Source organism: Lonchura striata, chromosome 8 (genome assembly GCF_046129695.1).
Source record: "Lonchura striata isolate bLonStr1 chromosome 8, bLonStr1.mat, whole genome shotgun sequence".
Taxonomy (NCBI): domain Eukaryota; kingdom Metazoa; phylum Chordata; class Aves; order Passeriformes; family Estrildidae; genus Lonchura; species Lonchura striata.
Window position 1 is genome coordinate 33,935,517 of NC_134610.1, and position 1,153,433 is coordinate 35,088,949.

The 1,153,433-nt window shown below is 43.6% G+C and overlaps 4 protein-coding genes and 1 long non-coding RNA gene across 9 annotated transcripts; 1 reads left to right on the forward strand and 4 right to left on the reverse strand.

Moving 5' to 3' along the window:
• Positions 1-17,780: 17,780 nt before the first annotated feature.
• On the reverse strand, positions 17,781-37,199 carry LANCL1 (LanC like glutathione S-transferase 1). Its single transcript, XM_021532497.3, has 9 exons — positions 37,045-37,199; positions 36,772-36,889; positions 28,191-28,398; positions 23,995-24,130; positions 23,523-23,669; positions 21,456-21,638; positions 20,881-21,057; positions 20,656-20,728; positions 17,781-19,776 (listed from the first exon to the last, which is right to left on the reverse strand). The coding sequence occupies exons 1-9, from the start codon at positions 37,126-37,128 to the stop codon at positions 19,700-19,702; spliced, it is 1,203 nt and encodes a 400-aa protein (XP_021388172.1). The 5' UTR covers positions 37,129-37,199; the 3' UTR covers positions 17,781-19,699.
• Positions 37,200-58,751: 21,552 nt separating this feature from the next.
• Positions 58,752-151,208, forward strand: CPS1 (carbamoyl-phosphate synthase 1). The gene is made up of 38 exons (XM_021532591.3): positions 58,752-58,874; positions 65,100-65,209; positions 69,098-69,242; positions 69,829-69,918; positions 70,321-70,377; positions 72,724-72,816; positions 78,204-78,293; positions 79,355-79,483; positions 80,038-80,144; positions 80,523-80,664; positions 82,860-82,937; positions 84,412-84,510; positions 85,207-85,302; positions 89,096-89,285; positions 90,326-90,483; positions 91,245-91,373; positions 93,899-94,043; positions 94,411-94,621; positions 95,690-95,888; positions 97,955-98,131; positions 102,492-102,610; positions 114,972-115,113; positions 116,853-116,918; positions 117,466-117,529; positions 120,839-121,020; positions 126,723-126,917; positions 127,476-127,543; positions 129,729-129,804; positions 132,663-132,740; positions 133,704-133,811; positions 134,963-135,052; positions 136,330-136,500; positions 139,144-139,218; positions 141,999-142,097; positions 147,932-147,991; positions 148,910-149,022; positions 149,598-149,727; positions 151,009-151,208. The coding sequence occupies exons 1-38, from the start codon at positions 58,752-58,754 to the stop codon at positions 151,105-151,107; spliced, it is 4,503 nt and encodes a 1,500-aa protein (XP_021388266.2). The 3' UTR covers positions 151,108-151,208.
• A 169,142-nt stretch (positions 151,209-320,350) lies between these two features.
• On the reverse strand, positions 320,351-916,212 carry ERBB4 (erb-b2 receptor tyrosine kinase 4). The gene is made up of 27 exons (XM_031505345.2): positions 916,119-916,212; positions 690,685-690,836; positions 608,860-609,046; positions 520,438-520,572; positions 501,691-501,756; positions 493,859-493,977; positions 489,842-489,983; positions 488,287-488,400; positions 486,355-486,481; positions 483,645-483,718; positions 482,372-482,462; positions 480,693-480,892; positions 471,396-471,528; positions 468,711-468,804; positions 467,065-467,219; positions 460,489-460,563; positions 442,693-442,825; positions 439,975-440,097; positions 437,862-437,960; positions 416,764-416,949; positions 352,340-352,495; positions 349,241-349,316; positions 346,518-346,664; positions 345,183-345,280; positions 343,511-343,681; positions 329,773-330,064; positions 320,351-327,921 (listed from the first exon to the last, which is right to left on the reverse strand). Exons 1-27 carry the CDS (start codon positions 916,210-916,212, stop codon positions 327,485-327,487), a joined length of 3,876 nt encoding a protein of 1,291 aa, XP_031361205.1. The 3' UTR covers positions 320,351-327,484.
• A 57,636-nt stretch (positions 916,213-973,848) lies between these two features.
• LOC110474095 (uncharacterized) lies at positions 973,849-988,652 on the reverse strand. Its single transcript, XR_002466022.2, has 4 exons — positions 988,536-988,652; positions 975,830-975,983; positions 975,603-975,674; positions 973,849-973,940 (listed from the first exon to the last, which is right to left on the reverse strand). It is a non-coding gene; the product is annotated as an uncharacterized LOC110474095 (long non-coding RNA).
• Positions 988,653-1,015,951: 27,299 nt separating this feature from the next.
• IKZF2 (IKAROS family zinc finger 2) lies at positions 1,015,952-1,125,216 on the reverse strand. Of its 5 annotated transcripts, XM_077785191.1 has the most exons (9): positions 1,124,972-1,125,216; positions 1,123,585-1,123,620; positions 1,122,248-1,122,296; positions 1,121,440-1,121,544; positions 1,063,114-1,063,380; positions 1,053,112-1,053,279; positions 1,030,160-1,030,297; positions 1,022,498-1,022,641; positions 1,015,953-1,017,589 (listed from the first exon to the last, which is right to left on the reverse strand). In XM_077785191.1, the coding sequence occupies exons 3-9, from the start codon at positions 1,122,279-1,122,281 to the stop codon at positions 1,016,865-1,016,867; spliced, it is 1,581 nt and encodes a 526-aa protein (XP_077641317.1). In that variant the 5' UTR covers positions 1,122,282-1,122,296; positions 1,123,585-1,123,620; positions 1,124,972-1,125,216; the 3' UTR covers positions 1,015,953-1,016,864. The 5 variants fall into 5 exon arrangements, with proteins under 5 accessions (XP_021392888.1, XP_077641317.1, XP_077641318.1 ...); XM_021537213.3 differs by lacking the exons at positions 1,123,585-1,123,620; positions 1,124,972-1,125,216 and adding an exon at positions 1,124,045-1,124,096 and having other exon boundaries at positions 1,015,952-1,017,589; XM_077785192.1 differs by lacking the exon at positions 1,123,585-1,123,620.
• Positions 1,125,217-1,153,433: the final 28,217 nt, after the last annotated feature.

Consider the following 1,153,433-nt stretch of genomic DNA (forward strand, 5'->3'; position numbering starts at 1 on the left):
GTATGGGGGAGGAGGAGGTTAGCAAGTCCTTATTTCAATTCCTGGGTTAAGGATTTGGATCCAGTCAGTTCTCTGGTGCTGGGACCACAGGTTTATCTGCCTGGCAAGCTTGAATGTGTCCCAAGACATCTCTGGGCACACATCAGGTATGTGCCTAGGGAGCAAAGTCATTCCGGGTGATGCAGAGATGTGTCCCTGTGGCATGCAGCTGTGTCAGGAGAGGATTAGGTTGGGTGTTAGGAAAAGGATTTTCATTCAAGGGGTGGTCAAGCACTGGAACAGGCTCTCCAGGGTAGTGGTCACAGCACCAAGCCTGACAGAGCTCAAGAAATGTTTGGTCAATGCTTTTGGGCACAGGGTGTGATTTTGTGCAGGGCCAGGAGTTGGACTCAATGATCTTTGTGGGTCCCTTCCAGCTCTGTGATTCTGTGATTTTGCATGGGAACTGAGGTTTGTAGTTCTCTGGCAGTGCTGTTCCATCTCACCCTAAGCTGTGGGTTCCAGGGGCTGCAGCAGAAAGGCTCCTCTTTCACTTTTAGCAGCCACTTTTTGCAAGCAGGATTGCCAGAACAAAATCCAGGATCTCCCTTGTTAGGACTTTCCCAGATCCATGTTCAAGGGAAAACAGCAGCAGCTGGGAATGAGAATTCATGGGCATCTGCCTTCTTGGGTGCACAGCTCCTGGACAGTGCATGGATGCTTCTCTCCCACAGAGGAGTTCAGGGAATGAGCAGTGATGAAGCTTCAGCTTTCCCAAGGACTCAAAAAATTCAGTAGTGAGAAAGGTGATGGTTGGAAGCCATGTCCTGTTAGCCCTGCTACTCCCACAGGGGGCTTGCTAGGGGCTTGCCTGGTTTTTATTGGTTTAATTGATGAGGATACAGTTCTGGCCAATGCAAAACTTCTGTGCATTTAGGCTGGATTTAGTTTAACTAACATAAGGGAAATGTGCTTTACATCCAGATCATTGAAGTGGTTCGTTCTGACACTTCTGAAGTGGAATATGTTCCTTTTGTCAGGCTAAAGTCATAGAGAGGTGGTATCAATTGCAGCACCAGAATGGAAATGGGAATACCTGGGCTGCACTCCCTGTGTGTTTGCTCTGAGATCTCGGTCTTTCTGGTCAGTTTTAAAAGGAGAGCTCTGTTTTGGGCTTCCTGTAGCTGGGGGAGTCAGGCCCTTCTTCAGGAGGAGGGAGCTGATGGCTTAATTGCATATTGTGAAGTAGAAGACAGGATGTTCTCTATTTCAGGGGATTGCAAGCCCTGGAGCTGTTGGAAGAAAAGGTGAGTGCTGAGTGCTGTTGCTCCTGCTCTCTTTCATAATGAACTCTCTTTGAGACTATTGCTTTTTGCTGTCTAAAATACCTGAGAATGCAATTAGCTTCCTATTTGTTTAGTGGAATTGTTAGTGAGTGCATGGCAGTATACCAGATCAAGCACCAGGGGAAATGTTGGTTGCTCTGATGGGAGTTTGCTTTCAGACAAGATGTGAGAATACAGACTATTTACAAACACCTAAGTGCAGTCAGCATATTCCACTCTTTTCCTGGAGACTTTCTCCTGTCTCATGCACACTTACTTGCTATAATTTCAGCTAAGGTTTTTCTCTTTCCTGTGATCTGACACCTGTTGCTGTTAAATATTTGCTGTGTTCCTCTTCTGAGGGCTGGGTGGCTGCAATATCAGCAGGAAAAATTACAAGTGTGCATGTACCATTGGGCAGGCAGCAATCTCAGAAAGATTGCAGTGGTCTGGAGCTGTCCCATGGTACAAACACATATTTTATTCAGCCTATAAGTGAGAAGTGGTTTCATTTTCCAATGTAAATACAAAGATATTAATGGAGGAGTCTACTGAACATAAACAAGGAGGGAGGTTCAGTGAAATTTAACATTAATATATGCAAATGATATTTTTTCCAACACTAGTTTAGTCATACATTTTGGAAGACTGTTTGAAGCCAAGAACCTAATAAGGTCCAGAAAGGAACTGCATATTTAGGCAGTTATCTGGAATATATGACTTACCATAATTAACAACAAATTTAGAAAGGATATATAATCTATTCTATTTATTGTGCTTGAGCAGTTCATGACCTGATAGATACTGGGTGCATTTTTCACACCAAGATGCTGCAGAGTTCCTTGTGCTCTCTTCAATGTGTGATTTTTGCCACAAGAGAGAGGGACTGCTTGTCTGGTTTGATTCCTGCACGTTCATCACTGGCTATAAGTATTAAGCCAGGGATCCACTTCCAGCAAACTTTAAGGTCTCAGCTTTAGTTGTAATGCTGGCTGTGTGGGACAGAGTGGTTAATTAATCTGGTGTAGTAAAAATGCAGCGAACCCTGCATTCAGGGAAGAAATGATGTCTGGCTCCAGATCAGAAGGCTGAAGGATCTGCTTTATTAAAACTATACTATATTACATTAATATACTATTTAAAGAGATATTATATTATTCTACATACATACTTCTTGCTTACCTATCTAACTCAAACTCGTGATTCTCTGCTGAGAGCCCGAGCCACAGCTGGATCCAATTGGTCACTGAACCCAAACAACCTTCACCAGAACCCAATCCAGCAATCACTGCAGGTAAACAATCTCCATACCACATTTCACTTCAAGTAAACAATCTCCACACCACACATTCCACATGGGGAAAGCAAAGGAGCAGAGATAAAGATTGTTTTCTCTTCTCTCTGTGCTTTTCCTAAGAAACAGAATTATGTCTTTCTGTCCAGAGAATGTGAATGCCACAATCTGCTAATGATTTGGCTTTTCACTACTCACAACATGGAAACCACTTTCAATGAAATAGCAAAGCCTCTTGTTATCCAGGATGCTCAGAGCTGCAGAACATCCTGATAAGCTATAGAAACTTGTGTAGAAGAGAGTCAAGCCTGAAAAATTTCCTGGTCAGCGTGTTTTACAGATCCTGGTCATAGGAGCCTGTCAGGAAGGTGGTCTGGGAGCAGGGTGCAGCATGGGTGCAGATCTCAAGCCAACTGCAGGGGTGTCACCAGCAGACAGCCAGGAGCAGCCCCATGGGAATTGCAGGTGGTGGGAAACAGGGCAGTGATAATGGCACAAAGATTGGATTGCATGTACAAATGAAGGGCTCCATTGGCTCCAGGGAAGATTTGTCTACTGGCTCCTTTAGGTGCTCGTAAGGTGTTGCTAGCCTGAATGCAGCCAGGGGCACGTAGCAGTCACAGGACAGTGTAGGCTGAAGTCAAACCTTGCTGAAGGAGCAGGCAAAGGAATGAGCATCTAAAGAAGGGTAAAGAAGGCACCAACTGGTGCGCCACATATAGCACATGGCTGACTTAGCACTTGTGTCCTTCTGCTCAAGGTTTTCTAATTCTGTCCCAGACGATGTCAGCATCCCCCAGCAACTGGCAGCAGCACATACAAGGCATTCCCTGGAGAGCTGGTGAGCGTCTGTCAGCCCCTGCCCAGGAGAGCTGCCTGCAGGGGCAGCAGCTTCCTGAAGGTGTGTCTGTTTCTCAGCCTTGCCCAGGTGACCTGGGGGTCTCTTCAACCTCACCTTTGGGCAGCTCATCTTCCTCATGCCATCCTTCCCTGTGGAAGAAAGTGTCACCCGAGTGCTCTTTGCTTTCCACTGTCCTGTAAAGCTTCCAGTCATTTTCTTGGCACCACAGTTTCCTCGGCATGAGCACCAGTTTATAGATCACTGAGCAACCAGGCTCTGAAATGCGAGTGCCTGGCTAAATGTAACAACAGGGTGCATGGACAGAGGGCGATGGAGGCAGAATGTGAGATCCAATCCCACCAGGCAGGACTCTCTACCAAGGAGAGCACTAGCTGGCAGGCCTGGAGGGGTGCCGTGTCGTTCGAAACATAACCATCAGGCATTGGATAAGATGTGAAATTCTGCATGCTCTCTCACACTGCACAGGGTAGAATTCCCTTGGTGCTGCTTTGGGCAACTGGGCTTCCTGTGTCTTCAGAGCTTCACAGCCTAAATGTGAGCTGCAGAGATTCCTTTGCCTTTTCCTTCCTCTCTTTTCCCTGGAGCATGCAGCAGACGATTTAAATTACTGCCATTTAGAATAATCTGTCTTTCTTGGATCCCATATTACTCTACTAGGAGATGGAGTGACTTCAGGCTTGGGAAGGGCATTGAAAGATAGCTCAGTGTCTGGCCCAGACTCCCCACATACCTGCATTGCCTGCAAGATTTTATTGTGACTTATGGGGCATCAGCCTCTTTCACTTTTTCTCTTCTCCCTCTCTCTTTTGACATGAAATGCTCCAGGTCTTGAGTCAGACCAGGAACTAAAGAACTAAATGGCTTAATGTGATGTGGTTTAAGTTTTGCTGATTTCTGTGAGGGATCAAGTGGGCTTGAAATCTAACAAAACTCCAAGGTCATATTGTTTTTAGGAAATCTGTTGCTTTTACAATCTAGACGTCATTTTTGCTCCAGTCATTAGTAAGACTTCTCAATGAAGTATGGATAGCTTTCAAGACATGGAGCTTGGTGCTATGAGCATCAGTCTCTGAGATTATATGTTCTCTGTCCTTGTCACTGGAATCCTGTCTTTGCCAAGCACATAGTCTGCATTTGCTTAAATACTGCTAAAAGCCCAGACACTCCAAAATGTGTTTAATACACTGGAACACCCTGTGTTCTAATTACCTGCATGATTCTTGCTGTTGTGTTAGACTTTCAGTGGTATATAGCTCAATCTTATACAAACCTTGAATGGCCCAGCAAGAATGAAGCTGTAGGAACCAAAATATTTCAGCTATTTCCATGTTTAGCAGTAAACACTTTGGATTTATGAAACCTGTGTAGATTTCAGATAATATTTGTGCATTTTAAGTCGCACCCATGAAAATTATAATCTTTGGGGAGAGATGGCAATAACTACATTATCATATAATCATTTACATTACATGTATCTCAGAAAGCTGTTTTAAGAATGTAAGTAGCATTGTCAAGGTTTATTAAGCCCTGATAGAGGTCCCCACAAATATCTAGAATGTATCTGTACCACAGTTGTCTGAGAGAACACAAATGAACATAAGGCATTTGATGAGCTCCCCTTTTCTCATTAATCACTATGATAATATTTCTAAGCATCCTGTGTAAACAGTGTCTGTATTTAGAGAATTGACATGGAAAGATGGAGCTAACAGTTTGGGCTGGAAGTTTGGGAGTTTGAGGTTTTTGTGTCTGGTGGCAGTGTTCCCTGTGGCACTCCCAGCTCTGGCATCCCTCTATACTTGATGCTGTTCCTTTGGTCCAGCCTCCCAGCCTTCCCAACTCAATGCTCTGAACTGACCTTCTTCTGTACCATTATCAGGTGCTTTCTGGTGGCACTGTGCCCTCTTGTCCCAGCAGGATGTTCATTCCCAGTGCTCAGCCATGGCTGGAGAGGTGTCTTCCACCCAGCAGGCAAAGGAGGCTGCAGGCAGGCCCTGGCAGGCTTTTCTTGCACTTCTCCAACCAGGCAGGGGCAAAGAGCCTCTTTTCAAAAATGTGACAAGATGACAATGTGAGTTCCTTAATGCTTTTAGTGGGAGAGGGGAGACTCAGAAACCACTCATGCTGCAGTCCAAGGTGAGAGAGCACACAGTGAACTTCCTCTTTTTCATGGAGGCAGGAAGGTCTCACTGCAGCCAGCCATACAATGATGAACCTGGCCAAGCTGTTGAAAACCAGCTGTGATGGAGCTTAGCCACTTGTGCTGTGCTCTTAATGTTTGTGTGTTCACTCTGTGTGTGAAAACAAACTTGGTGAAGCAGTGCAAAGTCTTCCCAATGAAATTGCCCCTCAGTGCAAGCCTGGTTTTTTGGGGAGCAGTGATGTAGATGTAAGAAATGTCTTTCCTTCAGGGTCTGTCAAGAAGCTGTGCTGGCTCTAAATAGATTGCTGCTGCTGCACTCCTAATTTAGCTGTAGGCAGGCAAGTGACATGGTAAAGCTCAGGAATGTCACTTTGCTTCTTGTGTGACCTATGAGATCAGAGGTCTTTAGGAGATACACAGTGACTCTTGCAGAAAGTGCTTCTGGATACAGGAAGTGGAAATCCTCTGGGCTGGGCAAGATGTCAGAACACAAGGGATAAAGGACCCTCTGGGAGGGTCTCTGGCTGTAGGGAGTGACTGAGCACCTTGTACACCCTATAAAAGCTTTGTTTGTACTGCCTGGACTTTGGCAGCCAGCGCAGGCTGTCTATGCTCTGCCTACAGCCCTTGCAGTTATTATCTCTAAAGTTGCAATTTCATATAAGACACGTATAATCAGGTTTTTGTTGGTCTTCTAGAGTGCAATATAAAACAGACTTATATAGCAGCCGCTTCTGTTGGAATAGCTATCCCTGAGAGCTTTTCTCCTGCTTGTTAAACTTCTGTCAGTGTCAGATATTTGCAATATGAGATGCTTCAGAGCTGCCACCACGAGGCTGATGACATATTTTAGAAGACTGTTACTCCCAAAAGTAGTTCAAAAATGCCTGGTATTGTTATTGAATACTTTTCCCCAAACTCATCATCCCAAGCAACTCCATTAAGCTGATAGAACTGCAACAGTTGGCTGTGGGTTGCTCTGTGTGTATGTGCAGGTTTTCAGCACTTTGATTAGTAGGTTACTTCTACCTTTCTGTTTGAGAACTATTAGATCCTAGAAGTAGGAACAGGAAGTGCAGCTGAACCCTAAAAGCTGATTTGGGTGATTGCTTATAGTAAAGACAGTTTAAGTCACAGTGGTAAGTACACTGGAAGGCAGCTTCACTTCTGTAGTTTTGGGGGCTGTAGAATAGGTGGGAGATTGGGTCCTGAAAGGTTATGCTGCCATGCAGGAGTTGTCTAACAGAAAACCCAATGTCATAGCTTCTTCAAATTAATTGTGCTGCAAGCCAGTCCCTCTCCTTCAGAATAATTTGTGAAATTGTTTCATATGGGTTCATTTTTGATTTGTCCTTGTGAATATTACAGGTAATGACTGATTCAGTTCTTTTATTCTTACTGTGTTTAAGTGAGTTGGCAGGGACAAAAATGATTAGTCAGATTTAAATTGCGAATTTCTGGGGACTTAGTATTTGCATAGCAGTTTTAAAGAGATGTCATCTTCTATGCTGTTCCCTGCAATAGGTGTGCAGATTTTTTATTACAGTAAAATCATATTGAGATAACTGGGGGATGTGAGAATCAAAGCATCTGGGAATGTGGCTGATGTGGCTGTGGCTATCTAACTTTTCCCTTGTTGGATGTGTCTTCCAAATGATGGGAAGTATTGTAACGTTAGCAGCCTCCTGCCAGTGCCTCTCTTCTCCCTCTTCCTGAGTTGAATGTCAGTTTAGCACAGCCTTTATAGGGTACCTTGAAGTGGGGGGCTGTTCTACATTTAATAATGTCATAATAACCAGCCTGAGAGGTGTGAGGCTGGAATATCACATTTGTGCCTGCTGCTGTTGGGGGTATCTGTCTTCCAGTTGTGGTTTTTATGATCTGAAAGGAATGAAGACTCTCAGTTTCTTGTAAAATTATGTAAAACTTATGTTTCTTCAGAGCATCTCTGTAATCTCTTCCATTTTCTCTTTGGATCACCTTTTACTTTTCTTTTCAGTTTTTTAATCTTCTTGCAGTTGCAGTTCCCTTTTGTTGCCATTATGGAGGCAGAATTTTTATCTATCCCTTGGAAAGGATATTTGCAATTTTTACAAAGATTTTGTCTAGTATTCTTATATTTTAGCAGTAATTTAAAAACCATAATCAACTCTGTCTGCTGTGGGTTTTAACACTTAATACAAGTATGCTGGTAATCCTGGGTAGCATGTTTGCTTCTCTGAGGGTGGTGAATGCTGAAAAGCACCTTGCCCCCACCCCCAGTGCATGCAATTCAGCAGATCTGCTTGCTTCACAGCAGAGTTCAAAAGTAACATTCCTCAGTTCCTAATTAAGTTGACAAGTCTTTCTCATCCCAAGTCCTGTCCTTTCAAAAGGAAGGAGAAATCTGAAAACACATCACAGTTGTGAACCCTTGTGTTCTGTCTGCTGCTGGGAGGGGAGGAGCAATGTGTTTGCAGCAGAGGGATTAAACAGCTGAAGAAAAACAGTCCAGCAGAAAGTGGCAGGGGCTGCTCCCGGGAGAAGATATCTGCCAGGAGGAATGTGTTGTTGGCAGCTTCAGCCACTGAAGGTTTGTTTTCCCTCTGATGCAGACCTGCTTTCCCTGTCAGCCTTTGCTCAGTAATGAGGATGGTAACTTATTTATTGGACAAGGATTTCAGCAGTCACAAATGCTTTTGAGAGACTTTGTCTGGGGTTTTCAGAAAGTTATTTATAACAAAATAAACCACTCTGTGGCCTCCTTTCACGGATTTTTAAGGTGAACATCCTCCAAATCAAAGTGTCTCCACTCACTTTATTTTGAAAATCATTTACTACAGGTGGATTTCTAAAGAGCAAATGATGGCTAAGTCTTTTTCTAATAATGTCTCTGGAACCCCAAGGACATGAATTATGCTGTACATTGTGTGTTGCATGGTTAGGATTTAAGCTAAGGAGGAAAAGATCCTAATGGGAAACAGTGGTGAGAGAAAATTAGAAGCAGGCACAAATACAGGCAGGCAGTCTAGTAAGTGGGCTCAAGGGAGAGCTAGGAAAATGTGTAAACACAGAATTTTGGTACCCCGTACCTTGAAATTATATTGTCTGCAAATACTGGGATGCTGAATTGATGGGAACAGTTAAACAAGGGTCTGGCACAACTTTTTCTGTTCTGAGTTTTGGGGGCAATTCCAGCCTGCACAATGGCCAGCTCATGGGGTGTGAATCTCCATCCCATGAGATAAAAAAAGGTGCTCAACTCCTGTGGAAAGCAAAGATATGGGGAATTTCATTACTTCCACTTTAAGAAGATCACAGTTCAGTTTGTTTTCCAGTTCTTCTTCCAGGGTTTGAAAATTCTTCTAGTATGCTTTTGTTTTTTCTTTAGACCCAGATGAAGGATGGTGCTTTTCACCTTTCTATGGCCTTTGCAAACTGCCAGTTGGATTTTTGTGTCTTGTCTTTTCTTCCAGCCCTAAATTTGTGCCCATGCAAGGCTTCCAGCCCTGTATCACTGTGTCTAAAGGTTGTGTCCAGTGATTTAGCTGTGTCACAGACAGGTAGAAAAATTATGAAAGACAGGTGTCATAAAATCAGGCCTGCTCTGCTAAAATAATAGCTGGCCTGACACTTCTGAGTGCAGCTAAGTACTTTGCAAGTTCTCATGAGCTTTTCATCAAGATGAAAACATCTTGAAAATCAGAGTTCATTAACATAACAATCTATTTCTAGGGTGAAAAGCTGTATAAACAATAAGAACTGTCCCATGAGAATCAGTGAAGAAAATATGTAAATAATTCAAGAATAGGGAGATTTGATGGACAAGTTAGTAAAATACTTTTTACTAACCAATAGAGTAATTGGCAAGAAAGTCTTGAACCAATTAAAGTTCCATGTGACGTTTGTAAAAACTGTACAAAATAAGTTGTGTGAAAAAAGAATTGCCTTTCCCTGCATGAAGAAAATTAAGTCTCAGCTGATTTATTACAACATAGGTGCCCAACAGCAATGGGAAACTGAAAATCTTCCCAGAAGTGCTTCATGTCCCAAATGAAGAAATGGGGTGCCTGGCCTGCTGTAGAACAGATGGCCAAGAGATCCTTGCTGTTTTTAACAGCTCTCGGAGAGTCTTGGCCAGTCTTTGTGGTACTCTTAATTGTAACTCAGTTTCCACAAAGGTGAATGACCTTTGCAGCAGTTAAGTAAAGCATCTCAAACTTGCATGCTCCTTTTAAGGAGCTGGTGAGAGTTTCTGTGCTGGTGGGCTGTGCATTCCTTGGGGTTCATACAGCATGGCCTTGCATGTGTGCAGAGGACATCCAGACAAATACTCAGCCTAGCTCCTACCTTCACACAGCACATCTCCTGCAAGCTTCCAGGGCTGGGTATTGCTGGCTGGGAGCAGTGAAGTTTTCTGCCCATTCTTCCCTCTCTAGCTGAACTGGCAGGCCTGGCCAGAGGCAAGGAGAGAAGGGTTCTAAAGGGCTGACTAAAGTTCTAGAGGCTGGCCAGCTAGAGGGCTGGCAGCTTTCTGAGATGTGGGATGCTACTTTCCTCCTGGTCACTGTGAATCCAGCCAGAGCTCATCTTCTTGCCATGGTAGTACTCGCCTGACTTTATTACAGGGAATAATCACTGGCAGAGCATGATGATAATGGGTTAATCAGATGAGAAATTATTCACACATTTCTTCATTTGGGAAATGAAGCACTTCTGTGAAGACTTTTCATTTCCCAGACTCTCTTTCATATGACTCAGAAAACCATAATATTGGCATCATAGCATTAATTTTGCATTGCTTTGTTCTATATTTCTATATTTGGGGTTTTAGGTACTGATTTCTTCCTCAGCAGCTTTTAAGCATTTTCTAAGTGTAGTAAAAATGTTACTCTTCACAAGTGTGACAAATGCAAAAGAAGCATCTTCAGATTTCAAGCTCTATTTGGGGTCTCTCTGTGATGTATCATGTCCAGAAATAATGAGAAACTCTGCATCAGAGATGCTGGAAAATGAACAGAAGAAATGAGAGAAAACCATAGCAGAGAGCAGCCAAATGACTCATTGGAAGAGCCCCAGCTTGGTTCTTCTGTTCATTTGCAGTCAGAGGAAGAATTGTCTGCTGAGTCCAAGGCAAGGCTGTCTCATCTGGGCACCTTTCAAACCACCTCCAGACCGCTTATCTAAATTTCATTCCTTTTGATGAAATTACAATGTTTAGGGAATTGTCAGAGTGTTATGTAGAGATGTTATAAGTTTGAGTCTAACCTTTAGTGGGTTAGACCACCAGGCACCCTAAGTGGATGGAGACTTTCTCCTAATTCCTAGTGGAGTTCTCAAAGCTGCCTTCAAAAGTGGTGTGGGGGTACTGTCTTGAGCTGATTGGACAGAGGAGGCAGTGGGACTCCATCTGGAAATGATGTGTCTGGATGGGGCTTTTGAGAAACCTGGTCTAGTGGGAGGTGTCCCTGCCCACGTCAGGGGTTGGAACAAGATAGGCTTTAAGGTCTCTTTCAACCCAAACCATCCTGGGATTCTGTGACCTGTCTCTCAGAACAGAAGTGGTGGCAGGATGGCACGTGGAACTTCCATCAGCTGAAATTTTTAAAGGACTCAACTCTGCATGGGCACAGCATGAACCATTTACAGTGGAAAATGTGTTGAGGTCAGTGATGTAGTAGGATTTTCTTTTTTCCAAATAGTGCAATTCATTGGGGAATTTATCTATCATCTATCTAAGGAAGATCCAAGCTGCAGATGGATTAAAGAGTTTTGTTCAGGTATATCTAATCTATTTTCTAACTGAATACTTTGACTGTAACCTCCATAGTCTGAGTAATGTGATTCACTCTTCTTGGCCTGGTTTCCTAAGAAGGTGAGGCTCTGGTATTTGCCTTCCTTGTCCATATTTCTGTATTCTCTCAGTGATATCTTTTACTTATTTTTCTTTTTTTTTTTTTTCCTCTAAATCCGGGAAAAATAGAAGGAGGAAAATTTGTAGGAAGATGATTGTCTTCTTTATAGGTTTTGTGACAATTTTAGCTGGGATGAGTCCCAAATCAGGCCCTCTTGAAGTAAAATACCTATCATATTTAAACCATTAAAAGCTTGTCAGACCATATTTCTATTATTACAGAGAAAGTCCATTTCCCCCTTGCTGACACCACCTGTCCCAAATCTGGGGTATAGGGAGTAAGTGCTAATATAATTCTCCTGGGGTTTACAAGATAGTAATTCCACACTTGAATGCACAGACTGTTTCGTGGAAGGCTAAGTGATTACTGGAATAAGTCAATGAGATTACTGCTGCTGAAAACCAGGCAACTGGCATTGTGAATATAATAAAAGAGGATGATCAATGATGATTGTTCTGTTTTAAAAAGGGTCTGTGTGTTACCAAACCCTAGATTCACGTGTACTATTGGGATCCCTACATTAGACTGTCTTCTCCATATGCTTGTAAAGCCTGGGGTCAGCCCTGCTGGAACAGGATATTTCCCAGCCTTGGAGGGGTATAAACACCTTGGATTTATCCCCTGTGATGGTGAACCACCAGGGGTTCCCAAAAGCTTCCACTGGCAACCCTTCTGGTCTGGAGCCCAGCTTCTTGCAGATGAATTTGTCAGGCTTGCAGGTATTAAGCACTGCAGTCTAATGGGGTGCTGAGCCCAAGTCTGGGAACTGCTGTGCTGTTTTTGGGGGTGGCTGTCACCTAATTGCCATCTGCTGTAGCTGTCACCCAGGTGGGGTTTGTTCTCCTTCCCATGGTGATAAATGTGCTATGAATTTCCAGCAAGCGTATCCCTGAATGTAGGATATACTTTCATTCAAAGTTTGTATTTTATGGTGATTTTCCTGGAGTGTCTTAAAGTTTATTTCTGGAGGCGTGTCTCTCTTTATTTTTTCAGCCACTTATAAAAATCTGATCAATCAATTGCTGTCCACTACTGGGAGTGTCAGGATGGAGGTGGAACACCTCATTTCCAGAGAAAATAATTCCAAATATCTTCTGGGAATAGGGGAAACCCCTGCAATTAAGGGCTGCTTTGTGTGTCCACTGTGAGGAAGCTATTTAGCACTACTGTGGTCTCCTCCTCACCACATAGGGGTATCCTTAAAGAGGGGGATCTATAATAAAACTTGACAAAATGGTGGCAATATGATCCACCCCTCAGTGTGATTAAGGCCAGCAGTCATTATGTGGAACATTTGCTCTTGCCTTGTATGCAGCTCTACACTACGGTGTAACTATTTATGGGCCTGGCTCCAAAGGGATTTATGGCAAGCAAAATACTCCCAGTGGATTCGATTACCGCCTGCGAACGCTGCAAATGCTGCAGCAAATTGCAACTGCTGCAAAATGAGCTTTCCACAAGGGCTGCCTGACACGTGTCCTGCTAGCAAGAAATTCCCCAGCCATGAGGAGATGGAGTTAAATGGCTCCTCACAGTCCTGCTCTTTTTTTCCCTTCTTAAGGCTTCCAAGTTGGTTTTACTGCTGCCTCTGTGCCATTTCTGTCTTCCTTGACACAGAGCAAGCAGAGCAGTGTACTGTCATACTCAGGCTTCAAGGGTGGCCAGTCGTTAGAGGATCTATTGTACTTTTTTGGCCACATTTTTCATCTTTCTCCCTCTGGGAAAGTGTAGGCATTGCAGGGCATCTGAGGGTGTAGGGTGGCTGCAAGTTGTTCTGTCCAGAAAAGAGGGTGGCAAAACCAAATGGCTTTTGTGCCTCTGAAGTTGAGGGATACATGAAAAATAACTTTATTCTCTCATTTCATTTTTGCTGGTACTCTTAGCATCCAGAATGTCCAAATATTGGGAATGGGGTTGTTCTTGGGAGGTGCTGGACTTCCTCCCTGTGAGCTGAAGGAGGGTTCAAGTTTCCTTGTGTTAAGGAAGGAAGGGTTCAGTTTCCTTGTGTTTCCTTGGTTTTTCCTTCCCCCTCACATTGCATTTTGCCTCCCCCTTGCTGTGTGGCTGTAAACTGTATTTGTGAAATGATCCAAAGTAAAAGCTACCACCCTTATTCCCCAAAAGGGGCAGCATGGAGGCAGAAACAAGTGGGTGACAGAGGTGGGGAGAGAGGCAAAGCACAAGTGTCTGCAGCAGAAGGAAGTGGCAGGGACCACCATGCTAAGGGTGACAGCTGGCTTGGGGAACACGTGGGAATACAAAGCTTTGTGGGTAAGGCAATAGCAGACTGTCTTGAATCAGCAGCTATATTGAGAATTGTTTTGTTCTGCTTTTCCCCAACAGCTTTTGAGGAAGTGAGTTTGATGCTGACACAGGAATAATACTGCAGGACTCAAAGATAGTTCTCTCTGGGTCTGAGCTGCCACACATTGCTGCCCAGGAGACAGAGATCTTCGTGCTCATCCTCTGCTTTGAAAGGTTATTTGTGCCAGTGGGGTGGCAGGAGGCTGAAGGGCAATGCTCATCCCCAGACTCCAGATTCCATGTTTGCAGTAGTGCCAGCAGCCTTTATGGGCTTGCAGAGCATTACCCAAGTCATGCAGCATCATTTCTGCACGAGCAACATCCCTGATCCTTCCTTCAGAGCTGGGAAGGAGCCCTCTGAGGCCCAGCTGGTATGTTGTGATATATTGTAATCTTTGGCAAAGACAGGGAGTATAGGAGGAATGCAAATACATTTGTCCTAAAGGGAGAGTGCTGAGTGCTGGTGTATCTGTTTCCAGTTCATGTTGAGGGGATGTTTGATGAGTGGCATCCTCAGTCTTGGAAGAGTTTGCTTGTTCTTTCAAAAAACCACAAACAAACAAACCCTCTCCCCCACCCGACCCCCCCCCCCCCACCACTGGCCCCCCAACCCAAACAAATACAAAAAGAAGAATGAAGCAACAAAAATCTACCTGTCAGATATTGCTGGGAACCAACCAAGACTTGCTTTTAAGGTCAGGCACAAACAAGCTTATTAGCTAAGTCTGATATTTGACCAACTGTTCAAAGTTAAATAATTCCCCTGACTCCTGTTGCAGAGGAGCTGGATCCTAAACTGCCCTCAGTCAGTTGCAGCTCCAGAACTGGCCCACGTAAAGGTAAAAAATACCTTTTGCCAAGGTTATTAAACTATGCTGGGTAAGTTGAGAGGCACAGCTATGGAGATGCTGCAGTATCCATTCACACCAGCTGTGATGCTGAATTTGGGGGTGTAAGTCTATATTGGCCTGGGCTTATCTGGTTCCTGCTGCATGAAGAGTGAGTTTGCATGGTAACACTGCACCCCAGCTGACACAGAGATCCCACTGAAAACCTGAAACAAAGCATGGCCTGAGACCCTCCCACACTCTTTAAGGCCCATTTCCTTGCCTTGTGCTTCTCTGTCCTCATTCGCTGCTGAAGCAGGGGGATTGTCTGGAAATTCCCAAGGCAAGCAGCAGGTGAGGGAGACCAAGGCTGCTCTGGCCCTGCTGGGCAGATAGCACTGCAAGCCCATCTACAGGAGCCGTTTCAGCTCTACCTAAACTGGGTTTTTCCCTTGACAAATACCCCAGTGGTGAGCCTTGGTGCCCTTACACATGTGCCCAGTTGGATTTTCTTGATGCTCTTGCCCTTCTGGGATGGCCCCTATCCTTATGGCATTCTAAGGGAAGGTATGTTTGGTGCAGCAGACTTCAAAGAGTGAAGGGCAACACCTGTGGAAAAGGGAGTATTTGGCTCTCTATTTCCTGCAGGTTGGGAGTGGTTGGTGGCAGGGCTTGTGTAATACCTGCAAAGCTGATGTGGGGAGATTGTCACGCAGTTTGTGGAGTGTTTCCTTGATTGCTTGATAACCTGAGCATGAGCTGTCCTCCCCTATGGGGAGCTTGAATGGCTTCAGGCAGGACTGGGAAAGATTTCCTTTTTTTTTCTGTCCCTCAGGGGTGTATATGACCGAGGCCATGCATGGTTCCCACACGTGTCATCCCACACAGCACACAAATACAACCTCTAGTGTGGGCTTTTTTTGGTCTGAGTACCTTTCTCAGGGGCTGAACCCGAGCTGTCCCGAGGTAGGACTGAGCAGCTGAGGAGTGCGGGTATGTTGAAGGGACAGGACGGCCGCTGCTGCATTGCCACCTGCTGGGGACAACAACGCCCTTCTGCGAGGGTCCCCAAACCCTGCCCTGCGGGGTGAGCCTGGCTGGCCTCCAGCCTTTTACCTCAGGGGCTTATTTTGAGCTGATCTGCTGCCTCCTGCTTTGTTGGAGTTTGTCTTCAGGCACTAGTAACGTGCAAGTTGTAACTCCGGGGGTTTAAATTTCCTGGTTTGGGTTTCTTTCATAGGTACATCCAAAGGGACACTTTGACCAAAGGACTTGCAGACATTCTGGGAAGGAACAGGTGAGAAATCTGCATTGTTCGTCTCAATGTAAAAAAAAGAAAAAAAAAGTAATTAAAACAAGACCCCCAAAACTCTTGCCACAAATTATGTGTATGTGCTGGGAACTGGCCTGGAGCAGGACTTGTGGACTTGCTGGGACCCAGCCACGTTCCCTTGGGTGTTGCCATCAAAAACCCCACTCAGATTTGGCCAAGTTATTACACTGAGGTGCAAAAACATGGACAAAATAAAATAGGGGAAGTCAGAAAGATGAGACAGTGATGCAGTGAGATCTGGCTAACTTGTGTAAACCAGCAGGTTCAGGCAGGTTCAGGCCCCACTGGTCCCACTTCCCCCAGACCTGCTTTTGTGGGATGTGCCACTCTTATTCTCCACCTGTCTCAGCTCCAAGCCTCTCAGGTAGAAGCAGTCTGTTCTGGGGCAGGGGGATGAGTTTGTGGAGGCTGAGATCTCTTCTGCTGTGCTTTTTCCCTGTTAACTCTGGGAGAGCATCTGCCACACCACAAGCCAGCAGCCTACTCCAAAGTGGTTTCAAAGGGAAACCAGTGTGCATCAGATCCCTGCAGTGGTAGTTCATAAATGGATTTATCAGCTCCTTGTGTCTGACTGCGAAGGCTACAGGGGCTGAGGACAGCTCATGGCAGGATTTTTTGGCAAAAAACTTTAAATAATGTTAGCCACTGATTTAGTGTGCGTGCTGACAGCTGTTATTGGGCATTTAAAAAGTTAGTATGTGGGAATGAGAAATGAAGTAATTTAGGCAGACACAGCACTATCTCTGTGTATGACACATCTTTGACAGCTGAGGCTGCTGTCAGCTCCTGAGAGCTGAAACCATGCTGGGCTCTCAGGGGACATGCAGACATACAGATGGCATTTGGTTAACAGTCTTTGGGATGTTTTTCATCTTGCTGTTCACACTCGTATACACAGGAGGTGAACACAAACTAAGCCAGATGATGAAGCATTCAAAATATGTTTTTTTACTTGTTTCTTGGGAATATAGGTTATTTTTTTTTTTTACTTGTGTTTTTAAACAGACCACCACCATGGACAAACACAACCAGCAACAAGTGTCAAGTATCTACACTTCTGATAAAGTCCTTCTCAGGTGCCTTGTTGAAACAGGAACAGTTGAATTTTCAAACCTTGTGTAGGCTCTGCTCCCTCTCCTTGGCACACGGGTGAAGTGAGCAGCACCACACCAATCCCCTGTATGAGAAAGGAAGGGTAACCAGAGAAACTGCACTATGCTGCTTTCTCCTCCTCATTGCTGGACTCCCCTCCTCAAGACCTTTACCACAAACACTAATAGAAACTATAGAAAACCAGGTTGTCTAGGACCTCAAGGAACTTAATATGTGCTTGTGCTGGAGGGCAGGACCACCTCTATCCATAGCACTGCTGACAGCTTGGTCTTAACACCTTTGCTGCTGGACAGTCACAGCCTCCCAGAGGTGTCCTGTTCCTCCTTCCACTGAGCAGGAGGTACTTTTTTAGGAGGATCCACCTCTTCCTTTTGGTGGCCAGGACTGCACACAGGTGTATTTTGGTGCAAGCAACAGTAACCTGCAGGACTCTGTTCTCCAATGGATGGGAGGATGCAGCCTTGGATGGAGACACCAGTGCAAAAGGATGTACTGGGATGAAAGCACAGCCTGAAAGGGAAAGCCCAGGACTTGCCTTGATGGATTGGAGATGAGGGAAAAATGTGAAATACCCTTAACACTCCAGGTGGGGTGGAAGGCCACTGAGCCTCCAGGAGCTGCCAGCACAGCACAGCTGTTGTTTTTTATGTTGATCTCTTCAGCTATGAATCCTGGTCACATGGCGGGAGGTAGAAATAACCCAAAGTTTGGTTGTTTCAGCATTTTTATTAGACAGTGCTCCACTCAGCAGTTGTACACATGGCCCTGATGCTCCCCTAATCAGTGCACAAACCTTGGAACATTATGCTCTCAGGCCACCATGACCCAGACTGCACAAACCATGCCCTTTTACAGAAGTGGTGCCCAGGAGAAACCCGGGCTCAGAGCAGTGTCCCTGCACTGCCATCACACCACCCAAGCTGGGAGGTAACTTCAAGTGCTGTTTGATTAGGCAACTCCTCTCTGCTTCCCAGTCACCTCCCTGTGCTGCTTGGCTCCTGTGAATGACAGGGTATGCCTGCTGCTGTGTCCCCATAAGCCTGAGGCTTCTGACAGGGATGCCACCCAGGCTGTCTTCTGATGGACTTTCAGAAACCTATGAGGGCAGCAGGAGCATGGGCTTTGAGGAAACAAATGAGCCTTCCAGGGCTGGTTTCTGCTCCTTGCTTACCCAGGTGGCTCTCATGGAGCCCCCTGTGCCACTGGGGCTCAGCTGCCCTGTGTTCAGGCACGTGTGAATGTAACCCTGCCAGCTTTGGTGGTCTTGCTTTGCCACTGCTGTTCCAGGAGAGTGGCTGTGCTGCCCTTCTATTTCTCCCCTGCCCTTCTGGGACTCGAGGCACTCCGCAGCTCAGCCCTTGAAAGATCAAAACTCATGGCCACAGTGGTGCAGGCTGAGGAGCTGCTCTCAAACAGCACAAAGCTGTGGCTACATCTGTAAACCTCCCTGAGCTCAGTGTTTAGCTCATGCTCAGTGCTAAGAAAGTGGTTTACAGAGTCAGGTCCCAAATTTCTGTGAACTGGTGCAGCATCAACTAAGGATGGAAAAGCAGATTTACTCCCTGCAAATACCTGATCTGCCTGACACATCAAAGCCAGTTAATCTAGTGAAGATTTTCCAGTTGGGTAGATGAGTGGTTGCAAATTAAACTACAACAAGCAGTAGCAAGGCAAACAAGTGACTCAAATTACCCAGGTTTTGGAAAGCTTATAAAAGGAAACATGTAAATAACATCTATACAAGCTGATAGGTCAGAACTCAGTGGCATACATTTCTTTTCCCTTGTTGCTGCTGGTGGGCACCTGGCACCACCTAATACACAAATTTAAATAAAGACTGCAAAATAAACTCTCAAAGCTAACAAGAAGAGACCACAAAAGCAAGCATGCTTAGCTCACTTTTGGACTGGAGTTTGCCACTGGATGACCAATGGACTAGCAAGGTTTCATGTAAGATGGCAGTGGATTACTTGTCTGTCACTGGAACAAGTGCACAGAGAGCCTTTGCCTTTAGAGCAGATAAGGTGCAACTCAGGACAAGCCTTTGGCATGTCAGTTCCAGCTCTGCCAGTTGTAAGAAGATATTAAAAATATACATAAGACTGCACAGTCCATCACATTCACTTCACGTGGCACAGACCAGATACTGAACCATCTGCTCTCTGGGTGCTCAGAAAGAAAACACTTGAAAACAACTTCCAGGGCAATAGTCTCAGTTTTCCATGTGTTGTTCTCCAAAGGCAGCTAAATTCCTGCAACAATCTCTTAGCACAAAAAGAAGTTAAATAGCCCAGGTTACATTCAATAGAAAACTTCTTCCCAGGAAATGGGATACAGGAAATAGCAAAACTCTGTAGCCAACAAAATACTGTACAGTTCTCCCTGCTCCTACCTGCAGCCCTGAGTTTTTAAGGGACACCAGCAAAATCTGCATTCTGTCTTTTAAACGAAACAATGTAATGAGACAACTAGAAATGTTAGAGAACTCAGCATGCCCTCAGGAGGATGGATTGACGTTCAGTTAGGCGAACAACAATGAGTCTGGAAAAGGGAGAAAGCAGCCTTGAACTGCGTTTCCAAGTGCAGAAGGATACAGGGCAGCAAACTGCCAAGCAGGATTCACACTTAGAGTTCAAATGCAGGGAACTTGGCCTTGGTAGGCACCAGCAGGTCAGCAAGAAAGTAAATTGTTCCAGCCATTCCTGAGGATGAAAAGAACACACCGTGCTTCAGAGAAATTCCCTTTGGGCATCGTTTTTCTCAGTTATCCAGGGAGTGAATCAGTTATGAAGACAGAAGAAAACGTCCTAAATATTTTTCAAGGTCTGAGCCCAGGTTTCTCGAGTAACTTTGGTACCTCAGTGGGGAAAAGCACTTTGAAGTTAATCAAATGTTGAAAAGCACCTGGCAAAATGCCATGGGTCTTCTCCCCACTCCAGCTCCCTCCTTTTGGCTTTACCCATCTACAAGTTTAACACTGGGCAGCTCTGTCAAACTCTGGTCCTTAAGACATTGCTGCCCGAGGTCCTGACTGATGGAACTTCTGCTGTCTCTTGGCCTGCAGCAGGCTTGGGGAGATTAGGGTTAGCTGGGGGGCTGGCTCCTTCAGCAAATACCCACTGATGGCAGATTTGGGGGGAGCTGTTAGCAGGAGGCACAAAGTGCCGCAGGAGCCAACAAGGCCCATAAAAGCAGCCCCTTTGTTCCTCACCTTTAGAATCAAACTGGAACACTCAAGAAGGATTTCAATCCTTAAAAATGTACAGAAAAGAGACTGTCTGAGAAGCCAGGCTACAAATAACCAAAAAGAAGTCTGTAGCCATGAAAGAATTCCCTTTGAGATCTGTATGCAAAATCTGTGTGGGAGGCCTAAGAGGACAAGATGCTCCAGCTAAGACATTAGCCTGTGCTACAGGGAGACTCCTTCTGGGAAAGGACAGAAAAATCCAGTGGGTACAAGCTCCTTTCCATCCCCTACACTGAGTTTTGCAAAGACTCCAGTGGAGCTTATATTCTGTTTTCCTTGGTGCTAGAACAGCTTAGATCCAGGAATAAAACCCAAGGCCAGAGACTGAGATTACCTTCAAAGAGAGAGAACGGTGTGTCTGGAGTCCGGCACCCATGCTGCCCATAGCTTAAACACCACTCTGCAAACTGAGAAAAGAGGTACAAAAACTGCTCAAATTTGGTTAAAGTATTTTCTTCTCAAGTTTCTACTTGCATGTCTGCCCCACTATAAACTGGGTTGCAAAAGCAGTCATGTAGAAGGCAGAAGTGAATAAGCCCCTCTCCTGCCTCACTCTTACCTTGCAGGCCCTGTAGAGGTATTTCATGTTCTGAGTGAGGTTGTACAGTGCCAGGAAGGCATAAGCATTGCCAGCTGTGCCATGGCACAGCCCGTAGCCTTTCTTCAGTAACCCATGCTGCCAGATCACTTCTGCACACTGCAGGGCATCATTCAGGTACTGCTGCTCCCCAAAAACCTGTGGAGACAAGAAACTGCTGTCCTTGCTGAGGCAATGTCCTTCAAACAAAGAGCATCCCTGTGGGATACAGAGGCTTGGGTGTCCTGCTGAAGTGTGTCTGCTGTTTACTTTTTAAGGGATATTTTTGATATCATGAGTGGAGATGTAAGACCATTACTTCACACACAACTAGTTGTCTCCATGCATCACCTGCAAGAGGGCAACCCACATAACTGATGGACATTTTCAGAAATATTTGTTTAAAAGACTAATTTCTGTATCCGTCAGTGGCTCCTGTGGGGTGATTTCACTGTAACAAGACATGCAACTTCCAAGCAAGGGGGGGTCTCCAAACATCTCCAGAGGAAGTTTCACATTTAGGGGTCTCTACAGGGTCTTTGCAAGGTGTCTGGTACCTTGTATGCCTGGAGAAGCATGTAGATGACACCTGGTGCTCCATGGCACCAGTGGACGAGGAGGTCTCTGGTGTCACCGATGCACGGAGGGTAATTCCCAGACGGGAACTTGAGCTGGCAGACATAGTCCACGCTGGGCTTCACTGTGTTGTGCAGCTTTACTTGGCTCACTCCAAAGCCAGGCTAAGAGAGAGAAAACATTCCAATCAGGGGGAATTACCATTCTGTCTGTCCCTAAGAGACCCAAGGTCTGCCCAAAAGATGGAAATAAAGTCAACAATGGTTACATTCCCTCTTGCTCCTTGTAAATTAAGTAATTTCTTTGGTTTGGGCTTTCACACTACACAATTACCTACTCAGTCCCTGGCTGCTGTGCCTTTTGGTAGAGAGTTATTTCCAGTCCTACCCTTACATCCCAGAAACAAACACTGTTCCTAACATGTCACCTGGTCCTCTAAGCAAGAGAGCTTGCTGCTGCTTTTCCTAAAGACGAGCAGAAATAGCTTCAGGTCTAAAATCAGTATTAAGGATGATTCCTAGCATCTAGAGCATCTCAGCCCTTAGCTGCTGAGCCAGCCCAGCTGGCAGGCTGTAATTCTGAATCGTCACAGATGTTGCTGGGTAATTTCAAGAGGCTGACTTCACTGTTGACCTCAGAGAGAAACAAGGGAGAGGCTTCAGTGTCTTCTTCCACTGCCCCAAGTGAAATCTGTGCAGTTCCAATTTCCCATGGCAGACTGCAATGAACCCTCTCAACTAAGGATCAGATTGTTCCCAGGTTGGTAAGTGGAAAATTAAAAATCGATACTTGTGCTGTAAAACCATTCGAGATAAAAGATGTTTTCCTCTCCATATTTCACATGCTTGCTTCTCCCAAGGCTTTCTGTGCATCATGCTTGGCTGATCTAGGCTCCTTATACTTCATATAGCAGAGAAGCATAAAGCCCATGCAGTATTTTATGGGAGACTTAAAATTATTTAAAACAGCCACTTGGGAACAATCTTAGGGACTTGATACAAATTTAGGCTCACAGGACATGGCTGTCTCCCCTGCTCCTAGCTTGCTATTCTGTGCTCCTGGGCAATAACCACCTTGCATCCCACTCTTGCCAAATCTTCTTAAAATCCACCAATCATGTCTTCCTCTCTGAGCCACAGAAGACTTATATTCACAGAACTTCTACTGATGCTGTATATGGGCTTTAACTTTGACAGTCCTGAAGGAAAGCTCAAATGCTTGACACCTGGTGGCTTCCTTTTCCACCTGCTCTGAGAGTTACATCCAATAAAATATTACAAACTATTTCTAGACCAAAATAATTTGCATTGCTCATGGGTGCTCTTAATGCTTTCAAATTTCAATATTATTTATTGCTGTTATTTTTCTAAGTGCTTGAGCACTGTAAGTACATGCATGAAGGGACACACATAGGGGAATTACCACCCTCATTTTTTTCAGAGCCAGAATAGGGAATACTGTCAGAGCTCCAGTGAGTTGTGCAAAATAGTGAAAAGGCATCAAAGCAAAGGGGTTCTGCATCTCCCAGCCTCTTACCTTGCTCTGCCTGCTGCAGGCACTGCAGAACTCAGTTCCTTTATCAAAGTCCCACCTCTTTCACAGTTGGAAGCAGGTTCTGCTTTGGATACAAAGGCATTTCCCACTTTCCTACTATGAGCAAAGTTTCTTTCACCATGCTTTTCTCTCAGAGATTCTCACTCTGCTCCAAGTAACCACCTCAGAAAATGCAGGGAGCCAGCAGATACCAACAAATGTGAGTAATTTAGAAACAATTAACATGAGGGGGAACAGAGCCAGCTAAGCTACAGGCCTTCATTATGTGACACTGCTGGTGAATGTAGGTCATATTTTTCCACATCTCCAAGGTCAAAGATTCCATCTTAGATTTGAAGAAAACCTTTACAATTGGAAATGCATGATAAATACATAAGTCCATCAGACAAGGTATCTTTCCCAGTCTGACATTCCCAAGAGCCAATTCAAATGCTGTTCCTTGTTCAAAGAAATGTGAAACAGCTGCTAAGGACCCCTCCCCTCATGGCTCTTACCTGCATGAGATAGTAGTAGATCCCAGCCAAACCATGGGCTGCTCCTACATAGTACTCCTGGTACCACTCAAACATCAGTGGGCTCTTGGCTGTGAAATTCCTCTTTTTGGCTAAGCTCTCTCCTGAGGCTACAACTGCTTCACAGACCTGTGAAGGGATGGGAACAAATGTGGGTTAGGAAAATGCTGCTGACTTGGACACAGCCCAGTGAGTATTCTGACACAGAACGTTTGTTTTTCTGCCCAAGCAGAGGGTGGAATGAAATGTATGCCATGAAATGTATGCCAGTCCAGTACTGCCTACAGATCTACATGGACAGTGGTGCTTTGTCCCTTTGGAAGAAAAGCAGGTATACCATGATGTGGTTTCTCCCTTATTGCCAGAGTTTCTTACATACAGCATTGATTTGTACCTGCCCCAAGATGAGTTACATGGGAAGAGATAGGTAACAAATCAGCAAAAGGCACAGTACCTGCTGAATGTGACTGTGAGGGATCTTCTCCTCTCCAAAGTGCTTATTCACAAATATCAGTGCAGAGAGATAGCCCATGCGCCCGTAGAGGAGTTCATCTGGCACTCGTGGGTCAGCCTTGTGGAGGTCCAGCAAACTGCAATGAAAAATTCCCATGGGGGAGATGAGAGGGAAATGCACTCAAACATTCCACTCAAAGCCATGTAAATAAGCACTAAGACTGGAGCTCAAAACCATGGTTCATTCCTTCATGCTGCTGTGCCCTAGGAGTTGTCAGGCCAGGCTCTGGTTCTCAGCCTTCCAGCTGCACAAGGTGGGAAGGTGGAATCACCCCCTCCCATCTGCCTTTTGTTTGGCTGATTACTTCAGTCTGCTCTGCTCTTCACAATGCACTCATACTACATGCTTGGATTTTAGAGCACCAGCTTGGGAAGCTACATGAGGGGGAAACCTGGGCTAAAAGAAATGGTCAGCATAAAGCTGCTGACTGCTCAGGAAAGGCTGTCATTATCTCCTTGTGATGTTACTGGCAAGGTGGACACTGCCAAAAACCATCACTTTCAGATTACAGGGCTATCCTTTTAATTTGGCTGGCTAAGGAATATTTGAAAGTCAAACTAGTGCTAATGGTATGTGGAAAAAAATCTCACCCCTAATGCTCTAAAGGCCCAATGGAGAAGCCCCTTTCTCTCCATGCCTACAAATAGCCTGGGCTATGCTGTCAGGTGGGAAAGAGGTGTCTCCCTGAGCTAAGTCTAAGTAAGAGGTGGAGCTACACATGCTGTGGCACAAGGAAGAAATATCCTCTAGGGAAAACTGAGCAGCAGTGAGAACAGCTTAGCAAAGTGGGAGTGCTGTGGCTGTCTGAGGACAGCTTGCCTGGCACCAGGCTTTAGCCCACAAGTGCAGAGTGAGGTCTGCAGTCAAGTATTTGCTTTGCCACTTCTCTATTTTCTATTCTTCTCAAGCTACATCAGGGAAGGTATAGGTTGGATATTATAAAAAAAAATTTCACTGAAAGAATAATAAAATACTGGAACTGTCTTCCCAGGGAGGTGGTGGAATCACCATCTCTGGATGTGTTTAAAAAAAGACTGGACATAGAACTCAGTGCTATAGTTTAGTTGAGGTGTTAGGACATAGGTTGGACTTGATGATCTTAGAGGTCTCTTCCAACCTCATTATTCTATGATTCTATTATGATATTGCAAAGCTGGTGATATTCCTGTAGTTCTAACAGAGACTGACAGCACTTCACACTGGTGCTTTGTAGCCCAATTCACTCTTGATGCAATTTTTCCTTTGTTTTACCTCTCATCACACTTCCAGAAAGACTGGATGTCCTTTCCTGTCAGGGCAGCAGGTAGCAGTGTGATTGGATTTGACTTTATTTTTCTGTTCACCTGTAAGACAGCAATCTGAAAAGTGCCATCACTTTTAAAATACCAGTGTTAAGTGGCTTTAAGGTTGTTCCCTGTTTCCTGCTGTGAAACCAGCCAGGAAAAGCTTTGTGTGTGATGAGCTCCCCTGCCACAGCAGTGTGAAGAACAGAAAAGGAGCCTTGGCTCCCTGGGCTCCACAGACTTGGCAACAACATATTGCAAAGTAAAGAAGCAACCAAATGCCTCAAGTAGAGAGGATGCTGGGCTATGACTCCTCATGACAGGAAACTTTCTTCTTTGGCACTGGACTCCAAGTGATTTTGAAGGAGAAAGGAGGGGGAATGTCTCAAGGTGGATTTGCTGTTGTACCACTTGACATGTGGACTGCCCCATGGGGGAGATTTCTTTCTCACAGATTAAACCAAAGAGACAGAGTTTACACCCAAGGCATGGGTTCTTATCTCAAGCTGAAAGGAAAGGCCTGTGCCTCCTTGTGGTGCCTGTCACAGAGTCCAAGGAAGGCAAATTAAGAGGGTTTCCAAGGAGGTGGTTGGACAAATAGACTCTGTCTGGCAGCAGGCTGGCCAGAAGAGAAGCTGGCTGGTGATGTTGCTCAGTTCTGAGATGTCAGATGACATAGAAGGAATGGATTGATGTGTGAATTGTAATACAAGTGTTAGGGATTTTCTCAGTTCTGGATGTGATACCTTCTTTTTATTGGGAAATCTGGAGCAACTGGACCACTTTTCTGTTCTTTGTGCATTACTGCTTTACCTCTAACCGCTTTTCAAGCAGGATCATCATGAGAGGAAGCCTGCCAGGAGTTTCTGCTGTTTTTGAAACGTGGTCATACCTTCAAAAAGAGATGCCTGGGATGCTGCTGGACTGAATGCATGCAGAATGCACTTCTCAGGTATGTGGGGTAAATTGTGCTCTCTGGAAGGAAGAGCCACTCCTATTCACATTATCAGGCTATCACCTCAACTGTCAACAATCAGCAGTTTCTGGACAGAGGGAAACCAAGGCAGCTGTAGAGCAAAATGGGTTTTTTTACACCATTGGCTCTAAAAGCAAAGCTTTGACCTTCTGAATTGGTGAGAGGTGACAGGAAAAAGAGGGCTCCTAGAACATGCCTCAGATTTTCAAAGGCTCTTGGAAAATAGGCTGCCCCGAAATCAGTCTCTCTAGAGCATAAAAGCACATTTTTTGGTCATGAACTCATTTAGGAAAAAGCAAGCTTCTGTCTCTTCCACTGCACATAAAACCTGGCTGATGGATTCTCTCCACTGGCTCTGTAAAGATGAGATGCTTTAAGAGACAGAGGACAAAATGCAGAGAGGCCTTTCTTCTCCACAGCTCTGATAAAAGTGCTCTTTCTATGCACTTGCACTGCACAGCTTAGCAATTTTCTGTAACTAAACAGCATACTCAAAAACCATTTAAGAGTTGTCATTAAGGGAGCTACTTCTCAAAGAAATATTCTATTGTAAAGGAACATGGTTAGGCTAACTGCTTTGGGAATTGGTGCCACAGTAAGGACAGTATAGCTGTTCATTTGAGAAAGCCACATTTTTCTGTTTTCCTCTTGCAGATGTGAAGAAACCAATTTCCAGTGTTTTGACTTTATTATACCATTAGATGGCAGTGCAAAATTAATCACAAGATTCCATTCTACCACCAGACCATAGGCAGAGCAAGAGAGATACAGGGAGGGGAGACCTGAGCAAGAAAACATGAATTAGGGATTGTTTTTACAACCTGGGACTTATGCATTGACCACAGTTGACCAGTATTGTTTGACAGGTTAATTCCCTTTTTGTTAACAAATATGTTAATCATAGTGAGATTTGCCACACTGTCAAAGCAAAATCCAACCCACAGATTATTATTAGAGCAAAGAAAGAATTCTGTCCTCAGATGATTGTATCTACATAAACCAGAAGCTATTCTTAGTTAAGGGAGTGGAACTGGGTGTCCAAACCATACAGACACCTCTGATTCCCACCTGTGGCTTTTTAAAATTGCTAGTATGCATCACTTGCTCATGGCTGTTTAAGGGCAGTCAGTGTTCTGAAGCATGAGGGGTTTTGTCTTTCTTTGTGCTGATCACGTATGAGGGGAAACTCTCTACAGGGCTGTTTCTCTCCTTCCTAAAACCCATCTCCCTTAGCTGGGAAATGATTGCACCTACATCTCCTTAACTATTTTCCTTCCTCTGCCACATGCTGATCTATGACAGCTTGTTGTCCTTTTCTTAAGTAACCAACAGAAATACATGTGAGAACAGTCGAGGAAAGGCAGGAAATATAAATAAATGAATCATAACCAGCTGCATTCTGCAGTTGAAAGGGATGCTGTCAATCTTAGGTTTAAGTCAAAGACAACTAATAAAGAGCAAGTGGAAGCAAGTACCAAAATTAAATCTAATAATCTTACCACATTTTTCCTTTTCATCAAAATGACTGTAAAGCTAAATTAAAACCACTAAACCCCACCTTCTGGTTTTTTTTTGTTTTTAATTTTGGCACTTTTTTCTTCTTGTGTTTATCAGAATTATTTTTAAGATGGCAATACCAGCTGAACAATATCCTTGCTCCCCAGCCTGCAGGCTGCCATGCAAACGTGTTTGTCCTTAAACCACCTCTTTTACCAGGGCAGGAAAGGTTTGTGCTGCCTTGCTAACTTACTGGATTATTTCTCACACAAGACTGCAACAAAATGTATTCACATTTGTCAGAGAGTCCCTCATACAAGCCCAGACCAGCTCTACGAGCAAGAGGAAGGTCAGGTCAAAGCCATAACCAAGTATTTTACCGGATGATGCAGTCTTCTGCCTGCTTCTGGTTCTGCAGCTTGTGGTAGACAACAGCAGCCACTGCCAGTGGCCCGGCATCACCACACAGGAAAGTGATGGATCGCCTGGTCAAGCACCTCAGGCTCTTCTTCACGTACTCATGGGCCACCTGAAGGTAGGCTGGGTCTCCATACACATCAAACAGATGCAAATACAGCAAAGCAATGCCTGCAGAAGGAACAGAAAGGTTGCATCCACTAGAAATGTTTGCTCTGTTACTTTAATGAAGCTATAAGTCTGGCCTGGCCCTCATCTAGGCCATCAGCCTGACAGACCAGCTCCTCAGGGACATAACCCACAGCTCCTTTCCTGCTTTGTCATCTCCCTGTAACTTGATGCTGCTTCTGAGTGGATGGCAGGTCAAGACAACAGCAGGGTCTGACCAAGGAAGGTTTGGAGAACAGCAGAGAATTGCATAACATTTTATATACAATTACATACAATTTTAGTAGCATGAAGCAAAAGATGAGAACTAGATAAACCCACCTAAATCCATACACTGTACCTGTGATTTCTGCTCAACAGTGAAAGGGGAAAAAATTAATCTTTGGGCAGATGTGACAGAGCAGAACTGAATTTCCACCTTCTATTTTTTCCCCATGCTTAGGGGGTAAGCGTTGAGTCACTTAGCTTGGATTGGATTTTTAAAAAAAATGACACACCATCAACACTGAGAAACAGCATCCTTAGGACATCCAGACATCCTAGTTGACCCTTTTTAAAAATTTACTTCTATTATTCTTTTTAAATTCCTTTTCACTGGGAAGCACCTGCAAGGTTGTTGCAGTTCCCTGGACATTATCTCCTGCTGCTGAGCAAGTCCCAAGCCCTACAGCAAGGGCTGGTGCATCCTAGAAAAAAGGGACTGCCCAATGCTCCTCTGCAGCACACCACTTATGAGATCAGCCTGTCTGAAACACAAACAGCTGCCTAGAATACTAGAGAAGGCTGCATGGTCCTCAATAGAGGTTTCCAATGGACTGGCCAGCTACAAAAACAGTTCTGCTACTCAGCAGTCACATCAACTGCTGTCCTTTGCCTGTCTGCCTTGTCTTCACCCAGCTCTTGAAGCTTTCAGTAGGTAAATGAGGAGTTCTCAGTTAGTCTGTGCCTGACTGGTCTGTCACACTTGAACCATCCTTCTGATCTGGAAGACATCCTTAAACCTGCACTTAAGACAGCTACTGGCCTACATCACTTTGAGAAGAGCTTTTTTCTCCCCTTAACAATAACCATTTCTAAAAGACTCAGGTCCTGCACTAAGCCTAAATTAATAGAGCCAATCTCTGCAGATTTTGATGTGTTAAGGTCAAGGGGGCAAGCGTGCTGCAAAATTACAGTCCAAGGCACTGAGGACAATTTCAAACTTGGATAATTTTCTCATTTTGCATGGATAATCTCCAAAGCTTCACGTTACAGACAATCCAATTCCACGTGTACTTTATGTATAAAATTTCCATTTCCTGCTGAAGCTAATAACCTTGTCCTCTCTCTAAGCAATTCAGTGCTAGCAATTCTAGAGAGAGCTCAGATGTACAGTGCCTTCACTCAAGCCTATAAGGATGTGCATATGAAGCCCTTCTTTAAAGGGGAACCCTCCTTTTCCAGCTAGAAAATGTCAAGTGACTCTCCTTGATTTATTTAGTACCTAGCACATCATCTAGACTCTATTAGCCTGATAGCTGTCTGAGCACAACTTGCACCCTTGATTTATCTGCTTTAATATACAACTTTTAGCTTTGTAAGTAGTTTCTATTCCCATTGCCATCGTGCCACTGTAATTAAGCACATCAGTACCCTGCCAAGACCACTGCAAGGATTGAATTATTAGAAAATAAATCTCAGCATTGTTTTCCTCTGATTTCTTTGCCTCTCCTCTTTTAAAACATTTCTCACCCCCTATCCTTTCAGGCCCAAGAATCTTTGGAAAGACTCCAAAAAACTACTGACCTGTACTAAAGGATGAAGCTGCTTTCCCAAAACATTCACTTTTCCTTTTTATTTAAAACTGAAAGGTCTTACAAACTGCATCCAAAGCCAGTTTTCTCAATTCATTCCTGTTATCATTTGATACTGGCAATACTCCAGGTACCCACAAAAGCTGTTCACTCGCCCTCTTCTGTTATAGTTGGGCAAAGGAGAGGGGAAAAAAATTACGAAGGGCTCATGTGTTGAGACAAGCATTGGGAGAAAAAAACACTCTAAGGGCAAACAGGTCCAAATTTAAAGGTATAAAGTAAATTTATTATTAACAGAGTCAGAGGAAGATAATGAAAAGTGAAATAAGCCTTTAAAATACATTTTTTCCCCCCAGCCCCTTCCTCCTTCCCTCTGACAGCACAGGGAGACAGGGCATGAGGGTTTTGGTCAGTTTGTCACCCCTGATATTCTTCTGTTTGCTCAGCGAGAGGAGTCCTTTCTCAGCTATGCCGTGGGGTCCCTCCCACAGGCAAACAGCCATTCCAAATCTGTTGTGGCGTTGGTCACTTGTCCACAGGGTATAGTCTTTTAAGGACATGCTGCACTAGTCTGGAAGCCTTCTCTATCTCTGGAAGCAGGAGACCTCTTGCTCTATTTGGGTCTCCCACTGGATCACAGCTTTCTGCAGCATCCACCCGCTCCAGTGTGAGCACTTCTCTCACGGGCTGCAAGTGGATCTCTGCATCCCCTATGGACTTCATGCATTACAGGGGCACAGCTGCTTCACCAGGGTCCTCACCACGGCCTGCAGAGAACTCTCAGCTCTGATGCTTGAGCACCTTCTCTCCCTCCTTCTTTCCACTGACCTTGGTGCTGCTATGTTTTTGCCCACATGCCCTTCCTTCTTTTGTCTAACTAGAAGAAAAACTGCTGCTTGTAGGTACCACTGTCAACAAGTTCCAGCAATTCAAAGATTCCTGCAGGATCCTGTAGCGCCAAGAAGTTGATCTCATTTAGGTTCTGGGTCAGGGAATTGCCCATCCTGTTTCTGCTGCCAGCCAGGCAGCCCTGCCACCATCGCGTGGGCAGTGGTGGCTGCAGTGGCGCTGGGGTTGTTTAACGCCTCTCCTCATGTGCAAAGGTGTTAAAAAATAAAATCAAGGTTTGCAGGTTCCACAGGTACAAAAGGTGTGATCTGTAGTCTCTTTGTTCAGCTCATGTCTCTGTTCATGTGGGGTGCAGGGAAGGAGAAGCACCACCCCAGCCCTGACCTTCCAGCCAGTGTATTGCCCTGGGCCGTGCCAGCATGGCAGCAGCAGCGGTGCCTCCCCAGCCCTGGGAAAAAAACTGTGTGTGTACTGTTTTGATTTTCTTCTTAACTGTGTCATCACAGAGGAGTTACCAGCCTCTCTCATTGGGCCAGCAGCATGCCCACCTTCAGAGCCATCAGAGATTGGCTCTGTCAAATGGTGGGAGCTTCCAGCAGCTTCTCACAGAAGGTACCCCTGTGGCCCTCCCCTGCTACCAAAAACCAGGCCATGCCAAATCAACACAACTCCTCAAGGAACTCCTTATTCCCAAATTACTCAGAAGGGTGCAACCTGGTATGCCTGTGTGCCAAGGTGCAGGCAGTGTATTTCAGAGGCAGTGCAGGTCAGAGACAAGGGTATCCACATGGTGACTTTGGTTCAGTTAAGGCAGTGTTGCTTTGCAAAAGCTCTTCCAAAGCTCTGCCTCACTCCCTCTCCAATATCCTCCTCAGCCCAACTGACTGGGTAGGTTTGTGACTGACTGGGTGTTTGTTTGGCATGCTTTACATGGTACACAAACATGGCATCACCAAATGCATGGAGCTAGGTAGGCTGTGGATCTGCTCCATTTCTGTGTGCCCTGGAGGCCTGGTGTTCAGTGTCCCAGTTGGAAATGTGGCCTAATTTTGTGACCTCTGAGTGTTTCCAAGCAGAACTGCCATACAGTGGCTGTGGTGGCCTGCTACCACCAAAGATGTCCGGGCTTTGTTCTGTTGATTGTTTACCACCGGATCTTTTTCTCTGTAGTTTCTCAGAAGTCCAAGTTTTTTGCTTCTTGACCCTGCTGCAGAGACGAGTGAGATGGGGAATGCATCAGAGAGTCCTTGAGGGTACAGGGCTGCTGCTGACTGAAATGGCCACCTCCAGCATGCAGAAAGCCAATACATGGGAGCTGAGTGTTGATGCCCAAGATGCTTGCTCACTGCACGGAATCAGGAAGCCAAAGTCAATTCTGCGTGCCTCACGAAGCCTGCTTAGTCACCACCTTCAAAAGGACAGTAAACAGCACCTCTCTCTTCTCGCCCTTCTGCAGGGTAGGTGCAGGGGGCTACTCTGCACTAGGTATTTCTTCAGGGCGGGGCAGTGGAGTTATGCCAGTTGTTCCAGAGTTAATTACAGCCAGCTTGTGCTGATGCCCCGACTTCAGCAGCCATTGCTCTCAACAGAGCAGGCACTCTGGAAATACCAGGTAAGGTCTTGCCTGTGAGCTAAAGCTCTGCAGTAGGCAGAAACGTGAGCTAAAGCTCTGCAGTAGGCAGAAAAAGTATCTCATCCATATGACTGTTCTGTTGATTGAAGAGAAGTTGTGGCTCAACTTCTCCACAAGTTTAAACTTGCTCTTTTGTTGGACTGCAAGCAGTTTGCTTTGCAAGCAAGTTATGCCCTTAGACTGTTCTGAACATGCCTCCTTGCCCAGCAGCAGCTGAGCTGTGCTTCTACCAAGGAAAGGAGGTTGCTGCAAGAGGATATTTTGTTCCAAATCGACCATCTAGAGTTTTAAAGATCTCTTTATAGAGATCTTGCATTGACCCAGGGCAGTAAATCAGCCAGCAGCCTCAAAGCAAGATGTCAAACATAGAGGGAAGAAGCAGAACCTATCCCTGCGCAGTGATGAAGCCTGATGGTTTCTAGTGAGACAGCTGATGCCATTTTATTAAGTCAGGCATGGGGTAAAATTGCACAGATGGCCCAGCTTTATTACCCAGCTCAAAGGATAATTAGCATCTTTCCTGGTGCAGACACATGGGATGCTACCTTGCCCTCCTAAATGCATGCCAAAGTCACACTGCATGCAGCAGTGAGACATCTCTGGACGTTCATGTTCAGAATTTATTGGGGAGCCAGTTTGCAGCTTCTCTTCCGACTGCACAATTGATTATCCAGGATTATCCAGCATTTATCCTGCCTTAAAACCTGGGTAACAGAGCTTCTTCTGTAAAACTTTTTACCCCATCACAAAATCCTACAAGAGGTTAGGTTAGCAGGGATCAGTGGTGATCTGCTCCAGCCCTCTGAAAGGAACGTCAACCTCAAATTTGCATGCCATTGCTCTGGGCCTTGTCCAGGCAAACACTATCTCCAAGAACAGAAAATTCACAAAAACTACCTGCCAAGCATTTGGCAGGAATGTGGTTTATGTGAGTGACCCAAGGCACTCTATTATCTCTCAGCAAATGCAGCCTCACTTTCTCTTGTTCTGCAGGGATTACCTGAGGATTTACATTTTTCTGAACAGGACTGAAAGGGATGTGAATTCTCTGCATTTTGAGGTTAAAACACAAAATATTGCACTGAAGTGAAAAGTATTTTTCCAAAAGTTTTCCTGAACTAGTTCAGGTTTAATTTCATTCTTCCATGGCTTTCCTTTCAAAAGACAACTGAGCCTTACTCCTTGTCCCTACTTGTCAGTGGGCCAGCCAAAAACTGTGGATGAAGCAGGCCAGCTGAACTCACTGGACAGTTTCAGAGGCCCTCTGTGACTAAGACATTGCCAGAGAAGGGGATGGTTTAATGGGAAACAAATCTACCATAGTGTGGAGGAATATATATTATATACCTCATCACTTCGGAAGGAGGGAACAGTCTGGTAGACACTGGGCTCAGAAGAATCCCACCTGCAGTCAGCTGGTGACAGGAGTAAATTTCCTTCTGCTCCCTTGCCATCATCTGTGCTCCCAGTCAAGACAGTCTTTGGAGCAAGGCCTTTTGCATTATCACAAACACCAAGAGGCATACAGGTATCCCTCAGTATCCCCAGGCTAATCTGTTTGGAAATGGGTGAGGCCTCTGTGCTTCTGCCAGGATCTGAACTGCTTCTGACTCGGAATTAGCTTAGAGCAGTTTAGCTTCCCTCAGTCTTCACTGTGATACTAGTGAAACAGATTAGGGAAAAAACTCTTCTAGCAGTCTCCCTAAACTGATGAAAAGCCAAAGCACAACACAATAGCTGAGGCTGGTCTGTACCCAGGCACGTACCAGGTGCTGCCTATGGGGCCCTGATCTCTATGGGGAACTGAATGAAAATGTAACAAGGTGATTCAAATATGTTTTGATGGCATTCAGCCATACACTGGAGAATCTTGATCCAAGTGTGTTTTCACTGCCTCTGAGCTGAAAATCTGAGTCCTTCCCTCCCTCTGCTACAGCTTCACATGCCAAGAAGCTGTGGCTTTCCTGGCACGAGTGCACGCTGGGGGAACAGGGCTCTGTCAAGTGTGTTGGGAAAGAAAGGAACCCCAAAGTAAAATGCCAGCATATGCTGTGTGTTACTGAGTGTAATATAGTACACTCAAGTATGTTACATTTCACACAGAGTTTGTGCCAAGAGAGCCATGTTTCAAATCTCCCTCATTAGCAGCCACAAGAGTGAGGGTTGATTTCAGACTGCTGGGCAATGATTCACATCAGGAGATACTCAACAAGCCTTTCCTACATAAGCAATTACAAGAAAGAGCTGCTGTCTTGGCCCAATTAATTTTGTCTCTGGAAACAAGCTCTGAATAAATTAATATAGCTAGAATTGGGAAAGAAGGTAGGGTGACAAAGTTATAGTGTAGCATCTGCAAACTTCACCATGCTGGCTGTAACTTCCAGGAAATCTGTCCATGGATTTTTTTCCTATTAGCCAAGGCAAGTAAGCTGTGTGCCCACTGAGGAATGATCTCTTGGAAGAAAAGAATTCTTCCTGAGAAACTCCCTTCCAAATGAAAACAAACTGAAATCCTGAAACAGAGGTCTCAACCACTTTTTCATAACTGCAGTCACTTTCTAACACAAAGTACCTTAGGATCACCTTAAGAAAGGGAACATGGCATCTGGGGAAAAGTGTTTTGCTTCTCCCCAAAGACTTTGAGCATGCTTGTAATGTCCACTATCCTCCTGCTTTGTCTCCTCACTTTTCTGGCCAGAGGCAGACTCGGCAATCATGACTGAAGACCACCTTTACCCAAGCAGTGCCTCTCATCAGAGGGGACCTCAGCACAGGGTCACACAGACTGGAAAACTGAACATGTCTGCTAAGGTGAAATCAGCCAGCACTCAGCAGAAACGTATAAATTCACTGGCAGCAGAAGCAGAGTGCTGCCAAGACAGCAGCTGATGAAATCAATGTTCTCCCACGCTGGAATTTAATACTGGCATCCTAGCATTTCTTATGAACTGCTCTTCAGTGCTCTCAATGTCTGCCTGCCTTACTAAAATTTTGAAAAATGCATTTCTAGCACTGCTGTCATCAAGCTGCAACATTAGTTTAGCACCAACACAGTGAACACCACTCTCATAAGCAAACTGTTGGCATTAAGTTCCACAGCACCCACACACAAGCCAGCCACACCCAGATTGTACTGTAGAAAGTTGCCATTTAAGATTACAGTATACTGCAAAAAGAAGCAGCACCAAAAAAAGTCTTGCAGCAAGCATGAGATTGATTTCAGCTATGCTAGGGTCCCTGAATAGGGCCTGGCACGCTACAGAAGGCAGGAGAGATGTCAAAGCACACAGCAGCAGCTAAAGCTGGGGCCCAGAGAAAGCTGTGTCCTCCCTGGCATCAGTGGGTAGAAACAGGGAGGCAACAACAGAGCACACTTCCAAGGAAGGAAAACCAGGCTGAAAATGCAGACTCGGAGAAAGACAAGCTCCTGGAAGCTTTGCACACGAGTTAGTACGAGGAAGGCTTCCACACTTTGTTATACTCACATTAGTATTTCTGCTCCTTCTGGCAGGCACTGGAGCAAAGCCAGCACTCATTAAGTGGAGTGGCACTACCTGGGGAACAGGAATGGAGCAGTCTTCCAATCAGACAAGGTCATCAGATAAAATATAGCCCGAAGAAAAAAGATAGACATTATCTCAGGCCGTGAAGCTCACTGCTGCCAGATGCAAGGGCTCCTTGCAAGTAAATGACTTACCATGTACACCTGCCTACTGCATGGAGCACCAGATGAAGCACTGGTTTTGTTGTCATCATCCTCACCATGGCTAGATTTGGAGCCCATCCCTTTGAAAGCTTCCATGCCTACTCTCAAGCAAGTGCCAGCTTTCTCTGTTGTGTAAGTCCAACACTATTAACCAAGACTAGACCCATCCTGCCCTATGACACTGTGGTCTTCCCTCTGCAGCATGAAACCTGCTTCAAAAACAGGAGTCCAGAGAACGCCATCCCCTTGCTCAAATGGACTAAAACATGCAGAAGAAGCGCCACTATTGACACGGATCTACCGTGACCGTTCCAGTGGCCAAAGCCCCGCGGTCTGCCAGGAGCTGATGCAGAGGTGTGCTGCAGGGAGCTCCTGCTCCATGGGACCCGCCCTACCTGTCCAGCCAGTGTACGCGGTGCAGTCGTGCGGGTCGGCCGACTTGAGGCCCTTCTCCATCTGCTGCAGCAGCTCCCTGACTTTGTTATTCAGCCGCTGCGTGAATTCGGGGGTCAGCTGCGGAGAGAAAGCGCACCCAACGTGAGGGCAAGGCCAGCAGGCTGTGGGCAGCGGTACAGCGGGCATCCCCGGCGGAGCCGCGCCTGTACCCACAGCTCTGGGCGCTACACGGCCGGGGAGATCCCCAGAGCCCCTCACCCAGCCCCGCTCACCCGCCCGGCCGCGTCGAAGTAGCTGGTGGCCAAGGACTTGTCGTAGTCCGCGTAGGGGTTCGGGAGGGCTCGCTGCGCCATCATTGTCCCGCTCGGCTCGGCTCGGCTCGGCTCGGCTCGGCTCCGCCCCGGAAGGCGCCGCTGCCGCCGCTCGCTCGGGGCGGGCTCGGGGCCGCTGCCGCCGCTCGCTCGGGGCGGGCTCGGGCAGCCCCGGGGCTCGGGGCGTGTCGCAGCTCGGTGTCTGCCCTAGCGAGCCCCGTGGAGCTGAGGGGCAGCTCGGGGCTCCACGCAGCGCTTCGCCGAGGGCCGATTGCAGCCGGCCCGGGGCTGCCGGGGTGTGTGCTTTAGGGAGCGCTGTGGAGCCTGAGGTCGCTCGCAGCTGCTCTTGTGGGGCTGTGGGACGCTGTAGGCTGAGGGTAGCTCCTTTCTAGGGAGACCTGGCAGAGTTTTTTGTGTTTAAGGCTCATGTGGGGGTCCCTGTGGGATTTGGTTCAGTTGGCTGCATGAAGCTTGGAGGCCATGTGGGATTAGGGAGTGGATGGACACCATGGGGGTTTGGCATTAACCTGGTGCAGGTGTTACGGACAAATTCAATTGGGGAGGCTAATTATAGATAAATCAATTAACAAGAATTTATTAAGCAAGCGGTATTAAGCAAAAGAACAGCGCTGGGCGGCCAGGGAGCCTCTGCTCTGCCATGGCACACCTTCCCCTTTGACCTTTTTGTATTTATAGTCCCCTTTTTTTTTCCTGGTTGTATTTTCTCTCGGTGCACTCTGTGCCAGTGTAGGTGGTTGTTAGGGGGTCTTTTTTTTTTTTTTTTTTTTTTCCTCTGCCCTTTGTGGTCATAGGAATGAAGGCTCCTTCTTTGCAGATTGTCCTTGGCCTAAAAGTTAACTTGTATATAGTTAGTTATATACTTTTCTATGTTAGTTGCACCTGCACAATTGCAATCCTTGGCCCAAAAGTTAACTTGTATATAGTTAGTTATACAGTTTTCTATGTTGCACCTGCACAATTCTTAGAATACAAGCTGTTTACCCAGGCCCCCTCCTCCTCTCCTCCTTCTTTCCCCACATCTTGAGATTCCCTACTCAGTTCAAATTCTTATCTACTTCAATGCTCATTTTGATGAACAAAGACCTTTTTATTTATTACACAGGTCCTGACAGAGGGTCAGTCCAAGGAGAATGTGCTGAATCCTGCACCCCCCAGCAGGGTTTCCTCACTTGGGGTGGGACCCAGCCTGGATGGGGAACAGGGTCTCTGTGCTGAGCTGCTGCATCTCACCTGTGCTGGCTGAGCCACATCTGCCTCATGAAGAGGTTAGGTCCCTGTGACTCACAGACCCGAGCAGTGCTTTTCCTCCCAAGTGCAACATAACTGTGCTGCCCTGCTGCTGAGGGTCTCCTTGTTGTCATCGTAGGGCAGAGTGCCCCTGTGCAGCCACTCAGGTACAGTGTACTTTATGCTGCCTGTAGCATTCATTGGGCTCACATGTCCTTGTGTGCTGTATTCCTCAATCCAGGCCTTGCTGCGTGGTGTAACACTGTGCCCAGCTCTCTTTCTTCTGACCCTGTGGACCTGGGATGAGTTATGATGTCCCTGCTTGAGGTGTGGCTTGCTGAAGTGTGTGACATGTGCAGCTTTGGGGCTCCCCAGCACTTGTAGCACTGCAGGCTTGCGTGTGTGTCTGTTGGGGAAGCTCAAAGGGATGTGGCTGAGCTTGAAGATGTTGATGGCTTGTCAAGGTCCAAGTGCAGTGACACTGTGCCTTGTAGGAGCTGAATTCAGCTGGGTGGGTTTAGGGGAAACTGCTGCTGTAAGAATTTACACATCAGTGACTGTGAACACCCTGAGAATTCATTAGGCTGCTGCATTCATGCCTGTGACAATTGTATTATGCAAGGGATTCTGGTTTTCCGTCCATATGTCCATTCTTTATTACAATCAATAAAATTAGACCTCAAATTTAAAAAAGTAAATTATTTCACGATATGGCGTGAAACAAGCATAAAAGAGGGAATTGCAATTATGTTTGCTTTCAGTTCTTTTTTCACTCAGCTGTTGCTTGTTTAGTGAATTTCAATCATGTAAACATTGCCTTGCATTCAAGGTAGAGAGATGGACTGCAGTTCTAGTATTCAGGGAGCTGGCTATAGCATCAGCAAAAAATAATGTGGGGTCTTCTGCTTAAGGCCAGACTCATAGCCCTATATTATGGTCTTCCATCTGCAGGTTAAAGCAGTATTCACTGCCCTCCATCTCTCAGGCACAGTTCAGTATTAACTTCCAGCATTTCAGCTTCAGAGTCTTTCTTTGATTCCTCATATTAGGTTTTTTTTCTTATCACTTAAAGAAAAAGATGGTTTTCCCAAACTATCCTGCCTGTTCTCTTCACTACCCTGCCAAGGAGTTACGTTGCAGTATATAGTTTTTTAATTGGTCATGGTCACTTTGGCTTTGCTGCCCAGGATGAACCCAAAAATCCAGGCTTTAGCTGTCACTCAGAGCCCAGGTAAGAGAATCATGATGCATCCTTAGTAGCCTGCCCATGCAGAATGGGGAATGAAAGAAGGAAGTGATCTTGAGGGGAAAGCTGCTCCTGTGTTCTTGCAATCCCAGTCACTTTAGGCTGTTTGGGAGTGGTGGGCCTGTTTGTTTGCTTTGTCTGAAAAGGGTCATGTAGCATTCTCTGAAAAAACAAAAAAATTAAAAGCTGTTAAAGCAGATCTGTTCAGAACACATCTACAGAGGAACTGTGTGTGGATGCAGCTATGAGAGCACAGGAAAAATGGTGAGAAAGCAACCTCTAGTAGCCTTCCTGGCCGTCCTGTCACAGTTAGCCCCAGAAAATCTGTCTCTGAAGTGACTTGCAATCAATGCTTGAATAAATGTCCCTAAATCTTTCTACCTGTGACAAAACTGAAGGATGTAATACTTTTTGCTCCACAACATTGTCTAAAAGACAAATCCTTACTAAATTTTAGCAACATAAGAATCCTGGCTGTTAGTGGTCCCAACTGCACTCGTAGCATATTTGTGGATTACGTGAATGAAATGGATGTTTCAAAGTCCTCCTTGAACAAAACTTCAGCGTGCCTGGGTGTCTGCTCCCTCCTCATTCCAGTGAGGATTTGAAACCAAAATCTCTGACAGATGTTACAGCTGCTTGCATGGTCCGTGGCATCATGCCTGAGGGCATGCTGAAACATCTTCCTGGGAGGAGCTGTCTCCTGCTGGAGACCGTCCTTCACTGCTGTAGGGTCTGTCAGTTCTGCAAACTCACCTGCAGCGAATCCCCATGCAGCACGTGCCCGATGTGGGCAGTGGAATTGCAGACTTGCAAGTGGCCTTTCCAAAATGGTAGTTTGCCAACTGCCCCGCTTCCACAGCCTCCTCTCAGGGTCAGAGTGACCTCACACAGCAGGCTCCACGCTGTGAACCAGATGGGCTTGGCATGGTAACCCCACAACAGCAAATGTGAGGCTTGCTTGTTCTCCTTTGCTGTTGCATGTGATATGTGAGGGAGGGAGTGCAGTGAGCAAGGGTAGAGTGTCCTTTGCAGCCTTGTCAGCTAGAAAAAGGAATTTGAGAGGCTGTGTGGAAATGCTGCACAGAGCATGGTTATCCTCAAGGTGTGTGAGAATGTCCTGAAAAAACGTACTGGCAAAGTATGTGGGAGGTGGGAGGGGTTTCATCTGCTGAAAAATTGCCCAGGGGATGTCTCAGCAGAATTCTACATCACAGAACTACTGCAAGACAAGATTTTTGTGGATATTTAAGAGATGTAATCCAAGTTGTGGCATTTATCTCCCCATCTCTGCTTTGGTTTGTTTCTTTTTAGTGTTGGCTTCTTTGTGTTCCTGTTTCAGGCAGCACAGAGTAAAACTGAGAAGCTTCCCAGCTGTATTCATTAGCCTCTCTTACACATTATTTATTCATCAGCAGCATAGCTGAAGATACGATATACTTAAGATTGATGTCCAAAGTGTCCTAGGACATACAACAGATCAAAATCAAAGTTGCCCTTTTCTTCATTTTAAATAACAATTTTGAACATCAGATATTGTTTCTGCAATGGTGCTATGTATAAACTAGAGATAACTCTAGAAACTTTGCCATTTAATATTAGAGCCACAGCTCCCCATATTTGATCTCAGTTAAAATGCAAACCTACATCAAGAAATTGAAGATCTTAATGCCATACTGAAGCTAAGCAGCTTGACTTTGGAAGGTGAGGCAAGTGTTATATCTCAGTATTATAAGTGGATTTTTTTTTCCTTTTAGAGGGACATCTAGGAGAAGGGAAAAGCATTTTTTTTTTTAACTGTATTTTTTCCCATTTTACAGATGGCATTGATTGTTTTTCTTTTAGCAGGTTATATGAAGAGATCAAAGGCTAAGTATTGATCACAGATTTTGACCTGTTCTAGTTGATTCTATTGATAACACTTCTGGAGAGCAGAGCTTACCTGTGTCCTGCCTGCACTTATTGTGGTTAGGTTATTACATCAAGCATTCAGTACGGAGAATTCTGACTCCATGCACAAACACAGTGGTGGTTCCCACTCAGAGCTGTAGTAGGTACTTCTGGGAAAACACTACTCACAAGGCAAAAGAAAAAAAATTAAAAGGAGGAAGGTAAAAGAGCACAAAACTAGGAGTGCTCTTACATGTGTCTGTGGCTCACCTGCATCTCACATTCTGTGTTATGTCCTGATCTCCTCTCAAACAAGACAGCAAAACTAGAAGCAGGACATACAAGTCATAGGACTGATAAGGCCAGAAAAGAGATCATCAGCTGCATGGAATGACTTAATGCAAGGACTAAGTAGCTAGGTGTGAAAAACACCAGTCACTTGTTTTTTTTTTAAATCTTAGAAGTTTATTAGTAATAAAATAGTTATTAAAATAGTAATAAAAATTTGGACAATGAGGATTAGGACACTATGAGACAATAAAAAGCATAGAACTACAGATATCCGGATGTTTTTGGGCACTAAGCTGCCAAAAACATGCCTTGTGAACAAAGGAATAACCCTTAAAAGCAACAGCCCGTTGCATATTCATATATCTCATACATGATGCATAAATTCCTTGCAAATTAGGAATTTTTCTGGTTTTTGTCAACTTCTTCCCCTTAATCCTGGTGGTTCCATAAAGATGAAGAGAAGGTGGAAGGATGTTGTCTTTTCTGATAAGGAGGCTGTAACTCTTTATGTGTCCTGTCACTCAGCGAAGAGTTTCTTGATTATCCCTTTTCTTGAGCTAGTAAAAAAATCTTACATCACAGAGTTTCTATCTTAACATTATGTTATAACCTAAAACTATATTTAACACACTACTTAAGAGAATTAATACAGCATAACTTTCTAACATTACACATATAATATTCCTTTTAATATTTGCGAAAAGCCAATCATAAAATATGCATTCTTCACACTAGGCCAGGACTATTCAGGCTGGAAAGGAGGTATCTGAAAAGGCTGTGGGGGATATCTGTAAAGCCTTGATTAGTGTCACAAGTATGAGCAGTGGAGGATGACCCGCTGGCTCTCAAAGCTAGCAGGCATCAGCTGCAGCAGCTCTCAGAGGTGAAGGTTATTGCAGGTTGTCAAGTCCAAAGACACAGCTGGGCCTGGGCACGGGAGGGGCTGAGCCTGCCACTGCTGAGAGTTTGGCTGGCACACTGCCCGAGCATCCAACACAGCCTGGGCTCTAGGAGGGTTTGCTCTGGGCTGCTGCGCCTGCTGCCATGTGTTTCTATTCTGCTTTATGGCATGCGAACCTGGGCAGGGCAGTTAACAGCTGAACAGCTTTGTAGCAACCTGCAGCATCCCACTTAAACTACAAACACATCTTTGATTGGAGTAGGGTGGCTTTAGGCGATCTTTCAGCGCTCAGCCACTAGATGCCTCTGTCCCACAAGGAAGGAGCCGGAGTCTGTGCCAGTGTCCTCAGCCTGGGACACCGGGAAGGCATCCATGCCCTGCTCACTGTGGGACGGGAGGGGGTTAGTTGCTGTGTAAGGAGTGGAGAGCAGTGGTTCTACACCTAGCAATCCTCTGTGACATTTTATAATTTTCTCCTTGTGAATCGTAAGATATCAATATCCCCCAAAGCAGTGGGAACCCATCCTATTTTAGCCAATGAAAGAGAGAAGTTGGAGAGCAGACCTGGTTGAGAAGAGGGGCTCAGTAAAGGCTACATATGGTCAGGAGCAAAGAAAACTAGTTAGGAAACTGCTAAAAACTGGACAAAGGACTTTGTTTTGTGATGAGGTAATTTGGAAGACAGTAGGGATTGCTGAAACTTTGATAGAATTTGATCCCTGCATAGGACTGACATCAAGTCAGATTTCTTTTGCTGTGTTATAATGACTAAAGCAGTTCTGTGTAGGGCATTTTCATACTGGTACTCTCTTTAAAGTTCAGGGAGAGGGTTGGATGTGATTGCCAATGTGTGGATGTGACTGATTGCTCGCCCTGACTCTGTGTTTGACATCTGTCTGAACCCCCATTCATCTTTGCATATGTACAGGATGACCTGTGGTAATTATGACTGCTGCCTTGTTTGCCTAGCTGTGTGAACAGTTTGGGGTGGCAGTGACCAGGGTCTCTGTGACACTGAGCAATGCAGTTAGGCTTTACAGGTACTCTGAGGGGCACTGAGAGAACCTTATTTTTCATTTGGCACCTTTTACCCCTTCTTCAAAATGGAAACTGCTGTTGCTCAGAGTGTACAATTCTTTTTTTGTGGAAAAGTATTGAGTGTCATGGTCATGTTTTTAAAGGACCTTTAATCCCAAGTGTTTATAACATCAACAATAGGGACACCAGGCAGCATTGCAAAGTCTGTCCTGATCCAGCAGTGATTTGGCACCAGTATCATGATATTTATCATCTACATCCACCTTTATGGTAATAGTTTTGTCTATATTTGTCTTGGTCAGTAAATATGTGCCATTAAGTCCTAGGTTTGCCATCCTGGTAGGATTGAGGTGTCTGCTGTTTCTCAGAGATCCTGTAATGGCAATTCTCAGAAGATCACTCCTCCTGGATTTTCCATCGAGTTTGCTCACCTTGGTTCCTGTCCCTTGGTCTTGCTAGGCTTTGTCTGACTTCTGTTTCTGTGGCCCTTCCCATCACTGGAGAGGCAATTAGTTGATGGCTCTGAGGTGGAACTTATTTAGAACTTCTCATCTCCTTCAGGGAAATTACAAATCACAGAAGAATCTGAGTTGGAAGAGACCCACAAGGATCATCGAGTCCCACTCCCCAAGAGCCATACCATGTGCCCGAGGGTATTGTCCAAACACTTCTTCAGCTCTGTCAGGCTTGGTGCCCTAACCAGAATTTTCAGCCTTTAGATCCCAAAAGGAAGTCAGCTGGTAAGGAAGCACAGATTCTCATTCTGATGCAAAGCCAGTCACAGCAGATAATCCACAGCCTCCTTCTTCTCAGAGATTGGCTGTGATAAAATCTGTGGCTCAAATTCAACCCAAAGTGTTTTCTTGCAACTAGTGTCCTACAAGTCTTCCTGTAGCTTACAGTTCCCCTTCCAACCACTTTCTCCTCCTGCAGGTAGTCAGTAAGTCACACACCTACAAGACACAGGTATGCATTCATTAGCATCATCTAGCACAGCCCCTGTGCTGCTAATAACTGTAATTAACAGTGTCAGTGCTCATATGCCCTGTGACATCTAAATAAACGACTTTAAATCCTGCCCCCATAAATGTCTGATGCAATGTAATCAGTCCAATTTCTTTATAGACTCTTGTCTCTTGTGGAATAGAGGCTGTAAACTTATGCTCAATTCTCTCATGGTTCAGATGTCCAGAAGAGCTGTTTGCAAAGACTTTGGATGTCTACAATGCCCCAGAGGCAGTTGTTGCTTCTTGGAGTGAAACTGGGTTTGGAGTTACCTTGAATGCAGAGGATGGATCAGACTGTCCTTTCTGACACAGGTTTAATTGTGTTGACAGTTTTATGACTGAGCAGGGACTGGAGAGTTAATAGTTATTAACATAAGAAAGCTGAAGTGGAGGTAAAGAACCTTTGGAGCTCGTGGTATCTCAACAGGCAGGTGTGGTGAAGGTCCTTTTCTTCAGCTGTGGTGCTGGGTTTGGTGCTGCTATATGCTCCCCTGAGGTTTAGGCACAGCAAAAAAAAAGAAAATGGATCAGCAGGGCTTTTCCCAGATGACCCTCAGCGAGCTCTGCTGAGACTGGACTTCACTGACCCCTGTTGGAATCCTGGGTGCTGAGAATTTTAAACTTTCTGTGCTGAAAGACAGACTTGCAAGATAGCACTGCATTTGACCTTAGGCTGTGGAGAAGACTTCAAAAATTGATTAATAGCACTGGGATTGCAGGTGTGTAGTTAGTTAGAAGTGTAAAATTGCACAAGGTGAAAAACTTAGAGTTTGGGGTTTTAGAATATAGAAATAAATATGAAGCAAGATGGAGGTTTTACGGTGGAGACAGGTTGTTCTTCTTTACCTTCTTTCTTCTTCATGGGGTTGAGTGATGTTTTGTAATTGGGCAGAAAAGTCTGCATTGTGGGCTTCAAGGGATCAGTTATTGGGTTAAAGGGAAAATAATCTAGATGTCATTTCTTAATTGGATAGTTTAGTTTTAAAAAATCTTATAACAAGAGATGGTTAACCATTTTATGCCTTGCTAATGAAAAACTGCAGAACTCATGGCTGTGAGGCTGTTTCACTGATAAGAAACAATAAACACCTGAGTCTGAACATGAAACACCATCTCAAGTGCCTTCAATCCTGACCTCAACAGAGGTAGAAAAAGCAAAGAGAGAACTCACAGACCCTGCCAAAAGAACTGCCCTAAAATGCTGCAGAAAGGCAGACTTGGATATGTACCTGAGAATATTATTTCGTACATCAGATTAAATACCCTAACCCCATAGGTTTAATTTTTCTCTTAAAAAAGCCAGCTGCTGTGCTGAGGCTTTTGAAAGGAGGGCTCATCCCACCTGGCACAGGGCCAGCACAGCTGCCTGCCACTCAGCCACAAGCCATGCTGGCCCTGCCAGGACACAGCACCACTCTTTCTTCTCTGGGGAGTGACATCTTTTGATGGGTCACTGCCTGGAACACAGGAACAGAGCTTGCTGTGTCTCTGAGAGCTTCCTGCTCTTCTTGCATCTGAGCTATTTTGCCCTGGTTTTGGTTTCAGAAGGGCTTTTTAAAGCTTAGCCATTAGGGATTGAAAATGTTTTTCTAACTCAGAATGTTGCTCAAAGCAAAGGGGCAGTTTCTTCACTGCTTTCTCAGCCTCATGGCTTCCTAGCTTCCCTGTGCATTATTACAGGTACATGGAGGGGGGGGTAAGGGAATGCAGAGCACAATAGCACTTCCAGTGTGGTGAGCTCGAAAGCTGGCAACTGTCAAAACATATACCATTTATCATTCATTATTTTGCTTGGGTTATTTTTAGTTATTGTTTATTTGCCCTTTGGAGAAACCTAAAAGAGGTTCATTGTGACTTTTCCTGGGGGATACAAGCAATGAAAAGATGAAATTTAATCTCACATGATCCTTTGCAAATTTGGAAAGACTATATGTTAGCTGACTGGAAGTATGGATAGAAATGTTGTTAGGGACCTGTACTAGAGAGGACTGTGGCTGATGCTACCAAAACGGGTGCTGCCCCAACAAAAGGAGCATAATAGATTCAAACAGATTTATTTATGTCTTTAGTTGCATCTCTTGAAACACACTTCCCTGGAAAAAAGGCAGAACTGGCAAGAGAAGGCAGTCCTAATTGCCCCAGTTGAAGCTATGCTCATGGCTTATACTGCTTAAACATAGGCCTCCATATTTCTTCCACAACATTCTGCCTTTATTTTTCCCCCTGGGTTCTCAGCAGCCTTTTCCTGACTCTCCCACCTAGTTACTGACTCTTCTTGTGCCTGTAGAATTACAGTCCATCTGTTGCAGGAAGATGATAATGAGAGGATGGTGGTAAACAGAAAACTGGAAACATTCACAATGTGTCAACACTGCTGTTCTACCTGCTGGATTGCACAGGTAAATATATTAGGGTCAGAGTCTGCTGAAAAAACCTGTATTGGCCAGGGTAAAGTAATGTGGTAATGGTTAGGAGAGAAGGAGGGCTAGGGCAAAGCCAGAAATTTGTATGGATAAAGGCTTTAAGCTTCACAGGAATCAAAAGAATAAAAAGTTTGAGTCTTTTTCAAAGCCTATTCCAAAGTCATGGCTCAAGACCAATTTCTTCTGCTGTTGATGCTGGAAATCAGACCCAAGCTACCCAAAATGAGCATCTAAACTCTTTGAAGCCCACTCCTGAGTGTGCCACAGCTGCAGGGGATTGTTAGGGGCAGAAGGGAAGGAGAGAATTCAGCTCTATAGAAATGTTACTGTTAAATGTGATTGCAGGAGTGTGTGACTGGCTGGCACTCTGGCTGGAAGAGGAAAGAGGCAACGCTTGGGTAAAGCATTCTTGGGGTCTGTGTCTCTACACTTTTCCATTCACCCTTTTCACCAGGCAATATTTGCTTTCCATTATACCAGTATTTATTTTTTCAAGCCATATTTCTTCCCTCAAGTCAGAAGTGACAAACTGAAGCTCTTCTTGCCCATGTGTGGCCGGTATAAATCAACTCCTCATCTTTGCTGAGGTCTCTGAAGCAAACGCTGTTGCTGAGATCTCTGTGATCAGAGTAAGGAAAGGAAAATTTCCCAGCAGAACTTAGCTCTTGTGGATTTTTGTCAGGGTTTTTGTCACACTGGACTGGATGAGGTAGTTTATGGTTGCTTTGGTTACAATGGATTGTAGTGTGATGGAATCCATAGGAAGTAGAAATAAATTAATTTATTTTTCTTTATTTATGGCAGTGGATAAAGATGAAAAAGTGAGTATTTAAATTATTTTAATCAATACAGAAAAGTGAACAAGCTACCATTAGAACACTCTGCTTTACAATTTGATTTCTCATTTTACTAAAATCAGATATAATTATAATATATGATATAATAAACACATTTGTTCACAAAGTAAACTATCTGAAAACTAAACCCTGTGTTTAGTCAAAGTAGGCTCTTAGTCAAAGTAGGCTTAAAACACTCGACATATATTTGATATATTCAGGCCACAGCTTTGACTGTTGTGGGGCTAAGTCAATGTGTGTTTTGGATGTTTTTTCTGATACTACTGTACCTCCTAACTGTGGCAGTGCAAGGAACTTGATCCAGGAAGTTCAGAGTGCAGTTGTCAGAGCGTTACCTAGACAGGCCTTTTTAGTGTCTCCAGCTCTGTGGTAAATTCCTATGCTCTTTGAGGTGGAGGTCTGCATGCTTAGAGGAAGAAGGAGAAGCATCTTGTGTCCCCTTGGCCTTTTCAGTGTGACCTGGAGCTCCCTGGTTTTCCTCAATGATCACCTGCTTTGCCTTTCCTGAAACTGAAAGAGACAAAACAGTTCAGTATTTGATATCCTGTCCTCTTCAAATGAATGAAGAATTAATGTAGGCACTCAGTTTGTGGGGATTGGGATGGGGCTGGGCTGTGGAATCGGTGTGTGGGATTGGGATTGGGATTGGGATTGGGATTGGGATTGGGATTGGGATTGGGATGGGGCCGGGCTGTGGCACTCGGTGTGTGGGATTGGGATTGGGATGGGGCCGGGCTGTGGCACTCGGTGTGTGGGATTGGGATGGGGCTGGGCTGTGGCACTCGGTGTGTGGGATTGGGATTGGGATTGGGATGGGGCTGGGCTGTGGCACTCGGTGTGTGGGATTGGGATTGGGATGGGGCTGGGCTGTGGCACTCGGTGTGTGGGATTGGGATTGGGATGGGGCTGGGCTGTGGCACTCGGTGTGTGGGATTGGGATGGGGCTGCAGCCCAGCCTCATCCCCATGGGCTCAGCTGTGAGCAGCAGGTGAGCAGCACTGACAGCAATGAGCCATGGAGTGCCCAGGGGCACTGAGCAACCTCCAAAGGGCACAGAGGGCACACAGGGGCACTGCAGCAACATCAGGGGATAAAAGGCTGGGCTGAAGGACAAGAAGGGCAGACCCTTGCAGCCTTCTGAAGAGGTAAGGTGTTACTCTGTGTGGGTTGAAACTTTCTGAAATTGTATTGTGATACTCTGTGCATCACGGCAATCTCAGCTGTAATGTATCTGGAGGCATGGAGTCTTCCCTTAAGGGGATATTCCAAGACCAACTGGACACAATCCTGTGCCATGTGCTCTGGGTTGACCCTGCTTGAGCAAGAAGGCTGGACCGGATGACCCAGTGTGGTCCCTTCCAGCCTGACCCGTCCTTGGATTCTGTGTATTGCTGGGTACAAAGCTTTATCTAGTGTCTGTCATCCCCATGGAATATGATACAGTCTTATGACTGACTAGGTCATAAAACTCCCTTGCTATTACAGCAATGCTATCTGGATAGACTGGAGTTCTGGTGTTGAAGTCCTGAATGCTTACCTGACAGCATCAATTACTTCTTCAAACCCCATTTCTCTCTAGCCCTAAAAATGTTTTTAATCAGCCAATATCATATCCCTTCTCAAATGACATTGCAGATCCATATAGCAAGACTTTGCTGTGCTGTTTGAAGAGAGATCTGTATCCTCTTGTGTGTTTCTGCCTAATCTTGTATCTATATGTAAGTTAAAGAAAAAGCTTCAGTGCATAGCCCTGTGTGCAACAGTCAAAGCTTTTTATTTTTTCTCCCCAGGGTATCTACAGGAAGAAAAAAAAAGTAGGAGCGAGGAAAAGATTGAGACAACTTTTGCAAATCCTTCCAACCTGGAGCACCAGGCATGAAGCAACAAGGAAAATGCTGATTGATCACAGATGCTGTATATAAGGTGAGAGGCCAAGGCCACATTAAGTAACGCCTATGAAATGTTAACTCTCCCTCCCACCAAGACTGGGGACACCTAACACTGCCCAGGTACTAAAGGCTAAGCAACTGGACTGGAGAGATTTGTTGTGTATATCCTTTCCAAAGGGTAAATATTTTTATACTGCGGGGATGATTAATTCACTTTTATTCTCAGGAAATTAGGGAAGAAGCTTTCTGTAGAAAACTTTCTGTTTCTTCTCATGTAGCATATTTCAGTTGGAAGGGACATACAAGGATCATCCAGCCCAACTGCCTGACCACTACAGGGCTAGCCAGAAGTTCTAGTGTGATATTAAGGGCATTGTCCAAGTGCTTTTTGAACACTGACAGGCTTGGGGCAGCAACCACCTCTGGGAAGCCTGTTCCAGTGTTTGGCCACCCTCTCAGTAAAGAAAGGCTTCCTTAATGTCAAGTCTGAATCTCTCCAGGGGCAGCTGTGAGCCTGTCCTGTCACTGGGTATGACATCTGTTGTGGTAAAAGGGATATTAGGGCATATTATTAAGAGAGTATTTCTTGCTCAGATAAGGCTGGAAGGGGACAGTTTACCCAGATACTTGAAGTACAAGCCCATAAGCTAATCATTGAGGCTGATCATGTGTTACACCATTTCAATAGAGCTGCTTTTTTTTTCCTTAAATTCAGGTCAGCTTTAGGCCTGACCCACTAATGTGTGGGGAACAAGAAACCTGTTTTATATGTGTTTTGTTGTAGTCTAGGCAACAGGTAGCTGTCCTACCAGTGGCAGGTCCTGTGAATCACATTTCAGAATGCTGTGAGCACCTCTTGTTCTAGGAAATAAAGTGTCTATAACACATATTTCTGTTGTGGTGCTTATCTCTTCTGATGGATGCTTTCTTTCTCTCTACTCATTTCCTTATTTCCCTTCTGGGTTGCCCTGGTCATAGACCCAAGAGAACAGATCACATCTGTGTGATGTTCTGGCCATGGTCTTCTGTATATGTCCACCAAGGAGGCTGGACCAAGTGGTCTGTTCCAGGCCAAATATCCATGAAAATGATTGGAATTTTTGATTTCAATGAAATTATATGTAACTGGGGAAAGGACGATAATCAAGTCAAAGAAAAAAGACAAAGATGCCCAATGAACACTGTATGTGCCTGTGCAAATGCACATGAACAGTTACATGCATAAATTAGCAGCTTGTGGACAATGTATGTTGTAGTCTTCATCTTAGATAAAAGCTTATCTATTTATCATATAATCAATGGCAAGTGAATTTTGTTTTCCTAGATACACCAAACACACTGGGGTATAACCTACCATATATTCACCCATGACAGGGCTGCTACAGGAGGAAGTGTAACAGGAATCTTGAGCAAATGTAGCTAATCTTGCATTGTAAGATCATATTATTTTTAGATTCTTTAAAGAATGTGTCGTGGGGAAGACTGGATTTGTATAAGCCTTTTCCTAAAGCCAGTTTGATCTTTTTAATGATCCACAGTAACAAGCCAGTGAAATGTATGATCCTCTAGAGTCACAGGGGGGAAAGGAATGACTGCCAGTCCTGGCCCTCTTTTGGAAAAATGCCTTTTTAGAAAATGTCAGGGAATGAGAAATATTGCTCCCTCTAAACATCCTCTAGTAAATGGAGTCCAGCCTGAAGTCAAACATTGCAGACACCTTCTGGGCATCTCTGGGATTCCTGGCACCAGTCTCCCTTGGTGGCATCACCATGGAGATAAGAGTTGTGTTCAAGGTGCTCCTTGTGGCTCTGGAGGCAAACTGTGTTTGGGTTATCCTTAGCACCCTCTGGCAGAGCTCTTCTGCCAGCTCTGGGCTTTTGCTGGCTAAGGACTTTCTCAAATTGACCTGTTGGAGTAATGTCAGTCGTTTCCAGACACTGCAAGGGTTTTCTCTGTTTCTTCCAAGTCAGCTGATCCAAGAGGAGCTGCTAATCTCAGCAGCAATGAAATTTGACCTGTTCTCAAGATGTTGATTCTTTTTCTTTTACTGAAGATAAGAGTCTTATCTTTGTCAAGTTTGGGTGAAGCGTGGGCTCTGTATCCCAGACAGAGGAGTGTACCCTGGGCTATTCAAGCTTTAATAAAAAGTATAATCTCTTTGAAAATAGATTTTCTCTAATGTGGGAATAGTTATTGTTAAGCATTTTATAAACTTCCTTTACTCATTAAAAGGCTGTTTTGATTTTTGCTCAATGACAAAATCTGGAAAATAAGAGAGGTGCCGAATTAGGAAATCCAGAATTAGAAAGAAATTTGCTATTCTTTTAGAAAGCTCTTTCACATGGCATTGGTTTGAGATTTCCAATGACGTTGTTACATTATTTTTCCTTATAAAAGTGTAAGTTTTTATTAGCTTTTACAGCTATCACATAGGATGTTAATTGAAACTGTCACAGGGCCTGTTGACTGATTGCAAACACTTTTGTATCCTGAATTCCTGTGGGATTTGCTACCACCCCTGGATACTTCAGTTGTTTTGAGGCATGTTTCTTTCATTTTATGAAACTGTGAATAGGGCATGAGGGTCTGTTTCCAGAGCAAACTCTTTATCTCACAGAACTGAATTGCTCTTAGCTGTCAGCTAGACTGAACTAATGTTGTTGAAGGAAAATGACACGGCATCTCAGTTTGATTCTGATGCTTTTTGGCATTTCATTTAAAATATCAATATGAAACTTTTCACTTATTGCTAACTGAAATTTGCTTTTCAGTTTGTTTTGAAAACATTGTTGGTTTGTTTAAGAAAAAAAACCAAACAGAAGGATTTTTTTATTATTATTTAAAAGAGGAAAAATATAGTCTCTCTCTAAAAAAATGTTCTGTAGGGGTGAAAATAACTACTTGCAGTACTTCATAAAATCAGATTTTGAGCAACTCAATTTAAAACATTTCTTTATACTTTTTTGTTTGTCTGGACTCCCAAACAAAAAGTGCCATTCAATCAGAATTAGGAAAATGTTTCAAGTTATAGGTACTGTGTTTTCCATCCCTAACTATGAATATATCCATCTTTTCTTCAGACTGGGCCTTTGTTAGCCAAAGATCATGAGGAGGACAGACTGAATTTTGGAATTTTGTTTCTCAGGCCCTCACCAACATGAAGTTTGCATGTCCTGTTCAAAGCACCTTGTGTTTTTGATAAATTTACATTGGCTCAGGGCTCAGGTTTGTGTGTTCTCCTTTTCCCGGAAACACTTGTTTTCTACAAATGAGAGCTGTGAGGTTGGGACTTTTAAATAAAGTTTAAATTGTGCTGTTAAAAACACATTTCATACTGGTTTTCATATGGATTATTGCCTTCTGCAAGAAATAGTTAAGGTTTTGTAGGAGTCTTGCTATTTATAAATGAGGAGCAGTCACAAACTGAACTTGTGTAGACTGGAGGGTGGTTTCTGTGCTGTGAAGTGTGCTCAAGGGACAGCAGCTCTCAGGACCCATGGAGTGGGGTGGAGAGTCACTTCAAGGAGCTGGGAGCCTGTTACTCATGCAGAGAAACTGCGGAAAGAAGCAAAAAGAGCAAAAAGCCAGATAGCAGGGGTAGAAAGGACTTGGGACTGAAGAGAACTGAGCACTTTGTATCTCAGGGAGTCAATGAGTTGGATGGAAAACAAGCTGCAAGCACAAGTACAGAGGGTAGCTAGGAGCAGTCCATTTTTAGTTACTGTTTTTGCTTTGTCACTTGGAATTGTTTCCATCTGAAAAAAAAAAAATCATCTGAGTTTATATTGAATCATTCCTGGCACAATCATGTGAGTTAGTAAGACTGAAGCAAAAAGCAGCACCTGAATCTGAAGATCTGCCAAGAACCTCTCCTGTTGAAATTTGAAATACCCTTTTCTTCAGACCTCCTCTTGATGCCTTGTGAAGGCAGGCCTAGGACAGAGATCAGACAGAGCTAAAGAATAAAGCAGGGATTTATTAAAAGGCCTCAATGGATCCATCTTGGGCAGCACAAGAGCCCAGCCAGGGCTACACCCGAGCTGAACCAAAATGGTCACAAAATGGACAACTGGTCACGGGGTCTCTCACTTTTATAAGTTCTGCTCCATTTGCATATTGGAGTTAATTGTGCAATTACAGTTCCAGCCCATGGAGTCCCATTCTTCTTGTTTTTCTCTCTTCAGTCCACATTGTTTATGCTCTTGGGCTGAGATTTGGATCATTTGTCCTTGGTCCCCAGCTAGAGGAAGGAATTGTCTCGCTGCTCTGTGAAGAGAGCTCACCATCCCCTCATATGAAGCTCAGAACTACACACTAAAGCAGCACAGAATCTGAAAAAATATAAAACTAAAACCTGAGGCATCACTCTAAAATAGAATAAACTCAATGGAAAAGACCCCATGTTCTGGCTGTAGCTTTAAACAACAGAATTCAGGAAAGCTGAGGGTAAGACTTGTACTTAGTTCTTATTCCATTCAATTTCTCTCTATAAACACAGGTGAAGATCAGCCTTAGTTTTGAAATTCTCAGTTTGTGTTGCTTTGCCATTTTCTAAACATTGTAGGGTTTTCTTGAAATGTTTCATTTGATCTGAGATTGGATCAAAGCATCTTTCTCTCCTGCAGCAGTCCAGGAAGACTGGGGATATCTGGATTCTGTTACTTCATTTGCATGTGACCAAGAGAACTTTATTTATTCCCCCACTACATACTGCAGAAAAAGTTTTTGTCTCTGAGGTAATAGGGTTTGATCAAAAATTGCTACCTAGTTCTGCAGTGGTCTCTCTTGATAAACTAACACCTGATTAGGAAATATATGGGAAATCTCAATATTTTTCAGGTGCTCTCAAAACTCTTCATTATCAGTTTTTGGGAAGCAAGTGGAGCTTGCCTTGAAATGGAAAGAGGGTTTCAAAATCACCTTGAGGGATTTTGTATGAGCTGTAGAGGTGGAGGAGAATATTTATCTTCTTCCCAGTGGTGGCAGAGAATTGCAATTTTGCTGGAACTTTCAACTATTCTGCTTTTTCAGTCAATATTTTTCAAATGTAATTTAATGGAGACAAGACAAGGAGGTCAGAAATTAGACACAATCTGACATATGGCAGGAGACATTTCCAAAAGTATCTGAAGGACATATGGAGGGAAAAAAGCTTTTCTCTGATCTCACCCATAAGCAATAGAGTCCAATCAATTCATGTGGGCTGCTTGTTACATTTGTCCCAATCCAGGGGAGACTTATGCTACTTGAAGCTCCACTGAACTGAAGGCAATTACTTGGGACTTGCACTGATGTGAATCTGGCCCAACATGCTCACAAATTGGCCCTGAGCTCTTGTCTCTCAAGCAAGATTGAACTATCTTGTGCTTTTTACAGAAAACTTGAAAATGAGAAATCCTGCTTAGCTTGGTTGCTTAAAGCAGAGCTTCCCAGCTGTGACAAAGGGCTTTAGGTGCTCCCATTTTGGGGCATCACTTCTGGGGCATCTAAGCAGGGCCCCATCTGCTCTGAGCACTTCTGAAGGTCAAGCACTTTGTTTTAAACCTCTGAAAATATAGGTACCTAGAATTCTTTGAATCTCTTGTCCCTGGGGATTTGCAAAACCGCAGACCACTGATTTTTTTACATTTTTATGGTCCAGTGGGGCTGTCTGATGAATTTTGTTTCTGGGGTTTTCCACTTGTAAATAGTAACAAAAAGTTCCTCATTTTACTGAGCATTTTGCTCTCCTTCTCCCAATCCCTCTCTCTGTGCAGTAGTGTAACTGAATATGAAGCAAAAGGTGTTCTGCCTTTCTGTAAGCCCGAATTGCCATTTCCCACTTTTCTCCCCCAGTACTTGAGCTGTTCTTGTCTTAGTGAATCTTCTGCCATTCCTGATTTCTCTGACTGACATCCTTCCTCCAGAGCCCCTGCCCAAACTTTCTTTCTGTAGGGGTGCTACAATTGGAAGCCATGTACTGGCTGGCAAGTTCTAAGTTTAGGCAGTTTGGTTGCATTTTCATATATCCATGGGTCTCTGCTCTTTTTCCACTGTTCTATGGTTGGTTTCTTTTTCCTTCTTGATTCGATCTCTTACTGATTCTGCTTTTTCTGCTCTTTATGTTAAGCAAGAAGCATACTTAAAATCTATCCAAATCACAGAAGGTATGTTTGTGTGTTTACAGGTTTTTCAGGGCTGAGGCTTCTTTAGGCAATACATTATAAATTTTCTGGCCTTAAGGTGTCAATAGTTTGTGACCTTTTTTTAGCATGTTGGCAGTGAGACAAATAGCTTGGAGGTTTTCTCCTGGTTTTGGCAGAGGGAATTTACTTTATCATGAGGGAGGCTTTAAGACTCTTACTGGAGGTATAACCTTCCTAACCTCAGAAGGTCTGAGGTGGGCTTAATCAATTTTGATAATAAAACTTGCAAGAAAATAGGGAAGACAGCAGGCTCAAATATACAGAAGTAGTCAGTGGAACATCCTTGCTCTGTAGGTGATAGAGGAAACTAATTTTTTTGCCTGTGGGTCACCCCTATAGCATTTAATCCTTACCACAGCTTCCACATTAGGTCTGTATGTGTACAGCAGATCCCTGGCACACTGAACACAGGGCGTATGTGGTTATGCAGCTCTTTGCACTTGCAAGGTGCCACTCTGCCAAAAGGTATGGTCCATTTTCTGCTCATTCCTTATGCCCTGTGTTCATGAATGGCCTCGTGGTGCAAGGAAGAGGTGAGGTTTTATGGTGTGTCCTCACTACAACTCTCATGGAGGAAGAGGGAAGTTAGGAATTAGCAGTTAGGGTGCTGAAATATCATTTGATTCTGGTTCAAACATGGATCCCAGGGCCCAAAATCACTCCCTGATGTTGGCAGAGAGTAAAATGGAGTGTAGAATTTCCTGTTCAGTACAGCCATAACAAGTAATCTTCCAAAAGCTGTGTATTGCACTCATGGCAATTTAAAGCTAGCATAATGTGAAATGTGACTTTGGAAGAAAGTTCTTCTGAACTGCATGTGTGAGCTAACGTGTTTGGATATTAAGATGACCTTTCTTGTTCAAAGCAAAGGTTTTTACACTCCAGTCACTTGTAAGCAGGGCTTTGACTTCTGGTTCACTACAGACTAGAGCCAAGAAAATTAAGGAAGAGCTAACAAAAATATTTATCAGTCCTCCGTATTTATTTATTTGTTTGCAAAAAGCAAAATCTGTCTCTCTTGAGCTCCTCCAACAAATCAGAATGATTGCCAGATATCTTCTTGTAGGAAAAATTATAATGCCCTAAACCAAAGTGAAGTTATCAGGCTCGGTTCTCCTGGCTCTGCACACCTGTAAAGTCCATGTTGAAGCAGTGAGCTTCTGTATATCCAGTCTGTTTTCTACCCTATCTGTGTCTATCTCTTTCAATCATCTGGATTCTGGCCTTTTGTATGTGTTTCTCTTTCAAATATCCAGAAAGCTTTTCATGCCATGCAGGGTAACCAAACCCATTGCCCCCTCTTCTCTCTATCTTTTATGATGTTCATGACTGTTCAACCTGGTGAATATATAATGAACTGCACAGGAAATATTTTTATTTTTATTTTTATGTGGTAGTGGTGTCAATTTAGACTAATCTCAAATCACTGCATAAAAAGAAGTCATGACTATAACTGCCACCATGACTGAAAAGGATTTAGTCACCTAAATCCTTTACAGCAGAATGTGTCCAGCTGCACAAAAAAATCTGGGTGTATATTGCTTCAAGCCTATTAAAACTTTGATCACCTGGGTTTCAAAAGATGTCTCTTCTTTTTAGTTCTTGAAGAATAATAAATGGGCATACTTCTCTCCCTGCTTTTGTCTTAATGAGGCATTTTCATCTCTGTCTAATGAGGAGTAGTATTCTTTATGAAGAGTACAGTGTTATAGGCAAAATATTTTAGTCATAAAGATGTGTAGTTGGGGAATAATATATGGAATTTTTCACTTTATTCCATGTGTTGACCATGAAGTATTACAAAAATATGTTCTTCTTTTGCAACCATTTGTTTTTTGTTGTAAAAAAATTTCTTTTTCATTAATTTGTGGACAGACAGTACTTTGGAATCTGTGCTAGAACATGCTCTCCAAACACAGAAGCAAGATTTCATCTTTCCATGGAATTTGATTTTCCTGCTTCACATCCTTTAGTACAAGTATGCTTGTAGCAGCCACAGGCTGTCACACAGCCAGCATGCAGACCCCATGTTGAGAGCTGGCCCCTGTGCTGCTCAGAATCATGGAGTGGTTTGAGTTGGAAGGGAATGCTGAAGATCATCCAGTGCCACCCCCTGCCACAGGCAGGGACACCTTCCACTATCCCAAGTTCCTCCAAGCCCTGTCCAATGTGGCCTTGGACACATCCAGGGATGGAGCAGCCACAGCTTCTCTGGGCAACCTGTGCCAGGGCCTCAGCACCCACCAGGGAAGAATTCCTTGCTGATATTTAATTTAAACCTGCTCTCTTTTAGTTTGAACCCACTTCCCCTTGTCCTGCCACTACATGCTCTTGTATTCTTGGGGTGATTTCTCCTTCAGGCTTTGCTGTCTTCCAGATGGTGTTCAAACCCCTGTGACAGTGCTCAGAGACCAGCCTGAGGAGAAATGTTGTAAGGATGCCTGAGCAAGCACCCCTCTGAGGAGGGGTGGGAAGAGGTGGGGCTGCACCTGGGACTTTTAATGGCAGAATAAATGGGAGGTGGAGGGCAGTGCTGTACAGTCAGTTCAGTGCTCCTGCTGTGCCTCTGTGCTCTTCCCCTGTGATCTACAGGAGTATATTGTCAGCACCAAATCTTGAAGAAATACATACAAGCAGATTTTTGTTTTCTCTTCTGTTCTTTAAACTTTAGTTACCCATCGGCAGCTTTCAAGATGACAAGAATTTTGACAGCTTGCAAAGTGATGAAGACTTTGAAAGGCAGATTGGAGTTTTGCAATGTGTCTGCTGATCACTGGAGTTTCTCAAGGACAGGTACCAGACTGTTGAACATCAAGGTAACAGTGAACTACTGTTGTTTAATAGACGAGTTTGGCATGCAGTGATAACTTGCTGGAGATAACAGGGCTTACCTAGAGACATGAACCAGAGAAAATTTGTCTGAACCCTAAGCAAGGGGGTTGCTTGGCTAAATGGTCTTATTAGCTAAGCAAACATACTTTTTGTCTAGTCTGGAATGGAAGTTATAGGGTAAATTACACCAAAAGGTGTAGGTTCAGGGTTTCAGTTAATTATTATATGGTATTTTCTTTAGAAACACCTCACCCTTCTACAGGACTGATAGCTAACAGAACAGATGTTTCAATCCATATGAGAATGAATTGGCTGAATATTTAAAATTGTGCATCACTTGAAGCATATAATGAATCCTACTGAATCCATACAGAATCCATTTTCAATGTATTAGAAACTACAGTGGCTCTGAGGTTAACTGGAGAGGTAGACAGCTCTTGTGAATGCATCAGTGTATCAGCTCTTGATTTATAGGAGCTGGAGTACTCCGTTGATTTCCCCAGTTTTCTAGTGCTCTTTGCTACAGGAGCTGGAGTAAATGGGTGGAATGGGACTTTCTGTGGGGGGTTCTGTAGCACTGCAGTGCTGTGAGTTCTGCATGCACTTTGCATTGAAAAGGCACTTTTGCACAGGTGCTGTGTTGAATGAACAGTGCAATAGAATTAGTAACTGGGGGAGTGGTGTTTCAGAGAGTGGTAGGGAAGAGCATAGAGAGACTTGGACTGCAGCTGCTGCCTTACCTGGCAGGGTGTTCCAGAGGGCTGATCATTATCACTTCTGTCCACTGAGGACTAGGGTTTCTCTTACCTGTCCCACAGCCACTCATTTTCTGGGAGTTCTTTGAGCTCATTGCAACAGACCAGTTACTTGGCAGGACAAAAGGGGAATGGATTCAAACTGACAGAGAATTAGCAATAAATTCTTTATTGCAAAGGTGGTGAGGCACTGGAAACAGGCTGCACAGAGAAGCTGTGGCAGCCATGTCCCTGGAGGTGATCAAGGCCAGGTTAGACAGGGCTCTGAGCAACCTTCCAGTGGAAGGTGTCTCTGCTCATGGCAAGGGATTGGAACACGGTGATCTTTAAGGTCCCTTCCAACCCAAACGATTCTATGATTCTATGCAGAAGAATTCAGGATAAGGCAAGAAGTATTCCTGTTTATACACCTTCTTTCAGCACATGAGTTCCCAGTTTCTTTGCATCAGAGTGTGGAAGCTAAGTCTAGTTGTGAGGCAAGTGACCAAGCAGTGACCCATGGCTGGGTTTGGTGTTCCAACCAGCCTTAGAGGGAATGGGTATTTTTGAGAAATTTGAGGAAAGGGTGAAATGCAATGTAAGCATGCTGGAGTTAAAGAAACATTTAGACAATACTCAGGCACATGATGGGATTCTTGGGGTTGTCCTGTGCAGGGACAGGAGCTGGATGAACTTGATGAGCCTTGTAGATCCTTTTCAACTCAGGATAATCTATGATCCATGATGCTGTGTGTGGACTAATGGCAGTATTAGGTAATGGTCTCATTCTTCCATTATTGGAGGCTTAAATGAGAATTTAGTTGCCTTTAATTGCTTTTTCTTGCTGGGCTATTTTAGCAAACATAAAAAAATACAATGAAAACATCTAACCTGTGCATAAATTAAGTATTAGACAGCATGAGGGAGAGGTGGTAGTTTTAGAAAAATGCCTAAAAATGTTTCTCCCAAGTCTGTATTCTGTCCAGTTTAAACTCACCCTCTGTGGGGAAACACCATGTAGGTGAGTAGTGTTAGATTTGGGATCTCACAGGTCCATATTTTTCTGTTACATCCCATCCTTCCGTTCTAAAGAAGAGATGGGCATCCATGAGCGAAAGAGGGGCAGAGAGCAGACCAGAGACCCCTCAGGACTCTCAGCAGGGGTGTTTAGCATCACTGGTTTCAGGTTAATCAAGCCTGTTTAAAATTCAGGAATAGGCAGAGAGACTGCTGGTTGAAGCTCTTATTGTTTAATGCTCCTCTGAGGCCAATGTAGTTAAACGGGCATGTAAAGGTAGTAGGAGCAATAAATAGGTGGCTTGTAACAGTACAGCTGGCTCACTGAGGAGAGACTTGGGAGAGCTATAAAAACCACCAGGAATGAGCTAAAAATGTAGTCAGAAATGAGAGGGAGATGAGCAAGATTTTGTAGAGTGCTGGCTTTAGAAATTACTTTAGATTACTGCAAAAGGACTCTTCAAATGTGTTGTATTGCACTAAAACAATCTAAGACAAATGTATTTGAGGCAGGTGGAAAGAAATGGAACAGTGACTGCAAGGGGAGTAGAGAGGTAGGTTAGGAAGCTAAAGATGAGTCACAAGGAGTGACAATGAGTCCATTCCTTGTTTTGGACATGAAGGGGAGGTAGAATGGGGCCCATTCCCATACAGATGGGGGGAACTTAGTGAACTGCTACTGTGGTTGGGGAAAGGCAATTTCCATGCTCATTTCCATGGGTCCTCAGTGACTTGTGCTAGGTATCTCATCTGGCTTGGTTCACTCTTCTCCTTTGAGTTTTGTTATGGACAAAATATTTGAGGCATTGTTGTGAACAGCCATGACAAGAGTTCAAGTTGTAGGAACTGTGACTTTGCTACCATGGTACTTGTGTTGCTTTTCTTTGCCTTTGTCTTGGATGATAAAATAATTAATCCAGTGCTTCTCCCCCAAAAAATATCCTAAGTGTGGAGCTTCTTTGGTGTATCCCAAAACACTCACCTTGACTCATTCTTTTTTCTTGCCCTGTCTTCTTCTCTCAATGTTAGCCAGAAACAAATGTGCTAGAGCAAAATCAGATAGATACAGATATATATACACAGGGTTGGCAAAGAAAGTCATGACAGCCATGCCCAGATAGATTTCCAGCCTGTGATGGCATAGTACAAGGAGAGTAAGAATTAGTTTGATTTTTCTATCAAAGATTAAACTACTCCTTTGTTGCTGGCTATTTGATCTTGGCAGAGACAAATGTAGCTCAGTCTTGGCACCAGCTATTGTAGAAGCAATCTTAGAGCTTTTGGACTCTTTTCTGCTTCTGGTATGTCAGCTGTTCTGTAGCCAGCCACAGGTGAGCCAAGAAATGTGGCAGAGAAGTTGTGCTGCATGGAATGGTACTGTAGATCTTTTGAGATTTTGCAGATCTTTATAATCCACTTTTTAGATGGGGAGGGCTGCTACAGCAGGGAACTAACTGGAACTGATTCCATCTGCTTTCTTACTTTCTTACTGGGTTTCAGTTTGTTTTTCTTTTAACTTCTTAAGTGCTTTCTTTGCTGGATGTGTGAAGTGCTTGGTGAAGTGGGACCTGAACTAGTTGACTCTTCAAGCTGCTTTGACAAAATACACAAAATCTATCAATGTGACATCAGCATGACCCTTTCTGTTAGCCATCTTCATCCTCAAAGCTCTTGAAGAGTACTGCAGCCTCTCTAGAGCACAAGGCTCTCTGCTAAAGGTGAAGCTACTAATGTGTAGGAAGAACAAATCAGATTGCAAATAGCATATCTTACACTGGGGGTGTGTGGCAGAAACAATTTAGTTGAGATTACAACAGAAATTTATCTGAGGCTATGTGGGGATGCTTTTGAGAAGGGTGAAAACAGAAGGACCTTATGGAAGCTTTTGGGGGTTGTGTATTTCTTGCTTATTCTTTTTTTGAAAGTAAGTATTTCTCCCACTTGATCCCTGATTGAGCCAACAGGCTTTCTCTGTAGCCTGTAAATCATTTTCACCTTAAAAACAAAACTGAAAAAATAAGGTAGGCTGGCAGCTTAGGGATATGGTAACACCTCCACTGGAAATGTAAACAAGAATAATTGCTTTGAGAATGCTCAATGAACCAACCACTTAATTAAGAATAATAAATCAAGGAAGGGAGGGAAACATTTGAACATCTATCCCCTGCTACAGCTGAACTTGCAGGTAGGTTATGTGTTGCTCAGGGACATTTTTCTGCATTACTTGAATACTGTGTAGGGGCTCTACTAGTATAATAAGGGCTTCTGTTCAACAGAAATGATTTCTGTGCTGTCTGATTTAGAAGGGAGGTGGGCAGTGATGGGAGGAAGGCCATGCAGATCCCTGCCAAGTACTATAGTGAGGGTGAGGTTCTGAAGCTCACAGTGATTGCTCTGGAGTTTGGCCTTCACCACTTGGATGAATCTTAAATTTTCTGGTCATTCCACCATTGTGGACTTTGTTTCCTGAAGGATTCTGCCAGGGTTGGTGGCAGGACCACAATTCAGGCAACTGCCCCAAGGTGTGCCCAGTGGTGGGACCTACTTGAAGTGGAGTTGCTGTTTGTGTGGAGTCCAAACTGTGGCCTGCTGGGGAAGGCATCCAGCTTTTAACACCAAGGCTGGCAGAAACTATATCCAGTAGTCAGTGTTCCATGTGGGCAGAGTAGGTTGGGCTTTTCAAAAGAGCAGAGGTCTGTCCAAAGCCCAGCTGGAGGCACCCACACCCCACTCTGTGCTGTGCTTTGAGTGTCTGGCAGTTCTCTGCAGTGAGAGGCACAGGGAGATTAGGGAGCCCACGAACCTGTCCTTTTAATTTGTTCTAAACCCAGGGGATTTAGCCACAAAAATTCTGTTTATAACTGGGGAGGGAGGAGATTTGGGTGTTGCTGGCTAAACTGTCCAATGGTGTGGGAATGTTCCAGAAGTTATGGCTAAATCTTTGGACAATGACTGGGTGTTTGACATTAATGGGGAAAAAATGGCAAGGCTAAAAGCATCCCAGATGCACAGAATTCAATTACTTGGCAGTGCAGTTTGATTTTTAGTGCATTTTGCAGTACATTAGTAATTGATCTGTGTGGTATTTGTAACTGCAGAGGGGCTCTAAATGAATGTTTGTCATGATTGTTACAAAATGTTCAATACTGAGAATTAAATTTCTCCTTGCTGTGATTGTTCATCTGATTTACAGCTAATGGAAAATAGCTCTCCAGCTCCTTTCTGCAGCAAATTGATCTTGATTTTTCTTTTCAAAATCCCAGTAAGAGGAATAGTTCTGTAAAAGAAACTAATATGAAGCTAAATCATGGTGAGAGCTGCTTCCTGTGGACGTGCTTGGCACGTTTTCTGTGGCACAGACCACTTGGATTTTGCACTGGTGGTCACTCTGGCTGTGCCTAGGAGACAGCTGTGCTTCTGCTTTCCGGAAGTGGAGATTTATCAGGGTCCTGAAAGTTCATAACCCAAAATCTTTTAAGCCAGGAATTCATTGGCAAATTTATTTGCAGCTTTGTTTACTCTTTCTCTTCCTCTGCATGTCACCAGTGATCTTGCTGTTTGAGGGAATCTCCCAAATCATTCTGTAATTTCTGCTGTGCATGTAGTCATTATTTATTAGAAGGTGGAGTTCTCTAGTGGTTTCCCATCCAGTGCCTGGACAGGGTAAGAAAGATTTAGTTTCCAAGTGGGGCCCAAAAGGGTAGTACATTTAATCTGAAACAAAGACCCAGTTGTGACAATGAATCTTGTAAGGACTCCTGTAAAACTTCCTCGCCTACTTGCCTTGGCCGTAAAATAGTGATGAAGCCTGGAAGGGATCCCTCAGTTAGTGTGGGACTCAGTTCTGCTGAACCCTCTCTGGAAGAGGTATGATTTCCTCTAGGCTGCTTGTTTCATAGCTTCTTCTTCTGGGACAATTTATGCCTATCCCTGAGGTAACTGAGTCCATGAACATCCATCTGATCCATGAATTCCTCTGGTCTAGTGTCCTACAGCAGAATAGACTGCTATTTTGAACTTTGCTGTCTGACACCAGTTCAACTAAGCACACACCTATTTTTAGTGGCATTGCTGTATGGTTGCACCAGAAGTTAAGCACCTATCAAAGGTCAGAGCTGGATGGGAGCCAGCAGCAGGCCTTGAGCAAACATTGAGGAGGCAAGTGATCCTTTCCCTACAGGGTTATGATGTTGGGAAATTGCAAGATTTCATACGTGGAAAAAATGAGCTAAGGCATAGGAAAGGGTGATCCCACAGTAATAGCAGCACATGCTCTGCTTGCAGTGAGGTTTGCCAGCTCATTAGGATAACAATATTTCCTAAGTGTTAGAAAGAAAAAAGGCATCAGACTAGTGAAAGAGGTAATATCTGCATGAAAGGCAGGCATCCTAGGTGTTACCTATATAAACATCAAGCCTTTCCTCCTGTGTCTGAGTCTCTTCATGTGCCTTTCCCTAGGTGCAGACAGCGAACTTGGTGCTGGAAGATGGGATGAAGATGAAGGGCTATTCTTTTGGCCATCCATCCTCCACAGCAGGGGAAGTTGTGTTCAACACGGGGCTCTCTGGGTAAGGCAACTGCAAATGACATATGAGCATCAGTACTTCTCTGGAAGCTTGTTGAAGTGTGAAAGCTGCTTTTTCCAAGCTCGTAGGTTCCTGATCCAAGCAAGTAGTTTTCTATATAAGGCTACATTGTGGTCCAGAGGTACAGAGAGGGAGAGAATTAATGAAGATGTCTCAGGCAGACCTCTTGTGCCCGAAGCATTTGTGGTGATAAGCCCCTTTAAAGGCTGATCTAATAATAATGAGATTGATAGGGTTTGATCACTTCCTAATGAACTGCTGAGTCAGAGCAGAGAAGATATCTGTTCTCCCTCCAGTGCCCAAATGAGTATAGAGGTTTGAAGCAACTGCAGTCTTCTTGGTAATGGAACTTGGCTTCTGAGTGCAAAATTTTTAAACCCCAGGTTGGTCACTTTTATGACCCATCTTTTATGTAATTTGTTGGCTCATACCACAGGTAAGCAAGCTTTTGCATTCTGTGCCTTTCCAGCTAAAGGGAAGGATCAGATTCATGCCTAACCTAGTATGATTTTCTGTCTTCTTGAGTGGTAGAAACCTATGGCTCACTTAGGTTGGCAGCCAGATGCTGCCAGTGCTTTTGTTAGACTGCTTGTGCAGAGGAATGGGGCTTTTGGTAAGGACAGGGACATATCCCTGGGGATATCTCTCAGATCTCTGAAGTTGTTGATGCTTGAGCTTCTTCTGCAGTCATTCATTGCTGTCTTTGCTCATCTGCTTTGTGTTCTCTCAATTTATGCTCTCCTTTGGAGATCTCAGTACTCACAGGTTGAGTTTTAAAATTATACCATTGGTGAGAATGTTAAATTGCTGCAGAGGGGAATCAGTTTGCAGTTTTGCATTAGGAGACAATTATTTAAGCATTTTGACAGCACTAATTACCGGCTGTGTTAATATACCTGCCAACAAACCACTGTTTAAAATAGATCAGAATGATGGAGGGCACCAGAATTCTCTTCTCATTGATAGATTATGGGCCATAAATCTTGGCACATCACAAAAGTCAAGGAGGACCTGAAGGATTAATTTCCTCTCCACATGTTACTGTGGCAGTAGAAGTTGTGTTTGTTCATTGTCTAATCTTTTGGAGAGAATGCTGTGACAGAGCTCTCTTCTGTGCTGGGAAGCATATGGGCATGGAGAAAACAATCAAAATGTAAGGTAGGATCTTCAGAGCCCCCTATACAGAATATGACCTTGATTAACTCAGAGAAATGGAAGACAAGATTTTGCAGCATTTTTGCAGAACATAAAGGTGGCAGATTCCCTTACCAGTCCAGGGATTGCTGTCCATTGAAAGGAGCCCTGTAGCTGTACCTCCTGCTCCTGCTCAGAGATCAAGATCTGTGAATCCAGAGGAACCCAGCTGTCCCTTCTCCCTGACACAGGGAGAGCTGTGCCAGGGTAAAGGAGGTGCTGCTGGGGCATGCAGCAGTTTGGCAAGATAGGGAGCAAGGGGTGAGTGCAGGGGTGCTGATAAGCCTCAGAGCTGCTTTCTGTGAAGTGTGTGTTTCTGGTTGCTGAGTGGGGTCAGCATGGGCTCTGTCCTGGGGTGGTTAATAGGCTGCTCTGCACTGTGTGTGCTCAACTGGACTCTCACATTCTGATTCATGCTATAGAAACAGGAGGCAAAGCACTCTATGTGTATGCAGCTGTCAGGCTTGAGAGAGGCTGAAGCTTGCTGAAATGTTGACATATTACTCTGGAATAGAAGGCAAAGAACACTTTTTTGTGGGTGAGATGTTGCATTTTTGATAGAAAAGCATGAGAATGAACTTCTCAGAAGTATTTGCTGAAAAAAATAAGGCTACGATTGCAGCCATGTATTTGGCATAGGAACAAAAAGATGAGATTTCCAATTAAGAAAGAAGAGTTACAACCCATAAAATGTCCCATGTTTGAAATGGCTCCATAAAGGTGTTTATCTCTAATAAATGTGTATTTCCCATGATATTCTAGTGAGAGAATGGGTTGACAGGAGTTTACTGAAATCAGGCAGACCTTTGGGCAGGCACAGCAAGGATTAGACCTTGCAGCACGTTTGGAGCTGGTGTGCCCATCTGCTCCTCTGTGCTCCACATGGCATTGCTCCTGGGCATTGTCTGAGCTCTGCCTGCACACCCCACCCAGACCCAATGGCTCTCTGTCCTTGTTTGCTGATCACAAATGACATGCAAAAGTTAATGACATCAGCTTTGTCAGTAACAAGTAGTCTTTTAGAGGCATAACCAATTAGCTCAGAAGGAGGGAACGATGCCCAGCATGCATGTGCCACATGCCTGGTACCTACTGCAGTTTTGGGATCACACTGCACTTTGTATGGTTGGTTACCTGCAGCTGCAAATGTAGATTTGAACATCAGGACAGGCTTACCTGAAAACATTTCCTGGCCATTGTTTCTTCGACCTGTCATTTCTCAGAGCTGGCTGGTGTGTTTATTGTCTGTATCTGCCAACAGCCAGTCCTGCTTCTGTGAAGAGTTTCCCAATGTTTGACAATTAATCTTCTGGCAGTAAGTCTGGTGTTCCATAAAAATGTCTCTTGTGACTTGCTGATATCTGGTAGACGGCTGGAGTTGCCAATTATGTATTGTTCAAACAATAATGACAATAATTTATTATATTTTGTATAGGGTAGATTTGTCCTGAAGTGTCTTTATGCATTTGCCTCAATATTTGTGGGGATAACTTCATCTGTTGCTAAATTGCAGCTGGTTTTGGGTTGAAAGACAGTAATTATTAAAGGGATATTTGCAACAATATACTACAGTATAAGGGAGAAAGTGAAGGACTGTCTGTTAATTTGGAGCTGAAGAATAGGAGCATATAGACCACATCTACCCTGTGCCCCTATATGTTGTTGAAAGTGGGGCTGGACCTACTAGGTCCAGAGGTAATACTTTGTGGAATCCTAGATCCTCTGCTGCAGAATAATGTCCCAGTGTGCTTTTAGATCTGTCCTTGCTGAGAAGGGCATTCAGGCAGCTGCTTGACAAACTGCCAGGCTTCTGCCTGGGCTAATGACAGGATGTGCTCTGGGGCCTTGTGACCAGGGGTGGAATGCTGAATCCCAAAGCATTGTCTTCAACTTTCCTTCTTCAGGGATACACAAACCAGCTTCCAAGCACTTGGGAGTCTTGTCAGGTGAAATGAATGGTGCTCTGTGGGTGGGAAAGTGGAGATTGCCTAGAAGAGATGCCAGCCTTCTGCTGGGAGAAACTACAGGAGTGGAACCATGGCAGGGTTTGTTGACAGAGCAGGTGGCAGAGAAGGACCCAGAGCAGTGATGAGGAATCCCAAGGACTTGTCTGTGTCCTCTCCCACAAAAAGAGCAGTTACAGCCCTGAGCATCCCAAGACAAGCTCCAGAGTGTGGCAGGGACAAAGCCTGGGCAAACAGCTCTGCTGTCTGCTGGTTTTTCATTTGGAGCCTTCTGCTGCCCCTGAGAGGGGAAAGCTCTTAGAGCACGTGGAGGGCAGGGCACAGCACTGCCCAGGGAGAGGCCAGGCCAAGCTGTTATCACAGGGTCCAGTGATACTCTGTGCAGAGCTGACATCTCCCTGCCCTCCCTGTACTTGTTTCTCATGGTAAATCAAAGGACTCTGAGTTTGTTGATAGCTTCTGTGCTTCTCTTAAATGAGACATGAGAAGCCAAAGTCTTTCCTTGTTCTCCATGTGAAATGTTTAATCACAAATGGCTAAGTCAGGGCATATTCACAGATGTGTTTGCTTTTATTCTGAGACTATCTTCACACGAATACCATTTCTGTCTTCTTGTCATGTGGGAATTCAGACCTGCGTGTTTTCACTGGTTCTTTTGTTTTCCTTTTGACTCCAGACCAATTTATTTTTCTTCTACCGTTTCCTCACCTAGATACACTGAAGCTTTGACAGATCCCAGCTACAAAGGACAGATTCTTACCCTGGCTAACCCCATAGTTGGGAATGGTGGAGTGCCTGACACGGCTGCTTTGGATGAAATGGGCCTCAGGAGATTTCTGGAGTCTGATGGGATCAAGGTAATAGTGGGAGAAGCAGTGTTGACCAAAGGGTTATGGCCAGCAGCTAATGTGCTCTGAGTGTCTAAGAGTTTACTGGCTCCCTCCTAGAAGGAATCAGTGATATCCAGCCTTGCTTTTTCTCCTTCTGGATATTGTCCTTTGGAGGAATGGTGGCAAAAAATACTCCATCTTGATTTCTGTACTAAGGCATGTGCCTTCTGGAAGTATCTATTCTGAGGTGAAATAACTGTTTTATACACTAACTCCATTGACAAATGGAGCTGACTTTTGAAATGAAAGGTTACTTAAAAGTGAAAAGTTTTCTTATTAAAAAAAAAACAAAACAACACATTTTGTCTTGTTTTAAATTTCCATTTCTTTCTTTTGACAAGAAGTGTTTTGTCAGCTCAGTGTGATTTGCAGCTTTGGTTACCAAGCCACATTCTTCTATGGATTTCCTGGTCAAAATGCCCAGGTACAGTCATGAGCTAGCCTGAAGTCTGTCCATGATATGGTTTATGGTGAATGAATAGTGCAAATTGAAGGTATGGGATAAGTACAAAGGTGATCCTACAGTGCAAAATTATGTTTCTTCTGTCTACAGGTTTCAGGTTTACTGGTGCTGGATTACAGCAATGAGTACAGCCACTGGCAGGCTACTAGGAGCCTGGGAGAGTGGTTGCAAGAAGAACAGGTGAGTAGTCTAGATGTAACAGCATGGTGAGAACTGACCTGGGTGGAAAGACAAGCTCTTTATTTTTAGAGAAGAAACTAGATTTGAACATCTCAGCTATTTATGAATGATAATAAAGAGGAGAAGTGAAAAGCTGCCATGAGGCAGCCATGGTAAAACTGCTGTTGAGAGCCTGAGCTCCTAACACAAGGCCAGGCTGGATGGGGCTGTGAGCAGCCTGGTCTAGTGGAAGGTTTCCCTGTCCATGGCAGGGGTTGGGAATGAGATGAGCTTTAAGGTGTCTGCCAATCCAAACTGTTCTATGATTCTGTGACATGTCCTCAAAAAGTGATCTGGCTGCTGCCTTCTTCCCATTTTGTTTTTAGCTGCTTGTTCTCTGACTTATCCTTGGGTTTTCTTCAGGTGCCTGCACTATACGGGATTGATACCAGAATGTTGTCCAAATTAATTCGTGACAAGGTATGATCTGCTTCCCTTGATCCAGTTGCCTTAACCTTGCTAATGCTGAGCCCTTTCCAAACCTGGAGTACCATTGTACTGCTGGGCTGCCTTGACTTCAGATGCTGCTCAGATCCATGTGCTCTTCCGGAGGCTTCTGGTCTCAAGGAGCCCCTTCTCCCTGGCTCTGCTCTGGGTTTCCTGCCCTGCACAAGTGAGCCAGCACAAGCTGATGTAAATGAAAGGCTCAGGTAGTGTCAGAACAACAGGTGATAATATCAAACACATCTTAACTCAGAAACAGTCAAAGAGAGCATCAAATCTGTGAGATACTGTGGATATTTGTTCACAGACAGTGGCACCTTTGGTCAGTGGAAATTGTCCTGCTCCTTTGAGACAGAGGACTGCCTACAGTCATCCAAGATGTACTCCTAACCTGGTTTTCTTTGGCTGAAGCCTGCTATTATTTTCAGTAGTCATTACTTTTCTCTGTTTTCTCAAGAGCTGACAATTGAAGGTCATGAGTTAGAATTATGTTATGCAGTGAAGGTTAATGTGAAGGTACACTTCACACTGGCTGAAATGGTGATCAAAGCCAGTCTGAATGTAAATTTGCCTTGGAGGCTCTTATTTTCTAATGGATTATTTGAAGCTGCTCTTTTCTTTAGGTGATCAGTTTTCAGTCTGCAGCCCAGCCCTATGCCCCCTTTCATTCCACAGAACAAAACAGGAATGGCTCAGCTTGAATGGAGGAATATTTGTAGAAATGAATTATTGTAGGAAGATTTGGCATTGTCCTGCTCTTACAGATAGCATACAAGTACAATTTAATACAACAGAAAATGGCAGTATAGTTTCTGCTTTAAGACATAATAGATCACCATTTCTTTTATCCAAAGTTAATACTTTCAGTGTTTGTCCTGTAACTTAGCACTGTATGGTAGTGCATCCCATTATACCATGACTTTGAGTGGTATTGCTGTATGGCTCTTAAAGTGCATAATCTCGTCTCTTTACCCATTTTTCTCAGGTTGAAAAAAATTTACTCAGTATTTCACTCCCTGTCTCTGTAAAAACTGGGGGTGAGAACAGGGCCTCCTTATGATAAATGCAGAAATAAGCAATGCCTGGTTACACTGTACTGAAAGTAAATGCAGGGTACCATTTAGCTGAGAACAAGGAGCTTTGTCATCAGCATTTATGGAACTCACTGCATGGTGGACTCAGAACCATGGCTCTCAAGCATCACTCGGGACCCTCATTTCCAAGAACAGGACTTGTTGAAGATTATTATTTTCTTCTGCTTCACGTAAAGCAGCTTGGAGCAGCTTTTGATGTAAGAAAGAAGACATATGATATCAGCCACTGTTAGGGGCAAAACTCTGTCCTTAAAGCTTGTCCTTATTAGTGTGCATGGCAATGCAAGATATTGGCTATTGCTTGCCCTAGAGAAATGGCAAGGATGCTTCAGGTATGGCAAGCCAGGGAAGTATCTCAAAGGAGAATCACTAAATCCGAGGAGCAATCCCAGTGTGAATACTGGTGTAATATCCAGAGAGCAAGCTGAGTTTAATATGTTTGATCATGAAAGTGGGATGTGATAAACTTACCACAAAACATTGATTCCTCTGTTTTACTTTCCCCTTCCATCCTTGAAAAGTTCTGTAATGCACACCCTGTTCCCATGTTGAGAAGAGAGGTTAACCCTAGATTAATCCCACTTACTTCAGGAGTGGGGCAAAACCAAAGCAGGTTCTTTTTCCACTGAGAACTTCAGTGAGAAGGAGGATATGCTGCTGGCAGAACAAGAATGTCCTAGCTTCAGCCAGGGGGTAACAGCAACACAGAGTAGGGCTTGCTAGAGGTGACTTTTATTTTTAATAGCTAATTCAGAAAACAGCTGGGCTGACCTGCCTCCTACATAGCTTTGCCTTACACCAGTTCTGCTGCCTTGTAGCTATCTACAGGAGGCAGCTGAAAACCTCACAGTGGGTTTCCAAAACCAAAAAAATCTTCAAACTGCTTTATGGATTACTCCCAGATCTACATGACAGTTGTGTGGGGATCTGAATTCTGATCTTCTTGGAAGACAACTCAATTTCATGTCACAACACAGCTTGCCAGACTGCCTATTAACAAGTATTACTGCTGCTAATGTCTTTCCCCTGAAGGAAGGGGTTTAAACAGATTTTTTTTTATACTGAGGAAGGCTCATAAACTTCTGAAAATGCTAAAAATGGTTATAAGCTGCCAAAACCCCCATATTTAAACATCTGCTCTGGTTGTTGGGCCTGTCAACACCTCGTCCCAGTGTTCACAGCTTCTTCTTTGCTTATGCTTTGTTTTTTTTCTGGTGCATTTCCACAGGGTACAGTACTTGGGAAGATTGAGTTTGAAGGTCAACCTGTGGAGTTTGTAGACCCAAATAAGCAAAACTTAATTGCAGAAGTTTCAACAAAGGTGAGAAGTTCTTCCACAGTATTAGGGCTGTACATTTGAGATAGTAACTTCTCATTTGCTCTGGGGATCAACCAGTTTTTCTAAACAAACAATTTGGAGATGTTTTTTAAAACATACACTTTTCTAGACCTTTGATGGATTGTTTTCTCAATATCCTTGTGGCTCCTTAGGTGCAGTGTTAGAGATAAAAAATGGTTTGTGTTGAGCTGAATGTGGTCTGAACCACACTCTGATCAGAGGATTGTGTGTTATAAAGACAGAGATATATTTGGGATACAGTTAGTCCTGGTATATGGTGGATTTTTTCAAACAAAAAAAATTAATAAAAAGTATGTTTACTTTCCTTAAAAAAAAAATTAGGAAACATCACAATACAATTTGATAATCTGTGTTCAGGCCTAATTTTGTTGGGGTGATTACAGAAGAGTTTTCTAGATGTCAAAACCGGACCACATTAGGAATCCCCTGCATCTAATATTACTGGAATTAGGTGCTGTACCCATAGATATGGATAGATTGCAGTGACGTTTTTACTTTGTTAGCTAGGCATGCAAACTGTGTTCAACTACAAGATGAGAATAATACTAGAAATCATGGGGATGTGTAGGCACTCAGTTTGTGGTGATTGGGATGGGACCGGGCTGTGACACTCGGTGTGTGGGATTGGGATTGGGATGGGGCTGGGCTGTGGCACTCGGTGTGTGGGATTGGGATGGGGCTGGGCTGTGGCACTCGGTGTGTGGGATTGGGATTGGGATGGGGCTGGGCTGTGGCACTCGGTGTGTGGGATTGGGATTGGGATGGGGCTGGGCTGTGGCACTCGGTGTGTGGGATTGGGATGGGGCTGCAGCCCAGCCTCATCCCCAGTGGGCTCAGCTGTGAGCAGCAGGTGAGCAGCACTGACAGCAATGAGCCAGGGAGTGCCCAGGGGCACTGAGCAACCTCCAAAGGGCACAGAGGGCACACAGGGGCACTGCAGCAACATCAGGGGATAAAAGGCTGGGCTGAAGAGCAAGAAGGGCAGAACCTTGCAGCCTTCTTAAGTGCCCTGATGTTGCTCTGTATGGGCAGGTGCCTGAAGCCTTCTGATGTGGTGAGGTGTTACTGTGTGTGGGCAAATGCTTAAATCCTCCTGAAATTGTGTGATGATCCTCTGTGTATCATGGCTGTCTCATCTGTGACATATGCTGTGACAGGGATGCAAAAAACCAGGCCCGTACTAAAAACAGTAATCATTCTTGTACCAAGTAAGTCCCAATGTCTTAAACTGTGGCCCCTTTGGAGATTTAACTGGGAGATATGGAGTGCCCTGGATGCTCAGTCCCATGAAGAAGTGAGAACTGAGTGTATGTATGAGTCCCTTTTGCAAATTCCATGCTCATTATGGTGTTTGCAGTTCCTTCAAGATCAGTGAAGCTCTGGAAGAGCTCTGCAAAGAGTTGCTTGTGTACTGTTCTGCACACAAGCTAGTGTGTTCATGGTGTGTGGGAAAAGCATCCTGAACAGAATGGTCAGCAATCAAGGGGGAGTTTGAAGCACTCTCCATCCAGGCCTGGGTTTACAGTAGTAACTGGTATCCTGTGATGCCATTGCAATACAAAGGCTCCCTTGCAAATCTCACCGTGGGGGATCTCCCCAGCTCATGCCAACACCTCCACTGTATTTTGAGTCAGGGCCTTGCTGCTACACAGAAGGATGGCAATTGCTTACCTGGGTTGTGATTTAGGATTGCAAGGTGCAGGTGGAGCCATTTCATGTCAGTATCTCAGAAACAGGTAAGATTGCTGATGCTAAACTCTGCAATTACTAAGACAGAATTACTGTCAAGATGCTGAAAAGAGCTTCTTAAAGGGAGATACAATAAGATTAAAAGTACTTTGGTGGTCTTGTTATGTTTATAACTTTATTTTATAGGCTTAAAAAACAACATCACATATAAAGCTGTAAATGAGGTAAGATGTTTAATGTTGGTAATTACTGGACATGATAATCCATCTGTTGCCAAATGGTGATTTTCATGTAAATCACCATACAGTATGATCCAGAGTCTGCTTATCTATTGTACACTAGGAGTGATTGATTTTCTTATTAAAGCCTACCCACCCCCTGCCACCTTGATTAAATGCTACTGATATAGACTGTGTTTGCTAACATTGCCTGTCCAGGGCAGGGAGTGTGGAAAACTGTCAGTATTCTGCAAGCACTCTTGTTGGAGTATTTTTTGGTGCATATGATTGTCAGGGCTGCAGAACAGATGAGAGATAGGTAACCAGTCCAAGCACGGAGGTCACATCTCTCCACACATGCAGGTCCACACAGTGTTTTTGTTCTCAGCACTAGTACCACCAGGACATTTTACTCTCCCTAACCACTGGTTTGCAGCCCTCTCACGTAATCCTTTCAGACTGGGACAGTTTTTTATGGACTGTGCTGTGAACAGGTAAGGGAAATCCTCTGGCTTTAGAAGGAATGTATTTTAACCATTCTCTGATCAAGCTCCCAGTCTAGTTTCTGTCTGGACGCACTCTTGGCCAGATGCAGGGGACAGGTCAGGTCTCTGCAGGACGGAGTGTGACAAGTGGGTTGTGGAGACAGCAACATCTAAAATCAGGCTTGCTGCTGAAGGAAGTGTTGTAACAAATCACAGCTAATTAATTTGAGTGGGAAGAGTTTTAAAAGTAAGGTTTTAAAGTACCTTGAAGTAGTGTTGCCCCACAACTTCCTCTGGTTATGAGAATAGCTAAAGAGAACCTTTAAAAAATAGCATAATATTATGAAGTAAAGACCTCCTTGAATGTATGGATACTGTGAGAAATTGAGGGATCTTCAAAAGCCCCTTTTGAAAAGGACAGTGAGCTTTTCTTAGGGGTCTCTGATACAGGACACTAAACTAGTTTCTGTGAGAAATGAACACCTTAATGTTCTTGGGATTTTTGAAACTCACTACCCAGAAGCTTGAAGGACAGTGTGTAGAGGACCCATAAAATCCCTGTGGAGTGATACAATTCCTCTGTGGACTGTTTGAACCTGAATCCACTTGTGTATCAGTAATTGGGAAGATACCATTGATGTTGCCAGGCATGGCTGCTTATCAGAAGCCTGAAGTGATCTAACAAGACCCAGGTTCAGTATGGTTCTACTCATTCTGAAAAAGGATTGTAGGATACTTTGCCATCTGCTTATGTAATGTGAACTACAAGGTGTGTTCCCATACAAAAATCTCCATTCTGTGTTAACATTGCTGTCTCAGGCCAAGTCACATCCTCAGGGGTGGAGGAGGGATTTGGGATTCATGTGTGGCAGCTTGAAGCCTTGTGGTCCTGAGTTTTTCATACAGATAAAAGTTTGGTCCATTTACATATCAGGGGTTAATCCTCCAATTACAGCTTCAGGTAATGAAGTAATTTACCCCCAGTTTGCTCCCCCACAACTCACTTTTATTTATACTTCTCAGGACCTGAGGAAGTAAGGTGTTCTTGAGATATAGGTCTAGAGAGGAATTGTTTTGTCTGAATAAAACAGGAGAACAGTAGCTGACAGGCTATGGAGTTTTAGAGTTATACACTAAAGCAGTACAGGATCTGAAAAATATAAAAGCTGAATCCTGAGAAACCTCTGCATTTCAATCTCTCCAAAGATAAAAGTTCAAACAAGAGCTGAGTTAGGGTAACATACAGGGAGGAGTTGCAATATTCTGCTAACAAACTTAATCTTGAATTATCTGCTGAGGGGATGTCTTTCCTTCTGGCTGGCCATATTTCTCCTTTTGAAAAATTAATTTTGCCACCCTGCACCAGCCCATATTGGACATGGATTTTAGTCTCTTTTCATAAGGAGGTCCAGATGTGAAGTACAGATGCCAGGGAAGCTGATTAAAAGCTAATTACTTGGTGTAAAAGAGAAAAAAAAAACCCAGAAAACCCCCAAAAAACCCCAAAAAAACCCAAAACTTGTTTCTTCTATGACACCCAAGAGAAAAGCCACTTTGGGCAAAATACATTTGTCAATATCAGCTTTCAGTAGCTGAGTGTAACTGAAGATAAGCAGAGTTTGTTTTTAGGAGGAAGACGGCAGCCTTATGTGCTTATTGATGAATAACATCAATAACTGCTACCTCCAGTCATGTAGCAAGTAAAATAATTTAGCAAGCTTCAGAAAGATGATGTCCATAAATAACTTTACATTAGTGCTAGAGGTGTCTGACAGCGAGTCTGCAATGGCACAGTGCCAAGGCCATATAACATACAAGGGTTTGACTTCACTTTCTCCCATTCTGGCTGTGACCAGTAGATAACTGGGTGTACAAAGCATGATGGTCCAGATTTGGGACTGGTGACAATTTATTTTGTATCTGGAAGAGGAGTTGTGAGATAAAACTGCCAGGTCCTTACAAACAGAAGCCATGCTTGGTGACAGGCCTGGCCTGGTGCCATCATGCACAGAAGGTCACTCTCAGGCTGTCCCCAGCTGTGCTGTGCTTTGCTCTGACTGGGACTGGAGGGCTGGCGTGGTATTTCATGTGATGGATCTGTAGCTTTTTAGATGGATCTGCCAGCTCCACTGGCATCAGCAGGATGGCTGCACTTTAGCTGAAAGTCTCTTGCTGGGAATCTCCCGTTTCTCTTGGGCTCCAATGATCTGTGAGAACTGGCTTTTTGCTTCACTGCTAATGAGGTGACACACAGGAAAAAAGCTTGTCATGAGCTATGGAAATGAGTGATTGCTTAGGAATTGCATTACTGCTGTTGATGCCTTAAGGAGGTGGAACAGAGGCTAGACATAGTTAAGAGGTGGCTATTTATTGAAGTGCCTTCAAAGGTCACACCCTGGCACATTCCAAGATGCTCCAAGATGGAAGCAAAAGAGGGTTTGGTCACAAGATCTCACACATTTTTTTATAAGTTTTAGACCATTTGCATATAGGACTTAACTGTCCAATTAATAGCTTAAAATGATGAGATTTCATCCTCCTTGCTTGCTTTCTCACTCTCCTCTTTTCACGTTGTTTATGCTTTGGGCCTGAAGTTTGAAGAGATTGTCCTTGACTCTCCAGCTAGACTAGGATTGTTTTGTCTTCACCACCCTCTGAAAAGATCCTAGTAACACTTAACATAAAGCTAAAAGCTGCACACCAAAACAGAACAGGAAAGCTTGAAACCTAAGGTATCACTATAATCAACAGTGTATAAAGCAGTATTATAATTTCTGCTTTCACAGAAAGGTGAAGGAAGCACTTTTGTCTGCAGTATTCCTGGAGGTTTCCACATACACTGATTGTTAAGCACCAGTTGCTGCATTTGGTGAAAAGTTATTCTGCTGTCCATCCTATCTGTGTTTTGGGGACAGCGTGTGATCTGTCATTTACAGCATGGTCTGTATTTTTATAGGAAGTCAAGATTTATGGCAGAGGGAATCCAATTAAAGTTGTAGCTGTTGACTGTGGGTTGAAGCACAACGTTATCCGTCTGCTAGTAAAGGTAGGTCAGTGCTTGATGTCCCTTGTCACTTGTTTTGCTTTGGCAAGAGCCTCACCTGTACTCACAAGCCTTTCTTCCACCTGGACACATACATTTTAAAGGTAGTTGCCATCCTGAAGTGAGGCAAAATTTTTAGGATGATTTTTATGCACTGGGAGGTGTTTTTTGCACTTGGTACAGTGTATTGAGGAAGAGGACCTGTACAACAGCCTCTCAGCCATGGGAAGAACCCCAGAAGATGAGTTTTTAAAAAATAAGGAAAAACTCTCTAAAGAACAGTGACGGAAGGTGAAGCCAACATTATTAAAAATAAATAAATGGGAGGGGGATAAATGCAATGATGGTGAATGGTTGAAACAGGCCCAAAGTAATTGTGGAATGTTCTTCATTGAAGATATTAAAAACACAGCTTCCTCAGGCCCTCAGCAACCTGCCTTAATGTGGAAATTACCCCTGCTTTGTGCAAGGATTGGACCTGATGGCCTTATGAGGCTCATGCATCCCAAGTTATTCTTTGATTCTAGAATTCTATGAAAAGCTTTTCCTGTTTTTAGTACAGTGATGTAGCAGTTCTTGCTTCTTTAAGAACACAGGAGGATGGAAGGCAATGTCCTCATATTCTCTAGACGCACAGGATTTCCCTGATTCCATTTTTTAGTGTGGATATTTGTCTCAGTTTTGATGTGTAGGACTACTACTGGCATGTCATAGCAGTCAGATGAATGCACTGTGTAAAAGTGAACATATGTTACATGTGCACATACACACTTATTTTGCTTTCCATTAGTAAGTTTTGATCTCGTCAGTGAATTTCAGAGTAACTTGACAAACACCAAGGTGGCTCACAGGGGTCAAGTATTCCAATTTTGTGAAAGTAATATGGTCAGACTGTGGAGAGAAGCTGATCATGGGCAAAGGAGATAACTGATCACCGAAATACAACCTCAGGCTCTGGGACATGAGAGCATAGGAAGAACCTCCTTACAAAAATTAATTTGTTTCCTTCTTTCCTTCATTTCTTACTTTTTTTTTTTTTTTTTTTTTTTTTTTTTTTTTTTTAGCGAGGTGCTGAAGTGCACTTGGTTCCATGGGACCATGATTTCACTGGCATGGATTATGATGGACTCATAATTTCTGGAGGTCCAGGGGATCCCATGAAGGCCCAGGAAGTGATTCAGAATGTCAGAAAGGTACAGTGCAATGCCTATACTATTATACTTTTCGATTTGCCTTCTTTTCAAGTGCTTGAAGTAGCAGTTGATTGTACTAACCTGTTATGGGCCAAATGTTCAGACATTTCAGCTGCCTGGAATATTCCTCATGTTGGTCTGGTGGGATTTGTCTCCAGCCCAATAGTTACTACCAGGCTTTATAGACTTTGGGGAACAACACATGGCAAACATGGTGATCACAATTGCCATACCAAAGCCTTGAAGCACCCTGTGCTCTTTCAGGTCCTCTGTAGGAAAGAACAGCACTGGTTTAAGAGCTCCCACTTGGGATAATGTCAGGCACTAAATGGCTGTAATGCAGTGCCATTGCTTATTCCCTGCCAGTAGTCTGACACCAAGCTGTGCTCTGAGGCTTCTCTCTGAACCAGAGGGAAGGAGGAAACTTCCCTTCATAGGCTGTTGGCACTCTGGCACTGAGCTTTTTCCCAAGTCTGTGAGGGAACTGGCATGGTTTATGCTGGAATTACTGGGCAGAGACACTCCAATATCTGTTGAAAACCTTTTCATTTTAGGTCCTGGAGAGCAATCGCCCAGAGCCCCTGTTTGGAATTAGCATGGGGCATCTAATCACTGGAATAGCAGCTGGAGCCACTTCCTACAAGATGCAGATGGCCAACAGGTGGGGCAGCTCTTCTTCCCAGGCAGAGCAGCTCAGCATTGGAAAGGGCTGTGGAACAGCAGTGCTCTGCTGCTGAGCTGCCTTAGGAGCAGCTGGCATCTCAGTAACATTGCTCCTTCATCCCAGCCATTCTCCTTGCCTTCCATTTAAACTGCTGTGTCATGCTCTACTTTTTGGAGTGGTTTTTGAAAGTAATTTATCCCTATCAAGCTGAAGAACAGCAAAGTTTCTCTTAGGATTTATCTTTTTGAGATTCGCTGCCAGTATTTTACTGCTGCTATTGAACTGTTATGTATAGCCCCAGAGTTATCAGTTCCTCCTAATTGTGGCACTCGAACACATTTGTCACTTCTGTCCTCTGATCCCTCTTCCTTCCAGAGGCCAGAACCAGCCTGTCCTGAATGCAGTGAGTGGACAGGCTGTCATCACTGCCCAGAACCATGGCTATGCCATCGATGGCTCCACCCTCCCTCCCGGCTGGAAGCCTCTCTTTGTGAACGCCAACGACCAAACTAATGAGGTGAGCTTTGACAGAGAAGCCTCTATTTCACCTCCTGTGAGCTTTATTTCACCACCTGTAAGCCTGCTCTCACGTTATCAAGGCTAAATTTGTTGATTTCATCATCTACTGTACTTGGAACCCTGCTTTATAACCACTGTACCAGCCCCACTGCCCTGGATTACAACAGTGATTTTATCCTTTCCCTGGACAGAAGCCTTATTAATTTCCATTATTTCCCTACTGCTGGTGTTGCTCACTTGGCTACCATTCTCTTAGGGTTTGTGCCACAGCAGTGCAAGCCCGTATCACCAGTTTGTTGTGTTGTTCCTGCATTGCCCAGCACAGAAAAGGGATATCATTGCTATCCAATTTGATCTGTTATTGTAAATATAATTCCAATGGCTAAAGGCATGAGGAAGAGGGGCTGCCCATAGAGAATAGTTTACATGATCCAAAATGAAGTCCAGTGTCAAGTGGCATCCATGTTTGAGATCTCAGGCTTGTAATTGTCCACATCAAATCTTTTCCATCATGCCCAGTGTTGTGAAAGTTAGTAAAATCCTGTTAATTATCAGGAAATAAATGAAAAGAAGGTATTTTCAAAAGCAGTTTCCCTAATGGAAATATGCCTCCTCTTGTTTTGTATGAATGCCCAATATCAAGTCTGGCAGATTGAACAGTGCTGCTCTGAGCTATCCATCTGATGATTTTGGAATAAGTTTGGTTTGTCATTTGCTGTTTTCTTTATCCTTACAGAAGGATATCTAAACACAGAAAGGTATCTAAACATGGACATGTTTTACCAAACAAAACATTGATACACAAGAATTTACAGCTCATCAGTTTTTGAAATTAGTTTATTTTCACTGTTGACAAACTAAACCCATTCATTCCCAGGCCTTTCATGTTTGCTTTAGCTGGAATTGGGAGACAAAGGTGATAAGGCTGGACATGAGTCTCCTGGATCTAGTAGAATGTCATTCTTTCATGTGAGCTAAAAAAACATTTCTGTGAGCCCCAAAGCAGCAACAGTCTCCTAAACTTCATAGATGGAGAGGGACAAGGACTGTGTTGGTTTAGCATGCAAAAACAGGGTCAGGGCTGTTATGTGCAGTCTGTTGCATTCCTCTGCTTGAAAAAGAAAAAGCATTTCTTGTGACTGACTATCACAGCTGGACAGGGCCAGCACAGATTTCCACACTCTAACAAGGCATAGAGTAACCATTTTTAAAAGTTTTTTATTTTTTTTACATTCTTTCATTTAAAAAAGTTTTTATGAACGTTTGTGTAACTACAAGGAGCGTGAGCATTCAAGGAAAATGTGACAGACTGATGGAATTCTTTACTCTGAGAGCAGAAACTCATAGCATGATGTTGAGGTCAGTAGCTCATCTCTCATCCCTCTCCTATGCTGGCATACCACCCTAAGGCTCTGGATGGCACTGTGGCTCTACATGAGACTGTTTGGGCTCCTTTGTCCATTCCTAAGGGAAGCAGGTTGTATCAGAGCTGCTTTTCCCTGAATTTCCTCTTGAGGAACTTCTTTACTCCTGTCTGGAATTGGGGACCTGAGCAATGGCACCTACAGGGTGGTCTCCCAGTGGGTCATGCTTCTTGGTGCTATGAGGCCAGATGAGAAATAATTTCTTTCTGGCTCCAACTGAAACTACAACAGTGTTTCTAAACTCAATTTAGATGCTCCATAGGTGTTGTTTGTCCACAGCAGTGGTCCCCTTCATTACTCTGCCCAAGCCAGGGCAGAGATCAAGGCCCTCAGTCAGCATTTAAAGTGGATTATGGAAATCAAGAGTGTGACCAAAATCCATTTTTCCTATGACAGAACCAATCAGCTTGGAATGGTTAAACCATTCATTCCATAACATCCTTGTCCCAGGTGATCCTTTCTTGCCAGGTATATTTTTCTTCTCTGCCCCGTGTACCTGCTCTGTCAGATGCTCACAGCTTATCAGTGTTTGGTGTTGCAGTGGAAGCTCTGTCTCCACTGAGCCCCCCAGTCCATGGACAGCTGAGGGTTGCACAGCCCCTGCAGGGCTAACAGCAGAGCAAGAGACTGGGAATGAAATGGGTGTCAATTTGACAGCCCCTAGAACCACTTCTGTCCTTTGGCCTTCAGTGCTTACAGGGATAAGGTGTGGCTTTCTGTTCACTTGCTTGTCAGGAGGTGTCTAAGATAGTCCATTTTATTCCTGCAGGGAATTATGCATGAGACCAAATCGATTTTCACGGCGCAGTTCTATCCAGATGCAAATCCTGGGCCCAGGGACACAGAGGTAATGTGTGAGCTGATCTGGGCTTGCTTTCTGTCTTTGTGAGTGCAAATGTTTATCAGCTGGTGTACCAGTTGGTGGTGGTCTTAAACCTTGGGTCTGGAAGTGTCAGGTTCCTAGCAAAGAGCCCAGTCATGCATAGGCTTGTGTCTGCTTAGCTTGATCTGGAGCTAATTACAATCAGCAGCAAGAGGTCTATTGACTTCTTAGTGCTTTGGATCAGTGATTCCATTCATATGATGTGTATGTATTCAGTCCTGGTGGGATTAGCTGTGTTGGAAGTTACTAAAGTGCTTAAGCCTTTGCAGGATCAGGCTGAAATCTCTTGCAAAAGAGGCTGAAAAAGCAATAGCATTTTACCTTAACAGCAAAAAATACTAGCCAGATGCTTTGTAATAAAATCATTAACTTTCTAATATACTTTAGTTCCACTTTCAAATTTTATAATTACTGTAGAGTTATGTAAATGGATTCATACTTCCTCACTCTGGTTCTCCTAAGCAAAATGAAATTTTAATCCCCCATCTGTGACTTCACACAAATTTTGTAACAACTGGTTGCATAGTCACAGAATATGACTAAGCAGCATCAGGGGATGTGGAAGGCAGAGGAAGCATGTCTGAACATAAATAAACTATTTAGCATTTCCTGAGAGACAAAGATGGAAGAATACCTAGAAATGCTTACATTAATCTTAATTTGATGATGTTGATTAAATCTGAAAATAAATCTCTTGATATCAGGAACTTTCATAGAGATCTGATTGACTAGTGTATATTAGAGAACTCAAAAATCTCAGCTGTGTGTCTTCTCCAAGTCTGTGCACTCCCAGTGCTGGGATGGTTTGATAACACAGAGCCTATCCTGGTAGGCTTGCAGGAGCCATCATGCTCCTTCCACAGGCAATTCCAGCAGCCAGGCAGCCTCAGGGGCTGTGTGGCAGAACCTGGCAGCTGTGGGGTGAGTGGGAAGCCTGTCCCACTGCCTGGAGCTGCCTGATCCCAGTGATCAGAGCACTTTTCTGGCAGCTGCCCTGGGACCTCCTCTGGAAGGGCATGCTGATTTCACACAAGTGGTGTTTGGCTATCCCTGCTCAGAGCCCTGCTCTGTGCTAGGCACCATTGCAGAGCTTCCCTGAGCTAGTTCAGTGTATGCTCCTCTGTGTTTTAGCTTTTGGTGCACGTTCACTCCTTGCACTGGCAGCCACAGAGAAACACAGCACACAAGGCATGATTGATGTGTGTTTTCTTCCTGATTATGACCTCACTTTCTTCAATGCAGCTTTGTCAGATATGTCAAAGTTGTTATATACATTTCAAATAATGATTTCCTCTTCTGAAATGGTGTAAATCTGCCTGCTGAAGGCAGCAGAGCAGAGCTGATTGCATGAATTCACAAATGACCTGGCTTTTCCTTCTTTGCTTGGTATGTATTTAGTTCAGCTTTGGCAGTAAATACATGTGTTTGTTTTTCCTAGTTCCTATTTGATTCATTTATTTCCCTGGTTAAGAGAGGGAAAGGCACCACCATTCCCTCGGTCCTTCCCAAGGCTGGAGTGACAGCTTCTCGAGTGGAGGTCAGTGTACAGATATTTTCATGCCTATCAGTGAGGCTGGGAGCAAGTTAATTCCTACTGAACCCATGGAATGAAATAGCACATGGAAGTCAAAGGAGGCTTCTCTTATAAAAGTCCTGACAGCTGCTTATCTCACAGTCATCTGGCCTCTCTTGTGTTATTAACTCTCTTTTCTTTGAAAGAATTTAAAGTTCTGATGTTTCATGTATTTTCTTTGCAGTTCTCCTGAGAAAGATACTCTCATAGCAGTATAATGAGGTGCCCTGGGATAATCTGGCCATGAGATTTCACGCCAGCAGTATAATGTTGGTGCTTGGTTGCTTAGCAAATAAGTCTGAAATTCCTAACGTGAGCTGAATTTCATACAGTTTTGCTGTCTTAGAGGCAGCAGGATTTTGTGGGTAGCCAAAGTAAGGCATTGTTGTCTATAACCACATTATACAATTAACATGTTTATTGTATGCTTTATCTATGAGTCACACGTTTCTCTAAATGGAGATATATGGGAGAATTCCAGTAGAAGTACTCTTAAGAAGTATTAAAACCCTTAAAACTGGTGTGATTTTGAAAGCAACTTTTTCTCTTTTGAAAACTCATGTTTTGTAATTTAAGACTGTTCAGTGCTGCACAGTCTCTGTTCATTTCAACATCCACCACACTGGGACTGATTGTTTTCATGCCATTTGACACTTGCAGGTCTCCAAAGTTCTCATTCTAGGATCCGGGGGTCTGTCCATTGGTCAGGCAGGGGAATTTGATTACTCTGGATCACAGGCTGTGAAAGCCTTGAAGGTGAGGAGATACTGTGAAAATACTAACCTCATCTTTCCCTTCTCACAGCCAAACTGATCCTCCAGCTGGGGCAAGGAAGCTGGTGAGGATGAATGACCACAGGGAAAATAAGCAATTTTTGTTGGTGAACTTGCTGGTTGAGTGAGTGAGTTAACCATTCAGAGTTATCTTCCAAAGAGAGATGTTCTTGGGGTTTCCATCACAGCCTTCAAGCAGTTTGTTATTTGTGATGTGTTCCTGGCTTGTTAAACTGAATGGAAATGGAGGAGGAGGAATATGGTCAGATGTACCTGAGCTGAAAACCTGGAACTTTTGTGGTCTGTTAACGCACTGCAATGTAGACAAGCAATAACAGCTGAACAGTTGGCTACTACTGTACAAAAGAACACCTCATCAAGGCAGGTTTTATAAATGATATTTCTTTTAAATGGGAGGAGTTTTAAAGGTCAAATATGTCAGGTTTTGTTTCCAGAACAGGTCCTAGAAAGGTTACTAGGGCAAAAGTTCATGCTAGAAGGTATAGAAGGGTAGAATGTCCTGTAGTGGGGTTATTACAGGTAATGTAAGAGTTACCCAAGCCCCAAGTTCATGTCTAACCTCATGTGAAGAAGGAAGAGGGAGCTTGCAAAAGCCTGACAGAGTCAGAGCAAAAGTAGGAGCTGCCTTCAGGTGAGGTGATGGTTGTGAGTGGTTCTCAGGCTGTCCTGATGCCACAAACATCCTGTTCCTGTGCTGACCGTGGAGTGAAGGAATGGAAAAACCAGTTTTAGTAATGTTAAATATAATCTGGGCTGCTGTGGTTCGTCCCCATGTTGCAACACATCTTGTATTGCATGTGTGTTGTTTGTATACTGTACTGCTGTTGCTGGCTACTAGTTCAAACTGACCACATCATGAGAAGACAAGTACAGGCCAGGAGTGGAGGATCCAAGAGTTGGGGAATGTCAATAATGACCCATTTGGAAAAGAGGTATCTCCTTTTTTCATTTTTTTTTTCGTTTTTTCCCTCTCTTGTCCTTTAAACTCAGCTTGGGATTGTGGAGGTAAATGGATTTTTTTTAGTGATAAATATCCTCAGTCTGACCTCCCACAGAGTCCTTCCCCTTCACATGGGAAGAGCTGCTGTGATCTCTAGGCTGGTCCAGAGGCAGAGCTTGTCCTTCCTGACCTTGCCTCTGGCAGAGGCATTCAGGGCTGCATGTGAGAGAGGAGTGGCTGGTCAGCCCTGCCAGGGAAAGATGCTGGGAGAGAATGGACCGTTAACAGGAGATAGGAGAGATTTTTTTTCCTTAGACTTGTTCATTTTGTTTGATTTTTTTTTTAATGAATCAGCGCTAATTAATTCTCAGTGCTGATGTTCTGATTCATTCTGCTGTGTGGTCCTGCTCTTACTTGGCTCCTGGATGCTGATTCATTATAAGAAGGTGATACTAATATTTAGTCCTAGACAGTTAAATTGGTGCTTCTTTTAAAGACTAAAAAGTCTTGTGGAGATGGGACTTCTACAGTCATTAAATTTGTGTCTGAAAAAAAATACTCATCAAAGGCAAGAAAATCCCCTGAAGAGCAAGGCCTGGAAGCATCTGTGATCAACAGACTGGCTTGTGGTCACCTGGAGAATCTTCTGGATAACTTTCTGTGGGGATTATCCCAACTCAGCTGAATACAGGTGTATATTACACAAAAAGAGAAATTGAGCCCTCCTGGAGTATTACTAATCCATTGCTTTAATTAAGTTGTAACAAATGTCTCCAGCAGAGTGGGTGGCCATGACAGAGTTCTGTATGCTTTTAAAAAACTAAAAAAGCCAGAAGTTAAAGGAAAAGATTGCAAGAGGAAAAAGCATGTGGATTAAAATCCAACATACTAAGTAACTGGGCCAGAATGATGTGATATCAATTAAATTTATCTCTCAGCACAAAGAGCATTAATTTTCTCATTAATTGTCCTCATCATCACTGCTAGTTGATCTTTAAAATACCTTGTCCCAGATAAGCAGGGAAGAAAGAGATTAGATGTGCAGATAGTCCAGCATGTTGAAAAGTAATAAATGTTTCCCTCCCCCATTTGTTTCAACGGCCATGCATTTTTGAATACATTTATTAGGGAGGAATGTTTTGATCTTTTCCCTCACCATCACCATGAAAACTATCCAGTTAAGGATCATTTGTCTAAATCCAAAATACTTTCCATGTGGATTTTATATATTCTTTCCCTCCCCTGTTCCACATATTTCCAAGGAAAGTGTGCTTCAGTGGACAAAAAAATCCAACTTTTGACAGGGAAAAAAGGTCAGCAGAAATTTACAGCCAGTCTTTAAGGCAGTATTTTAAGTTATCAAAGAAAGGAGAGGAAATGTTATCCAACCCCTGAACACTGAGAGGTCTGAGTGAGTGTCCCACTGCTCCAGGTGAGTTATTTTTTTGTTCCCCCAAAGCAGTGAGACAATCACAAATTTTAAACACAGAAAAATCCTATGGCATTTTCATGCTTACTGTGAATTGAGGGAGAATAGCCCTTTTTGTACTGATCCTAGCAACAATTCCATAGCATTTTCTTCAGTCTGTTTCTTTATAATATTTTGAAAATATTGTTACTATTCCTCTTTTCAATGGGAATTATCATTTTTTTAACCTTTTAATAACTTCCATATATATATATTCAAAATTACATTTGGAAATGCAATTTGCATCTATAACTAGCACCTTTTAATGACTTCCACAAATATATATTCAAAATTACATTTGGAAATGTAACTTGCATCTATAACTAGCATTTTTTGCAAATGATGTTTGTTTGTAGTTTTTCAGCCTTGCATGAAGTTGATGGAGATTAGAATGACCTCCTGTAAAAATAAGGCCCTGGCCTTTGCACTTTCCAGTCCACCTTTGCAACAAAGCAGTAGAACAGTTTTCTGTATCTGCATGTCTACTGCATGTGGTTGATGTGGGGTTTTTTTAAACTTGGCCACACTCATCACTTTTAGCAAAACTTGGTTGGTTTCCTCATTATGTGCTGATATTTCAAGAGTGAGGAGGATTGACTTGCCCAGCTCTAACTCAGAATTTGCTATTAATGAGCAAACTACTGCATTTCTGTCTGTAGCTAAAGAGCAGCAAGATTGTTATAGCAGAAAGCAGATAAACTTTATTATCTATTATCACTCTATCTCAGTTTCTCATCTGTGACAGAGAAAGAGCAGTGTAAATTTTTGGCTAACCTTCATCTTGCATAGAAAGGCAGAGTTTGTCTTTTAATGTGTACAGTATCAAATAAAAAAAAATTACGGGATGAGATCTTTAAACTGATAATACCAGGACAATGAAGTATTTCTATGGAAAATCAAAGAAAAAAAAAGTGGTTTTGTTACTATTACTAGTTTGTACAAAAATCTGAGCACTTCAAAGACCTACTGCTTGGCAATAAAAGATTAGCTTTTGATTAATTTTTTTTGCTTTGTCACCTTTAATCTGACTTCCAAAGGCAGACAGACATGAGTATGCTGCAGTTTGTACCTGTCTCTCCTATATAACTCCTAAATGTGTTAAACAATTTCAATCAAATTTCTGAGTCATGTGGGAATCTCCATTTCATCAAGATTCACTGGCTTGTAAGTAAAGAATTGGCATTGGCTCAGCCTTCAGACCAAAAGTCTTTTATAGGACAGTACATAATTTTTTTAATTCTGCTGTTGTTAAACTGCTTGATGAATCCTATCTCTTATTGCTGCTTGCTGCTGTTAACTTTTTTCCCCAACATGTTCCTATTTTTAATACAGATTTAATTTTTTCAGGAAGAAAATGTGAAAATTGTCCTCATGAATCCCAATATTGCTTCAGTGCAGACCAATGAGACTGGCTTAAAGCAGGCTGATGCTGTCTACTTCCTCCCCATCACTCCTCATTTTGTTATTGAGGTCATCAAGGCAGAACGCCCTGATGGATTAATCTTGGGCATGGGTGGCCAGACTGCTCTCAACTGTGGTGAGTGTGGCCATGCAGGCCAAATCACGTCTTTTACCAGACAAGTAAAGTAATAAGGGACAGGACCAGAGGAAATAACCTCCAGTTGCACCAGGGGAGGTTTAGATTGGATATTAGGAGAAATTTCTTCACTAAAAGGATGGTCAGGCATTGAAACAGTCCTAAAGTACTCAAAAGGTGCATGGTTTTGGCACCTGGGACATGATTTAATGGTGTACATAGTGCTACTAGGTTAACATTGGACTTGTGGATCTTAGAGGTCTTTTCCAGGCTGGATGGTTCTATGATTCTACCACATGTTCTGCAGATTTATTTCTGCAGGCATCCAAGCCCCACGTGCCTCACACATTGGCCAGGTTACTGAGGGATAGAGACACCAACCATGGGGGAGTGAGTAATTCCTAATTAAACTGTGAATTTAGCATCTAATTACTGGGTTTGGTACTTGAAAGTTATTCATATGTCCTGCTTTTTATCTTAAATCTTACTTATCATAGTTGGATTTGGGATATTTTGACCACCTTGAGGCAGAGATCAAAAGAAAAAGTTACCTCCAGATAACTTCTTGCACCAATATTCATCTGTGCTGTACTGCTCTGTGATGCAGATGATGGCCAAGTGTTAACTGTAGTATTATTCTAGGTTTCATAGATTTGAGGATGGAAAATTTCATGTTATGGTTTTGAGTTCTGACAAAAATAATAAAATCAGTTGTGGATGAGGCCAGACAAGTTGTCAGCTAATCAGATATCTTTTGAATATTTTCTTTGTTCTAAATTTTCTAAATTCTTCTCTGTGAGGGTGGTGAGGTCCTGGCACAGGGTGCCCAGAGAAGCTGTGGCTGCCCCTGGATCCCTGGAAGTGTCCAAAGCCAGGCTGGATGGGGTTTGGAGCCCCTTGGGATAGTGGAAGGTGTTCTTGCCCATGGGAATGAGATGAGCTTTATGTTTTTTCCAACCCAAACCATTCTGTCCTTCTTTAATTCTGTGACTCCTCATTTACTATCAATCCTCTGAACTGTGTCTTTGTTTCCTCTGCAGGAGTGGAACTCTTCAAGCAAGGAGTACTGCAGCAGTATGGTGTGAAGGTCCTGGGTACCTCAGTTGAATCCATCATGGCTACAGAGGATAGAAAGCTTTTTTCTGCTAAACTAACTGAGCTAAATGAAAAGATTGCTCCTAGCCTCGCAGTGGAATCGGTAAATCAGATAAATCGGAAGATGTGATTGCTATTACTGTTGCCCATTTGACTTAGTGAAAATATTCTCATTTTGTAGAGTGAAAGCTGAATGCAGCTGTGTATGCTGTAGAATGTATAGCACTCCTTGGTGATAAATGCTGGGTCACCATTATTTAAAATGAGTGAAAATGCAGTTAAGCTCTGGAAAAACCTAACCTAATGTGCCAATTGACAAGAAAAGTAAATTATATTGGGGTGACTCCTGTGCTGCAGCACAAAAGTCAGGCACAACATGTCAGATGTACTTTTCTTACATCTTATACAAGCCATTTAGAGTTAGGATTGGAGAGACCCAAAATTAGCATGACGGAAATCTTTCTTGAGGATGGGAGTATGAAAACATAAAATTTTGTTTGGTGGAAAAGTCTGTTCCAGTTTGGAGGAAATCAAACTGGTCTTAAACTGGGATGTCTTTAGGAGGGGTTATTTCATGCTGAAATCTCTGAAGATATATCATGTAAGGACATTGTCCATGGCAGGTCAGCAAGGAAGTCCACATACAGCTAAGGACAGAAATCACCTCCTTGAGTGCATGTTCCAGTTTTCTGCTATTTGGCTGAAAAAGGGAACATTAAAAAGTGAACTTCTATTATTTTAATTTTATCTTCAGACAGTTTAGTGTCTTACTGATGGGATTTCCAGTTAACCTCGTAACCAGAGTTGAAGACTATTTATCTGAATTGCTATCTATTTCTGAAATGTATTCCCCTCTCCTTTAAGGTTGAAGATGCTCTGAAGGCAGCTGAAAAGATTTGCTACCCTGTCATGATCCGTTCTGCCTATGCCCTTGGTGGTCTGGGGTCTGGAATATGTCCTGATAAGGAAAGTTTGCTGGACCTTGGTACAAAGGTGTGTGTGGTACTGCAAACTTGGGGAATATATGAACGTCTGATTTTATTAAATACTAATTCTAATGTCATAGACTCTGGATTTGTACATACCTTACATTTCATCTTACCTGTAAAATGTTGCCCTGATTAGAAACTGCCCTCTTTTCATCATTCCTGCTGACAGATAATGAAAATGGCTCAATGACAGGTCTTTTAAATTCATGACAAGACATAATTTGAGCAAGTTTTTCAGCAGTTTTAGTCTGAAAAGAAATACCTTGGTCTACATTCACATACTTTTAAGAGTAAATTATTATGAACACTGTTAAGGAAGTGGAAACATTTGAAATGCTGAGTGATAGTGTGGTCTTAGGGACAGAAGGCTGGGAGGCTTGGGCCTCTTCTGTTTTTGTCTAAAGATGGCAATTCTCCTAGGTCAAAAGCTCATTTAGCAGGATGACACTTCATAATTTGACAACTACCAGCTGTCTCTGGCTATGAAGACAGATCTTTTTCTTTAGGAAATCTGGGATTGTTTAAACACTTGCTGTGAAAAGTAAACAGATAATTGGGGAAAACAAATCAAAAGCATTTTTCCTTGTCAAAAATGCAGAATTTCAGGAAATAAAATTCCATCCCTATGGCTCTCTTGAATTCTTAGGTTTGTCTTTCCCTGGTTTGCTGAGCCTCTTAATCTTTCACTTATTTCTAGAATGAAATACTGCAGATGTGGCTGAGAGCTATATGTGCAAATGACTTTTGTGTTCCCCACCTCTGCTGTCATGCAAACAGACTTTGCACTGGTGTGCTCAGTGCTGAATAAACTCTGCTTGGGTAGTGTCAGCTGTGGCAGGCTCAGGGGACAGGACTTGCACTCGTGGGGGAGGCAGGGGGGCAGGAATTCCATCTTGCAGATCCATGGTGAGGCTGGGAACATGTCGCTTACTCAGGCTCACTTGTGGGCTCTGCTTAGAGGAAGCAGAAATTCACCCATAAAGCCTGGGAGTGCAACTGTTTGACAGGTTTGTATCAAGACCTTTTTCAGTAGGAAAACCCTGTTTTTTTTCAGCAGGGTAACCTAATTTTAATCAGCACATGGTGGTGGTTTTTTTAAAAGTAAGCCTGCTGCCTATCAGCACCCTCAGATTCCTGTCTGCAGGGCTGTTCCCAGTTACTACTTCTGCCAGGTGGTACTTCATCCTAAGTTTGAAGTCTGGCATTTCTACTTGTTAAATGTCATGCCATTAATCATGGCTTAATGCTAAAATTGATCTGGATCTCTCTGCAAGGCCTCCTGTCCCTCAGAGAGTTTACAGCACCTCGCAGTTCAGTATTGATAGTTCAAAATTTACTGTGAAAACCAATTTGGGTCTTGTTGAATTAACTCAAATCTGGATGCTCATTTCCAGCCCAGCAGTTGTGATTTGTAGTAATTCAGTGAACTGGATTTTCAGGCACTGGACTGAATTATTTACAATTCAGATAACTGAGCACTGGGTGCTTGATAGCTCAGCTAGTTCAGGTAACCTGGCCTTGAGGTTGTGTCTCCCAGGTCTGCTCATTGAGTGGGAGAAGGATACAGGAGCATCCAGGACTGGTTTGCAGGAGTGGTTAGGTGTTCCTGCTACATCCCCACCAAGTCAGTGCCTGCTTAAGCCATTGTGAAGTGCCGTTCCTCTCACCTTTTGTCTTTTTTTATGTGTGATTTTGGCAACTGAGCTAAGGGCAGCGTTTAAGGAACAGCTTGAGATAATGACAGATGGGAGCAGGCTGAAGATCCAATTCATGGGCAGCATTATAACAAGAAGCTTTGCTAAAGGATGGATTGATAATGTGCCCATCACTTTCTAGGGTTTTAAGCAAGTATTGATTAATGTTTTCTATCTCCTAATATTAAAGTCATGTATTCCCTTAGATGATTCTCATTTACCAACAAACTGTATTTTTCATTTTTGCCTCATGTGCTGAGGAATACTTTCAAGATTAGTTTAAGAATAAATCATGACCCTTGCCTCTGGTTAGTATGCCAATGATGAGCAGTATTATTAATGCTATTAATTACGTAGTGTTTGCTGGCACCTACGCTCCCATCACTCAGTCATTTTGCTTTTTGCACTGCTCTCCTATTGAAGTCCTTGGGGCTGCCTACATAAAAGTGTGTCTGTTGCATGATTGAAGCCTTAGATGTTTTTATATTGCTCTTTGTTATTTATATACTGTTGCAAACACACATGTCCAACCCTTTTTTCCCCGTTGTATCACACACATATTTTCAAATGGGCCTTTTGAATCACAGTAAAGCAATTTTTAAGAAAGAAGAGAGAAATAGAAAGTGCCTGTTATCAATGTAATTAACTTATTTTCATCTTTCATTTGGTGTGGGATGTCTGGAGATAAGTCTTAAATGTGCAATATGGTCTAATAAGGGGTTTGATGCAGGTTTAGGGGGACTGGGTTTTTTTTTTTTTTTTTTTTTTTTTTTTTTTTTGTTTTTTTGTTTTGGTTTTTTTTTTTTGGTGTTTATTTTCCCTAACCTATTCCCAGGCATTTGCAATGACTAACCAAATCCTGGTGGAAAAGTCAGTTGTTGGCTGGAAGGAGATAGAGTATGAAGTTGTGAGAGATGCTGCTGATAACTGTATTGCTGTCTGCAACATGGAAAACATTGATGCTATGGGAGTCCACACAGGTAGGCTTGAGCAAAGGCTGGCTCAGTGACTTTGTTTATGCAGTGCTGTTCTGCTTGATGTTATTGACAGAGCTTTGTGATTGATAAAGTGGGCGAGAAAAATACTGTTCAGGTCCTGAATACAGCCAGATAGGGTGTGAAACAGACTGAACCTACACCTGTGATTGTGTTTGGTATAAGGTTCCCTAGCCTGACTCCAGCTCTGGGCTTCTATCTGTGCTTTTCACCTGCTGTGCATGCACAAATTGTAATCTCTGGTAATGTCATTGCTAGTAGTGGGTTAGCAAAGACAGTGACTTGTGTGGCCACAATTTACTGCTGCTGAGCTGCTTCTCATTTTCCTTCTCTGCTACCTTGTGACAAACAGGAGACTCTATTGTGGTGGCTCCAAGCCAGACACTCAATAATGAGGAGTTTCAGATGCTGAGGGATCGTGCCATCAAAGTTGTCCGACATTTGGGCATTGTGGGAGAGTGTAATATCCAGTTTGCTCTGCATCCAACTTCCCTGGAGTACTACATCATTGAAGTTAATGCCAGGCTCTCGAGAAGTTCAGCTCTGGCCTCCAAGGCAACAGGGTAAGATTATTTTGAAAAACCAAAATGTTACAGAGCAAACAAATGAATAAGCAAAAAATTGAGCAGAGCAGAACAGAAAGAGAGAAGAAGGGATTTGGATCAATGTATTATTTAAATAAGTAGGTGACGGCTACAAGGAAAAAGAGTTGCAGCATCTGCCTTCCATGTAGTTAAAACATGGAGCTGTAGCCCACATTTTCATCAAGACTGAAGTTGTCTGTAGAGAGAATTCTGGAGCAGTCAGGTCAGTAAGGTACAGATTTCTGCATGGGCAGCTTCTAAGGGCAGCTCTTGTCAGCATCTGTTAGGTTTGACCCGTGGAGAGTTGGTCCTGCTGGGAGATGGAGGGTGGGGTTAGTGAGCCCTCCAGGTCATTCCAGCCTGCTGATGCTGTTACTACAAATGGGAAAGCTCCCAGGAGGCACGTATGTGGGAGCCTAATCCTTGCAAAGCACATCCACTCTATCCATATGTTGGCTGCAAATCATCTCTGGGACCCAGAGGGCAGAGTTATTAATGAGCTGTCTGTCAGATTGATGCAAATGGCATTGCTAGCTGCCTTTGTTTTGTTGGCTAATCATAAACTAATCAAGATAAGGATGGTCAAAGCAGGCTGTTTAAAAATTGGCTTCTTAATTGCACTTTGCAGATGCTGTTGAAAGGCACAAATTAATCTCTAATTTGCAGTTCTCAACAACTCTTATGGTTATTTAAGACCCATAGCAGGCTGGAGATAAGCCATGTTGTTGGACAGTGGGTGTTTGATTGTTTTCTTTTTCAATGACAGTCTTGCAGTGAAGCACATCTGTTAGAGTGGGCTCACAGTGGATGTGACAGCTACTGAAAGGGGTGGCATGGTGGATAAAAAAGCAAGTCCCAGATCTAGGGAGGTAGCTCTGCAATGTGTTGAGGTAGGAGGCTGGGTGGGTCCTGCTGTGCTTGAGCACAGGAGCCTTCTGTTGTGTGAGGAGGGATGATCATGTCACATCTGGATCCACTGGATCCACTCCTGGGATTTGCAAACACAAAATTCTTTCCACTCTACTGTTCTCTACTTCTCTCTGACAGGTATCCATTAGCATTCATTGCTGCCAAAATCGCCTTGGGGATTCCCTTGCCAGAAATCAAGAATGTGGTGACAGGAAAAACCTCTGCTTGCTTTGAGCCCAGCCTGGATTACGTTGTGACCAAGATACCCCGCTGGGACCTGGACCGTTTCCAGCACACTTCCAACCGGATTGGGAGCTCCATGAAGAGTGTGGGAGAGGCAAGTGCAAGACTCTCACCTTCCATTCCACCACTTGGGAAAGCCATTTCTCCTGCTTGGAAACTCTGAGTGTCTATCTTCAAGGACCTAATGAATTGGAGGATATCTATTAAGCTCAAATGATTTTTATCCAGTTCTATAATTAATGGAAATTAGTTAGGACTGTGTAATGTTGGATATCACTGTATGGTTTGTCTCCTAAAGGAAGAGATCACTGTGGATCACTTGGGGTTGACTTCATTCCCAACACTCACTCCAGGGCTCTCAGAGTTATTTTTTAGTTTGAGGTTCTGTAGTGGTGGTTAATTACAGTACAATTTCAGGAGTAGTATTGTGTTAAGATGTTCAGTGGTGCCTATCAGCTTTCAGTTCTTCACAAGTTATTTGTCCTCTGTGTTAAAACTATATACCAGATCTCAGTCTTGAAATACAAACACCAATTGTCATCTTGCTCTCAAGTTTTGACTTCTTTTAGAGATGAAGTCTCTTGCATCAGATTTTAAGATGTCTGGACAGAAACAGTATTTTCAGACCATGTTTTAAGAAGGGGGGAAATGAGACAAAATCATTAAATTACCCAAATTACCCACTTAATTAGCTAATTACATATCAGCTACCAAAGCAAAATAATTATTTATGTAATTTTTCACTTGTCTTTTCAAATAGTTATTTTATTAAGTTATTTTGATATGCAAGATGTTCCTAATATCATTGTTGTCATTGAACAAGAAACCTTCATCAAAACTAGAAAGATTAATTAAAATTTGATCTTCCATTGGGAGTTTTGGATTTTAATGATAATGAGGTGGGTTTTTGTTTTCAGTGAGATGATGCTTCCTGTTATTAACCCTCTCTGCTTAGGGGTTTTAGGACTGCTCTGTAGAACTAGAGTTCCTAAATGCAGTTGCACTATCAGCTGTGGAACTTCCTGGCCTTACGTATTTGCAGGAGGAGATGTTGAGTCCTTCCAGTCTTTCCATATGTCACAGAAGAGTCTGAGCCGGTGTCCTTTTCCAGGCAGGACAGAGATACAGGGAGAGTCAGTGCTCTAACAGGGCAGGTGAGCTGAAGCAGGGATGGAGAAGCCCAAGGGATGCAGCTTGCAGCTGTTGGGGGAACTGAGCAAGGTTAATCTGCAGGACCTGTGGGTAGGAAATGGAGTCTTTGAAGCAAAGAGTTTTTTGCCACTGTGTCTCTATTAGTATGGAGCAGTCATCTCCCCAGGCCTGAACTTGAAGCCAGATTGCAGTACCTACTGCATTTTTATTAATTGAACAGTCTTGCCTGGCTTTTTCTGAGCTCTGTTGTGCTGGGCAGTGGGCCCGGAGCTGTGAGAAAAGAGAAAGTGATGTTATTTTTTCTTTTGACATTTTTCAGCATTGTGTTTGAGATTTTTATGCTGTTAAGGTTTCACTGCACTGGGAAATAAAAATGTAAAAGTTTGAGAAAGAGCTCTGTTACCTCACAGATTTCTAGACAGAAAGGCTTGTTTTCTTATTAGATATGGTGTCAAGACTGAAGGAGGGAAAACCCAGTGCTGCTATGCCAAGGAGGAGTAATCATTTAAGAGAACCCTCACAGGGGAGAGTTACTGTTAAATGTAATTTAAAGGAAGCAGGAGATTGTTTCTCCTGAACCTTAAAATTCACACTGTGAATTTCTATCTCTAACAGGCTGTTAAACAGAAATATTCTTTTATATTACTATACCCATGCTGCTGCATAATGTTTCCCTCTACCAAAGTGCTTCCCTTAAAGCAGTTTACAGAGGGAGAGCAGCATCCTCCTGTGTGTTACAGACAGGGAGATGGAAACCAAAAGTGCAGTCCACCAAACCAAAAAGCCACTAATTGCTTGTCTGGAGCTCCCCATTGATACCATGAGCAGAGTCAGATCCAGAAGTGGGGCTACCAAGGTTCAGTCAGCAGGACTGTCTTAGGGAGGAGTCCAAAGGCTCCCATCTCTGTGTGTGCTTGTCTCTGTGGCTGGAATTGTGCCCACCCTGTCAGCCAGGGCACAGCCAGGCTTGGCTCACTGTGGCTCACGTGGCCCTGCTCTCCCTTACAGGTCATGGCCATCGGACGCACGTTTGAGGAGAGCTTCCAGAAGGCCCTGAGGATGTGCCACCCCTCAGTGGATGGCTTTGTTTCACAGCTGCCTATGAATAAAGCCTGGCCAGCCACTGTGGATCTCCAGAAGGAGCTCTCTGAGCCATCCAGCACTCGGATATATTCAATAGCCAAGGTAACAAAAGGGAGAAAGACCTCGACCTGAATTGGAGCTACAGGATTGGGTCAGCTGAGTATTCTTCATTCCCTTGCTTCCCTCTGTCAAGCTCACTGGGAGTGCTTTGAGCAGGATTCTTGCTTATGCTTTCTGCATCTTCCATGTTCAGGCAATGTGTTTGTCTTTTGATGGTAAAATCTTAGCCCGTGCTCACTGCATTCAGCATCAGGTGCAGTATGGTGTCCTGTTACTTTAGTTTGTAGCTGGGTGCTGATGGACACCTGGGTTACTTTCCTCTCCTATGAGATTAAATTTGTCTGCTAAATATTGGCTACTGTTCAGCTCTGATTTATACTAGCGTGTCAGTCAAAATGGGTCAGTTTTGCAGATTACAAAGGAATAAATGAAGATCCTTTTGAGAACTGAAAAAAAGGATGATAAAGAATAGCAAACTGCAGTGCGTGAGAGCACTGTCTTCTTGCAATGGTTGCATTGGTATGGGCTTGAAACTAAAAGAACTACACAACTATGTTAAATTTTACAGACAAGAAATCCCCTGTTCTTCAAAACCAGTTTATCTTCCTTAGCATTTTTTTGACCTCTCTCCTGTCAAACTGGTCAAATCACTTCAGCCTTGAAGGTGCCTGTGTAACAGGGAGTGATATTGTAAGGGGACTAGGGTACAAATTTATTTCTTCTTTCATCGTTTCAGTGGTTGCCTGTGTATATCATGTGGTAAATGTGGGCTTAGTTACTTCAGAAGGTAGGTTCAATTTCACACTTTGGTTTTGCTGCAGGTTACATGTCCATCTGTCCATACCCTCTGTGAAGAGGAGGGCAGAGCTGTCTTTTCCAGCTTCTGCTTACTTGGATGGCTTTTTTTTTTTTTTTTTTTTTTTTTTTTTTTTTTTTTTTTTTTTAAGATTGCAAACCTTCCTGGCAGGGAATGCCCAATTACTCTTTTTTGTGCCCCTGACTTTGTGTGGCGGAGTCTTTAAGCCCTTTGTGCTCATGTGTAGGTACATCTCGTTACACCTCCACATGAGTGAGGAGCTGAGCCTGTGTTGTGTTAGTCAAAGGGTTTCACATAGCTGTTCCTCTTATAAATGGCCTAAGAAAAATCACAAAATGTTTTATAAATGGGTTGGCTTGTCCAGCTGTTCCCTCTTGCTTTTCAAGCTGGGAAGTGCATGTCTTCATCCTCCAGCAGCTGTGTTTTTTCTTTATAACAGCCTTTTGCTTGTGACTGAGAGAAAAATCTTATTTCTTGAGTCTCTGAGTAGTTCAGAGAGATTTTATGAAAGATTAAAATTAGATCCATATTAACACAGGGTATCTGAGGAGATAAAGGTGAGTTTGGGTCCCACTGCACACTGGTATTTGCACTGGGATCTGTTGGAAAAAGCAAGAAAAAACTTAGTCCCTCCTTGTAAAGATTTGCCTCTACCCAACACAGTGCATGATTTCATCCCCATTAATAACAGAGGCAAGCAGTACAAGTAAGAGGTGCTTCTGGCACCTGGGGCTGTCTGCATGGAAATCCCTTCCCAGCTTGTTGACCTTGAAAAACCCACGTTAAGTCCCCATTAGCCATCAGCTCTATTTGAAACAGGATGGACCTTTGTTATATTTTATGTTTTCTCCTCTCCTCCCCACTAGTCAACCCTCTGAGACTTTTTACTTTTTTTACTTTCTTCTTTGCCTGTTGGATGATGACAACAGCAACTGTTCAGGTGCAAGGAAAGGGAGTTCAGCTGCCATTCAGAGCTATTGCTGCTGTAATGGGGCTCCCTGCTGTCATGTAAAAGAGGGCACAGGAGAGAGGCTGACATAGATGAGACTTGTTCCTTGGCCAGAGTGGGAGTGCTGCAAGGATGCAACAGCCTGATGAGCAGGGATGCTCAGCTTGTGTCAGGTGTTTTCTGCTCCTCTAAAGGTTGTGTGCAAGTGGCCTCAGAAGGCTGAGGCTGTGGAGTTGGTGCATGCTCTGTTTCACATCAGGGCCCTGGTCTCCTGGCTGTCCACACTGCAGATGTGCAGTTTGCACTTGTGTTGCTGCCTATAGGCAGCTAAATACTTTCCTTGGTGAGGAGCCAGGATGGAACAGCAGCAACAAGGGTGCTGTCCCTAGAAAGCAAAGGCAGGTGAGCTACCCTTCATTGCTTGTCCTGGAGGCCAAGCTTGCTCCATGGCTCTTGGTGTGAAGGCAGTCCTGTAAACCCCAGTCCCTGCTGGATTGGGATGCTCTTGAAGTTGAGCAGGGCTCTAAAGTCACACTGTGCTGCTGTGTCTCTCTCCTCCTGCTTCCATGGTGTGTTTTAGCTGTACTCCTTCAGGTAGGTTTGAAGAGAGGAAAGCCACTGGGGTTCAGGGCCTCCCTGAACAAATTCTACACAGTTGCCTGGAAACCTGATTTGCCCCTGGAGTGTGGTGATAGGGAACAAGAAATTTCTGCAAACTCAGTCTTCTCTCCTAGTCTCCAGATTTATGCAACGGGGATGAAGATGGTTGATTTTCTCTGCCCCTCCTCTGATGAATGAGTGTAAGGGATACATTTTTTCAGTTTTCTTTGAAGATCCCTGAGACTTTTTAAATAGTGTCCTAACCAGCTTAAGAGCATGTGGTCATGTTGCCTGTGTGTGTATGTGTGGCTCAGGGACCACTGACTGAGAGTTGGAGGTCCTGAAGATGTGCAAGCCTGCATGTGTTTTGTAAAAATAGACTGACAGGAAAAAAGACCTGCTCACATCCCAGTAATGTGGCAATGTGACCTCACCCTCCAAGCACTACAGAATCAGGATGGGAAGGACTCCTTATCAGTTGCCTCAGACCAGTGGTGTACCCAGAAATGTCTGAGAAGCCCAGCTTTGTCACTGCCAGTGCTCAGGGACTGCTGTGAGAGCCCCTTGTCACTGCAGGCACTGGGAAGAGCAGGGGCTGTTGGATGCCAAATATGAACTGAAGACTGGGCACTCTAAAGGAGAAAAATGTGTTTTCACCCCTGCTTGTGAGCACACAGGAAATTGCAGGGAGCATTTGTTACCCCTCAGAACAAGAGGATAATTGCAAGAGGGAGATACAGGCAAGCTGACTGGGAATTCTTTAGGAAAGACAGAAGGTGGTGACAGTAGTTTGCAGAGAGCTACCACCCATCCCTTGTCCATGTGGGTGGTGCCTCCCTGAAGTGACCCATTTCTCTGAGCTGCCAGAAGGTCTCACCATGGCTGAAGCCCAAGGCGATGATGCCAACATTGTGCCCAAGTTCTGTAGCTCAGGAGAATAATGCAGGGGTGCAGTGGACCAAGCTCATTCCTGGATTAATTCTGGAATTTTCTTCAATGGCATTGCTCTGGCTTTGTTCCAGGGATGTTGCCCTGCAAGAAGACAATTAAGCATGGTAAGAAAGTAATGAGCCTGATTACTTTAGCTCAGCAAAGATACCGTGCTGGCATTATCATGATGGTTGATTGTCAGGAGAGTTGCTTTGTCAGGAGAGTTGTAACTGTACACCACTGGTGAGACCCAAGCAATTGCACTGATATAAAATACATCATATTGAGGGCTCTCTGAGGTGCTGGGGTTTTTTAATATTATGATGTTTTGTAACCCATTGTCTTATGAATAATACCTTTGTGGGATTCCTTTATTCCCTATAGCCATAAACAATTGATTTTAAAAACTCTGTCAATAACTCCAGCAAGAAAGAAGGGAAAATAGAATGGTCTTGACATTGAGGTAGAGTGAGAGAAGCTAGAGCTATGCTGTAGCTGCAAGCATCACCCAGGACCTGACTTTGGCTTGCTCCAGAGGTAATGCAAGGCCACATGCTTTGATTCAGTCCTGTATTCCAAGGGTATATCAAGATCTATGCTCCAAAGCAAAACATTCCTTCAGATCTGAGAATCTGGAACCTCCTGTTTTACTTTTGCAGCTAGGAGGTTGGCAGTGGGCCTGAGATTTTTAGGCAACTTGAGTGGTAAGAGGTGCAGATGGAGCACTGGTCACTGTACCCTGACTGTGGCTCCCTGTAGTCAGCTGAGCATGTTCTCAGTGGCCACCCAGCCTAGTTGCCATCAGCTTGTCTGGCTGCTGGCTCTGTGCAAAGCAAATTTCCTCTCTCACTGAAACAGAAGCCAGCTTTTGGAACCAGAGCACAGGGAGAAGTGGCTTGGGGCCCCTCTGTGCTGCTCCTCATGGGGCACCATTTCTCTTGCTGCAGGAGACAGGGTCAAGGAAGATGAACATTTCATTTGCAGAACTTGATCTACATAACTTTTTTTCTTTATGATATATATACTTGGTGCTAGCTGTTTGCAGATTAGATCTGTATTTGTGCAATGTGTTTAAAGGCTGTTTGGTGCTGTCCTGTTTTTGGCAGGCCTTGGATGATGAAGTCCCCGTGGATGTCATTCACCAGCTCACAGCCATTGACAAGTGGTTCCTGTACAGGATGCGCAGCATCAGAAACATGGAGAAGATCCTAAAGGAAATGAACAGGTAAAAAAGCCTTGTCCTAGAATACAACAATTCTTCTGGGAATCCTGCTCAGAAACCTATGGTAAGCACAGATGCAGTCAATGCTGAGAAGTTTATTCAAGTCCTTGGAATAAAGTCCTTGTCTTAAACCCAATTCACTGTCTCAGCAGAAATTTCTGAGCACACTCGTTTTGGTAAAATAGCTCCTTGGATTATGGAAGTTATGGTTTATTTTGGAAAATCCTCAGTTATCTCTGAGGCTAAGACTGGGAATTTGGATGGCCTGTGATGAGTAACTCACGTACCTAGGACAGAGTTACCTTTCTAACTCAGCACTGGACTTGCTCTGACTTACTGCACTTTGAGGTCACATATACTGCATTTTATTTCCAGCCTTCACTATTTATTTTTAAGCTTTTCTGCTTTGCTGTGATCATGCAGCATGTGCGAGTATTGCTTTTGAACCATGCTTTCAAACATCTATGCTTCCAGACCTATTTAAATATAAATCTTCTTCCTTCAAGAAAAATGACCATATAAAAGCCAACAAGAAAGATAGCACTAAATTAAAGGAGCGAGCTATATTTCAGTTCGGACTCTTGCTGACTTGAGCTTTCCCTTCATGTTTTACGAGGCTGGGAGAGGCTCCTTGCTGAGTTCTTGGCCGAGTGCTGGTGGCTTTTGTGCCTGTGGTACCCGTTGTGCTCATGTCACCACGCGATGGCACTGGGAGCGCAGCGGAGGCAGCGAGGCTGAGCGCTGCTGGCTTCCCCGGCCTCATCTCTGCTTTGTGACCTTTTAATGGAGCAGCTCCTGCTCTCCCTTGCACCCGCAGCGGCCACGGTCTGCAGCTAAACAAAAATAAATGTGGTGAGAGATGTGGAAGAAAAGGAGCAACTTGATTATTTGCAGGAATCTCTTGTTTGGCTGCAGAAGTTTTTTGTCCCCTATGTCACATGGCATTTGTAGCTGGCCTCTTAAACATGTATGTGCAGCTCCTGAGGAAAAAAGCCAACATATGCAGACACTGTTGGAGTGGCATGCTCTGGAATGAGGGCCCAGAGGCTGGCTGCATCCTCAGCTGGTATAAACCCAGCATCACTGCACAGAGGGAAGGGATCAATAGATCCCTTAAATAGAATAAATATAGTTATAAATATAGTTTTAAATAGAATCAATTCAATTTAAAACTCCTAATCCTGTCCCTAATATCACAGTTAGATCCCTTTTTATTTTGCTCCTGAGCTGTATTTGTCTTTGTAACCACATTGTCCAGCCCTCCAAGGATGTTTTTAGGAAAAAGGTGCAGGCTGGCTGGACTTTTGAGATGTTAATTTGCATTAACAATTTAACATGTTTGAGAGACCACTCTGGATTGAACAATAGTTGTTGTTGACCCATATTTCTCACTATGTATGGGCCTATTTCATATTTTTGAGGTTCAAGTATAGTTTGGGTCTGAGCTGCTTGAGTATTGGTATGAGTTGTATGTGGTTTTAACTTCTGTGGTTAATCTTCCTGAACCCCCCGATATCCCTAAGGTTGCTTCCCCTTTCTCTGCAATGGGTGGCAGGTGAGCAGTAGGTGGTACCACCCTACATAGCTTTTATCCTTGTGGTGCCCAGGCAGCAGGCTGTACAGGCAGCCTGCTGCAGAGAGCCCTTGCACAGTATCCAGCCTTGCATTTCCATCAGACATGTGTCCCTTGGAAGTGGATTCTTGCAATTCAAATCAGATTGTGGGTGGTATCAGAGAATCACAGAATTCTTTAGGTTGGAAGGGTCCTTAAAGATCATCTAGTTCTAACTCCCTGCCATGGGTAGGGATACTTTCCACTACACCAGGTTGCTCCAAGCTTTGTGCAGCCTGGTCTTGACACTTCAGGGATCCAGGGGCAGCCCCAGCTGCTCTGGGCAACCTGTGCCAGGGCCTCCCACCTTCACATATTTTTGTAATAGCTAATCTAAATCTTCTCTCTGAGAGTGTGAACCTGTTCCCCCTCATCCTGTTGATGCCTTTTCGCTGGTCCTAAAATCACGAGCCAGACACAGTTAGGTGATAAAAGGGGTTCTCTTTATAAGGATCCTTAGGTGCACAATTCACCAGGTGGAAAACACCAAAGATGCACACCCAGCATAATGTGTATACATTTTTATAGGTTTTGCAAGTTAGCATATCTCACAAGAATCTCCAGTTAGAGACATGAGTAGTCAGGTTGTTCCCCCCTGGTTTAACTCTCTTTGAATTCCCCCTCTTTTTGATAGGAGCTAAACTATGTTCATTAAAATGCCTCAGAGATACTTTCAACTGTGGCTTTGCAGAGAATCTAACCTTAGACCCAGCTTAGAGCTGCTGGGAAATTTATTTTGTCTTTCTGTCTAATAGAGTAGGTAAAATGCTAGCTACAAATACTATGATTGGCTACAGAGCTACTAATAAATGTGTGAAGAATATAGAAAATATATAAAATAAAAAAGGCAAAAATCAATTTGGCATTACTGTCACTCCATGCTCTTTAAAACAGTCTCTCTCCATCTTTCTTGTTGGTTCCCTTCAGGCATTGGAAGTCCACAGTTAGGTCACCCTGAAGCCTTCTCTTTTCCAGGCTGAACATATAAATGATCTTACCCTCATTCACTTACCAGTGCAGATTTTCACTCCACTATAATTGCTCACACTTTTGCTAAAAACCTGTCTTACCTCTCAGCCAGCACTGGAGGGAGGGGATGGACTGTCCAGCTGCATTACACTGAAGGCACAAAGGCAAAGAGCCAGGGAAAAACACTTGGGACTTGAACTAAGAGGCCAGTCCAGTGAGCCACATCAGGAAACAGCCAAGGGAAAGCTAATTGAGTGATGCAGATGAGACTTGGCACATGTGTGCTCTTCCTGCAGCCAGCTGTTTCCAGTCCCCAGCATGCCTGGCACAAGTCCTACCTGTGCTACAGGATAATTCCCAATTGAAAATAATGAGGGGTGATGCCATCACTGCTTTAAATCTTTCTCTTGGAGTACAGTTACCAGAACCAGAAGCAGTTGCCCTGTTCTGGGCATTGCTGCTGGTTACAGGCTGTTTGGATGGATCCACCCCTTCCTTTCTGTCTCTGTGTTGGTTTGGGGGTTCTTTGCAGTGAGGTTTTGGATGCAGTTGGACTAACAAAAGTCTTGATTTGGCCCCTGCAGAGCTGTTGTAGAGACTGGTAACAAGGAGATGGTCTCTGCCAAGAGGAAATTGAGGTAGAACAAGTGGGTGTGACAGATGGGGAAGGGGGATCAGAGGCAGGTGGAGACCTTTGAGAGCAGTTCAGGAAGCAGTTCTCACACACCACATGCTGCCTTGCATCCTTGCCACATGCAGGGATTCAGAGGTGAGCAGAAAATTGCACTGATCCATGAAATGGATCTGCTTGCACATGTGAAAGGCTCTGTGGGATAATGCAGTGCTGAGGGAAAAACTTCTGACCTATAATGTGCATTCTCTGGGGTGTAGAGGCAAAGACAGCCATTTGTAGGGACTGGGAAGAGCACCCTCTGCCCCATTTACCTTTGTCCCGTTGAACTTTTTCTAAAGAAGATTGGAGCTGGTGCTGGGTGGGACTGTATAGCTTTGTCATGCTGCAGCAGTGGTTCCATTTCTGCCTCTGGGCCCTCCAGGATGGAGAAGTAGAAGTTTCAGATACGTGATTTGGCTGCAGGAAAGCAAATGGCCCGAGTTGAATTGGGAAAAGAAAGCCATTTTGAGCATACTTGTGAGAGTAACAAGTAATATCACAGACATGTCAAATATGTGCCTCTGCTGTTTCTCCTGTGACCTTACATATTTTTTATTTTGGAAACTTACATTTGAGGGTTTTTTTGTTGTTGTCTGACCAATTACCTTTGTACCTGGAGTATAATTTTAACTTCAACCTTCCCCACCATGCACATAAATAAATAAAACCAGCTGCACACACTCACATGGAAAGAGGAAGCACCATCCTGTGCTGTCCATCCATTAATAGGTGATGGTGTTTGAAGCAGTGGCAGTGCAATAGGATGTGCTATTATCTGGGAATTATTTCCCTAGCTTTGGCCTTGCTAGTCCTGTGAGTGAAAATGGGAAGAAGGGCCTGGAGAGACCCCACTGGCTTTTAATCCCACTGACAGCTCATGATGGAGGTGGAAATTTGGACAGACCATGCTCAGCTGTCTGAGGCAGCAAGGAGTTTTAGGCCAGGGCTATAGACCCAGTCCTGAGCAAATCAGATTTGAAGCAGGGTCCAGTGATACCAAGCATCCCCAGGAGGACAGCTGAAACCCAGGCTTAGAAATAACATCTAAGGCATACTTGCCTAGGCCTAGGTGCAAGGGAAAACCTCTTTTGGAATTTACATCTATTATTTGACTGTTTGTAGTGAAGATTTGTTTGCATGTAGTCATGATTTTTTTTTTGTCGTTCCTAATTTTGGGATCACTGAAAACAGTGGCTGTATGTAAGGAGAATGTACAACAGACATGATTAAATAGAGGTAAAGAGGTAGGCAGCTATGGTGAAATCATCACTTAGGCCCAAGTGACATGGGGACAAAAGCCTTGCTGCAAATCAATAGGACTTGTATTCCTAAGTCACTTAGGTGTCTCTGTAGCAATGGAATTGCAATTGGTTGTATTTGCCATTACTTGAGAGCTCCTAGAGATGAGGGAATAGGTAGTGGGGTCAGGTTCACTGCTGGAGAAAATCCAAGTTAAACCCAGGAAAGCTATCTTGCAGCTGACAGAAGTGTTGCATATTGCCCAAAGAGGAACATTTCAATATTGATTAAAGACTGTAAAGTAGAACTCAGTTGAGGAAAGAGGAGCATAAGAAGCCACCATTGTGAGGAGCAAAGCACAGAGATGTTGAGCTTGCCCAAAGTCTCAAAGACAATCTGGCAGTGCAGTGGCTTGAACTCAGTCACCTGAAATCTCAACTCTTCAAATTAACCTTAATGGAAACAACAAATCATCTTTTTGGCAGATACTGAACTAGCTAGCCTGCTAACAGGGGGAAATGATGGCACTAATCATATTTTGATAATTTTATGATTTGGAGCTTTGCTTTGAAGGAAAATATGTCTGGGGGTGCTGTGAGAAAACAACTCCTGGCCTGTTGTGTGCTTGACAGGAGTAAGTGCAGTCCTGACTATCACGAACTCAAAAATATATGGGTTAATGAAGGGGAAAGACAAAACCTACTTGAGCCCAGCATTTGTAGCTGGGTGCTCTGCTCAGTTACCCATGGGAGAAGTTTATTGCAAAGGCCTTTTGGGAGCCCATGTCCCTTGGCTACTGCAAGGTGTGCTTTGGAAGCTGTTTGTTGGAAGCATGACTGTGGTGGAGCAGGCAGAGAAATACAGGTGCTGGAATGAAAACCTGGCACCAGCAGGTGAGCTGAGAAGCACTGCAGGGAGAGCAGCTCAGGTAGGCCATCAATAACCTGTGCTCTGTGGCAGGACCTGCTGCACCCCCACTTTTCTCAGCAGCAGTTTCTGCTGATGCTTTTGGGACAGGTCAGAGTGTGGCACGCAGGGCTCGTGTGGGCATCAAGCAGACCAGGTGCAGTGATAGGAAATGAGGCTGTGCAGATTTATACAGTTTGAGGAGTTGTCACTGACATATTTGTAGTGCTCCTCCCTAGCTAACTGGAAAAGTTACTTTTGTCTTCTTTGTGAACTGTAGGGCAGGAAAGGCTTGGGAGGAAGTTCAGAATGCAGCGCATGAGGAGAATAAAATACAAGTAGCTATTCAGCACTGTTGTTTGTGCTTTATGTGGATCTAACATAAGATACTTTCTATTTGTCTTGTAGAGCCACTGGTAATAATTTTGCAGCTGCATTTTCTTCTAAAGCATCTGAACATTTGTGAAAATGCCATATGTATGTTTTCCTTGATGCAGAGGCTTATACAGGCATTGCCTTAAAAAAAACATTGGGGACCCTCTGTAACCAGTATGTACAATGCTAAGAGCAGGGCAGTCTGTACCATGGCATCCCAGCAGAGACCTCAAAGCTCACTTTTACCAGGGATAGAAAATAGGCTTTCAGAAAACACCTACAACCCATTTCTTGGCTGTGTTTTGGTGCGAGCTGCTGCTTTAGCTCACTTAATCTTGTAAGTGAGTCATCCAGGTCTTAGGGCACAGGGTGAGGTTCATGTTACTTAAATCAGGATGTCCACAATGAGATTTATTAGCCCAGGGACCAGAATGTTAAAGGTGCAGGGAGCTGGAGTGACAATTGTCTGTGAGTGAGATTTGTTGGTTTACAAGTCCTGCTTCCTTAAACGCTCCTTTGACAGCTTTTTGTCAGTCATCTCATGAGTTTTGTAGGAGGGGAAAGCTGATAACAACCTGTCTCCTTGAGAAGAGGAGCAGGGAGAGAATTTATACCATGATCTCATTATTTTAATTGTAGCATGTTGAAAATCTTGTAAAACATCAGAAGTAATCAAGGAAACCACTAGGAACCTTGAAGCAGAGCAGGACAGTGAGGAAACAAGAAAGAATATGCTTTTGTACATTATTCAGCCTGAAATACAGCAGGTTTTTGAAACCCTGCAGGCCTATGACTACTGAGAAAGGAAGAGCTCTCTCAGGACTGGGTGTAATGCATTTTGCTTCCATCACTTCTTATTTTTGATCCACTTTCCTTGTCATAGTGAAACTGGGCTTAAAGTTTAGTCCAGGCTTAAATCACTTCAAACTTAGGAAGAGCTGAGTTCAAGACCCATGGGCTGAGCCAGAATGAGCCACCTTTGCAGCTCCTCTGTGCATATCCAAGCCACATCTGTAGCTTCTGAGATGAGGCAGGGAGGAGCCTGTGAGTTTACAGGGTTCACGCAGTAGCCGTGTCCCAAATGCCCTCAGCTCAAAAAATATTCCTGATCCTTTTGATCAAGACCCATTTACGTGTGCCTAAGTAAAGTGTGGATGGGCATAAACTTGACAACATAGCTAAAAAGAATCAAGGGCTGATTTGGGAGACAAAAAGAGTGCTTCTTCTGCTGGCATATTTATTGGTGGGTCAGGTGAAAGCTGGTCAAGTGGAAGAGAGGGCTCTGCTGAAGTGAGCAGGGTCTCCTGATAATTTCAATGCTGTCAGTGTTGCTCCAGTCAGTTAATAGATTTCTCCAGGTTCTCTGTGCCAGGTGAAAATTTCCTCATTAAGCAGAATTTATTCCATTTTGTCTTACCATTCATTATCAAAGAAGTGAGTGGATGGAGTTCCAAAGATGATAGGGTGGGATTTTGAATTCAAAGCAACTACAAATCAACACTGGAAGCTGAAAGAGTCACAACTGGGTTGGGGAAAGGATTGTTTTCTTTATGAACAGTTTTTAGAGGAGGTGAACAACCATTTAATAATTGTGGCAGTGTGCAAATAATAATTGTCTGGATTTGAAGCTCTAAAACTCCTGACTTTCATTTTGCAAATGCAAACATTAGGAAGAGTAGCATGATAGAAGTTTGAACTCATGTCACTTAGTCTTCCCTCATTTCAGAATTGATTCTAAGCAGTAAGGGGTCTTTGGAAGACTTTTTCCTCTGTGTAGGAAAAGAGAGTGATGCTCCAGGGGAAAGTGGGAGGCAGTGATGTAAGACTGGGTCATGTGATTTAGTGTATTCAGGACTGAAATTTTTTGTTTTGTCTTTTAGTGCTGGATTTCTGGTGAGCTTGAAGGGTTATTTGCTGTCAAATATTCATTCAAAGAGATCACCCTGATTCTGCTCTTGCTAGCTTTAGTGTCTCTAGCTTGTCTAAAGGGATGTCTCTGAGCAAAGGCAGTGGGAATTGCCCCTTAAAAATTGTTAGCCCTTAACCCCTCTGCACGTCTGTTTTGCTGTCTGTAAAATAAGCATCACCCTACAATACTGTTTGCGTGTTTCTTTATATTATTTCCATGAAAGTTGAGACATAAATGCTAAAAATTACCATGATTAGTAAATGGAAATTATTCAGTTATGAAAATGTGTATCCAGCACATGTAGAGAGGCAGCCTGATTTCCATACCAGTGCTGAGGATTTGCAATTCTCTGATTCAGTTCCCATTAAACAAGATGGACCAATGCTGCTTGTTTCTTCTATCATAATTTAGGAGTAGCAGATGAAAAAGTGCATGGAAAAAAAATGCATGGCTCCATTTCCCCTCTAGGAACTTGTCTTTTCTCTTTAGCATGCTGGTTTTCCTGTAAAAAGCTAGTTACCTTTTTGCATGGATTAGTAAGTGGCCTAACCTAATTTAAGCTGCTAGCCCAAGGCAAATGAATCATGGTGCAAAATAATCACTGCTTTTGTTCTACCCTGGCATCTGGGAGGGAGGGTGACAGTGAATGATATTGTTATAATGAGATACAAGAAATGGAATGAAAACAAGCTGCAAATGAAGGCAATTTGCTGTCTCTGACAGTAATCAAATGACAACCAGCTATGTGTGTTCCTAAGGCAGAAGGGAGGGAGGGCAAGGGAGTAAACGGTTCTGAAAGAGTCTCATTTTCTTGGGGTCATCAGGTCTACTCACTCATTCTAAGGAGGCTGAGTCCTTAATAGCCAGTGACTGCTAGCATCATTTTTGACAGACAATTGGTGGAGTTTGCTGTATTTGCTTCTGTAAAACACACATCTATGCCTTCAGTTCTGGTGTTCGTGATTTGTGCAGGATGTTCTGGCTCTGAGCTGAGATCAGAATGCAGAATGGGCTGAGGAGAAGCAGAGGAGTTTCTGGTGGAGGTATTGGAGCATGGAAACCATGAGTTTGAATACAGTGTAGTGCCACAAAGTGGGTCTTACTTTGGGAAATCCAAAACCTGGGAAGCTCAGCCTGCTGGATTAGGCAGGACTTTTTTCACTGAATCATAGAATGGTTTGGGTTGAAAGAGATCTTAAAGGTCATCCCATGGGCAGGGGCACTTCCCACCTGCCCAGGTTACTCTGAGCCCAATCTATCCTGGCCTTGAATGCTTCCAGGGATGTGGCAGCCACAATTTCCCTTCTGACACTAAGGAAGAGGAGACTTTGCTGGAGTAAGGAGGGTGATGTGGTTGTAGAGAAGATCTAGGGTGGTGCTGGTGCACTTGCCTGGAGTCCACTCCAGGAGAGCAAGCTGGGACTCTGTGGAGGGGAGAGGAATTACTGTGAGTGCTTCTTTCCTGCAAGTTTTCACCAACTTTCCCTTTCTCCTGTGCCGGTGGCAGGAAGGTGGAATGCTCTCTTCACATACTCCAGGGCAAGGAGGGAGGTGGCATTGGGAAATTGGACAAATCCCATCTATCCAGGGATCTGAGTTTCTGCTTCCCAGTGCTGCTCTCAGAACAGCTGGTTTGACACTCGTGTGACTCTCCTGAGGGGGCAGCAGGGCTGCTCCATGCCTAAGCCAGAGTGGAAAATCCAGTCCAATTACTCTTTCTCATCCTTTAGCTTCCTGGCATGTTCCAATAAAATGGTCTTACCAGTATTCTCCCATGCAAATAAAATAATAGTATTTATTTTAAAATACTGTTGAGTAAAGTACATAATTCAAAAACTCGGATTTAGGAAAATTGCTTGTCTGTTAATCATTCTTTTTTTCATTATTCAGAACTTGCTTGTTCATAAAATATTGATTTATTGGGCAGGCAAGAATGCTCTTGGCAATGAAATGTAAAGAAGTAGTACTGATAAAAATACAGGCTTTTTTATGTTTTTGCAAAAGCTAAGCTTAGAAAAGGTAGCTTAGAAAGAGAGGGAGACAGAAACTGTAAGGGTGGAGTCAAATCAAAGTGGGATGAAGAGTAGAAGTGAAAAGAGTAGAGTAAATGAAGAGGGAATGGAGAAGATTAAAAAAATGAAGACTAAAATGGATAGGTAAATGTTGATCTTCAGAAATGGCAGGGGGGAAGCAATGTGTTTGAAATAAACAGCAAAAACTAGGACCTCTGAAAAACAAAACCAGGAGAACAAGAATGTATTGAGAGACCCTGGTTGTAAATATGAAATCAAAAAGGTACCCCTGTTTTACCTGGTCAATGCCCCCTCTCCATTTTCCTAATGCAAGAAGCAACACTAAGATATGGAAAAGGCAACACTAAGATATAGAAAAGGCAACACTAAGATATGGAAAAAGCTATATATGGAAAGGCTATATAGGGACTGTTACATGAAAAAACCTACCTTGTGTGTGAGCCTCTAAAGGTAATTTCTGCTCCCCATCTCTGAAGTGAGATGCTTTTCCCAAAGACTGGCCATTTCAGGAGGCAGGCAGGACATCTTCAACAACAGAAAGAAAACTTGGTTGGGACAAATTGTAGATGTGTCTCCCAGCTCAGCACAGTGGTCACAGGGTCAGGGCACAGTTATGTCCCTGGATGGCTCATCCCAGAGCTTCAAGAATTTCACGCCTTTGAGTGGAGTGGGCAGCTGCAATGAGAGGCAGCAGGTGGAAGCACGTACATAATGATTGCTCCAGCCCAGTCTGGTGAGGCCTAGGTTTAAAATATGTTGAAAATCTTGTAAAACATCAATGAATACGTGAATGTAAGGGAGATATTAAGGTTTTGGCATGGAGTTGTAGGGATACTGAATCCAAAAAGGAATCACTGTGGGTCCTCTGTGGAGGCTGAAATGGTAAATGACCATAGAGTTGTGGTTTGACACTGGCTAGAAGCCAACCATCCACTTTCCTTTGCTATAGTTGAGCAGAGGAGGAAAGAAAAATTAAGAGGCTCATGTGTGAGATAAGGATTAGGAGAGAACACTCTAAGGGCAAATCAGGCTAAAAACATAAAAGGGATAAAGAAAAGTTTATTTAAAGAATTAAAGGAGGATAATGAGAACCAAAATAAACATTTAGAACACCTTTCTCCCCACCCCCAACCCCCCAGTCCTTCTTTCTTTCTCACTGACAGTGCAAGGAGACAAAACATGGGGTTTTTAGTCAGTTTGTCACTTTTTAAAAAAAAATATTCTTCAGTTTGATTAAGGAGAGGAGTCTCTTTTGTTTTGCCATGGGGTTTTCCCCACAGGAGACAGTTCTCTATGAACTTCTTCAGCATGGTTCTAATTTTTACGAGTCCCACCCAACCTGCTATAATGTGGATCCCTCCCACAGGCCAAGCAGTCTTCCCACAACTGTTTTTTTTCATGGGTCTTTAGCTCATGGGGTGTAGTCTTTCAAGAATGGGCTGTTCTAGTTTGGAAGCAAGGGTCTTCTCTTTCTGTTCGAGTTTATCACTAGATTGCAGCTTTTCAACATCCACATGCTCTAGTGTGAGCATCTTTTCTCACAGCCTGTGGGTGGACTTTTGCATCCCCCTATCCACTTTATGAATTACAGGGAAAATCAGTTTGTTACATTACAGTCCTCAGTCTTTCCTAGACATCTTTATCTTGTGCATGCAATGACAACTTCTCCCCTCAAAAAAGTGATTTTGGATTAGTCATTACGTGATAAATCCCTTTCCTGGTGCTTCAACATCTTCAGGATACAGCACTAAGGAAAGCCTACAGTAAGAAATGACTGTTAGGTGTTGTACCTCACCACCAAGGAGAAGGTAGTCTTCAAAAATGGGTTCATGTTTGTCTTGTAGCTGTTTCACAAGCAGATCATCACTCTTTTTTATCTTTTAGAATTTGTGAACAGTAGGACTGGTGTGTGAGGAGAATAGATCTTTAAAACAGGGGCATGTTTTTTACACCTGGTAAGAGAGCTATAAATGACACAAAGACCACAGCTTGCAGAAAAATCTCAGCTTCAACACCTGGAGCACCTCCTCCTCTCACTCCCTCCTTTGAACTGACCTTATTGTCACCTTGTTGTTCTCCTCAGTATCTTCACCTTTTCCTTTTCTCTGACTCAGGTGACAATTGGTGTCTGCAGGTTGGTTGGTTCTCAAATTTCATCAGTTGATGATGATGAAATTGGGCCAGCCAACATGGCAATTGTTATAGAGCCTTCTGGATTAGCTCTGCTGGGTACAGTGGAAATTTTGAGGAACTTCTCTCTCAGAAGCAGCCTCTGTGGCTTCCTCTGCCCCCCCTAAAACCCAAAAACCCAGGTGGTGTTCAACTAGCACGGGGGTAGAGTCAGCCTGTACTAGCCTGATGGATCTCATCATGAGACACTGATTCCTGCCTCAAAAATGCAGGGGAAGTAAATTTTCTCCTTCCTACTGCTTGCAGTCTGCCTGCAGACTTTACCACAGTTTGTGTGGTGTTTGTGTGGGGCACCAAGGGCAATAAAGATGTTTTATGTTGAGTCTTCTTCCTTTTCTTGCCTTCACATGCATGGTCCTATAGCCACTCTATGCAATGCAGGGACAAAAGCTCTCATGTATCTTCTAGTTATTCTTGTAAAGCCTCATTCAGAGGTGTTTTTTTTTATTTGATCCCAGCAAAACAATTCCAGAGGAGACACTGAGGACAGCCAAACAGATGGGGTTCTCTGACAAGCAGATTGGGAAATGCCTGAGGCTGACCGAAGTCCAGTGCCGTGAGCTGAGGCTGGGGAAGAATATAGTGCCCTGGGTGAAACAGGTATGTGAGAAACATCACTGGTGGGAGCTTCCACGAGTGCCAGGAGACCTCTGTGCCTTTAGAAAGCCCTGCCTCTGTTAACATCCTCAGGAGTTTAGATGTTGATATGAGGAGAACAGAGTTCACCCATGTAACTGCTCCTGCACTGCAGGCATCAATGTAATGCCATGAAATTCCCAAAGAGACTCAGAATATTCTTGTTCAAATTCTTTGTGGCTGAGGGGGAAATGCATGTGGCTTCAGGAAAAGGCTGAAAATGCTGGCCCACCATGGCAGGACCATGGAGAGCATCTCTCTTCTCTCTTGGTAGTAAATTTTTACAGGCTAATACTTTATTTGAAATGTGCTATTGTTATGAGTTCATTTGCTATTCATTGTGATAGCATGAGCCTAATGAGCTCATCTGGCATTCATGGCAGTGTCACTAAGTGCTTTTAAGGTATGTTGGTATTAAACTGCCACCAGCTGGTCTTCTGTCCTTAAAGATGGTAAAAGAAACCAAACCCAAACTACTGAATGTTTCTGAAAGAGTTCATTTGCATCCTCAGTCCCAGTTCGAGGTGCCAAGTCTCTTTCTGTTCTCCAGCTGCTGTTTTTCTTCTGTGGCTCACCTGGCCACAGAAACGTGCCTGGTCTTGCACTGTGTTCTTTCAGCTGCATATGGCACTGCAGTGCTGGATTGATTTTTGTGCCAAGGTTCACTTAATAAGGTCACTCTACTTGTGCCTGCTGGTGTGCCTTCAAAACATATGTTTCTTCTTGAGCCATGAAGTACAAGTCACAGTATTAGCAACAGTAATGAGCAGCAGACACACGGTGCTAATTATGTAAGGTCACACTCTCCGTGGTTCACAAGGGTTTGGACAGGCAGTGGGGATTCCTGGAAGTGCTTGAAGTTTGGACAGATTTTTAAATGGTATAGCACATAAAAATTCACATCAAGACTGCTTGCATATTGTTCACTGTTCAGTATTCTCTGTAGAAATGTTTCAGATGTTCATTCAGGATACTTCAGCAGTTGCTGGTGACCCAGATGGACTGGTTACCAAGTATAACATGCCATGAGTAGTTGACACAAATAGTTTGTGAACAGCCTCATGAGCAAATTATTCTTCTGGGCTGTCTGGTGACTAATTACATAAGAAATTGTTGAAAACTACATATAAAGGGTGGCTTAAAATCACTCTTGCTTTGTGTAACATTTAATTGTCAAAACATGAGTTATATTGTAACATAAACACATAGTAACTGTGCTGCCACTCCACATGATTTCCAAGTGATATGATGTGTGTTTGTATTCAGCGTGGGAGTAAGATGGGGTCAAGAGTAGAGTATGAAGATTCCAGACATCTTAGTTATAAAGGACAGAAGACCTGGAGGAATCTGTGTAATCCACAGAACAAACTAGAGAATGAGGGCCTTGGCAAGAAGGGGAAAGTTCCTGGGCTGTGTAGGTGTTTCACCCAAGAGGTGCAGAGCTAAAACTGCAGCTTAGAAAGAGATGGTAGAGTGTTGTGTTGACTGAACTGTAGGGTCAGGGCAAGGCCAGGCATATGCTGTGTTAAGAGCATAGGACAGTTCAGGTCACCTCCTTTTGAGGAAAGATATGGTGGGAAAATAATAGGAGTGAAACAGCATTAGAAAGGGAAAGGGGCAAAAGAAAAAACACCAAAAATCTGCATGTAGGAAAGATCTTGCACTGGCCAAGTCATAATCCCCCCCTTTTTTTTCTTGTACAGATTGACACCCTGGCAGCAGAATACCCAGCAGTGACTAATTACCTCTACGTCTCGTACAACGGGCAGGTGGGCACCCTCAGAAACAACAGTCTCATTGCTGTCTGGTTTGATCTCTTTTCCCCGTGCCATGTTATTTCTGGAAATCTTGCAGATGCCTCGGTGTCCATAGCAATTCTTTTGGATGGTTTTACATAAAATCCCCTTACAGCAGGCCTGGAACTTTCTGTCGCTCCAATCCTGATCCAGTGCATTTAGTGTTAATGCCCCTGTGTAGTTAACTGCCTGTCACATATCACCTGTACATGCACAGGTAGGTGCTGGGAATGCAGAAGTTATATTTCACTTGTCTCATCCTAACATTATTTTTATATGAAACTTCACACGTCCTTAGGCTGCTTGAATAGCCCATATTAGAGGTGCTGTCTGAGTGCAGCACTACTAATTCCAGGAGAGCTGCACTTGATTTACACTGCAGTGAGCAAAATCAGACTGGAGCCCTGAAGGATCAGATTGTTGGATTTGGGCTGAACACCAGAAACTGTTTATTCTGAGAAGCACAGAGTTAGGTGCTGTGGAGTACAGATCCTAATGACTTTTTTGTCTCCCTTCCCAGGAACACGATGTAAAATTTGATGACTGTGGAGTGATGGTGTTGGGTTGTGGACCATACCACATAGGTAAATCTTTCTTACAACACCTCTGTTCTCCTTGTCCCCTCAAGCCTTCTTCAGATATTCTTCTGGTTCCTTTGTTCCTCTTCTCATATGGTGAAAAAACCCTCCAGAGCACAGTGCACAGGACATCAATTCCTAACAGAAGATTTGCATTTTATACTTGGAGATGTCATTTTATGCCCTGAAAAAAGCAGGAGAATTTTATTACTTTTCATTTGGTACTTAGTTGTGATTTCCACAAAATTTTACAGAGTTTTTAAAATCTTTTTTCACATGTTGAATTCTTGAGAACCTTGTATAGAAGTTTGTTGCTCCCATGCCTATCTTATATGTTTATTGCCAGCTCATGATGATATTGTCACTATGCATTTTACAGCTGTAAGTGTAGGTGACTCTGAAAATATTTTGATCTCTTCAGCCGCTTTTGTGTGAACAATTCTATGTATGTTGTTTTTCCTTTCAACCCACTCAGATCATTATAGAGTAACAGTTTCTTTGTGGCTGTGAGTATTGGATAGACAGACTGCTGAATTCTGGATATGATGACTTTCACTTTTCCTTTCTGTGGATCTCTCCAAATAGCTTGCAATTATTGACAAGGAAAAAATTGCTTGTTGTTCAGAAATATTTCTGCTCTGCATCACCCAGAACTGGTGATGGGCTATGAAAGCTGGAATTGAAAACTTCATCCATTTGCTTTGCTTACATTGGAGAGGTCATATGCTGCACTCCTGTTGCTGTTTGTCTTTTTGAACTCCACTTCCAGCGTGAATGTTGAGATGACTGAAATCAGGAGCAACACTCCATGATTAGGCTTATTTTTTGTGAATGATTCTGCTGTTCAACAGGCTGTGTGGAATGGCTAGAAAAAAATGAAAAGGATGGCAGTGGTATTTCACAGTTGATTGAATGTATGTGAATATATTTTGCACTGTTCACCTAAAACTCCTCATTGCTTAGAATAGACATACAGGTCTGTTCTTGGTCTCATCTGCTCTGCACCTTTGATTAGATTCATCAAGACCATCTTTGGAAGAGGTTGTAACTAAATAAAGGCTGCTAGAGGAAACTATTGCTTGTAGTTGTAAAATATTTTTTTTCCTAGATGCAATAGCCAAGTTGTTTTTTTTTTTTTTTTTTTTTTTTTTACTTTTTTAATCCTTTGAAGACAAGTAAGCAGTATTCTTTTCCTTTATGCTTTCAGTATTGTAATCAGAATTCAGTGGAATCAACTCAGTGTTCTCTTCCAGAGAAGAGAAGAGGCTAAATGATTTGGATGGAAGTTAAATATGTGACTTTATTTTTCTTATTTCCTTTGTGAAAGCTAAGTTTTAAGTTAAAAAGAAACAGAACAACCCTTATGAATTTTATTTAAAAATAGTTGAAAATATATTGCATATAAATTATACATTCACACTTCTGCAAAGAAATAAAAATACTTGAGGGAAGTGAGGCCATTTCAAAAGTCATGCTGTATTCTGTGTTTAGAAGGAAAATTATTCAAACCAAAGTGTGCTTTTTGAAGTTTCTTGTAAATTAATATGCCAAATAGAAAGATGATGTGAGTCAATGCAGTTACGCACTCTTGAACTTCAGTGATTGGTTTGGCACATCTCTCCTGCACATGTGAACTTGGCAATCCTCACTCTTCACCTGCTTCCAGGAGAGGATCTTCTGTCCTGGAAAGGGGTTTGTTTGTGTGTCAGCCCTAAAAGCAGTATAAATATATTTCCACCACTGGCATGGACCAGCAGAATGCTCTGTAAGTTTTAAGGTGTGCATGTAGACTCAACATGATTGAAACGTGAAAGTGAGTTCAAAAACATGCATGTATTGATGTAGCAATTGTCTCCTGAGGAGCAGTGTCTGTTGTGTTGCAACTGTAATTACTAGTAATACTATTTATTTTCTGTCTCCCTTCTTCCCATGTTTGGATATGATCATGACTGGATGTGCCTGGAATACACTTAACAGCTGTTCAGCTGTTTTCCCAAGTTGTATCTGAAGCAGTCAGATGAGGGTCCAGATGACCATTGTGTTCCAAAGTTGAGGTTTCTTATGCATGTAAAAATACCTGTGTAATGGAAGTGGAATACAAAAACTGAATGAGCATCTGGTGTCCTTTCTGGGAAACATCCAGGATCAGATTTGATTTTCCTCTCTTTTCTGTGGGGTTTTAACTGAAATTTAGACATGTTTTGAGGTTCTTGTTTGACAGAAGTGGGGAAACAACTTATGTGCCTGTCAGGGAGTGCCAGCCATCAGTTTGTGACTGGGTGGTGGAGGAGCAATTAAGCACAGACTGAATTTCTAACGTATCATGTCACACAATTAAATATAAAAGTAATATCAGTGGTTAACAATCATGTAATGACTGAATGCAAGGTTTTCTTGTAGACTGTAAGCATAACCATTTAATGATGTTCTTTATGCATAATTCTCTGTTTGTGGTACCTGTTTTAGATGTTTAGGCATGGAAATATATGGGGTAGTAGCTGTTTGCACAAGCCTTGATTCAAGCTTTCCCTGGAGCCAGCAGCACTGCCCAAGTCCTGAGAGCTGCAGCTTGCCCAAGGCCAAGCACCAAGTCCTGGTGCTCACCCAAGCCCCCTCTGTGCCTCTTTCCTTTCAAGATGGCCACAAGTGCTTACTCAGGGTTTGGACAGTAGGATGTGCTCGTCCCACAGTGTTGCCATAGTCACTGTAGCCTTTAAAGCAAAATCCAAGGATCACTGAGTGGCTGTGGGAGTGTCGTTCTTCTGATCTGCCTTACCTGGAGTCAGTTCACAGTAATCTCAAACCCACTGAGAAGTAATTCTTTTCTTGTTGGTTTAGCTCTTCTGGAAGGTAAAAAACCACCTCAGTCCTCTGTTCTTTACACCACATCTATGCAAATGCTTTGTGTTTCCTGGAGTAAGCAGCATTGTCTTATAATAACAGGAACTCAGTTTATCCCACTGGTTAGTTTATTGTGGAGTGCATTGGTTGGGAGGCAGCAGTGATTGGATGGAAAGCAAGAGCACACTGAGGTGTTTATGAGCACAGGATGACAGGCATGTTAGAGAGGTCTGTCACTCCTGAGCAGCTGAGCCAACTTACCTGTTGTGCTTGGAGCTTCACGCTTTGTGGATGATTAATTTCCGTGGGAGGACAATTACATTTCTGGCTCTGAGCTGACAGGAGGCAACGCTGGTTTTCTTTTTTTTTTTTTTTTTTTTTTTTTCTTCTTTAAGCTGGAGTGCTGAGAATATCTATTTATGTTTTCTTCTCTGCATCCTTCCTTTCCTTGCCCACTTTTCTGTCTCCTGGCAGGCAGCAGTGTGGAGTTTGACTGGTGTGCTGTCTCCAGTATCCGCACGTTGCGTCAGCTTGGCAACAAGACCGTGGTCGTGAATTGCAACCCAGAGACGGTGAGCACAGATTTTGATGAGTGTGACAGACTGTACTTTGAGGAGCTGTCACTGGAAAGGATCCTGGACATCTACCAATATGAGGTAAAGAAAAGCAGAAGCACTATAAAAAGCCATGAAGCAACCCAAACTTTTCAAAATTCCTGTCACTAGCTTGCGAAGCAGCTGGGGCTGAGGGGAGAGAGCAAAAGCTGTTTGCTTTGAATCCTGATGTTGCATTTTACACATCGCTGATCCTCCTAGCAGGCTGCTCAATAAAGAATGCCAAATAAATATGAAATTATTTTGCAAGATGCCATATTGTGCAATATTTACAAGCAGGCTTTATTTGCTGCACAGACATTTATCGCACAAATTGTTCTGTCCTTGCACTGCTGGGCTTTAGCAGTTAAGCACACCCTTGATTTGAAGCACAAGTCCTCCACCTGGAGCAGTTGAGGAGTTCTGTGCATCACACCAGTGTGTGCTCAAGAACTTGTAGGTTTGGCTTTGCAGTACACTTGGCAAGTGGATGTGGTCCAGCATACAGGCAGGCAGACCAGGGAGGGGCATTGGAATTGCTGTCAAACCATAAAATGTTCCAGCTTCTGATCTGGACATTGCACTGGTCTTTTAGCAATTTTCAAGTGTTCAGAAGTGCTGGTCTAAGAGATGGAGGAAAGTCCCTGACATATTTGATGATGAGGGGGTATGTAATGTGAACAACGCACTCATCTCGTATTTGTTGCTGAGGCTTTTAAAGGTGCTTTCAGGAACTTCATCTACCTTGAAATTCAGCATGAACTGGCCATGTAACTTGCTGAAGCAACTTTGCAGAACCCAAATCATGTTATAATTGTGATTTTTCTTGAGCCTATTTCCTAGTATATGAGGATCTGAGCTCATCTCCTTTGTGAACGGGTGTAAATTTCTAAAACGGTTTTATAATCTGGCCATGTTTTGCTCATTCCCAAATTTGAAACCAGGCCAAAGCACATCAGAAATTTAGTCCCAAAATCCAGGCTCTGTTCTTCAGCCATTTGCAAAATACTGTTTAGGACCATTTTTAGATTGCATGTTCATACTTTCCTGTTTGTACAGGCTGTTTTACCTCTTTAATTTTTTGTAAAAACAGATACTACTACTGGAAAGTATACATTCTCAAAGGCCAAAAGACTCTGGTGGCTCTCTGGACTTTATAAGGCTGATTTTTGGATGCTTTAGGATTATCCATGAGGCTCAGCTCTAAAAGCACTGAACTCTTGTTTACTTAACAGAATGAACTTCTGAGCAGGGGTGTGGAGGAATCTGATGTGACAGTTTGTCAGACAAATAACACTGATGAAATACAACATCTAATTACTGCAAGATCAAAGAGAAGGTAGAGCTAGGTGATGAGGGAGCTCATTTCCACACGGAGTGCTGGTAATTAGCAAGTTGGGTAAGAAAAATATGTGAAAAGAATACTGAATATGTATTGAAACTTGCATTATTCTGCTTGACAGAGCAAGGCTTGGCCAGTTTGGTGGGAAGCAATGCAGATCTCCAGGTCTAATAGCAGCATTCTGTTGTACCCAGAGTTTGTTTGCAGAGAATTCTGCTACTCTGGCATGGGTGTGAAAACAAACTTGATGTTTGTGCTGGAGGTGTGAAAGCCATCAGAGTCTGAGCCTAAACATCCAAAATCAGTGTTGTACTGTCTAATAATTCCCAAGGTGGATAGTAAATACAAATAGTAAAAACCATTTTTCTTCAGCAATGACATAAGGTAATGATATTATTATGCCTCATTTGCAAGTAGGGAAACTGAGGAGTAGATAGGCCTGCACAATAACTTGGGCAGAGCTGGGGACAGAGGCCAGACCTCCAGCTAAGTGTAGTCTAAGATACATTATTGTTATATTTCATTTCTTTAGAAAAATGTGTGAGCCAAATGCTAATGTCCTGTTAACAGAATACTTCCTTAGGCAAATGCAGCTGGAATTCAGCCTCTAAGGAAAAGATCAAATGAAAAATTAGTCTGATTCTGAGATCCTTCACCAATCCCGTAGATAGCCATCTCTCCCATCTTCATATACAGAGCATGAACAGTGTCATGATTTCAGACTGTTCTTTTAACCTCTCCTGGTCATTTGCCTCCTCTGGCGTTTCAATGGACAATGAACTGTTGGAAATAACTGAAAAGTCATGGATCGTTGGCAAACTATATGTAAAAACATCAGCAAACAGTGGACACAACCCTGAACCCTTAGTAGAGATGATATTTCAGCTCCCTAAGCATTGTTAGGATTAGCAGCAGAGTTTGGGCAGCTGTTAGGCCCTAGTGAATGGGTGCACTGATTTGTCCCTGCTTTTCTGATTAGATAAATTTGGCTGCATCAAGGAGCCACTTTACCAACAGCACCGAGACAGCTGCAGGCTGCCCACCAAGAAATGCTCACAGCTTCCCACAGCCCTCTCCCAGGGATGGACTCAGCTGTCCCCTCCTCTTTCTCTTCCTTGTGTCCTCTTTCACCTCCAGCTGATATTCACAGCTGAAGTGACTCACCAGAGTCTGAGCTCTGCATAACAGAGATGTTCATTGGAGGAAAGTTTAATTTACTGTGAATGTGCAGAGTTAGGTGGTAGTCTGTGAGGACAATAATTTAAAAAAATAAATAAAATTCCTTCCCTCAGATTTATTGGCTTTTTGTTTCCAGAGAAGATGTTCCTTTTTATTTTAATCTCTATCTGCTTGAGGGCCTCTACTGATTCTTTTTTCTGTTTTGGAGATTATTCTGAAACAATTCATAAAAGTAAAGGAGGCTCCTAGGTACAATTTTAATGGTCTAATTTGTTTTTAAACTCAGGGAAAAAGAAACCCCAGCTCTATTACTAATGACATAACAGCAAGATAGTAATAAAAAGAGCGATTTTTGTTATAAAGGGGAAAATAATTCTCTCTAGGCTTCTTTCACTAGATTATGTATTGTGTGTATTTTAATGATATCTAATGGCAAGGATGTTATTAATTTTCTTTACAATTAAAATATGGCTGATGACAAAGTCATATGCAGTGGGGTCCCTTTCTGCCTGCCCACATTTCTCAGTGGAGCAGTTGTGTCCCTGTTCTCTTTGGGTGGGAACATGCTTTGGGAAACAAACAGCAGAATTTTGAAGTAAAGAAGTAAGCAGCAGCTAGATTCAATTTATGGTTCTTCCTGAGTAAAAATGAGTATATGATTCTTTGCCATCTGCTTGAAAAAGGAATCTCCTCTGTCTCCTTATGGCTGAAGTCCCTAATTCTATCCCAACCTTGATGTAGGCAGTATTTGGATTTAAATGTGCAGTAACTAGAATTGTTTTAAGGGCAGAAATGAGCAGCAGCTGAGGAGAAGCTGTTAGCTGGGATACTTCACATTTTGCATATGTCAGGGATAGACTAAGATGTTGGTTAGCCTTGGAAGCAAAGCTACTTTGACTTGTTACCCTCCTTCCAAGCTGCAAGGAGGGTTTGCTAATTCACACTCTGGTTCTTATCCTTGTGGGATGATAAAGGGCCCAGGGACTAGAGGGAGTTACTCTGTTTTGAAGGCATAGATTTCTCTTCCAAGCTGGAGATGGTGAGCTCTGATGTCATGAAACAACTGCTTTTGGGCACAAAACAGTCCCTGTCCTTTTTCACTGCCTGTACTCAGCTCTTTCAGATGGTTGCTGTTGGCCAGCAGCATCATGGCATCCCATAGGTGACTGCATAGGAAAAAAGGAAAAAAAAAGGAGAGGAAGAAAATAATCATCTTATGCTGTGTATTAGCCTGCTGAGCAAATAACCTTGGGATAGTAAATGCTGCTTAAATGCCAGACTTTTGGATCTTTATTAAGGTAGGAAATTCCCACATCAATGCTGAGCGGGGACTATACTAGCATTTATCATCTATTTTTGCCCAGTCACTTATAGTCTGTTCTGCTCTCAGTTTACAGTTTTGCCACTCCAAATCCCTTTAAGTCCCTGATGAAGGAATTTGTCTTCCAGGAAGGCCAGTGAGACTGACCTTCTTCAGGAAAAACATTTCTTAATTAAAAGAACATTGTGTGTCTATCCTTAAGAGCCAAACCATGGATCACTTGCTTTATGTTTCTCATTTGTTAGAAGTGGGTAAAACTGTAAAACACATTTGACTCAAATGAGCCCTTCACTGGAGCTGTTCTGTGGGCCAGATTGTCCTTTGGGCAAAGTTTCACCATCTTTAATTTGAAAGTAAAGTGTTCTTTGTTGTAGGTACTCTAAGGCCTTTTCTTCTATTGAAAATTTTCACACCTGACTAGATTATACTTGAAAGCATTAGGGATTTTATGTATAAAAGAAAAAAAGCCCATATTTGCACCCATAGAAAGGTGTGTGTTAGCAAGCAAGATCACCTGTCTGTTGTTATTTACTGTTTATTGTTCTCTCACTTAAAATGAGATGCTGCCTAGTGACAGACTTGAAATGCTCCACTGTGACTGGAGGATGCTGGGCCAGCTGTTCTGCCCCATCTACCTCTGGAGTGCTTACAAATAACCTGTGTGGAAATGAGCACCTATGACAGTCTGCTGAAATACTTGCTACCATCCAGGGCACTGCCAGAAATGAGAAGCTAGTCAGGGACAAGGAGCATTGATTAAAACAAAGGGCTGTGTATCCATAGCTTTGCAGACTGTATGAAGTGTTGGGCTCTGTTGATTTATACTCTCCTTAGCTTTTTTACACTCCTAAAAGACTGGCTTCTGGGTCTAGGAAAGGTGGTTTGCTTACTGAGTAGCAGTGCTGGCAGGAAAAAAACCCCATAAATTCCAGTTGTTTCCCATTGCCTCTCTGCTGGAGGTTACTGCCTTGCATCTCTGGAATAAAAAAGATTTTGCACAAACGTCTGCTCCTCTGAAAATCTCTGACCATGAGCATGGGAGAGGCTGTTTCCTCCAAGAGCTAGACTGAAAAAGAAAGAAGACCTCAGCATCTTGTTTGTTTGTGCTGCTGGGCCCAAAGGGAAATCAGAAGTACCTAAACCTGACATGCAAACAAAGTGGCAGCCTGTGGCTCAAGCAGGACTTAGGGACTCATGGGTTGATGTGAAAGATGCAAACTTCTCTGGTTCCCTAGGGAATTTGACCTCCAGTTATTGCTGGGTTTTGAGTGATATTGAGGAGGATATTTCTGGTTTAGGGAGGATTCACACTGCTAATCACAGCAGCCTGGGTGCATCTGGATCAGCACAATTATGGTAAAATCATAGAATGGCTTGAGTTGGAAGGGGCCTTAAAAATCATCTAGCTCCACCCCCCTGCCATGGGCAGGGACACCTTCCACTATCCCAGGTTGCTCCAAGGTGTGTTCAACCTGTCTTTGGACACTTCCAGGGATGGGACAGCCACAGCTTCTCTGAGCAGCCTTTCCCAGGGCCTCACCACCCTAAAAATAAAGTATTTCTTCCTAACATATAACCTAAGTCTCTCGTCTTTCACTTTAAAACCATTTATCCTTGTCCTATCACTATCTGCCCACGTAGGAAGTTGCTCTGCTCTTTTTAGTAAATTCTATTTAGGCTCTGGAAGTCTGCAATAAGGACTTCATGGAGCTTCTCTTCTCCAGGCTGAACAACCCCATGTCTCTCAGCCTGTCTTTGTAGGAGAGGTGCTTCAGCTCTCTGATCATCTCTGTGGCCCTGTGATCTGTCTTTGTTCACAGCAATCTGAAGGGACATAATCTAAATATTGGATTTTTTGTCGTGACAGCTATTCCTAATTGAGACAACTTGGACATGACCGTGCTCCTTTCTGCCTTCCAACAGGGATGCAGTGGCTGCATTGTTTCTGTAGGTGGGCAGATTCCCAACAACCTGGCAGTACCACTGCACCAGAGTGGAGTGAAGATTCTTGGCACAGATCCTTTAAAGATTGACCAGGCAGAAGATCGTTCCATGTTCTCAGCTGTGCTGGATGAGCTGCACGTGGCCCAGGCTCCCTGGAAGGCAGTCAGCACCCTGGTAAATTGGGATGTGCATCTGGGAAATGCTGAAGCAGCTGGGGGTTGGGATGTGCATCTGCTCAGGAAGGACTGAGTCACTGATACATTTTGAGATTCTGAAGGCATTTGATAGTTTTTAGTGCCCGTGTTCAAGAACTTTTTGATCCCTGTAAAGTGATGCTGCAGCAGCAGGGGCAGTGGGTGGAAGCTGTCTTTAAATCACCTCAACAACCTATGGTGAATACCCAGCAGAAGTTAGCACCATTGACAGGCTAGTCCAGGTATCCTACTGGGCTTGAGAGATGTTCCAGCGGGTGGAGATTGCAAAGGAATAGAGATGTGTTGGCATTGCTCTTTTTTCCCAGTGAAGCTCTATGGACAGGGAGGTCTGAAGGCAAAGCTCTGTGAAGCTCTGAAAGCAGGAAGTTGTGTGTTACACTCAGTGCAGCCTGCAGTCTCCATCTTCTTTCCTCTCATCTTAACTGCTAGTAAAGTGCAAATGCAGTTAGAATTGCAATTCTGGAATGACTTTAAAATATTTTCTTGTTTACAGCATGTTTTCCCTCCCTTTCTTTAGAGAGATGCAGTTGAATTTGCAAAGTCTGTGGGTTATCCATGCTTGCTGAGGCCCTCCTACGTTCTGAGGTAAGGCTCAGCTGGCAGAGCTCAGCAATGTTGGGTATGAGCTCCAAAAACCTCTCTGAGACAAGGGAGAGCAGCTTCAGGGAATGTGTGGCAAACTCTGTGCTAGATGTACGTGGCATTAAGCTGCCCATGAGATAACTGCTCCAACCAACTAATAAAGCCAGTGGATCCCTGAAGTCCATCAGGCACAGATCAAATGTAGAACATAGTCATAAGAATCTCTGTATTACCTTTTGCGTATCTCAAGGCCAAAACAACAAACCATCTGGGATATTCTTTCAGGTTCCTGAGATTGTTACCTTTACAATTAAGTCAGAAGATTGTTTGCCACCAGGAAAAAGATAAGGGAACCTGCTGAGGCTGTTTATTGAGATAGGCATCTGTTTTCAGAAAATGACAGTGCATCTTTTGAATTCAGCTTCTTATTTGCCAAGCTTCTCTGCTTACAGGCATGTTTTATGTCCCTACACTGTGGCAGCTGCTCCTCATTAAACAGACATTATACAGAGTCCCTCATTTCCAACAGCCAGACAGACTTTTTGTGGAGGTTACACCAGCACATGCACACAGCAAACTCACAAGTTGTGAATGATTGCTCTTCTCTGTGAGAATTTTCTTCATACCTGGATGACTCAGCACAGAGAGGTAGTTTTCTGGGCACAGTTTACAAGTGAAAATAAATTGGAGACAGGATCCTTTTCATATGAAAGACACACATATCAAAATGAAGAAGCTCAATATCAGTTTTTGCGGCTGGAGGACAAGCACAATTTTTATTATAAAATAAGAAAAGGAGAAAGGTTTCTTCATCCCTGAAGGAAATAACCTTTAGAAGCAACTCCTGAATGTGATTTTTCTATCTGGTATCCAAGGCTTGCAATAGGATTTCAAGCATAGTTAGAAAACAGCCCTCCTGTCAGGTGTAAAGTTGAGTACAGTTAAGTATAAAGTAACAATTGCTCCTGATGTAATTCTCCAGATTGTTAAGGAACGCTTCCTTTAGCCTGTTGTTTCCATCTGTATTAACACCATTATAGGTCCCTCCTGTGTTAAGTATTTGCTAATGTGCGTTAGTGCAGGGTAGGGGGACTCTAGGTAGGATGTAAAACTTGAGGAAGGAGAGTGTGAAAAGCCCTATCAGAGTCTTCTGCCTGCCTCTGTCTACAGAGCAACAGTTAGATTTCTTCATTCTCTGAGCAGATATGACCTTTAATATTGGCCAGTTTCCTTGGAAAGCTAAATGCCTTTCCCCACCAGCTGGGCACTGTGTACACCAGCTCACATCCTCAGTGGTACTACTGACACAAGTTCATGGATTTATTGAACTCTATTGATTTACATCAGTCCAAGAGGTAAATATAATCACCTAGGTAGCTGTGTCTATTTATCTTAGGACAAAGTGACTGATTTGTGGGATAGATCCTTCTTCCACTTTTCTCCACAGCCTCTTATCCAACAAAGCAAAGGGGAAGCTGGGCATCAGCGGTAGAAATGGGAAGTGTAACATCTTTTTTTTTTTTAATAAGATTCTTCTCTTTAAAAAGGACTTGAATCACATACTCTGGACCCATGTTCTCCCAGATCCCCTTCTCTGATATTCCTGGCAATTACAATTAAAGCAGCTTTCAGATATCTGGTCTACTGTGTCTTAGGGGAGGAGCACAGTGAAATGGACAGCCAAGAGCAGCCTCTTTGCATCTGGGTTTCCACTGTCACAACCATTGCCAGTGACCCAGGCAAGCCTCACTTCATCTGTCCCTGAGGACAAATTGGGCTAGAGGTAGCCAAGTGCGTTTGTCTGAGCTCCTGGGGAAAGGCTGGGCCTTACTGGGGCTGGGTGGCTGAGGAGCCATTCCCCAGCTTAGGGGGACCTTCAAGGGCTTGGCTCAGGAAGGGCATTTGGCAGGAGTGCTAAGGCTGTGAAAACACAGTTTTTCCTTTGTTTCACCACTGTGGTTCTGGAGGTTTCCTGTCTTCTCTGGGAAAGATAATAGAGGGTAATTGGGTACCACCTCTGCCTCTCTCTGAGTCAAGAGCAGAGCAAGTGGCTGGAGTCAGGAGCTTCCTTGGCTAGTGTGTCATGCAGAGGTAGTTGGTGACCTTGTGAACCCCGTGCCTAACACTGATCTCTCCCTAGAATTCACAAGAGAAGCTGACCTGGGTTCTCTTCTTTTCTATTCTCAAGTGGGTCTGCAATGAATGTAGTATTCACTGAAAAGGAAATGAAGAAGTTCTTAGCAGAAGCCACCAGAGTCTCTCAGGTACCTCTTTGTGCTGCCACTTCCTTTTGTGTTCCCCTTATTTGCTTCATCTCTGCTGTGGTTTCTATCTCTTTGTTTCCTTATCATATCTTCCTAGCTCTTTCCCTTCCTTGCCTGGGGAGGAGACAGTTTGACTCCTGAGTTTGTTACCTAACAGATAATATCAAATATCTTTACTGACCGCCCCCCTCAGGATGCCTGCATGGAGTAGGAACAGCTTCCTACATGGAGTAGGAACCAGTTAATTATGTAAATAATTTAAAAATAAAAAATAAAATTTAATTATGTAAATAATTAACTGAGCTGAACCCTTCCAGGCTTTCCAGTGGCAGGTTATACCAACCAGCATAGAAATGGGGGCATTTTTCACTTACTTTCTTAATTGTTTTGCCTGGCTTCATTGAACAACTAAATACTTCATCTTGGCATCTCTTCTGAAGGTTTTTTTTTTTGTGTGTTTTTCTTGTTGTTGTTGTTGTTTTTTTTTTTAATGGTCACTGTTCAGAACAGGACTGTGGCACCATAAACACTGCTGTTCCAGGAATCTTGGAGTTAAAAATTAATGAATCAAAGAGGAACTCTGAAAACACAACTGGCTGGGGAAGTCAGACAAATTACTGCTTTCTCAGGATTCTTAGGTGGTTAAAACTTGAACAAAACCATGAGCTTTTTAAGAGTATGAGGCAAATGGTGCAAATTTAACTTGTCAGCAAGAAATGGTGGAATGGAAGTGAGATACTTTTCAGAGTAATAATATCCTGAAGGATAGGTTAGTGTGGAGGCAAGGACACCACTTATTACCATCTTTGAACAAGTTTTAGAGGGGTAGTGCAACTATTACTTCCATCAGAAGGAATTCTTTAACTATTCTCAGAAGACTATAGGGTCAGCCTGTGGTGGTGTGCAGGTTCTTAGCAGTGCTGGGCCTCCCAAAATGCCAGACTTCCCTCTGCAATTCATCTGAAGCACTCTGCTTTGTGTTTGCACCCACAGAAACAGAGCAGGCAGCAGCCTTAAGCCCCACTCAGTGGGACAGATCATTTTGTCATGCTGCTGGGTGACTTTGTGATGGCAGTGGATGCCCCATAGGAGGATCTAGCCCAGAAAAGACCCCTGGTCAGCTTAATTTGTCACAGCTTGACTGACTTGAATTGGGCAGTGGTGTTCTTTGTTTCTGAGACTCTCATCCCTGGTGCAGGAGGCTTTTCTGGGAGCTGCATTTGTAGAGTCTAGCCAGTACATGACATATTCCTAGGGGAAAGAGAGGGTGTTCCCATGGGTTATCCTTATGATACCCAGTTCTGCTACACGCACAAGGCACTGCTGCTCACTGCAAAAATGACCAGTTCACACCTTGAGGTTTTGGGTGCTCTGGTTCTGATCCTGAAGACACTTACCCCAGATTTATCTGCTATTTTTTTCCTAGTGTAGCCAGACTGCCAAGGGAAGAACGTCTTCCTTCATCCAATATTGTTGTATTATTGACAAAAGCTATGGTATAGTCGAAGCCAAACTAACAAAAACAAAACCAGAACAAAACCATAATGTTCTGTTACTACATTAGGGAGTATTTTTCAGTCTTGTCAAGGCTTTGTGGCCTGTGAGTGATTCCACAGAAGCTCCCAGTATTAGTTGTGAGCATCCTTTGTGGGACACAGGCTCAGTTTTTCTAGTTCCAAAACCTTACCTAGTTCTGCTTCATCCAGCAAAACTTCTCCAGGTAAAGGCCCTGTCTAGTTCTTGTTCTGTTGTTTTAATGGCTTTGCTGTTTCAATGTTGTGTCATTATGGCATTTATGTTGTCAATGATGTTCAAAACTTCTAATGCAGGTTGAGACAGATGGAAGTAAACAAGGTTGTGTGCACATATAAAATCTTCAGCTGAAAAACTGCAGCAAGACAGAAAGTAACAGGACACGAGCCACTAAATTTATGAAACTGTGGGCTTCAGCATTGTCCTTGCCTGTGAATTTACCCTTGCACTGATAAATGGATGGAATTGTGTCTTGTAACTTTTGTAGTTGCTTGGTATTTTTTCAAGAGGAGCCTTTAAAACATGCACGAGCTGTCATTTATTTCATTTTATTCTCTAATAAATAATAGGCATTTAATAGTGAATGGGACAGGTAAAGTGTTGAGACACAAAGCTGGCCAGGAAGAATGCAGATTAGAGTTTTTTTGAGCAAGTGTCTGGAAGGAGAAAATATTAGAGGAGAGTAGAGGTGTGTGCTGGCATCCCAGAGACAGACAGGAAGAAGAGGAAGGAAAACAATGTACACCAAGGGAAGGTAGTGAGAGCCAAGGATGGGCTGTTCCTGGCCAGCTATAATTAGTGGCAACCTCTCGCTGGGAGACTTAGGAAACCAGGCAGAGAAATTAGGAAGGAATGGATCAGTTGGATAAAATATATGACTGTAAAATAGCAACCAACCACCCTACAAAGTCATTGAGAATACCAAGGATCAGTTCCTTTGTGAAGCACCACGTCCAGTGAGCTGGCTCGGAGGCTCAGGCCAAGAGAGAATTGATGACCTTGGAGTTAAGGGCTGTCTTTAGGAGATGAGATTAGAAGTCATTGGATCCATGAATTTCTTGCCATCTTCTTTGAGCCATGACTTCTATGGTTTTGCCCGAAATTTCCCTGTCCTGGTGATGTGGAGAGCTCAAACTTTTTTGCATCAGTGGTTTTAGGCAAATCGTGCCAAATTTCCCCCATTATATCTTTGCAAAGTTCACTTATCTGTGGAAATGAGGATATTAATAGATTGGTCTTCTGGTCTTTTGCTTCCAAAGGGTCCTATGTGGTCTACAAATACTCTCTTACAAAATCTTTCTAATTTTTTCTTGTCTTGATGGCAGGATTACCCTGTGGTACTCACTAAATTTATTGAAGATGCCCGTGAGGTGGAAATGGATGCTGTAGCCAAGGCAGGAAGAGTAAGTACTTTACTTTTCTTCAGCATTAGACTTCTTTCTTCAAGATCTGAGATCTACAAAAATGTGTAATTTGAATGATTTACTATAGAGCCATGGATTCATGCTGAGGAGAGTGAAGGAACAAGAGGAATTCATCTTAGGCTCAAAGCTATTGTACCTGAAAAGCTCCACCTCTCTTTATATATGCATCTAACCAGTTATTTTTTTAAGCCTTGCTTATCCATGTAAATGAAACCTTTTGAATATAGTTTTTACCAGATTTGCAAATCACTGCCTTCAGAAAGTACTTTCTTCAGAATTTTATCATGGTTTATGGAATTACCGCAGTTATTCAATTTTTTTTTTTTCAATTTTGTCTTGCCTTTCATTACTCAGCAAAGGCAAAAAAAATCACAAAGTTCACAATTAACAGAAATATTTTTTTTTCAATTTTAATTTTTAACCAGAAGACACAATCACTTTTTTGGTATTGAGGTTGTATGCCTTGATGCAATTAATTCAATTTAAATCTTTAGGTCTTGATTTCCAGATTTCCCAGAAAAGAGTGGGCATAAAATTATATACCAGTGATGTTAGTTCATGCTTGTTCCTGTTGGGGAATGATGACTTTTTTGTGTTCTGGCAAGCAGAAATTAAAAAGCTGCTTTAAAGCCTCCTTAGCTTTTATCTTCTGAGCCCACATGTGTTAGAGAGAGGAAGGAAGCCTTAGGATCTCCAGGCTGTGGTAGGTTTTATCATATTTATGATTTGCTTAACCATAATAGCAAAGACACTGACGTGGTCTCCTTGTTCAGTGTCTACTTCAGACGTATTCTCCTGAGAATTTTGGGAAATTCACTTTTTGTCCCTCCTCGTGGGTATCCTTTTTCAGCTCCAGCTGTGCTGAGGAGGCTGGGCTGTGCTGGGGAGGAAGGAGCAGGTTTGGGTGGGTGCAGTGAGCAGGACTCTCCCTGCTGTGTGCAGGTCATCTCCCACGCCGTTTCCGAGCACGTGGAGGATGCAGGTGTGCACTCAGGGGATGCCACCCTCGTGTTCCCCACACAGACCATCAGCCAGGAAGCCTTGGAGAAGGTAAGTGTTGCTCTAGCACTGAAAAGAGAAAAGGAAATGAGAGTTTGACTCTGCTTTCCCTCTAACCACCAGTGGAGAAATCAAATCACCAATGATTTTTCTAAGGCCAGTGTGGTGTGCAAGTGAAGAATGATTGGCTTGATTATCTGAACTGCATCCCAGGAATTTAAGCAGTAGAAGTGCACACTTTTAGACCCACAGGATTTTTTTGTTTCCTTGGTTTAGAACCAGCTTCTGTAGCAGTAGATTATTGTCTAATTCATACATAATCCATGGTTCTCTTTCCACTTCCTTTTCTCCCACAATACTTAAATGATTATGTCAGATGTATGACTTTTGAGCTGTCTGCTTTTCCAAAAATAATATCAGGATGAATGAACCTCACCTAATCTTGACTTTTTCCCCTTTCAAGAATAAACCTTGTGATACAGAGTTAGTTGTTAAGATGCATTTTTTAAATGAAATGTGCCATGCCCCTTTATGTCATCCTGATAGGGGTTTGCTTGGAAGCCAGCAAAAGCTGTAATGCACTGATCTGTGCTCCAGCTCTGTTTCCAAGAATGTCCAGAGTCTTGTTTCTGAAAATAGCCATCTCCTGGAGCAATGCTATTCAAACCCTTGTATTGACCCACCTGGGAAATAAAGTTTTCCTCCCAGTTTGCTCCAGAATGTACCTGCTCAGATACCTCCCACTGATCTGTGATGGGACAGACATGTAGGTGAAAGACTATCAGGACACTTATAAAACTGTTTAGTTATTCTCAAATAACAAACCATCATTCATTATGTCACCAAGAAAGATATAAAGACTCCAGTGTGCAGTGTAGGAATTACTACAGGGCAAGGCTTTGATTCTTTGTTTTTCTCCTTCTCCCCTCTGCTTTCTCACACACACAAAATCCTGATTTTTATTTCTGCCCTCAAATGTCACTTCAGGCTCCTGGTTACTAGGGAAATTAAACATGTTTGCTTCTAAAATAGTGCTATTGTCAAAATGTGGGTATAGAGAAAAAAACAAGGCAGAGAGAGATGATGTTTAAAGAAATCCACAAGTCTAATGATTTACTGTCATGATGCTCTCTATTCTGTGGAACTTAATTATTTATTCTATATACACACATTAACACTTTATAAATTTGTTTTTTTAACAGGTAAAAGCTGCTACAAAAAAGATTGCAACGGCTTTTGCCATCTCTGGTCCATTCAACATCCAGTTCTTGGTGCAGGGCAGCAATGTGCTGGTAAGAGCTGCTGTGAGTGTGGCAGGGCCCATGCTGTGCTGGGGTGTGTGGGTCCTGCATCTCTGCTGGGGCACATAACCTGCCTTGGCAGAGGCTGTGGGCTTGCTGGTGCCACCCACGGTCACACTGAGGGTGAAGAGAGCCTGCTTGCTTGTCTGTCAGCTTTGTTTCACTGTGGGCTGCTGCCCTTCCCAGTTTGGAATAGGATGGGCAGCACTGGGTCCTGCACTTCATCCCATGTACTGGATATCATAGCCTTTAGATCTCCAATGTCTTCTCTCATCTTTAACTATGCTGATGTTGAATCAAGCCTTCAAAGGGATTGAAAAGAAAGCAAGACAATGTAAGTGTTTTAAACCTTTACTATAAGCTATTAGGATGGTTATCTGAATAGTCCTAATAGCTATTAGGAACAGAAGTATAGCAGATGTGTGAGCCTTTCTGGGTAACAGCTGGCTTTCTGTTGCTAATGGAAGGAGGTCAGAGTGTGAGCAGAGTATGACTGAGGATACAGTGAATAGGAAGAAAACCTGTCAGGAAACAGAAGAGATGCATTCTTGGTAAAAAATCCTGTTTGGGCTATGAGTTGAGTTAAATGTGCATACTGTTCTTCACCTTTTCTCTGTTTCACACATGGTTATTCAAAAACTCCCCAGAGGGAAAGACCAGAGTTTTTCCTTCCTTGCTTTCCCACAACATTGCCTGTCTTTCTCTGTACAGCCTCTTCTTTTCAGTTGTACCTTCACTATTCTACCCTCTTTCACTCCATTGTCACTTGCAGCAATTCCTCTTCTGCTCTTGAACTCCGAGGTGGCTTCTCAGCATGTCTCAGAACTTCTTTGGTGCCTCCTTGCCTGACTGGATGGCTGCCACAAGTGGGTGAGGGAAGTCGGTAAGGACAGTCCTGTCATTCAGGAGGTGCCACCCCCATGGGAAAAGAACAGGTTGGACCTCTAGAGGTTGTTCCTACTGCCTGTGTATCTGTTTCCTCTTGCACATTAACTTAGGATATAGTAGAACACGTTTTCTGAGTGAAGTCTGGCTCCCCTCTAATATTCAGACAACAGAGAGGGATCTCAGCTGCTTGTAGATCTGACCATTCCCCACCCCTCTTCCCTGTTTTAATAATGATCCCAATTTCTGTGTTTCTTATTTGACAGTCTGAAGAATAAGTCTGCCAAGAGGACTCAGGGCTGATTTTAAAAAAATATGAATCAATGTATTTTTTCCCTACACAGTGCCTGACCCTGATATTTCTCTTTTTTCAATCCCACCAGGTGATAGAGTGCAATCTGAGGGCCTCACGGTCCTTCCCCTTCGTATCCAAGAGTCTGGGTGTGGATTTCATTGATGTGGCCACTAAAGTGATGATTGGGAAGCAGGTTAATGAGTCATCCCTCCCCACAATGGAACATCCCATTTTTCCATCCAGATATGTTGGGATTAAGGTATGGTTTCCAAAAGAGTCACAGAAACCCCACCACAGAGCCAGCACATAACACATTAATATACAATTAGTACTTTAATGCCCAGAGAAAACAATTTACTCATTGGCCAAAGGTCAAACTGACCTTTTGTAGTTTCTGTCAAGATAATCTGTTTGGAAACTTTAGAGAAAAATCAGATGATAATTATCCAGTGAAACCAAGTCTTTATTTTTAGTATCTAGCCTACTCTGAATCCTGTTTATGAACTGCATAATAAGTTTACACTTCCACAGCTGAACACTGAAGTTCAGGCTATTTCATAATACTATGTAATACATGTCTGGACATGCACAACTTTTTGTTGTGGGTGCCCCCCACATTTTATCTGCAGGACCTGGGACATGGGCTGTTAAATCCACATAATCCCCTTTATATACACGACTGGTTAAAATAGGGATGAAAGCCTTGCATCCTTTGATTTCAGTAAGGCCAAGATTTTACTTTCCATAATTACTAAGCTTGAATAGGACCCAACATAAAAAAATATATGGTAGATATTTTTGAATGCTTAGTTGAAGAAAAAAAATCAGGTAATCATAAAAAAATCTAGAACAGTGGTGCAGAAAATCCAAAGGATAATGAGAATTTTTTGTACAGAAACTTTCAAGCTTTAATAGCTTCCATAGCAAGTGAAAACTGAGGAAGCAGAAAATGCCTAACATCTTTCTACTAGTAAAATGTTCAGAACTATTAAAATACAAGCCAAAATTATGTCCCAAGCCAGCCAGTAGAGATATATATTTACATTTTATTTTGATGCCACAGATAGGCATTATCCAAAATGCAAACTTGAGGTTGTTTGTGGAGTTTTTTTTGCTGTTAGGTTGTTTTTTTTTTTTTTTTTTTTGTGTGTGGGGTGGTGGTTTTTTTTTTTTTTTTTTTTTGTGAGCCTAATTTATTTATGTCCATTTCTACTATTTAGACCTGGGGCTTCTATACTGTTGTTAGCTGAACTGCAAAGAGTTTTGTGTCTCCTGGGAATGCTGGCTACAGAGCAGAAAACCCAGCTTTATTCTTGAAAACTTCCCTACAAAGCTTTTTATACTGCTTGTGTTCTGTGTGGATTTGTCAAATATAAAACTTGCTAACACCTTTGGAAATGTTCAACTTTGACAAACATCCCAGTTTGTTGTTATTCATGCATCATATTTTCTATCCTCTTGCAATTTATTGCTAGTAGTATTTGCATGGACACAGGATCTTTTTTCTTCAGCAGTTCTTAAGAGAAGATACAAAACTCCTTTTTTCTTTGTCAGCATGGCTGCTCCTTTGTGGATTTGAGTACCCCTGTTTAAGCTTTAGTGACAAATATTGTCTTGCCATGTTTCCTTCCAGACTGGTGCAAGTATCAGGGCCTGACCAAGATTAAATCCTAGGTAGAGAATGACTAAGTTTTAAATAGGGTTTAGTTGCAGTAGAGAGTCTGCTCATGATGATGCATTTTCACGTTCATGGTAGATAAAAATTAGGGGAGGTGGTGTAAGGCTTTGCTGCTTTTTACCTTACCACAATAATTCATGTATTAAATGTATTAAAATAATCCATCTTGAGTGCCGTATCTCTGCTTGAGTTGGCCACTGTAAAAAGTTTTTCTTTACTAAAAGTGGAAATAGAACTGATCTAAAAGTCACAAAGGTACATGACATTTTTTGAGAAACCTTTTGAATTTATCCTGTCTTATTTTAACTGGTCATTGTTAGGTGTCATGAAGCAGCAGCTGTATTATCTTCAGTGGTACCCTTGGAGACCTCCAGGGACAGAATTATGGCTTCAAATTTTAAAATAGATTTGTTTCTAAGCAGAAATCTTGCTGCCTTTATGCAAATGCCATTAGTAGTTGAAGATGTGGAGAAACCTCCCAGAAAATTACTCGGTAGTAAGAAATTTGTTCAATGTTTGTTACATGTGGTCATTGGTTCTTTAACAGAGACTTTCTTTTCCTCCCTCCCCTCCATGTTTATTTTAAGATCAAATGAGACAAGAGAACTGTGAATTAAGTCCTCAGATGATAATAATAATAGCGATTATAATAATAAACAGTGATCGGGGGCTTAACATTAACATATAAAGAGAAAAAATTACAAATGTGTATTTCTGGATGGGGAGAGGGGGAAGATATGAAATAATTTGCAAAGTTTCATCTTGTTTGTACCAAAAAATTGCATTCTTATGGAATAGTTTTATTTCTACAAATGAAACATTTAATAGAGAACAGCATTCTCTGAAAAAACAACTGGATTCAATAGTATCTATCCTTGTTCTGTGACTTAAGTGCTTCACAGCCTTTTTATTTAAAAATGTGCCCTTAAAATCATACTGATAGTTGGCTACTACTGACTGAAAATCTACCACTGGAATGTGAGCAGGACGCAAGAGACAGATGATTGATTTATTGGTGGAATACATGGAATATTTGTTCCAGTCCATCACTGAGATGCTGAGCTACTTTGCCAAATAGTTCATTGCTTATCAGCCTTGACCACTGCTTTTTTTGGATAAATTCACATCTCTTTCTGTCACTTCTAAGCATAGTTGGAATTTTTATATATTTTTTAAATTATTCAATTTTTATTCTTTCTCACTCCTGCCTCTTTCTTTCACCAGGCCCCCATGTTTTCCTGGTCCAGGCTGAGAGATGCTGACCCTGTTCTCCGGTGTGAAATGGCCTCTACTGGGGAGGTATCTTTTAGATTTGCTTTTATTCTTTTATTTTTTAAACCAAGTTGACTTTAAACATCATGAATCTTTGAAAGTGATCTTATTACTGCCTGAATCATGATGGCATCTGCTGCTTCTTCAGAAAATTGAAAGCATCTTTCTTAGCTGTAAAACCCACAATGTCCTGGAAAACCCAGTTTTTTCAGCCACTGGATGTCCCTGTTCACCTGCATGTCAGCTCCCTGAGTAGGACCTGGTTGGTGTGATAGCCTGAAATGAGTTTATTTGAGAGTTCTTGGCTTCTGGGTGGCTGTTTTATGACTCGTGCTTCTGAAAAACAGGTGGTGACAGCTCCCAGGCCCCATGGACACTTGCTGCAGCAGTGACGTGGAGACCCCTGGGCATGAGTGCTTGGACTTGGGACATGCCAGTTGCTTAAAGGCAGCAAAAATGTGTGGTGTTCTCTTGCTGCTGATAACCATCAAGGCATGTCCTGAGGTGCAAGATGAAAGAAAGAGACAATAAAATGTGATGGCTGCAGGGTCTGTGGGCAGTCCCCACTCTCTGTGTAGCCAGGCTGTGAGGTGCTGCTGGAATGGCTGCTGCTGTGGTTCTGGCATGCTGTGAGGGCACAGGGCTGGGCATCTTCCTGCCCAGGCCCAGCAGCCTCACAGGCACAGGTTTCCATCCATATCACCTGACCCACGTGGCACAAAAGGTTTCTTCATGAGTTATTGCTGAGCTATCAAGGGTGTCCATAGATACCAAGTGGTATTTAAATGTTATGTGTTCTGTTACTTCTTGAATGACTTGCAGTAGCATAATCTTCTTCTGGGCCAGAATACCCTCTTGGAAAGTGATTAAACACTGGGGTAATTTGATCAGACTTAAGTCTGCTGTACCGTCATTAGGCAGGTGGTAGATCCTGGGCTGCTCTGTTGGATGTGAGCTTGGGTGTCTCCAAAAGAGCTGCTTTCATTAGGAAACACCATTTTGGCATGGAAAAGTACCCAGATAGAAAGTAAGAAGAGCCTTAGCTCTCCTACATCTTTCCAGACAGAATGACTTTATTTTGCTCTTCATAATATGCTGGAAATCAGTATTACAGAAGATTTCCTTTCAGTATAGTTAATGGACAGAAATAAGTCAAGTGACTTCTGTGACTCCTTGATTTTCAGAACAAAATAGAACACAGAGACAATCTCTTCACCAAAAAAAGAATAAAAATGTAACTAGGGACAAGAATTATCTTTCTGGGCTTTATACAGAGTTAGAGATTACCATAGTCATAAAGGAGGGATTATTAACTTTTATGAGTTGGAAAGATCCATATTCACAAATGCCATAAAGTGTGACAGTTATGAAAGTCTTTCTTATAGTGAAGTAAGGATAATAACTTGCTTTGGGTAAAAAGCTCAGTTATTCCTCACAGACATTTTTCACACACATGGCTTGATCTGGGCATGAATTTGTCACATATGTCTGGCAAAGATTTATTTTGCTGGAAGCCATGGTTCACACAATAGGAGAAGACAGTGCTGGGGGTCCCTTTGAGTATTGTGTTTGTGGACCATGCCATAATGATAAACCTCTCCTGGCAGGCTGGAGAGCCTACAAGGGATGGTCTGTCTGTCACCCTAAAAAGTCCAGGAATATAGAATATGTAGAAACACATAGAATATATCATGTTGTCATGACTTTTTTTATCCCTTCCTTTGGGGATTTTTGTTTGTTTAGTTGCTCTTTTTTTTTTTTATTTCAGTAGATGTGGCAAATCAAAATTTATTTTTAATGAAATACTGGTTTCTGCTCACCATGGTGAGACCATGAATATGAGGGCTCACTCTGAGATGGGAAGGGACCATAAGGGGAAAATGGGAGAGCAATTCTCAAGCAGCTCATTTATCCCATTTCTATATGTTGGTAGATTTGTTATTTCACAGAGAAAAATCAGTGACAATTTCTGTTCTGATTGTTTTTCAACAAGTGTGGAGCTGACCAGAAAAAGTGAACATTGGTTGGTTGGTTTTTATTTTTTTAAACTTTCACAAAAGCTCATGCATTCCTCTTTTTGTCACCAGAATTCCAAATTTTGGTTGGGAACAGTTGAGCTCTTTCAGAAGATTGTTATCATATGATAGTCAGTAAGCACCTGAGCTCCACATCCAGTTCTGAAAGCTGGAGAGCTGCTAAATGATTCTTGCTGTTTTCTTCCTCAACTGTTTCTTTAGAATTACAATTTATTTAAAGTAAGTTATTATGAATTGGCCTGATTGCTTTGTTCTTAAGTAAATACTAAAATTTTACTTGAATTTTGGTCATCTGTGACCTTTTAATGGAAAAGCATCTTTATATCTTGTAGCTTTCCTTCACAAGAAATGCCAGGAGTACACAAGAGCACAAACACTGCCTTACCCTGCTTTGCAGGCACACAGAAGAACGTGCCTCTGTGCACAGCTCTCACTGGGTCCAAGAATTCTATAATGTTAAATAATTTGCAGTGCAATCCCAAACATTGGAGCAGTCTGTGTACAGCATCCCAATAACTTAGCAGAATCAATTGTTACTCCTTGGTGTGCTGTTTGAAACAAGTGTTGCTTATTCCTCCATTATTGCTTCATTAAAATTATGAGATTTGTCTGCAATGATTTGTTCTGTTCCCTGTGCCTGCAGGCTCCATGCAAAGCAGTCTGTCTTTTTAACACAGAAACAAAAGATCCTCTTTGAAAATGTCATTCCTGTTTCTTTTTAAAGCAATGTTTTTGGTTTTCCCCTCATGCATTCTTTGTGCCTTTCTGCAGGTTGCATGCTTCGGGGAGGACGTGTACTCTGCCTTCCAGAAGGCTCTGCTTGCCACAGGGTTTACATTTCCTAAGGAAGGAATTTTGATTGGAATCCAGGTGAGTCCTAAAAGTCAGAGCTTAGAAAGGACCAACACAGAGGAACTCAGTTGCTTTAGCCTTGTTTTAATTCATGTGGCTTTATGGCTTAAATGTGTTTTTCTGCATTTCATCCTGAAGTGCAGTGTGACAGTGAGGAACAAACACCATGGGGAGATCTCTACTGGATTCAACAAGGCTGGTCTGGTGGGTTTTCCCTCTATCTCCTGATAGTTTCTACTGACAACTACAGAAGTTTCTTCTGTCACAGAGAGCAACTTTCAGTGCTGATAGCAAGAGGTGAAACCCTAAAATGCAAGCTTTAGTCTAGCATGGAGTCAGGGCACCTGCAGAATCTGCATCTGAGAGGCAATCCCTCTGAGGAGATAGAAGAACCAGAAGTTTGCTGTGGGAAGCCCTTGGGGATGGCTGCAAGCAGAGACTTGGGATCAGAGAGGTCTAAGAGATGCTTCTGGGGGAGCAAAGGCTGTAGATGGTCAGTTCAGAGAAACATCTCAACCAGAACCCAGTTGTACTCTGTGCTCCCGCACAGTGGGAGCCCTGGCTATGTGACTTTCCAATCATATGAGCTCCCTCCATCTGTGCATTGCTTCTTGCCCTTTTCAAACCCATTCTCCTCCAAACCTCCCAAACAGGGAGACAGTCTCCGTGCTGCAAAGTTGGATCTGCTAGGTTTCCCCATGAAGGCACAAGTTTCCTTCCAGCAGAGCTGTAGCATCATTGACAGTGCAGAAAAGCTGATGTTGTTGGGCTGGTTATTGGTGTAAACTGTTGGCCTGTGAGGCCTCCTCAGGTATGGCACTGTCACATCCCTCTCCTCACTGGAGTCACAATGGGAATGGACTCAAGTGCAGTGGGGCAAGGGGTTAAAGGACATCAGTCTGCCACCAAATCTGTGGCAATAGAAGAAATTCTCCAACAACATCTTTTAATGAGAATCAGGCAGTACTTTATTCTGGCCATGTTTTTATTCTGGCTAGGATGTGCTATAGAAATCATTCCATCCACACTTGCCCAGGTTGTGCAGTGGAAATCATTCCATTACACAGAGTTCTTTACCAGGTTTTTCACATAAAAACCCCCAAGAAATTCTCCTTCATTGGTTCTACATTACAGAATCTTTAGAATCCAGTCTTCTATTTGTTATTGATTCCTTCCCCTTCAATGCTAATCTAGTTCTCATTCTTTGGTTCTCTTATCACTCTCTTCCCAGACCAGGTATCTCCAGCCACATCAGGGGGTAATGTCTATTAATGTCCATTAATCTTCTCTGTATCTTCTGGCTACTTCCAGTCTGTAGGCGTTAAACTCTCAGAACCTAGGAATCTTCTTTTTGTTGATTGAAGCCCATCAGATCTCACACAGTGAAACTCAAACCCCTGGTGAAGTCTTTTGAAGAGAAACCCCAATTCCCTATCCCTTTGTCAAAAGCAGACAAACCCTTGACTGAAGTTCCTTTAAAACTTTAGGAGTTGTATCATTTCTGACAAGCCTTCACCCTTGCCCCCACTTTTCTGCCATCATCCTTTGCCTGTTTGATGAGTGTGCACAGCCAGTCTTGTTGCCTACCCTACAGCTCCTGTGAGCCAGAAGTAACTCAGAAAAGAGCCAATTGTACATTTTAGCAGTGATGTTTCTGGTTTCCACACTTTGCCAGAGCTACCTCCTCGAAGGGATTGTCTCTTGGATGCAGACTCTGCAGGTCCACTGGGTTTTAGGGTTTAGCTGCTCAGTGTGACAGATTTTAAATGATTCATTATGGGAATGCTCTCCAGTGCATTGGGCTCTGCAAAGAGCCTTTATGTGAGGAAGTTCCTGGTGGATTTTCCCTAGGAACAGCCCTGCCCTTTTTACAGGCCTGGATCAGCAAGGAGGTTGTGTGTTTCAGGATGAACAGGGAGCTAGGCAGAAAAGGAAAAAAGGTTTTGGTTCTTTATCAAAGAATAACTGACTGCATGAGGTGCTGAAATCAGAGACACTTGTAAACTTTGGGATGTATGCATGTTCCTCAAAAATTCATGCACTTCCAATACAACTAGAACATTCTTGGGCCCCAGAAAACCATCTGATTGCTTCCTGCCATTTTCACATTGTGCTTGCAATAAGCTGATGCTCTACATGATTGCATAAAGCTGATAAAACAAAAAACATAGAATAGATGAATTTTCCTGTCAGACAGCTGGGGTGTGAAAAATGTCTTTGGCTGTTTGTGCCAGCAGATGATGTGAGGGAAGAGTGTGAAAAGTGGCCAGAGAGGAACATGACTTCTGCTAACAAGGATTACTGCTGAGTCCTTAAATGTCAACATATATACACACATCTGGGGATGGAGGCAGTTGCTCAAAGTTACCTCTAATTAGCAGAAAAATTGCTTGCTACCTAGGCAAAGTTTAGAAGTTCACTATGAAACTCTGTGCAGTTGATACTGTATGTCTATTGTATATACTGCATATTTTAAAACAGCATTTTAAAAAGGAGAAAAGCAAAGCCAGGAGGAGAAAAAAGGAGGGAGACCAGTGTTTAAAATTTAAGTGTATTTTCCAGATACCAGCTAAAGTGGAATGGGCAGAAAAGAAAGTCATTTTAGCTGTAGAAAGCATTTATGCAAGTTCTGTGTCAGTAGCTGTTTAACTGAGCCAAATGTTCTTTCTACAAAGGTGTTAGGAATAAAAAAGAAGGGAAAAGGAAAAGATAAAACAAAGCCCAAAGCTCAACTCCACAAACCTTTTAAAAGTAATATCATTCTGTCTTTTTAATGAGTGGTTTACAGTTTATTTTCTTGCAAAAGAAACTTAAAAACAACAGATCAATCACTTTAAGATCTCTCTGCATCTCAGCATATTTCTTCTATAATTAAACTCCAAATCAAGAGGCATAAAGCTGATTCTGAGAACCAGGTATTGCCCCCTCCCCAGTCTGGAGATTGTCACCTATGTACTTTTCAATGGTCTGCTTTGAAACAGAGGGGAAATAAAGCCCTGTGGGAAGGGAAGGTTGAAGTGTTGACCTTCACCTGGCATGTAGACTCTAAGTCTATGAGTATTTGGCTGGAAAAAAGGGGAGCCCCTCACTGCAGAAATAAGAGGCACAAGGAATGAGGCATCAGGCCAGCTGTGAGCCCCAGCACTGTCCTTGTTTCAATCACAAGCATGAGCCCACCTGCCTTGTACAGGCAAAACTGCTGGGGTATCCTCACAGGGAAACAGAGTCTCAGAAGGAAAAATAGCACATGGCCTCTCTCAACCATCACTAAGTGTTTCCAAATGACAGGGTGATTTCTGCAACCTGTTCTGGTGCACAGAGCACACACACAAGCTCCCCTGGTTGTCCCTGAGGAAGATGCTGTGATTCACCTGCAGTAGATGGTGAGCTCAAAGCACACACCAATTTTGAAGGCTTCATTGCTTCATGACTAGCACCTTGCTCTGAGTTTTAGACTGGATTTTTATCTGTTGCAGAGAGAGAAATAAGAAGCAAAATGGTCTTGAATTCTGCTTCTCTCCAAAGCAGCTAGGCTTATATTTCAGTGATTTGGTATGCTGCACATTTATACCTTTGCTATTAATCATGTTGAGGTTAGAGGACACTACCTTCTTGAAGGTAAAAGTCGAATGGATATAGTTAACAGGAGTAGAGAGGAAGATCTTGCTTTCCTTGCAAATGTTTCTGGGGTGTTTTGCAAATCAAGAGTCAAATGGTACTGCTGTGATCTGCAGTCCAAAGTGAGCCCAGGACGCCCAGCAATGACCCCACCTTGCTGGGAGCTGCCAGACTGGTGTGCAGTTCCAGAGGGAATCCTCCTGCTGCCATGCTGGAGGGAGCCAAGCTACCATCCCAAGGTCAGGCAGGGGAGTGCTCCTTGACATCCAGGGGACAGCACAAGGCAGGCTGGGCAGCTGCTGGGGACTGTGAGCCTGCTGTCCTTCAGCTGAGAGCACTCAGTGACACTGCACAGGGTCACTGCACAGTGACACTGCTCAGGTCCCCAGGGTCTGAGAGGTCTGATGCTCTTCCAGGGTAGATGGAGTGTGACTTCCATGTTAGACAAATGAAACTCTGTCAGTTTATGTCACCTGATAACCTACCTCTTCCCATAGTCTGGAGAAATCTGTGATGCTGAAACCCTGAGTTGGCCATTAAATAATTTATATTTTATGCAAAAGGAGTTGAAAAGTTAGGTTTTTTTTTTCTTTTCTGATTGGCCTATTCGGTGATATCTCTGGGATAGAGTGCATCTGTCTTAAATTTATGCTAGTGACCACAAGATGCAGAAAGCATTAATAGAATATTTTATTTTTAAATCCTGGCACTTCAAGTCTGTTGTTTCAAGGTAACCTTCTGGCTTGGTTCCTTACATACCAGAATTTTTGCATCCTCCATTGCGGATTTGGATAGAGAATTCAAGACTATCACAGGAGATGAGTTGGTTTAATTTTGAGCTGGATCTCAGTGAGAGCTGATGTAGCTGTATTGAATGAACTAAGGATGTAGTCCTTTACAAATAGCAATGCTTGCTGGAAAGCATGAGGGGTTATAAGAAATGGAACTTTTCAGATAAAGGAAAAAAAATGCAATTCTCCTACAATAAATACCTTTGACTAAGTAAATCTGCTTGTACTTTTCACCTTTAGTAACTAATGGTTTCTTGCACAGGTTATTTCAGCCAGCTTGTAAATCTGAGGCTGCTCCAATGCAAGCTGACAGCTGTAATTTCTTTTCACAGAGAGGCTGTTTTATGTGTCACAAGTGTTCAGTACATGTTTGATAGAAGTTTATAATGCTGTTGTGAAAGCCAACACCCCTGACCAGAAGGCAGAACCATTCTCTCTGACTGGGAAGCTGCCAACCCTGTCACACTATATATTTATATTTTCCAGCTAATGTACAGAATGAGATGGCTTTCAGAATGAGTGCTCAGGAAAAAAAAAACCCTGCTTAGTCCTTTTCTTCTTAGGAAATTGTTGACCCTTCAGGATATTGCTCTCTCATCCATAAAGGTTAAGCTATCAGTAGCTCCAGCAGGAACAAGAGAGCTTTTAATAATCTTACTTGCAAATGTGTGTAAGACCAGACCAGGCTAAGGTTAAAAGCAAAGTTTGGCTTGCCTTGGGAGTGAGGGGCATTTGTTGCATCTGATATTTGCTGTTCAACATCCCAAAGATACTTAGGCTGATACTTTCCCTCATCTGTTACTCTAAAACAGCTTGTTCCAGTGCAGATGTCTACAGGAGGTGGTTGTACCCATCTAAATGATGTTGAGTCTGGATAACGAATTATAAGACAAGCTTTCAAAGGTGCTGTAAGTCAGGCACTCAGGTCCTCATGGGAATATGGCATCCCAGGCTCCTGACTCAATTTCCAGATACCCACAGGACTTAGAGATGAACTCACACATACACAAGCTCTTATTTGTGTGAATGTGCAAACAGAGCACCAGAGGCAACCCAAAGCCATCCATATATGTTATCTGCCAGAAGAGAAGACAAGTGTTTGAGCAATGATTGAAAATATATTTAATTAAGAACTGAGGAGACTCTAGTTGGTGTATTTGAGAAGGCAATTGCATTTAATATAGAATAGTAACTCTTTAGTGGTTGCAGTCTGACTTAGTATGGGAACACTTATTCTAGTGTAATACAGTATGTCTTAGTTCAGAGTCACTTGGGCTTCAGGATCCAGTTTTCTTGGGAATGGTGCTGTACATGCACATGCAGACATTTCAGCACAGAAAGGTGTATCTACCTCTTAGCAGTGTGGATGAGCTTCATGTTTCCCAAAAATGTACTGTTCCAAATCCTGCCTTTGGTGCTATATCAAAAAATTTCCTTTTTCAGAAGTCCTTCCGCCCCAGATTCCTCAGTGTAGCAGAACTACTGCATGAGCAAGGCTTCAAGGTAGGTGGTTCCACTTAGTTAAAGCTGGAGAGTTTTCAAAATCTCAAATGTCCTCAGCCTGCTACAGGAATGTTGGAGTTTCTTTGGAGGGTGTTTTCAATGTACAACAGGGATTTTTAGCTGAGTGATCTGTGAAGTCAGCAGATACCACCCAATTAAAAGTTTTTATGTTTGTTTAATTGAGCATATGGGTCTGTCATGAGGGCAGGAACAACCCTGGCTCTGTTATCAGCCTGCAGCTGAGATGGCAAAACACACTCCCCTAGCTTCTCCAAGAAGTAAAAATGCCAATGGGATGCCTTGTATGGCAGGAGACAAGGAAGGCAAGACCTTTTGTATGGAGTATATCTGTATAGTGCTGCATTTTCAGTGATACAAGCTGCAGATACATGAACTTTGTGGTGTTTGCATCACTCTTGTAACTCCTCTGTATTATTTTGCATCCACATCTCTGTGGAAAAGCAGCACAGCCCCAGAAGATTGGTGAGAGCTCTGCTTTTCAAAACTTAGCACTAGGCTAAGTTAAAAAGAAAATAAATAGTTAAAAAGAAAAGTTAAAAAGAAAATAAATAGTTAAAAAGAAAATAAACATGGCAGAAAAATTACAAGTGATTGAACTTAAGCCCTACTGAAAGCCACATGGATTTAGGTTTTCCTAAGACATTTCACTGCTTCTGGAAGTGCTACTAGCATTCACTGACTATCATCCATCAGGAAACCACAGATAACAGAAAGTTGGGAAGGTTATTCTGTTCTCTGTGTGTCTCTCTATATGGAGAGACACCCTTCTTATGAAAAATGCTCTCCAAAATCATCTCTGACAACAAGGCTATGTGTTGGGTCAGGCCCACATGAGTTCAGTGAAGAGTTTTGGTGTTGTGAAGTACATAGTAAATATCCCTTTTCTTCCTGGGACAGCTTTATGCCACAGAAGCAACCTCAGCCTGGCTCAGTGCTAATGGCATCCCAGCAAATCCTGTGGCGTGGCCATCACAGGAGAGCCAGAGTCTGAGCCTCCCTTCAGTCAGGAGGTAAGACCCACCTTGTCAAATGTGTGTTTGCAATCCAGAACAGCAAATGCAAGGGGCAAATTGCTGGTCCTGTTGAGATCAATGGTAGGGATTTAATGGGACTTTGAATTCAAAGGTTTTGGTTTATCTGATTCTGTCTGGAGTTGCAACAGCAGGGAGGTTTCAGCTTAATGAAAATCTCATTGAACAGTCCTGTTTAGTATGGCTTAGATGTATTACTCCATGTTATATTTTCATACAAGGATACATGAAAGCTAAATATTTAACCTTTAAATGACAGTCAGTCATGCCTTTAACTGAGGTATGACTGGCTGTCATTAAAAGGCTAAATAAACATCTCACTTTTGCTGAGGTGTAACAAGGCTGAATATTGCTTTGCACTGCTGGTTAGAAATGAAATAAATCCAAAATCCTGAATAAAGCTTAGTGCCTTAACCCCTCAACCCTTGTTTCTTGAGCAAAGACTAAGCTCAAATTACATTTTTCAGTGTTGTTTAGCTGCTTGCCTGTGCTATTCATTTGAGGTTTTTATTAGGAAGGACACTGTCATTCTGTCTTGTGCATTGTCTCTCCAGGCTGCTGAGGGATGGGAAAATAGATCTGGTGATTAACCTGCCCAACAGCAACACCAGGTTTGTCCATGATAATTATGTGATCCGGAGGATGGCTATTGACAGTGGCATTGCTCTGCTCACTAACTTCAAGGTACTTCCCATATTGTTCTTTCTCCTCTTAAACACAGGAGCCTGCAGAGCTTCCAAGCCCTTGTGACCGTAGGTTCCAGTCTGTTTGGACCCTCATTATCTCTGACAGATAATGTATCTGAAAATCATGACAACACCGTGGTTTAAATACACCTTCTTTTTGCTACTATATAAAATAACATTGCTCTGAGTAAAACAAAACCAAACCAAATCAAATCAAACCAAAAAAAAAAAAAAAAAATCTGAAGTCCTTAGTCCTGCACTGTGCAGGTGAAATTTTTGCTGCATCATTTTCACTTCAGAGCAAACACCTCACACAGGATTGCATGTAACATCTTTAAATTAGGCATGGGAAGCACCTTTTAGTAGAATATTATCCTGGTATGGTCCTCAGACCTTACAGCAGGATGTAGCTGTGCTTTCTTGAGTGATCCTTGGGTCAGTCCAGTTCAGAAGTGCCATCCAAGTGGAATTGCTGGATGTTCTCCTGTAGTCCCAGTTGCCAGATATGATGGGTTTGTAGTTCCTGACAAAGCCCTTCACACACTGATGGGGAGCAGATATTAGGTAATGCAAAGGGGGACTCCTGCTGCCAGCAGTACCTTGCCTTCCTTTGCAAGTGGCTCTGACTGTCACAAAAGAGCCTCATCTGCTTCTCATTAAGCACAGCAGCCAAACTCCCACTGATTTGGGTGGGCACTGACATGGAACCCAGTGACTTGAACTTGTGTCCAGCTGTTCAAAATCTTCTGCTGTGATTGGAGTGAGTGGAGGGCAGGGAGAATGACAAGCTGAGGGTTCACAGGATAATGGCCAGGCATGATTAGCAGGAATGGGGCATTGCAGATGCATCCTTTGCCTACTAGCAAAACACGTTCTGACAACCACAACAAGGGTCCCCATCCAAAATTTATAATCACACCTGCTTGATGCCTTTCACTGAACTGTTTGGATTGTAGGCTTTTAATCTCTGTGTTTGAGAGAGGAAAACAACCCTGGTTCTCTTTCCATTTGGGCTGCAGCAGAAACAACAGCTCTCATGGGACAGAGCTGTCTTGCAAAGGAAGCCTGGGCACATGTACATCTCTGCAGCTGGACACTCAGGCTCCAGAGGGCTGGAGTCAGCTCCTGTGCCCAGCCACCTTGAAATTGGTATTGATTTGGACGAACTCAAGGGCTGCACCTGCACCAGGAAGTTTCAGGGTGGCAGAGCAGAAGTGTGGAGCCTGCTCTGTCATGCAGCCTTTGCAATGCTCACTCCTGCTCTGCTTTGTATTGACAGGTGACAAAGCTTTTTGCTGAAACTCTCAAATACTCTGGAAAATTGGACTCCAGGAGTCTCTTTCACTACAGACAGACTGACAATGGAAACGCTGCATAGAACTCTCTCCAGCCTGCAGTCTTACTGCTTCTGGTGCCTCAGAAGAGAATGGATTTCAGATCATCCACCTCACCATCTTTCCATGTCTTTTGCTTTTGTTTGGTCTTTTTCAGCCTTCAGATTTGATGGGAGAAAAAGGCTGCATGTGTGTGTCCTAGAATTGCTTCCAAGTTCTGCTCAGTCCTTCAGGCTATTATCATTACTATTTTTTACAATCTCATTCAATATTGTGAATTCAGGTGGCTCTCCCTGTATCATACTCTTTCTCAGCCTTGCTTCTGCCTTCAAAAGGGGAGAACTCCCCAAAGACTTCCCACATGTTGCTGTCCAACACTTTGTGCCTTGATTGTGGGCATTAAAATCAAATCCTTTGAAAATGAAGTGAAAGTGTTGCAGTGCTTTACCCCCTCCTAGTTAAATGACCCTTTAGTTTCCATTCCACCTTCTCTTCTGCTTTTTCACCTCCAGCTGCTGTCTGTGGAGTAGATCCCCACTGTAACATGTGGGATGTGTTATCCTTGGCTGTCTGCATGGTAAAAGACCTCAGCAGCTCTGTGGCCAGCAGCACATGCAGTGCTTTCTCTAAACCTGGACTAGATAAGGAATGTTGGAATCTGTGGCATTGATGATTCTGAGACTGTAGAAAGTCTCTGTCTCTCTGCCCCGCTGCCAGAGAAGGAGCCATCATTGGTCTGTGCTGGTTTCAAGGTTGTTTATTCTGTTTATCTCTAACATGTTCTGCTGCCCTGCCCAGCTCTGTCCTGCAGGGCAGTGTGTGGGGCTCTGCCCTCAGTGGGATGTTACAAACATTAAATACCAGAAACTCCCTGGGCTGGATTTACAATAACGTGCCAATATCTGTCACCTACGTTGGACAGTGTGTCCCCAGCCTGAACCAACAGAACAATGCCAACACCACAGTGAAACATGGAGGGCATGAAGAAGGAGAAAAAGGACAAGACACACCCAATTTCCTTCATCATGTCCCCTTTGGACCCCTTATCTAGAATCCTAAAATTTTACTTTTGCACCCGTGCCACACTTAATTATTACTTATATCAAACACTCAGAGCTGGTAATTCATCCTGTAAGATTGCAAACTCTTTTCCATGGACAGAGATCACAGCCAGTGTCTCTGGGGGCTCTGTCCAGGGGGGTTCCTGATCCCTGCCAGAGTCCCAGACCTGCCAGGGCAGCCAGAGGGAAGCCCTGGATTCCCACAAAGGAACACGTGTCAGTCATGCTCTGCCTGTGCTGCGGTGTGTACACAGCACCCCCAGGAGCTGGGAGTGTCCAAAGCTGGACAACTTCTCTGATATTTGCAAAACTGAAGTGGAATGTTTTCTTCCAGCCACACTCTGCCTGCCTGGGATTCCAAATCTGCTAGATTTAGGTACCTACTTCTTATATATCCCTCAATACCTGCAGGCCCTGCCAAGAAGTACTGCTTCCTCTGGTGCTGGATATCTGGTGGTGGAGCTGGCTGCCACCTAGCAGTGCTTTTTGAAGCTATCACTCCACTGCTGCAAATATTGCCCTTAGGGTGGTGTGGATGAGATGAGCACACCTGGGCTGCTTCCTGTGTGTGCTCCCAAGTTCCCTTGAGTCCCAAGAAGCTTTGAGTGTGGAGAGAGAATCAGGGTGTGGAGGTTTTCTGTTTTTTTTTTTTTTTTTTTTTTTTTTTTTTTTTTGTTTGGTTTTTTTTTTTTTTTTTTTTTTTTTATTTGGTTTGGGTTTTTTTTGTTTGTTTTTTTTTTTTAATTAATGCTGAAACATATCAGGAAGGATATAAAATCTGATGAGAGCTGTTACTGATATGAGCAAAGGTATGAGCAGAGTCTGTGATACCTTTAGTTACTCAGGGACACTCTGACCCCTAGGTGTCAACTGCCAAGACCAATTTTTTGAGCCAGACTTTATTTCTAGTTGCCATCCCAAGTGCTCTTTTCATGATATTTCTTCAGTACTATATTTTGTGATGAACACAACCCTGCTGTGCACAGGGAGAGCTTTGCACTTGTAGAGTAGAAATGTTATTAGAAAAACTCACAACAGCAACCCCCAAACCAACCAAAACTCCAGGAGAGCCCAAAGGCATCAATTGTTCACCCTTTCAGTTGTGAAATGAGTGACTAATGGTGGTTAATGAAGCAACACTCTAAAGGCAACCTGCACATATTTTTTCAGTGGCAAAAATCCCGTTAACAGCTGGTGTCATCTCATCCACCCACCCTGATTTCACCTCTAGTAGAGAAAAAAGCAATATCTTAAAACATCTGTATTCTCTTGTTCTTCTGCTTTTATTTTGTCATTCACCTTATGAGTTGAAAATGAAAAAAATGCCTGGATTGGACAGCTACTCATTCTTAAATTCTGCATGGCCAGGATTCTGCCCTTCTTTTTTTAAGTCTTCTTTACCTGTGAAATACAAGTGAGGGGACAGAGGATGGAGCAGTGGGATAACAAATATTGGAGAGATGGGAACTTTTATAAAGGGGCTGCCACTTCTGGTAAAATAGGAAAACTTTGCTATTAATTCAACTTTGTAAACAAGTATTCCTGTGCCAGTTAGCTGGCAGTGTGGGTGTGTCTATGTGTACTTGTACATACATTCCTGTTGCTGCAGCAGCTGCAGGTACTTAATCCACAGCTTCTTTGGTGGCCATACAGCTGGAGTGGAATCCTGTAGAAAAACACACCAGGGCTGAACACACTCTGAGTACTCTGTAATTATGCAGTAATGTTAATATTTTGCTGCTGGTGCTAAACACTGGGCCCTTTCCCCCCCTCTGTACACACACCATCCCCTCTGCTGCCTTTGCTCCATCTCCTTTTGGTGTCTCCTCCCCTCCCTCCCTGTTGCTCTGACTGATGCAAGATGAAACTCCAACTTCTGTCATGGTCAGAAGAAGTCAAGAAATCATCCTCAAGCTTACTTCAGGCCGACAGGGATGCTTGGCTGAATTTTTTTCTTGCTATGCCTTTCTTTTTTTTTTGTGCAGACACTATAGGAAAAGATTTTTAAGTATCTACAGCTGTTGGGATCAATGTAGTGCTAAAAAAAAGTTACAATTAGTATCCTTTGTACCAATCTCATCTCTGCTCTCAACGGATTCTCTCTTACAAATGTCTTTTTCTTATTAATCTTGGGGAGGTTGACAATGACAGATGAAAGAGGAGGCTGTTCAGAGTTAAGAAATATCCTAATCTACGAGCACTCAAATAATTTTACTCTTTTTTACTGTCTTAAAAGAGAGCTGATAAAAGAGATTCATGAAGGTATAAGAGACAGTACAAAGCACAACTTTTGAGATAAGCACAAGAAATGGTGACAAGAGCCGTGATGAAATATAAAGGGAACTAATTTTTAGGAACAGTGGTTTTTTTTTTTTTTTCTCAGTAAGTCAGTCTGCTGAGCAGACTTTGGAGGGTGGCTCTCCAAGTGTGCTGAATGATGGGAAGCTCTGGAGGCTTGATTTCCCAGGAGACACTGTTGAATATTGAAGTCAGGCTCTTTCTCCAGTTGATCACCTTCCTGGCTTTACTCTTCTGAAGTTAGCAGCTTTAAATCACTTGGGGATTGTTCAGGCAGCCCCTGCACAGGTTAGTAGCAAGGCTGGGATAGTTTGGCTTGGTGAAAGCAAAAAAGAAAAGACTGCAAGAGATTAGACAATTTAGCAGTACCACTTTCTGCTTTCCTGATAGAGCTCTTAAAGCACAGCAAGATGAAAGTGTATTCTTTATATAAATAAAAGAAAAAAACTTCTGAAAAACTTTAGGAAACCTCTTTGCTCTGAGGCCATTTTAAACAGTCTAAGTCAGGTTTGTGACAGTCCTATGAAGAAACCAAGTAGAAATGACTCCATGATCTGAAAGAGCTCTTGGCAGAGAGCAGAGAAATGAATCTTGCTTGACTTGGAGGTTGCTGGATTTCCTGGTCTGGATGTTGCCACCAGCCTTTAAGGCATCTTCTTTTCCTTCCCCCACATACCACGCATATTTTGCTCTCTTAAGGTTTAAAAGTCTATTTGTGCTTGCATCAGAGGCATCTAGGAGTCTTGGCAGAGAGCAGAGAAATGAATCTTGCTTGACTTGGAGGTCGCTGGATTTCCTGGTCTGGATGTTGCCACCAGCCTTTAAGGCATCTTCTTTTCCTTCCCCCACATACCACGCATATTTTGCTCTCTTAAGGTTTAAAAGTCTATTTGTGCTTGCATCAGAGGCATCTAGGAGTCTGTCTGGGAGCTCAGCACCTCTGTATCTTTGTAATAAAGGGATCTATAAAAGTAGGGAAGGACTGGCAGTTGTCACAGCACTAAGACCCACAGCTGCAGCGTGTGCTGTGCCAAGCCTTGATGCACACCCGCTGCCTGTGTCCCGGGCTGAGCCAACAAACACCAGCTCATGCCAGGAGGGTGGGCTCATGCCACAGCCCACATCAGGTGGTAAATGAGAGAAGACCTCTGGCTCCTTCTGCTCACAGTGTTTCTAGCACCAAGCCACAGTCAGAGCAGCCCGAACCCAGGGAAGCTCCCACCACATGGTGCTGCTGCCATCTCTGCCTGGCCAGGAGGTGCTGCCATGCCATGTCAAGCACATGAACACTACTGCATGAGCCATCTGCAGGACATGGAAATCTGCTCTGCTACAACAGTCACCTGCCAAACCCTTCCCAAACCCTCTGTTTTACTTCCTTCTGCATCTCAGCATCTACCAGAGCATAATGTAATTTATAAGAAATAATCTAGTTATGCTGTAACATTTGTTTCACCTTTACATTGAAGAGGATTTAAATATGAACCTTTTGATGTGGCATAATTAAATTGAGAACATTTTGTCATTATCTAGGAAGGCTCAACTCTCACTCATCCTCATAATTAAAATATATTGAATTCTGCAGGCTGATAGTACCACTTGAGATAAACCCTTTTAATTTAGGGAAGTTTGTAACGATGAAACTGAAAGACAAAAGCATTTGTTGCAAATCATGTTCAAGCTTTATGATAATGAACTTTTGGGAAACAATGAATAATTGCTAGGGAGTAATGCTATTGCAATTGCTAGGGAGTAATGCTATTGCTTTGGGATTACCATAATCTTGGATGAATGCTCTGGATTGTCTCAAACAATATCCAAGGGTGGCAATTGCAGCTGTTTTGCAAGGAGCTGCAAGGAGTGCCAAGGGTTTATAGTTCTGTCAGAATTCATCTTTCCAGGGAACGTTTCCTGTTATTAAAGGCCAGTTTTTTTACTTGTATACCTTGAAGTTCCTTATGGATATGGGATTTTGGTAGTCTCTATGGAGTTGCTTGCACTAGTGCAAAGCCAGCATAATGTTGCTGTGCTGATTTTACACTGCTTTTAGCCTCTGGGGTAAATGATCACCCAAGATATTCATATGGAGAATCAGGTGCCTTTTCAGGAAAAATATTTGCTCTTCTAGCTCTAGATAATCTTGTTCTTTTTTCTGACTTCCTGAGCATTACTAAATGCTGCCAAGCTCTTCTCCTTCAAGATCTCTTCTACTAATGAGACCTCATTCTAGCTTAAAGTGTCCCTCTGCTATTCACTGCCTTTGAGAGGCATTACAATCCACCCCCTTCTGACAGAAGCACTGGAAACAACTCTTAGAAAAGTGGGTTATGTTCTGACTAAGCATCACAGGGCATGGGTTGAAGTGTTTGCTGCCTGTCAGGATTCACGGAAGACCAAATGGTGGACATGAAGTGATCAAAATGTGACCTTTGCTGAGGGTCAAACCTGAGCCTTTAGCAAATTTTGAATTCATTGATGTGGCCAGCTGAAAGAACATAAATAGTGTGTTCTTACTGCCAGCAGGGCTGACTTCTTAGTATATCCTGAAACAGGCATTGAGATATTTTTAGTGCTTTTCCTAGAGCTATAAAGATGCCAGTATTTGTCTGGTTTGCAGCTTAGCTCATTTGGATCCCCAAGCACCTGGTGCCTCAGGAGCAGTGGTGCGTGAGAGAGTCCCTGTGCAGTTTTTACACAGAAAACAAAACATGGCTGTGAGCTTAGCAGGGTAAGCAAAGAAGTCCTGCCATGGTGCTGAGGTGTTATCCTAGACATCAGTGACACACAGGGTTGTAAGGCCATTCACATCTGAAACAGAGAAAAAGCAGACTCTGAGGACACTTGGGTGTGAGCCCCAAAGGGCACAGAGTGTCTACAGGGATTGACATTAGGGAAATTCTAAAGTTTTTAGCTTTTGTTTCTAGTAAAGTCTTTGCAGTAACTCCTTGCACACAGGATTGCCTCACATCCTGTTAGATTTTGAAGGGGTTGGAAGCTATTTCAGGTGCAAGAGCAGTTGTGCTCTGTTGGGAGAGGGTTGGGAGAGAAACAGATGAGCAGGACATCAAAATGAGAAATACCAGGGATGGTCCTTCTCCACCTTCACTCTGTCCTCATGTAATTCAGGCTGGGTGAGACAGGCTGCTAGACTGGAGGAGAGTAGGTTTGTTTGAAATTGCAGCAGCACCTGGTGCAGGAAGAAAGTGGATGTGAGCCACAGCCACACTGGCACAGAGCAGGAGTCACCCCAGCTTATGCTGTGGTCTGGGCTACACCACTGGTACTCCTCACCTGAACAGCACATAAATGGTTTCATGGTAAAACAAACACTTGCAATTTCCATTCTTACCACCAAGAATGTACCTGAATTGAAGCTGGAGACATCCAGCTGCTCTGAGCTGCAAGCACCCCTGAACAGATAATAGAGATCTGAGACCTCAGCAGAGAGAAGAATGCCAATTATATAAAAAGCATTTTGAGGAGTTCCTTGAAGATTGTTTTTCTGTCTTGTGGGATCTCAACTTAGCACAATAGCTCTGGTTTATATATTAATGTAAGCCTAGGCATCCTTAACTGAAAGCTGATTTTTTAAAAAATTAACTGCGGGGAAAACCAGCCTCAACAAATTCTGCTCCCTATCTGCCATCAAGAAAAGCCTATTAAGAATAATTGTTGGGTTTTTAGTTTTCAAAGAACCCATAATTAAATTCTATTGTCTGGTAAGTGATTAGAATTAATTGCTTTCACAATAGCTCTGGTGCTTATTATCTACTTTAAATTGGGAGTGGCTTTTCAGCAGAATTCCTTCGTTTACCACAATTCCTTTCTGTTGCATTCCTCGCCAGAGAAAATCCATCACAAAGGCTGTTTCCTTTGAGAAATTACTGAAAACTGACAGGTGTTGATTTAATGTATCATCTTCAGCAGATCAGGATTAACTCAACAGAAGGGCTTCTCCCAGTGATGAAACAGAAATGGGGTCTAGAGAAAGCCTCTTCCACCCTGGTTAGATTTTCAAACCCATGTATTAATGGGCAGTACTGTATATATATTTTTTTTAAATTATTTTCTGGTGCCAATCTGAGAACTCATCCTGTTGGAGGGGAGGAGATATTACAGATTTACCCCATCAATAATGGGAGTTGTCTGTAGCTGCTGTTATGCTGGCTGAAGACCCTTTTCTCACCCATTTGCTTGGTTTGAATTTGAATTCAGTTATTTTTGCTGTGGCTTATATTAAGCTTGATTTGGAAGCATTGGCTTGGTGCTTGGAATTCCTACAGACTTCTTAAAGAGCTAAAGTACACCTTCCTGGAGACCAGCCACACCTCATTCTCTGTCCATCCCTTGCCAGTGGCATCTCCCCAGCAAAGCTCCTGATCTCTAGACCTGCAGTATCATACATCCCTTTAACAGCTGTGTTCTCCAAGGGCCTCTCTGGAGTTTCCAAGAGCTGCAGGCTGAGGACTGTGCTCAGCAGCAGTGCCCCTGGGGCTCAGCTGAGGAGTAGGGTTCGTTGCCTCATGGTTTTTTGTGGGTCGTTCTCTGAAACAAATCCTTCAGCCTTTCTATGCCATGCACAGTGTTTGGCTTTTCATCTCTGATATTAACCCAGAGCAATGGGCAGCAGCATAAAATCCACTTAAATGCAGAGAACCTAATCCAAATCCTACATTTCCACTCATATGTGGCTGTCCACTGCTGAGAGGATGACTTAGACGATGCCCGAGTCCTTCAAGGGCACTGCCTAAAGCATCTGGTGAATGGGGTTGCATAAGTACTGTATAAAATAGAAAACTATGGTACTAAATACAGTGTGACTTCACTCTTAGGCTGTATTTTTAGATTGTTAAAGTGCTCCAGAGGATGTATTTATAATGAGATGTTTTCTCTCAATGCAGGATGCTGCTCTTGGAGAAAAAAATCCTATACAATTTTCACATACTTGTCATTATATAAATTATATAGAGTATATTAGGCCCTTTGTTATGCACTGTGAAAGTTCAGCTGACAAAAACTTCCTCCTTCTGAATTCTGATGACTTCTGGAACTGAATGGATTTAATTGAATTATCTATCCCACAGAAAGTTATCACTGTCTATTCAGTTCCAGGACATAGCAGAAGGTAGGAGTGATTTTCCCTGTAGAAATGGAAGAATTAAAATATAAGGGAGTGTAGTCACAGATTACTTGCGTGGACAGCTTCCAGTCCAGATGAATTACTTCACATATATGAAATTATTAATATAATGGGTTTAATTAATGAATGCCTCAGTTGCTCAGTCCAGTCTCTAATAGGTGCTTGGGGAAGAAAGAGCCTTGGGAAGACCAAGGTTTTGCTTTGTGGTGAATCTTGAAAGCTTCACTATGTTAGAAACCATAGCTACAGCATTCTGCAATAAGCAGCACCACATATCACTGTGATCTGTGCTGGAGAGTGACAGCCTGGAGCTCCTCCTCAAGGATGTGTTACCCCCTCTGCAGGGCAACCTTCAGGGGAAGCTGGGCAACCAGCCTGGCCATCTAACCAAAACGGCTGCGCAGAGCTTTTCTGACGTGCTCCCAAGCACAGGGACTGCTTTATACCATAAGGAAGGATTATTTCTTTTTGTTAGGGATGTAAATTGTGCCACTAGTAGTGATGCACCTTCCCTGGGCTAAGGACTGTTGGCAGTGTCTTGTAGGCACTTGGTGTGTGGGGATGGGCCTGGGCTGTGGCACTCGGTGTGTGGGATTGGGATTGGGATGGGGCTGGGCTGTGGCACTCGGTGTGTGGGATTGGGATTGGGATGGGGCTGGGCTGTGGCACTCGGTGTGTGGGATTGGGATTGGGATGGGGCTGGGCTGTGGCACTCGGTGTGTGGGATTGGGATTGGGATTGGGCTGGGCTGTGGCACTCAGTGTGTGGGATTGGGATTGGGATGGGGCTGGGCTGTGGCACTCGGTGTGTGGGATTGGGATTGGGATGGGGCTGGGCTGTGGCACTCGGTGTGTGGGATTGGGATTGGGATGGGGCTGGGCTGTGGCACTCGGTGTGTGGGATTGGGATGGGGCTGCAGCCCAGCCTCATCCCCAGTGGGCTCAGCTGTGAGCAGCAGGTGAGCAGCACTGACAGCAATGAGCCAGGGAGTGCCCAGGGGCACTGAGCAACCACCAAAGGGCACAGAGGGCACACAGGGGCACTGCAGCAACATCAGGGGATAAAAGGTTGGGCTGAAGGACAAGCCTTCTGATAGTGTATGGTGATACTCTGTATCATGGTGTCAGCCTGATTCTTAAGATTTTCTAAAACCTCCTGAGTTTACATTCTGTTAGAAAATGTTCTCACACAATTTCTATAAACAACATATTGTTTTGCATTCCTTCATAGGGGTGGAGAAACTTGATGTACTAGTAATTTGTCCAATGTCTTTGGAGAGGTGGCCCATTCACTCTCCAATCCACTGTCACCTTTGGAAAAGTATAAAAGCTGGTGTCAGAAAATAAATGTTCTTTACCTTGTAAATAGCAGTGGCTTGCATTGTGCTTTCACGTGTCCTATAGCAACATCATGGCTGTCTCAAGTGTGACATCTGATGTGATGTTTGGTGATCCCAATGTGATTTGGGATTGGGCTGTGAGGTTGGCGATGGAGCCCAGCAGGGAGACACTGCCTGGTCCAGACCAGACTGATTTGGACACCTGGGGTACAGATGAGCTGCTAGGGACATAATGGGAAATAACTTATCAAGTGAAGAACAGAGTGTAATTTTTTTACTCTGTGTATCATGGCCATCTCAGATGTGACATATGCTGTGACAGTGTCCGAAGCAGTGATTTGCTGTAGTCATACATTTACTGTAGTAAATGTACCCTAGGCTTGGGTGCTAAGGAGGGGTAATCCCTTTGATGATCTGGCTGCCTTAGCCAGGTCATGGTCTAAATTAGTACCTGAAGTCAAAGGGATTTTTGTTATTCTAGATAAGGATCTCAGACTGAAGCTGCTGAGGATTTTTGCTGGCTGGTTCCCAGGTGTTCTGAGCACATCTCTTTACCTGTAGTACCTCCTCCAGGCTGCAGTGCTGGATTGCCACACTGAGAACTTGATAAGGAAAAGTATTTCAGCAAAGAAACCTTATTCCTTTCTGTGGCTTTATTTAAGTGCTTCATTTTTTTTTAAGAGGGGAAAATAATTTTGGTCATATTTTCAGGATTATTTTTGTTTATGCTTGTGTTAAAAAACACAAAGAAAAAGCTCCTAAAACTAGACTCTTCACAGTAAAATGAGTAGTGAATAGTGCCACTTTGGTAAATGTTGCCGTTAATTTTTCAATAAATTACCAATTTATACTTCTAAATGTAGCAATAAAAAGCGATAAAAAGGACAGAAGGAGGAGGAAAACTTGGGAGGTTTATGTTTACAGCCAAGCATTTGGTTTTATGTTTACCTCATGGAATGTAACTCCATATATCATGATAATTGACTTTACCAAGTACCCTTGAAAAAACAGACTTTGCTACAAAAAAGCATCTTGTTCTAGAGAAACCTATGCATGGTTTTCCACTAAGGAAAACATTTTCTTTTGAATCAATGGTTTAAGCTTTTTAAAATGTTTCTACCTAGTGGTTCATTTGCTCAGTTGGTGGCTGAGAACAACCAAAATCATGGCATAAATATAAGCAAAATGTTTATAGTTTGCTTAAACCCTAAACAAATAATCACTTATCCACCATCACTCCAGTCTGATTGCTAAGAACTTCCTGTAGTGAAGCCTTCCCCCTACCCTACTTCCAGATATTTGCTTGTTACCCTTTTAACACCAGTGATTTATGGGCAGCTCTTCCACAATCCTGACCAGGGATTTTTTGATCTGCTAGGCTTCTGAGGGGTCACTGGATTTTTCCTTGGCATTCTGGCACAGGAAACAAGGACTCTCTAGCAGCTGAGCTGCTGAATTTTTCCATCATTGAACACAACAGAAGCAAGTTTTGTTGCTGATCTGTTTAGGAAACAAATATTTGTGGCAGTTCCTCTCTGAGTCAGTCAGAGAGCGGAGGACTGGATTGTCATGAGCAATAAAAAACCCTGGTGCTCCTATAAGGACTTTAATTACTCAGCTCGTTACAAGTGAGACCAAGGGAGGCTGGTAGCAATGCCAGCTTGAGAACAGCTGCAAAGGATTTATTTTTCCTCAATGATGAGTGGGAAAAAGCTGTAAAAATACTGTACAAGGTTGGCTAATAAACTGTATTTTATTAGCTATTCTTATTATGAGTGTTTACAAGCTAGTGTGCTGATAGGCATTTTGATGAGATAGTTATTCCTTAACTGTAATCATTCTGGAATAAAAAAATAAAGGCTTGAAAGCCAGAAAGCTGGAAAACATGGCATATGCATATGTCAGACCCAGATTTATAGGCAGACAGAAGCTGTTTGGCAGCAGGTACTCTGGAATGTTACAGTGCTGGCCTGGCCAAGTCCTTTGTGGCTTGTTCAAAGTAGATATTGTGATTTGTGGATGTTTCCATGGATCTCCCTGGAACATCCCAGGTCCCTGGGGTGTGAAAACAGACCAGCAAGCTGATGGCATCCCTGTCTTCTGCCCCTTGTTCCCCTTGGTGTCTGAGGTGGGCACACCCCAGAGAATGGACAAAAAGGCCTGGACAGCTTCCCCAGCCTGCAAAGCCAAGACTTAACCCTGGGGACTTGAGTCCCATTCTACCACCACCGAGCTCCATCATGGTTTTCTCTGAGTGAAGTTCTGATGCAATTTCCTGCTCCCAAAGTGGCCTCTTCAGGCTGGAGCTGTTTTCTAGCAGGCTTCCAGTAGGAGCAGTGCACTTCCCAGGAATGCTGCCTGGCCAGGGGTTGGGATGCACTTGTGTGTTGGCAGCATTACACCCTAGGCTATGATACACCAACAATAACAGCCCCATAATCAAAGTAATGACAAGCTAGTGGGAAATTGAGTTTAACCTGACAAGAAGCTCTGTGAAAATGTCCTTGTGGTTATTGTCTCTGGCTCTCTGTTTATTGCTGTTCAGTCACACAACCAAAAACGTGCTCTGCTTGCAAGAAGAAAGGTTTTACTGACTATTTTTTCATTGTGCTTCCCTTCTGTCCTCGCCCTCCTCCTCTGCTGGCAATCCTACAAATCTACCCTACGTTGCCAAGGTCCTGCTGGTTTCCTTGCTTTTTTATGCCTAATCTTCAATAACAGTTGTTCTGGAGGAAAGCCCCAGCCTTAGTGGGAGCTGGGAGTCTGCTGTGGGTAGCTGGTGTGCCCTGGAGCATCTCTGTGACCCTGGTGTCTTAGCTATTATCTGCTGGGCCTTCACCTAAACAGGAAAATGAGCTGTGGAAAGCAGGTAGCAGTCAGAGCAGCAGTCACCTAGGATCAGTTTTTTTTAGGAAATTAAATACATAAAGATGCAGATCTGGTGAAATCTCATGGCTGTGTGTTTTTGTGAGTCATATTTTGTATTAGTGGTCTTGATCAAAGTCAAACCTTGCCTGTTATCTCAGTCCCTCCCCAAAACAAAGGAAATATGCCCTGCTCTATTAGAGTACTGTAAGAATACACCTGTGAATATCCATGATGGGGATGGAGTTTGTGACTTGAGGCCTCAATCCTCTTGGGAGACTTTCCATTACTTTCTTGGGGGTTATGGAGATCCCAGAGGATTATTTCCCCAGATATGAAAGGATCAAAGAGATTTGAAGCTTATCCTCATCTCTCCATGGGCTGATTCCCTTTTCACTGTTTGCATCTGGGGAAAGAAGCAAGAATACATCTCTCCTAATATTTTAGGAAGCAAGAAATGCCTGCCAGCTGTCCTGGGAATGTGATGCATTCATGAATGGCACAGTAGGTGTTCTGTGTGTTTTGCTAAGAACCAAGTAGCACTGATGAAGAAGGCTTCCACTTAAAGATGTGGCCATGCCACCAGACATCTCTTTGCTAAGACAGGACAAACAGCACCCAATTCCTTGAGGTTGAGCTGGTGGGGAACTTTGTACAGGGTGGAATTATGCTAAGCAGGTTTTTACCAGAATGCTTCAGCATCCAAATGGCTGATAGATATGTTTTGAGATTGGGGTTTTTTGGTCTAGTTTTGGCAATATCTTAGAAACTGCACATGACTGTTCTTCTATTTTGAAAAGAAACTGCTGATTTCATTTAACTTCAAGAAGGGCCTTCAAAATGGTTTTGTTTTTTCAAATACAGCAGAAAAGCCCTTAAATCTCTGAATGCTGTGAGAGTGTTTGTTAAAAAAAAATAAAAGAGACCATTTTGAAAGCTGGTAAATTAAAGACAATTTCAAACAGCTTTATAAAGATAATTTCCTTTGTGCTGAGTGCTTTGGCATCAGATTGTCAAACAATACAAATAGGCAGAAGAGCTGGACCATGTCACTGTCACCTTTCCAAAATCAATCTCCAGCCAACTCCAGAACTGGATGTTGCTCACCATTAACCCTGAAAGGAAAGGAGGCACTTTATTCAAAACCCATCTTTTCCTTAAAAATCACCTATCTAAATATTGAGTAACTACGACCTTATGTAATTGTGGGGCAGTTGGAAGATTTTTTTTTTTTTTACAGAACAATGCATAAAATAAAGCACTCATTTCCTAATGAACAATCCATGTGCTTTTCTCTTCAGGAAGTGAAGTGTTCATTTGTCCAGCTGAACGGAGAAGAAAAATTATCAGGGAAACTAGCATAAGTCCTGTCAATGTGTAAGCACTCTAAAGCTGAAAGTTAGGAGCAAGTTGGTCTTGTGTGTTTGAAGAGCAGGATGAATAGAGTGGCCATATGTGTCAGCACCTGCCCTGGAAGATGGAGGATTCATCATGCTGAAGGAGCAAGGCTGGAACAAACACAACCATCCCCCTCCATATGCTCTGTGTAACGTTGCAGGTGATCATTATGGTGTGGGAAGAGCCTGTGATCTACAAGGAAGAAATTTCTCAGTCCTTAAATTTGAGGCTTGAATTTAGGAGCAGGAAGAGACTGAAACTAAACCCCAGAAGGTGTATGCCTATCCTGCAAGCAGAAGTGGCAGCTCTGCAGTCACTGAGCTGGTGTCAGTAAATAGCTGTGTTTGCAGAAGATGCTGTACTGCCTCTTGTGGGTGTTTGTATTTGTAACAATGAGGGAGGAGAAGGGAAAATCTGTGGTGATAAAGGACTGAAACTTGTGCTTTTTAAATTCTTCTCCAATATAATTCTAAAACTAACTCTGCCAGTGAAAAGTGGCACTTTTCTAACTGGCTATATAGAGGGGCTTAACTTCACAGAAGCTTTCTTATGCCTTAGACTTTTGTGAATTCAGGGATTAGAGGATTCATCCTGCTTAATTTTTGCTGTCTAGAAGTCACACATCTTGTGGAGAAAAGAAACTTCCACAGCTTGCTTATCTGAAATGTCTGTCTTGGGTAGGTACCAGTTTCTCTTTGGAGTCTCTCTGTTCTGGTGGTACAGAGTTCTTCAGGGTGGGAGATGAAGCCTTGAACATCTTCAGGAGAGGAAGTGACCGAGTAGTGAAGTGTGAGGTACAACACAGTGTAGCATAATGCCATTAAGAAAAAAAAAGAAACCTCAGGTCTTGTGGGAAATAGTGAGCTTTGACTTGTCAATTACCAGTGAAGAGATGAGGGCTGCAATGGAAAGTCTCATGAAAATGTGGGCCAATGCTTAGCAAAAAACCCAAAATACTGGCAGAATGGGGAAAGCAGTAGGGGTCAGTGAAGCTGTACAAATCCATGGATGGCCCACACAGTGAAGCCTGTAGGCAGTTCTCATCTCAACATCAGATAAAGCATGTAGGAGAAAGGAAAAGGAAAAAAGGCTTATCAAAAGTTAATTTTCATATACTGAATAAGCTAGAAAGCTCTGTTTCTCTGTGGTGGAGTCTAAAAACCTGTGTGGAGAAAGAAAGAATGGGAATCACATGGTCACCCCAAGTTCCATATATACTCAAGGAGACTTGGAATATGCTCATGAAAAAGAAATCCAGTGCATCATAAATGCAGATCCCTTCCTTCAGGTGTGTATGACCTCCTTGGTAGCAATCTGTGAGGATAATATTTGCCTGTATGAAATGGTCACATGCCAGAGGGCAGGGGGTGCATTACTATAAACACTGTGTGTTTGTAGAAAGTCTAAAGCAGGTCTGAACCTGGCCCATGGGCTGCAGCCTCCTCCCTGTTTGTGCTCCTAATTTCACACAAGGTTTGGGACTGCTGAGAAATTTCGAAGCTGATGTTTTGGATAGATTTGAAATACCCTTCCCCCAAGCACTATCCCTGTTTAAAATTCCTAGCTATCAAACAGCTACTTCCTCACAGATTATTGGCTTTTCATGTTGCTCAAGTGCAGCCTTTTCATCAGACCGCATATGTCCTGATCACTTTCTGGCAATTTTTCTTATTGTAAATAAAGCCCATTCAGCCACAGTTTATATAACCACTATCTGGATAATACCCTCCTAATGACCAACTTTCCCTGGAGAAACACAATCATGTCCCTCTCCCCATTTCTGCCAACTGCATTTGAGTTTGCCACAGAGCCAAGCGTGGCCCTGCTATTGTATTAGTGCAGATGGGTGGGAGTCACAAAAGCCTGAATTGGAAAATTCCCAACCTGTGGGCAAGAGCTTTGGTTTACTTCTTTCTGTTGTAGGGGTTCCCACTGATAGAGCTGGATAGAAGTTTTCTGTACTTTTAGACTTTTTCACAAGCTTGAAGGGACACGCTTTCAAAAGGCTTGTGGAAAATGAGAAGGTTTGTGTCTGGGTAGGATTGGAAACAGGAAATATACCTCGGGTCGTGTCTGATGGAGTGCTGTCTGCAGGTAATTCCATGGGCCCCTTCTTGCCCTAGGTGTGCACTTTTCTCTTGTAAGATGATTGGGGTCCATTTAAGCTGCTCCAAGTTCAGGCAGCCTGGGGATCCAGGGCTGGGATGTGCTGGAGGACAAGTGAGAGGTTCTCACAAGGAGCAGCCAAAAGCTTTGCCACCAGCTGGCAGGCAGCAGCAAATTGTGTAGGCAAACACAGCAGCAGCTTGCATTGTAAGAATTGCCAAAATCCTACTAAATTTGGTGGTATTTGGAAGTGCTGGGTTCCCAAAATCTAGCTCTGACCCCAGTGCAGCTGGAGTGAGGAGTGGTGCTGAACATGGTGCAGCTGGCAGTTCCCTTCTGCAGGTATTGATCCCAGAGCTAACGTGTGCTGAGTAAAGAATTCCTCTTTCTCGAGCTCTTTGTGTGAGTAATTTGGTCAGCTGTGTTTGCCTGACCTTTAAAGCTGAGCCTGGCAGGGAAAGGGGCAAGAATGTCCTTGTTACTGCTTTCCTTCAGACTTCCCTGAGCTCTGTGACATGTGGAGATCTCGGGGAAAGGGTGACAAGACCACAGATGCCAAATGAGCTGTGTAGCTCCAAGCCAGGCCAGTACCAACCCTCTCCACTGTCTCACCCTGTGCCAGGTGCAGCCAGTGAGAGTGGGTCTGATGTGTGTAGAATTTATTTTGGGTTAGGGAAGCAAGGCAAATTGTGTATTTTTTTTTTTCCTTCACAAATAACCTAAACATACCCAAGAAAAGAAACCAGCTGGCGAGATGCAAAGACATGATTTCAAATCCAGCAGAACAGAAAGAAAATGGGGAAACAAAACGTCTTTCACACGCCTTCATGTGATTCAGACAGAAAATTGATTGTCCTTGTGTCTTTTCTGGTAAAAACAGCATCATTTGTTGTCCTTTGTTGGGAAAACTCCAGCCCCCTTGCAGCCCCCCTCGTTGTCCATGCTAGAAGAGCAGAGTTTCCTCGTTTTGGCTGGAAGCACAGTGACAAGGTGGAGCTCCTTGGCATCCAGACTGGATGCATGGCCCAAGGCTCACAGTTTAGCCAGGGGACCATGTGTGCAACATGGATTAACAGCCTGGCTGGAAGTAATTCATGGCAGAAGTTTCCCATGAGGCAATGAAAGGGAGAAAGGGAATAATTTCTTGATGTCTTCAGTAGCCTTTGTTCATCATGAAAGTCCACCCTTGCATTGCTCTTTTCCATGTTTTTTCCCCATCATCCATTATCTGTAATAAGCCAAATGACCAAGCATCAGAGGTGGATTGTGGGCCAGGAATCTGCTGGGCTACGTGCCATACATGGACCCCAAAGAAAACCATTACTGCCCACAACACTTGGGCAATGACACAACTTGATAAATGTACCCCAAAACTGAGGAAGATGAATCACCCATCAACTGGATTATGCTACATCAGGACATTTGCAAACTCTTAGAGAATTTGAATGTAAAATATTTATAAATTCTTTTCTATTTTTAATATTCTCTGGAGATTTGGCTGATATAGCAATTCTTTAAATTGCACAGAATTATGATATATGGCATACTGCAGAATATATCAGCATGTCTCTCCAGGTCCCTGCCAACATTCTGGGGATGATTTCAAGGTATGTCTGTATGAGAAAATCACTGCTGGCTCAGCGATTAAGCACCAATGCCAAGTCCTGTGACTTTGGATCTCGGCTTTCATTGCTTCCAAAAGGCTCTGTTATGCTGCCAGTGATACCCCTGTGAAGAGAAATTGAGTCCAGAGCCCATGCTTGGGCCAGATGGCCTCTGAAGGCTGCAGGTCAGGCTGCAGTCTCACTGACAGGGGGCTGCACCCACCTCAGAGTCACATCACCTTTCACCTTGCTGGGGTCACTCTGGTCTGATGTGGGTAAGGGCAGAGAGCCCTGGCTTTGGCCAAATGATCAACCAGGCCTTTGTGGCTTGCTGCAAAATTTTAAATGCCTCTGTGGATCTTGCAGTGGATAAAACTGGCAGAAATTACCTCCAAATCTGGCTGGCTCAGACAAAGGAGTTGGCAGTGCTCAGACTCAGAGAAATCAGTAGCAGCTTTTTAGGCCAGGAAGAGAAAGGGAAAGTGAACCCCAGGACTCAAAAGAAGAGTCTGGCAGAGAAAATATATCCCAAAGAGCAACTGACTTAAGTGGGTGAGCTGATTTTGCTGCTCTCTTGTGTCAGTGCCATCTACCTATTGCTTTATATTTCTATTTGTAAGGAAAGGATTTGCAAAATAATGTCTGAGCTATAGAAGCTCCCAGAGTCTGCAAAGCCTGCTCACAGCAATGGGTCCCAGCAGCTGGATGAGGCAGAGGAGCACTGGAGCAGCAGGAGCAGGATTTGCTCTCATGTGAGCTGCCTGCAGTGTCACTCGTGGCTCAGGGATGCAGGGCAGGCTCTCACTCCTTAATGATGAATACCTGTGAAACCTTCACACAGCATTGCTCACAGAATCTGTCCCAAATTTTGGTTCTAAAAGGATGCAGTGAGAAATCCTGAGTCCTAATATTGGTGGAGAAACTGCCAGTGGCCAGAGCCATCCCTATGCAGGTGATTTGAAATAGCCACTGGTTAGCACAGGGACTCTCTGGAGCCAGGCAGAAGATGCCATGGAGTGTTTTCTGCTCATCTCCAGAGGTGTGAGAGTCTCTTCTGTACACACATATCCCCATGGCAAAGGAGGTGGATCTGCACCTCCCCTTCAGGCATTCTCAAGCCAGCTCTAAATTCCAAATTCCTGCATTGCCTCAGGTTAACGCTGCAGCCCTGTAACTGCCTGAATGAGGTTTAACCTTGATTTACCCTTTATTTTACAAAGTTTAGCCCTTTTTCAGAGTAGAGGTCCCTGAGTACAATTCCTCCAATCAATCCTGTTTAAGATAGGCACCTCTTCCGCGCCCAGCTCTGGCTGTAAGAGAAATGGGTAATGATGAAGCCTTGTGTTTGTTCAACTCTGTTTGGGATTTATAGAGCTTTGTAAATGATTTATTGCAGTCATAATAATTGATGCCTCTGCAAATGGATTCCTGTCAACAATACATTCAGACCCAGGCCTTCATTTCAGGCTCATGGGGACAATATACATCTAATGGGAAAACTGTTCTGGTTGCTTTTGGTTCTTATTTATGTACTATAATGAAGTGCTTATCTGCCTGGTGGTGGTTCTTGTTTCTGTAAAAGGAAAACTGTGGAGGGAGCAGACCCATCAGGTGCAGGAGCTGTGATACAGGCAAGATAGATCAAAGACAGACCTTTGCCTCTCGCTCTCAGCTTCCCCTCAGCCCAAGATGGAGACTCCTCTACTTGCTGCTCTTCTCAAGGCTTCTAGAGACCATGTAGCTTCTTACTTGTACTCCTTTATGGCCATATATTTGATGCTAAAGGGATAGGAGAAACATCTTCCACCGTACAGGTCAGTTTGAGGTTTTCCATTGGATTTCCCTTTTCTCACTGGCTGACTGTGAAAGCTTCTGGGTGAGAGTCCTTGTCTTGCAGGTCCTGTTGCCCTCTTGTTAGGTTTGTTCTCATCTGCCTCCACCAGTGTAAAGAGCTCTTCTACTGATGGGCACTGAGTGCTCCCTGCCTCTGTGAGCACAGGGCACTTTGGGATTGTGGCAGTTTCCCTGTAAATGCAAATCCAGCTGCTCCCACCAGGGAAAATACCAGCGTGGAAAACACCAGCATGGAAAATATGGGGATGTTGCTGCTGCTCAGTAGTGTCTGTGAACATACCACCCCCACTTGAACTGACTTGGAGAGGACGAATTCAAGGAAGGAAAGGGAAAGTTGTCCATGTTCACCACTCCACTCTTGGGGTGTTGGTATCCCCAGCTTCAGCCACAGTGACCTGCAGTCTCAGCTGTGACAGGGAATGTCATTCTCCAAAGCACACTGCTTATATATTTTTGAAGGATAAAAGGCTCGTATGGATTTGTGAATAAATGCAAACAGAAATATAATTCAACTTGTCCTTTAGAGTCAGTAATCCCAAATATCCAGAGATTTGTGTTTCACCTAGTGCCTGATTACTCTTTTCAGTCATCTCATTAAGTGTCTCGTTTCAGGGTGACTGCAACACAGTATCTCCAAGGATTCAGCACAGTGGAGTAATTGAGACCTTGAGATCCTACTGCCACAAGTGTCAGCAGAAAGGAGGAAAAACTGGTATTTTTTTAAACAAGGTACTTCAAAGAAGGGAATTGCCTTCCAAAAATAGTAGCCAGTGCTTTCAGAAGTCACTTGTGATTTTAAGGTGTAAACTGCTCTTTGGTACATGATTTGCTACATCTTTAGGGCTGCAGGTTTTGATATCTGTCCTCACTGTACTGAGTCGTGTACAGGGGCTGAAGAACAGTGCAAAGGGAAAAGACTTCCAGCTCCTATTAGAAAGGCTGAGCTGGGAAGGGATGGAGTCTTTTGATCCATGGGTGTGCCCATGGGTGAGGTGAGCTGGCCTAATCCTCTAAAATAGCTCTATATAATGTCCAGAGTTCCTTGAAGCAAGGTGCAATAGACTTGATGTTCCAGATGGCTTTTTTGCTCTTATATACTGCTGAAGATTTTTTCCCCTGGTCTTTTGCTCGTGGCTCAGTGCAAAGACACCTCAGAGCCCATGGCATAAGTGATAGAATAGTTTGGATTGGAAGGGAGTTAATCTATTCCAACACTTCCCTTGGTGTTGGAATAGATCACCAATTCCAACACCAATTGGTGATCTATTGGTGTTGGATCAACTGAGATGTGTCTGCTGGGGTCTCTTTTCCAAACTCTAACCTCTCTTTACATTTGGGTAGTTTCCTGGTTGATCAAGGTCCAATTTTTATTGTTTTCTGTCACAAGCTGTGCTGGTGGGTTTTGTTATGAGTGCAAGGCAGTCTTTGCTCCCACAAGGAAAAAAAAGCTGAAAGAATTGGGATTGTTCAGCCTGGAAAAGAGAAGGCTCTGGGGTGTCCTAACTGTGGTGTTCCAGCATGTGGAGGAGCTACAAGGAAGTTGGAGAGGGCCTATTTACAGGAGCATGTAGTCACAGCACAAATGGGAATGGATTCAAACTAAGAGTAGGTTTAGATTAAGATATGAGGAGAAAGTTCTTCCCTGTGAGGCTGGTGAGGCACTGGCACAGGTTACCTGGAGAAGCCATGGATGCCTCATTCCTGGAAGTTTAAGGCCAGGTTGAACAAGGCTCTGGTCAAGTGGGAGGTATCCCTGCCCGGGGCGGGGGTTGGGACAAGATGAGCTTTATTTTCCCTTCCAGCCAAAACCATTCTTTCATTCTGTGATACACTGCTCAAGTCCTAGGATGTGCTCATATTTCAGAAACCACAGAGTAATTTAATTAGACTCCATCTCGTGTGGTTTGGTTCTGTCTCTGCAGGCAGGAAATGTGGGGGGCATTGGCAAGGCAGAGCAGCAGTGATTCCAACCCGACGTCAGCAGGGATCCCCTTCCACACGGTGTCTTGGCACTCTCCCTTAACTCCTGCCTTCCCAAGGAAATAAAAAGAGATATATTGGCTGCTCTCCCCTCCAGCAAACACCCTGACAATGGAGGAAGGTTTTCCCTTCCCTTCCTCTTTCCTATTCTTTTGCTTGGCATAAGAAGCACTGGCAAATCCAATTTCTTCATCCATTTTTCATTCCTGGTGCTGTGTTTGAAGCAATAACTGGTGCCATGGGAAATGAGCTGTGGTAGAAGCCCACAGGGAGGCAGGGTTGTGCAGACACTGATGGATTGTGCAAGCCAAGAGTGTAAAGGAGCTGCTCTGTTCATATTTAAGGCTACCACATAATAGACTGCCCAGGTTGACTACACCCACAGGGGTTTCTTGTTAGAGACATGTTTGTCCATATTGCCACTATTCACAGCTCCTTGTTTTGAAAAAGTCTTGCAATTTATTTAAGAAAGGGGTAAAAGAATTTCACAATTCATTTAAACACTTGTTTTATGCATATTAATTTAAACACAATGGTTTAAACCTTTGCTCTAAATCCACATTTTCCAACCCAGGACTGCACTTGGCTTCTAGGCCATATGCTAAACTGCCAAGTATCATCTTGAACAGACCCTTGAAATTAAAGGGTTACTCTTCCTTTGTGAACACTAGGAGTCATTAGGGAATCCACATTAGCTAGCATGGTCTTGGCCAAATTAATGTTGCTCCTGGGTAGCACTTCACCTTGCTGTGTGGTTGGATTGCTCTTTCCTTTGCTCATCCTGCACAGACAGGTAATAGGCCCTGACCTGTCCCAGGAGCAGCCATGCACAGACCAGGGGTCAGCTGTGACTTTGCCACCAAGACCAGAGAGGTGACAGTGGTGAGAACTTTTGGAGAACCTCGCTCTGGAGCTTCTGTGTTCTACCCTCCTTTGTCTCTGAAATGAGAAAGAGGAGTTCACTTTTAAAAAATATTGCTTAATAAGCGGGTAGACATAAATTCTTATCCTACTAAAAATATAACTGCAGCAGAAGAAAATAGCAAGCTGTTCATTAGCTGTTAGAGATATGGTAAGTTGCTTCCTGGAGAAAGCAATAAATTTCTTTTCTTGCACATTGGCACACTTTCCTCTTACCTTCTGCTCTCCTTCCCCAGATAGTTAAGACTGTTTAAGGGCAATTTCTGTCACCCAAGCATGTCACTGCCCTTTGTTGGCATGAGCTGATAACCCCTCTGCAGCATATAATGGCTTTTTCTTGCCAAGTTCAGAGCACCACCACTCCACTTTATAAAGAGGACATTATCTATAGCATCATTTAATTGTTGAAAGCAAAGAGAAAAGCAGCGGAAACAAAAAACAAGGGAAAAGATACAGTGTAGATAAGCTTATGTTTTCTATTGCAAACAATAGATGAGAGACTCGATATAACAACGACATCAGCATTTATTGTATCTCTGCCCCAAAAGCTGCCTGATAAATTCTACCTAATTTCAGACTTGGTTTAGAACAAAGTAGCAATCTCTTCTGAACCTCCTTTATATGCCCATTTTTATTGTAAAGCTATAGAGCGATTTTATTTTTTTATGATTTGCCTTTTCATGTCCTCCAGCATTGTGCCTTTGCTCATCCATTAGCTCCAGCGTGGGCTGACATGCTGCAGCCCTCTAAATACTGAAAGGCAGCTCCTGGAGTGGTTGGAGGGGCTTGGGTTCTGGGGTAGAGTGTCACACCTCAGTGGCACAGTGTTCCCAGCTTCACAGTGTTCCCAGCTTTGCTCAGCAGGTCCTCAGCAGCACTGAGCAACAGATTTTCCTTGGCAAAGCCCTTCAGGCCATACCCCCAAAGACAGAGCCTGGAGTGGGAATTTATATACCCTGTGTAATGTGCATCTCCTGGACTGAGTCCTGCCCTAAATAAAGCTACTAGACACTGTCCTCATAAGGACTCAGTAATATTGTCTAATAAAAAGAGCTGCAGTTCTGTCTTGTCATTATTTCATTACAAGAACTTGCAGCAAGTATTTTTAGACCATTTCCATAGTTTGTCATAAATTTTTGCTTTTAACTCTTGTAGTGTATTTTCTTAAGTTATTTTGACTTTCACATTTGTATGACCTGCATATTTGGATTGACATTGTGATTTCAGCCAAAAATTCTTAGCCAAACCCTGTGTTTTTATTGTGATCCTTGTGTCAATTCCCAGATTCAGGAGCCAAGTGACTTGGAGTGTTGCAGCATAAGTGATAAAGTCCCAGAAGCTTCCAGTTTGGCATCCACTTGATTTTTTTTTTTTTTTTCTGATTTTATGTGAGAAACCCCCACCAGGAGCCTCAGTCTGAGTAGAGACTAAAAGGGGAACTTCCCAGGGAGCAGAAGTACCATCTCAGCATAGTGCTGACTTCCTTCAGGGAAAGGATAGAGATTTGGCTGCCTAAAAGTGCCCTCAGGAGTGGGAACTCGAGGGCCAAAAATTAGAGTACACTGGAATGAACCAATGAATTATGGTCTTTCTAAACTCCAAGCCTGCAAGCTGGTTGTTGGCACTGTTGTGTTAGACATTTCCATAGGACTGCCATCTAAACAGTAAAATATGTTCTCCTTCCCCCTATTCCCACACAATCACCAAATACTTTCACAGGGGAAAGTAGAAAAAATAGAATAAAAAGATGAGCCCTTCCAAGGTCTCTGCTAATGTTCCAGGGACTGAGCTATATCCCAGGAGAGGGAGCTGTTTGTCTTACACAAGAGCTGCAATGCAAAAAGCACATGTACCCAGGAACATGTTCATTATGATTCCATTAAGCTCTTCACTGATATGCTGAAAGATATGGACAGAGTCAGGCTAATCATGATCTCTCTCCCTTTCTTCCCTCCATCCTGCATTTCAACAGCCTCGTGGCCAGGTCTCTCAAGTAAAAATATATCTCTAGAAAACACTTTTCTTCCTCTCATTGTGCTGCTGGTTAATATTCATAGCAAATGGAGATGCAATTTGAAATCATTTAGGCTGTTATGCCATCTTCAGTGGTGGCTACTTTCGACTGGATATTAGGAAAGATTTATTCACTGAAAGGCTTATCAAGCCCTGGCACAGTGTTGGTGTAACCACCTCTGGAGGGGTTTAACAGCTGTGGTGATGTGGCACACGCAGGAAATGGCTCAGTGCTGGGCTTGGCAATGCTGGGGGAACAGCTGGACTTGACAGCCCTAGAGGTTTTTTGCGACCTAAATGATTCTGTGGTTCTGTGGCAGTAAAATGGCACGTGGCTGAGAGCAGGAAATCTTCTCTTTTGTAACGTGGGGCTTTGGTGCCTCGGTTCAGGAAGAAAAGGCCAACTCACCAGGTGCCTCTGTGTGCTGTAAGTGGAATTGCTGGTGTTGTATTTCTGATGGAACTCTTCAGCTGTGTGTAGGTAAGGAAGGGACAGCAGGAGCCCTCAGGTTTGGGGGATGCAGTTTTGCTCCTGGCCAAAGCTTTGTGTGTTGTCTGGAGCAGACTTACGACCAAGTCTCACCCAGCTGAAACCTCCTTCTGCCTTCCCCTCCTGGGGATGATGGATTAAGCAATCTGTGTTGTGCTGCTGCTGGCTAGGAGGTTGTAAATTCGTGCATGTGCTTCCAGAAATACGATATCCCACCGTGTCTGGTAAAGTGCTGCTGCAGGGATGCTGATGGAAGGTGCCCCTGGCAGGGGGTGCCCAGACAGGCCCATGCATAACTGGGGGGTGAGCACAGCACCCAGCAGCAGATGCTTCCCTCCAGGGGCTGCTGAGCCCAGGGAAACAGCTCTTGCCAGCGTGTTTTGTGGGAGCTTGGCATGTAACTGCACGTGAGCTATTGCTGAAGCCATTGCAGGAAACCAGGAACAAAATGAGGATGAAACAAATCATAGAAGAAAAACCTTTCTGATTCAAAAGGATGCCTCAGCCCTGGCAGCCCTGTGGATTGGGTCAGTAGCTGGTATTGTTGTCCATCTCTGCAGCAGGTGATGCCAGTCTGTACCAGGCCAGATATCCACATCAGCAAACAGAAGTCACAAGGCAAGAGCAGCCACTATTATCGTTTTCAGCAGTGAATTAGTGGGACCTTGGCAACACCTGCCTGCCAAGGAACGGGCTGTGGCTCTGAACCTGTGCCTTGTGCTGATGCTGGCAGTAAAAGTGATGTTTGCTACCTCCTGCTTGTTGTTACCTGAGAAATTGTTTGGGCTGCACTGTCCGGTTGGTGCCATGAGAAGGGTTTCAGTGACTTTCACAGCCTTGGTGGTTTTGTGATTTTGTTTTTGTTCAGTGTTCTGGCTAAAGCAAAGCTTTGCAAACTCTTGTACTGGTACGACTTGGGGGTACAGGGATGTGTGTGCCATGTCCTCCTGTGGCCTGATGCCAGGAGAACGAATTACTGGTTTGTGCCCAAAGGGTTAAGCACCAAATCTGTCTCCCGCTGTAAACCTGGGTCCTTGGATTGCAGTGGCTGTGGGTTGCCTTGCATTAGCCCCCATAATAATGCTTGCATTTGAAATTAGCTCCTCTTTTATAGTCTCCCATTCGAGTTGTTTATTCATGGCTGTATCATATTATATCCTTCTGCTTGGTCTCCTGTGTGCTAAACACCATGTATTTCCCACCTGCTCAGTCACAGACTAGCTGGGCCAAATTCATATTTCAGAGGGAGAGGAAGCAGAAATCCAAAAGTGCATTTACAAGGTGGGATGTGATTGTGCTCCTCTTGAGCTGATGGAACTGTGTCTGAGAGCTGCTCATCTCAAATAGAGCCAATTTTGGAGTAATGATTCTGATTTTGCTGGAGAAGGTGTTTAGGACTGACAGCTGTAGCACTGTCAGCTGTGTGATGGCAAAGGGAAAAGTCACCTCATGGCATTTATTTCTGAAGAATGCTGCAGGACTCTTCAAAATGAAAAATAAAGTAGTAGCTTAGGCAGAGGTTGGCTCCAGCCTAGCTCACAGACACCCCAAAATTCTTTGTAACCAAGCTGCATCTTAGGGAAGGCAGTAGGACTTGGACTAATGGGAAGAGGATATAACTGCATACTCTGGGGGTTGGGACCATCATTTTCTTCTTCATCATTTCTTTTCAGGACGTGAGGTTGAGCTTCACCTCTTCCCTTGGGAATGGCTCTGCTGGGAAGCAAGAGCTCCTGCTGGAGGCTGAGCGAGGTGAGCTGCAGTCTGGCTTATTCAAGCTCTCCCCTGCCCTCTCCTGCCCTGCCAGGCCCGTGAGGAATAGCCAAGCAGCCTGGCAAATGCCAGCTTTGCAGTGCAGCCCAGAGGGGGTGAAGGAAGCCAAGAGATTCCCCGTTTGCATGAGCAGTGCCAGGGGAGCGTGGCACCAGCCCCACTGAGCAGCTCCTGCTGCTGCTGCCCCGTGCCCGAGCACTGCTGCAGGGAGAAGTGACAAAACTGCAATATAAATGTGGCTCTTTGAAGCTCTGTGAGTGACAGAGAACACCTGACATGCTGTGTTGGGGAACGCTGGCTTTTTCTTGCTCTACTCTCGACAGGGGCATTAAAATGTATTTATATAACAGCTGGGGATGGCTTGCCCTGAGGAGTGAACTTAATTCTTAGTCTGCCAAGCACTCCTTTGTGAGTGACAGTGATTTGTCCCCTGTGTGTTCATTCTCCTTTTTGCCCTCTTGCTTTTCCTGTGCATTTTATAGAGCTGTATTTGACAGTCTAATTTCATATAACTAATAACATTATGTAGTGAAATGAGCTCAAATGTCCGTTTATCTCTCCAGTGCTGAAGTGTTTGGTAAACATTCCTTTTCCCATCTCTCCTCTTGAGCCTCTGCCACGGTTCAGTTTTCTGGTCTCCCCTCAAAACAAACATTTTGATGAGAGAAGTGCTGCCACATCTATGTTGCACGTGACTGAGCCAGGAAGTGCCTTATCCAGCCAAGAGAGGGCCTTTGGTGACAGGATGACACGAGTAACTAAACAAAAAGCTAACCTGAAATTGGCTATTTTAATTCCTCCAGTAAAATCCTTGACAACACATTTCTACACTGCCCCTCATGTTGACGTTGAAACAAAATGAATGCAGAAATCCCAGCTCTGCCAAAATCAGGGAGAGTGTCTGTGCTGACTTTGACAGGCATCAGTCTCTGCTCCTGCAGCTTCTGTTTTTTGGCCATACCCCTTGGTCTTCAGCCACAGAGATCTGTGTTGTTTTGCCCAGCTGAGAGAAGCCTTTCATGTACAGAGGACTTGGGTACACATTTTACAGCCCCCTCTTGGGGCTGGTGGGTCAGCACAGGGCATGTGGCAAATTACATCTCTGGGTGTCTAATTAGAGGGATTTCTTTAGCAAGGCTCACCTGAGGGTTTGTAGCTGAAGATAGATATTGCTGTGAGTGCACACAGCCTGCAATCACCCACAGAAGTGTCAACAGGTTTTGTCACAGCTTCCTAAAATGTTTTTGCCATTGGCCTCCAAAGAAATCTTGGGGCAATCTGTTCCACTGGGTAAATCCACTGTGAGAATCTTTGGAGCAGGCAGGTACATCTCCTGGAAATTGGAAAAGGGGCAAAGAAGAGCTTATGTGCCATCATCAGCATCTTTATTCTACACTGGATCTTCAGAACATTGTTATTCCCTCATTGTCCCCTTTGTATATCCCATCTGCATCCCCTGTTCCTACAAGGAGGAATCAGATGCAGGTCACTTTGAAGAGTCAAAATTCCCACACCTGTTTCAAAGCTAATGCTTTTAATTCCTTTTCTTTCCCCGAATATTTGCCTTTTCCATAATATTACACCTACGAATAATTTGGTTTAGTCAAATCTCCCATCAAATTGCTTTTTAGCCAGGTGCAACACATCCCTCTGATTGAAAATGGCACATTTTACAGTGAGGCCCTGGCCTCATCTTTTCCCATCCATGGGTCAGCCTTGGTTTCTGATGTTCACATGGACTTCTGTGAAAGAGAAATTCTCAGTTAAGGGAAGGGTGGGGGGCAGGCACAGCTCAGAGCTGGAAGCTTCACACACCTCATCCATTCAGCAGAGCTGTGCAAACGAATCTGCTTGTGACCTGCTTTGTGAAATATCACAGCACCTCCTCCCAAAATGGGAGAAACGGATGTTTTCCTACTCATTACGTGCACTCCCACGTGCCATGTGGGAATTGGCCAGGCAAGGCTGGTGGTGGAGCAGCAGAGTTTGCCCTCTGTGTCCAAAGGTGACGTGTCTGGATGAGGTGGGTCAGCCCTAGGATTGCATCCAGACAGAATAAAGCAACTTAAGTGTGGAGGCAGCTTCCCCGGGCAGTGGGGACCACCACAGCAGCAAAGCTGCTTGCTCTCTCCCTTGGTCTTTGCTCTTTGTCCACATGGGCAGAGACACCTGCTCCTGGTGAATTATAATTTCGGGATAAAGAGGAGAAGGCATTCCCTCTGTTTATGGTGAGGAAGGAGAAGGCTTGAGACAATAAATGAGTATGGATAAAACAGTGGCTCAGTGACATATTTAGACTTAGCCTTTAGAGTGCTGGATCTGGCCTTTAGTTCTTTCAGCTTGTGTTTTGCCTTTTCTGTTCCTTACCATGCCATGAAAACAGAATCCAAGCCAGGAACTGTGATTCCCCGTCAGCATATAGGAGGAGGGAGAACACCACATGGATATGGAGTGGGCATTCCTCTATCTCTCAGCTCATATGGACTGCAAACTCAGTTCTGAAGAAGCCAGAAAAGTATTTAATATTTTATTTTTAATAAGAAATATGTCTGTGTGGAGTAACTAAAAAGATGGCAAGTGCTAGACTGTAAAGGAGTTGCTTTCTGCTGTTTCCATTGGCATCTGTTCTTCTGGCTGGCCTCAAAACCACAGCTGATATGCCCTAAATTAGCAGAACTGAGCTTCAGAACTGAACAAAGCTACAGATCTTTATTTATTTTTCCTCCATTTTAACATTCTATACAAAGTTGGCCCAATGGGTTTTTTCCTCTTATATTTATTAATATACATTTTAAATGCTTAATTTAGAAACGACCACAGTCCTTGATCACCTTCCTGTTTACATTTTGATGTTGTACTCAGAGCAAAGGGACCCCTCTTGTACTTCTTCTCCCTCCTCCACTCTCCAAGCTTTGTCACTCTCCTTTGGGATCTCTTTTCAAAAGATCAAGAGGAGAGAAAAGGCTTCAGATGCCATAAATATTGCAGGAACCAGTGTTCATCAGAGAATGGCCTCCTTTATGATCAATATGTCTTCCTGAGGGGGCACTCAGTCCTTCAAAGTAAACAAGCTGGGAACATTAATTCAAATGCTTTTATACTAAATACATATACATGAATTAGACCGTGTGGCTGTGATAAATAAGCCTTATATAAGTAAGGTTTAAAAGCAAACCACAAAAAAAAAAAAAAAAAAAGGAGCAAACTCTGCAAATTTGCAAGGAATGAACCGATGCCTGCTGCTGATCTTGTGATGACCGAGATAATTTTGTTAAAGGGCTAAGAGGAAGTTCTCTTCACCTTTGTGAATAGATTGATCTGGGCAATCAGAATATTTTCCTGAGAGGAGGAGGAGTACCATTATGCTGATGTGTAAGTCAAGATATATTTGAAAATGTGCTGAATCTACATTTTGTGGTCTGTCATTGCCAGGGTTGGGAATGTGGTATTTTCTTGGTGGGGAGAGACACAGAGACAGAGACAGGGTTACCTCCATCACAAGTAGGGAAGGTGAAAGCAGTGTGTCTTGGTTTCTTTCTTTGTCAGACATTGAAAACTGGGTCAGCCTGCTGTCAGGTGTTTTGAGTGGGTTTGTAACCTGCCCTCCTCTCAGAAAGGGCCAGGTGTCAGAGGTGGCACTGCCCCGCAGTGGGAGCAGGAGCTTGGCAAAGGTGTGGCTTGTACTGGAGATGGAGAATACCCACCTCATCTTTTGTGCTTCTGATACCAGCTTCCCTCCTTCCAGTGCCACAGGGTACCAGGACAAAGGAAATATACTGGAGCGGGGAACCATGGAAACTGAAGATAATCAGGATGGTCGTGAATGAATTATTTTGGTCTGTTCATGTTCAGGATAGCTCCTCTTCCCCAGTGAAATCAGAATCTCCTGCAACCCTGGAGGAGCTGAGTGTTCATAAGAACATTTGAGTCTCTAGGTTATTAGACCTAGACAACAGTTCCACAAAAACCCTTCCCTTTACAAAACATCACAAGGCAAAGAAGAGTGCCAAAAAAAAAAAAAACCAACAAAAAAACCCCCAAAAAAACAAACAAACAAACAAACAAACAAAAAAACAAACAAAAAAAAAAAACCAAAGTGGGAGTATAGGAGAGGTCAGTCACAGAGAAAATGTTGCTAATGGTGAGACATTTGAAAAACATATCAGAATAACCAAGCAGAAGGAAGGATGAGCAGAAAGAATCTAAATGAGTAAGGGAATTAGCACAAAAAGATCCATGTGGTCATTTTTTCATGTCTGGCACAGCTGGACATTCAAAAGAATATCTTCATATGTTAGCCAACAGGCTGGCTGGTGGCTAAAGCCTGGAGCAAGATGGGTGGTTGTGTCTTCCTTTACACTGCTGTGGTCTGAGCCTTTTTTTGTGCTTAGACAACTGGAGGATTTCCTCTTAACCCACAAGCTCTCTAACTCAAGAGGATGGAAAAAGTCAGAGATTTCAGCATGATTTTGCCAAACCTTGAGATTGTGCCAGTCACTGGGAGAGCAAAATCATTTCTTTGGGCTCTAGCAGACTTGGAACACTGCAGACACGACACAGTCAGTACCAGCACCCTGATGTCAGTGGAAGTAGGTACGTTTTCATCCTTTAAAAGAGTTTAGGCTGTCTAAATAGTTGATCAATTAGCTTTTATAGATTACTTAATTCCTTTTCTGCCAGGTTCTTATGTCCAGAGTGTCTGATCTGGGGTGGTGGTGGTGAGCAAGAGGATTTATATCACAACAGGGTGTGTGGAGCTGCTCAGACAGCACTTTTTTTTTTGAGCAGTTTCCTTCTGAATCAGAGTCTTCATGTCATAGCCTTGGGGGCTGTGAGGGACACTTGTGAGACCATCCCCAGGACTGTGTTCAGGGCAAGCAGTAGGAGAGTGCTTTGTGAGCTGAGAGGCAGTCCTGCTGCTCTCCGTGCTCTCAGCATTGAAGGATGAGCTCCATCATTTTATTGCAGAAGGACAGGGCTGTAAATAAGGCTGGCAAATGACATTTCCTGCTCACAGGTCCTGAGGCAGCCCCAGTTAGCCACTGAGAGGGAGTTTCCATTCGTCTCACTCCTTACCTTTAAAGTAATGGGCTGAAATCTCCAAGCAGTTTCTTCTGATCTTTCCAGCTTGGGGCCATAATGGTCTGAAAGGAAAACTAAGTGGGTGCAAAACTACCAGCCAGGAGGGTCAGTTTTCATGTGGGCAGCCTGGTGCTGACATTCAGTAGATACAATTTAAAGAAATGTTACACGGGATGGATGGAGAAACGCATGGTAAACCCAGCAGGTCTGGAAAGGCTCCTGTGAGTTATTTGACCTTAGGTAGCTCCACAATATTTATGTTCATTTTGTTCATGGCCTTCCATCTCACAGATTCATCTTTACTGCTGTAATGGGGATAATAAAGACTCCTGAGACATTTCTCGGGGTCTCTGATACAAAACATACAAAATCCTCTCTGTTACCCTCATTCGACACTTAGAACTTGTCTGTTTGTTTAGGACTCTGCTCCTCTCAAAATGTTTGATACTATATTCCTCTGATGAGTGTGAAAACAGCCACATGTGCAAATTATGTGGAGCATCAATTAAGACTAAAATCAGTATGAATGTATATATTTAATCAATATTTGTAGCATTGGAAATAACTGGGAGGCGATGTTTGACTAGAATTTGGACACATTTTCCACATATGGAGATGGGAGGTTATGTTCTGAATTTTTATTATTCTCCTTCAAATGAACTTTGACAGGAATCAGAATTAATCAAAAATATCCAAACAACCTGGAAGGGAGATGCCTCCTGCACAACACACTGTGCAGGGTAAATTTGTGTATCTCCTTGAGCAGTGCAGCATAATTTGTCCTTTCATTATCTCTAGCTCTAGAGCCCGAGTCATTGTTTCACTTCAGAGAAAAAAGTGATCGCTGCAATTCTCCCCCTTCTTCCCAAATCAAATTGGAATTAAACGTTTCCTGTTGGCACTGCAAAGACTCTCATTGACTTCAAGTTTTTTTTCAATCAGATTTTAGTCTTTTTAAGCAGAGAGAAATGCAGTTGCAACCTCTGCATCCCACTCTTCACCTGTTTTTTCTCTGGGCATCTGCAGGTCCTTTACTGGTGCAAATTTTTCTTTCTAAATGTGGGACTCCCTGTGCTCCATACCATATGGACCATATGTCCATATGGTCAGTGTCAACACAGGAAGCCAACTCTCTGCCTGAGGAATGGACTAATGCAATAAAACACACCTGTCTAGAAGTTGTGAAACAGGTTGGGGTGGCCTGTGCTCAGGTGATTTAATTTGCTGCTAAAAATCTGTTCCTCAGGCTTAGCAGAGCAGTGGGGTACTGGTGCCAGTCAAGCAGAGAGCACATCAGTTGACTGGAGTTATGCCAAATGAGGCTTTGGTGTACCTGGGAGCTTGATGAGAACAGGTCAAACACCTACCTGGGTTAGCTCTGTGCAGTGCTTCCCTCAAAACACCTTTGTCTTCTACAATTTGGGCTTTCCAAACTCTAGGGAGCTGGGCTCACCAAACCTTCTGAGGCCATATGAGTCAGGCTGCTGCTCCACGAACCTGGGAAATAAATTACAACCAAGGCTTTCTGTAACTGCTCATTCTGTTGTAGCTCTGGTTTATTTAAATTGTCTCCTGACATATCTAAAGGTGGGGGAGACGTGAGGCAAGCAGTATGAAAGGGTAGCTCCAGAGAGGGCTGAGGGGGTGAACAAACAGAAGCTGACACTAGAAAAGGTCAGCAGTTTAAATGGCCTGATTTAACCAGGGCACGTGGCAGGCTGCATGCCCCCAGAGGAGATTCCTTGCGTGCGTTTATGAACTCTGGGAAAGGGGCCAACTTAGCCCTAATTATATTTTATTTAATCAGCTATTTAAATACTGAACTGTTTTCTTGGCTCTCTTCCCCATTGAGATCACATCTTTATACTCTTGACCTTTTTATTTTATGCAAGAGGCTCTCTCTTTGGTTTGGACTGAGGTAAGTCAGCTGCACTTAGCTTGTTTTTGCATCACCTCTCTTCCTGAAAGACAGAAAGCCCAAGGTTATTTATTTCCCAGGTTTTCGATATGAAGGAAATACAGAAGTTTATTTTTTCCATTTTCATTATGCAAACTCAAGAAGACCCTCTGGAATAAGGGGAAGTATATTTAATGATGTAACATAAGTAGATTTCTAGACAATACCAGGAACGTTTTGTAGTTTTTCTTTGAGAAATGTTTGGAGAAAAACACAGCTCAGCTATCTTGAACAGATCTATTACTCTTCTCTTCTAAAATTTCATTTTCTGTAAAGAAATGACAGAAATGCAGGGGAATTAACTCCCTGAGACAAGTATGCAGTGTGTTTCAGAGCAGTGTTCATTCACCACAAATAATGAGTTCCCTTGGAATTCCACAGGATTTGGTTGTATATCGGTTGAAGAATAGAAGACTGAAATGCTGCTCATGCCTTTCTGTGTTGGTTTTGCACAGTCTGGTTTTTGGCAGTGGGGGAGGCCAGAGAGGTGGGTTCTGTGAGAAGGTGCTGGAAACTGCCACCATGTCTGACAGAGCCAATCCCTGATTGCTTCAAAGATGGACCTGCTGCTGGCCAAAACTGGGCCAGTGAGAGAGATGGTAAAGCCTCAGGAATAACATATTTGAGAAGAAAATCAAAACAAAGTGGGGCACAATTTTTCTCCTAGCCAGAGAAGAGGAGGAGGTGAGAACATGTGAGGAAAACAGCCTGGAGACACCAAGGTCAGTGGAGAGGAGGAGCAGGAGCTGCTCCAGGGGCCAGAGCTGAGATTCCTCTGCAGGCTGTGGTGAGAGCATGGTGAGGCAGCTGTGCCCCTGCAGCCCCTGGGGATCCACAGGGATGCAGAGATCCATGAACAGCCCCTGGGATCCACAGGGATGCAGAGATCCATAAGCAGCCCCTGAGGAGGTGCCCAGGCTGGAGCAGGAGGGTGCCTGGGGGAAGCTGTGACCCTGTGGAAGATCCCTGGAGGAGGCTCTGCTCCAGGGGCAGATCCCTGGGGAGGCTCTGCTCCAGGGGCAGATCCCTGGGGGATGCTCTGCTCCAGGGGCAGATCCCTGGAGGATGATCTGCTCCAGGGGCAGATCCCTGGAGGATGCTCTGCTCCAGGGGCAGATCCCTGGAGGATGCTCTGCTCCAGGGGCAGATCCCTGGGGGATGATCTGCTCCAGGGCAGATTCCCAGTGCAGAGAGGGGCCCAGCTCCCAGGCTGGAGCAGCCTGGCCCTGCAGGACTGCAGCCCTGGCAGGGGGACCCAGGCCCAGCAGTCTGGGCAGTGCTGTCTGCCCTGGGGGCACTCACACTGCAGCAGCTCTGGCAGCTCTGCTGCTCAGCAGGGAGGATCCATCCACGCTGGGAACTCACGGGGAGCTGTGTCCCGTGGGAGGGACCCCAGGGTCTCACAGGGGAAGGGCTCCTCTCCCAGAGCAGCAGGAGAAAACCTCAGGTGACAAACTGACCAAACCCCCACGCCTGTCTCCCTGAGCTGTAGGGGGGAAGGACAGAGGGGCTGGGGGAAGAAAAGGTGTTTTAAGGGCTTATTTTACTCCCCATTTTCTTCCTCTGATTTTGTTAGTAATACTTTAAGTTGAGCCTGTTTTGCCCTTGGAGTGTTTTCTGCTGCTCCTTATTTCAACTCATGAATCCTTGATTAATTTTTTCCTTCCCCTCTGCCCTGTTGTGGCAGGGAGGGTGTGTGAGTAACTTTTGTGGGTACCTGGTGTTTGGCCAGTGTCAAACCACAACACTTTCCCATCTCTCAGTTTGCAGCAGAATGAGATCTGAGCCATGTACACCCTCCTTTCTGATAAATCATATCAGGAAGAGGTCATATCAGGAAGCCACCTGCTGGGGGATGGAAATCTGCATATTACCTTTGCAAGAGGGAGACAGCCATAACAATTATTGTTGTAATTTCCTTGGATCATTTCAGTTACTTCTCAAGAACTTGGAAAACAATTTAATCACAGTTGTGGATTTAACATGAGCAAGATGCTATTGAAGAGCATCTTGTGGTTTTGATGAGGAACACGCTGGCCTTCCAGTTTATCTTATAGCTAGACTCTGGCTTCCCAAGTGGAAGTTTTAGCAGCAATAGCCTCATTTGCCTTGGCTGGAAGCAGCTCTTTTGGCTTTCTCCATTTAATTTAAAAGGAACACCCTCACATTTCAGCCCCTGAACTGGCCCTCTCCAAGGAAGGTCTCTGCTTTGTCGCCTCCACTATTGTGTGTTTATGGCTAAAGAAGTTTTAAAAATAGGTTTGTCACAAAAAGGGCCGTTGATGCTGTGGAAACCTGCCTGATTGGGCCCTGCTCCCTCTCCCTGTTTCCTCTGCACAGATCAGGCAGCAGGCTCCTCTCTGCCATGGGCACAGCTCAGGGTGCCATGCTCCAGCCTTGAGCTCCTCTCTGGGCTCAGCAAATCCTATGTTTGGTGATCCCCTCTGGAGTGCTGGCAGGATGTTGAGGGGTTGGTTTTGTCTCTGCTCTCGTAGCAGGATGGGATTCTGCTTGCTCAGGAGCAGGAGCATGGTCAGAAGGGTCAGGCATACACCGAGGTGATGCATGTGCTGAGAAATTCCCAGGCTTTCAAAGATGCTTTCAAAGCAGTCCCATTTCACTGTTGAAACACCAATGTGCTGCTGGTGTAAATTCTGCTTTCTCCCTACTCCTCATCTCGGGCACCCAGGAGTGTCATTTCAAGGGAAGCTCATGTTTCTGCAGTGCTGGTAAAGACAGATTTTCTAAAGGTGGGAGGCCTATATTTTTTGGCACCAGGTGCATCTATCCCCTCCCCCTTACACAGCTCGTTTACTCTCTGAGGAAACAGGCAGACTGAATTCTAAATGGCAAACAGGCACCCAGATCTCCTTGGCACATCTTGGCTTTAAGAGGAACATCTGATAAAAAAGGCAACTATTGTCAAAGAGGTCCCTGTGCATGGCAGGGAAATATCAGTAAAAATCATGCGCTTTTGAAAACAACAGAATTCCCCCTCTGCTGTGAATTTCCTTTCAATGCCTCTGTCTCCCAGAGGGCAACAGCTCCACATGTCCAAGATTGTGAGAGCCCAAATGAGTCAGATGTCCCTTTCCCTCTCAATAAGGTAGGGCAGGCTCCAGAATTAGTTACGCATCTGATTGTATCTCTAATAAACTGAATGTAATTAAAAAATAGAGCAGAACCATTGCATTTTAACAGCTTGAAGCTTTCCCTGTAGAAGGATCATCAAACAGGGAAAGAATATGAAGATTCAGCTCCCCAGCACCTGCTGGGCAGCCTCTGTCAAGATTAACAGCATCTCACCAGGTTATTAAAGTGAACATGAATACTTTGGGGGCTCTGTGGGTAGTTATGGTATCACGTTTTATTATCTTCCACTGAAATGAAATTACTTATTGTAATTGCTTGTCAGTCACAGACCAACAAATCTGACGAAGGAAAGCTTTTTCCCTGTTAATGGGGAGCAGGAACAGAAGGGAGTGGATGGACTGAGCAAAATTCTGCTCTGATTCTTTTAGGGGGAAGGTAGAGGAAACTAACCAGAGAGGGAAGGAGAGAAAGGGCTTCAGCTTTGCACAGTGCCCTGAGACAACCAATTCTGGCCAAATGACTTAAACTGAGTGAGCATCTCTCAGAGCTGCAAAGGGAGTGAGCAGGTGATGAAGGGTGGTGTGTTGCCTGGCTGCTTGGTGGGCAGTGTATCAGACACAGCAGCTCAGTAGTTTCTTGATAACTCCAACTATTACATCTCTTGGAGGCACTGCTGAGGTTTTATGTCCACCAGCAGGAGGTGTGAGCTTTGCACAGTGCAAAGATCAGACAAGAAAATGATCCATTTGGGTTGTTTTCTTTTAGGTACCTCAGCTTTTTCTGTTAGATTTAAAGGAAAAAGGAGAGCACCTGGGAAGGAGGGTGCTGGGAGCAAAGGGCACAGCAAGGGATCCCTGCAGGTATTTGGAAGTGAAGATTGCTGTACCAGAGACAGAAATGCTCCTTTGAGAGCCCCTTGGAAAGTGAAGCTGGGAGGACTCAGCAATCAGAACTCACAACCTGCCTGGTGGAGGGATGAGCTGTGCTTATTTTACCTGTGGGCAGGCAGCAGTTCCAGCCCTATGAGAGAGCAGAGCTGGCTGCAGCTGTTGAGGCATCTTTTCCATCTTAAAAGGATCTCTCAGCTTTGCAGCAGCAGAAGGCAAAGAGCTCAAGGTGCAATTAAAATGGAAGCACACCACAGACAAGGCAACCAGCCTTGTTTTTGCCATTTGACCTGCAATTATATGTGTACACCAAGTAACCCTGCTGCACAGTTTGAAAATCCTATAGTATCCTTAGCATTCACAGTAGAAGTCACTATAGGTTCCTAATAGAGGAAAAAGAAAAAAAAGACAGATGCAATTTCAGAGTCTCCAAGTAAAAGGATGGCCTTGAAAGGACTGTCTCATGTCCAGCCACAGCCAGCCTCAGGTAACAGGAATGGGAAAGACTGGATGAACAAGCAAATCATTCCCCATTTCCTCAGATTTTACACTGTGTTCTGACATTTGCAGTTCCAATTTCCAACTCAGTAGAGTTTTATTTCCTTTTGCACCCACGATGCTGGTATTTCTTCACTTTTGGAATCGCTATATTTTGTAGCATCTGCAATCTTTTGCAGTATTTGAAATAGGTAACTTCCTTCATGTATTCTGAACTTGTAATTTCCTGTCCTCATTTGATGATTTGATGCCACCTCACTGCTGCTTAAGAAGAGACTGTGAGCAGCTGCTGTTTTTGCTCTGGCTCCTTCTACTCACAAAATGCTGACTCAGGGGCCAGTTAAGCCAAACCAGTTATGAGAAAAGCTTGGGTCACAGCTGAGGGATACAATCCTGTATTTACACAAGTGTAAATGTACTAGAACTTGTCAGAGAACCAAGTATGTTCAGCTCTTTAATTATTGTATTACTGTATCTGGTTTCCTACTGCATTAATCCCTGTCTTGAGATAGTTTTTGTTATGTAATTGGTGTTAATGATTAGTGTTCAGCATTAATTAAACAGATTGGTTTTCATTCTCAGATGTTTCACTTAAGATGCCTTCAGGCTACTAGACTGGGAGGGAGTTTTTTTTTTTAATCATGTCTTCATTAGTGCTTATGTCTCTTTTATCTGCAGATGAGGATTCTCTGCTTCCTTTGTACTGCAACATCAACCAGGGTACTATCAGCTTTTCCTCCTCTCAGCAGCAACTAAGCTCCAGTACTTTATTAGAGGCATCAAGGATGCCTAGTGATACAATTAGAGCTCATACCTTTTGTTATTTTGGTTTCTGTTCTCCTGGCTGGTTTTTGAATCATGAATGATATTTACATACCAATTTTACAACTTAATTTTAGTAGTAGCTGCATGCCATGTACTAGTGTTTTCAGCTGAGCCTCTAGAGTTTAATAATATAATTTCATTTTTAAAAGTTTATTAGATGATAAAGTGTCCAAATGTGGACAGGTAACAACTGCAAATTTTGTTAACAGTAAAGGCAGAAGATTCATTGCCATTGTTAGGACATCACATATAACACAAAGTGGAAAAGAACTACTGTTTTTCTACTGTCTCATCTGTGAGCTACAGTAAACCACTGGGTAAGTCATCCAATCTTCACTTACAGAGGAGGTGAATCTATCACCTTCCTGTGTTCCTGTGGTTAATTGTCTTTACCACCAGAAATGTGAATCCTGTTTTACATTAGAGCCTGTGCATTTTCAAGTTTTGGTCCCTGAATCCTGTAATTTCTGTGCCTCATCTATGTAAAGTGCCACAACCTAATGGAAATCTTCACTTCTGTAAAGATAATTACAGGTGCCCAAGTGTTATGTCTATTTTGAATTTCAGAATGGAACTGGTTAAAACTCTGGCAATCATTAGTGTGGAGGATGAAACTGTTCTTTGTATGGGTTTAGAAGGTAGTATGCTTCTGTAACAAGAATCAATAGCCTTCCCTAAGAGGTAGGAGTTGGTTGCTGCGTCTCTGATCAGATCTGCCCAAATGAGCAGGGTCAAGTAGATTTTTGTGTACCAATACTGATTAGAGTGAAAGAAGTGCCATACTTTTCCAGGAAGGGAGACTTCTGTTATTGCTCCTTGTTACCTTCATTTCCTACCTGGTTTTGGATTACAGATGATGAAGTTTTATGGGTCATTTTGCACTGGGTAAAGTATATAGCAATACAGAATTATTGTGAATGACAGACATCCTCCTTTCTGAGGTGATCTGATCTCCACAGCACTGATTTCTCAGCTGTGCTGTGCCTGCCATTTAGAGCCATGGGCTAAATTCTCTCTTAAGAGCTTGGGTGGGACTGAGAATGTAGAAAAGGGTCCAGATTTTCTTCATTTAGCAGCAACAGCTATCTTCAGAGTTCCCCAGCTGACACCCATTACCCCAAAAAGTTGCCTTAGGTCTTGAGGCTCAGAAATTAATAAGGAAGGAACAACATGAAAGCAGTAACAAACATAACCTTACTTTAGTTTTTTCAATATCAGGTGTCAAAAGGCCAGGAAGAAAAAAATAATAGAGCTGGCAAAATACTTCTGAATGCCACTGTCCAGCCATTTTCAAAAATTAAGGATTCTCCTCAGCATGGCATGCTTGTGTTTCATATTCTCTTGGATCTCTGTAAATCCTATAACAAATTATTCCAGCTCTGTTGTTCACTTAAGCATATTACCTACACAAATGACAATCTCTCTTTTTTTTTCGTTTCAGCCCTGCTATGACACACACACCTTGGTCACAGAGTGGGATTCTGCTAAACACTTGTGTTTACTTGTAGCTCTTTGTCAGTTTGAACCTTCTTTTTAACATCTCCTTGTGCTTCTGGTCCTGACCTCTGAGGAGGGAGGTCACACCAGTCATGAGTTAAATGTTGGGTTTGGTTTTGTGTACATGGAACAAACCACAAGGCTGGGTTACAATTTCACCTCTTTCATAAGTACCAGTCTTCATGTTCATACCTTCTTCTGTTAGCACAGGTGTGATATAATAAAATGGAGAAAGAGGCTGAGGTTCTGCTCCTTGCTCTGCCCACACATTATCCAGGGCAGCCTTCACCATCACATCCAGCACCTGAGGCCTTTTCCAAGGCTCAGCAGAATCAGCTGAGACCATTGGTTTAAAATGATGAATTGACTTTTCATTGCTCATGTGATGAGCAATGGCGATTCATCTGCTTTGCAAAAGAAAGTCCTCTGGATGGAGGAAATGGCCAGGAGACATAATCCCTTCCTGATTCCCCAGTACATCTTTCCTTATTTGAAAATATTTATGTGACTTTTTAAAAATATAATTTCTTTCAGAAATTAAATTCTAACTAAATACATTGTGGTACAGATTTCAAGGCTCATTTCCTTGATGGATAATCTTAAATTTCTATTGGTCTAATCTTTTAACCCCTTCAGAGTCAGTAAATTACAACTTGGTGACGTTTTTTTCCCAAATATTTTTCCCTATGTAAGGTGTCCTCCTAACAAGGGGTCTGCAATAATATTATAATTGTGTGGTATTTCAAACTGACTGTTTAAATGTGCTTTACCTCATGTTAAAGTGAGTTGATATAGTGTTCTTTCAAATGCTGCTTAAAAAGACATATTTAAAGCTCTTAGAAGTATAGCTGGTCTATTTTTCCCTTCCTAATGAGATTAAATATAATTTAAAATGCCTTTCTGTAAGGGAAAGTAGAAGACACTTTGCCTTAATTTAAGAGGAGCCTGTAGCAGTATTTAAAAAAAAAATTAATTAGAAGTTGTTCACTTTAGGGGAGCCAGCCTCAAGCATAGATCCTCCTACATGGGTTTACATTTCTAAAGCCTGCCTGGGAGACAAGCGTGTACTTCTTCAAGATGCTCCCATCCAACTCCTTCACTCTGGTAGTTTATTGTGGGTCTCAGATTCAGTCAAAGAGAGAAACGGAGAGTTTCTATCCAGGCAGAAGCCTGGGAAAGAGTTGGAAAAGAATGTAAATAATTCTTTATCTCTCGTGTTGTTCACATTGTTTATAGTTCAGTTCTATCACTGTGTGTCAAGCACTCTGCACCAATGGGGTGGGTTGTTTTCACTTCAGGAGCAATGGAATTGATCCTCACAAAGCTCTGTATAAAAGAGCTGTGTATTTTGAAAACACCAGAGTTTTACTCTCAGTAGCCTTTGGAGTCCGTCTTCTCATTCCTGTCCTGCCTTGACAGCGACACACTCCCAACAGGCTGTGGAAGGCAGAGCACAGCCTGGCTGCCTCTGCCACCAGCACGCCCCAAACACAGGCGGAGGAAGAAGCAGCAGGGGCTGTTTTGCGGCCATGCCCAAGAGAGACTGCAAGGGTGCCCTCCCTCTGCTCTCACTTGGTTGGCTTGCTGACTGGCTCCGAGCCTGGGGCGGCCATTCCTCACTTGTGGGCACCAGAACCACAGCCGGGATCCCGGCACTGCCTAACAGCGCTCCGGGCACTGGCAGGGTTGTGCGTCCCAGTCTCGGGCACCGCTCTGCTGCTTCGTTTGCCCTCAGGCACACCCAAAGCTCCCTGCTAAGCCCGGATGGTCGCTGGTTCTGCCCTCTCCCTGATCCTGTGCAGGGATGGAGCACTGCTGAGCTTTCAGGAAGCTATTCCTGAAAACTTCCAGCATTCCAAGCTCCTTTGCCCTCCCTGGAAGCTTGCCATGGAATCCCTCACAGCTGGCTTCAGAGCATACTCAGGTTGGCTCTTCCAAATTCCAGGGGCTCCAGACTGCTCAGCAGGATCTGCAATTCCACAGAGTTGTGGAAGTGCACCTTCAGCACAGGCACCTTTCCAGCCTGATCTGCCCTCGTTCCTCTGTGTGTGGGTGCACAGAACACGGCGTGGAAGAGAACAGGAGCAGGGGCATGCGTGTCCCAGGGCCCGGGATTTGTGCCAAATCAGCTCCACAGAGATGCAGGTAAGGGGGAGAAACCAAACTTTATTAATGGAAGGGAAAGGGAAGGGATGAGATGGGGGCAAAAGAAAAGGGGATGGGCAGGGTCTGAGGGCTGGAGGGAGGGAGCTGTCAACAGGGAGGGGAAAGGCAGAAGCTACGGGAGCTTCCCACAGGCTCAGCTGTGGCCAGCATCAGCTGTGCCTGGAGCTCCAGTGACATTGAGTCCTGGTGCTCTCTTCACTGTGTCCTGGTACTCGTCTTGGGATCGTGGTTCTCTGAATCCAGCAGCTGACCTCAGTTCTGCACATCTTCGTCCAAAAATTGCCTGAATTTCCAGGTTAGTGGACGATGGGCTGTCATCCTCGCTCATGGCTTCAAGGGCTGGAAGACAGATAAACTGGCACAGTCAGAGCCCAGAGGGCCACCCGGTGATTCTTCTGCTAAGGCCATCTCTCCCAGCTCTTGCCATGCCTAACAGAGATGAGGAACCAAGGGGAACAGCCGCAAGGCGCTGGTCACGAATCCCCCCACTGGTGTCCCTGAAATCTCTCTGTGCCCTGCCCACAGCAGGCCTCGTCCACACAAGGAGCGAAGCTGGCTGCAGCCGGGACAGGCATTGCAGCTCCCTGGCCGTCACTGCAGCTCTCCCGGTCAGCCCCTGCTGACTGCCCGCTGCCCTGACTCACCCTGAGTGAGAACATGAAGCTCTGCTGGCTGTCCCTTCAGGTGCCGCCCAGCCGTCCCTGGGAACACAGAGCCTGTCAGGCCCAGGGCACAGCTCCCTGCCAGCGGCGCTGCCAGCCCTGTGCACACACGCCCTCCTGGCCCGGCTCGTGGCTCACCTATGAACCTGACGGCCGCCTCTCGCAGGGGCTCCTGTGGGCTCTGCAGGTAGGGCAGGGCCCGGCGCAGGTGCTCGGCCACGCTGCTGCTGTCCTCTGCCAGCTGGAGAGAGCGACAGGAGGGAAGGGTTGGCCCCGCAGCCCCCCGGGCTGGGGCTCCATGGGCACCCAGCTCGGGCCGCAGGAGCCTAGAGCAGAGCCCACGCGGCCTCGGGCTGCAGCAGCGGGCAGGGGCACAGCTGCCAGCCCGCACACCGAGCACCGCGCTCAGGGGCTGCTCCAGGCTGGGGCTGCGGCTTCCCGGCCCTCCTTACCAGGCAGTTGGCGAACTTTGACAGCTGCTCCTTCTTTACCATCTGCTTCATACCCTTCTTCTTCAGGAACCCAGCAGCACAAAGCAGCGTTTCCCGAGAAGCCTGGAGAACAGCAGTGACCCAGAGATGGCTCCACAGCCCAGGGCACAGGACCCGTGTCCCTGTGCCAAGGCCTGGAGGAGGCTGCAGCCCGCCAGGCGCCAGGGCAGGAGGCAGCCCAGGCCCCTCCCAGAGATCCAGCAGCATCACACAAAACCTCACCTTCGCCACACGCTGGTTGTCCTCGTGGCAGTGCAAGAAGAGCGGGAGCAGGCTCTGGTTCACAATTCTCTTCAGGGGCTTTTTCCCCTCATCCACTATGAAGTCCATCACCTTTTCGAAAAGTTGAATGGAGAGCAGCTGCACATGGCTGCTGTCCTGGAGGAAAGGAAGCAGAAAAGTCCTCAGAAACAACTTCTCGAGCCCACCTGAGTAAAAGACTAAAAATCCACAGGGTGCAAAGTTTATGGGCAGCAGCCAGTCCTATGCCTGGGGCCATGAGCCTTACATGGTCAAAGAGTTCTAGGAGTGCCTCAGCTAGCTTTGGGGCAGTAGTGCTGGATATCAAGATATCCTTGTTCTGGAGAACATTCATGAAGACAGAGAGGGACATGCTGACCACCTCTCCATCTGCATCGCGCAGAACATCCACAAGCAGTTGAGACAGGATGCCTATTCTTCTGGCCTGTGAGGAACACAAGGCAGGGCTGGGAAGCCGTGGCCGGCTGCACGGCTAACACCGCCCTGGCACTGCAAGCCCACCCCGCTGCTGCAGGGCCCACAGGCCAAAGGCCTGTCCCAAAGCACTGGGGCAGGTGAGGCAGGAGAGCTGGGAGCAGCTGCCTCAGCTCCTGAAGCCCTGCCAGCCCAAGGGGCTGCTTTGCCCAGCGCAGCTTCAGCCGCTGCCTCCTTCTCACCATCGAGGGATCCTTGGTGAGCACCATGAGGCCTCGGAGCGCCAGGCGACGCCGCTCCCTGCACTCGCTCCGCAGGTACCTTGACATCATCTCCAGAATGCTGCCACCGCATTCACTCAAGTCCAGGCACCCGAGGACCTGAAAGACACAGGGCAGTGACAGGGGACCCGGCTGGCAGGAGCCCAGAACCGCACAGGGCGGGCCCAGGCAGCAGCACAGGGCGTGGGCACCGTCCCAGGCAGCTGCGGCTGCGAGAGGGCAGAGAGCTGGGAGGCAGCAGAGCCAGGCAGCGCTGGCCAACAGGCTCACCTCCACCAGGAATGCCAGGAAGGGCAGATCGCAGCGATGCCCTTCTGTTCTGAGCAGCCCAAGCAGGTGGAGTGCAATGCGAGAACACAAGGGGATCAAGTCACAGCGCATCTCCCTAGCATGAAGAAAAGGGCACCAAGACCCTGAGGTGGGGAGACCAAGCATCTCCCAGATCTGGCTCACAAAGATCTTTCCCCAGCATCCCTGGAGGGGATGTGGGCCCTCTGAGAGGCAGCTCCTTCTAGGCATCCTCCTCTCCCAGCCTTTTCCAGTCTGCTTGGCCGTCCCTCAGTGAAAAGGCCCTCTGGCCCATGACCGCAGGGACTGTGAGGGGCACCTGGGCACAGGGCACAAGTATTGGGGACCGTGGGGAGCAGGGGGTCTCACCTGGCCAGCAGACCCACAGCATAGTGCTGGGTGTCAGCACACAACAGTGTGTCCCAGCCATGCTTGCGTCCCATTTTCATGACCACATGGTCACACTGCAGCCGGCAGAACAGAGCCTTCATAGTCTGCACTGCAAACCTGTGTGCAGAGCAAAGCCCAGATCATGCTGTGATCTCTGCCTCCTGCCCTGGGGACATGGGAGGCATGGGAGAGCTGGGATGGAGCACCTGCTGGGGTTTGTGTTAAGGTGGTGTTCTTCCTGGCATTGCTTCCAAAAGGCATCGACCTCCTCAGAAGTATTCGCTGTGCTGTCGCAAATTTGAACTACCAGAGCCACGAGCAGTTGGGGAGCAAAAGTGTTCATTGCCTCATGGCACTTGGGCACCTGGACAATCACCCAGAGCACCAGAGTTGCCTGCAAAAGAAGCAGCCCAAGGCAGCGCTCAGTGCCGAGGTGTCCATGGGGCAGGGCCCAAGAGCCGGAACAGGGGGAGCAGCGGGCCTGGTGCCCCCTGAGCCTGCCCCTAGCCCAGGTTTCAGCCCAGCAACTGAGGCATGGAGAGGATGGAGAGCTGCTGGCAACCTGGGGGTGAGCAAAGGCCAGTTCCAGAAACTCACAGCCAGGGCAAAGACATCTGTGCCGTCCCCATCAGAGGTGAACATGCTGTGCAGAGGCCAATCATCCATCACGCCGAGCAGCGTTGGCAGCACCTTTTCCACTGTGGGACTCGACGAGCCTATGGTTCTCCACATCATTGCAGCGGCTCTGTGGGATCAGAGCTCTGTGTCAGGGGCATCTCAGTCACAGCACCATGCCCTGTGCACCCGTGGGGGCCCAGGTGACAGAGCCTTGAAGGGCAGGGGGGGAGTACTGGCAGCAGGCTCAGCAAACAGAGGGGCCCAAGGCTCCTGGGCCTCTCTGCCTGTCTGGCAGAGCCCATTGGACAGGCTGTGCAGGGCCGTGGGCCCTAAGGGCTGCTGAGCCCTGAGCTCTCAAGGCTCGTGGGCCCCGTACCTGTCACACGTTGGGGCGCAGCGCAGAAGGGTCAGCACCACACCAGCAGGGTGTTCTTCTGCCATCCTCAGGATGTTCATGAATAGCCTGACATTGGCAGTCACAGGGGACTGAAGTCTCTGGTGCATAATCCTCACCATTTCTGGCACCTGGAAGAGGTGTGAGGAAAACTTGGAGTGCTTCCTGAGAGAGGAGGTTTCCAGCTACCTCAAAGAAGTGCTTCCCTTCCCCCCACACTGTGCTGGCCTCAAAGGCTGAGGCAGGCAAGTGGACGTGGCTTGATGGGCCGCATGATCCTGGGAGGCCTCCAGCCATGGGCATTGGCTGCTTCTTACTTTTGATAAAAACCACGATTATCCATGGATAATAAATCATGAGCATAAATGACAGTTAAAGTGGGGGTAGTATCAGTGTTTTTTATGACCTCAGTCATGCAGGTGTCTCAATTGGCCTCAGTTGTTACCTGGTCAGCCTTCACTACGTAATTACTCATTTCTGCACATTCAATTGATGCTGTGCTAACATCAGTTGGCCTGTAGCCAAATTTGTCTGCATTCTCCGTATCTGTAGTCTTTCCACACGAAAAGAACTTCTGCAGAAGAGCAGAGAAGAGAGGGATGTTCCATGGAGCGCTCCAGAGTGCTCAGCTGATCAGTGACAGCAGGCCCAGCCCAGGTGGGGATGGCTGCAGGTACCTTCACGGTCTTGCTGAAGCCACCATGAGCGCGGTCCTGCTTCTTCCCTGCATCTGGAAAGAGTGAGCGCAGCCAGAGCTGAGGAGAACACAGCCCAGCCCTGCGCTGCCCAGGCAGGGACAGCCCAGGATGCCCCAGGGGATGGAGCACAGACACTGCGGGGTGTCTGCCCGGGCCCTCTTCCCTCCTGTCCATGGGCACGTCCCCAGGGGATGGGATGGGATGGGGATGGGGATGGGGATGGGATCAAGCTGGCCACAGCCATCAGCCCTGTGGCCCAGCTGTGCCACTCACTGTCCTCCAGTGGCTGGGACCGTGGTGTCACATTACGCTGCTTTGCTGGGGTAGCTGAAGAGCCTTTGTTCTTCTTCCCCATGGACATGCCTTGGTGTTTCTCTGCCATTCTCCCAAAATCTAGTGTTGAGAGCACCTGCAAAGGACAGGCCTTGGAAGAGCTCTGAGTTGACAAGTACAACAGTCAGGCCTCAAGGGCACTGGCCGCAAGGAAGGGAGATGCCTCGGAAAAGCTGCAAGTCACACAGTCCTGCGGTCTGCCCTCAAGGGGACCTGTAAAAGAGAAGTCTCGAGAAGGCCACAGGTCACCAAGTCCTGTGGTCTGGCCTCGAGGTCACCTGCAAATGTCAGGTCAAGGAAAAACTCCAGGTCAGCAATGAACAAGGGCGCTGCACGTGGCTCCTCACGGCACCGCTCTGTCCCGTCCTCTCCGGTCGCCTGCTCCGAGCAGAGTGGCGTGCTCTGGTCACTGCCAGCTCCTATGTCAGCACGTGTCACAAAGGCCATCCTGTCCCGGTCTATGCCATAGTGACCGTGCTGCACCATGTCACAAAGGGGCCCTTTGCACACACTGCCGCCCGCCCTGGGGCCACCCCCTGCCCAGCCAAAGTGGCCCAGGTTGGCAGGAATCCCTGGCCCCGAGTGTCTGAGACAGCCCAACAGGATCTTTAGGAAGGGCTCAGACCATCAGCAAACGCTGCCCTGCTCTGCGGGCTCAGGGCAGCAGAAGCAGCGCCCAGGGCTGCCGATGCAGCCGCGCCGGGAAGTGCACGGGACATTCCATGGAAGATGCCATGGCCTCCTCGGTACGCATCCCGGCCCGTGGCCATCCTAAACCCGCGGGTGTGGCACGCACAAGAAACTGTGGGCCAGGGCAGGAATGCTGCTCTGAGCCCTGGGGCCTGGGAACACTGACACCAGCAGCTGTGGCAGAGTCCCCGCCCAAGCAGACCTGCCAGCCCCTGAGCCCTGGCAGGGCTGGTGCCCGTCTCCTGCCCCAGAGACCTGTGCCCCTGGGGCCTTCTGTGCCAGAGGGGGCCACAGCCACGTGCACTGGGGGCTGTGCTCCTGCCTGCAGGGGCTGTTGGCAAGAGAACCTGGAGCAACTGCGGGCAACAATGAGCAGATGGCAAAATGGTTAACTCTGCCCCGGTATAGAGATCTAAGTGGCCAATAAAGTACAGCTCTCCCCTCTTGTTCCCTGCAGCACAATCAGGACCATGAACACAGTCACAGATATTCTTTCTGCACCCCATAACCAAGGCTGTGCCAAACTACAGATGCTGCCTTCAAATGGACTCAAACTGCAGCAAAGACCTCTCACCTCCCAGACAATTCCTTCCCCAACCCATCTCCAACACCAACACCCTGCAAACACCGCACCAAAGCCCTCAACAGCCCGCCAGGACCCCCAGCTGTCCCCTCCACTGAGCTTTCCCTCCCTCCAGCAGACCCCCTGGTTCCCTGCACGTGCCGTGGGATGGCACTCAGGAGGATCTGCTCCAAGGCCTTCCCTGGCAGCAAGCTCAGGCTGCCAGGCCTTTGGATCCTGGGTCATCCTTCCCACCGAGCCTTCCATTGGCACGGCTCTTCCATTGGCACACCTGCGCTCAGCTGGGACTACTCCGCTCACCCAGGGCTGCTGGGAAAGGATGGAGAGCGGCCTGGCAAGCTCTTTCTCCAGCTCCCTCTGTGCTCTTGGGGAAGGTAGAACATTCCACGGGAAAGCAACTGGTGCCACAAGGAGTGGGTGGCATCAGGCAGCTCAGGGGAAGCCCCTCAGGAATGCTGCTTCCTGAGGGAACACTGTTGGCCTTGACCTGTGGGCACCTGCAAAAGCTTCAAATCAGCTGCCTCAGCTTCCAGGGCCTCTCTTGGCCAGCATCCTGACGTGGATGCAGGACGGCTGCCAGGCACTGCTGGGACCCAGCGGGACAGGACCGGCTGTCTCGTGTCCACGCAGCAGCCCTGACACAGCCAGGGCCATCCCGAGAGCAGACAGACACTCACGGGCCAGCAGAGAGGAGCAAGGAGCCCTGGGCTCCTCTCGGGCTATCTCAGCTGGGCTCGCTCCACCACACGCCCCCCTTGGAAGGCCTGCTGATGCCCAGCTGCCAGAAATGCCTACCTTGTGCTCTCCAAGATGCACAGGGAGAGCCAAGGAGCAGGACACCTTGGCAGGCAAACCTTCCAAGCCTTTTCTGAGGCCAGGCACACACCAAGATCAGCCAAGACTCTCCACCACACTGCCTGGCCCACCCAGCCCAGCTCTGTGCTGGCCCTGGGCCATAGCAGCTCCCAGCAAGCAGGAGGCAAATGCATCTTGCCAAGAGATGCAACACAGCAGACAGGGAAGATGTGAAAAGTGAGCGTGTAAAGGCCTTTTAATTCACAGCTCCCACAGAGAGCGTTGGGGCTCACAGATGGACAGAGATGGTTCTGCTCACCCCTCTGTCCAAAGGAGGATGACACACGCTGCTGCAGGTGCTTGGGTTGGTCTCTGCAGGTCCAGGTGGATGCCAAACCTGCTCTTCACAGGCTTCTCCCTTCCCCTGCCCCTCTGCCAAGTCCAGCGGGCCTCAAGGACCGAAAGGAGCACAGAGAGCCAAAGGGGGACACTTGCACCTGCCTCACTGGGAGCTCCCTGGGAAGCACTTTCCTTGAGAAGCAAGCCCCTGTCCTCCAAATGCATTACCCCAAATGTGCAGCTTTTCTGCTCAACACCAACGCACCCTCGAGAAACGCTGGCAAGGCTGAAGGACTTCATGTCCTTTCAGCACAGGCACTCCAGCTCTAGCTGGTATTCTCCCAAGTGCCTTTCCAGGTGGAGGCTCAGACGTGCAGCCCCAGGCCCTCTACAAACACCAGCTGCTCACTGCCTCTTCACCTGCCTCAACTCCTGCCTGCGCTCCCGGCACCAAGACCAGGCTGCTCCCAGCCAGAGCCCAGAGCCCTGCTCCCGCAGGACGCTCCTGCCTGCACCTTCCAGACCTCTCCGCTGTGCACGCAGCGCTTTTCATGCCCACTCCTGTGGGTCTCAGATTCAGTCAAAGAGAGAAACAGAGAGTTTCTTGCCAGACAGAAGCCTGGGAAAGATTTGGAGAAGAATGTAAATAATTCTTTATCTTTCGTGTTGTTCATATTGTTTATAGTTCAGTTCTATCACTGTGCATCAAGCACTGCACCAATGGGGTGGGTTGTTTTCACTTCAGGAGCAATGGAATTGATCCTCACAAAGCTCTGTATAAAAGAGCTGTATTTTGAAAACACCAGAGTTTTACTCTCAGTAGCCTTTGGAGTCCGTCTTCTCATTCCCATCCTGCCTCGACACACAGTTTGTGGTGTTGGCAAAGCAGCCCAGCAGAGCAGTGAGGGATTGGCCTCGACTGGGAACTCTCCAGAGTTACTCACTTGATATTTATTATAAGGCTTCACCCAATTTTCCATCTTGGATCAGGAAATTTCATCTGGGAAAGGGTGTGCATTTATAGATAAGGCTCTTTAATGCCATGTATTGTGTGGGCCTCCAGGTGTTTGCTGTGTCATAGCAGCAAATGCACAGCAGATCAGGCAGAGCTGAAAGGAAAAGGCCACAGCACAGAGCAAGGGGAGCTGCTGTAGCTGAAAATCCAGAGGGAAATGGAGGGGATTTAGCCTGGAGAAGAGGAGGCTCAGAGGTGACCTTTTTGCTCTCTACAGCTTTCTGAAGGGAGGTTGCAGACAGGTGGGGGTCGAACTCTTCCACCAGGCAGCAACTGGCAGAACAAGAGGACACAGTCTCAAGCTACGTCAGGGAAGGGTTAGGTTGGACATTAGGAAAAAAATTTTCACTGAAAGAATAATAAAATGCTGGAATTGTCTTCTCAGGGAGGTGGTGGAATCACCATCTCTGGATATGTTTAAAAAAAGACTGGACTTGGCACTTGGTGCTATAGTCTGGTTGTGCTGTTAGGGCACAGGTTGGACTTGATGATCTTAGAGGTCTCTTCCAACCTCATTATTCTGTGATTCTGTGTGATTCTGTGATTTGCTCTTACTGCTTTGGGGGTGTCTGCCTGTCTCCCTGAAGGTAATGAGGAAACACTGCTGTCCTGTCAGCTGAGCTGGGAAAAAGGGAAATAAAACTAGTGTTTCCTAAAAGTAGAAAAGAAAATACTGCTCTCGCAGGTAGCAGGTGGTGATTAAGAAGCAGAGCCTGTGTTTTTTAAGGACTTTATAGTCATTACTTGCCTGAAGACTTTTTCTCCTTTCTTTTTTCATATTTTCTTATTTTTTCCTTTTCCTTTTTGCAGTGTGAGATTGTGTGGTTGAGAATGCATGACATCTCACTGCTGGGCATGAAGGACAAAAGCTGTGTCTGGGCCATGTTTTCAAGCAGACATTGCAAATAATGGATTAAATGAGAGAAATCAAATAGCTGCTCCATGAAAACTCTTTCGCTCTAGTGGGGGATCCTGCATGGATGGAAAGGAGCAAAGTAAGGGCCAAAGAAGTTGAGCAGCCTTGAAATTGCTCCATACTCCTCTTTTTGTTCCCGAGGCTGGGGACACTACATTTACACCAAATGGTGTTCTCTCTAAAGGAAAACTAAATGGGTTGTGAAGAGCAATTCATGTCCCTGGGGAAATACAAGGAAACTAAATCAGATTGAGCATGTCAAAACCATCTCAGGTGATAGAGTTTTGGGAGAACAAGGAAAGATGTAGACAAATATGGGAGGGAAAAATAGGTGCTGAGTGTTTTGAAGCTTCCTGCATCAATCCAGCTGGGACCAAGGGCATCCTGACCTTCCCAGGAGATTTGTCCTCAGGCTCTTCAAAAACCAAAGCTGAAAAAGAGCCAGACACTAAAAATGAGGGCTGAGTTATTCTGACTGTATACTAAATGATGCTCCTAGTCCGGAATTTGGTGAAAAAGCAGATGTCACATTCCACTGTGGGGAATGGTGATGAGTTCTTTTAAAAGATCCAGAACTGAGATCACCATCATTTTTAGCCATGACTGGGAGCAAATGGAACTAAACAACTGTAAGAAATGAATTGTCAGTGGATTGTGTCCCCTTTTAGTGGAGTGTCTCAAAATCTATGTATATTTAAAGTACCACTTCTTTTGTGGTCTTTGCACTGGTGCAAATTTTCTAACAGAGCCAGCTTTATTATAATTTAGAAAAAAAAATTCTGGGGAATGCCATAGAAGCCAAATATAGGGAGTAAGATTTAGAGAAAATGGATTAAAATAGTGGGGGAAGACCATCCTAAGGTAATCCTAAGATATGCCAAGGGACACTATTAATGGTATCTTATGGAGAGACAAATGCAAGGAAGAAAAATAAGCTAGTCTCTCCTTGGAAAGCTACTTAGACATGATATTTTGAAGAGGATTGCCTATAATTGAAAGAGACATGAAGAGAATGAGCATGAAAAAGGAGCACCCTGTAGGTGTAACCAAGCAGGTGTAAAATGAAAGTGGCAAATCTCCCAGTCTCTCCTCAGTTTCCTCCAGCTGCAGATCAGTTACACAATAAATTGTTTAGAAGGGAATTACAGACACAAGGTATTAAAAGTCCAAGTCCATCCCTGAGTGTATGTGGGACAGATAACCTTTTCTTTTCCATATATATTTGAACAAATTGTATAAGCTATTATTAGAATAGAAGGGGATTCACAGGAATGAGAAATCATTTAGCTTGAACTGCAGTGACAGTCTACAGCTTTTATGGGTCACTTTCTCCTCTGTGGCTCTAGACAATGTATGAGCAAACTTTCTCCAGACTCATTGAAAGGTTGACACAGGAAAGTGAAAAATAATTTTAAGCAGTTATATTTGGAAAAAACCAACCAACCAACCAACCAACCAACCAACCAAACAAACAAACAAACAAAAAGAAATTGAAATAAGACAGGAGAAGCTCTTCGGTTCCTGAGCAGTCTTGGCTGTTGTTTCTATTCAAACTCAGGGCAAGAGAATCTCAAAATCCAGGGAAGAAAAGATTGATTTTCTCTGTTCAGGACAAGAAAGGCAGAGCATACATATGATCCCTGCAGGATAAAGGTCTTGTCTCGGTCAACATTTGCTCTCTGGATGAAGGAGATGAAATCATCCCCAGTGTACACAGTGCTGTTTCTCTTCTTTATGCTCATTACCTGAGGTGCTCCAAGCTGCAGTGGTGGCACAGAATTACCCTGTTTTTCCTTCCCCAGCAGAGAGCAGCAGCCATCAAATAGGTTGCTTCAAACACCCATAATATCCACACGTAATGCTGCTGGAAAGGGACTCAGAAGGCAGTGAATCCCTTTGCTTATATTCTTTGTCCCAGATGGTTGATTGATTTATGGACATAGGAAATCACTAGTCCTCCAGTGACAGCCCAACAAGTAGTTTGTTTGGTTAAAAATAGAAGAAGCTCAAAATTATCAGTCTTCATGTTTACCGGGATTTTTTTTTTTTTTTGTTAAATATTTATGTCAGATATGCTATCCTCTTCTAAAAAAAAAAAAAAATCAGCTGTCAGTGTGATTGAAAATAGCAGAGGACTCTTCTTTTAACTGTCAATTTGGTTAAGCAAATTCAGCAGTAATTTTTTTCTAAGATGTCAGCTTTTCATTAAAAATGGCAAGTGAAGGGTGATGAAATCCTGCAAACTTGTCCCTGGCTTTGCTGCTGCATTGCTTTTTTCTACCAATTGAAGTAAAATGTTCTTTTGGAGCCCTCCAGCCAGAATGCCTGCGTGTCTCATGTTCTTCTGGAGCTCTTGGCTAGGAGAACTACTGGACTCAAAGCCATGAGAGCATGGTTAGAAGAAATTAAGTTTTATATGTTTGCCATAAATCAATGAACCAAACATCCTTTCAAGTATTGTCCAGGTGTTTTAATGCTGCTCCATTGCACTTGCAGGTGCAGAGCAGGACCTTGCAGCTTCTCTATTGCTGTGCCTGGCCTGAAGGCAGGGTTAAATCCAGCACAGCCCTTGGGCAGGGTGTTGGGATGCTGCTCATGCCCAAGAAGAGAGAGCAAATGTTGTTTTCAGAAAGGTTCCCGAGGCTGTGTTGGTTATCTGTATTTCAGGCTAATTTTGTGTTTCCCCCCTGCTTCACCTAAAGGCCAAGGTACATGATGTCTGGAAAGCAGCCCGGGTGTTTTCCATTATTTGGACTGTGAGTCCAGCCGTGCCCAGTTTGCTGCCCTGGTGCTTAAATAAGAACTAGTTTAAGTCACTGTACTACAGAGATAAAACCTATTTCTGCAAAGGCTGTGGTTTTCTTGAGAGCCTTGGGATTATGTGTTTAGCCCTTTCAAATCTCAGTGAGACTTCGAATACTTGCAGATACATTTCAAAAACCCCCCAAAACTTCTGCCTGAATAATTTCCAGGTTTGCTGTTCCCCCTTGGTCTATCTACCTGTATCTGCACCTGCCTGCACGCCACTGTATTTATTCCAGAAGCTCTTCAGTCTTTATCCAGAAGGAATGTGTCCAGAACAAGCTGAAATATTTTGGAATATGTACTGAGACATTCGAATTAGGATGAACCAGACCAGGCAATAGAAGTTACTTACAAAAGATGGCTGCTGTCTATGCTGAGATCACTCAAACACTGAATTTGGAAGTAATGAGGTAACAGCGAAATTTATTCAGAATTAATGTGTTCATATAAATATTCTACAGTAAATTATTTGCCAAATAACATTCATTACTTTGCAGCAGAGGTCATATAATTGAGAAAATGTATTTGTGAATAAATTATTCAACAATTAATGTAAGATGTAGCTGCTAAATTATTCACAGAGACTAATTCACCCAGTTCTAATTCATTTCCACTCTGAAAGTGATTTTGGGTACATGTGCATTTGTCCCTGCCTATGGCAGGGAGGTTGGACTAGATGACCTTTAATGGTTCCCTGCAACCCAAACCATTTAGGGCTTCTGTGATGTGAGGGCATGGCTCCTGCAGCCAGTAGTAAACACCATTTACTGTCTCTAACTGCAGTTGCTGAATTTTATCCTGTGTGGAGCCTCACCTACAGAAATCCATAAAAATTATTCTTCTTGTCTCAAATTAACCTATTACTTGCCTGAAGAATACCACAACATGCCAATTATTTTTAAATTTTATTTGATTTCGAGACCAGTGTCACTGGAAGTCATTATGCCACATCCCACCAGCCCAAAGTTTTTTTGAGAACCCAAACCCTCTAAGGTTACAGATCATAACATTGTTTTTCCATGAAAGAAGTGGTTTGACCTTCATCAGCTTCAGCCTGCAAGATGATGAAGTGATCCCTCAAACCACTGATGTGCAGAAGAGGCTCAAACTCTGGTTTGTTCAGGGAAGGCAAGCAGAGCTCCATGAGCTATTTGATTGCTAAATTGACTAATAACAGGAACCTGGTGTAACAGCCATCAGCATGTGCTTGTCTTTTCTCTCAGTTATTCTTTTTTCTAATACTAATGTAGTCAACACCGGGAGAAATGATCCAGGCAAGCAATAGGTTAATTTGAGACAGGAAGAAGCATATTTATGGATTTCTGTAGGTGAGGCTCCACACAGGATGAAATTCACCACTTTGTGATGGAACTGAAATCTGTCCCTTCCTGGAGGGTCCCTGTCTCAGGGTGGGCTTGCTGGACTCACGGGGCAGCTCCAGGGTGTCAGAGATGTTTGCAGGATGGGGGAAAAGGCTGAGGATTCTCTGTGGTTGCTGCAGTGCCAGACAATCAAAGTGCAGGAGGGAGATAAGAATTACATGTTTCTTAAGGAGGTTAAGATGTGACAGAAAAGATGAGATTAAAATTTTATTTTTTTTTTTTTTTTTTTTTTTGTAGCTAATTGTAGTCGCTTCCTGAAGTAAAATGTGGCTGCAGAGAAACACCAGAGACAAGCATAATAAATGCACATCATTCAAGCTCTCATGTTTCTTCTGTTGGAGTGAGGGAGCAGCTTTGCCAACCATGCTCATTAACTGCTCCAGAGACGTGGAGTGGGCTCCCTTAGGGGACAGCCAGGGCTCTTTTAGGGAACAGCCAGGGCCCCTTTAGGGGACAGCCAGCTGGGGACTGATTCCATCCTTGGCAGAGGATGTGTCTCCATTGGAGGAGGTGAGAGTCCCTCACTTTTGTGTGGTTTCCTACCTGAAGCAGAAAAGTGGATGTTGGATGCTTTGCTGTCAGCAATCTTTATTTTTCTTCCAAGTTTTGTTTGAATCAGTCTGCTTGAAACTGGAAGGGAAGTATCCTCCCTAAGAAAAACCATTTTAACCCAACCATTTTTCCAAAGAGCCAGATCTGCATGTTTGGGAGTATTTGGGAATCAGACTATTGATAAATTTATGGCCCATGGTGAGGTGTTAGGGACAATTTTTAAGAGCAGCTTCCAGCACAAATGGGGTATGACAAGGCACATCAAATATGTGTGGACTTCCAGAAGCTGAACCTGTGCTGTTGATTTAAATCTACTTTTGGAAGTTTAACATAGTCTTTATTTGATAGAGTGGAAATCTAACCTAAAGTGAGAGAATATTTTTGTATTATCCTCTATTTCAAGGACATATTATTTTAAGATATCTGTTGTCTGTAATGCTCCTTACTTTATTTTACATTGTATCCCATATATCATACCCAGAAATTTGGAACAGATCACTTGTTCCATTGACACAATTTCTTATTCCCACTGAACCAGAATGCCCAAATTTGCAGTATTCATTTACAATTTCATTCTGTGCTGCTGAAGTGTAATGAATACATGGATGCCTCAGTAGGAGACCCTGATGCCTTGCAAAATAATCATGAAAATTAACCAGCCCAAGCATAAAATGTACTCTTGCCCTTACCATGATCATATTGGTATTAATCAGAAGGAAAATAAGCTATTAACTGAGTCGCAAAGACTATGAAAGAAATTACTCATTTCCAGTGAGTGAGATGCTTGAGTTTTCACAACAAAACTCTTTTATGCTCTCCACAGTCACCATGGTTGCAGCTGCCCAACTCTTACCTGCCTGTGAAAGCTTTTTGGCAGGCAGGACTGGGCATGGTGGCTTGGTCCTCAGCATCTCTGGGCCCCAGAACTGTCTCAGGATGTGCTGCTCTGCCCTTTGTGTTTCTGTGTGAAATTTAGCAGCAAGTTCTGTGTGAAGAAAACATGTTAAGCTCTGGAGCATCTCTCTGTGGTCTCCCTGAACGAAATGTGCTTTGTTTTTATGGCTGGTGGCAGGAGCAGCTGCTGATGTGTCTGGTGCTACACCCAAATCGTGTGCCCGAGAGAAAAGAGATCTGGCTCGACTGAGCTCAGGCTCAAAGGGGGCTTAGTGCAGCTTCATGAATTATCCTGTGCTAGCTGAACAGCGTGTGACTGTACCCAGAGGTGAGTCAGAAGAAGTCTCTGACATCCTGCTCCCATGCAGCTGGGTGTGTGCCTGGCAGGAGATCAGGAGGTGGCAGTGTTCCTGTGCCAAGGCTCCCTTCCTGCTGCTGCCTCTTCACTCCCCGCTCTGTCTGACAGGAGGGCGTTCTGACTACACAGAAATATACTTTTTATAATCACCTCTAAGAATATTATGACAGGCAATTAATAATCTGACAGCAAAGTGACTATTTTTAATGGCTTTAAATGAAGGCTTTAAAGCAATCCTCACTGTAATCCCATTACTGCAGGAGACATTTGGGGAGCTCAGTGTGTGCTGCCTTTGCTCTACCTTGGTGAGACCTGGGCTGCCACAAGCAATACAAAAGCTTCAGGACAGAATTGACCTGTCACATGTAAATGTGACAGCAATTTGGTTATAAAATGTAGGTGTAGAAGAAGGGATTACAAGTGGCCTAGGCCCAATAAGTCACAGTTTATTGGTACCGATTACCAAAGGACAGCCTTGCCCTTAATGGGTTGCAGCTGTGATTAATAAAGATAAGTGTGATAAAAGGGAGGGGTTGGCAGGCCAGGGAGAGCCTGGATAAAGGAGGACCTAGGGAAAGGAGGAACAATCCAGAGAGACAAAAAGAAGAACAAAATAAGGGAGAGAGAGAGTTGCTGCTGCAGAAGATCTGCTGTGAGGTCAGCCTGGCTCTGATGGAGTTAGAGGCTGCTGCTGGAGCCAGGTAAAACCTGTGGTCAGAGGAAATACTTGCAGTGATGTTCCAGCAGGAGCAGTCAGAGCCTGTCTGAGAAGCCAACAACAGGAGTTTGCTGTTCCACCCAGAACAGGGGAGTTAATTGTTGTCAGAGTCAGGATGGCTAAGCTGTAAAGGAAAGTAAGCTCTTTTCATGTTGTTAAATAAGAGTCTGTGTCTTATTTCTACCCCTAACGAGAGATCTACTGCAACAATGAAACATCTTAATTAGCCACTCTGGAGTGGCTGTTTGCAGAGAGAATACTGTGGGTCTGAGGATAGACACCTGGTTTTTAAAGGGAGACACTGAAGTGTGTGTAGCATACTACAATACTGATTTTCCTGTTATACAACATAAGACTTCATCCAGATGCTGCTGAAAATTCAGTTTAAATAGTCTGCAAGGTGAACCTGGAGCATTCCTAGCAATATTTGGGAGCTTTAGATGAGATTTGGCACAGGTGACAAGTGCTTGTTGGTACAGTATCCTTGGTAAGATTTAGCCTGATGATAGGCACAGGCATTCTTGCTACTGGATTTCACCTGCTTCAGTTTTCATTTGAGAATCTAAAACCTGCTGTTACTAAAGCCCAGGGGAAAATGTGCCTTAGTCTTAGATGGAGCTTTAGAAAAATAATAAATAAAGTGCCTCCTTGCCTTATAGAGAAAGCTACTTAGCTTTCAGCTAAAATTGTGGTGCTTTAGCAAGATACTGAACAGTACAATAAACTGTTTTTTCCTGTGGTGTGTGCCAATGCACAATAGTTGTATTTCAAAGAGGATTATTAAAATATTTTGAATGATCACTGGTAAATGTTACACTGTATGTGGCTTAGGTCCAGGATGTGACAGATACTGCAGCTGGCTGTGATTCAGGTAAGGAACATGAATGATTCACAAGGTTGGTGGAAGTGGAGTAAGTAATTCTTTCATCTTGATAATTTCCTCCCTGAAGCAAAGTATCTCACATGCAGTGACAGCTTTGTAAAATAGTGTGCTGGCCAATAAGGATGGAGTAGCTCAGAAAAGACCTGCTAAAGCAAATTGGATTAGATATAAAGGATGCAGCCTATCTCCCTGTCATTTTAAAGTTTTTTGGTTTTGTTTTTTCTTTTTGTTATTTTCCTGTTTCTATCTGTGTATGTAGAGAACTGTTAGGAATGAAAGGTAGCTGGCCCACTACACTAATATATGTGCTTTGATAATTCTGAGTGCTGTTTTATTCAGGAAGAGGATGCAAAGACTTAAATAATGTAGTTACTTGTGTAATTTGAAAACCTTGGAAAAAAATCCTGAGGGGCAATAGTCTGAGGAACAAATGCAGTTTACTTGTCTGGGAAAATATAGCCAGATACAGCTTTTATGTAGCTTTCTGATGTGGCTTTATTATAAAATACCCATGTGATTTGTTTGCAGTTGGCTGCTTTCCAGGTAGAGGAGCCCTGAAATGCTCTTAGCATGTTTTCAATTGCTGCTGTCTGGGACCTTCCCTCTTGCTTTAACCATGTCCACAGGGAGAACCTTTGCCTGAGCTAGTCCCAGAATCTGGTGGGGCTGGGATGTCATCTGTGCAGGCATCCTGGCAGCTGGCTGGAGGAGGAGGAATCACTTGTGCTGCTGAACACAGGTACAATTTGTTGGCAGAAGCTGGATTTTCCAAAGATAAAAAAGCAGGAGAGTCCCTCTGCCAGGCACAGCAGAAATGGTCAGAAGTTCCTGGTTTCTATGACCATGAGCACCTCAAAACTGTTGCCAGACTAGGTACTCTTGACAGAATGATTTCACATAGAATTGACTTTAGTATCTGTTTCTGCCTCCTTTTTCTCTGTTTCTCTTTGTCAGTTGGTTCTTGAGATATTGATCCTTCCTTTTTTATTTTTTCCTTTTTCTTCCCCTGTTCTACTCTCCCGAGGCCTCTTTGCAGGACATCAGCTCAGTGCTTTGTGAGCCTGTAGGCTCACAGTTTGCATTTATTCAGCAAAATGTTGCTCATTTGTTTTATGAAGATGGTCAGAAACTCAGGCTTTGTTTTGTACAGGGAAAGAAACAAGAGCCACTGGCCTTTAAGGTTATCTTAGTCAATCCTTCTTATTGTCTGCAGTCACAGAACTTTGTGCATTAGGATGAAAGCTGACCTTACTGAAGAAAATACAATGTTGCTCAGCAAATCCACTTGCAAGGAAGCTCAAAAGCAATTACACTAGGTAAACAAGAAGGGATGTGGTAGATCTTGTCCCTTTTTCTAGCTGAGTACTAAATACAAAGCTGATGGGATTATTTGATTTCACATTCCCAAATCCTACTCTGTGTTATCTTTGCCAAATGACTTTCATGTAATCTTTAGTGTGCATAAGTACATGTTAACAAAAAAAAGGCAAAAAGCATAAAAATGAAAGTATTACCACATGGACACTTTGATACTAGGTTTGTAATTTGTTGTGTTTTGTTTTGTTGGGATTTTTTTCCTGTGAAATGTAAACCTATTGGCGTGACTACTGTAGGAACTCATTGTGTTTTTTCTCCGGAGTGCAAATTCCTAAAATACCTAATATGATATGGAAGCTGAACATATCTTATTTGTTAAAGGAATGAAAAAAGTTTTGTGTGGTTGATTTTTCACCTGAGCTAGTTGCATTTGTTTTCCCAGTTTCTATCAGATACCAATAAATTGAAGCAAAATGAAGGGATTCCTTCTTTGCAGATTCACCTGTTTTCTGATATATTTTGTCCTGAGTTTTGTCAGCACAGACCATAAAGCTCCCTTTCCTTCCCCTGTTTTGGAGGGCATGGTGAAAACTTCAGCTTGCCACCTTGTCTTCAATGGGTTTCTGAGCAATCAGCAGGAGAGAAGAAATTGTGAAAAGCTGTGTAACAACCATAATGATTCTTCATTTCACTGCAGCTGCCATCCAGGGGGGCTGTTGTCCCTAAATTCACAGCCCAGATGGTGCTGTGGCTTCTGGCCTGAAGTTTTGAGGCTCTTTAGCACTCCTCATAGCTATTTCTGAAGGAAGTAAATTACATCCTTTGTAATCAAATGTACAAGAGGAAATCAACTCGATCATTTCTCCTTTCTGCGTTTCAGGGAAAGCAAAGTACTCCAAGAATTTTAAAATGAGATAGAAGCCCTGATTTCATGCTGGCTGTCTGGTGTGTTTATTGACCAAGCCAGGCTTGTGTGTCCAGCTTGTGCCTGTGACCTGCACTGTGACACAGGGGACATGAAAAACCACTTCAAAATCTGTTGTTCAAATACAAGCCTGGCCTCACCTTCCCTGCCTGGGGACCCAGGGGTGTACCTAGGGAACAGTAGCATCTACTTGCATGTGAAACTAGGGAATGCTGTCTTAGATTGTGTCTTGCATTTCTGATTGGGATTTTGCTTCTGTTTGTTAAATATCTTGAGGTTTAAAGGCTTGCAAAACTCCCTCTCGTCCAGATTTGATTGCACATTCATTGCTCATTACCTGCTGGTGTGCTGCTAGCAGTAATATCCAGTGTAATAAGCATTCCAAGATAGGAGCTCTGGAATCTGGCCACACAAGTTCAGTTTTACACTATGGAAATGATGAGGAGGAAAATGGCACATGCATGAAACATGGGCAGTTTTCCAAGGATGCCACGATGGCTGTGCTGCTGTAGGAATGGATGGGGGCTGCAGGTCCATCCTCTCCCTTACAGCTGGGAAAATACACAAGTATCTCAGTGCAGAAATGGCATCTTCATGTGCAGCACTCTTACCATTCATAACTGTGCCTTTCCATTCAATCCTGCCTGACGTTTAGGCTTTTTGCAATAGGAAGTTCCATAAGATGCCCACGTGCTGTGTGAAGTGGCATCTTTCATTTATTTGACATTGGCATGCTGGTAATTTCATTGCTCAAACTCCTCGTATTATGAATCAGTTGAAAAAAGGAGACGTGGATCATTTTCATATTATGCCCTCCACAATCATAAATAGTTTAATAGAATTGCTTCTAACTGTACTGTAAAGTGAGAATGCAGGTTTAATAGCGTTCTATGAAAGAAAAAAAAAAAAAAAAGCTGTGTCTTTTTGTTTTAAATCCTTTAGGATGGTTACAGAAGAGAAAGGATTGGAGATGCAGTATTTCTTAACTTAATTGTAGTTGGAATGAAGTTAGAGAGCACACTGTAGGTAAAATAGCTATTCAGTCAAAATGTTATTTTATCAAAGCTGGAGGGTTTTGCAGAGGCATATTTATTTCTAGGATCTTCTTGCTGGGGACTCTTGGGTCTGCGGCAGAAAGCAGCATTTTATGCACTGACCTCTGCTGCAAAGAACTTGTGTTAAAGTCCTTTTTTCAGTCAAGAGAAAGCAAGAAAAGGAAAAAAAAAGCCTTTTAACTTGCAGTCCTTTGGCCTTTGCAAACTGCAGATCTTCATGCACGTTCTTTCAGAAAAAAATGTGCAAATGTATCTCTTCTTCATTTGGCAGGAAGGCAAATTTTGGCATCTTGGCTTTTGCCTTGAAATAAAAATGGTTGCTTTCTGCTTAGAGTATTTCATCTTCTCTGACCTTGCTGGGGAAGTCTAGGGAGCACTGGGGAATAGCTGCAGCACATTCCTGATACCTGGCTGGGGGGAAGGGGGCAGGGATGTTCAGCCAATTGTTAGGAAATATTTGTATTGGTATTTGTTTTAAAGTATCAGCCCCAGATTGGATTCAGTGGTGCTACAAATGTCACAAAGAGGAGTTCCTCTTTTCTGAGGAATCAGACTTGTAAAGTAGGTGAGATAGAAAGTGCATGGGAGGGAAATGCTCTGGTGGGTTTATAGAGGGGGAAAAAGGGATGTGAACTGATCTCCTTGATCTTGATGGGAGCCTGTAATAGAATTAGAGCTGCAGGTTCTGCCCAAGGTTCAGAGGAGTCCTTCAGCCTCTCCTCAAGCCTGGGGAGCTCCTGTGCCTCCCCCTGTCCCAAGGACAGCCAGGAGGTGCCTAGCAGTGAGCCAAAGCAGGTGATGGGTCTGGCAGATACTCCTTGTGTGTTCAATAATGTGTTTGCTTATGCCAGGTGAGGTAAGCTATGCTGGCTCCCATAGAACTCCTAATAAAATATACCACATGGGCAGTAATTGTGGATTTTGTGCCTCATAAAACCCTCCCAAGCATCAAGGCCTTGTTTCACTGGATGCTGGGCAAATGAAAAGCTGAATCTTACCACTGCCCCAGCTGAAGATGCTTTCTGAGCACCTCCTTCCTCAGGAGAGGAGAAGGCAATGTGTGCAGTGATCCAAAACTATGAAATGAAAAAATATACCAGCTTGCTGCCTCTTGCACCAGTTCCTGGTGGTATTTTGTAGGCACTTGCCAGACATTGGAAACAAATGCAGAAGGATAGTATTAGTATGACAGTAAACTATGAATGTTATGCAAATAATAGTTCATATAATCAATGATTGAGTCATGCAGTAGAAGGTAAAGATTAATTCATGATTCTCCAGCCCTTTTTTACCCCCAAATAATGGTATACTTAGGTTCTTCCAGCAAGAAGCATCTAGCCATCATCCCCTTTCCTCTTCCACATTCCTTGGTGTGGAATTTTGCTCCACTGCAGTTAGTGAGACCGTAAGTGCTGATGCTGAGATTTCACCCCTGATACTTTCAGGGGGCTGAGATCTGCAATGGTTTCTGTGCAGAGACCTGAAGGAACTGAGAGCTGGAAGGAAAGTCTGCAACCTGCTTCCCTCCCTCCTTTCTAGAGGGTGTGAGAGAAACTGCTCCTATTCCAAATACCAACTCTTCAGCTTCATCGGTGCTTTGCTTAACATGAAATAGTCTTGATTTAAGAGATATTGAAGCAGCTGGAGTCAGGTGATTTTTTTTAGACCTTTCTGAATTGTTTCCTAAATGTAATGTAAGTTGCAGTGAGAAATTTATAGCAGTATGAGAACAGGCATTTCAAAATGTCAGGTTGTGTCTGTAAATTGCCATGTCTGGTAATAAACCCGCCTGTCAAGTAACAGGCAATCTCAGCCTGCTGGTGAATCTGATTTTGCTGTGTGCTTTCTCCTGAGTGAATCACTGAGAGAGCAAAACTAGTGATTCTTCCTTATGCTCTTAACATTTTTTTTTTTTTTTGAAATTCAGGTGAAAGCAAACATGAGCTGTGAAGTTCAGTGAAACCAGTTAAACTCAACTCAAGAAGATAAAATTTTTAAGCTGTATCATTAAGCATTTAAATCAGGAATTCTTTTCACTGGGATTTGTTCTTCAAATCAGCTCCTTAACATGGTTATATGCATAAGAAAGAGTAACCTAAAGAAATCTTCCTTTAAATATTTGGTTCACCATATTTTGGGTATTATCCCTAATGAACCTTTTGAGCAGGCATGTGGTATGATGTATGATGGGCTTTAATTCTTCTAGCTCAGCCATCTGATCTGAAGAAGGAAGCAAAATTATAGCCATAAAACTGTACCCTCTGATTCACCTTCCTGTTCTATTTATGATTTTTGCAGCCAGGATGTATAAACTCCCAAGTCAGCATTCAGATGGGTGGGTATATAGTTAGCTCTTTTCTCTACACGTGTCCTCAAAAAGGAATAGTAAATCTGGTTATTTCTGAAAGCACTGTTCCGCAGTAGTGTAATTATAATTCTTTCAGCATGTTTGTATTTAAATGTAGTATATGAGAGGAATGGGACCATGTTCTTGGAGTGCTATCTCTGAAGGTCATTAGACATCAGTTGTATTAAAACACTGAAAAGATAACCAGGGATACAAAGCCTCTGATTGGCACCTATCCAAAATTCTTTGCCCATTTTCTGTTATTGCTTATTCTTCATCTTACCAGCACACACAGATAAGTTGTAACAAGGAGAATTTACAACGGCGTGTGTTTTTAATAAATATTGGAGTCTTCCAAAAAGCTTGACTTTAAGAAAGTGTGTGCCTTCCTTTCTGCTTTTTAGGTTGCTGAAACATATCCAAGTAAATTGCAAAAAAGATACACTGTGATGTTGTAGGCACAGAATTTGTGTTTATTGGGATGGGGCTGCAGCCCAGCCTCATCCCCAGTGGGCTCAGCTGTGAGCAGCAGGTGAGCAGCACTGACAGCAATGAGCCAGGGAGTGCCCAGGGGCACTGAGCAACCACCAAAGGGCACAGAGGGCACACAGGGGCACTGCAGCAACATCAGGGGATAAAAGGCTGGGCTGAAGGACAAGAAGGGCAGATGCTTGAAGTCTTTTTTGGTGATGGTTGTGCCTTCACTGGTGTCCTGACACTCTGACCCTGAAATTATGCCAGCATCCTAAAATACATGCAACGTAAAACTTTTCCAGTGAGGTAAGCATTTGTTTGGCAGCTTAATTCTTGGTGGTTTTTAATTTTTTTTTTTTTTTTACTGTATTACTTTTTACACATGTTCAAGCTCAGGCTAGAACAGTTTTGGCATCTCTTCTCTGCAAGGAAAACCAGAACCTGTCCTGAGCTGGGACTCCCAATAGCTGTGCTCTGGTTAAGAGCAGCTAGAGAGGGTCAGCAACATGATGTGGTGGCCTCCCTGTGCCTTGTGACTTTGATGTGTATTAATTACATGGTGGGGAATGCTTCAGTCTCTGATAGGCTAGGTTCAGGCTCTTTGTTCTCACAAATATTTTGGTTTAAGCATGTTCAGTCCTGGAGAGCTTTAAAAAAAATTGTGTGACACTTGGAATAATTAATTTTAGCATCCAACTACCCCTAGTTATGGGTGGTGATTGTTTCAAGGGGTCTTCAAATTTCCATCAGTATTTCTACAGTAAAATATTGCTCTGTGATTGTATCTCTGTATAAGTAAGGAGAAAAGAAATAGTTTTTTTTTTTTTTTCTCCCCTTTGCAGCTAATTTGGTAAAGAATCTCAATGTTTAACTGTGCTTTAGGTAAACTGGTCTTCCCCACCCAAGCTGAGGCAGATGCTGCAGTGGTGTGAATATCTCCTGTGCAGGGGAATGTGGGGGCCTGAGTACAGGCAGATCAGGGATGGGGCAGAGACTTGATCCCAGGTCACCAAGCCACAAGCTGGGTGTCAGCCCTGTTTGGGTGGCTATCAAAAAGGATGCTCATTTGGGCAGAAGAAACATCAAGAATGTGGCAAACGCAGAAAACAGGGGCTGGGGGATTGAAGCAGATAGTATCTCATATAATCACTAATTACAGTACAGCTATGGCCTAATAAACATCCAGATTGAACAGGACTGGGAGAGGTGCCAGCTTGGTGCAGTGCCAGAAATCAGCCTGGCATTTTAAACCCCATTCTGGTCATTCTTTTCCACACGACAAAGCACATCTGCAAATGTTTACAGAGTGCTTTATTGCTGTGGATGTTACCTGTCCTTGCCTTTGGTGCATCCCTGCCTCCCTTGCTGTGGATAGTGCTTCACCTGCTGTGGGGTATAGCAGGACAGCTTTAGCACTGCTGTGTGCTGCCAAAAGGGTAAATCTGATTTCCTCAGGAGTGTTATAAAAGCAGACAGGACATAGAAGACATTCCTGAAGCTTAATAATAGCACAAATGCATTTGGGATGTTTATCAGGTATTCTCTTACTTCCCCTTGTCCCATCTCTTTTCAACTGTTACTTGTCCCAGGCCACCCTTGTTGTTAGAATTTACAAAAGAAAATTGATTTTTTTTCCCCCTCTTCATGATAAAGCCTTATGATCCAAGTCACCTGAGGAATGCCTGTAAAATCACATAAGCTCCAGACAGCTGAAGTTGAGCTCAGGTTTTCCTGAGAATGCAAATACTCTTGTGAAGCTGTTTTAGTTGTTCTAAGAGGTTAATTTGATTAGCTGAGAAATGCTGACACGGCTGATGTGTGTTTGTAATGGGCCATGCTGCCATTTCCTCTAGGAAATCTCATGGGCAAGGGGCACAGGAGAGGGATTCTTTCAGGAAGTTCCTCTGGTAAAGCTGGTAGTCCACCAGCTGATGACGTCCCTTGTCCATCAGCCTGACAGAATACAGAGCCAGGAAATCACAGGACTTGGATAGGAGAGAATAAAGGCAGGGAAATGGTCACTGTACCAGAAATGACCATGGAGAGTGTCCTAATTCTGAGAGAAGTGTTAAGCAGTGCCTCTCCTCAGAGCCACAGAGGTGTGGTCAGACCCACCAGAGCTGGGCTGTGCAGGGTGATGCTGAGTGCACCTTGACAGAGTTGCCAGAGATTCAGGCTGGTGTGGATGCATGATAAAACAGATAATTTCCTTAAGCTGTTTTTATCAGTAAAGAATGAAATAGCTTCTCCTCCTTTGAGTGATTCCACTTTAATCCAGCTAAGAAACAATGCCAGGTTGTATTGGTGTAAAGGGACTCGCTTTGCTCTCTGCATGAATTGTTCCTGTGCTACAAATCAATAAGAACCTGCAATATTTATGTGACATCCTGAAATCCTCTATACAAAAGCTCACTCTGGCAACAAATATATGAAAATTCCCTCCACTTGGTCTATTAGAGCCTTCAGCTGGGAAATGTCAGCAAAAGGCAGCTTAGCTGAAACATGACCTGCAGTTTTTCTTGAATGGATGAGACACTTGTGATGCAAACTATTGATGCCCTCAGAAAGGTGCAGTTAAAGAGCATTTTCTTTTTATTTTACAGTATCAACCTCTGTTCCCACAAATGAAGCCATCATTTAAAAATAACTTTAACACAGAAACAACCGTCTCCTGCAGCAATTTTCACCTCTAAGAGCTGGAGAAGGTCTGTGTCAATCTCCACTGGAGTAGCTCTAGGAAAGAAAATGGGAGGTTTCTTTGTTTGTGTTTTATAGGTACAAAGCTGGATTTATTAAATCATTGCCAAGTGCTCTTTTAAGATTTTTGTGTTGTCATCTTCTATGTCTATTACCTTATTCCTTCTTTAATTGTGTAAATTAATATTAACTGGTGCCAATTCTACTTTTTATTGAGACATACCCAGAAAAGAAGGGAGTGGCAGAAACCCCTTAATTCTGTGCTCAATTTAGCCCATTTGTTCTAATGTTGTAAAGTAGTTTTACTCCAAGATCAGATTCAGTAAGCAGCATGTGAAATATGGCTATTGCAGAAGAGAGGCATAATATTCCTGATTGTGCTTTTTGCATATATTGTGGCATCTCAATTAAACACGAAGGTGTTTTTTTTCAAAAGCTGCTGAACAAACTATTTTTAGATGAAGAATCTGGCACAACCCACTAATGAGAAGTTTATTCTTTGCTGCTGCTAGCCACAGCTTCTTCCCACCGCCCCCCCCCCTGCCCCCCCCCGCCCCCTTAACTTTGTTTAAAAGCCAAATAAGTAAATATTGCTGGGCTCTTGCCTTTTTAATCTGAAGATCAAATCATTCCCATGAGGAGCTTCTGTCTCTTCTTGTACAGCTGTACTCCTTCATAATCAAGGGCCAGCATTTTAAAGTGGCTGATAAATATTGAGTGCTTTAAATTCTGGGTGCTCAGTTTGACATGTTCAAAAGGGCTGATTTTCAGAAAGTCCCATGACACCCACTATTAAAATCTCAGTATTTTCTAGCTGGCTACACAGAACTCCTGGCCAAGCACCACTGCTTTGTAGTGGTATTTTAAAGCAAGATTCTATATCAGGCAAGGTGGTGTCAGGTGGAAGCAGTGCCATGGGTTTGAATTTACCTTTGGGGCTGTAAAGTAATTGGGGAGCTCCAATGCATCTCCTGTGGATCTGCCTCCTTGATGCCAGGGGCAAGTGAGGGGAGGGTGACCCAGGGACAGGGTGGATGTTGGTGGCAGCACACAGGCAGGCAAGGATCCTGCAGAAATCAGAGCTGAGCTTGGTTAAATGCAGCTTTGGTCCTCTTATTTAGGAGTGTTTGCGCTCTTGTCAAGCATATCAATCACATAAACTCCCATGTGTGTTTGTTTCCTGCTCTGCTGTTGTTCCTCTGCCATCCCAGAAGCTGGAGGAAGTAAACCACAAACTGCCACTCAGCAAGAGGTGGTCCCAAGCAAAATTCCTTTCTGCAAGCAGAGCAGGCTGGGGGCAGAGCATGCCTGTGCCAGTCGCTGGCTGCTTTGCCATCGTGGCTGGGATTGCAGTGGAAGAAATTTGGTTTTAGCCAGCTGACATTTTTCTTCCTGGGCACCTCTCTTTGAAATGCTAATGGCATCTCTTCCAACAAAGGCTTCACCTGCATGTCCATGGATGTTAGCTGAGCTATGAGTTATCCCAGCTGAGCATCTGACCTTTGTAGTTCAGCTTGCTGAATTCCCTGGCAGCCCCTCAATCCTGAGGGGACGTTCTGCAGCTGCAGAAGATGAAGGATGTGGCTTATGGTCTGTCATAAAGAGTTCAAACCTTTACAGGGAAAAGACCTTAATTTCAAACATCTCACAATGCAGGCAGCCTCTCATGGGTGAGGCTCTTTCCTAATCTTTTGCATGTCAGTTTTAAGGAACAAGGCTCTTAAAAAGAGGCTTCTGCTCTTATGCCTTGATGATTCTTCAGCCTGGATGTGATATGATGAACAGCTTTTAATTTGTCACGGAAATTAGAAATTTAAAATAGATTTTTTCATAGCTAAGTGGACTCACTCAGTGTGAAACACTACCTGAAAAGCTTCACTTTGTATACCATGTGAATCTGGAGCAACACTTATCAACATCAGTAAACTTAGTTTAAATAGAGTAAATCTAATGTGAATGAATCTGGAATCAAGTCTCATGTCTTCAGACATCTGTGGTAGTTTCAGACCCTGCAGGAAGCTGTTGAGAGGCTGCCCCTGGGTGATTTTAATGCCCCACAGGAGAGTGTCTCTATGATAGCATGGCACTACTCATTAGCAGGCTCTGAAGGTGAACTAGATGAGCTAAGAGCAAGAGAAAGAAAGCAGATCTGCCAGCTGTTAGCATGACACGTGTGCCTGTGCAGCTGAGGCTGAGGAAGCAGGTGAAACAGCATTTTCTGTGTGCAGACAGTGTCAGGGTGCTGTGTGTGCACAACCCACCTGTGGGCATGGCAGAACAACACCTTCAGATCCTACACAGCGTGGCTTTTAAAGACAGAAGAGTGATGCTGGATCACAGGCTGGCATCTCGAGTAGATCAAGTGATCTATGAGCTGTGCATAATTTTTTTTGCTTCCTCTGGACTGTTAGGTCAGTCCCCACTACCTCAGAATCCAGCATTGCCAGTTGTGGGGTTTATGTTTCCTGGTCAGTGCATTGCAGCTGGAGAGTGTTCCTGTTATGTGGCCTCCAACATCTGTGGGGGCCTTTGATGCTTATCAAAGATATAACTTTCAGATTTCCAGATTTCCCACAGTGTTTATGCCAAAGGAGATTTTCCTATTACTCCACACTGAGCAGGGAGATGGCCCTGCCCTGGGCTCACCCCTTGGAGGATTTATAAGGATGTCCTTGGGAATTCTACTGAAATGCAAAATCCCAGTTTACTAAGGACAGTGAAGGAAGTGACAAAAGAAGCTGGTTATTCAGACAAGAGCATGCCAGCTTCAGAAATTTGCACATGAGTTTGAAACCATCTTCTACCCCTTTATCTCTGCACAGTTTCTTAGCTGCTGCTTGGCCAGATGGCAAGTTGATTAATAGCCCAAGTAGCTCTTGTGCCAAGAGCTGGAGAAGTAGTGACGTGGATCTGTGTTCCTTTTTTCCTGCCTCTGCCAGGTGCAGCAGTGAAAAGCTGACAGCAAAGCATGTGCATATGTCCTGTGCAGAGCCCTCAAGCTCTGATGTTGAAGTAAAAAAAAAAGTGAAGTGTTGGTTGTGCATTCCTCTGCTCTGGATGCTGGTGATGAGACTGTTAACCCTCAGCACTGCTGAGTTAATGACACGTTTCTGCAGAGTAAAGTTTGCATGTTCTGTCTTTGTTAATGACTATGGTGACCCTCTGTCAGGACAAAAGTGGCAAAAATATTGTCTTCTCCTCAAACATGGTTCTCAGCATGAACAGTCGACCTTGGTGTGCTTGGGTGATTTCAGCAGGCAGTGAGGGTCAGCTTTTGACCCTGGATCTTGAGCTGGTTTTTTCTGTTTCTATGTTGAATTCCAGGGCTAAGGTAAGCAGCTCCAGGGAAACTAACTTTTCTTGATTTTCATCCCCCTCTGGTAAAAAATTAAAAGGCTCTTGAAGCTTATGATCCTGTAAATGAGAGCACTGCTGGCAGTTTGAGTGCACTATTGGCTTTATTAGAGCTAGTGCTGAAAGTAAATTTGCTGAGGTGTGGTAGTGTTTGTGTGAACCTCATGCAGGGGGGAGAGGCCTTCCCAAACATTTTGATAGATAAGGAAGAGCCCATAAATGCATCTTTAAGCCATTTAGAAGCTTGTAATCTTTCTTTAGTGTTAGCACACCTTCAGAAGAGTGAATTTCCTGTGCATCATGTCTGACAACGCTTAATTCTGGATCCAGCTAAAGGCAGCTGGGAGGAGCTGGCTGAAAATTTCAGCTCACAAACTGCACATGTTCCATTCTGTCTGGATATTGCTGACATAAATATGGATCATCAGAGTCTCTACAGCTGTCAGTGTGTTTACCCCAGTGCTAAAGAAGTGTGATAAGGCTGCATCTGGTGTCTGTCATGAGTCATATTGCTTAGTTTTTTCGTGTCAGTATTTTTTTGGGTTTTTTTCAGTTTACTATGATGAATGTTTTAACATATGTAATTTATTTTTTAAAATCCCCAAGCCTTAGATGATGAAGACCTAGGTGAGATACAGCAAAACCAGGGTAACTGATGGCTAAGGTATTTCTGATTCTTCTGGGTCATTGTGTTATTTAGAGTTACACATGTGCTGGAATGAAACAGATGTTTAATTGATTTTTTACAAAGAAATGACAGCTTTAGTCTAAAAATATGGTGAAATCTATAATCTCAACAAAGCTGTGGATGGGAGAGTTGGCCAGAAAAGCAGAGGGTTGACTTCTGCAGCTCAGTTTGTGGATGTTATTTACCTAGACTTCAGTAAAGCCTTTGACACTGTGTCACGTGGAATTCTCCTGGAGAAAGTGACTGCTCATGGCTTTGACAGATGCATTGTTTGCTGCTTGAAAACCTGGCTGGGTGTCTGGGACCAGAGTGGTGGGAATGGTGTCACACCCACTCCGTGGCCAGTCCCTGGTGCCCCTCAGGGCTCTCTGGTAAGGATGGGTGTTATGGGCAGCAAGAGTGCTTGTGACAGCTATGTCCAGTCCTGCATTCAAGAGGGAAAAAAAGAAATCACTTTTTAGACCAAATGTTTCTTGGACTTTACCCATATTTGGGTTCTTTGCATGACTTTGCACCTTGGTGTGGTTTTGCCTGTCTTTTTTGCCAAGTGTTTCAGGTCCAAGTCCAGCCAGCAGCTCGAGGAGGCAATGAGGAATGGAGAGAGCTGCTTAGGGACCAGAGAGGACACAGCTCTCTAGCAGGGATCAAAAAAGAGATGTTTCAGATCCTGGTCCTTCCCTGTCAGAATCTGAGGTATTGATGATTCCCAGATGGTAGAAAGTCTCTGTCTTTCTGCCCCGCTGCCAAAGCAGAAGCCATAATTGGTCTGTGCTGGTTTCAAGGTTGTTTATTCTGTTTATCTCTCACATGTTCTGCTGCCCTGCCCAGCTCTGTCCTGCAGGGCAGCGTGTGGGGCTCTGCCCTCAGTGGGATGTTACAAACATTAAATACCAGAAACTCCCTGGGCTGGATTTACAATAACGTGCCAATATCTGTCACCTACGTTGGACAGTGTGTCCCCAGCCTGAACCAACAGAACAATGCCAACACCACAGTGAGACATGGAGGGCATGAAGAAGGAGAAAAAGGACAAGGAACACCCAATTTCCTCCATCTTGTCCCCTTTGGACCCCTCATCTAGAATCCTAAAATTTTACTTTTGCACCTGTTCCACACTTAATTATTACTCATATCAAATACTCAGGGCTGGTAATTCATCCTGTAAGATTGCAAACTCTTTTCCATGGACAGAGATCACAGCCAGTGTCTCTGGGGGCTCTGTCCAGGGGGTTCCTGACCCCTGCCAGGGTCCCAGGGCAGCCAGAGGGAAGCCCTGGATTCCCACACTTCCCCTGTGCAGATCTGAGCACTGTGGTGATTTTCTTCCTAGTACAGTAAACTAAGGGGATTTCAGGCAAGCAATTAATTCTCTTGGTGTGCAGAGGGGGCATTTGGATGCAGGGGGTATTGTCAGTCAATTCTCTCCCTCTTGTTGCCAGTTTGTCTTTACCTCATGAATTTTCTTACACATAGCATCTTCTAAGTGTGAATATGACTTCTTCTTGGTCATGTTTTCCCCCCTCCTTTCCTCTTAATTTGAAAAAACTACCTTGGATTCTGGGTTGAATCCTTTGAGTCTGTGAGCTTAAGACCCTGGGTTGAATTAAGGTTCTGGGTTGAATCTTTTGTTAGAGTCTGTGAGTTTAAGACTCTTGTTACTCCACAAATGCCAAAAGTGTTAATTTTGTGCAACTGGAAACAGAATCAAGCTTTTTATCTATTGCTGTATTATGGGATACCTATTAAAACAATCTATTTATTTTTTAATATATTGTGGTTCAGGGCCAAATTCTGGGAGTTTTTGGGGTTTTTTTTTTGTTGCTTTCTCTCTTGACAGCCCTAGGGACAGAGGGTGCTGACTCTGCAGAGCATCTCAAAATGGTGCTGTGGGGTAAGTGGCTCCTGCCTACACTAGTGGTTTTTTTGTGGAGAACACTCCCAGCAGCATTCAGAGAACAGATCTGAGCAGGTGGATGTTCATGAGAGGCCATGCCTGCCTCCCTTTCAGCTCTTTGTTGCTGGGCATGACTCCAAGGATGTTTCCTGTCATTTTCCCTATATTCTGACCAAGTATTGAATGGGGTTCCATTGCCTTTTTTCTTTTAATAGCCTCTTTTCCCTTCATCACTGCTGCCTGAGGCTGGGCAAAATAACTACCCTGAAAACTGTTAATATGAGGAGATATTATAGATCCAAAATTATTTTCCAGCATTGGTTAATATATTTTAACCTCATTCTAATTTACTTCCATCTTCCTCCTCCTTGCCTTCCCTCCCATCAGCCCTCTTTTTACAATCTCTGATATTCCCAATACACAGCAGAATGTGTGTGATCTTGTCACAGAGCCTATGTCTTCTTTTGCATGGTAAAATATTAACTTTGCCCTCTACATTGGCAATAGTAACATAATTAAATAAAGTAATAATTCTGACTTTTACTGTGCTAATATGATGGTCATTGCTAGTTTAATCACCATGGAAAAGTCTCTTGCTAGTGGTAAATATTTGCAGTTAGCACAGAGCTCTGTTTTTTCAGGTTTTTTTTTTCTTTTGTTTTGGTTTTTTCCCATTCCATGTTACTACTTTTTTTCTTTATTATTTTTTTAATTTTATATGAAAGACCCTCCAGAAAACTTCAACTTCATGTTGTCCACTTTACTCACTCTGTGAAAACTGAATTCCAGTCCTGTTGTCTGGAATTTCTGTTGTCCTGCCTGTCATGCTTGCTGACTGTTCTTGGACCTCTGTCATGGGAGTTGCGAAAAATGCATATTATATGGCTCTACACAGATAGTTACTATATGTATTATGTTATATTGATTAGTTGTGCTTTTGTAGTTAAAATGAAGATTTTAGTAGTAAAGACTATGTATGTGGGGGGGAAAGTTTTTTTCTTTTTTTTTTTTTTTTTTTTTTTAGGGATGAGATACTCACTTTGAGGAACACCTAAATCTTCCAGAGAAAAGGAATTTATGGCTTCTTATCAGAAGAAGCTAATTTCTTCAGGCCTTGCTCAGACTCAAAGATGCCAGGGGATTAAAGGAAATAGTTGACATACAACACACAGAGTTTCTTGTTTAGAATAGAATGTATGCATAACCATGAAGGATGTATGAATATGCAACAAGTGTATTGGTTTAAGGGTGATTCCTTTGTTCACAAGTCATGCTTTTCCTGACTTAGTGTCCGAGACTACCCAGACATTTTATTGTCTTGTAATTGTCCTAACTCCAAACTTGATTACTCTAATTGTATTATTATTTTTATAACCATTTTATTATTAAACTTTTAAAAACCAAGTGATTGGCATTTTTCACAATGGCTTTTCTTTCTGAAATCATCAACAGCCCATGTCTCTTTCCCATTCTGCAGGACAGCTGGAGTGCAGGACGGGAAGGGAGTGTTTCAGTGGGATGGTGGGAACGGGCACCAGGAGCCCAAGGAACTTTGTGTCACCCCCCTTCCTCTGTCCCCAGCCCTCCAGCTGAGTGCCAGGGCTGTGGAAGCAGCAGCCTGGCCCTGCAATTAAACCTCAGCTCCTGTGCAGTGCTCAGAGTGCATCCTGCCAGCCCATGGAGAGCCCATCACTCGAGGGAGATGCTGCTAGTTGCCCGTGGAGATCAACATTTGCTTTCAGGAGGCTGTGTTTAGTCAAGCACATGTGAGGGGCCAGCTATAATTTGCACCTCCTCGCATGATTCGAAGGTAATGGGGTAAGGTGATGTGGCAGGGTACTGACCTCAGTTTGCTCTGGCACAGGGAATAAACAAATGTTATTGTGGAGGCAGTGATTCTCCCAGAAAAAGAGAGCAGGGATGCTCAGATGCTGTTTCTGACAGTGAATAGCTCACACTGAAAACAACAGATGCTGATTTCAGGAAAATAATAGCGTTTTCAGGCAATGGTTTTCTGCAAATTCAAAGAGCTTGGTAGGCTAGAATTAATAAGCTCGTGTTACTGTGGGGTGTTGGTGCACAGCAATAGACCTGTTTCATTGCTGGTTTGCAGCTAAGCCCCTGTTCTTGAGTTAACAGTAAATTGTTTTTGCACAGAAGTATATTAAAAAATGTTGGACTGGATTTTATGAATGGGCAAAGCTTCGAATGATGAGAGGTCTGTGGTTCATTTATCTTACCAGTTACTCAGTAACCTGCCTGGTAGACAACCCAGTGTGGAGCCAAGCATAATGTACTTATCTGCAATTAATAGAGAGGTCTTTTTCAAGCCCTTGCAGTTGGAGAACACTGACTGTTCCAGCCCTATAGATCAATCTGTAACCTCGGCACTGCTTTCAGCTGGGTGAATTTATGTACTGAAATGTTTTCCTACCCTGATTCACTATACCAAGATCTCTGAATCTCAGGCATTCCCTGAAAAGATGAAATGCAAAATTGAACAGGATAGCAGAATACAGAATGAATATATACATATATATATATATATATATTCCTGACAACATGGCAGCAGATGTATTTTTCTATTTAGATGGGAAAGCATCAGAAGACCTGTTCTTTTGGGGTTAGGCTCTACATACACTGCATCTAAATACACAACAGGCTGAAAAACTGTTTGGTAATTAGCTTTAACAAAAGCCTGGTGGAAGACAAATATTTTAAAGCTGTGTGTTAATGCAGGAAAAAAGCATGTGAGTAAATATCTCCTGGTCCATGCTCATGGTGTGGAAGCCACATAGCCAGTTTTTTCCCAATGCTAACACTGCCTAGTAAGTGAATCTCCCCTTTCCAGGGAATGCCTTCTCTTCCCAAATCTGTTCTATGATGCACACATTGCATGTAAACAGATAGGGAACTCATGAAGATGTTTTGGGTCATCAAATAAAGCTTTTTGTTAATACAAGCCCTGTGGCTCTCAAATTCAGTCAAAGAGAGAAATGGAGAGTTTCTATCCAGGCAGAAGCCTGGGAAAGAGCTGGGAAAGAATGTAAATAATTCTTTATCTCATGTGTTGTTCACATTGTTTATAGTTCAGTTCTATCACTGTGTGTCAAGCACTCTGCACCAATGGGGTGGGTTGTTTTCACTTCAGGAGCAATGGAATTGATCATCATAAAGCTCTGCATAAAAGAGCTGTATTTTGAAAACACCAGAGTTTTACTCTCAGCAGCCTTTGGAGTCCGTCTTCTCATTCCCGTCCTGCCTGGACAGTGACAAAGCCCTGTGTTTTGCAGTCCCTCATCCTGGAGGTTTCTGATTTGACCCTCCCTGTGAGGTCATTCCAGATCTTTGCTGCTTCAACCCCAGAGATGTTTCCCCCCTTTTAACATACAAGTGCCATGTCCTGCTTTCCCTAAATGCTGATGATGTGCCTTACCAGATGATCTGACATCAAAATTAACTCATTCCTCTCACTTGAGTCCTTTGAAAGGTGTCTTGCTGCTTGTGCAGTGACATGTCTTATCTTGTTTTTTGCTGCTGAAAGAGCTTTTATCAGGTTAGGGTTAGTAGTAATTTCCTCCAGAAGATGTGATGTGCTTTATTTGTTGGGCAAATTTCACCACTCCTCCAGCAGCAACTGTTTTACTGCTTTTCAACAAATTGAGAGTCGTGAGTGTTCCCTGAGCCTGCAGATGGCACTGCCTTCCTGGGCTTACCTGGTGCCCGATGCATGTCCCTGTGGTGGGCTCCCTGCAGTCTTCAGCTGGAACAGCTCTTCTTGCAGCTGAATAAATAGTTCAGCAGTTCTGGCTTTGGGATGGTTTCAGTAAACAATGAGAAATAATATGGAAATTGCTCAGAACCTTTCCCTTTACTCCTCTTGAAGGTAGTTTTGTTTTCCAGACTTTTGTTCTTTCTGAGATTTATCTTCAAAGGGCTTTCAACAGCTTCAATCTGCAGCCATTTTTTTTTTTCTCTCTGCTATCTCCCCATGCCAATTAAGTACTGAATTGGCTGCAGTACTTCCTACTTCCTAGGAAGACACTTGTGGAGAGAGAGGGAGGAAGCTGTCTTGTCATCAGTGTTTTCTTGGGGTGGATGTAACCCCCTTGTAAGGAAATGGCAGCATCGATGACACAGTGGTAGAAATCTCACACTGCTGGTTGCCCCTCTCCCACTGCAGCAGGAGAGGGGTTTTGCATGCACTGTTCAGTTCCCAGTGCTTTTCCTCAGGGTTTTCCAGGTGTTCAGCGAGGGTTGGAGCACTGCTGGCCATGTGCTTGCTGCTCCCCAGTCTGCAGGGCACTGATGGGAGATGTTTATTTTCTGGGGTGTCTGCACAGCCCTTGGGAACCAATGCCTGGAGCCACCCTCTGGACAACCCTTATCCCTCTTATCTTGGGCCTTCCAGATCACTTTTATATCATCTTGTGTCCTGTACCAGCTACAACATGGAGAAATGACTCATTCAAAACCTGATGATATTGCAAATCACTGACAATTACATGGACATCTATTATTTTATGGCTGTTCTCTCTGGGTTTTCATGGCAGGCCAAACAATTTGTTTGCTGTTGCAGCACTTAATGGAGGCAGCAGCTATCATATGTGAGGGATCTGCCATACTTTCCAAGAGTCAAAAAAAAATTCAGCCAGTGTGAGGTGTTCTGGGTTGCTTCCTGTCCATAAATCAAGGTCAGTTGGGCATTTTATGCCTCAGAAATGGTTCATATTGCCAACTGACTGGGTAGCAATGCTGCCCAGACATATTAAATCTCTTGATTTCACTGCTGGTATTCCATCTGTATGTAAACACTTGAATTGTGGTTTGCATCATTGCCCATGGGGCGATCCCACGTGCACCCAGGAGATGTGGAGAGACTCTCACAGGATGATGCCCCTGCAGCCCTTGGTAGGGCTGAGGTGTTTTGTGCCCAGTGTGGAATGGATGATTGGAATATGTACCATGTCAGCACTCACCTCTTGGAGTATTTGAAAGCCAAGTGTTGTGTCTCTGCTGCCAAAAAACATGGCTAAAGTGGCTTTTATGTTGAGAAGTTTAATCTGCAGCTGTATGGGAAAGCTGATGCCTCAATAGTTTTTTTTATGCATATTTTTAGAGTGGTTTTGTACATTCATATGTGCAAAGTCTTGTTAGAGACTTTTTTGTGCATCCCAGCTCCCAGAGACAAGTGATCAATGTTCAAACTTCAGGCTGGGAACAAAAGGAGACAAAATCTCTGGGCTACAAAGAAAAGTCTGAAAGCCACAGAATAGTTAAGAGTCCAGAAGGCAGTCAGGTATGAACTCAGAAATATATTTTAGTCTAAATGTAATTGTCCTGATGGCAGGTTTTACATGGTTGTGACTGCATATTGCAGTGAGGGCTGGCTGAGGAAACACACACGCTCTGTCTAAAGCCCCTGTCTTTGGGCTTTAGCAAATTAAACTCTCCATCAAATGTTTGAGATGAGATTAATTAGCACAGCCATCATTCATGTTACAGTATCAACAGCATAAAATTATTTTTAAAATTTCTGTTGGACATGGGTCTCTAATGTAGCTAGTTAGGTTTTTTTTAATCAGAGTGGCTCAGGATTTAGAAGTTAGATTACTCTGAAATCACTGTGCTTTATTTCCAAAACTTCATATATCTTTGAAAAGTTTAAGTGGGCTGTATGTCCCTGCCATAGTGGTGTTTTGCAGGATGTTGAATCTTTGGTATGGTGATGACAGAATTTTTGGCAGGGAAGAGAACCATCTCCCCACTAATTGCTATTACTTTTCAATCTTTAAAAAAAGTTTTCCTCCTATCCCCACCACACTTAGTTTTGAAAATAACCACACCATTTAACCTGCAGTCCCTCTTTTCCTCCAGACAAAGAGGCTGTGTACAACAGCTCTCACAGAAGATGTCAGTCTGAATTGGGGGTAGTCTGACAGAACAAAACACAAACCTGAACATCATCATAGAGAGGGAAAATTTTGAGTAACAGTAATGATCAGTGAATATTGCCTACACAGATTTGTGGTCAAAAACTGGAATACTTTTTAGTTGCTTTTTTGGCCTCTCAAAAGAAATCCCTTCAAATACTTTTGTTGTCATATTTTTGAGAAATTCTGAGCATTAGAAACCAGAGATACAGAGGGAGGGTAATGAGTGAAAGACATCCCAAGCATGTGCAAATATGTATGTAAGAGTTCTTTTGCCTTGATCTTTGCCACTCTCCCCACATTAATGTCACTCATTCCATCTTTATTTGTACATGACCAGGGACCAGATCTTATCTATGCTTGGGGTGAGCACAGAAACTTGTAGAAATTGTGTGTTGGAACAGCAACCACAAGATGTTCAGCTTTCCACTGCATCTTCCTTGTCCTCTGGGTTTTTTCTGGGGCACACCAAAACCCCAGTGCTCAGGAGTCTGGTACTGCAGCTCGTACCCCTCCTGCCACTTTTGCTTCCTCCCAAAGCTGCTGGACAGAGACCACCAGAGCACAGAGAGCTCTGACTGCTCCTTTGAGGACACGACTTCCCCACAACTGTCCATGGCACATTTGCAGAAATGTACCTTCCATGGAGAACTTTTCTTTTTAAGTCTTTCAGTGTTTCTAGTTTTGGAGTGTTGAAGCCCACCCTAGGCCGGGGATGGCTCCATGGGGTGGAAAAGTCTCTCCTCCAAGCCATGCTTCCAAAGAAAGGCTCAGCAGTCTCTGTTGTTGGGTCTCAAGGCAGTTTATTGCAAGTTATCTAAAAGATTTTCTTCTCTGCTGCTGTGGTTTGCTCACAGCTCAGGCAGAGGCACACACACACCCTGACATCCTCTCTGACTCCTGGCTGCTTCTTCTCTCCCACCCAGGGCTGCTGCTGTCTTTTATATGGTACATTACATGTGACATGCTTACAGTTTTCCCCAATGCCCATTACCTATATTAAATGGTGTTTTTCTATCTTTTATATGGTGCATTACATGTTACATGTTTACAGTTTTCCCCAGTGCCTATTACCTATATTAAATGGTGTTTTTCTACTCTAAACCAATCTGTGAGTGCCAACATCACCAAGAACATGGAGGTAAGGAAGAAGAAAGAGGAGGAACAGGACCAGCCTTCATTCCTCCATCTTAAAACCTCTGACCCCCATGTACAAAACAGAAACCCCCCTGTACAGCACTCAAAAATTCTTCCCTCTACTTTGTGACTACTTCTACTATAATATCTAAACTTTTGTGACTTTTTGTTCTTCCTGCAAGGTTGGTAACTCATTCCATGGCTCAAACCCAAAATCCCAGCTGTTTGCAGCTGCCTGCCAGGGTCTCAAATGCTTCTGACCAGGGCCTGGAACCTCCAAAAATGTCTGAGGGACATTTTGAGTTCCCACATTGGAGAGCTTTTGCATGTCAGCAAATGCCAGGTAGGGCTTGATGGACAGACACAGATTTTTCTCTCCTGGTGCTGAGCTATACCCAAGCAAAAATATCTTTTGAAGGGTAATTAGGGCCATGCTCTGTTTTCATATCTGCTTAAAATCTTGACTTACAAATGATTTCATATTATATGCCTCTCTAAATATTAGATTTTTTAAAAACTGCCATTTGAAGTTATTGGCTTACCACTGCTGTCACTAAAGCAGAATTGAGTGCTTCCTGATTGTTATCAGCTATTCCTGGTTGGCTGCAGTGCATGATTGGTATTGATCTTGTGGAAATAATACTAGCAATTGCTCCGGTTTTGCATCTGGAGACATATTTATCTTTTAATCTGTAGCTATCATTTCCTATAAAGCAACATATCCAAGTTTGTATATTCACATTACAGTTATACATTTTATTTTTTTACCAGTGATTTTAATTGGAAATATTGAGCAAGATGCTGGTTTTCTGTTGTACAACTTTTCACTCTGCTCTTGTCTGGTAATGTTTGTGAGGGCTAATGGATATCAATATGTAGGGGTCTGAGATGGGTGGGGTGGAAGATTTTGTCAGCCTAGGTCTTCATAAGCTCTCAAAACTGTATGATCATTTAGACTTTATTGCATATATATTTCACTTGATATTGTATTTGGGTCAGATGTGCAGCTATTTAATGAGGATATTGATTATTAGCTTTAAAAACATATCAAAAAGGGAGGAGAGAGAAAAATGTAATAAACAATCATTTGTATTAGTTCATCCTATGCCATGCTGTTTATTCAGATGGGTTTTCTGCTTTGAATTTGACCTGAGAACAGGAGAGTTGCCAGAAAAAAAAAAATGTTAGGAAAGTGCTTCTTTGCCCCCTCTTATGAAGGCTCTTGTGAAGACAAAGTTGTTCCCTTTTAGTTTGAATGTGGAAATAACCCAAGGTGTGCAGAATTTAATGCAGGGAAAGAAGTTTGGTATTTGTACCCCTTTCACTCTTGAGCAGTGGAGTTTGGTAGCAGTGGTTTGTTTCATTTAAAATTTTTCAGGAGGAACCCATCCTCTGGAGCAAACAGAACTCTGTGAAACCTGCAGTGATTTAATGGGATGGGGTTGTGTTTTACTTTACTTTTTTAAACTTTTTTTTTCTTTTCTCTTTTGTTTCTCTCTCTTTTCTCTCTCTTTTCCCTCTCTCTCTTTTCCCTCTTCTCTCTATTTTCTTTTTTAATAGGTTTTACTTTTTCTTTCATTAAGATATGCACTGCTTGTAAAGTTTAGTAGTTATTTACACATTACTAATAGGTTTTCTCTAAATGACTTAATGCAATTTCAAATTCGTATATATGTAATAAAAACTTTTTACTCGTCTTGTGCCACTTACAAGGAACAGAAATTTCAACACTGCCTCACATGTTGTCAGAGCAATTTGATTTGTTGACCTCAAAGCTGTGTGTAGAGAGGAATTAAATGCTTTCTGTAAAGAGGAATTGTAGGAAATGTTTTTCTGAAACTTCTTTCTTTAAAAAAAGAACTTAATTTATTTTCTGAGAAAATACTGCATCACAAAATTACTACTGAAGTCTCAGTGTCCTGGAAAGATGTTTTTTTAGCACATTATGAAAAAAATACTATGTAGTGATCTTAATATTGCATAAAACAAAAGCACCTTCCAAATGTGCTCTTTTGTGGTTCAAATGAGCAATTGTACAATTGTGAGTATGTCAAGAATTGGCTGGATGTGCCCTCTAATTTCTCACTACTGAAGGATCAGTAACAATGGAAAATAAAGACAATGCTCCCAGGTTTTTGTGCACCTTCATGCAGCATAGTGCCATAAGACAATAGTGGGCAAATCTGAGGAGGAGGCTGAGATAAGACTTTCAAAACACCTCTTGGAATTGCTAATTTCTTTGGTTTGTTTGCATGCACAGGGAGGGCTGGTAAAACAAGACAAAATGATCCGAATAATTGCTGTGAATAGAAGAACACACAGTGAGGAGATATAATGAGAAATAGATAGGACATTAATGTGTAAGTCACATGTTATCCAGAGGTTAGCTTCAGCTGCTGGAGCAGGCAGACATGAAATGTGTGTGTGTGTGTGCAGGAGAAGAAAGTTATAAATATAAATAATATAAATATTCTGAGTTCCTGATTTTTCTGAGCTTTGTGTGTGCACTTTAGGAATTCAGGGAACTTTCTCTGTGTGAGAGGTTTGATCAGGAGACAAGGCTGCCAAGAAGAATTCTGAGTGCTGGTGATGTGCTGTGCATACTGTGAGGTGGTTTGTGGGATCAAGTTGCTTTCATTGCCTTTTGGTGAACTCCTTGGGATAAAAGATAATTACATTTCTAGGTTTTCCTTCACCATCGTGGATGTTAGAAATGACTTTTTAATGAAAACCTAATTTCCTAATGCTATGAGTCTATGAGCTGAAGTTTCACAACTTTTTGAGAGCTATCATTAAAACTGTGGCAATCAGGCCCACTGATTATTAGCTGTGACCACTGTGTGTTGAAACATGGATGAAAAATCCAAACCCCACAATTCCAATACAGATTTGTAGGGATGTTATGTTTATTGCAGCGCTGGACACATGTGGGGGATCATTCCCCTTCAAAGGACTTGCACACCCCTGAGAACTCTCCATCCTTTTTTATTACCCTTTACTAATTTACATATGCATGGCATCTCACAATAGCTTCATGCATATTCATTTTGCTGATTTCGTGTTACTCTTAGAGCTAGTTACACTTGTACCCAGTTTTTTGGTCAGAAAGTACAGCAAGAACTCCTGGGTCACTCTGCCCTGTCTTTTTCAAGGTTCAAGGAGTCTTTCCTGCCTCTTCAGTTTGGAAATTCGCATTCTTTCTCCTCATCTGGGGCAGCTTTACTAGTGCTGCAGTTACCAGCATATTTTGCTTATGCTAGCAAGTGTTGGGGTCACTTGGCAGTGTGAAAGTCCTTTTCCCCAGCCTGGCTGCTGAAGAAAAGGTCTGGAATGTGTGAAGCTGAGTTTTCAAGGGTGTTTATTTTTCCTTACCTATAATAGTTTCTTTCTGACCTGCCGAGGTCCAGCTAGCACAGAAGCCATGGCAGTCTCCCCCCTGCCCCAGGTAGCTCCCACATTATATACCCAAAATTACCATGTTTACAATTCCCATACCAATACCTAAAATCTACTTTGGACAAGGTGTCCCTATCCTAAACCAATAGAGAAGTGTCACCATCACACCAAGACACAGAGGACAAGGAGAAGGAAGAAGAAGCTAGGGCACGCCCAGGTTCCTCCATCTTGTACCCCCTGAATTTCATTCTAAAAAATCCCAAAATTCTACTTTTCCACCCTGTGTCAATTTCTTTATTACATCATTCAATGCTTGTTGATCCCAAAACTGCACAGAAAATGAGATTTACCCTTAGTTTAGTCCCTTCTTTTGTGCATTGAACACAAGTGGCCAGTTGGCAAGATCTTCAGGAAGTGTCACTGGGTGTAGGGTTGTGAGTTCAGCAGAACTTCCCCCTCTTCTTTTCCAAGAAATGAAAACTTGAGCAAATAATTGAGCATAGCTCCCAGCTGAAGCTGAGAAGCTGAAAGGAGAGAAAAAAAGATGGAGAGGAAGTTTTCACAAGGGCATATAGTGACAGGAAATGAGGGGCATGGCTTCAAAATAAGAGAGAGTAGGTGTAAATTAGAAATTAGGAATAAATTGTTCCCTGTGAAGGTGGTGAGGCCCTGGCACAGGGTGCCCAGAGCAGCTGTGGCTGCCCCTGGATCCCTGGCAGTGCCCAAGGCCAGGTTGGACAGGGCTGGAGCAGCCTGGGATAGTGGGAAGTGTCCCTGCCCATGGCAGGAGTGAGACTGGATGGGCTTTAAACTCCCTTCCAGCCCAAATCATTCCATGATTCTAGAATTCTGCATCTGAGGAAAACACAAAACTCTGCTGGTGTCATAGACAGGTGGCTTGTAGAGGAACTTGAATTAGGTTTTACATCTGAGTCTAAAAATGCTTCTTTAATTAAGTATTCCAGCACAATTTTTGACATCTGTAAAAGTATTTCCTGCTTGCAAGATATACTTAATGCAATAGAGTATTTCTAAGTACAGCAAAACTCACTGTAGGCAGGTCTTCCTTAACTTACAAAAGGATTTTGTTCTTTTAAAACCTTTAATTTGTGTCTGTCTAAACTGGAAAAAAAGTCAAATCCATCTCTTAAAAATTGCACTGTATTTTAGAAGAATACTCTTGTAATTTATAATGCTTTGAAAGCCCTATTATTGACTCATAGGTATTCTCTATTAAAATATTAAACTGTAGAGGCTGTCTTAAAAAAAAAAAATCACCAGGACATATCCATTTGTTCAGGGTATTTAGATAGGTCAGTGTAAGTGGGGTTACGTGGTGGGTCACTGTAATCCTGATACCATCACATCCTTCTTGGTGACAGCACTCCAGTTCCCACATGAAAGAAAGCAAAATTTCAGTGATACCAAAACTCTGAGCCCTTGGGAATTTTACAAGGCTTACTGAGTTCAAAAGTCAGCATCTGTTCTGCCTAATTATTCCATAATAATTAGTGATGCAAATTCCACTTGGGGAGGATCTTCCCTGTGCTTTCAGAAACTAACAACTAGAAGACAGAGCCCTCAGAGCTGAGGTTCAGTCCTCAGTGAGGTGATTATGCAGTTATGTTAGTAAGGATTACAAGGAGAGAGCCAGCTGCCTCTGCCACTCCTGATAACACAGGAAAATTGTATTTTCTACTTGGTGTGGTTTTTCAAGACAAAATGCAAAGTATTATCTGATGCATCAGTGATTTACAGCTGAGCAAATCTATATAGACTAAATAAATTATCATTTTTGGTTTAAATCCAGGTTCCCCCTAACATGTTTATTGTTTTACCATTAAAACAACCAATTTAAATGATTTCCGATGGAATTAATTTCCAGTTGGTTGACAAAATTCCTCTGATAATTCCCTTTTCTATGACCTTATCTCACATGATGTCTGTCAAACCTGGCTGCATGGGAGGATTTGGGTCTTGTGATTTCAACTTTTTTCTCTATATGTTTATCTCAGCTTGAACATTCTTCTTGTAAGATTGAAAATTATTTTTTTTTTTCAGTTACAGTAATTATACCTTGAGAGATTGTGAGTCATTCAGGAAAGGATTTATATGTCTGGCAAAAGTTATCCTTAGGCAGTACAAAATCAGAATAACAAGGGCAATACTGAGATACCACATGTTCTGGATCATGAAATAAAGAAACCTTGTGCTCCTGTTGTTCCTGTTCCCAAGAAGGCTTTGATTTTGTGCTAAAACTTCCAGGGGAGTATCTGCACTGTCCTGTCCCCAGCATCATGGCCAAATATTTCTCTTTTTCAGAGGCAGTTGTTGGGCTTAGCCATATCAGGCCACCTTTCAGGACCTTTTACTGTGTCTCTCTTTAAAATTGTCTCTCAGTAACAGGTGAAGTGTGATTAGCCCCAGAAGTGATAAGGTGTCTAGATAGCATCAGGAAATTTAATATTCATGCAACAGTTTAAGCATGTTTCTTACTTCCTTGTTGAGCTTTGTGTGGAATCCTTCAGCCCACTCCCCAAGCTTCTCAAATTTGGTAGAAACAACAGGTCTGATCACTTCTGCATCAATCTCTGATGGGATGAGGTGTGGTATCTGTGCAATATCATGTGATGCCATGTGTTTATATCTTAATTGATTGAGGGAAGCCACAGCCACCTACATGTGTGCTAAACCACATTATTTTTTGTCATGTAGAATGCAGGGCAATAATTTTCAATGCTTATTTTGAACTCATGGTGGTTCATCCATATGCCAAAAACATGCTGCCTTTGTGCTGAAAATCTTCTGGCTATTGCCCTTGGCTTGTTTGAAGGATATCCCAGCACCATGCCCAGTGAATTATGAGCCACAGCAGCCAAACAAACTACAGAAAACCACTACAGTGGTTGTTACTGGATGCCCTCCAAAAATGGGAACTGTGCTTTAATTTAAAAAGAAATAATAAAGTGGGGACTCCCTCCTTTGATTTGTTAAAATTACTGGACAAGTAAGTTTGCTGTTGTTTTTGGGTTTTGGTCCCTCTCTGCATAAGAACACCACACCAGGGACTATTTTCCATTCTTTGTGACTTACTAGGATTTAGGAAACCCTCTAATTCTGCATGCAGAGAGCAAGTGGGACACTGTGCCTTTTTTCACTTAGACCCTGAGCAAGATGCCACTGTGGCACTGTGCCAGTGTCCTTTGCCTGCATGTTACACACTGAAATTCAGCTTTCCTTCTTGCCTGGGTCAGCCTGGGCTCAGCATTCTTGTCTCTTACACAGCAGGCAAGTGCTTTAGCTGCTGGTTCTGCTCTGCTCTCCTCTTGTTCTTGACCAGAGGTTTCATTCAGGACCTGAGGAATCCAGACAAAAATAAACACCATTCAAACTTTTAGTGGTAAATAACAGACATGGTTTTGATGATTCAACACTTTCTGACAAAAGCAAAATACGATCAGGAAATCCCTGACCTGATCTAAACCTTACCAGAGTCTTACCAGTGTGTAAATTCTCTTCACTGAAGAGTTATAAATCATCATTTTATTACAGACATTGAAAAATTCTGCTCTCCTGATGCAGAAATAGTGCTTCCATCTCTTCCAATTAATTTTCATCAGTGTTCTCCTAGTAAGTGATGTTTTAAATCTCCTTCACCTGAATTCCTGTGAATATTAGCTTGGTCTCTCACTCTGCTACATCATCTGCCTCTTACTACACTGATGTTTTGTTTCCACATTTAAATACTGTGATGTTTTCCCTCTTGTTGCTTGCTGATGGCTGATTTTGTCGCACAATTAATTGCAGAGGTATTTCTTAAAGGGGGTTTCCTTTCAAGAGGGTCCAGCCTTTGCTGTCCCTGCTTCTGTTGCAGTGAAGTGCACTTCCAGATTTAACAGTTAAGTGGGGATGTAAATTAAGCTGCTGGACTAGCAGATAAATGAATTTGTCACATGTGTAATTGCTAGGCAAAGTGGCTACAACTTTAGCTATTTTCACTGACCTGTTATGGTAGCTTTCCATAAAGCTAAAGTAATAAATCTTATTTTTTTCCCTGTAGAAAGAGGTATGTGCCTTTGAGAGAGAGGGGCAGAGCTACTGCATATGCAGTAGGGTAGGATGTTGGGAGGGGTTGGAAGGTTCTGTACAGGAGAGCTTTGGCAAGTTGGGAAATAATTGTTTAAAGGGGATGCAGTGCTGTGTGAGCTCCCTGAGAGCTCCAGGGAGATGCTGAGAGCCAAGGATGGGTGTAGGGAGCACCAGGCTGGGGCTCTACAATGTGCATGGCATGGTGGTGCCCAGAATGGGGCAGGAACTCTTCACCTGTTCCAGGGACCACATCTCACCTCTTGCAAATGCCAAAGCTCACTCAGCGTTCAGCACGGGGACATAATGCAGTCCCATGGTGGAAAACACAGCCAATGCCTTTAAAAAGTATTTAAAAACTTTCATTTTTTTCCCCCCAAAATTATTCGTTCTTAATGCTTGTTCCCCTTTAAAAGACACTATGTGTGTATTTGATAATTTTCCTCATTGCATAGCATCCAAGAGGCTTGCTCATATGCCAGATGACTGGAACTCAGGAGGGAATTGGGAACAGTTTGGTACATGCTTTTGATGTGTCTTTCAGAAGGTTCTGTGTAACCTGAGCTGTCTGTTATTTTGTAGGTACTCGGAACACTCAATGGTGCTTGCTTTGGTACATCAGCTGGATGTTTTGATTAGCTAAAACTTTCATTTGGGAAAAATGCAAGATTAGAAATTCAAGTTTTATTAACTGTGCCCACGGCAGAAAGTCATTGGAGTTTCAAGTATGTCTCTAGAGCCTGAGAAGCCATAAATCATTCAAGCTCGTTAGAAAGTTGCCTAAGCTCCTTTGTTTACTATCTTAAAATTCTCTACTATGCAGTATTTCATTCTATATATAAAATCCCTACAACTCCTTATTATTATGAAAAACAGGTGCAGATCCCTGCAATTGCTTGCTCAGTTTTCATGGAACAAACTTTTGAGGTATTACATGAAGGATAAATATTGCACATTAAAAAAAAAACAACTAAAAAACAACAACAATGAAAAAAATAACAACACCAAACCAAAAAACCTTGTGGCATCTTCTGACAAAGCTTCTGAGGCTATTCCGTCCCTCCAAGATATGGTGGGTAAGTGGTGGATTCCCCATCTGTAGTAAATTAAACCAGTCTAAGGTGTCTCCAGTGGGTCACTTGGGCATAATGCTCACTTCTGAAAATACTGACCTCAGTATTAATCTTTACCCCAAAAATATACAAGTAGCACTGACAAAGGAACCCTACCCAGGGCTGAAATTTCTGCTTTTAATTTGGGAAAATCATATACTGTAGGCTTTGAGCAGGTCATACACAGTTGCAGGTCTAATTCAATTTAAGCAAGGTGCTAGGTTTTTCTGCAATTTCCCAATATTACAATTTTCCCAGAAATATTAGCAGATAAAGGTAAAGAAATTTTAGCTATTCCTCTGTGGCACTCTCTGTACTGATTCCAGGCTCTTATTGAAATGCTAATATATCATCCTCAGTGCTGTATTCTTGCAGCCTGTTCCCCAAAGGGGATTCGGACTGCCTTCTCAGTAGCAGATTATTTTCTGATCACATTTCTCATATTAGTAAAGCCATGAGACAGCAGTGATCATTTTACAATTTAGCTTTATCTAGTCATCTATTAGCAAGTCATATGATATATCCAGTCATTTTTGCTTTGATGAGGGAAAGAGCTTACCAAGACATTAAGCACGCAGTAGTTTGTATACAGAGCAAATCGGTCCCTCAAAGCATCTAAACAAAATAAAAACATCTAAAATATAAAAAAAATTGAAATAAAATACTGCCTCTTTGCCTAAAAAAACATATATTCCTGCAATCAAGGGCAAGGGATGATGTTTGCAGATGCCTTCATGTGTCTACTTTGCTGGACCATTTAATGCTAATCTAGTGTTAGATTACCTTTCTGAAACTGCTAATAAAATCTGTTATATTACCTCGCTCAGGCCGAGGCCCCAGGGCTTCAGAGATGAGATTGCTATCCACTGACAGACCATGCCTGGCTGAAAACTCAAAGTACTTTTCTGCACCAGGTGTGAAACACCCTCACATCCTAATCCTGCCAAAGGTAATGGAGAGATGTGTAAAATGCTTGTTTATTCCACAGAAGATATTTCAGCTGGGGATGAGGGCACATATAAGGGAAGTATATATTCTTAAGCTACAGGCAATTGCAATAAGGCCAAAGAGGCTGGGATTATGTATTTACTTTAAACTGTGTGTAGAACATCTTCTGTAAGCTTTGGTAGAACCCTTTAGCACATGTTAATTTAATTTGTTTAAACTTCAAGTGTCATGCTTGTTCTTAAGGGCTCTGTTGAGAAGATATTTCTCTATGGCAATGTCACCTTTTTGCTTTGGGAAGCTTGTTTTTACTAGTTCATGTACAAAGAAGTAATTATTAGCACTAATAGTAAGGAGCAGTGCAAACCACTCTTGGTTTACTCCACAGGGATTAGCACCATTGCTTTACTCTGAGGGATTAAAACATTCACATACTGCTCTGTCTAAATAGAAGGGTTAGAAGTGTAATAGAAGATGCCCTTTTTTGGAAATTACTCGATAATTAGGAAAGGTAAAGTGCATTGAGGATTTTGCATTGTGTTTGAGAGGAAGGGAATTCCAGGATTGATGTTTAATGGCTCTGTTTTTTTCTACAGAAATTAGTATTGTATTGTTTGGCACCTAGAGAATGTAGATTTTATGGTCCAAACACAGTACAGGGTGGTAAAGGATAAGTTCCTGATTTCTTCCCAGCCCTGCTGGTCTCCTTGATGAAGACAGTCCAGAGAATTCAACACCACCTAATGAATCTCAGTGGTGGGGGGCTTGATAAGAGATGTTCAAGCTGACATAAATGATTTCATGTCCCAGTGTAATTATGGCTATTAAATTTTGGGGGAAGATACTGAAAGAGTTAGTGAGGAAAATAGCCCTGGAGAACATATCTCCTGTATGGCAACATGTCCGGAAGACTGAGATTTTCCCAAAAACAATGTGACCCATCAGAGTGTTGTGCTCATGTCATTGCTGAAGATACTGTACTGCATTTGGAAAACACTTCACATTCCTTTGTTATTCCTTTGGAAAACACTTCACATGCCTTTGTGCAGGGAGTCTTGGGGGAGGGTCTTTAATGTTTTGGATGTATAGTACTGGCTCATGCCCAATAGGAATGCAGTTTGGAAGGAAGCTTCAGTTTGATTTTTCACAGCATCGTGTCTTGTGTAACCCTTGAAATCTGGGCACTGGTGTAGGAGATAAAACATCTCCCAGAGAGAAATTCAAAGACCATGCTGGCTTTATTGGCTTTGTTCTTTCTGTACTGCCACCAGAAACAGGAAACCAGCAGGAAATAAAGCCTTCTATTTCTGCTTTCAGAGTAATGAATCCATTTCCTTCTACTTCAGATGGCAGCAGATGAGCTGCTCATCCAGGCCCTCCTTATAATCCCTGCTAGGGCAGGGGCATTCCTAGAGCATTATTCCTGTGAGCTGCTTCACATGCTGGCACGAGGAGGAAGTGGGATGCATTGCTTCACTCTGCCACCTGCAAGGAGAGGCTTTCTGTGTCTGCTTCAGAAGTTGGTGTCTCATTTTCACTGTCAGAGAACCTAGCCCATATGTTCAGCTGCTCTCTTGGTTGTCTTAGTTGGCCCTCCTAAAGAAAAAGACTTTGTTGGAATCTGTGGCATTGATGATTCCCAGATTGTAGAAAGTCTCTGTCTCTCTGCCCCGCTGCCAAAGCAGAAGCCATAATTGGTCTGTGCTGGTTTCAAGGTTGTTTATTCTGTTTATCTCTCACATGTTCTGCTGCCCTGCCCAGCTCTGTCCTGCAGGGCAGCGTGTGGGGCTCTGCCCTCAGTGGGATGTGACAAACATTAAATACCAGAAACTCCCTGGGCTGCATTTACAAGAACGTGCCAATATCTGTCACCTACGTTGGACAGTGTGTCCCCAGCCTGAACCAACAGAACAATGCCAACACCACAGTGAAACATGGAGGGCATGAAGAAGGAGAAAAAGGACAAGGCACACCCAATTTCCTCCATCTTGTCCCCTTTGGACCCCTCATCTAGAATCCTAAAATTTTACTTTTGCACCCGTGCCACACTTAGTTATTATTGATATCAAACACTCAGGGCTGGTAATTCATCCTGTAAGATTGCAAACTCTTTTCCATGGCCAGAGATCACAGACAGTGTCTCTGGGGGCTCTGTCCAGGGGGGTTCCTGACCCCTGCCAGGGTCCAAGACCTTCCAGGGCAGCCAGAGGGAAGCCCTGGATTCCCACAAGACTTTTTCTGAGTCAAACTGTGGTTTTTGGCAGCTGAGTGGTACAAAAACACAAAGCCTGGTGCAGAGATGTAATTCGTCCTCCAGCTTAGAACAGGCAATTCCCAGATGAAAACCTCTGTCCTCCTGTTGGAAGCAGTGCTTGTTGATGCCCTTTCACCAAAAGCAGGGGACTCTGCAAGGGGTGAGTTACATTTTTCCAAGGCTGGATGCCAGTCTTGGTGAGATGTGGGTTCCTTTTGGCTGCTCATAAAAGAGGGAAGCAATTTCCTTTCAAAACTGAGTCTTGACTCCTGCCTGTCTGCCCTTATTGCAGTAAGGATTGCCTCTGCAGCTGGCTGCCTTCTGCCTCACCCCTCTCCTGCAACATCTTGCCAGATTTTCAGGCTTACACCTAGCTATGAGTCTAATGGGAGAAAAATGAAGAATGACTTAAAGGCCCCAGCTGAAGAGTGAAATAACTCTGCTTATACAGGGGAAAAATATTAAGAGTTGGCTCAAAAAAATAAACCTGGGAGATGAAATGAAGATAAACTAGAAAACAACAAGCTGATGGTACACTGGATGGTCATTTTTTGTACTTGAAAACTCTTATAAATACCAGTGACCCTTGAAAGAGACTGGATGGTCATTTTTTGTACTTGAAAACTCTTATAAATACCAGTGACCCTTGAAAGATCTCTGACTGATTGGACAACTCTGGCTAAGTGGGGAACACAGCAGTGTTTTTTTCATATGGACATGTTCTAGAGACAGTCCTGCTAGTACAGGCTCAATAGCATCTTTGATAGCTTTTTCCTAAACCTTTTGCATTGCTATGACATATTCTGCAGGCTGCCAAGGGAGGAACAACAAAAATCAAGCCAAGGGAGGTCTAAAAACCTCGCTCTATCAAGTACAGTGTCTGCTGTGTGAATTGTCTGGAAAGGTTTAGATATTGGCACAGACTTCTCTCCTGGAGGCAGGACAGTCAGGCAACTGAATTATCCATAAATTTTCCTGTCATTCATCTGCCAGGAGTATTTTTCAGAAATGCTGCTGGTCCATCCAGGACCTCCCCTTTTGTAATCGAATGATGATTTATTATCCAAGCAATGAAGAAAAATATATTACCTTGGAATTTTTGAATGTGTAATGATATGTAAGCCATAATAATGAATCACTCCTTTCCCTCCCCTCCCTTCCTCATGTATATTTTATATATAAATTTCCATTTCTGTCCTCCGAAGTTCTCCTTCACAAAGGGGAATTCCAAGTTAAGGTGTTGGAGAGTTTGAGACACTTGAGTTAAAGAATAAACAAACAAACAGAGCCATGTGCCTTTCAGCTCTCCACTCCCACATTTCCTTGCTCTGCCCATGCTGGGTCTCCTTGTGAGAGCCATTTCCCACATTTCCCCCTCTCTTGAACAGAAAAAACCTTTTTCATGGTCTTGTTTGCTGTGTATAGTGAAGTATTGACATACAAATACATACTATGTAAACCTTCTATCAAGCTTTAAAAATTCTTAAAAAACTCTATTAAAAATTCTTTTAAAATTCTATTCAATTAACTCCTGTGTATGTTCTGCTCTCAGGTCTTGAAGGGACCATTCCCTTAAGAGCTGGGTTCGATGATTCTTGTGGGTCCCTTCCAACTCAGAATATTCTCTGATTCTACCTACAAAAAGAAACTTGGCAGTCATGGTGCCTGGCTTTGCCTGCAGGGTTATTTCTTTCACTCTAATGCATTACCCCTTCTGGACCCATTTGGGAGACAAGGTAGTGACACACATGATGCAGAACCATTACAAAGGAAGAAATTGGTCTCAAATAACTTCAGACGTGCTCAAGCTTTATCCAGTGGTGTGGCCTTGGCCAGTGCTGGGTCAAGAGCACTCTCATGACAGTCAGAAGTGACACCAGTAAAAGAACACCTAATTTCCCTGCCACATGCTCCCTAAAAAAAGCTCTCCTACTGCTTGCCAGGGAATCCTCTAACTAGGCTGATGCTTGTGCTTATTTTCTAGGCTTTCTTTGCAGGGATTTCTTTGCAAGCTTCCCTAGTTGGTTACTGTTATTTTTTTCTTGAAATATAGTCAGCAGAATGCATTCTTTTAGGCTGGTAACGTCAAAAGAGTTTTGTGGCAGCTAGAGACACAGATCTACTGAAATTCAGGAGGACCAGTTGTCTAGCACATAGAAATCTCATTGAAAATCCCCTGCTAGACCTTTTGCTATGCTTGGTATATTTGGATAAAGTCACAGGAAAAAAAATAGTTGCCCATAAGAGGTGTAGGGAACAATCCCACAGTTTTAGATACTCTGTTAAATTCCAGTAAGTCAGGATAGACACTGCAGCAGGTTTCATCCCTCTGGGGCTACAACATGTGGTTCTGAAGGGATTAATAAACACTCTGTCCTTCAGTGAGGGCTGAAACAAGGGGGTAATGCAGAAGTGGCTCAAATACTGAGTAAGACTTTGGCCACAAGCAGGCTTTTCAGGGTCTGGACCTGAACACACAGAGGCACTCATCTTGCTCAAGACCAGGCTGGTCTTTACCAAAATGAAGATGTTGATGGAAAAACATAGAGCTTTGTCCATTCTTGCAGCTGCATTTGCATTTGAATGCATTTTATTCTTTTCATGCTCATAAAAAGTGTTAGATTAATACAGTATTTTCCTTGTTTTAGTGTACACCTTCCAGACTCCTGGAATTTAGTTCCATTGTAACCAAAATAACTCCCAACAAAGGAAAAAAACCCTGTTTATACTAGTGAAGGAATATGGAAGAGTTTCATTTTTCCACCAACCTGAAAAAATTCCTTGACTGGCATCTCTAAAAACATAGGCACGATTCTCTCTATGTTTGTTTGTTGTTAAAATGCAGCTGAACAATAGGGGATGCAGTGGTTGGTAAAGAAGAAACTTATTAAAAACAGAGAAGAAACTTATTAAAAACAGATAAAAGACTTATCTTAGGGGGTTTAATTCTTAGGGGGTTTAATTCTCCAGAGGTGAATCCATATGACAGTGACATATTTGACTTGAGCTGCAAGGTGTCACCCCTGACATTTCTGCAGGCTGGGACACGTATTTGTTTAGGGGGATATTTTTTTTTTTTTGCCTTTACACTGTCTTGGGCAGAACTTGGTGCATTTTGCCCCCTGCAGCAGTGCCTGTGCTCTGATTGCTTTCCATCCTCTGAGCAGGATGTGAATATGTGAACTTAAACTTGAATTTGAAGCACCACAGAAAAGGCAGAAGGGAATTTTCTGTAGGTGTAATAGACTTTAGACACATGATATCTAAAGCACAGTAATTACAGTTTCATGGTCACAATATGAAATCTACTGAGGTATCTCAGCTGCAGGCCCTCATTAAGTTGCTATTTTATCAGGAGTTTTGTCATGGAAACTCCACGTCAACTTCAGCTCTAAGGATGAAGGCTCCCTTTTGAGGAACAGACTGATTTGTTTAGCCATGCTGTACTTAACTGCAAATTCTTCCTGCTCCCTGCTAGTGATTAAATTAAAAAAAAAAAAAAGTGATTAAATTAAAAAAAAAAAAAAGGAAAAGAGTCCTTCCTGGGGTTCTGGCTGATTCCATGTGTTACAGCCCAGGTGATTGGTGGTCTTATTGGACTGGCCTCACAGAAATTCAGGAGGAGCTGAAAGAGTCAAGACCAGCCTTGCCTGATAAAACAAGGCCTGGTGACCCTGCAGAGCCAAATGTTTGAGTGGCACATGCTCAGCTAACAGCCTTTGGTATTTACAAGGCTTCTCTAAACACTTAAATCTGTTTTGTGGACAAAAGGACTTTAAGTTAATTTATTTTGTTGAGAGAATAATTTAAGAAAGTTAGCATTTACTTGACAGAATTATGATGAAATTCATTCTGTCTACATAACTGATTGGACAGTTAACTGAATGCATTTTCTCCACTGAATCAAGTATGTGCTGGGACTGTCAAACAGAGTCTCCTCTGTGATTTCAAGACAGTTTGTCAACAAAATTAATACAAAATCCTTTTGTCTACAAAATGAACTTAGGTGTTAATTGTTTGTCCATAAAGAATGCAAAGCCAAACAATTCTCTGTTGAACACTGATAAAAATGTAGGAAAGGATGGGTGTGGGTACGTATGTAAAAAACCACACAGAGCTGTGTACCTTGCTTTGCTGCCAGAGTCCAAGTGCCACAAACAAAGTGCCTGGCAGGGGTCAGTGTCCGATCCAAGCTGAGACATAGCTGGGTGTCATGGTTTGGCACTGGCACAATGCCAGCATCCCCATGCAAATGTAACTTCTCAATTGAATGCTGTGAAATGAGATCAGGAACAGAGCAGAGCAGGTTCAAGCTTAATAAAAAGGAAAAAAACTTTATTAAGCTACTACTACTATACTACTATAAAAGAAAAAAGAAAGAAAAAAAAACCACACACAGAATTCAAAATGAAAACCTTTCAAAACATTCCTCCTCGCCCTACCCAACTCTAACAAACCACAGCGAGACACAACCTGGACCTTAATCAGGTTCCCACTCTCCAGACAATCAATACTCAGTCCATTGAGAGAGAGAGGAGTCCCTCCCGTGCCACAGACCACAAATGCTTGGATGGACAGACTGCTTTTAGGATTTTTCCTTTCAAGGATACTCTGCCAAGAGGGAAAAAACAACAATTTAGTTTTTCATTTTTGGGACCACAGTCCCCCTCATTTCCCCCTGGGGCCGAGGGTCCAAGAACAGAGATCTTCTCTTCTCCTTCTCTGAGGATGGGGGCATCACCACAAACCCCCTAACTTTTCTCTGTTCACTCCACTTCTGTCTTTTCCCAGCTGAAGCAGGTCTCTTGGCTCACTGGAATCCTCCCAAAACACAATCTCTCTTGGAGGAGAAGATCGGTTCAGTCTGTGGCTACCAAGAAAAAGTCCAGCCAAAAGCCAATCCATCATCTCCTCCCACCTAGAATTTCTCCTTCCAACATCCCAGGGTCCAAGCTGTCTCTCTTCCTCTCTTTCAAACCAAGGAGGAGGAAACTTTCACAAAGCTTTCATTTCTCAAGGAAGGGTTAAAGTCCTGACTCCCAGGATGTCTCGATGCCCAGACTCCAGCTCCCACGGGCAGCTGGGCACCTTGTGGCCCCCCCTCACTCTTCTCCTTTCTCGTGGTGTATTGCTGACAAAATCGCCGCTGTCTCTTTCTCTCTCTCGCAAGAGAGAGACTCTGGGCGGGGGGGGAAGTGGGGGAATGGAGACATCCCAAATTTCTCCACCCTTCCATCTGCAGGAGGTTCCAATCCCTCCACCCTTGAGCCCACCTCAGTCAGGCCATGGGCCTTCCCCTCCCCACCCAGCCACGGACAGGCAGGGGAGAGGCTGCACTGCGCGCTGACCGGAACCAAAGAGAGCGAGTTCTCCTGGGAATTCTGCTTTCAACCCCTCAGAGGCGTGTCCACCTTCAATTGGTCAATATCCAAATTGACCTCTTCCTTCTGAGAAAATTCTTTTTCCGTGTCAAACCACGACACTGGGCTATCACGTTGGTGTTGAGAGCATCGCCAGGAATTAGCTGGTGTGGAACTGCAAACCACGGGGGCTGTGTGTGAGAGAAAAAGCAAGCTGTCAGTGTTGTTTCTAGCAGGGATCCAAGCCCTCCCACTGTGGGGGCTGATCACAGTTCTGCTTGGTACGGGACAAGCACGTGTGGATGCAGGGGTGCTGGTGGCAGAGGGAGGATGTGCTGAGATGCAGGTCGTGGTAGCTGGAAGCTGAGGCTTAACAAAGCAAATGCATTTGTTTCAGGCCCACTGGGGAAACACCTCTTGCAGACCAGGAATTCATCTGGGTTTTCTTGGCTGTGCAAAGCCTATCTCCTTCTGGACAGATGCTTATTAAAGTGGTGCAACATGAACCTGTACAAGATGTTTCACTTAATCCTTGATTTTGACCACAATTGGGCTCATCCAAACCCCAATGATATCTTCATTTTCTATTGTAATTTTCTTTTCTTTTTCATAATTTTGTAAGTACACTGTCATTGTAAGTATTAAGGGCTTAGTTTAGAAGAGAGCATCTGGGGTGTCAAGTCTGATCATAATAGAAAAAAAATGCTGTGAGCTTTATTCTAAAAATATTGCACTTTTGGAGCAGTCTCTGCTTAACATTAAATATCTGGAAAGGAAGAAGAAAAATATTCTCATTTAATTTGTCATAAGGGTGCACAAAATATTTTTTTTTCCTTTTCTCTCTCTTCTTTTGTGCTTAAAGTCAATCAGAGGTAGGAAAAATATGAAATAAAGCTATGAAGAAATATGATAGTGTTGCATTGCAAAACAAAAGTTCAGCCCTCTAATATGTTCTTGTGTTCATTAAACAACCATCAAATCCTCTAGTCCATTAATACTGCTCAAAGTACCCTGGTTTTCAGTTCTGCTAATTGTCAGCAAAGCTAAAAGAAGAGAAAAGCCACCCATTTTCAGCTGTGTTTTCTCTAAACCACAGAGTTGGTGTCACAGCCAGAGAGCTGAAATTAAGGAGAGGTACATTGGGTATAGAGAGACAAGGTTAAAGGAACAGAAGCAGTTTCTCCTAATGCCATTTGTCATTTACAGGAGCACAATCTTCTCTGTTTTCTGCAAGGAACATTTATCAGAGAGTGCAGTGGGAGACCCCTGTTTTTGTGGTTTTTTGCAGACTGTGACCCTTGGGAGAATGCAGCCCCACACCTGAGACACAGGTCAGACACAGCACACGTTGCAGCAGAGCTTGTTGGAATCTGAAATGCAGGGAATTCTCATAGCATTTGGCCTGTAAGCCAAAACTTAGAATTAAACACAGGACTTGATCTCTGACCTTGGAAAAGGCTTCCAAATTTTGGCGCTAGAAGAGAGAATTTAGATTTATAGTTTAAAGCAGAAACACGTTAAGAGGAAAGTTTAGAGGTTTAGAGTTTAAGATACAGAAAAATAAAAGTAGTTACAAAGGTAAAGAAGAAGTTTAGAATGCACTACTTCATGATTGGCTAAGAATGCTTACACTGTAGCATGAGTCCATATGATGAAATATTTAAGGATTGGGTCAAAAATATAAATATTCTTGTTGGCAGTGTTTTATTGGTCAATAAATCATTAAAAGGTCTTGTAACAAGGGATCTTGTGACCTTCTGAACCATGCAGTGAAGATGTGAGCCAAACTCACCCTTCCTGTCTATGCAGAAGATAATAATAAAAATGAGTCACATAATCTAAAAACTCAGAAGTTCCCTGTCTAACTCATTACAAAATCCTTCAAAAACCCCCATAGAGCTGAAAGGAGCTTGGCTGGTAGCAGGGCCTTCCAGCTGAGCTGACACTGGACAGAGATTGCAGCTGGCCTCACCTTAGGATGTGCCAACCCTGGCAGGGGTCACAGGTGTGTTGCCCTTTATTTTGTGTATTTTTTATAGTGCCTCCAAGATGTTTACATGCTGGCTCTTGCCTTTTGGTTTTGGCTTTGAACAAAGTGTCTGTGTGACCGAGAAGGAGCAACAGGGGGGTTTTGCAGTTTTCTGATGCCATTTATTCCATTGTTTTTGTTGAGCATGTTGCTCGGTGTCTTTTGAAGAGCCAGGTACCTTTGCTGCCAAAGGTAAAGCAAATCTGACGTGCCAGACTCCCTTGTTGCTCAGCAGTCACTAATGGCTGCAGCATATGTTGGTGTTTCCCAGGCCATGGGGTGTTCAGGACATCTGTTACTCTTCCAAAATCCAAAAATCCAAGTCTTAGCTGTCAGTGCTGGGATCCCTGTGCCCTTAGTTCCAGAGGGACTGTGCTGAGAAACCTAGGGACAATTAGGCTACAACTGCATGGTAATCTGTAGCACATTAATGAAGTAAGTATCTTGCAGAAATCCCAACCTGGAAATAAAAAGGTTGCAAATTGCAGGTGCTGTATTAACGTGGGTACATAAAGCACTCACTAGGGGCTGCGTGCATAAATTGTCCAGGAAATAAAAACCTGCAGTGTCAGTGCTGAGGGACCTCTCAAAATCCAGGAGTGTCAGATGGAATTGGTACCTGTAGTGAGAGGTGTCTGTAAATCTGGCCAGTGTGCTCTGAATATAAAGGCAGGGGATAGCATTTTTCAAACGGCCTGGTGGAAACAAATTGAGCAGAAAAGGCTTTAGTCATGTCTGTGTTTCAAATACCCCTTCCCTGCCCACCAGCTCTCCTCTTTGCCCACTTCCCAGCAGATGACATTGCATTTCCATTTTACCCCGAGGTCACATCTGCGGGGTAGGCATTCAAAGTCACACCTATTCATAAAACTGATTTTGCAGCCTAATAACTATTCAAGGCCAGGGAGAGGAGAGAGGGTTTTTAATGCAAGCAAAGGCAGGACACTTGGAAGTAATAAAAGGTCTGTATTATGTGCTAGAAGAAGGAAAGAAGGGAGTACTTGTTAATAAACTTAAAATGTCATATCTTATAATGAAACCAAAATTTGAGCCGTTAGAAGAGCCAAATCCTGCTCTTCTATGTGCATTTTCTTTGCTAATGTAATTCCTGATGCTGACTGTAGCACGATCATCTCCTAAATAACTTGGCTAACATAACATGCCCCTTCCTAGGGGAAAAAGTGTCATTTTAGGAGGTTGAGGTGCTGTAAAAGACAGTCTCAGTATGTAAATTATGATCAGCCTCATTTAAAGCCCTAATAACTGAGTGCATGAATGACTAGAGATTCTTAGGAAAGTCTGTCTGCAAAGGTCACATGGGATTATTTTTTAGTGTAAACTGCAAAATTGTTTTTTGGGGAAAGGCTATGTGGTATTTTAGGCATAAATGGCTGGAGTTTACTCCACCTGTATCAAAAGATGTATGTGGTTTACAGCTTTATGTGAAGTAGACTGCAATAATGGATCACCCTCACTGCATGCAGACCACTGGAGGTTTCTGCTGTTCAAGGCATTTGTTCCTCTTTCATCCAAAAAAATCTCAAACTAACGGAGCTGTCGTTGTAATCTGACAGGTAGCTAGCATATAAAGGAGGGAAGATACATGCCTCAGAGAAGCACTTTTTTGGAGCTTTTTCATTAGTCACATGCAGGAAATCATTCAGAGGGCAGTGGGGCTCCTCTAATTCAAATGAAAACAAAATATGTGTTTTCTTCATGGCCTGTGCAGGTGACAGAAAAGATGTACAGGATTTGTAGGCAATCTGTAACCTGGAGGGAGGGCAGACAGCTTGAGAGGTCTTGTGGATGGGCAATCCCAGGTCTTAGGGGCAGCCTGGGATTCAGAGCTGGGTTGTCCTTCTCTCATGGACACAGAGCCAAATCCTCACCAACCTGCTGGCATCCTCCTGCACATCCAGGCTTCTGGGCTGTGCTTGTTCCTTTTGCTGCTTCTCAGTTATCTTCTGGTCTCCTTGTGCCTTTGTCTCCCCCTGGACTGGAGCTCCATGGCTGGTATTAAACATTTGTGGCAGCCATCAAGCAGATGAGTCCCTCTCTGATTTACTCAGCACGAGTCCCACCACCAGATCCTGCCTCTGAAAGGAGTAGGCTGAGGTACAGATCTGGCAACAGAGGTACCAAAGATGCATCCCATTAAATTCTTATTAAAACAAATTGCTTTTACAAGCTCACCTTTAGCCTGATTGAGGCCCCAGAGTACACATTTGGGGAGCAGATTTCACTCATAGTGAGCAAAGACAAACCCCACCTTTCTTTTTTCAGAAAAGAAAGCTCAGTAATGTCATCTAGAGAGGCAGCAGTGTTATCTCTCCTCTCTTTTTATACCCAGATGAAAAAGCATAACAATGATGCTTACAAATAATAGGGTTGAGTCATAAGGACTGACTGTACATGACTCATAAAATGTGAGTTTATTCCAGAGACTTGAAGGATGCTCCAGAGACTTGAAGTGCACATATATGCACTGAGACTTGGGCTTGTTTTTCATACCTGTAAGAAGAATGAGATTTTGTGTTGAGATGTGCATGGCTGTTGTGTATGTGACTTATGAGATTCAGTGGCCTTTCTATCACATGAGGAAATCCAGCATTAACCATGCTTTCCACATGATTTGCTTTAACTTGGAAGGCTGTGGCCAACAGCTGGTACAGTGGGGGCTGTAACTTTCTAAAGAAATTGAAATCACCAGCTTTTGTTAAGGGGAGCCTGGGAAAGTGGGGTCCCAACCCAAGCACAGGGTTGGCCTGTGAAGATCCCCAGGATCTTGCACTGATTGAAGCCATTCTGCTTTGAAATACTGAAAAAGCTTGATGCGAAAAATACCTGTGCAAGGGACAGAAAATCTAAGGATGAATGACCTGTCCCCTTAAAGCAGCACAATTAAACACCAAGTGCCCCTGAGTGACAGAGGTGGGTGCCTTCACTGGTACAGTGTCTCTGACCAGCCCGTGTGATCCCTCAGCTGTCCTGCTCAGTTAGAGGAGATGCCACTTGCCTTCCCTTTGCCAAAAGTGTCCTCACAGTCAGCTGGGCAGAGGAATAACCTCTCACACCCCCTGGAGCAAGTCATGGGGTCACTGCTGGGCAGCACCTTGTCATGGCCAGGGGAGTTTCACTGGTGTCCCTGCTAGAAAAGTGTTTTGCAGCTCTGCTTTTCCATGTGCTGGCAGGGAAATGCAGGGTGGTGGAATCATGAATGAACCTGCTTGGGTGGGGATAGACGCTGTCAAGGAGTTTCCCCTATATCTCTATTGTTCTTTTGGATAACAACCAAAGTTATTTTTTCCTTAAAATGAAGAAAAGTCTTGGAATTGCACCTACCAGTATTATTTTTGACTATTGTGATATGTAGTAGCATTTTGTTATGTTAGCTTGCAACTTGGAGAATAAAAAGAATAGCTCACTGCAACTGGATTGCAGAAACCACTTAGTCCAGAGGGAAAGCCTCTCTTTGCAGCTTGTTGGCCTCCTTTATTTGGTTGAAAATAGCAGAAACTGTAAGTTTTCTTTATATCCATCAAGGTTCTTACTGCCCTTAAACACTCTGCTGTGTTCCAATTACTGAAGTACTTGAAAAGACTGAAGTATAGAACATCTTTGGCATACTTTTTATCTAAAACTGACTATTTTGTTGTGCATTTTGTGCTACATGTGATTGTGTATGTGGGGACACCTTCTGAGAAATCCCAGTTGCCAGGAGGAGAAGAGATCCCTCTTGGCCTTCTGACTTTGGCTGTGTGGGGTGGAAGGGAAAAGGCCAGCCTAGCTCAGCTGCTTGTTGGACTGCATTCCAAGCGATTGTTTTTCCCCAGATGTATGCCCATGTTGGGCTGTGCACATGCTTGGGTGGGAGAGGGGCATTCAGCCTTTCCCTGCCCCACCAGAATCAGGGGTTGGAAGATTCTATTGGGAAACTTAAACTCCATAGCAGCCCAAAGATGCCCACCCTGCTGGAAATGGTTCTGAGCACACTGTGGCTGTGTGTTCAGGCTCTGATCACCTCTCTGTGCTCTGCTTGCAATTGTTTATCAAAAGGAACGTGAAGAAGCTGTCCCAAAAACATGCTGGGCTATAAATAATGACTTTTCTGTGCCAGCTAGGAGCCATTCAGTGACTGAGCACAGACAGCTGCTGACAGAAAGCTGAATTGTTCAACAACAGCAGACACCAGGATAAAGTGTGAGTTTTGGAAATGGCCTCATAACTTGCACAGGAACGTTAATGTGTGACATCAAAGACTATTGGTACTGTCAGGCATGCATTCTCACTGTGAGCTTGCTTTGGGCAGGATTTGCCTCCTGGAGGAAATAAGAACACAGGTTTGTGTAAATCTTTCCAAATTCATAGCTTGCTTTGAAGATATGCTTTGTCACTCCCCTTTATCACATGCAGCCTTTCTCCCAGTTTCAGTAGGGAATCATTCAACAGTGTTTTTGGTCAGGGGGGCACATAACAGCTACACAGAGTATTGTAAAGAACAAGGTGTCTTCTGAAAACCTTTGTGTGGTAAATTAACCCTTTTGGCCACGTGCAGGTCCAGTACCAGGCTTGTCCAACAACTACACATCACATGCAGAAACCTGTGCTGAGGCTGGGAGTTTGCCAGCCCCACACAGCTCCGTGCTGTCACCTACATTTGCCACCTTTAGCCATGGATTAATTACATAGGAACGTGTGCATGTGTTAGAAGGTGAAAAGCTTTTCATGATAAATGTGGTTTGGAACATGTGACAAATACTAGATCCCCATATTGAAAAGTGGAATGCTCCAGCAGCTTGGTAGTTGGGGTGTGGGGTTACAGAATCATTCCTTCTGGTGCCAAGATCAATAAGCAAAGTGGAACGGTGGAACAGAAGCTTGGCAGCAGATCCAGAATCCTGGCAGAAGTTAAAAAAGGACCAAATCAGAGTGAATCAACAATTTTTTTTTACAGAAAAGGAGTAATTTTAATTGTGCCTGAGCATGTAATTTGGCATGTTCAGTGGGGAAAAAGCAAATTGTTCTGTTCTAGTGACACTGGCTAATGGTGAAGATGTATCTCAGCATGGTTCCTGGCCACTGCAGACAAATATTTTTTGCTGTAGTGTTTAAGACAAAATGCAGGGCTTTTCCTGCTCTGAGAGGCACTGCAATAGATCTGGGAGATGTGAGTTGCACAATGGCTTTCCTGATGCTTATCCTCTATATTCCCTGACTCAATTCCAGTCCAATTTTCAGCATTAGAACCAGCTAAAGTGGGGAAAGAAGTTATTTATTTTAGGGACTTTGTTGAAAAATCTATACAAATCCATCCCTTTTTATGAGACAGATAGATAACTGGCAGCATCAGAGATTTTGGCGAACAACTTTGTTGGAAGGATTAAACAAGGTGTTCACTAACTGGTAACAGATGATGGAACCTTCTTGCCCTCCTTCCTCCCTCTTGACTGGAGACCCTTATTCTGGCAGATGCTTGACTATGGGATTTTTTTTCTCTGTGTGAGTGTGGCTGAAGAGCTTAGAAGTCATCAGTATCATGCTGACTGAGGTGCAGCCTGTTGTCACTTTAGAAGTCATAGACACAGAGAGAACAGCGAGGAATAAGCTAAGGTTGAGGGTGGGCTGAAGTCTTCAAGGATTCAGAGAAAAAGAATACTGCTTAGAAGTTTCAGAGATGAGTAATTAGTGTTTTGGGAATGAAATCTCATTTCAGTGTCCCAAGTAAATACCTGATCGTTGCAGGAGGAGGGATTATCTGTTACCCCAAAATATCCTCCCAAATCATTAGTCTGACCAGTTTTCTTACAGAAATGGTGATACAACTTTTCTGATTTTGTGCTAGGTTTGAAGTCAGCTCCTCCTTACTGGTCCAGTGAATGCAACTAAGCAGAAGATGATACTGCAGTGTGTCACTCATTATGTGCAAAACAAGAACATCAGGACAGGGATGGTTGCAAATGGATACTAAAAATACAGTTCTTCTGAATGGCTTGCCTCAGCCTCAGTGACTGTGTACCTCCCTTTTTCCCTGGTTTTACTGGATCAGTGGTTGTTGTGTCTCAGCCATTATTCCTCTCTCTTAAATTCCCACTGAAAGCACATCATCCTTTGGTTCTTCTTTTGTTTGTAGCTTGCCATTATAATTCATAGTCCCTTGCATGGTCTTCTGTTTCTGGAGGACAAGCACTTTTTGAGATTGTATGAAGCTGGAAAGCAGAGCCACACACATCCTTGTGTTTTAGGCAGAGAAATGCTTCATGTCCCATGGCCTGCATTGGTCACACTTCCTGTAAAGCAGAAGTTCAAGGGCAGTCCTTCCCTCTCATTGCTTACAAAAGCAATGTAATTAATCAGTGGTTTCATCCTGTGGCAAGCCCTGAATCGACCATCTACACACAATTCATGTGTTGGGTGTATGAAGCCATGCACATGGGTATTTATGTAAGTAACAAAATATTTTTGAACCATGTTTTCCTTCCTGTTAAGTGGCTAAGGATGTATTTACTGTGCTAGCATAAATGAGCCCTAATAAGGCCAGATGGAAAGGGAGGTGAAATTTGAATAGACAAGCTTAGTGGGAAAAGTACAAGTGGTGGAAGTACAAGAGGAGGAGAGGTGGCTCTGAAGACCTTGCCAGATTGTGCCTGTTTCAGTTAAAAGTGTATTATCAGCATATCAGCTGGAAATATGAGGAGAAAAACAGAGCCCAGGGAAAAAGAAAATTTATTGAAATGGGATCAGATTGCACCATGAGAGGAGGGTGCAGAACCATCCCCTTGGGGAAAATCTGCCCACATCAAGTGACCTCTTAGTCCCACAGCTGATTCCCAAGGCTCCTGACTTGTGCTTGCAGAGACAAATTAAACAGCTTTGATCCTCTGCGGGGCTCGACCCTGCAAGAGAGGATCAGGGCTGCTCTAAACTCATTAGGGACTTGGTTCCTGCTTTTTCTGAAGGGTGCAGATAAAGGCAGTAAGAAAAAGCCTTACAAAGAGGGAGAGGAAAGATTAGGCTGTTGCTTAGGCAGCAGTGTAGCCTGGGAAGCTGTAGGTGCCAGGGAATATGTTGGGAAGTAGCTATGGAGCAAGGAGGAGGAGAGAGGTACTGCCCCTTTCATAGCTCTCCTCCTTTCTTTGACACCAAGGTTTAAGGACTGCTTTTTCCCATTGTAAAGCTACACAACTGTCCTTGTGTCAGGAAAAATTGCATTTACAAGCTACGCAATTAAGCTCCGGGAGATCTGATGTGTAAGGAAGCTGTTTTCTTGTTTTCATTGCAAAATGAGACAGCCACAGCTAGGTAACAAAACCTGTGAGCAAAAATAGCTTTGGTATTTATCCAGAACACTGTGAACAGCTGTGTGTGGATTACAATAGATGTGTCAGATAGTGTTTTCTTTACCTTGGTTTCCTGGAAATTGCAAGGCTGTATTTAATTGCTGATAATTTTTTCGGTCTTTAATTGCTTGGGTTCATCTTCTGTACAAACACAGCTGTAAGGCTGACATTGTAAAATTGCTACTATTTTAGCCAAGCCCATTCACCTGTTTTTGAAAACCAGGAATGGAGAATGCTGCTTTGATCTGTAGGTGCTAAAAACTCTGAAAAACTCTTCCTCAAGTGTTTGAGCAGCAGTGGCTATTGCATTTAACACATGGTTTTTTGCTCTGCCAAGCTAGACTAAGGTTGGTGAGGTGTTTGAGGGAAAAGGTTTGTACATTATGTACTCTTGGTTTTATGGGGGAAAAACCTCCAGTAAGTTGAAAGTCTTGGAGCATGTGTCATCCTCTAGCAGTGACTGATGGGTGCAGGTCTGAGCAGCTTTCTGCTCACACCTCTATCACTGTGTGAGGTGTTTTTTTTTTTTAAATTTTTTTTTGCATTTATTTTATTTATTTTCATTTATCCTCCTATTTGGACAGGGCTGGCAGGGGGCCTGTCCTGTTCAAATGCAGACTGGATGGGGGGGGGTCATAAAAATGAATCTGTACTGCTGGTCTTCTGTGAATGTGATGTTACAGTACCAATAATGGCATTTAGCAAGATTTGGAGCTTGTGCACAGAGTTATGCTGTTGTTGTTTATCAATGGTGCTGAGGTTCCTATTTAAAGGAACCTGGTGCTGGTGCTAGGAAAAGGACTGTCTACCACAGTATCAGAAAAAAGTTTCACTTGCAGAAGGATTCCTTTGTATCAAATAGAAAAACTATTTGAAATATATGCCATTTATTTTGAGTTATAGATGTTCAAATCCTGCAGAAACAGATGAACCCATCACTATTACCTTTGTGTATCATCAGATCAGAATGGCTTCTAAGTCCCCAGGAAAGATCCTGGACACAAATTTGCTTGCTTCTAAAGACTTCAGAAAGGTGGCCAGATTCTCTGTATTTTTGCTTCCATTTGTTATTTATTTGCTTATTAACACTGCCTGACCTCTCTGTCAGCCTTGTGCTGTGTCCCAAGTGCCACATGCCTGCCCTGGGATGAGTTTGGGACTTCCTGCTGTGTGCACCCAGCTGATGTCTGGTTGTTCCACATCAGCTGGTTGAATTGAGCAGTGGCCTCACCATTTCTGAATCTGGAAACCCTCCTTAAAGCAAACCCTCCTTAAAGAAACCCTCCTGGGTTATATGTAAATTATAATCCAGGGCATGGGTTGAGAAGTTGCTGTGGAGAGAGGAGGATCACTGCCTGCTGCCCTGTGAGGAGAGGCACATACCCATCTCATAGCTCCTCTCTTTATACCAATATTTAAGATTTACACTTTGCTTCCCCCAGCTCTGTAGACCAGGAGGAAGTCTTTGCCCCACGGGCAGCCAACAAGGGTCCCCATTTCTCCAGATATGATGAGACAAAACCCATCCCAGCTTTGTTTCATCTCGTAAGGAAAGAAAAAGTTAATTGGCACCTGGAATGCAAACAGCATGGATGGGCTGAACTGAGCTGAGCAAGCTCATCATCAGCTGTTGCTGACCTGCCTGTGCAGTACTTGCACTCAAGACCTCCTCAGGTCCCTTCCAGACTTAATTATCCCATGATCACTACATGCACCAGCTGCTTCAGAAATTCTTGGCACAGTTCACTCACCTTTTCTGCCATGGGTTTTGCATACAGAGATGGAATCGTACCGAGGACAGCTGGAATTTCAGGAAAGGGACTTCCACCAGGTCCTGGATGTCCTGGCACCCAGAACCACAGGAATTTCCAGCAAACTGTGGTCATTCTTCAGCCTGGGCTTCCTTCTAGTGCAAATGTGGGGGAACCATGGGAAGACACCACTGTTAATGTCCTAGCTGGGAGTGGATTTGCTCTTCAGTACAACCTCTTCTTCCTGCTCCTCTCGGCAATTTGGTCTGGTATTTGTAATGCAGCTGGGCTAAAGCCTGCACACTGTGGTTGTTACCTGGGATTTAACCCTGAAGGAGCAGGACAGCTGGGAAATATGAAATTTTCTGATGTAAACAACAGGTAAATGGATTTATTCAGCAGCAAAATAGCCTGGATATTTCTTACCATTGCTGAGTATTAACTTCTGGCCCTGTGCCCGCAGTTTATTCTGTCTTACAGTCACTGTTCATCTTCCCCCCCTCCCCTTTTTTTCTGTTATTTTTCAGATGCCTAAATGAGAGACTTGGCAAAATGCACAGCATGTTTTCCTTATATTCCTGCCCAGCCTAACAATAAATTATAGCTTAAACATGGGAATGCTGCATCTGTCACTAGTTGTGAAGCGGCCTAGAAGAATTTTGCCTTGGCAAGCCTAATTGCTGATAACTGCTTCTTTTATGCAAATCTGGGTGCTCATGGGACTGCTAATTTCGTGGTGGGCTCAGGGAGGCAGAGCTGTGGTAGGCAGGGTGGTTTCCCAGGCACTGCTCTGCATTGCAATGGGCTGCCCCGGGAAGTGGGTTTTTCAAGCATCATTAGTTTAGATACCTGCAAAAAACCAATGTGGTATTAGATCCAATCTCAAGGACAACAACAATTTAAGTTCCTGCTCATCCCTAAATTAGTATTCAGTATTTATTCCTAAATATAAAGAAATTGCCTTTGGTGGTACCCACAACACCAGTGCGACCAGGCTGCCTGCCAGCTTGGCTCATGGCACTCTCTTTGCATTGTTTCCCCATCTTACCTGCTCCTTGGTTTTTGTAGAGCACCTCCTGCTTGGCAAAAGTTTGAGTTGATGAAGCTGCTGGCCCCACGCTTGTCCTGCAGGTGTGGCTGTGGTGCTGAGTGAGCAGCCTCACACCCCTGCGTGTCTTGAGGAAATGAAGTGACTGACTCCTGCTGCTCCCTCAGCAAAGGAAAAACAGCTGAGGGGCCTGGCAGCTGGCGAGGATGTTAATATAAGGCAGCATGCTTTGCTGAGCATCCTATGGAGCAGCCTCTCCTGGCTGTAAGGCTTTGCAGGAGCATGTTCTCCTTACTGGGAATCTGGCCACTCAGTTAACAGCCCTAGAGAGAGGTGCTGTCACAGCCCCAGCTCTGAGCATAATGTGCAAGCTGATAGCTAGCTGAGGTCTGCCCTCCTGCAAATGGAGTGACTCTAGGGCACAGTGGGGCTCAGTGCCACAGGCAGGTGAGTGCTGAAAGCTGCACAGCCAGCTGTGCAAATTGCAGGGCCAGGTTTGCTTGGAAAGGTCAGCAAGCAGGGCAGCTGGGTGGCTGTCCTGCGGCTGGCGTGGCTGTCTCTCAGCAGCCTGCTTCCAAAGGCTGATTCCAGCACACACCTGTTGGAATCTGTGGCATTGATGATTCCCAGATTGTAGAAAGTCTCTGTCTGTCTTTCTGCCCCGCTGCCAAAGCAGAAGCCATAATTGGTCTGTGCTGGTTCCAAGGTTGTTTATTCTGTTTATCTCTAACATGTTCTGCTGCCCTGCCCAGCTCTGTCCTGCAGGGCAGCGTGTGGGGCTCTGCCCTCAGTGGGATGTTACAAACATTAAATACCAGAAACTCCCTGGGCTGGATTTACAATAACGTGCCAATATCTGTCACCTACGTTGGACAGTGTGTCCCCAGCCTGAACCAACAGAAAAATGCCAACACCACAGTGAGACATGGAGGGCATGGAGAAGGAGAAAAAGGACAAGGCACACCCAATTTCCTCCATCTTGTCCCCTCTGGACCCCTTATCTAGAATCCTAAAATTTTACTTTTGCACCCATGCCACACTTAATTATTACTTATATCAAATACTCAGAGCTGGTAATTCATCCTGTAAGATTGGAAACTCTTTTCCATGGACAGAGATCACAGACAGTGTCTCTGGGGGCTCTGTCCAGGGGGGTTCCTGACCCCTGCCAGGGTCCCAGAGCAGCCAGAGGAAAGCCCTGGATTCACACACTTCCCCTCCAGTGATCCCTCCACTTTTCCTTTCCTTTTCTTTTCTGTTTCAAGGTACAAGAGAGGTCCTGAGTCCCAGTGTGCTACAGGATGCAGAGATACAGGGCCCGGCAGGAGAAGGAAACTTCAATTTTGTGGGGTTTTGGTTTTGCCTTGTTAACAGGGAAAGACTGAGGGGTTATTTGTTATTTTTGCAGAAGTGGCACTTCCTTGGGTCCTCTTCTGGGAGATGTAATAAGGCTCAGAAATGCCCCGTTCATGTGAGGAGGCTTGGTGCTGTCATCTTGGGAACATGTCCTGCAGTGTGGACCTGCTGAGCAAAGTTTTCTTGTCATGTAAAGTTTTATTTCCCATGCAAGAGTAAACTGGAGTGCCATGAAAAGCTCAACACTGCCCTGCAAATCCATATGCAGCAGCTGCCACACTGAGCGAGGTGAGGAGCTCACAGAGGAAGCCTGAAATTAAGTATCAGCTAGACATTTTTTGGATTAAATCTGAATCACATTGCAGTAAACCCTTTAAAAATCCAGGAGAGAACATTTATTTTCTTTTTACAATTGTTGGGTTGATTTCCTTGAGAGGTGTGCTGCCTTTCTGAGGGAAGGAGGTAACATTGACAGGAGGTGAGCTATCAGCTCCCATGTCTGGGATTTCTTATCCAGTGACACCATTTGTGTTTCCAGCAGCTTCCAGAAGCAGAGGCAATGTTTTGTTGCTGTGGTGTGACTTTGGCAGGTGCAGTTATCACTGCCATAGACTGTGTGTCCTCTCCTTTATCCTGCTACCACGTCACTGATTTTATTTGCTGAAAGAGGGCTTTAATTGCATAATTCAGAATGTACAGGGATCATATTAACCTGGAGAATTCCTGCTGGGTCCCACTCCATTTCCATCACCTTTGCCACAGTGGGCTCAGGTTTGCTGGCACAAGCACGTGTGACACCCCACTGCAGACCAAGCTGGGGTGCAAAAGCACAAAGGCTGCAGTAAAATGCAAATAACACACTGTGGCAAGCACATTTTTCTCCCTCTCAGGATTTTCATAGAGGTGCACAGAGAGAAATGAAAGAGAAAACAATTTCTATTTCTGCTCCTTGTTTTTTCCATGTGGAATGTGTTTAGAGAATTGTTTACCTGGAGTGAGTGCTTGATTGGATTCTGGAGAGGATTGTTTGAGCCTGATGGCCAATCCAACCCACCTGGGGCTGGACTCAGAGAGAGTCACTAGTTGTGTTAGAGATACAGAGTTAAGAGAAAGTATTATGTAGTTTTACTATCTTTCTGTATATAGTATATTATTGTATTTTAGCATAGTTATAATAAAGAAATCATTCAGCCTTCTGAATTGAGTCAGGCATCGTCATTTCTTCCCATTGGGTTCGCCTGCATTTACAATAACACACCCTACTTTTCCTTGGCTCTTTGTTTCCTTGTGGAGGGACATTTCTTCCCTGTGTTTTACAGCACAGCTGCATGAGCACTCCAGCTGCATGATGTGCTGGAGGTGAGGATGGAGAGCACAGGCTCCTGCAGTCCTCGTGGTCAGCACCATCCATGGAAGGTGGAGCTGCCATCTGAAGAAAATATTTGATGGAGCATGGAGAGTGTTGTGACAGGCTTATTTATTTTCTCCCTGCTTGAAGTTCTGTGGCCTCTGCTGAAGAAAGGGACTTGGAAGCAAATCTTTGGTCTGAGCATGTACTGGATCTTCTTAGGCTCTTCAGTCAGTGATGCCAGACTGTGATGGCATCCCTCCATGCCTGTGGAGAGATGGCCTCAAATGCCTGGTTTGCCACTTCCGAGTACTTTGTGCTTCCTGAAGCCACTTTCTTCTCAGGAACAAAAGTTCCCTTAAAGCAGAGTTTTAACAGGTTGTGGTGCAATATAAATTTTGAAATAATTCTTCTGCAATTTATTTTTAATATGTAAATATTATATGCCATCTTAGAGTTACCTGGCAGAACTCAGGGCCATCAGGTCTCTTGGCTAGCACATGCATAGCAACATAAGAAGAATCAGCTTTTAACATTTTTTGTATAAGTAAGAAAGTGCTTAGTAGAGAAAATGGGAGGGCCTAGAGAGATTTTGGAGGGACAGTGTTCATAATTTAGGCAACAGAACAATTTAGGAAAGGAAGAGAGTTCTTTAGTAAGGAAGAAAACTTCCTTGAGGAATCTTTCTCTGGAGCACTTCTTTTGCTTTGCTTTGGAGAAGCTTTTGTTTGAAGTCTCAGTTGTGCTCCCTGTCAAAGCCTTGCAGGGTTGTCCTTAGAGCCCATGAGAGACTTCCCTGGAGGAGAACAGTCCATGGCACACACTCAAATGTGACCCCCAGATTTAATATTGTCAAAGACCTCTGCAAAGTAAAAAGAGAAACGATAGTCTGTCACTGAGAAATGCAGAGTAGCAGTTGCTTTGGACAACCAGGATGTTTAAAAGTCCTAGTGTAGTGTCAGAACCCCAGCCTGGTTCAGGGGCTCCGTGTGGTGGAAAAATCTCTCCTCCAAGCCATGCTTCCAAAGAAAACTCAGCAGTCTCTGTTGTTCGGTCTCAAGGCAGTTTATTGCAAGTTATCTAAAAGATTTTCTTCTCTGCTGCTGTGGTTTGCTCAGAGCTCAGGCAGAGGCACACACACACCCTGACATCCTCTCTGACTCCAACTGCTTCTTCTCTCCCACCCAGGGCTGCTGCTGTCTTTTATATGGTACATTACGTGTTACATGGTTACAGTTTTCCCCCAATACCTACCACCTATATTAAATGGTGCTTTTCTATCTTTTATATGGTACATTACGTGTTACATGGTTACAGTTTTCCCCCAATACCTACCACCTATATTAAATGGTGCTTTTCTACTCTAAACCAATCTGTGAGTGCCAACATCACCAAGAACATGGAGGCAAGGAAGAAGAAAGAGGAGGAACAGGACCAGCCTACATTCCTCCATCTTAAAACTTGTGACCCCCATGTACAAAGTAAAAACCCCCCTGTACAGGTGTTAAAACCCCCCTTGTACAATACTAAAAAATTCTTCCCTCTACTTTGTAACTACTTCTACTATAATATCTAAACTTTTGTGACTTTTTGTTCTTCCTGCAAGGTTGGTAACTCATTCCATGGCTCAAACCCAAAATCCCAGCTGTTTCCAGCTGCCTGCCAGGGTCTCAAATGCTTCTGACCAGGGCCTGGAACCTCCAAAAATGTCTGAGGGACATTTTGAGTTCCGACAATGTAGCTGTTGATGATTCCCTTCAGACAGCTCTGTCCAGACAAGAACAGCCATGGCTTGCCAGGAAAGGGGCTGTTGTCTCTCAGCATGGAAGATCACCACAATCTTTACTCACAGCCCAGTCCTTTTTCCTTCATTGTCTTTAATGAATAAACTTATGGAAGCAAGACAGAGGAAAAGGGGCTCTTAGTGCTTCAGGCCCATGACTGTCCTAGCACATGTAATTACCTAGAAACAAATATGATTATAGACACCTCCCATAGTCACAGACTGTTGGAATAAATCACACAGACCCCATTTTCTTCATGGTGGAAAAAGCCCATTCTTTATTCACATGACTCCTTTTTATACAGTTTTACAGTCCTCATGTTTGACTCCAATTGGTTAGAGTTTTCTTGCCAATTACTTTATTGGTTACTAACAAGTTGTTACCCTGTGTTGATTGTGTGTATGTGCAAGAAAGGTTGTTTGTGAGAGATACTTCTCATTTTTCTATCTAAAGGTGTAGAAACAGTTTATACAGGTGCTAATTGTTTTTTCACCCAGGAATAGATTGTTATATTAATGAGCTGCTCACACCAGGATTGCTTTCACATGGGAACTTGCAAAGGGCTAGCCTGACAAGGCTAACCACTGATTTTAACAGAGCAGGCCTGATTTTATAAGGCCTTTCTTTGTAAATTTTCTACCTTATTGCAGCAACAGGCAGTGTTGAACAAGTAATCTGCTTAACAGGGACTGTACATCTGAAACTGCTACAGCTCTGTGGATGACTGGCTCCTTTCTGTGTGCATAAATCTGTGAGTGTGTAGTAGGCTGTAAAATTTATGAGCACTTTAGCCTTTATAAATTTTATCCAGTGTGGCCTTTAAAATCAAGGGTTGTTATTAGTATTAAATGCAGATTTTCATTATTGTTAACCCTCGGCTCACCCTTTGCCTTATGTGGGGGAAAAGACAGGAAATGAACATTAAATAAAAGGGAAAGAGAAGATTTAGTTCATTGAATGATAGTAGTGAACTCAGTTTCAGGTCTACAGATTGGCAGACTAAAGCTTGGTAGTAAAGATTATATAATCCAGAAGGGAAGGATTTGAAGAAGGATATTGCCATTAAATTTTAACTGCCTAAATGCAGCATTGCTAAAATAAAATATGTGTGAAATAAATCTCTATTCACTGCAGCTAGATGTGAAATCAAATGGTTTTCTTAGCAGAATTTAACTTAGTCAAGAATGTGAGATAAAGTGCTGTTGAAATATGTTGCACTGGTATTTTGAGGATGGAATTGGTAATAACTGGAACTTTGAATTTACTCCTCTGTGCTCCTTTTTCCATGTTGTCCTGAGGAGCCATGTGCAAAGCATGTGCATGGCTGGAACATGCCTGGGAGCACGGGAGGGTGAGGTTGTGCCAAGCCAGGCAGCAGGGCAAAGCTGTTTTACACATCTGCCAGGACCTGGCACTGTCACAGGGGGACACAGGACCTTTGGTTCTCACAGACTTCTTGGTGGGCTAGAAAAACTTACCCCAGATCAGTGTGAGGAGATTCACACTGCATTGCAGGCTTTGACCTGCATTACTGCCAGAGCATTGTCTATTCTCACTCCTGTATTTTCTTCTCTCCTTCCATGCTTTCTTTGTTATCATGGAGTGGGGTGGCTTTTTCTCTTTTTTTTTTTTTTTTTTTTTAAGAAAAACTGGTGTTAGGATTATGTCCTGTTACTTAAAGTGCTTGTTCTGCTTCGTGTACACACAAATTTGATTACAGTGGCCACATGAAAGATGCATGAAGGTTCACTTTTGGGAAATATGCCAAAGAGATCTTCTGAATGTGTAGCTGTTTAATGTAGGCATGTGCATGGTAATTGAATTACTGATCAAGTACTGTATCAATGAAATAATCTTTGTAAGTTCTGTGTACTTAAGTAACTATAGCTTTGATGTTATAATAAACGGAGTAATCTTTTTATTGATTTTTGTTGTTGTTATTGTTGAATATGCATATTTTATGCTCCTTAATAAGGCCATTCTTTTCTAGCTGTTTCTGTGTCCTTCAGGACTGAGGCTTTTCTTTCAATCACTTGTGAAGGATTTTCCTGTCACTGCTGGTACCAAAGAGTCAGATGTCCTTTTCAAGGCCCCCTCGCTGCCTTCCTCCTCAGCAGTGAGGAACTCTGCAGTGCCACTCCACAATCACCTTCTGCTCCCCCTTCCCTCTCCTGTGGCCCTTGCAAGTAGGACATTCTCTTCTCACTGCTTCCCAAAAACTCCAAACTTGCTCTAATTTTCTTGGAGTTTTGTGGGGAAGTTCATTTAGATCTTCTGTGCTGCTTCTTCCTTTATCTAGCCCTCCCTCCCTACCCTTTGTATTTTCAGGAAGCCTTAAGGTCACAGCACTGCAGGATAACAGCAGCAAATATAATCCATCCCTGGTGTGTCTTAGGGACAACAAAAGCTGGTCCATCAAGACCCTGTGGATTCAATGTTAGCTGCTTGTTCTTCTCCTCTTATGTGTGTTTTTTCTCCTCTGTAGTGGCTGCTCCTTAGTTAATCTCTGGTCCAAGGGTTAGCTAAACTGGTGCTCATGGTGTTGGTATCAAATTGCAGGAAAAAACAGCTGGAGAAAGAGTGAGGATCATCCTGGGATCATCTTTTGCAACAGCTGGGGAAGATGCTTGAAGGCAGCATAGGATGGCAAATATAATAACCCACTAGGCAGTAATTCCATGAGTATGTGACCTAGGGGCATGGGTGGCATGCAGTGTGTGAACCTGAGGAGAAGTTATTTTGCAGACCTTTATTTTGGAGTCAGTCTGGATCCCAAAGTGAGACCTGAGCATCTACTTTCCCTACAACAAAGCTGTTTAGCTCCCCCTGGTCAGGACTAGACATGGCTTATAGGTGACAGCAATACAAATGACTGATCATGGTAATTTAAACTCATTTTGTGATGTAGACATTACAGATAAACTTCTAAAGCATGGCATCAGCAAGAAGCACAGTTTTAAAAATTGACCCATTGCTCTGTCCAAAAGAGGATCTCACCCCTCTCCCTGAATGTTGCCAGTGGGTTTGTTCTGGCAGCTGCCAAAACTGGAGGGCCACTTTTTGTTCTTCTCCAGGATCTTGTCATTTTATGTCCTTTACACTGGTGCCTTCCTCTAGATAAAGAAAAGAAAAATCAGAAATTATTTGGCACTTGTTGCTTGTGTTCACACAGAGAACTTCAATGGGCATCTGCCAGCAAGGAGAATTCATTGTTTCCCAATGTTTGTTCTTACTAGGGCAGATGTGTGAGCTAATGGAAAAAGAAACATTTGATTTTCTTCAACTCAAATGACCACAGAAAAGAGAAACAAGAAATGATGTGTCTTCACTGGTAAACAGAATCATAATTATGTAAATACCTCTGAACACGAGTGTGTGGGTCTGCCTGAATGAATCCTGGAATTCTGCAAGTGTTCTTTCTTTGGTGTTTGAGGTGGGGGAAAAGCCAATGTTTTGCATCTTGTTCATAAACCAATATCCTATTTATTGTCAGTGATAGCAGGTGGGGCAGGAACTTAAGCATCACAGAAGAATTAAATTTCTTCTTTCCCAGGAACCTCTCTCTGAGACATTCTGTCTCAATGTGAATCAAACTGGAGTTCCATTCACCTCCTTTTTTAAAGCTTTTGCTTCCTGCAAAATAAAGCTGTCAAAGGCAGTGGAAAAGGGGAAAAGGAGCTGTTTGAAGCTTTAGGGTAGAGTTTATCACACTCTGCCTGTCCAATGTGCAGACCTCCTGCAGGGGAGTGGGACTTCTCACTTCCATGCACTGGGGCAGCAGTATATATGGATTAAAAAAAAGGTTTGAAGGCCACCTTTTTATCCTGTAGGGATGCCTGATGAGGGAATGACTTTTCTCTCTGCACTTTCCCTCTCTGCTGTATTAATTTGATTTGGAGTGGTAAGGATTGTGGTTTGGAGACTCACCTGAACAAGTGGCAGAGGGCAACAGCATCAAGGATGCATTTACAGCTACTTTTATCCAGTGCCAATGAGAACTCTGAATGCTCCTGGCCCCTTCTAATTGATCTACAGATTCCCTCAGACCTTTAAAACAGGAATGCCTCAGGCTTTCTGGTGCTGTCTTTTCCTTTTACCCCTGAATTTTTCCCAGTCTCCTACAGTGCAATACTTGCATTTCCTTCACCCCTGCTGTAAAATTTGGCTCCAATTGCACTAAGTCCAATTCTATACAAAAATCTAGCATTATCTAAAGAGCAGCTGCTTCCAGATTTCTGCCCCTAGATGATGTCCCTGTGTAACACAGGTCTGGGAAGGGAGTTGTTGTGAAGCTTTCCCAAACCTCAGTTTGCAGTTTGGGAAAGAGGAGCAAGAGTATTCCCGATTTATGTGCTCCATGTAGCATCTGTCCTGTTGTTTAGAAAAGAGGTGGTTCACTTTGCAGGAAGACAATCTTGCTCCTGACATATGGAAATTAGTTTCCTCAGCATTGATCAGATATTTAATCCCTTATAAGTCAAAGGATATTATTTTAATTGCAACTAAATACCTGTTTTTAAAGAAGCCTCTCAAAACTGTGCTTCCTCAGAAAGTCTTTAAAGACCTCCATTAAAAAGAAAGATGGCAAAAGTAATTGATAATGAAGAAAGAGGAGCCCCCTCTTGAGAAAATTAAATTGTTAGTGAGAACTGTGTAAAGGTTTTCAAGCAATTGTCTCTCTATGGGAATTTGCTCTTCTGTGATTATAAAATACAGTAAGAAAGCAGATTACCTTTCTGAAAGATTTTACTGCTCTTCTATATTTTAATTTTAATTGCTAGTCTAATCAATGTGTTTACTTAAAAAGAGTAATGAAATGTTTTCCACAACATATTTAAACATTTAAGGAAAAAAAAAAAACAAAAAAAAAAACCCCAAACCCAGATCATAGGATCCAGCACTGGAAGAACATTTGAAATAAGTGGTCATGTTTAGAAACATGAAAGAACCTTAAGAACCTTTTAAAATTCTGTGGTAGCAAGGTAATCCATGGAGAACAAAACTATAGGAGATATTGCTTAGGCTTTCCTCAGCAAAATGAGAACACCTCAGCTTCTGGAGACCCTACAAGTATGAGATGAAAAAGCAATGGAGAATGGAAGTTCAGGTAAGAGAGGAAACCGTGGTGAGTACCTCAGAGTAATGTGCAGAAGAACACAATTTAGTAAAGACAGAGGGAAGCATCTATTCTTGACCCGAGATCTGACTCACTAAAAAAGTCTTAGCTAAATATGTGCTTGCTTGTCCATATGTTTTTAATAAAATATCTTCTGATTTTATTTCTTCTTGCAGTTGTGATTCAAAGACCGGTATCACTGAAAAAAAAATGGAAGTAATTCAACAGCATCTTGCAAGAAAAATTTGGAGATGAATGAAATGAGATGGGGTTTTTTTCCCTATATGGACTGGAAACTCAAAGTTCAGTAGGTGATGTAGTAGTTTTTGGGATTTTCTGCAGTAGCAGGACCCATAATGTTGGGAATAGACATAAAACCTGAGGGCTCTGTGACAACTCATGGACATCCTAAATGGTGTTGAGGTTCTGGCACGCTCTGGGCCTGAAAACTTTTGGCTCTGTCTTGTGATTTACCCCTGAGATCAGCTCATTAAAGAGGCAAATAGTTTTCTCTCAGTTCTATAGATTTAAAAAGCTTGGAGCTAAGCTGAGCTACAGGATCTGCTGGCTCAGATATTGCAGACATGACAATTGGGAGGGTGTGATGTTGGGTGGGCTGGGCAGAGCAGAGGTTCCTGTCAGGGCTGCAGTTCTCTGGGGCTGGGGGAATGCTGGAAGGGGAACTTTGTGCAAAGTGACTTTTTGTGCTGCAGGATCTGAGTGATGCTTCATCCATCTGGGGTGTGAGTAATGACTTGAAAAACAAATACTGTGCCTTTTGGAGAATGCTACAGGCAAGTGTAAAAATGGGGAAAAGTCAGTAATTGAAAATGAGAGTTTGGTGACACATGAGCATGGTGGGGTGGACACAAAGGGTGGGATGCATCTGGGCTCTGCAGCAACATCCCTCCACTCTCACTCAGATCATCCTCTTGCACTCAAAATGACTTTTTGGGAAGAAAAAAATATTAATTCTACAAGCAGGAAGCCAAAATGTTGAGCAGCTTCCAAACATGTGTACTGTGTGGCATAGGAGGATTGTTATCTGGGTGTGTATCACAAACTGATGTTTATGTTTTGGTTTTCTTTTGGGTTTTCTGAGTGTATGAGCAAGGTGTGACTCTTGGGAAAATTTGGTTTGAAACCTTGAGAGAGAGAGGGGGCCTCTGTGAGCAGCAGGTGAACTTTCTCTTCTGGTTGTAGTTTGTTTTAAAGAATGAAGTTGTCCCCAGGCAAACCAAGAACTGGTGTGGCTGAATTTTCTTCAGAGAAATCTTTCCTGGCATTTGGTTGAAGCTGTGGGTGGATTTAGCCATGTAACACCTTCCTGTCTGCATGGAGGCTCTCCTGCTCTATCTGTTCTAGGAGTTAGGTCCCCTGCGAGCTGCCAGAGAGAGATTATTGGTAATAAAATATAGATTGGCTTAAACTGAGGTGAGGCCTGGCATATAAACTCATATAGGGACTAAAAGCAAACTTGGAGTCTTTTAGGGTGTTCAGGCCTATGGTTTTGCTAAGAAGCTCTGTTGGTGCCCTACTTTCTGAGTGGTGTAATCACTAAATTGACAAAACTGCCCTCCATCTGTCCTCTCAGCTCTACTATTTTAAAAGCTTCTGAAGTGAAGGTCTCAGAACATCAGAAAAAGCAAAGTAGTAAAATTCTCAGTTATGTTTTGGTCATTTTAAGCAACTCCAAATGTCAGTGGTGTTAGTGGTGGTGTGATTTGCCTCTGGTTGCCCAGACTCAGCAACTGCTGATGAGTGCAGTTTGTAGCTCCTGTGGATTGTTGTGCAGGGTGACAGCACTTCAGAACTGCACGTGTCAGTTCTCTCCTCTGTGGACTGAATTTAATGCAGCTTTCCACTCAATAAATGCTGCCACCACCATCTAGTTATCAGGGTGTTTCAAGTCTGTTACTGGAGCAGCATACATGCAGAAATGTTACTAAAAATCTGTCGTCTCTAAAGAGGTAGACAGAAGAAATAGGGTGACAATCATAAGTATTTGAATTTCAAATAAAACATTCATAAATACACCTCTCAAACACCATTTTGCTGGAAATCTGTAACCCCTTATGAAGTACAATGTTCCTCTGTCTCTAAGGGATAAAAGGAAGAGAACAAAAATGCTGATTAGATCTATACATTGTAGTCAAATGTAGGTGACATTAAGCTGTTTAACAGATTAAATACCATTTATGAAAACCCACAGGCTCCTTCTGCTTTTACCTTTTTTGTTGTTCATAAAGATTCTTATGTCATTTAGCCATAATGGTACTGCTTCAGCACAACATTTTTGAAAAGATTCAATTAGTGAAGTCTTTAAGCAGTGTAAAAGATCCAGTTGTTAAGGAAATGAAGAACAGGTGAGGAATAATCTCTAAGGACCACACACTGTTCTGTGCCATGGCCCAGTGCCTTCTGCACTCCCGTTTGCAGGGGAGCTGCACCTGCAGGAAATAAGAGTCCAGATTTGCTCTGTCTGTTGCAATATAGCAGATTGAGAAGTTTGGAGGAAAAAAAAAATAAAAATCCCTGTCCATGGAAAGCATGGAGCTGAGGAAGAGGCCCTTGCAGAGTCTGCAGCCTTTCCTTATGGGATCAAGCATGAAGTGTGCACTGTTGTGCCAAGAAGAGAGTGTTTCCAGTCCTGTTTGCACTTCCACTACCTGCATATACAGACATATGTGCATTTTCTTGATTGCTTTATCTAGTGATGGTTAGTCTTCTTCATTCCCCTGGCATCTGATCTGTTGGGTGAGAGCAGCAGATGTCAGAAGCAGGGATTTTGTGTTAGAAACCTTATCAAGGACAGCACAGGCTCGATGTGGCAGAAGCAATAAGCTCTGCAGCTTCTGGTGTGCAGTGAGATTTTTCTTATCAATTAGCCCGCCACTCACAGGTCTGTGCCAGCTTTCTGGAGATAACTCTGGGTAAATATGTTTTTTTCCCCTGTAAAAAAATCCCCCTCCCTACTTCCCTGCAGTTGTAGAGCTCTGTGGCCACGGGTCATTGCTGAATTGTGCAGATCATATGCTAAAACCTGCATACCAAACACTCTGGAGGAGCCTAAACATATGTGTGTGGATCCAGGTCACAATTAAGCAGTCCTGGCCCTTTCCTTTTCAGCAAACTACCCTGGAGAAGTGATGATGCTTAATGCCACGCTTGGCATTCCTCACAGGCACAGCAGTTGTGCTGCACTGGTTCTGTTTCTGATGGGAATTGCAGGTCTGGTCGGCTCTGCCAGGAGCTGGCAGGTGCCCAGGGGGAGCTGGGGCAGAGGCAGTGTGTTGCACCATCAGAAATAACTTATTCCTACCCCTGGTTTAACTCCCTTGAAGTTGAAAAACCTTCACTTTCACTGTTACTACAGATGAGTACCTCTCCTCAACTGAAAACAAGGGGCTGCAGGCTTGGGGCTACAAACTGCTTACAATGTGTTTAACTTACAACATTCTCTCCTTTGAAATGCCATGGTTAACTCTATAAAATTATCAATTAAAAAATTAAATTATCAATTATTAAATTCTCAATTAAAACAGCTCCAGCACATCAGGGTTATCTGCGGATTGAACACTATGGGCACCACTCAAGACAAGTGTACAGGCTGCCCCAAATCAGTCTCATTCCATGCTGGTTCTTATAGTTCCTAGAGATTTATGTGTTCAAATCCTTTTTCAGGATTTAAAAACAAAGTTGAACTCAGCCTCAGTGAAGGTAGACAGAGTTCCCACCAGACTTTGCTTTAGCTTACAGGCATCTCTATGGGTGCAAAGTGCTCAGCCAGATGTTTGTAATAAAAAACTCCATGGACAGAGTTCTAGCAATATCAACATGCTTGGTTTAGGGTTGTCATTGCCTCTTGTTCCAGGTGGAGGGTCCAGTCAGACAAATCTTCTTGTTTTCTTCTTTACATCAGCAAGTGCTGTTGGCACAAAATGCCTTTTTGGTCGGTCCCCACAGTGTGATGGGCAGGCTCAGGCTGCCAAAAATCCTGGGGCTAAAGGCAGGAGATTCTGGGTGAAAACACCTCTGACATTCTTGCTCTGCATAGGGTGATGCAAGTTGCCCCCATGTTGCAGCTTGGTTTGATGGGGAACTTCAGTCAAAATGTTTGATGCTGGAATAAAAATATTCTGACACAGATGCTCATCCAGCAGGAGCTACTGACACACTGCAAATGGCAGACAGTCAAGGGAAAGATCACTTTTATTCCCTGTGTGAATGCACATAAAAGAAGTTCTGCTGGCTAAAGGTGTCTGGTGAAATGCTGGATGTTCCTGTGACAGTTTGTATAATCCTTTGTGGAATATCTGAATTTAGTTTCTATATATAGCATATAATAGAATATAATTTCTATATATAACATATAATAATATCTGTCTTTTTGTTTTCTTTTTTTACCTATTTCATGATGGCAAAAGAATTTCAATTCTCAAAGCAAGCCTCTTCATTAGAGAAGGTATTTGAGGAAAGCCCTTTGGCTCTCTGTCTGTCCTTAGCCCACACAATTCAGCAATTCAGCCCACACTCCTGGCCAGGCTGTGATAAAATTTTATCCAGCTCCTCCACAAGCTCCTTCAAGTGTCCTGAGGTGTCCCAGAGGAGCACCAGTGTCCCCTCTTGTCACACCTCCTACCAGAGCTGCTCTTCTCTGCTGGAGCAGGGTTGGCACCCAGTGCTGGGACCAGGGCTGCTGCAGAAACTCTCCACTGTTTTAGGCTGGGAAATCTTCTTTTTGGGACCCTGGAAAGTGCTGCCTCGAGGGCAAGCTCAGATGGCCACGTTCTGCTCATTTGAAAGGGAACTGACACAGTGGGAGAGAGATCCCTGCTGGCCACTTTGAATTTCCATGCTGAAAACGGAGTCGTCCTGCCAATACAATATGTTGGCATCCATTGGCAGGAAAAATAGGAACTAATGTTATTTGACTCATGTAATATGTGCTTACAAGCTACTTTATTTCTAAATACCCCAATAATGGGCAGTTTCCCAGGAACTAGGGTGATTTTCTCCAAAATTTTTCGTGACATTCAAAATTTTCACCCTATTTCCTTTTTCCCTTCAGGCCTTTGTTCTTTGCCAAACTCAGCCTTCTCCAGAACTTCTCTGATTCTCTGAGCTCTAGCAGTACAGCTGTTTTACAAGCACAGGCTTTGTTGTGGCAGAAGCTGAAATGCTCTCCTGGCATAAGAGAAATCTCTGCAACTGATAGTAAAAGGGTTTTAAAATCATGGGGATTTAGGGTTAACAGGAAAATAAACTTAGTAGGCCCTGGAAAAATAAATACCTTAAGCACATGAAGAACTAGTACTTGCTAGAACTGTGTAGCTAGTACATGAGAAATTATATAATTGTTAGATGTGATGATTGTTTAGTAATTAAATATAATTAATGTTTAATCATAAGAATAATCATGAGAAACTGTGGTCAGGGACCTAAGAAAGATCACGAGAAACTCATGTCAATGCATACAATAGAACAATATAAGTTTAATGATGAATATGTTAGCTATATAACGATAGAATATAAAATACATTCGGCTCGAAAGCTGTGTCAGAGTCAGATTTGGGTTTGTACCCCAACTCCCAGAGCTCTTAATAAAAGCACCTGCATATAATCACTTCCTGTGATTATGTGTGTTCCTGAATGTTAACACCATGAGGATTCAAAGACTAAGACCAGAGAGCCTGGGCTGAGAAGATAGCAAGCCATTAGTGATTTGGGTATTACAGCCTGACTTGGGTGAGCAGATAATATTCTTCCTCCTCTTTGACCTGGGGCACATCATGTGGACCCAGACAGTCAGAGATATGCAGGCAGCTGTGATCTGGGCATTATTTAACTCCCACTTCTGTGGAGTGCTTAAAAAATAAATGTATTAAAGACATTAAGACCTCCAGATAGCAGCAACAAGAAAGGGATTAAGTGCATTAGCAGGGATCAGGAAAAGGGAAGTTCCAGCACAAAGGATCATCATTTGTTGCTAACTAGAATTAAATTTGAAAGCACAAGAGGGGTGGTGAAATGGCAGCTCTGCTGGCACAGCTTCCTCCTGAAGGCATTCCTACCACATCAGCACGCTGGGCAGGAGGAATGCACTGCACAAGACTGCAGGAGTATGAAGCAAAAAAGTTAAGATGAGAAAATTCACAAAAAACGCTGAGATGGAAAATGCAGCGTCGATTTTAACAGGTGAAAGGGATTTGTGAGATGTTCAAATCTACAGCTCATGCATATACTCAGCACAAGTCCTTTTTTGCAACTTTCTGCTGTTCTGTGCTTGCCACACTGAATTGTGGGTGGGTTCATTGCTGTGTTTCCTGCCAGGCAGCCTGGAATTTCCCATATATCCCCTGGGAAATGACACAAACAGTGGCACTGTCTTTTCTGACTAAGGATCCTGCCTCAGGTTAGAGTTTGCATGGCCTGCAAGATACCCATGCCTTTATCAGAAAACTTCAGGTGAGTGTGAACAGGGAGAAAAAAAAAAAAAAAAAAGCTAAATATCAGGGAGGGAATGAATTTGTTTTCTGTGATACAATTTGTAAACCTCTCATGGGGATTGATGGATAAAACTGGCCACAGAATTGAGAAGGAATTATTTAGCCAAAGTAAAACAATACCAGAAATAGGCCCAAGACTAATGCTCTCCCCTTGGTATATAAAACAAGGATGGCACCCTCAGCACCACTAGAACCAGCATGCAGAAGGTGGATCAGGATTTCAGTGTTCCTTTGAGCTTCCCAAATAAGCATAAATTGGGTGGGGAGACACTGACTGTGCTGAATTTTTCACTGAAAACCAGTATTTCTAATGCACTATTCTTTCTTACCCTCTGTTCAACAGATCTGAGAATGGAAGGGATTTAAGCAATCTTCTGGTCTAAAAAATGAATTAAACATTTATTAAAGCATTGTTAAACATGTAATTACTACATCCAAAACCATTTTTTTGAGGAACGGCCTGAGCATTGTGCAGATGTGCTACAGTTGCTATCCATGTACTCCAGGACATTTCTTTGGGATTTAAAGATGTACAGACAACAAAAAAATCTTATTATATTATAGCCCCAAAAAGCTTTCTTGTCTTTCCCACTGCAGATGACTCTGGTTGGAAAACAGGGTGGTTCAAGGAATACATGTCTGCAGCAAAGTTCCTCTCAGTTCACCTTCCATGAAAAGGGTCTTTCAGTTCTTATTTCACTCTGCAGGTGTGTGCAATGCATGAAATAATCCTGTGGGCTATGTTGTATTTTAAAGGGCTAAAAGAGGCTAGCAAAGCAAATTAATTTTTGTTTATTGGTGATGTATGTGGCATTTCTACCTTGTGTTAATGAACTACAGTATTTTTGTTGTGCTTTTAACTAAAAGTCACTTTATCTCATCTAGGAACCTTTGGAACATCCATTGGCAAAAACCTGATGAGAAGTAGTGTTGCCCTTGAAATGGAAATTTGAGAGCAAATACTGTGGATGTCTGAATGAGACACCAAGGGAGAGTCAGAACCCAGAGCTCTCCACGAGGAGGAACAAGTGGGTAATAAGCCCTGAACTCTGGATCCTGGTGGGACCAGGAACACCCTGCCCTGGCCTCATGCCTCTGGGAGTTCTCTGCTTTTCTTGGCAGCATATAACAGGTTGGTTTAAAGTGTTTGTCATCATACCACCCCAGGGACAGCTGCAGAGGGAGGTAAATTTAAGGACAAAATATATCACCTGCTCCTCTAGAACTTTGTCTTAATCTCTAACAGTGGCTAGACTGAGCTCAGAGCGTTTGAAATAATTGCTGTAATGCAGAATAGTCTCTTTACCCACCCAGAAATCTGTGTTAGTGTTACAACTGAGTCAGTCAAACAGAGTTAAAAAACTGACAGAATTGCTAAAAAAAAAAAAAGAAAGAAAGAAAGAAAAAAGGAAGCAGTCCCTTCTGCTTTACTGTGAACAAGTTTTCTTCAACATTCTCATCCAAAGGACAGGGGTAAGCAAGATATGAAGTGCAAGGGAAGAGGCATGCATTCCCTAGAGCATTCCAAAGAATTCCCTTCATGGCTCTGCTTGGAAAGACTGTGGGTGGGTGGGCAAAGCCTTGGGCTGTGTCCCACTTGTCCCTCTTGTCCCCTCTCCCCCTGCATGGTCTGGGCTCTCAGGAGACATCGCCACTCCTCTGGGCAAGAGGGGGAGCTCAGCCTGTGGGTCTCAGATTCAGTCAAAGAGAGAAACTGAGAGTTTCTTGCCAGGCAGAAGCCTGGGAAAGAGTTGGAGAAGAATGTAAATAATTCTTTATCTCTCGTGTTGTTCACATTGTTTATAGTTCAGTTCTATCACTGTGTGTCAAGCACTCTGCACCAATGGGGTGGGTTGTTTTCACTTCAGGAGCAATGGAATTGATCCTCACAAAGCTCTGTATAAAAGAGCTGTATTTTGAAAACACCAGAGTTTTACTCTCATCAGCCTTTGGAGTCCGTCTTCTCATTCCTGTCCTGCCTTGACAGCGACATCAGCCAGTCTTAATTAGATCTTCATTAACCCTTGCCACTATAAAGCTGGGTTTGTTGTGCATGAAAGTGTGTGAATTTACCCTTTGACTTTATTCCTCCTTTTCTCGTTGAATTTCTTTGACCAAAGTACAGCTGAAAGCCAAAGGATTCTGGGTCTGAGGCAGCAGCAGTCTGAGTTGTTGGAGTGCAGCGTGTGCTTTGTGCTGAGGTTAGCAGTGACATCCTCACAGGTTTGAGGTATTATTATTGAATCTTTATTCAGGTAGCTCGCTGAGGGAAGCATTCATAATCTGCATGAATTTCCAGTGAAACCAGTATAAAATGAAAAAAAAAAAATTGAATCAGATGTAATTAAACTGATAGTTAAACCCACACTGAAGGAACTGTGGGGTGCAGAAAATCACATAGCTTATTTTTTCAGGAGTGTGCCTTTTGTTGCCTTCTTTCAAGTGATTTCAAAGACTTTTCAAAGGGAAGGTTCGTGCTGTTGCTGAGTTAGGCTCCAAATCAGAGCAATCATGTGGGATTTTGTTTCTCCTGGAGTTCCTTGCCCAGCCTTCCTGAGTTCAGGTCCCCTGCCCCAAAACCTGCCACACACCAGGGCATCCCCTGTGCCCCAGATCTGTCTCATTATCTCCCTGTTTGTGCCCAGGCAAGTCCAAGTATAGAATAAAACATGTTCTGGTAATCTCTCTGTCAAAGCAACCTGAAAACAAGTTTATCACCTTTTATGTTTGGGAGTCATAGAGCCAATATCCCCCTCCAGCATCCTGGGAATTTTCTTTAGCTGTACTCTCAAAGGGATAAAAAGCATCAGTAAAGCAGGAAGGAGAGTTCACAGCATTTGTAAGGGTGATTTACTGAGTACAAATTAGCCACTGCAACAAATATCTCATCTGATTGTGTTGTCATGCACAACTTTGCAGCATTGCTGTTGCTGGTACCAAGCAGGAAATAAATGAAAACAAAGATACAAAAAGAACATTTAGGTCTGAATTAATTCAATTGCCTCCAGAGCTAAGGTTGTTCTTATATTTCAAATCTGCAAAAATTACTTAAATTTCTTTGTTTTCCTTTTTTCTACATGGTCATTTAGTTCCCCCCCCTTTTTTTTTTCCTTTCCTCTATGTATGAGTGAACAGATAGCTGTTTGATCATTACAGAGGAGTGTAATTCTTGCTGGAGTGACCTGGAGAGAAAATGGTGGGATTTTTTCTTCCCTTGCAATCAAGTATTTTCCATTGAAACAACCACTTCTAATAACTTTTTGGTGCCAAAGAGGTGGAGAAATGTTTAGGGGAAACCACAAAACCACTAGCAGTCTCTCAAGCTATGGAGCTAAAAAGGTACAAAGTTGAAGTGTTCACAAACCCATTTCCCCATGAAGTGTCAGTGATTCCTCATATTCCTGCAGGAGCCATGCCCAGACATTGGCAGTGAATGTTAATATGAGGGCTGGGCTTGAGACTTTTCTTGAATTTATTTCTTGCATGTTTCTTAGATAGTTTACTTAGTGTCATAATGTAATAGAATTGGTATATTTTTATATCCACTCTGCTCAGAGAATTGAAATTTAGTGATAATTGAAATATTTAATAGTAGCTGCCCAATTTTTTAAAATATTATTTATATAGTGTATAATTTTTTCCCACTAAAATATTGTCATGCATGTTTTGTGGAATGCACATATAAATATGAAAGTGAGAGAGAAGCATGGTACTCTGAAACTCCAAGTCTTTGAATGCATTTTGCCTGTGTGTATTGGAAAGAAGACAAATGTTGACATATTTCTGCAGAAATCCTGTCATCTAGCCAAGTGTACTCATTAAAAATGACAGCAAAAGAGAAAAATTAGAAAGAAAAAGAGATTGAGAAAAAAAACAAAATCTGGGGAAAGATGAGAAAGAGGTGACAGGATTTTTTTTTTTTTTTTAATTATTTTCAGACTTAGGCAAGTCAATGAAAGAACAACATGTTATTCCCAGAATATCATGTCCCTGATATTAGATAACTGATCCCAGGAATCAGAAGTTCAGTTCTGGGTATTGTATCTTTTCATACAATTATCAAACTAGGTATTTACAATTCATATTATTTTTTTATTAATTAATGATGTCAGGATTGTGCCACTCTCACCAAGTGAACAGCATTCTGAAGTGTCTTCTTGCTGACTCTAAGATCAACCCAGGAGAGCAAAGCTTTGCATAACTTTGCATAACTTAGATCCACTTCTAACACCACTAATTTTTTGGTAATAATAATTTGGGACCCAAAAAAAATGACTGAGGATTAGCAGCTTTAGACATGGTCTAAGACCAAGGTTCTATTGCCTGACAAAGAGTGTAAAACAGTATTAAGGGCAGGAATTCCGTGTCCAAGATTGGAGTTTGGGGTCTGCATGGCTCAAGGTCTCAAAGTGTCCCCACGAGATGTTCTCAGAGGCTTCACCCTGTCAGCAGGTCATCCTTTCCAGTTCAGGTCAATGTAAGGACTCACAGAACAACCAAATTAAAGTAAAGATAGCTGCTCTTTTTTTAGTTTCGGAGTTTGGAGAGAAAATTGAAGTCATTTACAAATTGACTTCTTGTATCCAGTTGTCCTCATTAAAGAGAAGTGGATGGCTCTGCCACAAGGAGCTTCCCCGTGCTCAGTGGAATGTGTCCACGTGGCAGGTACAGGAGCAAAACTTTGTGCTGATTTCTGCCTGGTTTTGCCCTCAGAGGGAAGAACTCAGGAGCCTTTTCCAGCTTGGAAGAGGCTGTGCATCCAGTGGGATGCAGTTTCAGGCTGTGACCTCTGATGTGCCAATGAGCAGCTGGTGAGAACAGCACCCTTACTTCATGCTGGCTATAGCTGCTGGGAAGGGGCATTGCTGGAGGGTGTTTGTGGGCTCACAGCTTCTGCCTGAAAGTCTCGGGGTGGTGTGGGGTCTGTTTTACTGCCTGGAGGAGAGGAAATGCAATGATGGTGCCAGAGGAGGGGATGGCATTATTGTGGATGCAAGGCAAGTGCTCCATGCCCACTCAGTGCTCCCTCCCTCGCCCTCTGCACTGCCTTTCTTCTTCAATATCACAAATGAATCACAAGATTCACTTGTTTCAGCTGAACTTCAGGTCTTTTCATCTGATGGACAGCAAAGAGTGGTCAAAACAGGAAAAAAAGGATTCATCTGAGCAGCGGTGGAGTTTCTTTTGTGTTCCTTGGGCTGGAATTTAATAAGGGATCTGACCCTTAAAACTGAGTGAGCTAAAATGAAACACTTCACTGGACCTTAAGTGTTGTCAGTGTTATGCCCTTGGAAAAGAAATTCAGAGCCTGAGTATGAGGAGAATACAGAGGAGTGTGATAGGAACTGGAGAGGTATTCCATTTAGCATCTGTGCCATCTGAGCCATGACTGTATCTCGTGATAAAGGCCTAGAAAACAAAACAACAAACTTTTTTTCCCAGTTGCCCCTTTGGTCTGAAGGTAGGCAAGTAGGCATCATTCATCCAGGGAAGGGATAGACCCTGAAGGCTACAGAAAACTTCAAGCATTCTATTTTCCTTGCAGAAATGTAAATGTATTGCACCTCTACAACCTGTGTCACAGAGCTCTCAAAAAGGACATTTCTGCCATCCCTTTCTCTGGACCTTTGCTCTTACCCACAGCTTCCCACCTGCTCCTGGGAGTGTGTGGAGAAGTGATGCCTGCTTGGAGGCTGCTGCAGCTGAGCATCCAGGTGGGGATCCAGGGGAGCCCAGCCCCCAGGACACCTGCTGATGCCTTAAATTTTTGCTTTTCTATTTTTCAGGTGCTGTCCTGGATCAGTGTGTGACTCTGAATTCTGTGTAGAGTGTCAGCAAGCTCTCATCTCAGCGTGCTCAGGCCTGAGAACCAAGGTCATCATCACAGACCCAGGCCTGAAACTATAAAAAAAAGTAAATTGGGGAGAGCAAACTGGGGGAATGTGACCTCATTACCCGAAGCTGCAATTGAACAATTAACCCCTGACATGCAAACAGGCCAAACTTATATCTTAGAAAAACTCATGACCATCATCCATCTTGTGTATAGCCTCTGCCAGGCTCCTGCACTGCCCAAGTTGTATCTGTTAAAGGCCTTTAATAAATACTGATTTTATTTTTTAACTCTGTCCAGCCTCTTTTCCAGGTAGCCAGTCCAAGGCATCACTGGCACAGTCTGTCCTGGCTCCAGGAGAGCTGTGGTGCTCCTGCCTCTCCATCCCCTCATTTTCCACAGTAAAGGGAGTAAGTTTTATCAGCTGCACCCAGCTGGAAGTCTGGCCTTGTACCAGCCAGCCATGGCATAATTCAGACCATTCAATTTTCCCCAGCCCTCCTTCCATGAATTAGTAGCTGTAAAGCACAGCTATGGGCAGCAGCAAATCTTCCCATAATTTCTACTTTCTGGAGCCAGGTAACAGTCCAGGTTTTCATCACCACTCTCTCCCCCTCTTCCTTGCTGTCTTTTAGGGACAGGTAACAATAATACTCCATATTACACATCCTCCTTAAAGGTAGATAACTAATGATTTTCACTGTGTGTCTGCCAGAATTAGGTAACTGCAGTACTCCTCATTTTATATCTGTCTTAATGGCAGGAACAGCAGTACTCAAAATTATGTACCTTTCTTCCTTTTTCTCTCTCAGGCAGATATTGTTATACTCATTTTATGTGTCTTTCCTGGAGCTGTAATAGTTTTCACTGTATTTCCTCAGAGCTTATTATGGTAATGATCCTACTGCATATCCCAGAATCATTTTTGAGTCACCTCTGCTGTATGTTACCTGTAGTATTTATTGCAGTTTGAGTAATTAAAATAGCATCCTTAGGTTAACAGCTCTCAGAAAGGTTGTGCTTTTCCTTTCTGGAGCTCTCCAGGAGTTGTCTTGGAGATGGAAATATTCTGTAAAGAGACTTCTGTCTGCTCTTGATCCTGGGAGAGGCTGGTACATTCTGGAATTTAGCAGTGCTTTACTGATGCCTTGTGAAGGCTGGCCTAGAACAGAGGCTGGATGGAGCTAAAGAATAAAGCAGGGATTTATTAAAAGGCCTCCATGGATCCACGTTGGGCAGCAAAAGAGCCCAGCCAGGGCTGCACCCAAGATGAACCAAAATGGTCACAAAATGGATTATTGGTCACAGGGTGTCACATTTTTATAAATTCTGCTCCATTTGCACCTTGGAGTTCATTTTCCAATTCCAGCTTTAGCCCAGGCAGTCCCATCCTTGTTTTTCTCTCTCCAATCCATGTTGTTTTTGCTCTTGGGCCTGAGATTTGGATCATTTGTCCTTGGTCCCCAGCTGGATAAGGAATTGTTTTGTCTCCCTGCTCTGTGAAGAGAGCTCGCCATCCCCTCATATGAAGCTCAGAAGTGCACAGTAAAGCAGCACAGAGTCTGAAAAATAGAAAAGCTAAAACTTAAGGCATCATTACTGCCAAGTGCCCAGGACTGTGGGTGCTGAGGGGGGCTTGGCCTCTCCTGGTTTCAGCAAGCAGATTGCCCCACGTGCCTGCGTGGTCACGTCCAGCATTTTGCCAGCTGAAGTGCTGAGTTCCTCAGATGGACAGAATTCCTGAATTCTGAATTCCTCAGACTGCCCCTTCAAAGTGCCCAATGCCCTTATTCTTGATTTTTATTTCAGCCCTCTTTCCTAGCTCACAATATGGAATTTTCTGAGCACAAGCAGCTGAGACAAGCTTCACAAACTCAGCTACGACTCCTTGATTATTTTCTGGGATTTCATTGCTTGCTATACATTTTTCTGCAGACAGTACAAGTGTCTTCTGTGAGGCCCTGGTGGAGCAGAAACAACACTGTGTGTTTTAGATGATCTTCCTCTTTGCTGCATGTATACTAAACAGGGTAACAAACCAGTAGCTGTTCTCAATTTATGTAAAATAACTCCAAGCAGCGAGACCAACCTGAAAATCTCTTAATAAACTATTCAGTAAATGGATCTGTGTAAATAATACAGGGGAATAAATTGGAGCTGGTTTGAAAGCAGAGAAGGAGGGCTACATTTACGGCATGGTTCAGAGATTATAAATTAAATCACACCAATTTTGTCTCCTGTTCCAACTTTTATTAGAGAATCAAAATTCAGATCAGGCTCATAAAAAGAGTTCCTTGTACTGCTTGAATCTCATAAGTGAGTCTGACTCTACTTGCAAGAGAACACTCTAAAAAAAAATTAACTGCTGCCTGGCCATGATACCAGCAAGAAAAACCTGAAAACTGGAATACATTATAAGAAATAGTTTGTTTTAATTTTGAGATGAAATGAAGTAGAAGCTGCTTAGAAAACCAATGTGATGTGGCTCCAGGTTAGGGGTACAACATATAGAGAACTCTTAAACTTCATGGAAAATTAATATATATAACTGAAGAGGATAATTTCAGGAGTGTAGCCATAGAAGTTGATGCAGACCTGTGAATAACATTGCACCCAAAACTGTGTTATTAAAATTTCCGCTTTATTGCATGGACATGAACCACAGAGGAAATCAGTCAGAAATATAAAGGTCTAATCAGGACAAGCCAGTGAAAATGGAGGGCATTCTGCAACTTGGAAAGAAGCTGCAAAGTTCATTGTACTGCATTTAGGAGAAGGGCTTCTAGCAAAGCTATTCTAAGTGAAGTTACCTTCAGCTTAGATGAGAAAAATATGCTGGCCATATTTTTTCATATAAAAGAAAATTGAATTCTTAGCCAGAATAAAGAGAGAAAAAAAATACTGGAATCTAGTGTGATTGTGAAAGTCCCTCTGTGGTAATCTGATCTACAGCCCATCAGCCAGGGGAGGCTTTATCTGTCATTGTCTGACAAGGAGAATTTCTAAAGAAGAATATGTGGCCACTCCATCCTTTGCCAGGTGTGGAGGGTGATGGGCACTGAAAGGTCACCAGATTGCATCCTGACTTTACATGTCAAATGTTCAATTTATCAAATTGAGGCAGGGTGTGAGTATTAATGTGATTTCTGGAACAGAGTTTTGCACAGCCCACCACAGGCAGGCTTTAGACTCCCTGGAAACTCAGCAAGCCACGAGTTCACCCACACTTGTGGCCCCAAGATCTGTGGTACACAGGACCAAATGAGCAGGTTCCCTGTCCCAGATGAGTCTTTTGAGATGACACTCTGGCAGAAGTCCCTGCCTGGTGCTGGCCTTGTTGCATTGAATAAGTTAAAAGAAAGATTTATACCTACTTGCTAATATAAGAAAAATTTAAACTAGCTATTTTGGGTGTCTAAGAATGTCTGCCTGTCTCAGATAGAAACATTTCAGGCAGCTGTAGTGAAAGCCAAGGAATTTATTGAGGAGGAGCTGAAGAACTTAAATTCTGGTAACGACAAATAATTTAAATTGAGGCAATTTTTCCATTTGTTTCAAATAAGGCCCTATAACTCAATTATTTCTTTATAAACCTGATAATTTTTACTGATTTAATGTGTTCAAGGCAGCTTATGCTTTTAAAGACATCTTCTTTCAGTGATCTGCAAATACTTACGTTATGATGGAGGTGGTACTAAACAAAGAAAAGTTACATAAATGCCATGGAGCAGAGGCTTCATGTGTTAGGAATATTAAAAATAGCTCATCAGTGCTCACAGGGTCTGATTTCAGTAAAGCAGGCTGTGTTTTCCATCCCTTTATGCATGACTTCAACTAGAAAACCATTACAGAATTGAGAAGTATCTGAATATCCAAAGCACAACGCCCCTTGGCAGAGCTCTTGAGAAAACAGGAGGGCTGAAGAGGGGAAACACATTTAATATTCACATATTAATTGACTGTAAAGTCAGTACATTCTGTTGCCTTTTTTGCTTAGTCTTCAGTTAAGTGTGACTGTTTTGTGTCTGATTTTTCATCAGGCTCCAGTGAAGCAGCACACAAAAGAGAAAATTCCAAAACAGAAATGTCCCCAGTGGAAATTGGACTGGGATGAGCCATGGTTTGGGGCTTTCTGTGTTCAGATGGGGCCCAGATTTGAACTGCTGGATCCAGATTCTGTAAGGATTCAAGGAGGATCTTGAAGTCAGATTCCTTAACTCTACTTTCAAGTTTTATGTGAAGCCATACCAAATCTCTTCCTGCTCTTTTAGCCTGGCTTCAGATATAAAATTTGTCTCTGGAGGGGATAGTCTGTCTTTCTTTCCACAGCAACTTTTGAAGCTGTTTATTCTAACCTTCCACAAGAAATCAGAAGCCTCAAAATACAATATTTCCATGAACATAATGAATATAAACAGCTGGATAAAGTAGAAAGAGTGTAAAACTATTTGCCCACTACAAATAAAGAGGTTGTAGCGCACTCTTCCTCATACCCATCCAGAAGTTGGGAACCATAAGAAAAGCTCAGGAGAGAGCATTTTTCTTCTTAGGTTTCAAAAATCTAATCACAAAACATGGAGCCATGGCATTTTAGGCTTTTAGTATAAGATTTTCTCTTAGCTGGGACTGGCAAACTGGATTTGCTGTGGTGGGATACAACCCTATTACCTCTGAAAATTAACTTACATACTCAAACCAGTTCTTCAAATACACACTTGACCCCTTATTCACAGAGCATGAAAGAGTGATTGCAACCAGACTGTAGTCCTGGAAAACTGAAAAAACTTAGTGAAGGATTATGGGCTTAGTTTGTCTGATTTTTTTTTTTTTCTATTTTATTCTAATTAATTTGGAGGAAAATAAGAAAGAATGTGATCTCTCAGAGTGCTTCACTCCTCTTCAGAGAAAAGGAAAGAAATCCCAAGCAAATAAAAAAATCTTGATTATTTCAAATAATTAATTCAAGTTTTGGTGTTGGCAGGATGTTTGAATCCCATAAATTACTTACATGCAGCAGGAATTCACCTGTGCTTATAGTCACAGAGGCATTTGAACTCATGCAAGAAACAAATTTTTCTTAATCACACTCACAGTATGGGAATCAAAGGGAGAGCTGTTTTAACAGGAAACCTCTGATAAGACTGGTGTGTCTCAGATTTCCCAGGTGCTTTCCTAGGAGGGTTTCTGGCTGCCTCCTCCTGACAGCAAACCCTGGGTGTGAGTTTCCAGCCTTCTTCAGGTGGCACTGGGCAGGTGTCAGTAGATGGTTGGCTCACATTCAATGTACCACCAGACAATGATAATTATATTAATCTTATTAATTATATTAATTTTGAAGCGCTCATAGTGGTTTGGTCCTGATCACTGCCAGGAGGTGAGAAAGGATAAGGAACACTAGGGAGAGGATTAAAGGAATAGCTCTGGGGCCAGTTTTGGGGGAAGTGTAGCACTTGGCTGGCTCACTTTACTCTCCATTCAAGCTGGGTTTCAGGAAAAAAGTTCCCACTGTACTGTATAGGTCTAGCAAACCTGAAATAATGCTGAATTCCTGCTAGGGGAAATCTTTCAAGATCAACATTGCAATGGAAAATAGATTGCCAGGATACATCAAATTAGCATGGAAAATTTAGGATTTCAGAAGATAAGGAGTGAAGAAAGTAGTTTGCTTCTGGATACTTCATGAGCAATAAGGAGAGACAAGCTTTTTCTAGGGTTACACCAGTCTCCCATATTGTTGATTATTGAATGCTAGGCTTTGTGAAAGGAAGTAATCGGAAAACAATTTTTTCAATACTTTTTTGCTGGCCTTAAAAGCTGCCCTGGGAAATCGCATTCACGTCCCAACCTAGGGCCAGGGGCCCCTGGGCACATACTCTGGCCATTTTCCCTGGGAAAGAAAACTCACCAGTCCAGGTTGCTGATGTCAGTTTGTAGGGTTCCCTTGGGTCTATCAAGGCAGCACAAGTTTGAGGTGGGGAAAACTTTGGTCTGGGGTACATCCTTTATGTATGGACTTTTTGTAGTCATGTCCCAGCCCAGGGCCAGAGCTGGTGTCAAGGGTTAGAGATAGGATTCCAAAGGGAGAGAAGGTCTTTTTCTCCATAAGTATACACATGTCTGTATGTATCTCCATGGGGAGGCTCATGTGCATATAAAAACAAGTATTTCAAACCTATAGAAATATACATTTATAGGTGTACATTGACCCTTTATAATTTCAATGAGAAGGAGCATTCTGGCCTGGTTATCGTGGTGTATTTGCAGGTGAGGATTAAGGGTAGAGTTTACCCTCTAGAAAGGCACAAGGAGGGTTTCCAGTGATGCCTGTACTGGCAATAATGTGAAAAATATGGAAGTGAATGACTTCTTGTATATTTATGTAGAGGTACTGCCAAACCAGATGTAGGTTTTCCTGGGGTTGTAGTTAGAATGAAAGCAGATCACATTCTTTTCAACATATTTTCAACAAGGCCAAATAAATATTCCACTGGTCTAGACAGAGATATTACCAGTTTGTTTTTTTTTAAGGCAAGCAATGTGCAGAACAGTTTTCTGTTCTGGTGCTGTTTAGAGAACAGTCCTGATAGAGGCAAATACCTTTCTAGAACTGTTTTGTGTAGGCAGCTCTTACCTATGTGTGGGGTGTTGCCAGGGATTTAAAAAGAAAGCAATGAGCCATGCAGTTTCCTACTGATTATTTTGAGGTTAAGAAGAAGAATGGTGTTTGGCAGGAGCAAGTGGCCTCAGATTTGTTTCAGTGCTTGCCTGGCTATGGGTTCTTGCCCAGCAGCTATCACAGGGGGCACTGGGGCATGGTTTCCTGGCAGAAAGCACTCAGGAGAGTGATCCTCCACTGTTTCTGCTGTGTCAGAAGAATGGGATTTACACAAGCTCTCTTGATTTGGGTTGATTTGGTTTCCAAAAAGATCAATCAGGAGAGCAGCTTTCTTTTGATTCTGCTGGGTTTGGAGCAGAAGGTTTTCTAGGAGCAAATGCTTTTGTGCAAGTCTCACAATCCCCCTGCTGTTTTCTGATCTGCCATCTAGATGAGACAGAGAACTTTGGAGAGAAAAAGCAAAAGTAAGAGAGGTAAAAGCTTCCAGGGAAATGATGTTGTGCTTCACACTCTCTGGAGTCTCTGTAGGCTGGGCAGCTAAGGCACGTGAAAAAATAAGAAACACTGGACCCCAAAATGCCAAGCTCTGCTCTGAAATGAGACACAGGGCTCCCATTGCAGGTGTCTGTCCTGGGTCTTTCTCAACAGGCTGGAGGGGGTTGCTCTGTCATGGAGGAGCCCTGAAGTGACACAAACAGCTCAGCTCTGAGTGCCCTGTTGTTGCCTCAGGTTTTAGCTTTTCTATTTTTCACATTCTGTGCTGCTTTAGTGTGCAGTTCTGAGCTGCATATTAGGGAGTAGCTCTGCACAGAGCAGGGAAACAAAACAGTTCCTTCTCCAGCTGGGGACCAAGGATCTCCCAAATATCAGGCCCAAGAGCACCAACAACGTGGACTGAAGAGAGAAAAACCAGAAGGATGTGACTTCATAACCTAAAGCTGTAATAGCATAATTAACTCCAATATGCAAATGGAGCAGAATTTATAAAAGTGAGAGACCCTGTGACCAGTTGTCCGTTTTGTTACCATTTTCATTCATCTTGGGTGTAGCCCTGGCTGGGCTCTTGCACTGCCCAAGGTGGATCCATGGAGGCCTTCAATAAATCCCTACTTTATTCTTTAACTCTGTGTGGTGGTTTGGTTTGTTAATTTCAGATTTTTCTAATTTTGAGATTTCTCGGTTAATGTATTAATGAGTGTGGTGGGTTTAGTGTTGGTTAATAGTGCATTTCTTTTTTGTTGTGAGGTAGGATTAGGAGAAAAGTAAAGCAGGCTTTAAGCTTTTAAAGAGTATATGGAAAAATGTATTAATAGTCAATTGACTCAGAGAAGGCAGACAGGGGACAGAGCCTGGGGTCTCTGGGCTCTCACGCCTGGGAGCTGTTTGCAGTAGGAGCTGCTGGAGCCTGGTTCCATCACAGCTTGTCTTTTCCAAGAAAACTTGTGTTAACCAGGCAATTCTTCAGCTCTGTTGCTGAAGAAAATGACAACAGTTTCCCCTTTGGAAAAGACTCCCTAGAGACAAGTTGATGGTTGAGTTTTGCAGAAATTAAAGCACACACAGAGCCATTCAGCAGGGCTGCTGTGCCAGGGAAGGGGAGGAGTAAATCCCTCAGAGTGCAGGGACAGCTGGGGTGTGCTGGAGACTGGCAGCCCTATGCAGAGCATGTGGCACTCAGAAATGGGCAGGCTGAGTCCAGAGCTCTCAGCACGGCCCTTGGAGTCAGAGAAATCCCTGAGGATGGAGGGAGGCAGTGCCCTGGAGCCTGCCTAAAACACCCTGTCCAAAGCACTTCATTACACTGGCTGGCAAGGCTCAAAGAGCACTGCGAAATACCTCCAAGGGGAGAAATGTGAGGGAGGAGTTGAGAGGCAAAATATCTCCCAGAGAGTCTGCAAGAGCCCAGGGGGGATGCTGCCAAAACCTGGGGCTGGGATGTGCCTGGTGTGGGGACTCTGAAGGCTTTTGATCCCTCACAGGGAAAAATCTCATGCCACAGGAGCTGCATTTCTGCTTCCTGCTGCATTTCTGCCTCCCAGGCTCTGTAGAAGGTGCTGTGCTCCTTCTGGAGGTCGTGCCTCCCTGTCAGAGGGAAACACAGCCTGTCCTGAGCTGAGCTTCTCACCCCTGCAGTGCTCCCTCCTTCCTCATCACACCTGGAAAATCCTGTTAGCCCTGCACTGTAGCCCATTTAAGGGTCACAAAATTGCTGAATGCTTGTGCAATCTTAATAAACTACGTTCCTTTCTTCTGATTTTGTGCATTTGAATGGCAATTTGCAAGGGCTGTTCCAACAACACATGAGCAAGTCATCTAAACGTGTTTGTGATTTTGTGTAGCTGCTGCAGTTGGTTTGATATAGAGGTTGGATGTTATATTGGATAATAATATTTGTGTTCCATTGCTTTTGAGACTGCCAGGATTTTGTAAAATCACACTTGTGTGAAATGAAGTCCCTCCTCTGAGGCTATAGAGCAACATGGAAAGAAAAGATATTCATGCTTGTACTTTCTCCACAGAGCTGGAAATCACCTTGTGGCTTTTCTGGGTGCAAAGCCCTTTAAAATGGCTTTTTTTTTAGGCCAAAGACAAATCTGAAAGACAATAACTCAGAGTCCTGCTGGCCAGTGAGCTGGTAACTCCAAGGAGAACCTTCCCTCAGCAAAGCTCTCCATTGTCCCCATGTGGGGAGCCTGGGGACACTTTGTCCTGAGTTGTTTTGCTCTGAGCCTTCTCCAGGGCAAACACAGGTGATGTTCTGCTATGTCAAGACTCCACATCTACCAGCATATATGATCTTAGCCAGTCTTTTTGTAGGGGAAAATATTTTTTATGTCTGGATGGATAACTCTTTTAGCTGTTTTTTGAAAACCTGGAAACTTACACATAGTGCTGAATGTATTAGTTACACATACAGCCAGTTTATTTCCAAGTAGTCTCATTTGGTTATGATCATTTGGGTAACTGCTCTGTAATGTGTACCTGAAGAGTCCTAGAAAATCATTTATTGGCAAATAAGAAATAATTCTAACCTTCGGTAATTGTGAAAAATGAAGAAAAATATCTTAATAAATATGTATCTTTCTGGGGTTTTACATTGGTTTCCTTTTTATTAGCTTGGTAAAGCAATTTTCAAAATTACATTTGAGGGCTTTTAAATACCTGCAGTCTCTGGACATATTATCTTTGGACTATTCAATTCATTTATACGGTATTTTTATGCACACTCTCTATTTTCTTCTTTGTGAGAGAAATATTGATTCATTGATTGGAAGTTAGTTAATTTAGGCTGGGAATCATCATCCACATGGACATTGAAATGCATCTAGTGTTGATCCACATGGCAGGGCACAGTAACAAATGCACAACAGTGAAATGCATTTGCTGCACTCAGCTGTGCTCTTCCACCAGGAGTCCCAGGCAGGATTTTAGCAAATTTCTTGAGAAGGAAGGAGCTGAAGAACAACTTTCTTAGGCAGGCTGAAGTCCTGGTGTGCCTGGTCCAGCACATTGCACACACTGCACCCCCTCCAGCCCCTTGCAGGTCTATTTTGGGGCTGTTCTTCTGGGTGCTGTGGTTTGGGGGGAAAGGATGCTGCCAGGAAGGCTGGGAGAGCCTGGAAGCTTGGTTCTGCCTCCACAAGCTGGATGCTGAAGTTTGAATCATGGTAGGTGCAGGCAGAAGGCTGAATTGAAGAAAGCAACACGGTGTTATTAATCTGAATAATTGTTAATTCATAATACAGACAGAAATGTACACCCGTGCCTTTATGTATTTTATATTTAGTATTTTTGTATGCATAGTCTCAAATTTGTGCCCAGCTTGAAACTCACAAAAAGTCAAAAAGTTTCCAATTCCTCACTCCCTGGACTTCAAGGTTACACTGGTACCTCAGCTGTAAGCAAGTTTTGGGAAAGGATATTCTGACTTCATTTTATGAGGCTTTTCCTTTTTTTTTTTTTTTTTTTTTCCTTTTGGTAAGTTTTAGTGTTTGTTCTGTTTTTCTTCCTTGAGCAAGGAAATTTATCCTCGTGAAAAGTTGAGGCTTGACATGCTGCAATTAACAACCTGTGGGTTAGATATATTTAGACAATTCTGAAAATCTTTCATGCCACTTGTAATTTGGAACTGTGTGGGGTTAGCAGAGAGCTGCACACCAGTGACCACATCCAGACTGCCACAGTGACACCAAAACATTTTCAAATGCAGTGTTTTGATGCTGATATCAAGGTCCAGCACCCCCAGGGCCTTTCCCCAGCCTGCCCAGGGTTGTTGTGACCCCAGTCCAGGACCTGCCACTTGGCTTGGTTGAATATCTTTTGCTCTTGTCCCATTCATCCAGCTTAAAATGAAATGAAATAAAAAATCCCCCATCAAAAATAATATAGAAGCAGCCTAAGGGAGCCATCTCTGCGATAAATATAATTTTATTGTCTGAATCCAAATGGGATTTTTTTTTTTTTTTTACTGTGACTGCTGGAGCACACTACAAAACTGGGGATAAATTTTATCTTTTAAAGGGACACTATAAAGTCCTCATTTGTGTCCAGAGCAGCTTTTCCTACAGCTGTCAGAATCCTGTGGACACATTGTCACAGGTGACTCAAATATTCAGTGTTTTGTTTGTGTGCAGAGGGTTTTAATTCTTCTGACTCCAAACCAGCACCGAGTGCCCCGTGTTCCTCTTTTGAAGTATGGCTTAGAAATGGAAGAAGAAAGAACCTTTTTCATTCCCTTAGTGAGATTTCTTTAAAGTGTCTTTCTCCAAATGGCTCCAACTAACCTTCCCAGAAACAATTAAAATAGAAAGAAAACTAGCAAAAAATTTTGAACCACAAAGGCTAAGGAAAATGAAGAAAAAAAAAAAACCCAACCAAACAAAAAAACCCATCTGCCTATGCAAAGAAACCTTGACACAATGCCTAAAATGAGTTCATAAGGATATGTACAGACCCTGTGCAGTGGTAATGAATTCATATCATTAGTGTGATGAAAATAGCAAATTGTGTTAATGAATATGGAAAGAAACAAATGTATTTAATGGGGATGTCTGGTGCCAGACTTGGAAACTTTTTCTAAAAAAAATTAGTTTTTCATTTACAAACACTTCCATTTCCCACTCTTCTGGCTTCTCTGGTAAATCTCAGTCACAAAAGATTGGAACAGCCTCTGGCTGTCCCTTAAGGCAAAGCTGAATATTGGAGGTGTTTGGCATTGCCAGCACCCCACAGACATTTCCAGGGGTATGAGAGCATCCCTCCCACTGCACTCACATTGTATCATCTGCTAATGCAAAAAAACAGCATTTGAAGGAAGGTTCCTGTCTGTGGTACCACCTTTGGAGTTAGTCAAGTCCTATTCCTGTTCAGATATTCCTAAATTCTGGGTTTTGCCTCTGGCTCCATTAAGTAAGGCTTGAGCTTCTGTTTGTGGAGGCTTGTTTTTCATATTTTCCAGCGTGGCATTTTAAAAGTGCTTTTTTTCCCCTCCCTCCACTTCTGTGATTTTAAAATGGCCACAGTAGATTAAAATTTGGGCACACAGAAATATATGGCCTTCAGTATTCATCTCTTAGGAAATATAGCTTAGTGCTGGACACGGACGAGTCAGACAAATTTTAAATCACATACAATTGCTCACCTCATTCCCCAGCACGTTCCCTGCACAGATCCAGAGTCCAGGTGTGCAACAAAATTGAGTAAGAGGCAGAGAGAGGAAGGGAAACAAATGAAGATTTGCTCCTGTCGCTTTTAATGCTGCGTGTTGCCTCCAGAAAATACTTATTTATCAAGAGCTGAAAGGACAAAGGGGGTTATTTTCCTATTTGGTGGACCTTATTTTACTTGCTGAAGATCAGCTGATAAATACTTTTATCAGAATGTACTTTTAGCTATATGGCACACTGCATTTTTCCTGTCGTGGGTATGAGGCTCTGCTCTGCTCTGTGCACAGCAGGAATTCCCCCCAGCCACTGTCAGGAGTAACTAAAACAGCATCTCCACAATGAAAAGGATGGATTAATACCCAATAATAATGCCTAATAGTATTAATACCTAATTAGGGGTGCTTTTGGAACAGAAAGAATGAAGGGCCTGATGCTTCCCATCCTCCCGACACAAAGGTGTTGCCCAGGGACAGAGTTTAACCTGAATTTCAAATCTCCTGCAGCTTTTCCAGTGTGGGGAGCAGCTTCACTTGGAGGAGAACCTCACTCTTGGAGGAGGGGAGAGGTTTGGGGTGGGTGTGGTGTCCCCCACATCCCCTTTCCCTGTGTCTCCAGGAGGCAGCAAATCCAGCATGTCCAGAGCATCCTGCCTGCCTGCAATGCACACTTCCCTCTAACTCTTCAAAAGTCTCAGCACACTCCTAAAACTCCCCGTGCTAATTGCTGACACAACCAGAATTATGTAGTCATAAAGAGAGAATTTTACTCTTGCATGGGGAATTATTTAGAGTAGAGAAGTATGTGAATGCCAAATTCTCTGAATGATTTCTGTGTGAATTTCACATTTAACTTATGGTAAGTACCTTGATAAAAGCCCTGAGAGAATAATTCCATCTTGTAACTTTTTCATGATTGCTATTGTATGGGTTATCAATCTTACACTTTACATTTAGATATGCTAAATAGAGCTTTTCTTCCATTAATAATCAGAAAATTTCCCTTTTTTTGTGTACTTTTCAGAATTAAAATCAGTATTAACATTATTTGGCTATCTGTTTGGACAGGGAATTTCAGTGATGGGAGAAAGAAAGTTAATTTCATTTTTAGATGAAGATTACTGAGTGGAGAAGAGCCACACAAAGGAGAATTCATACGAAGACTCCTCTCTAGCAGATACGTGCGTGGTCTGCAATGAGTAAAATTCTTTTATTTTTGCAGAAAATAGTTTTAGGAGCTCCTCCCTGCCTTAAAAGTAACATCCTTATTCTGTTAACCCTAAAATGTGGGCTGCCAGCGTAAGCTTGTTTTGTAGGCTCTCAGAGCCCTGGGGTGAATGGTGCTGGCAACAGTTTGCAGCCCCCAAATGGGAGCTGCAATTCTGCAATTCTCCCTTAATTTCGAGCCTTTTCTGGTCCCAAGGCTACTGAACAAACCTTTTTCCTCTAACACAAACCCTGCAGCAAGCACAAACAGGTGAATTATTATTTACAGGTGAATTATTATTTACAGGTAAATTATTTCTAAAGGTCAACTTTATGTTTAAAAGGCTGATCTCACTGGGAGACTGATGTATGGTCCACAGAGAGAAGCTCTTTCCCAGGGGAGTGGATTGTTGGAATAATAGTTATTGTGTTAGTGCAGGGCAAGAGCCTCTCCTGTGCTCCTGAGCCCTCCTCTGACAGTTCTATTCTGGCTATCACAGAAGCAGAAAACAGAATTTTTACCATAGCCAAAGGATGCCATTCTTTCTCATCTCAGTTTTCTTCTTTCAGGTTATTCAAATTCTTTTAGTGTTTTCCACAGAAGATTTTTTTTTTTTTTTGCTGGATCTCTGATTCTGTTCAGTGCTCCAATCTAAGGTCATGGCATCTGATTTTTCTGAAATGCAGAGCCTGAATGTTGTGCCTCACCAGTTCCTGACAGCCAGGAGAGGCTGGAACTGGGTTTATGCTCTGCTTGGTGTTGTTTGCCTTGTTATACATATATATATCTTTGCCTGAAATACCCTTTGATTTCACTTATAATAATTTGAAGGGAAGTGGGTCATATTTTCCATTCCAAGGGAGATCCCTGCCTTCCTTGGCAGACACCTGTCTTTCAAACCAAGACAATGTTCCACTTTTATTTCTTTTTTCTTTTCCCAGGATTTAATTTTGCTTCTTTTTCATTTTTCCTTCCAGAGGAGCCAACCCCAAGTGTGCAGACGTGGACACTGACACCACCCATCCCACATGTGACTCCTCTTTCAGGCAGGGGCAGAGATGCTTCTGTGTGTGGAGCAGAGGCAGAAAGAAGTTCTCTGCATAATCCAGGGTGATAAATGCTGGTGACCAAAGGCTCTTTGCAGAAGGTTTGCAGACAGCCTGTCCCAATTCACACAATTCTCATTATTCTTCTGGGAGGCTTTTTGCACTCACATGGTGAGTCTGGGACTTCTGCCTGCTGAAGAACTCAGAACAGACACTGATTTTTAAGAGTGATTTAGTTTCAAGTGTAAACTTTACAGGCAGTTATAAAATGAAAGCTCTCTGTTGCAGAAAATGGTGTTTATTCTCTTTTCCTCAATTCCCTCTCCTGTAAATGAGGTCAGGAATGTTATGAATCCAACATCATTAATGGTTGCAAAGTGTTTTGAGATCCCTGAATGGAAGGACTTATATAAGTGGGAAAGTCTTATTAGGATAATTATAATTGCCAACTGTACTGGCACAATATAGATCACTTAATGAGTTATTTGGCTTTTCCTTTCCCTCCCTTTCTCCTTCTCAGCTCCCCTAAGCCACATAAATAGGTTGATTTTTAATTGGCAACTTTAATTTCTAGCAACTGGATTTCTCTCCGAAGCTCAGACTCAGCAGCAACGTTTAGAAAATGCAAGTTGGTTTCCGATCAATTGGAATTTGCAGGGCCACAGTGAAAAGGAAAGTCTCAGTGCTCTTTGAACTGGAGAAGCACAGGCTCAACGTGCCTTTTAAATTCCCAGCACTTTTCTCTGCATTACCCTGGCTCACCATTCACAGGTGCTGTTGAAGGGAAATTGGGGACTTAAGGCTGGTGAGTGACCAGACAGACCTAAATGGTCTCTGGGGGAAAATAAATCCCCTTTGCACCTTGATCTCCCACTTCACTTGTGTTGGTTTGCAGAGAAAAAGAAATCTCCTTTGTGGGAATCCAGAGCTTCCCTCTGGCTGCCCTGGGACCCTGGCAGGGGTCAGAAACCCCCTTGGACAGAGCCCCCAGAGACACTGGCTGTGATCTCTGCCCATGGAAAAGAGTTTTCAATCTTACAGGATGAATTACAAGCTCTGAGTGTTTGATATGAGTAATAATTAAGTGTGGCACGGGTGCAAAAGTCAAATTTTAGGATTCTAGATTAGGCGTCCAAAGGGGACAAGCTGGAGGAAATTGAGTGTGCCTTGTCCTTTTTCTCCTTCTTCATGCCCTCCATGTCTCACTGTGGTGTTGGCATTGTTCTGTTGGTTCAGGCTGGGGACACACTGTCCAACGTAGGTGACAGATATTGGCACGTTCTTGTAAATCCAGCCCAGGGAGTTTCTGGTATTGAATGTTTGTCACATCCCACTGAGGGCAGAGCCCCACACGCTGCCCTGCAGGACAGAGCTGGGCAGGGCAGCAGAACATGTCAGAGATAAACAGAATAAACAACCTTGGAACCAGCACAGACCAATTATGGCTTCTGCTTTGGCAGCGGAGCAGAAAGACAGAGACTTTCTACAATCTCAGAATCATCAATGCCTCAGATTCTGACACCCTTTACACCTTGATCTCCCACTTCACTTGTGTTGGTTTGCATGTGTGGTGGTCTGGGACTGATGCAAAGATGGGATGATGATACCAACTCTTGCTGTTGTATTAGGACCTAAAATAATATTGATAATCAGGCAGCTTCCTCCCCATAGAACTTTTTCTCTCAACTGCAGTAACCACTCATGTTCATCCCTGGGAAGCAGCTACTTAAAGCTCTATAAAAGTAGATTAAGACAAATATGAATAGTTAAGAAATTATGATTTCCTTGTAGGTATTATTGCTTTCCAGGCAGCAATATCAGTGCTTATAGCAGTAGGGGTTTATTTTTTGTTGAGCCCTGAACATTTGATCTAATATGAAATGTGGCCCATCTGGAAAAGACAAGGATGTTGATAGTATGCCCTTTTTCCCCTTCCTTACTTCTGGTCTGTTAGAAGTATCCTTAGAACTTCTTCACTTGTTGTCCTTGGAACATGCATAGGAACACATTTTATATAATTGCCATAAGAAGGGCACAGTACTTTATTATCATGCCTGCTATACAACATTTAGCTGAAACTCATACATACAGATCTGTCCGTTTCTGTTAAATGTTTTTCAGATATGCAACTCTTAGTCTGTATTTGCTGCTGCATCAGTGTTTTTCTCTGCTATGAAATCAAACCACTTAGATAGCAACAAAACAAAAGCACAGTTACTACTCTGTTTAACTTTCCAGAGTAGCTGATATTTTCTTGCTTTATTCTTTAGGATGCAATGTTCACCCCAGCAGATTCAACCATACTTTTAAAACATGGGGAAGGCAGATGTATGAATACTGAATTGTGCCTCAGGCTCCTTCTGAAGCAGCGAAATGGGCTGAGCTCTTCCTCTTGCCCTCCTCAACACCTTACATTGTTAAGAGCTGCTGTCAGGTGTTTTCCTAGAACAAGGTAAGAATTTGCATCTTCCTGCCATCCTTATTAAAGATAATGCTGATGTTTACAACCCCTGGAAGCCCTTAGATAAATGTACTGTGCCCACACTGCCTGCCTTGAATCCAAAAATGTTCTGGCAGCAATCACACCCTGTACAACACTATCAGCTCCAGCAGAGACCTGTTGAATGTCTAATTAGCTCTGGATCTCTGTGGATAAATAAAAGGCTGCCCGAGTCAAAAAAGCACTCGACATGAAAGCCCCAGAACATCACCAGGGCTCTGAGGGAATTCTGCCTCATCTCTGCTCTCTGCTCAGCCTCACACTTCCCTCCTTGTGCTTACCACTCAAGATAATGTTTCTGGTGCCCTGGGGTTGGAATCCCTTCCGTTAAAACAGAAATTACTAATATTGAAGGTATGTTGCAGTCTCTAAAATCAAAGGGGATAGAGTGGAGTGGCCAGCAGTGTGTGTGGTGAGCAAGTTTCCATGAAATGCTTCACTTGGCATTGCCAGCTCTGCTTCTGGGGACCCATGTGGCACAGCAGATTGCTGTGCTCTCAGCTCGAAGGCTATTCCTGAGGCTCTGGGAGCAGGGACTGAGAGCAAGGAGACATTTATATAATTCAGGAACATTTTGTCTTTCCTTGCCATGGAATATTCCTTAAAATACCCCACAGTTCTTTCAGTGAGTACTGAATGCTTTGATTTCTGCTGTTCTGTGGGGGTGATATGTTCTGGAATCTCTCCTTGCCTCTTCCTCCCAGATTTTGTGACTTTCAGAGGAGGATTTGGACCAGGACTGTGCGGTGAGTGACAGGTCCAGGCATCCCCATCTGCTGCTGGCCAGAGGAGCAGTGGGAAAAGCTGAGAACATAGTAAATATATCAGTAAAGAAAAAAGAAAAGACATAATTTGATGGCTCGGTGGAGATCTGGCAAACCCTAATAGTCCCTAAATGGAAAAGAAGATAAAAGGAAATTCTCAGCTAGGTCATTCTTATGGTTTGCAAAGAAAACTTGTTTAGCTTTTCTTCCAGAAAGGCATTTTTTAAATTTAAATATTGACTTACCATTTTAAAAGGAGAAGAGGTTTAGAAAAAGGATCAATAATCTGAGATGAAGCATTTTGTTTTGGAGTGAATAGAGAATTTACCCAAAATTACATTTTGAGGGGTTTTGTCCTTCTTTTTATTGGCTGAAAGATATTTTTACTTGGACTGGAGTTAATTGTTTTGTTTCAGCATCACAAACTGCTGCATCATTTCAGGGTGATACAAACAGGGAGGACTCAAATTATTGTTTATTAGCTATGGACAGTGATGCTAAGGGAATTAATTCTTGGACTTGGGATTTTTTTATGCTGTTTTCCCATGCTTTATGAATTTTGGCTAATCCTTACTTGCTGCCTGCTTACATTAATCTTCTTTCTTTAAGCATGTCTTTAAATGTGAGTCTGGCAGCATTTTGTTAGTTTATTTTTTTTCCCCCCACTGTTTATTTGTTCTTTTTTAATTGTTCCACCTACAGAATATTGAAGCTAATAAGGTATTACCAAGGATTGGGAAATGTGGATCAGGACTGGGCCAGGCTCAGCTGCAGCATCCTGAAGGTGTAGCTAACAAGAGGCATGGACTTTTAAAGGGAAATAATGATGAATAAGTGTATTGCTAGGTCACTTCAGTGCCAAAATTCAGTCCAGGGCAATTTTATGCCAACCACTGGTGCCAGAAGCAATCCCTGCCGTGGGCACCTTGTAGTCCAGTGTCTTGGTTAGAAAAGACAGGTGTCTGCTAAGGAAGGCAGGAGCTTCCCCTGAAATGGAAAACGTAAATCCCCTCCCTCTGAATTATTATAGTTTGGAAATGAAGGGGCTCTCAGGCAAAGATATGGGAGTAGGAATAACAGCTCTTTACTAGGAAAAAAAAATAAAAATGTAGTAATACAAAACAGTGTGACAGAGTCAGAACAGGAGCTGACACCTTGTGTGTCAGGGAGGTGGCAGCAGTCCCATCCCATGGTGTCTGAACCCTCCTGCAGTGCCAGCTGTGCTTCTGCTGGAGCAGGATCCTGCACAAGGGGGGAGTTTTCCTCTGGAGCTCCAGGGCTGGGGGAGATGGGCCTGGGCTCCCTCTGGGAATGCAGTGGGGAAGAAAGCTGCTCCTCTGGGAATGCAGTGGGGAAGAAAGCTGCTCCTCTGGGAATGCAGTGGGGAAGAAAGCTGCTCCTCTGGGAATGCAGTGGGCAAAGGCTGCTGTGGTGTCCCAAAAGTCAAATTATATCCAGGTAGGAATGCTTGGCTCCTCCCCTGGGCGCAGCATCTCCCAATGGGATGATGGAATTTTCTCAGCCATGCAGGGACACTCACTGGCCATGAAGAGCAGAGATCTCCTGGAGGGAGAGATAAAGAAACCTGCCCCATGAACAGCAGAGACCTGCCCCAGCTCTGACAGATAGCAGTAGAACACACACCCCCAGCCACATCTTACATTTGCAACCTGAGATATCCAGGCAAACACACTGGGCTAGATAAAAGCAGAATACTGGACAGATCTCAGGCTGCAGCAGCAGGAGATGGAAGAGGCTGCTGGGAGGAAGGTCTGTCCTTAGTGTGGATCTGGCTGCACTGACCCCAGTGTGTCCCTGCTCCATGGGGAGGGATGGGCACTGGGAAGGAGAGCAGGAGATCCCCGCTGCTCTCAGGAGTTGCAGGAAGGAAAGCCAGACGGCCGGATGCCATCTCCTACAGTCAGCCTGCTGTTATCCTGATCTAGCATGACAAATTGGTGTTCCCAGAGTGGCAGCAGAGTAATCAGACTGTGACAAATGGTTTATTTAGAGCAATTTGTTTTCATTTGACTGAAAATTTCCGCAGTCTCAACAAAAGGTTCTCCCCTGCCTCCTCGCTCCCAGCTGCCTCCCTCTAATGTCATTTATGTAGTATTAAGAGAGGGACCCATGCCCCAGAGGGCAGCGTAGCTGTTGGGAGACCACGTTTCCAGGCATCCCGGGCTTTTTGCAGCTGGAAGCTGTTGCTGGAGGCAATGTGCTTGTTGAGTGTGGAGTTAACCTCCATTAGCTATAGACCCTGCCATGCTTTTGCCTCATTTCTCACCCAGCAGCTGAGCTGCTTCACATCTTCAGTGGATGAAGTGTGTGGGGTGTAGGGATCAGTTCCCTGTGTCTGAAAAGGGTGAGTGTCATCTGGCACTTCTCAGTTGCTAACCCTAAGCCAGGTCACTAAACACAGCCCTGTATCAGTGATGTTGCTAGTAAAAGGGTTTTTAAATCATGGGGATTTAGGGTTAACAAGAAAAATAAGCTTAGTAGGCCCTGGAAAAATAAACACCCTAAGCACATTAAGAACTTGTACTTGCTAGAACTGCACCTGTGTAGCTAGTACATGATAAATGATATAATTGTTAGATGTGATGATTGTTTAGCAATTAAATATAATTAATGTTTAATCGTAAGAATAATCATGAGAAACTGTGGTCAGGGACCTAAGATCATGAGAAACTCATGTCAATGTATACAATAGAACAATATAAGTTTAATAATTAATATGTAAGTCATATAACGATAGAATATAAAATATGTTCAGCTTGAAAGCCATGTTGGGGTCAGATTTGGGTCTGCACCCCTGATTCCCAGAGCTCTTAATAAAAGCACCTGCATATAATCATATCCTGTGATTATGTGTGTTCCTGAACACTAACAATGTGGCTGGGAAAAGGGGGGCAGTGCCCACCTGAGGTAGTGCCAGCCAGAATTGCCCTGTGGATGACAGGAGAGCTGTACAGCCCCACCCTGGGTCCTGGCACAGCTGGATCCCTCTGCTTCAGCACACTGGCAAAAGTCAAAAAGTACAGAGAATAGGGAAAAACTGCCAGAAATTAAACAATGCCAGAAACAGCCAAGGAATTTGAGAATGTTCAGGTCCCTGCCATGCCAGTGCCTGCAGCTGGCTCTGGGATGTGAACCTCATGGCCTGTTCCTGCTCAAGCATCAGCCCAGTCCTGCCTGGGGCTTCTCAGTGCTGTGGTGTCACTGCAAGGTTAAGCCTTGGATGGTCTGACCTGCTTGGCATTCACAGAAGAGAGGTAAAAAATAGGTAACCTCTTGAGGAGAATTTTCCCTGTCCTATGGCAGAGAAGGATTGACCTAGGAGCCTGCTCAATTCGTGCTCCTCCTGTTCTGCTTGCTCCTGTTGCTCTCATTTATAACTATTACCTGTTCCTTTCAAGCACAATTCTTGCAGTTTCAGCAAGCAATGCTTTCCATGGGCTGCAGGAAAGGGAGAGCTACACTTTGTGTAAAATAAAAAGACAGTGGCATGAGGGGACTGGAGCTGGGGGCTCTGTGCCATGGGGAAGAGCACAGTAGGGCAGGGAAGAGTCAGGCTGGTGGCAGGGTGCCCTGGTGCCATGGACTTTTCCCATGGGTTGTTGAGATGAACATTCTCCAAAATCACAGCCCAGGATGGTCTTGGTGGCAGACCTGTGTGTGCCATCCAGCTCTTTCTTCAGTTCTGGCTTCTTTCCTTCTTGGTCTTTTTCAAAAGTGACCAGGGCAAAGTACCTGGGGCTCTGCAGGTGTGACATGTGCTACTGCAGTCCTTTCAGTCCTCCCTAAAGCCAGAAAAATTATTTGAGGCCTTCTGGGGTGCAAGCCTTGTTTCTGAATGTGTGGTGAGTCTGGAGCAGCAGAGGAGAAGTGATGGGGTCAAGGCTTTTCTCCATCATGCTGCCTCGTGCCTGTGCCTGTTTTGTACCTGCAAGCAGCTGTGGAATGGGATGAAATGCTCAGGCCACTCTCAGGTGGGAGTTAGATGTGACAGTCCTAAGACTCCTTTGGCTCCCAGGCCCACCTGCAGCCTCAAGGGCTTGATTTGCCAAGCTCTGTTGCATCAGTGCTGCTGCTTCTCGTGTCCTTGTGCTACGACACAAACCCTCAATGGTGAGATGCAATTTACTGCTGTGCTCCCCCTCCAGGCACCAGAGACATCCATCATGGTTGGGGGGCAGCCAGGACAGCCCTCCTCCTGCACTTTGTCACAGTGGCAGCTGGGTCTGAAAAGAGAGCAGTGCCACTTAGAGAGCCTGGCAGTGTAATAGCTTCCCTTAAATGAAATTCCCACTCTCTTGGCAACTTGGCTCTGCAGAAGCCCCTGGAAAGAGCACAGTGGTGTGTAACTAAGTGGTGCCCACTGGAACATGTCCCTGGCCTTGGCTGGAACAAGCTTTCTGGTGTGTGCTCCTCCAGCAAAATGACTTAAGCAAGAGTATGATCACAACATGGTTTTCATAATGTATTAGCAAACATAATAAAGCAATGGAAAATTACTCACACTAATCAGACATCCATAAATAGATTCAAGTCATAGGTTTGACTCTCCATTGAAGTGAATAATTTATCAGCTGATTAAATCTGATCATTTTGTACAACGTGCCAGTAGTTTTCCAGTGCATGTTTTTACTGCCCATGTATCTCCATTAGATTGACAGATTTGGCTGGTTCAGAATGGTAGCAGTGAGGGAAATGCCATGTGTAAGCAAATAAAGCTGGATTTATAGCATCTGGGCCCCATTCTCAGCCCGCTAACACAAAAATGGGGGGCTGTTACACATTTTAATAAAAGCTGCTTTGCCTCTCACAGAGGCATTTAAGTTTCTTCTTTTGTTTGGATATGGGACATTTCCCCAGATAACAGAACAAAGTCTATATTTGGGTGCAGAATCCTACGTGGCTACAAACTTCCAACAAGACTGAATTTTAAAAAAATGACAATTGTGCATAAAATGAATATTAGGCATCTGGGGATGTCTTAGACAAAGTCTTTGGGGAAGTGCAGCAGAGATGAAGGCCAAGAGGCTCTGCTCAGACTGCAGTGGGCCACTGCAGTGCCAGCAAAAGGAGGTGGATTCCACACAGCTCACATTTATGGAGAGGAGAGGGCAGGCAAGTCTGAAAGGGTGATGAGGAAGCTGAACTGCTCTTTCCTCTTCAAACAGTTTAGCTGTGCAGAAACCCAAATGCAGATGCTCTCTGGGGTTTTTTTGGCTGCTTCTTTTGCTCTAAGGGAACGTGGCCTGTCAAGCCAGGGAGCACTCAGTGCTTAGTGTGATATCCCATTTCTTCTCTCCTTTGAGAGCTGCACCAGTGAAAACTGTGCTGGCTTCTCTAAGAGGAAAGGGAGGAACTTGGCATTGGACAATTTGCATGGTTGCTTAGCTGTAATTTAAAAGAATTAAAATGAAAAGCAGCAGGAGGCTGGACCAGCTGGCATGGGAGCATTTGTGGGGCTAGCTGTATGTGAAGCAGGGATAGGAACTGTTGCCTTTTCCCTTCAGATTTGTAGCTTAGATATCCCTGTGATCCCCAGAGGTGATCAGTTCAGTTCCTGACTAAGGAAGAAGGAAAACTGAGAGCAAAAGCACAGATTTTCTGTAATGGATCAATATTTCAGGTAGATAGAGATATGAGTATAGAATAAGTATAAAAAATTAGTACATCCATCAGCAAATGAAGCTAAGCATATGAAATATACACCTTTAATAAGAATAGAGTGAGTGCTGGTGTTGTTAGTTTGTACAGGAAACATTTCCTCTGTCTGTCTCAGAGTGGTGGCAGATTAGAAACCATCTTAACAGATTTAATTGATCCATCCATTTAATAGAGACTAAAAGTCTTTTTTTTTTTCCTCTATTATATTGTTGCAAGACTTCATCCCTGCCAGGACTGACACAGAACACTGACATCTGGAGAATACCTAGGAAGAGATAGTGATTTTTTGAAAGGAGAAGGTATCTCCATACACCAGAAACACAATTACATTTTTTTTACTCATTGGCAGTGTTGCTTGTTTTTTAAAAAATTGAAGCAGTTTCTCTAGCCATCTCCTTCTGTCACTGTTCAGACCAGTGAGTGAGGGATGTGGCTAAACAGGAAGAAGGGCCAAAGTTTTGGATTTGGCAGAGCTTTCTGCTGCTCACCTTTCTAGAGCAGAGCCACTGCCTTCAGCAGGACTGGCTTTTGTCCAAGCTGCTGTATAATTAGCACCACTGGCAGCATTTCCCTCCTCAGCCAAAAGCATTTTGTGGCTCTAGGCTGGGACATGCAGGGTTGTTGTTCAGAGGCTGGAGCTGTGTTTTGCCACTTGCCAGCCCTCTCACAAGAAGAATTAGCTCAGGTCTTCTGGGAATGGACAGAAATGCTGCTCCACTACAGTTTCTCTTCTGGCTTCTTTGGCTTTCTGCATCATTAAATCAGCCTTGAGGATGCTCCCTGGGTTTTGTCACTTATGCAGCATTGCAATTTGTCTTTCCTACTTGGAGGGTCAAATGTTTGGCAAAGCTGCTAAAAAAAAAAAAAAAAAAACCAACAAAAAGCAACTTTTCATCAATCAGTGAGGAACTAGTTAGTGATAAGAAGTTGATGTTCAGATATGTGGCCGGTCATGGTCCAATATTTTTTGCTGTATTCTTTTCTCTTTCAAGCCTGAACATGACCATGGATTTATATGTGCCCCTTCTTTGACTGAATGAAACAGTGGGATCAGGATTTTCTTAATGTTCCATTATCATTTTGAAAATGAAGTTTTGGTAGTGCCACAACTCTTCCTGACACTGTTTTACATGGTTTACAACTGGAAAGGAGGATAGTGATGTGAGGAAAAATACTGGCTTTTACTTTTCCACATCATCCCACCCAAAGAAGATGTTCCTCTTGAAAACAATCAAGAAAAATATTGCTACAGCTGTAGAGCACAAATCCTGAGCCATTTAGCAAGGCCAAAATTACAGTTTCTCAGTGTTGCCCTGATTTTTAAAAGTGTTAAGTTTTCTTTTATAGTTCTTTCAAAAGTTTTAAAGTTCCTTAAAGTTTTTTATGCCTTCTGATGTTTACATGTTTCTACTGGAGTTTCTCACATACTGCTCATGTAAATAGTGATTGTTTTGCATTCTTCTTTGTGGGAAGAGAGAATTGATGGACTGTTGGTTTGACAAGTGTGGTTGGAGAGGTGGGAATTTCATCCTCCAATCCACTGTCACTTTTGGAATTCTATATATTGCTAGGTTAGGAATAAAATTGGCTCTTTTTCTCTTTTGAACTTACCAGGCTTCTGTGTACTCATTTCATGTCCAATACAAACATCTCAGCACTGAGACAGAGGAGGAAAGTTCAGCTCAGCTTCCCTCCCCCAGGCTCTGAGGGCTGTAGAAAGGTGGACCAGGGAAGGGGGATATGGAAAAAGGTGTCTCATCCCAGTTATAGCCCAGTTACCAGTGACTGCAGCACTGCTCTGATGTGTTTGTGGCAAGGACAAAAAGAAAACCTCTATTCTTACAGATGCTCTTCCCCTGTGCTCACCCACAGCAGGGCTCTGGCACATCACTGATGCAGCAAGGGCTGGGAGGGTAAACTGCTGTTTATCTTCATCCATGGCCTGAGGCTTCAAATGTCTTCCTCAGCCTTGAGTATTTGTCCAGCAGATAATCTACAGCTTGGTCCCTCCAGTGACCTGTTCATGCCACACTGGCTTTAGCACAGCTCTGTCATCTTTCACATGGCCCCGAGGCTCAGGAAGCACTGGGGGATCACAGCAGAGGCTGACTGCCAAGAACTAAACAAGATATTATTGGAGAGCTCTGGAGGTAACCCAGGTCAAGCCTGTAAGTTTGCTGTTTGTGCCTTTACCCACTGAGGGGTTTGAGTATTTCCAGCAGGGAGAAGTAGTGGCTGGATATGAAGTCAGGTCCTGAAGATTCATGAACAATCTAAACAGCAAATCCAGAGGAATATAAATAGTGCTGGAAAATCCAGACGCATATTTACCTTCAGTCCCCTCAAAGTGGGGAGGACTTACCATGTGAAACACTATCTGAAAGAAAAACCTTTTATTTGTACTATTTATTGCAACAAAACTGAAAACAGACTGCAATGTGTCTGAGATGGGAAGCGTAGCACAATTGCATTTTCCTTCTGGATGCAACAAGATGACCTTCATAGCTCACTTGAGGCTCTGTCCCTTTAGAATTATGGGCCATTCCCTTGTTAGTGGTAATAAGGTGCATTATATTCCTCTTCACACTGATGGTTTTTTCCTACATAATGCCAGGGAACTTAAAAAAAAGGAAGGAAAGAATAAAGGTCAGTGAGTTTCAAAATGTACTTTACTGAAAGGGATATAAAAGGGAAAGAGCTCATATTGCTCTGGTGACATGTGTTATATTAACAAGCCATTATGTTTTTAGCACTGTTTGTCGGTGCTGTGCACACAGTTTGGGATGGAATTATGGTGTCTACAAGGGTCCCAGATGTTCAGAATTTAGAATGGCCTGGGACAAAAATCAGGGGGAGGCACAGAGAGGGTGTCCCTGAAACTACTGAGCTTCACCTCGGTGATCTGAATCAGTGGCAAGTCCTATTATCTGAAGCCCTCCCAGATTTTTAGCTCTGCTTTTGGATAACCCAACCTGAATAACAGAGATCAGCACAGTGCATCAGTGTAAGCCCAAAGCCCGGTTGAAGTTAATGCTGTGCCTTTAAATAACTATCAGAAGCCCCCCTATCTCCCCTCTGCACTTCTGACCTCCCAACAAACCTATAATTAGCACAGCTCTTTCGCATCCTGGCTAGATTGGAAATTTGGAAGCACTTAATGAAGAAGGTCAGTCACCTTGGCTGGGCTGAAGCTGAAGTTAGAGGAATTTGTTTGCCTAGCCATGAATATTAAATTAGAAATGAAGACATGTGGGGATGGCTGCTGGGATAGGATTCCTGCATTCCATGTGACACCAGCCCCAAGGGCTTTCTTCTCTTGGGGAGCATTTCCTTCTAAACCTCCTAAGGCAGGGTTTGCACATTAGGACATGACTGCAGGTCCAGATTAACTAGAAATCCAGATTATCAGCCTTCCATGTGATTTGAGCCAAAGACCAGGTTAAAGTCACATAACTCCTGCATGGCAGGTCCAGCATCTCACCCCCACAGTTCTGGTGCTATGCCAAAGCCTGTGCTCCCAGCAGGACTTCTCTTGGGAAGCTACTTTTTATAGGAGAGGAGGTGAGGTTTTCATTTGGGATCAGGACCAGGGCATCAAGGATTTTGGTTTTATATGATTGAAAAAAGGAAGTACACGAAACATCCTCTCTGCAATCTTGTTGGCATTGAGGTGATCTAAAAAATTAACATGAATACAAGAACACCCTCTGAATATAGAAAGGGAGGGCCTCTGTGTCAGGTTTGGCTGCATCTTTCTGGATGCCTCCTGTTTGATGTTGGTGGGCTGCAGGATGACAATTCCAAAACCTTACATCCAGTCTGGGAAGTGATGAGAGGAGTCCTGTGGAAGCTGAAAAAATAGTTGTGAATCATGATATGATTTCATGTCTCTCCCTGTAGCTTGTGAGTGTAATGCAGCTTTCTGTGACACTGGACAATAAGTTCATAACACATATTTGTTTATCTGTTTCAGATATTTCTCTTATATTTCTCTTCTGTCACTTCTCTCAGATGTTTCTCTTATGTTTTAGATTTTTTGATATTTATCTGTTTCAGATATTTATTATTTCAGATATTTGTTTTTATTAGTCTCTCAGACCATCATTGATTATGACAGAAGTTAAAGAAGGATCACACAAAGCAGATTCTCCAAGAATTAAGTTAGGAAAGATCAGATCTTTCATTTCTGCATCTCTTAGGTGCAGTTAAGGGAGAAAAAAAGTTATGTGAAATAATTACACAGTTTGAACCGAACCATTTGGTAGCAGTAAGGATTCTTTCAATAATGAGCAAAGCATCGTGTCCTATATTAAAAAAAAGTGCCTTCAAACATTTATTTTTACTGTGTGTGTTTAATACTAAAAATTATTATAGCACACAAGCTCTTCACCTTAATTGTCTGGCAAATGTCATATTGTAAAAGCAAATCCCTCTCTTGCCATTAGAATACCATGGCATTGTCATGCTGCCAAGGAGTCCCTGCAAGATGCTTAGGAGAGCACCTCCCCCTGTTTGTGAGCATTTTGTGAACCTTTCATCCCTCAGAGATGAGTGTTTTTTTTTTATTCCTACCTTTTGAACCTGGAGAACAGAAATACAAAAATAGGCCCAGATCCCCTATGGTGCTCAGGTGAATAATTCCCTCTGAGTTAGAAGTTCAGCCCACCAGACTTTCAGGAAGTGATTGACAGGAGGGTTGTGCTGGAAGTTTAGTTACCCTTCAAAATCAGATCTCAACCAGACCACTTTTTTTTTGCTTTCCCTTCCAGTTCTCTAGAGCCCTAGTGCAGATCTGGGTCTCCAGCAGTGCATGGCCAGGTTTCCAAAAGGCATCAGTGCCAAGCATTTGAACCTCTGCCCCCATTTGGTTGCAGTGTTCAGTTTTGTTTTTGCTGGGCCAAACTGGTCCTTTCCATTGACTCCTTTTTTTCCCTTGTAAAAAATCCTGACTGGGAGGAGAAGTCAAGGAGGGTAATAGTCTGTTTTTGGTAGCAGTGGCCAGCCAAGCCTTGTGCTGACAGCCTGGCAAATGATCCCCTGCCAGAATCCACGACCACGGTGAGGAGTTTTGTCAGTGCTGTCATCAGACACTCAGCACTCACAGAGGAGCTGGGACCCTTGGGAAGGCCAGGAGTGGGCTTGTGTATGAATTCAGGAGTAACTAAAATTCAGAGAGAGGTGACCAATGCATCTGTTCACAGCCAGGAGAAATCCATGCATTGCACCTTTGTCAGCTGTCCTGAATTGGTCACACAGCCCCTGGGTCTGCCTGCTCAAACACAGAAATTGGACAGTTCCATCTTCAGCATCCTCCTTCTCACCTGGCACACCTTTTCCCTTTCCCCAGCTCCATCCTCCCCTGTTTGCATATATCTGTCTCCAGAGAAATGGCTGAGGGAGAGAGACCTCTCTTTTCAGCATGGTGCTGACCCCCTTTCTCCTCCCCTCGAGCTTTGAAATTAATTAAATGATGTCACGCTTGATTTTAACTGATTTGGAAGCAATTCATCACCCTTTTGCTTGTTCTATTAGTCCAAGCGATCAGCACATTAATTCATTTGTGAGACTAAGCTCAAGGGTAATTACAGTGAGGAAGCTTAATGCCTAAACTTGTTAATGTCTGTAATCAGAACTATTTCCTCAGTGTGGAAAAATTGTTAGACAATTACACTTGGATATGATTGCTCTGGTAGGCAGCAGACGCTGTGTCAAGAGAGGAATAGCAGGAGCCAGAAGTGTACTATCAGCAAATCCATCTTTTTGCAATCTCTCTTCAGGATTCTGCCCAGCTCACCCCTTCCTCAGGTTTTGCATTATTAATCAAGTTGAAAAGTCATCATCCTTCTCTCTTTTTCAGGTTCGGTTCTGTGGGGCAAAGGAAAAGAGACACCTCCGCTTTTTTTTTTGCTGATATAAATGTCACTAGCTTTTCCTTCTGGTGTCCTGGTTAATGAGCATGGGGAGGAATAACTAATGTAATAGATGGCACTTCACTTCCCAGCAGACTCAATTTTTTTCCCTATTCAACAATCAGTGCTTTCCAGTGAAGAGATATTTGAGTGATGAACTTTAAGACTGAGACTTCCCCTGTTTTGCCCATCTGGTGGACCCTTCATTAACCTCATGGTGGGGAAGTGTCCTGACAGGGTAATTCTGGAGTTACTTTAAAGGAAAAGTGGCTGTTGATCAAGGGATCCCTATGGGCACTGTGGGACCACACAAGCACAGCAAGAGGGCACAAAGTCTTTCTGAACAAGGACATTTTCTCTCTTGTCTCCTCTTCTACTGAGTTGTCAGTGCCCTTATGTGATCAGAAAATTTCTAGTGTTATGTCAGATGTCCTAAATGTGTCTGATTCCTTCAGGTCAGGCTCCAGAAGGAAATGAGAATATTGCAGCTACTTGTACAGAGTCCAGCTGTTAATGAAAAAGGGCCAGTCCAGAGTGTCAGGAGATGCCCTGTCTGTGCAATAAACCCTGCACAGCCCCTGTGGCACCCTGCAGTGACTTTTGGGGATGGCAGCCTGCTGTGGGACAAGCACACACAGTGCAGACTGCATGATCTTCCACTGCTGCTGCATGAATCCAGGCACTGTGGCTTTTCCTCTGGGGAGAGATTCCACTCCAGCTCAACCTGGGGGTCCTCCAGTACACAAGGCACTGCACCTTGATCGAGTTCTCATTTGGGGTAACATCCCATGCACTGATGCCCTTGAAAAGTGATTTGACGTCCCTGTGTTAGTTCTTCACAGCAGTCCCAGCCTCCTGTCACAAATGAGGCAGGGCAGGAAATGAATTTACCATGATGTGTTTTGCAGACATGGTGAAACTGGGGCCAGTCACACCCACAAGAAGAGCTGTGTGATCTGATGGTTTCAAAGGCTGTCTACACCCAAAGAAAGGTATGGTAAATCCAAAGTCTCTGTTGTCATTGGTGGTACACGTGAAGAACAAATATTTTCCTTTTCCTCAAGGGAGCAATGCTCTGGCCTCCAGCTGGACTTGCAAGGCAGCTGTGGCTGTGAGCACCTCCTGTCTCCACATATGAGGTGGCAGGGCTGTACCAGCACCTCCCTGCTTTCTCCAGAGCTAGCACACAACAAAACCATGCTGGGGTTAAGGTCTAAGTCCTTTCTTTGCAGGATCTGTGGCACGTTGATGTCTGGGTTTGCTGTCTGCCATCCCAACGCACTTTTCTGGCGTCTCACTGCCAGCTTGCCAAGCACAGCAGGTGGGTTTTGAAAGGATGGTATGAAAACCCAAAAGATATCACCTCTTCAGTGAGTTAAAAGGTAATGTAATTCAGGGTAGACCCACATACCTTCTCACCCAGCTGCCAACAGTGTGTTACAATTTAACCCAAACTCAGCTGCTCATGATGGGACAGGGCAGAGAATCAGAACAGTAATAGTGAGGAAATCTGGGAGCTGAGGCAAAGGCAGTTTAACAGCTAAAGCAAAAGCTGCCACAAACAAAACAAGGACTTAATTCTCTCCTTCCCATGGGCAGGCAGTGTTCAGCCATCTCTAGGAGAGCAGGGTCCCTTCACATGTACCAGTAACTTGGAAAGACAAAACACTCTGAGTGTTCCTCCTTCCACCCCCCTGTTTTATATACTGAATGTGAGCTGGTCATATGGGCTGGGATATCTGTTGGGTTGGCTGGGGTCCCTTGTCCTCTCCCAGCCCTAGGTGCCCATGCTGGTCCTCAATACAAGGTGCTCACCTGCTCAGCAGGAATTAGGAGATCAGGGTTTGTTTGTTGGCTCTAGCACTTAGGAAAAGCATCTCCTGCTATCCTTCGCCTGCCTTGTGGCTTTAATCCAAAGTCTTCATTCTCCTGGTAAGTTCAAAAGCATTTTAAATCTGTCATTCAGAAAGGCACTGAAGCCTGGGATGGCCAAGCCCATTGTGCTGTCCAAGGTTTCCTCATCTTCCTGCAAGAAGCAGCAGGAGACATAGCCCATCTCCTGTGTTATGGATGTCATTCCTCAAGATTATTCTCAAATTACTGTAGATGCCATTAGAAACTATTGAATAATAGCTTCTAAAATATCCACCTACTCCTCCTCTTTTTGTCTTTATTAAAAGCTAAAGACTATTTCTAATGTGACAGGAAACATGTTCCATTGTTTCTCCATTCTGTTTGACTGAAGTGAAGCAGCTTCCCTGCACAAAGGTACCCACGGAATAATTCGCTTTTCTGAGCTCTGATAATTTTGGAGCCTAACTTATTTTAACTATTGCAGTTTCAGAGAGCCACCTGGTAAAGTTCTTCCATGTCATTAAAGCTCAGTGGGGTTTTGCCCCACTTACAAAGAGAGACCCCAGCACAGCATTTGGATTCCAAAGAAATACACAATTAAATCAGCTGAATCATTTGTGAGATTAATGTTTCCATCATGTCTCCCACATTTGGTGGTTGGATGCAGGGGATGGAGGCAGACCCCTGCAGCACTGGGGTTTGCAGCCTCGGGTGTTTCAGCCTCTGTGCTGGGACACAAATAGCTGCTCTTAATCATTTACATGACAAATGCCTGGCTTTGACCCACCTGCAGTCTTCTTTGTGTGGCATCAGACCCATCAGAAACTCCTTGCTCACAGATTTTGGTTGCCACTGGGTGCAGCTCAAAGAACAGAAAAGCAGCAGGAGCAGTAAAACCCCTGACACTGAGTTATTTTTCCATGTCACATACCCCAGTGTGCTGAAGCGTTCACATGGCCACTGTGGCATTGGTACAGAAACAGGGCTAAAAACAGCTGGAGAGCACAGGACTGTAGGGAGGGGAGTGGCAGCACACCTGAGGTCTCTTCAGACAAGTGAGCCACCTCTCCAGCCCCACTGGTGTGCACAGCTGTGCACTGTGCCTCAATGAGCACTGCCACAGCAGGCTGGGTGAGCCTTATCCCCTGTGCCCATCCCCTGAGGCCAGGGAGCACATGGGGGTGTTGGTGCTGACACACCAGGGCCTGGCAGGCTCAGCTCCTGGTTCTGCTGCCCTTGAGGACTTGGGAGCCAGCTCAGGCCATGGAAACTGAGCTCTGGACCAGCACTGGAAACCTACTCAGTCACCAGTCCTGCCTTCCATGCAGAATCATTTTCTCCCTTGAGGTTAAGGGATACCTTCAATCAAAATGAGAATGTTTTACTCTGCTCTGGAAACAATGCAAATGCAGTGCAAACATTTCACTGGCTGATGCTTGGTACTTCTGCATAATCTGAAAATTCTGCATAGAGCAGATAAAACAGCAGAGAAAGAAATTTCTTGCCTCATTTTTCTCTTCTGGCCAAGACAATACATCTAATGGCATGACATGCAAACCACTCCATTTAAGTCTGGCTGATACCATATTTGCTGGGGTCCTCAGAGGCTTTGTGGTCCCCAATTCCTTCTATAACTCCTGGCTCCTTGTTGGAAGCCACCACAGCCCCACCAAACACTGGTTTAGCAAAGCAGCAAATTCAGTCAAGAAAATATTTCTCAATTCCTTTCCTGCTTCCCTGCTCTGTTCAGGTCACTCAGACCAAACTGCACAGCATGGCAGTGCTGGGGTAAATGGCTTTGTTCCTGGGCAGGTGCCCCCGCCTCTGGCTTTTTGTCCATGTAGTCAGGGCTTCCAGAAACACCTGGTCCACACAGGCAGCAGTGGCAGGGACAGGCTCCTGCTGGGTTTCTCCTTGTGTGTAAATCACATCTCACAGACAGCAGTGCAGGCAGGGTGGCCTCAGTGTTCAGTCATTTTGGCTGCCTATCCCTAACTAAAGTTTGTTTCCCTTGCTTTGGCAGGATTCAAACAGAAAGCAATGGTGTGGCATTCAGCACAGCTGGGGCACCCAAATGTGCCATTTGCCATGTTAGAAGGTAATAGAATAGGGAAATAACCCCTCCGTGGAAAGCTGCTACTCTCCCTGGCAAAGGAGGAGCAAAGGGCAGGTGTTTCCATCCCCAGGTGCTGCTTTGTGTCTCTCAGAGGCACAGGAGCACTCGCTGCTGACTGAGCTGGATTGCTGCTGGCAAGCTGGATTTCCCTGGAGCTGTGTGCTGTGGCTTCCCAGGCTGGCTCCCTGTGCCAGGGTCAGAGGCAGGGACACAGGGGAGGTCACAGGTGCCAAAGCAGCAGGGCACAGAATGTTCAGTTGCTTCTCATGGAGTTATTTGTTCATCCCTCCTCCCCTCCCCTGGGCCATCCCCTCCCTCATTTGGTCCTTGCTTTGCCAGGAACACACGCTGGTAAAGAGGTCTGAAAAATCATGGTGATTTCTATTCTGTAGGGAAAAAATATTTCCTTTGTTGTTCCTCCTTTGTGCAGCTCAGTGCAAGGCCCTTGCAGGGGGCACAGCAGCCAGTGCCTGTGTGACAGGGACAAAGCAGGTTTCTGAAATCTGGCTGAAAGGAAAATATGACTTCTTCCCTTGTTGTCACAATCTTGTTGACTTGCCAGTGTATTGCACAAAGCAACTCATACAGATTTTCTTTGCATGACAGCAAAGGCTTTTCTTGGTGTGAAAAAGCAGAGTAGTGGTGAGGATTTATCACGGGGAGAAGAATTTTGCAGTTGTGCTGGCTGTTTGTCAGCTGCTCCTTCTGGAGCAGTGAGCAGGCATGACAGGTTGGAGTCTGGAGTGGTTGCCCCTTTGGAATTGCTGGCTGTGCCCTTGAGCAAAGGCTTTGGAAAGACTTGTGTGGTCAGGGTTAAAAACCCAACAATGCAGCCCAGATGGGCTGGAATGGAGAGCTGCAGACAGCATGGGAAGAGTTTTCTAAGTATAATAATTTAATTTTTTTTTTCTAAATAGTCACCTGTAAAGATTCATGCCAGCTTCCTGAGCTGGGCTGTGGCCATGCTGGGGACTTCACCCAGCTGTTCCCAGCAGTATCATCTCGGAGGATGTGGAGGCTCCCTGTGGTTTCAGGGGCTCTTCTAGGGGCAAATTTTTCTCACAGGTATCCATGACTGCCCACACAATTTGTCTTTATGTGTCATAACCACCATGTCCCATGTCAGTTTTCTCTGTGGCTGCTGAGACAACCTGGGTGTTATGTGGTGGCCATGGACTGGGACATCTCCTTGGTGGCTGCACTGGAGGCTGGAGAGGGCTCAGACTCAAACAGCAGCACCTCAGGTGAGTGAGGAGCAAAGGTCTGAGCTGTTGTTTGATGGCTTTGCCTCCTTTCTGGTCAATTTTTAAAATCATTTTCACCCCAGGGAGAAAGAATCTTTGACTGCAGGAAAGCAGATTATCTACTTGGGACAGGCTGGAGGGAGCAGGGAATGCACTGGTGCTGTACCAACACTCCAAAGCATCCCTAGGAACCTGCTTGGGGGGAATAAAGAAAAAAACTAAAAGCTAAAGAAAAAAACCCCATGAAAGCTGGCAGAGAAATTAGGCTTAGCAGTGTGTTATAGGCAGGTTAAAGGAACCAAAGGGAAGCTTGGTTTTTCTCTCTCCTGACTTTTCCTGGCTTCTGGCAGCAGCATCCAAATAGTTGCTGGCCCAGTTGTTGAGAGATTATGCAGGAAAGGCTCCTGAACCTTGCAATAGCCTCAGCCTCATCAGTGGAGCTGAGCTGATTTTTACCTGCTGCTCTCCTGTTTTACTTCATGTCAGTGCATCGGAGAGCATGTTGGAAATGAGGGGCTCATTTGGCCTCTTCAGTAGCTTCACAGTCCTTGTGTGGTTTGCAAACTGAGTGCAAGCTTCAGATTTGGGCTCTGACTGAAGTTGCTCAAGCAGCCTCTCCTGCTGGGAAGGTCCCAGAAGTGTTGCAGTGCTACCAATAGCTGCTGGTTTTGCATTTGGAAGGAGCAAAACCAATTTCCCCAGTGCTCAGGGCACAGGCTCGTTGCAGTGGGTCAAAATGTGCCAGCTGGGCAGTATTGCCCATGCAAACCTCAGTGAGCTGAGCACTGAGCAGCCACGGGCCAGCCTGGCGTGTGAGGATGTGGAACAGAACTCCACCTCTGGTAACGCAGCACAAAACTGCTTGCAAAAGCTACACTGTGCTTTCCATGCCACTTCAAACTCCTCAACCACAGGGCCTTTGCCAAGCCACTCTGAGTGAGTAGCAAAGGGCTTTAAATTTATGGATTTCACTAGAAAATAGGTGATTGATTTACTCTTTCCTTCATATTTTGGGCAGTTAAGTAAAACCCACTTGGGGAAAAGAGGTGTGTGTTTGCATGTGTCTTAAAACACTGGGAATTGTGTGGGGAATGCTCCAGGATTCCAGCACTCAGAACTGTGTGGGGAATGCTCCAGGATTGCAGCACTGGGAATTGTGTGGGGAATGCTCCAGGATTCCAGCACTCAGAACTTTGTGGGGAATGTTCCAGGATTCCAGCACTGGGAATTGTGTGGGGAAAGCTCCAGGATTCCAGCACTGAGGACTGTGAGGAAAGCTCCAGGATTCCAGCACTGAGAATTTTGTGGGGAATGCTCCTGTGTGGGGATTGTTCCAGGATTCCAGGATTGAGAATTGTGTGGGGATTGTTCCAGGATTCCAGCACTCAGAACTGTGTGGGGAATGCTCCAGGATTCCAACCCCGAGAATTCTGTAGGGAATGCTCCAGGATTCCAACCCTGAGAATTTTGTGGGGAATGCTCCAGGACTCCAGCACTGAGAATTGTGTGTCTGCAATGACCTTTCCAGGCTGCTGGGGAGAAAATGGAGAGGCCATTTGTGAAACAAAGAGTTGCAGTCCAGGGAGGCTGGAGTGTTTTAAAATGTGGCTCAGAGAGCCAAATGCCCTTTACAGGTTTCTAGGTAAATTTAAAATTCTTTCCAAGGGCCTGGCAATGTGGGGCAGTGCTCAGCAGCCAGTGAGGCAGACTGGGGGCAGTGGGACCAGCTTGAGTTAGGCTGTGTGCCAGACCCCATGGGAATTAAGCTGTGGCACTGGCAGGGAATGGCTCAGCCAAATCTCACATGGGTTTTAAATGAGCCACAGAGTGGGCATTGCACTGAGGGCACCTGGCAGCTCCTGGGGAGGGAATATTTTAACTCACTTTGAGCATAGGAAGCATCTCCAACATGCCAGGCCCTTTCCAAGGCTTTCCATGGACACAGGGATTCTGTAGCTGCACTCAAGCCCACCTTCCAAGAGATTTCACTTGCGCACAGAGAGTTTGTTTCGTATTTTATTGAATTTCATTTATATTAAATTAAAAATATATTTCTGACAGATTCATGTAACAAAAAGGCAGAACAGTTTTCAAATTGTTCAGCTGGGATGAGCGTGGGTTGATGCAAGGTGGGTCGCAGTCTACATTTGCCTTAACAAACAGATAAAGCTCTACCCCAAGGACCATGAGGAGAAACTCCGGGCTGCACACGGGAGTGGGGAATAGAACCACACAAAGAGAAGATCCACAGGTTTCTTCCCAGCTTCCAAACAAGACAAAAGGGAAGGGAAAGGAAGGAAAAAAAAAAAAAAAAAGGAAGAAAAGAAAAAAAAAAAAACCCGAGAAACCGTGAAAAGAAGGGAAATTATGCTAAAATATGTACCTAATATTAACCCAGGTCTGTAAGTATTTTAACAGTGTATTATTCTCAACAGCTAAAGTATGAGAAACAAAAGGTTAAAGTAACATTACGCCACACACGATTGGCATACCCTACTGTGTAAGCAAGTGCAGAAAGTCTGAACACACCACAACAGTGCTAAAACACAGAATCACACAGAATGCAGAAAATGGTACCTCTAACCAAAACCAGAGGGTGGGAAGGGACAGAAAGCAAAGGGGAGGAGCGGCTTAAATCACAAGCAAATTACCTATATACAAATCAACCCTAAGGACAATTATGTTCCAAACAATGGTGTCCACAAGGAAAATAAAAGCAACATTATCCTTATTTACAAATGCAACTAGCTGTGTCTTTAACAAGCTATAAAAATACTATTCACATTTTCAAAGTAACATACAGTAGGTATTGAATTTCTTTTTATTTTTGTTTCAGAAAGGCAGCTAACTCTGAATGCATCACTTTGCAAGAAATGAGTGTCTTCCCCAACCTGCTGACACTTCTCTTCTTCTGAAGGTACTTCATAAGGCAGAAGTATTGTTGTTTTATGCTGTGGCTCTTTCAGAGCGTGGAGGATTGACAGAAACCCAGACCACCCCACCTGTGTGTGCTGCTGGTCCCTCTGGGCTGGCCCATGCTGGCACTGTGATCAGGAGTCACCAGGAGCTCGGTGCTACCCCAGTGTCACCTGCCAGGTGGGAGGCTCTGATTCCCAGGGGACAGTAATGTCATACCCAGGGCCTGAATTTGAGCCTCATCTGAAAAGTCAGTGGTTCAAGACCACCAGGTCAGGAAATGAAATTTGGCTATCTCTGTTCTTAGAAAGAGACTTCTTTTCCCTTCAGTTTCCCTTCCCTGATACCCATTTAGCAATTCCAGCTTACAATACTGGGGAAGTAGCAAAAACTGGGCAAAAGAAGGGATTGAAACCAATTGTGAACAATGTATTGAATGGGTATCCATTTCCATCTTTAAAATGCTGTAAAAAATTCCCAGTTTTCTCATTCACCTGCTTTTCCCTCTTGCATTAACCCACCATAAGTACCCCCACAAGCAGCCAGTACCTACCTCCCATCCCAAATCCAGAGGAGCAGTGATTTCATGCATTCAAAGTTAGCTACCCCCTACACAGCTGCTCAGTTAATAATCGACCCATTTAACAGCAGGACCAGTTTATGCTACATATGTCAGAGTACCTTACCTCGAAAGAACAGCAGACCTATCTACACTTAGAAAATACCACTCACAGTTCCCTACTGTGGTTATCCCAAAAGGGTTTAGTCTTCAGAGTGCTATGGACAATGCAGTGTTTCCCCCTAGGAGAGCTGCAAGGTGGGGCTGGGGACCAAAGGGCTGGCAGACGGCGCTCCTGTGGTCACACCTGAGCCAGCAGCCTGATGCTGAAGGGCAGGATGCACCTTCTCAGCAGGTGAAGGATTCATCCACAACACCTCTGGAGTGTGATTTCATGGCTTTTTCGTTGGTGGGGGGAGAAGAGCTGGGACAGAACTACTCACGCTGCCTAACGCCTCATGAAAGTCCCCTTAAAACCTCTCTCTGCCACGGTCCACAGAGCTCGCTTCTACAATTGAATCATAAAAAAGGAGCAAAAAACCCCAAACAATGACTTTGATGCCTCTTGTTTCCCATTGGGATGTCCTTGGGCTTCCCCCTCACACTTTTTCCTGTATTGCTGCCACAGAGCCCAGCTGGAGGACACCCTGGGCAGAAGTGTCCCTCTGGCTCTGGTTAGGAGAGGAGACTGGCTACAGTTCAAGCCCCACTGAGTCCATCAGTCAGCCCTGAACAACCACAAAAATCCCTAAAAAGTGCTCTGCATTGTCCAAACCTGCAGGCAGATCCCAGCCATCACTGCAGCAGCACCACCAACAGCCTCACCTGCCTGTGAATTCCTTGGAACAAACCACTATTCCACACAGTGGCAAAATAAAATAACATTAGAACTGACTTGGAGACATGATTTTTGGACATTTTTGAGTGGTGCTTCTAACCACATAGCTTTATTTTTGTTATTTGTTCCCAGTCTGAAAGCCCCATTTGTAACAGTGACTGTTTCCACCTTTATAGCAACAGGCAGAAAAAAAAAAAAAAAAAAAAAAGGGAATCCTGCACAGACAGTGGTGCTTCACTGAGGCTACTCTGTGGGACAACTGCAGCTCCCTGTTTGATGAAATGAACAGCCTCATTGTGCCTTGTCTCTTGATCTCCCAGATGGAATCAAGGAACTCAAACAATTCCATCGTTCTGTTAGCTGCCACCATGATGCCCAACATCTAAACAGACAAAAACAGATTTTTTTTTTCTTTAATATTTGATTTTTCATCCCCAAAACCAAGCTGTATTTCTAGACTGACTCACCTCACAACTCATACTTCTTCCCTGTGCTGCCCAGCTCTACCTAAAGCTATGGAAAGAATGGATCCACAGAGTCGGGGCTGAGCTGCTCTTCTAGAGCTGCCACCTTCCTTCCTGCTGGGCTGGGATTAGTGGTGGCTGAGGGTGACATCTTCAGTGGAAACTGGCATATGAGCCTTGCAGTCAAGAAACACATTTTCTACCAAGTATGTGGTACATCCAGGAGTAATACAACATTTCTTTGTACACAGAAAAGGATTTCAGGGTATCTCAAACAGATCTACATGGTGGCTCCTATTGCAGATTTATTTCCATAACTTGCTACCTGAGAGAGACAAGCTGTTTGAAATATAGCTGTAAATACTCTGCTACATCTGAGCCAATGGCCATGTAAAAAATTCCTCCTGGCTGTTTTGCAGAAAAAGGAAAATCTGAAAAGATCTGAAGAAGTAAATGTTAAAAGTAGTTGGTTTCAGCCAATTATGCTACAGTGAGTCAATCGGTCCCAGCATCTGCTTGCAATAACCCTCAGGTAGGTAATGACAGCTAGGACAAGTAACACTGAAAGAGATCAGGAGACAATAATAAATGTTGTTCTCTTTCCTTTAGCAGGATGCTTTGTGCCTTGGATAATGGCTGAGCCACACTCAGATAAAAACGTGCTCTTGAAAAGGTGGTCATTGCTCTCCTGTGGCACAGGCTGTGACAGGAGGAAACAGAACATTTGTAAACTGCATTCTAAAACCCACAAAACCCAGCCAGACCCCTCTGTAGCACTAGAGTGAATCACACCCAAAGTACTTCTGCTGATCTGCTCTCCTGCTGCTTTGTGCTGACAAAATGCAGTTTGTGTGTGTGTGTATGCTCTTCCCCCAAACCTGTCATTATCCATCAAAGACCTTGGCCCTCATCTTTCATCCCATGTGAATCCCAGTGGAATGCTTGCCATGATTTTGCCATGTGCACTTGCCCAAGTTCTTTCCCCAAGCCAGCAGCAACACCCAGAAAGGCAAAGATGTGAGTTAGGGACAGCCAGGCATTTCTGCTGGAATTAAAACAGCCAAACAGTTCTGCTCTCAGTTTCCCTTTCTTTTCTTCTTTAGCCATGATTAAACTATCTGTTGCAAAGAGGCAAACCTGCCAGCTAAGCTCACGGAACCCAAGGGCCAGTTTTGGCAACTGCAACTCAAACCAGAAGCTCAGAAAATAATAATAAAAAAAAAAAAAAATTGAGAAGCTGCAGCGTGTGGAGCTCTCCCTCATCCCAAATCACTGTGCTCATGAAGCCTCTGCCTGTCCTCTGTTATCCCAGACCCCACTAGCATGGCTCTGCACGGCTCATCCTGGCTGCCAGGCAGAGCCCCTGTTCCAGCTTTCCTGCTGCCCCACCTGCAGGAGCCTCTGCATTTCCATGCTACTTAATATATTACAGCACACCCACAGTCAACAAATAAAATTAATAAATAATTCAAGCCTTGTAAGAAATAAAAGGTTAAACTGTTAAACCCCACCAGTATTTACACTTGGATTACTCCACGGGCTGGTTTCTAAGATGAGCACTACTTCCTTGCCAGAGGAACAAACAGGCTCACCTTGTGTGAGCAGCTCCATCCCCGTGCCTGGCTCTGGAGGTGTGCCTGCCTCTGCCCCAGCAGCCTCTGAGCTCATCTCTGAATCCAAACACGTCAGCTGCGCCAGCATTTCATTTTTTATTTTTTCTCCATTAGGAGTTACTCTGTTATAAGAACTATTCAGGGACAAATCAACCTTTCTCCACCTACCTATGGTCCTGCAGGCAGCTGCTGTGCTGAACACCCACATTCCTGCTCTGCTCCCTGCCACAGGCAGCTTGGCAGCATTGTCCCAGCCTGGCAGACCTCACAGCAGGTGAGCACTGCTGTGGGCAAACCTTCCCTGGAGCAGCCACCCTCTGTGCCCCAGCCCCTGCCCACTGTGTGCTCCTGCCCCACCAGCATGGTGAGGAGCTACCAGAGGCACCAGGAGAGGCCCCTCAGTGCAGATGGTATCCACCTACCCCCTGGCAGTGGCCATTTGGTTGTGTCACCACAAACCACCTTGGTACCACTTGACCCAAGGTCTCCTTTTACCAGCTCGAAGCTCTGTGCCTGTTGCTGCTTCCAGAACCTTCAGCTGTGTACCTGATGCACACCTGGACACACCTGGTACACCAACAGCTCGCTGGCTGAACCAGCCTTGTGATCACAGGGTGTTTTCCATCTACAAGGGTAACAACGAAGCCAGCTTTAACATCTTTTCACACCTTTATCAAGCTGACCTACTAAGCTTCAGGTAGCTGTTGCTTACTCCCTTCCTCTGCTTCTCTAAGATTAAATGTGGCAAGCTGATGGAATGGCAGGAATTTAGAGGAGGGTGATGCCATTTCCAGACCACTGTTTGCTGCTGGTTTTGTTGCCAGGTTAGGTCACCCTAAAGGTCCCAGCCCTAACAGAGCTGAAGCACATAAACTGAAATACTGTTGCATCACCCAGGATTGCCATCCACCAGGTATTGTCTCTTCCCTTTAAAAGCCTTAGTGGATAGAGACAGGCAGATCTCCAAAGGTACCTCACAGTTCCTAAAGATGTTTGGTGGGAAGCAGGCTCACAAATGCTCTTATACACACGGTGCTGGTGTGCCAGGAGCAAGCCTTGGTGTCTCTGGCCCTTGCGCCTCCTTTCCCAGCTCCATCTGCCCCAGATCACTAAAACCATCCAGAACTCTGCTTTGAAAGAGATTTCCAAAGAGGAGCAGGTCAGGGGGTGTCTACCTAAAAACTGAGGTTGATAAAAGCAGAACTAAGTGCAAGGAGACTGACTCATACTTATTTACATTTTTGACAGAAAGCTCTGCGAATCATGCATTTTGACTTCTCAAACCTCATATGCACTGTCTTCTGTGCCAGAGTAATCCTCCTTTTTGAAAAAATGGTATTCTGTACTATGCTGCAAGCCAGAGGAGGACATTTTCCTCCCCTGATCCTTTCCAGGGCTTGCTCTGCTGTCCTTCACAGAGCAGCAGAAGAGCTGGCTGCTCTGTCACTGTATTCTCTGAAGCAGTCACTGCATCGGCCTCTCAGAAGTGGCAGGCATTGTTCCAAAGACTTGATTTTCTTCATTTTGGCATTTCCACAGTCATCCTTTACAAATAATTTATATTTCTTTTTTAATTTAAAATTATTATTTTGCATTTTGCTGGTCACTTCCATATTGCTTCATTCAAAATCCAGAAAACAGTTCAAATAAAATCAGAGGTTAAGTGCAAACTAACTTTCCAGTGAACCGCTATGTGCGTTTTCTCCAGTCCAGTGTCTGTCTTCCAGTTTAAAGGACCCTTCCCACCCCACCCCACAGAACATCAAACTCTTCAGTTCTCTGTCTTGTCCTCAGTGCTGCCTGACAGCATCCCCAGCTCCCTTCATGACCATGAAGAAGAAAAAGAGGGAAGAATTAGTGACAATCTTTTGCAGTGTTTACAGTCAGCAGGTATAAAACAAGAAAAGCAAAATTTTTGGCATACAAATCTTCATTTCTTGGCCTGGTTTTTAGCTTCAAATGAACATATTGAAGGTGTGGTTTTGTTACTCTCTTCTGAAGGGTATTTTGTGTTTAAAGTGATCGCTGTGTTGGCACACATATAAAAATGGTCGTGTCAAGTACCAGCTCTGAGCAGGAGTCTCTGTGGCTGGGAATTGGCACAAAATCACGGTGTGGCTCAGAAGAGGTGTTTAGCTGTATGTGGGAGTCACATAATCATTTCTTGGAAAGCCACAATGAAGATCTGAATGTTTTTGAAAAGCTATGTTAGCCATTTTCAGTTGCTGGGATAGAAAGTGTTAGAGAAAGAAATTGGATTCTCAATCTCAATTACTACGCTATCACACAGGATATAAAAATTGTCCATTTTTCACCCTGATGGAAATTGCATGGAGATTTCCAGGAATGCTGTACAGACTCCCATCAGCTCCTGCTGAAAGAATCAGCCTTTCTGTGGCATTTCCTACAGTTGGATCACTGAGAACGAGCTCGAAGCACCACCTGGCTTCTCTGGGCATCCAACCCTGTGTCTGCCAAAAGTGGGGAAGGCCAGGTTGGACACTCCTTCTTTCAGTCTCTGCCTTCCAGGCTCCCCAACCCAATCTGCAACCAACTCCGAGACATCCTTTCACTTAGAAATATCAAAAATGAGTGAACTGGCAAGAAGAGGAAGCTCGTGGGAGAAAGAGAGGGAAGGGAGGGAGGAAGGACGGGCAAGGGCAGAGAGAAGGGGGGAGTGAGAGAGGATGAGTGAGGCAGCTAGAAGGGGGTTGCCTTTCCACTTCAGTGAGAGCACAGCCACTACACCACGGTGTTCCGGTGTCTGTAGGGCGGCGGGGGCAGCACAGTGCCAGGCTTCAGGGAGAACTCGGAGAGGTATTCAGGATTCTCTGCCACTATGGGCCGGATCCGTCCGTTCTGTTTGTAAAAGTATTTTGTGCTGTACTCTTGCAGGTAGTCCGGGTGCTGGAGGGTGCTCCGTGGGGGCAGGCTGTGGTTCCAGTAGTCTGGGTTGTCAAAGGCCTTCTTGGCTTTCTCTGGCAAATTGTTCTTCAGGTACTCGGCATTTTCCAAGGTGCTGGCGAAGGTGTTGAGGTACAACGGCTCGTTCACGTACTCGTCCTCGGCTTTGGGCTGCCCGTTGGGAGCCTTGTGGTACTCTGGGTTGTCCACAGCTTGGAGATCTCCATTCTTTCGTCGGGAAACAAATGGGTTCTCTTCCACTGGGTTTAGGTAATCTAAGGAAAGACAAAAAATAAGTCAGCCTATCTGTGTCAAAGCACTTGGACCACAGCACCCTCTACCTCAGCCAATCCAAGAAAAGTCCAGATGGGATCAGGGGCCAACTATGCTGAGCACACACTTGTGAAAAATGAAGTTTTCCACACACAGTGTGGGTTAAAACAGAGAAAACAGACACCTTGGAAAACTGACTTATCAAACACCCTGGCCAGCTGAGCTACAGCCAATGTGCTCTCCTGGCCTTCCTCTCATTGTACAGTCCATAGACCCAAACACACGGAACAACTTCTGCCTCTGCTACCCTGGACCTATTAGCAAACCCTGTGCCCTGCAGTCCTTCCATCCAGAAAACTCTACAGGAACCTTATTTAGGCTCTCTGCACAAAGCCTATCCCCAAGGGCTAACTTTTAAGACAGCTTCATTTCTAAGAGAACAATTTGCCTGATTAAAAAACCTTCCAAAGGCCTTGAAGCATTATGAAAAAAAGGTTGTACAAATGACTCCTAGAAAGGGAACAAGAGAGCCTTAGATCAGCTGCAAAACGGGACTTGGAGCAGGCTACAGTTGCCTCAAAGCACTTGCTGTGGATTAACATCCCATTCCCAGCAGCACAGTGCTGCTCAAGGGCTCTGCACACACCTCCACAGAGAGTCCTGGTGCAAGGGGTCATCTGGTTTTATCCTGGACGGGGCCAAAACTATGAAAGGCAAAAGTTCAAGACCCAGTGAACACCTTTGAACCCTCAGCTGTCACTGAATATGAGCTGAATAGCAGGACATTTGTTTTTTTAGTGTTGACAGCCAAGCAGTGCTTTGATTTGAGCCCTGCAGCTGGCATGGAACACACGGTGTGTGGCCACACGGTGACAACCCTGTGTGTGTGCCCAGGGCATCAGGAAGGAGCTGCTTTCTCTCCTGAGCTGCTACTGCCACATCCCTGAGGGCTCAGGTGGCTCCTGCAGAACTCTGAGGGTCCCCGGGGTGCACCTGTACATAACTGTGGGGTCATACTGAAGGTGAATCACTGCAAGGGAGACCCCCACAACTGCTACTGCCATGGGTCCAGCCCCAGGGCTCCCTCCATTCCTCCATCATGGAACACAAAGGACAAGTGGCTCCCAAATTCTTAGAAACACACTAGTGACTTGTGACTAGTCACTTGCAATACAATTGCATTTATTAATTTCTTTAAAGCTAATGCAAAGCTTTGGAAGCAAATTAATAATGGCACATCCCCTTATATCTAAATGGCTGCTATCATTATATAAAGAGGAAGAAATGAATGAGGGCAAACTGGGAAGTGCAGCATTGCTGAGCAGGAACAGATTTAGGCAATCTTCCCCTTGCAGTGATGCTCTCTTTAAAGCACATCTTATTCTTTCAGTCCTAGACTTCTCTTGGGTATAAAATGCCAGCTGTGTGTATCAGTTCCGTGATAGGTTCAACATGACATTTACCAAGCACAATGCCAAGAATAAGATCAATAAACACAGCAAAGTTGGGACTATGGCTGGCTGAATATAGATCCTTTCCTTGGAAATAACTGAAGATTTGTGTTTGGGTAAGAAGGGGGCTTGGCTTTTTTTCATTCCTCTTGTTATTTCTCAAAAAAAAAAGTAAAAGGGGGACTTACCAGCTTTGACATACTGGCACATTTGAGCATCTCAAAGTAGAAAATTAAGGAGAGAAAACCAAATCCCCGTGTAAAGGAATATTATCCTAGTCAGAACGCTTCAACCTGACGGGTAACTAAATAAAGCCATTTTTGATGAAAAGTTGCTGTCGTACAAAGAGCAGAAATGCAGCCAGGCTAGAGCAGGAGGCTCTCTGGAAAGGCAATATTTTACCTGTTTTGGGTTTGTCTCTCATCGGTGTCATGTACCCGTCCTCATCCAGCTCTCCCCGCACGACCCGCTCGGGCATGAAGACGGTGGGGTCAGCGCTGTACCTCTGGGTGCTGCTGTCCTCTTTTGCCAGGGTTGCCACCTGCTTCTGCATCGTGCCATTGCAGCAAGCATCTTCAAAGATCTCTGCTGTGGCCCCTTGAGCAGCTGGGGCTTCTGGAAGGATGCAGCCAGGAGCCCTGTAGGGCATCGGCACCTCGGCCGCGTAGCCGCCGTCCCGGTACACAAACTGGTTCTGCTGGGACAAAGAGCACGGCATGGGAAAGGAGAAGCTTCAACAGCAAGTCGTGGTGTGCCTCCCATGCCTGCCCTGCCCATCCTGAGCTTCCAGGCTTTGGTGTGGAGCCACAGAGCATCCTTCTGCCCAGTGGAGATGGAAATGGGGCAGGAAAACTTGTCTCCTGGTCGGCACGTGGAGGCTGGACACACACAGCTGCAAGAGGTGAAGGTGGTGGTTCCTCCTCTATTACTCTGGCAACCTGCCCTGACTTCTGATCAGAGACCTTTAAACCTCACGTGTGGGAAATCTCCTGACTGGGGATAGAAACCACTATCACCTCTGTTTATTCTGGGTGATATTTCTAGTGTGTGCTGTGGTGGGAATTGTGGGGTCACCACACCAGGTGGAATTCCATCAGGAACTGCATTTCAGGGTCACCTACACCATGTGGAATTCCATCAGGAACTGCATTTCAGGGTCACCCACACCATGTGGAATTCCATCAGGAACTGCATTTCAGGTTCACCCATGCCGTGTGGAATTCCATCAGGAACTGCATTTCAGGGTCACCCCACACCATGTGGAATTCCATCAGGAACTGCATTTCAGGTTCACCCATGCCGTGTGGAATTCCATCAGGAACTGCATTTCAGGCTGGTGAACTGTGTTTGTTCATACCTCAACTCAGTGGTTTAACTCAACCTACCATTTTGCTTGTCAGCACAGACATGCAAGGAACTTTCATCATCATGACCTGCAGATAGGAAGGAAAGATGTACAGATCCATCCAAGCCTTTCACCTAAATGCTTTTTCAGAAAACTTGCCAGAGTTTTGTGTGTGGGTCCTTAGAGTTTGCACATGAATCCAGGCTGAATCTGGATATCTTTAACCATTTGATTCCTTATATAAACACTTCATTACCTGGTTTCGAGTCATTTATGCAGGGAAAAGGAGTTTGAAAAAGGAAAAAAAATAGTGAAAAAAGGAGGAAAGCCTGAAGGATGAAGGCTGAATGTGAAATACTTACTCCTGACATAGGGGTGTAGGCAGGAGGAGGGCTGTGTCCAATTTCACTCTAATAGGAAAGAAAAATGAATGATGGATAGGTAACAAGAGGCCACATGAATGAAACAAGTCACATGAGCTGCATGAGCTGACTGGGAGAAACATGCACACCAGGCAGATTTCCTAACTGGACCCACAATTCAAATTCAGTCAGGGCAAATGTCTCACCCCCAACAACAAGCTGTGTGTCTTAGAAAAGCAAGGCTTTTGCCAACAGGCTTGACTCCTGCACATACTCCTGCTATACCCTTCTGCCAGTAAAAGTTTAGAAGATCAGCAACTTAAAAAAATACTGTTCCAGGATGGCATTATGTGTCTGTGGGCTCTGCTCCATCCCCAGCACAAAAGGCTAAAGGCACTGTCCTATCTTTAGCTCTTCTGGGCTGTGATTGTAATATTTAAATACATATTCTGTAACTATAACAGCACAGCCCTGTCCCAAGATGTCATCAGGCAATGGACTGCCATTAATGTGGTTATTGCTGTTTTTGTTGACAAGAGCCTCTCCAGTCAGTGGCCTGCCAACTAAGATCACTATAATTGTGTTTTTTTCATGCCTCCCCTTTAGTGCTGTACTAAACATATCTGTCTTGCAACACCCCTTACCACAGAACCTTACACATGGCTCTTCTCCACCACTGCTCTCTGCACATATTTTTTAGTTCTTTACTGTTTTTCCCCATGGGCTGATAACCTGTGGCCACTGCTCCATTAGAACAGGAGGCAAAGAAAACAGCTGTCGTGCCATTTAGTTGGCTTTAAAAATTAATATAAAAATGTAATATTAAAAAAATTAATATAAATGTGTAAGTATCCTTAAATTGACTAGTAATTGCAATGTGAGGTCATAATTTTGTAGGCTTCCAAGATTACCCTCAAACAATTCTTACTGGTCAGGACATGTGAGAAGAAAATATGTTTGGATTTTACCAGGTAAAACATAGTTTGTTTTGTATGTGAAATGCAATTTACTTTGTTGATTTTTGCTGGGGGTGGTGTGGTGGTGTTATTTTTGTATTTTAAATACTATCCTGAAATCAGAGGATGTTCCTTTAGCGAAAAGCTCTAGAATTTTGAATTTTTGATCTTAAAAGTCTCACTGGAATGATCATATCTGTCTTTTTGAGATAGACAGAGACCTTAGTGGGCTGGTTGCTTGAAGACCTCACTACATAAGCCTACTTAAGAAGTCTCAGCTTGTACACAAAAAAAAAAAAAAAAAAAAAAAAAAAAAATCAATACTAGCTCCTTTTGATGTTGTAATGTGAGTTATAGCCATTAGCTGTGGAGTGCACATCCATCCACAGTGGAACTCATCACACTCCAGAAGGAGCCTCACTTCTTCAACTGCCCACGAGCAGCCCTCCTCAGAAATGCCCAAGATTTCATTCTGTACACCACATGATTGAATTTTAGGCAAAAACATGACAACGAGGAGAAAGAATAAAAGCCAAGAAAATGTCTCCTAAAGCCTTTTTCCGAGGCTCTCTGGTACAAAATACCAGTGACACATCAGCTGTTGTAGCAGCCAATATTTGTGTAAAATGAGCCCTGATCCAAGAGCGGTAAATAACATTTCTGTGAATATTGGCTAGTGTTATTGCTTTCTATTTATTAATTTCATTTTCCAATTCCTTGCTTCTAAAATCTCCTAAAGGTAAATATCTCCTGCTTTATAGCAGGGACACAATATTTTCTGGCTGCATCTTAAACTGCAATGAAATCTAAGCCTTGTTGGGTCCAGCCCCCTTGCTGCTGCAGAGTTGGTTTTCCTGGCCAGCCACAGAAATATTGATAGGGTTGCACAGTCACTGCTGTTTCTTGCTCTTAAGCAGCCTGCTAAACTCACAGGACTGAAAGATTTCTCTCTGAAGCAAGGACATGAACGTACACACGTTTGAACCCACTCTGACACTGCTCAAAACTCAGCTCTCTTTTCCTCTCTTTCTGCCCTCACACACAAAAAGCACCAAACAGGAATAAAACACTCCAGCCTTGCCACTGGGATGCTGCTCCCAAATCCTGTTCAGGGGCATCCTGTGCTCCAGACCTCAGGCAACTCAATAATTCCCTGCTTTGAGCAAAAACTGGCAACACTTCTTTGTGCCATTCCTCAGTCCTGGGCTGCGTGCCCCCAGAAACAACTCGTTCTCCTCCTTCCCCTAAAATCTCTTGACCTAATTGCAAACCAAGGGAGTATCCAGGCTCCAGTCACCAAACCAAAGCATCCTAAGACATGAGACCTTGCTGCAAACACCACAATTTCTGATTTATGGGAGTGGATCTGAATAAAATGAGGGATGGTCTGCAGAGCACACAGTGCAGTGTCCAGCCAGCCCCCAGGCAAATTCCAGCTACATTCCAAGGGAGCAGCCTGGCATTTCACAACTGATCCAAACTGGAAAGACCATTCCAGGAGAACAGCCACCTCTTCTTGGCTGCAGTCCTACTTCCACAGAATTTGCAGATTTCTCCGCCCTGCCACAGACAGCAAATATTTCTGAGAGGAAAATCCAAGGGAAAAGCACGCCCCATGAGATCCCTGTGTCATGTTCAATAGAAATGGAATGCTGTTTGTATAGTAGTTACTGGAAGGCTTTGCAGACCTCTGGGCGTTTCTGGTCCCAGCCCCTGCTCAGAGAAAGGCCATATATAAATAGAAAGGATTTGACACCTCCCTGGGCTGTTAAGGTTCAAGCATATCCATCCCCACAGCTCACAGTGTCTGACACGAGTCTGGCATTCCCTGGCCATAAAGGTGGGGACTGGGGAATCTTTATAGGAAATTATGAGATCCCAGCCCTTTTTCCAGCAGTACCTTTTCTCAGAATGTGACACACATTTTAACTTAAATGTTGATCGTGAGTACAGAAACAATGTAAGCATCAGTTTGCTCCAGTCTCCAACAACTGCTGCTTTCCACCATCAAAACATCCAGCTTAGATCCTCCAGGGAAAAAAAATACACAGAAGAAACAAAGATTAAGTCTTTTTCTTTGTTTCAGTTTTTTTCTGGTTGCTGTTTGCCAGAGGACAGGTAGGATTTGCAGGCAGCCTGGGCTCTAACTCACTTCCCATAGATTGAGATATGCCAGCCCATGTCCTGGCAGAATGGTGGATTTAAGACATCCCTGAAGCTGTCCAAAATAATTTTGGGTTTTTCACTTTGCCCTCTGGGTTCAGCTCAGTACTGACCAACTTCTTAGCTTCAGATAAGTCATCACCACTTTCTCTTGCATCATTTTCTCTCATAACAAATGCCTGTTCTCATACTTGTTAAATCTTTTAGAGCAGTCCACATGGACTGGGATATCCAAACTGCCTTCTAGGAGTAATTTAGTCTGGACTGTGAACAGTAAATGGCATACATCACAAACAAGACCTTGGCATGAGAAACAACATACCCATACATAGCACAGAGTATTTCCTGTGCTGTTACTGGAAAATACCAGATATAAACCATATATTTTCAGTCTAGCACTTCACCAAGTAGAGAAGTCAAAGATGACAACACCACCAATGAAAACAATCTCTTAAGAGATGCCCAATTTGGGCAAAAAACTCAGCATCCAGCTACACTGACAGGAAAAGGTAGAAAAAATGGTTTTCTGTAGCCTCAACTCTTTGAGCCTGATACCCAGGCTGGAAATAAAAGCATTCAGCTGTGTGGCACCAAAGGCTTGGAAACCCAGCTGATCTCTGGAGCTCAGAAACCTGCACCCATCCTCCATCCTACCTTCAGAGGGGCTGGAAAACAGATTTCAGCTGGCACAATTTGCACTTTGATCTAAGCATGACACAGGAATGGAGGTGCAAGGATTCCCTTTGCCTTTTACTTTGTGTTAATGCATCTGAGTGTCAGAGAGAACAGAGACAGCTGGCATTGCCTGTCTTTTCCTTTCAATCTCCTTGACTCCCACATCCTTCCTGTCACCCATGACTAGCTTTCTGTCACTCTCTTCTTTAATACACTCTCCAAGACAGTAAATGACACCTTTTAACACTGAGCCAATTCCTCATTATTTGAAAGGGATAAGGAACCATTTCCCACCTGTTCCAGCACTTCCCTGTGGGACAGAGGGCTCAGCACTGCTCCTGCTCCTGGGCTGTCCAAAACACAGGACCAGCAGCATCTCCTTTTCTGTACAAACCTCAAGCCTCAAATCCCAAAACAGGGAAAGGATGGAGAATAAGACCAGAACCACAACATGCTCATGATTTTTGATTGTGACATGGAAGACAAAAAAAAAAAAAAAAAAAGGCACAAAAGAAAGTTGATGAGTGATCCTGGGAGCAGCAGCAGCCCCCTCCTATGTGCATGCTGCACTGCCATCTTCCCCAGCCTTTTTTATACAGTAATCAAAGGATATTCTGAGCCTCTCAAAATGCCATCAACCCTCATTGAGAATGAAATAGAGCACATCTCCATCGAAGCCTTTACAGCAGTAATCATTGCCACATGCTGGCCTGAACAGGGAGCTTTTACAGACAAAGATGAGTTTTAAAAATAAAATAAAAAGCCTTCCTAAAATCTGAATAGAAACTTGATGATAATCTCCCAATTTTATTATGCAAGGGGGAAAAGAAACCCATAATTGTGCACTCCTGGTCTCTTAAAGCAAAGAATAGGCTTCTTGATGAAATGCTGAGTTGATTTAGAGCAGGGCTGAGGTTCTGGTGGCAATAATAGTCTAAAAGAACTAACCATCCAGCTGATTTGGATAAAATAATCATTTTTCAACATTCTAAATCTACACTTCATCTGTGCCTCCTCCCACTTCTCCCAACTGCATCTTTTGGAGAGTCTTTTTATAGCTTTGAAAATTATTTTCCCCTCCCCTCCCGCAGCATTCAACAAGAAAGACAGACTCTTTACCCTGGCTAACAAAGGGCATTTTTTAGCCTGTGCTGGCATTTAGCTCCACTACAGCTATGTTTAGAAAGTACAGTATTTAGTATTGGTTTCACAGGATGCTCTCTAGCCCTCCTGCCACCTGGGAGTCCTGCCAAAGCATCACTCCAGGAGCCCCACTGCCCTGGGACACCCAGCACTCCCCACCTTGGGGGCCAGACTGGTGTTTAAGTTGTTAAGCTGCAGCTCCCTGCAGCTCTGCCTGGTGCACTTGCAAATCATGCCCCCTTGTATTTTTCAGGTGTTTTTACTATTTTAAGAAAACCACAAATAGTGTTCCTCACAAATGGATGTTTTTCACTTACAATTTCTGCTTCATGTCTCGTCACAAAAGAAAAAAAAAATTTCTCCCAGCTCTCATAATTATTTCCTGACTCTCAGTCCACTTTTCCATCTACTGAATTATGTAGAGTTGTTTAGCTTGCTGTTTTCCAAGAATGCCTCATCAGTGCAGTGTAAAAATATTTATTACTTACTCTTTTTTTATCTATTGACTTTTTCTTTTCAGGATAGAAAAGAAAATGGATCAGCTGTGAGCTCTCTTTACTGTGAACACAGCCAGCAGCTATTCATGGATCAAGCAGATGTTGCCTGATTTTAAACCAGTTTATATTAAAGCTCAATGAATTTACATGTCACACATCAAGGATGGAAGCAATGCACAGCTCCAGCCTCTCCCACCAGTTCCACTGAGCTTGCAGAAGGTACTGTGAGGTGGTGGTTTTGTTATTAACCCATCTTACAATTTGTAAAGCCAAAATACCATCCAATTCTTTAGGAAAGTCTCCAACTCTTTAGGCCTTTTAACTCTTTATACTCTCCTCTGACTCTAAAGCTGTATGCTTGAATACAGAAGCCTGAATGTGACAGAAAATAGCTAATGCATTTAAAAACCCCTGTTTTAAGGTGCTTCCCTGCAAAATCATGAGTTAATTTGGCCAGTTGGTCCTGATGATCAGTTCAGGCTGAGAAGTGTTTACTCCTTGAGAGGTATCACTGATTTCAGCCAGCCTGGCTGCACAGCAAGAAACTAATTGCAATAAAGCACTTTCAAAGAATTCTCTCTGAAGACCCAGGAATTATCTATTCCATTTGAGTCCTCCATAGGAATTTTCTTCCTTTCTCCTCTAGCAAGACAAGCGCATTTTAAAAAGGTATTAAAATACATATTTAAATAAAAAGTATTTAAATACCTGTTATAGATAGACATATTTTATAAGAAGCTTTCCTTTTTTATAAAAATAATTTTTCATGTAATATATTTTAGAGAGTATTTTTGCATGCTTATTCTCAGTACCTCTTCACCCTGAGCAATGAAATTAGGCTGACTAGCCTGGGTTCATCTCCTGCTTTTCATGGACAGGGTTGGCCTGGTGCTATCCACACTTTCAACAAAGGCTAGAAACAGACTCAGAAGAATTTTCCAGAAGAGAAAAGTAAGTAGGTAAAATATGTGCCAGACACCAACTGAAGACTAAGAGCTCTTGGGAAGTGCTTAATGCAAAAAGCAGAACAGAACAGACAGGAGCCTCCTACCACCAGAATATCTGTAAAACTTAGGAGAGTAGAAAATAGGAACTGAAGCTCTTGAAAGGGGGCTTGGTGGACTTTCAGAATTACCCTGATGGTCTGAAGGCAGTAAATGCAGGCTTAGACTCTCCTGGGGAAATACACAAAATGTTGTGTTCAGCAAAAGACACACAGAAGGGCTTCATACAAACTTCTGCAAGTAATCATGCAGTTTTAAAGAAGCAAGAGAGCAAATACAGAGTTACTCAGTGTAATCATCTGAAACACTGTGAAATGCTTTGAATCAAGGTCTAGTTCATTTACAAGACCACCTGTTCTGGCGTTGGAGACTTTATTCCCACACTTGCATAAGGAAGTGACAGAGGCAAAAAAATGACTACTAAGATTTTCAGAAAGTTTTTAATCACTTTTTAAGGAGCAGCAATTAAAGAAAAGGGATAGAAATAACTAAAGAAGACCACAACTTGACAGACTGCCCTAAAAAGGTATCAAATTTTGGAGAAGATTTGGTCATATTATTTTTTGGGAAGATTCTGCAGAAGCAGAAAGGTGGCAAACACCACAAACAAACCAGAAAAAGGACATCTGTGTTGTCACCATTGAACAGCAAACACAAATGTTAATATCCTCTTTAGCCTTTTAAGCAGAAGAATCAGAGAATCACAGAATATCCTGAACTGGAAGGGACCCACAAGGATCAAGTGCAGCTCCTGGCCCTGCACAAGGCACCCCAAGAATCACACCATGAGAACCAGAGATTTCTGATAGCTGACAGCTCCTTAAATCCAGCACAAAAAAATGTGCATGGTAGGCAGGAACAGGATCCAAACCCTGCTAAAGAGTCAGCATTAATTGCCCAGCGAGACTGGGCTGTATTTTCCATCCTACCTGACACAATCAAGGCAATCTTTCTATGACAAACTCCACCTCAAACAGAATTTCAGCACTTGTCTATGCTATGCCAGAAGGTTGGACAAAAATGCTTTTGATGGCCCCACACAGTCTGGAGGTCTCTTCACATACATTTTGGATTGACTTCAAGATGAAGCAGTTTTACTGCCACCAGTCCCATGTGGCCAGGACACACCTGGAGAAATGACCTGGGCAGGAACACCTGATTTCCTTCTCTTCCAGGAAAGGAGATGGGACCAGGTGATGCTAAACCCTGGACACAAGAGGAACCATGGTCAGACCACCACTCCCTCCTGGCTTTGCCAAGGGGCAAGGATGCTGCACCACCAGACCTAAGGCCATGCCAGGAGCGTTGCAGTGGCACACCAGATCCTGCTCAGAGAACTGAAAACTGACCCCCAGTGTCCCACAGTCTGCTTCAGCCAAGCAGCAGGGTCTCCATGGACATATGGATTAGACATCTCTGGAAAAAAAAAAATTGCTTGGTATTTAATTACAGGGTTGGCAGGTGCTTCCATGATGTACAGTGTATGGAATAAAATTCCAGGAACAGCATCAATAAACAGTATAGACAGTTTTAGTCTGGAATTAGCCAAGGATTTAGAGCAAAAAGCATTGTGGGGCACACAGAGTATTGTAATAATGCTGTATTAGCATTATCTCTGCACACACAGGACAGCACTCGTTAGAAATACCTGAATGAATCACCTAATGGTTGGAAATCAGGACACTCGAGCACAAGCTGGGGTCCTGTGCTCATGGAAACACTGCTGAGGATTCAGCTTATCTCTCAGAAGCACAGAGCTTCTAAAACTCTGTTTTTCTGGAGTATCTCTGGACAGCGGAAAATAAAAAGTGGAAAAAGCCAGAGACAAAATTGCAGCTGAAGAGTTTCAGATCCTGTGAAAGAATTAAATTTAGCTTAGGACGCTAATTTTTATTTAAAAGCTGCAGCAGTCTCAGGGTGGACTTCACAAGAGAGGCCAGGGTCAGAGCCTGTGCACAGGTAGGTCCCAAGGACATGCCAGCAGGGAGCCAGCATGGATGTGATGGAAATGCTGGAGCTCTCTCTGAACCTTGTAGCTTCACAAATCTCTGTAACCCCTGGAGGAAGAAGGATGTGAGACTTGCTGGGGAGCTGGCAACTTCCCAGAAGCCTTCCCTCTCTCCAATCTTCTATCCACAGGCTGCAGCACTGTGGTATTAATGCACATCCAAATAGATCTTTTCTTCCCATGGCTGGGAGTGGCTTACTCCAGCCTCCTCCAGTGCTGCCTCTCCCACCAAGAAGTTGCAAGGATTTAGACCTGAGACCACCACAGGGAAACTTCAGGGCTTTCATGAGAAAGTAAATGCTCCTGTTCTTTGTTCCTTTGTGGGAATCGGAAAAGCAGAAACTTCTACAGACACCAAAGAGTTTCATCTGCAGCCTTGGAAGGAGCTTGGAGTGATGGAAAAATAAAGTACACAAATATTGAATAGAAAAATCATAAACTTAGGTTTCTATGATTGTAAGTAAGAATATACCTTAAGTAAATAAGAAACTGCATTGGTAAGATGGTGAAGGGTTCATAATGTAGGGGTGTGGTTGTGTAGAGTAGCTAAGAGTTCAGAAGTTATAATAGAAGCACATATGTAACAAAAGTATAACAAAACTGTATAAGTGTAACAAAAGCCTATCAGCCAAAAGTATCCACAGTGCAGAAGGAATAAGAAAAGGTGATAGGTTAGAAAAGCAAAATAAACCTTGTGGCAAGTGTTCATTAGATCAGAAAGTTCTATATTGTCTCGTAACAAAGAACTTGTGACTACTCTGAGCTATGGCCAACTCCTTGCTCCCTTAAAATCTCAGGGCCTCTGAGACTGATGTTAATCTGAGCAATAAATGGTTCTTAGCCTGAACACCTTCCCATCCCCTCATTACTAGCAGCAATGATGATATTCCTCGACTTCAAAGCCTACGTGTGAGAAGGTTTGTGAGCTCCTTGCTTTCCTCCTTCCCACTTCTGTCCCCATGGAGCTGTGCTGCTGGAATGTTCAACCAACGCTGCCAGCACAGAGAAGGAGCCCTGATGGGCTCCTTGGCCACTAAAGCTGCCACTGGAACAGCTAAGGTGGGAAGTACAGTATTATTCATGCTGCTTATTCCCTGAAAACGACATGGAGTTCATGTAGCTCTTGTCTGCGTGTTTTCCTTCACCACACTGCCTCACAATCTCCCATAAAATGCAATTTGCCAGGCACACTGAACACAAACTGCCTAAGCTGCATCCTTTCATTTGGTGTCCACGGCTGCAGCAGCACCATAATGAGTTTGTGCAATGCCAATATGCACTGTGCTAAACAAGCATAAATCAGAGACATCCAAAGGAATCACCAAGACAGAATCAGACAAGCGCAGGTAGAGAGCTCTGACAGCATTTCAGTTCCATGTGATTCCTGTAGCTGACATCCATCTGTACTGAGCTATGCACAGCAGATGCACTATTACCTTAAAGGAGTGATTGTGTTATGTTTAAATCAATCCTCACCAAAAGAATAGTGAATGCACCAAGAAACTGACTGCTTCACAGAGGCAACAGAAATGTATGTGGCTTTCTGCACACATGTATTACCTCCAGAAAACACCTCTGCAAAGGAAACCAGGAGTGCAGGGCTTCCAGCTCAGCCCTCTCTGACCTCTCTGTCTGATCTGGGTCAGACAACTTGGCTCACAAACTGCAAACTTTTGGCAAAAGGTAATTCCAGCTTTGTATAAATGTTAGATTGTCGTACAATGCCAGAGAAAAACTCCCAGCAAGTCACTGAAAAGAGGATACAGTCTTGCTACTTGCAAAATTGAATTGCAAAGCAAAGCTCCCACTGTCCTTAGTGGTACAAGACCACAGTTTCAAACCAAGATGGGAAATTGTGAGCTGAGGAAAGGAGATATCACATCAAGAATGTGATGGAGTCTCTCTGTATGGCAAAAATAAGGCCTGGGGTCTTTTTCTGCAGCTCTGCTGAGTTCAAGATCACATGTGTGCAAGCAGCTGCAATGGTGTGCTTTGAAGCTGGGAAAAGGCTTTGTGAAAGTTATTTAAATTTTCATATAATAACACTGCCACCCCTAATGATAATATTAAAAATAAATGCCTCTGTTTTCATTCCACGAATATCCCAGTGACCATGCTGGCTGCTCAAATAACTCTCTGTAAATAAATCTTTCAGAATATTAACTCTAGGATTTTTATTGGGATCCCCTCAGCTCTAGTGAGCTCCTCAACTGGGCTGGTACCAAAGACAGAGGGCAAAGGGAGCTGTCAAAAAAACAACATTTTTCAAACAAAGTACATTTTTCTACTAAGCCTTGCTTCTTTAAGTGTGTCCCAATGTTTCCAGCAAATGTGGGAGTGGGATGAAGATAACAAACCCACTGTGTCAGACCCTGCCCTCTCAGCCCTGTGTTGGTGTAAATGGCAAACTCAGCTGCAGTGACTGACATCCCTGTGACAGTGAGGACCTTCCAAAGGTAACTGCTGTCCTTCCCTTCTTTCCTCAGAAGTTGGCAGAAAAAGAAACAACCTCTCCAGAAACAGCTAGTAGTAAACCTGACTTAATTCAGATCACCACCAATTAACTCTTGTAGCTACAAAAAGAAAGTTTCTCACTTATTGCTAAATTGTGCATCATCCCTACTTTGCTGTCATTCAGTGATGCAGGAGAAATGCCACATTAATCCAGACATCTCCAGTTTCCTTGCCTTAAAAACAGCAGCAATTTCCTTCCAAACTGGCTATTGAGATCAGATTTTGTATTCCTTACTCCCAGGAAACACTGATTTCCTCAGGAGAGGATAAGGAGCTTCCTGCAGGGTATGGCATGGCCAGAGCATGGACACTGGCTCAGGTCACACACTTGGCTCTTTCACTCAACCTCTTACCTGTCTCACATGCTGTAGTCAGTTCACACCTGGGTATGAATCTGGAACTACCTCAGCTAAGGATAAATGTCCAAAAGGTGTCTAAACCATGAGGAACAAACAACAGCATTTCAAAGGGACTATACTATTTAAACTGTGACTCTGGACCAAAAGGAGGCTGCAGAGAAAACAAGTCCCTGGTCAAAACCCACCTGATGCCTGTGTGAATGCCCTCACATTACTCATGGCTTTCAGCATCTCTTACTTATGTGAGAAGGGGTGGCAATGAACTGAGCCAAGCACAGGAACAGGCAGAGGAGGGAAAACAGATCCCAGACATCTGACTGAGCTCCTCACCTGCAGCAGGGCACACACATGCAGGACAGGATTCAACACCCCAGAGCTCCCACAGCAGGACTGGGACTGCTCTGCAGCTCTCAGGCCTTGGTGGGTAAAGGAAGTTCCAGAAAGGAACTTATCTTATGGAGGCAGCAATATTCCCCCACGCTGCCCCAGTACCATGGAATGAAGTCTGGGGGAAGAGCTCAGATTTATCCCTCTCCCTCAGATGGCTGGAGCTCTGTGAGCTGAATTCCCCTGAACACTCTCTGAGCCTCAAACCCCAAGGAAAATGAAGAGCATTTCCTCCCCTGCCAGCATCTGCCAGCACAAGCACACATTTGGGAAGGAGGGCTGTGAAAGCATCACGTGCAAACAGGAAAAGGGGCTGGCCTGGAAATCTGCCTCCACTCACAAAAGCTGCATTATCTGCATATTCCAGGTGCCCTCAGTTACTTCAGTGCCAGCCCTGCCAAGACAACAGGATGGCAGCAGCAGGGTTGAGCACTTCCTGGCCACAGCACAGTGCAGATGCAACACTGCTTGACTTCAGCAGCCTCAGCTGTGCTCTAGGACAGGCAGCTCAAGCTGAGCCTTTGTTCACTCAAGGCTGGGCTATTAATTCAGAATTCACTGAGGCACAATGAACAGGGAGCCCAGTGACAACATTTTTATAGCCACTCTCCTTACAATGGGAGCTTGTAATTCCCAAGGCAGTGCTGGCCTCTGTTTGATTGCTGTACTTAAATCTCCACCTGTGCTTTTATAATAACCAATATTTTCTGTCAGAGCTTGCTCTTACCCTGTTGGAATCAATTCTTGTCCTGGAGGTGTAGATGGGAGGAGGAATGTTGAAGGCTTGAGGAACAAGATACTCTTCAGCATCCATCATATCTTCCAGGTCTTCCTCATCGAGAAGATTTTGGAAGAACTTGCTGTCATTTGGGCTTGGGAGCTTCATACGATCATCTCCCTGAACAGATTGTATTGAGAGAGGAAAAACATCAAAAGATGGATTAACTTCCCAAAGAGAGAATTTCAGCCTTCCTAATGCCCTGGCAGCCAGGCTGCAGGGACCACGCATGCTGCTTTGTTTGTTCAAAAGCACTATATCCACATAATTTGTGGGTTTGTTTTGTTGTGGTTTTTTTTTTTTTTTGTTTGTTTTTTTTTGTTGTTTTTTTTTTACTGGGAACATGATGACAAAAAGGGAGTAACTGCACAAATTGAGCAAAACCATGATTTTTTGGCATTCTTGTGATTGAGCTTTTATTCTTTCCTCTCTCTTTTTCCCATACAAGATCAGCTTCTGACCCAAGTTCTGACATATTTTGTGAAATATCTCAGCCATTTAGGCTCAAATAGGAAGGGTGGGGAATAACAAGGAAACTGTTGTGTCTGGATGTTTGCTTTATTTTAAATGGCACTTTAAGGGACTTAAGACCAGGCCCATCTCCACCAGCCCTGGAGCTCCAGAGGAAAACTCCCCCCTTGTGCAGGATCCTGCTCCAGCAGAAGCACAGCTGGCACTGCAGGAGGGCTGAGCCACCATGGGATGGGACTGCTGCCACCACCCTGACCCACAGGGTGTCAGCTCCTGTTCTCACTCTGGCACGTTGTTTTCTTTTACTTAATTTTTATTTTTATTTTTATTTTTATTTTTATTTTTATTTTTATTTTTATTTTTATTTTTAATTTTATTTATTTTTTCATTTCATTTTTATTTTTAATTTTATTTATTTTTTCATTTTATTTTTATTTTTAATTTTATTTATTTTTTCATTTTATTTTTATTTTTGTTTTTTTCCCTAACAAAGAACTGTTATTCCTACTGCCACAGGGCAGTTTCATGGGATGAACCCATGAAGGATGAACCTTTTCCAGCCCTGTCACGGGGATGTGAAGCCTCCAGAGCCCTCAGAGTGTAATGAGAACTGAAAGTTCCTCCCTAGCATTAGAGCTACCAGTGTGACACAACTCCCTGTCTTCTAAGAAACTTTCATGTTTAGGCTGTGAAAAGAATCCTGCTTGTGATCTCAGCAGTGCAGGGAAAAGACTCAGCCTAATCAATTTTAGAACCGAGGAAGTCCTTGCTCTAAAAATAGATCCACTGTCTGCCAGTGGACAAAATCTGTAATTCGTTCATGAGGGAATGCAAAGCACTGAGCAGCTTGTGAAGGCAGAGACTGTATATGTGCTCATAAACATGAGCTTAGGAAATCAATTTCAGATTGTATTTATTATTATTATTATTATTATTATTATTATTATTATTATTATTATTATTATTATTATTAATGTGATACTGACACTGTCCATTCTACTTCATGCTGGTATAACCTTGTGGTCACTGTTTGCTTTAGGTTCAAGAGCACCTTGAATTTCAAAACATTCAAAGCCAACACCCCTAAGAGATGGGTGTTGCAGAAAAAAAAATGTTTTTCCCAGCCCTGTGATGCTGCAGGGTTGCTCACCTGAATTACCAGGTATCTCTGAGGGTCTCGGGCCATTCTGGAGAATTCAGCAGCCAGCTCCTTGAATTTTGGCCGACTGTCAGCATCAATCATCCAGCCTGGATGAAAGATGAGAAAAAAAACAGTTAAGTGTCAAGGGTGGAAATCATTCTGGTTTTTTAAATGCACAAGGTTGAACTGCTTGATAGCTCTGGCCCAAAGAAAAGTTGCAATCAAGAACCCAGAAAAATGGAAAGTCAGAATTCTATGATGCATAAAAGGGGAAACACCTGGTTTTGGCCAGACTAGGTTGTTCCTTATTACATGGAATTTTCCTTAATTTTCTGGGCTCCTCTCTGTCCCAAAGACAGCAACACCACTTTGCAATTTTCCCCATCTTGCACACTTGGATATCAGCACTGACTGACTTTTATTAAGGATGAGTCTCACCACATGGGACATTTTTGCACTCAACAAAGCCCTTACATAATTTAATTTCCACCTCTGTGCACAGTACAACAGTTTTCAGAAAATACTTAATTTACTTGTAGTTGTCCTTTCCCTTTTTTTTTTCCCAGGGCTTTTGTGTACAAAGCAAAAGGGAAAGGAATATATATATGATGGATGAGATGTCTGTATGTTAATCTCACCTAAATTAAGCCAGAAATATCAGACAGATATTTCTAATTCTTTTTAAATTAGAAGCATAACCTTGGAGGATACTGTCATTAGAGGGGGTATCTTGAAGATAAAAAAGTTGGAAGGAACCATGTGCAGACTTTTTTTCCTTTTTTACTAGAGTAAAAATATTCATAAATTTTTGTACTGGACTAAGAGTGATAAAAAATAATCCTCTCTCTAGCATTTCTTCTATTAATTTTACTTTTTATTATTACTATTGCAACCATCATTCTTGCTACTAACAATAAAACCTTTGTGATTTCTTTCCTCAATATTTGGAAACGGGGTTTCTCCTCACAACCTTCTCTGGCTGGGTATCCATGTGCCATAATTATTTTAAATACTATCTTTTTTACATCAGACTCCATTGTCATGGAAATGACAAGGGTTTACAATAACAATCATACAATTTTGACTTCACAGCAAGAATGTGAGATAACATCTGACAGTAATGAGAGGCTGAGCTAACTCGGCCCTTCACAGCTAACAATTGCAAAACTGCAGAAGATGTGCAGACAGTGTTTAAATGGAATTTACAGAGTCTTGGCAGGCTTTTGTTTTGCAGCAGCATCTTGCCCTGTTTCCCAGCTCTGTCAGAGACTACCCATGCAGATGTTCTACACCAGGGTCCCTCTTGCAGCCAGCACAGGGGTATCAAAAGTGCCAATTCCTTACACTTCACCATCACCATGTATACATCAATGGTGCAGATTGGGGGCTGGGGCAGGCGCTCTCCCTTCTCCAGCAGGTCGGGGATCTCTCGGGTTGGGATTCCATCGTAGGGCTTCCCACCAAAGGTCATCAGCTCCCAGATGGTCACTCCTAGGAAGGAGAAAGAGTGTCAGTGTTTGGGGCCATGTCGGAATCTGTGGCATTGATGATTCCCAGATTGTAGAAAGTCTCTGTCTCTCTGCCCTGCTGCCAAAGCAGAAGCCATAATTGGTCTGTGCTGGTTTCAAGGTAGTTTATTCTGTTTATCTCTCACATGTTCTGCTGCCCTGCCCAGCTCTGTCCTGCAGGGCAGCGTGTGGGGCTCTGCCCTCAGTGGGATGTTACAAACATTAAATACTAGAAACTCCCTGGGCTGGATTTACAATAACGTGCCAATATCTGTCACCTACGTTGGACAGTGTGTCCCCAGCCTGAACCAACAGAACAATGCCAACACTACAGTGACACATGGAGGGCATGAAGAAGGAGAAAAAGGACAAGGCACACCCAATTTGCTCCATCTTGTCCCTTTTGGACCCCTCATCTAGAATCCTAAAATTTTACTTTTGCACCCATGCCACACTTAATTATTACTGATATCAAACACTCAGAGTTTGTAATTCATCCTGTAAGATTGAAAACTCTTTTCTATGGACAGAGATCACAGCCAGTGTCTCTGGGGGCTCTGTCCAGGGGGTTCCTGACCCCTGCCAGGGTCCCAGGGTAGCCAGAGGGAAGCTCTGGATTCCCACAGGGTCACACTGCTCAGATTCCCTCACAGCAGAGTAGCCTGGCCCAGGTCTGCACTGCAATCTCTTCTTCTTCACCAGTGCCTGGAAAAATGCTGAAGTTTGGATCAAGAGAGATGAGCAAGTGGGTGTGCAGTGCCTAGCTGCCATCTGGGCTTAAACCAGGACAGTCTGCCACTTAAAAACTCTGGAAAATGGTGAAACAGCACTTTGTGGCAATGTCCAAATGCAGCTTCCCTCATTTTTATTGGTGTAAGAAATGGCGTGAGAGACCTGAGGCACATGGGTGCAATAACAAAAGAATGCATCACACTCTTTTACCAAAAAGGGAAATGAGTGCCTGATGTACTCTATTATTTTAAGGGGGGAAAGCACAGATGTTCCCTAAACTAGACCATCAATTTCCCACAAAGGTACAGCACTGAGTAACATTAGGTCACTGGCTTTTCCTTGGAAGCCATTCACAGCCACTGCTATAATTTTCCCCTTAAATCACCTTATGGATCTGAGTTTATCATAGTGCTGCACTACAAACCCAAGATTCTCTTGCAGAAAAGCCATAGGATTTGTTTTGGCTTCAGAGCTGGAAATTAAGATCATATATCACAAGCAAAAGAATTTGTGCTCAAACAGAATCTTACATGTTGAAAATGCTGCTCTCACACTGTTTTGTTTAACTTTTATTTCTGTTGCAAAGGTCATTCTAAGCACGCCTCAGATCAGTACTATATTTTGACAACTGTCATGCTAATGTGAAAAGTGATGGGCAAAATTACCACATGAGTAAACCACATTTATTTCACCCTCATTCATCTCCTTGCTGATATGAAATAACTGTTGTTAATATTGTTAACTACTGTCAAATGCTTATGGTCTTTTCCTTTCTGATTATAGATGTTCTGGGCTTCCTGCATTTAAAATGAATTTCATAAATGAAGACATGTTTTTTCCTGAGTGATCCAGGGTGTACAGAATTTGAAGAGAAAGAGCAGCTTTACAAGATCAGTTGAACTCTCCCAGACTCTTTTCAGCTGACAAGAAGAGGGCAGCAACCCAGCCACAGCAAACAGTGTCTTTTGCTGCTACCCACAGGTAAAAATGAGTAATGAATAGAGCCGTACACCCTTCTGGTTCAAAATGATATGGCAACAGGAAATGCAAATAGGACTCCATAGCCCCAGATATTGCTGCAAATTTCCATTTACAAAGGTATACATGATTTTATTAGTAATAGCTATAGCAGATAAACAGGCAGAGACCTCAGCAGATGTGGCAGACAGCTCGTCTGAATAACCATTAGCAACACTGAACGAACACCTCATTTCTCAAATATCACTTTTTCTCAGCGTGTTTAGCTCACCAATTCCCAAGTTATCTGTGAAATTAAATAGATGCTTGTTCTAGTTAGTTTGGAGAGCTTGTCTCTTCCTTTTCTTTCTCTTACCATATTTGCTCTGTATTATGACAAATTCCCTTTTATCTGACTCTAGGTAGAGAAAGTCCCATAAGCCTGAAAATATTTTTTGACATTCATGGCTTTTAGAGTTGAGCTTTTCAAAGACTGCTGAAAATTGTGACCTGCAGCTGTATTTTTATGAATCCATGGCTAAGCTGAAAGAGGTCTTCTTCTGTCATCATAATCAGCCAAACTGCAACCAGACCAGACCTGGAGGCACTCACCCCAGCGGGGAACATCATGATAATATATTTCAGTGAGCAGGGAAGTAACACAGGAGAGAGTAACAATTGCTGCTTAGAGTTACACATTTAAAGGGAAAAAAAAAAAAAAACCAACAAAAAACCCCAAAAAACCTGAAGAGCAAATGCCTCTGGAATTAACTCCTTTGGGAAAAGAGGATATATTTAACATAGTTGAACACAACTTGGTTTAATGCTTTAAAAGACACAAATTTTTGAATGAATAATGAGAAGATTTACCATAGCTCCACACATCACTCTGATGGGTAAATTTCCTGTAGTGTATGCACTCCAGAGCCATCCACTTAATTGGCATCTAGGGAAGGACAAGAGAAATGTGACCTTAGAAATACATAATTAAAACAATACAAACAAATCCTCTATGAAGACAACAACTTTCTCCTTGCCTCCTTCAGTGGTGAGATTGAAAAAAACCAGAGGAAATGGCTTTTCCTGCCCTCTAGAATGGGGCTGTGCCTCATAAAACTTGGAGGTGGGACAGATGAACCAGTTACCTGCAGAACTTGTGATATTTACTGATTCAGAAAGTAATAGAACAACCCATGTTTTCATCAAACCTTTGTAAAGAGGGACCAACACAAAATTGCATATAATTCCCCTAAATCTGAAGTGCAGCAGAGAAGGTGGAATGCAGGAGCTTTTCTTCCTTCACAGTTTGCAATCTCTGCAATCTGGGATAGCAACACTGATATCTCAGCTGTCCTCTAATGAGGCCAGGTTTCAATGCAGTGACCAAAACACATCACCATCCCCATCATCATCAGGGTGAACAAGCAGTGAGGAGAATTTGCTGTGCTTTTTTGTTAACTCCTAATATTTGTTAGAAACTTAGCCATCCCAGTTCTCTGCATCAGCACAGCAGTGGGAAAAGTTGCTCCCCAAACTAAGCCAGCAGCCCCACTTTCATTCCCCTGTCAGGGAATCATCTCTCCTGGCAGAGAAGGGTGTGCAGGCAAACCAAACCTCCTTCCTGCATTCCAGCCCATCCTCTTGAGTTCCTGTTAAAATGGGATTCATGGTGTTTCCCATTCCTGAGCTGGGCCCAGCAGGCACAGCTGATGCCTCAGGTTTGAGCTTTTCTATTTTTCAGATTCTCTGCTGCTTTAGTGTGTGGGTATGGACTTCATATCAGGGGATGGTGAGCTCTCTGTACAGAGTAGAAACAAAACAATTCCTTCTCTAGCTTGGAGCCAAGGACAAATGATCCAAATCTCAGGCCCAAGAGCACAAACAATGGTGAATCAAAGAGAGAAAAACAAGCAAGATGGGACTTCACAGGCTAAAGCTGTAATTGCACAATTAACTCCAATATGCAAATGGACCAAAACTTATAAAGGTGAGAGCCCCTGTGACCAGTTGTCCATTTTGTGACCATGTTGCTTCATCTTGGGTGTAGCCCTGGCTGGGCTCTTGTGCTGCCCAAGGTGGATCCATTGAGGAGATCCTTCTAATAAATCCCCACTTTATTCTTTAACTCTGTGCAGCCTCTGTTCTAGGCCAGCCTTCACAAGGCATCACCTTGCAGTCTGTGAATTCCTCATGGACAAGCACTTAGGAGATTTTTACCTGGCAGGGAGGGACTCGTACGGGTTGCCTTCAATTTGGAACTGTGGAAGAAGTACTGGAATAAACCAAAGGGATGAGTAACTGCAGGCAAAATCTGAACAGATGGTGGGTGTAAAAGCAGAGGATGTGTCTTCATTCAAAGCCTTATGAAACTACCTTCCATGAAGTTCACTAATGAACACAAAATATAGAGTTATGGCAAAAATAGCACCTTTAATAAAGGCTGCCTTAACTCTTGCAAAGACAGTTCCTCCTCCCCCACTAAACTCTGCAGAAGTGCACTGCTTTCATTCCCATCGCATCCCAGATGTGAACAGCTGCTGAAGGAGCAAAGCTGCCTTGTTCACTATGGGATAACTCAGGTTGGAAGAGATTCAGGAGGCCTCTAGTCCCACCTCAGGTTCAGAGCAGGTTTAGCTACCTAGGAGATTAGGCCGAGCTGCCCAGTCTGGACTTGAAAATCTTCCAGGATGGAAACAGCATCACCTCTGTTGACAACCACTTGATTGTCCAGTCTGAACCTCCCTTAGCATGCTCTCAATACTGGCTTCACAGGATGCTTTTCTGGACCTGGGGAGTGACACATCTGCCATAAATCCTTCTCCAGAGCTCTCAGCAGGGTAACAAGTCCAAGACACAGCTGCCAGGGAACAGCTGGTTTGCAAGGATCAACTCTTTTTCTGTCATTCACTGTCAGATGGAGGGAAGGGGCTGAGGGCTTACCAAGAAGAGGATTACAGAAATGAGAGAACCAGGAAGAAGCTGCCAAAACCCCATCTTCCCTGTCCATGGGGAAATGGGAAAGCACTGGTGGCTCCTCTCAAGCTCTTCACCTCCCTGAGTGCCCTGGCCAGGTGATGCAGGGGCAGCAGCCACACAAACAAGGCAGCAGCTCATCCCAGAGAACAGCACACGCTGGCAACAGCTGCTTGTCCCAGGCAAGGGCACGAGTGAGCACAAAAAAACCACAGATAGCAAGGAGACAACAAGCAGAGTGAACATCCAGGAAAAGGAATGACAGGTGAAGCAAATCCTTTGGGATTCTGTGACAGACTGAAATGGAGAATTTTAAGATGTTTAGGAAGCACCACGTACTTACTGCCTTCTGAATTTTATCATGCATCAATGTGAAATTGGCAGAAATGAGGTAAGGCACTACACGGCCATGGTGTGGTTGGCTGGATAGTAATAGGGGAAAAGATGTGGTTTCAAAATTATCCTCAGGCTGGGTTTTACTGGCCTGGCATTCAGCATGGTACTGGAGAGGTGGACACATGACATAACATATGCAGGCTCTTCCAGTGTGATAAAAGAGCTGAATTCTCAAGTTCTGTGGTTTTCCCTTTTGTTTTCACAAAAATTACTTGTCTGGGAAAATGGGACTGCACGTTATTGAGTTGTATACTGGCCAGAGAAAGGGGCTGGGCAGGAATGTCCCAGAACATCCAGCACTCATTGAACCAAAGTGATCAAAACAAAACACAAATTGGAGCATGTGAAAAAATGCTAATTCTGAGTGTGAAAACTGCTCATACAATTATATTTCAATGCCTGGAGAAGCTCACTGTGCAAAAAACGAGCAGCCTTCATGTGTGCTTTCACAACTGAGTTCTTCTGCAAGGCAGGGCTTTGCTCAGTCACTGACAAACTCACACAGACAAAAATCCCACAGGGCCACACCAACCCAAGGAGTAACTTCAGGAGGTTTGTCACAGCATGGCAGATTTACCTCCAGACATGTTCAGTGCTCACCTTTCCCCCGTCAGCATTGTACTCCTTTTCATCCCCTTCCAGAAGCCTGGCCAAGCCAAAGTCAGTGATTTTCACGTGGTTTGGTGATTTCACCAGGACATTTCGGGCTGCCAGGTCCCGGTGCACAAGTCTCCTCTCTTCCAGGTACATCATGCCCTGAAGGAATAAGAACAGTACAATAATGCTAATAAGTCTTACATGGTTCTGCAGAGCTAACTTTCACTGGTGACTTATAAAATGGCTGGTTCTGTTCTGAGTATTTACAATGAGAAAATGGTTTAGAGGGCAGAAGTTCAACATTGCTCTTGCTCTGAACAGAGGCAGGATTAGATGACCTTGAGTTAGTCCAGTGTGAATGATTCTATAAGATTCAATTACCAAAGAGAAAAAAAACAACAAAGTAACATATAGATAGCTCTTTTGCTTCATCAAGCTTAAGATCTGGAAATGTGAGACAAAGAAAAGAAATATTATGGTCCTTGTTCTTCAGACAGGAAATGTGATGACCATAAAAAATAATCAATTTAGCTAAAGCCCCCCGAAATTAGACCACACTGGGAAACAATCCCAGCTCTGTCACATTCCAGACAAGTGTCTTTAATTCAAGACAAAGATTCTTGTCCATCCTCAAATGGTTTTTAAGATGGTCACAAATTCTCAATTCTCACTATCCTCAGTGGATTAGAAGGAAAACAATTCTTTATCCCAAGTGCTGCAACTCCCTCACCTTTTCACTCCCTGAAAATATTGCCTGTAGTATTATAATAAGGCATTAGATCAATGGCCCTTTTTTATGAGCATATATATTCTGTTTGAAGCATATTCTGTTAACAAGCCCATCCAGCTGCCTTTAAAGATAAGGCAACATATACTCAAACTGCCTGGCCTTAACCTTATTCTTATTCTGATAGGAGACTAACCATCCACCAGCAGTATGGAAATTTGCACCATGCTTTGTGACACTGAGATCAACACCAAGGCTTGGTCTTATTAATTATATAACACACAAAGGATAGTTGGGCAGGGTTACAAGCCTATAATTTCATTAAAAGGCATTTATGACATTAACCACCATTATTAGAACTTAGAAATGAAATCACACACTTGACAATTGCCTTTAAGGTATCTCTTAATATATTAGCTCTGTATAATATATATGATAATTTTTAAAAAGCCATTTCTGAATACCAAAGAGATCATATTATCCCATAATACAGATGATAATTCAGAGAGTCACATGTAGTGATTAAAATAACCAGATTACTCAGTGCCATGGGCCAGATTTTATTATCCCTCCACAGCCTGAGGAGCTCACAGGTACCTGTGCCCACAAAAGCTGCCTCCCATGGACTCTGGCCCCAGCCCTGGCACAGGATGCCAGGGAAGCTGTGGCTGCTCCATCCCTGGAAGTGCCCAAGGCCAGGCTGGATGGGGCTTGGAGCACAAAACATCAAAACAGGCTTGGAGCAGTCTGGGATAGTGGAAGATGTCCCTGCCCGTGGCAGGGGGTGAGACTGGATGGGCTTTAAGGTCCATTCCACCTCTAGGATTCTATGAAAGCATCAAATGGAGCCCTTAACTGGTTTTAGGGGGAAAATTTCAGTGCAAACACCAGTAAAAAGCTCTGAAAATAGGTGGGGGAATGTTTGGCATAAACAGTATTTCATGCAGCCAACATGAAGGGCTTTTAAAGAGGACACAGGGACTCTTTGGCATAAAGCAACTGAAGTTATTTTTTAGAAGCACTGCTATTTGAGGTAAACACACCCTCCTGCCAAGTGCAAATCAATATTTTTGGCTTTTGACCATCAGAATCGTAAGTCTTTAAAAGAATCATGTTTTTTGACATCAATGTTTTTGACATCAAATTAAAGGTGCTAGACAAAGAGACAAATAAATCTCATGGGCTAAATTGTGAGTCACACAAGAATCACACCATGATACCAGCTGATGAGGGAATTCTGCTGGCATCACAATATATCAGACCCAAATAAAATTATAATCTGTAACAGATTGACTTGTACCTATCAGCACTGAAACAATATGAAAATGTTGCAGATGGCTTTTGGCCAAAATGAAAATACAGAATTTGTCTTGTGAAAATCAGAACAGATGACCTGTACCAAGGCTTTAGCCTCCTGTTTCTAGTTGATGATGGCAGGAATGGATGGGAAGGTGTGCAAACACATCCTTTGTTGAAAGAATTACACAACCAAATTCTCAACCACGCCTCTTTGGTCTTATTTTACTGTCTCTAATTTCAAGCATTTTTTTAAGCCTATAGGCTAAAGCTTTAGGACATTTCACTCTTTATTCTATTAATTCACTTCCATTTTTTTCCAATTTTGTGCTATTATATAGTATCATTTTAGTAAGATTCTATTTCATTCATCCTCACCCCACACTCTCTCAAGAACTAGAAATATGTGTAATCACCAACACCTGGCATTGCTGCTCAGCAATACCACAGCTGGTTTTCTTTTCTTTTCTGTCCAGAAAGAGGGCAAAAATAACTGTCTGTGGATCACTGCAGTTTGCTACACCCCTGTCAAACAACCTTCTTGGGGCTGCCTCCCACCTGTGTTATCTAAAAGCCAACATCAGCCCCTGTAGGGTTGGTTGGCAGCTACAAAATCCTCTGCAGAGCCCATGGTCTGCAGGAATGTAAATCCTCTTGGGAATACCCACTGGAACCACGTTTGATTTTCCTGATGCCCTATCAACAAGCTTTAAATGTGGATGCAGAATTAAAAAAGAATATATATATATAAAATATTATATATATGTAGTTATATATTTCAATATAAATATTGAAAATATACATATACATATATATATGTAGGTATATTTTTCAAATAGTCTCATTTTTCAAATGAGGCTATACAAGTGAAAGGAAAAGAATGTAAAAAAAGAGAATCCTACAGTATTCACTGCAGCAATACTCTCTAAACATATATTAATGCAGAGGACCACTATCTGAAGACATTTTTGAACCTGGCAGGAGAAAAAAATCTCTATATGAATATTTAATATTTTAATATGATACAGAAGTATGATAAAAATACACAGTTGGTGGCATCCCCACCCAAAAAACCCATGAGAGAATACCAGGAGGACACTTTATGAGTTGAACAGACTAAAAGTTATTCATTAAGAGCTATGAAAAAAGATCTTTTGCAATTTTATTAAGGAGTGTTTATAAATTCTCTGGCACCGTGACAGCTTTGGAATGGTCACTTCAGGTACAGTCAGGTTTGCTCTTTTCACAAGAAAAATATCATACCTGAAAATGAGAAAATGTGCTGGCAATAAATGGAAGTGGGACAGTGGAAAGGAGAATTTGTATAAAAAAATCCACGGCACAAGAGAAGACAATGATCTGGGACAGCTTTCTGATCTTTCCAAGTGCTGAACTTCAGTGGAGAAAACATCAAATTAGGTTCATAAAGAATTAGGATTTCCAGTGCTGTGGAAGTATCAGCAAAGCTAAGCTGGTGAAGAAAACAGGAGAATAAAAGGATTTTTTAAAAATGGAAAATGAAGTTTTTCTGGCAAATCAGGGGTTTGAGATCTGCCTTGAAGTTGTGGCCATAATTTGCTGTTCCTTTACTTTAGTATAACCAGTGCTACTTCCTGCTATTGCTGTAATTTGCCTGAAAGCTCCTTCATTCAAGTGCCTGGATTTCATCTCCAGAAAAAAAAAAAAAAAAGAAAAAAGATATTCATTACTCAGGACAGAATTCAAACAGGTATGTAAGTCATTAAATGCAAAGTCCTTTTGGGATAATTGCTGGAGATGAACTGAAGTGTGTTGAATCACTAACTAAAGTTTAACATATGTCTTCTGTCTTGCATAACACAAGACATCATTTTGCAAGAACAAATCCAATTTTAAAAGTAAGTATCAAGGCCTTCACCTGCCCTATGAAGGGGATGCTGCCAGCCCGAGCTGGGGACTCACTCACCTCGTGCTAGGCACACATTCTAAAATTAATCCTCACCAATTTGGGGCACCAATTTGTGCTGGCTTGTGGAGTTTTTTCCTTTCACAAACAGGATGGGACTGCTGGGGTACATTCCTTGAGCAGCATCAGCCTCATTGCATGGCTGAGACAATTGAAAGATGGCAAAAGCTCATGCACAGCCAGCAGCAGCCAAAGATTTCTCTGTTACAGAGCATTTTAAAAACTTTCTAGCCAACAGCACATTGCTAAAGCTCACAGGCAGTTGTTCTAGCCAGTCACTAAAAGCACAGGTACACCTGCTTCACACAATGCTTGTCTGCTCTCTATTAACAACTCACAATACTCCAGTATTAAAACCTTCTAATATCTCACTAAGCATATTTTTTGCAGTCTCAAGGTCTATCTTGGCCAAGCCTAAAACTCAAGCTATAGTTTCATATGCTTGCTTGCTGTACTACTGTAATTTTTTCTACCTTCAGACTTTGCAGCTGCAGCTGATTCTAAGTTTCTCTGCTCTCTCTATTCCTAAGGCCTGTTTTACAGCTTTCTGGAAATCATCTCACCTTTACTGTTTCCCACAGAGGGATGCCCTGGGTGGGCTGGCCTGGGAGCTGGCACTGGAGGTCACCTCACAGGCAAGGGGAGGGAAGGGGGACGCTGCCAGCCCCAGCTGGGGACTCTCTCACCCCTCCACCAGCTCACCTGCCAAGGGCTCCTGAAAATGTCTGCAGCTCTGCCAGCCCTGGTGAAGCTGGCAAGGAAGAGCCAGCCCTGCAAGCTCAAATATTTAGGAGTTCAATTCAATTATAGGGGATGAGCTAATATCTGTCTCAAAGAAAGCTTATCTGATAGCCATGTATTTCTTCCCATCTCCTGCTCACTTGACAAGCTCGCAAGGTTTCACTTGTCTTCAGTTTGAGTTTGAAGCAATGTGCCATTAATGTGTAACAAGCTGTATCTCAGGGTAAAAGTGCTTTTATCTCAAATTCAGATGCACCAAGTTGATACAACTATCTGGATTTGCCTGCGGTTGCTTTGGTCCTGTCCACCTGAGCAGGACCAGGTGACAGAAGCTTTGCCAGCTCTGCCATCTGAGCAGGTGTGACACGAGCAGAGGGGACCCTGCTGATAATGTTTTCCTCACTGTCCTGCTGTGACTTTGCTAAATCTTTTCAGACTAAACAGTTCAGAGTACACAGAAGCAAGACCAAGACCTCTGTACTTGACTCAAGAGATGGGATCCCAGTGCAGCTGCATTATTGTCCCTATGGAAAGGCAAGCAGTGAAAAGCCAACTCCTGCACAGGTAACTTGAGCTAGTTCTGCTGGGAAAAGAGCAGTGATGCTTTGAACTTAGGTCAGCTTTAACTCTTTCCACGTGTGGCTCACCAGAAGTACAAATTCTGCCTGCTCACACATGGGCTGGCTCAGCTGCAGCACAAAATTGGGATGAGTTGGCTCCATCCTGACCACAGGAGGACACACACGATCTGTGGCAATACAGGAGTGCCAGCTGAACATCAAAAAGAGCAAGTCTGGATAAGAAGAAGTCAGCACCTGATATTTACTTTGCACCCATGTGGCAGCTGCAGTTTATCTGTTCCAGAAATAGGAGTCCAAAAGCCTGATTTACTACACTGCTGAACTCCATCCCAGGACACAAAATAAAGATGTTGCTAAAGCACAACAGGTCAAAATAAACTCAAGAAGCCAAAGTGAAGGGAAAGAGGCTATGAGGCTGATTAGATGAGAATTACAGGAAAAATGCAGTCTATTCCAAAATGACAGGTGATTCATAAAGGGAGAAACAGTGGAGAGAAATGAGAGGAGAAGCAATTTCATAAGCTTATGACATTTCAATGCTTAATTGACTGGACTGAGCAGACATTTTGATGGGCCCAGACCCACTCCAATCTTAAATTAACATCTTGGGAATGTCATCCCACCCCCTCATGGCACAGATAAATGGGTCACTGCTGAATTGACTGGTTCTCAATTCTGAGCTTGTGGGGCCCTTGAAATAAAACTTTTTATGCTGGGGAGGTGCTGAAGCTCCTCGGGCAGCACCAGGAGGGGAGTTTGTTCCACTGCACCATCAAACACGCCCTTTGTCTGAGCTCCTGGGGAAAGATGAGCTGTCTCCCAGACTCCCTGAAATTATGCAGCTTTCTGGATTAGGTGGTGCTGAATATAAAGAGTCTGTGAAGCACTTCACATTCTTCTGATGGAAGATGTTACATAAATCTATCAAATAGTATAAGCAATGAGATGCAGGCTGGGTTTTTATTTCAGTACTGGCCATACTGGACGTGGCTCTGATTGTGGTCCCACCTGCAGGCACATCTACAAAGTTCACTCCCAAGGGATTGCTGAGGGAGGGAGCTGTGGAGTGGGTCTAATCTCCATTTTGCAATTCACTCAGGTGCTTTCTTCAGCCAGCTGGGTGCAAGGTGCCCTCCTGTGTCAGCCCCATTCTCCATCCCGGGCGCAAACTGGGTCACACTGGCTGTCATACCCCTTCACCCTCATTCCCAAATTGCTGAAAAGCACAGGGATGTTCTCCCATTAGCTCTGAAGAAAACCACAGCTCAGCCCAAGGAGGAGAGAGAAATTGCAGCTTGTACACAATAAGTGTATCAGCAGTGCAGTTCTGGCTGCAACTGCACCAACAACACCTTTTTCTGTGAAAGAGGCCTTTAAACAAGAACTAACTGCCTAAATAACAAACTTATCACTGCAAAACCCTCCTTGCTGGGCAATAACATTTACTGCAAAGCAGCTACAGTTTAGAGACTGGCAGGATCACAGTCCTGATGACAAAAAGGCTGTTTCAAATTGCTGTTTCAAAAGCAAATCATAGTAATCTGTGCTACTCGTGCCAGCAGAAGGAACACACCTGTCCTCTCATTTGGGGAGTACTCAGAGACTTCAGGTTTACAGCCCCCAGTGGATCACAAACTCCTGGAAAATGTTTGATGCTTTTCAAAGTGGCAACCATAGAGAGCTATTAATTGAACAGGCTCTCTGAATGCCATTCCATTAATTGCTTCAGTGAGCCCAGCTCCAGCTCCTCCCTCTGAAGAGGCAGGAAGGCCAAAAGCAGCCTAGAAAGAAGTTCCCAGTGCAGCTGGGATTTATTGAAAAAATATGGATATTGATCTAGTACCGATATCCAACTGTGACAGACAAAAACTCTCTAACAGTTTAAAGTTACAAAGTGCGTGTTTTATGTTTATTTGACGCCGGGCAGTGTGCAGGATTACTCCCAAATACACACCACACTTTCCAGGTGATTACAGAGTCTTTTTATCCATACAAGTATTGAATACACAAAATATAGATACATATTCATCATTTTGATACATCCCATTCCTCACTTCGTATGCTAATCACTCCAAAAGCTATTAAGCATGAAGTTTGTCCCTTGACATGGGTCACTGTTCCTTTCATGGGGAGGGGTCCCAAAATGAGGAAGTCAATGAAGTCTTCCTCGTTCTGACCTTTCTACCTTTTCAATGCAAATATGACAAATGAACTCTTGGTAGAACTCCCATTCCTTGTCTTCAATTGGTTTCAGAACAGAGGAGGCCCACAATTGTCTTATGTTCCTAAAAGCTATTTGTCAGATTGTGTATTCTTCATTATAAACCCAGCTAACCAAACATTGTGCTGACAAGCAATCAATTACTAGTTAACTACTAACTCCTAACTTCATCAAGACCCACTCATTTATTATTATTATTTTAATTAACTCTAGTAAGGCTTATTTCTAACTAAAATCTTAGCTCCTCTAAAACTTCTAAATTCCATAAAGTTTACGTTTCAGCTGTACTGGGGGAGCTGTGACTTTCCTGATCCTGCAGCTCCAAACTCCCAGCAGGGAGATCACTTGGTTTTCCTGGAAGGCAGCCCACAGCAGCACACTGGAACAATGGGCTGCTGCTCCCCCAGCCAGCCCCTGACCTCTTGCCAATGCAATTACAGTCAGGAGAGAGCATTGTGCAGTGCATTCAGTCTCTCCAAGAAAGTGTATTTAAAATGGATTACTTCTGCTCCTTAGGCAGGCAATCAATAGAGATGTGGACTGCAATAAGTACAGAGATGTCTGTGGGCTGCAGCACTTATCCTCCGTGTCTCTTCAGAAATTAATTAAAAATCAATGAAGTGTGCAGCCTATTAATAAGGAACCTCCAGATTAACAGATACAAGCACAGCCTTCCCCCAGGTTCAGAACAAACACTGGAAACTCTCCAGCACTCCAACCATACCTTACCCTGACCTTTCATGGCCATGCCCTGCACCAGGCTGAGCTGCAATATCCCCAGCTTGATGCACCCTTAACAAATTATTCCATGCTGTGTGTTTCCAGGGGGCTAAACAGGAGGAATTGGGGGAAAGCCTCCAGAGTTTCTCTGCTGGTCTACTGCAGCAGAGAAATTAAACTGGAAATGAATTTAGGGCAAAGCAAAACCACCTGTGTGAAGGTGGCATCCAGCAAGTATCTAACAGAGGGTCCAGTCCAATGTCTTCTCTTAATTACAATTTTTTTTTTAGACAGCTTTCTTGAGAAATGACTCCTGACCCTGCAGCAGATAATTTTCCACTGGAAATGTGTTGATAAACTGGCATGCCATGCACTGGATGCATGGTTTTCCAGCATCCATCTGATGTAGTTGCATGCTATGAGAATAAAATATGTGACAAAACAGGTCTTTCCTGTCCCCTGTGTACTTGGCTGCTTTGGCTGGGACAGTGTTTTTGGACAGCTGAAATGACACTGCCCTTCTCTTGGGCAGTGCCCAGGGGGCAGACAGGGAACACTGGTGGCCCTGTCTTGTGTGCTCAGACAAAAATCCCACAGGAAGAGCCCACAACAGCTCCCTGTTTTGCAAAAAGTAAAAAGGTACAGAATTCCACTGAAACACTTGAGAGGTGATTTTTATTACCTCAAGATGTGTTTCATAGGGCACTCTCAGTCCAATTAAAAGCTGTTAGCACTATCCTGTGTCCTCATTAAATTAAGCATGGAGGATTTTATGTTTTTTTTTCTGAGCAAACAGCATGACTGGGGTTGAATTTCTGAGGCAGGCACCTCTATTTGAAAGATGCCCCTGCAGCTCAGGCAGCTTTGGGGCTCTGTATTTTCACCACTTTTAAAATCACCATTTCAGGGTAAATAGGGAAACAACAAGGCAATGGAAGCACTGCTTTCAGAAACCACCACTTTCACAAAGCTGTTGCAGTGCCAGGGCTACCAGGCTCTGCAGGAGAAAAGTGTAACAAAGGCACATTCACCCTGTCCCTCTCATATTTGCTTCTCACCTGAGCAGAACAAGCAGCTGGGCTGTACATGGGCTTCTGCTTAGGACTGCAACACTGTTCCACAAAAGAAAATGTTCTGAATCTATTCTAAATGCTTCTGATACTCTGATTCAAGACAGTTCTTGAATAAATTACAGCTTTGAACTCCCAAACTCTGTTGCCACTAGGTTTCTGAGCACTTCTTAAAAACCCACATCACAGGTAACCATAGTTACCCATTACATACAATTTTTTTTTTCGCTTTTCTAATTGAGTAGCTTATGACAGGGACAGAACAGGAGAGGCCAGCCACATAAACAGAGATTGCACTCTGATACTGGCTGGAGAAACCCACTAAATAATCCATTAACCTTATTCAATAAATACAGATGAGTGCTGGAATGGGGTGTGGAAGGCAGAAATGTGCTTTCAGGAGACACCCATTTCCCCCCAGCTAAACCATGCCATTATTCTGAATGGTCCAGAGCATTGCTGTGCTGCCAGTGAGAGCCCACAGAGGGGAAGTCAAGCTGCCACCATGCCCCATGAGCTCCCTGCCTTTGGACTGAGCCTCCTTCCACCCCATGGTGTGGGATCATCAAACACCTTTCCCTGGTGTTTCATCACTTTTTTCATCATCTGCCACCCTCCCCTGGCCACTTCAGGGTGCTGGGAATGCAAACCACAGGCAGGGCAAGGCAAAGGACAGCAGAGCACTGGGGTGCATGGTCTGTCCCCTCCCCTGCTCCTCTGTCCCCACCCAGACACCGACCCCATGGAGATATGAGGGCAACACACCCAAGGCAATTTAAACTATCCTTTGTTACAGGATACTCACAGAAAATAAAGTAGAATTCTATCCCTTGAGGTCTGGAGCATTGATTGCAGTGATATTTTGTGCCATATATTGGTTCACCTTCTGTAAAAAGGACCACAGTCCCACACAGGGGAGAAGCTACTTCTGATATAGTAAACATCTAAATAAAAACTTCCATCATGACCTCTAAACATTTTTTTTTCCCCTAGATCGCAGAAATATCTGAGGTTTGGCTCCAGCTTTTGAAATCCATTTATTCTGAGGTGAATCCCAGCATTGGAGGATTTAGTTCCCAGACCTGAGAAACCCCTCAGTGAGCATGAAGTGGCTGTTCTAATTGATCTCTGTACAGTTCCCAGCTACAGTAAATACTTTAGTTACAGCTTCTTTTGCCATGACTTATTTGAAAAGAAAAATACTCATGACTTTGACATCTCGAGATCTGAGCATGTGGGTGGTGAATACATTGGATATTTTGAGAGCTGCTGAGCTGAAACATGTGACCTGAGTGGTACACAGAGCAATCAGGGCAGGTGTATTTCCACTGATAGCAACATTTTAACTGTCTTAACACTCCATTCCTGATTTTCTGAATTTGAAGGGAGTTTTTTCCATTATTTACAACTGAGACAGGCTCAGCCTTGGGTCAGTGCTGCTCCCACTGCACAGCACCGAGATGGAACATACAAATCAAATGGAAATTGAATTTTCACTGGAGAAGAAGAGGAAACCCAGCATCCCTGGGCTCCTCTAGAACCCCAAGTCCTTTTTGAGAAGACTCACACTGGAGCTTTCTCCCCAGCTATGACCCCATCACCTTTTGCCTCTCACTCTAATCTATAGCCATGATTTTTTCTAAGATTTGCCATGTCAAAGTGCTAGCCCTGGCTATGGAATTCACACAGGACATGGCTTGGAGTGGCCAAAGGGCTTTGAAGAGGATTCAGCCTCATCCTCTGACCTGTGACCAAGACCTTCTGTGGATCAGCCACCAACACCCTGGCTAAGAAGGTGTCCCTGTTCCTCCTGTGACCCTGAAGCAGCATTTCCATGCTTCAGACTATTGCTCCAGCACTGCCAATGCTCCAAAACTGGTTTTGGCAAAACTGCCACACAGACACAGGAGCCATCCTCTTAGTACTGAAATGAGAAGATTCCTAAAAGGGTCTGCTAATAGCAAAACCATTGTGGAGAGTAGAAAAGTCTCACACTGCTTTTGGTTCATTTGGATCAGATCCAAACATGAGAACTCCCCGAGCACAGCTCCCATTCTCTCTTGGCTGGCATTTTTTCAGCTGTTCCTCCATCTCTTGGCTCCTTCCTTCACAATTCTTCTCTCTCTCTTTAAAACTGCTGAGATCTTTAAAAGGATCAGCTGTAGAAATTCACCATTTCCCCAAGGACCCAATCTTGCTGTGCTTTTTCTCCTCTCCAATTAAAACTAACATGCACCAGCTTCAAAATATTTCTCTGCCTTGACTGAACCACATTGATTAAAACATAGGCAGAGGCACAACACGACCCCCCAACAGAAATATCTTTAAGGAGGTATTTACAGTAAGGGTTCTTTAGGAGCAAGGCAGGGAAAATCAAGTTGTCTCTGAGGACAGGATAAAACAACCAGGTCAATAAAAGCTGCCCATCAGTCAGCAGGTGTTAGATTGTGATGGAGAGAGCTTTTCTAGGGGTACTGAGGTGGGTGAGAAAGCCTGGGATCTCTCATGGACTCCTATGAGATTATTATGACTGGATTATAACACACACACACATGTAATTCTGCCTCTGCCTCTCCAGTTAACTTGCACAACCTCTTCAAATCTCACCATAATACAATTACTTTGGGCACACAAGGACACACTGAACTTCCAGCCCCAGATTCCAGAAATATTCATTGATAAATTCCTAGCCAAGCACAGGCAGAATGAATGGCAGTGAGAGTTTCTCAGAAGCTGTACCTCATCTGCTCATACGTGGCCATTACTGTTTGCACTGGAATTGACATTTATTTTCCTTTTCCACTCCATTGCTACGCTTGGCTCCTTAAGAAATCAGGCTGATGCAGCTGTGACATGCATATTTATTTTTCTATCTCTGAGAGTTTATGAGTGTTTTCAACCTGATTTGGCACTACACTTGCCTCAAAAGTTTTGTGTTCCTTTAAGTTTCCTGAAAGCAGGGAGGCAAGGAGAGGAGTAAGCTGTTTTATTTTCCTGCTATTGTGATCACAGTCTTTCTTGGGCACAAGAGAGTGCATGTGAGAGAGAGACATTATTGAGGATACTTTAACTAGTACTAGGAACATATTAAATTCCAGATAACCTAATTATGAGATATAAATCACAGGCAACCAGCTCTCAGCAGCTCTACTGCTCACAGAACTGGTTTTCCAAAGAGCTCCAGGGGGCCTTGTTGATCACAAATTCATGAAGTTCTCCTGGAAGAAAGAATGCAGCCCTATTTACATCCACTTATCCTCAACAAAAATTAGGGTTTCCTGCACCTGCTGTGGGGAGCTGCAGACCAGCACACCACTGCCCACGAGGTGATGGATCCTCTTTGCTTGAAATGCTGAACGTGGTGCTGCTAAAGGGGTCAGAGAGACCCTGCCTTCAGGAAAACTACTGAGAGTGGGAATTTCTGTGGGAAATTCCGTGGGAATTCCTGTGACAGTGCCTCAGACAGGCTAAAAATCTCCTGGCCTCAAATTTGTGGTAGCCATGGTCCCCGAGGGGCAGAAGGTGCTCAGGAATGGGAAGATTGGTGCTTGCTAGGCCAGCTGCTTATTGTGAGGTACCTGTTTGTTCAACACATACCAAGACTCTGCTGTCTGGGTGTTGCAAATGTAAACACAAACATTAATATTGCTCTGGGACCCTGTTTTCCTTGGCAGATGAAGGCAGCCTGGCACCGTGGGGCCAGGAGATATAAATTATCCATTGACACTGTGAATAGTGTAGCAGATATTAGAATAGATTTCAAAGATGAACTGAACTTCTAGATCTTTCAGGAGCAAGTTTGAGAGTCAGATATTTGGGGAATGTTTATCTCTAAGTCTTCTTGCCCCTCTATCCCATTGCCCATGGTTGTGTTGTAACCCCCCATTCCTTGGGGTGTTCTGAGGTCTCCAGCTCCATGAGCTCTCCTGATTTCACTTAAAGCAAAACCAGAGAAGTTTTCCCTCTCTAAAAGTGAGGGAAATACAGGGTGGGTCATGCATCTTAGGAAAGCCTAAGGTGGCTACAAAGGTTGGATGCAGAACAGATGTGTCAGCCTCCTCAGCCTGGGAGCACCAGGAGCAAGGCAGACCCTGGATCTGCAGCCAGCTCTCACTCCTGGCTGGGCACTGCAGAGTCCCACAGGTCCCCTGGATGTCACAGACACATTCTCCTTTCTTTCAGGATTTTTCATAGAGAAGCACAGAGGAAAGAAAGAGAAAACAATTTCTGTTTCTGCTCCTTGTTTTTCCCATGTGGAATGTATTTGGAGAATTGTTTATCTGGGGTGATTGCTTGGTTGGATTCTGGTGAGGATTGTTTGAGCCTGATGGCCAATCCAACCCACCTGGGGCTGGGCTCTCAGAGAGGGTCACGAGTTGTGAGTGAGTTAGATATGGTAGTTATAAAAAGTAGGTTTGTAGTTTTAGTATCTCCTTTCAATAGATATTAATGTATTATAGCATAGTTATGATAAAGAAATCATTCAGCCTTCTGAACAGGAGTTCAGCATCATTTCTTCCCACCAGGTTCACCTGCATTTACAATACCCTGGACACCCCTGTGTCCCCTTCCATCTGCAGGGCTCACTGAGCTGCAGAACTGACCTTGTAGCAATGATGATGTCCCCAGCCACAAGAAAAGCCTACCAGAAATCAACTTACTCCTCTTCAAGAATCTCTACCAAAACACACCAGAAGTCTCCTGTGAACTGTGGAGGGCTGGTTTTGAGGGATTTACATCCCTTTCCAGCACTCTGAAGGTACCTGCTGTGCCATGGTGATACTGCAGGTGCACTGCTATCCTGCTCTAAACCTGCAGGACAAAAGGGCTTTATTTTATGGATGACAAAAGGCACAGGCCCTTTTTGTTCTGCTGCTCCCAGTGCTGGGCAATCTGTGTGGCAAAGGGAATGCAAACAGGACTCCCCAGGACAGCCTGAAGGCAGGTTTTCCCTGGCAGTCTCCCCCATGGACTCACAGCTGTTTAATAATGTCTTGAGCCTACAGTGCCTTTTTTGCCTTTAGTGGGAACACTAATCACAGGCTCATCTATCTAGATGCCTATTTTTATGAAACTCATACAAAGATAATATCTTTGAGACCTTTTCTCCCCTGTCCAATCTGAATAAATTCAACCAACATTTTGAAAAGCTATTGCAAGGGAAGCTGAAGAGAGACACAGAGATTGCAATGAGGGTAATTTCCATAGAAAACCAGCCTAAGTCCAAAAAGTTCTAAGAAAACTCAAGCCCTTACACATATCTTTATTTTACAGGAAATAGCTTCCTTTCCATTTTTTAAAGGAAATTTAAGTAACTATCCGGCCCTGTCCTGAGGGGGAAAAACCCTGCACTACATAAATCCACTTTGGGCTTTATTTTATGGATGACAAAGCTGACATAGCTCTGACAGCTGCCACCTGCTTCTGCTGAGGTGTGAGCTGCTGCTCAGGAGACAGACGACACTGGAGCACCTTCACACCACAAACTGGATCACTCTGGCACACCCAAGGCAGCAAGCCTGGCAAAGCTTTTGATATTTTCTGTAAGAGCAGCAATGCTGTAACCCCCAGAAGGCAGACTGCCACAGAAGTCAGGCCCTCAGTACTCCAGAAAGTTCACCTTGACACTTATCATACAGCTCCATTTCATGTCTTTGTCTTAGGATGAACTGGGATTGCAGCCAATATAACAGACACAATATTGCCAATGTTGAACACTGAAACAATCAAGGCCAAAGTATCTTTCTTAAAAAAAAAGAAAAAAAAAGAAAAAAAGAAAAAAAAAAAAGAAAAAAAGAAAAAAAAAAAGAAAAAAGAAAAAAAAAGAAAAAAAAGAAAAAAGGAGAAAAAAGGAGAAGAAAAAGAAAAAAGAAAAAAGAAAAAAAGAAAAAAGAAAAAAGAAAAAAGAAAAAAGAAAAAAGAAAAAAGAGAAAAAAGAAAAAAGAAAAAAAAAGAAAAAGAGAAAAAATAAAAAAGAGAAAAAAATAAAAAATAAAAAAATAAAAAAGAAAAAAAGAAAAAAGTAAAAAGAAAAAAATAAAAAAGGAAAAAAAAAAAGAAAAAAAAGAGAAAAAGTTATAAATACTTACTGGCTTCTGTTCTTATTTGCCTTGTGGCCTTCCAGACATCAGAGCATGCTTTAACTCTGTGTGCATGCTCACCTAATCTTTGATTTTGCTTCAAATGAAATCTGAAGAGCTCGTGGAGCTGGAGACCTCAGAACACCCCAAGGAATGGGGGTTACAACACAACCATGGGCAATGGGATAGAGGGGCAAGAAGACTTAGAGATAAACATTCCCCAAATATGTGACTTGCTCCTGACAGATCTAAATGTTTATTTCATCTTTTAAATCTATTCTAATATCTGCTACACTATTCACAGTGTCAATGGATAATTTATATCTCCTGGCCCCACGGTGCCAGGCTGCCTTCATCTGCCAAGGAAAACAGGGTCCCAGAGCAATATTAATGTTTGTGTTTACATTTGCAACACCCAGACAGCAGAGTCTTGGCATGTGTTGAACAAACAGGTACCTCACAATAAGCAGCTGGCCTAGCAAGCACCAAATGTTTTGGAAACTTCTCAGTGCATATATTTTAAGTAGGAATTTGGGTTGCACATGTCTTATGAAAGAATTAACAGCGGCAAAGGAGAATGACGAATATTATTCCAGAAGCTGTGTGAGACAACAAGGGACCAGATGGGAGTGAAAAGCAGCTTTCATTCAGTGAGAAGGCATTCAGTCTGCTGAATGGATTAGGTGGCTGAAGAAAGGGGGAGGTTTCACCCCCAGGAGGCCAGCCAGGTAGCCCAGATGTCTCCAGTGGGGTGAAAACACAGCCATGGAGAAGGGGAAGGACATAAAGCCAGCTGGATGTCCAGGAGACTGCACAATGCCATGCAGGAGGGACCAAAGTAGAGCAGAACTTCCAGCATGACTTGTAGGAAAACCCGAGAGTGATGGCTGCTGCATTGAATCCAAGGCACAGGGAAGTCAGGATCTGTCTCCAGAGGAGAAGGACTTTTCCATATATTCTTAAATTAACTACAAATCGTTATGGAAAAATTTGTAACACATGACCCATCTGCCAGGCTCATGAAAACAGCACAAGAGATCTCACTTTTTGGCTGATCATGTCAATCAGATGTTACTGATTTCCCACCCCTCCGTGTCCCTGTGCTTCCAAAGCAATGTGACACAGTAAGAGACAGGGAGAGTGAGGCACTGAGACTTTTCAGGAGCAAAAGGGACAAAAGATTACCCACAAACAGCCTGAGCTGCCAGCATTTATGGGGTTTCTCAAGCACAAAGCCAGACTCTCAGCGAGTGCTGTTCCCTGATGGGGTGAGCAGGGCAATCTCTGCCCCTTTGCCCAGCTCCTCTCCTGGCTCTGCTCTGCCATAAGTGCTGGGATAACTCCTGAGAGGTGCCCCAGCCCCTCTGGGAAGGGTGGCAGTGAAGAACTGCACAGGAAAGGCAGGGATGGGCAGAATTTGCTGGTTTGGGCAGAGGGATGTGGCTCAGCAAAGCCAGCAGAAGTGACTGTAACTTTTCTTTAAATATTCTTAGGTTAAAAAAAAAAAAAAGAAAAAGAATAAAACAAGGGAAAGATAAATTTTGAAAGAAATTGTCATATTTTCTCATGTAATTAGCTGAGCATTAAAATCAAAGCTATACTACTTAGTTGCAGTATGTTTACTGTTCTGGGTTGTGATTTTTAATACAATGATGTCTAATACAATTTTAATACTGCTATCTTTTACAACAGGACTTAGCTCAGACCAAAATAATCACTATATTAACTTTTTTTCCTTAGCTACAGAAAGCAGTCCATTTAATTACTGCAGAAACAGCAAGCCTCCCCAGTCCATCATTAATTCTCACTGTTTTAATTACGAGGAAAAAAAACAACAAAAACATTCTCTCTGGAAGAGTTTGTGCCTAATGACACTGTAAATACAAATCTTAACACAAAGCTACAAGATACAAACCAGACAAGTCAGCTGCTAAAGTCAGGTTCTGGTAAAGATCAGATTTGGTAGGAAATTAATTTTTCCCTTTGTCAAGCTGGTCTTATGTTGCTCTAAACCCACTGAAATTCACTGCATCACATCTGTCTGCATAAGAACGAAGCCCTTAAAACTGTCCTAACAATGAGTTCAAAGCACATCCCCATATCCTAATTTGAAAAAGTTCAGGGAGATGTCAGCTCTGAGCATTTAAAAAAGAACTATTTCTATAATGAGCATGAACTGGGATTCTAATCCCAAACAGTTCTTCAAGGTGGGGAAAGTTTCGATGAAGATGCAAACTTGGTCTCATTTCTAGTTTGGGCTGGTTTCTTCAGCTACTTTCACAACAGAAGCTGAATCAATAAACCCAGAGCTCATCCACAGGAATACAGATCTATGATGGATGGGATTTTCAAAGGGATGAACAGCCTTAATTTAGGACATTTCGACCCCACAGCTTTTGGATCTCAAACTGAAGCATGAGACAAGTGATACAACAAAAAATTGCATGTCCATGTTCCCAGAATGGAATATTTGGAGTCCAGCCATATGTGGCACCTCAGATATAACAAGTTTGCATGTAAACTAGGAAATTCCGGAAGCCTAAGGTGATGTGGATGAGTGCACTCCATATATATGTATATGACTGAAAGGCTGAAAGGCATTTTTTGTTTGTTTTAATTTTAGTAATCAGTGATATAAACTGTGATATTTCACATTTCAAACTAGTGAAAATTAGCTAAAAGGAGATAAAGTGAGGGATAAAATCCAAATGTAAAGCAAAACCTTACAGTGAAATCTAAATGTAAACTACAACCCTACAATGAAATCTAAGTATTCCTCCAGGTTGAGATTTTGATAAATATTTTTGATAAAGAAATACATTTTGGTTGCATTTCTGAGGCAACACAAATGACCACAGTCAGCACCCGAGTCTAAGAGATGTGAACTGTCAGGATTTTTGTGCCAATTCCTAATCCAGACCCAAAACTTTCTGTCTGAGAGTTGTGCCTGACTCAAATTCATTTGCTTCCAAGCACTAAGTCTTCCAATACTGGGAAATAGATTTGATTAGACAAATAGATAAGAAACTCTAGGGATCTTGTTAATGGTCAAAGTTTCCTGCTTACTCAGGACTATTTTGAAAGAGTATTAACAGAAGCAAAGAGGACAACAAGAACACCTGGAGTTCAAGCTAATAATGAAGCAAAATCAATACGCAAGTTAAAATAAATCCAGAACCAGAGAAATAGATTCTTCTACTAAAAGAAATAATTATATCTTCTATTATTCATTTTTATACCTAATGACTCCTTGTACCAGGACTTAATTTGTTCACATCCTGGTCACATTGCATTCAGTTCAACTACTGAAAGATCTAGCAGGTATGTTATTAGAAGTAGTACAATCTTCTACAGAAAGGGAAAAGCTTCTTGCATGCATCTTTCCTGATTAACAGATTCTAACAGTAACAACTGGAGCAACAGTGGCCAATGCAAACAACTTACTGAATAATGATTTTCATACACACACATGCCAAAAAAGCAAATATGAAATGGTTACTCTGACACAGAAAATTTCCTGAGAACCTGACCTGTCAGCAATGAAACCTTTTCAACTTCTATGGCTTTTGGAATAAAGTGAGAATGACAGAGAGCTGCTGAGAGGGAGCATAATGTACCTTCACATCCTGCACACCTTCAGACACTGCATAATTATCAGGTTCAGCTTTACCCTCCATCCTCATCCCAATTCTGTGTAGTGGTGCTGTGATCAAGAGGCTGATCAGACCCAACTCCTGAGACTCCAAAAGAAGACATGCAACTGCATTTCTAGCACGGAATAGAGCACCAGCTGAAATCATGGAACAAAATCCATCCCCTGCTGGACAGAGAACACAATTCGGCAGCCCAGACTCATTACTTTTCATAGAAGGTGGATGATGGAGTTGGTATAGATATTTACTCCATAAAGTGCACGAGTTTGTACAATGAGGCCACCTCACTAGGAGAGAAATAATTCCTTTATAGAAATAACCTTCTTCTGGCCCTGGAGAGCTGTCTACCTGCTCTCCTGTATTTCAAGCAGCTGCTCACCTCTTTCCATGGGCAGCCTCCTTCACCAAATCCAGTAAGGCTGCTCACAAATAAGCAGCAACTGGAAAAGCTAGCAGGGAACACAATTTAAAAGAAGACTACTACAGAAACCCTGAAGTACCAAAAGGAAAGGACTTATTTCAGAGACTCAATTACAAAAATCCCACTGTTTTGCAGCCACAGAGAAAATCAGCAGAAGAGCCTGCCATGACCTTATTTATGCTGTATTTACTAAAGTACAACAAGTCAGGAGAAACGCTGACTCTCTTTTCACCTTTCTCCTGTGAAGTAGGTTTTTCTTTCTGATTTTGTATTTAACATCTCAGGGCCCTTGACAAATTTTTGCAATATAAAGAATATTCATGACCAATTTTTGCAACACAAAGAATACTTACAAAGAACAGTGGTTGGTCCCCTTTCCTTTTTCATTTTCCTTTTTTCTGATTTTGAGCTGCCAATGAACATGGATAGGAAGACTTTGAAGGCCAAGCAAAAGTGATGTACCAGGAATTACGTACTCCTCTCAAACAGCTTCCTCTTCTGTCTTTGCCCCTCTTCTGATCAGGACCACGGTAATTACCATTATTTAATGGAAAGGGGTCCTCAGGAGCCCTGGGAACTTTTTCATGGTGACGGGAAGAAGTAATCACTTTAGCTGTTAGGCAAACAAAACCAGCTACCAGTTCTCCCAGGGCTTGTAGCCCCACATGAGCTGCTCTGTCCCCTTCCTTTGCTTAAGCTATTTGCTGATTGGCTGGCAGAAGAATCCATCAATGTTTGCTCACTGCCTAGAAACCATTTTTCCAAAGGTGAACAATCATGGCTCTCTCACCTCTCCCCTGCCAGCCCAGACTCTTAGCAGGACCCAGCTCTCCTGCCTGCTCACTTGTCTATCTGCCTCTCTTGGACTCTTTTAAAACCCCCTCTGTTGTGTTGCCTTTCTGTGGCAAGCACATTTCTCTCCCTCTCAGGATTTTCATAGAGGTGCACAGAGAGAAATGAAAGAGAAAACAATTTCTATTTCTGCTCCTTGTTTTTCTCATGTGGAATGTGTTTGGAGAATTGTTTACCTGGGGTGAGTGCTTGATTGGATTCTGGTGAGGATTGTTTGAGCCTGATGGCCAATCCAACCCACCTGGGGCTGGGCTCTCAGAGAGGGTCACGAGTTGTGTTAGAGAAAGTAGGATGTAGTTTTAGTATCCTCCTTTTATATAGTATATTAACGTATTTTAGCATAGTTATAATAAAAAAATCATTCAGCCTTCTGAACTGAGTCAGACATGGTCATTTCTTCCCACTGGGTTCGCCTGCATTTACAATGCCTTTCTGCACTGGCACACATTTTATTGCCAGTTCTCAGCCTGTCATCACTGAACTCTGCCAGCTGAGCAGAGCTGAAGCAGCTCGCAGCTGGCAGCACAGATCTGTCCAAGTGCAGGGTAACATTTTCTCAATAGCAGCCTTTCATGTAAAATACTCAACTCCCGTGCAGCCTTTCTGCTACGGGCTGCCATTAAACTGTAATTCCCTGATAGACTTATAACCATGATTTCCTACCAGCTGGCCTGGGAAATGATGGCAGTACTTCACAGGCAGAGCTGTTCCTCAGAGCACACAGACAGAAATGCACCCTAGGATTGCAGTCCCAGGGCTGGGAAGGCAGGAATGCTGCAGCTCCAGCCAGGGCAGGTTTCCACAGTAGATGGCAGCACCCAAAACTCTGAAACTTCCAGCTGACCAAGCCCAGCTTCTGTGGTCTTACTGCATTTCCACTCACTACCCACAGTGGTGATGTCCTCCTCTTTCCCTGTCCTATCCCTGGTTGTAATAACCTCGATTTCCTTCCAAAAGTCTTGCCCTATGCCCTGATGCCTTGTGAAGGCTGACCTAGAACAGAGTTAAGGAATAAAGCAGGGATTTATTAAAAGGCCTCAATGGATCCACCTTGGGCAGTGCTAGAGCCCAGCCAGGGCTACACCCAAAATGAACCCAAAATGGTCACAAAATGGACAACTGGTCACAGGGTCTCTCACTTTTATAAGTTCTAGTCCATTTCCATATGGATTGTAATAATTGTCCAATTACAGCTTAGTTTATGAAGTCCCATCCTTCTTGTTTTTCTCTCTTCAGTCCACATTGTTTATGCTCTTGGGCCAAAAATTTGGATCATTTGTCCTTGGTACCCAGCTGGAGAAGGAATTGTTTTGTCTCCCCACTCTGCAAAGAGAGCTTACCAACACTTAATATAAAGCTCAGAACTACACAGTAAAGCAGCACAGAATCTGAAAAATAAAAAAGATAAAACTTAAGGCATCAGAATGAGCTCTAGGCAACCATTCTTGGCTTTGAAAACTGAGAGCACAGCATATGTTATCTTTATTATGCTCCCACTCTGGCAGAGAGATGTCCCATTACTCGTGGACAGCAGAGAACAGGGCAGGTTTCCCTCTGTACCAACTCTGTGTCTCCTCACAGACCACAGAAAGGTTTGGGTTGGAAGAGACCTTGAAGATCATGTATCTTCAACCCCCTGCCATGGGCAGGAACACCTTCCACTATTCCAGGTTGCTCCAAGCCCCATCCAACCTGACCTTGGACAGTTTCAGGGATGGGACATCCACAACTTCCCTGGGCAACCTGTGCAAGGGCTTCACTCACAGGGAAGATTTTTTTTCCCTGATATTTACTTTAAAGGCCCTCTCTATCCTCTCTGAAAGGTTTCAATTCTCTCTCAGACACTTCCCTTCCAGCTGCCAGCTGTATCTCCAGCCTGCTACAGCTGTATTACTCACACAGATGCTCCCAAATTTCTCTCAGGTTGCAAGAAGAGTACCCACCACCTTCCTGAACAGTTCCAAATGCCTTGGCTCATTTAGCCTAAAACCAGCACAAGCAGCAGTGACAGTCCCAGAGGCAGGGAGCTCTTCAAAGAGCACAAACACAGCCAAAGGGGACTGTGTGCCCCAACACCAAAGGCTCAGAAATAGAGAAGGATGGAAAAAAAGGCTGCAGAAGAATGAAGATGAGCTCTCACTTGCACTGACACAGAAATGACAATGTGCTGCTGCACAGCATTTGTCTGTTGGGTACATCCAAACCACAAACCACCATGGCACAGCAAGCACTGGCCACTTTGGGAGGCAGGCCTAGTATTAAGCAAAGAATAAAAAGACCCAAATCTGCAATTAAAAAAAAAATAACACTTTATTCTGTGCTTTTCCTAGTACTGCCTTTTCAAACCTCATTGCTTTAGTTTGTGCTGATTTGGCAACAAATGTGTTGCAGAGATTTGTAGTGGTCCTGATGTGGATGAAGCAACACAGGCTGGATTCTTCTTCCTCCAGATTTCTCTGGCAGTGTAATGCACTTGAGGAAAGTCCAGTGAGACAAATTGGGGTGGGGAGGGTTAGTGCTACCTCTAGTACCTGTAATCACATTTTAGTGTGTATAAGCTGATTTCTTAATGCAAATGCAGAAGTCACTGCTGCTGCAAATAAAGACTTGGGATTGTTTTCCTCTTATGCACCTGATAATTTAATATTAGTCCTTAATTTTTCATGGTGTGCTTTTCTAAACCTTGTTTCAAGTGCCCAGACCCCTCTGTTTTGCCTCCTACATTCAGAGGTTTTAGTGGCCAAGGACAGAGAAGAAAGGAAAGGTAGCACTGTTTGCTGTGGCTTTCTTTCTGCTCCATTCCCTTTCCCAGATGAATGCAATAACTTTCACTGCCACTTTGTCAGCAAGACAGAAATATGCAGCATCAAACATGCCATGTTAAAGTGCTGTCTGGGATATGAGCTGAGGGAGCTTGAGCCTTTGCTTGTGTCAACAGCATCTTTCACATCTCACAGGCATGGGAGATGAAGGTCACTGAGGAAGAGCATTTGAATCAACAAAAACCCAAGTGACAGTGGTAGGCTTGAAAAGAAAAATTGCTCCCTATTTCTATTTCTCATTTTTGACCAAAAATAATAGGAGGAAAGTATCTATTTTAAAATATCACACTGCTAACAGCCACTCACCCCCAGACCACCTGCAACTCTAAGATAATTATAGCACTGTGCCCCCTGCACCAGCAATGTGAACCCTCCTAACACACTCCAAATTCTTGCCTTTGTGCAGGACTGGGACTGGAACTCTTCCTGCTCTTTAAAGCCACCTTGCCAGCCAGACATTGGCCACAGGAGGGGACAGAAATGCACATTCAAGTCTGACCTGTGCACTAATTGAACAGTGTAGGGCAATCTGAATGAAAGGACAGCAGATAATTCATCCTGGCAGCAACACTCTATTCCTATATTGTCCTCCACAAATGAACTCGGAGAATATGAAAAAAACCAGGTAATGAATCACTTTCTTTATGCTTATATACACTAATTAGGTTAGGATTTCCACTGGCACTGCACAGCAGAGAGTGTGAAATGCAGCAGAATTAGGAGGCCTGCAAAAGGTGGGACAGAAAGTCCATGGGTTTATCACAAACACTGCCCCCAATCTTGTGCTGTTGTCACTGTCTGAAGCCATCCTACCCTTCCCTGCTCTTGATACAGAGTGATGTTAACAACATCAAATCAGCAGCAGGGACACTGGACTTCCAAGGCACTGGGAGTTCAGTCCCCCTCTCCAACAATCAGCACAACAGCCACTCGAAGGCCCACTCAAAAGACAGCAAATCTACCACATTGTTTCAGGAGATGGAGAGATCAAGACTAATGAATAAACAAGCCAGGACATTGATTTTGAAGGTTTGCAAGATGTTTCAGACAGAGCTGGCTCTGTGGCGTTTGGCACATTGTCAGAGTTTAGCATGGAAATACATAACCTGTGATCCCTGGCATATATTCCATTTAGTACCCATGCTAAATTTTTATGATGGGAGTGAGGTTTGCATGTTTTTTCATTATGCAATTATTCAGAAATAATAAGCTCTGTACAGTGTTGCCCACAGAGCTGGAGATTTCCTTGTTGTCCTACACTGCATTCTCCTGTGAGATCTGTGCTGACTGGGACTCCGGGAGACTGGACAGACAGACAGGGATCACCAGCCAGAATCACAGGCACTCCTGTAGCTCTAGACAGACGGTGAATATTCAAGCTCTAGCAATCCCAATCTCTTTGGATTCTCACTCCCTCTGCCATAGGAACATGTGCCAAAGCACAGTTAATCTCACTTCTCCCTTTTGTGCTCCTTAGCAAAGCATCAGATGGAGACAGGAATTCAGAAAATGAATGTGCTGCCAGTACAGTTTCATTGTCAGCATAAATAATGTGTCCCAACATTATTTATGCTCCATCATCGTTGATGTTCTCTGCTCCAGATGAAAGGAGAGCAGATACAGCCTTCAGCCACGAATTCACAGTCCTTCCCACATTCTCACCTGAAGGGAAATTCCCACTGCAAAGAAATGCCAAGTTGTAAAATAGTTGGGTTTTGGGAAAATACTCAGTTTAGGTGGTAGGAATGCATAGAGTGTGTTTCAGGACAATGCTGACCAGCAGTCAGCAGTGCACTCTTGCTGTCCTGAAGACTGGTCCCATCCTGAGCTGTACAGCAAGAAATAACCAGCAGAAATCATCTTCAGAAGAGATTATTCCCCCCTGTTCATTTGAAATTACATATGTAGCAGTAAAAGAGAGGTGTCAGCAGGCCAAAGAGAGCCCAGAGAGGACAGAGAAGATGATTAGGGAGGGGAAAGAACCAGACAAAATACAAGGGGAGGGTGAGGAAATGGGGTTTGTCCATCCTGGAGAGGAGGCAGTCCATGTCCAGCATGGGAGCTGGAGTCTGGGCAGTGAGCCATCCAGGGAATTGGGACTTTTAACCCTTCCTTGGATGATAAAAGCTTTGTGAAATATTACTCCTCCTTGGTTTGAAAGAGAAGAAGAGAGACAGTCTGGGACCCGAGATGTTAGAAGGAGAAATTCTAGGTGGGAGGAGTGATGGAGTGGCTTTTTGGCTGGACTTTCTCTTGTTAGCCATAGACTGAACCAATTTTCTCCTCCGAGAGAGAGAGACTGCATTTTAGGGGGATGTCTGATGAGACAAGAGACCTGCTTCAGTTACTACCAGCACAGGAGTGGAGTGAACAGAGAAGAGCTGAGGAAGCTGTGGTGATGCCCTCTGTCTTCAGGAAGAAGATGATCTCTGTTCTTGAGACCCTCGGCCCCAGGGGAGGAAGAAAATGGGGGGGACTCTGGTCCCAAAAATGAGAAACTGAACTGTTGTGTTTTTCCCTCTTGGCAAAGCATCCTTGAAAAGAAAAATCCTAAGAGCAGTAGTGAGGGCACTGTGACATGGAAAAGAGAGTGTCACACTGGCAGATTTTCTCTGGGTGGTGCCCACGTGTGACATGGAAACACAGGATGTTCCAGCTGTGTTTCTTGGGGGTCTGTGGCACAGGAGAGACTCCTCTCTCCCTTGATGGACTGAGTATTGATTATCTGGAGGGTGGGAACTGATTGGAGGTCACAGTTGTGTCTCACTGTGGTTTGTTGGAATTGGGTGGGGCGAGAAGGCATGTTTTAGAAGGTTTTAATTTCTTTGGATTTAGGTTTTTTTCTTTCTTTCTTTTCCCTTTTATGGTAATAATAGTTTAATAAAGTTTCTTCTTTGTTATTAAGCTTGGGCCTGCTCTGCTCTGTTCCTGATTGCATTTCACACCAAATCATCTGGGGGTTGTATTTTCATGGGGGTGCTGACATTGTGCCAGTGTCAAACCATGCAAGTGGCAAGATGGGGAATTGTCACTGTGCAGAAGGAGGCACCCTGCTGCAATCCTGTGCCACCTTCCCCTTATACATTGCTTTATTGGTGAGATGAGAGGGGCTGAAATGTTTAATACAGGCAATATAGTTTTCTTATCAACAGAATGTCCATCACAGAATGACAGGAGGAAAAAAAAAAAACAAACAAAAACCAAAAAACAGAGAAACATGCAGAGCATGGCCCTCAGGTGTATGACTACCATGGAGTGAGGAAAGAATCTGTCCTCATTTCTGGGCCAGGCTGTGCATGTTTGTCCCCCACACCAATGCAAGGTATGGCACAGTGCTGCCAGCTGGCAGCAGAGCCCTGAGAGGCATTCTTCTTACCTGCAGGGCTACCTGTTTTTAACAAGTTTTTCAGGTGATTTAGAATAAATTGGTATTCCTATACCTCCCCAAACCTCTCTGTTTGTAATTTAAGCCATCATGGACATTTTCTCTGAAGCATCCCTGGTTGTTCTGGCTGTCAAACATGCTGACATGTTTGAGCTGTCATGGACAAGGGCTCATGCAGGTTTCTTTGTGCTTAAACCCACCTCAGAATTCTGTGTTTACTCACCAGCTGCCATTAGAACAGAACATCATCCTTAGGCTGAAACAAGAGGCTGACTTTGATATCACTTGAATTACAAAAAGAGAAATACTGCAATGCCCAAACCATTGCATGTGAGGAAACTACAGATAAACAAAAGCTTCTGACACAAGGCAGTGACAGGCAACATGAACCTCCAAAAGCATCAGCTTATCATTCTTACTATCAGCCAAACACCCACTTCCCACTTTTAAGTCGCATGCTACTACTGAAAATGAACAGAAAGATTACATTTTAATCAGTGAACAGGAATTAAATACTTCAGAGAGAAGCTGTTAGAGAGCTGGACCTGTTAAAGTGTTACTGGAGTGGTCAGATGATGGCCTGTTCCAAGAAGATGTGAACTCTGCAGTGCACTTCAGTTTTCTGCCTCTGAGGAAGAAGATTTTTTTGATATGTGAATATTCTAAAGAGCAATGGGGAGCTCCAAAAAGCAGTATCAAATGAAGGTCCTCTCATGACAATTTCAGACTTTACTGTTTACAAATCCAGCTTCAGACAGTAAAGGATGATCCCATTTTCTCAGGAACTCTGCCCCACAGAAGTACTGACCTGAGCAAAAGTGCTTTTCATTATATTTGTCTAAAGACTAAAAGCTGCAAGTCCTGTACAAGAGCATGAGAAATTGTGAGTGTGTGTGGGTTACTTCCAATCTTTCCATGAACAAAAAAAAAAAAAAAAAAAAGACCAACCCAGCATTGCAACAAGGCAGGTTTAGCAGCGCTTGGGAAATATTTTATAAAACCTTTACACAGAATTGTTTTCCCTCTGTAAGTCAGCGTTGTTTAACACAATGGCCTCCACTTAGCATGAGCTGAGGGTCAGCAGCCCTCCTGTGAGAGGTAAAAAAGTGTCACCCAGCATTGAGAGGAGCTGAGTAGATCAAACATTTCAGCTGGAAAACACCTGCCTGCAATGGCACACGGGTGGTTTTATGTGCTGCACTCCATGTGCAGCTGTGATGCAGCTCTGAAGGAGCTCAGCCACAGCCTGGGGAGGGAAATGCTGTGTTGCAGCTCCCTGGGCTCCAGGAGCTCCTCTCAGCTGGGGCTGAGGATGCTGAGGCAGAGAACAGAGCTGTGCTGCTGCCAGCTCTGCCTCTTGCCTGCCTGTGAGACATCACCTCCTTGGCAGTGACAGACATTTGATTTCACCTTCTCTTTCTCAGCAATTTTTGTTCTGTTTCTACATTAAAAATAATTGATAAAGATCCCTCAATTTTCATCATCAGGAAAGGGAGAGGCTGAGATATTTAAGCTCTTATCACATGTACACTTAGGAGGAGAAGAGTGCTTTTTTAGCTCATATCCTCTCTATAAACTTTCAGTAAAAATGTGGTATAGCATTATAATAACTATAATATTATAATAGCTTGTCCTTTTTCTGGGAAGAAGTTGGCTCTCTGAACAGCTGACTAATCTTAAACAGTTTTGGACTTTTGCTTCTAGAAATCTGAGTAATTTAAGTAATTAGTTCTGCAAAGCTACAGTGTAGACAGCATCTACATTTCTACATTTTGCTTTCCCCTCTCTTCTTAATTCTTGTACTCAGGTCCCATGTACCCTGAACTTTTGCAAACACCCACAGAATAACTTGCCTAGTAAAGAGTTTGCCTAAACTACATAAATTGTAGTTTAATAGAGTGTAGCTTAATAAGTTGTCTGTTAGCAACTCAGGTGATGCACAGCAGACCAGACTTCCCAGAGAGAGACAAAGGGCTATTAATTCTAGTTAGCTGCACATAGGAAATATGCAGCAAACCACAAATATCCACAGGAGCATACACAGCACACACATTTTTTGTCCCAGAGGACAAAACTCAGAAAAACCAGGAATGACAGAAAACAACCCTGCAGTACTGCTGAAAACCATTCAGCTTTAGAAGTAGAGATGAAATGTTTGCCTGTGAGAATAGACAAAAAGATGACAACAGGATCAGAGAATGCCCTGTTGTGAGTGGGATTCCTGCCACGATATGAGAAGATGTTCAAATAATAAGGTTATTTTGACAATAAGAAGCATTGTGTTGGTAGGCATTTTGTATGAAAAGCAGAAAGTACTCCCCAAATAACAATAACAATAATAATAATAGCAACAACAGCTTCAGGTGCCTGGTTGTCAGCACTAGCACTTCCTAGGTGTGAAGGAGCATAAGGATGTCTGCTTTTGTGGTTATTTGTTGGACAGAAGGGATATCTATGATAGGCATTGTTAAAAGAGAATCCTGTAAGAAGTTATCAGTATACACCAATTGACTAGGAAGGTCAAGGCTAGTGACTGACTGATTAAAAATTAGATTTATAAAAAAGAATCAGCTGAATAGTTGCATACGTGAAACATTGCAAACAACAGATAATGCACCAGGGGATTTATTACTAAAACCAATTTGATTTGTAAGCCTTAGGTAATTTACAACCTGCAGCTGAATAAGAAGCAGGCTGTTTTCCTCTAGAAAACAATTCTCTTGGCAAAAAAAATAGAGGAAAAAACCAAGCAGAGGGGGAAAGAAGAAAAAGCCAGAAGCCTTAAGGTGGCAGAGCTCTGTGCTCCACAGCTTCATGTGCTGCATGGGCAGGCTGGCGGGGAGCAGCAAGCTGCCAGCTCTGCAGAGGGGCTGTGCAGAGCCCCACCTCTGCCCCTGCCACTCACACAGCCAAAATGTGCTGGGAGCAGGGGAACCACAACCCCCGGGCTCTGCTTGCCAGAAATGCATTCAAGTATATTATAAAAAATATTATATATTAAAATATTATTATATTAAATATTATAATAATATTATCCTATTTATAACGATTAATATATTATTATAATTCTTATACAATATTATATTTATTAAAATATTACTATATTACATTAATATCGTTCAATTATATATATTAAATTATTATATTTATAATATATTCAATTGTTCTTATATAGTATACTATATTATTCAATTATATATCATATCGTATGTTATATTAATTTTAATATATATTTTATATATTATGGATACATATTACATACTATATATTATATTATGTTGTATATTATAATACATTATATGATATATATTATTTATATTTAAATACATTTTAATATATTTTCATATATAATATAATATAATATAATATAATATAATATAATATAATATAATATAATGCAATGTAATGCAATGTAATATAATGTAATGCAATATAATGCAATGCAATGTAATGCAATGCAATGTAATGCAATGTAATATAATGTAATGCAATATAATGTAATGCAATAATGCAATGCAATGTAATATAATGTAATGCAATATAATGCAATATAATGCAATGCAATGTAATGCAATGTAATGCTATATTATATTATATTATATTATATTATATTATATTATATTATATTATATTACATTATGTTACATTACATTACATTACATTACATTACATTATGTTACATTATATATATTCAATTATACTTTAAAAGAACCCAACCTGCACTCAAAGTTACTAGAAAATCCAGGGAACAGACAGCCACATCAAGGAAATACTGACATATCTGTGCTCCTCTTTTATGCCTCAGGTTAAGCACACTGGAAAATCCTCATTAGCTGACAGTTTTAGCTGAAGGTCTTGTGCACCAGGCTAGCTGAGAATATTAGGCCTCATTAAATTAAAATAAAAATAAAGAAAAAAGTAGCAAATATAGCAGTTGCAATACTCCATTGGTTTTGTCTAATTCTGCATTAATTGGTACCCATGTAGCAGACCTCTTGCATTCCTTGTGGAACTACACCACTACACCAAACACAGGCACTTGACACAACTGAACACAGCAAACGCAATCAATCCTTAATCCTGCTCCTGCCAGTGCTCTCCCAAAAAGGCTCTGAAGGAAGATGGAGACTTTTCATGACCTCCCAGCAGGTGAGGCAACCCAGCAAATGAGGCTGTGGTGGCAGCTGTGACTGGAGCATCTCCCTGCTGGGGCTGAGGGAGCTGGGGCTGCTCAGCCTGGGGAGGAGCCCAGCTGGGAGGGACCCTCACCCCTGGCTGTCCCTGCTTGGGGCTGCTCAGCCTGGGGAGGAGCCCAGCTGGGAGGGACCCTCACCCCTGGCTGTCCCTGCTTGGGGCTGCTCAGCCTGGGGAGGAGCCCAGCTGGGAGGGACCCTCACCCCTGGCTGTCCCTGCTTGGGGCTGCTCAGCCTGGGGAGGAGCCCAGCTGGGAGGGACCCTCACCCCTGGCTGTCCCTGTGTGCAGGGAGGGGCAGAGCAGGGCCCAGCAATGGCACACCAGGGAAGGGCAGGGACTGATGTTCAGGAACTTCCACCTGGACAGGAAGAAGAACTTTTCCTGTGCAGGGACTGAGCCCTGAAACAGAGACCAGAGAGGGTGTGGTGCTTCCTCACTAAACACATCTGGACACAATCCTGTGTAACCCTGCTGGAGCAGGAGGTGGGACCAGATGAGCCACTGTGGTCCTTTCCAGCCTGACCCATCCTGGAATTCCATGAGCCTGGAATTTTCACCTTCCTTTCTGGCAGCAATGCAGAAGAGGGTGTTTTGCAGCATGGCTGTACCACCCCCACATAGGTGGCATTAATAAACACAGAGATGTATATTAAAACACACACATCTGCATAGACCTGGAGAGCATCAATATGAGACAGATAAAGAGAAGGAACACACAGTTTATTATTTTTATAATATTCACAGGTGTGATTTGGGGCTTTATCTGTTCTGACATGTGATCTCTCCCATGGCATTGCAAAGTAATGACACAAAAACACCACTTGAAGGCACATGAAATCCTTAGGAAAGGCAGTACTGCCAGTCAGCATCAAGTGGAGATGCTGGTGGTATGCAGATTTGTAAAGGAAAGTACCTCATTGGCACTACTTTGTGTGCCTCAATTAAAATCAGTCACTGTGCAACAATTTAAAAAAAGAGAAATAAAAAAATAAAGAATTATTTTATAGCCTCATGCTTGTGGTGAGTAGGATCTGTATGAGGATTATGATAATTCTGACAAAATCAATGGGTATTTCATGCTGTAATTTGGAGAAAGACAGTGTACTAGAACAGAAAGGAAGATGATGGCCAGGACTCTGTTTTCTCCATCAAAACCCTAAGGCTGTGCTGCAGGGCACTCACACTGACCCTGCTGACAAGGGCTCCAAAGCCCTGGCACCTTCTCATGAAGTTCCTCTGTCCAAAATCTTCAAAGGCAGTAGGATGAAGAGTCATCAAGAGTTTAGGCTAGAAAATGCTTGAGGAAGGGAAAGGATGCAGAGGGACTTTTTAACGTGCTGAGTGAGATCCTTTTACTTCCATGAGCAGCATTGCAAAATGACTTGAAATAGAGGAGGGAACAGGGAATCTCACTCTTTGCTCAGCCTGAAAGACTTAACTAAGTTAGCAGACCTAGTACATGCTTTTTAGTGCACACTATGAAAATAAACCCCTCAGTTCCCATTCTCATGTCCTTTCTGGCTCTGCTTATTTTTGCTAATGTGCCATGTTCTCCCTGTTCTACCATAAGGTTGTTTCCTTCCCCTGGATATAGTTAATTAATTCATGCACTACAGCAAAACTAAGCAATCAAAATGCAAACCAAAAACTGCACTGGAAAGATGAGATAGCCCTTTTAAGCATCAACATCATGACAATTTAACTTTCCCTGTCCAGTCTGGCCACAAGAACTCAGTTCAAGAGGACACTCCTACAGGACAGATGTTCCCTGGAGTGCTCTGCATGGGAAATTCTGCCAGTGGTGATGATGTTTTGACAAAAACATCACTTCTATGCTCTCACCATCCCCCATGGTCAAGGGGTATTTGACACTCACCCTCAGCATGCCCCAAACAGATCACACAAGCTGTAAAATGCTTGTCCTCACATCCATGGCATCCCACCAGATCTCCTCTGTCCCACAGGCGTGTTTGGGCTGTTCTGAGTGCCATTCCCAGCCTGGGGAGATCATCTTATTCCTCAGCACCACATGGTTCTCTGTGCTCTCTTGACTTAGCAGGAGACTCACTGACAATACCTTAAAGTGATTTTTGTCTCTGCTCTCCTCTGCCAGAAGGGACAGGCATTGTTCAGAGCTCTGTCTTCTTCTTGCCCCTCTGGAATTATCATCTCTGTTGACTAAACAGGAGCAAGAGAGCTATGGGCCTCAGCTTAAGTTCCCTTTCCTGACACCTCCTGGAATTTTTGGGAACTTGCACAGCTTTGAACACCTTGGTGCAGCTCTCCAGGCTCCCATACTGTGGCGTGCACACACAGACACACATCCAAGCAGTCCTAGGGCTTCATTCCTGCACTTCTGAAAAGAAAAAATGAAAAGAGCAGCTTCATGGAAAACCCCTCTGAGACCAACAGCACGTTCTGCCAAACAGCCTCTACAACAAGTAAATAACAAATAATGCGATCCTTGGTTTTGATTTACACTGTAGTTTCCTTTTTAGTAACATTAGTAACTCTTCGTAACTTAACTTTTTAGTTACTTTTTAGTATGCTTTCACAGCATGCTCCCTGACTCCACAGTATTTAATAGGAGTCATATATACTATTTTCAGGGGATTTCAATTATGAATTCAACTGTAAACTTATTTGTCTCTTTATTTTTTAATTCCTCTATCACTTTACTATTCAAACTCCTCTTCAACTAGAGTTACATCTCCAAATTTTTATATTAAGAAATAAGGTTGTACTCTTCTTGCCTGACTACTGCTCTCCTCACGGCATCAGATTAAAACCAAACCAAACAGAACAAAACTGTGAGCTAAAAAAAGCCCAGGCACCAAGTAAACACTGACCAAGATGAATCCTGAGCTTCAATTATTCAATGTTCCTTCATCTCGCTACATACAGCATATTTAGTTGAAATAAATAGAAACACTTATATTTCACAGTCACCTCTGTCCATTTAAACAGCAAAACACATTTAACTTTGTAATGAACTGCAGAGCTGTTTAAATAGCTCCATGTTTGGGAATTAAGCAATAGGCCCCATGAAATCACTCATTACCACCAAGTCTGCTGATTAGAGCCTAAGGACAGTTAACTCTCTAACACCACAGCTTCCAGGCCAGTAATGACTTATTCCCAGCTCTTTCTTCTGTTAGACATGCCATCCCTTCCAGAACAGAGCTTTAACAGAAATGCCTTAAAATGTACATCTCTGACAGATCATTCATTGATAAATGTGAACAATAAATGCACAGGGCACAGGTACTGGGACAAGGCTGTCTTCTACAACAGCCAGAAACCAGGGCAATATTAATTTAGAGTCACAGTCTCTAGGCCAGTAACAAGAAGCTTGGCAGGCCTGCAAAACTGTACCCAGGATACACTGAATATATCAAATGTCATCTGCCTGTGTTTAATAGATCTGATTGACCCCTGAATGCAACAGCTCAATACATGAGGAAAGGGGGACGTGTCCTGGACTCCAAAGGGGACAGCTGGGACACCATTCCCATCTTCAAGAATGGCAGGACAAAGATGGATCACTTAATTGTAAAGCAAATTTTGCACCCCAGATTTACAAGATTACTTTCAGCAAAGGATCACAGGCTACTTAAACATGGTTCTAAGCAGGGAATACATTCAAGAAACCGTTTTGCTTATTTTATGTTCAGTTTGTAAGTGAAGATATATATAATTACACCCAATTATGTAAATATTTGTGTACTTAAAACCTATGGGCATTTTGTTTACAAATCTGTTACAACAACAGCCCAACTTTAGTTTATTTAAACCAAGGAGACTGACTTGCCTTTTTACATATATTGAAAATTGCTTTTTCTATTAATATAATGTCTGATGGACTCTGATGGTGGGTGTCACAACTGCCAAGTTCTTTAGATTTTGGTTTTGTGTCTGCAGCTATCAAGCTGTTAAGGCTGTGGCTCAAAGCAAGTTTATTTTCAGTTTTTCTGGTGTACACCCAGAATCAACCATATTTCACACAGAGCTGTTACCAGTGTTCAGACTTCTTATCAACTGGAAGTTTAATATCTCACGATAGCATCACAGTGTACTGTCAGTGGAATCAAAATGTGAATTCACTGCTAGAGAGCAGTAGGATTTATTTTCATGCTCTCTAACCACACACAGCCACAGAAATATGTATCTGTGGGACAGGGAGGGAGGGAGGGAAGTGAGGTTTTTCAAAGGTACGAAGATTAATTTCTGCTGATTAGATAATATATAATTACATATTATATAAGGTGAAAACATACCTATGAACTTCAGTGTTTTAGAGATAAATATACACATAATTGAATAAAAAGCTATCTGTAACACTTGCACTGGCAACTCTGTACAACCACACCCCTACATTATAAACCCTTCACTATTTTATCAACACAGTTTCTCACTTTGGGCATATTCTTACTTACAACTGTAGAAACATTAGTTTATGGTTTTTCTACTTAGTATCTGTGTACTTTATTTTTACATCAATCCAAGCTCCTTCCAAGGCTTCAGATCAAACCCTCCTGTATCTGTGGAAGTTTCTATCTTTTCATTTCCCACGAGCACGTTCAAACTTTTCTCCTTGGAAATTAAACCAAGGTAGCTAAGTTGAAAAAAATTTGCCTGTTCTTATTCTACTCTGGACATGGAGAAGAACATCCGAGAGCAGAAACGAACCTAAATATGTTATATGTGCATTTTAAGGCAAATTCTTTGAAGATGTCCCTTTGGTATCTATCTATCTATCTATCTATCTATCTATCTATCTATCTATCTATCTATCTATCTATGTATATATATATGTGTATATATGTGTGTATATATATTTATATATATATATAAACAAATAAATGTATATATAAAAATAAATAAAAATATAATAATTTCCCAGCTCAGAGCACAGCTCACCCCCTCTCTGAGGCTGCTGGTCTGGCAGCCAAGCTTGACAGGAGGATGACAGCATCTCTGGAGCAGCCCTGCTCCTGCAAATTACCCTGGCAGCCAAGGGCTGCTGGGGGAGAGGGGCTGAGCCACGCTGCTCAGGCAGCAGGAGCTGCAGTAATTAGCTGGTGTAATGAAGAGAGAGGGAAGGAGAGGAGCAGTGCATGGTGCAGCCTGTGCTGTCAGCAATCTCCTCCTCCGAGGCTGCGCTCAACAATGCCCTGCTGAGCCCCCAGTAATCTCTACACATGGCTACCCATGAAGAGAGTAATTAAGAAATGTCATTGCCTCCTTGGGAAAATACCAGCGTGTCTCAAAAGAATGATGATAATCTCCATAACAGCCCTGTTCTCTCTCTCTCTCCTCTTTGTTTTGGTGGGGAATAAAACGAGTTACAACTCGAGGCTTTTGTTCTTCCCTTTGTCACACACCAACCCAAACAAAGCTGTGCTGGCTGAGCTGAGACAAAGCTGCATTTAGAAGTGAGTGCAGGCCCTCCCAAAATCTGTATTACTGGGGAAGCCACATCTGCACTGGGCATCCCTGCAATAAAGGCTATTTGGAAGCTGAGCACCAGGTACAAGGCAAGTAAAATCTTATAAACTCATGTAAACTCAAACTTCCTGCAAAAGCTTGCACAAAGAGCAAGTTTTTACAGGAATGTCTGTGTAAAAAACACCAATCGCTTGTTTTAATATTTTAAAAGTTTAATAGCAATAAAATAGTTATAAAAACAGTAATAAAGATTAGGGCAATAAGAATTTGGACAGAGTTAAGACAATAAAGGACAATAAAAAGCAAAGAATTACTGACGTCCAGATGCTCTTGGGCACTCTGCCACAAAAGCACACCTTGCTAACAAAGGATTAACCCTTAAAAGCAACAGCCTGTTGCATATCCATATATCTCATACATGATTCAAAAATTCTTTTCAAACAAAGGATGTCTTCTGCTTAGTTTCTTCCCCCCTGCCCCAAATCTTGTAAATCTATTTCTGGGCTCTTAGAAGTCTGGAAGAAGTCTGACCAGTCCCGATAAGGAGGCAATAATTCTCTGGATTTTGGTGTCTTGTTGCTGTTATCTGTATGGGAAGAACTTCTTGGTTATCTTATCCATTCCTTGTGCAAGTTGCAAAAACTACCTTCCATCACATAGTTTCTATTTTAATATTATGCTACAGCCTAAAAAAGTATATTTACCACACTACTTAAAAGAGCTGAATACAGCATAACTTTCCAACATAACAGATACAATATTAATTTTAATTTGATTTTAGCCTGTGGAAAAAATTGCCAAGTCTATGAGAGAAATTACAAGCCACAAGGGTTTGAATAATGTGATAGTTGAGTTAACACAGGGTGAAAAAGTAGAATTTTGGGGTTTTTAGAATGTGGTTCAGGGGGTACAAGATCGAGGGATTTGGGTGTGTCCTGGCCTTCTTCTCCTTCTCCTTGCCCTCCATGTCTTGCTGTGATGGTGACACTTTTCTATTGGTTTAGGGTAGAGACACACTGTCCAACATAAATGATTGTATTGGCACAATATTGTAAACATAGTGCACGTAATTTTTGATATAAAATGCAAATGCTGCCTGAGGCAGCATGCAGAATGCCATGGCTGCCCTGCTGGACAGAGCTCAGCTGGTTAGAGAAAGAATGTTATAGAGAAGGAAGAATAAACAACCCTTGAGAAGCCAATCCAACGCATTCAGACTCTTTTGGCTGCATGGGCTGGGAAACGAGGACTTTTACAATCTTGGGGTCATCCCAGCAATACAGACCCTGAGATATCTTAATGGCTGTGAAAAGCAGTTTTCTGACTGACAGACAGACAGAAACAAAAGGTTTTTCAGAGAGTTCCACACTGCTGGGGAGCAAGGAGTACACACTGCCAGACAGCAATGCCAGGAGTTCTTGAGGAAACTCTAAACAGCCCTGCCATTCTTTCTGGCCCTGCCTCCATGGTGTCGACCACTGGAAATGCATGAGAGCCAAAACACATCTTGCTTGTCACAGCTGTACCTGTATAAATATCAGCAATCCCCTCTCACAAGGTGTGATTAATTACACAGCAAAAATTTCAGAGGAAAAAGGGTTATTGCAGCAGTCTGCTAATGAGGCTGATCAATTCAAATACTTTCTTCCTTCCCCAAAATTTCATTCCAGGTTGTTTACTCTGCTCTCTGAAATTAAGCAGTTGTGTCTACACAGCTAACACACCTTTGATTCTCCAATTCACTGAACATTTGGATTGTACTGGAAGTAAATATTTGCAGCTGGAAAGTAGACAGTCGAGAATTTAAACACAGCTATTGCTATTTATATTTATTCCAACTGATTTTTTTCTGCCACAATGGAAGGGTTAAGACAAAAAGCTTTCATCCAAAAGGTGTTTTTTGGGTTACACAGTGCTAAAGGCCCAGGTTCCCTACTGAGGGTTTGCAGCTGCCAGCACAACACCTGGTCAGTACCACCTTTTGGCACAAACAAACACAGCACACATTAATGTGTCCCGAGATCCTCAGCAATTTTTTCTGAAAGTAGGATTATACATAGAATGTTGATGCCATGAAAAAGTAATACATTATATAATGATAACAATAATAACAACAACAATACATAATTATATATAGTATATAATATATATATTATATAAAACAATATATATATAATATAAATAAATATTTATTATTAATAATATTATTATTATCACCACCCCCATTTTCCAGCCTCCACTGGTTCTAGTGACTGTCATTCTCCAAAAGAGCCTGCTGGATCCCTGTTAACTATGTCTAGCTTCCCAATTTCCAGACATTATCTAGTGACACTGCTGGTTTTAGTCTGGCATTCCCCCTCAGGATATAGCTGAAACCAATCAGGTAAGTAATTAGGCAAAAGATGATCACAGTAAGGTTAAAAATATAATGGAAAAATGAATATTTAAGAAGAGCTGAATACACAGTTTGGAGAAAATGGAATTGATGGAAAATGACAACTCCCCACGGGCAGAAAGAAGGGTGGAAAAATAAGGCTTTTTTAATGGCTTTTGGAGGAAGGGAGAAGTATTTTTAATTTTTACACTAAAAATACTAAAAAACATTAAGGTCTGTTAAAAGTCCAAATGGAGAATTACCTCTGCAGCAGACACATAACCTAGCCTGATAAAGTTGCAATTCTTGCAAAGGCTATATTAAGAGTTTTGGCTTCCTCTGTATCTCTTCTTTGCCTCTTTCTACAGCAAATACATTTTTTGTCAGCTAGCAATTGGTTGGTTTGTACAAATACAAAGAGAATTTTCTACATGAGTCCTAAACTTTCAGTAATGATGTCCCTAGGTCTTTCTTTCAGAGTAAAAGCTGCAGAAAAATAGAAGTATTATAGTGATGTGTAACTGATACAGCCTGCAAAAGCTGCAAGCATCCTAAATTTCCTTTTGATTCCAGGTACAGAATAAATTCTGCAGCAGTGGGCTATGCCCCTTCCTGCTCATTTATATTAATCTTGTGTGCAAGGGTCCTGAACTAGGTGTTAGCAACAAGCTCAGATAATTTGGATGACTACTTATCAAGTATGGCTGGCCAGGAATCCTTTTTGAAAGCTGTGTCCCTCATAAAATGATTTATCACTCCTGCTACAGCTGACCTCCCATATTATTTTTATTTAGTTTGAACAAATCCCCACAGATGCTTTAAGTCCAAAGGATTTTTCTGCAACTAGAGGGGATTTTCTCACCTGTTTTCAAAGGGATTTACAGCAAAACACAAAGCTTTGGGTCTATACTATTTGCCATGGGGTGACGTAATGATGCTGGTATCCCCAGTCGTGTGTTCAGTTTATGTTTGATATTATGTTCTGTGCTTTCAGAACTGACTCTGAAAGTGAAGATTTGTTTTGCCTGGTTATAAGCTGGTTCACCTCCCCCGATGGTGATGGTCTGCTGTCTAGAAGAGGCTGGTGCTGGCTGGCTTGCTTGGCTTTGCTTGCTTGCTCTTGCTCCTGCTTTTGCTTGTTAGTTAGTTTAGCTGAACAGTCCAATTTTTTCCCTTTCCTGAATACCATCCAACCTGCTCTGGACTGGGACCTGGGAAGCACCAAGGAACACCCAGAGCCTGCGCTCTGTGATCTGCAGCAGCCACCCCCAGTGCCCAGACCCGGGCAGCCACTCCCAGGAGAGACTTTCTGGATTTGTCATCTCTTCAGAGTGCTGAAAGAGTTTTGTTGTCATCTGGTGTTGTTAATTTTTTTTAGTGCTGGGAAGGGTTTTGTTTGTTAAATAAACAGGTTCTTTTCCACTTCTCTCTGAGAAAATTCTTCCCGAACCAGGTGAGTCAGGAGGGGCTGTGGGGGATTGTTTTCTGGGGGCCCCTTCCAGAGTTTTTTCTCCCAGATTTGCCCTAAACTAGGACAAATATTTTGGCGCCCAATGTGAGGCTCGAGAGAATGGGAAAAGACCCTGTTGTAACCATATTTTGGTTCCAATTACTTTGTATTGGTATGGAGCAGTTACTGGCTAGGTTGTTTGGATTCATAGTGTCTCTTGGGGTGGAGGCCTGCATGTGTTTCTGGTCCCTAGGGATTTTTTGAGATCTTAATCCCTCTATGGTCCCTAGGTTTATTTTCTTATTCAGGAATAGCTCTGGTATTGTCCCTAATAGGTCGTTTTTGCAGTAGAAGGGCACTGACCAGAATATCCATTGGCCTGGGCTTGGGTGTAATGGCTTGCAGGGGGTTTATAAGGGTGCTGAAGGCTGTTCCAGGAATGCATGGCTCATAGTCATGGTTGTGCAGCCAGTTTGTTAGAGGGGAAGCAGGGGATGAGGCTTTTCAGCCTTTGCTTTCCTTCTCCTCTGAATCTGTTACCTCCCTATTAGAGAATGATCAGTTTCCCCTGAATGTTAAAGAGACCAATATTGAGTCCTTTTCCCTAAAGGACCTTCGTGGCCTAAGAAAGGATTACAATCTATGATCTGGTGAGTCGAGCTCCTGGGGCCACGCTTGGGGCTCTCGTGGCTCGAGAAACGGGAGCTGAGGGAGCCCTGCAGCAGCTGCCAGGAGAGCAGCCTCTGCTCCAGGTTGGCTCTCTGGAGCTGGAAGTGTCGCAGGTCCGGGAGAAGCTGGAGCAGAGCCGGTGCCAGGTGAAGGCTCTGAAAGCGGAGGAACAGCAACTGAAGGCAGAGGAGCAGCAGTGGCGGCAGGAGAGGGACAAGGCCCAGGGCTGGGCAGAGGCGCTGTTGGAGCAGCTGGAGAATGCTGAGGAGCAGCTGCAGGAGCTGCAGGCACTGCGCGAGCTGGAGGCGTCGCAGCGAATGCTGCTGGCCGAGCACAAGCAGCACATCCACCTGCTGGAGATGGAGCGGCACCGCCTGCGCACACATCGACATGCACAATGACATCCAGGAGCTCAGGGGAACATCCGTGTGTTCTACCACGTGTGGCCGCTGCTGCCCGAGGAGCGGGAGTGCCAGCGGGCCATGCCCTGCCTGCACTTCCCTCCTCAGGACACCTGCAGCCCAGACGACTCGCAGCAGGGCCGGGAGCTGCGCTATAACTTCAGCTTTGACTGCGTCTTCCCATCCATGGCCTCTCAGCAAGAGATCTTCTGGGAGATTCAGCTCCTGGTCCAGTCGGCCCTGAACGGGTACCCGGTGTGTGTCTTCGCTTATGGGTGACAAGACATTCACCATGGAGGGGCCGGTGCCAGAGGGTGTGCCGGAGTCGTGTGGGATAATCCCGTGGGCTGTACGCCACCTGTTCCTGGCAGCCAAGGGCTGGCGGCGCGGCTTCTCTGCCAGCTTCCTGGAGATCTACAACGAGGCCCTGCATGACCTGCTGCTGGCCCGTAGCCAGCGCAGCTCCAAGCTGGAGATCCAGTGCCTGGCTCCCAGCAGCGATGAGCTGCACGTGTCCAACCTCAGCTGGGTGCCCAGGGAGAGCGAGGAGCAGGTGCTGGAGCTGCTGCTGCAGGCGGGCTCGCAGTGCTCGGTGGCACACACAGGGCTCACCGAGCGCTCATCACGCACGCACTCAGTGCTCCTGCTGCGCATCCAGGGGCTGCACGCTGTGCGGGACCTGCGCTGTGCCTCCTCTCTGACCTTGGTGGACCTGGCCGGCTCAGAGCACCTGGAGAAGTCGGAATCCGTGGGGAGCCGGCTCTGGGACACACAGAGCATCAACTCCAGCCTGAGCACCCTGGGGCTGGTCATCAGTGCCCTCTGCAATAAGGAGCCACACATTCCATACAGAAACAGCAAACTGACCTTCTAGTTGCAGAACTGCCTGGGGGACACGCCAAAGTGCACAGAAAAGACCGATCGACCAGTGGATGATGATGATGCAGGAGAAGGACCCTCAATGCCAGCTGACATAAAATCAGGAGTCAAAGCAACTGGTACAATATCAGAGGCCAATATTGAGTCCTTTTCCCTAAGGGATCTTCATGGCCTAAGAAAGGATTACACTCGACAACCTGATGAGTCTGTAATTAGTTGGTTGGTCCGTCTTTGGGATGCTGCAGGCAAGGCTACAGTTCTGGATGGTAGTGAAGCAAGACATTTGGGATCCCTGTCACATGATCCCATCATTGATCAAGGAATGATGAGGGGGGCTAACCCTCACAGCCTCTGGGCATGGGCTCTGGAAAGCGTAGCACAAAGATACCTGTGTGCAGATGATCTTTATATGCAGCAGAGTCAGTGGAAGACTACAGAACAAGGGATCCAATGCCTGAGACAAATGGCAGTGGCAGAGATTATCTTCTCAGATGAAATAACAACTAGGAATCCAGGCTTGGTACCATGTACATCTGTGATGTGGCAAAAACTAGTACGGCTTGGGCCACATGAATATGCTTCTGCTTTAGCAATAATGAAGCGGGATGAGACTGTGCTCGATATGGCGAAGAAACTCCAAGCATATGCAGATGCTGTACATGGCTCAACCCATGCCAGAATTGCAGCAGTGGAAACACATCTGCATAGGGGACTCAGGGAGGAGATTAAAGAGGACCTTCTCCAAATCTTGGCGGTACAGATCAGAGGTTCTGGTATCCAACGCAGACATTCCTCAGATGGGGAGAGAAGCTGTGGTTCTTCCTGTGCAATTGTGGAGAAAACATGAGGAAATGGGATGGAAAATCTACTGCTGCTCTGGCACAACGGGTGCATGAATTGAAGGAAGGCAAGACTCAGAGAGGAAGTGCCACCAAAAGGAGACAAGCTCCAGTTGCCCGTAGCCAAACCTCCAGGCATGATGTTATGACGATGACATGTCCAATCCCCTTGAAGGAACCTCTAAGACACGTGCCCAAGGAAAGAAGGATAACCAGGCTTAGAGGGGCCCTGCCTCTAGCCGGGTAGACGCGAGGGACTGTGTGGATTCGCTGGCCTGGCACATCGGAACCACAAAGATAAAAGGCTTTGGTTGATACTGGTGCAGAGTGCACATTAATTCCATCGAGACATGTAGGGGCAGAATCTGTCTCTATTGCTGGTGTGACAGGTGAATGATAGGACTTTACCTTGGTGGAAGCTGATGTAAGTCTGACAGGAAATGAGTGGAAGAAACACCCTATTGTGACTGGCCCAGAGGCCCCATGTATTTTGGGCATAGATTACCTTCAAAGGGGATATTTTAAAGACCCAAAGGGACTCAGGTGGGCATTTGGGATAGCAGCTGTAGTGACAGAGGGCATCCAGCAATTGAACACCTTGCCTGGAGTGTCCGAGAATCCATCTAGATTAGGACTTCTGAAGGGAGATGAGCAACAGGTACCAATTGCCACTTCAACAGTGCATCGTTGACAGTGCAGAACAACTCGAGATGCTGTGGTTCCCATCCATAAGATGATCCGAGAGCTGGAGAGCCAAGGGGTGGTCAGCAAAACCCACTCACCCTTCAACAGCCCCATCTGGCCTGTGCGTAAATCTGAAGGAGAATGGAGATTGGCAGTAGACTACCGTGCATGGAATGAAGTGACTCCACTGCTGAGCACTGCTGTGCTGGACATGCTGGAACTCCAGTACGAGCTGGAGTCCAAGGCAGCGAAGTGGTACACCACTATTGACATTGCCAATGCATTTTTCTCCATTCCTCTGGCAGCAGAATGCAGGCCTCAGTTTGCTTTCACCTGGAGGGGCGTGCAGTACACCTGGAACCGACTGCCCCAGGGGTGGAAACACAGCCCCACCATCTGCCATGGACTGATCCAGACTGCATTAGAAAAGGGTGAGGCTCCAGAACATCTACAATATATTGATGATATCATTGTGTGGAGGAACACAGCAGCAGAAGTGTTCAAGAAGGGTGAGAAAATTATCAGAATCCTCCTGGAAGCTGGTTTGGCCTTCAGGAAGAGTAAAGTGAAGGGACCTGCTCGAGAGATCCAGTTCCTGGGAGTGAAGTGGCAAGATGGACAGCATCAGATGCCTACAGATGTCATCAAGAAGATCACAGCTATGTCCCCACCAACCAACAAGAAGGAGACACAAGCTTTTGTAGGAGCCATGGGTTTTTGGAGAATGCATATTCCTGAGTACAGTCAGATTGTGAGCTGTCTTTACCTGGTTACCCGAAAGAAGAATTATTTCCACTTGGGCCCTGAGCAGCAGCAAGCTTTCACCCAGATAAAGCAGGAAATGGCTCATGCAGTAGCTCTTGGCCAGGTCAGGACGAGACCAGATGTGAAGATCGTGCTCTACTCTGCAGCCGGGAGCCATGGTTTGTCCTGGAGCCTTTGGCAGAAGGTGCCTGGTGAGACTCAAGGCCGACCACTGGGATTTTGGAGTTGGAGCTACAGAGGGTCTGAAGCCAACTACACTCCCATAGAGAAGGAAATCTTGGCTGCCTATGAGGGAGTCCAGGCCGCCTCAGAGGTGATTGGCACAGAAGCACAACTCCTCCTGGCACCCCGACTGCCGGTGCTGGGGTGGATGTTCAGAGGAGAGGTTCCCTCCACCTGCCATGCCACCAGTGCTACACAGAGCAAGTGGATTGCTCTCATCATGCAGCATGCCCGTATTGGTAAACTGAATCGCCCTGGGATTTTGGAAATAATTACAAATTGGCCCGAAGGTAAAAATTTTGGTGTTACAGATGAAGAAGGACCAGTGACACAGGCTGAAGAAGCTCCACCATACAACCAACTGCCAGCAGAGGAAACTGTTACGCTGTCTTCACCGACGGTTCCTGTCACATTGTAGGGATGAATAGGAAGTGGAAAGCAGCTGTATGGAGTCCCACACAACAGGTTGCAGAGGCCACTGAAGGAGAAGGTGGATCATGCCAGCTTGCTGAACTCAAAGCCATTCAACTGGCCCTAGACAGTGCAGAAAGGGAAAATTGGCCAAAGCTCTACCTCTACACTGATTCATGGATGGTAGCCAGTACTCTGTGGGGGTGGCTGGAGAGGTAGGAAGAGGCTAATGGGCAGTGTAGAGAAAAACCTATTTGGGCTGCTGAAGAGGGGAAAGATATGGGTACCTGGGTAGAGAAGCTACCTGTGAAGGTTCGCCATGTAGATGCCCATGTCCCCAGAAGCAGAGCTAATGAAGAGCAGCAAAACAATCAGCAGGTAGATCAGGCTGCAAAGATAGGGGTGTCAAAGATAGACCTCGATTGGGAACACAAGGGAGAGTTGTTCCTAGCCCATGGGTGGGCTCATGATGCCTCAGGCCATCAGGGCAGAGATGCCGCCTATAAGTGGGCATGAAACCAAGGGGTAGATCTAACCATGGACAGTATTTCTCAAGTGATCCATGACTGTGAGATGTGTGCTGCCATCAAATAGGCCAAGTGGGTGAAGCCCCTCTGGTATGGTGGGCAGGGGTCCAAGTACAGCTATGGGGAGGCCTGGCAGATTGACTACATCACACTGCCCCAGACACACCATGGCAAGCACTACGTGCTCACCATGGTAGATGCCACCACTGGATGGTTGGAAACCTACCCTGTGTCTCATGCTACAGCCTATAACACCATCCTGGGCCTTGAGAAACAGGTCCTTTGGGGGCATGGTACCCCTGAGAGGATTGAGTGAGACAATGGGACTTTTGCTTGCTTGCTTTGCTTGCTTGCTTCTGCTTTTGCCTTTGCTTGTTAGTTAGTTTAGCTAAGCAGTCCAACACTTTCCCTGGACTGTTTTTTTTTTTTTTTTCCTTTCCTTTTCCTGAATACCATCCAACCTGCTCTGGACTGGGACCTGGGAAACAACAAGGAACACCCAGAGCCTGCACTCTGTGATCTGCAGCAGCCACCCCCAGTGCCAGAGAAATCCCCAGCGCCCAGACCCAGGCGACCACTCCCAGGAGAGACTTTCTGGATTTGTCATCTCTTCAGAGTGCTGAAAGAGTTTTGTTGTCATCTGGTGTTGTTCATTTTTTTTAGTGCTGGGAAGGGTTTTGTTTGTTAAATAAACAGGTTCTTTTCCACTTCCCTCTGAGAAAATTCTTCCCGAACCAGGTGAGTCCGGAGGGGCTGTGGGGGATTGTTTTCTGGGGGCTCCTTCCAGAGATTTTCTCCCAAATTTGCCCTAAACTAGGACACTATTTTAGCTAAATACCTGACTGAATGGGGAGATACAGCTTCATCAAAAAGCCACTCCATATTCTAACAGGGCTTCTAAGGAGAAAGAGCCACAGTTTCAAAGCACTGGCAAAACACCTGGCTGAGCATCCAGGCCCCTGTAAAACACTTCTTTTGTGGGCTACTTTGCTGTGAAGCTGTAAAATGGGAAAAGAGAGAAGGGTAAAAAATGGACATGGTGGAGAAGGGGGAGAAATTACATTTAATAGGGATATAAAATTTCACCTGACTCAGATCAAATGCTTCTGTCATTGCTGTCAGACAAAATTATGGCATCATTATTAACAGTGCATGTTTCTGAATCTGTAGTCCTACTTTTCATATTGATTTGTGGCAAAGGGTCAATACAGAATCCCTAAAAAAGTACATATATGTATAGGTTTGGATATGAGTGGCAGGCAGCAATGCTAAGTCTGTGTGTGCAAGCATGTGCATATTCTGTTTCATTTTTCTCCCATTTGCCACATGAACATCTTTTCAAACACATTCATTATTGTGACAACAGGTTGACTCTGCAATTCACCATCTGCCTAAACAACATTAACCTTCATGCAACCTTATATTATGATTGTTTGGCTTTGTCTGAAATTCAAAATCCCTCTAATAGAAGGTGGAGGGACAACCCTTGCACTTGGCATCGCCTCTTCTATTACACACACATCCACCAGGAAACTTGCATTTGAGATGGATTCCCAGCTCCAATTTCTTAATGTCATTTGTGCACGGTGTCTCAAACACAACCACAGAAGGTACAATAAAAGATGCCCATTAACCACTTCAAGGTTCATTTCATGGCTTCACTCATGAAACTGCCAACAGGAAACTGAAGCAGTTTTTCTCAGACTTTCACAGATTCTGAGATTAATATTTCTGCAATATTAAGGATGTCTTTATATAAAATGTAAACTTTTATATGTTAAATTGTTGCTTAGATACTGGCAGTAGCTTGAATTGCTTCTCAGCTACATACTTTGATCCAGAAAGGAGAAACCTAGGAGTGCTTTCAAAAGCATTTTCAGAGACAATACTTGTTTTTTTTTTCTTATTGCTGGACCTTGGTTTTCCACAAATGTACAGCCTTTAGCATCTTCTGCTCCCTCTCCTTACAGATCATGCTGCTTCATGCCATCAGTCCTCTGCTCAGTTCCAAACAGACCTTTCCTCTGTTGCTACCAATATCCAAATATTTAGCAAAATATTTTCATAAACACTGTACAATTCACTTCCATCATCCACTAACACTCTGCACTTAACCTTCAGAAATTAGGTTGGCAGTGACTGGTCTCTGCCCCAAATACCTTTGAAATCTAACCTTGTAGGAAGGAGGTTTTTTGCAGGGATGAGGTGCGAGTCCATTTGCTCCTATTTTACCCTTTTTTCCCCACCTGTGTAATTGCACTGGCACAGGTTGAACTGATATGGAATTGAAATACAAGGTGGCCACTATAACCAAGCCCCCAAACATGCTTGGATCTCTGGGATGGCTGGATTTGGGTTGGATTTCTGAAATTCCTGCTCCTCTTTGGTCATGACTGAGGATGTGAGCACTTCCCAGCAGGAAGTGCTGCTCTGGGAATGTTGGAGTCCCAGTCCCACAGAGGCTGAATGAGAAATCTGAGGATTTATACACCAGTGATGGCAAAGATGTGTCACTTTAAAAATAAACATCTTTGTTTTGTTATCTGCATGCTTGTTTGCTCTAAATGCCTTAGCTAAGCCTCAATGGCAATATTTCACTGTGAGAACATTATCTCCTGACAATTATGCAATTCTATTAACATCATTGCCTTTTTAATCTATGAAAGGTTACATTAAACAGAAAGAAGACACACAGGAGACTAAAGAAAGAAAGTACCTAGCCTTTCAGGATTAAAAAAAAAAAGGAAAGATTATTCAAATTATTATCCTGACATTTATTTTTATATGATGAAAAATAGAACAAGAAACATAACACTGTTTTGGTGACCTGAATGCCAGCAGAAAGTAAATTAAAACTCACAAAATAAATAAAAACGACAGGACAGATTCTTCCCTCTGTTCAGATATGTTTACAAGGATGGGCTGAATAAAATTAAACGGGAAATAGCTATTTTGTGGACCTGTCTGAAGCAGCCATTACTGAACTGCCTGAAAAAGCAAATGGAAGAGGATGATTTAAGGTTTGCTACCTTACAGAGACCCCCTTTCTGCCTAAAGAGTCAAGGACTCTGACCAAAAGCAAACACCACTTTTGAAACATTAGCAGTCCAATAGCCTTCGGTGCCATGCGGTGATAAACCAACTGACATGTATGCACTGCCCAGCACGGGTTGAATATTCCAGCAAATTTTCCAGCAGCCAAGCCCCTCCCACAGTACAGCCCCAGGAATATTCATTCCAAACCCCTGCACCCTAGAGAGCTGCCTGGAGCAAAGAGGAGCTCCAGGCTTTCTTTGCAGCACCACAGTGATGAAAACAAGACAGCTGCACAGAATTTTCTTATTTTTCTTCATTCACGAAGCTGGGGGCGGGGGGAGAAAGCCCCTAATTAATCTAATAGGCTATACACTGAATTCTTTGCTCAGTTCTCCCCAGAAGGCTCCCAGTCTTGGCTGTAATTCAAACTCCTCTCAGTGTCCAAATATGCCAATGCTTTAGCTCCTCCCAAAGTGCCGCCTTCCAGCAGCACATGAGCCTCTGGGAGCTCACAAATGCTCCTCTGACTCCCCAAGTACACAGTCCTCTTAAAATAACTCTGGGAGAAGGTAGGCAAATGCATAAAAAAAAGGAATTGTGCATTTTTCTTTCTAAAGCTGAAATAAATGTGCACATGTGTTTTTTGTCAAGTATGGGCAGAAGACAATTGAGGCAGCAGAGAATTTACTGGTGCTTCACTGCAATGGACTGGCTTTCCTGTCTCACAGATCCCACTAGTTATTAGTTAGGAGAATTCAGAAAAAATCTGTTTATGGCCATTATCTGTTCAAGTACATCTGGAATGGCAGATGACCTGTACTTAACTGGCTCTGCATGGCTTGAGGACTCTTTATCCACCCTTTGCAATGCCATCCTGCCTTTGTACACAGCGTAGGAGGCATCTGCAACCACAGTGCCAAGAGTACAGATGGGGGAGGTTACTTTCCCTGTGCTCTGTCTCTGCTTGAGAGGCTGGACAGTGAATGGAGGAGGCAGGAGAAGAAAGTGAAGAGCACCTTGCTTGGGAGCTGGCACTGTGCTCTGCAGAAGTTGAACAATGGTAAAATCCCTGAAGAATTGTGGATTTGGACCCCTTTTTTCCATTGGGGCAAAACCACTAACAGCCAGGTTAAGACACACTGCACATGTACAAGTAGAGGTGTTATGAGCTGGTCCTTGGAATTCAAACTGCTACCAAGCAAATCACATTTCCTTTGAAACTCTGTATTCAGCCCTTTAAATGTTTTGGGTGTTCCTCACCTCACACCTGCTCCTTTCCTAATTTTCACTTTGAGATTTGTGCTCTGCACATGGCTGCTGTCAGACAAAGTAAAGCTCAGTATGCAGGGCCAGCATAAGGCATGAAAGTACAGGAGTACTTTTTTGACTTTATTTTGTAGTTCTGACAATGTGCCTCACCATTTCCATGAATTGGAAGTTTCTAATTTTTATTTCTAATGGTGCTGATCATAGAAGTATTTGCTTGCCCTTTACTAAACAGTCAGAATTACTCAGCCTGGAACTCCACTTTCTTACCTTTCTTTAGCTCATCTCAAATAACCGTATTAATAATATTTTATAATAGTAGTAGAGAATAATGCCTGTTGCAAGTCACAATGAACAAAGACCCAACACTTAGAAAAACCCTGTACAGAATATTACTTTGGTTGTTACTGGACATTACCCGGGCTTGGAATACAGAAGTTAGACAACAGAAAAACTTATACCAGCCCACAAGTTCTCTGGGAAGAGCTGTGAACAGACACAGAAATGTCAGGACCTCTCAAGATCACTACTCCAACCTCCTTCTCAAAGCAAGGCTATCACCAGTGCTGAGTCTATTTAAATATTTAGTGTGTTTTTAAAACAAACCAGCAATTGGCAAATATTGTGTTTTCTAAATGATTCCTTTCTTTATGGGTAATGAGTAAAGATCTATGAATTAAACCATCCCTGGAGGTACAAAGACATCCCACATCTCTCTCCAGCTGGCCTTTCACTGGATCTATGAGGTGACCAGTTGTTATTCACCTTACATTGAGCATGAAAAAATAACACTCCCACTTGCAGTCAAGGTTTTCCTACCTCAGTCTGCTCAAAATAAAACTGAACACTGAAATAACTGGCTGCACCAAGGCAACATTTGAGAACACCACATTTTCTCTTACTCCAGGCTGAGGTTTTCACAAAAGTCTGAGTTACTTAGGCACTAAAACTTTGTTGATATTCCAACAACTATGTTACAGAAGTGTCACTCACACGATAGCATCACCTACACACACCAGTGGCCAATAATGACACATTTGGGCAATATTAATACAGCTTGTTACTGCAGCAAACATAAATTAGTCCCTGTGGGGACTAGTATTGTGGGTTGCAATTTCAGCTCAAGCTTCTATGACAATACGAGCCAAGAGACTGCAGTCTGAACCACGCTGAACCTAATGAGACATGGCAGCTTTGGAAAGCCATCTATAGTTTTCCTTGTAAATGGCACGCTGTCCTAATAAATGAAATGGTTTTATGTGCCTTTTACTAGTTTCCACTAAGGCTAGCTTCATTTCAGAACTCATTCTTTAATTGTGATGTTATCTGAGAAGAAGCCTTTCCAAATGCCAAGGTAAATGAGCATCAACAAGGTGATGGATGAAAAAGGGAATGTACTCTGCAGTCAGACATCTGACTGTAGAGACAGATTCAATTACATAACATTTACCTGGGCTCTTGTGTTCCAGTCCTTCTATTAGATCACCATGCTTAAGCCCAGACACTTTCAAAAGATTGTAGCTGGCCAGGAAAATCTGTCTGCTGGAATGGGAAAAGCTTTGGGTATGTAAACATTCAGAGGAAGTTTTCCTCTGAGTGCTAATTGGAATGAAGAGAAGAGCATCCAGCTCCATATGGTACCCAAGTACATTAGCACCCTTGAGGCAGAATTACCTGACTCATTATATGGCTTAGCAAAAAGTGTGACTCTTCTGGAGACTGCTGATGTTCCACACGAAGGGCTGGCTTTCCTTTGGGTTTTCACTTGTTTGTTTGGGTTTTTTTCTCTTTATTCCTAAAGAATCACAGGAAGTACTTGGCAATAAGCTAGGGACTGTGTTTTAGAAACTGTACAGAAAACACCTACAGAGTTGTCTTTTCTGTTATTGAACCGACTATTAGAAACATTAGAAAAAGCAGTGTGTTACAGATCTGCTGAGGTTAAAATACCTGCTGTTTTTAACAATCTCCAATTGCTGATGGGCTCAAAATACCATTAGCTGCCTCTGTTCTGGGCAGTGAAAGCCCATGTTATCAATTATAAAAAGAAGACTACTTGTAAGTCTCTGCTATCCATTTCTGGTAAGTTTTGGCTTCATAAACCAACTATGGGCCATAAATGATGTGATTGTCGTGTCAGCTGAATCTGGAAAACCAAGGATTTAAATTACACAGTGCAAGTCCACAGACATATCTGTGTTCCTAATCATTCTTTCTCATGGTGTTTGTGACTATTTTAACTGGCTCAAACGCTTTTGACTTTGCCAAGTTACGTTCCTCCTGGTGTAAATAGAGAAAGATTTTTTAAATAGTTGAGGTGGAAATAAAAGCATGCCCACGCAACTTGAGAAAACCAATAGAAAATAAAAGCATGCCCATGTAACTTGAGAAAACCAGCCACATGGTGTATTCAACACAAAGATTTCATCCTGACTTTAATGCATATTCCACATGTATAGGGACAGGCATTGTCACACCTCTGATTTGCCACCTGCCAGCTCTGATTTGATACGTGCCTGCTGCACCCCCTGTGAGTGCCCAGCAGAATGGTTAACATAAACCAGCTCCATGCAAAAAGTTCACCTAAAAGGGAGCTCCCATAAGCACCCTGTTGGTGCAAGCCAGGAAAGCTGTAACATACAGCTGCATTTATCAATTTGCACACTCCCAGGAAACCAAGTGGAGTGCTGTGCCTGGAAATTGGAATCTGACTCCTGCACTTCAGGCTGATGTAAATAAACAAATCTGTGACAGGTCTGGAATACATGATCTTATGAAATTCAATTAGAAGCAGCTGAGCAGTAACACTTGGCATGTGTGTAGTGCCTTTCACTAGATCCTCCAAATGCTTTGCTTCATTAAGAGTCCAAGCCCATTTGCTGAAAAGAGTTTACCTCACGTGTCTAAATGTGATTAAAAAAAAGAAATAAAAAATTATTTGAAACAGCCAGGAATAAAATCCAGCCCTTTCTAGCCTTGTATCTTTTCTTTTACCATAAAGACAAAGTCTCATTTAAATCACTGCCTTCTGAACTGACACTGGGTGCAGGTGCCACTGAAGAAGGCATGTTAGGCTAAGGAAGGTTTGAGCTTAGGAATCAGTGGCATTTTGCTGTAAGTGATCTTTTCTTCACCTTAATTTGTTCTGGGGCAAAAACTCCAGATTAAAAACTGTGCCTGTTTTCCCTGTGTGCAGCCCAGATGGAGAGCAAGGCCATCAGTTCACGGCCACCGTGTGGAAGCAGAAGGCAGCTCCTGCCAGGTCTGGCACACAGACTGGCTGTGAAGTGAAAAACCCTCCCAGGCACCTCCAGTGAAAGTGCCAGGTGACTTCACAAGCTTCACTCTGCACCTACAATCCCCCACCCTGCTGCACTGTGTGAGCAGGAGACAGGCCCTGGGCACTCCTGCAATATTCCCTGCGATGCTTCTGCTTTTCTGCTTCTCATTTTGTGGATTCCCACTTTAGATACATTCATCACGGGAAGCAACACAACATTGGAGCTTACCAAGAAAATAAATTGAAGAATGCCACATATAGGTTCTGTCTTTTTACCAAGAGACCTAATGCTTTGCTGCCTACACAAAAACAAGCACGTGCATGTATTAAAAAAAGGTCTTTTAACTTTTCTCTTAAATTTTTTCTCCCTTTCCTTAGGGAACTGTACATTATTTTAAATTTTTATGACATCCTGTAATCACAATGTGACATTCATATCATAATAAAATACATAGTGGTAGTATCAGTTTCTTTTGTGCAAAATTTTGCAGTATTAACAAGCATTAAGAGCATCTACTACTTAAAGAAAAGTGACACATCTTATTTCCTTTTTTGAGAGCATCTCCTGGTCGCTGTTGCAATGAAACAGGCACTAAGGAGTATCTTCAAGAGCCTTTATATTTTATTTACCAATATATATTCTGTCAGAAAAAGATATGTTATAATATGATCTACCTGACATTCCACAGTACACCTTCCAGGAAATAAAGTAAAAATTATGGATGTGTTTAAAACTAACTTTCTTGATTTTACTTCTAGATGAAATATGCCAAGTGCATTTTTGCAGCTTTGTTTGGAAAGTATAATCTTGCTCTCTATCCAAATGTTAAAGTTCTGATCAGTGGCTAGCTCTGTCAGGCAGAAGGAGCTTCCTCATATGTTTTACATCAGTTATTTTTAATCCCATTCATGCAACAGCCAAGGTAAAGACTGGCAGTCAAGCTGAAATCTGCTCCAAGGAAGGCCAAACAATATGCAAACAAAAGTACAAATCACCAGGCAAACTCGGCTAAACCACAGTTTACATAAAAACACCCAAAATCTTGGACATGATTCTGCCCTGTAGAGGAAGCCTTCCTAACTTGTGTGGAGGAGACAGCACAGAAAATGTGCATCATATTAGACTGCACAGAGAAAGGGCCAAAAGCCTGCTCACTTTACAGATCATTTATTTATTGTACTTTTCTGCAAATTAACCCTACAATAAGTGTGTTTCTTGCAATTCTTGGCTGACCACCACTTGTCTCTGCCATGGTCCTTGAGAAATCACAGTTCTAAATCAATTTGCAGTTTTCCATGACCAAAATAAATGCCACAAATTAAATCTATGCTTATCTCATTTGGGAGGCAAAGCAAAAAAAATAAACCCACAACACAGCCCCAATATAGAGCTGTCAAAACAAAGTTTTCCTATCATCATCTCCATGATTAAACTTCCCTTCTTTCTGACATTCATGGTTTTAAAATGAGATGTAAAAAGGTTTATTATTAGTCTTAGTCTTATACTTCAAGATACACAGAACTGTACAGAGCATAACACCATTATTAAGATTTTAGTCTCAGAAAGACAGAACAGTACAGGAAAGAAAGTCAAGAAGAGCAAAATTGAAAAGATTACAGAGAAGGAGGTAACAAGCTGTACTTGTACAAAGCAGAGTAGAAAAGAATTCATAACTAATGGGAGGGATGCAACAATGGTGACAGACAAAGTGAGACATTATCCTGTGAATACTGGTAATCCAAAAAGATGTGTAGGTCTGACTATCTCACCAGAAACAATGAGAGTTGGAAGGCAAGATAGATAGGGAGAGACTGAGAAAACAGAATAAATTCCCTCTTCACTAAAATATTGCCCAGGTGGGTGAGCTCTGGACTATAATGAAGTGGTTTTAAATGAAGCAAAAATTGGAGACACTGTTATTTTATCTTTTCTCTGAGCTGCCAGTTTTGCAGAGTGTTTTGAGTCAGTAGTCTCCAACACAAACTAGAATCTTTATGTTTAAATGTAATAAAGTCTTCATTAAATAATTCCATTATGTGTTTTTTTTTCCACCTACTGTACACATACTTATGAATTACTGATAGCAAGCCCTAGGCAAAGGCAAGAGGAAAACAGAGATGAAGTGAAAGCTTCATTTTCTTTCTTAGGGTGAAGTCTACTGAACACACAAGATTGATTCTGATGTGTTTACTCACAAGAAGAGCATCATCATTGCATGAATACTCTGGTTGATTTCAATAAAAACTGAGTGATGCATTATTCAGTTCAGCTAACAGAATGAGAATCTGATTTAATTTGAATTAAGAAGGAGTAAGGTGAGAAAGTGAGAAACAGAAAAAACAGGAAACGATCCAAAGTGCAAAGCACAGCTTGATCTCTGTCTCCTGAAGCTCCAAATTTCAGACCTGGGCTGTCTCTGAGCAGAGTGTGGGTATACATTCCTTCATTGTTTATTCTTGTCCTGTCACTGCTCAGCTTTAAAGCAGGGAAATAAAAGCAACTGTGCCATCAAATTGTGCCTCTCAAAAGACACTGCACCATTCAGTCCACACTTGCCTCATAAACCAAGCTCCACCTTAAAAGTCATTAATTTGCATTATTTTTACTGGGTTTGAGCACCTTACCACTTACAGTGGCTAATAACTTTCTTCCAATATCACTGTAAATTTATTCCTAGCCAATTAAGACTCATTCATTCTCATGCCACTGCTGATTTTTACCTTACACACTTGTTCTCCTCTTGGGTATTTAACCATGCTAAATTTATAGCTAACATTCAGCATACAAAACTTCATTTAGCTCGACTAAATACACCCAAACATTTAAACTCTCTTGTGGTGACCCTCACATACCCCCAAACCACTGCACCTTTCACAGTCTGGCTTCCTTTTTTGGGTATAAGTGGATGCTTTTCACTGTTATCTAGATGAGCTAAAGTCAGAGCTTTATGTTTTGATGACCACACACCTTTCTGGTGTATTTTAGACCTATAGTTACCTCTATGTGAGACTACAAAGTTTGTATTTAAGTCCAAAAAGGTGGAAAAAATCCCCCAAAACAACCAAAAAAACCAAAACAAAGTCACTGCAGAAAGAGTCACTCTCCAGTTCAGAAACACCAAATTTTCCATTTGTCTTGGCCTTGTGGACGGAAGAAGTTGTTCAATGGCTAGGAAATTAACCCTAAGCTGTGGAAAATGAAGGCAATCTTATTTTCCAAAATAAATAAACCTTATTTTTCTAAAAGGGATCTGGTTTATTCATATGAAACAACTTGACAAAAATACTGTTTTGGAAAAAAAACCAGCTCAAATTGCTTCTGAAAGACAGCTGTATTTTTCTCTTTCTAAACAATTTTAAGCATTAGCTCTTAAAAAAGGGTCATACAAATCCAAAGACTTTTCAGAAGTCTCAAAAAAAAAAAATCTTCATTTGGAAAACCTGGAACTGCTCCAAACTGTTTCAGTTCAGGGTAATGCATTCTCTTAATGCTTGATATTTTCCATGGGACACATAACCCAGTTTTATTTCCCCTCTAATCAGGAGATATTAATGTGTTGCAGGAGTGTGGAATATGATCCCCTCTGCAAACACAGACAGTGAACAAAAACAGAAGCAGCAAGGATTTTATTCTGGCCCATGGACTATATATATATATATATATATATAGAGAGAGAGAGAGAGAGAGAGAGAGAGATATGTCATAATATAATAATAGTATATATTAATAAATTATTATACAATAATACATATCGTATATAGTAACACATATCATATATAATGACAATCTATCCAATAATCTTATATAATAATAACACACACAACTAGATCACTATATATATATATATATATATTTGTGTGTGTGTGTTCCTTGGCCCTTGTTTTTTGTAGTTATCCAAGCAGCATAAGTTTTGTTATAAAATACAATGTTGAGAGAATGGTACTCACTAGGGAAAAATGCATTTTAATTTATGGGTATATAGAGAGAATAATCTAGCTTTTGTTTCTGAAGTTCTTCAACTTAAAAATAGCCAAATACATATATTTCTGGAATAATAATAAAAGCTTTGGGCTGAGACATTTTATGCCACGTCACAGTCCTGCAGAATTTTATGGCTGAGTTATAAACCTGAAAAATATGTGCTTATAATGGAAATCCTGACAGACCCTCCCAGGGGCTCCTGTAATATCTTGAATTTGATTTAAGAGTGGTTTTCAATAATGCTTTCCCAAGCCAGTCTGCTGGGGACTGCTGGGGAAAATGGAATGTTGAGTGTGTCCCATGTCCCCAAACGCAGCTCAGTGTGCTTGATGAGAACCCTGGGGCATCCAGGAAAGCCTCCAGAGCTGCTGTAGCCTGGGGCTGTCAGGTCTCTAATATCAGAAACCCCATAAATGTCAGGGCTAAGTGCACCTTTCATTTAACAAAACAATAAATTGTCTGTCTCTGTGCAATAAATCGCTCATTTCTGTGCCTCCACAAGGCCTGATGTGATTTGTAAATGACTGGAAATTCTGCTTTGGTTTTTTCCCCCCCTAACAATCATGAACCATGCTTCTGGCATCACTGGATTTTTAGAGAGAAGGGAAGAGGAAACCTACATAATCTGTGAGTCAGATTAAGAATGGAGAAATTAGGATTATAAACTATTATAAACCCGTCCTGCCCCCCACTATAAAACCTTCAAAACTCAAAGCTTTATGATTATGAGAGAAATGAAGGGACTGAGTCCTTTCCAAACCCTGGAGTGAGACAGGGCACCATAAGAACTCTGATGGGTGGCAGACATGGTGCTGCTGAAGGGAGCCCAGCAGCCAGGGACTGAGAGCAAAGGAGAAATGGTGACACTGCAGAAAAAGCAAGAAACAGGTGCTGACACAAAGCACTGTGAAAGCAGGGGAAAGACAGAAGTAAAGAAAGTAAAAGAGAATTACAGCAAAAGGAAGACTGGGAACATAGTGAGTGGACAGTCCATCTGAGATGAAAGGAGAAAGGGAAATGAGAAGAACTTGGTCAGCATTTAAGCTGATTAATTTTCTCATGCTTGCCTTCATTTTAATCCTTTCCATAGGAAACCTCTGTTTACTCTGTGGGCTACTGGATTTGTTAAAAAATTACTAAACCAGTTCAATACTCCAGAAGAAATGACTGGTGAACAAAGGGGAAGAAAACTGCACAGAATTCTTTATAAATAGGTACGTAGTTATGCAGACAACCATGCCTTGCATGGAAAAAAATAATATCTGAGAGGATCAAAAGAAACTTCCTCATTGTCCCACATAAACCCAAGACAGCCCAGTTCATCACAGCAGGAAAGAAATATGAACTCTTCCACCACTGACAAATTAAAAGCTGGGATGAAGAACTTGGCAAGATCCACTTGAAGTTTGCTGCAAGGGCTTCTCAAGCTTATCTGAACTCTGGAGCCAGCCAGCAGGTACCAAAAAGCCCCTGGTATGGGCAAGGTTGGGTAATCCCCCTCTGAGACTCGTTGGCATAATGTTTTCTGAGAGTGAGAGCTCTCCAGTGACACCAGGAAAGGATCCTTCCCTTCCATCTGGGAATACCCAAGCTCTCCAGCTCAGAAAAAGGAAACTGTAGAGAGATTCAAGAGAGGAAAACTACACTTTCCCCATGCATTTCGATTTTGCTCCTCTACAAAATTAAAGCCTTGTTTCAATATGGTTTTAATTTCAATTAGCCCTTGGTTTAGAGCCTTCTCTTCTGCACACTGCACTTCCTCATGGAGCAGCCCCATTAGCAAAGGAAATTTCTGCTAATGGACCTGCTTGCAGTGATAACTATCACAGCCCTGGTCCTGGCCAGGGCCAGCGTGGCAGGAGGGGCTGGAAGGGCACTGCCACTCCACAGTCATGGCAAGGTGGGAACAAAGATATCTTGAAGCTGAGAGATGACTGTCATTAAGCTCCTCTGCTCACTCCAGGATGAAATGGCCACTGAGCTGCAGAGCAGGCTTCTTTCATGGAAAAGAAAGACCTTGAAGCACAGCCACTGTCCTCCACTCCTCCCCAGCCTGTCCAGTCACTCCTGACTCCTCTCGTTTCTCACAGCTTCTCTCCCATCCCACCTGTAGCAGAGCAACAAAGGCTTTGTCTAACAAGTTATTGCTAATCCATCAAGTCTTGCTGGAGAAGAAAGACTCCTAAATTCACAGTGCAACCGCACAGGCCCTCCCTGCTCAAAGCCTCCCTGTCTCCAAAAATGAGTGCAGGCCCAAACCCACTGGATTTAGGATGCTTCTGGATCAGCTTCTCAGCTGCAAAAATCAACAAAGATCCTTTGAACTTCACCCAGCCTGTGGGTTTACACCCAGCTGACAAGTGCAGGGATAAATATGCCTTCCCAAAAAGCCTGGCATGGAGAGAGGTCCCTTCAGGACAAGCCCTCCTTGGGCAGGAGAGCTGCAGGATGGCACAAAGCCCTGGAACCCACAGCAGCCAAAGGGGACAGAAGGAAGCAGCAAGGAGGCTTTGCAAGAAACTTTGGCTTGGTGGCTCCTGGAGGCTTCCAGCTGCAGCTCTGTGCCTCTGGAAGGGAATCCTTAGACACAGCAATGTGTGCTGCAGTAGCACTCGGCAGAGCTGAAGATGTTCATCTGCCTCATTAAAATTGGATTCCCAAAGTTGTTCTCTCTTTTTCCTTCCTAGAGTGTTTTCAAACATTGTTTTCCTGCGTACCTGGATAACTGATGCTGTGCAGGGCTTTAGTTAAGGTAATTTGAGAATTCTTTTACATTGAAAAAGTATAAAAAGTAATCCCCTGAAGTACTTGGTTTTCCTTCCACGACATTCCATTGTAACCACCTACTACTGCTTTAGCTCGACAGTATTCCGAGGGGTTATTAAAGAATTCTTATAGTTCAGAACACAAAAAACAGGTCTGGAAGCCCCTGAGGGGTACAGGGCAGAACAGGATGGGGCTAAGACTCAGAAGAGCTGAGCTCTCCACCACAGCCTAGCTGCCTCCTATTAGGAAGTTTTCTTCCTGATTCTTCCTCTGCCTTGAATTCTTTGAGGCAGGAAAAGTTCCTCTGCCCTTGAACAGTGCTCAGCAAAATGAGTGCAGATGTAATGCAAATCAACAGCAGCAGAAAGAAACCATAATTGTAACAGGAAAAAAAAAAAAAAAACAACAAAAACCAGTAAAATAGGAGATGGGACTGCCCAGGTCTATGTGGAAGTTAGCATGTGTTGTATGCAACATTACAGAAACAAAACTGCATTTCTGTAAGCCCCTGAGAGAGACAGAGAGTTTAGCACAGCACAAAAGCCCACAGTCATAATTCCAGAACTCCAGCCAGGGCTATTTTCAGCTAGAGTAACAGAGAGAAAACACAGCCTCAAATAGAGGTCCCAGTGGCAGAGGGTGACTGGGTGAAGTTATCTAAGGGACCTTTCCTGACTAAAACCCCCCAAATGTGACTTTTCTTCTTGAAGGCACTTCCATGAGAATGTCCTCATCCTCACACCTCCAAGCTGTGCTGTGGGTGTGCTGGGGCAGCCCTGGCTGAGAGAAGCTGCATCAAACACAGTGAAATATCAATGCACACAGCACTTTTTTGTGTGTTTGTGGAATCTTCCTGACTTGCTGTACCTGTCACACCCTGGCTGAGAAGGATTCACCTACTGAGAATTCACTTCCAGGCTTGTGCCCTCCATACCGAATTGGAGTTTCAATCCACTTCTCAAGGAGCCAACACTATGGGTGTTCATGAAGTATTATTCCCTCCTCCCATACCCTGAGGTCACCAAGGTGGACACTCTTGCTCACACTAAAAATTCCCTGATACATGGGCACAATTCATGGCTTTACTGGACAGCAAACTCCACATAAAATTGCTGTGCTGATCTCAAAGCTAAAAGGTTAAATATTCATTTCCAAGGAAGACAGTCCCCATGGAAGTGAGACACCAGGAGATGCCTTGTGAAACTGCAGAGCAGAAGGGAAGAGCCCCCTTAGACACAGCTGCTGTCTAACAACCATGTTTTATGCAGAATGCTTGGGGGCTACTCTATTTTTATAGCTTTCATCCATAAAATAAGAAGCTAAAGCTTCTAGAAGGAGAACACAATTACCCTACAATGATGTAACATCAGAATAAATTCAACACAATCTGTATAAGCAAAGAGAAAAAGCACCCAAGCTTTTTCCAGTTGGCAGTAGATAATACTTTATAACTGCCCTGTCATCAGCCTTCAGAAGCTATCTCCAGAGCCATATGTGGGTTGGCAACCAGGCACAGTGGCTAACTAGCTTTGCATCTAGCTGTACAGAAGTGGAGACATATGGAAATGAACAGCCTGGCAGAACAAGTGGGCTCTGAAGCAATGGCTTCCATAAATAAGTGCCTGCACACTGGCAGATGGAGAAAAGCACAGTTAGGGAGGGACTGTGTCACAGCAGCAACTTGATTTTAAACAATTCCTAAAAATCAGCCTGAACTTCGGATCTGAGCCATTTCCAGTGCCTTCAGTGCTGTTCTTGCTGGGGAAAATCCTCTCTGTGAAATCAGGGAAGGTAGAACAATGCGTCTAGCAAAAGATAGCAGGAGCTGCTGCAGGGAGCAGAGAGCAGCACTGGGAAGTCACTGATGATTTTTGCCTCTTACTACTCTGCTAATCATGCTTTTGGTACCTTTCAGAAAGACACAAGCAATCATTCCCCACGGTCTAGAAAAGCAACACGTGGAGAGACACTCCCAAGCTGTGTGGCAGTGCCTGAACCACGGGCACAGTGGGTACAGGAGTGTGGGACACTCACGTGCACCTTCCTGCAGGAAATGGGAATTTGTGCCTGCTGCTGCCCTCATTCCTCTGCAGACCAGTCTGCTTCAAGGCAAATGGTACCTTTCCTCTTTGCAGGCAGCAGACTGATTCCTAGTCACTGCTAAATGAAAGTGAGTATTACTTTAATTCTACTTTTTGGGATAAGGGGACTCCTTGTCTGCTGATCTCAAAGGTTTTTCCACTTACCATAGCTGAAACAATTTTTTGTGCACATCCTCTAACAACAATCGACTTAATTATTGTAATGTGAAAGAACATACATTTAATTAAATTTCAATAAACTAGCTAAACTTCACTAAATCCTCTCAATAATAGACCACCTTTTATATATAAAGGAACTCCCTTTCTCTTCCTGACACTGTATTACATGTATGACCTCACTTCTTTGCACTGCTTGGTTACCACCTCAGACCTCAGGTGGCTGTGATACCTCATCTTCTCCTCCCACACCACAGGGGGGATCAAGAGAAGCAGCAGGCAACAATTTTCCAGGGAATGTCCCTAAATCCAAACCCCACATTAAGCTGAAGCCATCTACAGTGGCAATCAGTTTAGAAGCTGCTTCCCAATGTGGGAAATAGTAAAGGTAAAAAGATTTCTAGACAGCTGTAAAAGTAGGGTTTAGGAACAGAAATAATAGAAAACTTAGAACTAGCTGCAGCTATAAAGTTTGACAGTAGAAAAGGTTACAATAGTACAGCAAGCAAGGACATGAAACTATAGCTCGAGTTTTAGGCTTGGCTAAGATAAACTTTAAGACTGCAGAAAAATATGATTAGCAAGATAGTAGAAGGTTTTAAGCTTCATAATTAAGTATTGTGAGTTGTTAATAGAGAGCAGACAAGCATTGTGTGAAGCAGGTGTACTTGTGCTTTTAGTGACTGGCTAGAACAACTGTGAGCTTTAGCAATGTGCTGTTGGCTAGAAAGTTTTTAAAATGCTCTGTAACAGAGAAATCTTTGTCTGCTGCTGGCTGTGAATGAGCTTTTGCCATATTTCAGTTGTTTCAGCCATGCAATGAGGCTGATGCTGCAGTAAAGCTCAAGGGATGTACCCCAGCAGTCCTGTCCTGTTTGTGATAAACCACCAACACACACTCTGGCAAGAATCACCACGGGAAAGCCATGACCTGCCTTGCACAGGCCCTCCCAGAGATCTGTCAGCTCTGTAAGCTCTGCTCAGCCTCTCTGCTCCACTGCAAGGCTCAGAGCAAAGCCAGCACAGCCCTGCTCCAAGGAGCCAAGGGCCGTAGGCACACCCAGAGTGACAATCACGGAGGATTGCCTCTGCAGGATGGCACCAAGTCAATGTTTTGCATTAAATAATAACAGCCACTATCAATCAAAAGAGTGGAGAACAGATGGGGAGGAGGCTGTGTTGAGGGAAAGGACTCAAACAGGAATATGGATTTTGTCTCCCACCTCCTCTAGTCTGCTGTCAGCCCTAAATGAACCTTTGCACATCTCCATAGAGGCAATTCCCACTGGTGTGCTCCAGTGCTCCCAGCAGCTCTGGCTGCTTTACCACCACAGCACAGCATAGTCACACATCTACAAAATGCTGCAATGGCAGATTGTGGAGTTTGGGTTCCCCCACCTCTACCCAGCCCTACAGTCACTTTATCTACTCTCTTCTTCAGGAAGGTGTAACAACAGATCTGATTCTGGAAAGAAAACAGTCCCTATTCATGATGCTCCTCATGATGAAGAACAACACAGAGCTAGCTGAATTTCCATGTTTTCTTACTTTTGTAAGAACTTTTTTTTTTTGTATTTAAGTTGTTAAAAGAGGCAAATGTTTACTTAATATTGAGTCCAGCAAAACAACTGCTGAATCTTCAGGTTTCTCCTCACTGCTAAAAGATCAACATTACAACTTGAATTAACATTTTGTAATAGATGTTGTAGGAAATACACTTAAGGTTGCAGATTTAATGTAAGATAGTCTGTGGGCATGTGTTTATAACAAGCATTTTCTCCAAAATAATCTAAAACTTTAAACAACTTCCAAATAACCCAATGCAAAAGGCAGGCTCCAAATTGCCACTTGCAGTAAACAACCCTAGCTGTTCAAAAGCACCTTTAAAATGGGCAAGTTATGGCCTTCTACACTGCAAGATCTTATTCTTTGCAAACAATTTTCTTAGTACTGAATACTTGTTCTTAGTACAACACCGAATACCTAAACATGTCTAAAACCAGCTGTAAAACATGTCACACCCCAGGAGTGGCATGAAGGACATGTTTGTCTTCCTGGCAGTGTGGGGGCAGAGAATTGATGACATGGCTGGCAATGCAGATCCAGAAGGGCTGAAAACCAGTATATACATTAAGAGTGAACAACAGAAGGGGCTGAAAAATCACCCTGTGTCCAGCCCCAGATTTCACATGGGGGCTTCTTCCCTCACTTCTTGCCCCAAAAAACAACCCCTTATTAACAATGAGTTGGAAAGACAGTTAAGAAAAGCATTTTGGCTCACATATAATACTGTAAAGCAGCCAAAACAGTGTGTATTTCAAGAACTACCCAACCTTCTTGGAAACAAAAACAGGCCTGAAAAAAAAAAAAAAAAAAACAGCACAAATAAAAAGCCATGTTTTCAAGTTAGCTGGGAAAACAATAAGAAATGATTCCAAAAGCCCAGCAGTTCACCACATACCTTAGCAATTTGGACACACCAGTTGAGCAGGAGCTGGGAGCCGATGTTGTCCTTATGTTCATGGACATAATCCAGGAGGCAGCCGTGAGGCATCAGCTGGGTGACCAGCTGGATGGTGGGGCTCAGGCAGACACCCAGGAGCCTCACCAGGTGTGGGTGGTCCATGCTGGCCATGATCAGAGCTTCCTGCAACAACAAGAGTGACCCAAAGGTTACCCAGCACGCCCAAAGACTCCAGGCACTCGAGGTGTTGTTGTAAGGCAGGAAAACCATAGGGAAAGGCTGCATAAAATCAAGCCTGCTCTCCTTATCAGCCCTTGGCAAGTTCCCATGTGAAAGCAATCCTGATAAAAGCAGTTCGTTAACATAACAATCTATTCCTGGGTGAAAATTCAGCTAGCACCTGTATAAACTGTTTTTACACCCTTAGATAGAAAAATGAAAACTATCTCTCAAAAACAACATTTCCTGCACATACACACAATCAATACAACTTTACTAACCCATAAAATAATTGGCAAGAAAGCTACTAACCAACTGGAGTTACACACAAAGTCTATAAAACTGTATAAAAAGGAGTTATGTGAATAAAGAATGAGCTTTTTCCACCAGGAAGGAAATGGAGTCCTGTGTAATTTATTCCAATACTCCAGTGGCTAAAGGGGATCAGTGTCCCCTCAGCAACATGAATTCCTGTCTGTCCAGTGCTAGGCATTCCTAGGGAACCTCCAGGCTGAAGCAATGTCCACTTGATGTTGAGTCCCAAAAACAGGAGTGTGCACAAATCTAAAATTCTGCACTGCCCCACATTCCCTGTCCTGTAGCAGCACAGAAACAACAATGCAGGTGTGACACGCTCCACTTACAATCTTCTTTGTCTCTTGTTTTAATGCCTTTTTGGGACTACCTACAAACAGAGGCCAGACAAAATTAAGGGAATAAAAAGCAGTTATATTTATTGAAGGGCCTTCAGGTACATTTAGGGCAGAGGGAGCCCACCCAGGGGCTACCCCCAAAAACTGGATGATAGCTCATGGGTTTTCACACTTTTATAAGTGTGATCCATTTGCATATTGGGACTTAATCTTCCAATTACAGCTTCAGGTAATGAAGTAATTTATCCCAAGTTTGCTTTCTAAATCTGAGCCTCTTAGCATCTGATTGTTCCATCACCTCTGCCATCAGATCTTGGACGAGTTTATTTAGGTTTTTCCCACACTTTAGCTTTTCACACAGAAAAGACTTTATTTTCCTTTTCCAGACTATAAGAAGTTTTCAGCTGGACCAAGCTGGTCCAGGACCAAGGACCAGAAGGTTCAATCTTGGCTATGCTATTTGACCCTAAAGTTCACACCTCTGACCAGTAGCACAGGAGCTCCTTATGAAAACCCTAAATAATAGTTCTTAGAGGTAATGCTGCCATCACAAGCACCTGGCATTCAAATCTAGCAAGGAGAAAGCTTTCCTCTCTCATTCACTGAGTCCTCCGTTTCAAGACCATTTCATCATGGCAATGGAACAACGAAAAGTGAGATGGAATTGTGGCTCTGTAAGGCTATTTTGGCTGTCTTCTTTTTTTTTTTTCCTCAGAAAATCCCAATATGACATCTGACAACTTACAGAATAGCAGCTGTAATAGTGCCAGGAAAAGAAAGAAAGAAAGAAAGGAAGGAAAAAAAGAAGGATGAGACAAATTTGCCACCAGAAGAACATAAAAGCTGGGGGTGGGGGGGGGGGGGGGGTTGGGGGGGTTTCTCTTCCCTATATTAATGCAAAATAAAAAAAAGGTTCTGGCAAGTAGGCTGAGTTTGTGCTAAAGGAAATTGCTCATCATAGTACAAAGAATATTTGAAACCAAATTGCAGATATTTGCATAATAGTTCTTTTACTTTCTTTCCCACTTTTTTTTTTTTTTTTTTTTTTTTTTTTTTTTTTCTTGGTAAAACAAAAAGATGAACAAGACACTAATTGTAGGGTTTTTTCCTTCCCAATAAGAAAAGAGCAGATGGTCCTTACTGGGGGGAGTGACTCCTTCCCTTGTCTTCCTCAATGTATGTGAAGAAATAAATAAATGAATAAATAGGGGCTATTTGATGGGATAATGGAGGAGCAGATCTGAGAAAGATTTTGATGCAACAAATCAGAAAGGGATCTGAATTTAACTAGTTTTACTCACATTCAAAATAATACAGTTCCCACTTGCTTAACTCTAAAATGTGGGGACTCTTGAAACAATTTAAACAATTCTAGCCTTTCTTCTGCTGTGTCTTGAAAATGTCCCTAAAGGCCACCAGAATAAATACCTGTAGACAGGTGAATTACTCAGTCTCCAGAGCACAAAACTACTCTGCCTCATTTTTTTTTTCCTTTTTACCCCATTCATTTTGCTCCTGCAGAGGCATACAGGGACAGCACTTGCTGCCCACTCTGCCTCTGTGGAAAGGCAAGAGGTTCCCCATGAGCCTGGAGCTGGAGCACTTTTCTTTATATCCCAGACTGATTAGAACAGAAATGAGGTGTTTATTTTATTTTTTTTCTGTCTTCCAAGGGCCCACGCAGGAAGCTTTAAAACTTGTGTCCATTAGTCTCCAGCTACTTTCCATTGCCAAGTCTATCTGTTACCAAAGGAAAACCACTTCTGTGCAACAATAAAAGCAAATTTGTCTCATTCTGATGGTACAGGAAAGCACCTGCTTTTCCAAGAGTTTTGAGCTAGAGTTTCAGGAAAAAAAGTCAAAAATGTTTTTTTTTAATAAAATATTATGGACTTCTCTGTGATGAATTAAGACACACACAGAGGGCAAGGAAATTTTCACCATAGATTTAAGCCACTAACAGACACTAATTTAGCATGAATCCTGGCTTCACACAGTTATCCTCATTAGCAAAACTATTGTTATTTTTATTGAACTTCCCTCTAGAGAAGAACTAAAATCAGGGCTGTGTATCCAGCACAGCAAACCACAAAGTAAAAAATTGCAATTGTTCTGCTAGAGCTTAATTAGACAAAACAAACAACAACAACAGAAGCATTATGACTTAGCAGCATTTTAAGAATCTGTTCAGCAAATAAGGAATACGAGTCCCCAGTTTCAAACTTGTTTGGACATGAAAGACCCTAGAGCTGTAATCTTTGTGGCAGTTTGACACTCAACTAATAAAATTGTCCAATATAATATAATATAATATAATATAATATAATATAATATAATATAATATAATATAATATAATATAATATAATATAATATATTTATCTATTATAATTCCTAATATAATTGTCTAAAACATTTAAAGCAGGTGAGGCACCTAAACTCACAAACTTGGCTGGTGGCACTCTCAAAACCAGCCTTTGGAATTTTCTGGGCCTTTTGGTAGCTGTGGGTCTCCAGCTCTTGTCTCTACACTCAACTGGCAAAATTACAGGAATGACTTTGGAATTCTAATTTAATGGAGAAGAAACAGAGGTACCAAAAGGGTACCAAAGCCACATGGGAAGACTGCAGCACAAGTGGAAACAGTGCCCCAGATGACTCTACTTTTCTCTCCTGAAAAAATTCACGTCCATCATTCCTCTCTTCATCCCTTAATGTGATTATTACATTATTACTCCATTAAGCTCAACTCCTGTGATTTATACACACAAGCCTGTATTAAGCAGTAGCATTAAACAATCACATAAATGTGATGTTAATGGCTCACACTTATCTGCCTGCTGTGTGCACTAAGGAAGAAGACAGCAGCCCACAGAAGGTTGAGTTTGCAGGTCCCAGTGAGCAATCACCAAAGCTATTACTGGTTTCTGTCAGCAGAGCCATGTCAAAAGGGGTCTAGGGAGGTGCAATTGCAATCTGGAAATCTCACCTGCTTCCTGATCTATCCATACTCTGCAGTCATGTTTGAAATATCTTAAATTTGGCTGCTGTATCTGAAAACTAATTCAAAATCCAGCTAAAGCACGGTTTTTATTTTCACCTTCCAGGATGGGGAAAAAAAAAGTCTCAATTCTTAAGACTGTGAGAAGAAAGAGTGCTCTGAGTACACCTTCAGCACATCTTATGGGGTGAAGATATTCACCTGATAAAGAGTTAAGTAAGCAAAAAATCTGAAAAATCTGTTTTCCTGGCCTTCTGCTTCTAAATGTTCCTGCTATAAAACACTGTCAAACAAAACAAAACAAAAGATGCCAGAAAAGAACAACTCAGATGTTTTCCCTAATTGCAGAGTAAATGAATGTACTTAAAAGCTGACTTCATAGTGCACTGTGCATTTTTCTGAAAGCACAACTGAGCTAACAGGAGAGATACTACACTGAATACACTGCTTTTTACATTAATTTTATATTAATTCTTCTACTGGCTGGGGCAAGCACCTGTCTGGAATGCACCTTTGACCTGCTGCAGGGCAGATCCAATAACAGCCCAGCATTTAATACATTTCAAAGCCTTTTGTTTGTCTGCTAGGTCTCACAAATTGTTTAGGTGGCAGCTGACTCAGCCTGTGCAGTCTGCAGAACAACTGAGGCTGGGAGACAGCACAAATACACATTTAACAACACACATTGCCTCACTGGTGCTAGGACATTGACACCCACTGCTGTATTTCCCCTCTAGTGCCTATGCAGGATGGGGCTTGCATGGTTTTCCAGCAGTGTTGTGCTTTTAGCAATTTTTCAGAAGGCAGCTAAACCTGCAGGCAGCTTGGCAGGGCTGTGGCTGTGTCACCACAGGTGATTTCAGCTGAGCCTTCCACATTCAGCTCAGTCCTACCCTTCTCAGACATGGAAATCATGTCACATTGATCATCCCTCTCTTCGTCCCCTTCTCAATCTGGGTGTATTACTGCTCCATTAAGTTAAACTCCTGTATGTTTGTATTTATATTTATATTTATATTTATATTTATATTTATATTTATATTTATATTTATATTTATATTCATATTTATAATTTTATTTTTATTCATCTTTATGTTTATATTTATACACCCAAGCCTGGTTTGGGCCAGTATTCCTGAGGAAACAGGTTTCAGTGACTGCACCCTCCTGGGACACCCCCAAGTTTGTGCACAACATTCTCTCAGCTTCTCTCTGGAGAAGCAGGACTCAGCAGCAAATGAACAGAGGTATTAAAAGAAATTAATAATCTGCCTGCACATCCACCTCCATGCTCCAAACACAGAGTAAGGTGAACGCTTACAGAAGCTCAGGTTCATCAGAAGTTGCACATCCAGATGCTGCATTCACACGCACCTGGCCAGCTGCTTTTTCTACAGGGAAATGCTGAATTTGGCTGGCACAGCAGGAAATAACTAGAGGCCCCAAAGCCCTGCCATTGAGGGGGTTTAATGAGCTGTTAGGCAGAGTTTTGCACTAACACCATCTCCTTGAAACTCCCTCTTGGCTTTAGGAAGACTCATTAGGGAACCTCTCTGTGGAACCAAAGAGAGAAGGTCACACTGTGAGTCTTGTTTGCATGTGTTTCCTCAGAGCCAGGACAAACTGCTAGGATTAAGGACGCTGCAGGTTTTGAAGGGGTGGTTTTGGATGTCATATTTTTTGGATGTAAGAGATTTGAGCTTTTTTTAGTTCAGTTTTCAATGAGGACCTCAAGCAGAGGTTCACTGGGTAGTCACTGGAGTCACTGCATGCTTACACTGGAGCACAAGTGTGCTGCACCATTAAATGCTGGGACTACCTTAGTTCAGAAAGTTCTGAAAACCCACCTGTCAAGTGAGCCACTACTCTAGAATTAAACCTAAGAATAAAAAAAAAATTAAAATTCTATTTCAGGGACCACACCCTGCAGCCTGTTCACACACAAATTAGATGGAAATAGCACCAGACAAGTGCCACTCACTTGACTCCTACCAAGCCAGTGCCACCAGGAGAAGATGGCCCCAGGCCAGTGTCCTGCAGCCTGGTGAGGAGCCAGGCATGGCACAGCACTGGAGCACTGTGCTCCACCATGCCCACCATCAGAGCTGCTCTCTGGCTGCTGTGGCAAGCACATTTCTCTCCCTCTCAGGATTTTTCATAGAGGTGCACAGAGAGAAATGAAAGAGAAAACAAATTCTCTTTCTGCTCCTTGATTTTCCTATGTGGAATGTGTTTGGAGAATTGTTTACCTGGGGTGAGTGCTTGGTTGGATTCTGGTGAGGATTGTTTGAGCCTGATGGCCAATCCAACCCACCTGGGGCTGGACTCTCAGAGAGGGTCACGAGTTGTGGAGAGTTAGAATCAGAGAAAGTAGGATGTAGTTTTAGTATCCTCCTTTTATATAGTATATTGATGTATTTTAGCATAGTTATAATAAAGAAATCATTCAGCCTTCTGAATTGAGTCAGACATGGTCATCTCTTCCCATTGGGTTTGCCTGCATTTACAATAGGCTGCTCTCTCACTGCTGAGAGCCTTTTCTGGAGCTGTGATGTGTCTTTAAATGTGCTGCATCTCTCAGAGCAGGCAAACCCCCTGAGACTGCCCTGCCTGGCACAGCACTGGCACAGCACGCAGGGCACCAGCCTGACTGACTCCTCACAGGCACTGCCTGCCTTGTTGACACTGAATTCAAAAACCAGCCATTGTCCCATGTGACTCAAATGCATTAGAGAGATGTCCCACTTTCCTCCAAACACCCAAAACCAGCACAAATCAGGGATGTGAAAGCCCTCGTTCTTCAAGGTCATACTTGCAGACTGCTGGGTGAAACCTTCCTGCCCACCTCAGAGAAGCAGTAGGTCCTGTTCATGCAGGAATAAACACCTCCATGCACTTACAGAAGCACTGCTGGCTCACTGTGCATGTTGGAGCAACATAAAATAAACTAGGAACAAAAATCAGTATTGTGATCCCTGTCCTGCAAACACTGTGCTGACTCCAAGAGGGCTCAGGTGCTGAGAATTATTGCTGAAATGCTTGGAAGCATAGGAGAAAAATTTTGTAGGACCCCCACACCACATAGTTGTTCCTTCTCCATGCTTTGTGCCAATTAAGTCTCCCAATTCATCAGAGCCTGAGTTAGCAGAGGAGAAACTTCCTCTGCTAACAAAAAAGAAAAAAAAAAAAGAAAAAAAGCGACAGGACTCTGGTACACAAGAAACCAAGTGTAGATTTTCCATCAAACCTCTGATCAGGGACAGCTCCCACCAGCATTTCCTGTGAATTTTGCCCTGAAAAAATCATCATGGTGATGAGAAAGCAAAATCTAGCCCATTTTCAGTTCACTTTTATGCATAGAAGCCAAGGACCTCAGCAACCAGAATTGTTCCCATTGAAAGTTGTCAGGACAAGTAACAGTGGGCTTCATTCTGGGGATCCCCCTTTGGAGATGAGGAGTAGGTGGTTTAACAGAAAAATATTGTGTCATTGTGACAAATGTTTTACTTACAGCCTTTGACACACATCATTATTTCAGAGCAGTCTGTCCAAAGTGATTTGTTTCTTACAACTTTGATGCAACTAGCAAAAATATTTGAAGTTGTAACCATGCAGTAACAAAGCAATTGTTTCAGTGGTGCTCAAAGAGGAGGGTAAACAGACATCACTGAGCAGCTCACACATCTTGTCAGCCTTGGCTGCACATACCTTTCCAAAGGAGGGAGTTATTGCTTTGATTTTTGATTTAGGATGAGTGATGGTAAGGTCTCTAGAATGGAAAAAAAAAAAAAAATCTATTGTGTTCTCACTCCTTTCTGAACAGTCTTCAGGCATTGCTTTGGTATTTTCTGGTATCACTGAAAAGCTTGACTTTATAATCACACACTCAAAGCCCCTTCCTTCTTCAGGATAAATTTAAAGGGATAGCATCAGATTAAAGCCTAATTTCATCAAGTGTATAATCAACGCTAAGAATTGTTTTAATCAAAGCTACATTTTTGCCTGGTATTTAATTTCTCACAATGGAGAATTCAAATCAGACTCATCTCCATCTTTCCCTCATCTGTATTCAGCTGCACAAGGACCTCACCCTCAGGACCTGGGTACTGCAAAGGGATGGTATTTGAACATGGCAAGTTTCATTGGACTGCTTGGCTCACTGTTGGGTTTTTATTCTCCTGACCAAGCTGGCATCAGTGAGCCACCAAGTCCTCCAAGTCCTGCTCCCTGTGTCACATCCACACTGCTCTGCCTGTGCTTTCCTCCTGACTTCCTACAGCTCTGCCTCCCACCTTTCCTTCCCTACTTTAACATCCTGCTGACCTACTCCTCTCCTGAAGATAAGCTTAGATCCTCTTTAAAAAGACTTTTTAAAAAGACTGGGTGTGGCAGGGAGGGGCTGGGGCTGCCCACGCCTCATGCAGGTGTGGGTGGGATTGCTAACAACTGGTCAGCTCCGAAATATTTATGTTCCTTGGCAATAAATTCAGCTAAATTCCCCCCTGGGTTTCCACAAGATTTAGGCAGCCTGCTGTCAGGGTAATATATATGTAACATTATAATCATAATGACTCTTTTTTTTCATGTTGATAAATTGTTGGTATCTGCAATAACCCCCAGAAAGAAGAAATACAACATCAGGTCTTTTACGTATGGCCGTGCTCAGGTCCTGGCTTCAGTCAGGGCAAGCCAAACAACTCCCAAACCAAACATGTTTCAATGAGTGCCTGCCTGCTACCAACACAAACACACCTCAGTTGAATCCATAAAAACAATTCTATTTAATAGGTTTTATTTCTGCCTGTGTGGATGCTCTCGAAAAGGAAAAATCTCACTGAATTTACAGAACTCAAGCAGGAAGTTGTAGATAAACACTGTTCAAACTTGCAGTACTGCAGGAGGAAATGTCTATTTTATAAGTCATCTAATTTGGAGATGCTACAAAGAGGGCAAAATAATAATTTATGTCATGTTTTTATCCTCTTTTGTGAATTACCACAATATCAAGATCATTAATTATGTTCATAAGAAAGCCTGGTATCACAGATCCCACATTTCCAAAGGAACTATCCAACTAATAGGACTCTAGAAATGAAAACCCAAACATTTTTTTCCTAGCATTTCCTACAGCAAACTTTGACAAGGCCAACTGGAGTGAATCTGCTTTTCAACAGCCTTGCAGCTGTCCAGGAAAAAAAGTGAAAAAGGCTCTTTTTAAGTGAGACTGCCAGGGAAACTCCAGGCACAGGAAGAACCAGTGGTGTTCCCCAGGGATCAGTGCTGGGGTCAGTCCTGTTTAGTTTCTTCCCTGATGATCTTGATGAGGGGTTTGAGCCTTCCATTAGTGAAGCTGGAGCATGTGTCCATCTGCTGGAGGGCAGGAGGGCTCTTCAGGGAGACCTGGAATGGTTGGAGGGATGGGCAGAATCCAATGGGATGAAATTTAATCAGTCCAAGTGCCCAGTCCTGCATTTTGGCCACAATAACCCCTGCACTGCTGTAGGCTGGGGATGGTGTGGCTGGACAGTGCCAGGCAGAAAGGGACCTGGGACACTGATGGACAGCAGCTGGACATGAGCCAGCAGTGTGCCCTGGTGGCCAAAAGCCAATGGCTCCTGGCCTGGGTCAGGAATGGTGTGGCCAGCAGGAGAAGGGAGCTCATTCTGCCCCTGTGCTGGGCACTGGTGAGGGCACACCTCGAGTGCTGTGCCAGCTCTGGCCCCTCAGTTTGGGAAGGACATTGAGATGTCCAGAGGAGGCAGCAAGGCTGGAGAGGGACTGGGAACACAAACCCTGTGAGGAACCCCTGAGGGAGCTGGGGGAGCTCAGCCTGGAGAAAAGGAGACTCAGAGGTGACCCTATCACTGTACAGCTCCTGAAAGGTGGCTGTGCTCAGGTGAGGGTTGGGCTCTTTCTCCAGGCAGCACTGACAGGACCAGAGGACACAGCCTCAAACTGTGCCAGGAGAAGTTCAGGCTGGACATGGGGAAAACATTCACTGAAAAGTGATTGGGCATTGGAATGGGCTGCCCAGGGAGGTGGTGGAGTCACTGTCCCTGGAGGGGTTTCAAACAAGATTGGACATGGCACTCAGTGCTGTGGTTTAGTTGATGATGTGGTGTTAGGCCACAGATTGGACTTGTTGACCTCAAAGGTCTTTTCCAACCTAGCTGATTTGAACTGTTAGGAAACCTGGAAGCTGAAGGCACTGCCACTGTGTCAAAGCCAGTGCTAGAGACATATCCAGAGCAGCTGTGTGCATGGGCCATGCAAAACTGACTTTCAGGTCCATTTGCAGCCTGATTGCAAAGCAGTAACCCCATCCACACTGTGGGGACTTTTGTCTGCCAGCACCTATTTTGCATCTTACTGCCAAGGTCAGCAGCCAAGAGGCTGATATTTAATAAAAAGCAGGAAAAAGGACCCATAGCTGTTCCACCATCAACCTTCATAACCAACACAAAGACTATTTGACATGACTTTTATAGAGCAGAAGTTTGGTTACATATAATTAATCCATGTATTCCCTGTTGCATGCCTTCACATTTTTGTTTCTTTATAAGACCTAACATCACCACGGTGTGATCACATTACTGGGATCAAAGATGATGCTGCACCTTTGAGCAAAACACCATCACTTGTCAGCTCTTGGGTCACTTCTAGAGGACTTCTGTGCCAGTGAAATGCCAAAGCCCCAGAAAACTGCAGCATGTCACTGAGAGGAGTACCAGACACTTTTTTTTGCAGAGGGCTGCCTGATCTGCAAGTTTGAGTGGAGCTACAAACATTTAGAAGGTGACACAATGTGGTTTAAAGTGTTTTCTGGAGCTCCAGAACACTTTGAAAGGTTGCCAAGCAGTCACATTAACTCTGACATCAATAATGTTGCTTTTGGTCTGGAGTTTCATCCCATCTGTGCCCCTCAGCTGATGAAGAAGAGATTTGTCACAGAGCAACCAGTCACATCTCCCACCCCTGCTCAAAACTAGGCAGGACACAGAATTCAGATCCTCAGAAATGGCCTAGTTCTAGTGCACAACTTAACCCCATGCACAAAGTGTTTAACATTCTAATTTGGATTTGACAGCATTCTTGCCTAATGAACATAATCTGAATTTTGAAACAACAAATACTTTAAAAGAGGGATTCACCAGAGTTCATTCAGAAAGTGATAAAACCACGTGCTTCAATCACTAGCACATTTCAAAACACATCTTCTGGCTATGGAATTCACTGGAATACATCTCCCATTGAAAAGCTTCAGCAGAAACTCCTCCTTTGAGTTTCAGCAAGTTAATAGATGTTTTATCAGGAAATATTTGTTCAGTATTTTGCCAAGAAAACAATTCCAACAAGGAAACTTATTTTCTCTCCTCAGCCTAAATACCATTTTTTACAAATGCTCTGGTTACTAAAATAGCTTTTCAGACAGACTTGTGTTTTTAGCTGATGACTCTAGCTGTTGATCTAAACCAACAAGGATGCATTTAAAAAAAAAACAAAACTATTTGCATGGCTTTAGAAAACAAGAAGCTAAATTCTGCTTCTATGCATGCTAAAAATCCCACTGAACTCTTTCAAAGGGCACTGCCCAGTCAGCAAAAGCATCCTTGACCCTGAGGAATGTTTCCAAGTGGATCCATCCCAGGGGCTGCCTATCCACTGACATGGCTCAGGCAATCAAACCCTGGGAAGTGCCTGCAGCCAGGTCCTGTCCCACATTCCTCTGCCTCCTTGAGAGCTTACATTTCCATCAGATAAACTCAGATTACCTCTCAGATAATCAGATAATATAACTCAGATAATCAAAGGTTCTTTGTACCTCAGCTGTTTCCTACCTTTGCACTGCTCCACATCTCAGAATTTACCTGAGCAAGCTCATCAAAGAAAGCCTTCAAAGCTCCATTTGTCAGCACAGCTCAAAAATCCACATAGCCATACCTCCTTAAACATTTCTGTGTCCTTTGTCATGTAAAACATGAATATAAAAACAAGCCCTGGCCTATGAGAAACCCATGCAATTCTATTTTGAACAATGCATATTAGCCCCTGTAATTAAAAGCCTGGTGTTCTATATGAAGCAGAAACCTTCAGGATACACTTGTAATCACCTTGCAAGTAACTAAGAGGGAAGAATACCTATTCTCCTTCTCCTGCTGCTAATACACAATTTGCTTTATATATCAAGTGCCATTCAGCATCTTTCCAACACCTGACCTGAGAAAAAGCTAATAAATCAACATTTTAGACACATTCTGAACAGATAAGTAGATAAAACAGCTTTGTCTGAAGAAACCTTATATAGTATTTGTGGGACTCAGATTCAGTCAAAGGAAGAAACTGAGAGCTTCTAGCCAGGCAAAAGCCTGGGAAAGTGCTAAGAAAGAATGTAAATAATTCTTTATCTCTCTTGTTTTTCACATTGCTTATAGTTCAGTTCTATCACTGTGTGTCAAGCACTCTGCACCAATGGTGGTGGGTTGTTTTCACTTCAGAACCAATGGATTTGGTCCTTGTGCAGCTCTGTATAAAAGAGAGGGGCATTTTAAATAAACAGGAGTTTTACTCTCAAGCCTTCTGAATCAAAGTTTACTTCATTCCCGCCCTGCCTCAACAACAATAAGTATTTGTCTACATAAACATCCTGAGGTAATTTAAAACCTGAAGATGACTAAAAATCAATTTTAAAAATTAAGTAATTTTCTCAGAGGTGATGGGATCTGTGTTGCAATTCAGAATTCCATCTATAAACTGCTACAGTGATAATTATTCCTCTCCTCTTCATCTGTTGTGTCTGTCCTGACTGAACACCTTTCAGGGCAAGGACAATCTCACTGCACTTTCAACAGGTCCAAGAGATGCTGTATTACCAAAACAAGAAACAACACTATCATAGTTAGTGTGGGAAATATTGCTCTGCAACATCTCCTTATTTTTGGAGCTCCAGCTTCAGTATAGAAGGACCCAGGCATTTCCAACCAGCATCTGCTGCTCTGTGGACTGCCAGCCCCAGTGTGACCTCAAATGGATCTGCTTATTCCAATTATTGCACTGATAGCCAAAAAGTCTTGGCAGAATATTACCAGCAAGCCAGTCAGGAACCACCTTTCCCTGTCTCATTTCTTCCATCATGAGCAGCAGTAGGAATATCTGATTGTCACTTGTAAACAGTAGGTACAGTGTTAATGTAAACAGATGTTAATTATTTTTATAAGTCTCTGACAGTTGCTGATGTATCAGAGGTGTCTGGATCAGTGCTGAGGCACAGAAAACAATTTTTCAGGGGTTATTTGCAACAAAGTACTGAGGGAGAAGCACTGCAAACTACAATATTTGGAGGTAAAATGTACTTTGACAGTGATACTTGAAATTCAGCTCCTATATCCTGTGCTTTTGTACCCTTGCATTCCTATTAAAAAACAGTCACAGCATGATCATTTGTATGTATATATGGATTTTTTTTTTTCTCCTTACAACACAAAAAGCCTTGTTGTCCCTTAACTTTAAGTTGACTTGGCACCTCATTAGATCTGCCATTAACCTCAAAGCAGTGATGGTTTGTTTGGGATGCATTACAGTTAAGCTTGTGGAAACAGTACCTCTCTTTTATTAACAGGGGTCCCATAAAACCCTGCATTTTTAAGCAGTTTGGCAACATTCTGGCATTCACAGTGCCCTTTAGGAACTTAAACATTAACATGTGCCTGGTTTATATTGCTAATAGGAGCTGGAGGCACAGACAAAAAATGCAAAGCTATTTCTTAACTACAGGTTTTCAGTTTTAGTGATAAGGCAACACTTGTCACCCTGTTTTCAGTGCCAAACTCTGCTTTACAACTGGATATCTGTGTCACCTTCTTCTCATAACACATCAAGCATTACTAAAGAACCTTATTTTGTATAATTTAATAATTTTACCAAGTTTTGTCACTTTTATTTCTGCACTTTGCATCTGAATCCCAGCAAGACTGTGAGAAGAATCCCAGTACCCCCAGCCACTTTGCTGCTGTTTAAGGAAAACTTTCTCCTGTTTGTAAGGACAAACTGAATTACAGTTTTCCACTGCAGCAGGATGTGTGCCTACAGAGGAACATCTCCCCTCTGCCTTAAATACCACCAACTCCTGGCTGTGCAGATGGAAAGACCCACACCTGCAGGCACTATATCCTCTTGGGATGAGTCCCCAGAATTCATGGCTTTACTGCATCCAACAGGAATTTTTACTGAAGTCTCTAAGATTACTCTCCTAAAAGCCCACATCCAAATACAAGCATGCAGATCCAGGGAAGGCAAGAAGCTGGAGGAGAGCATTCTGTCCCAGACCCAGATCTAACCCATGGTATAGGGTGGAAACATATAGCACAGTGCCAAGAGAAAAAAACCCCATGGTACTGAGAGCAACAGAAAACTCATTATGGAAATACAAATCCCATAAGCTCCTGATAAGTCCCCTAATAAAACTATTGTGTACCACTTTTGATACTCCTAGCACCACCTCTCAGCATCTTTTTTTTTTTTTTTTAGTATTCCCATCCTTTACCTGCTCAATTTCTAAACAGTTTTTCAACAGACCTCTCTCCTACTGTGTCCTGATAAAACACTGGCAACTCTGGGATCCTGACCTTCAGAACAATTACATATACAGCCAAGCAAATAACCCACTTCATGTTCCAGTAACCAAACCCAAAAGTACATGCCAAGGAGACAAGTATCAACCCTGTTATTGAGTGTAACACAAGATCTCGGTTAAAAATGTTTCCTTTATATATACTTTACAGCTAGAATATTTGCATTTGATATTGCAAATTCAATATTTGAATTTGATTCGACTCTTTAATACTTTCAATTAATCCACAGCTATATTTCCCTGTGAATAAATGAACACTCTCACCTGATCTTCTTCCCATGCACAGATTTACCCAGCTTTATGCAGGGTTTCCACATCATAAAGCATTGCAAAGCTGAAATAAGGAGTTCTGCAACAGCCATAACAAAAAGCATCTGAATGTACTTCCTGATTCATTTAGGAGTAACTCCTAATGTCAGTCCCTCACTAAAGCATGGGATTCTTCCTCAAACCTGGGGCAGACTTGGAAGGATTACTCTAGAGGTGAGGTCCTGGCCCTGCTGAATTCACTGGCCAATTCACAGCTCCCCTGAATTTCAGTATTCATGTGCTGGCCCTGCTGAATTCACTGGCCAATTCCCAGCTCCCCTAAATTTCAGTATTCAGGTCCTGGCTCTGCTGAATTCTCTGGCCAATTCACAGCTCCCCTGAATTGAGTAGGACTCAGACATCCCCCATCACCAGCAGCAGGCAAACTCACTTTCCCTCACTGCATTTTCCAGTTAGAGTGTTATGCCAGCAGAATTGTTTCCAAGCAGCCTGGCTTGTCTGCCTGTGCTTGTCCTTTCTATGTGTGTACTTTCACCACACAGCCACGTGCTCCTGCATATGGAAAATTAACCCCCCTGCACATACACACACACCTTACCCTCACACCCTGCTGAAGGGAAAATTACTGAAGCCAACATTTAAAGGAAAATCATGGCTTCAGGTGTAAATAACAGAAAGGTAGCCTTGAAACAGTTAATCTCCAGATGACTAAAAGCAGTTCACCTTCATCAGAGATCAGATTTCCAGCTACTGCAGAGGCTGAGTGCTCTGGGGGCCTTTGCTTGGTTCTCAAGGACAACTGGATTTCTGGCATCTCTGGACAAGTTGGAAATTGTAATTGCCATCAAAATGAGCTCCTGTGCCTGGGACTGAGAGGCAGAGTTCCCCTCTGAGTGTCTGCTCACACTCACAGTGTGCACGAGTGGGGAGGAGGGGGAGGCTGCACAGAAGGAGGTCTACAGTCACAGGGGTCATGTCCTTAACTCCTGCAATCACAGGATCATGTCCTTAACTCCTACAGTCACAGGGGTCATGTTAACTCCTACAATCACAGGATCATGTCCATAACTCCTACAATCACAGGGGTCATGTCACCCCTTGTCCCCCACCTCCTGCAGTTTGACATGATGGAGTGCAAACCTGTTTGAGCTGCAGTGGAGCACAGAGCCAGGCAGTGCTCACAGACCCCCCATGGCAGCTGGAAAGGAGGATGTGCAAGGAAATGACAGCAAAACCTCTTACCTTCATAAGGAAAATGTCTCACTGCTGCCATAAAGGATTTCATTTGATCCTAAACCTGCCCTTTCAACTGAGATCCAGGATTAACTCTTGTATTTCCCAAGTGGAATGACTGTGGACTGTGGAGTGTCTGGATGCAACCACTGCTAGCAGCAATGTCTTTTCAGACTTTCAGGAGCATCTATATGGTCTGTTGAAGACCTGGGTCAAACACGGGGCTGGGCAGGAGCATGAAGTGTACAAGGAATTAAAAATATTTAAAAATATTAATAAATAATATTTAAATAAATAAAATATTGAAACATATTTAACCAGTCATCCACATAGTCACATAAAGCAGACACACAAGATGGCTGAGGGCAAATGCACCTGAGGCCAATGCACAACTCCTCAGCTGAGGAATTGTGTATCACAGAGTGTGTCTGTAGCCTCAATAGCTCTGTGAATGCCACTGTGGGGCAAGCAAAAAATCAAAAAAAGCTTCAGCCTAGAACCTTTCTATTGAAGCCAACAAAGGAAATCAAGAAAAGGTAAATCTTCTCTCACCTTCTTCACCTGAATAACTGGCTAGCTGTACTTGCCACCTAGACATACTTGAGGAAACAAAGAAAGCATCTAGGCCTATCCATATATCTGCAGGGTTTCAGCTGAACAGGAGAAAGAATTCTCTAGTCAGCTACATGATTTTTTCTGTCTTCAATCCTCTCAACTGAAGATAAGTTTGATATTGATATCCTCTAGCTGAGAGCTTGTCTTTACTGTAAGACAGGCATACAATTTAGAAAAAGCTGTTTCTGCAGCACATCTGAGTGATTTATTCATTTAGTTCATTAGGCCGGACATAAATAAAAGATGTGGGTGTCAGTCCCCTCCATGCAGCTTTAATTTGCTTGCTCCATGCCTGGTGGAGGTCACTGTCACTCCCCACCTCTGCACTTGGCGTGACAAATGTCCTCCCACACTCCAAGCAGCAACTGCAGCGAGCACAGACCCAGCCAGGAAGCCTCTAGATCTTAATTATAAAACCATAAAAGAAACCAACTGCCTCTGAAGCTCTCTTACTAGGAAACAAATGAGAATGGGAAATTTATTTCCAGCCATAAATCCCAAAGCCTTCAGTTTAATTTTTCCCAAGTTAACTTTCTCACCTAGCTAAGCAGCACTGCCTTCTATTATTAGCTTCTGGCCCAATATCAGCTGACCACCATCAGTCAAACTGTCTTCATCTCAATGAGCTCAGGGACTCCCAAGGAACTCTGTGTATGCTGACTCGTGCTTGCAGCCTCTAATTATATTCTAACAGATAATGGAGCATTTAAACTCAGGGAGGACAGATTAAACTTGTAAGTGGATCAAAATCCTGGACACAACCACAGCTCATAGGATTACTTCCTGGAAACATCAAGCTTGGAGGAAAGGCTCTCATCAACTCTCTGTTGCTCCATGATAAGTTTTTTAAGAATACGTTTTCAGCCTCAAAGACTGCTGTACTTTCCAACTGCAGCATGTCTCTAGAATTTATTACATTGTCAGCTGAGTATCTGGGCTGATGTTAAACCATCTGACCACACCAATGGCTACTTGACTTATCAGACCATGGTAAGAGCCAAACAAATTGAGGCTGAAGAGGTGAAATTGCTTTCCCAAGTGAAACTGTAAGTCCCTGTTCTACTATCAAGGAGCCTCTCAGCTGCACATTTGCCTGTTTTCCTTGCCACAATATTCTCTACTCTCCATAAAACTCAGAACCATCATATATTCTGTTCCAGGCTCAGGGTGAGGAGCAGGACTGAGCTCCCTGCTGGTGCCCATGGGTCTTGATGGTGCAGGCAGAGCACTTGCACTCTGAATTCAAACTCCAGCCCCCCTTTGGGCACCTGCCAGAGCAGAAACTCTGCCCTGCAACTTAAACCCACGGCCATGCTGAGGGGAAAATCCTTTAGACTTTGTAATACACAATACACACTCACAAGGATGTGGGGAAATGGGGTAAACCTTCATGGACAGAACAGCAACAGCAACCTGTGTGTGGTGAAAATAAATCCACACAAGGCTTCCTGTGCAGCCTGGATCTGCCCTGGTCCAGCCTACTTTGCAGATCCCAGCTTGTATTGCTGTAGCAGACACAGACCTACTGCAGTGACAAATCTAGGGACAAACACAGGGAGGAAAGGGAAAGGGCTAGCTGGGAATGGGTGGAGAAAGCCTGGAAAACAAACTCTGCCGTGGCTCCCTCAAGAAAAATCCCAAATAAGGGCTGTGCTTTTGGATGGTGGCCAATCCATCCTCTCCTGATGGGAGGTGCTTGGCCAGAGCAGCAGAGCTGACATCAGGCATTATATCATGACAGTCATTACTGCTCCATTAGCAGGGCTCCAGGCTGCTGAAACGACAGCCCAGGAGCCAAAAGTGATTTTCTTTACTCCTTCAGCATAAGGTTTAGCAGAATTTCAGGAGCTGGCAGAGCCCTTTTAGACTCCCATTCTGCCAGCATCAGAAGTTTTCACCTGATCTATGGGCAGTGCCACTAATACCCACAGCAGCAATTCTGTGGACGCTGAAGTGACCCAAGTACTCCCTCTGCACACAAACTGCTGCTTTCCAAAGCCTTTCCATTTTCCAGAGCCTTTCTAAAAGGAATGCCGATTTTTACTTACAGATATAAGGACTTTCCCAGGAAGAAGTAATTGCTGACAAAAAGCACACCTACAAAGTCAAGGGTGTGACACATATAATGGCACCTTCCCACTAACCTCCTCTTCCATTCACTACCAACACTGGCAGACCCTTTTTAACAAAGAATTAACCCCACCATGTTCACTGTGGCATTTAGCCACCTCTATTCCTTTCAAAATCTGACACAAGTGCTTTTAACCAACAGCCATTATTCGTAACACTTTTTACTGAAGTGCAACTGATGCATTTTGCTTTCAGATGCACATTTGAATATTTCCTCATAAAATGAGTAAACAGTGTTCAGTTTTATCAGGATAGGCATACTGACTAAAGTCTTGAAGTGACAATAAGTAAAACAGTAAAACACTTTTTTTTACTCTCATGTACATTTCAGTAAAAGATATTTAGGTTATCTCCTCACGATTTAAATTTTGGCTTAAATGCTTTAAATGTTTATGCCTTTTTTGGGACAAGTAGAAGTAGTCACATTAAGGCCATAAATAATGCTTAGGTCATTCTCTTTGAAAGTGCATTGTTTCAGGAGCTAAACAACTGGTTTAGGCGGTATGGATGGCAAGAAACCTCTGTATAATTGGATTAGCAATTATTTCACAAGAATGAAATTTAATTATCTTCATCAATGCAGTACGGGAAAGGATTACAAATCACTGCACATATATCAAAACCAGCACTGACAGAAAACATTATTTCTCCTTATTGCCACTTGTATTAATTAATGATGAAGTCTAATTTTTTTTTATTGTTATTAAAAAGAATCTAAGGGCTATTTTTAACCTCAAGAACTAAAAGCATCTTTAATTTTTCTTTCATCTTGCAGCCACTGGGTCAAAAACTCAGGAGAAAGTATTAATTTAAAGGGAAACCTTCCCTACTGTAACTCTACAGCCAAAAATCTCCAGAATTCCCAAAAGGCTCTTCATTTCTGAGCCATTTATCAGATGTTTTGATGCAAACACTGGGGGGAAGTTTGGTCCAGTGAACCAAACTGACCTGAGCTGAGCTGTGAAACCTCACACAAGCAACTCTGCCTTTTGTCAAGGACCTTATGTTTTCTTTGCTTCGAGGTTAATCAGTATCAGAGGAGGAGCTATTGCTACTATTTCTCTATCAGATCAGGGGTCAGATCCTGATCTGGCACAAATTTCTCAGTTCCACACAGTGATAACAATTCCCTCACTTTTAGGCTGGAATCTGTGTCACTGACTGACCACTGACACCCAGTTCACTGGATCTCACCTCTCCTCTTGGGGCAGCTCAATTATTAGCAAGATTCTTTGTCCATTAAGCACAGATATCTAATACTTGTTATCCCTTTAGTGCAATTAATTCCTTTTAAACAGTGCCAAAACTGCCTTTTTTTTATTATTTATTGTTTGTGCAAAATGATTACTGAATGCAACAGAACAACAGAATGATAAAATAATCGAGGCTGGAAATTATCTAACCAACATAAATGTGTAGTGCTCTGTAAAAAACACAGGAAATCCCTTCCTCTACACAGCCTTCCTTCAACTGCCTAAGAACTCAGACATAAAACAGCTGTCTGGAGCACCTAAATCCATAGCTGCACATTCCTGTTCACTTCTAGGTGGAAGAATAGACTATATAATGGGAGTACCTTCTCCTTGTGGCTTACAGTCTCATTAATGCTAAGAAATCAGGCCTACACACAGAACAGGTCAGCAAGACTTAAAAGCCATATGCAATTTTCAAGTTCACAAGAATGACCTACAAAAAAAGTGCAAATTTCTATGACTTATCAAAAATTGTCACTGAATAAGAAATGGAGATTCATGGTGTCAGTAAGCCTTGATCTTGACACAGAGCTGAAAACTAAGTGTAAAGCCTCTGTGATCATAGACCATTCATGGACATTACCATCTTGACCTCTTATCCATGGCATTTCAGATTTGTAGAGCAAAAGGGCTTTTAAATCCAGCATATTTTATTTTTCCCCTTCTCCCTGTTATGCTTTGCAGCTGCTGCCAGCTTCCAGAGTCTTGGAACACCAAAGTGGGGGGAAATGAGCTGAATTTCTGTTCCTGTGACTTCTACACCAATACAGACCTGCATGAATGGTAAGATCCTCCCCTGCAACTCCTGTTCTCTCTTCCATAGCTTTTCTGCCACAGAAAGATACAATATCTGGCCCATGAGACAGAGGAGTTTTAGTCTTACACTGACAGAAAAACAAATTCTTAGAAAACTCCAAGTATCTTGGGGCACATGCAGTGGAAAACCCAGCCCCACCAGGTGCTGTGAACAAGCCTCCTTCTGCTATTTAAATATAAAGAAAGAAAACTGGCAAGAATTTCCCTTTACAACCTCTATGGGCTACAGAAAGGTACCACCCATGCCAAAATCCAAAGACATTGCTTGTGTTTTACTTACATCCATAAACTCCACGTTGGCTTTTGGACCAGTGGTCTCATTAAGGATCTTGATGGCCACAGGAATCTTTACTGTTTCTCCCTCAGGGACCCAGATCCCCTAGAAAAAGAAAAAAAGAAGACTAAGAAGACAATAATCAGAAAAAACTTGATTCAGAGTTACAGTTCTTTTTGACACATTCTGTCATGTTATACAGATCTGTTATGGGACTCATAACAGAGAATACACAAAATTACAAAATAAAAGAATTCCATAAAACTGCTTCTAACATCAAAACTAAACTCTGATTTAAAATGAAACATTTTGTATCAGTGAACATCCTTGATTTTCTTGTCCACAACAGGGTTTCTAAAGAGTAATAGCAGCATGGACATGATGCACATTTTCTAGTGACTCAGATACAATTCTGATACTGATTCGGATATAATTAAACAAAAATCTGTATTTTCTGTCTGGATTCTGATGCTCAAATTTGAAGCCATCAGTAAACTCTCAAAACTGATTATCACCAGATCATAACATCATGCAGGAACAGAAAACCCTGAGGATAATACATTTAGAATGAAGCATTTAGGGGCTGTTTGTAGTTTGTATAATTACTTAATACCTGAGAATAAAAAACTTAGGTGGCTAAATAGGAAATTTAAAATTAAAATTCACAAACTGTCTTGGGCTACTTTTCCATCATTCTTGACTACTGCTGTGTTCTTGTCAATCTCATGGCACATTCTAAGTACATTCAAACTCGTAATTCATAAATCTATTCCCGTGACCTTGTAGCTACAGCGACCTGGTCTGTGCTTCCTTCTTTTCCTCCCTTCTTTGAGGACACATGCAGGTGCTCTGATCTACCACCTGGTGCTCCCAAAGGATTGGGGAATTGATTTGACATGCCCACTAAGCCCCACTTCATGCCTTTGAGATCTGGACATGGCCAACAGGTCTTAAAAAATAAATACTTCTTTAACTGAAGTACTTTCTCCTTTTTGGGTTCCACCCTCACATCCCAGTTGTTCAAGTATGCTCTGAAGTAACTCATCTTTTTTTTTTTTTAAGTGGAAGAAATCAGAAGTGCTACAGTTTAGGTGATGGCATTGCTTTTACTAGGTATTATTGCTGGTGCAAGACCCATGTGACACTTGTGAAATGACAGACAGCGTTTATCCATCTTTCCAAAAGATGGAATATGATAAAAGATGCTTTAGGTAAGAGCAGAAGGGCAAATCTTGGTGCTTCACTTTGCCAGCAGGACAATCCAGTTTGTGTAGCCCTCTTGCACATAAAAATGACTGGGGCTGACATGTTTTTGCTCACCAAGAAAGAATATTTGCAATTTGAACTCAATCCTGAGGATGTGTTCCTTGCACACAATTCCAGAGCCCTTTCTCTCCCAGGGCTCAGGAACCACCCCTGGGACAGGCTGTGTTGGAATCTGGTATTGATGATTCTGAGACTGTAGAAATTCTCTGTCTTTCTGCCCCGCTGCCAAAGCAGAAGCCATAATTGGTCTGTGCTGGTTTCAAGGTTGTTTATTCTGTTTATCTCTCACATGTTCTGCTGCCCTGCCCAGCTCTGTCCTGCAGGGCAGCGTGTGGGGCTCTGCCCTCAGTGGGATGTTACAAACATTAAATACCAGAAACTCCCTGGGCTGCATTTACAATAACCTAGTGCCAATATCTGTCACCTACGTTGGACAGTGTGTCCCCAGCCTGAACCAACAGAAAAATGCCAACACCAGAGTGAAACATGGAGGGCATGAAGAAGGAGAAAAAGGACAAGGCACACCCAATTTCCTCCATCTTGTCCCCTTTGGACCCCTTATCTAGAATCCTAAAATTTTACTTTTGCACCTGTGCCACACTTAATTATTACTTATATCAAACCCTCAGAGCTGGTAATTCATCCTGTAAGATTGAAAACTCTTTTCCATGGGCAGAGATCACAGCCAGTGTCTCTGGGGGCTCTGTCCAGGGGGGTTCCTGACCCCTGCCAGGGTCCCAGGGCAGCCAGAGGGAATCCCTGGATTCTCACAAGGCTGCTGTGCTGCAATGCACAAGTTGCCTGCTCCAGAGGTGAAAGAGGGGACTCAGGGCTGTGTGGGGAAGGCTCTCACCTTGTACACTGTTCCAAAGGCTCCAGAGCCCAGCACCTTGACTCTCTTCAGCTCTGTCTCCTTCAGGATGCGGAGCTGGGCTTGGTTGGGCGCCGTGCCGCTCGGGGTCAGGGGCTCCACCAGCTGCAGGGAAAACCCAACAGTCCCAAACATTGCTGAGCAAGGAGACCCATCCGGAGTTTGTGCTGAGAGCAACCAACCCAAGGAAATACTGGAACCAGACAGTGGTGGGGATCTATTGACCCCTGCCCTGTCAACTCTTGGAGAGATTTTTCATCTTCAAAAGCAAACGAGCAACGCCACGAAACCAAGAGACCTGATAAAGCAAGTCCTCACTAAAATGCAGTAATTTCCACCAGAAACTGCGTGATGGAATTATGAACTGGAAATTGAATTGGTGTCAGAGTAACACATCCAAGGACTTCTGATAATGGAGGCAGTATAAATATTTTCTACATGACAGAAATATAGCATTTATTATCAGTGTACCACATCCTATTTTTGCCCATTTTAGTGTCTTTTAAGTTGGCCATATTTCTTTTTAATGGCCTGGACTAAACGGCTCATCACATTCTTATTCTGTTTTGAGGAAGGGACGATTTTCTGAAATTCTGTTTTACCACATAGGAAGACAGCTTTAGGGAGAAAACACCTTAGAGCAGGCAACTAATTTATAACAGCCACTAATTTACTGCAATTAAACAATTTGCCCAAGATGTCCCAAGAAACTTTGTAAATGAGGCACAATGGCACATTCAGATAAAAATGCTCATAGATCTCATACCATCTCTGCCAGAAAAACAATGCTTCTTTAAAAATAAATTAAAAATACACATAGAGAACAATACTCAATACAACACATGAAAAGCATTTTGTTCCTTTACAGGATGACGAAAATAATTCAGAGCTTCTCCTACTCAAATTTGTTTGAAAACAATGCAGCACTTCAAAGCTGCCTGTTTACAAGGCTAAACTCATCATGCTCTGCAGTTTGAGATCTACTTCTATAGCTCTTTGGGCACCATGAACTACTTAATTAGTTGACCAGACTAATTAGTTTTGTTCAGGTGAAAATACTAGTATCTGGCAATTAACGGGGAAGAAAACATAACAAATCCAAACAGCAACAAGTTGAGTGATTTCTCTTTCCTCCATCCTACTTTAGATGTTCAGTATTTATACCATGAAAAAAAGGTTTGTTTTAGAAGAAAATTAGGCAAACTGGCAGCACACTTCTGTATTTTCAGTTTGTGAAGGATGAAAAGAGGTTCTGTGCCACAGTCATGGCAGGGAGAAGAGGGGATGTGTTGTGGGGGGGTCTAAAACCAGGCTTGTAGGGTTTTATAGAGAATGATCTACAGAAAGAGTAAGTCCTGTTGAAGCCTCCAGCTAGAAAGAGAGACTTCAACTAAAGCTAATTGCTTGTGTGTTTATTTCAGGATGCTGCTGATTTAATCTTCAGTTTCTCACCCAAGGCAGCAGCTTCCCCACATGTTCAGTAGGAGGCCCTGGTCCCTCAGGACTATTGCCAGCCACAGCTTTTATCTGACCCAGTGAAAAATGAAATCTGGATTTCAAAGCCAATGCAAGGAGAACCACCTGCTTAAAATAATTTATGCTTAAGTATGGGTTGATACAGTGGCAAGATTTATTCATGTAAAGGCACTGAGTATTGTTAAGCTTTCTATTCAGCTGAACAGTGTTTAACAAGCAACACAAATTCTAGCCAAACAGGATACTCATGCAAACAGACTGGGGATGCATAAATCATTTACTCCCAGGCTCTAGAGTGGAGCTGAGTGGGAGCAGAACCCTTGGAACAGAAGAGAAAACTGCACTGTTAATAATGCCTTATCAAAGAGTCACTAGCTAACAGCATTTCCAAGCTTTATTATCTCACAAAGGTGCAGTCTAATTTAAAAGTACCATCATTTGCAAAGTGTCTCAAGTATAGGACTGAGGAGATGACAGTAATCACCACTGCAGTAGCTGATAGATATACATTTAAAGTTACATTTAAACATACTTCCTAGATTGCCCCTTTCACTAATGACACTTCAAAGAGCAGGATGGAGCTGTCATAGCACTCTGCTATAGCTCTGCTACATGTTCTTGCCAGCAGAACTGTGAACTTCAGTTGGTTAAGCTCTGTGGAATATCTCAGCTTAATAAAATACATTATTATTACTGGTCATTACTACAGCCTTTGACAAAATCTGCACTACAAAATCTGAAGGTACAAAATCTGGACTACAAAGGTATTGTAGGCACTAGGAACAACAGTAAGTTACAACATCTGCCTTTAAGCATGAAGTTTGTAGCAGAGCTTGCTGAAGGAACTTACTTTAGGCTTAAAAGCCAACTTAACATGGAAACATGGCCAGAATGAAACCCTGTAATAGTTAACCATGAGAGCTGCTAAATGTACTGAAAAACTGGAACAGAAGTTCAGTGAATTGCAGAATGGGAGCTGAGAAATCTGGTGGGACACACCTTCTAGTGACCATAGGGAACTTTTCCTGGTCTTCAGAAGCCACAAATCCACAGCTGTGCAGAAAGCCAGCACCCTGAAACAACTTTGTTATTTTCACCAGTTTAGTCTGCACAGGTCAGCAGAAGGATTTCTACAGGTAAGGGAAGAGCTGAACATCTCTAATATAGGAGCAGAGCAGCCTTCATTTCCCTCCAGACAGGCTGTGAGAGGCAGCCCGGGCTCACCTCAGTCTCCAGGAACCTTCTGAGTGCTCTCTTCTTCTTGATGCTTTTGCGCCGAACGTACACGGCGAACGTCAGGCCCATGATGACGATGATGAAGAGGCCACCAATGACTCCTGCAGCAATCAGGGGGGTTCTGGCAATCAGAAGCAGAGACTTTACTTCCTCAGCCAGGGGTGAGAAACCAAAGAATGCTTGGGTGTATAAAACACAGCCACGTGGAAAGCTCATTAACTGCCTCATGAATTCCAGCCCAGATGGGAAGTCAGGGCAAACACATGGACACATGGTAGGAATTTGCTTGCTTTTAACCATTATGCCAATTCCATTTTTTTGTTTACAAACCCCCATGCACGTGTGAGGAGTTGTGTGGACAAGGAAACACAACATGCACTTTGATGGCAAATGCAAATCTGCAATGGCAAAATGAGGACACAGGAATCTGCAGGTTCCTGCAAGAGATCTGCCTGTGCTGGCTTTGGTTCCACCCCTATCAACTCCTGGGCTCCTGCATTCAGAGGAAAACAAACCCGTGAAAAATCCCAAGATTAAAAACACAATGTGTTCCTGAGTATGGAGGATGTGAGAGGGAACTTCACTTCACAGGCAAGATATGGAGATCATCTACACAGGCAATAGAGAAATCAGGCTCCCTCCAGAGAAAAACTCAAAGCAGTACCTTAAATTAGGCATCTTCACAGCATACCAACAACTTACCACACTCAGAGCATTTAACATCCCTCCAACAGTGGCTGGAGAGTTGCTGAAAAGATGGGTAAAACCACAGCAGGACAACTTCAGAGTACAATGGTGCTGAAACCATTGCCTGGTAAGCCCAGAAAACAGATTAACTGTTTTCAGGATTGTGGAAACATCACTGCTGTGCTCTAAAAGCCTCCTTCAGTTACATTTGAATGATGATGAAAGGTACATTACAGCCCATTAATAAAAATGTACCACACAGCTATGGAAAATTTTAGTCTCCCTCAGAAATACGGAATTGTTTTATACAACCCTTTCTTTATTCTTGTTTTTACAACCTTTCCTGAAGCAGTGCCATCTCACCTGGTATGGTGCATGAAGGTGTGTCTACATCACCTCTGAGAAAGCCTCATACTCCCACATCCAGTATTTAAATGTATTTATATCCATGTTTTCCCAGGGCAAACACATTAGCACAAAGGCCTATTGCACTTCACAGACTTTATGATGGAAACTCCAAACTTGCAAATAAAGGAAGGGGAATATTGTCTGGCTGGGAAATGGGTTGTGGTGTTTGGGGAACATGAGTTGAGTACCACCTCCTCTTCCTTAAAGCACATTGCCATTTCTCACCCCAGTGGTTACTCTGTGATTTTGAGTGCAGAGCTTAAAGAATCTGGCACATCCACCCCAAACAACGCTGCTCTTTATTTACATCTCTTTCCACATTGCAAGAAACTCTTTAACAGGCAATTATGAAAAACACTGGCCACCAAAAGCCTCCTGTGGAGCTTGCACTGCCTAATGCTCTTGAGCAGAGGAATTTTTAAAATTCATTTTTATGCTGTATGAGCAGTCATATAATTTTTAACAAACACCACCAAACCACAGAGTGACTCAACAGGCAGGAGAACTCTCAGCTTTAAAGTGCCTATTAACAGCTAGCATAACAGTTGTCAAAGTAAGTAATTGAAGTTTTATAGTACTGTGTACTTTAAAAGTAGTCCAAATAATATTTACATGATAGACTATAATAAAGAAATGGTTCTAGAGGGGATATAATAAGTAATGAAGAAAATAAAATGAATTTTGTAGCCCTTCTACTGTTACAGAGTACAAGGGGGTTCAAAATGTATCTTTATGATTCCTCATGTGAACTCTCACTGACTTTGAAAAAATGTCCTCAATTTTAGTAGGTAATTGAAAAAAAGGAAATAATTTTCAATGACTTCACCAAACAAGCATTTTAGTTGCTAATGTGAAATATCCTATATTATACCTGAATTTTCAGGAGGTACCACCTAAAAATATTATCAGGTAAGCTTAAAAAGGAAGCATGAAAGGGATAGTACAATGTGCAATAAACTAATGCATTTAAATGCTAAACAAATCAGTGAAATACAGAAAAAACCTGTATTTTCCACTCAAACGGCGATCAGCTGCCTTGACTCCCAAATCCACTACCCTTGCATGAAATCCTGTAAATCATAAACTCTTGGATTTGGTCACATACCCAGCAGCTTCTCCTCTCTCTGCTGCTGAGCTAAGCCCCAAAGTCAACAGCCCTGTGGTTTATTTGCTCCAGGACCAGATGCCAAGTCCCTGCAGCCACAGCTCCATTACCACTTCCCACTGCTTTCAAGCACACATGGATTATTTCCTTAACCCAGTTTTCAGGCTGCTACACCATCACTGGGGTTATTTTCACTTGGGTTTGTTGGGTTGGCTTTGCTTTTTCTCTCTGTTCTGCTAATACCAGCTCTCCTGCCTCAGTTCTCTGCTTATTTTCATGCTTGCAGAGCCTTACCTTTAATACCCTGATGGATTCCATTAAGCTGTTTACCTTTCTGCTGGGCCATTGCTGGGGCTGTTCAACACGGATCCCTGCAAGGTGGCACTGACCAGAGCTGCTGCTGAAGTTTCAAAACCTTCTCCCATTTTGTTTGTTGTTTTTTTTTTTAATCCAATCCTTTTTTGCATATGCACCTAACAAATTGTTCGGCTTCACAGGCAGCTGGACACACAAATCTCCTTTTCTCTAGTGGCATTAAGGGCTTAATCCACTTACTTTTGTTACATTACTGTCCCACAGCCACCTCCATGACTGCAATTCCTGACATTTGCCCCCCTCAGACTATTCCTCACTTAAAACTAATTCCATGAGCAATGCTGATGAAAAGACAAAAAATGCACTATCAAAAGCCCCCATCATGTTAAAGTAATTTTTAAAAGCATGGAGGACTGAAAGGTCTCAGAAAAGTTCCATGCCAGTCCTGCCTGTCCAGCATAATTCATGGACAGCCAAAAGTCAATCCTGGCTCACATTTCTTACAGCTCCACCACTAACCCACCAACAGGAAACTCCTGCTATAGCCACTGCTTTCCTTTACTGGAAATCTACTTTTAAATTTCCTTTACACTGGAAATCTACTCCAGAGGATGGAAACAATCTCTGTTAGGTGTTTCTGGATTTTCATGCTCATCAAAACAGGCTTAGCAGTCCAAGAAACATGGCCCTGAATCATAGTTCAGCCCCATATAATTAATTTGCTATCCCACATCTCTCCCTCAACTGAGGACAGAATACCCAATTAATAAGTGGAAAAGGCATCAGCTGAGGGGAGCTGTGGGAGGGGAAAAAAAACCCACAACATAAAAATCCTGCCTCTTAAACTAGAAACTGTGTATCTGTGGCTAAAAGTTGAAAGAAAGATTCCAGTATCCCCTTAGGAGAAATGAATAATATATATGTATTTCTTTTTTAAAGGGTACTGTGTTTCACATTTAGAAACACGTAACACTCACTCCCACACACCAAAACTGACACTGAGTTCAAAGTCAGTATTCCAGGATGAACAAAGATGCTCAGCAGCAGGGCTCACACCATTGCATCCACTCCAAAAGATCAGGATATCTGCAATTCCCACAGTGCCCTGAGTGCAGGTATTAAAGTCTAATTACTGATTTAGATGAGTACAGGGTTGCTCTCATACTCTTGACTGCAGAGTGGAGCAGAAAGGGGAGAGGAAATCGAGTTGTGTCTCATGGAGTAAAGCTGACAAACACCACCTGCTCCTCCACCCTTGGCATTGACCCACCTGTTCTGAGATGAAAAGAAACTCAGCTTTGGAGCCAAGCTGTTAGAAGGCTCCAAGTTCCTGTACCAACTTTCTCCTGCTTGGAATTTTTATCTGTATATCCAAACAGGATTTATTACAACCTTGAGTGTTTGCTAAGCAGTTCCTTCTCACAAATCCTTGTTACCAAGGCATTATTTTTTCCTGATGGATGCTTCCCACACTCTGCATTCCTCACCCCTTCCATCAGTGGGGGTTCAGCCAACTTTAAAGCTGCCCTTTCAGAGATCTGATGGATTCTACTAATCCTGTAGAGATAATCTTAGTATTTATAACATACAAGATAAACAACCAGGCTGGGAAGCAAATTTTGGATGTTTCAACAGTTGCAGCCACAAGGTCCAGAGTGCCTGGTGTTCACCCCAGGGGTGGCAAGGATTCATCTGATGTTATTCTCACCAAGACTGCTTTGCTTTATACTCCTTTTCAAGAACAAGGCACCCTTCCCCCTCTCCCCTCCTAACTGGAGGGTGTTTGAATACTGATATGTGGCCCTATTTATGTGCAGACTGAGAGTTTTTATCATGAGTAAACACAAATTTTAACTCACAGCTGATCTCACAGTTAGGCAACTACTACCAATTCCACATTTAATCCAGAGATTCAATGTGGGCAAACTATCAACTTTTCAATATGCAAAATGACCTGAGGGTTGCAGTCTGTGTCTGGGTCCACTCAGCAGTTAAACATCACTAAAGAGCAGACACAGCTTTCACTTTGGCCAAGGCTCATGTGGACAAACATGAACCTGTTGACAAAACTGCTTTTTCTTGCTGGTTCTTGTATCAATACCTGTGAAGGCATGTTCTACTCACACCTCAGGAGTCCCTATTTCACTCAGCAAAGTAAATGAGGATAAAGGAAAAAAAAATACTAATTATAGCTTTAAAAATTATTGCAGCCCAACATTCTACACATTAATATGTATTGATCCAAAATCTGTGGTATTTTTATTACCACACACAGAGAACAATGAATTTCTTTAAAACTGGTTTTAAATCTGAACGGCATAATTTACAACTACCACTCTGTTACATTTTCACTATAAATGACTAAGAACTCTCAATTTTAACTCCCTGTTAATACATCTGACTAGGAATAATTACCGAAATCTCAGGGATTACAGCATCAATATCAAGGCTTTTTATGGGCTTCTCCTCCTCTAAAATTGAAAAGTCCCAATAAAATCTCTTGCATCCCTGCCATTTTTAGGCTGAGATTTTTCTTTTCTGCCTCAACTTAAAAAAGGAATGGTATTGTTAAGAGCTTGCAGTGACTGTGTTTTGAAGCTTGTGCTTTAAATAACCAGACTAGCATTCTTTTTAAAATATGCCAAGTCAGGCCCCATATAATGCAGATTGATTTATCTGTGACACAAAGCCAGTTAAAACCACTAGATTGGACTCACAGGTGAAGCCAGTAAAGCAAGTAAAAGAGCAATCTGCTTCATAAAGTTGTATTAGTTCCCATTTTCTTTGGAAACAATAATATTTTGCATTAAATAAGGAAACTAGAGCTGTAATGACCACGGATGCTGATGGACTGCTCTGAAACCAAAACTATCGGCATTAACTCCAGGAGTTTCTCTCTGCATAAAGAATTCCTATTAGAAGCAATCAACTCAGCCTGCTGCTCTGCAACCAGTGGCAGTCCACATCATGCCTGTGCACATGAAAATATTCATCCAGAAAACACACTTTTCTCCAGTGGAAACACAGCCTGCCTTGCTGGCACTGTTTGCTGTTCGTTCACTGTCAGATCCAGGAGCACCAGGGAGCAGCACAACCCGTGGCAGGGCGTGTTACATTGCTTGGGAAACAAGTGAAATCTGAACCCAAATCAAATCTGAACCAAAACATCCAGTGGGAGCTGGGTCACATGGAAAATACACACTGTAGCTCTGTCTGAGGTTGGAAGATGTGGCTGGGGCTGTGTGTTCTATCACCATCTGTTAGAGGTGGGGCAGTTCTCTGCTGTTCATGGGGCAGGTTTCTTTCTCTCTTCCACAACCAGTCCTCCCTCCAGGAGATCTCTTCTGTCCATGGCCAGTGAGTGTCCCTGAATGGCTGAGAAAATTCCATCATCCATTGGGAGATACTCTGCCCAGGGGAGGAGCCAAGCATTCCTACCTGGATACAATCTGACTTTTGGGACACCACAGCAGCCTCTTCTAAAAGTGACAGTGGATTGGAGGATGAAACTGCCACCTCTCCAACCACACTGGTCAAACTAACAGTCTATCAATTCTCCTCACAAAGAAGAATGCAAAACAATCGTTATTTACATGAACACTGCGTGAGAAACTCCAGTAGAAATATGTAAATATTATCAGAAGGCTAAAGAAGTTTTATGAGAACTTTAAAACTTTCAAAAGAACTATAAAAGAAAACTTGACACTTTGAAAAATTAGGACAACATATCTCCACCAGCCCTGGAGCTCCAGAGGAAAACTCCCCCCTTGTGCAGGATCCTGCTCCAGCAGAAGCACAGCTGGCACTGCAGGAGGGCTGAGCCACCCTGGGATGGGACTGCTGCCACCTCCCTGACCCACAGGGTGTCAGCTCCTGTTCTGATTCTGGCAGTGATTTGTTTGTACAATTCTATTTGTATTTTTAATTTTCCTATTAAAGAACTGCTATTCCTACTCCCATATCTTTGCCTGAGAGTCCCTTAATTTCAAAATTATAATAATTCAGAGGGAAGGGGTTTACATTTTCCATTTCAAGGTAGGCTCCTGCCTTCCTTAGCAGACACCTGTCTTTTCTAACCAAGACAAGCTCAAAACTGGAACATTTTGCTCTGCAATAGGTTTTTATGAAAAAAAACCAATAGAGAACATGAAGGAATGTTCAGTAGTATTTTGAATAACTATCAGGAGAAAAACTGTTTGAATATTGTGCTCCTTCTTTTATTATGTTTTTTTTAAAGCACTTTTTGAATTCCACTGGTGGAAAGTGCTTATAATTCACTTAAGTTCAGTTAAGTGTTTGCTGAAATTGAGCTATTCAACAGAAGAAATATCCAAACCCACACATGATTGTGCCTGTAGACTGCACAGATGATTGTCTATCTCTAAGGAGATGCAAGAAGGTTTCTCTACCTCATGTCCTTAATTTTTACTTTATTTCCCAAATCAAAATCTTTCTTCAGAAAAATGCATTTATCTCTCTTTTTATACCTGCCTGCTTTTTTGGAATGCCAGGTTTTCCTGAAAGTACTCATTCAGAAGATTTTAGGAGCACAGAGCAGATATTTTGTTTGTGGTTGAGAACACTGAACTGCTTCCTGTTCCAGCTTTGAGTCATTTGGGACAGCAAGCATTTACTTTGCCAAGCTCCAGGAGTATTTCACAGTACAGAGCCTCCAAAGACCATACTTGGGGACCAAGTCTGATATTCTGAAACAGATTCTTTCCTCTGAATTCTTTATGACTTTATGTTTCTCGTTTATGAAGAAAAAATTCTGCACATTGACCAGATCCCCAGCCTCTGCCCAAGCACCTTTCCAAGGGGAACAAGCCCCTGCACAGGAGGGAACAGTCAGACTAAGGTTCAGCAAAGGACACTGGACATCAAACCTGAAAGGGGGGAAATTTAGATTATATATATGGAAGAAATTCCTCCCTGTGGGAGTGCTGTGGTCCTGGCACAGAGTGCCCAGAGAAGCTGTGGCTGCCCCTGGATCCCTGGAAGTGTCCAAGGCCAGGCTGGACAGGGCTTGGAGCAGTCTGGGATAGTGGAATGTGTCCCTACCCATGGCAGGTGTGGAACAAGGTGATCTTTCAGGTCCCTTCCAACCCAAACCATTCTTTGATTCTCTAACAAGACGGGACATGACAAACAGATGAGAACAGAGCTATCACACTGTGTTCCCATCTTCAAGTTTCTTATCATTTCCAATAATTTGTTCTGCACTAAGATCTTACGCAGGTTTCAGCTGAGGTTTTTTAACAAGTGGTGCCATTAAAGCATCTTTTGAACCTGTTTGAGATGAGAGTGCACAGAGGATTTGTAGCAGGGTGTTTGGAAATATGCATCTATATCTTTCATGTATTATGTACATTCATGCACACCTACAGTTAAAAATCTTTCCTTCAAAGCCTAAATGAAAACAGTCACACTTCACTCTGCACTGACATGTTTATATAAATACAGCATTTGATACATTTATTAGAACACTAGCAATGGCCATGATGCTGTTAACTTCAACATAGATTTTAGCTACTCATCACTTGAGTTCTAAATATGTAGAATTTATCTTTGTGGGGCATAGCAGGGAAGAAATGCAGCCAATGCTCATAAATGTAGAGGAAAATTGAAGGCAGATAAAGAGCAGGGTATAAGGAATTTATTTGAGTATGCTTGATGCTGCTTTTGGATTTATCACTATTATTTTACTGGAACAGCATACTGTCTAAACATCCTACACAAATTACATCAATCATTGGAAAGCCCCATTTGCTTACTTGGGAAAAAGCTCATATAAAACTGATATCCTGTTTCTGACACAAGTTTATACAGGATTATCTTTTATATGATACTGTGCCCAGATGTTCTTCTATGTTAATAATTTATCAGTCATTCTTATGTTACCAAATGAAGCAGAGAGAAACTCTGGAGTATCTTGCAACTCCTCTTAATTCTAGTCATCATCCCACTGCCAGCATTTCCCCAAAGGCCATTCTAAGAAAAAAAGTTCAGCACAGAAGCACCAAACTCACCCACTGTCACTGCTCTCCTCTAAACTCATCTTCTGACAGCTGCTAAAATTCCAGAACAGAACAGGCCAAGCATCTGGGGAAACGGCTTAAAAATCTCTTTTTCCTCTATCAGTCACAACCCCCTTCCTTTCCCCATTCCACCAAATCCTCAAACCTAAATACCAGCAGTGGATCCTGCTGACATTTTGTGCCTTTTAGGTCTCACAGAGTCTGAAGCTCATTAGAGGTCAAGAAAGTAAAAAATAAACAAGGAGAGAGAAGGCTTCAATAACCTTTTTCCCCCTACCTCTGTCATGAGGGAGAAAGGGATGATTTCTCATTCCACTTCAAAAATGTATGTATTTGAAGTATTTAAGCAGCACAAAAAGGCTGATGAAAGCTTGAGAGAGTACATCCAACCATACTGATACAGCTGTAGGTTTTTGCTTGCTTTCTGAGTGATACCCTTCTCACTGGAAGTTTCCTGAAGGAAATAGAAAGTTTTCTGAAGGAAATTTTTTCCTATTTTACAAATCTGTTCATTAGAAGTTGACTCAAACATCCCCAAGTTCGGAATTTGCAGCCCTGATCCACTGGTTGATCCAGGAACTGAAAGTAGAGAGAATTCACTCAGAGCTGAGCTTAGCCTGCATCCAAGTTATTCACATGCAGAGGACATCACTGCCACGAGGGAGGGGAAAGCAGATCTATGGGAGATGGGACAGTTTTAAAGCAAGGATATTATCTCTTCAATCTGTTCTTTGTCTATTATCCCTGCTGTGATTGAGACTATGCAGATTAACAACTAGTGGTCCATTTTAATGCAGGAATACTTTTTACCTTTTCATTTTTTCCCTTCATCGGTCCATTAGGGGCAGGGAAAGATGTGATTTACTGCTGAAATTTGCACATATATTTAAGGAAGGCTGTTCACTCAAGCAGAGCAATGCCCATGGATACAGATACCACAGGCAAGAACTGAAAATATCCCCAGGACTAATTCAAGCCAGCTGGGAACTTGGAGGAGATGTGTTTAGCCACTACCATGCTGCTAAATTACATGTGCAATTCTGGAATTACACATCTTCCCTCCAGTCCACCACACCACTGCAGTTTCTCTGCTTCTGACCAACCAGCCTCCAGGATTTGCATACCCTGGTCCAAGTTCCCAACATTATTTTCTGACCAATTTGAAAATTAACATACTTTATTTTGTCTCCTCTTCAGCCTTCAGACCTACTCTGACATCAGGCCTACAGATTCTAACTGTGCAGGATTAACTTGAGCAAAAGAAATGGCAACAAATAAAACTACATCTTCCATCCTTTTGCTTGTTTCTACTTTTCTGCTGTCATCACTTCTTTTCCCTCATGTTATGTTGCTTTACAGCTTCTGTGCCTTCTAAGACATATCTGTACTACCTAATTTCAGTGACACGTAAACGTTATTGGATTTACACGTAGGGAACTATGAGTTAAAATGGAACAGTGAATACAATAGGAACATGTAACAAAAATCCAAGTGAGCATTTTAAGAGGTGTCCAACACTGGTGTATCACTTTGAAATCCTGTGTTTCCAAAGGACACACTATGTCACAGGCAGAGTATTGGGAGTCCAAGACAAATTGTATGAGGAAGAAGTTCACACTTTTCATTAAAAAGGTTGATTGCATTTCAGAGAATTTTCCTTTAGGCATTACTAGAAAACTTTGTATCGTTGAAAAATCATGACTGGGCCATGTTTAACCAAAGCTTGGCCCTTGTCCTGATGATGAGGTTGTATTTGTTCTCAGATTTCTGCATAAATGCCACAACTCTCTAGTATGAGAAACTACCAGCTCTGCTGAGAAATGTACCACATCAGGCAAATACAGAGTTACCTCCTTACAACCCTCTGCCAAAGAAAAGCTCAACCAGAACTAGCCAGCACATGCTCTTCACATTATCCCATAATCTTTCCTTGCCTGTTTTATCATTTGTTCAATCTCAGATAACTACAGAAATTATTTTCTACATTATCTTCTATTGATGAAACAGCCAATACATCTGTAAAAGAGCTTGTTCACCAGCAAGTGAAGATGGTGTCATTAAAAATTTACATCAGATTGGAAAAAAAAGCATGAGGCTTTTTGACAAAAGAACAGATAAGATCTGAATGAGTTTCTCATCTCTCCTAGCAAAGGACAATATGAAGACACAGAATTTTACCTGACCTAACTGCTGATGAGCAAGCATATGTGAACAGAACAGAAATCTTGTGTAAAGTCACGTGGAACTCTCACTCTATGCCTCACCCACAGCTGACAGGAGCCAAAGCCCAGGACTCAGCAGCTGGATTTGCTGGTCTGTGTCCAGCTCAGTGCTCTGAATCAAAATTCAAAGGACTTTCTAGCTAGGACAGCTCTAGACCGTGAGCCAGGAGCTGATCACAGCTGGAAGATACTGTCACAGCCATTGAAGTGTCCTGTCACACGGCAGGAGGAGCCACACCACCCTCTGCCTCCAAGCTCAGCACAAACTCATCTTGCTTGGAGGAAAGATCCCCAGTCTTGATCTCAGAAGTTCTAATTCTGGAGAACAGAACATCATCGCAGAAAAATCATTCCAGGGATTAATAACCTTCATGAGAAATGCACTGGCATTTTGCTGCTTTGAATGTCTGTCAGATTTCACCCATTTTACACCTCACAGACACCCGACCTTCCTTTTCAGTCTGCTAGACTCAGTGCCATCCTCAACCAAACTTTGTCTTCTTACCTGTGTACTTCTAGAGGAGAATCTGGCTCTACACCTTCACTTTCAGCCAAAATAAGCTTTAGGTGTTTGAGTTCCTACACTTCATTCCAAGACACAAGGTACTATTTCCAATGGCTCTTCTCTAAAGCCTCTCTAGCACACATTGCTGGGAAAACAGCCACTCTCTCTGAAGGTACAGGATCTACATTCTTGTTCAACTCTCTCCACTACCACTGTAACCAGGGAGAAAAGAGGAAAAATACCTCTAATTTACAGAAAGGAGATGCAAAGGAAGATGAACTAACAAAGAGAGGGTAAGGCATGGCGAATGAGTTTAGTATTAGCCCCCCTTTCCCATTAGAAACTGAATTTAGTTTTTTGAAACTACTACCCAAAGGTACAGATAATTTACATGACATTTTCCCAGCCTGTTACTTTACTTTACAACATGGAAAAAAAATCATAGTAAGATTAAGTAATTTGGTCTGATGGCTTGATATCCTAATGCTCTCTTTCTGAATGATTGCTGGTATTTGTGGTGATGCTTCCACCTTTGGTAAATGCTGAGGTACAACTTACCCCTCATAGCACAAAGTCAGGACTTCGTTAATTCCTTGAAACCTACAAGGTTGTTTAATTACTTTAACTTCTTTAAAAGTAATAAGCTTGTTTAATTACTTTAACTCCTTTACCATTGTGTTTGCTACACACTAGTAAAGTATCAAATTGAACACTGGTATTTCCATTCCTGCAAAAACAAATGAAAAGGACTGACAGACAACTATACTATCATCATGAGCTAGTTTTGATCCAATGCTGGAAAAGCTGTAGCAATTTAACTGGGAAGTAAACATACATTTTGGTGTATAAAACAAACAAAAAAGGTAATGTCAATATACAAATTCTCATCTGCATTACATAGTCTATGCTCCATCATTCTGAAAAGTGGTGTTAAAAAGGCAATGAAAAGCGAAATGCTCTAAACCACCCCAGCCAAGAGCTTCCTGCTTCATGCAGTTCCTTCACACCTGAGTAAGGCCACAAGGAGTAAGCCAAATTGCATAGAATTAAATCCAGGCTGGGCTCTCAACTCAAATACATTTGTCATGTAAATTTTTCTAACTAAGAAAGAGTAACCAATCCTACACTGCACAGGTAGATTGGAAGTAAGACCACAAGCTTTAGTTCTGATTTATTATGCATTAAATATTAATGAATTATTAAGGAACCATTCACTGAGATTTAAACAACCCTACATCTTCCATATTTCTAAAGCTCTACAAATGTATATTTAATAATAGATAATTAATTTATAAAAAACATTAAATCTAAATTAAATCCTTATTTCCAGCCATGAGAGAAACCCATTGGAGAGTGGTGAGATATATATACTGTTGCTTTATAATAAGGTCACTTCTCCATGACAAAATTTTATTTCTGCATCACGTATTATATGTGTAGCCAAATCAATACAAACCCACAACACAAGAGTGATGAGAAACCAAAGAAATCACCTCTGCAATGGCACTGTGTGTTGTTTTCCATTCTAACAAACCATTTATTAATTTGCATTGCCTATTGCTTCTTTTTTTTTCCAGAAGTGACTTATCACATTTGGCCTTCATCACTCATAATTTTTTCTGCTCACAGTTACAGTAAAGATAATTTAGTCAATTTTCCAAACAAAGAATTTTCTTACCAAAAAATGAGCACAGCTGCTGAGAAACTTGGTCAATGAGTATCAACAGTACCAAGATCCTGCAAGAGTTTATCGCTCACATTCTGCTCCTTGTATAACAAACTTCTAGGAACATCAGATTTCTGATCTTACTCTATCCTATGCTCTCTCAAAAGGATCCTCAAACCACTGGAGCCACAGAACAGATTTCAAACAGCACTGTGTGAGAATTGCTTCCAGTTCTCTCACTCTCCTGACCTTACTAGAGTATTTTTCTTTATAGTAGCATACCCTACTAAGTCCTTCCACACCATGAGTCCATGTCAGCTAACCCTGCTGAGAAAAGCAGATGAAACACAAACCCTCACTGATCACAGATAAATCTTTCTGAACATGGTACAGAACAGAAGCTTTAACACATTGAGCATTTATTAACTGTGGTCAGACCTCAGACTGAAAGAGGGGAAATTTAGGTCAGATATCAGAAAGAAATTCTTCTCTGTGAGGGTGGTGAGGCCCTGGCACAGGTTGCCCAGAGAAGCTGTGGCTCCTCCATCCTTGGAAAAGTTCAAGACCAGGTTAGATGGGGCTTGGAACAACCTCAGGTAGTGGAAGGTGTCCCAGCCTATGGCAGGGAGGGCTGGAACTGGATGAACTTTAAGGTCCTTTTCAACCCAAACCCTTCTAGGATTGTATCTGTACCACAGGAAAGAAGGAATAACCTTTCCAACCCAAACACTTCTAGGATTGTATCTGTACAACAGGCAAGAAGGAATAACATTTCCAACCCAAACCCTTCTAGGATTGTACCTGTACAACAGGAAAGAAGGAATACCCATTTACACCCTCTCACAAGAAGACCAGTCTTAAAATGTGGAAGTGGTAACAAAATGGAGGAGCTCACAAGATCACTGACCGTAGTGATTTTCATTCATGCCACAGGGGTACTCCAAATGTACTCCTCCTAAAGCTCCAGGCAGGGAAATGCCATGGTAGGAATTAAAGTAACCTCAGCAAAGGTCTGGCTTCAGAACCAGCTCAGCAAGGCATGTTCACCCACAGAATTGGGATTTCTCTGTCAATCTCTTGCACAAACCTCAAAGGATGTTGTGGCCAGATGGGGGCCGGTCTCTTCTCCCAGGCAGACAAGCAATGGGACAGGAGGACACAGGGGAGGTTTAGGTTGGGCTTTGGAAGTTCTTCACAGAAAGGGTGAATGGGCTGCCCAGGGAGGTGGTGGAGTCACCATCCCTGCAAGTGTTTAAGAAAAGACTGGATATGGCACTCAGTGCCATGGTTTAGTTGATGAGGTGTTGTTAAGGTCATAGGCTGGACTTGATGATCTCAAAGGTCTTTTCCAAACTAGCTCATTCTGTGATTCTGTGAATTTGTCCTTTTTGATGATGTATAAGATCTATGCAACCCATTGGGGAAGGATCTGAAATGGTCTGGTTTTCTAGTCTGGATTCTTAAAAAAATAAACCTGTTTCTTCAACTGCTCTGCTCCGATACAGCTTCAAAAAGCTCCATATTAAGAGTCTCTTGAGAGTAGCATCTTTTACCAACCAAGTAACATAGCTTAGCTTCTACTCACAGATCTTATTTTCCCTCTTATTTTATACAGAGATCCTCTGCCCCTCCAGAATAACATAATTATTCCATAAAAGCAGAGAGCATATGGAGTGCTTTCCTCCAAGCAATGGAGCTGAGCACCATGAAAACCATGAACATAAGCAGTTTATTAGAGGTGGTTTCCCTTCCCCACCAACTACTGAGAGCTGCTGTGAAATTCTGTTGAAGTCATACTGTGGCAGGGTACAAAACAGCTATGAAAGGATTTGCCTGCATTACACAGGGTTTACTGCTAATTAGCTCTTGTACACATAAGCAGGAGATAAAACCAGCTTTTTTTTTTTTTTTTTTTTTTTTTTGAGGAAGTGATGATTTGTTGAGAGGACATCCTTTTTGGATACAAAACTAGCAATAGCATTGTAATTAGAGTTAACATCTACACAACATTCTATTGAAGCACTTGACAATAGTCAGCCTGGCTAATTAGTTTCTGTTAGTTAAAGGGGAAATGTAAATGAAATTTTCTTGAGGCATAAACAGACACCAGCTTACTCAGACCAGGAACATCAGTGCTGGTGCTGGTTCTTTGCTATCACATCCAACACATGTTCCTGATCACATCTTTAGATATACAATCACACACACACCAGAAAACAAAAACTTCACTCCTCCTTTGATGATCTCTCCTAGGATTAACTTGAATGAAGCCTAGTAAGGATAAACCAATTAAAATTCATACTTTAGGTAAGAGCTTTCTCCACAGCCTTGCTCCAATAACTGCACTAGCCAAATTTTTCCGGTGAACTTGAAAGGAACCAGCCTTTCCTGACTCTCTGGAGTATTTTCTTAATGAACAGCAGAGCATTATTTTTACAGCTTTTGAATCATCCTTTTAGACAACAGTCATCCCAATCTTGGGAGCAGACATACTCATCTTTTTGCTGATTGTTCCAGAATATGCTGGAATGTTCTATTGTGTGCTAATCCAACCACAAAAAAAAAAAAAAACCTGAATGCAACTGCCAGAAAGTAGCAAAAGGAGGAGTGCCCTTGTAATAAGAGGCAGCAAAGGAGGATGGATAACTCCTTTGGGCATCGTGGCAAATTCCAGGTTTGTTCTGCTTTTCATCTTTGCTTTGGCAATTTCTAGAAAAGACTGGTATGGAAGGTGGAACCAAAACCAAAGCCCTACAAGAATAATCCATACAGGAAGCTGCATGAGGAGCTGTTCTTTTGGACTGAACTCTATTGAACCTAAGGGTTAAAAAACCAAAACCAAACTATACAGAAAGAAATGCAATGCCAAAAGCAAGGCTGTTTTCCCACAAACTTGAAAGGACTAAAGATAAGCAGAAAAACTGAAGTTTTACCAGCCATTTGGAAAACAAGGCACGTGATGCACATCTGATTCATCTTGATTAAAGATGACAGAAAGAATTCTTTTGCTATTCTACCACACTCTTGCAAAAGCCTTCAAGTCAATGGATCATGGCATAAACAATTTGCAAACTAAAAAACTGGAAAGGAAAGCAACACTGCTATGAAAATGGAAATAGAGAAGATGAGGAAAGTCTTGTTTGGGTTAAAGCCCTGCTCTCACTTTCAGCAGAAAACTCTGTCCCCTTCTACTCCCTGATAATTCACATCAATGGAAAAAACTCAAGTCAATAGACAAGGGTCAGACTGATTATTAATTAATTTAAGATTCACAAGTCTCAGGAGGGTGTACAGTTGTTAAAGGGACATGAAGAAGGCTGTAGCTAAATTTAAACACATCTATTTTAGATTTACAACCCTACTGTAACAAAAAAGTGTCACTTTGCCAGTGCAGTTTTGCCCATTTTTAGCCCAAACAGAATGAACCATTTTCACAATAAAAAAAAAAGGTACAATTTCACATATCCAATATAGAGGTATGAAGTTTCCTTCTTTGCCTTTAAAGTGAAAGAATACATACTGGCATTTAAACACAGGGCAGTAATTTCCCTAAAATAAATTCAGCAAGGCTGAAACAAACAAACAAAAAAATATCCATCAGATCCAAAGGAAACAGGAAATATTTGAGGGCCTTCCCCCTCAGACTGAATGGAGCAGGAGTAAAACCACTGAACACAATAAAACAATTCCTCTCATTTCTGCAGTTTGATAAGGCCCTTAAGGAAATAGTAATAATCATAAAAATACATTTTCTGTATTTGTGCTTTGAGTAGAGTTGATGAAATTGGGGCCCTTAAAACTGGGGCAGCTCTGTTTGGAGGAGTCCACCTGAAAATGAGGTCTCAAAGTGCCCAGATCAGAAAGATTGAAATATTGAAACACGGAAATATTGAAAAATTAATCTCCTGTTGCTTATTCATTGGTTAATGAATTAAGTCAGAACCAATACCCATTTAATAAACAAATGTACCATTTGTTAGCATTTATAGTGCGCTGTTTTTCAAGTCCAAATATATTCTCCCTCATAAGCTAGAAATAGGTATATTCACATTATATGTACACAATTAGGAAGGAAAGGCAACCTCAAAACCTTATGAAAAAGACAACAAAAAAACTCAGACTGAAAATCTCAGTGAGGTGGGTTTGATTGAATTTATGTATTTTTCATCTAGTCTTAGCTCAGGAGAGTAATCCCAAAGCCTAGAAGTCATATTAACCAGTTTGAATTTAAGAATGAACAAACTCAATGGCAATGTAGGGCTTTCATAAAAAATGAATGCAGAATAAAGCCCACATGAATTTGTTTCAATTGTCATTACCAAAAAATAAAATTGCTGCAAGGTTACAATTTTTCTTTTAAACAGAAAATGACAAAAAATAAAATAATAGTTTTCTTTGAAGTAAGGAAGAAATTTTGTTTTGCTGTAACATTAACTTTTTTAAGGGAAGGCGTATGGAAGAAAGAGATTAATTTGCTTTTAAATTTTGTCGTAAACAAAAAACCAATAACAATAATAGCAAAAAACCCAATAAAGAGAAAACAAGTGCATCCCAATTTTACCAGAATTTTTACCATCTAATACAATTTAATCTGGAAATATGAACATCTGCGGGAAATTTCAGAATTTAATCCTTACTGATTTAACAATTAAAGCTTAAGTAAGGATTCAAGCCAAAAATAAAAACAATTTTTAAAAAGGCACGAGTATTTATTTAGCCTTCAAACAGGAGGCAAAGTTGGATGCAGAGAGGCAGATCTCCCTGAAGCTGTGCGTTCAAACTGGCTGCTATGACGTTCCTGGGGCAGGCAGGTGGGCAGGATGGGGTGGGGATGTTACCTAGCGTGCTGTGGCAGCGTGGACTGCCGTGTCCATGGATAGAAAATGCAGTCATGACTAGCTGGGCCTCTACACCTGCAGGCAATTACAGAACAAACCACGTCAAACCACCAGGACATGCACGCTCATGCGCCCTTGTCCACACGTGCAGGATGGAGACACACAGGCAGCCAGCACCCAGCCAGTACCTATCCATCAGCCCGATGCAGTCCTCCAGGTGTGGCCCTATGCACCTGCAGCAAATCCAGAGTGGAAACAGGGAGAGAAAGAGAGACAGCTGTTATTGACACACCCAGCCAGCAGGAATCCCCTTTGCGCTCTTCATTCCAGCTCTTCTCTCGCTAAGAATGGCCTATATCACCCAAAATTACAGCTTGTGGCAAGAACAATAGCAACAGCATCCCAAGGATGTTGGAATTTGTGGTATTGATGATTCTGAGATTGTAAAAAGTTTTTGTCTTTTTGCTGGTTTTTAAAGGTTGTTTATTTTTGCTTATTTATAACATGTTCTGCTGCCCTGCCCAGCTCTGTCCTGCAGGGCAGCGTGTGGGGCTCTGCCCTCAGTGGGATGTTACAAACATTAAATACCAGAAACTCCCTGGGCTGGATTTACAATAACCTAGTGCCAATATCTGTCACCTACGTTGGACAGTGTGTCCCCAGCCTGAACCAACAGAACAATGCCAACACCACAGTGAGACATGGAGGGCATGAAGAAGGAGAAAAAGGACAAGATACACCCAATTTCCTCCATCATGTCCTCTTTGGACCCCTAATCTAGAATCCTAAAATTTTACTTTTGCACTCGTGCCACACTTAATTATTACTTATATCAAACCCTCAGAGCTTGTAATTCATCCTGTAAGATTGAAAACTCTTTTCCATGGGCAGAGATCACAGACAGTGTCTCTGGGGGCTCTGTCCAGGGGGGTTCCTGACCCCTGCCAGGGTCCCAAACCTGCCAGGGCAGCCAGAGGGAAGCCCTGGATTCCTATAATATCTTGGCTCAAACAACACTTTAAGGCAGGTTTCACCTGTGTACGTGGGAGCCCTTACAACAGGGTTGTTTTTCCTGCGTGTTTTTATGAGTCATCAAACCTGTGATTACTGCACAAAAGCTGTTAATTTACAAGTCGAGATTTCCAGGAGCACAATCCAGAACTTGCTTTTCTTTCTGTAATTGATGTAATTGTTTGTTTTTGTTCTAAGTTCCCAGCCAGGGTAACTGGTGAAATATTTTGGAAGCTGAAGATCCTTTTTTAACAGTGAAGATCAAAGATCAACTTCCAGCAACAAAAACCACAGCAAAATGGTGTCTGCTGATTCAGACGTTTTATTCTGCTTTCCTTAGATGCTGCCAGAAGTCCTCCACCTGCACAATCAGAAGGTGCCCACCAAAGGCACTGGCAATGCAAGGAATCACTAAATGCAGCACCACAAAAAACACAGCCATGGAAAAGAGTTTGCAGAACACGTGTGTGGCATGTGTGAATTTCCCTTGTTCCCATGAAGAGCACGACTGGTTTCCTGGTCCCCTGCATTCAAACAGCAAGTCAAATATACATTTACACAGCAGTCAGGCTTCTCAGAGACCTAAAGTTGAGCTTTTTGGGGTTAAAACCACCAGACCCCCTTCGGTGCTGCACACCCAGCTAGGCATTCTAGCCATGGGGAGTATCTAGCCCTCGGCATTTAAGGAAACCAAACCATTTATTTAAACTCTTTAACAAGATCTCAGAGCCATTTTATTAACAGGCCCTTTGGCTGTACATCTACTACAGGCAGCAGAAGTGATCTGACACATCACTAGACTGCAACTTACTTCTGTTGAGGCATTTTAAATTTAAGGTGTGATCCCAAACTCTTTTAAAGTTTGCTGTGTTTTCAGGTTGGTTTTGATGGAAGGATATGCATGTCAAAAAATCTGAGAGTTCAAATAAGCTCCCACGAGATCTTCTTTCTGCTTCACCATGACTTGCCACTCCTCAGCTTTTGCTGCATTTAAATTGGTATCACTCTGCCATTATAAAATGAAGTCTGAATTCAATTTCCCCTTACCTGCTCATCAGGGAGAGCAGAGCTAGTAAACCTTACCCTTTGTTTGTTTACTTGAATTCGTATTTTCACATAAGACATTTACTCTGACATGCAAACACGAACTGCAAGGATTTCCTCAATGATTACTTCCTCCAGCATATGTGCAGACATAAAAACAGATGTGTTAAAAATCCAGATAATGCATAAATGTGAGAGTTGATTTAAACACATTTCAAAAACTTAATAGAGAGAACTCTTGGAATTTCAGCTGTCCTGAGCATCAGCACTTCAGAATTCAGGACTGTCTGAATTCTAATCCATCTCAAACACATCAAATGTTTCCTCCTTTCATGGCATTCTCAGCAATTTGGAGAAAACAAGCTCAGCAATGAAGGAGGCTGAAGAATTGCTCTAATTGTCCATTTCCTACCATGCCTAGAAAAGCTGAGCTCAGACTCTTGCTGTAAATAAAAAGAAGGGCACCTTCAACTTAGACATCTGAGAGCTCCTGCCACTGGTTTAGAGAACTGGCAGACTGTGTCTTGGAGTCACTTCACACATTCATTTGGAGAACAGGACTGAATCCAAACTGGGACTGCTGGACCTCACCCAGTGCAAGTTGAAGTATCCTTGATTTTTATTTCAAGTGTCATCTTCAGTGGACTTGGCTTCCCCAAAGAGAAAACTCTGTCCAGGTGCAATTCCATTACTTACTCCTAGTTAAGCAGTTCCCTGAGTGGCTGTCCTGATTACATGCAGTGAAGCACAACACTGTGTGAGCCATGGAAATACTTATTAACAGGGTATTTTGTACCACAGGTCATCAGGTATTTTTCCCCAGAAGGGAACTCCCTTCATTTCAGGCTTTTTGACCCATCTAAGCCTGACACAATCATACATCATGCTGTTCACACCCAGTGTTCCTGCTGCTTGGAGCCTGGATGGTATTTTCTTTTCCAAGTTGCCTCTGTAAAATGAAGTGGTTAGTTGATACATGCCAATTCATTAATTATATAATCAGTATATTCAGTAGTACCTTACAAAAGTTCAATACAGTTTACCCAGAAAATTACACTTGGAGCTCATCCTACCTTAATGGATAATCATCCCCTGAAAGGAAATTTGGGGTTGTGAAAATTGCAGTAACAACTGGGCTTTTTTTTTTTTTTTTTCCCAGAAACAATCCAGAAATATTGCAGTTTATCAGCTTTCTTTGAGATTGAAAGGTGGGGTTTTAACTGCACAGATATGAGGCAGTAAAGCCATTCCATGCCAGATGAATTCTCAAAAGTCTCAGTCACTGGAAACAAACAAAACTGATTTTACAATGGTGTAAGTGCATTATCTCTGGGCAGGAGAAAACCTTTTTTTGTGGAGGTCACCAGCTGTTGTCATGGATAAGGTCAGAGAACTCTACCCAAGGACTACTGAGCTAACAGGTGAGAGGAACTAACTCACGTGAGAAGAACAAAGTTGAACTGGAGCAGAGTGTGTTTGCAATATTCTTTCATTTGGAATTGAAACTTTCTTCCTAAAAATACACCTAAGCTTTAGAGGCAGCACAGTGATTCTGCCCTCAAATCCCTTCAGGGCCACACGGTGTTGCTGGAGCTCCCCTGACTTCTCTGGTCATGGCTTAGAAGGAAAAGAGAATTTTGGTGAGGAGCAGTGCCCTCTCTTCAAAAAGCTGTGTGACAAAATATGTTTGTATGGTGAGGGGAAGTGTCCAGTGAGACCTCCCATTCGTGTCCTGCCCAGCAAGGAAGCAGGCTGTCACTTGCTGCTGTGTAATTAGCATTTTATTCCTGTGGAAGTGTTCAGTTTTGGCTGGCTCTGCAAGAAGAGCTTTCCAACTCTCTTGAATTAAGTGGGATAGCTGTCCCACGTGCCTCAGATCTGCTCCAAACTGGCTGCAAGTAGCTGATGCTTATCACAGGGATACAAGGGCAGGAGCACTGTTGCTGCACCCAAGGAATTCCCTGTCTGAGAGTTCTCCTGGTCAAAGCAAGATCATTAACAGGGCTGGATAATCACCCACCTGTTAGGAGAAACAGTCATTACACTTGAATAAGGGAGGAGAATGGTGCTAGCAAACATCACTAAAGCAGTCCTCTGCAAATGCCAAGATACAATTTGTGGCAAAACACAGGAAACAGAGGTGAGACAGATGCTGCCTTGGTGACAATTGGTGGGGATGACTGTAAATGTCACTAATAACCTATTTTATCAAGGAGCCTGGCTGATAGAGAGCAGCACTGCAGGAATGAGACCATACCACAGTGGGAAACACTGCTCTGCAGCAGCTCAGCCCATTTGGATGGGTATCCCAGCTGTACTGAGAGGGCACTGCTGTAATTCCAGCACTTGATCTGGCAGCCAGGAGAGCAGATGTGAGGGATGAAGCAGAATTAAGTTTTCTCTCTACCTTTCAGCCATGAGCCAAACAGCAAGCAGTGCTCTCTCCACAACCTATTTCAGTGAAGAATCATGACAAAGGGGAATTTAAATACTACTTTCTAAGGGAAGGGTATGAAATCAGAGAACTCAGCCTTGAAGGAGGAAAGGAGAGAGTAACTGACTTCCCTTCTCTCTATGGGCATATTGAGTCCCTGACAATGTTGGCAAGAAGATGGACAATGTGCAAACCCCAGACATCTTGGGCAGTCAGTAATAGCTTCATTAACATAATCACATGCCACCAAGTCTCTAGGAGCACTAAAAAAGAACAGTAAGCCATGCTTACCCAGACTTGGGGGGAAGAGAGCATTGTTTTAAGGTAAATAATAATAAAATAATAAAATACCTAAGAATAGACACATCAACTCTTTAATAAAGAAGATAAAGATTTCCACAGGGAAATTAGTGTCATGGAAGAGGGATGGTTCCTCATCTGGGAGATGGGAGCATCATGGCCTTTGTGTATGTAACTGGGGGAGACACTTTGGCCCTTTTACTTGTATTTTCTCTAGGGATGGGCACACTGTGGAACATTCTTTCACCTCATCAGAAGGAGAAAACAGAAAGGAGGGACAACAAAGCCCAAGGATTAAAAGGACAACAACACTTGGCATAAGGGAACCCTGTGTCAGCAACAGCTGCCAGTGAGGACTGCCAAGGTCAGCTAGAACTGCCTAATGCCCTTCCTATTTGTGCATGAACTAGAATGTCACATTTTCAGCACAAGACATAAAAACCTCCCTTCTCAATCCAGGCAAATAAAATTAAGCAACCACTCGCAAAATACGAATGCCTATGGAGAAGTGGAATGGCATGGAAAACCGTCTGCTCTCTTCCTGGTCTAGGAGAAGCACAGCTGGGCCACAAACACTAGAAACAACTGGAACAGTTAGAACTGTTAGGAAAGAGGAGGGAATAGGGAGAAGTGCTTCCCTCTGGAGGCCAGGAGAGCTGCAAGGCACTTCCTGTGCTGGGCAGACAGTAAATCCATCATACATCTGTGGTTTTGTCAGATTAGATCAGCACTGGCACCTTCTCCATCTATGAAAGCCAGGACCAGAGCTCCTGGAGTGAGCTTGTCTTCAAATATCATTTCTTCTTACCCTCTTCTTCCACAGTAGCAGCATTTTTCTTATTGCATAACTGATTTAAATGGTCTGGGGGGAGACAAATGGGTAACAGATCCTGGCTGTGTCTCTGTGATCTCCCTCTCATTTCCCTAATGGCTCTATTGTAATTAGATTTGCAAAACCAGCAAAAGGTCTCATTTTGAATGGCAACAGCTGTTGACATCAAGATTACATTGAATAATTTACTGGTTTAATTTTAGCTGCTAAACAATAAGAGCCTCTTGTTGAAGATTATTTCACTGGCTGGTGATTTCTCCTTTTCCCATTGCTGCCTCTTCCTCTCTTTGTATGTTGGACACTCTGAATTGCCCCATGGAAAAGGCAGGAATAACTTATGTGGCCTGTGAAAAACTAGAGGTGTGCATGTGACTATTGCTGTTGTGTTGTACAGGTTCTTAATTCTGGCTCTGATCCGTGGGCTGTATTATTCCAAGTGTAACAAATTCCAAGTGTAGCAAATTATTATAGGCACTTCAATGGTACTTCAGAAACTGATGCTCAGTCTCAGGCTCCTGTACAAAATCTGGTTTCAAACCCTGTGCATCAGTACCTGTAGGAAAAGGAGAGCAGTAACACTTCTGTCTCACAGTAGTGCTGCAGGCTTAGTTCACCAATACCAAGTAGCAATACTAAAAAAAAAGTCATTTTACAGGCCTGAAATTAAGTGAAAGAGCAGCATTTGCTACAAACCAGTGTAGAAGGAAAGCTGAGAGCATTGCTGTGGAAAGTTCTTCTCTGTGGTCTTCAAAAGGGTTTTTTTGTGAGAAACTGCTGGGCGTTCATGACTAAACCTGAACGTCATGAGAGACCTGAAAATCAAAGGTTAAATTCCTACTGCACACTCTCTTTTCAGGAATGGGACAAGTGGTTTACTAAGCCAAACTAGCTATAAAGCACCCTGTGCTGGGAGCAGCACGTGGATTGGATGGCTCCCTGCAGAGCTGGCACTCACCCTTGGGTGCAGTTGGGATGACACGGATGGCACTCCCGATCCTCGTCGGCGTACTTGAAAATGAAGCTGTTGGCCCCCTGCAAGCCATCAGGACATTTTTCCACACAATTTGGACCATCCTTAAAATGGAAACACTTTGTGCAGTGGTCAGGTCCCTGGAGAGCATGGAGGAAAGAAATGCAGTGCATTGAAGTTACTCTGTCCTTTGCACCAGCACACACTCAGCAGCACCTGCAGCAGCTTCTCCTCCCAAGGATCACTGAATCCCCTGCACGGTTCCAGCCTCTGTCAGGGAGCTGCAGACAGATAAATCCTGCTGCTTTTGCCTACTAGCTTCTTCTGTAGAGTGCAAGACTAAATGCCAGCTTCTAGATGAGCTTCTTAATATTATTGGTGTGCTTAGTGCAGTGAAGTCAGCGCCCACTTTAATGCTGAGAAATTTTCTGCTGCACTACTCAGCACTGAGCCACCTTTGCAAAGCCTTCCGTGGGGTCTCCTACCTCTGCACCCCAAAACTACTTTCCACAAGCATTCTCCAAATGGCATCTGGTCACAGCAAGAAAGGAGGACTACAAGGTCCTGCATTCTACAAGATAAATGTCTACAAAGTCCTCCTTCTTCATAATACGTACCAAGACCACATTGTTAAGAACAACAAACCAAGACTCCTGGACAATGTAAAAGTAAAACTTTAAAGCTGTGATGATAAGCAAGTGTATAACTAAATCTGGTGTCCAGGCTGAGCATTGGCCTAGGATTTTATGTCCATAAGGCCTGCTACAAATCCAAATTTCCCCGACAGGCTGAACACTTGAAACATTAGCTTCTTGCCTTATGGCTGTATTGCAGAAAAACACAGTATTGTAAGAAAAAATTATGATGTCTTTCTTTTTTTCATTCAGTAAGTAAGTCACAGAAATAAGGAAATAAATTAAAGGTTATATTTTATCAATTACAAAGAGTTTAAAATACAACTCCTCAATTCCAGCATATTTGTGACTTTTAATCTTGGCAATACACAGGAAACTAGAAGAAAGAGACAACTACCTTCAAAATGAGCCATGATCTTTGAAAGAAAAGTTACTGGCCATTATAAAGGTGAGAAAGAGTTAACCATCATTTAGGATGCATGAAAAACGTTATCTATCAAAAGAACCTAAAGGCTATCTAAATACAAAAAACCTCCCAGCATATTGTTCAAACTGAGGGACTGAGACAAATTCCCAGACTTTTATTTTTTTCGGCGGGGGGTTGGGGGGGTGGGGGGTGTAATAAGAATGAAAATAGGGATAAAAGGGGGCACTCAAATCCCAACTGCATGCTGTCTGTAAAACTTGTGTGCCTCTGTACCACTAAAGCATTAAGACAACTTGAAAAAAAAAGGAGATCTTTCAAAATCACTTTCTTAAGGAGGCAGATCCAAGGCAGATCCCAGCATCAACTTAGCACGAGCAGAATTCCTTCCCTACATACAGAATATGTGCGTTTTCTGTTTTTCTGGCTTTGTTTCACCAATTTGCAGTAGCTGCTTTCCAGTCTGTAAGCAGGAAAACCCTGTCCTTCAGCACATTTTTTGCAAGTTACCCTGAACCACAACAAAGCAAACCAAAGCAAAGCCCTACAAACACAGCAGGCTCTGTCCTTACCGGCCCGTAGCAGGTGATCATGTTTTCCTCCATCTTCTCACACTGGGGATCACACTCCACACACACCGAGCCATTGGCAAACTCTCGGAATTCCCTGAGGAAATATTTCCCAGGCAGGTTAGGAGAAATCTGACTCCAGGACAAAACAGAGCTCACCTGGCTGGAAGTGATCTCACGGACACTGAGGCCACCACCCCATCCACAGCCAGGTGAAGCAGAAACACCTTCCTCACCAACATAAAACTATATACTTATTTATAGCTATTTATATATTACATATATTTATAGTTATATGATAGCTATTTATTTATAGTTATATGATAGCCCTCAGGCCTTCCTCTCATTCAGAAATAGACTTCATTAACAGGACAAAACTGCTGGCTTCTTGATTTTCACCTACAGGATCATGGCTCAGATTCAGGAAGCCACTGGCCACATGTGAGCACTGATGACAGAGTTGCCCTTGCTGCAGGTAGGGCTCTATGAACACATGTTTTTAAAGCCCATGCTCCAAAAGGCTCATAATGTTTCCAGCAATAATGCTGGACTGAGGTCTCAATCTATAAAATGTCCAGACAAATCCTTTTACTCATTTATTTCATGGATCCACAAGAAACTACCACTCAAGAGACTTTTTTTTTTTTTTTAAACACTTTTAAAGGGGAAAAAAGGTAGTGATGGCGGGTTGAATTTCTTCCTTCAAACATTTCAATTGCCAGTTATCCCCCACCACAAACCTCCAGCACTCTCCCAGCACAATCCATCCCACCTTCTTCTAGGCTAAGAAGAATTCACATCTGAGCAAATTGTTTCTCTCCCACTAAAGACAGACTGCATCTTTGTAGTAGGTTTAGAGTGGACCAAGCCAAGCTTTGAATGGGGATCCCATCTTGCTGCATTAACCAATTACAATATTTGCATTAACCAGCTGCAGATGTGCTGCACACTCATGTTAGAGGGCTTCAGAACCTTTATTCAGGTAAAAGGTGAAGATCCTGAGCTCAGGTGGTGCCTGCTCACCCTCCATTCCTCTACAACTATTAGGATTGCTGAGGACATCAGGATGGAGCTGAAGAAAACCTCACTTGAGTGCTGCAGGGGAGCTCACCCTTCCCTGGCTCTGGGAGTGGATTTTTCCTGCTGAGGACTAAAAGAGATGTCAAATACAGCTTGACCCCCACTCTGTTACTGCCCTACAACATCAACATGCAGAGCTCTCCCACAAACAAAAAAAGTTCTTCCTTAGCCCAGGTTATAAATATTTTCACATACTTAGGACAGAAATGACAGAACCAACTTATTCCAGTGCCCTGACAACACAGCTGGGGTCTGCAACTCTCCTTACTGGGCAGGGGTGAAGGGGGAGAAGAGGAGCTTTTAAGCACATAAAACTGTGCTCTGAAAAAGTAATTTCTGCAAGCCTTTTCCAGCTGGAAAGATGAGAATATTTTCATGCATTTGTGAGAGTTCATTTGGTTCAGTTCAGCTTTATCTTTCTGTCAGAAGGCAGATTCAACCACCTTGTGTTGTGGAGGTATTCCTCCAGTATAAACAGCAACAGGAAAAGGGGCAAGAACTCCTGTTGGGTTTCTAAATTTGTATTTCTGTGTACAATTAATTACACGGCGCATTATGAAAAAGGGAGTTTTTCTCCTTTGGGGTCCTTATTTAGAGAATTTCTTAATCAGATGCCTAAATCCAACTCATCTGAAAGAACTTAATTGTATGGTTCTCAATAAGGGTATCAAGCAGGGGAAAATGATGAGGGTTTTCCTGTAACTTTTCACCTAAATCAAATTCTCCACATTACCAGCAATGCAAAAGGTGCAGGGTGATGATGCTGCATGAAAACTTTGGTCAGCAGAAAACCAGGGAAAGTTGTGAGAACCCCGGGTTTGGTTTGGGGTCTCGTATGGTGGTAAAGTCTCTCCTCCAGCCCGTGCTTCCAATGAAAAACTGCGCAGGCTCTTGCTGTTGGGTCTCAAGGCAGTTTATTGTGAGTTATCTAAAAGATTTTCTTCTCAGGCTGCTGCTGTATGGTCAGCAGCCCAGACAGAGGCACACACACACACTGACATCCTCTCTATCTGCTGTCTTCTTCTTCTCTCTCCCCGCCCAGGGCTGCTGCTATCTTTTATAAGATATATTACGTATTACATGTTTACAATAATTCCCCAATACCTACTACCTATATTACCAAGTGCTTTTCTACTCTAAACCAATCTGTGAGTGCCAACATCACCAAGAACATGGAGGCAAGGAAGAAGAAGGAGGAAGAACAGGGTCAGCCCACTTTCCTCCATCTTAGAACTTCCGACCCCCATGTACAAAGGAAAACCCCCCCTCTACATGTGCTAAAACCCCCCTGTACAATACTAAAAAAATTTTCCCTCTATTTTGTAATTACTTTTACTATACTATCTAACCCTTTGTGACTGCTTGTTCCACCTTCAAAGTTGGTAACTCATTCCATGGCTCAAACTCAAAATCACAGCTGTTTCCAGCTGCCTGCCAGGGTCTAAAATGCTTCTGACCAAGGCCTGGAACCGCTAAAAATGTCTGAGAGACATTTTGAGTTCCCAGAGAAAGTGTTCCACACAAGTTGAGATTAAGAAATCCTTAAATCTTACCCCTCAAGAATGCTAATGAGCAGCTTTGGGGAGAGGCCCAAGGGGAGAGTCTTACCCGTCGTAGAGGTTGCAGGAGTCGATGCAGGTCCTGCCCCGGAGGAAGCGCTTGCAGGACAGGCACTGGTCTGGCCCTGGCCCCCAGCAGCCGTCGCTGGAGCACAGCTCGTTGCACACCATGCCATCAGCAGCTGCAGAGACAGGGGAGCTGTCAGGAGGGCACTCAGCCCCCCGAGAGCAGGGAGAACGTGCCAGCAGCACTGGGAAATGCAACTTGGAGCCAAATGCGGTGGCCTCGGCTCAGGGAAGAAATGATGAGGTCTGCTCCAGATCAGAAGGCTGGAGGATCTGCTTTATTAAACTATACTGTACCTACCTATCTAACTCAAACTTGTGACTCTCTGCTGAGAGCCCGAGCCACAGCTGGATCCATTGGTCACTGACCCCAAACACCCTTCACCAGAACCCAACCCAGCCATCACTGCAGGTAAACAATCTCCACACCACATTCCTCAGGTAAACAATTTCCACATGGGGAAAGCAAAGGAGCAGAGATAAAGATTGTTTTCTCTTCTTCTCTCTGTGCTTCTCCTGAGAAACAGAATTCTGTCTCTCTCTCCAAGAATGCAAATGTCACAGTACCCGGGGTGTCCCCATTTCCCAGGAGCAGGTGAGACATGAAGTTTAGGGTTCACTTAGGTTAGAAATCCATTTCAGATTTAAGTGAAGTCTGCTGTTTCCAATTGTTTAACTTGTTTAGTCTAACTTACTGCGATCGTGAAAAACCTGTAACTTACAAAATTATCTCGAGCAAAATAAAAAGAATGTAAACTTGTAAACTTCCAAACAGGAAGAAGATAAGAGTCCCTTAGACCTTGAAACAGAAAGCAAACCAAAACTGAAACTACAAGAAAAAGACAACTAAAGAGCTCTCTCTGTACAAGAAAAGAATAAATTGTAATGTGAAATTAGCAAATAAATATAAAATAATAGAAATTAAAAATAAATAAATATTATATTTATATAAAATATATACATATAGAATATATTTATAGAATCACAGAATAATGAGGTTGGAAGAGACCTCTAAGATCATCAAGTCCAACATATGCCCTAACACCACAACTAAACTATAGCACTGAGTGCCAAGTCCAGTCTTTTTTAAACACATCCAGAGATGGTGATTCCAACACCTCCCTGGGAAGACAATTCCAGTATTTTATTATTCTTTCAGTGAAAATTTTTTTCCTAATATCCAACCTAAACCTTCCCTGACATAGCTATATTTATTATAGATTAAAATATTTAATATATTTATTTTAATAACATATATAATTATATATTTATTCTTTATGTTTCTATTTATATAAAATATCATATGAATATATATTGTATTTTATGTAAAATTATATAAATTATATAAATAATAGAAATATATATAAACCTATTGTGAAACTTAATACATATACAACAAATTAAGAGACAAAAAAATAAACTAGACCCCCAGAGGGCACACACATTCTTTAAAGAACTATCCCTGAATGCACCCAGCACTAAATAAAAATATATGCCTAATTCATAACTTCTACAGGTTTTTTATAAAAAGTTTTTTCCACAAATCACAGGACAGAAAAAAAGGCCTCAAATCACAAGTGTGCCACAACACAAATACACAGAGCACTCAGCTGGAGTGCTGTACACACTCCTGGTGTGCTCCTTTCAGGAAAAACTGAGCAGGAAAAAGATTTAAGAAAGTGCTGCAAGGGTGATCAAAACCAGAGAAGAGCTGCTGAACCAGGAATAACCAGAGAGGTGGGGGAGAAAGGACACGATGAAAGCTTCTAAAATCCTGCATGGCAAGGAGGAGGTGAGTAAGCATGAAACAATTGTTCACTGCTTCTTCCCAGTCCCTCATGGGCATTCAAAGAGACAGGAATCCAATTGGGTTAAAATCTGAGATTTTTCTTCATGGAAAGTTAAGATCAACCTGTGAAATTCCCTGACACATGACACGGTAAATGCCAAAAATTTAAAGGATTCAAAAAATCAACTGTCTGAATCCACTAAAGTTCTATTAAGCTAAAATATAAAATACTACCTATGAATTGAGGACTCCCTGAAATAAAACTTATGGATCACAGGAAAATAAGTGAAGAAATACACCATTAATTGTGATTTTAAAATTATTTACTGCAAAAGCACCTGAAGAGCCAAAAAGCCTTTGTATTAAAACCCTTAAGCCCACACGAAAATATACAATGAACTAAGGGTTAGAGGGAAAGTTTGTTTCAATCAGTGTAAGTCTGTATTTCTATTGTATATAAATCATTCTCTGGGTAAATATCTAGATGATGTGACAGATGGAGAAAATGATCAAAGAGCAAAAGGAAACACATTTTCTTGAGCATCTGAAGGAGATCTGCATGCACTTTCAACCTAACCCTGGCATGTGAAAGGACAGAAATTATTTGAATTTATTTTTGCACAATGCAGTGATTTACACGAATGGATTACACACTGGACTGAGGAAATTAAACCCAGCAAGGACCTGAAATATCAGAGATGGCAACAATACTGACACTTGCTTTTTAAGCCATCAGGAACAACTTAAGAGGAATAATAAATGAAAAGGAGATGTGCTGCTTGAGTTCTACCTCCCTCTCCAATACTTCCTTACTCAATACACCACAAATAACCTCAGGCATGAGAAGCCTGAACACGTTTTATCAAGGTTGGGATTTAGTTTTTTTTTCCTTTCTATACCACATATGATTTTTAATGCTGATGTCCAAAAGGCATTCAGAAGTATCTTTTTGGTTTTTCTTTTGCCTCAAAGCTCAAACCAAATATGGTACAGCCAAATACAAAGTTATTTCATTTCAGAGTCATTCCAGGTGCTCAGTGTGCTTTAAAGTTATTAATTATCACAGATTCCAGCACAGCAAGAGGGACTCAGGGGGCCATTTCAGAGAGATGCTTTGTCCTCCTTCCCTGAGCTCTGCTGCTGTAGTCAAATGAGCCAGACCAGAACAGACACAAAATTCAGCTTCTCATTACTGCCCTGACTTCCTTTTAAGCAGAGAAACATTTTTAGAATAACTATCAGATGTCAGTAGTTCCACTATGCTGCCACTGCCTGAACCTGCAAAAAAGCCCCAAAAAAACAAAACAAAAACAAACAAAAAAACCCCCAAAACAAAAAAAACCACAAACCAACAAAAACCATAAACCCAGAAACTATCCTAGTCACAATTAGACAAACTTTTTATATAGTTTCATATAGTTTTTATTTTCTAATCAATTACTCATTTTAAATCTTTGTCATGCAACAAAGAAAAACTGAACCTGGTTTGGAGATCCATTTCTTTCTTATTTTTAATTTTAAGAATATTGCTGGCTCTTCTGATTTTGTTTTTCGATATTCATGACAGAAAGGCAGTTCCCTGTTTGCTTTCTCACCTTCGTTGTAACCTGAAATTACTACTAAAGATTTCCTTTCTTTTCACTCTTTCCACCCTTCAAACTACTCTGGGATCAGAATTTATCAGTATTTCAATAAAATATCTGTCAGAACAACAAGAGATATTATTACAAGATAGCTCCAAAAATACAGTGAGTAACTGTATACAAATAAAAAGAGAGTTTTCAGTAAAGAAAATCATTATTACCCCATTGAAATGTAGCCAACACAGTGCCCATAGTCTTATGAAAAAGGCAACAGAAACAAAAAAATTATGATTTCCTCCTGAAATGGTTTCATAAAAGAATCTTGGCAAGGAGGGAGTGGTTGTTTTGACAACTTATAAAAACTCATTTCTCTCGCCTTTCTCTTCTTTAATTGTGGGGATGGCTAAAGGAACATTTCAACTTTTGAGACATTATTTGGCAATTCCATGGGCTGAGCATGTTCTGCAGCTCCAGCACCTCCCATGGCCTTGTATGTAAAGAAAAAACAGTAATGTTCTTGGCAGGAACTAGATTTTGTCAGGAGTTTTAGGAGAAAGGCTCATTCTTTATTACTGGGGCCACACAGGTTAGAAACAATATGTTCAATGTGTTTCCCCAACTTAAATAGAACACAAGAAAATTACCACCTAAAAAAATAAATATTATTTTTATTTGGTTATATGCTTCTGAGCCTGATCCAAAGCTCCATAAACTGGATAGAAAAACTCCTGCAGACTTCAATTAGCTTTACATCATGCCCGATAATGAATGTAATCATTTATTCAAGTTGTTAATTGGTGGCTAGATTGATACAATTCATAATAATCACATCTCTAACAACCTTTGCCCAGAAGGGTTTCACCTTACACTGCAGGTGCCACTAAAGCTGAGAGAATTGTTCAAGTAACTTTGGATAAAAGAACATTTTTTTCCTGCATTTATTTTGTGTGCACTCATATTTCACATGACTCACATCTGACTGTTCCAAAAAAACCAAAAAAAACCAAAAAAGGCAGTTTTTTTTTCACTTCAGCATGGAGCAAAGGTAAAACCTACCTACCCTTTCCTTGGTGGTTGGTTCCATTCCCTGTGTGCACGAGTTTGGACATTTCTATCCCCGAAAGTGAGCAGGGAAGTGGAGAAGGGAGAAGTCACATCCCTTCCATGTACACCTCCTTTCTGGCACTGCCTGGCACCATCTTAGAAAGACAACACAAAGCACTAAAATATCCTGATATCCTGGGGGGTTATGGATTTCTTTTTTTTTTTACATTAAAAACAGACACACACACATATATTGCTCCTGTATTTTCAGTATTCCACAAAAACCAGAAGTCTGTTTAGACTTTTAATCTACTAAAAAAAAATAAAGTCCCATTTGGAGGCAGTGAAATATTGGGAACTATTTTAATGTTGTTAAGAAGTGGTGTAAATAGCAAAATGAAGTAATTGAGGATATGAGTAATATAAAGTATATTTTGCATGCTGGAAAATGTAGCATTTTCCACTTGCTGAAGTCTGTTGTCTTTATCTTCATTAAAAAAAAAAAAAATGTTATATACATATATCTATCAATCTCAGAGTTTTCCCAAACTCTGTCTTGACAGTATTATCTCAAAGATAAAGCATTAACACAGACTGAACTTTTCCACAAAATTTTCCTCCCCCTGCAACTTCTGAGTATTTCCTCACTGATGTAGAGTCAGCTGAACACACAGCATTAAACAACATGGAAAAGATAACAAAATGTGACAGGTCATAAAAGTCACTTAAATACATTGGTGGCTAGAAGATCTTGGTAGCTCTTACATGAGTTTTCAGAAAAGCTACACATTGATAGAAAAAAGTTTGCTATAATTTGCTTTAAGCCATTAACTATAACTCAGTAGAAAGGAAAAAAATTCCAAGCTAATAGTGGCTCAAAATACAAAAAGAAGTAATAATAAATACCAGTGAGTGTCTGGAATAACTAACATTTTTTAGACTAGTTTCTTGAATGAAAGCCGCATAAAAAAAAAAAGAAAAACAAAACAAACTTTGGTGGATATTTTTATTAACAAGTCACACCCTGCTGGTTACCATGCAAGCAAACAGAATATCTGCTGCACAGCATGGATTCTAATCCTCTAAATATTTACTTACACATCTCCTTCCCTATTCTGGTGAGGCTCATTTGGCACTCAAGAGGTGTGGGCATGTGCCCAAACATCTGCAGGAGCAGTGTCCAGGACAGGCAAAATAAGGGAAAGGCAGAAATGGAAACCCTGGAGGCTCACCCTCACATCCCACACTGTCAGGGGCTGGAAGGTGCAGGGAAAACCCTCCTGAACTCCAGCCTGTCTATCCTGGAAATGACAGATTCACAGGATCACTGGGTTGGAAGAGACCTCCAAGATCATCGAGTCCAACCCAGCCCAAACACCTCAACTCAAACCTGGCACCCAGTGCCACATCCAGGCTTGTTTTAAACACATCCAGGGATGGTGACTCCATCATCTCCCTGGGGAGCCATTCCAGAAGTTTATCACTCTTTCTGTAGAAAACTTTTTCCTAATAGCCAACCTCTATTTCCCTTGGCACAGTTTGAGGCTGTGTCCTCTGGTTCTGTCAGTGCTGCCTGGAGAAAGAGCCCAACCCCTCCTGAGCACAGCCACCTTTCAGGAGCTGTAGAGTGATAGGGTCACCTCTGAGTCTCCTTTTCTCCAGGCTGAGCTCCCCCAGCTCCCTCAGGGGTTCCTCACAGGGTTTGTGTTCCCAGCTCCTCTCCAGCCTCGCTGCCTCCTCTGGGCATCTCAATGTCCTTCCCAAACTGAGGGGCCAGAGCTGGCACAGCACTCGAGGTGTGCCCTCACCAGTGCCCAGCACAGGGGCAGAACGAGCTCCCTGCTCCTGCTGGCCACACCATTCCTGACCCAGGCCAGGAGCCATTGGCTTTTGGCCACCAGGGCACACTGCTGGCTCATGTCCAGCTGCTGTCCATCAGTGTCCCAGGTCCCTTCCTGCCTGGCACTGTCCAGCCACACCATCCCCAGCCTACAGCAGTGCAGGGGTTATTGTGGCCAAAATGCAGGACTGGGCACTTGGACTGATTAAATTTCATCCCATTGGACTCTGCCCATCCCTCCAACCATTCCAGGTCTCCCTGCAGAGCCCTCCTGCCCTCCAGCAGATGGACACACCCTCTAGCTCAGGGTCACCTGCACATTCACTAATGGAAGGCTCAATCCTCTCAGATGCTCCAGAGGGTGTTGGAGAATTGCATCTATCTCCATGGGCCAGGGCTGCCTTGCCCCAAGTGATCCTGCAGAGTTTAGTGAGAGCAGAAACCCATTAAACCCCAGAGAGGTGCTGGCCAACAGGCAGAGCTGAAGCAGCAGCAAAGCTCTTCTCAGCTAATGCTGGCTCTCAAAAGGGCACAAAACATTAATCAATCCACTCACACAGATGTGCCAAGAGAGGAGACCACTGCTGCTGTTGGGATTGCACTGCCTCCCAACTGGAGAGAGGGAACCACTGCTCCTGTTGGGATTGCATTGGCCTCCAACTGGAGAGAAGAATCCACTGCTCCTGTTGGGATTGCACTGACTCCCAGCTGGAGAGAAAAAGCCACTGCTCCTGTGCTGCCTCCCAGTTGGAGCCACTTAACCCCTGGCTTATGTTCATTATACACTGTCCATTTAATGAACACAGGTCAGAGTCCATTTTTAAAACCAGCCCCTTAGTACTGGAGTTTATATTGTGACTGCTTAAAAAATAAATGAATGAGATTTGTTTTCCTCTTTAAGATTCCCACAGCGTTAAATCTCCTAAAACGTCTTTAGGAGTATTTTTCTTCCTGGAAAAAATGATAAGTGTCTATTATAACAAATCCTCACCAAGCTAGAGGTGAAATGAAGTTTACATTTTCTCTTTGTGTGCAAATGTAGTGACAAGACATTCCATGTGAGAGATGATGTGACAGCACATCCCAGTTTCCATTTGCTCTGGAATCTCATGTTTCAGTAGCTGTGGCAGCTTCAAAGGGATTCAAACTGAGTGATCCCAGGAAAGGGCAAAGAGGTATTTGACAAAGGAACCCTGACAACTAATGCAAGATGATGCTGCAAACTGCTGTGTTCAGCTGTGTCCCAAAGCTCTCAAAAACAAATAGGAAACTACTCCATGAAGGGAAAAAGCACCTTACAAAATTCACCTGAGTGATTTCCCACTGTCTCCTAACATGTTACAGAGGAGAGAAGTTACAGAAAGCTTGAAGCAAATAGGAATCATTACTATGTGAGACATGAGGCCTGGGCTCCACCTTATAACTGCTTCATTTCCTTTTGTATGTCTGGGAATGAAGGTAGTTGATTGTTCTTTCATTAAATACTGCATGATAATCAGACAGCTAGAGTCAATCTGGTGTAAGAAAACATCAGAGCATGATTTTTCTCCCACAGTAAGCAGTTTTTCATCTGGCAGGGAGGAAACCTGTGCTCTCCAGAAGGTTCACAAGATCATGTATCTCCTGGAAAGATGGGACCTACTCAGATCTGGGAATATAACCTTAGTGACTCTTTCATGATCAACAAAACCTTGAGCTTCTTCCTTTTTCTGTTCTGTCAGCCCAGAAATTCCATATGGGAGATCTCAGAAGGGCTAATTCTTTCTTCCTGCCATACAAGACACAGTTGTTACTAGAGCACTAGTGCAGAACTAGGTGGTTCCTCACCACATGATCCTGTTACACTGCAGGGGAAAGCAAAAAGCACTGCTCCATCCCTGGGCAGATGTGACCTTCTTCTTGGCAGAACCTCTATTTTCCAATAAATACTCCATTTTTGTAGCTGGCTTTCTATGTAGGGGCAGAAGAAAAATCCTACATGTTTAGGCACAGTAACAGCATTTTCTTAAACTTCACTTTTTTAACTTGCATGTAAAGAAATAGCCTAATAAAATTAAAAATAATAATAACCAAAATGCCACACAACCAAAACCATGTGAAGATCGACCAAACAAGACTTTGTACTTCTTATGGCTTTTCCATGTTGGAGAGATTAGAAAAGTCACTGAGCAGCAGAGACAAAGCTCCAGCTGTATTTCACTAACACTGAATGTACACTTGCACTACAGTGATGAGCACAGCCATTCACTGTCTCAAGACAGAGCAGAACAGCACTTCAAAGGGAGGGACAAGGAAAAAAAAAGAAATAAAATCCCTCAAAAATAGCAAACAAAAAAGTCCTCAAACCAACAGAAAGAAACTACTAAATTGCAACTCAAAAATAGGACCATGGCTTGAAAAAACCCAAAGCAAACATTTTTGGCTGGTCAGAGTACAAAAATCAGCAATATCACTTAAACATACAGCAATTTAATGAATCTCCTCTCCTGCAAGCAGTCTAACAGATGCTTAAAATGAACTGCATTGCTGTTACAACATGTCTGTATTGATGCAATTTGCTGTCTGATTTCTATATAAACAAGTTATTTTATCTGCTACAGAGCTTTATTTGGTTTTTCAGTACTATGAGCTCAGCCTAGGTACTGGCATGTAAGCTTTCTTGAAGTAGTATTTTTTATCAGATAAGTCAAATATGAAAAGGGAGAACTTGGTGACCTAAAACAGTCCCAAAAGCACCATTCTGGATTAAGATAGGGCCACTTAGGGTGGGGGAAGCAGCAGATGCTAATCCCACTCCATAAGGAAAGGGCTGTAAAGTCATGAACACTCCACTGACAGCCTTTGGATTTCATATTTGTGAAGCTGGAAAATTCCCATCATTGCAGCAGCTCTCTCTCTGCTCCCTTTCCTTTGTCCAAGAAAAATTTTTAAAAAATTCATTTTCCTGCTCAGACTGGACCAAATCCCTGGATGCTGTAAGTGAGCCCCCAGGTGAGCTGGTGGCAGTGCGCAGCAGGTACTTACTGCAGTTCTCTGCCCTTTTGTTCCTGTGGATCACTGTCTTTTGGCTGGGGGTGCTGAACAGGCTGCTCCAGTTGACAGTGTGGTAGTAGCACAAATTGCTGTTGTCTGTGATGTAGATGTTGCCAGCACTGATCTGCTTCAAGGACTGGAACTGCAGGGAGGTGATGCCTTGTTGCTTTAGGATGAGCAAGGAAAGGCCACTGGGATGAGGACAAAAGTGAGAGAGAATAGCAATTAGCTTCAGAAGGAACAACTTATTATATCTGCCAGGGAGTTGCCAACTGGAATTAGTTCCAAGTGTCAAGATGATCTTTCTAGAAAAACTGAGAATTGATCAGAAAACTTTCATTTTGTGATAACACAAATATTTTGTGAGTCAAAATCCAGTTCTACTGGCTAGGAAATGATGAGTTCTGTCAGTAGTGAGATACCAGAAGCTGTGATGCTCATAGCACTAGGCCAAGTAAGTCAGCAGAACTCCTCAACCAGTTTCATTTCATCCATTAACAGTTTTTTTTAAGATAATGTGCTGTTAGGAAAACTGAATAAAATTCAGATTTTTCTTTCAACAGCATTAATACTATGATACTTTATTATAATAATGATATTATTAATACTATGGTAGTTTATATGCTAAGGAGAATGTATTAAAACATCTTCTGTCAGGCATCAAGTGAATGTTATTTTAAGTATTACAGGAAGAAATTGTTATTTTCATGGATTTTTTTCCCAGCCCACTTTCTACATTTCATTTTTCTTTGGTTGTAAGATGTGGTTATCACCTTTCTTCATCAAAGGAACAGTAAATGATTGTCTGCACAACACGAAAATGACTGCACATATTTTATGCCTGAAGATTAGTGAAGACAATATCAGTTTCTGGGCATCCTTTAAGTTATTGTATTTTAATGATGATAATTGTTTTCCAGCTGTTCCAAATAAAAAATGCTGCCTTGGAACAGAGTTTAGGGCTGTAATTCAACCTCAAGGTTTCACTGCTTTCACATTCTGCTCAGGCTGCTGTTTAAGATGCCAGCAGAATCCCGTGCCTGATTTACTCCATCTCCAAAGTGGGAATCCAGGGGGTGCTGTATAATTGCTCAGGTACCTCCCTGTGCTTCCCCCAGCATTTCTCACCGTGCTTTCTTCTCATCAAACCAATTTCTCCATCCGAGTTTCCACACAGAAATATGAAACATGTCTGGCAAAAACAGCACTACAGGGCTCACAAACACATCACCTGCAAGGTGCCTCAGTGATTTCAGTGTTCTTCCACCTTTTACCTGTTCTTAAAACCACTTTGTTGTTTGGGCACATGAGCCTGCATGCCTAATCACAACCATATAAACTCCTAATAATGAGGCTTAGTTCTATTATTCATTCCTTTTAAACTATGTTTCTTCACAAGGCATTTTAAACCATAAATGTTAAGTTCCAGTCAATGATAAAATAGCTACAGCCATGAACCAAGACTAGTTTTTTAAAATAATTATGTTGAGAAGGTATTATCCATTATAAACAACTGATTAGCAAAGATACTGATATAATGAACACCTTGGTAATGGAGGAAAAAAATATTTACTATGTCCTTCCCAAAGGATGCTGCATTCTCTGCTAGTGAACAACCACAGAACACTAATAAAAAATTATTCCACCAACAGAGCAGTAAAGTACCTTACCTATAGAGAGCTCTCCCACCGATGGTAACCAAGTTAGAAAACACCCTGAAGTCTGTCATATTCTCAGGCCATGACTGTATGTTCAAATACCCTGAGGAAAAAAAAGGCAAACACATGAACACAAATTATTTCAGCCATGTGTGAGCTAGGACAGGCTTAGCCTATAAAGGAAAGACAGTGCCAGTTTGAGGAAAAGCAATAAATAAGGAAAGTTGCAGACCCTCAGGCTGCTCACCACCATCTCCACCAAAAAAGAGAAGGAAAACTTGTCCTGATTTCCAGGGTGAGGGCTGTTCACTCTCTGCTCAAGTTGTTCTGTGCTGCCCAAACCTCCAGAGAGGGCAATTCCCCAGGACTCTGCCCCAACACTGGGCTGAAATGCAGTACACATAATTACAAACAGGGGTAATTCCACTTCAGCCGCAGGGCTGAGACTGTCAATTACTGTATTTGGGAATAACAAATAACATTCACCCAGGTGCCAGATTATCTTTGATATTCATTAGGAAGAGATTAAGAGTTTACTTTCATTTTTAATCCCATTGGTTTGCTGAAATTCACAATTTTTCAGAGGTCAAGCATGCTGAGCCTATACAGCTACAAACAATCTGTGGCGCTTGTTTTGATATTTTGGTGGGGTTTTCTGTGCATGAAACAGAACAATTCTTTTGCATTTCCCTACCTCTACATAATCAAGAAACCAAATGAGAATTCAGAGCTGTAGTAACTCCCTCCTTATCCCCCACATGGTGAAACAAGAAAACAAAGTACTGAGTACCCAGTTCTATGACCCCATTGAAAAGTCACAAAAAATAGGACACACCACTCACCACCACATTATACATCTGTCTTTAAATTACAAAAGCTAACTTGCAGCAGCATCTTCTGTTACACCAAGGGAATGAACTGTAAAAGCAGATTAGAACTTTCAAATGCTTTCAGGTGAAGGAAATGGTTTCCTACATTTCAGCACCATTTTCCTCACGTTTCCCTTGCAACAATTGTCCTACTTTGCTAACACGGGACCAAGATCCTTTGTCCACTTAGCATCTGCCATAATGGGTATCCTGCGTTCAAAGGACAACACAGTTGTGAAAATCAACTGATAATGAAGTTTTCTGTATTAAGCTTTCATAAAAATGACAGCATGATGAGCTTAATGAAACAAAGTACCTTGTGTTCTTCAGAAAACCCAACACATGACAACTGTAAGTGCAGAGTGAGAATGAATTCATTAATTAATACAGGCTATAGGAGATCAGAAGTGTGTTACCTGTTATCTCTCTCACTGTTTGGAAGATATTTAATTTCTCTGGATTGATGGCAGCGATCGTGTGATACGGGTCTCTGAAAGATTAAAATCACACAGTGTGACACTCTAAATAAGAAAAGATCAGGTTCTCAAAGCCATTCCATGCAGGAAACAGCATTAAGGTGCTCCAAACTTTGCTCTTATGAGGATATGCACCAAGCTGCAGCCTGTTGTTCCTGCAGATAGGTGTCAAAATTCTCCCACCTCAACTTGAAGGAACATAAAGGCTCAATCCATTCATGTTTTAGCAAAAGCTATGGAAAATTAAGGGATTCTAAACAACCGTGAGTCCCCTTCCAAAAGGAAAGATGAATTTTCAGTGTTTTTTCCCAGGAATATATACCAGGAATAACAAATCTGCTCCTAAAAGGAGTGACAAGCTATAAGCAAAATTAAGTTAAAAACATGCCCACAGTTCCTGACACATGGCATTTAAAGGGCACACTTTTTAGAAGGTGTGGAATAAGGAACCTCTAAAAGTATGGATCCTTGTCAAGCTAGTTTGTCAATGTGAAATGAAATAACCTCCAAAAATTAAAATTTTAAACTTAGATATGCCATAGTATAAAAAGATGAAGCTGACCTCAATTTTGAGAGTGCCACCATTTAGTAAATATGTTACTTTCCTCCCCTATTTAAAAAGTCAACCATAAGTTTAAAGCAAACCTGCAAATTCCTCTGCAATGGTATGTTATGGTATTTCTTGTGTGCTTTGACAAACCTGTGAGGTGACACACTGATGGGGTCACCTCTAACCACCCTGAGCAGCAACAAAAGGAGTTCTAGAACGTTAACAAAAAAGCCCAGTGGGCCACAGAGGCATCAAACACATTTTAACAATGTGGAGCTCTCAGAAAACTAAATAACAAGTGTTGACTACCTAACACAAACACAGCACTTTGCTTTCAAATTGCATTACCATCAAAAAAAGGAAAAACCCTTGCCTGCAATAAACATGAAGCAGCTGAATTTCACCTCTAAATTTTGAAGATAAAATAGCTTTAAAGATGCAGATATAAACCCCTTAAAGAGCAAAACACCTGCTGTTTTATCAACATATAAAACTATAGAATAGTATATATATCTTAATGACTTTAAATAGATATGCATAAAACATTCATAATTCTATGTATATTTACATAAATTATAACAAATTCACAAAGACTGGAAGTTCATGTGTTCAGAAAAGAACTAGGCTACAGAACCACAGGATCAAAAAATAGGACAGGCTCAATTTCAGCACCACAGTTTCCAATGGGAACAACAAATCGTGCATCTTTCATGAAAATTATTTTCTGCCACTACCAAAAATCTTCCAAGTCCCCAGAGAACAAGACTTTAAGTCCCTAAAACACTAAAAATTCATACTCTAAAATTTGCAGTTCACTGTGAATACATGAATTTATGACAGAAGTGAAGTAAAACTTGGAGAGGAAATAAGTAAGATTGTTGTTTCTCTGTACTGTCCATTTATATAACAAACTACTTGTGTAGTCAGTGTAATTTTTTATATTTCCCTTTCATATTGCTGATTTACAAAATGTAATTGAAATTTTAACTAAAAAAGCTGTTCCAGAAGTCTAGCTATTTTCTTTCAATCTCAAATCTTCTCTTCTTTTAACCTCTACTAATGTAATCCATGCTGTAGAAAAATTTTGTGTTGCAGAACTCAGCGCCCTGATATTTCAGGCTTGCTGAAGTGAGTTTGCTTCATCAAGAATGAGGCACAAAGTGCTACACAGTTTCAACATTACATGTCCTACTCTTCTGTAATATAGAATATTTTACTTTCTGTTTATAGTCCAAATTTAGCTATTTTTCAGACAAGTACAATTTTATTCAAGGTTGGGCTTGGTTCTTTTAATGTAGACAGATTATTAAATGAGCTAATACAATTTTTCCTGCAAAAGCAGTTCTCCTACTCAAAGTTAAATTTCATGTAATGCACTGGATTAATCCACACAAGTTTGCACATGGGCCCTAGTTCCTTGTCGTGCATTTACTTTATTTTTTCCTGTCCTGTGAGATTTAACAGGTTTCCATCCAGCCTCTTTAGTGGTCATTTGGCCAGAGCAGTGCCATGTGATACTCTGAGGTTTTTCAGGACCTATTACAATGAGTAAAATTTAAACCAAAATACTGGATTTTTACACCAGTGAATTCTGTGTGCCTCTGCAACCGAAACTTGAATAGATTCTTCAAAACTGATTGACAGGAGGGCAACTTTTGTGCATGTGTGTGTACTGGCAGCCACCCAGACTGTGACAAGCTATGCTAAGAGAGGCTGCCTCTCTGCATATTATTATTGCATATTATAATCTGCATATTGTTCTTCCAGCCATACAAAATTTAAACAAACTCATGGAAGGCAACTTCCTTTTCTCCCTTCTATTCTCTGATCAGCCTTTATTATAAGCCAGTATTGAGGACCTCATAAAGCAACCAGAGAATCATGGTTGTCTTTTCTCTTTTTAGTGCAAACAATTAATCCACCTTTTCTTTTCCTAGAGGTTGAATCTTAAGAATCAAGGCAATAGTTTTCTTCACAATGAAAGGCAGAAAACTAATTTATTCTGGATCTGGTATTGCATAAAAGAAGCCTGCAGCCATGATTAAGAGGTGGATGCAACTGGTTTCAGCTGGCACCACACCATAATATTTTGTCACTTACCCATGAATCCCAGTGACAAGGAAGATAAGGTTGCCATTGATCTTGGTACAGTTTACAAACTTGTCAATGTTGCTGGAATCCACTGTCTGAGCCGACACCAAGCTGCCTGTCCCAATGCCATCACATGCTGCCAAAACAAGGAGCTTGTGTAAAGAACTGGAAAACAATTCCTGAATCAGAAGACGTTGGCCCTACAGACACGAGTCTTCATCTCATTCAGCAGAGAGGTGTTCAAGCAGCATCCTGGACCCATATTCCCAAAGCAGCACATCCCAATTTAAACCAAATATGAGCTACAGCACCTGCCACAGCACCCTGGCACACAGGTGAAGGTATTTCACATGGCATATAAGGGTGAGTATCAACCACATAAAATCCCACTCAGCCCAGTCCTGCCATTTCTTGGTGCAGCATACACTACAGAAACTGAGGGGCCCTAACATTGCTATATTTTAAAATATAAAGCTAACATAGCTTTTATATTTTTCAGATTCTGTGATGCTTTAGTGTGTAGTTCTGACATTTTAGGGGTTGGTAAGCTCTCCTCACAGAGTAGGGAGACAAAACAATTCCTTCTCTAGCTGGGGACCAAGGACAACCAATCCAAATCTCAGGCCCAAGAGCATAAAGAACATGAACTGGACAAAAACAAGCAGAATGGGACTTCATAAGCTAAAGCTGTAATTGAACAATTAACTCCAATATGCAAATGGAGCAGAATTTATAAAAGTGAGAGACCCCGTGACTGGTCATCCATTTTGTGACCATTTTGGTTCATCTTGGGTGTAGCCCTGGCTGGGCTCTTGTGCTGCCCTAGGTGGATCCATTGAGGCCTTTTAATAAATCCCCACTTTATTCTTTATTTCTGTCTAGTCTCTGTTCTAGGCCAGCCTATACAAGGCACCAGAGAGGTCCCCTTCTCTGGTAGATTTGTGGACATGGATCCATGCCATAAGACCCTTTAAAAGCTTGTATAAGTAACTTTTTATTTATCAGCTCAATCCGCAGGTTTGGTACCTGGAGAAACAGGCAACCAGTGAGGAAACATCTCTGTGTAGTCTGTCTGTGTAATTTAGCTGCATTTTCTGGGACACAGGATGCATCCAGGAACAAATCCCTCATGACTTCAACCATATAATGCATTCTGTCTGACTGGGCTCCTCTAACAACAACTACCAGCAGAAGCTTTTACAAACATGTGATAGCTTTCCTCCTGAGAAATTGAGGAACTCCATACCTGTGTATAAAACTATCTATTCAACAACAACAAAAATTATTTATCACAATTAAGCCAAATGTGGCTTCCATTAGGACTGAGAAGTGGCATAGGCCCATGTAGGAAAACCTATGATGCTTTGCACCACAGAGCTTCAAGGAGGGAGCAGAAAGTCTCCTTGCTGGAGTCTAGAACAGCAAAGTAACCTACAGATTTCAGTCTTCTCAACAGAACCATCACTGGTCTGTGTTTGAGACACTGAGAAAGGAGGTAGAAGATTCTGGGAAAGCAGAGACAGAGCAAGGAAATGGAAACTGATGTTGTATTGACAAATGTGAGATATCCCAGACATTGAAGTCAGAGATTTTTTTATGGCCCCCTTTGGAATGACAAAAGGACAATGCTAAAATGCCTCCAGGAAATACTTGCCATTAAAATAACACAACAAAGAAATCTTTCAGATTTCTCTAAAACCAACAAGAGATCCCCTTCATTTGTATCTAATAGAAAGTAATTGGTTTGATTATATTACCATTACAACTTAACAAATTTTCACTCTATTGTATGTGCTTGACATACAACCTACATAGCTCAAAATTTTGTGGGTATTCAAAGGCTATTCGTATTCTACAGCACACTCATGTAGGGCAATTCATGCCAAAATAAAACCCCGTGTAGACTACTTTCAAGCAGATTTATACTGAACCACTGCCTACCTTTAGGACAAATGTCAGTGCAGGGCTTGCACATCTTAATTCCATTTTCTTCAACCTCCATCTTGGAGCTCGGACATGCCCGGACACAAGAGCTGGAATCTACCACAAAGTTGTCTGAAAAGAAAAAGGAGATGTTGGCAGCAAGTGAATAAAAGTTGGAACGTGTTTTTGAACTCTGTGTCAATACCTATTGTTACCTTAGCACTTTCCCAGTGACATTAATGTTCAAAGTTCTGTGTTTTCAGAAGTGTATAAGCAAAACAGGCACATTATCAGTGACTCATAAAAATCCACGAGTTGTCAGGCCTGATCCCTCTTTCTCCCCCTTTTGGCTTTATTATTACTTGCAGGGGGGATAAAAAAAGTTAGATTAATTGGACAGAAATAAACCAAGATGGTCTGTCCTGTCTTTTTAATGCATACAATATACATCTGGGATAAAACAGTGAACAGGACAATGACAATTATTTCAATTTTTTATCCTGTAAAACAACAGCCAAAGGTAATATAGACTGTCCCTACTTAACTAAATGCTTAATACTGATAAGAAAGGGGAAAAAAATGGTAAGTGTTCAATGAAGCATTTGGGCAAATAATTATATCTCTTGTAGTGCATGATAGGAGGTTCTTAACAAACCAATGTTGCTTCAACAAATCCACCACTATTACAGGCAGAACTATGCCCTGGGAGTCACAGCCCCTGGCTGCTGTCAGTCCTCCACAGAGATTCAAAATTGGGATTTTGGGTTGGGTTGAATTATGGCTCCATTTAATATAGATCACCCATCCTTCTTACATGTAATTTATGGATAAAGTAATTAATGCACAACTGCAAACCTTCATGGAATGAAAGGGAGAGCAAGAACACTATCTCCTTTATTATTCTTTCCAATTAAACCAGCAGATTCAAAGACTGTGCAAGTGATGACACTATAATTTTTTCAGTTTCTTGTCATCATCTGGCTGGTATCTCAGAAGCATGTGGGTTTTACATGCACGGGATTCTTCTTTTTTTAACTCCCTCTTCCCCTCTAATTTTACTCTGGAGTTTTAAGACTGCATTCCTGTCAGTATTACAAGTTTATTCCTCATTGGGACAGAACTTCTTAGGGTAACTTTTTGTCATATCATCATTACTCCAAGTTGGGGACATCAACACCATGAAAGCATTTGGTTCCAGGTGTGGGCGATGGACTGTTATTTTTCCGAAACAAAAATTCATACCCTTCTGCAACCCCGCTATTTTAACTACTTATTTCCACAATTTTGGAATTTACAAATACTGATCTAAAGCATGAATGCAACAAGCAGTTGACCATGAAACCAGAAACCACCTTTCTTTAGGAAAATCACAATAGGATCCTTGGGAACCGCCAGCAGCACAGAATGTCGCTGCCGTTGGCCATCACCTGAGTTATTACAGGCTGCAAGCACATGTGAGTGATTGTGCTCTGCACTCTCATTCTCCCAATGTTTTTAAGGCTGCTGGGATGCAGTGCAGCCCCCCATGGCTGCAGGAGGAGGCAGATAGCAGGACAGGCAGCAGAGCACTCACGCGGGCACTTCTTGACGCAGAAAGCCCCGTAGGTGTACTTGGCGTTGTGATTGTGCTCCAGCTGGAAGGTGGTGGGGTTGTACACAAAGGTCTGGGGGCACTGTGTGACACAGGCACCACTGTCATTGAAATTCATGCAGGCCTGCAAAACAAGGGAGCAAAAATAATATGGAATTTAATCGTACAGCTGCTTTAGGGTTTTGTGGGTTTTTTGGTGCAAAAGATGGCCTTGATTGCTCAGATTTGCTGTGGCAGTGAGGACTGTGGTACAGAGCTCTCTAACATTCGTTTTGGCTACTTGGATTTTTGCTAGGATCTTGGCAAATAGGTGACTTTTTAAATTAGGCATTTTGGTGAGCCCCTTTAATTAGCAACAGTTGCCTGTTACAACACTTCCTACAAAACCAAAACAAACGCAGTAATTTGTTTCATAACTACTCACAATCAACCAATTCTCAACTTGATAGGGCATTCTAAAACTGCCAAGAGTGAGCAGCTATTTATCACCGTCTAAGCAAATGCTAATGACTTTTTCAGAGGTCCAACCCTTTGTATTTCTTACAGCATAAGTACATCATCCAGCTGAAAACTGCAATTCCCAATTAGGAGGCAAGAGGGATAAGAATTTATTTTAAGCTAGCACAGGAGGGGGCCATTTCCCTCAGTGGCAGTTTAACAAGGTCAGTTGCTTCCCATGCTGAGGGAGGAAAACAGGACTTTGTCCCACTTAGCATTCAGGCTCTGCCTTGCACAGCTGACAGAGGACAGGATAACAAAAGTAATGGGATGCAGGGAAAACAATTGACCATGCAAGGTTGGTAATTAGGAGTAGAAAGCCCCACCGATTTTTGACATTCCTTATCAGCATACATCATGTCCGTGGTTTTAACTACAGATCATAAGAAAACTGTTGGAGTAATTTTCACAGAGCATACCATGAATGAAAAATCTGTATGAATATGAAAGCTGTAGCCTGGCTTGGATCCCTCTAGCAGTTTAAGCAGCCACTGTTACTGGGTATTGCCTCCTCACTAACCTGTAATCCAGGCTGCTTTACAAGTGTTAGTCTAGGAGTGAATCCTTCTGGTCTTTTTCCATTTTTCTTTGTTAAAACACATACGGTGCTGCATCTTGAAAGAGTCAACATGTATAACAATAAAATACATGTCCTGTCCCCTTGCCTCCTGGGCTGGGCTGGGACTGAGAGAAAAGAGGAAAAGATTTCCCTCTTCTGATTTTACTAGCAGTCTTCATCTCCATTTGGAGCAGGACCAGCAGGACCTTGGGACCTGTCATACCAGAAGATTTTGGAAAGGAGAGGCTAATAATCTATCCAAGGACAAAATCTGCTGCTGAAAGGAAAAAGCAGGGAGATCTGTGATAAAAGCACTGTCCTAGATGGAGCATGTGCTGAGCAAAACTGCTGATCCTGCCTTGCCTGGTCCTGTAAAATGTCTATTATAAAACCTGACAGTTTCTTTCATAGAAACAGATTTTTTTCTTTTTCTCCCTTACAGAGATAAATACTTTACTCAGAACTGGATTGCAAGTCCACTCGAGGAAAAGGGTTGTGTAACTTTTCTGGTTCCACTAGGGAGTCAGCCAGGCCCTCCTATGCATTTCAGGTTCTAGACCCATTTTGAATCCAAGATAAAAGCATCAGTAAAACTTTGCTTGAGCGTGTTTGCTGGCATTTATGTCAGATGATGATTACTGTCTTGCTTTTGGAACTGAATATGCAAATGAGTGCACGGCAGCAGATGGAGGAGGATGGATGAATTTTATCTACAGATATTAAAACCGTATTTAGAACAGGATGCTGCTGCAAGATCCCATAATGCTCTAAAGGATTTGTAATGCTTCATAATCTGTACTTTTGCTTATTAATAAATACTAATTTAGTTTGTTTCCTCAACCCATTTCTTACATGTTGACTTCAAAGGTACTCCATCATGTACATGACAATTCTCTGATAACAGTTTAGCAAATGCATAAAGCAAAGCACACCAATACTCCTTGGAGACAAGGCAATTCTCAGGAAAAATTCATCTAGAAGATCTGGAAACTTTTAATTTATGACTGAAATGTTTTATATACATTTGTAATTGCTTTGATAATATATGCAAATTTCTAGCACTTTGTGCTAAATGCTGCTAATTTGTGAATAAAAGCACAGGAAACGCACAGGGAAAAAGCAAAGTTATGTGTCTCAGCTGAAAGCTAAGCACAGTTGTCTACAGCCTAAAGGGTTACACTTTTCACCCACTGTGTCTAAGCAAGTAATGACTAGGCCTGAAAATTGCCAGACCCCTGCTGAATTTCTTTTACATTGCTCTGGGGCCAGAAGGGAATGAGAATAAACCCTGGATGCCTCTCTGCTGTACCAGAAAAAACATACCAGTTGATTTTTAGCACGTGTATTTCCACAGCTGCCACAATTCAGAAAGTGTAACTTTAAGGCTGAAGCAGCACCAAATTGTGCTGCCAAAAATTTGTCCTTTGTGGGTGAGGGTCCAAAGGGATGCAGAGTCCCCAGGCAGGTGCAAAGGAGAGCTTATTGCAAAAACCAGGCCTTTTTAAGCAGTTAGACCTTTATCAGTTACATAGTTTTAAATCATAACAAATCCAACCAACCACCATACATCACAATGGGAACAGGTAATTATAGAACTTGTTTTTCTACCCCTAATTCAGCTGAGTCTCTTTCCCACAGTCCTTTTCTACTTAGCTAAAGGTAATAGGCCTGAGCCATTATTTTACAAGGCCTTCCTTTTTGTAAAGTTTTATTTAGTAAAGGCCCTTAACCTTTGAAAATGGTTACGTCAACACATCAGCTGCGAGGATGCTCCTCAACACTCATTTGGGAACAATGACTGCATTTTTCCTCTTCCTTTTACCTATTTATATTGTCCATGACACAAGAAAGACTGGTATTTTCCTGTCCCTCTAGTTCAAAGCCAACAGAGAACTTCTATATGATGTGTCTGTTGGATTGCCCATACCATAGGTGCTGAGTGAAAAGCCACAGAGAACAGCTTTAGCAAATCCTGTTGTTCAGCAGCAGCCAAAGAACAGCATTCAGAGTGTGGTTTTAAAGCACAAAAGCTATCACTATCAAGCAGCCAGGGCCAGCCAGGGAAAGAGGCATTTTTGCCAGTTCATTATGAGTCACTTGCCCACAGTTTCAAAATATATGCAATTTTCCACACCTTCCTCCCAACTCCACCTGGCAGTCAAATTCACAGGTATTTGTATCTTCAAACACGTGGGTGCCTTTGAAAACTCACCTCTCTGTGCAGTTTCTAGGTCTAGGCTTCTTTAGACCTAGGTTTGTTTCCCCTGAAACCATTAGCAAAACTTGTCTCATTAACCCAGTGTGATGAGCTACACATTTTTTTGGGCTCAGTTTTGGGCTCTAAGGCTGCTAAAACTCTTAGAAAACAAGACAGATTTTCTAAAGGCCTAGACATTTACATTGTCTATTTCTTTAAAGAAAAATCTATTTCTTTCCATCTGAAGCACACATGTAGTAACCTGCATTTGAGGGAGAGGGTTTTGGGAACAACTTTCCTTCCATCTCCACAAAGAAGCATATCCACTAAAAAAACTGGATATAAATTAAATCTGGCAGAAACAGGGAATGCCTTGCACAGAGAATCTAAATTGTATTCTTGACTTTCATATGAAAAGCACACAGAGCACTAATAAAAACCACGTTCAAATATAGCGACAAGTACTTTTAAAAACCCACTATCGCCTCTAATTTTGGAAAAGAAAAAGATAAAAAATCACAGAGATAAGCATATTAATGGCTCCCAATCTGTATTTGCAAATCTCACAGATCTGTTAATGAGTAATACTAAGTAGATAAATAGAACACGAAAAACCCTAAACGCATCCTGAATCTGCGAGCGTGCGTGTGGTACATCAGAAGAGGCGAAAGAGTGAATTTCATGGGTGAGAGCATTAAGAAGCTGCAGGGTGAGTGGCAGGAAGGATAAGGAGACGGGCACGTACGAAGCAGTCGGTGTCCTTGGGTCCGGAGCAGCCCCCGGCGCACTCGCGGTGGCAGCAGTCGCTGACGTAGGGCCCGTAGCAGCGTCCGTCGCACTGCTCCGCACACACGGTCTTGGTCACTGCAGGGGCAGGAAAGGGACAGCGTCACACGCGGGGCCAGGCACGGAGCTCCTGGCTGCTCCCCCAGCAGAGCCTGGGAAAGGCCCCAGGCAGGCAGGGAACGGCCTCAGCGGGGCTGGAGATCGGATCCAGAACGCCTGCAGGACACCTGCACAGCTGTGTCCAGAGTGCCTGCACATCTGTGTCCAGAATGCCTGCAGGACACCTGCACAGCTGTGTCCAAAATGCCTGCAGGACACCTGCACAGCTGTGTCCAGAGTGCCTGCACATCTGTGTCCAGAAAGCCTGCAGGACACCGGCACAGCTGTGTCCAGAATACCTGCACAGCTGTATCCAGAACGCCTGCAGGACACCTGCACAGCTGTGTCCAGAACGCCTGCAGGCCACCTGCACAGCTGTATCCAGAATGCCTGCACAGCTGTGTCCAGAATGCCTGCAGGACACCTGCACAGCTGTGTCCAGAATGCCTGCAGGACACCTGCACAGCTGTACCCAGAACAACTGCACATCTGTATCCAGAATGCCTGCAGGACACCTGCACAGCTGTATCCAGAATGCCTGCACAGCTGTGTCCAGAACGCCTGCAGGACACCTGCACAGCTGTACCCAGAACACCTGCACATCTGTATCCAGAGTGCCTGCAGGACACCTGCATATCTGTACCAAGAACGCCTGCACATCTGTATCCAGAACACCTGCAGGACACACCTGCATCCAGAACATCTGCACATCTGTATCCCAGATGCCTGCACAACTGTATCCAGAATGCCTGCAGGACACCTGCATCCAGAACGCCTGCACATCTGTATCCAGAATGCCTGCAGGACACCTGCAGCCAGAACACCTGGCACATCTGTATCCAGAATGCCTGCCAGGCACTTGTATCCTGAACATCTGCAGGACACCTGTACCCACAATGCCTGCACAACACCTTTATCCAGAATATCTGCAGGGCACCTGCATACAGAATATCTGCACAATACCTGTATCCAGAATACCTGCATGATCCCCTCTTTAGGAGCACACATGTTGTTCAAGGATTGTGGAGAAACAATTTTTAGTGTGCCCTCTTACCCTTGAAAACCAATGGGGAATGTTACTTTCAAGTTATTAGGTTTTTTAAAGAGGATATGACACCCTCATCCCCGCTTCCCTGAAAATAACAGAAGAGTCCACCAGTTGCATGTGAGTTTTCCCCACCAAGAACAGCAACACAGAGTAAATGAGTGAAATTCAGAGTGAGACCACCAATGTCACAGCCAAATGCTGCCCTCGATGGCAATCCATTTGGCAGATGGGAACAAAGCAGACTGCAACCTTGGAACATGTTTGAAAACACCACTTGCTATTTCTAAATTACAGAAACCTGCCTTCATTCACAGAATGAAGCAATGAGACCTACCAGCTGGGTTGTTGTTCCACACCTCTGGAGGCTTAACCTTGTGCAAAGAATGGTCACCCAGTGGCCCATCCACCTCCCCTCCCTCCCTCAGATGTAACCTTTATCTTTATTTTATGGAAAAATAAATTAGCATAATCCAAACTATACCAGCCACCACTGCCCACCGTGCTGTCAGCTGTCTGTTGATAAAAGCTGGGATGATGCACTTCTGCAATTAACCTTCAACTTCTATTTTTTAAAAGCATTTAATTACTTCTTTATGAAAAATACTTTTCAGGAAGCAAGAGAAAACAAAATTCCATCCAACTATCTGCTTGATTCTACTATTTTAATGTATAGCTAACACCTTTATAAGTGCATTCTGATCCAAAATCCCTTCACTACTTGCCAGTAATGCTGAAGGTTCTTGCTACATACAGTATTTATTTAGGACATCAAAATGTAAATAACTAAAGAGAAGTGATTGCTTGTAATCTACGGAATAAAACAGTGCACTTTTAGAGCATTTTCATCTTGCTGATACCAAAGGAAAACCCCCAGAGAGAAAGCAAAGGCTTTTGTGGCTCGTGCAATCTAATTTGAGAAATTTGGGAAATTCGGTGAAGGCACTTACTGTCAACACTGCCTGAAAAGAACATTAAAAAGATTTGTTTATTTAAGTGACAGTATTGATAAATGTGAAGACAAATGTGAAACAATGGCACCTGTGGCTACGTGCCACCAGCACACTGTGGTGACAGTCTTGGCTCATGAAAATGAACAAATTCCTTCCCTAGCCTGGGAATGTCTTGTTTTCCAGCAGCTCAGGATTTGCACTGTCTGCCTGACAGAGAGGCACAGCCCAGCCTTACCCTGGCTTGAGGGAGGGCCCCAATTCCCACTGGAGGGCACAGAGGCCATTCAGTTCCCCCTACAACCCAAACCCTCTGTGTTTGAGTTTCAGTGCACCCTACAACCCAAACCCTCTGTGTTTGTGCCTCAGTTCCCCCTACAACCCAAACCCTCTGTGTGTGTGTCTCAATTCCCCCTACAACCCAAACCCTCTGTGTTTGTGCCTCAGTTCCCCCTACAACCCAAACCCTCTGTGTGTGTGTCTCAATTCCCCCTACAACCCAAACCCTCTGTGTTTGTGCCTCAGTTCCCCCTACAACCCAAACCCTCTGTGTGTGTGTCTCAGTTTCCTCTACAACCCAAACCCTCTGTGTGTGCCTCAGCTCACCCTACACCCCAAACCCTCTGTGTGTGTGTCTCAGTTTCCTCTACAACCCAAACCCTCTGTGTTTGTGCCTCAGTTCCCCCTACAACCCAAACCCTCTGTGTGTGTGTCTCAATTCCCCCTACAACCCAAACCCTCTGTGTGTCTCAGCTCACCCTACAACCCAAACCCTCTGTGTGTGTGTCTGAATTCCCCCTACAACCCAAACTCTCTGTGTTCTCCTGAGCCACAGGGAGCTGATCCTGGAGCCAAGGGGCACCACCCAAAGGCTCTGCTTCCCCTTCCCCATGGCACCTCGTGTTTTGTCATGGCCACAGCCAGCTCTGCCTTGTGGCTGTGCCTCGAGGCCATGCACAGTGTTAAATGCACTCCTAGCTGCTGCCCCACAGCTCTGGGACATTTTGCTTAAACCCCAGGAAGTTTTGGTGCAAAGCCCTTCTGTGTGGGTAATCAGTGTGAGCAACCTCTGATTTATTTACCCCAGAACCAGCTGCTGGTGGGTGTGGGCCATGATGTCCACAGAGCCACTGGCTCCTGGTGGAGGAGCAGCTCAGCTGGCTGGAGCATGGTGCTGATAACTCCGAGGTTTTGGGGTTGATCTTGGCATGGGCCATCCACTTCAGGGCTGATCTGGAGAAACATGGTCCTCTCTTCAGCACAATACTTGAACTGGATGTCATCAAAAAGCATATTTTGCTTCTGGTTAGACACCAGCTTGAGGAGGCTCTCTACCACACTGCTCAGGATAGGGAACACTGTGCGTTTTCCTGAAGCAAAATTAATAATTACAGAAAATATTTGTTGCTGCTCTTCCCCAGTTGTTTATTTTTCAGGGAAAACAAACAATGCCAACGTGTTGGTCTAGGAAGAGGCCAGGACATATCATATGCTTCACTGTATGCCATATTTACATTATAGCTGCTGCTGAAGGCCCAGGTCTGTGGAGAACCTGTCAAGTGTCTTTAGTGGCACCAACACACCGAGACATTAATGAGCTTAGTGGGCTCTGGATCTTAAGGACTCATATTTAAGGCACTTCATTAAAAGGAAGGTTTTTCCCCAGAAAATAATTGCCTTTCCCACAAGGCAATGCTGTGTATTGTCTGAAGGCCTGAAACAATCTGATTGCTCAGATGTCAAAAAACATCACCAGTTCAGCTTCCTGCAATCCTTCTCAGGGGTAACCCCACAGAAAATACACCTAGCTGCACTGGTTTAAAAAGATAACAAGCTTTTTCCCCCCAAGCACAATCAATTGCTTTTATAACTGTAACTCAAGACCTAGCTGAAAGAGTGAATTATAAATATTGTCCAAAATGTCAAACTATATGGCATTTCAGGTACTCATACCTTCACCCAACACAACTGTGAAGAGAGCCTCACTAATCCCAGCTGAGACCCCAAGCTTCAAAGCAGACCTTTTGAGGGTCAGCACAACCACCTGCCTGGATTCCTACAGATCCTGTGTGTGATCCCAAGAATTTGGAGGGTTCAACTATACACAACTATCAGAGTCAGGGCCAGGACCCCAAAGGACAAACCCCAAAGTCCTGAAAAATGTGCTTTGCATTGAGATGTATTTCTGGGTGAGACTGTCAACTTCTACCAGTATTTCATAGCAATAAGCTGTGATGAAATGACCACTTCATGTACATGTGCAAATTATCAGTCTCCTTTATGTTTTCCCTTCATCTTTAATTGTGTCAGGACACTATCAATCCATGAAGGAAAAAATGGGAAGTAACTGAAATCAATGAAAGTGCTCCCAACATGCAAAGTTATTAGAACAGTACAAGGGTTTTAATTAATGATGCTGGCTGCAAGCAGAAATGTGGGTTTCCCTGATTGATCCCAGCTGCTGGTTCAGCTCTTTCTGTGTGCCCCACCAGGCTCCTGCTTGTCTTTTGCTGCTCTAATTTGGCACCTCCTCAGCAACACCAGCTGCACAAGGACAGTGTAAATACAGTTGTGCTCTGACCACACTCCTGTACACACACAGAGTCAAGGAGCACTTTTCATTTGCTAAATGTTTTGTGTTTCAGGTTTGATTTATGGGTTATATTTGCCTTTTTTGCATTCCCTTAATAGGATCTATATTCTGATTTAGATTGTTGTCTTTTCAGTTACATTCCTTTGGGAAAAAGTGCATAATCTGTCACTTTAATAATGTATTGAATAGCAAAAGTTTTCATTTCTGCATGAAAATCCTAACAGATATGAACAGCAAAAATTTTAACTACTTAACCATAGATTTTCAAATTTTATTAGTGACTTCCAAAGACGTTTGTTATTATTATTTTACTTAAAGTGGTTACATTCTATTCAGTGTGTGCCCAATAAATTCAAAAAAGTGTCTTTTTAAAAGCATTTTCATATTAGCCTTTCCTGACACTGAAACAAGTTATATAATCTCAATTTCAATTCATTCCTATTAACACTATTAACAGTTTAATTATAAAAATAAAAAGGAATGCTAACTGTGTAAAACAGTACCCTGGAATTTTATCTTCTCCATCTCCTAACAGAACAGCTTGGTTTAGATTTCCGATTGTCTTCTTAAATACATGAATTTTCTTGTCACATTTAGAGAGACATTAGAACAGAGTTAGATGCAGGTGGTGTTTCAGACAGTTAGCAACAAAGACATTGCTGGAAGGCAACATAAGAAGCAGCTAGGTAGATGATATTCATGAAAAAAACAAAGGGATTTGGGTTTTTTTCCATATGTAATTTGAAATGAAAGACACGGATTAAGATCTTTCATTTTTTATCCTTTCCCAGGAAAATAATTTAAATCTTATCTTGGGAGGGGGGCTCATTAAAATATTTTGCTTCAATCCTCAATAAAAAAAAATATCAAAATGAAGCTCTGAGTTGTTTCTAGAATCAAAATTTAAAAAATGGATGTAGCACTGCTGGAGTATTGGAGTGTTGGAAAGATGCTCATCCAAGGTCATGGGGTCAAGGCAGACACAATGTGCACAGCACAGCTTGTATCTAACAACATTTGTGAGCCCAAAAGCCAGGCGTGTCTTTTAAAATCATACATGAAGGCAGCAAAAGCATAGTCCCACTTGCATTTTTATGTTTTGAGTCCCTACACAAATTCTCCCTCTTGGCTTCACTCAGTTTGAAGGAAACATATTGTGCAAAAATCCAACGAAGAAACACCCTTTGCCAGCCTTTCCCTTCAAGCCTGCTGCTTGTCCAAGGTGCAGCGAGGTCGTGGAGGCAAAGAAGAAATCTGTGATGTAAAACTAATTCCTGTCCCTGACCATCAGAGTGGGCTTGAAGGTAAGAGGATGTGGAGCAGCTACTCAAGTAGAAGAGTGAGATCCGTGTATCTCCCTGACACTTGGATGGGTTATAGCTTTTCTAGTTTATTATTTTACTCCTGCTTGTGCCTTAGCCTGTCCCCACTGTTTGGATTTGCAAGGGCAGCCCCTGTGGCAGGACAGAGCTGTCAGTCCTGGAACCAGCCTTCTGTGCAGCCCTGCTGAGCTCCTGCCTTCACAGCCCTGCAGATAAGCCCTTCTCTCCTTGGTAATTCTCCATTAATCCACCACATCAGTTCCCTGATCTGAGAGCAGTGTGTTGTAGAGGCTGAGACCATGGGAGCTGATCCTGCCACATGGCAAGTCCAGCTGTGCACCTGCAAAGTCCATGAGGCTGGAGACACAGCCTGAACCAGCATCTTAGGTTCCCTACAGAACATAGCTGCCAAGATTTTAAACTATTCTTGGATAAGATAACCACAAAAGGCCTGAATAAATCTACTTGTTTGATGGGTGAGAGGCTTTGATAGCTTCTTATGAAGTTACTAGTTTTACTAAACAAACAAGCTTCTCCTTAGTCCAGAGGAAAAAAAACCAAAAAACATTCATTAACTCTAATCATGATATAAAATAATTTGGTCAGCTAGGATTTAAGTCCCTTTCCTTTATCTACTTAAGCACACAACTCAGAATTTACTTCTTTTCCTGGTAAGCAGCACTGACTTCCTCAGTGCCTTCATAAAGACTGCCAGCAAAGGAAGGAGATGTCCCTTGGATTTTCTGCTCAGACTCATGAAACATTCACCATAGGCTGTCTGCCAGTTCTAACTCCATCTTATCCTCCTATCCCTCACTCCCAAGTAGTAAAGAAAAAATACCCAATCAAAAAAACACAAAAAAAAACCCCCAAAAAACCCCAAAAAACAAAAAAAACCCAAACCCACCCCCCCCCCCCCCCAAAAAAAAAAAACCTCAAAAAGCCCCCTCAAAAACCCTAGCAAAAAGCAGCATCTCTGCACTGTTCCTACCAAGTCCCAGGAAAGAGGCAGGTGACCCTGGGCTGACCACTTCATTTCCCAGGAAGAGTGATTCCAGTAAAGGCAACTGGTTTTCACCCTCTTGGAAGCAGGAAAAAGAAAAAAAAACATGTAGGAAAAACAGCCCTCAATTTTCTCCTCTTTTATTATTATGTGCTAATATTGTGACTGGCTCTTTTGTGCCTATGTGAAGGAGCTTAAAGCTCCTTCAGGAAGGAAGAAACTAATTTTCATGCTCTCTAAATTCACAAGGACAGAAAAACATTATGAGTGACCCTTCACTTACTACTTTCTTCACAAAGACTTATTATTCTCTCTTTCAGTACAACTCAAATATATTCTGAAGTTATTATAAAGAAAACACTTGTGCAAGATAACTAATATTCCCAGGCTACCATCGAAATTAACAGAGTATTTTGGCATGAGAAACTTTGCAGTGTTAGGTGGTCATTAAAGATCTCCAAATATACCATCAATATTCTCCAGAGCCATGCTCCATACTGCCACATGAGTGAAAAGAAAATTCAAGTTACCATAAAGAGTTTTAGAAAGCACAAGGGAGGAAAGAAAAATATCATTCACATGGGTGGGGGAAAAAAGCAAATCAGCTATTGATACAAACGTGGAGAAAAAAATAAGCCCTTGTATATTTTAGAGTTATACACACTGAACCCAGAATTTATAGTATCCCTTCACAACTGAAAGGAAAAAAAACAAAAAAAACAAGTAGGATCTCTGCTACATGTTTTGCAGTCCTTTGTTTCTCACTCTCACACACTTACAGGTCTGGCAGTGATTCTCTGTTGGTCCCCAGCACCGTCCTGTGCAGGACTTGTGGCAACGACCACCTGCAGGACAGACAGAAAGACAGAGATTGTAAATGTGCCTTCCTTTCATTCCTTTAACAGCCAGCAGCCACAAAAGATGAGAGTCCATCTTGTCTTTGGAAGGTTTTCCTACTTTAGCAAGGTTGAAACAGTGCCTATAAAAAAAGACTCAACTAAATAACCAGACCTGGTGTCAAACTTACATGAAATACAAGTACTTATCTAAATGCTTTATACCCTAAATACTTTTTTGCTATGCATAATGGCCAGGATGTTTTAAAGCAAGAAGAAGTACGAGCAAGTCTGGAGGACTGAGGAGCAATATAATCACTATTGCTTTCCACAGCCTATGTAAGACCTGCTGATTCCTTCACAGAATAGATGGCTATGCTAAAAAGGCTATACAGGTACCTATACAATTTCATCTGAACAATTCTCACAGCACATGTCACAGTCAAGACAACCACGATACACAGAGTATCACCACACAATTTCAGAAGGCTTTAAGCATTTGCCCATACACAGTAACACCTCACCACATCAGAAGGCTTCAGGCACCTGCCCCTACAGAGCAACATCAGGGCACTTCAGAAGGCTGCAAGGGTCTGCCCTTCTTGTCCTTCAGCCCAGCCTTTTATCCCCTGATGTTGCTGCAGTGCCCCTGTGTGCCCTCTGTGCCCTTTGGAGGTTGCTCAGTGCCCCTGGGCACTCCCTGGCTCATTGCTGTCAGTGCTGCTCACCTGCTGCTCACAGCTGAGCCCATGGGGATGAGGCTGGGCTGCAGCCCCATCCCAATCCCACACACCGAGTGCCACAGCCCAGCCCCATCCCAATCCCAATCCCACACACCGAGTGTCACAGCCCAGCCCCATCCCAATCCCAATCCCACACACCGAGTGCCACAGCCCAGCCCCATCCCAATCCCAATCCCACACACCGAGTGCCACAGCCCAGCCCCATCCCAATCCCAATCCCACACACCGAGTGTCACAGCCCAGCCCCATCCCAATCCCAATCCCACACACCGAGTGCCACAGCCCAGCCCCATCCCAATCCCAATCCCACACACCGAGTGCCACAGCCCAGCCCCATCCCAATCCCACACACCGAGTGCCACAGCCCAGCCCCATCCCAATCCCAATCCCACACACCGAGTGCCACAGCCCAGCCCCATCCCAATCCCAATCCCACACACCGAGTGCCACAGCCCAGCCCCATCCCAATCCCAATCCCACACACCGAGTGCCACAGCCCAGCCCCATCCCAATCCCCACAAACTCAGTGTTTACACTGTTAGGTTTAGCCCCTGAAGTATTAGCAATGGTAGGTTTTTATAAATTACCTAGTAATTAGTGATTGAAATCCACTTGGACTGAGGTGGGAGATCAGTTCACATGTCCATGTCATGGTAAGACACTGACCCATGTGAGAGGGATTGGCAAGCAAGGAGGAGAGCTGGAATGTTCTGCTCTGGCTGCACTTCAGCACCAGAGGAGAGAGCACTTGGACAGTGCCACGCCAGTCTGGGCTGTGAGGCAAGACAGACCCCAACCTATGGCTACCCAGGGTTGGAATCTGAGGTATTGATGATTCTGAGACTGTAGAAAGTCTCTGTCTGTCAGCCCCGCTGCCAGAGAAGGAGCCATAATTGGTCTGTGCTGGTTCCAAGGTTGTTTATTCTGTTTATCTCTAACATGTTCTGCTGCCCTGCCCAGCTCTGTCCTGCAGGGCAGCGTGTGGGGCTCTGCCCTCAGTGGGATGTTACAAACATTAAATACCAGAAACTCCCTGGGCTGCATTTACAATAACGTGCCAATATCTGTCACCTACGTTGGACAGTGTGTCCCCAGCCTGAACCAACAGAAAAATGCCAACACCACAGTGAGACATGGAGGGCGTGAAGAAGGAGAAAAAGGACAAGGCACACTCAATTTCCTCCATCTTGTCCCCTTTGGACCCCTAATCTAGAATCCTAAAATTTTACTTTTGCACCTGTGCCACACTTAATTATTACTCATATCAAACACTCAGAGCTGGTAATTCATCCTGTAAGATTGCAAACTCTTTTCCATGGGCAGAGATCACAGCCAGTGTCTCTGGGGGCTCTGTCCAGGGGGTTCCTGACCCCTGCCAGGGTCCCAGACGTGCCAGGGCAGCCAGAGGGAAGCCCTGGATTCCCACAGCCACCTGGACATGGCCAAAGTGCAGGCACATTCCCAGGAGCAGCAGTGCCTGAGGGACACAAAGCCAGAGCTGATGGGATGAGCTGAGACACCCAGTGTAAATCTCGTGGAAGATTGTGCACAGCCTTCATCGCTGCGCTTTTGATCGCAGGAACCCAGCCTTGTGTTTGATTAAACTTTTATACATCGCTGAGTACTGCTGAGATTCTGTTAAGTGAATTTCCCCTTTGAACCCGATCCAGGTTCAATCCTTTCAATCGTGTATTAACAGCTGCTGCTGCTAACACTGCTCCATTACACTAAATCAAATACTTGCCACATGCCCTGATGGGAGACGGCCTTGGAGGAAGTGCAAAATGTCTCTCAGCTGAGGCTGGATCACCCCAAAAACAAACACTGCTCCTCTGCTAGCAGCGTGCTCACACCTGTGAGATGTTACAGAGCTCAGCAAACCCACCCTGATGGTCCTGTGAAGTCTGTCACTAATTTTTCAAAGCCAGCATTCCTCCCTTGGCATTCCTGGTGCTATTGATGATGCTGCCTGGTAATTACCACACTGAATGCCAACTACCTTGTTAAAACTACCAGCTCCTTGTTGCATTCATGCTCATTTAAAGCAATTATACTCGGGAAACATTGTTGCTGATATCACCAGCACATAATTCTCTGTCACCTTCTACCATCTGTTTATTTAGATCACAAATGTACTATAACTACATAAATGCAAACTCATTCCGGCTGACAGGGAGGGCACTCCATCTGGCATGAATAATGCAACTTTAATCAGTAATAACGATTATTATGATTATTAAGAGACTACTGGAACCCTGCACAGAAAGCAAATATACCCACACTGATTTATAAGAATGAAAGTTTAAAATGATGAGGTAAACAGCAAATTAAAGGAAGAATTTTAGCAGATGAGGCTTGATAAGATATAGGTTGTTAGCTGATTTTGGGACTTGCTGCACTGAATAGAAATGCTCCCCTGGAGGTGGGTTTTATTAACTAGCTACTCCTGCTCAGCAGGATGGATGCATGCTCAGAGAACCTCCCCTCCCCTGAGCTGGAGCATCCCTGCTGGGGCAGCTCAGGAGCCACAACCCACCCACAACGTGGGCTCCTCGTGCAGGACTCTCCTCTACCCCAACCCTTCCTCCAGGTCCAGTCTCGTCCCTCTCCAGGCTCAGAGCTCTGGAGCTCAGGGAGGAAGCTGGAGGTCCTGCATCCAGCTCCATAAAGCACATTTCTAGGGCACAGTAAGGCGGCAATTTGGCTGCTCCTTCCCCTTTTTGTCCCTGGATTCCACCCCCTACCAAAGCATTCTGTAAACACTGGGCTTTCCACTGTAATACCTGCTGTGGAATAACACAGAAGGGACTTCCAAGTGATACCTCCAAGTGATCCCTAACTAGAGAGTCTGCCCACACCTCTGTAAAAGCTGTACTTAAAATACAAATCTTCATATCTGAAGCGCCTAGGTGCTGAGCTGATCCTCGGTATGCAGCCAAAAATTTATTCAGCCACCTCTATTCCTCCTGGAAATAAAAGCAATTCAGCATCTTCAAAACATCATTTTAAAAATTTTTTTTAACTTGCATGCCTGCTGCCTGGTACATGACTTTGTTTGGCAGTGTCAGATGATGATTTGCATTTAAATAGAGATATTTAACAATAAAGCAAGAAAAGGCTGCCAGTTTTCTTTTTTCTCACTGGGAACTCAAAAGTGTCTGTTTCATTGTTTTCACTTTTCTCAGCTGTACAGACACAACCAGGAGCTGAGCTTGTAGGCAGCACACCTCTGAATTGCATTGTTTTTTGTCCTTTTGAAGGTCAGATATACTGAGAATTAAAAACCAAACTCCCTCCTATATTGGCTTGGTTGTTTAAAGAGAAAAATAACTTTCCGTGCTCTCAATATGAGCTGGTCCAGATTCTGCCTTCACATCCTTCTGTATTTCACCGGGTTTTCTCCACTAAGGGAAAATCTGTCCTGTAATAAGGAGAGATTGAAACCCATTAAATATCAGCTCTGAAAAATTAAGACAGAAACACAGTCCTGTGAAAGTCAACATACACACTCAGGAGCATAACAAGCACTCATGTGAGGAGCAGGTCTCACAATGAGATCTGTATGTCAGGCCTAAGTAATAATAAATGTATTGGCCCTAAGGTTGACAAGGCCCTTGGAGGAATTATACTGCTCCTCACAGATCTTCCTGTATGTATTTCTTAAGATTTTCAGACTGTGAGGTAACAGATTTGAAAAGAAAAAATTATGAAACAATTTGTGGTATAAATCATTCCTGTTATTCCTTGTCTAAAATATTCTAAACATACAGCAGAAAGAATTTGGAAAAAAAAAAACAAAAACAAACAAACAAACAAACAAAAAAACCTCTCTGCAGGGCACAGCCTTAGCCCATTCACTTGATTCTCCAGGTTAGTGAAGGCATGTTTTCCTTTTCCAAGCAAGATAAGGAAAGAAAGACCCCACAAAAGTCTCCTCCCTATTACAGCTGGGACACTGGAGTACATTTCTGTTCCTGAGCAGTAGCAGTTTTGCACACACAGTGCCAGTTTGGAGGCTCCCATAATTTTCACAGGTTTTGTAATGAAATCTAGGTTAAGAAAAGGCAGATTCCCACTGGAACATGAGAATTAATTTAGCTTTGGCAAATTGCACACAGAAAACCAATGTTTTGTCTCCTGGGCTGTCTTCTCTTGGCCAATTATCTTGGCTCTTGGCTAAGATCTTCCCAGATCTGGATTCTTCACTCTGGGCAGAGCTCTCACCTTCCTTGTCATTTCCAGAATAGAGTTTTATTTGTAGGAAATGCTTCTGCTTTCCCAACCAGGGAAAGTCACCAGCAGAAAATGTTTGCTCGCTAGTTTGGGAAAGAACAAGGTTACTTCATCCTTGTGTTTTCCTGAGAATTGAGAAGGGCTTTCCTTTGACTCCAGACTGACTTTATTATTTCAGAAACAGTAAAACCACAAAGGATTAAGTTACTGAAGAGACAAGAAAAATGAAGTCCTCCTCTCAGCTCTAAGCTCAGTTTATACAGAAAAGAAACCCTGCTTCTTGCCCAGCAGCTATGCCAGCTGCCTCGAGCAGACCCCTCTCAGTAGGAGAAGGAAAACAGAAATAAAAGAAGAAATGTCTCACTTTGCACAAAGCTTACATTTACAGATGGTTTCTATCTGGTTAATAAATCATCATTCAGTGTTAGGACACCTGCAACACACTGATACTGAAGTGCAAATAAACACAGACAAAATAAAAAACTTAGATGGTTACAAGCCAGTTTTAAGCAGCCTCTTCGCTTACCTAACAATCTAAAATAGTTGATTAAGTATCAAAACAGCTATAAACCATTTATTAGCCTCTGTAAGCTGCTTGTAAACTCATCCTTTGCCTAAAAAAAATCATTCCTGCAAAAATGCTAGAGATGCCATAGGGCTGTTTCTAGACATAACAAGCCCTAAAGTCCAAGAAATTCCAGGTTTACTCTGTGCTAAGAGTCCCAGGCTGTTCTTTGCATGGCTCAGGTGAGACAGAAGGTTTTTATAGGCCTGTGTGTTGTTTTTCTAGGCAGCTAAACTCCTTAGTTCTATGTATGCACAGATAACAAAACCAAACTGTAATTCAAACACTGCCACACAGCATTAAGGGGAATTAAAGATACTATTGTTGTGATGGATTGTTCTGCCTTTATCAGGCCATAATGCTTTCCCTGCCCTTGTCTGACTATTCCTATTGTCACATGTTCATTCATTCATTCACACTTCTTTGGTAGGTAAAAATAATTCTGCATTTCCTACCCGCCCTGTGCTAGCCTTCAGATCTCTCCTATTGATTTGAAAGTTAATTACCTAAGAGAGTCTCACACTTCCCAGGATCTCCTTCCCTAATGGCAGGAGAGACACATATTGCAAGAAAAAGTAAAACTTCCCATAAAAGAAGAAAATGTGTTATAGAAATATCTAGTACTCATTTTCTCTTCCTCTGTAGAAGCATTATGGGATGAAGAAATCTAAGGGTCAGTTCCTCTACTGCTAACAAACTATATGATTTCACTCATGTCAGATGAATTCACCTAAGAATCTATCACCAAATAGTTTTCCAACGTAGGATTAGTCCCATAAAATTCAGAATTTTTTTTTAACAAGCTGTACCTGCACTGGTATTGTTACTTTTATTGTGGTAAATGGCAGCAACTGACTTTTCTGTCTCCTCTCTGTATTGTTGCTTCTCCCCTGAAGTCTCCATGCCCAGTGGAGACACCCTGCACGAATATTGATGGCATCCCTTTACAGAGAAAACTCACATAGGGTTCATAAACAAGCACCTACACTGTGGGAAAGCACAGCAGCTGTTGTGGATCCATCCATCCATCCATCCATCCATCCATCCATCCATCCATCCATCCATCCCAACACTGTGAGAAATTAATTTGTAGAGAATTCTCAAGGTTTGACAGAAGACTTACACAGTATATATATGTGTATGTGAACCTTGAGATAAGACACGCTGACTTAGAAATGTTATGGAATAAGACAGGCATTGTTGGGAGAGAAATAGAACTAGAAATAAGTTTTAAAGGATGGCCTAATCAGACACAACTCTACCAGCCAGGAGGATGCATCCAGCCAGGAGCTCTGTAAGGGTGGGAGCAAACTCCTGCTGAGGATCACTTCCAACAGGGAGTTCCAGTTCTGCCAGTCAACACCTCTATCTCCCCTACATCCTCCTCAGCAGATAAGAAAAGAGACAAACACAAATGGATAGGGACTCGGGGACAAGCAGCTGAAAATAAAGTGGCCTGGGAAACAGATCTGGGAAACGAAAACAATCCAAGAGATTTGCCTTGAAAGACAGGCATGGAAAGAGATACAGGGACAGCGTGAAGGGGAGCAGGGAGAGGGAGCAGAGATAAAACTTAGCCAGCACTAAATAAAACAAAAACTGAATGCCAAAGAGGGATGCATTACCCTGAGTAATGTGGGATGGAGACAAGCCTTGTGTGTGCACAGGGACAGGCTGTCTGTTGAGAGCTGCGAAATCACAGAGTATTGCCAGATAGGCTGGTGGCAGACAGTTTTGATTTTAAGAGAGATTGGCCACCAGGGGTAAAGGAATAAATGGAAAGTCAAGAAGAGCATGTCAGCAGCACCGAGCGGGCTCGGGCTGGTGGATTCATATCTGCTGCTGACAGCTCTGAGCTGATAGGGAGCTCACTGTAACATTACTGCAGCTGCTACAGAAAAATGTCTTCAGGCCACAGTAATGACTACAGAAAGGGACCTGAGGGGGGTAATGAAGACACTGGTTATTTTTCTCTGTCTGGAGCAGACAGCGCTGGTAAGGCTGTGTGACTCGATGCATTAATTGGGGGTTTAGTCATCCACACAAAATAAAAGCCTTCACATATGACATAGTCTAAAACTTTACACTGATTAAGCAATTAGGAGCTATTAATTATCACTGCTTATAGCTGTTAGCACAGAGCAATGTAAGTGAATTCCCCCCACTGCGATGGCGAATTAGTTCCAATCAGCATCAAATGCCTTCCTGAACATGCACACAGGGATGCTGAGCAAATGGGGAGACACAGCCAGAAGGCTAAAAGGATAGGTCAAGCCATACCTGCTGCTTGGCAGGCTCATCAAGAATAACAAAGCCTCAGGAATCCTTCCGTTGTAATCATTGTTGTTAAAAAAAACCATCCCCAGGTAACTGCCCCTCCTCCCCCAGCGCAGCAGGAGCAGAGGAGCAGCCTGGTGCCTGCACGCTGGGGTCAGAGGGAAACACATTCCCTCTAGTGAACCATCCCCAAAGCACACAGATCACAGCCCCAGCCCCCTTCCAAACCCTGGAGTCGCTCTTCTTTCCTCTTTCCTCTGTGGGGAAGGAGAGGGTGCTACTCCATCACCTGTACGTGGCCTCTCACCCAGGGTGCCACAGCTCCTCTCCTTTGCTCGCTGTGATGAAGGCTCTCTCCTCTGGGGTCAGCAGGGCTAGAAGCAGTCTGGGGCTGCTCTCTGGAAGGGGAGAGCACAGAGCTGGCAGCCAGCCCTCCCCAGGACACCTCTCCTGGCACAGGGAACTCCTCAGAGCAAAGGGAGAGAGCTGGCACAGCACACAGCCATCCCTGGGCTGTGCCTGCAGCTCGGTGCCTGGGATCAATGAGAGCCATGGAGCAGAGCAGCCCTAGGGTTATTGCTGCATTTAATTTAATGGTTACTTAACACTCAGAACTTCTACAGATAAAGTAGAAAAGATCCTAAGACCAGCCTGGGGCAGTTTCCAGTGGGAGGTGAGAGCCAGGATGTACAGATTTCAATACCTTGATGCAAGGTAGGAAACTGAACCCTGCTCCCCTACACCCTGAAGAGTCCCTGAGCTGATAATGTGGAGAAAAAGGGGAGAAAAGTCAGTCTTGCAGAGGAAATCTGAGGGTGAGCAGGAGACAGGTCTGTGAGAGGAAGGCACTGCAGATTCCAGCAGAGAGCACAGAAAGCCAACATATTCTATATGCTTTCAGCATGTCCCTCTGCTTGGGGGTGTCTGGCAGTGCCCACATTTCCTGCCTTAGCAGCAGTGACTGCGATGCCCAGCACTGGCCCTGCATCCCTCACTGCCCACTGCCTCTCAGACCTGGCACTTTGCTGGGGTGGTAGCACAGGAAATCCAAACCCACAAAGGAGCCAACAGCAGGGGAGCACACGGGCACCTGTGGCAGAGCCTGCAGTAAATCTGGAGCCAGGTCTCTGTCCAGAAGAGCAGCAGCACTCACTGCCTGATGCACAGCTCAGCTGAGAAAAGAAGGATGCACATACACGTTGCTTTTTTAGTGGGGGGACAGGATGTAGGAGAAAAATTCCTTCACCATTGGATGAGATTTTCAGAGGAGGCTCTCAACAAACTCAAACACAGAGCTCAGAGTTTTTGGGTGGGTTTAACAGCAGCTCCTCAAACAGGTCAAGTCAATGCCACATCAGTCAAAATCCTGTCCTGTTATGATGTTCCTGTAATGCAGCCAAAGCAGTAATAAAGTTCCAACAGATGGACATACAGTTTTCATTTTTTTAAACAAAATAATAACCTCAAAGAAAGGAAATCAAAACTTGAAATTGAATTGGCTTTTAAAAATCACTTTGTTCTTTCTTGATCCCATGTAGTATTTCTAGAGTCTGGCAGGGAGTATTTAGAACTGCTAATGTATCAATCAACTTCTGACTCAATTATATGGGCATACTAGAAAGGAATTCCTCATTCCCATGAAATCTGGAGTCCAGTTTTAGGTCAGCTTTTTAAGTTTGGATAAGCCTCTTAATGTGCTTATCCAAAATGTATTTCTGGCTATTTGAAACAAAACTGATTATTTCAAAGCAATACTTGGAGCACAGAAGCCCTTTCTCTGTTGGAAAACAATGGTTGGACATATATTCTGATATTTAGATTTAGTGTTTGCTATACACAAAAATTTAATGAAAATAATCATGCAAATTTCAAACTGCAATTTCCTGGCCAATTTTCAGTTATCAGAGATCTGCTAGGAGGTGATGCTTTGGGCATGATGGGACTGTCACAGAGGTGTAATGCTGCAAGGTGTGAAGGGACCAGAAGGAAGACCCTGAGGCCAGAGCCCTTCAGCCAGGCTGTCCACAGGACAGCAACTCCCATGACAGTTCAGAGAGTTTCTGCCAGAACAGACAGAGCTAACAAAATCCTTCAAAGCCACAGATGTGATAGCAACAAAGGCTTGGGGTGGGTTTGAGTTTGATACACCCACCCTGTGAGGCACCAACGGAGCCCACCTGAGGACATGCAGGGTGGGAGCAGCTTCCAGATCCTGCAGACTTTTCATTCAGCAGCTGATTTATACATTTTCTTTCCTTCCCCTTTCCCTAAGCAGCTCTTTGAAGGCAGGTTGCTGAAGCTTGCTGTGAGAGACCAATCCAACCCATGTACTCACTACAAACCTGGCAATCACCGTGCAATTAGGTTATTTTAAATATTCTGACTGTTTGGGGGTTGTTTCCCACTTTCAAGAAACACTGCCTGTAAGGGAGAGGAAAGCTTTCATTCATCTCTTGTGCAATACACTGCTTAAACACCAATCTGCTCATCAAATCATTAATACATGGTGCACACACAGGTTGCCATTAACAGATGAGCATTTGCCAAGAGTTGCTACACACCACTACGTGGAGCCCTCCTTCAGTCCTGTACCTACAGAACCACTGGAATATTTTATACATCAGCATGGTAACCTCTGCCACAGGGTGACTTTCACCCTGCAACTGCTAAAAGAAAGAAGGCGGACGCTCAGTGAAACTGCTCAGCACTGTGGCAGGGATGGGGTTGATCTGCAGATGAGTATTTTTTGTTTATATTTTTGCAAAATACATTTCTCAGTGCCAACAGATGCCCAAGCCTAAGATTCATCAGAAACTGTTCATGCTGGTTTTCTCCATGCCCTCCTCTCTCTGCCCATGATTTCTGGAAATCCCCATGTCTGTAGCAGTTACTTTGCTGGGGTCTGGCAGCATAAGGAGTTCTGTCAGCATTATTTTTTTCTTATTTGTGTTCATTACTTACTTTTTATTCAGTAACTCAGCTGTGAGAGGCATCGTATTTCCATTAGATGCCACGTCCACTTGCCTTTCAAATCTGTTTCAAGGGCAGTCACCAATTGAGAAATCCCTTCTGAAAATGCTGGCTGAAGGTATTTACTAGAAAGCTAAACTGATTCCCTTTATTTAAAACACACTGTTCTGGGCTGAGGAAAAACCATTACAGGCAACTTCAAGCAGTTCAGCTTGCCACTCTAATGCAAATCAAGGTTATTGTACCACTCGATTTCATGTATTCTTCCACCTTCAGATACATCTGCTTGACAAAAAATAGTCTTTAAAATCAAATTTTTCTGTTATTGTATTTGCCTTTCAGTTCCAGGTAAATAAATAAATGATGTCTGGACTAGAGATTCCTTAATGGAAGGAAAAGCAGCCTCCATGTAGCCTGGACAAAAGGCAGATGTGGGATTTCCTGTCTGATAAAATTTTTCTTTCCAGCTGAGATGTCCATGAAACCATAACTGCTGAAGTGCAGTGCTTTAAGCCCACTGCTTGAAGCCACATGGAAGGAGCTTTGACAAAATGTTTGTGGCTTTTTGTGGAAAAGAACAGCTTCTCCTCCTGGCTTTGCTTTGCCATGGTGATGCTCGTGGCTGGGAACTGTTCTGGTCTGCTGAGGCCCCGTTTGCTGGTCTCCAAACATACATTTAAAATGTTAATTGAACTCCAAGTAATAACCTCAATGAAAGGCTATAATTTAACAAACTCTGCAATAACAAATGTCTTCAGGGTGTACTTTCTGCAATGCCATTTTCTCTGTAGGTAGTTTCCAATTTAGATGTACACCAAAAATGATACACTAGCTATTCTGAAAGGTGGCTTTAAGCATGAATTAGTCACTTCCCTCTCTTCTTTTCAGCAGCATACATAAATATATTGCTGTTACTCTGGCCTTCTGCAGAGCAAAATCCTCGTGCTTGGAAAAAACACAAAATACCTTGCAGGAATAACTGGACAAAATGTGGCTATCTCACCTGTGTCCTGGTACTGATGGCTGGGGGGTTGGTTTACAAATACTCAGGATTTACATGTAATTGTCTCCTGTTACAGAAGCATCCACTACTCTGAAGGAAAGCTTTCCTTGTACTTTTAGTTTTGCTGCATTCACCTCCCTCAATCCCTACTAACAATGGCTTTTTTACATCTGAGGGAAAGGACTCCATCCTTTTCCTGCTGTGATCCAAGATTCCATATTTCTTCACCAGTGTGGCTGTGGCTTCCCAAGGGCAGCAGGACTGGTCCTGAGCAGGAATCTGTTTTGGGTGGCCCACTTGAAAACACTGGGGTGGGCATGAACAGCATTTTTATCCAGTTCAGGCACAGTTCAGCACACCTGAAACTGGTGCAAGGTCAGGAGCTTTGGGAGAGATGGCAAGGATCTGACAAACCCCTATTCTTCATAGCTATCACATAATTACTTCAGAGTTAAACACCCAGTGGTCTGAGCTGAGTATAAATTTCCAGATGAGTGTAAAAATGTTCCTTTTCTAATATTGCAACTTCTGGTACAAAAGCTGAGTTACTGTGCTCTGTGAAGAGGTACAAGGTCACTGCTGAACATTAAATCAAGGCGCTGCCCACCTGTCAGGCCTCATTCTGTAGCTGCAATGAACACCTGTACACAAATTCACCCCAATCCCTTGCTGGCAACTCCAAACAGAGACTTCTAATACCCAAGGGAGAATATAAAGCTTAGCACTTATAGAAAATTCCATGCAAATATTAACTCATACTTCTTGTGAAACACAGTACAAGAATATAGTACATATGCTGAGAAGAATATACATATACCCACATGTGAGATTTTTCTCCTATAACAATTAAAAAAAAAAATGTAAGGAGCTTCTGGCCTTAAATTAGTTTGACATAAAGACACATCTGCTAAACTTAGTTTCTACCAGACTGTTCCAATTTCTGTAATATTTGAAAGAAGTCTCTTTTAGAAACCCTATTACTCCTTTTGCTAGCATGTGGAAAACTGCCAGTAGAACATGGCCCAACAAATGCTCAGTTACCAGGGCTGGGGGCAAGTCAACCTGAAAAAGCAACTGACAGTGAGACAGAAGAAATTAAGAAAGGGGAAAAAAAAAAAAAAAAAAAAAAAAGACAAAATTTACAGAGCTAGCACTGACTCCCATCAACCAAACAGAGGGATAAGTATGTCAAACTGAGCTGCAATGCTTCCAAAGACCCCTGCTCCCAGGTAAGGTCACCGACAGCTTGGATTGCCAAGAGCACTGAGGGCTGGCTTCATAAGCAGCTACACAGCTGGGAAGTCCATTTTTTGTTCCTTTAATTAAAATGCAAAGCACTGGCTAAATGGTAAACATTTAATTAGATTTGTCTCTATGTTTCAATATTAATAAAACACATGAAAAATGCATTAAGACCCAGCTAATTGGGGACTCTCCAAAAGTAGCTGTAAATGAGCAATTATAATACAATTGGGGTGTTGCTCTCTAGGGATGCCCAGGACTGGCACTTCTCAATATTCCAGACAAAGGTTTAGAAATTATTAAAATATGCCAGGCAATAAAGTGTACAGATGACAAGAAGAGTGAAATCCCAGCAAATTACAGTGAGGAGCAGCCAGTATCAGAGAGTGAGCCAGGCTGGCAGCTAAGCTGGAGTCACTCACACCAAATGATTTTTATAGAGCCAAACATAAGATTGCAGATTTCAGACCAGAACACACAGGCTGTTTTTGCTGGGGGAAAAAAGGGAGTCACTAAAGCACCCAGATCTCAGAACATCCTGAACACCAAATTCCTCACACGAAGCTGAAACACAAAGGGTATAATTTTTAATTCTGTTGGTTATATGAGGAATGAAATGCCGCGCACACTTTGGCTTCAGCCTTCTAAAAGCAAACTGAAAAATACACAGTTTACATTGATGAGCAATGAAAATTCCTCTGGGGCTGCAAAGAAATTCCTCCTTGAGAGAGATGGGAGAGCCTCCATCTGTCCAGCTTTTGGAAGAAGATCAGGAGGTGAGCTGATGACACAGTACACAGAGAGAAAAAGCTGGCAAGGAGAGCTCTTTGAGCTAGCTAGACAAAAGTGCAAGATGCAACATCTGTTCTTTAAAATTGTGCTCAGATTGGAGATAAAGGCAGCTGCTATTATTCCTTTTAATACTGGAGGGACAGCTGCACTTCTGCAAAGCTCCAGGGCAGTGCCAGGAGAGTGCACAGGGCACCAGAGCCCTCAAAGCCAGCTGTGGTCAGGGAAGCCACTGAGCTCCACACCAGGCAAGCTGCTGATACTCCAGGCCTCTGCATATGAGCTCATGATGTTTCAAGGCTCCTTTTGCTGTTGAAAAATCTGTGAACCAATAGGCAAAAAAGGAGCCAAGTTTTGGAAGAGAGGAGTTTTCAAGCAGCGTTTCTCTGGAGTACACCATGGGATTTATGGCACACCTCTGAAGAACAAGACTTTTCCCCCTGTAACTCTGCAGCAGTGCTTCTGCACAGCTCAGACCAGGGCTGTTCTCACACCACAGGCTGCAATTAGACACAAAGCAATGGCAGAGGAGCACCACGCTGTGAAGAGCAAGGAACTGAAGTTGTTCTGCCTGAAAAAGTACCTTGCCAAAAAATTCCAGCTTTATTCACAGCTGACAGGCACTCAGATGAAAAGCCAGACTGACAAAGGGAATTTTTTCCAGTGAACTCACTACACTTCAGTCTGAGCAGAAACTTGGTGTCAAGAAAATACTTGAATCAAATTTCAAGAAAGTCCAGCATTTTTTTAAATAACTCCTTGAGAAGCAACTTAAATTTTTTAAAACTTGAAAATTTTAGCGTGATTTTTGCATCTGTATTACCCAAACAGTCACCAGCTCTATGATGAACACACATCCATAGTTCTAATATTTATAAGAGCATTACTGACTGATTTGAGCACATGCTATTGGCTATGGAAGTGACCTCAATGCAATAATTTAAACTCTACAAGCTTTTCTGTAAAACAAAAGATCCAAGTAAAGTTCCTCTGAAAATTCTGATTTAATACTATGGTCTTTGTCAAATGCTGTAAAAGAAATCACCTGACAAAATGTAAGGCTTGTCCAGCTCCTGCTAAAAACAAAACCGAGGAGAATATTGAAGACACAGATGAAAGCAGACAGATTTTCACTGGACTCTCCCAAAAGCTGCTGAAAGAGCTCTGCTAATCTGGAGGCATTTTAGGCAAGAAGCCTCATTCTTTTTCCCCTGCTTTATTTATTTTCCCTGCTGGGAGCTGCACCCTGGGTTTCTACCTCTGAAGAGCTGAGTTCCAGCTCTTCTATTAAGGGACTGAATCCAAAAAGTGGATGTGCTAACAGGGGAATAGGCTCTTGCAAAGCAAGGCTTCAGCATGTTTGGCCAATGCTTGAATTCATGGCTGATTTTTGGAAGGAGAGAAAATAGATTTTCAGCGTTGTTGCAGCAACAATTTCAATAACGCAAACCTAAAGGGGAAAATTTTGTTCCTTGGAGAGTTAAGTGCTTTTGAGATTCCCACTGTGATGTGCTCAGCCTAAAACCCCAGGCTGGCAGTGCAGAATTCAACAAACAGAAAAGAAGGCTGCTTTCAAGTTACAACTAATTCCAAAAGTGTCAGCTACGAGATACCAGTGTGGGTATTTCATATATTTTTATTTATATCTAGATAAATATACAAATATATTTATATATAAATATATATTGTTTTATATATAAATATATATAATTTATAGAAATATATATAATTTATAGAAATATATTTATAATATTTACTGTGCAAGCAGTAAATATTTCAGTGTGTGTGAGTCAAAATGCCAGGCACAGAGGCTGTGTCCTGGGAGAGAGGAAGCACGTGTGGCCCCTGGTGCAGGGTTTGTTTATCCAGTGCTGTGCCAGCAGCCACTGCCTCTGTGCACGGTGACACCATGTCACTCAGGGGCCTCCAGCACCAGCTCTTCTGCATGCATTTGATCAGAACCTGAAGAAAAAAGGAGAAGCAGCACTCTGGATTCACATGGCTGCAGTATTTCTGTCAGTGTTTAAGACACCATGGCCTTTTCAGCTGGCTCCTTAGCACTGATGTGACAATGAAAGCCTGTGAGGAAGGGAATCAGAGGAGCTTTATTCCCAGGGTGCACTGGCCATATTCTCCTCTGCCTAGCACTGATGTGAATGAAGGAGATTGCCAGGATTGCCAGCTCCAAGGCATGACACAGGCACAGAGGCAGGGGACTGATTTTACTTGGGAGCCTCTTCCTTTCATCCCAGCCTTTTGTCTTCCTCTGCTGATTGCAGTGGAGCAGCGAGGGAGGGTTCAAGTGAAATTATCCCTAAAGTCAGAGCATGATCAGCTTTCCCAGCTGGCTGGGGATGGGGACAGCACGGGCACCTGCAGTGGCAGCTCCCTGGCAGGGCTGTGCCCAGCTGTGCCTGGTGTGGCACTGCATTCACACCAACCTGCTGCAGCCACTCTGGCCATGGCCAAAGCCCAGCAAGCACAGGCATCTCTCAGGCTGGGCACTCCTCTTTTGGACATGTAGACACTTCTGGGGGTGTTTTTTTGTCCTCTGCTGATGGCTGGAAACAATGCCAGCCATACCAGAGCACCAAACTGTGCCGGGTGCTGCGTTTGGATGAGGTGCCAGATGCTGACACCCAGGGCAGGTCACAGCCTCTGTCCCTGCACACATTCACTGCCAGCTGTGCAAGAGGTTTTACAGCCACTTCTGGGAGCCAGAGAGACGTTTGATAAGAGGATCCATGTTTACCCCTGAAAGAATTTTCTACCAAGGTCGTTGACATAGAAACCAAGAGGGAAAGAAGGGAAAATAAGAGAAACCTGCAACTGCCTATTCCAATGAGCACTTTGTGTTTGTGTCTTGTGACCAACAAGTGTAAACTCAGGAGTTTTGTAAGAATGTATAAAAAACATGCATGATATAATAAAAACAGGTTTCTCAGAAGAGACTTATGTTTATTAAATTACAGTCCAGTTGTGCACTGCTCCATCCCAAGTAAGGAAAAACAGTAAAATTTGGGAGGCTATCTTAATGAAGCTGACTTGGTACATAGCTCTCAATCATTGAAATAATGCTGTTTATCTTATTTATCAAGTATAAATGGCAAAGCACAAATTGTTCCTTCCCTATATTTCAAAACAACTCAAAAGGAATTAAAAAAAAAAAGTTTGAAGAAAACTGGATTTTGCTCCATACATTCTTTCATCTAGCTGTGTGTGGGCACTAATATCTGCCACCTTTGCTTTAAGGGTGTGTTTCTAAAAGTACTCAGAATGGATCTTGTTCCAGTTCTTCTGAAATCATCTGTTAAACTTCTGTTACCCAAAAAGATATTATTGATGTTTGTTGCTTTTTTAAAAGAGCAAAAGCATTTGTCTTGAAGAACTGGGAAAGGTTAAAAGAAAAACCCAATAACAGAACAAAACAGAGTAAGAACCAAGACTTTTTTCTTGAAGCGATGACTCTTAAAAGGGGACAGGCATTCCCTCACCTTCAAAGGTTTCATCAGCTCTACCTAGAACTGATTATCAGCAGTGATGAGGGTTTTTAAGATACAAATAAGACTATTTTTCCCCCAAGTTTCCAGGCAGAAGGCAGAAGTGAGGAGGCTCAGCTCTGGAGCTGGGATGTCCAGGAGCAGTGCAGCCTGGCAGGCTCCTGGAGGAAGCTTCATCACAAGTACCTGTGCTCTGGTATTAAGGGGAGCAGATGAGATATACAAAAGCAAGCCAGCCTTCTAGAAAATCAATGACACCACAAAGCACCTGGTTAAAAACAAGTTGCTGCTTAGAAATTATGGGGACTCATCAAATGGTCCCTACCCAGAGTCTGAACATTTTTTTTTTCTGAGTTGCCAACATACAACAGAAGAAATGAAATGTTTCCTGGCTGTAGTGAAATTTAGAGAGGCCATGTTTCATTTATACATCCTTGAGGGACACCTTCAGATATGGAAAGCAATCCAGAATGTCCCCAAATCTGGAATGCTCAGAACAAAATGTCTACTGTGGTGCCACCTTTGACACGTGACATAAACTTCTTCCCAGCCTGTCTCTGAATTTCAGTATTGGAACTGTTTAACAGCACAGCATTCATTCTGAATGCACTTCACTCCATTATGGAATATTTTGCTTAAACACTGTATCCTGTCACCACCATTCACTACAACTCATTATTGCTGCAAGAATCCTAAGAATGATTCACTGAAGGCAAATAATTCTTGGGAAAGGAAATAGAGAAACCCTAAGCACACAGATATTTCAAGTTTGGAATGGAAAGAATTAAAATAAAGAAAATATAGTAAAGAACAGAAAATGTTTGCTTATATTGTGAAGAACACCCCATCCTCTGCAAATTCTCTCTCTCTCTCTCTTCAACAATATACACACAAGACAACAGGCTAACTATTTTTTGAGGTTCACTTCTCATCTAAAGTCAGAATATCCATGAGCTTTCACCATAATTACTCCAGCAGCTAATTATGGTGCCACAGACAGACCATTGTGGCTCAAGGAGCAGACTGAGCAGCAGGAACAAATGCAAAGCAAACATCAATGTCTGTGCTTCCACAGCACCACAGTGGCTTCAGCAATAAAGGAAAAAAAAAAGAAAATGCAGGAGAGAGAAAACAGATGAGAGAAAATTCAGAAAATGTATGATGTTCACAAATACCCTTTACAGACACTGTTTTTGAGAGCAGACTAAGTGGTCCTTTAAGCAGTGGACAAACTTAGAAAAATGTGGGGAACAATGAAAGGAAAATTTACCAACATAATTCTCCATACCACCAGAGGATCAGGGAAAACTTGTGGCCATATTTCTCCAGTTCCATGATGACAAGGCTGAGAATAAAAGCAGTACTTACATCCTGAGCTGCCGTTGGTTGGAACCAGGGTGAAGTTGGAGGCCCAGGGGTTACGCACGATGTCTTGCCAATGGATGGTGTCTGCAAAGCAGAGAAATTTGTTCTGGCCAACATAGACCCCTCCATTCAGTATCTCTGTGCAGAAGAACAAGAGAACAATGTACTTGTAAGACTTTCAGGCAGCTGATTCAATCTATTGCTAAACATGTGTTGGAGAGGGAGCACGAAATTTAAATGCAAAAAAAATTCTCATTTAATAATCTGAAAACTGGAGGACAAGCAGCTCACATGATTTGTAAACAGGAACCCTTTATTCACATTCAGAAGAAACCTGATGAAGACTGACACACAGTTGTTTCCTTCTTGTTCCAGTGTGATCACGTATGGAACAGTTCTGTATTTTGTGGGTAAAATAACCTTCAACACTTAAATGACTTTAAAGCCACAAGCAATCAATCACACTATACTGCATTTCATTCATTTGCAGAAAGGCTTAAAACTTACAATAAGGAGCTGTGCTGTGATGAGCCCACGGGACACCAGAAGGGGCCACTCAGCACAAGGTCTGGGGAAGATGTTGTGTTACAGCCTGTGCTGCTGTAATACCATCATCCAAAACACCCAAACACTCCAAGCAACGATCCAAATCTCAATCACTGTGGTGCAAAACTCCTATGGACATGCCATGCTGGAAGCTTTGTGTTAGAGATGGTTTTTAAACAGGCAAAAGTTCTGGGATTCTTCTTGGCTGTGGGGCTTTTGTGCTTTTTGTTGGGGTTCTTGGGTTTTCTTTTTATTTTCATATTTATAGCAGTTTGTTTAAAAACCCACTCTGTTGCCCTGTTTCTAAAGATTAAATTCATCTAATCTCAACATGAAAATGATCTTACAGTCATTGGTTGTAGCACCAGAGTTTCCTCTTGAGCAAAAGCTTTTTTATTTTTTACCCCTTAAATCCTTGCTCAAATTCACAATTCCTCTACTTAACCTGTCTCTTTTATTTCCAAAGCAGGAGACAATGCCTGTGACTTTCATGAAAGTTAACAGGAAATGTGAGTCTAAAACCTTCAGTGTCAGAGCTTCAAGCCTCAGCAGAGAAATGCTGAAGGTTAGTTACTAATGACACCTTGGAATGACATGAAGTGGTGCTGTAGAGCCAGGAGTGCCACACTTCTCACAGAGACATGAAGAATAATTCCTGATTAAGGTAGTCTGATAACCCTCATCTGCCAGGAAAACCTTTAAAAGCTGTAGTGGGAATGCAAACCTTTACACGCACACCATGAAAAGAACGACTCTGTTTTGCTTCTTTTTTAAATTTCAGGGTTTACAGGTCACAGCATGCAAATGAAGCAGCCCCCAATCAAGGAATATATTAAATAAAGGATCATCTGTAAATACATCATATTAATCAGTGTTACTATTTCTTAGAAACCTCTGGTTTAAAAGCTTGGCTTTTCATTGAAAAGGGGCTTATAAATGAGAACAATGAGAATCTGATACAGAAAATCAGTCCAGATTAGAGATCTTGCAATGATCTGTCTGTATAATATTCTTATGATCACAGAAAAAACCATACAGCATCTGTTAACAATTTTGCTCTGGGGAGAAGAGGGACTTAGCAAAACACCTAAAATCATGATTAGTGATGATTTCTCTGTGTTGTCCCAGCTACACCGGATTACCTAATCTATTATGACCCAGATTTTGATTAAAAATAACATAAAAACAGTGTAAAACAGTAAAATCTGCATTTATATCTTCTTAAACAGACACACAGTTGTTGGATTAAGCACTTTTTTTTGTCTTAGACATGGGGTAACTGAGAGGTGTTTTAAAAATTTTTATTCTATTTTCAGTCTCATGTGAAGGGTGAGACAATACAGATGCTATAATTCATGCTATTGCAATCAGAAGCCAACTGTTTTGTAATTACAATGCATATTATATACAATATTATAAGCTTTGAAAATTCTCTACAAGTCCATTTCCCACACAGAACTCTGCCTGGCTCCTCTGTCAGCTGGCACACAGAACTGGAATAATTTCTGGGTTTCAAGAGCACCCCCTCATGACAATACCTATCCAAGTTTCTTTCCTGCTAGGAACTTTGACACATTCTTGTATAGCAGGATCTCTATCTAAAAGTAATTCTAATAGTTTTAATTTGTGGAGAAAGACTTTTTTTTTCAGGATAAGGTGACCAGGAAGCGTATCATACACTATACTTCAGGGAAACAAACATATTTAACTGTGGTTTACTAAAAATAGCCTAAAAATGCTCTGACTTGCCTCATCACTGAATAGCAAGCGCTGTTTCTGCTGCTTTTTCCCAAAAATGGGATACAGTCCCCCCAATTTCCCTGCACTGCACCATTTTTCACCAGTGACAGAATTAAAGTTTCCGGGTTATTGATGCTTTGAGGTGCCAGCCCACCTGAGTAATATCCAGGGTGGGTTCTTGTGGATATTAAGTAACACTGAGATCAACATTTAGATTCAAACTTTAGGTTTAGCACAATCTTTAGAGCACTTGTGGTTGACTTTTCCTGCTCTCTGGGCCCCAGATTCATTTCCACTCCACCTTCCCAACCCAACCTCCTTTTCTTTACACCAAGTCCTCGGTGTGTGTAAATCAGCACAGATGCATTGGCTTCACTGACTTCAACTCAAAATGCATTTTGCACTTCTTTGCCCTCTCTTAGCAAGAACAATGCCTGGGAAGAGCTAATAAACTCTGTTACATGTTAAGCAAATGAAGCACAACTGTAATCAATATACAATAGAGCTGCTGTATAATGAACTCATCATCATAAAGTCATAATCTCATTTTAATTTACAGCCCTGAAAGTGAGAGATAAAGTTAAACAATGAACGGGAGGAGGAAGGCAGGATCTCTGCCTGTGCAGGCAGCAGTGGAAGCCAGGCAAAAAGAGGTTTCTTCTCCTGTGTGCAGCACCTGAGGTGCCTCTCTGCTCAACTCTTTCCAAAGCTGGAGCAGAAGAAAAAAATGCCAAGTCCCTGAGTGAATTTTGTAAACAAAGAAGCCAGTTCCTGCCAGAGAAGCCCCAAACCAGAATGCTCACAGTGAAACATACTTTAAATACCATTTGGGGGTGAGTATTTTTGTCTTCTAAAACAATTTTTTGTGACACTGGAAAAATGTTGACCCCGCTAGCAGCAAGTGCTACCTACCCCTGGGCATCCACCCTGCTCAGGGACATCAAGGTACAAAAGAGGGATTTCTAAGCACAAGACTCACTAGGGAAAAGAGTTCCTAGAAGTGCCAGACAACTTTGAACATATTTGGAAAGTGTAACACTTCAGAGTACCACATTCTCCTGGTTTGGCACCAGGGCTGCAGCCCCTACAAAGGAGCAGCATCAAGGGCTTCTGCCACTTGATTCTGAAGTGAATGACAAATCTTATCACCTTCCTTATTAGAACTATTCTACTGGCTTAAAAGCAGTATAATTCTGCAACCAAAGTTACACGAAAAGAAATCAGCATGTGTCCTTGCCACTGAATTCTGTCATTATTTTGCTTATTACTCTCAAATTATTGTGGGGAACTTATATCTGCATATTATTAAAATTCTCTTAAATGGTTATTTACTCAGGAAGCCAAATCAGAACTGTATTACCTGTTGCTATTTTCTTGCTTTCATTAGCTGGAGAAACATTCCCACAGACTTTGGTAACCTACCACACAATACTAACAGGAGGGATGGAAATGTTTCTGGCAAGCAAGAGACACAAGCACCTCACATGAAGTGCCAGGAACACAGACAGGTACACCACACCCAGCTCATGCTTAGGCTGCCAAGCTCAGAAAGGGACTCAGAGTTTGATGGAAACACATTCTCAGCCACCCGAGGCACACAATCACTGCAAGGGGACAGTGGTTCTGCAAGGGTGGCATCTGCTTAGATCAGAGAGGGAAACCACTTTTCTTCTTCCACCTTTTAAAAGGGCAATTTATTGAGCTGACCTTTTTTTGGTGTACAGCATAATCCCTTATATTCTGCTATCCAATTTCTAACGTGGGTTAAATTGGCAAAACATGTTCTCCTTCTGTAATGTATCCTAGAGTGAAAGTTACTCATGTATGTGTCTGTGCAGTGGGGGTTGTAAACATCTATTTAGCTGTAGAATCCGTTTCTAAAATTGTTGCAAAAATGGTTATAAAATGGCTATTGCTATTCCAGGTTGCAAATTAAAAGCTCTTCTCTGGTGCTGCAAAATCAGCTGGCACTAGGAACTGGAAGATGGCATGGTGAGAGGGAAAGGAGCTAGTTCTGAAGTGGGCAGGCAAAGGGGAGGGAGTTAATTAGGAAAAACTGGGGTAAGTCCACTCCAACCACTTCAAAAGCAAACCAGACTATATCTTACACCTTTCAAGCTGGCTATGAAGGAAGCAGCTGTCTTTTACACCCCACCATATACAGGTATATCCTGCATGTATGTATTATATACCACATGCTGATGACACCTGAATTTCCAAGGTCAGCCTCACTAGGGCTGAAGTACCTTTGCAGGTTGACAGTGCTGCATCTTTACATAAACATCCCAGTGATGGGGATCTCTTCTGCTATCACACCCAAGATGCTGAATGCATCATCTGAAAACAGCTTAGGCCTGGAAATTTCATGCCAAACCAAGTCTTTTGATCCCTCAGCACAGTTCACTGCTGATGATCCACTGGGAAAGCACTTCAGGTCCATCATTAATAAGCCCTGTCTTAAAGGGTAATGAGAACTGGGTGCTTTAGGAGACAATAGCTCATCCATCATCAATCAAGATCTGAAGTTTTTATACAGATGATTTAAGAAGAGTTGGACTGTGCAAAATTGAAATGTCACATTTGTATTGGGAGATGGGGGTGTTTGGTAATGAAAATGAGAGTTTTAACCTTCTCCATTTCAGCTCAATGACCATACTGAAAAGCTCATGGATGTGGAATCTATATCCCAAGCCAGAAGCCCCAGACAGCCTTCGATCTCAATTATACAATTTCAAGTACAGTTTATTTGGGTCATTAGCTGGAAGTCAGTTTCAAGGCTTGACGGTAACAGCAAGATATTCTTTATTTCTATCAGAAGCAATCAGTGTTATGTGCAGCCTGTGGGTTTGTACTTCCAACTGCTCAATAACTAAGAACACTGGGTTGTAGAGCCTGAGCGTAATATTTATTTCCACTTATTGTAGAGCCTGAGCATAAATCTTCTAATCCTAGCCACCTGCTTTACTGCTTAAATAAAAAATGGATTATATGATTACCTTTCACTGAGTTGGATGGGGTACCCTTCTCACCACAGAGGTGTGTGGAGACAGGCTCACAGGGTTCTTGCAACCATTCAGCTACTTCATTAGAGGACAACAGGCTCTGGGCCACTCTTCTGTAGCCATCTCCCCAAAGGGAATATCTATTTCATGAACAGGTTCAGCCAGAGAAGGCATTTGTACTTGGATTATTCCTCTGTGCGTGCATGCCTCAGATTCATGCCTTATTAAAATAAGACACCAAATCATCTACCTGGTGTCCTGGTTTTGCCTGGTTAACTTTGTAAAAGGAAAAAACACTGCAAAATATCCATCCCTTAGGGATGAACATCCCAGAGTTACAAGCTATGTTCCATGATCACATTTTCCTTTGGGAACTGCCTGTACGTGTGTGCAAGTCTGTGCCAGGCTCCTGGACACGGTTTCACCCTGCACCCCCTGGGCACAGAGGGTCAGACACATGGCCCCAGAGGGTTCTGTGCATGGACAAAGTGATCCAAAATACTACAGAAGAGAAAAGCAACATCTGAATCCAACGAGGAACACAAAAGCCCCAAACCCATCCAAAAGGGAAGAAAGCACTTGGGTGTGAACTCAGTTTAAGATGTGCTTCTGTGTGGCAAGCACATTTCTCTCCCTGTCAGGATTTTTCATAGAGGTGCACAGAGAGAAATGAATGAGAAAACAATTTCTATTTCTGCTCCTTGTTTTTCCCATGTGGAATGTGTTTGGAGAATTGTTTACCTGCGGTGAGTGCTTGATTGGATTCTGGTGAGGATTGTTTGAGCCTGATGGCCAATCCAACCCACCTGGGGCTGGACTCTCAGAGATGGTCATGAGTTGTGGAGAGTTAGAGAAAGTAGTATGTAGTTTTAGTATCTTCCTTTTTATATAGTATATTAATGTATTTTAGCATAGTTATAATAAAGAAATCATTCAGCCTTCTGAATTGAGTCAGACATGGTCATTTCTTCCCATTGGGTTCACCTGCCTTTACAATACTTGTGCTCCTCAGAAACAGTCCTGTCCTGAAGTGTAGTTTTTTTTCACTCAGTACACTTGGCTTGTGCTAAAGGAAATGGTCTCTGTCCCTAATCCTGCTAGATTCACTGATCTTAGTGGTTTCTCCCTTTACTCCCAGTGAGCACAGCAGCTTCTGCCTACTTGGATCTTGATTCCCTGGAGTACCCAGGCCCAGCTTTACATTTAAATCATTTCCTTCCCCTCCACTCTGCAGGAGGCTTTCTGCTCCGTGGTAATTACTGTGCTTTGACGAGGGAGCTTCAAATCAAGGTTCCCTTTGTTAACCACATCCCTGCCATCAGCATTACATGTCCTTGATGCTAAATAACCAGGCAGACACTGTCTGACCAGCCCCAGCCCTGCCTTTTCCTTTGCAGATGGTAACTGCAGGAGCAGCACTACCTGTTTACAGCTTTACCCACCTCATTCTTTTCCCATCATGAGCTTTTCAAAAGCTGTTTGACCCTGTTGACTTTGCAGGAGGAGCTTTCCTGTAATATACTGGCTCTGTTACAGGGATATTAATTTTCAGGATGAGATGCTAATTGCCTCACTCTGTCCAGTCAAATTCTGAACCTGGTGTTAGAAGCCAAGTGCCTTGATTTACTGTTTGCTCAGTATAATTCATGGGGTTGACAGGTATAAACCTTACAGTTATAAACCTTACAACTGGAACAATCCAAGGGGCTTCCTGTGGGCTGCTCCAAGTCAGGGAAAGAGGCAGAACAAGCCTGAAGAAGTGATGACTGGGGAGGGGGACCTCTAGTTACAGCCAGCTTCTACCTAAAGAAAGACTACAAGGGAACACAGACTTCTCAGAATGCCCAAGGACAAGAGGCACCAGCTGCAACATGGGAAACACTGATTAGAATTGAGAAAAGTATTGTTCCCAGCTAGAGTGTGGTTAAGCACTGGAGCAGACCTATCAGAGAATTGGTGCTATCTCCATCTCTAGAGAGTCTAATAAACAATGAACAACCTGATTCTTGTCTCAAGTTACCTTGCTTTGAGCAGAAGATTGGACCAGATGACCTCCAGATATTACTTCCAACCCAAATTATTTTTTCCTTCTACAGTTATTAATCATCTACTACCACAGTACTCACAACACTCCATTAGCAATTCCCTCAATTTTTATCAAAGCATACTTCATTTTAAAATTTTACCTGCTAGTAAGCATTTGGTGATACAAACCACCCACCTGGAAGACGACATGTATTTAAAAGCACACCATGTGCATGTATAAAGAAATGCTCCAGCATTTGAAATACAGAACCTGTGTCACTGTCCCCCATTTCATGCAAAGGGGACGCGTGGACTAAGAATGACAAAACTGCTGCCATTCAATCTTCTGATTTTTGGTGAGCAAAAAGAAAATTGCATTTATTTAAGTCACTGGAGAGAATCAGTGATTTATTTCAGATTACTGTCTAGGGAGAGAGTGACACATGGCTGGCTCACCCCAGAAGACACTCTTGTGCCCAGTGAGAGCAGCAATATGCCAACAGGAATGAGCACTCATCTCCTTCACAGCAGTCATGACTTCATCCCCAGGTGTCTCAGCCCTCCCTGATGGGGATACCTGTGTCCCAGTTACAGGAGCACACTGATGAAGAGGGGAGCTGCTACTGCTGTGTGCCTCTTCTGATGGCACACCACTCCTGGGCAGTGCTTTCCTTCCAGCTGTTCCAAAAACCACACTTCTGAGTATGGGTTTCAGCCAGGACACCCAAGTATTCAAACATTATTAAAACTTTCTGAAGCCAAACCAAACCATCTTTCCCTGCCCTTTTCACAGAAGGAGCACAGGACGTGATGGTGTGTTGTGCACTGGGTGCACCAACAGGGCAAAGTCTCCTTGGTATCCCAACAGGCTCCAGAAAACCTGGAGGCTCTGACAGCGCTGGAATTTATTCCTGCTGCCTGGTTATCTTTACCAGTGAGCATCCTACAGGACATACTCTGGTGTAATGACCCAAAGCAGCTGTATCAGCACTTGCTTGGCCTGTGTCTTTCACAACACAACCCTTGTTTTCTGCATCATGCACCCTCCAAATTTGTTCAGTGAAGGCTGAACAAACCTCAGTGTCACTTTGTGCGCCCTCCTGAAATGCCCTACAGCATCACACTGATCAGCTGAGACATGACCAAACCACCTCTCCTGACTCTTTGCTCATCATTTCTCCAGAGCTTTTGCTGTGACTGGAATGCTTCTCCAGGTGAGTGGCCCCACAACAACACGAGGTACTGCCAGCAGAGCTTCCTAGGGCTTCCAGGGCATTTCCACCAGCTGCAGATTATTCCACAAACTCTTCAGTGAGCCACCAGTCCAGGTGTCAAGACTGCAGGTGCATTCTTCAACCATCCTCCTTCACCTCTGACAGCTCAGAGTTCTGGTGGAAGACACAGGAGCCTAAACCTTACTGTCCCTCTGCTCCAACAGGGACTCACTCCACCTCCTTCCTTCCCTGATGTCAAGGGCAGGCAGACAACATTCAAGAGAATCTGAAGAAATATGGGGAAGCACTGGAGAGAGGGTCCTACTCAGGGCAGAAAAAGAGGAAACTGATGCTCAAGTTCATGTAATAGATACGAGGTCCATTGAGCCAAACACAACCTGGAAAGAAACCACCTCCCCACTGAAGAGTATCTGACATTTCACATCATCTCTGTGGGCCAAATTTGACAAATAGCACTGAGAGAACTTACTTTTACTTTTTCCCCTGAAGTTTTCACAAAGTTCTCTGCTCACAGGATATTCATCTCATTTCTTCAGCCAGGATGAGGCTGCATTCTTTGACTGATTCACTTTAGTATTGCCAAGACAGAACCAAGCATTTAAAAGCCCTCCTTGCCAGGACATTTGCTATATAATATTTTGATCAAATGATCACATCATGTTTGATGTGTCCTGGTGGCAGCTCTCAATCTATCCCTTCCATCAGCTGAGATATGGAACTGTGAGGCTGCCACACCCCTTTTCTCCTGGCATCAGCTCTTTCCAGGTGAGTAAATGCTGCAGGGCAGCTTGTCTGGCATGGCTGCTGCATCCAGGCCAGCTTTCCACATGGAAGTTGTGAAAAATACATATTTTATGATTGGCTTTTCGCAAATGTTACAATGAATATTATATGTGTAATGTTAGAAAGTTATGCTGTATTAATTCTCTTAAGTATTGTGTTAAATATAGTTTTAGGTTTAACATAATGTTAAAATAGAGACTATGTATGTGGGGAAGTTTTTTTTTAGGAATGAGATACTGACTTTGAGGAACACCTAAATCTTCCAGAGAAAAGGAATTTATGGCTTCTTATCAGAAGAAGCTAATTTCTTCAGGCCTTGCTCAGACTCGAAGATGCAAGGGGATTAAAGGAAATAGTTGACATACAAGAGTTTCTTGTTTAGAATAGAATGCATGCATAACCATGAAGGATGTATAAATATGCAACAAGTGTATTGGTTTAAGGGTGATTCCTTTGTTCACAAGTCATGCTTTTCATGACTTAGTGTTCAAGAGTATCTGGATGTCCATAATTCTTTGCTTTTTATTGTCTTGTAATTGTCCTAACTCTAAACTTTATTACTCTAATTGTATTATTATTTTTATAACCATTTTATTATTATTAAACTTTTAAAATTTTGAAAACCAAGTGATTGGCGTTTTTCACTAAGTCAAGCAGCAGCAGGAACAGAAACCTCAGCAGGGCTTCCCTGCAGCACCCCCAAGAGCTTCAGCCCTGGCATTATCTGGTGGTGCATTCTCCAACTCTTTCCTGACAAAGCAAGCAGGCTGCTTTCCATCCCAAGCACATCTGGCACTCAGGCCTTCAACTTGGCAACCAGACTGATGGCCTCCTGTCTTGGAGTGCCAGTGCCTCAAGTACATCCTGATTGGCATCAACAGGCAGAAATTCCTTCTCTCTTTGGAAAAAAACAGTCAAGATCTGGATGTAGTGATACTTTCCTCCGTTTTCTAAAAGGCTGTAAAAAAATTACTGCCTCCATAGAGCCCTTCTCTTTCAAAACTGCCATAATGTGGCTGGGAATAATCCTGGAAGGGTGCCCAGACCCACGTCCAGCTGCATCCTGAATTTCAGTACAAGTATTTGCATACAGGCTAGTAATTGGCATGCAGCTGGTTTTATGCCAGCTCCAGCAATTGCATAACCCAACTCATCTTTTCTCTGGGCTCCGTGAGGAGAGGAGTCTGTGTCTGCTGAGCTTCAAATTTCTGGATGGGATCTGTTCAAGTATGCTCTCACATTTCTATGCCACGCTGTTAACCTCTCCTGAGATACAGTGCTGACTCTTCAAAAAGGAATTTTAATTGAAATTTGTCTAAGGTAGGAGGTGCCTCTGCCTTTCCCTGGCTCTCCTGTGCTGAAACTAGACAAATGACATGGAAATCCTCCTCCTGGCATCTCTAAGACCTTAGATTGCACTTGCCCTCCCAGAGCTGTGGCTGGGGACAGCCAGCTAACCAAAAGAAGGCCTGTACAGTGAGGCACATGCATGTTAATCACAGTCAGCAGTAAGGCCTCCTTTGTAAATTCATAGATTTGAGAAAGTCTGAGTCTCTACTACCCCAGCTCCTATTTTTCCCCCTTCAACTGCCATAATTGCTAAGAGGTCTCTGTCAGTCCAGCTGCTTGCTTTTGAAGGCACATTTCCATCAGGTTTCAGATCTGATGGGGTGTCAGGGAGCCTGTCTGTGTGCCTGAGCCACAGGCTCTGTGGTAACACAGATAATGTGTTCCTGCTAACAGTTCTCTGTCCCCAGAACTCACGTGCTTTCTGTGATGTCACATTTGACCACACCTTTTTGATCTTATTATGGCCATTTTCTGTGCATCTGTCATAAGGTAACAGTGAAACAGTGGAAACCAATACAATGTGACTGAAAAAAACATTCAGATTTCAGGCTAATTTTCTTTAAACTATGTGTTGGTTTTGCACAGTCTGTTTTTTGGCAGTGGGGAAGGCCAGAGGTGATTTCTGTGAGAAGCTGCTGGAAGCTGCCACCATGTCTGACAGAGCCAATCCCTGATTGCTCCAAAGATGGACCTGCTGCTGGCCAAAACTGGGCCAGTGAGAGAGATGGTAAAGCCTCAGGAATAACATATTTAAGAAGAAAATCAAAACAAAGTGGGGCACAGTTGTTCTCCTAGCCAGAGAAGAGGAGGAGGTGAGAACATGTGAGGAAAACAGCCTGGAGACACCAAGGTCAGTGGAGAGGAGGGGCAGGAGCTGCTCCAGGGGCCAGAGCTGAGATTCCTCTGCAGGCTGTGGTGAGAGCATGGTGAGGCAGCTGTGCCCCTGCAGCCCCTGGGGATCCACAGGGATGCAGAGATCCATGAACAGCCCCCGGGGATCCACAGGGATGCAGAGATCCATGAACAGCCCCTGGGCATCCACAGGGGTGCAGAAATCCATGAACAGCCCCTGGGGATCCACAGGGATGCAGAGATCCATGAACAGCCCCTGGGGATCCACAGGGATGCAGAGATCCATGAACAGCCCCTGGGGATCCACAGGGATGCAGAGATCCACCCCGAGCTGTGGAAAGCAAAGATGTTTTCAAGGCTTATTTTACTTCTCATTCTCCTCCTCTGATTCTTTGAGTAATAAATTCACTTTGCAACTTCAAGTGAAGTCTGTTTTGCCCTTGAAGTGTTTTCTCCCAGTCCTTATCTCAACTCACAAGCACCTTGTTCATTTTTTCCCCTCTCCTCTGCCCTGCTGTAGCAGGAAGGGTGACTGAACAACTTTCATGGGTGCCTGAAAGTTTGCCCAGTGTCAAACCATGACAAACTATTAACCTTGAACCAGGTACTCAGGTGAGGAAAATAAGCACATGTGAATTCATGCCAAAATAACCACTTTGGATACAGGGAACTTAAGCAGTGGGTGACAAAGTGCTAAGCACAAGAGATAGTTCAGGGTGAGTGCATTCCCTGTTTTAAGACCACCATCACTCTCCTCAAGTGTCCCCTAGTTCTTCCAGCTGCTCTTAAGTAGGAGCCCTTCTCATCCTCTACCAATCCTAATTTTAACAATGTCTCACCCTCCATTCTGGCTTTTTAAAAGCAGCAATAAAAACCTGTCACAGCACATATCACAGTTGAGACGGCCACGATACACAGAGTATCAGCACACAATTTCAGAAGGCTTTAAGCATTTGCCCATACACAGTAACACCTCACCACATCAGAAGGCTTCAGGCACCTGCCCATACAGAGCGACATCAGGGCACTTCAGAAGGCTGCAAGGTTTTGCCCTTCTTGTCCTTCAGCCCAACCTTTTATCCCCTGATGTTGCTGCAGTGCCCCTGTGTGCCCTCTGTGCCCTTTGGTGGTTGCTCAGTGCCCCTGGGCACTCCCTGGCTCATTGCTGTCATCTCACAGCTGCAGCCTGTTGGGGATCAGGCCCAGCCACATCTTTTGATGGTAACAAACCTTCTCCTAAGACACCCCTTTCTTCCCCCAGCAGAGGAATTGCAGTGAACCCAAAGTGCTCTCAGTGATGCTGCAGCAGATCAGGAGAGATCACAGAAATCAGGAGAGATGCTGTTGTGACACAAATCAAACTGCAGTGAGATCTGTCTCCAACAACAGGACATCCTCAGCTCTCAGCAGTGGCATTTTCTGACCCACTCCTGCTCAGTATCCAGGAGTGTGGGCTGCCTTCCTGGCCATATTTGATAGCAGAATATATATTCTTCCTGGCAGAAGGATCAGTTTGCTTCCAGTGTTTTACTGCAGTTAAACCAGCCCAAACAGTCTCTCTCTGCAGGCAGCAAATGTGTGGTTTGTCCTTGTCTACACCCCTGCTAAACTGCAGCTGGCACTGATTGATGGTGTTTGTTTCAGTGAGATCATTTTTAATAATGTAGACAACAGGAGGGAAGATCAAGTGCCCTGACCCACCAATTCTGCTGTACTAACTGCTATCCTTAGCAAGAAGAACAAGTCTTAGTCATTTTTTTGCCAAAGCCCTTCCCAAATAACCCCACATGAGAGAGGAGGAGCAGTTGAACAGCCCATGGGATGTGAGCAGAGCTGCTGAGGGGGAACCAAAGCAACTCTTCTCCCAGCCTCAGGGCCCAGCCAAGTCAGATTCAATCCTCAATCTCTTCCCCTGCACTGCCCAAGGTTACCTTTGTGGTTTCTCTTACCATAGCCTTTAAGATCACAAATTATAAACAAATAAATCATTCTACAAGATCTCCTGAATGATAATGTAATTCTCAGCCCATGGAGCACCATGCCCAGAACTTAAAAAATATTGGTAAAGGGATGGGAATATTCATCCAATCCATTATAGGGAGGGATGGTGGTTTTGGAATTATTGTCTTTAATAACCTGTATTTCTCTTCAGCTTCAGGTGTCCTTGTTCAAATTGCATAGGCAGTGTAATGCTGCAGAACTTATAAACCTTGCTATGCCTGATCTTCAAAGGCTACAAAACATCTGTTGGCTGGCAAGAGCAATTAATTAGCAAAATTGAAAAGATGGTTCCTTTGTACAAAGGCTTGGATGAAGCAGGGGAGGGGGAGGTACTCCTGGAAAGTGAAGCCCAGTGAAGGCCTGTAAGCTGTGTGCCTCTGGGCAAATTCCCAAGGCTGGAATCTCAAGGCATTTAATGCTTCTTAATTCCACAGGATCTTTAATTACAGCCAAGAGAAGGCAATGAGATGTGATGTCAATGTTTAAATGAAAATAAAGATAATAAAAAGCCTGTCAAATTTACCAGCCAGTCTCCCAGACACAGTCCCACACACGCTGAGCACCTGGGTGGGTGCTCAGAGGAAATAACCAATTCCATGAGCACAGTGACAGGAGAGCAAAATAAAAAGGCTCCCAAACCACCCTCCCCACACCTTCTTAGAGGCTGTCTCCTCATTTTTGGCTGAGTGATCTCTGGAAACGACAGTGCTGGTACATGTGCATTTTGGGAAGAGCTCATTTTCTCACATTAATTGGACCAACATCCACTTAAAAACCATCCTAGTAATTATGGACTTAATTACAGGTTTGGGTGTTTGCAAGACACTTTTTTTTAGGGTTTTTTTTTTGAAAGCAAAGCTAACCCTTCTAACCCTTTTAGCTTAACACCCCTCAGTGGTTCAACAAAACTCCCACTGGGCCACTGCACAAGGTGCATGTGCTGCCAACTCCAGTCTGCAGTTTTTAGATTTTTTAGATGTTTGGTTATTTTTCACCCAAAACCTGCCAGGTACTTCCCAGGGGAGCTGAGGAATTTTGGCAGGTGACAAGCAATGTTCCTCCTGTGCCTTTCCCAAGGCTGGAGAAGCAGCACTTTGGGATGGGGCTCAGTGTTCAGCTGAGGGTACCACCTCCCCCTGGATCCATCTCTCCAGTGAATTTGCCAGCTGTGAAACTCTCTGGGAAGGGGTAGGCTGCTTCACCAGGGAAGAAGGATTGGGTGACAGCAAGAATTTGGATAAGGAAGCCCAGCTCAGGCTCCTCCCTGTGTCCAAACCCTTCCACTGGCAGGAGTGGCACCTCACTCCAGCCCTTTGCTTAAAAGGATAAATATCCCTGACTGCCTGCCAGCACTTGGCACAAGAGGCACAAAGTGCCCAGGGCTCCAGCAGTCACTCTGAGAGCTCTGGAGTCACACTTTTACCAGTCTGGGATGCAAAATATTATCTAAGAGTGCCCTGGCAGTGTTGCCAGGACCCAGTGGACCCTGCTGTGGCAAGCACATTTTTCTCCCTCTCAGGATTTTCATAGAGGTGCACAGAGAGAAATGAATGAGAAAACAATTTCTATTTCTGCTCCTTGTTTTTGCCATGTGGAATGTGTTTGGAGAATTGTTTACCTGGGGTGAGTGCTTGATTGGATTCTGGTGAGGATTGTTTGAGCCTGATGGCCAATCCAACCCACCTGGGGCTGGACTCGTGAGAGGGTCACAAATTGTGTTAGAGAAAGTAGTATGTAGTTTTAGTATCCTCCTCTTATATAGCATATTAATGTATTTTAGCATAGTTATAATAAAGAAATCATTCAGCCTTCTGAACTGAGTCAGACATCATCATCTCTTCCCACTGGCTTCACCTGCATTTAAAATACCCTGCCACAGGTGCTGACACCTCTCTTGCAGTTGCTCTTCTGCACCTGCTCCTGAGTTATGGAAGAGGTGCTTTAAGTCCAAACAAGCTTCAATATGAACTTTGAGTTCAGTTGCCCAGCTCTGAGACACAGATGATAGCTGGTCAAGAGGAATGCAATCACCAGCCATCAGCTGCTTCTCCCCAGCAAGCCACAGGTAGCACCCTCACTGTAAATTCAAATTAAACCTACCAGATGCATATTAGGGACTCAGAGGGATCTAAAGAAATCTCTGTTAAGAAAAAAGCTCCATAAAGGGACTCACTGCACTCTCTTAAAATAAGACAGAAGAAAAATGTGGCCACATATCAAATACACAGGAGAACAACCTTAAGCTGATAAACAACCACCTATAATTAAAAATTAAGGGGTTTTTTTCAATGGTTTTGATTTCTTTTCAGAAATAATTAAGCTTTCCTAGCACGTGAAATGTTTCTGCCAGACAAGAATAAACAGAAGACTAAATGTGTCTCAAGGCTGAAAAAAAAAATCAAATCTGTGTAGTCATTGCGTTCCTGTACATTTTCCCTTTAAACCCATAACTCAGTTTTATATTTACTTTGTTAATTAAAACTGAGATTTATTAAATTTGTATCTTAAAAATCCAATAAAGAAGAAGCCACCATAGGCAAAAGCATTTCCCTTGGTACAGCTGTTGAAGTGGCCCATCAATCAGCCATGAACACAGATATACAGAACTGACTGTGCCTATCAGAAAATTATAAACCCACGTCCCACTGATGGAGGGAAGTTTTGATTATCAGCAGCATGTGCCACTATCCCACAAACAAAGAACTGTGTTCCATACAGGTAACTTCAAGGTGAATTTTTTCCCTCTGAGGTACACTATGCTTTACTATTATTATTATTATTATTATTATTATTATTATTATTATTATTATTATTATTATTATTCCTCCAGTAACATCTAGCTCAGAAATTAATTCAATGCAAGTATCCTGGATGCAGAGAAGCTGGAGAGCAGATAGGGATATATATATAAATAAGGGATACCAAAAACATGCTGTTCTTTCCCTCTGAATTTTTTCCCAATAATTTTCAACTGTTCATTAAATATCCAATACTCTTTGCCTGAGCAAGCAAGACACTAAACTAAAAAGCAGACGTGCCCTGAGAGCTTTCAGTGCCTCTCCTGGTTGCAGGTTATGCTGCAGGGTGAATGCATTGCCTAGATTTTGTGAAGAGCACGTTGGGTCAGACAGGCAGAAACTGGATGGAATGCCAACAGGAACTTCCTCTGTGCTTCTCTCTCACTGCTTGGAAAAATACATATTAAATAGAGAGAAGAGTTTTTAAGTCAGCTCTGAATTTGCAGAAGGATGCACTGACTTGAGAAGTTTCTGTTTGCCTGTTGAAACGTTGTGCAATTAACCTTTGACTGAAGAATTTCTGGAAAACCCTGTGTATGTGTCAGCATCCTTCTAAATAAAACACATCCAGTCTTCTTACATGGTACTGATTTAACAGCTGTAACAACCAAAGCCTAATTATACAAATTATTACAGTCAATATTTTGGTTTGAGTGTGGCTCTTGGTGGTGCCACACAGTTGTTATGTGTAAGGGGTGAAAGTTGTAATGAAAAATTAACTTTAGGCTTTGAGTTTCTTCACTCTCCATGCAAGTGAGATTTCTCAAAGACTACAAATAAGTTTTGCTGTTGCTCTCAAATGTTTTCATGTGTTTGCACCTGTGAATTCCTTGTGTATCACTTAAAACCAGAAAAATCCATGTGGATGACATGAAATGTCTTTCAGTACCTCCTATGGCCTATGAGAGTTTCTCCCAAGGACCAGAAATGAATGCCATGAGCAGCACAAGCAGCCCTTCAAATAACAACTAGATTGAACTCCACTGCAATGCTTTTATCAGCACCTTCTGCAGAAATACTTACTGTGTTTATTTGATTGAATTGCTCTTTAAAATATTTTCACTTGAAACAAACCTAAAATCATCCTGGGTAACCTGAAAATATTTCTATCACTACTGAACTTTATATTTGTGGAAAATCAGTGCTCATGTGTATTATGAATATATTACTAGTACAAAATGGAGTGACCCATTTAAAGGTCAATCAAATACTTAAAAAGACAAATATAAATACGAGAGACTTATGTCGATTTTAAATTAATCAAGGCCTTTAGGAAAATCAATTAATACCCAAATAAGTGGCACTCCTGAATGGTTTCTTGGTCAAGATAACTTAGTTATCAGCTCCCAGCCTGGCAATTAGGAACTGAAAAAATACCTGATTGATACAATACAATACAGTACTTAATTAATGAAGCAGATAACACTTGTAATCAATGAGAAAAACCTAGAAAGGGTCTCAGTGAATACCATCTTTATATATATATATATCTTTATATATATATATATATATATATACACACACACACTATATACTATATATTATACTATATAGAGAGAGAAAGATGGTATTTTGTATTTAGGTTTAGATGCTTATTATTTTTATTTATATTACAAGTTGTGAGTTTTACAGTATTTTACTAATAAGCTACAAAATGGTTAACTATTTTTTGTTACAAGGTTTTTTAATACTAAACTATCTAATTAAGAAATGACACAAATTATTTTTACTTATAACTTAATAACTGATCACTTGAAGTCTGTAATGTAGATTTTTTTGTCTAATTACAAAATACTACTTAAACTCATGAAGAAGGTGAAGAAGAATAATTAGTTACTGTTCTACAACTTTTATTATGCTCTCTATATATTATGTTCTAAAACTTTAAACTTTAAGTTTTTTGCTTTGTGATATTACACACTTTAAATTAAACTGCATATTTGTAATCTTAGTATTCTTAATTAATTTTGGGAGTTTTTTTTACAGCCTCATGTTAAATATAGTATTTTATTGTGGGTCTGTGTCCTTTAGCACAGCAAGATCAAAATTCTCAACATCATACCACCAAAGAGCTGGTTTCTTTGGATTTCAGTTTGCCTGAGTTTACTAAACAGGGTTCTTTTTTATAGGGATTTCATCTCTTTATACACACAGCAGTCAGAATGGCAGGTGATCAATCCCAGAGAATTTGCAAATTTATAGGACACAGAACTTGCAGGACATTTCAGCTGCCTCTCCCTAGAAGCCATTGCTGTATTTAGTGGCAATCAGTTGGCAATCCAGAATTTCAGAACCCCTCGGCTCTGGGGCAGATGAAGAATGCACTGCTGGGTTTAGAAGTCAAATTGAGGTCACTGGGAAGTCTCCCCACTTCTCAGTGAGTTCAAGTTCTCTTTTCTGACCCCTCTGCACGCCCACAATCCCATGGAAGCACACAGTATTTTCATTTCTGATGGATTTTAAGCCACACCTGCTGACGTGCTACCCTGGTGCCTCTTCTCAGGGGTGGGAGCTTTCACTCATTAATTACAGAATATTCCAGGGCTTACTGCAATTGGCCTTTAGCCAGCTTCCCACAGAGAAAGCCAGGGTAACTGGAAGATATTTCATCATACCCTGACACTCCATATTTCTCCATCACTGACAGGACCATCATCCTCAAAAGTCCATTTCCAACTGAGCTGTCTGAGAAGAATGAAAAATCATTCCTCTAAAAAGTCTAAGCTGGGAAAAAAAAAAAAAAAGATAAATAGATTGGACCTAATTTAAAAGTTGTTGGGAATGCAAAATGACATGAGAAGCCTCTGGCATGGGCTTAAATGCCCATTTTTGGTTAAGGCAGGCAAGTGGTCTTTTCCAAAGCTTTGCTTCTCTAGGGGATTGATACTGTAGAGATAATCTCAGTACAGATATGATGTCCTTTGCTGCAGCACCTGTCACAGACCCCCTTTCTTGTCGTGCCAAGCTCTCAAGGGGCCATGCCTGCTCTCTGGAGTAGCAAACAGAAGACATCTGTCAGAGTGCCAGAGGTTGTCATTAAAAACAAATGGAGAAATAACAACAAAATAAACACCCAGTGCTTGGGAGCCTCTGCCAAAACCTCTCCAGTTTAAGATGTCACTGTAGCTGTAACAAAAGGACTGGGTGAAATGCGCTTACACATGCCAGTGTTGCTACCTTAATAAATTCCTGGCTGTATGAACAATATGTGCTCTGCTTTATTCCAAGAGTAAATCAAAACACCCTCAAAACTGCTCAAAACACCCCCACTACCCAGAACATCATAAGCTCTGCTAAAAGTGTATTGTCCAAAGGATGCAAGCCCCTGCCTTCTATCAAATATGTAAATCAAATATGACAGTTTACAAGCCTTTCAAATCCATTGTTACCATTTTCTTTGGTTTATTTATATCAAGAAGCAGAAAGAGCAACTCACATCTACCAAAAGAGAAAGGAGAGAAAAGGGCAGTTGTGCAGGGAGCTCAGAGTTCTGAAATACTCTGTATTTATATAGCACAGAGAGGGAAAACCCACAGGCTGCAGTTCCAGAATGAAGTTCACATTGATTCCTACTTCCTACGCACTGCTGGATCAAATACCATACCCATTATTTATGACTGGAGGTTCTTAAGTAATAAAAACCCCATAAAACATCCCATTTCTTCCTTCTCCCTTGTATATACACTCATTTTGCAAAATGAGTGTGTTCTTGCTTCAGCCCAGGGCAATCTGCAATCCATCCCATTACCACCCAGGATGGCACATCTAAAACAGAAAGCTACAACTGTAGTGCATGACACTCCAAGGCTTTTTGCTTCATACTGATTTTGGCACACCCGTGAGGTTTCTAGGCCAGAAAACAAAATTGGCAGTAATCTGCCATGATATTTCTGGTGCAGAGGCCACAAAGAAAAGGCATTTGGTCATGAGAACCAATCCAAGGCAATTCCTAGTACCACCAGCTCGCTCAGCATTCTCTTCATTGCATAGTACACAATGATGAACAATGAAAGAAGGCAGACATCATGAGAAAATGCTGTAGATATACAAAAAGTAGCTTCTACACAGGATTTCCCTTCTTCCCCTTAAAATTCAGATTGAATTTTATACTCCAAGGCAATTTAAAAATTTAAAAAGCCTCCTGAAATGTCAACAGTGCCAATGAATGTGGGAGGGGGGGGGTCTATAGCCAGGAACTCATCTCATCAAAGCCAAGCTCTTGCAAAGTTTTCCCAACAGCTGAGGTACAGCATTTTCCTGATGCTATCACTGACTGAAGGAAGTAAAGCTGATTGTTACTTGTAAGATTTGGTTTCTTGACAAATCACAGGCCTAAGTAGTCATGGATTGCACACTGATTTTAGCCTTTCTTTAGGACTCTGTGTAAGGGGTGGCAACATGAGAAATGAGTAACTTACTGCAGCTCAGAAGGAGGTAAAACAGCTGATGCATTCAAGGAACCAGATGTTCTCGTGAATACTTGCAAAACTGAGTTGAAGCCATCTGGTCTCAATGCTTTGCCACTTGGAAGATGTGATACTGCATTCTCAGTTTCCTCTGTTGATATTGCTGATTCTAATTGAGGTTTCTTTTCCTCCAAGGGTCACAGTGTTTTTAAGTTGCTCCCAGAAATTACACCCGGATTCAAAAGTGACACTTTCCAATGTGAAAGGAAATTCAAATCAAACAGAACAAAGGCCCCATCCCTTATTCATTCCCCAAGCATTGGAAAAGGATCATTAGGTACCAGTAACAGACTGAGTTTTTCTCCAAACCTCAGTCTTCCTCTGCACTCCAGTCACAGGTGACACTTTGTGCTCCTGACACCATGAGGTCGGGGAGCAATGAACTTTGGCTTGCAAAGCCCAGGGAGTTATTTTAAGACCTTCTGGTCTGTGTCTAGGGCACCCTTGAACACTTGTGCCTACAGGGCTGTGCCATGGAGGTGATTATCTCACAGCAGATGCCTGTTTCACAGGGATTTCTCAGGTGGTGCAACATTCCCAGGGCAGCCCTACCCTTCTCAGTTTGGGAAGGACGTTGAGACACTCAAGCACATCCAGAGAAGGCAGCAAGGCTGGAGAGGAGCTGGGAACACAAACCCTGTGAGGAACCACTGAGGGAGCTGGGGGTGCTCATCCTGGAGAAAAGGAGACTCAGAGGTGACCCTATCACTCTACAGCTCCTGAAAGGTGGCTGTGCTCAGGTGGGGTTGGTCCTTTTCTCCAGGCAGCACTGACAGGACCAGAGGACACAGCCTCAAACTGTTCCAAGGGAAATAGAAGTTGGATATTAGGAAAAAGTTTTTACAGAAAGAGTGATAAAGTTCTGGAATGGCTGCCCAGGGAGGTGGTGGAGTCACCATCCCTGGATGTGTTTAAAACAAGCCTGGATGTGGCACTGGGTGCCAGGGTTGAGTTGAGGTGTTTGGGCTGGGTTGGACTCGATGATCTTGGAGGTCTCTTCCAACCCAGGGATTCTGTGTTTGTAATTTAACTTTCCATAAGCTTGCCAAGGGTTATCAGCAAGTAACAGGGTTGGGGAGACAGCTCTGGTGGCTCACTGGGGTTTGGCTACATCTGGCCAACTGGAGGCCAGCAGCTTAAATCAGAGCATCTTTGAAATCAGCAGCACCTGAGTGCCTTATTTTATCAGTGCTGAGGCCTTAGTATGACACTCCAGCCCTAGTGATGCCTCAGGTTTTAGCTTTTCTATTTTTCAGATTCTGTGCTGCTTTAGAGTGTGGGTCTGAGCTTCATATTAGGGGATGGTGAGCTCTCTTCACAGAGTAGGGAGACAAAACAATTCCTGCTCCAGCTGGGGACCAAGGACAAATGATCCAAATCTCAGGCCTAAGAGCACAAACAATTTGGGCTGCAGAGAGAAAAACAAGGAGGATGGGACTTCATGGGCTAAAGCTGGAATTGGACAATGAACTCCAATGTGCAAATGGAGCAGAACTTATAAAAGTGAGAGACCCCGTGACCAGTTGTCCGTTTTGTGACCATGTTGGTTCATCTTGGATGTAGCCCTGGCTGGGCTCTTGTGCTGCCCAAGGTGGATCCATTGAGGCCTTTTAATAAATCCCCACTTTATTCTTTAACTCTGTCCAGCCTCTGCTCTAGGTCTGCCTTCACAAGGCATCATGAGGAGCTGGGCTTATTTACAGCATTTGAAAGTCCTGCCCAAATCTTCAGCTCTGCTCTTCAGACATGTTATTTCTGCCTTCCTGTGTACTGAACCTTTCTGTGAGAGATCACAAGTCAGCACTTAGGAGAAAAAGGCTCCTTCAGGATAAATGCCAACTGCCCTTTAGGGATACTTGCAGCAAAGGTGCTTTTGTGCTGGATGGTCCCTGGGTTCCCTCTGGAAGTGGGCTCTGCTGCAGGACTGCCTGATGCCACACCTGGGCACATAGGCAGTGTAAAAACATGGTCATTTTCAGTACATTCTGCTTGGAACAGAGCTTTTGATTTCTGGGTATTGGGAGGGTTTAAAAAAAAATCGGATGGGCTACATAAAGGAAATGTCAACTTAATGGTTCATGAAAGCACTTTCCTAGAGAACAAACATTAACTGTTCACCATAACTGAACATGAATTTTTCTGCTCTGGAACAGGCTGTGTATGCAAGTTTGCAGAGAAAGGCCATCTAGAAGATGGAGCTGGCATAACACTGACACCTGCAAAATAATCTGAACAGTCCCTTCCCCAACTGCTTTCTCTGGGCAAATTCAAGTAGATCAGGACAAAGAATTTTTGACACTTCTGAAGTCTGCAGCATTATTATTGGAAAAATGTTCCTATAATTTTTTTTCTATGGTCAGTTAAGTGTGTTACTTCTAGTAACAGCTCATTCCCCATGTCTGGGCTTTGTCTTTTAGAATTAAAGCAAAGAAAGAAGTTAGGTTTTTGTTGCTGCAGCATTCCCTGCCCTCCTCCACAGTATCTCATGAAAAACTGAAGACCTTCCAAATCTGGATTCTTTCTTAGTTGGAAAAATCCTACCAACAGGAACCAGGTACTAATATTCCCTGCTGCCACCCCCTTTCTGTAATGGCAGGTTGCTTGCTTTGTAGTTCATTCTAACAAGGCAGAACAAACCTCAGAGCATGTCAGGAATAGAAGTGTGCCCATGTACTGGCGACATGCTCTGTTCCCATGTGAATGCACATTGTTTCAGGAGAGCTTTGATGACACAGTGTCAGAAATAAACCAGCAGAGAGATTGCGCCTGTCAAGTCATCACAAACACCCAATTTTAGTGCTGCAGGATGCTTCAGCTCTAACAAGGACCAAGCAGAGGGAAAGCTGTACCCGTCCCTGCCAAGTTCAGGAAGAACAAGGTGAAATCTGAGGTGAATTGAGGCTGCTGGAGACTGAAATCTTATAATTTATAGCTTAAACATCTTCATGAATGACTTTTGCCTGTTATAGCAAAACTGTAGAGAAAACCACCAAAACACTGAATGGGGTCCTGGACTGCATGTTGATACTGAACCCCTGTCACCCCCAACACCTGCTCCTCTCCTCTCCTCTCCTCTCCTCTCCTCTCCTCTCCTCTCCTCTCCTCTCCTCTCCTCTCCTCTCCTCTCCCCTCCCCTCCCCTCCCCTCCCCTCCCCTCCCCTCCCCTCCCCTCCCCTCCCCTCCCCTCCCCTCCCCTCCCCTCCCCTCCCCTCCCCTCCCCTCCCCTCCCCTCCCCTCCCCTCCCCTCCCCTCCCCTCCCCTCCCCTCCCCTCCCCTCCCCTCCCCTCCCCTCTCCTCTCCTCTCCTCTCCTCTCCTCTCCTCTCCTCTCCTCTCCTCTCCTCTCCTCTCCTCTCCTCTCCTCTCCTCTCCTCTCCTCTCCTCTCCTCTCCCTCCTCCCTCTTTCCTTCTTTCTCACCTCTTTTACTGTTAAATAAAATATATCAGTGTTTTGGCACCAACATCTAACCTCATTTCATTTTCATCATGTTTTTGGGTGTCTTTCAAACCTTTCTGGGTTCAATCCATTTGATTCACAGAGGCTTCATTTCCTTTATTCTCCTGTATTAATTTAGATTGTAACAGCTGGTAGAAGGGATGTGTGCAGAGTGCAGAGTTTTGGCCTTTTGAGAGTCAAAGGAACTGATGAGCATCCCTTGAGAATGCCGTATCTTGTGCCCAGCTGCAGCTTCTTCTGGGTGAGTGGGTTGAGGAGGCTGTGGTAAAAGTCAAGGGCCTGGCATTAGGAAAATGCTTTTCTTGGGTTCTCATGGAATTTAGCAAAATCCTGCTAAAGCACTGGGACGTGCAGGCTTGGATCTGATGGTCTGTCCCAGGCCTGCCCAGGCTCCAGTGCTGCAGATCCCCGTGGAAGAGAAGGTTTCGCCATCACTGAGCACTTGGTGTTCTCACTTCTCACAGCAGAAGCAGCACATTCCTCATTAAATTTTCCAGTGCGACATCACAGAAAGCTCAGATCTAACAAACCACTCCAATGACAAGCCACCTTGAGATGACTAATTCCTGAAATCAATTATAACACTGGGAAAAAAAAAAAAAATCTTGAATCTCTTTTAGAAGAGAATGTCTCTCCTAAACCAAAAAATGGAGGCAGATAAGGCAGTATTTCCAGGGACTCCCAGTCTGGCCACTAACCAGCAAGAAAAATGAGAATTTTTTTAGTTTTACTATCACTACTGCAGGGCAACTGCCTAGGGCTCACCCCATTTAAAAACAAGAGGAAACATTGTTTTTTGGCTGAAGCCCCAGCAAACATCAGTGGTGCAGTATGAGGACCACAGCCTCAAAGGAAGGGAAGATTTTATCATTATTATGTATTTACAGGCTCCTCTGGCAAATCCTGCTGCATCCAGAGAGTGCCAAAATAGCTATGCTAGTTCTGCTGGCCCAACACTGTTTTCTGCACTGACTGCTTTGGCCAATGAAATATCTCCACCACCCAGGGCTGAATTGCTGCAGGAGAGAGATAAATTTGTAAGTGATATTTTGATTTGGGATTAAATCATTAGTATTATCTGGCCTAGTTTCCTGAACCAGTAAGTGAAGACATGTTGTTGTAGATGAGAAAATAATCCAGCTGTAAAGCTGCTACAGAGAGAAAACATGGGAAATGGTTTCATAACCATGTTAGGGGAAGCCTGCCAGTCCTGTTTTCAGGAGATTGGAAATTTTTAAGTCTGATTTCATTGTCTTTTAAGCTGAAAGTCAAAAATTAAAATTCCTCTAGCAAAGAAAAGATCCCTTTTTCAGATCACTTGAAACATTTCATTTCAGCAAATGTAAATATTTCCCTTTGATTTGGCCTGAGAAAAATTTAATATATATTACAAAGGAAAATATTCAAAGCAAAACATATTTTTTAAATAAAAAGCTGAGATAGTGCATCAGCAGAACTATCATGGGAGAGTCAGGAAATCCCCAAAGTAACTTGTGCTGAAACAGCCTCCCCTACAAAATCAATCCAGTTCTGAGGGAAGCACATATTGCCACTGAACATGATTCACTTGCAGCTTTGCCAGGGTCCCACTTAGACAGTCTCATGGCCCAAAAAAAGCCCAGAGGACAAGACCTGAAATGATCTGTCCTTCCACCAATTATGCTCAAAACACTCTCTAGGGCATAATGAAGAACAGAAGAGCATGTTCCCAGCTTGGAGTGAGAAAAAGGGATAGCTGCTAAACTAGGAGCATTACTGCAAAGAGAATATTTAGTATATTACTTAATTAGAAGAGGATTTTCTGCTCTTTCTTGATAGCTTACAGTACTCAAAATGTCTTGCAAAAAGTGGAGTGCATGAAAACTGAAACAAACAGGTTTTACATTTTCCTCATGTTCATAACTAACTCTTAATTAAGATCTTTTCTCAAAATGTGCAGAATCTAAAAAGAAAGTGTGCATTATCTTGGGAAACTAAAAATATGCTTCCCCAGGCAATAGTTAGGTTGTCCTGTCAGAAAGCTCCCTCCTGCCTTGAAATCTTGACAGGAGAATATGATGATAACAAGATATTAGCAGCTGCACAAAACTAGCAGAGAGGACTGAAATAAAACATACAATGAGAGAGTGAACTGCTTTTTCTCATTATCATTTTGATTAGAAATGCATAAAAAACCAAGAAATGTTTTCCTCATTACCTTTTCACAAGAAAGGTCATGAAAGGGCTTCCTGATGTCTTTAAGACAAGGGATGACAGCACTGTGTGATGAATACTTATTTTCATGATATTTGCCTGAAACTTTCAAATCTTTAGGAAGTTTGGCATGTTCACTCTGAGTGAGTTCCAAGCCACTTGTTAAAGATAATACACAACAATTTTACACAGCAAGCTTCCAAGTTTTTAAGGAGACAAGACAAAATAGCTGTCAGGGCAGCTAAGAAAAGCTCCTAATACGATGATGCCTTTCTGGCCCTAATAACTTAGAGAGTAATTTGTTCTCACTCTCACTGAATTCACCTCCATTTCACTAAAAGAGCATCTGGAGCCACCTGAGACAGCTGAGTCACCTGAGACACTTGGAGGCACCTCCTGCTCCCTGCCTGGGCAGCTGCAAAAGCAGGGTAATGGGCAAGAGGCTTTGTGGTGGATTGTGGAATGGATAAGGATTTACTCAGAAAAGCAGAAAACTTTCAGCATTCTCAGCAGCTTCTGTCTCCTTCCCACTGCAAAACAAATCCCTCACTATGAAAATGCCATGGGCAGAGGTGCATATATTTGTAACACTAACTGCATGGGGATAGGGCACTTGTGGAAGGTGTCCAGTGTGCCTATTAAGTACCAGAAATGTCCAGCTGGGACATTGCCAGTAGCGTGGCAGTCCAGTCCATATGGCAAAAGGGATGGTCTTTAGGAGGTGACCTGGCTTCTCCTTTCAGACCCCCTTTATCCACAGATGTTGCTTTGGGGATATCCAGTCCCTTTCCAGCCATTTATGAACCTGTCCTCACTGAGCTTGGCCAAACCCTTTTGAGCCTGCTGGCAGTACCTGTCTTTCCAGACTCACAAGACAGTGAGTATTCACCACCTCCTGTGCAAAGAAACCCTTTATCTCCTAGAAATCAATCTTGTTCTTATTTCACTGAGTGCCTCTTGCTCTAGCATCACAGCGTTTAGTGATCAGTAATTCTAAATTCAACTCATCCATTGCCTTCCTGATTTTTCAGATGATAATCACACAGCTTTCAACTGTCCAAAGTCTCAGACTTTTTACACACTCCTTATAAAGCAGCAGCTCCATGCATCTGGATAATTTGCCTTTCTCAATACCTGCTGTAATTCTATAACAGCCTTCTTTGGATGTAAGACCAGTAGCACAGATTTGTGTTCTTAATTATAGCTCTAAATAGTCCAGCTGAACTAACTTGCCTTTGAAAAAGTACTGTAAAAAGTGTATCATGGAACATCTCTCAAAGGGAAATAAATAACATGTTTCCTGCATTCCCGGTCTTCATCTGCTAAAGCCAAACCATGTCTGATCTTCACCTGATAAAGAGAACCTCATTTCCCAAGTTAAAACTCCAGTTTTTACAGAAGCCCTGTGGTTTATTGACCACAGTAACTATTATCTCTAATAACTTGTACAGTAATTTGTTCTCACTGTTACTAAATTCACCTCCATTTTACTCAAACAACATGTGGAGCCACCTGAGGTTAGCTGGGTCACCTGAGACACTTGGTGGTACCTCCTGCTCCTTACCTGGGCAACTGCAACACTTCTGCCAAAGCAAGGTAATGGTCTCTTTTGGATAGTTTTTTTTATTTTTAATTTACCTTACCACACACCTGGCAATGCAGTAACTTTGGACACTATGCTACAAAAGGAAGGGAGAGCAATAATTCTGAGAGCAGAATTTGTTGGCAACCGCAGCAAGATCTGGGACCTGGAAGACCCAGGTGTAATTTTCTTGCTGTGCCACAAAATTTTCTGGTCCCTTGGGCAGGTTATCCCTATCCTGGCCTCCATTGGCACTGCAGACACAGCAGCAAGTCTCTGACTCCTGAGGGTGCTGCACAGCTACAGACACTGACAACATGAGATCCTCTCTCAGCCAAAACCAGCAGACAGAACAATAGCAGCTGCTGCATTGGGCAAGCGGGGGAAGTCTTGAAGGCTTCCACTTTAAATGCTTTGTCAAAGGCTCCCTGGGGCCAGCAGAACAAAAAACATTATCTTAACCTCAAACCACAAGGTATTGCTTTACATTGTGGCTGGGGAAGGGCTGTTCCACAGGCTACCGTGGAGCCGGAGGAAGAACAACACCTCACCCTGCGTGGGATGGTGGGAGGGAATCGTGGAGGCCTGTGTGCCTGCTGGGGGACTTCCTGGGGCTCTGCCCTGGAGGAATGTCCCCTGGGAGACTTTAACCTCTCCCGTGGGCTCCTGTGACATGCTGTCAACCAAGCCCAGTGCCACTCCCACTGCTGGCTGCTCAACCGCCTGCTAACCATATATGGTCACGGTTCTAGAAGTTTCTTTGTTCTTTGCACCCTCCTTGGCCTGTACTTCTGTTTACCCTTGTGTTTTCCTATTGGTCACTGCAATCCTTTTCCCACCCACAGTTTCTCTTCTTGGTTGTTGCTGTTGGTGCCACCTCTTTGCACCAGTGTATAATCCTGCATCCTCCACCTCTCCCTGTCTTTGTCCCTGGACTCTTTCCAGTGTGTAGGTGGAACAAATTCCCACTGGAAACCTACACAAAGACCCTTACCCTGCCTCTGCTTAGATAACCAGCTGCTGCCTGTGAGTGTGGTATTTACTGGGTGCTGTTTTTGCAGCGCCAACATGCAAAGAAATGCAAGAGGCTGTCCTGGCTTGTAAGATAGCCATGTATTCTATTTGCCATCTGTTGGAGGTTGGGCAGTTTTCTTATCTCTTCCAAGAACAATGTCTCCCTAGGGGAGAGATCTTCTGTTAATGGGCCATTAATGACTCACTGCATGGCTGGGAAAGTTCCATCAGCCCATGGTGAGATGCTCCACCAACAGGGAGGAGCCAAGCAGCCCTACCTGCATAAAATCAGCATTTTTGGGACACCAGAGCAGCCCTTCACTGGATTCCCTGAGGAGCAGCTTCTTCTCTGCTGGATCCCCAGAGGAAGACCAGGCTCTACTCCATCACCAGACCTTCAGAGAAAACCCCACCCTTGTACAGATCACCACTTCAGCAGCATTTCATCTGCCACTCCAGGAGGAACAGCCACTATTTAACTGGACTATTCCCAACACCCTGACTCCTCAGGGTGTCAGGTTTCTGACTCTATCACTAGTTTTGTTTGTACTAATTACATTTTTTTAAATTTAGTTTTTTCCTAGTAAAGAACTGTTATTCCCATTCCCATATCTTTGCCTGAGAGCCTTTTTTAAAATTGTGGTAATTTGGAGGGAGGGAGTTTACCTTTTCCATTTCACAGGAGGCTCTTGACTTCCTTCACAGACTCCTGTCTTTTCAAACCAAGACAAAGAGGCTCATGACAGTGTGATTGCAGAAGTCCAAAACACAGGACTGGAAGTCTCTGCATCAAAAGTTCCAGAAGTCTCACCATGGAAATACATGGGATGGAGAATCACAGAGCAAACAATTAGGCCGCAGAGAATACAACTCAGAACCAATGTCAACAATTTACAAGATTTACAGCAGCTTTTTTGGGGAATTTTAGGAATCACCAGTGATGAACTTGCACCACTTTTCACCTTATTGAGAGGAGTCTGCAAAGTTAAATCTCCCAGAACCCGCAGAGCTGAGGCCCAAGGTATTTGCTGTGTACTTGGTGGTGCAGCAGGGAACAGAAATCATCTGGTGTTCTCTGGGAAGCACGGGGAGATGTGTGCATGTTCAGGTTTGAAAGCAAAATTAGTGAGAGACTCTAAGTTAGAAATATAATTTTTCGGGAAAAGGGAAAAAAGACAAAAATACATGCAATGATATAAAAGGAAGACTACTGACAAAGTTAGAATATAACTTGACACTTCTTTGGTTAGCGTGTTGGTAGCAGTCTAAATTGGAGTGGCTGTAGTCCTCTTGGAATGGCAGATGTGGTTGCTGTGTCTTTTTGGAAACTTGTGGAAATCCTGCCTCTCTGTCTAGAAATTCTCGGATTTATCCAGGTGGGAATGCCTAGCTCCTCCCTCTGGGCGGAGCATCTCACAATGGGCTGATGTTATTCTGAGTCACGAGGTGTGTTCTTAATCACTTGTTAAACAGAAATGGCTCCTGGATGTGGGAATCCAGAGCTTCCCTCTGGCTGCCCTGGCAGGTCTGGGACTCTGGCAGGGGTCAGGAACCCCCCTGGACAGAGCCCGCAGAGACACTGGCTGTGATCTCTGTCCATGCAAAAGAGTTTGCAATCTTACTGGATGAATTACCAGCTCTGAGTGTTTGATATAAGTAATAATTAAGTGTGGCACGGGTGCAAAAGTAAAATTTTAGGATTCTAGATTAGGGGTCCAAAGGGGACAAGATGGAGGAAATTGGGTGTGCCTTGTCCTTTTTCTCCTTCTTCATGCCCTCCATGTTTCACTGTGGTGTTGGCATTTTTCTGTTGGTTCAGGCTGGGGACACACTGTTCAACGTAGGTGACAGATATTAGCACGTTATTGTAAATCCAGCACAGGATGTTTCTGGTATTTAATGTTTGTAACATCCAGGACAGAGCTGTGGCAGGACAGCAGAACATGTTAGAGATAAACAGAATAAACAACCTTGAAACCAGCACAGACCAATTATGGCTTCTGCTTTGGCAGTGGGGCAGAAAGACAGAGACTTTCTACAATCTTGGAATCATCAATAGCACAGATTCTGATTCCGACACCTGGGGAGTGTTATATCCGAGTCATGTGGCAAGACATTGATGGGCCTATTAACAGGAGATAAGGAAAACTGCCCAGAGGCATTTCCTGCTCGGATGGGGATAGGAAACATCTTGGTGCTCCAATCTTGGACAGTGCAGGGCAGGAATCATTCCGTGTCCCCGATCTGGCGGCGCTCGTCGCAGCGGCTCTGGGGAGGAGCTTTCATCTCACTGCTGCCTGCTCTGCCCAGGGACAGAGACCTTGGGCTTCCCACCACTGCAGCACAGCTTCGCCACCAAAACAGAATTACTAAGTGCTTTTATTAACTGGCACATTTGCTCATTGGCCAAACAGCTAATATGCGCATTGGCTCCTCGCCCCAGGAGGGATCCTGCTGTCTTCAGCTCCCTAAGAAATTGGTTTATTCATACCCACATTGTCCTGTGGAAGGCAAATGTGATTGCTTTTAATATAACATTAATGTTTGAAGTTTTGATTAAAGCTAGCTATGATTATGGAAAAATCACTGAGGTTTTGTTTTTCTTTTTTTTTTAATATGTTGATTAGTCATCTGTGTGCACAGCCTAAGAAGAGTAACAGCAGCTTAAGAAGAGTAACAGCAAGATATTTTCAAAAATAAATATGTATTTCCTCTTGGTAAAAGTTTCATCAAATCTTAAAAATCAAAGGCAAAAAAAGCAGTCACTCTCTTTCAAAAAAAAAAAAAAAAAAGAGAGAAAAAAAAGGTTACCACAAAGTAGCAGACACAGCTCCTTCCTAATGCCAAAAATGAGAAATAATGCACTTCTTGCACTTTCAGTTAACAAGCAATGCCCCTATAGCTTCATCCACCAAACAGACATTCAGTGTTGCACAGGCTTACTCAAAAGCTGATTTACACCTCAAAGCAGGCTGCAATCCACTATATGCATAAACATTTGGTTTCTGAAAACTTTGGTACAAGACATGGAGAAATGCAGTATTTACTGCAGCAAGAGGCAATGGAATAAAAATACACAAGAAAATATTCTTTGTATAAAGTTGGGTTTAAATTAGAGCTGCTGTGTTTACAGCATTCCCCACTCTCTTCTACATTGAACAGGTTTTATTTCCTTGAAGCTTTTGAGCTCTTTTATTTAAAAATATAAAAACAGAATGATGACTCTGATATTCCCACTTCAATGAATCAGTCCAAAAAATACAGAAATCTCCCTTGGGAATTTCAAAAATTTTTCTTCTTAAATTGAAGACAATATTCTGTAGCTATCCTAGGGGCTAGAGTTTGAAATTGATGCTTTTGTCTATTTTTCTCCAGTTCTCACAGAAGAAATGAACCAACATCCTTAACACTGTAAAGCTAAAATGTTTTTATTACTATTATTTTCATGCCTGCAAAAGAAGAAAGAAATGAGAACTCCTATATTGGTGTAACCTTCAAATAAAAACTGCTAAACTTATCATCAGTGAGCTAAACCAGAATTTGGAAATACAGGAATGACTCTCAGACAGGTAGGAAAAGAGCATTAGACTAACAAATAGAAATTACTCATACAACACCTGTGTTATAAATAACATTATTGACTTGCCAACCTGTAATTAAGTCCTGTTGTTTTGATTGTTTTAACTCTGCTGCTGTATACACAAAATCCTCTGCTGCTTTTTCAGTAAACCAAGAATAAACACAAACAGAAAATTACAAAAGCTCCTCAAAACTAGAGGAAAGAAAAGCTAAACAAACTTGAATAAGGAGGAAGGGTGGATTTTTGAAAGGAAAAAGCCTCTAGAGTGAAGGCTGGCCATCATAATTCAGCATCAGGCCACGGAAGGCAAGGCAGCACATGCTGGAGGCTCCAGAATAATTCCTTGATCCATGAGAGATGGATCTTGAGGTCCTGTTGAGAATGGCTCTGCTGCACCATCCCATCCAGCAGAGATCCACACCATCAGTGAAAAAAGCTTCACCAGCACCTGCCTAGGAGCAATCCCTGCTTCCCAAATCAGGGATGTGATTCTACAGACATTGAAATTACTGGTCCAAGGATGAAAAGGAGAAGTAATAATAAAAAAGAGTGATTGTGTTCTAGATAAATAAACCATTTCAGATGGCAGCTGCAGCATGTCGAAACACTTGAGGCAGCAAACTCTAACTACTGGCTGATCTCCATCACTACTTCCCAGTTTCCTTGCTCAGCAGCTCCCTGAGTATATTGTTTCCTTTAACTTGCAGTTGACAAATAACATTTTCATACACAAGATTAAACATGGAAAAAAAATCCACTGCTCTTGGAATGGGATGTTTTTTCCTAAAATTATTCTGGCCCTTCCAAATAAAAACAGGCCACCGCTCCTTCCCACCTGCTCAGCACACCACTCTGTGTTTAACCTCTGCCCATGGTGGGGTGGGTTTTACTCCAAGCCCACTATTTTGGGCTGTGAAACTGAACTTGGAGAGTCAGGAGCTCTCAGGAGCACAGACTCGGTCCCAAAGCAACACAGAGACCTACAGTGTCTTTGGAAATCCCTCAATACAGGATGTATCACAGAAAGTGACCAAAGGACAGACTGCAGGAGGTGACAGTTCACTGTCAGCAAGGCAAAGGGACACAGCACCCAGACCTGTGGCAGTCACAATTCCCACACCATTCTTTGGAAATATTTATCAGCTGGGATGTACTGGGAAAGGACAGTGTAAATGTAGAGGCCTGCTTCAGATCTCTCAGCGGGGCTGGAGCCTCATGGGGAAATACCACATTTTGTTCCTCTAAAGAAATGCAGCACTGATAACTTCCCCCCCAAAGTAAGCAAACAGTTGGCAAAAGCAGGAATTTCACAGATCCAATATTTTCAGCTGCAAACATTTTCTTCTAACAGTTATACCCAGATGGTGAAGTTAGCAATGCACCATTGTCTGAGGTGCAGTGCAAGATGGAACCACAAGTGTGGATTCTATTACCAGCTGGGGCAGTGTTCTATATCTTTTCCATGGTTCATCCCTCCTAACTCCAGAGGACATCTTCTGTTAGTGGGCCAGCTGTTAAAACCAGGTGGGGCAGGTTTCTTTATCTCTCCCACAGCCAATCCTCCCTCCAGGAGATCTCTTCTGTTCATGGCCAGTGAGTGTCCCTGCATGGCTGAGAAAATTCCATCATCTCATTGGGAGATGCTCAAGCCAGGGGGAGGAGCCAACATTCCTACCTGGATATAATCTGAAATTTGGAACACCACAGCAGCCTTTGCCCACTGCATTCCCAGAGGAGCAGCTTTCTCCCCACTGCATTCCCAGAGGAGCAGCTTTCTCCCCACTGCATTTCCAGAGGAGCAGCTTTCTTCCCCCTGCATTCCCAGAGGAGCAGCTTTCTTCCCCACTGCATTCCCAGAGGAGCAGCTTTCTTCCCCACTGCATTCCCAGAGGAGCCCAGGCCCATCTCCACCAGCCCTGGAGCTCCAGAGGAAAACTTCCCCCTTGTGCAGGATCCTGCTCCAGCAGAAGCACAGCTGGCACTGCAGGAGGGCTCAGCCACCCTGGGATGGGGCTGCTGCCACCTCCCTGACCCACAGAGTGCCAGGTCATAGTCACACTCTGGCAGTGTTGTTCTGTATTACTGCACTTTTTATTTTAATTTTCCTAGTAAAGAACTATTATTCCTATTCCCATATCTTTGCCTGAGAGCTCCTTAATTTCAAAATAATAATAATTTGGAGGGAGGGGTTTACATTTTCCATTTCAAGAGGAGCCTTCCTTAGCAGACACCTGTCTTTTCAAACCAAGACAACCATCCACCCCAAAACAGCTCATTTTTCCTACTAGGAATAAGTGCAATAGCGGACTGATGATTCCCTGTGCTCACACAACCTGAAGTGCCACTTCGAATGCAGAGCCAGCATCTTGATTTTCTGACAGATACTCACAGCCTTGTGAGGTTAGCCAGTCTTTCATTTTGTGGTCCTTAACCTTCTGTATGACAGAAATATTTACTCTGGAGAAGAAGCCACCATGTGAAAACAACATGAGGTGGGTTTATGCTGCCCTGAGTGCTGCAGCCTGGATCCATGCTTGCAGAGGTGCCTCACAGCTCTCAGCACAATCCCTCTGGAGAAGCCTGGTGTCCAGCTCCACGTGTCCCTCCCCACACCCGCAGCTCTGCTTGGCACACAGACCCCAACACCAGCCCCTTTTGAGGAACAGCAGGTCTGTCCAACCCCACTGCCACCTCAGTTAGAACAGCTGCTCTGTGGGAGATCAGAAGTGCCAGTCCAGAATCCATAACTCACTCCCTTCTCCAGCCCTGATTAAAGCACTTCTGTTCTCTGCAGGTGCCTGTGGGAAGAGCTGCTGGGCCTAGACTGCTGCCTCCCACCAGCCAGCCCAGCAGGAGAGCTGGAACTTCACAGAGGTGCTCACATCAGGAGCCTCTGGCTCCCTGCAGAAGGCCAACACTTCAGGAAAAAATAACCAAAAAAACAAAAAAAAAAAAAATACACATCTTTTTAGCAAATACACATTCTTCTACTCAAGATGGAACATCAGGTTGTCCTGCCTAATATTCTTAAAAGCAAACTATGGAAAGACAGTCTTGGGAATACCTTGGGGGTGGGTGGCAGCTGGTTGAGTAGCTATGTGCAGGGAACAGCTGCTGATGTCTTGAGGTCAAAACACAGAACAGAACACAGTTCTGATGTCTTGAGGTCCAAATGGAGCCCTGCAAGGATCCTTACTCTGATTCTCTGCAACCACTGCCTGAGGGACAGACAAGAACGCATGCTCATATGTTTTCTGACAATGTGGAGGTGTAAAACCCCCTCAAATATACAGGAGAATAAAAATAGAGTTCCAATGGTCCTGACATATCCAAAAAATAGCCTAAAAAGAAAAAAAATTCACAGGGACAAGTGCCAAGGACTATCCTTAAACAGAAATAATCCGCTGCACAAACACTGGAGGAGAAAGAGGAGAAGGAGAGAGTTCTTGAGGAAAGCATTTTGATCCTCAGCCTTAAGATATCATCACGAGCTGTGGCACCTTGTCACAAGAAGAGGTGAACAGCCCTCTGCAGCGTGCAGAGGGGCAAGGAGGCTGCAGTGGCTGAGATAATCCTTTCACACTGCTCAGCCGTGGCAAGTCAGCAGCTGAGTTTCAGCACTGCACTTCAAAACAAGGGGAAGCCAGAGAAAAAACCCAAAGAGAAAAAAAATCAGAGGTGAGCAGACCTATAAAGACAGGTAGAAATAGGGTTGCTTGGTCTAAGTAGAAGAGGATGGAGGAGGAAAGTGATAAAAGTCTTTCCTTCATAGAGAGAGGGAATAATCTCCTTCCCTGACCATGCTGAACAGACATGGAGCTGCAGCAGAAGGAGGAAGGGGACCTTTCTTAGAGCCAAGGTTTCAAAAGAATTCTTATTTATGTTGTTGGGCCAAGATTTTTCAGGAGCAATAAACAGTACCAGAAGGGGGTAAGTCGACATGCTGAGAAGGGGTCTATTTCTAGTGAGGAAAATAGCCTCTGCTCTTGGAAACACAAACTACTTTGAGGAATGTCAATTCTGACCTCCAAAAATTAAAGTACCTTATGAAAACAGAAGCCCGAAGTAGGTCATTGTGTTAAGCTACTTGAAAGGACATATTTTCTGTTTCATGACAGCAGAAGTTTGCTGAATGTTTCTGAAGAGAATAACTGTTATTTATAAGCTTAAACAAGACAGGAAATATCCTACAATCTGCTATCCTGAATGATGAGCAGATGATAATCCATGTCTAACAATTTGAAAATCACACTTTGGCAATTGTGCCTTTGAACAAGCAACCTTAGGATAAGTGGGGCCACAGCCAACAGTATCAAACAATATCACAATAAGATTGAGGGAGAGTAATTAAATCAAATAATACAGAATTTTTTACTCACAAGTATTTGCTTTTCAATAGTTTGCAATGAACCTTTTTAGAGAATCAAGGTTATATCCTCAAAAAACTTGGGCTCAGCTCCAAGAACTCCTCTCCCTGTAGCACTTTATCTTTCCTGCAAACTGAATTACATTTAGGACTAAAATATACTACTTGTGGAGCTCTTACAAGCCCATTTTGCATTAAGGCAAAAGGAACCTGAACATAAGATGTCTGATTAATCGTATCTATGAGAAGCAGCACAAGCTTTAAAAGAGAACCAGTTTCCTGTAAACAGTGACTGGGACTCTTAAAATATTCTGATTCCTGGACATTCATTATTTCCCAGTAATTAAATACTTTTCCTTCTTTTCACCCTAACTGTTTTATAACTTGTGGCGCAAAAAGACGTGGAAAGGACAAATGCTGCACTGCCTGCCACAGCTGAGGAATAGGAAAGTTGGAGGGAAGTTGTTTTGCAAAGCTGACATTTTGAGCAATTCAGACTACATTTGAGGGTAGGCTGAAATCTGCAGAGACCTGATAGGCACTGCTACCTCCTCCCTTCCTAGAGAGGCCGTGGCTTCCATCCCTTTTCCTACAGAGCTGCTCCTCTGGCCTGCTTCACTTCCTCCCTTCCTGCTGAACAAGATAAGCCCAGGGAGCAACAACACCCATGAACAGGGTTAGCAAGGCCAAGCTTGACTCTTTGGTATAAAAGGCCCCCAAACTCCCATGAATGGTTCAAAAATTTGAAGGGTTTGGCTTTGTCCCTTTTGTCTTTTCACTGAAGATTGGTTCTGTTTCTCTCCTGGTTTTTGAGCCTTTGAGATATATGTTGTTGTGTTCCTTCTGTACCAAAAAACCTTTTCTTTTAATCCAAAAGCCGAGCATCACTTGAGCCCCACCACTGCTGCCTGGGCTTCGCTGACCAGCCTCCCAATTTATACTTGTGTAAAATCACATGGTCCAGGCAACAAGAAGGGGGAGAGCTTTCACAAGCATTTTGAGACCCAAGTCCACATTTCTCTTACAGTAAATTTGGACTTGAATATATATCACAGTTTTTTTTTAACTGCATTATTTGGGCACCCTTCCCATGCTCTTTGCCTGACCTCTAAGTTTCCATATGAAATTAATAAAGTGCATTCACTGACTTCAGTGATCTGTGACCACAAATTATACATCAGATTTGCTTCTTGGTTTAACACAAACATCTAATTATATTGAGAAAAAGTTTAACATTAGAACATTAGCCTGGGCAGATCTTGGCTTTTAATAAGATATCACACTGTGAATTCTGAACCTAATAATGATTATTTCACCCACCACTAATATCTACAGTAGGATCAGCAGCATTATTTTGAATGGCAAAACAGTTAATTTGATCACTAGATGTTGTAAATTGCTTATGAGTGGTGCTGGAGGAGTTGGTTATTTGAAAAGCAAACAAGTCTGACCCATCAGAATCAGGCCATGAGCTGGTTTGGTTTCCTCCATGCCACTGCTGCAGAGTGAAGCCAAGGAGCAGCTCCAGCCTTTAGAAGGGGAATCTCTGAGCTGGCTTTGCTCTGAGTGTGACAGGGACAGCTTGGGTCTCTCATTCTGACTGCCCAGTGTGGGGGAACAGCCTCAGCCATCTCCCATTCCTGCCCTTCCCTTCCCAGCACAAAAAGGTCGCTACAGATTTACTGCCAAAGGACCCAGGAGATTTCCTTTTGTGACTCCTGCTAGCAGTGAAGGGATGGCAGGATTAATGTAACTTTTTTTTTTCTTGGCAAAAATAACTATGATCCTGTATTATTTCATCCTTTAGCTCCTATGAATTACACGAGTTCATTTCAATACATGGGGCTTAAGGATCTTTTTCTTCCAACAAAAAAAAAAAAAAAAGAGATGCTAAGCTCCATTTCCATAAGCATTATAATCATAAGCAAAGCAAAGACAGACACAAGCAAATCCAACTAAGAATTACTAGAGCCAGCAGAGGACTGTGGCTATTCTCAATTGCATTCCAAATGACTTGTAGAGCTTTGACTCCACACTGCCTTTATTTGCAGACTGGTCAGTAAAAACAAGACAGCTTCACTCCTCTGTTGGAAGGATGTATAATGAGGAGGAAAAAAGTAATGAAAGAAGCTACCACTTTTTTCTTCCCCCCCCCTTGAAAGAATCATGCAGGAGGCTAAAAGGGTTTATCCAGGTGTTCCCACTGGTCCTGGAATGGATGGAATGACATTTTTGCCACTCAGTTGTTGTCCTTTAGATGTGACAGCCAAATTTTTCAAAGCTGATTGCTTCCATCCATCAACAACCTCAAAAAAGAAGACCATAAATGCACCCAGAGTACTGCTGGAACGGGATCCTCCTGCACATCCAATGGGAACCAAGAGAGTTGAGATGGAAGAAATGGGATTAGAAGGTGGCAGCTCTTAGGCCATCAGCTGTGGGTGATACTGGCACAGCAGCCAGGCCTCTTACTCCTCCCATTTGGTGCAGGGTTTGCTGTGAGGAGTTGTAAAGGCACCCAGCACTCTCAGATGTATTTAGATAAAATAACAAATCCAAGTGCCAGTGCACTTTATCAAACTCAAGTGATTTGGGTAGGCATAACCACACCTGAAATACATTTCCAGCACACACAAAAAGACTTTTTAAATTCCTGCACTTGGCATGGAAAGTTAACCAAAAGCAAGAGTGCCACATGGTTTGAGAATTTCAGATTCCAGTTACAACCAAAGCAGGCAGTTCATTTTTAAAGGTCATGTCTATCTTTCTGCTGCCAGAAAATGAAAAACAAGCCTAAACAATGTGCCTGGGAATATAAAATGTATTCTAATTTATTATATTTATATTTATTAAAATTTATTATATTTATAAAATATGCCCAAAGGTCAGTGTATATGGAATAACTACTTCAGATACCTTCACTATACACTGTGCAGCCGAAACTTCAACCCTAAACACCTCACAGGATTTTTAAGGCAAAAAAAAAAAACGGTGGAACAGACATGAAGCTGCAGCTCTGGTTATGGGTTTTGCCTAACATGAACTGTGCAGAAGACTCAAAATGCTTTACTTCAGGTTGGCTTTAATCCAAGCCAGAGGTTCACCAAGGCATCAGTTTTCCTCTAGAAATGTTTCACTGCTCTCTAGGTTTAATGCAGATTTTTACCCCTGTCCTCTTGCCTAAGGGTTTTTTTTGTCCTGAACAAAACCACTTGGGACTTTACAATATTCTCAGGGGATTTACCCGCCTCCAATTGATTTGGAAAGTCTGGCATTTAGAAATATCTGCAAACCTCAGCCACCTGCTCCAGACTTGGAGAAAAACCCTCCCCCCAGCGCCAAGTTGTGTGTCTAATCAAAAGCACTAGACAGAAGAAATTTAAAAGTTCTTTCCCTAGGCATTTTTTTTTCCCCCAATGCTCCTTTTGTTGTTCAGCTCCTTAGTTCTGGCCTCACTTTCAATGTTTTGTGAAGATTTGACTGGCACAGAAATTATGCTAAGCATATTTTAAAGTGGTGCCACCAATAAAATATGAAACCTACAGTTTTGGAACACTAAAAATAATACTGCTGGTGTCATTTCAGAGCAACTATGACACTCTGTTAACAAATTCAGCTGCAACAGATGAGGTGATCTCTTGTTCTCACAGATTAAAAACCACCAGCCAAAAGTCATTCCCCATCAGCACTGCTGAGTTTGCCTTTTGCTTATCATGTGCCGTGATCAGGCTTCTTAAGATTTGCTTTGAAAATCTTGAAATCTTGAAAGCTAGAAGCAGCTTTCAAGAGGCAGCATTTGCTAAAACACACCATAAATTTGGGAGAGCCCACTAAAGCCTGGAAGTCCCCCCTGGATCTCACAGTAGGCTTTTATCTGTCCTTGGGAGATGATGACTTTGCTCCTGTGTGCAGCCAAATCAACGTAGCATATTGGCTTCATTTTACATGCCCATGCAGTGGCCATTTGGCCCTAATAATTAGGGGTGTTCTGCACAGCCAGAGTTTCACAGCTGCCCATAGCTCTGTGTGTCTATATACAGCAAAGCCATGTTGTGCTCTGCCTGCCTGAAGACACAGCCTGACCCTAAAAGACTTTAATCATGTCCTCTGGGTAAACCTGGCACTCACACTCTGTGCTGAAGGTGGCTGCTGGAGCCTTATCTCCTGCTGAAACCCCTTTTTTAAACATTCCTGTTGCCTCCATGTCTCCTGAAGGAGGAACCTAACTTCTAGGGGTTAAAGGCTGCAGCACTTTGCCCACACTCCCTGCCACTAAGAGAGAACAGAAATGAGTAACTCTTATAAACTGAGTGTACTGCTCACTCTTTCCACCTCATCAGAAAATTAGAGAGAAAAAAAGAAAAGCCTCATCCTCCCCCATAATCATTTCAGATGAGTTCTTATTTCAATTACAGCACTGTTTTCTTCCAGCTCTTGCTAATATCCTGCAGTTTGTTCACCTGTAGAAGCAATTGTCCCTTACAGCTCTTCTCCCTTGTCCCCCTTCCCTTGGGCTATTTGGGCTTGCTAGAATAGAAGGTATTAATAAAGCTTTCCCACCAAATTTTGGCAAGAATATTCAGATGCTTTAGCAGCTGCCTTGGCTTCTTAAGAACTCGGTAATCCTTTAATCTCCAGACACTTTTTTCCCCCCATAAAAGATTCACAAGCAAAACAAATGCAATATGGATCAAAAATTCAATCAGAATGCTTAAAATGCAATTACATTCATCAGGGTGTTCTGTTAGGTCAGGTATTAAATCTAGGGTTTATTCAATATCCTCCTTTTATTATAAAGCAGTATTTTTCCACTCTGTAAATCATCTGATCCCTAGGCTAAAGTCCTTTTGCCCAAAACATACACAAAACATGGTGGGAGATAGCTGGTTAGAAATTCCTGCACAAGACCACTCCTGTGGAGACAAAAAGACAAATAAGACAGGGAGCAAAGACATTTCTACTGGAACAGGGAGGCTAATTTCAGAATTGAAGATTCCGCAGCTATGGCTTTAATAAGTAGTTGTCAAGTGAGTTCCTTCTTGAATTCCCTTTCCAAAGCAACTCCATGTGTCTGCCTGCACCTCTGTGTGAGCATTTCCCCCCATCCTGCAGTTTCAAAGGAGTTCTGAAATGTAATCACCTTGTTTTGCACCAGAGATCTCTGGAAAATTTTGAACCCAATGGATGTTTCTTGTGAGAATGCCAGCCCGTTTAAACCAGAACTTCTTGAGAAAATGCATCTTTTCTTGGGGGGTAAGGGACAATAACACACTCCCTTTGCTCCCCCCACTCCTCCTGTTTTTAGGACTGGCTTGGACAGCATCAAGCAGAGCATGAGTGGGATTTCCCCTGCAAATACATGAAGAATTCCATGATGATCTGGGTTGCTCCGTGGTGCAGAGGCAATAACTAACCAAGCCTTCATAGTCCTGTACACTGCTCTCCCTGATGCCTCAGGTTTCAGCTTTTATAGTTTTCAGATTCTGTGCTGCTTAAGTGTATGAGTCTGGGCTTCATATTAGGGGATGGTGAGCTCTCTGCACAGAGCAGGGAGACAAAACAATTCCTTCTCTAGCTGGGGACCAAGGACAAATGATCCAAATCTCAGGCCCAAGAGCACAAACAATGGTGACTTAAGAGAGAAAAACAAGGAGGATGGGACTTCATGGGCTAAAGCTGGAATTGGACAATGAACTCCAATATGCAAATGGAGCAGAACTTGTAGAAGTGACAAACCTCATGACCAGTTGTCCATTTTGTGACCATTTTGGTCCATCTTGGGTGTAGCCCTGGCTGGGCTCTTGTGCTGCCCAAGGTGGATCCATTGAGGCCTTTTAATAAATCCCTGCTTTATTCTTTAACTCCATCTAGCCTGTGTTCTGGGTCAGCCTTCAGGAGGCATCATCCCCACCATTTCTTCTTTTCTGTGAGATGCTTTAAATTTGCTGTCTTTTATGAAAATTTGGCACAGTTCTGTACTGCTACAAGCAGCAGTGTACAGTGGCATTTTGCCAGCTGGCACTCAGCTGAGTTTGACTGACAGCTGTCACCATCCAGTGGCTGGAACACCAGAGCTTGGAAGTGTGGAAGGGAGTGGGATCTGTGTGAAGCAGCTGTGTCTGAGCACCAAACTCCTTCCACTTCCAGCAGTGTTCCCCTCCCCAGTTTGCAGGCACAGGGCATCAGCCACCTTAAAGGCTCTTAGTGTCCTTCAAGGGTCTTCAAAACCTACAAAGTCAGATTTTCAACTCCTCAGAGGCTCACTGATGCACCTTCTTCCAGATGACACAACTGCATTTCTCTTCCTGGGCTGTCTACTGCAACACACCACCAGCTGGGAATGTTGGAAGAGAGATTTCTGAAGCTTTTAGAGTTTTCCCAACAGTACATATTAATGGAGTTAAAGCCAACTGGAAAGTTAATTTTGAAAAAAAAATATTTTTGAGATAATGATATGGTATCATATCAAGTGTTTTGTTAACTTGAATTGAGAGTATTGGCATTTCCATTCCATCTCCTAGAACAACTTATTTGGAAATAAAGGTAATTTTGGGTGATGTTCATTTCCTTAGTTTAAAGTATTTGTTGACAATGATCCAATTCCCTCCATTAAATGAAAGAAATCCATCAACATCAGCCCCAATCTACATAAAAATTTGATTTGGTGGCACTGACAATTTTGGGGGGTGCAGGGCCACTGTGGCTCTCTGTTCCAACACATTTCTCTCCTGGCTGCAGAGAAGGGGCATAGAGGAGCCAACCCAGCCCAGAGCTGCCCCGAAGCCCTGTGAGATCTGGGCTTTCTTGTCAGCTCTTCTGATGAGAAGGATGAGAGCATTCTGCACAGGGAATTGTGACTATCATTTCCAAATGAGCTACAAACCATAAAAAGGTGTCAACATAGCCAGATGGAATAACTGGTACATTGCTTCCAGTTAAAGAAACTACTGCTGTTCTGTAATTCTCTTCTGTTTTCCTTTTGTTTGCAAAAACACTGAATCAGAAGGAGACCTTAGGTCTCCAAGCAAATAGTTCTACAATGAGTTTAATAAAACCACTTTTTTTATATCATAGCTGAAATCATACATAGAGAAGAAGGAGAATGCCTCCTTTCCAACACAGATGTATCAGCAGCAGTGCAAGCAAAATTCAGGAAAATTTGTAATAAATATATATATATATATATTGATTCCTGCATGTTTGTAAGTGTAAAACAGAACATATATAAAATCTCCTAAATACAGAAAGAGTTCTTTGATAAAATGGTTCCATGTAGCTAAAACCAATAGCTCAGAGCCTGAGTTCTTTCCCCATGATGAAAATTTTAGCTTTTTCAGCTGCTAGGTTATTACTGTCACACATGGAAAGGGCTATTCCTGGTTTATAGACACAGGAAAATACTTCTTACTTCTAAAAATTCCCTTGCAAAAGTAGTGATTTTTTTTAAAATTAGAAAATTAAAATATCTCATGAATTTAACTGAAGAAGGTTATAGACTTTGGAAAACTGTATGTAAAGTAGTCTGTCAGGAACATGAAGATCTCATTAGGGCTTTTCAATTAGGTTGGTGGATCACTTGTGAAATCGCAAGTGATTTCAAATCTTTATTAAATTTTTCAGGGAGATAAGGGTTTGCTTAATTCCCTGCCATCCAAAGTCACTGAATGAGAAGCAGGAGAGTAGCAGTAAGATCAGATGAGTTGTTGTGGCCATAAAGACCAGGTGGGAAAAATGATTCTCCCATGCCCTCAGAAGCTGGTCTCCAACAGCCCCATTTCCCTGGCAGAGATGTTTACACAGTTCAGAGGTATTAGACAGACAGAATGGGTCATGGAAAGTTGCCTTGGTTTTAATAAGAGTGGTACTCATTAAGTTCAGTAAGCAGATGAAGAATGAAATCAGATGCTCCCAGGAAACACAACTTGCTTAGATTTCACCTTCTGTGGCATCCAATTTACAAAAGCTTCCTTTATACTATGCTTGGTTTTCACATTCCTTGCTTTCTCCTGCCTGAATCCTTCTCTTCATTTCCGTCAGGGTCGTTGCTGAATTCCAATTAGATCATAATGACGAGTGAGAACAAAAAGAAGAGCAACACAACCAAAGCAGACCTGAGCAGGTGACAATTGCACACTGCTGCTCTCATGGAAGGTCGTTTCAAAGTACCATGTCAAACAAATGAACTAATTACAACATGTCTCCAGTGAACCCTGGGTAGGATTTCATGGCAGAAAAACTCTATGTCTAACATAAATCTAAAGGCAGGAAGAATAGCTTGTACCCAAAACCCAGCCCCCAGTCAAAGGGGCACTCTGAAAGCTGAAACTCAAGCAAATGCAAAATGCTTCAGTCACAAAAGATGAGCAGTAAAGGAGCACAGCAACAGTCAACACAGCTCAGACTGGGTTTCTTCCTATGTCCTTCCCTTTCTGTTGGAAAGAAGTGCCTGATTTTCAAGGAAATGCATTCCTGCCAGTGGGGAGTTGCAGCAGATTCATGCTTGGAGGAGGTGAAAGCACCAACATTACTGCTGCCTGCTACATTCCTGGCTGCAGCAGGGACTTCCACAGACCAGCCAGCAGTCTGAAAATGTATTTATTATTCCTTGTTTCATGCTTGTGCTGTTAGTCCTTCTCATCTGTGTGATGAGAGCCTGTGAGGAGGGGAGTTACAGTGAGCATTAGTGTGCCTGCTCACAGGTGCCATCACCAGATCCACCAACCAACCCAGTACTCACTGGAAATCTCCCTCAGCACCTTTTCACCTTTTCCTTCCTGCTCAGTTTATAGTACAAAAGGGAATAAAATACAAATCTTCAGTCTCCGTGCCAGGATTTGTATTGTGTGCCTGGGACAGCACACCAGTCCAGGGATGAATGAGCATTTTGGGATGGTACAACTGTTGCACAGCACCATGAACAGCTTGTTACAGGAGGGGCAGTACTTTCTAAACTATTTCAATAGTTCTCCCTTTTACACATCTTGTACATATACTTCTTAAAATAGCTTGAGGGGGAAAAAAAAAAGCAGATGTCTTCAGTGAATTGTTGATCCTTTGATAACAAAGCAAGCAATTTCTGGAACAGCCTGAGGGGAATTCACATTGGGTTTTAAGCAATAAAGCAAATTAGCACCATAGCTTGAAAGGTTAACAAACAGAATAATCCCATGTAATAGTAGGGGAAGAAGATGAAATTATTAAAAAATCAATTTGTTGCTTTCTTGTAATGTTGTTTATTATCAACGATAGCATAAAACCACCTCCTCTGCATCCCATAAAGAATTCCTGCATACAGAGTATGCGTGACTGCCTCTGCCCTGGGCAGGTGGCACAGAGGATGGACAAGGCAGGTGAAATAAAGGCAAGGAAACACAAAGGGGAGTGGGGCAGAGTGGGGACACCACCACCAGGTATGGGGACACCACAGCCTTTGAATGTGAGGCCTTAACCTGTGACCCAGGGAGCCTCTCAAACACACCCAGCAAAACCCAGCTGAGCCCCCTTCCCCAAATACCCATCTCAGGCATCTGCAGACCAAAAGGTTTTGCTCTGTCACACAGCATCAGGAAGGATTCCTTGGCCCTGAAGCACAGAGAGCCCCATTCCTCCTGCGGGCTGGTGGCCAGAGGAGCAGGGACCAGCTTGGGGATGCTGTGGGCTGGCACACACACACACACAGGCATTCCAAGTGGGGCAATTTACTGTGCTGCACTGCTGGGCTGTGCTTGGTGGCTGAGCTGGCTCACTTGGAGCTGGTTAGGCACCTTTCTACACAGATACTACTCTCTTAGACATGAGCAAGCTTCATCTGTGCTCCAAGAGCTCTGGATGTGCTTCAGTGAGTGCTGGACCTGGGCTAATGCATTCTGACACAGGGTGTTACTGAACAGAGACAGCCCAGCCCCAGCTGTGGGCTTGAGCAGAGCAAACCCACCAGACCTGCCAAAGGCTGCAGACAGAACTGCAGCCACCCTGCAGTTAGCAGTGGAAGCACATCTCCTCCAGAGGAGTCACGTCTGATTAATCCTCTGGCACTCCTTCACTGAAACACCAGGCAGAAAGGAGACTGAGCCATTCTTCTCTGAAAAACCATGTAGCACCCCATCATTACTCAAAACACCCTCAGAGTTATCACCTCCCACTTCCTGTCACCACAGCCTTTCAGAAGATAAGGCAAATGCACGAGAACAAAAAAGCAGAAAAGCTCAATTTTCCCCAGAGCCCATCAAACACACCCTAGAGCAGACCCCTTCCATCTTCCCACCACAGCTCACAGGTGTTGTCTAACTGTCAAGACAACACTGAATTCACATCACCTTTCCCTCCAGGCCTCTGAATCTTCCTCCCCAACAAGCACTGGAAAGGACAATGGGCACAGCCACCACAAACCCTTTCCCTCCATCACTTCCCACAAGACTCAGCTGAGCCACCTTTCCTTGGGAGCTTTGGGTAACCAGGATGAAGACAGAACAGAGGCTCTCTGTCTTGCTGCTGGAACTGTTGGGGACCCTCACCCAGCACCCTGCAGTGCCTGGCACTTCCCAGCAGCTCCCTGTAATAGAGAATATCTTAATCAGACACCTGTGTGACACAATGGCCCTTTAAGGCAACAGGTTGATTACATTTGCCTTCAGTCAAACAACTGGTGGTCACAGAATTACTGGATATTTACTGGTCTCTGTGCCAGGGTTTGAAAAGCTATCTTGTCTGGAACGTTTAACAGTTTGGTTTTCCACATGGGTGATTTTACCATACCTGAAACTGCTTGTTCCATCATCCCACAGAAGCTTGCAAGCCTCTGTGTGAAAGTTATTTTCTTCCTTAATGGATAAAATATACTATCCCTGAAGAATAACACAAATTTCCTCAAAACATGTTTTGTTATTTTTTTCCTTTTTTTTTTTTTTTTTTACATATTTTTTAAAATGAAAAGACTACAAACATTGCCTCATAAGATGGAAAGTGTAAAGAATTTAAAAAGGGAGGCAAAGAGGACAAAAAACTCTGCAGGTGGGAGAACAGAAAATGTTTCTTTTGGCACAACCAAGACTAAGTGCAAATACCAAGAAAAAGACGAATGACACACCTCACATTGTGACATAGCAGGTGTGGTGACAGGTTATGGACATTGGTAGCTTTAGAAATGGCAATCTGCCAAGGGTTTTGTCCAGTTCCACACTCAAGAATGAAGAGTTTGGAGGCTCACAGGTGGTTGTGGGGGCTGAACCATGCTCTCTCAGGCTCCTGCTCTGCCTGGGATGTTCACAGCTGCACTGGACAGGGAGGTAAGGGGTCCCAGAAAGAGAGAAAGCCTTGAGCAGAAATGTGGGGATAGTTTTAACCCTGCCCCTTCCCCTCTTTGCTTTGGGCACCAGGCTGAGCCGCATGGGCAGAGAGACCAAGAGTGAGCCCATGACCCTCATCCACAGGGCTGTGCTGCCTGAACTGCCTCCTGCTTGGAGCAGGACTGAGAGCAGCGCCCCAGCCAGCCTCTCTGCTGTCCTGCTTGTGCTGGGGCCAGCCTGGGATCTCACATTCCTTATTTCTTCACCTTAAGGCTGTTTGTAATGTGCCCAAGACCACCCTGGGTTGTGGGGTGGCTCCATGTGGTGAAAAAACTTCTCCTCCAAGCCGTGCTTCCAAAGAAAGGCTCAGCAGTCTCTTGTTGTTTGGTTTTAAGGCAGTTTATTGCAAGTTATCTAAAAGATTTTCTCCTCGAGCTGCTGCAGTTTACTCAGCAGCTCAGACAGAGGCACACACACACCCTGACATCCTCTCTGTCCCTTGACTTCTCTCCCCCAGCCCCTGGCTGCTGCTATCTTTTATATGGTACATTATGTGTTACATGTTTATAGTTTTTCCCCAATACCTACCACCTATATTAAATTGTGCTTTTCTACTCTAAACCAATCTGTGAGTGCCAACATCACCAAGAGCATGGAGGTAAGGAAGGAGAAAGAGGAGGAACAGGATCGGCCCAAATCCCTCCATCTTAAAACTTGTGACCCCCATGTACAAAACAGAAACCCCCCTGTACAGGTGTTAAAATCCCCTTGTACAATACTAAAAAGTTCTTCCCTCTACTTTGTAACTACTTCTACTATAATATCTAAACTTTTGTGACTTCTTGTTCTTCCTGCAAGGTTGGTAACTCATTCCATGGCTCCAACCCAAAATCACAGCTGTTTGCAGCTGCCTGCCAGGGTCTCAAATGCTTCTGACCTGGGCCTGGAACCTCCAAAAATGTCTGAGGGACATTTTGAGTTCCGACAGTAATGAGACTTGCGTATTTAGTACTCTTCTGTGGTGGGATCCTGCATGAAAGCATGTGTTTTTGTGACTGCCTGTTCCCCTAGCAGATCTTCAAAGCCTTGCACATGAAAAGAGGCAGGAAGGGCTGTGAGACAAACCAGCTTTGTGTGCCACCACCCACATTTTCATTTCAGCTCCTGTGGGGAGTACAAAGAAACCAAGCAGCACTTGGGCTCCTCTGGCACTTTGAACTCAGTGGAGCTGAATGTCCTGCTTGCACTCCTGGTTTGTCACAGAAAGGCAATGTTGTGATTTCTAGTATGGAAATGAAGGTAAGGCCTTCCCAGGTGAGAAACCGTGTCTTTGATAAATCTGCAACAAAGAGCCATGCCAAGTGCTGGTCTAGTGCTTTTGTTTTAGCATGGAACGAGCACAGGTTTTAGAAACTAAAACACCATAGGAATAATGCAACATTGCTAAGCTATCTTTTTGCCATCTGTCAAGCATGCAATATTTTCAAACTGCTCCCGAGCGAATCACTAAATCATCACATCTCTCTTCCTGTGACATAATCAAAGAGAATACAATTTCTGATGCAGTGCATTTAACCTCTATCAGGAGTTTGTACATTTGTGCAGAACCATAAACCAGTTGTCAGTGTGTGCCAGAAGACTTCTGGCAGCCTTCCTAAGGATTTGTCAAAAACCAATTAGGATCCCTATTGCAGCTAACATGGAGCCACAGGCCAATGGTGCTGGGCATCACAGCCCTGTCACCAGAAGCCTTTGCAGGCAATAAGGATCCAGAGCTGGGGGATTTATCGCTGTGGACAAAAGCACTATGGCTTTCCTTTCCCAGCATCTTTGTCACTCGATGAGCATCACGCTTTTCTCCTCACTACCCAAATTACCTCCTGGGCTGGGTGCTGCTTGCTTTAGAGTCACCAGGCAATGTTCTGATTCAGAGAGTCCCAGTGAGGCCTGAATCACAGAATTAAAGAATCAACTGGCTTGGAAAAGACCTTTGAGGTCATCAAGTCCAACCTATGCTCCAACACCATCCTGTCCACCGGACTGTGGCACTGAGTGCCACATCCAGGCTGTCTTTAAACACCTCCAGGGACAGTGACTCCACCACCTCCCTGGCAGCCAGTTCCCAAGCCCCATCACCCTTTCTGTGAAGAACTTTTTCTATCATGTCCATTAAATATTGCATGCAGGAAATAAGCAGGAGAAAACAGCTGAGCTCATCACTTTTTGTTTTCTCTCTTCTACGTGAAACCAATGGAACCAGTTTGTGTGCTCCTTTCAATTTAAAAAATATTATTCGTTTTAAGTGTTAAGAAAGTAAACATGGAATGAGCCACCCCAATTACTGTTAACTGTGGATTTTACACTGTCCTACCCATCTTAGAAAAATAATTAACTAATTCTTTATTCTGTAAGCTCTTCACATATCTGCAATTTTCTGCTTTTCTGCTCCCTTGCTGATACAATTTTATCTTACAAGTTTATTTGACAGTAAATACCACAAATTTTCATCTTCTCAGAAGAAAACTCTGGTGCTTTGGACCCTGCTAAAGCTGTGGCTCTTCAGGATGACATAAGCTTTGCATAATGAGATGCTATTGAATATTAGCAACTGAAATATTAATAATTAAAAGAATAAAAAGCAATAGGAGCATTTTCCAGATTATGGCCACCTGTGGATCATCACCAATTAGAAGGAGGTTTGAGCAGAAGCTTGGACATAAGCAAAGCTTTGAAAATAAAAAGGGTGGAGAAGTTAAGAAAGGAGGAAAAAATTGCTTTGAGGTAATAAAAGTAAAATCTGGCAGTGTGTTTGAAGGAGAACAAGAAGAGCTGATTTGATACAAAGAATGTTTCAGTATTGCTTTAAACACTCTAAACCATGAGAGCAGGCCTTCTTTTGGTACTCTCCCTAAAGCTTTATTTCTCACAGAAAGAGTAACTGCAATATATTGCAGGTCATGGTTTTAACTAAGAAAGATGTTGGAATGACAGATCAAAACCACCTCTGACCCCTGGACTATTGCAACAACAAGGACTGTTCCATCAGAGAGATCAAGAAGAGATGAAAATAAATGTGCCTGAAGGGCAAGAGGTGCTGAAGCCAAAAGAGAGAAGAGCTGGAAATGGAAGCAGCACTATCTTTACTGAAAAACTGGCTGAGGCTAAGATTAGCTAGTTTGAGGAGTAGGAGATGGGCAGGATGCTCATGAGGATTGAAGTCAGGCCTGATAATCAAAGAAGAAAATAAAAAATAGTCAAACCAGCAGCAGAAAAACAGTGGCTACCACGGATGTCAAGTATTAGTCTACTACTGTTAGTAAAGTGCTGCTCTCTCATCAGGTAACAATCTGGAATTTTGGGGTACATAATTTTGGAATTTGGGGCACAGAATCAAATTAGCCAAATTCATTCCCACCCACAGTGCTAAAGAGCATCTTCCACAGTAATGTCACCTTAGCATTTCAAAATCTATGCATGCATGTGAGAATCACCACCTGTGTCCTAAAGCAGCTTTTTGGTCCCTGGTAGCTCAGGTCTCTGCAAGGCTCCTCATCCTGAAGAAGAGTCCACCCTGTCTCTGTGCCCAGGACAGCCAGCATGGACCAGAGGAACCACCAAGAAAAAAGTGGTTCAAAGAAAACTGCATTACATGGACTAACAAAACCCCCAAGCACAACAAACATATTTCTGTTGCTCCTGAGCTTTTCAAAAAGCTTTCTTGATGCAATTCAGGGTTCTGGTAGATGAAAACCACAATATATGTTTAAAAGACATTCACCTTGTCACATCACACATGGAGTGAAATGTGCAGGATAGATCTCATGGCACCAGAGGGGCTAAAACCAGAAATGCAGAGGCAACATTTAATCCTTCAGCACCAAATGGAAGTTTTGCAATGGAATTTAATGGACGTGGAACTTACACTTATAAGAGTACAATTGGGAGCTTCACCCCTGGGGCACAAATTAGCAAAAAAAAAAAAAAAAAAAAAAAAAAAAAAAAAAAATCAAAACCCAAAGAACACTTTGTTTCTGAAGAGAGCCAATAGATTTTGTGTGTGTTAATGTCTGTGGGCTCCTGAGCTCATTAGCAGCTCTGTCATATCATACTACCTGCTTGCTGCTCTCTCACCAACAGAAACTGTTATATTTCAAAAAGGGGAAAAAAAAACCAGCCAGTTAATAAACAAGAGCAACTCTAACTTGTAATGCTTCACTACTCCAGCTAAATGCCTGTAGTGCTACTCACTGCCATTTTTCCCACATGTTTTTTAATGAGCTCCAGGAAGAAATGAGTCCCAGGCAGGATGGAGTGTATGAGACCCACCAAGCTGAGAAGCAGAAGATGCCACCACTGCCTCCACGGTGACTTGTCCAAGCCACCAAAGGTGTTGTTTGTGGCACAAGTGATGCCAGCAGGGACCTTCCTGCAGGAGAAAATCCTAATGGAGAGGTTTGGCTGAATGGGGTGATGCCTCAGGTTTCAGCTTTTCTATTTTTCAGATTCTGTACTGCTTTAGTGTGCACTTCTGAGCTTCATATTAGAGGATGGTGAGCTCTCTGCACAGAGTAGGGAGGCAAAACAATTCCTTCTCTAGCTGGAGACCAAGGACAAATGATCCAAATCTCAGCTCAACAGCACAAACAATGGTGACTTGAAGAGAGTAAAAACAAGGATGGGACTTCACAGGCTAAAGCTGTAATTGCACAATTTACTCCAATATGCAAATGGACCAAAACTTATGAAAGTGAGAGACCCCGTGACCAGTTGTCCATTTTGTGACCATTTTGGTTCATCTTGGGTGTAGCCCTGGCTGGGCTCTTGTGCTGCCCAAGGTGGATCCATTGAGGCCTTTTAATAAATCTCTACTTTATTCTTTAACTCTGTCTAGCCTCTGTTCTAGGTCTGCATTCACAGGGCATCAGCACTGATGTCCTGCTCCTGCTCATCCAGGATGAACCCAGCACAGTTTCTAGAAGTAAACTGCTCTCTTACATTTCCTTTGGTTTCTAAATGCCTTTAAAAAAATTGTGGCCTGCATCCTTAGCAGATAGATATTTACATAGCTCCCTTATAACCAGTGAACCATGTCTATTTACACCAGATGAACATCTAGTCCTACCATTTCAATGGCTTTCCCATTTTAGATGATCTGGAAAATTAAGATTTTTCAGTTTTGGATGCATTCCTGAACCTCTCTTCTTTCTAATGTGCCCACCCTCTCCTCCTTCTCCTTTCCATTTTAACCCACAATTTTTCAGGTCATTTAGTTCAGAATGCAAACACAGATGAGTTATTAGGAGGTGAACACTGCCAATTGTGCATGTAATGTGACTTTGTTTCACAAGGAGTAATAACCTTATCCACACTAACAAAAAATAAGGACTCGCAGCTCACAGAGACATGATACAACAGGAGAGGCCTTCTAAAAACTTGTTGGAACTTTTTCAAGTACTTTTGAGCTGAGGATATAAGCTGAGAGTAGCTAAAAGGACTAGGACAGTGGGATAACCTATAATTTTATGTACAACCACCAGGATGGAGAAAAAAAAAGGATCATCTAGAGGGGAAAGGGTAATAATGAGTGTTCTTTAACATGTCAAATACAAAACACTACAGAAATGTTAAGGTCTGGAAAAGGGCTAGGCTAAAAGGGAAAGGGCCATGGTCACACAGAATTGGAGAAAGTATGAGCTGACCCCTAAAAAAGTGTCATTTTTTTAGACAAGCTGATTCTCCAGGCTCAGAATTTAACTTGTTTTCACTGCTGTTTTATTATTTTTTTCCATTTTGCCATGACAAGTTAATGATTTTTGCAAAAACGTACCATGAGAAATCTGCCCCTGCGGGTGGTTTTACACACACTATGTTCATTAAAGACTTTGATCTCCTCTTTTCAGTTTTTATCCTTGTGTTATATTTTCAGGGTTTCGTTTCTTTGCCTTCCAAAGAAAGAGTAAATACAGACACTGAGAACTAGTAGGTAGAACACCATCCAATACTGTGCCCCTGAACCAAAATACACATGGCTAAAGGAAGGTTTGCAGCTGATTTCTCTCTATTCCACCTCTTGTAAATGCAACTTTATTACTGTGGGTCCCATTCCCTAGTATAATTACCACCTGATACCTGTGAATGGGAATAGCAACAGCTGTTGCACAGAGGCTGGGAAGAGAAGATTGGTGGTGAGATGGACTTTATAAACACTTATAACTTCTGAAGATTATTCCTTTTGAAGCTATACATACATTTTAATCAGCTACTTTCATCATTATTCATGAATGAATTATTAATTAGTCCTCTTGACTAAAAATATAGTTTCCAGCTTGCTGCAAAAATACACACACGCACACAGAGACAAACATGAAAAAATAATACAAGGAAAGGAAGATATTGCACATCATTAGCAGCAGAGTGAAGGCTGAGTATTTGATCTGAGTTTAATTATGAATGCCTGGTTTGAAAGAACATTTCCACATCAGCAGTCACTAACGCTGCTGTGTGCACTTGGGTGTAAGACAAGTGAAGAGCCCGTACTGGCAACAGCTTATTTTTCAGCAGCTTCACTCCCTGCCCCACTGGGGTGTGTGCATAAGTACCTGAACAAATATATCCCTTGCTAAAATGCCTTTTGTCTTGTGGCTTCATATTCAGAACTGGGGAAAAGCCAACCACTCAGCTTTGAGGCTGTTTTGGGGAAAACCCAAGGCTTCAGCCACCACAGGAGCTCCAAGGGGAGAGACAGCCTTTGATCCCAAACTTGTGTGGGCACAAGGACAAGAAAAGGGAAATCCAAAGAGGAGTGCTACCGCTGAAAAAGAAAAGAGAAATCCTAAAAGGATTACTGCTGGCCGGCTTTACAGATGGAGAAACAAGGGAAGGGCAGTAGACATAACTCACCCATGCCAGAAGTAAGGTGGGAGCCTAAGATCTCCCAACCTATTAGGCTGCATGACCCCTTTCACTTCATTACTAATCTAACCATCTAGCATGGAAAACCCCTCCAGAACAAGCACTTTCATTCCCTCTCTGATGCCCCTTCCTCAGACCCTCACCTATAGGTAATCTGGCCAGCTGGAAGTGAAGTTTTTCCATCAGGGAAGAGGACTGAAGGCAGTATGTGGAAGCTGTGGACTCTGATCTGCCTGCAGGGTCTTTCCCCCCCCATAATGAGAGAGACAATGAACAATTGTGCCTTTTTGTTATCTGGTTTCCTTGATGAGCACATCCCTTCAGAACCCGCTGCAATGTTAATTTCTGAAATGATCAAAAAGCTTCTAAACTAAGGAAATGCTGCACACTCAGGGAAAGAGGAGAAGGGTTCAGAGGGATTGGAAATGACTTGTTATTCTTCAAAAATCTGGGCCATCCTCCCAATGCTGTTATTTTTAAACAGTTGGCGTTTTAAGTACATGGAGGTACATAAACAGTTGCAGAGCTAATAAGGTTGAACGACTCCAAAAAGCTCTTGTATTACCAGAGGCCTTGCAAAAAATTTAACTAGCAAGTTTCACAAACCCTGTTTGAGCTATTTTAACTGCTACTGTATTACACCTCTGCCTCAAGCCTGCTCCAGGAAAGCTGCAGGTTCTTTACCTGTGTTTCTCATGACCAGGGCAAACAAACTAAGGTTTGCAATGGAAAAGAACTCCAGGAACAGCTTTCACCTCAATTTACCTGAAGTGGCCAAAGTCAAAGATGTCTTGTGATAAATACACCAGGGAAAGGAGATCTGCCAGTTAATGCAGAACAGCAATGCTGAAGTAAGGTAGAAAAATTATAAAGAAAGGCCTCTTAAAATTGAGCCTACTCTCCCAAATCAATGGCTGGCCTTGTCAGGCTAGCACTTTGCAAGTTCCCATGTGAAAGCAATCCTAATGAAAGAAGTTCATTAGCATAAAAATCTATTCCTGGGTGAAAAACCACCTGTATAAACTGTTTTTATACCTTTAGACAGAAAAATGAAAACTATCTCTCACGTTTCCTGCATGTACACACAATCAATAGAGGGTAACTTGTTACTTACCAATTAAGTAATTGGCAAGAAAGCTGCTAACCAATTGGAGTCACACACAGGTCTGTAAAACTGTATACAAAGGAGTTATGTGAATAAAGAATGGGCTTTTTCCACCATGAAGAAATAGGAGTCTCATATGATTTATTACCACACAGCAACTCTTCCCCTGAAGCAACAGGGGATGGACTTTTTAAAAAAGGTGCTTGCAGGGGTATCTGCTGCACTGGGATACTTTTGTTGTCCCAGGACCAAGATGAGCTTCTCTGTCACTTCCTCTTCTCTGCCAGAGTCTCAGGAATCATGTTTACAGCTGTGTCCTGTTTCTTTGCCTCTGGACCTCCACAGAGATTTTGTTCACTTATGCTTTTCAGGTGTGCTCTTCTGTTGGAAGTCAAAATGTCCCTCAGACATTTTTGGAGGTTCCAGGCCCAGGTCAGAAGCATTTGAGACCCTGGCAGGCAGCTGGAAACAGCTGTGATTTTGGGTTTGAGCCATGGAATGAGTTACCAACTTTGAAGGTGGAACAAGAAGTCACAAAAGTTTAGATATTATAGTAGAAGTAGTTACAAAGTAGAGGGAAGAATTTTTTAGTATTGTACAAGGGGGGTTTTAACACCTGTACAGGGGGATTTTAATTTTGTACATGGGGGTCAGAAGTTTTAAGATGGAAGAATGTAGGCCTCTCCTGTTTCTACTCTTTCTCCTTCCTTACCTCCATGTTCTTGGTGATGTTGGCACTCACAGATTGGTTTAGAATAGAAAAGCACCATTTAATATAGGTGGTAGGTATTGGAGAAAAACTATAAACATGTAACACGTAATGTACCATATAAAAGATAGAAAATCACCATTTAATATAGGTAATAGGCATTGGGGAAAACTGGAACCATGTAACACGTAATGTACCATATAAAAGACAGCAGCAGCCCTGGGTGGGAGAGAAGAACCAGTTGGGGTCAGAGAGGATGTCAGGGTGTGTGTGTGCCTCTGCCTGAGCTGTGAGCAAACCACAGCAGCAGAGAAGAAAATCTTTTAGATAACTTGCAATAAACTGCCTTGAGACCAAACAACAGAGACTGCTGAGCCTTTCTTTGGAAGCTCGGGGTGGAGGAGAGACTTTTCCACCACACAGAGCCCCTGACCCAGGCCAGGGTTCCAACACTCTTCTAGCTGATTCTTCACCTTTCCAGCTCAGCAGGTGTGTGGCTGCTGCTCCACTGCCCAGCCCTGGCTCTGATTTCCTGTGCATCCTCACCTGCTCACCCAGGAGTGTCCCTGGGGACGCCGGGCTCGCGGCAGGCTCTGCGCTGCCTGTCCTGCTCAAGGAGTGCTGAGCACATCCAGGTCAGGCTTCTCCAGAGTGCACTCACACGTCACTTTGGTTGTTATTAATATTTCATTAATTTGCCAGCTAGAGTAGTTTTCCCTTGAGAGATCATTAATAAAATACCACCCAAATAAGCAGGATAACAGGCAAAGTGACCAAACTACAAAACAAGTTTAATTACCTCGGTGTTATACCTTTGCAAGCGCCAGCTTTAAATTGGAGAATTCTATAAAGTAAAGCTTTGATGATGCTATTGCTTCCTATGTCTTGGCATTTTAATTACTTCTCCAGTTTCCCACACACACTTCCTCTGTTTTGTTTGGAAGAAAAATGAAAGTGCCTGTGGGTGTTAATGGAGGGTTGCTGGGAGGATTTGAGCAAAACTTCTATAGCACAGATCACTGTGGTGGAACCACCTCGCCAATATGCAAACCTCACCTTAAATTCAATGCTACACAAAGTGGTAACTCTTCCGTGGATAAACAAAAATATGAGATTATTCAATCAGCTGAATTAAATTTCTTCTGAAGCTATAATATAAATTTTTTCAACAACTAGCACAGGAGTCTTAAACTTACTCAAATAAGGAAAGCAGCAAGTTACATTTCAAGTGAGATCTACCCATCATTGAAGAAATGCATTTCTGGCTTTTACAATGAACACTTTTAAACTTAAATAGGACTTCTTGTAAGTATCCATAAAATTACATGCCATGTGTGTGCATTTCTGGGTGCCTACAAAGTTTATTTTACAAAAATTCCTATTGAAACTACAACAGAAATAACCACCTAATGCTGAGGCCAATTCATGCCTACCTTAACTATCCAAAAAAAAAAAAAAAGTGCATACCCAGATGTGTATCTCTTAAAATTTATTTCCTGTTGAAAGTGTTATCGGTGTCAGAGTTGAAATTAATTTACTGCACAGTAGGTCCTACCAACCTGTACTCTTTTTAATCCTAACAAAGGGAAAATGAAGTAGATTTCTTATACTGAGAAGAAGATGAAAGGTAAACACTTTGTCTGCCAAGACAGAAAGTCAGTCAGAAACTGATTCTTTGATGTTTCACTAAGAAAGAGGAATCTTTAGTGACAGAACAGCGAAACCATTTTGGAAATGTAGAGATTTAAAATAAAACAGCCTAGAACAAAGAACAATAAGAGACTGACACATGAAATAAAGAAATAATTGTTGTAGTCTCCTCTAACGCTTAGTGTGATGTTGATCATCTTCAGTAACTCTTGTGATGCACAGCAAAGTCACTTCCAGATTTGCATAGAAAAGGTTCTTTGCAGTGCTCATGATGCATTTCTTGAGGCACTGACCAAGTGTACAGACACCTGCATGGAGCCCTCTCTGCCCTCCTGCTAAAGTTCCACTAAACTTGGGAATAACCAAAAGAAAATGCTAATTATGGGACTGCCAAGTGCTGAACCCCTCCTGAAGAGCCAACACAACCTATAAGATGGTTCAGGAAACAGTTTCAGTAGTGCCAGAGCTGTCAAAGTGTCAAGGAGCAGGACTCTGTGTAAAGGGGATTCTCAGCATGGCTACCCAATGTGGCACTCTGGAGTGTTGTGTCTGCTTTTACTGACAAAATCTGAATAAAATGTACTGAATGTGGTTCAGAAATGAGCCATAATGACTGGAAAGCATGATTTATTGTGAAAGGCTTCTGAATTTCTATCCACTTTTTTTTCTGAAATAGAGTTAAGTGCTGGCTTGATTACAATCCACCCAATACCATGACAGGGAAGAGACTGTGGGTAGGAATAGGCTCATCATTTTAGTAGACCAATATTCTGGACATGAACAGTAAGACTACAGGAGTTCAGGGAAGAATACTCCATGTGCTCTGAATGGGAAAAGATACCAGCCAGCCCAGCAAATGGCCAGGGCTGAGGCAAAGCTCCTTTGTGGAGGTCTTCCTTCAGAAACCAAACAGCATTGCCAGTGCACACCAGTCAATGGCCATTTTTGGGCACAAACCACACCCTTCCCAGGTTTCACAGTGAGATGGTCTTTGGAAACTGTGGGGTCACATGAGGCTCAGCCCTCTAAGAGCCTGAACATTTGAAACTAAAACATGCAAATGATAACACTGAAGTCTATAGACTGCTTCTAGAGGAGACTCTTGACTAGACTGTGCTCCTGCCCTGCAGGGCTCTGGGGTCAGCCCCTCTGCAGCCCCACTCTGCGTGGGCAGGGCTTTCATCAGGGATCTGGGGAGATTTTTCATCAAGGACTTCAGTGATGCAAAATCCTGCCGGAACACCACCGCCACCACCGCTTCGGAAAATCCTGCCCTACGTGCACGAGCATTCATTTGTTTCATCCCACTTTTGCTATGTAACATGCCTTAAAACATTGCCTTGGGGAGCCTGAAAATGTATTAAAGTGATTGCACAGAAATTTATGCAAATTGCTATGGTAATTTTGAAATTACTTAATTCTATATAATGCGCCTGCAGTTTTTAGTGTCCTGTTCCAAGCTGGCTCTTGAAACAATCCCTCAGAGGTGTGAACAAGCAAAGGTGGAACAACTGTCTTTCTCATAATGTCACAGAAGCACAAGGGAAGGAAGCACACACCTCCAAAGAAGCCCAAAGCATTTTCAGAGGACAGGAGGCAGAATCTCCTCATTAGAAGTACTTGAGGAATGAAGAGGGACAGAAGCACTTGGGGCTCAGTGACTGTACTCCTCACATGAGTGAGGAGTGCAGTCCACCCACCCAGCTGCATCTCTAACAGCTCTTAGAGATGCAAAATTTTTCTGCACCTCCTTCCATTAATTTCCTAGCTCCTCTGGAGAACCAAATTCACCATTTCCTAATTTGGACTGTAAGTCAGTGAATAACAAAAGTTTGCTCCTCTACTTTCCTCAAACCAGATTTCATGACACAACAGGTACCCCAGAAGGAGGTGTGTAGGAAACTGGTTAAAACACTGCAATGGGATCTACCTGCAAACAAAGCTTTTTGCCATTTCTGATATGGGATATTTCCTGTTTACATGTCATAGTTCCCATCCCTGGACATCCTGTCAAAGGGTTCCTCCTGCTTTCAGACAGGTTTGCTCTTGGCCATTGTTCATCCAAGCGTGGCCTGTTCTTGGGGAGCAGTGAAGCAGCACAGGGAAGCCATGGAAATCCTAAGGGAGTGCCACTCATTCAGAGAGGAGGGAAAATGCTTGGCTGCTTTCAGGGAAGGAGGAAGAATGAATGAGGATCCCTCAGTCTGATGCAATTCTGAATGATAGGTCTTAATAACACAACACCTCATAGCTAGAGTCCAGTGGACATAGCAACTCCCTCTGGTCTGAATTTCTATGAAGTCCAAATTCTGTCTAACAGTGGCTACATTATGAACTTGTCATTTATGGTTACTTGGTCATTATTATCTTGATGGAAAAGAATCTAAGAAATATTTACATATTTTGCATAAATCATTTAAGAGATTTTATTAAGCAGCACATTAAAGCAGATGGGCACAGTGGAATAAACTTCCAGCCTTAATTACTAAGTAAAACAGTGACCTCTTTTCAATTTAAAAAGTATACACAGTAATAATTTACAGGACACAGAGCATCCTCTGGCCTCAGTAAACTCCAGGCCTGGCTGACTGTGAACCACCAGTTCAGTATGTCTTGCTAATGCCCGGAGTATGCTTTTAATATGCTAAATGTATCCCTAAAAGGATACTAAAAGCCTTACATTAGCATATTCTGGATGATCTTTGAATATAGGAGCAGTGCAAGAGAGGCAGAGATTCACTGTCATGGCCTAATTAAAAACAGATAGCGTAGCATATTGACCTAACAAAAGTAATGTTTTCATCTCAACTTACTTCTCCTGTCCTTGTTTAGTCCTTTGGCTGGAGCCAGCAAACAGCTGAACTGAACTCCCTTTAACAGCCTTTGGAGTGCTAGTTTTTCATCTCAATTTGGCTAAAAATTCTTTTAGGCTCTATCTATATCTATCTATCTATCTATCTATCTGTCTATCTATCATGAGATAAGTAAATAATTCCATAGTTTATACCTTTCTATTGCAACAATTAGAATTTTTAAGTACCTTCAATTTTCTTATTTTGTACTTATTCAACACAGAGCCATTCACTGTCATCTTCATTACACACCTGTGGTTTAAATTCCTGCCCTCAAGGGAATCCTGGCAGGGTTCTCTATTTTGTTTTTTTTACACAGAGCCTCAATGCAAAGGTGCAGTACACTCATAGATATCTTATCAGTCCCTGGCACTTCCCATAACCTTGTTTTGAAGCTCAGTTCCTTTGAAGGTCAGTCTTTTCACTTTTATCTAGTGACTAAAATAAAAAAAACCCACTAGGACGAACGCTGACAGGCAACATAAGGGAGAAACGCTGTCACAAACTCGTCTTTAAATTACTATTATATGCTAGTCTGCTTAATCAAAAGTAAGTCACCACTTTGCAAAGTGACTTCTTTGCCTTCCTGCTAAGAGCAGTAAATGCTGGTGTGTCCCATGAGGTGTGCAGTTCAGGTCTGGCTCTACCTCCTGAGCTGTTCACAAGCTGCTGCAACTGTGGTATTAACTTTCAGGGGTATTCTAGAACAGATCTCAGGATTCTCACGTATCAGAGCTGGCTGAGAATGAAATGTTCCCTTCACAGCTCGGAACTATCAGACACAGAAATCACAGGCAGCTATAATCTTCAACCCCTGGCACAGAAAACCACATTTTCAATTCCTGCTTAAAGTACTACTTCTTGCTCTTATACCAGAAATGTCTCTGGCAAGTGACAGTGGCTTGCCTATACAGAGCTGCTTTCTATTCTATTTTAAAATAATAATTTTCCAGTCTCCAGTGAAAAAATAACACTTTAAAGGGCTCTATCCTGCCCAAGTAAGGCAAAATGTGTCGCTGTCAAGGCAGGACGGGAATGAAGAGACGGACTCAGAAGGTTGTAATACTAAAAACTTTAATTTATTTAAAATATACCGCTCTTTTATGCAGAGTTTTGTAAGGACTAAATCTATTTGTTTTGAAGTGAAAACAACTTACACTATTGGTTCAGAGTGCTTGATGCACAGTGATAGAACTTAACTATAAACAATGTGAAAAATAAGAGAGATAAAGAATTATTTACATTCTTTCCCAGCACTTTCCCAGGCTTTTTGCCTGGCTAGAAACTCTCAGTTTCTTTCTTTGACTGAATCTGAGACCCACAAAAATGTACATTGGATTCAGCAAGTCAAGAACACACCTGTAATATTCAGGTTTATATTTTGCCTGGGGATGCAACTATGGATGGATACCTCAGGTTTTTTGTAGTCTGAAGCCTGAAAACCTGCCAGGCTCCCTGAATGCTGCAGGCCCTTCAGTTCCACTGACAGTGTTCCAGTTACACTCGAGCACTTTCCCATTCTCACGTGGTTTTACAAAGACAACTGATTCCACTTTCAGACTCAACTCTTTCAAACCTAATTCAGCCTTGCAGGCATAAAAAGCTGTCTGGGTTGCCTAAAATTACAGGTCCAGAACTCAGCTTCCTGGGCACAGTGTGACACACACAGGGATACAGAAGACAAGAAGAGTGGCTCTTCCCTCCATGGTAGCAGCTATTGCAAGCAGTGGGGCAGACACTGCCCACCACAGGCACTGACCAAGGGAGCCAGGCTTTGCTGACTTACACATTTCCCAGAGGCTAGTTTTGATTCTTGCATGCAATGCAGCATGAAAATATAAAATATATAGAAAAATATAAAGAACAGCCCAATACATGTGATGAGGCATAGGGAAGGCAGATGCATTTCCTGCAAATGCCATCCACCCCCCAGAGAATGAACTGCTTTGAAGCAGGGGAGAAAGCTGGGGAAAGTCTTACAATTGTGGAGATTTTTTTCCCCTTCTCCCCAGAATAACAAGTGTGGCCTGGCTGGTCTGAATTTACCAGGACCTACCACTGAAGTACACAACTGCTGTTCACACTAGAATTGCTGATAAGCCATTAGGCTAAGCGTGAGTGATAAAATGCATACACAAACTACGACAAGATGCACACTCCATGGTGGCAGGGATGTCCACACAGCCAAACCATGCAGGATTACCTCCATCTGGCCTTGGGGGTTCTCCCTCTCCTGGCCTGCACAGACTTTGGGTTTTATGAGTGTGGGTTTGTGCTGTCCCCTCCTGCTGCTGCTCTCACCTGCTTGAGGAGCATGGAGTTGACTGCTGGCAGCCACAAGTGTCCTTGGGCTGAAAGTGATCTCCAAACAAAACCACTGTGAAGAGTGGGAATTCCTGAAAAAGGCTCTTCTCTTTGCTTTGAGTTCTTGTTAAGTGGTGTCTATTTCTGGGCAGATTACAAACACTGAAGACAGTTGTTGCCACATTTAAAAATAGCCCTGGAGGAAGGCTTAACTGTTCCCTGACCAGCAGCAAACTCTAACTGCTATTCCTAGATCAAAAAAGACAATTATTTAGCAAATTCTAAAGAGGAATGAAAGGATCAGGAATATCTCCATGTAGCATGACTTCAGAAGTGTCGCCCCCACCCAGCCCTCAGTCTGTACCCAAGTAACTATCCCAGTGCTGGAGTCCTGGAATCAAATCCCCAATTTATTTTATTACAATGCCATAGCAACACCAATTGCAGTGGTCCCCCACTCACTTCCGAACCTGTGAGAGCAGCAGGAAAATGTCCTTGTGTTTGAAGCCCACAGGAACTTCCATTCACCCTCTACTGAACTTTGCAGTTGTTTTAAGCTGTGGCTCTAACACCAAGCATTTGTCTGTAATCCCTGTTTACAAGCAGGAGGTGTTACCTGCTTTAAAAACTGACACTCAGGGGAGCTGCACTACAGCAAATTCAGCAAGGGCAGCATCCTGACCAAGGGCTTGTACACACACGTTGTGATAGCACCACTAAGGTGTGGATTTAAGGTGGTGCAGTCAGACCACATCAGCACCTCTGGGGATGGTCTTACACAGGTATGGATGCAGTCTCACACTGCATGCTTGAGAAATCAGGGAAAGTTTTCATCTTTAAACAAACTCTCCTACTGAAATTTAAATGATGGTACGAGCCTTACACAAATCTGTCCTCAAAGATTTAAAAGTTCATCCAATGTGGGAATCCAGAGCTTCCCTCTGGCTGCCCTGGGACCCTGGCAGGGGTCAGGAACCCCCCTGGACAGAGCCCCCAGAGACACTGGCTGTGATCTCTGCCCATGGAAAAGAGTTTGCAATCTTACAGGATGAATTACAAGCTCTGAGTGTTTGATATGAGTAATAATTAAGTGTGGCACGGGTGCAAAAGTAAAATTTTAGGATTCTAGATGAGGGGTCCAAAAGGGACAAGATGGAGGAAATTGGGTGTGCCTTGTCCTTTTTCTCCTTCTTCATGCCCTCCATGTTTCACTGTGGTGTTGGCATTTTTCTGTTGGTTCAGGCTGGGGACACACTGTCCAACGTAGGTGACAGATATTGGCACATTATTGTAAATGCAGCCCAGGGAGTTTCTGGTATTAATGTTTGTAACATCCCACTGAGGGCAGAGCCCCACACGCTGCCCTGCAGGACAGAGCTGGGCAGGGCAGCAGAACATGTTAGAGATAAACAGAATAAACAACCTTGGAACCAGCACAGACCAATTATGGCTTCTGCTTTGGCAGCGGGGCAGAAAGACAGAGACTTTCTACAGTCTCAGAATCATCAATACCACAGATTCTGACAATCCAAGTCATGCTGGCTGCTGTTCTGAGAAATTTCACTTCCGAGCTCAGTGTCAGGCGCTGGGATCACTTTTCCAGCCGAGCTGCTCTGTGTGTACAGTTACACACACAAGTGCATCCAGCCAAGGTGGGAGCCAACAGGAAGCATCTCCCAGCCTCACACCCTCGGAATTCCTGTCACTCACACGGTGCCACTTGGCCAAGCAGCTGAACCCAACTCCCTTCAGCCTGTAGTGAGAGCAACCCTAGCCTGTGCCTGCAGCACTCCATCTTCTCTGCCCTCCTGGCTCTTCATATTAAATATAGTGGAACCGTATGCTTAGGGACTCTTTTAAAATACCTTCCCAGGAATAGTCTCAAAGAAATGCTTCCCTTCCTATGATCACATTTTACACAGGCCTTTTTGAACTGGGGGGTTTACAAGCTGGCACCAGGGGAGGCACAGCTTCATGGTATGTGCATTCCCAGGTACATCCCACCCTACAGCTCCCACCCCAGCCCTGCACAGCACCCAGAAAATCAGGGGAAGCAGCTTCCTCACGGGAGATTTGATGAGAAAGATAGCAGCAAGAAGAAGTGATGAGGATACCAGGCAGCTGTGGGGCACTTCAGCTTTGGAAACTTCAGGTAGACACCCTTTCTGAGCAGGTCTTTATCTTGAATGCAATATATCTGTGGCTTTCAGCAAAGATTCCAGGGGATGTACTGCATATAAAGCAAACATATGCTTTTAAGAAAAATACACTTTTCAAAATTCAAGTATGATCAGTAAGGAAAAGAGTTTTAAAGCAAACTTTAGGTTGTGTGTGCGGGTACACAGACATAAACCTTTCCTTTGGGCAAATGCTCATCTAACCCGATTCACGCTGTAATAATGTGCAATTTTCTTGGAGCCAAGCCCTGAAGGATGTGATATTGCGTAAGGAAATCTCTCATCTTCACTTTAAATCATTCTTTTGTCATGGGAAATGTAAAACAATTTAAAAATTAAAATATATCACAGACTAATGACAGAAGGTCTCATCCAAAAGAAGATAACAAGTAGGAAAAGCCAATAATTTTATTTTGGCTTTATCTCAGACATTAAACTGCCTTGCTACAAAGAAAGGAGCAGAGGGCAGGGCAACACTGGGGCAACAAGACCAGCCCAGGTCTCGTGGAAGGAATTGTCAACTGGATTCAGGCAATTCCTGCTGCCAAGGGAGCAGGTTCCTGACACAGAACCTGACACAGCTCAAACTGGTTTCTCCAGAGGAAAGCAACTGTAAAAACAGCAACCTGTAAGGTAAGGAGCTCACATGTAAGTCAGGACAGAGTCCCAGAGAATGTAGGATCATACAGAACCCTATAAAAGCAGGGGGAAGTTTAAAGTAATAGGTGCAAAGAATCTTGAAAGCAAGGAAGTCCTTTGAACACAGAAGTGCTGGGGGCAACTAGATACAGATTTACTACACTAAACACTGAAATAGTCTGTCTTTAGACAGTATCAGAAGAAAATCACATCTGTGACCACAGAACACCTCCTTCCCTCTCAATATCCACACGATGCCAGGTTGGAAAGTGTGCAAACAATCTGTTTTATACTAAGTGAAAGTTGAAAAGCAAGCTCTTCTCAAACACGAATTCTGTAATCAGTAATGATAATGAAATACTGTCGTATGACTCAATTTCTTATCCTGTCAGGGACTGCTGTTGCCTTCCTCCTCCCACAGCCAGGACAACATTCCACTCCAGGAGACCAGGAGTGAGGAGCTGCCTTTCCAGAGAAGAGGAGGAAAGGGAAATGGTAAGGACAGGGCTACAGGTGTCTGGAATTGCAAGAGAAGCAAGAGACTTAAATTTCTTCTGAGCAGCTTCAGTGCTATTCTGGGACAGAGTGAACTGCTGGGTGCTGGTGACATGCAGGAAATGACTCCATGGCAGTAATCTGAGCAATCTCTGTTTGAGCAGGGATGCCACTTTTGTCCCTCTTTTGAAGATAAGTCCATGCTCTGAAATATCAGCATCAAAATACATTATGCAGGGCCACAGGGCAGCACTGGACTGAACCAGTTTGGGGCCACTTGTGAATTTGTAATCCCTTTGAGAGTGCAGTATTTTTTCTTTTCTTCATGCTGCTTTGGTAATTCATTAATTAACGTGCTTGCAGGAATAGGCATAGCAGCATGAGTTCAGGAGTGCCATCAAGTAATGGTATTAAATACTTTTTAAATACATTAAACTGTCATTAAATACTTGCCCTGCAGGAGGGTGGGCAGGGCTCACAAGAGGCTGATACCCTCTTTGCTTTAGGTACCTCCCAGGAAACTTGCTTTTAGTGACTTGTAGGCTAATTTTATTCCACTGTGTGGACAGCACAATAAGAGGGGCAGCATCCTAAAGGTCATTCAGGGATGGGGTGCCTGTACCTGCAGCCACATCTCCAGGCCAGTGTCTGCCACCTGGAAGATGTTCCCTGCCACGTTTGATCTGTACAACCCTCTGCACAATTTTGGACTGCAGGTGAGACGAACAGGCACAGCACTCTGAAGTGGCTCTGAGCATCTATCGAGGCTTATTGAGGCATAAATCCAGGAAGCCATGCGTCCAGGTGCTTTCCAAGTTCACCTAAGCTTTATGAAACCTATTTTTTAGCCAAACAACTGTAAATGAGCAGCTTCTGGTGACATTTTATTACATTTTCCCTTATTATGCCTTAGTGGTAAATGGTTCTCGCCAATCAGTGTCGCAGTATCAGAGAGACTTACAGAGAGTCACCTAAAGGAAGCAGAGACAAGAGATTTGACTCTGCAAAATGGGCCTAGTTTCATTTTTCAGGGCAGGTCCGAGTTCTGATTAAAATAATAAACCAGCACAATGATCAATTCAGAGAGTGGAGAGGCGGGTATGCTGTCAAGACTAGCAACCATCCTACAGGAATAAATCAAAGTAACAGCAGCACTAATTAAGGAACAGTTTACACTCAATGTTACACCAAGTACTGTTGAGAATCATGTTTTACAGTGATGCTATTAAACGTATTTACATTACAATGATGAGGGAAAGCACACCATCAAGGATTTTTCTTTTCCAGTTACATTCAAAATAACATGAATGGAAACACCAGTTTTTTAATGGTGCTATTAATGAACACCACAATCATAAAGTTTTTAAAGGCTAATGAAGAAAACAGGAGCTTAAACCCACAGATGTTTACATCCCCTTCCCATGCATTTTGGTTAAGACTGTTGTTAAGTGTAACTCACCAAGAGCCAGTCAGAGGAATATGCCTTTTATTTCTATTTCTAAGAGATTATCAAGGGCTCACCCACTTTTCCATTTGGGATTTCTGTGAGCTTGCTTAAAGAATACCAGAAACCTCTTGTGGTGCCCTCCTCTCTCACACATCTCTTATGAGGTGGCAGGCACCATTCACCATTTGGAAAGCAGGCCTGGTGTGAGGGCAGCAGCTCATTAAATGCTGTTCCTCAGGGCTAATAAACTCCCATTAGCTGAATCCTACCTTGCAAGTGACTGGCAAAGCTCAGGCCTCCCTGCTGCATTCCCTGGCCATCACACAGCACAGTGCACTCCAGCAATTAACAGGAAAACTCATGTAAATTCTGTGGATATTTGATAGAGAGCTGTGTTGCCTCAGAGTGGTTGTCACAACCATGTTTGCTGATAATAAAGAGTTCCTATGCAAGTGAATGAGGCAGCCTGCAGTCTTTTTTATATTGCTGTGTTAGGGACTCCCAACTCTGAATATTCATGCTAGAGAATTAAGCCCTAATTTTCAGATGCCAACAGTAGCTGATGTTTAGTGTTACTAGCTTTTGGTAGAGCCTTTAGGTTGTATGAGAAATAAAAAGCTAGACATACAAACCTTCTTTAAAGTAGCAACTGGAAGGAAAGGCTCTTAAAAAGGGAATATTTAGGCATCAAAATGAAAGACATTCAAACAACTGCATACTTGGAGGGTTTAGAAGCAAACAAAACACTCTAGGCCCTAATTCTGCAAATGTTTATACATATGCTTCTCTAACTGCGAGATCAGTATGTTACTAATTTACTAATTACTCTTTTATGTCAGTGCTTCACTTTCAGCATTTTTCTAAACGCCAGACTCAAAGCCTGTTGAAATACTCCTAAGCAAAAAAAAAACCAAACAAAAAAAAAAAAAAAAAAACACAAAACAAAACAAAACAAGGGTAAGCTAGTTACTCTGGGGATGGGTCTGTGCCCTGTGAATGAATCTAAAGGTTCACCTTCCTCCAGCTTCTGTTTGTCAAATGTTTTTAAAAGCCTCACTCATTGTTTTCAACAAACTGTGAGGGAGAAGAACAGATTTGATGCCTGAAACATCCATCAGAGACAGAGCAACAAGGGAGGAGGGCGGCACACAGAGCTGCAGTTCTTCACAGTGGTCAGAAGCACATCGGGGAGGAGAATTCCTGGGAGAGGGGCTTTCCACCTCTCTAGAACATCTGACAGAACAAAATCCCTGAGGGGCTGCTGACTGCCCCAGTATCCTCTGAGCACAGCCTGTGCCAGCACTGACACTGTTTGAGTCAGTTTTTGTGTCACTCTCTAGCTGAGAGCAGAAATGCCACGGCCACGGAATGGCAGAAGGCAGCACAGACCTTGAAAAGCCCAGAAGAAAGCCCATAAAAGGCACAAGGTCTGCTGTACATTTTAAGTGCTCCATCAGTTCACTGAATTGTATGCTAAAATATCATTCTTTACCAATAGCCAAACAGTTGTTAAAAGTAGGAAACTGAAGCTTTTCATAAAGCAGGCTCTTGGAAGTTTGTCCTGTCCAGTCTTGTTCTTCTCCCTGGTCCTCAATAACTAGTTCTGAACACAGTCCTGCTTTGCAGAACTTGTTCTGGTGTTAGCCCAGAGACATCAATCTCTGGCTTTCAGGTACTCTGTGATTTTTAAATGTAATCATGGAGTCCTTTCTGGTATCCCCTGTGTTGCTAAGGAATGTGTAGTTCCTATCCCAGGCTGAAGTTTCTCAGCACAATCCTATATTCCCTTGGATGAACACATTAATTAAAATGTCACTGTGCCATTTCTTTGTCCATGAAACCATGGGTTTTTCATTTTAAGAATGCAGCACAAGGTGGGAGAAATGCACAAGTGGGCTGTGGGAAGGTAAGAGCATTACTAATTACATCTTCCACCTGCCTGCAGTCCTGAGATACTAATGAAATGTAAGAGATCCAAGGCAAGCAACAGGCTGCAAATGGGATCCTGGGCACTTCCCAGCTCCCACAGAACCAGTCTGGATGATTTCAATAGTTGTTCGTGCTTTGCAGCTCCCAGTCACAAGGCTTGGACAAAAGACAAAAATTGATTTAACAGAGAGTGAATGCAATGCTCTGCAAGTAGCTTAGACTGCACCAATTAATCAATTACCCAAGTACATTGCACTTTAATACATTCATTACTATTCCAATCTCTAATCAACTGCTTGTTCCACATACAATGAGGTCCCTGCATTTCTGGGTAAGGAACAATATTCACTTTACAACAGAAAAACACAACTTCCAGTGCCAAAAATGAAAAATCAGCAGCATGTTGATGGCTGTATGATGTGAACAACCCTGTAACTGGCTTACAAGCTGTGCTGGCACTTGTTGTGGCTTTGTTTGATATACCTACTAAAAATATTTATTGGAGATTAGGAGCAGGAACTGATCTGAAGGATGTTTTTGCCTTCGTGTCTCAGTTTGGTGTGTGCACCTGAAACTGCTACAACCAGCTACTGCATTTCCTGGAGTCAGGAGCTTTTCGAGCTGTGATTTTTTTAAAACTTATTTAAAAGCAGAAATAAACTGAATGCTGTGTGCAGCCCCTCCAAGCCTTCAGCTGTTTTGCTTCCCTTGCCCCCTCTTCTGGCTCTAGCTCAGGGCACTTCCATTGCCAAATGGCCCCTTAAAAGCTGCAAAACCACTTCCCTGACTTTAACTGGTGTCAGAGTACACCCATAACAATTCTGTTGTTAATTTTTTGATTCCCTTGAACTATAAAATGGGCTGTCTGGATGTGACTGCTACAAGTCTGTCAGTCTCTTTGATTGTACAGAAATTTCAGCTGTTTGTTCCCACAGGGGAGAGTTTCTGCCAGAAATAACTCTGAACCCCGTCACCAGTCAGGAGCTCAGGAAGGTCATTCTGTAAGGCCCTTTCTGATCAGTCAGGACTCCTGGTGACAGGGGACCAGGGTGGGGGTGGGAGAGGAAAAGAGAGATCTCTGAAGGTAAAAGTGGATCAAAAATTATCTGCAGGAGTGAGAAAAATGCGTTTGTTGATAACAAGTGCAGTGTTTGATGTGCGGACGTACTTCCCTATCTAGCCTTTCATCAAGAGCCAGAGGATTTATCCTTCAGGCATGAGAGATGGAACAGCTTAAAATGGTTACTGACCACAGAAAGGATTAGCACATTATTATCTTTTTAATCCACAGCATTTACTTTTTTGGGGATTTATTTGAGCTAATACAAAAGTGATTAGTGTTCTGGTTTTGCCAGAGTAAGTGGTTGTTTATGACTCCATTTCCACACGTGGCCTGTAGTAAACAGAGAGTGCTGCCTGGAAAGTGGCCAGCAACAGAAAGGTTCCTCTTCTACACTGCATTCACAGAAATAGAAATGACTTGTACATTTGTCAGTAAGTCCCAATGAGGACCTTCCAAAAGTAAACCAAAAGTATGTTACACTCTCCCACCCCGCGAGCACACAATAAAAGGTGGTGTGGAAAGTTCTTCAGCTTTTTTGCATTTGCTAGACATGCTTTTTTGCATGTGCTATTTTTACAAAAGGGGGATAAACCAGCCCCCAGCATTCCAGAATCTTGGCCAGCCCAAGAGACATCATGACTAAAAAATGTTGAGATGTTAAAAATAATCAGTTATTTTTTGTATGTGCAGTCCATCTTCTCAGAATTTAGGATTAATATTTTTCACTTCTGCTCTGCCTTTGGGATGTCTGGAAATGGATTTATTTCATTTTAAAAGGAAGCTGAAATTCTTTGGCCATCACAAAATTTGAGCCTCTAAGGTTTTCAGAAGAATCCTCAAACTGACTTTCACAAACCTGCCTATGCAACTTAAGCTGTTCAATCTCTTTTTCAGAATAGCACAGGAACCTGAGACTCCAGGACTGTGGCCTGCCCTTTCCAAACTGGATTTGTGTTCCTAGTCCATACCCCTTTAAAAGGTTCTTAGACAGCTAACTCCTACCAATGTCAGTTACATGCTTCTCTATTTTTAAATATGTGGCCATCACCACCTTCTTAAAAGAGGGGTTATTATTTTAGATCTTTGGCTATAGAAAGTGACCCTTATAATATTGCCACAACAAAAAAAAATTGTAAGCTGAAGGGATAGACAGACACGTGCAGAGAAGCAACAAAGCAGAAAACATTTTTTCTCATCTTATTTCTTTTAGTGAGTATGTCTACTAAATCTGTTCAGCATGTAAGGGCTCCTTTAGGAATAAAGATGCTAAAATGGAAGGAGAAGAAATCTAGCTGTGGGTTGATTCCTTTAGTTCTTCACTTGCTGTTCTACTCCTTGTTTTGGACAGCAGCTCAAGTGTGCATTGCTGCAAGGCTCTGGATCAGGTCAGGGTTTCAGCATGTCTGTTTTCCCTAAGGTTACCCGTGTTGCAACCATGGTGTCTCAAGTGGGAGTTCTGGGCTGGCTTCAGGCCACTCAGCTCTCACCCTGTCACCAGTGTGACTTTGGCAGCGTGGGGAACGTTCCTGGCCAGCAGCCCAAATGTTTGCTCAGTGCCTGGGGAAGCCTTTGTGGCTCATGCCAGGTTCCCTCACTCCACCTCCAAGGGCAGCTGAGCCAGGAGGCAGCTGGCATTTCCATCCCTGGGCTCTGTGCACAAGGCAGGGCTCACAACCAGGCTGCAGAATTACCAAATTGTTCACCTGCTGAGGTTGCCACTTTCCACCGTGCCAGGCCAGAGCACCCCAGAGGGGCTAGGGAAATGCTGGAGCTGCTCCTGTGCATCTGCATGTCACTCAAGTTACAAAGAATTTAAACTCTAGTTTAAATCAGTTGTCGCTCTCCTTCCATTCTCTGCATTCATTTCATACCCACATCCTGGTTTCCACTAGGATTATTTCTTGCAGAGCAAGGCTTTTAAAACAATACTGGGAAAACTCCCACAAGGATTCAGGTAATATATTTCCCAAGCACATGGCAGACAGGTGGAAAACATGAAAGGAAAACAGTCAATAGCTGCTTGCTATCTCACCTCCTCTGAACTGCAAAAATTTCTTAGGGAGCTGTGAATTACTCCCCTATTGTTCTTGCTACATTATTATTTTGAAGTGGCTCATGCCTGTGCTATTTGGTTGGCTGCTTTGTTTGCCTTATCAGTTTGCTGGGTGATGTACAATTAAAAAAGCTCTGTTTTACCACCTCACTCACAGATCCCTTTAGATATTACACCAAATGTGATAGTAAGAAAAACACGGTGCAAAATTCAACCACTGCAGCTTCCTTGTGCATTTACTGAAACTCTCCCTTCTGGGATCCCTAGCTCTCCTTCAGAATGGGGCTGTGCTACAAAAGCCACTGTTTGTTTCTGGTGACATCCCTGAGCCATAAGAAAGCACAGCCTCCGGTGGCAGGGGAGGCTGGACAATCCTCCCCAGCTGCTCAGCATCCACCACTCCTGACAAAATCTCCCAGGAGGTCCTTGGAGACACTCCTGGAGATGGCAGCTGCAGATGAGAGCTAGACAATACCCTTCTAAGTGCCAGGCAGGTAACTTTTGGCATAGAGAACAAACTCAGCATCTCCTTCAGCCCCAGCCAATGCCACCCGCAGCCCTTCCTCCTCCCACCTCTTCTTCTGAGTCTCAATCTATGTGACACATTTATGCCACCCCTGTTCTCTCTAACACAGCCTTTCTTTTCTTATCACTGAATCCTCAGTTCCTGTCCAGGCTCTTCTCATGTCTTGATGACAGCACCTCTCATTTAAGAAGCAATTTCACCCTTCTCTGTTTCCATCTGAATTCCACTGTGTGACTACTTCCCTAGCTCACCACTCAAAACAATCTTTTTTCCTTCTCTTCACATCTCATGTCTCCTCATCACATCAAATAAAAGCAAATTTTATTCACTTTCAGGATCTTCCAGAGCCTATCATTCTCTTATAAAGTATTTATGCCTTCTCCCACCTTCAATAGGACCCTCATGCCATCTTTCATCAAACACCAGCTACATTTTCAAACATCTTTTGTTCTTTCTTCTCCGCTGTAGCTCAAAGACGTGGACATCCAGCAAGTTATCACATTGACCTTTCAAATCCTTCCCCTCAAACCCCCTTTGCCTTCAAACAGAAGTGAAACTTGGCTGTCTCGGGAGCTCTGGATGTGCAGAACTGCTGCTCCATGAGAAGCTGCTCTGTCTCCCTGTCCTTGCTTTACTCCTCTCCCCAGCTCCACTGGTGGCCCCCTGCTTGATCACATTGTGCTATTTAGCACAGGGGCTATTTTTTTTCAGTCTTCTCCTATGAGTTTGAGCTCCAACTGGAAAGTGCTACTTACCCTTATGCTCTAGAAGGGGTTAGCTTAGGTCTATACATTACCATTTACAGAAGTTTAGATTTACTTGCAAAATCATTACCTAAAACAGAAGCACAGCCCGTGCTTTTGAGGTGTCTATGCAGAAACACTTTTCATAACAAGTAAAAGAAAGCTCAATGTTTATTGAGGAGATTTTGCTGTTGCAGTTTAATACTGTCTCACCATCTAAACCTTGGTAATAGGTCCAATAACCCTATGTAAAAATCAGGCAAACCACATTTCTTTAATCCATTTAGGGCACAAAGGGGTTACACAGCACCAGCTATCACAGCTCCAATGCTGAGTGACAATTTGGGAATAAATAGCTCACAGATCTGTGGTGACTGGCACACCTGAACCACATCCCACGTCCTGTCTTTGTGAGGAATAAAGGGAAACCATGGCCCTCGCTGCCATGCTCAGCAGGATGGTGGGTTAGGCTTCAAATCCTTTCCACACTGTCAAGTGAAGCAGAGGTTTGGCCACAAGTGTCAGTTTGGGCACTTCAGATTAGCTCTAGGTGGCTGAGATAAAAAGAGCCTGTCAGCTTAGTGGTTGAAGGGACTCTGGTATGTGGCACAAAGAGACACCAAGATTAGCCAAAGCTGAGAGGGGCTGTCTAGAAATGGAAAGAAACCTTTGCTTGAGGGCTCCTAGCTGCTGTCTGGCTGGGGGGCATTAGGCAGGAAGGTAGAGAAGTAGGTCTGCAAGCCTTTTGTTTCTCTTGCCTTCTCCAGATACCAATGGACAGAGCACCTTGGGGGGGGGGAAAAAAGGATTAAACAGTCTTTTTCCAACAGTTGCCTTGCAGAAGGAAGGCTGCTACTAAGATTTTTAGGCAATGGTAGTATCACTTAAAAGGCAAATTTTGGGGCAGGGTGAGTAGGGCCCCCCAGCATCACACTTAACAGGGCAAAGACACCTTTTCCCCCAAGGTGTCACATTGCTCTTGGCCAAACCAGTAGCAACAAATAAGAAAGGTCTATTCTTCACACACAGCGTGCACTGGTTTAACTGCGATCAGTTTTGAAGTCAAGTCAGTTTGCCAGGTATGAAATCCCAGGAGAATGTACTTAACTTAGCACACAGACATCAATTTAGCTCATCTGAGTTACTGAAGTAGGCTAAATCAATACGAGGCACTTGTAAATGGATTTTAAAGAACATTCATGTGGGGTTTGTTTCAATTTAACAAGTCACGTTAAGGAGCAATTTTATTTAAACCCGAGCAAGGTTTCTTTGTTGGCTATCCTTGAACCCTAGATTACACCTCTAATTAGCCACCTAAGAAAGTAGAGAGGAAACAACCCTTCCAAGTATCTCTGAGAGAAAGCAGAGAAACACAGGCAGCACTGCCACTTCATCCTCAGAAGCAAAACAGTGAGGTTGGACAGGCCACTGACAAAACAGGTTTTTTTCTATTTATACCAGAGGGTAAATTAGCAGATTAATATTTACTTCCAGCCACTGCTACCAGCCTGAAGGAAAAATGGAGCAGAATGAGGTCAGAAAAGGTCATAGCTCATTCAACCCATCAGTGCCATCAAATTTGCTCAGCAGAGCTTTGATTACTTTTCCAAACTTCAAGGCTGGTTTGTGGCAAGACATTTTTCTAGAAAGGGAGGAATAGAAGGCTTAAAACTAAGGCCATGTTAACATATTAATAAATCTCTCAACTAGCAAAACTATTATCTTTATTTGGGCAGCTGAATGCTTCTGAATATTAAATCAAAACCACTAGCTCTGAACATCTACAAGTCTTGTTCCTTGAGGATGAGGTGGGGGCTGCAGTGAGGTTTATGGAGCTGGCACAGAGCTAACTGCACAGCCCATGGGATTAAGCTGTTATTCATTCAAAGCCATTAAAATATCCCTCTCAGCTCTTCTGTGACACACAAAGAGGAGGATGCTGCCCTTGCAGCCTCACCCTGTGCACACTTGAGCTCTGTGCCTGCTTTTAAGACATCAAACCTCACTCACAGACCGGCACTCCCTAAAGCAGGAGAGGCTCTGAGCCTGGCTGGTGCTGAAGTGTTTCAGGAGTGCCACCTTCAGTGAGAGCAGCCCTGCAGAGCACACCTGGGTCAGCACCCCAGAGAGCAGCAAATGCCAGCCAGAGGCAGCCCTGCTGCAATGGGGGCTTGCACTTCCAGCTGAAGAGTGCCATGGAGGGGAATTAAAAAAAATTAGGGAGTGTGGTATCACCACTTCAGAGCAAAACACAATTAATTCCTGCTTGATCGTGGTGAGATTGGCAGGACATAGCCATGCTATTGATACTCCAGGCTTTGGATGGCCTGCCAATCCAATCAATGTCCAACTCTCCCAAAACACAGCTTGTACCTATTGATTCAACAGGAAGGAAAATCTTTTATCAGCCCTTGTGGACTCCTTCCACAGCCTAGGACACATTCAGCTGTGTCCAGCCCAGCTTCCCCAGCAACCACATTTGGGACAGGGTGCTTTGCCTTCATCCTCCCTGTATTTGTTTTATCCTTTTCTGCACTCTGACTTTTTTGTTGCTATTATTAATGGTTTACTCACCTCCATATTACATTTTTTTTATTAGTGTTTGCAACACTGTGCTCAGGATAATGGATCTTTAACTGGCTGAGGTTTGTAAAGAATATTAGGAGAAGATGACTATTTAATGGAAAGGAAACTCAGTTACCTCCATCAGAGATGAGAAAGCCATCTCCTGGGCTACACATCCACTCTGTTTCGGGTACATTGCTAGTAAAGAGTAATTTCAGCAGGATTTGGCCTGGGCCCTCAAGCCAGGGAATGAACTCAGTCATGACCTAAAGTTCACCACTAGTTCAGGTGCACTTATTTGACGTTGCTTTGGCTTGACAAAAAGGAAGCAGCATGCTTTTATAAAATCTAAACCTGATTCAATTATTATTGTTCAATTAACATGATTTGTTTGATTGAAAATACAAGTTAATTGTTAGGAGAAAGCATGAAAAGCTCTTCAATAAGCCATACCTTTTCATTTTTAAAAGAAAGGTGGTGCCTAGCACTTTCAGCACATTCCCCCTTGTTTTTCCAACTGTTCCTTTCTCACAGAAGATTCTCCTGTCAGACACTTTTCAATTTTAAAAAAGCTCCCTAGGAATCTTCCACTCACCCTAAGTCTACACACATGAGGCTGGAGGGGAAGAGCAGCAGTTTAAGCAAGAACATCTTGAACCTCCCCACATAAACTCATCCTGCCCTTGGGTACCCATACCCCAGAGTCATTTTGGAAGGTGACCCACCTCCCTTCTGATGGGACAAGCACCCAAAGTTTTCACAGCCTGTAGCATCGATCTGGATGCATGTCCAGCTGACCAGTTAAAAAACACCAACAGAAAAAAAAAAGCCCCAAAGCATCACTCTCCTCTCTCCACAGCGTGGCAGACGGGGATGCCTTTGATGCTGCCCTTCCTTCTGTGCACCCTCCCCGCAAAAATCAAGAGTTTCAAACCCAAAGCACGTGGCTCTGCTATTTCTGACAGGCAGAAGCAGAAGTCAGCTCCCCAAGGAATTCCAGCGTGAGCACAGCATTTGTACAAGGGCTGGATGGATGGATGGATGTGCTTTCACTTCTAAGCCTTAAAGAAACGAGAGTACATCTATGAAAGTTTCACCAAGGAGAAAAAAAAAATAAAATAAAATAGAAAAGAAGAAAAAAAAAAAAAAAGACAAGGCAAAGGGGTTTCAGAGAAGACAGCCCCTTGAGCGATTTCCAAACATCAAAGAAAAAGGCCTCCAGCGTGTTCTCCTCATCTGATACCTTTGTTCCCCCACTCCACGCCCGCGGGCATCTTCCTGGCGGTGCACAAAAGGCTCCTGCAGCCCCCGGACAGCTCAGCTCCGTGTCCACACACATTGCCTGCCTCCCTCCTGCTGGCACTGCACCGTCCCAGGCATGAGCAGGGAGCCCGGAGCCCCGGAGAGCTGCAGCTGCCTGCTCCTCCATCCCCTGTGCAGGTACAGCCCAGCTGAGCCCTGCTCTTCTGCCGCTCCTCCTGGGGCGCCTGCGAGGCTCTTCCCCACTCCCCCACCTCTGATTTTCCTCCGACAAGGTTGATTTTTGTTTTTCTCTTTCTGTTTGCCCTCGAGGTTGCCTTTTCCTGCCCATCCGTGCCTTCCCCGGTGTCTTTGCAGAGGGGCAGGGCAGATGCCTCCTGTGTTTTCCCAGTTTCAGGAGCACAGTCCCAGCCAGCTGCCTGGACCTGCTGCCCTCGGATGCAGAGTCGGGTCAGGAAGGGTCGATTGCACTTGCCAGCCAATTGACAATTGTAATTGCAGCTCCCTTTGCTTTCCCCAGTCACAGAAAGAAGCTCCTGACAGCAAACCCCTTCCTCCCCACCGGGGACTGCTCTTACCTGCGTGCAAAGCTACCGAGAGTTCTCCTCACCCTGGACACTGCAGGCAGGACCTGTCAGTGCAGCACTGCAGAGGGGCCGAGCCTGTTGCAACCTTTTTTTTACAGACTAACACCCAACACATGCTGGAGGCAGCAGTGGATCCTTGTCACATCCCAGTGGACACAGCTTGTGTGATCAAACTGTTTCAGGTAAGCCCTGACCTGCTGCTCGGTGCTAACCTTGCATTGCTGCACATCTCCAGGCTGCTGCAGACCAACCCAAGCTGCAGATAGCCCGAGGAACAAGCAGGCTGTGCTGGAGCCTTGCCTCCACCAGCCTACGTGATGCTCACCCCTGTGCTGAGTGTTTGGGGGCTGCCCTGCCTCCCCTGTCTGCAGGGGCTTTCCTGGAGCTAAATGCAGCAAAGGAAAGTTTTTTGGTTCATTGCCCCTCAAAGACCCTCCATATAGGGTTTCTAGGGAATTTCCCTCTGCAGCAAATGACATGAAAATGAACAGCATGAACATATCCTAGGGACACCAACTACTTCCAATATGCAAATGTAGGGGTCTGATCCAACCTTCTTTGAACTCAGGATTTTTTTTTTTTTTTTTTAATGAATAGTGACCTAAACACAAACTTGTTATTTCTATAGGTTTAAAAAAAAAAAAACAAAAAAAAAAAAAAAAAAAAAAAACAACCTTGTTATTTCTGTAGGCAAGAAAAGGTAGAAAAAGGAACAAAAGGAGCTCATTCTTGGACTTGGGTTAAAATGCAGGTCTGTGAGCATATGCCACTTTCCAGACCTGTGTGCCAGGCTACTGCAATGCCTCTGCTGAGCTTTAGGTTGTGGCACTGGATTGACGCCTGATCCCTACAGTTTTGTGCCATTTTGAGCCCTAGAAGTCAGCAGCTCCACAGGGCTGGAGGCTGGCCCCTCTGCCCCACCAGTGGCTCACAGCTCATGTCCCCACTGTGGATGGTGACAACTGGACTATCGTGCTCAGCAACTTGTCTTTGGCCAGGGAGTGCAGATAGATTACATTCCCCATGTAACACAAGACTTTAATTACTTTACAAAAGCACAGAATTCCTTGTCAGCTGTAGCCTGTCAAAAGGAAATGAGAAAATCAATATATTCAGAAGACCGTAGAGAGAAAGGGGGGGAAAACATAAAAAATAAAAAACTCAAACAACAAACACTGAAATTGATGCTTCTTTCATTCATCTGAAGAAGATATAGTACTGGAGCAGGAAGGCTTTAAATGTCTAGAACACCTAGTCAAGACTTAATCTAGGCTGGGGAGAACAGCCCAGCTGTTCCTTTCTCTCCCAAGCCAGTGGGAGGCTGGGATATCCATTTGTTCAGCAGTGCTGTCACTATAAACTGCAAGACCCTTCCTGACTGTAACACTTACTGCTCTTTACTTAAGTTATAGTGCAGCTCAGCACAGCTCTGTCTGTCCAAGCTGGATATTTTGCAATGTCTCCCATTCCTGACCTGTGTGACTGAAATGGAGGGATTACTCTGTTCAGATGTTTAACTCCCTGCAAAGCATGCAGACAGAGAAATCCCCATGCTGCTGAAGCTCTCCAGTCACAGAAACCAGGCAAAGCTACTCCATTACCACAAGGCTTCAGTATTACTGGATTTATCTCGATTGCCCACATTTCCAGAAAGCTAAAGGGTGTTTCACACCTCCAGAACTGGGAGAATTTCGTGCTTCATAATTGAAAAATGCACAGATAGAACTACTGCAGAGAGGTGAAAGAGAAAAATTGCCAAGGAAAAATAGAACGAGTGGTGTTATTATTTTACATGGCATTATCAGGTAACAATGGCAACATACCTGGATGCATTTTTAATGACATTTAAACTAACGTTTGACAGTGTTAAAGTTGAATCCCACATCGTACCAGATCCTCTCTGAATACCATTTTCAATGACACCCTCAAAATTGGTCTAATTAAAGCAGGCAAGCATTATTTGCTCTGTTGTACAAGTGGTATGATTCACAAAATAAAGCAGCAGATGTGGAGATTACTGCAGGGCTAGGAAGGATTTTCTCCATCTACCCTAGATCCAAGTCTTTACCTGCAGACCCTTCTTTACCCAGCAGCCACATAATTAAAACCCTGAAAGCCCAGGGAAATGTGCTTCTGTCTGCAGAGTCCATAGTTCAGCAGGAATGATCTGCTGGGTTATTCAGAGCAAGCACAGGGCCCAAGTGCTGTGGCCAGCACCATTCCCAAAGCCAGCAAGTCTGGATGCTGGCTCAAGGATCCCTGCCCAGAGCTCCCAGGGCAGACATGCCTCGAGTCAGCTGTCATTAATCCTGGCAGAGCACCCTCTACACAACATCCTTAAGAGGTCTTAAGTGGATGTTAGGCACTAGTTAACTCATAGATTAAAGTATTAATTAAATTATCCACTGGAGAAAGTAAATGGCAATTTAAATTTCAGTTCGTTACAAAGTCAATGCAAGTAAGCCAATTTACACCAGATAAGGATAAGGCCGCGTTTCTCTTTCCCTTGATTTTAAGCCCTGTTTTGTTGCAGGAGAGGCTGTGTGGCATGAAGTTATCCTGCTGCATGAGACAGTACTGGCTCACATCAATAATTCTGTGCATTACTTTCAGCAAGCTGATTTAGACCATTTGCAATAGATGTGATTCCTTGATCATGTGAAAGCACTGGTGGGAAGGGGAACAGCATACATGGGGGATCCTTTGAATTTCCAGTTAAAAACATTTACCAGTATATCATTATAAAGATGAGCTTTTTGCTTAAATCCTTGCCATAGTCATTCCAAACCAGGTTGCACATTTCTAACACTACAGATTTGAAAACAGTGAAGTGCTCTGAAATAAAGAAAACTGAGTATAATTTGTTGATAAATGAGTTGAAAAGAACCACAGACATTAGTTATACTACTTAGCATGAAAAAAGCATATCCAAAACCCTTCAGAGACACTGTGCAAAATTCTAGCACTGCTGAAATTTAAAAACCAAAAAACCAATGTCCCACCTTTGTTACTGGACAAAAAAAAACTCATGAATATAAATCTCACAAAGCTCAAAAACAGTATTTATTTCTGGCTGTATAAAACACAGTTTTTTGCCTTGCTAAGCCCTGAGAGCAATTTTCTGCCAGCTGGAGGCAGTTGCTCCTCAGGCTGCAGGTTCCTTATCTGGGATTCCTCAGGGCCACATCTGCAGCCTGGAAGCATTCCCAGGCATTGATGCCAAGTGAGCCCATGCTCCCACTGCCACCAGGGATGGGACCTGGGCTCTCCCAGCTGTCAAATCACACCTGTGTTGTCTGAGGAGAGCAGCAGCTGGAACTGGATGGTGTTTTTTTCCCCCTTTGGAAAGAGTCTAACAGGGGAAGAAAAGACAGACATACTCTAGCAGGCACACTTGCATTTATGAGCCTGGAGGCAGCCACAAGCCTCCTTCCCTCTCTCCATAGGGACAGGATGAGCCAGGGGGACTCAGGGTTGGTTCTCTGCATGCCCCTGAAGTCTGTAGTACTGGTTCTTTATAAAGGCTTACCTATAACAGAGGCTGGATGGAGCTAAAGAATAAAGCAGGGATTTATTAAAAAGCCTCCATGGATCCACCTTGGGCAGCACAAGAGCCCAGCCAGGGCTGCACCCAAGATGAACCAAAATGGTCACAAAATGGACAACTGGTCACGGGGTCTCTCACTTTTATCAGTTCTGCTCCATTTGCATATTGGAGTTCATTGTCCAGTTCCAGCTTTAGCCCATGAACTCCCATCCTCCTTGTTTATCTCTCTTCAATTCACCACTGTTTGTGCTCTTGGGCCTGAGATTTGGATCATTTGTCCTTGGTCCCCAGATAGAGAAGGAATTGTTTTGTCTCCCTATTCTGTGCAGACAGCTCACCATCCCCTAATATGAAGCTCAGAAGTGCACACTAAAGCTGTACAGAGTCTGAAAAATATAAAAGCTAAACCTGAGGAATTAGTAGCACACAGAGAATCCTCCACAGCCACACTTCCCTTGGGAAAGGAGGTGTTCCTCCCTCTTCTCCTCCCCACTGGCCAGCCACAAAGCTGTGCTGGGATCCAGATGCCTGGGTGGGCAGGATCCAGGAGGGGAGCATGCCTGGGCAGCCCCAGAGCCACTGCAGCTTCTCCTAGGGGGAACTCCTACAAAGGGACCACGGGGATGTTTAAACCAATTTCTCACACCTCCAGGTATCCTAGCAACCCCTCTCCGAGGTTACAGATGCTGTGCCTCGCCCACCTGTTGCACAGCCAGCCTGAGGCAAGTCACACGTGGCTTTCTTCCCAGCTCATCCCTGTTAAGGAATGCAGGAATGTGCCACACAGGCACCCCTGGACACCAGGACTGGCTCCTGCATGTCCTCTGAGGAAAGGGCTTTGTGATCAAGGCAAGAAAAAGGGGGTGGCCTTCATCCCTGCCACAAAAATGTGCCATCCCTGCCACAAAAACCTGCCATCACTCGGGTCCTGCGCAGTCCTCCAAGCACGACTTCCAAAAGAATTTTAAGTTCAAAGGTGCACTGAACAAAACTTAACTCCTCCCATGTCCTTCCCTCCAACCTGACTGAGCTGCATTATAATTCCAGTAAATGAGCTTCTTAAGGAAAAAACCAAAAGGAAAAAAAAAAAAAAAACTGCTTGAAAAGCAGCCTTTTTAAGGAGTGATGCTACTCCAAGGTACCATTTAGAATTTTTAGTTTCCTGTGGTGGGGGAAAAATACTATAAGCATCAAATATTAAAATTTTGCTCTGCAAAAAAATAAATACAAAATTTAATCAAAAATTAAAAGGTAGAAAATAAATTACAAACATCTGTTGAAGGGGAAATTTACAATTTTGCAAATTTTACTTTCTAACACCTGAGAAAATGGTCCTTTATGATTCTCCTGCTCAGCAAATTAGATTCCCTGTGTATGGCTACCACTGATCAAATCCTTTAGCCTCCAGTATCTATTCCTCACTTGAACCACAGTTACCTTAATTTATCATCCATCTGCATTCCCAAAAAACAAACAATGAAAACTCCTAAGTATTTTGCTGTGGGCTTGTTTCTTGTTTGTGTTACTGCACTTCTCACTGCTAAGTTGACTTCATTCTAATATATACAAAGAATTCAAGGGATGCACGGAACCTGCTGTCCCCAAGGCAAAAGGGAAGATGAGGTTGACACTGCTCAAAACCACAATTTGCTGTAGATCTCTCTTACTCATCTTCACAGAGGAAAATATGGGATAATTCTCTCCTGACTTGTGATATGTGGTCTGGGGCTGTGTATTCTGTTTCCCATCTGTTAGAAGTGGGGCAGTTTTTTTCTCTCTTCCACAACCAATCCTCTCTCCAGGAGATCTCTTCTGTTCATGGCCAGTGAGTGTCCCTGCATGGCTGAGAAAATTCCATCATCCCATGGGGAGATGCTCTGCCCAGGGGGAGGTGCCAAGCATTCCTACCTGGATATAATCTGACTTTTGGAACACCACAGCAGCCTTTGCCTACTGCATTCCCAGAGGAGCAGCTTTCTTCCCCACTGCATTCCCAGAGGAGCAGCTTTCTTCCCTCCTGCATTCCCAGAGGAGCCCAGGCCCATCTCCACCAGCCCTGGAGCTCCAGAGGAAAACTCCCCCCTTGTGCAGGATCCTGCTCCAGCAGAAGCACAGCTGGCACTGCAGGAGGGATCAGCCACCCTGGGATGGGGCTGCTGCCACCTCCCTGACCCACAGGGTGCCAAGTCCTATTCTCACTCTGTCAGTGTTCTTTTGTTTTACTGCATTTTTAAATTTTATTTTTATTTTCTTCCCAAACAAAGAACTGTTATTCTTACTCCCATATCTTTGCCCAAGAGCCCCTTAATTTCAAAATTATAATAAGTCATAGGGAGGGGGTTTACATTTTCCATTTCAGGGGAGGCTTCTGCCTTCCTTAGCAGACACCTGTCTTTTCTAACCAAGACACCTCCTAAATGGTTCTGGCACTTGTGAGTTATCCCTCTTTCCCCTCTCAGGCAGAAATGCAATGCACCATCAGGTTCCCTCTCTGTTTGGAGGGCTCCAAATGTGAGTACCAATGGTTTCCTTTCCCTGGGCAAGCTGAGGTTGACTGCCTGGTGACCTTCAGTGACTCCTGGGCAATGGCTGGAAGAAGCTGGCTCAGCACCTCCCTCAGCACCACCAACTCTGCTCATCTCAGGCTGAAGAACACAGCCTGGATGTCAAACCCTCCTTTTCACCGAGAGGTTCCTTGGCAGCTGAATCTGCACACTGAGACGAGTCCAGCTGAGATGGCAGCAGCCACTTCATTAGTTCAGTGTCAGTTCAGTTTTGACACATTTGTGGACTTACTGACTAAGTTTTTGTAGAAAGTGAGAACAGAATTTTTATAGCTAAGATTTTTTGCAACTGTCACATGCATTTTAGGACATAGTCCTGGGCTGAGCTATACAAACAAAACTCCCTTGTGGTTTGACAGACATCATAAGTGAGAATTAGATCATGTTTTCTGTGTGAGATAAAACTTACTGCCTTCACAGCTGTCATTTTTTTTATAGTGCAAGGGAGGAAATTCAAGCATTTAAAGTAACATTTAAATATGAAAACTTGATAGACATATCTGGCAATAAAAACACAGCTGTTAACAGCACACAGAAAATGCTGCAGTGGTACAGCACAGGAGATGGAAATTCTGTGTCTTGAGGAGAAGCTGCAGGTGAGAGCAGCTTCCTCATTTATTTAACACAGGGAGTAGGGCTTGTGTTTGTATACTGCACAGCACTAGGCAGAAATACCCTCAGGACCCTATCAATCCAGCACTGCACAAATAAAACCAGAATTTCCCAGACTCTCAAGAACAAGGCATAAGCCCTGGAATGACAATTCGTCACATGCAAGACAAGAGCCATGTAATATTTTACTCAAGTGGAAGGGATGCACGATTCAAAGCCAGATTCTCTTCAAATCTGCAGTGGACTTGAAGAATGTGAGCCCATGGGGGCTGCTTCTTCTTCAGTTTAGCAGCTCACCCATGGTTTCTGGGGTAAAACTAAAGAATTGGTTCAGATACTGCTGATCCATCACTGCCTTGCAACACCACCGACTCCCACATCCAGCAGTTCTATTTATGCAGCTGCTGGTGCTAAGGATGTGTCAGGAAAATTCATGAAAGATGAACATGCACAACAAGAGGTGGGCTGGGGGTTAAAATAGCCCAGTGCATCTTCACCAGTGCACAAAACAGCCAGAGAACAGCTGCTGGAGAGACTCATGAGGCCCTGGCATGGTGTCTAGAAAACATTAAGAGCATTTTCAAGCACACACTGGCTCACGTTCAGCACCCAGAAGCTATTTTAAATGCTCCCTGGAGACAAGCTGGTGTTATTAGAGCACTTTTCTTCCAGAAGACAACAATTCATTTCAAGTCAAATAATCCTATCAGAGGCCTTTGTAAACACCTAAATCAGAAGAAGTGGCTGTGATGATCTCATATTGGGAGAGATTCACAGGCTGATCTAAGGCCAGTTTTCTTAAGACCTTTCAAAAGAAAATGAAACCACTTGCTGGGCAGTTTTGGTGCTGTATCTGTCACGTCACAACAGCTCCCAGAGGGCATCTCTGGAGTCTGAGGAGCTGCCAAATAGCACAGGGAAGCTGTTTCAAGACCAAAACTGGAGCAAAAGCATACAGGATAAGTGTTTTTACCCTACTGAGCAGCAAAGCTGGCTAAACGAGCCCTAGGAGTAAAACACTCCCCTGGAACAAACACCTCAAACCCAAGAGGAAAGACTTCCATCCTTTTCTGGCCTTGGCCTCACCTCACCTCTCTGTCTCAGTTTTACCCAGCCTAGTGTCTTGGCAAGGCATTTTGAGACTCAAAGACCAGAAAACAGCATTGTCTTTTTCTTTGTATATCACCCAGTGCTGTGGCTCTATATGATGTGAAGGCATAGACAGTCACAATGAACTCCCTATATCAGAAAGGTGGGAAGAAATATGGGAACAGAAGAGGAAGAAATTGGATTATGACAGTGACAGAGTGAAGAGTAGTAGATGGCAGGGATTTAGAGACATTTGGGAAGCACTCTGATATTGGCATGATGCTCTCAGTAGAGAAAATTGTCAAAAATATGACCAGAGCAAAGAGCCCAATCAGAGTCATCAAAAATTGGTTTATTTTGTAAAATATTTCAGACCTTTTCTCTCCTGGTTTTAAAAGCCTTGCTGTGCAGCCTAGTGAGGCTGAACAGGGAACTGTAAGCACTTGTGCTACTCTAAATACTGACAGACAAAAGAAGCAGAGAGGGAAGGGTGCCTAAACATAGCTCAGAAGGCTCCCACCTCTCCATACTAAGGATCAATCTCCACAGCCAGCTCTGTGATTTTAAGTCAGCTTTCAGCCACTAGCAGATACAAAGCCACATCAAAATTACCAAAGTTTAGTGTAGAAATTATCACAGGTAATGAAGAACAAGGTATAAATAAAATACTTTTAGTGAAGTTCCTAAGAGCCACTGCCTGCTCTTTATTAAGTTACAGCTCATTGATATTCAGCAAGTTTTAATCTCCCAAAGCACTGACTTTGGATCCTCAGATGCAGTAAATGAATGGTTGATCTATTCCACAGCATGATCCAGCCCTGAATTTACAGGTAAACATGAAGCTGTGGACTTTGCTTACATTTTTGGCTAAAAAAAAAAAAAAAAAAAAAAAAAAAGCACTTTTCTCACTGTTTGCACTATTTTTGCTTAGAAAAGGGAGTTCTAAAATTGAATAAACCAAAGATACAGAGGCACAGGGGATGCTAAAGCTAAGGTTATCTGGCAGAAAATAGCCAGCACCTGAAGGAACACGTGTGCAGTAATCAAGGTTCACCAACATGCTCGTGATATCAACACACAAAAAAGTTCACATACTCTTCCAATAACTGTTTTTGTTTCAAATATGCTCTTGCCACAAGTCTCATGGATCATTATGGAGAGAAGTAGTTTTGTGAACCAAAAAAAGAATGAACACACAGCTGCCAGGCTCCTGTGGTACCTCAATCTCCTGCGGAATGCAAGTGACCGATGGCACTGGGGACATACTCAACAGGCTCATTTTTTTCCTTGCGACTAATCCACCACATTCCCAAGTTTGGCTTACCTGTCAGGTTCCTCAAGCCAAGTTCCCTGAGCCCGAAGTTGCCATCCTTCCTGTAGTTGAGGAATATGGCCAGGGCGTAGCGCTCCTCGTAGAGCTTGGTGCCGCGGACGATGCGCAGGTTCTCCAGGGGCAGGTACTCAAACTGGTTCAAAGCCACCAGCACGTAGCCCGTCACTTCTCGGATAGACTGAAAGGCACAAATGAAACAAACACATCAGACATGGCCCATCTTGAATTGTCCTCAATTTCCCAGACGGTGGGTGCTTTAGGACAAGACACTGCTACCCAAGACAAAAAAAAAAAACCCAGATCATGTGAAAAACAAATTCTGTTTCAACTTAATGATTTCAAGCACATTTCTGTTTTCATTTTAGTGAGTTTACTGGACATAGTTGTTTAAAAGGTAGAAAATATGAAACTCAAACAGAAATTCACTGTAAGGTACTAAGGATTCACAAAAGGATGACTTTGCACGACTCAAAGCAGAGAGCAGGTCAAAGGCCTCTGCAGTACATGAACAGAATCCACTGGGGCAATGCCACAGTTCAGATGAGATTTGTCTGTCTGCAAGTAACACTGTGTTGTACAGTGTATTTCAGGGTGGGACTGCAGGGACATTACATGGAAAACACCTCTGAAAGAGCTCACCATCAAACAGGAATGGATAGAAGACGGGGGGCCACTTTGGAAGGGAAAACAAAGATAACACACATCTGTACTAACACCCATTTTGTGTATTTTCAAATGCAACTGATCACTGAATATTTGCAAAGATTCATCTCCAAGTTTCATCTGGCAGTGCTGGAACCATCCATGCACATATATCCCAGTCTTGGATCAAAACTGCAAACCAAACTTTAGCAAAATGATTGCTGCACCTTTGAGTTGGCTGAAATCTTTGCTGGCTCTAGAGGAACAGTTCAGTAACCCTCCTGCTCATATTCTGGAATTGATTGCCTGGGCTGGAAAGGGAAAAAACACCCCAAAACCCAATAACTAAAAATACTTTTTCAAAGTCCAAAAGATTAACTGAACTAAGAAGTTGATAGGGAAAAAATAAAGAAAAAAAAACAACATAGAAATATGCTCCCTTAGAAAATAAAGTTCATTCTAAGGAATTGAAAGAAATGGCCTACATGAAATACACAAATGCCTTTGAAAAATGTCATTCCAACACTCACAACAACCCCACCATCCTCAGCAGGACTTGGCACAGGCTGAAGGATGCTCCTGGCAGCAGAATCTCAATATTGGAGAGGGTCTCTTGAGTCTGTTTTTCAAAGCTCACCTCAGCCCGTGCCTGTGACCACTGCACAGAGCCGTGAGTTTGTGTGCATGTGCATATTTTAATGGATGGAAATTGATACCACTACTTGTGTACTTAAGTGGCTGCACACACTTTTCCCTTCCCTTTGGCAAAGTCAATACCTTAAACAAAACACTGAAAGAAAAATTCTGCTCGGAGTAACGTGCCCAGACTACAACCAACATGAGGGGGACTCCAGTCGATACTGTAATAAAAACAGCCCGACAAGCAACAGCAGGCAGAGAATTCAACTTGTCATGTACAGATCATTAATAAAGAAAGGCAGCAATGGATTTGCAGCACCAAGGACAGGATTCTTGCTTTGCTGCTTCAGCACTCTGCCATGATTTCACATTTAAGTGTGCACAAGCCTTTTAATTAGGCTTATAAAAGCCTGTGAGGTTATTAATACGTGTGGCAGTGTACATAAGGAATGGTTTCTGGGCCACAGAATCTAGGTACTAGCTGTCCTTCTGATGTCAAGCGTTTGTACTCAGCTGAAGCTGCTGAAAAAGCCATTTCCAGACTGGCTTGGCATCTAAACAAAGCCCAGCATCCTGACAGGACTCTGATGAGAGCCCAGTGAGTGGAGGCAGGTTGAGAAGTAGGGTTCAGCAGCTAAGGATTAAGTGTAGATCTGCATTATACCCTGGGACACCGATTCCATTATAATCAGAAGCTTTACAGCACTTTCATCATAACTCTTTGCCTTCAGATATTTGAGCTTAGCCAGTTTGGTCAGGAATTTGCTTTTCATCATATGCAAAAATTTTGTTAAGCAGCCTTTTTTAGCATCTCCTCAGAATTCAAGAAATACTTAAATTACACTCGTGGCTTCAGTTTCTCCACTGATATTCTAGGGATACTATGATTGCTCTAATTAATTTAAATGGATGTTTAACTTGGAATTGAGTGGAAAAAATTAAAAGCGGTTCCAAAATTGCATCTGAATAGGTCCTCCCTGCCAATTGTTGTCACTTATAACCACATTTTCTATTTTTAGGGTATGTCTTACTGCCAAATAGCAATTCCACCTGAAAGGGCTGCAATTCAGAACAGGACTGAAATGTCACACACACACAGAGCAGCAAGTCTTCATTCTAAACTTGGGGGAGAAAAAAAAGCCAAAAAAAGTCCAAAACAAAACACTAGCCTACCAGAGAAAACGACAAAGTCCTGTTGCTGATAATTGTGAATTGCCTCAGAAGCCCTGCACTTTGTCAGGCTTAACCAACCGAAATGGCAAATTATGGCAAGTATTTTGACAAACCACAAGCTTCTTTGCAGTCCTATGGCTGCCACCATATTGCAACACACATTCATTTTCTGGAGACACTGCCATGTTCGTGCTTGCAAGACAAAATTATGAAAATGAACCCCAAAGGGTTTCTAATTTCCTAGGAAACAACCACCTGATGAACCAAATCTAGTGGTTTGATATATTAAGACAGGGCTTCATTTGGGTTTAAATTCAAATAGGAATGAAAAATGCAGGACAAAAAGCTGCTTTGCAGGATGGTTTCTGGTTTGCAGCGTGTTTTCTGACCAGTCCATCTTGAAGGAGATACACTGGGAAGGCAGAAGGCATCTCAAGCTTCAGCCACTCCCAGCCAACACTGTCACTTGGCCAGGCACTGCAAGTTTTAACGTGGCTGTCACTGAAAATGGACACCTGCCCACTTGGAGTTCACTCCCAGCCCTGCTGCAGTCACTGCAAAGGTGCCTGCTGGCTTCCGACTCACCAATCCTCGTGCCAGAAGGGACCAGCACTTCTCCTCCCCTGCACCTCGTGCCAAGGTCAGGCATGATTTAACCTTCTCATCCCTTGAACTTGAGGTCGGACATTTTCCTGGGCAGGTATCCTGGACTCAGCTATCCTAATGCTCTGTTTGAGCTGTTTTGCTCCAGCTTCCCTCTGTGTTCCCAGCAAGGTGGAGTGGCTCACAACAATGAGTGCCATCTCCCAGCCTGATTCTCCTGCTAGGGCTTGCAGGCACTTGCAAAAACACATTTCCCATGAGTCTGTCCCTCAGGAAGAACAAAAAGGGAATTGAGACTATCAGGCATCAGCCCCTGGGTAAGAACAAGATTCCAGCAGAAACAAAAGGAAGGTCAGGGGAAAAGTATCAATCCTTGACTGTCACAGCATACAACACAGTTGAGATGGCCACAATACACAGAATATCACAATTTCAGAAAGCTTCAACCCATACACAGTAATACCTTACCACTTCAGAAAGCTGCAGCATCTGCCCTTCTCATTCTTCAGCCCAACCTTTTATTCCCTCATGTTGATGCATGGCACCTGTGTGACCTCTGTGCCCTTTGGAGGTTGCTCAGTGCCCTGGGCACTCCATGGCTCGTTACCTTCAATATCATTCACCTGTCCTGCACAGCTGAACCCACTGGGGATGGGGCTGGGCCATGGCACACAGTTTGTAGGGATTGGCAGTGGAGCCATGGCCCAGCCCCATCCCAATCCCAATCCCCACACACCGTGTACATACACTTGACATATCTAATGCCTCACAAACTGCTTAAAAAACACCCCAAACCACAGGGTTCTGATATATTTACCAGGAAAAAAGCCTTTTATCCCCCTTCTCAGACAGGAGATGAGCACTTGTACTCCACATTTTGCTGTCCCTGTGTCCAGCAGTGTCCTGCACCCCAGGAAGAGCCATGTCAGTCTATAAACCAGTCTCCTAACAGACTCTATGAGCCCAAACATAGCCAATTTTTTTGTTTTTAAACCTACAAATAGCTACCCTGAGATAAGAACAGAGTCAGTGAAGGTGTTGCCCTCCCCAGAGGTCTGCCCCAAGATGGGCAGTCCTGCAGAGGGTGAGGAAGAAACTCAAAATGACACTGAAAGCAAAAGGATTCTTTTTGGAGGTTCTTTTTCAGGTGATGAACTATAAAAATGAGCTTTAGACAGCCCATTCCTTTAATTACAACTAATACTAGCTGAGCACAGATGAAGCACTTGAAGCTCCCAACAGCAAAACCAGAATTATCCTGTCAGCTGGGAGTAAATGAGAGTAAAATTGTGCCCTGCCATCTTAAATCGTCCTTTGGTTCGGATCAAGGGAATCTGAGTGAAGCAGAGCAAAATAACAGCGAAAGCTTCATCATTCCACCCAGAACAACAGATCAATGAACGATTAGGGAAGCTGATGTTTCTTATAAACACTACTAAGGCTTCTTAACATCCATCAGGAAGGCTGGGCTGCAGCAGAGGCACCAAAGAGAACTCTATTTGGGGTTTATTTCAGCTGCACACACATTAATCCAGGCGCTGAGCCTGATCTGGTAACGTCCCTGCTGCCTCGGCTGATCAGACACCGTCCCCAGCACGGAGTCAGAGCAACAAAAACCTGTCACAGGGCTCAGCTCACACCTCTGGGACCACTGACAATTAATTCTCTTCTAGGGTGTTTTTTTTTCCTTTTTCCATAAAAGATAAGAACTTTTTGATCCGCTTCCATCTCACTTGAAAACACTAGAGCAGGAGGGGAGGATCACCTGAAGAATAAGTGTGTTTAATTCACAAACATTAAAAAAAGGAAGAACTTTTCACATCTCAAGCAGACTTGATCAGAGTATCTCCCATTTTCCTTTTTTTATCACTTACAAAGTATGCATTTATATCTGCTGAGACCTGCCCAACATCCGACTGGCCAAATTTTGAGGAAACAAATGTTATTACACCAAAAAAACCTACAGTACAGCAAAGTCAACACCTGCCTAACTTTAAATAAGTTCAAAAACTCAGTCAGGCACGTTTATGAGCATGCTGGTAGCCATCAATTAATTTTTCCCCATACCTTTTTACCCATGCAGTGCACCACACCTGTCACAGTCACAATTAAAAAAATTAATGTTTACTGAATTACCATAAAGTAGTCTCTAAGCAGCTACGTCACTTGCAATTCTAACTCTGGGAGAAACAATAGCAACCAAAATGTGGAAACAGCAATTTATGGAGCTCAATTAGCTGTTCCATGCATTGCTCATTGAGAGTTCTGAATTTCTAATGACACGAGAAGCTGAGATTTTTCAAAGCAGTTCAGGTATGGAGGGGATCCAGCCTTTGCCAGCTTCTCTCAGATGAGAAGTACGTGGCACACACTGACATTTCTCCTGCTTGAGACTATGTCAGAGCTAACATGGCATGCATGTAAGGAATTTTGTCCCATTACAAGCTCATGTCTTGCCTCCTTCCACACTGTGCATCCTTTAATTACATGAACACTTGTGTAAGGAATTGTGATGTTAAGCCCTCCAGTGGTTTTCCAGGTACTCCATACAAGCTTCAGTAAAATTCCCTTAAGTTTGAGCATGCTGATCAATACCAGAACACAGCTTGTAGAAAACCTTTTCTCGTGCCTGGTCAGGAGCAAGCAGTGTGTCCTAACTAGAGCTGCCCTGGCAGCTGCAGAAAGATTACTGTCCACAGCACTAAAGATCCAGTTTTTATTCAAATTGGTTAATAAAGAAAGAGGATCTTGTGGTAGTCTTTCACTTTGCATTAACAGCAAAGGAAAAGCTTGGATTTAATGTTGTTAAGAGCTGTACTTGCACTGCTGCATGCTGCAGGATTGAAGTGTGGTTCAGTTATTTATTTTTCAGTTACTATTATTCGGTTGGTAGGAACTTTTAACTCATACTCTTTCCCTCACAGACATCTGGTCTTCTTTGGTAATATGCTTACAAAACATCCTGAGCAGCAGAGATCAGTGAACTGAACACAGCACTCAATTCCCTCTGAAGCAGCAGTTAGTCAGATGCATCTTTTCTTAAGGCCACTGGAAATTTGTACAGATTTTGCTACATAATTTACAGAACCCACCTTGGGAGTTGTTGAACTAAAGCTCTGTTTTCTAAATGGCTGGTCTTTATATTGCATTATTCCAAGAGTGGAACTTTTCATACATTTAAAAAAAAAAAAGAAGGATTAGCTGTGTAGTTATTTATTTACTGAGCTTGATGTAGGAAACACGTTGCTGATCTGAGGTAAGTTTGGCTGTGTCTGAGCTCATGTACATTACAGCAGGGTCTAGGGAGGTCTTGGAAGAAAAACAAATACCAGTCTAGAAACCTTTAAACTGCAGGACAGTGTCCAAATCTGGCATTTGGAAAGAAAGGTGAGGAGTAAAATCATGGGGAGCCTTTGAAATACGTATATTGATTCATTTTTAAAGTAGTGATGAGAAAACAATTTGGGACTTGAAAAACAAAATAATAACAAAATAATAAAATAATGTGGGAATGGGAACATTAGGTAGAAATAGGCAAATAACAGAACCAAAAACCCAAATCTTTTTGCTTTCAAATTTTGAAATACAGTTTTTGATGATGTACACAAATATTCTGCCTGCCTAATACTTCTTCAAATGAAGCTCAGGTGTCAGCTTGCCCCCTGTGCCTCTGACAACTTTTCAGATGAAAACATCCTCTGAACAGAGAAAATGAGCAGGGTTACATCAGTATCTGAGAGTCTTCCCAATGTTTCCAGTCTAATACATAATTCCTGTTTGTATATCTGCTTAGAAGTGTCTGCTGAGAAGTTTGAGGTGCCCAGGCTGGCTGAGAGGACACAATAAACCCTGAGCTGTTTATTTGAGCAACATTATGACCTAGACAAAGGCTGCACTCTGTTAGAAGCCCGCCTTCACAGCTCACATCTGTCTGTCCTGAGGAACGCTGTGCAATATGAATGTTTAGCCAGCCAGTAAGACTTTTGACATTACACTGCATTCCCTGATTGTCTTTGATGTATTTGCAGCACGGTTTTCAGGAGTTTATTGTATCATCTCCCAAGGGAAAGCTTAGTCCTAAATGAGATTGCAAAGACTACAATGAGAGCATTATGCTGTTACAAAATGCTTTAGCACTCAGGCCGTTCAGTGGATGCTGCATTTTGCAGCCACTCAAAGCACAGCAGCTTATAGGTGCCCAGTTAGAGAATTTCCAACAGCACAGATTGATGCCTTTTGCCTCCTCTGCTTTCGGGAGCTTCAAATCGAGTAAATCGCGGCTTCTTTCCGGGCGACGTAAAATTGCACAAACTGCTCCTTCATAAACTAAATAATATCAACACTCTGGAAGGATTTTAGGAAAGTAATAACCGTGTGCAATGACATCCTTTTTTATCAATTTCCCTCTGAGAACCACAGCCCGTGAGGAGCTGAGTGCATTCAAGGGTCTCATGACACTTCCAGTGGAAAAGCCAATATGAGGGCTGTGCTGTCAGAACTCCACGGTCACATTTACACTGGCTGCACTGCCACAGGCATCCTGAGATGCCAGTGGGCTGGACCATGGTGGTGCATTTATTTTGGCAGAACGAGGCATCCCGTACCAAAGAAGAAGAGAGCATTAAATTCTCCACTGTCCCCTCATGTTTTTGCTCATGGCTAAGCTGAACTAGCAGGCTGCTTACTTGGTTGTCTGGCTCACGAGGCTGGTTGGAGCACCTCAGGGAGCCCATCTATCCATTCCCAAGGGGAGAAAATGGAAGAAAGGGAGGAGGAAGAGGATGAATTCAGTCTCTTACAGCTCAGAAACACTCCCAGCTTCTCCAGCTTACAGCCCATGGCTGAAGAGGAACAAAACTCACAAAACCCCCACAAAGAACAGAGGTGAAGGAGGATGCTTTCCCCACCATGGGTTTGAGAGGTCAAGTGTCTGACCAGAAGTCAGATGGGAGAGGACTCATGACAAAAGCAGTGCAAGCTCTAAGGGTGTCCAGAAGTACACGCCATGGGAAGCAAGGTGCCTGTGAAGACCCCAGGAATGTTTTGTGGTTATTTAATGGAACAAGGGACCTTTATTTGTTCATTTGATATATGGTGAGTGACAGGCTTTGTACATCAGATATTGTGATTGCTTTTTTCCTACTACACAGCCAGGCCAGTTGGTATGAATTACAGGAAAATCTATAGTTAGACAAGTAAATTAAATGCATTTATTAACATTTTTTCAGTCTCTACTGTGGAAGCAATAGGAGCTCTTGGCTGTCGTAATTCCTACTCCTTGGAATAATGCAGATTGAATTAAACATCCCAGAGATCTGGTACAGAGGTGGAGCTGAACAACAGGACTTTTCTATTTTTTTCTACTTAAACTGCAGGTGAAGGTGCCCCACCACTCCTGCAAGCAAAAGGCTGTTTCTATTTCTGGACACAGGAACTTACTACACACAGTGAAAATGTGTTAACCTTGCCAAATTTCAGCTCAACATTCTCAGTCTGCATTTTTGCAAGAAGCAAATAGCTGGCTGTCCAATCCTGGAAAAACAGCTTGCTTATTTTTGGAGAGCTTTGCTTCCCTTTTCCAAGAAAATAAGTTTCCTAAAACCCCACTTTCAGTTTGTTTCATACATGCAACATCCACTTTTTAATGAGTATTTTATAAGCATTTCCTTGTAGGAAACTATTTTATTGGTGCTCTAGGACATTTTTGCACACGGAAATTAGTGAATCTTGGAGTTCTTAACTGTTTGTCTGGTTCCACCAAAGAAAAGAATCTGCATCCAGATACTGGATTTTAGCAACTCTTATTTCTAGCTGAGCATATATATAAAAATACAACATCTGAGCTCCACATTACACCTACCTATTGAAACAATTTCAGCCTTTTAAACTCTAATCTCTTCAAGAATAGAAACCCTGAAGAGATTCATTAATCGCTGGCTTTTGATTAGGCTGGCTGGCTTTATTTCCATTTAGATAAAAAGTGAAGAGGCTTCTTGTTTTCAAAGCTGTGTTTTTGTTTTGTTTATCTGGAAGCTGGAGAGTAACTCTGTTACTCAGGCTTTAATAGATTGTTAAAATCTCCTTCAAGGATAGATTCATAATTTATAAGATGTGAGCAATTAGCAAATGATCTGATTTTCAAATGCAGAGGTTTACTTTAAGAAAGAAATGTAAACTCCACTTTTTGAGGTTATGCAGGGTGCCACCAACCAGGGGAACCATCATAAATCTGCAGTGACTGCACTAACCCTAAAATAAGATTTTCCTCTGCATTAATTCCACTACTTTTCTTCAAGGGGGCACATTAAAACTTCTCCCACTCATTGCACTTTCTGTGTGGTTTCTGAACCAAGCTGGATGCACAATCTTATAGGAAACAGGAACTTTTAACTCATGCCCAGAATGACCAGACAACTTAAATGTAGCATTATTACTACATACAATTACTGCACCAATGAACAAACAGTGGCTCCCTCAAGGTGTGCAAACACTTTTTTTTTTTTTTTTTTAATTACAGGTGAGTTTAGGGAGGGCAGTGTTGCAAAAGTTGTAGAGGAAAATTATTTCTAAGACACAAGAGGCAGAAAAAGACATTTGGTCTTGACATAAAAATTCTAAAAAGGTTAAGAATTAAGACTTTTGGAGAAATGGTGATTTTATGAAAGGGAAAAAAAAATGGGGTACAGGGCAAGAGATAAGAGAAGAAAGAGGAAAAGCTCACGATCAGGAGTGGGGAAGGACAGATCCAGACACTCATCATGCTGGCACTATCTAATTTCTGAGTGCCTGAGTTTGCAATCTTACTGCTTATTTTTATACCATTTTGTTCTTTTTTTAGGGAAAATATGGCAGGAAAAGTGTAATACTCTCTACAAGATATAATTTCTTTCAGTACTCATCACCAGCAAATGACTGGACAAGCAATCTTTTGCCAATAACTTAATTAGAGGAAACCTCTATAGTCAAAAATGTTTCTTAATATGCTGAATCCCACACAATAGCTTGTTGAAGGAAAAAAAGCAGAGTGGTTATTGTCACAGCTAAGGATGGAAGAAAGGCTCAGTCATTAAAGTTATCACAGAAACAATGTTATTAACTACACAGGAATAATCTCAAGGGAGTTCTGTGCTGACTGACAGTAATGAAATAATGCAGAAAGCTAAAACCAGGGCATCTCTCCTCACCTGTTTTTATTAATACCCTTATTACCTTTCCCTGAAAGACAGCTTTTCAAGAGCACAATAATGTGCTTAATATTAAATCAAATTAAACCTGGCATATTGTCAGTTATGCCTTCTGAACCCCAAAAGAGAGGGTGCTCAGCAGTGCACCCCTCAGCTGGGATGTGCCCTTCACCAGGAGCACTCCAGTGGCCAGACTCCCAAGAGTCAGGGACATCAGGGAAAAAAAAATGCTCAAGAGAGAGAGAAAAGGGAGTGTTCAAGGACCCAAACACATCAAAGGACCAGCAGTGGTATTTCATTGCTATTAATTACTTTACAGTCTGTAAACTCTGCAGAAAGTGCCAGCTGCTGTGAGCCAGGACCATCAAAGGTCAGATTATCATGAAATCATTACAGGAGAGGCTGATTTTAGTTAGCATATAATTGCTAAACCTAAGCACACTCCACAGAACCAATAGGAAAATGAATTATTTAAATACTCTTTTTTTTTTTTTTTTAACAAACAGTATTACCATTTTAATTACATCAGTATTAATTTAACTCTAAAAGGTGCCTGAGGATTTTGCAGAATTAAGTTTAGCACCTGTGGAGTTTTCAGAAATTTCAAACCTTCTGCACAACGCAGGTGTGTGAGTTGAGCTATTGCTGTTTTTTTAACATATTTACAGATACACATATGTTTTATAAAAGTCTGTTTGCGTGCTGTATTCTTGCAGCATTTCTTGTCTTTGGATTTTTTTGGGTGTCTAGAAATGCAGTCCTTAGGTAGTTTCCTCACTGCATGCTGCTGTGAGATAAGGGGGAAATCCTGGCTCAAATGACAGGTTTTTCTCAGTTCTCATTCTCCCAGCACCCTGCCTGGCTAGAAAGCTCAAATTGGCAGCTCCAGCACCAGGTTTAAGTTGCAGGCATTTCTGGCACGAAATTACTTTTCTTTTTTACCCAATTCTCTTCTGCTTGTAGCTACCAGTGCTTTGGAGAGGCAATTGGGAAAGCAGAAGATAGCATGGGTGTTTCACTGCTGGAGATGGAGCATCCACTCTGTACTCAGCAGCAGCTCCCTGTGTCCACACACTCCCTAAAGTCCCACAGCTTCCAGATGTTGCAGCTCCTCTTTCCACATTGCTCCATGACCTGCTCACCCAGTTATTTTTCTCCTCCCTCTTTTCTCACCTGGTGCCAGACAAAAGAAGGCACTTAGGTTTCGACCAGCTCATTATTTATTCCCAGCTGCTCTGAATTTCAGTTATTTCCCTGCATGGTCCCATGGATTAAGGTGCTTGTCCTTCCTCCCAACCCAGTCTGCCCCACCTGAGAACTCCCTACCAGACACACCAAACACACCTTTCAGGCCCCATAAACATCTTCCTGAATGAAGAAATCCATTCATTTTTCTCAATTCAGTGATTTCATTTGTTGAATAAATTAGTTTTGTGAATATTAAATTGGACAGTGTCGATCCTGATCCTTTGAATCCAATAAGCATAATTTTACAGGCTTTGAACCATGTCCTTAAACAGGCAGGGTATTCCCAAAAAAATCATTTGGTCTCACAAAAACCCTTCATAGATATTTACAAGATGTCTCAAACCTGTGACATGCAACAGACTTGTTCAGTGCAGAGCACACCCAACGTGCTTCAGGATTTGGAAGAGTTTGGAAATATAACTATATAATTCTGCTTTGAATTCTGTGTGTGAGCTGGCACACCCCATGCTCTGGCAGTTCCATGGGTGGGGGCAGGAGTGGCTCATGTTTAGCTCTGAGACTCACAGATGCAGGAAGTTATTTACAGTATTTTTCCTAATGGGTTTCCATGGATGACTAACCTTTAAGCTGAATTCTTTCTCATCCTACTTTGCCTATGCCTGTTACAGTACTTTTCTATCCTCACTTGACCCTGCCAGTCCATGAATATTTGATACTAAATTAAAGCATTACAAACCAAGAGATAAATTCTACCCAGAGTGCAGCCCTCGCAGAGCTTAATTACATTTGGTGGTGTGAATGTTAAAGACCTGACACTGCAAGAGCTGTGGGGTTTGGCTTCTGTTGAACCAGAGCTTGAGAAAGAAGGGAACTATCACCTGCCCAAGCCTTCTCAAAAGCCAGGGGGGTTTATTTTACTTGGCATGTGCGTGAGTGCTGCCACTATCCTTCAGCTGGAACTCCTCCCAGGTATTGGCAGCAATTAGTAGTCCATTTAAGCTTTTGTTCTCTACACAAAACAAGCCAAGCTCAGCTCTTCTCTTTCCTCCACCTTTAGAGACTCTGTTCCCTTTCCACCAGCCCATCAGTTCATCTCTCTCCTTCTCTGGTCCCCAAGAAAGGATTTAGCAAATTTTCCTTTGCTTTCAGAAAACTGCCAGCCTTCTTGCCATCTCTTGTGCATTTAGACTGCATGCTTTCCAGAAAAGGGAAAGGTCTGTGTCACACAGTGCCCTCACACTGTGTAATGGAATTTTTAACTGAAATGAAGTTGAAAAGTCAAGAGGAAAACACAAATTATCTGTAGTTGCAGAGAAACAGCCGTGGTTATTGCAAGCCAATGCTAAGGGCTTAGTGAAAAGAGCTGAAAGTCGCTGCTCCATTCAAGCATTACTTTCAAATTACTCATTAAAGCAGAGCTGATGGTAAGGTCTGTGCCATTTCCAGGCAAGCTTCACAGGCCTAGGCGTGCTTCCCTTGCCAGCAGATCCCATTTGACTTGCACTGAGCCAAAATTTGTGTGTCTCACCAGCACCAAACTGTCAGAAGGCATTCCCCTGGCTAAAGAGATCACTGCAGCCCTGGCATTGGCATTCCCCTGGCTAAAGAGATCACTGCAGCCCTGGCATTGGCATTCCCCTGGCTAAAGAGATCACTGCAGCCCTGGCATTGGCATTCCCTGGCTAAAGAGATCACTGCAGCCCTGGCATTGGCATTCCCCTGGCTAAAGAGATCACTGCAGCCCTGGCACTCCGATGCTTTCCCTTGCCAGAATATCGATCAGAATGGGACAATGGCTACAATAGAACCCCAAAAATCCCAATGGCTGTCTTCACAGCAAACTGCAGGGAACAAAGAATTGGCTCCTGACCCAGCTTTGGCTCTAAGGGATAATGTTTGCTTGAGGAACTTCACTATCACAGCCTTTGCCACTCTCCCTGCAAGTATGAGACTGGAGACACAGGTGTGAGACAAGGATCTGGAAGGCACTGGAGGCTCATCCTCATGTCTCTTCACATGTTGGTGTTGCCAAAAGCAAGGCAAACTGCATTTTCCTTTTCTGTTGTAGTCAAACTCACAGGACACCTACAAATTAAATTAAATTAAAGTGTCCTTTGCTTTGGCTGTTCTTGATGAGATTCATAACTAAAGCTCAATCCATTAAAACAGACAGAACTCCAACAATTTCAGTATTGCTCACCAGTGGCCATGAATTCGGGGGAGACACCTGAGGCCAAATTCATCTAATTGTTCCACGAGAAATCCTTATGTTTAATCACAGGCTGTTTCACAGGAACTCCCAATAGTTTTAATTAATTATCTTCATGCTGTATTCTGTCATGGAACTGGAAGTATCTTTGCCAGCAAGTCATCCCTTCCTGCACTGCAGGACACACAGGGAATGGGACTGGATAGAGCTGCTGGTGGGATTGCATGTGTGTGTGCCCACAGGAGGACAGACAAAAATATTTGCCTTATTCCAGGGCTCCTCACAACAGGTATTTTCCTTCTAGGGAAGTTGTGCTGGGATTAACTTCAGCTGTACCAAAAACACCGAATGTTTATTTTAATATTAGCAGTTATGCGACAAGTCAAGGAAAAGGAAATATTTTCCTATCAGAGAAAAAAAAAAACAAGCTCAGGACTAATCTGGAGAGTTCCCGAAGTGCTGGGTTAAGACCAGGAACTCCCTTTGATGTCACCAGAGGCTTTGCTGTACTTGTCACTGCCATAGCCACGTCCTCCTCCGTGATGTCCATCGTCCCTAGCCGAGGCTCAGCCTTGGTGGGGGCAGGAGGACAAAGAGCCACAGGAAAAGTCATCCACAGCCTGAGGACTTCAGTGAGGCAGCCACTGAGGGCTCTGAACTCTGATTCAGCACCAAACATTGTGCTGGGTCACGACCCAACAGGCTCCTGAAGTAGATCAAGGATGGACGATGGAATTTTGCTATGGGTCAAGATGTTAATATTTCCAGAAAGACAGTGTTATACCAGGCATGTGTGTTCATCTTTTACAGCTACTGACTGCCTTTCCTAGGCCCTGCTTTCCTAAGTTTTAGGATGAATGTCTCTGGCAGCTGCTGAAGGGCTGATCATGCATAGTGGCCAAATACCCTTCCTGCTCTTCATGTTCTCATTGAACTTTTTGCCTCAAACTACAACACTTGGCTAATCAGCATCATTTACATTTCCATATATACAACATTTGCTATTTCTGAGGCACAGCTAAGAAAGCAGCTCTTCAAAGCTACTTCCATACACAAGAAAACTCAGCAGAAGGAAGACAGGCTGGGATAAGGAGGGAGGGAAGGAGTGCTGCCTTCTAGGTGGGCAAAAATGCTGACATGACAGATCTTCTCCCTTAATCAACTTAATTTAACTTCTTGAAAGCTCATGATGACAAACTACCTGGACTGGAGCGGCTTAGAGCTGATATCCCTCAGTGTCCACTGCAGTAAATTATTACCTAGCTCTGCTGATGGAGATAGAGAGAGGTGATAGTGTTCCATAACAAAGGATAAGTGGAAATATCCACCATTTCTTTTCACTCTGCAGCCAAGCTGCTAAGAGTGCTTAGATTAGAAGTCAGTACTATTATTATAATAATACTATTACTATTATTATTATTATATTTTTTAGATAGTACTGACTATATATATATATATAGTCAGTACTATATATAAAAGTCTCTCTCTTTTTTTTTTTTTATTTTCTCCCTAGGGTGAACTATGGCTATAAAACCCTGATATATTTCCTAATAAATAGTAAGCTGTGCTAGAATCAAATAACGGAGTTTATGCTAAGTTCTAAAATGCATTTTTTTTGAACACAAATAGTCATTCAGATATCAATAAACATTGTGCACTTTATCATCATCCTGCTGGGTTTTCATCTGGCATATGTGCTGTTTATGTTATGTATCTTCAGTTCCTGATCTGTCTGAATCCCACTGCTGCTATTCCCACCCTCTCCTTACCTTAGAGGTGCACTGTGGCAAGCACATTTCTCTCCCTCTCAGGACTTCCATAGAGTTGCACAGAGAGAAATGAAAGAGAAAACAATTTCTATGTATGCTCCTTGTTTTTCCCATGTGGAATGTATTTGGAGAATTGTTTACCTGGGGTGAGTGCTTGATTGGATTCTGGTGAGGATTGTTTGAGCCTGGAGGCCAATCCAACCCACCTGGGGCTGGGCTCTTGAGAGAGGGTCACGAGTTGTGGAGAGTTAGAATCAGATAAAGTAGTATTTAGTTTTAGTATCCTCCTTTTATATAGTATTTTAGCATAGTTATAATAAAGAAATCATTTAGCCTTCTGAATTGAGTCAGACATGGTCATTTCTTCCCACTGGGTTCGTCTGCATTTACAATAGTGCACGTGTGCTGCTGCCGATGCAGCTTGCAGCTCTGCTCCTTTATATCCTTTATACTTGAGCATTTTGCTCAGCAGGTAAGCTCCTGCTCACCAGGCCATGGGCACAGGCTGGGGACAAAGTCTGGGACACCATGGGCAGTTCCTGCAGTTCCTCCATTGTAATCAGCAACGTGGCTCACAGTGACACCTTTGGCAGCTCTGGATTTAATTACACACTCCAAAAGGACACAGCCTTCCACAGATGCATGAAATGCAGTGCACAGCCTTTTACCAGAGGTCTGGAATTGCTGCAAGGTGTCAAACATCATCAGGGACTGGGACACAGGGGAAGGAGGTCAGGCCCATGTAATATGGAAATAGCAAATGACAGCCAGGCAGAATGAGCCCTCCATTCTGCACTGCTGCACTGAGGTCAGCACAAGAAACAGGATGCCAGGAAAATGTTGATTGAAAGCAGAACATTGCTTCTCTTTGTGAAAAAAAAAAAAAAACAAAAAACAAACAAAAAAAAACTAAAAACAAAACCCAGTGGTGTCAGGGAGTGAGCCAAGAATATGCCTGTTTTCATAATGCAGGCAAGTGCAGAAGAAAAGTTCTGGAAAACCTTTGATCCTGTGCTGTGTCACTGATGAGCATCCCCTGAAGCTGGCAGCTCACCTGGCAATCCCCAGGTGAGACTGTCCAGCACAGCCCTCACTGCTGGAGCCACCACAACTCCCTTCCTTCCACCTTCAGCTCTCCTGAGGCTCAGCGTGGCAGCTCCTGGAAAACCCAGAGGTTTTAGCAGCTTTCTTCTGGGAGGCACTCAGACCTCTGATGGAGGACAAAGGCTGACACAAAGCAGCTGCTTTCCCCCAGCCCTCTGGAGGCAATGGTGTTTGCTGGGTGCCGTGACAGCTCCTGCACCCACAGCTCCTGCGTGGGAAATGATCCCCTGAGCCCCCAACACATCAACCAGCTCTCCTCCCTGATCCCCCACGGGCTGAAAGGGCTGTGTTTGACACTGCCTGGCACCAGCACAGCTCCTGCACAGCCAGGGAACCACAGGCATTTATTGGATTTTTTTCACTTGGCTAGGTATTATTAGAACAGCACAAAGTGCTGTTGCCTCCATCATTCATCATAATCACATTTCTTTCTCTGAAAAGCCTCAGATCCTGGGCGTTTCAGCAATGGCTAGATTTGTGGCACTGGCCTTTTCCCCTCCTCCTGAAGCCCATTTGTCAGTGAACATCAGTTCACAAGCTGCAGAGCTACAGGATTGACTCCAACAGCAGATATCACACCTGCTTATGAGGTACTAAGGCACAACACACAACTCCTACCTTTCTCCAGGGTTTATTTCATTGAAGTAAAATCTATTTAAACTGTTCCATTGGCATCACCCCCCTCGCCCACCACAACAAACCTCCTCTGTAGGTGGCACAGGGACGGACAAGAAAAGCTGGGGAGACTGCAGGGCCCAGAGGTGGGGGAGAGCAGCAGGTTCATGAACAACAAAAAAAGTACAGCTGCTGGTTTCTCCTAATGCTTTCTTGGGGAAATGGTCTTCAGACCATGTGGTGAAGATGAATTCCAGTAAATCTCTGTGGGGAGGCCACAAGATATCCCATCAGATATCAATTAATTTGGGTCCCTGCCATCTACCCTCTGATCACTTTCCAATCCTTGCTGGAATCTGCTGGCACTGGAACCTGATAAATCTGTTTGAAACCAGAAAATGACAGTCATCAGGGAAAGTCACTGAGTAACAGGTACACACAACTCTTGGATGCTTCAGGAACCTGTCTGGGTAAGGGAGACAGCACTAAAGAAACTAAATTTATCCATCCATTTACCTGCTCCCTCCTGATATCTGAGCCAGAAGTCAACACATGCTGGCTCAAGCTGACTGGAAAGAGTTCACTCATTTATGATTCTGGCCACCAGCCTGGAGTGAAATTCAAGCACTGGGGGCACCACACTAATGATGCAGGAACCAAATTACATCGAATCTCCGTGGACAAAGAGGATCAGCAATCCCAAAAAACTACTGAAGGCAGGTGCAGATGACCCAAGCTAGGACTTTGAACAATCAATAACATTGATGATATCAGGATTATGTGATGGAGATCATTCAACTCTTTCTCCAGAGGCTTCAGACAGCAGGAACCTGGAGAAACAAAGCAGGACGAGGAGGACAAAGACATCAAAGGTGCTCCTGCCTTAAGTGGCTGGACATTGCATCCTGGGTTTCTGATGAAACATGGGAAAACCCACCTGCAGAACAAAGCCTGGGACAGGAGTGGCCCAAGGAGCCAGCATGTCCCCAGCCCTTCCCTTAATGCCATGGGCCCAGTGGGGAAAGGTAAAACCATCACTGCTGAACATGGAACAACACAATAACCCAGCAGTTCCCAAAAGACAAAGGCAGAGAAAGAGAAGGCACCAACCCAAGAGCAAAAATGTCAGTGTAATAACAAAATTATCACCCCCAGCCTATGCCTGGCACTTCCATTCCTCAAACACCAGACTCACTCAGATGCATTTAAAAAGCATTGGCAATTAAAGATGTCAGTGTGATTGACTGACCAGGAAAACGTAAATAACAGAGCCCTAAATTGCATCATTTGGGTAAATATGTATTTATACAGTTTGGAAAGAAAAGCCTTGTTATTCAACTGTTGGACAGCAGCAGCGACACAGGAGTTGTTCTGGTTTATAATGCAAATCATGTAATTTGGGACACCCATTATGGGCATTAAAAATGCAAAGTAAGATCCATGTGAAATGCTGTTAATTTGCAGTAGCCACTTTTCAAAGTATAATTTCTCGGGCATTTACATATTTTTTCAGTAAAAAAAAATAAAATTGAACACTATTTAGAACATTTGCCACATCTTGTTTGCTGGATCAAGACACTTTTGAGCTACAGAAACAGAAAAATGGCCATGGAAACGGTAAATTACTGATTTTCTTATTTTAAGAAAAAATCAAATATAAATTAAATATAGGATTTTCATATTTCTAATAGGCCAAACATTTTTAATTACAATCCAATGTCAACTGAATTATACTCTCATCTTTGACAATTTGTGGCCCCTGGAAGAATATTTATGCTGAGAAAAGAGAGGCACGGAGCATTCAACAGGAAGAAACTCCAATTTAAACCAGACTTGTACTCTGCCCCACACAACCTGGCCTTTGAGCAGGGATCAAGAAGGACAAAGGATGAGTTCTAACCCAAATAACAAGAAGGCTCAGCTGGCCCAAGCAAGAGTTTCACAGCTGCTCCAAAGCTTTGGTGTAATTCTGCATGTTTCAGCTCTACCCTTCCCATTATTCCCTGTGCCCCAATTAAGGATTTTCAGAGGACAATGGCCACGAGGTGCACACATGCATCACATTTGTCCTGTAGGCACCTCAACAGCCTGGGAACCTTTCCACACCAGGGACTGCTGGCTCTCCAAGAGAGGGGAAGCTGTCTTCTCCCTTCCTTCAGAGCTGGAAGATTTAATCTCTAATTTGCAGATCCTTAGAAATACCACAGAGACTCTTCATGGGGATTCAGAGGATCACTCTGTGCCTGTGTTTGCAATGCCAGTTTCACCAGGCTGCTCTCCCTCAGAAGGGAGCCTGAAATTGGGATCTGCTCCCCAAGCAGCTTCCTGGCACAGTGAGGAAAAGGGGTATCCAGAGAAACTGAAAAACAAACAAGTTAAAAAAGTATGTTTCCACTGCAATGCCACTCCAGGCAACCTGGTATTTGGGAACATAGTCTTGAATGGCCAGAAAATGCAAAAACAATTCATAAATAAAGTCATAAAGTGAGATTTTATTTGTAGGTCTTTTTTCTTTGCTTTATATTCCCTGGAATTGTCCCAAGGGCACACCTGAAAGCGCTGTCACCCGTCCTGGGCTGCATCCCTCTCCTCTCACAGGAACTGAAAGTCTGTGGTGCCCAGGGACCCCCTGCAGCCAGAGGCAGGCAGAGGCCAGCAGTTCTCCTGCAGGGCACTAATTCCCAGAGCTGAGCAGAGCACAGCATCTCTGTGTGCGAGCCCTGACCCCAGCTCTGCCACGGCAGTCAGCCTGAAACCCACGGCTAGACATTCTGCCATGTGCTCCAATTGCTGTTCTCCAGCCCAAACCCCATCTACACGCTGGGGAGCAGGCAAATCCACAGCCTCTGACAGTGTTTGGATGATGCCCAGTAATACTTGCTAGCACTCCTGGAGGTTATTGCACAGAAAGTATTATTTAAACCTGGCTACTTTATTATTTTCCCAGCGGCAAGTCAAACAATAACCCTTGAAGTGGTGAAGCCAAGCCACAGTCTTTGTCAGATTAACCTTCCTAGAGGGCCTCTAAAATCAATTGCAAATGTTGGCTCTGAAGGACCAAGCAGATAAAAGTTCTACCCCCTCCCCTAACTTTCATTTCAAGCTGCAAAACCAATCCACAGTCCCATTACAAATCAGATCTGAAAAATGCTGCTTGATTATTTTTTAAAGAGCTCAAACTAGGTCACCAAAAATAGAGTCTCTAATGGGCTAAATGCAGAAAACGACTGCTCAAAATTAACAAGTTCCTGGGCTCCAGGACCACACAAAAGCTTTTTGAGTTGATTGCTTGCAACTACACAAACTGTATCCTCTGCCACACATGGCAAAAACCCAGCCTGCCAGATGCTAGGCGATCATTTGTGCAAAGTGTGAAGTAGTTTTCAAAAAACCATAAAGGGATTTTTATTCTTAGAAAATAACTCTCTGGCTTCTTTTCCCTTCATTAGGAAGTGCTTTACAAGCACGGCTGCCGAGACTGGCCGTCTGGGCCAGCGCAAAGCACGGCCTGTCAGCTTCTGCTGCTGCTCTCCCCCTGTCCCCAGGCATGTGGCAGGGGACAGCACCTGGTCCCTGGACTAACAGACCCACAGGAAGGTGTCCCTAAGGATATCACTCCATGGGCAGCACCAGGCAGGAGATACGGAGCAGTCTTGCTGGGTAGCTCTGACCAGAAGCCCCCATGAAATGGTCAGAAGCCCTGCCAGGCTGCCTCGCTGAGCCACCCCGCTGAAGGGCAGGTGAGAATCAGAATGCAGGGGAATATTCACCTGTTCATAATTAATACTCAAAACCAGGATGCCCTCAAGAATAATGAGGCCAGTGACCACCAAGGTCCATGGACCACAGCTTAGGTGCTGTGGCATCAACACTCACAGCTTTTCCATAAGTCACATCAATGCACGTGGAAAGCACAGGATCTTTGGAATTTATAGGAAATGTGCTGGTATTTTTCAGAGCCACCATTTGATCACACATACACACACCAAAACCAGGACCTATTTTTCACCAGGTGCTAAACCCCAGGTGAAAAAAGAGGTCCTAAGAGTACCTACCTTGGGCACCCTACCACAAATACCTCCTCCCTCAAATCCAAGGAACAGCCAGCACATCACCTCCACTCCCTGCCTGTTGCCCTATACTTAAAGTCAGCATTATTTTGAAGGGAGATAAAGCACCAGGAGACATCCTGCTCTGGGGACAATCTCTGGTTTCACTAGAATCTCTGGGATACTGTGCAGCACTTCCTCCTCTCCTGGTTGCTTCCTTCCAACCTAAGTGGATTAAATGCAGAAAACTGTCATAAAGACTCTCAAAGTCATGTTGCATAAACCTCTGATAATAAGGGGGAAAAAAAGGTTATGTCCCTTGATTGCTTTCTCTAAATAACCTTCCATCTTCTGAACAAACATCGCCATGGATAAAAGGAAGCTCTGCCAGATTTATAGAAATAGAGAAAACACCCCTCTGTGAAGTACACACAGGTCTCAGTAGTAAACAGCTGTGCTCATGTTTTGGACATGAGTCACCCTCTGCACAAAGCTCATGAAAAATCGATCAAAGGCAAGGAGGAGGAGGAGGCCAGGGCACACAAACACGTTCGAGACAGCAGAGCAAGAAAATGTCTGAAAGCCAGAAAGCTGAACTGGTACTTCATGGCCTCACCTTCATCAAATGGTCAGTCAGAACATTTCATCTCTGCCTGTTTACTCTCTGTAACATTCTGCCTAACACCTTAGGATTCTGCCTAACATCTGAGACCCTTGGATAAGGGATGCTTCAGCATGTGCCAAGCAGGATCCCGACTCCTCTGAAGCAACCCCTATCATCAGGAATGTGATTTGGAGACCTTCAAAGCTGAGTGTGTATACTCAAGAGCACTAACAAAGAGGATGTGGTGTGGTCTGCATTTCATTTTTTCTGTACATGTCTGCCAGATTGTGTTTCTCATAGAAATGTCACTTTTCTGCAGACAGACTGACCTTTGCAGAAAGTGAAGCATGAAAAAAAATCTTTAAAAAAATCCATGACTGAAGCCCAGCCACCTTCCATCTCTTCAGATTCACCATCTACACAGTGAGCACATAACTGCACTTGTCCTCTTACATCATGCTACGCAACAGGAAGGAACAACACACTGATAACTACATGAAGTGTAAAACAGAATGAGAAAGCTCTAGACATATCTTTCTTTTAAAAATTGCACAGTTTTTTGCAAAAAGTCCATATCTTGAAGTATCCAGACAGGGAGACATTACTGACTTCTGTGTGGGTGACATGAAAATAACACATTTTGCTATTGGTTTTAAGGCACATCATTAAAATCCATATTTGTTAGCTCAGGTGGCAACTTTATTTTTAGGAGGTCAATAGAAAAAGAATATTAACATTACAAGGTATGTTTTACACTGGTATGTTCCCATAGTTTCCTTTCAATCCAGTCAGCTGCCTGGCACTGCGTGGTGTGTGGGAGTCTGGACAGGCTTTCCCCACACCAAACATGAGTGTGGCTTTCCAGTGTGGGCACAAAACCACCACAGGTCACTGGGATACAATTCCACCAAAAATGTCTGTGGGATTGACATAGTTTAGACTGTAGGCACTCGTGCCATTCCAGCATACTTTTGTGTGTGTGTGTGCACTGTTCAGCTGGCATTCCATTTTTGAATGTGGACGTAGGAGTTTGTACAGGGGGAAATTAATTTTACAGGACCATAGGCAAAAGTCTCCTCAGGCAAATCGCCCCCTGATTTCAAGAGAAAGGATTGTCAGACTTTTAACATTTTTTACTCAAAGGCCTCTCTGTCTTTATAAAAAGCTGATACCTTTTAACACACACTGCAATATCGTTGTCATACAACAGAACTTCTTAAGCTTTACAACAACAAGACCTCAGGGATGTGATACAGTGAGTCTAAGAGAATTATCACGTGAGGATTCAAATCCCCATTCATTAAGGGGGTTAATTTGTCAGAGCAGACACTAAAGTACCCAAATCTCAGCTCCTCCCCTTCTCTCCTTCCATCTTCCAAACACTATTTCCCTTCCTTTAAGCAAACAGGCCCCCAACATCTCCCATTTAATGGCTTTGGGCAAAAGCTGCAGCTTAAAATCTCAGTTCAGACTCGTGGCACAGAGAAGAGCAAAACCACAGCTTCTCAATCAAGCTTTAGCAAAATTCCTGATTCATACTTTGACTTCAAATTGACAGCAACACACAGCACTCCTATGGTCAGGCAACCAGCCTGGTGTAAGCAAGTTATGGACACAGCCTTAGGGAGGAAGATGGACTTGTCTTTAGTCAGATGAAGTAGAGAACTCTCCCGGCAATTCCCCACGTGGGTGTTACAACTGGTAAAATTGTACGAGACTCTAGAATCAGGAATTATGAACCAAAGTTCTCCTAAACAGCACATCAGACAGGGACTCATAAATACACAACAATGCCAGGACTGCTGATGAGATGTAGGGCAGGGTGAATTTTGACAATGACCCTCTTCTTTCAGCTGGAGGGAAAGTGAGCAAGTTTTCCTTTGCCCCCAAGCTGTGGACCACAGAGGGCTTTAGGAGAGGGCAGATTGCTGTGGGTAAGGATGGGCAGCCAGAACAGTCCCATCAATAACCAAAGCCTTCCAGCAATTCAGTGCTCTGAAACAAACCATTTCTAGCACTTAATGCTTGAAAAATTCAAGTTTTAACCACACAACAACAACGAACACTTGTGAGTCCTTCCTTTACAAATGTTCAGCAAAGCTGCAACTTTCAGGTTTCAAAAGAGAGGCACGGGGAGAGTGTCAGTGCTTTCATTAGCCATTTTACTCACAGGAATAGTCATCAATAGCTGCACAGTCAGTTTTGAACTTCAGCAAAGCATGTTCTCTCCATAAAAGAGTAAATAAATTAGCTTTTCCATCAATGCCTCTTGCTTTTGCTTGACAAAGAGCAGTTTTTCATTACTCAAATTGCTTTGTGCATTAGTCAACGAAGCCCCAAACATTAAATTCTGCTCATGAGTTTGAAAAATTTAGGCCAGATAACTTTTATCTCTATTAGGCACACACATTACAGCACCCCTGCATCTCCCCACAAAACCCACCCATCCTCTGGAAGCCCGTACCCATTTCTCCTGGCTGCCATCATTAACCAGCCAGGAAATCATTCCAAAAATAAGATACCAGCATCCAAACACCTGCATGTTTTTGCCACACACCAGACATCCACATCCTTTTCTAGACAGCAGTATAGCATCTTCCTTTCTAATGCAAACTTCCACCCACTCACATACCCCACATAATGACTCAAAAGCAAAGGCAGTGGATTAATCATGCCTCTGATGTTCTCCAGGTTTTGTTCTTGCCATTATCCAGTTGTGAATGATTGGTGTCCCTGAATTCCCAGAAGCCTTTTTCAGCTGTGGCTCTCAGATGGGCACAGCACAAACCCCAGGAATGCCAACAGAGCAGTGCTGAGTTTCATCACCATGAGACCTGGCCTGGAATTTATTACATACAATCCCTTCAGTCACATTTCTACCCAGATACTTCCACAGAACCAAGGTGGTTTGTTTTTTTTTTTTTTTTTTTTTGCATTTATTTTCTTACCCTTAGAAACCTCCTTAAGCTGAGACTAGGACCAAAACTACTGAGAGTTTGTTTAACTGGAGGTGCAGAATATAAAGCATGCTTTTATTCAAGGAGTGATTAAGTATTGAAGATCTATTCCTTTTCAAGCATCACTTTAAGCACAATAACTTAAACACTAGAACACAGTGATTCTTCTTTTTTTTCCCTTTAAATGAAGATTAAAATTACCTCAGAAGCATGTAGACAGTTACAAAAACCCATAGCTACTCGTGTCCTTTTCAGCTTCATTCATGACCACAAAAAGCTTTATCTTCCCTCACAAAGAAGCTTCTGCTTTCATGTTTTTGCTTTGGGCTCTTATTTTTTAATAAAAATAACATCTAATTCAATCTCAGTGCTGAGCTCTTTGGGGCTTCATTTCTTATTAGGGACTAACTTTGGAGTTTTGCCACAATTTTTCTGTGTCCACCATTTATCTGATTTTTATCGACTCCTTTAATTAAAAATGGGTTGCAGTACAATATTAATTGATTTTGTGATAAAATAATTGATAGCAATTAATTCATTTTGGAGTAATTAGCATATGTAATTTTTCCTTCAGCTGTCATTCTGTACCAGTCAGAAGCCATGCCCTTAGGGCAGGAGAGGTAAAACAGCAATGCTTCTTTTTCAGGGTGTCCACAGAGGGTGTCCCCTCATCCCAGTGCCTCCGGGAACAGGGTTTAGAATTCCAATCACTCCTTCATCACCCCAGATTATTCATGCATCTCTATCCAGTCATCACCACACAATTTACACAACCTCTCCCTAAAATAAATAGTTTGGTGTTTCATGGAGGTGCTGCCTAGGAAATACTAAGATGTTGCATTTTAATTTAATTATAGTCTTAAGCTATAATAATTTGCCTACTGGGAGTGTCATGCACACTCTATAAAATTAAGGATTTTTTTCCCCATTCCCAGTACCTCACACTTCTCTTTTACTGTGAAATCCTCAAATCAAGCATGTCACTACAGGACACGTGGAAGCACGACGTGAGCCGCTGCTATTGCAAAGGTGAAAAAGAGGGAGTTTATTTCCTCACTCCAACATTTATACTTTTCCAAAGGTGACAGTGGATTGGAGGGTGAATGTGCCACCTCTCCAATGACACTGGACAAATTACCAGTACTTCAAGTTTCTCTGCCTCTATGGAGGAATGGTAAGCAATAGATTGTTTACAGAAAGTTGTGTGAGAAAGTTGTCTACAAGAATGCAAACTCAGAAGGCTTTAGAAAATCTTAAGAATCGTGGCAACACAAGCACACATCCCTGTGAAGTGCATAAGGGTCTTAACACAGTGTCAAACACAGGGATAGACCCTGCACAGCAGGCACTCAAGGGTTGCCAGGCTTCCATTTGAGAATCTCTTTCTGAGGCAGTGCAGCATCTGAGAGAGATTTTGCTGCTGGTGGATGTGAAGTGGAGCAGAACAGATTTTATAGCCTTTATAATCACTGAATGGTTGGAATTGGAAGGGACCTTAAAGCCCATCTTGTTCTACCCCCTGCCATGGCAGCGACACCTTCCACTATCCCGTGTTGTTCCAAGCTCCATCCAGCCTGGCCTTGGAAGCTTCCAGGGATGGGGCAGCCACAGCTTCTCTGGGCAACCTGCACCATGGCCTCAGCACTCTCACAGAGAATAATTTCTTCTGCATATCTAACCCAAATATTCTCTGTTTCAATCAGTTTGAACCCATTACTCCTTGTTCTACCACTGCAGCTGCTGAGGAAGAGTCCTTGGCCTTGCAGGCCCCCTTGAGATACTGGAAGGCTGCTCTTAGGTCTGCACACAACCTTTGCTACCTAAACCATGCATCCTGAGGAATCTTCTAGACTATGGAAAACCAACAGGAACCCACCCCTGGGAGCTCCTCTGCATCGTACCATGAACACTCCTAAGGCAAGTATCTCACTGAAGAAGGTGGTCTGAACAACAGCATCCAAACCCGACCCCAGGCACACCATGGACCAGGCCCTGTAGGATGAAGCAGGATGTCTAAATTCAAAGCAAACTGAACACCAAATTTAGCTCCTGTGGTGGGGACATCAGAAAGATTTATGAACAGATGTCTTCTTTTTAACTGTTCCACCTTACTAACCTTTTTTATTGTATATTCTAAACGTTGGTTTTCAAGCTGCTACTTTTTCATTGTCAACACAAGACATATTTCTATCTGTTGCCAAGATCTAGGGCTGTCTTTGCCTCTCTGTGAACTTTGGACACCCCAGAGGTGAATTATAATTGCTCTGGGAATTGCTTTTCCTACCAGCTCATTCTTTCAACAGAATTGTAAATCTTTCACTGCTTTTCTCAAACCTTCCTTATGCTTATGTCCAGCGGTCAGCACTTGGTAACAGTTCCCTTGGACATAAGATGTTTTCAAAAGGTTGTCTCCTCCTGAAAACCACTTGTTATTTGCAGAAGAGTGGCCCTGGAGGACTTTGCCAGTGATCCCTGATCTATTACACAGAAATTCACACCCCAAAGGATTTGTTTGATGATTTGTGATAGGCATAACCTGGAATTCTGGGCATATTTGAACTAAGCCACCACGAAAGCAGGCAGTTTGAGAAAATCCATTGCCTTTTGTTGCACATGTTTCAGACTTTTTCATTATTCCCACTGCCCTCCTTAGGAGCCATAGAAAACCCTGGCAATGTGCTTGTCTCTTGTCCTGATGGGGGAATGAATGATGATGTCACCTACCATTTCTTACCTGTTTCTGCTCAGTTTTGGTTCCCACCTAAATGTTCCTCTGAACAATAAGGATGAATAAAATCCATACCTGCTCTGTTACAGATTACATAAAATAAGACAAGAATGATGACAAAAACTCATACCCTGAAATTGCAGCAACCATTTCACAGTTGTTCAGCCCAGAAATGACAGTCACAGCTTTTCTAAAGGAGGGAAAGGCAACAGAGATGGATTTCAAGCTTTGAGCCAGAAATGCTCCACTGATCCAAGCCCAGCTTCCCGGCAGTGCCTCTTGCTCTTCCTTTTATTCATTTATTTAACTGATAATATTTTCTTTTTCCCTAATGTTGTGGTTTTTTTTCCCCTTTGCAAATACTTTGAAAATCCTGAAAGAATGCAGAAAATTTCTGTGAGCTCAGATTGAAATATTTCTGAGGAGCTGAGTGGAATGACCAGGTTCAGTTCAGTTCATCCTCATCTTGCCAACGTGTTTCTTTGTGGCACTTTTGGTTTATCCCTTTGCAGATTTCGAAGCTGAGCTTGTAGCTCAGACAACGCGGTGGCGAGCTTGTGCTGTCACATCTCCCAGCACAATTCCCTCTGTCACTGTCAATATGTTTCTGCATTTTGGGCATTTAATTCTGCTGAATTTCTGGATACTTTAACTTGTCATCCCGTATCAGGGTTACCACAAACATTGGAGGAGCAGAACTTTCCCAAAAGGCAGGAATATCAAGGCTGCATTTATCTTTGTTTTATCCTGCTGCTGGTAGTGGTGAGGAAGTCTTCTGCTGCTCTTCAATAGCTCATTATCCAAAATCATTTGGCAATGACTTAAAATATATTAAAAAAGCCCTAAACCTTCAAAACAACTCTGCCAAGATTGAATGATCAAAGAGTTGAAAGACAAAATACACTTGGACTCACTGACCCTGCAGCTAGCGAAAATCAACACCAAGAAGGGTGGGAGGAATGAGCTGTGACAAGATGAAAAAGCACCTCTACTAACCTTATAAAAGGAAATCTATGAAATGCTCAAGGAGATAAATAAAATCTGTTTCATGCAAGAATAATCAAGGCCTTATTATAACAGAAGGAATAGTAATTCCCTTCTTGTCTCCTCTCTTTCCTCACCCTGACTGCTGAATCTCTGGAAACAGAAAGTGCCAATGAACTACCTGAAGTGAAGAGCTTTTGGTCACTTCAACAACTGCAATTATTTTAAATGTAGGTAGATTAATCCAAAGTAGGTATTTTCTTTTCCAGCTTTTCAAATTAGTCTTTAATGAGATTCTGGGAAATGAACAGATTTTAGACTCCTTCCACGAAGCAGAAATGGCATTATAAAAGGAACCAGGACAACCACATGGATGTTCTGTCATCCTCCTTTAGAACAGCTCCCCAGTGAACAGATTCCTCACCAGAAATGTGTAAGTGCCTAATAAAAATATAATCACCATTACTGAGCCTTCCTCCACCATCGTCCTTCAAGAGAGCTCTTGATGAACTCACCAGGGAGCCCTGGACCAGAGCCCTGTGAATGTTCCATGCACTGCCAGAGGAATGGTGCATCTCAAAAGAGGCAAGTGCATAAGGAAGACAAAATTTTGCACAACTAGTTAAAATACATTGAAATAATTTAAAAGGGCTTTTCTGGTTTGGTTGGGGGTTTCTGTTCTTGCTTGTTGTTGCTTTTTTTTCTTTGTCTTGTTATATGTATGCATTCTAGCAATGATCTGTTATTCCTTTCCCCACGTCTTTGCATGAAAGCCCTGTAATTTCACAGTCATAATAATTCGGGGTGAAGGGGGGGTTCACATTTTCTGTTCCAATGGAACCTTCCTTGGCAGACACCTGTCTTTCAAACCAAGACAGGGCTGGAGGGAGAAAGGCTGAAAAAAAGACAATGAGCCAAGGCACTGGATGTCACTATTGGTGGAACAAAACAAAGGCAGAGCAGCTGTGCAGGATGATGGGATTGCTACCAGCAAGCTGGAAAAAAACCCTAAAACTAACAGGTCTATAATTTATTCATCTTTTGAATGCTAAGATTTAGGTTCAATATTACCAAGCAGCAACAAGCGAATGCCAGGCATTTATTTATGTCACCCTTCAATATGGAGCTCAACAGATTGATTTACAGAAAAAGCTTATACGACCTAATTGTGACAGCACTTTCTGGGGAAAAATGACAAGCTTGTGCCCAACAATACAGAGTCTGTAATGCATTAGATGATTCAAGGTATTTGAATTTATATTTACAGGCTCTAGAATGTCACTGAAATGTTAAGGACTGGAGCAATTTGAAAAGCTACTCAATTTCATATTTGAGGCTCAAGATCAATCATCCTGTGGGAGCACTGGTAGTGGTGACTGTGCCAATTCAGATTCCTCAAAAAACCAGACTTTCACACACCGGCACCAATAAAACAGCATATTTACATGGCAGAAAATATCCACAGCCACAGTGCAAAGCACAGCTACATAAAAGCCACATGAGGACAGAGCTCCCACTGAAGGCAAAGTCAGAAATTCTGGTAAACTGATGCACAGTGTCAGATTTCTGACACAGGCATCCAAACCAGGAGCTGCAGGAAGGGCAAAGCACAGGAGAAGCTGGTCACAGCTCTCTGGAAACCAGTTTGCAACTTGGCTCTGTGATTTCTATTCCTAAGAGTAGGCACAGTTTAAATACATATTATGAGGTTCACACGTAATTTCGTGAATCATAACCATAAGTTTGATTCACCTTCATTTATTGAGTCAAGTTTTAGGAGAATTTGAATTCTGTCAAAAGACCTATTTACATATTTAATAGTTACATAGTTTTAGCACAAAAACTCCATTTGATGATTCATAAGATAAACATTATTTGTCTTCGGTAACTCATGAAAATAATTTTAAAAATTAGTTCCAGTCCCTCAGTAAGAGAACAGAAATTATTAAGGGTGATGTATGTGGATGGTAACGAAGACTGATGTGCTTGAACACAACTTATTTGCAAAAATATCCCTCAGAATAGTTCAGTGCCAACTCATGGCATTTTTCCAAAGTACAGTAGATGGCAAATTCTTGCAAATATTAGATGTGTGTGAAGAATATGAAACTGGCCATCAGCAATTTGTTAACCACATAAAGAGAAGAAACCTCACGTCATTAGAAAACTATCACTTTAAACAAGCAGATACTTAAGAGTTCATCTATATTTAGCACAGTGAAGCATGTACTTGAGTCCTGCAAGCCAAAGACATTTACCCACGTGCTCTGAGTTAAAGAGTTTTTTTTAAAAAATCTCTTTAAAAAATCTCTTTAAAAAATTAGGTCCAGTCAGAAAGCTTTGCTGGATGGTCAGCCATGGACTACAGGGAGGAAAGAAGGGTTGATGCATCTACAAGAAGGACTCCAGGCACAATCAGTGATGGGAAACAGCAACACAGTGACATTCAGAAGAGATAACAGCATGCAAATATGGTGTTCAAAAGTCAAAGGTGTTGGACAAGTTCTTGGCAATCTACACAGTCTGCTGCATCCCTGGCCCAGAGGAGGGATTTTGTGCAGCATTCCAAGAAGTCTCACAAACGGCATTGACTTTCAGTAGGAAGGTTTAAGCAGCAGTTTTCTTGCTTTAGAGAACATGTTCCCTAGGAAAATAAGCAAGTGAATAGAAAAGTATTACATCTTCTAAGAACTACATAGCTTATTTTGAATAGTATTAAAAATAGTATTTCATCTTCTAAGAACTAAAAAGCTTATTTTGAATAGTATTAAAAATGCCTAGTATGACTTCATACTGTACATTCCCAAAATCTCTGGGATAGGGCCCATCTCCAAGTAAGAATGAAGACCTAACAATTTAATCCACTAGAGACTATTGCTTAAGTCCACAGTATTTCTTCGATGCTTCAAAGTTTCTTTCAACACTAAAATTTCCTTCAGGCATCACAAGGGTCACCAGCATAAACAGGGGAAATGTTTACAGCCTGCAAGTTCCTTGAAATATTTCAAGGCAATAAATTTGCTCAATGAATTTCCTTTCTGGCTATTTTTTAATCTATGGAAAAAGAAAGCTCTTAACTGTTTTTATATTAAGTACACAAGAACTGTTTATTCATGTCATTATAGCACAGTTTGAAAATCTTTGTAATTTTTTTTTATTTTTAATTTTAGGGGCAGGGGAGAACCACCAACCAGATTTATGAGGCTGGCATGGATTCAAAGCCAAATTTGATCGGAGAAAGCTTTGAATAGAAGACACAACAACTAAGCCAGTGCTGTGAAGCTTTTGATATATGTGGTCTTCCCTCAAGCCATGTATTCCTACCAGAAAAACTTCAGCTTGTCATACTCTTTTTAAGAAACATCCAAAGGCCAAATCTCTTTGGAGTGATTTGAGAGCATCATCCATGCTAAGTGTTATCATCCTCTCCATGCCTCAAACTCATGCTTCTTGAAGGTTATCTTGGCACACCAAGAGAGGCACTTGGAGAAGAAGACTAAATCAGGAGGTAGATGACTTCCCCAGGACGCACATTTTGAAGCTTCACTGCAGGTCACGTCAGCAGCACATCCAAGTCCCCTCTTAAACTTTTAGGGCTACCACTCACCACCACTCACTTCAGGGCTAAATCACCTTCAAGTGCCAAAAATTAGGTCCAGTCAACAAATAAACCAAAAGCCAATCTGGGTTAATTTGTGTTGATTTATGATTATATAAATGTAATCCAAGTCCTGACCTACACCCACCCAGGATCAGCCTAAGCATTGCTGACACCAGACCAAAGCTCTCTCCCCTGAGTCTTGCCTTAAGGTGTAGAGGCCCTTTTCTTTGGAAAAGAGCAGATTTGATTTTAACCACAAACACTTTTGCATGATTCACTGCTGCTTCTCACAGCCTCCTAAATTCTTCACTAGTTTGTGAAACAAACAGGGGTAATTGCATTTTATTGTTGCCCTGATTCTTAAGATTTTTTAAAGCCTTCTGAGTTTACATTCTTGTAGAGAACTTTCTCACACAACTTTCTGTAAACAATCTATTGCTTACCATTCCTCCACAGAGGTGGAGAAACTTGATATACTAGTAGTTTGTCCAGTGTCATTGGAGAGGTGGCACATTCACCCTCCAATCCACTGTCACTTTTGGAAAAGCATAAGTGCTGGAGTGAGGAAATAAACTCCCTCTTTTTCACCTTTGCAATAGCAGCGGCTCGCATCATGCTTCCACGTGTCCTATAGTGACTTTTTATTTTGTCTGTGGCCTTGTTAGCATATTACAAGAATATAACATGAACATTGGGAGCTTTTTCTCAAGCTTAAATTAATACACTCTCTAGGTCTCAAGGCCTTTTCTCAGAAGAGACACAAGGGCAAAGTGTCTCATCCCATTCATCTCTGAAGGGACTGACCTCTAAGCCTCAAACCTTGACTGAAGCACCATAATGTTTTCTTTTCACCATGGTGGGTCACTTCCAGGATACCAATATGAGGGTAAATAATCTGCCTTGCAGGATCCCCTGGAGAAGTTTGGCTTGTACTCAGATTAGAAAGGCCTGGCCTTCCATTTATCCAGCTCTGGAAGGGCTCTGCTGTGGCTAAAATCTCCCCATGGGCTTCTTGAAGACTTGCTCACTGTTTTCTCAGACCACAAACACACAAAATAAAAGCAGCTCTTGGGCTTCCACAAGCAAAACCGAGTCTGACAGAGTACATGAAACTACAACACATTTTGGGACCCTTTTAACTCAAACACAAAGCCAGCTCAACTGCTTGCTCAGGCAAAGGGAAAGTGTCAGTGACATGGAAATCCTTCCCAAAATAATGTAGGATTGGCAGAAGCAGACATCACAGAACCCTCTGCAAAAACTCATCAACAAACTTGGTACAAATATTGAGGCAAGGATTAGAGAACTTTGAACTATTTTTTTAAAAATCCACTAACCTTTTTTTCCATAGCTGAAGAAGGTTTTTGAATAACTATTTTTATTATGCTCCAAGAAAATTTTACCTGCCTTAGAAATCACGGTCTTTGGGCATCTTCAAGACACTTTAAAAGATGAAAGAAAAAAAACCACACTGGATAAAGCTGGGAGGGATTTTATTTATACTTCTTGGCTTTAGAATCTGTGGAAGTTTGAGTAGTAAAACTTCTAAGGTTTTTATGGGGTTTTTTTTGTTTATTTTTGGTTTTTTGAGGTGGGACTTAAGACTTTGTAGACACAAACTGATTCCCCTGAAATCTCTCCCCAGTCACTACAATTGGCACAAGTTCCAATCTGTCCTGCACTGTTTTATCAGAGATTTTGTCTCACCTACAGGGACAGAGACTTCAAAAAAAGACTGGAGACTCCCTCAGTGCCCCTATCTCTAGCAGATATATTTCCTACACCCCATAACAGAGGCTTCTCTATGGATCTGATACAGAAATATACTGTCAGCATTTATAAACAAACCCTTTTGTACCTACACAAAGCTTGCATACAAAAAAGTGAGAAACGTGAAAGTCGAGTCCCTAAAATTAAGTTAAAGTCTATTACATCCTGGAACAGACATTTCTTTATGGGTTTGAAGGCAGGCTTGAGTTCAGGTGATGTGATTTTGTGCCAAGGGAATGGCTGGGATCCATGCCTCTTGCTAGCGAGAATCACAATTTCTAACATGGCAATTTGATAAGGAATTGTGGGAATTCCCTCACCCCACCATGTGAAAAAGGTTTCAGAAGGGTGAGAGCAATATCCAACCAGAGAAAAGGAGACACTGCCAGAAACACAGCTGGCCAGGAAACAGCAATGTTAGAAACAACACACAAAATTATGAAAGGCAAAGACCTTCAAAGGAATACTGCAGTATTTCCTTAACAAACACAAAATCTGATAATAGAGGCACTTTTAGAAACCTCTGCTTTGTTAAGGAAAAAAAAAAAAAAAAAAAGTTGCATTGGAAACATGGAGGGAAAAAAATCATCCAGGTGGGTATTCCTTATTTCAATCTTGCTCACCCAAGCCAAGATCACTTGGTCAGCTTTGAAGCACATCAGCTGAGCTATTCTGGAGACCCTGAGCTATGCTGCAGTTGATGGTGCTGCCTTCTACCCCTCCAGCTACCTCTGGGAGACCTGTAGCTGGGAAAAATTGGAAATCTGCTCCCTACTCTTTGGGTGAGGACTATGGCAAAAATTTTGCATCAAATACAAAAAATAATAATTACTGTAAAGTGCTGCCTGCACTATGAAACCCTGTGACACCTTTCCCAACTGCTCTGCATCAAAGTACATCCTCTGCAGACAGAGAACTTGCACTTGCTTGATCTGCTGCCCTGAGCCTTTAGCTGACCCCCTTTTTGTGACTACTTGCTGTTCTCTTGCAGGATCTGAGAAAAACATAAAATGTATTGTGTTTAGTAAATATTTTTTGCCCACCAAGGCAAGACAGAAGTGCTTGAAAGAAAAATAAAATTATCTCATTACATGACACCTCTACAGTGTTTTTTCTGACTGTTTTCTACGTTACTCAGCTTTCTGCCTTTGGAAAACACAAGATTTTAAATTGCACCTTGTCTGCAATTACTGGGCTCTTGTTTTATACTGTTTGGCAAGACATAACCCTGACAAAGGAACATTTCACAAAGCAAGAGAAATCCCACTCGCCCCACTCGTAGCAATGGCCACTTAGCAAGTGGCTGCTCACAGCCCTTCCCAGCTTTTCAGCTCAGATCTCCCTCCCAACCTCAGCAGAACGAATAAAGATCCACAAACAATCAGAGAGGGAAAACACCAGGAGTTATTTAAGCTGGCAGTGTTTCAGGTGAAGTGCAACACGATTTACCATTCACTTCCATTACTGCCTCACAATTTGGGCAGCTTGAAGCTTGTCATTGCTTCTATCGATCGTTTCCCCCCCAAAAACATTGTTGGTGCAGCTTAAAAAAAAACTTGCAACAGGCTGGAAGCAGATGCCTGTTTAGGTACCAGCCTGTCACTAAAGGTAAATTAATTTCAGCTGGCTCAGTCACAGGCAGAGGCAGAGAAAAGGAAAAGATATCTAAAGGCACAATGGAAATTAATAGAGTAATCCCTCCAGATGGTTCCAACACTGCCACATTTCCTCTGGTGAAAGTGCCACACCAGCCCTTATCATAACCATGAAATGGGATAGAGTAAGAGCACATCACCTCACTCTCTGCTCTCCTTTATTCCAGCACCTCTAAATATTTATGGAAACTGATAGCCCAGGCACTGCTCTATAGCCAACTTTATCATGCTTTTCCACACAGGAGGATGCTAATAATTAGGATCCTTCCAGATTTTGGAAATAATTGCAAATCTCCAGCAAACAGGGCTAATCTTAACTTTAAAGAGCCAGTCCTAAACTACTGCTCTCATACCAGGGATGAGTTTACTCTACTGAAACCTGATGTGGGCTGATTCACAGGAATAGCACGAAGGCTGCAGCAAGGCTCGAAGTTCAAAGAAATCCCGCTGGTTTAGATGCTTACCTAAATCACCCCGGCCTCTTCTGCAGCAGCAGTTCTTCACAAGCAATCTGACAGATTTTTGGTACTTCTGCTACTTTTTGCTATATCTGGTATTTTTGACAGGGGCAGATGAACCAAACAATCCTTCACTTCATCCTCTTGCTGCATGCTGTATTTCTCTTGGATGCTACTTATTACCTGCACTGCAGTAGAGAGGCTGGGGGCAGCACTGACCCAAAGGGCAAGTCCCTCCCCTGGCCAAACTCCCAAGGCATGAGAAAACCATGAAATGCAGCAATCTCCTGTGAGCAGCAAACAGAGAGCTCAGGGATGAAGCTGAAAAGCATTATCAGCTGGAGAGAACACATTCACACTTACTGTGCTGAGAGAATTGATCTGGCAGTGGCGAGTGTTCAAGGGAGTTGAAATTAAGGTCAAATTGAAGTTTTCTGGGCTTTCATCAAGAGCTCTTCTGCCAAAGAGGTGGGAAGCAGCATCTGAGGGACATCTGGATACAAGGGCTCGTAGGTTACATGGCATAATAAAGTGAAAACTAATGGGAAGTGTGAGGTTAATTAAACATTTCTGAGCCTTTAAAAAAGGCTGAGGCTCCCCCTCAGCTGAGGCAATGTTTTGGGACAGAGTGGAGGGCATCTCCTCTGCTAACAAGCTGGTTTTTAGCCTTATTTAGCTTTCAAGTGAGTTCATTTTCCTAAAGCATTCAGCTATGCAGCAGCACAGGCACCTTCTCACAAGGAATGTTGTTCTAATAGATCAAAAGTCTATGTTTTCAAAATCTCATTAAATACATATTCAGCTGTCAGACGTTAGCACACATTACAAAAAGGAAATTGATGGTTGACTCTGAAAATCCAGCCTGATGTGCTGTCCCTGATTTACCCCAGCCCTTTCAGCACACTTGTTGGAGTGTGTGATCCATTACAGCGTGTTCGCCGTAATACCGAAACACAGAAACCCGGTGAGTCAAAGACAGGATGTCAGATCACATTTTTCAGGCTTAACTCAGGATTTAATTGCATTTAGAGGTTTAAGTCAGACTATTACAACTGTCTTTAAGGTAATCTCCTCATGTAGGAGGGAGTCCCACACCTGCATTTATCACTGGATACATCTGCAGTGAGACCAGACTCCTCTTTTCCCCATTTTCTACTGAATATTTCCTAATGAATATATCCCCGTTTTCTACTTGCAGTTTAGTCTGCAAGTCAGGACCCAAGGGACTCACCTCCTGCTCAGATAGAGAAACACATGGAGTAACTGCTATGGGGATTTCTCAAAGAGAGGGGATTGGAAATCATCACTAAATTCAAAGCTGAAGTTTACAGGAGCAAGGCACTGAGAGCCCCATTCTGCAGGATTTTGTGTGTCTGTGTCTAATTAAAAGTTAATGGTTAATATCACCACGTTTGAGAGCTCAGCCCACATGAAACATGAGCTATGTGGCTGTGGGCTCTCCTTCACCAGAGGAATGAGAATATTAAAGCTGGTGGCCATCAATTGCTCCATGGCAGGGCCGTGCACTGGATTTTTAAGCTAATGCCAAGCTAGTGGCTCAGTGCAAAGACTGCAGAGAGAAGTGAAATCAAATTTGCCACTGGAAAGAAGAAAGTGGAGGTGAAGGCACATGGCAAAGAGCCTCCCTGAGACAGGAGGCTTGGTTGCTGCTTGGCATGTCATACAGAAACCATCACCAACACCACAATGGCCAAAATGTTGGAATTATAAGCCAGGCACCCACCAATTACCTCAGTGGGGATGTACCTGTCCATCCTGACCCTAAATCACAGTCATCACAGAATGGCTTGGGTTGGAGGGAACCTTAAATATCACCTACTTCCAGACCTTGCCATGGGCAGGGACACCTTCCACTATCCCAGGTTGCTCCAAGCCCTGTCCAATCTGACCTTGGACACTTCCAGGGATGTGTCCAAAAAAGCCCAAAAATCTCAAATGGATGAACCAAAACCACTAGAGACAGGCAGAGCTCCTCTGGGTCAGTGCTTCATCATCCTCACAGTCTCTCCAACCCCTGGACTGCTTGAACTGAAACATCACAGAGAAGAACTCCTTCTTCTGAAATATTTTTTCCTGTAATTATACTCAGGTGGGTCTTTTTGGATTGTGTCATCATGCAAATACTGTGCAAGCATTTTTAGACATGAGACATAATTTTGTGCTTTTTTCAAATTTAAGAATCAAAATTATCACAGGCAAGAAGAATCATCTTGCTTGTTATAATCAATCTTTTTAAAAGAAAATACTGAGCCATGTTTGGCTGCTTGGATCAACTAGTTCAGCAAAAAGTGAAATTTCTTCTCTTGATCTTCAGATAGCCTTTGAATTAAGTACTTGTTGCAGCAAGATAAAGTTTGGGTTGTTTTTGTCATCAGATTTGAGATCAAGAAGAGATGAGATGATCTAGGATGAAAGGCAGAGATGCCAGATGAAGGACTGAAACCCACGGATTTCAAATAACTGCACAAAGGTGGATAACACCATGGTGCTGGGCTTGCTCCCAGCCCAAACATTCTCCCAGTACCTTGTGCTGGAGGCAAACAAACACCAGAGACAGAGGGTTGGCTGTGCAGCGTGGGCTGGGATGGAGCCTACCACCCCCAGGGTGGGGGATGCCCATCCCTGTGGAAACCCAGAGCACTGGGAATATTTCTCTGTCTTCCCTGGGGTGTCCTGACCCCCAGGGGAGCACTGACTTTGACCCTCATTCATGGAGAAAACTTCTAAAGCCTCAAGGTAAACCAGAAACCACAAAAGTGTGAAATGGATTGTAGAGATTGTAGAGAGTAGTGGAGTGTGTCACATGCGTGAGAAATTTAGGTTTTAAGATTTTTAGTATGTTATAGATGGGTTCAAGATGGAGGATACTGGGTGTTGTCTTGAGTTTCTGTCTTCCTCTTTCTTCTTGTGTTTGGGATGTATCTTGTATTTGGGTAGAAAAATCCGCATTGCGGGTCTTTACAGGTCAGTTACTGGGTTAGAAATAAAACTAATTTAGGTGTAACTTCTTAATTGGGTAGCTTAGTTTTTTATTAGACTTAAAAGGCCTTGTAACAAGAGATTGTTGGCCATTTTCGTGCTGTTTTTCCTGCAGCAGAGTCTGGTGCAGACAGTGTGCTGAAGTTTTGATAAGATATCAATAAACAACAGCTGAAGTCTGAAAAAGTCCAATGTGTGTCTGCTTTTCCTGACACAGAACTGCTCCAGGAGGGTCTCCCCTGCCAGGGGAGCCCCCAGGGAGTTGCCCACCTTGGGGCTTGCAAACTCACACATCCCCAGTGCCTAATCCTAACTGGAGGTTTGTAGATTTTGGGGGATATTTCTAAATGCAGCCCTCCCCTGTCCTTTGGAAACTTACCCTGAGCAATGTTTCCAATGCAAACCTCAGCCTCTTTCTTTTAGGAAACTTTTCTGTGCATCAGGTAAGTCTTATCCTGAGGTAAGACAGACCTTTGGGTGTCCTGACAGACTGTCCTGCTCCACTCTGGGAGCCCCTTCTCACTCCTCTCCTGTGTCACACCTTGGCTCCTCTGTGTGACAATTCTGCGCTCCCACAGTCACAGTCACTGTGAATCCATAGCCACTTTCTCTGTGGCCCAGCTTTTACTGCTAAGTTATTTTCTTTTGGTGAATTTAAGCAAATTCAGCCTGGCTGCAGCAGGATGCTGCAGAAACAATTATGCAGACCTGATAACATCAGTGATAAAACATGCCCTGTCGCACATTTTCTGAGCCCAGATTTATAAAGGCAGTTCAGCACAAATGGTATTTCATTGCTGAATGTTCTTTTTATGGAGAATACTCTCCATTTTGGGCAGGAGGGAGGGTGTGTTTCAAAGTTCATTTTTCAATTTACAAGCCCCCTACGTACTTTTCATCAGGATCACATCAGGGGCACCCTTGCATAATCAGACAGAAATGGGTTCAGCATAGGAAAAGCTCTGACAATCTGTGGGAAGTAGGCTAAAGTCCGTAATAACTATGAAAAACAAACTGAAATCAAGGTAAATCAACAAAAAACATAATGGAAAAGGCACAGGTTAGAGATAATCAGCTATTTTTCCAGTGAAGCAATTTCACACTAAAGAAAGAAAGAAGGGAGTGCAAAACCCAACTTTCAGCCTCAATTCATGTGGCTTCAGCATCTTCACAGCTGCCAGAGATCTAAACTCTTCCTCAGTCTGGAAAAATGCTGGCTCAGGTCTCCAGCCCAACAGAGGCAGCTCCAGCAGCTGGCAGGGGCTCTGGGAGGGCTGAACTGGGGTGCTCCAGATAAAGCTCAGTGCTGGGCAATAATGACTCTAAAACACCTTGTAAATATGTTTTCCATCCCTTGGTTTTTACCAACACCACAAACCTGTTGCTCTGCAATAACCACCAAGAAATTACCTTGTAAGACACCCAACCACTGACATTTTTCCTGTGTCTGTGCCATTACCAATTTGGTAATGTTGGTAAATTCAGTGATGATGCCTAAGATGCTTCAAATTACAGTTGGGGTGTCAGAAAAAAAAATGCCCACACTTATGTCTTGTAAAATCCCACTAGCAGAGAAAACAGCATGTCTAAGAGCCCACTCATTCAAATTTAACTAAAGAAGTTAAACAGCTTCACAGCATCCAAATACTCTTAACTTATAAGCAAACAAACATTATAGAATTAACAAAGAGGTGCCAATCTAATTAAAATCAATCCACAGATATCTCTAAACACCAAGGGAGCCTGATTAGAAGCTGTTTATAGTGGCTGCTTAAGCAAATTGTGAAGGAGTAATAATTCTGATGTTGTCACATGCCAGAAAGATTTTTCTCACCTCCAAAAACGTCCCTTCAGCTTCAATTTATTTAAAGCTCACACTTTAAAGTGAACCACATCTTTTGTGCCATAATTCCTTATGTGCAGGGGTTGAGAAAATTGAGAATTATAGAAGTGACTGATTCTTGTGTGCTGCCACACACTTGGGAGCATCCTCACATGCTGCACAAAGGGCTTCTCTTGGTAGAGAAAGGAGCCTTTTGGGGTGCTCTGCTCCTCTGTCACCCACCTGCAATGCCAGACACACAAGGAAGGAGCTGCAAGGAAAGAAAATTCTGTGGCTGCTCCAGTGGGATGCTAATTATTCCCAGGAAAATGCCCAGGGAGATACAAAAACCAAATGGGAATCTACCTGCCAAGACACAATGCCCTGATCCACTCCTGTAACTGGTATTTGCAGGAAAGGCAGTGGCTGAGCAAGGGCAGAACTGAGCACATCTGGTTCACTGGGAACACAGGACACATCATTCCCTAAATAAGGAGGTTTTTTTCCCCCCAGCTTCTTTTCAGGCATTTCAAGAATGCTGTTGGAGATTTTAAACCAGGCACCCACCAATGTACCTCAGTGGGGATGTACCTGTCCATCCCCAAAGGGAGAGAAGACAACAGCTCAAAGAACACAGAGATCTGAGAGAAGAATGAAATCAGGGCTGAGGGAGAACATTTTCAGGAGGAAAAACTGGTTTTCAACAGGACAACTGGTCCATGTTGGCTGTTCTGTAAATCAAAAGGGAAAATTATGAGTCCCAGGCAAACTTTTGGAAGACAGCAAATCTTGAAAACTTCTCAAGCAAAGTGACAGTGCTTCACTTGGGGTGCAGGTGTTTGTCCCCTTGCATGACCTGTGTATTCCATGAGCAGTCTGAAGACAGGTTTTATCAAAAACCCCCCTCAACAAAAGCTCCAAAGTGGTAAAAACTGAAACAGGAGACAGAAGTTGTGCCAGCCACTCCTCAGAACCAAGAAACCATCAAAAAAGATGGGGAGCAAAACACAGCAGCCCCAGGACTGTCTGGTCTGGAGTGCCTGGAGATGCCACAGGGCCAAGCTGATCCATGGGACCTTCTGGGGCTGTGACAGACATGAGATCACTCAGAGCCCAGGTGCCCTTCCTGCTGACACCCTACAGCCTAAAAGGCCAAAGGGAGGAGATGGCAGAGCTCCTCCAGCACCTGGACCTGCTCTCACCCCTGTAATCATGTATTTGTGTCTGAATGTTTGATTTTTTTCTGGCCACAGGACCAGCATCCCCCAGAGATGTCCATCTCCACCCTGCTTCCTCCTCCTCCTCCTCCTCCCTCGGCCAAGCCCAAAGGCTGCAGAAGCAGAATGTGCAACCTCAGGCTGTGCAAGGACATCTGCAGCCCCCAACAAATCCCTCCCTGCTGCTCTTTCAGGCTCTGAGTGGGAAAAAAGCAGTCTAGAGGCTCAATCTGTGGGTGCCACCCCTCCCCTGCCAATGGCACAGCTGCTGAAGAGCATTTGTTTTTAGAAAGGGTTTTTTCGGTATCCAATTCACAAAGCTTTGCTTTTTCCTTTTTCCTTTTTTTTTTTTTTTTTCCCTAATGTGTAAAGTGCTTTGTGAATGGGCCAACTAAAATTATTTATAATGAGCTAATTTCCATAAAATTGGGCTAATTAATTTCCATGCTGCCTGATGAAAATTGCTAACATTGGCTTTTTACTGACAATCAAGGTCCTGCAGGCAGTTTCACACCCATCTGACTGGAAGGAGGTCCAGGCTGAATCCTTAGCAAGTGTAAATCAGCAAATATCTAATAAAACAAGCAGAGCAGCGTGCTCATTACACAGGGAAAAAAAATATTTTGGGCCACTTCACAGTTTATATGGGGGTAACAGTGTATTATCTTTAATTAAGTGCATACACAAATGGAGAGGCACAACATTAAGTTATTTTTTCAGGTTCCTGAAAGCCAAGAAAAGACTCAGCTCCGGTGAAAAACATTTTTCCCCCCAGTAGAATTAGGGAGGATATCAGGTTTGGTAGAGCAGCGAACTGGGAAGCATCAGGAGGGACAGCTCAAAGGGAAAAGAAAAAAATAACCTTACAGGAGTGCTGAGGGTTCACAAACAGCCAAGGGATTTGTGCACTCCGAATGGATTTGCATATGAAAATTGCCACTAAAAGGGATTAATATTACCCTTTTAAAAGGCATTTCACACAGTATTAGTGAACACAGGTGCAGCTATGGCTAATCCTGCTGGGAACAGCTGACTTGGCAAAACAAAACTATCATGTCCAACATCAATGGGGTTTCTCAGGTACAATTAAAGACAGCATTTTGCAGGGCTCAGGAGCAGGAAAAGTGTCCCTTCTAGCAACTTTGTGTTGTGGGCTACACTTTGATAATATTTCCTAAATCATGTTAAGGTTTAAGTACCTAAGTCCAACACACCACCAAAGGCAACTACTGCTGGCATTTAGAAATGTATGATTGAGTTGTACCATGGGCTTCTTGGACTCCTAAGCAAAATTCCATTGATACTCTCATATTATTTTGACTGAACTCTTCCCTCAGAGCTCAGAGGCCTGAGTTTGTGACTGTCACACCCTCTGTAATGTCAACATTCACACCTCCAGCCTCTCTGGTAACAGAAACCATCTTTCCTAGAGAGAAAAATCTTTCAGGCTAACACTCTGGATCCCCTTGTTTGCAGTACCACAGAACACCTACACAAAGCAAAACAAAACAACTTGTTTTTTCATGTCTAAGTGCTGCTAAATGACACTGTCTCGAGCTAATTTTGCCTTAGGCTTATTAACACAAATTGAATTTAGTGCTAATCAAATACAACGTTGGAATGCAATATGGAAATGTGTGATTTGCACTGACTGCTGTAAAATACAGTAATTGTATTTGTGCAAGACATGGATCTTGTAAAAGACCCCACAATTATTAGTAGTCACACATCAGCTGTAACTCATTGGGTACTGCCTGAGCAATTCATCTGTTCTTGGCCTCAGGCCTACATTCTCAAATGATTACATAAATTAGGGGCAGATGTCTCAGCTTTTGAATATGTCCTGTGCCTTCTCACCTTTAACACATGTGCTGAAGGCTGAGACCTCTCTTTCAGCAGAGCCCACCATACATGGAGTTACTCTTGTTATTGATATAAATGCCAACTCTTTTTTGCAAAGAGCAACCCTTTTCAAGAGGACCACAGCTACCCATTGCATTGTGATACATGCACTTAATACACTGCATTTATAGTATTTTTAATAGCAGCTAGTTAAAAACTCAGCTTCCAAGTATTCACAGCATCCCCACCACAAGGAAATGCAACTGCGTGACTCCCACGATTTTGACATCCAAGATTTATTTTCATCTCTGTCAATTAATGAAAACTCTTTAGTTCATTCAAAGGCTTCATTTCTGTGTATTTCATTGCTATGTATGTGTTCCCTTATTAGTCCATCACTTGCTAGTCATAACTGCAGTGAATATATATCTAGCTAAACACTGATATATGTCAAGCTAATATCTCTTTCTCCTTTCATTACCCCTTCTGCCCTTATAAAGACACTTCATTCTAGTGAGATATTAATTATAATTTTTCTTTTCCTGGATGTGGCTGCATTTGTCTTTTGCCTCTATTTACTGCTTCATAACAGCTCATGAGAAGACAGTCAATAACTCTCCACTCCCAGGAAATCTGAATGGATGACTTCCAAGAAAAGAAGAGAAATTAAAAAGGTGCATGGTGCTGGGGAGGAGGACATGAACATTAGGCCCTGGTGATGCTGGATGACATTTTCCAGAGGGGCAAGGGGACATGGGGCAGGCCCATGGTTACCTACAGAGGAGAGAGGCAGCACTTCCCACCTGCCACTGTGTCTGACCCAGGGTCTCATTCCCTTTTGCAAATGTAAACCAAGCACTTCTGAGCAGGGCAGCCCTGGCCAAAACCCCAGATCTAAGTGCATTAGAACAGAATGCAAAATATCAGGAGGATTAACAGGCAAGTGAATACCAAAGGGATGCTGCAACACACTCTGCAGGCAGTCCAGAACCACGTGGGACATGGTGGTTACAACTAGCAAGGATAAAGTAAAAATAAAGAAGAACACAATAAAAGGGTGACCACTGAAACAGAGAGGAGAAATGATAAAAAGATTTCCAAGACTAATTGGTGGAGAGGAGGTGGATTGCAAAATCCTGTTCAGCCCCACTTCAAACATAACCAACAATAAAAAGATGCAAAAGCCACCAAATTAAACCTGGTAAATTTATCTAAAAAATTAATTCCAAGGCCCAGGTAGCTGTGGCTCTTGCCAGTCTAAGGTATCATTGAATTCATGCATTTAGGAAAGGAGTCCAGCCAGGATCCCAAAGAGAAGAGATGAGCAGAGTATTCTCAGGTATAAAAGCAAATCTTTTCAAGGTGTAAATACAACAGCCAGGTCTGGGGCACTGAGCTATGCCTGTGATCAGGGCCAAGAAGGATGGGGGGAAGGAGTCAGTGCCTGCCTGGCACACCTTTGACTTCCCCTGGAGAACCACCTTTGACTTCCTCTGCTGCTCCTGCTGCTTCCTGCAACCACCTCTCCTACTTCCATTCCCACATTTCAAGTGCTAGGTTTGGCCCAAAACCAGAACTGTGGAAGTAAAGAAGCTGAATGATGAGTATTTAAAACCAACAAGTCCAGCCCTCCAGAAGGAATCCCACCAAGCCTAAGGAGCCACTGCGGGTGGATTAACAGGATCACTCGTACTGGCTGTGCTGTGGCAGCTTCACCCTGGCAGCATTTTGGGACCCCCAGGCTAAGAGCAGATCCTCAAGCTGAGCTGAGCAGTGCCAGTTCTTGAGGGGCTCCATTTGGATCAGATTCCCTCGAGCTGGAAACAGGGTGCTGAGCAAGTCCTGAGCTATTGGCACAGTGGCAGCTGCAATCCAGCAGGAGATACTCCACATGCATCCATCACTGCCACACAATCACACTGAGCTCTCCTGTTTCACTGAAAGGAGCTTTTCCTCAGTGCTATTGATATTACACTCTGGAGCCTAAGCAGACAGACTTGTTAAGAGAGAACACATCTTCCATGCCTGTGACAGAGGTCTACATGGAAATACAATTAAATCTTTTCAAGACAGAGAAAAGTGCTTTTTACCAGGGAACAAACTTCCCCAGCTTCTAACAGCAAAGGGCCAACCAAATTTAATACATCGTTCTGCTCAATAAAAGGTTTTTCTTCTGCAGAACATGGGAAATTCAATCTAAAAAAATATTAAAGTGTATTAAAATGTACTTTTTTTTGATCCCATAGCTTTATTCCATTTTGCCTACAGTTGGTTGCATATGAGGTGTGTAATTATAACTGTATTTTAAGGCTATTTTTTTCCAGAGATATTCAAAATACATAGGTGTCTGTTTTTCATTCATTTTGAAGAGTAACTGAAGCTGTACTCAGGCAGACTGGGTTAGCTGCACTGAGACACAGCCTGCTGCTAATCCATGACCTGAGTAACACTGTTCCTAAACAATAATGAATCGAGGTCCTAAACTATGGCACTCCATAGATGAGGATAAAAGAGATTTATATCTTTATATATATATATTTAATCACACTTCTTTACTTCACTCCTGAGGCAGAGTCAGCTTAATGCACCCACATATGCCAGGGCATGGTCACTGGAGGCACAAGAGCTCCAGCTCCTCTCTCACCCCCCTCCAAAACCCTCAGCCACTGTCTGCAGGATGCACTTAGGTTGCTCAGGATGAAGGTGGAGGGAGGTGCTCTTGCTGGCCTTACAGCATGTAATCCCCCCTCTGAATTTAACAACCTCCACCCTGAAATTCCACTCGCCTTTATCATCATGTGGCTGCTCCAAAGCTTCTGCTCTGATACCTGGGCATCTTTTTTTAACCTAGAACTCAGCTCACCCTTATCTAACTCTGTCCTTTTAGCCATCATACTTCTTTTTGCTCTTCTGGGTTTATTCCTTGCCTACCAGCAATCCAATTTCCTTTCAGCCCTCTTTTACTGCACTTCAGTGATTTCAGCTCATGATCCTGAGGGCTCTGCATTGGCTGCCTTTGCAGCCAAGCTCCTTGCAGCTCACCTCATCCAAATCCCATTTTCTTACACTGATCCCACCTTTCTGTTACCATTCAGTATCTGTTTCCACCCCTTTCACCAGAAGAACATCCTCCGCCTTCCTGCTGCATGACATGATTTACCTTAAAATAACATTTTAACATTCAATTTGAGTCTAACTGAGCAAACACTCTGAGCACTTAGACTGGGTATAGGACTACACATTGCACCCAGAGAGCCTGCAATGGGATGCAACACTTAAATAAACTGCAGCAAGGCATCAAACTGACCTGCAAATCAGCACATCACTCAATGAACTCACCAACCCACTCCCACTGTTGCCCAAATTTCATGCCAAATTATGCTGTTGGCAATACAATCAGCTGCGAGCTGGTTTGATTTTCAATACAAAACTGTGCTGAGGTGAAGGAGGGAAGTTCAGCTAGAAATGAAAAAGTGCTGCCACCAGTGTCATGAGCTCTCCAGGCAGCGTGCAGAGTGCAGGCTGGTACAAGGCAGCGATGCTGAGATGTCCTGATGGAGCAAGGACAGGGAACAAACCCACCCTGTGCTCGTGCCACACTTTAGGTGTAGGCTTGACTGGGAGATACCCTGACAAAAGTTACTGATTCTGACAAAATCTGCCCAGCAAGATGGGAATAAGATCTTACAGACCAGTATAGGCATATATGGAAGTATATGTTCATGGTTAAGTGCATCCACATGTTTACAGCATTGGTCTAGCAACTTTAACCACTCCTTAACATTACTTAAGTCATTGAAACACGACTTAAGTAATGTTTATGTTGCAAGTACTTGCTGCCCAAGATACAAGGGCTTCCTTATCAGCTTTGTACAAAGCTGAAAACAACCTGGTCTGCTTCACCAGCAAATGAAAAATCAAACCCATATATATCACCCCCTCTCAAGCACTGTTCCTTGATCCTGAGCAGGTTTTTTTCCTACAGCATAAGTCAAATTGCACAGTTTGGATAGAGCTCACATCTCTCTTTGGAACACTGATCAGTATGAAAACCCTGATTAGCCCTTAAGTGTTTCCCCCAGTGATGCTGTCAGCCAGGAGGTGTGATGTGCCAGGGGCAGCCCAGCACCTTCCCCACAGCAGACCTGACTGGGGGACACATTGCATTTGACCCAAATAAGCAGAACCCCCCACCTGGGACCTGTGAGAGCCAGGCCAGTGCTGCTTCTCCGCAGGGACTGAGCGGTGGGCACAGGAGCAGTGCTGTTTGTGCCCAGGCAGGGATGCCCTTGGCACCCCACAGTCATGTGGGCAGACAGGAGTAGCCCGTCTCAATTTCAGGTGGATGTTTTGCTCCAGGATTTCTCCTGTGCATCAGTTCTGCCCATGCTGAGGAAGTGTCTTTGACCACAGGTCAGTTTGCAGAAGCATCTGCTGCCCTTTAGTGCTGCACCCTGACTGCCTCTGAGCAAGGAGGGTCCAGAGGGTCTTCAGCATTGTCCTGGGTTGTAAGATATGGTTTTGGAGTATTCTATGTATTCTATTTCTTCTATTTCCCATTGTCAGAAGTGGGGCAGTTCTCTTCTGTTAACGAGGCAGGTTTCTTTATCTCTCCCACAACCAATCTTCCATCCAGGAGATCTGTTCTGTTCATGGGCCAGTGAGTGTCCCTGCATGGCTGAGAAAATTCCATCATCCCATGGGGAGATGCTCCAGCCAGGGGGAGGAGCCAAGCATTCCTACCTGGATATATTCTGACCTGGGAACAGCACAGCAGCCTTTTCCCACTGCATTCCCAGAGGAGCAGCTTTCTTCCCCACTGCATTCCCAGAGGAGCCCAGGCCCATCTCCCCCAGCCCTGGAGCTCCAGAGGAAAACTCCCCCCTTGTGCAGGATCCTGCTCCAGCAGAAGCACAGCTGGCACTGCAGGAGGGCTCAGACACCCTGGGATGGGGCTGCTGCCACCTCCCTGACTCACAGGGGGTCAGGGCATGTTCTGACTCTGGCAGTGGTTCTTTTTGTTTGTTTGTACAATTGCATTTGTATTTTTAATTTTCCTAATAAAAACCTGTTATTTCCACTCCCATATCTTTTTCTGTGAGCCCCTTAATTTCAAAAATTATAATAATTTGCAGGGACGGGGTTTACATTTCTCCATTTCAAGGAAGGCTCCTGCCTTCCTTAGCAGACACCTGTCATTTCAAACCAAGACAAGCATAAACAGCTTAAAATAACTATTGCCAGCCTGTTGGCCTGTTTGGCTGCAAGCACCCCACAGCTCCCCCCACTCAACAAAAGATGTCCAAGGAAATAAGAAAATAACAGTATCGATACTGAGCATCACCTCCCGCAGCAAGAGCAGGAGCTGGGGAGCAGGGAAGGCATGTCCTTCAATATTTAACTTCTTCACTCTTTGTTCTCCATCTCAAGTTGAACAATACGTTAATTACCTGATGAAGCGCTATAATTACTCTAACAGCTCTGCTCTTAGTTATAATTACTGCATCAACACTTTCTTTTTCATATGCTTCAATCTATACCTATTACATTGTCATGATGAAGACACATTAACATTATAATACCGTATAATTAGCTGATGAGCAATTAAATTATTCCACTGCTCTTGTTCCTCTTTGCCAAGAGGTTGCTTTCCAAGCACTATTGTCTTCTTTTTCTCTGGTCTGCTTCAGAGGTTGGGGTTTTGTTTGCTCCATTTTAAAAAAAAGGACCTCATATGCTTTATTCAAACAGATTTAATTCAAAATTCTGAGAGAGCGTGGTAGTTAAGGTCCTAGGAGAAGTTAATTTGTTTAAAATATTTCAAACTTCCCTCAAGTTCAAACTGAGTTTGTTTTCCAAAAGCTAACAAGAACAGGAAAGTATTAGAGGAACTTTTGTGTAAAAAATAAATGGATTATTAATTACTCCTTTGAAACACTTCTTAGCCATAGCACAAGATTTTGCTAATAGGGAGGAAATGGCTAAACCCCGCAAAATCAGTGTTATCCTCCTATTTATTTATTTGGTATCTCAGTGAAAAAAACAGAAGCATTTTTGCACTTTTTTCTTTAACACCTTAAAGGAAAGAATAGATAATATGCTCACTGTGAGTATTTGAGAAGCCTGACTCAATCTAGACAGCAGCACCAGGAAATTCTCATGGCATTTAGGAAATCTAACAAACACTGCACAGTACACAATCATGTTGTGCAGACTTCAGCATTTATCTTGATTATAAGTCGGTCTTGTAGGACTCATTTGCTTTGTCCTCTCACCTGATTTTTGTGGCTGAAAATTGGCCATTTCATTTTCAATCAGTTCAAGCAACTCATATTACTGTACAGCCTCTCTCCTGGATGAAATCCTTTTAATGTAGTTGTGAGATGTCTCTGGCCCTGTGTCGGTGGCAATACCAGACACATCACTTTGGATGGCACTGGTTTCCATTCTGGGGTTGTTACTTCCTCTCAGGCACACCTTCCTGCCATGGCTGCTGCTCTTCAATCAACACTTTGTAATCAAAGAGTCATTTTGATTCAGTAACACAGAAATATCAGCAAAGCACTTCAGTACAAACAGCACACAGCAGAGCCTGCTGGTGCCATCTGACCAGAAGTCTATCCCAAAACAACACTGACTTTCTACATCCACCTCCCTTACTCAGGGGTTTATTTCCATCTCTCTTAGCTCCACAAACCCTTCATTTCCATTTGAAGACAAAGACAAGTGCTTAAAATCAAACCCATCATTTGGTATGTTGATTAAATTCTTCAATTTCAGATCTACCCACTGAGTCTTCTCATTCCCATCTAGCACAGCAAAGCCAAATTTCTCAGCTTCAGGCTCAAGCTGTTACTTGGTCAAAATTTCTCATTTCCCATAGGCACCTGCCCTTGAAGCACTCATGGCTGTGCCTACCTTCATCTCTACCCAAGAAAACCTTGGGAGACCTGACTAAATTTGTCCCAGTGAGGATTACTAAAAATGTCTGGCATCTGAATAAACATCCAGAGGATGGAAGGTTGGCATAAAGAAATTTGCTTTGACTCTTTGCTGAAGGCTCCCCATCTCTGCAACACCTGCACCCACCTCACTACCAATAATGCCCTTGTTGGTGTTTGGCATCTGTCTCCTAAAGCCTGGCTTAGTCCTGTCCCCCCAGCTCCTCACCCCCAATGCAGGGACAGATTTCCACATGAGCAATCTGCTCCCAGGAAGGGTTGGAGCTCACCCCCCTCCTGTTTGCATTAGTCCTAACACTTCTGGGTGGAGTGTGAGGGTCTGAAGGCTTTGTCAGATGGAAAAGCACCAGGAAAACCAGTTTTTATCCTTTTTGATGCTAGTGCTGCTTCCCACAGTGCTCAGGATGAACTGAGTTAATCCTAGGCAAAGGGACAGACTGCTCAGCTCCTGCAGCCACTCAAAGCTGAGATCAGATCTGGATGTTCCTTTTCATCTACTGGCAACTCTCTTGCATTTAAGTTATTTTAAAATTACATAGATCAATGATGTGTTATTTGTTTTATCACCCTCTTATTTTCCATGAAAGCTCCTATTTGTTTTCCACAAGGTTCTTTGCAGAGATACTGTGAAACCACAGGACAGTGCTGAAAGGCCACAAATTGCTGAAAAGAAGCAAGTGGGGCTGATGCCTTCCCATCCTCTGATCTGCCCAAAGCCCCATCCCTGCACTTGCAGGTCACCCCATCCATGCCAGTCCCAAAGAAGCCACAGGCTTGTGCTGCCATCTGGGCACCTGGAAGCTGCCTCGTGCATGAACGAGGGGCAGGAGGAACATCACAGCTGGGCTTTGTCTTTCTGGGTATCTCCATCTGCTGGAGCGAGCACAGAAAGTTGAACATCTTGGCAGCATGATGCTGTTTTGGGCCCTTTTTTTTGGCAGGGCTCTTCCCCAAAAAAAAAATCCATTTGGCAGGTGTGGCACACAAACAGAGCCAGCCAGCTCATTTGCTCAGCCTCGATCCTTAAGCTCCCTCAAAGAACTTCACACAAGCCACAAACGTGGCTCAGGCAGGCTTTAGCACCACAATTGCACTTCTGGCAGAGCTCCCAGGGAGACTGTCCTGGCGCAGGGAGCTGGCACAGGTAGATCTGAACACCAGGGCACCCAGTGCCTTTGTGCAAAGACTCCCCACTAATTGCCTCCAGAGGAATTATAGAAGGGTTTGGGTGAAAGAAACCTTAAAACCCATCTCGTCCCACCCCTGCCCTGGGCAGGGACACCTTTCACTAGACCAGGTTGCTCCAAGCCCCATCCAACCTGGCCTTGGACACTTCCAGGGATGGCAGCTCAGCTTTTGAAAGATTTCCAGTCTCTTCGTGTGGTGATCATCATCCCAGCAACACTGGGGTCCTGCTCTCCCAAATGGTCAGGGATGTGGCTTTTCTTACAGCATTGGCCAAATCCAGAAGAAAATTTAAGGGCACATCCCAGTGCCTGCTGGAGTCATCACCCAGGGAGAAGAGCTGAACTTTATACTTGATTTTTAGAAGGGTCAGCGTTGGGCTTTTGCAGCAATGCTGGCCTGATCTGACCTCTCTCCCCCACTCTCCAAAATGCCTTTTCCAGCACTCACAGATTTTCTGCTTTAAAAAGCATCCCATCATTTTTGCCCGTGCCATTTATTTCCCAGTGTTGTTTCAAACTGTTTGCACATGGCCCCTGGTATCTCAGCGGGTGAGCACTTTACAAATAAAGTGATGAGGGGGGTTAAAAGAATGAGACTTGATAATTCACACTAGGAGCAGCCAGATGTCTTATTGCCTTGGAAAGAATCAAAAAGGAGAAAACAGATCATCCTCACGTGGGTTTCGATGTACACAGAACACTTAAAAAATGAAAGCAAAATGACATAGCAGATGCAAAAGCTGAAAAGCTTAACACAAGTGAGATGAAAACCAAGTATGCAAAGAAATGATGGAACAAGTGTTTACTCATGCTCTTCTCCTTCACTGGTACCCACACTCAGTAAGGGTTTGGTAGCCTAAACCTCTCTTCAAGCAAACAGCTCCTGCATACCTTTTTGCTAAAACAAGATAGATTTTCTTCTAGTTCCTAATGAAAAACAGAGTTAGCAGTGTGGTTTACAGGAACAGGGCATGAGAAGGGCAAATCCTGCCTTGGTGCACTTTGCTGATGCTTCTGCATTACTGTAAAAGCTGAGTTTAAAGCTTGTATTTGCAAAGAAAAAGCAAAACAAAAAGCCACCAGCTGGATGACACAGTGCTGCTCCTACAAAATAACACGTGGCCATACTATGGTGCCTAAAATAAAATTATCACACGTGCTATCAAGTCCAATCCAGAGCAGGAAGGGAGCTGCAGAGCCTGTCTCTCCCACACCATAGTAGGAGGAGGATACAGCAGGCACCCATGCAGGAGCTCTGGGCTCCAAGGAGGGGAACCAGAGGGTCCTTGGTGTTTTTACATGACCTTCCCACACTGAACAGACCTGGAACAGCAAGAATTCTCCACTTAATATTCAGAATGATTTGATAAAACAAGCCAAATGATTCAAAAGCACCATTCATCACTTCCAAGCCTCAGCAGAGCTGCCATTTGGGTTCACCACACAATGCCTGAGATTCTGGGCTCCCAGCCCCGCTGGCAGATTGGGAGAACTGTGGCCCCACAGGATGAAAAATGCCCCTGCAAAGCTGGCCATGACCCCTCCATGCATCCCTGGGTGCTGGGGAAAAGTACACTGCCATCTCCCTTGGGAATCAAGCTAAAGGCTTTGCAGGAAAAGATCTTTTCCTTCACAGAAACTGTGAAATTCCACAGAATTTCCACATCTGAGCGAGCGGGGTTTAGCTGTAAGGCACGGAAGGGGAAACAGCCATGCACAAATCTCAGCACTGTAAACGTGATCGCCTTCACAAACCATCTGGAGCCTAGAATTAAGCCTAAACCTAGTTCTGTCTCAGAATCAATAAATAAAATCATAAAATCGTCCTAGTAGTGAACAAATTCAAACTTGTAGGGAAAGTTAAAAAGTGGCTTTAGTATCTAAAGGTGCTCTTTTTCCCTATTTTTCCACTCTCTCTTAATCAAGAAGAAAGACATTCACTGAGAATCTGAGTTAATGCTCCTTGAAGCCAATTTTCCACTGAATTTCACAAAGCTGTGGATTTTGCTCCTGGTGAACTTGGTGGTAGTTTCAAGGATGATCTCTTCAAATACACAGGTTGCAGGATTAAATACACCTCTGTATTTACTTAACCCTTTGACACAACACTTAGGGAAAACTTGGGCACAGACTGTCAACACTCACAGCAGCACAGGGTCCCTGTTCCCTCTGAAATCATACTGAATGTTGTGTTTGTGGGATGCCAACACCAAGGAAACCAGCTGCTTAGCACATAAACCTTGCACAGCATCAGTCAAGCTCAGCTCAACTGCACTGGCAGCAGATAGAGCCTTCAGCACCTAAAGGTATTTACTGAAATTCCAGAAATCATTCCATTTGGACAGAATTTGTGTCCCTAGTTGTAAGACATCCAAACAAATTCAGGATATGCATATTTTGTAGTTCTAGAAAGCTTTTAGATTGTATGAACTTAACATGGCTAGTTTAGGGACTGAAATTGTTAGACACCCAATAAAATTAGGAAAAATAATTAAGATAAATTCTTGTGATTCATACTAAAAGAATCCTGATAAAATGGTAAACTTTTGGCTTTTTGTGGGTTTCACCCTGGATGCAATACCTGCACCTGCTCTGCTTCACCTGCATTAGCTGGCAATTACACCAGATGTGAAAACTGGCAAAATGGAATGCATCCTTGTGCCAATTCTTCCTCCTTTTGTGACCAGGCTATGACTCCTTCCTTTAGCTGGAAGGACTGTAGCTGCTAATTGGGTTTTTTGTCATGTCACCATTTCTTTCACATGGGCCACTGTCACACAAGAAAGTACTGTGGCAGACCCATTTCAAGATTAAATAAGTTACAGTTTTTAAGGATGACATGTTCACATATTCATATGATCAGTCCTGAGACAAAAAACCAGAAGTTGTGTTGAAACGGCTTTTACCTCTTATTGTAAAGCTGTAACTGAGGAGTGAAGTAAGTTAAACTGCCAATCTTTGTGCACAACTCCTTCCAATAACCAACACGGTGAAATGGGGGGGATTCCTCACTCCTGCCATGCCAAGGGAATTTTTTTCACAGCACATCGACACCTCTATAGTCTTAATAAGCAGAAAGCTCATCATTTACAGAAAAAAAAAAAAAAAATCACACACACTAAAAAAATCTCAACCAGTTTGACAGTCACCCCAGCACAACTTCTGTGAGATCAAGGTCTCACCAGCATGGCTCTCTGAGGCAAAGGCATTCATGGCCCTCTCACTCCGTGAGGCTGCAAGGGCTGGAGAAAGAGGCAATTCTCTCCATCCCCACCATTCCACACATGGCAGCACACCTTGGCCAGAGCTTCCAGCTCCTGCTGCAGGGCCTGCAGGAGGCCTGGAGCCGATAAATGCTGAAAGCAGCAGGGACAAAGGCTGCCCCTCCTTTGGGACAAACGGGAAAAGCCACTGGGCCAGCGCCTGCAGCGTGGCGGATGCCACGGGAACAAAGGCATGGCCACGTCCTGGTGTGTGGGGGGAGCAGCTGTGGGAGTCCAAAGACTCCAGAGAAACAGGGGAAGGGGCAGAAACACAGGAGCCGCCATCGCTGGAGAAAGGTGGCCCTCGTGCAGGGCCAGCACGGCTGGGCTGAGCTGTGGCTGCTGGCTGCAGCTTGAAGAGTAACTAAAGCAATTTCCTCCTCTGGTTTTTTAAATCCCTTCTGCCTTCAGAGGAAAAGGGCTCTGGGCAGTGACAGATGGTCCCTGGCGAGTGTTGCAGTGGTGGCTGGAGGCTTTGGAGGTGACAGAGCCACGCTCCCTGCCCAGACACAGCCCAGGCTGCCGGTGCCAGCAGAGCTGGGCTTGCTCTGAAGCACAGGCACTGCTCTGCCTCCATGGCCAAGCTCTGGTGGCGATGGGCTACGGGGGGGGCTTCTCTGAGAAGCCTCTGGAAGCTGCCTTTGTGTCCGGCAGAGCCAGTCCCTGGTGCCTCCAAAGATGGACAAGCTGCTGGCCAAAGCTGGGCCAATTGCAAGTGGTGGTGGTGCCTCAGGGATAACAGATTTAAGAAGAAAACACAAAAGGTTATGGTGCAGTTGTAATTGTGGCCAGAGTGGATGGAGTGAGAAGAACAATTCTGCAGATACCAGCCCCTGGGAATCCACAGGAATGCAGAGATCCATGAACAACCCCTGGGGATCCACAGGGATGCAGAGATCCATGAACAGCCCCTGGGGATCTACAGGGATGCAGAGATCCATGAGCATCCCCTGGGGATCCACAGGGATGCAGAGATCCACCCCAGCCTGTGGAGGAGCCCCACAGCAGAGCAGGGGGTGCCTGAGAGGAGGTTGTGAGCCTGTGGGAGACCCATGGAGAGAGAAGCCCACCCTGCAGTAGCCTGTCCTTGAAGGACTGCACCCATGGGAGAATGACCCATGCTGAAGCAGACTGTTGACATGGGATGGATTAGTGTTGGAGAAGCTCACAGAGAACTGTCTCCTGTGGGAGGAAGCCCATGATGAAGCAGGGGAACAACTCCCCTCCCTGAGCAGCAGGAGAAACCACAGGTAACAAACTGACAGGTAACAATCCCCATTCCTGTCTCCCTGCTCCACTGGGGTAGGAGGCAGAGCTGGAAGGAGGGAGGAGTGGGGGAAAGGTGTTTTTAAGGTTTATTTTACTTCTCATTATCCTGCTCTTTGTTAGTAAAAACTTAAATTCATATCTCTAACTCAAGTGTGCTTTGCCTGTGATGATATTTGTTGGGTATTTGTTTTTCTGCCATGGCCAGACTTGAATTCTTACCCAGAGCTCCTAAAGCAAGAGTGTGTGGACTCCCAGAGGTGCACACACAGGACTTACTTTAAACCTCAAAGCCTCTGGGCAATGTTTTAAGCAAAACATTCCACTTAATAAAACCAACAGCCAGGCACCTGGCACCTCTTTGAACCTGTCTGGTCACACCCCAACACAAGTGCCCCTAATCAGCATTCCTCCTGACAAGTTTATACTCTTAATTGATAAAATTAGACTAAATCCTATTGTGCCAAAAGATAGGATAATTTCAATTCCCTCTATTTAAACAATTGGTAGCTCTCATACAGAAAGTGCAGCACTTGAGGTAGGCATATTACTTTTAATTCCCTACTTTTCTACTGTGTCAAGTATTTTCTTGTGGATAAGCAGACTCCCCTACCTATTCTATTCTGTAACCCTTCTTTCATTCATCATCATCAATCTGAAATGAGGCCCTTGAATACCCTATTATTCAACACAGCATCTTTGTTTATGCCTGTTTATGCTTTTAAACCCCAGCTATCTGCAGAACAGCCTTCAAGGAGAATATACCAGCACAGGCCTATGATTGAAACTGCAGCAGCAGAAAACAAAGGGAGAACTGACAGTGCCCTATATCACAAGGCAAGAGGAAGAATCCTATTTCTTCCCTTTAATTCTTCCTAAAGAATCCTATTTAAGGAATATTTCCCTGAGAAACACAGCAGAAATGTTGCCTCTGCCACCAGCGTGGGGCTTCTAATAAAAGTGATGCTCGTGCTTTCCTGGGGACAAAGAGCTCTGCAAGCAAAACTTTGCCTTGACTCTCAGCTCACCCATACTGTGAGAAGAGTAACAAAATTTGCACAGAAACTGGGGCAGCCAGATAAGAAATAAGTAATACTGAGAAATGCAGGCCAGAAAATATGTCTCTCAAGGAACATTGGAAAAAATGCTTAGCTGTACACCATGAACACTCAAATTTTATACAAAGGGATATATGAAAAACTAACCCAGATTTCAATTCTCCTCCTCAGTCAGCCACTTGTAGTCTTTCCTATAGTGAGAAGTAGGTGGTTTTCATATCATGCATGCTAATAACAATGTTAAAAAATCTACCCAGCACTTCTCACTGAATTAACTTTTACAGATTTTTCTTGTATTTCAACATCATTTACCACAATGTTAGTGCTGCTGTGTTCATACAGGGTAATGTGAAAAGATTTGGCTGGAAAAAAAGTGGTTTTATATTTTGGCCCCTCAGAGACAAAAAAAAAAAATATCAATTTTCAGTTTGCAAAGACACAAAACTTTTTGTGATTTGCTGAGATGGGTGAGGATGGAACAGATAACCTGCTTTCCTATAGGATTCACATGTATATACTCTACAAATAGGTAAATACTCCCATTTTCAAGCAAACCATTGCTGTACATAGCTCAAGCACACATGGTTGTGGTCACATATCTGTGGCATCAATCACAACATATGCCCTAACCTTCCCAAAGTTATACACCACATTTAGATTTAGTAGGAAAGACTGGCAATTGTCAGAAAATGTTCATTTTCACTCTACTCACTGAAACAGCAATGCCTTTTCTCAAAGGCATAGAGAAAAAATAACTGAAATCAGAAGGACAAAGGTGACCTGGCTTTGGCCACAGAAAAGACCATCAAACCAGAGTTCTGGAGCAGAGGAAACACAGTGATTTTCTTGCCTCCCTGATTGTTATCAGCCCTGGTTTTAGGGGTTGTGTATGCTAAGCATGCACTACCTACACACACAGCATTTCCATCCTACTTCTCTAATTGGTCTAATCATGCATTTCATTATTAAGGTAATTTCTAATGTCACACATTGCATTAACCAAGTCCTTCAATTTATTTTCTTCCTCACTTTTCTCAGCTAATAAAGGAGAGCAAGGAAGAAGAGGAAAGAAAATTCCCCTGTTCAACGCTGTTAAAACTTAACCAAGCTCTGTGCAGGCTTTTGAAGTTCACCCTTCCCAGAATTAGGGCAGCTTCATTTCAATTTTACTGCTGCTGCAGACTAGAAGCAGTTTCTCTAGAGGTGGGTTTATAGGGCATTGGGACACTGTTTTCCAGCTGGACAGCTGCAAATTGGTGGCTGGGAAATGCCTGCATCCTCTGTAGCTCCCTGCAGCCCTGCTAACTGTAGTCCCTGCCTTTCAGAGCCCATCTGAGATGGATGAGTGACTCAGTTGTCACTCAGCATCAAGGAAGGGGATCCTGAGCCACAGGGCTGATATTTTCCAGCTTGTAAATCCACTAGAAATATCTACCTCTCCTCACCAGCTCCACGGCTTGCTTTGTTTTAAATGCATTTGTTTGTTTATTTGCTGTCAGCTGCTACTAGCCTGCTTCTAGCAGGACCTGAAACGAGCAGAGGACATTGTCCTGCTGGCTCAATTCCATTAACCATTTCAGCTGATGGCTGCTTAATTTAGTTGGCAAAACATCAGCAACTATGCTGCTAATCCAGACAAAACCAAACCCCTAGGGCACAGTATCAAGGCAGGGTTTGGGGGAGGAAGGTGGGGGGCTATGATGAGATCTGGAATCAAATCCTCTCTGGAATTGCTCCTGAAGCCCTTCCACACCCTTGGTAAGGGTCTCAAGTACCACAGGCACATGCTGTAAAGGCAGGAGCAGGGGCAGAGCAGCAGAAGAGGACAAGACAAGCACTTGTGAGCTCCCAGCCCAGATCCCTGCAGCAGCCCAGAAGCTCTCTGAGTCACTGGGGGACAGGGTAACTGTGCTTTACCTGAGCTTTTTGTGCTGGTTTATCACAAACAGGATGGGACTGCTGGGGTACATCCCTTGAGCAGCATCAGCCTCATTGCATGGCTGAGACAATTGAAAGATGGCAAAAGCTCATGCACAGCCAGCAGCAGCCAAAGATTTCTCTGTTACAGAGCATTTTAAAAACTTTCTAGCCAACAGCACATTGCTAAAGCTCACAGACAGTTGTTCTAGCCAGTCACTAAAAGCACAGGTACACCTGCTTCACACAATGCTTGTCTGCTCTCTATTAACAAATCACAATACTTCATTATGAAGCTTAAAACTTTCTGTTATCTTGCTAATCATATTTTTCTGCAGTATTAAAGTATTTTAGCCTAAAACACAAGCTATAATTTCATGTCCTTGCTTGCTGTACTATTGCAACTTTTTCTGCTTTCAGACTTTGCAGCACTAAGTTCTCTGCTCTGTTTCTAAGCCCTGCTTTCACATCTCCCTGAAAGTCTTCTCACCTTTACTATGTTTCCCACACTTTCTGTGTGGTGCTGACAGCTAGGCATGAAAGAAAGCTGGAAAACAGCAATGTGCTCTTTTGTAATCTTGCTGTCTCGCTTGGGACACTTCACTCTCAGTGATAAGACCAGATCAGTGGTGATGGCATTCATAACTGAGAGCAAACACCCACTATCTGGCTTTCAGTAACTTCCTTGGGCTGGCTGCTCAGCTTCCTAATACTTTAAAGACCTCATATGGGGATTTTTGAAGCAATTTTGAATGCGTTAGAGACAGGACTTCTGAGTTTTTTAGATTATGTGATTTATTTTCCTCTTTTCTACATAGACAGGAAGGGTGAGTTTGGCTCACATCTTTATGGTATGGTTTAGCAGGTTACAGGAGTCTTAGTTATAAGACCTTCTTAGTTATAATCCTTTTTAAGGATTTATTTATTAATAAAACATTGTTAATAATGTTAACACTGTCAATATGTTTATGTTAATTATGCTTTCGATTCAATCCTTAAATATTTCATCTTATGGATTTATATGATACCGTAAACTTTTTTAGTCAATCATGTTATGATATACAAACCTGTAGAACTGTATTCTAAACTTATTGTTTACCTTTGTAATTACTTTTATTTTTTCTATATCTTAAAGTCTAAAACTCTAAACTTTTCTCTTCTTAACTTAATGTGTCTCTACTGTAAACTATAAATCCACTTTCTCTCTTCTAGCACCAAAGTTTGGAAGCCTTTCCCAAGGTCTCAGATCAAATCCTGTGCTTAATTCTAAGCTTTGGCTTACAGGCCCAAAGTTCTGAGAATTCCCTGCATTTCAAATTCCCACAACTTCAGACCCATTTAAACTAAAGACACTATTTTAAGGAACTCAATGCTAAACATGGTTTTGCCATCAATAGGAGCCTGACACCTCACAGCACCTGGTAAAAGGATTTGCCCATTTACACTGACCACAGAACTTACTGAACAGCAACTCAGTTAATATGATGATAAAAGCTCCTAATTTTCAACTAAAGATAGAACTTGATAGATGTATTAATTAAGCAGTTGACTTGGGAAGTACAGGTGTCTCTAGAGCACCATGCAGTGCCATTCAGGCCAGCTCCCTCTCCCCATGGCCTTTACTGCAAAAATCTTCCCAAATGCTAAATGTTGCCTAAACACAGATAAATTTAGGAAGTTGGATTGACTGCTCTTTGCCACAGAATGACTGACAGCTTGCAGAAACTCAGGAGAGAATTAATGTGTTTAACAGTGCCACAATAATCACAATATATTTACATTTTTCTGACACATTAGTCAAACATTTATCACTTCTTAAAATGCAGCTATGATACTTTGTCTAAACTGTCATGAGTCACAATGTAATTACATGGTAATCATATGGCAATTAATTTATATGATATTCACTTGAAACAGAGAAGAATTAGGCTTGTGATAGCGTGCAAAATTAACAGGCACACCAGACAAGGAATGAAAATCACACCACTGGAAAAAAAAAGTAGGAAAATAAATCTTAAAATCAATGTTTAAACAAATTGCTCCAAGCATTAGGGAAAAGCTCTGAGACGAAATGATCTTAATTTCATCTTTCTGAATTTCTTTATGAAACAACCCTTCAAAAGTTTTATTTTTAAACTTCAGTTTAACCCCTTCCACCCAACGTAAAGGATATTTTTGATCTCCCTACAGCATGCATCTTAACAGTTTCCAAACTGAACCACATAACGAAAACAAAAAAAACATGAGGTCAGCACACTAATGCAAAGCTCTTCTGAGTCCCTTTCCAGGATTTCAGGTCTCCAGGTCTTTGCCAGGGCTTACATGATGCTCACATGTGCCAAGAGACAATCATGGCCATACCAAGCTCTCCTTCCTTCAGAGATCTCCAGCCCTGTAATCTCTTTTTCTGATCTATTAGAAAAATAGATTTGACTGCAGGTCAAAACTCACTGTCTTGGGCACTGAGCTCTGGTCACCAAGCTGAACCCTCTGGTGATGGGAAACTCCCAGAGGGACAAGGTCTGAGAGAGGCAAATCTGGTTTGGTCACAATTATTATATTCCCTCTGTCCAAAACCCAGGAGCAGGGTGACTGGCTGAAAAAAATCACAAGCTACAAAACCACCAAAGACAAAGTTCAGAACTTCTGAAATGCCTTGAACAGCAACATTTTAACAGCATCAGAGAGTAAGTAATAAAAAAAGAAAAATATTTCACAGTTAAGAAAATTATGATGCTGTATGTGGTAAATTATTCAATTTACAGCTTCCTTTTAAAAAGTCATACTAATTAATAACTTCAGCTAATCTCATTCTTATTCACAAGACAGCCTGTATTTATTTTGCAAAGAAAATGTTTAAATGGAATAGCCTATTGAGAACTTCCTAACTCATCTTCAGCAGTTGTCTTGGGAAACAGCACTGTAGTCATATTTAATACATGCACTGTGTACAGCAACTTTGATGAAAAGGGGAATGAAATTATACAATTATTGCATTAATTATACATTATACACTTTTGTTCAGTGGCCCTTAGTGCTTTTCAGAATAGCTGGGTCACCTGGAGGAAAATTGCACTGCAAAGCTTTTTCATTAACACTCCAAGCAGCTGTAAGGACAAAACGCAACAGTTACTAGAAAATAAGCCCCACGGAGTAGATGAGGTGGGGCACAGGGGTCATGCAGTATCACATTCCCAACCATCCCCTTATCCTGCTTGGGTCTTGGAAAACACTCAGTCATTCTGGCTCCTCTCCTTGGGATGCTCTTGAAACACATCTGGAACCACTGGGTTTTGTCCAGCAGTTAAAGTCAACCTGAGCTAACATCACCCTGCAGGAACATGTTCTCTGCCTCTCATGCAGGGCAGCGAGCAGCAAATCCCAAAGTACAGAACCCATGTGCTTACAGAGAGTCTTGTAAGTGCAGCCACCATGGCAAAGTGGTGGCAGGAATAGCACTGTCCCCACTTCTCTGAGTCCCCATGCTTGGTGGCCAGCCAGGCCACCCACTGCTGGTCTCATCCGGGCAAAATCACCAAACCCAGAGAATTCACAGAATCACTGGGTTGGAAGAGACCTCCAAGATCATCAAGTCCAACCCAGCCCCAACACCTCAACTCAACCCTGGCACCCAGTGCCACATCCAGGCTTGTTTTAAACACATCCAGGGATGGTGACTCCACCTCCTCCCTGGGCAGCCATTCCAGAACTTTATCACTCTTTCTGTGAAAAACTTTTTCCTAATATCCAACTTCTATTTCCCTTGGCACAGTTTGAGGCTGTGTCCTCTGGTTCTGTCAGTGCTGCCTGGAGAAAGAGCCCAACCCTCACCTGAGCACAGCCACCTTTCAGGAGCTGTAGAGAGTGATAGGGTCACCTCTGAGTCTCCTTTTCTCTGGCTGAGCTCCACCAGCTCCCTCAGTGGTTCCTCACAGGGTTTGTGTTCCCAGCTCCTCTCCAGCCTCGCTGCCTTCTCTGGATGCACTCAAGCATCTCAACATCCTTCCCAAACTGAGGGGCCAGAGCTGGCACAGCACTCGAGGTGTGCCCTCACCAGTGCCCAGCACAGGGGAAGGATGCCCTCCCTTCTCTTGCTGGCCAAATGAGTCTGTCTCAATAAAAAAAACAAACCTGTTTCTGAGGAGAGACCAGAGGAATGGTGGCTGGCACTGCTCTGGGAAGCTCCAGCCACAACCAGAAGATGGTGGAGGTGACACCAGATGTGTGAGGGGACGCTAACAAAGATGCAGGGAAACCTGTGCAAAAGGGTTAAGCTGTGGGGGGGGGGGGGGGGGGGGGGTCACAGCTCTCAGGGCCTTTCACATGTGTTGATTTATAACTGCTTGGTGCCTCAGTTGTGAAATGGGGCCCAAAACAACTCTGCCTGTCCAACAGCACAGAACAGAGCCCATCTCATTCAGGACACAGATAACAAATGACATTTGACAGCATCCCATAGCTTCTTATATATCACAACTTCATTGCCAGCTGTCATACTGTAGAGCCACTCTCAGGCTCCTCCACTGAAGTATGGGAAAGAAAACAGTTATTTCAAGCTCCTGATCCCATTTACTGGTGGCCTTTCTATTTGTGTAGCGTAAATACACCAAGGCTTAGGCAAATAATGAAAAGATAATAATGACCTAATTAATTCTCTGATTGATTTGATAAATGCTCTCCAAACAGAGAGGAAAATGGAATCATAAATAATGTACTCTTCCTTAGATGGAAACAGTTTTGAATAAACTTGCATGTGGCTCAGTGTTTGCTGAGGGAGCTCCAGTCCATCCACAGGTACCGTGCCTGCCAGGAACTGCCAGCCTGAGTTCTGATGTGCTGTTGCTCCATCTGATGCAATGCCTGATGGTTTAGGAGCAACGTGGAGGCTGCATAAAGCAGGTGAGGCAAAGAGACATCCTGGTCCAGAGACACAAGGCAGCCACTCCTTTTACCCTCCCTGAGAACGGCGTGTGCACGTTGAGCTGCACCAAGTCTGTGCTCACAGGTGGGCAGAGAAAGGCTTTGAGTCGTTTGGCCTTTTCTAAAACTCAAAGTCCCATCTGGATCAAGCTCCAACACAATAGGGAGCTGCTGTGCCTAGGCAGGAGCTGGTACCCCTGCACAGCATCTCTTACCCAACAGTCTCCCCAGAAGCCAAAGTCTTCTCCAGGCTCTGCAGCAGATCCATCCTTCTCTCCTTGGCACGTGCCGAGCTCACAGGAGAGGCTTCAGCTGAACTTTGTGCTTGTTTCTGACTGCCCTCCCTGCCTGCAGAGCTAACACAGACAGTTCTCACAGCACTTCTCTTTGAGGTGCACAGAGAGCAGGCTGGGCAAAGTGTCAGCAAATAAATTATTTATTATATTATTGAGCGGGTTTAGCAGATCAATATGAAGAAACCCCCAAATGCACTGAAAATGCTTAGCAAGGCAAAATCCTTGCAACCACCAGATCAGTCTTTGCAAGGACTGGATTCTTCTGGAGAATGATTCCCAATGCATACATGTAGGTAGTCAAATCCTAACCCCACTGGCCAGGGAGTCACCAGTCCGTGGGCCAGAAGATAAGCACTTTCAAGACTTACCAGAATTATCTTGTTCCTGCTTTATATGCTCAAATCAGCTTTCACAGATGACTCTTGATGAAAAATGCCTTAGTGGACTATAAATTCTGCCATCTCTTCTATATCTGCTCCAGGCTCCCATTAAAAATGGCAAAGACAACTAGTTGTACATATATAAATTATCCTTCTATGGATAAAGCCAGTCAATGTGGGAGATCAGATCCAGCTCAATTACTGCTTCCGTGACAGTAATGGGAAAAATACTCTAACATGACCTATTGTAAATCCAAGAGAAAAGGCTCCAGCAGGGACTGAGCAGTTCCTGGGATAATTGTACATAATTAAACAATGTAACAGCACCATTTACAATAATTTCAATGAAGTTCAATGATACACACATTTATAAATTTTATTACAACTTCTATGATTTTAATTTTCTTTCATTTATAATATTTCTAATGGAGGCAAAAACTCTTTGTTACAACAAAATCTGACCTCCATTTTTATGAATAACCTGTTTCTATCAATTTTTAACCCAGAAAAGAGAAGGCAGATTTGATAAAATGCCATGGAAAAATCTATCCTTATTAGTTTGGAGAAAGTTTTCAAAGAATAAATGTATCAGCACAGGGGGTGGGGGGAAATCAATTTTTGGTTGACCAAAGTAAAATGCATATTAATCTTGAGTGTGGCAAATAGCTCTGCCTTGGAAGGGGAAGGAAAACACACTTGAAAAATCAAGGTGCTTATTGCTTTGAAGTTTACTAGCACACATTATTTAAAACAAATTAGGAACCTGGAGATGAACACAAAATATTTCAATTGTTGTAAAGAAATGCTTCGCAGGGATTTTGGTTTGATGAGTAAAATAAAAAGATTTCTCACTTGGGGCAACCCCAACTGACTTTTCTAATTCTTTCCCAGTTCAGCTGAAGGGTGAAATATTTCTACAGCTCTGGCTTTTACAGAAGCTTGCTTCTCTTGGTCACAAATCCTCCTTTCCCACCTCTCTCACCCAGGTGCTGCGATTTACTGTCAGGTCTCTCATAAAACATCACCCATTACCTTTTTTCCCCCCTACTGCAAAGCTTTATCATTGACAGCAGGACAAGTATCCTTTCAGTGCCACCACAGCAGCAGGCACAGCCCAAGCTCCACTCCAGCTGCCCAGGATGAAATCCCACCACTGAGATGCCAAGAAGCCACCAGCAGCAGTGCTCCTGCTCATCTCCCCAGCATGTTTGTCACCAAAGGTTCTGGGCTGGGCATCACCTCAGTCTGCCTCAGTGCTAACCTTCAGTGAACAGCTCTGACAGGGGAGAGTCCCCCGTGGCTCTGGTGGGTACATAAAAGCACAATTTTAAAGCTAAAATGGAATGACCCATTTCACTTGTAGCAGGGGAGTGGGATTCCCCAGTCACTGCAATACCTGGCTGCTGTAATGGTGCCTGTGTTTCAGCTGGCTGGCTGCAATTTGCCATTGCTCCAGTGGGAAAGTTTATGAGATCTCCTGAGGAAGATTTTGAAAATAAAAAAAAATAACAAGGAGAAAACCCCTGAATGAAAACATGAGGAATTAATTTAGGAACCTTAGGGGCAAAGATGATGATACAGCACCAGATCCCTGGGAGAAGTGTCTGCTTGGCCATGATTGCACAAACCATGGAGTGATCCAGCAAATGCTCTTAGACAGAGGGCAAACAGGTTTCACACTGACAATCCCAGTATAAAGGACTGTGGTTTGCCCCTCCTGGTGCTTAGGGACATCCTACCTGTCCTCCTGTTCCTCCTACCAGCCTTGTTCCACAGCCTGCCTGGTTTATTGCCTCTCTTTGAAGGCAAACCTCTGGGGAAGCGTATCAGGAACAAACCACAATCAGTCTTGGTAAAAAATAGCAGCAATAAAGGAAAAAAGCGTGGCTGCCCACAGCAGCTGGCAGCTTTGCCTCCTACGGTTGCCTCCACCGGCCGCTCCTCCACGCGCTCTCCTGATGGTGCAAAGCGAGCCCGAAAAATGAGGAGACACGGAAAAGAAGGAAGGAGAACCTCAGAAACAATAATAGCCTATGAATCTGAAATTTGAACAACAGTCTATTTTTTTTTTTTTTTCCCCTCCTGGTAATATTGTTCCAAGCGGCATGGGCTTGTAAAAGTCTAATCACTTCCCATCTGGCTCATCAATCACACCAGGGAGCCGGTCCCTTGCACAACACAGTGAGCCTTAAATTGGCTCCCACCAACAATAAAAGATAGTGGAGAAGGACAATCCCTTCAGAGGATTGTTTAATAAATCACGTTTAGACAGGGAACACAAGAGAAATGGAAAAGTCTTAGAAGACCAGGGCCATTCAGTCCCACACGGCTTACATTATTGATACCCACTTGCTACGACCAATACTCCTTAATGAATTTCCATATTTTGATTCTTGTTATTCAACATCATCCAAAATTAAACATGAAACTTTAAATATTTAAAACCAGGCCAAGGTAGTAATTGGAGCTGATGGAAATTGCACGCTGGCACTGTTCCTGCTGCGTGTGCTTGCCTGGCTGCAAAAATGCCAGAGACACACTGTTGCTATTCCTCTATTTTCAGCAGTTGCTGACATTTTACTGTAATTTATTCTCATTTTATCCTCTCCTTCTTAAAAATAACAACAACAGTACTGTCCTAATAATAAACCAACATCTCTGATGTCCAAAAGACCTTTTGGCAGAGGACTGTTTCTGCCAGCAGAGTGCCCAAGCTCGGCACGCATGGATGTCTTGTGGAGCATATCCCATCTTTTAGTCATACATTTTCCTTCCAGTAGCCTTTCCTTTCCAAGGCAGGGGCAGAACTGTCAGCCACCAGCAAGATCCCATTGCAGCCTGCATGGGGTGTGTTTTTTGATGGCCTCCTCCTCCACTTTTATCTGTCAGAAGCACTGAAGGCTCCCACAAGCCATAAAGTGTTTCTGACATTCATGGCTTTTAGATCCTGGGTTTCAAAGAACCGCTGAAGGTTATGTTGATTAAGCCCAAAGACATATTTCTAGAAAGCTGTAGCTTAAATAAAAAAGGTGTTTTGCTGTCACAGTGATCAGCCAAAACTGTTACTGAAGCAGAGCATATGGGAGACAAAAGAAAACATGTGATGTTCCAGGCTGCTACGGTTTGTTCTCTCCAGCAGAGATCAGAGGCAGTGGGAAAGCAGAGGAGGCATTTAGCTCAATTAAAAAATAAACAGATAGAAACAAAGCCTTGTATTGAACCAGATGATGGCTGATTACCTGACAGTTAAGTGAGGGGTAAGAAAAATCATTGCCTTTTAAGAGTGCTATCAGACAAGAGTCCTTTCTGTTTCATGAGAGCCCCAGAGGGGCACTCCGAGAGGCCTCTGGAGGATGGAGCTGGAGATGTTTATTTAGGGAAACAAGAGAAACCTTTACTGGGAGCTCTCCTGAAGCCAAGATGAAGGCTGGCTCCTTTTGCTTCTGAGAAGTCCCTGCTAACCACACACAATGGGATTCATGCTTCTGGCAAATTAACATCCAGTGGATGTTGTCTGCAGCAGATCTGATAAACATTTGCATCCACTATGAATTCATGTCATCATGGAGCATTAAAATTTCATGGGAGGAAAAGAAAAATTGAAAATTGCTTAAGGAGCTGTTGGGTTTAGGCTTCTTAGAGTTGCAGGGATAGTTCAGTCAGCAGACATTGTAAAACTACCAGTTGCTTCACCTAGCAAAATTTCAGCCCTTATTAGATGTAAAAGGATATGTAATTTCCTTCCAGAAGAAACAACCCAACGCTTTAGGTACTGCAAGGGCTTTAACCAACAACTGAAACTTTAAAAGAAAAACCATGATGAGGCCTCACAACCTGAAGGCACATTTGGAGAAAGGTGACCTTTTACGGGAGGAACTGAGGTGCAGAAACACAACCAAAATGATTTATTTTTAAACTGAAATCTCAGGGAGTAGGTGAACTCTATTCAAAGTCATTTAAATAAATAGGATTTTTATAACTCCTGGCTGCAGGCTCGGCTGGCTCCAACGTGTTTGTGCACGTGTGTGCAGATTACCTCTTCCATTAAATAGAAGAGGTTTTGGTCAAACACCGGGCTCACAAAGCCAAAGCAAAAGCAATATTTTAACATTTTACCAGCATTTGCTTGGTGAATACTTGCAGCCAGCTCTATTTAGCCACCAGCATGAGCTGAATCAATCCCCAAGCAGGAGATGGCAGGGCTGCTGTGAAAGATGCCAACATATCCATGTTGGTATAGATTTACATGTGCTGGACCTACTGTGCTCAAGGAAATGCTGGAATAGCTAGGATGGCATAATAATGGCATAGCTAGGAATACCACTAGCTGTGCCATTATTCCATGATTTTGGGACACTGCTGCTTCTTAGCATAGTCCAGGCGTGTGCTGGCTGAGAACACTCCACATTGATTTGCAAGGTGAGGGGTCTTCCTTGCAAATGAAGCAACAATTCTCAATTTCACTGAGAAACTTTTGCTTAAAAGGCCAATAACATCAAGGAAAAGACTACCTGAAAACACTTACTTTGCAAGGACTGATCTCCTCCCACGCAATATGCAGTGCTTCCCAACAGGCTCTAAGCAGATGTATTTGACTACACATTAGATCACTTTGAGTGATTAGGGTATCCCCCAACCAGGGACACTTACAGGAAGTGCAAGAAATAAATGCCCTTTTAAGCACAGTTCATTCTTATCTATGCTTTGTTCTGCTAAAATAATTCACTGCCTCCTAATGAAATGAGCACGACTGGCCCCAGGAATGAATGAATACTCACTCCCTGGTGATGGGTATTTATGTGCAGGGACAGAGGATCTGTAATACAAGATCTATCCTTAATGCCTGAACCCATTTTATCTTCATTTCACACGATACAAGTGAACTGAGTGTTGTTTTGGGACATAATTGATCTGTAGCTGAAACAAATCAGCTCTGCAGCTCCGTGAGGAGATGAAATAGTGGATAATCTGTAGTCTAAAACCAGCTGTTCTGCTGAGATCAAATTATTACTTTGGCACTGGAATGATGAGCTGACAGGGGAGCGTGTTCCAGCACCTGCTGTCATTACCGGGCACCGCTGCCGTGACCTCCGGCCACGCTGCTGCCAGGCACCCGAGATAATTGACAGCACAGGGGGGTCAGCTCCCACTTCCTAAACTGCTGGACCTCACCTGGCCTCAATTCTGAATGCCAGCATTTTCAGGGAAAAAAAAAAAAACAGGCAGAGGAGTCGGGCAGGGAGGACGCCCAGCACCAGTTGGAGAGCTGGGACTGCAACCAGCACCAGCAAAAACGATGTAGGTTGAAGCTGAGCAGCTGTCTCCACTCTCTGAGGTGGGTATAACACAGCATAAATACCTGCAAAGATTCTCTTTTACACCATTTCTCTCTGCTTGCATACTGCTGATGATTATTTGGAACTGAAGTGCCTTCCCACAGTGCCCTTCCACATGAATCCAGGCATGTTTTTAATACATTTCCCTGTTTTAGGTTAAAGTAGCATGTGTTCATGAGACCATAACACAAATGGGACAGAAATACAGGGAGAACATTGTTTTTTTTTTTTTCCCCTAATCATCTTATGTGCTTCTCTGATATTCAGGATGGATTTTACTTTCTTAAGCTGTCACTCTTCACCACAGATTTGAACTGAAGGCTGAACTGTCATTATCATTCCTGAGGTTTGTATTACACCAGGGTGTTGTTTTTTGGTTTACAGAATTTAAGCCAACCCTGTTGTACATCTCAAGCTCCCCTGTCTGGAGGCAGCAATATACAGATACTTCCACCATCACCATTGTTAGCCTGAATTAGACACCCATGTCAAATATTGCGTTATTACACATAGTGTAATATTGTATTATTATACCAATATGTAATATTGGTTTTTTTTCTGGCACTTTAGGATCTGAGTCAATCCCAAAACAGCAGAATCAGAAGTGAGCACCCCAAAACATAAGAAATCTGAATAAGTGGTGACATCAGGGTCTGGCCACCATTCAAGCCCTTGAATCACTTGGCTACAAAACTCCCTTCTACCATATTCAAAGTGAATGGCATTTACTTTGAGGGTTTCAGCTCCATGTTGTGCTCATTAAAGTTGTTTTCTTAACACATGAGCATAAACTCTCTCACAAAATTCATTTTTGGTATAGCTACTCTCCAGTAAGCAGCATTAAGCTATCAGTATTATTTTTCCTTGCACAAAACAGTGCAGGTTTGTCAAAATCAGTGTGATATTTCTGCCTTGCCTTTTGACATTTTCAGGTTTATTATGTTCAGACGATACCTCAAAACACTTCATTCTTTCTCTTTGGAAGGACTAATGACCACCAAAGGGGGAAAAGAAGCACTGCAAGCCATTCAGTACAGTATGCAGACTCTATTAGCCTTTGAGTTAACTTCAAACATCGAGTACCAGTGGATGAGAATGGTTGTGCTTACCCTGTGGAAGTACTGCCTTGAACTAGGACTAGACTGTTGACTTTTTAACTAAATTTTTCCCATTCCACCTTCCCATGATGATGTATGACCCCGGGCACATGTCCCCTGAGAAGTCAGTGTTTCATTCCCTGCAGGAATGAAGAGCTGCAGAACTTTGCAGCTCTTATTTCTCAGAATGTCTCAGCATGTCTCAGAATTTCTCAGAATTCTGAGCTGCAGAACCAGCTCATGTGTGTTTAACAGAGATATCCCTGCTGGCTGCTTGTTGGGTTGGGTGAATCCATCCTCAGTCCCCAGTCCCACAAAGACACATCCTGTGTCACAGCCTGGCCAGCTCCAGTCCCCCAGCTCCTCAGAGCAGCCCCACGCAATGAAGCAGCTTTCACACCCATGAAAACACTCCCTGACATGGTATTTTTGAGGAGCATGCTCAGGAAGGCAGACTTCTCCCTCTGTCCCAGCCTTCCTGGGCACCCAGGACCTGCACAAGTGTGGGGCTGCAATTTGTAATTAGTGGCCATGGTTGGGGTGGGAGCACTGTTGCTGAATTCTGCAGGCTGCACAATTGTGCTGACATTTCGGAACCACAAAAGCCCTGCGGCTGGCATCTACAGAGGAAACCTTGCAAATTGATCCAGTTTAGCACAAAAACTGTTGGCTAAGCTTCAATCCATCCCTCTGCTCCTCCACCCCTTGACACAGCTTACAGCAAAAGACTTTGTTTTTCTTTTCATATGGATTTTAACAGTAATTCAAGCCCATTGATCCAGGACTCTGAGTCTGTGTATTACAATGCAAGATTATTCAGCTCTCTCACAGTTGGTTTGTCTAATTTCATTTTATTCCATAGTAAAATGGGATTGGAGGGAGGGAGGTTTAGAGGAAAAGCTGGCAATGTGTTGCCTAAATGCTCAGGAAAAGAGGAAAATGTTACTCAAAGGAAAGTGCAACACACTTCCACTTGGCACAGGCTGCTACACCTGTATATAGCTGATATATATATATACATATATATATATATATATATATATATATGTGTAGCTATATCCCTCTCCATACCTCATCTGTGCTCCCAGCTTGCATCCCTGTTCCTCTGAAGGATTTCAGAGGGTGGGTGGACAAAGAGGAGAATAAATAAGAATAAACAAGCTTTGCTCAATGGCATCTGAGCAAAGCTTGTCAGTGAACAGAGTGAAATGGTAGAGTTTATGCTATACTCTAGCTGGGGTTAAGACTTCAAATCTCATTGCACTCACCACTTACACCACATAACCTTTCTTTCTATGCTTGAAAGAGAACTCCTCATTTGCTTTACAACCCAACAAATCCATTTATAATTTAAAAGTGTTTGCAATCACAGTTGTTTCAGTTGTTTTGGGTGGTTTGGTTTTTTTGTTTGTTTTTTTTTTTTTTCCAGTGGCTGGTTTAACAAACTGCTGTTTGTTTTTCTTAAGTTTCAATAAGGCCAGCACTTCCAATCCCATTTATAGGGGAGAGGTTTACATTTAAAGAGTAAGATCATTAACAACATAAGGTGGTTGAGAGAGGGTATAATTGGTTTTACTGGCCTAGAGGGAAGATCAGCTTGGAAGAGAAACAACACCTAATTAAGAAGGTTTGCACTGTTTTATTTTTAATAATGTCCTCCTCTCCACTAATATGTAGTATTCATCCCTGCAGCTTCTGTGTTCTGGCTTAGCCACATGTATTTTACAGACACCCAGGCATCACCCTTCATGGATAGACAGAAGGAAGACTCTGATCAGGCACTAAACAATGGGAAAAGAAATAAATTGATAGTCTGTATTTAATTTTTTTAAAAAGTAAGAAGCCTAGACAGAGCCACAAATCCAAACAGTTTTGTTCATGTTCAATATTTGACTCCTGGTCTGTATTTTCATCCTCCACACGTGATCCATCCAGCATGTACCTCTGCAAAACTGGGTAACACTCCACCTGGAGCAGTGATCCTTATGTCCTGGGCATGTTTTTGTCCTGGAGCCTCTTGCACCTCCTAATTGCCCAGCCAGGTGGTGGGAGTGCTGTGCAAGGGCACGCTGGCACAGCAGGAGCACTCCCAGGTGGGCATCCCACACCTGCCTGGGCTCCCCTGCCGGACCCAAAAGCTGCCAGAGGAGCCTGTGAGCTTCAAGAGGAGCAGAGAGAAGGACAGACTTCCACCTCACATCACAGGGAGGACTGGTGCAGCCCCCAGGCATGGGGGAGCCACCCTGAATCACCTCCCCAGTGCTCTGCTCTGCCCAGCCAAGGGCAGCTTCACTGCAACACAAAACTGGGATGGAGTGAAAAGGATATTGCTGATCTTGAGCATGTGTGTGGGTCTGAGCCACTCTGAATTATTTAAGTCAGGCTCCTTTGATCTCTCTCCTGATCTGGAGTGGCTACTGCTGCCTTGCACATGAATCAGACAGGCTTCCCAGGCAGCTGGGGATGGGCTGCCTGCTGTACAATAGGAGCTGAATGAAAAATGCTGAAAGACAATTTAAAGAGACTCCTTAATCAACCTGGACTTCAAACCTTGACCTCTCCTCTCTACACATGATGCAGCTGAAGGATGCTCCTGCTTATCAAAGGAGACACAGGGAAAGAAAGGCTGGGGAGAGCTGTGGAAGCTCTTGGCCACTGCCAACACAGAGAAGGGGCAAAACAAGCCCCATGGTGGGATCAGTCCCCAAAATCCCCAAGAGCTCTGGCAGGGGAGCCTCTGAACTGCCTCTTCATGGGTATGCACAGCAAGGGGCAGACTGATACCCCCTACTCATCATCCCATGAGAATGATGACCTGAGTTTTATACAGCAAATCAACCACGGGGACGAGGGGATGTGGCTGCTGCTGCCTCAGTGGCTTTACAGCACTCACCCTGCAGCAGGTGGGATGTGAGGAGCAGCCCAGTGCCATCCCCAGTAAACTCAGGCTATCCTGGAAATCTGCAGCCATCCTCCATAACAACTTCCCTTCCAAAAAAAACAAATTTTCACCCCACAGTTCATTGCTGCACCCAAAGAGGAGCCTGCATTTCCTCAGCACCCAGCTCTGCATTCCCACAGCACCAACTCTCCTCCTAAACACAACTGGCCATTTCAAATGTACCTTTCATACCAAGCCACCAAAAATAATTGCTAAATAATATATGCTAATGAGCATATCTTTTGTTACAGCTTGGCAAACTCAACTTGAGGATTTATTTTATATTGACCCAGCTTTTTAGGGAGAAGGAAGGGGAGGTGTGGGCAGGTAACCCTGGGCTACCAAGCTGCATCCAGCAGCAGCAGCCTGAGGCTTAGACCAGAGGATTTGGCACAAGATGAACAGCACCATGTCCTGTGTCTACAAAATTGAGTTGAAACCATGACAGGCTGTGCTAAAAAAGGGGATTTTGAGCATAAAGGGAGGCACAGGGGCTGCTAAGACCAGCCTGCAGAGCTACAGGGACATGCCTGAGCTATAGATACCTGCAGTGGAGACTGGGACAGCACAGGAAAGTCAGTATAGCACAAAGGGGGATAAGCAACAGCAGCACAAAAGTAATGTAACACCTCTGAAGACATTTAGGTCAGAAAGTGCTGGATGCCTTTTCCCTACCAGTTGGGGGCTCTGGGAGTGGTGGACTCAGGATGGAGCTGGTTGACTCTATGTTAGGGACTATGGAGCATGGTATCTGTCAATATAAAGGATGAGGGCCATGGGAACACCAGTTACCACAACTGTGCCTGGTATTCAGCTACTCACTGTGCCTGCAGCATTGCAGTACCTGCTTCCAAGAACAGGACCATGAAAATCTGTGGCATTCCCTTCCTTGCTTCCTCGCCATTTTGAGAAGAGTTGAGACTGCTGTGGTCATTTTAAGCTGCTATTTCTACACAAGCAATGGGAAATGGCAGAAGAAGCCTAATTCCTGGAGCAGCAGAGCTGTATCACATATGCCTTCTGCAATTAGCCTTTGCTCCCACTCCACCCTCTGAGTCTGGGATGCAGCTCACTTTAAACTCAGCTCAGGTTCACCCAGCACAGCTGGCAGCTGATCACAGCCCGTGTGAAACATTCTGTCCACGCCAGAAGCGTGGTCTGGCATCCAGCTGGTCTCCTGTAACCCACCCAGCACAGCACTTGTGATCAACAGCAAGCTGGAGGTGTCCTCTTTCCACCCTGTGTTGATGCCTCAGGTTTTAGCTTTGATATGTTTCAGATTCTGTGCTATATTAATATGTGGGTCTGAGTTTCATATCAGGGGATGGTGGCTCTCTGCACAGAGTAGGGAGACAAAACAATTCCTTCTCTAGCTGGGGATCAAGGACAAATGATCCAAATCTCAGGCCCAAAAGCACAAACAACGTGGGCTGAAGAGAGAAAAACAAGGAGGATGGGACTTCATAACCTAAAGTTAGAATGGGACAAGGAACTCCAATATGAAAATGGAGCAGAACTTATAAAAGTGAGAGACCCAGTGACCAATTGTCCATTTTGTGACCATGTTGGTTCATCTTGGGTAGACCCCTGGCTGGGCTCTTGGGCTGCCCAAGGTGGATCCATTGAGGCCTTTTAATAAATCCCCGATTTATTCTTCAACTCCATCTAGTCTCTGTTCTAGGCCAGCCTTCACAAGTGTGGCATGCACAGCTCTGACCATCACACCTCTGCTGTCTATGTTCTGTTTTCTAACAGGTAAGGTCCTGGGAGGGCAATCAGGAACACAAAAATACCCATGCTCCATTTCCATGTCTGTAATTACCTGGGAGCCACTTTGCCTCTTGCCAGCCAAGGACAAAACACTCCCTGGCAAGTGCTGCAACTCACTGCACGACTCTGGAGATCCCCATTCTGGGCTAGGGCCACACTGCAATGCTGTCCTAGCACATGTTGGGGATTGTCCCCAGAGACACTGCTACCCCCACAGCCTGTTTCTGGGAACTCCTGACAGGCACAGAGCTCCACAGCCCTTTCTGTTGAGCAGGGAATTGCTGAAGCCTGTCAGCTGGGCAGTCAGATCCCATTCTGCTGCAGAAGGGATGCAGAGCTGTGCTGCCAGGCCTCCAGGAGCCACACACACCATCACACTGCTCTGCCAAGCAATGCCTCCTTCTCTGCACACCCCTTCCTCATGCAGACACTCTCTGTGCCAACATCTCCTCTCAGCTCTGCCACCTTCTTTGCCCTGTTTTGCTGTATAAGACCAAAAATGGTTTAAAACCTCCCCCTACTTCTGTTTTTTTAACAAGCAGCAGCTCCAAATGCCACAGGGCCAGGCAGCATTGGCAACACAACTCTTGTCCTGGCTCTCTGGCTCTCCTGGCTCTCTGACAGTCCTTGCCCTGCAGAGGGGTCTCCTTCACCAAAACTTCCTCCTAACATCAGACACAACCAATGACAAAGAACATAAAGTCTAAATGGCCAAATCCCACCTGCCCCAGGAATCCAGATGTGACTGCAAGGAACAGGCTAAGGTGGGGCTGGCAGGGGTTCTCACCAAGCACGGGTCTATAAGTGCTGACAGAGGGGAGATGGGGCCCTAAACTCTGCAATAAATGTAATATTCACCATGAAACATCCACCCTGTTCAATGTCAGCTAGCTGCCCTGCAAGTGTGGCTGGAGGAGCTACACAAGCACTGCTGAGGTGAATGAAAAAAGAACACAAAGCAGTGGTAGATAATTTTTGAAGAGTGTTGATCATGGTTAAAAGTGAATTTCATAATCACTTGGGAGAGCTATGGCAGGGAACAGCACAGAACTTTGATCATGTCTTTAAAAATAAATAATCTGAATTGGTTAAATAAAATCTGGGCAAGAGAAGACAATTTACTGACTGTGAATTGCTAAAAGCCAGGGGATTAGTCAAAGATAACTCTCATTTACCAAATGTGTTTAACAGAAGTACTTGCAGAAGATTGTTATGTGATACACTAATTGTGCATATTATTTTGAAATTTGAATATGGAGATGTTATTAAGAAATAAGAACAGCCCACGATAGGAACTGTCAGCTCTGCCAAACTAAACTAAAATAGGTTCCCCATTCTGTTCTTCAAACAGTTGTTTGCAATATGAACCAGTGAACAACCTGAGCTTTTCTCAAGGTTTTTTTTCTCTGAAGTCCAAAGCAGGGAAGTAAATCTCAGCTCTCGCCTGGACAGGACTCAAGACACGCAGCAGCTCCAGCAGCTTATCTGCTTTCATGGAGCAAATCCCAGTGCAAAAACCTGGCTGTGCAATGAGGGGAGGCGTGCTGGTGGCTTGGGAAGCAGTGGGAGATGGAGCCTGACCCTGACATTGTCACTGCTGACTCCCTGGGTGAGCCTGGCTGCCCCACAGGCACGAGGCAGCTCTCAGGGCTGCTTCCCACCCTCTGATTTGCCCTGCTCAGTTCAATCTCGCTCTTGGCAGCACCTGTGCCAGTGGAGAGCCTGCCCTGGCTGCCACAGGGAGGTGGGACTACAGCAGCCATGAGCTGCATTAACCTCAGCCTCCTTTCACTGCCAGAGCTGGCAGAGGTAGGACTTCAAAAGCTGAATGACCCCTTGTGCATTTTCTGTGAGTAGGTTGAGCCTCAGAAGAAGGACAAAGCAAGCCAGCTGTCATACAGATGTCACAAATATCTGTCCTTACCCAACACCCAGGCTTAGACACAATTTTTCCTGCTACTGAGTTCTCCTTTCCTCTGCCACGACTCTCTTGTGGCCACAGCACAGCAGCAGGAGCAGAGCTGGCAGAGCTGGAGGGCAGCACATGCAGAACACAAGTTCATATTGCAGTTGCTCACAGGAAGGCAATACCCAGACTATAACACAACCAGGAACCAAAACAAAATAGATTAAAGTAACACAGGTGATATACCCTCCTGCTCTGCTCACATACAGGAACAGCAGGAAAAGGAACAACTGGCACGTGCAATCCCTTCTTACAGAAATCCAGCTCCTCATGGACTGCAGGCCTGGAAGCTGAAGTGGCTGAGCACTTCATTCAGGTGACAGACAGCCCCTTTTAGTCTTCATCAGCAGATATCCAGAGAGCTAACTCATAGACATAAAGCAAATCTACTTAGGGAATAAATGTCTAAATAAATATGAGAGATGGGATGCTGATCTTTTAATGTTCCTCCGCCGGGTAAATAAAATTATGGGTTTTTTTCACTTCAATTCATTTATGCTATTTGTTCATTACTGCATGATGAAAAAGGCTCAGCATGCCTACAGCTTACCAGGTCTTTCCTCTGTCCTGGAGCACGAAGTGGCCCAGCTAAGCTGAGCACTGCAGAGAGGGCAGGTGGGCACACAGAGCCATGGTTGTCATCAGCTGGGGACACAGATAACCCAGGGCTGCACCAGCATCCACCTGAAGTGGCTTTGGTGGAGGAAGAGGGGAATTACTGCAACAGGGACTAAAACACCACAGCAGGCTGAAGGAGCGTGATGCTGCACGGAGAGTTCACCGTGTTTAAATCTGAGAGAGACAAACAGCCTTTCTCTTAGTTATGTCCCATCTGCCACCTTCATTTGGCCATTAAAACCATTTTTAATATGATAAAAGGAGTAATACTGCCTGACTAATGAATGTCGAATTATCGGCGTAAATGTGCCAACATTTATTTATTTATTTGCCTCACCGAGAACATGTTCTCTTCTGTTTGGTTTTCTACTTTAATGACTACAATTCATCATACTAACTAGGCCTTTCAGTTTGCTGAGTTTTGTTTCAAGTTCTGCTTTTTTGCTGAGACATCTGTGAGGGAGCAGATGCAGGTAAGAGAAGTAATAAAACTAATAAAAAAGCAATAGTAGCTGTCACCAAAAAGCACAGGTGACCAAACCCCTTCATTTACCAAACAGGACCTTTCCTTCTTGTTCTCATTTGATGATTTTACTGCCTCCTTTCCACCAATATTTTAAGCTGCTTATGGCAGCACTCTGCGAGGAATGCTAATTCCTAATTCCCAAGTCATTTGCTTTCCCCACTGTGGGAACTCAAAATGTCCCTCAGACATTTTTGGAGGTTCTGGGTCCAGGTCAGAAGCATTTGAGACCCTGGCAGGCAGCTGCAAACAGCTGGGATTTTGGGTTTGAGCCATGGGATGAGTTACCAACCTTGCAGGAAGAACAAGAAGTCACAAAAGTTTAGATATTATAGTAGAAGTAGTCAGAAAGTAGAGGGAAGAATTTTTGAGTGCTGTACAGGGGGGTTTTAAGTCCTGTAAAGGGGGGTTTTAATTTTGTACATGGGGGTCAGAGGTCTTAAGATGGAGGGATTTTGGCCTGTCCTGTCCTCCCTCTTTCTCCTTCCTTACCTCCATGTTCTTGGTGATGTTGGCACTCACAGATTGGTTTAGAGTAGAAAGGCACCATTTAATATAGGTAATAGGCACTGGGGAAAACTGTAACCATGTAACATGTAATGTACCATATAAAAGAGAGCAGCAGCCCTGGGTGGGGAGAGAAGAAGCAGTCGGGGTCAGAGAGGATGTCAGGGTGTGTGTGTGCCTCTGCCTGAGCTGCTGAACAAACTGCAGCATCAGAGAAGAAAATCTTTTAGATAACTTCCAATAAACAACCAGAGACTGCTGAGCCTTTCTTTGGAAGCTCGGGTTGGAGAAGAAGGTTTTCCATCACATGGAGCCACCTCCAACCTAGGGTGGGCTTCGGCACCCCACGTCCCAGCAGGAGTTAGGAGGAAGGAAAGCTGAAGCGGAAGGATTGCCTGCCATGAATTCCAGCCAGGGGCTTTCAGCAGGCATCTGAAACTGCAGAGATGCCCCAGTCAGAGCAGGGATCCTGCCCTCACAGGAGGAGGATCTGCCACCTGTCCAACGCTGCTCCAGATGCAGCAGGGCTGTATCTATTTCAGAGCAAAGGCATATGTGTTTTCCCCACCTGTCACAACTGTGAAATGTAGGGATAGCATTCACTTCCGAGGCATTCGTCACTCAAATTAACAGGCAATCTGTTAGTCTGAGTGCAATTAGCACCCCAAACCTTACACCAGACACGTCTGGGAGCTGAATTTTGCTCACAGATCTGGTGTACACGCCGAATAAATATACACCAATGTATGGAGTGGCAAGGCTGTGAAACCCCCAACAAATTCAATGTGAAACAGAGCTAAACACGCTGCTCGGCTTTGCCTCTGCTAGAGCCCGTGGTGGAAAGTTCACAGTTTTCCAGACTGGAATTGAGCACTCAGCTCACCCGAGACCCAGCACAGGGAATGAGTGAGGGTAAGCCAAGCAGCTGGGGCTGCCTCCCACCGCCTCTTCCTGCTGCCACATTTAAACTCCACCACTCCTGCCATGTGAACGTGCCACTGACACACGGACACGCATCCTGCAACATGACAGCAGCATTTTTAAGAGGTCCAGGCAAGAGTATGAGCAGTGTAAACCTTATCTGTGCCATGGAGAGTACAATTGCAGCACAGAATGCAACCACAGTGGCACAGGCTGCTTTTTCTGCCCTAGCCCTCAGACCTACTTTCTATATTACAGCCACATCACCTGCAGCATCCTCAGATGCCCACCTGGATCACTCCTTCAGGGGGATATTTCTTTAAACATAAAGAACATGAAACGCCAAATAACAACAGGCTTAAGTTCTTTGAACTTGGTGTTCATCGTTCTCTCTCCAGCATGGCAACAGGGTATCTGCAAACCACACTGGAATGTTCCTTCACAAATCCAAAACTGGATGCAAAGAGGACTGAGGGAATGCACAACCCAGGCTCCCCAACAGCAGCACAGCCTTCATCTATCACAGACTTCCCCTGGATGCTGGAGATTGTTAGGCTCATAGCTCCAGTCTCATACCCAAAGGACGTTTCATGTTGATTCAGCAATCACTTTTTTCTTTCTCTTAAATGCTCCACAAACATTGCCCAGAACTCTTCCCTTGCTTAGTCTATAAATCAGTACATATTAGGATTAGCTTTGCTAGTCCTCCAGTGCTTATCTGCATGATTCTCTGACCTTCCTAAACCCCACCTAACCTGCCCTGGGGCAACACAAAGTGAGAGACCTGCGAGGTGTCACCTTCCAGTGGCACAGCTTTCTCCCCCACGTCCTGGATAAATCCAAATGACTCACACTCAGAGCACCTGCCACAGCAATGACATTGCTCTTGTTCTCTGCACATCCCTGGCATTTTATCATCCTCTTCCATCAGAGCAGAGCTGGTGGGAGAGAAGCCTGGTCTTTTCCAGCCCAGCACCTATCACTGCTCCCCCAAAAAAGACGCAGAGGGAAGGAGGGAGGAAGGAGGAGGGAAGGAGAACAGCAGCCTGCTTACCCTCAGGAAGGAGAGGTCCCTGTTGTGCTCGATGCTGGTGATCTCCAGGTTGCCCATCACCACCTCACAGTTCTCATAGTACTTGCGCAGGGCCCGGTACTGCTGCTCCAGGTCAGACAGGGAGCTCAGCTTGTTCTCAGTGCCAGCACACACTGCAAAAAAACCACAGCACAATCCATCAGGCCACTGTGGAAGAGGGGCACTGGAGCACAGTAAAGTCTGTACGCAGTGATACAGGGAGTTGCAACAAAAATCTGTAATGATTCACAGGGCTGGGTCACACAAGTCACACTTGAATACCAGCAGCAGAGACAGGAACGTAGAAATACAGCCTGCGATCATCTCAGCAATTTGAACACCTCTCACCAAATGGGCTGAGGTGCTGGTATTTACCACCAAATGCAGAAAAGCTGAAAAGGCAGAAATGCAGGAAAAAGGCCAAGCAGGTTGACCCCAGCAGCCAAAGGGTCAAAGCCAGGCCTCAGCAAGCCCCCACCAGTTCCATCAGTGACAGAATCAGACACTGGGCAGAGCCACTCCCACCCTGGGCTGAAGGACAAAAGGCTGGAGAGACCTGTGCATCCAAGCTGACCTGGATAATTCAACATATTCCCTCTTCTGAATAGTATTTTGGACAAGCCAAGAGCAACCCGAGCAGAAGACTTACACCCAACACTGCTTTCCCTATCACTTTCCTTAAGACCCCAGCTCTTCCCAGCTTTAGGCAATTAAATAGGAGAAAAACAACAGCAAAAAGCACATTGACTTTCCACAAGTCCCCAGGCTGAATGCACAGCAAAGATATGTCAGGAAACACCATCTTGACACAGTTTTCAAAGGACACCCTTTAATATTACACTGCTCTGTTCTACATTTTGAAGCCCATTTGAAAGCCACCCAGATTCCCAGCTCAGCTCAGGGCATCAGCCTGCTGTCATCATGCAATGAGTAAAAAAAAAAATGAGTGAAACAAATACAGAAGCAGCATTTTACACGATCAGCTTTTCACACATTGCTCAGCCTGCTCAGACAGAGATGTTGCTGAAATGGCCAAGTGTGGGGCTGGGCTGGTTTTGTTTTTTCTGTTTCAATGCACTTATTTCTCCTCTTAATCAACAGCTTGTGAGTTGTTCTTACCTGTCAGAAAATTAATCTGGGTATACCTAAACTTTTGAAATGGGCATTATATTATGCAAAACAGGAGCCTGACAAGAATGGCATTTCTGCAGCCAATCCCACTTCTGGATCAGATCAATACAAACAAAACTCTCCAGGACCAGAGGCATAATCAGTAAAATTGGCTAAAACATACTCTTTTGAATGATGCAGGTCTATTTTATAAATACCAAAAGTAATTAGATTTCCGAGTACTACAATTATTGACTGTTTATTTACTATACCCCCATCCCCCCTCTTTTTTTTTTCTTTTCCTCACTAGAAATGGGAACAGTTCTAATCTCTGCTCCCTCTGTGGTCTCTCTGCTGCAGAATTATTTGTTCTTGTGCTGGGGCAGTTTGAGCTTCCAGCAGCCTCTTGGCAAAGGGCTTCAGGAGGCAGTCAGAAGCCCATGACCTACTCAAAATTTTCTCCCAAGGAAACTCCCTCTGCCCCAAAAATTGGCAGTAGAAGTTCCTGCTGACTCCCACTGGCTGGTTTCATCACAAACCATTCCGTGTAAAGGGCTTATCAGATCATTTTTGGGTTGTGTTTCCAGGGGCTAAAGAGGATGGACCGAAGCTGAACAGGTACTGCAAGGGCCACTCTCCAAATAGGTTTTGGGTCTACCCACCATAGGAAATGCTGGAATATTATTTCTTTCTATGATCTGGTAAAAGTAAAATCTCAATGTTCTTCCTACAGTTAAAAATTTGAAATATTTGACCTATGTTCATTATGCATTTCTTCATAATTCTGAAGAAAAAGAGAATTACTTGGTTTGCTCAGGTTTTAAAACAGAAGTTGCCACCTCATTTTGAGGCTTAACTTAAAAGCGTGAACATTCCAACTTTTAGGTTTTCTGTAAAACCTTAGCACTTAGAGGAAATCATACCTAAACACGATTTTATTCATAATATTTTTAACAGCTATTTTGGGAGATGGAAAGACATGGTCATACTGAGACCTCACTTAGCTCTGGTGGACTGGGGACACTGGAAGGATTAAGAATTGCAACTAGGAGATGGCACACCTTTCTTTTTGAAATACAAAGCCCTGTCCTAGCTCATGTGCACAGTTTTATTCAGAAAACCATTGAGACCTGCCCTTGTGTGCCAACTCTTCAGGGAGACACATCCCTGTGCCTGCCAGGGCACCTAAAAATTCTTGATTAACAGTTACAAAATGGTTTGGTGTGTTCCTTCCTTAAATACAGACTGATCATATTTCCAGACAGGTAAGTATTATTCTGTCTTAAGGCTCCCAAGGACTAATAAATACCTTCCTTTCCATTCTGCAATCCGTGCTAAGGACCAACACAGCTCAGAAAACAATTCCTGCAGCTCAGCTAATAAAGCTATACACTGCAACACTGATATTCCATGTTGCACACCCATCAAACATTTCCTGAAAGCTAATGGAGTAATTTGTTTGCTGTGAGGAGGCAGAAACACCTGGAGCCTGTTCTTGCAAGAGGATTGCAGGGGTGAAGCCAGCCCAGATGTGAACGAGGGCTATGAGTTTTATTTGACTGAGATTCATTTTGCACAGCCAAACCACAGCAGTGACTTCTTCCAGTTTTTGATATGGCTAGTAATCAATTCTTTTGGATTAAACAAAAAAAAAAAAAAAAAAAAAAAAAAAAAAAAAACAAACAAACAAAAAAAAACTCTAAAGCTAATTTAGAATAAATCATTCTGATCCTTTAAATTTATCTCATAGCAATTCCAAAACCTTAATGTCCATCTTAAAAAGAGAAGTTTCCTTCCACAAAAAATTGGTCACAGATTGCCTCAAATGAAGTCACACACCAAAAGTGATTATCCTACATCAATTGACGGCCACAGAAGTACACATATTTTTTTCCAATGGTACCCAACCAGCAGTGCAAGCTGATGCAGAAACAGAACTCAGAGCACAAGAGAGCTCTGACCTGCACAACAAGCTGAAGTCACAAAGCAAATGTGGGTATAATCATGGATCATTAATAATCCATTGTTACAATAAGTCATTAATCTCTCTGTCTCAGCTTTGCAATGTATGCTTTTGATGCACCTAATCATTATGTCACATTCAAAATACAAAAGAGGAAACTATGCCAGTGTTTAAGAAAAGCAGGTTAGGTCGTTCACTTGCAGGAGGAAGGGCTGGGAAAGTATATCACATCCTTTAAAACATATGCTCTTGGCAGGTTTTTCAAGGCAAATAACAGCTAAAGGGGTAAAAAGGCATTCCTGCCATGAGAGAGAAGTGCTGCTGCCATGGACAATCACAAAAGTGCTCCTGTTGGCCTGTGGGAATCCAGGGCTTCCCTCTGGCTGTCCTGGGACCCTGGCAGGGGTCAGGAACCCCCTGGACAGAGCCCCCAGAGACACTGGCTGTGATCTCTGCCCATGGAAAAGAGTTTGCAATCTTACAGGATGAATTACAAGCTCTGAGTGCTTGATATAAGTAATAATTAAGTGTGGCATGGGTGCAAAAGTAAAATTTTAGGATTCTAGATTAGGGGTCCAAAGAGGACAAGTTGGAGGAAATTGGGTGTGCCTTGTCCTTTTTCTCCTTCTTCATGCCCTCCATGTTTCACTGTGGTGTTGGCGTTTTTCTGTTGGTTCAGGCTGGGGACACACTGTCCAACGTAGGTGACAGATATTGGCACGTTATTGTAAATCCAGCCCAGGGAGTTTCTGGTATTTAATGTTTGTCACATCCCACTGAGGGCAGAGCCCCACACGCTGCCCTGCAGGACAGAGCTGGGCAGGGCAGCAGAACATGTGAGAGATAAACAGAATAAACAACCTTGAAACCAGCACAGACCAATTATGGCTTCTGCTTTGGCAGCAGGGCAGAAAGACAGAGACTTTTTGCAATTTTTGAATCATCAATGCCACAGATTCTGATATTGGCCCACTGAGAGCAGGGAGCCAAACCTGGGAGGAACACTGGCCACAAGCAGGCTGTGAGCTCCTACTTTAAAAGCTTTATGCCCCATTTTGAGCCATGAGGCAATTCCCAGCCACTGCAGGGCAGAAATTATTGTTCTGGGTCTGATTTGCCAAGGTAGTTAAAAAGCACTGAAGTATCTGTGTGTGAAGTGGGACCTAGCAAGAATCATACAAGAATCCCAGTCCCTCTGTCCCTGAGCAAAACACAGAGCAAGAACTTTTCCTACTCACATCCTGCTCCTCTCCTGGAACAGCAACAGGCATCTATGTGTTGTAGCAGCTCTTTAAAATTAAGTGCCAAAATAATATGTATTTGTAGGGATGTTTGAGGCATAAACACAAGCACAACAAAATGTATTTCCTTGTCATGCCATGCAAAACCACCATAATCTGTATTTCATGAACTCAAAGCACTTTGTTTTATATTGTTAGATGTGTAGTCTTACAGAGCCCCAGGAACGGATGAGCAGGAAAAAAAAAAAAAAAACCACAAAAAAAAAAAAAAAAAAAAAAAAAAAACCCAAAAAAAACCAAAGAAGCAGAACCTGTGTTGGTTAATAAAAATTACTCATTCCTGTCTCTAACACAGGGCAAAGAGGAGCAGTTTTAGATGTACCTCCAGTGTGAAGCTGCTCTCATTATTGAGCATCTCTGGTCACCTACTCTGCTGTGCTTACAGGGGCACCTCTATGAGGGAGACCCTCCAGTGCTCTTCCAATGCACACCCAGGGGAATCAGACTTCCCCTACATTTTGCCCAAGTCTGTGGGGGAAGCTCCAGTCTGAGCTGATTTAGTGACACCCCACCAAGCCCTCAAACCCATCTCTCCCCCTAGATGTGTTCAGCCATTTCTGCTCTTCCCACATTCTGACAACAAACCTCACAGAGTGCTCATGGGCAGAGTCACCCACTAAGGCTGTCCCAAAGCTCAAGGACATGCCTCTTCCATCTGGGAAATCCCAAACCAGCTGTGATGGCAACAAGCCAGCGGCCACTTCTCACCTGCACCCCAGTCATGGGGGATTTTGGGTGGGTGCTGGAGCAGAGCACTGCCTGGTCATCACAAAAGTGGATTCCAGGCATTACTCACACATTCACACTTCACAGTCAGTTGTTTACTTATCACCAGCTACCTCAAGTGACAGTGTTTCAGCTTCTAATGGTCCCAATTACAACAATAATAATCCTCTGTATTGAAATGATGTTTTTCATCAATATTCATGCACATGACTTGGAAATTAATTTTCCATTGACATTTTTTCATAAAATAGCCAAATCATTCAAATGCTCACTTAAGGGTGGCAAATAATGGAGACATTTCAAAATGTCCATTAGATTCTGCTTTTTAGCCCATTATTTTGCTCTGCTCTGTTGATGATAAATCTATACGTTAAATTAAGAAATCACACTTGCCTCCATCTACTTCTGCTCCTTCTAATACTAATGGATTTTATAATCCTCCCATCTCAACTTTTGGAAGGAGATAATTTCTTTTTCAACCTCTTTCCAGATCAGCCTACATCTGGAGTACTGAAGAAGAGTGGAATCCATTATCTCCACCACGGTCATCCCTACCTGAAATCCCAGTGTCTCACTCCTCTCCTAAAACACACTCAAAGAAGCAGTGATGAGGCATCTTCGTCTCCAACTCCAAGGCAGTTATCTCAAGCATCTGAATATATTTCCCTCTGAATCATAAAACATTTATTATCTCTTTGGCAAGGATGCAGGAGAGCAGTGCCTTTGCCCTGCACCAGCCTCTGCCTGAAGGCAGCACAACCTCCCTTTGTCAATCAGTTTGTCAAGTGGGCCAAAAACACAAAGGGAGGCTTAAATTCTTGGACTTACTGGTTTGAGGAATGTCTTTATAAAAAGGATAATCACAGGTTCCTTCACCCCATAAAAGATGAGCCCAACAACAATCATCTCTTTCTAACACATTCCTCTCCCATACTTCCCACTTGTTTACTTAATTAGCTGTGTTTTTACAAACAGCACCATTATCAGGGTTTCTTGAAAGGCAGCTAACAGAACTGTTTATTAATAATTGCAAACACTCGTGGCAATTTGTTAAGACCCCCAGATGGGGGGAACACTGGAGCCCCTTAAGGAACAACTAATTACCAGCAATCCCCATTCACTTCTTTCTGCTCCACGCTCTCAGCAACAGCCTGGGCACCCTGTCACGTAGGCACACAGGAAGGGGAAACACACTTTTAATCCTTTCATTATTATTTTACCGTTCTCCTTGAATGAGCTGCAAAAGCCCTGAATTTTCTTGCAATTAGGCACGTCCTAATGAAGCGAGGGTTGTATGCACTTAGAGCCTTGCAGACGTTTCCCGTGAGAAGGCAAAACACTCCTGGAGGTCACCAGCAAATCTCCCAGTGCTTTGGGAGAGTGCTTTAGAATTGGAGGCTTTCTTTCCCTAGGTGGGAGACTGTAATGAAGGAGAGCATCATTTTCTCTGTACTCCTAATTAAAAGCTCAGCTGGCACAAGTGTTTTCCTTCCGCAAGGTCTGCTCTGCACTAGAAAATTATCATCCCATTTGAATCCAGTTGCATGCAATCAACCTGAGTGCCACGAAGCCCTGGGCAGCCACATGGCCACAAGAGGAGCTCAGCATGGCCACCCAGCTGCTGCCCAGCCCGTCAGGGTGTCACTGGGATGAGGTGACACAGCACAGGCAGCACCAACACTTCCCCCATAGCATTTCTTCTCCACAGCACGGAGAAGCAGTCCCTGCCTGAGACAGTTCCAGGGACAAAAAGCATTCATTTATTGACATTTGGTCCCTCAAATCTCAAACATCATTTCATACGCCTTTGTAAGAGCTTTCCAGCACTTCCAGAAAAGTTGCAAGGATGTGTGTTACCAGCCTGGTCCCACCTCCAAGAGAGGCTGATCATGTGCCACTGACAAATGGAAGCTCATTCCAAATCTTATGAACAGAAACAGCTGGGCACAGCAGAGACCCACGGTGACTGTGACTCCATCAAGAAGGATTAGCTATGTGTGATAACGCTTTTCTGAGCTGATGGAACCTTCTCCTTGTGCCAAACTCTCCAAATCCCTTTGGTGGATGGCACACAGCATATTTTACTGACGTGCCTTTCTGTTCATACCAACCAAGAAACACCATCAAAGCATTGATCAGATTTATACAGAGACATTTCACGGATATTCACTTGTACTGACTGTGTCAAGCCATCATCACCAGCTTGTTTTATGCCATTATTTCCAGCATTGTTTCTCTTTTAGTTATATCACATCTATATTATGGCACAGCAACTGGAAAGGAATAAATAGGAATAATGATATGCAGGACCTGTATCACAGAGCTACCACTGAAAAAAGGCAGAAATTAATACAAGAAGTTTTAACAATGGTTCTTCTGCCTTAAGCCTTGGTACCAAATTTTCTTGTCTATGTACTTCTGCACTTTTTCTCCCTCCTCTTCACGACACACACACACACACACACACAAACACACCTCATTTCCACATTTTGTTCTGTTTGAGGGTAAATAGTCACTTCTTAACTATAATGTAGGTACTGGACTTGACAAGCAATTAAAGCAAACAATTTCCACTCATCTAACTTTGCCAAATTAGTCATCTACCATCTGCTCTATCATCTGTCTCTCCTTGAGGTCTTGCTGTGAATCTGGAAGCACTCACTCTGACAAGGAGGCAGCAGATAAGCCTCCAAGCTGGTGGGGAAGCCGAGGGATGGAGGTGACATGGGGGTGACACGTGGCCCCGTGCTGCTGACCACCATTCCCATCAGGATGGCTTTGAGGAGATGTTTGTGGCTCCAGTGGTCACACTGGCAAATTACCAGCACACGTGTTGTGATAGGAAAACATTTAAAATTAAAGCATTTTTTTACAGCCACTCATGCAGCGAAGTAGCTTAGGGAGACTGTGGGATTTTCATACCAGATGCAAAAAATAACTTAGTTTATCAAAATATCTTCAGCAATTGCAAGCTACTTCCCAATGAAGTACATAGCCCAAACAAGCAATTAGCAGATATTATCTAAGGAAGATTTGAGTGGTCTCTGCTCCCAGCCCCTGGCTTAGCTCAGGTAAGGCCACATTTTGAGACAACAAAATCATTTTCTAGCAGCTCTGAAATACAACACTGGTCTCCACTGTCCTCCAGCTTCTTCTCCTTTTACCAGGTTCCCATTCTGGGCTCCTTAGTGGGCCTCCCAGTACAAAAGAAGTATCTCCAGCTTCCTTTTTCCACCTGACCTACGCTTCCTCTCCAAGGAAATCCACTCCAGAGTGAGAGTTAGTCCATGCAAACATTGCTCCTCCAAACCACCACACAGAGGAATCATCCATGTAGCTGCAGAAGAACATTACAGACTAACTCTTCCTGCACTAGTCAGGCACTTGAGTGCAGCACCCAAGATTAAGTGTTTCGTTAACCCTTAATAACATGAACCAAAATTCAGACCATCATCAATACCTTCTAAGACTAATAAGTCTGCAGATAAATGACCATAATGCAAGGCCACACGTTCTTCCCAGTGCCAAGCTGAAGGTCTAAGAGCATCCAAATACTGCTCTCCCTGTTTTCCAGCCCTCTCTCTTCTGAAGTCCTGCTCCAGTGCAGCAGCAGTGGCAACCTGTCTCCCTCTATCCCTGTGTCACAGCATGCCCTGGCTCCCTACCAGGGCAGAGTGGTGGAAATCTCTACAGGTCCCAGCAGTGAGAAGGATTTGGATTGTTTTTTCAATGCCAAGGGAAAGAGCGGGGGGAAGATGATGGAGCATGAACCTGATAGTGAAAGGGTTTTAAAATCATGGGGATTTAGGGTTAACAGGAAAAATAAGCTTAGTAGGCCCTGGAAAAATAAACACCCTAAGCACATGAAGAACTTGTACTTACTAGAACTGCACCTGTGTAGCTAGTACATGAGAAATTATATAATTGTTAGATGCGATGATTGTTTAGTAATTAAATATAATTACTGTTTAATCATAAGAATAATCATGAGAAACTGTGGTCAGGGACCTAAGAAAGATCACGAGAAACTCATGTCAATGTATACAATAGAACAATATAAGTTTAATAATTAATATGTAAGTCATATAACGATAGAATATAAAATACGTTCAGCTCGAAAGCCGTGTCGGAGTCAGATTTGGGTCTGTACCCCTGATTCCCAGAGCTCTCAATAAAAGCACCTGCATGGAATCATATCCTGTGATTACGTGTGTTCCTGAATGCTAACAAACCCACAAGCACCAGGGGGGCACACCCAAAGGTGGGAGCAGGAGGAGCACAGGGGAACCCGGCACTTGGTCTGGTCTTTTACACATTCAACAAAAATCAATTTGGCATGGGATGCCAAGTGAGTAAGATCTGCTGTGAGGCTGGACCAAAACCATTTCCCAGCTCCCAAAGCAGGGACACAAAGGGCTCTTTCCCCCCTGGCAGTGGTCTCCAGGGGTGCTCAGCTGGTGCAGTTCTGAGTGGTGCTGCAGTTCCCTGGCAGCTCCTGCCACTGCACGGCACTCGCACAGCTCCCGACAGCCGCAGGCCTGTCTGCCTCCCTCCCTGCTTCTGCCTTCCCCAGAGGGCCCCCAAATACCAGGAGCACTCACTCAGCTGACATGTGTTTTAATTCCAGCGTGCAAACACACGGAGCTCGTGTGGGCGCGGGGGAGCGCATCCGTTCAGCCTGGGAGAGCCGTCGGGAGCGCCGACAGCGCTGCGCTGGGAACGGGATTGCAGCCCTCGCTGCCTGCACAATATTGGAAATAGATTGGCAAGATGCTCACAAAGCCCTCAGATCCCCCTTACTAGTATTTAAGCATCACTTATGTAAGAGATGCAGCCCGGAGTGGGTGGGTGGGACAGGTGCTTTTATGTCTCTACTGTACCACGGGTAATTAGTCACCGCTAAAGCACACAGCAAGAGGCGCCTCATTACAGCTTAAGCACAAGCCACTTGTGACATGTAAAAGGTATTTCCCCAGGATCACCCACAGAAATCTTCCTAGCATTACATTAGTAATTATCACATAACCCAAACACCACCTAATAAAATGATTAAAGTGACTGTGAAATTTGTGAAATTTCAACGCCTAAAGAAAAGAACAACCGTCCCAGCTTCTGGCAACCAGACAAGGCAAAACCGCAGGGGGACTGAAACAGTGCCTGGAAAAATACTTGGGAGCTAAAGAAAACCAGTATCTCATGGGACACACCTGAAATGGCCAAGACAGGGTTTGGGTGTCCCCAGTACCAGGCAAGAACAGAGCCTACACTTTCAGAGCTGCTTTGCCCAAGTGCTTCAAGGTGACTGTGCAATACAGGAGAACGTGATGACAGAAATACCCTATTTGAGCCAATACACACACATCTATTAGGCTGAGACTGAATGCAGTTTATTTTTCATTAATGAAAATAACAGGTTCTCAAGCAACACGATAACCTTGTCAAGCAGGCAGGAGAATCCAGCTCACGTAAGACAGCTGAAATGGTAATTACTCAGACTTGGAAGTACTGCAGATGAGGGGAAGGCAGGGGCTGTGCTGAGGCTCTCTGGACCCCCAGGTGGATGCCACACCTCATCTAGAGCCAAAATAGTCTGGGCTAAGAACAGAGACCACGTCCTGGAGTCTGTGGGAGTCGTATATGCTATGGTCATCAAGTCAAAGAATTAATGTGCTCTCTTACACAAGACTTCCTTACACCAAAGGTTCTATTTGCCTAATTGCCCGTGGCTGCACTAAGTAATAAACCCCATATGTTTTATTAAAACAGGTGCTTTCAGATAGCAGTTTAGAGGCAGGAAAAACAAACTTTCCGTACATCAAGTCTAGGCAAGAACCTTTTTTTCTTTCTTCTATGTGCTGTGCATAAGAACATGCAGCCCCAGTGTGGAGGCAGCCTCTTCTGCACAGCCTGTCCCTGGTGTGCTGATAACCTCCCTGTACATGAGCAGAATATTCAGGGCAAGCTCCTGCAGCACTGAAGCTTCTGCCTGTTTTACCTGGGGGAGGAGGACTGCGTGCTTGCATTCGAGGAGCTTCTCAGTGCGTCTCATAGATTCTTTAAAAACTAGCAAGGCAGCAGCTGAAGTCACAGACTGGCTTGTCCCTCTTCACACAATTCCTCCTGAGCCTTGGTAAATGTTTTCACCTCCCAAGGTCAGAGGGAGCATGGGGGAGTCCACGCTGCACCTCAAACGCAGTATCCCTGCAGCTGAATCTCACAAAGCAACTTCAACATCTCTAATTGCTTCTTCCCTCACCCACCTATTGCTGCACTGCACCAACCTAAGGCACATGTATTTCTTATTTTTAGTTTTCTATACTTTCAGAAATCATCTCAATAGCTAAGTTTTAACTAACCGTACTTAGAACCAGGTATTATAAATTCTTTATGAAGCAGTTTGTTCAAATATACTCCCTTTTAATACTTGCTTTTATTTCTCTCGGGCTTTTTAAAACACACTCCATATATATTTTATAAATGTTTGGGTTCATTCCCGCCTCCCCACCCCAGAGGCTGCCCTTAAACTTCTGTCCATTGATTGTGACGGTATCAATTTGTAAAGGTCAACAGAAAGCTTCTCTGACAGCTGAACTCAGAAAGTAGTTTTTAAATGTGCTGTTTCTGTTCCTCTACAAAGCAAGATGCCAACACAATCAAAACCCAAGGTCTTTATTTCACAGGCCTGACCAGTGCCTTTGATAGGCTTTGGATCCCTGATGGCCACTGAACACTCCTTGGAAATATGAGCTTGTTTGAAGGTCTTAAAAAATAGCAACATCTGAAATAGCAGGTTTACCAACAGAAAGGGAAGAGAAAGGTTTATTGAAAGAGAAACATTAATTTGCTGCTTCTCTGAAAGCCTCTACAGATCCTGGATAACAAAGCTCCAGGGATCACCCCACAAACACCACCACTGTGGGTTTGGCCTCATGAATTTTTTTATCTATATGAATAACATATTTTGCACTAAAAAACCCCACTACCAGCTGGCTAGTCAACAAACAGACTATGCTAACTTATTTTGATGCTTGCTTCTGATTTCTTTTGAAGAATAGGTTATTTTATTTGGGATTGGGGTCAAAAGCCTCTTCAAAAGGAATCTACCCTTTCCCCTATGCCATAGTTTACTGAATATCTCACATTCATAACCACTTAAAGGAGTGCTGTGCAATTTATGACATTGTTATACATGAAGAAAACCTGCCATAAATCAAAGAAATCAGTTATATAAATGAGCATAAAAGTGCAGGGAAATGTCACAAGATAGCAATAAAGTATCTTCCAAATGGTAAATCCCGGGAGCAGAAGCACCATTAGTTTAGAATCCTCCACTCAGCAACAGCAGGACTAGTTTATCACTGGAGCCACAAATAGCAGTCCTGGGAGGAAGCTGTAAGTACAGGGTGAGGGGGTTTACCCTGCAAACAGCCATATAAAGCCTTTCACTGACTTCACAGGTCCCTGCCCAGGCTGCTAGCTGAGATTTGGTCATTTTTTGTGCAAACACCACCAGCAGAAGAACAGACGTGTAGCAGCAAAATGCCAGGGAATTTGTTGGGATGAAGGAAACGTAATGCCATATATAAAACTCTGCAGCTGACCCCAGAAAAGTGGTGGCAGCACCAGGAGGATCTGTGCACAGATGAAAGCTTCAGTTCAGTGGCATGTGGAGACCATGGCAGGAGAAAATCTCTCCACGACTAAGCGTGGTGCAGAAGACTCCCACTCCACTCCCACCTATCAGTGATGATTCTCCAGGGATCCTTCCTTTCCACCCTGCTTGCTCCAGCAAGGCTTTAAGTGAATCATCTGGAGCAACCACCAGACTGTGCCCTTGGGCTTATTTCTAAGGTCTGCACACAAACCATTCCCCATCCTTTTGGACTTGGAGAAGTCCCAAGACGATTCCTGACCTCTCATCCTGCACAGGGTAACCATTATCTCACTGTTAAAATAACAGCCCGCAGTGATTGCCAAAATCATCTCTTTTCTGGTTCTTAATGCAAGGCAAGGGGGACAAAAGGAGAAGTCACAGCAGAGGGCAGGTTGCTTTTTTTTTCGGATGGCACCTTCCCACAGACCAAAAGCAGCTTCCCACTGCTGCCTCTCACATGAAGATGACATTTCTGCCCAAAGTGCTCCTGACCTGACTTTATTTTCACAGGCAAACGCTGAAGGCAGATGAATGCCAGGTGCCTCACTGCTCCTGCCCGGGCAGAGAGCAGCAGGCGTGTTCCTCAGCAGCCTCATGAGAAGAAAAGCCAGGAAACAATTTTCCCAATTTTCCCTCTGCGAAGAGGCTGCTCCTGGGGTTCTCACTTCATTAATCCCTTCCTCTCCCTCGCTCCACTCCACGATCCCCCTTCAGCTGAAGCTGGGAGAGCAGAGGCAGGTGGCAGAGGGGGGCACAGGGCAGCTGCCATGCGATTCCTGGGCAAACCTTGTGCTGGGGGCCCTGGCCAAGGCCTTGTGCTTAAGTGATGCGGGAGCACGTGCGGCCGGAGCGGCTCCGTGCAAATTCACCCGCTGCAAAACGTCCTTGGAGCTGCTGCCTGTGCCGGGGAAACGGCAGCCAAGGTCAGCAGAGCTCCTGTGATGGAGCCTGAGCTGGTGGCCCCATCCTCAAAAACACCCAGACCCTCCCCAAAAGCATCTCACAGAGATATTCCCACAAGCAGGGCTGTCTTGTTCTACCCCCCCACTCCAAATGCCGTGCTTACTAAATGCCTTCGCTTTTCATTACATCCAGAGAAAAGCACAATCCAGCTTGGAGTGCTAGGAACAGCTTAATTAATAACAATTAGCTGCAGCACAATTGTGATTCAGGTGGCGTTTTGGAGCATGAAGGAGAAACTTGACACTTTTGCTTGTGTGCACGGACATAAGAAATTCCAGGCGAAGTTAATGGAAACTGAGCGGCTGAACAATGCCAAAATTCAAATGTACTGTAAAATTACTGAATTATTGCAATGTCACAGGAAGGCGTCGCACTACTTCCAGCATTATTAGCCCTTGCAGAGTTTTAATAATATTTGGTCAAATACCTCAGGTGCACATCGCTGGGATATTAAAAAACCACTGAGATAATACAAAATCCTTTTATATTTTAGAAAAGGGTGGGGTTGAAATCTGTGATTACAAAAGACAGCAGGCAACACCCTCGAAAAGCTGGGTGCCAGCTCTGTGCTCCCTGAGGCCACCTGGTCCCTGCCTGGTGGCGGATGCCTCAGAGGGGGCCTGGCTGTCCCCTCCTTGTCAAGGAGAAGGGGAAGGACACTTGATGAAATTGCTGTTGTCTAAAGTGGTCAAAACACCTGCCAGTCACGGCAGGATTATTGGCCACGCTCCCCGCAAGGGGGGCTGCATCTGAGTGCCTCCACCTTAATTAGTGTCACCGCAGTCAGATGTAATTTATGTTCAAATATACATGGGTAATAAGAAGACAGTCCAAGTGACTGTTTTCAAACAACAGCAAAAAGGTGGAGGCTTCAAAACTTTCTGTTGGAAATCAAGAGAAATTCTTAGCTGGAGAACAAATTGCCCTGCTGTTAACAGTATTTCCCAGCCTGGTGTCATCTTACTTAAAACATGCAAACAAAGCATGAAGTGACTGTACAGGATCATGTTTTGAGAGCATGAAAAAGCATAGAAACGTGCACCCAGCATGTGAAATGTGAACATATGAGGGCATTTGTGCAAGCCCATGACAATCAGTGTGAAAACCGCACACACGCGCTGATGTTGATTTTCACAAGGTTTCTTGTGGCTATCACCCTGATCTCAGGAAAATAAATGTCCCATATGGACCAGCAAAGTACACTTATTTTCTGGAGAAAAAAAAAAAAAAAAAAAAAAAAAAAAGAGAAAATATCACAGTCATGTTGCAGGAAGAGTGAATTCCAGGTGGTAATGCCTGACCTGGAGGGAGTATGTTTGGAAATTGTTCTGATACAGGTACGATGCAGCTAGAAAACCAAGTGTTTCAGACTACTTACCAACAGTTAAGCAGGCATTTTCTAAAGTAGGCAGACCAAGAACATGTGGGTGAGCACTGGAAATGAAAACAAGTTGCTCCTGCCCCTAAGACTTCCTTAATCCTGCCTGAGCTGAGCCCTACCTCCCAGAGGAAAATCATATGCTCAGTAACACACTCTTTTCTTATAATTTACAAAATCTAAGCCATTTTGTTGTAAAAATATGTCTGAAAGTATGAAAACTCTTCCAGGGCTTCTGGCAGAGCCTGCAGATACATGGGCCAAAAATCTGCTTCTCCCAGCAGCAGAAATCCACCCTGCTTCTCCCTGGCATCACCACCCGGAGAGCGCGCGGCTGCCTCAGCGCCACTGGTGCTGATGTTCAGCAGCCAAGGAAGGAGAAATCATCCCATCATGAGTTTGTCAGCTTATCTTCATACCTGCTTTTGTCAGCTGCAGCTAGAGCATGGTACTAGACTTTCATTTTCTCCCAAGCCTCTGCAAGATCCCTCACTTGACCATGACAAATTTCCATCAAACTTACATTGGATAAATTTGATGTAATTAAGTCGGATGTCAGTCTCCTTGCCATAGGTAGTGCTGCACAAGACAGTGTTTGATGAACAGCTTTGGGTCCTGCTGTGTTTACCTACATCGAGCTGAAAGGCCTGTGACTCTCCACAGCCACAGAAAGAAGAGAACGCAAAAATACACACCTTACAGGTCACTTGGACTCAGTGAAAACCTAAGAAAACAAGCTCAAACCACAGCCTTCTGTGAACACACTACTTATCTGTAGTCATTAATGCAGGTAATATTCCTGTGCTTTAGAAAAGCACCACTTTGGTTTAGTTGCCTTGGTTGTCCTCAGTCACGTTCCTTCCCTAAGAAGGTAAGGTTGGGCTGGAACTCCAAACTAATTGCCCCTGTAGATTTAGTTCTTCATGGCCCCACTCTGATGCTTTAAGTTTCAGCTTTTATATTTTTCAGATTCTGTGATGCTTTAGTGTGTAACTCTTGAGCTTCATATTAAGTGTTAGCAAGTTCTCTTCACAGGGTAAGGAGACAAAACAATCTTTTTCCTTGAGACCAAGGACAACTGTTGTAAAGTTCCAGGCCCAGAAAGTATAAATGGTGAATTGAAGAGAGAAAAACAAGGAGGATGGGACTTCATAACCTAAAGCTGTAATTGGACAATGAACTCCAATATGCAAATGGAGCAGAACTGATAAAAGTGAGAGACCCTGTGACCAGTTGTCCATTTTGTGACCATTTTGATTCATCTTGGGTGTAGCCCTGGCTGGGCTCTTGTGCTGCCCAAGGTGGATCCATTGAGGAGATCCTTTTAGTAAATCCCTATTTTATTCTTTAACTCTGTCCAGCCTATGTTCTAGGGCAGCCTTCACAAGGCACCAACTCCTCCTGGAAGGTGGCAGAAATTCCCAGTACCCACCACACTGTAGATTTGCCACTGGGGAGCAATAAGCACCTACTGCAATTAATGGTTCTCTGTGACCCTTGTCTGTAGATGAAAGGGGGCCAACCTCTTCCACTGGGCTTGGAGATAGTGGCGGCACCACCCAGAAAAATACAGGGCCTGGAAAACTCACCTGAGTGTGCTGCCCCAGTCTGGGGGTGCAGGGATGCACCCACCTGGGGAATGGGATCCTCGTCCCCCCTGCTTCAGCAGGAAACACCTCTCCAAGTCACACACGTGCTGAATCCTTCCTCTCCCTCTCCTCTCTGTGCCCACTGGTGCTGCGTGATTAATATCACATCAAATTTGTCTTTGTACACTATCCCACCAATCTTTCTTTGGGTAATGTTCGCTTTATACCAGGTGACAGTTTTAGTGATTCCTCCTTTATTTGCATGTCCCCTTGAAGAAGCTTCATTTCTCCTTCTAATCAAGTCATTAATTTTCAAGAAAATCGTTCCCACCCTGAGATGGCTGGATTCTAATTTGTCTCTGTCAGACAAATGACAAGTATCACCTCATTGTCATGCTGTGATGCTCCTCCACATACCTGTATTTGAGTAGGAAAAGCACCAAAATTATTTTTCCACAGCCACAACTGCTTTTCTTTGTGGCAGTTTGATTCTATCATGATCCTTCCTTGAGGTACTTTGTAGCAGAATTATACAACTGGTTGACTTTTATTTCAAAACACATCTTGTTCGTAATTTCTTTGTAATGGGAGAAGTAGAAATGATGGTGCCAAAATTACTTTCTTTTTCATCTTCTTTGCATCCTGTTTACTAACAGAGCTGACCACCTGGGATGCCAGTGCACACTCCCCTGCTGTCAGATTGATGCTTCTTTCCAAAAGTTCTTCCCCTGGTGTTGTCAGCACATGGATTTGCACGTAACAAAAGCTGAATGCATCATGGTAGAAACAGAGTTTATGCAACCTGAAATTGCACCAGGCAGCTCCTCCTTTTCCTTGTGTTCTTCCAGTTACATCCCTTCCTTTCCCTGTATCTCTTTTTCCTGGCTCCCAAATTGCCCCCACTAATTCTGGGCCACCAGAAGACTCAAGAAATGCTTTTAAGAAAGGTAACCTGTCATGTGGGTGTAGAGGAAGATGGAGGACCCCACAGTTTGCAACTCACACCTCCCGTTTTCTATCAAAACAGCAAGAACATCTCTGATTTACTACAGCACTTGCACATCTCAGTCTTGAGTGTACCAGGAATATTTGGCAGAAAACAAAGGCTGAGAACCAGAACTGTGGCCATGGCCCATCCTTACTCTCACATCCATGAAACTTGCTTCCAGCAAAGCACTGTGCCACAATGAGCCTGTCTGAGAGGAAAAGATCTCCCTGATCCCAGGGTATCTGGGATTTTCTTCTGCCATTTACTGTAAGGCACTAACTTCATATTTCAATCAAGGATCTGGCTTCTCATAGATCTTTAAGAAAACTGATCAAATTCTTTCTCATCTCATGCTACTTCTCCTTGAGGAAATGGACCTGAGTCTCAGAACTACCCCTGAAATCATATTTGAAAAAAGGCTGGGGCTGCAGCTCCTTCACTAGCTATTCCCAGCACACAGAATATTAGATATTAACATATTTCAGTCCAGTATAACCGAACAAATAAAATCTTTCTCTTAAAGACAGATTACTTTTGCTTCATTAAAGCATGAAGGTTGTACACAGACCCTTGAGGATTGTCCTGTCTTTTTGATTTCCTTTCTGTTGTGCCTACTGTACCACCTGGTGGAGAACACCACCAAAAAAAAGTGATGGCAGAACAGAAGTGGAATTATTCACACAGGAACGGAAGGCCTTGCAAGGGTTTATCTTCTTATCACTGACAGTTCAGTAAATAATTTCTGCTGATGGGCCTGGATTACCTGGTTATATATTCACACAATAGCCCGAGTTCACCGAGCACAGCACCCATGGGAGAGGGGCATTCACCAGGGAAGAGCCTGGTCCTTGCCCTCAAGGTTTCCCCTGGCAATGCTTCTCTTTCCTTATCTCTCCTTCTCCCTTATCACCTCTCCTCCTGCCCCTCTCTCCCAGAAGTGCCTCAGCAGCGGGTCCATCCCTACAGCCACATCCCCTGTCCCCTCCTGGGAGCCAAAACCAGCCCGGGGAGGGGAGAGAAACCTGCCAACATCAGCAGCTGAGCCACCAGAGCCCAGCCCTGGGGGTGGGAGCAGCAGCCCCTTCCTTCAGGAGGAGATGCCAACAGCCCTGGGCTGATTGCAGTGCTGGCAGGGGCAGGGGCAGCGATTCAGCAAAGTCCAGAAAAATCTCTGCAAGTGCTCAGGACTCTGGTGAGAGGAGTGAACTGTGACTGAAAGGATTGATTTTCTGCAATATCATCTCCCTCCATCCCTCCCTCCCTCTCACAGGCTGTTGCCACGTTGTATGCAAACACTGGTCACATTTTTCCAACCTCATAATTGCAAAAATCAATGGAATTCTCAGCCATAAAAAGACAAATTAGCAGAGGAGTTCCCCAACACATTTCATTGTTGCTGAAAAAATCAGAGGAGATAAAATGAATCCATTTTTTTGGGCACCATTTCAAAGACCAACTTCAGGGAAGAAATTAATTAAATGCCTATTTAAACCTCAGAAGTAAACTGACAACAAAAGTTGTGGTTTGCATTTCCACTGTGAAATTCTCCAAATGCATTTCAGTGTTTGATTTGAGAGGCAATGCAGGAGATGTAAAGCAGGTGTGCAGGAGGAAAGCATGTGTACTTTTTCATCATCCTGAAATAAAACCTCTGCAAGTGACAGCTCAAAGAATAGCAGACAAAAACCTATTTCTAGATCTGGAGGTAATGCCATTATTTGTAGAAGTTCAGTTGGACTTGGAAAAAAAAAGTAAATGTATGAACTCAAGGAAATCTCTTTTTCCCAGCTGACTCTTATAAGGTCTTATATATATATATATATATATATATATATATATATATATATACATATATACACACATATATATATATATATATATATATATATACACACACACACACACAAACTAAGAAATAATGTAAAGCAATATCAAGCAATGCTACCCAGCAAAAATTCAGATTCGTTTGGTTTGGTGAATTTATCTTGTTGGTCCCCAGACAAAAAAATTTTCACTCAGTTCTAATTTACCCAACTGGGCTCCTGATGTTACAGACAAGCATCAAACTCGACACAAATAAATCACCTTGCAAAGAGCAGACCTGGAGCACACAACAAACCCTAAGGTGCCAAAGCAAAGAGGAGGGGAGGTTACCACGTTTTGCAGGCCATTGCATTTCATTAAAAAGAAGCTTAACTGGAAACTCGGACATCTCCTTCTTTCCCAGAGCTATTTCTTTCTTTCCCCAGCTATTGCTAGATCACTTGATTCGGAAGGAATCTGTAACTTAAGGGGAAAGCAACCCTGGCAACAATTTCTTTTCATTTTAGGTGTATTCTGGGTGTTACAATATCTGTCCATTTTGCCTTCAGTCTCAAAAATACTAGAGAAGAGACAAAGCTCCTGCAAAGGGGAGACTCACAGATCCCAAACCATCACCTGGGGAAGAGTCCAGAGATAACTGGGATTCTCAATCCCAGATAACCAAAGATATGGGATGTGCCAAAAGAAGGAGGAAAATAAAAGCCAGTGGAGGAACACATGATAAGGAAGAAAAATGGTTTAAAGTCAGGAAGGTACAAGGCATCACCAAGTCTGAAATAAGAGCATTTTCATCACTGTTTTTGAAGTCTTTAATTCAGAGGCCTGGCAATCAGTAAGAGCAACAGGGTTTCTCTTCTTATTTTAAACAACATCAACTAAATTAACCTCCCTGTAGGAATTCACACCTGATTTTAAAACTTCCAAGCCTTTTCCCATGTACTTAAGGACCAGGGAAGCACTTAATCACTGCCTGGATTTCAGGCACTGCAAAGCACTGAGTTCCATAGATTGAAGCATTGCTTACCTGAAAAAACATTTTGACATGAAGCATGTCAAAATATGGATTTTTAATCCTATATTTAAAGTATCTGCTTCACAGGGTCATATCTTAGAGCATTATACAAGTGCAAGCATTTTCCACATGTGATGGAAAATCTCCGCAAAAGGAAAAAGACCTCTGAGAGAATCTGGGTGTCAACACATTCCTGAAATGAGAAAAGAAAAAACAAAACAAAACAAAAAACCCAAAAAATAAAAAAAAAAAAAAACAGCCTTCTGACATTAAGTGTTACTCTCTTTTAGGAAAGCAACAGAATTAAATACATTCCTGGAAACACTCCATTTCCTCCTTACATAAAAACCATAGCATCTTGTGTTCAGGTCTGTAAAATGTTTCTTGGGGATTAATGTTAGATTTTATTTTGTGTTGTGTCAGTTCCCTGTTGTCTACAGTATGCACAGCATTGCTGCAAACATCAGATAAGTAGGATCCCCCCTATTTTATTTTAACTTCAGTTTGCCTGGTAAGTGGATAGAATAAGCAGTTTTTCCTCCACTGAGGATAATAATAAGAATACAAAAGTTCTCATCTTTGCTGGTGTCTGCATTTATGGTTTTTCCCTTGCTTTTGGCATGGCACAGCAGTAACACTGCCCGAGATGAAGTTGCAAGTCCTTTGTTGCGGGTCACGATTGATTTTTAACTCCACCAACTTCCACATTCTCACGCCCTAAAGCCACAGCTTTTATGTTTTCCTCTCTTCCTCGGTAGAAATCGTCTGGGGGAGAGAGGAAGGACTGGATTGAGATTGATCATCCTCCCAGTGGCATTTGAAGATTCAAGCTGTGCCTTATCACCAGGCTCAGCAGGGAGGATGCGGCAGCAGCAGCCTGGCAGACCTCAGCAGGAGATACCTGTTCAGCTGTGGAGCTTCCAAGGGCCTTCCATGGCTTCTGAGCACCACTCATTAGCAGAGCAAGTGCCCTCCACTGCAGTCCCTCTGGAGGCAAATAAAAGCAGCAACTCAAGGAGAGATCTAGCAGCACTTGCTAACTCTCACCTGTTTAGGAGGGCATGTGGAAAGGAAAAGAACAGGCATTGTGACTGCTTTATTGCTCAGGCATGGTTACCAAAATCATTTGGGGACAGTGATGATGCTGGTTTAAGGCTTTAAAGGAAGACTGGACACCAAATACACTCAAATAAGGGAATAAGCTTGTCAAAGCTTGCTCCCAGACTGAAAGTGCATTTCCAGCTGAGGGAGAAGAGATCTTTTTGATGTAGTTAGGAATGGGCAATGCCTGAAGACAATCATGCTGAATTGTCTGGGCAATTGGGTCGTGCACCTTGACCCCAAGTCAGGAGATGAGCTCCCCTTCCCAGATACTGCCGAGAGTCTAAGGGGAGACAGAGTGAGAACAAATAGAGCACAAAGTGCATAAAAACTTTCCACTATCGGTTTGCTTCAGACTATTTCCTCATAAATCACACTCCCACTGCCTGTCCTGTAACTTCATTAAGCAAAAGGCTCTATCTAGCTGGCAGATGTCCACTGTGAACTGCCAGGCAGGGCTGCAATGCTAGTCTTGAATAAGCTGCACATCTCCCATCTCTCTTGTTCTTTAAAACAAAATGCTCCCGCACCATTTATAGTCAAGGATACAGTTTACAGTCAGCAACAATAATTCCACAGCCTCCAAGTCAGAGACATGAGAAAACAGTACCTCACTCATCTCTGCATCAAGGACAGAAGTCAGTTTGTTTTGGAACAGCATGTGTTTGCATTTTGGGAATGTGACAAAGGTGAGCACCCTTGAACTGCTGTGAACAAACCCTTTCCATTTTGAAATTTAGATTCAGACAAAAAACAATGTGCAAGCTTGCTGTGTATTCTGAATGATCCTGAAGTTCACACATACTTTGCCAGAGTAGGAATATCCAGCCTGTGGCTCCTTGAGCTGGTTCCTTGGTAAAACAGAGTAGACAGAGGCACTCAGCACTAAACCTAAAGAAGTGCAAGGAAAGCAGCGAGACAAACAAACCAGGGAATTCTGCAGCATAATACTCTTAGAAAACTTTTCATCACAGAATCAAAACAGCAGGTCTAGAGGAAGCCCTGGGTGGCCACAGAGCCCTTCTCTTTGCCCAGCCACATAATCTTACCTAATATAACTTCAAATTCTCTGTGTACTCTCACATACTGCTAAAGACTAAGACAGCTATTGGATACAGGTGTATTATATGGCCACACAAATTCCTGAAGCCACTGAGACCCTGGTCAAAATAAACATTTATGCCCATGAATTTCTGCTGGAATCCTGCCACTTTTTCTGTCTCCTTTGTTCCTATTTACTTGTTGCTGTCCAAATACTATCTGTGAGATCCTGAGGACTTGTACTTTATCTACATTATTTGCATAGCACCTGTGACACCTTCCATCAGGTTTTAATTTTTACTTAGAGGAATGGCAACCAAACTGATTCTTTTCCTTCTGGAAATGTGAAGAACACACTGCCTGGTTTTCCCCTCATGGCTTTTACACAGATAACATCTTACCAGTCAGAAAATAACTTTCTCCTGCATCTCCCACCCCTGGATTTTGTCCAGGTGACTCATTACTGCAGGTCATACACAACAGCTAAGGACAAAAGGTGCCACATGCTTTTCACTGATGGTGTGTGACAGCATCCCTCACCTGTCTGCAGCCACCCCAGCTGAACACTCAGCAGGACAATCTCTTCTACAGGGTCAAGGCCAGCTCCCTGCTTGAGGTGGGTGACAGCAGCAGACTGTACACCCAGCCCTACATGCCCAAGTGCCCTCTGATGGCTCTAGGGTCCATCAAGATATGCAGTGACAGTTCTGTGGTCCAAAATAGTGCAGAACAACCCCCCTTTTTCCTGTCTATTTTCAAATAGTTTAGGATTTAATAGTTTCAGACCTACAATAATTAAATTAAATGCTTATATGCCATTCAGTGACAGCCCTACCCAGGGTCACCACCAAGGCGAGTTCAGCCTGCCCTAACAGCTCATCCGTTTCTTTCCCTTCTATCCATGGAAAATCAGGAAAAATAATCCCAGGTAAATAACACTTGGGGTTAAAGGAGGGATCACCAAGATGTCTCAGCATAGGTGCATGTGCCTCCCAATACAGCCTGGTGCAACACTGTCACGGGTAATACCTGAAATTCATTCACACAAGGACTTTTCCAGGCTGGAACCTTTTTTGGGGAGTACGAAGGGTGGGGAATCTCAGAGCTGACATTCACTGCTATTTACCCAAACCACCTCTCTCCATCGTTCACGGAAATGATGGAAAACTGCTCCAATCAGCTCTGCTTGAGCTGCAAGAAGACAAACTGACAACAAAGGCGAGTGACAGGCCACAACTAAGCAAATAACGTGGAGCCAAAGGATGCCACGGCGTTGCTGGGGGAGCCTCTGGGAGCTCCCTGGGGGAGCCTGGGGTGCATCCATGAATGCAGAGGATGGAGGCTGAGCTCTGAAGGACACAGACAGTGGCTGTGCTCCGTGTGCAGGGCGGCAGGAGGACAGGGGGAGCAGCAGGGACACGTCTGAAGCCTCTCCCAGATAGTCGTGCGGATAAAAGACGACAAGTACAAAGCACGCAGCCTGAACAGCGAAGGTTAAATATGGGCTCCCACTGCCATCATTTATCCTGTGAAACAGCTGGGAACCTTCCAAAGCAGTTAATATATCATGGGAAGGGAGGAAATGAGACTGACTGTATAAACACACCTCGGGGCCTGCTACTGTTCCCATTCCCACTGCCGACAAGGAGGGCTCTGCTGCTTGCCAGCCTCCCGTGCAGGACTGAACACTGCAGGGAGGCAAGAATTAGAGTGAAACACCCTAAAAAAGGCTCACAAGAGCTTTTCCAGGAAAGCCAAATTCAGGTGGCAATTCTGGGAAGGGCTGTGGCCACTCACATAGTCCAGCCCTCGTTCTGTCCCCCTGCAAGCTGCCCCTGTCACAGCAGCTCTCAGAGATGCAGAACAGGATGCAGTTGTGCACTAAACAGGAGGGAAAACGCCATCCTGTTCCAGTAAGGTTCAATCTGCCAAAGGCAACACGGATAAAATCAAATGGTAAGCAATACATTCGATTTCACAGTGGACATGGGTGAAAAATTACCAAGAGCTGATCTCCTAGGGGCCAGAATATGTCACCTAGAAGTGTGCTGAAACTAGAAATACATTAGCAAAGTTTTATAGGTCCAAGAATGCAAGGCAGCTGATATTCCCTTTTTTGTTGTTACCATCATAATGCCTACAATGAAAGCAGGGCAAAGCTTCAGAGCAGCTCTCTGTTCAGCTTTGCATGAGAGAAGAGGTAACACTCCTGCACACTGGAGCTGAGGACTCAAACACTGAAGTTTTATTTTCTTTAAGAAGGAAGCCTGGAAAAATAATTGAAAACTATCTATTTTGTTTCATACCATAGTCTACAGGAGGTATCCAGTATCAGCAAAAGTGCCCATCCCAATCTCGCTTTTGCGGGGTTTTTTGCACCCTGCAAACTTTTCTGTTGAATAGTCTCAGGAGAAGTGAGTCCGTAGGTTCACTTGACCAAAGCACTTTACAGAGACAGAATAGATGGCAGAAAGAGAAGCAAAAGCAAACCAAATGATGTCTGGAGATACCACAGCTCTGTCTGCCCACCCCCTTGCCCTGGGCGTCTCCCAAGCAGCACAAACCACAGAGCCTTAAGCAAGCAGGTCTGTACCATGCCAGCTCTCTTAAGGGCAAATTGGCAATTTGACTTGCCCGGAAGAAATGCCTGAAGCGATCCAAGCTAAAAAAAATACATGCTATGGCAAGGTTCAAAGCACTTGAAACAGCAGAATCCTCCCTCCAACCTTAACAACCACTGTCACTGTTATTTTCATGAGTAAAATGTAATGCAAATGGTAACACAACGAGGGTGCGTCAGGCAGATGCCTTTGAAATTAAGAAATGGTGATAATTACAGTGCATAAGCAAAAAAATTGGTTTTACTGTTCAGAAATTTTCTTCCCTTTTATATGGGGGAATGTAGCATCTGCTCCTAATATAATGCACCAATAATTGAAGCATATAGTGTATACTCACGGGAAGCATAAGGCTGTTTTATTTATTCTTGGCCAACTGTGAGGATAAACAGATTTCACCAAAAGCAGTGCATATGGAATCCTCTCTTCGTGGAGAGCCCATATATTTCTGCAGGGAGACTGAAATGCAAGAGAGTCTCAGTTGTGAATGCTAATGGGACTAGCAGAAAAGGAGTAGTACCATCAAGTGTGACCTTGAATCCTTCCCTCTGTGTGGAGGAGAGCCATCCAGGTTAGCCAAGTACCTCTTGGGGGGAATGGTTTTTAGGGGGAGTTCAAGCTCACTGAAATAAGAAATGAAGCTGCAAAGTCCAAAACTACCACAGGTACTTGCTTGAAACATTAGCAGAGGGATCTAGATTAAAGGTAAACAAGCAAAGAATGACTACAACTCCCATTCCCTGCCACACCACCTTATGCACAAATCACATAGCCACAGACTGCCTGACCCTTACTACAGATGACCCAGGGAAAAAGAAACAACAAACAAATCACAAATAGGTAATAAATATCCACACACACAAAGAACTGCGAGTTCCTAAAGCCTGGCAGGTGGTCAGGACCAGTTAGCACTCATCCTCATGAATTTATCTTGCACACAGGTGTTTCATTTTGGATTTGACAGCCAGCCAAAAGCAGACATATTCTGGGGGGTTCCCTCACAGTTGCTGTGTGAAGAGACTGGAAGGGAGAGCTCTCCGTGTCAACCTGCATCCATGACAATAATCCTCCTTCCTAATGGTTTCAGTGCTGCAGCCAGACAGCTCACTTTGCACTCTTGCAAGGTGATTATAAACAAATCAGCCTGCCAAGGTGCACAGATCTTTTGGAAAATAACCCTAACACAGTATTTGCTCCTTCTCCTCGCTCTGCTAAGTTAAATCCAGCTGCCTTCATCATTTAGGGAGAGCTGAAGATGATGACAGGAACTCCATCAGGTTCAGCCTTTTGATTAACTCCTGTACATAACATTTAGCTTTTGGTGTAGTCTGTAAGCAGAAAGGAAAATTACAACTTTGCCTAGGAAGATGCTAGATAAAAAAGCCCTAAAAAACATTTCCATTGACTCCATAAAAGAGCTGTTTGGCTTTGCACAATCTTGAACTCCACTGAGTGCAGTGAATTGAAATCTGTAGTAGAAGCTTTCCAAGTACACACAGGAGAATATCTATTTCTTTTCCTGGGCTGTAAGCAAAAGATATATATCAGCTCAAAGAAGAAGAAGAAACTGCATCTGTTTATGAATGTGAACAGATTACAAGCAAGGTTGTTTTTGTTTTTTTTTTTTAAATCCTAACCTAGTAACTCAGCTTCTGTCACCAACTAGCTGAAGGAGAAGTAAATCCTGTCATCCAAAAATGTTCATTGGCTACATTAGAAGATGCTCAAAATGATTTTACTGCCTTGTGGTGACTCTTAAGCAACTTTAAAATGGTGAGACTGCTTCTCACTTCAAGGACTGTGCCTGAAGTGAGCAGAAGTCTTTTCTAACTCACATGATGCTCAGGCTATGTATAGATATAGCCATACCTAATACCCCTCTACCTCTACAGGTTTCTGACACAGATATGCTGCATCTCTGAGACAAACACACAGCTCTCTGGAACCATTTCTGTCCCCAGCACCTTCCCGTGATGAAGAATGTGATCTCTCCATTTTATTTATTGCAATGCTTTGTCATCCTCAGTGCTACAAAGATACCCCCTAATTCCTGCCTTCTCTCCTCCCTGCTGGCATTTAAGACCATGACTCACTCAATGTCCTTCTCTGCAGCACTTTTTATACACAGACACCAGTGATCTTCCTCTGCCCCAGGCCTCTTCTACACCAAATTTTCACCTTTCTCTCTTTTTTCTTTCTGTCCAAAACTGAGGAAAATGCCAAGGAACAGCCTCACATCCCCTCATGAAGATAGTAATTTTCTGGCACCAAGTATTATGCTAACTACCTTCACAGGAACGCATGCCTGGCTTTCAGATTACAATCCTCATAATCACTGCATTAATGATGGCCGTGACAGGGAAAGTCTTTGCTTCTGCATCCATTCCAACACAACGTGCTAAATGCTTTACAGCAAGGTCCTGCCACACACAGGATTAGACTCCAACTCTGAAATTTGCTCTGTGTAATAGCTTTTGCTTCAGGTTACATTTGCAGCAGCACTACCTGAATGAACCACTTCCATTAATGCAGTAAAGAACAGAAGACAGAGAGTTTAACAGGTGAATCCCCCTGTGAGTGCTCCAAAGGTGAGTTTGAGCTGCCCAGTTTAGAGATGGTGCATTTGTTTACTCCAGCCTCACTGGAAAGTCAACAAGTGCCCTGTTGCCCACCAGCTCCCAGAGCTGGAGAGGGAAGAGAAGGCAGAAGCAGCCACCAGCACGGCCTCTCCTCTGCACCAGCCCTCCAGCAGCTCTGCCTGATTTACTGATCTCTTACCAATTTCTATCAGGAGCTTTTCCAGGACAAAATTGAAGCCTGCATCTCCGTGAAAGGCTATAAAGAAACCCACACACATTCAAAATCATTACAGGGTGATATTTTACTCTGTTAGCCCATTAAACAACAGATGAAATATCAGGCTCCTGGAATCACAGCAGTGCTGTCATTTCTAAGACACAGCCCTTAAAAGACCACATAATTTTTATTCTCAGGATTCTCAGAAACTGTATATTTTTTTTTTATATATATATTCCAGAAGCCATCATCTGCAGAAAAGATTTTATCTTATTGCTTGGCAATGGCAAATCTATTTTCAATAAAGAATGGGTGTTCGTAGGCTACTAGTATCACTCACTACTGCTTGCAAATGTTGGCATTACAACGGTAATTTCTTCTGAGTGGAAGGATGAAATACATTTAGATTAATAACTGCTATCCCAAAAAAACTTTGAAATGTATTTACCAGGCATTAGTTCCAAACTGTGTATGCAGCTTGGATGTTTTCTCCAGTCCCTGGAGTTGTGCATCAAGGTCTGTCTATGCTGAGAAAGCGCTACACACTAAAGTAGAAATAATTTAATGCAGCCTAATTGTTTCATGAAAGCATCTTTAAAATGATGCATAGTTTGTTTCCCAGAAGTTCTGGGAAAATAGCTGAAGATAAATTGCACTGCTGTTGTCAGCACAGCACAGGCAGGCCCTGTGCTCCCTGTGCCAGTCTCACTTGTGCCACACCAGTGACAGCCCCGAGCCCACAGAGCATCACTCCAGAGCCTTCATCCCCCCTCGGCACTTGGGATGCTCAGGAGGACCCATGGAACACACACAATTCATGGAGCCTATGAAAATCAAGAGCAATTTTGGCTGCCAGCAGCCCCAGGCTGAAAGAAGGCCTAAGTCTCCCTTGGTGATGCCTCAGGTTTAGCTTTTATATCTTCCAGATTCTGAGCTGCTTTAGTGTGTGGGTCTGGGCTTCATATTAGGGGATGGTGAGCTCTCTGTACAGAGTAGGGAGACAAAACAATGCCTTCTCCAGCTGGGGACCAAGGACAAATGATCCAAATCTCACACCCAAGAGCACAAACAAGGTGGACTGAAGAGAGAAAAACAAGCAGGATGGGACTTCATAAGCTAAAGCTGGAAGCAGAACTTATAAAAGTGAAAGACCCCATGACCAGTTGTCCATTTTGTGACCATTTTGGGTTGTGCTGCCCAAGGTTGATCCATTGAGGCCTTTTAATAAATCCCCACTTTATTCTTTAGCTTTGTCTAGTCTCTGTTCTAGGTCTGCCTTCTCAAATCACCATTAGCACCCTGCAGTATGCACTGAGCCTCTGTCATAAATACACATTATAATATTGGCTTTTTGCAAATATTAACAATGGATTCTATATGTATCATGTTAAAGTAACTTTGCCATAAATATATAGTTTTTATTTCTGCTATTAAAACTTAGACATAGTAGTGAAATAGCTGATATGTTTCTGCTTGTGGTACTTGAACTGCCTGCTTAGTTGGGGTAACATCCAATGGACACATGATGAAGACTCCTGTACTGACATGCCAACTCTCAGCACCCACCTCCCTATCTATAGAAATTATGGACCAAAGCCCAAGCTGGAGGTGATAACAAGGATGTATTAAAATCACAGCCAAGAAACAGGCATACTCTAAAAAGGCTGACCCAAGGAGGAGGCGTGCTAAACAGTTCTTGGAACACGTAAGCTAGTCTGGGGGAAAGTTTATATATTCATAATTGCTTATGAATATGGAGTAGGCTGATGCAATACAAAAGATATGTACAGGGTGTCTCCAGAATGGCAGGTGTGCTTTTGGCTGAATGCCAAGCACCCAGCCATTAAAACTTATTATCTTTGTCTCCTATTGGCCTTTAGTAAAATTTTAAATTTTACCAGGAGAGTGAACCTCATTTTTCACAGCCTCCAAGAAGCTGGATATCTCTGCCCTGCTGGGAAATTGGAAATATTATATCCACAGTCAACCCAAGCCAGAAATGCATCACTTTCTTCACCAAATTCTTGCCAGAAGTCCTGGAGCTTCTAGACTCCTGGTTTAACATACCAAACAAGGTATCTCCAGGAATGTTTAAATACCTCTAGGAAGGATTTATTTCAAGAAGTTTCTGTACAATCAACCTTTCTGCATTTCTTATCTCCCTGCCTCCTGGAAACTTTTGTCTGCTTCGATATGTTACAGCAGTTATGTTTCGTGACTGACAATTATCTCATAATGAAAAACAAGTCACAATTAATAAAGCTCAAAACTAATACCTGCTAAACTCATTTAATGATTTAATGAAGTAGGAGAGAGTCTTATGAAAAGATTTTAAAAGCAAGGGAGTCAATTTCCAGTTAGAGCCCACAGTCATTTGAAAGCCTGCAGGCTCCCAAGGTAAGAGATGGGGAAGAAAGGAAGGAGGAAAAACCCAAACAGAATTTTTTCTGCTGTTTTCCTCTGTATCCTTCTGAAGAGAAGACTGTCCTCTGCTGTTCGTGCTGAACCAGCCCCTGCAGGTCCATGTAACTCTAAAGACAACACAAGTTCAGTTTACAGCCCCAAATTTGATTCTTTAATGATGATACACCTTTAAATATCTTTGCACTCGACCAGCTCTGCTAATAAGCCTAAAACTAATTTAATGTTGTGCTATTCATTAATCATTATTACACAAGAAAAATGCTGAATGCAGGGGACACCCTATAGAGGAGTTTTCACGGTGTCAGACTTCTACCAAGTGTACACCACCCCAATAACAGCCTAAATCAAAAGAGAATCCATAATCATTTCTAATAGAAAGGACTGGAGGAAAACACCACCATCAGGCTTTCAAACAACAGGCAAAACAAACAACAGGTGTTTAGGGAGAATGTTTACTTAATTACATCAGACCCCAGTTTAGTTTATAAGGCCTTTAAAATTTTTTTGCCGGGAGGGAAAAAGAAAATTCCCAGCAACTTCAACAGGCTTTGCCAGAAGCTGACAACTGCAGGCAGTGAAGAGAAGGGCAGACAGGCAGCCTGAAGTCAGTGGATGTGGAGAAGTCAGATCAGCTCAGCACCCAGATTTAAAGCAGAATGGGGTCACTTCCCTTTTCCAACCCATTATACCTGCAAGCACGCTTGATCTGGGATACCCCTTTTGCCATCTGCAGCAATAACCCTAGCATGTATCTACTTATTTTCTCCCAAAAACTGGTCACTAAGTAGTTCTACTAATTGGATGGCAATGTCTCATTTCTGGACCTGTCAGGTGGCACCTCTGTGACATCTCCAGCTTTGGGGAGAGTGACAATTTCCAACTCACCTGAGGCTGTACAACCACAGGACTCCCCTGGGATCTCAGAGCACCTAAACAGCTGAATCCCTCTCACTAACCCGTGCATCTCTCTACTGCTGAGGGTTTTTTAGGTGAAAAATCCTCTAGTTTATGCCCAGGTAACATAATTTTAAGTCCAAGAGGATCTACAGAGAAACTGCAGGATTTTACAATGGCTGAAACAATGAATGCACAAATCTGCAGACAGCTGGGATCAGATCTCACCTTTCATTCTGAATACACTCACAAACACCTCTCTGTTTGCAGTTTACTACGGAGCTTATGCTGCTCTTACCCATGACTGCCACAGCTTCTCCCCGTGTCACTCTGGGCACAGCACCCGGACCACGAGGGCAGGGACAGGTAGGACCACATGGCACAGACAGGAACAACCTGCAGGGTTGTTTACACTCGATTTCTCCTCTCCTTATGATTTTCAGCAGTGAAACTATTTTATCTCACTCAGCCACTGGCTCCCCCACCGTACATGGACACGCTGACACAAGGAGCAGCTGACAACCACAGCAAACTCCACAGAGCAGTTTTCAACTGGCAAGATGTTCTTCATGTGCCTTACGTCTGGGAGAGTCCTTTATCCACCAGAATATTATATTTATTAGCCACCTGTATTATATATAAAATGAAAAAAATTAAAAAATTAAAAACTCATTCGACACGCCTTCATTTTGAGGCTGCTAAAGGTCACCCTGCCCTGAGAAAATTCTGGAAAGTGAAATAGAAATGGCAAGTACAGCACAAGGTCCTCCCCTCCTGCCAACCCACATTCACCTTTTCTCATTTAAAAAAAAAAAAAAAAAAAAAAAAAAAAAAAAAATTATAAGACACCAAGACAAAGAGTAGCTGAGCCACCTGCAGTGCTGTGGCAATCACCAAACCAAGAATTCCAGAGCTTCTTGCACACCTGAGGGTGACCCAACTGGTGGCTGAACTGAGCTGTAAATTGCCTGTGTAAAGACACACAGGATTTTTTTATTTTATTTTTACTGGATCAACAGAAGTGTCACATACCTAAAAATAAAAATCCTGCCATGATTTTGGCTGATGCCAACATATGTTCATGGCAGTCTGTCTCCAAATGTATACAAACTAAACTGTGAAGCTGGTATCACTTTGCCCATTATTCCCTTTTATTATATATATTTTTTTCCTCCATGCCTGGGGCTCTCACAAGGGTTTGCAATATAAGAAGTTTGGCAGAGCTGGCAGAAGAGCAGATTTAATCTTGTTCAGTTTCTGGTGTCCAGAAATTTCACACTGAAAGCTTGTAACTGTGTACAGAAAATGGATGTCAGTGCTCTTCTTTTCCTTGTGTTTTATGGACCTCCTCACAAAATGCTCAGAGAAGCCTAAGATGACAGACCATAATTTAAAAATCCTGTGCTGGAGGGATCCTGAGCTGTTTGCCAGCCCCTGATATACAGACTGTGTATCTCACATATGTAACTTTGATGCAAAGTGTTTATTTGCATGTAAGACTCCAAACCCCACTTTTCTCTCCAAAGCCAGATGCTGTGCAGAAGAAAAGAACTATAAGCAAATTCAGAAGCTGTTCTGCAAAATCCCCATGAATTTTCCTGGCTCATTCAGCAGCTCAGCTTTGGGTACAGCTACATTGGGTGGTGACAGCATAAGGTATCTTGGACTTCTCCATCTCCATGGGAGAAATAACCTCTCCCTGTTCACTCTTCACATGAGTAAATCACATCCTTATTTACACACAGCAGAAGAGAGCCACAAAACTGTACCTGGCCATGCCAAGGGTCAGGCAGAGTGAGGAGGGGCACGTGCCACACTCCCTGCTGCACCCAGGGGCATCTCAGGCTCCCTTTGCCCATCCAGGAGGGCAAGTGTGCTCAGAAATTAGGAGCTCAAAGGGGCTTTTGCCACAGCTGCCACTGAACACAGCAAATCAGCACCACAAACATCACGAGCAAGAGATTAGCATCACCACACCCTTTCATCTGGGCCAAGATGCTTGCATGGGAGAATTCCATGATTTTAAACAACGTTCCTGCAAATTATAGGTGTAACTTAGCCAGTGCTTGCTTACAGCTTCATTGAATTGCTGAAGCAGGATTGATTTAAGCCCTTACTTACATTGCCTTGTTTAATCTACATCTGCATTGTATTGGAATTATTACAGAAGCACTTCTGTGGCACCCAAACCCCCTGGAAAAGAGAAGCACCACCTTGATCTCTGTCTTCTCTTCCACAGCCTGCCTGAGGAGCAACAGGAAATATTTTAAGAAGTTATTCTCCTTCTCTTTTTAATAAAACGTTCTCTCCCTCTACCCCCAAATCAAATTTAAATACACAATAAAACACGCATTAGTCTTCCTGTCAAAAATTGCAATCACATCCCAGGTAGAGCACAGCGACTCAGCCCCAAGGCTGTAGTTAGCCAGGTTTCATTTGACTATTATGTTCTCCAGGAAAAACAGAGAGAAATCTATCTGTGCTGACACAATCAAGATTGCAACAGCCAAAACACCACAGCTGTTCTTTGAATATTTCAGATGATGCTCTGCCATCAGTGACAATACCAGGACCGCCTGTCTCTTCCAGTGCTCTGCTACAATAATCAGCCTGCCAACAGGAATATCTGCCACCCTCCCAGCTGCAGAGCATCCTCTAAACATTTAATCTGGGCTATTATTTCCTCCCTGCCGGGCTGTAGTTTTGCATTACAGGCACTAGAAACAGAGAGTGGTCAAAAGAAATGAGGAATTTTCTACCCCAATGTAACACTAAGGGCAGGCAGCTCTCAGACTCAGTTGTTGAACCCTTCAGGACAGCAAGGTGTTCTACCACCTGCTTGCACTGAAGGTGTGTTTTTGTTGTTTCCTCTGCAAAACCCAGGTCAAACTGAGAAAATGCAAATTTTAGAAGAAGAAAAGAAAAAAATTTAAGCAATCATTTATTAGGCTGCCCTTTAGTAACAAAGGAAAGATCAGGAAAAAGTAACATTTCATGTTTTAACACAACTCTATGAAAACTAAGTCTTCAGGATTTACATCAGGCATTTTCAAAAGCCCAGATCTTTGGGACATCACTGGCATTTATAGAAGTCCTGCCTCACATACAGTATTTTCCTGAAAGGCATGCAAAACTTAACTGTGCAGCTTTCTGAGGTGTAGGAAAGTCTGACTTTTTTTGTCTTCAAATACCACGCTGTAGTATTCAAAAATGTGCTGACAGCATGGACAAAGCACAGATGAGAAAAAAAAAATAAATACATATATTTAAAGAAACAGTTGTGTAAGATGTCTTTTTCAGATGCAAATCCTGGCAGCTCCGAGCAAATTATTCTAAATTGACAAAAGAGCATTTCCCTCAGCTATTCTCTATTGCACAAATGCCAGGGAGCTCTCTGAACACATAGCAGGAGAATCCAATATTTAAGTATAGCTTGAGAAACCACAGAAATACTTTAATATATTGTTAAAACCTATGAAGATTCAGTAAAGAGGTTAATTAGGGATTAAGCAGTCATGCTTACTTGTGTGTCTTTAGCCTAGTGATTCTCAAAATGCAGTAATATAGGGAGATCTTAAAAAAAGGAAGAGTGGGGCTCCTCCTATGGATCTTTAGCCATCCACACATGCAACATCTTGCCACCAGTCAGTGCTGCCAGCAGTCTGGGACAGAGACTGCTTCTAAAAAGGGGCAATGGCTACTTAATTCTACTGCAAATGACTCCTCCTGTTGGAATTAAATCACCCTTAGAGGCACCCATTTATAAAAGAAGGATCCTGGCATGCTATCTTAGTACTCAAGCAAAATTACATTTCAGCATCGTTGAAACCTAATTGAAGTCAACCTCTGTAGTTTTTGTATACAGGCTTACTTAGATTTCGGTTCTTTTGCTTTAAGAGCTTCTCAGGGCTTTACAGCAATTTGTAATTGATTTCACCCTCAGTGAAAACCATTAATTAGTATCCTGCAAATGGGGTTTTCCAAGCTGGACTCGCAGCAAACAAGGACAGTTTCCCCAGAAGCTGATTGAACGCCCTGGTTTGACATTCATTGCCAGACTGGGAGGAATCCTGTGCTCAGAGGACTGGCCAGCAACTGCTTCAGTAAATAAACTCTTTCAGACATGTGCTCAGCCCACAGAAATTTACTTTTTTAAGTCCTGGGATGCCACAGTTTCTTCCTTGGTCAAGACAAAGATGACTTTCATAACCCTGATGATGTTTTAATTTGGGATTCTACTGGCAAGCTAAAATACCAGTTAAAATAAGTAGCAGATTCAGTACTGGCAAGCTGAGATAGAAATAGAACAAACCAAACAGTCAAAAATTCCTCCTTGCCTGGAACCAACATGACACATAGGAAAGAAACTTCAGTTCCAATGGGTCAAGAAAAGATAAGAGCCCAGGACCCCACGGTGATTCAAGTTTCTTTAGACACCTACAGCTGCTCACATTCATTCTCAGGAGCAAAATTCATGCAGCAAAATCAGTGCTGCTGCTGCCCTACCCCTGCCTGCATTTTCCCTGCAAACCAACCCTGGGGCTGGGATCCCGTTAGTGTAACACGATCTGGAGCTAACAGTGCAGGACTAAGCCTTGCCCTCATAAATCATTGATTAATAAATACCAGAAAGCAAAGCTGCAGACCTTAATCCCTGCAAAGCCTGGCGAGTGCCATGGGTGATCCTGGGAGGGCTCTCCCCACAGGGTGCACAAGGAGTGCACAAAACCCAGCACAGCTGGGCACCACAAAGCTTCACAGGGCACCTCTGCCACAGATGAATGCTCACGCTCTCCAAATTCCCAAAATTCCATTTCTCCAAACCAGCTCCCAGTTTCTCAACCCCTCCTCCCATCAAAGCAGGGAGGATGTGCTGGCAGAGGCACCGATGCCCTACAGTCATTTTGGAGGTGAAGTTTGCAAGGAGAGAAGGGGAAATGTCTTTCCTAGCAGGATGTAAAAAGTTTAACCTTGACAAGTAAATAAGAAATGAAACAGCCAGCGATTATTTCAGAAACCTCTAAGCAAATTATCTAAGAAACGTTTTAATGAGTCCCATAAAACTGCTCCATATATTTTAAACAGTCAAAGGGTCACTGTCCTGTTTTTATCCCACCATTTTTCTTGACCTGGGGCTAAGGCTACTGGTGTCATTTCAGCTGGGGTTTCTCTCGTTTTATGATTTGTCCTGTGCTCATGGGTAGACTTCTTGAAACTGGCTTGTGACTTCCCTGAGAAATCTTTCTGATCTGAGAGAGGGAGCGAGATGAAAAGAAAATATTAATGGGAAGAGAACTACCAGGCTATGCTGGCAGAGGCATCCTCGGGCTGCCACTGCCTCCCTCCCTGCTCATCCCCCAAAAACCAGCCACTGTCTCACTTACAGCTGATCCCTGGAGGGCCAGACCTGCTGCAGGCATGGCTTGCAGAGAGCCTCCATTTATATTCCCAGCTGGTTCACCTGTTTTCTGCAAATTTTGCAGTTACCCTGCAGACAGATCAATGCTGTGATTTGCTTCCAGCAGGGTGGTGGGAACCCCCTCTGGCACTTCCTATTTTTAAACAACTGAAGTTGTTTTGTATTTCCTAAACCATATTGATCCACGAGGCTAATGATAGTTTTTCTCAAAGCTCTATTTCGTTCGCTCTGTCACAGAGGGAGCCCTGGAAATTACAATTAGTGATATAGGAAACGATTGAAATCTATTTTACTGCACAAGTCTGCTCCTGCTATGTGCAAAGCAGAACAATAACCACAAATTCAGTCGCTCCCACATGGAATCATGGATGGATGACTACACAAGCAATGAAGAGGGCTTATATGGGGTGCAACAGCCACCATACATCTTTATTTTACACGATATTGTCCATTAAATGAACTAAAAATAAAAATAACATGGGCACAATACTACCGTTTGAATAGACTGAAATATATGCACAGCTCCTCCTCCAAAGTAATTTAATTTTTAGTGCGCCAGTAGAATGAGAAAATTAGTTTTGTTTTTAAAATAATTCCTTATCCTTAGAGGGAAAAAGTCAGTCAAAACTATCTTGTTAACATAAAAGGCATTTATCAAAATAAACATATTAGAAAGGGACCTCATCTCTGACAGACACACCTACAAAATAAAAAAAAAGAAAATCCCACCCAACCTGTGTTTGGAAGTGGCCAGGTGTGACAGAAAGCAGAAGGAATGAGCAGGTTTGGGTCACCAAGAGGCTTTTTGTCATTCCCTCCCAGTACACATACAGTGCTCCTGCCTGCCCAGGGCTCTGTCAGGGCTCCCTGCTGGAAAGGATGACACCAGGTGCCCACTCCTTGTCACCTGGTGGTGTCACCTCTATCTGTCAGAAGGAATTGTAGTGCTACAATAAAACACTTTTGGAGAAATAAAAATGAAGAATCATTCCCTCCCCCCCCCCACCAAAAAAAAAAAAAAAAACCAAACAAACAAAAAAACCACACCTCCATGTTTTCATCATCTGGATCTAAATCACTGTTTCTCCTCTTAGAAAAAAAATTTAATTCGCATTTCCATAAAATGGTACTGCTGGGAATTAACAAGCTAATAAAAAGGACTTTAAGGATGCATTAAACTTGGGTTGGGGAACTCTCTAGTACTTGCAGCATAAATGCTAATAAAATTATAAATCTGTTATTAACTTTTTACATCCCTGCCAAGTGATAAAGACTTAAAAAAAAAAAAAAGGCATTGAAAAGGCTAGAGATGTGCATTTTACAATGAAAAACCAAGCAGTCCAGACAATACAAAAATTACTTACACCATATGAATTCTCTGTACAGCCCTGAAAAAACAGACATCTGTCTCCCCAGGGCAATCCAGCACTCATATCTGATATATTGTGAAGGGAAAAAAAAAAAAAAGATTCATTTTTCCTTTAAAATCTGAATAAAAGAGGATTCCACCATTGTTTGCCCCAGGGGTTGGACATGCCCAGGCTTTGATTACCTGACAATGAGATGTTTATGTCAAGCCCTGGCTGATGTTCACCTGTTAGAGTCCTACAACTCTCCTGCTGTACTTTATACTCCAGCCTGTTCAGTGCACTCATTGTTTCAGCCAGCAACAACCCCCAGCTAATTGCTACACGTGGAAGGGAAATTAAAAGGCTGGCCCTTGGAGACTGCTACGTCTGCTTCCAAACGAATATAATTAGCAGAGAAGGGGAAAAGATTGTAATTGCTTCCCATTTAGTGGTGTAAGGAGGGATTTAGGGCTTAATATTTCGGGGAACAACCAATCTGCCAGCTCAGTATTTGGGAATGCAGAGCAATGACAGGCAAAGGACTTGAGACACAGTCCACAGTCCTGCAGGATGGAACACAAGGCTGATGGGTCAGAATCAGGAGCAGAGGTTTGCTGGGGAGGTGACCTCCAGGCACTTCCAGGAGCTGACAGGATCCAAACACATCCCAGGGAGCTCCCTTCCCTGGCAGAAGCAGCTCTGCCCTATCCAGTCCTACAGAAACTTACTGTCCAAGGAGAACCAGGAGTGTTCCTTCCAGAGCTGAAAGGTGCTCGTGGTTGGCAGTTGAGGTGGCACAGAGACAGGCACATTCCAAGATCAGCACAAGCAGTGGTTTCACAGGTTCTTTTACAGACACGGGAATTGTGGAGCTCCCTGGGCTTATGGTTCATCCCCTTGTGCAGAATGCCACAGTTCAAGGCCTGGGGAGCTCAGCCTCCACCAGGACCTCCCTCACTGTCTGAGCCACTTGTCCCACTCAAACCCATTGCAACCACAGGCTTTTACTCCCTCCTGTAGCATGCTGCTGGGGAAAAAAACGTTTGGAACATTCTCAGATGAGATAAATGCCTGTTCAGGCAGCAGAATAGAGAGTTCTAATTTCAAAAATCCTTATTAACAGAGCGCTGAGAGCCATGCAATTTTCAAAATCCAGCCCTTGTTTAAGTGAACTAACGGGAGCTGAGGAACTGCTCAGTCTGAAGTCAGAACTGTGTGCTGAGGTTTTCAGCTTCCGCCCGATCCTAAACACAGCAGTACCTTTAATAGACTGACTCCTAGCAGCAGGAAAAAAGGTAGACAAGCAGTTGGAAAAGGAAAGCACAACCCCAAAGAGCTATGTTCATTTTCTCTGTACTGTCTACCTTGAAATATTCTCCTCTTCCACATGACGTGCTTCAACTGCAGCCCTCAATCACCACAGTTCACTTCATAGCCTCCGTTAAAAACTGCACTTTGATTTATTCCATACAAAAATCAGCTCGATGAGATTATTTTACTCTGCATTTGCCCTCTGGTGTCCCTTGAACTGAAAGCCAAGCTCAGCAGACCCTGGGTGCTCCCCGGGTCTCTCCTCGGTCACGCCATGTGTCTGTCCCACGTTCCCACTTCGGAGCCGAGGCTGCCCCGAGCCGACTGATTTTCTACCTGCTTCACAAATCCTATTTTTCTGCCAGTCCCTCTCAGACACAACAGGTGTCATGCCACCGTGGATCTCAAGCCACGCAGGCTATGTTGCCAAGGAAACATGAAACCAACCGAAACAGGCAATAAACACTCACATGGCTACAAGTCCCTTGGTCCACTGGTCCTTCCTTCGCCTTTCCCTCCTTTTCCAAAACGTGCTGCCAGCATGATCCAGCCAAGCGTGGATACCTAGAGGTGCTCCTCTCCCCTCCCAGCTCTTCAGAAAGGTCTCCAAAATTGCTTTTAGACAAGTCTACGTCAAGAAAGCAGCACCCATGGAGGACTCAGTGAAATGCACTCTGTACAGCACAGTGCAGTCCCAGCATCTCCTGGAGGCAGGGCATTCACCAAAGTCTGGAAAGCACAAAGCTCCAGCACCTCACCCCACTCTCCCGTGAGTTTTTAGGGTCTTGGGTATATGAAAGGACAAATACTTTTCATCCTTGAATCCTCCTCTGAATTTAGGGACATAGTGCCAATCTTACTTGCACTTGTGTCATGATCCGGTTGTTAAAGTTCTTGGAAATGCCTCTGCCCAAATTAAGGTGCAAACAACAACATATGCCAGTGACAATAGAATGGGTTTTATTTTATAGTAAATATGAGAGAGAGAAAAGAACAGAGAAACACAAGAAGAGAAAGAAACAGAAAATAAGTGGGTAAAAGATAAATTTCACTTACACTAAGATGTAAATCACATGAGAAATCCAGAGGCCACTGAGACCAATGGGACTTTCCCCAGCAGCTGCAATGTCACCACCCTCACAGCAGTGAAGCCTGTTGTGCTTCAAGGCATTTCAAAAGTTCTCATTTTCCCCCTTTAGAACGACACCACTGAAAAGTGTCACTCAAACTCAATTTCTCAATTCAAAATCTTTGTACAAATGCAGAGCTAAAGAAAGCAACAAAAGCGACATAACTTAGCCAATAAAAGATTGCTTGATCTGTTTTTATGCTATGTGATTCTAGGTCATGTTAAATCACAGGTTTCTTATTAACAAAAACACACAAAAGCTCAAAAATTACTTCTCTCCTCCTGCCTACTCCCTGCTAGCTGATTGCACCATCTTGGTTTTTTTTCAACAAGCTTTGAATAAAGCAGGGTCTAGCCCAAAAGTGTTTGAATATCTAAAAACACCGTTATTTCCCCTCAAGACTGAGTAAATGACAAACCAAAGAGTGTTTTTTAAAACCATGCATTACCTACAGAGAAATGGTAGATTACAATTTCAAAGGGCATCAAAAACAGGAGTTCCACCACCCTCCTGGACCTGCAGTAAATAAGGAGTTTGGGTGGGTTCACAGTTTGCAGATCAGGCAGTTGGGCATTAAACCCTTTGTGGTGCCAGGGGTGACTGTGGCAGAGAGCACCAGCTCTCCCCTGGAACAGTGACTGCCCACTGTGGCATCTCCTGTGCCACTCACTGCTTCCCCACAAAAACAAATGGGAAAAAACCTAACCTCTCCCTGGGATTAAATTAGCTGAAAAATCTGAGCTCCACGTTGGTAAATACTAAATGCTCATGGAGGGTTGCGTTAAGGGGAATATTTTTCTGCAATATGCACAAAATCGATTTTCAGCGCTGTATGATTTTAAATCAAACTAGTCTCACCTACAATGTTTGTTTTACTCTCAAATAAGCAACGACAGGAAGCCAGAATTAAAACAAATCAAAAAGGACAACAAAGAGAACTCTTGATTTCCTCCACAGGTTCTCTCTTCACTTGTTATAATGTTTAAGTACGTAATGGCTGTTGATTAACTCCCCTCCTTATCATCAGTTGATCAACACGCAGCTCCTACTACATCAAATTACCTTAAAATGATAAAAATCAACAGTGTGTGTTGTTTTCCCCTATTAGAATGTATGAAATCATACTTGAGAACAATGCCAGACTAACCATGGAAGACACAGGAGATGGCTGCTCAGCACTCATTTTGATTCTAGAAGTCCTTGGACCAAACTTCTCAAGAGCAAAAAAGTAATTGGACCAAGTTTTTTGGACTGACTTCCTTTTCTCTTTTGCTAAGCTCTGAAGCCAGACAGGATCTGTTATTATACATATCGTTCAGATTTAAGTGTTTCCATTAAGTAATTGAGAAATAAATACATTGATGTCAGGAAACTCACTGCAAAACACACAACAACCAAATTTCCAGGTGGTTTTGCTGCAAAGCAGCTGCAGCATTGCAGACCTCATTTTGGTATCAGATAAACTGACCTTAACTAATTTAGTTATTATGTTAACTCTTGTGTTTTAAGTAACTCACAGGAATAGAGAAGGAACACAACTCAAACTGGAAGTTTGCTGGCAGTGCCTTCTATCAAACTGGAAAGGGAGGGTTTTCATATTAATGGGATTTTGTGATAAATACATGTTCTTACACAGCTGACAAAATACAGAGACATGTTTCAAATTACATTAAGATTACGAAAAAAATAAAAAAAGAGAAAGCAATACTCAAGACTCCTTCAACTCCCTTGTGGGGCTCAGCAATGCAGTATGCTCTGTGAACACAGTTCTGATGTGACAAAGGGACAGCTTTGAAAAAATCCTTCTACCAGTGATCTTCAAGGCAAAAATGGAAGGCACAAAACTGTAAACATGCACTTTTCTTAACATACCAGAGCTTTCCCTCTGTCTCAGGGAAAGAATGGCACCAGCACGTGACTGGCTCTGCCTTGTGCTCACCAAAGCTCGAATGAGACACACGGCTGGTGTCAGACACATCCTTGGAGATAAAGCCCTGAATTTCCTCATTTCTTCACTGCTTTTGTATTCCAGAACTAGCAAGTGTACCAGATCAATAAACAGCACAGCATCTGAGGACTGGTTTCCTTTAGAGTTTGCAATTCACTATCAGATGATCTGACTCACCTGCAGAAACACACACAGATGCCAACCAAGCATTTTTCCAAGACTGCTGGTTGTTAATCAGAACCAGAGCACAGTTATTGCCATAGGTTCCATGTTTCTAAGACCATCTGATGAAAAGAATATAACCATGGAGATTTTTTAATATACCTCAACAACATATATTGCATTCTGTTGTCCCAACAAAGCCACAGAGTAGTGTTGTGGACATGGCACAGAACACACTGGCACAACCCTAAGGTCTTAGGGACAGCTACCTATGTCTTTTTTTAATAAACACTGATTATCTTAGGAGAAAATTTTAAATTAACCTAAGGTGTTGCTTACAGGCAGCCATTACATTTTTATTTCCCCAGGCTTGTGATTTAATCAGCTGTCACCACGGACCTCATTAGGTAAGGCACGAGAACCTCCATCACACAGTTCCTGTGCTGGGCTGCCACTTCTGCAACTCAGAGCTCAGGTGGCAACAGAGCCTTGTCCAGGAGCACTAAACCCAGGCCAGTTTACAGAGTTACAGCAGAGACACCACCAGAAGCAGCACCAACTGCCAGACAAAGCTTCCCCCAGGAGCTCTCCTGCTCCCAGCCTGCCTGCCCAGTGGCTGGTCACAGATAATTTCCCCAGGCCACCCTGCCAAGTCCACCTCAGCCTCCACAAGCATGGAGCCAAAAGCAAAGCAGAGCAATAGAAACCAGTAAGAGCACAGATGACATAGGAACTGTAAATCGTGCCAAGAGGTTTGCAAGCACAGAGTCCTCATCACTCCATCATCTCTGAGCTGGTCCTTGTTTCCTGATACGCTGCAAGCCTTGCCTTTGGTGTCCCAGCCAGGTTATTTTGGCAAGACTGGCTCTGGCTTGATGCCAAGGCATCACACAGCCCCAGGATCAAGGCAGAATGATAACTGCTTTCCTGCCATGCAGTACCAGTTAAAAAAATACCCACACAGACATAATTTCTGTCTTTTTCTTACACATATAAAGGAGAAAAATGCCCACGGAGATCCCATGTGAGACTTTGTGTAGATTATTAAAGACTTTGCCTTCTGTTTTGCTCTTTTAATCTTACTCTTTTTAGCAAAAACAAGGTCATCTATGTCGACAGACTTTGGCCAAAAGCAACCGACTGCACAATTCTTGCCAATTTCTTTTTTGTTTTCAACAACATTCTTCAGAAATTACCTTGCTAAATGTGACATTCAGTCCCACTTACCGAATACTACACTTAAAGAGCTGCTGAACTCAAGGACCAGGCATTAAATGGGAAGGCACACTTCTTCACAAGTATAAACAACTTCCCACACAGCTCTCCTGTGAGAGATGGTCTAACACATTATAACCCAAAGAAAAATAAAAAGCAACATCAGTTTCAACACCAGCATCATCTGCTCAACATGGAGAGAAGAAAAATTAGATGGAAAATGCAAACAGACACGGTGTGTTAGACACCAAAGCCATTCCTGCAACGCCAGGCCTGGCAGAAAACACATTGCTGGCTCTTGTCCTCCCAGTTTGCAAGCTTGGAAATTAATAAATAATGGATTGGGAAAGGTAATAGGTAATTAAAGACGTAACTATAAATTCTTTAAAATAGCTTTGTATGTTTAAAGCAGCAGCCAGGCCCTGTATGTTGCAGATCTGCTTTGTTGTGCTGTAAAACTGCAGAGGGGTGAGGGTAGAAGGTGAGATGGGGGGTCAGGACAAGCAGTGGGAGGTGCTGCTATTTGGTGGTTTAGAATCCATTTCTCATCATCCCAGTGATGAAGCTTTTGTGCACTTTGCACCAACACCAGCGAATGGATTGGATCTGTGGCACTCTGGAAAGCACTGGTCAGCCTGGAGGTCAGTGCCCAAGGGCTGCCCAAGTGCTGGGAGTTTCCCACCAAAGGTCCTGAGTGCTTCCAGCCTGGATCTCCCCAGGGAGCTGCAATACACTCACCACTCCTTACTTCCTCCATATTCACCAATAAAGCACTGCACCAGAATGCTGGGACAATAACTGCCCACTTGCAGGACCCCATTTTTGCTTGAGGCTGGCCAGACTTTCTTCAACAAAGACCAAACGTTCACTTGAAACATCACAGGTTGAAGCCTGGGAATTTCTTAGGGAAATGACAAGCTGTGTAGTCCCAGGGAAATAAAACTCCATTAAAAGCTGCCATATCAGGCAAGCCAGAAACTGGAACTCCAGTCCCTTCTATCCCAGGTTACAAAAACACATTTACATCCCAAATGCTTTGTGGAAAATATGACGGCTCCACAAAGTATTTCAACTCAAACAAAATGACAGATAAAGAGACTTCTAACTACACAAGCTTGAGGAACTTTTGAAGGGCTTTTGAGGGGTTGTAAAAGAGACAGGAGAAAGCTTTATGGCTTGGAGGAATGACACCTACAGCTTTTCTGATCCCTCAAGTACAAGACGACACGTCCTTTCAGAAGTGACCAAATCAACAGCCTGGTTTAACCCATCAACCAGAACCACGGGGGTTTTATTCTGACAAGTGGCAATGCTTTATTTGACTGATGTTAGGTTTTACCTCCTAGTTTTGGCAGAATGCAGATTAAATAAATCTTGACTGCATCTCGAGTTCATTGCAGCTAATGACTTTGAACTTAAGGGTCTGTTAACACTAAATTGCTATCATTATGCAATCATGTTAAATTACCAGGGGAAGCAGAAGGTACCTCAAAAGAAAGAATTGCACCAGCTTATGCCAAGAAAACTGGACATCAGTGAATATTGTTGGCCTGTTCTCTGCAAAACCAGGTTTCTGGCCCAGACAAACATGTTTCTCATCTACTGTTGTTATCTCCTGCCAATATAAATCCAGCCAAACTGGCTCCATCTAATTCTCACTCAATATGCCCTTACAGAAACAAACACATAAAAGTGAAGTCTTTATCAAGTAGGAGTCCTGCATAATGCAGAGCAACTCTCCTCCTCGCTTGCTCAAGCTAATTATCTCACCATTTTTGATACTTGGCTTTTATCATCAATTTTAAAGGCTCTGCTTATAGAGGAAGGACTGATGAAGTAGGGACTGACTTAATACATTCTCTAAAAATCACTTGAATTCCCTGGAATCTGGATTTTTTTTAAGATGGCATGAAGAGTAGCCTCACTGAAGACACCAGAAATGCTGCCTCTTTTTCACTGAAATAAGGTTTCACACACAGGTCTTAGAAGAAGTTGAAAATCTCGTGGATCAGGAGAGGAATGCAGCATATTTTGCTCCCTGGTGAGAGGAGCTGGACAGACAGCATCACATGACTTACTCGAAATAATGCCCAAAAGAAACACAGCACGAGAAACACCATGCATAAACCTGAAAAAGCTCAATCAGTGCCTGAAATACATCTGCAGGACATTGGTACAAACAGTATTGCAGTATTTACAAAACACTACATGAAAGTAAATATATCAATCAGTTGCAAACCCACACAGCACATGACTGTGGATGCATTGAATGAAGTGTAAAAGCTGAGCTTTAGGGGAGATTATAGAAAGTCTTACTCTCCCCAGTTCAACTGTGTTTTCCCAAAGCTGAATCCCTAGATTATGAGAAACAAGAAAATATTGAAGCCCTGTCCATGCCACTGAATAACACAGGTTTTATTTTTATTACACCTTGTTAAATAAACTCGTGACCAAAACATTTCCATCATTAAGAAAGACTAACAGATTAATCCTTTGTGGATAAACAATCCAGCCACAAGAGGCAAACAGAAACTAGTTAAATAAAGTTAAATAAAATTACTTCATTACTTTATTACAAGTTAAATAAAATTACTTCTTCATGCTCTTTTAGATCTATTTCTCCCTTGGTGTATAAAAAAAATACAGATTAGGCTTGAGTTTCACATTCTTTGTCTTATTAAATCCTCCCAGAGCAGATAGAATTGGCAGCACACAAATAATCCTACATGTGGCAACATCCCTTCGTATTAGTTCCTCAATTATCCCATACCCAAGACCACAGCAAGGATTTGGGGACTCATGCCTTTTTGAAACCAACACCCATGTCAGTAATTTGAACTGAAATGGCAACAAGCGTTCCTCCTCACAAAAGCTTAACTTGTGTGAAGTCAATAAATATTTCCTTCCAATTTCTTGTAGATAGGTGGGGTGTTTGCCTTTTCCTACATGGACACATTCTGCTCTTTGCTGTGCTGTCACTAGTGGGCTCCTGAAAGGCTTCAGAATCCAAAGGTTTGGGAGAGACTGGATCCACCTTCATCCTTCCTTCATCCTTCATCTTTGCCTGCGAGCTGCAGTCCAGTGTCTCACAGGACAAGTTTTGATATAAAAGCCCTTACATCACCTGTGGTGTCATCCCTCTTTACTCCATCCAAACACCTCCCAGGACTCCATAATCATGGGGGTCACTACTCACAGGGAAATTTTCTGCTTGGTACCTCTGCTGTCAGTGCTCTGGCTGTGAGGGCTCTTTGAAACCCTTGGTAAGTGGCTGTGATACGTTCTGGGACACGCACTAGCACTGCTGCTGTTTGTGGAGAGGCAAATACAATTTGTCTGCTGGAGTAACGCTTGGAAGACTTCCTGAAAAATCTAACAGCAATTAAGCTAATTTTACCCCTGCCAAGCAGATGCCAGAAATTAAAACTTGCAAGAATGACAGACTTGTATGATAGCTAAAGACAGAAGAAAATTGCAAGATTCAAGATTATGATTCTCTTGCCTGTATAGAAGTGATTGTAATTATTGTTTGGTTCTCAACTATTCTGGGGCAGGCATCAAGGAAAGACATCTATCAAGACATTTGGATTCATTTAGGCACCCTGCTCAGAGGGGTAATAAATGCTGGGCTAAAAATACCATTGACATTTCAATATTAATAAAGATGTGCGCTCAAGTATCACTGTAGTGATCCTCCTGCAATAGCTTTGCCACGTCTCTGCTGACTGCTGGCTTGCCTTTACCTTCCAGCTTCCTGAAGGTGATCTGCACACTGCTGTAGCCTCAGCCTTTGGCTATCAAAAATCACCACTCGAGCCAATGCCTGAATATAGAAGCATCTTAACTTTCCCATTCCCAGAGTCCATACTTCACATTAGCAATGTGCAAGTTTATAAGAAATTAAAAACTGATTTAACAAGAAGTTAAAGTGGCTGCTAACAAGCTCGAGGTTACATGAGAGAAAGCAAACATCCCAGTCCTATTTGGTGCTGAAAACAATTTCCAAAAGCATCTACGTTTTATTCCGCTTTCCCTGAGCTTAGAGGGAGAATTGGAGGACACTACAGAAACTAATTTGAATACATATTCCTTGAGCACTACATGCTATTAAAAAGACCCACAAACAACCTCTTAAAAATTCAATTTCACTGAGTCCTCTCGCAATATTGGCCAGCGCTCAGCAAATAAGAAATAGAGACACAAATACTCAACAGACCTGTCTCGCAACCCAGGCATTAAAAAAAAGGCAAACATATTTTTTTAGAGCTCCTCATCTTCGCCACCTCTGCAGGGTGAGCATGTGCACAAGAGAGCAGGACAGAGCTGACCCACCTGGGATGAAGCATCTCCTCTAAGGAGGAGCAGAACCAGAGTAGAAACCTCACTCCTCCCTTCCTGAATCCGAGAACTTTTGGCACGGTGATCGTGAGGAAATAATCAACGTGGAGCTTGACACTGCCACTGCCAGGGTGTCATTGTCCCCTACATCAGTGCCCTAATGAAGAAGTCCCTGGACTAAATGCAGATTGAAGAGTTGCTAGAGCAGGGCTGACAAAAGCACATTTATTCACCAACACCTTCTTTCAGTGCCTGCGTTTCACAAATTCTGTCATCGTGGACGTGCGTTGGCTTCGGCTCTTGCTCTCTCCTAGAGTTGTGAGCGTATTAACAAAAATAAATAAGCCTGGCTTGCTGAAGGAGTTTTAAAGAGGTGGATGTCCAATTAAATTCCCAAGCTCCTTTAAAAATCCTAGCATTTTTCACTGTCAGATGCCATTAGAATAAGAAAGGTCATGGGCAAAGAGGATCTTTTGTAATTCTCTGTGAAGAGCACAGACTGCAAGCAGACAGCATCAGGGGATGGGGCAATGAATGCTTCCCAACAGGAATTCAAAGTTTGCTTTGCCAGAAATACACCCCATTGCTACGTCCATCTTGGTTATCAATTAGGTGGAGACAACAAGGACATTTTTTGGTATGTTTTTGAGTATTTTCCTAGCTACTGTTCAAAACCAGACCAGCACAGGTTGTACTTTAGCTCTTGCATTAACTAACGAGAAGAAGGAGAGCACAATTTCAGCACCTCTCTGCCTGAAAGGCAGGACAAGGATGGAAACAGAGACAGGAAGACAGATGTTTTGTGTTTTAACAACTCCAAGAAATGCTTCATGCAACCTGATCAACAAAGCCCTGAGGGCTGTTTTGATAGTGTGGATCTATCTAGAAGGTTAAGTGAAAAAATTAGCTGCAGAAATATTACATATCAGTGCACTCTCACAGCACAGCTTCCGAGGAGGATTATCCTAGGCCAAACAAACAAAAGGAGTGAATCCCATTAGCAACTGAAAACCCAGGGCCTTGGCGTGGGTGTCATTTGCATACATTACAATTGCACAGTGTTTAAAAACTGCAAATTGGATTTCGTTTTCCCCTGGCTACCTGCCCATTTTTCTTTAAATTGATTTATTAATGTCCACTGTTGCTTTGCAGTTTTATCCTTTTAGCAATAATAGATGTAATATATCACAAAACCAAATTTTTAAGAGTACATCATTAGAGTGATGTAGCACTGGTAATAAACCCCTTCACACTTGGATGAACTTAAATCAGTTTCTCTTTATTGATTTTTGGTCATAACATAATTTTAAAGTTCAACTTAGTTAATAAAAAAAAGATTTGCGCTGCTGTTGTGTGGAAAACACCGGTGCTGTAAGTTTTCATGTCATCTGTTGCAAAGGCTCTTGTGGTTTTATATATTCCCTCAGAAGGTGGCTTGGCATTATATAGCCTGTCTTATCTCCTCTGCTGACCTGCATTTATCTGTCTATTTTTATTGCCACACGACTCAGTGCACAACAGATCTTTACCCAGTGACCATCTATCCCAGCACACGCAGTCACTTTATCTTCCCAGCAGCTTTTTGAGTAATGGTCATTTGAATTTTACCAAACTCTCTTACTTCAAGGGGTTGACAATACCATTTGTGTGACCATGCTTTTTACTGTCTTCCAGCAGAAAAGCAGTAATTCCCCATTTCCATTTAGGGGTTGGTTGTTTTTTTTCTTTTTAATATATGTTTTAAAATGTATTTGTGTGCTTGTTCTTTCATGTTTGGGTTTTTTTTTTTAGTACCTTTTTTTTAATCTTCCAGAAGCAGAAAGTTAATGACAGCTGAGCTTAGGGATTTATTGGTTGGAACTGCCTGATAAGGAAGCACATGATTGAGTTGGGTTAATAACCCAGAAAGGCAGGATAATGGCTGTGGTACAGCCATTATTATTATTATTATTATTATTATTATTATTATTATTATTATTATGAAGGTGTGGCTTCACTGCCATCACCTCTCCAAAGGACAGCGTAGCTGCTCCTGCTCCTTTGGCTACCAGCACATCTCCTGAGGACCAGGGACCAAAAGCAAGGGCCAAACTCAACAGACAAACCAAAAACACCCCTGCCCAAATGATGCTGAGGTGTCACCCTTCTGAAGAGTACAAACTGTTCAAACCCTTACGTTTTCTTACAGTCCCATTGAATAATTTTAGAGATAAAATACATAAAATCCTACAAGTTCTCAACCTTCAAGCCTGGGTGCCAAGATACTACCCAAGTATTTTAATTAATTGATTTTCCTTTTCTCTCATTTCATCTCCACAATGATCTCCTACAGACATAAAAAGAAGGAGATTGGTCCTGGGAGATTTTATAAAATTGGTGAAAGCTGATAAAATACATAGTGGTTGGAAAGAAAGATAGGTGAGACTGCAACCCCAGATCGGTTCTAGAAGATGCTGTGCCACAAACTTATCTGCCCAGCAGCTAAACTAATCCAACACAGCCTACAGATATCTCTATGCATTGGCTCCTTCCAGAAACTTCAAAGAAATGCACAAAAATGAGATCACTTGGAACTGGTGGCCAATAAGGAGCCTCTATGATTAATGAAGAGAACAGTTTGCTTCTGTCCCAGACAGTGAATTAGTCACACACACTCATTCTACAAGGAATTTAGGGCTAGTCAAATCTGTATTCAGTGGCACATCACGTACAGAATTTGTGTTCCTAAAAATCAAAGACATGAATAGGTGAATCATAGCATAAATCTTACATGCTGACCACCAAAAAAAATTATTCTTGTAACAACAAGGAAATTCTTACTTCAATACATTATCATTGGCTTTGACTCAAGAAGAATAATTCATTCCCCAGCAAGCAGTTATTTGTGGTTTTCTGCTAAAAGGGTTGTTGGTGTCTGTTCTTAATAAAAACATGCCCTTGCATCCACCACACTGAACAGCTGCAGGTAGGATTTGATTTGCACCAGCCTATCCACTGACACACAGGGAAACTCTGTGAAAGCAAAATACATAAAGCAAAGCACATTTTTATGACTAAATTGCCTTGACTGGTTAAACAAAGACAAGAAGAAAAGAAAGATGCTTTAAGTTTTATCATTTTAATTCCTTGTCTGTCTTACCTTTCTTTCTTTTTTTTCTTTTTTTAAAATGGATTTAAGACTCATTCCTCTAGCTCTGTCCTGGAAAATTAGCATCAGTAGCTACTTACAAGAAAAAAATACTAATCCCCCACCTGATACATGAAGTACAACAAGAACAAGCAGTTCTGATTTGGCCTGAGAAGGGATATACAAGGCATCAACTCAGAGAGTGACCAACCTCCCAAAAGCAGAGGGGTATTTGTTTTCCCAACCCCAGGCTCAGCAGCACATCCCCAAAGTGCCCTGCCAACAGCCCCATTCCTTCTCACTCCATTCCAAGCCAGCTGCTAATGAGGAAATCCATAACCTTTTTACAACAGATGCTGTGAAATATTCTTTCTTGATATGTAATGGTGTATTGATTTTTAATTTCAAAATATGCAAACATGACATTTGCAAGAGCGACTCCATATAAACAAAAGCTGTATTTTTTTTTACTTTTCGATCTGCAACACACTTTCAAGCATTTGCCATCAATAAGTAGGCAAAAAACCCCAACCCTCACCACGAGGGGTTCCTTGCCTGTATAAATAGTACAGTTATGGATTTCACCCTGAATAAAACCTCTCATAAAAAGCCAATGTAAACAGCTGCATGTAATGAACTTGTGAAACCTCAAGGTTAATTTAATGCCATGGTAACAGAGGTATTTCCAATGGGCCTGTACCTCTACCTTGACTCTACATTTCCTGTTATAATCCAATAGCATTTCTCAGGCTCCCAATCTCCCTTACTGTATGTACGTCCTTGTCTTTTCTTCCTTTGCAAGGGTCATGGTGGAAATACCAAAACAGATTCATCATTGGTACAAATAAGATTTAAGAAAGATATGTTTTTCATCTATAAAAATAATTCTTATTCCTGATTCACTGAGAAACTGGGAAAGTAAAAAAAATGTGTAGTGCGTCCACTTTCTGTCACAGGTCCTTACAACTGGGGAGGAGGGAGACCAGAGTGGTCCCTGCTGCCTCAGCAACACTTTTCCAATTAAAAAAGAAATGCTTGTGGCCATGCTGAGCAGCACAACCTGTGCTCATTGACAAAGTGATTTGAGGGAAGCTACTGAGAGGCTCAGCCTGTCCCAAACCAGCTCCAGTTGAAGGAGAAATGGGTGATTTCCAGAGCTGGGAAACCATTGAGGAAATACACAGCCATCAATACATGAGATGATCTCAATCGCGATTAGCTGTCTCTGCCTGTTTTGGAGGGGCAAGTATTTAAATTTAGAGCTCCCTCACAATTTTAAATGACTGAGCCCCTCTTCTCTTCCTCACATACATATAAATTTTACCTGTGGTGGCAAAACCAGCTCTGTGCTATGGACAGATGGAGAAAATAACCACAGGGCACATCTCCATCTTGGACAAACTGGCATGGCTTTGCTGACTTCTATGGAATGACATTGACTTACACCAGTTGAGACTCTAGTCTCAGGTTTAGTTTTGAATTAATTACTGATGGACTCAAAATATCCTCCCAGAATTGCTGTCCTTTAGTAAAATATCATCCCAAGAGTGCACACACTGAGTGTCAAGGAGAGGGAAACAAAATACATCTTGCATAGACTTATGCCATGTTCATAATCATTATCTTAATTTTTAAGCAATTCAAAAGGAAAAAAATTGCTGAATATTTCTTGGGATGCACCCTATAATCTTGCAACATATTTAGAATAGGAAATCAAAGCAGAGCTAAACTACCAATTGTGTCAGCAAAAACAGCCTTTCATGGCAAAATGACAATTTTCTGTCTTTGAAATCAGGCAAGAATGAAAAGTGGTTTGCTCTTTTATTGTGCAAACCAGCAAAAATACATTCCTCCCTGCAAGACTTTTTCCAAATTAAATATGTATTTTTTTTACTGTAAGCCTCTTTGAGATCAGTCATTTGGTAGCAAAAGATTAAAAAAACCCAGCATTTAACTAGACAAAGACAAATAATCAAGCCATCAGCAATTTGAGCAGCTACAGGTTTACCAAATATTTAGCAGGTTTATTTTTACCTCCTTCTAAATGCTCTCCCCACATGCAATTTTGCCCCCATTATGTGAAACAGCATCAGACCTGAGCCTAGCTCACCTTTTGGCAAGTCACTGTCCCTCACCCCAGGGTCCTTTGAAATGCTGCAAACCCAGAGGCACCAGCGTGGCACAGGCAATTTAAAAGGAGGAGCCTGTTAGGTGACCTGGCAAATCCCTAATTCTAATCCTTGCCTGGAGCTTCTGTGCCACTGGGGCTCTTTTGGTGCATTGCTTTAGGTTTTTGTGATTTAGGAGGAAATTTGGTTTTCTTTTGCCTTCCCAAGTGGTTCTGTAGGAATGGAACCCCCACCATTCCTCCAGGCACGGACCCTCGAGAGGAGCTGCAGGAAGAGTCAAGTGCTTATGGGCAAGGTTTGCTTTGCATCCCGTTGCCCTCTTTAGGCTCCAGAGGCTTTAAGGCACACCCTAAATGCAAGAAATAAATGGGACACCCAGACATACACCCTGAACAGCCCTTACTGCATCAGGGTCCTGTAGGATCTGAGCAACACCAGTCCTACACCAGTCCCTAGTCCCTGACAATGCACGAGGTATAAACAAAACCAAAATGACCTCAAATCTCCAGCTCAGCACAAGAGGCCACAAAAACTGGGGGGAACAGACACCCCAGTATTTTCCTCTGCCAAAGGGAAACAGATGTGGCAAAATGAGATTTAAATTCTGCTGGCAGAGTCCCAGCACAGAGCTCTGAGGCACCAATTAAACAGCGGTGGTAGGAGAGGCAGCAACAATGGAGAGAGGTGGGATGGAAGGGGAGGGAAGGAGATGGGTGGATGGGTGGATGGGTGGAGACCCCTGCCTTGGAAGAAGTTACAGATTCATGAACAAAGCAGCAGTGGTGGAGGGATGCCCTGTGAGCTTCACTAGGTAGACAGAAAGCAAAGCACTCGGCTCTTCCCTTCAGCTTCCAGGGGTTTTAGAGTACACCAGAATGCCACACTTTGGGAAATTGTGACCTCCTGAGCTTCAGAGAGGGCTAGTGGATTTGCTGCCACATCTGCTCCATGCTTGCACTGCTGCCATGAGCAGTGGGCAATGCGGGAAGGGAAGAGTTTGGAACCGGGCTCTGTAAGGATTCCCCTAATTCCCCTGGGTCAGGCCTAATAAAAGGAGATCTTTCTTTGAGTGGCATTTACTCCTCTCCCCTGTCACCACTTTAGGAGGCACAATTGAGACTGGGAAGCATTACAGAGGTCCTGAGTGCCCACTACACTTCAACTGCTAGAAACTGTAAGAAACAGCAGTATCACGATTATAGCTTGGGATGGACTCTGCTCCCAGCATTTTCCTCACCTTCCCAACTGGGTGGGCACACAGGCTTGGTCTGTTCTGGCAGCTGCACTTCAAACATCAGAAAGGCCAGAGTGGTAGGTGACAGAAAAAAAAAAAAAAAAAAAAGAAAAGCAGTTTCAGGCTGTTGTGTCATTAACTGGATCCTGGAGTTGTTTTTACTGACTTGCTAAAATTTGTAACAGTGGGGAGAAACAGAGTCACATTGAGGGAAAAAATACCACTCTGAAATTGCACAAGTGAATTTCAGAATCATTTGGCATTTATTGAAAAAAAAACCAAAATTCAGCTGAGTGTAAGTAAAAATAAGGCTGGCAAACTGAATTCTGATGGGTGAAGCCCTAGGGAAAGATAAGCCAAATATCAAAGGCAAGAGAGCACTCACCTGTGCACAAGCCTGGCTCAGCTGTGGTCTGCCTGCCCTCCCTGTTTCCCACTGCTCCTCCATCAGTTCCTTCCCCACACCCAACAAACCCCTCAGCCTCCAAGTCTGCGCAATGTATTCCAGCAGTTTTTTCCACCTCTCCACAATGTACATATGAAAACACAAATTACACAGCAAAAGGCAACTTCTGCTGCACCAAAGAGCAGAGTGAAAATTAAACTCGCTCTGCTATGTTGGAGCCACCTTACTCAACAAATTATCCAAGAGTCCCTGTTCTGCTGAACACTTTGCATTTAAAGGGGGAGATTTGTTTCTGATTGGATTATAATGTAAGTGAAAATTCATGCATATTAATGATAAAATCCTTTATTAGGGGTAGAGATAAATGTATAGTCATGGGGCATATTAGTAACTAACTTTTAAAGAGAGATTATTTCTCCAAATAAAAAGGCAGAAATAATCCTTTCTAAACCTGCTTCATTTTTAATACTTGCTGCCAACAGCTAGATCTGCTTTCTTCCATTCCTGATACACCATAAAACCTTACAGCTTGTAATATCTCCTCTGTGTATGTGTCACATCACTTACTCAACAAAAAAAAAAAATCCAAACTGTAAAACTGAAAATTGGAAAAACACCTGTGAAAAACTGGTGACCGTGGGAGGTTCCAGACATGTGGGAAGGACTGGTTTCTCCCCATCCCTAGGGAAGGGAGGGCATGGGGAGATCTCCAAAGGGCCACTTCTGCTGGCCTCTCTGTCCTCCTGCAGCCCAAAAACAGGTAAAGGCTTTAAACAGCATCTCTGCAAACTACTTATCTTACTTACTCTAGGACTCAAGCTCTCTATCACAGCCAGGCAACAGAATGAATAAATTTGCCTTCTGTCAGGCAGTATCAAAGATATGAATAAAGCATTACAAGGCAATTTCAGCAACGCAGATCTTTGAACTGTGCTCTGCTTTGCACCCCCAGCCACAGAGCAGAGAGAAAAATCCCCATTCAGCACACTGGGATCTTCTTTTGATGTTGACTAGAGAGGGAAGAGACCATGCTCAAACCCTATGGATTATTGGTCAGTGGATAAAAAAATCCTGATGAAAGATGAGTCCTGCCTGGGCTCACGCACTGCAGCATAAATAGCAGTGAGATTTACAGTGAGGAGCCTCTGTGTCCTTTGACAATGCCCTGCCTAAGCAAAAAACAAGTGAGATCCAGTGGCCCCCTGCCAGCCCACTCCAGCTAAGGGCCATGCCACAGCAGTCATGTTATTACACTGATGAGCAGCTTATATGAAAATAGGGAAAACTGCCCATCACTTATTTCACTCTCTGCCTAAAACCATTTACTCATGCTAGCTTTTGCTCCCTTTATTCCTGCCATTTCTTTCTTTTTCTTCCCCATCTCCTTTTTCTTTTAGCCAGCACTTCCAGAAATGGCTACTGACTCACAGTCCTCAGGATCACACACATCAACAAGGCTGAAGATTTATCTCACAATAAGATTGGGGAGCTCCAAGGGGGGATCCTAAAGATGGGACTTATCCCAAATCAAATACTGCTTTTGAGCACACCACTTTGGCTCTTTCCTTCCACTTTTTAGAGCCTCATCCCGCAAGGAAGTTCACCTAAAGCACCTACTCAGAGTGACAGGATGGCTGGCAGATGAGCCAGTCTCACATTTAGACCAGGTTTTCTTTGAGGTCTCAGTCCTGTAAGCTCCCAAAGCATGTGAGCAATGCCCTTGACTTCTGGGAGCTGCTCACATGTTTTAAGATGTACAAATGCCTCCGAGCTGGCAGGAGCAAGACGTGCACAGGCATAGAGCAAGCTTTTAAACACGGAGAAAACTGTCTAGTTAATAAATTACTTGTTAACTGATTCTCCAGTTTCAAAGAGAACAACTCCAGTGAGAACAGCACAGAAAAAAACAAACATTCTGAGTCCAGCCCTGCAGAACCCCCAGCTCCTTCCCTTCCCAGGGAATTCCAAGAATGCATGAGGCTCCCAGCCCAATGCATGAGCAGGCACTTCATGCCAAAGAGAATCATCCTTTAATTTTCTCAATTAGCTCAGCAACCAAAAGCACACGTCTAGAGCTCTGCCATATTTCTGTCAGTAAGTAATGCTTTCTCTGCAGTAAATTCAGTTAGTTATTCTCCACAAAGGAATTGTTTTTAAGCACATCCTGCTACATCTCTATGTTGTATTTGTGAGAGGAAAAGAACTTCTGACCTGGAATTGCACTCAGTGAAACATCTGTAGGCATCCATGATAATAAATTTCCTAAAGTGAAGACACTGCATTTCAAATGTGACTTTTTTAATGCTTTTAATTTAACCACATCCGCATCACCATGGAATAGACTTCCTCAGAATCATTTGTGTTACACACATATGAATGCAAGATATCTATCTTTGTGTGTGTGTGTGTGTGTGTGTGTATATATATATTCAGAGTTTTCCTTGGTTTTATTCATTTAATGTTTATGTTCTGCAATTTTCTTTTTATCAAAGCTGAAATTCCTATAAATCACAGCAATTCTGGAGTTTGGGTTTCAGGAATGCAAAACACTACAACATTGATTTTGAAAGGAAATAAAAATGGAATTAGGGGAATCTGGAGATACTCAGCATCTGAATATTAGTCTGGATGCTTTGGAATGGCAAAATCACAGCTTACACAATAATTTTGCACAGTTAAAAAAAGAGCTCATACGCTGCATCTTCGAAATAAATTTAAGATACAAAAGTAGCTATTCTGCTTCGTGGTTGCTTGAAGTCACAGAAACTTTTATCATTACAGCACCCAAACCTTTCCTTGCACAGCGAGGAGCTTTTCTGACCATGAGATGACCATGTCAGCACTGCTCCTGCACTGGCAGGATCAAAACTTGCCACCTTTTCTAGGGGACAGATCCTCACACATCAAAGCAACCCAGCCATCTCTGGAGGTCAGCATTTCTCCCAGTGCCTTGATTTCCATCAGAATTCTTCCTAAAATCCTACATTTCCAGTGACCACTTCTCTCATCATATACAGCTCAGGGCAGATTCCCTTCAAGGGAGATGGTCCAACTTGGTTTTAACATTTTGACAGGCTGAAAGGCTTTCCTGAGGGAAGGGTGGGGAAAATGGCCCCTCCAGCACCCATATCTAAAAATAAAAGCACACACCAGTGATGGGGGTAAAAGAGTAACAAAATGCTATTGAGATGAAAGCCATGAACCCTTGCAGCAGCTGAGTGCCTGCAGGAAGCCGTGCAGGAGCACAGTGCAGCATCATCCTGCCCTTTGCTGAGCTCCCCAGTGCCTGAGCTCACCATGGACCAGGGTGGCTCCGTGTGGTGGAAAAGTCTCTCCTCCACCCTGTGCTTCCAAAGAAAGGCTCAGCAGTCTCTGTTGTTGGGTCTCAAGGCAGTTTGTTGCAAGTTATCTAAAAGATTTTCTTCTGGGGCTTCTGTGGTTTGCTCACAGCTCAGGCAGAGGCACACACACACCCTGACATCCTCTCTGACTCCAACTGCTTCTTCTCTCCCCACCCAGGGCTGCTGCTGTCTTCTATAAGGTACATTACGTGTGACATGGTTACAGTTTCCCCCAATGCCTACCACCTGTATTAAATGGTGCTTTTCTACTCTAAACCAATCCATAAGTGCCAGCATCACCAAGAACATGGAGGTAAGGAAGGAGAAAGAGGAGGAACAGGACCGGCCAAAAATCCCTCCATCTTAAAACTTCTGACCCCCATGTACAAAGTAAAACCCCCCCTGTACAAACATTAAAACCCCCCTGTACAATACTAAAAAATTCTTCCCTCTACTTTGTAACTACTTCTACTCTAATATCTAAGCTTTTGTGACTTCTTGTTCTTCCTGCAAGGTTGGTAAATCATTCCATGGCTCAAACCCAGAATCCCAGCTGTTTCCAGCTGCCTGCCAGGGTCTCAAATGCTTCTGACCAGGGCCTGGAACCTCCAAAAATGTCTGAGGGACATTTTGAGTTTCAACATCCCAGGGCAAGGGCAGCACCCAGCAGAGCCACCCAGAACCTGCCAGTTTTCATCATGGCAGAGGAAACAGCCCTTTCTACCCAACCCCTGCAAAGAGCAAAGCCAGTCTTTTATCTGACCAGATGGATTAAAAAGGCAAGACCCCACACTATCAATGATTAGTAGCATGATTCTCCTATGTTCCCTTGTCTCTCAAGGGAGCAGGTGTAATGAAAAGCCCTTTTTTTCAGTTTCCATTTCTTATCCCTCACCCCTCCCTGCAGCCCTGCTATCTATCTTGATGAAAGAGGAACGTGTCTATGCCTTTCAGTATAACCTGAGAATTTTCTTCCAAAACAATTCCAAGAAATTTTGGCTTGCCCTTAGCCATTTAATTCTTACTTGGATAAAAGTCTGAGACACGTCTATTTGTGTATTAGGATTTTGAAGAGAAGTACACTAAAGGAATCAAAAGCAACTCTGCCATGTAATAAGCAGAGTTTAATCTTTCACAGGGGCACGGGGTGGAGGGCCCATTTTGTCACCCACCACACAGCAAAGGGACAAGGCACCCATAGCACGGCAACACCAGGTCCAGCTGAAAAATAACCTAAACATGGTTTCCTGCTACAGAATCATATTTCCTAAAGTCTTCTTTGCCAGAAAGGACAGGGTTTTTCTGGCTGTGTGTGTTTGGTTTTCTTGTTCACTGTGGCAGCTCTCTGGGATGATATAAATGATGATGAAATGACTGCCAAATTCTTGGTCCCCATCACCTGAAGGACCAAAAGCGTTGCTCCTCTCATTCCTTCAGTTAAAAAAAAATGCCACATAAGGATAATATCTTACTGGAGTTCACAGTCTCAATGCCTGATAATCGATTACTAAAATATAATATTCAGACTTAAATAGCCAACTTTCACTTGTAAAAAGCATTGCCAACAATAATTAGAAGATTTTGTTTTTAGAGCAAGCATTCTTGGCAATTATTTGTGGTAATTGTGTCTCAAGCTGGTGTGATTTCATAAACAGGGCGATCTCACACAGTGCTAGGAATAACGCCTTTTTTTAAAATATCTCTCATGTAAACAAAGTGAAGAATTACAAACAATCTCTGAGGGGTAAACTAAGCAAAGATAGTAGAAAGACATTGGAGTGGTAAAATACATGCATTTAAGCAGAGCACCTTTTTTTGGGGAGCTTTACAAAAGGCTCTAGTTGCAAATCCTAAGAGCATCAAAGTTTGTTTGCTGGGGGGTGACAGGGTCAGGGCTTCTCTAAGAACTTTTACAAACGTAAAAAGAAGGAGCACAGTAAATTTTCAGCCACAAAGACAGCACAGAACACCTTGTCCATCACTGCTATACTTTTTCCACCCACACAGCTGAAGGTTGACACCACAGGGAGAGCCCGAGGTCCATGCAGCAGCAGCATGCAAGCTTCCCTTGCTTCTCCTGCAGCCCCATTCCCTCTCTTTCACCCTGTGTTTTAGTTTATCTGCTGAAGATAAGGGAGGGAGAGCATCCAGCAAGTTTCCTGTGCCATCTTTCGACAAGTGGAAGAGCTGGGGCATCTCACCCTGTCATCCCAGAGCCACTGGCAAGGCAGGATGTGTTGCCCTGATTTTTAAAAACATTAAGTTTTCTTTTATAGTTCTTTTGAAAGTTTTAAAGTTCTCATAAAACTTCTTTAGCCTTCTGATAATGTTTACATATTTCTACTGGAGTTCTCACACACTGTTCATGTAAATAATGATTGTTTTGCATTCTTCTTTGTGAGAAGAGAGAATTGATAGACTGTTGGCTTGACCAGTGTGGTTGGAGAGGTGGGAATTTCATCCTCCAATCCACTGTCACTTTTAGAATTCTATATATTGCAAAGTCATAAATAAAATTGGCTCTTTTTCTCTTTTGAACTTACCAGGCTTCTGTGTACTCATTTCATGTCCAATAACAACAGGAGCCAGAGGGTTGCTGTGGCTCCCTTGCAATGGGTCTGGCACCCAGGGGACTCTAGATCTGCTGTGGCACCGTGGTCATGGGACCTGGCCTGGCCAACAGAGCATCCAAGGCAGGGAGAGGAGCACAGACTGCTCCCCAGCCCAGCTCAGGCAAATACAGCCCAATTTGTAATGCAGCTATACACCTAATGAGCCCTGCTGCTCTGCTTCAACTCTGATTTTCCATTTAGCTACTTCAGAAAGGAGGTGGCACTGCACACAAAGTCCTTTAGCTGCTTACCAAGTCCCCAGAGGACCAGGTATTTTTCCATGCATCCTTAAAGTAATGTTAATTACATTATCCACAGTTGCAAATATACACAGGGGACAACAGTGTACCTTTTAATTAAGTATTACTACTGCTTCCACTGTCTCTTACCCTCATTCTCATCACAGGATGAGGAGGCAAGGTCCCCTCACAGCTTGTCAAGCCTGTCCTGCAGCACATGAGCCTCTGGGTCTGAGCCCCTCCAGATGCCTGTCCCAGCCTGACACAGAGCACCAACCTTTTTAAAAAAATATTCATTCTCTCAGACAAGGAAAAAAAAACAAAAACCACAACATGGCATCTCAAAAAATGTTTCCTGGGAATGGCTGGCTGAAAGGGGAACAATCTTTAACCCAATGCCCCTCATCTATCACCACTCACAGACTCACACACCAAGTGCACAGCTGACACCCCTCTGCTCTTTGCTGGGCTCGCCAGTTCTCACTCAGCCAATGGTGCCTGTAAATCACAAGCATTTTTACTTATCTGGCACTAAACTGTGAGAGCAACTTAAAGGATGTTCAACTCAGTAAATACGATAAATCCCACAGTGAACATATGCAGTCATACACATATTAAACAAGATCATGAAAATTGATTTGTAAATGCATGTATGAAAAACAATTTTTTCAGGGATTGCTCCTGTAGTTCCTTTATTGAACTGGACGGTGTCTCTTATCCATCATTGCTGCTTTAAATTTATTAAATCAAATTACTACAACAGACTAAGAATGAGTTATAAAGCCAAAATTAGGTAAATTTTACTTAAAAAAAAATCAGAATACTTAACAGTGCACTGCTTGCATAGGGGTCAAGCCACTCCTTAACAGTACTTCAGCTTCTCCCCTCCACATGCTGCTGTAACACAGAGCTGCAAGAACAACCCTTGATGATTTAACTCATCCATGCTGAGAAGCTTGAACAATTGCTCTCCATGTTATTGATCTGAAACAGTTTTAGTCTGAACTACTGACACAATGGGGTGGCGAGTCCAAGTTAACCATTCCATTTAAAAAATTTACTAAGTCTGCAAGAACAAAGAACCAAATGAAACTATCACAGTCATGCTTGAGGTCAGCAGAATGAGCATTCTTTCAAGTAAAACACTCTACTCCCTCTTTATCAGTGTGTGTTTGTGCAATGAGTGTATGAGTTCTGTACAAGGCTGTCACAGAGAGCTCTGCAGACCAAGGCCACAGGAACTGCAGGACTGATGACAACAGGCTCCAGTGGGTGCGTTATGCTCAACAAATTCAACTCTGTATCTTGCCCAGATCCAAGGGACTCACTGATTTTTAAAAAAACAACCGAATTTCCATCCCACCCTCGCTGTGCACACACAATGAATAATTTAACTGAGAGTTAGCAGGCTCAAAGTGAACATGTTTCTGCTCAGCAGAGAGGTTCTCAGACTGCCATTGCCACAGCACACTGCTCTTCTGCTGGGGGGAGTGCCTGGCAAACGTGCAGAGGGCATTTTTGTTCTGTGGAAATGGCAAAACAAGCTAACACCGGTAGAAGTCCATTTTTATGTTTCAAGATGTTATGTGTAGTAAATATAATTCATGCCATTCCTTGTATGAAATATGTAATATTGGATACTTGTTAGATTATGCCCGTTTGTATTAGTTCCTTCCCACCTTCGCAGGCGAGACTGGGTGTATATTGGAAACTGAGTCACAAGTAAAAGGATGTGGCTTGGCCAGAAGATGGGCCATGTGAGACTCCATGGGGCTCCAGGTGTTGATCATTGGGTGCTGATCATCACATAAACAGCCCAAGATGGATCTCATGGAAATCCTCAGACAGATCCATGGGAATGCAGCCTTCCCGTAAATCTCATCAGGGATTCACCTACTCCAGACACTGAATTATTCCTCCTCATCACCAAAAAAGAAAATCTTATTAATCTATAGACTCTGAATAGAAGAAAAGACTGATTGCCAAAATCTTGGCCTCAAGCGGAATTTTCCCTATAAAAACTGCTTGGGCCAGGATGGAGGTGTGTGGGCATGAGGGGAAACCTCTGCTGAGGCTGACTCCTTGTGGCACACCCAGGGTCGACCCCGGGCTCGGCTCTGTTCTTTCCTTGTGGCTGGCTAGATAGAATTTGACCGCTAATAAAATTATTTTTTATTTTTAATCTGGCTGAATAAATTCTCATTTATAACGGAGAGATAACGCTGGCTCGTTCACCCTCCTCCTAATGAAAAGGGCATCAGGCTGACCCTAAGTGGGCTAAGGGACAAAGGCCAAGGCAGTGCACAGAGCCAGCAGTGTGGGATGCCACTGGCAGCAGCAAAGGCAAGGCCAGGCTGCTGCAAGGGAGCTGGGCTCCAGCCTTCCTCCTCGCCTGCAATATGCACACATGCTTTGGGGGCAGCAGAGCCTCTTCCTGCAAGACAAATTCAGAGCTAAGAGGATATGGCAGCCCTCCACACTGTAGTCTGATTGCATTAGACTGAGCACAGCACAAGAAATAAATATTTAGACAGGGTAGATGGCACCCTGAGCACATCCAAGTGTCAGCTCCGATCTCCGACGAGTGAAAAGCGCCCTCCTCTTCTTGCTGCGCTCGCGGGAAGCTCGGCAGCCCTCGGTGCCTCATGCAGATGGTGAGTGCAGGCAGGACCTCTGCCTCCTTCCCAGACAGCCCAAAACCACATCCAACCTGCCATGTTACCCCTGGCTCCATGGGCTGCTCATCCATCACTGCCAGCCATCAACCGCTCCACGCGCTCCTTGCTGCCGCTGCTGCTGTTTACGAGTAGGAAGGAAAGGGAAAACCTCCAAGCCCTACGTTGCAATTGAGCTTCGGTTGCACAGTAGGCAATTAAGAAATTTGGGAGCTTGCAACTTCCCAGGAGGTAGTGGACTTAATTAAACTTAAAGCAGTTCATTTGAAGAGGATGGTGTGACCCTCTTTCTGCCAGACTTCGGGGCCCATGGAAACCCCTCAGTGGTAGCTCCGTTAGCTCTGAGTATTAGGATAAATGTTTTCATATGTAAATCGAGCAGCATTCCTCAGTGCCCTGCCTACGGAGTGGCTTTATTGCTTCTCCCACACAGTTGTGCCCAGCAAACAACAAAAGGCAACCTGTGTTTATAGGGCACTGGCCTGACATTCAAGAAATCTGTGCTCAAAATACTCAGCTGTGCCAAATGTCAGCAATGTGATGTGGGAGGTCAAACACTGCTCTGTCTCACAGTTCCCCCATCAGGAAAAATGGAAACAATTTCTACTGCTCCTGCAGGTAAACCCATGAAGTTTTGAGAAAGGGGATGGGCTCAAATTACAGAGAGCAGCCCTAAAACAAGGCAGGTACCCTCTCCACGTTGTCAGTGCCATGTCACACAGGGAGAAGAGAAGATAAAAAGCACTGGGCCAGGTGCTGCATCCTCTCCCTCCTGCTTCTCGGGCTGTCATAAAACCAATTCACACTGGGTAGGTCTGGGCAGTGCCACATGCAGTCCCGGCCCTGTCTGGGCTTGGCAGCCACCAGCTGCTCTCTGGCACCTTGGATGTGGCACAGAGGCTTTGCCAAGGGGGATGTGGGCAATGGAAGTGCATTCCTTGCTGAAGTGTTTGACCCAATTACAGCTTTGACAGCAGAACCAAAGGAATCAAAGTTAAGCTGCCAATTTGTGCCAGCAGAGCTGCTGGATTCAGACTAATTGCCCACCATTAGCTGTAATTGGCGCACATTTCACCAATGCAGGGAAAACCTCGATTTGTTTTAGGACAAGCAACCATAGGTTCAAGGGATGAAGCATCAACAAGCACATTTACAATAATGTTAGGGCAAGTACACTGTCACCAAAGATGTTACATCTGAACCAGACACATTCCTGCTCTGCTCACCCTGTGGAGGGCTTCACCACCCGCAGCAGAAAATGTAGCAGCAAGTTGTACCTCCCAAAAATACCAGTTGTGATGGGGAACAGCTGGACACATAGGCCAGTGATGCAGGTGAAGCCCAGAATGCTCGTGGCAGTGGACTGCCCAGAAAAGCACCAGAGAAGGATGCTCAAGTGACCAAACATCTTTTGTGCTACAGGGTGTATTAAGAAGAGGCCATCAAAAAAATCACAAGCTGTAAATGACACTAACAAGGTACATGGACAGGGATTTTCATAAGGCATCCTGCCTGTCTGAACATGACACAGCCTGAAATGAAAACTGACAGCACAAAGGGAGGAAAAATTATCACAGCAATACAACCTGAGGTTGTAGCTGCCCAAATCCTGTTCTGACATCTGAAAAAGCACTGGCCCACAACAGTGAACCAAGACAACTTAATTGCTGTTTCATGATAATTACAGTTGGTTGGATGTTCTTCCTTCAATACACATTAGCCCACCTGAACTGTTGGAGGTTCTGTTTGCAGTCTCCTGGGGTCTCTAGCACCATCCCACTATATCTTAGCTAAAACGGGGTCATCCCAAAAAACACAGCAGAACAACAGGATCAAGCAGTGCTGAAATCAGTGGAATGAAGCACCCAGAATCCATAATAATTTCTTCTGTGCTGCTTTTGAATGTTACTGAACTTTCCTGGCAACTGTTCAAGCATTCTCACTGCTCAGCCACTGCTATGCAAGAGACCAAGGCTCTATGGAGGAAAGCAGAAAATACCACAATTGTCTGAAAAAAGGACAGTAAAGTTGAAGTGCATCGAGGAAAAAAAAAAAAAAAAACCAAAACACACCAACAAGATTTATAAAGGTAAAAGAAAACTAAACAGAAGGATGGTTTTCTCCTAAATTAACAGTGTGGCTTCTTGCACCTGTGGTGCCTTGTGTAAGCTGACCTAGAACAGAGGCTAGACAGAGTTAAAGAATAAAGCAGGGATTTATTAAAAGGCCTCAATGGATCCACATTGGGCAGCACAAAAGCCCAGCCAGGGTTACACCCAAGATGAACCAAAATGGTCACAAAATGGACAACTGGTCACGGGTCTCTCACTTTTATAAGTTCTGCTCCATTTGCATATTGGAGTTAATTGTGCAATTACAGCTTTAGGTTATGAAGCCCCATCCTTCTGGCTTTTCTCTCCTTGTTCCACCATTGTTTATTCTTTTGGGCCTGAGACTTGGATCATTTGTCCTTGGTCCCCAGCTAGAGAAGGAATTGTTTTGTCTCCCTGCTCTGTGTAGACAGCTCACCATCCCCTAATATGAAGCCCAGACTTACACACTAAAGCAGCACAGAATCTGGAAAATATAAAAGCTGCAACCTGAGGCATCACCTGGTAGAGTGCAGTGCAAAAACCCCACCAGTTCACATCCCTTCCCAGTAGCAAGATGTAACCAGCACAAAATTTGCCTATGTTATGGGTACCCCAATGCATCCTGCCTGGCCCAAAAATCCTCCTGCAAGTCTTTGGAGAAAAGCAGCAAGGCTCCATGGATTCCTTGGCCCACTGCAGGGTTCTTACCCCATACAGCTAAAGCACAGTGGATTGGTGGCAGCAGTCTGAGTGATGAGGAGTCTCCAGACAGACATTACTTCTGAGGGATGCACCTTCTGTGTGCCATTACACAGGGCAGTAAACTAAATTCTCACTAGGAAAACAGGAAAGTTGCCTCTTCTTTGCCAATAAATTGCAACTAATTGCTCAAGTTGCCAGGAATTGAGGCAGATTCTACACATCTGTTTTATACACCTTAAATACTCAGGAAGGCGTAGGAGGTTGTGTGTAAACCTGCAACACGGTAGTAGAGGAAACAAAGAAAAATGGCTAATTTATTCTAATAAATTCATTCAAGCCAAGCAGGTAGCTTCCAATTGCTCTGTTTAAAAAGCTTCTATTAGCAGTGGCAGTTTTTCATGTGAAGTGTTTTGATTGTGCCTATGCACACTGTCACCTGAATTACCGTAAAGATGAAACTATTGATTTTGCGTGTCTGTGTGCAAGGAAGAAAAAAAAAACCTTAGGCGTTCTTTCTTTCAGTCTATCCCCACTCACCCAAGCTCTACAGAAGTGTTTCAGAGCACTGAAGTCCTCTTCAGTCTTGATTAAACCTTTTATTCAGCGACGTTCCCAAGATTTTTGGTGAGAATGCTTTTCCTGCATCACGTTCTGCCTTCAAAGGGTTGCACAAGGCAACGTCTGAAAAACTCTCCAGTGGCCCTGCAAGTCCCAGCATGCAGCAGGATGTCACTGTACAGCAGGAAACATCCCATCCCACATTTTCAAACGCTTTCACTCAGGTGGGGTGTTTTCATGCCATTGTTTTTCCTTACTGACTGAGGCTGGAACAAGCACTAATCACAAAGCAAGGTGCCTGACAAGGCCACATCTTCCATTTCGGTCTCAAAGCAGTTCACATAAAGCAAATTTGACAAACCTACGGTGGGAGATCTGAAACACATTCCCCAGGTACATCACAGATGCAGGAAACATTCAAGGACGAATTTCCAACAAAACAGCACAGTTCTGCCTCCTGTTTGGATATAGATTTCAACAGTTGTCTGCAGAACTGCTGCAGGGCTGCTGGAGAAGGAGATTTCCAAGCTACCAAGCCAGAGGGAAGCCTGAGAGAATACCTGAGCAAAAGGCACAGATTTATTTCTTGCCTAAGGCCCACTTGAGCCCTCCAGCTGCCTTGTTTGTCCAGCTCTTTGCCTCCTCTGAGGCACTGGAGGCAGTGCCTGTCCCCATGGGGCTGCAAGCATATTAAAGAGCAAGAGACAAATTGCTAACAAGTGTTAATCCTCCTTACTTGCTTACAATTAAGAGAGTTTGCTTTTGAGAGATGAAGGGAGTTGCTTTAAGCACAGCTCTGACTGAGATCTGGTGCCTCAGACTTCATCTTCATGGCCAAAATCCCAAAAAGGTAAGGACAGACTAGGGACACAGAAATGCAAAACCTGGTCAGGGCTTATTCACAAGGATGCTTACTTCTAATCACCCTGGCCCCAGTTAGCCCACAGGCAGAGGAAATGTCTTCAGAGAACACATTCTTTTATCCCTGCCTCCAAAGGAGCACCATTAAAAGAGTTCAGGGTATCTTTGCCACAGTGGGAACATCAAGTCAAATGTGAAATAAGCAGGGAAGGCAAGCAGATCACTTATTTCCCCCAAAAGAAAATGATGCATGCTGGCAGGCTGATAAAACCACTAAAACCTGATCCTGCTCCCCACATGGCAGGGTCAAACAAATCCCATGCAAATCTCTGCAGCACTGTCCACAGGCTGAACTACAGGCAAAGCAAGACCAGGTGAGCACTGAAAGGAAAAATTAACTCTCCAACAGTGCACTGAACACTGTAACCCTTTGGAAATCTTTCAAACCCATTTCCCCACCCAAGTCTTTAGAGCCCGAAATCCCACCCCAAGAACTAAGCTTTAAATACCACACAAGAATTCAAAGAGTGGATGAGAATACCACACATGAGGTCAGCGTGCAAAGCTGAATAAAGACACAATTCTTCAGTTGTGGGAGGTGTTTCATTGGTGGCACTAAACTTTCCCATGGCACTGATGAGCTCAGGAGCACCCTGGCAGAGGTCTCACCTGCCTGGATGGAGATAGAGCCTGTCCTCATGGTAACATCTCTACAGAAACAGCATTTCTGCTCTGGTTCAGGTGTTGACTTTTACAAAGAGGCTCCAGGAGAGGCTGCCCACCTCAGCCAGCCTGCTCAGGCACATGGGTTGGGTCTGTTTGTACCTTTTCCTCTGGCTGAGACACAGCTGCTGGGTGGTGGCTGCTCCACAGACCCCATCTGCACCATGCTGCAGCTCTGAGCCACCCCAGCCCGTGAACACCTGAGGTGTCTGTACCAAAACCCATGGCAGCAGTGCCTGCCTGGGGCTGGGAGAGCAAGAACATCCTGTAGTGCCTCCCTGCCTGGGAGGTGCCAACACAGAGCTTCCAGAGCTCTGTTTTGCCACTTGGCAAGTGTAGGTGATGATTTTTGGCATTCCCCTTCATCTAACCCTCACTGTACACAGTTCATGCCCATGCTGTTGCTCTCCCAATCCTCTTTTTAACTCCATTGGGTCTGGCTGAGCTGGAGTTAGCTTTGCCCATAGCAGCCCCCACAGTGCTGTGCTTTGGTAGCTGGAAAGGTGCTGGCACAGCACAGGAACAGAACACACAGTTGTCACATGTCTCAGGGACACTGACCCCCTGAACCATGCATGCAGGGTGGGCAGGGCATGGCAAGACAGCCCATGGGATGCTGGAAGCCTCCACACAATCCTGTCCCCTCAGCACAGCAGTGGGGCACTGACCACCCTGTGAGTATCTGCAGGGTATCCAAAACCCTAGCCCAGACATCAGAAGCCCAAATACTGCCAGCAGAATCTGTCCCCAGGATCAGCCAGATTGCCTGGACTCTGTGCCTCTGGTTTTTGGTTCAAGTCCCAACTAACCCAGCATGTGTTTGGGATGGAGATCATCTCACAGAATTCACAGAATCACAGAAACAATGGGTTGGAAGAGACCTTGAAGATCATCGAGTCCAACCCAGCTCCAACACCTCAACTAAACCCTGACACCCAGTGCCACATCCAGGGATGGTGATTCCACCACCTCCCCAGGCAGACCATTCCAGAATTTTATCACTCTTTTCTTGAAAACTTTTTCCTAATACCCAACCTAAATTTCCCTTGACACAGCTTAAGACTGTGTCCTCTCATTCTGTCAGTTGCTGCCACATCTCCTCCTGCACAAGGATCCCACATCTCAGGGCTGTTTTTAAAACAGATGATAAATAAACTGTATTTTGAACTCTGTGATTTATCTTAGCATAATGCCAAAGCCACCTTTGACTTGTTAAACTGCCAAATACGTGAATTCTACAGACAGGCACCACCCATCAGCAGCTCTGCAATGAAGAAGAAGCCCAGGTTCCAGCTCAGCAAGGAGCAGCAGGTAGGAAAAACCTCTCCCCACGGAAGTCTGTTGTAATCTGGGCCACACACTCAATTTTCAAGGAACCAAATTGGCTGTGAAGGCTGAAAGCCAAGGCCTGCAGCTCAGTTGGAAGGGCTGAAGTACTCAGATGAGAAAGCCCATATGCACCCGAGGGTTCCTGGGACTGCTCTCATTTTTCATAGTCAGACTGCTGGGCAAACTGGACACTGCCACTCTGTGCACAAGCTGCCAGGGCAGCCTGTGTGCTTGGCCAGCTCCTCAGCACAAGCAAAATGGCACTGCCCAGACAAGAATCAACAAAGAACAATTTAAAATGGGTCTTTCTCTTGAAGAGAGAAGGTTCTCTCAGTGCCTCGAGCACCCCAGCAGCCCTGCCCACCCCATCCCTGAGTGCACCTGCATGGACTGCTCCTGCCTCTTCCCCTCAGGTGCCTTGCTAGGAGGAATGAGCAGAAGCATCCTCCTTTTGGGCAGATGCAAAGCTGCAGGAGAGGACAAGAAGAAACCTCCTCTGAGCTCTTTATAAGCAGTTCCCATCAAATCCTTTCCCACTTTACCTAACCTCCCTAAAAACCCTTTTTAATCCACACACCCCGTGCTCTATGGACACATTGCACAGAACTAATAGAAACAACAACAACAAACAAAAAAGCCATTTCAATTAAATTTTTATGACTTCTTGAAAACCATCTGTGTAATTTTGCAGCATTTCCTTTTAATCCCACTGACAGAATTATGTTCATCTGCCTGAAACACTGCATTTGTTGTGACTATCACAAGACCTCATTTAGTGGACGTCACGGCCCATTACCTGTTTTTAATAGGGAGTCACTGTCTCTCCAGCCTGTGTGTGCTGCAGCAGGCACTGCCACTCCAACCCCACATCTCCAAGCAGCACAGAACCAGGAGGCTCTGCCTGCACACCTGGGCACAGGTGTTTTGGAGTCCTGTCCCCTCGTTGCTAGATTCCAATGAAAATTGGAATGAAAATTTCATTCCGTGAAAACGCAAAGGGCGTTTTAAGCATTTTCCGTGAGCCTGGCACAGCTGTGACTATACCTGGAGCCTCACCAACATCCCGTGGGCCAGGGCAGGTCCCAGGGGAGGGTTGCAAGCTGGTGGCCACTGGCAGGGCAGCCCCCCAGCCCTTCCCAGGTGTGCCAGCACAAGGTCTTGGTGTTCCCTCTCCTCCTGTGCTGCTCTGGGGAGCCAGGGCACCCCCTTCTCCCTGCTCTGCCTTCACTTGTGTTTGCAGAGCACTCTGGTGCTCCAAGGCTGTGTTTGCTCAGCCCTCAGCACCGTGTGTCCCTGCAGTGCAAGTAATCTCCTCGTAAAAGTTGGAGAACTGGGCTGCCTGCACTGCCCTCAGCTTTCCTGCTCAAAAGGCTTCACCTCCTGATTTAGCAGAGCTTTTTTAATTTTCAGTCTTCTGGTGGGTTTTTAGTCTCTTTGCAAGAGAGTCAGAGCAAGACAACAGTTTTGAAAGAGTACTAGTGGGGCACTTGTACAGAGCTAGTCCATCATCCCCAGGAGGCATTTGGAGCATAGTTAAAGGAGAGGGATGGCAAAACCACCACTGCTCAAAATCCAGCCTTCAGCTGACAGAGAGTTAAACACTGATGAGCCCCTTCAGCAGGTTCTGCCTGTCCCCAGGGCTCCTGACACCCTCCTCTCACAGCAGGTCTGTCTCAATCTGCCTGTCAGAGTAAATACTGCAATGATTCTTTCAAGTGTCTGTCTCCCCCACTGTCATAACAACATGAAGGGCTTACTCACCAACAATTAGGTAGTAGTTGTGCTGCACTGGGTAAATATTTGAAATGGAGATTTCTTGGGAAAGTGAGGGGTTGGGGTTATTTTCTTTCTACGAATCCAAATGCTGTCAGAATGGTATGTGATAAAAAAAAGTGATAAAAAATTCATAACACCCCCTCCAGGCTAGAACAGTGGCTGCTTATTGTATTTACTAAGCCACTGCCTGGGAGCCTAAAGCCTGATTTCACACCAATCCACTCATTAAACATCTAGATCAACATTGTACAGATTAGGGTGAAATGTAAACAGCAACAGATCTGCTGCAGGGATCACGGCACAAAGGAAACAAGCCCCATATGTGGTTTTTTTTCTGAAAAATCAGCCTTTCAGCAGCACCAATAAGCTCCTTGCTCCTCCTTACTGTGTACTCTCTCACCTGCTCCACTCCCCCAGGTTTTGCTGAGGGATCAACAACCCAGACCAAAGCATTGGAACAGACTGGTGACATGATTTTTCATGACTCCACAATCTCATTTATTCCATGGTGCTCTCCTGGGAAAAACCACACCATTCTATTGACTGGTTTTTAAGCAGTTTCCCTCGCTAAAGAGGAAGGACTGCTCACTGAAAGATGAGCTCTGTGTGGTCTCCCCTGTGTATGTTTTCTCCATCTTAATGAGCTTACACAGGAAAGGTTAAAGCTAATATCAGAGATAGCAATTGCTCAAAATCATGATCTGATAGGGAGAGATTATCACTCTGAAATGGCTCATTTAAAAGGAGGCAGCTAATAGATACACTTAAACCCTGGAAAATCTCTCAGAATATATAGTATCCTTACACTTAAAATGTGCTATTTTGATGGGGTTTTTAAAAAAAGAAAAACAAAAAACACAAACTGCTCAGCTTGCAGCTACTCAGTTTGAGGCTCAAAGGATATCAGTGCTCTGCCTTACATTCATGGTTCTTTTAAAGCATAATTTTATTTTTTTCCTCCTCTGTGCTACTGCCTGGAAGACTACAAAAAGTGCAAGAAAAACCAGCTTGGCCAAAATGCTTACAGAGAGAAGAGAGAAGCCTTCTATACCCAAGGATTCCATGTCCTTCTTTGCACAGAGAGGCCACCCCTGTATCACTTCTGCATGCCTTTGCTCATGCAAGAGGAGAAAGGAAAGTGTTATTTCCATTGCAGGAACAGCTACACACTCCATGGAAGATCATGGCTCTTCTGTGTCAAGTACACATACATTAAGTCCTACCTTGGATAGCCTAAAGTCTAGTTATGGGACTGACAGGTTGTAAGCAAGACCTTGATAGGAAGGGATCAGTCCCCTGAACAAAAATCTGCCCCATCAGGCATCAGGACCACAACCCAGTCGAGATAATACAACAGGAGTCTCGTGCCAAAAAAATAAATAAATCAATGAACGCCTCAAAGAGTGCAATAATAGTTAAAATAATTAATTAATTATAATTTTAATAAAATTATAACACCTGGAATCATAATCCAGGTTTCCTGGAAACCCATCTCAGAGCCAGTGCAGGCAGAAGGTTTTCCCACAGCCACATGGCAGCTCCAATCTGAGCACCCTCCCAAGGAGTCACCTCTGAGGCCACAAATCCCTGGCTGGTGGCCATGGCCAGCTCTCTGCAAAGCCTTGTCCTGGCAGCCCCTGTCCTCCTCCTGCAGCCTGGGAAGGACAAAAGGAGAGTGTGTGCCAAGAGTAAACAAGGGGCTTGTTCCAGCCCTTCCTGCCACTCTCTCCCACAACAAAATTTCCCTGAAAAGCAGGAGCAGCAGCTGTCCTCTGGAGATGCTCGGCAGCAATCTGGCTCATTTCACAAAAAAAGCTCAAGCTTTTGGATTCACAGCACTTTCTGGGGGCACAGGCCAACACACTTTACACAGAGGAATCCTCTTTTCCTCAGACTTGACTTACTGAAATGCTGTAGGAAACAAAAAGACAAAAGGCAAAAAAAGCACAGTGTCTGCCATTGCTTTAAACTGCAAAACTGAGCCTGTACTGGAGGGAGAACTCCATCTCTTTCAGGTCCCCATCTCACACAACAGCTGAGCTTTTGTGAAGAACAGACCTACCCTGGCAATGTCCCACAGGCCAGCAGTGGACAACTGCTATTGTCTGGAAGAGCAGAAGGAGGACAAGCTGCATCTCTTCTGTGGTAGCCAAGACATCAGCTGCTTGCTAGGTATTAAAATGCTGGCCCTCCATGTACTGCCAGAGGTAAAAAACCCGATTTCTCTGAGAGTTCAGCCTCCAGGATCCTCCTCGTTCCCTAATGGTATTCATTTCTACATTTGTGCCTGTCTGAAGAAGTGTGAAACAGAACTCATTATGAAGATAAATGAGCTAAAACCCAAGCCTCCACGAGAGGCAAAAGCAATGGTTACACAGCGCTGCACAGATCCAGAGCACAAATGCAGGTTAATCTGCCACACAGGATAATTTGGTGGCAAAATCCCAAATCATTACATCTCTGGTGCAGAAGAAGAGTTGACATGGAATCTTGCAGGCTGGCTGACCAGAAGCAGCAGTGTGACTGCTACAAGGAACCCCTTCCCTGCCATTGCCAGGGGGACAAAAGCAGACACCCTTCTGCTGAGGTTGATACCCACCACACCCAAATTTAGCCATCCCAGCCCCAGGCTGTCTAACTAAGTGCAATCATGAGCTGCTCCTACTCCTTCTTGTGCAGCTCTAAGAAATGCAAAACTGCCTGGCTTTTAACAGTGCCACTTTTTAAAAACCAAGCTACTCATGTTTTTAGGAGAGCAGAGATACTAGATATTAGGTAACCCAGAACTTCTATAGACACTGCTGAGGTTTACTTCCATTTGCCTCAAGAAAGAGGAAAAAATAAATAGTGACATCACCAGAAGGAAACATGACAAGTTCTGCCAACTCCAAAGTGAGGGAAGCATCAGGCAGAGCACAACATAAAGCTTTTTCAGAGCATATGCAGTTCTTCCTTCACCTTCCTACTCTTAACAATTTTATTTGAAGTCTAGAGAAAATACTCTCCAGCAAAAAAAATACCATTTCCTCCATCAGGTTTCTTGGACCAGGCTTTGTGGTCCTACCACAAAGATTTTGCCTCCCTGTTAAAGAAGGCTATTTTCCTTGGGCACTGCAAAGATCTGGCTCATCTTTAGACTTTGTGTAAAGACTGTGCTTGGTGAAGGCAGCTTGGATTTCCCCTGCACTGGTTCACTGTCCGAGTCATGAGAGGAATGAAGCAAACCTACATCACCCTTTAACAAGTCAATGGAGCTCTAAATTGCCTTTAAATCTGAGGTTTAGTCCATCCTGTGCACAGCAAACCAGCTTCTCACAGAGCCTGCAGGGGCTCCTGCTCGCTTCCAGGTCAGACTGCTCCCAATTAATGCCCTGATTAATAACCCAACCACAGCTCAGCCTGGGCCCCTTTCAGGAGCAGCCTCTTGCTGCTCACAGCAGCTCACACATTTTCTCCCTGATGGCTCTTGCTAAGGGCCCCCAAGCCCGGCAGAGAGAGCAGATAATTCTGCTGCACTCTTGTTGGAAGTCAAAATGTCCCTCAGACATTTTTGCAGGTTCCAGGCCCAGGTCAGAAGCATTTGAGACCCTGGCAGGCAGCTGGAAACAGCTGTGATTTGGGGTTTGAGCCACGGAATGATTTACCAACTTTGAAGGTGGAACAAGAAATCACAAAAGTTTAGATATTATAGTAGAAGTGGTTACAAAGTAGAGGGGAGAATTTTTTAGTGCTGTACAGGGGAGTTTTAATGTTTGTACAGGGGGGTTTTTACTTTGTACATGGGGGTCAGAGGTTTTAAGATGGAGGAATGTAGGCCAGTCCTGTTCCTCCTCTTTCTTCTTCCTTACCTCCATGTTCTTGGTGATGTTGGCACTCACAGATTGGTTTAGAGTAGAAAAGCACCATTTAATATAGGTGGTAGGTATTGGGGAAAACTGTGAACATGTAACACGTAATATATCATATAAAAGATAGAAAAGCACCATTTAATATAGGTAATAGGGATTGGGGAAAAACTGTAACCATGTAACACGTAATGTACCATATAAAAGACAGCAGCAGCCCTGGGTGGGAGAGAAGAAGCAGTCGGGGTCAGAGAGGATGTCAGGGTGTGTGTGTGCCTCTGCCTGAGCTCTGAGCAAACCACAGCAGCAGAGAAGAAAATCTTTTAGATAACTTGCAATAAACTGCCTTGAGACCCAACAACAGAGACTGCTGAGCCTTTCTTTGGAAGCTCGGGGTGGAGGAGAAGGTTTTCCACCCCACAGAACCCCTGAACCAGGCCGGGGCTCTGACACACTCTCAGGCTGGAGCATGAACCTTTGTGCTGAGGCCTCCTTGAGTGGATTTTGGCAGAGTGGGGAGGAAGGGTGGCTGTACTTTGTGCCAAAGCTGCAGCACAGGTCAGCTTGAACATCAGGCTCCCTCACCCTGACTGCTCTCATCCAAAGGGAGAGCAATAAAGCCAGCAGCCACAGCCAAGGAAACAGAGAAAAGAGGCACAACCTGGGATTTACAACTTGGGATTTACACAGTCTGGCGAAACACAAGCTCAGGTGAAAACAGCTGGTGACAAGTGACACATGACCTCCTAAATGCTGTGTCCAAGCACAGAAAAGGACACACCTCCACTCTGAGAGAGGCACTCTGTCCTGGTTTGTAAGATAAGCATGTATTCTATTTGCATCTGTTGGAGGTTGGGCAGTTTTCTTATCTCTTCCAAGAACAATGTCTCCCTAGGGGAGATATCTTCTGTTAATGGACCATGGAATGACTCACTGCATGACTGGGAAAGTTCCATCATGCCATTGTGAGATGCTCCACCCAGAGGGAAGAGCCAAGCATTCCTACCTGCATAAAATCAGCATTTTTGGACACTGGCAGCCAATTTGCTGAATTCCCAGAGGAGCAGCTTCTTCTCTGCTGGATTCCCAGAGGAAGACCAGGCCCAACTACTACCAGACCTTCAGAGAAAACCCCACCCTTCTACAGGATCACCACTTCAGCAGCATTTGATCTGCCACTCCAGGAGGAGCAGCCACCATTTAACTGGATTATTACCAACACCCTGACTCCTCAGGGTGTCATGTTTCTGACTCCATCACTAGTTTCGTTTGTACTAATTACATTTGTTTTGTTATTATTATTTTTATTTAGGTTTTTTTCTTAGTAAAGAACTGTTATTCATTCCCATTCCCATATCTTTGCCTGAGAGCCTTTTTTAAAATTGTGGTAATTCAGAGGGAGGGGGTTTACCTTTTCCATTTCACAGGAGGCTCTTGCCTTCCTTCACAGACTCCTGTCTTTCCAAACCAAGACCAAGACACACTCCTCACCTGCACCCTCAAAACAGAGGTGGTGACCCACCCTGGGATGGTGGAGAACTACTTCCCTGTGTTTAACTGGAGCATCCAGAGAGCAGAGCTGCCTCATGGGATGGGTCTGCCCATCTTGACTAATTCTGGCAAAGGTTTGCATATTAAAAAACCAACACAAGCTCTGAGTGAGAATTCTAAGCCCTGATCTGCAGATACCAGTTCAACTGGCTGCCACTGGGTGTGGTGCATGCAGGAGGTAAGTGCATGCTTCCATGCATTTTGGGCTGGTGTAGTGAGAGAAAAGAACAGGAGTTTGGGCTCAATACCAGCTTCAACTACCCAAGTGGATCCAAGGCTGACCCCTGCCTGCAGTGGGACACTGGGCTGGACAGACTTAGCACTAAAAATGAGCTGTAGAAAGCAGTCCCTAAATCACACACACAAAATATATAGACAAGACCCAGCCCTTTGGTTACTTTATTTTGGGATTTTTTTTTTCTCTCTCCCTGTGTGCCCCTATTTGGCATTAATGCAATGACATTCACTTGTTCAAGTCCTGAAGGAATTAGGTAAACACAAATCTTTTGGTTCACTGACTATTCTAGAGACTTGAAGCACTGATTATCACTGCTGGAACTCCATGCATTTCCCTGCCAGGTTTAGTTATTAAAGAAATTTTACACATTTGATGAAGGATTCCCCCCACCTTCCAGAAAAGATGAAATCCTCTTTGCAGCTCATGTCATTTACATGTCTAATCTTTTCAGTTCTGCCCATCAGCTCTGCCCAGCATGCCCTTTAGAGCTGAAACACCTGATCAGAAAAGCCAGATGAAATACATTATTTATGATTTACAAAAATCAGATTTCAAACCTGTGGCTTTTCTTGAGATGTTTTTTTTTTTTTTTTGCTTGTTTGGATACACAGCTTCAGTTCATTATTTGCTGCTTGCCATTTATGCTTTTGTTGTAAGTTGAAAGAAAAAAGGCAGTAAGGAAAAGTCTTCAGTCCTACTGCCTCATATGTGATTGAAACATTGGCTAGGATAGTGTTTTGTTGGTTTGGGTTTATTTAAATAAACAAAACTATTGAAGGTAAGCCATGACATATGTTTTGTTACTTTATTTTGCTTCACCCATTGTGAAGTGTGCTCATTGTGGCAAAGTAATGAGCAAAACCACCATCAAAACCATCTCCCATGTGCCTGATCAAACCTTCCTGGGAACTCTCAGGAGATGCCTTCCAGCCCAGGTTCGATAAAGGATTAATAAAGTTTATTTTGGATGTTTGATGAAGGAATAGAAGCATGTGTGTGTATGTGTATAGACAGCACATGTAAATAAATGAGGAAACAGCCCTTATCCCCATGTTCTCCATCACAGACCCTGTGTAAGCAGCCTGAGTGTCACTAGGATGTTTGTGTCCCTCTTCCAGCAGACACATGCATACACTGATGTCCAATCCACTGCATTAAATGCCCAGCTGAACCAGAGCCTGCCCAAGGAAAACCTTTTTCAGGAGAAAAGAAAGTGTAGCTGAAGACTGCCTCACAGAGCATCTGAAAAAAGGTCAACTTAAAGGTGCCTGCTCAGTGCAGTTCCTCAGGTGCTTTCCAAATGCTCACCACCACCATAAAGCTCTTTTAATAAGGTTTGTGAGGGGTATTTGTTCCATTCCATACCTTCTGTTTGCTCAATTAATACAACAACCAAAAACCATCCTGTGTCATTTGTTGACTCCTCAGCCCTGGTTCAAGACTGCTCAGTGAATACTGTGGGACCAACCCTAATAATCTAATAACCAACCCTAATAATTTATAACTAACACATCTGGCATGTCTTGCCTCCAGCAGGGCTGCCCCCAGGCAGGCAGTATATCAGTGTGAAGGGCAGGGGGGCAGGACAGCACTTTGCTTTTATCAGCCAAGTCCTGTTACCCCTGCAGCACCTCCTGAAGCCCCTCAGTCACCTCAAAGCACTTTAAGGCTCTGTATCTGAATCCTCCTTTGCTTCAACAGCACAAAGCTCCTCACCCTGTCCCAAAACATGGATGGTGGTCCCAGTTTGCAGCACACAAATATTCCAAACCATAAGTTTACAGGATACATCACCATTTCCTGACCCACCCGTCATGGAGAAAAGCACCAGGTTTCTCTGGAAGGTGACTGCAAAAGTGGGGTCTTTAGGAAAAGTACTGTCTCCCAGAAATACAGCAAAAAGTCCTGGTTACAGACTGACTGTTGCCAGCTTAAATCAGTGAGTCATCTCTTCTGGTCCTGTCCTGGGGAAAGCTGCAACAACAACAATGATTTCCATTTTTACACAGTGTTCCAGAATGACACCAAGGACCACTGGAGTTCTTTATAAAATTTAAATATTGTTTGTTTCCAGGAACTGTGACTCAGACAAATACTTTAAAGTTATTGCAACTGGGTAGCCACAGGGCTTATGCCATATCCAACCACACACAATTGAAAATGAGCTTGCTCAATGGATAATTTTCTTTAACCATCAGACCAAATTCTATACATTACAGAAACATAACAAAAAGATCAATAGTTCCATTGAGATAAGGGAGTGAGAGGGGATGACTTCTCCCAACATATTATCAATATTCAGACAAATTAGCACTGTGTGCTTCAGTAGGACTGGCTCTGTACCTAAGAAGCAGAGTGTGACCCATTGATTTTGAAACTCCTGGCCCAGCACGAGAGAGGTCATGTCCACTGCTGGATGCTGCCATTCTCTGCACAGTGCAAAGCCTTATGAATGCAACAAGACAAAAAAAATCATATACTGGCACAATTCAACCAATTACAGCATTAGTGTAACAGTATCATGACTTATTCTGGAAGGCTTGCAAAGGGCTAAACGTAAAGAACATCTCTGCTAGGAAATTAATATTCAAAGAGGTATTAAAGCAGACATTAGCTATATACAGCAACTCCCCCTGTGCTTATCAGCACCATTCATCACGAGGCAGGGATGAGAAGTTCCCTGCAAACAAAGCAAAGCAAGCTGGTGCTGCTTATGATCTGATTTGTTTTGACACGAGTGCGTTGTTGAACATTTGCCATTGTGCTTTTGTGCGAGGAGGCATTTAGCGCTGGGCTGGCGCTCCCCCACCTCCCTCCCTGCCATCACACTGCTGCTCCACCAGCAGCGAGCACTCGGAGCAAAAGGTTTAATTTGCAGGCACCTACGATTCCCTTCTTGATTATCTATCTCCCCACACAATAAAATCCAGCTGATGCAGAACTCTGCAAGTGCTGCCAAGTCAAACTGCAGGCAAAGGTTCATTTAGCGGCACAGAAACACCTCTGAAATTCTCATTTATTGGATTCTGCTGCCAATCACATTAATTCCAACACAAATGTCAAAATAAGACTAATAAAAAGTTGCCTGATTAAAGGAGTGAGAAACAAGGATGACTTCCTATTTATAGTTTAAAACAAAAGGTTCATTTAAATGAAGCAATTCTCTTCCTTTTCTGCACCTGCAGGCAAACACAAACTCTCTAAAACGAGAGGCAAATATTTAACTGGGATAAAGTTGGCAAGAACTCAGTACCAAGAACTTTCCTTCACTGTTTAATGAAACAAATCTGTCTCTCCAGGCAGATGTTTGATATATTCACCGTTTACACCTCCACGCCCCAAGTCCACTATAGCAGAACTTCAGGCATTTAACCATAGAATAGTTTGGGTTGGAAGGGACCTTAGGGAACCTCCACTTACAACCCCCACCACAGGCAGGGACACCTTTCACTAGACCAGGCTGCTCCATCCAACCTGGCCTTGAACACTTCCAGGGATGGGAAGACCACAACCTCCCTGGGAAAACTGTTCCAGGTGTTACCAACCCCACAGTAAAAAATTTCTTCCTGATATAGAATATAAAGCTGCCCTCCTTCAGCTTAAAGCCATTTCCCCTTGTAGTCCTGTCACTACATACCCTCATGAGAAGTCCCCATTGTGACAAGAGCTCTGTCAGTCTTTACTTTTGACACATATTTGGCCAATGAAGCACAAGCCAGACTTGGCCAAACTGGCAGCAACTGGTCTCACTGAGCTTAGTGAACTAGGCACTCACTAAAATGTGAGAGGAAGAGAATTGCAAGAGGATGGGTCTCTTTTACTAAAAAAATTACCTATTTCAGAATGTTCCAGACAACACTGTAGTCATACCATCAATTTTATCCTGTACAAGTTTTCATTATTTATAACATATATTGAGTCACTGTCTTTGTGACTTGGAAAATGCAAGAAATTCTATTCCTAAGCAGAGACAGCTTGTTTCTGTGGCACTAAAATCTGCAAGAGACAGCCCATAAACATGGCCCACCCAGCACCCACAGAGTGTAAATAAACATTAGAAGGACTTTTTTTTTCTTTTAATATATAAACATATATATTTGGTTTCTGTGATATTATAATATACTTTGTTAAAGTATATTCCCTACTGAAAAAGATTGTTTCGTATGCAGTGTAAGAAATTACACTTCATTTATGACTGCAAATCCAGCTATGATCTTTTCCTCTTCTGCATATAGGTTTTGATAACCTTTCTGCTAATAGTATCAAACCCATTTATAGGATTCTTCAACAAGCAGGCTTTCCCCAGCTCAGAGCAGTGACCCACAGCTGCCCAATTTTCCCAGACCCCAGTGCATGTGCAGAAATCCCCTTTTCCTCTGCCAGCCTGCAGGCTGAAGTGGGTGGGCACAAACCTGTGGGTCATTGACTCATGTCCAAGATTTGGCTCCTGCTCAGGTCTGTGCTTGCACCTCAGCTCAGGGAAGTGAGAAGAGTCTTGTTAGACCACCTGAAGCACGTGGACCCTGGATAACTTGCACCAAGAATAACCTGCATTTGCATGAATAACTTGCACAAAATCAAAAGACACCTTCCCAGCTGGCAGCAGCTGGCTGGAGCTGGGTTAATGGCCCTCAAGTCCTCTGGGCAAGCCCCTGGCATGGCAGATCATCAGGCTACACAACCTGCTTCACATTTCCTAGCTCACACAAAAACCTGCCAGGATGCCTCTTCCCAGTGCCCCTGGCAGGAAACTGTTCTAGCACTTGGCTGTCTTGCCAGTTTACCCTCTCTATTTGCTAGCCTAAACCAAATCATCAACACCCTGAAGTGGATTTGCCTTCTCATAGGTATTCCTCAGCTATCTCTTGCTTTAGGATCAAAGGGAGATCAGATTTGTGTTACCAGGGATGACAACAAAGTGCTTACAGAAAATACATAAACAATGTTCCTAAGCTGAGTGCAAAATTCCCATCCAAGTCACAGGTATGTATGCTTCAGGCAGCTCTAAAACAAACACAAATAAATAAATAAATGCACTGTATGCCAAAAAGGGCAATTCTGATCTCCTCAAAGGAGTCAATAGTGATAGTGTGGCCCTAATTTGGGATTATCAAGTTGTTCATGGTCTGAGGGTTTACTTTCAGTACCAGGGTGAATTAAACCTCAGTCTCTGGAGATTATACAGTGCCACCACTGCCCATAACAGATGCAGCATCTTGCATTCACAGATAAAACCCTGCTGCCTCTGCTCCTCTCCAGCCTGTTCAAAATTAACCCCCCTGCCCTTCCTTTTGCCCATGTACAGCAAGGATCAAAGCAGGCCATCATCCAGACAGTTTTGAATAAAAACATCTTATCAGGGGAAAAGGAAGCTTCCCATGTCACAGCTGCACAGAAATAGCTCGTGAAGGTACAAGCCATGCAACACAAAAACCCTGCACTGAACTGCCTGATTGATCCATTGCTGTCTCTGCCAATTAATAAAACCAGAGCTTCCCCATATTTTAATGTGATGGTAACTGTGAATCACAGGGGCTCGAGCAATTCTTAACTCCTCTCACCTTCATAGCCTATCCTGGAGTAACCACTGAAGCAGCATTTACACAGAGCCCAAGTGCTAATCTGTCCCTGCAGACCTTATGGTGCACTTTGCTGCAAAAGCAATTTCCATTTTTTAACTCCAGCACCCTCTAAGTGAACAAAGCATTTCCAAAATTGTCTTGCTGCTCGAATTGGCACTGGTGGGCTTTCCACATCTTGCCTTTTACCCCACCCTTTTCCTTCAGACACACATCTTTCACTCCAAAGGCCAAAACAATGCACCATGGTCTGCAGCAAAAGTTTAGGCAGGTTCTCCACCAATGTTTTCTCACAGTCTCCCTTTTGAAATAAGGATGTGGTACCTGGAAAGAAGATTACATGATCCCCTGGGTCTTGGGTAACAGGGAGAGCTCTTCCTGTTGGCAAGGGCAAGGAGCTCTAAAAAACCCAGTCAACACAGGAACGTGGTGGTGGGCAAGGAAAAGAGCCAGATCCACCCAGACTGCTCACAAGCTTTTTGACACGGAGATAAAACTTTAGTTTAAATGAAGCAATTTTCTTCAGTTAAACATGCAATTACTGCACTCAATCAAAGTAATAAATTAGTTGGGTAAACACAAAACCCCCAGAAGGCTGAAAAATTTCAGTGAAAAATATTGGTGTTTTAAAAGCACATTTGCCACTTGATTGTTAAACATTTCACTCCTGACCAAAACAAGGCAATGCACTATTTCATTTTACATCTACACTCTCTAGCTTTTGCCTTTACTTCTGAGAAATATGAATAAGTCAGGCAACAAAATCAATGTTTTTGCTTCAGCCTTCCTCCAAGGGCTATCAGCATGGATGTTCACACACTTGTCAATAGTCCCTGCAGTAAAGTGAAGAGTTTTGAGGAGAACAATATATCCTGCTCACATTTCTGGTGGTCAAGCACAGGGGTCTGCTTTCTGTGGGAGCACTTACCAGAAAACAGTCACCTAAACCCAACCCCAAAATATTTTTGCAAAAACATTACTCACAAAACCAAGAGTAGCATTTCTTCTTGTCTAGTAGACAAGCAAAACAAAGCTAAAATCCAAGCTGTGTATAAGCTTATTAATTTCAGCTTAATAGATCACTTTATGGAATAAATCTTGTCCCATTAAGAGAAGCTGATGGTGCAAGACTTTCTATGCTCTGAAATGTGCCATGAGGACTGGGTTTGTCATGGCTATGTTTCTTCTCACAGACATTTTAGAAGAAGTCATAGGTGTGCTTCCTACTGTGGAGACAGGAGTTATTTTCACTCTAATGCTGTGACAGTGCACCAGCACAGATCATTACTGGAAAGCACATTTCCAGTTATTGTGTCTGCAAACTCTACTGCAGACAGAAGCTTCCACTGGAATTACACCTGTGCAGAGGTGCTAAGACTATTTTAAAAATGCTTTCAAATATGTTGTTTGCACATACACTGCAGGTGAATTTAAAACAATGTCTAGGGGCTAAAAATAAATATTAAATAAATTATAAAAAATAATTATTCCATGGATAGTCAACTATAGAAAGTATATTGGCTAAAAAAAAGTTAACATAATTATGTTAATAAAGCAGCAGCAGTAATTCCTGTGTCACTGGTAATTGCTGACATCCCATGCCTATTTTATTGATCTGATGCTTTGACATCCAGTGACAGATCTGAGCCTTGGAGCCACCAGCAGCTGGTGGAGTAACCAGTAAGTGATTTAGGACTCGTTAGGACTGTCTTCAGCAATTTTAGCTATGGACTGAATAGATCAGGATTTAAAAACATTACACCTCTGCATTTGATTTTTAAAAGGTCAAACTGTGCTTTCCCTCCCAGCAGGAAAACACCCCATGTTACGTGTGGCTGTGGCATTAATTACCAACAGCAGGGAAACCCAGGCAGGGAGCTCGGGGTCCTGTGGTGGCTCAGGAAATCCAGGCAGAGAGGGAGATGTTGGAACACAAGTCCCTGCACACAGCAGCAGCCATAAGGCAGCAGCTTTGTGTACAAGGCTGATAAAAAATCAGATTGTTCTCACCACCTCTTCACTGGGTCCTTTCCCTTGGCTTGCTGAGCTGGGAAGAGAGCGGGCCCTGTGTGCTATTCAGAGCATGACTGCTCTGCTCTGCTGCCTGGATTTCTGGGCCTCACATCTTTGTGAAGAATTCTTTTTCTTTCCTTTTTAAAAGATTTTTAGAAGTATGAGGTAGTAAAGGGAGCACGGCGCTCTAATTTAGCCTTGGTTGCAGAAATTGGGACCTGACGTATTCAGAGCATGCAAATCAACACAAAAACTCCTCTCATCTGCAATTCCCACGTGAATTTTCAGGAACTGCCGGAGAAAGTAAGAGTGACCCACCTTAGAACATCACAGAGAGCTGACACTGAACATACCACACCCCTCATTTCTCATTTCTCATGGGGAAGTTTCACACTGCTCCAGTCTGGGTACAGCCACCAAGCAGCTCCAACACAAGCCTTGTTCAGGCCCTTTCAAGGCATTTATTCTCACAGAAATTAAAATTGGTGCATCAGATAGTCCTTGCTGGTTATCTCCAAACTCTCCTCCCTGCAAAGCCAGCAGAGGACGCTCAGACAAGAAACAAAAGTCTCTTTCATTGTGGCCATAAAACACAAAATAAATAAAACAAAAAATCAAGGTCAGCCTTTTTTCCAGGCTGCTAAACAGAGCCTGCAGATGGAAAGGAACAAATGCCCAAGAAATATTACTCATCCTGCCCCAGATGTAGGAGGAAATGGCTCCTTGCCTCAACAGGAGTTTTATTATGGCAGGATGCAAAGCCACCACTGGTTTGCTGCCATGGCACTGCTGTCTCCAGAGCTCAGGGACCCTGCTGTCCCCTGTCCCCAGAGCTCAGGGAAAACATCCAAGGTTGGTTTGAACCTCAGAGACCCCTTCTCAACTGATCCCCCCAAAGGTACAGTAGAGGATTTTTTTTTAATTCCTAAGGGGGAAAAAACCCACACCAACAAAAAAACAAAAACAAAAAAAAAAAAAAAACCAAAAACAAAAAACACCACAAGAAAACCCTAATAATAAAACAGGAAACCCCCCCGAGCTTGCAGCCCTTTCCACTGCAACCAGACATGAAGGTGCATTTATAACCCCTCAGCTCTCTCCTGCCCTCCTTCCAACACCAGGCTCCTTTTCTACTTAATTTTTTTTTTGTTGTTGTTTTCACTATTTATTTAATTTAATACCTTAGCAAAGCTAGGTCATAAGCCATCTGATGACTTTGTAAATGCAAAGGGCCAATGTTGTGGAACAGACAATCTAATGACATAGTGTTTAGTGTTCCCTAAAGCGGGAGACAGATGAAGAGAAACGGTGAACCGGCAACCTTAGCATAATTAAGACAAGCCTGAGTGCTTGCTGGAGTGCCATTACATTAATCTCACATCGGTGGCACCTGGCTCAAATTTATGAGATATGTAAAAAGGGCCTTTCCCACTGACCTTGATGAGAAATGTTATTTATCACGTGAGGGAGCAGGCAAGGATGCTGGCTGGGAGGGGGTGGACAAGGAGCAGCCCGGGCTGAAATCTGCTTACACCTGAAATTTTCAACCACACTACTCCTGTACAGTAGTTGCATCTGGCAACTGTAATCAATCAATACACTTTTGTATTACTAGAACACCACAGAGAAAACAGCAGAGCCACCCAGGCTTTCAGCACAGCCTTGTGAAGCTGAAACTCAGATTTTTCAAAGGGGCAGGGCTCTACAGCCAAGAATTCACTCTTAGTTTTTGAAATTCTCCTACTGTGAAATAAAATGAAACTTGTACACGAAACCGTTGGAAGAACACCTCTGCACTAAAATTATATAGTGTGTGTAACAGCACAAAATTAACAAAATTACATGATTTGATGCGTTTTATGATGTTCTAAAAGTACAAAAAAAAATGAGGGGGATGAAATTTTAGGACAAATATTTGCTTTATACAGGAAAAAAAATCCACATAAAACCTCAAAGTATTATAATAAATCCAACTGAGAGTCCCCTGCAACCTGCAACAGCCAGTGACTGTGACTGCAGACACTGGCTGTAAGCAAAACTGGACCCAAGACCTCAAATTGGCACCTCCCTGCCAAAGCAACCCCTCTGTTTCCATTTCCCAGACTGAACTGAACCCAGGGCTAGCACAGGGTGGGCAAGCAAAGGATTCACTGCACCAAGTTCAGAATGGTCATTTCTTCTGAGAAAGTGTCATTGGAAACTCTTCCTAAAAGTCAGGAAGGAAAAGCACCCAACCATATTTGTTTAGCACTAATATTTTTTATGTCTTTTTTCCCCAGAGAACAAAAGGAGATCTCTTTGGGGTCTGTGTGTGCAATTGTGCTGAAATACCCTTACACATTTCGAGTTGTTGCTTTGTGTTTTTCAGCTGAAACCCAAGAAACAAGAATATAATTTGTGAAGGGCTCTAGTGTGACTGAAACAAGGTAAAAAGGGTGTGTGGTTTTATCCTTCTGCATTCAATCACAAGCTTGGTGACAGTTACCAGCAAAGCAATAACATATGCTAAAGCTCGTGCCATTTACACTGCACGACTGGTGCTGCCTGCCATTATAATCTATTATTATTATTATTATTACAGCAAGAGATCTCTCAGATTCACCACATGGCAAGTTTTGGCTTCTTACCTGTAGATTCTTCCCTGTAATTTGAGCATGGGCATCTTTTCTAAATGAAGTTTCTTCAGAGGGTATTGCCTGAGGACTTGGGAAAAGTGCCTTTCTGACCACCCTGCTGCAGAGACTTCCCCCTCAGTCACCAGCTCACACCCAGCAGAAACATCACATCCCTGACAAAAAGCTCTCAAACACACCAGCTCACCTTCCTCTCTGCATGAGACACCAAAGAAAGGGGATCCAAATATCCCTGTGCTTTTGTTGTCAGTGCCAAAATGCAGAGCTTTCATTTTTAAACTGCAATCAAACGAACATGAAAGTCAATGGTTTCCCACAGACCTTGTCAAACACAAGGATGCTGCTCTGATGAAGTAAAGGCAAAGAAACTGTGACCTATACTTGTAAGAACACTAAGCAAGCAAAAAAGAAAAATGTAATTGATTTCTGATGGGTAACTACTACACCCAGGCCAGTTTTTTTCTCCCTGGGGAATGCCTCTTCATAGATGAAATAAAAAAGAAAATCCCAGATTATTTTAATATTTGCAGGAATATTATTTCAGGGAAAGGAATAAACTATAAGCAGGGTGGATTTTCAGCATCCCAACAAAAGCATAAATTACTTCAAAAATGAGAATGCAGGAGGATTTGCTGGAGTAACCCTGAGCCAAGCCTGCATGGCAAGAGCCACCTTCTCTATCCCACAGCTCCAGGACTCAGCACAGGCTCCATCTTCCTGGCACAAGCCCAGATGTCTTTAATCAAATTACACTCCCCAAGAGATAAAATCATAGTCCCCAGCAGAGTCAGCATCTCTGAGCAAATAAGACAAGACTTGGTGTATTTCTGTTGAAACTAGAGTTGTGTTGTCAGACACTTCACACAGAGTGTTCCTATCTGATCTGGCTTTCAGAGTCAGTGTGTTTAGTTTTAGACAGAAATTTGAGCTCAAATTTCAGGGAAAGGCCCTTAAACATGGCACTGCCTTCCTCCTGCTTCACCAACCCCTCCTGGCAGGGCTTTATGGTTTCCTCTAAAAAATGACACTTTCTGTCAGAGAAACCAGCACAGCTTCTCATCCCAGCTCTCACATGCTTATAATCACAGCTCTGCTGTTAAAATAGAAAGGACAATTCTCCCATTAAAAAAAAAAAAAAACAAAAACACAAGGGTTTTTCTGATCCCCTCCCAGTACAAATATCATCATGAAACACCCACCAGCAAAATTCTGCAAGACCCATCTATTTACAGCTCAAAGAAAAAAACAATAAAACAACCAAACCCAAACTGGGACTTGCCAAAGATGGTAATAAGGGAAATGCCATGGCCTGCCCTGAATAAGCCTTTGATAAATATTAAATCATAAAGTTACCATGTTATTTCCTATTCTGAATTTCTTAATTCCAGAGAATTTCTTAAGCTAGGTTTGAAGAAGTTATGAAGACTAAACAAAAACCATCTAAATACTTCAGCATTAACAATTCTACAAGTTTCCTTACAACAAATTTATATTGATCAAATCCTGTTTCTGCTAAATTCATGGATGAACGTGTGTGAAGTAAATATACACGGGGTTCTACTCAAAGAAATATTGCTTTCTTCATGTGACAACAGGAGCCTGCAAAAGGCAGTGGGTGTGCCAAATGGTGCAATAATGGCAAGGAAACCACAGCTGATGGCATGGCAGGCAAGCAGCATCCTCTACATGCCAACTTCATCCAGTCTGCCCTTATTCCACCACATCATTTTCACCTGATGGCTCTCTGCACATGCCCCTGCAGGGAACAGGACATACCTAAATTCTCTGCTCTTCCCTGGTGCTGCTCTCTCACTGCTGGAAATATTTTGGCCAAAGTCTTGTTTTTAAACTGGTGCCTGAGAGAAAGGCTCAAATGGAAACATTATCCTGTGGAAAAAGTGTAGGAGAGGAAGATACCATGAATACCAAAGTGCAACAAAGAGGAACTATTTGCACATAAAAGGGTTTATCAAAGTTGCCATTCAACTTGTGTTAATCAACAGGTTCAGATAAGACCAAGTCCTTCTCACGGGACAGGCTCCATCAGACCTTCCAATTTAAATAACCTTGTTTATAACTCCTTTTCATCGGTGCACAAAGACCCCATTTTCTCTCTTTCTTGCTCTCCCTCTCTCTTTGTTGGTGCTGTTTACTCCCAAGTCTGTCTCTGAACTCTCTGTCTAATTAGCTCTTGATAGATCTGCTGCCGTGTTTCCACAAACATTTAATCCTGCCGTCAGTCCCATTTACATTACAGCGTGTTGCATTGTCTTTTACCAGCCTAATTTGGTTTGAGCGAATGTAAATCCCATTAAGCAGTCACTATACACCTATTAGACTGTGGCATATAAACTCAAAACCCCTCCTCATTTATAAGAGTGAACATAAAGCCTAATTCATAAAGGATTTCTAGGACGTTGCAATTTGGGCTTTCTCACAAACCACAGAAAATTCTTAAAGGCTTCAAAACTCTTTTCTTCAAGGTAATATTGGTGAACTGCCCAAAACTCGACATGTTCCAGCCACTGCATACCAACAATAATGCTTTTATAATTCTAATGAGTCCCCAGGAAGTGCTAACTAATTAGAGCAGTGATTTAAAGTTGTCATTATGAGTTGTTCTATGTCTACACTGGATTTCACTTCACTTTTTTGTTTGAGAGCAATACTTGGGTAAAGTGTCCAACTGTAGCAAAACAAACTCTGACACATCCCTCTTCTTCCTAAGCTAGCTACCACAGCATGAGGAAAGAAAAGTCTGCATGAAACTCATGGAGGTAATCAAAAAGGTTTTGAAATTGCACCTGGAGTGAACTTTCACTCCAAATACCATCTTTCTTTTGCCAAAAACCTTAACAGCTCAGATGGAGTCAACTCTTGACTGAGTTTTTCCCCAGGAAATCTTCCCAGCTCACACGGGGCAGCCCAGGGCATTCCAAAAGTGCCAAACCCAACCTGGTCACTCCCATTTCCCCTTTTACAGGCTGGAACAGCAGCAATATTTTGAAACTGTCAGAGGCCACCACCTGCACAACCTGCAGCTGCCTCTCAGTGCTCCCTGCCAGTCTAACCCAGCACGAAGTGAGCCAGGGCTCCTTCCAGAATCATAGGGATGCTTGGTGCAGGTCACTGACAGCAACCTGGAGCCTCACATTTATGGAGGAATCTTGCCCAACAAGTGCAAAGCCCAGACAGCAACACTGCTCCTGCCAGAGCAGTCTGGGAGAGCTGGTTCCATCAGTTGGCACTCTTCTCACACCACAGCAAAAGCTCCAAGTCAAAACTCAGCAGCAGCAAGAGATAAAAATGCTCGCACAGATAAGGAACAGGCACGGGGAAATTCAAAGCACCAGAAAAGAGCCTGCTCTTCAAAATGAAGTAAGCTTTTCCTTAGTCACTGAATGGATATTCCATTACTCATCCACTTGTCCACTTGGTACTGTCATGTACTCATTTAGTTGCATGGTTCTTATCAACCATAATGCCTTATCAAGCACAGCTCCTCTACTGGAATAAAAGCTTAGGACGAGGGCTTTCACAATCTCTCATTACACAGATGATCTGAAAGGATAAAACAATTACTAAAACAATTACTAGCATGCCAGTAAGCACAAAGAAGTGTACCCATTTGCTAATAATTTTGCCCATGGCTTGTATGTAATCAGAAGTACTATCTGTAATTACACCAAATAGAATATATAGTTTCAGCGTGGCTAAAATTTTTGATTTCAACATTATAAATAATCAAACAAGCTCAAATAGATGCTTCTTCACCCATGTCCACACTTATTTTGCCCATAGCCTAATTTTGAAGTCAAGAAGACTAAAGGCAGAATAACACCTCCAGGTGTATGGTACAAACCTGTCTTTCTGTCGCATAGTGCAAATTTCTTTGCCCCACCATAACCTCTAATTTTAGATAATGGCCTGACCTGAAGTTACAGCTCATATTCGATGGATCTAGCTGGTCAGCACTTCCCCACTGAGGGCAACAGGCAGAAGTGAAAAGGAAAGAAGAAATGGGAGGGAAGGTCATTCACTTGCAGGATTCCCAGGTGACTCAAACACATGCCACCCCCTAAAGCTGGCTCTTCCAGCCCCCACAGTCACCTGCTCAGCTTGGGAACAACCAATTACTTCTTAATTCCTACCTGGGGTTAAACAACTCTCCTCGCTATGCTGAGACCACAGCAGATTGTCATCCTCTGCTGCACAAAGGTCTTCATCTGCTAAATGAAATACCAGGACTCTGGAGCACATCAGTGTCAGTCCCAATGCTAATCGATCCTTAATGTCCAAACAGGCTGGTGACTGGCACTAATTTGTTAATTATAGATCACCAAATCCCTTGGGAGGCTAAATCAGTGTGATGTACTTCAGTGTGTTACTACAGCACAAAGCCTTTCAAAGGTTACCTGGCTCTGACACAGCCTTCAAAAATGCTATTCTTCAGAGACAGATGGTCAGTCAAGAAATACACACAACACAGTCTACACTTGAAATCTTACAAATCTAGTCCAGTGCCTCTGAAAGCAAATTTAAAAGCCACTTTTACATGTCACCTGCAAGTGACTTCAGTGCAAATGAAATTTGACACTGTGGTCTCGCATCCAGAGCTACACATTCTATGCTGAAATATTCCAGATTCCATGAAAATGAAAGTCTGCAACTTCTATGGCATTTCATATACAGCTCAGAGAGATGTCTTGAGTTGATTTTCCTCCTGGAGGTAGGAACTTTAATACTGATTTTGTTTAAACCAGAGCTCAACTACTGCTGTCTGCTTCCATTAATGTTAAATGAAGAGCTTCATTATATGTTTAGGCAGTTTTCTCCACTAAACCCAATGAAATTCTCACCTTTGGGGGCAAACCCTAATGAAAACAGCAGATAACATTGTAAGAAAAATCTAAAGCCAAGCCTTTACCTTAGTTCTAATTTGAAAAGTAACTGAACTTGAATGGTTCTTCAGTCTATGTTTTATTATCATTAACCCCTAAAACAGCACAAAATTTCTATAAATCACACCTAGACAATTTGGGGCCCCAGTTAGCTGAAATTCTGCAAGATGTGACTGGGATCAAGACATCTGGGATGACTGGGATCTTTGTCATCTCCTGCATATTGTGAGCATCATGTTGTACACAGACATCCATCCACATGTTCCTTGCTCCAAGACAAACCAAGCTGCTCTCCAGGCACAGACAGTGAAAATTTGCTGACAGAAGAGATCAGGGATAATGCAAGTGGATACTTCAGAGTGCTCCCCTGGCAGGGTGATCTTTCCTCCCATCCTAGCTCCTGGTTGTTTATCTCTCCACAATCCAAGACTGTTCCTGTGACAAATTGTCTTCTACCTGATTAAAACTGTATCTTTAAACACAAACACAAAACTCCAATGTTTCTGGCCTAATACCTTGGCATCAATACAAGCTGAGACTAATCCCATCACCTCTTCTTGGACTCTGTATTTGATGCTGTAAACCAAAACACATTTTAAAGGCTTTCTGCACAGCAGTTTGCAGCAAAGTCAGTGAAGCTCTGATAGGATTTCAACAAGAAATTATGGAAAAACTGTTTTATTTTTATTGGGACCATACCTTGAAATACAAAGTTTCTGATCTCAGAAATGTGTCTCGTCTGTCAACAAACATAGCTTTCAGCTTTCCACCTCAGACCTTTCCTGCCTGTGTTCTAGAAAAAAAAATGGGCTTGGATTTTTTTCTTTCCAAAAGCATTTGAAGTTTTACTTCATCCTCTGTTCTTTTTATCCTCACTATCATCTACACATAATTTATACTGTCACTATATACTGTCTCTCTACCATGTATTATGTTTTTCATTTTACTAAGTATTAAAGATACACCTTTCAAAATAGCCACCTTCCAGTGATCCCTTCTTGCCTCACTTTAATGATATTCATGCTACATATGTGTGTTTTACCTCCTGCCTTTCTGTGTTTTCAACTCCACGTTTGTGCAGATGCAGAGTAGAGGGCACTGCAAGGAGAGAACCACACTCTGCAGGCTGCACATGTGCACACTCCACCACCAGAAACCAACTCCTTGGTTACGCTCACGCAGCTGAAAGAGAGAGGTCAGCAAGTGAACAGCCAGAAGGGCATGGTGGGGTGCTAAGTCTTGGAAACCTCTTCGAGGCAGTCTTTTAGCAGATTGATTTTCATGTGCCTTCAGGCTGACACGAAGCCACGCGTGAGAACCCCTCTCGGTTACCCAGTGAACTGGGTCATGTGTGACAGTATTAGTTAGATGGTCCTTGGATGTGACAGCAGAGAGGGAACCAGCTGTCCAAGGCTAATGTGCCATCTGTGCCTAAAATATTCTGCCAATTGTGTTGGCAGAACATAAAAAGTGTGTCCCTTTATCAGGCTGTAAATCAAAAGCAGGTCTTGCACGTTGTCAATTAAACACTGATATATCGAGTGGCCCGGATGCTTCTTTGACTTCCAGCCTTTTGAGTGTGACATTTGGTAGTATGACCACTACAGAGGTCATTAGCTACAAACACAGAACCCCAAAACAGCCTGAACAACTTCACAAGTGAACAGTTCCACAGTTTACTGACATACATTCAGCAGTTCCAGTTGGTATTGCGCTTAACTACCTGGGACAAGGGAAAAAAGAAGCACTCATGGCAAAACAAATTATAACAGATTTCATTACGGTATTTGTCATACTTCTGAGAGACTGGGTTGAGCATTTTGCATCTCTCTAGTTTAGAGCCAAAGACTCACATCCTGCCTTCTCACAACTGGTATTTTGGTGGAACAGTGGGCAGTGAGCTCCCAGACAGCCTCAAGACTCAGGTACCAGAGCTCACGGGCTCCATCACGTTCTTCCAGCAGTGCTTAGTCCGTGCAGGCCATCACACAGGTCAGACAGCCCTGTGCAGCAGCTCAGGGACAGCAGGTCGAGCATCACCACCAGCTGCTGAAAGCATCATTAGACAGCAGCCCAGCCTCTGCCTGCAGGCCAGGCACAGCTGGAGCAGATGCACAAACACCTCTCCCTTCACAGAAGCTCCCAACAAATCCCAGCCTCTGGAGGCAGATGTGGGTTTGCACATACCTTTCACAAGGCCATGTGAAAGTGTGTGATCACCACCTTCCACCCAGTCCCTAGCACAGAAATGTGGTATCTGTAATACGATGCACAGATCTTGCAGAGCAGACAAACCCTGCACCCGTGGAATCACCTGGAGTGCTAACACAAACAAAAAAGAAGGGAAGACACTGAACACTGAAATCAATTTCTAGAAGAGTCTCCTAATAAACAGCTACTGAGTGGGATAAAGGAACAAGACATTGCTACGTGCCATGCATGGTACTTGAGATAGATAATCAAACAATCTCAATTTAAATTGAGAATGTGCTACATTTTATGGCATTCTCCTTGAAATTAACAGTACCACAAAATGTAGGCCAAAGCCATGACTCTTAAATTGAAAGTATGAATATCTCACGGTTACCCAATCTGTCTATTTTTCTTTATTTTTGGTTTGATTTGCTGATAGCACAGTGTAATCTCTTTCCCCTTTTAAATCAGAGAACAACACAAAGGAGTTCAAAAGTAAGTTTGTTGTGCTACTTAAGTGTCTTTTAACAGCAAGAAATAGTTTGATGTGTCTTGTGTAACTGGCTCCCTAGTCCTTGTCTTTCTGCATACAGCAGTGAGAAGTGATCAAACAAACACAGGCATCTTCCTTAGATCCATGGAAACCAAACAACTCTGCTACAGATTATTACAAGAAACCACTTTTATGGTGCTTTGCCATGAGTTACTGCTAAAGGGAAGTAACATCAGTAACTGGAAGAAGTTTTGATATCTCTACAGAGAAGCCATTTAACTTACATCAAAATAAACACAATATGCTAGTGTTAAAAAAAATAAATTAAAAGAAAACTTTCAGTTACAATGAACACCTCCTGATTCTGATCACATCTTTTCTGGGAACCAAATCACCACAGATCAGGCAGTCTCTGTTGCCCAAGGAGAAGGAAAAAACCCTCACATTTTGAACTTGAACCATCTTCTGCATCATCTGCATAAGGACATTCCAACTCCTGCAGGGAGTTGGGCTTCCATGGGGCAAGAAGGTGGAGCTGGGGAAAGAACTCTGGAGAGACAATTTTCACAATGAGATCTCAAATTGGTCCATAAATGCACCTTTTGTCATTTTGGTGAGAAAGAAAAAGACAAGAGGAAGATTCCTTCAAAGCCTCTTTCCAGCTCAGCTGCTTCTGAATTCACCTGCTTATTAAATTCACAAGTCTGAATGAAGACAGATTATGGCACCAACATCTCTGAACATTTTCCAGTACTTGTATTGCAAGAAAAATACAAACACAAAAATCATTATTGCACTTAACTGGTGCTTTTCAAAACCATCATCACCACTAGGAAAAGAAGCAAGGGTCATTTTCCAGGTACCCATTGCATTCTTAATTCACTGTTGTCCTCGACTCTATCTGTGACCAAAACAGTGCTCTGTAGCCTGTGTGAAACTCTCTTCTGCAAAATAAGTTACTTTCATTGAGTTAACCATTCCTAAGGATTTTTATAAAGTATTTCTAAATTATAGGGCCACAAAAGAAAAAAAAAAATATTAAATGAAAACAAACCAAACAAACCAACCCTGAAATTCTCAGTCACAGACTTGAGAGTAAGGAGTAGGAAATTCAGAAAACAATTCTTGAGATGGTTTTCTTACCAAAAAGTAAGACCAAGGGAAAGTCAGAGACATGAGTGCCACAAAATCTATTAACTAGTGGTGGAAAAGTCATGCTATTTTTTCTTTAATTTTTTTCTTTACACCTGTGCTTGAGCTATTTGCATCAGAACCACAATTTGTGTTATTTGTGTTGGACTGGGCAGTGAACCACTGAACAGGCACTTTCAATCCATCTTTCTGTCTTCCTGTGCTTGTTCTGACAGCTTCCTGTTTTTCTCACAGACCTAATCCCTAGTTCTTTGCCAGCTAATAATACAACTGCAAAAATGAAACTGGAGGAATGGGATGAAGGATGAGTTTAGAAAAGGTAAAATCCATATGGCCTTGCAACACCTACTGCCAAAAATCACTCCAGAGCAGAACATCACAATGTTGCCTGGCATTCCCTACCTAGGCCAAAACGCAGGGAAATACGTGAGAACATCATCTGCTGGCAAACACCAAGTCTTTAATTGAGAATTAAACATCATGGAATACTTCAGAGGCTGCTGAGAGGTCATCATCATCTTCAGTGTGCCAGGAGGTGGATAAAACTGGGTTTAGCCTGAAGCAGAACAATTTTTAAAGGTTCCATAACATGAATTTGACATCTACTTTCTGTTTTTTCATGTGCAACTTAGCTAAGAGAAGGAAAAAGGGACACATTCATATTTGGCTTTTCTAACACTCTAGCAGAAGCTGTGGCAAGTATTAATCCTGGGTAGCTTTGCTCTACTTCAGAAAGAAATAGATATACATGTAATTTTTCTACAGAAAATACATTTAACCATGGAAAATAGAAATTCCAGCATTACTAATTTTACCAGAGGATGGCATTAAAAAGAATTCTGATTATAGTTATTAACAGCATTAATCATTGAAATGGAAACAGTCACCAAAACAGCTAAGCTAGAGATACTGAAAGCCATTAAAGTAAATGTGTTTTTCTGAAAAAGGTGATCATTTCAAGTGAGCAGATCTCACTTGAGAATAGTCAATAACCCCAGGGAGGTGTGTGCATTACTATGAATGGCACCTATTTGCTTTATCCCCAGTAGGCACATTAATTTCTAACAAAACATAGTGTTGAAGGGCTGAATTATTTATCTGTCAGGAGTCTCAAGTGCATCAGATAACACTGTATGCTTGTTTCAGTCATTCAAGCCCAACTCCAGTACTTAAGGAAATCAAAACTATATGCCCAGATCATTTTGTAATGATTTATTAAGAGGACAAACCGGATTCCTCCTCCAGAAATACCTTCACTCGACCAAATTAAAAACAATGTTAGATTTATCTACTATAAAAGCACTGTTTCTATGGAAAAACTTCTTTTAAAAGCAGAGACAAATGGCAGCTGGGCACTGCGTTCCCACTGCTACTTGAGCCTAATTCTCAGCAGGGCATATGGAAATCTCCCATATGACTTTTTGCACTGGACTGCCAAATACTGCTTGTGCATTCGTTTTCAGATGAGCACGTGGTTCTTGCATGAGCTACAAACAAAAAGCACACGACGTGAAAGGAAAGAGGCCACTACGGACAGTTCACAATCACAGGTGGCTGGAAGTGCTGTAAATGTGCACCTCTGCTTTTGTCAGGCATGAATAACCAACAGCATCTGCCTACAACATAGGAAACATTCACTTATTTTCACATGCTCTGCAGAGTCCTGAGCGATTCCTCTGGAGAGCTCAGATTGTGGCTGATCATTGCCAGCCACGTGAGCTGGGTCATTGTTATTCCCCGCTTTGTTTACTCTTTTTTGGGATAGAAAATATGGGAGGAAAGCATTCAGCATTTGTAGAGAGACACTTGTGCTCTGTTTGAGACACAGCAATAATGACCCTGCGTTATTCTCAGATCACATCCCCAATAATATCTGTGCCCCATCCCTTGCAAGCCCCCAGGATGAAGAGTGGACTGCAGGAACACCCAGCCCAGGCACCAATGAGCTGGGTTAGCTGACAGACACTTGTGCTGGGTGAGGAGATCAGGCAGTATTTGGGCAATCCTTACCTTCCCCCAGGAGTTATGCTCATCTTCAGTCAGGCCAACTTTGCTGACAGGATATAACACCTTTGTTCTCAGCCCCACAATTTCACTACAGTAGGTCCTGGATTAGATCAACCTGGTTGCTAGTGACATTTGATTTACAGAAAACAGCTTTTCTCCTATGTGTGCATGGCCTCTGCACCTTTTATCCACATCAGCTGCTGGAGCCAGTTGGGGGATGCCTTTTCATCAGCAAATCGTTTCACCTAAGCAGCAGCTTCAAAAAGCGGGTTAATTTGCACTCTTCAAACATAATCACTTTAAAAAAGGAAAGGACTCATTACTTTAGTGATGTTTCCTGGTCCATTGCACCATTGTTGGAAACTCTGTCAGTAAACAAATTACATCTAACACTGTGCCCTTCTGCTAAACAGATCTCCTGAGAATATCTTGTTATGCATAATGCTTTCTTTCACGCCTCTGGATCTGGCAGAAGAACACAAGTGTCTCTCTACAAATGCTGAATTATTTTTCCTCCCATATTTTCTATCAAAAAAAAAAATACAAGAGTAAATAAAGTGGGGAATAACTAAGCTCAATACTGTAACTTGCCTTTCAAGTGGCAATATCAAAGAAAATGATTTTTTCCTATAGTAGCAACCACTTCTGCTACTTAAACCCACACAGAGAAAAAGGATCAATCTTCAGAAAGCGCTGAGGATCCCCTGCCTACAAAACAAATAGAGCACGTACTTTGTAGATGCCTCCACATTTGGGTGTTGCAGCATTTGTGACTATTCACACACTAACTAGGTCCAACTACCAGGTTTACCTGAGGAGGAAGATAAAACCCAACATTATGGGCAATTTTCCTGTTAACTGGTAGGAAACAGATTTGTTTCTGGGAAATCACCACTGCAACAGTGTTTGAATATGATTTTAAAAGGACAGATGGAACTTGCAAAGCATACTGAAAGCTTTGTTGGCAAAACGATCATTCTTATGAATTAAATCCGTTACTAAGATAAGGCTTCCCCTCCCCCAGTAAGCTCTTCGCTCACCTCAAGGGTTCTTCAAAAATTATTCAATTTATGTACTTCTTGCTGTATCAAAATTATAGCAATTAGTGGGAATTATAATGGACAAACAATTTGCTTTGACTCAGTGGACTTAGACCATTGCTGCAGTTATGGTAATTTAAATGGATTATCCCATGTGGAGTTTTGCATCAAATCAGCCATCTCCTCAAAATGTCACCAGACAGATGTTGCAGCAGGAGGTTAACATACCCCACACCCAAGGCAGCAAGAGAAAGCCCTGGTGATCCTCCTGCCAGCACAGCAAGGGTCACCCTCCATGACCACAGTGTTGCCAACAGGAGCTGTGGGATGTCAAGTGCTTTTGGACACTCACCCCTAAGAACCATCTCTTAACCACAGGGCACTTGAAAATGTGAACCCTGAGGAGTCTGCAACGCAAGAGCATGGCACCACTTCCCAAGACAGCTCTATGTTTTTTTCAAAAACAAACATATTGGAACCCCCCTCAGCCTTTGCACAGCATGCTCAGATTTCAAATGAATAGTATTTGCCTTCAGCCACTGCTGGCATCACACAAAACCAGAGTGTATGCAAGGCAGGGATGGGGGAGAAGGGAGAAATCTCCTGAGGAAAGACATTATACACTGGAAAACAAAATGATTAATGCACAACCTAGGTAAGAACAAACTTACCAGGAAGAAAAATTATAGAGCTACAGACTTTTCACTACACAACAGGAAAACAGTCCCATTATTTTGTTTCCTATCCTGTGAGTGGATGTACAGAAGGAGAACAGGCATCCCTTGAGTAATCTCCCAGACCTGCAAGAAACCAGAAGGAGCTTGGAAACATGACAGGCAATTCTAGACAGAACATCAACATGAGGAAAACTTGAATTTCATCTGAAGCCCTGCTTTAGGGGTTTGAGTGAGACCCAGCTTTATGTCTAATGTATGGAGGAGAACCCTGCCCACTTCTGCTGACTAAAGGAGAAGATTTCAAGAGAAAAATCAGTCATCAAGAAAACAAAAGCTCAAATAATTGGAAAGGACTACCAGGAAAGGAATGGAAGAACAGCAAAGGACTGTCTGTGGCACAGAAAGACTTTGCCATACTTAGCAAGCAGGGCACTACCAGAGTAAGCATGCAGAGAACAATGAACACACCACTCAGTAGCAGAATGCTCCCATGGAAAGAACTGGAGAGAAAAAATAAAAACTTCCAAACAGGTAGAAGAGCCTGATAAAACCCCCTATATTTAGCTCATATTTATTATTGTGAGTCATCAAGGACATCTATGAAACATCAGCAGGTCTTCACAGTTGCCAGCAAAGCATTTTGAGTGACTCTTTGGAGTCCAATGATATCTCTGGGACAGTTTGTTTTCCAGCTGTCCTTCAATTCCAAAAGGGCAGCCCATGGTAGACTTCAAAAACACTGGCATGAATTTTTACAACTTCAGCAGGCCCAAGACCTAGAAAAGTCAGCACCAGAGTGACAGGAACTGCCAAGACCCTCAGGCTCAGAGGCTAGGACAGAGCTGCTGAAATGAGAAGTGATGTTCACAAATCACTGTGCAACCATCTGAGTACAATTTGTGCTCTGGTTTGTGAGGCAAGCCAAGGGCTTTAGAGAAAGTGAGCTGCTAAACATTATTATTATTATTACATCCCTGTGTCCATTATCACACCCACTACAATATCTGTCACAGGGGTTAGGGAGAAAGGAGAGATCAGCTAGGACAGAGACAGGAAGGAAAGTTGGAGTTATACCCCAAAAAGACCTTTTATAATTGTTTTGCCTCTAACTTTTGAAAATGATAGTGCAGCTTGTTAACAGGTCTTACAGCAAAACCCACCCATGCTAAATGAGGAAGGGGTTTCCTTCCTACTGTTTTCAATGGAGTGGTTACAGCATCAGAGGCTGCTCTCAAAGCCTGTCAGGACTCCATCCAGAACATGGAAGCATTGGGCTGACTCCCTTGATGACGTGCTCTTTCCTTTTCCCTTTTTATTTTTTTGTTGATGCAAGGTCCCATCTGGATGAACTTTTGGGAAAGACATATTGAAAAGGCACTTTAAAAAGGAGCAAAACTGGGGATATGCAGCAGATGAACATTTTGTTATTTGGAAGAGACAGCACAGGAATCAAATGCAGCATCACACAAGTGTGCCCTGGTAGTTGCTAGATCATGATGATCAACAGCTTTGTTCCAGCTACAAAAGGTGTGTTTTGGAGATGGCTATTTCAAGGCAGGCACAAATCATTTTTAATTGCATCAGGCTTATTTACTGACTATGTACTTCATTTTTTCCTTGGACAAGTACGCCACTAGAAACAAGAAAAATTAAAAAGTGCTGCTTTCCTGAAGCAGTGGGTAATACTGCATGTATTCCTAATGTCTCCATTCAGTCCTTCTGACAAGACACATTGACGTAGGAGTAATCAAAACACACACCATGTCCCTTAGCCACTGTGACACCCATCCTCAGTTACAGCTCAATATCTTGTGAGCCAAAAGTGATGAATGCCAGAACTATGAATGCTGAACAGGATATCTAATACTAGTAGTGAAAAGCAAAATGCATCTGAATATGAATTGGTATTCTCAAATTAAACAGCTCTGATTTTGATAGCTAGTAAACATATTTATAATCATTCAGATGCTAAAATATGTGCTTCTAGTCCTCGGATGAATAAACACAAAAGCTGTGCCTGTTGATAAGTACTTACCCGTTCATTTCTTTAGTTGGAATACAAATCATACTTTTAACTATTTTTCTTTCTTTTTTTCTTTTAATTAAAGAGGCCTAAGACTCCTTCAGCAAGTCTGTATCATTGTAACACCAGCACTGACTATGAATGGTGCATGAAGGCATTATATACAATTCCACTGGGGTTCTTCTGACAGAAGCATTTGACATAGAGATAAACCCACTTCAGTGCATTTGCCACTTGGGTTCTTCAATAGCCTTGTTAATTTTTTAATATTTTCTATAATACAATATTTCTATACTTCCTTATATTCTCTATATTTTTAAATGCAGATTTAGTCCCAATTCAGCATTTTGTACATGTACCGTATTTTAATTATAGCTATAAATAATACCAGTTGGTGTGGTTAAAAGCTTGGGAAGGGGAGGAAATAAAAAGAACTAAAAAATAGAAAAACCAAAGAAAAAGGTAGTTAATCACAATTTTTAAGGGAAATGTTTTCAATGGATAAAAGGAAGAGCAGGAAAAAGGAAGAGACCATGCAGGAATTTGAACCTACAAGCACTTGGAAAAAAGATCACTTGGCATGAAACCACCTTCCTTGGAGTCTGAACAGGCTGAATGTTACCTCCTGTGAGTTTTGGAACCGACAGAGCTGACAAGGGAGGCAAAATATAGCCATATAAGTATGCATTTGAACACAACCATTTAACTAAAGAATAAAAATGCAACTGCTCTTACAATTGTTTCCAAGATCTTCTACAAAAGCAAGCAGGAGAAAGAAGATGTCCCTGCATGGCCACCACCTGCCCAACACTGGGCAGCACCAGAGCATTGCTGGTGGTGATCAAGAGGAGCTGGTGAGCACTCACTGACCAAGATCTAAGAGACAGAGAAGTGTTCTCAACCTCAAATTTCAGAGGCCCTTTACCCAAACAGAAAATCTCCAGAGGAGCTAAAAGCCAATGGTACTTTACAGAGCAGCTGAAGGATTCTTAACCACTGCAAGGTTTCTCCACCACACTCACCAGAGCTGAGGTGATTTACCTTCCTCCTCAGGCAATTAAAGTACCTAAAACTGCCCCTAAATACCTGATCTCATCTGAATTCCTCAGGCTTTGGAAGGTTTGTGCATGTTGCTTAGCATTATGTATTTAAGTATGGTACTACCTGGAGGTTTACAAGTCAGTCTCACAGATACAAACAATATGCAAATCAATTGCCCAGAAATAAATAAAACCATCCAATTCCCTCTAAAATAATGAGATATGGTGAAATAAATATCAGTCCCTGAAAATACTGTTTAGTCCTTTCATTTTTTTTTCTTTACCTCATGGTTTTGGAGCCTTTCATTTTTTACTTCTATTACATGGATGTGATGTCCAGAAATTACCTTCAAGAAATGGGAAGAAAAGAAAGTCCAACTACAAAGATTCTCAGACAAAACTATCTAAGAGTAAGTAAGAGTCAGTGACTAACTAAGAGATATTTGGAATAGGAAACACTAACAGCTTAATGCTAATATTCAGTTGTTGTTTCTTTTTGTCCCACATAAACTGCTCGACCATTGGTGCACATGTCTGCAGTTGAAAAGTATGTGAACAGCTCAAAGGGGAAGAGCACTTCAAAAATGTAGACTGAATTTTTGGATAAAACCTCCTTCTCCCAGTCCATACACACCAAGAGCAGACTCCTCTGCCAGGAAAACTCACACCAGCCTCAGGTTTGGCCCCAGTGGAGCTCCTTCCTTTAAATAAGAGGCTCAGCAGAATCAGAGCTGATGTAGAGACAAGGATGCTTTGCACACTGGCTCTTTTTTCTTCAAATTGCATGATTAATATCAACATGAATGCAAAACTTCACAATCTGAATTAAAATTCAAGAGGAAGAGGGAAAATGTGACACCCTGCATTTTAAAGCATAATGTTATGCACAGACTGGACCGCTTTTACCAACCAAGCAAGACATGACATGAAGTTTAATAAATATTCAATAAAAAAGGAAGAAATATGAATTTGATGAAGTTTGCAGGCAATTAGAGCAATTTATTTCACTATTAACATGACAGACTAAATGGAAATCAGCTCTGGGTGAAAATGCAGTTTTACTGCCCAGCATTCAGATTGCTGTGTAATTAAATAATGAAACGGGTGAGGGGCATCCACAACCCACTTCTCCAGCAAGGCAACCATCCATCAGAGCCCTGCCTCCTGCCAGCCCAGAGCACACACAGCGTGTCAGGGGATGTGTGTGTGCCTGCCTGGGTCCAGCACTGCAGGGAGGATTTCTTTCCACTCTGCAAAAAAGCATTTCCTACATGGCCAGCTCACCCCTGCTCCTGCTGCACTGGAAATGCCAGCTGCACTTATGGCCTACCATGTTTAGTTCACTGCTTGTTTTCTTCATTAAGAAAAAATATTAATCATACATTAGGAAAGTCAATATTTTTATCCAATTTCAGGCTGAAACTAAAAAGCCATGAGGTTCCTTTTCCCCATGAATGCTCATTAAGAAATCAGGATTCTTGTATATCAGATCCTCTAGAAACAAACAAACAAAAAAGAGTCTGTGCTTAATTCACCACATGCAGCTCTTCAACCTGCCAGGAGATGTGAGGAGGAGGGATGCATGCTGATACTTCAGAACATGAAGATTGTTCTAAATTTGAGCATATGTACTCCAGGATCCAAGAAAAAATTCACTATTTCTGTATGTTAACCAATGCCCAAATATTTCCTTACCCCTTTGACAGCAGGTGCTGCTTTCAACAGATCCAGCAAGTCCATCTCAGTTGTCAAATTGCTGTTCCTGACAGACTCTCCAGCAGTCAGTTGTGTTTGACAGATTGCAGATCTGTTGATAAAACGCTTCCTTTCTGAAACAGCCACTTTGTCTAGCAGCACACACAGCCATAGATGTGCAAAACATCTGCTCTAAATTATTCCTCCTTTTGACTAACTTCCCCCAAAAGCTGCCTTTTTGCAAGAGAACTTTAAAAAAAATCAAAACAAAACTTAAGACATCAAATATCTCTGTTTGCAAGCTTACCTCTTCTACAAGATCTAAAGCAGGAAAGTTTGGAACACCTGATTTATAACAAGCTTTAAAGGAATTTCCTTTCAGGACACTGCAAAGAAAATAATCTTCTAGTAGCTCCAGCTGGCCACCAAAAATTGCAGATACTTTTGAAAATGTATTACTAAATTACTCTTAATTTGCAGCATAGAACATACAGCTTGACTAGTCCTACAACTTCAGAGCTGGTCCATCCACTAATAGCCATCACCATGGGAACAAGGAAACAGGCACCAGCAAAAGGGAAAACATTTTCTTAGTCCTTGAAAACCTAGAGTTTTGCCTACTTTCCCTCAGTTGCATTTCATCCGTCAACTTAGGGAACCAACTGGGACTTTGCCATACAAAAATCAATGAAATTCCATCTGAAATTAAGGACATTTTTATGGATCAGAATTTCAGCTTGAATAAAGATACCCATCTTTGTTCCAATTTTAGGAAACAAGCTTTGCAGATCAATTTCGGGCTCAGTTTCAAAAGGAAGAAAGAGGCTCCTAAAAGCTTTGATCTGGTAGAGCTTGAGACAAGTATTCCGTAGTGTCAATATTCCCATTTATCTCACCATATGACTACAGATTTTCTGGAAAGAAGTCAAGGAAAGGAAGGAAAAAAGAAAGCTATCCCAATGAAATCTAGTCCAATAAGCTCAATTACAGCTGTGCATGTAGCAAATTCACTTATATAACAAGTCAGTGCAACAACTCAGCTCCTGAGCAGTCACAGCGCAGCACCATCACCTGACAAGCTGACATGGCTGATTTAATTTATATATCTCTATATGCAATGGCAAAGAACATGCACACAACCCAAAAGGCACATTTGAACAGCACACTAGTTTGTATGAACACATCAGGCACATCCTGCCCCTGCTGAAATCAGTGCAAAGTTTCTCCCAGTCCTGAGCATGGCACAGTCACAGCCTGGCACGTGCAGCAGAGACCAGCACGGTGCAAAAGCCTCCATCATCTCCTGAAACTGGACAGGCTCCTTACAAGGACCACTTCAACTACACTCACTAAAGGAGCAAAAAAAGGTTTTGATGCACAGACCGACTTGGGAAGGATCCACAATACTGCTTTTTAAAGTTGTGCTGAATTAAATGCAAGAACACGAGAGGGCCAGCCATCCTCTGCATCTGCAGGAATACCTTGATCCTGACTTGCAGCTCCACTGCCTGCCAGCTGGTACGTGGCTCCCCTGGCAGGCATCAGAAGGCTGCCTCAGTAAGGAGAAGCTGTGGCCATGAATGTTTCACAGGGAACACACATTGCCACAGCATCATGAGCAGTTATCGATAAGAAGTAATCAAATGGTGTGGGAATCCAGACTTCCCTCTGGCTGCCCTGGGACCCTGGCAGGGGTCAGGAACCCCCCTGGACAGAGCCCCCAGAGACACTGGCTGTGATCTCTGCCCATGGAAAAGACTTTGCAATCTTACAGGATCAATTACCAGCTCTGAGTGTTTGATATCAGTAATAATTAAGTGTGGCATGGGTGCAAAAGTAAAATTTTAGGATTCTAGATTAGGGGTCCAAAGGGGACAAGATGGAGGAAATTGGGTGTACCTTGTCCTTTTTCTCCTTCTTCATGCCCTCCATGTTTCACTGTGGTGTTGGCATTGTTCTGTTGGTTCAGGCTGGGGACACACTGTCCAACGTAGGTGACAGATATTGGCACGTTCTTGTAAATCCAGCCCAGGGAGTTTCTGGTATTTAATGTTTGTAACATCCCACTGAGGGCAGAGCCCCACACGCTGCCCTGCAGGACAGAGCTGGGCAGGGCAGCAGAACATGTGAGAGATAAACAGAATAAACAACCTGGAAACCAGCACAGACCAATTATGGCTTCTGCTTTGGCAGCGGGGCAGAAAGACAGAGACTTTCTACAATCTGGGAATCATCAATGCCACAGATTCCGACAAAAAGGAAAGCACAGCATCTTTAATCATCAAGATTTTCCCCTCCCCACGCTCCCAAATTGAAAAGGGAGAGTTGCTCATTCAGACAAAGGCCACAGGGCACAGGCATGACCCCAGGCAGGTTCTCCCACCATGCCCACAAATTCCACAGGCGTGGCATTAAGGACACCACACACAGCCCAGCACAATGCCATGAGCCATCACTCATGGGAGGGTAACAAAATGCTCTGCCTGCAGCAGAACAACAGGAACCTGCTCTCCAAGGTCTAAACAAATACGTCTTCTGCTTACCAAATATTTAGAAGACTACAAGGGAGCAGCACAGCAAATCTACCCACACTGCACCTTCTTGTACCAACTGTGCGTGAGCACAACTCATCAGAAATCTCAGGAGTCACCACCCGCTGCTATTAACAGAGTACATCAATAACAACACCATTTTAATGCTTTTTGAATTTGCATTTCTCTGTGTGCCAGTCTGTTAGGCAGCGTTAATCACATGGTTTTGTTGGGACATCATGTTTACAGTAGCATCTGTTGAGCTGCTAACATGTGAGACCTGACACATTTGAATTCTTTTCTGACAGCCATCACACACTAAAGAGCTGATGGTGCATCACTGGAGCCTCCATGAAGTTTGATGGACACTGTGCCTTCTGCTCTGCATGCACCCCAAATTTCCCAGAGCCACAGGAAGTTTCTTCTTCCCACATCTCTAAGTTTTTTTTCCAATGTATTGAACGTATGGCTTCAGGGATGGATTCACAAGTTTCTTTCCCCAGTGGATAAACACACGTGGTTTTGTTGATCTCCAGCTCTGCCTGTTGCAAACCCAGCCCCTCAGAGCTGCCTCAGCCCAGGGCCACCCATGGCCACTCTGTTCTTCTCAAGACAGAAGTGCCTCAAAAGTGCCAGATCCTTTGTGGGACAGCAACATGTGGGTGCACTGATGTTCCCCTTCAGGAGAAGGGCGCTCCAAGGTGACATTTTGTCCAGATCCCTTCAGAGCAGCCCATCCCTGAGATAAGGGAGCAGCCAGCTGGAGAGTGGCCACCATTTCCTCTGAGGTCCCACTGCCCTGAGCAGCTCTTGCACAGGAAAAACAGAAGAGAAAGGACATGGAAAACACCTGAAGGAGATCCAAAAAACTCCATCAATGGTCCCAAATGTAGTGGAGGGTCCTGGTTGTGTCCAGACATTTTAGTGGTTGTGGCTGAAGCAGCAGTGAGCACCTGCAGGGCTGCCCAGAAATCCACCCCAAAACAAACATCACCTGCCAGTCTGGCAGCACCAGAGGATTCAAACCTCTCCCTCAGCATCTGCAGCTGAAAATATTTCCTGAGGAGACCCCCGAGGCAGCTTCCCAGTGAGAGAGCCATCTCACTGCCCCTCACAGCAGCTAGGTCACTGCCACCACCCCCAGAAGGACCAGGAGCACCTTTGCAGTAAAATGGGCCAAGTCCTGGGAGCTGGAGATCACCAAGTCCCATTGCCAGCCCCGCTCAAGTTGTAGAGTTTCTTATGAAGAAAAAACTCCCTGGTCATAGGGATAAGAAAGACCTCATTGAAAAAGAACCAGCATGTCTTCTACAAAGAGAAATCCTGCCTTGATAACCTGGAGTCATGCAAGGTAGTCAACTGGTGTGTGAATAAAAGGGATTTTCAAAATAATTGGATTTTCAAAAAGCCTTTGACAAAGCCCATGCAAAAGATTATTAAAGAAACTAAGCTGTCATGGGCCTGAAGAAAAGTATCTTTTATGGACTAAAAGCTGGTTAGGAAGCAAAAGGGTTGAGAACCAAGAAAAGCCAGCACCAGGGTGCCCCAGGGGTATATATTCTTGAAGATTTCATTCAGTACCTTCCTCACAGGCCTGGAGAAGGAGAAAGAGTGAAATCTCAGAGCCTGCAGGTGAAACTAAATGGGGGAAACTCAAATGCTGCAGCAACGGTGAAGAACACCAGCAGAAAGTCAAAAAGTCAAGAGAGCAAGCAAGGAGGAGGCAGCTGAGCCTCACTAGGTGAGCTTACATGTAGGGAAATAACCCAAACCCCAACGCTGAAATCGTGGCAGCCACAGCTTCAGATCTTGGAGTCCTCACTGACAGTTATCTGAAATCATTTGCTCATTGTGCAGTGGCCTCCAAGAACAGAATCACCACAAAGCTGTGAATCATCTGGAGAACACTGTCAGAAGGACAGGTGCTGCTCTGCCGCTTCACAAGCCCTTGGCACGTCCCCATCCCGTGGGCAGTGCCAGTCTCGGGAAGGCTGCAAAGTTCTTATGCAAAGCCAAGGAACACCATAAGGGGATGTAGCTGCCACCTTGCCCAAGGGCCCAGACTACCCAGCTTTGTGGGCAGAAAGCTGAGGAGTTTGCAGTTCCAAGGTTTGCAGAAACATAGAGGCAGTGGATAAGCTTAAAGAAGTGTAGTTTGCCAAGTGCTGCAGGACAAGAAGTAGGAGCGACAGGTAAAATTAGGAGGAGAAGGATTAAGAAGAGATAAAATAAAAATTTTGCACAGGAGGTGGTGAATACCTGAGACTTGCTGCTGGCACAGGGCTGGGGAGGCAGGCAGCACCAGGGGACTCAAAAGGCACCAGATAACTCATGGACAATAGGTAGGCAGGGAGCTCACATCCCCAAAAGGGCTGTGGGTAGAGGGAGATGCTGTAGGAGAGGCCAGGCTGCCTCCTCCCCCTAAGCACCAGTCCCTTCTGCCATGCAGAACAGACAGGAAGGCAAAGAGGCAGAAAACGATTCTCACCCAGCAGGCACAGTGACATTAACACAACATGCTACACTGAAGAACCTTGTAAGGTCCTTCAAAAAGCTAAATAAAAAAAAAAACCCCAAATATAATTTTTTAGAGGTTACAGATTTGTATGTTTCTATTTCAAAGACCTCCTTGCTAAACAAGTTTTTCTAAAGCCCTGGAACATTTTCCAGTGTTGATGTGTGGACAGTACACTAGTGTGCTTTAAAAGACTTTTGGGTCACCAGGTAGCAGGGTTAAAGGAAAAACAATAGGATAAGAAAGAAGAACCATGTCCAAATCATTAGATTGTTCCAAATGCTCAGCTGAAAGCTCCAGCCAGGTCTTCAGTGCCTTGAGTGCTTTCCCCATCCTTGGTGTGTCAGTATAAATTATCATCAACATTAATTCTTTTGTTTCTTCCCTTTCCTAACAGATGTAGCAATCGCACATTTGGACACTGGCAATATTTCTAATTGTGTAATGGGGGCAGAGATAGAATTAATTAATGATCCAAGTTAGATAGAAAATCTGAGTTAATTTCTTACAGGTTTTTGAGGGGTTACTTATGGCTGGAGGTGTTCTTGCAGACTTCCAGCTCTGTCACAGGACACAGTCGTGCATGCCAATGAGAAAATGGGAATTTTTGGGAAAAGACTAGGTTGGATATTGCCACTTTTGTGGCAGTGGACACCCACTGCCACAAAAACTACTTTCTTTGTGGCAACGGGCCTCAGATAGTACCTGGAGTCAATGCAAAGCAGTACTGCCAGAAATGAAACTTCCCTGCTGGGTGCACAGCAAAAGTGATTCCATTGGAGTGTTTCTTCCCTCCCACCACCACTAAGCCCTGATTTTCCTTGTCTGTTCACCTATCTGAATACCTCCTGCGCATCAAACAGCAAGAACAACCAAAAAAAATCACACATGCACGAAACCACAGGGAATTTCAAGGAGAACCAAAACAATCAAGGCCACCCCAGTGTGCAGGAAACCACGTAACTGAGATGAGCTGCAGGTCTGCTGTGGATCTATGGCCTGGACCTGTGTGGGATGAGCACAGAATAAATACACTGCTGGCTTTTCCAGGTGCTGTGAACTGCCACACAACACTGGCACAAAGGAGAGGGAAGCACAGCAAATTGCAATAAAGCTGGTTCACACTCAGGATTGGGATCACAACCTCTGTTCTACTCTGGAAGTTTTAAAACTTGTTAAATTAATCCATCATAAATTACATGTATATAAGGTTAAATGTCCAGCAAAATGAGACTATTCAGTTAATAATGCAGTCTTAGATGGAGCTGTTAAGGGCCATAATTCTAGATGAGATGATGATGTTCCACTGCTTTTGAGATTAATAACAAGATTTGCATTTCAGTATCTAGTTATTTTGGGTGGCTTCAGTGTGGGTATGAAACCTACTGACAGAAATGTACTTTTCCAAAAAACGCCTGTGTCCTACCTCTGAACTCCCATTGTCTAGTGTCTAAATTCACTACCAATTTCTTTCTGAAATGCTGTATTTTTGCACATCTTTGGGAAAACAGCTACCCAAGATCTCTAGAAGAGAAAGATGCACATACATAAAATACTTCAGTGCTAATAAATGACCCTATATCTGTGATAACGCTGATCTGGTATAATAAGGAAGACGTCCGTATGGTTCCCCTCTCACTGAAGTTGTAATTGTTATTCAGTCAAAAATATTTAAACAGGTATTGGAGGTACGTAAGACCAACCCAAATGCCATTTTTCCATGTGACCAAGAGAAGAAAGGATTATCTGTAGTACCTGGTGCTTACACAGCCCAGTCTGACAAGGCACAACCATCACACAGGAGATCAACCCCAATGTCTTGTCCAGCCTGCACAAGAGCAGGGAGCCTCTGGCCAAGCTGATCTCAACTCTGCACCCTGAAGTCAAATCAAGCTCAGCTCTGTCCTCAGCCTGAGCCCTGGGAAATAGCATTTAACCCTGCTAACGTTGTGCCACTTGTGTACATTGGCCAGCAACAAACTGGATCAACTCTCCAATTGCACAAACCAGCTGGCCTCAGCTTCTACAAGAGATGCAAAGTCCCCCAAGGCCTCTATGAATATTTTAGCATCCAACTTCTCTAGTTTGGGTCTCTAATTCCTATTTTTACTGTCATGACCAGCAAAATCTGCTGACAAACACTGCTCTCACAGCCTTTCTCAGCAAAGGATTGCACTTAGAATTCACCATGCCTCACCTTTGAGGAAAACATGACTTGGTCACCAGCACCACTTCTGTGCAGGGAAAACAGCTGGCTGGCTTGCTGTGACAAATGTCCAGCACCCCCAGAGTTACCCTTTCACCACTCAACCCCTGTGGATCTGCAGCAAGCAAATACCTACTCCAACTCCCACTTCACTCTCTGCCCCCCATCCTTAGATTTCCTCTTCTCAGTGTACACAAGCTGCTGGAAGCTCTCACTCATGCTGAGACAAGCTTTCCAGCAAATTTACCCCTGAGTCCCCCATGACTGGGGACTGAGCAGGGCCCCCATCACTCTTGACCAGAGCTGTACCCACACCACCCCTGGCATTCCCATAAAAGTGGTTTGTCAATTTAGTGCTGGAAGAAATCCCCTCTTTGAAATATGTAGTGTCAGATGATGGACAGGAACTGAGCAAAAAGTTTGTCTGGACAAAAACAGGTTAATTTTTAGGTGTCAGGAACTAATTCAGACCCAGAGGGTTTAGTTTTAAAAATAAGTGTAAAAAAATATTTTTTTATTTAGTATTCCAGTTTGGCCTCTCTCTCTAATGAAGAGCAGGGTATCTTTTTTTGTTGTTGTTGTTTGAAAGTGGATGTTGATGTTTAACAGGTTGCATAGCTCTTGTAGCTTGAATATGCCTTCTTTAACTGTGGCATTCCAGAAACTCCTAGATCTAATCTTATATTCTAAGACAAAAGCTGTGTGTTTTGCATTAACTCCAAGTTACAACTGCTGAGGATCTACAGAGTCAAGGAGTGTTAAAAATTAAGGTTACCATGTCATCTGGTGTTATTAGGAACAGCTTGTTGCCTATTTATAATTAGGTCCCTTGCAAGACACATTTGGTTAGTTGACTTTTTTCTTTTTAATCATCCCTTCATTCATCCATATATACATATATATATATGTATGTATAATATGGATATATAATATGTATAATATGGATATATCCATATTATACATATATCCACACACACATGTAAAGGCAATTTTTATATCATCAGTATTAACACTTCATAGCCAGGATCCCACTGATCCTTACTTGCCACTGAGAAGGTGGCTGCACAATGAGTTGTCTTTGGTAAAGCAGACAAATGCTGGCAGAAATTAAACATTATATACATCTTCAAGCTGGAAAAGACAAACACACAACTACAGATTGAGCAAGATATGACCGAAAGCATCAGACCTCTAAGGAACAGCTGTAAAACACAAGGATAGAGTGGAATAACTTCTAATGCAAGCAAAAAGAACAAATCTGAAACTAACCTGATTTTAAACCCCCCTGAGTCACCTCAGAAAACTGAACAGGGTTTTGTTTGCACACTTCACTCCAGGCAGCACCATCAGGACGAGAGCAGCCACGAGGATTTACCTCCTTCAATCCTGCAAGATTCATCCCACTAAAGCCCATTTAGCCAAAGCAAAATGAGCAAATTTTTAAGAGTAATGAGCAGTCTTCCAACCCCCACTCAACCCTGTCCTTCAGGTTTACTGCTGCATTCCTCTCCATCTCTCTTAGCGTGCCCAATGGTAGAAAATGGCAAGCGAGCCATCAGCTAAATCAACAGCTACCTGTCGTTAGGGAGCTCAGTGACACTCCCTGGCATCCAAGGAGGGAGAGAAGAGAATGTCCATGGCCATCCTTCACCCCAGCAGGTGCCAAAGGCAGCAGATGGCTGGAAGGATGGCGTCTCAATTGGCTTTTGATCACGGAGCTGGGCTGGGGAGAGCAGCCATGCCCTGGCACTCCTGCCATCAGATGCAGGAGCTTTGAACACTTGGTGCTTTGACAGCCCTCATCTCTCTCTCTCTCTCTCTCCTCCAAAGGATGTGAGAAGATGGATTAAGACAGACCTGGTGCCAAGCTTGATAATGCAATCCTAATGACATACGCTAGAAATCAATGCTTCTCCAGTGCCCTGCCACCTCCCTGGACTTGCCAGCAGAGTGGGGAGCAGATACTCAATACTTGACACAGATTACTTCTGAATGCCAAAATATATTAACAAGTATATTCTGTTGGTGTAGGGTACATGCACAGTTTCTGGTGTTTTCTATAAAAAACACCACCATTGTGTTAGCAAGAGAGAAAACAGAAAGGGAAAAGAAATCCAACAAAAAAGCCAAACAGCCAGCTGAACTTCACAGTCCATTGTTAAGTTCAAGTGTTTTATACAGAGGCCTGACACAACCATAGATGACATCAAGGAATTATTGCCTGGCCTGATTGAACTTGTTAGTACTTTTATTTCTGCACATGTAATTTGTTCTTCTCCCTCTCAGTTGTGCCCCTTCCTACTTGACATGCTTTGTCTCTCTTCTAAGAACAAGGCAGGTTTTTCTTTGAAAGAATGCTGCTGCCAGCCCTAAGGACAGCTCATCTACCCTCTGGGGACCAATACATAAGAGAGGGGATGAAAGGAATGTAAATTTTCTTTAACCTATCATCCCCTCTGATTCCACAAATCCAGAATGTGCAAACCTTTTCATTTCTCTATTAATTTGGGGATAGAGCCACAGGAGTCCATCAGATAAAAGCAAAGGCGGCTTCTCCAAACAGGATGCCAACTCTCATTCCAGCATGAGGGCCATGTCAGGAGAACTGCTCCACACTCATCCAGTTTTGAGACCACTGCTGAGTCAAAAACACAGACAAGTGCACGTTGCACAGGTGAGCACAACGTTACAATTCACAGAGAACAGAATTAATCCATCCAAGAGAAGTAGTGGGCAAGGAGGGAAGCTGCTGGTGCTGCTGCAGTGAAAACTGTAAGTGCTCCTCCAAAATTGTTTTGTAAAGATTGGCAGGGATGGATCATACACACCAACAGGAAAGAGATGTGGAACATACCAAGAAGATCAGCATTGCTGACAGCAGGAACAAGGGAAAACCCACTGGCAAAAAGAACAGCTTGGCCTCTGCAGCTTACCCTCTGCTTCACATAAAATGCCACCTTCAATAATAGGTAAACATTTATGATTCCACATCTATACACATACCTGGGAAGGCACAGGTAGCTTTTTTAACTATCCAATAAACTGAGGCAGGAAAAAGAAAATAAATATGCCAGGGATGGGTTGTTTTTTGTATATATATTAAATGTGCTTTTGTCAAGGACATTTATGTCTGGTGGAAGGGAGGCAATGCAGAAACTGTGACTTCACTGATAGAAGCAGAACAAAAGTGCCTCAATATTCATCCTCTTGTCATTACATCCCATTAATCCAACCTAGCAAGTGGAAAGGTAACTGCAAAGGTGTGGCTTGGCACATACATTGTATTTTCCTTGGTTTTATATATTCATATACAGCTAAGATTATAAGGAAGATCTTTCTTTGGCATTTCTTAATGTTTTCACTAGGAAAATAAAACCCTCTTTAGAAATACTTTTAGCTGATCAGTATTAGTGGGAAAGAAAAGGAGAGGTTCTGAACAGGGCTTTGCACTTCCAGTTTTCCTTTGAAAATCTGACATCTGAAACATCTGATTGCCAGGAAGTAAAGGTTCTGTATGAAATGGTGCAGCTGTAGGACTACTGTGTAAAAACCCTACAGCATCTCCTTGTAAATAACAAAAAACTAACACCACTGTGCTCCATAACTGTTGACACATTCTGAATATTTATGGAGGCATTCATCTACAGATTGTGCTGTCCTTTGTGGAAAGTGGGGGGCTTCAAGTCTGAAATGGAAAGATCTTTCATTCATAACTAGCTCTGCGTCCCTAGAATACTTCAGCCCCACTGTAGGACACATTTCTGATGTTTTTTCTTTTTTTTTTCTCCTATGCTGATTCAAGCCATTGCATCCTTGGGCCTCATTAAGTCCATCAAACTACTAAATAGACATGGCAAGAAAGCAAGCACAAAATGTGTTTGGGATCTCAAGGTGTAAGATTCAGGTGTAAGATTCACACAGCTCAGTCAACTTCAAAAAGAGCTGGCCACACAGACCCTCTGAAAATGCCAGACTATGCCACTTGACCCTGTTATGGGAGAAAACAGAAGTCCTACCTAGAAATATAAGACAAGAGGGAGGGATCCTGCTATCACCTATTATTAAATCTTCTTAACATCCTCTCTTATTTAAACATTCAATTCACAAAATACCTCAATAGGTGAAACAACAAACAATAACCAGAATAATAATGGTAATAATAAATACTGACAGTAACTCCATGAAATCTGAAATACAGTAGGCCCACCATTCACCAGCTTCCAGCCCAGAGCTGACAAGCACTAATTAATAATGTCTGAAGACCATTCTCTAGACACATCTCCCATGATAATGGCATCTGCTACTTGGTCTGAACATACACAGATATTCCCCATGGGCAAACCCCCTAGGAGAAAAAAAAAAGGGTATTTGACAACACCCTAAACTGCAGAACTAGAACTACAAATCCAAGACAAACCATAAATCAGACAAAGTGATCACTGACAAGCTCAATCAAGGTTTATACTGTCACCAAATCCCAACCACACTGACACAGGGCTGAGCTCCTGACACTAGGGGTAGTCACCCCTCTGCACCTGTTTCCTGCTTTCCTTTGTTTCCCTGCTGAGTTATAAGCTCTTTGTAAGGACCTCTAGTCCCTTACTAATTGTTTGCTCTGCATCCCATAGAATTCAACTACATCTTCATTTAGAGGCTGGAACATAACTTTTATTCCAGTGTTGTAGATGTGTACTGTATGTGCAGAAATCCTGCAGGCAAAAGGAGTCCCTTCTCCTCTCAGACCCCTTCCCTTACCCAAAATTCATCATAAAAACAAAGACAGAATGGTAAATACATAAAATATGAATCTTTAAACACTTACAAAAAAATAACAAAGATATCTTGAAATGCTAAACCCAGTTGCCCATGCAAGCACACACACGCAGACCTTAGAGTTTGTATCATATTCATGGCATGCAGCATAACCACCAGGGAAAGCTTTATTAGATGAAAATAAACCTGTTGTAAGAGATTTCCATGCAATTATTCTGCTGCCATTGTCCTGGCCAAGCACTGATGCAGCTTTTCAAATTAATATGCTTCGTTTTCCGAGCAGGAGATCAGAATAAGAGAATTCTACGGGGAACTCAATTACCAAAGAAAATGATTGCTTGAGCATTCGAGAAATTGGAACTACATCTAATTGTGAATAGTAGATTATTACCCAGATTATGGACGGCAGTTTGAAATCAATTCAGACACAGAGCTATGCATGCCTCCAGGATGGTGTCTGCAGGATTTGCGGGGCTCCTCTCCAGCTCGGAGGGGCTCTCAAACAGAAACCTGAACTACCAGCGTGGGTTTGCCGGCTTCCAGGCAGGAATGCAAAAAGCCTGTATCCCTGCTGAGAAGTTAAAAAGCAGAGAACAGCAACAACAACATCACCAAGGGAGCTTCCCTGGAATTTGTTCCTTTCCTGTTCTGTATTCCTTTGGTGTGGATGAACAGCAGCAGGTTCCTGCCTGCTTGGCTGCTCTGCTGCTCGAGGATTGCTGGTGCGTTCGGGTGGTGGCCGTACATCAAGAGTGGAAGGTGAAGGCACCCTCCTGCCTTTGAGCTCTGCTATGGCAGAGACATGAGCTTAAGTGCTGGAACAGGAGGGCAAGAAAAACAGGGCTTAGGCCTAAGAAGTTTTGATTCTTCAGAAAGCAAAACAGGACATTTTCTTAAGGGAAACAGATCTGATGATTTTGCTCCGTTTCTCTCTGACTATAAGCAAGCACTACAGGAGAAAAAAAGATTACAGCGTTGAGGAAACATTTACAACAAACATGAAAGTATATAGGATCTATAGGATGCACACTGGGTAAATATCTGACAGAAATGATGCACAAAGTACACCTTGAAGACTGGCATCAAAATGGTACAAAGACTAGAGAAGGTGTTGGGAAAGGTGCTGGAGTTCAGCCAGAGGGAATAAGGCTGTAACAGCAGAGAGGCAGAGTGGATGATTCGAGACCTGCAGGCACTTACATGCAGGTTTCACACAAAAAATATACATCTATGGCACCAAAAATAAAGTGAAAAACAACCCAGGAAATTAGAAATTGATTGGAGGAATAAATTTGCTGCACAAGAGAGCATAGTGAGAAAGCAAAGACAATCCCAAGGAAGAAGTGAGGAAACAGGGCTTGCTTGGAGGTTTTGTGTTTGTTTTGAGAGTGTTGGTTATTTGGGTTTTTTTTGGCTTTGTTCTGGTTTGGGGGTTTTGTTGTTGCTGTTTTGTTGCTGTGCAGTGTTTTAGTTTTGGTTTTGTTGATTTTTGTTTTGTGCAAATACCATGAGGCAGCTGGGCAGTTTTGCAAGCAGGGTCTCTCCAGAGATGAAGAAAGACCTGTGTTAGTGTCTGGTGAGGGAGCCACGGATGGTTTCAAACAGAAAGAAGCTGAGCTACAGGTCTGCAGAGTAAACACTGAGCCCACGTTCTGCAGGTAGACTCAGGAACTTATTTGGATTTAGAAAGTAAAGTTTAGCAGGGCATTTAGTTGTTTCCTACATATACATTACCAAAGGGATAGAATAAATTTCCACAAAACAAATAAACAAAACCCCCCAAACTGAACCTGTTAAATACAATGCTAGCACCAGAGTGAGAGAAATGTGGGCAATGAGGAGACTCAGACTGGCAGTGAGAGTTTCTTAATCCAGAGCAAGAGGGAAAACAAAAGTGGCAACCTAGCACCCTAGAGCAAGGCACAGGAAATTTTGCAGAAGGGACTACACAATACAACAGTTTGCTAGAACTGAGGAGAAAACTGGACAGCCTTCTGCTCCCCATCAGGTGACAGCTCATATTTTTCCAAATATAAACACATCTACCACCACCATCCCAGTGTTGTTCAAAGAAAAGGCAATGCTGCTTCATAATGTGGAAACCCTCACTTCACTGCTCATGCTCCTTCTCCTTAAACATGCCTTCAGGATAAGCTTTCCTACAGCACACTTCCCCATCCACAGTCAGGGGCTCAGTCACAGCAGGTCAAGATGCAAATATACTTCAGTTCAGAGTCACTGGCCCATGCAGCTGGCAGGTAATGAAATACCACACAGCTGCTCACTCACTCTGCCCCACAGTGGCATGGCACAGAGAACTTGGGGGGAAAAAAGTAAAATTGGTAGGCTGAGATAAAGACAGTTTAATGGGACACAGAAAATAATAATAACAATAAAGATAAAATAATAATATTCAAAACAAATGTTGCACAGTGCAGTTATCCACCAATTGATGCCCAAGCATTGGCCTTGGCCAGCTTTCCTCCTGGTTTATCCACTGAGCATGGCACTACATGGTGTGGGATATCCCTTGGGTCAGCTGTCCTGTCTCTCTGTGCTCCCCCCAGTCTCCTCACCAGCAGGGCAACATGAGAAGCTGAGAAGACCCTGACTTCATGTAGGAACTGCTCAGCAACAACTAAAAGATCAGTTTTGGGATGAGTTACTCTTACCCTAAATCCAAAACACACCACTATACCAGCAGCCAAGATGATGAACCCCATCCCAGCTGAAACCAGGACACTCACCCCTTCCAGAGACACTTTCCAACTTGCCTTAGTAGCACCAAGACGATTTGTCAGTAACTCACTCCACCAGCCTTTAAAACCCTTCAGAGGGAGCTCCATTCCTTTTACACACCTATAAAAGGTGAGTTGTGACCAAGCACATTTTGTGTGCACTCTGAGTCCAGGTGCTTTGGCCAAGCCATTTCAGCTCCATGGTTTCCTGACACAGAACTGGTGTTACTCACATGTTCTGAAGGTTACTGCATTGCCTGCCATTTCTCACTGCAGAGAAAAATTACTTGAGCCTCTAAACTTCAAATTGAGTGCCTTTTCTCCAGGAGAGAAAAACCTGCCCATGAAGTAATTCCATAGCAAATGTGTAGTTCAAGGCAAGCTGGATTCATTTGCTGGGGTTTGTTTTCTATTTAATTGCTGATAGAGAGCAAAGCTAAGAGACCAGGAAAAGGATTCATCAAGTTCTGCTTTTATTCCTACCACTGCCCCCAGTTTCATCAGCCACAAAGGGAGGATGCTGCCACTGGATGCATAACCAGCTGTGTAGCTTTGGAGCAATCCCACCAGAGCACCTCACACCTCAAATCCAACATGGCTCTTTCTACTCTACATTTAATTTTTAAAAAGTTATAAATGTGCTATTGTCTGGCTGGAGCTTAAGGGGATCACAAAGGAACTCACTGGCAATAAAGCCAGCTGCTTCCCTGTGGCTAAGGCTATCACAGTTTAACAACAAACACTTTTTATATAATTTATGACCTCTGTATGTTAATCCTCTTCAGGTAGATACCTCCTGGAGTAGACATTTCTTGTCTTTGTGCACAGAAACATAAGAAGGAAATGCTATTTACCAAAAAGCAACAATATATATGTATTTATATGTTTATATAGATGAATATGTGCAAATCAATATATGTACAGAGTATGTATGTATAATATGCATGTGTGCATAAATATATAAACAAAACAAATATACATATCATAAATGTAACTAATTATCTATAATAAATACATGAGTAATATAAATTTAACAAATATAAATATTTTTTTTTTGTAAACTGTATCTATTTATATTTTCACAGATGGCAGCCAAAAGCAAGAGTTTGTGGCCAAAAAATATTTCATGCAGTGAGGGCTCCTCACTGGTACCACTAAGATCCAAGACTAAGGAAAACCTCCTTTTTCTCAAGTGGCCACAGCCTCTTTGGGCTGAGAGAAAAGGCAGAGTCTGGTAGACCAATTCTGGGATAGAGGGCATTTGCTGTGGGTGGGAGTCACAGACACCACATCATGGCAGAGGAGAAACTTCTGGACTGTGGAAGAGAAACTTGTGGATCAAAAAGAGTGGACCTTGAATCCAGGTCTCAGCTGAGCACACAGTTCAGCAAGAGTTAATTCCCACAGGGCTCAGCTGGATTTGCAAACACTCTCAGAGCTGAGCACCAGCCCAAGCACATTCCTGAGTAAGAAAGGCAGAAGATCCATCGTGGGAAGGTTAATAAGAGGCTTGAGGCAGATATAAACACGGGATGCCAGGGTCAGACATCCCCTGGGCTTCCAGCCTCCATTGTCACTGCCTTTGCCAGCCCTGTTACCAGGGTTATGCAGCAGCTTACACCGAGCTCCCTTGACAGCTACAACTGCTCAGGAATTACAGAATTAGAAAGTGGAGTTAAGGCCTGTTACACGGTGATCATCTCATGAGCAGAGCAAAACTACAGCTGTCACAGGTGCTAGCCTACACAAGTTGCTTCTTTTTAATTTCCATCCTGTTATATTATTACTAAACACTGCAGAACTCCACATCCCACATGCAAAATTTCCATTCAGCTCTACCCAGGGTTTGCTTTTCAGCCTCTCCTATTCAGTTATGTTGGGACTGTAAATAGAATTTCAGTTTTGACTTAGACCCAGAAGCACAGACCACAACACTCATGGACAAGCACAGCTTCTCCAGGAGAAAGAAAGAATGAGGGATGCCATCAATTGAGGCTGCTACCTCCCCAAGAGAAGTCCTCAAACCACAGCAGGCAGAAGCTTAAACCCTACTTTCAAGTCATTTAAACTTTTGCCTCTCTTTTGCCTCCTAGCAAGTTGTCTTCATAACTTGAAAACTGGTTTACACTCCAAAATTACTTGATCCTTGCTCTTACTCTTATGGCACTCATAGACATTAATCAGGGACAGGAGGTTTGTAGTGTGGGCTCCACAAACACAGAAAATACCACTTCAGAGTTCTCTGTGACCCTTCTTCCTTCCTTTGGTGCCTGCAGTGGGCAAAATGTACACAGGCTGTTACGAAGAAAATATAAAGGAAGGACTACCAGGGAGTCAGCATCATTTTTATGGCACTGATAGGTAACAGAAGGAGCTGACAAAACCTTGCATCCTCCAGAAACAACTCAAGCAGCATCCATTAAAAGCAGTGTAATTTTCCCCCAAGTTCAGCAATCCTGAGCAGGCTCTGCTCAGTTTTTCTAGCGTTTCACAGAGCAGCAGTGCAGGACAAGTGAAGGAGCTGTGCCTCGTCTCACTGCAGCTGACAGAGCAGGAGAATTAATGCACTGAAGGAACTGCAATCTCCATGATGCCATGAAACCTCTGCTTTCCACACTAGAAACACTGTAAGCCCTCAGAGTGGCCCTAAGCTAGAACAAGACACAGGATTTGGTTCCAGAGGCACGGGCAATGCCAGCACGTCTCAGGAGCAGTATTAAACTGCAAACCTTGGTGGCAAAGGCAGTCTCTCACTATTAGAGCTCGGGGTGCAGCCCGTGGCCATATTATCTTTTACGTCAGCTTCACAGGTTTAACACTTCCCTCCAAGCCTCTGGTATTCTGTCTCTCAGAGATACAGGGGATTTAACAGACTTAAATGTGATACAGGCTGGCAAAAATCTTATAATCCTTTTTTTTTTTTTTTTAATGAAAGGAAAATATCTAATAAATAACAGAACCTTGGCATGAATCTTTGAGGAAGATGCTAACAGTGCCAGGTTATTTCCTCAGAAATAACAAACTCATAGAGGTCCACATAACAGCACACATCTATACATAATAATTATTTCTTTACCTTACTAAATGAATCTGTCTAAAGAGATTCCAAACCCAAGCTTACAAATCCTCTCTATTAAAACAATAACTGACTTCCAAGTTTTTATTTAACTAGCAGATGATTCAGGAGTCTCCAAGTGTGTGAAGTGGAACAGGAACCATGTCACTTCCAACAAGATGAGAGAAAATCAACAGAAATAACTGACTCTTACTAATGTTCCTGCTTGAAAAATGGGATGGACCATGGCCCATGCAAGAAGGGCTGGCTTTTCAGTTGGCTGCTTGCTCATCCCCATTTTTCAGTCCTCCCACACCAACTAATTTAACTAGCAACTTTTATAAATTGGCCAATAAATTATTGCAAAAGGAGAACATACCTCCTGTCTCAATAAACGATAACTGAAAATTTCCTAATGGGCCTCGTACGTGGGAAGAGGCTAACTTTGTACAACGTGCTGCGTGCTTTGTTATCTACAGCTTCTGCATCTCAGGAAGAGCCCAATGGGCAAATATAGCCCAAAAAATAATGGGAATGTACATGGTTGTTTTATCTTCCCCAATACTCCTGAGAGCAAGTGAAAATTAATCTTGCAAATGATTTCACACAAGTTACCTTGCATGTGAAAGCACACAGCTTTCTGAAAGGAATATATTAACTAAGCAGAGAAAAGTCTTTCATAAGAAAGACTAAGAAAACAAAAGTGCTGGCAATTAGCTGCCTTTATTTTATCAGCAGACCAGATACTACTCCAATTACACTACACATGACTTAGCACCAGCACAGCCCCTTCAGAAGCCCTGCCTTTTTCCACATCATTAACATTGCCCGTGTCATGTGCCAACACACGGCGACCATCTCAAGATAAACGACGTTAATGCAACACAACAGCTCCATTAAAATACACATTTATTGTCAGATCAGCCCCGCTCCCCACTCGAGTCACACAATCTCCTCTGCCAGAGCAGCTGCAGACAGCACAAATGCCACAGGAGCCAAAGTGGAGCATGTCACGGGGCACTGACTTTTAGATTTACAGCAGGCACAGATGTTGAAAAGTTTGCTTGAAAGTGGTCAGAAATTTGTGTGACTCCTGCAAGGTACAGCTCCTCCCATTGCATCACCAATCCTACACTCACTGAATTATAATCTCCCATTTTCAACTAGGCAAGAAAAATTCAGCAGACTCCAGAGTGCACAGTGGCAGTAAAGAAAACCTACAATTTTAGAGCCTCCTACCAGGAGCAGATGTCACCCTCGAGAGATTTGCAAAAAGCATCTGCAATTAAGAGAAGGGATGAAAAGAATTACTACACCCCTCCTATTAAAGTCAACTGGAGCCAGCTTAAATCTCCGTGCACTGTCTGCAAGAGCTACTCCCACAATTCTTTCTGAGCTTGTATTTTCCTGTTGCCTTTAGTAAGTGTATTTGTCTGAAAGTGTCAGCAACTCTTGTGGGAATCCAGGGCTTCCCTCTGGCTGTCCTGGGACCCTGGCAGGGGTCAGGAACCCCCCTGGACAGAGCCCCCAGAGACACTGGCTGTGATCTCTGGCCATGGAAAAGAGTTTGAAATCTTACAGGATGAATTACCAGCTCTGAGTGTTTGATATAAGTAATAATTAAGTGTGGCATGGGTGCAAAAATAAAATTTTAGGATTCTAGACAAGGGGTTCAAAGAGGACATGATGAAGGAAATTGGGTGTGCCTTGTCCTTTTTTCTCCTTCTTCATGCCCTCCATGTTTCACTGTGGTGTTGGCATTTTTCTGTTGGTTCAGGCTGGGGACACACTGTTCAACGTAGGTGACAGATATTGGCACGTAAATCCAGCCCAGGGAGTTTCTGGTATTTAATGTTTGTAACATCCCACTGAGAGCAGAGCCCCACAAACTCTGGGTTTGTGCATGTGCTGAGCCTCCAAAACACAGGAGGGAAGTACTCACTCAAGAAGGGATGGTGTTGCATCACCTTGTCTCACTTCCAAGCTGCCTTAGCCATGACCACAGACCTCCAAACCGAAACAATCACGTTCCAGTGCCGAGCACTCTCAGCACTTCGTTCCTGCTCTGGGTCAGCTTTGAAAGCAGCGTGTCCCTATACCCTGAGCTCCTTTATTGTTCAGTGTATCGCTTTCCCTGAACAGCCTCTCCTCTCAACCTTGTTCTCAGGCCTTCACAACTGCTTCATTAGCTTTTCTAAAATAGAAATGGTTACAGTAATACAGCTCTTCACCCGGTCATCAAGCTGTGTCGACCTTCCAAGGTACACAGCCAGTGCTGGCCAACAGATCACACAACACACAACGTGACCTGAGCTGGGCTCTGGGTTTTACCTCAGAGAGAAAAAGAATCTGTGGTTCAGGCAATTCCACTTCTCCACATCGTTGAACCTTCGTACTCCACTTTCTTCTCCCAATAAAATCTACTTTATTCCTGAGATGACTCTTCTTTTGTTACTGAGATGCCTCTTCTCTGACTTTCTTACTCCTTTCAGTCCTTACCTAACCCTTGGCACATTCCTGAAATAATCATTTTCTTTTTAGGTGTGCTACTAGAAAAAGATTAGAAAATATGTTTGGAAGGAAGAAATCCCTACATACAACTGTATCATCACATAGCAAAGCGCAGCAACAACTATGAATGACTGGGGAAGGAGAATACACTCCTGCCAAATTTCCTAATACAATAAGAAAACGGTCTTCTCCTAGGTGTAAAGACAAATGACTTGTCAAAAACTGGAATTTCTGCCTAAAATCCTATTTTGGAACTTAATGAACTAGAAATGCCAATGTTCCCTGGAAAGAAAAAGAAATGAGCCCCATCCTGAAACAGCATCAGCGTCCTCGCTTTGCTGCACTAATCAGAACCGCCCAGGCTCCATCTCCTCTTCAATCCTTCCTCCACTGTTCTGAAACACAAAAATATAGGACACTCAAATTTCATGTTCTTTCATTAGCAGCCAGGAACTGACAACAATTAAAACTGCTGTGCCATGAGTAATACTTAAGCGGTCTAAAAAGTTGTTTTCTACTGAAAGCAATGGGGGAATTGCGAATTGAGTGAGAAGAATATTATGATGCTCACAGCCACTTCACAAATGATGGCTGCCTCCAAACCTCTTACCAAAATTCACCATTTAATCTGTTAATGGCATCTGAAAATGGATGTGTGTGTCAAAAGGAAACTGAACAACTGGCTCAGTAGCATTTGGGTAAGAAAACAACCTTCTTCAGACACTCCAGCCCTGCAATCCACCTTCTGTCATTCGAAACTATTTCTACTGGGCTCTGCTTGGAGGATAGCACAACTAGGAGAGGAAGTGACCTGCATTAGAACAACAAATATACCTGGTGTGAAAGCAGTAACTTTAAAAGCCTTTCAGAAATGCAGAGCGTTATTTAGTCAATCATATACCACAAAGCTGCCCCCCAGAGCTGCATGTCATTTTGATAAATTAACTGGGAAAACCTGAAGCATAATAAAGTCAAAGGCAGACCCCAGACTACAACAATCATGCTTGAATGCCACATAAAATACTTCCCACAATAAAAGTTGTGCTTGCTACTGATTAACATTTAAGATAATTTTGAACCTGATCAAGGTCAGCAGTTGCATAATGTGTTCAGGTTTCTCTGCATTTGGGTGCTCAGAATAGGAGTGATACTGAAAAGTGTAAATCTCTGGGGAATACCTGCCTCACACTGCTTGGGATTCAGCATCTCTGCAAGCTGGCTTGCCAAAGAAGAAGAGATAACTTTTTCAGGGAGAACTCGGGAAAAACACAGCATTTTGTTCCTGTGAATTTGTCCATAGACTAAATTAACGCTGCACAACATGTGAGAGGCCAAGATGTGCTGCAGACAGCTTGGTACCAATTTAACCTGGGGACAGAGGAAGATTCCTGCAAGGAGAGCACATGGATCACCTATAAATGCCCATGGTGGTCAGAAGCCCTCCGTGCACAGCACCCTGTTTCTCTCCAGGGGCTAGTGAGCCCAGAGCTTTTTGGAAGTCAGAGATTCACAAATCATCCAGTCCTGGCCAGGGCACCTTCCCCCTTTGCTCTGAATTAATTTTATGATAATTGTACCACTTCTCTTACAAAGAAATCCTTCCAAAAGTCCAGTTCTGATACCATTTCTTAATCATGAATTTAACACAATTCCCCAGGTGTTGCTGGTGCTTGTCAACTTCCAAAACTATTTTTTCACATGTGACCAAGGTTTTAGACCTTGATGCAGCACTGCCTCATGAAGAGGGATGTGCTGCCATTCACCAGAATATCAGAGGGTGGGTGGCTGGCCTGGGCACTCCTGCTAGAAGCCTCTCCAAGAGCACAACTGGTTTCCAGTGACAGATACAGGCATCTCTAACATTCTGGAAGATGGTATTTATTTACCTTCTGTTTCTGCCTATTTCATCAGCAAAACCAATAAATAAAGCATGTTACTCCAAGTCTAAGGGGAGCTGCCACAGCCAGCAGTTTCCCTTCCCATCCTTCCTTCCCCACTTGGATGCCAAGGGTGCAGCACAATGGGAGGCCATCAGAGGGGAGAACAGCCCCACCTCCTCTAGCCCATTCCTGCTGGCACATTCCCACGCCCCCGGGACCAGGAGATGCCAAAGGAGCGAGCAATGCTCACGCACTGCCCTTTGTAAAAACATAACCTCAGGGAGGGGAAAAGAGAGCATTACTTTTCACAGAGAGTAAACACCGTGACTCAGTTTTATTTCCCAGGCATCCTGACTAATTCAGTCCTAGAGGAAGGAAAAAAACCAAAGGATTTTTTTTCTTTTCTACCAACCTTTCTAAAATAATCCAGTATTCCATCTGCCAATTTTTCTTTGCCTAGGTAATAACTCTGACAGCAGCACCATTAATCTTATATGAACCCCAGCAGTTCTTGTAAGGCCAGGCTGTAGGACTCTGCCCATCACAAGCAGCTGAACTTCAGACACGTAAGGTACATTCAAAACAGCACAGCCACTCTGAAATCTACAGAAAGTTCACTTTTTCTGATCAGCACTCCTTGTCAGAGGCTGCTGAGCAACCTCACCCAGCTCCCCTCCTGAAGGCAGCCCCAGTGGCTCCACCACACAACCTGGAGCCAGGCTCCTCTTGGGTTTGGCTCAGATGGGGCCTTAAACTGGAGTCCCAGTTATCTCATTTTTCCACTTGACTGTGCAGCACAATCAAAAACTGCTCTGTTTTATTTTGCATTAGACTTTGGGCATTGCCTTCCTGCTTCTGGTACAATAAATTAAAAAACAGACGGGGAAAATAACCATCACAGCTCTCTGCAGAGCACTTGTGGCAGGCGGCTCATAGTAGGCATCGAGTTTTATAGTCCTAATGTTCACTTCCCTCATTCCCAAACCCTCAAGTACTGCACATTGCTCTGTTTTCCTAAAACTCCTCTCAAGAGTGCTGCTTCTCTCCCCCTCCTGGCCTTTCCTCCCTCACCCCCCTTTGACCACCACTCCTGCCCAGCAGACCACACAGGCTCTCAGGGCAGCCCTAAATGGAAATGATCTTTCCCAGCCTCCAAATTTTAATTACTTTTTGGTTCAAGGGTCCACACTGTGCTGTTTGCTTCATTTAAGCCAGTGCTTACTCTCCTGTTCTCAGGACTTGAATGTTGTGGACAATGAGCAATGCAAATCCTAAAAGTGAGCAATGCAAATCCTACCTTCTCCAGCAGCTCCTGTGCATCCTTTCTACTGCAGGAGGCACCATCAGCATCTCCCTAAGGCAGCAACTTCTTTCCATTCCCCATCACCCTCAGGCAGTAAAACAAGATCTTCCCCATGCATTTACAGAAGCCATTCCCAGACTCTTAATTTACCTCTACTTACGCCAAAATTAATACCTGAGCATTGTGGTTTTTGGTTATCCACAAATATAAACAAACCATCTCAGATACCCTTAGAGCACCCTCCAGTACCTACAGGGCACTACAGTAAAGCCAAGGGAGGACTCTGTCAAGTCCATGGAGTGACAGGACAGAGGGGAATGGCTTCAAACTGACAGAGGTCAGGTTTAGATTAGCTATGGAAAAGAAATCCTTCCTGTGAGAGTGCACAGGTCCTAGCAGAGGTTGCCCAGGGAACTGTGGCTGTCCCATCCCTGGAAGTGTCCAAAGCCAGTCTAGACAGGGCTTGGAACAGCCTGGGACAGTGGAAGGTGTCCCTGCCAAGGCAGGGGATGGAGCTGGATGAGCCTTAAGGTCCTTCCAGCCCAGACCATTCTGTGACCTTATGATGAATCTATGAAAATAGTTCTCTTGTCTTTTTTTTTGAAATATTTTCTTTTGGCACTATGAGCCCTATGTGCAAGGAATATTTCCTTAACAAAAATATGTAGCCAAAGGAAAAAAAAAAATGTTCTTTTAAAAGGAACACGCACACCTGATTGCTTTTCCACCTCCTTGTTTTTCTGTAACCTGGACATCAAAGCACCTAGGAAATGAGGATGATATATCTTCTCAGGTTTCCTGATGCTATTTGTGATAAAAAAAAATAAACACATGGGATTATTTACTCAAAAATTACTCAGGAAATGCCATTAATCTCTGGCTTCCAGCAGTGCTTTGCTCAGTTTAGATTTTTGCAACAGCTCGTGGTCACAACTGAGGCGTCTGAAACACCTGACACAGCATGAGCACAGCCAGCAGCTTCCTGCATTTTGATTTAATGCTGCCAAATGAACTAGTAAGAGGGGTGGTTGGGGGGAAACCAAAAAAAAAAAACCAACAAAAAAGTGAAATTAATCTGCCCAGAGTCACAAAAAAGTCCCTTCTTGTACACTTTTAAAACAAAAACGTCCCCATACTCGGGTTTCTGTTCCCCAGCCTCTCAGCTGGGCTTTGACACACAAATGCCTTTCTTTTGGCCCATTTTTCCCGAGGAGAAATTGTTCCCTGCGCAGTCCCCAGCCAGGGGTGCTGCTGGCCAGCCCTGCCCCGTGAATCGGCGTCTGTGCCGCCCCGATCAATAGAGGTCTGTGTGCACACAGAGCCCGTGTCACTGCAGCCCAGCCTGGCCTCAGCCATCTGCTGCAGTCCTGGAAGCTTTTCCCTCTCCACTGAGCCCTGAGCAGGGTAAAATAAACCCTGCTTCAGGCAGCGAGGAGGGTGGAGGGCACCACGCAAATGTGTGCAGTGCCCGAGCATCCTCGGCAGGGACTTTTTGCAGGTTTGTCTCAGTTAGAGGAACCCAGAGATCTGGGCACAATCAGCAGGCTGTGCCTAATATTATGGATCTGGATCTGCTGTTCTGCTTCAGAAAGGTCAGTGCTATATGGTGTGTCACAGTGAGCTCATTGTTCTTGCTACTGAGTGGGGGCCACGCTTTAATTTTGGTATCGATGAAATAAAGGAAGGGCCATTTCCATAGGAGACCACAAGAATTAATCAACCAGAACACAAAGACCTTCATAACCTGCTTTCAAGCAGGAAATTCACTTTGAAGTCAAAGACATCCTAATTCTGGTACCTGGAGCAGCACACCTCTGAAAAAACAACCCTATTTTGGGTCTGCATGCAGAGAAAGGCAGCCATGCTCTGCATGCACGTTGCTGTGCATGAACTCACCTACTGGAGTAACATTTATTTATTAATATGCATCCCCTCCCCAGGCACACTCCTTAAAGGTCTTCCAGCTATACATTGTAGTCAATTCTACGTCTATCTTTTCTACCTGCCTGGTGGATTAGGCACAAATCTTTCTGTAAGACAGAACCAAGTAACCATGACTACATTTAGAAACAGGTCTGCAGCCTTCAGGCTTTTCCACCAATCTGAAAAGGCTGCTTTGGTTTATAACTTTTAAATTGCAGTGCTCTCCAAGTCTCAAGTGTAATTAATTTACAGAAATGACCTTCATTTCACCTAAAAACAATTCTAAAGATGTTTCTAAGGCAGATGTCACGTGAACCTCAGGATGCAAGGATGTCTCAAGCTGGTTTTCCTAAGAAGGCAAAAAGACTTCTCTCAAAGAGTTTTGAACAAAAGTCTCACTTTGCTTTCAGGGATCCTACTCCCCCATGTCACAATCATTGCCCCAGGACTCCTCTGCCTTGGAGATGGTGAAAAGAACAGGAGAAACCACTGAACTCTGTCAGCAGCAGAACAATCTCATTTCTTCTCTTCAACCAGAGGTGAACCCTCTGAAAGGTCTGAAGGAAAAACATATTCAAGCTCTTGAAAACAAGAGTAAGATGGAGATCACTTCTGCTTGTTCCAAACAACACAGAATGCTGAGTGCTGTGGTGCTGGAGCAACACACAAAATAAGGCAAGTCAGGATTTGAAGGCTGACTTGGCTTAAGCTACTGAATAGAAGAATATTATCTTTAATAGGCTTTAGTGAATCCCAGCCACATTATTCGTCCATAGAGTTTGGGCTCATAGCTCTAAACCTCTCAGCAGCAGCAAGATCCCTGTATTTGTGCAACAGCTTTAAAAAGCCAACATTTGTTTGGGCTTACAAACATACTTAAGCCTGTTCTTCAAACAACAGTTGATGAAAACAGTGCTTCTCAATTAAACCAGCATATATTAACATTTATTAATTTCCTCTCCCTCCTTTGGCTTAGTCTCAGGGTGACAAACAAGGCACAAAGACATCAGCCAGCTCTGGATGCCTCAGGTGCAGAGGAAGGCCAGGAGGTGCAGGCAAGCACCTGCCTTCTGCTGGAGCCAGCTGCAGCCAGGACAGAGGGAACTCCATGTCCCCCAGCAGTGGGATGTCACCTGCCTTAGCACAGGCTGACCTCTGATGCCCTGAAATGCAGAAAGCTGCCTTTTCCAAGTCACACTTGGAAAGCCAGAAATGGCACAAGAGGCGTTAAGACATTCCTGGCAGGTAATGAGGTGCTAGAGCAAAAGCCCTCCAGATACAGAAATTACTCATTTCTACTCCATCAGGTCATGGGAACATGGCAGAGCTAGGATGTATGACTGGGAAAAAAAAAAAAAAAAAAAAAAAAAAATCCAGTCTGTGATGTGCTTTAGATCATGCCTCACACATTAAAATACAAGTGTAAAGTTTGGCTTTTCCTTTTCCCAGTGTAGAACTTCAAATCCAGCCCCAGTGTTGCCTCTGGTTCACTGCTTTCTGCAGAACAAAGTTGCTGCAGCGTGCAGTACCAGAAATGCTCCCACAGCATCAAGTGACTGAAAGGAAAAGGTTTTTCAGGAGAAAAAGGGAATAATATGTTTATTGTATAATGACACAGTGAATATGCTGAAGGAAAAGAAAGAAGAAATGAAGTGCTGTTTTCTTTCTTTCTCCAAAAGTCAAGGAGAACAGAAACCCTCTCTCCATCAAAGTGAGCAGCCTTGCTTTCCACACAGCACCAAAAGCTGCTGCCATTGAAAAACATAGGCTTGTAGATGACCAGAATGTATCTTGTCCTCCAGGAAAAAAGAGTGTCAAATTTTCAAGGCCTTGTTGAGAGTCGTGAGATCACATTCTCCCTTTCCTTTAAACTACCAGGAGAACTGTAAACCTGATGTAAAGTGTCATCTAAAAATAAACCAAAGGCTTCCAGACATCAAAAGCAGTGCAATGCAAACTCAAATATTTGATTCCTAGAAGCAGCCATATAACAAGGTAAGGAAACATACCTATGAGTAGCAAAATAAACTCATAACTGCACCATTCACATTTCTGCCCCTGAGCTCCTGTATTTCGATATATAAACCAGAATCTCCATATGCTTTATATTCAGAACTTAACAAAAAAAAAAAAAAAAGTCAGAGCTAAATGAATGCATTTTATAGCCATTTACTGGGTTATTTCCTATCTTATATTGCAGAGTTTCTGGAAGTGGTACTTCCTTGTACCAGCTCAATCAGCGAGGTTGCTGGCCCACAGCCCCCTAACCATTCTACCAACAAAGAGGGAAGATTTTGGGCAACTGGCACAACTGCTCACCACACAAATTTGGGACAGGAAGTTATTAATGAAAATTAAGAAGCAACACAAAATTGGAGGGAGCAATGCCTTGTGCCCAATTAAGTCAATAGCCATCTTAAAACTGACCCTGCTGAGATAAGAACACAAGTCATTGCAATTAAATCTTTTTCTCCTTTTTGAAGTTTGGGGTACAATATATTAATTTACTGTTCATCTGACAGGACAATCTAGCTGAAATTTATTTAATGAGGAAAATAAGAAGAAGAAACAAATGAGGCAGGACAGCAGCAGAAGGTTCATGGTGGGTTGAAAAGAGGAAAGAAAAGCAGGGATGTGATTATCTCTCCATACGTCTGCAAGAAGAACTGAACTTGAGCAAAACTAAAGACTTTACAAAGCTGATGGAGCCATAAGATGGGAAGCAGTTTGTTACCCCAAATAAAATCAAATCAGGTGGATTTAGTATGGAGGTTTTCCCAGGATCTCAGAGAAGAAGTCAGGCAGTAAAAGGCTGTCCAGCATGCAAGGAGACCTCCTCCCACATCCAACATCCTACATCCCATTGGATGGAAGCATCCCAGGGCAGGAAAAGCAGAGACAGCTGGAGTCACTCCTTTCCTCCCACGTGTACAGCACCCTGCCCTACACCCATGTCAGCTGAGGGAGCTGGAAAATGAAACAGAGCAGCACCCAGGCCCCAACACCCACAGCACACACATCTGGGAATTTCAGAGCAGACCAGATCCAACCCAGACCTGTGGATTAAAGGCTTCTGAGCCACTAGAGAGCTTTAGTTGAGAGCAACTAAAGCTGATTTGGAGCATGCAAGCCAGTGGAGTTTCAGCCCAAAGAAAGTACCTGAGTACAGGTACCTGGAGGCAATTCCACAGCAAAAACCCAAACTCACTAAGGGGGGACAGAAAAGTCTCTTCAAAAACACATTCCAGATGTGATGTGACCTAGAATAGTGACAAGAAAAACCTTCTCCCTAGGAAAAAGCACAGATGCATCATAGGGATGCCCAACTGCAGAATGTTGCCCAGGGCTGACCTGTCCCAAGACCAAATGCAGCTGCATAAAACTGGCTGTAAATTAACTCCAATGAAGAATGCCTTATTCACAGCCATGTGAATAGTACCAGGCTGGGCAGATGATGACATGTAGCCATTCAGCAGACTGTACACTGATCCATGTACAAGCAACCACAGTAATTTACCAGCTTGGGCATGCAGCAAGCAGTGGCAAGCACAGTTGCACTGTGGCAAGCACTTGCCATTTGGAGGAGTCCAGAATACACTAAAATTTGTGCTTTTATTCTGCAGTGTTGAGCTGGGTTACAATAACAGAGCTGCACCAAGTCCTTTTACTCTCAGATAATGTGCACTGCACTGCCGTATCAGAAATGGATGTACTATTCAGCTCTTTGATTTATTTGGGTAATATCAATTCAAGCTGATTGCAACCTACTGAAATGGCAACTGCTGGACACACATTTAAATTTAACTATCTGTTGTGACACAGTGATAAATTTAGACTGGCTCCAGGACCAGTGTTTTCTCTATATGTCACTTCACAGCAATGCTCTATGCCACTGAAAACCTCCGGCAGTCCTTAAATTGCTCTTGTGTCGCTTTTTCCCAAACTTAGCCTTTTGAAGAGCACTGGAAAATCCTACAGAGGTGAGAGAAAGTGTTGCTAACACTGCCTGGACATGCAGAGCAATTGCTGCTGGCTTATCTTCCACTTTGCCTGCCCCAGTCAGAACCATCCCCACCATTTTCCTGTAAAATACACCCTCACAAAAAGTAACAAAACCAAAAAAGGGCACCTAACACTACAAAACCAATACCAACAGGAAGTTTGGATGGTTTGCAAGGCTGCCCATTTAATAAAGTGAGCACCAGAGGCTCAGAGAGCTCCTTGCTGGGGATTTGCAAAGTATTGTTTCTTCCCCATCTGTGCAGTAGACAGCTGACATCACATGGGTGGTTTTTGGGAGGCAGTGTGCTGAATTTTTACCCTTCTGTGACTCAGCCATGAACACCCTGAAAAATTAATTTATCCTTAGACATTTGTCCCCAAAGGGAAATTGTTTTCCCTGTGAAGCTCACAGAGCTACCAGAACACCAGGTAAACGAATGTTCTCCATTATGAGGGCAACTGACCCCATTTAAAAAACATACATAAACCAACACAAAACCTGCACCTTACATTTCCTGCATGTGTTTTCACATATGCTACTGCTCTGCATGTTTAAGCAGCAAATAAATCGGCTCCTCACACAAAGGTTTCAATGCAGGACTACAGTAATTGGAAATGTAATCCATTTGTGGTCTGTGCAGTCAAAGATGTGTAAGAAAAGATTCAGTTTCTTGATTCTGCAGGTTTGCTCCTCTTGGGAACCAGCAAAACACAACAGTGAGGAATGTGGCAGCCAGGAATGCCAGGATGCTATCTGGCAGTATTTTGAGTATTTTGTGACTGTAAACACAGACATCTCTGCTTGCTCCTACATCAGTCTGACCAGCTCAAAAATCACACAAGTATCAGAGAAAAGAGGATGACCTTGCAAAGCTTTCCATCTTGTATCAGCTCAAAAAGTGCACAAAACTCAAAGCCCCCCTATGAGACTTTTTGGGTGATAATTGGATGCCATTTTGTCTTTCATACTGGAAGTTCACAGGGGAGTTTCACTATAAAGATTTCTGTATCTGCTAGCTGCACAGTGCTGGTGCAAGAGAACACGTATGTCAATGCTGTGCCCACGAAACAGCACAGCACTACTTGTAACCAGACACACAAAAATTAGAATAACATACAGTAAGTAAGGAAATATATAATTTCAGGTTGCATTGAAAATATATTTAGTAACAGAGTACTAGATGGGAAAATCTTCCTTGGAGCAGAGTAGATGAAAGGTTCATGCAGTGATGCATAAAAGATAAGGACAGTTCTTGCCTGTTTTCTATAAAACCAGAGTCCTTGTTCTGGCACTATCACCTCACCCAACCTTTTCTCCCAGCTGGTAGAACACTTAACCCCAGGGTGGTTTCCTAACAAAGAGGAGAGGAATAACAAACACAGAATGCTTTGTAGGAGGTGCAGTGCAGTAAGGGAATAAGAGAATAAGACCAACCCACACTCACGCTTTCCTTGGCTGTGATTTGTCTGTGGAAGGTAGAGAGGACAGATGAGCAATCCCTGTCATGCTGCATCTCCTGCAGCAGCCCCGAGGGGTGGCCTCTCCACGCTTCACTCTCCACAGCAACGTGAGGTTCCATCCTTGGGCAGCCTCTTTGGGATCATCAGGGGCATGCCACTGGCACAGCAAGGTAAGAACTGCCTTCAATTCCTGCTGGGCACAATGCTGGAGACAACGAGGATCCAACAGGCAGTGACAGGCTCGCAGGCAAATGCACGTGGGGTTTAGTATCTCAGCAGAGATTCTCCACATCGCCCCTGAAAAATTATCCTCGGGACACTGTGCCTTGCCAGGATCTCTCAAACGTGTTTTTCTACCTAAACAACCCAGGTCTACAATGGAGCAGGAAGAATACCCCTGGCCTGAAGACTCCTCCAAATCTTACAGATTTCCCCTTATGCCTGAACAGTGTGCAAACACAAAGCCAAAGTGGAACCACTTCTGAATACTTCTTGAAAATCATCGTGCAGATGAATTCTAAGAAGGAAGAGGACCCCACTGTGCACTCTGCAGGTGCCAAGCGAGAAAACAATGCTTAGGTAGCAAAAGCAACATCCAAAACACAGCACAGCCAGGATATTCACACAGCCAAGCCCTGGGGATGAGACCCCACAGGAACCCCCTCCCAGAGTGGCTTTGTCATGGAGCAAAGGGGGCACCTTCTTCCCCATGCATTAGACAACAGCAGCACTTACTGTAAATGCAGGCAAACCCAGTAGGAAGAAATGATGATGTCCAACTCCAGAAGGCTGAATGATTTCTTTACAATAACTATACTATAATATATTAATATACTATTTAAAGGACATACTAAAACTACAAACCTACTTCTTCCAACTACCATATCTAACCAACTCACAACTCCTGGCCCTCTCTCTCGAATCCAGCCCCAGGTGGGTTGGATTGGCCATCAGGCTCAAACAATGCTCACCAGAATCCAATCAAGCACTCACCCCAGATAAACAATTCTCCAAACACATTCCACATGGGAAAAACAAGGAGCAGAAATAGAAATTGTTTTCTCTTTCTTCTCTCTGTGCTCCTCTATGAAAAAATCCTGAGAGAGAGAAGAATGTGCCTGCCACAAGCACCTGAGCTTTGCTTATTGGGAAAGATTCCATCAGGAGATGAGAGCTCAAGGCATCATTACCTCTGTGCTGGTCCTCCACTGGAAGGAGTGGGAAAGCCCTTCTGGAGCTTCCCCAAGTGGTTGCTCCAACACTGAGGCTTGCAAAAGCAGGTCAGCCCAGCTGAGTGCTTCCACCTGGCTGCTCTTACAAGCAGTTTGTCTCCCAAAACTGAACACAGGAATTGTGCACAGATCTGTTAAGTTGCCTTTCTGCTCTCTAAATTAGTAAAGGAGTAAAAACAGTAAGCCAGTCACTTAGGAAGAAAAATGCCCTTTATACAGTCACTTAGGGAGAAAAAGAGCTTCTAAACTTTGAGTAACGCAGCCAGATGCTTCATGAGACAGTGTCCTACAAGTTCTGAGGGACCACGTGCCCCCTCAGCTGTTTATCACCAGCTACCTCCAGCACCAGCATCATCTGCTCCTGGCAGCAAACAGTCCCTGGGTGTTGTGTTCCTGCAGGCTCCAGCACAGGGCACCTCATCTCCTCACTTCACTTTGCCCCTTCTCTCTGGCTTCCCCCACATATTTTCTTTTTCTTCCCTTCTTCCTTCCCTCTATCAGCTAATGCATTCCCCTCACCCAAACTCTACTTTCTGTTCATTAGGAACACAGGAGTGTTCCCCCTTATGCTGTATTTACTTTAATTGTATTATTTAGCAACAGATGTCATTGTAAACTCTGAATTCTTCCACGCAGACTATATCCCTTGATAATCAAGGGGGAAAAAGTTGCAACTCCAGCTGTGACTCAAGGAACTCAATTTGTTTCCATTGGTGGTGCTTATTAAACACCTCCTTATTAAGGAAGACTCCAAATAAACATATGAGTACATTTATATTCATTGCTTATGGGGGCATCTCAGTGAAAATAGGATTTGGAGAAGAAACTACAGCCTAAGATTTCAGTGCCATACCACAAAGTTGGCCAACAATCCTAACAGCTACTGCAGGGAAGAGAACTGCTACATGCAATCAAAAACCATCACTGAATGCTAAAATTTTAAGTTGACTGAATATTGACCACACTTTTAATGCTGTCATTAAACCTCTTGAAGATACTGCAATATCATTCCTCAGCTCCTGGTGAGCACCTACTGCCAGGGAGGTGCTGTGCAGAGTGATTACCCCCACAGCAGCACACACCTGCTCCAGACAGGTGATTGCTCACTCCTTCTCTCCAGGCAGGAAGAAGTTACCACTGAGCACACCTGATTTGTTAACATTCTATAGAAACAGCTGCCACCTGATGCACTTCATAGCTTCACACACGAGCTGAGCCTTTGATGTTCTCATCGCATTATTGCTTTCACAACAAACTGTCTTTCTATCCAGAGGTCAGACCCTGATGGCTTCAGTTCAATTTCTTTGAGAGTTACTCTGTGCTTCCGCGGTTAAAAAATGAAGATAATCCTAGGATCCAGCCTCAGACATGGCCAGGAGCAGCAGCTCTTTCTGCCCAGAAGGGGTAGTGGTTCTGGGCAGGGATCAGCCATGCCATGGACACATGAAGGGATCAGAGTGGTTCTGAGCTGGGATCAGAGTGGTTCTGAGCTGGGATCAGCCATGCCATGGACAGATGAAAGGACCAGAGAGTGAAGCATCCTCCATGCCCTGGCCATGAGCCAGCTGAAGACAGGGCAGCACGTGGTGCTCAAGCAGCCCTTGCTCACCTGCAGAAACAGGCAATGCTGAGCCTTAATACACAACAGCCTTGCAATAAGATGGAAAAAGAGGGGGAAAACACCCAGCTGAAGGGATGATAAAGGAAGAGGCAGCAAAGAGGACAGCTGCAGCTGTGTGAGCACAGCCCTCAGCAGCACCTCCTGGAGCACTTGGCTACCCAAGTCCAGCACAGCTCCCTGCAGTTGCCTCGCTGGGCCTTTATCAGGAGGCTTATTTACTAAACCAGAGACTAATACCTCACATGCAATGTAATTTACTGCACAATTTCACAGCTGGTCTAGAAAAACTCATTCTGGTGTCACTGTGATTACCAGCCATGACCTGTGTGTCTGCCTTTTGAGCTGGATGTTTTGTGCTGCTTCATCCATTACTGTAGCACAGGACAAATCAGTAGGCTTTATTTTTTTAAATCCCAAAAGATAACATCCCACTCCCTTCCCCATAACTGAATAAATCAATTCACAGTATGTTTATTCAATTACATCACATAATGATGGGGGTTTTTTAATAACAGAAGGTAAAATAAATATGACTTACAATTGTTGGGCAATCTCCCCCCCTACCTGGAGGTTTTCACAAGGCACCTGCACCCATCAGCAAGGACTCACTAACAAGCCAAAGAAATAACAGACACCAGATCAGTGAACATGGATTTCCAATCAGTGAACATGGATTTCCAGGATTCTTTTTTGGCTGGCACAAGCCCTGCTCCCCATTTTCCAGCAATCCAAGGATGAGCAGCAGAGGGCTGGAAAGCACTGCTTTCATTATCACCATAAGTCTCCTAGACAAGGTGCTCGAGATCTTTAACTGTTCTAAACACTCCCTTGATAACAGGTAAGGAATCTGCTGAAAGAAAGGGTTTTGGGGGGGGAACTCAGGAGTGTGGAGATGAGTCTGAGGCACTCAGAGCTTCAAAATCAGCAGAAAAGGCAGCAAGAGGGCACACAAAAAACCTGAGCTGGTTTCATCCTGTTCTGATGAAGGTACACCAGGGATGTGTTGGTACCAATCATTCATTTTGCCATATTTCTCAGAATGCTGCCCCAGTCCCTAGCAGCTCATGGAGCAGACCTCCTCAGCCACAGGTTGTTTCTCTGCATTTAATGACTCCTTGTGGAACAAACACGTTCCTCACTGTATTTTAAAACGTGTCAAAGATTTTAGTGGTGTTTAAATGAACTTGGGAACTTGGGCTTTAAAGCTGTCACCACCATAAATGAGTGATTGATTCCAGCAATGGGTTGTGCCTACTCCTGTTAGAGATGCCAACAACAAAACAACTTTTTACCAGGTGAACACCACAGTGATAGAGGGCTTCAAAATATCATCCATTGTGGTTTTGATGCTTGTGAATCCTGAACAGAAGCTGTGTGAGCATTATGTGTACCTTTGCCTCTCCTGCAGCATGGTGGCACGTGTCTGAGTGCCCATACACAGCAGGTTTCAGTAAAACAGCAGGAACAGCTCAGAGGGCTACTCTGAGCCCTTTTTTCTGAAGGCAAGCAGGTGGAGATGAATGATGATATACAGAAAAAAGGGAGATTCCAGTTCGTGCTCCTGCTAAACTGCTCAGTGACCCATTTTTAATGATTTAGAGGATCACACACACAACTTGACTCTTTATACAGAAAATGCTTAGAACAGTTAAACTATGCACAGAGACTAATGCAAAGGAGTCAGGGAAGTCCCTGGGAGCATCTTGGAGGGCTGAGAAACAACAGCCTGAGCTGCTGCATCCCCAGAGACCCCCCCAAGGCCACCCCCAGCACTGCTGCCTCTGTTCTCTTCCCAGGTACAGGCTGTTCTGCCCAAGAGCTTCTAAAAAAGCACAAATGCTCTTTCCCAGGTGTTTGCAATTGGCCCTCCTAGTTTTATGCATTAAAAACAACATGATGCACTTCTGTCTCAAGCCTCTTGCTACTAAAATATCCTTGATCAGCACTCTCACAGGCTAGGACAGGCTGCTTGTGGGGACTAAACACTGCAGAGAAGAACTAAAAAAGCTGCTGAACAAATACATATTCTCCCTTTGTCAACTGTATTTGTATTTCAGAATTTTATTGTATTTGTATTTCGTTTCCCTCCTTCAAAAAGAACGAAAACAACAGAACCAACAAAACCAATTATTTTTTCTTTTCCTGCAAAGGCAATTAAATCAGCCTCTCCACCACTAGTTCATCACCCCAGTTTATTACAGCAAAATGTGCTGCAGCCATTTAACAGGGACAGAAGCATGGTGTGGCTTCTTCCAGGATGGAAATGGCACCAAGACCATAAAGGCAAGGCTGAGAGCAGACCATACAGCCAAGGACACACCAGACTGGAGAGGCCAGTCCTTTTGGAGCAATTTAGCAGCTATCAGCCTGATTGCAGTCCTATGTAGCTTCAGAAAACATAAATATGATGTTCTCCACACAGTATCCCACCTCCCCTCTTTGTTCCCCACTCCATAGATCAAAAGACACACCTCAAGAGGGACCTGTGAGTCACTAGGGTGGATACACACAGGGTGTAAATGTTTCATTTGATTTTAAAAGCCACTGGTCTACCCAAGGGAGTTCATTCCAAGAAACAACCATCTTATTCTTGTACCCTTCTACCACCTCCCTGAATTTAATAATGTCTAATTAGCTGGAAGAGCAAAAACATCCTCCAGGTGTGCTGGGATGAAAATCACCTTAGCCAGGCCATTTCCACAACTGTGCAGTTGTTCTCACTTTGCTTAAAATGTGTCCAGCTGCTTCAGGGGCACAATTTCACAGGCACAGGTTGCTCCATCAAACCACCAACACAAGCTCTCTAAATCCCAGGCTCCTGCCCAGAGCTCTGTCCTAGGTGCCAGCACGCTGCCAGGCTTTGCCATAAACCTTTGGGAAAAGCAATTCTTCATCTCTAATAGAAAACACCTTCCTGCCTCCACTTTCTCTGATAATTTGATGCTGGACCATCCCACAAGAGCATCTCAGAATTTTATAGAGGTAGCATAACAATTCACAAGTTAAGAAAACCCACCTCGGTGGCAGAAAGATTTCAAGTTCAACAAGACTGGTTTAACATTTCCCTGCTTTTCTAGCACATGGTATCATCTTTTTTTGTTCTTTAAATGCACCTGACATTTCATGCTCTAAGAACTAGCACAAGGTGAAGAGCTCCTAAAGCACCTTGATGGGCCATCAACACTCAGGTGAGAAATGCTGCTGGGTGTTACCTGCAGGAGTTATTTAATCCATTTTGTAAAGGTTAGGACAAAATTAAGATCAAAGTTTCATGCTCTCGACACTTCCTTTTGTCTTTTTTCTAATGGTATTTTTTAGAAATTATTGCTGCAATAAAGGAAAGGACAAATACATGTCAGTACTAGAAAACAAATTTATATCCCTGCTGTGAGAAATGGGCCGTGCCACGCTGTGTCCCTGGTCGGAGGGGACGCCCCAGCTTGGCCTCGCTTAATGGCAGCTTCTCATCCTCTCCTGCCAGGCCAAGTTTCCATCTGGAGATTTGATATTTGCCTTCATGGCTGGTTCTTAATCAAATAGGGTACTTTTAGAATGAAATTACCGTGGCTGTATTACAGATGTAAGACATCTCACTTCAAGGGCATAAGCCAAGCGTTAAATGATGGACATTAGAAAGAAACTTTTCCTTATGAGCAAGTTATTAGGTCCCAACGGTGCCACTCACATTTCTGATGGAGAACAACACTTTTGCCCCATGCTGTCCATCACCTGCATCCTACCTGGCACATGGGATTTGCTCCTGTTTCCCACAGGGGAGGAGTCTGGAGTGTCAGGCTCCAACCTCTCCTGCAAGGTCTTTCCCCTTGCAGAAAAGAAAGTGGGGGAATAACAAAGACCATGGTGGCAGCTAGGACTATTGATATTTAGCAGCTGGCCAAAGAGGCTGGGGCTCTCCAGCCCCAACCATGTGCCAAGGAAGCCCCTGGAGCTTCACCATTGCCTTCAGCCACATCAGGGTGATGTTCACTTATGGACCTCAGAGGCATCTGATTTCCATTCTAGGGGAATGGGAGGGCTCTCCTCTCTGGAGAACACCACTGCAGCCATGTGCCACAGCTCTTTGTGGACTTATAGCAATTTTTTAGATCATGAAACCACCCAAAACTTACCCCGGCAGCTGCCCAGCAGCCCATGTGCCCACAGTGGGGTGGATCTGCTGCTTAAAACTGCTCTGTCTGGGGAAGTTTTGCCAAGATGACACAAGGAGAGGCCCCTTCCCCAGCACTAACTCCATTGAAAACACCTGGGAACCCCCACACTGTGCCAGGCTCCAGATGAACGTGTTCCTGTTGCAAGCACAAGGTAAAGGAAATGGTTCAGCTGAGGAGGCAGAGACTGAGCTGTACAAGATCAACTTATGAGCCATCATTTTTAGTGGCACTTCTGTGTAGTTACTTTCAAATCATTCATTATCCCAAGTTTTCTTTTTCCTCCCAACTTGAAGATAACACAAAAATAACTTGATTACACACACTTCCCATCAGTGGCAACAGTACTGAAGTAAAAAAAAAAAAAAAAAAAGCTTTCCTTGTTACTGCCTAGTGCTCAATTTTCTGATTTGATTTTTTCACGCATTTAATACAGCTTGTTAAGTAGCAATATAATCAAGAATGGCAAGTATGAAGACCATTTTTACAGCAATTAAATCATCTCTAAAGAAACCAGCAATAAAAAGAGTTGGGAAGAAAATCTGATCCTCCTGGAAATCCATTTGTTTTAAAAGGAACAAACTTGTTAGAAAGGGAGCTGATTAAATCAGCTGAGGCACTGTATAAAATAATTGAGTGGGGGGAAATTGGGCTGGTTAATTGTTGTGCTGTAAACATTACTGCAAACCTAAGTATTTGCAGAGACTACAGTTGGATTTTTGTTCTTCCACTAAGGAATCCAAGATTCGTCTGGAACAACAGGTGTATATAATAATACAATATAATGTATAGAATTATCAAGTTCTATACATTATATTATAATTTTTAGATTTAAAATTATTAAATAATACACTATTATAATTATGAAATATTAATACATTTTATATAATGTATAGAATTATTAAATACTGAGAAATTCAGACACAGCTCATCTGTCATTTCTTTCAGCAATAGATGTGTTGGGGAACTATTTTGACTGGGCAGGTGAAAGCTACAGGACCCATTTCTGGGCATGAAGCAGACTATAGGGGAATACAGCATTATCATAAAATCACCCCAAGACACACACACATACATATTTAGGCACACAGACACTGAATCACTGCATTAATTTTGGGGATCCTTAAAAAAAAAAAAAAAAAAAAAAAGCATAAAAAGATGCAGACTGTGAAAACCCCAGATGACAAAAAAGGCTTACAAAAGGGGGATGTCATTCTCTGCCATGTTTTACATGGACCTTCCAGGTCTACAGCCCCTTAACTCCTTTGGGCAAGGGGAGAGGAAAAACTAGGAAGCAGGATGAGGGGAAAGCTGTCCCAGTCCAAATCCACAGCAAACTGAGAGGAAGGAAAGACATTTAAATTAAATGAGAACGGTCAGAAGATTAGGGAAGGACTGCAAGGTTTCCCACAGCTTTCTTCTCTCTGGAGTTACCCTACAAAACCAATTTTTCACATTGTAGCACCCCTTCCACTGCACAGTGGAAAATTCTCTTGGTTTTCTGCAAAGCAACACTGCCGCGCTCCCGCCCCGGTTCCCTTTGTCTCAGCCCCGGCTAGCTCTCATCCTGGGGCGAGGGCGGGCGATGGAGGCACCCTCCGCCGCTCCCAGCTGGGGTTTGGAGAGTGCCTTTGTGGGTTCCGGGCAGCGCTGGCAAGCCTCGCGGTGGTAAATGAAGAGCGGATCCTGCTGGGGGCTAAGTCCAAGTTTATTGTGGCCAACAGGGCCAAATATCCTAGAACGGTGCCAGCCAACAGGAACAAGCACAAGGTGCTTGCACTGGCTTATAAACTGTAAGGGAGGGGTATCCAACGACCAATGGGGATAGGGATAGGGGGTGGCTCCGGGATGGGGGGATATGGTGGGGTCCAATGGGGGAAGGATATGGGGGGAGCCCCAGGTCCTCGCCCAATCACCCGGTGCCCTGAGTAGAAGCTTCTGGATGGATGGGAAGGGGCACCGAGTGACAGACAAGGCACCCGGGGGGGGTAAAATGCCTCTTTCAGGGTGATGGATAGATACTGGGAAGGCGGGAAGGGCGGACAAGGCGGGAAAACTGGGGATAAACCAAGTTGCACACGGGGGTACAAAGGAATAAACCAATACATAATACAGGGATAATAAAACATATACATAACGCAACTCCACACAACACCTTTCCCCAAATGGAGTGGTTCTGAAAGGAACTCCAGTAGATTGACAGTGTGGAAGTTAATAAGTGTGGTGGATGGTGATGCCTTAAGTCTTGGCTTCCATATTTTTCAGATTCTGTGATGTTTTGGTGTGTAGCTCTGAGCTTCATATTAAGTGTTAGCAAGCTCTCTTCACAGGGTAAGGAGACAAAACAATCCTTTTCCAGCTTGAAACCAAGGACAATTGTTACAAGCTCCAGGCCCAAAAAGTATCAACAATGGTGATTTGAAGAGAGAAAAGCAAGGAGGATGGAACCTCATAACCTAAAGCTATAATTGGACAATTAACTCCAATATTAAAATGGAGCAGAACTGATAAAAGTGAGAGACCCTGTGACCACTTGTCCATTTTGTGACCATGTTGGTTCATCTTGGGTGTAGTCTTGGCTGGGCTCTTGTGCTGCCCAAGGTGGATCCATTGAGGAGATCCTTTTAATAAATCCCTGCTTTATTCTTTAACTCTGTCCAGCCTGTGTTCTAGGGCAGCCTCTCAAGGCATTGGTTTGACTGCTCAGATGGGGTGAGATGCTCACCTGGGGGAAAATTGCTACAGTGATAGCAAAGCTAAGAAAGTCACTTTCTTGGTAGAACATAAATACATGCATGTGTGTGTGTCCAAGAGTGTGCAGCCTGGGGTAGCCCACACACCAGTGACTCCCTGTCTGGAGGTGCAGGGACCATGCTGGAACCAAGCAGGGATGCCCCAGGGATGCTGGGGCTGCCCAGCCTGTGGTTCCAAGCTGCCTTTGACACAATTTGTCATTTGCATACTCACTCCTGCTCTCTATCTCAGTCATTAGCTTCAAAAATACTGCACTGAGGACAGGAAAAAGGGTTTATAAGGAAAATAAACACATCTTTGTTTGCTCTGCAAATGGAAACTGTAGGATTAAAGGCATCTGTATGAAAAGTAATATTACAGATGAGCTGGAAGCTGGTTTGTTTTTTAAATCAAAGAAGTGAAGACCCAAAGGTATGCACTGTGCCCCATTAATCTACAGCTACTTGAATACTCCAATCCTTTACTTTGTTCACCCCTTTTCTTTTGTTTTCCTACCCCGATTAGTTACTGCCTCTTCATAAGCAGCCACATCCACCTATAGCAGAGTTCCTTTCCCAATGGTGGAAATATTCACCTTGCAACTTCACAATGCTCTTGGTTAGCTGGAAAAATACTTCTGGGCCTAAAATCTGGGTAACTGCAGAAGACCAAAGTGAATGAGCAAATCTGTGTTGGATTACACAGACTCATCCTCACACATACTGGAATCCAGCAGTAACTGGGAACCTTAGAGAAAATTACCTGAGTCCCCATCACCATTTGACCAGCACAATGTTGTCTTTAAGATCATCAAAGTCTGCTACCCATGCAGGGAAAGGGGGAGAAGAGTCCCAGGTTCAAAGGTACTGGGCTATGAAACTGCTACTCCAGTTTGGTGCCTGCTGCCTCCTTTCCCTGCACCTTGTTATTTTGGTTACTCCCCCTTCAGTCATGTCACAGTGAGATGCTAACAGGCTGCCAAATAAACCCTTTGGAGAACATAAGGACGTTACATGCTTCGTGATTCCTAAAGAGAACATCAAGTGCCGTGTTAAGGATTTTACAGAGTTCCATTTAACTCTTGTGTGCTGCCATTAGGCTCCCATGAACAACAACTCCACACAAAGCTGTGCCTCTGCTTTCTGCACCCTCCACCCAGCCTCTGCTGCTCCTTCCCTGCCACAGGAGCATGGATGTGAGGGGCACTCAGGATGCCCATGGGGAGCAGGCCAGGGACTGCTCCTGCCAGGTGCTGCCAGGAATTCCTCAGATTTTTGCCTCAACAACAGCATGTTGCTTTGGGAGCCAGGCATCTTAAAGGACACAAAACCAAGCCCTTCCCTGAACATATACAACACTTTCAAGCAGCTACTATTATTTTTTGATAAACTACACTTGTCCAAAATGGCAGGACACTTAAGAGAAAATGACACTAATTTATGCAAAAGTCAGCAGTATAATTGTAATATTCATTTCCACCTCAGGTCAATTTTCAAGGTGGTAATGGAAACCAATATGGATTGAATGGGAAACATCTGGCAGGGAAACCCAATGAGAGAGGCTGAGGAAATGTGAGAACTGCAAGGAGACTTGCTCACTTCTGCTGCCAAGGTGAAGGTACACACTCTCACCACCCAGGCACACTCCTGTGCACAGGCGCTCCAGAAAACAAGGACTGTTTTCCCTGTCCAAACTCAACCCAAGGAGAGAGAAATGCAACAGAACATTGCAAATGTGGCACAGCATGGCAAACACCCCAAAACAAGCCTTCAGAGAGATGCATGACTGGGAAAGTCATTGGTGGCAGTAGAAAATTTAAGGCAGGAAATGTTGCAGTGTTTTAACCACAACTGCATTTCTCTGTCTTCCCAATCCCTTTCTGACACTGAAATACACCCTGGTAACCTGGATAAAACCTCCTGCCACAGAGCTGGCTGACAACTAAAAGTTTACTAGAAGTACTTACCAGTTCCTCATGTGAAGCTGAGGAATGGAACAAATCACCCTTTCCATGTGTTTCTGTTGCAAAACCCACAATTCCTTCAGCCAATATTGAAGCTTGGGTGGAACCACAGAACATTTCTGACCTAGAAAAGTCTACTCAGCTACCTCTCCTTCTGCTCTGCTGCATCTAAAGCAGAGTGCACACCTTGCATGAGAAGCATGGGGTACCAGCCTAAAACCTGGAAGAGGGAAATTCCTACACTGCTTCAGGAAAAAATGACTTTCTCACTGTATCACTGCACCTGTCAGATGCAATGTCAAGAGCATGAACAAATCCCACAAAAATGCCCTGCAATCATGATTGTCTCTTCTCAGAGAGATTTAATGAAAAGAACTCTTTCTTCTGTGTGTAAAAAAAAAAAAAAATCATCTAAATGATAGTTAATTCCCACAATAGTTGCTATAATGGAGAAGAAAAACAGCAACAAGTTACATTAGTTCTCCAGATGGGTTTTTTAGAGTCTTTTTCCCCAGGAATTACCCTCCAAGGACCCCAGATAACCAAACAAACAGCATTAGACAAAACAGGGACATAGAAAAGACCTCAAACCTCATCACAATGAGGGAATTTTGCTACTACATTCATAACTTTTTAATTAAAAAGGTTGCTGGAAAGAGAAGTCCTGATGCCTTTTGTTGAACAAAAACCAGTTTGTCATTAGTACAATGCAGACAAGTTTGAAGAACAATTTGGCCATTTGAAATTCTGGACTCTGAAGTCTTTTATTACCAAGGCCAGTGAAAGCTTGGATGAATCAATATTCTTTCTGCATCCACTGCACAGTTCAAAGCTGCCTGTCTGCTGATTCCATGGCTGCACATACGTTTGTCAAGAACTCTAAAAGCTGTATGGGGAAGATGTACATTTGTAGAAAACAATACCCACAAGAAAAAAAAAAAAGTCTGCACCAGTTTATCCTTCCTTTCCCCCTTCAACTTTCCATTTTCTTCACCATCTCAAATATTCCTACAGCACTCTCTTCACATATCCAACAGTTTCTATGTATCTATCAACTTACTCCCTTATCATACTGAATATTGAGTATTTATCACTCGTTTCATGCAGGAAAATCTATTCACTTATAACACAAATTGTCTGAAAGTCACCAAGAGTCCTTCAAAGTGATGTACAGGGCTGCTCTGGCAGTAACAGCAGCAAAAAGATCCTTGTTGGCAGATTCCTTTGAATCATCAGTGTCTGATACCTGGTGTTGATCTGGAGCATCCCTTCAAAGCCCTGTGGCTTCAGACTTAAGTTACACTCCCCAGGTTAAAAGCTGTTGAGGTATAGGTTTCATACAGGCATGGAAATTTAGAGTCAAGAACATTTGCACCTAAAAAAATATGAACTCTCAGGACTCCCAGGTATCTGAGAACAGAAAGCAGATCTTGTGGGTGACACAAGAGGGTAAAATTAGAACAGCTGTCATGGTAACAAAATGGACAATTAAATGAGCTTTAATCTTTCCACAGTAACTTAACAGGACCCGTGGAAATGTTACACTGGGATTCAACTCAGCAACAATGCCAGCAAAACATGGTTTTGATTAATTATGAAAGTAAGTTAATCCATCTGGTATGATTCAGAAGGGAAAAATGGACATGGGAACACCAAGGTCTGCTCTGCTGTGGAGCAGTACCAGGATACTTCCACTTCAAAGCAGGCTCCTACATCACAGTCTCTCAGATGATATCAGTGTTAGCCCAGCACCCCTTAAAAAAAGCTTCACTTTCCTCCTCCCCAAGTACACAGCAAAACTCCTGAAAACTTTCACACCTTCAAAATCATGTTGGTTATGAACCTGTATAACAGAAAAATATCAGTATTCCGAGTTTCTGAGCTTCCTGATTCTTGGGGCAAAGCCTAAAGCCCAGTCTCAACCTCTCACTTAATGGCATTAAAAAACAAAGCAGAAAACATGCTGCTTTACTTCTCTTAGCAAAGCACAGGAACTAATGATTGTGCTTACAATACATTAAATAGAAGCTGAATTGTTCAGGTAAACAAAGACCTAACTATGGAGAGCTTAGAAAAGACATGATCAGCAGTTCATCATCTGAGACTGTTCAGAAAGCCGAGCACTGATCACTGGGGTATTCCAGCAGAGACTGGAATTAGCAGTACAGGATTTCTGTCTTTAGCTAGTTTTTAATTACACAGACACTCTAAACATTTCACTACCTGAGCGTGACCTTGGTGAGCTACACGGAGACTCTCGACGTGCCTTTGCTTATTAACAACACCAGTGCAAGGTCTGCACCAGCCCGACAGCTCCCACTGCACACCCCAGCCAACAACCCTAAAGCCATCCATCATTTGTGAGACAGCATAAAAACCAGACTCACTTTTGTAGAAAACTACTCAGCACCAGGTAGTGATGACTTCTCTGTTACACCTTCTGAGGGGTCACTTTGGGCTGGATGCATCCCAGCTCTGCCTTCATCAGCAGGACCCTGAGCAAAGCCCAAGTCAGCCTCACCTGGGGCCAGGGCTGGCCCAGATCACCTCCATCCTCCTTGGGCGGGGCCACCCAAGCTGAGCTGGCCATCTCATTGCTGCAAGTCCACAGGTGAGGGAGGAGGGAGGTGATCCTCCTTGAGGAGCCAGCCCTGGAGGAAGACACAGCTCAAATAATCACACAACTCTCCACACAGTGTTTGTGCAACTGCAGCCTCCATCAGGTGCTGTTTTGACAGCTTGAAATGAGGGCCACCATTCCTCATGAAGGAATTTGAGCTGTACCCACTGACTCAGAAAGTACCTCGTTCACACTCTGAATCTGCCAATCTTAGCAGCCTGCCTACGCTTTAGGAATAAAGGGGAAAATCAAGGTAATGTGACATGCAGGATATTTTTGAATATTAAATTCATGGCACACTGTTGATTCATTTATAATTCATCACAAATTGCAATGCAAATATTTGGCTAAAGTGCAATGATGTTGGGAAAGGCAACCTTTTTTTTGTTGTTCTTCTTTAAACAGAGACCAGAAATAACACATCCCACTTAGCCCAGGAGTAAGTCCATGTCATGGAAGGCACAAAGAACAGCCAAATCCCAAATCCTGTGGACTGGGGCTAAGAACTAGAGGGCAAGAAACCCCCCCAAGTAAGGAGGATTCCTTCAGAAAGTAAGTGTACCTGTTGTATATCATTACAAACAGGCAAGTCTCTTCACGCATGCATGTACGCCATTAGGACAGAAGAATTAATTTGCTGAAATACCCTGTGAAATTGCTTTGTGGTTAAGCAAGGTGAAAAAATACAGTTAGGTAAAAAAAATATGTATTTATATTTAATTTTTAAATTATATTTTCCCCACTATTTCATTCCCTCTAGTCAGTCATCCAGACATTTACACAGTCAGTTTAACAGGAAGTTCAGGCTTGAATGAAGCAAGAAAGCTTCACCAGAGTGTTGCTGAAAGCCATTTTCTGGACTACAGAGGCTCAAAGGCGGGCAGAGAGAGTTTGTTTTCTGTCTTGAGAGATCAACACCTGCCAGCAAAATTTGTGACACTATTATCTGCAGCCTACAGAGACCTCCAGCAACACCAACCACTAAGAGGAAACGGAACCATTTATAATCCCTTGTCCCCTGAGGAACAGTATCCTTTGGTTTTTAAGCTCCTGTAAGTTAGATTTTGTTTAATTATGATTATTATCACTCTCTGATATCCTTTGGTTCTGTTGAGGTGATGCAAAGAAAGAACAGCAATGACTTGAAAAACAGATAACATCTGAAAAAAAAGATCTAAGAGGTTTAGTGGTTCACTTGCAGGTCCAATTGCACTAGATAGGAAAGTACAGAGAACAAAGCATAAGGCAAACATATATAATTTTTTTCTTGTAAAAAGAAATACAAAAATTCTACACACACTACTCTTATCTTGAAGCAGTTGTCACAGTTTGAAAGTCTTGTGTCTGAGATGAAGAAGATATTCAGGGACACAGCTATGATTAAGCATTTGAAGAAATTACTAAGAGATCACTAGACATCACTCATACTAAATTCTTATTTAAAATGTCTGATGGGAAACGTCTCTCCAGCAAGAGAATAAAGCAGGTTCAGACAGTGTTAGCTGGAGACAGCCACAGCTGGAATATTTTGCTGTGTGTGCTGAGAATGCAAGGGCAAATGTATGGCCAGCACGAAGAGCAGAGCTGGAACCACCTGGGCTGAGTGTGGCCACAGGAGCTGCCGCTCGAATCGCATCTGGACATCAGCAGGGCTCTGCCACTGAACCTCTGCCAACGGGATAAGGCTCCTCCAGCCAGGGGGAAACAGCAGCGGGAGAGAGCAGAGGGGAGCCCTGATTGATTTTCAAAGCCTTTCCCAGGTGCTCCAGCTCCCTGTGACAGGCATTGCCCAGAGGAGCTCACACCAGCTGTAAAGGCAGTGAAATACTAAGAAACTGTCCTAGTTTTGTTTCAGACTGGAAAGTCACAGGTTTTTTTTATAGTGCATTCTTAAACAAATAACACTCTTACTTCAACAAAATCAGTTTCAGATGCTGAGGAACTACTTCTTCTCCCAAACTCTAAACAGACAAGACGAAAGCTCCACTGATCTCATCGCAAAAGGCTCCCACGAATTTAACAGTGCGGGGATTTCCCTTCCTGCATTTCCAGGATTACCATATTACTGTGGTGTGCAGAATGCTTTACACCAGCCTTGCTAATTCAGGCAAGCTCTGAATAGCAGCGAGGCCAGCCAACGAGCCAGTGCCTTTTATTCCTCCCCTGCCGCTTCCTTAGTATGCGCCCGGGCACGCGTGGCACAGAGCATCGGCCTTTTCTTCGCGCTTCCGCGCAGGGCACGGCTCTCGCGGCAGCATCCCCGAGCGAAGGCTGCCTTCATTCACAGGGGCACACAGGTGGCCTCCCTGCCTGCCAGCAAGGGCAGCAGCTGTGCCAGCCGCAGCCAAAAACCCGCGCTCCCAAACCGGGCACCCTCGCGCACAGCCAGAGCTTCATCCAGCTCCAGGGATGCCCAGGAGCATCAGGAGGGGCCTGGGAGCTGCTGGGTGTTCACACAGGACAATAATCTGTGTCTCTGCGTGCATCTGCTGCCCAGCTAATGTAGCCCTTGGGTATGGGAGAGGCACTCCGCCGGTTTTGGTCTTGCTGAGCATAGAAATCCTTCATTAACACAATGCACTATCACATCATTTTACTATTACTGACTTAGGGGTAGTTTTCACAGGGTGGACCAACAAACCAAAAAATAATTGAATTCCTCTCATTTATTATTTAACCCAAATGAATCTTATTTTCATAAGCACCTTAGCTGGTGGAACAAAATATCTCCCATTTCCTTTAATCCTACAGATGGCCAAAGTCCCTTTCTGGAAGATAAATGTATGTGCTGGCATGCTCATGTAGTGCCAGTGCCCCTTTGCAGAAGATCATCTGCTAAGAAAATAAAACCTTTAATAGGTAATGTCCCAACAACCCAGATATCTCCTGCAGAAACCATATGAAGCACAAACCTTGTGCCATGTCTTTGGCTCAAAAGAACAGTGCCTTTTTTTTTTAATATATATAATATATATATATATATATGCATATATATAAAGTACACTTCTGGCTATATAAATATTACTCTCATTTTTAAACCAGTGCTTAAATAAGGACTATTTGCTTTTGCCTACAATTATTTGTCAGGGTTTTTTTTTCCCCACAGAATGACAGATGATACTGTCTTTTCAAAGTGACAGAACAAAAGAGATTACAGTGATAATCAAGTTACCTTAGATAGAAAGGAATGAGAGATTCAGAGCTACTCTTCTACCCAACAATACTCAGACTTCATATTTTCATCTACTGGGTGAGCACTATCTCTGTAAGGTTTATTTAAACATATCGCTTTCCCACTAAAGCATTTTCTGCCTCCTTAGACTTCCTCTAAGGATTTTCAGCTAAAAACAGGTTATAGTTTCAAAGCACAGTCATAACAGAAATTGGAGAGGCTATATCACAGTAATTGTGTTTACCTTCTAATGAAAGAAAATAAGGAATATTCCACCTACTTCAACTAGAATTCAAAGAATGAACAAAAAAAAAAAAGAAAAAAGAAATAATAAACTCACTAGGAGGAAACAGAACAATTTCTGTCCATCACCAGATAGTCTATATAACCAAACACTGCAATAATTATCCTAAAGACAAAGCCAGCAGCAGAGATTTACACTCCTGGGGTGTACACAGAGCCCACAGCCCTTTGAGCCATGCAAAAGGGCCAAAATCCAAAGTGAGCACAATGATCCACCTCCAATCCTCCAGCCTCAGTGCAGTCTTCCCATGCTGCAGGTGATGACCTCCAAGCTCAATCCTCCCAATTTCACACAGCTGGACTTCTACCTCCCCCTTCTCCTCCCTTCATTTTTAATATTCAGCATGGAAGACAAACCACAGCTAGTGCCACAAGTTCCTCTATAGGCTGCATTTCAGGATGAGAAGGGGACAGTGCTGGAGTAGCCCTGTAGTTCTCTATGACTGGGTTAAGCCCCAGAGCACAGAGAGTTCAAATAAATGCACGTACCCAATACAGCCCCCAAGCTTCTTGGTCAGTGTGTCTGACAAAATCCTTTCACAGATAGCAAAGAAAATGCACAGCAATAAGAAAAGCCTAATTTTTATATAATCTTTCAGCAGCTAAAGTCTAGATTGAACACTAAACTTGGATCTGTTCCAAGCTGGGGAGGATCTTGCCTTTTCAGGCTGCTTTTTCCATCAGCTCAGCCACTTAGCAAACACATTGCTAAGATGGGAGCTCTTTGCTGTCATACATTAAAATCACTATGAGGCAACAGTAGGCAAGTATCAAGTTAGAAATCTCAAAGATGGGGTGGAAGCTATTTGATGCCAAAACACCAAGCCAGAGCCACAATCCAACCTAAAACACACATGGGTGAACCTCAGAGCATCTCTCTTGGGCCCATCAGACAGCAGCTCTCTGGGAAATGCCTTGAGGCACTCAGGGAGTGATAGAAATGTCCAAGTCTTCATCTTTTATTCTCCTTTCCCTGTCTAAAACATACAACATCAGCTTCCATTATTTAGTTTACCTGTTGTTCAATCATGAGCACAGTATTTGCATTCATAGAGTCTCCCTGAAAGTGAGCATTAGAAATGTAATCCTAAGTATTTATTTATGGAGTGGTCTAGTCTCAAAAACACCTCCAAGGAAAGTGTACCAGGCCTGCCCAGATTAAGTCTGCACCTCTAAATTAGACCATGCCAGAAATCATTTTTTGGCAAAATGTTTTATTTTTCCTTCGCTGCAAGTGCCACGTCCCGAAAACCCAACCATGCTGGTCTTGAGGAAAGCTTTGCTCAAAAAAGACTATAATTTCAATACCTCTGATATTTTTGGCCTTTGAAAGCCAAAAAGCATTATGGGATAAGACAAACTTATCTGGGTTATGGGTTTCAAGACCCAGACAGAAAATGAGGTGGGTGAGACAACATCTAAGCTGTGTGTTCCCTGTGCTTTTGGGATGCTCATTCCCAAATCCTAGAGATTTAACAAATGGCTGTGAGTGCTGGAATTACCAGCACTCTTCTGTTCCAGAGGCTGAGCCTTCTGCCCTAATGAAACCTCTCCTCTTCATGTGGCAGCTGCTTTTAGAGCCTTTGGTGAGCCAAGGGCAGCACTCCAAAGGTGATCCAGTGATTTCCAAACAAAACACACAAGCAAGGTTCACTCCATCATCTGAGAAACACTGCTTCAGATGGAGCCAAACAGCCAAAAATATATTTCTTACTGAATTTTGGTTTATATTTCTTTGCATGGCAATTAAAAAGCTTATGGCCAAAGATATAGGAAGCAGTAAAAATGATGCATATGAGAAGGTCTTACTGAACTTAATGCAGCATGAAATTATCCAACAGGATGCTTTAAATTCTTTGCTGTAAAAATACACACCATAAGAGCATGTTTCACTGCTCTTTGTTTAATAGTGGAGTTAATTAAGAAAAAAGACAGTATTTTCACAGATTAAAAAAAAAATCAAGTATTTATGTTCTTAGACAGTTCCTAGATGTACAGCTCACTGAGAGCAGCAGCACTAGGCATTAATGTAGAAGACCAGGGACTCGCTTCTCTTTTTTAATTACCTGGAACCAGTCTTTTCAAAGCAGTATGAAATACTACAGGAGTCATATTTCTATTCTGATTGACTTTTCATTTTACCAGGCTCAACATGTTTAAACCACTATCTTGACGTGACCCAAAATATTCCAGGGTTATGGTTATTTTATAAATGATTATCAAGAGCAAATTTACAAATTAATCCTAAAGTAGCAAAAAAAAAAAAAAAAAAAAAAAGACTGCTGAATAATTTCAGCAACACTTCCCAATGTTTGCACAATTCTCTGTTTAATTCCCACTAGTCAAATGTCTCTGCTGGCATGGAGAGCTGGAGATGTAGCACTGCATATTCTGGCCAATTAAAGAGTTCTATTTTTTTTTTCTTTCACCTAATCTTATTAACTCTTCCACTGCTGACACAAAGACATCTGTTCCCATTAAGTTTCCCTTTTTAAAAGTTAATGGGACTTTCTTCAAGCAATCCACTGGTGGCCCACTACATTCAGGGAAGGACCCAGAGCACCCACTGATGTGGGACCACATGTATTTTGACAGCAATGGCTGTAATTAATTCCTTATCTTGTACCATGTCAGGTGGCTGGCACAGACACATGCTAATTCTCCTCCCTGCCACTTGAAATCCATCCCCTCCTCCTGACAAGATCAGCCATGAAAGCATCTGAGATGAAGCAAACAACACTTCTAAAATTCAGCAGGAAGGAGGTGGATGCAAAATAATTTTTTTAAAAGCAAATTAAAGGAGCAGAACATGAGTTTTTCCCAGCAAGCACTTCAGCAGCAATTTTAAATGTGGTCAAAAGCAGTCAAATATGTTAATCTTAATTTCTTTTAAAAACCTTGCAGTTGGTAGAACGCTGAAGGGGAACTTTTTAAATATTGTTGGTATCATTCCCCACTCTACTGTATGCCCAAAGTACATACCCTGTTTTAAAGTATGTGCTTTTCTATTGTACTTTTTTTCTTCCCCCACTAGGCCAAGGAAAGAAAATAATGCTGAGGATACTTATTTTCTAAAATACTCTAATGAAGTCAGTGGAGACTCCAGGAGCTCAATGCCATAAATAGAGAAAAGAAACAGAACATATCAATCAAACCAACCCAGCTTGAATTGCATCTATAACAAAACAAGGAAGGAAACAACAGCCTATTCAGCAGGGGAATAACAGAGAAAATATTGACTTGTTAAACTATGGACATATTTTGAGCTCTGAGGAGGCTGTAATTGTTTCTAAATAAAGCTTAAAGTCCAGCAGTGTGGTCAGCCCGCTCCTGGAAGGATTCATGCTGCTGCACTATGAGCAACAGGTGGGATTCTTATAATTTTTTATCCTTAAAAAACAAATAACAACATCTGCTCATTTTCAAAAGGCAATACAAGGTGTGCATACCGCCACTTCCTTTTTTGGCCACAGAAAAACTTCTGTATTTATATCACACTTCATTTCTGGTTTCATTGACCTTTCAGGTGGCCTTGAATGAGCCTGAAGTGTAACTCCATCTGTGGCACAACCCCATGGGTATTTCCAGTGGCCCAAGTGCCCCCCAAGTCAAGCCTAGGTGGGAGCTGGGGTGGAAGAACAACACCATGAAAACCAACAAGGAGCATTCCCGGGCGGCCCCACAGTGCTGGGGAACGTGGCTGCTCCTTCCTGGAGCAATCCTTCCAGGGTTCTTACCCATGCAGCATCCACAGCTGCCTCTGTAACAAATCTGCATCAGTTTTCAGCAGGGATTGTGTTTGTTACTGGTAGGACAACTGCTGTGGGCCTGCCTTCCCTTCCCAACATCATCTCTCCCGCAGCCGCATGCCAGCCGAGAGGCAGAAAGCCCTCTCCTTTCTTGAGTGGTAATTATAGTTCTCCTTGTTACAATGAAATCCTTTCTGTGATTAAATTTCAATCTGAGCAGGCTGATTTCCTCATTTGCAGAGATTTTATTAGTTTGTGGGAATGTCTGCTTCCCCGCCTCTGAATTTATTCTTAAATTACTTTTCCTTTTTTCTTTCTTTTTTTCCCCTCCAAAATCCCTCTCTTTCAAGCGACATTTGCCAACATTAGTCTGATTTAAGACCTTTTATCCAACCCATTGCCTTTTACTTAACTATATTGCTTCCAAGACCACTGGGATCTCCAGGCATTAATCATTAGCATTCAAGCTGGAGCTGACTTTAGGCAATGAGTTACCAGTCTTTGGGGAACACCGTGCACCACCAGCTGAAATGCTCTGAACAGTCTGCCCTGGTAAATTAACTCTCAAGCAAACTCTCCCCATACCTGTCCTTCTTCTTCAAACTCCTGCTCTGCAGTACCAAACACCAATTCCAGGGCTGAGTCCAGCACTTATCCCTTAATTTAGACTGAACTTTGTTACAACACAAGTCACAGTTGAGATGGCCATGATACACAGAGTATCCCCACACAATTTCAGAAGGCTGTAAGCATTTGCCCACACAGTAACACCTCACCACATCAGAAGGCTTCAGGCATCTTGTCCTTCAGCCCAGCCTTTTATCCCCTCATGTTGCTGCAGTGCCCCTGTGTGCCCTCTGTGCCCTTTGGTGGTTGCTCAGTGCCCCTGGGCACTCCCTGGCTCATTGCTGTCAGTGCTGCTCACCTGCTGCTCACAGCTGAGCCCACTGGGGATGAGGCTGGGCTGCAGCCCCATCCCAATCCCACACACCGAGTGCCACAGCCCAGCCCCATCCCAATCCCAATCCCACACACCGAGTGCCACAGCCCAGCCCCATCCCAATCCCAATCCCACACACCGAGTGCCACAGCCCAGCCCCATCCCAATCCCAATCCCACACACCGAGTGCCACAGCCCAGCCCCATCCCAATCCCAATCCCACACACCGAGTGCCACAGCCCAGCCCCATCCCAATCCCAATCCCACACACCGAGTGCCACAGCCCAGCCCCATCCCAATCCCAATCCCACACACCGAGTGCCACAGCCCAGCCCCATCCCAATCCCAATCCCACACACCGAGTGCCACAGCCCAGCCCCATCCCAATCCCAATCCCACACACCGAGTGCCTCAGCCCAGCCCCATCCCAATCCCAATCCCACACACCGAGTGCCACAGCCCAGCCCCATCCCAATCCCAATCCCAATCCCACACACCGAGTGCCACAGCCCAGCCCCATCCCAATCCCCACACACCGAGTGTCTACAGAACTTCCTTACCCTCAGCCAAGAGAAGAGAGAGCTATGGCCCAAGCTCAACACTGTGTCTTGAAAAAACAGGCCAGAGCCATTTGGCTTGGCCAAATCAGTCAGTTGTGTTGATCAGCCATTCACCAGCAGAGCGAAAGCTGGATCATCTTGGTTGGAGCCCACGATGAAGTCAGTGAGTGGCAAAAGCTCCCACATCCTCAGCTAGAAGGTCAACACCCTATGGATGCCTGAGAAACATCTAAAGTTTGTCAGGTTGTCTGAATAAGTAACCTAACAAAGTGCCCTGTATGAATAAAAAAACTAAACCAACAAACCAACACTCACCACACCTAAAACCACCTTCACTCAGTGTAAGGGTTGCTACCACAGCACAAGCTCAGCCTAGAGCTCCTGCCCTTCCCAAACACTCTGCTCACACTGCACCTTGCAGCACAGCAGCTTCCACACACCTATAAACTACTATCAGTGAGAACCTTCAAAAAACCCCTTATCTTCAACCATTGTGGCCATTGCATCAAAGGGCTTTTTTGCATTCTGCAGAACTGCCTCGACCTTGTCACCTTGCACAATTCAGGGTGCACTCAGCCCATTGTAGACATTCCATATTAAAATACTGCAGCATGGGGTTTTCAAAGCACATGGAAAGTTTCTTGTGCTCATTTTGGGTAGCACTGGGAAATAAAATAGGAGCAACGCACTTCAACTTTAGCCTCACTTAAATTCAGTGATGTCCCATCAAAGTAGCACATCCTTGCTTTCAGTTTTAAGCTGTATTTTGCATAAATCCCAACCACAATTTAAGCCTACATTGTCTTCAGGGTGCCCAGGAACACCCTGGGAGATTTCCAAGGTTCCCAAGGATCCATCATGCTCCCAGAAAGGTCCCCTGATCCCAAAGGGGTTGCTCTTCCTGCAATACACAAGACAATTTGCATTGTTTTTATTTGTTCTCTTGGTGTTATTGTTAGAGAGCCCAGGTGACATTCCCAGGAGGGAGCACTGAGGTGTCACCCTTAGGTGCTCTTCCAAAGGCATTGTAAGCGTGAAAGCAACATGCATCTGTGATTCCCCAAAAATTGCCCACGTGAACAGATTTAATCTGCATTACAAATGTCTTTTCACGGCTGGAGTCAAGGCAGAGCTCTTCTTTCAAGGGAGGGGAAAGCTGAAGCTCTGCTATTATACATTTCAGCTCAAGTTTCTGGTGTATTTTCCTTGCAATGCATGACTAATATTCTTAGGCAGCATCTAATAGCACAACTCAGACATGCTACCTGTAGGACTATTTTTTTCAGAACACCCATCAGAGGGCTTTGAACTGTGTCTGTTAAGTTTTTGTGTCTTTTCCCTGTGATTATGGCATCGGTTTCAAAGCAGCGCTCAGCAAACTCGGCTGCTTCACGAAAATCTGCTGTGCAGGCCAAATAGCCAAACACACAGGCACATGCAATTAAAATCAAATGCCCAGATGATCATTTCAGTTTTAATTAGATTTTACCAGGACTATGAGTTAAGGCTGCAGGCTGAGATGTTGATTTAAAGCTGTAGCTAATGTGTTTTATTGCCAGATTTGCTCATAGTCAAAGCTAATTATCCCTATTATGCTTACATGATTTTTCAAACAACCAAAAAAAAAAGGGGCATTAAAAAGTGAGTTTGTAGCAAGCAGATTGGCCTGCCAGTGTCTGGGTGTGCACGTGCATGTTTGTATTTACCAGCCATTTAAAACCCAGATCTTCAGTCATACAGGGAAAAAAACCCCAAGCAATTAGCAGATGAAGTGTGGTGCTGTTAAACAAACATCTCATTTCCAAGACCCATCAGGAAACACTGAATGCAATACAATCTTATGCTCTTCCTAAATACAGTGATGTCATGGAAAGCAAGATCTTTAGAGGAAGAGCTAAGAAATGCTGAGTAGTTTAGTGAAATCATATCTTAAAATGTAAGGGGACCTAAAGGGAATTTTCAGTGGTTTTCTTCAATGTGAAAAAAAAAAATCAAATACTGGTTTTGGGTTTTGCAGTTATTCTTCTCACTATTAACATTCCTTAATTTTATCTCTGGGAAAATGAAAAATGGAAAACACTGAGGAAAAAGAACAAGAAAATGTAACTCTAAAGATTTTTTTACATTTTTGATTCTTAAAACTGCCAAGAAATTTCAAAAGAAACAGCAATTGGGGAAAAAAAAAAAAGCAACCCATAACTACTCTGTTTGAAGTAAAGCCTTGCCTCTTTTCCTCAGAAAGAGTTCAGATACGACTTGAAGAAGCCTTCCCCACTGTTCTTCCCTCCTCCTTGAGCAAGGACCCAAGAGTATTTCCTCTTGCTTTCATCTCTGTATCCACTGCCTCCACCCTGAACGGGTGCTCTTCTACCCAGGAGCCTCCTGTGATGTGCAGGCATTCCAAGGAAACTCCAAGAAACTTATCTTCCATGAGTTAAACCAAAAATAGCACACAGACAGCCAGTCAGTACTTCCCCCCTCCCTCCCTGCTTCTGTCAGAACAGATTGCGTTTTGCTTCTGTTTTGATTTTTAAAGGAAAACATTCTGGACAGAAAGAGAGTATGTTTTCCCACTAGAAAATGTTCATTTTCTTTGAAAAAAAAGAATAAAAACTCCCCCAAAAACCAACCCTATTGGGATCACACTGTAGGGCTGCAATGCCTCATGGTTTCTTCTCAAGGCGAGTCCCTCGGAGTGGCAGGGCCAGCAGGGAAGAACAGCCTGCTGAGTCAGTCTTCAACTGAGTCAAAAAGTGCTCCACTTTCAAGTGTTTCATCTTCCCACTGGAGCTGCAGATCACCTCTCCCACAAACTGAAATTGTCCTCCACACTGTTTCTGCAGGAATGCCATGGAGCTCTACAGGCTGCCAGAGGTACCATGGCTGTGACGCTCAGCACGCTGCAAAGCTGACTTAAATGGTGCATTTTAGGGCAAAAAAAAACAGAGAAAGATGTTTCATTCTCTCAAAAACCAGAGAAAGATGTTTCATCCTCTCTGGACACGATGCTGTGTTGCTGAACGTGCAGATGGATTTTCACTACAAGCAGGATGTCTCCTATTTATAACTTCTGTTTACTGGCAGTTACTCTGTTGTAGGTAATTATTCTTTCCTAATTCTTTGTGTTGATGGAGATGCCCTCCCAGCTGCTAGCCAGCCATGCCATGGAGCTCATCACACTGGGATGAGGAACATCAAGGGAACATCAACCCCAGCACAGGTAGATCCACAGAAGGACCTCCTCCAGGAAGGAGACAACTGCTCATGGCCTGACAGCTCATCCCTAACTAGCCTGGGAGGTTCTTGGCAACCTAAGTGCCACCAAAGTAGCAGTGTGCTGTCACCAGATAAGGAAACCACTTTCTCAGCATTACTGATAGAAAAGCAAAGTACTGACTGCCTGTACCTCCCCAAAGCCTCACATACATGGCACTAAAAGACATTCAGTAGTGGACTGTGTAAAATCTCACTGGAAGGTTAAAGAAATAAAAAGATAAAGCTGGCTTTAATATTTTAATTGCCATTGCATTTGACAATTTTAGGCTTTGGCTAGAGCAAGGATCTAACAGAGATTCCTGCTAATAACTACTTTTGCATTTACAGTTATAGGGCTCTTAAAACAATTTTTATGAGCAATACTCTAAAACAACTCCAGATTTTCTGACTTTCATAGCCTTGTAAAAAAAATCCAAAATACTGGCGTAGAAAAGCACTCAAAACCCATAGATATTTGGTAAAGCCAACCCCTACACTGTTTCAGGTCAGCTATGCTGCTGTTAGATACCCAGCAGCAGCACCAAGGCCAGCCAGAGCACCTCTGATGTTACTGTGCATGCGACACCCCAACCTGGACAGACACAGCACCCAGGGCATGCCCACAGGATTATTTCCACCTCTTTCCCCAAGGTGTTCTGGGCTGCCCTCTGGTCTCAGCAGGTTTGGGGATCCCAGAACCACCCCCAGGTTTACAGGTGTGTGCAGCAGATCACCATTAGTTTTACCAGGTCTTTGCTGCAGCAGTAGTAATTTTACTATCACTTGCTTTAAGGGAACAGCTGGGCCTGCTTCTTTGGTGTGTGTATTTCCAAACAAGTCAGCCAAGACCAGCCTGTGAATGCAGCAATGAAAGGCTCCTCTCAGAGAGCCTTTCCCTGGACATCCAACAAAGGGGAAATGAAGAGCTAAGCCTGGACAAGACCCAAAGAGCTCTTCATATGAATAACTGCAAATGGGAAAATGATGCCCCAAGAGACAGAGTTGGAGGCAAGTTGTGACAATGGTTAATAACTCCCAAGGCTGGCAGGGCTGAGGATTATTTTAACAGCCCAGCATGCCAGTGCCATTGGATGGACACCATCACCCTCTGAAATCCTGAAGGATTTTGTTCAGTCTGCTTCTAAGTGACAGCTGCAGATGAAGACAGAGCTTTTTGCTTTTCCAGCATTGAACAAATTGCACTTTTCAGCAACACCTGGCCAAGGTTTCTGCTTCCGTCTCGTTCTCCTCGTACCTTCTTAGTCAAACAGAATCCAGCCATCATTTTAACTTTCAATCCACAATGGAAAGGTCAGATCCCGTGGACAGAGGCCAAAGCCTTTGTTTGCAGCCCCAAATAGGATTGCATTAGTTAAGCTTTAGCTGCCGTTCTCAATTTTCTTCATTCACAGTATACACTGGCAGCCAATTTAGTTGAAAGAAATTTGGCAACTGCTCTTGGACCTTCATCCCCCACTGTTGCTTTCTCCCCCAGTTAAACCAACTATTTTCCTTTGCTATTAATGACAGATACTAAAGCATCTCACTAGTGCCTAAGCAGAGCAAACAAATGTGTGCCTGTTCAGGAATGACTTGGCCCAAACCATGAGGTTTCTGATAGCAATTAATGCCTGTGTACAGAGACTTTTTTCTTTCTATTGAAGCATTTCCATATATATCACAGAGCGCACCACCACCCAGCATGCAAAAATTGACAGTATGCACAGGATGATGTATCTATCAAACTAAACAAAACAGGAATTCAAACCCCTGAGGGCTGCAGAGGGATGACAACAGGATGCATAAGGACTGGAATGGTGGAAGCCTAACTGCAGGCATGGTGGATCTTCTCTAATGAACACCTTGATATGGGATCTGTAGGTTTTTATGATTTCAAATACATAGCACTATCAGTACTTTTTAGGAAGAACTAAGAGTATGAAGACCCTAAGACTTCAAAAGTAGCCTTCAAATACTGCTTTTCATGCAATGGACCTCTCCTAATGTGGATCAGGATAGGTCTCAACCCTGACATCACCAGATGCAATGACTTGCTAGAGGAAGGTGGCAATAGATGTGTCATCCCCTGGCCTGCACACCAGCATGCACTTACCTGTGGCATTTGTTTCTCATCAGTAAAATGGAACCTGTATACATGGCCATACACATTTAACTCACAGGTGGCTATGTCATGGAAGTCTGCAGTGTGAAAGGTGCTTGCACACAAACTCCTAGGCATGCTCGAGTCCTCCAATGGTTCTTTCCCAAAATGAGTGGCCATGAAAGACAAATATCACCGAATGCAATCAGAACTTTAATTTACTATATTCCATTCAAAAGCTGCCTCCAGTCAGGTTTATCAAGCTCTGCCAGCATAATTTCATACATGCCCCATGATTTATTTATTCCTCTGATACATTAGGAGGAAAAGATACTGGGTCATCCATGGGTCCTGGCTGCCAACGAATATCAGGACTGGAAGTTGGGTTGTCTGCTCAGGGCACGAATGAGAGGTTTGTAACAAAACACTGGCTCCATTTATTGACTTTGCAAAACAACCAGCTTTCTAACTCACCATTAACTGATCCCATGAAAGTCAGGCTTCAAAGAAAGAGAAAGTCCAATGCCATAAGCAGAGCAGGGTTTCCCAGTGGAAGCTCACTAAGGGACTGCCAGTCGGATTACTTCCAGGCTTAAACCCTGGAGCTCAGAAATGCCTTTGTACCCTGAACTGAAGGAGAAGCTGAAATGTGCTGCTACATGCTGTCCTTTTCCAAAGCTCACCAGCACCAGCTCCCCCATCTGAAGACACACCAGCAGCAGCTGGACTGGATTTTTTTTTTTTTTTTTTTGTGTACAATGAGGGTGCTAAAACACTGGCAAAGATTGCCCAGAGAGGGAGTGGCTGGAAACATCCAAGGTCAGATTGGGCAGGGCTCTGAGCAACTCTCATGTCCCTGCTCATTGCAGAGGAGCTGAACTAGATAATCCTTAAAGGTGACTTCCAACCCAAACCATTCTGAGATTCTCTGATGACATTCCTGACTGAGGAATGGCTGGACTCCTCAACACACTGAAACTTCTTTTGTAATTGAGAGCAGCAATGAAGAGACAGGTGAGAATCTTGATCCCCATTCCCCAAAACACAACCATTCAGCTAAGTCTTCATTTATGTCCAACACTTCTTTCAACCTGAGAAGACACTGTTGGTACAATGATACAGGTATTTCATTATTTAGAACAGCAGAGTCTCACTGGTTATCCTGTACTGTTTTATCCTATTAGTGGCAGGAATTTTAACATGCCACAAATGCCTAATATCCTACTATGGGTTTTAGGTTTTTTTCAGTAAAGATCGTTTATACTGCAAAATCCCCCTTCACCAAAATAGGAGTATTTAAATGGAACAGATAATTATCAGCTAAAGTGTAATGGGTAAAAATGTAGGATAATTGCTTCTGCTTTTTCACTTCAATACTGTCAAAACATGTCTGTTCAATAAGCACAGAGCAGCTGTGTTTCAACTCTGTCATTATATTTAGACATGTATATTAATTGAATTATATTTCTATTTATTTTACTCAATGCCATTCTGTTTATACACATGAGATGATTCATTATTTTTAAATTATTTTTTCAATACTGGCCATTCCATACAATTTTAAAATATTGCATTTCCTTTCCAACTCCGAAGTCTTGTTTAATGTCTAAAGACAAGCTGCAGAGCAGAATCAACATTCCTCCACAAGTCCTACGCCTTATATGCCAGAATTTTTGAATAAATATAACCAGCTGGGGGTTTGAGTCAGGAAAAACTAGCCCTGTTCTGTGTTTGACAAACACTGAAAATACAGGCTAGTAGAAGGAAGAAATATATGAGGAACAACAAGGAATGCAAAGACCTTTTTAAGGGTCTAAAGAGAGTGATGCTCTCCAGGCAGGTTGCTGCATCAGTTATGGGCAGAGGGCACAGTGTCTGAAGGCACATCCCCAAACCAGCAGTGCAACTGCACCCTCACCAAAAGGACTGGGAATTTCCTCCTCTAATGCTTCCCAGCACCAGGCCAGGATCCAAAGCCTCTGCCCAAGGGCATCTGTTCATTTGAAGTGAGTACACTGTGCTCCTTCCCCCCTTCCCCACAAAGCTGGACATGAGATTTATGTTGGAGGAGGAGCAGAGTTAATGCGTGAATGACTTCACAAGGTCGTTAGAGATTAAAATTGATACAGATTAAATTCTGCTGAAACCAACAGAGGTATAGGAAGGGGCTTGGGCCAGCACTGGACAAGATAAACAGGTAATTCAGACTCAGGAAAGTCTGTGAATAATGCTATGGGAAGCAGTGGGTCACTCACTCCCAAATATCCCCTGGGAGAAGGAGGAACCTCCCTCCCAGTGTCCAACATCCAAAGCCTCAAGGACAAGTTATCAGAGCTTTCATTCAAAATCCAATGCATGTAGAAAAAGGATTATTATTTTTCTTGAAGAGGGGGAAGGTCAGAGTCAAGTATGCTTTTCTTCCTTTTTTTTTTTTTAATTTCAATGGCTTTATAGGTTCCTGAAGTCACTTGGGCTACAGAAATGTATTTCTATCATTTTCATTTTGACCAGCAAAGCAAGTGGTGAGTACAAAGGAAAAAAAAAAGAAGACACACAATATCAGCCACAACACTGACATGAAATAAAATACTTCAGAGATATTATGATGTGTTGAGGCATCCTCCTGGCTACTCTTAAAAGATGTCAAGTGTAATTCAGATTTGATTTCTTCCACTGTGGGTAACCCTGGCAGCAGAAAACTTTCATCAATAAAAAAAAATTCAGCCACATGACTTCAACTCCCTGTTTATAAACACTAAGAGGATGTGTGAACTGGATCATGAATATGGTGCTCTCAAATTCCAAGTGCTGCAGCCAGCCAGCCAGACACAGGGCATATATCCTGGATCAAGACAACAATGTCAAATTAATCTAATTATTTTCTTGGAACAAAGGTCCTGAAGAGTTTTTGTTACAAAATGTTGATGTTTCCTCTCCCTGTGACAGCTCATTGGCCCAATGCCGCCTGGGAGGGAGAAAAGGCTCTTCCAGATAAAACCTTGCCTGCTCTAAATGCTTTCTACTATTTATAATAATTCTGAAAAATTCTAACAGCACACACAGAACATTTTGCCTTGTAAAACAGATGTGAGGCAGGACAGATGCTGAGCTTTATTTTTCTCCTCACCATTATTTTTATTCTGCTAAACAGACCATGTGACAGGAGAGCACAGCAACTGGAACCTGGGAAAGCCAAACTGAATGACAGAAATTATACCCACACAATAAAGTAATTTGATGCAAGAGGAGGAGCAGATTGGTAGGTGAAAACCATCTACTACCAGAACTGGTTACAGTTTTAGAGGGAGGGCCCAGGGTGGTCCATGAGCCCTCTAGCCAGAGTCCATGAGTGCACTGGCAGTGCCTGCAGGACTGGTTCAGACCCTCAGGATCTCTCAGAGGTGCATTTGGTGCACACCTCAAGTGAAGCATTAGACTTTACTTGTTGGAAAGGAAATTTAGGATACTTGCTCCAAGGACAGGCTGTGATCCAAACTGGTGTATGCATGTGAGGGCACTGGGAGGATCTGCCCTCTAACTGTGCTACTGCTCTAAACCAAACACTCCCCCCTACACACCAGTGGAATAAGAACTACAGGGACATAGGCATTGTTTTTGCCAAAGCCATGGCACAGAAGGAAAACCAAGCCTGGTATCAGAGTACAGTGCTGAGACAGATTTACAGCTGCACACATTAAGTCATTAGACACCTAAACACATTTAAAAAGCAGAAAGATAGAGTCAAAATTACTCTCTAGGTTAAAAGGGTATATTTGCTTTTTTGTTTTACTGGAAACATATTTCAATTGCTGATGCTTTTCCTCAAATTTGATTTCTGGTTTTCTGGTCCTGTAGAGAAAAAGATTCCCTCTGGATACAAATACACCTGTAGGAGGGAGCTCACACACGAGCTTGGGTCTTCACTTCATTTTCTTCACCATTCTGCTCCCCATGAAGCCCAACCAAAGGATGCGACTGATGTACTTCATTAATTTGTTTGTTGTCAACTAAGATTTGGTTCCACGGGGAGGGGGTTGTCAATTTATAAAGACCTTAAATTACTACTAGAAGTATAAATGACAACTGAATACGAAGGTTTTACTTTGTGTTTACCCAAAGATATGAAGGTACTTTTTGGTGCTGAGATCTGCCCTGGTACCTCCCAGGGAGCTGATATCAATTCTAGTCCTGAGAATGAGTTTCAGCCTGCAGCACTGGGTGGGGTGCCCACATCAGGGAAAATTATCTGCAAATAATAGTTCTCCATCAGCTAAAAAAAAGAAAGCAGTGGGTTAAAAGCAACCAGCAGTTAAAAGTAATACCCATAAAAGAATCACAAAGTGTGATGTGAGACCAATGAAGGCCCAGCTCTTTATGCCCTACTTTCCTGCATTCACACCTACATAAAGAAGAAAGGAAGATGTAAGGAGGAAAAGCCAACATCTGGGAAATTCAGTTCTACACGGAATGTGGCGAGTTTCCCCGAGCCACCAGCAGTCAAGTTCACTAATGATATCTGCTCACATAAAATGTCACCAACGAAACTCCCTTCCTTTAGGGGATGTTTCGTAAAACTTCCTAAGCGACGCGCTCATTGTCCTGCTCGGAAAAGGTCATAAAGCTCTGCGTTCTGCTCTGCGCTGCTCTGGCCGACAGCTGTGATTTACAGCGCTCCTGATTACTGCCACCAACAGCAAGAGGCTCGCGCCTACCGATACCGCCACTCCAATTTGGCAGGCTAAAAGTCTCCTAAAATCATGAAGTGCTGCCATAACTTTATATGACTTCATTCCAAACCCTCAGCTATTTCTAAAATAAAGCGTTTAAAGACATTTCAGGGCTCCAATTACAGTCTCTAAAAGGAAATGTACTGCTGGAGACCTCGCGGCGCTCGTGCCCAAATCCTCCTGCAAATGTGCACTCAAATGCTTCCAAATTGGTTCCCGCAGAGTAAAGTTACTAGAAATCAGTGCACCATTTTTCACTTCATTTTCCGACGACTTCATAAGGCTGGGAAGCGAGAAGCATACTGAATGGATTTACATTGCTGCCCAGGGATGCTGTGATGCCGCAGCTAACAGCCAGGATGCAGGGTTTTATGTGGTTGTCCTGCTGCTGGCAAACCTTCCCGGTGCTCAGCCCGTTCTCCCATGTGCCTGTTTTGTTCCATTTTAGAAAAACGAGTTTAAAAACAAAGAGGCCAAAAGCTATGGCCTGAAGAAAGCTCCACAAGCTGGGAGTGACCTTTGGCTCTGTCTGAACATTCAATTTTCCTGAGCAAAACCTTCTACAGAAGGTCAGGCTTCTGGCAGACCCTCTGCCAAGGGAACACTCCAGCCTCAACCTCCCTTCAAGTTTCGCATATGTATTCTAAGCCCCAAGCAGAAATATCTACATGCATGAAGCTAAAAGCAGGAAAAATACCAAAATCCTTTGTTGATACAGATTATATAAATACCTGCAAGGAACTTACAGCAGGTATTAATTTACCATAAAATATAGGTACTTGAATGAAAAGAAAAATTTCCAGTGAGCCTTTCATCCTTAAAAAGCACTCTCATAAAACACAGGGGAAAAACATAATAGTTCAGGTTTAGTTGAAAATATTTGGCTCCTAAAAAAGGAGCAGAGCATAACAAGCTCTAAACCAAAAGTCTGACATGGGAAACCAAAAAATTAGAAAATGTGTGTTGGGAAAGGGTTTCAATAGTGGAGCAGCTAATATTTCGTGTTGAATATTTGTCTTTCCATTCTACTGCCTCTCAGATGTGATCAGCAGTCTTAACATTAGCTGCTAGGTTGAGGAACACAAACCCATGTAACAGCAGGAAATCACCTGCCAAGTGCACTATGCAATGGGCTTTAAAATATCCCACTAACCCATTATCATGCTGTTTTCCAATACTTGGCAAGCACAAACCAGTGCCCAAAGGCAAAGGGCTCAACAACCCACCCTGCTATTGGCTCCTGAACAAAAATTGCCAAGTTTGGATGCTTGTTGGTGTTATGCCTTTAGCACAAAGAAAAAGCTCTGTCCCTTTGAGCCTGGCTGATGTGGAAGAACGTGGTCCCAAAGTAGTGAACCTTGAGCCTCTCTCCCCAGACAGCTCCAGTCTGCACAGTTGCAGTGGAAATAAATGCAGCTCCTAAATTACAGCTGGAGAAGAGTGCTTTTTAGCAGCCTTTCTCAGTTTCTTTAATGTCCAAGATAAAAATCAGCATATTGGCATTCTGAGTTCTGCTGATTCCGACCAGAAACCATAAGCTGGATTTGTTTTGGGTTCCTTTAGTCCACGCAGTGCTTGGAATAGTCCTGATTAGATTTTACCGCAGATTATTTTTCCTGCAGGGAAAGCAATGCTGCAGGGGGGAAAAAATTACAGCACTGCTTGTGCTACCAGGAAAATTAAAACTCTTGTAATTCTCACATGATGATGTTGAAAGGACTTACTGGGAGGCACAAAGAGCTGTGCATTGCGTTGGGAGCTCTGTTTGTAGCTTAACCAGCCAAAGTAGCTCCAAGGGTACCTCTCTTCTTCCTCCTGTGGCTCTGGAAAGGCAGACATGTGAGCTGTAAGTGGCCCTGCTGGCTGGCACTGCTCCCAGCCCGTGAGCCTGGCCCCTGCTCAGCCACAGCCGGGCATCCGGCCTCAGCCCGAGAAGAGCAAGGCAAGCAAGGCAAAGGCACAAAGACACAGTGGCAATTCATGGATTATTAAACCTGACTGAATCTCTTCTTCAGTGTCTGACAGGACTGAACACACAGCAGCCTCACTCCTAATGTCTGCAGAAGGTTTACGGAAGTACAAGCTAATTATTTTTGGAAGATGTTTCTACATAAACCTATTGAACGTGCACAGAAACGCACAAACTGGCCTGTAACAAGCTCCAAGGATACCTCCTCTCTTGCAAGTGCCTGATTGTTGAGACCGAGGTGACTTTTGCATCACATTTGGCTACTACAGTTGGCAGTGGGGAAATGCACATGAAAGTGAATCCTTACTGCCAGGCTGCTCCAGAGGAGTGAGTGACGAGAAGGCGATGGAATACACAGGTTTTATTACACACAGATTGTGCTTTCCCATTGAGATACTGATGCCTTCCTCTTCTTTACTGCACATTTTCCACTATATAACCCGTCTGTCTCAAGAACAGAGACATTCAGGGTACCAGGTTGTTTAAAACTTCTTATCTTTAAGTTATTTATAATCGCCCACTTTTCACAAGGAACTGCAGCTAAGGCTTTCTTCCAGAAAGGCAAGATAAGTTTAGCAGTAACTATGGGAAAGCTTTTAGTAGCAGAGTTGAGACAGGGATGAAGGAAAGTGAAAGCTGTCACAGTAAATCCTAGGTGAGATGCCTCACTGCATCTTCATGCTGTAAGTTAGCACCAGCTCTCCATGGCAGCCTGCAGCTGTTCATGCTGTCATTTTGGAGTTTTTCATCACCCATCTTCATTTTTATTAAATGGTGCAATTTGCCTTTTCTTCTTTGGCACAATTATTTAATTAATCTTTCTCCAGCATCCTGCTACCACAGAGTGCACAATCCAGATATTCCTAGCACCAAATTTCTAGCTGTCTTTTTTCCTCATATAAAAACTGCACACTAACAGGTGGAAAAATATTTCTTAGAAAAATTAATCAACTTTCAGCTCCTTCTGACAACTAAGACTTATGTGTATTCAGCAACTCCTTGTAAGGAATGCATTTACTTCCTCTCCTCTGTTTTAGACTTCAGAATTTATAGTGCAAGGCAGCATCAGCAGTTGCAGTTGGATATCTATCTAAGTAGCTGTAGTTAATGGAACTCTTTATATAAAGCCCTTTCCCAGTTCTGGGAAACAACAACTTCAAATTCACCTGTTTAAGAGGAGATAAAGCAAGAATCTACAGCTCTTCATCCAGCATCACATCAACTTGCTAAAGCAACCCCCACACCCTATGCTCCACACATCAACCATCACCCCAAACCAATCTGTGAAGATGAGTTTTATAGCCAGCCTTTTTCAGTCTCACACAATTCAGATCAGACCTCAACAGATATCGTTCAAAACAAAAACGTGCTAACGTCCAAAAAATTTGGTTTATGCACTCCTATACCTTGAGTAAAGTCTTCTACAAGTTCCACAAATGATCAGATATTCTACTACAGAAAACCTGCTGACAGATGTTGCACATCTTGGAGTGTTTAACAACAAAAAACATGCTCCTGGCCTTTGCAATGCCAAGTAATATTTCTGTACATGTCTTCAAAAATATACCCGTGTTGTAATACCACAGGACAAATGCTTACTGATATTTCAACTGTAGTCTATTGGATTTCTTATTAACCAAGTGTCTTTATTCTATTCACAATAGCATTCAGCCTGAGTAATTGTCTTCCATTCCTGAAAATGGCTGTGAAGCCAAATGTGGAAGAAAAGGGAAGAGTTCTGCAGAGCATTTACAATAATTGTAATAGCTGTCCTGTAATATCTATTTGTTCTCTGTTATTTCTCTTCTAGATCATTTTCATTTCAAAATATAATGCACCCATCACATATGGAATATACATATGCAATTTCTATGTTTTGCATAAAAACAATGTAAGAAGTATCAACTTGTAGTAAAGGCAACCTGGCATCTTCAGGAAACTAACTGAACTTCAAAGTGACAGCCACAACCTGTGCCTCTTGTACCTTACCTACCCATACCTCCTGCCCAGCAGCAGGTCTGCCCACTCTGTGGTTTGGGGGGCCCATTTTATTACCCTTTGCTTCTTTGTTCCATTTGCAATCAATTACTGTTAAATAATGGTGAATTTTCCTGCACTGCTGCCAGCTCCACTGACTGAGACACGAGTAGTTTCCTGCCTGGCAGCTCGTGCACAAGCAAACACGTGGTGTCTGGTGTCCTGTGCATGAAGCTCTGCAAAACTCCACATGGTTCTTTGCTCAGAGCAAACCTGAGACATGTCTCGCTCCCCAGCTCAATTCCTCTTTCACTGCACTTAATATTGGCGTCCTTTCTTGCTCTGTTACCAACTCACCCCTCCAGTTTAGTGTCTCACCTTTCCTCAGATGCTGGAAGCAACTGTGTATTCTATTCACTTTCATTCTACTCTATTCTATGTATTCTATTCTATGTATTCTATTCACTTCACTATTCTATTCATTTGCATTCTATTTCTGTGTAAGGGAATGCAATTGTAATACCAAAATTCTGCAAAGCTCTCTGTTCTCACACCAGTACTCAACTCCCTAAAAATAAACATACACCTTTCTTTGTGGTATTCCCTTCTATGCTTAAAATAACAAAAACACAGAGTAAGACAGACGTGGAAGGACCAACGGTGTCTACAAGCCTAATGCAAAGTATCTGAAGGACCTATGTAACACAGGGTCTCCCACATGTCCCTACTCCTTCCAACAGAATGTGTCCCCTAGTATGGAACTTGACAGTCTCTTGCTAGTGCTCCCGGCTATATCTCTTTACCCTGCCTGATGTGGATATCTCATTCTCTCTGCAGCAACCTGCCACCTCAAAGCTGTCACCAGGTCTACCTTCTCTGCAAGCTAAACAACCAGCAACCACCAACTACTTTGTCCCCTAAGCTCCCAATTATTCTTGCTGCTCCATTCACACTCTGCCCAGTTCCCCTTTCCCATCTGGACACTCACCATCCATCCAAGAACAGTGCTCAGGCTGACACCTGCCACACGTTGACCTCATCAGAAGGAAAAAAACCACCAACAAACAAATAAATATAACAAAGTTTCTGGAGCAAGTGTTGACACTCAGCAGTCCAAGTGCTGATACTCAGCAGCAGTCCTGGTGCACCTCTGTGGGCAGACTGTCCCATCTGTCACTGCCATGCTGACACGAGTCTGACTAATTCATGAGCTCACTAACTTCACATGTCACAGTGTTCAAGGGAGGAAAGGGCTGGATGGACTCATGTTGCCAATTGTCAGCTGATGCTGACCTCTTTGAAGCACCTACTCTGACAACCTCTCTTCTGACAGTCTCTGCCCAAAGAGCAGCATCAGGTGCATTGTCCACGAGCCTGTCACTGCCACTTCATGTCTAGAACTCCAACAATGGGCACAAACCACCTGCCACGCAAACCTTTAAAAAAACAAACAAAACAACTGCTCCTGTTTTCATGGCAATCTCTTGATGACTACCAAGCACAGCAGGAAGATCTCAGATGCTGCTGGTATGGCTACAAAACAAGTCATTCATTGAAATTGTTCAAATACTCAACTGGTAGGAATCACTGCCAGTCCAGGGAAGTCAGAAGATCTGAACCCTGTTCATATTAAAAATGGATAGATTCCCCAGAGTCCCCTGCTGATGTTTATCTGCTAGCAATCTAGAACAGTATTTTCTGACTAATCCTTCAAAGTCGTTATTTGTTTCAGCCTCAAACTCCTCACATCCATTGCTCCTGCTAGGATTTTTTAACTCACCCTAAGAATTATATACATGATTTTTCTGCAAGAGCCTTTTCTCCTCTTGTCTGGTTCCTCAACAATTCAAGGCAGTACCCAAGAAAAACACAAGGCTTTTCCTTTAGCTGGTCTGAGTGCTGTCCTGCCGTAAGTTTTTTTATTTTAAGGCATTGGTCTAGCAGGAGGAATTGATATGGAAATGAGTGTCATTACCAGCGTAAACAATCTGTTACTTTCCATACAAGTCAGAGTGTTAAATCACCACTGGTCCACTACATTACCATCTGAATAGCAGGAGGTAGGGAATGGGCCATATGTTAAAAAGCAGGTTACCCACATCTTCATTTGCAAATGAAAAGCAAGAATGACAGCTGAAAGGTGAAGATATGACCATTGATCATATTGCCATTCCCAGGGCCCCCACGCAGAATACCCAGTTATGAGACAACCAGACAGTTCCTCAGCTCCAAATACCATCCACTTCACGGCAAGGCTCCAAAAATCGACTTATGATACACCAAGTGTGTCACCCAGCCTGCTTCCAGCTCAGCATAGGAGGTTTCCTAACTAAATTTCACCTATCACAAGAAATTACTTGAAGAACTATAGTAAAAATGTGGTGGACTTCAGCTCAGGGAAGAAATTATGATGTCTGGCTCCAGATCAGAAGGCTGAAGGATCTGCTTTATTAAAACTATACTATATTACATTAATATACTATTTAAAGAGAGACTATCCTATTCTACATACTGACTTCTTACTCACCTATCTGACTCAAACCTGTGACTCTCTGCTGAGAGCCCGAGCCACAGCTGGATCCATTGGTCACTGACCCCAAACACCCTTCACCAGAATCCAGCCCAGCCATCACTGCAGGTAAACAATCTCCACACCACATTCCACATGGGGAAAGCAAAGGAGCAGAGATAAAGATTGTTTTCTCTTCTTCTCTCTGTGCTTCTCCAAGAAATCCTGAGAGACAGAATTATGCCTCTCTGTCCAGAGAATATGAATGTCACAAAAGAACTGCACCACAAAAGGCCTATATTTGCCTTCTTAAGTTGTGGCACACACCAAAGGACCCAGGTTTCCCAAGAGAGCTGCAGGAGGAAGCAAAACAAAAACTCTGCATCAGGAGGGGCTCATCATCCAAACCAACCATAGGGCAGAAATACCCAACCCTGCCCCATCTCCCAGTTTTTAATCCCAACATCATGAGCTAAGTGATGCCTTCTAGCTAAACAGCAGCTATTATGCTGACTTTGTACTAGGAATAACACCAGAGAGTCCTTCTTTAGGCAGGAATTAACAACCAAGTTCCACTTTAATAGGTAAGGCAGGCAGAGAAGAGTCTCCAGCTCTGTGATGGGGAGCATTTAATGGAGTTATCCCTCCCCACCCAGAGCTGCTCCCTCTCAACTGTGGCTACAAAAAGATAGAGGGGGGAGAGAAAGGCATATTTTTACTTGGTGGGATCATTTCATGCCTTGCCTGCAAACTCATTTACCCTCCAGCAAGGGGAATGGCTGTGCAGGCCACAGGGATGACACATAGCCATAAACCCCCTGACTGGTGCCCAGCGAGAGTGGCAATAGCACCATGCTCTGCATCAGCAGTGCTGCTGCTGCTTAATATATCCCTGCAAAGATATTGCTTTGCTCTTCAGGAACAGGACTTTCTACCTCAGTGTCCTGGTTTCCCCCCTTGTCCTTCTGTCCTTCTACATATACTCTTCAGCCAGCATTAAAAAGGGAGAAAAAAAAAAAAAAAAGGAAAATTACATTGAGCGGTCAAGCTGCTCAAATTCATATGCATTAGAGCTCCCAAAAAGCAAACTAATTACATTGAAAACTATGAGCTATACAGAGCCAGTGTGACACCAAAAATGACCATTTAAGACACGATAATAAGCTCTAACACATAGTTTCTCACTTAAAATAAGTCTGGGAAGCTTGAAAAATCTGATTTGCTTTTGCAAAAGTAATCCTGCATTTGGATTACTGATGGCCTTTATAATACACCTTGCATGCCAAGCTCTGGCAGCCCTGGCTTGGCTCTCCCACCCCTCCATCCCTCCATCATTCCCATAGGAAAGGCAACTCTTCCCTCCCCAAAACTGCATGCTCTGCAAGATGCTCAGAGACCCACCAGTCCCTTCCCAGAGGGAAAATTAATTTATAAACCTGGGAGAAAACTAAAACTACACACATACTTCATGGTGTTTTTCTCTTACAGGAAGTTTTTCCTCAATCTTTACCAACTTCAAAATTTATCTAACGCATCCCCTTCTGGTAAGAAAGAATGAGGCAGTTAAATCACAGCACCCTGGCATTTGTAGCAACTAATGGATATAAACAGCATTTTCAAATCCCTCAAAATAATTTACAGTATCTCCCAAAGTTGCCTTTCAGTACAAACAGTTGCAGAGTTAAAAGGTTTTACAACTGCAAATCATTTTTGGGAACAGTGTACAGAATGAGGGTATTCATCAATGGGTTTATTAATATGAGTAGAAAGAATAATGGATGCAATATCTGCTAAGAGGACACCACATTATTATACATGCTTTAACTAATTTGCAATCTGGAAAAAAAAAAGTATATTGTATCCCAGGGAGGCTCTTATCATTTGCCTACTGCTCTCTTTAGGCACTTACAACACCTGATTAATTTATAATTGTTGCTTGGGTTATGCTGCTCCACAACTTCTGTACCCTGGCTGTGAATAATAATCTGGCACTAAAAATTTAATAGGTGCATTGCAATGCTAGCCAAGATGCACCCTGTTGAGTGTTAAATAACTTACTTTTTGTAAATATAGCTCTTTTTCTTTTTTCAACCATTACACTTGGATAATTCCAGCTGTCACTCAGAGCAGTAATTAACACTTACATTGCTTCACTGTGAGATTACCTGAGAGAATCCCATTTGGGTTTTTCCTCCCCCTCCTCGTTTTTTTCTAAAGCCATCACCACACTCAGCTGAGCTGCATTTTCATGCTGTGCAGCCAAGTCCATGGCACACAGCTGGTCAGCTGGGCGTGGGTTTTGGTGCTGCTTAGGAAGAATGAGCCCAGGGAGGCCAGATCAGGCTGGACATAATATTTTTCCAGGAAAAAAAAAATAATGTAAAGGAAAAGGAAAGGGAAAAGGGGAAAAGAGATGAAAGGGAAGGGGAGCAAAGGGAGAAGGGGAGCAGGAGAGGGGAGCAAAGGGGAGAGGGGAGCAAAGGGGAGAGGGGAGCAAAGGGGAAATGAGTTTCTGGAACAACAACAGTGAGAGAGAGACAGACTGGCTGTGTTGCCACTACAAGTAAACAGCAGCAGCAATGGAAGCCAAACGTCCCTGGGAGTGAACCAACACTCCCACAGCAATCAGGGAGATCCAAATGTCGGGATGCACAACAGATCACTTGGACACAGAAACCTGCCCCAGCCAAAGTCTTCCCTGAGAAAGGCACAGGAAGAGCCAGACTGAGCCAGGACAAGTGCAGGAGGGCCAGCAGAAGTCATCAACCTGCACAAGTTGTGCAGCCCAGCCAAGGGCAGCTCCTCAGGAGGTGTCTCCATGGCCAGGGCTGGGTGAGGGATGCAGAGCTGCCTCGGGAGCACATTCCACGGTGTGGAGGGCAGCAGTGACAAACGAGGTAACTCTGACCTTGCAGCAGCTCTCCAGTGGCAAGGACATCTGACAGCCTTTGCTGGTTAACCCAAATACAGCACAAAACCTCAAGGCAAGCTGGAAACCTTGGTCAGGGGGAGCCGAGGGCCACAGCAGGCTCAGAGAGAACTGTGTGTTTGTCCTTGCCCCCTGGGAAAGGCACCACTGGTGCCCTCCAGCACCACCACCAGTTCCCAGGCACATCCTGGTCCTTGCCCTGTGCTCCAGCAGCAATGGAGGCAATACAGAAATACAGTAAGATTCAGGAAAGGGGGCAACTTTTTGGAAGGATCTGACCAGAGAAGGCTTCAACAAGCCAGCTGAGCCAGCCCAATGACCAGCATGGATCACTGTGCCTTGCAACTTTAAAAGCTATTTCCTTTCTGAGTTAATTTGTACCCTATTTTTCTAGTATAATGCAAATTAATTTCTGCATAAAACAACAGCAATGGGAGGTTTAGGCAGGATGTCCCACGAAGGACAATTTTCAAAATTTTAAGCTGATGAAAGTAGATGAAGGAGAGGAGCAAGTGGCTGAACTCTGGGTTTACATTCTCTCCCACCCTCCACCAGCAGAGCCTGGACCAGCTGGGAGAGCAACAAAAATCTGCCTCAGAACAGGCAGCAGTTACTCTTTCACTGGGTCGGGGATTTTTTTGGTTTTCTTCTCTTTTTTTTTCAGGTTTTTGATTGTTTGGCTGTTTCTTTTTAGTTCCTTCATTTTCGGGTAAGAAGAACTTCAAAGCATTACAGATAACAGACACTGCTAATCTATATCTAACAAGCTTCTTGGGGGGAGGTGGAGGGAACCCCTACAAACAAGCAACTCACTCGCTAAAATAACCATAACAGCACATTCTTTAATAACCTCAGCCCACTCCCTGGCACAGATACCATTTGTCACAGCTTTTCTGGGCAGAGCTGAGTAATTCAGAAGCGCAGGCTTTTGGGATTACAAAGAATTTTAGAGATGCTGACAAGCTGTGCCAGGAGGTCTAAAAAACAGCACCTTCTTACAGCACTCAGGATGACAAACATTTGCCGTGCTATCACTTTCATGGAAAGAGAACAGGAAAGAGTAATAAAGCTTTTAGTAGCACTAATTAAAATTACTCACAATTTACAATCTGCTTCGTCTATATCCCTAAAAATAAAGCCAATAAAGGGACAGACATTCAGAACTCTCAAATAAAAAAAAAAAATAGCTCTCCCTTGCTTTTGTATGACAGCCAAAATATAAAATACTGCATCTTCACCAGCAATAATTCTGGACAAAACCATTAATCATGCAAAACTCATTCAACACATTTTGCCTTTTCTACCACGTGTGAATAATTCACAAATTAAAAGGAGACCAACCAGGGTTAGCACTGCTATGATTAAAAGCTTTGCAAGAAACACAAATTCTTGTGCTTCAGGGTGTGCACTGACCTCTAGTTCAGAAGAGCTGAACCAAAGCTGCAGCAAGTGAAACCCAAAGTGCCTTCAGCAGAAAGGCTTCCTCAAACATGGAGCCACAGACCATGACTTCCCAGCCTCCTGAGCAGCCTGGATGTGCTATTTGCTGTTTAATATCCCACCTTCCTCAATCCCAAAGCAGCAATCAGGACAGCAGGCGCTGGGAAGCTTCAGTGCCAGCAGGTCTGGGAGGCCTCACAGAGGGTTCTAGCCCAGCTTTTGCAGAGGATCCCATCAACCTGCAAGCCCCTAATTTGTAGGTACACACCCACACCTGCAGTTGTGACACTGCCTCAGTGTCCTGGAGCCTGGTCCATTCCTGGGCTCCTTCCCAGCCCAGGAAATTCCCCATGCCAGCTTCAGTGCCCAGCAGCCTGTCAGACAGGATGGAGCAGCTCGCACCAGGCACCAGAGATGCCTTGTCTACAGGTGACAAGTGTGAATTTTGGATAATTGCCCTTTTTAAGCCAGAAAAAGAGTGGGAGGATGGAATCAAGCACTCAACAAAAAAGCATCTTGCTGCATTTTGGAGACAAGCAAATGGGTGAAAAAGTGAACTCTCATCATCCCCAGGAACATTATTCTGACTTACAGCCAAAAAAAAAAAAAAAACAAAACAGTCTGTGATGCATGAAAAACTTGTAGAACACGTAATTCAAAGAATGGTACAAAGCCAGAAAAATCCCCAGGATTTTGGGAGTGCTTTTCAAATCAGCAGCATCACAAGTAACAAGTATATGTAATGAGACTGAACTAAAATGGACTTAAGACAAATGCTAAATATCAATGTAACAGTCAAGGACCAAAGCAAATACAAAAGAAAAAAAGGGCCCACAATTAACAGTCCTACATTTCCTCCGTTAGACAATTCCATTAATGATGCAAACATTGTCACGTCCCTTGCAGAGAATTAACAGAAATGCCTTTCAGGAAATCAGGAAATCTTTTAGGAAAAGCACAACCACTTTCTTGCAGGCATGTAAATTTGGCTTAATTTTCAAGAGGATGTTTGCTTAACTCCCAAGTGTTTCCTGGGCACAGTCAGGTATCTCCCCAAGCCTTACTGCAGCTTTTTAGAGAAACTAGCTCCAAACACATTACATGAAGAAGCCCTTCTAGTAATTTTACAGATAGGGAAACTGAGGCACACGTGCTTGCAACAGTAAACCCCCAGATGTCGAGCTATAGGGTTTTTTTCCTCCCAGTGTTTCCCCTTTGTGGACAATGCAAGCAGCCCCTCATTCCTGAGGGATTTTAAATGCTCCTGCACTCCTGTCTCAGTTCAGCAGCTCGTGCACTCTCTGTGCTGGATCCTGGCACAAACCAAGGACTCCAGACCATGGTTTCAGAAAGTGAGGCACTGCTCATCACAGCTTTTAAAGCAGACACTAGCTGATCTCTTCAGTAGCACTGGAGTATTTTTTTTTCCTTCTGTTGTACTTGCTGCACACTATTCTCTTCCCATTTATTTTAAGTCCTGCTAAGTGCACTGGAGAGGGTTTGCAGTTCATATTGCACTGCACTGATCCTCCTCCTGCTTGTTTTTTGTAGCATATGGCCATTGAGGTTATAGCCTCTCTTTCACTTCTGTGTCTAGACCAATTACCTTAACTTTTTTTAATACCAAAATCTATATGACACTTCCCTCTGCAGGCATCTCTCCTGTCCTAACTCTGATTGTATCTTCACCTTTTTTCTCTTAACTACTCTGGATGGCCACAACACACAAGTGCAAAGCCTGTATCACCACCAGAGGGTTCAGATGCAAGGAGGAAAAATTAGCACTTGTGCTCAGATTTTTGTTGTCTGCTACCAATTTACTGTCAATAACATTGCCCTGTTTGTTAACTGCTAATAATTAACTAATGCTGAAGCTTAGCAATAACAACAGTCTTGTCTTCTTTTGCCCCCACTCTGCATCTTGTCACCAAGAAAAACGCCCACACAATTTTCCATTTCCTTTCCTGTTCTAGGCAGTTTTCCTTTTGGTTTCTGCACAAATCATTCATGGCAGGTCTTACTGCTATGTCAAGCACCTGGTTTTCTCACAGACCAGGCAGTCCTCCTCGGAGAAAACCCATATCTAAACAGAAAGAAGAAGGACCACAGGCCAATCTGTTCAAATATTCTGACTATGAACATTGCCTAAGAAATCAACCCTTCCAACCAAAATGCTGAGTTTCATTGAGAACTCGTTCAGTTATGCCTTAGATGCTGCCAAGCACTCTGTTGTTTTTGCTCACATGTTTGTACCCTTCTCATGGGCAGCCCCAAACCACTGTCACCTGAGCCACCTTTGTGGCATAGTGCCAGCCACTTACCTCACACCTTGAGCTGAAGATGGCTCTGACAGTGAAAAGGAACCCACTGCCGAGTACTATTTTTTAACAAAAGTAGCAGAATTAAGCAGTTAGGGCCTGATCCTCAGGTAACACAAATCAAATCACATCCATCAAAGTAAAATCTATTTATACCAGCTGTGGTTCTTTTAACATAATTTCAAAGCATTTTATTATCTGCTACTGGCTTCACCGGGAGCAGAAGATCTACCAAAAGCCAAGGGAAAGAAACAGTAAAAGAGATCTCCGAGTGACAATTGCAGAATAAACATGATGATGACAGAGATTAAATGGCTATGAACCGCATCGTTAAATCTAACTGGGCTGCAGGACTGACCTGGAACAGCAAACAAATAAGAAAAAACAAACCCAAAAGTGACTCATCTGAGCCCCACAGCTACTAAACGTGTGCAGATGATGTGGTGCTGTTCCAGGTGCCACACCAGCAGGATGCAGAGGGCCATGCCAGCCTTTGCAAGCACCAAGCTGGCACAGCGTGCCATGTCCTCGTGCCTGTCCCGTGTCCCTGGGACAGAGCCGGCCTTCCGGGGCTGGATGAGCTGCAGATGCCCAAAAGGGTGAGCAGAACAAGGGCAGCATTGTTCCCAGTGCACTGCCTGGCCTGCCAGAGCTCACAGCACTGCTTTTCCCCAAAACTTTTCTACAGGAGGCGGTTACCATCATTCATGTCAACATTCAAAAAAATAACAAAGTGGAAATACAAGGGGAGGAGAGAGGGAAAATGCCCAGCAATGACATGGACACAGAGATATGCAGGGAATGAGGAGGAGGGGAGCAGCCAGGCTGGCCATGGCCCATGAATCTCACTGGCTGGAGGATGACCTTTTGTGTGCTGCCCACCGCTGAAGGTTTCTGACGTGTAAAGTCTTCCTCTCTGCTCCGTGGGGACAACAGCAGCTCAGGAGTTATTCAAACAGGGCCTGATCACAAGTCAGAATGAATAAAACCACTTGGAAAAGAGAGAGACAAAAGGTACAAAAAACTTTACATAAGCAAAGTTGCAGGTCAAAAATCTCCTGAAGGGATGGGTGTTTTGGGGCACATCTATTTTTGTCTTCCCAGGTGCCACTGCTGCAGAGGAGGGCTGTTAACATCAGTTTCGATGCTCATACCAAGTCCTGAAGAGTGCAACAACTCTTGGTTGCTTGGATATCAATTTGGAAAAAAAAAAGAATACAATGAGAATTTCATCACTTTATAGGACATCATTTCTGATCAGAAAAAGAACTGAGGCAGTGACTTTCTCCTTGTCTTTGCCACCATCACCACCAATTTTTTTCACCTGTGCCTTGAAAAATGTGAAACTTTAAGACCACTGGACCACAAAGTTAATCATGTTCTTTCTCTGCCTAAAAAATTAAACACTTTTGGTGCCAAACTGAAGGCACCAAAGCAAGAGAAAATTTAGCTTCTTGTGCAAACTATAAGTTACATATAGCTTACACACACACAAAAATAGACTGATGGTCATAGTATATACACAGTTCTAGTCTAAAAGGTAACATTTTCATTTTAGGGGCAAAACACAAGCTTCCTGATTCTTAATTTTATTTTCACAGGAGGGAAATTCTCCACAGACCATACATCCAGCTGATGGCTTCTTGTAGGAAGAAGCCAAGCTTCAAAATGGAAAGGGCTGAGTCCATGCATAACAAACAGATGGGCACATTTTTCAGAACTTTCAGCTTGGACATAATTTTTAAATGTGATGGGATCATTGAGATATGATACAGTCATTGTCACACCACAAATTCTTTGCCTGCCACAGATCAGGAACTGTAAATAAATTCCCAAGGTAACCAATACCCTCATGTGGGCTTTAATCTATCAAATATGGTAATTGTTAGCACAAAATAACAACTTGCTGGCTTGCAAATTAATCACTCAGTCTTAGCAGCAAGGTGCAGCTTTTTATAGAGAATGCTTGGTACGTGAAGTGTGGCTAATAAGATGTTCTAATTTAAGATCTCACAACATCCCCCTTCAGGAGATAATTGCTCACACTGAAGGCCATGATCCCAAAAAGGCTGCTGAGAACCACACTCAGAACTGCTCACCAAATGCCTCTTACCACTGCAGGGAAGTGGGAGCAGCCCACCTCTGGCTGGAGAGCTAAGGAGGACACCATAGGATAGGAAAAAAAACACTATGTGATTCAACTTACCAATATGTACACAACCCATTGGACCAGAAAGGTTATGCCCATGTAATGTCATCTCTGACCCCGATTATTCACCCCCCGATTATTTAGTAAATTGAGTTAATAAATGTGAACAATATAGGTTCAAAACCCAAAGGCTTATGGCTCCTTCCTTCTAGCAGCACCTTATCCTCTTGCTGTCCAGACATACTCAAGCATCAAAGTCTTTCCTTGTGCAGAGTCCTCTTGTTCCCCTAGCCAGTGCTCAGCTGTGCCCACGTGCCCTCACTCCCTTCTTCAGCCAGCCACTTACACACCTGCTCCTCGAGGAGGTCACCAAGCTCTCATGGCCTTCAGAACTTTCCCCCAAAGCTTCACCTGTATTCTTGATCAAATTGACTATCCCCTTCTTGGTGCCTCCTTGCAACCCTTCTCAGACATGAATCTGTTTTTATGACACTACGTTTCAGGCAGAGAATTTGTCCTCTTGGTTGAAGAGTGGAGAACTTATCTGTGTTCTAGGGCACTGCAATGTCACTAATGGTGACAGTGGGGTTGATGCCTTTTCTACAGAATACCTTCAGAGTCTGCAGTGGTTTCCAAAACAGGCTGGTAAGAAATTCAAAGAAAACAGAGGAGTCAACTCATTACATAACATTAATGCAAAAGATTAGGTCCAGACTTCAGGCCTTTCCAAAAGAAAAGTGGAAAGGAAGGGAATTTACTGTCTATCTCCAAAATTGGTTAGTAAATGCATGTGTTGATTTGGCACAGCCTCGCTTTTGGTAGTGGTGGAGGGCCACAAAAGTGGCTTCTGTGAGAAGCTGCTGGAAGCTTCCAGATGTTTGACAGAGCCAATCTCCGATGGCTCTGAAGATGGACGCACAGAGGCTGGTAACTCCTCTGTGATGACATATTTAAGAAGAAAATCAAAACAGAGCACAGACAATTTTTTTCCAGGGGCAGGGGTTTCTCCTTCCCAGCACCCCACATGAGGAGAGGCATTAAACAGTGCCAGCGCTGCCACAGACGCCACTGCCAGCGCAATGTGGTGGAAACATGATGAGCAATTCCCTGACACAGAACCTAGGTGAGATCAACTCCTCAGCACTGTGGAATCTTGCAAGAGTCTTTGAATTAGTGGAACTTGTTGGCAACGGTACCCATGAGCAGCAGTTTTTCTTCCAGTCAGAGGAGGAAGTGAGGACATGTGAGGGAAACAAGAGGGAGGCACCAAGGTCAGTGGAAAGAAGGAGGGAGAGAAGGTGCTCAAGTGTCAGAGCTGAGATTTCTCTGCAGGCCGTGGTGAGGACCCTGGTGAAGCAGCTGTGCCCCTGTAATGCATGAAGTCTATAGGGGATGCAGAGATCCACTTGCAGCCCGTGAGAGAAGTGCTCACACTGGAGCAGGTGGATGCTGCAGAAAGCTGTGATGCCGTGGAGACCTAACAGAGAGAGAAGGCCTCTCCTTCCAGAGATGGAGAGAAAAAGCCCTTGCTTCCAGACTAGAGCAGCCTATCCTCTAAGGACTCCACCCCATGGACAAGTGACCCATGCTGCAGCAGTTTTGGGAAGTTTGCCTGTGGGAGGGACTCGCACTGCAGCAGTTTTGGCAGGACTGCTGCTCATCAGAGAGGATCCACACTGGAGCAGTTCACAGAGAGCTGTGTCCCATGGGAGGGACCCCACAGCAAAGCAGAGGAAAGACTCCTCTCCCTGAACAACCAGAAAACCTCAAGTGATGAACTGACCCCAACCCCCACACCCTGTGTGTCCCTGTGCTGTCGGTGGGAAAGAGGGAGGGGCTGGAGGGAAAGGTGCTTTAAAGGCTTATTTTACTTCTCATTATCCTCCTCTGACTCTGCTAAAAATAAATTTACCTTAAATTCGAACCTGTTTTGCCCTTAGAGCGTTTTCTCACAGTTCTTATCAACTCATGAGCCCTTCATTAATTTCTTTTTCTGTCTCCTCTGCCCAGCTGTAGCAGGAGAGGGTAAGCAAACAGCTGGCTTTCATGGGTGCCTGGTGTTTGGCCAGTGTCAAACCACGACAATGCACCATCTCACCTGATGGGACAATCAACTGCCTATTTGCACAAGTTCATTCTGGTAACAAAATTAGGTATTTTTCTTAAGCGTGAATTCCCCTAAAATCACAAAGATGGAGTAGTGCATCCTGCACCTAATTCAGGGATGTGACACCAGACTAAGCAGGCTGAGTCCCCTGATGCACAATGTGAATTTGTAAACAGTTCAGAGATCCCATCTGTCAAGCACTTTTATCTCTGAAGTTAGTAAACAGCACAGACACTCTCTGCATCTCCACTGTTTCTCATAAACTAGATTTGAAAAACACCAAGGCTACCACAAGGCTTCACCAAGCACCTATGAAACCTGAAAGGAGGCAAAAAAACAAGTCACTTTTCTAATTTACTATGCCCAACAGAACAAACCTAATTCTCCACTTCTTTGAATCCTTGTGAACACAGAGGCATCCAAAGCCAGCTGGGTGGATGGCACATCCCTTATACTCTCAGGTCATACAAGTGATGAGCAGCTGACAAACAGCTTTGAAAGAAGCTTGCTGCACATACAAAACAAAATCTGAGGAAACCAGAGAGAGATCATCCAAGGCTATGGTCAGTATCAAAGCATTCCCCCTACAGCAGCTCGAGCACTTTTGGTAACTGCACTGGAGATCAAACTACACAGTATTAACTAATAACTCTAAAATGTCCTTTTACGCCACTTTTTTCCTCTTCTGTTTTCTATGGAAGACATCAAAATACCTACTTTGAGAACAGCAAATCACTGCCAATCTTGTGAGACTGAGCTACTTCTAAATTGGGAACTGTGACAAGAGAGTAGCACAGCACTAAGGCCTACCTAAGGAAATGAGTCACTCAAAGCAGCAGCTATAGAACTTAACAGAATAAATTGATGTCAGCTAATTAGCACTTAAGATCTTATTATCAGTGGATTTATAAAATTGTAGCCTAGATATCACTATATGAATGTATAGTTAATTATCTGATGTACAGGATCAAACCCCACTATACTTCCTCCTGCCAGTGTATAACTGCTTGCTTAAGAAAGGAATAGTTGACTGATTAATCAATTCTAAGTTCAAGAGACCAGCACATTATCAGAAGGGCTGACACTGTGTTGAGTGAGTTGGCACTTGCATTTTTAATTTGGTATTCCATTTCTTAGTTAAACTTCACTGCCTACCTTATTTATATAAGCCTTTTATCTTCTTGGAAAGCAGAGGTACCTCTCCAGTAAGATCTATCCTTAGAATGCAATTGCTTTTACTTTGTCTTCACATCCTTTTTTTCTAACATCACCATGGCCCAAACCTCCCTTCCTGCTGCATCTGCTGTGGAGGAACACAAAAAAGGTGTGTAACTGTTTAGTGTGTGCTCTCCTCACATGGTAAAAAGTTGAAACAAAACCTGGCTGTTTCCATCTGACAAATTTGCTTTGCTATTTCCAGCCCCAATGATACAAGAGGAGCACAAGGGTTTTTCCAGTACAGCTCCAAGTTTTATTGCTCAGTATGGCAGTACAGTAAATAAGCTTAGAAATTGCAATGTCTGGGTAAAAACAGCCAGACAAAAATCTGCCTCAAGTCCTCGCTCCTAGAGATGCACAAAATCACACAGGGCTCCCCTGCACACCCTTCTGCAAATATGGGAGTAACTGAATGAGTTTCACTCCCACCAGTTTAAAAGCTTCACACTCACGTGTCTTCTCCAGGATTGAAGTTTTACAGGCTCTGGGAGCAAGGGAAAAGCCAGAGGACCACAGTCACACCACAGGCACTTGGCTTTATGTCCTAAAGGGTGGAGCAGCTGGGAAATGAGCCCCATAAAGGCCAGGCAGCTCAGACTGGAGGCAGCAGCATCGTGCCCTGCGAGAGGCCATTTCCAGGTGGTGACAAAGCGGTGAGACAGCGCGCAGCTCTCCCCCGGGATGGCTGCAGCCCCTCATGGGTACTGACAGGAGCAGGCAGCCTGCCACCACATCTAACCTGACCTCCTGCTTCCTGAAACGCTGCTCCAGGTAAATGTGACAAAGGAAACAGCCGTGGCTTCTGTCAGGATAGGATCCCACCAAGTCAGTGACCTTTCCAGAAGCGCAGAGACAAAAGCACGTCCCTCTCCTGCTTGCAGCCCAATCCCATAAAGCTTTCTACACACACTTAAGCTCATCTTTCCACATTAAAGCACTGATGATGAACTTTAAGCACCATCTTATGTACCATGGAAGTTTTCTAAGGCACCTCTGGAGAGCCTGGTCCTTGCCAGCGTGCTGAACTGGGCTGGTCTGGCATTAAAAGAACAGTGCTTCTCTCCAGAAGGACTGTCATTAGTTGAACCATTCAAAATAGTCTAAACACAGCAAATCAAATGCACTCAGATCTGATCAAAATTGTTTCCAAAATGAACTTGGTAAATCCCATTTCAATCCTTTTACCTCCTTGTAGCACGAGTGCTCCACACAGGCTGGTCTCCAACATCCTGCATCCCAACCCCATGGACAATGATGCAGAGTCCACCCACTGCAGAGGGCAGGAGAGGCCCTCAGTGAAGACACCCCAGCACGTGTTTCCCACTCAGGTACATGCTCAGCCCTGAAATCAGGCTCTCCCTTTCCACATGGGCACCCACTTCCATAGAAAAAAGCGATATGCAGTCACTAATTGCTCTAATTTATTACTGTGTGCCAGCTAACTCACAATGTCATTTAAACCCAGGTTAGGAGCTAGATTGCTAAATAAGCTTTAATCATAATAGTCCTCAAAGAACAAAAGGCAGGCAGAGAGAAGCCATTTTGCCTTCATCTGTCTTCTCTTGTTGCCAAAGCCCTCTCAGATGGTTCCTCCATTTATCACTTGGATAGCGATCGTTAGCTCTTCTCATTCCAGCTCCTACAGACTGATGATGGTTGTTAGACTTTTTATTTACTTTTTTCTCTAACTAGCACACAGTTAGGGCTGTAATAACTCCTGTTCTTTTACAAAAGTTCTCACTTATAAGGGAAGTACTGAAAATCATATACCATGCCAGAGATATGGCCCTGGATAATGAGCAAAATAGGAGATTTTAAAGCAAAGTGTAAGCATTCAAATACTCAAAGTCCTGTTTACAAAAAGTGCATTCTATTCTCATGACATTTAAATTTTCTTATTAAATACACACCTCAAACGAGGTCATTCTCAGTTAGAACTGCAGTTGTTTGCTCAAACATACAGAGTATGACGCCCCAAAGAACACATGAGATGTATAATCTGGACCACGGGAGACACTGACCATCCTCCCTCCTCATGGGCAGTAACTGTATTCACATGGTTACCCCTTCCTAACCTCTGCGTGACCATTTCAGGATCTTAAAATGTTTCATTTTCATGTAAAAAGAAAGATACAAAGAAAGGAGATGAGAAGGGGGCGGGGGTGGGGAAGAGAAAATTAACAGTTTCTTTAAACTAAGGCAAACCCAGCTGTTAGGAGAAAAAAAATAAAAATAAAAACACAAGAGCAGTTTTCTCCTAGAGAATTTTGACGTAACCAAACATATTCTTAATGGAAAGTTATTAATGTGAGAAAGTTTGACCAGCTCTAGATATAACAGGTATAACTGGTCTAAGTGAATGAACAGAGAAATCAGAATTTAAATTCTGATCTTTGACACTAATTTATTCAAAGCCACAAAAATACAGGAGCTGAACGCTCACCACCTTTAGCATTCAACCCACCACCTCTCATCAAAAAGCATTTCATCTGTCAAAGAAAAAAGAAAAAAAAATACTCCATAGGCTGAAAACTGCTGACTTAGATTTGTTCAGCTAATGTCCAATTAATATAACACAAAATTCCACATGGAAAAAAGCAGTCTAATAAGCAAGCTAATGAAAATTGAGTATTTTACAAGAAAGTTACCTAAGCATAAAGTCAACTGGCTATTACACTGGTATTCAAATCCAGGGGTAGCAACAAGGGAAAAGCTGGCATTCACAGGAATGAGTTCTCAGACATGAAGAGACTGAGCCAAAATCTTCCAGAAGTCCATTCTCATCATGCTAACTTTAGTTTTTCTAAACATGCATTTTAACAGGACCCCCAACCTCCCATACAGTATTTGAAAACAGTTTCCTAAGTGCACCACTTTGAACTAAAACTTTCGCAAATTCATTTTTGGAGAGGAAATAGAGATTTGTGGTGGGAGAGAGGGAAATGGGAGCATAAGGTGCAGCCCCACTCCCTTGCAGCCCTAAATTGCTGAGGATTAGAAATGCACAACAAGCCACAGAGTTCAGCCTCCCTGCAGCCTCCTGTCCTACAAAAACGAAAGGGGCAGCAAATTGTGACATTCCTTACTGTGCGTGACTTACTTAATTTCGATTTTTTTCACAATTATAAGGTCAATGAAAGCCTTTGCTGCACTTCAGTGCAGACAGATTTCACTGTTCCTCTCTTCACCAATTTCAGCCATAAAGCCAAGGCTAATTACTCTGACAGGAAAACAGGAGGAAAAAATAAAGGGATACAGGCAAACACACACATATTGCTAGTGAGCTGTCATGGGTGAAAGAGGGCTACAGCCCCTGGGCTCAGCCAGTCCTATTGACACAACAAAGGAGTTCCCACCCAGCAGCACAGAGCAAAATCTGTGGATGCAGACAGCAGAACGGGGAGAGGGGAAAAAAGGAAAAAAGAAAAGGAAATAACACTCCCTCTTGTTGTGAGGTCCTTACCATGCAAAGCTTTCATTGCAAAGAAAAGTGCTATTGAGAGAAGGTGCAGGGGACCAAAATGCTGGGAGGCAAACAAGCAAACACAGCACTCGCTGCGAGGGGCCTGGGACCCCTGCAAACCCAGAAATCAATCAGCAAGGCAGATCCTGGCAGAGGCAGCTATTTCAGATTGATGAAACATCCTAGACAGACTTGGTCTCTATTCTGCTGCAGCCAGCCTGCAGGTGCACACCTGCACAGCGCAGCCACGGCGAGATGGATGGTGCATTCAGCTTTGCTGTGTGCACCCTCATGTTCAGGCAGTCCCCAAAATGACATCTATTTGCTGCTAAAAGAGGAGAGGAATTGAATGGTGAGTGAAAACGCTTCAGCTGGACAGGAAGGAATGTCGGCAGGGCAGCCCTGGCTGCAGCCAGCTCCAGCTGAGCAGCCTGTCAGAGGATTTCCGTCTGGCTGGCTCCAGACAGAAACCTGTCCTTGCCATAGTCCTGCAAAATTGCCATCTCCAAACACTGCAACTTACCACAGGCACTGACAATAGCTACCAGTTATCTCCCTTGCCAGTAGGAAGAATCACCACTAACTCACTTTCCTCAATTTGAATTTGCATTTAGAGCCCCACCAACACAGGTGAAAACACCTCATGCTCTGGGGTGCTTTGCCCACTGAAGATGTCCCAAAGATTTCCCTGCAGCAGTGTGCACCACAAAGGGATCTGCATGTACCAGGAGCTGACAATCAGTTAAATAAAAAAATCATTTCAGTAGTTTTATACATTTTTTTCCTGTTGGATGAAACACTGAGAAATGTGAGCCACACATAACACGATGCATTTTTTTTCCTGGGTCCAGCTCCCAGTGAATCAAAGGCATTTAACTTAAGTAAGGACCACAAGCCTTATAGCTTAGACCACATTTCTAACGAGTACTACTTGGGTTATGAAGAGTTTCACACATAAATCTCAAAACACTTTGCAAACACAAGGAAACCTCATTTTTATCACTTTCCATCATGATATTTGCAAACTGGGAAGTGCAAAGGAGAGATTTCATTTTGTAGAGGGGAACCCCCTCACCAGTGGTCAAGAAATGAGACAAAATTCTAGCCCAAGTCTCCCCCATCTTGCCACCCTCTCACTGGAGCCTCACCACTCCCTAAGCCCCACCTTTGGATCACTCTGGAAATGCATTTAGTATGCCCCCCATGAAACATGCAGTATTTATCTCCCTGTTCCTGAAATCCTGTTATCTTGACAACTAACAATTAGTCACTTTCACCACCAAGAAAGAAAACATTTTTGGCTCTCCTGTTAATTATACTTTAAACATACATAAACTGTAGTCATGGGAATAAAAAAGGAGGGATGGGAAGATGAAACTTTGTTACAATAGCCACACTCTGACAACCTAAGACACAAACTAAATTATTTTGTGTCTTTCCCAGCAAGTTTCCTTCAATTAGCTTCACCACTGAGCTCAAAAGGTGATTACTTGAGACCTATGCTAGTTTGTGGAATTACAGTCCCTCAATGATGTATGCAAAGACATGGGGAAATCTATATTAAAGCTCAGCTGCCTTGGCTAAATATTGAAAGAAGAAAAGCAGTGAGGTGAGGGAAGGAGAAAGACACTTGGTATTCAGATCTTCTCCATTGTGGAACAATTAATTCTCCACTCTGTGATGAGATGACCGACACAGTGGTGCAGCACATGCATAAATACTTGTCTATCAGCACTCAAAACCTCAGGCAGGAGAGCACCAAAACAAGTCCTCAGTAACACTGTCAGTAACGCCTGAAAATCCCTGAGTGGCAACTGCTGCACACTAAAGCTCATCCTTTTTGCCACATTTTAAAATCACTAATCTTCTTTTCAGACTAATGTATTTTTCCTCCTACTCTTAATTCTTTTTCTCATTGTTTTGTGACATTGTTAAACAACTTCTTAATCTTCTTCCTTTGTACATCTCTCTTGATGGGAGGGAAGCATACACCTCTGCTTTTCAACAAATCAGCCACTTGGGATGCTCAGGGCATTCCATCCTGGGCTGAGGAGCAGAAGGACAATAAATATAAACATAAAACAAACTTAGGAGTGATGCTCTCAACCCTTTTGCTGACTCATTGCAGGAGGCTCACTCTGCCTGTCCATACAGCTCCAGACCCAGCCAGGCACCAAGCACCAGCACCTGCCTCCAGCATTGCCCCGGGTCTCTGACACTCTGCTGCATTGGACACATTTCTGAGTACTCAGGAATCTGAGACATTTCAAGGGCTCCTTTGGTCTGAAATCTCAGCCCCGATTTTGCAGACTTCCAAAGAACTCTTGCCTAGAAGTGGCAAGATGTGTTTATCCATCAGCAAGGACAGCCCAAGCAGAACAAGAATGAAAACAAAGAAAAGCAACAAAGAAACCCAAAACAAAACAAACAAACATAAAACGCACTCAAAACAAACCCAAACCCATCCAATCCTGACTATATCTTGAAAAAGGCTGTAACAGAGTAAATCTTCAAGTCCAGGCTTCATGGACTGCCCCTCAGGTAACACTTGGTGCCTGTAGATAACAGGTTTCCCACTGTATCCCCCAGCGCCTTCCACATTTTTCTGAGCAGCAGAGTCCAGACCTCCAGCCACATTCAGACCCACTGCAAAACCTCTCTCAGGCACAAGAGCCCCAGAGTAGCACTCCAAGCCCAGCTCTGACTCCCACTCAGATAAGCAGCCCTCCTCAGCTCAGACCCACAGGAGTTTTATAGGTTTCTTTAGGCACCATAGCAAGGCAGCTCCCTTTACCTTTCAGTGGCTTTGCTCTGTTCCTGACTCACCTGTGCTTTTCAAGATGTCCTTGCAATTACATCTGGAGAGCAGCAGCAGTGCACACCACCCACCGAGAGCCTAAACAAACCAAGCCCATCCACTTCAGGAGGGCATGTCCACGTTTCCCACTTACACTGTGATTATCCATAAATGCTCACAGGTGTGGGGTGGCACCTTGGGGAAGCTGTTTCATCATCCAGGCAGGATGTGGCAGCAGGGACTGCCCTACACATCCCCCTTCTGTGAGGGCAGCACAGCCTCTCCTGTGCTCTGCATGTCACCCCAGAGCAGGAGTCCCGAGCCTTGGACATTCTGCACAACACAGCCACTGGAAAATAGTAATTAAAATTAAACAATCCAAAATAACCGATACTAGCAGAGCTGTCCTTTCATTGACTCCCAATTTTCTCACAAGAATGCACAGTAAGCACACAGGTGAATAATGCACCAACTGCATTTCAAATGGTCTCCCACCCAGAATATGTAAACACTAGTGTGAACTGCAGGACTCCAATAAATTATTTTAAATCTGAACAGCTCATCACAAACATAGCAGTCTGACTCGACAGCAGACACACTTCTCATTTAATCAGTTCTGTTATAGTATGTGCAATGTTAAATGCAACAGATAATGACATAAATGAGAGTAGTACCACACTAGGTAAAATAGTGCCACTTACTGTATCACTAATTAAAATTATGTTTCCAGTACCCTTGTTTTACAGATACCCTTGTCTTTGCCTTTGTAGTTTCTGCCTTTTGTGGCAGTTTGTTTCTAGTTTCTTTGTTCAAGTGTAAGAAATTCAGCATCATATAATCAGAGGGGGGAAAAAAACTTTAAAAATAAACCTGCTTACAGGTATTTGACTCTACAACCTGCTCCCACTTCTTTCCTGTGGAAGGTTTGTGCTCAAGTAAATTGGAATAAGCACGTGTAATTTTCATTGCAAAAAGTATCCCTTACCTCATGGCTACAAAAGAAAACAAAAACAAAACCAAAACAAAACAAAAAAAAAGCCCTACAAGATAATATATGTTAATATATGTCAGGATTCTTACCATGGCAAATCTAGCATTTGTAATTCCCAAAATATCCCTTCTAATTACATCCGCCTTTCTTTATAGCATGGTCACTACTTACTGAACTAGCACTGCACTTTTGGGTTGGTGCACCCTCAGGAGCTTTCCTGAAGGAATCCAAAAGTTTTCTTTCACACTTACACTTTATAAACTGGATGAAAACATTAAGTAGAACTGGAAAGCAAGTAGCCAAAGGTCTTTGAAAGCCATCTCAAAGCCACCAGCAACAGCACTCTATTGAGCAGGCATCTGTAACAAATGCAGAAAGTGGAAAGCTTAGGAAAAGGGGAAGAAGCAGATGAGATGCAGACCACTGAGTTAAGCATTTCTAAATTGTATTCTAAATTCTAATTGCATTTCTAAAAAATAACCTCCCTCATGTAAGAAAGGCAAGCTGATATGAATAAAACCCATATATGCCCTGGTAGCATGGGGGGTACTGTGATAGATGAGTAATGCAATAGCTGATTCTTACAATTAAAAGACAAATATTACATATATGTTAAGAAAAATTCTACAGATTTATAGTTATGTTTTACCCTCTCTTGCATTATCACGGGATAGCCTGGGTAGTCAGGGGATTTAAGAAGGCCAGCTTGTTACTGTAGTAACACCTGACCTCCAATCAGAATATAAAACAGTGATCTCCACTGCTAGAGAGGGAAGGAGTCTATTGGCAAAACTTAAAGAGAAACTAAAAAGTTTAAAAGTGAAACATCCATTGTCTAAATGAGCATATAGTGAGAAAAAATCTTTTACTCCCAGCACCGTATTATTTTCTCTTTTCAGTATTCTGTTGTATTTTTGATGAGGTTTTAATAAACCTTTTACAACTTTTAGAAGTGAATATCACTTCTCACAGTACTCACGCTACCGCCTAAACATTCGGGGGTTAAATGGAAATGAAGCAGACAAGAACTTTCTCTGAAGTGCAGCAGAGGGGCAAATCCATGTGGTGCAATCCTGCATGGTGAAGGCCACCTTAGGTCAGAGGCAAAGGAGAAGAAATATCTGCACCTTAAACATCCTTTAGGGTCTCCTAAGGCACAGTGTCCTAACAAAGGGAATGGCCACCACAATGTCAGCATGGTAACAATTTCCCTTCTGCAGAGAGTAGCAGGAGAAACCACCCCTTGAAAGACTGAGACATCATTACAAACATTTAGCCACACTGAGTTAGTAAATTCAGGGAGTGATTGTTCACCTTGACCAGATGACTTCCACCCTGGGGACCCAAGACATAAATACACACAGGCTACAAAGTAAAAAACAAGTTTCTCCCCCATCTTTAAGGCTACACTGCATTGTGCCAGACACATCCTATTTGTCCTCATTGGAATTTTTGAAATGTGCAGTGTACATCTTTGCTCAGAGCATCCCAGTGACCCCAAGGGCTACAAGGAAGTGGCCAGGTACAGCACCCACACCAGTGCTGGGGCACATGTCAGGCACCAGCTACACACAGCCAGCAAGGGCTCTCCTCAATCCCTTGAGCAGCACCTTCAAAATGTACCCATATATATCTGCGTTAGAAACAAAGGAAAACAAGCAAAAAAAGGAAAAAACCAAAACAAAACCAAACCACAGTAGGGAAAAATACATATATATCTGTGTAAATGCAGGAAAAAATGAGTAGAGAAAAGAGGGGTAACAGGGGACCCTTGCACTGTCACCAGTGCCCAGGCAAGAGCACAGACTAGAGCTCAGAGATTCAGGAATGAGGCATTTCAGCTGGCCATATGTGCAGCATAGCATAGAAAAAGAACATTCACAGCCAAGGATCTGTAGAGAAATATTGGTGCAGTTAGGTATGCAAATATTTTGCTGTTGACAAAGGAAGTAATAGGGTACTTTTTCACTGTTTTTGCTTGTGCCTCTTATTAAAAAAATCAGTGCTACCACAGGCCTCACCATCACCCTCATATTTGACACTGTAAAACAACATTATACACAAGTGCATACATCCCAACATACTTTCCCCCTATTCAAAAATGAAGTGCCACTTTTAAATATTTCCACTTTACTTGCTTTGAATTGCCGGAGATCAAATGAGTCAATTAAGTGCTGTGTCTTTTCTGTGCGGAGCGAAGATGAAGGTAATTTGCTGCTCAGTGCATCTGTTTCCTCATCAGCACAGTAAGGACCAGGCTAATTAGGGGAGGAAAACAATATGGTCATATGGATAGGCCAGATTGCCTGTCACTCAGCTATTCAGCAGCCAGGCTGTGCTATGAGGACAGCAAACAGATGAGGACTCTTCATCTCCTTCCTCACCATGCCTTGGGAAAGAAAAAAAAAAAAACAAAACTAACCTACTTCAAGCACTCAGATGGTTACCTGAATATTTTTAGCATTAATCCCAAAAGGCTCCTCCCCAAATCCTGTTGTTGGTGATGCACCCAGGATGAACACTGCTGCTCTTTGCTCCGGGAAGGACCCAAGGCAGCAGGCGCCAAGGGTTCTCTGAGGAGCTCGTGGGCACCAAGGTGGTGAGCAGGGACCCCCACGCTGTGGAAAGCACGGGAGAGCTGCAGCATTGCATGGGGAACGTGTTACCAATGCATGATGGCAATGCATCCTGCCATTCCCGGAAACCTGCACCGCCGGGCATCGCTCCGCTTCCCGTGCAAGGCAAAGGCCCTGCTCCCAGACCTCACCTGCAGCAAATGGGAAGGCATCCATCTGGAGGATGACTGGGTTTTAATGTACCAAAATCTTCACAGTCTCTGCCTCCCTACTGCCTCCCACACTGACATCTTTTAAAAGCACGTTTGGAAAACAACCGAAAACTGTAAGAAGCAGTACATCATCAAGAACCATCTAAAAATCTGTTGTTGCTACGCCCTTTGCTCTCCAACACAAAAAATTCCTAAATATCTTCCTTCATTTTTAGTTTCAATAGATTCAATTATCCATATGACTTCGTTTCCAAAGTTCTCAAATTCTGAAACACTGCAGAATCACAGACCCCAAGTCAACAATCATGTAGGGAGTACCCTGATTCTGCTTTAAATCACCAATCCTAAATCTTATGTCAGAAGTTATTTTCTTGGCAAACTGAAAGCATGCAAGTGCATGAGAAAAACAACTCTTAGGAGAGAAGGTAGAATAAAGTAATTCCAAGTCACTCACACACAGTCCCACTGCAGCATTTCTGTTTATTAAGAGAAGATATGGAATATCAGAGGAAGTTCATTTATTCACTGGCCTGTATTATCAAGCAGCAGCAGACATTACATTTACCACATCCAAGCTTTATTTGCTACTGCAAAATGAAATGGTAGAGGGTACAGAAAACAAGTTAACTCAGATCGAGCATATCATAAAGCAATCAACCTAAGCAAGGGCTTTCACATGTCCCTGTCAGGCACAGACTGAGTGCCCCACGCTGCAAATACAGCTTTTAGTTAAAAAAAAAAAAATTATTCACTTTAATAGAGTATTCCCAGCAGATCTCTGGTTTTACACTGATCAAAACCACACCAATATAGTCTGCTCCTCAAACAGGGAATAATTTAGCAGATTGTACTAAAAAAAATAAAAAAAAACCAAAAAACAACAAATAAAACAAAACAAAAACCCAAAACCCCACACAACAACAAAAAGAAAACCCAATCAAAAAAAAACCCTCCACAAAACCCAGAATAGATGTTGACTGGAATCCAACCTTCTCTGCACAGCAGGGAGGACAGGTTCACTCACAAACCATCTAAAAATACTGGCAGGGAGCATCTTATTGCCTCAGCCCAAAATGAGACAACTTTCATTTGGCACACATCCCACACATGGCTTTGACCCAAAGGTTTTTTCTTGAACCAAAGGGGCTCTTTGCTCCTATTCAGAGGGCTACAAAATTTGGGATTAGCCACCAATTCATCTAGATCCATAAACAGACATCTAAAAACATGGATCAGACTGCAGAGGTCCCTCTGAACTTCAAGTCTTTACCAGTGCATCCTTACCAGACCTCACAGAAATTGCATTTCTGCCTTACTAACCCTTCACATCATTATTTACTGAAAGCTTACAACAAATCCAACCCCTCAAACAGGTGAATGTTATTCTAATGATACATGTCAAGGGACAGGGGACAGTATTTGAGTGCAGCTATGATTATACACAGTAATATAGGTGAAAATAAACAAGCAAGTAGTCAGTATGCCATGTAATTCCTTTAACCACAGCTTATTCCACAAAATTGAGGGCTCAATCTACAATTCATATCTTTCCACTTCTTGAAACCATTGTTCTAAGAGTGTGTAAGTCTAAGAACTTGTCCAAATGGCATAAGCAAATTTGGCCAACTATGCAGAAAATGCTAGTGGCTGGAATTGCAAACCAGGGTATTTGCTTCATTATGCAAATCCAGGCAATTATCCATGTCCTCCCAAGAACAGACACTTAACAGGGCAGCCATGGCTCAGATGAAAGGGGAGGACACGGTGATGTGAAGGACAGGCTCGTGACCAACAGGGACCCTGCTCTGCTCATGGGGCCCACCAAAGCTCTGCCTGCAGTGCTTTGAAAAAACCAAACCCAAAAACTCCATCAGGGCAACCACAGGCTGATCCCACCTCAGCACTCAGCTCTCCTCTCACTAACTCCCTGCCCCACAAAGGCCCACCCACTGCAAAGCACCCTAATTCCCAGGGATAGGGTGCAGTGGTGAAGCTGGGCACTGGCATGGTTATAAATACTTCATCACAGTAATTAAAACAGACCTCAAGCACCCAGAATGAGCCAAACTAGCCACAAAGTCACTACTCTGCGCTTTTGGCTAGGAAAAATAGAAGAAAATCACCTCTGCAGTAAGTAAGAAAAAAAAATAACCAGCTCCAAGTTGGCAAACTATTATATTTAAAAAAAAAAACCAAAGATAAGCACACAGCTTCATTTTGGCCCATTAAACTGAGGGGTCTAAAAGTCTTGAGTGAAAACCTTGGAAATTTCAGCAATGATGTGCATTAATCAAAAAAAAAAAAAAACGCAAACTGCAAATAGCAACCAACCAAAGGGAGAGCTTGAGTTTTAAGAGACACCTTAAGTCCAGTCAACACTGAAAACATTTCAATTCTGGCAGCTTCAGAAGTAACTGCCAGCACGAATTTAGATCCCTGGATACATTCAGTTGCAGTTTCACTAGAATATAATGAAACCATACACAATCAAATCATTATAAATAAAGGTTTTTTGAGCTCAGTGGAAGACAGTACTGATGGATTCATGATCTGTGCTGCTGTTATAGAGCTAGCAATAATTTTGATGTATTGATTTATTTTTTATTCAAAAAAAACCCAGTAGATTTCTGTAAGGAATGCCTGCTCAGGAACTTCAGCTGAATTGAACAGTGTATGTTGCTGACATTGTTGCTATGCTTTAAGTCAATTAGTAAGACTGGAACCAGATGGCTGAAAACAACCAAAATTAAACAGTACATTGTGTTTATTGTTAGGATTATTATTCAGGCCATAATTGATTTTAACAGATTATTCATCATTAAGATTACAATGATATGCAAGAAAATTACGAAGTTAAGAAAAACATGATTTTTCATTTGCATATTCCCCCACTCTGTTCAAAACTTTTCTTAGATATATTAACTAAAGAGTTAAAAAAAAAAAAAATCCACCTACCTAAAAAGAAACCCATTTAATCAACCAGACCTACCTATTTTGGGGCATGACCAGAGACTGTGGAAAGAGGTCAGCAATAGGAAGTTTTCCAAAGCTGATTTTTGCATTGCTGCTCACCTGAGCTGCTGGGAGCCTCTCCCAAGGTAGGAAGCATGCTCAACTATTACAAGACTGCTTGGATCCCATAATTTTTTTCAATAAAGCCCCTTTGAAAAGGACACCTTGAAGTCCTACCTAATGAGAAAACACAGAATGTGCAGGATTCACAGTGAATAATAACAGAGAAATCAACTGGAAGAGGCATCCTGAACCTCATTGTTAAACAGTGGCAAGCACATTGCTGCAGCAAAGACCACAGTTTGGCAGGGAATAATCAGTTGTTTACACCATGGATACCAACATACCAGATATGGATATGGATACCACCATGGATGTCAACATATCTGGCTCCATCCTTCACCACCTGAGATGGATCCCTCTAATGAGTTTTCCTACAGCACTCTACTTGCACTATTTTATTTTTTTTAGTTACTCACTCATACAAACCACCATGTCATGATAAAGATGGTTGAATGCTTCCAACCATGAGAGATCCACCACTCAGGAAAAGGTTCTGAACCTTTGAAAGCATAAATCCAAGTGCCAGTTGCTGGAGATCAGTGATATATTAGGACTGAGAAAAAAGTAAGTAGTCCTATCAAAGCTTACCCTTCAGGGGAAGAGCACAGAGAAAATTCAACTATCTACAACAGCCTCATGTAAACAAAAGCCCTACTCCTCTGATGCTGGGAATATTAAGCTAAAGAAAATAATCTGTGCAAAACAGGTCTCTTCCTCTGTCACAAATTTTAAGTTCGTAACTGAAGTCAAGCAACAACAAGAATTCAAGCTGTGTGCACCCAACCTCTTAAGCTTCTAACTTACTATATACACAATATGTTATCTGAAGATTTATCTTTATGTCCTACAGCCTTTGGGGGGCAGTTAGGTTTAGCTAACCCCCAAAATGCTGTCTGCCACACTGCAGCTGCACTTCAGCTTCAAAACACAGTCCCTTTGCTACAAAACCTGAGTGCTTTGGCACACTATAACGTTTGCACTTGGGCAACCCGTAGGTTTTTCAAAAGCACCAATTTTCTCCCTTCTATTCATACAGACAAATCAGCATTTCATCCCACTAAGCCATGGTATTCCCAATGCTTTTGGCAGCTGCTAGGCTGGGTTTTGAAAACTTCCTCTTAGAGGAAAAAAATGACATTAGTAATATGCATAAAGCGTCCTCTAAAGTGGACCAAATATGAGGCACCATTAAGAAAAAGGGCACCAGACAAGAAAAGCATCATCCTTGCTCACCCTGCTCCTCGCCATTAAGCTTTGGACAGAACAGTGAGGAATGGAGGGAAGGAGCAGACTGGCTAATCAACAAGTACATCATGCAGATACCCATTAAGACCATATTACATTTTCCAAAATCCATATACTTCCTATGTTACTTCATCTCCCCCCACACCTACCTCCTCACTGCCCTCAACTTCTAATAGCAGTAATGACCTTGGCACATGGCATTTTCCTACAATTATTAGTTGGCTGGTGTTAATGGCCCTTGGCTACACCTTGGGCCATCAACTCCTCCCAGACAGTCATTAATCCCAAGGAAATACCCTGCACCTCAATCGTTATTACTTAATTACCTCCACACATTATCTGCAGAGCTGTGACACCACACCAAAGGATTGACTGCAGAGTTATGACTGAGAAAAAACTTTCAAGTTAAAAGACTGAAGATACTGCAATAAAACCCAATTAAAGGCATTTTAACACGCTAATGAATAAAAGGTAATTATTTGGGGCCTGAATCAGCTACTCAAGTAACCAAAACAACTGCTTTTGAGTAAGTTGAGAGTTCTGAGTGGCTCCCCATTTACAATATAAAGCCAAACAAAGCTCAAACCCAGCACTTTGCTGCACTTCAGCAACAAAGTGCTGCCTTTTAATAGGCCATAAACTGCACCAAGTAGCAGGTTTTGCTCATCTGAGGAAGACTTCAAAGAAGGTGCACACTCAAGAGCTGCACACATCAACAAATGGAGAATCTGTGACATTTGCAACATCCTGTCAATTAGGGCTGCCCCAGGCAGTGCTGCATCCTCCTACACAAGTGGTGTGTGCTGCTAGAGCTCCTCCTTCCATTTTGTTGCTCCTCTCACATATTCCTGCCATCTTCAGGGCAGGTGTTTTTCCCAGATTAGACACCCTCTGCAGAGCCAAATATGATTAACTGTGTTCTTACATTATCAGAGTCACCCAAAGTGAAGACAGAACTCATATTTCATGATGCTGTATTAATGTCTCCATCCCAAAAGACACCAAACTTCATCACTGGCTAATTCAAGCCCAAAGCCTCTTTCATCTCCTTTCCTGGTCCTTGAGGACAATGAGGAAACAGGTTTGGGTAGCAGCAGAGCAGAGGGAAGATGAATGGTCTCGTCAAAATAAAATACAATAAAAGCCTGATCCACAGAGGAAAATAAGCTTGAGGAAACAATTCAGATTAAGAGGAGACCTGATGATTTAAACACGAGACTCAAAGGGAAAATGAGATATTCATAATTATGAGAGAAGTATCTTTTCATTGCCTGGACTGTTATTACCTGGGATAGGAAACAAGATGAAAATCAGAGACTTCATAAATGGGTCAGCACCACGTGTTGCTGCTCCTTGGCATTAAACAAACATCTGCCCTCACCTGCACCAGCACGGGGAGACAGCAGGCTCCTGCAGGTTGCTCAGGGGCTGCCTTTCCTCCTGGCTTGTCTCCTTCAACCAGCAAACTCTGTTGAGCTAAAAATAAGCATACAGCCTGCAGACAGCATCTTCCAGACCTCACCTTTCCTCCCATGTGCTACAGCCACCTATGTGCCACAACCTGCCAAAGAGGCATTTCAAAGCTATTTATCAATGCTCACAGTAGCAGAAAAAAATACTTGTGCATCATGCTGCCCCTGTTGTACACCTCCTCCTCTTTCCCATCATGTGGCTTTTCAGTTTTGTGTTTGGTTTTATGGGTTTTTCCCAATAAGAATTTGCTCATGCCACTGAGTTCTCTGCTTTTTCCCCTAGGCTGGCTACCGACCTGCCCTAATAGGTGCATAATTAAAAGGAAAACCACTCCAGGTAACTGGCAAGCTCTCCTAATTGAAAACCAGGGAGGTAATAATTTGGCCCTGGGAAAAGCCCAACTCATATGCCATAATATAGACCACCATCTGTTTGCTAAATTAGCAGCAGTGAAATACCAGCATAGAAATGACTGACACCAATTAGATTTTAAGGAGTTTGCCTTTACACAGAAGACACTTCACCACCTCACTGAAGCTCTCCCTGCAATGAGAGGCAATTTCTGTTTGAAAGGGATAAGACTGAGATGCAGCCAAACTTTCCTCAGCATAAAACCAGTAGCTTACTGGTGATGGTTTTCCCCAGCATATTCAATTTAATGGAACCAGCACCAGTTCTCATTGCCTCAAGAAAGCACTCATCCTTCCTGCAGGGGCACTCAGATCCTCCTCTCCAGGAAGATGTTCAGCTTCACATATGACAAATGCAGCCCCATACCTAGGGTAGCTTCTTAATTCACTGTGATTAGCCAAATTTTGGTGGAGAAAGGAACTGTCACAAGCTCTGCCTGGCTCACCTAGGACAGGGACAGAAATACCATCCCTGCTTTATGTCAGATCAGAAGGCTGCATCAGGGCTGCATCACCTGCTTCCTTTGGCAATTCCCACTCAAGCCAAATCCTCCCCATCTGGGGTAGAAACTTGGCCACTTCAGCAGCAACCTGTCAGCCCCACCACCTCACACCTCTGGAAGCAAACACACACAAGGAGCATCTGAAGTCAGGAAAACCTTGGGCACGCACATCACACTGCCAAGCAGAAAACTGCAGCAAACACTGCTCAGCACGACACGGAGATAACACAGCAGCTCAGCTCCTCAGCCCCATCTTCATGAGACTTGTACAACCATCATGGCAACCGTTTCCCTAATGCTCCCACTTGAAATTAAAATCTAGGTGCCACTGTGCACAGCCACATGGGGGACAAAAAACAGTCCCTGCATCCAAAACAATCTTTCCATAAGAAGAAAACAGAGAAAGGAATGAAAACCAAGGCAGGGAAGAAGTGGCTGGCACAGGGCTATGCCAGTAAACCCTAGGACCAGCTTAGAGCATCACTGCAAAGCTCTCTTCAGCTGCCCTGTCCAGAGCCACAGTAAGAAAAAAAGCTGAGGAGTGGGGCCCTTCTTCCTCTCCAACCTGCACGCACCCAGTAGAAAGCACATCACAGTAAATTAAAACTAGGATGCTACTCAAGCAAGGAATCTAATTTCACTAACTAAAATTGTTACAATGGCTGTGAAGCAAAACAACATTAAAGCATGCAATATACTTGCCATTTACAACTTCCCACTGTATAGAGAAGGCTTTTTTTCCCCAGCATTGCTTATTTACCTAGGGGTAAGGAAAACCTATAAATATCCTTATATTTCTCCTCGATTTGGATTTTTCCAGTGCAATCACAGCTTCTGTGGCACACCCTGTGCAGATGGCTCAGGCTCAATAGCATAAAACATCCAAAACCCAGACCCCATCACTTCCCCTGCCAATACACAGCACTGGGTGTTGCATAGGTGCACACACACGCTGTACAGTGACTGCAGAGATGTCCTGCATGCAGAGCAGGACGCAGGAAATTGCAAACACATTGTGCTGTGCATTTTCTAAACCCAGGCAAAGCTGTGCTGCTGAAGCAGCAATCAGAGGGGCTCCTCTGCATGACCAAAGCTCCTATTTGCACTCATCAGTGAACTGCAAGAGGTCCTAATACTGTCTGTAGCCCTGCTAGCCCATACATCTTCAACCTTACATGGCCTTTGAACTCACAGCAAGTGCACTTTTTGGAACTTAGAGTCACATTTTAATTCTTCACTTTGACACATGATAATGTTAGCAATTAGTACTGTGAGCAAACTGCTTTCCTCTCTCTTTGATGTTTGTTATTTTTACACTGATTGTTTTGCTAAGAGAGGAATTTCAATTTCACATTATTCTTCAGGGACAATGGAGAAATACTTATGTAAAACAAAAATATTCTAAAAAATCATCCACAAAGCCTAATATGATACTGAGAGCTATATCTGAAAGCCTTTGCATCACATATTACCATTACAAGGGTCACTTAACCATCTCAAACATTCACTTCCCCACCCACCCCTTTTGCAAGAGATCTATTTTTAATTTTGCTTAAGCATCAGAACAAGTAATGGGGAAAAGTTTGAGGAGAGGCTGTACGAAGTTCCTGAGGCGAGAGCTCATTAGTGACTCACCACAATAATTAACAGTTAAGCTGACCCTGTCAGGAGTCAAAATGTATTTTTGTCACGGAACTGGAGCGCATCTCCAGAAACCCCATCACAGCACACACACACACAGGTGGCACCCTCAAAAAACACAACTAACCATTAGGGAACTTTATTCGTGATAAGACATAAGTACACAACAACAAATAACGAAAATAATATCTGTGTGATGCCTTGATCTATTTCCCTCAGATATTTTTCAGGTGTCAGCTGTAATAAATGAAGCATTTACTGGGTGCAGACGACACTTTAAACAAATCAGCACAAGTCCCTAAAGGAAACAAGCAGCAGCATATTCGGTAGTATTTCATCATTTCGGAGCTGGCAGAACGAAGCTGACAAGTACACAAGATAAATACTTTGTTCTGTCACGCTGTGTCATGTTGGAGAAAACATAAAGTGTTATATGACCTTTGGAGGCGCAGCCCATGGAAACCTTCCTTCTCGCTTCCACACCACCACTGTTTGCAGCGGGGAAAAGAGAAGATAAAATAGAAACATCCCTCCGAGGGGCTGCCTCGCAGCACCTGGAACTCAAGGGATTTCGAGCCAGCTTCTTGGCAGAGGTTATTTTGCCAAAGCAAAGAGTGAAGAACTGTTGGAGCAGGAAGCAGCACCACTGCACCTCCCGCGGCTCCACAAAAACAATAGTAAGGCACTCCTCACAGAGGGAAAAGAAAGTAGATGGTGCAAGTTAATTAAAATTGATCACTATTTTCCACCAACACAAAACGCATTCAGTTTGTTTTCTTCTGCACAAAAAAAAAAAAAATACAACCTTTTGCTGAAACTGAGCTGAACAAAATCCACTTCTGCTGCTCTCGGTGGAGGAGCACGGCTGTGACACAGCAACTCAACCCAAGGGTGATGCATTCTGCTCAAAACCAACTTTATTTAGCCAGACAAAACCATGCTGGGACATTACTGCTTCAGCAGGATGCAATGGACCATGGCATGCCTCAGCACTACCACCAGTTCAACCTAACCTGCACATCCACACAGATCTGTACGCAGAGCGAAGCGTGAGATCCGTGATGATGCAGTGAAGCCTGAGCCCTGCACAGATACCCACAGAGGCTCTCAGTAACTTTACACTCATTCTAGCCAGGTTGAAATTCCACTTTTTAGAAATGTTTTATTTTATTTTTCTTGTTGTTCCAGAAACATCCCCCAGACTCCAAGTTCTAAGGCAGGTAGGGCGAGCAGTGGTGAGAAACACAAACATGATATCTTCATCAAATTTTCACATGGCAAATTTTTACACACTTGCAGCCTCACTGCAAGTATTTTGTGACCAGGGAAAGGAGAACACTGAAGTGATTTGGGTAGGTGAGCGAGTATTAATAAACACCTTTGAATTCTGGAGCATGGTGAAATAGGTGTTTTTAAGCAATAAAAACAAAGCCTGACAAACTATACTGTCCTCCTATCACACCTTATGAAAATGTGCCTGTTGTCCTCCCACCACTGTATCGCACAGACATTAGGACAGTGATTTTTTTTATTTCAAGAATTCCTATTCTGAAAGTGCAAGAAAATTAAACCAATAAAATAAATATGGCTGCAAAGCCATAAAATACAAGCTAGAAAACTCAGAGCCATGTTTAACACAGAAAACTGGTTTTAGGTATTTTGTGTTAAAACCAAGAATCAAATATAGATTTTTATTTAAAATTAATCACTGTGTGTTCTCAAATAACAGTTACAAGTAACCACAGAAATTGTACAAGTCACAAGTGTGACAATGTTTGACATATTTCCCCTCCCCTTTCTCCCATGAAAGACAGCAAGCAACAGACCATCCTCATTATTTACATTGTCACTTTTATGTAACAACCCACAGTTACAGAATCTCCAAAATAAATTACATTTATTTACATCAACTTCCTGGCTTTCATGCTGTATCTAATTACTGTGAAAGAGACGAACAGATAATTAAGCTATTTGCAGCTAAAGCAGACTGTGGAATTACCAGTGTAAAAAGATAGGTAGTGGAAAGCTGGCTCTCTGGTATACATAGTAAAAAGCAATAACACTAAAAGTGGATAAGGTAAAAGCACATCTGTAATTATTAACAATATGCCTAACATTTTAGTGTCACATTATTATGAATTAATTTGGCATTCATTAGGGTTGCTCTGATCATAATGAATCCATATGCCAATTGCTTTGCTTTCAGATAAGACTCCCATGGTTCCATCATAACCAGTAATTAAATGTCAATTAACAAAAGCTTTACAATGAAACACTGGAAAGAATAGTTAGATAACAAAACAAAGTGGCTTGACCTCCTAAAAGCACTATATCAAAAAAAACCAAACACAGGCAGACAACCTCTCCTATTCACTTTTCACCAAGTTCCTTCAGAAACTGGATTTTGGATGGCTGTAAAACAGGTTTTATCTGTCTAAGTGCTCCAAATCCTGGCACTTCTGGGCCAAGTTCAACTGCTCAACCTGACACTGAAGTTACCACAGGTCCAACTAGGCAGAAAGGAAGAGATACCCAGAGAGGCTGCCCAGCCATGAAGCCAAGAACAGAGAAACAATCATCTTCACAGCCAGGGAGTTCAGCACAACATGGGCAACTTCTTCCCAGGCCCTCTGGTGAGACAGCAATGACCACCTCCTCATCCCAACCTAAACCTGGTCACAGAGAGGGGCAGGCAGCATCATGCCAGCAGTACACATGTGTATTGATCCATTAACCATCAACTACAACTGGGTGGCACTCAATGTTTTAGAAGAAAAATACTCAGCAGAAAGAAATGAGAGGCAATCCAAGTGACAATTTATTGTAAGCATCCATTAACTAATGCTGAAATATAACAAAATACTTCCCAAAGTACACAGGGTATCTGCAGGAATACTGAATGGCTTAATTATTTTTACTGCTTATACACTGAATATCAAATTAATTTATAATAAAGAAACAGCTGCAAGAAAACTTTGTCCCACAAAGAAACAGAAGCATCACAACTGCTTTTACTGCACATCTTCCCATTCCCTGGATCTTGGAAAGTACAGAAGGAAAGGGTTAAGTGTCCCACTCTTCACATTGAGGCTTAAATACAAAACAAGCTCTTTTCCTCCCTGCATTTCTGTCCCAAAGCCTCTCTGGTGCAGTGCCACCAGCATGTCTTCTACCCTGCTTCCCCACTTTTCACCAGACACCCTGTGTTGCTGCTGCCCCCACTGAAGTTTGGGATGGTGCCAACTCCTGTCCAGAGAGCATCTCTGCTCCTTGCCGGTGGGAAATGATGTGGCTGGTCAGCCCATACAAAATCCCAGCTGGAGGTTTTGTGTGGTTTTTGGGGCATGGCACCTCCACATGAACAAGATGTACTTCACCAAAGCATGCAGCCCCCAATGGAATGCACATGTGTTTCTTCTGACAAGCCCACAGGGACCAGACCCCTTCCCAAAAGTGGGAAGTGAGTTTTTCCTGCTACAAGACCTGCATTTTCTTACCATGAGGAGCCTTGACCAGGCACACTGCTGGAGGAGATAACTGAGTGCAATTTCACCAACACCTCCCCTGCTCAGCAAGGGGCAGGGCCAATAACTGTATTTACTGCAGGATGACCCCAGCAGATGATGATGTTGGGCAAGTGAGGCTTGCCTGAAAGGACTCCTAAAAAAACACCAAACAAAACAAACAAACAACACCATAAAAAAACCTTAACTGTAACCAAACAAAACTGGTTTGGGTACTCTCTTTCCCCTGTTGCCCTCTTCCTGCTGCATCCTTCCACCTTCCTCACCTTGCCATGGGAAACCACACTTCTGCAGGCAAGAGCTCTTCTCCCATGTCTCCAGTGCAGGCCTGTGAAGCCCCATAGACACAGCAGCCAACACAGCTGGACACACAGACACACTGAAAGGAACACCAGCACTGTGCTCAGCAGCAGCCTGACACAAACAGTGTGCCAGCTGCCATTCCCCTCTCCCAGGCAAAGCAAAGGAGGGCTTTAGCCATCCCAACCTGCTGGATCCCACAGCAGAACCAGGCTACCACAGTGGGATGAGCAGCTCCCATGAAAAGCTACCAGGAGAGGGGATGGGGAGTGCTGGATCCAGACCCAGAGCACCCCAAAGCCAGTGGAGCTTGCTGTTCCAAATCTCCAGAAACTTTCTGGCATAATAAAAGTAGGGTTTTTTTGGTAGATGTTTTAGAAACTTCAAAAATCAAACACCCCAATGAGAAAGCAGTAACAAAAACCATGTAGAGATTTAACAGCAAGTGGTACAAACAGAAAGATGTACAAAAGTACATTTCCTTAAGTCTGCTTTCAACCAGTACTCTTAAAGGCCTTTTACATCCCCCTTCTATTTAGCATATATTATTTGCAAGAAAACCTCCAAATTAGCATAACATCACCATAAATTCTGACAAATCCAGGAGACGAAAAAATAACCAGTTGCAGAGAGTTGGCCTGACTATACCGCACCTCACTCTTGTGTAAGTCCTTCCTCCTTCCCTCCCCACCCTCTGTCAAAATACTTCAGCCTTCCAAACCACTGTCTTCTGGCAGATAAGAGCTTGGCTAACTACACTTCCAGGCAGCAGGAGGAAGACACAGGCTGCACTCTGGGCTGCACAGTCTGCAGTAACACAGGCAATGCGACCACAAAACTTCGGTGTCTCACCGGTAGACTGCTTCCTGCTAGTACCAGAGCAACTGCAAGTCAAGGTCAATTATTTTCTTTAAGTCCCTTCTTTCTCACTTTTTGTTTTTCTTCTTTCCCGTGGCATGGGAAGAGAGCTTAGCTGTTTCTGCATGGATGCAAAGTGAATGAGGCTGTCGCTTCTCATTGCAGTGCTATTTATTACAGGTCGCTGACATAATACAGCTTTCCCCTATGCTAAAAAAAAAAAAAAAAAAAGCAGGCAGGACTTCTTGAACATTTCTCACTCACTTCTTTGAAGAGAATATATGAAGAAGTTTAATTTATTGATATAGTGATCTTGTGATCTTACAATGGAGATGCATCTGCTTGTTTTCAGAAGCTTCCAGCTGAAAAAGTCAAGTTTCCTTATCAGTAGGAGGTTTAAAGAATCCACACACACAACAGAAGAAGAGAAGAACATGTCAGGAAAAGAAACTGCAAGATTAAGAAGACACACTGATGAAGAAATTCACTGATATTGAAATCAAAGGTGAGGAGAACAGGGGGAGTATTACAGGTTTGCTCCCACATTAGCTAGATTCACTGTAAGGAGAGAAACAGGGTAATAAGAATTAAGCCCCACATCCCTGGCTGGTGAAAATCTTGCTGCAGCAGAAGACCCATTCCCAAAAGAATGTCTGGTTTAAGAGTTGGTTCTGTCCTCTCATCATCAGCAGTTCCTCCCAATTTAATTCATAGTTTCAGATGAAAAGATTTTATAGATCTCTGTTCTGTCTTGAGATGAGCTTGCCTAGAGCTCCATGCAATAAATTGATGATGAATCAATTTTCCTGCGCTGTGCTTTGTAGTCTGCTTTTTTTCATACAGCTCTGAGAGCTGTGTATAAAATACCTCATTCCTTACTTGTTTTTTAAAGATAGGCTAATGTCTCTAAAGATCAAGAATATCCACAGTCTATTTTTAGGTTGCTCACAGTAAGCCAAAACTGCCCTAATAAAAGCATCTTTTAATTCACCTGCAATATCTTATTACATGTGGAGATTAAGAGATAAACCAGGCTGTACCGGAGGCTGTGGAAGTTGTAGTGGTGACTCAGGAGGAGGCAGAGGGACCCCAACAGGAGTGTAAAAAGGCTTTGGATGCCCACAGTGGGACTGGCTTTCAGCCCCTCTCCAGCCGTGGGGTCAAGCCTGCCCAACCACTGACCCCACAGTGCTTCAGGTCACACAGCTCCAGAACAAGACTGGGAAGGGAGCAGGTCTGGCTGCTCCTGGATAACACAATTTAACCCCTTCATCTGCCTTTTCCCACAGCAGTACCTGTGACAAAGCACAGCAGTTGCTATGGAGCAAGGAGAGCTATTAGCTCCTCTGCACTAATGCAATATAATTAGTATTATAATTTCCACAGCACATTTTGTTATCCCTTCTTATCCTGGAATGCTTTATGGATTTATACTTTTACTCAGAAGGCTGATCATCTCATGAAGCTGAACTGACACCATGGATTAGAAATCCATGGCTTTGGAGAGCATACAGGTCTTCAGAACCATGTTTCCCACAGCAGAAAAGAGAGCAGGTGGTAACCAATGGCCACAAAAACTTTCCCAGCAATATCTAAATGCACTGGGAAGCCCAGCAAGGACTACCCCACATTTAACATCACAGAGCCAGCAGGTCCTGCCCATAAACCCCCTATCCACCTCCCACCTTCCCCAAAGGCTGATGGGTCCTACACAGAAGAATAAAGAAAATGCAATCACTCACACTGGAATTTGAAAAGACTGCCTGTGCATCCCACAAAAAGTCAAAGGATTTTCAATTTATCAAAGCTGCCAGGACAGAGCTCAAAGAGCCTCCTGTGCTCTGACACCACTCCCACTCCCGGCTGCCTCTTTCAAGCACCCCATCAGGGCAATCCTCCACCTGTGTTTTTGGCTGCAGGTCAACTACAAACTGTGCTTTTCTGACACCATCTCCCTCACCCTCTGTGGGTGTGTAACCCTCATCAAAGCTACTGGGAAGGTGTAAGGAAGAGTTTTGCAACCTCTGTTTTATGAGCATGTAAGACATAAAAGATTTTAGTTTTGCATACAGCAACATGCAACTCTCTGTTCTTTCTCCCCATAACCTCCCACAAACATTAGCCAAAATTAATTAAATGCCACGCAGACACAAACAAAATCAAAATATAATGCTAGTAATTTTGGAGTTTTGCCTTGGATCTTTCCACCGTTTTTACAGCATTCATGCTAATGCAGCATGGAAAGGAAAAGCAGCTTGTTAGCTTTTGCTCTCTCTTGCAGCTCAATTGCTGAGGCTACCCAACACACTTGTACTCTTATTTGCTCTCCTTTCTACCGTATCTCAAGCTGTGAAATTAATATGCACAGAGGACATAAACCTCTAGCTCAGGAATAAAAAGTGACCTCAATATGCTCCTGCTTAATCCTTCTTGGGCTCAGCGTGCCATCGCTTTGGGGAGACAGCCCAGCATGAAAGCAAGGTGCCACCTCGCCCTTCAGCACCAGCATCCTCCCCACACGTGCACTGGGGCACTGCTTGTGGAAAATCCCTCCTTGGGAGGGAGCAGCAGCACAGCAGGAGCAGAGCCACCAGGAGCAGCACACTGCATCCACACCTGGACCATCAGCAGCCGATCTGATGTGCAGATAACCACTCCAGCCTGCTGATTCTCAGGGAAAAGCTGCAGGATTTGGCTCACAGGGCCAGCTGAGAAACCGCTTTTGCTCCTCTACCCACCGACACAGCAGCAGTGGGCACTTTGCTCAGCAGAACCCACACAGGCAGTGCCCCACGACACCACTGCCATTGAAGCTGTGAGGAAAAACTGCATTCAAAGCATCTTAAATAAGAGAGATTTAATTTATAATGCCCTCTTGCGCTCCCCTCTCCACTGCCCCAGGTCAGGCCTGAAGGCTTTGTCTAGCCTGTGGTTTCAGCTGTTCAGAGCTTCAAAACTCTGAGGTCCCAGACAACAACAACTGAAGGTTTCTGCCAAATTTAATTTTTCAGGCATGAGAAGGTGCCAGACCAAGCCCTAAAATGTGCACAGTTAGATGATGCCATGGGTGGCAGCAAGGCTCTCTGCTCTATGAGAACAACTTGAACAACAATATTACCTGCATCCTAGTCTGGAGAGAAGAACAAGCACACACCTTTTTCTAAAGGTACAAACAAGTACACCCTCTTCAGAAAAAGCACCAAATTTTGATAAAAAATCACCACCACCTCTGTCTGAAGGATAAAGCCCACACACCTTGAGCCAGCTACACAATTATGCTGGATTTTAAGGAAAAGGAGAATTACTGTTCAAACACATGGAGTGGCAACAGAGACACAAAAAGCCTTGCCCATGTGAGCACCCAAGGGCTGTACCAGAGGAACAAGTCTTTGCACTAACTGCAAAGTGATGACTGTATTTCTACAGATTCTTCAGCTGTTGCTTTGAACTCTTTCATTGAAGTGCTTTGACAGCACACCAGATAAAAAAGGAAAATAAAAAGTAACTCTGAAGTGTATGTGAAAATACACACATAAAAATATACAAATCAAACTATCATCTTTTGCCACTGTGAAAGCATCACATTAAATGTCATCAAAACAGTAAATTCCAGAGCAATTTGCTCATACGTGTGTTAGCAGTTCTTAAGTTTAAGACATGCATGGGTGTAATACACACATTCCCCTCACAATCTTTTCAACAGTTGGCACAGATCTGAAGCACAAAAAAGTGGAGCCCAAGGGCACTGGACTTACTCAGGAGCCTGTTTCTAACACAGGTGAAGACTAAATCACACCAGTCCCATAAAAGGAAGACACCAATGGAAGGGTAAGGTGTGACAACACAGCCATCTCCAGAAAGCCACGTTTTCTACCATGAATATTCCAAGCCCAATCTGCAAAGCAGGTTAATTTTGCATGCAAATGGACAGCTACACATCCAACTGACCATTTGTGCAAGCAATTACATGTGCATTACCTGACTGCATAATTGCGTGGGCCTAATTTTTAAATTGGGTCTTGCATTTCCTGCAGAACACAAATGCTCAATTTAATAAATATATATTGAGTGGTTTTGAAGCCCAGTCATCCAGACCTACTGACCTCTAAACCAAACATTGAAAGATGCTGAAATGGTTATTTACCCAAAAAAGAGCACCATGTAACCTGCGTGTAATGCGTAATGGCCATCAAACTGAGCCACAAGTTTCTCTGCTGAAACTTTAGTCCTTTAAATTGCAACTCAGAGCCAAATATCTATACAAACATGCGAGGTATCTCCATCAGAAGCACCAGGAAGTTACCTATTGTAATTCAGTGAAAGACATCTGGGACTTTCTTGCGATTCAGGATGTATTCTAGGGAGGAAAATCAAAGTACAAACACATTAAAAGAAACCTATTCTTAGCAAGCTGGTCAGCAGCTCATGAGTACAGTTTCTTTAGACAAATCCTGAAGATAAAGGAAAATCCAGCTTTGAATTATGAGGTTTTGCAGGGCTTTCTGCACATGATCCAAGTGGTTGATGTCCCAGGCCTTTGCGTTGCTGACCTCTAGGGAAAGGTTTTTATCTAAATTTAATCATCCTCAACTATTTTCAGTCAATAGTAAGGAGTATTTTTCTTTTATGGAATAATCCTTAATACCATCAATTTTCCTGTGCATGTCAACCCCAAGTCTCTATTTTACATGTCAAGCAAAAGCTCTGTAAGATTAGCTGTCAGAGCCTGTGAGTTTTGGCCAAATATCAATTTTCTGTGCGGATGATGCATTAAATTTAAGATACTTGTTGCTACTGGGGGCAGAGGAACATAGAAATTACCAAGCCATTTCTGACTTACAAATCCATAAGTAATTATATTGCTGGAAACCTAAACTTAGTGGGAAAGAAACTAACTAGAGTGTTAAAAACAAAGACTACCAGTCTGAAGTAGTCACTGCCACCTCACTCAAGAAGAACACCAGCAGGATGACCTGATATCACAGTCCCTGAGCCACAGGCACTTGCAGAGATCCAGGGAAAAGCAACTCCAAGTCCCTCAGGCATTTTCATTATGCAGTTCATCCCCCACAGCTATACCCAAACCACAGAGGCTCTGAGGTGGCCTTTGCTCCTCTCTGCCCTTCCCTGATACTTTGGATAGTTTTCTATATTTATATTTACATATCATTTACACTGACAGTTTTCTTTATTACATCTCCACAAGATCCTAAAGTCCTGTGTTGTGGCATCCAGATACACCCTCCTTAATATTACTAAGCCAGTAAAATGTCATCAAAAAATGATATTGCTGTAGCACCTCATACTGATGTCTCCCAAGTAAAGCTTTATTTTACCCACCAGAATAAGCCTCAGACTGTGCCACCAAATAAACAGGGGGTTTGTTCCAGATATTCCTAGAAAAACAGGCATGCTGCAGTTCATACTAGTTCTCAGAGAATTTATTCAACTGCTGGTTTAAGGAACACACAAGATGAGCTTCGGTGATGTTCTGCAAGAGTCAGCTGGGACCCCAAGAAAGCCTGGCACTTTGGCTCACATCAGCACTACCCAAATTGAGGAGTAACGAGGCAGGTAGCAGTGCATCCCTCCTCCTTGCTGGCATTGCTCCAGTGCTCATCCTTCACCAGCCTGCAGCAGCACTGCCTCATAAAGTACTGAAACACCATCCGTGCCCAAAGGAAACACCAGAATTAAAGCTCAGGACAAACAATGAAAACCTGACACTGGCCCCAAAAAGCAACACAAACAAATCTAAACCTGACAGGGGCTACCCAATACAAGGACCCAGTCACCAGTAAGTCAAAAAGGATGGACACCCAAAAGCCTATGTCAGGAATGGAGTTGATGTCATTTCGTCACATCAATGAAAAAATCAGACTAGGGCCAAAAAACCCCAAAAGGAAACAAGTGTCACAGCAATTCTCACAAAGCCTGGAACAATTTGGACACTTCTAACACAGGAAAAGTCCAAGGTACAGAGTGTTGGAGCAGAAGGTTTACACCCACAAGGACAAGATCCATCTGGGACAGAGAGGACCTACAGAAATCACACACGCTCTACAGTCTTTTTTTTGCAAAAGTCACTATTTGCCATGTTTTTTCTCATTTCCATGGGCTTTCAGCAAGAGTGGAGTTATTCAAATCAACAGCAACATCTGGCAAGACTGTTTTCCAGTATCAAAGGACACCTACCCAGTAATTACTGTACTGTAGCATGAGGCATAGCCCACATATTTTAATGCCTTAACCACATGTCGTGGCAGCAATTGGACCAAAGCTATTAAGTCTTAATGAACCCATGTTTCCATCGCCAATTTCACCAGCAATATTTGCAAGACACTGCAAAACCACAATTCAATCAGCCTCTGTATAAAATACTACAAAGGGTTTTAAAAAGATGGCTTAAAAACAATCACTGGAATTTTTCTCCCATTTCTTAAGCTGCATGAGTTTTGACTTTTCTCTGCATACAGAGGAGCTAAAGATTTTTTCTTCTTCTTTTCATGAAGACTGAAAGTCTCACAATCCAAGATATTTGATTTAAATTAACACGAAGAAATTTGCAGCAAATAACACTGTGTGTATCTGTTTGCTATTTTTCCTTCTGTTTTTGGAAGATTAGGAATCTCTTCCTGTCCCCAGTCTCTGACTACCACAAGAAAGTGAAAGCTTCTCAAATAATCTTTTATTAGCAATTTTATTAACAGTTCAAGCTGAACACCAAAACTCTCGGACAGGAGAAACATTCAGCAGAGACCTGATTTTGTTTCCTTTTTAAGAAGCTGGACCAAGGCAGGGAAAATGTGAAGCATCACTACAGTTGTTGGCTGCTCCAGAAAGAACCCCCCACCTGTGCTGCAGGCACCACATTACTCACACAGCAGCTGCTTGTTATATCGTGATATAATGAAGTTTCACAGCAGCACGTGAAGCAACACAAGAAGCAAACCTAGCCCAGGATTTCAGTGTGTTATGCAGCATGAGGGCAACATAAATGCTGTACAAGTTATCACCACTATTTATAGGCTCTAATAATTCCACATTTTTCTAATATGATCTTCCCAATACACAGCGCAGCCCCAGGTGACACCAGGGCTGCGCAGCTGCGTGAGCTGGCAGCAGTTTAAAACATGTTGCACGAGAGGATCCAAGCATGCATGATTTTAAGAGCAGTTCAAAACTCCAGGAGACAAAGAAATACTCTATGCTGAGAAATCCAGGGAGAAACTCGCAGCGCTGGCACAGAAGTCCTCCTGTGGCTAAAGGAACAGACAAAGGAAGAGAGAAGAGTGGCAATGACTCTGTATTTGTTTTGAAAATTTCCATTTTCTCTTAATGGGCTATTAATTCCCTTGTTCCCATGAGCAAAGCTGGCTCTGCGAGGAACAACTCCCAGCTCCCACCACCAAAGCTCCCGACAGAATGGGGTCCCCACACGCTGCACCGGGCCTGAGTCAGCTCGTGGAAGAAGTGAAAGAGCAGGGATCGAACCTCAATTTTCTAAACCAAATTAGCTGCACACCATTCTGTTTGCATATCGGTTTCTGCTGTTCACAACTTGCTCATTCAGGCAGCAGCCGCTGCCGTACAGAAGGATGGCTTTCAAATCAAACAGCTACACGCATTATTTTTGCCTCCGTCCTACACAGTTCCATGGCTTTTTCCATACACTCCAATGCATATGTCCTCTGAGCATTATTAATAGCTACTGAAGAATATTATCTGCCTACCAATCACTTCAGCTTCCTACTTAATGGCAAGTACATTTTTAGAGCATCAAATATATCAACAGGGACAATGGTTGCTAAATTTGAAGTGAACAACAACTGGAAAACGTTAGCTACTTCACTGGTATTTTTACATGCTTGCAGAAATATCTCTTGAAATAAATGAGCCTCTTTTATCCTTTCAAAGATATAATAAAATAATACTGAATTCTAAATACTGCCACATATCCTCAGCAAACAGCAATTTAAATTTAGATAAATACATTTTTACTGCCAAAGATAATGAGCAAAAATAACTACAATTCAACTTTGCATAGTGGATTGGATGACAAAAAGACCACCTTAAAATGACAGCTGGCTGGCACGCACAGCGCAGCCGATGAGCACTCACCAGAATACGGACAATCCTGGAAAAGGGGTTAAAGCAAAATAATTCTTAGGAACAAATGCTTATCATTGCATCTGGCTGCGACATTAACCTTAAAAGACTACTAAAATATTCCATTAGCATACTAACCACGGTACATAAACTTTTATGTTTAAAATGTTCAATATTTCAACGTAATTTCAATTAATGGAAATTGAACACTGGGATATGTATCAAGTTAAGTGTAATGGTTTTTCTTGCCGTGCGTGCACCAAAGCAGCTCCAACCTGCCCGTACCAGCTCCTGCCACGGGAGCCATGTCCACAGGAGAAGGTCCTCAGCAGCTCACAGGGCTTCAAATGAGCCAAACACCTCCACTAATCTCTTCCCTGCACATTCAGCTCTGCACACCAAGGTTATTTAAGCATATGCTGAAATGCAAAGCATGCAATCACATCTGCAATATCTGCTCAGGGACCTCAGCAAGAGGCAGCAATTGAGAGGTGCCTGCCCCTAGGAGAGGCTTTCTTGGGAAAAACAGGAGCCAAAGAGATGGAAGCACCATTTGGAGAGTCTCAGCAGAGCAGAAAGAGCCAAGCCACAGCTCAAGTCAGTAAGACAGGCACAGGTTTCAGAGTTTTATACAGCATCTCATCACCAGCCTGGGACAAGAGTGTCCTGCCCTTGCAGCAATGCAACAGGGAAGGCTGGGCCACTGTTTCACAGTTTTGGGCTTTTACAACTTTTCCATAACCCAATTTTGTTCAGAAGTTTGTTTCTTACAGCATGCAAGCTTTTTTTATCCAATCCTCCTCTGGCAGGATCCATTCCTTACATGAATCACAATCGGGAGGGGCGAGAAAGAGAGAGGTCAGGTATCACAACTCTCTTTAATAGACATTTATTAGGCAGTTTAGTCAAGCAGCTGCAGGCAGGGTCACATAATGCCTTGCAGTGCCACAGTAGCCTCTGCACATGAATTTAAAGCCCAGCAGCAGCACGTCCCACAGCCCAGCTTCCTCCTCAGTTCCTCTGGGAACACAGCCTAGGAGGGAGACCTGCCTGCCATGGGGTAGCTCAGACCCTGGTACCACAGCCAGCACTGCTCTGAGCTTGGTGTGGTTCCCAGTGGGATTTTGGAAGATTTCTGCAAGCTCTGTATTTCTGTAAGCTCAACAGCAGCTGGTGATGAGACACAGGAGCATGTCACCATGTGACAAGAGCCCACATTGCACTGCTGACTTATTAGGAGATTAGGGAAGATCAAGCTATAAATGCCCATTCAGCTATTGTACATGTAGCTGCACAGACATTGGGAGAGAAAGGAGCTGAACATGAGTATAATCTTAGAAGTCACTAAAAAGGACTTTACAAGAACACTTATACAATGACTGATCATTTTTTTATAGTTCAAAAAGAACTGTATCTGCTGCAAGTCTGAGGCTTACTTTGCCTTTTATTTACTTGATTTTCCTACCTCCTTTGTCAGAAGCTAGAGTTTATAGGCTTCAGGCATAGAAACAAAAAGCAGTTACCACCATAAAAGAAAAATATTTTTTGATACTCTTTGCAGCATGAATTTCTATTCCTCATATATATTTATATTCTTGGTATTCAGCACAAGCTTATGGTATGACCAGTATGTGCTCCTGCAGTTTGAATTATTGACTTTGCTGCCCAAACATCAGCCAACATCAGACCCTCACGAATCACTGATGCACGAGCAAATATTCATCTGCCCTGGACTTTGCACACCCTTTATACAAAGTGGGAAGAAGGACAAGTTCCCCTGGCAGGCCGGGAAAAAAAGAAAATAAGGAGATATATATAGCAGCAGCTGTTCAAAGACTTCAGGAGGCTTGGCATGTGCCCATATGCCCAGCAGAGGTAGCGGACAGTAGAAATGAGACCATTTATCACGTGGACACACAGCTCATCACAAGGGAGCTGCCACCGAGCACGGCTTAAACTGCTCCTCCAAAACAAGAAGTCGCTAAACAAACATTAACTAAAGTTGCTGAAATGATGAATCTCTCTGGCAGATTGTGTACCCCCATGGGATAATTCAGCTTTGGCTACGTGGGCACACAAAAAATCCACCAGCAGCCTGCACTTGTTTGCAAAAGCAAAACCTTCAAGTCAGTGAAAATCAGAGCCTGTTGCACACCCTGAGGACTTGTCAGCACACAAGTGATTCACAGGAAACAGCCCAGCTGCACTCACCTGCCTTCGCTCCTGCCACAGTAAAAACCAAATCCCAGGAACAAACCCCCTCTCCTTTCCCAGCAAAATTGCCTCAGTGCATTGAGAGTGTGTAGAGCCCACAAGGCAGACCTGGCTTAGCTCTTTCCACGGAGCTGCCGTCACTTAAGAGCATAAATGCCTGGTTGCACAGCACTAAACCCCAACCTACACAGGCAGGACACAAAGTTCAGAAGCTTCCAGGGAACCATCCTATTGCCCCACCACATACTGGCTCACCCTTACTGTCCTAAGGAAATAAGAAGGGGGTTGTTGTCTTGCAAAAAAACACAAAAAATAAATAAAACCTATGGGCTACATCATCTTTTTGAGCAAGAATACATACTGCAGAAGGACCATCTGATCTGAGCCCGTGCTGCTGAGTGACTATCTCCTATTTTCTTTCCTAGATTAACACAACAGTTCCTATACTATTAGGACCAAGCACTTTATTCCCAGCTTGAACTCATTCACCTTCAGCACCCAGTCACTGGTCTGGTATTGACTTACTGTTTATCTTAACAAGTCGTCCAGAACAAGTCACCTGAGCTCCTCTGGTTGCTCATATTAAGCACTTCAGTGTTTGGGTCACTCTCCCAGTGCGCTCTTAGACCTCCCCTGTCACACATGCAGGGACACAAGAGGTAGGGACAGGACTCCGGGGACGGCTCATTCCCCACTAGCCACCTAAAAAAGCTGCTCCTCAGCCTGGGAAAGGGGTGTGGAGGAGAGCTGAGCAGGAGGACCAGAGCCTGGGAAATCACAGCCCCGGCTCCGGGCGGTTCGTCCTCATGCCGGGAGCTCCTGGGGGCTGCTGCCACCTAGAGATGCTCACAGAGCCAGGCTGCGGGCTGGCCACTCTGCAAGCCCCACCATCACCGCCCAGGAAAGGCTCAGCTCCCAGCCCAGCAGCTCCCCGGCTCTGGCCAGTGACCCACGGAAAGGTGTTTCTCCAAAAAAGCCTTTGGAAGATGTGCACGCTCTGGATCACAGGCTGCGCTTCCAGATACAGGGCGAGTCAACGTGCTGCGGTTTGCTTAAATTTAATTGAAAAACAAAACAACAAAAAACCCAACCAAACTAAAACCTCCTGAAAACTAGAATAAAACAGTTAATTCCATTAAGGTGTGTGGCTAATGCCCTGCTAGAATACTGAGGGCACATTTCAGAACAACTTGACCTTACGGTCAGGAGTGCAATGCAGCACTTGGGGCTCAGCCAGGAGCACCCACAGGGTGCTGGGCCCTTTGTTGCCATGGACCAAACATGCCTTTCTTTGCTTCCCATCCCACTTCGCTGCCGTGCAGGCTCAGGAGAAAGGCTTTCCCCTTCATGAGCTGCTACTGCCAAGTCTCATTTGCTTTACTCATAAGGCATGTATTTCAGGTCCTTATTATTACTGTTTTCATGTTAATTACAAGCACAGCTCCTAGTGCCAAATTCCATACACATAAACATCAATTACCATCTCTTTTTTTAAAAGCGAAGTCACAACTCAGTCACTGGGGCACGCAGCAGTGCCGCTCTCAGCAGGGCAGGTGCAGGCACGGAGCCTGTGTGGTGCAGCCCCGTGCTGGAGCTGCCCCAGGATCCCCGGGGATGCCCCAAGAGCGGCACCAGAACCAGGCTCCTCTGCCCTGCAGCAGCGCTGGCTCACAGTGCTCTCAGGGGACAGGCAGGGACAGCAGCAGGCTGCCCTGCCCACCATGCAGAGATGTCCCTGCAGACACCTGAAGGGCTGTGTGGCACGGGAGGCACAGCCAGGACGTGCTGAGCCCACAGCAGCGCCCGCTCCCCTTTGGTGAGAAGGCCCAGACAGAGCGACAGAGAACCCTCGTGCAAGGGCCAGGTTCTCTGATGGCAGTGACGGGCTGAAACTCCCAGGCAATATTTATCGTGCCTTTGGAAAGGCACTCCAAGCTCAGCCTAATTTTAACCATCAAATAGACATCGTGGCAGAATAAATGGGAGAGGTGCCAAGGAGGGCTGTAGCAAAGGAAAGGAGCTGCATCTCTCTGAAGGCGTGTAGCATGTCCCATCCGACACGGCCCAGAGAGGAGTAAAGGCATGAAATTAAAGACTGCCCATACATCAGCCTGAGCATGCTTCTCACTGGGAAATAAAAAAAAAATTTTTTTTTTTTTTTAAATGGAAATTTAAAAAAAGAAAAAAAACTGAAAAGATATTTGAAGTACAATTATTCTCAGAACAGCTGAATAGTGAATACTTCAAACAGGACTAAGTTAATTTGGCTGTAATTATTTAACAACTCACCAACCCCACATATCAGAAAATGGAGTTAATTTATCAGCTATTTTCAAGCAGAACAAAGACTCGCCAGCTTCCAGGTAACAGCCCAAGCTGTTTGGCTCACGTGACCCCGCCTGAGCTGTGCACTGCAAACATTATATGCCCAAGCACGGAGACAGAAGAAATCAGAAAACCCCAACCTGTTTACATATTTACACACAGGATAATGAAATCAAAAGTTTGGCCAAGAGCTTGCTTGCACGAGCAACGGCATCACCATCTCTCTCGATGCACTGAAAATGAAGGCAGCGGCCAGAGCACCGTCTTATTGCCCCCCAAAAGCCAAGAGAGCCCAAATTCCGGGGGATCCTAAACACTTGCAAATCATGGCTCCCTGTCCAGCCTGCCCTGCTATTCCAGCAAGCACCAAGTAGCGAGGCTCAATCATTACTAGCTGCCAGTGCCCACAGCAGTGCCTGAACCTCTCCAAATAGGAAATGTCACTCCAACCCCTCTATTTTAATAAACCGATTTTCTGTTTTGCACAGTGCAGGGCACAGAGGCTTTTCAGCAGCACCGATCCAGGAGGCTTCCCCAGAGAAGACAGGAAGGCAGGCGAGCAACCCTGGACCGATGCTTTTTATTTTCACTGGGGTATAAATCCAGCAATGAAGGGTCTTTGTGATCGTCCACGCCAACAGCCCGGTCCGAGCGGTGGGAAGGATTGCTGGAGAGCACGGGAGCATCCCAGTGGGGACGGCTGCTGCCCAAAACCGGGGCACAGGCTACGGGGAAAGTGTGAGACAGAAAAGTATCAAGTGAGGCAAAGCGGCTGCCTGTAAACAGGGAGGCAGGCAAAAAGATACAGAGAAGCAGCGCCTGTGAAACGAGGAGTGCCATTCTTCTTCAGCGGGGATTTACCGATTCAAACCGCAGGAAGAGAATATACAAAAGAAATCAGCAGCTCAGCATTTCACCCCTCCCGATTTCGAGGGTTAGGAAACAATCACACAGCGAAAAAGTAAACTGTGTCCCAAGATCAAAAACCGCCTTCAAAGCCCAGTCAGACAGGCGAAGCCAGGACACGCTCCTTTCGCTTCTCACAAAACGCATCCTTCCTTCTCTCTGTTACATAAAGCCCCAAAATATAAACTAAATTGTGACAACGAGGAGCTGTTGCACCAATGCCGCCCAAACAGCATAAATTTTGCATCACCGGGGAGGGAAGGGAGGGAAAAAAAAAAAAAAAAGAAAAAAAAAGAAAGAAAAAGAAAAAAAAGCGAAGTTACAAAGACTGAAGAAATTTCCTTTTAATGTTTTATTCACAGCAAAGGGGCGATGCAGCGGGGGGCGATTCCCCGTGCCCTCCCCGGGCGACTGAGCCGGCACATCTCGTACTACGGCGGCAGAAAGCGCTGCTCGGATGCCAAGAGGAAAACAAAATTCAAGCCAGCGCTGCAAGTTTCCCTCCAGAAAGTTAAAAATTCCGGGCAGACCCTGCCGGAGGAAGAAGCGCCGATTCCAGCGTTAATCTCCAAGCCGCCCGCTCGCCCTCCCCCGAGCGCAGACAGCTCGGCGCGGTGTTTGCGCCGCGGGGCCGGACGCGCGGGTGTGCGGGGCACGAGCGGCGCCCCGGCCGCCCGGCGCTCCGCGATGCCAAGTCCGGGAGCGCGGCCCCGTCGGGACGGCGGCGGCACCTGCGGGGACACGAACGGCGCCCGGCGGCGAGGGCGGCCCCGGGGCCGGGCGGGGACAGCGAGCGGGACGCGGAGCGCTGCTGCGCGGCGGATCCGCGACCGCCGGCCCCGCTCCGCTTCCCGCGGGGGACTGTCGCCCTCTGGCCGCCGCCGCTCCGCGGGACCCGCACGAACTCCCGCACCCCGCGCCGGGCACCGGGACGCGGAGAAGTTGTCGGGAAGGCGCCGCTCCGGCCGCTGCCGACGGACGCGGCCGCTCACCCACCTGCCTGCGCCGCCGCGGCGGCCCGCGGGGCCCCGGCCGCCGCCGCCAGCACGCAGCAGCTCCACCACAGCAGCCCCCCGGCCGCCGCCGGCATCGCGCCGCCGCCGCTGCCTCAGCGCCGCCGCTGCCCGGCCGCCGCCATCCCCCGCGCAGCCTCCGCGCTGCCGCCGCCGGCTCCCAAAAGTTGCCGCCGCCGAGCCGCCGCCCCCAGCGCCGCCCCTCCGCGGGCGCGCCGCGGCGCCGACGGGGCGGCCGCGCCGCTGCCGGGCCGCGGGGCGCTGCGCCGCCAGCACGCGCGGAGCGGAGCGGCGGGAGCGCGGCGAGGACGAGGAGGAGGAGGAGGAGGAGGAAGGAGCGAGGGGGTGAGGGAGGAGGGGCGGCGGGCCGGAGCGAGGGGCGGGCGGGGCCGGCGCCGCGCGGGACCGCCCCGCGCCCCCCCCTCCCCACGCGGACGCTCCGCACCTGCGGAGCCGCGCGCCCGTGCCCGCGCGCCCGGCCTGAGGGGCGGCCCCGAGGAGGCGGCACCGGGAGCGACCCTGCCCCGGGCGGGCCCGGGACACCTCCCGACACAGCCCCGAAACGGCAGCGGCCCCAGCCGAGCCCGTCCCGCCGGCGGCCGCGGCCGAAACGTGAAGAGCATCCTGGGCAGCGTGAAGCTCTCCGCCGTGGGAGCCCCCGTGCACCTGATCCGGACAAGGACAGGGCGTGTCACTCTCCTCCCTGGGTTCTGCCCCGAACACCCGCTCCCCTGAGTGCTCGCAGCCGCTCATGCGGCCATGAGCGCCCCAGCGGCGCTCTCAGCACCAAGGCGAGTGCAGGGCTTCCCAGCGCCCAGCCCAGGCAGCTGGGGAGCTTTAGGGTGGAAGGGCTGCAAGGGACGGAGAGAGGTTTTCAGGGCAGCAGGGCGGGTCGGCAGCACCTCGGAGATCACTCTTCACTGTGCTGCTGGGTGGACTTGGCACTGAAGTAGCTGATGAGAGCTGCGTTTTCCAGCCTGCCTGCAGCTCTGAGGGGCACAGAGGTGTAATGGCATCTCCCACCAATGCACTCCCCATCCTGATGTCCCCTGCCAGCCTGGTGGCACCTCCTAGATGCTCTGGCGACAGCTGCAGTGCCAGGGTCCTGCAAGCATCAGCCCAGTACCTCCCCTCACCACCACCCACCCCAGCACAAGGGTGAAATGCCAACACAGACATCCCCCCTAACAGATCCTGGGGAACAGCGTCTCATCAAGACTTGTCTTGGAAAGACAGACACTGAAAATCTCAACATCTCATCACAGGTGGGAGACAGCAGCTGCCATTTATCACTCTTGAGGAGTTGATTGGCATCCTCAGTCGTAACTGAATTCTGCGAGCTCACAAGAGAAAAACACCTTCAGTTCTTCACTTCATGTCCCCAAAATGCATGCCCTAGGTTTTGAAGCCTGCTTACCCCGATCAAGCCCTTCTGGAAACACGAAGGAACTCTCCTTATGCCTGTCCAGCTCTTCTGTGCAGTACTTCCCGGAGTGACTTCCCAGTGATGCTAACAGCTCTACCTGGCACCCCCAAGCAGTTAAGGTGGAAGACTGCAGCAGCAAGTGCTTTGCGTCCAACCAGCTCCAGTGGAATGGTTTTCCCATAGGAATTACCCTCAGAGGAATAACCCCAGTCCCTCCAGCCAAACTGCCTCCTTTCCAGGGAAGCCAGAGGCTTGCATGCCTTTAAGAAAAAAAGAAAAATATCCCCAAATCAAGACAGTATTTCAAGTGGGATTATTGCTCTTTGGCCAAAGATCTGGAAGTTTAGCTGGAACTTACTAGGCAGGCCTTGCAGAAAGGAGGCTGCAAAGAAGGAGGTGTTGTTGCCCTTGGTGCTGCATCCCCCTGCCTGCATCAGCGGTGGCCAAGGGGCCATGAAACTGGCAGGCAGAGGCAGGTGAAAGAAAAGGCAGCCAGGAAGCAGAGCCCTGACATGCAGGGTCTTCAGCCTTTCTTAGGTGTTCCCTGAGAACACCACATGGGAGAGGCCAGCAGGAGAGGCTGGGAGCCAGCCCGTGCCCTTGCTGAGCAGATTAGCAGCAGTGCTGATCATCCCTCCTTGCCACCCCCAGGAAAGAAGCGTGATCCCTGCCTGGCGCAGAAATGGATCCAGCGAGAGGCTGTGAGGCGAAACTCGCTCAAATATTGAACTAGAAAAATTTTGCTCGATCTGCCTCTCAGTAAACAGTGACTAATTGCTCTGGCTGGAGTTGCTGTACCTTCTAGATTGGAAGGTGCAGATGGAACAACGATAGTGAAGGCTCCTTACCTGACACCGGCTGTACATTAATCACAAATGTTTGCTATGCAAATCTTGTCATACAAAGCAATTATTGCTGTTCCCATACTGACCTCATGTTTATTTATTACATGAGCTCTTTATTGGAACCTTGTCTGGTCTCTCTTCCCATATAAGCGTATTAGTATGTGGCTTCCAAAGGCACCCAGCTGAGAAATTGTAGATTTATTTGTGGCGTTGGAGGGATGGCACACGACACGCTGACTGCAATGCAGAGCTGAGAGGCTCAGCTCTTACACCAGTGGCTCTTCATGCAAAATATTCTCACCCTGAGGTCTCTTGCTGGGATGAAGGACACTTTCTAACCGCACAGGGCTGTGACTCTGGGTTTGCTCTGACGCTGCAGTATTAACCGATGGTTAATGGAGACTGTCAGCCCGAGGAGCCGCACAATAAAACTCTGCTTGGGCTTCTTTAGGGTCTGCTCAGTAAAAGTAAAATTTTACACAGTGCTTCGTCCTTGGCTTTGTCACCTTTGCCTACCTCCAGAATGATGAGTTGCAAATAGATTTAACTGTGCCACCAAGTAAGTTGCAAGTGCGCTTTTGAACGTGGTGGTGTTTGGGTAGCTGGAGGGATGGGTGTCTTTAAGCACCAAATATTCTCTTGCCAGAGGAGTTTTCTCCATGTGATTTAATGTCGGGCAACACTGGCATCCGGTGGGCAGAGAGTTTCCTCCTTAACAGCTTGTGGCAGTTCACTCCCTTGATTTTGTCCTATGGCTTCTCAAGATGATCATTAAATGCAATTTCTACATTAATCTGGGCTTTGTTTTCCCCCTTCCTTCAGTTAGGCTGCAAAGCAGGCAGAACAAGGTATTGTCTGTTTAGTGTTTTCTTTTAAACACACCCTGCTACACAGTCTGGGATCTTCTGAAGTCAGCTGCCCCTCCACGCTGATCAATTTTGCTGTGCAGGGACTCTGCCTGCCTCACACCGCAGGGAAGTCTAAGTCTCTGTTCCTCTCTTGAGCGGGACAGGAAGGGTCTCCATGGTTCCTGCTTCAAACCAAACCCTCCTGTCTGACCTCTTTGGGCCCCTTCCTTGTCCACAGACAGTATTGGTGCTCTTTAACTAGGGGAAACTGTAGAAAAGCCCCCAGAGCCTGAATGAAACCAAATCCCTCTTACACCCCTCAGCCCTCCCTGCCTCTCTCGCTGTTCTTTCTTCTGCTCTCACCTCTGCTTTCAGCTCTTCCCAATGTAGCATCATTTGCTGATGCAATTAATTGGAAGCAATAATTGCTTCCAAATCATTAATAAAGCAAGTAATTAACAGCAGGCCTGACAATGAACCTAGCAATGCCACACTGTGTACTTTTCCTCCTCTTCAGCATCCACCCCTTCCTTAGGATCTCGGCTGGCTTTCCATCCATTCGACAACTTGCATGCCCCAGTCAATTTGAAATATTCCTCACCCCCCAGTATTTCTATTTTATGGTGCAGCTGTAGCTTTTGCTAATTGTTCATTTAATGACTGTCCTTTTTTTTTTTTTTTTAAAGCAATATTTTTCTTGAGAAGTTGAATTTAAAAGGGGCCATAAATGACTAATAGTAATTAATAAAAATGAAGAAATAATTGGGCAATGTCTTTAAATGTATATGCCTTGGGTCAAATTCCTAAATCCCTGTTGCTGTTAGATCAGCTTGGGGTTTTATTCTCCCCTGAAGGAGCAGCAGTGCCCAAGACTGTCAGGGAATACTCCAAGTGATGGAATAACTCTCCAACAACCCCAGGAAGCTGAGGGCTGGGGGTATGTGGTGGACCATGCTGGCAGCACGTAGCTTACTGCTGCTCTCCTCCCTTGCTGACAGGAGAACTGGCTGTGCCAGGGCAAGAGGGGCTTCGGGGACCTGGTGGACAACTTGATCCTCTTGAAAAACACCGCCTTTAACCCGTGGAGAGCCCTGCCACTTCCACAAGACTGTTAGAAAGGGATTACACATTTAAGGGCAAGAGAGTTACATTAAAAAAAAAAGCAGCAATAAAAGGCTTTTGTGGTTCAGAGCATAAATCAGCCTTTTACTGCTTTCCCTTGCAGGGAGCGCAACCGCAAGCGCCTGACTCGGGGATTTTTATATCTAGTGGTGAAATATCTGGGGGACAGCAGTGCCAGGGAGCAGGCACAGGACCCTGTGCCTGAGTCAGCACTGCCCAGCCAAGGATGCTGCAGCATCCTGCTGGCTTCAGGAGGGAGCCTGAGTGTGACGGCATGGAGTCAGGGATGTGATCCCGTTGTGCAAAGCAGGACTTGGAAGTGCACAGAGATGGTTTTGAGGGCCACTTCACCCCTGCTCCCCTCTCCTGATGATATTTAACTGCTGGTGGTTCTCCTTTGCCAGTGTAGACTAGCTGAAACTCAGATCCATTGCCCCAGCTCATTACAAGGTCACGTTTTACAAAGTAGCACAGCCACCCTAACCAAAAGTGTGCTGGCTAATTGCCTGCGGTGTGAAATTAGGTTTGTGGTTTCTGTGGGATCAAGTGTGGCTTCCTCCTCTCCTCCACAACCTCCTTGGTTGTGTTCCCAGTTGCCGATGAGCATTTGATGCGCAGAAAATACCTCAGTTTGCAGCTGAAACACACATTCCAAAGCCCTGGCTTTGCTTACACCCAGGATGGTGCAGAGGCAGGAGGACTGGAGGAGCTGGGACGTAGCAGAGCAGAAAATGCCGCGTGGGGCTGAACCTCAGCAGGCAGTTTGGGAGTTGTCAGGCAGGGTAGGTATGAATGCCCTACAGGTAGGGCATTAGGTCAACATGTCACTTGGTTTCCACTGCTCCTTGCAATGTCAAGGGGGACAGAGCTGGCCACTGGGACACGTCTGACCAGCCCTGGGCCCTCCCTCGTTGGACCAAAGGGTATATGCAACACAGCAGTAAATTGTTTAGCTGAAAGCATGGGAGAACTTGTGCCTTGCACTGCAGCATCTTATGTCATTTAACAAAGCAAGCGTGTGTCAGCTGTGGTGACAGAGATGCTCCTTGTCAGCCGTGCTGAACGAGAAGCCCTGGTCCATTAGGCAACACGTGCCAGAGTGCACAAAGCTGGAAACAGGCATCTCTGCACAGTGAGCCACCCTGAAACAAATACAAACACTTGGTGTGACAGAAATATTCAGCTGGGTCTCCTCTTGCCTGCCAGCACAGCCTCACACGTGACAAGCAGCCAAAAGCCCATGCAAGAAGAAAGCTTGTGCAAGAAAAAATGAATTCTCACCTGCAAACAGCTGAGACCCTTGGAAATACCTACTAGCCCACCTCAAACTGATGTCAGGACAATGATGGGGGCTTCTTTATAGGTGCAAGCTTTTCAGTTCCCACCTGGAGAAGCAGAAGGAAAAAAGCAGGCTCCATATACGCACAGCCGGGCGAGCAGCTCTTTGGAAGTCCATGGCCTTTGCAGATAGCTGTGGTGAACATCTGTGGGGAGAAAGAGTGGCATGGGGGTGCCCACCTCCTCCATCTCCTGCAGAGATTCTCTGCTGCGTGGCCAAGGTCCCCAGCTCCACGTTTCCAGAAGTGGGACCTACAGTGGGAGCAGTGTGGAGCTCAGCTGTGTTTGCAGCACTTCAGAGATGAGATCATAACCCCAGAGCAGAGCAGAGTCGAGCTCCAGGCAGGCAGGGAGATGTGAGCTCAGCCACTCACTGGGGACAGTTAATCCAGCATCAACACTGGGCCCGTTGTGGGGTGGTGTAATGCACTACTTTGTCTTTTCTTTTGTGTCTGTGGGGTTTTTTTCAGAATTATTGTTTGAAGAGCAACAAAAATTCCCCTGAAGCACAAAGAAGAGTACTCTGGGAACCTGAAAGAAGCCACCCAATTTGATAATAGAAAAAATATCTTAAAAAGACAAAATTGCAGAAACTGTCAATACAACACAGGCTTCGTAATTGTATTTTATGTAACTAAAGGCTGATCTCAAGAAACATTTTAGACCATACTTGGGTTTTAGTGGTGTTTATATCTCATTCATAGCAAAAAGATTTAAGTACACTCTCAGTTATTGTAAGAGTCCTAAAACAGGTCTATGTTGTCCACTCTGAATTAGAGTATCCTATTCACTTTTCTGGGTGTTTTTGTTGTTGTTGTTGTTGTTGTTGTTGTTGTTGTTGTTGTTGTTTTGGGTCCTTCTCCTTTATATATCAAACTACTTGGCAACCTCCTTTTCAAAGGGCTTTATTTCACAGAATCATGGAATAGTTTAGGTTGGATTTAAAGGTACTTTCAAACCCCCTGCAATGTCCAGCAGGGACATTTTCAACTAGATCAGGTTGCTCAGAAGCCCATCCAACCTGACCCTGAATGTTTCCAGGGCTGGGGCGTCCACCACCTCTCTGGGAAACCTGTGCCAGAGCCTCACAACCCTCATTCATTCAGCCCAGTACAAGATGCAGTGTTTTTCCCATCACCCACATGCAAAAACATGGGCATTTTTGTTTCCTTCCCAACTCATACATGACATCCAAGCACAGAATTCTCTTGCCTAGTCCTCTCTCACTCATCCTTCTTTCCCACTCTCCCTTACCTTCTCTGTGATTCTGGTGGTGTGTCTCACATCTGTAGCCAAACTCCCCTCAGCTCAATGATTTCCTGCCATCGTTCATGCCTTCTTCCTTTTTAAAAATAGAAGAACATCCTCCCAAGTGGCATTGAACAAATGCAATAAAGAAAATGTAGATGTGATCCACTTGATACTGAGGAGTTTCTGCTTCTTTCTTTCTTGTTGTTGTTGTTGGATCATACTTCAGACTGGTGCTGACTTCTCAAGCCACACAGTACAAGCACATCAACATACTAATAATATTTGCATTTGCTTATGGGTGGCTCAGTTTTGTGAGATGACAGAAGGCAATAGCAGCCATGGTTCAGCATTATCGTGCTAAAGGTTGTCAGTAATGGGGCTGGGATACCTCACACATGGTCAAAGCACCCCCCTCTTTACAACACGTTCAAGGTTGCATCTGAAAAATGTTAAGGGGGACTAAAGGATACCCACCCATTCTTCAAAGCACATTTGAAGCTCCCAGTCATAATTATTTATGAAGCAGTTTCTCAAGCGTTTCTTTTCCTAAAAAGTCTTCCTATGAAAAATTCATTTATACAGCACAAATTGTGTCTATAAATAATAGACACTCCAGCTCACCTGCCTCTTTACATTTCTATAGGCACTGCAAGCTCTGCTTATAACAAAGTATATCAAATTAATGCTGCTGTGTTATCAGCACACATCCCCTGTCTGGCACAATTTGCTGGATAGTCCCGTTTGCCTGATAAGTCATTGTTTCTATAGCAATCCTGACAGGAAGAGTTTCCCATTGTGCTCAAGGAAAAGGGCACTCCCAAGACCACAGTAGCTTTATTAGCTCCAGATACCTTACAAATAGAGTCTGTTTATCAAAACTGGTTTCCAGAAGTCACCGTGATTCAAGCTTTGCTGTTAACACGCCCAGGACGAGATGTTCGGTCGCTCACAGGGGACCAGCCCGTTGGCTTAGAAGCTCACACTGGATTGATTTGTAGGAATGCACCAGTCAGATCCTTCCAGGTTGCTGTTGCCATGTGAAATAGTTCTGTTATTCTAAATTTCCCATGTAGCTGTAGGAGTTGTGAAGCTGCCGAGGTGAGCAGAAGCACTCAATAACAGCAGACTGCAGCAAAGAGGATTTACAGCCCAACTTGTTATAAACTCAGGGACTGGACTCACTTCTCTCACCCGAGTGGCAAGGGCAGGAGTGATGAGGCTGAGGTGGTGTCTGGGGGTGTGGGCACTGCTTGGCAGGTGGCTCACATGGAGGTGCTTCTCCTTGCAGGACACCCCCTCCCTACCTTCCCTGGGGCCAGAGCCCACCAGGAACCACGGCACGAAGCCGAGCAGCATTTCGGGGTGCTGCTGCCAAGGCAAGGGCAAAACTTCTGCTGGCAGCAGGCAGCAGGCCAGTGGGCCACCTTGTCTGCGGGCAGCCATGCAAGTCTGCCCGAATTTTCCTGTTCTTGCCTTCTTCTTTTTAATTTTTTTATTCTTTGCTGGAATCTAGCCATTTGCAAGGTGAATGCTCTCTTCTTGCACTACTTTTTTTTTTGTTGTTGTTGTTTTGAAAGTATGAACTTGAAAAATAAACTTTCAGGAAGTACTAGGTACTATATAAATCTTTTTATTAAGGTTTAAGATAGATTTTCATATTTATTTTTTTAAATTAAAAAATAGTTTTTAATTAAAAAATACTTTTACTGCTTTTCTGACTATTTGGTGATCAGAAAAAAAAAGACGACTACTTCAAATTATGACAAAGGTCCCACCCCCCTGAGAAGACTAAACAAAAGAACAGATTTGGCATGAACACTCACAGGAATTAATGCTGCTGCTTTTTGGACTTTTTTCGATGTGCAGAGGGTCTGGCATGTTCCTCACAAAGATGTCATTTCATAGCTCTTTCACTGAAAAAGGGCAAAGGAAGGTGTAGGAGAAATCACAGCACTTTCACATTTCTCCACAGCTTCCCAGCTTATAAAAATACTTGCAGAAGAAATAAAAGGATTTGTTTTATTTAATTTTTCTCCCTCCCAGTTTTTTTTTCCCTATCATGCCTAGTGTAGAAGTTTTTCTCAGTAAATTGAGATAAAAATAAAAGGTACTTGCAGTTTATTTTATCTTGATAGACTAAAAGTGATTCAAATTAAGAAATACTCCCTTTTTCAGGTTAAAATAACAATGCCATTGGAAGATCAGCCATGGAAAAAAAATTATCCCCAAACACCCAAGACCCCGTTCTGATTTGGAGTAACTCTCACACAAAGGGAAAGCTTCTGTTTTTTCACCCCACAAGCCATCCAGTTCTCCCACAGCCTTCTTAAATTCCTAGCCACAGAATGGTTTGTGCTGGAAGGGACCTGAAAGCCCATCTGACCCCAACCCCACAAACACGGACACCTGCCACCAGATCAGGGTGCCCAGAGCCACATCCACCACGGCCAGCTTTGACCACACAAGAGGTGCCTTAAATCCAGATCTTGTCCCATTATCCATGACATGACCACTTGACCACTAACTGGCTTCAGCACAGTTTGCTGAGCTCTCCCCATTTCAGTGGTTTCCCTCTTCTGACATAAAACCTGCCACAAATTCCATCCAACCTTATGAACAGGAATGGTTGCAAGCTTCCCTCGTAGGGTTTTTAAATTAAGACTTAATGAAGACTCAGAATTTAAGATTAAATGTTCAGCCCCCGGCTAATTATGTTTGTACAGTTCGATTTCCTTGGCAAGCATTTGAGATAAAAAACAAAACAAAACAAGCCCCAAACAATATTTGCACATTCTAGAACACCGCAAATCCTTTCTTGAAAATGCACAAGAAATCCCTGTAGAGCACTGGTACACTTTCAGCCAGCCTCCTGTCCAATTTCCTGGAGAAAAAGAAACCAAAACAAAATGCAAGTTCACAACCTTGTGATTTTAGAAAAAGTTAAATATCTTAAATATTTGCATCTGTCTGTTCTGGCTGCTCAGTGTGCATTATAGCTACATATGCAATCAGCTTCTATTCCACACCTCTGCATGGGTGAAAATCTGAAGTACAGATCCCCTTTGAATCTATTATACATCACTTTTAAAGAATTGCCTTTAAAGTATTACATTAGGCTTCTGTTTATCTTCCACTTAGGTCTTTCATTACAAATCCAGCCATTGGCTGGATCAAGTTTTCATTTCTGTAATATTTTTTTCTCGCTGTAGCAATGCCTTGTAAACAGCCGCCTTATATATGACTATGAATGAGATGGAAAAGCCAGGGAATATCTTGTGGTATGAAGAAAAAATTGCTGTGCTTACTGCCTTATAAAATGCACTTAATAAATTTGAATAATCTGAATTTTTATTGCAACAGTTTTTAAAATAAAGAGGTACCATTTTCTCTTTCTTTTTTTTTTTTTTTTTTTCTTTTAAATAATGCACCAAAATCTTAATAAACTATTTTGTCTGAACCACAGGGAGAAATGAAAGGCTCTTCTATGTAGTGACTCACTGGATTATTGAAAACAACTATGTGGCTGCAACTGCTTTGCCTTCCTGATATATCTTTTTCCTGTTTTTAATAACGAGATCACTGTAGAGCTTTGATGAAAAATGAGATTTCCTTCTTTTCCAGATTTGACTTTTTGACAGAAATATTCACGTGGGTTAGAGAAATGCATCTAAAATGACACAGCTCAAGCCTACCAGGATCAGATTTTTACATACACAAGTTGTGGAAATCTGCCTGCCCATCTTAATTCTCATAATTTATCCTCTTGTGTGTTTTTTCCTTCTGTGGATCAGACAATCAATTTTTCCTCCCTTTTTGTGAATAGCCTCTCTCAGAAATGAGACACATGGCTTTAACTTCTGGGGGAAGCGTTGCCACCGCTGCCAAGGAAAGGGATGTGAACTGATGGGCTGCTCTGCTCTGGAACATTAAGCAGATCACACTCCCACTGCAAAGTGCCATTGTCAACATTAAACTCACTTATTAATAGCCCACTGGTTTGGTTTTTTTTGTTTTCCTTTTCAAGTGTATCTACAGTTAACTGCAAGGAACAAACCCAAACAGCAGAACAGTGCCGAGAAGGGTCTCCCTCCTAAACAGCAGCTCCTCTCAGGTAGCTGCTGTAAGCTCTCCTCTCTCCATAGGTAGGAAGCAGAAATGTGGCTGTCTTAACCCATCTCCAACACCATTACTGACAGTAGATGAAGTTTTAAAAAAGGAATGATTTGCTGTGGGATTCAGGAGGAGATTGTGTGTTTTGGTACTGCTTGACATGCTGACAAGCAGGGGAAAAATGTTGTCCTGTAAACTTGGTTGTCTCTGTTGATTGAGAGATGTCTTACGGAAAGGTCCTAGTCAGTGTAAACCCCAGGATACCCAAAAAAGAGAGATTTCAATAAAAATAGAGAGTCATTAAAGTAGCTCACCCTCTCTTCACAGGCTCAGGTGTAAAGAAAGATGTTACCTATGCATTTCTGTTATCTCCATGCTAAACAAAGCCACAAGCACATGGAGCAAGTAGCATTTCAGATATCACCATATTCCTTTCAATTAACCTGGAAAACCTGTCCAGGGCTGAGCCAGTTTAGCATCACTGACACAGAGAGATATTTCCTCCATTGTGCAATTTGGGGTGTTTTTTTTTTCCCCACTATGCAGAACAGGTGAACAACTTTCTTCTTCTTAGGCATTTACAAGACTTTTTAAGGATCAAAGCAACCTAGCAACCAGGTAAAACAAACTGCACCTGCCAGCCCATTGGACCACTGTAAAATTCAGTGCTGGAAGGGACTTTCTTCAGAAGAGTCTCCTGGCCTTCACAAGGCATTCACGTTAGTCTTCCTAATGACCTCTCTGCATTGAGCTCTATTAGCAGAGCAAGACTTGGGGAGCCATCAAAGGAAGGTGATGGTACAAATGTAAATGTAAATAAAATGTATTTTATTTACCTTTGTAAATAAAATATCTCACACAATACAGGGCTGCCAATGCTTGGTTTTCTGGCTCTCACACATCTACTCCTCTTTTGGGGGAAGCTGAGGGTGCAAAGGGAGCAGAGCCTGCAATGAATCCATCAGCTCAAAAGCAGGATTCTAAACTGGAGGTAATCCTTGTCCTCTCAAAACTTTAACCTAAGGGAGCACAAAAGGAAAAGTAATCATCTCTTGTTGGTCAATACCTTTGCTCAGTGTCACAAATATCACAGAAAGAGGGGCCATCAGCAGGGTTTCCTTTAGATCAGGAATAACTCCTGTTCCAGCCATTGCTGGGGGCTGTTAAATCCTTCAGGTTTTTGATGTATTGAGGAAAGCCTTGACAATGCAGACAACTGCAGTGAAATAAGAGGCTGGCTCAAACACTAATGACCCACTGATTCTATGTGAGACAAAGAGATGATTGCACTGTCTGCCTTGGCAAGACCTCTCCCTTCACCCCCCTTGGTAGGCATCCCTTCAGTGACTGCAAGGGGCAGAGCTGGTCCCTCAAAGTTTTCTTCCTTCCCCCCTACTCCCAGCTCCTGTCCTTGTCATAAAGAGTAGGAATCAAAAACAAGCCTGTAGCTTTGTTAGCATAGCAGAAGAAAAATCAATCTCCTTGTTGACCTGGTGAAAGAAAGGTGGAGTACCTGAAGTTCAGTTTTCCCATCTCCAGATGCCGCTTACACTGATAGGCAAACTTTCACAGAAAAAGTAGAGTAATCTGCAAGTGCTCTGCTGTAGTGTGGATTCCTCTGTCCAACAGCAGCAGGTAAAGGTGAAGGCAGCTCACTTCCACACTCACTCCCTAGTTTGCATCTAGAGAAAGTTTTGGAGTTTGGGAAAGAAAAGAAGATAATTTGCAACCATGAAAAATGAGATAAAACAAAGCAGTGTAGGGAAAGGGAAACTGTGCAAAGCAAAATAACCTGGTACATTTTTACCTGTTGATGTTGCTGTCACCAATGGGGCTTTTTATTCTCTTCAAGCCAGACAAAACATGAGGTGCAACCTCTCCTCCTGGGCTCGATATCGAGAGGAGTCACCTTAGGGAGCATGTGGCAGAGGTGGGCGTGATGCTGAGCTTTGGCTGGGAGTCCTCTCAGGAACACGACGGGTGTGGTGGGGCATCACGGAGCTCTTGGCTGCATCAGCTGCCCACCTGTGATTGCAGGGATGCTCAATTGGCAAAGAGTCACCCTTCCAGCACTGGCATGCTTCATAAACTGCAGGAAAGTCTGGGGAAGACGTCACAAACACTGCTCGGAAGGTGTGGGAAACAGCTCAGAAGAAAAGGAGAAATGGGAAAGAAGAATAGAAAAGAAAAAAAAAAAGGCAGAAAATTAAAAAGAAAAAAGGAGAAAGGAGGAAAGGAGATTTTGTAGCAACGAATCCCTGCTGCGAAATACGAAGGCCGGAGCTCCCCAGCAGCAGCGGAGCCGCTCCGGAGCCCGCCGGGCCCGGCGCTGCCCGTGCGGCCGCCGCAGCCGCGGTCCAACACCGCCCTCTCACGGCTCCGCTCTGCCGGAACCCCGCTGCTGCCGGAGCCCCGCTGCTGCCGGAGCCCCGCTGCTCGGGGCCGCGCACCCAGCTCCTGCGCGACCCACGGCACCCATTCCACCCTGCCACAGCCCCGACGTCGCTGGGGCGCGCCCCGTGTCCCACGGCGGCGGAGCGCTGCGGGGACCCGGCCAGCCGCACCCCGGCTGGAACTGGGGGAGCCGGGGTGGGTTCCTGCCCTGGGCCGCTCATCACGGACACGGGGGGACTTGGAATCAGAGGGGAGCCGATTACCCAGCCCTGGCTGCACCCTGCGTCCACACTGAGCCGCCTTCACACCAGGTTTACACCCACATGAAAATCCCAGAAGAGCACCTCAGCACATCGACTGCTGCGGACGCCTTGCGTTCTCCTTGTTTTGACTTCGGCACAGACATTGGAAAGAGACGGTTTTCCTTCTCAACATGGAAGAATTTCCATCGAGATGGAAAAAAAGCCATCCAGATGACTTTAAGCCCAGGTAAAGCAGATAGTTGCCCAGAGCAGGTGTCCTCGATAGGTGACAAGGCAGCAGGTTTGCCGCTGCAGACACTGGGAAAAGCCGATGCTGCCCCAAGACCCTTGAAGATGGCTCAGGGTGTGTAGGCAGCAGACACAGTTGGGATGGAAGGAAATAAAGAAGGATGGTCTCCCTGTCCCTTCAGTCTGGCACTAAGGAGGGATGAGAGGTCCCCAGGGCATTTCTCGTTCCCCTTCCCCAGAAGCTGATACGCCCTCTGGCCCAGGCATATCAACTGTGCCTGTACCAAACTAGGCATTTTCAGTTCAATGTAAGCAGCTTCTGAATTCACACACCCTGGGCTCCTCAAGCATTTTTATCTGCCCTCCTTACCCCACCCCCCCAACAAAAAAATGCAAGATCCTACTAAATATGGACAATGCATCCATTTTCTGTTGCAGAGCTCATGCACCTGAGCTGCAAATACAACTGGCTGGTACAAACATGAGCTACATTTACATTCTGACAGCCTAACAGCAACCCAGAAAGATTCAGTCTATCCACTCCAGTTCTCTCCTGATCTGCATCTCACTGAACAATTTTGGCCCTCAACATTTACCTTCCTGTTGCAGACTTTTGGCCTCCAGCCCTGTTCCTTTCCACCTCAGCTTCTATCACTGTCCTGCTCCTCAGTGGTCCTGACTGGATGGTGCTTAAACCATGTCTTAACTGAGCATCACCAGTGAGCTGAGGGCCAAGGCCTGGCAAAGCAGGAAAAATTACCAGCATGGGTTTGCTGAGAGACCAAGGTCTGCAGGACTTACCCCTGGTAAGAAAAATAAATGGTATGTGAAGAAATCAAAAGGTGATACTGCATTGCTCAGGGTTTTGTTCAATATTAGCTGCAATGCTACTGTGCGACGTGCTGGCAGTGGTAAGTAAATAGATTATGCACTAAGCTTTGTACACTAAATAGTCCATTACTGAATATATACTTCTCAAATTAATCACTGACAGAAGCTAATGACATAGTCTCAAGCCAAGAGGCTTGAAATGGCTTTGCAGAGGCAACCAGTCTTGATCTCTACTGGCTGCAGAGTCCTCCTGCTCTTGTTTCTCCCAATAAAACCTATTTTGCAGGTCGATTATTCAGTGGCTGGGGTTAACTCAATGCTCTAAAGGATGAAGGTAAGGTAATCGACTATATTTGCGGGATCTGTAATTTTCTCTTCTTCCCCTGCCATTACCCCTTCCCACGTGTTCCCCCTCTTTCTCCTGGGTTCCCTTATCACTCCCCCTTGCCACGCGGTCTGTCCCTGCCCTGCTGCCTTTCCCATCGCTGTCCCCGGGGTTTCCCTGCCCCTCTCCCCTGCCTCCTGTCCCATTGGCCGCAGCTCAGGTTCCCCCCACCCCAGCACGGGGTATAACCAACCCCGGTCGGTGCCCCGGTGTCTCGGGGACACGCTCCCATAATAAACACGTGTTTGCACCCAGCCCCGTGTCGCCATTTCGTCTGTTCACACACTAGAACTGAGCCTCGCAGAGCCGAAGGGGAAAAGCGGCCGCCGCCTTTCCCCTCCTCCCGCTGTGTCCCACCGGCGCTCGCCCGGAGCCGGTCTCGCACGGCAACAAATGGTAGCAGAGGATGGCTATTTCCATTGATTTGTGAAAGGGGGGAGAGAGAAAGGAGTTGACACACCAGGCGGAAAACAAACCCGAAGTTCCGAGACCCTCTTCATCCTCGCCGCGTGCTCTCTAACCCGCCCGGGAGCGGCCGCACTGCGGGGACAGTCAGACTGCAGGGGCCAGGAGCTGGGTAGACTTACCCGAGGACAAAGAGGAGAGTTTGGCAGAGGCTCGATGGACTGAGCTTGAAGAGTGGCCTGTCAGGGGACGGCATCTGAATGGAGACCAGAGGCTGACAGTAGCCGAACCCAGAGATTCAGGGGACGAACTGTGGGTTAACAGGAACACCCAGGTCTCTGGGAGAGCCAAACTGCGAAAGAATACGTCCTCATCTTAGCGCGATTTTCCACCACTGAGGAGACCCTCAGTCGGTGCCCGTGTCTCGGGAACACGCTCCCACAATAAACACGTGTTTGCACCCGAGCCCCGTGTCGCCCTTTCGTCTGTTCACACACTAGGACTGAGCCTCCCAGAGCCGAAGGGGAAGAGCAGCCACCGCCTCTCCCCCCTCCTGCCGTGTCCCGCCAGTGCTCGCCCGGAGCCGGTCTCACATGGCAACATGTATTCATCTTGGTATTTCTTTTGCATGGTCTAGGATGATAATTACAAGATAAAATATTATTGCAGGAGTCTGAATTTAACAAGCTATCAGCCAAGGGGACAGGCTTTTAAATGCATGGGGATACTATGCTGAGAGTGGGACTGTTGGGGAGCCCCAGAAAAGATGATAGGTTTATATCAGTTGATTTCATAATCTCTGTCAAAATGTGCCATATCCCTCCTGTCATTCCTAACAACATTCCCCTTCCACAGGCTGGAAAGAAACTGGCCCTTATGTTCTTCCTCACTCTACCCTCCCTACCAGGGTCTGATCCAGAGCCCCCAGGTCCTGCTAATGAGAGCACTCACGGTGGGAATATGGACACTTGTCTGCAGCCTGGGATGAGCCTTACTGCAGAGGACTTGTTTCAGGCACCAAATTCCCTTTTGCTATCAAGAAAGGAGGCTGAAGAGCAACAGTCCAAAGGATGGTTCGTCTCTTTGGTGTGACATGTAGGTACTGCAGACCCCTGAAATGAGTCACACTGCCCCAAATCAGTTTCATCACACTTCGAGAACACAAAGGGAGCCACATCTCCCTGTCAGGAGAAAAAAGGCACCAAGGCCCTGAGGCAGGGGGAGCAAACCTCTCCCAGGAGTGACTCACAGAGGTCCAGGCCTTTCCCCAACATCCCTGGAGGGGATGTGGGAGCTTTGTGAGGCAGCCCCTTCTAGGCACCTTCCTCTCCCAGACTTTTCCAGTGTCATTGAAGTAATTCCCTGCAGCACAAAAACATCATTGCTGTGAAGACACAGAAAAATCTGGCATTAAGGAATCCTCACTTCAGGGAACCTTCACTTCCTATTGCTGAATTCATAAAGTTCCAAAATTTGCAAACTTCCCAAATTAATTGGGATGGCCTAAGACTGTGAATGGTTTGGATGTTTGCTTCCATCTAAAAGCAGCAACTCATTTGCAGTAATGTCATCCATTGAAAGGCACTTTACAAAACATAGCACTATACAGAGGCAGAAAGAAGGTCATCCTTTGATTTGCAAATAGTTTTCAATGAAGGTATTATAATCTCCTAATACTCTTAAGGAATAAAAGTTCTCAAGAAATTAAAGTCTACTCATTCTTACAAAAGTAGCCCAAACAAATGAGTAGATGGATAAAGGGCTAATCCTTCCCCTGCTATAGACATCTTAGTGGCCAATAATAAAGTACAGCCCTCCCCTCTTGTTCCCTGCAGCACAATCAGGACCGTGAACACAGTCACAGATATTCTTTCTGCACCCCATAACCAAGGCTGTGCCAAACTACAGATGCTGCCTTCAAATGGACTCAAATTCCAGCAAAGATCTCTCACCTCCCAGGCAACTCCTTCCCCAACCCATCTCCGACACCAACACCCGGCAAACACCGCACCAAAGCCCTCAACATCTTGAATTCACCTCCCTGCCCCACTGCTCACCTTCTGAGTTTGGTATTGCCCTTGGCCTCCTGCACAAACACGGCCAGAAAGGGTTTCTGTCTCGTGGCTCTCAGACTAATTACATAGAGATGAGAGGCAGGTGGTTCAGGACACAGTGCCAGGTTCCACAGGGACTGGCTGAACAAATGTCAGCACAGAGCCATAAGGCCAGCATGGAAATCAGGAGTATTCACAGAGGCAGGAGAAAGTCTGCAGATGCAGTATCTGCACTCATTGTGGGCATCATCTGGCCCTCTATGTAGTATTGAAGCAGACCTAAAGAAAAAAATGATTAAATTGCTAGTTTTGGTGAAAACTGCATATCTCCAGAATAGCTTCAAGTCAGGAGAGGGGGAATGTGCAAACTGAGGATTTTGAGCAAAAGCCTTGCCCCAGTCCTACCTGGGGCGACCTTGCTGCATGGCAGCAGGAAAGCAGCCTGGGAACGATGGCAGTGCTGGATTTTTCCACTAATAGGGAAATTCACTGCTCCCCTGGGAGATTTCCCATGGGGAAATGAAGGGTTAGAAATGATTTGGAAATGCAAAAAGGGATTATAGCATCCAATCCCTGCATTTAATGTAAAGTGGCTCTTCAATTTATACTCATCACCTACTCTTTGTAAAATTCCTGGCATTCCAAACATTTTCCTTTTTCTATAGCTCCAGTTAAAACCCATAACAAGTTCAGAGGTATTTTTAACCCTGGAGATACCAGAACAAGCTGTCTCAGTGACACCAATCAAGTGCTAGTCTCCAAGGTCTCCTCAGCAGGTCCCTCCTGGCAGACAAATCTCAGTCTTCAGTTAACCCAGAGAAAGGTCAGCCAAATCATCAAACATTTCAAAGCACAATAAAGATCCCAACTTGTTGATTTTCAGCAAGTGAAAGTTTAATGCTGAAACTTCACTGCCAATTGATGCTCAGTGACTACAAGGGTCACTTGAAATACCATCAGCAGAAGCACCCCATGTGTTAGGAACCTGTCCCTGATGATGGGCATTAGTGAAACTTTTAGCAAGGAAAACAACCTTGCTGTAATATGATTGAGAAAAAAATCAGAAAAATTAAATTAAAATTAAAATTTTAATTGAAAATTTTTAAAAAGTAATTCAGGCTCTAGCTGTCAGAGAGAAAAACCACGCTGAATCTGAAAATCTGAAGAATTTAGAGGTGATGTGTTTCAAGTCCCTTAGAAGAATTCAGCTCCCATACAAGTGTGGTTGACCAGAAAAAGTCATAAATTAACTCTTCATCCCAAGAATATAGCATTTAAAGATATATCAAAGGTCCAAAGGGACACGAAAGGTCACAAATTCAAAAATACCAAATCATTTCTTTAATTAGAAAGCTGAAATTTTATACATAAAATCCTATTTCCCTATGTTATGAAATTTTTGCAACATCCTACATTTAAGGTTAAAACAAAAAGGAAGCACAAAGTCAAAACTAAATTACAGAAAGTTCGAGCCAGGCTTTTCAATATTAGAGTGTACAGGTAACAAAAATTTGCATCTGAAGGAATCTACATTCCTTCATTTTGTTGGATTTCAACAAAGCCCATATTTTCCACCAGCAAAACAATTTCTGGGAACCTCTTCACTGCCATCCTACTCATGCCTGGCTAGGCTTGATTCCAGAGGAATGGCACTGGACACTGTGGTATGAGGAAGGGTGGAAAAGCAAAGGATGGAGGGAGACTTTAAACTAGGGTCTATCAGTTTGAAAAAGGAAGGGCAAAACAAACTTCAGCCTTTTCCTGTCCTGTCAAAACAAATGGCATAAGGAAAATCACCAGCAGCTATGTCAGAAAATTCACTACAGAGCCAACAGTGAAGGCAAAAGGAAATTTGAGCTTTGCTAACACTGTTCCTATTGATGGGAATTGCTAAAATGCCTATGCAGACAATTGAGTTTTGCCCCTTTTTGGCAAGACAAAAATCTGGCTAATTTATTTCATGTTCTCACATATGTATTTAAAAAATGATAACTCTCAGCTCAAATGCCACCTTGATATATTAGCTATCTACTTTCATTTTATTCATCTTCATATTGGTGCAGGGTATGAATGTGTAATCTAAGTCATAACAAAGGTTTCTCTGTGGTAGTAAGAGGTGTCATTATCAGACATTACATGGCAGTTTATAATGCCAGTGGAATAATTTTGCATCAATGTTACAATGAAATTCTTGATAGAGAAAGATGTTATGGGAAGTAATTACTTCTCTCCCCCCCCCTCTAGCTATTAAACTTTAATAGCTTAGATATGATTTCAGGTTTTCTAAAAGACAGGTTGGCATAGAACTTCATTCTGTAATTCCTATATTTTAGCAGCCTGAATAAAGCAAAATTATCTAGAACATACTCACTCTTTCATTTTAGACAACAAGCGATGCAAAAAAAAAAAAAAAAAAAAGGTTTAGTCATGGTAGATCGAAAGAAATACTGAGTTTAGATCCCAGATACCAAATCTCATCAGCCTGTCTGCTAGCTAATCCCATAAATATAGTTGTTTAGACTAGAAACTGCAAATGACATATAGCAGAAGAGATAGGAAGATAAATCTAGGAAATACTTAATGGATTATAAAAAAATAAGTAAGAAATGCCCTATAATTATTCCACACTGTTGAGCTGGTTTCTTAGCTGATTTAAAGGCTTAACTGCCTCCTCTGGAGAAATAAGAAGAGCCAATCATTAGTGTATATATACATGTTTTAATAGCCCACTCACTGTGGCTCCCAGCCTGTGCTATGGGCTTGCATTTCTGCTTCTGTTGTCCCATCAGCACAGTATGGCAGGAGCAAAGTGAAGGATCTTTGTAGTGCTGCACCTATGAAGTCTGATAAACCTTTTTTTAGGAAAGTGTCTACCCAAAACCAACTTGGCTTCATTCATTTTTATACCTGAAAACACCAGAGTCGCCTGTAGAAATAACACAAGTTCATATTTGTCCTGCTGCACATGGAAATTCCAGACAAATATTTTTGCTTTTCATTTTTTGCTTTGTTTAAATACATTTAAGTTGGTACATTATCAGTCTGAATGTGAATTTCAAATGTTTTCTTTATCATCTGGAGCAGAATAATGTGTTTTGAACTGGTCCAGTCACCAAAGCCTGACCTACAGAAATGAGCCCTGTAGCACTCATTGCATTTTTGCTCCCCCTTGATGGCCCTAGCTGAACATGTCTGCACTACTCAGCCTGCAGAATGACTAAAAAAAAAAATCTGATTAAGCATTTAAAAAATGGGGACTGGGGTTAAGGGCATGAGGGGGCAGTGACAGCAAAGCAAACCAGAGTTTTCTTCTGTCATCTTTAAAATGGCCAAGAAATTACTACTAAAAATAATAATAATTTTAAATACCAGTTAAAAGTCAGTAGGCAGTCCTGGTTAAGATGACAAAAAGAAGCATAAGAAATTGAAAAGTAAGAAGTTTTTAAAATCCACTTGGCAAGAATACTGTTTTAAGCAGATTTTGCATAGACTTCTTTCTTTGTAGTGGGGGAAAAATTGTCAAATCTAGGGGGATAACCGTGTTTAAAGAGGTTGGGTTTTTTGGTTGTAGTTTGGGGTTTTTGGATGGGTTTTTGTTTAGCTGGTTGGGGGATTTTTGTACTTCAGGGCGGCCTATAGAATGAAATCAGAGAGAGCAGTCCTATTGCTAGGAATTGCCAATTATTTTAAGTTTTTGGTTTTGGGCAATGTGGGTCTTTGAGATTCTTTGAAAGCATTTGCTGGAAGTCATTATTAAAACAGATCATCAGAAGCAGAAAGAAGTAAATAATTCTAAGGACCTGTATAATAATAAAGGCATAAAATCAAAGATAACTTACTTTGCAGCTCTGCTAACAGCAGGAGTCCATCAGATGGAAATTGAGAAAAGGAAGCTTCTGATGGCTCATCAAGGATCTGTAGGCTGCCTCTGGATGAGGCAGTCTCACCAGCATGAGACTGCTACAAAAAAAGACAAAAAACCTTCCAAAAGGGATCAGGAGGCTTTTTTTTTTTTTTTTTCAGAGGAGATGGGAAAATACTGAAAGTCGTGGTGAGACAGCTCACTTGAAGGAGCTGCTTCTGTCAGCTGGTGTTTAGCCCAACTTCTCCTTCTGCCTCCTGGAGAAAGGCATGATTAGCAAGGGCAAGAGAGTATGTCAGTCTAGATGGCCCCAAATGTGTCAAGTCTCAACTTAGAAACATTAATAAAATACCCATAATATACTGCAATCCATATTACTACTGAGCAGTTAAACCCAGCCCAGGCAGCCCAAAGCTGGAGTCTAGGAGCATGTTTGGCTGCTTTGTTCTGGGCACTAGATGTCAGTGTTTTACCTACATTTACAGAAATTTCCAGTCACTGGGAATGCAGAAGTAACAATAAATAAATATATATATAAATAAATAAACACTGTAAAGCATCTGCAGTACCAAAGCCCAACCTCTCCTCCTCTCAGGTGCCCAAAAGGAAGTCAACTTTCCCTTCTCCCCAGTTTGTTTATGCCCAGAAACAGTTTGAGTCAAACACATGCATGATACCAAAAGTACCTTGAGATATACATATATTATATAAGTGTATTTTATATAATATAAAATATTCCTGTGTTTGCTAAGAGCTGCAAACAGATCTGGCCAAGAAGTTTTAATATTCAAAAGGAAATGCACTCATTTCTTTGAAACCACTTTTTCTACACTGTATAATACACATTTCATCCTGAAAAAGAAACTGAGAAAATGTGGGGGGTTTTTAGCTATTGGGAAAAAACCCATAATTTTGTCAGAAGCAATTTTACTGAGTTCTTAAACTGCTTTTAAGTTCAGGTGACAAAACAGGATCAAACATATTTACAACATGAACTAAAGATGGTAACTTCAACATTTGGTTCGTGTCATCTCTACTTTAGGTTTGAATTAGAAAAATCAAAAATGTCTCAAATGAAGCTATTAAGAAAAATTGTACCTAGGATTGTTGTATTCCACTGTCATCTCAATATCAGATTAACAGTAAATTACATAGTTCAAAATACAGTTCTACCCCTACTCCTTGTGCATGCAGTCTGTGTGCACAAATCACTTCTAAAAATATCATTTAAATATCATTTAGAGTAGCACAAATGCAGTTTAAATTAGCCCATGCAAACTCCTGAGACAGCAGTAACTGCAGGGATTAGGAGCTCCCCTTGCCTTCCAGGTGGTCCTCTCTCTGATGTATCACATTTCTGGTCCTCTCCTCTCTTTGCTCCCATTTTTTCCCCAACACAGGGATGAAGGGGAGGATCCTCTCAACTCCCTCTTTGATTCCCACAGGTGCTCCATGCTGGACAACCACAGCATGTTTTCCTTTGCCCTTCAGAGCATTCATACATCAGAAAAAGTGAAGCAACTAAAACAGCCAACCAACATAGTGAAAGATGAACACCACCATCTGCAAACTTGAAGGGTAGTTTTTGTGATTACTATTGTCCATCACTTTACATATAAGCTCTATCTCACTTTGCATATGTTAATTGAATGAGAAATTGTGCTCCACAATAAGTAAATCCTCCTTTTTTTTTTCCTCCAGTCTGCCTACACATTATAACCAATAAGGAATTCCAAGTATGAGGTGGTAGCTGTACCCAACAGCAGCTTATGGGTCTTGGGGGAAAGGTAGGGGGTGCTTTTGCTATGGAAATGTCAGTGTTAATCTTGTTATGTCATGTCACTGTTCATAAATGAAGTGTTGCAAAGATCACACAGATTCCAAACAAGTCTGGAAAATTATAAAACTTTACTAAAAGGAAGAGGATACACTTCTAATTTAAATAAAATCTAAGGCTAAGCTGCCCTCTAGAAGAATAAATCAAAGACCTTTGTACTTCAAATAATAAACAGCCAAATACAATGATATATTTATGGCTTATTTTTAGACAAAGCCTGGGTAAAATTTAAAAAAAAAATCACAATTTTCTGGTCTATTTCCTGAAGAATATGGAAAAAAAACCAAAACAAAACAACAAAACCGAAGTGAAACTATCAGTGACCATCTAATGATCCATCATATCCCATATGTTGAAAAGTCATTAGTGTTGCCTCAGCCTGAAGGATCTGTGTTGAATCAGTGTGGTATGAACGAGTCAAAGCAAATCTTATTGCTGTGGGCTACATTACATCCCAACATGTTCTGAGGAAGACTGGCATCTGCTACTCACAATTAGCAGGGAGGTTTTCAGGGAGGAATGCATCTGTCAGGCAGACCCAGGATGGCACACAAGCAAGGAAACAGGAATTTCCTCCCTTTTTAACATGAAGCACAGCTTTTTATTTAAGCACCTTTTCACACACTGGTTTCTCCAGAGAAATAGGTGGAAAGCACAGTGGCTCAGAGCTTTCAGAGCCCAGTGTCCCACTGTCACAGCAGGTGACTGGAGATGTCTCCCAGATGTCTTTTGTTCTGCTGCTTTAACAGTGGCTCAGAGGGTCACTGTTAATACAGGTTTGAAGGAAGGATAATACAAATTGACACTTCAACTGTTGATTGGCTGGAAGCAATAAACCACACAATCAATTATAAAATACATTTAAAGCACAGGACAAAACATGAATTTGTTGTGGTGTAATCTGGTCTCTGTTGAAAAGCCAATTCAGCTTACTGGGAGAAAAAGGAGAGCCAGCAGACAGGCACTGCAAGAGTCTAACAATCCACAACAAGTTTATTTTTAAACTGTGTCAGGAGCACTTGTCAGCACCTGGTGTGTGGCTTGCCACAGCCACAGCTCCCAAAGACATCAAAAATTGCCCCATCAGAACAAAGTGGTGCTGAAGGAAAACTGTGACTGTGGCAGCCTCTCACTCCAAAGAAGAAGGACCCAAAGCTGTCAAGACTTGTGACTGAGACATCAGCCATGAATTTTTGGTTTGCAGCTACTGCTACCAGGCAGAGCAGGATGGATTTGTGTACTGCAGGCTATTTGCTCCTCAAACTTCTCCCTAAAGTCAGTGTAATTTGGACAGGATGCAACTGATGGGCAGCCCTCAGACATGCCACTTTTGTCTAAAGACATTGTTCATAAAACAGTCCCCTCGTTTGGAGACCACAAAAGCATAGAAGAAATAAGAGCTGGCAACGCCTCTGTAACAGATGCAGACAGAAATCAGTATTGCCCTGTGAAATTCAAGGTAAAAACACAGGCAGATCAGCCCCAGGGTTTTACTCCCTCCTTTTTAAAGCTGCTCATGGTTCAGCTACAGTCTCCAGCAAATAGAAAATATTTGCCTTCTTTCCTGGTCCCAGGAAACCAGTGACAGAACAATTACTGATACTCAAAGGGTTGATTCTCAATCACTCCATATAAAGCCATTAACAGGTTTCATTTCGGCCCACTGACATGTATTTGCTAGTGTTTTACCTTTATATTTTAGCTTTAAACATTCTTCCCCTTTCTATCCCATTCAACAGCGTCTCTCTTTGTGGCAGAACTTCAGAAAGGGATCACTTGCCACTGAGCCACACCTAAATAACACTGGATGAGCAGCCAATTTTTCATCTGCACAACAGCAAAAGAAATAAATCTTTCTGTCATTAAGCCTGAAGAACCTCCCACCAATGACAAAGAGAAGGCAGCAGAGGTAAAGGATGCTGGGCCAGGAATAGCTGTCGTGGGCTTCAAATGAGCTGGGAATGGGACAGTTAACAATTCTGAGGTAAAAGTAAGTACTTGTAAAGTTTTTTTATTTGCTTATATTCAAACACAAATTGACTGCAGGAGTCTGAGATCCTGGTATGGTTTGGACTGGGGGCATTTCTGTTCACTCCTTTTTCCCTCCTGCTACTAGACCTCCAAACATTCATGTGATCATCTAAATTTTAAGACTTCTTGAACATAAAGAATTTTATGCTGAAGCAGTTCTGCATTTGAGCAAATGTTCAACCATTTGAACAAGACAAAATGAGGATGCAGACACAGAAGTCTGCCTAGCATTTGGAGCAATATCCTTGTCCCATGCTCACACCTGTATATCCAAAGCAGCCCAGGAACCCAGCCCTAAAACTCCCCTCCCTGGGAAGGATTAAAACCAATTGCTTAGATCATCATACTGTCATCCATGAATTCCCTGATAACTAACATTTGTCAGCTCTAAGAGAGCCATGGAATTTCTCACTTCCTGCACCACTGGCACTCAAAAATTCAGCATGTTCTAGGTTTTCCATCTGCATCTGTAACTCTTCTGAGGAACAGGGAGCTTTTGGCGTCTGGGGCAAGTAATTTGCTAACAGCCCTCAGAGCTACACATCAGCATCCTGCACTGGAGGCAAATGTTTTTGGGTTTCTGACAGGGTTTTGTCAGACTATGTAGTGAACTACAATTAACTCTGAAGAAAACAGAATGGATAATTTCATGCCCCATTAAACGCATAATTTCTTTCTGCATTTCTGGACTTGGACAACATTGTTCCTCTCCCTGCTCAGCCTTCCACAGCCTTGCACCCAGTACTGTAGGGCAGAGTTAATTAAATACAAACGTTCTCCTCGTCAAAGCACTGGCTAAGGTGTGTCAAATCCTGTCTCCTCAGACACCATAAAGGCACCATTAAGTTATCTAAACACTTGCAGGAAGTGTTGCAACACACCCCAAACCCCAGCGGTGGGAGCAGGCACTTGGGCTGCTCATATCCCCAAGCTCCCAGTCCTCCTGCAAGCCTTGTTAGTGTGCCTCTGTAAAATCTGGTTTGGGGTCAGTTCCCTCAACAGCATCAGGCCACACCACACTATTTCTGCCCACCTCTGAGGCTGACAAGACACAGAAGGGAAGTCTGTAGCCCCACAGCATAAGACCTTGTACCAGGTAAGGAGATGTTTCCTCTTTCACAGCTGCACCTTCTGAGCAGGCTGCCAGGAAAAGCCGGGTCTGTATCAGCTCATCCACTTCTACTGAAGACATACAATGGAAAGGCAAAAATTCAGGAGCTGAAGGACACACATTTCAGAGGATCATACAGAAAAAAAAAGACTGAAAGTCTTAGGTCAAAGCCACAGAAAGATCCCTCAGCTTAAAACTCACACAGACAACAAAGAATAAGTAGGCCCACCTGTTCCTTTTATCCTCACATGACATTTCCCATCAGGTAATTTTCAAATCACTTTCACATACAACCAGCTCCCAGTCAGGAGTCCTGGCCTTCCCTCTTCTCCTAGCAGAGATCTCACATCATCTTAGAATGACAGATCATGTAGTTTGGGAGAGTCCCTTGAGATCATTGAGTCCATCTCTGCCAGGTCCACCACTAAATCAGGTCTCCAAGTGCCACATCCACACATCTTGTTGCATGGCATATCAGCAAGGACCATGTGAAGCCTCCTGAAGCATCAATGGGTTCCCTGTTTCACCCTGGGGAGAGCGACATTTCAGGAGATTTAACGGGGAACAGAAAGTACCTCTGGTGGTGGAGGAAAAATACTATTAAAAGAGAAAGACCAAAGAAGAAACCCTTGAGAATGTCATTTGCTGAAACGGCAGAGTTGATGAGCAGCAAACCCAGCTTCTTCAGCGTGAGAAGTTTCAGTGGGAAGGCTGTCAGCCCTGCTTTGGGCTCTCAGAAATTCTCCAGCAGCTCTGCAAGGGGCTCAGGAGCACTCCTGGCAGGAGGATGTGGTTTTTCCAAATACCTGGAAGGGAAGGAAGCTGTAACCCATTTAAATCACACAAGCAGCTCTTTTATCCTCCTTAGTCTTTTAGCTAAGGCTGCCTCTCCAGCAGGGGACTGCACCTGAGTAATTTCTCAATACTTACAGGGAAATGACACAGAAAATTTAGGGTCTTATTCCCAGGAAAATGAACCCATCCCTTCTGTTTGCCAGAAAAATGGCAGGGAAGGGCGTTTCCATATACCTTGTGCATTGCTACTGAGTCAGTGAATGCCAGGAAATTTTACCAGCCTTTGGCCCTGAGCACACGTTTTGATCCCAAATTAGCCACAAATCTCCTCTGGTCCCAGTTTGCACTCAGCTGCCTTTGAAAACAGGAGTAAGAGTTGTGAAGTGGGTTTCCAGTTTCTCCCACAGTTGCCTCTTTCACTTCATATGAACACCTTAAAACATATTTCTGAGCATGTTTATAAGAACAAACGCTACATGTCCTGAGAGCAAAACCAATTCTTAGGATTTTCTGTTTGATGATGATGGCAACAGCTCCCTTGACAAAAGGCAGGTGTTGGTTTTCTTGCCACTTTGTGCCAGCCTTGATCTTCTTTTACCCCTTGTGTCCAGGGGCACGTTAAGTGTGTGTTCACAGACTTGGGAACCACATCATGTTGCTTTCTCCTGCCACTTATCATTCAGCTAGCTTTTAGTTGAAAATACTAATCAAAAAGTGCATCTTCACTGCAGTCTTGCATTTTCACACCTGAACAGCGAGTATCAATTCTGAAAGTTGTTTCATGTCTCCTTTTCATTTCCAGGGGTGATTTTCCAGTTCTTCCAGGATGTCTTTCCCACCCTCCTGGAGCTGCACCTGTAAGCTTGCCTGTCTCGTCTCCTTTGGTTCAACCAGAATTTCATGTCCAAACCTTGACAGTCAAAATTGAAAACCTTGTGTCCTCTTCCCACTCCCAAAGTCAATGTGGCCCATGAAACCTCACAGAAGGAGCAACTGGGAATAAAATTCTCCTTTGAGAGCCCCTCCCTCCTTCTGAAATGGACAACCTATTTTGTCAGAATTTGAGAACAAATTTTCCTGTCTTTTCCAAAGAAGTTTTTGACAAAATTTCAGTCTTTTCCCTCCAAGAACATGGATACTCTTTGTAGGTAACAAATATATGGATCTGCTAGCAGGAAACCATATAAATTACTCTTTTAGCAGCATCCCATACATCCCTTGTAATAGAAGCTCTCAAAAAGGCTTTGTTTCTTACATCATTTCACACCATCTGACATAAGAGTCATTCCTGATGCTATTTTTAGTAAACTAATCTGTGTTTGGAGGCAATTTTCCCCCTCAAATATTTCTGGGTGTTTGATAACCAGCACAGTCCCCACAAGGTGATCATTTGTCATCCTTCACCAGAGAAGGTCACTTATGGCCATTTCAGCACCTCCCAGTTCTTACCTCTCATGAAGAAATGATGGGCATTATTGAAGTTCAGTAAATAAGTTGGCATTAAGTTTCCAAGACAAATTGTTCCAGAATATTGGTTTCATATTAGGTCACAGGGAAGAAATGACACCTGGTTGGACTTAGGAACATGCTGAGGTGCCAAGGAGCAGGACAAGCCTGTGAGAAACCAGGATCTCCTGGATACATGGCAGATAGAGCCATTGAGCTCATCTGCCAGGGTCTTTGTCACACCACTAGGAATCATGTCTTGCAATATGTTTTGTTTTCTCTAAGCACTACAGCTCAGAGAAATTCAGGAATTCAGCATCACCTAGTTTATAGCAAGGAAACAGTGCACACCTGGATTGGGTCCATATTTGTATTCCCTACCAAAGCATGCCGCACTCTTAGAGCAGAATTTCTTGCTCCGTATCACTTGGTTGTCAAAAAGCACTGGGAAAGTTCCCCAAGATGTTGGCTGTGGCTTCTACAAACCTCTGTCCTTCAGGATCAGAGCTTCTCTCTTGGGCCATTACGTGGCACTAACTCCCAGGAATGTGATGTCACATTGCTACCCAGACCTTTAGAGCTACTTTGAGACCCATCTAGTCCTGGAGAGACAGAATCCACGTGGAGGATTTGGAAGCACCTGTAGCAAAACTGACACAGAAGGCAGAGCTGCTGGGTCCCAGGGGGTGTGGGACTGCCCCAGCCCAGATGGGATGGACATGGCATACAGCACATTCTGGTCTGCACCCACAGCTCTGGCATCTCATCTTAAAAAGCAATCAATCACTTAAACCACTGCAAAGCTCCTGCCACTGTACTTCAGCCAGTCACAGTAGCTGGGAAAAGCTCCTAAATTATAGCTCAGCTGCCTCAGAATGATGGCATAACCCACCTTGATTTACAGCCCTGGAGCAAACCTGAAAGGTTTGATATTCTTGCAGTCCTTCAAACCCCACCATTAGAGTCTGCATCCTATTTATCCTCTGAGTTTGTCTAGCAACTGGAAGAAGTACTTGGACTATTTCTGAGCATTATTTCATGTGGTGCAAGAGAAATTGGCCCTGTAGCTATAATCAGATTACTCCTTGCCAAGGACCCTGTGTAAATGGTACTTGCTGTTATTCCTACAAAATGCCCATTTCACTTATTTTCCTGCATCCAGAAAAATGGATCATTTAAAATATCCATGTTTAACTTGTATACATTTTTTTTCAGGATTTTAATAGGATTTGTCATCATCTGTAAAGCACCATGAAATGTAATATTCTCCCCAGAACAGGGTGTGAAATTCATCTACCTTATCAGAAATTTGTGTACAACTTGCTTCTTGGATTAAGTGCTTGGCTTACTGAATACTTTCTTCTCACACTAAGTGTATCCAATTGGCATGTTAGGAAATACATGGTTCTTTTTTCTTGTTCTGATGGTAGTCATAACCTCAGAAGGGATGGATGACATTTTATTGTGTATGCCTATGTTTATACTTAATTGCTGGAGCTTAAGAGAGAACATTATGTCTAATTCCCCGCCTGAGTGGCTTTATTGCACTCGAGGCACACCCACACAGCTACAATACCAAGACATCTAGAAGCTTTGAATACAGCTCAAGATCCTGAAGATGCACAAACCAGGGGGAGAAATGGTCCCTCATCAAGGATTTCATGAACAAAGGAAAAATAAGGACAGTGACTGGCACAGACTAGGAGTTCCACATCAGCATCTGTGACCAGGAGCAATGTCAGAGCACCAGTGACCTGCAAATAGCAGACTTCCTCTAGCCAGAAGATCCCCAAATGCAAAATACTGGGTATTTCTAGGTTTGGGCCTTGCTCTTCTTCTGAAAAAGCAACTTCCAGGAAAAAAAAAAAAAAAAAAAGAAAGAAAGAAAGAAAAAAAACCCAAAAAACCTCAAACCCAAAGTGTGTTCTGATGATTGCCCCAGACTATAATTTAGTCTTGTGCCTGCAAGTTTCAGGTTTTGTTCAGGTGCATAATGGTGTGGTGGAATGCTTCCCAGCAGTCCTGCAAAACATTCTCTGTAATAACAGAGAGATCATTTATTGGAGAGAATGAGCAGATTCTTGCATAAGCCTCTTTTGTATGAGAAGTTTCAAAGATATGAAAGCAGCAATTATTCTCACCTTGGCTAATGCAATTAAGAAATTCTGAAGTACTGAGAAAACTGTGGAGCAATTAGACTTTGAACACCACCTAGCTATGAATCGTCATTTGCCAGTGAGCTATAGTTAGATCAAATGAAATTGGAGATGTGGGGAATGATCTGAAAGCAGTCAGAGGCAGTGGGGCAGGGTTTTCCCTGCAGTTTGTTACAGAGCTGCATCTGAACCCTGCCAACCATGACCATGAGTTATAAGCACTCAGCCAGTTTTTAGAGCACTAATCAGGTATTTTTTTTGCTAACTTAGGCAGAAAGATTGCATTATTTTAGTGATAACTGCAGAACTAATTCTACTCCCAGTCCAAAGTTAAAATGTGTTAGGTAATAGGAAAAGTGGTGTTTAACTTAAATATCTCGTGCTGACTGCAGCTTTTGTGAAAGAGGAGGCTGGTTCTAACAAGAGGATCAAAATTTGAACAATTTGCCTTTGATATGAGGTAGAAGAAGCCCTTTCAGGATTACTGCAGCTTAAATGTCATCATTAAGAAATGAAGCAGTTCTTGGATAAGTGCTGCATTGACTTCAAGGCAAAGGTATAGACTGCAGAAGAGCACAGGCAAGAGAACATGTCCAGAAAATAGGACCCAGGAGAAGAGTGGAAGATCAGACAAGAGGAAGAGGAGACAATATAGAAATTACTTCTATTGACAGGAAATAAATGATTTCTTGAAGATGCTCATGAATGTTGAAAGTGTCCAAAGGTTTAAGCTTAGATCAAGAAGGAGATTGATGATGATGAGAGTGAGAAACACCAGGTGGCTGGGGAGGGTGAGGAGCCTTCTTTGGACCCATCCCTGGTGGATGTTTGATCTGACAGATGGTGCCTCAGCAGAGAGGGAGTGGGTGACCCCTGAGAAGGCTGTGATTTAGGCATCCTGTGAGCATGATACTCCTGAATACTCTGAGAATTTTGTTGTTTTGCCTGACACTGCCCAGAGTAAATCCAACCACCTTGCCCTCAACCTAGCGAGCAGGACAGGGCAGTACAGGGGTGACACAATTGTGGCCTTCCAGTCCCTGAAGGGAACGTAGAAGAAAAATGGGGCAAGACTATCTCAAAAGCCTGTAGTGCCAGGGCAAGGGGAAATAGGGTTAAAATTGAAAAAGAGTAGGTTTATATTAGATATAAAGGAAAAATTGTTTACTGTGAGGGCAGTGAGGCACAGGCTGCCCAGGGAAATTGTGGATGCCACATCCTTGAAGGTGTCCAGCTCAGGCTGGTCAAGGCTTGGAGCAATTTGGTCTTGTGGGAGGTGTCCATGGTCATGGCAGAGGGGTGGAACAAGATGATATTCAAGGTCCCTTCCAGCCCAAACTAATATTTTTTTTTCCCCTGTGATTCTGACTGGTCAGCATCCTAACAAAGAAGATGCAAGCAGTAGGGTGATGGAAGTAACAGGTGGTTCATGTTTTATTCCTGTACCCAGACCTCTTCTGGCCTGTTGTGACTCAAAATGGCTTTTGTAGAGTCACAGAATTATTTGGGTTGGAAGGGACTTTAAAAATCATCTTGTTCCAACCCCCTGCCATGGGCAGGGACACCTTCCTCTAGACCAGGTTCCTCCAAACCCCATCCAACCTTCAGTGACTCCTGCACTCAGCAGTCTGAGAAGCTCAACTCTTTTTCTTCTTACTTTTAAGTTTCCCATCACTTACTCCTTTTATCACACAGTCATGCCTTCTCAGGGGGTAAAGCATGGGAATAAAACTCTCGCCATGCTTCAAGCCCTTTGAAAAAGAATTTATATCCACAGTGTGGAAACAAACAGTATTTCAAAATTATTTTGGAAAGACAATTCAGTGACAATCCAGATGAGTCCTGTCTTTCAGTTGGCTTAGTTATACTTGATTGCTTCTGCTATAGTGTGAATGCAATTTCAGATTTTGCTGAGGAGGTTCACAAATACAAAGCTCTCTGTGCCAAGCTGCTGAAAGGATACCTTGTCCCTGCCCAGAGGGCACAGAGGTTACTCCTGTTGGCTCGGGGTAGCTGTCTTTCCACCTGCTCCAAGGTCTACCACCATGGACAGCTTGATCCTGTGCTAACCCCAAGTTTCTTTGGAATGGAAACTTCTTTTTGTGCATGGAGAACCCAAAGTGTGCGGATCTCGCTCCATGCAGATCCCCCACTCTGAGAGCTGCTGACGCTGTGCTCCTTTCCCAGCTTCTCCAGGATCTTGGTGGTAACACAACCTGTGAAGAACATTCCTTCATCAATAGCAAGAGAAACCCAAGAGATCTGCAAGTTTGTCCTGGATAATCTCCCTCCTTATTAACTGCAGACTGACACAGACATTGATCCACCTGTAGTTAAATGGGTAAACTGTTTAATTTACAGCAAGGGATTTATCTGGGAAAGAAGGAAAATAATTTCACGCCTCATTGGGTTTCTGTGATCCCATTACAACACTGGATGATTTTTCCTTTATATCAGTCAAATATGAAGCAGGAGCTGGGGAGAAGAGAAGGGAGTGCTCATGAACTCCTGCCTGGGGAAGGATGCAGGATCTGACCCAAGCTTAGTTTCAGTGCTAAGTATCTTCTTCCTTTTCCCAGAAACCTGAGGATCTACAGATTATATTCACCACAGTGACAAACCTGTAGCATTCAAGCAAAAAAAGGACTTCTCAAGCACCTCCTTGTTCCTGCTCCTTGAGAGTGAGGGCTCCAACACTTCCAGAGGGTCCCCTGCCACCTTCACAGAGCCACTCGTGGGTGGGCAGGAACAGAGCAGCATGGAAGACAAAGGAAAGGCACTTCAGTAGCCTGAGGACTACCCACCTGCTCAAGCATCAAAGGCATGCTGCAGAGGGGAGGTGTGAGAGCTTTTCACAGGAGAGGTTGTCAAGATCTTTTTATAGATGTCAGTCAGCGCAGAGAGCTGTGAGAGGGTTTGTCCTCCTGGGCAGTTTCAGTAGTCGGTTCCATGAGCAGCAAAATAACTGAAGTCTCCTCTGCTTTAACACGCTGCTGAAAGTGTTGGAAACTAATAAAAGGTGAACCTGTACCAGAAGCTGGTCACTCCCTGGGGATTTACTCTGGGGAGTGTTCCTTCTGCCAACGTCCCCTCATAAGGCCTGGAGGAACCACAAGATGGGACAGAGATGAGCCAAGGAGCTCACATCTGCCCAGAAAATGACAGAGAGGTTTCATACAGACAAGACTTCTTGTTCACAAAAATCATACCAGTAGCTGTTGCCCAAATCCTGTACTCAACAGACAGCCTCTCTTTGATATTAGCTGATGTATTATATGTTAACATCATTTTTTGAATTGATTAGCAGCAAACCCAGCACCTAAAGAGCAACTTTAAGAGATTAAAAATACTCAAGGGGTTTCACACTTCAGTTATACTGTAAGATGAACAATGCCACCACCACCTAAAAATAGTTCAAAAGTACTTCACTTAACAATATTTTTTACACTGCACCAACATAGGCATCTCCTCAACAAGCATGCCAGGGTCAGCCAAGCCCCCTTTTGTTCCACAACACCCTGTGCACTTACAGCTTGGCTTCTTCCTCTCCTGCCTTCCTTCATTTATTTCCCTGCTGCCTCAAGAGCAAGCCTGAGCACTTGTGGACCATCCAGCACTGTTGTGAGGTGCCCCTTGAGCTGCTATGAGCAGCAACACTGCAGACACTTCAGTCTGCAGGTGCAAGGGAAAAAGAAAAATAATTAAAAATCCTTGCCCCCACCTACACAGGCATTGGAGATGACTAAGAGCAATCCAACCATCATTCCCAGTTTAAGTGGAAATGTTTTAGCCTTCAGTGTGGGCAGAGTGAAGACAGTATTGGCTTCTTCTCGGTGCAAAGCTATTTCCACTCTCAGTCACTGTTCCCTGATTCACCAGGCTGTTTGTGTGCAGAGATCCAGAAAGAGAAGGTGACACAGCTAACCTTTGATATGCTGCATCCCCAGTATGATGTCAGCCAACCTGCTTTCTGGGGTGAGCAAAAAAATCCCAGAATGGCTTGGGTGAGAAGGGACCTTAAAGCCCACCCAGCTGCACCCCTGCCATGGACATCTTCCATGTGCCCAGGTTGCCCCAAGCCCCATCCAACCTGGCCTTGGATAGTTCCAGGGATGGAGCAGCCACAGCTTCTCAAACATCCTCTGTGAAAACCAAAGAGAAGAGGGAGCAGCCATGGCCATTGCTCTCCCTCTGCTTTGGCCGAGGCAGTGCTGAGGCAGCCTCCAAAGAAGTTTCCAAACCAGGATCTGATGGCAGTGCTGACTTACAGCTCCATTACACAATTCCCTGAAGTCACCTTCAGGGCTGTTGGTCTACAGCCCAGGATGTAGACAGGAGCCCCTTGTCTTCTGCTCAGCAATTAAATTATACAGACCTTTTCCCAGTCCAGCAGAGGAAGATTCAGAGCAGCAAACCACCTGGATATATTTCTGAATTTAATTTTTATTGTACTACACACAAAGGGGACAACCCTGATCTCCATTTTGAACCTGCCTGAGAAGACATTGAAGCAGACAAGGTTCTTCTGAGTTATTTTTATTTTCTGTGAAATCTCAGCAGAATTGAGATGTGCCATCACTGGGAGATTAACATTTCCATCAGACCCAGAGGACAGGCACAACTGTGCCTCCTCTTTGATGGAGTCCAGCACCAAAGCCCAACACCACAACAAAAATCATGGAATCTCATGGCTCCACAGGCAAGGTGCTGCACAAGCACCCAGAGGAAAATAGTATTCCTTGTCTATGGTTCTTTGAGCTGTGACACTGCTTTTTGGACAAAACCAGTGACTTTTCTGAAAATATTTCTATGACACACCTTCCATATTCTAGAGTCCCCTACTATTTCTTGCAGACCTGCTTGACCTACAGGCCAGGATTATTTAATCTGCCCCTGAAGCCAACAGCCTTGACTATGGGAGGCAGCAAGCTCCTTGTGATCAGAATAATTTGGAAAACCCAGTGATTGGGTAGATTAAACCTTGCAGCTGGTTCAATACCCACAGCCAATTCCAGAAGTTGCTCCAAAATGAATAACAGGTCAGATAGGCTCTTGTCAAGTTTTTTAACTCATTTTGCGGGGGGGAGGGTCTATAAATAGCATGAAAAGGACCAATATTCCTTAACAAAAAAAAATCAAAGTCAGTGAGAAAACCCTCACACGCATGTAATGGCATGGTGGCTCTGTGGGCAGGTGGCCTGGGTACAATCTTGGTTTTCCTTTCAGCCTGGGTGCAACAGGCACTCCACTTCCACATGAAAGAGAGAAGCTGGCATCACAAACCACATAAAACCACAGCTGCTCTTTTTATTTTTCCTGCAGAGATGCCCTGCCAGTAGCCCCATTTCTCAGCTGGAGGTGACCTGGAGGATGATGAACACATCTTGGTGGACTTTATTTTGTTCCCCAGTAAGTTATGTTAGATGAATTTCAGTTCTAGTGCAGTGCAGGAGGAGCACTGTCCCAGCTGCAGCGGGCAGACCTGTCCCTTCAGGCTGGGGAATGGGACACTGAAGTTAAAAGCAGGAGCTGCTGCTCCTGAACCCTGTCAACCCTTCAAGTCAGGCTGTCAAATTGGGATCCTGAGGAGGACAGGAATGTAATCCTGGGCTGTATCAACTAATACACCTAAACCACAGGAATTAACTGTAATTTACAACTCTTTAAAGAGGCTCACAAGAGGCCAAGACTTTCAAAAGCACCCGAGGCTGTTCTGAACAAAGTCTCATTGACTTTGGGCAGCCATTCTGCTGCTGCATGCTGCAGGTGTCTCCAAAAATCCTGCCCAGAGACATAAAGAAGCACAGGCCAGGCAGGAGCTGCTTTCTGCTCATGGCCACCTTCAGCACAGCAGTTTGATGCTGCAGGATTTTTTATATTTCTGACACATCTTGGAGCATGGCCTCCCTCTGGAAAGCTCTGCAAAGAGGCACCGGTGTGGGCAAAGACAAAGCTTCAAAAAGAAATTCATCCATCATTGTTCCAAAACTGGCTGATTTGGCATAAATTCAGTATAAACAGGGTCACAATTCAACGAGGGTTACAACTGAAGGGTCTCAGAATGAACTGTCCATTTAGGGGGCTGGGTTGGCACCTCACAGAGGCTTCTCTTGGGCAGGGGTGAGGCACCAACCCAACCTGCTCTCAGACTTTGCTGCCCCCTCTCCACTAGAAACCTTGAATTTTGAGTCCCAGAGTGCAAGTCTGGAGGAATTTTGGTGCAAAGTGGTGAGGGATGGGTACTACTGCCCTTGTTTGGGATAAAATGCCAGTCTGAATCTTCAAAATAGGTCTTCAGCCACAGTGATCCTCAGATATGACAGAATATTTGCACTAACAAGCTTCTTGCAGTAAGAAAATGAAATGTTGCTGGGGTACCTGATATCATCAGGTGGGCGAGGCACAGGTTTCCACAAGAGCACTCAGTGGATATCCCATTGCTTTGCAGCAATGCCACGGTCGAAGAAAAATGGAAAAAGGGAGCGCAGTACACAGACGTTTCCTTCATAGCCTTTTCACTCCCCCTCCTCATCGGCTGCTGCCAAAATCCTTGTCCCGTGGACAGGCTCCTCTGTCTGTCCATCCCAGGGAGTGTCCCGGCTGGCAGAGGAACCGAGGCGCTGCCGGAGCGGCACCCGGCTCTCCCGCAGGCACATGCAGCCGCCGCTGCGCAGCACGAGGTGTCGTTGCCGTGCTGCTTTTGTCCCTCCTGCCCATCCCTGCTTCCCTCGCTGGGAAGAGCTCCACCTTTCCCACCCCAACCCCGGCGGGAGCGCTCCACACCTCCTCTGACAGCTCTGGGCGCGTTTTTCTCGCTAAGAAACACCAGCCTGGCAGGGAAGCACCCACCTTCTGCTTGTCCCCGTGTGCGAGCGGGTGTTCGTGGGTGCCCCCGTGCCACGGAGCTGGTCCTGCCTGCTGAGAGCAGCACTCCCAGCGCAGAGGGGCTCGGATGCGGTGCCGGGATGCTGCTCCACGTGGAAAGCAGCGCTCAGGAATACAGCCCCAACCGCAGCCCCGCTGGGGAGGGGCACAGCGGCGCTCTTCCCAGCCACGCTGGAAATGGAGATTTTCACAGCTGTGGCTGGTTCTGGATCTTTATCAGCTCCTGAACTCGCTGAGCCAGGAGGAGAAGGAGAACAGGTCAGCAGCTGCCCAAGCCCGCAGAAGAGAAGACAAGACAGGATTGTTACAAGGGCTGCCACGGGACCTTTCACATCCATCTGTGGATAAAATCTCCAGTCTTTTTCTGTGGTGTAAATTTAAGTTCCATTTGCAATGCCCAATTTAGCAGAAGCTTTTTTGGAACTGCCATGCTGTAAGTAACCAGACACAGGTCTCCTGCATGTGTGGCAGTGACCATCCTTTCAAAATCTATTTGCTTCCATAGGCACTTCACATGCTCCAAGACAAAAACTGTGCTGCTGATCTGACAATGTTTGGGATATCTATTGCTTAGATTGATGGTTTTTCCCTTTATAATATTCATACCTTTCAATACTAATACCTTTCTTTGGTAGGACCACCTGTCCAATCACATTATTTACTTTTAAAAGAACTCATGCAGCAGCTACAGTAAATCCCAGCAGGAATTTTCACACAAAATGCAGTTCATTAATGAAAACCCCATGTTTTCATAGGATTTCAGGTCAGGGAAATTTTCCTGCATGGATCTAATCCACAGCCCTTCAACTCCAGCCCATGTGCTTGACCACATGGTGGTGTTGGACTTGTACCAAATTCACACCAAGAAGTTTTGAACAGTTTTTTAAAAACGAAGTGATGCTTCTAGGATGTGGGATAGAGGAACCTTCCCTGAGGGCTTTCATGGTGGGTGCCCCTTAAGGGCCAGCACAGAGTTCAGATGAAAAATAAATTCAGGTATCTTGGAGTTAGGCTTTTCCTTTGATTATCTAAAACATCCTTCAGTGAACTCTGCCAAACAACTTTTAGTGGTGCCACAATTCACTCATTTGTAAATCTTGCTTATATCTGGTGAATTAAAGAGTGAAACTTTAGTAACTTCTCTTCTGGAAACCCAGAAGTCTTTTACACAGCAAGAGGAAGATCCATACCCTCTTCACTCCCCTAAATCCTCACTCACAAGAAATAAGCAGCAATTCAGCATCCTCTTAAACAACCTGCCAGAATCCCAGAGTCACTTTACGTCCCTGGTCCCCACCCTTGGGCAAATGGCACAAAATAATCTGCCCGTAATCCCAGCCATGGCCCAGCATGACAAGGAAACCTGAGCCCCTCCTAGGTTCAGCACTGCACTGCTGGCAGCAGCAGCCACCTCTGAAAGCTTTTTTGGAAAGAAATGAGATTCCCTTGCTCGCTTTGCCAGAAGAAAGAGGTTCCTGCCATCAGGAACAGAAGTGCCTCTGCAAAGCCACCTGACACACAGGGGACCCTGTGGCTGTCCTGGAGGTGCTTTTTATAAAAAAAAAAATCACACAGAAACATGAAATCACACTAGTGCCTGTGTGTGACAGTCTCCAGACCAGAGGAGAGTATGTTACAAATACTGCCAGTACCTATTAAGGGGTTTCACTTTACTGGATCTGGCAAACACAAATAAGCACTTGAGAGCTGAACTAGCTCACAGAGCTTTAGCCTTTGGATTACTTACTAATGAACTCCCCACAGTCCACCCATTTAATTTCATTAAATTGCCAAGACGGTTCCAGTTAAAGGCCTGGGTCAAGTGACACACTGCTGTTTTTGCAGAGACCTCATCGGGCAGAGGCACATTCCTCTGTTTAAACAGATACCATTTATAAATATCTGCACTGTGCAATTAACCTAAATGAACTGGTTTTCCCCAGTGTACCACTGGAAAACCCAGCAGGACTCCCAAGTGAGGATCACGCTTTTTGATTTTGGAATTTTCTGCTTCTTGAGGCCAGGAGGTCCTCAGAGGAGGAGGACCCTGCTGACACAGAGGTGCTCTCCCAGCCTCAGTATACTGGCCACTTTTCCTCTCCTCCCCTCAGATACCTGGAGCTCAGCTCACAGAGGTGGGAGAGTGTAGTGAGGATTTGCACCTTGGCTCAGGAAGGGACACTTCACCCTATGGCTGATTACAGCCCCCTCCCATTGCTTCAACAAGATGTTTTGGGCTCTGTGGTCCATTCGTTCAGCCCTTTTGGGAAGGCTGGGATGAATGAAAACAGAAGCCAGGCAGGCTCCAGGGAAATATTTCCTGTCCTGTCCTCACAGCAGCAGGACATTAGGATCAGCTCCTGCATCCCACAACATCCCATGGTTTATAGGCTGACCTGCAGCCCTCCAGCAGCCAAGGAAAGGCCTCAGTTTCACCCCACCCTGTCACAGTTGAGATGGCCATGATACACAGAGTATCACCACACAATTTCAGAAGGCTGTAAGCATTTGCCCATACACAGTAACACCTCACCACATCAGAAGGCTTCAGGCACCTGCCCATACAGAGCAACATCAGGGCACTTCAGAAGGCTGCAAGGTTTTGCCCTTCTTGTCCTTCAGCCCAGCCTTTTATCCCCTGATGTTGCTGCAGTGCCCCTGTGTGCCCTCTGTGCCCTTTGGTGGTTGCTCAGTGCCCCTGGGCACTCCCTGGCTCATTGCTGTCAGTGCTGCTCACCTGCTGCTCACAGCTGAGCCCACTGGGGATGAGGCTGGGCTGCAGCCCCATCCCAATCCCACACACCGAGTGCCACAGCCCAGCCCCATCCCAATCCCAATCCCACACACCGAGTGCCACAGCCCAGCCCCATCCCAATCCCAATCCCACACACCGAGTGCCACAGCCCAGCCCCATCCCAATCCCAATCCCACACACCGAGTGCCACAGCCCAGCCCCATCCCAATCCCAATCCCCACACACCGAGTGCCACAGCCCAGCCCCATCCCAATCCCAATCCCACACACCGAGTGCCACAGCCCAGCCCCATCCCAATCCCAATCCCACACACCGAGTGCCACAGCCCAGCCCCATCCCAATCCCAATCCCACACACCGAGTGCCACAGCCCAGCCCCATCCCAATCCCAATCCCACACACCGAGTGCTCCAGCACCCCTCATGTCCGCATGAGCTGAACCCCACTCCTGGAGTCCCCAGCTCCTTCCCGGGGCTGCTGAAGCCTCTCTGGCTGATCTCCCAGGCTCGGGACTCAGCCTGCAGCAATGTGCACCATCAGCAATGCTCCATCGGGAGCGTGGGGCCGCAGGCCAGGCCGGCTGAGGGAGTGGAATTTCATTTCCAGGATGGATGGCTGTCAGCGCCGCAGGACGCGCCGGCTCCGGCCCCAGACCCACTTACTCCTAATTACCCTGGTTTGCCTCTTCTCACCTCCAGCTTTCAGCCTTTTCCTTCAAACACATTCATTCCTTCCTGACCCACCTTGGTGCCCACCAAGGTGTCGGTGCCTTTCGGAGAGGAGACAAACACCCGGCACAGCCCCTTTGTCCCTCGGATTTCCCCACAGCCGGCAGGGTCTGTGCTCTGCTCTGCCTACGGGGTGCATCCTCATCTTGTCTGGATGCTGTTTCCTGCTGGCAGCTCCCACTGCGACAACCACAGTGACTCCTGGAGCCTGGAGCCAGCAGGAATTGCCCCGAGAAAAGGAGCGGATTGATGTTGCAGCTCTCATCAGTGCCAGGCCAGTGAAAAACAGGGCTGAGGCACTGTAGGGTATTGCTACGTGTGGACAATATATAGCAGAGAGGCATTTATCCCCGTGCAGTAAGGGAACTACTAGAAGACATGATTTAATAAAACAGAAAAGTACAGGTGTGAATCCCCAACAGACAATTTTCATGCTGGGACCTGTAGATTTCCTATAACCAGATAGTAAAAAAAAACCAACAGCAAAGCCATCCCCAGCCAAACCTAAGCACTGATGCACTAAGAGAGCCAATCTCTCCTGCTTCCTTGGACTGGATTTTGGTAAAGAACCAGGCCAACATCGCTATCAGAGAGCTCTCTGCAGGTGCTCATCATTCTCAGAGCAGTTATGGTTGTGCAGATTGCCCTGCAGTGTGGAAATCAGAGAAAACAAGGCAAGGTCAGTAGTAGATTATTTTTTTCTCAAAGATATGCCCTAGCTCAGCCACAAGTTATTTGGCTCTGTGCAGGGATCACTGAGTAAAACTTTATGTCCTGTGTGATGTGGGGGGAGAAACACATGGCCATGGGGTTCCCTTCTACCCTAATAAGACACAGGGTCTGTGCCAGCATGGGACTGCTGCCAGCAATGGGAAGAGCCCTGCACATCCACTGCCAGGTGTCCCAGATGAGGATCTGTCCCTTTCAATTACAAATTTAGTGAAAAAGGAAAATAAAATTTAAATATAAATAAAAATAAGAAGTCACAGCTGTTCCAGATCCATCTGGAAAGTTAAAAATCAATAGTTTTTTAAAAATAAATAGAGGTGAGGTAGAGAAGCTGATGCTGTTTCATCCATCTTCCATCCCAAGCCCCGACAAGGGGATTTGTCACTGTTGTGGAGCATTGTCAGTGATAGCAGAGAAACTTCTTGCAAAGTATGGCTTTGGGCAAAGAAGGCTAGACAAGTCCAAGCACAGAGACTGGTCTGGACTCATCCACATCACCAAAGAACACCTTTCAGTCCCATTGAGAGGGGTGTCTGCACTGATTCTTACCTGCACCTTTCAGTTATTCCTTTGCAAAGTGCAAGTGTTTGGTGTCTGAAGATGACCATTCTGTATGCCATGAAAGAATTACTGAAGCTCTTGTGTAAGTCACACTGAGCCTCCATATAATAAGTTTTATTCAGTCAAACTTGGAAGGAAAACAGCAAGACAAGAAGTTTGGAGACTGCTGGCAACAATTATTTCCCCCAGAAGAGATTTCCATACAGAGACATAGTCAGGCTCTCTTTTAGTGCAGTTAGAGATTAATATCCTGAGAAGGATGTAATAAATGATCAATACTCTGGGACTTGGCTACTTGCAGCAAAGGAAAAAAAACTAGTTACTTGGGTTTTTTCAGCCTCTTCCTCTCTCTTTTTCCCTTCAAAGAAGGCAGCATTTTAAGAAGGCACATCCTGCACTCCATGCAGCATCCTGGTGTGCCTCTAGCCTAAGAACAAAGGGAAGAGCCCGGCTTGTCCACTCAACAGAGCTGTTTAACCTAGCAGGAGTAGACTTTCCTCTGACACATGTCTATATAGCAGGCAACTCCTGTCCTGAGCTAAGGAAGGTCCCTAACCTATCGTTCACTCATCTGGGGCTGGATTTACTTCATTAAAAATAGTTAATGGAATGTTAGTGGTACTTAGTTGTATTCACTGCACCAGTTTTGCCGAGATATTTTTTTTCCCCCTCAATTCACAAAGATGGGACTAAGTGCTAATGTATTGCAAACTTATAACCTGCGGTCATGATTTTAAACACATGTAGAGGTGCTAATTGCATTCAGTTGACACAACTGTAGATGGGAAGATCATTTTTCACACCTTATCAGCGCTGGGGAGGTGATAACTGCATTCAGAAGACACCACTGCTGTTACAAAGGTAATTTCTTGCACTTCATGGGCGCTTAACACATGCTCAGCAATGCATCCAGCCAAAAATACCACACCATCAGAGTTAATGAGGTGCTCGAACGCTTTTTAACAAACGGGGATTGTAAAAAAAACTTCCTCCGTTTCTTTTTAATAAAGAGTAACAAATTCCTGCAGCTGCCATGTCGTTGGGGTTGGTGGCCGCCAGCCTCAATGAGATTTCTGAGCATGTTCCTTGTGCCTTCTGCTGGATGGATCCCACAGGGAGCAGAGCCCTGGAGCGCCTGTGACCTGCAGAACAGGTGAAACTGAGCTCTAGTCCATCTTCAGCAAGTGCTGCTGGTAAAAAAGATGACTTTTGGCCACATAGCCAAAGACAGTTTTGAGATCTGGAGTCACCATTTCATGCAGCTTCAGTGTGTTGGACTGTGCCTGTGGTCTTTGATGGAAAATGCTGTTTACAAGGTGCAATGTGCTGATGTTGTTAGGCTGTCCAGGGTAATTTGGACGTGCAGCAGATGTGAGGCAGGGCTGGTCTGAGGTAAAAAATCCTACAGAAAGGAGTTTCCACTTTGCTTTAAATAAAGAAATATACTATAAACCTTTCTGCTGGAATAAAACTGGATGGTGGCAGAGCATTACAAGTCTTCTCTGGAAAAGCTAAGCAACTAAATACCTAACTTGGAGAGAGACTATTTAAAAACAAAAGGGGAAAAATGCATTTCTAATCCCCAAAATATCTGCTTTAGGTGCTTGCCTTGAATGACATGCTGAAATGATGTTAACAAGAAGACAAGATTTTTAACTAATAGAACCATGAATATTCCTCCACATTACCTCCAGAATTCTTGAGTAAATAAAGCTAATCCAAAGACACAAAGGTAGATCTGCAAAGCAAATTTACCCTAGCAAAACCCACGTGTTACTCCTGGGAAGATGGGGGCAATCACCCCAAACAGATTACCTGGAACCTGATGCACTGCAGCTCAACAGCACTGCCTCCAATGTATGTCTTCTATTTTCTTACATGTCTTTTTATTTCTTATTAAAATGAGACTTTCTCAACCTCTCCCTGCAGAGTTAGTCAGCTTGTGATCTCTCTCTGTGTTTTTTTTCCCCTTATTCTTGTGTTTTGGGTTTTTTGGGGTTTTTTTGGTTGTTGTTTTCTTATTAATATCTCCTTCCTTTACAGAAAGAATCACAGCTTTTTGTTAACTTCATAACAAGAACCTCACTGCTTGCACATTAAAAGCTGGCTGCCAAACAGGCTTTAATAGCTGTCCTACTGCAGTTACCAAGCTAAAGGCTTGAGCCCAAGTTTGCAGTGGCAGGAAATAGGATGACTTTCTTGCTCAGAGTGGCTACTTCATGCCCGCTCCTTTCCCCCACCAAAGCTCCCTTTTGTCCTGTGTCCTGCCAAAAGACAAAAAAAAATCCCAGCTTTCCCAAGCTCTGGAAGAAATAATAACTTCAAGGGAAATGAGGAGAGAGTCTTCAGAGGCTTCATTTTATCATTCTCTGTGATGAGTTCCCAGCAGAACAGGAGCGGGTGACTGACCCCAGCGATTTTGATGTTTAGGAGCAACTCATCCCCACATTCTGCTCTCCCAAGGGTGCCCACATGCCCTGGACCATTCCAGGTAGCCACAATCAGAGCATCCCTCCTGCACATCCCTCTTTGCTTCTCAAGTCTCCAGCCCATTAGGAGCTGTATATAATACACAACAACAGCCCAAAGACACAGAGGTTTGAGTGAGGCCACAAGTGGGTCAGGGTTATTTTGGCTTTGTGGTGCATGAAGCAGACAGGAGAGTTTTGCTCTGTAGCATAAATTAACACCATCTCAAGGCAGCATTCATTTGCATTCAATGACACACCTTCTCAGGGAATGCTTTTCATATTAAGCATGTTTTGGGTGGCAGAGCTTGACTAGCACTGTGTGCATGACTCTCAAGTTCAGATGCAGATGGAAAGATGCCGTCATCCCGGGAAGGAGCTGGGAAAGTCTCTGCTGAGCCTACCCACAGTGAGACATGTCTTGCTGCTGCTCATTTCTGCAGCACGGCAGGAGAGATCACACTTATGGGGAACCCGTGAGTCACTGCCTTCCACAGCTGAGGGGGTTTCCCTGTCTCCTGAAATGAAAGGTCACTTTTGCTGGGCAGTTTGCACCCCTGGCAGCCACAGCCTGGGAGCATCCCTGGCCTTTTCCTTTTGTGGTGCTCCCACATGTGATCTTGTAAAGAGCTTCCTTTCCCTTTCCCTTTCCCTTTCCCTTTCCCTTTCCCTTTCCCTTTCCCTTTCCCTTTCCCTTTCCCTTTCCCTTTCCTTTCTCTTGCCCTCCCTTCCAGCCCTCTGCAGCTCAGTGCTTTCCCCAGTATTAACCTCAGGTGAAAAGGTGTCATCTGTGTCATCTGGGAATTACACATTCAATTCCCTCCCCTAACAGCACCTGGGCTCTGGTTTTGGGGCAGTCGCCCAATTTGACTGCGGTTCTTTCCCCAGCTGTAAAATGGGAAGAAACCTACTTCCTTCCTGTTGCCTTTAGCCACAGCTACATCTGTACATCTCTTCCTTATCTGTTTGCAGTTCAAGCCAGAAAGCAGGATTGTTTCTGAAGCACCTGCAGGCTGTCTGGGCAGCCCCACCTCTTTAGGATAATTAACAAGGCCACCACAGAGCTGTCCATGTCAGTGGCTCTGCTCAGGGCCTGCCAGCCTTCCCTTAGCACCAGCAGGAACTAATAATGCAGGGGGAGCCAAGGACTCTTCCTCTGGGGGAAGAAGTATAACCCAGCTGACTGCAAGATGAAAATTTACTGCAATATGAAGGGATCACCATGGAAACCTCTTTATTTTATTTCAGCCAATCTTTCTGCGCTGTCACAAGCAATATCACCTTCTCACTAGCCATAAAGAAAAGGTTCCCAGAGAGGTTTGTAATCCCTGCTGGCTGGCCAAACCATCTTCCAGGAAGACATCTTTTCTCCAGGAAAACCATTTTGTTGATGGTTTCCTTCCTCACCAGGTGTGACTCCACCAGTAAAGGATAAGGCACTGCTCAGTCCTGCATTGCTCCCCCTGCAAGGATGGTAGATTTTAACTTTGAGAAAAAGAACAGGTGCAAGCAGGAAAGCCTGCTATGCCACTGCCACCATGTTTGCCTGTCTCCCTTCCCCCATTTCCAAAGGAAACTTCTGTTTTGCCATGCATCTGCCCCTGAGCAGCAGCCTTTGAGGAACTGCAGGTCTTGAATGACAGCTCCATCCATCAGCCACGCCCAAGTGCTGCACCAGCAACCTTGGTGTGAGTAGGGAAGCAGGATAAGCCCAGCAGCTTCTCCATGGAAAACCTAAAATGAGACTGAGGTCCTACCAAGTGAAGCTCCACTTGAATCTCCTTTGCAGGAACCTAAGACTTGGAGAAAATGAAATAATCCATTTTGGCTTCCAGCTGTGGTGACAAAGATGAGGAAGGGAGCTGCTGTCCCTTTGGAGAAGCTGTATGTGCCCAGAAACCACTTCTCAGAAAACAAGCTCTTTGCATGACACAGACCCATCCTAGTCCTGTGCCTGACACAAGCAGCAGCTTCAAGCTCTGCGTGTCCGAATGAGAAGAGCTTTGCTTTTGGAAGATCACCATGACCTGAATTGCGGAGGGAGATAAATAGGTCAGGCTTTTCAGACACTCAGTGCATCACATCTGAGTTTCACTTACATCCTGTACAACGGAAATCTCAATTTGCATTTACACTCACGGGTAAAAGGATTTGAAATCACCACCCTGGTCATTCAGAGGTGTTTCTAAAATGCTCAGTGGTTTGAGGAAAGCCGGTGCTGTCCGTGGAACATGTGCCAGCCTCGCGTGGCTGTTTCCCCTCCACGGGTGCTCGGGCACTGTGAAAGTTCACCTACCTTTAAACTCTGCTGCCAAGCCTTTTGCTCCAGAGAAGATCTCCCCATTCTCTCCTCACACCTGGACGGGCACAAGCATCTATTTGCAAATGAGCAGCGTGGCAGAGCATCTCCCAGCCCTGCCAGGTGGGCAGGCAATGGCCAGCTCGGCCTCGCAGGGTGCCGCACTGCCCCGCGCTGAGCGCTGCCCTGGCTCCCGGCTCCTGGAGCTCCAGCTGATTGCTTTAGCCACGAGGCAGCTGCAGATCCCGCTGACCTGATTTGCCCCAGCAAACACAAGTGCCTCCAGCAAGCAGGGATTGTCAGCAGGCACAGCACTGGAGCGGGGAGGAGGCTGCCATCAGCGAGCAACCCCTGCCTCCCGCTGTAAAACTGCCTCGCCTCCAATTACTCTGTGCCAAGAAATAGCCTCTGACACACCCGAGGAAGCAGAATCCCAAGGAGAGCTTGCTTGATGGCAAAGCCCTTGCACACACTTCAAAGAACAGCAGCTACTAAAGAAGCACTGTCTTGTCTTTAGGCAAGGAAATATTATTTGTAAACTCTACATATTCCCCAGGAGAAAAGAAAATGGAAGGGAGGTTACAGCTGCAAAATGACCCTGGGCAGAAGAAACTGATGTCCAGAGCAGTCTCATGGAGTGGTACTTGCACCTTGAAAAGGGCACTAACAAAGAAATTAGCAATTATTCCAGTGCTTTGGAAAAACTGCACCTTTTTTTTTTTTTTTTTTTTTTCATTTTTATTTTTCCTATTTTTACCCTGAATAAATAAATTACAACAGACACATTTAAACAATGTGAACCTGCAAGCCAGCTTCCTTTTTGAGCTTCAGGGTGGATGACCTGCCTCAGTAGCCAGGCCTATGAAGTGGTACCTAAAGCAATCCCACGGGCAGGTGGGGCAGCTGGACCCTCGCACTTTGCAGGGAGGCATCTTTTCAGATGTACAGGAGGATTTTTCACTTTGTATTTGCTAAATAGCAATTTGATAGCCCAATTTTTTATGATGGATCAGTCATCATAGTTTTGCAAGACAGGAATGTCCACCCACTGACTGAATAAATTTAGTCATCCTCATTGCCTATCAGCTCATCTTCAGCTGAGCCACAAGGTACAGCCCAGGACATTTCTAGATCTGCTTCCTTAAAAAGCTCATTTTTCAGCACAAACACTGAAGCAAAGTAGGAATTTTCTATTTCTATTGACCAGGAACATGTCCCAGGCCCATCCTGTCTGTCAGAGAGGAAGGATGGGAAGGAGAGATGAATGAACAGAAAATGGTGGGATTCTCTTGGAAACAGCACTGGTATTCCACCAGCACTTCTGTGCAGCAGTTTAGGATGCTCCATTTGTCTCCTTCAAGAGCTGGTTCTTCAGTGGAAGGCCATCTCCCAGCCTAGCTCCTGATGCAGGAACAGACTGTTCTCAGGCAAGGCCGTTCAGCACTTCAGCAATATAAATAACGAGATCTCACATCTATTTTCGACACAATGTTTTTGTCAAGGAAGCCAAGGAATCATTTTTCCTGATGAACTGCAGTTAAGTACTTTTGAGAAAACATTACAGCTTCACTCACAGCAAACATCTGGTGGAAGAGATCCTGCCTGAAAAATATGGCAGGCATAGGTTTGTTGTAAGATCAGGTGGAAAGATCTGCCCCAAAACCATTTTTCCAATAAAATAAACCTTTCAGGTATAAAAATACAAGCAAATAGTTTTTTAAAAAGAAGCCCAAACAAGCCTTATAAAATCTGACATTTACAAAACCTGCAAATTTCCCTTGTTGTTTTGTTTCTGAAATTTGTGGAATTTTGCATTTTGGCAACTGTATATATGTTAGATTTTACTGCAATATCACATAGGAACTTCTACAGTGAAAAATGAATACTGCAAAACATGGGCCAATGTAACCTTTCTGGAGATTCTGACATAAATTTGGATCAATGGATCTTGGAAAATTTAAAAATAATATTTTGACTCCCCGGTTTAATATGTGCTAAATGGTTTTTATACACATCAATTATTGTTCTACAGAGATTTCAGAAAGATAAATCAGTAGAATGAAATAGTCATATAATGCATTTACTTACTACCGTACTTACACAGTGGATTTATAGTGCTGTTACCATAAGCTTATTTTGCCATAGGTTTCTTTCTGCCTTAGAGTGTAGAAGTTCATTGGGAAACAACCTGAGGATAAAATCTGCAATAAGGCAATCCATAATAATAATAAAATATTCAAAAGCATGCTTTAAAATCAGAAAGGATTGCATATATTCATGAGGCCTTCACACTTTTTTTAAGATGGAAAAATGGTGGAAATGTTATTTGTTAAATGTTTTATTTTAAAAATATTTGCTAAATTATGTCATCAGAGTTAATCTATCACCAGCAATCTGGATGCTATAAATATTAATAATTACTCTTCAATAAGTGAATTGGTAATTCAATAATTAATGGGAACCTTAATATGTATGAATATTTTCATAATTTTTGCCCATTTTTCCATCTGTCTGGCTGTCCTGCACAAAACTCCTGCAAAGCAGGTGAGCAGGGGCCTGAAGTGATGCATTTCCTGCGGGCAGGTGCAGAGCACAGGGCCTCAAATCTACTCCAAGGTGCCAACACACAGAAATGCTCAACTGTGCTCTTGACTTCAAGAGCAGCCCACGTGCCTTGGGAAATACTCCTCCTGCTTTCACAATGGGAAAAATTTGTCTGAAATACGATTTTTGGGTGCAGGGGTCACAACCTCGTACAGGAGCTTGTCCAGAAGTGGAGAGGGGAGCGTGCAAACACTGCGCATCCTTAGCAGCCACCTCCTGATTTCAGTCTTGCCTCTGCTGTCTTCCCCTGCCCATTTCAGGGCCACTCCTGAGACAAGGCAGCTGCAAGCTCTCCAAAGGGCTCCTGGGTGAAGTGCCTGCTAAAGGGAGCTGTCACAGAGGGCTTTCAAGTATTTGCCCAGTTCTCTTTCTTTGTCTCTTGCACATTCCAAGCATTGCAGTGGAGATCAAAGCCTCCAGATGGGCTGCTTTCCCTGAAAAGCCAACCCGACAGGTTTGGTTTCCCGGCTAAATTCATCTCAGGGATTTGCAAACTATGAGGGGAGTTTGAGAACTATGAGAAATTTGTCAGATTTCTCATACCCCCCCTAGCAAAGAAAAGGATAACACAAGGAAGCTCACCAAGCACATGAGGCCAGGGAGAATCTAAGAAAAGTGAACTCTGTCTCAATGTTTTTCAAGTGCTGCCCCATCCCATCTCTGGACAGCTTTCTGGTGGATGCCAGCCTTCAGGAGGGGCAGGTGCAGCAGTCCAACACCTCCCAAGTGGGGCTAGACAGTGCCTGGGAAACACTCCTTTCATTTATTAAGTGGAAAGAGCAGTACAGAATTGTCCAGTACAAAGATTATAAAGGGCTGGCACCTTTCCCTCAGGAAACAGCCTCCTCTCCTGTACGTGTGCCCATCCTGTTTTCCCTCAGCTCGTCCAACCAGACATGGAGGAACTCAGCTTGCACTTAGCACTGAGAAGTGCAGGTTTTATTGACAAGCTGTTTCTGCTCTCTGCTTGCAAGGCCCGAGGCTCCTCTCTTTTCTCCTGCTGGCTGTGGCAGCCTCTTCATTTCACTGCCTGCTCCTTGCAGCCCTTGTCTCAGCCAGGTCTTTCACCCAGCACAGTGGCAGCACCACCACCAAGACCCATGCCTTGATGTTAGAGAGGTGATTCCCATCACAGGCATCTCTATATTCCAAGGGGTGTCCTGAATACCACACTGGCCAAAACATTTCTGAGACTTATCTGTAGAGAGCTTTGTAGGCATCTTGCACCGTGGTTCAGCCTGGCTGCAGCTCCAGTCTATCCTTGCAGTACATCATGTCCTCTCTGGGAAGGGCCAAGAACACGTTTCCTGCCAAGGTCAGTCTTTTTTCCACAGAGGCACGTGGGCTGGAGAAAGGCAGAAAGACACAGAGGAAAGACAGAAAAAAAAACAGAAGAGGAAAAATTAACACGGTGTGTAGCTAGAGAGCAGACACTCATTTGAAGGGCATCAGAAACATTAGAGAAGAGAGATGTCATCTCACCATGTTTAGCCACATGAGAGCTGCCTGCTGAGTGAAAGCCAAGCAGAGGCCACTGGAGAGGGCTGGCCACAGTCAGCAACAAGTCAGAAGCCCCCAGAAGCCCCCCTAGGAGAGCCACAGCTCCCTGTGACAAGGGTGAGTAAATAGCCACAGGGGTGCTAAGAATAGCAGGTTGTGGGTTTGATTTTTGTATGGGCTGTTCAATTAGGAGTTGAACTTGATGACCTTTATGAGCCCCTTCCCACTCAAAATATTCTGTCATTCTGTGAAATCATCCTTAATAGAAGCCTCTCCCTGTCTCTGCATTGCCCACAGGATTTAACAATTTGTATTTAACAATTTTGTACAGCTGCCCCTCCTAAGACAAGGTGAAGCCCATCTGTCAGGGGTTTGGCTTAGGTAGGAGTCCTCCAGCTTGCATGCCAAGGCAGCATCCAGTTATTTGTAACTATTATCTCCCTCCTGTCTGAGGCTGATGTGCCAGACAGACAACCCAGGAGCTCTCCCCTTCTGGACAGATCTTCCTGGTCCCTGTCACTGGTCCCTGTTGTCACCATAAGATGAGACAATCACATTTATTAGCAGGTGCTTGCTTTGCACCGAGTGACTCATTTTTAGGCAGTATCAACCACTCCACTTGCACCACTCAAGGCTGAACCAACCCAACAGAGATGTCAGTGCAGCATTTCCATCCATGCCACCAGGTAAGGTATTTCTCTTTGAAGCCCATCCCAAACATTTAATTGCAAGGTGACAGCTCGAAGCAAAGCTACAAGGCACACACAGGTTAAAGATGACAACAGTATTGCCCTAAGGAATGAGGAGAGAGCAGCCAGGCTGGATGCAGTGAACACCAGAGTAGAATGCTGGGTTCTAGGAAATCAGAGGAGATGGACACTGAGGTCACTGAGGATGAAATTCTATCCTGGCTTTAACCCTCTGTTTCTAAAGACCATGTGAAGCCTGCACAGCTGAAGCTGGGGAGTCATCTGAAAAATTTATTAAAGTGTACCCACCTCAATCCCAACTTAATGAACAGATTATGCATTAGTTGGATGTATACATGGAGATACTGTTCCATGTCTCTCCAGAATAAACAGCATTTCCCAGTTTTAATTGTGCCCTGATGTTACCATGATCACAGTTAAACACATTCATTAAACATAAGCTAATTCCATGTCCTGTTATAATTATTATTGTTTCCTGAAAATATAAAGTGTAGTAAAGTCCAATAAGTGCAAATTGAAATATTGCTTTTGGAAGGTTATTTATTACTACCTTCAGCTGTAAACATTTATAACTGAAATTTATTAGTCCACGGCCTCTTCATATAAATATTTTATGTTCAGCCTCAGGGATATGTATCTTCTCCTTTAAATGTCATTCTTGGTATCTGCACCAGTAACATAATCACAGGAGAGAAAGTTTGCTGTCCTGTATTATTTGGCCACCATGCTGATAACATAAGGCAGCTAGCTTCACAAGTGCCACACATTACCTGCCCACAGGAACCTGCAGGTGAGAGGCAGCAGCACACCTGTAGCATTAGTCTGGTTTATAAATTCCCTGGTGTAGCACGTGGAATGTTCCTACATCCACAGGACAGCTCAGAGTCAGTGGAGATGTACAGAGAGAGATAAAGAGGTTCTTGTTCAATCCCAACCTCTAAATGATAATAAATCATTTGGGTTTCCATGGCACCCGTCCAGAAAAGTTGAGACTGAAGTAGCTGATCTGCTAACAAAAAAAAATGCGTGCTTTTCAATGATAAATTATAATTTCTACAGTGGAGGCACTGGAAGAAGGCCAGATCCATATCAATCCTTTCAAAATGAACTAATGGTTCTCCCAAGACTCCCAGTCCCTCCTCACACTACCAGGAAAAAGCACAGATCCTTAGGGAATGCAGTAAAACCTCTTGATGAATATAATATGCAAAGGGTGAGCCAGCATGAGTCTGCCACGGAGAAAAAAAAAAAAAAAAAAAACCAAAAAAAACAACCAAACAAACAAAAAAACCTAACCTATCCTGTCCTAAATAATCAGAACTTACTGAAAGGAGAAACAAAGTAATGGCAGTAGGGATAGGCTCTCCAAGGAGCTTGGTCTTAAGTGCCCCAGAAGAGTATTAACCCTTGGAGCAGGAAACACTTTCAGCACTCACTTTCAATTACTGCACCCAGGGACTGCTGAGCCTCTTTGCCTCTGGATTCCCCATTCCCACAACCAGATAAACACACACGGCTGCCTCTTCCCATCTCTGCCTGCTCACTAGGATACTCTCTTCCTTCCATCTCCTGTAATCTGTGAGTAAAACCAAGGAATACCTGCCTGAAAGGTTACCACCAGCTCTGCAAGTAAAACCCCCGTGCAACAAAATGGGACTAAGTCCCTAAAACCACAGTGCAGCCTTGCTGATTTTTTCCCCCTCTTGTTTGATTTCTGAGCAGTCGTTCACGACAGGGTTTTAACAGCCCTGGAGTACTCGGTGCTGCATCACTTACAGGATGTGAGGGGTATTGATCTCTCCACGTTTATCCTTCTAAATGGTTCCCATCAAGTGCCGGGAAGTCAACCAGTTTGAGATGTGTAGCTCATCTACAAAACTCAGGATGACACAATTGAGTTTGCTCAGAAAATGGGGGTTTATTTGGGTTTTTTTTTTCAGAGGGAACTTGAGTGTGCCTGTAGTCATTAAAACATGATGTTTGCACGCCTTTAAAAATCATTTTATAGCTGTACTGAGTGTCTCCAAACATTAAATATGTTTTATAAGTAGCTGGCTAACTAGCTGGGTGTGCTGTAAAGGCAGTAGTAAATAAAACAATAAGGTACTAAATATCAGCTGTATTTCATTGTCAGGGATACTTTTTCAGCCATGCAGCAATTCCCAACATTGAAAACCTTGATTTTTGTTTTTCATGCTACATTGTGACTAGAATTACACCTAATCTCTTAATGTTATGCTAAATACCTCTCACCTGTTAATGTGACTACCCTCTCATAAAGTGAACGTGACTAATATTGAGCAGGTAGAAGCATTTTCTGAGGCTGGAAATTCACTTCCCAGGCTTGTACATTCAGTAATGTTGTTTAAACTGATGCTACTTAGTTTAGGTCCAGGTGACACTAGAAATCCATTTGTTGTCACTGTAGGATTGCAAATACTGAGGTGGCTTTTGTCTCACCAAACTCCCAGGACAGAGGTGATTTTCCTGGCAAACTTTTGTCACACAGCTGGAGAAATGTGTGGTTTGTAGTTGGTATAAAGAGCATCTGCAAGGAGAAGGGGAACTGGGGGACTGCTATGGGCAGCTGTTCAGCTGGACCCTTCCTAAATTTTTATGTTTATGGCACAGCAGAGGTCAGAAACAGAACTATGCCCTTCACCCATCTCTGTGCCTCTGAAATCTGCTGGCTTAAAACAAGTGTTCATAAGGAATGGGAAAAAGAGAGAATAAAGAAAAGAGAACAAAAGGGAAAATATCACCTAGTTGTTTTGTTTTTTTTCAATTTTCTGTAAGTATTTCAGTATCCTCCCTTGTATTACCACAGGGTAGGATGAGATCTTGGCAGGCTAAGGCACATTCCTCAGGGCTGTACTTCTGCCCATTGCAGTGCCCAGCCTGTGGAACAGGACATCCAGATGGAACAAAGCCCATTATTGGCAGGAGGAGCCTTTCTGGCCCCTGCACCTACACTGAGCATTTCCTCTTTGGCCATCAGATACCTGGTGGTAAAAAACCCCTGCCCATGAGGGAATCCCAACCCAGCTGCCCAAAACAACTCAAAAACGTGAAGCAATTTTGGCAATCCTTCTACAGACAATTTTCATTTAAAATCATTGAATTGTTACATTTGGAAAGGGCCTCTAAGATCCTCCCGAGCCAAATGAGATCCCAGGACCCTGAGTGCCACATCCTCCAAATCCCTCCAGGGATGGTGACTCCACCACTGCCCTGGACAGCCTGTTGGAGTGCTCAACAGCCCTTTGGGAGAAGAAATATTTTCTAACATCTGATCCAAACCTCCTCTGGTGCAACCTGGGGCTGTCTCCTCATGTCCTGTTATTGTCACATCAGAGAAGAGACCGACCCCCACCTCACTGCGACCTCCTTCCATGGAATTGTAGAGCTGTAGGTCCACCTGGAGCCCCCTGTTCTCCATGGTGAGCACTCCCAGCTGTCTCTGCCCTTCCTCATCAGACTGGTGCTCCAGGCCCTTCCAAGTGGCCACCAACCAGTGCTGCTTCTTCCAGTATCAAATGTACTCTTGCCTTCCCAAAAATGAAGAATTTAGTTCACTTTGCACTGCTGTACAGATAAAAATATTATTCAGATGGACATTTACTAGAAGCCAGGAGGATGAGCTGGGGCAGGAGAGCAGGATTTGACACCTGGCCACCAAAGCACCCACTGAACATGACACTGGTGTGGCTAAATGTGGCTAAAATGTGCCAGCTCTGCTGTCAGGATGAGCTCTGTGCTCCTGGGATGAGTCCCAGCACAGCACTGCTGAGCTGCCCTGTCACAGAGCTCTGCTGCTGCTGAAGCCCATCCATTAATCAAAAGGGTAGGACTGAAACCAGGACGGAGACATGACTGCAGAGTGCCTGGTATCTGAGATCAATATTAATTTTACAAACCTCTCCAGAAGAGTTCTTTAATTAATTGTTGGAATTAAAATCAAAATTGACCCCTCAATTTGTTTCTGTGGCCTTTGAATCAATTTTCTTTTCTTTACAAATCATAATTTTCAGACTGGAGAATGAAACAACACTCTCTTTTTTTTTTTTTAATTAAGTATAAAAAAAAAGGTACCCACACTCTGAATATATTCTAAGCAGGACTCACAGTCAGCATCTCCATTTAATCTAAAAGAGGGGAAATATGTGTGGCTCATCCCCAAACCAAAAAAGTCCCGTCTTATGCACCTGTGTACCTGCCACAGCTTCACACTTTTGCAGAATTTAATCTCAAGGCAAGAAAGAGTGAAAATAGGATTCAGGGGGGTTTGCTTAATGTCACTGACCTCCCAGTTTGTGCAGGCTGCAATTTCCCAAGCTCTCAATATGGGTTTTGTAACCTACCTGCTATCCTTTTTTCACACACTGTTCCCATTATTTTGCTTTCCAAGAATTGCTAAAAATCCCAAATTAGACAAAAGGGTGTTGTTTTCCTCAGAGCTGGCACACTGAGTGCACCTTCCCAGTATTTCACAGCTTGGTCCTTACTTGGCATTTTTCCCTGGGAGTGCAAGCAGCTCCCTCCAGCCAGCTGGGAATGCTCTCTCACGATGATCCCCTGTGCTGCAGACCCAAAACTGGATCAAGCCATTTATTTCCCACCCAGTGCACCCCAGCCTGGAGAATTACCTGTAGAGCCCCACTCAGCATGGCCAGGATGGTCTCCAGGGGTGTCCTGAGAGCAGGAGCAGCCTCTGCTGGATCACACACTGCTGGATCACAGCCTGACAGCACCGTGAAACTTCCCTGCTGACCTCCAGGAGCAGCTGGATCACGAGCTGTCTGCTCTACACAGGGCCAAGGCATCCAAAAGCCACCTACAACCCAGGATGAAAGGCATGTGAGCTCAACACAAAGCATTTTCCTCTGCAGGAGTGTCACCTGGCAGAAAGATCGTTGCAAAACAGTCTCTTGGATTTTGAGGAGATTATTCAGAACAACTTCGTTGCACTTCCTCGCTGCGATTAAGTGAATTAGTCAGTAAACAGACACATATTTTCCAAGACACATAAAACTTTCCAAGGCTGCAGTGGGGATGCCAAGTGGACTCTGAAGACACCTGGGCAGGTAGAACCAAGTCACCTTGCACCTGCCCAGGCACCACAAAGAAGGGCAGTGAGACTGGGCAGATATTATGTCTGCATTTTAATGGCACACTCCCGTGCAGTTTTTACAAATTGGTAGCTCTGCACGGCATTCACAGATGAATACCATCTGGTGTGCTGATTTATTGCCCTGAATTTCTCAAGTTACTTTTTTTTTCCTTTTCTCATCTTACCTTTTCCTTATATTTTCCCTCTACAAAAACATTTTCCATAGAAATGCAGTTGAGAGAGGCATTTCCCTAACATGCTGTTTTATCTTAAGATGAACAGCAGCCTGTCACTGGACAGACCAACAAACAACTGATGTATGGGATCTATTTAATACCTCTGCAACTCCAGAGCCCTTCTGATCATATAGGCTGCTCTTTTCCAATAAGACATGCTTATAATAGGTCATATAGAAAAATAAATATATGATGTTTGCATTAAGGAACGTGTTTCAATGCACATGCACAGGGAGAAAGAAAATGGGTTGTACAAACACCCCTGACCTGGTCCCTCCCACCTGTCTGATGACAGATCTGGAAGAATAATGAAAACTTACTTTGTAACGTTGTTCATTGTCTCTTTGACTGTAATTTTAGTCTAATCTTCCTAACTTGAACACTGTATTTCCAGCTGACATCTCTCAGTGTATATGATGTCCATCACCATTGCTGCCAAGTTCTCCAAGTTCTCTTAAATTGACTTTTCCTTCTTTTTCCAGCCTGCAATCATACAAGGAACAGACTCTAACCTATCTGTGTAATTGTTTTTAGACATCTCTTCAGACACATATTTAAACCTCTCTACACATCCAAATCACCCTTTTTACTCACTAGGAGGAAAAGTTTCTCTCGTTTAAATAAGTTTGACTGAATGGAAACCAGACTGCAGATTGTCTGTCCTTTTACTCTTATGAAAGCATAATTAAAAGTCATGTTAAAGTTGGGAGATCAAGAGGGTTTGTGATAACAGCTTAGATAACAAGCTAGGAGCTGTCAAAGCTGTCAGGCCATTAAGAAACTAAATAATTCACACCCCAGTAATTGCTTTTATGTGCATTTTCCTATAAAATCCAGGAGAAATGAGTCACAGGGCGTTAAAAAAGAGCCTTTTTTATCAGCATCCAATACACCATACTGCACGTTTACTTCCAGGGAGTTTTTGCCATAATTCAAAAGTTTTAGTATCATTCTCTGAACATTTAAAGCCAGTGAAAGCAGCACTCGGTGCCACTGCAGTGTGCCTGGCTCCTCCCCGTCCCCCTCCCACTCCTGAGGCCAGGCTGTGCCCACATCCCCCTGGGCAGCAGCAGATTCAGTTCTGGTCACCTGTACCACGCTAGGAAATTCTGGCTCTGCAAAACAGCACGGCATGGCTTTTCTTCCTCCCACCCAACGCTGAGGTTCCTTTGGTCTTTTTAAGCTATTAAGAAATCACCCAACCAAAACCTGTGGAGTGGTCCAGGTCCCCTCCGAAGTGCTGCTTGCACCCAGGAAGCCGCAGTGATGTGTGCAGGGTGCCACTGCCACTAAGCATCAGTGCCACGTGTCCAGCGCAAGGAGGATCGATGCCACCTGCTTCTCCAAAACAGGAATTTTGGGAAGGGCTGGGGGAAAACGGGTCTCTTTTACAGCGGATTACTGGCAGCATTTCTGCAGGAGCTGGTTGTGGGACAGTCCCCGGTGTGGGAGAGGGCACGGGAACCTCTGCGCTGCCCCATCTCTCCGGCAGAGTTCGGCCACTAGATGCCCCTGCAAGCCGCGCAGTCTGCGGGGCAGCGCCGGCTGCCGCAGCAGGAGACAAAGCTGAGGCAAAGCCCAAGGAAAAGATGGAGTCTGTTCCTTGCCAGGGCTTTTGGCAGCAAGTGTCACCTCTGTAACCAGCACTGCCGCGTTATAGCAAGGGACACGGGACGGCCCAGAGTGGTGATGGATCATCATCATCGTCATCATCATCATCATCATCGACCACCTCATCCCTGGAATCATTCCCGGTCAGGTTGGACTGGGCTCGGAGCAGCCCGGTCTGGTTGGAGATGGTATTGGACTAGATGGCCTTCAGAGGTCTGTTCCAGCACAGACTAATGCATGATTCCATGGGGGTGCAAAAGGGCTTCGGAACCAACCCAAAACCCAATGGGCCTTGCTCTGCCCCTGTGCCAGTGCACATCTCCTTTTGCACTGGCCACTTTACAGTGCAGAAGAGCCACACAGGGAGACAGAAAAATCCAACAAATGCTGCAAAAGGCTTCAGATATCCTTTCTTGCATGGTGTAGCATCAACCCATTCCCACAGATGCTCTGCCCAGGGAGTGGGATGTCATCACAGGGGCTGATTATTGCTCCCAGCTCAATGCTTCTCAGGCCCCCATATATTTTACGTACCATTAGCAGGGTAACGAAGTCCCTTCAGCTTTTGCATTCATCTTTCCTTCATGAGGAATTACTGGCTCCTCGCTACAGAGGGAAAAGAAAGGAAAAGCAAGCTTACACCTGTGTGCACAGGTACTTCTGGCCCTAGGTGCTGTCACTTTGAGGAGTGAGGCACTCAGGTTTGGTGCAGCTGTGGCCATGACCAAGGTCAAACCAAGAGCAGGGATGGAACACGTTACCTTCACAAAGCCTGTTTTGGTGGGGATCTTGGGTTTCATCTTTTCGGCGGTGCTGTTTTCTTCTTCAATGGCTTTGCAGGTCTCTGTTTCTTGCCGAGATTGTCCAAACCCTGCGTGTCCTTGTGGGTGGGGCAGGCATGGGTTTCTGGGAGCCCTGGGAGTGAGGGAGCTCCGGGAGCTGCAGCTCCATGGAGGGGCTGGCCAGGAAGCACCTCCTGATCCCCTTGGGCTCTCCTGCTCTGCCCACGCTGCTCCTGGCAGGATCATTCATTTCCCACAGTCCCACGCCTGGAGTCGCTCTGTGGCACTCGGTGGCACTGTGTGTGCATTGTGTCCTTGTCCCCAGCACCTTGTCCCTCGTCCTCTGCTACCTGTGGGAGCACGGCCACGTCTCCCCAACGCAGGAGGGTGGCAGGGGACACGCCACAGGGACCCCACGCCATGCCCCCCAGTCTGTCCCTGCCAGCACCGTGGGCCCCGTCACCCTCCTTGGCTCACTGCCCCCTCCGCAACACAGCCTCGTGTAAATATTTGCCAAAAATAGATCCTCGTGATAAGAGAGCCAGAGGCTGCTCAGGGTGACTGCAGAGGATTAGGGTGTCTGGGCAGGGATGGGCGCTACGGGAGGCTGTTTCCATGGGGAGCAGGAATCCGGCTCCGCTGGTGGCCGCAGGAGCCCGGGGATCCCAATCACGGAGCCGCTCGGAGCCACTCAAAGGGATCCTCTCAAAGGGATCCTCTCAAAGGGATCCTGCTCAAAGGGATCCTCCCAAAGGGATCCTGCTCAAAGGGATCCTGCTCAAAGGGATTCTACTCAAAGGGATCCTCTCAAAGGGATAATCTCAAAGGGATCCTCTCAAAGGGATCCTCTCAAAGGGATCCTGCTCAAAGGGATCCCCTCAAATGGATCCCCTCAAAGGGATCCCCTCAAATGGATCCCCTCAAAGGGATCCCCTCAAATGGATCCCCTCAAAGGGATCCCTTCAAAAGGGTCCTCCCAAAGGGATCCTCCCAAAGGGATCCCTTCAAAGGGATCATCCCAAAGGGATCCTGCTCAAAGGGATCCCTTCAAAAGGATCATCCCAAAGGGATCCTCCCAAAGGGATCCTGCTCAAAGGGATCCTCTCAAAGGGATCCTGCTCAAAGTGATCCTCCCAAAGGGATCCTGCTCAAAGGGATCCTGCTCAAAGGGATTCTACTCAAAGGGATCCTGCTCAAAGGGATCCTCCCAAAGGGATCCTGCTCAAAGGGATTCTACTCAAAGGGATCCTGCTCAAAGGGATCCTCTCAAAGGGATCCTGCTCAAAGGGATCCTCCCAAAGGGATCCTGCTCAAAGGGATCCTGCTCAAAGGGATCCTCCCAAAGGGATCCTGCTCAAAGGGATCCTCCCAAAGGGATCCTGCTCAAAGGGATTCTACTCAAAGGGATCCTGCTCAAAGGGATCCTCTCAAAGGGATCCTGCTCAAAGGGATCCTCCCAAAGGGATCCTGCTCAAAGGGATCCTGCTCAAAGGGATCCTCCCAAAGGGATCCTCCCAAAGGGATCCTGCTCAAAGGGATCCTCTCAAAGGGATCCTGCTCAAAGTGATCCTGCTCAAAGGGATCCTCCCAAAGGGATCCCCTCAAAGGGATCCTCTCAAAGGGACACGCGTTTGCCCCTGCTTCGTCCCAGCCGGAGCTCCGAGCAGAGCAGGGGCCCTGGCCCTGGGGATGCCACTTCCAAAGGGATCCTTCCCGGTAAACCAGCGCTCCCAGCACCGGGCCAGCCCTGCCCGGCACATCCCCCGCGGGACGACTGCCAGGGGGGCTTGGCGGGGACGTTTCCCTTCCAGCCGCCCTGTAGCGAGGATGGGCAGGGAAACACCTCTGGAAGAAGAGAGCGTGCCCCTGGTTCCTTGCCCCGCGCTTTGCCCTTCGTTTCGCTGTTTGTTGGCTTTCCGTAGCCGCTCCCGGCAGGAGTTGCCCTCTCCCATCCTTGTCCCGGGGCTGCCGCCGGCGCTGCGGGAACAATGCGGCTTTGAGGCTCCCGGTGTGTGCAGGGGAGGGGACGGGATGCCGAGCTCTGAAGCGGCTGTAATCCCCCTTTAATTGCTGGATAAACACAACCAGTGATTTCCATGGATTGGCATAGCTGGGTGCATTGTTTTCTGACTCCGGGAGGAACTTTGCAATTGAAAAAAAAAAATAAAACAAAACAGCCCGTTTTCTTCTGAGGTGGACTAGAATACACCCAATTATCAGTCAGCAGAGGTGCTATCATTTACAAAACTCAGTTAATACCAGAAAACCACTACTGTGGCAACAAATATATTTTTTAAAAAAACCTAAATTTTAAAAAGTTGCTTTTGGTGCATTTGGTCAGGTTGTTACAATCCCACATAAGCCAACTACTGTGAAAACGTCCTTCTTGTTATAGGAGTAGACTAGACTGAAATTAGGAGGAAAAGGTATTTACCTTCAGAAAGTGCTGATACGCAATTTTGGTTTTATCAGAATTCCACACGGGAGAAAAAAAAAAATTCAGCAAAATACCATGACTCAAAAATGTACTACTGGGTTTCAGTTTTTGTCCTTTAAAGCCTTTATGTTTTCCACATTTTGTTTTGCAGCCTAAGTTTTTTTCACCCAAATTCATAAGACCTGGAAATCAAAAGACTTTCCTAGCTTAGCACAGCCACTCTCTGTCTGGGAAAGCTGGGAGCACACCCTGGGAGCTGCAGGTTGGTCTGCAACCAAAGTTGGTCCTGAAAGGAGAATGAAAGCAGAAGGTACTGGAAAACCACAGTTCCCGTGGGAAATGCTAATGCTTTTTGCACAAAAATACTTTGGTTTTCAGCCAGAACAGCTTGGTTGTCAGTAGCCTGATACATAAATCCCAAGATCTGGGGTAGAAGGCAGATGCACACACGGAAAAGGTAATTTTTAGTGAAATCTCCCCCCACAACGTTGCACCAAAGGAAAAGAAGCACACCATAAATCTGATGAGTTGTATTTCTGGGAGAGTCCTGTGAAATCTCAGCTTCATGGGGACTTTGCTATTCACCACATCAGAGTCAGGACTTCTCTGATCCTTGAGGGTCCCTTCAAGATATTCTGTTTCTATGATCCAGAAGGGCACGGATGTGGCACCTTGAAAACCTACAAATGTTGTGCCCAGGACCTCTCTAAGGCAGGACAAGTATCCCTGGTTTCCTCCAGGGCTGTGGCAAGGCCAGCACAAGCACACAAGGCAAGGTACAAGGTGTTCCCTCTCCATTTGAGTTATTCCAGTTAAGTGCTCCAAAAGAAGTTGAGGGCACACCCATTTTCATGAGTCATGATGAGGAAAAGCCATTGCATGTCTGCTGTGTATGATACCAAGGCAAGCTGATCCAAGGTTTGGCCCTCACACTCTGCAGCAGCCCTGGCTTCAGGGCAGCTGGGAAGATGGATACAACATACCAGGGACGGGATATTAGTTACCAAAACAGAGGGATACAGACTTTCCAAGAGTTAAGGATGCAGCTGGTTTTTTATGAAAGGACAAATTTTTGCCACGCTTGCAGAAAGGTTTAAAAAGTTGCATTTTTCCTATTGCTGCACCAAAGTTTTATTTTTCCTGAAAGGCTTAAGGAGATTGCTGGGAAAAACCTCCGTGAATTCCTGTTTGGGCATATGCCTTTTACATGGACCTAAAATCCATCAGAAATCCCCAATTCCTTTGGACCAGCAGGGAATTCCCTGCTGGGGATTCACAGGCTGGCCCTGCCATGCCCTGGGAGACAGGGCTGGGACAGGCTTTATTATGCAGGCTGCAAACAAACAGCTGCTGTGCCCCAGGAGCTGAGAGCAAAGTGTATTTACTGTCACCCCGGCCTTTCAGGGAAAATTGTTAAAACAGAAGAATTACATCATTATATATCACGAAACCATAAGTAAGCCATAACCATTAAGCCATCAGATTGAGAGGGGTGAAGCCTCTCTCAGAAATCCCTGAGGTGCTGCATGTGCAGGCACAGCCCTGACCACTGACCGTGTGCTGAGGGTGAAAGGATCCCTGTGGGAATCCCATGACACGATGGGATCTGGGCTGTCTGTACCTCCCACAGCCATGGAGCCTGGAAACTCCTCTTTTCCAGCAGGTTCCTTCTTTTTTTTATCCCTTCCATTTTTTTTTTTTCCTTCTCTTTTTAAAATTTTTGAATTTTTTTTTCCCATTAAACAAGCCCAAGCTTCCAGAATATGCTTTTCTGAGCTCAGACAGATTTTGTGGCTGCTGTGTGCTGGAGACTTTGCTCCTCAGCATTGCCACAGCCCCATGCAGCCCACAGAAACCCCTCTGTGTGCCCCCAGTCCATCCCAGCAGCCAGCAGGCACTGCCCAGCACACGTCCCAGCCTTGGGGTGGTCTGGCACTGTACCAGGTAAATACAACTGACAGAGAAACTGGTGGGGCTTTTCTCTGGAGAAAGTGTTGTCTGCTTCTGGGTTTGGATGTCAGATCACTGCAGCTCATTTCACTGGTGCATTATCAAATTCCTTTCTTTCAGGTAACAAGGTGCAGCCAAATCAGGGAGGGCTAAGAGGATTAATGAAGATGTGTGGCATCTGAGCCTGAAGTAAGCTCAGGTGGGAGCAAACAAAAATTCATCATCTAATGACCAGATATCCACAAAGGGCTCACTGTTTCCAGAAGAGCAGCCAAAATGCAGTCTCAGGTGCCTGCCATCAGCAGCCCATATGAATCATCCCTGCAGTGAGGCTGTAGAACAAGGTGTTGGTTTGCTGTGTTCTTGCTTGATAAATCACAACCTTACAAGTCCAGGGAAGGCAGGAAAATGTCAAGATTTCCTAACACAGGGTTTGGGGTCTGTCCTGTGGAACGTGTCTTTCTTTAAGCCCCAAATGGAAAGGATGGCCTGACCAGACAGGAATGGGGTCCAAGAGTCTGGTCTCACTCACAATCTACCCCAGAACACAGACAACTGAATTCTTTTATCCTGTGAATTTTTCCTGTGAAAATGGAGACAAATCCTCCAACATCTCAATGATTAATATCTAATACTGACCACAGGGAACCTCGGTACCATGGTGATGTGTCTGCGCAAAACACAGGATGGAAGAAAGATGCTAAATAAATAGACAAAGAATTCAGTCCAGAGAGAAACAGAGTTGTGGAAAACATGGAGGGAGGTCACTGGAGAAGCTGCAAAAGTGTCAGCTGAGCTAAGCCAGTGGCCATGAGGGGACTGTCTTGCTGGCTTCCAGGCAAACCATTGACCAATGGATTAGACAGCCACGTGTGGAATTAGGAAAAGGGAAGACAGCTGGGATTTTAAGAGGGTGAGACCCTTGTCCCCATGAGGCACCACCTCTGCAAACAAGGGGGCAAAAAGGGCCAGAGGCACGTGGGATTTGCCCTCACATTTAGTGTGATCTGAAAGGCTGGGAGCTGTGGATGAGGAAGGAGATTTTAATTTACCCTGAGACTAGCAGGGACCCACCCACGAAGTATCAGGTTGGTTTTCTGAAGGGATTAAGGAGTCCTCACCCTTTTGGGAATTCTCTGGGCTGTTTTTGTTGCTGTCATCCAACAAAGGTGTGGCATCAGAGAGGTCACAGGAGAGGTGAGCAACATGTTGAGTGCTTTGCTTCCCCCAGGATGGAGCAACACAAAGCAACCAGACCAGGTGAGTCAGGAGAAGGGTACGATAATAGGAGAGACCTGGAATGTGCATCAGCACTCAGTCCCTTGTAATCTTTTATACTAAAAATTGATGCAAACAACTTCTGAATTCTCTTTTTTCAAGTTTGGTAGACTAAGCCACAGGGAAAAGCAAATGAACTCTTCTTTGAAGAAACAGTTTGCCCTATGGATTTGCATGGATTGGACATTCCCACCTCTCCTCAGGGCTTGAGCCTGACACTGCTTTTCCCCAGCTGGGGAGATCATGGCCACAGGAAACCCCTTTCTCCTTCAGTAGCAATGCCCAGGAGTAAAAAGAGTGATTCCTGAACACAAAACCAGTAAAAAAGGGAAATTGGTGGCAAATTCTACAGGTTCCTGCCCACTGGATTGATGGGGGTTTGTGATGATGAGAGGGCCACTGCTCTTGGTATTGCCAGGTAAGGGCAATGACCCCATATTGTGGCTTATGAGGTTCAGATTGGATATTATGAAAAAAAAAGAATGGACTAGGAGGGTAGACAGAGCAGGAACAGGTCACCCACAGCAGTGATGTGATCTGGTATTGGAGACAGTCCTGCTCCAGATGGGAGGCTGGAATACAGAGCTCTTGCTCCCACCATCCCCCTATGAGGCCCTAGGGGAAGGAATAAAGGAAAAATGGCATAAAAAGAAAAATCCTTCCTATTTTGAAGCCTGTTGGGATTTTGCAAGTCACCAAGTATGTATTTTTCATACAAATGAGGACACTGCCACACACCAGTGGGTAAGTACAGCGTGGGCTCCCAGTTCTCTTGCATCCCCTATCTCATGTTAGGAAGCAATGGGGGCCAGCTCCTTCCCAGTAGGCACAGGGGTCTCCTTTGATAAGTAGATTGTGCCTTCTGGAGAACTGCTGGGAGGGCCATTTTCACTACTGACAGGTCAAAGACTTGGGTGTTTTGATTCCCAGGCATTACCCATTATCCTTGTTTTGATCACCTGCATGGAGCCTTTTTATGTGGCACTCACTGACCGAGGTCTCACCAGGCAGCTGGGAACAAGCCCTGCTCAGAAGCACAAGATGACAACCCGGCTTTGCTGCTCCCATGGTGACACTCCAGAAAACCCACTTTGTAACTTCTAAAGATGCTCCTGTGTCGCTGCCACCAAAAAGCCACACTTGGAGTCTTCACATGACAGGGAAAGAATGGTTTCATTGTGAGAAAACCAGTACATGCAGCAACAAGTGACTGGGCACACGCTCAGCTGTTAGCAGCTCTGCCGATGCCACTGGGAATGACTGTGGGATTTTTTAAGGACACATCAAATTGATTTGGATCTGTTAAAACCTAACGCCTTGATCTCCATCTGTGTTTTGAGTGTCCCTGCTGGAGGAGCAGAGGGAAGCAGAAATGCGAGTGGAGAACAGGATTTTCCTTGCCTCATCCCCACGGAGTGTATTTGTTTAAACAAGATGGGTGGAACCGAAGCCATGCATGGGTGAAGCTAAAAGGAGTCAGTCTCTGTGCCTGAACACTTCACACCAGCACATTTGCTCAAGTGTGTTTTCCTGCAGTGCAAAAGCCAGTGGAGTCCTCGTGGCTCACCCAAGGCAGCACTTTTTCCCTCCAAAAAAATTTTCCTTACCACCCAGGCTTTTAAATCTACTCTTTTTTTTTTTTTTTTTTTTAACCCAGCTGCTGATTTACTTCTCCCTGTCTCTAGTATTCCAGGCAGTGGTTTTACCTTCCTCACAGAACACAGCACCTTTTAAAACTGGTGGGATGGGCTGGGGATCCCAGTCTGTGCCAGCACTCACAGGTAACCAGCTCCAGCCCCATTTCCCAGCCCTTCATTAACACTCCTGAGAAAGAGGACAAACAGGTCTGTAGCTCATCCCTTATTCCACCACTTTCACAAATTCCATCCAATAGATGGGTTGGGTGGGTAGAAACCTTCACACATTATTAGTGTGCTTATTTTCAGCAGTAAAGTAATTCTGCAGGAATTCAGCCATGTACAAAATGTTCTTTCCATTGCTTTGCTGTCTGTGAGCAGATCTCTGGAGCACATCAGGCACCTGCTTCAGCTTTCCTGGACTGAGGGCTGGAAAACCTGCTCAACATCCCCTGCAAAGAGCATCTCAGGTATTATTTACAATAAGAGGAGATCTGCTCAGTGCTGCTGGATTCTGTTAGTCAGGAGTTCATCAGGACTTTTGAGGTCACTGAGCCCAAGCTGAGCCCACAGGTAACCAAACCATGGCAGACACAGCTTTACTTAGATTGGAAAAACTCTCCTGAAATAGTCTGCTGTAAACGTGTGCCACATGGCCATCAGGAGTCTGACAGCATTGCTCCAACACGACTCAGAAACACTCCAGCACTTGCATGGGCCTCCAGGGCACATCTTACCCCACCACTAAGGAGCCCTGCTCCCAGCACCAGCCCTACAGAGAGCTTTCCAGAGATACAATAAAAACCAGCACTGGTGCGGATGGAGAGTTTGGAAACACGTCCTTGGTGAGTAAACACTCTTTTCCTTAAAACAAAACCAACACCAAAACAACAATAAAACAATTTATTCACACTCTTGGGAAAATGCTAATTAAAGTTTACTTTAAAATACTAGCAGACACGAGTGTGGGCTGTAACAGGAACATACTGTGAAGTGACAGGTCTGCAATAATCCCATCCCTCAGCCAAGTCTAATTCATTCTGATCACACGAAGGTCCGAAATCCAGGGAGGCTCTTGGAGCCCAAGCATGTGCACTTGTGGGAGGTGCAAGAAGTGTCTCCTGAGCGAGAACAGGTGTGAGAGCAGGGGTTCATGGAGGGGGTGCCAGGAGCCCAGCTCTGCAGCAAGCACAAGGAAAGCTCTCCCTGCTCCGCCACGGCGCCTTTGCAGAGCCCTCCCTCACGCTCCTTCCAGGCTTTGCTTTAGCCTGGAGCAGCCTGGCCATGGAGAACTGGGAAGAGCCATGGGAAAGACTCAACAGGGCTTGGTACTGGAGGATGAGGTGCCGTGGCTGCTTTGGCTCTGAGGAGATGGGCACAGAATGGAATAACTCCCTGTAAGAGCTAACAACCCCTTGTTCCTCAGCGAGTCCAACACTGCCTTGAAACTCATGAACCAGGCAAGGGAGGTGACTTGTCTCCTGCTTTAGCAAGGTTTCCACTCGTGCCAAGTGACCCTGCAGCCACCTGAACAAACCCAAGCTTTCCAAATGGGAGCAGAAGTCTTCCAGGCTCCATAAATTATCTGGAGCCAGGTGTTAGGTGAAACACCAGGCACTGGCAGAGCCTCACAGGAAAAAACCATGTGAGGGCAATTCTGAAATGAAAATTAGTTTGTCCTAGTGATGCCCAGTTCCCCTGTTGTAAGACCATGGCATTTGTGCCCAGATAGCCAAAGTCTGTTTAGGAAAAGGCTGATGAACATAGTTTCCATGGCTCCACACCATGTTTCTTTGAACTCCTATAATGTATTCCAATTTGAGTAGGGAATACTACAGAATGGGATGCATATGATTTTTTGCTTTTATGAGGCTATTTCCTAACTCACATCAGTCTACTGCTAAAGGACTCAGCACTGCCTTCATTTCAAGGTCCTTCAATAAAAGAGGTCAAGAACCCTGCAGCACACACAGGTCACTGTCCCTTGAGCAGAAGGGTGGCAAAAACATGTTTGCCAGCTCCAAGAATGGCCCAAGGATCACATCCTGAGTGCAGCACTACCCTAGCCCTGCCTCCATGCACTGGGGGTGGCAATGAGGAGAAGCATGCTGGATGTGACAGGAAACCATTCCAAGCATTTCCTGCAGCCAGTGTCATTTATCCCGTTTCACTGGATCCCACCTGCACTCACCGCAGCACTTTTCTCCTGGAAATTCTTCTCCCACTTGAATTAGATGGGACCATAAGTCAAATGGGTGATTTCACTTTTAATTACATTTTCCAAAAGGTTATAAATAGTTCCATTAAAGCACACACAAAACACCAGGTGCTTGCTTGTCAAGCCTGGCATCACCTCAGCTCTTGCAAGTCATCCTGCTTAGTGCCACAGCAGATTTGGGAGCCCAGGTTGCTCCTCACAGCCTTCTGCCCACCTGATCCTGTCAGGAGCTGACTCACAGCCCTTTGTGGCTGTGGACATGTGGCACTCTGCATTTCAGATGTGGTGCGTGCTCCTGCTTTAACTCACTGACCATTTTACTGGGCACCAAAAAGGAAAATGGGAAACATCCCCTTGAGCTATCATAGGATTGAAGTGGAAATGAGGAGTCTCTCAAGTGCTTGGGGAAATTGTACCCTCTGTCCTGGCTGAGGACTGGTGACACCACCAGAGCTCTGACTGCCTGTCATCCTCTCCAGCACTGCAGATAATCACAAGTGCAGATGATGGTTTTGGGAAGCTATCACCATGACACTGAGGAGAGAACTCAGCTCACCTCTCCTGTCTCATGCAGCACAAAGGCTTTGACTTCCCTGCACATGGACCTGAGGCCCCACTTCACCCTCCTGCCCCATTCACCCAGGCTGTGTGGTACAGCACAGGACTGGGGTGAGCTTGCTGGCCCCCCAGGAACCCCTCACCTGGCACTGAGCTCCTGTCCATGCCACACAGAAGTGCTCTGAGATACTTCCCTGATAAAGTTTCCTACCTGTGAAATTCCCAGTGCTCCCTAAGAGATGAATACATATAAACCCTAAAAACTAACCCAACAGATGGGAAGCAATATAATGAAGGAGGATTATTTCCTACATAACCTCCAGCTTCCTCCTTGGCCCTCTGAAGAGTTGAAAAACAAGGTCAGTGTAAATAGTTCTGCATCCCAAAGCTGTTTAATAAAAACATCCCTAAGTTTGCCAGACTGCTGCTTGGCCCTGACATCTTCCTAATTGGAGAGAAGGAACTTCAGGATTGCTACTTCACTCTGATCAGAGTTTCTGGCCAGAAATCTGGGCCAGATCCACTGTTGCATTCACTGGAATTTGACTTTTTCCATATTAAGGGTCTCCTCTTCGTGCTGAAGTGTTGCATTTGAAAATAAGCAAACATCAAGCATGAACTGCAAGCCCTCTCCTTACAACTCTCCTTAAAAGTGTGGTTAGATATCAAAGAAACACTCCTGCACAAACCTTGTGGCCATTGGGTAACACGGACTGCCAGCACCAATACCCAAAGGAGCCTAATGCACCTCTGCCATGAGACAGTGACACTCAGGGAGGAGCAGTGTGACCACTCAGCTGAGAGCACAGCCAGACCACATGGCCTGCCTGCACTGATCTTGCACAAGAGCAGCAGCATTTGCACCATGATCCCTGGGCAATGTGAGTCAGACTGAAAAGGCTTGAGAAAAACCCAGTCTTTTTAACAAACAGATGTAGTGTCTAGAAGCTGAAGAAGAATGTCTGCATCCTATAAGCAGATAGTGGAGAGAGCTGCCATCAGCATCCATGGATGCTTCCCACTAAAATACCTTTAAATAGCAGCTTCTATTCAGTATCCTACAGAAGACAACAGAGCTAAAATATCTTAATATAAGGGCATTTTGTTTTGGTCCAAATATCTTAATTTCAGATTTAGCAAGTGGCAAGCTGCGTGTCAGATACCGCCCAGACAAAACCTGTCTTAATTTAAAGTTGACACAACACTTCCAACCTCAGGAAAAACAAAATCTCCTCACTTGCTGCCAATTGGCATCTTCAAGACCAATGGCAAGCACCTGAAAAGGTGTGCAGACCCTTTTGCTGGGGCCTCAGAAGAGGATGTTGTGTTTTTAAAAGCACTGATGGGTGAAAAGCTGGGCAGCCTGCTTGTCTGTTCCCACAGGAGTTTTACAGATGTGCCATAAAATAATAACTGTGACTACTCCATCTTCCCCAGCTGCTTCTGGGCTGCCAGAGAGGGAGGAGCTGCTCCCAGCCTCGGGACAGACAGCTTGCATGGACCCAGTGGTTGTGTTTTCAGATCTCTCTGCAGCCCTGTGGCACTTACTGTGCACTCAGAACAGAATTTTTGGGACTCATTTATCACCTGTCCCCCCTTCCCTGCCAGCCAGCACAGTGCAGTGTGATTTCAGATTCAGATTTGTCAGCCCAAGCTGACCCACAGCGCCGTGAGTTCAATCTCCTTGTGCCCACCTCAGTGCCACCCCAAGCTCCAGGTCTGAACTGGGATGGATCCACCACAGGAGAGGAGGGGAGGGGGAAAAAAGAGAAGACCTATGTCCCAAACTTGAGAGCCCTTGGAAAGGTGTGGAGGAAGAAAAAGTAAGGGGCTGCAAAGTGCCCTAGTGCAGGGCAGGTGAGTGCAGCACAAGGATTTTGGAGGGGAAAGGAGTTGGGGACAGATGGATCTTGCTAGGGAGGAGGAGAAAAAAAATCCCCACCCCTTCACACACTCTACACCTGCTATAAAGCTACAGAAACTGCTGGCCAAGGCAGGATAGTCTGGAAAGGGATTCATCCCCAAACTCACACGCCCTGTCCCCCTCCGTTTGCCCTGACAGAGCTGTCAGCAGCTGTGGACAAACACACTGCTCTCCTTAACAGCAAAAACCAGCCACCCTCACACCCTGCACTGCCTTGAAAAATCCCCTCCAAAACAGACACAGACCTTCCAAGAGCAGCAAATGAGCTGGGCCCTGCTGAAGCTGGACAGCAGCCTGGGGCAGCAGCACGTCCCCCAGCTGGGGCTCCTCTCCCAGCTCCCTCTTCCCTCCAGCATGTCCAGGGGTACCAGGGCAGATGTGGCCCTTTCTGCCCTCCTGAAACGTTCAATCCTTTCCACTTCTGCAGTTTTTAGTGTATCCAAGTTGTTTATGGCTACTCATCCCTACCCAAGGTTTATGATTAAATAGCTTATGACTCTAAGGACAGGGAGTGCACACGCCTTCAGGCACTTCTAGCAGCGAGGGGACAGGATTTATTTCAAGGCAAGGCAATCTCCAGTTTCTTTAAGCAATATGATTGCATTCCAGTGTGGAATTTTTGAGTGCTAGTGAAGAAATACATGGAGAAATGCCTTTGGGTACAAAAGTAATGAGTTACACACCTGCATAGATTTCTGAGAGACAGACATCACCACTCCAGGCTTTTGAAGGATGTGGTCTTCAGTTCAGAGCAGATTCCTCAGGTAAGGGAAAAAGCCCTCATCCTCTCCTTCAAAATCATGGACTGCTTGTTCAGTTTCAATATAAGCCTTCAGATAAAGGTGGTGTCCTGGAAATTCAAAGGACAGAGCAAAAGCTGCAGCTGACAAAGTACATGAACTGAACTTATGCAAATGGTGGCATCTTTACCTTCAAAGAACGAGCTGCACCCTTCTTCAAATTTCATACCCATTAGTTACACGTAGTAATAGCTTCAAACATACAACATTGCTCAAAATCCAATTCTTTTACATACTAGAAGGAAAAAACCCCTGTGCGTGCAACCCAAATTATGCATGAAAATTCATAGGAAATTCATAGGAAAATTATTTTCTTAGCATGTTTAAAGAGCATGATGGGGGAAAACAGGCAAAAAAATTGACGTTTTGTTTAATTTGTGGCTAGAGGTAAATATTCTTAGCCAAATTTTAACCATTTGCTTCCAAGTTTTCTAAAAGGACTAGGAAAGTGCCCAAATGCCTGAAGTTTGTATTTTTTCAGTGAGAAGGTCATATTTTTCAATCTTGTTTTATACACCACCTTACCTGTTTGGTCATCCAAACAGGTATGTGTCCTTTACCTCTCCCAGAAGAAGACAAGCTCTGTAAAGCTGAAGCTGCAATGGGACGTGAGCATGTGAAACAAAACTCCACAACTGCACAGCCCACCCATCATCCCCCTCACAAACATTGCAAAAATACTCCTTTCCAGTGTCACAAAACCCCCAAAACTCTGGTTCTGGCTTTATTTCAGACCAGAATCCTGTAGTCTGATACTCCACATTTTCTAGCATGATTTTCCAGCTAATTCCCCCAGCTCAGGTATTTCCTTGCCAAGGTTTGGTGAAGGCTTACCTGGCCTCCCACTGTCCTTTTCAGGGAGAAGGGAAGAAAAGGATTGCTCTGCTAATTCCAGTTGCCATAGTCGGGAGCAGGAGGCAATATTTCTTCAGTAAGTTCCAGTGGCAAACCTTTTTCCTGAATATTGTCTGTGAATATTGCTGCTGTCTGCTGGCATCCTGTGAAACTCAGAGGTGCAACCCACTGCCTGTGCTCAGCACCCAGCACTCCCTCTTGGAGAAGCACAGGAAGGCAGAGGAGAGAGTTCTCTTCCCAGGACTCTGCATATCCTACAAGGAAAGCACAGCTCAATGCTGATAGCAACAAAAGCTGCTCTCAGAAGGATGTTCTGTCCTCAATTCCATCAGAAAGGACTGAGTGAGCAGGGTTTGACAGAGCAAGAGGAAAATCAGGATCATCCAAGTCAGCCAGAACTGTTGGCAGCTATTTTCTTCCTACTTTTGATGGCTCTCAGCTATTGTCATACCTGGAACCAAGTCAAAAGCATGCTTATCCTGCTGTGCAAAGCTGTTTCTCTCAGCCTCTATAATAAATCAGGGGCATTAGCAAACTTCTTAGGCAGGCTGCAAAAAAGCACCATCCCCTATTTTAAATGCACCAACTTCCAGCTGAGGTCAAGTGTGTTTCCTTTTAATTTTGATTGCTTAATTTTAAGGCAGCTGAGCTCACCCCCCTTCCAAGACTCCTGATGCCAAGCACTGAATTCCCTGCTCACCTCCTGGCCTCAGCAGGATGGAGAAAGCTCCCTGAGCACCAGGCCCTCAATGGCTCTGGAATGTCACCTGGGCATCTCCTTCACAGGGAACTGCTCTCACCTGGGATTCTCTGCACAGCAGAGATTTCACAGCAATGCCACAATGCTCCTCACCTTAACATCAGAGGGAAATTTAAACAGGAGCAGCGTCTAAAAGAAAGAGGCTGCAAATCTTCCTCTCCATTGACAGTGTCTCCATGAAGTGCTGGGTTTCATTTTTATATATATTTGAAACAACATTTCAAATCAGTTTTCAGCCAAAACAGCTGTTTGCACATGCCTATACCTCCCTACCATGCACTCTGGAGGTAAAGTAGTTCTTCAGGTCTTCCAGTCAAGTTTAGAACGTTTGAGCAAACCCTTTGAGGGAAGTAGGAGAGTTCTGCATAATTTGAAAAAAGTCAGAGAAATAAACAAAAAAAAGCTCTGAAGTTTTGAATTTCTGCAATGGAGGAAAAGCTGGTGATCTAACGCCAGCTACAAACAGTCACAAAAATATTGAGCAATTCTGAAAAATGGTGAGGGATAAACCTTGGACTGCTGCTGCAAGAGGGTGTTGAACGCTTCCCCTTGGGATGGTGGCCACCATCCTCTGCTATTGCTCAGACCTGAGTATTTTAAGTGAGTAGAGAAATCTATTGCTCAAAATAAAATTAGACAAAATGTCGGAGGAGAGTCTTGACCTTTTTATGTCCCTTTTTCTGTGAAATTTTCAAACTTTATTGGAGGCCACTTCCTGCATTCACAGAAGGTACTTTTCTTCATTAATACCCCAATAAGTCTGCAGAACAATGTCAGAACCAGAGCTGCTAAAGACCTTCTTTTAACCATTTCCTTTCAGATAAATGTCACCATCAGCTCAAACCCACTTATCAGAAATCAGCTGAAATCTTTTTCCATCTCCTCAAGGGCTTTTCCCCCCCATGAGGAGCAGCACCACGAACAGTCACGTAACCAACTGCTGACAGTAGGAGATGAGGTCTTTGAATAGATTGGCTATGTCATTCCAAGTCCTAGCTCCATAGCACTAACTTTAATTGCCAGATAATTTCCACCTGCTCCTCTAAAATTCTGTATGAATATACAGGAGATTTCCGCTATGAAGTAGCTTTCAACACCATATGGGAGACTAAGTTATTCCCATTTCAAAGATGAGTGTGTGAGACCAAGAAAAACAGCTTGTTGACACTTGAAAATTGACTGGAGGAACTTTTCTGGATGCTCTTAAGCTAGAATAAGAAAATGTATTAAGTCAAGTTAAAATAAATCAGCTTCTATTCCAGAATGAGTGCTATTATATTTTATTCAGTGCATCAGTTTTTACAGTTCTGTTTTATATCTGTGTGAGTCCAAAGGCTCTCACGGGCCGTGGCTACACTTTAATTGACTTTACTAGGTCAGGCTCTTGAAAAGAGGCTGAAGGGCTGCTTCAGCTGCAGCCTTGAGACTTACTGGAGCTCCCAAAAGGCTGATCCCCACAGCAGAAATCTATGGAGTGGATGGAGTATTCCCTGGGCTGTGAACAGGTATGAAGAGCTGCACATCTTAAGACAAGGTAATTTTAAGCACCACACTGAGTTGCAGTGTCCCCAGCTCAACAAAAGGACCAGGAAACCACCACTGAATGATGAGGATGGAGGTGTTTTACCTTACCTCACCTCCCCATAAGTCTGAATTTGCTCCTCAGTGCAGCACTTTGATCTTTCAAATCAAGAACTTGGGTACTGAAGAATTTCTCCTTTGAAAAAGAAAAAAAAACAGGAGAAGGAGAAAGTAAAATCAAAAGCCTTAACTCAGTATCTCATTGGTTAAGGTATTTTTACCCAACATGGGACCTAATTTCAACCTCTTTCTGAAGATGAGGTGAATCTTTTCTGCAGAGTGAAATTGTCACTTGGGACTATCTCATCCAGGAGAAAAGGCTTCTTTTCCTGTGGAGCCACCATCCCTCAGTGAGACTAGGTGATCTAACATGGAACATGAGCACTCATCATCCAGACAAATGATGGCAATGTTTGCAGAAACTGAGAAGCCCAAAGCTGTCAGGAAAAAAACCAAGTGAAACTCTGGTGGCCAAGTCCCTTAGACACTCTTCTCAGAGGAACACCCTATGGATGCCAGAATGGAAATACCCTCTGGATGCCATCAGCACAGCCTATGAACACTCTGCATTTTAACCACCTGCTTCACTAAAAGCCTTGAGGATACTCCTCTTCAGACCTCATGTGTGGGACCATCCAGCAGAGTTTGTGTTGATGGACTCTAGATCTTCCTCTCTCTACAAGGGAAAAGTGTGATGGATTCTATCCCAAGTGACTTAAAGCCAGATGCTCCACAAGTGCCAGAATCCCCAGTCACACCCACCAAGACCTATTACCTTTTCTTTAATTGGCTTTTTTTTTTTTTTTTTTTTTTTTTTTAACCAGCCTGGCATTTACCCAGGCATGGTTTTCTGGCTGGACCAAAGCTTGGCCTCTTCAGCATAGTCATGACAGCTTCCCTGTCACATCCATGTTCCTCTGTGCTCAGCCCAAACTGCAGCACCCAAAACCTCAATGAAGACTCCCCCCCCCCCCCCCCCCCCACTTGGTTCTTCTCCCAAGGGATCTTGGAGGATAGCTCTCCTTTGTCTCCAAGTGATGCACAACCTCTCTCCACTAAGACACCACACTGCCATCCCTTGTCCAGGCCCTTCTGCAGTCATGTCCCCATGTCCCCATGTCCTCCTTCCCCTCCTTGGGAAGTCTCCAGCCCCAGCAGGGAGCACCACACCATATTTTACCTTCAAAGCCAGACCCCAGCCTTGGCCATTCACACCTGCCATCACTCCTGCCACAAGAGAGACTTTGAATCTTGCTAAGCCCAAACAGGACAATGCTAATAACATGCCAACATTAGAAATGAGTGACTCTGTTTGGAGCCCAGCTTCTTCCTTGATAACAACCTAAAATATTATCTCCTTGCGAGGTCTGTGCTGCGTCTCCCCCACCCAGTGCAGCTGACAGGGTGATTTCAGAGCTGTCAGAGCTGGGATCAGGCCTTGGATCAGGCACATCCCCTGGCATTGTCTCTGCAGACCTGTGCCTGCAGCCAGACTGACAGACACGGGCCAGCTCAACAGACACCTCAACATCACACGTACCATTTATTGGGGGGAAGCTGATTCTGAGCACCTAAACCTTGTTTATCTCCAGAATCAAACTTAAGCACTGCTTCTCATCTTTCTCCCTGATTTTTTTCTCTAAGTGCAAAAGCCTTGGAGAAATCCCTATTGTCCCTTGGGCTGTGTCAGATTTTTAGCCCCGGCCCATCTCTCCTGCTTGGAGAGAGGGGAGTGCTATCAGCACCCTGATCTCCCTCTGAGCTGCCAGCCTGCTGGCATCTTCTCCCCGTTTAGCACTGCAGCCCCGCTGACATATTTCACACGACACACTCTGCAGCCAGATGCCTCAGTTTCCCCATTCGCTGTCACCCACAGATAATCCCCCGAGCGAAAAAAAAATAACAGAGGCTAGGGGGATAAAAAACCTGAAGGAAACGGGCAGCCGACAGCAGAGGGCTTGGAGAAACAGAGGAAACAGAGCTGGACGGGACTGCTGGGATGGCTCCATCGCTGCCCCTTGTTAGAAAGGAGTGAGAAGCAGTGAAAAGGAAGCTCTTTGTTTTTTGAATGATTTTTTTTTTTTTTTTCCCCGAGATTAAATCCCAAGGATCTTCAAACCAGCTGCGTGAGGGGTAGAACAGCATCAACTGAGGGGTTCCCACAGTACTGTCAGCAAAGGATAATTTCTTTGCTACCTACACACAAAGCAAGACAGTTGCTGTCCTGGTGTGCTTGCAAGAGGGTTAGAACATTATTTGGAGGCCTGAAACAGGAACATCTCAGGGCTGGATGTAAGTTTTACCTTTTCACATCAGCACAGCAAAGCATAGACATAGCTAGAAAATATTGCATTGCCAGTTTCATTGCCCCTTTTGCTTCACAGGGATCTCAAAAAGCAGGGAAAACACCAGGTAACAAGCAAAAAGGAGAAATAAAGCGATGGAAGGAAGCAAATCAACAGGCACTGATTAGGCTTTTGGGTTGTTTTTTTTTGTTTCTTTTGGTGGTGAATGGGAAAAAAGAAAACTCCTAAGTCAACATTTTTAAAAAGTCCGGCCTTTTAAAAATGCTGCAGATTTCTGTATCTGCAGAATAAAGCACCAGTTCAAGCCAATCACAAACTAGTCTGATATGATCTGCAAAATTATTTTTCCAGCTATCTTGATGAGTGCTGACTAATTAGCATGACAGCGCCGAAAGTGCCCGTTTGTGTTATCCCAGGCCTTCTGCATGCTGGCTCTAACACAAAGGTGGGTGAGCCACCCCTCCTGTCCTGCAGCAGTGGCCTTTGCTGGGGCACGATGGGGAGACACAAAGCAGGGACCAGCTGCTCTTCAGCGTGCTGGGGAGATGAACCACACACGGCCAGAATTTACTGGCTGCACCTGAGCCAGACAGGCTGAGATGGGCCTCACCTACCTTGCACACTAATATGTGAATATCATCTGCATGAAGACTTCAATAAATATTACCCTGATTTAAGCTTTTTTTTTTTTTTTTTCTTTACCATGGTAGTTAAACTTGTTGTCTCTCTGTGGTGTTCTTAGACTGCTTGGTCTCCTACAGCCCATTTCAGGTCTGTACTTCTGTGCTTCTAACTTATTAGTGGAGCTAGATAAAACTTGTGTGGGGAGTGAAGCTGGTGAAGTTTTTTTGCCTTTTATTTTTTGGTTGATGGAATTATAGAGTGAATTAAGTCAAAAACTCCCCGGAGCCAACGTGGGCTCCTGCCTGCATCTCTGTGCATGCAGCAGCACTTCCCAAAGGCAGTGCCTGACGTGCTGCCCGTCCTCTCCCGGCTCACAGCAGGTTTTTCCCTGGCTCCTCGCTCCCTCAGTGACTTTCATGCCACATTCCCATGCCATCACCTGTCCTCACCCCCTCCCCGGTGAGACTGCACTCACGGCTGAATTAACAAACCCCACCCAATCTGCCTGAGCGCTCCCAGCTCCCAATCACCCACGGCTCTTCAGAGAGCTTTGGGAAACTGGACGGCTTTTCTCCTCTCCTCAATTCTCTTTTTTTTGTCTTCGTGTGCCCACACTAGAGATAAAACCAAGGAACACCGATGTCTCCTCTGCTGCTGTGCATTTCAGCAGTGCTGCAAGAGCCCAGCAGCAATGCCAGCACCAGCAGGCACGGGGAAAACCATCCTGCCCCTGCCCCTTCTCCTGCTCTGCCCCTTCTCCTGCTCTGCTCCTTCTCCTGCTCCTGCTCCTGCCCCTGCCCCTGCCCCTTCTCCTGCTCTGCCCCTTCTCCTGCTCTGCCCCTTCTCCTGCTCTGCTCCTTCTCCTGCTCCTGCCCCTTCTCCTGCTCTGCCCCTTCTCCTGCTCTGCCCCTTCTCCTGCTCTGCTCCTTCTCCTGCTCCTGCCCCTTCTCCTGCTCTGCCCCTTCTCCTGCTCTGCCCCTTCTCCTGCTCTGCTCCTTCTCCTGCTCCTGCCCCTTCTCCTGCTCTGCCCCTTCTCCTGCTCTGCTCCTGCCCCTTCTCCTGCCCCTTCTCCTGCCCCTTCTCCTGCTCCTGCCCCTGCTCCTGCCCCTGCCCCTTCTCCTGCTCCTGCTCCTGCCCTGCTCCTGCCCCTTCTCCTGCCCCTTCTCCTGCCCCTTCTCCTGTCCCTTCTCCTGTCCCTTCTCCTGCTCCTTCTCCTGCCCCTCTGTCCTCATGGGAGGAGCACATCCAGTGACTCCTCCAGGGCACAGCCATGCCCAGGGCCACTCTGGGGCAGGTATCCCAGGAGATGCCCTTTCACTCTTGTCCTCTGGGACATCGGGGTGCTCCAGCTGAGGCACAGAGGGATGTGGGGAACATCTGGCACCTCCCCCTCTTCAGCAGCTTTACCTGCGGCTGAAGGCAGAGGGTAATGATTAAGAGACACAAAAACCAAGCCTTCGTGGTGGAGGCACACAGCAGATTATCCTGAGTGACAGGAACAAACATTTACTTCTTTATAATTGAGGAAATTTAACCAACTTTTGCTCATCCCTTCAATGGTGCATCTCTATACCACAGACTTGCTCAAGCACTACAGAACCTTTAAAATGGCAATGGAAGCATCAAAACATTTCCAGCTTTTCACAAGAGCTTAATAGGAGTCTTTGTAGTAGTGCTACTTGTCCCGAGCAATGGGGGACCTGCTTGGTGTCAAAATGGGACAGTGAGGCCCACCCCAGGTCTCAGGGCACAGGGTTCTGAGTTACACACGAGGCACGGTACATTGACCCTGCACACGTGGCACCATCTCCTTCCAGCTCAGGCCTGAGAGGCACAGGAGAAGAGGGTTCTTTACTGGGATGGGACAACTTCAACCTCAGATGCCTTTCTAGAACTATAAAAACAAAGGTTCCCATTTGCTTGACGAAAGAAACAAAAATGTAATGTTATTCCTAGAGTTTAACCAAATTCCAGAATATTTCAGCCAAAGCCCTGAGCACACCACCTGATGGGGAGGAGGGCCACGTCCTGTAAGAGGAATCATCACACGTGCTCCACTTCCTCTGCTCTTCTCTGCCCACCAGATCTTTATCACGAGAGATCGCTCATGTTGTGCTGTTTCCTCTTCTTGTTACGATCTCCTGCACAACAGGGACTTCTCAGAATTTTAATGCTTAATAATGTATTTGACCTTTTCATTACTCCAGCTTTTGGTTGGTTTTCATGTTAACTTCATGTTTTTTTAGGTGGCGCTCATCACATATTGGGTAGAAACATGTACCAACACCAATTCATGTTAGAAAACAGCTTAAAAACTAGATTAACATACTCCGCAATTAAGTTTCAAAGAATTCAGGAGTCATTACAATTTGGGTAACGATACCACCTTTTTCAAAACAGAAGTAGTGCCAGGTATGCCAGAGATGACTTGACTAAGTTCTGAAAAAAACCAAGTCATACTTCTTATTTATTGGAAAAATTCACAAAATTTAATAAAACAGTATTATTTGGCATTGCTGGAGACTGAGCTCTCTCTGCTAGTGCTGCAGAAGTTCAGGGCAAACAGCAGCAAAACTAATGTTAGTGTGTGCTGGGATTCAAACACCACCACCTCTCAAATCAGCATTTTTGACATTTCCCAAGAAATCAGCACTAACAGTTTCTTTGCTTTTATATCTCTGCTGCCTGTTTTCATTCTGTGATATAATACCCTGTAGTGGTCCAGGATAATCTGAATTTATCTGACAGCAGTATTTCATGCACTGATGTATCAAAATGCTGAGAAACCCTCTGAAACAGATGTTAAACTGGAAGAAAACAAGATACATTTATTGATGCCATTTGTATTGATTCGTACTGATTCAGGTGCTCATTTGGGAGCAAAGTGAATCAATTTCATTTGGAATTCTGCAGCATTTTATATGATCTCATTCCACTTGTGGGGGATTTTCTGGCTTCCCTTTTTTCAGTTCTCCAGAGGGATTTAACACTTAGTTCCTTCTTTCAAGGAGGATGGCAGAGATCAGCTGTCAGTTACCTGATCACTCACCAGACCACCAAGCTGCCACCTGAAGAGCCCCTCCTGCACCACACTTTGCACTCTCTGGGCACCTCGTGACTCTTGTGTTCTTCTGCAGCTCCTCTGCAAGCAGAAGGCCTCCTGTGAGCTGGTGAAGGTACAAAGGGATTTGGCTTGATGTCAAACATCAACCAAGCCCAGCAAAGCTCTGGGCTCTTAATGGTACCCGAGATGAACCACAAGGTGCAGTAGGAATCCTTCTGTAGACTTTCATGGCTATGTTTTCTCAAACAGTGCACCAAAAACCACTATTTTAGCACATCCCACTTTGCCAGACCCTCTACATATACATACATTAAAAAATAGGTGTGTATATACATTACATTAGGAAATAAAAGAGTGAGGAGAGCTGTGAAAGAGAAATGGCCCAGCTCCAGCACATCCTGAAAGGAAGGGATTGAAATTCCTTGGACAGGTACAGAGGATGAGCTGGGTGCCTTTGTCTTGTCATTGGTAGTTCACAGCTACAAGGGCCTATTCTCCCCCACGATGCTGTGGTGATAAAAATCTGTTTCAAAATGTTCCCAGCCGTGGTTTGAGGCTTCCTTGCTGGGGGCTGGCTGATGAGGTGGTTCCTTAGAGCCCAGAGGCTGGCCAAGATGGGGAGAACTCTGCCCTGATCTTATCCACCCTGCTCCACACGGATATCCTGTTTCCCAATGGGAGCTTTGCACCAGAAAAAACGTGTTTGCAACTCTGGGGGTGGTCACACACCAGCACAGGCTGCTCAGGGAGGTGGCAATGGCTCCACACTTGGAGGCATTCAAAAGCCCTGAGCAACCTGCCCTAGGTGGCCCTGCTTGAGGATGGAGTTGTCCCAGGTGATCTTTTGAGGTTCCTGCCAACCTCAAGCATTCTGTGACTCAGAAAACTCCTGCCTGACTCAGAGCACAGCTGTAAAAAAAGAGGGAGAGTGACTTTTTACACAAGGGGGAATGGTTTCAAACAGAAAGAGAAGAGATTTAGATTAGATGGTAGAAAGGAATTCTTTACTCAGGGCGTGAGGCATTGGAACTGTTGCCCAAAGTAGCTGTGGCTGCTCCTCTCTGGAAGTGTCCAGTGCCAGGTTGGACAGGGCTTGGAGCAGCCTGGTGTGGCGGAAGGTGTCCCTGCTCATGGTGGGGGGTGGAACTGGATGGGCTTTAAGGTCCCTTCCTACCCAAACCATGCCATGACTCTGTGATTCTACCAGAAGTGACTCAGGCAATGGCACTGAGAAGATGGTTACCCTTGAACATAACCGCAGTTAATGCCAATTTCCCCCAGTCATCCAACAAGAGCTGGGAGTGCAGTATCCCATACAAACTTGGAAAGGAAAATTTCACTCCTTTTGTCTTTCTGTTCCCTTGTACAGAAAAACTGCACGGTGGTATCCAGAGAAGCAGTGCTCTGACCAAAGAACTTAATTATTCATACTGTTCAAAATGCATTTTACATATGGGACAAATTAATTCTACTGGTTCACAGTACAATTGTCAGCCTTTGTTTGTCCCTCCCTCCATTCTCTCCAAATGAAGCATCAGGTGGTGCCTTGCAAGTAGAAGAATATGGGTATCATCTGGGTGGAGTAAGTGATTAACAATGAATTTATTTTAAAGTGACAGGGAATAGTGAGAACATGGGAGATGACAAGCAAAAGATCTGTGACACATGGCTGCAACGCAATATGCCAGCACAGTGAAATCAAAGCTCCACGCTGGCCAAGTATGGCAGACTTTTCTTCCTCCCCACCTGTGAATGAATGCACAGAAAAAAATTCAAAAACCAGAGGTGATGTGCTGAAATTGTCCTTGGGAAGCAGCAGATGTGACAGTGACACCTCACATAGTGGCAGCAATGAAGGCAAAGGCATGAGCACGAGAGGCTGTGTGCCCTGTGAAGACTTCCATTAACTCTGTTTGCTCCTTCTGCCATTTCCCCATAGCAGAACCCAGTGACAACTCCTGGATGTGGGGAAGGGATCACACCCCTTTCTCACTCTCCTTGGAGCTGAAATGATGAAGTCAAACAAGAGTCTGGTCACCGGTGCTTTGGCAGGGCTCAGCCTCTCTAAGGCACTCACCAGTGCCCTAAATTGATGTGGGGAGCAGGGGGGAGACCCTTATGTCAGTCCCACCTCCTGATCATATTTGCAACTGCAGCGTCCATGGTGTCCTCTCCAGAACTCCACCCTGGAAGGTCCAGAGACCCCACATTTAGCAAACTTACTCACAACGGCCAGAATTTTTATCCTTCCTGGTTTCACCAGACCATCCAGTGACAACAAATGAACAGGATTGCTCACACCAATGGGCTTCTTTGCATAGACATTCAGCGAGAAGAGCATTTTCTGAGCAGTCCCTGTCACACTGCAAAGAATGGAGGCAATAAAAAAAAAAAATCAAACAGAAACTAGACTGAATTCTGTTTAACTACACACATGCTGGTTCTCCAAGAAACTATCTGAATGAACATCAGTCAGTTCCAGCTGGTAAAAACATTTTGATAGATAATCATTCACTAGGAAACAGTTTTAAAGTATCAGCTTAATTCCAAATAAATTAACAAACAAGCTTGCCTTGGCTGTACCTGCTGCTGAAATTGGAATGTAAGAGTCAACACATTCGCTGCTTTGACTGCCTATATTCAGCCTCTATCTAATTTTTGAAACTCAAGAAGCAAGAATTAGCTTATTACTATGCTTGCAAAAATATTGATTTTGTAGAAATTATTTTGGTTATGGAAAAGAGATAACACAGTCCTGGTTTGTTTTTTAAACAGGCAAAGAAAAACAAGGTGATGAGTGTCAAATAATATCATTAAAGTTCTTTTCTTCATCAGGAGATTCTGAAAAACACTTAAAACCCAATAACTTATGTGAACCAAAGCTACCTGAATTACATTCTTAAAGGTCTGCCCATAGATAATTTATCAGCTGATTAAGAATAGAGATTTCTCTCCTAATTATGTGAGCATGGACCATTTGAAGAGTTTTCGCATTAGAAGAAAGTGAATATTATTCATTAATCAAGTCTCCCTGCCCCCAGCCCAGCTCTGCTGAAAGCAGAAAGTTAAGTGGGTCAGGAGAGGGGTTATGGGTGATGCTGCAAGACCAGAGATAAGGCATCAGGCAGTTGGAGGAGAAAGCATTTTATCTAGAAGAACAGGCTTGACTTTCGTTCCATTGAGATAAGCACTAGAGCTTCTCAATGTGGGGAAATAGCCCAAAATAGCTGTTGTGGAATACTCCTACCCAAATACCTCCTGACACAGATAGGCAGTGCCTGCACTAAACCCTCTGCTCAGGGATAAGCCAAGTGGTGCAAAGGCTCTGGGAATGATGAATCAGAGGATACCCTGTCAGGGCAGCAGTGTGAGAATTACCTTGCTGTGAAAATCCCCATTTGGCTCATTCCACCACTATTTTGCCCTTAAAAAAATCTCCAGGTTTGGAGATTGTGTGTGCAAGCTTGGCAGTGGAATGGGGCAGATGACTAAAGGAAAAATTACACCAGAGGTTATCTGTGGTTTATTCAGCCTTGCCTAGACATGCACAGATCAGCCTGAAATAACAGCAGAGGTTTCTCTATTGGCAGCCTGGGTCTCAAAGAAGTCTTGGCATCGCAGTCATTTATGCAATGAAATGAAGTGTGTGAGCAGTCTTACTGTCATCTCAATGTGCCAGAACAGGTGAGCCAGAGATCACTAAAATATCAGCAATTTCATGTGAGGCTCAACCAACTGGCTAGGGATGTTATCTTCAAAACCTCCTCTTCCTTAAGAGCTTAGGGTTTCTTCTATAACTGAGTCTGTATCAAACGCTGAACGTCCTTTACATTTCCTCTTACATAAAATTGTCTCCTAAGAGCAGCTGAAGTGTCTCGTACAGGGTGCATCACACCAGCTTCAGCTTTGAGATTGCCTTTCCAGCAGATAAGACCAGGGTAAAACCTGTATCTGTTTGACACTGTTAGTGCATTCCCCCTCTCTTTTACTTTTGCAGAAAACAAAAAGTCAGTGCTCACATATTAAAAGGATCAAAGCCCATCTTTCTACCAGTGAGTTTCACCCAGGACCAACAACCAGGACATCATCCAGCTGCAGTGTTCTGAGCAACACAGATCTGGTTTAGACTCAGATAATTTAATATCTTATCAAAAGATCTAAGAAAAAAAAAAAAACAGAGAAACAGAGCAGATAACGTTCAGAGATGAGGCAGCCCTGATAAAGATCAGGATGTCAGTTATCCAAAGCCATCCGGATCTGCTGGGCAGCTGGGCTCATTTGACCAGCACGTGTTTCAGCACATCCCAGCCTCAGATCCAGCAGCCAGGTGATGCTGGTTATGGGCAGGGAGCATCCCTGAGAGCAGGGGTGGAACCAAGGCTCTGAGCTCAGCTACCACAGGGCACAGCTGGGAGCTCAGCCCACTGCTCCACAAATCCTGTGGAGCTGCTCTGGGGACACAAGGAGATCCAGCTCTGTGTACAGCCATATGGAGCTGCAAAGGGAATAGTCTCAAGGAGCAGCAAAATGCCAGAGGGACGTTACAGGAATACTGTCTCCAAATATGCTAACCAGGCTCGGACAAATAAAGGAAAGGAGCATTACAGAAAGGTCTTTGGACTTCTGAAAATGAGAAGAAGCTTGTTTTCTTTTTATAATTAGTGTGAGCCAGGACTTATTTTTGCTCAGTGCTAGAACACCACCTAGCTCAGAAGGGCTTCTAGAAAGAAACATCAATATTAACCCACCTTGACTTAAACCTTGTTGTGTTCTAATGTCTACCGACAACTTCTGTTTTCTTACTGGAAGAAATGGAGAGGAAAGTTGAAGACAAATAAGGAGAACACTTGACCAAAGGAATACATTTTTGAAAAGAACTCCCAAGAAAAAGCACTTTAAATGCCTCCTGATGGCCACACAGCAGCAGCCTAGCACTCGGTATGTGCTGCAGACATCCCAACCATGCACTCACTGCTTGGGAAATGCAACCTGTGCCCAAACACTTCTGCCACTTCAGGGAAAGGAGAAGCCTTTCAAGCTGCAAGGACATGGGTTGTTTTCAGGTCAGCCTTCGAAACATCTTTTTGACAGAGAACAATATGCAGAGATAACCAAGGACAACTGTACTCCAGGCTTTTCATAGTACACTGGCCAGAACAGGCCATCAGCTTTGGGTGTGCAGCGTGTGACACTTAAACTTCAGTTTTCACAGACACCATCAACTCTTGCTAGTCAGCCTCAGGCACAAGAATGCTACAGGGCTAAAGCTAGCCATAAATATATAAATAATTAAAAAAAAAATCAGCAGTGATTTTACTCCTATGTTCCAGCTTTATCCCAAAATGAGATAGGTTGAACTGACAGGTAGAAGCCAAGTTGCACTAACACAGGCAGAAGCTGTAACAATGGTTTTGGCTATAATAGCTATTACCTGGACAGGTACTCAGGAGGGGCTGAGCACAGAGGAGGGCACAGCCAGAGGAACTCACACAGCAGCCCTGGGGGCTAAAAACAACACTGATGATGCCTTGTGAAGGCTGACCTAGAACACAGGCTGGACAGAATTACAGAATAAAGCAGGGATTTATTAAAAGGCCTCAATGGATCCACCTTGGGCAGCACAAGAGCCCAGCCAGGGCTACACCCAAGATGGACCCAGAATGATCACAAAATGGACAACTGGTCACGGGGTCTCACGGTTTTATAAGTTTTGGCCTATTTGCATATTGGAGTTAATTGTCCAATTCCAGCTTTAGCCCATGAAGTCCCATCCTCCTTGTTTTTCTCTATTCCTTACACCATTGCTTGTGCTCTTGGGCCTGAGGTTTGGATTGGTTGTCCTTGGTCCCCAGCTAGAGAAGGAATTGTATTAGGGGATGAAGAGAGCTCACCATCCCCTAATATGAAGCGCAGACCCACACACTAAAGTAGTGCAGAATGTGGCAAATGTAAGAGCTAAAACCTGAGGCATGACTGGCAGAGATGGGGCAGATCAGCTTAGCTTCCCCCAGGCTGCTCGGGCAGAGGGTCGGCTCCACGGGTGAGGTACCCCTGGTGCCTGGCCCAGCAGCTCCTCCTTCCCAAGGCAGGAGCAGCTGGGAAGGCTTTGGAGAGCCCGAGCATCTGCAGCTGCCAAAAGGCCTCACAGCTTGTGGGAAAATACAGCTGTGTTCCAGGCACGGCTGCTACGGCTTGTGTGGAAGTGGGAACAGCTTGACAACTTCACTCGACTCCAACAGCGACTGCAGAGCTGCCCGGTGTAGCTCAGCCCTGTTCCTCCACCAGCCTGAGCTGCGTTCAGATGCAAACCTTTTAACTGTTTTTTTTTTTTAAGTCGCTTATCAAGAGACAGCCAGGGGCAGGTTATCATGGGAGATGGGTTTGAAAGGCGAGGCTGGTCAGATTTTGCAACTAACTGATAAAAACAAATCAACCGCAGAAACAAATTCCTCAACTCATTTCAAAGAGGGGGAAAAAAAAAAGGCTTCAAGGAAGATCTCTTTTTTTCCTATCTTGCAGATTTCTGGGAGTGCTTTGAATTATTTTAGCAAGGAATAAAATGTCCCTGCTCCTGATAGATTGCAGCATTCTCTGCTCAGAAGACAAATCAATATTACAGATCACAAATAAAATAGTCAGAAGGATTGAAAACAGGATTTACAACTGAATAGCTACCACACCTACATAAAAATAATAATTTACATTCCTCACCACACCCTATCAACTACACGCAGGCAGCCTGAAACAGGAAAAGTAACAAAAATAATGGGAAAGAGCAGCAAAGAGTGTCTTGACATTACTTGAACTGATATGAAAACAGGAGTTGAGGGCAGGGAAGTATTTCCTCTTGAAACCAAAAAAAAAAAAAAAAAAAAAAAAAGCACAGAAACGTTCCAAGGGTTTAGAGTTTCAGGCTTTCTTATTGAGGGAAAAAAATCCCCAAATCCCCCAAATCTATGAAAAGCATACACTTTCCATAGAGAATGGGTTCATTGAAAAGCAATTTTCTGTTAAAAATCAGTTCTGACAGGCTAGTTTCATCCAGGCTTGGATGCTGGATACCACAGGAGCATTTGCCAGGAATAAAAATAGGCATTTAGCTCTGAAGGGCTGGGTTGCCAGGTTTAAAGACGACTCCTTGCCTAGGGAAGAGGTTCCTCTGTCTCAGGGATGGCCGGTGACAGATCAGAAAGGATAGAGGTTCACGATTTGTGTGGGAGTCTTGAATAATCTGTTCCTATTTTAATGTGAACATGGGTGGTAACATGGAATTACAGCATGCGGAGGCGGGCTGGTGTGCGCGGATTAATGAAAAATAATGAGATAATATTGAGCACTTCTATAGTCTCATTACAAGAGCTCCGTTTCTCCACTGACAGAAATCCCTGGAAAATACTGTACTTTGGGACTCCATTCCTAATCTTTGTACCAGGAATTAACGGGAAACACAAAGGCTATTTCACAAGTATATTCCTTTGAAAAGAGCTTTCATTCTTAGTCTAAAATTTTAGGCGACTCTGCATTTACACAGTAATCCTTTCAACTCATATTTCATTGAATCCAGAAGTCATTGTGGCTCCTGAGGTACTCTGCAGTGAAAAAACCCAAAACAAACAGTTATAATTGCATGCTGGAAGTTATGACAATGTTTATATGATGCACCAAGAGGAGACAAAAATAAGCACTGAAGGGCACAAGGGTAAAGCTGGGTTTATTGAGGACTAACTACATTAGAATCGACTAAAAAGAAAGAAAAAAACAACCCAAGCATGTTCAAACTGCAATCCAAGCAAAATTTATTTTTAGTCCCTCGATTATTGCAAGTTTCATAATGGGATTTTGAGGCCTTGCCGTTGTCTCCCATTAACAAGGGCTCTGTTATATATTCCACAGTGTCATGGTGGGAAATGATTCATGGCAGGGCTGGGATTTGACATTTGAGCACAGAGATGGAGGAAAATGTGCTTTGATTCCTCACGTTTTAAAAACAAACTCACCCTCAGAAGAAACTCCAGTAAGTTCTTGAAAGTACAGCATAAAAATAAAAATATTAGTGCTATAGAAGCCAAAGCCAGAAACCAAGGCTTAACCTTTATTAACTGGGAAAATGATACAGGTTTTGGTAAAGCTGGAGAAGGCCAACTGGCAGAATGCAGGGCTGGACTGGGAGATGAGAAATACAAACACTTACCTGCCTGCAAGACTGATCCAGTTATCAATGTGAGGTGTGATGATGCAGTTCAAAGACTGCTGAAGGTGCATCATTTGATGTGGCAACAAAGAAAATAATTCAGCAGACCAAAGGAAGACTGGGTGACGGCAGCATCACCGACACTGGTCACTGGAGTAATTTTTAAGCATCTGTTGCTATAAAGAGGCTGGTTTTGATACAGCAAGAGTTTCCCAGCAAAAGCCATGCAGAGGAGGGATCAGACATGATTCCCTGTTGCTTACATAAGAGATGAATGGGTGAGGTCAAGCTGCCCTCTGCTTGCAGCTGCTGACAGGGTGATCTAAAGGGAAAGGCAATGGCATCCCATGGTGTGACTCTTGCCCAGACAAGGCATACCACCATGCTGGCCCTGAATCAGGGCCTGGAGATTTCTAAGAGCCTCTTAATAATGTGAGGCCACGCACAGTCTCACCCCTGAAAATGACTCAGCAGTCCTAAGGATTATAAAGTCATTTAATTTCTGCCTATGAGCTCTCCCCTGATCATCTCACACCCTTAGCTGAAGTTGATGAAAAGAGCATCACCCTTCTCAAATAAGTTTTGAGACAGGACCCTGAATCCATCAAGCCAGTCATTTCCATCCTACAATGGCACATGGGGATTTCTGCTCTATGCAGTATAGATTCAGACTGTCCCATTAGCTGAATTTTGAGGGCTTTTTGAAGCAAAATCAGTAATCCAACAATCCTGTATGAAAGGAATTGGGAAATTCTGTTCACTGAACAGAAACATTCCTTGGAGACAGCATACATCAAACATGACTTAAAGGAAGGTTAACTTTTATTCAGATGATATCTTAAGGAATTTCCATTCTCATGTGAATGATGAACACTTTTATTACGAGGAGAGGCTGGTTAATCTTTAACCAAGAATTTACAAGAGATTTGTAAAACAAACAACAAACAATTTATGAAGCTTCATGAGATCTTCCTTTTAGTCGGAAGAGTTTGTACTGCGATGCTACCAGGTCGATAGCTGCATTAGGAAAGGAAGGACAAGCTGGGCAATGTGAAATGCCCAACAAATCCCTACTGGGAACACCATCTCTGGATATGACAGAGCAAATTCAGCCAAAATCCCATGCTGAGGGAAGGGTTCAAAGGAAATGTGTGTGCAGTCCAAGAGTTTCCAGAAAAATCTTAGGCCACTAATTCATTTCAAAAACATGACAGAGCCATTGGCAGGTGACCGGTGCCACCATTTGACACAGTAGGACCCCCGTGGACACGTCTCTTATGGATGCTGAAGCCAATAGAAGGCATTTCTTTAGCTCCAATGAATATTAAAAGCAGATCTGTGGTCAACTCCCCTCTCTCATAACCCATGCTCAGAACCCCAGCCCATAATACAGCCAGTCTCTCTAGGTAATTAACAGGATTAGTGAGCAGGTAGAAATACGATTCCTGGGAGGGGCCAAACCACCACGTGTTTCCTGCTGCAAGAAAGAAAAGTGTACGCACACACCAATGTGTCCAGAAAGCTTGAATGGAAAACCCTTTCATGTCAGAAGTTTATTTTTATTGGTAAAATATTAAATAATATACAGAATTAAAAACTGCACTTACACTTCTGAGAAGAAATAATTCTTGGACAAATTATATGCTTGTTCCTGAGATTCCCTACATTTATTCCAGTAGCTGTGCACTCAAGACAGTACAAACCTTTATAATATAATCCTTTTCACAAAGTATTACAAAGTTTCTGCAGCTTCTTTTATTTATACACGCACACACACACGGACTCCCACTCTCACATGGCTGTACAACACTCACACAGGTACAGAGCACACACATACAGATGTGCAACCATATGTATGCATGTATGCTAAGAAGAAAATAAAAATAACAACAAGTCCCATAGTTCAGTCTATAGCGGCAAAACTCTTTTAGCAGGGGAATACAGGTTTACATTAGGGTTGCTCACATGCACCACTGTCAAAGGGATTGTTTCTGAACTCCTTTTATAAGAGCACCTTCCAATGAACACATAAAAAAGTGGGACAATTCCCAGTGCCTTCACTGGCTTTTCGAGTAAACTCTGATGTAAATTTTTTATGCATTTTTCTTAAATTTAAAAGATTCCTCAGTTTGAGCTCAGAAGATCTATCACAGAACTAAAAATTCTCACACCTGGGAGGAAAACTGGGGTCATTTCCCAGGTCAGTCGGGTGGCTGTGGCCAGGAGAAGAGCAGTGAGGTGGGCAGAGCGCAGCCCCAGAGCGGCCGGGGCGATGCCCGGCGAGCGGGCGCTGCTGAGCCCCGCTCCCCGGCCGGGCCACCCATGGGAGGCTCCCAAAATCTGGCCCAGGGGGTGAGACCAGCGGGCACCGCCACAGTCGCCCACCGAACGCGTTGTTCTTCTTCAGCTCGGACACCGGGGCTGGGCAACGATTTTGGCAATCAATCAGAAGGGGAGAGTCTCCTCGCCTTTGTTATTATTAAAAAGAAATCTCTTAAATACAAATTTAAAAGACAAAAGTGGCTACTGTGCATGCGCAGTAACTGCCTTTCCAAGAAATCTCAATGGGATTTTATTCCTTTTTTTTATGACGTACCTAAATACATATTTACACAACAGCGGCTTCAGTCTACTGGGGGGCGGGAGGGAAGGCATTAAAAATACACTATATATAAATACGTATGATATGTAAAACAAGTTCCATCTAAACTTATATAAGACAAGGACAACTCTAAAGAAGCTTTTCTGGTCTCTCAGGTAGATAAAGGACATGAGTCCTGTAATTCTTACGCAGGCAAATCTCTCCCTAGAGTAAATGGCAGTTTTGCCCTAGCTAAGAGATTAGGCCTAATCCAAAATCCATCGTCAAAGTCAACAGGAGTCTCCACTGAGTGGGTTTTGGATCAGACCAAAAGATCTTTTTTATTTTTTTGTCATTTTAAATAAACACCAATATTAAGTGCTTTTCTTAAAAAAGCTGCAATTAGAAAAGAAGAGGAAGGAAGAGTCAAGAACAGCTATGTCCTTAATTCTGGATGTGGATGTGTTTCAATGCCAACAATAAGCAGGGGGTAAATTACGGGCTTTCGCCTTAATTTACAGTTTCTCATCTTTTGTCAGTCGCAATCAGTTTACTTGAACCTTTACATGCATTTAGGGCAGAGCACTTTGTTTCACTGATTTGTGTGGACTGAGGAAGGAACACAGAAACCACTGTATATTAATAAGATGTCAGGGTAAGTATTGCACTTGAACAGAAAAATAACCCAAATGTTGGTGATTTTTGCTTTTAGAATTAATACAAACAAATCATCCATGTCTGCAATGATCACGTTTAGAAATCAGGATCCAAGAATGAAGCATAAGAAGCAAATTTGGGGTTGGTAACCCCCACCCTGGAATATAACAGTAGTAAAATTTTTTTTTAAAGCATTTTCTTCCAAGAGGAAAAAAAAAATTATATGACCTTTTTTTTTAACTTTACAATTTTAAATCTTTCTAAACATTTGCATTCAAAGTTTCCAGTTTCTCATAAAAAGATATATATTTTAGGAAAAAAAAACGAAAACAAAACAGAAAATAAAACCAACTAAAAAGGAAGGCAAATATACAGTATTATAATTACATCACTGTAGAGTCATCTCGAAGGTACCCTAGATCTTTAAAGTATTACAAAGAGTACGTACCTTATTTTTTTTCTCAAATCAACTTTTTTTTCTTTTTTCTGTTTTTAATAAAAAACTACACTTGAGTACAAAAATATGTAAACAGACTGTACAGCCAATGAACAAAAAAAAAACCCCAAAAACCACCCCCCCAAACCCCTAGACAGCCCAAAGCTACAGGAGATAAGAGCAGGCCCAGACTTAAAGCTCTGAGAAGGAAAAGGGGGACAGAGAAAAGCACAGAAAGCCAGAGGAGACTGCTACATGGTGAGGAATTGAATGTGTTCAAGCTCTGAGGACACTTGACAATTCGTCAAATAATTGATCACAGTTTCAGAATCTGAATGACTACAAAAACAGCCAAAAAAAGTCCTTCCCTTGTTACAGTGTGTTCAGGAACGAACATCCATTTCCAGTAAGCAATGTCAAATCCCAGTAAGTGCATAGTAGGGACTCAGTGACCTCCACCCCTGCAAAGAAGCTTTTCTTACTCGATGTCATTTGAGGTAAAACTAAATGGGCCAATTTACTGCAAACTGGCCCCGTTGTGCCCGTAAGGAGCCGTGCTCCTCCCATCCTTTAGCCAGCCGGGTGACAGAGACAGAGGCTGTGGGTGCCCAGGTACCGCCGAGGGCCAGGGATTAAGGCTGCTACACGGAATAAGGGAACGCCTTCAGTGCCGCCAGCCAGGCCTGCCCAGAGCTGCTGCGCTGCACCCTGATCCCACAGGTGATGGGAGTCATCAGACACATGGTCAGCTGCAAGGCTCCTGTGCATGTCCACATCCAGCCAAAGGGATGGCACGAGGCTGATGGTGCTCAAATGTTTTCCTGGGCTGCAGTGCAGTCGCCTAAACCAGCGCCTGCTATGGAAAGGAAGCGCTGGCCCCGGCTCTGGGCCAGGCTGCTCCCTTTCTCCCAACAGGGTCCACATGGTACAAGCTTCTCTCAAGACATGATCTGATTAGCTTCACTGTCATTCACTCTGTTGAAATACTTCACGTACTGCTAGTTAAAATATCACAGTTTTTTTGTGGTTTTTTTCAACGGTAAAAAAATATTAGTTTTACTACAACTATGCAGGTTTCTGTTGAAATGGTTGTTTCTGTCCACTGAGTAATTAGGCCCCAAGATGAAAAGGAGAAGTTTGTAAAGAAGGAGATAGCATGGGAAGTTATCTTCCAAGATGAGGACCCAAGTGTGCACACTGATAAAATACCTTCCCAAAGGCTGGAAGCAAACAGGAACCAGGAATCTGCATGATCAACTGTGAAGGTAGGTGAATTAAACAGACACTGGTTTTACTGTTTTCTTGGCCTGTTAAGCATGCAGCATGGCAAAGCCTGAGCCCAGCCCTCCTCCTGACTGTCCTCTGCACATTTCAGAGCTGGGTACGAGAAAGACACAACCCACCTTTTAAGGTGCTGTTGTAGGAGGTCAAATTAGAAACTAAATTGGAAACCAGTGATGTTCTCCTTTGCTTTTATCTCAGAACACATCAATTGGATATACGGGAATCTACTCACAATGAAGGAAATGCTAGCTCTTTTCCACCTAATTGCTCCCCTCACCACCCCTCTTTGGCTGCTCTGGCCTGGGCCCAGCAGAGCATTGCCAAGGGGGTGGCTCTGGGCTGGGCACAGGGTCTGCCCAAAGCCTGCTGGCCCAGCCACCTCGCCCACGGTGACTCTCCTGCCTTGGCTGTGCTGGCACACTCAGCTCTGCAGCCCTGCAGGGAGAACAACTGCACCTGAAACCAGGTCACCAACCCGCTGGGAAAGTCCCAGAACCGGCACTGTGCTCGTCACCACGGTGCTCCACCTCGTGAGCCCCCTGAATGCCTCCTCCTGATGAGCTTTTCTCATCTCTATGCCAATTCCTGCGGTGGCAGCAGCGGGACAGGCAAACTTGCAAACCACTTCCAAAGGACTCACCACATTTGTTTTCCCAGGCTGAAGCAAGAAGCAAGTGCTTTAAAGTCTGCTCCTAGACCTACGTGGGAACTCTAAAGCAGAGCAAAGTCCACTTCCAAAGGTGCTTCACTTAAAGCGCTGAGAGGGAGGAAACAGGAGACGCTTCCCTGGCTCTCCGCAGGGCACGGATCAGCTGGGGGCTGCCACGGCAAGCCTTGGCATTGTGCTGGGGATGCTGTGCTCCCTGGGACTAGCTACAGACCAGCTCTGGCTGGATAGCTGGAATGTGCTTTGCTGGGGTAATTTTCAGCCCTTCCCACTCCTAAAAGCTGTGTGACTCCAAGAAATCTCACAGCAAAGTACTGAATGGGGTCCTCTCTCTGGGTCAAGCTGCCAAGGAGGGTGCAGAGCAAGAGAAGGGATGTTTCCTTTGGGTTGGTTTTTGTTGTGCATTCTGAAAGGGTCTGGTAGGATATCACAAACGACATCAGGATCTCCCAAAATGCATTTGGAAAAGGCACATATACAATAAAGCATATCTCTAACTACACAATACCATATATATATATATATATATATATAAATGTACTTTCTCAAGCTCTCCAGCTGCCCCCGCAGGCCATCCACTTTTGTTTTTAAATGCTATTAAGCCAAGCTAAGATGTGAATTACTAGCAGAAAAGCCAATTTCATCACCCTTTTCCTAAAATCCCACACTGACTTCAGGTGACTCTGGCAGCCTCCCTCATCCCCTCTCATTACATTAAAAAGCACAGCAAGAGTTAAGGAAAGGAATTTATCCAGTGAAGGAGCTGCATTACTGTAGCTCCTGCCCTTGGCTGAAATAAGCACCTTTGCTGCAGTTGTCTCCAAAGGTTCTCTCTGGAGGAAGGAGTGTCTGTTGTCTGGCTTCTTTCAAATCAGAACAAGCTAGCCCAGGGCCTGGGCAACACTAATAATGCCCCATGAAAGCACAGTTTTGAAGGGTTGGGTTTCATTACTGACCTCCTGCCTGACAGCACAAATTTAGGGAAGCCCTTGTAAACAGAAAGAAATTTGCAAACTCTGACAATTGAGAATTTCTTCACCTTGCAGTAAACATACTTTAGGTCCACGTGGCTACTTTGTGAGCTGTGTCCTAACACTGTAGAAACCAGTACCACTAAAAATCAAGCCCATTAACCCATTTCAAATCTTCCCTCTCTGCTACAGACCACTACAGGTTAATGCCTAGACACCTTTCACATCACATCATAGATGAAAGCACTTTTTAAAGAGAATAAAATTATTTTAATCCCATAAATTACTGAGTAAAGAGCAGGCTTTACTGAAAAATGCAATATATTTTGATGTGCACTCCTAATAGATTACAAAGAGAGGTGGCTGTAAAATTAATCAGTCATAACTACAGATATATAGATAATGCCCTTTGCTCCAAGGATATGGATCACACCAAGAGCAGAATAAGCAGTCACACTTCTTTTTAAATTAATAGGATTGTAATCCTCTAAACTGAGTCAGAATATTGCCATTTTTGATGTGAAAGAAGCAAAAGGGTTTACTGGCAGAGAAGTGCACAGGTTTTTTTTTTAATGAAAATGGGGAATGCTCACAGGAAGCCAACTCTAAATTTGCAAATGCATGTTTCTAACCGGAAACCTGATTCCAAGAATTTCAAAAGAGTCCAATAAAAATCAGCCAGATTTGATTTCCAGCACCAAATACTCAGAACAAACGGATTTAGAGGCCAAGGATTAACTACTGAAATTCCTAGTACACTATGAATGACTAATGAACTTGATGAAATACAAGAGCTTTTCTTAGAAATCCAATTCTTGCAGAGAGCAAGCAAGAAAAAACACCCAAAGAAATCTCTGCTGCCCCATTTTGCTCACTTTTCTGAAGGAACAAACTGCATTACATAAAGCTCTCTAATAATTTTCAGTAGGAACTGAATTCTAAAGTACGTGATAATTCAAAATTTTGTTCAAAATTTTAACTAGAATTTAATCTTTCTTCTTTTCCTACTCTAGCATAAAAGTCTTCTGTGAATGTTTAGAAAAGGACATTGATAATAAAAAAATCAATGTGACCCCTCAAGTTTCTTCCTCTCCAAAAAATGTAGTTTCTCTAAGGTAACTCCCCAGTGCCTCCCCAGTTCCCTCTGCCTGTGACACCAGGACATACAGACCTCAGCTGCTACCATTAGATCAAGAAGCTGGATTTAACTGAAGCCAGGTCCAAAATCAGTGGGCGTCCCCATGTGATCCTTTATTCTCCCACAGAATACACCTTACCGGAGGCATCAGTGAGTCATCAGTGAACCCAAGTGCACACTAACGAACTGCAGATGTAATTGCAGCCAACTGATCTGTGGATACACAAGAGATTCTCTACCTTTCCCGTATTCCGGTGCTTTCCCAAACAAAGGCAGAAATTTTAAACACTTTTTCCCTAGTGCTAGCTATTCCAAGAAACCACAGCCCAATGGTCTTTCACTGACCACAGAGGGGAGAACGGAGTGTTTCCCCCGGAGACTGAAGGGATTTGCCGGCAACCTTTCTCTATAGCTTGGGCATGTGTTTTTCTGGAGGCCCAGGAAAGCCCAGCAACTCTCAAGGCACAAGAACCTTTCCCTTTCCACCTTGTTCTTAAAGGACCTTTCCTGCCTCAGCAAATCACCACCACCTTTTTCTTTTCTTAATTTCCAGGCACATCCTGACACAAAGCACGGCCGCCCGCCTCCCTTGCTGCAGAGAATCAGCCACACAGAATAAAAGCGATGCCCTCCAGCATCGCCCTGCTTTTCTCCTGCACAAACTCTTGACTGCACCAGGCACAAGACAATGAGAATGGTCCAGAGGATGGCACCGGTTCGTTTGCCCCAGTTTCTTCTACATTAGGGTGAAGAAAGAAGGAGGGGGAAGAACCCAAGGACATTAAGAACAATGTTGGGAATAGATCTTTAAATCTGTCTCTCCAAAGCCTTCATATTCCCAGCCTTGATAGGGCTCACATTACACAAGATGACATTTCTCTCCATATTGTATTATAATTAATAGGCTACTGCAAGACTTTACCAGCTCCTACTTAATAGCATTGCAGTGCTGGGAAGCAGTCATCAGGTAATCTGGCCATGATCTACTGTATTCTTTCTAAACACAGGTTCTAGCTGCCAAGAATGTCACCATAAAAAGATTTCAATCAATAGCTTTCAGCTCCTACTTTCAAATGCTCCAGGTCTAGGAAGAGAAGAAGAAGAAAAAAAATCCAGTACCCTCAAAACGAACAGCAAACTGGCATATGCATCAAGTGCACAGATTGGAGGGAGCAGATGGGAATTCATTATGGCCTGATCTTGCTCTCTCTTTTATACTTTAGTAACTTTATCCTTTGGAAAAGGTCTCCCCAAGCGCATGGAGACCGTGTGTGTGGAGGGGGTTAAACCCATCCAGATCTTTCCATTCTCAAGCTGTGCTCTTGTTGCCAAACAACAACATTTCAATTGTGATTGGTACAAACAGTTGGGTTTCAATTGCAATCTGTCCTGTAGGTTTAAGCCCAGTTTTTACTGATGGAACTTGCTGGGTGGTTGCTGGCTTTGTTATTTACTGAGAGAGAAAGAAAGGAAAAAAAACGTATCAGTGGACTTGCTTTCTTGTCCAGTCTGTAGGTCAAGGACTCTCTCCAGAGTGTATTTCTCCATTTGCATTCCCTACAGGGAAATTATTAAATTAGGAATAAAAACGAAATCTTTAAGTCCAATCAATACACAGCACCTACATCTCCACTTATCTCTTTCTGAAGAAGTAGGGATGGTTGTATGTGACCTGTTGATTTACCAGGCTTCTGTGCTCCCCAGGAGCCAAGGCTATCCAGCAAAACCTGCTAATACTTTCACCCCTAAATTAAGCAGAATTGATGACATACAAACAAAAGGAAGTCAGTGGTTCAGCAGATTACCAAGTAAGGAGTCAACAAGAGAAAAAACAGTCAAGATTCAGATCTTGATGTAGCTGAAGTAGTTGGGGCAGTTCCATTTAATCCAATGGAGCCAAGAGGATTAATGCTGGCCAAGGATCTGGCTCCTAACGCCTTCCCAGCTGCAAGTCTTAGTTTAGGCTGCTGCCAAGAGGTTAACACTGTGATAGTAGAATGAGAAAGTATTTACATAATTATGTATCTATATATACCTATATTTAAAGAACAATTTGCTACTAGTACTTTAGTCATTTTTAAATCCATAATTTTAACCCAAAAGTATTTCTGAAGAGCAGCAGAACCTCTTGAGTAAACTACAGACTCTCATCCACTCCTAGGCCACTTACTGTCCTAGAAGCAAGTTTAAATGTTATTTCTAAATGTTCTTTCTTAAAACTTAGGGTGCAACTAAAGAAATAAGGCTCCCAAGAGTCTCTAAGAAGCCAGTGAGACAACACATAGGCATGGAGTAACAGAATATAAACAATTCTAAAAAAAGGTGCTTCATAAGTTAAGAAAAATAAAAACACAAAGCCTCAAACTTACCACAGAAGGCCCTCAGACTTATGAAACTAAACTGCTGTAATGTGGTACAGTGTTAAGACATACATTTCTTTTTTTTTTTCATTTATTTACATTCTAGAGGGGCAATACACACTGAACCCAGGAAAACAGCTCACCCTTGAAAGTAGTTTTGAGAGGAATATTGACTTTGATTCATGCTCCTAACTCCCTACGAGTTTTGCTTTAAAAATAATTGTTCATTCTGCAGCACAAAGTTCCCCCCCCTTTCCTCCAGCCACCAAAAGCTCACACCATATGTTCACATTAGAAAAAGGCTCTCCTCTGAAATGTTTCTACCTATTCCTCTGAAATTCCAAATGAGTGGCATCTTGTTGGGACTTGAAAGCACCTGGTATGGTTGAGCGACATCCCAAAAGAGGACATGGTGTACAACTGACTGAGACGGACACGGACTGCCTTCCAATTCCCACAGAGAGCAAGGCGGGTCACTCCCCAAAAACTGATTGCCACAACAAAACCCTCTTTTATCCATTCCCTTCCTTCTTTCCATTCTTAAGCTGGGCAGAGCAAATGAGGTTGGGTCCACAAAAAATAAGGTTAATAATAATAATTAAACAACGGCAACAACAACAACAGCAACAACAACAAAATAGGCGTCTCAATGTCCGAAGAAAAGTGGGATTGTAAGTGCAGTATTTCTTCATGTGCAGTTCTTCTACTTCATACGAGTCCCCTTTGGATGAGAAGGCCTAGCGGAATGTGTGCTCCCCCCGGACTATGTGCGACGAGAACTCATAGCGGTCCTGGCTCCGGTAGCCACAGATGTTGCACTCCAGCGGGTCCCGGTAGCCATGGCAGCCCATGTGGATGGTGTACATGACATGGTCCAGGAAGAGGACGCGACAGTGCTCGCACTTGAAAGCCCTGATCTGCTCCCCTTCTCCGTTGATCACCTTGTACATATCCTTTAAAGAGCCCTTAGAAGCTTTTGTGACATCCAAAGGCTTGGCCTCTTCCTTCACATAAGCCGGGTTTGGCTTGATCTTGGGGGTTAAGGCAGCGTTTCCTGGGTAGGACTGGCGGTCGTCGTGGCTGCTGTCTGAGTCAGTAGAATCCAGGCAGCTATTGCTGGGGGAGCCCTCTCTATCCTGGATTCGACTCTTTGGTCTGATGAGGGAGATGGGGCCATCCATGTTGTTCTCGTGGCTGTCGGCCGTTTCCCTGCTGATGGGCCTCTCTATCCTGCTGGGATGATAGACCTGAGCGTAAGCTGAGCTGATGACCGGAGCCACCTCTGCAATTGTGCTCGGTGTGTGCTGCATCAGGGGGTGAAGTGCCTCAGCTCCAAGGTAGGTGATTGCATTGGTGATGGCTTGGTCCATCATGTGAGACTGCATCAGCTCAGCCTCCTTGTCATAGCTTAGGTTCATATCAAAGGGGATATCTGGATAGCCAAATCTCATGAACTTTTCACCTAAGAGATAGAAGCAAAACCATAAGCAAAATCAACATAATCACTGCAATGTTTCACTGCAAAAGGGGTGGGGAGGGACAGAAACCCCCTGACTTGGGTGAAATTATTCTAGAGTCTAAAGTTAACATCCTTCTAATTTACTACTGACCTCCTATAAAGTTCCTGTCCTGTAGTGGGTAAAACAGTAACCTCACCGAGAGCTTTCTTCTTTTTTTTTTTTTAATTTATTACAGGTGAAACATGTGGCTGCAGAAACTTCCAGAGCAATTCCAAATCTTCAACTGAGCCTGACTGTGCCCACACTTCAAGTTAGGAAGTACATGTTAACTGGATTGAAATATTGAGGCCACTGAAGTTCTGACAGAGTATACCATTAGACATACTCTCCCCAAAATTCAAGGGACCATTTCACAAGTGGCCCACAGCCTGAGGTGCCTCACACCTACCTTACAACATGGCTGAACAGTGAGAAACCCAAACAACAGGTAGGAGGGCTTGTTATGGTGGCACCTTTAGAGCCACAATATGTAAATCCTTTTAACCAGCAGAAGAAACCCCCAAACATTGAATGAGAGCATGTGGCCAAGAATGAAGCCATTTACAGGAGCAGTGGAGGCTGATCTTTGCAGTTTTCCTCCCTCAAAAAAAAAAAAAAAAAAAAAAAAAAATTCTATCCTTTTTGGACTAAGAAAAAAAAAGACATACACACCACTCCCTTCCCAGTGTCTAATTAGGTAAGAAAACAAATTAGAGTAATGCACCTTTCATTGACACCGCATAAATTTATACCTAATGATGCTGAAGCTGGCTGGTTCATCACTGTGAATCCTAACTCACATCCTTGTAACCTTTTAGCATCAATTCCATGACAGATGTGCAAAACCAGAACCACATGCTGGTACATTATGGCAGTCACAAGGCACTATATTACACATCACAGCTCTCCTTGGAGGTGAACAAATTGACCACTGCTTACACCAGGGCTCAGCTCAGCAGCACTGCATTTTCAGTGGTGGCTTTGGAGAGTCAGGCGAGGCAAAGCTCATAGAATAACTTCTTTTTAAACAGGAAAGGTTATATGTGTATGATACAAGATGCACATGCTCCTATGTGTTCACACATGCAATTATGTGGTTGTTGACAGCTAATGTTTAAAGCTGATTTTATGAAGTCTCATAAATAATATTGGTTGGTTTTCATTGTCTTTGTTACTTCACTTCCTTGGTACATAAACCCAGACTTTTTTTCCAGTAGTTAATATATTCAAGAAGTCACTACTTACAAGTAGTTTGGCTACTCAAGAATTAAATTACTCAAGAAGCTTTTTCTATCACCTTTTGCCAAAATTGCTTGGAACACAATGTGTATAAACCACTATAAGAAACAGAACTGTAATCCCAAATCTCTTCCAAATTGCATTAGTACATTTCAACACAGCTATCACTCAGCATTTTATTTTTGACTATAATAATTCATTCCACTTAGCGTGACTTATTCTAAAGCGATGCATAGAGAGCAACCATGATGTCCTTAGAGATGATGATGCATCACTTCTGCTGGGTAACTTAGCCCTGATTATTAAGGTAATTACACGTAAGTCTAAAGTGAAGCACGTGAATATTCCTCCTCTGTTGAGCAATACTGTTCACATGGCTGGACACCATACCATGCTTGTGTACCTCTGATGTGTACTCAACGATGGTCCTGGTAATCTGACACGACTGCTGGATGATTCTTGCCATCAAACATCCTCCTTTCAGTGTTGTGCTGTGGTCTGGCTGCCTGTGATGGCTGTGCTGCCACAGACAGGATGGACAGCTCTGCAACTGGACGTGGCTCCAGCCTCCTGTGAAACAGAGCAGCTCCTTCCCAAGTAGGGCCAAAGGAGGACTGGAGAACAGCTCTAGGAGGCAAGTGTGTCTTGTGCCCACTGGTACCTGTCACCTGCTCTGGCCTCCTGTGTCATTCTTGTGTTTGGATAAAGAAGTGGATCTGGTGAGGGCCTGATCCAGCTGCCAAACACACTGTCAGTCCTTTGTAGGCTTTACAGATGAAGAAATATTACCCATCCTCTATGGGCTACTTGGATAAATGATGCAAACCTTATTTTGATTCCTTTCATCATCCATGTTTAGTTACTCCAGCACAGACAGCAAAGAAAGCTGTAAATTGCCAGTGACCTGAATTATTTATTCCTTTAATTATGAACCAGTTCCAAAGATGTCAGAGTCAGAGAAATGGAGTGTGACATAAAAAAGCAAAATAAATTATAACATGGGAAGGAGAGGGCGTAAAACGCAGAGCTCAGAAGTAACCAATAAACAGTCCAATAGACCAGTACAATGTGGTTTCCAAATTAAATTCCTTTTCAGCCAATTCTATACTTAAAATCAGCTAATTAGACCAATCATCCTCAATTTTCATTTAAACTATGCTCAAAGTCTATTTATCCTTGCCCTACATTAGTGAAGTAGAAGAAAAAACTTCCTCCCCTCTGGCCATATGACATTCAAATAAACCCCAAAACAGGTATTTGAAGCTAGATCAAAGCGCACAGACACAGCTGTCCTGTGATACCTGTAGTTCATCTCATCGAGTATCTAAAGCAGCTGCAATGCGGGACGCTTGGGAGAGAGCTCCAAGAAACCTTGGAGGAAGCTGTTCCAGCATTTCCCCCTGGGGAAGTTTCTCCCTGACCCCCATTAACCAGAAGCTGAGTGTAATTTGGCAGCCGGCTGATCTTCATCTGTTCTGAGACGCTGTGTATTTTTAATTCTTACTCTAACAACCATGGTCTTATCGTAAGCCACATAAATGTCTCCTTTTGCATCCTGCCACTTCTTAACCTCGGTGACATTCTGAGAGGAAGCTCCAAATTCCAACTGAAAATATGTGAATCTGCTCCACATGACCTGCCTGAAGATGACTGCTTTTAATTTAACTGGTGTCTGCCTCTCTCTCATTGAACAAGAAGCAAAATGAAGTACTCGCACTGCTGCACATCACAAATTGTACTCTCTGCCTCCACTGTTTCAACTGGTTTGGTAAGACTAGTACCTCAAGTGCAGATATATAAACAAGTTTCTCACTCAGAAATGAATTTATTCTATTTGCTGTATGCTGCTTCCTTTCCTCCTGAAAAGTCAGCCATAGGAGAGACTGTGGTCCATAACCACAGTCCCTTGGAGATTGCTGATCAGAAAGAGCAGTAAGGCACTGATAGATGTAGCATGCAAAGATTTTAGCTTATGCTTACATGACCTTCTCATAAACACCATTAAGTTGTTTTGGACAGGTGCCATACTTGCAGTATGCACAGGAAAATTTCCTGCAAGCAACAAAACCATTACACATTCTTCCTGATAGAGCTGAACAATATTTAATTGGGGAGAAAAGGGGAAGAAAAGTGAGGTCATGGTGGAGGGGAGAAAAAAAAAAGAAAGGCAGCCAAGTGAAGACTGCTGTTATTCAATCTAAACACTGGAATGCCACTAAAGATCAGAAAATTAAGATATGGTAAAAGTGAAAGGGGGTACGTTTTTTCCTACATATGGACAGTGATATGTTACACCTATAGAAAAACCCCGATTTATCTAAAAAAAAAGTAGTATAACCTGCTGAAGAGAATAATAATGTAGCATAGCATCTCTTGGGCAAAGACTTCCAATCAGTAAATTTATCTCTGAACACAAGAATAATATATGGTCAACAGAGGAAATACTGATGTCCCAGAGTTCCCCATGTGGGATGGATCATTGCTGGCCTATCCTTGGCTCAGCACTGATATTTGGGAATGGTCAGCTGACTGAGAGCAGCCAGGTCAGTGTGTCAGTCCCCCCAGGTGAGCTGCTGCACACTGCTGGTCCCCTGCTATTCCAAGGCATGCAGCTTACTTACAGCCACCTTCAGGGGTGATTTAACAAATCCATCTGAATCTCCATTTAGCTGAGGGGCAACATTTTTTCTAAATGGCTGTGCTAATTACTTACAGTCCTGTGATGCTCTCTGTAAGGGTCCTTAGTGTAGGCAGAATGAGACACCTTTAAGTTCTGTGTGACTGCCCTTCAGGGACCCAGCATGGAAAGGAAAATACCTATTACGTGACTTCAGAGTCTGACACTTACCCCAAAAAAATCTGTTTCAGCTTCCCTCCTAAGAAGTTTTGCATTGTTTCAGTAGCAGTAAAAAGAAGCTTTAAGTTACAGCTCAAACCAAGTAAAATACCCCATACTGTCACCTGTTACAAGCTGAGTGATTTTAATATGTCAAGACACAAAGCAAAATATGAATTATTGACTTAGGATTCTAAATCTAGTAACTAAAAGCCACCCAATGCTGTTTCATATTCATGGATTAATAAGTTTACTGTGTGTACAGAGTGCTGTACTCGGAGCAAGAACTTCTTCTTCCAACACAAGGGATGTGATTTACTTCCTCATTCCAGTGTTATCAGACCAGTTGTTGCCAAGTGCCAGGAATTTAATACAAATTAGAAGTCTTGAGATACTTGTTGTTTATTTTTTTAACACATATGGAGACAGATAATTATATGACAGTCTTAGTTTGTTTTTGTTTTTCTGGAGCAAGGAGAGGAAAGATGACAAGTCTAAATCTCAAAAGGGCTAGAGAGAAGTTTAAAAAAAACCACAAACAAAACAGCATTAAGTAAAAAGCTAAAGGTTTTCTGAGGCATTTTCATTATAGCGGATTTCACTTTTGAATTCTCTGGACTGGTAAAATGAATTCAATAATTATCATGATTTCTTGCCGTGATTCAACCACCTCCATTGCTGTATCAGAACCAAGTTGTGAGAGTGCTACTTTTCCCCTTGTTCTTCTGGCTATTACAAATAGCACATAACCTACACCCATGCACAAAAAAGAATAAAAGGCTCATTTCCAGCTTACCCACAAACTTCTGTGGGGTGGAGCTTTTACGCTTTCCCATGTTGCTCGTCAGCTTCTCTATAACAGCAGGTCTCTCAAAAGGCACCACAGAAATATTGTTGTCCATCACAGGCTCTTGTTCCTTACAATCTTCCAGAGGAGGTACTACAGAAAACCAAAAAAATGGCATCAGACAGGTGTGGTCTACACTTCACAGACAACACAAATAATTTGAGCCCTGCTGATTGTGCAACACAACATAAAGCAAGGTATGAGAACACTTTGGGCATCAAGACAGCAGTCACCTGTAAGCAGAGCCACATCCACAAAACATCCTTCCCTGGGACATCTTATTTAGCAGAAACCCAAATTTTAGCATTTATAAAAGGAGTTGTTTTATTCTGGACACTCAAGATCAACAGTGAGGAGAGGAAAACTTTAGAAAACTCACTCTGTAGGTGACATTTTGTATTAATTACTCTTCAAAATGGTCACCTGTCACCAATGTAGATCTTTAGTAATCATTCTTTGTGTATTCCCTTCACACACACAACATAATTACTCTTAGTATTATCTTTTAGCACTAATCTCAATGATTAAAAATCACACATGGCATTGATGAGCAGTTTGCTGGGCCTGGCTGTGTGTTCCCTAAGACAAAGGTTCTTGAAGGATCAGTTTGCTGAAGCATATTTCCTCTCTTCTTACTGTAATAAGATTGTAAAATCAACACACACTGTACTGGAATCACAAGATTAACATCACATGGAAATTCCCTTCAGAATCAGACCCAGAAACTACCCATTTTTTGATTAATATTTTATCCCCTCAGATCCAACAGTCTGCAAACAGAGGTTTTCTGCATCTGACTTCACATCAGGGAGCAGGGATCAGCAGGGAGCATTCCTGTGCTAACTACATCAGGGAGGGGGAATGCTCATATACTATATTTGAGACAAAACCAAAACATCAGTAACTTCTGTCCTTACTCATTTCACTCCTCTCATTTGTTGGTTTAGGGAATAAGGTGATAAAACTAAAATGTAGGAATTCCACAGACTTCTAACCAGGGTAGTGAGCCACTTGCACAGGGTTTTATGCCACTTGCTGATATAGCCATTCTTAAACACCTACAACGTACTTTGGTTTTGTTGAGCATCCTCTTCTAATCAGCGGTACCAGACTGTGGATCAGGCCTGGAGAGTCCCAGTCATTTGTAACATCTATCAAGTGTGTAGCTCTGCTCTGCTGTTATGAGTTTAATACCAGGCCTAATTGTCCCTGCATTCATCCTCAGAAGGTAGCAAGAAAAACCTGAGAGGGATCAGCCACTAGGCCATGTGCTAATGGGATGGCTGGGGTATAAAGAATGGATGAAATGGATGACAGAAAAACAGAAACTGGGGTGCTGGGGCACAGAGTTCCTACAGGTTGTAAACTGTGAGGAACCCATTGCATTCTGAGTCTTAGATCAGGCTCCCAGCAAAGTGCTGGATATTGCAGGGGTGGCAGAGAATGCCTGGCACCTTCGTGTTCTGCCAGCCCTCCTCCGGTCTCTCACCATGGCAGCCTTTTGTGTCACAGACACCTTCTCCCAGACAGTGCCATAAATGAACACCACCAGCCCACCTTCCTCCCGTGGAACTGCACTACCTCCAGGATCCTGGCATGGAATAATCACCCCCCTGTTCCTAAACACAGCTGTTTGCTAGCACATAATACACCAAAAATGGGGGGGATAAAAGCCTCGTCTCTGCCTTCTTTCTAGTAGGGAAGAGCAAATACCAGGCAATTACAAAACAAAGTATCTGTTCAGGTGAACTTCCCAATTCAGACATCATCATAATAAGAAAACATGGCAATTTATTCATTTGATTCCATTTGAGCCTCTGCTGCTATGGAAAGCTTGAGTACTTTGAAGCTTAGAATCTACCATATGCTGTAAAATGATTTACTCTGCTGCTTTTTTATTTGTACAGGATGCTCCCCCTGAGAAACACAATGGTTTCTCATTTAAAAGGCAGTCCTGCTGGCATCACTGAAAGGGAGGGGAAAAAAGCGTAAATATGAAATGAATCTAATGTTGCAACAAAATGGGATGCAGTGTTCAAGTGACCTAATTAATGCCCAGTGCAGACTGGGAGGCTTGGAATACTTCAATAGCTAAGGGTAAAGTTTTAAGGTTAATTAAATACTGTACTTGGTCAGGAGCTATCTGCACTACTCAAGTATTTACCAAGGAGATTTGGGCACAAATAAAAAATGCTGTCTGCTGATTTTCACTGGGAACTGGCATCTGACTGTCTTTTTTGGCTTCCCAAGGCTCAGTGGATGCATGCACACAGGGTGTGAATCCTGGGATGTGACTGCCATGGGCTATGTCCACCTGGGTGCAATTTCAAGGATTTCCAGCCCTTGGTGCACAGGACACACAAGGCTGGTGGTGTGGTACTAAGAAGGTGCTCAATCCCTCCTAGGAACACCTGTGCAAAGCATCCTGAAACAGTTCAAAGCTCCTCATTACTTTTAAAGCCATGTGAATAAGCCCCAAATGTAGTGACATTTGTATGGTCTCATAACAATTAGGTAATAATTAAATAATTCTGCTGCTGGGCATATGTGTGTAAAATTTCCTACACATAATTTGAAACCTTTCTTCCATGAAAAATGAATAGTGCTAAAAAAGACATCTGCTCTTCTCTAAGTCAGACAAAAATCCTGCTTGGACTCATTTTAAAACTAAAATCATCAACAATAAAAGCATTTTCTTTTCCATCCTTCATGCTGAAGGTACTTTTCCACACCCCAGAACCCAAGTCTATAATCCAGGGCATTTGTCTTTTGCAACAGAATCACTGAATCACACCAATATTTGTGTTATGATGGAAATATGTTACCAGAGTGTGTTTTGTTATACAGAATTGTCTACTTTCTGAAATAATTTAAACAGTACACAAAACTGGACCAAACAGATGAGATGTCACATTTCAGAAACCCAAAAAGTTAAATATCACATTGACAATTCCAGGTACATTTGTTTTCATTACAATTTAAAAAACACACAAAAAAAGGACACATAGCCCAGCCTGTATTTTTTTTTTTTTTTTTAAGGAAAAACAAAATAAGAAAGAGGGAAACCAAACTGATCACACAAAACTACCAGTTCTCAACAATCAGTTGCTCTGTAGTACAAGCTCGTGTACACATTTACTCAGCAATAAATGCAATTCCTTTTTTGTTGTAGTACATCCTACTTCATTACCTTGAACAGCTGACAAGATATAACTAGCTCACATACAGCAACTCATTTTATGCTGAGCATTTACAGTCTCAGCTCAGGAAGACTTTTTTATTCTAAAAAATCAAACTTCCAGCCCAGGAAAAGCCCACGCTTGAGTATGTTTCTGTTCAGGGATGTTCTTCATCACCTGTCAGGGTGTGCTACTGGATTGCCCATGGAAGAGTTCACTGCCTCTGACACTGTCAATACTTAAATTTTAGTTAATACAAAGTATTGTTTCTGAGCTAAACTCTCAATTCATAAACTTGGATAATCTTCAGAACAGTCTTTCTTTTCCTGAAGACATTGTTTTTTCAATTAGAGTGAATATCTTTAACTTTTTACTTCTTAATTTGTAAGAAACAACATTGAACTATTAAAAGAATTTATGCTGTACCAGTGAGAAAAGAATAGGGGAAAAAAGAGAAGCAAAAACCTACCCAGTGTGTGTTTTGCTGATAAATATTTTGTGTGCAGACACCAGACACTAGGCTTAGTCTCAGCTGGTATAAATTAGTATTACTCCATCAACCTCAATTTCCTTTCTAAGGCTCACAATATTGCTATTTAAAAGAAGTGTGTGTGTGCAGAGAAATGACAGGAAATATTCCCATGGACCCTGGTGGGAAGTGTCCTGTGGGACCAGCATTTTAACGATGTTTTAAGCGACTATGTAAGAGGGAAAGACACAAGGCCATTGTGTGTTTTATGTGGAGCTGGCCTTTGAGCCTCACACAGCCTAGGGCTAGGCTTCTTTCTCCTTCTCCTGAAAAGAGTACCCTTCTCCATTCCTGGAAGAATCTCTCTGGACTTTTGGCTTTGTGGCAGTGAAGGAGAAGACATAACTAGGTGCAAATCACAACTAGCCTTCAACATTTCTCTCTGTTCTTTCCTGCAAAGGGCACGTTCTGTCCATTTTGCACCCCCAGCACACTGTGAGCTAGGAGACTGGAGACTAATTTCTCCTTCCAGAGCCAGCACTGCTTAGCTGAAAAATTTCAACAACAAAATCATGGGATCTGTCTTGCAGCATCTGTCCTGCTGAGCAGGGAACAGGAACACAAGGAGGGGTAGCTCAACAAGCAACTGGCACCCTGCAAGAGGATGGAGCAAGACCCAGAGATTTGTATATTCCTACCCATCCCCAAAAACAAGCCCTCCTTCCTCCTCTCTTGTTTCCCCCTGTGGCTTCAGTCAGGTGATCCAGCCATCTGCAAGACAGAGATAATTGAAAGCACCAAAGTAGATGTCTGTAGCATGACTGTAAACTGATGGGCTTGAGCACAATGCTTGAAAAAAATCCAAACCCTCTAGGGGCTGCTTCCAGTTTTCTGGAACAATTAGTCTCTGCAGCAATAATTTGGATCAATGCTTAGTGTTGGCCAATGCTGGTGTTGTTAAAAGCAAGAGGAGCAGGATGCTGGTAGGGATCAGAAAATCCCCTAGTCTGTTCTGTGTGCAGTGGTGAAGTTGTGAGCAGGATAGACACCAAAACGAAGTCCAGTGCTTCAAAATGCCCAGCAAAAACAAAACACCAAGTATTTGGAAAGAGAGTTAGGAAAGCTCACCCCAGTGGGATGCAAAATAAAAGTCTCCAAAACATACTCTTAGTCATCCTCAGGAATATAATTTCCATGTGTGACATGGGAGACAAGGAAATGAACACAGTTTTTTCAGGGTTAGTAAAAGGCCTAGCATTATGCTGAGTAACCATTTTTGTACTCTTCCCTGGTGTGTTTTCAGTGCCAGGAAAAAGGACTTTGCTGCAGACCTCCAGAGGTTGGTGCTCCTGACCCTCAGGCTGAGCTTCACTGGTGTGAGTGGTGCTGGGATGGGAGCTGAGATTTATGTCTGGTCCCAGCTGAATCTGGAGCTCCCTGTCACTGCCTGTCCTCACTTCCCTCACTAAAGAACTAAATGAAGACAGTGAATCAAACATCCCCTTAAACATTCACCAGGGGAGGCACAGACATATTTGCCCGGAGGAGAAAGAGGCACTAGTTGAATTCAAAGTGCTGCTTTAAGCTAATTTTGTTGAGAAAAGTGAAGTGGTTGTGTGAACACTTCTATTTTAAGCCCAAGCAAAGTCAGTCAGGCTGTAAATAAAAGAACTGTCCACATGGGATTTGCACTGGTTTAACTTCAGGTGGTAGAAAAATCAATGCAAGGTCAATCACTGCTGCTTCTTTGGGCAGACAAGGTTAAGGACTTACCCTATCATGGCATTAGGCAGCTTAGAAAAAGCTTTAGATTTCCTCAGAAATTTCAATTAATTTAATTTATTATTTTAATAAATAACTGTCTAATAAAGCCAGACATTGAGCGGCATTTGGGAAGCTCCTCCACAACAGGATCTCAAACATCCTGGCTGTCAGAGCTATGGGCAGGCTCCTCTTATTCCCTAAGGAAAGGCTGACTGAAGCATCCCTCCCTGCTTAACAAGAGAGGCACAAGGAGTGGGTATCTTGTTGGGAATCAATTCAGAGATTCAATTTCTACCTAAGCCTCCCACTCCTTGACCAAGCCCACAACAGGTACCTCCCAAAGAGCAAAGCCCTCAAATCTGCCTTTTCACTGAAAAAAGTCACCTCAGGCACATTATCACTTGTGTCAATATCTTTGAAACATCCATGACATTTTAAATGTTGACTTTAGTCTCCAGGGTGTCTACAAGAGAGCAATTACTTAATAGAGCTGTATGAATATTTTGGCAATGTGTACTAAAACTGTCTAATGTGCCTTTATAGGCTTAAATTGGTCATGGGAAAGTACTATTTAAAATTTTCTGGAGATTTCTGTCACCAAAATATAGCCTATAGTAGCAATGCTGAATAGATTTTATTTCAGCTTGCATTTTCAGGGTTTTAAAAATGGTTTTACAGAAATTATTCCCAGATGAATGTCTCCACTCAGTCATGATAAGCAAAATGGAAAAAAAAAATTGGAAGTGTTCTTTTGCCTTTTCATTTACCCACAAACTTTCTTTGGTATTGGTAGGTATATGGTAATTTTAAATCAAAATGGAAAACATTCCAGTTTTATATTTTCTGAATAGTAAAAAAATTTGAAGTCTTCAACTATCAAACATCTAAAGACAACTTTGAAAAGTTAAAAGAAGTTCCATTTTAGAAGAGCTTGTGAGACTCTAACTTTGAATAAAATTATAACTGTTTTTGGAGAGCTACCATTTAGCATTTAGTGCTACAGATAAGCCTTCAACCCTGCAGTCTGAGACATTATGCTCATTATCCATACTAATAACTCCAGAAATTTCTGAAAACAAATTCACAGAGTTTGACATTTCTTGCTTTCAACAATCTCTTTGGCAATCTTCAGCCCTTATGTATATTAACACATGCAGTGTTAGTTAACATATTAATACTAGCAAATGTAAATGCATACAAACATTTTTATTTTTTTTTTTTTGTTATAATTACTTTCTACAACACTACTGAATTCCATACTGCTCTAGAGATTTTTACATCCATCCCTCCCTTTTTCGGAGGAATAAGATAGTATTACAGAGTGTAGAAATAATGACTTCTGAATACCTCTGCTATCCTTATTTTTTCTAACTATTACTCACTATCAGAAAGGAAGGGGAAGAGAATCACACATTTTATACATGGCTTCGATCCCAACATGAAAAAGGCATGGAGCTTTTGGAGTGAGTCCAGAGGAAGCCTTGGAGATACTCCAAGGGCTAGAGCTCCTTTGCTCTGGAGCCAGACTGGGAGAGCTGGGGGTGCTCACCTGGAGAAAAGAAGGCTCCAGGGAGACCTTTAGAGCCCTTCCAGTGCCTAAAGGAGCTCCAGAAGGGCTGGAGAGGAACTTGGGAGAAGGGATGGAGGGACAGGACAAAGGACAATGGCTTCCCACTGCCAGAGGGCAGGGACAGATGGGATGTTGGGAAGGAATTGTTCCCTGTGAGGGTGGTGATGCCCTGGCACAGGTCTCCCAGAGAAGCTGTGGCTGCCCCATTCCTGGGAGTGTCCAAGGCCAGATTGGATGGGGCTTGGAGCAACCTGGGATAGTGGAAGGTGTCCCTGCTGAAGGCAGGGGGTGGAACTGGAGAGTCTTTAAGGACCCTTCCAACCCAAACCATTCTAAGATTCTATGACATGACCTTTTGGGTAATTCCGTATAGGTGACTTGGCTTTATTTTCATGTCTGCATATGTACACATACTAAAAAGTGAAATAATGAGTTATGCACAAATAGGGCTGTTAAACTGGACAGAGTGAGGACTTCAGCCCATCTTTTCTCCTCCTGTCCCTCTGAGTGTAAACAACCTCTAAGATGGAATCGATGCGAAGACGAGAGGAAGGAGGAAAAGGAGATGGAAAGAAACCCGTGTGAGACGCTCCAAGTCCAAGGGAGCTCTGGAGGCAGTTTGCACCCACCATGGTGACTCATGACCTGCCCGGCAGCCTCCAGACTGACATTCTGCAGATAGTTGTGGCAGCGTTCCTTGTGCTCCTCCAGAGAACTGCGCTGCTTGTAGCTCCGGCCACAGTAGTTGCACTTGTGAGGCTTCCCCACTGCGGAAAGAATGAGAGCATCGGGTCAGATCCACGGCAGCCCGTTTCTGCAATCACCAAAGCTTACACCTCTGCCACAAACAACTCTTGCGGTGGAAAGACACCTAAGAAAGGTTACTGGTTACTCGAGCCCCAGGTCTTCCTCCCAGGCCCATTTTCCCACCGCACACGCCTCCTCCCACCCGCTGGCTGCTTTGCCCCATCCGTTTTTCACACTGACGCTCTATCAGCAGAAGGAAAAGGAGGCGGCCTTGGTGGCAAAGCAAATAAACAGATGCTGAGAGGGGGAAAATACCAACCAGCTGAATCACACCCCAGCACCAAGTCTCGTGGGAAAGAAACTTCTGAGGCCTTTGGCCCATGGCACAGCTGCTGTCACAAAAATGAGCTGCCCCAGTGGCCTAATTCTTCTCCCAACTGTGGAGAAACCTATTACGTGGCTCAGAGTTCTTTCATTGAGATTACTTTGCCAAAATTACTCAGGGAAGGTTGGAAAATAAATTGAAAGTAACTTTGGTAACAGCACTGCTGTGTGCCAGAACTGAACATCCACCAGTAATTCAGAGAGCAGATAATATAAAAAATATATAGTATAAATATATATACATAAAAATACAAAAGGCTATGTACAGTGAAAAGCAAGCCAGATGAATGCAAGACGTAACTCGAGTTTTTAATCTTTCTCATTTTGCTCAGCAGCATTAAACACAAACGGCAAATGCTTCTTAATACACGCAAAACCTGGCACCAAATTCTCATAAATTATATCCGTTTCATAGTATGTCATTAAGAAACCACAAGAATGGCCTAGCCCAAGGCCAGAAAGCTAGCCAGAAGGTATTTTGCCAAGTGGTGCTAATAAAGGCTTTTAATATAATTTAAACTTGTAGAACATGAACATTTATCCTCTAATAACTAAAGAGCTATTAAGTCAGTGCTGCAAGTCTAGTAAAACACCATCAGCTGCAAACTTCAGAGCTGGTTGAAGGAAGGGGAAGGTCAAACTTCTTCCAGAGTTTGAAAATCTTAAGTAAGATTTTTAGTTTCTGGCCAAAGCAATTGAGAACATCCTCTGTTGGGTAATCTACATGTTTCTATTGGGTTTGTCCCAATATTGAAAGCTTTTCACAGTCATTTACTAAATGAAATCTGAGCTGTACTAATTGAAGCCAAACTGCATTGTCACTGTTGGGATGGGGAAACGCAGGGAAGCTGTGGGGGGACAGGCACAGCCAAAATGAGCTGGGCAGAGGGCTTAAACATGAAAAAAGGAATTTGATGAAAAGAACATGCTTGCAGAAAGTTTTGAGTTTTCCCAAAAAGTTTGTATGCACATTTTAGTGGCACAACCAAGTTTTCCACCAAGGGAAAAAAAAACCCTGCTGTTAGTAATTATCCAAACTGTGAATTTCTTTGTTTTGAGGTAACGTTTATCCTCAAGAAAGTGTGCCTTAGACCAAAGAGTGGTTGTGGCCTTCCTTTTAGTTTGCTCGCTTGCTTACATTGCTGCCATAACTGATGCTGGTAATGGAATTCTCAGTGGAGGCCCAGTGTGAGACTCATTATCATTCCCAGAATAATTGCCCTTGATGTGAACGATCTGGATCAAGACCCAGCTCTTAAACATAAACCAGCCAGCTCATTCTGGAGGCACCTTTAGGAAAACACACCAGAGGTTCCCCAGGATGGAGAGGCTTCTATAATCACCATTACAATGCTTCATTTTGCATCTAGATGGCATCAATGTCTGTCAGTCTGACACCTTCATTAGAAGCTAATGTGGTGTACAATAAAAAAATCCAGTGCAATGGAAGGAATTATGTTAACTGAGCTGAAGCAGGGCTGAATTAGCCCACCCAGTTTGGCTATTCTAAGCTATCAAGCAACTTAGATAAATTGTAAGACACAAGGAAAAAGGGTGATTGCTTATAGCTATTTTAGGCAGCTACAATAAATTACATTATTATCATTTAAGAGAGAAATATTCTGCTACAAGCTCGTATCATAAAAAATTAATAATTAACAGTCAAAAAAGAGGTTTTACTAGACCTCTTCAAATGGGTGCTCCCTGCATTGCAACCATTTCAGTAACTATTCACATACAAAATGGCAGAGCTTTTCCAACGATATCTGTGATGGTCAGCTACCAAAATTCCATAAAATTTGAAGGTTAATAGACAGGATAAAATTTAATGATAAAGACATGATTTCTACAATATGGGATTTGAGGAACATAATTCCTCAAGGAAAGAAATTGGCCCAGTACACACATTCCCTTCTGTGGGGGGAAAATAAGAGAATAAACAACATGTGGCAAGTGTTGGTCATGTTGCTTAATACACAGCTGTGAAGAATGACATTTGTGAGCACCAGTTGAGTAGCATCAAGCACAACTCCCTTGGGTTAATTTCTCAACTGTGCTCCCCTTGGCTCTAGAGATGCAATCACATCATAGCCCCGAAGGTGTAAAATATTACATTATAAAATCACACAGGGATTTACACTATAAAATTACAGAGTGACTGGGACTTGCGTTAAAGAGCAATTGATCAGGTCAGACCACAACAGAATCAGTTCTGACAGCAGGAGTTTGTGTCACCAGCAATTCTCACAGCCCGTTTGGTAAGAGGTTCAGTGAGCTGAGGCAGCAATTACAGTCAACATTTTAGAAATTGTATCATTGTGACAAATGTCAAGCCACTGAAACAGCTGCAAATATCCCCTTGTATTCTCAAAGAAGTTAATGACAACAACAAAAAAAAAAGGAAGTGAATGTTGCCAGTGGGTGTATATTTCTATGTATTTCATATTACCTGATAGAAAGCTGCAAAAAGCCTTTTAGAGAATTCAATTTCAGTGATAATCTCAACAGCATACTTTGTTCCACAAAACAACCTGACAAGAAACCACATGACTGAAGAAAAGTATTTCAGCCTTTGTCAAATATTTGAGTGTAGGTAAACAGCAATATTCAAAATTTGCCCCAAAACACGTAGCTCAAACTACTGGGCATAAGCAGGATCTGACTAAAGGGCATTGACTCGAGGGGAAGGAGTCCAACAGCACTATACCTACTAAACCCCTCTCAAAACCCCCACTAAAGATGGGGCTTTGTACCACAGGGTGATTTTCATTGGGAAACGGCTCCAAGTTTGCTGGATTAGAAACTGCCTTCTCCAACATCCTCACGTACAGGGACACCACACTCGGCGTCACATGCAACCATCTCCTGCCAAGTGAAGTCAGGCTGGAAATGCCTGGTTTGGGGTAATTAGTCTGTTATCAGCTTTTCAGGATCAACAATCAGATAAAAAATCACCGTCACTTATTCTCACAAAAATGACACGGCACAGTCAATGCAAACAAGCCCAAAAAACCTGACAAATCTTTGATCTGTTGTTGAAGTGGGAAAGACCAGAGTGCTGGGCAAAACCCAGCGGCCACACCTATGAAACAGCTAACTTGAAGAACATAAAAAACCCACTTTATATTTCTTACTGAAATGTCAGAATTTCCACACATTTAAGCGCAGATTTGGACAGATGACAACATGGCACAGAAAACCCACGGTGGAATCTCAGCCTCAAATGGAAAATATTATGACAGTCACAGTGAAAAAGACATTTAAATTTGAAGTACAATTTTTACCCTGGAAACAGGTGAACCACTCATCAAAATTCACAGCAAAATGGATTTTGCTTGTGAAATTAAAATGCTCATGTGGAGGGAGGAGGGGAAAGAGGAGGAGGACATAAAAGCTAGGTGTTTTTGAGTTAGGAATACTTTGAGTCCTGTGGGTGAACTTTGATAGCTGGGAAGTCTGCATGCAGCGACAATGAGATGGTTTAACTCTAAGGTCAATATTCAAGACAGAAGGCAGACTTGGGCCTAAGGAAACTTCTTTACAGTCATAAAAAGGTCAGTGAAAGAGAAAGAGCCCGCAAGGCATTCACACAGCATTTTGCTCTCAAAAGAGATGGGAGTGAATAGCAGAATATAAAGTAAGTCAAAGGAAAACAACAAGGCATCCCAGGTACCACCTTGCCATAAGCATAAAGAGCAAGAAAGGCTTATGGAATGGGTTCAGAGCTGCAGTACACTTAAGTGAGCTAAAATCCTGACTCCCTTTAGGAGCACTGACACTACACTCCCTGTTTTGGGCAGCACACTGTCCTCTGCAGCAAAGAAGAGCAGAATTCCTCCCTGTCCATTTGCTGAGGTCCATGGCCACAGCTCGAGGACTCACACGTGCTGTTCGGGCAGGGCTGGGCACCGCTGCCCGTGTGACGTGGGCTGGCCCGGTCCCAGGAGCAGAGGCTTGCCCCAGATTTCCATTACTTTTGCTCTGTTGCCCCAGCCAGACCATGGAAGTGGAGCCAGCCAGGATTTTTGCACTCCATGACCATCTAACACAGCTACTTTTGGCTCAGACCAAGAGACCCTCTGACAGCAGTGCACTGAGTGGGACTTACTTCTGTAAAATCTGAACTTCTGCTCAGCTCCCAGCACCCCAGAGCTGAAGCAAACACAAGTATTCTCTGACTGAAGCTTTCTGGAGCTGTGTTAAAATGTTCTTTTGAGCTGATACTTCATGGAATCACAGAATCACAGAATGAGCTAGGCTGGAAAAGACCTTTGAGATCATCAAGTCCAACCTCTTGACCTAACAACACCTTATCAACTAAACCATGGCACTGAGTGCCACGTCCAATCTTTTCTTAAACACCTCCAGGGTCAGCGACTCCACCACCTCCCTGGGCATCCCAATGCTCAATCATTTCCTTCTGTGAAGAATTTTTTCTTGATGTACAGCCTGAACTTCCCCTAGCACAGCTTAAGGCTGTGTCCTCTTGTCCCATCAGTGGTTGCCTGAGAGAGGAGACCAATTCCCACTTGACTACAGCCACCTTTCAGGGAGTTCTAGAGAGCAATTAGGTCTCCCCTGAGCCTCCTTTTTTTCCAGGCTAAACAACCCCAGTTCCTTCACTCACTTCTCCACAGGTGTTGTGTTCTAGACCCTTCACCAGCCTTGTCGCCCTTTCCTGGATGCATTTGAGCATCTCAGCATATCAGTGAGTCCTCCATCAACTTTATTAATTCACTAATTGTTTTCTTCCCTCAAACTGGAAGGTGCCTAAGTGAAGGGAACTGTTCTGCAGTAACACAGGGCTTACAAAGCAGCCCTTTGCCTTGCATGGGACTTATCAGAGCACAATCAGCTTTAACACAGAGGTAGGAAATGTGATTTAAGGCACTGGGTTGGGACAAGGGAACATACAGTTCACCTCTTGGTTACTACAAATTTGTGACTGCAGGCAAGTTATTCTGATTTCCTGGGCTTCAATTATTCATACGTGTGATTAAGGTAATAATTCCCTTCTTCACAGCGTGTAAATGAACTTGTGCACTTTGCCAAATGCACAGAGGCTAATTTTGCGGAGCACTCACAAGTAGGGAGACATAGAAAAATAGCACTGGTACCTCTACTGAGAAATGAAGGACTTAATAATACACTGTGATTATATTAGATATGGGAGTGAACATTAAAGAGTGGGAGGAGATACTTAGGATGGCACAGAACAGAGGAACAATAAGAAAATCAAATCAGGAATGAAACAACATGTGGCATGGTGAGGCACAGAGGCCTTTCAGACTGGGAAACTGAGCGCAGGGGGATGTCAAATGCTCTGAGCTTGATGACATTTACCCCACATGGGACAAAAAAGAGAGGGTGCAATAGCTGCAGGAAGGTGGCAAGAAAAGCTGCTGTTGTCCTTGCCACCTCCAGCTCCCCATGCCAAGGATCTGAGGGGCAGAGAGGGCCGAGGCAGAGCTGAGGCTGCAGCAGGAGGGCTGAGGCTCTGGAGACGCTACACGGTGGCTGTGCCTCGCTACTGTAATTAAACACTGCACCTCGGCTTGTCTAGAGCTGCCTGGCTCAAAGTCTCACACACAAAAATATTTACATGAATAACAGACCCCTGAACGAGCTAATCACAAAAAAAAATTAGAGTGAGACCTAAGCCCATGCTGGCTCTGAACAGCACGTAGCTTTGCAAAGGGAACTGCCTCCCACTCTGAAGCTGTATCTCACTGCTGTGCTTAATGACTGTAAATGTGTTAATTGAAATTCATGGGGGCTCTTTGATGCGTTGCCTTTTTTTTCTTTTTCTTTTTTTTTTTTTATGCTTTGAGATTACACACACACACAATACTCATACATACTGGACTTCAGAAATAAGGTCAAGTCCCACAGTCAGGACAAGATTGTCCAAGGCAACCTGCATGCAGAAGTCACAGCACGTAAACATCTGAAATAAAGGCTAGAGGACACAAACACATGGACTGGAGACATACAGTGTCAAGTGCATCCTCTCATAAGAGCCCAACCTGCAACATCTTAAAAAAATCTAATTTTCATAAAGAACAAAATCTCTAGTCATATTATGAAAGTTGTACATTAATTTTCCCAGTCCAAGAACAGGCAGCAATACCTGGGGTATGTTTCAAGTAATGCGGATACATTTCTGTACCTCATGGAATTCTGATGTCTCCATTTCACAAGGACCTTTTAGATGAATGTATTTTGGTCCAAGTATTAGGGTTCATGAGGCCATGTGGTAAAGGGCTGGGTCACCACCAGATCATGCAGTAGAGAAGATCACACAAGTAGGTTTGCTTTTAATAAGGTTTCTGGACACCTCAAAAGGTTCAAAACCCAAAAGGTAGCAGTACAACAGGAGAAGCCTACATACAGGTCTTGACTTGGGGCTCACAACAGAGCACTCAACTGACTTCATGACCTCATGGTCCAATGCCTCTCAGTCAACATTATTATCAATTGCAATTAATATATACGTGGCTGTTCAACAGCCACAACATTTTGTGAGGTTCTCAGCAAACAAAAAGCAGGTTTTTGCAGAGTGGCAGTCAATGATAACTGATTTCTGTCGACAGCTACCACATCCTATTGCAGCTGGCAGTGAAACACAGCTGGATACTCGTGGGACATCAGCACCCAGTGAAACAACGGCAAAACATTGCACCTCCAACCCCGGTGCTCTCCAGACACGCCTGCCTCTCCTGTAAACACCTCCAGGGCACAAACCAGCAGCTTGACACCTGCATCCACCTGCCAGTTGTTTACAGCACTGTCAAACAAGCAGCAAGCAGTGAGCACTGTACCAGTGTTCAGCTCTCCCCCAATCTGCCACAACAAGTGCTGAACACCAGATTATACATAAACCCTGAGGACTTCATGCAAGCTACAGCTTGGCTAGAAGTAAATGCACTAGTCAGGAGAAACTTTTCCTATCCATACACTTCCTATAGGAACCACACAGCCAGAATCTAGAGTAAATCTGTAAATATCAGTGCTCAGGTACAACATTTAAAGGGTTGGGTCCTTATCTGTACCTTCAGGAGATTCTGCCCGTTGCCTGTTATTACTTTAATAGATGTTTTAATTTATTTTCCAGCTATTAGTGGCTGTGTTATATGATTCACTAGATTGTATTTACTTATTAACTAATCTGCAGAAATTTACAGATAAAACAATGTTTCAATCTGCCACCAGAGTTATAAATAAATAGGTGCCCTTTTTGTGCCAGAAGTCTAACAAATAAACAAACAAACAAACTCCTGTTTCATTGGCACAGTCACAGAATTACTGAAATCTTCCAAATTGCCCAAACATTCACACAGCTCCTGCTGCAATCTTGCAGCACCCATTCAAACCAAGAAAAATCAAGAATCTTACACCCTATTTTTTTTCTTTTGCAGAACAGAAGATGCAGCACATTTTTTTCCTGCAGCACCTGTTCACTTTGCAGGTTTGTATGTTATATCTGTGTATGTGCAAAAAACAAAGGAAAATGTACCTGTCTATGTGAAAACATGTAAATAAACTATGCACCAAATCAAGGAAAACACAGATAGGGACAATAATGTTGCATTTAGTTTTGAAAGAGATGAAATTCATGGATACGTGCTCCAATTCTATGGCTCAAGAAACACGTATTGCACTACATAGAAGCTCTCATATATTTCTCATTGTTTAACTGCTTCATTCACATCTGACAAAAGGAACCTAACACTCAATTTTTAGTTTATATTAATGTCAACAAAGCATTCTAATTTCCCTCCCCACATATATTTGGACATTTCAAGTGCAAATGCTCTGCACTTAATGCTGTGAGGCCACTGACCCAGACGCACTGTCCAAGTCCCACACCAACATGTCCCAGAAAGTCCAGAACCCCAGCACTGATGGGGTTGCTAGGAATTCTACATGGATTCTGAAATGTTTAAATAACATCAGAAAAGGACTCTGTTTAGATTGTACTCTGGTGCTGAGATGAACTAACACAAACCAGGAAGTCCACCAAATAATTGGTGTTTTATCACATGGTTGGCTTCGAAGTGACTTACAAGCAGCCAGGTTTATCATCATTAACTTTTAAATGGGGTAGAGGCCTTCCACGGAATACAAGAGGTCACTTTGGAAAGTCCACCCTGCAATGTCTCCATGCTATCTGGATGTGGGTGGGAACAGGCTGAAGAAAGAGGTTAAACCTTAACTCTGTGACTTTCCATTCCACTTCAAACCTTTAACATTATATAAAGTTGACTTGATAAAGAAGAGTATTAATTGGTTCACAAGGCTAACCTTCCAAAATGTGCCTGTTGGTTAGTCTTCATTTTAACCCTGCCCCAGCAACAAAGTGAGCAGGTAAAATGAAAACAAGTTAAGTTGGCCTGTTGCTCCTCTCTGCCCTGTCCTGTCCACTCCCTGTCAGTGCCACAGCTCGGCAGGAATGTCAGGAGGTGCCTGGAGATCCACACGTCATCCATCACAAGCCCAGTGCCACTGCAGGTGGGGAGGAACAGCTCCCAGGGACAGCGCAGGGTGTGGGCACCTCGGTGCAGATCAGGAATGCTGCTGGACAAACACTCCCTTCACAAGAGCTTTTGTTTGGGGGGGTTTTTGTTTCCTCTTTGGGTAAAACTAATGTAGATTTTGGGCCAGATTTCTTTATGGAAGCAATAGCCTGAAGCCAATTCCTATCAGCTGTGTGCAGTTTGCATTTATCCCAAGCGCAGCCCCTTTGCATATCCTGCAGAAACCCCTGAGCATTACAAAGCCAACAGAATCTAAGAATTATTTGGAGCAGGCAGTGTCAGAGTGCTACCAGGTATCCTATACTACATAAACAACAGGAGATAGAGAGACATCATGTTTGGCTTTCACTATAACAATAAGTAAGTTTTCTCCTGCATAAAATCTCTGAGCAAGCCCTTTAACTCATTTCTTCTCATCCTGTGGCAATGATTTCCCCTGTTCCACCTACATGCTCCTGTGTGAGAAAAAGCATCTTTTAGCACCTGGCACCTTTCAGTTTTATGTCTTGTATTAGCAGGTAGGAAGAACATACTCCCTTCCTGCAAGTTTTCCCTTTTCTTGTCACTGTCAGAAACAAAGTTTTGGAAACAGACAATTAAGACCAAGCTGTCATGAAGATAACAGCAACTTGGGCAGAGTAATACTGACAGCTCTTCTTCTTTTCCTCACCACTGATGTTGGGAGTTTTCATTTATTTTGATCAAGGCCAACATTGAAGGAAACCTTGTTTCCAAAAGCAGGTCAGGCTGTGAAACTAATGGGCTCCTTTGGGACATGAAAATTGTTATTCACACTTTTCTAGCTGCCCAGGAATCAGTGTGGCCCATGCCTTCATGCTACCCTCATCAAGATCTGCTGTTCAGGCAGGCAGTTTGGCCATGTCTTGCACCAGGGTCAAATGAGGTCAAACAGCAGGAGAGCTGACTCTCTCCTTCCACCTGTGCAGCTTTCCCATCCCCTGATCTTGCTCTCTGCCTCACAACATGTGTGTTTATCACCAACAATGAAGAGCTGCTTGAAATAAAGGTGGGACTTTTCTCACCCACTCCAGTGGTCTTTACTGCTCCACAGTCAAAATTAACCACAGTATTTGGCAGGAGGAAATCATGACCATTTTGTAAAAACAGATCTCAGCACAGCAAAAAAAACAGTAAAGGTATCCGTTAAAGGATGATGGGGTCCTTTAGGAGAGGAATCTGAGATACTGGACAGCTTCTGTTCTAGCACAAACCTCTACATCAAGTATCAAGATCTGATATTGCAGCTAGATTAATATTTTCTAAGTAATAAAATTTTGCAATTCCCATTAGTCTCAATATTTTTCCTACATGGTGTTGTTGTTTGTGGGTTTTGTTTTTTTTGGGGGGGAGGGGGTTGTTAGTTGTTTGTTCCAATACAAAAAATAAAAACCAACAATTTCAGAGTACTTCTTAATACCCAGGATTTTTTAGGTTTGTTCAGCAGAGAGAATGAGTAGAAAGGGAGGAAGGAAGGAAAGATTTGGGGGTTTAGGATGTTTCCTTTTTGGTGCAATTAGCTTTGCACTACAAGTCCTGGATAGATTCAGAAACTAATTGTGACTGAAAGGGAGGCTGACAAAATGTAAGGGAATTAAATATGGGTGTGAAATTAAAAAGGAAGAAAAAGAAAAGAAGGGAAGAAAAAGTAGCTGCTTAGGCTGAAAGTAAAGACAGAAAAGCTGGACAACAGAAAATAGCTTTCTAAGCATCCAAAAATGCTTTAAGAAGGTTTCCTACAAAAGCAGGGAATTTAGGAAACTCTTGAATATACTTAACTACATTTGATGAGGAAAAAAAAATCAAACTGAAGGCTACACTAGGCTCTTTGAAATATGTGATTTCACCCAGAAGTCTGAATCAAGAGTGAAAATATGTAAATTCTCCTGTTCCTCAATACCTAGAAGAAAAAAAAAAAATCTTTTTTACATCTATTATTTTAATTTGTGTGGAAAATCTTATGAGTCAGCAGACGGGAATTTAGAAGTTCATTCCCACCTGCAACACTGATGTCTTGCCTTTGTTAAGTTCCTTTCTGCTGGCCCTCTGGGTTCCTCCCCCTGCAGAAGGTGGCTGGACAGTAAACCTTCCTCTCCTCTTTTCTTGGGCTGGAATGCAGAGAAATGACTGCATCTCACCAAGAGTCACCTTGGTGACCTGACACAAAGTCATCTTGGTGACCTGACACAAAATGGCCTTTCCCTTCTCTTCACCATGGTGTGATCCTGTCCCAGGGCCTGCACTCCAGCATTTCATGCTGATCAAGGCAGAAATCTTGTGCGTCTCAGCCAGAACTGTACTTGCAGCCTCTCAAAGTTGGCTCATTTTTAGCTCTTGGAACAAACTTCCTACTTGTAGAAGACCATATGAACATAATGGATACCTTTTTCACAATATAGCTAACATGGACATTTTACTATGGCACATAAAAGTCCAACAAAGCACTTTTCCTGCAGCTGAACAGCTTCATTCCAACACGAGATGCCAAAAATCAAGGTTTGATGCTGCCTGATAGAAATGTAGCTATGGATAGTGAGACACACCTGGCCCTACAGCCTTACCAACACCTGGAATTTCACCCCAAGTTAGACACCTGGCTCCTGAGTCAGCTGACCAAAGGGGAAAAGTTACCTTGCATGTTTGCTTGCTCACTCCCTTCCCACTCATGAAATAAATATTGTAAAGTCAATAAAAAGGCAGTTTATCACCTTGCATTCTTATTTGTAAGAATCTGATATGGGAACCCAGATTCGTGATGTTTGAATTCCTGGGGTCAGAAACTCATCCAATAGTGCAAACTCTGAGGAAATGTGGCACTATCCATGGAATTTCTTCAGATTAGTAAAACTACAATTGATACCAAAACGTCAGTGAAAACCAGTTCCATGAACTACCTGATTTCCTACTTGAAATTTTCCACTCTTCCATTGCTTCAAACTTCAGAATTAAGATGGATTTTCTCCCCAGATGTTCTCCAATTTATGCCTTAAATAATCTCCCTGTTCCATCCTGGTGCTTTATAGGAATAAAACTAATATTTTATATGAACTACAGAATAAGGTGTCTCCTATAAAAGATTAGGAAGCTATTCTAAGTGGCACATTCAGTGTGAATTTAGACTATGGGCTCCATACCCAGTACACTGACTGTATCAATTTTTGTTTTCATAACCTATTCCTGACACCCAACAAGAACTGGGAGTGCTGCTCCAGGATTTGGCAAGAAGGAACAGGCTGTGGATGAGCAGGTTTCTCTGACTCACCTACACGGATCAACAAGGAAAAATAAAAGGGAGAGGGTGGGGATTGCAAAGGGAAAAAAAAAAATAGAGAGAGAGGAGTGACGTGTTCCTTTGGATGCAGTGTGTAATGCTGCTGGCAGACTGCCTGCTCCGCTGCCACAGAGTTCCAGACATGCCAGTCCAGCTGACTCAGCTCTTTGGAAGAAGGAAAGGGAAGGGAGAAATTTGTCAAACGTTTCTGATACCTGGGGGACAGGGATCTCTGGGCTCTCCTCGAGGATCTTTGAACCCTGCTTTCACACCAGGGACTTCAGTGGTGTCCCCAGAGGGGTATTAGAGATGCCCACATGATAACCCTGCTCAGAGAACTGCTTATGTTTGTACTAAATCCTGCCTCTGTGGTTGTTGGAAAATTCATCAGCACAGCTTTATCCCACAAACCAGAAATGTCAGGCCTTTCCTAGCCAAGGCTAACTGCTCTCAGACAAGACACTGTCTCCAAGGAAACGAGCAAAAAGCAGGCACATGAAGGGTATCCAAGTGAGAGAGAGTCTATGGCCCATGTCACTTTTCTATACAAAAATCTCAACATTGGATTCTCCACAGTGTATTTTTTGCATGTGATTTATTTTTTAGAAAGACCTTGAAGCCCTTAAATCATCTGGGCTCTGGCCAGCTGTAAGGCCAGCTCTGTCCCCAGCTCTGTTTGGCTGGGGGGGGACGCTGTGCTGTTGTCACGGAATCACAGAATGGTTTGGGATGGAAAATCATCCCATTCCAACCCCCCTGCCATGGGCAGGCACACCTTTCACTAGACCAGATTGCTCAAAGCCCCATCCAGTTTGGTCCTGACTTACACTCCAAATAAATGAGGCAGGAGGAGGAAAGTATCTACCTATTTCCTGGCAAAAGGAACAGGAACACAGGTTAGGGCTTAGGCTGTCAAAGCCCCTGATTCTCACTGAAACCAAGAAGACCTCACTGCTTCTAAAGATAAAAGCCACATCTGAACTCGTCTCAAAATGAACACTGGGATGAGCCTGTCTTAATTTTCCAGTTAGGATTCTCCCCAGGAGAGGTTCTTGGCCGTCTCGGAGTACATGAGAACATTTATGCCTCTTGCTGGAATAGAAGGAAAGAACATGTGCTTGGGGAGCACATTCCCTTAACACAGAGCAGCTGGCACAGATCACTTGCAGCCCTTCCCAGTGGCAGTACCTCTTGCACAAAGAGCCCAAAGAAATTCTAAGTAGAGGCCCTTCCACAGGGATAGCTCTGTCCCATCCAGGTGCTCTTTGTCAAAGGTTCAATAGTCAGGGCCTCACCAGCATTTCTCCAGCTTCAGGAATGAAGATAGAGATCTTGACTTGCTGTTGCAAGGCAGGGAGGGAACTTGGGGCACCCTGTCTGAAATCAACACAGTGCAGTTATGCAAAACATGTGTGCAACTGGCATCTCTTGTGTAATCCTGGCTGCAATCAACCTCTCTAACCACTCCAGAAGGGAAGGAGGGGCAGAGGGTGGAGAAAGTTCACACTTAGATCAAATAAAAAATGGGAAAATATCCAGAGAGCTTTAGTCAGGTAAAAACACAGTTCCCTCTCATGGGAAACCTCCAGGACAAGTTTCCTTGAACTTCACACAGGGTTATAAATAGGAGGAGAGTCACACAGAGTTCAGTACAGGTTCACTCTAAAAAAAATCTAGACATTCTCATTTTCCTTCTTGAGTGATATCCATCAATACCTTAGCTGTAAGCCAATTCATAATTACAGGCTGCTGAGAGCTCAGGAGAGTATATCAGGAGCATCTTTCCTCAACTCTGCTGTGGCGTGGGTTATGGGTTATTTTTGTCCCCCTTTAGTTTCTCTTGGGTTCCTTTCCAGATGGCAAAAATACCTCTTTACACCTTAAAACATATGCCGTCAAAAATGTCAGGGGTGGTTCTCCCTGTCACACTGCCCTGTAACACTGCTCCAAGATATCAATGAAAGAAGGCCTCACACCACTGCAGGGTTCCAAGCTCAAACAGTCTCAAGCTGAAAGGTTTCACAAACTCCTTCAGTAACTGACAAAGGCCATCTCCAAATGCTGTGTCTCCTCTCCCCCCAGACGATATGCAGAAGCCTGTTGCCCTTGAAAATAATTTTCTCAGGGAGCAAAAAGAACCCAACAAGCATTTGCTCCTTAGAGCTGCTGTGATATTTGCAGCTCAAAACTGGTCTAGGCTTTGCTGAGATGTGCCTTGGTCACATCTAAACCATGTTTACATCTCAACTGCATGAGAAAATTCTCTGTCACCTCTTGAATCTCTGCAAAACCCACTGCAGATACCTCAGTGGCTGGCTCTGGACCAGGAGGGCTCCTGGTGTGCTGCATCATGTCCCTCCAGCTTATCCTAACACAATGAGACACCCAAATCCTTGCAGAAGCAACACCTGCATCTTAAATCCTGGGTTTGTATGTACATGTGCTAACTTGAGCATAAAAATACTGCATTTCTGAAACAATCCCTGGTGACAAGAAAAACAAGGGAACTGTTTCTAGCTGGAACTGAAAGGAGCAAAGGACTACAGATCTTTAAATACCTGAGCTACTAGAGTCTCACCTGCCAGCCTGTCCGCAGCAGTTCTGGTGCACAAAGACAAGTGATGCACACAAAGCTACCTTGGTGCTTAGGTCCCTGAATTTGCAAATTGGGTCTCATGGGGGTTTTCCTGCTTCATTTTCTCATCACTGAAAAACAGATAACAAGGAGGCAACAACTCATACCAACTTCACACAGGCCTGAGGCTGATGGAATAGATAGGGGTTTTTAAAGAAATGACGCAAAAATTGCAGGCTAAGTAGTAAGTCCTTTAGTATTATTAATAATCACCTTACTATTGTGTCTGAGATAATCACACTGGTATCAGGGTCTAATACCTCAGTGGTTATGGTAACAATACAAAGTTATTATTCCTTCCACTTTGTAATTATCTCGTTTCACTACTACACAAAGGCTAAGTGAACCTAAGGAGATCATGTACAGCACTGTGCAGCTGGGGCACCAGCACCACTGAGTACTCTACGATGTACTTACATGACCTTCATTGCAGCATACATTTGTGCCTTGCCACAATTCCCACGTGCTGCCCTCTCACCATCTCAGCTAGGTGGAGAAATGCTCTTTATTTCCATTTTACTGGCAGGCAACTGAGGCAGAGATAACGTTAAGGGGTCTGCATCTGTACTGGCCCCCGTTTCCAAAGCATCAAATGACTTTGTAATTTAGTTCCCTCATAAACAAGTGAATAAGGGTAGCAAAAACATTCAAAATTAGTAATAAAAAAGAAACTAGAGGATTAGAAGATAAAGACAGACTAGAACAGAATCAATGCTACATGTATGACTACAGCCTATCATAGTGCAAACTGAGCACAGGAATTACTCAGAGTCACAAAAGACAGTGTTAGAAAGAGCAATAATCTGCACCAAAATAAAGAATAGTTAAGGTCAAATATCAGGACGAGAGTCACAGTTATAAAAAGCAGATGGGAAGTAGAACTGTCTCCCTAGGGAGGCAACAGAAGCAGTCTCTCTGGATGTTTAAAAAACAGGTTAGGCATGGTGTTTAGAAGCATTGCTGCTCTATATGCAGAAGTCTTACCACATTCATGCTTTTTTGATGCCAGTGAAATCCCACATATAGTACTGTGGCAGAATAAAAGCCCAGAGGAAAAAGAAAGCACTCTCTTTGCTGTGCCAGAACAGCAAGGCTGGCCTAGGAATTGGCAGCAGCAGAGAAAGGCCTGTGCAGTCTCCAAATTGTACCCTAGAAGTGCAGGACCAGGTGCTTTGTTCCATTCCATGCAGCCTGAGGCAACACAGAGAGGGACAAATCCGGGTAAAGATGCCAGGATGTGAATTGCTAACATGGAGGGGAGATGGGAGACACACAGAAAACTGATGTCAGCAGTTTCATCCCAAACACAAGCTTCCATCCTTGCATGGGTAATTCATCAGGAATGAACCGGTCACAACTGATGAGAGAGAACCCCATGTGAATCTTACACTGCGATGCTCCTGCCTAAACAAGAGCCTGGTTACCTCCAAGCCCTGCAGAGGACTTGCTGGTAGACCTGGCAAAGCTATGGTCCACTGAGAGAGGCAGCAGGAGGGACCTGTCTTAAAAACATCAGGACAAACCCTAGCACCCGCTGATCTTGCTGTGAACTGACACCAAGAACAAGAATGCTTCCATGGAGCTGGTGCCTGTGATCTCTAGGAGAGGGGGAAGTCCCTAAGGAGCCAATTTACAAGGGAGCACTGAGGCACTGAAAGTGCCACCACCTCACCTGCTTGCACTGGGGCACCACAAGTTACAGGGAGCTGCAGGGCACCTGCTCCTGCTGTCTCAGTCACACACTCCAGACGGGAATGGAAGAAAAGTTGATACCTAGTCCTAAGAGAGAGAGGGATTCATGAGGTTGGTACACAGCCCATCTACCTTTGTTTGCCAGGACCACTCCTGTTTCTCTGTTTCATCTGTCAAAAGCAGATTTCCCGAATTTACGCCTCTTGTTGGAATAGAAGGAAGATCAAGAGTTAAAGACTGATTCCTAAACAACAGCAGATAAGGGGGAATCTTCATGGAATTTCAAGACCAAAACATAAAAGTGAACACTCCTTGCTCTGGGTGGAACCATATCTTTTCACAAGTTGCCCTGAAAACAAAGACCAAATGTACTTTTCCTGGAATGATCAAGAACCTACAGCATCTTTAAATTAAAGATTTCTTTGATTTCTCAGTGGTAATTATGTAGAAAAGACCAAGCTTCTATACTGAGATAATCCTGAGCATAAAAGATAATCATTCCATATAGTCAATACCAGTTATTTATTACAGTAGTTGCTCTGGAGATGAAGACCCCTCCACCCCAAGGATCAAGTCCAGGTGGGGCTCTAGCAATGCATGGGATACAAGAAGGCTCCACAGAGGATTCAATTTTAAACAAGGATCCCCAGGGCATAAAACCTTGGCATAGCAAACTCCTACCCCGTACATATTTTGAGCTTACCTCTAAAAATGCACACACAAATAAAAGCAAAGCAGAATATCAGAGATTTTAGACTCTCTCCAGCATGCAGTGAAGGCCTCTAGGTGCTGGAAGCAGTAATGAGAAGAAGCAGGGCTGCTGCAGGATTGTGCACATGCTCACAGCGCTTTGGAACCTGCAGCCTGATAAGGAAAACCCAAAATGATTTTGTGACGAGGGTAATTCCACTGAGTTTAACTGAAACAGCATAAGAAAACCTGAGAGGAAGAGCAGCTCTGACTGATTAAATAGAGCTCTAAGTACCAGATCAACAGCATAAATACCCACCAGCTCATCACAACTGAGGGAAGATGCTGTTTGCTAACCTATTTGGAGAAATCACATTTGTATACAGAATAGCCCCTTGCCTCTTCATATACATGTTTGATTTTTCAGATAGTATCCTGTGTGTCTGCTTTGAATTTTTTCCCCATTCACAAAGTGTTTGAGTCAGTTCAGAGTGTAATGAGAATTTGAGATCACAAGATTAATATAATTATGACATTCCCATCCTCAAAAACATGGTCAAAGAGTAGAAACTGGGCCTTTTAAGAGTGTAGATGTTAATAGTGGCAAAAGTTCCCTCATGATGAAAAAGAGCAGTTTAAAGCATTGACTTAATTACTCTTAATAACCATGCTTGCTACTGTTTCAGTAATTCTCACAGTCTTTTCACAGGGGGGAACTCATGGACAGCCAAAATGAGCTGCTCAGAAGTGGGGCTCCCCCAGACATGTATTGACACAGGCATGTCATCAGGATTGAGGAACAGGCTCCTTCTGCCTCTGGTCACAGCTGCACACACAGATTGCACTCCTCAGGTCTGCCATCCAACACCAGGCGTGTGGGCACACCTGGGATGGCTCACTGCCACCCAAGCAGGGCTGAAAGGAAAGTCCTTGTGGAAAAGAAGACATGACAAAGATGGACTGGCTAACTAACAAATATAGAAAGAGTTTCCATGAATGAGGCATTTTCCTGTTTAATTATATGTGCCTTTCATCTTGCACAGTGTACGTGGTTTGGTAAGGTTGTGCTTTTTGGAGTTTTTGCCTAAGCTCTTCTTTTCAAAACAAAGGCTTTCTGCTTTTCTTTTGCAAATAAAGGGGTACCATTAGTTCAGTGCTATTGGAGAGCAAACAAACAACATGCAGCAGCAATGCAGGAGGAAGATGGGGAAGAAAAATATTTCTTAAAAGCAAAAAAATTGTTTGGAGGGGACACTTTCTGAACAGGGAAGTAGTAGCTTCAAAGCAAATTCTGAAATGTTTTGTGAGGACAATCTTCTGTGAAAAAAAATAAACTGACTACCCATTTTTTTAGGAAGAAACAGACAGCAAAACTGCATTCATATATGAATAACACTTACATACTCCCACAGTAACAAATATGACTGAAGCTGCCAATTAAAAAGAAAAATCAGGAAATTCTAGAATTAAAGTCCATGTGGACAGTCTGTGTGGACAAACATGATGAGACAGCCTTTTAAGCACTAAACAATTGGCACACAGGATCATCCTTACACAGTGCAATGGATGGATGATTCTCACTCACTCAAAACCGATTCTGAGTTTTGTTTTCTCCTTAGCAAGTGATCCCATCCCCCATTTCTCACTTACTGCCCAAGTCCTGCTCTGAAAACTCAGGTGCCTGTGTTTGCTATGGGCTCTTCCACATTGCTCATCACTGCAGCCTTGACTTTTTCAAGCCCTGTCAGAACATTTATGTTTACAATAGCATTATGAGGGGAGGGCCGACTCAGCTCCATTTTAGACACAAGAGAAATCCATGCCAAAACCTAACTGCTAAGTTTATGTGCCCATCTGAGGATGCCTGGCTTTTGGGGGTAAACAGCATCAGGCTGTCATACCTTTCAAAGCATAGAGGTCAGCATCTGGATGGTTTTAACCATCAGATTGACCTGTCAGATTCAGCTGCCTTCCCTAAAACAGCTTGCTCATTAACTGCCTACAGCAGAATTCTTCTCATATAGTTTGTCTTTGCTATTGTTTTGATGTGCAGTTCCAGAGGGGATGGAGAAGACAGGCATGTCTCGGGCTGAGATAGCAGGTACTCTGTGAATGCCATCAGCAGATTGGCTTTGCCTGGATGTTTTTCCCTTTAACATAGTAAAAGCCAGGCAAGGTGAAGCCAATCCCTGCTGATTTATCCAGTGCATCCTGCAGGAAGGGGCTATCAACTTCTGCCCCAGCACTCCACAGCCTTACATTTCCATTCTGGAAGCTCTCTCTGGCACTTCTCTTACATTAGGTAGGTTGTGGAACTATGGAGTTAATTCTGAAAACACCTGAAAGTCCTGTAAGTACCTTGAGGTACATGCCCACTCTTAGTGTAATTCTGCACATGAATCTCTCCCCAGGCATTATCCTACTGATGTCCTGAAGGCATCATTATATTCCTGAAACCAAAGCAGCTGCATGTGGGAGGAAAATACAGACAAAGTTCATCAGAACTCTGTATGTCCATAAAAGGTAAATAACTGCAGGAGTAAATCACTGCAAGATAAGTCCTTAATTATTTAGGACTAAACAGCAGTAGCAGCATTACAGATACATTACAGATACAAAGCAATATTTTGTTAACCTGGGAACACTTACATGGTAAGATATGATTCTGCACAAGAAGAGGAGGTAAAACGTAGATTGTGATGCTCAGAAACATTTTCAAACTAACAGGAAATAACATTACAAAGCATGAACAAACATCAATCCAAATAAAAAAAATGTAATTATTTTTAACTTACTAGTAAGTATTGGCTACTTCAGATATCTCAGAGATGCTTCAACTAATTTCTATTTGCATCTACATTTCCTTATTTTTTTTACTTTTCCTGTTGTACTGTTTGAAAACTTCACTAAGCACAGGAAGAACTGACTAAAAAGCAGCAGTGAGAAGATGTCACTAAGTGGTGACACAAGAAAAGTACTCTGAAATCCACAAGTCAAACTAACTGAGAAAAAAAAAGAGCTAAGGCAGAATTCTTCAATTCCTTTATTGCATAATTTGCCTCCCATAGTATTTTAAACCTTCTTGGGAAGGAGAAAAGATCAAGGGGTTTTGCTTGTTTTTTTGTTTTGTTTTGTTTTGGTTTTTTTTTGTTGTTTTCTTTTAATTAAAAGAAGTCTTATTTAAGTAGGAAAATAATATACATACATTAACAAAAAAGGGAATTGGTGTTGCATTTATGAAATTGTGCACCAGATTCTCAGCTGGTGCAAAACAGAAGTACTCTCCTTACTTAGAGGTTGTAATTCCAATCTCCATCAGCTGAGGATGTGATCTAAAGAGCTTTCCTCTTACAAAAATATATTCAGACTCACCTCAATGTAGACACTAAGTGTACCAGATTGAAACTGTCTTGAAGTCTCATATTTCAAAACAGTTTTCAACCTCTTCTTTCTATATTTTATCAGATATCCTCTTTCCTTGTCAGAAATAGCAGAAGATGTAAACATTGACAAAGTCATAGAATCATCTGGGTTGGAAAAGATCTTCACTACAGCTGCTGGATCTGCTCCACCTTCCAGGCCTACATACAGACTTTGATGTGTACTTTATGAAAGCACAGAATGCTTGTTTAGCACACTGATATCAAACTGTTTAAAGTCCCTTGGGGACATCTACCCATCTTCTCCATGATCCAGGTGTGCATAAGCCAGCCCAACGTGCTTACATGGCAGGGACAGACACCTTAACTTCCATGCCCGTGGTCAGAGTGGCATTTCACCTTTGTGCAGGGGGATACCAGGTTTTAGGGTAATAATGCAGACTTTAACTCTTCACCTATGAATGCTAAGAATTCTAAGAACTGCCTTAGAGAGTATTGTGAGAGCACTTGTCTGTTCCTGCTGGCCCTGTGCTGAAACCTGCTGTATCTGAGTGCTTAGAGGGGTGACGCTTTCTCCACTGAAAACAAAGCCTAAAGTTACAAACTCAGCAGAGTTGAGCATGGCTAAGTCAGGGAAGGAGCTCTAGGGAAACTCGTGCCAAGCTGCTTAGGTGCCTTCTGAAAATCACACACTTTTACATTTCATCCTCACACAAAAGACAGAACCATCAGAACACACTTATTCTTCCCACAGGAAGAACAATCTCTGTCAATGGCAGTATCTAGGTAACAAAATCTATATTCATATTGTGAAGTCTTCAGCTGCAATGTTTGTGTTTGGTAATATGGGATATGCTTTTGTCACAACTCCCTTTTTGTTTTAATTGTGAACATTTGCATTGTGTTCTGTTTTCTTTTTAAATTTCCAGTTGAAACTACAGTTATTGTCAGATGTGTGAAAATGTCACAGTTCCACAGACATTTTCCTTACTGACATTTTCCCTACAAATCAAATCCAGCTCCAGCAATTCTCTCACAGCCTAGTCCCGACTCTTGTACTCCCCTGGAAGTTGAAAGCTTTCTGTCAGCATTTTCCATCAATACAGCATCCTGCATGCTCCCAAATCTACTTGAAGAAGCTTACTAGCTTACCCTTTCCTACTCATGGAAATGCCAAAAGCAACTCTGTATCCTAAGACCAACTCAATGCTCCTAAAACAGAAACACCTACTGAAGTGAGGCTGACTCTAGAGAAGAATACATATAAAGAGTCAGGAAACTCGTGCAGGATTTCTGCCTGCAGTTGTACTTCCACCACTGTATTTCAGTAGTCACACACTTGCTAACACCTCAAAGAAGTTTATCTGTAATGCTGCCACTTGCAACCAGTCCAATTATCTCTGCTAATTCAACAGTTGAACACACAGCCTCTTATAAATGGCCCAAACACACAAGCTGAACATTCATGAGATACAAACGCAGAAAGGGAAGATCTTACTCAGGAGTCCTGCACAGATGAGTGAATGGGCAGAATGCAGCCCCCTGGTGCAGGGACAGGGACTAAAACCACAGCTGGGGCTCCCACACGACCACCAGCACGCAGCTATGAGACAGGCACTTCTGAACAACTTCTCAAGGAACTGTATCATGTAGACTTGGTACAGACATGATCCTATGACTTAACAAGGAAAGAGAAACCCAGTCTCTCTTGACCAACTTCAGCTCTAAAGGTGATTGCCGTGGCTGCCATGAGCTAGGACTTTACAGCAAGATCTAACTGAATCAAAAATGCAATTTAGAGGGCTTTGAAAGATGAACAAGTTTGAACTCAACCAGCATATGGCATTTATTAGATGAAGAAATGGGTATGAACTGCAAAGCTGACTTCCAAGAGCCCACAGTTATTCTTTGTGATCTCTGGAATTTCACAGCCACTTTGGGGCCCAGAATGTCAAAACAATCTGCCAGCGAAGCCGGGATACACCCAAGGAGACACTGAGAGGGAAATGCGATAGCATCAGCAGAGGAGCTCAGTTACACAAAAGGAGAGGTGTGGCTGAACCACAACTTTTCTGATTCACATCAAGGCTTTCCCAAAGTTGAGAGCTGCACTCTCTAAAGAGGACGGTACAGACCCAGAGCTACACTTTATTTTCACTACCTGCTGCACTGGGACTGTAGTGATAAAGGAAGGAAGAGGTGTGAGGAGAAGCCAAGGTGGGCTCACCAGAGTGTGTCCTGAGGTGTCCTGTGAGGGCGTCCCTCCGCCGGCAGGCGTAGCTACAGAAGGGACATTTGAACGGTTTCTCCCCAGAGTGCAACTTGATGTGCCTCAGCAGGTTCCCCTTCTGGGTAAAAGAAGCTCCACATTGGTTACAGTGGAAGGGGCGTTCACCTGGAAGGGAAGGGGAAGGGAGAGAGCTGTCAACACACATCGGAGGATGCACAGAGGCCACTTTCCCACTCTGTACCAGTGCCATTGCACATGGGTACAGTCCCCACCACCACCATCACACGGCACTTCTAAAGTCAGAGGCCGTTTCTTTTGCACAATGGGCAAAGCCTCCAATAGTGATTTGAGGCTCTTTCCTTGAGGTGAGAAATGCTTCCTGGTTTTCTTGAAAGTTCTTCACCTCAGAGCTTCTATTCTTCATAAAAGATGAGCTCTGCTGAAAATTTAGATCCATAGCTGTGGTTTTGCAGTATTTACTTCTATGGTTTTGCACTTATTTTTAATATAGGTCCAATCCATATAAGTATTCAGAACTCATCATAACAACTGGACCTTAGCAAAGGTGTTCTTTGGTTCAAACCAAACCTTTCGCTTGCGTTATACTTTAACTGACAGTCCTTTTTAAAGGCTGTTTTGCATTGCTAGAGTGACATGGAGGGCATGGATGCGAGTGAGGATCAAGGTTGCAAGCTCTGGGCAGTACTGAAAGTGGAGAAAAATCTTATACCATTCAACTGTAAAGCAAGCAAATTTGCATTCTACATAAAACAAATTAAAAAGACTGATTTTATGAAAAACTAACAGAAACCCTAGACCTTACCCTATGACTTCATCCAGTGTGTTCACACACACTCTCACACACATCCAGAACTTATTTTAATGTTAAGCCTTCATATTTGCCTTAGACAGTAGGGATTGGGTCCATTAAAAAAACCCACCTTTTTAAAAAAAAAAAATATTTCGAGGAAAACCCCTGATGAACTCACACAGGCCTTCTGGAACATTATCAAAACCATACTCTATATCAACATTTGTTGAGGACAGTCAGAGTGTTCCAGCAGCCTTGCACAGGCAGTCAGCTCTAAGCACCTGCTTATGTCCTGCTGAGCAGATCAATTGAACACAAACACATACTTGTGCTAGTCACTTATCCAAGTGCCTTACTGCAGCTGGATTTTAGATCACAGAATTCCAGAACAGTTTGGGTTGGAAGGGATGTTAAAGCCCATCCAGCTCCACCCCCTGATATAGCCAGGAACACCTTCTACTATCCTAGATTGCACTAAATCCCATCCAACCTGACTTTGAATACTTTCAGGGATGGGACAGCCACAGCTTCTCTGGGCAACCTGTGCCAGGGTCTCTCTGCCTTCATAGGGAAGAATTTCTTCCATATATACCTGATTTTAAAACCCTCTTTCAAATTAAAGCATTACCCAATGTCTACACTAAGCACGGCCGCAGCTCAACAAGGTCTTGATCATCAGATTTCAGATGTAAGCAACCTCATCCACATTTTTCAGTGTATCACCTATTACAGAATCTTGGCCAAATCCTGCTGGGACCTTCTGAGTTTGAATTTAGTAGCCTGAAGCACAGACCTTGTGAAAAACAAACACATTTTGTGATCTCTCACATCTCTTCAAAGCCTTTTACAATTGCTTTAAAACAATTACTCCCTTGCTGGACAAAATGAATGCTACCTTTGTATCAAAGTAGTTCATGTGTCTGTCTAGGGTGAAGTCTAAAACACATCTGGAGATTCGAATGGAAGGAGAGGGAGGGAGAGAGCTCTTATAGATTTCCACAAGCAATTCTTGTGTTAGTGGTTCAAATCACTGCCAGGACTACGATGGTTCCAGGAGGGCAGCACAAGGTGTGCCACGTATATGCCATACTCTGCAACTTTATTTCACACGTGGGAGATGGAAATCACATCTGAGGCCGCCACAGAGGTACTCAAGGAGATACTAAGGTTCCTACAGTCTCACTGAGAACATTATGGAGTAATAATAATAAAAAAATCACAGCATAAAGCTCTTCTTCCAATACACTGAACACGAGCTCATTAGAATTGATAAAGAGTTTGTGGTTTCCCTTTCAAACTCCCACACTATACTTAAATGATCTGATTAGCCATTATCTTCTTTTCTATAATTTCGAAATGTCTATAACAGAGATCTGTAAAGAGTCTGCAGTAGAAAAATACATGGGTTGTTTTTTGGTTTTTTTTTTCTGTTTTGCTTTCGCTGTCTGAGAAAACAGGCAAAACCCTTTTCTTTGACACATTTCTGAGTATTCTGGAATGATAGCTTCAGTTTCAGGATGACAACATGAAAGAAGGTTGCACGTTTCTTACCAAGTCTAAAGTCTTTCCTTTTACTCCTGCTGTATTTAAAATTATGCAGTTACTGCATTTTACCCAGCACATCACCCACTTATCTCTGACATTTTGGAGGCCACATATGAGCAGGTATTACTCCTCCAAAAACTGTCTGTTCTAGAGATGCTGAAAGCTTTCAGTCAGGAATTCAAATAGCCACTGCACCACAGTTTGATGGCAAAGACGACATGAAAACACTCACCACAAAATCACCCGTAGTCTGCTCCTCTCTTGCAGCAGACAGATCCGCTCCAATAGCACACTTTACCTTAAATAACCTTTGGATCTATTTAAAGGCAGCCTGAATTCATTTCTCCTACTGGCTTCATTCTGGGTAAATAGCTGCTTTGATGTGTTTGTTACACTTTTGTCCAATCACTCGATTCCAGCTCCTTGTTTAAGCCGCAGGCTTGAGGGATGCAATTTTGGTCACACCTTCGTGCTATTGATTAGCAGCTTTTACATTTAGCACAGCTAATCTGAGAGGCCATTATCCAATAGAAGGGTGCAAAGAGAAGTAAGGACTGCATAGCAAGAAGATTCTTTTGGTTTTCCAAGAACTGTGCTGTCTGATGCCCACCCCAGATACTAGCAAACAAGCCTTTTTTATCACTGCGATGCCTTAAAAAGACTGTGTTCCAATTACTTCTCCTGCTGCCTTTTCCTGGTAGTTTTGTGAGCTGTTCTCCAGAATTATTACTTCCCAGTAACAACATAACAACCTTGACATCCTTATTCACCCCCCTCACTTTTCTGCGAAAACTCGGAGGTTTCATCCATAAGCTGAAATCAATCATACTTCAAACTAAACATCCACTCACAAAAAGTCTTTAAACACAGCTTTTCTCTACATGATGGTCCCTGACTGTGCTTAAAGTGTTTTTGGGGGGTGATGGCAACACAGACATAACCAGAACTATGGACCTATTAAAGGTAGCACACACAACTCCAAGACAGTAATGACAATTTTAAGCACTGTGCACTTCCTCATCACTTACAGCTAAGTATTTCCTGCTTGACTCTGTGTACTTACACTGATTTAATAAAAAAAGAACTCTGCTGAAAGGTGATTTTGCACAAGCAAGCTTTGTGCTTTTCAGCACTGGAAACTATGCGACTGCAACGTAAATACAAAAAACTTTTCGTCTGCTTTAAGTGTTAAACCTCTTCTCTATTATTGAGCTAAACCAGTGTAGAAATGCCTCCAACTCAGTGACTTTCAGAGAGGCAAGAGGGGGAGGGAGAGCCAACCAAACAAAAAAGATGTTTCTTTTCAACTCCAGATTTAGAGTCTAAAGCCAGACAAAACCAGGAATGTCTAAAAACCCTTGCTCTCCAGCAGAGGGAATTTAATTACCTAAGTTACTTCAGGAATGGACAAAGCAAGATAAGCCAGAGCTGCCAAGTATTATCTTTCCTAAAGGCTTTGTAAGAAGGGCTTGTGCTAGGGAAGAATTAAATAAATAAATAAATAAATCATCCATAGAGTTTTATCATTGTATAGTTAAATAAAATATTAATTAAAAGGTATTATTTCAATATTTACCTTGAAATTACAGTAAAATACTGCTGAAACCTCACAGTTCGCTGTTTAACATGCATCCATTACTGCTGTGCCTCCTCCAGGAAAACTAATAATGAATCAAAAGCAATGAAATATTACTGCTCTTGAGTTACAAGTATCTGAAGTGCACAGGTTAACCTGCTCTCGTGTAAACAAATCCTGGGACAAATGGTGAAGTGGCCCCCTGAAGACAGGACAAACTAGACATGGGCCTTTCTTTCACAGCACCTTTCAGACATGACAGCTGGATGGAGACTTTCCTGCACGAGCTACGAGTGCTGGCAGGCTGATACAACCTGAAACCAGGCAAATGAACCGATGAACTTCCTACTAATACATTTCACAGATGTCAAATGTTGTTTCAAAAAGCAAACCAGCTCCTTCTTCTGCTTAATTGGAAGCTTCCCTGCACAACAGCACTCTTTTCCCGCCTTGGCACGGAAGTGCTGTGCAGAAGTTTCAGTATGAGTTAACCTTCTTTGAATCTCAAACCAGTGTAAAACACTGATCTTTTCGCTGTAAAGCTGGGATATTTTCTGTATTAAAACAGAAATTTGTCTGAGGATGTGGAGCCCACAGACCTGGCAGCCAGGGAGATTTCCATTTTCCTAGCCCTGGCTGGTAGCAGTTGTCTTTTTGAAATCAAACGGGGAGTGACTCACAAATTAAGGCACTGGTTCTCAATAACACAGGGCATTCCTAGAGCAGCAGTCCTGCTACATAAAAACTAGGTCCACAGGGGCTTCAACATCTTCTCTGGTTAAATGTATATCTGGGAACTCAACCTTTTTTGTGTGGCAGATACTTTTGATATGCAAAGTACGGCTTAAGTACTTCTCAAACGGGATTTTTCCTTTCTAGCCTCTTAATACAAAATTACTGTGCCCATGCTGCCATCAGAAAGTATTTGCTCTTACTAACAATACCGATTTTCACCCTTCCACAATAGGCTTTTTGTTAATATTCACTTTGTTAAAATGAAACATTTCTCCCAATGCATCAGATGCTGCAAATGCTGTGATTCTGCTCTGTCCCAGAACACAAGGGAATTATCAGCAGTGCTCCCAACACAGCGACAGCAGTCAGCTTCAACCTGCATTTACCTAAGTGAGACACAAAGCAGCAGACTTTGCTCCTTTTCTCTGTTATTCCAGGGACCATAATTACCTCCTTACTGTTCTATCTGATTCATTCAACGGCCTGCACATCACATGAAATCAGTGATTTTAGTAGGGTTTGTTTTTGGTTTTTTTTTTTGGAAAAAACCTGCTTCCCGATAGGGCAGTTTATTATAAAACAGTAGTGACAAATCTCTTGTGAAAAATTCCTGGGAAATCCTGGGTGATTTCTAATTGTCCTCTGCACAAATTTATGACTGCATCCTTAAGACAGAAAAATCTTGTAATTGAACTTGGCAAAACTATCAGAAGATTTTGGTTATTGAGAACTGTAAGTAAAACACATCCTTATACCCAGAGCAATTTCAAAATTTCAGCTTCTCTTTCTTATGCTTAAGTAGGAAAAGAGATGACTTTTCAGAAAGTTACACTTCAGAACCTAGGTAGAAAACTGGTCTTTGAGAAATTCAGCCCTACATTTTTTGATTCAGTGCCAAATCTATTAACATTGCTAGGGACAGGAAGGCTGCAGTAGGTTACAAATTAGAAATGAAACAAAACAAAAAAAAAAAACAACCTTTCTGCCAGCAAAATGAGAGAGGCAGTCCAGTGGAGTTGATCAAAATGTGTTTATATGACCATTTGTTTAAATTTGCTTCTGGTTAGCTGCTTAGGCATACATGCCTAAGCCTATGGAACAACACAACTGGGTTTTTCCTCATTTATTACTTCTGTCCTAGAAACTTGAACTCTGCATGGGAAAAAAAAGTTAAATTGCATTCAGAGTTCCAGGGTTCATAAGTTCAGTTGTAACACTAAGGGTGCTAAAGCAGAGGCTGAACATCCCCTCATGGGCACACAACACATTTCACTGACTTACGGTATCAAACTGCTTGTGGAGCCCAAGCAAAGATCTGAGACTGTCCTGTAGTTAACACCCCAAAAAAAGCCTAAAAGCAACATACCAGCAGCCCAAGGTAAGAGTGGGGCAAGGCTGATCCCCACTGCCTCTGCCCAGGCTGTGCTTTGCCATGTGCTGCTGCTGCTCCCACACAGAAAAAGCATTTAACCTCTGTGCTTCATAAAACAATGAGGATGAGAAGCTGTAGAAGCCCAGTCTCCAGAGGCATTCAAGGCCAGGCTGCATGGGGCTTAGAGCAACCTGGACTTGTGTAAGGTGTCCCTGCCCATGGCAGAGGGTGGAATGGGATGAACTTTAAGGTCCCTTCCCACCCAAACCATTCCATGATTCTGTGATACCAGCCTTCCCTTAGAAATAAAAAACATTTAAAAATCTAGATGTGAACTAGACAAGGGACTGGATGTTACAGCAGAGGAAAAAAAAATTTAAAAAGGGTCACAACTGACAGCAAAAGGGAGAACAACATGTGGGCCTTGCAGAGCACAGAAGTATCAGGACAGCTGTAGCAGAATATGGTTCCTCCTTTACCAGAAACCAGGAGCAAGGAAATTTTAATTCAGGCCCACAGCAGAAAACAAAGAGGTGAGAAATCACTGAGATTCCTTCTCATGATCATAGAAAACCTGGATTATTTGCTTCTTCTCCTTGCCCCTCTTCCCTCTCCATCCCTAAGAATAAATCTCAGTATCCAATGGCAATATTCTATGACCAAGCCATCGCCTGCAGTAACAAAAAACTGACAGAGATCCTGCAACTTGAGGAATAGGCTGTGGAGCATGAAATTTGGACCAAAAGAACACAGTATGGGAAAAGAGAGAAATGAATCCATCTTATGCTATTTTTCTGACACAAGGATGTGGCACATGAGGGAGAGGGTTAACCTGCTCACTAATGCAGAGATTGCATCACTCTTAATTCCCATACCAAGCATTTAATTTATTTTCTGTCAGCAATTGCAAATAAATAGAAAGGCCTTCTCCTGGTGCCCAGGCAGAGTACAAAACCACTTCACCTCAATTGTCAGTTTTTCAGAGAAATGCTGTGTTTGGCACAATCAGCAGTGCCATGGGCCCCGTGATGGAGGGGCTGCAGACCAGAGCATCACTTGGAGCACCATCTGAGGGATGAATGGACAATCCCCAGCTTGATCTATCACAGGAAGGGGTGACTGCACACCAGGATCAGAGATGGGACACTGAGCTCACCTACTCTGGCCTCATCCATGATACAGATTATTTTCCCCATCCCTGTATCTGTCTGACTGAACTACCATAATCTGGCACGGAAGACAACTGCTCTTCAGGAACAAAGGAATAATGCTGGAGAAATGCCCCTCTCTGTGCATAGCACAGCCAGAGCCCACAGCACAGCTTCTTGCCAAGACTCAATCCCCAGTGCAAGGAAAGCTGCACTCATCCCAGCACACACACACAAATTACAGCTTCTGCTATGGACCACAGCATTTTGGGTGATTTACATAAAATGCTGACAGGTTTTCGGGGAAGGGAAAAGCACTTCAGTTTTTGCCAATGTAAACAACTGGCCAGATCTGGTTGTGTGCAGCTAAAGAGGAGAATAAAGCAGGATTCAGCTCCCAAAACATACTTAAATTGGTTTTGAGAGGTAGGGATGTACATGCCGGTTGGATTAGCTGATAAAGAATGTCATCTGTTTCCACTCACTAGGGACAACCTCCCTTCTCTCCACCATTCTCCCTCGGGCTGCAAAACCAGACTACCCACAGGTCAGGGCTCATTCCAGAGCTGGGGCCAGCCCATCACGCCCCGCTGCTGAGGAAGTGGCAATATATTTTAAAATACTGTGCTTTACAAGATAGATACCAGCAGTATGTTAAAAATATGCCTCAAAATCCAGGATGTGGAAATCCAAGCAAACTTCTCCTTCTGTTGTGGACAGCAAAGTAGCAGCATGTATTAAAAAACAAACAAACAAAGTGGAGGGGAAAAAAATCCTCTGTAAAATTTGCCAACTGGTTTACCGAGAACAGAGCACCGAGTTGTGCATTAAGAAAAATGCCATTTCTATATGCTTGAAATCATCTGTATAGAACAGCACATCCCAGCTCCTCTGCTCTGATGGGAAAAGAGTCAGAGCTCTCTGAGGAACCAGCAGTAGCCCGAAGGAAAAAGCTACCAGTTATGCAATTGCTGCCCATGCACCCGCAGACGGCCTTCTTGCCCGCACGCAGAGGAGATTTTGTTTCTTTCACTTTGAATTTACACATCTTTCTTTTAACATGAAAAAGGCAGCTTGCCTGCATTTAAAAGATGCACCAGCTATTTAGTATCTCAGAAATGCAGGCCGTTTAATTAAGTACCTAAATCTAAATTTAGCACAGCTAGCTTAGCTGCTCGAGTTCAAATACATGGACTCCGATGCACCTACAATACATATGCTCAGATACATGCAAGCACCAGCGAAAACTTTTTGGGAGGTTGAAAACTGGAGACTCAGTCTGGTACATGTTTGTTTCTCTTCCCATCTTCTAGTAACAGCACGTCAAATTGTTAATCAAGGTTTTGATTCTCCAGCTAATGCTTTTCCCCTCTCATAATTCCTGTCTAAAATCATGAGTGCATCATAAATGATACTGCCATGCTTTGCATTACACACTTAGGTCAAGTTTTTATCAATACAACTCATATACAGGAGATTAACTATGTAATATATATTTATTATTTCTCTGTACAGAAATTCTATTGATTTCTTGCCCATCAAGAGCACACTACTGGACTACAAACTACCAGGTTTACAAAGGGATTACACAGTCTCTCTTAACTCTGCTCTAAAACTCCACCTTTCTTTTTATATTTTCACAGATCTCAGCCAGTGTGAGTCTCTCATCCCATTAAATAACAGCAAAGATAAAAAGCAAACTATCCAAAAAGTTCAAACAACAAACACCTGCTGAGGCTCCACCACAAAAACCTGTGCTTAACCGTAATAAGATTTAAGTGTGTATCCGAAGTTAAGCATATCTTGAAGCCCTTCAGGTGACTTACATGTGCTTAAATCTCATAAAAGTTAAGCACAAGCTTAAGTGCTTTTTTGAATCAAAGGTAGACTGCTGCAAGACCAGAGAGCATCATCTTCTGGCACCACCTGTACTTCTGTAGGAGGTGACTATTGCTCCCACCTGAGGAGTGGGCAGCACAGAGGAGCGAGTACCAGCTTCCTGGGCACACTGTTTTACCACATTAGCCACAGGTCCCCTGAAATACCCCAGTTTAAGCCCAGGGCCTCATTTTTCAAACCACAAAGACCCGCCCAATCAGCATATTGCAGAAGTTCCCTTTGCCTCTTAAGATCTCAAACCTACAAGCTTGTTGTTTGGGACTCTAAATGGTAATAAAAATACAAGTGCTGGGAGAGACCAAGCACTGGAAGTTTCCTCCAGAATGGTATTGAGATGGTGTGAGGGAGCCAGGAGAGGGGTTCAGCTGAGGTCCCCCTGAGGGAGCTGTCACACAGTGAGCAGCAAGCCCACCCTGGCATCAGGATCACTGGGTAATGAGTGTCCCCTCCAGGGTTTGCTCATCCCAGGCCCAGCCACTTCCAAAAGAAGTGAGAGATCCCCAGGAAGCTGCTGGTCTTGTCCACCTGTGAGCACCTCCAATGGAAGAACATCTAACACTCCTCTTAAAAGCTCAAAAGCTTTGCACTGCACACGCACAAACAACACGACCCACCCGACACCGTGCCAGAGAATGACTCCCACCATCTTGCTCCAGTCAAGAACAGTAAGAAAAGCAATTTCCAGACTTTTGCACTGTTTTTAAGAATGGAAGGCTGGAAATCAAAGTAAAGGAAGCACCATGCTTGCCAGCAAGAGAGCAGCACCAGAGTGTGGAAAACAGGAAGAAAAACAAAACCAATGAAGCCCATTTCCCCCCTCCCCAGCCTCCTGCTACCCCAAGAATGAAAAGGGAAGAGATAAGAGTTGTCAGGTAACATCAACATCGCCACAGATTTTCTTTCAGCTGCTTACCAGTGTGGCTCCTTTTATGTACCATTAGCACATTGGGCCCAATGCAAACCATGCCACAGACGTCACATTTCAGTTTACCATTCGGAAGCCGGATTCCTCCCTCGCTTGATAGCTCCTGCATCTTTCTGTTATCCACCATCTCGTTACTCCCAATGAAGGGATCTTCCAGGCTGCTTCCTCCATCATGAGCTCTGATAATATCTTCATGAATCAGGGGCTTCCTGTCAAATTCCTCATCACTTTGCATTTCTAGCTTTACTGAATTTGCTGAAATTAAGAAAAAAAAAAAAGTTTAACCCATGTATTTTCCACATTCCCAACTACTAATACCATGATAAACTTTTTATCGTTATCAATATTAAATCACAGCCTTGAAGATCAAACCATCATGAGTCTCATTTAAGCCTTTCATTTTTTTTTTTTTGTTTTTTTTTTTCAATTCCTAATTTCTATCCCTATTTTAAATCTTAAGAACTCTGGTACAGTGTGACCCAGACACCTGCCAAAAGTTGCAGAGATGCAGCAGGATTAAGAACCAACCTCCTGCTTCTCAACTTGAACCACGAGAATTGCCTTCTTCTCAAAGAGCCAAAGCTACAGGAGCAAAGGCCAAAGCCAGAGCTGCTCCTTCCAGGCCTCTCCTGCCCAGTGCCTGAGAGGCAAGGTTCCCAAAGGCACAGCACAAGGAAACAAAGCAGGACTGCTCCAAATGCAAAGATCTAGTGAAACCAGGCTTGTGGGCTGTGCCAGTAATCTTCCAATCACCCTGCCTGCACAGACAGGTTCCCTGATGGAGGGGAGTCTCAGGATGAGCTTCCAGTGCTTTTTTGCTCCCACCTTCTGATTCATGTCAATGGGACACTGCCAAGGCAAACAGGGCTGCAGCAAAGTCTACATTGCTGGATTATTTATATTTGCAAGAGAAATACGTGCAGTTGAAGAACTTTCACATCTGCCTGGTGAGACTGGCAGGCTCACTACTGATTTCTGAGATCCTCAGGTGACAGGATAAACCTCCTCTAACCACTGAGAGCTTGTGGGATCAGTAAGTATTTAAAGGAAACAAATGTACTGGTTTTCACAAAGGGGTGTCAGTGCAGGGGTGTTTTAATCATCAAATGCCCTCAATTTAACGCCTCAAGAGTTGGTCAAACCTGCGGAAGGGCCTGTCCCAGAGTCAGAGCCTCCATCCACAGTGTCAGCCAGAAGGCAAGCCCACGTGTCTGCTTCCCTAAGCCTTGATCCTGCTGAGGGGTTTAACAAGGAGGTGATTCAGCCTTCATATCTAAGCAGTCTTTGACCTCTGTATTAAGGCCATTGGCACGAGTGCCGTGACTGCAGCGGACCTGGAGCACAAATCAGCGCCCTGGGCCTGGCCCAGCATCACCAAACTCTGGCCACATGTACTCCTTGGCAACTGCCCAGGGGTCCCCATACATGAACCCAATGACAGAATTTTAAGTAAACACTCTGAGGAATCACAGTTTCAAACAGCTGGCCTGGAAATGTCAGAAGAAAAAACTCTACTATTTAGAGTTCCTACTTCATCTTCCCTTCTTCCCCTTCCCAGAAAACACAGGGCTCAGAGACTGATGTTGACACTGCAATTCTAAATCACTGCTTTACTACCAAGGAAAGCATAATGAACAGAGTAAAGGAACCAGAGACCAAGCAATGGTAAGATGTTTCTTTTTAATCATAAAACTGTTGAAACATCTTCCACCACTTATCAAGGCACTAATGGGAGCTAAGAAATGACAAAAAAGTAGTATTATGGCAAGGCCCATCCAGAGCAAGGACATTGCTGCATCAGATCACAGCAGACCAGTATCAGCACAAGCACTGCCATCTAAATGGTCTGTAACTACAAAACATTTGAGTGCATCACTTACAGAAGGGAATTAATGTCTTTGCTGCCACAGAGATGCATTTATTGTTCTTAAAAGAGTAAAAAATAGCCCAAACTGAGAGGTCATCTCGGATGTGGCCCCAGGCAGTGCACTGGGGTAGAAACAGGTCAAGAGGAGGCAGTTTGCATGGGGCAGCAGGAGGGGACTGGCCCCACCAGGGCAGCAAGAGAAGCCATGGGAAACCATACTGTCCTGGTGCCAAGCCCAAGTGGCACAGCCAACAGCATTCTGACCGGGAGAATCTACCCTTGTGGAGGGGCTGAGCAGAAAGGAGGAAGAGCAGAGCTCTAGCAGCTCCATGGGCTGTCAGGGAGAGAGCTGAGGTCCCAGACCCACCTCCCCATGGAAAACACACACTGGTGATTTATGGACAGCCCACTTTCAGAGCAAAGGAATGGCAGTTCCCTCTAATAATAGCAGCCTTTCGGGGCATTCAGCAAGTCTAAGAATGAAGCCCAAAGAAACGGTTCGCTGGCTTTAGGAGCAGGATTTAATACACTCGGCCACACAAGTAGCTACAGCAGAGCCAGAAATAGTGCCCTGGGCTCCTCATCTAAAATCCCAGGTTGCTGCCACGAGCCTGCATGCTGTCCTGGCACAGTACTGCACAAAATATCCAAAAGCCACATCCTAACTGTGCATGTACTCACAAGAGAAAGTCTCAGATCAAACGTGTCTTCTTACCTATATAAAATTTCATCTGTTTCTCTGATTTGGATTAATAAACACGAGTGCAATTAGTGCTGATCATCACATTCACAGCTGTGGAGCTGTGCCTGCTCAGCAGACATGAGAACAAGGCTGGGAGAGCTTACAAATGGGAAGACCACTTACTTTTTCTTCCTTCCCCTAGCACTTCTTTCTGCTGAATGATGCTTTCACGTAACAGGATAAGCAGCACAACCAAGCGGTGCGAGCCGTTTGCTGGAGCGCAGCCTCCCCATGCACACCGAGCTCACAGAGCCCAAGGAATTCAAGCTACATCCTTCAAAACATCCCAGCTATTCCATGAGCTGTGCAGGCTGTTTGCTCTTCCTGCTTCCCTCACCTTCATGCACACAGAGCACTGGCACTGCCATTTCAGAAACCCTCTGGTAGCTGCTGGAAGGTTTCCTCCAGCTGGGACCAGGTCTCCAAGGAGGGGAGCAGGGATCTCCTTGGCTCATTGCAAAGGTTTTGCTAATCAGGTCACCTCTTCTGCCTTACATCACTCGTGTGTATATATTAGGCTGTGTGGCAGCTTGCAAACAAACAGGCACTTAAATTGCATATAGTTTGTGTTCTCTGTTCTCAGCCAGCCTCGGAAGCTGCAATCATTTAGTAGTGCCACTGCCTTTGTTTTCACCTACAGCACTGAGGGAGCACAATGAACTCTGCTGCAAAGGGAAAAAAAAAATGTTCAAGGGATGTTGATTGCTATCCTGCATCATACACAAGACCCCACATCAAATATGTTCCCTTGCATTTTTTGTTCACATGCATGATAATGACAGCAAAAGAGATAGCAGGGATAAAACTAAGCCAGCTCACTGCAAAAGCATGAACTTGAAGCCAAACCATTTCCCTCCAGCTAATATATGCTCCTTCTACTTCTTCCAGTCCGGCAAAACACCTTGTGGGGAAAAACATATGACAAGCACCACATATGACTTCTGCCTAGGAATACAAAGCTAATGGCATATATTTGCCAGTCCACACATTTAATTTGCTTTCTTTTTCATTTTTATTTACTTTTTTGGGTTGGTTGGGGGCTTTTTTTTTCCCTTTTTGTTCAGCACATAAATCAGCTGATACCGAATCACACTTTATGCTGAGTGGCCAAATTGAATACAATTATTGCTAATGTCTCATAAGTGCCAATTAAACTCCAATTCCCTGTTAAACAGTTTCCTGGGAAATTTTCAGTATAAAAATATTTCCTTCACCCACAAATTATTGTGGCTACAAACCAGAAGTTGGAAGGTTCACCTAAAAAAACATTCCTGGTATTTCATCCTCTGTCATGGAATGTTTTTCCCTCAAAAGTGAAATGGGGGGAAAAAAACCCTTCTGTCTTTCTGAGAGATTTGATCCTCAGGTGGAGCTTAAATTAAAGCACTGGACATCTTAAGCAAGCAACAAGAGCACAGTTCCCACTAAGAAACAAAATTCCTCCTATCCAACACACCAGGGAGAAGGCAGCAGGACTGTACACCCTCCTCCACTGTCTGCTGTCCTAGGTCAATGCTTATTTTATCTGTGGCCTTGGGAAAGCCAGGCTGGCCACTGCCACTGAGGGTTTGTGGTCTCCAGTTGGAGGTTGGCCTTTCCTGGCAGCAGCCATGCACCACCAGCCCCTTCCTGCTGCACCCAGAGCAGCAGCAAGTCAAGCCAGACCTCTCAAGGCCTCCCACACCTCTTCCCCCATCACCCTTTCTCTCACCAGCAGAAAACAAAGATTTGGCCCAGCCTCAGATATTCATCCTTGAGGAGGCAAAATTCAAATCTGCCACCCCCGAGGAGCCTTGGATGGCTCCGTGGGCGAAGGACATTCACAGACACAATGTGTTCCCTAATCAAAGTGGCCAGAGAGTGGGTGCCAGGTGGGGCACCAGCAATCCCAGGGTCTGCTTCAGGTTCCCTGTCCAGAACACAACAAAAAACAGCATTCAAAGTCCAGATGATGCATCTGTCTTTACACCCAGATGCAAAGAAATTATGAAATCATTACTTTCCTCTGGAAAACAAGGCTGAGCCTTACCTACAGCAGCACAATGACAGGCAGCTACAGTACAGCCTTGTGCGTATCATCCTGTCAGTGGCCAGTGACACTGTCTATTTTAAGCATGCACTTCTCCTAGGCAGTGGATTAATGACATTGCTAATTGGCAGCTACAGACAAATAGAAAATGACCCAGTTTCTAACAGGTTTTGAACCCAATTCTTACACATCACAAGGCATGGAGTTGGTGTGTCCCTATACTATTAAATTCCCTGTTTCTACACTATCAAAAGCACTCAGCAAGGGTAAGTGTAATACAATTAATTTTAAGAACCAGCATGGCAAACTGATGAGTGTTTTGTAAGATGAAAATTAAAGGATGAGGGGGGAGAACCCTTCTATCTTGATGGATTTTGAAAGTTCAAGGCAGGGAACACCAGAAGTTGGAAACAATGATCCCTGGCTCTTGTTCAATCTAAGAGCACTCTGGTAGTAAAAAGGGTCCTTAAAGAAGGTGTTTACATCACTCCAGAAGTGTAGTGAGATTTTAATGCATGTTCAAACACACTTTCCTCCTGAAATAGTACAAAATAGTCTTGGGTGAAAAAAAAACTTAATCTTTGAGTTTCTTGTTGCTGATAGAATTCGGCCATAGTTAATGACTCTTTTCAAGTTCATTTCAGTTTAATTGTGAGCTATTAAATGTGTAAACAAGGGAGCACCAGCAAGTCTCCCCTTTTTAAAAAGGCACACACACAAGTGGTGAGAATGCCAGCCAAGCAGCGGCAGAACAGAGCACAGAATTGGCTCTGTTGTCACCTCATAGCCACAGAGTACTTAGCTAACAGGTTGACATTAAAAAACAAATAGCTTTAGCAAATACTATTTAGTTCCTGAGAAACAAGCAGGTCCCCCCTTCTCCTGAGGAACAGGTATCACTCCAAAGCTGTGAGGCTGAACAAGCATAGTGCGATCTGCTCAAGGCACCAGCAGCACATCTGCTGCTCAGGAGAAAGGAAGACATCTCTTCAATGGCACCTGTGCTGTCCTTCCAACACTGAAATGGAAGATGTTTCAGTCAAGAGTTAGAAAGATGTATTTCAAGGGAGCCAGTTTTGCTTTCACAGTAGATTGAAGCTTTCTGGAGGCTTAGAGAGAAGTAAAGCTGACTCTGGATGGAACAAATGAGGGTGAATGTCACCTGCAAAACAGGGAAATTACCTAACTCTTTTCTTGACTCAAGTACCAAAATGCAAGATCACAGACGTTCCCAATGCTGGATGTCAAATTTCTTTATTGAAAGCTCTAAAGACTTTAGCTTTTGGCCACTGAACCAGGGCAATGGTAGATGGTGATACCATCTTGTCATGAGTTCTGTTCAGGTTCTGCAGGGTTATGTTCATTCACAACAGTTCAATCAAACCAAACAGTTCACAACTAATAAAAAAGAGAAAGAAATGTTTTAGAAACTTTGTGCTGAGTCCTTTTCTGCATGCCACAAACGGGATTCTTCAAGCCCACAAGGAGGTGCTTAATGCGCCAGAAATTCAGTGAGAACTGATCGGCTTATTTAGGGATCCTTAGAAATTTTTAGTTTTCACATTGAAGAATCTCAGTTTAAGCCTGCTACCTCTGAAGTCAATTTAAACTCTCACTAAATGCAACAGAAGACTTATTTCATATCTTCTGGAGGTGGTATGTGCAGTAAGTGTAGACTAACAGGTCTGTTACACCCAAGTTTAGTTTAAATTAGGATGCTGTTGCATAGCTAAGCCAAGCTTCAGTCAGGTTTTAGCTGACACAAACTGTGGTTGCCATCCTCCCTCAATCCCCACCCCTTCCATCTTTTACATTGGCACCAATGATCATGGAACTGGGTGCTACACCAAGCTGGTTGAAAACCAGTGTTCCTGAGGAAAATCAACCCTTTTCAGCTGGATCAGGCTCCTGACCAGGCACACTGTGCCATCACAACAACCAGCTTTGGCTCACGTGGAGCAGCACCCCTGATGTCACCACACACTTTCAGCAGCAATGGTTCTAAATCACCAGGTGGCTTCTCCCAACGCAGCTCTCCAGGGCCAGACACAAGGAATGAAGACTACAGTACTAAAATGCATGAAATAACTTTTAAGCTCAAATGGCCATACAAGCTTATGTAAATATGAAGCTGAAAAGACCACAGTTAAAGTTGGAAGGGCTCTGATTTAAGCAAACAGCATCCCAGCAAGAGCAGCATTAAGGGCTGAGATCTTTTTTTTATCACAGGGCCCAGTTTTGATGGTTTCAGTGACACACATGCCAGAAATGTTTCGAGCCAGCAATCCTTCCAGTCTCCCACAAGGCCACATTCAGTGAGATTCTTGGTGAAGTCCAAAGGCTGGGACATTGAGTAAGGAGTTCCCTGGTGTAAGTAAGCATGGCAGTACCTAGCCCAGAATCTGCCCCAGGTGCCCGGCCTTCAGGCATGACTGTTTGCTCACCACAAGTCACCCATGCTGCATACCTCCATCTGGCAAGAGTATGAAATCCTAATTGAATATATATGATTGCTCAGTGTCGCAAGATTCCTCTCCAGAAAGGCCTCAGGCCAAATTTCACCCACAAATGCATCTACGCAAGCGGCACTTACACAAGCCAGAGTCATGTATTCATATCCCAGGGTAGGAAAAGTACTCCTGATGACCCAGCCTCCCCCTCCCTTTGTGCCTGTACTTACAAAGCAATATAGTGCAACAAATGTTGTGCTTAACATAACACAAGGTTTCTGCCAATTCCCCATAGGTGCAAGGGAGAGTTTGCCTTTCCCATTCCCCCATCCCTTTTGCAGGGCCAGAACCTGATCCCTATGCAAGATGAGTGAATACAGCAGGACTGCTCCTAGCTGCTGCCCCCTCTACAGATGCTTATGCTAACTCAGATGATAGTCTTGGACTCAGATTTTTCCCTAAGGTCAAACTAAGAGCAATTGCTGGATATATCTTTATATCCAACATATTGTTCTTTTTTTTTTTTTTTTTTCTGTTTTGATGGGGAGAGAGGCAGAAGGATGTTTCTTTTTCCTGTCCTTTTGCTGTTGTACAAGACATGGTTTTTTGGAGAAATGTCATCTGGCAAACTCTGTCTTTACACAAGACCTGCCAAGCCCTTGTGCTCCCCTGCTCTCTCCTCCTGCATGCTGCAGCCATTGGGACTTGTGCCTTCATGTGAATGATTTCCCACTTGTTTCCAAGGGGCAGGTGATGCTGGGGGCGGTGGTGCCCAGGAGGTGCTTTTCTCCAGGGTCCCCTCCATTGTGCAGTTCCATGTCCCAGTGGCTGTGCAGTGCAGGAGGCAGGTTTGGTGCTGTGGGTGGTCTCCCACAGCCTTTCCCTCGCCGACCGAAAGCAAGTCTCTTACTGCCTGCACCATGTACGTTAAATACTGCCAGTCTCCTCTCCTACCACAGCTCTTCTTTACTTCAGTAGAGCTATTTCTGATGCACACAGAAAAGCAGAGAGGGGAGGAAAAATAAAGGCTCAGTCCTGTAATGAACCACGCTGTCTCTCAAAACATAAAACCATGAATACTTTTTTAAGACCAATTCAGATTCTGATGAGGGAGCAGAAGAAACACTCGCTGAGGAGTGACACAACACTCACCCCTAAAGGCTGATGAGACCTCTATATGGTACAAAAACAAGAAGTTTGTAATGGAAAATGCTGACAAACTACAGCTATATATGGATCATCCCTTATAAACAAAAATAAAGTGATTGATAACATCCATTTGAAGAGACTAAAACCTTATTGGCTCACTCATTGTTGTCTCTGCTTCTTAAAAAGTGCAGGACTTCCTAAAATGCTTTCCAGCATACACAAAGGATCTTAATTATAACAGTAATGATTATTTCATTTATAAGGAACTTTCCATCAGGAATCTACACTGTACTTGAAAATACACCTGAAGAAATTGTTTGAAACCAGTGGAACCACTTCTCTGGGTCAGGACCTTGCTCCATTTTCTGGCATTTTTACCACTAAAGACATTATCTTAAATCAGTGAAAGGCTTTCATTATCAAGTTATACATCATCATTCACAGCTTTCAGGAAAAGTTTTATTTATTTCTCATTATATAAACTCTAAATCATCTTAATGCAACTTGACCTAGCCATGCCCTCCTCTAAATAAGGCACCTCCCCAACTCATCAACCCATGGAAAATTATAGGATAAGCACCTGCCACAAAAATATTTTCTGTCTTTGTCACTATATTGTAAAAAGCAGACGAACAACAAAACCTGTTTTTGTTGGAGCCCAAGCCTTGTCTGCACCCTGGGAGGCAGGTGGCTGCTGCAAAGCAATGGGCAGGTCCCCAGGTCCATGTGCAGCCCTGGATCTCTGCAGATGCCCGAGCACAGGGACTTCTCCCCGTGCGCCTCACAGCCACTGCTGGGCTGGAGTCCTGCGCGACTCCAAGAAATAAAAGGGAAAGCAGCTTTGCCTAACCACAGTATGACTACACAACATACAAGGAGACCTCTTAAAAGCCAGTGTCTTTGTCAATGCTGACTTCTGTCAGCTTGCTGCTGCCTTGAAATATGTATTTTTACCTGAGGCAGCTAAAGGAAATAAATTGTATGTCCTTACATGGTTTAATTTTTAATTATTTGAGATGGAAGATGAGGATTTAGGGATCTGGAAATACCTGCTCACAGTTCAGAGATCCCAGCAGTACTGAGTTCAGCCCATTAAGGCAGAACTTAGAGCATAAAAATTTACCCACATCTCAAGATGCACATGAAAGGGCTGCTCCAAGAGGCACTTACGGTATGTTACAAGGATGGCAGCATCTGGTTTAGTCCCTTAACTTTTCCAAATGTAAAGGACAGTAGAGTTTATAGTCATTTTCCATGTTCATAAGTCACTTCAATAATCCAAAACTGTTTAAACTCAAATTTTAATATACTAAAAACAGGGGGAGGGTATCTCTGCTGCCTCCTTCCCACAACTTAAAACACACCAGCTATTAAAGCAGCAAGACATTTAAATGACTATTCATTCTGATTTTTTTTAAAGCAGTGCTAGGCTTTCACCTGTATCATTATTATGTAGGCAGTGACAGATGGCAATGGAAAAATATAAAATAACTCTTAGAGTATTAACTTTTTTCAGTACCGTATGTGTCAGATTCTTTAGCATAAATAAATGGCATTACACAGTCTCATTAAATCTATACATCTGTGTAGTAACTTGCAATTTATGGATATTTTCTGACACAATGTTCAAACCAACAGGTTTAGCTCACATGTTTCTTTTCTCACCATGCCATCTCCAAGTCACCAGAAAAGCAAACAAAAGCAAAACCCTACACTAAAGATTCCTGAAGAATTCTATGAGAAGATTTGCTATTCATCATCTACATTTAAAGGAATGAGAAGGAAAGAGGGTAATGGGATCATGGAAGAAAGGGGATGGAAGAGAGTTGGCAAGTAAAACACGTAATTAGGCACCTAAAATTTACATCTTTAACGAGTAATGAATGACTCCCCAAGTTAGATTAAAACAAGAACAGGGACACAAACAGACATTTTCTCCTATTGCCCACTGAAGCACAAAAAGCACCCACCCCCCCCATTTTCAACAGAGCACCCAGGAGTCCTGAGCAGATTTCCCACAGACTGTAGTGCTCAGACAGAGCAGGGAATGCAGGACTGGTGGCTGAGGCAGAACAGCTCAGGCTGCTGAGGAGCTCAGGCCATCCCCAAGCACATGGAAAGGTGCTGTCAGTGCCTTTGAGCACCACTCACCATTACCCAGGGGAATCAGGAAGTCAGAGACATAAGAGCTGCGTTGACTAAAGCATCTGGTACTTCCTCAGGCCTTTCCCAAACGTGTCCCATAAACTCAGCTGCTCCACGGGAACCACGTGTCCAAATACCCCACAGAGCCACACATACAAGCTCTGGTGGATGGTGGAAGGAGTTCTGGCTTCTGAAAGAAGCAAGAGTTACAGGGGGACAGCAAGGACACTGCACCTCCTGGGACACAGAGCCCTGAGGAAGGAGGGATGGCAGGAGAGGGCTTGCTTGTACACACCAGCCTACTCCTGGGAGCACTGCCAAGCTCCCCTTCATTCATCCTTGAACAGGAGCAGGGCAGCTGTGAGGACATCACAGCTGCTCTAGTCCCAGTTAAAAAGACTCATTTTGGGCAATAAGCTGTGTCTGGGAGCTCTCCCTTTAACACAAGAGCCTACTGGTCCAGGCTGGTGGAACAGGATGCAGCACCACTTGCTGTTACCAAACATTTATTAAAGATGTCAACAAAAGATAAAAATCTGTAAATAGAGCTGCAGTCACAGAACAGAGACCAGCAGCCCTGCAACCTCAGTCCTCATGGCCATGGTTCAATAGGTACCTCCCCTTTCAACTCCTTTAGAGATGTTCTCCCAAGGATTTGGGGAGCAGTTCACCAAGTATCAATGAACACTCCTGCCTGAACACCAAGTCACACCTTAGACAAACTCAAACCCAGGTGACACATTACCAGTGGAAAGATGAAATCTGGCATTAGCAGCAATTCCTGCACGTCACACCCTTTTGTCTTCTTGGGTAAAGGATCTGTTGGGAGCTATTTACGGACTGGCTCTTTTCCTCTAGGAGGAGCTGGTATTTCTGCCTAAAATTAAGATGGCTTGACACTTCCTACGATGAGGCCCTGTTTTTTACTTGCTTATCACTTTGCCAAAAACAAGTTAAGCTGAAATGTATAGACAATATTTTAATTTTGTGAGTGTGCATGAAACTGCAAATCAAAACAGTTGAACTGGCTCCGACCAGTTCAGAGAAACCACTACCCCTGGTTCTTAGTGTTCAGGTCAGGTGGCCCACAATCAGCCAAAATAACAAAGCCTGCTTTCCTGTGGATTTGTACCCACAGCCTCATTCAAGCCCTCTTCCCTTCCAGGAAGTGCAATTTGGGTGCTTGCTGCCAAACAGAACGAGTACAGCTAAGTTCCACTTGCCTTTCCCCTCATTAATGAGGATCAGCAATCCCAAGAGATCCCCTGACCATGCAACTTCATCTCATGGGTACACCTTTATTGCATCAGTTCAAGGAAAGTCAGACCCAGAGACAAAACATCACTGACATGACTTTGGTTTTGAGGACAGGTCATGTGCATTTAAAAATCATTACTCTCTGCAATGAAAATAAGGAAAAAAAAAAGAAGAAAAGGGGAAAGAAATTGGCATCCTAAGAGGCTCACTGAAGCTCTTTAAAGTGCATAATTCTATCATCATACTGTACATAGTACACGATCTCTGAGGGGTAATTATCCATGGATTGGAAGGCAGTGTGAATATACACACAGTCAATATTATGTGCTTGCTACTGCTTCTCTTTTTTTTCTTCTTTTTTTTTTTAAATCAATTTTAATTGTTGTGGATCTATTTCTGCTAATAAAAGAGAGTGAACTGATTCTGGTCGGATAGATTTCTGGATACGGAAAATGAGTGAGCAAAACATGTGAGAGTACTTACTGTATTACCAGAAATATTTATAAATGGCTCTTCCCTCCCTCAGCTGGCAGAATATCAAAGCACTGAGGAAGCAGCACGGATGGTTTCTGAAGGGATAGAGAAAGGTCCACTCCTCCATCACCAGCCTGGGAAAACAATGCCACAGAGCTTCAGCAGAAGCCCAGGCTGGCACTGCTCTAACAGCAACATCTCCCCTCTTGTTAAGGAGCGAGCACTCCTGTGGGTGCAAACTGTACCAGAAAGGATCACAAATGAGCCCCTACAGGGAATATATAATGTGTCTACTGGGTTGGAACAATACATGAACTGGAGACTCAAGGTTTTTTGTAACTGTGATTCCCAGGAATGTCAGTCATTCCACCTGAGGACAATCATCTTCTCTGAAGGCTTGATGCCTCCACATATACCAAGTTCAACCCAAACTCTTTGGGCTTGACAGTACTGAAATGTTCCCTGTAAAACACAGCACTATCACAATACATTCACTAGCTGCATTTCTAGTAGCAAAATAAAAACATGGAGACAAGCACATTTACCAAGAGCACCTACAAATCACCCCTACCCTTGCATGAGAACCTGTCTGAGCCAGGAAGGGCTCTGTCCCCCAGAGCTCCTGCAAAGGGGGGTCCTGCAGAGGTACACACTACACACACAGCAGTACCCTGCAGCTTCCTTGCAGGGACGTGTGCTTTTGTGAACTCCCACCTGCACGCAGCCCAACTCTCTCAAACTGGATTAACCAAATACACACTCTGAACTTTGTCTACCATCACAGTTTGTTTCCATGCATCCCACTTGTGTGGACTAGGGATTTCCTGGGGCAGATGAGCACCCTGTTGGCTGCTGTGCTCCTGGCTGTCCCCCACATGCTCTCCCTTCCCAGCAGTGGAGGACTACAATAAGGTGCACCAATTCCCAAGTTAGCCTGTGCATGTGAAAATGCCTGGGGGTCCTGATTCAGTGCAATACTTAGGCAATCACTGATCTTTAATGTTAAAGTCAACAGGACTTGGGTACATCCATAGGTAATTACATGAATTCATCACTGGGCTGAGCAAGCATGTTCCAGTTCACAAAAGCAACGAAAGGACAACGTGCAGGAAGAACGAAAAGCCTTCAGGAAAGGATTAGCAGTGTCACAAGTTAAACATCTCCTCCCTGATGACATACAGGATCGGGTCAACTGTGCAGGTAAGCGAGAATGCTGTAGCATGAAGTCACAAATGGTACAGCCTGCTCACTCTACTGCCTGTAGCAGCTCTGCAGGTAATGAATACAGAATACTACTGTACAATAAGCAATACTTTAATAGCTCTACTCTGTAGAAGATGTAGGCATTTTTCAGTGTTTAACTGCACATCATTGCTATTCCAGAACTCCTACTTGGATGTTTTAACCTACCTAGCAGATTTAAGTGTAAAAAATAACAATAAACCTCTCTGTAATCAACCCCTGAAACCATGCAACTCTTGCTTTACGGTTCTAAAAAACCATAACCTAGGAGGGCTATAACCTAATAGTGATATGCTGTCATTAACTGGCTACTGAATTACAACAAATAATGTGGAACAACCTGAGCAGCAACTCCACCCTGCCATTTTAAAAACTGATTGTTACCTATTTCATGACAATATGAAAACATCTCAGTTATATAGTACCAAGCAACCTAACACTAGTTATGACCAATCTTGGGCTTTAAAAAAAAAGCATTATTTAAAAATCATCTAATTCCACACTAAATATACAAGTTCTTCAGATGATTATGTCTTCTCATAAGTACAGGAAATATCAAGAATTTACAGTAGGTCGTTTGAGTCCCCCTCATTTACAGCAGGCAGAAAGTAGTTCAGCACCTGCTGAAATAATTGCCAAGCAAGGAAAAGATAAAGATATAAAGGAAATTTATTGGTTGTCTAGCAGACTTTACCTTCAATTTTCCCTTGTCACGTTCCCATCAAGTGTATGTACCTGCACAATTCTGGTTGTGAAAGCTACAGTCACAGCCATGTTAGATTCAACTACCCCTGTGCCAAATCTGATCTGAGGGGTTCAGGAAGGCAGTGTGAGTACTCCCAGGAGGGACATATAATTTTATATATCACATGCCATGCTTCATTTATCTGCTTGCATACGAACAGTGAGCTCACCGACTACTTTTAAAGTTCTGGAACATTCACAACCACTTTTATTCGTGCATATATGCTAAAGACTCTGCACAAAGTGACTTGCTCACGTAACAATGCCTTGTTACTACTCTGTTGCCAGGTTTCTGGCCTGGGGCTTTGGGATCAGCAGCTTCCTTAAAGATACCATCAACAGGGGATTCTCACTCCAGGGTAAGAATAAAGCATCTACCAAGAGGCAGAGCCTGAGATGTTTAAAACTTGGAGATTTATTTCAGGCAGCTGCACCCCGCACACACGGAGGTGGAATATTCCAGTCTCCAACTTGCAGTTCTGGTAGGAGACATAGGAAAAACAGAGTTTTCACAATGACTACAAACACAAAGAAATAATCATATGGGTCAAACAAACCGATATGTTTGATTTGCTATGAAAATCATTTGAGTTGACTCAAGAAATTTGTTTGGGCAAAAAGAAAATAAAACCTTTCTGAAGTTGTGTCACCTCCCCCTTTCTAGTGCTGGCCTTTTTGAGCTGAAATACATATTTTTGAAACAAACATGGAAATGCTTTCTACTTTCAAACATCAAAAGCCATTTTAGTGTTGCTGAAGCATTTTCTCCCCCAACGTTTTCATCTTACTTGACTCATATTTCATTCTGGTTCCTGCTTACAAGCTGCCTTTTTCAACAAATTTATTATTTGTCATTTCCACCTAGTGGTTTCCACAACAAGCTCATTCCCAGCAGGCTGTAAGGATGCAAAAAAGTCTCAAGTCAGTCTTTTGCATCAGGAGCAAAGGAAGTCTTTCTGAAATGGGCATTGTTTAAATAATTTTTTTAAAATTAAAAAAATTAAACAAGCAAACATTTGAAACCTCTGCACGTCCTTAACTATACTATATGTGATAATATACATAATATTTTGGGGAGTGATACAGCTAAGCCACCTATCCTGTTCTTCAGCACAGATGGTTCATTCAGAGGCCTTCACTGGCTGCCCAGGCACAACAGGACAAAGCAGCTCTGCAGCCACTACACCTCTATGGTCCTGGAGCTGCACCCTCTGCTGTGCCTGGAAAGAAAGCATCTGAAAACTACCCTGGGGTGGCAAGGGGACAGTGATGGAATGACAAGGCTGGAACAAACAGAACGGCTGAGTGTCTGTGTGAGCAGTGCTCAGGCTCTTCCAGGATCCAGCTTCCCTCTCCTACTGCGCTTCCTGCCTACCTGGGCTCGCTCCAGCTCTGCTCCCAGACACAGGTCAGACCAGGGAAGTCTGAACGAGGCTCTTAAAAACACTCCAGTGCCTTCCTGAATTTATAAATCCCTTCACTTCTCTAAACTTCCACTCAAGATCAGTTAAGACACTTTCATAAATCTCACTTGGCATCTAGTTGCATCCTTAGGTGCCTAAACACATGTTTAAACAGGAATCTAAATCACTTGCAACTCAGTTCATCTACAAAATAGAGATTGTAATTCTTTATCTTATGGGGGCTCAGAGACAATAAATTGATTAACATTGGAGATTAATGTTCATGTGCTTAAGTCAATGGAAGCAGAAAGAAATCTTAATTCAGGGTGACATAGAGCACTTACAGGACTCCCAGCATTTGTAAAGCCAGTACCTTCTCTGTCACGGACAAGATACATCTGCTTACAAAGAAACTTGCACAATATTCACACCATATATTTTGGCTCAAGCTAGAAGTAGCAGTCTGCCTCTTTTATGAGCCCTTCAGAAAAAAATATCTCTGTACAGCCTTTAAATTATCTACTGTTGGGTTCAATGAATTTGATGAAGAAAAGCTTGGAACATAAATCCAAGTGACAACTGAAGTTTAACACAGGCTGCAAGGAAGAGAAAGGCAGGCAGGACTTCACATATGTTTGCTCAATAGAGAAATTGTATGAGCAAGTGGGAAGAAATTTCTAAGGCTGATGCCTTATAATATGACCCCATGCCAGTTGAGATGTCTTTCACAAAGACCACATCACGTGTTGTTGATTCCATGACTCATTATTTCAAATGTTAAAAGTATGGCTGGGTACCATACTAAGAAGGGAAATTATTTTGTGACACTACAGTAATTTTTTCTTATATTGCAAACAGAATGCATTGATTAAAGCACACAGAATCTGGATGAGGATTTAAGGCAAAATAGGTAATTAATAGTAATTTGGAAAGAAGAAGAAACAATATCCACTAAAGTAGCATTTCTTTGAAGAGACGGGGAACAAAATCTTATCTAGTATTCAATCCATTTTATTCTCTATAAACAACATGACGAGCACCAGCTTTAAAGAGAGGTTGAATGAACAGAAAATATCAAGGCTGACATTGTTAAAGTCATGAAGATGAGCAGACACTGATTCAGGTGGAAGGAAGAACCTCTGCCTCCCCTTGGAACCTGCCAGACACTTTGAGCACTTACTCAGGCTGATGGAGCCCAAGCTCTTCATGGCTCTGCTGCAGCCTCTGCCTTCTAAGCTGGCAAGGGTGTTGATCACGCATCTGTTTTCATCACAAATTCCATCTGGATTTTAGAATTCTCAATTTAGATCTCATCAAGACTCACACACATCTGCAGAGAGCTTTGATTTCTAGACACCAAAGACTTCCAGTGGGAAAAAGCTGCTCTGAATAGTTTCCCACCCACTCTCACAGCAAGACTGATAACAGTGCATTTGTGCCAGTGCTTTTGATAGAAGAGGTACACACACACACACACACACATATATAAATGCAGATACATGTGCTGCTGCTGGTGAAGCTCTGCTCTTTTCTTAGCTTGGGTTTGGATGTCCTTGATTGAAAAACATTGCAGCAGCCTGAACTCATCAGTCTGCCCTGAGCCCAGCAGCACAGGTTTTAATGAGGAAATATCTGCTGATAGCTTTTGTTTCTACTGTACCTTTAACTGTTGGCAGGAGAATTCAGGAAAGGACTTGCATGTCAGCTAGATACCAAACATCACTGGCCACTGGTCAATCATCAAGCAAACAGCAGGGCTGAATGGAATGGATTTGATCCAGAGGTTACCAATTTTTCAAAATATTACATGCAACCATTTCTTAAGCAGATTAGATGACACATTCTCAGCCAAACATACACCAGAAAATGGGACTGTTATCCTCGGATTCGTTCTCTTTTTGGAAAAAAAAAAAAAACCAAAAAACAGAGGGCAAACTTTCAAAACTTTCAACCTTCTTAAAAAGGCAGTGAGCTTTCTGCATTCCTGACCTTTCACTTGCAGAGGGAATGCTGATTTCTTGCTGAGCTACGGCTCTGATCATCCCTGCCAAAGCTAAGACGTACACGAGCTGGCTTACCCTTGTTTCCACTGGCTGCTGGAGCACGCCAAAGAGACTGTGTGCCCTCCTGCCTCCAGCACCCAGCCAAGCAACGTGATACTTTTCAGAACCTTATATAGCACTTTAAGAGCTGTATAGAGGAGCTCAAAACAGGATGACACAGAGGGCAGCGGTGCAGGGAAGTTGAGAAATGTCTTCTACTTTTGCTCTCAAGCAGATCAAATGGTCAGTTCCAAAGTGGGGCATGATCAACTCCGTAACTTTTTGGAGGCAAAAGTAGCTGAAAGACTAGAATAACACAGAGTAGGAGTGGAAGTGGATGTGCTCACCCACAGACAAAAAAAGAAGGTTTATTCAAGCATTGCAGTATGACAATCATGCAATGCAAATGCCCCAGTGAAGTGAAAATGTGCAGTCAGCCCTGGAGCCTGAGGTTTCAGCATTCCCAAGGCAGGGCAGTAAACTGCAGCACTCTGGGAGTGGCCTATGGTCGTGCCATTTCTCCCAGTAAGCCCAACAGGAAACACTAGTGCTGAACAACTACTTCTGAATACCCAAGCTATTGCTAGAACATTAAAGCCTGTGCCTGCAGATCCTAAACAGTGCCAGGGTTCCTTCTTGCCCAGTGCTGTTTTACCCAAGAGACAGAAGAAAGGTCTGTCAGGAAGTCTGTACCTGCACTGGCTACTCATCTGTGCTGTTATTTACTGTAGTGCCTAAGATGGGCTACAGCCCTATGACACTACTTCTGAATGAAGAAAATGGGATCAGTGTTTAATTTTACAATCATTGCAGCACAGATCTGGGGTGCTCCCTATCAGTATCAGCACAGACAGGCTGCATCTTCAGGCCCGAGGAGAAGAGAATTTGGCCCAAGATGTTAAAGGGTTATTTTAAGGAATGCTTTTCTCTTTCTCCCTTCTCTCTCTCTCTCCATTTGTTTGTTTTGGAATTGATACCAGGAAAAAAAAAATGTAACTAGGAAACAGAATACATAACTGCCTGAGGTGATGTACAAGAAGTTTCTTAGCATTCTCTGACTTTTTCCTGGTTAAAACCAGTTTGCCTGGGGATGGGCCAGCTCAGTTTCGGCTTCTCCTGCTTTCCCAACATTCCACAGAATAGCATGACCTTCATTAACTCAACACAGCAACTGGATCCAGCTAACAAAATCCAACACATGTAGGCACTTGTCCCCCTCGTCCTCAAGGGTAGAGAAACACGGATACCATTGCTTGCTCCAAAACTGGCCTTGTCATTTCCAGTCCTTATCCTCGCACAACAGATGCTATCAGGACTGCTCCTTGCTGGTCAAAGGCTGCAGCAGCTTCTCTGCACCCTTCAGCTTACTGGATTAACACCCAGTTCCTCTATTAACTGTGGATCTAGTGAAGAAACTTTACAAAAAAATAGTTTACAAGAAATGGTAACTAACCAGTAGCCAGGGCTCTATACTTGTGTTGGCTGGGCGTCAGGGCATTTGTTACTGAATACATGGACTTGTTCATATTAAAAAAAAAAAAGACAAACAACCCCAAAACAACAAACCAAACAATAACAGAAAACTTCAGAATTGTAGCAGTCTGGATGTGACTTGATGGATTAGGGGGCACAGGGGGAGGAAAGGTCTAGTCAGCCTGCAATATTATGTATCTGGAGATGCAACATAGATAGTGGGGAACACACTGAATATAACAGACTGACTTAATATTTCAGTGTTTATTCAAACTTTTCATGTTTTCAGACAAAAATCCATGTTAAAAAAAAAAAACAACAACAAAAAAAATAATAGCTGTGGGCAGCAGAAAGCAAGATACTATTTTATGAGCTAATATAAAGCAAGCTCTCTACCATTCACACTCAGGAACAGCACTCACAAGCCCAGATTTGGCACTGGCAGGTCTTACACATCCCCTACATCCTGCTGTCTTCAGTTTTTCTGTATTGACAGGGAAAAAGCTAGCCACATTTTTAATGGATTGGGGTGTTCATCACACCTTTGGCATTCCATACTCTCCCACAAGTCAAGCAATCATTAAGAGAACACATCACACTCGGAAATCCCTCTTGGATAAACAGAAAAGGGGGAAGATTGAGGCAATGCCTGAGATGCATTTAAATAAAGCCTTATACGTTCTACATTTTTTGAACAGCTCTTTTGCAAGAGCTGTTCAAAAGAATGATCATGTGATCAAGATGTGATCAAGAGAAGCTTCAGACCTAGTAACTTCAAAATTGGACTCTGCACCTCATCTAGGGCAGAGAACTGCAGTAGAGGGACTGCATCCTTTTATCCACTTTGCTGTTTGTCAGGCTGTACTATCACTTGTGACAACCTCAGAAATGCTAAATTGGCTCTTAACCCACAAAGGCTTCTCGAGTGAAGCCAGCCCTTTGTTAGCAGCTGTGCTGCCCAAGGACGGGTCCAGAGACAGCCACTGAAGCCTCAAAGTTTAAAGCCAGTGTGACTCAGTTGAGCTGTGGATGAGTATCTGTTCTAACCAAGGGTGTGATGCTGGTCCAGTCACTTCCTCAAGGAGATGCAAGCTGGTACTACTACTCAGGGAGGTGTTCTTCCACCTAAGAACAAGGAATATCCTTGACATAATTCTGACCATAATGTAAGCTGAAGTACTTTCCAGACTGAGATCCTTTTCTCCATTCCGTAAAAGTCACACAAAACTCCACAAAATCCACAGATGAAGTAATGAGAAGGGAGATGGGCAATGGGAGACAGAAAGCAATAAGCCTGAGTGGAGTGTTGCATAAGCAGTGCTAATGTTTCAGCAGAGTTGGTTAGTTTAGTTTGTCAAAACAGCAAAATAAGCAGAGGAAAGTGAAAGTGTTTCATATTTATGAGTTCCATAAATATTCTCAGGACTTTGCTCCTCAGTGAGGATTCCAGGTACCACAGTAATACCAGAAGGAATAAAAAGTACTATCAAGCTTGTACAGCAGTTACTATATCTCTGTTATTTGAGCAAACATACTGAAGTCTGTAATTTTTATCCAGTTTAATCTCAGACATAATCATCTGGCGGTGTGTGTATTTAACCAAATTCCTCACTCTAGAGCACAAGAGTTCCACTAGCAGACAGCACCCTGGATACTGCTACAAAGATCCTTACTGTTATGAGCATATATATCAAAACAACCACTGCATTTGAAGTAACCAACATGAGAGGTGGCCTCACCATACTCAAATTCCAAAATGGTTTTAGGCACACATTCCCATCTCTCTTGGTCCTTCCCCATCGGGAGTTAAACCATCACTTCACCATTTACTGCTGCAAGGGCAAGTTTATGCCACCTAATTTTACAGATCTAACAGCTAGTTATCCAAGTCCCTGCTAGCACTGTCTAGGTTGCCTGTGAAGTCAATCCAAAGAAATAAGCATCTCCAGAGGGCAAATAACTTCATCCCACTTGTACTGTGAGATGATGGTTTCTGGAAAAGCCTACAATTACTAGTTTGGACTAGATACCTCACCTCTGCAAAGCTGAAGTTCCTCAAAACGAACTCCACGTGGATGGCATTATTCAGTGCAAAACTTCACAGATCCTTCCACATAGAAGCTGGACAATCTTTTATCAGCCATTCCAGCTGAATCCATTTATTACTAAGACATTGGTCCTTAATCATCTTCAGAGCAAGTCATTCTTGGCAGATAACAAGTAAAGCTGGACCATTTGCTATGACTCCCCAGTTTTGTGAGGGGACATTCAGATGGCCCACTACCCCCCTGTTCTACTTTCTTGCTTATTTTGGTCCTTCAAAAATCCTAAAATCACATGTCTTACCTGTGCCTTCATTTCCATGTTTTACACGTGATGTTCAAGTCATGTTCTTGCAATATTATAAGCCTTGTCTGGCATTGAGAAAGTTTTAGTCAAGAGTGTTTTATGTTACTGGAATTGCTTATAGAAAATTCCCTTTTACAGATTAATTTATGAGAGAAGAAAATCCTGTACTTATCTTAATTACTTTATTGATTCTTGGGAAAAAAAAATACAAACTCAAGCTGGGAAAAAGGAAAGATAACATGCACTTGTATTTCACATACAGTCAAAATCTTTCCATTGATGCTGTTTTATAATGCCCAAGATCCACTCTTATGCTCTGTAGTGGTAAAAACTGACCCTCTTCTTTCTCCCATTCCCATGAGAGAAACAACTACCGAGAAAGAGCAGGAGGGGGAAAGACAGGGAGAGACAGACTAAGCTAGGAAAGCTTACATAGACTACAATTTTACAACAAGGTTATGTGTATTCATGCAGAGCATTCTACAGCAAGGCAGAACCTACTGTTAACTCCCTGTAACAGCAAATGGAAAAACACCACTAACAAAGGGGATAGGATGGTTTAAGGAGTCCAGAGAATGGCAGGATTTGGACATATTAGGACAAGGAAAGATTGTTAGGATCTCCTGGTCTGACCATTCCACCCCCATGGACTCCTGTCCATGCCTGCACAGCAGCCACAGCTTGTTGGCTGTTACCTCTCCCAAAGCACTGATGCTCTCTCCACTGAAGACAGGGCAGGGAGCTTGAAGGCTTCTAATCAGGTTGTTTCACTGCCTAGTAAACAACAGCCCCTTACATACCCTGCACTTATGGGGGCAGGCTTGAGCTCCCATGGTGTGACCACAGTAATTAACTCAGAACTCATTACAGGCATGTCGTGATCTGCCCTGAAAATGCCAGGACACAGGGCTGCACTTGGTCATCCGTCACGCAAAGCCTTCCTTCCCATCAAGCTTCCAACCAGGACACTGAGCAAGGCCAGGTTTAATCCCAGGTTATGAGTGTGCATGAGAGCATACTGCTGGAAAAAAGGGGATTAACAGAAACTGGAGTTGCTCCTCACTCCACAAATATTGCTAGGGCTGAAGTCCTGGAGGCTGACTCACACAGTTCCCCACCCGCCCTGAAAGAAACAATCTTCTCGAAGACCTATTAACTAAAACAGAAAAGAAAACCTACAGGTTTGCTGAAAGGAAAAAAAAAAAACTAAAGAAACACACGCTTGGAAATTTTCTAGGACTTTAAAAAAAAATTTAAGAAAAGTAATGGAAAAAATCACTTGCTTAAATTTAAAAGATTCTTACTAAATAATTTTTATAAAAGCTAGTTACTGCTCAGGAGAGATGTATTGGTTATGTTTAAATCAGAACAGCCACATAAAAACTGGAAAATTAATAAATCCTCTTGCAGAAAACACTGTTTTAGCTTTTGAATTCTTGGTTTTTCACAGCTCTAGGTTTTTTGAAGCCCAGCCTGGTCACAGCACTCAGCCAGAAGAGGAACACACAGCCTGTGGTAGCAAGGACATGAGAACAAGCAGGCAAAGGATTAGGGTCCTATCCTTTCCTTGCTGGAATGGAACACACCATGTGAGCCTGGATTCTTACCTGAGGGACAGAAAAACAATCACTTCTTCCTACAGCAAAACTGTGAAGGATCAACAGGTTTTCTGTACTATTTAAGGAATTTTTAAAAATACAAAAAAGAAAAGACTAGTTGGCTTTTATTAAGAACAGCTGCTCTCAGGTTAGAGGTTACTCCAACAGACATTATCACCAATTGGTTTGAGTTCTTTGGTTGCTGCCTGAGCAGAACTGGAAAACAGATTTTTACTCCCTGCAATAAATTATTGACTGCTCTGACTCTCAGGAAGGCCAAGGTGTGGTCCTTGCTGGCAGGTGAGAGGGTGTTTGTTTGCCAGCCTTTCCCCCAACTGGAGGAAAGGTGCTCATAAAGTAACCCTGCAGGAGAAAAGCCAAAAGCGAGAGGCAGGATTCCCGTAAGTGACTTTTTGGTGTTCAGTGGACACACAGCTTTTGACCACGTCTAAACAAGGAAGTGTCCTCAGGGCACCAGGGCACCCCACAAGAAACCCGGGGTTGGAGACGCCTGTGTGAAAATGCACAGAGCTGGCTGCTGACCTTTGGGACATCTCCTTCTCCAGAGCCACAAGTAAACACGGTCAGGAATGCAGAAAGCACAGATCACACACACACCACACAGAGCAACCACATAGAAAGACCACTGTGGTTGTACCAGCCCACTATTAACTGCCTCTAAAGGACATTCCTGTCCTGGATTTAGGTGGGATTTAATCAACTGTCTGCCTACCACCCATCCTGGAGGCAGGCAGGGAAACATCCTTAACCCTTTACTTCCTTGGGGAGGAAAATAAAACACAAAGGTAAAGCAGCTTAAGTCTGCCCTGTGAACCAGAAGTAGATTTCATCACCTCCTGCCTTCCTACCCAGTTCTCATTCCTGCAGACCACAGCATCTCTCAGATCTGCTCCAGGTGGGCAGATAACACTCATGTACTTCATACCCCAGAGGAAAAGTCATAGAGAAAAGGGACTCGAGGATTCAAAGGTTTGGTGTGATTTATAACCAGCACCCTGGGAACGGTAGAGGCTGATAATATTTGAAAGCAAGCAAAGTAAGAGCATAAAATTAGAACTGGATCTAAGATGCTGTTCTAAGTGTGATGACCTGACTGCAAACAGCAACTCCTTTCACACTTCCCCAGTGCCCTCAGAAGCCTTCAGACACAAGGCAATTTGGATTTCATTCACGATTCCTTGGTACTACAACAGTCAACACCTCAGCACCCTTTTCCCATATTTTGTCTCCTACGCAGGAAAAGATTAGTTATAAGTTTCATCAAAAATATCCCAATTTTATCAATGGTATCATTCCTTAGGGCATTGCCAGCACAGAATCCCAAGGGATGTAAAATTAAATGCCTGGTGTCCTTAAATCTTGTAAAGTATTTTTGAGGGGTTTTGGTTACTGAAAGCTTCAGTGACATCAGGCTGTTCAGAGTTACCCTTCGTGGGTGTTTTCATCATTCTGACCTCCTATTCTAAAACACAACTGCTAATTTCTCCACGTTAGAAAAAGGATATTTTAATAAACCTGACAGCTCTACCTCATATCATTATAAAGTAATGCTCCTTGCTAACTCCTGGCTGTAAAAAGTTGGACTTGACACTAAATTGTAGGTTCTAGAAACAAAAAAGATATCATGGCTAGACTTACAGCAGTTAGCACAGAAATTTCCAGGTAAAACACACCATGGTCAGAGGCTCTCAAAAAGAGCACACTGAACTTCAGAGCCCTGAAGTTACAGGCTAATTTCAGTACTTGGTGTATCTTAAATAAAGACTCCACATGAGCCTTTTTAGGATTGTGGCCCTCATTTGTTTCTAACTGAAGAAATGAAAGCTATCATTATATACCTCTGGAAAAGGCTTATTCTCAAATAGATCCTATTTACAGGTCAAAATTCTACCCTGTTTTGTTTACATGCAACTTCCATAAAAAAAATTAAGTACCATCCACTGAAGATCATGGGATTATGCAAGTGCCCAAAGGCTCTTGAGCATGTTCAGCCTGGAGGTTCCTCTGAGCAGCATCTGCTGCTCCCTTGCTCTCCTGGGTGCTGGGACACAGCCGTGGTGCCAGGGAGGCTTGATAGCCAAAACCTGTGCACTGCTGGCCCTCCCTGCCTGTACACAGCTCATTTTGAGCCAGCCCAGAAGCCTCATTCATGTCTCTGACCACACTGCAGATGTACTCTGAGAGGAGCAGAACAACCCCAAAAGCTTTTGAAAAACTAGCCCTTGAAGTCTAATTTCAAAGTCAAACTTTGTGCTTATCACAGACCTGATAAATTACCAGTTACAGAAAAATGTGTTTCTACAGAAATAAGGAATGTGCTGCACTTCAGTTTGTTTAAGAGTTAAGGCTTTCAAGATGACTGGCATTTTTCCTGTCTCCTTGAAAGCACTGTCTCAGATATCCCATGGTGGGCCAACACAGGTGCAACCAAAATGTCAGATTGTACTCAAAATCACCTGTTGGGACAATAGAGTGCAGCATTTCTTGCTGAAAATAATTTTCAGTTTCTTTTGATTAAAAAGTACAGTTTTTGTTTGTTTTAATGCTCCTTACGAGGGAGCCAATCTGGCTGGCAGCCCCCTCCCTCTCCACGCTACAGCTGAATTTTGATTGCGTGGGGAAAATGGGACGGCTGTTAACCTCTGTATCATCGGGTCAGCATCACAACAACATGCTCCTCCAGCAATCCTACACCTCCTGTCACAGCATTCCTCTACCTCCGCTTGTTTTTCCAAGTTTAATTAAAATCCGCTGCAGTTTTTTTCCCATCTGCTCTGAGGGGTTGAGTGGCTCAGCCATGTTTTGCTTCTGGAAAGCAGCAGGAACAGAGGGGTTAATGCTCTGTATTCAGAACAAAAACCACAGAGCTGAGGCAGATCTGCACTCATCCAATCCATTCCCTGACAAAACTTGTTGCTAGTCCTGTCTGCACCATCCTAGATCTCCCAGGTTTCACTGGCTTCTAGCCAAAAGTGTCGTTTTACTCTCATAATGAAGGGGGCCAGAAGGATTTATCTTTCCCAACCTCTCCCTACATTATGTCCATCCCTGCAGAGCAATCTTCTTGTTTTTCCACATTTTCTTGCAGTCTGAAACCCTCCCAAGGGCATATCCCCAAGGATCTGCTGAGATGGAGGGCTTCTCAGCTTACAGCTTCTGCCTACAGTGCTGTATTTAGCCCATTAAAAATCCCAATAAGGTTACACATAAAAGCTCCTTCAAAGTTTTGGCCCTGACAATTTACTCCTCACCTTCTAAATCAAGTTATGCCTTATTTGAAAAATCTTCAGAAATTGTTTGGAGGAGTGAATGACCTATTCTAAGGCTTTAAAATTAGATCAAAAGTATGAAGTTGCTTCCTCCCAAGCCACTGTATTACTAAACAAGGAAACGGTCACACAATAAAATTTCCACAAGAAGAACAGTCTGTAAACTGAAGCTTTCACAGGTGAAGGAGGAGAGAGAGGAAAAAAAAAACAAAACTGATGCTGTAGTATTTATTAAAATCCTGCAAGCTAATTCAACAATATATAAATTACAGTTCCCACCTTTCAACTTGCATCAGGAGCTGCCTCCCCCAAAAACAACCACCCCTGCCAAAAACCCAAACCTTCATGGTTGAACATTCTCCCTAGGCACTAAGTCAGGCTAAGAGACTCAGGTTAAGGCGGGAGATGCCAGTTTTGCTTTGATCTACTCAAGTCATCTGCTCCTCTGCTGGAGTCTGGGGCTTAGAGACAACTACAAAGTCTGACCACTGGATCTCTCTTTCCCCTTTCCAGTCTCTTCTCTCTCTGTAACATGTCCTGAACTGAGTTAGTCACAATATTCCCACTGACTCATGAAAGCCCTCCCAAAGCAGGAAAAGCACACCTGAAAAGCAATCAAAAAAAAAAAAAAAAAAAAAAAAAAAAAAAAAATCCAGCCCTGTATAATGATATGTTAGAAAGGTTTTTTGCCCTGGGCCTGGAAGACTAATCCAACAATAAATTGTTCTTCTGCTGGCCTGTGAAGAAAACTCAACAGTAAAAGATCTGCAGCTGGAACTTAACAAATAATCCCACTGACAAGGAACAAATACCTGCTCTTCTAACGTAGCTGCTGTGACTCCACTGGTTCAGTCACTACTGAAGTTGGCGTAGAAACCTTCCTTATTTTAGGTTAAGTGAACAAATACAAATTTGAAAGCAGGGAGATGGATCCTGAAGCCAGGAAGCACTATTTTTACACACTAATTGCTGATAAAACCACATTTAAGGAAAGAATGAACATCCATTGTTCCCCATTGCCATGGTCTACTGGAGGGAATCTCAACTAGATCAAGCCTGCCTTGAGTTTTACTGTGTGTTTTGATTCCAGCTTTGATAAGGTCACACCTTAGAAGAGCCATGCATAGTGTAACAGATGGGGATAAAGCTTTCAGCTACTCCCAGACTCCACTAATAGCATTTCTAAGAGAAGAAAAATCAAATTTTTTTATATTTATATAAATAGGTATGGGTTTTCAAGTTACTTTGGCTCCCACTTCATCCCACCAACCCACACAGGGATGATTCTGCTGCAGTGGAGGCTGCAACAGCTGAGAGTGCAGGGGCAAATACCCACTCAGGCAGGAGGAGCACCTACAGCTGCCTCTCCAAGGGCCAGACCACACCCAGCCTCCCGGCCAAGCCACAGTCCTCAGGGAAGCAACTGCAGCCCTGAGCTCTGTTACCCCCCAGACCCAACACTGACACTCCTCCTAGTTTGTGCCCAGACTTTTCTGGAATAAGGCAGCCATCCCCCACTGCTCTTCACACCTGGCACCAATTTCACACTCCAAATTCACCCCTGTGATGCCTCAGACTCTGCCTTCAGGCCCTTCTCGCTGCCAGCTTGGGATGCAATCCATATTGGGTGTCACTGGAAAGACAGCAGCAGTGTCAACTACAGGATATACTACAGAATTTAAAAAAAAAAAAAAAGAGAAAACCGAATAGTGAGGTAATGGTGACCTAATTTCCTAGACTGGCTGTCTGCTAACCACAACTTTAAGGTTTCAGAGACTTTGGCTCACTATCAGCTAGCACTAAAAATGCTTTCTCTGCAAACCAGAAATAAGCCTATTACGTTGTTTTTAGATAATACCATCAAAAAAAAAAAAAAAAAAAAGAAGGAATGCCACAAACTTGCATCTCATGAATAACAAACCCAAACCCTTTTTTATTCACATCAAACTTTTACAAGGAATATAACCTATTGTATAGAAAGGAGCTTAACTCTCATCTATCACAAGAATTACGCTGTCACAGAAATGACCCTCTACCAAAATTTCTACAACACAGACTTAATTTCCAGTGAATTATGTTAGAAAGGCCTTCAGTTTAATATCACTTTACATCTGGTAAAGAGATAAGAGGTAATATTATTAGCACTAATGCAGAAAATGAACTGTGGTGGGAAAGTTTTGGAAACTGCATGCCACAGGAATTAAATGCTAGCATAATGTGGACAGCAATGTGCTTAAGACTGCGGCAGCTGGACCGAGGCAGAAGAGGTCATGCTTAGCAAAGCCTCTGGAATTCCCAGGGATGGTACTGCAGCGACATGAAGGAATTTCGCGGGATGTTGTATACCCAGAGTGCTAAAAAGCAGAAGATTCTGCACCAGACAGCAACAGCTAAGGTGAAACGTTTTGGAAAAAGTTCTAAGGAGGAGCCTATACAGTAAATAGAGATAAGGGCTGGAGCCAAAGGGTGCCAAAGTGAAAATATTTCATGTTGGAATGAAATAACAAGATGACTCCAGGAGTCAGTTTAAACCTCTATTTAAAAATATATAGTTAGTTATTTACTTATAAAAGCTCTTCTTGCCTATTTATGTATTGAGCAAGACCAAAATGTGGTTGTGGTCCACTCTCTCCTCACCATGCTTCAGTGTATAACGTTTGCACATCATTTTACAGTTGCTAAAAAGCAAAGTAATGAAATTAAATTGAAAGAGGACTAGATCACTGAAGGAACAGAGCCATCATATGTCAAGTGATGTTTGATAGATGTGAGTTTGAAATAGCTTCATCAGTTTACAGCTATATGTGCCTACACTGTTCATGCTTGGGGTTTAGTGTGCACAAGTGCTCAAAACCACAGCTCAGCACACCAGACAGAGCAAAAAACCCAGATGAGGGTCACACTTAAAGATCTTTGCTCTGCAAACTACAACAATAGAAAAGCTGCAGAGAAGAGGACAAAAATATAGCAAAGTTTAAGATGGGGTTTAAGGAAACTGAGACAGAATTGCCCCCTCCAGGATTAGAGTCCTAACCACAGATCATGGCAGAAATGTGGCTGAGATATGCCAGTACCACACATGGGAACCAGTAAAAAAGCAAAGTATGGGGTTAATACATCTAGAAAGCATCATTCAACAACGCTCTTACGTGCACACTCAAGTCTGGTACCAGCCCAAGGGGCTTGCTAGTGTCTTCAGAGCCCTGGGGAACGAGGAGAGTGTTACACCAAGGTAAACAAGCACATAAATGTTCATATATTCAAAGAACAGCTTGTGTTGTAAGGGTCCTTAAAGACCATATGGCTCCAACCCCCTGCCATGGCAGGGACACTTTCCACTATCCCAGAGTGCTCCAAGCTCCACCCAGCCTGGCCTGGAAAACTTCCAGGTATGGGGCAGCCACAGCTTCTCTGGGCAACCTGTGCCAGAACATCACCACCCTCACAGGGAAAAATGTCTTCACAATATCGCATCTAACCTTGCCCCCTGTAGGTTTGAAGCCATTCCCCCTTGTCATGTCACTCCAGGCCCTAGTAAATAATCTCTCTCCATCTTCCTTGTCAGCTCACTTCTAGTACTGGAAGACTGCAAAAAGGTCTCCTTTAAAGCTTCCCTTTCTCAGGCTGAGCAATCCCCGTTCTCCCAGCCTTCCCTCACAGCAGAGCAGCTCCATCCCGCTGATCATCTCAGTGGCTTCCTCTGGGCTGGCTTCAACAGAGCCATGTTCTTCCTGTGCTGGGCCCCGAGGGCTGGAGGCAGCTCTGCAGGTGGGGTCTCACCTGAAGGGGCAGAGGGACAGATTCTCCCCCCACCTCTTCTGCCCACACTGCTTTTACTGTGTTTCCAAAATGAGATCTCAGCCATTTGCTAATAGTGATGAACTTGTATAAGTCCCAATTCACTTTCTCAAGGCCATATTATTACTATTCCAGAAACAGTCCAGTGAAAAACAATCAGGGAAATGCCAAATACCAAACCCTACGTATTATCAAGAACAACTGAAGGAGGCAGGTTGATTCCCAGCAGCAGAGACAATTTTGAGGAGACCTTTTTGAGTTTTTTTTAATCAGTAGAGGAGGGACAGACATTGTTCACACGCCAACTGTTTCACAGGGCTAAAAGGTCCAGAAATGAAGCAGCAGTGTAAAATGAACAGAAGTACACAGATTTGTTTCACTGCCTGGTTAACACAGGCAAATGTAACTTGGAGAAGAAAACTGAAGTTTTTAACTGAGCTTAGAGGAGACTTACTAAATGGCAGTCCTGGATGAGTCTGCCAAAGCTCCTGGATCTAGTGGTTTGTGTTGGACCAGTTGCTGCTGAAAAGCAACAGTCAGCAAAAATTCCACATCCAGGAGCTCAGAAAGAGTAAATGACAGTGAGCATAGGCCACCTGATACTCCTTTCAGAAAAGTGAGAAACAAAATTATTCCAAAGACTGCCTTCCTTTCCCTAAAATGTCCTCAATTTTGCTAGTTACACCACCATCAAGCAGACAAAACCATCAACTTTGCTCATTTGCATTGAGCTAAGAACCTCAAATGCTACAGATCACTGAGAGGGTTTAAGAAAAACAGGAAATTTACCATTCTTATCACACAGCATGTCCTATATCTAGCAAAATATTAGGGAAGCCCTTGGTCTCTCACAATATCCTGTATCTAAACAGCAATCATGAGCTCCTCTAATTTGTTACAGCTGCTTCCAAAGTGATTATTCCACAGAACTATCAAGAGAACAAAGGAAGACACTTCTCTGTTTCCTGGCTTTTAAATACATCTTTCCCGACTCAACTGTTCTATTTCCTCCAGTTTTACTGCAGAAAAATCCTGAAGCCACCAGGTCTTCCCAGTATTGCTAATGTGGTGTTTACAGGATGCTTCCTTACACTGAGGTCTGTTTGCACACAGGGATACCAGGTGCCATTTTTCAGACTGCCTCCAGGAAACAAATTCCTTGATAAGAAGAAAAAATATATGTGATGCTCAAAATTCCATTCCAAGGAAGCAGGTAAAAAGTCAGCAATTTTTTTCAGCCAGACTCTTCATTCCTCTTGCCAAGCAGCCCTTGCAGTGATAGTAAACCAGCAGCCAAAATAGGTGTAGTCATGGAAATTAATTTGGAAGGACTGATTCCCATTTGTCACACTATCCATAAGATAATGAATAATCACATCCCAAGAACCCATCTCAAGGTGAGCACGTACTAATCTGTGGCAAATCTTATGCCCTCAAAAACCCACCAAACCACCAAATTATATTCAGTGCATATATCCACGAACAAGTTCATGTTGTTCAGGTCTGACAGACAAGATATCTTGAGGTAAGGGTGGTTGGAATGGCCTCTCCTGAAGAGCACTATAGATAGATCTACAGAAATACATCTCCTAGAAAAGCCCAGCTTTTCTAGGCCATATATACCAAAAATTCTCTTGTAGTAGTTTCTTCCAGTATGTACCTCAGATGTGATCAAAGCTGAGAGCATTGGCAAATTCCTACTCATAGCAATTAAAGAATTCAGTAAGTTTTAAATGTGCATCCAGAAAACTGTTGACACTTAAAGGTATGTTTTCAAAGCAGTTCATGGGAGGTACATGCATAAATCCCATTATTTGATAGCAGGATTAGTGAACTGCACTTTTAAAATATATCCCAGACTATTTTGGCATTAGCAGGCAAATTTACAGATCTCAAAAACATTAAAACTTATTCTTTCTACTAACTACTGTCTGAAAATTCCAGGTAGCCAGCTCCAATTAATCCCTTGTCTCATCTTCTACCCGGGCAACACACCTTGTTTGTCTGACAGAATTCACAGTGAAGGAATGACCAAACTGAATTTTGATCATTGGAGTAAATTCATTCTTTCAATCGTATTGCAGAAGAATAGCATTTGTTTTCCTCTTATGATAAGCACATGGGAAAGGAAACAAAACCAAGTTTTATCATGGAGCTTTACATTAAATAAAAATGATTGCACATATTAAAAAAATCCAAAACCAGTAGCAAACTAGAATATCAGATGCTCTAAATCAGAAGCCCTTATTAGATCCATACTTATGGCACTTTATGCCAAATGAAAATTTGGCACCAGCTGAAGGGTTTTGATCTCTACAAGCATCTTCCATAAAAATCAAAGCAAACTTGCCAGCATACTTACACAAAACTTGCAGGAGGTTTTATGAAAAACAGTAAGTGGTTCAGCCAAAACTCTCATAGCCGTGAGAATTTCAGTTAGCCAAGGGAGAGTTAAATTTCCAGTGGTTCAGACATAAGTCTGAGCATTGATTGCTGCTGCTACTCATTCATCTGAAGTGCAGACAGTCTGAAGACTTTCATTTTTGTGCTGCCTTGTGGCAAAGCAAATGCAAAGAAGAACAAACTTTTAGTCCTCACTAACTCCAAGTTACCCCAACTCTGTAGTAAAATACAGAACAGCTCATCCAACTAAAGGGAGTTCATAACCATACCTTCACACATCCCAGGACTTCCTGTAGGCAACTGTTTCCTTGCTATAGGCCTAGCATAGGTCATGCCAAGGAAAATCTTGGTTTTCCTACTGAAGCTCATGCCAATCAACAGGGTAGCAAACTCAAGCTGGAGCTCCACAGAGTCACAAAAAGAACATGGAAAAGACATTTCTGCTGCTGCACAACCGCACTGTGATCCACACAAAGGGAGTGCTGGTGTACATGAACAGCCTTTGCAGGCCTTGGCTTGGACTTCAGAGTAGGGAGGGGCTGCCACAAGCCTTGGAGTGCAAATATGAGAAGATGAGGAAGGTGCTGCCTAGGGCTCAGATAGGCACATAATTGGTGACCCCTATAGAGGTAAAAGGTGCCTCGTTGCCCTACGTGACTCTCAGCCCTCCACTGTCAGGCCATCGTGCCATATGATCCCATTCAGAAATGTGTCAGACTGCTGCCCACATTCTGGCACAACCAAAAGGGTAACTGCTTCATTCCTAGTCTGCTGCTTCTTGTGACAATTTTGTACATTTAAATAACCTGCCACCCTGCCTGGTATTTACCCCTTCCTGTACTGCTCAATGGGTCTGATCCCATGCCCTTTCAAAAGGTTTACTTTACCAGGTGGACTGGACATGGCAGAACAGACCTTCATTTCCTGACAGAGATTTCCAGACTAGTCTGAAAAGGGAGCTTCTGAAACAGAAGATGTCTCATGGCTGAAGCGCAGACCTCTGCGTGGGCCAAGCTACCCTGCTGCTCAGGCTGGTGAAACAGCATCAATATTTCCCTTCTCCACTGGAAACACTTTACCTGCAAGATCACGTCATAACACGTGCCTTTTTCCTAACTTTATCGTGATGCTGCCTGAGAGACATCTCACATCCCCTAAACCCAGCCTATTCCTCCTCTGTCATTTCCAGCCATGCAGGTTACAGTGGAAATTCAGTCCCCAGCCTCCGACCCTGCATCACACACTCTCACGTTTCATCTCACTTTCAGTGTTCCAGCCCAAATGAGGCAACTCTTCCTGTACAATTTTCTGCTTTTTTTCACATTGATATTGTCATTCGATGTGAATTAGAAGAGTCATAAGTACCTCCCCATTTTTAATGGCAATTCCTTAATGAATATTTGAAACAAATCTGGTTTGGGACTGAAAGAGCTTGCCACCTCCTTGTAGTCCCATCTTTTATAGCCTTCCACAATCTTTCATTTAGACATTTTCTCATGCACTCTGAAAAAGCTGTATCAATTTCTATCTTAGTTAAGCTAATAACTTTCTCAAGAAAGCATAGCAGCTACAGCACCAAAGCAGATAGATTAGGTATACTCTAGCCCTTGTTTCCAAGATAAATATATTTTATAAAAGAGGAAGACATGCTGAGTCAATTCAGACTCAAGGCGATGTAATAGTATTTTAAAGTTGGAGTTTAATAAAGCAACCAGGAAACTTCAGTTTAAATACTGTAGCTAAATCTTGTATTTGGACTTCTCAGCTGCTTTCTAAACAAAAACTATTAGCCACAGAAACCAGTGATTTTGCAAATAAATGAAAGCTTTATAGTAGATTAGGCACTTTTTATTACCTCAGGGGATAGACTGTGCACTTATTTAAAAAGCTTAACATTCATTTATTCACACATTTGTTTTACATGTTAATACATTAAAGATAATTAACAGCTTCATTTTCTAAGTGATTTTTAAATTCATCACTCATGTCAGCCTTATCCTGAATGCAAAATGGAATTGGCCTCAACCTCTCAAACCAGTTTTTATGCACCAGCTTGCAGAGGAGAACAAATCTTTTTGCTTTTCCACCTACTAGCCGCCTTACCCACTTTGACTGAACTCTGAATAAACTGAAGAAAATATCCCCATACCAACAGAAAAAGCAACAGCTACAGTAATAAAACACTTTCAGCAATAAGCTCTGCTTTTAGGTGCTGATTTTGTGACATTCCCAATTTTAGTAGCTAGACACTCTAACATTTCAGCAGCAAATATTTAAGCAGCACTTTTGCTGTTATTTAAGTGATTTTTCTGTTACTGTTGATTTATGTTTTAAAATAGACCCTCTCAATTTCAAAGTTAAGCAGGTTTTAAAAAAGTTATTGAATCAAACCTGAAAATCCAATTGACATTTTAAAACTTCCTTTTTAAACTAACGGGTATTTATGTACTCTGGTATTCAGCTGGCTCAGCCTGCCTTCGGACAACTTTAGTTGCACAGCTTCCTGAAGGCATCTTAAGGCATTTTCCCCCTTATCCTCTCTCTTTTCTTTCCTCAATTCTCTGTACTATTGAGGTCACACTAATCCAGCTATAGTTGCTCACATGACTTTTGTTCTGAGCGATGCCAGTGGCTACTGTACCATCCCGGTGAGTGGTACTTATTAAATTACGCCTCTGTAGACATAGATTTATTTAAAAAAAATCCCCAGGCTTGTGCAAAATAAGTGTTAGCTAAGAGGAAGTACACAAGAGTTTAATGGACAGGGACGGGCATGTTTTGCTAACTAGCTAATCAGACTCAGAAAAGCATAAACCCATATAAAACTTCCTGGTAAAGCTTGTTGCTGTCATAACTAGCCAGGAGTCTCTCCACGCTGTGCTCCCCTCCGCAGCTGCTGCTCCGTGCACTCGGCGGGCTCCCGTTTGAGGCAGTATTAAAGGCAGTATTTAAGGCAGTGTTTAAGGCAGTGTTTAAGGCAGTGTTTAAGGCAGTGTTTAAGGCAGTGTTTAAGGCAGCGTGAGCCGCGCTCGGCTCCATCAGCCGGCCAGGTCAAACAGGTTCGCAGGGACACGCACCGGCTCCAGGCGCTATAGGATAATCCTGGAGTGCTGCCCGGCATTCCTGCTCCCGCTTTCATAACCACACAGAAATTACACCTGCCTCTAATGAAACCTTCATTGCTGTGTGTGGAATACTCTTGCGTGCTGAATGCCTATCTTCAGGTGCAAAATTAATTGCTCTGCAAGGCATTTTAAGGTGGGGGAAGAAAAGCTCAGCATAAATGCTGATCCAACAGCCTGTAAGGCCAGTGGACTAGAACAGGAAGGCCTCGGAGAGCAGTAGCTTTCAGCTACGGCCCCTGCTATCATTATGCAGCAGACTAATTAGGATATTATTTGTTACCATTTGGAGGAACAGCTTCTGAGTTTGGTTAGAGGTGAGCACTAATCAGCTGCTGAAATCTAAACTGATTATGTCTGAAGTGTCGACAGATGCAGAACTCCCTGAGTGAAGAATGAACATGTGTCAGCTTTTGAGACAAGCTAGGGAATACTTATTTAACAGAAAAAAAAGCACATTATTTAATACTGTGCAACAATCATGCACAAATAGAATGAATCATATGGAGAACAGTGGGATAGAACGTACCAGTCTAACACAAAAATAATTATGTCAACTGTCCTTTTTCTTCATTCTTTATTTCAACATAGCTGAACTCTTTTCCCACTGATGCTATTCTCTTAATTGAGTTGTCAAGGGTAAGAGGGGGACAAAAAAAGGCCAAACCTCCCAGACTTGTCAACAAAGCATCGTGGTTCACTGCTCTCTAGAATGTACATCAACACTGTTGTTTAAACAAGCATTATAAATGAGTCCTCCATTCCTCAAACACTTATCTCAAATCCTTCCCCTGATCCCAAAATTATCTGTACACATTTTCACATAGTAGCCTGCCTCTACCCAGTATTATCTGCACACAACAAAACAGCAATCTTTGCCCTAAGGAATTAAAAATGGAATTTCATAGTAATATTTCCATTCCCGCTCCAAGGCAGTTCGGAAATAGCAGAAAGATCGTAGTTTTAACCAGGACAGACATGTTGGCAGCCAGGGAGGACTGCCTAATTTGGAAGGCCCTAAAAATTTTTTAGATTTTGCCAGAGGGACACTCCATCCAGTTTTCAAAATGTCACAGGACTGAAAGGGAATAAAACCCAACGAGTTTCCTTTCATCTCCTCCCCAAGAGCAGCGGGGTCTCATTCAATGTATTTAGTAGAGTCAGGACTGAACAGTTCAACCTCTAAGAGGAATAAGCATCAACACTGCACTGAATACAAGTTATGCAAACACATTAGTATTTACAGAACAGAGGCTTCAAAGACAAGATTTGAGAAGTGAAAAGAACAGAGGGATACAGAATCAAAAGTGGCGCATTTCAGCATAATCACCTGCTCACACAATTACCAGATTCAAGACAAAGCAGTCGCAGTCATCACACTCATTGCATTAAATGACTTGCACACTTATCCCTGTCTGCACTTTGCTGGACCACATGGCTAAAAATGTGCAACAGTTCCAAATAATCTGTAATATGATGAATTATAAAGACACTGCAAAAGCATCTAAACTACATAAGGTGCTGAGCATATATATGGAAAGAGACAGCCCATATCCCAAAAAGCTTTAATCCTCCTGAAAATTAAAATCCAAACAAACGTGTGGGTTTGAAATGTCATTGTTTAGCACCAGCCAATGAGATATTCTAGTCTGAGTTTCTGAACCATCTGGTAAAGCATCACAACAGCTTTAAGCATCCAAGGATCTGTCAGGGGCTTTAGTTTAGAAATACTAATAATCTCATCATGTGCAGCTCCTGCTGAATGGAAGATATACCTACTCAATGATTTACTCCCCACTCCTTTACCCAACCACACAAGGGAGAATCAGCTTGAAGAAGACCTGTTAACATTTCTTCATCTGAATGCAGCACTGCTCAAATTATTTGAGAACTATTACCCAGAATTACAGTCCTTTAGCTTGCAAGTCACAGTGAGGACCTTTTGTGGGTCAAAAGGGAAGAACAATTTTCAGGAAAAGCATTAAGAAAGTATTTTGCTTTGAACTACTTATTTCTCCAGATTTCATGCTAGCGATTTCTTCCTTTCTTACCATTTACCTTGACTTTTACAGGTGACATTTGGGTCAAGGAAAAAAAATTAGGGAGGCAGCTTCATTATATACATTTAACAGCTTTACACAACCCACAAAGCAAGAAACATGGGTCTGGTGAAATGAACTTTTAGATAGAAGGCAGGCGTTACAGCAGGTGTGAGGCTTGGGTGCTGTCTCACCGCGTGACACTGACTGAGGCAACTCTTCCAATGTCCAACTGCACAAATTCCCAATCCACTCGGACGTGGTCTAGCGATCTCTGCCATCTCTAAAAGGCCTACAACATCCCAAGGGAGGCACTCCAAAGACACAGGTGGCTCTTGCTAAGAGAGAGGAAGCTCTTCTTCCACCTCCAGTCTCTGAAGGTTCAGCAAATGATACCTGTTCATCATCGAAGAGAATTTTGAAAGCTTGGCATAAAATACCTTTTGGAAATGCATCATAACCTGAGGGTGCTAATAAGGGGGTTTTGGAGTTTTCTCCTTTTAATTCCAATAGGATTTATGACACCTCTTACAAGTATGAAGTTTAACTATCAGTTTAAGTCCGTTTGTCCCAACATGTGGCTTGTGGCCAATGTCTCACACTCGGGCGACTTTGATAAAGTTAACAGAAATAGAAAAATGAGGTAACACAGATGCCTGAATACAGCACATGTGAAGTGCTGTTATTGCCCACAGGCTGAGAGCAGCTGCTGACTGTTTTTTAGACCAGCAGTTTGCCGTCACTAGAACATGGGATACTCCTGGGGGGGCACACACGCACAAAGAAAGAAATGAAAATATGTTATTAAATAGTCTTATATTCACTCAATGAGACCCATATGCAAGATGGCATTCAGTATGGAAATTTTAAAAAATATTGAAAATAAGCACCTTTTCAGAAGAAACCAGCCTTTGAAAATAGCCTCACTAAAAAGGCACTCTAAGCTCAACACACAGACTCTTCAGGGAAGTTGTTTAAAAATGCTTTGTACACAGCCAGTTAACTCTAACTTATTGATTGAGATGGCATCTCTTAATTGTTCGGTTTGTTTAATATTTCTCTTTGAAGAATTTTCTTTCCAAAAAGCCACTTACACCAATTTCTGTAACTTGCCACTCAATCAGTGGACACATAAGAGTTATATACATGGTGATGAGCTTTTAGCAGTTAAAGAAACCAACAGCAACAACAATAAGAAAAAAAGTGGTTTGTCTTTGAAAACCACACTGGAAAATAACCACTTACAGGTAATTCTAAATAGAGACTTGTGAAGTAGAGACAAATGCAACCAAGAGCTAATAAAGCCCTATCTGTTAAACTCGGCATCCTGTGAGCTGATACTGGGCTTTTAGCACTCACTGTTCTGCAAACCACTGGAAAAAAAAGGTAATGGGTAAAACAAGAAGATGTGATAAAGTCTTTTTATTTCACTGAAAAGCCACATGTCACTGGCACGAACTTTTAGCAAAGCATTGCAGAAAAAAACAGGTGTCAATCAGCTGCTGCCTCTGTATCACAAGTTGATGGAAAAGAGGAAAAAAAGGTTTTTTTCAAAATTAAGCATTAGTGATGTATAAAAGCATTAATTAGTGTGAAGACCAAAGAAGTGAAGCCAGGTACAAGGTACTGAAATAAGAGTCAAAACCCATGAAGTGTCAATACTTGCTAAACTCATATGCTACCAGCATCTGAGCAAGAGGGACAGTTTAGGTAAATGAAGAACTGTTCTTTATTGAAAGTACCCAGTATAGGGCTCATGGCCTTACAGAAAAAAAAAACCAACTCAAATTCACCAGACAAGAAGTCAATGCTGAATGAAAATCTGCTGAACACAATTGACAAGATCTTTCTTTTGCTGGTATCTGGGTCTTTTCCTGTTAGCATCCAACTTTGCACTTTCCAGTGTGAACCAGTAAAAGGCAAGTGTCCCCACAGTCAAGGTATGTGTGAAAGCTCTTTCCATACAGGATCACAGTGAGAGAATTTACCATGACAATAGCCTTGGATTCTTCTAGAGCAACTTACAGAGGTAAGAATCAGTGTTTGGCTTCTTGGTGTCCAGTTTTGTTCATCACCAGCTCACCCACACTCCCTGTCTGCAAACACTAAAACACATGTATGATTCTATCCATGTGGGTGTTCACAAATAAGCCAAGGCACACATGTACCAAATCACAGTCAAAACTCACACTTTATACCTGTTAGACCTCTGGACATAACCTGAGATTCTCAAATCTCAAAAGCAAAGGTGTGATAAATACTGTTTCTTCTCCCTCTCAAAGCTGAAGAGCTGGTGACCATCCATAAATTGGATAACAGCGTTCTCAGAGGAGGAAAAGACATATCTGAGTTACCCATACCAAGCCAATCATGCTTTTTGGGAGGCAGATGAGGAAGAGGGAATTTAGGCCTAAACAACTATGATGGGTTTAAAAAACAACTCTGTCATTAACAAATGCACCTTTCTTTTCAACTAACAGCAGAGCTGGCTAAAAATAATAGTAATTTAAATTGAAATGGAAAAATGAGATTTTTATTATAAATTATTTTTCAACCAGCTCTAATAAAAAGAAAGTAGAGGAATAATGGAAGTAAAAGACATGGAAATGCAATATTAGATATACTCTGTGTTTTGTGGCTCTTGCTACAGCAATAGCATCTCCCTGCTCCATCCACAATTTTCCTTGCACGATCAAAACCAAGATGACCCAGCACCTCACCCCATATAATTTATTCCTCCACAAAGAAACATAAATAATACTCCCACTCTTCCTCGCTCAGCTACTATTTATCAGTTATAATCACCCTCACTCCTAGATAAAGTATGTTTCCAGCTCTCTATATCAGGGGATAACTTATAGAAGCAATTCAAAAATGTGTTTGCCCAGCTAGGGAGAATTAAGAGCAAAAAGGGAAGTCCTGCAGGATGTGCTGGTCTGTGATAGCTAAACCTCTAAACTGTTACATGAAGAACCAAGTCTGAATAAGGAAAAGGAAATGTACACATACAACGACTTTGCACTTCTACAATACTTCCTCGCCACTGTTCTCTACAGAGGAACAAAGTATGAATCTTCATCATCCCCATCTAGCAGGGATAAAACCCTGGCAGAGGAGAGGGAGAATTTCCCTAAGATAAAAAGGGTACTTTTGGTGGGAAAGCAAGTTTGCACTAAAAAGCATTACTGGCTCTCAGGGTCCTGCTGATACCATTAGCCCTGTTTTTCCTGACAGAAGAGTCCCACCACAGAATTGCTTCTCCAACACAACAAAGGGCATTGAACTTGGAGTTCAGGGAAGCAGGAGGAAGGGGGTGGAGAAGGGGAAACCGGCAGAGTTTCAAATCTTTGGTGTGTATTTATAATGTTGTAGAGAAACTGCATTTCAGGATGGAATGATTATTGATTTCTTAATGGATTACTGCTGCACAAATTTACACTCCTCCCTAAAAACATCAATCTTAGGATAATAATTATAAACCTATCACAGTGTATAGAGCATTCTGACTGAGTAGAAACTTATCGCTATCTGCCGGGAAATGGTCAGTTTTCTAATTTCTCCCACTCCAACCACATTATAGCATGGCAAGGAGCTACTGAAAAATACATGCTATTATAAAACAAAGTTTGTAATAGCCACAGGACATACCTCCAGTCAACTTTCATTAAACAGACTCTTTTAAACTACTGCCCTTAAGACAGTGCCTGATCCATTAGGGAACAAGTTAATTAGCTATTAGAATCCTTTTATGTTATTTTTCTCATTGTAATGAAGCACCCAGCATTGAGTGAGACTCCTTAATGGGCAACATACATTCACAAACCCACACACCCTCACTTTTTCTGCTTACCAGCCTACAGTCAAATGTTTCTGTAGCTAAGTAATTTTTTAGCAAATGCATCCATAGAACAGCTTTGCTACAAGAAGCATCATGTTGCAAAAATGACGGAAATACCACCAAGACTCCCCATAACTTCAGGAAGTGTCAGACCAAATCACTGGAGACGGGGCACTATGGAAATTTAAAAATCATTCTGAGCCAAAAAGCTCAATACCCCAAAGTTTATGCAAGGTGCAGGAGTGTGAAAGATTCAAGTCTATCTCTGTTCAGTGGTTCCCACTCATACCACCACCACTGTTTAATAAAGGTATTATAGGAGGTTACAGTCCAAATGTGAGCTGTGAGATAAAGGCAACCTGTGAAAGGGCTGGTTGTGAACCCAGCATCTCTGAGCTGCTGGCCCCATCCCTCTGCAAGAGGCAACCACCCTTTGCACTGGGTTAGAGGCAGCAGAAAAGCCAACTGCCTGCCTTGTTGACCACACAGTTGATGACCCGTGTGAGGTATCAGTGCAGCTCAGTGCCTTTTCCTCTGCAGACACAGAAAAAGAGCTAGGAGCTCCCATCCCTGCTCAGACACCACCCTCTCACTGTGTGAGACCGTGCACTAAACTGGATCAGCAAATCGATCCAAGCTAAAAATACCTCTTTTTGTTATTTGGCTTTTCTTTTCCAGAAGAAAATGCTGGCATTGCCACAGAGAACAAGGAATGCTGAACTCTGCTTTGAATGCTTGTCTCAGGAATAGTCATCTCAGCTAGAAGGGCATCTGGGGCACCTGCCAGTTATAACACCTTTAAACAGTCCTAACTAATGACAGCCCACACAGCCGGTGCAATTAAAACGTGTGCAGGTTAAAACCCTGCACACAACAGATTTCCAAGCTCCTGCAGCACTGCTCAGCTGCAGATTGCTCCAGAGCAGAGCTGCAGTTACACCCTGCTCAACACCAATCCTGCTGTTCCCAGTGCTGGGCCTTGCTGTAAGCAGTGGTAATGGAACAGCTTGTACAAGCCAAGGGCTGGAATTTAAATGGAAAGCTGAGGTACAGCTTGCTTGTAATCTGGCTGTAGCTTTCCATGCCTAAAACTATTTCAAATACAAACACAGCCAGTTGATGTTCCCCCAGCCTGTGGTTGTCACTACCTACAGCTTGTCCCCATGATAGGGGTCTGATCCACAAGTGTGTGGAATTAGAGAATCTCCCACAGAGTACAGTGGGCTTTGGATAGGTCTTAAATTACTGATGAGAAAGCCTGACAGCTACAGAGCACATGGATCAGCACCTTAACTCTCACTTCTTTAAGAGGCTCCAATTTAGTTAGTGCAAAAACTTACCCCCTTTTCCATAACCTACAATTCCATCCTTCCTCCTCCATCCCAGGAACTACTCACAGCTGCTGTAGGACAAGAGCATCTCCAAAAACCCTCAACTTGAAAGGTGGTTACACAAAAAAAAGTAACAGCCAAGGGAAGCAGCGTTCTCCAAGGAACACAGGCCATATCAAATAGAAGCAAAGGACCCAAAATTCAACACTTGCCATGAGCTTCAATTAGCAACAAAGTGGGGTTTGGGAAAACAAGGGCCTCTTCAGAGCTGCTATAGGGCAAATATGAAATCCCAGAATTAAAAACAAAATCCCCACATGCACATTAATATTCAGAGGCAATTACCTTTCAGCTTAAAGTCAGCCAACATGCATCTTACTACTGCAGCTCTTAAAGCAATCTTGTTTACAACTGGAAATGGATTACATTATCTCAGCTCCACCTATCCACATAATGCAGAGCAAACTGTCAAACATAAAATTACAAAATGGTTATTGTAAGGTATCCCCTTCAGCATAGAAATTAATTTGACCTATTTTATTACTAAATTATTACTCCCACACAAATTTTCTATCATAGATATCTATCAGCACTGACATTTATATTCCAGTGAGGCACTCTCAGATGCCTATTTTCTTGTTCTCCATCTCAAAGGTGTATTGAACAGATTTGATGTAAACAGCCTGCCAAGCTAGTTAAAATCTTTAAACTTTACACATACAATTAGATTGTGGCAATAACCATTTGCTTAAAAAGAGAGAGAGAGAAAGGTAGCTACACAGTTTCAGATTCTGAAACAAAATGCTTCATGAATTAAAGAAATAATTAATCTAAATTTAAGAAGGACCTACAGATATTTTTACTACAGCTCTGGCAGGTTGTTCTGATTGTCACCAAGAGACATGATTTGACACAATGGCCCTGATTAAGAATGTGCTTAAGTCCTATTAAAGCCAATGGAAGTTAATCATCTGTTTAAGAGCTTTGCTAAATCAGGACCAGAACAGGAGACATTTCCAAAAAATCTGGGCCTAAACTGAACACACACTAATTAGCTGCACACACCAATTACATGATTATGGATGAAACACAGTTGTTTAGCATTTACAACAGCACACTTTGTGTGGAATCATTTAGAAATAAGGTCTAATTATCATTTCATAACAGGTCCCACAATGCATTATAACCCACATATAGCATATTAATTTTACTTAAAGGAATAGCTTGAAAAGGAAAAAGAAAAAAGCAGAAATCCTTCCAGTAATATTAGTCCAAATTCTCAAGTGGATCAAGAGCCGACCCTTTTGGAACTTCACTGTGCTCACAGGGTGGATGTCTGAACACTCTTGCTCGGCCCAGTTTCCTTATTGCTACATTTTGCTTAGAGAAAATATTCACTCTTGCATTTCAAAATGTAACATTTGTACTCCATGCTGCCTAATGACTTAAGCCCTGCACTCAGAAAACAAGCAAATTGGCATAGAACTACATACCCAGGATAACAAATGCCAGCAAATTATTCCTAAAAAATACTTGTGCATACAAACCAAAAGTTGTTATACGTTCATTTGTGAATGATCTCAATCATTTGAACTGTTTGACATTAGCCAGAACTGACAAGTATCACTTTTATGTCCCTTACACTGCCATTTATTAGTTTTTCTTAGCAGCAAGATTTTCAGATATGTGACAAAAAAAGTCTCCACTTTCATTAAATTAAGAAAAAACGGCCTTCCCAAAGCCAGAGACTGCTGAAAAGCCATGCTTCAGTACAAAACACAGCTCAGGAATGAGAAGACACATCGAGAGTTACATTTATTAAACAAACACACATTAAAAATAAAAAAAAAAAATCATGGTATGTAAGGCAATCTTGGGATTTAAAACTTGACTCATGATTGTGAAAGTTTGGAGCTGGCATGCCAACTTGGTGAGCCATCTGCTCACCAACAATTTATAAACGAGACTGCTGCCAAAGCCACCCGATTACTCAGTTCTAATATTAGTGATGTAACTAAAACATGCTTGAAGGGTTTTTCTCCCCATGGACCAGGAAGCACAAAAGAAAGAAACCTCACGGAGAAAAATGTTAAAAATAAAACAGGTAAAATATATTTATTCTATATTCCCTTAATGTCTGGTAAGTAGGAACATTAAAGATTAAGTCAATGCCTTAGTTCTGTAATTCCCTCTAAAGCAAGTCAGAAGGAAAAAAAAAATCAGTAGAGTGATTATAAATGACAGGACAAGGAGAATAGGAGAATAGGAGAATAGTTTGGGTTGGAGGAGACCTTAAAACCCATCCCATCCCAGCCCCTTCCATGGGCAGGGACACCTTCCTCTATCCCAGCTTGCTCCAAGCACTCTCCAACCTGCTTTGGACACTTCCAGGGATCAGGGTCAGTCACAGCTGCTCTGGGCACCCTGTGCCAGGACCTCACCACCCTCACAGTCAGGAATTTGTTTCTACTGTTCAATCTAACCCTGCTCTCTGGCACTGGGAAGCCATTCCCCATTGTTCTGTCACTTCAGACCCTTGTAAATAGTCTCTCTCCATTTTTCTTGCCACAATTAGGTCACCCCACATCCTTCTCTTCTCCCAGCTGAACAATCCAAATTCTCTCAGCCTCTCCTCATGGCAGAGTTGCTCCATCCCTCTGAACTACTTGGTGTTCTCCTGAATGATATATTCTGTACCCAATGGCCCTTTCTTTGTTAATGATTGAAATTGTAGTTGGCTAAATTCAAACACACTGTGCTCATCTCGTAATAGCATTTAATAAATTTTGAAAACAGAGAAAAAATAATCAAGAAATTGTGCATGTAAGCTAGTAGGTATGAATGCTGATTTTACTCATGAAGCCAATTTTACCATTAGAACTGGGCAATTTGGGACAAAAACATTATCCTATTTAAACAAATCCTTTCTTATTAAAATTCAACATTACAAATAGCAGTGAAAACATGCTGGAAGTTACTCTACAGTAAATAATACTTGGGGCAAAAGATACTGTAATAAAGCTGCATAGAAAATTACTCACTCAATCATTTTTAAAACATTGAGTCACAATTCAGTTTTGTTGGCCTGAAACTCCAGATCTATCTCCATGGCAAGTGAGTAGCAAATCCCAAAGCACAGCCACTATTCCCAGAGCTCAGACATGAGGCTGTGCTGCTGCAGGAGGAAAGCCAGCAGTGCACAATGTCCTACACCACCACTTCCACACTGCCCCCTGTGTTACCTCCTGCCCACAGAGGTCACTAAACAGTTTAACCACAGGCTTCAGTGTGAGCAGAATCAGGACATTTCCAAGTGCTCTGCAGGGGACACTAATTAGATTCAAAACACAGGCAGTCCTGGTGGCATTAATTAAGAGGACAATGACAGTGACAAGCACCGGGCTTCATTTCAGAACACCTTGCTCTATCACTGCCAAAAGGAGTAGCTTTTAAATCTGCAGTTCAAAATTAAATGCATCATCATTATCCAATTACCATTCTAACTAGTTTCCTCAACAACAGATCGGCTTTATTTACAATTAATTTTAGTTAATGAGCTAGTTGTAGTTTTATCTGACGGATAATGGGAGAGAATTAATAATTGCTTAATCCACACAAAATTTTGTTGTTCACATAGCACACAAAATTTTGACAAATATTTCTGAAATCCAGCCAACAACCACCAGCACATTTTCACCATCTGAAAGCAGCCAAAGCTCAGCAAATGTTACCATTTTACATTGTAGTAGGTTAAACTGTTTATATATATAATTAGAATTATTATTATAAACTACAGTCATAATTATAAATTGAAATTTCATCACTGACTCATAAGGAAGCTTTCCCTCTTCCAAAACACCTGGCCAGAACAATTTATTAAGGTCATCTCTTGGATGGTATGCAAAGATTTATTCCATCTATAGTTGCACAAGAAAATGCTGCAGAGACCCAATATGGAGAATAAACTGCCCTGTGCACATTGGCTGTGTTGTCCATATCACACCTTTGTCTATTCCCCTCCAATGAACTTAAGCCTGGTTCCAAAGCCACTTTAAGCCCAGTCCTATTTTTTTTTTTTTAATGAGGCATTGGTTTGAAATGGTTTTAAACCATCATCTTCCATTGCCACATCACCACCTTCTCTCAAAAATACTTTTCCCTTTCCAAATGCTGGGAAGGGTTGGGTTTGCCTCCAGCCAGTTCCATTCTTTTCTTCCAGTACAGCAGTCTCTGGCTGGGGCGCTGTCCACCAGATACAACATCAAAGCTAAGGATCTCCCTGCATCCAGTCATTAAGGAACCTTGGATAATTTTATGGCAATTATCATTCACATTTCTACTGTGAAAACACTTCTACTCTTTTCCTAAGGCTCTAGCTGTTAAAAAGAACAGCCAGAGTTCTGGGGCAGGAATGGGTGAGCTGGGACACATATAAAACATCCTGACATGAAGATGAGTGAGAACATTACAGAGCAGCACTATAGATTATTTCCTGGAATGCACTGCAGTTTGCTTTGGTTTTGAGTACATATGTGATATATATTTACTTGAACAAAAATCTCACTACTATTGATTTCTCTATAAATATTTAATGGTTACCAGTCAGAAGGTAAATTTAAGTGACAATAGCACTAATGACATTAAATGAATGAAGCACTTGAAAAGTGAGAAAAAAAGCAAACGCTTCTTTCCAGCATTTTAGACCAAGAGCAGTAAGACAGCAACCTGAAACCATGTTACATGCTGATAGCCTGAGTCATGTCTGGTCTCACAGGCAGACCAGAGATGTGCTTTTGCACAAACATCTCACAAAAAGTAGGTTTTGCAAGCAGCAAACTTAGCAGAGACTGGCTTTCAACAACTTTTTCCCATGCATTTGACATTTGAAAAGGGTGGTGCTAAATAGTTTTTCCTTCAGCCAAGGCACAATTCCCATACCTATTTCTCCTCTTTCTGGCTTCCTCGTTTCATAAGAATTGCACTTTCCTAGTATTTTTCAAGCCTGCACTTCTCTGCTGTATGTGGCTGAAACCCTCTCTAAGTGCCTTCCATTTGTATTCCTGAACTACACATGTACAGGCTTGTCAGAAACCAGAGCTGGACACATTTTCCTATCATTTTCTTTGGCTGCCAACCTTCTCTACTTGATATTAGGTAATTTGGGGGCAACTGATGGGTCATAGCATTTAGACTATGAGAACACTCTGCGATTCACATGTTGGTACATGGGATTGTGGCAAAATAAATTGTGCAATTCGTAGAATGCGAATTTAAAAGAAGGCCAAGAATAAACTCACAGAGCTCTCAGTCTGCTAACGTTAGATACTACTTGACCCTTACATACACAACTAGCACATCATTCTTCTGAACTCCTGAGAGCTACCTATACTCTGACAATTTGCAGTCACATACACAAATTATGAAGCTGACTGTCTTCCACCTACAGGAGCTCACTTCTTCTAAGATTAATTTCCCTACTTTTTCTCCACCTCTTCAGCCTAAAATTCTGTCCACTCATTTTATCTCTTCAAGTGGTATCCTTTGTAAAGCTCTTAAAACTGAAAAAGCACAAAATAACAAGGAAATATTGTGATATTACTCTCTAGAAGACTAGATTATCCAAAGGATAATACCCTATAGTGATAGAGAGAGAGGCCTGTGCATTTAAGGTAGGGGTAAATTTAAAATAGGGGGTTTCAAGTAAAGCTGATACCCCAGACTGTTCCACACAGCTGCATGAAGATGCATTTGACACGCCCAGGAACTACCTGTACTGGTAACAAGGTCAAAACAACTGGTAAGTTTGACCCAATTTTGGGAGATTAAACTGTAAAACTATTACTTACAACTGCATTTAGGACATGCCTAAATCTGAAAGGTGAGGAGGATTAAGGCACTGAGTAAATTTAAGGCTCAATGGTGTATTCTGAAATATTTCTATACTCAGGTAGTCCCTCCAGGACTGCAGGAGAAAGGCCCCTCCCCACAACAGTGCACATGCAATACAAAGTCTGTACCTAGGAAAAAACAATTAAAAGCAGTATGCAAAACTGCTAATTAGTAAGATTTATTCTCCTTCAGGGGCCGTTATCTTGACAAGGAAAACCCTGCAGGATATCAATTTCTCAAAAAGCAAGATTAAAAACCAAACACCATTTTATTCCTTCGCCTGAGCTGTCTCTCTCTATCACAGACCTGGATGCTAACCAGAACAAGGTCTTCAATCTACTGCCACTCTTTCCTGGAAGCTTTAAAACTATCCACAACTTTAAGAGAACAGCTACTCTTCCTCAAATGAATAAACTTAATCTCTTCTGAGTAAAAAGACTTGCTGTTTTCATACAGAAAGAAGCAACTTCTTTCATTTTCAAAATAAGGGAATTCACACCATCCTGTTTGCCGCTCCTTGGAATAAAGCAGTTGTTCTTCACACTGCTGAAGTTTAAATTATGCACAGATAGAGTTACCAAAAACTCTCTCAGTTGGTGTTTTATGGCCAGATCATTACCTAAAAAATGAAATTTGCTTGCAAAAGGAATCATGAAATGTCCAAAAGCCGAGTTGATGTCTAGGAAAGATTAGGTATGAATTGTCATAGAATTGCACATAGGCATTCCCAAATCCATGAGCAATTATGAGAAAAATTACCATAGACTTGAGCATATCATAGGGCTCTGCAGCCAGCATTCTGTGACACTCACCAACATGAATTTTCATGGTCTGAGGGAACACATGCCCCTTGAGAAAAACCAGGACAACATCACTTTCTTCTGACGGAACTGAGAGGTTTTAAAGGCTGGGGTGGAATGCAAGGAAAACATCACTAAAAAAAGCTGAGAAAACTCCAGCCTGATGCTGAAGTTCACAGCATCTTTCGTCTAATACTTGTTTTGTTCAAGTGGAGGAACAGAGGTGATAAACAAGAAAATCCCCCCATCGGAACGTCAAGCTTTGTCGTGAATGCGGTTTAACTGCTAACGGAGCATTTCTCCCGTAAGCCCTTCCATCCGCTGGAGAGGAAACACAGCCCACCTTTGCCTCCTCACACGAGAAGATTCATAACAAAAACATATGATAGGTGGGACAGGCAACAAGGTGAATGGATAAACAAGGTTTATGTACTTCAGGATGGCCTACCACCTTTGAACAACATTTGAGGCATCCAACCCCCAGGACAAAGGGCCTGACAACAGCAGCACCAAGATGCAGCTGAATCTTCTACCCCTCCACATGAAGTTTCAGGGTGAACACTAGCACCAAGTCCTCCGAAAGCCTTCTCCAAGTCAGAGACAAGGCACGGACCTGAATATTCACACTGATCTTCCCTTTCTCTCTCCCCTACTGCATTGACTACACCTGTGCCCAGAGCAACCTCACAGGTGGTAGGTACCAATAACACAGCAGGAAAAGAGTCTAGAAAAAAAGTCTGTGCAGCTTCTCCAAGTAACATGAAACCATGGTGGGGAGAGCAGACAGGTCTGCAGTGAATCAGATTCCTTGGCTCATGCCTTGTGTAAAACCCACAGTCTGCTAAGAAGAGGGGCTCCTACCTGTGTAGGAGAATGATACACTCCAGCTCCTCTTTTTTTTTCACTACCAGCTGGTAGACACAGATATTCACACCATCCACACTGGGGGTGGGAACATGGTTTGGCCCTAGGACTGACCTCCCCCCCATATGTCGCAGCATATGCCACAGTTGAGACGGCCACAATACACAGAGTATCACCACACAATTTCAGAAGGCTTTAAGCATTTGCCCATACACAGTAACACCTCACCACATCAGAAGGCTTCAGGCACCTGCCCATACAGAGCAACATCAGGGCACATCAGAAGGCTGCAAGGTTTTGCCCTTCTTGTCCTTCAGCCCAGCCTTTTATCCCCTGATGTTGCTGCAGTGCCCCTGTGTGCCCTCTGTGCCCTTTGGAGGTTGCTCAGTGCCCCTGGGCACTCCCTGGCTCATTGCTGTCAGTGCTGCTCACCTGCTGCTCACAGCTGAGCCCACTGGGGATGAGGCTGGGCTGCAGCCCCATCCCAATCCCACACACCGAGTGCCACAGCCCAGCCCCATCCCAATCCCAATCCCACACACCGAGTGCCACAGCCCAGCCCCATCCCAATCCCAATCCCACACACCGAGTGCCACAGCCCAGCCCCATCCCAATCCCAATCCCACACACCGAGTGCCACAGCCCAGCCCCATCCCAATCCCAATCCCACACACCGAGTGCCACAGCCCAGCCCCATCCCAATCCCAATCCCACACACCGAGTGCCACAGCCCAGCCCCATCCCAATCACCACAAACTGAGTGCCTACACCCATAGGACACAGGGATCTGACCACCAACCTGAGCTTCACCAAAGTGAAGACCAAGAGTCCTGTGACCTCTCTGGACAGGACAAACACAGCAACCATGAGCTAATGGAGCTCATACAATCCACATAGAGCTCACTACCTCTGTGGTGCTATGCCTTGGCCACACAGCACTACAGGAATCAACCCCCAAACTGGAAAGATTTTTTGAAAGTAAGAGGCAGAGAAAAAGCAAAAGTCAGTTTAAAAACCCAAAAAAGACATTCTAATTCACAGAAGTTGACATGACCTATCAGCACAGAAATGAGGGGGATCAATCAAGCCCATGCTTTTCCAGGAACAGTGTCTGCTGTTTTACGGTCCTTTCCAACGTAACACCTGTAACAGCACTTGCAGGTGACCCTGCCAGCCAGGGCTATGCTCAGAATTGGAGCTTATGCCAGCATCTCTCTGCCTGTGAGGGATTACAGTTCTTGAAAGCCACAGGCTGACACAGCAGTGCCAGCAGAAGCCACTAATATAGACCTGGCTCCAGATCAAGGGCACATTTTTCTGGGCAGTGTGAATAGGGGCTCGTCCACACACAGACCTGGCAATGCTCAGTGGTGTGAGAAGAGTTAAAATTCCGTGGTTGCTGTAATGTAATCACGACACAACAGGGTACTTAGGACCACCACAATTATTCCTGTGCAGGACAGGAAATAAGCTGCACTGGTATTAAGGTACTTCTGAATGCATCCCATTGTGGGGTTGCAAAAATTAAATGCAAAATAACCCCTAAGCAAAGAAGATATTGTAAAAAAATCCTGCTTTTGACAAAGGCTAACATGTACCATCCAAGTGTCCATCCTAAGTGATCTACGGCTTCTGTGATTCAGAAAATAAAAGGCAAGAGGGGAAAAAAAATACATAAACATGAAGGGCCTCCCTACAATGACCAAAATTTGGAGAAAAACTGGGCCTCTGGTGACTTAGCCCAGAGCCGTATCTGTCATGTTCCTTGCTTCTCAGTGATAATCCAGCTCTGCTTCCTTCCATTGGGATGCAGCAGTCAGTTGCCTGGACTCCAAACAAGCACCCACTACCCTAGGGAAGGGACAACACACTGCAGCACAGGCTCCTCACCTGGGCTGGTAACAGGTCTTGATACTACACAGAGCAGTGGCTCAGCCTTCTCTTCAATTTTCTACAGAATTTTTAGAACGGGTCAATTTTAGACCTGTTTCAAGGTGGGCTCTTCAAGGATTTTCATTCACTGGCATTACTGAAGCAAAAGGCACAAAAGGAGGCTCTGCCTTTTCCTCCCAGATAGAATGGCATCACTCCTTCGAGGTGCCCTCTTGGTACTGGAAGGACAAGCACTGCTCATCCTCAGTACTGCACAAAGGTAGCACAGGCAGCTGCATTTCCACCTCTAAAACTTAGTCCTGCCAACCTGGAAACCTACATCACTTAGCTGAAGGACTAGACAGAGTCTGTACCCACAGGAACTGGAAACAAGTCTTTGAACCAATTTCCTGAGAGAAGGTATCCATTGATTTCAACAGTTGCACCTTCCCCCAGATTCAGGAATGGGAAACACAGAACACTCTCCAACAGGTATCTTGTCATCCAGCTGCCATCAAAGTGTCATATTTCATGGAAGATGAGGATTTCTCTTTTCGTTGGCATGTCTGAAAAGGAACTGAAATTCCAGAAGCAAACACTGAAAATTTGCTGACTACAAAGCTAGCAAGAGCACAGTGTTGTAACAGGGTGTGTACCAGGGAAAGTTAACTGAACCTGACAGTCCAAGAGAATAACAGAAGCTTCCCAAGAAAGGTGTGTGCTGCAACAAAGCCCTGGCAGATGACCTTTCAAGGGACTTCCATCAGAATGAATAAAAACCTATTTAATGAGATTAGCTGATCATTTCACTCCACCCACGTTATAGCACTCACTGAGAGGGAGGAATGTTTTTTCGGCCAAGTATGTGGCTCCATAGGGAATGCCAGGACTGTGACAGAAGACAGGAAAAACACACAGGGGAGCCCTTCACCATTGCAGTGTGGGCCACAGATACTCAAACACCAACTCATTTCAGTGGCTACTCTGTGTTGGTTTACAGAGTTCATGTCAGAGAAGCTATTTCATTATTTTAACCACACCAGTGTGAAAAATCTGAGCTGATGCAGATAAAACTATAACAATTCAAGGTACATCCCAGGAATTGCTTAATTCCCAGTTAACCCTTTCCTCTGTTTGGGTTGGAGTTTTTTTTTCCAAGAAACACAGTGCAGCACTACTTTGCAGAGCTTTGGTTTCTTAGGTGTGGAAAACTCCTCTATTTATGTTAAAACCCTGATTATTGCCTTTCCATTTAATAATTTTTCTTCTTAAACTCCAAGAAAGCAAAATGCATTGGCTAAAACCTTGATTACTACTACTGCCCTGGCAATTCTCAGGAAGTCTGAGGATAAAAGACTGAAGCAAAGACCGTGCTCTAGTAAGTGCCTAAGGAGCTCACTTCTTACAGTTCCCTGCCACACTTTATTGAGCTCATCCCTCATGTCTGAGCTCATCTTGGCAAAGTCCATCTTCACTGTCCTTCAACCTGCCAAACCACAGGTACATCTGTATTGGGCATCAACAAGCAATTCCATAGCTGAGCTCTAAAAAATCTAAGCATCAAGACTGCAGTCGGACACAAAGGACTAGAGGGCATCTCAAGTGACTGTCAAAAGTCCACCTCCCTGCACTGACACAGAAGATACCCAGACCAATAAATGCTGCCTACCATACTCCTTAAAGGCTGCTGAGGAAGGAAGATTCCTCAGCATCTCAAGGTGATCAGGTCTCGGTTTTTAGCACTTTCCAAGATATTTGGAAGAAATGGAGACCTGAATCCCCAGTTCAGAGCACAGCAGTTTGGCTGCCAGAATTCTTCATGCCCCAGTGCACACATCAGGGGAGTAACTGCCTCAAAGCACTAATTCAGTCCCCCTCTGCAGCCCAGCCCAGACAGCTTCAACCACCCTCCCTAAAGGAAAGCCTCCATCACCTCATCCTACTAAAAAGTCCACAACACATACTGAGCCAGGAAAGAATCCCAGAGCAAGGTCCAGCCTCACATGCCTGGGAGTAAATTTCGGGGTGTGCAAAGACTTGTTTGCCATAGAACTGAAGCACGGAGCAACTTTTTAACTCTATGTGGTTTCAGTCCAAAAGTCAGGCTTCAAAACTACATTTCTTTATCCCTACAATTTGCCAATACAGCTGCGGTACATGTAAATCTCTGCTCAGGACAACACAACTGTGACAAAACAGGAGTACTATGACAACTCAGCTTGAAAAATGAAAGTGATCAGGAAAGATTTGGGGCTCTTATGCCACAAAAAAAAAGTGCAACCGACAGTCCACCCTGATCACTTGGAATACAGTATTGGCTACATTATAATAAAACTTTGCCCAAGTTCTCTTTAAACACCACTGCTGAAATCATTCCCACTTAGTGCTGCTGTCCCAATTAGTGATCTCGTCAGAGAGCGCGATCGTTCCCCACCACGCAGAAAACGCGATCGCCTCATTATTTTCAGCAGCAGAGTCAGCCGACGTGGCTTATTCTCTTAATGAATTAATTCTCATAACTTACTAACGCTTCAAGCTACTATAAACACCTCTTGAAAGCATACCACAATTTTAATCGGTTTCAAACATCAGATGTTGGGTTTGATATTTATGATTGTTCTGACTCTGTTTCATTTAAGGGCTCCTTTTGTCTATAAAAGCAAAGATAAGAAAGTTAACTGGGACACCCACTGTCAAGCCTCTAATTTAAGGGGAAATTGCCTTTGTCACTGACTATCAGATGCTAATAGCTGCTGCTGCTATTTTCCCTATGATACCAGGCCAGTGATCTTAGAGAAGTGTCCTTCATCCTATACAAAGCAATGATTGAGTCAACTAATTGAACAACTGTGCCCCTGCAGTTTCTAAAGCAGACATTCCTCTAAGTCCATTTTAACCTACAGGAGAAAAATACCTCTAATAACTGTAGTAAGAACTCAGTGTGGCATTGTGGGGAGGTGACTGGGAATTATTTCCTTTTAAAGCCTCTTTTATAAGGATTCCCCATTAGCCTTTAATTAGCATGCCAGTTCCTATTCGGAGGTTTCTGATCACTTATAGCCCAGTTCAACATTCACGGACGGGAACAAGACAGACTCCCTTGAACTCAGTGCGGTCTGTGGGGGGGCTTAGGGCCACGCAGGGAACTCTCTAGTACCAACACAGAGTTAATTGAGCAAGCCTGTGACACCCAGCCCTAGGTGTCAGCCTTTGTAAGAGTTTTCCTATGGAAGATCAAAAGAAAATCTGGACTTCCAGATTTGGGGCTATGTAAATATATCATCTGTACTCAGCAGGTGTAACACTAATTCATCTTTTGCTGTAGAGAAAAGTGAGATGATCTATCAACCTCTTTGGTTTGACTATTTACATGTATTTTAAATCTTTGCTTACATAAAACTACAGTGAAGTATTTTAGAACAGAGCATCTGCCAACACACATGCAGTTTCTGCTAAAGGCAGGTATATGTAAGATCATCAGTTAGCTATGACAGGTGATTTAGTGTGATTCATCTTTCAGGATCATCTCATTCACGAGGAAAATTGAGTGTCATCCCCATCCATAACCTACAAATACCATCTAGATACTTGAAAATGACAATAGGTTAAAGGATGCAGCAGCCAAAATATTTGACCCAAACCCTTTTGGAATAGAACCTGAAAACATCAGTAATCCAGACAGAACTACTAACACAGATTGCCAGGGGCTAATGAACATAGAAGACTCTTTACCCAGCACATAATTTTGCTGTTGCTGGGAGAGCACTACTCAGTCATTTCAGCACAGATCCAAGAAATTTCCTTCTTTTGGTGTTTCTCCTTCTGAGCCAGGCACAAATTCTGACTAAATTAAGAGCTGTGGTTCAAAACAATTCAGTAGAAGGCAAGAAGAACAAAGGTCAAAACTTTGATCTCTGCCTTGCAGGTGCACATCCAGAGCACACAGCCAAAGAGGGACATGTGCTTCTGGCAGTGACTGGCAACCAATCAGGAAATAAAATATTTTGGGTCTGCTCCCTGCATCAACTCCTCCATTCCCAAGTCCTACCCAGCCAGGATGACATGGCTGCTGTAATGGCAGCCAACATCACCTAATCTCCATCAACCCACTGGAAATCAATCCAGTCTGAAATACAACACAGCCACTGTCTCTACCTAAAACAATGGATGATGGGTCAATCCACTGGGAGCTACTAAATTCATACAAAATATTTCAAATGGCTATTCCACCCCCATCTTTCCTTTTAAAACACACACACACAAAAAAAAAACAAACCCAAAAGAGTTTTTAAAAAGAGGTGCAGGCCCCTGAGTTACCAAACCATTAAAAGGATTTCCTGTGCCCCACAAAACAGGTGGACAGCTCAAAAGCCCAGCCTGGCGATTTAGCCTACACGTGCCAGATTCAAGATTTGGCCAAAAACCTTAAATGAACCAATGTAACAGCTGCCACAAAAGCCGACAACCTCTGATCAATATCTTCCATGTTTAAGGCAGTACAAGCTTCCTCTCTGCAAAACAATCCTAAGCCTGCAAAGAGTAAATAAATTACAATAAATTTAAGAAGCTTGAGTTTTGTTTGGCTTAGGAAACCCAGGCAGAACCCTTAATTTTTCAACAGCAGCACATCCTAATCTCAAAGCATTTGAGACACCTATGACAGGCCAAAAAACCCCTCTTAAAAAAACCCTAAGATATTCATCAAGGCTGCAGATACTATGTGTTGCAAAGAACTAATGAAGCTTAAAAACCATTGAAAATGTTAACACCATGAACATGAAAATACTGAGTGTGTTAAAGCCTTTTGCATGACTTCATTCTAGATCTTTTAATTCCTAATTTGACTTTGGTTTTCAGTCTAGATTATAAAGAAGATTTAAAACACAGATACTTTTTCCCCTTCCAATGAAGCCTTCCCATTAATAAAAGGGAAACAAAGAAAACGAAGAAAGTGAGTAGTAAAACTTTTACAACATAATAAAGTATATCAGAATCCCAGTGCAGCACAATTGGAATTGTCTAAAGATGCTAAATTATGGGTGGTTGTCATATAAAGTTCAGTCCACGGTATTAGAAATCATATTCTCCAGCAACATGTATATAATTGAGAGATCTTCATAATAACCCTCAGTTTAAAGGCTCATAAAACTGCGCTTTACCCGTAATTTGCACGAGGAAAGAATTCTAAAGGAAAGTAACATCTTTTTCTCAGAAAGGCTCTGAAGGCAATACACTGTGCATTTTTAAGCAAGTAATCCTAGAAGCTCTCTTTCTTTCACAGATTTCAGGAGAGCATATTACTAACCCTTGGTTTAAATAGATAAATATGTATCTGTAGTATACAAAAAACAGAAACAAAATTAGTATCACATAGAAAGAAACACTAAGTATGTTGAAAGAAAAGTGCACTACATTTTTTCAGGACTATAAGTGCAGAGGTTACATTAAGGTAAATATCTTGATGTAACAGTGTAACCAACACTTAAACAAGGTAGGGCACTCACACACACAGAAAATGAAGATTGCTGTTTTTATGAAATTGTGTAAGCTACATTTATCCACCTCCCATATATAACAGGAAAATAATTCTATAAGTATTATCAGCTCTTGAGACTTACTGTGCAGACTCACTAAACTCTCAGTTTCTGCCTAACATTCTAAACCAAACTCCTTTCAGTTTGTTAAAATCAACTACAGTTCTGTAAATAATTTTGTTTGTTTTCAGATAAAGCTACTTCAAGCTGTTTTGGGAAGCAAAGTAAGTAATAGCAACAATAATAATAACAACAATTTGTATTTGGATTTCAGAACCTGAGGAAACAAAACCAGCACATGTCAAGCCTAGCGTTTTCCTACCTGGAGCGGGTAAGGACCAGCTCTCAAATGCCACCTTGGGATAGTTCAGACTAGTAATCCCATTCATGTTTAGATGAGACACCAGCACAAACAAGAACCAAAAAAATAAAGAAAATCTTCCCTGTCCTCCTCTGTTACTGGCAATGCCAACAGCAGTGGCTAAGACCTGGTAAGCAAACCAAGGACCAGGGAGGACCAGACCAACCCAACCCTCAGCTAGAGAGAAACAGGCTTAAGAGGAGACTTACTGCCTGCCATGTGACAGGGGGAGGTGTGCTGCCCATTGGGAGTGCTAGAGGTGAGGTCGATGGCCATGCCGCAGTGCTCCCTTTCAGGCGAATAGTCATTGTCACCTGCGAGCACAACACAGGTCCCCGTAAGTTTGTGTCCCCTTCTTCAGCAGAGATACACAAAGATTAAGAACCACAACCCACCTGCTCCCTTTGCCCCTGCCCTTCCCTCCTTTACTGGTGGGGTCTTCCAGAGCCTGTCAGATCTCGACTCTCAGTGGCCCCTTGTAAACATCTGGCTGATTTTAAGAGTCCTCTCAAAGCTATTGTCACCAATCTTTTACTCGCACTCCTGTGGCCAACCTTGTCCCAGCTGCTTGGTTTTAAGCGAGTTAGGATTCCTTTTCCATTAGCAGACAGGGACAATCCAGGCTGGGCAAGGGAAGACTGGAACAGTAATTCACCATACAGACCTTCCTCCAAAACCTCTGGGTTAACTGACAGTTAAACAAAGCACAACCCCCCCACACTGAAAACAAGAGAAATACATAGGGAAAGGCATAAAAAGTTTTTGGCTGCAGTTTGAATTTCTGGAGAGGAACTCTCTCATTTGCAAAGTTCATTCACCCTCAGCAAATATTTAAACCTAATCACCCATACACCCATCCCCATACATCTCTCAGTCATACAGAGACTTTAAATGCTACTAATTCAGTGTCAGTGCAGACACTGCACACAAGGAAGCCAAACTTTCAGGTTTCTGCATTATTCAAAGGAGTAGGGAAAGAAAAGTAATTTAGAATAATCAAACAAAATAAGTACTTACATGTAATATATCCATCAACAGCTTCTGCTTCCATAGTCAAAGTGCAGTGCTGCAAGGCAGAAAAGTACACCCTCAGAGACGCCTGTCAGTATCAACCATTAAATGATTAAACTTACTTAAAGCCCTAAGTAGTTGCCCATTTTATTGCTGTTGCAACCACTGCCTAGCGAAACACCCAAGTGCACTGCATGCGCTCGTTTGCAAATCACCGAACTCTTCTTGTAAATTCTGTGAGTAGACATGCAGCTGCCTCCCGGCCAGGTGGATCATCCTGGTCTGACCATACCTCTCTCTCTGTGCCCCACTCACATTTTTGCCTGATCTGAGAGTTTTTCCCCAACTTTCTTCAAGCTGGGATGCTTTATCAATTATCTGCTCTATCTGCAGTCAGAACAGACTTTGAGGATATGGATACTACTAACAATTGCTCTTTTCACACACTACAAGAGACTGCCTCCTGGTCTAAACAAGATAAACCCTCCCGTGTCCATTCCCCTTGGACACAGTTGTTGCAGCTTTGTCTCGCACCTCTGTGTGCACACACACCTGTACACACACCTGTTCACTCTAACCCTACTTATCTGCCACAGCACAGGGCCAAACATCACTTTCATACTCCCAGATCACACATTTTGTGGTGTGAAGCAATCTTAAAGTTTCTGGAAGCACTTTGCTGACACAGAACAAGCTATTACTTTCCCGAAACCCAAGTAACTGTATAGAATGACACCCCCTAGCTATCATTTGATATATATTGTGGGGGTGAAAAAAAAAAAAAAAAAGATCAATAATCATAACTATGTTCTTTTAAGTAGAAAAGTTAAGAATCTGACATGACCAGAGGAAAATTTTATTTCCTCTCTCCCTCCATGGCCTCTTTTTTTGCCTTTAGTTTCAAAACTCTCACTGCACCAGGCAGCTAAATTATTCACAATGAGCCATTTCTGTATTGATCGCCAAGTATATTTAGCCCTGGCTCCTGGAATTTCTCCATTACTTACTGGAAAACAGGCAGCTTCACTTCTTGTCTCCAAAACCACTTCCCTCCCCCTCCCTTAACCCTCTTTCCTTCCCTCCCCCCCACACACTCTCTGCCTTTCCCCCAATAAATAAATACTTTTCTCTGTGCTCTTCTTTGGTATAAAGCAGATCAAATTCCCAAGGCATTCAGCACATAACACTTAAATTTCAACCTGCCTAGCTGCTACCAAACTCTCTTCAATTACTGATTTTCACAACTCTTAAAAAGAAATCTCAAAAAAAAAACCAAAAAAAAAAAAAACCGCAAAAAAGTTTTCAGAACAGGTAAGCCACTTCCTCAAGCCCTTCAAAATTACCTTATCTTCCCCCTAGTCCAGGTAGGCAGGCACACACTGAGAAAAAGAAAGAAACATCAGAAGCAACAGGGAAAGATCATCCCAGCCAATGAAGAGGAAGGAAAGAAAGGGGAGGAAGGGAGGAGGAAGAGAAGGGAAGACAAAAAGAAACACAGAAACATCCATAATCTAAATTAAAACATAGCTTGAATTTTATTTTTTTTATTTCTTCAATGGGGAGAGGAAGAGGAGAGGGAAAAAAAAGGTTGGTCACCATTTTTAGGCTGGTGATGGCAAATCCCAGCTGCTGAGCCCCTCCACAAGGAATGGAGGAAGAGAGTTTTGCTCGAGCTGAAGACACGGAAAGATGGAGAAAGTTTTAAAAAACGGGTTTTTTTAAAAGGCAGGGGGAGAAGAAGGGGAGAAAGAGAGACGGGAAAGGGGAGCGGGATATGGGAGAGAAACTCGCCCCGCCACTTACAGGTGGGGCATGCGGAGCCGGGGAGCCGGGAAGCCCCGGGATGAGCCGGCGGGGAAACTCGCTCAGGAATGGCACATACTTTGAAGGAAGATGAAGAACGAAAAAAAAAAAAAAAAAAAAGAGGGAGAGGGAGGGAGGGAGGTCAGCCGGTGCTACAGCAATGCGATTAACTAGCGCGGAGAGAGAGAGAGAGAGAGGAAAACTTGATCCACCGGTTCCTTACGGATTCCACGGGATCGGGGGGAGCGGAGGGATTGCGGGGCGGGATGAGAAGAGGGAATGAGGGGCGGGATGGGAAGAGGGGGGCCCGGTGGGCGCACTCACACCCCGCGCAGCAAACCCGGGCCAACTTCCCCGGAGCGCCGCTCCGGCCCTGGGCGACGCCGGGCTCCGCGGCTCATCCTGCCTCTCCCCGCCCCTGCCACAACCTGTCAAAGTCATGGAAGTCCTGCCTCGCTTGTCATTTCATTCCCTTTCCCCCTTCTCCCGCCGCAGGCCGCAGCCCCCCGGGGGCGCGCAGGTGGCGGCGGGCGCTGAGGGAAATGGCAGCGGGGCCGGGCTGGGTAACGGACCGGCGAGACCCGCCGCGGCTTCTGCCCCTGCTTTCTTCTGGTCTTCCTGGGGGCTTTTCCGTTTGGCTGCTTTTTTGGGTTTTTTTTATTATTATTTTTTTTTAATATGTATATTTCGGGCTAACAGCAACAAGTCATCGGCGCCCGCGGGGATGCTGCAGAGCCGCGCTCGGCTCGGGGACCCTCGGCACACACAGACCCGCACGGACTGAGCCCCGCGTCCCGCCGGCCCCGGAACGGAGCTGTCCCTCCTCCCGCCGGGGAAGGGGGCACCAGGGAGGGAGAGGAGGGGAGGGGAGGAAGGGAGCGGGGAAAGAAAAAGAAAGAAATAATAAGAAGCCAGGCGCAGATTTACCTCAGCCGCGCAGGCAGTGAGTCAGTTCCATCCCCCTTTTGTTTGTGTGTTTATTAGTGTCGGCTCCCTCTGCCCAGTGGAGGTGTGTTTGTGCACGGCAGTTGGCTGTGGGGGGACTAAGGCGGCGGAGGAGCCGTAGCTAAGGGTAATCCTGTTTTTACTTCCTCCATCTTCAGAGAGCAGAGGGTTAGCCTGGGACAGCTGGTCAAACCCCGAGAAACCGATCCGGCGGCGGCGGCGGCGGCCGCTCTCCCTCCCTCCCTCGCTCCCTCCCACAGACACACACACAGACACACACTCATTCGCTCCCTCCTTCACACGCTCCCTTCCCTGCCTCACACACACATACGCGCACACCCTGCCTCTCTCTCACACACACACTCCCTCACAGATACGCGAACACTCATACACACCTCCTCCTCCACACACACACACTGTCCCTCCCTCAGGCTCAAACCCACACACGTTCATTCACTCCCTCACACTCAGTTTCCCCCCCCCCCCGCACGGACTCACGCTCTCTCCCTCACGCACGGCCAGCCCCGCACACATTCTCACCGCCTCACTCCCACTCAGCCCTGCACACGCACTCCCCCACACTCAGCTCTTCCCTCACAGTCCCTCACACGGACACGCTCGCAGCCTCGCTCGCACTCAGTCCCTCACACACACGCACTCACACTCACGCTCGGTCCCTCACGCCCTCGCTGCCCCCCTCAGGCCCTTTCCCGCCCCGCAGCGCCTCAGCCCCCGCGGGGCCGGCGCGGCGGGGGGCGGGTGCCCGCAGCCGGCGCGAGGCCGCTCAGCGCGCTCGGCAATCGATTACAGGACAAGTGCGGCCGCCGCCACGGTGCGCGCCCCGCGCCTCACGCGGGCGGGCGCGCGCCCCCTCAGGGCACGGCCGCGGCCCCTCAGGGCGGCACCCCCCTCGCTCGCCGGCGGCCGCCGCCCCGGGACTCCCGCCGGCCGGCCGGAGGGACCGGAGGAGTCATGATTCAGCACTTCTATTTATAACCGCCCGGAGGGGGGGCGGCCCGGCTCGTTACTTAATTAAACATTCACGATATGAGCGGAGTTTCCGCGTGGAGACGGCCCGGGTGCAAGTAAAGCCTCTATACGGCATTCCACCCCGGTCCCGAGAAGACGGTGTGCTGGGAAATGTGTAAAAACGAGCCTTAATACCCTGAGGGAAATCCTGTCGCTGCCTTACAGCCGCGGCCGAAGGAGTGGCCCCGAGGGCTTCCCACGGCGAGGGGACATCGGCACACTGAGAAACACCCACAGACCCACTCTGGGGCTTGCCCCAGCCCAGCACTCTCGTCCGAGGGTGAATGTTCGATGTGCTTCCTCACAGAAGTTTTCCCTGCTTTCCGCAGCTCCTGGACCAGTGCCACAGCATCGTCCCGCTCTCTTTGAACTGCTGGGTGCTGCTGACCCTGGTAATGCCATCATTAGGCACCAGAGTTCACTGCCCACTGAGAAGCTGAGGTTGTGTCTATCATGCATGATATACATGGACATTATGAAATTTCAGTTTGCAAAATTAAGCAAGTAAGCACTAGAAAGGGTTGAGATTCAGGCTGCCCATACACCCTTGAGCATTTTGACCCAACAGAGCAACTTATGGGAATAATGGAAGCGTTATCCTTGATTTTCCTTGGTACCAAAGGAGAGCAACAGCTGCATTTTGCCACTGAGTTCCAGACAAACGCCAGTGGAACTACTACCACCATCACTGCATACCCGCATTCAAGGGCTCTAGCTACTGGAAAATTTTGCTTTGAGGCAAAATCTTTGCTACAAAATCTTGAAGCAAAAGCCTTAACTCTTGCTCTCACTACACACAAGCACAATACTTGTTGTTAGAGACAAGGTAAGCCCCAGGTTTTATTAGCACTGCCACTTTACATCAAATGTGATCCTGCTTTGTAGAACAGCAGCAGAGCCACCCAACCCTAAGAGAGGGAAACAAACCCCACTTTGGAAAAGACATTAAATGATTCAGCCAGCCCAAGACACTACAGTTAATTGACAGCTCTCTCCCCAACACCACAAATTTGAGCCAATTAGTCATTATGCCACATCTGTGAAGTGGCTTTAACTGAACTCTTCTCATTTTGCATAGGAAGAAGGCTGAAAGGTCAGGGGACTGGCCACAGAGAGCACTCAGAGCTGAGCCTAGAAAGCAGACTTCATGTTTCCCACGCCTACGTATCAACAACTAGACTTGGCTTGCCTACACCAGAAAATAGACTGGCATAGCTGGAGCTGGGTAATTATACCGTAACAGTTTATGCCGGAATAACTCTCCTTGCGGACACTCTCCTCCAGATGGAAAGTGTATTCCCAAAAGCTGTCCAAATGAATTCACTCAACAGCACACACTTGGTGTTTTGTCTTTCCCCCCACCCCCTTCCCCTCTTCATTTTGGGGGGTAAAAATTCCTGAGATGTGGGTCTCGGCAGCATTTTGAAGGCTTCGATCACTTTTACAGACCATTAAAAGTGGGGACAAATGCAAAACATGTCATTGTAATGCTACAAGTCTTGTTGTCAAGATTTTTATGGTGCTTTTCATCAAAATGTTGAAAACTGAAAGCTTCCAGCTGGCTCTCCATACAGGTAATAACTTAATAGCTAACAGCTTTTCTCCCAAAGCTGCTGGAACCTGCTTGAGCCATGGAAGCTGATGGGAAAAGCCAGACCCATCCTCTACAGCGAGTATTTTCTGATTTTTTTTTAATCAAGCTGGTCTGCAAGTTTTTGAAACCAAATGAAGCTGTGAAGACAAGGAGGAGTGACCAAAGGAAGAGTATGGGGCAGGGAATAAAGTGGCAGGACTTGACTTTGTAAATCAGCTTGCTAACTCCAAGGGCTGCAGAGATGAGCACATCCTCACTACAGCAACAGTGGGCTGAATCACTGGTTTCAAGGCAGAACTTGGCTCTGGGCTGTAACAAGAGCTCCACAGTGATTTACATTGCCCAGCTCAGCAGAGCTGCTGTGGAGATCTTGAGGGCCAAGTGATGGCTTGGGGATCAAGAGGGCTGATTCACATCCAACAATGACCAGAGGGGCCTCTACATGATTTTGGCCAAGCCATTATTGCTCTGCATTTCAGTTCTGCATTTCTGAAACACAGCAATTAACACAAGGAGAGCTTTTCTTTTGCCGGGCAATGTCCAAAGAGCAGTTCTCAACTTTGCCACATTACAGAGGTCCCTCTGGCACACCTCTGAGAGAGCCATTCCCGGAGCTCCTGGGAGCCCCTTTCCATTGCCATCCACAGGACCCCTTCCTGCCCTGGGACAGTGTCCTGCCACACAAGTCCAGCTGTCCCCAGGATCACAGGCTGTGCCAACAACCACCTACTCAAGAGCTGTCCTCCTTGGCACTTGCTCAGTCTTCCTGAGCCTTGGTTCCCCTCCTGTGTGCTGGAGATAACAGAGATCCTTGGTCTCACAGGAGAGTTTAATTTCTCATCATTTGACAGCAATGTGCTTTGATAGGTTTGATGGGCTCAGCCTGTTTTAAGCTAAATATTTAAACATTTAACCAGTATATGTGTGTGTGTATATGCACACGTGAGAATTATTATTTTAAACCTCCATCATGCTTTTTATATAAATTCTGGTTTAAAGTTTCTAATTTCCCCTTTTTTACAAGCCTGTATAAGGTCAAGGTGCTCTAGGAATTCACTCCCAAAACCTCCTATTGGGTGTTCACATAAATAGTAGCTCAGCACAGCGTAAGCTCCAGACTTATGTATACTTTGGAAATTAGAAGAGCCTGATGTGCCACACTGTTGCCTTGGACAGCGCTGAGCACGGCAGAGCAGCAGACCCCTGCATCGGCTCTCTTCTATTGGACTGAGCCCTCTCTTCCCTTCCCACAGAAGGGGCACTTTGAAGACAAACTGGATCCAGTCCCAATATACTGTGAAGAGGACAAACACAGGCCTTTCTTTACTTAACTGTGCATTGGGCAATCTAAAAACCATATAAGCACTAATCTATTTGTTAGTCCATCTCCTCCTCTTCCCTACAATGAAGCACTGTTTTATGCTTATATGTATCAATAAATGGACCTATAAAGAAAATAATGTACATCCTTGAATACCTTCAGAGCATACTCTATTAATTTTGAAAGGGATGCAACATACTGTACCCCTTGTATTTCACCAAGATAAAAGCCTATAGATTAATTCCTATTAAAACAGTTGGTATTTTCAGGACATGCAGATGTAATTTATGGAGAGGCATAATACTCATATTAGCTCAAAGACCACAGAAACTGTAGATCTGTGTCTGTTAGTGTAGTTGTACAGGCATTCATTGTACAGAGAGCAGTTGAAAAGGCAGAGTGTGTCATCTGAATACTAAATTTGTGAATAGTTTCTCACTTGGGCTGGTTAGGCTTTTCAAGAGCAGCGGATGTTTTGTGGGGGACTTTGTAAAACATTCTGCTAATATATCACATGGTTCCTGTATTTTCTTCTATCTTTACTGTCAGAGCTTTATTCATGAAGACACAATATTTGATTCTTAAAAGGGAACCAACTCCTGCTCTGTGCTCTCCACCTGAATTCAGTGTGCTCCATGTGAGACTATTTTTACAACAAATACTTCTTCCTTTCTCTATAAAGTGGACAACTTTAGGTGTATATAACCCAGAAGTATACAAGAAACAGATCTTTTCCCTCACCCTCACATATTCCAATTGCTATATCCAAGTTACTTGGAAAACAGTATTATATTTTCTTTTTTATCATCCACAATAAAAGTGTACAGATTTTGTCTTTTATTATAGAGCTATAAATGTATATGGATATTTCATTTATGAGGAAGGGAAATTCTAAATTGTCCTAACAAAATTTAATTATGACACAAGCTACTAACAGAGAATCCTTGAGCCTGGGATCATTTTTATTCGTTGCTTGTACAGCACCTAGCACAATGAGGATTTATGCATGACCTAGCTTCCCACTTAGTACTTCAACAAAAATAAGAATTAACTCTTGCTCTGCTTATGGCTGGAAAACACAGTACCAACAGAATTATATACATCCCATACTGCACAGAGAACCACAGAATTATGAAGCTTGTGAAGCAGCCAATACAGAAGTGTGTTGGATCTATTTAAATTACTGGAGCTGCTGAAGGCATTTAGGCAGAGAGACAGTTGTTACTCAAAATTTGGCAAAATGACAGGTATCAATTATGTTGAGTATTACAAAGTACCAGGGAACATTCAGCGACAACCAGCCAGGCTCACAGCTTTGCAACAGCTGAAAATTTGGTGAGAATGGAGTTCTTCCACTTCTTTATTACAGGATTACCATGAATGTCAAATGTCAAAAGGTCAGAGTTGCCATTTGGGTTTGAAAGATCTTCTACAACACAGAAGACTTCTACCAAAATTTGGCTATGAACACTGTGGGAGCAGGTCTTGTAGGGTTTCCAACACTGACCTGCTCTATTCACGGCGGGTGAAATACAGAATAGATACATCCACCCAATGCATGCATTTCTTTACTTGAAAAGAGTTTCTACTACAGATCTTTAAAGCTTGGCAAAGAATTGTGGAATAAGGACATTTTCTCAATTAATCCAGCCTGATGGACGTGCACAGCACTGGCCAGTGGCTTCCCAAGGCCCAGGAGCCACAGGGGTGCCCCAGGCCAGCCTGGCAGGAGCCTCAGCAGCCCAGGGTCCATCCCACAGCGCCCGGGCCAGAGATGATGGCCAGTCTAACCAAGAACCCTGATTTTCAGAGAAAGCTGTGGCAATGAGGCAGCTCAGGGGTCAAGCCAAGGAGTCAGTCTGCAGGTCAGGAACAGCAGGGTCCATTGCTTGCAGGAGACCAGCCCTCTTCAAAAAAAGCCAAAGTCTGGGACTGAGCTTAAATGAGCTCCTGACCTGTGCTAGGAGCATAGGTGAAGATCCTAGCTGAGGCTGATCCAGGTCTGTTAGGTCTGTTAGTGCCATCCCAGCTCGAACTCTGAAAAATATGGAACAAGGAAAATAATAGTTGACCTAAGTGAGGTCGTGACCTCATGGAGTGAGGTTGTCTCACTGACTTCACACTCTCACTTTGCAGGAGATGGTACAAAGTCATTGAACCATTTAGGTTGCAAGAGACCTCTAAGATTGAATCCAGCTGTTGCTCCAGCACTGCCAGGCCCACCACCAACCCATGTTCCCAAGTGCCATTAGTTAGGTGTCACCCCCATCCTTGCTGGAAGAGCAGTGCTGTGTATGAGGGGTGTAGCTGGTGTGTTGAGCTCACATCACACCTCACTTTGCAGCAGCTTGCAGATCTCCCAGCAAGTTAAACAGGCTGTTTTCCCTGATTCTACTTGGGTGGTTGCAGGGCCTTTCTTCAAAGCACCTGAGGGATGTCCTGTTTAATCATTTCAGTCCTCACTCACTACATTTCCAAAAACAACACCACCCCTGTTCAGTGTGCATAACTACAGAAAAGTTATCATGAATCTACGGGAACATACTTTACTCTCGATACTTCATATTCCTTTTCCTTCTCTACTTTTCCAGGATCAAGCCAGTGCTTGTAGAGAGCTAGGAAAAGGCTAGGTTGCTAAAACTGGTTTCTGTGGATGGCAGGGACTGAAGAGGTAGAGCATCTTTGAGCCTGACAACAACTCCTGCAGGTGTGTGGCTCTGCAGCCTGACCTGATTCAGGGAGTGGGTGCAGCAGTCCCAGGTCAGGGATTAGTCAGTCCCCTCCGAGCTGTTCAGCACCAGGCATGGACTCGGAGGGAGCAGTGCAGTGTGAAGGATCACAACTGAGCACTGAGAACTGGGGTGAAAAGCTGTCATACAAACCAGTCCTTAGGTCCTTGCAGAAACAGTGTGTCATGAGTCTCATGGGTAATGAAGTCAGAACATAAAATAGTCTGAGAAAACAAAAACACCCAGCCCTCTACCTCCAGAAGAGGCACGGCTGAGCCAAAGGCTGACACTGTCATCTCGGAGATGAAGGACAGCCTTGGGCCTAGGTGCAAGTCTGGACTGTGGGTGACTAGCTTACAATGCTTTGCTTTGGGGGAGTTTATTAATTTCCCCCTCCATTTACAAGGGCTATTCTGCCATATGCACCTTGCTTAACCTCCTATTCCTCATCTTCTTCTAGAGTTCATGGAAAAGACTGATGTGTCCATTTTGCAGCTGCAAGCACCAAAATTAGATTCCTGATTGTAGTCACTCTCCAGAGGAGCATTTCTTACTCTGGTGACTACAGAGGGAGGTTGCATATACCAGCTGGCTAAATGAGTTCCTTCCAGTGGGTGAATATCCCTGACCCTACTCCTGTTCTTCACTGAGAAAATCAAGCTGATGGTACTGCTTCTCCTCTGTCAACCATGTTGAGAATCAGCAACACCCCAGGGGCACAGCAACACCCCAGGGACCTGGCCACAGCTGGGATGGAGCCATGCCAGTGGGCAAAGGGACATTTTAAAAATGGGGTTTTATGCCTCCTTTGTGCCTGTAAGCAAAGTGTCATCCTGGAAGTGTCCTGGGGCTTGATTGTGAAAAGAGACACCTGAAATTAACTGGCCACATTATCAGCTTTAAGCAGAGCTAGGTTAACTTTGATTAACCGCAAATAACAATTTAGATCATAAAAATAAAACATTAGCATCTTTTTATGCTACTCTTAGCACTGCATGAAACAACATGTGACCACAGCCTTTTAAAGCTGCATGTTAACTTTTATTGCAAAGCTTTGCTCTGTCTCTCTTCAGTAGCAGAGCAGACTGAGTGCTTCACAGCCTTTTTTAGGAGGCTGATTCTTTTAGTGGTAAAAGACCTCTTCATTTTCCAAAGTTTTATTTATTATTCTTATTTTACTTGAGGAAAGGAATAACATTTCTCTACATCCAGACATTACCCACACATAACTGTGCAAGCAAAGAAAACATAACTTCATTCTTGTGGTTTGAATATGCCTCCTTTTTCCTGTTTGTTTTTTTTTTGTTTTGTTTTTAAGAGGGAGGAGCTTCTATTTTTTAGTTCTCCTTTGGGGATATAAATCAATGAATACATAATTTGGTTTCTATATTAAAGAGACAATCTTTTGCTCCCAGCTACATATGTGGTAATTTTCTTCTGAGATGTGTATTTCTTTCTATTTATTAGTAACTTTGAGGGGTTCTTCCAAATAAAATTCTAGGTGGTGGAACGATAAAGAAGATATTATTTTTTCTTCAATGTAGAAACCTGAGTTTATACCACCAACATGAACATATTCGTTCTACTGACCTCAGCTGAAAAGACACTGTCTAAAATCTATGGAAGTAAAAAATAAAATATTCAAATTTTACAGCATTATGAATGAGGACACAAATAGAAAAACTTTTTCAGATATTATCACTATCTTTGTTTTCAAAATTACTCTCCTTGTTGCTTTTTCTGGTTTATTGCATCTATAGTAAGGAGTGTTATTTTCAGAACAAGACTTCCTCATGCCAAACACTCACAGAGTGGATTAAGAAGTCCTATGGAAGCCCGAGGTCTCAGCTTAATCCTTGCATTATAAAGGCAAATGCTTTTCCTAGTGGCTTGCTGCTGGTTTGTTGGGCTGGTTTTTAATTCAACAAAGGTATAATTTTACATTCAGCTCTGAAGTTTCATTAAAAATAGCTGCTGGAAAAGATCCTTAAAATGAGATTATGTTTTCTATGGAAATTTTATCCAAACTAACTATAGGTCCTTAATGTTGACTTGATCTTTAAGTGATTTCTGCCCTATACTGAGTTAGCTTAATTGGCTGGCAACATAATCACAACCTTCAGTGAGGTTATCCAAGAAGGCTCATGTGAGACTTTTGCACATTTACACATATGACCCTTTAAAAGAAAGCATTTGTCTGGCTGTAGGTGGTGGCTTCCTCTTTTGTATGACAAAAGAGCTCTGTCGAAAACTCTCATTTAGTTGTCATTACCCTAAAATCAAAGATACCGAAGAGGAAAACTGACTTGTCTAAGAATGACTGTCTGTGACTGCTCTTAAAGTAGACAGAGCTACGAAAAAACAGAATACCAAGCTGTGGGGCTGACCTCAGATTTCTCCATGGGAATGGTCTTTTCCACTGCCTCCTTTAAAAGGTGGTTTCTCACTTGATAAGGGAAGCTCCATCAGTTGCTTCATAGAGCACAACTGACACCCACTGGCCACCCCCAGTACTTGAAACATTTTGAGCTATCGAGCAGTCCTGGCTTCAGGGCAGAGCAGGACAATTGAGAGGTGGAACAACCTCCCAGCTCCTCTCAGCCCTTCTTCCTTACAGTGCATGACCTCGGCTTTGTCACTGGTAGCCCCAAAACCCCACTGCCACAAAGTGGGGACACACACGATGTTACACTCGGGCTCCCTTTGGCTTCTGAGCAACTCAGTCGCTCAGTAGTAAAAGCTCCTTTCACATGACAGATGTCAGGGCTCCCATCCCTTTCTGTTCTAAGCTGGACCAGCTTAACAGACCATTTCCCCCCCTGAAATAGAAGCAGATGTTTCATTTGATCAGTCCCAGACTCGCTGTGCCCACCATCCTCCACACTTCCCTGCATCAGCTCTTTGGAAGTGCCCATCCACGTGCTGGTGGCCACTCAGCCAGACTTGCTCAGCTGTGCTCTGGGACGAGTCTGTCTCTAAGGCATCCCAAACGTCACTGCAGAATCCTCTCTTCTCCAGTCACTGGAGTGTTATTATCAAGGCTCCCAAAGATAGTGTTTCCTCCCAAGTGCTGTCACCTGTGTGCTGTGTGAGGAAGTGTCTCCTCCTGCCTTCCTGTCACAGCACAGGCCAGAATTGCACTGGCATTTAGATATCTATTTTTCAGTCACATCCCATGTTCATATCTGATTTTTCCACTTAGGCACTTCCAATGGAATTGCCTTTTAAGTAGCTCCTTCCTACCAAATATCTTTGTTTTAGATTATATTTATCTTCTCATGGAGAACTTCAATTTTCCCCGAGATTCAATCTAATTCTTATTTCCTCCTCATGTCATATATCATCATGTTCTACTCTCTGCTATTACTCCTTGCTCCTGTCTGGGCTTTGAAACTCTTCTCCACTCTCTTATATGTTACTGATTTTATATAGTACATCATAACCTATATGGAACATGCCACTGAGCTGAAGGGTACATTTTTATATTTTATGTAACCAGTGCAGCTTTTATGTCCACGTGATCAGTTTGCACTTTGGCTATTTTAAACATCCCGCTATTATCCGAAATTTAAAGCATGGTATCTCGACTGCACTGTCCTGTTTCTTATCACAGCTTGCAGACAGTATAGGGTAACTTACAGCATTAGACAGGGAAGAGTTTTTTTTGACACTGAGCAGCTTCATCCATGCACAATCTTCTTGCCAGGGCTGGAGTTGCATCAACCTCAAGGGAAAAAGGAAACTGTGGGAAACTGTGTTCTCTCTTTCTGAACACTTTCAGATCATCCCAAGCTACTCTAATATTTTAATTTTTAAAATCCCTCACAGAAACTAATACTCTGACTTGATTTTACAGTTCTCATTTTAGCTTTTGACTTCTCCAGGCAAGCGAAACAACCCATCCATTGTCTTAGAGGAACTTGATGAAGTTACAAGTTTATTTGATGTCACATTATTGATGACACATTATTTGGTGATGTTTCATAGTGGGTTAATTAATAAGTTGAAGGCAACATGTGAAAGATACCTCTCTAAGGAAGAGACACTGTTGCTCTCTGTTTCCCTAGTGCTATAGAGATCCACTTTAGCTTTGACAAATTCCTGACTTTGGGACAGGCTGCATGGAGGCTGGGAGTCCTTAGGGAGAGCACAAACAGCCCCGGACAGTGCCACCAAGGGGAACTGCCCTAAGACTTTAGGGACTCTCAATTGCCACTTATCCAGCACCACTGGTACAAGGGACAAAGATCCCACCCTGACTTCCTGAGTCCTGAAGCATTAACCTTTCAGAGGCCCCTGAGGGATAAGGAATAAAAAATTCCTTGATCCAGGGATCTTTGTGAGCATGCAGAGGTACCCTGCCTGCCCCAGCATTTGGGAGCAGTGAGGAGGGAGTGGGAGGGACAGTCCCATCCAAGCACAGGCACAGCAGGAAGGGTTGCCAGCTTCAGCAGTTATTACAGGCAGTGCCAACCTGTCCCTTGCAGTAAAAATATTCTTTATTGCACCTCACTTCAGTTTCTGGTCTTGCCTGAATTACCATTTCTCCCAAAGTACAACGTGCATCCTCATGGCCAGAGCTTGAGGTGGTTCCTTGGAGAACAAGGAGCCCATTCATCCCCCGATGTCATCATCATTGCCCAGGGGTGGTGGCCACTGGTGGGACAGAGGGGACACCCTGCAGGCTCACAGGGAGGAGCTGGGCTCCCCATACTCCACCCAGAGTGGGGGGAACATTTAACACAAAACTGCAGCAGCAGATACACCTCCTCTGCCTTCTTCCAGCAGCACTAACACATTAAAATAATACCAAGCTGCTGTAGAAATGGCTGATGGCAACACATCATTTATTGATTTTCCCTGCTTAAAGCTTAGCCGTGATTTCAGGCATGCAAAAATGCATAACATCAGAACAATTTGTCTAAATTGCTCTTTACATTATACAGGGAAGGGGAAAAAAGTGTTCAATAGAGTCTGGGATTTTCAGGCTATACTTTAAGGCAATTGTGGGGTTATGAGAATGCAGGTAAGCCCCCAGCCCAATTCATGCCCACACAAATGATGCACTTTCTCTGCTGACTTCTGTTTGAAAATTCTTTTCCTTATTCACACTAGATTTGTCTCTATATAGTGTGACTCTAATGGAGAGAATTGTTTATATAGATAAATCTTGTGCTGTTTAGCTTTCAAATTTCACTTCTCAAAGCAATTTCTGGAAAAGGACCACCCCACCCCATCACATAAGAGTATTTGCTTATTCAAAGTCCACAAAGAGGGATAATTTGCTCCATTTGGGAACTGCACACAAGATTCCCTCAGCAAACTGACATCAACACATCTGAAGGTTTGGATGCTGACAAGTCCCTCAGAGAGGGACAACATGGAGCCCATACAAAGTCACCTATCCATGTATTTCACTGGGATCATACCTGCATGGAAACAGTCCCCTGCCAGTCAGTGCTGCTGGGTAAAGAATAATCTCATATCCCATATCCCATATGCCATGGGTTACTGTGTGTTTATATGCACTCACCTGCTGGCTGAGTGTTCAGCCCTGCTGCCCTCCCATACTTTTGCTGGGATAGCTCAAAGTCTGCACATTGATCCAGACATCCAGTACAATCCAGATACTTTCTATAAGTGATATGAATTCAGAGGGAAAATCCCAGGGGACAGTTTTAACAGTGTTTTTAATGCAACCTTGTTTATACACTCACAAGCAGCATTTCTGTCATTTTACCAGCTTTTTCTCTGTTGTGAGACAAAGGCTTGTCTTTTACTTTGATAAATAAGTACTGCAGATGTGGCTGGCGTTTTTTGCCTTGTTCTTTCAGTGTTCCTTTCAGTGGTACTAAATACATAGACTTTCTCCTTTCAATTTTCATGTTTAGGTGTCAATTCAACAGAGTACTTAAACCAATATCTTCATTTTAATTTAGCCCTTTTTTTTTCTATCCAGAAGTTGAATGAACTCCATAAGTGCCTCTTCCAGTTTAAATTAACCTTCCCATGCATATTAACAGTTACAGTACTTCTATTTCTGCAAGAGTCTCCCATGGCCATCACAGAACTGAAGGGCTGAAAGTTCTTATTAATCCACATGTGCAAGAAGCAAGGGCAGAGCAGAAAGACCAATATAAAGAGCAGAAAGAGCTGGTTTCCAGTGGACTAAGAATTCTTTGTAGTATCACAGCTATCAGCAAGAGACTTCAAGGGAAACTGCACTCATCCCAATTCTTTTGCCCTTAATGCATACTTAAAATCCATTGGCAATTTCCAGTCTTGCAGTGGCTCTTATGTTTTGGGTGGTTTAATATTGTCTTTAAAGGTTATTAGAAAAATAAATACACTGATCAAAGGGTTCTCTGGAACTGCAGCTTGACTTCTATCTTTCCATAAATAATGGGAGCACAGAGCTGAGGCACAGTGAGCACATGACTGGGCTATTTATTGCTTTTCTCTGGGGCACCATTTCTCTTACAACCACTCCAGTTTACTTTTGGAAACCTGTCTGAGTGTGACACTTGCACAGGCACATTTTGAAAGCTGGCTCTGATAATTTATGTACTTTGTCTTAGGCAGCTTCCCGATCCTGTGTTATTTTTAAAGCTTCTCTTTCCACAACCATGTTCCTCATTTGCACTAAAACAAAGCAGGGGGCACAAAAAGCCCACCTGCAACAGACCTAAAGAAAAACCTCTGTAGTTGTAGAATAAATTTTCAATCACATCACTCTCTACATCACCTTAGTCCTTTCAGGCCACAACTTACTCCACTAAGATAAAAAAAAAAAAAAAAAAAAAAAAAAAAAAAAAAAGTTAGGATTTAGTACAAACTACAATTAATTTGTCACAATCATTAGTCCAGAGTAGGAGAAACAGAAGAAAACCAACCAGCTCTGCAAGTAGACTGTAGTGAAGGCATGTCCTTTTCAATATACCTTGACACACAGGAAAATGTGCAATTTGGTAGAATCTTTTCCATCAAAACTCTGAATTGTTGGGTTTTTTTTCCTCCATTTATATTTCTGCCAGTCAAACTTGAAAAATGTCCACCTGAACTAAAGTTTGTTACTTTTGGAAACATATTTAATGATTCATGATCCTCAGTGTTCTCAAGAAAAAAAAAAAACAAACATTAAACAGTTTGGTAAATGGCAATTAATGAACAGGCAATTTCTTTTTTAAATTCAAATTTTATACTAAAAAATCACTGAAAATTTTCAGCTAGTTATAATTTTATTCTTGCTGTTAATCCATAGCTGCAGGCATGGCAACAGAAGGAAAAAAGGACAGAAACAAGCAGTACCCAGACAAAGCTCTGTGAAAAGAAAACATGTGGAGATAACTAAGGAATAATATTATTTGCTTACTCTGATTAAGTTTCCAACAATCAGTGATTTTTTAACCACAGTATTTACCAAGAGAAATCATGGCTACACACAAACAGGGTGTTCCAGATAATTTTTTTCTCTGCCTATTTACCCACCCCACACTAATTCAAGTTCACATGGCTGAGCATGAGCAGCTCCCAACAAGTGGCCCTTGGACAAAGGAATTCTCATATTTCTGGACATTTTTTTTGTTTGCTTACCCATGCCTGTTTGTTTTAGGGTGCTGTAAGCCAATTTTGGCATGGCAAAAGCCACCTTATCGTGTCTGGATAACAGGCTAGGTTATTATTTTGTGTGATATCAGCTACTTCTCAGCAAGGGGATACACCTTAACATTTACCCATGTACACCTTGGGGAGGCTGGCTACCCAAAATTAATGATGGATATTTTTAGGTATGCTTTTTTGAAGGACCAAGAGCAGATGATGGAGCTGCTTGTGCAGTAACAGGGGATCCCTTGGAACCCTCCCAGGGTGAAACACACCTCACATCTTCCCACTGCCTCAGCTCCCAGTGCTCTCTGGATCCCCCTGCGTATGGCATCCATCCTTCCCAAGCTCTTCACCATCCTCAAAACCCCCAAGCAGGGTCCCAAGCTCCTCTATCAAATCTGGGGAGGCGTGGGATGCCTGCCCTCTGCCCCAGCCTGCAAACTTTCCCCACTAAAGGTTACAGAGCCAGCAAGCGAGGGGTAATTTACACAACAACCCCCAAAACTTTCCACCACACTTGAACTTTCTCTGTGGTGAAAGGCAGACTAGTTTGATGTTTATTATCAGTTTTTCCTATTGTCATTGCAGAGTGATTGCAACTGCCATGGCACAGCTGCTCTTTGAAAGCACCGGGGGTGGCAGTTGGGCAGCGTTTGTGCTGCTCGTGGAGGCTCGGGAATTAACAGCCCCCTGCTCTACTTACACAGTGAAACAACACTTTAGAAGTTACCACAGAACATGCCAGAAAGGGTAGTTAGTAGGGGGAAATTGTAGGGGGAAAAAAAATAGAGACATCATAAAGATCAGGGCAGTGTTTCAGCACCTCACTTTGGGCATGGTAAAGTTTAAACCCAAGGAAAGATACCACTGATGGGAATGAAGTAAGAGGTGCCCAGGCTACACGCTGGCCCAGTGATGAGGGTGGACAAGCACTGTTCACTGAGGCTCTGGACTAGAGAAACCAGAGCTGCTTGGGTTCCCTTTTGTTCTTCATTTGTCCACCCTAAAGCCTGTTTTTCTCTCTTTTTTTAATTCACACAGCATTCTCTTTCATTAAATGTTTATGACCCCATTACAGGATACAGTTTTAGATTACTATAATAAAAGGGAGTTGATAAAACTTCATTATCCATGGTGGCAGAGAAAGAATAAAATCTTGCACCTTCAGGTTTGTCCATAACATTGGTTGTAATAACGTTGTTAAAACCAAAGTGTGGGCATACACACATACAAAAAAACCCTGAAAAACTAAATTCACTGTTACTGAATTCAGCATCAGAACATCTCCACTGGAAAGTGCCATATCAAGCATAACTTTACTAAAGCCACCATTTTTTGGTTATTGCATTTATCATTTGGGGGCGACCCCTTTTTGTTCCCTATGTTATTAGGGTGGAAAGTGTATGGGGAGTAAAGTACAGGAACATCATCTCAGCAAGGACAAATTTATACCTGACAGGGGTGTGGAGCTCAGAAATTCCTGTGGTCTTCCTTTAAAAAATAAATCGCTGGTACTTTAATCATTTATCAGAAAGAAGAGAATGTTTGTTTCAAAGGCACAGAACGAGGGCTTTAAAATTAAACTCCTCTCATTTTCAGCTTCTGAGGGAATGCAGAAGTATCAAGGATTTTAAGATCTGTGGGGATGTTTTAGTTCCTTTATGTTCCCAGGCTAAAATATAAATAAATCTCTTTTCCTCCCTCTTGCCAGGTGTGCAATAAGGGACATTCTGATAAAACTCAGCCCTCAGATTATAGTTTTATGTAAAAAAATAATACAATAAACCAATGCAAAAATGCTGTATTAACAGCTCCTGGATAAGACTCCCTTCTACCCCTCCCATGGCATTTGAAGAGTCTCCTTTTGTTTAGAAGATGAGTTTGGCTGGGCCATGCATCACTGAAGCTGAACCACCTACTGCTGGACCAAAGTACCCCATGGGATGTACTGCACACCCTCATTGTCTGGGCAAGGCCATGGGGAAGGGATCTGAGATGCAGATCTGGAATTCCTATGGGATTCAGGCTCCAGTACCCCAAGGAAGAGTGCTGCAGCATCAAAGGGGCACAAAGAAGGGCAGGCAGAGGGAGGAGGGAATTGTGCTGCCAGGGTTAGGGGAAGGTTCCTGCAGGAGAACTGGCTGAGTCTCTTCCTGCAGAACATTTGCCCAACACCAGTCTGGAGGAGCATATTGGACATGAAAAACAGATCTCGGAGGGTCCTTTGATAGCAGAGGGTTGGGTGAGGTACCAGTTGCCCCAGAGCTCGGGCCAGCCAGCCTGGCTGCAGAGGGCTCACAGAAACAGGAGGTGTTGGCTGGACCTCTTGCCCTGCTCCAGCTGCACCAACTCCCCATCACCCTCTCTGGGCCTCTGTGCATTTCTTGAACTTCCTTCATTGCTCACTCTCTACCCCCAAAAAAATCTTTCTCTGCAAGGAAGAGCCACCTCTATTTGAGCCAGCTCCACTTGGCAGCTGTGGCTCCAGATGTGTCAATGGGGAGCAGATCCCACCTGCAGGTGCCTCCCCTCTCCCCACCTTCTCTCAGTGGTGAAAACCAAGGGTGCTGCTTGCTCTGAAAGTGGTTATCCCTCTGTCAGACACAGCCAAAACACTGCCAGGGCACCCAGGTAGGTGGGAGCTGGGGGAGAGAGGGAAAGGGAGATGCCACACGGCTGGGGTGTCCCCTAGGCCCTTCCTGTGAGCTGAGCAAGGAAGCCAAGCCACAACAGAGAGAGGCAGGTGTGCAGGAGAGGAGACACACAGGGCAGGAGGAGGGGCTGGGTGGGAAAAGATGCAGCAAAGGAACTGGGTTTGTATCCAAGACAGGCAGGGGAGGAGCACAGAGGCACTTCCTTGCTCACAGCACCACGGTCTGTGCGCAGGCACTGGGAGAGCCTCGGCCTCATCTCCTCTGCAGCATGCCAGGGGAATGGGGGATCTCTGCCTCACAGAGCTGTCCTGCACTGAATGCTGGTTTGAGTGTGTTTGGAGTAGTGCTGGCAGCAGCAGGCTGGGAGGGCTGGCTCTCCCTGAACCCACCTGAAAATCCATGTTCAGCTTACAGCCTAGCCCTGGCTACCCTTCCAGTTTGGGCTCTTGGCACACACCACACTTGGCCTTAGAAGCACAAGGGCTAGAAAAACCTCTCATTCCAAACCCTCTTCATATAAGTAAAATGCTTGAAATTTGGGAAAACCAGGAACTTCTCAGTTGTCCCATATTTTCTTTTTTTTTGTTTAGAAGTTAAAAGGGAAGCTTGGAACGTTCCTGATGTTGAACTTCTTGTATTACAAAAGCCCTGTTGTACACACAAGATTATGGACACAAAAGCAGAGCAGGGCCAGGCTTTGGCTCTCCCAGCCACTACACATGCAATTGTCCCACTGGGGCTCTTGGTGCTAGAAATACAGCAAGGCTGCATTTCACAAAGACTTTTGTTCCTACCCCTGAAAAACATCAGGAGGTGGAAAGAGAAGGCTGAGGGGAGAAGGGAGATGTTTAAAGAGTCCTTAGGAAAGACCTGTTTTCTGAAAGGGGAAACAACTGAGTCAGTTTTGCTTCTTTATTGCTTTGTGCAACCATGTCCTGCCCTGTAAGGAACTAACCTCAGGCACACTTGGTACATCAAAATAAAATTTCAGTTCAATGTCTTGGATGGAAACTGCTCGACATGAAAGAGGCAGTTTCATATAGATGTCATAAGGATTTGGGGTTTCTGCCCACACGCAAGAGAGTGGAAAGCTGCTTTTAAGGCGTCGGAGAAGCCCCATTTGATATATCAGTTTGTGGGAAGGCCTGTGCCTCCCGGGGTCTGAGCAAGGTTTTAACTTAGCATGACTGGAGCCTTGGGGGTGGTTCAGTGAGCATCTGCCAAGGCTCCTCAAAAGTAGAAGTGAAGCTGGCGCCTATTAGTCAGAAACCACCACAAAGCTGAGCAGCCAGAGGATGCTGGAGCCCTGGGTGTGCTATTTAACACCTGCCAGCTCTCAGAGCAACTGTATCCTATGAGGCTGTTTCCACTTGCACTTGTGGTTAGCAAAACCAAACCCCAAACCTTCAGCAATTAACACTTTTACTCTAAGGTTTCTGCTGCAGAGGACTGTCCTTGCACGTCCGAACCTCTCTGAGGGAAAATGAGTGCTGGAACAGGTTGAATGCTTCAAATGTATGGGGTTTTTTTGAGGCTTTGCTTTCAGGAAAGCCAGATGTGGCTCAGCGAGGGGGAGAAAGGGATCAGGGAGATGAAAAGATGGCACAAGAAAAGGAGACTGCTGAGAATGCATGGCCTGTGCAGAGTAAAAAAGTCTTTCTGGATACTCAAATTCCTTTGAAAATCCAAAGCCATGGGGATAAAGCAGTGAAGTGTCTTCCTTTTAGCTTCTTTTAAAATACCCTCCAGCCTGTGATCATTTAAAGAGGGGCTAAGGAGGGGGATTAATCCACATTCCCCTAAAGCAGCTTCCTGCCGTGAAGCCCTGTCTGCTCCCTCCTGCTTTGGCTCCCGTAGCCCAGTTCACACACAAGGCAAGAGCTGCAGCCTGAGCTCTGTCCTTCAGCCCGCCCTTGATGCAGCAGGGCTGCCTGGAAATACACTCCCAGCGACGAGGATGCTATTTCACTGTGCTCCTCCGTGAATTTTGCTGCCCTGAGGATGGCACGGGGCTGCTGCCAGGAGAAAGCTGCTTGGGAAGGGGAAAAAAATATCTACAGACCTTGGCTTGCTGCTCTGACTCCTGCCAGGCCAGGGGGCAGGAGGGGAAGGAAAGAGGGAACAACAATTTGGAGGGAGAGGGTCTCCTTTGCACCCTGACCCAGGGAATAGAGGACACGACCAAGAGCTGCTTTTGCATATCCAGGCCCCTTCTGGCCCCTCTCCCTGTCCCTCCCCCACAGCAATATGGACTATATAAACTCCTTAAAAGGCTTTGGAAACAGAAGTATTTTTAAACCAAGAGTCTCACGGGTAGTCCTCTTTAACAAGAGAAAGTAGAGGAATCATGCACTTGGGAGAAGCAGCAAATATTTATGTATGAGCTGCAATTATTAAATTCTCTTTCATGGTTGACCTCCTTTATTTCTTTTTTCTCCTTTTAAAGGGTTAAATGGCTTAGAAGCAAACCGGCTTTGGCTCAGTGTTTGAGGTTGCTCTAGACCAGGCATCCCCAGTAATCCTGCTGTGCAAACACAGCCCATCACAGACGTGTTTCCCACCAGCCATCTCAAACCTCCTGAGCAGGAAGCCCTGGCTGTGCCGTGCAGTTAAATCAGCACAATAAAATGGGGGCAGAGAGCTGAGCTAAGCCATCTGTGTCAGCCTCGGAGCAGCTAGGCCTTTCAGGAATTCAGCCTTCTTTTATCATTAGTGAGGGGCAGAGGTGGAAAGGGAGAGAATGAGTATCAACACAGGGCTGGGGGAGAGAAGAAAAATACCTGTACACTGCAGCCACAGCAGGGGAGTCTGTCCTGCCCCCTCCAAAACCAGGAGGGCTCGGGTGGGATGCCTGCATGCTGGGAAAGAGGTGGGACACATTAGCTGAGCAAAAACCCAGACACAAGCTCACAGACATCGGGGGCTTTCAAGGACTGCTGTGTTACAAGTGATGTAAGGGTCTAACTTCAGTCCCTGGTGCAATTCTCTGCTGCCTGAATTAAACCAGTGCTTCTCTGTGCCTGCTGTGGGACAGGTCAATGGCTGCATGGCTGATATCAGTATATATTTATATATATACATGTCATGTATATTTACATATATATATATATATATATATATATATATATATCTCAGTAATATGAATTTGCACACATGCACACACACACACACACACACACACACACACACACACACACACACACATATATATATCAGTGATGTAAAGTCACATAAGACCTTCCAGCTGGGATGAGCCACTGGGGGAAAAAAATTAAAACACTCTATAAAAGCAGTGATGAAGAAATTCAGATGCTTTTTAGGCCCATTTTGGGTCCTGAGGGCAATTGGTTGTTCCCAAGCTATTTTGATGGTGGCATCTGACCTTCAACAATTTCCCCTTGCTAACCAAAGAGGCTGGGAATTGCATACACATCCCTATGAAATAATATTTTGAAATTATTCTGAATTTATCATAGAATCTTAGAACAGACTGGCTTGGAAGGGACCTTAAAGCTCATCTCATTCCACCTTCTGCCGTGAGCAGGGGCAGTGCACTGTAGACCAGCTTGTCCCAAGCCCCATCCACTGTGACCTGGAACGTTTTCCCACGGGGTTTCACCTATCCCACAGCCACGGGAGGTGACTCCAGTGCTGTGCTGGGAATGCTTTCCCAGAAAGTCTCCCTGCTCTGCTTCTGCTGTCCCGGCAGCGAGCGGGTGCCGGACCTGGACATGACAGATGTGAAGGAGAGATCAGCCCTGTCATATTCCTGCCCGACTGACATGGTGAGTTAGACTGCATTCCTGCCTTTCAGTTGTCAGGAGAGTGTGGAAAGAAGATATTTATCGCATTAGCCCTGCATGATCAAGGAGAAGCTGTTTAGGGATGCTTTATTAATGAATGCTAGAGGACATCTACCCCTCCTAACGTACAAGTGGCTCGTTACTGAAAAATGCAGGGAGATAAACAGCCAAGTCCTCTGTCTTCTGTGGCTGTTCAGTAGGTGTGTTACACTTGACATGGGTTATTTATGAGTCTCAGATAGTGCCCAAGGCTAAGCCTACCACTGCCATTAAAAAATAAAAGCATATGTAACCAACAGTCGCGTTCTGCTGCAGGTTTAATAACGCGGATGTCTTTCTCATGACTTAAAAGGCGCAATCCAAAGTCTATCAAAGTCGAAGATAATTTTTCTATTGACTTCAAAGGGTTTGGGATCAGGCTTAATAACGCAGCTGGTCCCTCACCCCCCTCATTCCCAGCCTCCTCCCCCAGCACCTGCTCTGGCTGGAGGTGCACTGATACCTTAGACAGAGCCAGCACGGCTGACCTGCTCCATTTGGAACATGGGGCACCACTGCCGGAGCACTCCTCCAAAATACCCCATCCTTCCCTGGTGCCCTTGCAGATTGCTGCCTGGGGGAGTGGAGAGCCAGGGGAGTCTTCTTCCCTGACTGACTCTTTCTTAGCAGTGCACTGGCAGCTTGCTCAAAGCTTAGAGCGAGTCAGCTCTCCCACCCTCCCCATGCCCAGGCACTGGAAACTCCTCCTGCTTCAAAATGTGAACACAGAATTATAGAATGGCTTGGGCTGGAAGAGACCTTAAGGCCCATCAGTTTCCCTGCCATTGGCAGGGACACTTTCCACTATCCCAACCTGCTCTGAGCCCTGTCTAACTTGGCCTTGAACACTTCCAGGGATGGGGCAGCCACAGCTTCTCTGGGCAACCTGTGCCAGGGCCTCCCCACCCTTACAGTGAAGAATTTTTCCTAATATCTAATGTAAACCTACTCTCTGTCAGTGTGAAGCCATTCTCCCTTGTCCTATCAGGCCCTCCAGGCCCGCGTAAATAATCTCTCTCAATCTTTCTTGCAGGCTCCCTTCAGGTACTGGAAGGCTAAAATTAGATCATCTGGAAATTTCTCAGGCTGAGCAATCCCCGTTCTCCCAGCCTTCCCTCACAGCAGAGCAGCTCCATCCCGCTGATCATCTCAGTGGCTTCCTCTGGACTGGCTTCAACAGAGCCATGTTCTTCCTGTGCTGGGCCCCGAGGGCTGGAGGCAGCTCTGCAGGTGGGGTCTCACCTGAGGGGGGCAGAGGGGCAGAATCCCCCCTCCCCTGCTGGGGGATGAGCCCAGCACATGTTTGGTTTCTGGGCTGTGAGTGCACATGTCCAGATCATGTCCAGCCTCTCACCCTCCACACCCCCAAGCTGCTCTTGATCCATTCATCAGGAAGCTGTGCTGCCATAAAGGAAACCTTTCCCCAGGGCTTTGCCTGCCTGACTTTCTCCCTCCCCGCAAAATCCTCACCTGTTAATTTCAACACAAAAATTGTAGGGGTAAAAAAACCAAAAAGCCTCATCAGTGAACAAGACATTTACATCCATGGCATTCCCTATGGCTTGTTCAATCCTACTACAACTGAACAAAGGGCAAGCTTGCCATGAGGAAACACACAGTGATCCTACAGCCATCCTATCCCATCCCATGGCAACATTTTCCCCTCCAGCAAAAGGGACCAGAGCAGGCAGGGGAGGTAAGTGATATATGGTTTCCATACCTTGCTCTCATGTTGCTCACTCCCTCTTGTGCCAAAGGCCTGGATTTTTATGGGCAACCTTCATTTCCATAGCAAACCACAACAGGGAGTCCCTGGTAACCACAGCACTCTGTGAGCTGGGTAATTAAGGCTGCTAATTAAAAGCAAAAGAGCTGATGGCTCTGAGTGTGTGGCCAAGCAGGATGAGGAATGCTGCTGCAATGGGAATCCAGGCACAGGATGAGCCTCTGCACAGACTGCAAAACTCATAACACCAGGAGCACCCAGGAACACACAGCTAGAGTGCAGCCTTTGAAAACAGAGCTAAGGGAACTCCAGTTCTCCATGAGCTGCTGGCATTTTAACCTTCCCAACACTAGGCAAGGCATCAGGGCACTGCTGTGGTCCACAAGTGATGCTGCAGAGCTGTACCCAAGGCTCAGGGTACCTCAGCAGGGGCTGAGGAGTCCGTGGCAAAGCTGCAGCAGGGGAATAGAGCAGGTCAAAGCACAGAGGGCACCTGATGGCTTCACCACAAAGCTGCTTTTAAAATGAAACCACTGAAAGAGCTTCTCCCTCCTTCTCCGCCCGTGCTCACTGCTTGCTGCCAACACATTGCAAGTGTTCTGTGAAGTGCTGCTCACTTGCTCTGTGGTTGCTCACGACAGTTTGATTTGGATAAGAAATTCTGAAGATGAACAGCCTTTATCCAACGTTACCTCTTTTTTTTTTTTTTTCCCCTCTTAATTTTTAATGTTTTTCTCTGAATTTTTCTTATTTTTCCCCTTCCAGAGCAGCAGTATCCTTCTAAGGGCCAAGCCCTCAGGACACCCTAAGCACCAATGCATTTTCCAGGAGGCAGTGGCTACTCCTCAGATACACTCATCTTGCAAACATGACACCAAAAGGAATTTATCTACACCTTCTACCAACTCCAGACCCTATGGACACATCACCCCCTTGTGAACACCTTCCTGCAGAAAGAATAAATTTGCCCTCAAGCAAGCAGTTTCAGCAGCACCACGGTCGGGTGAACCATGCCAGATTTATCCCACTGTGCTGGATTTATTCCAGCATGCCAGGTACCAGCACAGGCAGGGGTTAAACCAAGCCTTCCCTCCTTAAAACGGGGAGAGCTTTGCTCCTAAGAATGAAAATCCTGCAGCACACACAGACACTTATTTTAATGACTACACTTTGTTGTAATGTTACCAGATATTTTAAAGAGTGTATCACTCCAGCAGAAGCCACTGCCATCTGTGCTTCCCCAATTAGGAATGCAAGCAAATATGTATTTTACAGTAACATCAATAAAATATAATGCGCAAGTGATGTATCTTTGGTTTTGTTTTTTTTTTTTTAAGACACAAATTAGGGAACCAGTCAGTCTTGAAACTGCAGAATTCCCTTGCAGGAAGAATGGAGTTTGTAGCCAAAAGAACAATCCAAACCAGGCCTCTGTCACAAGGATTTTAGTTTTCAAAGCAGAATAAATGGTCTTTAATATCTTCTTTTTTAAGTGTATCATCAGTATGAGAAGACGGCCTACACTGTTATTTAAAAAGAAGCCCTGCTTGCCAGGCTATTCATTAGTGAGCATCCCATAAGAGATGCCTGAATCCTGCCTCCTGTCAGAAGACAGGTGTTGAGCCTTTTCTAAAATCTCCACTCTTTTTTCCCCACTGCTGGCTCAGATCAGTCACCCCAAGCTGAGCCACTGTAAATCAGTGATTAAGGGAGGAAAACACTTATTTCCCCATTTCTTGCAACTAGGAGATATGGGTGCTCTGCAAATACTTTTGGTTGTTTCCAGAAATTCCTTTCCCTGCCAGAGCAGAGCGCTGCCCACAGCTCCCGGGAATAGAAAGGAACCTCTCAGAGGGCAGGAGGGGAAGCGCCAGGGGAGGGACCTTCTTCTTTTTTTTTTTTTTTTCTTTTTTCTTTTTTGTTTTTTCATTTTCTTTTTCCCTCCATCCGAGTGTGTCTTAAACTGTTTCTCCAGAACATGCAGCCCCAGAGGGGAGTGGGGGGGATCAACCCAAACAAAGTAAAACAGCAACATATTGTCTGCAGCTGCCAGCAAGGCATCCCCTCCCTATCTCGTACTTAATGCGATAATGAATCTTCCCGTAGGAGCTTTTATGGTTTAAGTCTTACTGAATAATAATATAACACGGAATACACACAAAGCTACATTTTTCTCTCCTCTCCTCTCCTCTCCGCTTTTCTTTTTTCTTTTTTCTTTTTTCTTTTTTCTTTTTTTTTTTTTCTTTTTTTTTCCCCTTCAAAATACACATCTGATCAAAAGCCAGGATGCAATTAAAACATAGCATAGTTTGGGTTTGGTTTATGTTCTTTTTTTTCCCATGCCACTAGAAGGTATTTCAGCAGCAAAGGAAAGCTAAGACAGTGTAAGTATTTTCTCCATAAGGGTAATTATTAAGGTTATACTTAGTAAGTCTTTGAGCTTTAGCACTTTGACCTTTTAAATGCATTTTAAGTTAAATTACTATGCATATAGCTAAAAATTGTGTGTGTCACACAGGAAGTCTTACCTGCTTGACAACAAAGAGTGCAGGACCTGCCTTGCTCAAAGTTTCCCATCCTGGCATTCCCTGGCCCCATGGCAGCTGTGCTGCACTCACATGAGCACCTCCTTCACCAGGCTTAGCCATGGATAACTCGTCTGGTGAAGACCTCAGAGCATCCCTGGTGAGGCTGGGGAGACCAGAAACAATGCACCCGTTATTGGCAGGGAAAACCATCCAGCTGCTGCTGTCATTGTCCTGGAATTTCAGCAACTTCATGGCAGTGAGAAGAGCAAAGTGCTTCCGTGGCCTCTGCCCCTCCCTCTGCTGTAACTTGCTCTCTGTGCATGTATTCCTGTACTCAGGAGTTCCTGGCACAGCTGGAGGCTACACACCACCTAAAGGAGCAGAGATAGGGTAATATACCCAGCTGATCCAAGTGAGGCACATCTGAAGAAGCATGAGCATCAAGGTCCTCTCGTCTCACCAGGGGGTGGCTGGTGTCAGTCATGGCTTTTGAGAAAAAAATGGTTTGTGGGACCAGAGTATTAATTCTGTTTTCTATCTCTGGCTGTGCAAACCCAAGTACAAGACAGTGCTCCTCGCTCATGTGCAGAGACCCCTTCAGTCCCTTGGTGAAGAGGGGAATTCTCAGCAGGAGCTTCTCTATTTCCATCAGCTGGAAAATTTTCAAACATGAAAAAAATCTTCACTCTCCATAGACCTTCATGTGCAGGAATAGTTATGGTCTTCCTTGGGGGAGAGAGATGCAGATCTCAGCTGAAGCTCTGACAGGAGTCAGTCACAATTAAAATTAATTACATAGCTGATAGAAGTCCCTGAGTCTTGCTAATAGAGAAATAATTCATTTTGATGGTCATCTTCATTTCTTTATTTCTCTGTTAACCACAGTGTGTAAGAATGGAAGAGCATGTGTTTCACTTCAGTTAATTGCTCTGGCACACACACAGATCCATGTGCCACACAAATAAATCCTCAGAGCTAAGGATCTTCACAGCACCCTGTGCCCATTTGGGAGCCCTGTCTAAGGAGAGGCAGGCTCTGGGTTTTTTGGTGCTCTGGCAGCCATGGGCAGGTGATGCCTGGCTGGTGGGGAGGTCAGGTGAGGAAAGTGCCTGCTTTTGCATCCTCAGCCAAAGATGAAATACCAGGCAAGAGGGGGCTTGGGTCTGGCCAAGTGCAGCTGCTCTTATCTCCTTGGGTAGGAGAAGAAATCCTTGGCAGCTGGAGTTAAATCTTAAGTGCCCCCAGAAAAAATTTTGCATGGGAGGCAGCCCAGAGGAGCTGCAGTTCTAGATAAATGCCTTTGCTGCCTCAACTCCTGCCCTCCAGAAATAAGGAAAACAACATTTGCATGGTTCCCTTTGGCTGTTTCTGTTGTGTGCAGCCTGTCAGACCTCCTGGGGAGAGCTGCCTTCTCTCTGAGCTTGCTTGTGGGACAGGGCAAGCAGGAGGTGCCACCTGCAGCAACGGAGGCCAGGGAGAGGCATTAAGGAAAAACTGCTGAACAGCAGGGAGACACAGGCATGGAAATAATCCTTTTGAAGGCTCTTGAAGTTGAGATGTCTTTGTTGTGTCTACTGAGATTGAAGAAACTTCTCTTGAATGACATAGGCAGCATCTGCACATCTCAGGACAGATCAAGGCACCTTCAGGAGCCAATTCTGGCCAAGCTTCCAGGGATTCCCAAGGGCCTTCTACCTCACTGGCACTTGGACATTTCCCTACGTAGCCAATAGCCAATACAAGACTTTATGACCCATTCAAGCATTTATTTTACACACTGATGAAATCTGAACTGAAATCAAGTCCCAGGTGCAAACAAGGATCAGGACATTACAATATTCACTGTGGAGATTCATGGATCCCATTGAGACCACACTGAGCTGCTGCATTGTGTTTATTTTGAATTTAGAGGCTTGTGCTTAGCGACAGGTTGCCAGTGTCCATCTGTAGCTTGTTTTTTGTTTTCATCCGTGCTGCACATTTGTGTGACAAGACGTGGGCATGTTCAGCATGGAACAAACCTGCTTGTTTTTCACCTCCAATCTACCCACAGGGAAGGCTTGGCAGATCCTGAGCCAGCAGCGCTTTCCTGAAGGCACCTGGAGAAGCTCAGCATCCCCATCCACTGCCCCAGGCATGGGGGGCCAGGCAGGAACAAACTCTGCCCTGTGCAGGCAGCCTCCTCTGGCCAGGAGTAAAAAAATCTACTGATTCCTGATGCTCTAGCAGAGTTGGGATGGCTTTTCCCAAATATTTCAGCTATAAGAGACATTAGCCCACTACATGCCTAACCTCACTGGAGCACTAAAGCTTTTACACTGTTAAATAACAGCTGGATCCATTGACTCTGGTACCTTCCCTGCAGGCCTGGAGCTGGGCATGTATTAATTATCTTGGTCAGTTCATTAAGCATGCAAATATTTTTTTCCCCTGCTGAGGCCTTTCCTAACATTTAGAAGAAACATTTAAATGTGGTAATGGCCCAGCCCTGAGTGCCCCCAGCCGTTTAAACTTCAGGCTGCCACAAGCTGCCCACAGCAGACAGGATGGGGAGACCAGGCTGGCTTAAAAGCAGATTTAAGGATTATCACAGCCCTCTAAGCAAACTGAGAAGTACACATGCATGCAGCTAGCCAACAAGTATGTTTGAGTGACAAATGAACCTCCTTCAGGAAAAAAAAAAGTAGATTATTTTTAAAGCAATTTCTTTAAGAGAAGAGGGGAAGAGCTGGATGTTATGCATTTGCAATGACAAGTAACTAGTGAGCTCTGCCTGGTCTCAAAAATAAGAGGTAAAACAATGCTGGTATCCCCCTGCAGCCACTGAAAGCAGGCTGGTGCATGCACGGTGCATCTTGCAGAAACCTGAATTTTGGTTTTCCTTTTCCTGCTCTCTCCTCTGCAGAGAGGAGCTCCTGATTAGGGCCCAGGGGGAAGAAGCCCCAGGTGGGATATCACACATTAATCCAGGGCTGCTACATCCCTAAGGCAGGGCAGAGGCTTCACCATTCCTCACCCAAAGCCATGCCCAAGGTTCCCTTCTGCAGGTGCCAAGCACCACACAAGGCGTGCGCTGCTGTCAGATGGCAACGTAGGAGAGCCAGAAGTTGTGCCAAGGCTCTGGCTGGGGTGGGAAAGGAAAAAAAAAAAGGCAAGAAAATAAAATAATCACCCACGCAGAGCAGTCTTTCCTTGCAGGTTTGCTGGCAGTGAAAAATTTGTTGGTGTGCCCTGAAACAGCACCTGAGTGTCCCAAAAATGGCAGAGAGGAGCCAAGCAGGAGGCTGCTGTGCCAGCTGCTGGCTTGGGTGCATGGGCTTTCCTTCTGCCACCTGCACTTTTCAAGAAAAACTTAAAAGCAACAATCTCTCCCCCTGGCCACAGAAGCTACACTTTTGAGGCTTCTCTCTTACTAA

What these genes read in the sequence shown, in the direction of transcription:
- LANCL1 (XM_021532497.3), bottom strand. Translation starts at nt 37,128, where the DNA reads ATGATGGCGCAGCGAGCCCTCCCGAACCCCTACGCGGACTACGACAAG. An exon ending in CTCACAGTCACATTCAGCAG is followed by an intron (nt 23,670 to 23,994) that starts GTACTGTGCCTT and finishes ATCCCTTCACAG; the next exon opens with GTCTGTGAAGCAGTTGTAGC. An exon ending in TGCTTCTCCAGGCATACAAG is followed by an intron (nt 21,058 to 21,455) that starts GTACCAGACACC and finishes TTGTCTCCACAG; the next exon opens with GTTTTTGGGGAGCAGCAGTA.
- CPS1 (XM_021532591.3), top strand. Translation starts at nt 58,752, where the DNA reads ATGACAAGAATTTTGACAGCTTGCAAAGTGATGAAGACTTTGAAAGGC. An exon ending in CTGGGCCCAGGGACACAGAG is followed by an intron (nt 82,938 to 84,411) that starts GTAATGTGTGAG and finishes TGTTTTTCCTAG; the next exon opens with TTCCTATTTGATTCATTTAT. An exon ending in CCAGACTGCTCTCAACTGTG is followed by an intron (nt 89,286 to 90,325) that starts GTGAGTGTGGCC and finishes TTTCCTCTGCAG; the next exon opens with GAGTGGAACTCTTCAAGCAA.
- ERBB4 (XM_031505345.2), bottom strand. Translation starts at nt 916,212, where the DNA reads ATGCCGGCGGCGGCCGGGGGGCTGCTGTGGTGGAGCTGCTGCGTGCTG. An exon ending in CACTGACATTTGTCCTAAAG is followed by an intron (nt 486,482 to 488,286) that starts GTAGGCAGTGGT and finishes TTGTTTTGGCAG; the next exon opens with CATGTGATGGCATTGGGACA. An exon ending in CATCCCAACTGCACCCAAGG is followed by an intron (nt 460,564 to 467,064) that starts GTGAGTGCCAGC and finishes AATTGCCTGCAG; the next exon opens with GTGTAGAGGCCCAGCTAGTC.
- IKZF2 (XM_021537213.3), bottom strand. Translation starts at nt 1,122,281, where the DNA reads ATGGAAGCAGAAGCTGTTGATGGATATATTACAT. An exon ending in CCCCTGTCACATGGCAGGCA is followed by an intron (nt 1,063,381 to 1,121,439) that starts GTAAGTCTCCTC and finishes TCTTAATTTCAG; the next exon opens with CAAATTCAGTAAAGCTAGAA. An exon ending in ACATAAAAGGAGCCACACTG is followed by an intron (nt 1,053,280 to 1,063,113) that starts GTAAGCAGCTGA and finishes CTTCCCTTCCAG; the next exon opens with GTGAACGCCCCTTCCACTGT.